General features: G+C 40.7%; 7 protein-coding genes and 3 long non-coding RNA genes across 12 annotated transcripts; 5 read left to right on the top strand and 5 right to left on the bottom strand.

The window, feature by feature from the left end:
* Positions 1 to 6,923: 6,923 nt before the first annotated feature.
* On the top strand, positions 6,924 to 14,619 carry LOC145714523 (uncharacterized). Its single transcript, XR_014136873.1, has 3 exons — positions 6,924 to 7,113; positions 7,272 to 7,369; positions 14,134 to 14,619. It is a non-coding gene; the product is annotated as an uncharacterized LOC145714523 (long non-coding RNA).
* An 84-nt stretch (positions 14,620 to 14,703) lies between these two features.
* SERTM2 (serine rich and transmembrane domain containing 2) lies at positions 14,704 to 18,005 on the top strand. Its single transcript, XM_081794079.1, has one exon. It carries the CDS (start codon positions 14,910 to 14,912, stop codon positions 15,180 to 15,182), a length of 273 nt encoding a protein of 90 aa, XP_081650205.1. The 5' UTR covers positions 14,704 to 14,909; the 3' UTR covers positions 15,183 to 18,005.
* Positions 18,006 to 70,445: 52,440 nt separating this feature from the next.
* On the bottom strand, positions 70,446 to 131,413 carry LOC145713890 (uncharacterized). The gene is made up of 3 exons (XR_014136714.1): positions 131,361 to 131,413; positions 118,865 to 118,921; positions 70,446 to 71,286 (listed from the first exon to the last, which is right to left on the bottom strand). It is a non-coding gene; the product is annotated as an uncharacterized LOC145713890 (long non-coding RNA).
* A 358-nt stretch (positions 131,414 to 131,771) lies between these two features.
* Positions 131,772 to 193,223, top strand: ALG13 (ALG13 UDP-N-acetylglucosaminyltransferase subunit). Its single transcript, XM_081792669.1, is given in 30 exon segments — positions 131,772 to 131,894; positions 132,341 to 132,503; positions 134,160 to 134,298; positions 152,425 to 152,458; positions 152,461 to 152,577; positions 152,579 to 152,617; positions 152,620 to 152,796; positions 153,358 to 153,441; positions 155,512 to 155,562; positions 156,293 to 156,339; positions 157,731 to 157,803; positions 161,067 to 161,148; positions 161,352 to 161,514; positions 163,133 to 163,208; positions 164,209 to 164,317; positions 165,431 to 165,495; positions 166,025 to 166,125; positions 167,160 to 167,287; positions 167,960 to 168,206; positions 168,639 to 168,752; positions 168,946 to 169,102; positions 169,424 to 169,544; positions 171,751 to 171,783; positions 171,886 to 171,941; positions 175,386 to 175,457; positions 176,931 to 177,096; positions 184,545 to 184,724; positions 186,286 to 186,326; positions 188,368 to 188,554; positions 192,307 to 193,223. Coding segments are annotated over 28 exon segments (3,057 nt in total). The 5' UTR covers positions 131,772 to 131,894; positions 132,341 to 132,503; positions 134,160 to 134,227; the 3' UTR covers positions 192,573 to 193,223.
* LOC145713889 (uncharacterized) lies at positions 177,045 to 182,164 on the bottom strand. The gene is made up of 3 exons (XR_014136713.1): positions 182,029 to 182,164; positions 181,340 to 181,514; positions 177,045 to 177,137 (listed from the first exon to the last, which is right to left on the bottom strand). It is a non-coding gene; the product is annotated as an uncharacterized LOC145713889 (long non-coding RNA).
* An 11,926-nt stretch (positions 193,224 to 205,149) lies between the features above and the next one.
* Positions 205,150 to 476,729, bottom strand: TRPC5 (transient receptor potential cation channel subfamily C member 5). The gene is made up of 12 exons (XM_081793501.1): positions 476,659 to 476,729; positions 362,253 to 362,392; positions 344,647 to 345,045; positions 311,708 to 312,229; positions 263,903 to 264,239; positions 262,118 to 262,257; positions 256,971 to 257,293; positions 243,737 to 243,932; positions 216,204 to 216,407; positions 215,908 to 215,949; positions 214,929 to 215,018; positions 205,150 to 212,900 (listed from the first exon to the last, which is right to left on the bottom strand). The coding sequence occupies exons 3-12, from the start codon at positions 345,022 to 345,024 to the stop codon at positions 212,208 to 212,210; spliced, it is 2,925 nt and encodes a 974-aa protein (XP_081649627.1). The 5' UTR covers positions 345,025 to 345,045; positions 362,253 to 362,392; positions 476,659 to 476,729; the 3' UTR covers positions 205,150 to 212,207.
* TRPC5OS (TRPC5 opposite strand) lies at positions 281,066 to 307,569 on the top strand. Its single transcript, XM_081793503.1, has 4 exons — positions 281,066 to 281,173; positions 290,750 to 290,796; positions 300,454 to 300,542; positions 305,526 to 307,569. Exon 4 carries the CDS (start codon positions 305,634 to 305,636, stop codon positions 305,967 to 305,969), a length of 336 nt encoding a protein of 111 aa, XP_081649629.1. The 5' UTR covers positions 281,066 to 281,173; positions 290,750 to 290,796; positions 300,454 to 300,542; positions 305,526 to 305,633; the 3' UTR covers positions 305,970 to 307,569.
* Positions 476,730 to 477,772: 1,043 nt separating the features above from the next.
* Positions 477,773 to 830,527, top strand: RTL4 (retrotransposon Gag like 4). Its single transcript, XM_081793502.1, has 3 exons — positions 477,773 to 477,883; positions 817,444 to 817,492; positions 826,939 to 830,527. Exon 3 carries the CDS (start codon positions 827,195 to 827,197, stop codon positions 828,080 to 828,082), a length of 888 nt encoding a protein of 295 aa, XP_081649628.1. The 5' UTR covers positions 477,773 to 477,883; positions 817,444 to 817,492; positions 826,939 to 827,194; the 3' UTR covers positions 828,083 to 830,527.
* A 111,206-nt stretch (positions 830,528 to 941,733) lies between these two features.
* On the bottom strand, positions 941,734 to 981,798 carry LHFPL1 (LHFPL tetraspan subfamily member 1). Its single transcript, XM_081792361.1, has 3 exons — positions 981,417 to 981,798; positions 971,286 to 971,384; positions 941,734 to 942,957 (listed from the first exon to the last, which is right to left on the bottom strand). Exons 1-3 carry the CDS (start codon positions 981,796 to 981,798, stop codon positions 942,776 to 942,778), a joined length of 663 nt encoding a protein of 220 aa, XP_081648487.1. The 3' UTR covers positions 941,734 to 942,775.
* Positions 981,799 to 1,066,047: 84,249 nt separating this feature from the next.
* On the bottom strand, positions 1,066,048 to 1,129,094 carry AMOT (angiomotin). Of its 3 annotated transcripts, none has more exons than XM_081793677.1 (14): positions 1,128,664 to 1,129,094; positions 1,120,356 to 1,120,428; positions 1,113,908 to 1,114,056; positions 1,111,030 to 1,111,963; positions 1,104,044 to 1,104,521; positions 1,099,678 to 1,099,822; positions 1,098,495 to 1,098,587; positions 1,095,861 to 1,096,006; positions 1,082,431 to 1,082,580; positions 1,081,246 to 1,081,436; positions 1,072,918 to 1,073,040; positions 1,071,932 to 1,072,164; positions 1,070,141 to 1,070,845; positions 1,066,048 to 1,069,780 (listed from the first exon to the last, which is right to left on the bottom strand). In XM_081793677.1, exons 4-14 carry the CDS (start codon positions 1,111,899 to 1,111,901, stop codon positions 1,069,683 to 1,069,685), a joined length of 3,234 nt encoding a protein of 1,077 aa, XP_081649803.1. In that variant the 5' UTR covers positions 1,111,902 to 1,111,963; positions 1,113,908 to 1,114,056; positions 1,120,356 to 1,120,428; positions 1,128,664 to 1,129,094; the 3' UTR covers positions 1,066,048 to 1,069,682. The 3 variants fall into 3 exon arrangements, with proteins under 3 accessions (XP_081649803.1, XP_081649805.1, XP_081649804.1); XM_081793679.1 differs by lacking the exon at positions 1,128,664 to 1,129,094 and adding an exon at positions 1,128,582 to 1,128,657; XM_081793678.1 differs by lacking the exon at positions 1,113,908 to 1,114,056.
* Positions 1,129,095 to 1,153,433: the final 24,339 nt, after the last annotated feature.

The following is a 1,153,433-nucleotide window of genomic DNA, read 5'->3' as shown; positions in this document are numbered from 1 at the left end:
TGAGGATATTTTTTCTATTGCTATACAAAATAAGACTTTCTATGCATAGACCAAGGGTGTCTGATAAAGTTTTTAGTGCAATCAGTTCATTAGGCACCTACCTGTCTTTTCCCCCAAGGCAGTGGTTCTTAATATAAGGAGCTTATTAAAAATACATAATCTCAGTTCTAAGCCCTGCAGGACATCTGGGGTAGAGCCAACATTCTGTATTTTCAAAGAGCTTGCTAGGTAATAAAGCATGGCCCTGGTTAAGAACCACTGACCACGGAAAGGCCAGCAACAGCAAGGCTGAACCACTCTCATTGTCTTTTCTTCCTTGTTCAACCCCTATTATTACTGACTCTAGGGTTACGTGGGAGGCTTTAAGGTGAGTATTTTCAGAGAATAGCTGCTGCATGGCTACCTCAATAAATTTTTTTAATGTTTATTCACTTTTTTGAGAGAGAGAGAGAGCGTGAATGGGGGAGCAGCAGGGAGAGAGGGAGACACAGAATCTGAAGCAGGCTCCAGGCTCTAAGCTGTCAGCACAGAGCCTGATGCAGGGCTCAAACCCATGACTGTGAGATCATGACCTGAGCCGAAGTTGGATATTTAACTGACTGAGCCATCCAGGAGCCCCTATGGCTACCTCGATAAATACCCACGAAGCAATTAATAAAACATTGACAGATTTAATCTGTGCTGAGTAAATTCACTTGTCCGAGGTCATCAGTGTGAGTGATGAAGATAGGAACAGTACTTGGACCAATCATCATATGTAGTCCAAGCCAGACGGTACGATCCCTTCTAAATGTCTAAATATATAACAGGAAGGTAAGAAATTATATTATCGCAGTGCTAGTGCTTAGCTACCAGAAAAAAAAATATTTCATCCCTGTAAGGATGAAATAAGCAAACTCTGAATTTGAGCAATGTGTACTAGGTTTTACTGGGTGGACAGGTTATTTTTAAAGGGGACTACTAGGGTTCTAATCAAGACAACCTGACATTATTGATTCCCTGTCTTTTTTTTTTTAATCTTTATTTATTTTTGAGAGAGAGACAGAGACAGAGTGCGAGCAGGGGAGGAACAGAGCGAGGGAGACACAGAATCCGAGGCAGGCTCCAGGCTCCCAGCTGTCAGCACATAGCCTGACGCAGGTCTCGAACTCATGAACCGTGAGATAATGACCTGAGCCGAAGTCGGACACTGAACCGACTGAGCCACCCAGGCGCCCCTCGCTGTCTTATTTTTAAGGCCTACAAGCCCTTTAGAACTTTGACATTGTCACTCCCACGGGAATCAGAAGTGAGCCAGACAGAGCTGCTGATGTGCAAATGCTAAGAAGGAGATCTTAGACATACCTTCAGTACCAGGGCAGGAGTATGAGACAGTGGCTAAGAGCACGGGTTTAGAGTCAGACACAGCTGGGCTAAGAGATTAGGTGCCTTCACTTACTGGTCGTGTGACCTTGAGCCAACAGCCTTGGCAAGGTTCGTTTTTCCCTTCTGTAGTTTCTAAAGCCAACCAAACTCTGTCAGGCTTTGGTGCCTCTTGTATAAGCTGCTCCCTCTGCTTTGAATACAACTCACCTCCTTTCACCCCAACTCCTACTCATCCTTCAGGCTCGAAATCAACCCTGCTGCTCTCTGGAAGCCCCGATTCTCCAATCAGAGTTAGGCAACACTCTTCTGTGTCTCCTCCCCAAGTGCCCTAGACACATTTTCAGTTAGAATACATTTGCGGTGATTGGTAGTTGGTAAAAATTTGTTCCTTCCATACATTAGGAACCAGCAAACTGGGCCCGTGTGCTACAACTGACCCATGACCTCTTTCTGTGTGGCACTCAAGAATAGTTTTGGCATTTTTATAGAGTTGGTTAAAAAAAAAAAAAGAGGAATATGCCATAGAGATCTTGAGTGTCCCACAAAGTCTAAAATATTTACTATCTGGCTTTTTTTTAAGGTTTATTTATTTATTTTTTTTGAGAGAGAGAGAGAGAGAGAGAGAGAGAGCATGCACACAAGCACAAGTTGGGGAGGGGCAGAGACAGAATCGCCAGCAGGCTCCCTGCTCTCAGCGCAAGAGCGCTAGGAAGGGCTTGATCTCAGGAACCATGAGATCATGACCTGAGCCAAAATCAAGAGCCAGATGCTTAACCAACTGAGCCACCCCACCATCTGGTTCACAGAAAAAGTTTGCTGATCCTTGCCATAGACTGTTAGCAATTTGAGGGTGAGGACTAATTTTCATTTCATTGTATGTCCTACTGCTAACCCAATGCTTGGCACTTAGATGTTTGTTGAATAAAAGAATGAAGTAACTAGTCTAACCGATATTTTTTAAAGTATAATTTATGATACAATCAAAACACAGGTTGGAGCACCTACGTGGCTCAGTTAGTTGAGCGTCCGACTTTGGCTCAGGTCATGATCTCACGGTTCATGAGTTCAAGTCCCACATCGGGCTCTCTGCTGTAAGCACAGTCTGCTTCGGATCCTCTCTCTGCCCCTCCCCTACTTGCACTCTCCCAAAAATAAATAAATATTTTTTAAAAGTTTAGAACCAAAACACCACTTTATTTTGTCTCCCAGTGTGCAAATAAGACATATTCCATTGGGGTAAATTTTTTCTGACCCTGGATGGAAATTTGGGCAGACCACATGACTTTTTTGTTCATATATATATATATATATATTTTTTTTTTTTTTTGAGAATAAACACTCCTCAGAACACTTGAAGTCACAAAACACACACTTGATTCAGCAATCAGGACATATTCAGTCCAAGATATTAATCAAATTCTTCAGGCTTTACTCAGAGATAACATCCCCCCTCACACCCCATGCTAAGGCCTATAGACCATGGCTACCTGCTTTTAGAGAAGGAGGGGATGATAGGTTTACTTCTTTCTCTCCCCACTTGCAACCTCCTATTTGGACCCTCACCAGGGCACAGCAGGAATAGAGAAGAGAGTAAAGGGATTAGTCATTTCTTCCTTGGTAGAATGAATGGCTTCCCATTTTCTGGGTCTCTGGCTCTTTCTTCTTTGGGTTCTTGAAAGTTTTTTTTTTGTTTGTTTGTTTGTTTGTTGTTTTTTTTTTTGAGAGAGAGAGAGAGAGAGAAAGAGAGAGAAACACAAGCAGGGAAGCGTCAGAAAGAGAAGGACACAGAATCTGAAGCAGGCTCCAGGCTCTGAGCTGTCAGCACAGAGCCTGATATGGGGGCTTGAACCCAGGAACCATGAAGTGATGACCTGAGCAGAAGTTGGACGCTTAACCAACTGAGCCACCCAAGTGCCCCTATTTTGGGGGTTCTTTAAAGGCCCCCATCACTGAGAATCCCTCTCCTACAATTTGGGAGACCTGGGTTGATGCATTTCTATTCAGGTTGGTAGTTTACAACTCCTTCCTCAGTCCCTAAGAATCTAAAAGCTATTTTTAGATTAGTCCCTAAGAATCTCCAGCTATTTTTTGCTGGGGTCTCTCTACCCCTTTAGGTGGCTCTATTAGACAGGGTCCAGGATGAACCCACCTTGGCTTTCGCTATTGCATAACCCCCATTTGGCTCCCAGGAAACACTCAAACATCCTCTGCCCTGACAAATTCTGGGAATGCCAGCCAATCCCAACAAAGTCAACCCTGTCCTCCTGCCAAGGGCCACATTAGCTTTCTCAGAATGGAGTACAGCCCCAATCCTCTGCCTCCACTGTCAGGAACAAACGTCAAGTTCTCTGAATGGTCTGGTGATACGCCCTCTCGCTAGAGTTGAAATGAAGGAGGTAACATATCCCTTAATCCCAGCACGCCTGTGGAAGGTGGTATGGAGTCTTAGCCTGGCATCAGACACCTCTAAAGAAATGTATTCACGAGTTTTCTCTCCCACTCTCCTCCACAATCTGACTTCTTTTTATTTCTTGGAACCTGTTCTGGAGCATTTCCTTCATAAGTTCTGTATATGATAACCTGACTTTGGAATTTCCCATCCATTGTAGGGGCACCTATTATGTCTTCCTGGAAACCTGAATTTTATTTATTTTATTATTACTTTTTTTTAATTTTCAAGAGAGCGTGTGAGCAGGGAAGAGGGGGCACAGCCAGAGAGAGAATCTTAAGCAGGCTCCATGCTAGCCTGACATGGGACTCGATCCCACCACCCTGGCATCATGACCTGAGCCGAAATCATGGGTCGGTCACTCAATCGACTGAGCCACCCAGGTGCTCCAGAAACTTGAATTTTATTTTTTTTTATTTTTTTTTAAATTTTTTAACGTTTATTTATTTTTGAGACAGAGAGAGACAGAGCATGAAAGGGGGAGGGGCAGAGAGAGAGGGAGACACAGAATCGGAAGCAGGCTCCAGGCTCTGAGCCATCAGCCCAGAGCCCGACACGGGGCTCGAACTCACGGACTGCGAGATCGTGACCTGAGCTGAAGTCGGACGCTTAACCGACTGAGCCACCCAGGCGCCCCAAGAAACTTGAATTTTAACATCACGTTATCTAGAGCTTATTTGTTCTAATTAGGTAAGAAAAAAATGGACTGCCCCTGGTAAAATCTTATATTCAAATAGCCTTATTCTCTTTTGACATCTAAAACTTGAAATGGCAACATTCACGTTTACTCAGCATCTACCATGTAGTACATGCTTTAGAGATATTTTCTCATATAATCCTCGTGATGATAGTCTTTGCCACTTTTACAGATGAGAAAATCCAGTCTCAAAAAATTGACTTTCTCAAGGTAACGCAGAAAATGCAGATCAGATCTGAGGCTGAAACCCATGTCTATCTGACTTCAAAATCGTGGTCCGTTTGTTAACACTATAACCTTCGATCTTGTCCACTGAACTACCCCAAATGGCAGAATAGGAGTGAACGTGTATCCCCAGGGAGCACCGGGCAGCCTGAAGAAGCCCCGCAAAATGTCTCTGAAGTCTCATGCTTGACTAAAAACGCATACAAAATGTGCGTTTTATTCAACGTGTTGTCATATAAACCACATCAAAAATTATCACTCAAATGACCTATGCTCTCCCTGTCTGAATCTTCAAGGAAAATTAATCCTCTAGAAAGATGCATTGTGTTTATCCTGTAGTTTCGTGAATCGTGAGTGTACCCCTGCAGTGTGAGTGACCCCAGCATCGTCCATAAGGTATTAGACTAGCCGGCAAAGCACTGAGGATTTGCAGCAGAGCCTCTACCCATTGTAACCGCTAGAATTTGGAAAACGAAAAGAGAAGATGCAAGGCTTGTCAGGGAGAATTGGGGGAGAAAGGGAACGCACCGAAGTAATTTCTTAAAAATTGGCATAACACTATTATTATTATATACTATCATTATTATACTACTATTATTGTTATATACAATTATTAATTCCATAACAAAATTTGCTGATGACCATGAGTTATTGGATGAACAGTGCACTAATGATGTTATAATACTGGAAAAGTCAGGAGACCATTCAGCTGTTCTTAACCTGTAGGCCATGGAGCATGGAAATTATATGCCTATTTTTGAGGGAAGGGAAGGTCCACAGCTTTTACTAGGTTCGCAATGGAATCCAAGACCCAGAGACAGTTAAGAACCACTGCTACAGGGAGAGAAGAGCAGAGAATTGGGGATCGCACTGCCTTGTTTTCAAATACTTGCTCCAAGCTTACTAAATTGCATGATATGCCTTCTCCCTGAGCCTCAGTTTCCTTATTTGTAAAATGAGGATAATAATACCCAAGTCATACGGTTGTTGTGAGGGTTAAATGAAATTCCCTACATTAATTGCTTGAACAGAGTAGGCACTCAAGAAAGGTTAATCCCCTTGCTCCTGCCACAATATATATAACACAGTAGGGACATTTAAACTACAGGTGGATAAGGGGCGCCTGGGTGGCTCAGTCAGTTAAGCATCCGACTCTTGATGTCGGCTCAGGTGATCTCATACTTTGGGAGTTCAAGCCCCACTTTGGGCTTTGTGTTGACAGCATGGAACCTGCTTGGGATTCACTGTCTCCCTCTGCCTCCCTCTCTTTCAAAAATAAATAAACACTACAAATAAAATAGAGGCGCCTGAGTGGCTCAGTCGGTTAAGCGTCTGACTTCAGCTCAGGTCATGATCTCCCAGCTCAAGCAGGTTTGAGCCCCTCATCAGGCTCTGTGCTGACAGCTCAGAGCCTGAAGCCTGCTCCGGATTCTGTGTCTCCCTCTCTTTCTGCCCCTCCCCCGCTGGTTCTCTCTCTCTCTCTGTCTCTCTCTCTCTCTCTCTCAAAAATAAATGAACATTAAAAAATTTTTTTGGTTGATGGGAGAGGGGAAAGTGGGTGATGGGCACTGAGGAGGGCACCTGATGGGATGAGCACTGGGCGTTGTATGGAAACCAATTTGACAATAAATTATATTTAATATAAATAAATAAATAAATAAATAATTTTTAAAACTCTGAAAAAATTTTAATAAAATAAATTACAGGTGGATGTACCATTTATAATGGAACATATACCCTGGATAAATACACTTTCTTCAAAGATATTCTACCTAATGCTCAGACCTGGATTCCAAAACTGATGTTACATTTCCACACACACACACAAATTATTCAGTTGGTGCAAAAAAAAAAAAAGTTTCCCAAATCTGGGCACACATATATGCATACATGCTATTCGTAAAGATGAAATTATTCAAATACCACGCTCCGTGCTGGCATGTTCGGTTTCAATTCTGAACATTGATTACCATAAGACCTCGGCTGAGAAACCTCTTGAATCCAGCAAGAGATCTGACTCGCTTGGGTGGCCTATGAAGAAGCTTTTGGCAAGACAGGGAGGCTTCGCTATTCCTACAGCTTCATGAGGAAGCCTCGAAGGGGTTAAAGTGGAAGGCTTACACAAACTTTGCCTCTCAGCTTCTCCCTTATCTCCTCCCTCTCGGGCTCTGCTCTCCGCACGGCTAAGGCAGAGCAGAGCTGAATCACACTACCTTTTCCCGCATCCTCTAAACTGTTGCCTGTGAAAGAGGGACCGGGGACTGAACTGTTCAGACTGCTTCCATTCAAGGGTTCCGGACGGTATATACGCATCCAAGCAGACACTTCTCTTGGCTCTTTTGGAGTTTAAAAGGCGCAGGCATCCGACACTGCGGCTGTAAGTGGCAACTGGCGTTTCAAGTAACTAATCCAAGGTGCTTTTCTGTGTTGGCGCCGGCAAGGTCGGACTCTTTGGGAGGACGAGAGAGAAAGCATACTTTGCGCTCACACTGTCCTGCTTCTCTGGCAAACTGAGGCTTTCGTTCTGTTTTCCAGATTTGCCAGAGATGTTCCTGAACAAGTTGCCTGGCGGTGCAAGCTTCAAAAGGGATACTTAAATGGCCAGCCCCATTTCGTCCCGTAAGCCAGGAAAGGTAAGAGAGATTTGGAAATCTTATGATGTTATTATTTGTTATTCATGGTGAAATGAGTGGCATTATCTTATTTATGGGCAGGTGTGACGAGTAGGCACCGTCTGCAGCAGGAGAGACAGCAACTCTCACTTGAGAAAGCTTATTACCTAATGGCTCTAGCCGTTGAAGCTTTTGCTGCTCGAATTGTTTTTCCATAGGCTGATGTGAAACCAGATACTCTAAGAGCCTCTACCTCCCTTAGTTATCTCTCCCCCACACGGGGCGGATAAATACAAACGGGACGGGTTAACCCCTGCAAGCCGTTGCAATGGATAGTTTCGACTTTCTCTGGCCGAAGAAATACCAATCTGATTTGGGTGGTCCAGGCAGAACTTTGTTGCTCCTAATTCAAAACAAGCTTCGCCCAAGGGATCCCTTTCAGGATTGATGGATGGAAAGCCCCACATTCCCTTCATGATCTGGGTGTGTTCATTATTTTACTTCTGTGAAGGTATATGGATTATGCTGATGTCAAACACTATTACCCAGTACTTGGCAGTTTGAGGTTCATCACCAAAACAGAACGAGTGTTTTTTTTTTTTTTTTAACTACCGAGGGAGTTCTATTTACCAAGTTGATGACAACACATGCAGTGAGAAAGCCAAAGGTGCATTTGCATCTCTTGTGGGCATTTTGATTTACATTAGAAGTGAAGGAAAGCAGATGTTCAGGCTAATGTTGGACATTGGACCATTATTAAATTAATCCCTTTCCCTCTGCGGTTCCCCCAAACTCCCCTCCCCATTTCTTTTCTTCCTCCCTCCTTTCACAATGTTTTCCTGCTTCCCTATTTTTATCTCTACTTCTTTTTTTAAGTTTTTATTTATTTATTTGGGGGGTTGGGCAGACAGAGAGGGAGGGAGAGACTCCTAAGCAGGCTCTGCACTGTCAGCACGGAGCCCGACGTGGGGCTTGAACCCACAAACCGTGAGATCGTGACCTGAGCAGAAACCAAGTCGGACGCTCAACCGACTGAGCCACCCAGTTGCCCCTGTCTCTACATCTTACTCACTCATTCTTTCTTTCCTGTTATTCACACAACCCTCATCTTCTTCCTCCTCACATTTCCTTCCTTTCCTCCTCTCACTTTCTCTCTATCCCCCCTTCCTCCCTGCTGCCCCCCGAATTCCTTACCCTTTTCCTATCCCCCACTCTCCTCCTTATCCCTGCATAGCTTTCAACCACTCTTACAAAAACTAGAGACTAATTCTTATTTTACAAGTTTCCCGGAAAGGATTGTGCGATACTCAAATTGTATAAGGGTCTTTCCATGAAAATTGGATCCTTCAGAATCAACAGAATTTCAATATCTTTTAAAATCGTGTGGGGCCTTTTCTTCCCAAATGGTGCAGGGCTTTTAGCAGAGCAATCACATTCTCCGTGCAACTCATTAGTGCGTTAGCAAAGAGAGCTCTGGCAATCCTGTTCAGAAAGCTTTTATGAGAAGTTGTCACAGATGCAGGACCAGAGTAACAAAGAGGATTCCTCAATACCTAACTTTTCCTTTACTCACTTCACAATCCTTAATGGGTTTCAGAAATTTAATCAATAGACCTCTCTGAATTCACCAGGGTGTTTGGTCTCCTGCAGACTATAGAGGTTTCAGGAATATGCGATTAGTTGGTCTTCCAAACCCTCAAATGGGATGTGTAAAGAAACTGAGAACTGTACATGACATCACTGTTCTCCACAACTTCTCCAAGCTTCACAGAATTCTAATATTTAATAAATATTCGCACCTAAGGAAGATTCGGGGTCGAAGGGTCGGAGGAGGCAGACAATGTATTATCAATTGTGACTGAAAAGCCTCTATAGACAAAATTAAACTTTCTAAAATTTCAGGCGGCAATCCCACCCCATGTAGTTTTCCTTTCAAATCGTGTAACTGATCGTAACTCAAGAGCAAAGTTTCTGACAACGTGATTATTTCTTAATTCCAGATTATAACCAGGAGTCTAGTTTCCTTTGCACAACAAGGTATGGGGAGTGGGGAAGAGGAATGAAAAGAAAAGGGAGTTTCGGACTCTTCCCCAAAGTATATTAGCAATGAGAACAAAGAGAAGACTATGCTTCTCTTCCAGCTGTCAGTGCTAAGTGCATTTCCTCCTGTCCATGCATTTATTCACTAATTATCGAACAGCTACTGTGAGCAAGGTTAAGGGATAGAATGTTGAAAAAGATCCTCAAGGGGTTTATAAATTGTGATTTGGGGGGAAACACAGGAAATAGATATTTGTAACATGAGGCGAATGTAACCTCTCTGGGAGAGATACAAAGCATGTGGGAATTAGGATTTGGATGGGGAAATTAAGTTCAGTTTCATGAGCCGAACCATGGAGGATGGTAGCATTTGCCCAAACAGAGAAATGTGAAGATGAAAGGAACTGGTCAAATAAAAACATGGAGGCAGGGAAGTAGATGACAGTGAACATTACAGCTTAGTTGGAAAGGAGGGTAGTGGAAGGATGTAGGTCAGCCAGGACCCGGGCATTGCCGGCCTTGAATGCCAAGCTAAGGAGAATGGAGGAAAGTCCCAAAGCAATTAGGATCCTCAAAGGCAATATGCGGGCTTCCAAAACTTTACTCCTTTTTCATTCTATTTGAGTAGGTGTGAATAAATCATATAGCTTGACACTTTTTTACGAAGTTAAAAATAAAACTAAGTAACATATTGCTTAGGCATAGGTGTGTGTGTGTGTGTGTGTGTGTGTGTGTAAACAAAAGCAAGGTAATGACTCACAAAATTCAGAGTATTGATTGTTTGGGAGGATGAGTAGGTAGCAGGATGAAATGGGGTGGAGCATAGGTAGATGTCCAAAGAAATTATTAGTTGTTCTCAATCTTGAAGTGGGTGAGTGTTTTTCACAGGTGTTTGTCCATCAGCTTATTAAATAAGCAAATAAAAGAGGCCCTGGAGGCGCCTGGGTGGCTGAGTCGGTTAAGTATCTGACTTCAGCTCAGGTCATGATCTCTTGGTTCATGAGTTCGAGCCCCACATCAGGCTTTCTGCTGTCAGCACAGAGCCTGCTTTGGATCCTCTGTCCCCGTCTCTCTCTGCCCCTCCCCTGCTGGTGCTCTCTCTCTGTCTCTCTCAAAATAAATAAGTAAACTTTTAAAATTTTTCAGAAAAATTGCACCCATGATGGCAACATACCATAAACCAAGGAGTATGACTTATCCAAACCTGTACTTGAGTTACTCCAATGGCAAAGAGGCATCTCGCACTTGACTTGCACTAGCAGTGAGTGAGTTATCTTCCTTCTACTTCTCTCTTGGAGGGCAGGTGAAAAAGTGATGCCTCTGTCTGGGCTGCCCGGGACTGTCAGAGTCCTGAACCTGAAGTGCTCCCTCGAGTTTGTAGAGTGGTGTTTCTCAGCCCCGGCTGCGTATCAAAATCACCTGTAGAGCTTTAAGCATTACAGATGTTCATGCCCCCACGCCAACCTACTGAATCAGAGCTTCTGGAGGGAGGACCCAGGTACATACATTTTCAAAAAGCTTTTTATAAGCGATCCTGAGGGCAGCAGGAACTAGAAACCATTCCTTGCAGTGTGCTTAGAAATTCTAAGTGGCTAGCTTGTCACAAAGGACAGATTTCAGGGTCCTATCGATACCCAGAGATTCCGATCTAAAAAGCAAGGGAAAGGACCTGGAAGTCTGCATTTGTAGTAAGCATCTCCAGGTGAGTCTGATGAAGGGACTTCCTGGGACCACACTGAGAAACATTGCCCCAAAGGTTCCAAAACACTAGGGACTCTGGGTGATTACTCTGTGTACTCGTTTCCTAGGGCTGCCATAAACAAACTACCACAAACTAGGTGGCTTCAAACAACAGCAGTGTATTCTCTTAGGTCTGGAGGCTAGAAGTCTGAAATCAGGGCATCAGCAGGGCCACGTTCTCTCTGCAATCTGTAGGGTAAAATCTTTCCTTGGCTCTTCTAGTTTCTGGGGTTTGCTGGAAATCCCTGGCAATGCTTGGCTTGGAGATGCAGCACTCCAATCTCTGTTTCTGTCTTCCCTTCTTTTCTTTTTTTTTAGTGTTAATTTATTTTTGAGAGAGAGAGAGAGAGAGAGAGCAGGGGAGTGGCAGAGAGAGAGGGAGACACAGAATCCAAAGTAGGCTCCAGGCTCTGAGCCATCAGCACAGAGCCGACATGAGGCTTGAATTCATGAACCTCGAGATCATGACCTGAGCCGAAGTCAGACGTTTAACCGACTGAGCCACCCAGGCGCCCCTCTCTCTTCCCTTCTGATAAGGACACCAGTCATATCGGTTTAGGGCTAACTTAATGACCTCATTTTAACTGGAGCGCATCTACAAAGACCCTATGTCCAAATGAGGTCACATTCACAGGTACCAGGTGGTAGGACATCAACATATCTTTGGAGGAGACACAGGTCACCCCATAACACTGTTTTAAATAGTTTTTTTCTTTTTTCTTTAAAAAAATGTTTTTAACATTTACTTATTTGTGAGAGAGAGAGAGAGAGAGAGAGAAGACACAGAATCCGAAGCAGGCTCCAGGATCCAAGCTGTCAGCACAGAGTCTGACGCGGGGCTTGAACTCACACACCATGAGATCATGACCTGAGCCAAAGTTGAATGCTTAACCAATTGATCCACTCAGGTGTCCCTTAAATATATATATTTTTTTAAGTAGGTCCCCAGGGGCTCCTGGGTGGTTCGGTTGATTAAGCATCCGAATTCAGCTCAGGTCATGATCTCACAGTTCTTGAGTTCGAGCCCCGCGTCGGACTCTGTGCTGACAGCTGGGAGCCTGGAGCCTGCTTCAGATCTGTCTCTCCCTCTCTCTTTGCCCCTCCCCTGCTCACACTCTGTCCATGTCTCTGTCTCTCTCTCTCTGTCTCTCTCTCAAAAGTAAATACGTGTTAAAAATTTAAAAATAAATAAATAAATAAAGTAGGGCCCAAACCACCAATAAGACTGATTAGCTATGTTCTTTGGCTCGGATATCTGGAGAAAAAGACCTACACTTAGTTACCTTTCAAAGCTCAGTGTACAAAGAATCACTTGAAAAGCTTGGGCCCGGGATTCATATTCCTGTGTCTTGATCCAAGATACCAGAATTCAGGATAAAGGATATGTACTGTGATTGTCTTTTCTACTTATTAGTGGATCAGAAATCAAAAGAAATGTACCTTTACGTTGCACAAACGTGTCTTCTCGACCACTGGTCCAAAGACAATAGAAGGATACCCTGTCTCTTTGCTCATGTTTCTTGTGAGCCAGGTGGCTCTGCATGGGCGGTAGGGCAGTGGGTAGGCAGACTGAGACTCATCCAGATTCCAGAAAGTATAGTAATGTGGACTAGTAAATATAAAGTTTAAGTGCTTCCAGGCTGGGGGCAAAATTCAAGACTATTGGAAGGGTAATGTGATTGTTGGAGCCGTTTCTATTTACTCTTCTTTGGTATGTTGACAAGAGACAAAACTAGGCTACACTGTCAGCTCTCTGTTAACAGCACGCAAAGAAGTTTGATGGGTGATGGAGGTTTATTTTGTTTATTTTAGTCACCCAGACTCAGAATTCATGTTCATAACGACAAGCCAAATCATTTTTGGAAGACTTCAACAGTAAATAGTTGACCCCATTTACACACTGGAATGTTTTCGCCAAGAAAGACAAGGTTCTGTCTTTGCCAATAATCAAAGATACAGTTTTTTGCTCGGGAGCAGACACGCCTTCTCGATCCCTTCAGATCTACAAATACTGAAAAAAATAGTATATCCTCTATCCACAGACCTAAATGAGAGAGAAAGGCCATAAAAACAAAATTGGGGGAGGCCTGCATTCCTAAAAATTCCACGATTTATTAAAGCGACCCACGGCACTGGGACCTAGAGTTTGAAAAAATGAATCCTTAGATTTAGGTCTTCGTTATTTTATTTTATTTTTTTTAAGTAGGCTTTGTGCCCAACACGGGGCTTGAACTCATGACCCAGAGATGAAGAGTCGCATGCTTTACCGACTGAGCCAGCCTGGTGCCCCTAGGCCCCGTTTATTTTAATGCTAGGGTTTCTTGGGTAAGCCAGAGCAGCAGTTCTCATCCTGGCTACACTTGACAGCCATTTGTGAGCTTTTAAAAAATACCAGTGTTTGGGGCATCCGGGTGGCTCAGCTGGTTAAGTGTCACACTCTTGATCTCGGCTCGGGTCATGATCTCACGGTTTGCGGGTTTGAGCCCACATCGGGCTCTGTCCTGGCAGGGCAGAGCCTGCTTGGGATTCTCTCTCTCTCTCTGCCCCTCCCCCACTTGCGCTGTCTCTGTCTCTTTCACAATAAATAAATAAACTTAACAAAACATACCAGTGTTTGGACCCCACCTCAGACCGATAAAATCTGACTCTCTAGAGTGCTCTCCAGGCCCCTACTGTGGAGATTATGGTTTAGAAAGTCGATGTTGGGGCCCTTGGTCTATACTTTATTATCTCAGGTAAATCTTATGATCAATTAGTTTGGAAAACACTCTCCTAATCTAGCCTAGTTATTAGTTGCTGTTCAGTGATCCGAATTTTTCTTTTCTTTAATAGCCATGTACCACATAGAAAGAAGCATTCAAATTGAAAACTCAGAATATCCTTTTAAAACGAATTTGCCGTTTCGCAAACGTTTTGCAATATATCTGTTAATTTGTCTTTCAAAAGAAAGTGCCATCTGTTTCTCTTAGATACCTGAATCTTTTATTTCTGTTTTTGATTTTCAGGAATATAAATCTGTTGAAGAATCTTAAGAGTCAAATCTTCTGAGCCTAGACATACTGCTGTCAGCATCTCTTGAGACCTCCTCCTTCTGAGAATTCCCAGGTCTGACCACACTTTTCCCTCCAGCCTACAGTGAGGGACGTCAACACACATCCTCTAGACTTCCAGCCCTCGAGCTGTGGCAGCTGGGGCAGGAATCTTACAAGCTCCATCCTTAGGGGAGATTCAGAAAGACAAGAAGGGTGAAAAGTCAGATATGCTGAGTCTGAAACATACAAAAGCCTTTAGAACGGCTCCTCACAGAAGAACCCAAGTAAATCCACATAATTAGTGCATATTTAGATGAGCTATACATAAAACAGAAAGCCTTTCTCCCTCTATCAAAACAGAGTAAAAAGTCTGATTTAATACTCAGAGATTCTTGTCCCCATGCCAGTATTATAAAGCAGTTTCGCCGCATTTGTTTCAATCTGTGTAAGAGTAGGACTGTGGAAAATAAAAGACTTATTTGTATATTATTTTTTTTAATGATTAAGAATTTCCAATGAAACCTGTGTAAGAGAGGGGTGCTGTGCTGGAGGACAGAGCGTGGCAATTGCCAAATTAGAACATCACCATTTTCTTGCCTGTGCGCTACTGACGGGGTCCGGGTCGTGATTGCTTTGCATGAGATTGTTAGAACACCTCCAGGATACTCAGAGACAGTCTATGTGGCTGTGGAATGCCTCGAGGGCAATAGAAAGCAAATAGAAGCAGGTACCGACTGAAGTCTTGAGTGATGACGGAGGTGCATTTCAAGTACCATGGAAATCTCACTGGCCGCGCCCATTTCCCCACCCTGGCAACAGAGGTTGATAACACTTCCGATAAGTATTCCAACCTCTACATGTATGTGGGCTTATTCCTGAGCCTCCTAGCCATTCTCCTCATCCTGCTCTTCACCATGCTCCTTCGGCTCAAACATGTCATCTCACCCATCACTTCCGAGAGCACAGAAAGCGTTCCTCAATTCACAGATGTAGAGATGCAGAGTCGGATCCCCACTCCTTAAAGCCGGGATGAATATGAGCTTTAGTGGATCTCAGTGAACCCTTCTATGGTGATGTCCAGGAAAGTTTCTTTTGTTGCATGTGGCTTCCCATGGAGGGAATCAACAAGTTGTTTATTTATTTAACAAGCTGTTCATGTATTTTGTGTGTGTGTGTGTGTGTGTGTTCTTCTTGATCTTGATTCTGTTTGTGGGCTATCTAAGAGGCTTAAGACTCACTCTTTGCCAGAAATAAAGGAAATGGCAGCTGGTTGGGAGGGCAGGTTTCCATAGTAACCAAAGAGAGCCTGGGCCGTGAGCAAACCTCAGACCACAGAAATTCATATGCAGCTATTGTAAAATTCACAGGATCCCTGGAAGCTCCAAGAACAAGAAAAATCTGCTCTCGAAGGGGCTGATTGTTCAAAGAGGGTTCCCCCCCCAGTAAAGGACAAGTTTTAATTTAGCACTTACCCTAAAGAGGCGCCTCTGCTGACATGAAGGTAGATCATGTCAGAGGTTAATGGAAAGGACCACGAACCCTTTCCCAAAGGAGCCGTGATTTTATCATCTAAGGTCAAAGGGTTTGTCCCAAACGAAAGAAGAAATTTAAAGAAACTGTCTCAGTTTAAAGAGCAAGTGCGCAGAAAGTAGTTTCTAGTCAGCAAATTCACCTAGAGAGGGGAAATGTGCATTTTATATCTGTGTTATTACTATTACTGGACTCTTAAAAACTCAGATAATGGCAGATGTATTACAAAACTTCAGAATGATGAGCTTCTCCCAAACCAAGGGAAGATTGAGTCAAAATGTGCTCATGACAATGAATCTTGCATTATACGTGCAAATTCTTTACCTTTTTCTCCCTCCCCATCACGCTCCTGAAGAGTTGCACACAAACATGACCTTTGTTTAAAGATGGCCTTGGCAAAAAAGACTCAGCTATCCTTTAAAGCAGGAAGGAAATAATCTTGGTATTCTGTCATTGAATGATTGTGGCTTTGGACAAACCATTCAAGCTTCTGGGTGCCAGCTTTTTCTTTCTGAAAAATGATCAGAGAGCTATTTAGTTATCACTGGACTCCTTTTAGATCTGAGGGTAAGAAAAAGACAAGGGAGGAAAGGAGTAAACACCACCCCCCTACAAATCCTTATTAAGATCAATGTCCTCAACTGTCACATTTGTCTTTCCCAGAAAATGTGTTTCCCTTCCTGATCCCTGCCAAAAGATGACGTGGTTCGCTTATTACCTATGAGAGAAATATATTTTTAAAAATCCCATTCTCATAAGTAGCCTGGTATGCCGGGAGTGAGGGAAGAATTTGATTTTTGGCAAAATGAACGTTCCAAAAGGGAACCCGGAGGAGGTGAGTACTGTTCACAAATCACAAATTAGAAGGCTGGTCATATACTTGCCACCCAAAAGCTAATACACGTGTGTTAAATTCTACCTGCTTAAAAACAAACAAACAAAAGTCTACCTGCTTCAAAAAAAATCGGTTCTCACTTGCACCTAAAAGATGGTCACCACATTTCACAGGGTGCTGCCTCGGGAACTGCAGTGGTGGGAAGAGAAATGGTATGGATGTTAGGTTAACGCCACCTCTACCAGGCATGCAGCTGTCACTAATCTGTTACCAATTTAGATTGGCCCCTTTGATCTAAATCTAGCCTGGTGGTGAAATTCCCAAGTGCTTTCTACTTTTATACACAGTCATTTGCCAATACTCCTCTCTCCAAGGGGCTGCAGGGTGTGGAATCCCCACACGCAGAGCTAAACTTGGCGGCAAAGGCTGACTCTGGCGCACCTGATACAACAGCGGATCGTAAGAGACAGCAGGTGCGTTCTGCACCATTCAGAAGAGATGAGCAGGTAGGCTCAGACTCAGGGCGTACACTTCCCTCTGGGCCTTTTATTTTCCAAAACGCATGGTGACTTTTATGTTATTGCGTCTGGTGGTTCGAGTTGTGTCTTTATTCAACACCCGGACTCCATGTCCTCTGTAAGGTTTTGGTTCTTTGGCAGCCTTACACGCACGCACTTCATCGAAGGCTGGCAGCATACCCCACAACTTCTTAAGGACACACATATCCCCTCGCTCCAGGCACCCCCTTTTGTGCTCACAGTATTTGAATGCACTTTACAGTTAAGAAGTCCGTGGCTGGATACATGAAAGAACCGATTATGCTTTCGACAGCGATGAATAGCGAGATTACCCAGTGCCCTGTTGCCAGATTTGATGAACAGACAGACTACACATCTATTCCTGCCCACCTGACCTCCCCAGCCCGCATGTCCAGAGTTTAACACCTCTTCTTTAGTCACTGGCTTGGAGCGAGAGTCCTGATTTATGATTAGGTGACTCACCTGGAAAACAAGCACCCTCTTTCATCACAACTACCCCATGGGATCCAGATCTTTACTGAGCATTAACCAAAGCACACAGCACAGTTGCACTAAAATAGCAGCATGACCCCCCCCCCCCACCGCCACAAGTTCCAGTGATGACACAAATGGAGATCATTTAAGCAGACGTGTTGTTGTGGTGACTCACATGGTATTTAATCTTTAGGAAAATAAACTGAAGGTTTTCATCATAGCAAACTGACTATAAAGAAAAGAATTTTTCCATTTCTATTAAATTATATTCTCTCCCTCAGTATATTAATTAACGTATATTACTGCTCAAAGAGTCAGCTAGAGCACTCCATGGGCATCATTTGAATTTATCCATCTATCCACAATGCTGACTTGGCAATTCCTTCCCCCTTCCCCACTCTCCAAAAACTGCACGGTAGCCTAAATGTATATAAGCAGGTTATTTCTATGTAGATGTACTCTGTTCTAAGATGAAAGACTGATGCTTCATTTATTATTTATTTATTCATTATTTATTATTATTACTTATTATTATGCTGACCCATATGAAATTGCCATTTCCATATGTCAAAAAGTGTTCGGATATCAGCCATTTCATGTAACTCAACCTAATAAAAAGACTCACGACATGAATTCTCTAAATGGTAACCTCTCCTAATATGTTTAAAAATAATTGGGGCGCCTGGGTGGCTCAGTCCATTAAGCATCCGACTTCGGCTCAGGTCATGATCTCGCGACCCGTGAGTTCGAGCCCCGCGTCAGGCTCTGTGCTGACAGCTCAGAGCCTGGAGCCTGTTTCAGATTCTGTGTCTCCCTCTCTCTCTCTGACCCTCCCGCGTTCATGCTGTCTCTCCCTGTCTCAAAAATAAATAAACGTTAAAAAAATTTTTTTTAATAAAAATAAAAATAATTCAATTTCTGGGGTGCCTGGCTCAGCTGGTTAAGCGTCCAACTTTTGATCTCAACTCAGGTCATGATTTCACGGTCGTAAGATTGAGCCCCGTGTAGGGCTCTATGCCCAGCGTGCTTAAGATTCTCTCTTCCTCTCTCTCTGCCCCTCCCCCTCTCGTGCTCTCTCTCTCTCTCTCTCTCTCTCCCTTTCTGTCTCTCTCTCAAAAAATTAAATCAATTTCTAAAAATGTACTTTGCATACATTTCAGAATCGTGGGTTGTATCAAACAAGGCATATTGTAAAAGGCTTCTGTATTATGTATTAGGCAGGGAATCTTAAGGTTAATCAAGTAAAGATAGGCTCATCAAGCCTTATCTTTCCATCCATGCCAAATCTGAAGCTTTGGACTCATAACTGAGTTTCACTGCTGCAGAACCCACCAAACTTACTAAGTAGGTGAAAAGGAGTCCACCTAATGCAATTAAATGGTTATATTTAGTAATACATTTTTACTCACCTGCATTTGTGCTAAAGGAACAACTTTTTTTAACAAAATGAAGACTTGTGTGAAAGAAAAAATTGGGTTTCTTCTGTTTGAAGCTGTCAATATTTGAAAGAGATTCATATTGTATAAAAACAGAAGTATAATATTTCAATGACTATTTAGCATGTCATTTTTGATCCCTGGAGAATAAACTGGTTTGCTGATAACAAGTATCTATTGTCTGAAGAATGTAAAAGCACATTAGTCTCTTCATCCCATTATAAATGGTAACAACTGCCAATGTGTGGGATTCATAACTTTGAGGTGTCATTGTTTCTTCCAATTCCCCCATTCCCCAGCCTTTATTTTCTTCCGACTTGCAAAGTGATTGATGCGTTTGTTTCTGTAGTAGTCAGATGTGCAAAATGGACAATGGAGTTTCAGCCGCCGGTGCAGGTGACCTGGGGTAAGTGTGCCATAAGACATCTAAAGTGTCAGTATCTTTCAACATGTCCTGCGCCTCGTAGGGCATTTTTTTAACCTATCTTTCCTTTTGTGCTTTCTTTATTTGATCCTCACAGCGACCCTGTGAGTAACTGAGTGGAGGTATTGTAGTCTGTTGTACGTGGGCACAGAGGTGACGGAGGCATTCGTGGTTACACACAGGCCGAGTCAAGACTACCCTGCCAGTCTTTGGACGCCTGGTTTAGTACTCATCCCGCCGTGCTTTGCTTCCGAGCCCTGAATAGCTGTTTCAAAGCTATCCATTCTCCAATATTCCCAGTTCTGCCAGCAACAGTTGAGCTCTATAGATGATCAACTCCCTATACCCAAATTCAAAACAAATTAAGCAGAATTCTTCATCTCTTCAATTTTAGCGCCACGGCGAGGCATATTCAAAGACTGTAGGAAAGTTTACACAAAGGCAGATCCTGCAGTTTTAATTGACATGAATGAAGGGAGGATGCAGAAATACAGATGAACTATCACCCGCCATGCAAATCCCAATCCTCCGATGGTTTGACTGAATGTTCCCAGTCCATGCCAGACCCTCATATGCATGATTATCTCTCCCCTCACCCCTAGAAATGAGGACACTTCCTCTTAGGTAAAAATCGTGTACTTTGTACAAATTGTATAGTGTTCTAAGTGTACACAGCAGTTCTTTTTGGGCTCTGTAATAAATTCAATGACATTAAAAGGGAGAAAATTACTGGCTAACGAAGCTTCTGCCGGCCACAGAGAACGAATTGCTATGCCCGCAGGAAAAGGAGACAAAACTATGGAACACGTATACAGTAGGAAAAGGAAGTGCACATATTAAACACAGGTGAGATTTTGAAAAATAGCTCGAGCAGTTCCAGGTATTCCAATTCATTTTCACATCAAGTATTTATTGATTACATCATACATAAACATGGAAGAGAATGAAAGAGACCGCACCATACACTGGGCTAGGTTCTGTGGGGATCTAAAGTTTGCAGTCAAGAAGCTCACAATCTGGCAAAGATGCTAAGTACCTAAATTCGTCCATTCATTTACCCATTCAATATTCAACATTTACTCAGCACCTACTGCGTGTACAGAGAACACAAGGCACAGTCTATGCCTTGGTGAAGGTAATAGCCTACTGGGATAGACAACAGCAATCGGATAATTACGAGAATACTGCACTACAAAGGAGAAGTACAGGGTGCTTGGGTACACACAGAGTAGCCGAGATGCCGCCTTGCCAGGCCTAGAGTGTCAAGGAAGACTTTCCTGAGGAGATAACAACCTAAGCTAAAATCTAGCAGATGTGTACAAGGAGAGACTAGGGCAAGCGTTCCACAGAGAGAGCAGCGTGTGCCAAGATTCTGAAATCAAATAAACCTGTCACACTTGAAGAAGCGTCGCGAGTGAGGAGAAGTCTCCTGAAGGCCGGAAAGGTTTGCAGGGACAAGCCCATGCAGGGCCTTGTGGACAATGCTATAGGTTTTTTCCTTTATTTTCAGCATGGAGAAGAAGAGACCTCTGGCAGCATCGTGGAGGAGAGACTGAAGAGTGACAAAAATGGATGCAGGGAGACTGCGTGAGAGGCTATGGCAGTGGTTCAGGAGAAGGGTGGTAATCCCTTAGACTTGCCATCAAGTGGTAGTGGGTAGGGATAAACAGAAGTGAATAGCTTTGAGATATATTTAGAAGATAAAATCAGCATTACTTGGAGAAGAATTGCATAAGCGGTAACTGGGGTAATTAAGAAGGAAGAGTCTAGAATGACCTACTGGTTTGTGGTTTGATCAGGATCTTGTGCCTTCATTCACTGACATACAGAACACTGGAGGATAATCGTATCAAAGGAGATATGAATTTGGTTTAGGACATGTTTAGCTTGATGTACCTTTGAGACATCTATACGCAATATTCAATAAGCAGTTGAATATATGGGTCTGGAGCTCACATGAGGGATTAGGGCTGAAGACAGAAATGTCAGAGGTGTTAATGGATGAGATTTCCCAGGGAGGGGTTGTAGAATAGACCAAAGAAAGAATGACAGTAATGTAACCGAGAATATGCCCAAATATGCTCCTCCCTGCTTTGGGATGATTAACTACTTGTCAGGCAGGTTGGGAAAGAAGATTAGGTTTAAGGGTTTTCAAACTTAGATTTCCCAGAGACACTTAGGAGCAGAAGAAGTAGAGAGAGGGTCAGAGCCAAAGTCCTATGGGGAGAGGGAAGATTTCAGCCTGAGGAGACCAAAGTCAAGCACTAAGTACAAAGGTTAGGAGCAGGACCATCGATAAGAAGGAAATAGAGCCAAGAGTCAGAAGCCAGAAACCAATGGAGCAGTGTAGGTACAGGTATAGAATGGTACAAAGAGTAGTGAAAAAGGGTGGGTTGTCAAATACAAGTATAGGATCGTGTTGGTCATGGTCCTGGCAGGAAGTCAGGAAGCAGGAAGCAGGAAGCAGACAGCATTCTCAAATAAAGAAACTTTAAAGGAGGGACTATCTATACAGGGGAGGGTAGGATCAAGGGCCAACAACAGATGGCAGAGCACCCAAGGACTGACAGAAGCAGAAAGCCACTCCTAGGCTTGCAGGGGGGAAGGGGAGGTCATCGCGATTGGAATCTGGCATGCCATGTAGCCACGAGGAAGAAGCTATCAACCTATGACCCTAGATATAAAGAGGCAAAGCCAGTAGGGGGCTGGAGAATTAAATATCCCACTTTCTCCTTCCCCTTCCATTCTGCTGGTACAGACTGAATCTACCTGGGAGCCAGAGGGCAAGCAAGTCCAGGTGATGCAGTTCATAGAGACCAGCCTCCCAAGCAAAGAGCAAAGAGGAGAAGCCCTGTCCCAATGGATGTGGAGAAGACAGGGAATATCCAGCACAGAAGTAAAGAGGCATGTTGGGATGCCTTAAAGATCTGACTGGGGGGTTACTGAATAGGACTGTACCAAAAAGAGATAAAACACGCTACAGATTTTCAAAGGGGTTGTGTCATTCACTCCAATCAGAAAAGCCAAAGCCGTTCTAGCTTTCAAATGGAGAGAATTTCATACAAGGACTTGATAACACATGTGATGGGCGAAAAATGGGGAGAGCATAACAACCTATGGATTAGCAGAAGCAGAAAGCTACCACCAGTCCTAGGGTTGAAGAAACAATGGGAAGAAGAGATACCACCAGAGCCCAGAAGCTGGGACCCTCTTTGGTCCCTAGAATTCTGGCACCTTATCAGAAAGGGCTCTTTGGCAGGAGCTACAGCCATGGAGGAGAAAGATTTTGAGCCAATTTTGGAAACGCATGTTGTGGTTGATTAATGTCTTTTAAGGTGAAAAGGATAATGGAAGCATGCGTGCCACACATATTTCATTGTGGACATATGTATATTTCCTTATACCATGGCTGTGTAGCATGGATATACAAAGCGTTACCGTAAGAGCTGCTGGGAGCAGAATTCTTGTGAAGAAAACTATCTTTATCTGGCAAAACACTTATAATAGGCCATCTTAATTGTGGAAAGACAACCCTCAGAGTATAGCTGGTTTGGGCTAGAAGCAAGAAATAGATGGGTAAACTTTGACGTAAGAAATGAACGTGTATTTGCGCAGTTGTTGGGCATGAAACAGACATGACAGGTAAAAAATACAAAGTCGGGGCACCTGGGTGGCTCAGTCGGTGAAGCATCCTACTCTTGGTTTTGGCGCAGGTCATGATCTTGTGGTTCGTGAGCCCCGAGTCAGGCTCTGTGCTGACAGCGTGGAGCCTGCTTGGGATTCTCTCTCCTTCTCTCTCTCTGCCCCTCCCATGCTCATGCTCGCACTCGTTCTCTCAAAATAAATAAATAAACTTAAAAAGAAAAAACAAAGTAGACAGGGGACTTAGCAACATGGTAGGAGGCTAGGAGCCAAGCAAGAGAGATAACCAATGAAGATTCTTCCCTTAGAAGAACTCTAAGGGAACCATTGCTGTTAATGGTTAATGTTCAATTTTAAGGCTTTTGCTCTGATGCCCTAAAATGTAACCCTCCTCCATGCCTCCAAACCTTCTTTAAAGTCTGCAACCCATGCTGCCTGGAAATATCCATACTTTGGTATGTGAAGGGACCATAGTGGTGTCTTACATGGTGCCATGGTACAGAAAATGGACTACAGGCACGGAAGGCAAAAACAAAGAACAAAAATGGTGAATTTGGTAAAAGCAGAAACTTGGATACAAAGGTTAATAAGAGAAATAGAAGACTTTTTTTTTTACCCCAAACCTTAGATACTAAAACTCATCAGATGCCAGGAGACAAGCTAATTACACATATAAATCAAGTCCTTCAAAATTTAATATTTCAGACTACTAGACTGTCCAATACTTGTTCACCAGTGTAATAAATATGTAGGCGATGCTGAAATCTGCTAGCTAATTTTAACATATTTATACTCCAGAGTTCTGACTTGTGAGTAGAGAATGTTCTGGAGAATAAGAGACATTGATTTCAAACCTTTGAAGAATCGTCCTATTGAAGTCATAGAGATCTAATGTGTGTTGTTTGAAAGGGCAGAACTAGGACTCACAAATAGAGTTTAAAGGGAGTGGAGTTTAAAAAAGTAAAATACAAAAATAAAGGCAGTAGGGTTCACAGGCAAAGAATATTAGCTTATTGTGTTCCTATAAATGGAGATTCCCCAAAATACAGCAGGGTACTGGTGTGTGTGTATGTGTGTGAGTGTGTGTGTGTGTGTGTGTGTGTGTGTGTGTGTGTGTGTTTTGTAGAGAAGGATATTAATTGAAAGAGTTAAAGAAGGCTGATGACCATATCAGAGATAATGATAACAATCACTAACACATTTTGAAGACTTATTCTATGTTAAGCTATATGCTTAATATTCTACATGCATTCTTATTTAAACAACAAAACCCACAAAGTAGATATCATTATTATCTTCATTTTATCCATAAGAATAGTGAAGCTTACAAAGGATAAATAACTTGCCCCAGGTCGCACAGCTAATAAATAACACAGAACTGAGATTCTAACCCAATGTCAACTGACCCCAGAAGCCATCTGCTACCATTATGCTCTACTGCCTACCTAATGCTACAGAAACAATTCATATATTGGCTAGGAAGACGGCCTGAGGGGCTTCTAATTGTGAGATTCTATATGTGTGCATGTATATAAATAGGTATACACAATATATGAGCTCAGCATGTATGTGCGTGTGTGTACATCTTTACATGGAACACTAGGGAAAGACACTCTTTAATCCATGGAATAGAGGAGTAAAAGACGGCCCTCTCAAAAGAAAAAAATCAACATAAATCAACATCGATACGGGGAAGAGGCTTGTAAAATTTTGGTTGACGAGACATGGGAAGTGACCAGGTCCTGTGAAGCTGACCAAGGTTGAGCTAGATAGCCTGGGAACCATGACTGGAATGTAAAGAAACATGAACTACTTCAGTTGTAATGTAACTGGACCATCTGTGAGGTTGAATCACAAAAAGAAAGATCTACATGGCATTTAGAGAAAAAGGACACAAAGAATCGGTCATTGTTTACGACCCAGCACTAGCCATACTATTCTCAACTTGGTATTCACTATTATAATGTATGATTTCATTTGCTTCACTACGTATGTATGTATCCATGTGATATGAATGTTGTTTTGCAATGCCTGCTTTTAAACTTAATATAAATATATCATAGGGGAGCCTGGGTGGCTCAGTCGGTTAGGCACCAGACTCTCACAGTTCGTGGGATCGAGCCCCATGCTGACAGCGCAGAGCCTGCTTGGGATTTTCTCTCTCCCTGTCTCGTGGCCCTCTCCTGCTCATGCTCTTTCTGTATCTTAGAAATAAATAAATAAACTTTAAATATATATGTGTGTGTGTGTGTGTGTGTGTGTGTGTGTGTGTGTGTCTGTGTGTGTCATAATGTACATATCCTTCTGCAACTCATGATGATGATGATGTTTATTAGGTTTGTGATATTATTAATTTTCACTATTGTATTCCATTGTATAAACATATAGTAGTTCCCCCTTATCCACAGTTTTGCTTTCTGCAGTTTCAGTTACCCATGGCCAACTGCGGTCCAGAAGCAGGGGATCCTTTTTTTGATGTATCATCAGAAGTCTAACACTACATCGCAATGCCTATATCATTCACCTCACTTCATCTCATCACATAGGCATTTTATCATCCCGCATTATCACACGAGGAAGGATGAGTACAGTCCAATAATATATTTTGAGAGAGAGAGAGAGACCACATTCACATAGCTTTTATCACAGTGTTACAATTGTTCTGTTTCATTATTATTGTTGTTTATCTCTTACTATGCCTAATTTATACATTAAACTGTGTCATAGGTATGCATGTACAGGAAAAGACATAGTACATATAGGGTTCAGTACTATGCATGGATTCAGGCATCCACTGGGGGTCTTGGTATGTATCCCCCATGGATAAGGGGAAACCACTGTACCACAATTGCTTTCTCCACTTTCCTTGATGAGTGTTTTGTGGGATATTAAAAGAGTTACACCAGCTTTTTGGGGGTTGGTATTTTCCAGGTATATCTTTCACTTCCTTTTACTTCAAGTATGTGTGTCCTAATTTTAGGTATGTATCTTATAAGTGCAATATTAGTTACATTTAACTTTCTTATTGCATTTAAGAGCTGTGTGTTTTAATCGGTGTGTTTAGCTCGTTTATATTTACTAAGATGACCAAGACTATCACTATCATCTTATTATTTCTCTTGGTTTTTATTTGCTTTTCCCCCCTCCTTTCCTACATCTCATTCAGTTGTTTAATCATTTAATTCCCTTTTGTTCCCTCTACTGATTTGAAAATTAGGGTTTCTATTTCTATTTTTTTTTTTTTTGGTGATTAACCTTAAAATATTAAGGTATTTTATGATACTTACTATAAAGGGTAAAGTTCATCAGCATGTCTAGTCTCCTCTTTCATAATGCAATGACTGAACAGAAGTTTTTTTCTAAGTTTACTTATTTATTTTGAGAGGGAGATAGAGTGCAGGAGGGACAGAGAGAAGGAAAGGGAGAGAATCCCAAGCAGGCTCCACACTCAGCACAGAGCCGGACACGGGCTGCATCCCACAACCCTGGGATCTTGACCTGAGCCAAAATCAGAAGTCGGATGTTCAACCGACTGAGCCACCCAGGCACCCCAGAAATTGATATTTAAAAACAGTATGAAATTCTTAGGGCTACATATAACCAATGATGTGAAAGCCCTGCACATGAACATTGCTGAAAGAAATTACAGAAAGCCAAAATAAATAGAGGTTTCCTGTTCATGATTTGGAGAACTCAATATTGTTACGATGTCAACTCCCCAAAATTGATTTATAAATTCAAAACAATTCCAATCAAAATCCCAGTAGGCTCTTTTTTTATTTTTGGAATTGAGAATGTTCTAAAGTTCATGTTGTTGGAGAGGAAGAATTCTTCCTCTACCCTCAATGTTTTTCAGCTGGACTAAGAATTCAATTGACAGGGGCGCCTGGGTGGCTTGGTCAGGTGAGTGTCTGACTGTTGATTTTGGCTCAAGTCATGATCTCATGATCTCTCATGGGACCAAATCCCGTGTCAGGCTCTGCACTGACAGTACGGAGTCTGCTCAGGATTCTCTCTTTCCCTCTTTCTCTGCCTCTCTCCCAGCCATGCTCTCTCTCTCTCAAAATAAATAAATAAACTTTAAAAAATGAATTAAATTGATGAGACAGATTAACAGGAGAAAAAAATCAAAGTTTTATTACATAGGCACAGAGGTCTAATAATGAAAATGGAACCCAAAGAAATGACTAAGACGGGCAGCTTGTATACATGTTAGATAAAGAGATGATAGATTTATGAGGAATTTACAGGATAATGAAAACAGGTGTTTGGGAGTTTTAATTATTAAGGAATTCTAAGCAGAATTTGGGCTGAGTAGTAGATCAGTAAAAAGTAACAAAGCTTATTTCTATAACTTTCTCAACTTTAAAGTCCCAATCTCGGGGTGCCTGGGTGGCTCAGTCGGTTAAGCGTCTGACTTTGGCTTGGGTCATGATCTCGCGGTTTGTGCGTTCGAGCCCTGTGTGGGGCTCTGTGCTGACAGCTCGGAGCCTGGAACCTGCTTCAGATTCGGTGTCTCCCTCTCTCTCTGCCCCTCCCCTGCTCACTCTCTGTCTCCCAAAAATAAATAAATGTGAAAAAAAAATTTAAAAAAAGGTCCCTATCTCTGGTGATAAGGATGTCTTTTTCATCTTAGTACAAGGAGGGTATTTTTCATATGGGTGATCTGTTTCCTGTTGTCAGGGAGACAGAGAAGGGTCTGAGCAGACTGCTACTAGCTCATTCCCAAGTAGCTTTAATTCAAAGAAATCTGTATGCCATTGTAGTGCATTTGGGGGTAGCCTGCCCTGGGCCCCTACAATGTGGAAACGCCAAAGACTTAGGATGGCCAAAATAATTCTGAAAACAATGAAGTTGGGGGCTAACATCTGATTCCAAGGCTTATTATAAAATTATGGTAATCAAGACAGTATGTTGTTGGCACAAAGGTAGATACAGAGATAGATGGAACAGAACAGAGAGTCCAGACATAAACCAACACATATACAGACAACTAATTTTTGACAAATGCAAAGTCAAAGCAGTGGATAAAGAAAAGATTTTTGATAAATGATGCTGAATATCCATAGGTAAAAATAAAAATGACCTCTGATCATGGAGGTTCGTATTTTGCACCATATACAAAAATAACTCAAAATGGACCTTGTATCTAAATGTACAAAGCTAAAACTCCTGATGGAAACTATAGGAGACAATCTCTGTGACCTTGGATTAGGCAAAGATTTCCCAGATTTGACAGCAAAAGCACAGTCCATAACTGAAGAAAATGAAACATTGGATTTCATCTAAATTTAAAACTTTGGCTCTTCAAAAGACAATGGGCAGAGAATGAAAAACAAGCCACAACTTTCACTTTCATGATACACCTCAGATCACATTCTGCTCCCTCTACCTGGAAAGCCCCTTCCCGTCTGTACCCTTAATATACTGTCATTCATTCATTCAACTAGCTTGATTTAGCCCTAATATCAAAGTCTATCACTTTTCTTGATCCTCCCCCCAAGAACACAGTTAATTACTATTTCCTCTGTGTGACTCAGTGGATATGTTACTTATATTCTTTTTTTGAATTTTTTAAAAGAGAGACAGAGACAGAGGGTCTCCGGGGTTAGGGGTAGGGGTGGGGGTAGGGGTAGGGTCAGGGTTAAAACCTCTGAAGTTAGGGGCAGGAGCAGACAGAGAGGGAGACCGGGAATCTGAAGCAGGCTCCAGGCTCTGAGCTGTCAGCACAGAGCCCGAGTCGGGGCTTGAACTCGCGAACCGTGAGATCATGACCTGAGCCAAAGTCAGACGCTTAACCGACTCAACCACCCAGGCGCCCATAATTGCTTATATTCCTGCATTTAATCATTGCATTGCAATTTATTCACTTGCAGATATGTGAGCTCTTTGAGGGAAGGAAGACCTTCATCTTTACATCCTCAGTGACTAACACAGAACCTGGCACCTAGTAGGTGTTCAGTAATACGGGACGGCTGACTGCCGGCTAAGTACCATACGGGGACTCTCAACCTCCATTTCCTCTGGTGCCTAGAACTGAATTTGCTCAGGGGGCAGAGCTAACTCCGCAGCCTGGCTCACCTACCCTGTTCCATGCAGATGCAGTTCATCCCACTCACCCCCAACTGGATCCTGAAATATATGAAAGATTTACAAGTACTGTGAACGTTTTAGTTGTCATTGCGGGGAGTGGAAGCTACTTCAACAGTTGCGAGGTTGCTTTTTGTAAACAAGTTGTTCACTTCCACAGCCTAAATATGATAGTAACGCTGTTCCTTACCACACCTTTCCTCACTATTCACAGGCTGAATTCTGATTTAGTCGAGCTGAAATAAGTGGGATTTTGCTTTACATGAAGAAAATAGGGATAATCATAATAATTTTGGAATTAAACAAACGCTTCCTTCTAGCATATGTCCCTAGTATCACTTTATAATTGTTTTCATTTGCAAGTAGGCATTTAGGTTTGAATGCCTCCATTTATTTTTAATCAGACTTTTTCATTTTGCTTGATCATTAATTAAATGGTAGGTGGGCTAGTGCTATCACAAAGGTTGTGATGGAAATAGAGGTGATGTCATAAATCCAGTCTTGTAGCGCAAATTTGAAGGCAGAAAAAAATGAAGATGTAGATAATAAAGGAAAACTTGCTTCCATTCAAATACATGTGATCATTAGGGAAAGAACCATATGAAATTTTTAAAAAGCCAAGTTTAAATATCCTGATGACTATTTCCTCAGAATTTAATGGAAGGAAACTTTTTCGTGCCAGCTGTGCTCATTTATATTGGATTCATGTATATGATCAATCCAAACAAGGTAGTTACACAGCAATGACTAATGTGATAATGAGATTCTGAAACAGGGGCAATTGAATATGCATCACTTGCTTTTCATATGTAAATCCCATCACTAACAGAGCATTACTGTTCCCTTGTATTTCCATATAACACTGTAGTTAATAGGAGTATCATGATAGAATGAGGGGAGTAAAGGTCCTTATGTTGCATTTGCAAATTTACAGGAAGCAGCAAACTCTAGGTTTAAATTATAGCAGATCTTTCCTACCTGGGTGCCTAACAAATAGCTTAGGATGAGAATGCGATTAACAGATCGCTATCTCATCTACAATTCAGTCATAATCCTCTGGTGGGTATTGACTTCTCTCCTTTTCTCCAGGAGCAAAATGTGCAAAGTAATTTTTTTTAACTCTAGATTCAAATAGAATGTAAATATCTGTATTCATTCAGATCCAGTGATGGCATCTAGATAATTTGCCTAAAATGACATCAATAAGCAGGTCAATTTATCCCCTGAAGGAAAATGTAGATTTGCTAAGTATTCTGCATTTCTTTTACTCAAGTAGCAAGGAGCGGGAGGGGGGAAGGAATGGAACAGAGGCACCCCAATTAGAATATCTGCCTGGTGGCCTAGCGTCAAAATCTTTTTTTTTTTTTAATTTATTTATCAGAATCAGCCAGAAATATCCCCTGAAGTGCCTCCTGGATATATAATCATCTAGGAAGCAGAGTGAAAGGAAAACTTAACTAGGTACCATTCTTATTCCTAAGTAGCATATGTCATCTGCATAAGGAGACAAGATTTAATGAAAGAGCCTAAGGCATTCACAAACATGTTTCTTCTTCTTAGTAATGGCACCACCAATTGCTCAAGTCAAAAACATTGGAGATGTTCTTGATTACTCTCTCCCACCCTACATCCAACCCACCAATGAATCCCATTGGCTCTACCTTCCACCACTTCTCCGTCCGTTATTCTGGTTCAGGCCACTATCCTCCATAGAGGAGGAAAAATTTCTCCTCCATCGTCTTAGAGTCTCCAGCTGGGATTAGGAATTAAACTGACATCAGACAGATCAACAGGAGAAAAGCATACAAGGTTTCATTTTTTTTTTCACATGTACATGGAAGTCCTCATGAGGAAAATGAAGACCCAATGAAGCAGTTTGAATTGAGCATTTAAATATATTGAGTTGGACAAAGAGTAGGAAATTATGAAAATGTGACAAGGCAAAAGGGCTTGGATTAGGGTATTTAACTGGGTGGAGAACTAACTAGGAAGTTGCAGGTTAGTTCAACAAGGTTTGTTTTGTTAGAAGACAAAATGTAACCAAGTAAATGTAAAGTTCCAATTGGCTTTATTAGCGACTTGTATGGAACCACAAAAGACCTCCAGTAGAAAAAGTAATCTTCAGGGGCGCCTGGGTGACTCAGTCAGTTGAGCATCTGACTTCGGCTCAGGTCATGATCTCACCGTTCATGGGTTTGAGCCCCGTGTCAGGCTCTGTGCTGACAGCTCAGAGCCTGCAGCCTGCTTCAGATCTGTGTCTCCTCTCTCTGCCCTCCCCTGCCTGCTCATGCTCTGTCTGTCTGTCTCTCTCTCTCTCAAAAATAAATAAACCTTAAAACAACTTTAAAAACCAGAAAAGGAAAAAGCAATCTTCAGAAAGAAGAACAAAGCTGGAGTTATCACAATCCCAGATTGCAAGATATACTACCAAACTATAGTAATTAAAATACTGTGGTCCTGGCATGAAAATAGACACACAGATCAACAGAACAGGATAAAGAGCCCAGAAATAAACCCACACCTATATGGTCAATTAATCTATGACAAAGGAGGCAACAAAAAACAATGACGAAAAGACAGTCTCTTCAATCAATGATGTTGGGAAAACCGGACAACTACATGTAAAAGAATGAAAGTGGACCACTTTCTTTCAACATCTAAAAAAATAAACTCAAAATGGGTTAAAAACCTAAATGGGAGACCTGAACCCATAAAACACCTGGGAACTCAGGTGATTCATTCCACAACCCAAAAATATTCATATAAAAACGATTACAATACTGTAATAGAATATAAAATAATAAAGAAAATACAAAATATAAAGAAAAACAAACAAATTAACCTGCACTTACCTTTGAAAACCTTTGTGGCTTGTGTGAGGGAGATGAGAGAGGAGAGTGATTGTGTAGGACGACTTTCACTATCACTAACGGAATCACTGCTATCAATCGGCTTAATGGAACCTTTTTCTGCATGGGGGTCATTATATACACTTGCATGGATGTTGACTTCAGTACAGTATTAATAAACTCTTGTCATAGACTGTATTTAATGTAATTGGCAATAAGGCAGCAGAGGAAAGGGTCTATGTCTGCAGGCAGCCTGACCTAGAATGAAGCGCAGCATGCCTAAGCTTCCTCTTGTATGGAAAAGCAAAGGACTGTCCATAGGTGCTTTGAAGTGACAACAAATACACGAGTGCCAGTTGTAGGCACCTTCCAGTGTGCTGAAAAAATCATTGATTTCTGCCAAATACTGAAGCCTGAGACCGAGCATGTGAGCATGGGAGATGATCACCCATCTGCAGCCAAAGAGAGAGAGAGAGAGAGAGAGAGACGGAGAAAGAGAGAGAGAGAGAGAGAAGAACCATTGGCTCGGTTGTGATCATGTGACATTCGGCATCACGTACTACTCGTATTGCAAGACATCGCTTGTTTATCAAGTTAAAATTTATTAGAAATGTTTGCTCACATTGTGGAACACTCACAGAACAAGTTACAATCCGAGGTTCTTCTGTACTGCATTTGAGGAGTCGGTGTTTATAACAAGAACTTTCATCAAATCATTTGCAAGTTCAACTTCCTTAGCTTGATATTTCTCACAAGGTCTTTGGTTCTACAACCAGGAATTGCCCTTCCAAAGGTGTTTTTGGTAACTTAAGCTGCACAGTTGGGGACTTTGATTTCATATTGTGGTCAGCTTCTCATACATCTCTCTCACTCACATACATATCTCTATTCATACATCTCTCTCTCACTCACATATATATCATTAGTTATTCATTTGTAGACATGAATCTGAAAGGACCAGTTTGGAACCTATGTCAATAGTCCATGTGAAACATATTGAGGACTCTGACCAACATAGTTGCTATAGAATGGAGGGAGAGAATGTTTAAAAAACATTAAGATACAATCCATAACATTTTTTAATTAGCTAGATTTAAGAGTAATGGGGAAAAGCCAAGAATTGCACTGTTTCTAATTTTTAACAATGGTAGAATCATGTGTCATTCAAAAGACCAAGAGTACTTTGGTGTGCCTGGCTGGCTCAGTCCGTAGAGCATATGATTCTTGATCTAGAGGCTTTAAGTTCGAGCCCCACGATGGGTACAGAGATTACTTAAAAAAATAAAAACTTTGGGAAAAAAAGATCAAGAATATTTCTATTTTAATTTGGATACTTATTGAGAGTTACTATCTATATGTAGGGCACATGGAAGGAAGAAGAATGTTGGGGTGGGGAAAGTTACATTAAATAGGAGATTCCTGGAAGACACTTAAGGGGATACAATTAATGCGTAGTTGATAATGTGGATCTGAAATGCAAGGAAGATGTTGATATTGGAAAGAAAAAAAGATGTGAGAACCATTAGCATGGATTTTATTACTGAAGCTATGGGACAACATATAAAGTGAGGGAAAAAAACTAAATAAAAATGGTTGGAGAGATAGGAAAAGAACAGGGAAAAAAGCGATGTCACAAAAGTTGGAAAAGTAGAACACTTTTAAAAAGGAGAAATTGGTTAACAAGGACAAATATTGCCTAGAGGTCATCTAGGACTTGCATTTGGCAGATTAGGACATCCTTGGTAGTTTTAGAAGACATAGTTTAGTAGCATAGAGGAGGACAGAATAAATTATGTAGTCCCCATAATTAATTGATTTCAAAGGAAGCCTAATAGATTTCATTGCTTCATGTTACTGGCTGGTAAGTGTTCCTATGAAAGATGAAGGGCATTTTGATTGGAAGCGTTCAAGCAGACTCTCTTTAATGGAATGGATGGTCTTTGAAAATGCATTTATTCAGCTTTGCGCTAACCAGAATCTTGGCCGTAGAATGCATGCAATAAATGTTTGTTAAATTGAAGATAACACTCACTCACTTCCATCTCCCTCTCCCTTTCTCCCTCTCATGTCTCTCCGTTATATGTGTGTGTGTGTGTATACTTTTTATTTTGAATAAAATATATTTTCTATTTTACTATATATACCTTTATTTTAAAATAATTATAGATTCATAGCAGATTGCAAGAGAAGCACACAGGGGAAGTTCCATGTACCCTTTCCCCAGGCTCCTTCAATGCTAACATCTTATACCACTATAATACATGATCAAAACCAAAAAAAAAAAAAAAAAATTGACTTTGGCACAATCCATTGAGCTTATTCAAATTTCAACAGTTACACAGGCACTAATTTGTATATGTGGCAGGGTAGGGTTGGTAGGGAAGCTCTGTGAAATATTATCACACGTGCAGTCTTGTGTAACCAGCACCACAACGGAGATATTCAACTGTATCATCACTACAAGACTCCCTCACGTTACCCCTTTATAGCCCCACATGTCCCCCTCCTCCCCATCCCTAACACCTGGCAACCACTGATAAGTTCTCTACCTCTATAATGATGTTATTTCACGAATGTGAAATAAATGCAATTATGCACTGTCTATCTTTTGGGGACTGGCTTTTTTCCACGCAGCATAATTTTGTTCAGGTTCATCCAAACTGTGTGCTTCAATAACCCAATTTACTAAATTGCTGAGCAGTATTCCATGGTAGGTATATACCACATTTTGTTTGACTATTCACCCTTGGAAGGACATTTGGGCTGTTTCAAGTTTTTGGCTCTTATAAATAAAGCTGCTATGAGCATTCACATAAAGGTTTTTTTTATGAACAGGTCTTCATTTCTCTGGGATAAATGCCCAGGAGTGTAATTACTAGGTTGTAAGTTGCATGTTTAGTTTTGTTAGAAACTGCCAAACCGTTTTCCCGAATGGCTGTACCATTTTCCCTTCCCACTGGCAATGTATATGAGATCCAATTTCTCTGAATTCTCACCAGCCTTTGGTGTAATCACTGTATTGTTTCATTTGGCCATTCGGATAGGTGTGTAGTGATATTTCACTTTAGTTCTAATTTGTATTCTCTGATGGCTAATGTGAAACATCTTTTCCTGTGCTTATTTTCCACTTGTGTATCTTCTTCAGTGAAATGTCTCTTCCTATATTTTGCCCATATTTCAACTGTTGAGTTTTCAAAGTTCTTTATATATTCTAGATACTAGCTCTTTGTCAAATATATGGTTTGCAAATATTTTCTTCCACTCTGTAGTTTATCTTTTCGTCCCTGTTAACAGGGTCTTTGGCAGAGCAAACGTTTTCGACTTTAATGGGCCAATTTATTCGTTGTTTTTTTTTTTTTTAACTTTATGGATTATGCTTTTGGTTTCAAGTCGAAAAACTCTTTGCCTAGTGCTGGTCCCTGGAGGTTTTCTACCATGCTTTTTTCTAAAAGTTTTCTATTTTTACATTTTACATTTAAATCTGTAAGCCGGGGCGCCTGGGTGGCTCAACTGGTTAAGCATCCGACTTTGGCTTAGGTTATGATCTCACGGCTCGTGGGTTTGAGCCCCTCGTCGGGCTCTGTGCTGACAGCTCGGAACCTGGAACCTGCTTCAGATTCTGTGTCTCCCTCTCTGTCTGCCCCTCCCCTGCTTGCACTCTCTTTCTCTCTCTCTCTGTAAAATAAATAAACATTTAAAAATAAAAAAAAATCTGTAATCCATTTTGACCTGATTTTTGTATGTGGTGTGAAATGTAGATGAAGAATCTTTTATTTTCTTATAGATATCCAATTGCTTTGGCATTATTTGTTAAAAAGGTGATCCTCCCTCCATTGAACTGATTTTGTTCATTTATCAAAAATTAATTGGGTACACTTGCATGGATCCATTTCTGGGTTTTTATTTTGTCCCATTGATTTATATGTCTATCCTCCTGCCAAAACCATACTATCTTAATTACTGCCAATATTTTGTAAAACTTAACATTGGGGTAAGGGATTCCTCCCACTAATATATATAGTTTTACTTTGCTCTTTTATGGTAATTGCTCTGTGGTATGAGTTACAAACTGTGTCTAACATGGGTTATCGATTTGCAAAGAATTAGAATACAATACAGTACATTTTAAACTATAACTGTTCAAGAAATAATTTAATATTGATCCTTGATGAACCAATATAATGGAAAGAGCATTGGACTAGGTAGGAACCAGGATACTTGGGTTTCATATGTACTTTTGACACTGATAAGTTATATTACCTTAAGCATGTCTCTCTTAACCTCTTAGTCTAAGTTCCCTTATCTGTAAAATGTGTAGGAAGTAGATTGTCCCTAAGATCCTTTCCAGAAAAATGAAAAATTCCTGAGTTGACTTAGTCTATATACATTTTATACACTGCATAACTACAGGAGGTACCATTTACACTGTATTCTGTGTCAGGGGTTGGAAATCTACATCCTGAGGACCAAATACAGATTATAGCCAATTTTATAAATAAAGTTTCATTGGAACGCTGCCCTGCTCATTCATTTACATATTGCTTGTGGCTGCTTTCTTTATCCCCTTCAGTTCCAGAGTTGACTAGTTGCAATAGGGAGCCTATAGTCAGGAAAGCCAAAAATATTTACTTTACAAAAAATTTTGCCAACTCTTACTTCATATGAATGCTGCTTCCTGAAATTGTGTGACTATGGTTAACCTAATAATTTAAATGTCTCTCCATGAGGGAGAAAGTGCTGATTTGACAAGAATTAAACTCCTCTTTTGTTGTATGAATTGATCACTACAGTTAGAAAATAACCAGGTCAGAGAACATTCCTAATTTTCGCGCCGTCATTATCATATTAATATATGGTAACTAAGCCCTTTCAGATCGTTGCAGAAGTTTAGCCTAGGAGAAACAGGCCTGGATATATTAATTTAGATAATTTCTTTTCATTCAAGTGCTTTTCAGTTGAAAAAATATCTGGGCACCAATGAGCATCACGAGATGTAATGTGTGCCGTGAGGTAAAAAATGAGTAAGGTAAGAACCTTGTCCTCAAGGAACTCACAACCTCGTTAAGGGGATAGGGGATAAACCAGAGAGAAAGCCAACATAATTAAGACACACTGTGATAAGATACATAAAAGGGCGTAGGTGGGGTTATAGGAAAATAAGGTCTATGTTTTCCTTCATTTCTTCGCTTCAGTGGCTTGCTTATGTGGTGACATTGTAGGGAGATAAAAGTTTTCCTCGACCTGCTTAGGGTCTCTGGCTGGGTCTGAAAATTACACTGACAGGGAAAGGTTAGGAGGACAAAAGGAAAGAAGAACAGAAAAGCATTCAGGTTTTATTAATTTTTACATGTACACGGGAGTCTTTACAAGAGAATGAAGGCCCAAAGAAGTGACTGGAACAGGAAGCTTTTGTAATACCTCTTAGACAAAGAAACAAATTTGTGAAGAGTTGACAAGACAAAGGGGTTTGGACTAGGGTAGTTCACGGTGAAGAAGTAACTAGGAAGATAAGGGTTAGTTAACAAGGTTTGTTTATATAGATTTCTCTGGTGCCAACTCTGGGCTGATTAGAATCTGTCTCCAGTAAGAGGAGAATTTATTTCCTGCCTTTAGGCTGAAAAGGAGGAGCTTTTTCCGTGTTTACTGCTTCTTAATTGCCTTAACTTCAAAAATATTTTTTATGTCAAAGAGGCATATTTCAGGGTGACATATTCTGATTTCCTTCAACATTCTGTCATTCCCTGAGTGTTGTCACTTAGCTTGCACTAGAATGGCTTGTTTAAGGTATGCTTTGTATGAGTTAATAGTATTAATAATAGTTGAGTTAGTAGTAATAATAATAGTTGTATGAGTATTACTTGCATTAATTAATTAATTGTACTAATTAGTTGTATTAATAATAATTATCCATTCTTGACATTTTTGAATTCCAGAGTTTTTAGTTATACTACAATAGAACATCTCGAATGAATAGATAAAGACAATGTGGTGTAGACGCACACACACACACACACACACACACACACACACATACATATACACATACAGGAATACTATTCAGCCACAAAAAAGAAAGAAATCCTCCCCTTCGGGACAACATGGGTGGACATTGAGGGCATTACACTAAGTGAAATAAGTCAGAGAAAGACAAATCCTGCATGGTCCCACTTCTATGTGAAATCTAAAAAAACAAAAACAAACCCATAGATGAACAATGTCAGATTTTGGGTTACCAGAAGTGGGGGTGGGGTGGGAGAATCAGACGGAGGTGGTCAAAAGGTACAGACTTCCAGCTATAAGATACATGTTGAGGAGAAAGTACTGGGGATGTAACGTACGACATGATGACTATAGTTAACACTGCGATATGGCCTATTTGTAAGTTGTTAAGAGAGTAAATACTAACAGTTTTCATCATAAGGAAAAACATTTTTTTTGTAACTTTATGAAGTAATAGATGTTAACTAAACATACGGCGGTAATCATTTCACAACATATGTATGTCAAGTCACGATGCACACCTTAAACTTACATAGTGCTATACATCGATTATATATACAACTGGAAAAATAAAAACGAAAGAAAGAAAAAAAAAGTAGAATGTCTGACCAATACCTATGCACATATATGGTTTTTCTCCTTCCCTCAAATACTTCTGCTGGTTTCTAAATTTCTTTTTTGTTGTTGTTGTTTATTTATTTAGTAATCTCTACACCCTACCCGAGGCTCAAACTCACAACCCTGAGATGAAGAGTCATGTGCTTTTCTGACTGGGTCAGCCAGGTGCCCCTGATTTCTCTATTTCAATTAATGACCTCACCATTCTCCTAATCACAGGGGCTCAAACCCTTGGGGTTATATTTAATTCTTTAAAGCAGTATAGTTGAACAGTTAGGATTTTGTAGCCAGGCTGCCTGAGTTTAAATCCCAATTCTCTGACCTTAGTCTGACCTTAGATTTATATTCTCAGTTTCTTCATCTCCAAACTACCTAACTTGCAGGGTTTCTGTGAGGAATAAATGAGTTAATAATATGCACAAACTACCTAGAATATGCCTGACACATAGTAAGCTCTAAATCCACGTTGTTTAGAAATATCGCCCCTCCTGCCTTCACTCCCTGTGTTTAGTTGTTGAGTCATGCTTATGCTTTCTCCGCCATGTTTCTCCAACCCAACCTCTCTGCTTCGTTCTCACAGTTAACATGCTCCTACTACTTTTTATCTGGAGTTCTCTCCCCCATTCAATTCATCCCACATTCCAAAGTCAGATGAATTAATCTTCCTAAAATGAAGCTCCAGGGGCACCTTGCTGGCTCAGTCAGTAGAGCGTGTGAAACTATCGATCTTGGCGTTGTGCGTTCAAGCCCCATGTTAGGTGTAGAGATTACTTAAAAATAAATAGAGGCATCTGGGTGGCTCAGTCGGTTAAGCATCCGACTTCGGCTCAGGTCATGATCTCACGGTTCATGGGTTGGAGCCCCGCGTCAGGTTCTGCGCTGACAGCTCAGAGCCTGGAGGCTGTTTCAGATGTTGTGTCTCCCTCCCTCTCTGCCCCTCCCCTCCCCTGCTCGTGCTCTGTCTCTGTCTCTCTCTCAAAAACGAATAAAAATTAAAAAAATTTTTTTAATAAAATAAAATAACGTTCTAATGATGTGAAACTGCCCTTCCAAGCTGTAGACTATGGATCCCCGGGACCCTGTGAGGTGACTGCAAGTGATTCTGGAATCTATGTGCACATAAACCTTTTCTCAATCCACAAAATCTACAAAAATACAAGATGTAATTATGTTCCAGAGGCAGAATTCTGTTAGCCTGTAGTCTGCATCTGGCAACGAGAAATTCTCGATCCCATTTAGATTTCAGTTCTGGTTTTCCTAATGGTAAAACCCCAGGCCTCACTGGATCTTTTTTTTATCCTACTCCTATAAGAACAAAGTGTGTACTCAAAATATTTTAGCCAATCCACATATTTTATCTATCTTTAATTTCAATGGTGAGAACTCATTTCTAATGTTCATTATGCTAACAAGCCACACAATTCACCAATAAACACCAGCTTCCAACATTTAAAATTGCTAATGAGTGGGGCGCCTGGGTGGCTCAGTCGGTTAAGCGGCCGACTTCGGCTCAGGTCATGATCTCACGGTCCGTGAGTTCGAGCCCCGCGTCGGGCTCTGTGCTGACAGCTCAGAGCCTGGAGCCTGTTTCAGATTCTGTGTCTCCCTCTCTCTGACCCTCCCTGTTCATGCTGTGTCTCTCCCTGTCTCAAAAATAAATAAAATGTTAAAAAAAAATTTAAAAAAAAATTGCTAATGAGTAAAGCACTTGGTATTGCTAGGGACAGTGTAGCTATAAATAAAGGAAGCACTTTAATAGATGACTCCTCATTAAAATGATTTGATTCGGGATTCCTGGGTGGCTCAGTCAATTGAGCAACCCAACTCTTGATTTTAGCTCAGGTCACAATCTCGAGGTTCGTGGGATTGAGCCCCACATCGGGCTCTGTGCTGGCAACATGGAGCCTGCTTGGGATTCTCTCTCTCTGCCTTCCCCGCCCCATGCTCATGCTCTCTTTCTTTCTCTCTCTCTCTCAAAATAAGTATTTAAAAAAAAAAATGAGGTGGCTCTCTGGAATGTGAGCTCCTAACTAGAATACTAGTTACATCTGGGTTGTAACTTGAACTAATACAGACACACAAACATGATCACAGTGTTAAAGTATGTGGCAGTATTTTAAATCACAAATAACCTAACACTTGGGCTCTGATTCCTGCTTGTAATTATCCTTTGCTTCTTCCTAGGCCATCTGAGATGATTCTTCCATAAAGTCTTCCCATAAACCTCTCTCCAGTGAGCTTCCATGGTACTCACAGCAGCTTTTATGATGTGCACCGTATACTCCTGTAGTCCCTTACCTCACACTGATCCTTAGAGGTAGAACATAATAGTTAAAAGCATGAGCTCCGCAAAAGAAAAAAAAAAAAAAAAAGCATGCATGCGAGAGAGGCAAAGCAAGAAACAGACCCTTAACTATAGAGAACAAACCTGATGGTTACCAGAGGGGAGAGATGTGGGGGAATGAGTGAAATAGGTAAAGAGGATTAAGAGTACGTTTATCATGGGGTGCCTGGGTGGCTCAGTCGGTTAAGTGTCTGACTTCAGCTCAGGCCATGATCTCATGGTTCATGAGTTGAAGCCCCACATCGGGCTCTGTGCTGATGGCTCAGAGCCTGGATCCTGCTTCGGATTCTGTGTCTCCCTCTCTCTCTGCCTCTCCCCTGCTTGCTCTGTCTCTCTCTCAAAAATAAGTAAACATTAAAAAAAAAAAAGAAGAGTACACTTATGATGAGCACTGAGTAATGTATAGAACTGCTGAATCACGATATCATACACTTGCAACTAATATAACACTGTATGTTAACTATACTGGAATTAAAATTTTTAAAAACTTAATCAAGATTAAAACAAAATGAAAACAAAAGTATGAGCTCTGGAATCATGCTACCAGAATTGGAACCCTACCTCCACCTGTGACACTGGTAAGTCCCACAACTTAATGCCTCTGTGCAGTTTTCTTATTTGTAAAATGGGGATATTGCAAGCTAATTGTAATATGAATATGTTGTATTGACCGGGAATATTTAATTCTGCCATAGAAAACAAGAAAACAAATGGGAGCGAGGAAATTCATACATAAGTTAAGCTCAGACAAGGAGGTAAGTAGCTCGTGAGACATTTTAGACATAAGGTAGGGTATATGTGTACAGAACATAAATCAGAAGGGATAGAAAAACTAAGTAGGCACTAAATATTCATGAGGTGCAGGAGGCACCTAATATTCATGATGCAGTAAATACACATCAAGCCCCCGAGGCACCAAATATTCACAGCACACTAAATATATGAGGCACTCAGTATTCATGAGGACCTGAATCAGCCATTCATGAGTGACATCTATTCTGGGCCTGTGTATCCTCTGGCCAGGAACCAAAAAATAAAAATCTCCAGCTGCTCGTTGGGCTATGGCAAGTTCCAACTGTGGACAGGCTCACCTGCCCCTACAACTGTCCAATAGAGAATGTGTGTCTGATTGGCTTGGGGCTTCTTTCATTCACAAAGCCTCTATGCTCAAACGTCATTGCTGGTCTACCCAATTACACCATCAGTGAGGAAGGCTGAACACATAAACATTGCATAACCCAGGCGTGGTTCAGTTCACTGGCAGCTTGTCCTAAGTGTGTTAACATATTCTATTTCTATCCCCCTTTGTTTTTTGTAAGTTGATTTATTTATTTTGAGAGAGAGAGTGCGAGCACAGGAGGGGCAGAGAGAGAGAGAGGGAGAGAGAGAGAACCCTAAGCAGGTTCCACGCTGCCAGCACAGGGCCCCATGCGGGGCTCGAACTCACGAACCATGAGACCGTGACCTGAGCTGAAACCAAGAGTCGGACGCTTAACTGACTGAGCCACCCAGGTGCCCCTGCCCTAACTTCTAACTGTAATGTTAAATTGATTTAATAAAACATGTGATTTGAGTGCTCTGAGACTTATCTGACTTTTTTAGGAGCCCAAACACTCATTATTCCCTCACAATTTAGATTGTTTTTTTTAACAGCCTTATTGAGATACAATTCAAATACCACACAATTCAACCATTTGGTGTGTACAATTCCATATTTATTGCTATGTTCAATATTTATTGGTACATAAAAATTGTGGTGGGGTGCCTGGGTCTCTCAGCTGGTTGAGGGGCCGACTTCAGCTCAGGTCATGATCTCGTAGTCCATGGGTTCGAGCCCCGCATTGGTCTCTGTGCAAACAGCTCAGAACCTGGAGCCTGTTTCTGATTCTGTGTCTCCCTCTCTCTCTCTGCCCCTGCGCTGCACACACTCTGTCTCTCTGTCTCTCTCTCTCTTAAAAATAAACATTTTTTTAAATGAGATAAAATTTGCCATTTTAACCATTTTAATTGCACAATTCAGTGGTATTACATTCACGTGTTGTGCAGTCATCATCACCGTTTCCAAAAATTATTTTTTTAAGTTTTATTGAAATTCCATTTAATTAACATACAGGGTATTATTAGTTTCACGTGTACAACACTTCCATCCAACACTCGGTGCTCATCACAAATGCTCTCCTTGATCCCCATCACCTATTTAACCCATTCACCACCCACCTCCCCTCTGGTAACCATCAGTTTCTTCTCTGTAGTTAAGAGTATGTTTTGGGTGCCTATTTTTTAAATTTTTTTTATGTTTATTTATTTTTGAGACAGAGAGAGACAGAGCATGAGCGGAGGAGGGGAGAGAGAGAGAGGGAGACACAGAATCCGAAGCAGGCTCCAGGCTCCGAGCTGTCAGCACAGAGTCCGACACGGGGCTCGAACTCACAAGCTGTGAGATCGTGACCTGAGCTAAAGTCGGACACCCAACCGACTGAGCCACCCAGGTGCCCCGGTGCCTATTTTTTTTTTAATTAGCCCCAGAAGAAACTCTATAACCATTCATCAATAACTCCTCAATCTCCCTTCACCACAGCCACCAGAATTTCTAATCTACTTTCAGTTTCTAGGAATTTGCCTAATCTAGATATTTCATATAAGTGGAACCACTTTTGCCTTTTTGTGTCTGACTTCTCTCACTTGGCATAATGTGTTCATGATTTATCAATCGTAGCATGAGTCAGAACGTTTTTTTTTTCCTTTATGGATGGCTGATATTCCACATTTTGTTTACTCATTCCTTTGTTGATGGGCACTCGGGTTATATGTAAAGGAAAAACCTCCGTCTTCCATCTCCTGTTGTTTCTCTCCCGTGTGTCTCCTTTACTACTGACACAGAATACTTCCCTTTGGACACTTCCGGTCACCCAACGTGTGTGGGTTTTTTCACCCACGCCAGCTGGGTTTCCTAAGCCAGTTGGGTGTCCTACAATTAAACTCAATGCTGACACTATTTACCTGGAGATAGCATCAGATCCCAAAGGTTAAGGGCTCCGTCTCACAAGACCGCTCCCACCCCTACTTCAGATGCCAGTCACAAGTAGTAGGCTCCCAGGTTAACCACAACTTCTGTCCAGATTTGGCTACAGATGACAGGTTCTCAGAGCTCCCTCCACGGGTTTGAATAATTTGCTACGGCAGCTCACAGAACTCAGAGAAACACTCGTGTTTGCCCGTTTTTTAGAGGGTGTGATAAAGAATACAGATGAACAGCCAGATGGAAGGGATGTGTAGGGCAGGGGAAAAGGGGCATGGAGCGTCCATGCCCTCTCCTGGCGTTGCACTCGACCAACCACCACCTCCCTGAATTCAGCAGCCTCGGAATGAATGAAGCTCTCTAAATCCTGTCAGTTCGTGGGCACGCCTGATTACATCAATGGCCAATAACAATTGATTCAACCTCCAGTCCCTCTGCCCCTCCCACAGGTCAGGGAGGGTTGGGACTGAAAGTTCTTGCATTTGATTCTCCTAGCAACCAGACCCTAACGTTAGGCTGTGGTCCAAAAGTCACAGCATTAACATCACAAAAGATACCCTTGTTATTCTCATCACTTAGGAAATTCTAAGGATTTTAGGAGCTCTGTGCCTCTAGAAACCGGGAGGAAGACCAAATCTGTTTCTTCTTATAAACTGCAACATCATAGGTTGTTTCCACCTTTTGTCTATTGTAAACAATGCCGCATGCCAATATCGGAGGTCCCTGCTTTCAATTCCTTTGGGTATATACCTCTAAATGGAATTGCTAGGTTATATGGCAATCCTGTGTTTTGTTTATCAAGGAACCACAAAACTGTTTTGCACAGCACTTGTACCTTTATGCATTCCTACCAGCAACATACTTGGGTTCGATCTCTCCACATTCCAGCCAACATTGTTTCTTTTCAGTTTTGTGGGGTTTTTTAATGTTTATTTATTTTTGAGATAGAGAGAGAGAGAGAAAGAGAGAGAGAGAGAGAGAGAGAGAGCAAGCACTGGGAGGGGAGGGGCAGGCAGAGAGAGTGAGATACAGACTCTGAAGCAGGTTCCAGGCTCTGAGCTGTCAGCAGAGCCCAATGAGGGGCTTGAACTCACAGACCGGGGGATCATGACCTGAGCTGAAGTGGGACGTTCAACCAACTGAGCCACCCAGGTGCCCATATTTTCAGTTTTTAAAGAAATTACAGCCATCCTAGATGTTGTAGCATGACATCTCACTATAGTATTGATTTGCATTCCCTGAATGTTCCCTTTTAGTTTTGCCTAAACACACTCCCTACGGCAAATTTGAAAAACTCTGTGAAGGACAGAGAGTAAATAAATATTTTAGACTTTGTGGGCCACATAGTCTCTTTCAGAACTACTCAACTCTGCTATTGTAGCATGAAAGCAGCCACAGACAAATGAGCAAGCCTATGTTGTAACAGAACTTTATTTACAGAAACCGGTAGTGGGCCAAATTTTTAACCCATGGTCCATAGTTTCTAGACCCTTTTATTTAGAGCCATTGATTGAATCATTGTGACTAAATATGGTCCACATGCAAAAACTTAAATCTGAGGGGGGGGGTCACACCTTTCTGTTTATTTAAAAAGACTCAAACTATTTACTGAGCACCTACTATATTCCCCCCACATGATGGTGTTACAGAACCAGGCTGGAACGCTGGCAGAAAACCCAAGCGGCACTCGGAGATCTTGGTGGATTGGAGATTTATTTAACACTGGCGGGCTCAGAGGAGACCATGTCTCCAAGGATCTGAGCCCCGAATGCAAGTGGGGAGGGTAATTTATAGTCGTCAGCTTCCATATCTGTGGGGGTTTTCGCCCGTGCAGCAAATCAAGGAAGAAGAACCTGGAAGAGGGGGTCTCTAAGCTAGAGACCAGAGTTTGTTTTAGCCCCACCGGCCATCTTTGTTGTACTTTATTCACTTCTCCAACAATAGGCGATGGGTATACAATAGTGAACAAGATGCAGTATCTCAAGGAGCACTTTGGGAAATCTGAGACACTTTGAAATGGCATTTTTTTTTAATTAATGTTGATTTATTTTTAAGAGAGAGAGAGACAGAGACAGAGCACGAGTAGGGGAGGGACAGAGAGACAGGGAGACACAGAATCCCAAGCAGGCTCCAGGCTCTCAGCTGTCAGCACAGAGCCTGACACGGGGCTCGAACCCATGAGTGTGAGATCATGACCTGAGCTGAAGTCGGACACTCAACCGACTGAACCACCCAGGCGCCCCAAGTGTCCAACTCTTGATTTCAGCTCAGGCCATGATCTCTCGGGTTTGTGGGTTCAAGCACCACATTGGGCTCCTCGTGCTGACAGTGCGGAGCCTGCTTGGGATTCTCTCTCTCCCTCTCTCTCTCTCTGCCCCTCCCTCCGCCCCCTCTCTCAGAGTAAATAAATAAATAAATAAAATTTAAAAACACACTATTTAAGGGAGCGAAAGATGTTCTAAGCCCATCCAATTTCCATGACTACTTTTACACTTAAATTTTAAGTTCAATGTGTTAAAAATCATAAGTATGTTTTAGGAAGTGTAGTTGATAATCTTTGAAGGTTTTCCGTGTTTAATCCTCTCTGTTGTACCTTTCACAGTCAGTGGTATCACTGAGGTCAATAAGAACTGACTGTACAAAAGAGAATTGAAAGGGTGAAAAGGACAAAGATCAAGTCAAATACGAGTCGAGATAATCCTGTTTTAAATCTTATAATTAATTTAACATGGACAGTCCACAAAGAGCTGCTGGCAGCAATAGAACCTTCCTGGATTAAATCAAGAGAGTCTGGGGATTAGAGATGACATTTAATAGAATTATTGTGAGCATATCTTCTCAAGATGAATGAAATTCATGTTTTATCTGAGTTTCTGAACACATACTGAGCAATTACAAGAATGCTTAAATAAATAAATCATCAGAAGCTTCTAGCCAGGTTAATCCCCTTTAATTAGACAAGAGCTTAATAGAAAAGATCAGTCTTTACAGAGCTATCAGTATTTGAAAACTAAATTCAGTTTGACAAAGGAAAGAGATTAACTTCAAGGCAGAGCATAGGGCAAGGGTCTAGCAATCAGGAGGTCTATTTGTACATCTTATCCCTTGCATAAGCCTGTGAAAAGTACTCTAAATCCTCTGTTCCAGATTGATGGATGTATATAGAGACGGATGGATAGGTGGGGGAATATGCAATAAAGCAAGTAAAATAAAATGTTAATTATAGAATATAGGTGGTGGGAATATGGGTGTTCACTGTAAAATTCATCTACCTCTCCTGGATCTGGGAACATTTTCATAACAAAATATTGGATACAAGAAAACCCCTCAGTTCTGTATAATGAGTGACAACAGCATCACAGTCCCCATTTGAGCATAAAATATAGTTGTGTGTATGTGAGTGTGTGTGTGTGTGTGTGTATGTGTGTGTGTATTTCACCTGACCTGCTAACCAACTTGCAGTGCCCGCAGTAGTACATTTTCTGCATCTTCTAGTATTTTAACTCTAGTTTAGCATGTCAGACTGGAAAGACTAGAGGAGATGGTACTCCCTCATCATCTTCATTTATCCTCACTTACCCGGAGTTAGGAGAGCAGCCACAGAACAATCAAAAGAGAGAGTGCTGGAAGCTCTATGTCACCAACCTTTATAAAAATTCGGAGTTGTCAGTCCATCAAAGCAGAGCAATGGCGAGAGTTCACCATCACTATGTGGATGAGAGATGGGCTGTATTTCTTAGAAGGGAGTGGATAACGGAGAACGAAAAGGTTGCTTAAACAAATGCTTATACCTTAGAATTTTTTTGAGAGAGCAAATGTGTGCATCCATGCACATGCGTATGCACACGTGTGCATGCACAAGCAGGGGAAGGGCAAAAATCGGGAGAGAGAATCTTAAGCAGGCTCCATGCCCAGTGCAGAGCCAATGAGGGGCTTGGTCTCCTGATGGTGAGATCATGATCTGAGCCAAGATCGAGTCAGATGCTTAACCAACTAAGCCACCCAGACACCCCTACTCCTTACTATTTCATTGACAAATTATCCAATTCTTTATTGACATCATGAAGAGAAAAAGGGGTCTTCTTTTCTCATGGGCTATTACCAGTTCCTGATCGTCAAAGGGATTAATATTCAGGGCCCTACTTGGAAGCAGGCTGGCCAGAGATGGAGAAAAAAAATTTCGGTGTGGGTTAGGTGGAGGAAGCAAACCATGAAAAGCAGCTAGGTATGAAAGATCTGTGAGGCAGAGACTTTTGGCTGTTTGTGTTTGCTGCTATATCCCCAGATCCTCGAACAGAGCCTAACATCTAGTAGGTTCTCAATAAATTCTGAAAGAAGGGATTCTCTCCAAGTGACTGGATTGTAAACCCATTTAGGGCATAGATCATGGCTTATCTCTGATCATATTAAAAAAAAAAAAAACAAAAACAGGTAGCCTAACCCAAAACTAAATCACCATGGATTCAAATTATAATCCCAATGGGATTCAGCCTTTCTTATCATATATGTGCTAAGATCTCTCTCTCTCTCTCTCAGCATCCTAGTTGTTCATTTAGTAACTTTAACAGTTTAACACTTTGTACCATATGTGTTGTGTGCATTTTGAAAAATGAGGAGAGAAAGGAAACTTCTACTTTCAGATGTTTACGGGGTGATATTTTCTATTTGTAATTTTATTTTTTTATTTTTGTTAATATTTATTTATTTTTGAGAGAGAGAGAAAGAGAGAGACAGAGTACTAGTGGGGAAGGGGCCCGGGGAGAGGGAGACACAGAATCCGAAGCAGGCTCCAGGCTCTGAGCCGTCAGCACAGAGCCCGACATGGGGCTAGAACTCTTGAACCGTGAGATTATCACCTGAGCCGAAGTCAGATGTTCAACCAACTGAGCCACCCAGGTGCCCCTTTCTATTTGTAATTTTAAGGCATTTAGGCAGCTTCATGTATATTCCAATTGACTATTTTCTGCAAAAATTGCCCACCTTTATATTGCTCTGACTTTTGGATGCCTGGCAGAGCTTTTTTGAATCAGGAAGTATCAGTGATTGCTACTCCTAAAAAAGAAAAGAGAGCTGATAAATTTGCACATTTTTCACGGACTGTTTGAGATAGAGCTTATAATTCATCACTTATTCATTGGATCGTTCAACAGATGTTTCATGAATTGCTATGATGCTTCAGGCACTAACTTAGACCCTAATGGTACGAAAATAATAAGACTCGATTCATCCCCTAAAGGAAGTTCACCGCCTAGTACCAGAGGGATAAGAATATGGATTATCGCAGTGCAGTGTGATAGAAACTTCCTGGAAAGAAGAATGGAGGAATGGTAAACTTGGCCATTTTGCTGGCTCACTTGATTAACAACTATAACTAAAGGAAAATCATTTCAACCAAAACCGGAATCATTTCCATATGGAAACAGGTTTAAAAAGCTATGAAAGAACTACAGTACTTCTTTTTTTAAAAAAAGAAGATACATTTTACATTATTATCTGGTTAGTTTATTGGTGCACCTGGTTTTTAAAGCAAAAATGATAAGTAAATTGTTATAATGGAAGTACGAGCTGAAATAAGTGGCATAATTTTTTAAACAACTTTCTTGAGATATAATTCATATACCATAAAGTTCACCTTTTCAGGTGTATAATTCAGTGTTTTTTTAGTGCATTCACAGGATCATGCAACCATCTAATTCCAGAATACTCATTAGTAGCTACTCCCCTTTCTCTTCAAAACCTCCCTCCCAACTCTAAGCAACTACTAATCTGCTTTTTGTCTCTATGGATTTGCCTATTGAGGACATTTCATATTAACGGGGTCACACACATGGTCTTTTGTGTCTGGCTTCTTTCACTTAGGATAGTGTTTTCAAGGTTCATCAGTGTCACAGAATATGTCAGTACTTTATTCTTTTTCGCAGCTAAATAATATTCCATCTTACTAGATATACCACAGTTGTCCATTCGTTCGTTTATGGACATTTGGATTGTGTCACTTATTGGAAACAATAAGTGGATTGTTCTCATTATTGACAATATATTAACTTACTTGCTCAATCCCAGGATACATATAAAGGAGTTGCAGAATTGCTAACCCATACCCCTGTGAAAATCAAACGTACCAACAAGAGTACAATATTTGTTTCCAACTCTACCTTTATCCTTGTTATAGTAACCTCACTGTGTCGTGGGAAAGCTCCCTCCCAAGGTTAGGTTCAAATGTTGAAACTACCGATGGAAGACTTTTGGTGTGACTAAAACAAATGTATTATTAAAAAAGGTAAGGAAGCCCCAAGGCAAAAAGTGGGGTGGATGGCCCTTTGGGAGAAAATCCAGAACTGAGAGAGAATGAATAGCACTGCACAGGCATTTTATAGAAAGCAAGTCCCACCAGCACAAGATTTAAAAGAGGCTCTTGTACAATGCAAGATTTTAAGAAGTCAGACGATGCATGGTCTTATGGGATGTGGGGGGTGGGGGTAAGGGGCAAGCCTTGTCAAAATGTTGCAGGAGGTTACAGACACAGGTAGGAAATGAAGTTTAGAGGTTGCTGGCTCAAAATCATGCATCATTGGGTGTCCAATTTTTTTCCCGTTGTCTTTATAAAGTATACCATCAAAATAGTATAATTTCAGCTACTTATGTTAAGTCTTAAGGTGCCCCCTTTCCCATACGAACACACAGACACTTTGAAGTGGTTATGTCATCCATTTGAAATAAAGTTGGGGTCATCTGTTTCTGTTTCTATTCTGTTTTTCTTGCCTTGCCCCATCCTTGTTGATTTTATTTATTTTTAAGTATGTGAAACATTAACATGGTTCCTAATGTCATAATCAGACAAAAGTGTATATTCAGAGAAGTATCACTCTTTTATATTTCTTCTACACTTTTTCCATATCCCCTGCCAATTCATTAGTTTCTAGTTCCTTTTCATGTTTCTTTTTACACAAATAAGCTGAAACATGTAGATTTTTAAAAAAATTTTTTAATGTTTATTTATTTTTGAGAGAGACAAAATGCGAGTGGGTTGGGGAAGAGAGAGAGGGAGGCACAGAATCCGAAGCAGGCTCCAGGCTCTGAGCTGTCAGCACAGAGCCTGACGCGAGGTTTGAACTCACGAGCTGTGAGATCATGACCTGAGCCGAAGTCGGACGCTCAACCGACTGAGCCACCCAGGCACCCTTGAAACATGTAGATTTTCTTATTCCACCTTTTGTGCTTGTGTGAAAGGTAGCATACTGTTTTACACTTTGCTTTTTTCACTTAACATTATCTTCTAGAAATCATAAAGGTCTTTCTTACTCTTTTTTGCATCTGCATAGTATTCCATTGTGTGATGTACTTTACTCAAGCACTCTCTTGCATGAGGATTTAGGTTGTTTCCAGTAATTTGAAATCACAATGCTATAATGAATAACCTTGTGTATATGTATTTTATTTATTTATTTATTTTTAAAATTTTGTTTTTACATTTATTCATTTTTGAGAGACAGAGAGAGACAGAGCACAAGCAGGGGAGGGGCAGAGAGAGAGAGGGAGACACAGAATCGGAAGCAGGCTCCAGGCTCTGAGCCATCAGCCCAGAGCCCTACGCGGGGCTCGAACTCACGGACCGCGAGACCATGACCTGAGCCGAAGTCGGACGCTCAACCAACTGAGCCACCCAGGCACCCCGTTTGTATGTATTTTATATTGTTGTAGGTCTGTTTTCAGGATAAACTCCTGGAGACAGGATTGTTTTGTTGGAAGACAAATGCATGTGTAGTTTTGTCAGAGATTTCCAAACATCCCTCCGAAAGGATTGTACTATTTTGCAGTCCCACCAGCAGTGTATGAATAGTGACTCTTTCCCTGCAGCCTTACTGATAGAATGTGATGGCATACTTTTGATTTGCACCATCAGATTGGAGATTTTCATCCATCTATACACTTATTTTTTGTTTACAAGAGACCACTGAAATAAAATAAAAATTAAAAATCAAAAAAGTTATACTAGACACATGCTAAGAAAATAGAGCAGGTGTATCAATATTAATGTCATATAAAATAGAATTCAAGGTGAATAAACTTAACGGGACAAAGAGGGAAACATCATGGTTTTATCCACCAAGAAGAGAACATAGTCCTGAGCCCTTAGGCATCTAGTAAGAGAGCTTTAAAATAAATAAGGAAAATCTAATAGAAACGTAAGGAGAAATCACTATCATGCTAGGAGACTTTAGCATATGTATCTTAATGATCAAAAAATCAAGTAGACAAAAACAAAGTCTCTTAATTTGGGTTACCCATAAAACAGACGTTGAAGCAAGGGCTTGAGGTAGGCAGTTTATTTAGGAAATGGTCCCAAGAATCACCTCCAAAGAAAGAGTGCAACTGCTGTGGGCCACAGGAGCCCAATCCTGCTAGGAATTCCCTGAGCAGCTATATAGAACAGGCCTCAGATGGTCTCACCACAGAACAAAGAAGCTAGCACATTTATCCATTGACTTTTGTCCTCCTTTGCTTGAGAGTTGTCCCCTATCCCTGGGACATTAATTCCACATACTTTCAGGTTGCACCTGTATGGTTTAGAAGCCTTCTGCAGCTTCCAAGAAAGCAATAGCAGAGAGATGCTATGACTCACACGTAGTGCAGGAAATTGGCAATGACACATTGAGCTTCTCCAATGCTGAGCTAAAATCAGATGGATTCAGCAATCTGGCATGGTAGACCATACCCATCTGCCACAGTAGGGTTGCTGAAGATTTGAATGGTGCCTTGTACACCACACTTAAAAAATAAACTTTATCACTTTGCAATGGGGAGCCGTTCAAATGTTAAGCCAGAGAATGGCACAGATTGTATTTTCAGTACATAACTCTTATAAAATACAGGATGGTTTGGAGGAGGGCAAGAATGAGGGCAGGCTGGCCAGTTTATTACAGCTGTTCAGAAAACGGAGATGAATTGAATTTGACCTAGTATAATGAGAATGGAATAAAGAAGAAAGACCTGTGAGACAATTAGGAGCGTAAAAGACAAGATTTGGGAAGGAGAGTTGGGAGAAGAGATGGTGGATGTAATCAGTTCATCTTAGAACATGGTGGGTTTGGGGTACCTGGGTGGCTCAGTCGGTTGAGTGCCGGACTTCAGCTCAGGTCATGATCTGGCAGTTGGTGAGTTCGAGCCCCACGTGGGGCTCGGTGCTGACAGCTGAGAGCCTGAAGCCTGCTTCAGATTCTGTGTCTCCCTCTCTCTCTGACCCTCCCCTACTCATCCTCTGTCTCTATCTCTGTCTCTCTCTCAAAAATGAACATTAAAAAAATTAAAAAAAAAAGAATATGTCGACTTCGTCTTTACAGCATCTTGATGAGGTAGATAGGGAAGATATCATGATGTGACAAATTAAGAAAACTGTGGTCCCTGTATCACGGTGTGACGTACCCAAAAATATTATTTAGTTTAAGCCTGAGGACTAGAACCCAGGTTTCCAACACACTTCTAGTCTTTTGTTCCCTCATTCAAGTAATTGACACAGGGTATGAATAGTACTAAACTATTCTTCTCACTATCCATTTGTAAAGAATATTTTCCCTGTTGTAACACATGACTGCTTCATTAAAAACTGTTTTTTTTTTCATCTGAATGTAAAAAAGTTTATATCCTATTATACTCTAAAAGTCGCAAAGGTAAGGTGCCTGAGTGGCTCAGTTGGTTAAGCATCCAACTCTTGGTTTTGGCTCAGGTCATGGTCACACTTTATGAGTTCGAGCTCCATGTTGGCTTTGCACTGACAGCACAGAACCTGTTTGAGATTCCCTCTCTCCTTCTTTATCTACCTCCCCCCTGACATCTCTGTCTCTCTCTCTCTCTCTCTCAATGAATAAATAAACTTTAAAAAAATGAGGAGTCTAATAGCAATGTGAAAACGGAGAATATTCATTGTGAGCAGTATACCGAGACCATTTTAACAAATAGGAATGTACCTATCTGCCTATTCTCCTCAGGAAAAAAAAAAAGACCACTATTCCATGGATTGCCATATCACTTGCAAACCTTCTACTCCCGTTTGAAATTGTTTCTAAGCCAGTTTATGAGTCATAGAAGGAAAATTAAAAAGAAAATTTATAGTCATACCTCATATACAACTGATGGGAAATTTTTAATTAGTATGCAGCTAGTACTTACAAAAGCTACAGACATGGGAACTGATTCAAAGAAAATGATTAAAGTGCACAATTAATTCTGAGTGAATTAGCAAACACCTAGTCTGGGTCAATGATAAATTGTGTTATAAGAAGTTGGCATAGAACCCAGCTGAGTAATGTGCTTTACCAAAACTTCATGGTATGATGGCGGGTAAAAAGGGCAACCGAGCTATAAAAACCCTGCGGGTTGACCTTATGTGAGATGAAAAATTCTGAAAGTGACCATAAAGCAAGTATACTAGGAATTATACCTCTATTTTGCTGAATTTCCCAAGCTCTGGTGATCAGACCAGAGATCAGAAAACAATGAATGGAGTGTTGTACTTAACCTCAGATTGTGATCTTAATGTTCTCATTGTGATGAATGTGCCTTACCGCCAAGGGTTCAAAGCATTTTTGAGCTCTACAGGAGTTACCCCTCCGGATCTCCTTTGGCCACCATGAAAATGTTTTGGAACTGCAAAAAAGGAGATTGTTGCAAAACACTGTGAATGTACTAAAAACGTCACTGCATTGTACACTTTAAAATGGTTAATTTTATGTCAACTTTACCTGAATTGAAAAAAAAGGGGGTACCAATTCCTGAACATTTATGTTTCAGGCACTTTGCTTGACCTTATCACACAGCACCTCACTCTCTTTTAATAGCCCTGTGAGTCAGACAGTAGGATTTCTGTTTTCAGGAGAAGGAAACTGAGGTTGAGCATTTTGCCCAAGGTACTTTATTTTTAAAAAAAAAATTTTTTTTAACGTTTGTTTATTTTTGAGACAGAGAGAGACTGAGCATGAACGGGGGAGGGTCAGAGAGAGGGAGACACAGAATCTGAAACAGGCTCCAGGCTCTGAGCTGTCAGCACAGAGCCCGACGTGGGGCTCGAACTCACGGACCGAGAGATCATGACCTGAGCCAAAGTCGGCCGCTTAACCGACTGAGCCACCCAGGCGCCCCGCCCAAGGTACTTTAGTAGAAGAGCAGGGATTCAAACCAAGTCCATCGGATTCCAATTCTCAGGTTTGAACATTAATAGAAGTCCATAAAGGGAGTGGTCAGTCACTTAGATGTCAATCCTTGAAGCAATTTAGCTCCATAAGAAAAGAGGAATATGCCTGTTGAAATTTCCTTTCTTCACCCAGTGTCATGGAAAAAGAGGATTACTTGTGAGGACTCCTCTCAAGGAGGATTTGGTTACTGGAACTGGAAAAGAAAGTAGAAACATATTCATAAGGAGGGAAGTAAGAGCCCATTTGTTAGACTAAACTATTACGAAAGGGACTGGTAGAAAGACAGACTTTATGCTGAGTGACTGAGCTGCGAGTACAGGGTTCTTTCTAGTTCCCCCGCCTGACAGCCAGGTGGCTCCCAGAGACTGGGGCAAGGCTGAGTCTGCAGTTCTGGACCAAGTGACAGAAGCTGTAAACTGGAACCTAGAAGCTTACTTCTAGAAACCACTTTTCCTTCGGTGGCCAGCTCCTAAATTACTCCTATGATGGAAAATCCATACATGCAGCTTTCGATACTTTAGTTCTTTGTGCTTTGTCCCTGTACCCCCTACCCCGGGTATTTGCAGTGTCTGGTGGAACAGGACTATAATATCAGGTGCTTCTGGTGCGCCTGAGTGGCTCTGTCGGTTAAGCATCCTGACTCTTGATTTCGGCTCGGCCATGATCCCATTGTTCATGGGTTCGAGCCTTGTGTCAGGCTCCGTACTGACAGCACAGAGCCTGCTTGGGATTCTCACCTTCTGCCTCTCCCCTGCTCTCTCTCTCTCTCTTAAAATAAATATACAACTATATATATATATATCCTGCCATCTGACATAATCTAATCTAAAAATAGTCAATAAAACTGTGAATTCAAGGAATTACTACTTCTTCATCTTTCAATTTGGAATATAGTATTTTTCTTTTTTTAATATGTTTTTAAACCTTTTAAATGTTTATTTATTTTTGAGAGAGAGACAGAGCATGAAAGGAGGAGGGGCAGAGAGAGAGGGAGACACAGAATCCGAAGCAGGCTCCAGGCTCTCAGCTGTCAGCACAGACCCCGACAAGGGGATCAAACCCACGGACCATGAGGTCACGACCTGAGCTAAATAAAGTCCGGCACTTAACCGACTGAACCACCCGGTTGCCCCTGAGATGTTTTTAAACTTTTTAAGTAACCTCTACACCTAATGCAGGGCTTGAACTCACAACTCCAAGATCAAGATTAGCACACTCCACCTACTCTACTGAGCCAGCCAGCCGCCCCAATATATTTCTTAAATAAACAGCACAGACATAAAGAACAGGTTGTATCCTAAAACTCCTTCAAAGCAATGGTAGCGCAGAAAGCACATAAAGCTATGGAGACGGGTCTGGATTCAAAATCAGATTCCATTTACAAGCTGTGTAACTTTGAGCAAGTTACCTATCTTGTCTGAGCTGGTTTCTTCCTCTTTAAAACGCAGGTGCTGATCTGCCCAATTGTTGCTACTATGTTGAAACGCGATGTGTCGTTATATATACAACAGTGCCTAATATATAAGTGCTCACTAAATGTTAGTTTCTCTTCCCTCCCCTTTTATAACAATAATCTTAGAAAACCGCTGATTTTGCAGCAAGAACTCAGCCAGAAAACAGAGAAAATGGGGTAAGACCTGATTATGCATCTAACTGAGAAAGAGAGAAGCAAGCCCTGACACCCAGGTGCCTGGCTATCAGGCACAACTAGATCTTGGTGTTCTCCTGTTGAACATGAATAATCTTATCGAGCATGAACATCAAGAAAAGCCACTCTGTGGCTACAATCTATCAAGGCAAAAAAAAAAAAAAAAAAAAAAAAAAAAGACCGCTGTGTAATCATGTTTGAACCTAGACAAAATAAGAGAACTGTCCAAGCTACACAAATGACTAAACATTCCCTTATCCTAGCTGATATCGGTGACTGATGCTTCTGTGCCAATTACAGCTTTACCCTCGCCCTAATCTTCCCTTCTTCTAAGTAAGATTTATTAAAATTACTAATCATGAGGTTACTCCCACCGCCTGAGAGCATCGAGTATGGATCCAGAGAAAAGACTGCATCCTTCAACACTTCCCCAACTCACCTAATGTGGACCCAAATCCTGTATACTGTCTTTTCTTTAAAAAAATTTTTTTTAATGTTTATTTATTTTTGAGAGAGAAAGCACAAGCGGAGGAGGGGCAGAGAGAGGAGACCCAGAATCCGAAGCAGGCTCCAGGCTCTGAGCTGTCAGCACAGACCCCAATGCAGGGCTCGAACTCACAAACTGTGAGATCATGACCAGAGCCGAAGTCCAACGCTTAACTGACTAAGCCACCCGGGTGCCCCCAAAGTCCTTTCTAAACTCTCTTAATAAGATGTCCCACGGATCCCCATGGTGTGCATTCTCCCTCCCTGTAACAAGCAATAAACCCAACTTACATGATTACAGGTATGCGTCCAGTAGCCTTCGTCTGGAGGGCATTGACATAACTCCAAGGTCTGAACAATCCAAAAACACCTCTTTTTCAGTCTTTCAATACTAGTTCCTCTCCCCGCTTCCCTCAGCACATACTTGTAAAATTACTTACTGCATTTAATCTAAATATTATGAAGGTATATCAGTTAATTTAATCTGTACAGAAGATACTCAGAAGCTTCCTTGAGCTCTGCTGTAGCTTCCCGAACCTTTGCTTATGTAACAGATTAATGTCTGGACTAGCTATTAAGAGAAGGCCCAAGATGGGCAACCCTATCTTAACAATTAAATTTAAAGTCATAGCTACTGTTTTCTCAATTACAATAGTACTTTCTGATCAATAGCTCATTTCCATTGTGTATCTAATACACAAACCCCCTTTTTCATAGTAGTCAAGAAATTTTTGTGAATGTTTTATGTAAATTTCAGTGTTGGCTAGTGTAAAACTGTCATGATATCCACTATGTACTCATATTTAGAGGAAATGATATAGTCAACATAGATCAGGGAAGGGATAAAAGTGAATAAAATGAAAGAAATTGTGAGGGCCAAACGGGAAGTAAAAACTAGAAGCCCGGTAAGATCCCCATAAGTTTAAGAGTTAGCAGTGTCTTTGGGCTCATGTAAGGTGGAGAATTAGGGCATATAGACCATTTTGCCTGAACTGTGACACAACAGAAGGCTACTGAGAAACAGGCGAAAAAAACTAATGTTAATTGAAAATCTACCATGTACCAAGCTCTGGGCTAGACACTTCATATAACTTCATCCTGTTTAGTTCTTACAACAACACCTTGGACTACATTATGATTCCCACTATACTGGTAAGTAACTGAGGTTCAGAGAAGTTAAGGTCACACAGCTGATTAACTGTGCTGGTGTCTTCCTTTCCCCAGGTTAATTTTTTTTTTTTTTAACATTTACTTATTTTGAGAGAGAGAAAGAGTAGACAGGGTAGGGACAGAGAGACAGGGAGAGAGAGAATCTCAAGCAGACCCTGTGCTATCAGCTCGGAGTCAAAGGCAGGGCTTGATTTCACAAACCATGAGATTGTGACCTGAGCCAAAATCGAGAGTCTGGTGCTTCGGGGCACCTGGGTGGCTCAGTCGGTTAAGTGTCTGACTTTGGCTCAGGTCATCATCTCACAGTTTGTGGGTTTGAGCCCCACATCAGGCTCTGTGCTGAACGCTTGCTCAGAGCCTGGAGCCTGCTTCGGATTCTGTGTCTCCTCTCTGCCCCTCCTCTGCTCATGCTCTGTCTCATTCTGTCTCTCAAAAATAAATAAATGTAAATAAAAAAAAATTTTTTTAAGAGTCTGATGCTTAACCTACTGAGCCACCCAGGCACCCCTCCCCAGAGGTTAATTTCTTAATACAATGTTACTCCTGGAAATTACAGTCTTTAGCCTCACAAAATTCATAATCTAATGTGGAAGACAAAGAAGGATGACAAAATTAGCAAATGGCTAACTAAAATAATCGAGTTCAAACATGGCTTAGAAGGGGCACCTGGCTGGCTCAAAGGAGCGTGCGACTCTTGATCTCGGAGTCGTGAGCTTGAGCCCCACGTTGGGTTTAGAGAGTACTTAAATAAATAAAAAAAACACTTAAATAAGAAATGAAAACAAACAAACGTGGTTTAGTAGTAGAACCATAGTATTCATAGGAAGAGAATCCAGACTTTTCTGAATCAGGTAGAAAAATAGTTGAGCTAGGAAGGGCTACTTTCTGAGATTCAACTGAAAATATAGAGCTAAGGAAATTTCTAAATAAAGTATCTCCTGTGCAGACACTGATGTTTTGCTAGCTCATCAGCTTTTCTTCCTGACTCTTCTTTTTACTAGTTCAAAACTAAGTATGATACTTCTTGTTACATATTGCCATTATATAATGAATTTACAGTATCATCAGGAAATAGTTCTTCCTATCTCTCTACAATTCTGACATTGATTTCCTCATTTCAAAATTGCTTACATAGGCACATATATGAGTATTTTAAAGTTGTTTGCATATGCATTTATACATTTTCCATATGCTGAATTATTGTCCTTATTTCATTGGATATAAACTCTGTTTGCCATGATGCTCCCTTTTTTTTTTTTAGCAGCTCAATCCACATACCATACATTGTAGCCACTTAAAGTGTATAATTCAGGGGCGACTGGGTGGCTCAGTTTGTTAAGCGTTGGCCTCTTGGTCTCAGCTCAGGTCATGACCTCACGGTGCATGAGACTGAGCCCCAGATGGGGCTTGGGATTCTCTCTACCTGCCCCCCCCCTTGCTCTCTTCAAAATAAATGAATAAACTTTTTTAAAAATTGTATAATTCAATGTTTTTAGATGTTTAGAGGGTTGTACCTTGGGTGGACCTTGAAAACATTGTGCCAGTCACAGAAGACCACATACTGATTGCCAAATAACATTCCATTTCCCCCTTCCTTTTGCTTGCTAATAGAGCCCTGATTTTGATCATGTCATATACGACACACTTGTAGTAGGTCACATCACAGATGGCCAATCTTGATTAATCCAAGCTAGGATTTTTCACATCCAGGCTGTGACCCATTAGTGAATCATAAAATCAACATAAAAGTCACAATCAATATGTTTCTTATTGTGGTAAAAAAAAAACCCCACATAATATAAAATTAACCATTTTAACGATTTTCAGGAAAATGGTATGTTAGTATTTAGTATATGCAACAGATCTCCAGGCCTTTTTCATCTGGCAAAACTGAAACTCTATACCTCCTAAACAACTCTCCATTTCCCCCTTCCCCCCCCCCCCTGGCACCCACCATTCTACCTTCTGTTTCCAGGAACTCGACCACTTTAGATACCCTATATCAGTGGAATCATGCAGTATTTGTCTTTTTGTAACTGGTTTCTTTCACTTAGCATAATGTCTTCATGGTTCATCCATGTTGTAGTATGACAGGATTGCCTTCTTTTTTAAGGCTGAATAATATTTCATTGTATGTATATACCACATGTTCTTTTTCCATTCATCCTTTGATGGTCAGTTAGGCTTCTGCTCTTTCTTGGCTGTTGTGAATAATGCAATAGTCATTGGTGTAAAAATACCTCTTTGAGATCCTGTTTCCAATTCTTTTAGATGTATACCCAGATGTGATATTCCTGGCTCATATGGAAATTCTATTTTTTAAAAAAATTTTTGAGGAAACTGCATTCTGTTTTCCACCATGGCTGCACCATTTTACATTCCCATTGACAGTGCAAAAGGGTTCTAATTTCTCTACAGCCTTATCAAGGCTTGTTGTTTTCTGTTTTATTTATTTTTGATAGTGGTCATCCCAATGGGTATGAGGGGGTATCTCATTGTGGGTTTTCTTTAACGTTTATTTATTTTTAAGAGACAGAGAGAAACAGAGTATGAGCCATGGAGGGGCAGAGAGAGAGGGAGACACAGAATCCGAAGAAGGCTCCAGGCTCTGAGATGTCAGCATAGAGCCTGATGTGGGGCTCGAACTCACGAACCACAAGATCATGACCCAAGCTGAAGTCAGAGGCTTAACTGACTGAACCACCCAGGCGCCCCTTTCATTGTGTTTTTGATTTGTATTTCCCTGATGATTAGTGAAGTTGTGCATCTTCCCATATCCTTGTTGGCTATGTATATATCTTCCTTGTATATATCCTCGGTTCAAACCTTTGCCCATTTTTAAAATCAGTTTGTTTGCTTTGTTGTTGTTGAATTATAGGAATTCTTCATATATTCTAGATGTTAACCCATTATGAGAAACATAGTTTGCAAATATTTTCTCCCTTTCATATGCTGCCTTTTCACTTTGTTGATTGTTTCCTTTGTTGCACAGAAGTTTGTAAGTTCGATGTAGGGCCTTTTGAATATTTTTGCTTTTGTTGTCCCTGTTTCTGATGTCATATCCAAGAAATGATTGCCAAATTCACTGTCAAAAAGGTTTTCCATTGTGTTTTCTTACGGGAGTTTTATAGTTTCAGGTCTTACATTTAGGTCTTTATTCCATTTTGAGTTAATTTTTGTATATGATATATAAGATAAGGATCTGACTTCATTCATTTGTGTGTGGATATCTAGTTTTCCCAGGACCACTTGTTGAAGACACTATTTTCCCATTATGTATTTTTGGTGTCCTTGTAAAAGTTCACTTGACCATATATGTGAAGGCTTATTTCTGCACACTCTATTCTGTTCCATCAGTCAACATGTCTGTCTTTATGCCAGTACCATATTGTTTTGATTACCAAGGCCTTATAATATGCTTTTGAAATCAGAAAGTGTGAGGCCTCCAGCTTTGTTCTTCTTTCTCAAGATTATTTGGGCTATTCAGGGTCCCTTAAGATTACATACATTACGAATTTTAGAATGATTTTTTTCTATTTATGCCAAAAATGCCACTGGGATTGATAAGCTTGGCATTGAATCTGTAAATGACTTTAGGTAGTATTTACGTTTTAACAATATAAAGTCTTCCAATCCATGAACATAGGATGTTTTTCCATTTCTTTGTGTCTTCTTTACATTTCTTTCAGCAATGTTTTGTAGTTTTCAGTGCACAAGGCTTTTGACTCCATAGGTAAGTTTACTCTTAAGTATTTTATTCCTTTTGATGTTATTGTAGATAGGATTGTTTTCTTAATTTCCTATTCAGCTTGTTCAATGTTAGTATACAGATATGTAACTGATTAGTATATAGATATGTAACTGATTTTTGTGTGCTGATTTTGTGTCTTGCAGCTTTACTTAATTTGTCTATAGTTCTAACAGTATGTGTATGTGTGTGTGTGTGTGTGTGTGTGTGTGTAGTCTTCAGATTTCCTACATATAAGATCATATAGTCTGTGAACAAGAAGAATTTTAACTTCTTCCTTTCCAGTTTGGTTGCCTTTTATTTCTTTGTCTTGCCTAATTGCTCTATCTAGGATTTCCAATATTGTGTTTAATAGAAGTGGCAAGAATGGGCATCCTTCTCTTGTTCCTGATCTTAAAAGAGGAAGATCTTTCAGTCTTTTTTTATACTATTGAGTGGGATCTTACCTGTAAGCTTTTCTTATGTCCTTTATTATGATAAAGTAGTTTCCTTCTATTCTCGGCCTGGTTTGTTGAGCTTTTATCTTGAAAAGTTGTCGACTTTTGTCAAATGCTTTCTCTGCACACTTTGAGATTAACATGTGATTTTTATCTTTTCTTCTGTTAATATAGAGTATTACATTGGTGAATTTTCATATGTTGAATCATCCTTGTATCACAGGGATAGATCCCACTTGGTCATGAACTCTGATCCCTTGAATCTGCTTTTGAATTTGTTTAGCCAGTACTTTGTTGAGGATTTTTGCATCAATATTCATCAGGGATATAGATCTGTAGTTTTCTTTTAGTATCTCTGTCTGGCTTTGGCATCAGGCTAATGCTGGCCTCAAAACAATGAGTTTGTAACTCTTCCCTCTTCTTCAATTTTTTGGAAGGGTTATTGTCAGCATTTTTAAATTAAAGAAATAGAATATCATAAATAACATAAAAGCATGTTATGTGCATTAAGGTTAAGAGGTATTTTATGAAGCTTTATGTGTGTGAGTGCATGTGTGTATGTGCGTATACATGTTATGTAATAACATGTAAATTGGGTTCTTACTGTGGGTTCTGGTTTTAAAAGGTTAAAATTCAGTGGTATAAGCCACTCAGAGTAATGTCATTTCCCTTGCCAGAGGTGGGCATAGGTTAGCGAGCAAGTTCTGGGCCATGAGATACAGAGAAGTTATATATTTTATGTTTATGGTTATAAAAGAACATAAGGAACAGAGCATTCTTTTACTCTCTTCCAAACTGTAGACATTTTTGGTGAATAGGTGATATCTGAGGCTATTGCATGCATCTTGTGACTACATGGGAAGTAACCAACTTACTAAGGATAGCAGATTGGAAAAACCCAAAGAACCTAAGTTCTAATAACATTATTGAGTCAAGCAACCACTCCTGAAACTGCCCTACCTTCCAGATTTCCTGTTATGTAAGATGAAATTAATGTGTTTCTTTATTATTTAGACACTTTTCATTAAATTTTTTTAAAGTTTATTTATTTTTGAGAGAGAGAGAGAGAGAGAGACCGTGAGTGAGGGAGAGGTAGAGAGAGAGGGAGGCACAGAATCCAAAGCAGGCTCCAGGCTCCGTGCTATCAGCACAGAGCCTGATGTGGGGCTTGAACTTGTGAATTGGGAGATCATGACCTGAGCCGAAGTTAGACGTTTTACTGACTGAGTCACTCAGGCGCCCCAGACACTTTTCATTAGATCTTCTGTAACTTCTGTTTAAATTGTGATAAGTGTGTCAAGGATGAAGCTAGTTTATGCTTCTTTATATTGCCTACATCACTTTGTACATATTTGGTGGCCAGGAAAGTTTTGACAATCTGATGATCTTATGATCAAGAGTAGTGTGTCTCTGGAATTTCACCATATCTTTAAAAAAAATTTTTTTAATGTTTATTTTTGAGAGAGACAGAGCACGTGCACAAGGCAGGGAGGGCAGAGAGAGCAGGAGGCACAGAATCCAAAGCAGGCTCCAGGCTCCGAGCTGTCAGCACAGAGCCCGATGCGGGGCTCAAACTCACAAACTGAGATCACGACCTGAGCCGAAGTTGGACGCTTAGCCCACTGAGCCGTAAGCTAAAACTGAATCAAAATGATCAAGGATATACCAACTCCCAAGCATCATTGAAAGCAAATATAAAATACCTGTGACAGTCTGTATCCTAAAAGTGATCTTAATCTCTTCTGCAAAACCAAAAGGGCTCGATTTTTAACCAGTATACCCAGTGTCTAGAACCAGTTCCTGGCATTAGTAGGTGCCAATTATTTGTTCACTTAATTAAATGAGTATAATAAAGCTACTTAACACATGAATCAAATAATAGTAGAGGTAATGTCACAAAGTGGCGCATGATCAATTGCCAAATGCATAGTACAGATAAGTGTGTGACCTTCCCACTCTTTCCTGTTTTCATCATTTGCATTTATATTTTCTCTAAAACACTTTACGAGTTTTTTCAATATGCACATTGGTTTGCTTGCTCTTATGTGCTTAGCAAATTGAAAAACAGGCAAGGTTTTTAAGCTGAAAGTTATATAAATCATTAATCTATGATAACCCTTCATTTTATAAAGAAAGAAATTAAGTCCTAGAGGGATTTAATGCTTTTTCCAGGTGGAAATGCTGATCTATTAATACTGAATTAATCGTTGAAGTGGCCAAGACTGTAAGGGTATCTTCCTCTTTCAACAACATTTTTTACATCGCTAAAAAATAATATCTACAGTTAATGGCAAAGTTCTATAACTCAATAGGCAATGCCAATTAATAAACTATGGGTATAGAACAATCAGACAATTACAGATCAATAGAATAGATACAAAGTTCAATCTTGTTCATTTTAAGACACAATGCATATTGAGTTCCTTCATCAGGGCCCTGATTCCAGTCTGTTCTTTGTCTAGGGTTTCTTTTCCTCCCTCAGGATTCTGTAATCTTGCTCTCTTTCTTTGTGCTAAACTACATCTGAACTACATTTTATCAGTTCGATTCTTTTCTAGACTTTAGACCATTATTTTACCACGTGCTCTTCTTGCCTTTGTTAATCATGGATTTCTTCTGACTGAATTGTTACCTTAGAAGTGTGGTTAAGAGCATATACTCCAGGGCGCCTAGATGGTTCGGCTGGTTAAGCATCCGACTTCAGCTCAGGTCATGATCTCGTGGTGAGTTTGAGCCCCGCATCGGGCTCTGTGCTGGCAGCTCAGAGCCTGGAGCCTGCTTCAGATTCTGAGTCTCGCTGTCTCTCTGCCCCTCCCCTGCTCGTGCTCTCTGTCTCAAAAATAAATAAAAACATTAAAAAAAAATTTTTTTTTAAAAGAGCATATACTCTGGAAATCCCAAAAGTCAACTTTGTATGGTGACAGATAACTAGACTTACTGTAATCACTTTGCAATTATACAAATATTGAATGGTTATGTTGTATACCTGAAAGCAATCTAATATTGTATGTCGATTATACTTCAATATTTTTTTAAAGAGCATGTACTTTGAAACCAGACTGCCTGACTTCATATTCCCAGCTTTAAAGGTTATTAGCCATATGATTCTGGTTAATAGTCTAAACCTGTCACTCATTTTCTTCATCTGTAAAATGGGGATACTAATGGTTGTGAGGGTTAAACATGTCAAACTTTGAAAATAATACTTCTGGGGATGCCTGGGTGGCTCAGTCCATTAAGCGCTGACTTCGGCTCAGGTCATGATCTCATGGTTCGAGGGTTCGAGCCCCGTGTCGGGCTATGTGCTGAGAGCTCAGAGCCTGGAGCCTGCTTCCGATTCTGCGTCTCCCTCTCTCTCTGCTCCTCCCCAACTCATACTCTGTCTCTCTCTCTCAAAAAATAAATACACATTAAAAAATAATAAAAATTAAAAAATCAGTTGCATTTATTAAAAAAAAAAAGGAAAATAATACTTCCAGTTATTTTACCAGCAAAAATGAATTTATTAGGGAATAGAATGTTGTGATTCTGGACAAGTAAGCTATGGCAAAACCATACGCAAACTCGGAGAACCAAGCAGAGGAAACCTATTTTACAGAGGAAAGGGGGGAATTGGGAAGGACTTTTATAAACGAATAGCCCATTGGAGTAAACTGGGAGTTTGAAGGATAGTGGCTTTTCATTGGCTGAATTGTGACTGTCTCTTATTGGCTGAGCTGTTTCCAGGGAAGGGGAAACCTTTCTTCCAGGGAAGGGGAAACCTTTCTTCCTTCTGCTGGGGTAGTAAGGTAGTAGCTAAAGTAGTATTGATTTGCAAGGTATGTCTCTTCCTATTGGATCTGCAATTGAGAGTGATAGGGTGTGAGAGTTCTGCTGGCTTCCCAATCCTATTCCTGATGAGGTGTCCCTTATTAATTTTCACAAGTCAAATAATATTTGTTCTATATAAATATTTGCTGCTATTATTTTCACTACTACAGCTGACCCTTGAACAACAGGGTTAGGGTTAGGGGTGCTGACTCCTCATCCTAGTTGAAAATCTGCATATAGGGGTGCCTGGGTGGCTCAGTCGATTGAGTGTCCAACTCTTGATTTCCGTTCAGGTCATGATCTCACAGTTGTGGGACTGAGCCCCATGTCAGGCTCCTCGCTGAGTGTGGAGCCTGCTTGAGATTCTCTTTCTCTCCCTTTGCTCCTCTCCTCTGCTTGTGCTCTCTCTCTCTCTCTCTCTCTCTCTCAAAATAAAAAATTAAATTAAATTGAAACAAAGGAAATCTGCATATAACCTTTAGCTCCTCAAAGCTTACCTACTGATAGCCTACTGTTGACTAGTAGCCTCACTGATAACATCAATAGTCGATGAACATATATTTTGTACGTTATATGTATCATATACTATATTCTCATGTTAAAGTAAGTTAGAGAAAAGAAAATGTTGTTAAGAAAATTATAAGGGGGAGCACCTGGGTGGCTCAGTTGGTTGACCACTCAACTTTGGCTCAGGTCATAATTTCAGGGTTTGTGAGTTCGAGCCCCACATCCGGCTTTGCACGGATAGCACAGAGCGTGCTTCAGATTCTCTGTCTCCCTCTCTCTGTGCCCCTTCCCTGCTCAAACTCTGCCTGTCTCTCTCTCTGTCTCTCTGAAAAATAAAAAAAAACATTTAAACAATTTTTAAAAAGAAAATTATAAGGAAGAGAAAATACATTTACAGTACTGTGCTATCAAAAACATCTGTATAGAACCATGTGGTGGGCAAGGAGCAATGTGGCCACCAAGCCACCTGGAGAGAAGCAGCCCAGGGGCCTTTGGTGCCCTGCTCCCACCTGGCTGCCAAGGCCCCACTCCATGCCTCTCAGGCCAGGCCAGGGGTGGGAGCCAGGCCACAGCAAGGCAGCCCCCAGCCATGGCCAAGCTGGACCCGAGTGATCAGCGGGAGTGCTGAGAGGTGTTCCAGAAGCAGCAGAGACTCCCCGTCTAGGGTACCACCCGGCCATTGGTGGACCCCTTGGCACACCAAGGCCTGGTGAAACACACAGGAAGCTGCCACTATAGAGCAGTTCACTTTGAACTTCGGGCCTCAGAAGACTAGCACATCTTCACAACAACTTTTGCCAGAAGCAGCAGAATAAACCCTTGATAGCACTGGCTTCTCCCTTCAAGCTCCTGAACGTTCAGAGATTTGACACTCCCCACTCAAACCCTAGAGGCTCTGGAATGATTCCACACTGCCTGGGTGAGGGCACTGTGTGGAGAGCGTGGGCATTGAGCGCGTAATATATATATATATATATATATATATATATATATATATATAATCAGATTGTGTGTGTGTGCTGAGTTGTATATGTTCTTTATGTATTTTGGATATGAACCCCCTACCAGATATATCATTTGCGAACCCATTCATTTTTGCTCTTGTTTCCCTCGCCTGAGGAGATGTATCTAGGAAAATGTAGCTACAACAGATGTCAAAGAAATTACTGTCTGAGTTCTTTTCTAGGATTTTTATGGTTTCAAGTCTCACATGCAGGTCTTTAATCCATTTTGAGTTTATTTTTGTGTATGGTGTTAGAAAGTGGTCCACTTTCATTCTTTTGCATGTAGCTGTCCAATTTCCCCAGCACCATTTATTGAAGAGACTGTCTGTTCACCATTGTATATTCTTGCCTCCTTTGTCATAGAGTGATTGGCTGTATAAGCATGGCTTTATTTCTGTGCTCTCTATTCTTTTTCATTAATCTATGTATCTATTTTTGGGGCACCTGGGTGGCTCAGTCGGTTAAATGTCCGACTCTTGGTTTCAGCTCAGGTCATGGTCTCATGGTTTGTGAGTTTGAGCCCCACATCGACCTCTGTGCTGACAGTGCGGATCCTGCTTGACATTCCTTGTCTCCCTCTTTCTCTCTCTGCCCCTGCTTTGCTCACTCTGTCTCTCTCTCAAAAATAAATAAATAAACTTTAAAAATTAAAAAAAATATATATCTATGTGTCTTTTTGTGCCAGTACTGCTTTGGTTACTACAGTTTTGTAGTAGATCTTGAAATCTAGAACTGTGCTACCTCTAGCTCTGTTTTTATTTTTCAAGATTACCTTGGCTACTTGGGGTCTTTTGTGTTTTATGGATTGCCCTGCCTTAAATGGCAGTTGAAGCCACCTTATTCCTCATTTTGAAAGACTTAACCTGTAAGTATTCTGAAATGGTATTGTTTATGGAATAATTACTACATGTTTGTGTTGCAATAAACCATTTTTATTTTTAAAATCTTGAGAGGTTCGGGGCGCTGGGTGGCTCAGTCGGTTGGGTGTCCGACTTCGGCTCAGGTCATGATCTCACAGCTCGTGAGTTCGAGCCCCGCGTCGGGCTCTGGGCTGACAGCTCAGAGCCTGGAGCCTGCTTCAGATTCTGTGTCTCTCTCTCTCTCTCTCTCTCTCTCTACCCTCCTCCGCTCATGCTCTGTCTCTGTCTCTCTCAAAAATAAATGAACATCAAAAAAAAATCTTGAGAGGTTCACAAAAGCACTGAAAGGAAAGCCACTTGAACTTTGTCAGGAGTGTAAAGCTTCTTGAGTTTGCCAAGACATCCTGCATCAGACCATGAGCTGTGCACCGAATGTCAAGTGTTGATCTACCATATCCCTGAGAGCCTCCTGAAAGTGAGACATTCCAAAGACTGCATCAGCAAAAAATACAATTTTTCAGGGAAAAAAATGTATCCTTGGTTTATTATAACACAGCTTCCTGGTGGCATGCAATTCACCGCAGCTGGTATTTACTCAGCATTGCCAGGTGAATCCTGTGGAATGGAGGGGACTTCTACCCCCTGAGCTCAGCTATTTCCTGCTTTCTTGAGTCTTTTTCATTCTGTATTCATGTATTTCCTCTTCACTGCTAAATGGATGAAGTGGCACCTTCATCTACGTGCTAAGCAAACTATTAATGAAGAAGAGCATATGGCCTATCTCTCTGAAAACAACATAGGAGGTATCAGGCTGGCAGGAGAACGTGCACTTATGAGCGCATACTTTCTGGAATGTGACACATTTGAGCCTGCAGTCCTGCTGTGCCACTTATTCACTGGATGATCTTGGGCAGATGACTTACCATTTCTGATCCTTTGCTTTCTCATTTTCAAAATGGGAACAATGGTAGTACCTATCTCATAAGGCTATTCTAAAAATCCACTGAGATCATTCATGCTAAATTTCCTTAGGAGTGCCTGGCACCTGGTGGCCCCGTAGGGTACTATCTGGAAACTTCTTCTTCTTTTTTTTTTTTTTAATTTTTTAACATTTATTTTTGACAGAGAGACAGAGCATGAGTGGGGGAGGGGCAGAGGAAGAGGGAGCCACAGAATCCAAAGCAGGCTCCAGGCTCCGAGCTGCCAGCACAGAGCCCGACGTGGGGCTCAAACTCATGAATCGCGAGATCATGACCTGAGCCGAAGTCGGAGGCCCAACCGACGGAGCCACCCAGGCGCCCCAGTAAACTTATTCTTATATGATAAGGTTATGGAGTTAAAAGTGTAGGTAGTCCATTCTGCTATGATGTTTATTCTCAGTGAAATACAATTTGGTTGGAATCTGCTGGCTCAACGCTGTTGGCAGGAGCAACCAAAACATTCAGATAAGGGGTCTGAAACTACATTCCCACTTCTTTGAGATGAGTTTCTGAATTACCCTTATCTCGAGCGTGCGCGCGCATGCGCGCGCGCGCACACACACACACACACACACACACACACACACCAAGCTCCATCCCAGCCTGTTTCGTTGATGCTTACCTTGAGCTTTTCAGCACCCCTACTAGCCCTAGTTCCTATCATTTCTTTGGTGCCTTGGCCTTACTGCTTCTTTACCATCTGGCCCACTTTGTCTCCTGGATCCCTGCTCTCCTCTCTCCGGCTTCTGGCTGCTCAGAATGATTTCCTGGGATCTCACCTTTCTGGGTATGTCTCAAGATCCTTCCCTGTTAACTGCCTGCCACCATCAGTCCTGGTAAGTGCAGCCAGGCCCTCTAGGGACCTGTCCTTTTGCATGGCTCTGGTGTCAGAGAATTTAACACCGGATAATTACCATTTGAGGGGAGTATACTATCACCCACCAGCCCTGTTCCTTACTCTGTTATTCATCTGTTTTTCCCACAAACTCATTGCCATCTGCAGCCTGTTTATTTACTATCTACAAAGGCCTTTTGATTGTGTAACAAGAGAAATCCTGTCATAGACATAGGCTCATAGATGAAGGAAAGCATAAATGTGTGCACATATGTGTGAGTTTGTGTATGGAAGGGGTTGCAGCTACCTGGTCAGCAATCAGGTTGCCCTTAGGAATGGAAAAGGGGGAAAATGGATGCTGAGCAGACCACCAATTAATATTCATGAGAGCAAGTGAATGCAGACAACTTATGGAACGAATCTTATTCACAATGAAAATTGTGTATTTTCAGGTGAGTAGGACTATACATAATGCAAGTTAAATATAACGTGTTGCCTAGTGGGTGTAAAGTGCTCAATTCTGAAGTGTAAAAATGCGGGTTACAGGTTCTCAATTTTTCAGTCTGCAGCCATGAAATTTCCTCCAGGGTTCGGCCCACTGGGCAGAGCAGGAAAGGAGATGAATTCTCAAGTGCAGACCTTCAAAACTGTCCTGGAAAGAGGAAATATAATGTAAGGGCTTTGGTATTGTCAGTAAAGATTTCTTTCAATGCACATTACTGCCAAGCACGTGACAGCCATTCAATAACATTCTTATTGAATTGATTCAGATAATATAATTCTCAACAGACAGACCTGGACTTCTACTTCACTAAGTGAATAGTGAACACAGAGTCCTAAGATTCACTAAGTAAAGAGAGACTACCTGCTGTCCAGTGAATCAATTAGGAATTTACATTTGGCTGGTAGTTACAGAATGTGGAAAACAGTGGCTCAAACAAATTGGGGGTTTATTTTTTCTCCTTTAGAGAAAATCCAGGACAGGTATGGCCGTACATTTATCTTTCCTTCCATTGCTGCTGCCTAAATTCATCACTTTCTTGTGGAGCTTTTCAAAAAGCCACAAGAAGGGGCCAGTATGGGCCAACTTCTAAAATTTTCTACCATTTTTCTTAATGCTACAGCCTTGGTTGATGGTTGGTTTAAGATTTTTAAAAAATATTTATCCATTTTTGGAGGACAGAGAGAAACAGAGCACAAGCAGGGGTGGGCGGAGAGAGAGGGAGCCACAGAATCCGAAGCAGGCTCCAGGCTCCCAGCTGTCAGCACAGAGCCCGACGCGGGGCTCCAAGTCATGAACCGCGAGATCATGACCTGAGCCGATGTCGGACGTTCAACCGACTGAGCCACCCAGGCGCCCCAGTTGATGGTTGGTTTAAACTCCAAGTAAAAGTCTAGCTCCAAGGATGAGAAGTAAAGATTTCAGCAGGAAGTGTGTGATCCCACTACTTGAATTTTTCAGTAGCTGACTCCATCAACTTTTGCTCAATCTATTCTCGATCTCCCCTCCACTGTCTGCTCTCTCTCTATCCCGAATCTGTTCTCATCTATACCTTCCTATCAAGGTTTTTGCTTTCTTTCTCTCCTTTACTTAATCAACATAAAATTTATAGAAAGGATACTCTATATTAACTTTTCAGCCCACAAAAATCTGGGCAGGTCTGTGTAGCCACAGTTTTCTCAAAAATCTGGATAAAGAGAAAACTTTGATTTTGCCTGAGTTAGAATGCAGATAAAAATAGGAATTTGCTTGATTTATCAGGACTATGGTTAACAGCACAGCCATGCTGTTTCTATCTCAGAACAAAGTAAGATTCCCCCCATAAACCTTATGTTTTAAGGATACAAAGTGTAATTGGGAAAATATTCAAGGGATTATTTCCTTCTATCTTGGCCCAAGTTTTCTGACCTTTAACAAACCTTTCAGTGAATATTATTTGGGTACAAAAAGTACATTAACAGATTAAAGTGTATTGAAAAATTCCTAAGTATGTGATCATATCAACTATCTTCTAATGTCATATTTTCTGGATTTAAGTATGAGTGATTTATTTCTATAACCTCAAATATATAGGAAAACATACACTGAAATCCAAGATCACTTATCCCCACCTTTCTAAAGTACCATATTTCAGGGCTCCCAGAAACAAGATGCTCATAAATATTCCCTGTCTAAGAAATTAGAAAGCCATCGACCCCCCACTTTGGAAACTACTGAATACTGCAAGGGCTGTGTGATCAGCTGCTTCTGCAATATAATCACTTCCAGCACGGTACAATAATTGATAGGACAATCAATCATGAACTCTGTAACCTAATCAGCCTGAAGTAGATTCATGACCAAAATGCTAAACTTGATATTGACAATGTTAGAATCAGAAAGAAGGGGCGCCTGGGCGACTCAGTCAGTTAAACAGCTTAAACAGCATCTGACTCTGTTTCGGCTCAGGTCATGATCTCACAAGCTGGAGCTCTGCATAGGGCTACTTTCATGAGCTTGAGCCCCGCTTGAGATACTCTCTCCCACTCCTTGTCCTTTCCCTGCTCACTCACTCACTCACTCTCTCTCTCTCACTCACTCTCAGTCTCTCTCTCAATAAATAAATAAATAAACTTTAAGAAAAAGAATCAGAGGGGCACCTGGGTGGCTCAGTTGGCTGAGCGTCTGATTTCTACTCAGGTCATGATCTCATGGTCTGTGAGTTCGAGCCCTGCATAGGGCTCTGTGCTGACAGCTCGGAGCCTGGAGCCTGCTTCAGATTCTGTGTCTCCCTCTCTCTCTGTCCCTCCCCTGCTCTCACTGTCTCTCTCTCTCAAAAATAAATAAACAAAATTTTTTTTTAAAAAGAATCAAAAGAAGTCGAAGATAAGCATCCATGTTAAACCCTACTAATCTGCTATTCACTTATTGGATAAAACATATTTTCCTGAATTATCTGTTTGTTGTCACAATTTTCTTTGCTAGTAGGAAACCTATCCATGGCATAGCTTGCCTTCACCTCAGAGAAAGAGCTATAACCCTTCCACACCAAGGAGGCTTACTTAAAATGACTGAATGGGAAAATAGGTTGGTATATGTCAAAGCAACTTCATAACTGGGGGGTAGCAACTTCATAAATGGGGGGTAGGAATGCAATGACATCATGTATGCATATTCTGATAAAGACCCTAATTTTAACCTTTCAGTATCAGGAATGTTCTGCTTGATTTAACTGCACTAATATCACCATTAAACACACGAGATATTCCTGCTAAAAATTCTTAAAAACCTATGGTTCTATGTTAAAAGTCCCTAACTTATTGATTCTTCTATATGTTCAGCTATTCCAAGGAAGGAGGCAAATCACACTGGCTTGTGATCAATAGATCATTTTAAAGTAAGATTATCATTGGGGCACATGGGTGGCTCATTTGGTTCACTGTCTCTTCATCTTGGCTCAGGTCTTGATCTCAAGATCCTGAGTTCAAGCCCTGTGTTGGGCTCCATGCTGGGCGTGAAGCCTACTCAATAAATAAGTAAATAAGTAAGTAAGTAAATAAAGTAAGATTATTATTATTGCAGATGCTAATAAGGATGGTGAAGATAATCACACTTGTTTTCTGTTTGCTCAATGAGATTTTTTAAGTCTTTTTTTAAAGAAGTTTATTTATTTTCAGAGAGAGAGGGAGACGGAGAGAGCAGGCAAGCAAGGGAGGGGAAGAGAGTGAGGGAGAGAGAGAATCCCAAGCAGGCTACATGCTCAGCACAAAGCCTGACATGGGGCTCGAACCCACAAACCAGAGATCATGGCCTGAGCTGAAATCAAGAGTTGGACGCTTAACCAGGTGAGCCACCCAGGAGCCCCTCAGCGAGGTTTTCCAGAACATCTTTATCGAAGAAAAAGAATATCACATAAATTGTGCATCTTTAAAGTACAGAACTTGTTAAGTGTTGACATATGTATACACATGTGAAACCATCCCCACAATCAGGATGATGAACATATCTGTAACTCCCAATGTGTTCTCTTGTCCCTTGGGAGTCCTTCTTCCTCAAGAAACCACTGGTCTGCTTTCTGTCAATATAAAATTAGTTTGTATTTTCTTAAGATGTGTATAAATGGAATCATGAGAATGTGCTCTTTGGGGCCTGGCTTCCATCTTTCAGCAAAAGTATTTTGAGATTCAACCATGTTACTGTATCAACAGTTCATTCCTTTTTATTTATGACTAGTATTCCATAGTATGGGCATATACCAATTTGTTTATCCACTCACTTATTGATGGATATCTGGCTTGTTTCCACTTTTGGGCTCCTACACATAGAGTTGCTATAAACATTCATGTACAAATTTTTGTACAGACATAACTTTTTGTTTTTCTTGGGTACATATCTAGAGAGGGAATGGGTGGATCATACGGTACCTGTGCATTTAACTTTTTACAAACCTGCCAAACTCATGGTTGTATCATTTTACATTCCTACCCACAGGGTTATGAGAATACCAGTTCCTTCACGTCCTTGTCACTATATGTCATTTTGATAGGTGCAGAAGTGTTGTATTTTATGGTGGTTCCAATTTGCAATACCCTTAATGACTAAGGCTGTTTACCATCTTTTCATGTGATTATCTGTGATCTGTGTATCTTCTTTGGTGAAATGTCTGCTTAAATCTTTGGTTTTGATTTTTATTGGATCGTTTGTTTATTGTTAAGTTTTGAGTGTTCTTTGTATATCCTGGATGCAAGCCTGTTATGAAAAATATGCTTTACAAATATTTTCTCCCTGTTGGTAGCTTGTCTTTGTAGTTTCCTAACAGTATCTTTTGAAGAGCAAAAGTTATTATTTTCCATGATGTCTCTGATCATTTTTTAACGAGTTGTGCTTATGGTGTTGTATCTAAGAGATTGCTCTCAAACCAAAGGTCACAGAGATTTTTTCCTATGTTTCCTTCTAAAAGCTTTATAGTTTTAGGGTTTGCATTTAGGTTTATGATCCACTTTGAGTTAAATGTTGTATGTGGAATGAGGTTAGATTGAGAGTTGGGTTGGTTTTTTTTTTTTTTTTTTTTTTTGCATATGGATAGCTGCTTGTTTCATTCTTTTTTTTTTTTATTGAACTGCCTTTGTACTTTGTCAAAAATTAATTGTCCACATATGTGGGCTTGGTTTTGGACCCTCTTTTCTGTGCCAGTGACCTGTTCATCTATCTTGATGCTAATACCACATTGTTCTCAGTACTGTAGTTCCATAAGATTTGAAATCAGAGAGTGTTAGCCCTCAACTTTGTTATTGTTATTCTTTTTCAGAGTGTTTTTGGCTTTGGTCCTCTGCATTTCTATATACACTTTAAATGTTTATTTATTTTTAAGAAAGAGAGAGAGAGTAAGAGCAGGGGAGGGGCAAAGAGAGAGGGAGAGAGAGAATCCCAAGCAGGCTCCATGCTGTCAGTGCAGAACCCAAATTGGGGCTCAGTCCCATGACTCATGAGATCATGACCTGAGCCAAAATCAAGAGTCAGACACTTAGGGAGCCTGGGTGGCTCAGTCAGTTGAGCATCCAACTTCAGCTCAGGTCACGATCTCCCGGTCTGGGAGTTCAAGCCCCGTGTCAGGCTCTGTGCTGATGGCTTGGAGCCTGGGTCCTGTTTTGGGTTCTGTGTCTCCCTCTCTCTCTGTTCCTCCCCTGCTCGTTTTCTGTCTCTCTCTGCCTCTCAAAAATAAATAAACATTAAAACAAATTTAAAGAGTCAGAGGCTTAACCAACTAAGCCACCCAGGTGCCCCCTCCACATATATTTTCAAATCAACCTGTCAATCAATTTCTGCAGAAAAGAAACTGAGGTTTCAATTGAAATTGTGTTGAATCTATAGGTCAACTTGGGGAGAACTGACCTATGAACAATATTGAATATTTGAACCCATTCTAACAGGTCTCTTTAAAAGAATTTTTTTTAATGTTTTATTTATTTTTGAGACAGAGAGAGACACAGCATGAGCAGGGGAGGGGCAGAGAGAGAGGAAGACACAGAATTCGAAGCAGGCTCCAGGCTCTGAGCTGTCAGCACAGAGTCTGACACGGGGCTCGAACTCACGGACTGTGAGATCATGACCTGAGCCAAAGTCAGACGCTTAACCGACTGAGCCACCCAGGCGCCTCGCTAACAGGTCTCTTAATTAAAGGATATCTTTAATTTGTCTCAGCAGTGTTTTATAGTCTTCAGTCTTACACATTTTTTGTCAGCTTTATCCCTTCCTAAATATTCATCCCTAACTCTTCATAAGTGTTTTTGAGCCCTAAGTGCTATCACATGTCATTGCTCTTTAAGTTTCAATTCTAGATTGTTCACTGCTGATATATAAAAATGCAATTGATCTTCGCATAATGATCCTGTAACCTGAAACCTGATAAACTTATGCATCACTCCCAGTAGCTTTTTTGTGGATTCCATCAGACTTTCTACATAGACTTTCATGTTGTCTACTAATAAAGACAGTTTTACTTTTTCCTTTCCAATATGGAGGCCTCTTATTTATTTACTTACTTAGCCTGATTGCTCTGGCCGGAACATCTAGTATAACGTTGAAAATAAGTGATGAGAGTAAACGTTCTTGTCTTACTCTTTTTTAAAATTTTTTTTTAATGTTTATTTATTTCTGAGACAGAGAGAGACAGACAAAGCATGAGTGGGGGAGGGACAGAGAGAGAGGGAGACACAGAATTAGAAGCAGGCTCCAGGCTGTGAGCTGTCCACACAGAGACCCGGGGCTCGAACTCACAAACTGTGAGATCATGACCTGAGGCAAAGTCGGTCGCTCAACTGACTGAGCCACGCAGGCGCCCCTCTTGTCTTATTCTTGATCTTAGGAGGAAATCATTTACTCTTTCATTAAATATGTGCTATGTATATATTTTCATAATTGCTATTCACATGAGAAAGTTTTCTTTCCTGTTTTGCTGAGAGTTTTAATGAGAAATGGAAGTTGAATTGTGTCAAATGACTTTTCTGCATCTACTGAGATCATAATATGTTTGTGTATGTATTAATTTGTTAGTATGAGGAGTTGCACTGATTACTTTTGAATGTTAAATCAACTCTGTATTCCTGGGATAAGCCCAACCTTGTTGTAATGTATTACCCTTTTTATATATTGTTGGATTCAATTTGCTCAAGTTTTGTGAAAAATATTTGCCTCTACGTTCATAGAGATGTTGATCAGTTATTTTTAAGTTTATTAACTTATTCTGAGGGTAAGAGCAGAGAGAGGGAGAGAGAGTGAATCCCAAGCAGACTCCTAACCATCAGCATGGAGCCCAATGGGGGCCCAATCTCACAAACCATGAGATCACGACCTGAGCCGAAATCAAGAGTCAGATGTTTAACTGACTCAGTCACCCAGGCACCCTGATCAGTAATTTTATTGTTTGTAATGTTTTTGTCTGGTTATGGTATCAGAGTGATGCTGGCTTCATAGAATGAGGTAGGAAGAAGCCACTCTTCCATTTCAGGGGAAGAGCTTTTATAGAATACATATTATTTCTTCCTTAAATGTTCGATGGAATTCACAAGTCAACATTTTTTCTCATGTAAATTTTTTTTAACATAAAAACACATACAAGAAACAAACATAAAGGCTTTTTGTGATTTGGTTAATGTTTACATATAGCCATAACTTTTCTAAAATTTTGTCCTGTAGGATCATTAGTTTTTACTGTATTCAATTAGACAGAATGAAACTCCTACCCACCCATATACATTTTTTTAGTTTATTTCTTTTTTTTGAGAGAAAAAGAGAGAGTGGGATAGAGACAGAGAGAGAGAGAGAGAGAATCCCAAGCAGGCTCCAAACTGACAGCTCAGAGCCCGATGTGGGGCCTGAACTGTGAGATCATGACCTGGGCTGAAGCCAGATGCTTAACCAGTTGAGCCACCCAGGCACCCCAGCCACCCATATACATTTTTAATAACTGTACTGAGATGTAAAATATATATATATATATATATATATATAGCATACAATTCACCTGTCTAAATTATACAATTCGGTGTTTTTTAATATAGTCACAGAATTGTACAATCATAACCATAATCTAATTTTAGAACATTTTTATCACCCCCAAAAGAAACCCTATTACCCATTAGCAGTCACTCCTCACATACCCCTCCCCAGTTTCTGACAAACACTAATGTACTTTCTGTGTCTAAGGATTTGCCTATCTGAACATTTCATATAAATGCATAAATGGAATGACAGACTTGGTCTTTTGTGGCTGGCTTCTTTCATTTATCATGCTGTTTCAAAGTTCATCCCTGTTGTAGCATGTATTAGTATTTTATTCCTTTTCAGTGCCTAATAATATTTTATTGTAAGCACCTAAAATTTTAAGGAAAACACTTTCAACTTATATTTGATACACTAAGGCAATAAAAAAAGTTAAATTCTTCAGTAAAAAGAAATTCGCAGGTTCCACTCAAGACGGTGGGTTCACAAGGATACCAGGAGGCTAATCACATTAACAGTGGTAAATAAAATACATTCTTTTTTAAAGTAAAAAAAAATGTAACAAAGAAAAAAGAGACAAATCAAAAAACAGACTGTTAAGTACAGAGAACAAACTGAAGGTTATGAGAGGGAAGGTGGGTGGGGATGGGTGAAATACGCAAAGGGGATTAAGAGTAAAATTATCACAATGAACACTGAGTAATGTATAGAATTGTGGAATGAATATATTGTACACCTGAAATTAATATAACACTGTATATCAATTATATTGGAATTAAAATAATATTTTAAAAATAAGAAACAAAAAAATAAAAAACATAACACAGATTATAGTGATGGTTGCACAACTCTGTGAATATACTAAAAGCCACTGAATTCTAACTTTAAACTTTAAGTCGTATGATATATGGATTATATCTCCATAAAGCTATTTAAAAAATTAAAAAAATTTTAATGTTTACTTATTTTTGAGAGAGAGAGAGAGAACGCGAGCGGGGAGGTGGGCAGAGATTGAGGGAGACACAGAATCCGAAGCAGGCTCCAGGCTGTGAACTGTCAGCACAGAGTCTAACACGGGGCTTAAACTCACAAACCGTGAGATCATGACCCTAGCGGAAGTCGGATGCTTAACCCATTGAGCCACACAGGTCCCCCTAACAATTTTTTTTTTGTTTTATTTATTTTCAGAGAGAGAGAGATAGAAAGCATGAGTGGGGAAGGGGCAGAGAGACAGAGAGAGAAAGAGAGAGAGAGAGAGAATCCCAAGCAACCTCTGCACTGTCAGTAGAGGCGGATGCGGTGGGGGTGGGGGGCTCAAACTCTTGAACGGTGAGATCATGACCTGAGACAAAATCAAGAGTCAGACGCTTAACTTACTGAGCCACCCAGGCGCCTCAAATCTATTTTTAAAAGATACAACAGGGGGCGCCTGGGTGGCTCAGTCGGTTAAGCGGCCGACTTCGGCTCAGATCATGATCTCACAGCCCGTGAGTTCGAGCCCCGTGTCGGGCTCTGTGCTGACAACTCAGAACCTGGAGCCTGTTTCGGATTCTGTGTCTCCCTCTCTCTGACCCTCCCCCGTTCATGCTCTGTCTCTCTCTGTCTCAAAAATAAATAAACGTTAAAAAAAAATGAAAAAAAAAAAGATATAACAGATAAAATCTGTTCACCAGGTAGGGAAGGGAGGGAACAATGGGCAGGAAGCTGAAGCCCCAGGTTTGTGTGAGTTGCTCTCAGATATATTCTACAGCCCACATGTGCACACAATAGTCTACGGTTCATTGCTTACTACTTCTTTAGGAGTTCTATTAACCATGTTTGATGTGGAAAGAATCACAAGAATTAGGACTATAAAATATCCTTAAATAGTAACAAAAGAACTTGTTTATTCATCCTTTTTCTGTACTCAATAAATATCATCTTAGGATCCACTGTGCACCGGGCACTATTTGAGGGACTAGTGATCAGTGATGCGCAAGGATGATCACAGTGAAAAAATATGCATAAAAACAAAACTGATAACACAGCTTCCAAAATGTAATGTTGGGCCCTTCTGCGGTTTTCCAATTTTCTAAAATGAACACATATTTCTTTTCTTATCATGTAAATTTTCTCCAGAGATTATTTTTATTTGATCAGAGGAGGGTCAACTGTTATTCAAAACAGTTAATTCTAACCAAGATCTCAAGTTATTCCTGTAGGGTTTTTTTTTCTTGTTTTATTTATTTATTTATTTATTTATTTATTTATTTGCATGCTTCTTTGTCTACATATCCATTTATGTATTGGGGGAAGGCGCAATTCTTCTTAGAAGAAACGCGAAGTGTATTAGTTTTCTTTTGCTGTGGACCAAAATACCACAGCTTAAAAAAACACTTTTTTTTTTTTAAACTTCACAGCTTAACAAACTACTATTTATTTCAGTGGGTCGGGAGTCTGGGCACAGAGTAGCTGGTTTCTCTTATCATCATCTTGCTAGGCTGAAATCAAGGTATTGGCGAGGCTGAGGTTTTACCTGGGGTTCTAGGCTCTCCCAAGATCCCATGGTGGTGGAAGCCTTCATTTCCTTGCAGCTGTTGCTTCCTCTCCCTGATTAGGTCAGGCCCACCCTGAATCATCTCCATTTTGAGCAACTCAAAAGCAACATCATCTTAATGAAATTAACCATGTCTTGCATATGCAAATTCTATTGCCATGAATAGTATAAAATATTGAAAGGGACAAAACAGTATTAGTGGGTTTCTTGTCCAGTTTACCCATCAGGGTTATCGCCACTTTCACTGTCTTTCAATTATTTTCTAATTCTGAGCTGTAGGTTACTGAAAGCACTACAAAACATTTTTCCCTACTCCGTATGCAAATGAATGCTGTTAGTAGAGAGACAATGGATTCCCACCCTCAGCCCCTCCCCGATTAAAAAAGCCAGGTTTGAATCTATTTGTCAACTGATTTCATAAGCTATTTCTGCTCTTTGAATTATCCTTGAACCAATAACATCTTTTCTGCTCTTTCATTGGTGAATGAGTTTAACAAAATCTTTTTCACATATTCATTTCATATTTGTATGAGCATCATGATTTTACCTTTAAAAATGTATCCTTTAACACTACCTTTCAAATTCCAAAGAATTTTTTTTTAAATATTCAGTTTCAGCCATGATCATTAGCCTAGCAAATGATTTCTGTGCATGTCATAAGCCAACCTTTGTGATGTTGATCATCTGTTGTGGCAAGTATTTTGCTACTTCCTTGCTTGATATATTTAAAAACTGCCTGTTTCTGTTTTTAATTTTTCAATCATGCATACTTGAGGTAAAGTCATGTTGGTAAAGTAATGGCTGCATTAAAGCCATTTTAATGCTTTAAAGTAAGGCAGGCTTTTAAGAAATCGGAGAATTTGGTCCCCTATGATTCTGTACCTTACTTCCTGGCATCAGGATAATGGGGAAAAAATGTTAATTCTCCGTCAGAATTCATTATTTAAAATGTACTTCAGTAATCAGTCTTTTCTGATTCCATAATTCCACCTACCAGTTTGGTGTGGGGAATTTGGTTTTTAAAATACAAGCATGTTATTATTATTATTTTTTTTCGGCTGAAAGCTAAATTTCCAAAAGAAATAAATCAAATGCAGCTTTTTGAAAATTGGAGCTATTATGCGAAGATGATGTATCCTTGCAGAGGAAAAGAGCAAAGCACTTGGAACTAATAGAATTGGCTGAACACTGGGATTTTTAAAAGGCCCTGGCTCATTTCCTGGCTGACCTCTCTCACAGCATAATGTAGCAGTAAATTGGAGTGGCATTTGAGTAATACAGACTCACACATCCTTGACATATACTAGTTCCAATCATAATGTTTTACATAGTATTTATTATGATTTTATTCAGCTTAAAATGTGTAGGAACATGCACTCACAAATAAAATTTAATATTGGATTATGTTTTCAAAATTGATTGGAGTAGTAGACGATAACTATGTTCCCTAGCAACAATAACATTGCCTAATTTATGAACACTGACATTAGCCAGCAGAATCAAAGCAGCCTTGAGAAAATTTAAGGTGACAGACACACTGTATTATTGAACTCCACCTTATTAGGACTAAGAAAACAAAAGATTCACTCAATCATCCCTTTATCCTAGGTAGTTGTTATATAAGGCTTTTTGTTTTGTTTTCTTTCTTCATTAGTACTTACAACCCCAAAAAAGGGAACTTAATTATCTCTTAGATTTCATCAATATTCCAAAGTCTAGCAATGCTTTGAAAACCATCACTTACCCAGTCATTAACAGAAATTGGTAGAATGCATATATCTTTAGTTTATCACTGTTAGGGGAGACTATCTGCTGAGGTCTCAGATTATACTCACAAAGCTGGCTTGGTGTCCTGTAGACAGAGATGCTCATGTGTATAGATAACAAATCACGGCTGTGTCTCCCTGATTGAATATTAAGTTAGGGACTGCGGTCACAAAAAGTAATTACACCATGATTTCTGCATCGGAGAAGTTTACAGTCTAGTGGGGAAGACACTGGTATGTTAATTACCATATAAAACCTATAATGTAGGGGCGCCTGGGTGGCTCAGTCAGCTGAGCGTCTGATTCTTGATTTCAGCTCAGGTCATGATCTCAGGGTCGTGGGACTGAGCCCCACGTCAGGCTCCAGGCTGTGCATGTAGCCTGCTTATAATTCTCTCCCTCTGCTCCCGTCCCCTGCTCATGCTTTCTCTCTCTCTTTAAAATAAAATAAAATAAACCCTATAATGTGGACATATAGAAAGTGCTCTGGAAAACCAAAGAGAAGAGTAAGATGAAATAAAGAGAGGGATAATAGAAGTGGAAGAGGCGGTCACCAGAGGCAACTTTGGGGGAGGGTCAAAGAATCACCAAGCAGGAAGGCCATTTCCATCAGAGGGAACAACTTTACTAACATGTATGTACACTGGCCTTTACATTACAACAAAAAATGTACATTGTTTTTCATTGCCATTCCAAAAAATACAGTTTCCTCGGCTCCTTGAAAAGAAGTGATGGATTTGGTTTCCCCTCTTGGCAAGTCCGTAAGCAAGATGCTTTTATGTCCTGAATGCAGAACTAAATAGGCATGCATTCCAAACCAGAACTAGCCATAGCTACTTTCGTTGACAAAAAGATGTTAATGTTAATGTTAATGTAACGAGTGTTAATTTTTTACTTTTTTTTATTCTCAAGATAACAACCATATTGCAAGTTTCCCCAGTATTTCAAAAGAACATTAAGTGAGATTTTTTTTTAGCGATCGAGTCTGCATGAGTGGGGGAGGGGCAGAAGGAGAGAGAGAATCTCAAGCAGATTCCATGTTCTCTGCATGAGTGGGGGAGGGGCAGGGGGAGAGAGAGAGAGAATCTCAAGAGCTTCCATGCTCAGTGTGGAGCCTGATGGGGGCTCGATGCCATGTCCCTGGGATCTGACCTGAGCCAGAATTAAGAATGGGATGCTCAACCCGCTAAGCCACCCAGGAGTCCCTGAGATTAAAAAAATAATAATTTATTTTCTGAATGTCTTGTCTAGATATAGTTGGTCTAAGTATTTTTCCTTTTTAGGAAAAATCCTATGGATACCCTTCTAAAATGTAGCATGCTTCAATTTCATACCTGAGGTACTTGTTACAAACCCTTAAACTTCCACTTAGTGAATCAGAATATATGAAGATGGGAGGGGGGGGTCCACAGGGATTTGTATTTGCTGTGAATTCCTCAGGTTATGTTCAGATATTACTGCTTTATTTAGCCTAAAGGTACAGCTAAGGTGGATCTACTTCCTAGAGCACCACAGAACTGAGAAGCAATTGCAAATCAATTGCTTGAAATGTTTTTAGACAGGTTTACCTATGGATATAACTACAAATATGAGAAAGGGTAAAATAAAAAGTTTAAACTTGTTTTATTATGTATTTACTTATTTATTTTTATGTTTGTTTATTTTTAAGAGGGAGGGAGGGGGGAGGGGCAGAGAGAGAATCCCAAGCAGGCTTCTCACTGTCAGCGCAGAGCCCGACGAGGGGCCCGAACTCACAAATCGTGAGATCATGACCTGAGCCAAAGTCAGATGCTTAAGTGACTGAGCCACCCAGGCACTCCAAAACTTGTTTCATTTCTTAGTAAGAGTAAGAATTCACAGAGCACATATTTACTCAAAAATGATTCTTCTCATTTTAAGAAAAAGGCAGCTACACACAACAGCAAGTAACATCATGTTGCAATTTGCAAGGGTAGGGGAAGAAAACTTCCTCTCCACCCTCTTGGGTTCTGTCCAGGGGATACGTGAATTAAATTGACAAAAGACCTATTAGTAACAGGAAAACAGTATTTATGCATGCAGTGTACATATATGAGGGGGGGACTTAGTGATGGATAACTCAATGGGGTAGCTAGAATTTGTGGCTTACATCCCTAACTTAGTAGGGGAAAGGGAGTGGAGAAAAGCCTTTTACGGGGAAAAAATAGGTTTCTTTAGGAAAGGCAAGTGAGTTTCTAAAGGAACAAATACGAGATAAAAAAGTTTGTGATAATTTTGTTTATGCAGCTGTGAGTGGTCTTTCTGTCTTCTTCATGGCCATGAAGCTTACCCCAGAGGAGATTTATGGCAAGGTTTACTATTGGTCTCCCTCCTGGCAGTAGAAGCCTCCCCTAAGAGGGAATTTATGGCAGTCTTCATTTCTCAGAAGTTTCTGTTTTTAAGGGAAACCGGTAAGGGAAGTTTTCCGAAGGCTTTTTTCTGCATCTCTTGAATCTCACATGTCTCCAGCTTAAAATGATCTTTATACCAACTATAGGGTTCTGAGTGTGTCCCTACACACAGCAAGCAGCCATTTTGGAATGGACCGCGTTCAAGTATTAAAAGTCAGAGCATGTAGTTTTGCTCTGAAACAGGCAAACAGAGCAAGGGTGTATACAAATAACTGGGCAAGGCACATTGAGTATCAGATACTAGAGAGAACTGAAACCAGTGTAATTCTCTATCCCTGTATTAAACAATTCTAAGAGCAGGCATATTTCCCTGTCACTCTGTTAAATAACACTGACACCAGGCATACTTTCCTGTCCTTAAACTGGGACGAGGCATAAGAACTTAGCGTCTCACTGCAGGAAATATTTGCACTTAGAAGATCAGCCAACTAAAATAACTTCATCATCAAGATCCACTTCAAGATCCTCATCCTTGCTGTGCTCACACCCAAACTATTTTGTCATAACCTCTGCCCAATCTATGGCGGATTCCTGCCTTCAAAATACCTGAAAATCACCCACTCCAGGCTCTAAAACCCTAAAACACCTTATAAACACCCTTCCTTAATTTCTCCATTTGAGGACAGTACTTTGGATTACTCATACCATAGTAAGTCTAATCAACTTAGTATCACTTGATCAACAGGTTGTTCTGTAAAGGCTGTGAAACACTAAAAAAAGAAAGGGGGTGGGGCACCTGGGTGGCTCAGTCGGTTAAGCGGTTAAGCATCCGACTTTGGCTCAGGTCATGATCTTATGGTATTGGGGTGCCTGGGTGGCTCAGTCGGTTAAGCATCCGACATCAGCTCAGGTCATGATCTCATGGTCCATGGGTTTGAGCCCCACATCAGGCTCTGTGCTGACAGCTCAGAGCCTGGAGCCTGCTTCAGATTCTGTGTCTCCCTCTCTCTCTGTTCCTCCCCTGCTTGCACTCTGTCTCTCTCTCTCTCTCTCAAAAATAAATATTTTAAAAAAGTCTTAAATTATAAGGCATATTTGTGAGAATCTATTTCTGGGTTCCATATTCTGTTCTGTTGATCTACTTGTCTAGCCCTTTGCAATGTCTCATTTTAACAGAAAGAAAATTGAGATCTAGCTTTGCATTGATACAACATTGGTAGTAAAATTTCAGGAGCTTTTATTTTCTTATGAACAAACCCATCAAAGCTAAACCAAACCTTTGCAAAATTTCAACGCATTTCACTGCTACTTTTCAGATTCAGTATTATAAACTAAGGCAAAAGAAAATTCTCTTTCTGAAAATCTTCTACAACTTTGTGCAGCCATTAAGGGTTTGTCTTTCTCTGTCCTTTTTTTTTTTTACATTCTGGAATAATCAAATGCTTTAAAGAAAAAAACCTAGTCTCTTTATACCTTGATAAGTAAAAATGCAAGCATTACTTTATATACCCAGATTTCTTTCTTTATTACTGTTGTTCCTATTATATTCATATTAATTGTAACCTTTAATGAAAATAACCAACTTCTATTTTACAGAAAAAAACTGGTAGGTAAGTAATGGAAAACTGTTGTAGACTAGCAAAGCTTATAACTGCACAAGTTTATATAGCCTCACATATCTCTTTTATACCTTAAATTTTCAACAACGAACATATCTGTTAACATGACCAAAGACATAGCCACCCTATAGCACATTAAAAAATAAGCAAACATATATTAGTTTGAAATTATGCTTAGTAATAATTTTTTCAGTGTTCCATTTTACTTAGGAATTATCTAGCAATCAAAGATTATTCATCAATTAGTTTGATTTGATAGTAATCAAAGTCTTTAATTTACATAAGGATCTTGAAAATTATGTTCAATAATAATTGAATTTGAATGTTCAAAAATAAAATTAGGTTCAAAATAAGCTACAAAACATAATTACAGTTGATGGAAAAAGTTTGTCAGAATAAATATAAAATTTAGTAGATGACAGACACATTTACATTTTTCACAATCTTAAAAATTATGCAGGAGTTATATTAGCTTGTTTGATTGGTATTCTAAGACAAGAAGCTTAAGAAACTCATATTAAGTAGTCTTTTAATAAAAGACAAAAATTTTATGAAAGTAAAACATAAGCTTTATTATACTTAATATACATTTGAGAAAAAGATGTAGAGTTGTTTTCTTCTCTTTCTTAAACCTAAATTATCAAACCAATAAAAATTGTCCAAGAATTCTTAATTATGTAAACATGATTTATTATGTTTACCCAGGCTCAGTTGGTTAAATATCCAACTCTTGATTTTGGCTCAGGTCATGATCTCATGGTTCATGAGATCACACCCCTTGTTGGGCTCTGTGCTGACAGCACAAAGCCTGCTTGGGATTCTCTCTCTCCCTCTCTCCTTGCCCCTCCCCCCACTCATACTTGTGTGTCCTTGCTCTCTAAATAAATGTCAAAAATTTTTTTTAATAAAATGTTTCTCAGCCATTTTTGTAAGGATTTTACAAATGTATATACATTTGAAGTATTTGAAGTTCATTTAAAAATTTTTCTTTCCTGTAAAGAAATGTTAGATTTATATAAGTGCTTATTTATCTATAAATAGGTTATGGTTGACTACCTTAAAGAGACATTATAACTGAATGTATTATTACCTGTCATAGGAATGTATTTCATACCACATGAAAGAGAAAAGATTACTCAATTTACAGAAATACAGATATAAGGAGAATTTACTGCTTCAGTTTTGCAACTTCTGCAATAGATCAAGAGTAAACACATGAACACAAAAGCTCAGTCTGGATATGGAAGAGCTGTTCTCGTTCACAATGGGCAGACAGTTCTTAATTGATTGGCATTCAGAAATCAACAAACAAAAAGACTAAACAAACCAGATTCTCTGGTTCTCAACCAACAGAGAATAGCTCTCCACCATTCATCCAGTGGAAATCACCAAATGGTCAGACAATAACCACAAGCTGCCAATCATTGCTACCACCAAGGGGGAATAACTTTTTTATCATATGCAAATGAGAAATTAAGATACAAGAATATCTAGAGAGAAGAAAATAAAACCTATAGAAAGAGACTAAATAAACAAAGTTCAAGTTCGGTTGCTACTTCGGATTCACCCTGACAGCCAGAAAAGTGTACTTGGGCTTAAACAGACTTCAAGGTGCATTTCTAACACAATGCAGTTTACTTGTCTCCATCAGGTGGGTCAGTTTGGGCATCTTAATGCACCTCTAAAACTGTCAAAGTATAATTTTCAAACAAGTGAAATCATAACACTTGGGCAAATATAAAATGAACACATGTCAGATTTTATTTAACTCATTAATTAATGAAGGGACCATTAAGATGTCATGACTGGGTCAAAGACCATCTTATTTTATTTTATTTTTTAAAGTTTATTAATTTATTTTGAGAGACAGCACAAGCGGGGGAAGGGGCAGTGGGAGAGAGAGAATCCCAAGCAGGCTCCATGCTCAGCACGGGGCCCATCATGGGGCTCAGTCTCACAAACTGTGAGATCATGACCTAAGCTGAAACCAGGAGTCAGACATTTAATGGACTGAGCCACCCAGGCACCCCCGAAGACCATTTTAAAACAATATTAATAGGAAGATAAGATTGCTGGATTAGATAGGAACTGGGTAATGTCCAATAGGGCTATACAACTTTGGAATTATCTGTCTACAGACAATAATTATTTGCATTTAGAATAGACAAAAATCTACAAGTTAACATGAAACTTTACTAAGTTTGAAACCTTAAATAGTCGACACTAAGTTGAATGAGTTATTATACTAGGTCCCCTACACCAGGGATTGGCAAATTACTTGTGGGTCAAATTTGGCCACTCTCATTTGTTTACATGTGATGTATGCCTGCTTTTATGCTACAACAGCAGAGTTGAGTATTTTTGAGACCATATGGCCCATAAAACCAAAACTATTTACTTTCTGGACCTTTACAGAAGGAGTTTTCTGATCATTCCCATAGACAATCCTTGGGTGGCCTTCACTTTCTTATGACATTGAAAATTCCTGGCCCCACTCTTCGCAATATTTCTAAGTTTCAGATAATTTTTCTAATGCTGCTCTGATTCTGCCATGGTGGAAGTGCTCTCTCCCTCTTTTGTGTTCACATATTTATTTGCATCTCTCATAATATTACACTATGGTATTATGATCTTTACTAGAGTTAAGTTTACTAAGAACATCTATTCATCTTTGTATTGGCATATAGCACAGTACCTGGCAAACAGTAGATATTCAATAAATCTTTATGGAGATGAATTGAAACTAGACTAAAATGTGAGGGCGTCTGATGGCTCAGTTGGTTAAGTGTCCAACTCTACATTTCAGCTCAGGTCATGATCTCGTGGTTCGTGAGTTCGAGCCCCGCATCGGGCTCTCTGCTATCAGCGTGGAGATCCCCTGTCTCCCTTTCTCTCTGCCCCTCCTCTCTCTCTCTCTCTCTCAAAATAAATAAATAAATTGCTGTAAAAAAAAAAAGACTAAAAGGTGAATGTGAAGCTCACAGAAGCCTGGAGTTTGGGATTACTTAGGGAGAACCCCAAAAAGGGTAACTGAGAGGTGAATAAAGTCCTATGTAAAATTATATAAGTGCAAAACCTTATAAATTCTTCTGCTGAATTTATTATCTTGAAAGATACAATTACTTATCTATAATGTACCATAGTTTCTTCATCTTTGTGATATGAATAGTATTTGCCAGTCATTTGATTATTTGAAACCTATGATAAATAATAGCATTTTGTTAGCACTTGTTCTTACTAGAAATTAACACATTTGGTCAGTAAAAGTTTATCCAGTATTGAGAGTGGCAAAATTTTTGAAAACCATGTTTATGTAGTAAACATGTTGTGACAAAGGAGGTTTTGTTACTTTTATCTGTAACATGTAGTCTAGAAAATATAGTTTAGATTATGAAATATTCGGTTTTCCAGAACATTTGGATGGTTTATGTAGACAAGCAGACTGAATGTTACCTTTAGTGTCCTAAAAATTTCAGATTACCATGAAAATTGTACTCTACTTAGTAAATATCATCTGAATTCATTTGAAATATGAGTTTTATTCTATCATGGGGGATTAAGAGATGGCTAGGCAGCGTATGCTATTATTTTTATCTTATATATGAGAAGTTCAAGTATAATCTTATTGCCATTAGCTGGCCTTGACTGACCCTGGCTCATCTGACATTAGGCTAAATCTTTCTGCTAAGAAACCATCAGAAGATGAAAACATAGTATTTCAGCTTGAGATGTTTATAAAATGATTTTCTTTTTTTAAAAGTTAATTTAATTATACTTAAAATATTGTACTACCTCTTCAGCTTTACCTGAGCCTATATTTTCATCTGAAGGGTTTTAAACCTTTGTGTCTTAAGGGATCGTTCAGTTAATGTCAGATGACTAGCTTTTTTTTTTTTTTTAAATCCAGCCTCATCTGCCAATTAAAAAAAAATTTTAATGTTTATTTATTTTTGAGAGGGAAAGTGAGACAGAGCCTGAGTGGGGGAGGGCCAGAGGGAGGGAGACACAGACTCAGAAGTTGGCTCCAGGCTCTGAGCTGTCAGCACAGAGCCTGACACAGGGCTCGAGCCACGAACCGTGAGAACATGACCTGAGCCGAAGTCAGACACCCAACCGACTGAGCCACCCAGGCGCCCCTAAATTTTCATCTGCCAATTTTTTAAAGTTAATCTCTACACCCAACGTGAGGCTCGAACTCACAACCCTGAGATCAAGAGTCACATGCTCTACCAACTGAGCTGGCCAGGTGCACCCACCAAGACTAGCTGTGTTTTGAAAAAGTAATTAAAAGGGCTAGTCATTTCAGATATTTATGTGAGAATATGATTTAGTTGATTTCACAGTTAACAATTTAACTTCAGTAAAAAAAATAAAAATCCCCCCTAGTTTTCTCCATGGGCTTGTCTAACACAAATGAATACCAATTAAAGTGTGATCTTTCCACTGGGGGTTAGACCATCATTTTTCTAATTATAGTATAAATTCCTCAATGGAAAAAAAAAAACCTCTTCATCTGTAAAGAAGTAATTCCCAACAGAAATCTTATATATTATAGAACACTAATTATTATGCATGTCTCAATACCTTTGCCAAAGGAGTCACATACTAGTCAATGCATTAAAGTAACAGAGGTTAAAGGAAAGATAACTACATTGGGAACAAGTAAAAGCATTACGTGTACAAAATAACTCAATTGGCTTTATGTAGTCTTGATTTTGCTTCACTAAATTTGGAGTGTTTTTAAATATGCTTTCTGCTATTGGGCAAAATTAAATGTTCCCCATTTCATAAAATACAATGCACTCTGGCTCACTCTCCTTTAGTCTGATGTCTGTAAGAAATGGATTTATTGCTCATGATAGAATTTGGGTGGTGATGTAATCAAAGCCCCTAGACTATTGGCTAGGCTTTCACATTATGATTTAACCAGACATTAATAAAGCCATTTCATTCATACTCATCACAGTAGCTTAATTATTTGTGTGGTTATTTGTAAAAATTAGTTAAGTTGGCTGAAATGAATTGACCTTCATCCTGTAATCCATTCATTTCTTTCACTTAGAGATGGATTATGAGTTCCTCAATTAGAATGAAAGTACATCACATTTATTTTATGGAATCTACTTTGAATAAGTACAAATACAACGTCTACTGTAAATACAAAGTCATATTCTGAATGCAGTAAGTATAAATGAAATTCATTGATTACTATGTAAATGATTAAAAACTCCAAAAACAGTAATTATCATATATCTCTTTAAGTCAGTGTTTGACAGGTTATATTGCCAGAAAGATATTAATTCCACTTGTATATGTTGCCATCCTGGGTATTATTCACAGACAGTAAGAAAAAATGTTTCCTGCCCCTAGATGTTTATTAGTTATAAGGGGCACCTGTGTGGCTTGGTCGGTTACGTGTCCAACTCTTGATTTCAGCTTAGGTCGTGATCTTGTAGTTTGTGAATTCAAGCCCCACATCAGGTTCTCCAGTGCAGAGCCTGCTTCGGATTCTCTCTCCTTCTCCCTCTCTCTCTGCCCCTTCCCTGCTCGCTCTCTCTCTCTCTCTCTCTCTCAAAACAAATAAACTTAAAAAGAAAAAGGATCATGGGGCCCCTGGGTGGCTCAGTTAGCTAAGTGTCCAGCTCTTGATTTTGGATCAGGACAGGATCTTATGGTTCATGAGTTCAAGCCCCACCTTGGGCTCTATGCTGACAGCACGGAGCCTGCTTGGGATTCTCTGTCTCCTTCTCTCTGCCCCTCCCCTGCTCACACTCTCTCTCCTGAAATAAATAAAACTTTTTTAAAATTTAGAGAAAAAAGGATATTTAGACATATATTAGCTATGCAAATCACCACTGACACAGACCTGAATGCTTTTTTACATCAAAATGACATCATAAGGGGCACCTGGGTGGCTCCGTCGGTTAAGCATCCAACTTCAGCTCAGGTCATGATCTCACGGTTCGTGAGTTCGAGCCCCGCATCAGGCTCTGTGCTGACAGCTCGAAGCCTGGAGCCTGCTTCAGTTTCTGTGTCTCCCCCTCTCTCTCTGCCCCTCCCCCGCTCGCACTCTGTCTCTCTCAAAAATAAATAAATGTTAAAAAAATTTTTTTAATGACCTCATGATATCTCAGAATTGGAAGCGAAGTCATCTAGTCCAGTGTCTTATGCATTGCAGCAATCTCACCTATAATTTGACCGATAGGTAGTGTCACATAGAAAACAATGGGCTTCAGAGTCAGACTTGAAATCAAATTCTATCTTTACCATTTGTGAGCTATACAACCTTGTCCCTGTTCCCTAACATGGCTCTTCATCTTCTAATCTTTAGAATCGAAATGATGATTCTAAATGGCTGATATTTACTGAAGCAATCACTATGTGGGAGCATTTACATATTAGTTACTATTCCTCATCTCTCATATTGAGGGTTTCCTAGGCTACAAGTGTTAATTATCTAGTATAACCTAAAACGCTTTGTATTTATGAGGCACAGTTCAATAGCACAGTGACTAAAAGATGTAACAGCTGAAGTTTATCTTTAGCATACTCAGTTTCCCCTTCTTGCAAACAGCAAACAGGTAGAAGAGAAAAATAATAATTTTGGTCTAATGCAGTGCTCTGTAGAGTTTTAATTACATGTCCCAAGATTATACTTTTAGGGACCATTTCTTTTCTTTTTAATTTTTTTAAATGTTTTATTTATTTTTAAGACAGAGAGAGACAGAGCATGAACGGGGGAGGCGCAGAGAGAGAGGGAGGGAGACACAGAATCTGAAGCAGGCTCCGGGCTCTGAGCTGTCAGCACAGAGCCCAACACAGGGCTCGAACTCACAAACCATGAGATCATGACCTGAGCCGAAGTTGGACGCTCAACCGACTGAGCCACTCGGGTGCCCCTTTTAGGGACCATTTATATAGGTTGTTAATTACAAGTCCCAGTCAGTAAAAATACTTTCAGTACTCCCCAAATTTAGTTATAATTAATATACAGGTATTATTGTACTGCTATGTCCATTATGAAACCTACTCAGAAATGAGAAATTGTAAAACAAGATAAAAATTAATACAAGGGACTGGTATCAAAATGTATAACAAAGTCTCACAATTCAACAATAGAAAACAAATAACTCAATTGTAAAATGGGCAAAGGATCTGAGTAGATATTCCTCTAAAGAAGACAAAAAAATTAGCCAATAACTACATGAAAAGCTGCTAAACATCGTTAGTCATCAAGGAAATGAAACTCCAAACCACCATGGGATACCACTGCATACTCACCAGGTGACCATAATCAAATAAATAAAAAAATAACAAGTGTTGGCGAGAAGGTAGAGAAAGTGGAACCCTTGTACATTGCTGGTAGAAATGTAAAATGATGCCGCTGCTATGGAAAACAGTCTGGCAGTTTCTCAGAATGTCAAGCATAAAGTTATCATATGATCCACAATTTCACTGTTAGGGATATACCCAGGAGAATTGAAAACTTATGTCCAGGGGCGCCTGGGTGGTTCAGTCGGTTAAGCGTCCGACGTCGGCTCAGGTCATGATCTCACGGTCCGTGGGTTCGAGCCCTGCGTCGGGCTCTGTGCTAACAGCCCGGAGCCTGGAGCCTGCTTCGGATTCTGTGTCTCCCTCTCTCTCTGACCCTCCCCTGCTCATGCTCTGTCTCTCTCCGCCTCAAAAATAAATAAATGTTAAAAAAAAAAATTAAAAAAAAACCAACCTTATGTCCATACAAGAACTTCTACAGGAATAGCAAGCATTATTCATATTAGGTCAAAAGTGGAAGCAATCCACATTTTTATCAGCAGATGAATAGATAAATAAAATGCGGCATATCCATACAGTGGACTATTTTTTGGCTTTAAAAGCAATGAAGTGCTGATACGTGCTACAATATGGATGAACCTTAAAAACTGTGTGCTAAGTGAAGGAGCCTATATTTAAAAGACCACCTATTATACGATTCAATTTATGTGAGGAAAATCTATAGAGACAGATAGTAGATTAGTGCGTCTGAAGATGGGGTAAAAAATGGAATGGGGGTGACTGCTAATGGGTATGTGGTTTCTTTTTGGAATACTGAAGATGTTCTAAATTAAGATTCTGGTGATGGTTGCGCAAATCTGAATGTACTAAAAGCCATTGCCTTTAACACTTTAACCAGGTGAATTTCATGGTATGTAAGTTATATCCCAATGAAGATATGTAAAAAATGAAATAAACAGAATAAACTAAATATTTAAATAAAAGGTCTTGTTTTCCTTCCCATGTCCCATAGATCATTTTGTACATACCCACTTTGGAAACCTCTGGTCTAAAAGCATTCCTCAGTGGTCCTGAAAAGAATACTGTATTGGTTGTCAAAACTGCAGGTACATACTATGTAATCCCCTGAGATTACATGATTGAGAGCCCAATAGTAAATGGTTGAAGAAGGAAAAACACCAACTTAACAGTCCCCTCAAAATATTGATTTGGATCTCAACTGACCTTCATTTCATTCCCTCTTGTGCCTACTTCCCAAATGGAGATTTTTTTTAAACTGAGGATATCATTGTAATCAATTCTGTTCTGGCCAGGGATGTTGAATGTGACCCAAAGGATAGTAAATCCATGACCAAACTTCTTACTTATGATATTTCTAGTGGTTGCTCAGAATATTCAGAGACTTTAAATGACTCTGGTTCCTATACCAAACACACACATATCATTTTTAGTAATGGTCCTCCTCAAGGTCAACATTGAATTGTACCATTCTTCTCGAGGTATGTAAGACTATTATTAATTTTCCTTTGGGTCCGTTCCAGCTGCAATGTTTTTACACTGAACTTTATTCATTGCCATGAATAGGACCTTACAAATTGCTGAATGAGTCTAAGTATATTTATATAACATTGCTGAAAGCCTATAGAAGATATGTTTTATAAACATCTACCTAAAGTTCCTATAAATCCTCACAAAATGGACAGGAACATAATTATATGCAAATTATCTACACCAGCAGTACACTGTTTCATTAAAAACATAATTTCATTTGAGGAAAATATTGTGAAATTAATGAATTTGAGCAGAGAATTGTGCCTATTTCACTTATGCAGAGAAATAATCATTGTAAGTGTATGCATGCCAGGCATTAAATTTGTATCCATAAAGAAAGCAACTGCTATTCAGGAGAATTGTGCTCAACCGTCTGTATCTTGGCCAGAGTTTAGGTGCCTGGCCCTTTATTAGTTTCTTTCCTTTTAGTTTATGAGTCTTCCTGGAGTTACAAGACCCAACATCCTCCCCTTGGCCCAGGTCATACCCAACTTCAGTTTGAGAACATAAACTGAGATGCTGGTACTCATATGTACATCACTGGCATTTTGATCCTGGACAAAGTTCAAGTCTAAAGACAAGTTCCTTAGGTTGCTTTGCAATTTTATCTCATACCAATGCCATCTATCATAAGACTTCAATTCAACAATAATACCATTTCATTTACTCTCATGACTATTTTTAGATACATGGAATATACTTTATTGTTTATAGTTATACACTGAATTTCTAACTATGAATGCATATAAGCAATCTTTTCAGAAGGTAAAAAATTTGAGGAAAAGCTAAATGATTGAAACATACCTTTAATCCTTAGGTACTGAATCTCAGAAGGGTCCAAGATCCATTTTTTTTTAAGGACTTGCCTTCCAAAAGTTGCTAATTTCTCTTTCTCATGCATTTTTTAAAGGGTGACAGTATACTTTATTGAGGATCTACTAACTGCTAGTCATTCTCACATTTTATGTAATGCTAACAAAATTATGAGGAAGGCTTTCTTATCACTATTATATAAAGGAAGAAAATGGTTCAAAGAGGTTAAATAATTATCAAGGGCAACATAGTAAAAAAAGATAGGGTAAACATAATTCTTCTGAATTCAAATCTAGTTGTCTTTCTTTGTATACCACCTGTGCACTAAGGGGTGGTGGGGAAGGGAGTGTAACAGTATAAGGGAATTTTCCTACCCAGAAACAGAAAATAAGCAACTAACTGAGCATGTGCTCTGGGGATAGGGTTATCTAATGGGGGATCAAAAAACTAGAAGGAATAAGGCAAGGATTTCACTGAAAAATAAATGGGATGGAAGTCACTGTAATGTTTGTAAGTGTTAGAGCAAAGATTCAAACTGAAGACCTTCCTTTTTACCTGTAGGCTTATACATAGCTTCTAAAAAATTTTTCTTATTTCTGGAAGAGTATTTCCCTCCAACTTCTCTTGCAAAATTTGTGCCTTACCATCACGTGCCAGCCCTAATGCAACCCCTCAATGAAGCATGTTATAATCTATTTGCTTTTCCTAGGAGATGGGATCATTTTTTCAGCTATGGGATATGATACTGAAAGGCATCAGTACTGGGGTGCAGAGGAAGATTGGGGTACTGGGATGGGATTGGGGTTGCTTTTGGACATCTCCTTTGGCCAGCTCTCTTGATCAGCTTTCCTCAGATGCTAACATCATAGTCCAGAACCCTTGCACTGTCCCTAGTCACAGCTGGCAGAACCGAGAGAGAGTTGGGCAAATGTCATCTGTGCAGCCAACCATGAGGGACCAATGCAAAAGTTTCACATCTCTTACTACGTCTTTTCCTCAGTGTAGACATTTCTCTACTTAGAGAAAAAAAATCAAAGGCTACTGTTGACCCGCGTAGTTCAGCCTCATGCTTGGATGTTGTTAATGTCTGCTCAATTCACTTGGATTCCTGAACACTAATCTCCTGTAACAAAGACTTATCTGAAAGTAGAAATGAGAAAATGAAGAAAGGAAGTATCTCAAGTATTCACCCAGATGCTCCTTCATGGCTCCTACATGGAAGGGATAGTCTACGCTATCTGCTGTGATAGCCAACAGCTAAAATGTGGCTGTCGAATACATGAAATGTCCTAGGATAAATTGAGATGTGCTTTAAGTATAAAGTACACACTGATTTCAAACACTTGGTATGAAAAAAGGAATATAAAGTATCTCATTAACCATTTTTATATTAATTACATGTTATAATATTTTCGGTATTTGGGGTTACATAAGTTATTAAAATTAACCTCACCTATTTCTTTTGACATTTTAATGTAGCCACTAGGAATTTCAAAATTACATGTGTGCCTCACATTTGTAGGCTGGATAATATTTCTGTTGAGCAGAGTTGATTTAAAACCTTGTTGCTCAAAATGTAGTCCAAGGTCCAGCATTATTAACATCATCTGGGAGCTAGTTAGGGCTTACTCCAGAAATACTGAATCAGAATCTGCGTATAACATGATCCACAGGTGATTCCTTTGTAAATTAAAGCTTGAGGGGCACCTGGGTGGCTTAGTCGGTTAAGCGTCTCTAGATTTTGGCTCGGGTCATGATCTCACGGGTTGTGGGATTGAGCCCCACATCAGGCTCTATGCTGCAGCGCAGAGCCTGCTTGGGATTCTCTCTCTCAGCCCTTCCCATGCTTGAGGTCTTTCTCTCAAAATAAATAACATAAATAAACATTATTTTCTCTCAAAATAAATAAACATTAAAAAAAAATTTTTTTAAGCTTGAGAAGCACTGCTCTAGATATTCACAGACTGATTCTTGCCTCAACTGTAAGCATATGAAAAAGTTGTAGGCTATAGGATAGTTCGTTTTATGTGTCAATACGCCTAGGCTACAGTACCCAGCTATTTAGTTAAACGTCAGTCCAGATGTTGCTGTGAAGGTATTTTTTAGACACGATTAGCATTTACAATCAGAAGACTGAGCAAAACAGATTACTCTGTACAACGTGAGTGGGCCTCATTTAATCAGCTGAAGACCTTAAGAGCAAAACTGAGGTTTCCCAAAGAAGCCATTCTGCCTTAAGACTGCAACGTTAGGGGCTCCTAGGTGGCTCAGTTGGTTGAGTGTCTGGCTTCAGCTGAGGTCACAATCTCATGGTTCACGAGTTCAAGCCCCACATCAGGCTCTGTGCTGACAACTCAGAGCCTGGAGCCTGCTTCAGATTCTGTCTCTCTGCGCCTCCTTTGCTTGTGCTCTGTCTCTCAAAAATAAATAAACATTAAAAATTTTTTTTTAGGGGCGCCTGGGTGGCTCAGTCGGTTAAGCGGCCGACTTCGGCTCAGGTCATGATCTCGCGGTCCATGAGGGCTGTGAGTTCGAGCCCCGCGTCGGGCTCTGTGCTGACAGCTCAGAGCCTGGAGCCTGTTTCAGATTCTGTGTCTCCCTCTCTCTGACCCTCCCCCGTTCATGCTCTGTCTCTCTCTGTCGCTCTCTGTCTCAAAAATAAATAAATGTTAAAAAAAAATTTAAAAAAAAAATTTTTTTTAAAGAACTGCAACATTGGAAGAAACCCTGCATGAGTTTCCTGCCTGCTGGCCTGCACTGCAGGTTTCAAACTCAAGACTACAACATCAACTGTTACCTGAATTTTCAGTCTTCTTGCCTGCCCTACAAATTTCAGCCTTGCCAGGCCTCACAATCATGTGAGCCGAATAACTCTATTTCTTTCCTTTTGCCTAGAGAACCCCAATACAGTCTGCTTCATTTATCATGGTTCTAGGTACCAGATCTCAAATTTGTTCTTTTTCTTCATCCTTTAGTTCTGGCATATCACTCATGTAGATTTTCAACCAAGTCTCATTCCTTTTACTTGTTCTGTCCTAGTGTTGACTCTTGACTCCCTCCCAAATTCACCAGTGTTAAAGGATAATTTCAAGACAGTAAAATCTTGATTTATACAAATATAAACACCCGTCAAAGGTTTTATTGAATTCACTCATTAATGATTGAACAGGAAGAAGTTAATACTGGTCAAAGGAGAATCCAAAGAACAGGCACATATATAGACAATCAAATGAATTTTCTAAATGATGCAAAACTGATCTACTCTCACAGGGAAGTAAAGTGTAATGTGTGGAGGGGCACCTGGGTGTCTCAGTTGGTTAAGCATCCAACTTAGGCTCAGGTCATGATCTCACGGTTCGAGCCCCGCCTCCTGCTCTGTGCTGACAGCTCAGAGCCTGGAGCCTGCTTTGGATTCTCTATCTCCCCCTCTCTCTGCCCCTTCCCCACTCACACTCTCTTTCCCTCAAAAATAAATAAACATTAAAAAAATGTTTTAATGTAATGTATGGAATCATCTGTTTTTCACCCAACTGCATCCCCAACCAGAAAAACAATTTGTTTGCATTTCTATGGATAAAAATAGTTTGCATTATTATCAATTTTCCACAACATACAGAATAGTAAGGCAGCCCAAAGGGAGTGAAAAGCATGAATCTTAACTGATTTGGATAATCCCTAATGGTCTGCTGGACAACATCTAGCATTCCATTGAAAAGATAACTCATGATATTTTGCCCATTTTGAAAAAAAATTTAATGTTTGTTTTTGAGAGAGGGAGACAGAGTGTGAGGGGAAGGGCAGAGAGAGAGGGAGACACAGAATCTGAAAGAGGCTCTGGGCTCTGAGCTGTCAGCACAGAGCCGGAGGTGGGGCTCAAACCCATGGACCATGAGATCATGACCTGAGCTGATGTCGGATGCTTAACCAACTGAGCCACCCAGGCACCCCAATGCCTTACAATTTTTGACAAAAAAGCAAAAGCAAATCAAAGGGGGAATAACAGTCTTTTCAATAAATTATGGAGAAACTGGATATCCACTGGCAAAAAAATGCACCTTGTACTAAACTTTATATGAAAATTAACTTAAAATGGATAATGGGCATAAATGTAAAATGTAGGGGCACCTGGGTGGCTCAGTCGGTTGCGCGTCCGACTTTGGCTCAGGTCATGATCTCGCACTCCGTGAGTTCGGGCCCCGCATCGGGCTCTGTGCTGACAGCTCAGAGCCTGGAGCCTGCTTCTAATTCTGGGTCTCCCTCTCTCTTTCTGCCTCTTCCCCGCTCATGCTCTGTCTCTCTCTCGCTGTCAAAAATAAACATTAAAAAATATATAAAAAAAATAAATGTAAAATGTAAAAGTAGAAAACTTAAAAGAATATGGGAAAATATCTTTGGGACCTACATAGGACTAGGCACACTTCTTAGACTTGACTCCAAATAGCACCATGGATAAAATGAAAAATGATAAACTGGACCTCTTCAAAATGAAAAGCTTTTGCTCTGTGAAAGATTCTGTTAAGAGCATGGAAAGACAAATTCCAGTCTGGGGGACAATATTTGCAATTACACATCTGATATATATACAGACCTTGCATCTAAAATATAAAAAGACCTCCTAAAACTCAATATTACAAAAAAGAAGCAATTCAATTAGAAAATGGACAAATGATATGCACAGATATTTCACCCCAGAGAACATTAGAGTATGACCTTGCATCTAAAATATATAAAGAACTCCCTGGGGCACCTGGATGGCTTAGTTGGTTAAGCATCCGACTTCAGTTCATGGCATGAACTGCTCGGGTCCTTATCTCACAGTTTGTGAGTTTGAGCCCCGTGTAAGGCTCTGTGCTGACAGCTCAGAGCCTGGAGCCTGCTTCAGATTCTGTGTCTCCCTCTCTCTCTCTGTCCATCTCTTGCTTGCACTATGTTTCTCTCTCTCTCAAAAACAAATAAACAATACAAATTTTAAAATATATAAAGAACTCCCCAAACGGGGTGCCTGGGTGGCTCAGTCGGTTGAGCATCTACTCTTGATTTCGGCTGAGATCATGGTCCCAGGGTGATGGGATCTGGCTCCATGCTGGGTGTGGAACCTGCTTAAGATTATTTCTCTCTCACCTTCCCCACTCATGCATTCTCTGTCTCTAAAAAATAATAATAAAAAAAGAACTCCCAAAACTCAACATTACAAACAAGAAACAATTCAATTAGAAAAAAGACAAATGACATACACAGATACTTCACCTAAGAGAATATTAGAGATGGCAAATGAACACATGAAAGGATGTTCAACATCATTAGCCATTAGAGAAATTCAAATTAAAACTACAATGAGATATCACTGTACACCTAAGAAAATGACCAAAATAAAAAATAGTGATAACACCAAATGCTGGTGATGCTGTACAGAAAGTGGATCACTCATACATTGCTGGTAGGAATGTAAAATGGTACAGCCACTCTGGAAAATAGTTTGACAGTTCCTTTCAAATATAAAAACGGACTTGAACATATGATCCAGTGATTGCACTCTTAGCATTTATCCCAGAGAAATGAAGATATATTTTCATGCGGGAATGTGTGCGTGAATGTTCATGGCAGTTTTATTCGTAATAGCTAAAAACTGGAAACTTCCCAAATGCCCTTCATTGGGTGAATGGTTAAATAAACTGTGGTACATATATACCATGGAATATTGCTGAGCAGTAAAAGGGGATGAGTTATTGATACGTGTAACAATCTGAATGGATCTCAAGGGCATTATACTGAGTGGGAAAGAAAGCCAATTTAAAAGCTTATATACTGCATGATTCTATTTATGAAACAGCATAATTATATAGATGGAGAAGAGGTTCGTGTTTGCCAGTAATTAGACGTGGAAGGGGAGGAGACTGGTATGACATAAATGAGTAATAGGAAGGTGTCTTGTGGTAATGTTACACTTGAGTATCTTGATTGTGCTGGTGTTTTAAGACTACACGTGAGATAAAACTGAAAAGTCACACACACATACACACACACACACACACACACAAGTGCATGATAACTTTGAAATCTGAATAAGCTGTATGTATTGTACTAACATCAATTTATTGGTTTTGGCATTGTACTATAGTTAAGTTGTAAACATTGGGAAAAGCTGGGTGGTGGTGGGGAGAATACACAGAACTTCCCTGTATATTTCTTTGCAACCTCCTATGAATCTATAATTATTTCAAAGTAAAAGCATTTAAGGGCACCTGGGTGGCTCAGTCGGTTGAGTGTCTGACTTCGGCTCAGGTCATGATCTCATGGTCCGTGAGTACGAGCCCTGTATCACGCTCTGTGCTGACAGCTCAGAACCTGGAACCTGTTTTGGATTCTGTGTCTCCCTCTCTGCTCCTACCCCGCTCAGTCTCTGTCTCTCTCTCTCTCTCTCAAAAATGAATAAAGATTAAAAAAAAAAACGTTTTTCAAAGTAAAAGCATTTAAAAGATGATAAATTTGTCTCCATGCTCTTATCAAGGGGCAATGAGAAATTATATTTACCTTCTGTATAATCTGCCTGAAAGCAGAGATTTCACATATCACAGTAATAGTTTTATCTGCATATTATTACCTTTGTCGTGTCCTTGATTTAAAAAAAATGTGCCCCAACATGCAAAGAACAAAGGCAGAAGAACTAAGTTTTCTTATAACCATGTTACCTTCCTCTATGGTTGTTTTAAAACATTTTATTACCATTTTGACTAAATTGATAGTCAAGGGTTATTTTTCAGATATCCACGTAAATATTTCAGAAATCATACAGTTTTGTAAAGGCACTAAAGACTAGTCAATGCCTTTTGCTGTTAAAAATGTTCTTACACTTAGGCAAAACACTGATCAAACTCTTACGAAATCGTTCCATACTGTGTGCAAGTAGATAATTTTACTCTCCTCCATTCTAATATTATTGGTGACTGTACTAAATTAATCATAATCCCTCAGTCGCATTGTCTAACAGATTTTTGCTTCCTGACGCATGCCTGAAGTCTTTGCTATAAGGTACTGGCTGGAATCTGCGTCTACAAAATGGAGGACTGTCGCAGAGGCTTGTGGACAGGACTTTAGCAGATACTCTGAACTACTGCTAATCTAAGAATAAACTCTTGGTTAGAGGCTTCTGAGCTGACATTGCTTACATGAGTTTTAGACGGAATGACTCCATTCATCCAGGACTCTTTATAGCCCAGAAATAGATGTATTTCATGAAGGCAAACTGCTCATCCAAGATGCCATGGACACAAGTAGAGTAAGAATTAATTACATAGGCATGAATGAATTCATGAGGGCATCTTATTTCAGTTACTTCTTTGGAATGTGGTGGACACTGTTTTTTTCTGATTTACTGAGTTATCCCTTCTGTACTATACCTTCAACCTATTGTATGACTCAATTATTTCTAGTTCTTTTATAGAATTGTGCACCTATCACAAAATCTAGTTTTTTAGTATTTCCATTACGCCTAAACATGCTCTTGGGTCCTTCTGCAGTCAATTTCCACTCCCATCCCCATACCCAGGCAACCCCTAATCTGCTTTCTGATTTTTTAAATGGCCTTTTCTAGACATTTTATATCAATGGAATCATGCAGTATGAGGCCTGTTGTGTCTGGATTCTTTCCCTTAGCATGTTTTTGAGGTTCATCTGTGTTGTAGCACGCATCGTTATTTCACTCTTTTTATAGCTCAATAATGTTCCATTGTATGAATATACCACATTTTGTTTATTCACCAACAATGCACAGTTGAATTGCTTCCAGTTTGGGGATATTATAATGTTTCTATGAATATTTGCATACAAGTCTTCATGTGACATATATTTTGATTTTCTCTTGGGTAGATTCCTAAGAGTGCAATCACTGCATCATATATAGTAAGTTTATTGCAACTTGTTATGAAACTGCCAAATTGTTTTCCAAAGAGACCCTACCATTTTACCTTCCCATAAGCAATGTATGAAAATTCTTGTTTTTCTACAACCTCACCAACACTGTTACTCTTTTGGGGGATATGGCCATTCTAGTAGGTGTAAAGTGGTACCTATGTTTTTAATTTGCATCTCTATGATTATTAACTCTGGTGAACAAATTTTCATGTGCTCATTGGCGATTTATATGGCTTTTTTGGAGAAATGTCTATTCAAGATATTTTTGCCCATTTTGAAAGTTTTATTATTGAGTTATAAGCATTCTTTATATATTCTAGATTTAGTCTCGTAACAGTTAAATGATTTGCAAATATTTCCTCCCATTCTGTGGGTAGTCTTTTCACTTTTTTGATGGTATCCTCTGAAACACAAAATATTTTTACCTTGATGAAGTCTGCTTATTTACTTTTTTGTCATTGTTGCTGGTGCTTGTGGTATAGTATCTATGAAAATTTTGTTTAACCAAAGGTTACAAATATTTTCTTCTAAAATTTTTATAATTTCAGTTTTTACATTTAAGTCCATACTTTAGATTTATTTTTTTTTTACACTGTAAGGGTCTGAATTATTTTTTGGTATAATACAGACATTCAATTAACATAGAACCATTTGTTGCAATGACTATCTTCCTCCCATTGAGTTGTCCTGCAGCTTTAGTGAAAAATCATTTGATCATAAACATATGGGTTTATTTCTGGACTCCTAGTTCTATTCCATTGATGTACATGCCTACCCTTATGCCAATACTACACTGTCTTGATTACTACAGTTTTTTTCTTTCTACAATTTTGTTTTTTTAGAGAGAGAGCGAGCAGGGGAGAGGAGCAGAGGGGGAGAGGGAGTGTGAGAGGGAAGGAGGGAGGGAGAGAGAGACTGAATCTTAGGTAGGCTCCATGTTCAGCTTGGAGCCCAATGTGCAGGGCTCGATCCCATGACCCTGGGACCATGACCTGAGCAGAAATCAACAGTCAGATGGATGCTCAACTGACTGAGCCATCCAGGCACCCCTCCAAATTTTTATTTAAATTCCAGCTAGTTAACATATAGTGGAATATTAGTTCTAGGTGTAGAATTTAGTGATTCATCACTTACATACAACGCCCAGCGCTCATCACAACAATTGCACTCTTTTATTTTAATTTTTTAATATTTATTTATTTTTGAGAGAGACAGATACAGAATGTGAGTGGGTTAGGGGCAGAGAGAGAGGGAGACACAGAATTAGAAGCAGGCTCCAGGCTCTGAGCTGTCAGCACAGAGCCCAACACGGGGCTCGAACTCACGAACCATGAGATCATGACCTGAGCCGAAGTCGCACGCTCAACCAACTGAGCCACCCAGGTGCCCCACAACAATTGCACTCTTTAATCCCTATCACCTATTTAATCTATCCCCCCCCATTAACCTTCAGTTTGTTCTCTATAGTTAAGAGTCTGTTTCTTGGTTTGCCTCTCTCTCTTTTTCCCCCACTATGTTCATTTGCTTTGTTTCTTAAATTCCATATATGAGTGAAATATTACTGTAGTTTTATAAGTTTTGAAATAGGGTAGTATAAATCCTCCAACTTTATTGTTATTTTTAAAATTTATTTTGGCTATTCTGGAACGTTTGCCTTTCCATACAAATTTTAGAGTTATTTTGTAAATTTGGGGAAGTTTGTAATCTTAACATTATTAAGGCTTCCAATTCCCAAGTCAATCAACGTGTTATATCACATTAACAAGAAAAGGGATAAAAACCATATGATTATCCCAAAAGATGCAGAAAAAGCATTTGACAAAATCCATCATCCACTCGTGATAAAAACTCAAAAAATTAGGTTTAGAGGGAACATACTTCAATATAACAAGGGCCTTATATGAAAACCCACAGCTAATATCATACTCAATGGTTAAAAAGTGAGAACTCGTGCCCTAACGTCAGGAACAAGATGGGGATGTCCACTCAAACCATTTTATTCGACACAGTCTTGGAAGTCCTAGCCATAGCAATCAGACAAGGAAAAAAAAGTCATCCAAATTGGTAAAAAGATATAAAACTTTCACTATTTGCAGATGACATGATACCATATATAGAAAATCCTAAAGACTTAAAAAAAAATACTAGACCTGATAAATGAATTCAGTAAAGTCACAGGATACAAAATCAATATACAGAAATCTGTTGCATTTCTATACACTAACAATAAAATAGCAGAAAGAAAAATTAAGAAAACAATTATATTTACAACTGCACCAAAAAAAAAAATACCTAGGAATAGGGGCGCCTGGGTGGCTCAGTTGGTTAGGCGGCCGACTTAGGCTCGGGTCATGATCTCGCGGTCCGTGAGTTCGAGCCCCGCGTCGGGCTCTGTGCTGACAGCTCAGAGCCTGGAGCCTGTTTCAGATTCTGTATCTCCCTCTCTCTGACCCTCCCCTGTTCATGCTTTGTCTCTCTCTGTCTGAAAAATAAATAAACGTTAAAAAAAAAATAAAAAAAAAAAACCTAGGAATAAACCTAACTAAGGAGGTGAAATACCTGTACTCTGAAAACTATAACATAATCATGAAATTAATTAAAGAGGACACAAACAAATGGAATGATATTCCAGGCTCATTGATTGGGAAAACCAATATTGTTAAAATGTCCATATTACCCAAATAAATCTACAGATTTATTGCAATCCCTATCAAAATATCAATAGCATTTCTCACAGACCTAGAACAAACAATCCTAAAATGTATGTGGAAGCACAAAAGACCCCAAACAGCCAAAGCGATCTTGAAAAAGAAGAACAAAGCTGGTGGTATCACAATCTCAGATTTCAAGATACACTACAAAGCAGGAGACATCAAAACATTATGGTACCAGCACAAAAATAGACACATAGACCAATGGAACAAAACACAGTCCAGAAATAAACCCCCAATTATATGGTCAATTAATCTATGATAAAGGAGGTAAGAATATATGACAGGAAAAAAGAAAGTCTCTTCAACAGATGGTATTGGGAAAACCAGGCCATGCAAAAGAATGAAACTGGACTACTTTCTTATACCATACACAAAATAAACTCAAAATGTATTAAAGACCTAAATGTGAGACCTGAAACCTAAAACTCCTAGAAGAAAAATATAGGCAGTATTCTCTATGTCATTGGCTGTAGGTACATTGTTCTAGATATGTCTCCTGCAAGGGAAGCAAAAGCAAAGTTAAAAACTATTGAGACTACATCAAAATAAAAAGCTTTTCCACAAAAAAAGGAAACCATCAACAAAACAAAAACACAACCTACTGAATGGGAGAAGATATTTGCAAGTGATATATTTAATTAGAGGTTAATATCCAAAACACATAAAGAACTTATGCAACTCAACACCAAAAAAACCAAATAATCCAATTTTAAAATGGGCAGGGGCACCCGGGGGGCTCAGTCAGTTGAGCATCCCACTCTTGATTTTGGCTCAGGTCATGATCTCACTGCTCCTGAAATCAAGCCCCATGTCAGGCTCTGCACTGACAATGTGGAGTCTCCTTGGGCTTCTCTCTCTCCCTCTCTCTCTCTGCCCCTCCCCTGCTCATGCACACACTCTCCCTCTCTCTCAAAATAAGTAAATAAACTTAAAATAAGTAAGTAAGTAAATAAAAATGGGCAGAGGACCTGAATAGACATTTTTCCAAAGAGGCTATACAGATGGTCAACAGACACATGAAAAGATATTCCACATCACTCCTCATTAGGGAAATTCAAATCAAAACAATGAGATACCTCACACCTGTCAGAATGGCTAAAATAAAAAACACAAGAAATAAGTGTTGGCAAAGATGTGGCGGAAAAGAACCCTCATGCACTGTGTGGGCAGGAACACAAACTGCTGTAGCTACTGTGGAAAACACTATAGAGGAAAACACCTGGGTAATTACTCAAAAACAAAAACATGAATTTGAAAAGATACATGCACCCATATGTTTACTGCAGCATTATTTGCAACAGCAAAGGCATGGAAGCAACCTGTGTCCACTGATAGGTGAATGCATAAAGATGTGTTATAGGGGCACCTGGGTGGCTGTCAGCTGAGCATCCGACTTCGGCTCAGGTCATAATCTCATGGTTCGTGGGTTCAAGCTCTGCATCGGGCTCTGTGCTGAAAGCTTGGAACCTGGAGCTGGCTTCGGATTCTGTCTCTCTCTCTCTCTGCCTCTCCCCCGCTCATGCTCTGTCTCAGTCTCTCAAAAATAAATAAACATTAAAAAAATTAAAAACAAAAAAAGATGTGGTATATACTATGGAATATTCCTCACCATAAAAAAAGTATGAAATCTTGCCAACTGCAACAACATTGATGGATCTAGAAGGTGTAATGCTAAGAGAAATAAGTCATCCAGAGAAAAGACAAATACCATGTGATTTCACTCCTATGAGGAACATAAGAAACAAAAGAAAAAAGAGACCAACAACAAACCAGACTCTTAAATATAGAGAACATACTGGTGGTTGTCACAAGAGAGGTGAGTGGGGGTAATGGGCGAAATAGGTAAAGAGGATTCAGAGTGCACTTTTCATGATGGGTGCTGAGTAATGTACGGAATTGTTGAATCATTATACATCATTTACACCTGAAGCTAATATAGCACTGTGTTAGTTATGCTTCAGTAAAAAAAATACTGAGATGTCCAATCCATTGACATGGAATGTCTCTCCCATTTATTTAGAACTTTTAAAATTTATCTTAGAAATGCTTTGTAGTTTTCACTGTACAAATTTTGTAATTCTTTTGTTAAATTACTTCCTAAGTGTTTTATTATTTTTTGTGTTATCAGGAATGCTTTCCTAAGAGTTTTCTTCCTTGCATATTTTTTTAAGATTTTATTTTTAAGTAATCTCTACATCCAACATGGGGCTCGAACTCATGACCCTGAGATCAAGAGTCACATGCTCTTCCAACTGAGCCAGCCAGGCACCCCCTTCATTGCATTTTTTGATGGTTCATTGCTAGTGTATAGTAATACAATCAATTTTTGGATATGGATATTGTGTCTTACGAGCTTGCTAAGTCCATTTATTAATTTTACTAGTTGTGTATGTGTTTCTGTGTATTCCTTGGGATTTTTTAAAATATAAGATCACGTCATCTGCAAAGTAAGACAGTTTTTACTCTTTCCTTTCTAATCTGAATAGCTTTCATTTTGATGTTGTTGCACTGGCTAGAATCACTAGTACAACACTGAATACAAGCCATGAGACTAGACACTCGTTTCTTTCTTTTCTTTTAATTTTTTAACGTTTATTTATTTTTGAGAGAGACAGAGACAAAGCTCGGGTCAAGCAGGGAATGGGCAGAGAGAGAGATAAAGAATCCGAAATAGGCTCCAGGCTCTGAACTGTCAGCACAGAGCCGACGTGGGGCTCAAACCCACGGACCATAAGACCATGACCTGAGCTGAATCGGACGCTTAACCTACTGACCCACCCAGGCGCCCCATCTTGTTTCTGACTTTAGAGGAAAAGGACTTAGTTCTTCATGATTACGTAAGATATTAGCTAAAGGTTTTTCATAGATGCTCTTTGTCAGGTTAGGAAAGTTCCTTTCTAATCCTGCTTCCTTGAGTGTTTTTATCATGACAGGGCGTTAAATTTTGTCAAACACTTTTTCTGTGTCTATTGAGATGATTATGTGGTTTCTGGTCCTTTATTCTATTAACATGGTGTATTTAATTGTTCTTTAATATTATGCCAACTTGCATTTTTGGAACAAATGTCACTTTGCCATGTTTTATAATCCTTTTCATATAGGATTCAGTCTGTTGCTGAATTTAGTGTGCTTATACTTTTTAAGATTTCTTGCATGTGTATTCATGAGGGATAGCAATCTATAGTTTCCTTTGCTCTGATGTCTTTGGTATCAAATGCCGGCCTCACAGAAGTTGGGAGGCACTCCCTTTCCTACTTTTGAAAGTGTTTGTAAAAGATTGGTGTGATTTTTTTTTTCTCTTTATTTAATCAAATTTACCACAAAAGCTGCATGGGCCTGGGCTTTTTTTTTGGAAGGGGGGGAGAATTTAAATTGCTGAATCAATTTCTTTATTTTTTTTGTCGAATTTTCTCATGAATATCAGAGATTAGATAATATATTGTAACAACTCTGGATTCTGATTTTACCTCCTGAAACTTGTTATTGCTTTTTGTGGTTTGGTTGCTTATTTACTAACTTGCCTGGACTAAGTTTATGACCTCTGTCCCTACTACAGTGTGTGGATACTGATGTCTCTGCTCAGATTTTTTTCCTTTGTTTTTCTTTTCAAAAACTAGCCTACTGGGGGTTGCAGGTGTGTCTGCATAGTGTTTAGCTAAAAGTTGCTTCAACATTTTGCTCTAACACCTCCAGCCACTACATATTCATTTTCTGCTGATGGGTCTGTTTGTGGACTGGGGAACATATTCAAACATCAAATTGCTTTCACGTTTTGCTACAGCTTTTGCTTTCTGCTGCTCTCACTTGCTTTTCCCTCCGTACATTCACGTAGGCACAGAAGGCCAGGGACGTGTGCGCATGTGCACAGGATATGTGGCTGTTAAGCAAGCCCACTATGCCTGTCTCACTTCCTGGAATTCCCTGTTATGTCCACTGCTAGTCTGTTGCCTGCCCCAAACAGTCCTGCAATCTCAGGCTAGCAGGCCTTCTTACCTGCTTGCCACCGAGATCACTACTTTAACCAACGATGCTCTAAATCAAGTGAGTTCTTTGTAGTGGCAGTAGCAGCAAAGCTGCTGGGCTTTATTTTGTAGCCTGCCTCACCTTGGTGGAACTACTGTGCCAACAAAGCTGGGGTAGGGGGTGGTGGTGGTGGTGGTGGTGGTGGTGACTGGGAAGTTGAAGTAAGCCCAGTGTATTAGGATTCTCCAGAGAAACAGAACCAATAGGATATATAAAAAGATATATAGCAAGTGATGTATTACGAGGGATTGCTCACACAATCATGGAGGCTAAGAAGTCCCAGGATCTGATGTCTGCAAGATGGAGGTCCAGGAAAACCAATGGCATAGCTCTAGTCCAAACCCAAAGTCCTGGGAGCCAATGGTATAAATCCCAGTTTGAGTCTGAAGGACCAAGAACCAAGGACCACCAATGTCTGAGGGAAGAAGACAGAAGTTCCAGCTCATGCTGAGCAAATTTACCCTTCTTTAGCCTTTCTGGCCCTCGATGGATTAGATGATATCTACCTACACTGGTGAGGGTGATCCCAATCTTCTTTACTCAGTCTGTTGATTCAAATACTAATCTCTTCCAGAAACACCCTCACAGACACACCCAGAAATAATGTTATACTAGGTATGTGGACATCCTTTAGCTCAATCAAACTGACATGTAAAATTAACCATCACACTCAGGCAAGAATTACCACATAGACTTGCCCTGTTCTCAAAGTTCAAAAGTTCTCAGTTGTATCCTTGGGTCAATTTCCAGAGTGTTGAAATGGTTGTTTTTGATAATTTTTAAAGCTTTTTAGTTGCTATGTATATAGGCATAAATTCCTCAAACTCAGGAATTTATTTATTCAAATATGGGAGAATTTCCTCCATCAAGGTCAAAGAAACTCTTCCAACTAAGGGAGACATCATTTCTTGGTGACCATCAATGCAAGAAACAATAGTAATACTGACCTGGGGATTTTTCTACTACTTTATAATATAGCCTTTGACCCACACATATGAAGAAGGGAACTAATATTTAATATAAGAGGGACATCAGTTTTTATGTACACTTTGCTGATGTGATTTGAACTTGGAGCCATGTGGGCAAATCTAGATGGCAAAATAAGTGAACAGAATGCTGTATGTCTGGGTGATGAGGAAAAAAAAAAGAAAGAAAGGGATACGGGAGAATATGAATGGAGTCTTAATGATCTTTCTGGAGGGCTCTTTATACCCCCTTTCTAGTAGGTCAATTTTTCATTTTTTTAATTTTATTTTTATTTTTTCATTTTTTATTTTTGAGAGAGAGACAGACTATGAGCGGGAAGGGGCAGAGAGAGAGGGAGACAGAATCTGAAGCAGGCTCCAGGCTCTGAGCTGTCAACACGGAGCCCGACGCGGGGCTTGAACTCATGAACTGTGAGTTCAGGATCTGAGCCAAAGTCTGACGCTCAACCATCTGAGCCACCCAGGCGCCCCTTATTTATTTATTTATTTATTTACTTATTATTTTCCCCCCCAGGTCAATTTTTCAATTACTTTGTAAATCCTTTAAGAGCAATAACAGTCTTATATGTGCTGTAAAATGTGTTAATGTAAGGTGAGTATTGCACATATGTTAAATTAAAATAATAGTCACTAGCTCCTGTGGTCTGGTAGTACCAAAGGTTAGATTTGTTAGTATTATATGACAATGAAGCCAAAATTCCAACTCTGTAATGTGATGTAAGTAGGTCCCTACCCAATGTAGAAGATGGGGCACCGAAACACTGACACTAACAAAACTTCAGACACGCAAGAGTCAGATTTTCTGACCTTCATTTAAGTAAATAGTATCTACAAGCAGGCATAAACCAAAGATAGATGAGCCGCCAAAATGCAGAATACTTTGTCATGCAATGAGGAATAGCTTCTAGATACAGCTTTACCATTCTATTTTATTTTATTTTATTTTATTTTATTTATTTTTTTTTTTAAATTTTTTTTTAACGTTTATTTATTTTTGAGACAGAGAGAGACAGAGCATGAACAGGGGAGGGGCAGAGAGAGAGGGAGACACAGAGTCTGAAACAGGCTCCAGGCTCTGAGCCATCAGCACAGAGCCCGACGCGGGGCTCGAACTCACGGACCGCGAGATCGTGACCTGAGCCGAAGTCGGCCGCTTAGCCGACTGAGCCACCCAGGCGCACCCAACTTTACCATTTTAAAAATTCATGGGGAAGGGCCCCTGGGTGGCTCAATTGGTTGAGCGTCCAACTCTTGGTTTTGGCTCAGGTCATGATCTCACAGATTCCTGGGTTTGAGCCCTGTGTCGGGGTCAGCACCGGCAGTGCAGAGCCTGCTTGGGATTCTCTGTCTCCCCCTTTCACCCTGTCCTTCCCCCACTCACCCTGTCTCTGTCTCTCTCAAAATAAAGAAATAAACCTTAAAAAACCCTTCCATTTAAGGGGCGCCTGGGTGGCTCAGTCGGTTGAACATCCGACTTTGGCTCAGGTCATGATCTCATGGTTTGTGAGTTCGAGCCCTGCACCAGGCTCTGTGCTGATAGCTTGGAGCCTGGAGCCTGCTTTGGATTCTGTGTCTCCCTCTCTCTCTGCCCCTCGCCTGCTCATGTTCTCTCTCTGTATCTCAAAAATGAATAAATGTTTAAAAAAATTAAAAATAAATAAAATAAAAAATAAAAAAGCTCTTCCATTTAAAAAAATGCATGGGGGAAAAATAAACAGGAAACTTAAATTTACTAAAAATTATTGAATTGTATACTTGAAATGGGTGAGTTAGATGACATGTGAAATATGCCTCAATAAAATTATAACTAGTACCTAGAAGACGGAGAAAAAAAAGCATATTTGTCAAATATGTATTTTAGAAATGTACAGATGCAAAAGAAAGTCAGTTACAGTCATAAGAAAAAGGCAATCTGTTAGGAAGTATAGATACCTAATTCAAACAGATGTCTTACACAGCTGTACTTTAATGTAGGTGAAATATGCCACTTTTGAAAGGATTTATTAGTGAAATATCATTTGCAATTAGAATTCTAGCTATTTAGGACTACAAATCTCAACAAATAATTTTTTTCTTTTTCTAGAACATTTACCTTCACACATATTTTCAAAGATTTGCAGCACATATAACCAACCCATCAATGACTTTCACCTTGGTCACAGATCTATTGGTATGGAAAAACACTACAGGATTTGTTAAGTATATGCAATATCTTCCATCTAATTAGTACCTCAGGGCAGGTTGTTTATAAACAGAAAACAATAAGGGACATGTTAAATATCCCCAGCAGTACTCTCTGCATACTATCAGGTTTAGAAAACAGGAAGACGGTTTGCATTTTAAGCAATAAACCAGCTAGCTACCAGATTGCCATTAAGGACAAGGAATCCAACTAGAACACCTTGTGATTCACAAAGAAATAACCCTGTCTCCTGCTTCATACACTGGGGGAAGAAATTCGGTTCCCTTTGGCTTCAAATTAGAAAAATGTTTAGAGGGCAACATGGAAATAGATTCTATTATTTTTGATTTCAATATTAATAATAAAAGAGTGCTACTAAAAATAATTCACAGTTGATGCTAAATACATCCCAACTCTGCACATCCCCCACTGCCAAGTGACTACTTAGTATCCATTTACTAGGAACACTATAGAAATCAGCCATTAATCAGGGAACATTTGGCTCCAGGGACTTGTAATGGGTTGCAGAGGATTGCACATCATGTTTCACATGCAGATGAGGTTGCCATCTGGTGGATATTCTCTAACTAAAAGCTAACAACATTTGCAGGTATATGCAGAGCAATCCCATTCCAGGTGGGCAAATGCTGCTACTTTTAGAAAATATTCATTAGATGTCCATTTTATGATTTGCACCGAACAGAAAACTTTTTTTGTACCTTACGTATCAGTAAAAAATGCCAGGAAAGCAAGTACACTAAAGGTTTGGATTTAAGAAGTACTGGATGTAGGGTGGAGAAAGATATTCCATGCAAATGATAACCAAAAGAGAGCAGGAGTGACTGTATTTCTATCAGATAAAATAGACTTTCAGTTAAAGGCAGTCACAAGAGACAAGAAGGTCACTATACAGTAATGAAGAGATCAGTTCAGAAATAGATAGCATTACAGTAATAGTAATGGGGGCCTCAATATGCCACTTTCAACACTGGGCAGATCATCCAGGCAGAATGGTAATAAGCAAACAGTGGACTTGAATAACACTATAGACCAAATGGGCCCACCACACTTATACAGAACACTCCATCCAACAACACCAGAATACACATTCTTCTCAAACTTACACAAAACATTCTCCAGCACTGATCATATGATGGGTCACAAAGCAAGCCTTAACACATTTAAGATCGAAACCATCTTTCAATCAAGTATCTTTTCCAACTACAAAGGTATAAAACTAGAAATTGATGACAGGAGGAAACAAAAATTCACAAATACGTAGTAATTAAACAACATATTCTTCCCTGAACAACCAATGGGTCAAGGAAGAAATCCCAGGGGAAATCAGAAAGTGTCTTGAGATAAATGGAAACAAAACCAAAACACGCCAAAACTTATGGAATGCAGCAAAAGCAATCCTGAGAAAACAAAGAAGATTCTGAATCAACAACCAAACTTTACACCTCAAAGAATTAGGAAAGGAAGAACCAACTAAGTTCAAAGTTAGCAGAAGGAAGGAAATAATAAAGATTAGAGCAGGAATAAATGAAACAGTGACTGAAGAAAGATAATACAAAGAAAAGTCAGTGAAACTAATGGTTTTTTAAAGGTTTATTTTGAGAGAGAGAGAGCACACAAGTAGGGGAGAAGAGAGAGAGGGAGAGAGAGAATCCCAAGCAGGCTCCACACTACCAGCGTGGAGCCCAGTGAGGGGCTCGATCCCACAAACTGTGAGATCATGACCTGAGCCAAAATCAAGAGTTGGACGCTTAACCGACTGAGCCACCCAGGCACCCCAAAAGTTGGGTTTTTTTGAAAGCATAAACAAAATTTACAGCCTTTAGCAGACTAACCAAGAAAGAGAGAGAATTCAAAAGGTGATAAAATGTGATTTTTTTTATTAAGCAAGTTCTTGCTAAACAAAATTTTGTTACATGATATTAAATATGCCTAAGAAGTAAAACCTCTGACATTACATGGGCTCTGTTTTAAACATTAAAGTAACTTCTGGTGTCATGTATGTCTTTACCTAATGGCCTTACCATGAGGATTCAGGGTCAGATACATGCCAGAGTTATAAATGGTTCCATCTCAAACCTAGTCTATACAAAATGACTGTTGCTTGAGATATCACCACCCACCTTTTCTAGTTTTTCCTCTTCTCTCCTCCTTTTCCCAAACGGAACTCTCCAAAAGCCATCTCTCATATATTGAAATACGACATCTATTCTATAGAAGTCATGACAATTGATGAAAGCAGTGTGCTACAAAAACATACTTAGTCATTCCATTTTTACACACAGGCTAGTTAATTGAACTCTGCCTCATGGTCATTAGCAAGCCAGCTCACAACTATATATTACTCGTTGAGTAAAGGAGACCAGGTGAAAAAGAACACGGCTTTAGCACTGGATCTGGATTAAAATCCTATCATTGCTTCTCCTTCATAAATTAGTTTTCTGAGACTCATTCCACAGGTGTAAGAAAAAGAAGTGGAGGAAAGGACACTGTGGGTATGGTATTAGCATTGTTATAAAGATAGGAGCAATGGGGTGCCTGTTTGGTGCAGTTGGTAGAGCATGTGTCTCTTGATTTCGGGGTTATAGGTTTGAGCCCCACATTGGTTGTAGAGATTACTTAAAAATAAAAAATTTTTAAATAAAATCTTAAAAAAAATTTTAATGTTAAAAATAGACCTACCCTATGACCCAGCAATAGCACTGCTAGGAATTTACCCAAGGGATACAGGAGTACTGATGCATAGGGGCACTTGTACCCCAATGTTTATAGCAGCACTCTCAACAATAGCCAAATTGTGGAAAGAGCCTAAATGTCCATCAACTGATGAATGGATAAAGAAATCGTGGTTTATATACACAATGGAGTACTACGTGGCAATGAGAAAGAACGAAATATGGCCTTTTGTAGCAACGTGGATGGAACTGGAGAGTGTTATGCTAAGTGAAATAAGTCAGGCAGAGAAAACAGTTACCATATGTTTTCACTCATATGTGGATCCTGAGAAACTTAACAGAAACCCATGGAGGAGGGGAAGGAAAAAAAAAAAAAGAGGTCAGAGTGGGAGAGAGCCACAGCATACGAGACTCTTAAAAACTGAGAACAAACTGAGGGTTGATGGGGGGTGGGAGGGAGGGGAGGGTGGGTGATGGGTATTGAGGAGGGCACCTTTTGGGATGAGCACTGGGTGTTGTATGGAAACCAATTTGACAATAAATTTCATATATTGAAAAAAAAATGTTTAATGTTTATTTTTGAGAGACAGAGGGAGAGAGAAAGAGAGAGAGACAGAGCATGAGTGGGAGAGGAGCAGAGACAGAGGGAGACACAGAATCTAAAGCAGGCTCCAGGCTCTGGGCTGTCAGCACAGATCCTGATGTGGGGCTCGAACTCAAATGAACCGCGAGATCATGACCTAAGCCAAAGTTGGACACAACCGACTGAGCCACCCAGGTGCCCCTAAAGGCAATTTTTTATAAAAATGCATTCTGAATCCAAAAAACACTAGACAATCCCATATATCTTATGTTTACACAGCATCTTAAATTACGTATAATTTTAAGTATTTGAAAGTTAATACAATTCAGTTTTCCATAGCAACAGACCTTTTACTTTTTCACAGTGTGGTGAATAGTCCTATATATGGCTTACATATCATACAATTGTTTATTTCATGTTTCTCTGGAACAGATATTTACTTTTTTGTTGCATAGTGGGCCTCTCCTCTTACTCTTGCACCCTTAGTGTTATTATCTCTGGAATGCATTATTTGTCAATATAGAGTATGCTAAAAGACTTCTAGTTAGGGGCACCTGGGTGGCTCTGTCGGTGCAGCATGACTCTTGATCTCTGGATTAGAAATTGGAGCCCCATGGTGGGTATAGAGATTACTTAAAAATAAAATATTTTTTAAAAAAGACTTCCAGCTAAACATGCATTTATTTCTGTGGCATGATAAAGCTCCACTAAAATGACAGTAAAGAAATTTTTTAAAAGTATAAATGGAGAAGGACAAAGAGAACAGGAGAGGAGAGGCCAGCAGACAGATGAAGTCAACAAAATTGGAGAAGTTGGAGAGCGACAGTTGAGATTTAAGTAACTAGAGAAAGCTGAAACCTAAGGCTGGTGGTGATGGGTTCAGTTCTTAAAGTTACTGGTATCTCTGAGGTACAGGATGAAGGAAGGGCTTAAAAAGACGAGGATTTGGGGCGACTAGGAGGCTGTCAGTTAAGCATCCGATTCCTGATCTCGGCTCAGTCATGATCTCACAGTTCATGAGTTCGAGCCCAGTGTTGGGCTCTGAACTGATGGCATGGACCCCGCTTGGGATTCTCTCTCTCTCTCTCTCTCTCTCTCTATCTGCTCCTCTCACACTGTGCTCTCTCTCTCTCTCTCAAAATAAATAAATAAGTAAATAAGCCTTAAAAAAAAGGTGAGGATTGATAGAATGTATATATTAGGGAAAAATTAGGTCTCCAAAGCCACTTACCCATTCCAACAAATGAATGATTCAAGTTTTATTTTCTGGAGTAATTGAGACCTCTTTCTAGGAAAAAAACAAAAGATCTAGTCATGGAAACAATAGGCATAGCTGAGGGCTGGGGTGTGAACTTTAATGAAAATGAGGATTAAGTCTCTATATACTAAATAGTAACACCTCCTGACCTTGTCACCTTTCTGCTGCTTGGTTTCTAAGATACTGTCAGCTGAGCAGGAGATTGGATAATTCTGGGGAAGCTGACTAGCGCTAGAATAAAGACCTATAGACACTGGTATTTGGGGTTCTCCCATTGAAAAACCTGCTCACTTACTCCCCAGGGAAGCTAAACAAGCCAAAAGTCCCAACAATGGAGACAGAACTTCTTTTTTGTGCCTCGCTCTTAAATATTTATGGCTAGTCAAATTTCTAGATATTTGAGGGAAGTTTCTAAAATGAAACACAGAAATGACAACTACAAAAGTAACAAAAGTCAAAGTAAAAAGAAGCAAAAAACTATAATGTCTTCAGAAATATGAGAAGATACTACATTGGAGACATAAGAATAGTAGGCTGTAAAATGGAACTTGCAATGAATGAGAAAGAACTTTCAGAAATTAAAATGTTACAGTAAAAATCTTAATAGAAGAATAAAAATTGAGAATTCAGGAGTTCTCCTAGAGAGTAGAACAGAAAGAAAAAGAAGTAGAAAAGAGAGAAAAGATGACACAATTCAAGGATTCAGTAAAGGAGGGTCAAATTAGACAGAAGTTCCAGAAAGACAGGACATAAAAAGTAAAAGGGAGGAAATCACTAAAGGAATAATATAAGAAAAATTCCTAGCACCGCAAGATATTAGTATCCAGATGGTCTACCAAGTATCCAGAACTGTGAATGAGAAAATGATTCTCAGTAATGGACATTACACTGAAATTTCAGAAGATGGAATAAAGAGAAGATTTTAAGTTTCCAGAGGGGGAAAAAACAGGTCATATACAGAGGGTCACAATATTAGGAACAAAATTCTAATCTGTATCCCTAGAATCCTGAAGATAAGTTTTTAGAGAAAATAATTTGCAAATGTGGTATCGTAAATATTACTCCCCACAAAGATGTCATCCCAATCCTTGGACCTGTGAATAGTTACCTCATATGGTAAAAGGAATTCTGCACATGTGATTAAGTTAAGGATCTTGAGATGGGGTGATTCTCCTGGATTCTGGGTGGGCCCAATATAATCAAAAGGGTGCTTATAATAAGGGGGCAGGAAAATCAAAGTAAGAAAAAAAGAGATGTGAAAACTGAAGCAGAGGTTGGAGTGATAATGCTTTGAAGATACAGGAAGGAGCTATGAGCCAAGCAAAGCAGGTGGCCTGTAGAAACTGGAAGAGGCAAAGAAAAAGATTCTCCTCTACAGCCTCTAGGAGGAACCAGCCTTGCCGACACCTTGACTTTAGCCCATTGAAACCAAATTCAAATTTCTGATCCAAAGAGAATAAATTTGTGTTGTTTTGAGCCACTGAGTTTGGGATAATTTGCTACAGCAGCGATAGGACACGAATACACCAACCTAGAACTCTGTATCAGTTGAATGCACAATCAGATGAGAGATTAGAACAAGGTGTTTTCAGGCATTCAAGATCTCAAAAGGTGGACCATCTTTCTCAAGAAATTACTAGAGGGCATTTGTCTACCAAAATGAGGGAGTTAAAGCAAAAGTGAGGGGAACATAACATCCATAAAAGGGGATCCGACACAAGAGAAAGGAAAAAGCAATTTTTAGGATGAGGGTGTAGGGATAACCCAGGAAGACAGCCATTCAGAAAGACTAAACCTGCTCAGATTGGAACAGAAGGACAGAAATCCCCATCACAGACATCTTTAATTTAAAAAAAAAATGAAACTTACAGATAACCTGATGTATTTGAATACACAGAAAAGAGATGTGGAGATTTCTTGGAAAAACCTATTTGGGGATGAGTAAGTGATAGATACATAAAAAAATCCTAAGTGAATAAAAATTAAATACATTTGTCAAAACCAAATTTTTATAGGGAAGAAAATGTATTAACATACTCCATATTTGGTTAAACTTTTAATAATGTTTACAAAGTCACATAAGTAACATAATCACTGAATATTGATTCCACCAAAAATTTTGGAAGGGAAATGTGTATTTATGGGTGCATAAGAGTCAAACTGCCACCTTTCATAAGAGAGTTCATACATATTATCTAAAAAGCTGAAGAGTCAAGAAATAGCCATATAGGCATATGTTACATAAAAGCATGGTAGTAAATACCATAGGGAACAGCTAAAATTGTTTAACGTTATTGCCCTTCAAGAGTAAGAATCAGGAATGGAGAGGGATAGTATAGGGGACCTTTGTCTTTTTACTGTACTGTTTTAAAAAAATTCTATGTACAAGGAATTAATTCAGTAAAATTACAATTTTAGTTTAAAGATGAGTTCTTCTTATGAACAATGCATTTCTGTGCTTAGCGTAATTCTTCTGAGATGCATTATGTACATGTTCTAATCTAAAAATCACAATTTTTAAGACAGGGAAAAATGCTCTTAGGTACAGCAGCACATTTGCCACTTACTCAATTCTTGAGGGACACAAAAATCCTTGCCATGCGTGACCTGCAGGGCTTGTGGAACTCTGATCTCATTGCATGCCACCATTTCCTTTGCTTATTATGCTCCACATACACTGTCCTTTTTCATTTCTCTGTTCAAACAAGCAAAACACCTTTCCTCATGACCTGCCCACAATCAATTCATTTTGCTTGGAAGGTTATTCCCTCAATAATCTCCTGGTTGCCTCCTTATCTTTCAAGCCTCAGCTTAAATGTCATATCTGCAGAGAAGCTTTCTCTTGACCACTGAATTTCTCTTGACCACTGTGTCTCCACGCCTCCCCCCATTCCTGTCATTTTCTCTTACATTGCTCTGTTTTTTATTGCACTGTACCACAATTTGTAAAAACATTTATATAGGGGAGCCTGGGTGGCTCAGTCCATTAAGTGTCCGACTTCGGCTCAGGTCATGATCTCACGGTTCGTGGGTTCGAGCCCCGTGTCGGGCTCTGTGCTGACAGCTCAGAGCCTGGAACCTGCTTCGGATTCTGTGTCTCCCTCGCTCTCTGCCCCTCCCCCGCTCACGCTCTGTCTCCCTCTCTCTCAAAAATAAATAAAACATTAAAAAAATATATTTGTATACATGTTTGTGCGTTTTCACTAAACCCTAACCTGCCTAGTGCATCTATGAGTAGCAGAGGGACTTGCACATAGTTAAGTGCTCAATGAATATTTTTAATGAATTTTTTTATTAAGTGATATATCCATGCCTCTGACATTTATAAACAATAGCATGTTATAGTCTATAGTTTGCTATATGTTAGCAATAACCAGATAAAGAGAATTAAATAAAAAGAAAATTATAGGGGCGCCTGGGTGGCTCAGTTGGTTAAGCATCCAACTTCAGTTCAGCTCAAGATCTCACAATTCATGAGTTTGAGCCCCTCCTCGGGCAACGTGCTGACAGTGTAGAGCCTGGAGCCTGCTTTGGATTCTGTGTCTCCCTCTCTCTGCCCCTCCCCTGCTCACACTCTGTTTCTCTCTCTCTCAAAAATAAATAAACGTTAAAACTAACAAAAACAACAAAATTATACAACTCAGACCTTTTGAAAACTTGAATTGTGAACAACATTTGAGTCTTAATGCCATTGGCTCATCTAAACGCTAGCTTCTGTTACACAATGGATTCTAAGCAATGTCTGGAATTATACTCAGTACAGCCTCCTTTAATCAAACATTTTATCATTTGTAGTTAAGCTCATTATGAAAATTTTATACAACAAGGGGTTAATTAACATCACTGATCCACACAGGAGGCATATACCCATATAATCAGGATCATATAAATGTCTTTTCCTTCTTCTAAAAATACACAGTAATGAGATGTGTAACTTAGTCTTGTAGTCACAATAATAGAATTAAATGCTTCATTTAGGTGACTTGTTTCAGAATCAATTGGATTTTACTTAAAGTGAACATTTCATGGGTTTTGATCTTTGTCTATGTAGCCTGGGAAGGAATGTGAAATGAAAATCACAAAGGTTCATTTGAATTATTCCAGTAATATTGTAGCTTTAATATGATTTCTAGTGTAATTTTTATAAGTAGTAATTTCATGTAGAGATAAGATTTGTAAAAATCTTACAATTTAAGCCTAATGAAAAGAGATCAGACATATAATATGTCTACCACAGTGCTTGGCACATTAGGAATGTTCAATAAAAATTAGGTTTTTTCCTCCTGACTCTGATAATTCAAGTAGCGATGCAGCCAACTCTCATTCATTATGGTACATTAAAGCCCCAATTTTGTACTTGCATAGTGATTTTTTTAAACCTAAGTCTAAGACTTTGATCTGATTTATTTGAACTCGTTGCTTCTGCTTATTTTCTTTCTTATCTTTTTCAAACTTTAAAACAAATTTTTTTAAATGTTTACTTGTTTTTCAGAGAGAGAGAAAGAGACAGAGAGAGAGAGAAAGAGAGAGAGAGAGAGAGAGAGAGAGAGAGACACAGACCGTGAGTGGGGGAGGGGCAGAGAAAGAGGGAGATACAGAATCCAAAGCAGGCTCCAGGCTCTGAGCCATCAGCACAGAGACCGACACGGGGCTGAATTCACAAACTGAGAGATCACGACCTGAGCCGAAGTTGGATGCTTAACCGACTGAACCATCCAGGCACCTCTTTCTTATTTTACTGAATCTTGATTTTATCAGCTGTCCTGCACACCCTTGGGTAAATGAAGTCCTTTCTTTTACTCACTTGGATATTTCTTTTACTCACTAGGATCTTTTTTACTCACTAGGATCTTGAAGAAACTAGGCAACCTAGTCTGAATGTTTTAAACATCGTTAAAATAAAAATATCGGTTAATAAACCATAGAGGAGGTAAAAAATCTGTTTTGTCCTCCTGCCCTTCTGGATTCTCTACCTAGGGCCTCATGAATTAGACTGGCAAAGAAACCAGATTAACGAGAGAGAAAGTAACAGAAGTTTATTAATAGGTGCACCATGCACAGCACATGGGAGTACTCAATGATGAGTAACTGAAAGGGGTGGTTAGAACTTGAGTTTATATAGCATCTTAACAAAAGAACAAGTTTTATAGACGAAACAAGACAAAGGAAAAGGACTTGAGTTTTCTGGGTGGCAAACTGTGGGAAGGTGAAGATATGGGGGAACTAAAGGACCGTAAGGGCTAGTTAGTAGTTTGTTATGTAGATTCCTCTAATGCAGACTCCAGGCTTATAAGGGTGTAGAATTGTCCCTGGTGGTTAATTTCTGTCCTTCCTGGTACAGAGGGGAGAGGGACACCTTTATAACTACTTTTAAGCAAATAAGGGGAAGGCAGAGAGTTTTTCTTGTATCTGCTTTGTCAATCAACAAAAGACAACACTGCAAACTGCAAAATAAAATATGTGTGTTCATTTGGGGGTTTAGGCATTGCAATCCGGGAGACAGATTCTCCTAAAATTGAAAGCATGCTCTAGAGAGACAAAGGAGGTTAGAGTTTTTAAAGAGGAAACGGGGGATTTACATAAGTTGTTTTGAAGAAAAGGTGATTGGTGCTGGTATCTCTACAATTACACTAATCTGTGTGTGATTGGTTGCTAAGGCTAGTGTTAGGCAGAAAGTCCTATTATGTCCATTTTAACATATAGCAGATGCCTTGGCTTTAGATGAATTCAGCAAAAATTCCAAGAATTTGAGACAGAAGATGTGCATAAGCTCCATCTCAGTGTCCTCCCAGCTCCATTTTAAAGAACTCTTTTAACAGTGGTTATTCCATATCATTCTCTCTGTTGTCACCGTCATCTCAACTGCCTTCAACTTGAAATAATCCTCATGTCGAAGTGCATTTCTTGAGGTGGCATATTCTGCTACCCTTTAAAATTAAACCATTTTCCTTACGGTTCTCTAAAAATGGACTCTATTATAGTATTATTTTAATCCAAGATTTGACCAGTGTAGGCCAAGAAACAGTCATTTCGGTATCCCTAAAAGTAAGACAACTGCCATCAATAACATTTTGGAGGGGGGAGAAGAAATGGAGAGTCAAGTGTTGGCAACTTTTCAAGAATACAATGGATCCACAAAGCAGAGATTAAAAACAAATGTTTTATAACACATGACTTCTTGGCTTTGATAAGACATTTACTATAACCATAATAAAAGATATACACAAAGCATTCGTGAATGATGAAAAATTAAAGGGATCTAAACACAAGTGAGGGGGCTTGTGGATTCTATGATGTGCTGTGTTTGAAAAGATTAAGAAGAAAAATTTCTGATTTATCTTCCTTTAAAAGTTATATTGCTATTATTGCTTTATATTATAATGCAGAAGTTATTGCTGTCTGCTCATAATTAAAGGATAACTTGGCATAGTATAGGAGAGCACTCACCAGGCATTTGGAAGGTTGGGTTTAGCCCTTAGCTCTGCTATTACAACATTGGGAAAAATTACAATCTATGTGAACCTCTGTTTCTTGTCCATAAAATTAAAAGAATGGATACCAAGATTTCTTAATTCTTAAACTCCAAGATCCAGTGATCAGCCAAGGAACAAAACAAATACTCTATTACTGGAACAGAAAAGGAACTATGTTTTAATCATCTCTATTTCCCACAGGGCCTACCATAGTACCTAATAATTTAACTCTTTTTAGTTCAATAAACATTTATTATCATCTAGGTTCCAAGGATAGCACTAAATCCTGGGAATTCAGTGATGAGGTAGACATGGTCTCTACCTTTTAGGATTTTACAGTCCAGAGGAAGAAAAAAGGACAGTAATTTAAACATCAACAAGTATGACTGAGGGGTGCCTGGGTGGCTCAGTTGGTTAAACTTCCAACTTCGGCTCAGGCTCAGGTCATGATGTCATGGTTAGTGAGTTTGAGCCCCTCAGCTCAGAGCCTGAAACCTGCTTCAGATTCTCTGTCTTCCTCTCTTTCTCTGCCCCTCCCCGGCTTGCTCGCTTTCGCTCTCTCTAGCTCGCTCTCTCTAGCTCGCTCTCTCTAGCTCTCTCTCTCTCTCTCTCTCTCGAAAATAAGCAAACTTAAAAAAATCTTAAAAAAAAAAAAAAAGAAGTCTGACCGAGACCGGCAAAGAGTAGTATTTTACATAATGGACATCCCTTACAAGGGTCAGAGAAAGGCTTCTTGGGGAAAATCGTACCTCTGCTCAATCTTGACAGATGAGTTATCCATAATGATGGAGAGGCAGAGAAAATAGTAAGTGCACAAACAAAACTTATAAAAAGAATTTGAAGAAATTAATGTGGCATGCATTCATTACAATTTCTTTCTGAATTGTTTAAAACATCAAATAGATCCTTGGTTATTTAAGGTAATTAGGAAACCACACTTATTGTAGGCATAATGCCACTTTACTTTCAATATTTCCTTTTAGAGTCTCAGCAGTAGCTTCATGTTTTATCTGGGAAAGGATGTATGATTTTTTTTTTCTAAAATGCACGTCAAGATACCTGGGTTTCATGTTGTGAAAAATTCTGAAAGATTTTGAAAGAGAAAAAAAAAAGAAAAAAGGATTACTAGGTATCTAATGGAAGGCTAGCAATTGTCTAGCACATCCATCCCTTTCATCTGATGCTATGCTCTCAGTGCCTTCCATTGGATTAAAATGAGCCCTAGAAATCTGGCCGCAGTCCACCGGTATGGTCTGAAAGTTATTTAAGTGATGTCAGCTCAGAAGCCTGAACCCCAAAATCTAGTCTTTGGAGTGGCAATCATCTGAGGACCTGGTATGGTCTCTTTCCATGAGGCTCTGAGATTGTTTTTTCTTGAAGATGCAAATTCTCGCCTGTATTTTACAGTAGAACCTTTAGGTAAGCTTTAGAGTAAAAGAGAACGTTAGGAGATTTAATAGATGTGGTTAATTTATTACTATTGCCAATTCTACATATTGCCAATCCTTAATAGAGAGGAACAAAACTCTATACTGGAGTGCAGTATATAATTATTTCGTAAGAGTTTTAATAAGGGTTACTCCTGAAGGTAAAACAGTATTATAGACAGAAAGGGCACTGACAAATCACCCAGGACGTCCCATAATGCGTATGATTTCTAAAATGTTTATATTGATAATATTTTACCAAAAAATCTTAATTTAGGGGCAGCTGTATCCCTTCTGACCTAACAACTCTTCCCATGGAATTTTACAGTCGTAACACATTAAACAAACCTAATTATTTCCAGCATCTTTCTTTATAAGGCAACAGAGCAAATCTTTGTGATTCCAAAGGCCCTCCGATAAATCTCACTGGTTTTACACACAGAAGTTTTAGTTTCAGGTACAAAATATCCTGAAAATTTTATTTGTTCAAAATTCAGGAACTGATTTTGGGAAGGCAAAATTAAGACTTGTCAGAGGACATCTGTTCACTTGACTAGATAGGGTCATGAGTGACTAAGAAACAATACTTATTTACCTATTTAATCAAAGTATAGTAGTCCCCCCTTATCCAGGGAATACATTCCAAGACTCCCAAGTGGATGCCTGAAACTGCATAGTACCAAACTTGCATATATGTGTGTATATATATGTATCTTTTCTCCTACCTATACACACTTACCTATGATAAAGTTTAATTTATAAATTAGGCACAGCAAGAGATTAATAATCACAACTAATAATAAAATACAACAATTATAACAATTTACTATAATAAAAGTTATATGAATGTGGTCTCTCTTTCTCTCTCTCTTTCAAAATATCTTATTATACTCTACCCACACTTGTGATGACTTGAGAAGATAAAATACCTACGTGACAAGATGAAGTGAGGTGACTGATGTAGGCATTGTGTTAGGTTTACTATTGAGCTTGTTTTTTAAAATTTTTTTTTAATGTTTATCCATTTCTGAGACCGAGAGAGACAGAGCATGAGTGGGGGAGGGGCAGAGAGAGAGGGAGACACAGAATCTGAAGCAGGCTCCAGGCTCCGAGCTATCAGGGCAGAGCCCGACATTGGCTAGAACCCACAAGCTGTAAGATCATGACCTGACCTGAAGTTGGACACTTAACCGACTGAGCCACCAAGGTGCCCCTACTATTGACTTCCTGATGATAAGTCAGAAATCAGAAGGAGGGTCATCTGTTTCAGGACTGCAGATTGCCTAGCAGTAACTGAAATCGCAGAAAGCGAAACAGCGAATAATGGGGGGGGGGGGACAGCGAATAATGGGGGGGGGTGCTCTTATGCAAAATAAAGCATTTTAAAAGAAACACAGAAGGTAACACTACTGCAACTGAAAAGCATATGTTCTATGGGTTTTTCCCCCTTAAATTATCAAGTATGTAATACAGGCAACTTAAATCACAGAAAATTATTTTTGTTAGACACAGAATCTCTGCTATCCAGGCACACCTCATGTAAAGAATAACCTTTTGTATTGTAGGTAGAATTAGCTACTAAATAAAGAAAGTGAGACCATCTAAACTGAGAGGGTACTGTAAACATCTGAATATATTTCACATCTTCATTTCAGATTCGGGTATTATAAACCAAAGCAAATAAAATTCACTTTCCAAGTTCTGTCTTTTTTTTTATACTCTCTCATGTTCTTTTGGAGGATCTGTGAGGTCAAAATGATTTTCATAGTAATACTAAGATGTTATCTGTCTTTTTGACTCTCATCCTCTCTTGAGCACACAGTGGAGTTTTCCAGAGGCTATGCAATATGTGAAATGCAGAAGCAGATACCAAGATCCAGCTTTCTTTTGTTAGCCCAGATTGTAAAAGAGATTTGCAAAAATGTGAAATGATGCTATTCTTTCCATGAAAATTTTTGTTCTGAAAAAAGCTATTTTTCATAAAAAATAGGTCATTTATGTTAACATGCAATGTGCTCATCATTGCTACTTTCCAGTGAAAAAATATTTTTAAAGTTTCTAATTTTTATCTCTAATATAATAATAGTTTAATGCACAGTATAATCCACATAAAAAAAAGCTCTTCAAGGTTCTTGGTAATTTTTGATAGTATAAAAGGGTCTGAAAACTAAAAAGCTGCGTTAGGCAAAACTATTCTTTTTCCTTGAAAAAAAAAAAAAGCACAGATTGTCTTGTAATTCTTTGTCACTGTTAAGTCTTTGAAGAGCTTCAACTATCATATTAATTATAACTTTGGACCAAAGTGGCTAACTTCTATTGTAAAGAGAAAAGTGAAGGGTGGGAAACAGAATTATCTGGCATATACAAACATTTTTAAAGACTAGCAGAGCTTAAGAATACACATGACGACACTCTCCGCAGCCACACAAATCCTTTTTATAACTTCTTAAAGTGGCAAAAAAAAAAAAATGAACACATTCATTATACAACTCCAAGATATGGCTTCCCTATAGCATTTCAAAATAAGAAGCCAAGTTATATAAACTTAGAATTATGCTTAGTTTAAACCAATGTCTCAATATTCTATTTTACTTAGAAAGCACCTAGCGATGCAATGATTATCTATTCATTAACTCAATTTAATGTCAGTCCACGATCTTCAGTTGTTTAAAGACCTTAGAAATTATCTTCAAGTTGGCATACTACAAAGCATAGTTGCAGCTGAAATAAAGTTTGTCAGAATACTGATTGAATTTAGTTGAAAACAAATTTACATTTTTCATAAAGAAACATTTTTAGAGGTAATGTTAACTTCTGTGACCAGGCTTAAGTGTGAGTTTAGGAAAAACACAATCAAGTAAAATAAAATGCATTTTTGTAGAATATTTAACACTGACAAAACAGAGAAGACTAACTGCCCAAATCTTACATTAATTATGTAATCTCAGGTTCTTAAAACATTTTTGGATCCGTTTCTACAGGAAGATGATTTATTAAAGTGCAGCACATTTAAAATACTAGAAATTCCATTTCCTCATTTTCTGGGAATTTACAAATATTCAATTTATATGTGTGCTATTGTCTGTATGCTAACCAGAACGGTGCTCCTTTAATTTAGTATCCTCTAGATACAGGGAAAGATTTCACAGACACAAAAAGAGGTAAAGGTCTTTCTGCGTTACAGAATACTTTGGAATACACTCTCTAAATATTTCAATAAATATTCATAGCTTATTCTTATTGGGCAGAAAATTTGACTATTGCTTATGTTTCACTATTTAACCATGATCTTTCCACATTATTACTATGAGAGTGTAATTTCCCTGTTATCATCAATTCGTGAAATTTGTTATCAAGAAAGGGGTAGCAGCATATCACTCCTCAAAATGACAATTACCCAAGCTACAAGATTTAAAGACACGGTCCGGCAGAAACAGACAGAAGAGCTTTTTTTTTTTTTTCAGCTCTTGTTCTAGGCCTAATTCACATCTTATCCTTTTCCTCTTTAATTTTTTGCAGCTTCCCTTCTGTATATGACCAGGCAGGGGAAAACACAAATATGAACTAAAGTGAGATTTTGAGTAGGAAACACAGAAAACATTACAAGGAAATAAAGCGGAGAACGATTTTAATACTGGTGGTAGGAGTAAGGAGTCTTGAGAAATCAGCTCTAGGGTGTTTGACTACTTCAGTGTAATAGATCTGTGGTATTTATTCATGCTCCTGTATAACTTTACATTTCATCATAATTTAAATTTATCATAATTTTACATTTTAAAGGGCTCAATGGAGGAGTTCAATGAATTATAGATGTAGGCTCCAGGCCCTAGTGCCTCTATTTTACACACAATGCTTGCTAATGAAGGCAACTTCTTCGCCACTTCCCAGAGACCCTGTAGGGCTCTGGCTTCCTGAGAACCAGTTTGAAGAGCCTATGCTAATGATGAGTGATCTTGAAAAGGCACCTTTTTTTTTTTTCACATGCTCTCAACAGCCTTTAAATAAAATAAACCATCGCTCAAACGTCTACTGGCAAAACAGGGTAGCAAATAAAGAGTCCCAAACTCCTTTTATTATTGAAAAGATTTGTAGCACCCAAGCAATGACGCAAACATAGCGCCGGGGTATGAGGTTTCATCATTTCAACTACCATTTTGAAAAAAAGTAAATCTGTCAACCGCCCACCTTCCTATCGCGAGGGCCTGGTGACTTCACACACACCTTAAGTTTCTGGCGCGTAAGGCGTTCGTTACCCTTCGCCCCACCCCCGCCCGCCCGCCGGACCACACCCCCGGTTCCCACAGCCCTCTGGCGGCCAGGGCCGACTTCCACCTCCCCCACCGAGCGCAGCCGCTGAGGCCCACGTGGCCTCCGCCACGTCACATCCGGCCCTTGCGATTTGGGCCTTGGAACCCGCGCGATGAAGTGCGTATTTGTTACTGTTGGGACCACGAGCTTTGACGACCTCATTGCGTGTGTCTCGGCGCACGACACTCTGCAAGTGAGTGGGGGAGGTGGGCGGGCCGGCGCGCCGCGGTTTCGCTTGCAGCTCGCCGCCCCTAGGCTTACCGCTAGCCTCGGTAACCTTGCCGGAACCGCAGCGCTCGGAAGGAACCCCCCCCCCCCCCCCCCCCCGCTATGGCTCGACCTCAGGTGCCACCGCCCCTTTGCTGGCCCCGCCCCGCGCATGCCTGGCCCCGCCCCAGCGCACGCCTGGCCCCGCCCCGCGCACGCCTGGCCCCTCCTCCGGCTCCCCCTCTCCTCAGCGTCCTCCACCTCCTCTTTCTCCTTCCCCGCCGGCTTCTCGGCCGCTCCTCCCCGTCGGTTCTCCGGCTCCTCCTTTCCCTGGCTTTAGCCTGCCGACTCTCCGCCTCCGCCTCTCTTTCCTCCGGCTTCGCCCCTCCTTCCCGCTGCTCCGCCTCTCTGAGTTGGTGTTCCTTGGGCTCGGACTAGCTAGCCTGCTGTTGCTCCTCTGGCCCACGCCGGGTCGCGTGGTCGCGTGGTCGGCACCGCGCGCCTCGCGAGCGCTGCCGGGTCCGGTCCGGCTCGATCCGGCTGGACCCGCTCGGCGCGCCGTTCCCGCCCTGCCCCCGCCGCTCTCGGGTGAGCCCGCGTCTTGCCTTCTCCGCGGGCTTCCTCGCGGCCGGCGTCCTCCGGCGGCGTTGCGGCGGCTCCCCCGGCCTGGGGGTTCGCGCAGCTTCGGCCGCGAGGCGGATCGCAGGAGTTTCTTTGCCTCCCCGCTAGTTCTGGGCGCCTTTCTCGGGGTCTCTGCCTGCTCTTTTGCTCGTGGCGTGGCCGGTCCTCTCAGGGCTCGGTGAGCTGGGTCGCTTAGATTTTCCCGCTAGGGCTTGTGAGGAACCTTCCCGGGGTCCGGTGAGGGGCGAAGCGTCGTTTTGGGAAAGCGAAACCGGCCGCGGGGTAGAATATTTTGCGGTCCGCGCGTCCCGGTCTGAACACCGACTTTCAGGGGGTGGTGGTGTTTTGTTTTTTTTCTCCTTAGCATTAGCCTCTTTAAAAATCCCGCCTTTCCCCCCCCCCTTTTTTTTCAGATAATCAAGAGCCTTGGCTACGACCGACTCGTTCTCCAGATAGGTAGAGGGAAGGTGGTACCCGAACCATTCCGTACTGAGTCCTTTGCTCTGGATGTTTACAGGTACAAGGATTCATTGAAAGAAGATCTTGAGAAAGCAGATCTTGTTATTAGTCACGCAGGTAAAGTGCCTTAGAATCCCGCGATTTGGGTTTTGGTAGTGAGAACAGAGAGTTGACTTTTTGTGAGGTAAACCCAAATCACTGCAGTACCTCACTGTAGTCGTGGTGGGTAGATTATTTCTTCGAATGTACCTATTGACATTCTCGGAAAGAATTTATTGCGTCCGGGTGATAGAAGGATAGGAAACGAAGCCCGTAGCGCAACTTTACCGTAATTAGAAACCCTAAACACAAGCCAAATGATTTACCCCCAACGTCCTGTGTAACGAGCGAGCGGTCAAACTTGAGATCAGTATTTGGGCTTAGATCTGCAGGAATGTTCAGCCAGCTTATTGGTTGGCTTGGCTCTGGAGAAATTGGCTTTGAAAGATTTTTTTTTTTTTAACATTTTAAGTGTGAGCGTGAAACGAATGTAGTCGATCTTCTTTAACCCACATACTGTGTAAATCATGGCCTGCTCTTCAAAGAACCTGATCTAGTTAGACTACCGGTACCTTCAGAAGAACGGCTTTTGGGGAGCATTGCAATTTCGATTGCAGGATAAGTGAGGAAGTTTTTTGGCTCTTACGAGGCCTAATGTGAAGAGAGAAGACTTCTTAGAAACAGGCCTTACTAACACATGGGTGGTATAGGATAATAGTAAACCGCTCTTGGTGCTGGTCTCTGTGCTTTGTTTATATAAGCTGTAGAATTCTCCCAAACATACAAACTAAGTACTATTCCCATTTTACAGATGAAGAAGTAGAGGCACAGAGATTAACTGTAACTTGTCTAGTCCATAAGTAAGTCTGGTGTTAGTCTAGTCTATCTTCTACCCTAAAGTAGTTACCCAGAAAAGTTTTGTCTAGCTAACAGTCTCTTCGCTCCCGTTGAAAACCTCTAAACTATTTTAGGTATCAGAGTGGAATTGACCCAAATATTGTACATATGCACATGCATGGAGATTTATTCTTGATGTGTCGGGGATGGTACCTCACAGGCAGTCTCCTAAGGGTGGTCAAAGTTTTTCTTTTTGGTGCCTTTCACTGTTGAAGACTTGCTTTTTCCACTTGTGTTTGAGTAGAAGTGAGTAGAAGTGTGGTACAGTTTCATGAACAGTGTGTTGAACCTGAATCTTACTTGGATTCGAGACATGCCCAGGACATACTAATAGAGGGCAAGTGGCAAAATGCTGAATCGTGGATCATGATATTGTTGGCAGTGATAAAAGATGTATTTTTCAAGTCCAGGTTATAACATACTACAAAGCAACTGATAATTACATTTTGTTATTTTGAGCGTGTGATTGAACGGCGTGGTTTGTAGTTCTGCCAGCTAAGTTTTCATCTTCAGTTCTTTTTTTTAAATTTTTTTTCAACGTTTTTTGTTTTTTTTTTTTTTATTTTTGGGACAGAGAGAGACAGAGCATGAACGGGGGAGGGGCAGAGAGAGAGGGAGACACAGAATCGGAAACAGGCTCCAGGCTCCGAGCCATCAGCCCAGAGCCCGACGCGGGGCTCGAACTCACGGACCGCGAGATCGTGACCTGGCTGAAGTCGGACGCTTAACCGACTGCGCCACCCAGGCGCCCCCTTCAGTTCTAACTAACGCTTGGTGTGGAGCACCTTACTTAACTTTTTTTAAAAAAAAACTAACAATTTTGATTAATTTTTGTAGGTGCAGGAAGCTGTTTGGAGACTCTGGAAAACAGAAAGCCCCTTGTGGTGGTTATAAACGAAAAGTTGATGAACAATCATCAGCTGGAATTGGCAAAGCAGCTACACAAAGACGGGCATCTCTTCTACTGTACTTGCAGGTATACCAGAGACTGATAATTTGACCTCTTGCCTTAAATCCTCCCCTACTACTCTTACCCACCTACCTAACCTGTCTTTTCAACCTCTTACCTTTTCCCACTTACCAAGCATGCTTTGATTTCTCTCACCTGTAAAACCCTTATTTGTTTGTCTTCCACTGTGAGCGTGATCTCTGTGTTCTATTTCTTTCCGTATCTGTGCCTGTTCCATTGCATGTGAATGTGTGTGTGTGCATGTATGTAAGTTCATCTGGGTGCACAGGTCTCTGGGAATATAATTTTTGAGTTTGTTAGATTTTCATCATTCAAGGAAGGCGTTTGCATATTTTATAATTAAGGTTTTGCCTTTAGTAAATCCACTGGAATCCCTAAGTGAAATTGATTCATCCGTTAATAAAATTATACCTAATACGTCACAGGCATTACTTTTAAGTGCTGTGGATACAGTGGTAAACGGGAGATGAAGCCCCTGCTCTCATGGTACTTATGTTCTAGTACCAGGAGATAGTAAACAGTTCATAAATAAGTGATCAAGATAATTTCACATGGTGAAATGTGTTATGAAGAGAATTAGGCAAGCTGATACGATAACTGGAGTGAAGATTAATTAGAATAGTCAGGGAAGGCATGGATGGGTATCTGACATTTGAGCCAAGACCTGAATAACAAGAGGTAGTATGAAGCTCTAGAGGAAGAAAGAACAGCAGCAATTCCAAAGGCCCTAAGTTAGGAATGAGCAGGGCGTTTGTTGTGTTTGAGGAATAGAGGGGAAGGTTATTAAATGTAGCAGGAGTATGGTGAGCAAGGAAGAAGATAGTATGAGACTGGGTGGGGAGAGCTCATGTAAGAGTACTGATTTTATTCTATGTGTAGTGAGAAGCCATTGAGGTATTTTAAGCCAGAGGAATTACCATGGTAAGGAGTATTATTTTCTAGAAGTATATTAAAATTCAACAAGAAATGATCAACATCACAGTAGAAGGATGAAGAAAATTGCTGATTTGTTTTCTAGTAATTCTTCTTGAGACACTAGAAGCTTGCCAAAGGGTCAGGTCAGTAATACCCAATTATTTGACTTTAAAAGCTATTCTAATTTGAAGTTTTTTGATGTTTTGAGAAGTAAAGACTTTATAGAAGTATTACAAAATAATGTATTTTTTGTTATAATAAGTTGAAGTTTAAAGTGAAAAACCTTAGAAGAAACTGGCTAGAACATAAGCATTTCTTTTGACTTCACTGCGTCTGTCTTTTACGCACTCAGTAAATTCTTGTTCGTTCATTAAATATTTATTGAGCACCTACTATGTTCCAGGCATTATTCTAGGTACTTGGCATACACTGGTGAACAAAACAGATGATTCTTGTTCTCATTGAAAGGAGACAGTTTCATTGATTGTTTCAGGAATAGTTATTGGTGTCCTAATCCATACATGATGGAGGAGAGGGAACATCAGGGTGGCTGTGTAACCTAGAAGTCATTATTAAAAGTATTCAGAGTTGGGAGAAGCTAGATAATAAAAATCATGTAGGTTTCAGATAATGGGCATGGCTTTCCTTGGGTAGTTGAGATTGTTAGGGGTTGACCTCATTTTTTAGAGAATAAATTCTTCCTAACTGGTTTATGCAAGTCAATTTTTCCAAACACTTTTGATAAGTATTTTTATTCTAGATGTTAAATCAGCTTTGATTTTTTTAAAAAAATTTTTAATGTTTATTTATTTTTGAGAGTGGGAGGGGGGTTGGGCAGAGAGAGAGGGAGACACAGAATCCAAAGCAGGCTCCAGGCTCCAGGCTCCAGGCTCCAGGCTCCAGGCTCCAGGCTCCGAGCTGTCAGCACAGAGCCTGATGCGGTGCTCGAACTCACAAACTGCAATATCATGACCTGAGCCGAAGTTGGATGCTTAACCGACTGAGCCACCTAGGTGCCCCAAATCAGCTTTGATTTTTATGTCCATACATTTATATATTTTTTTAGTTTTTAAATTTTATTTTTGAGAGAGACAGAGCATGAGTAAGGGAGGGGCAGAGAGAGAGGGAGACAGAATCTCAAGCAGGCTCCAGGCTCTGAGCCGACAGCATAGAGCCTTATGTGGGGCTCGAACTGACGGACAGTGAGATCATGACCTGAGCCGAAGTCGGAGGCTGAAAACCGATTGAGCCACCGAGGCATCCCTGATTTTTATGTCTGTACATTTAAAATGAGAAAGCATTGATTTCAGAAACCTATCTATCTGTGTTCCTTAAGCTGAAAAGAAAGCTGTACAGGTCTCCAATTTGGTAATTTCTTACAGTTTTATAAGTCTTTTTTCTATATTTCCAGGAAGTCACAGACATGAATACTGTAAAAATCAATAATTGGTTGTATTTTCATTTTAGGTGTATTATTTAGTCCCCTGAATCTAGGCTGGGTGGTTGTATGTCTGTTCTAATTTAAGTGGCTGCTTTAATTAAATTTCTGAAGTAGTACTTTTATGTCATAGTTTGGAATCTATTTCCAACATGCATGGTGATTGTACATTGCTTGATTATATATGGATTTATGATAGTAAATTACTGGGAAAAAATTTTATTTTCCAATCTTCATGCATGGTTTAGTAGTTTCCCCAGCTTATTCTTGTCTGGCAGCTGTTACTTTTTTTTCCGTTTATTCTGTTTTCATAAATTAATTTTGCTTCAGTTTATATCTGGCCAGTCCTGAGAATTATTCAAAAGCCATGTGACCACATCTTTTATGAAATAATATTTTTGTAATATTTCAGTTGACACGAGAAACGTATCTGTTGAATTGGTATTGACAGGTAGCGTAGTGTTCCTGGTATTGCTTTTATCTTTGCATGTAGAGTTGACCCTTGAACAACACAGCTTTGAACGACATGGGTCCACTTAATACGTGGATTTTTTGCAGTCAGAACTGTAAATGCATTTTCTCTTCCTTACGATTGTCGTAATAACATTTGCTCTGGTTTATGTAATTGTTAATACAGAATGTAATATGTACAAAATGTGTTAATTGACTGTGTTACCACTAAGGCTTCTGCTCAACAGTAGGCTATTAGTAGTGAAGGTTTGGGGGAGTCTCAAGTTGTACGTGGATTTTGAACGGTGCAGGAGGTGGGTTTCTTCCTCTAACTCCATGTTGTTCAAGGGTCCACTAGATACCTATAGGAAAATTTTACATTAAAATTCACATACACAGTTTGAGAAGCATCACAGTATTCTTGGAAGTTAGAATCAGTCATCAAGTGGGCAGCAGATGAATTATGGCATTTTCTCTCTTGTTACCTAATATTTTTCTTCTTTTGTTTTAGCACGCTTCCTGGGCTGTTACAGTCAATGGACTTATCAACACTGAAATGTTTTCCTCCTGGCCAGCCAGAAAAATTTTCTGCATTTTTGGATAAAGTTGTTGGATTACAAAAATAAACACTAAACTCTGAACACTTTAAAAACACCCCCCAAATTCAACCTATGGAATGTGGTTAAATCAAATTAAATACAAATTTGCAGAATAATATAAATTAATAAACTTCTACATCTATAGAATGTATAGAAAATTTTATGGTGTGAATGTTAGCATTTGGGTCCAAATCCTCATCGCAATTTAGTAAATTCAGTAGATTTTTACTTAATCTTTTTATTTTAGTAAAGTATTTAGTGAGCATTTACAGGTTTTATCTTAAAATTCCCAGTTGATTTAGAATCATGAAAAAAATGAGTTAAATCTGAAAACTTTGACAAGAACTTCAAACGTAGTTATTGGTTTGGTGGTCCTAGAATAAAAAATGAAGCAGTAACCAATTTGTAAAGACATTTGAGAGTTAGCGTCTTTACCTTTATAATTTAAGGAAGAAAACTTTAAAAAAAAGAAAAACAAAAACGAGTTCTCTTCTGTGAAATATACAGTTTAATAATTATCTTAAAAAGGTGATCAAGATTAAATATCAAGTCAGTTGATCTATGGTACTTAGAGAAACTACTTTCAGTGGAGTGGATGTAGTCCCTTCTAAAATCTAAATAGGAAATGACAAAATAACCTTGTTCAGTATCAAAGCTTTATTGGTTTGAAAAGAGTAAATCAAAGGACTTAGGCCAATAGGACTTGCTGTTATTTTCTAAGGGCCCTTCTCACAGTGGTATTGAAGCATTTACTGTAACAACATAGAGCAATTTATAACTCAGTGTACTTACAAGTTTTACAAGCAAATATATGATCTGATGTGTATAATGGGCTAAATACATGGCTTTTAGGTTCATGTAGCTCAAGATCGATACCTTATGAAATTCTGATGGGAGTAAGTAGTCTTGAGTCCTGTAAAATAAACTGGATTATCTGTAAGTGTTCATAGTTTTCTGGGAGAAGTTTTAGATCTACTTCATAAAAACAGCATACGCTATAAAGACGTACTTTCTATAACGTTATTACAATATATTGACTGTTCTAAACATTTTACTTGGGATGCTCTACTTAATGTTTTTGTAGATTTATTTTCCTGATTGTTTTACTTAGGCTAATATTAAAATAAATTCTTACTAATAGTAGAAGGTGGTGGCTGAGAAATACTCTGGGTAGCAGGAGGAAGCCAACTTGGATTAAAATTTTGCTGAGAATAATCTAAAAAGTGAGTAATCTACATCTGCATAGTTGAGAATTCACAGCACCATAATAGTTATATATTGATATACTGATATTACAGGAATAATAATTATATATTGATCTAATACTAATATCACAGGAGAGGCCCTTTTCAAATACATGGTGAGGATTTGACTTTTCTGGGCTCTTTTATAAATGTGCTTCTCTAATTTGAGAAAAATTATGGCTTAAAATGTATTTTGATCAATGAATGGCTATTTTATGTCATGAACCATAGAGAATTCTAAACAAAGGGTCTACTCAAACATCAGACAACTGTAAAGTAATATGGCACTCCAAAGCCTCTGTTTTCTTTCCCACAAGAATATATAACTCAGATTCCATTATTTCATTTAGCAGAGGCTTAACCCTATGGTGTTATTTGTGTGTAGTGATCTCCCTGGACTGTATACCTTTGTGAAATTTAATACCCATTGTTCGGCTTAAAAATCAAAAGGTATCTCAGAGTCATTTTGATTTGACAGGAATTCTTGAAGTCATCTAGTCCAATCCCATCATTTCTCAGATGAGGAAGGCCAGAGGTTACAACTTGTCTAAAATAACAGCCTTTGACAGAGCTGCCGCTAGAAGCAGCTCTTTGACTCCTGGTCTTGTGCTCTGCCATACCAGAATATATGTTGTAAGCTGTTTGATTCTTTATAGTTGTTTGCCTAGTGTTTAGTTACTTTAATCCCTTCCAAGGAGAGTTTTGTTCATTTATTAGAAGTTTATTTTAGTAGGAATTTCACACTTAATTGCGTTTCTCTTTGGGGTATAATCTTACCTTGGACTTAGAAAACTGATTTCTGAGTTTGGAATGTAGCAAACTACCATGGGTAGGATTGATACCAGATTGAATGAATGAAGACTTTAAGACAAAGAATTGTAGGTTCTTGGAGTTGGAATAGAATATTAAGCATACGTACTACAAACTTTTTATAGATGAGGGAAGAGGCTTCAGATAAATTAATTGCCCGTTTACCTATTATTGGTCCTTATGAAAAAATTAATGGTAATCAAGATTCTATTTGGAATGTTTGCTTTGAAATTCGTTTCGTTTCATTACCTGGCGGGCTTCAGGTTCTTGAAATCAGTGGAAAAGTGGAATGTCGTTTTATATTTAATAGTTTTCTGTTAGTGGTATTTAGATTTCTAGAGTAACAGTTTTCCGTTAGAGGTATTTAGATTTCTAGGGATGGGGAAGCAAAAGAAAGTTCAGTATTTTGAGAAACTCGTATCATGGATAGGTTCAGAAGTAGATAAGTAATGGTAGAAAGTTGCTGTTAGATGAAAAGTGATGTGAGGTTATAGGACGACCCTGGGAAGTAAGGAGTATTGATGGCTGCTTATTATGATTTGGGAGGAAAGACAGCTGGAAGGATTTGGTGGTGGGTAAGACAGCACAACTGATGAACTTGATCTGAGATTCTGGAACATTTAAAGGTATAGTTGACTCTAGAACAATGTGGGCGTTAGTGCAAGACCCTTGTGCAGTTGGAAATTTACATGTAAATAATTTTGAGTCCCAAAAGACTTGACTAATAGCCTACTGTTGACTGGATGCCTTACTGATAACATAAATCATCGATTAACCCATGTTTTGTATATTATGTGTATTACATACTATATTATTAATGTGAAGTAAGCTAGAGATAAAATGTAAAGAAAATTAAGGAAACTACATTTACCATACTGTACTGTATTGGAGAAATCTGAGTATAGGTAGACCTGCACAGTTCAAATCCATGTTGTTCCAGGGTCAGCTAGTCATTATCTGAAAATACTATCAAGTGTGTGATTTTAGACACTTTGGAACACTACTTTGCTTTCAAAGGTAAATCATGTAGATAAAAAGCATAGTATAAAAATGTGTACTACCACTTTGATAGTTTGAGGAAGAGTTTTCCAAGACTAAAGAAAGTCAGGAATGACTTGTAGGTATTTTTCGTGGCCCTTCTTTATGGTATAAGCACTAATCTCATTTGTTCAAAGTATAAAATTTTCGGAGATGACCCAAAATCTGCATACAGTCTTAAGAAATGAGATGTATGGGCAGGCCTTTTGAAACTGATTTGGCAGAAACATTTGGAATGGGTGGTCCAGATAGTTGTGTGGTAATCTGTTTTCTGCTGTATAATTAATACTATATTTTTGTGGGGGCGTGGGGAAAGAAATAATAATAGTTAACCCCTGTTGCGTGATTAGTATGTATCAGGTACTATTTTAAGCTGTTTACAGATACGAGGTCACTTAATCTTTACAATGACTCTCTGAAATAGTTACTCTCCCATTTTGGGAATGAGGAACTGAGCTCAGGATAATGCAGAAAGGAAGTTTTATGCCACTGAAGTGTCTGATGGACTGGGAATTTTAATTAGAAAGGTGATTTCCATTGTATTTCCATCATTTATGGTGAGAGGGTAGAATATTTGAAGTCACAGGATTGTTCTAAGGAATTTTGATTGTATGATAACCACAGGTATATAACCTTTTTTAGTTTTTACATCATTATTTAAAAGCATCCTGATGTGGAGAAATTCTCCCAGGTGATTGCAAGTTACTGGCTCTTGTTTTCTCTAAATATTTGTTTTAGGTTCTATTTTTGGTCCTTTTCTCTTTGTATGTTTTTGGTATTTTCATCACTCCCAGAGCTACTATTGATGTTCCTATTTATATCCCCCCAACTCTGATTTGGGCTCCTGAATGGTACTTCCAGTTGCCTGTAGGTCTGTTAATTCTCTAAGCACAGTAAGATTCATGTGTCCCAAACTAAAATTCTATTTTTCATCCTTCTGAGATCCTTGCCCATATTGATGGTGTTACCATTTAGTACTCCAGGCTTATTATCTCCAACCCTTTATATCTGATTGATCACCAGGTTCTCTTAGCTTTACTTCTTAAATAGCTCGAGCCCATTTATTTATTTGTTCATTTAGTCTTTTAACATAAATGCATGATAAGAATCTACTTTTTGCACTCAAGATGTGACTCCTGCTCTGGAGGAACTCTTCAACAGTCTAGTTGAGGAGGAAGTGTCTTACTTATTCTCAAATCCATGCCTGAAGCACAGGCTTTCCATGAATGATAAATGCACTTTCTCTCATGGTCTTGATTAGGAAACACTGTAATCTTGCACACATTCATTTCGTACAGTCTATCTAGGATGTCTGGTTCATAAGAAAGATGTGGTCATCACATTGTATGAAGTTTGTAGGATCAGGTATTTACAGGAATGGCATCTAAAACAGTAGTGCTGATCTGTGTAATATTCTAATGGTATTTAAGGATCTGTCAAATAATGGTATCAATTGGGAATTTTTGGTAAAGGGTGATGTTAAAAATCAAGAGGTTTATTAAAAGAAGTAGCTATGGTGTGTTCCAGTAAAAGATTACTTTGAGATTTAGGACAACTACCAAACATTTAATTCCTTGTTAAATGGATAACTCTTTACATGATTATTGTAGCACAGTCTTTATATTGAATAGTTCTTTAAATTCTCACAATTTTTGTAGGTGGCCAGACAGCAGGTGAGCAAACCTAGCTTGCTTCAAATAGAAATGAAGAATATATGCTTATTGACTTTGATCTTGAGTCTTGAAAAATATTTCTGGGTCTTTTAGACCATTAAATACCACCTATTTTGGTATTTCTCTCCTAGCTCTTTATTGTGTTTATGAATTTTTACTACATCCTAGCCAAAATTGTTTTGATTGACGTGATCATTTACAACTATTGCATTTTTTTCTACTGACACTTAGACACATCTTGCCATGAATTTCAGGGAGTTCTTACAGGTACCTTGAAGGTTCCAGGTTAAGAATCCCCAGACTGAGGCCAACTTCTGTATTTTCATTTGTTCATTAGTGTTCTGGTGATAACTACCAGACTCCTTTTTAATGGAGCCCTCTGATTAAATACAGTAAGCTTAATAATTCCCAGTTTTATGACATATCAGTTATAAACTTATCAAGTTTAACACCTACCAAACACATTTCGAAACTACTTTTAATATTCTGTTAACTCTGTACATAACCCATAATGTCTTGTGTAGCACTGTTTCTAATTGGTAAAAGGAACTAAATGGATTTTTTCATTTGTAGTAATTATTTTAGGATCTGCTAGATTAGGCTATTTGGTGAAGCAATACAGTATTGTACCTTATTTACTGTTACGTGTGCTTTTAACATTTGTTTGTTGAACTCTGATAGTCACTGTTGGAATGATGTGTGTGTGAGACCCTATACTGCATCATTTTACTGTTCATTTCTCCTTCTTACAGAACCTTTTGGTTGTTTCTCTATTTCCAGTGTGAAGTGGGTGGATAATACACTCCCCAAATTTAGGAGTGAAAAACATTCTTAAGTCCTGGGCCTAAGTAATTTTCTGGATCTCAATTTTCCCATTTGTGAATTCGTAAAACTAACTTCCTTCATAGGTGATTTATAAGACCTAAAACCAATTGTGTGGCATGTTTGAAAATAAAAAATGTCATTGAAATAATACATTTTCTCGGTTAGAGTTTTTGTTTTAAGAAGTAGGAATGGACTTAGATTTCCTTGAAATTCACAGTATATACTTGTAAGTGATACAGAAAGCAAAGTCCTCACTGAATTTCATCTTTGGATTCTAGTCAGTCTCTAGATGGAGTTCTAGTTAGAGAATAAAAGATTATTTAGAGATTTAAGTAAGTGCATCAAAACAAGTGTGTTCTGGTCTTTATTCTCCATGTTGGTAGACTGTTAAGACACTGTAAGGAACTTAAAGTAAAAAAAAAACCCTTAGTATTTCTGTGCCAATATGACACATTTTTTAAGCAAAGTATTACTTTCCTTTTTTTTCTAATCCGTTATTAGAGTACTTTAGATGCAAGTGGGGAAGAGACCGAAAAAGCAAGTGGCTCTCGGTAATGTTTCTTCTGTTTTGCATACCTGAACAAGGATCACTGCTCTGGGAAATCAATTCTTTATGGTCTCTTTTCTTGACGTTTGAAGAAGAGGTTGAGTATAAGGTCATGTGGCCACATTTTGTTTTGGAACCATTGTGTTCCCTTTTCTCCTAAATCCTGCTTTGCTAATTTTGTTTAAATGTCCACTATGGAAAGAAGTGACAGGTTCTAGTTTCAGGGTGCTGTTAAAAATGCTTACTGTTAATATTTTTCAGTAATGAAAAACCTCAGAGGTTCTGTAGAGTTGAGCTATTTCCCTTAACTGGTCCTGTGTTATCGTGGTACTAAAAATGTGAAATGATTTAGTACTAAGTGTTTTTTTTAATACTTATTGCCTCTCAGCAGCTTCTTTCCCAAGTTACATACATGTGATTGTCATTTTTATTTTTTCCAGTTTTAGATAATTGACAGAACATCGTAGAAGTTTAAGGTGTACGACATAATGATTGAATACATGCATATATTGCAAAATGATTACCACAGTAAGTTTAGCTGAAGCCATCATCACGTATAGTTATAAATTTTGTTGCCTTTAAAAATCTAGGTCAGTTTATTTCATTTGGTGAGGTAAGATTTATTCATTTTTATGTGGGCCAACCACATAATTTGCCAGGATAATAGGTTAATCCCCGTATAGGCTGTTTTTATGGTTAATGTTGATCACAAAGTTGACCATTTAAAGGGAGGGCAAATCCGTTATCCACCATTGAGTCACCTATAGTCACAGTTTCTTAGACCTGAAAAAGACCTTAGACATCACGCAACCCATCTTCATTTTATAGATAAGGAAACTGACTCAGAAAGTGGCATAACCAAGTTCATAATACTCCGTTCATGGAACCATGTTGCCTCTCAGTAACTAAAACAGAAACTCTGAAGCATCATGACATACATACGTTCACAAGTGAACCATGTATGTCACAGATAACATATGCTTTAAAAATTTTTCAGGCATGTACCTCATTTAACTGGTTGAAACAGGAAAGGAGTGTTACCTTAGAACTGAAACTACTAGTATTTGTATGTTGTACTACAAAGAATTTCCTTATTTGATCAGTGAAGAAACAGTTCTAGCACTTATAAGTCACATTTTCAAGTTAAATTACAATATAAAAAGCAGTAATTATAAAGTTAAGGCACATCAGTTTCTTGACAAGTCAAGTAATGTTAATTATTACAAGTTATTTTGATTTACTTCAATTTATTTTAATCTGTAACCAGAGTATATAGTACCTAATAGTTTTTAAGGCAATTATTTTTTGTTCCATTATTTTCAGAATTGAAAGAAACTTTATCAGTGTTGGGGAAAGCACCTCTGGGGAGTTACATTTGAACTTTGGCTTGATTTCCAGTAGAATCTAGGTGAAACTGTTCTGGTTCTTCTGGGTTTTTTTTGTTTTTTTTTTTGTTTTTTTTTTTGACCAAAGAATTTCTTAGTGAATTGTTTTGTCAGGTTGCAGCTGACAGCATTCAATACTTAAGTACTTTGTGCTAAGCACTGAACATTCAGTATCTTTTTAATTTTTTTAAAATGTTTGTTTATTCTTGAGAGAGAAAGCACAAGTGGGGGAGGGCAGAGAGTGAGAAAGACACAGAATCTGAAGTAGGCTTCAGGCTCTGAACTGTCAGCACAGAGCCTGAGGTGGGGCTCAGATTCACAAACCTTGAGATCATGACCTCAGCTGAAGTAGGCGTTGAACTGATTGAGCTACCCAAGCACCCCTGAACATTCAGTATCTTCTGTGGTTATTACAGGAACCTTAGGTTTACATCACAAATTTGTACAGCAACATTTTTCAATCTCTGCAACAATTTAATAGCAGTAGTTATTGTGCATTAAAAACTGTTGGCAACTTGAATGGTAAAGTTCCCTGCCATTCACTTTGGATCTGGCTTTTCCCAAATCTTTGGGAAGATTTTTGGAGAATCTTTGTACTTCTACAAAGTACTTTTCCCTATGGAAAAGGCCAGGTCAAAATTAAGCAGATGATTTTAGCATTCCTTAGAGTCTTTGATACTGCTAATGGGCATTGTGAACCTCAAAGATTGGATTATAGTGTGCAGGGTTTCCAGAAATTTTCACCTTGAAATTCTTTAGGAATGCTTATAACTTGTGAAACAACATTGAGATCACCAAAGTGTGGTCCTGGACCAGCAGCATCGGCTTCACCGGAGAACTTGTTAGAAATGCACGTTCTTGGGACCCACGCCAGACCTGCTGAGTCAGAACTCTAGGCATGGGGTAATCTAGTTTATGGAGCCCTTGACTTGAAAACTACTGTTCTAGAGGTTTACAGGATTGGAGTAGTTTGCTGTAGAAGAATAGTAAGCCAGGGTGCTGCCTGGGTAGCTCAGTTGGTGGAGCGTCTGACTCTGGATCACAGCTAGGTCTTGGTCCTCAGGGTCTGGAGTTCAAGCCCCAAGTTGGGCTCTGCATGGGGTGTGGAGCCTACTTAAAATAGCAAGCCCCCCCCAAAAATAGTAAGCCACTTGAGATTTCAAGTGCAATACATACGTTGAAAGGGCAGTATTAAATAATATCAAGTGGCCGTTATATACAAGATGGAATCTACTATTGTCCCACAGGTCTTTTTAAAAAACTTCTGTTGTACTAATTTGGGGGAATGTAACCTGTACTTAACCACCTCAGAGCCTTTGTTCATTTTTTCTTTTTTTGATATTCGATTCCTCTTTATAGTTGTGTAACAATCAGTGCATAATTCTAGTCCTAGTATTGTTAATGACAGGAAGTGAAAACCTGGAGGTTTTAGAATTATTTGAAACGTGCTGCTTCTGCAAAATAAGGGGTCCCTTGTAGCTATAAAATTCTATTTCCCATTTACTTTCCCAGTTTATTATGCTATTGTTTCTTGCTCATTTACCAAATATTTTAAAAGTTTTTTATTTAAGATAATAAATGTAAGTAGTATAAAAGATTAACTAGTTCCACAAGGTGTATAACAAACAGCAGTTCTGCGGTCCACTTCTCCCCATCTCTGACTCTGCTTTCAGTAGTTGACCATATTGCATGATTTTATGTTTTATAAGTGAATATGTTCAAACTTGTTTTCATTTGTTAAATATCACCTATAGACTTGCTAACATGGAGGAGGAGGATTTATCTTCCTCTTCCTTTTCTTCCATAGTAGGAAGTCTGTAGATAATACTTAAATTAAAAAAAAATTTAGTTTTCTCAGTTCTTGTGAGATCTCTTTGCAGTGTTGACAGGATTACTTAAATACAGTATTCACATCTGAGTCCTGTAGTCCACATTCATTGATTACATTCCCTTTTCTATAAAACTAACCTCAGTTTTAGTATTTTCATTTGCTTATTTTTCCATTTTTTCCATAAAAATATTCCCACTCTCCAGAGGTTAAATATCTTTTATCCATAACTTTCATTATTTATTTCTGAAATGTCTGTGCTGGAGTTCTTTTTTTCGTGTGTGTGTGTGCGCGTGCGCGTGCGTGCTGGAGTTCTGTGTCCTTTTATGTGAACTGGTTATTCTCTAGTCCTGCTGAATGTGTGTCCTCCTGGGATTTCCCTTTCACCCTTATCTTAGAAATCATTTTGCTTCTCTCTTGCAATGAATCTTCTGTTTCTAGGACTCTGCCCCCATCCCCCATTTTGTGGTTTAACTTCTTTATTTTGGTTTCAAATATCCTCCATAACTTTGTAGAAAGGAGGTAAATTGTTTTAATCTTTCATGTTTGAAAATGCTTCTACTCTCCCATCTGATTGATAGCTTGGTATAGAGTTCAAGGTTGGAAATAATTTTCCCTCACATACTGAACCTCATTGTTTGCTAGCTTATAGTTATTCTATTGAGAAGTTTATTGCTACTCCTATGTGTGATCATTTATATGTGACCTGTTTTTCCTCTTGATCCCCTGACTTCAGAAATGGCCTGTGCATTGCTGATCATCTTTTTTGCTTTTATTGTTCGAGCTACTTCATGGACCCTTTCATTCTAAATACAGGTACTCCTATCCTGCAATGCTATAGTTCTCCTTTCATCATTATCATCATCATCACCATCATTTCTTCCCCTTATACTTTTTATCTTTTGGGGGGGGCCTCCTTTTGGTTAGATGTTGGCCATCCTATAGTGACCCTCTAATTTTCTTGGTTTTTGTCTTCATTCTCGTCCATTCTGTGAGCTCCTCAACTTAATTCTGTTTTTCTGCTTTTTATTTTTCAGTTGAAATACAGCAAAATTAGCATTTTTCTTGTATAGTTGTATAAATTTTGACAAATGTGCAATTGTGTAGCCACTACCACACCCAAGATCCAGAATACTAGGGCGCTTGGGCGGCTCAGTTGGTTAAGTGTCTTCACGTCGGCTCAGGTCATGATCCCACAGTTTGTTGAGTTTGAGCCCTGCCTCGGCCTGTCTACTGTCAGCACAGAGCCTATTTCAGATCCTCTGTCCCCCTCTCTCTCTGCCCCTTCCCTGCTCTAGCTCGCTCGCTCTCTCTCTCTCTCTCTCTGAAAAATGAGTAAACATTAAAAAATTTTAAAAAGGTATAGAATACTTACATCATCCCCATTTATCCCTTTCTGCCATCCCTTTGTAGTCAGCCTTTTCCTATAGCCGTAACTATTGTCAGCAACTGATCTGGTTTCCCTTTCAGTAGTTTGGTCTTTTCCATTATGTCATAAATGCAGTCTTTTAGTTATGCATACTTCATTATTGTTTTTAATACTGAGAAGTATTCTGTTGTATGGATGTGCTAGTTTGCCCATTTACCAATTGAAGGATATTTGGATTGTTTCCAGTTTGGGGGGAATCATGATTATGAATAAAGCTGCTATAAACATTTATATACAGGTTTTTTGTGAGCTGAAGTTTTCATTTCTCTTGGGTAGATAACTAGAAGTGGAATTGTTGGGTCATGTAGCAACTCTGTTTAACCTTCTAGAAACTGCTAAACCATTTTTTAGAGTGGTTGTACTATTTTATATCACACCAGCAACATATGAGAGTTCCAGTCGCTCTGCATCCTTGTCAACACTTGGTATTGTCAGTTTTTAAAAAATCTTAGTCATTTTAAGATGTATGTGATGGTATCTCATTTAAAGATCTACAAATGGCCAAGAGGCACATGAAAGACTTTCAGCATTGTTAGCCATCAGGGAAATGGAAAACAGAACCACAATGAGGTACCACTGACACCCACTAGGATGGCTATAGTAAAGAGATGGACTGTAATTATGGATAGGTTGTGGAAAAATGGGAGCCCTCATACACCATGAGAACGTAAAATGGTGCAGTTGCTGTGGAGGACAGCCTGACAGTTGTTCAAACGGTAAACATTGATCCAGCAAGCAACTCCATTCCTAGGTGTTACCCAAGAGGATAGAAACATGTCCAAACAAAAACTTGCACATGAATGTTTGACAGCATTAGTCATAAAAAGCTAGAGTGGGAACAACCCACATTAGTACTAATGGATGAATGGATAAATAAAATACAGTATAGTTTAACTATAGGATTGAAATACTGATACATGCTACAACATGGGTGAACCTTTTGTTTATTTTTTTTGGTGCATAAAAGGTTTTATTAAAGCATGGGGACAGGATCCATGGGCAGAAAGAGCTGCCCATGGGTGAACCTTTAAAACCTAAGTGAAAGAAGCCAGTTACACAGGACCATATATTGTATGATCCCATTTATGTAAAATGTCTAGAATAGGTAAATATAGAGAGACAGAAAGTGGATTGGTGGTTACCTGGAGTTTGTGGGCATAGGGGGTTAGCGGTTGGTACGGGATGTGGTTACATTTGGGTGTAATGAGAATGTTCTAAAATGGTGCCAATGGATGCACAACTCTCAATGTACTAAAAATTATTGAAATTATACTTTGAATTACAGGGTATATAAACTAAAAAGCTGTTAAAATGATCAGTTTTAAGTGTACAATTCACTAATTTTTAGTGAATATACAGAAATGTGCAGAAACAGATTTGGAACATTTTTTTATCACATCAAAAAAGATCCTTTGTGCTTGTTTGCAGTTAATAGCTATTCGTATCCCAACCACAGGCAGCCCTGATCTGCTTTCTGTAGATGTGCTTTTTTGGTATATTTCATGTAAGTATAATCCTATCTCTTTTCGAATCAACCCCCTTTTGCATCTAGCTTCTTTCACTTAGGTTTCAGTTTCTCCACATCCTTGCTGATACTTGTTCTGTGTATTTATTATAGCCATTCTCGTAGGTGTGAATTGATACCTCTTAATGGTTTTAATTTGCGTTTTCCTAATGACGAATGATGTTGAGCATCTTTTTAGCTTAGTAGCCATTCCTATATCTTTGGTAAAATGTGTAGTCAAATTACTTGGGCATTTTTTTAAAAAATTTTTTCAACATATATTTTGAGAGACAGAGTGTGGACAGGGAGGGACAGAGAGAGGGAGACACAGAATCCAAAGCATGCTACAGGCTCTGAGCTGTCAGCACAGGGCCTGACACGGGGTTTGAACCCACAGACATCAAGATCATGGCCTGAGCCCAAGTTGGACACTTAACCGACTGAGCCACTCAGGCACCCCAAATCATTTGGGCATTTTTTAGTTGTATCATCGTTTTCCTATTGTTGACTTGAGAATTTTTTTTTATATTTTTGATACAAAGCTTTTTAGTCAGACGTGTGATAATATACTGATAAAACTTTCTTCCAGTCTACGGCTTGCCATTTTCATTTTCCTAACAGTGTCCTTTGTAGAGCACAAGTTTTTAATATTGATAAAGTCCAATTAATTTTTATTATATCTAAGAATTCATTGCCTAACTCAAGGTCTTGAAGATTTTCCCTTATGCTTTCTTCTGAAAGTTTTGAAATTTTGTTCTACATTTAGGCCTTTGGTCCATTTTAATTAAGTTATAGAAGATTAATTGTATAAAGATGAGGTATAAAGACCATTTTTTTCTATTTTATATATGGATGGGATTGTGCGGCACCATTTGAAAATAGTGTCTTTTCTCTGTTGAACTGCTCTTGTACCTTTGTCAAAAATCCGTTAACTGTATTTGTGTGGGTCTTTTCTGTGTGCCCTCTCTGTATGTTCCTCTCTTTTTTTCTTTTTTATTTCTGTATCCACCTTTTCTGTTTTCTTCCTGTTTCTTTTTGTTTCCTTGTCTCTGATTTTTATTTTATTTCCTGCTCTTCTGTTGCTTTTCTGGTTCTCTTTTTCTTCTCCCAGTTTTCCCTTTGATTTCCTTCCTCAAAATGAAGTATGTGGATTTGTACTAATTGAAGTTTTATGTATTTATTTTTAGTGTAAATAGCGATAAATATGAAGAATTTGTATTCTTTTCTACAGGTAAAAACTTCCCAAAATGAGTTAACTTTTTCATTTATACCTCTTAATTTTTCTCAATGAATTTGTGGCCTTAGAAAAAGATGGTGATCCCTCTGTCCAAACCATGTTTCATGGTTTTTCAAAAGGCATAATTTCCCTAGTGTTATTGTTTCTTTAAAAAAGAAATTAAGGTAATTCAAATTGATATGCTAAAAGAAGTCAGGATTTTACTTGTTTTATAACCATGCTTTTATTTCATTCTTAAATTAGAAGATTGATTATTGATGCTTTTCCTATAGGCACGGTGGTCATGATTACTACTGAATCCACAGATATAAGAAAAACAATTTTCAAAGCAGCTTAATTAAGGAGACACTTGACAGTGGAATCAAGTAATGCAAGTGATCAGTTCTGTTTTTGAACCTCACAAATACGGTCCTGTTTACATTGGTTTTCTTAGACTCTAGAGTAGTTTTCCCAGAAAAGTGCTCTAATACACTGAAATGTTGTTGGTAAGACATTCCTTTCCTGCTGTTTAATTTAAACTTCCATTGTTTTCATTTTTTAAGAAACAATTTTTGCATCATCTCTTTTTGTTAATGCTCTACAATAATTTGAGGACATTAGTCAAGAATTGTATCAGTGTTTCCTAGCATAGCTAATGGATTTAGTTTCTGTGATCCTAGCAGAGGGTTATTATTATATAGGAGAACCAAATGAGAAAATTACTTAACTCCCATACTGGAAGTATCCAGAAATCTGCTTTGGCATTTTACTTGCTTGAACTGTGATTTCTGCCCCTATAGATCAAGGGAGACCCCTGCCCCCCCCCCCACCAGCCTATGTAGTCTTTAAAGGTGTTCTTAATACAGAAGCTTACTAGTTATTTAGGTTTAGAATATTTTTCTCTCATCTCCATGAAATTATGAGAGGAGCAGGGAACTTGGGCAAGAGACCTTAAAGCGATACAATGTGGGCCAAGCTACATCGTACACACCTGAGCCTTGTTGCAGTCCCTTTGCAGCCTCGTGCCACAGTTGCCCTGAGTTAAGCTGCAGACTTGACTTCCTTTTGGTCCCAAAGCTCAGCTGCTTGTGCATACTTCTCTCAACCTTGGGCTCGTTGCGTAAATCCCATCCTTCCCCAACAAGGTAGCTCCGCAGGTGCCTTCTCCCATGTCTTCTCAAGTCCAGTTCTCTATTCCTAGGAGCATCGGCTCTTCCTCTTCTTTTCACAGGGTCCTGACTTGTACCGGGCGAGCCAGCCCTTTGCTTCTCCTGCTCCTGAGAAGTGCCAGGATTCTACAGCGCTGACAACTGCCTTCTCATCCCTAGACTCTGGGCTGCTTTCCGGATACCTGCATAAGCAAGCCCTTGTCACTGCTACCCATTCCTACCTGCACCTTGCTTTTTCCTTCTTGCCGCATTTGTGTTCCTTTCTCCCCATCCTCACCCCCACCCCTGGCAAAATGCATAAAGGATGGAAAAAGTACTGCGGCCAGAAGTCTCTGAATGAGACATCAATGGATGAATATTTAGGCAGCTTAGGGCTGTTTCGAAAGCTGACTGCCAAGGATGCCTCTTGCCTCTTTCGGGCTATTTCGGAGCAGGTAAAAGGAAAATATGTATCTTCCCTATACTGAGTTTTCAGGGTTTGAAACATGGCACGGTACTGTAGCTAGAAGACCTGTAGCCCACCAAAAAAAAAAAAAAAATCCCCTTTCTCTTCCTAGTAAAAACTTCCGGGTCTACCTGGCACTAACTAGCTTGGTGTAGGCCTTTGCTGATCAGTCCAAATATATTGCTGTGCCTTTGCTGTCTTTTCTGTTTTCTAAATGCTAGTTTGGAATGTAAGAGCAATAAGGATGGGATTACAGAAACTTTGAAATGAATCTTGATCCTTTATAAGCAGCCCTACTTTCTCTAAATTTTATGCCTAAGGAAACCTCATAGGCTGTGCCCATGAGTAGAAAAGGGGTGGGGGTGGTAAGACCAAACCATCTCTCTCCAATCTCATTAAGGGTGGCAAAAACATTTTAGTAAGGTCAGGACCTAATTTTCCCATGTCCTACATATGTTTTGAATAAGATGGACTTAAGTGTCCAGTTCATCATTTTAATTTGATAGCTATTTCAAATGACTTGAGAGTGAGCTGGTCTTTCTCTTTTTAGTTGTTTTGCAGCCAGGTCCATCATTTGGAAATCAGGAAGGCTTGTGTCTCCTATATGAGAGAAAATCAACAAACTTTTGAGTCTGTAAGTAGAACACATAAGTAAGGTAGAGATGTCGGTAGAGTGTGTAGTAAATGGGAAATGAATTTTGAGCTGTGTACATGATGAAAATTATGTCATGCAATTTCCTCTCAATAGCAAATACTTAATTTTCAGCTGCCTTCCCTTTAGCATACCTCTAGACCTCCAGAATTAGACTATTTTGTACTCTAATTGAGAATTAAGACAGTTCGTCTGCATCCTTCCCACTACTTTCTGCTCCCCGTAGACCTCCCCAAACCTCCCAAACCCTAAAACGTTACATTTTGACTAGTGTCCTGTATTCTACATCCATACCACTGTTCCTCGAACAAGTAATCATAGTTCACAAGGAGTTTGGCTATGTTGATATTTTAATGTATACTTTCAAATATGTACAAATGGGAAAACCCCTCTGTTCTCTTAATTCTGTGCACAATGCTCTTGAGCCAATATGAATAGTCTTACAAAACCTAATTGTAAGGAAACAGATTAGTTCTAAACATTTACCTTTTCATGTGACAAACTGGTAATAGGTACTCTGCCACTAACAATTGGCTTTAAAACAACTTTTAGAAGACATTTTGCATACTTTGAAGTATTTGAATTCTTATTAATGGAATGAGGTTTTATCAAGGTCTGGTTTGAAGTGTGCCCTCTTGTGAGGCTTTAAATTTTTTTCAGCCCTTCCAGTACTGTTTGTTTTCTTCTCACTGTATATTATGGGCATTAGCCTGCTGTTCGAGGTTTACTCTTAATTTTCTCAACAGGTTTCAGTGAATCTTAAAACTGTCAAGCCTTCTTGACTTTAAAGCTTATTACCCAGGTTAAAGTTAATTACAGTCTTTACAACACCTGGGGAAAAGATTATCCATGAATTACTTCAAATGCAAGACCATGGTGTAAAACAGTGCATCTCAAGTATTTTTGTGCATACAAATCACCTGGGGATCTTGTTAAAGTGCAGATTCTGATTCAGTAGGTCTGAGCTGGGGCCCAAGATTTCTGCATTGTTAACAAAACTCCCAAGTGATGCTTGCTCTTGTTCCTGATACAGTAATCATGTTTTGAGTAACAAAGACTTGTGTAAAATTTTAAAACTTAAATGGATAAATCTCAGAATAATCATGCCAAGAGAAAGAAGCCAGACCCTCCCCCAGAGTGCATACAGAATATGATTTTCTTTATATAAAACTTAAGAAAATGCAAACCAGTCTGTAGTGATAGAAAGCAGATCAGTGGTTGGAGGTTGGTGTGAGTTACAGAGGGACACAAGGAAACTTGTGGGGGTGATGGATATATTCACTATCAGAATCGTCATGATGGTTTCGTGGGTGCATACATGTGTCAAAATGTATTTGTGCCATTTAAATATGTACAGTTTGTTGTCTGTCAGTTATACCGCAAGCTGTTTAAAAAGGGATTGAGCAAAATTGAAATTTGATCTTCAAGTCCAGTGATAATATATACATGAAACTAGACATATATTCTATTCCCCGAGTTGACTTTTACTTTTATTGAGGTGTATTTTATACACAAATAACATTTACCATTTTAAGTTTGGCATTTTCAGTTTGGGCAATAATACATAGTCCTGCAACTGCCATTGCAGTCAAGATATGGAACATTTCTATTACCCCAAGAAGTTCCCTTGTGCCCTAGGCTTTTCTGAATCTAATGAAATTCCCTTTAAGTTCCTCAGTTTAACTTTGTAAATGCATGTCTCCTGTCAAAATTTAAAGTCCTTGTGATTATTGGGTTTGCATGATTTATGAAAATTGTCAAGTTACTTAAATTGGCATTTCAAAAGAAACTCAAAAGCATTACCATTTGATGAAATGCACTGGTATGTGGATAAGCCAGGACCAATTCCTAGGACAGTTTTAAAGTCCAGCTTTTCTCCACTAATAACTTTTGTGTATGTGCAAATCTTCTTGAGGTGCTGTGCAAAATAGTCCTTGAATACCATAATTGTTGAGCTGAACAAACACCCATTGGAGGGTAATATTGCAGAATATAATCAGATTTTAGTAATGCTATGTATTTGGTTAAGTCAAGTTTGTTTTATTTTTGAAGTATGTGGAGGGATCTTTTGAGAAATACCTGGAACGGTTGGGAGATCCCAAGGTAAGATCAAATACGGGGGTTTAATCTTTTCAGAGTATTTGGAATAGTAAACCGAAGTATTCATTCAGCTGTGTCGCCTTAGCTTTAGTTAGACGCAACCTATTTTCTTAAGTAGCCAGCTGTGTTGAATGAAATAGTTCTTGCAAAAGTTTCGAAGCTGGCAGTTGACCTATTTTGTGTTGAATGTTGAGAATTCTATGTCAACAACTTTATCATCCATAGACTGCAAACAGGACAAGCCTAAGTCCTTTCACTTTAATGGGGGAGGAGGGATGGCAATGAATGTTACAAGAGGTCATTTGTTACATTTTTTATTCAACAGTTCCCCTGATTTGTAGTTATCCTTTATGTGGGAGTAAGCTTCATAAACACATATTTAATTAAAAATAATTTATGTGATTAATTCCATAGTTCTGGACTTAGCATTTACTAAATACCTTGCTAACTTCATAATCTTAACACTAATTCCATTTTTATTGTGCCTTTTAAATCTCTCCTATTAACTGTCCTTGTTACTTCATAGTTAACTGAGAAGGTCTTTAGGACTATTAGTTTCAGAATAAGTTTATGTAAATGAGTAACACAATATCTTAAAACAAGTTATAGTGTGTTCTACAAATTCTTCATTTAAAACATCGCTAAGCATCCAAAATAACTTGTTGAACTTGCAAAACTTTTACCTGATAGCTACAGAATGTTTTTTAAAAGTTTATGTACTATTTATGTTTAGGAAAGTGCTGGCCAGCTGGAAATAAGAGCTCTTTCTCTAATTTATAAGTAAGTTAAATCTTTTTTTTTAAAGACTGAGTGCATATGTGTCATTGTGTGTAAAGTTTATATTAAAGGCTCTTTGGGATTTGGGAATGATCTGTAGAATGAAGATGTCTAAGTAAAGTTAATTTGTGTTAACTTTTGGGTGGAGAGCCTCTAGAGTTTGTGTCCATTTGAATGAAATAAAGGACTTTAAGGAATGCTGGTATTCCTGTAGAAAATCAGAATGTCTCTCTTAGAATTCTTGTCTGTTTAACTTTGTGCCCCTTCAATGCATCTTTAGTGGGGCAATGTAGCTTCCAAGAGGGTAGAAATTGGTTCTTGAAGACAAAAAGATGTTAGATACTATAGTGGTTTGTAGTCCTTCAGAGGGTTACAGTACATAAGCAGATATATGGTATATCTCTGGTATTAAAATTTCATAGGAAAAATAAAAAGGCTCTTTAGGCACATGATAATGAACATTTTGAGAAACACTGCTCTATCACTTTGGTCCCCAAAATAGCAAAAGTGGCATTTCTGGAAGCTGTGGGGTTGCACAGAACTATTGAAAAATACTTCTCTAGTGTGGGGTAGAGGCTAGTGGAAATCTTGTTCATTTGAGGAAGTTGATCTGTACATAAGATTTCCTTCACAGTTTTTAGGATGGTGAGATGGCATATACCTTGGTATAGTCTGAATCTTCTGGTTATGGGTACTCATTCAAGTTAGTGTTTTGCAGTCTGCTCATTTCTCACTAAATCCATCAAGAAGTTGTATAGAAGAGGCATTGGGCAGGTGACTAATCAGTTGTTGCTTTTAAGTCAAGGGCCAGCTTTTAAATTGGCTTTCTTTTTGTGTATAGCCCTCGAGCTAAGAATGCTTTCTTCAAAGTTTATAAATGGTTAAATGAAAAGTAGAGTACTGTTACATGGCATGTGAAAATTCTATGAAGTTCAGATTTCAGTGTCTGTAAATTAAGTTTTATTGGAACACAGTCATTTGTGCTTGTTTATCAGGGTCTGACTGCTTTCATGCTACAAAGTCAAAGTTGAGCAAACCATACGGCCTGCAAAAGCTGAAATGCTTATCATCTGGTCTTTTACCAAGTAAAATTTGCCAGCCTATGCTTTAAATAAGTGCGGAGCCCCCAAAACTCAGAAGCACACATACAGTTGGGAACCTATCTTCTTTACTTCTCCTTTTCCCAAATTAAGATATGTTTAAGAAATCCATAGGACTTTAGAGAAGTTGGCTATCTACTTTGAATTAACATTATTTAGCCTCTTTAAACATTCAGATTATTTTATATGAATAAGGTGGGCGGTGTGAAAGCCCAAATACTTGTTCTTATAAACTATCTTCTTGGATATACTAAATTATCTCTTTTCAACCACCTTTGTTTTCTACCTGTGTAGTCGGGATTTCATTCTTTATCGCTGTCCCGGAAAGCCTCCAACTTGTGTCACAGATAATGGCTATGAAGACAAGGTAAGAAGATGAGTGAATGTTTACTAAAATAAAAGAAATTGAATGATGCTGCTGGCTTAACAAGATAATAAGAAATCATTCTTTGTTACCTAATTAATGGGAGGGGGGGAAGCATAGTCTAAATGCCAAGCTTCTCCGCCACCAGCCTTTACCTCTCCATTTAGTCATCCTGAGTGTTGTTAGCCACCCTCCTGAACAGACCTTACCTTACCAGTCCTGTAATAGGTTAAAAAAAAAAAACCCCAAAAAACCAAACCTCAATTGGCTCCTTGTTGGCTAGGAGATAAGGTTCAAACCTGGAAGCTAGGCATTTAGTCCCCTTTTCATCTTCACTGTCTTAACAACCTTAGTATATTTTGATTCCAGATACTCCAACTTACACTTTTTTTCTTTTCCTTTGTATCTCCAATGTTAACTCCTTTGAAACTCCCAACTCCCCTGGAGTTCTTTCCTCCCTTTGTGTTCCTTCCTCTAGCATCACCCAAGTAATTCTAATCACATTGTATTTGTTTTCATGCTTATTTCTCTCCTAAATCTTCAGTTTCTTGAGAGCAGGCCAGTGTGCTACTACTGCCCAGTAAGATGCTTGGAAAATAGTAGGAAGCGGTTTTGTTGGTTGAGAACTCTTAGCCGTTAAACAGATTGTTTTTCAGTATACAGTGTTTCTTCCAAAAAATCTGGGTTTTTTGTTTCTGTTTTTGTTTATCTATTTGAGAGAGTGAGGGGGGTGAAGGGGCAGAGAGAGAGAGAATCTTATGCCAGCTCTGCCCTCAGGGTGGAGCCCCACAGGGCACTGGATCCCACAAAGCTGAGATCATGACCTGAGCTGAAACCAAGAGTTAGATGCTTAACTGAGCCACCCAAAAAGTTTTTAAGGAAAAAAGCTTTTATCCCAATTATTTGATTAGTTAGTATAGACTATACAGTAATTGACTTTTTAAGGCTTGTGTCACACCATGGAATATATTTCAGGCAACATTTTTTAAAACTTCTTAATGTTTGCTTATTTGAGAGAGACAGAGACCGTGCCAACAGGGCAAGGGCAGCGAGAGAGGGAGACACAGAATCCGAAGTAGGCTCCAGGTTCCGAGCTTTTTGCACAGAGCCCAATGTGGGGCTTGAACTCAGGAACCAGGGGATCATGATCTGAGCCAGTCGGATGCTTCACGGAGCCGCCCAGGCACCATTTATATAATGTTTTTAATGTAGATGGGCTCATACTAAACATATTATTTGTTTTCACCTATCCTCATCAGTAATCTAGATCTACCTCATTTTTTTTTTTTTTACTAGTTTAATGCCATTATATCGTACTTGCCTACCCACAAGTATGTATCAGAACTATTATTTTATGTTGGGATACCAATACCACCAGGGACACCTCTTCCAATCAAAATGGAACTTCTTGCCACTCGAATAAAGAAACTATACTGTTATCTCTGGAGTTTTTTCTTGCTTATTTATTTAGTTCTGGTTAGCCGGATTCCTTTAACTACTCCTTAACAACTGCCTCCAGTTATTGACCTTTGTTAGTTGGAGTTCCAAGTTCTTCTAGTCCAAATTACAAAGGGCTTCTCTGCTCAAAATCTGTTCACTTTCTTTTGGATTAATAAACTCTTAAACGGAAATAACCCCTCAGAGTGCTCAGAGTGGTGTGAAACTTCATAACTTAAACTTTACCGTGAGTTACTTTAGCTTGACACTTGCCCTCAATACTCTGAAATGGTTTATACTGGTGGAGTTGGAATTGTGATTTCAAAAAAAGGCTAGGGAAGAATAATAGACCTGAAGTAGAGAACTTTATTATTGGAAGAAGTTAGCCCAGATTAGGCAGGAAGGCAGCAAACAGGGGACTTGGAATTTTCTGCCAAAGAAGCTCAGTGGCAACATCCTCCCATAGAACACAAGAGAATCCTCTTTGGTCCCTCAGGTTGCTAATACGAGACGTGGCTTCAGAATCAGATAGACTTGGGGTGCCCGGGTGGCTCTAGTCATTTGAGTGTCCAACTCTTGATTTTGGCTCAGGTCATGATCCCAGGGTTGTGGGATCAAGCCCCATGTCAGGCTCCGTGCTGAGCCTGGAGCCTGCTTAAGATTCATTCCCTCTCTCCTCCTGTTCCCCCTTTCCCCCCCTCCCCCGCTCACACTCTTTGTCTCTCAAATAAAAGAAATAAAATAGACTTATGGTTAGATATATCCCTTACTCAAGACAGATTTTTGAACCAAAATTTAAAAAGGTTTTGGAGCTGTTATTCAGACAGTTTTCATCATATAGAGCCTGCAAGCATTTTTACTAAAATATTTTGGTTAGTAAGCATGGCTTTGAATTGTTTGGGAAAACTAGAGACTAAAGATCAGCTAAGAAATTAACTCCTTTTGTAGCTATCTCAGTGCCTTAATTCATTAAGAAAGTCTCTTTAGCAGTATTGTTCCTATATAATGTATTCATATATTACTACTCGGTAGAATGGATAACCTTTTGAGTAAATTAAGTCTCCCCCTGCCCTCATGATCTGAGTTTGGAGTATTTGGATATTTGACATAATTTCTGCAGTCCTTTTTCAAAGTTAAGCTGGGTCTCTTGACTTCTGTTAGGATTTCTACTAGATTTACTCAATTTGTAAAAGTTCCATATTTTTGCAAATTCACAAATCAGAACTTGTTGGCTACATTAATGGGAATGTGATTTAGATTCAGTGTAGCCTTATTAGTGATTTTAATCTTGGCATTTAAAAGTCACTTTTGAGGGGCGCCTGGGTGGCTCGGTTGGTTAAGCGTCCGACTTCAGTTCAGGTCATGATCTCACGGTCCGTGAGTTCGAGCCCCGCGTCAGGCTCTGTGCTGACAGCTCAGAGCCTGGAGCCTGTTTCAGATTCTGTGTCTCCCTCTCTCTCTGCCCCTCCCCTGTTCATGCTCTGTCTCTCTCTGTCTCAAAAAAAATAAATAAACGTTAAAAAAAAAAAATTAAAAAAAATAAAAGTCACTTTTGAGAACATCTCTTTTGAAAGTTATAGCTAGCATTTATCTTTATTCAAATTTCAAAAATCACTTTTCCTCAGCTTTATTGATATATAATTGGCGTGTTAAGTGAAATGAGTCAGAGACAAGTATTGTGTGATATTACTTAATATGTGGGATCTAAAAAAAAATCACATTTTAAAAAACAATTCATTCTCAATTTCTGGTTAGCAATTTAATTTCAAGTATTTCATGGTTGTAAGCTATGTAACATTCACTTAATTGTTCTGTGTGTTTTTCTTCAGATTCTACTCTGCTATTCAAGTAATGGCCATTATGATTCAGTGTACTCAAAACAATTTCAGTCAAGTGCAGCTGTTTGCCAGGGTATGTGAAAGCTTTACAAATGGTTAGGTGTGTTTCAGATGATTTTGTTTTCCCATCTTTAAATTGAGGGACCCGCCGTAAGTAACTCTTCTAAGCTGTTTTGTTGGCACCTATTGAAATTGTATACTGGCTTATGGCTGTTTTCACATTGTCCTAAAGAGATCTTACTTTGACAGTTGGAGTTTTGGCTTTTTTTCCTTTAGCTGTACTGTATGAAATTCTCTATAAAGATGTGTTTTTTGTGGATGAAGAAGAGTTGAAGACTGCAGTTGAATTGTTTCGAAGTGGTTCCAAAAAGAACAGAAACCATGCTCTGACTGGCAGCGAGGATGTCCATGTTGACTGCAAGAGTTCAGCTTGTAATAGGTAATAAAGGGAAAGGGGGTGTCAACCTCAAGATCAACATCATCATTTGAAAGTGGAAGGGGCTTGACATACCCACACATATGTATGTGGAGATCCATTTTCTATTGGGGGAAGAGAAATTTTACCAAAAAGATATGTTGTATTTTGAGATGTTCAGGCTTCGGAGGTTTGATCCAAGTCAGAATCCTTTTTTTTTTTTTAATTGCTAGAAGTGACTTTAGAACTATCTAACCCCATGATTCTCAAATGGTGCTTGTTAGGAAGGCAGATTCTTGGGCCTAGTTTCACAAAATTTGAGGTGAGAGTGGGGCCAGGAATCTTCTTTTTTTTAACAAGTATATTCCAAATATTCTGATGTAGGTAAGCTGTGGACCATATTATGAGAAAAAGCTGATTGTAAACCAGCACTATCATTTTGTTAGTTGGTAACTGAGATTCACAGTGGTTACTTGAAGTAGCACACACACATCCAGCTAGTAGAAAAGAATTTCTCAGACTAAGGGGAGTTTTAAGAGCTTTTGAGTGTCTGCCTTTGGTACTTGCTGGAAATATAGATTGTGGCCTCTGAGGAAACAGCTGGTGTGTCAGAGATAATAAAGTAGGTGTTGTCTTCTATTTCTTCTTGATTCCTACTTATGTGAAGGAAATTGATATAGGCTTGGTGCCAGTCAGGTGTCAACCTTGTCTTTTTGTCTTGATTGCAATTTTTTTTTTTTTGTAGAAGAGAGGTTTTTAAACTTACTTGGGAATGCAGGGAGTGGAACTCGTGCATCAGGGTAAAAGTTGCTTCATTCTTCACTGATGATTTGTCCTAAGGATGTCCGGCTTTGGGCAATTATAGTAGTAAAAAAGATGTCCGGCTTTGGGCAATTATAGTAGTAAAAAAAAGCAAGATGTACTAGTTACCTATTGCTTCATGACAGTATTACTACAGATTTTGCAATTTAACACACTTATCTCACAGTTTATGTGGACTAGGAATCTGGGCACAGCTTAGCTGGGTCTTCTGCTTCGGGTCTCACAAGACTGCAGTGAGGTTGTTGGCCAGGATTGAGTTCTTACCTGGAGTTTTGACCGACGAAGGATCCACTTTGACACTCACATCGTTCTTGGCAGCATTTAGTTCTTGAAGCTGTAGGACTGAGAAATGTGTTTTTTGTTGTTGTTGTTGTTGTTGTTTTGCTGGCTGTCATCCTGAGGGAACCCTCACCTATTTGTCACATGTGGTTGGTGAACATGACTGCTTGCTTCCTTATAGTCAGCAAGGGACCAGCAATACAGGCACTACGTTTTTATGCAAAATAATAATATACATCTTATCTATTAAGAAGCAAACTTGAGGTAGGGGAATCCTACATGGATGTGAACACCAGAAGGCAAAGATCATAGGGACCATCTTAAGAGATGGAGGTATGAAATATAGGAGATAGTCTGCTTAAGTACATTGTAGTACATCCTAATAAAAAGGAAGCATGAATGTAAATGTTGGGGTGAAAAACTATTTGCCTTATTTTTAGACCTTGAGCTAGTTTACCACTAGGTGGTGGTATAGTCATTAGACTTAAAACTCAGCTACTGCCTTTATATAAAGCTCTTTGTTCTAAATCTTTTCAATTAGGAGTGAAGAGTTGGGTGCCTGCTGCAATGTTGAAAATATACCAGAGGGGTGCAATCAAGGAACAGAAGAAGCAAAGGTTTGAAATTTTCTAGGCAAAGAATTTTCATAATCTTGGCTTGTAGCATCATAACTTAAAAGGCCTTAAGTTAAGGTCAAGCAGTCTACATTCTAGTTATATGCGGTGGGGGAGGAGTTCGTGTTTTCCTTTGTGGAAGTTTTAATCTTAAAATGTAAAATGGGTGCTTAATGTTGTCTGAGTATTTATTCTTAATGGAATTGTATAGATTGTTTTCAAAGCAATCTCTGAACACTTCAGAATTTTCAGAAGCTGTTGTTTTCAAATTAAATATTACAAATCCAGTAATAGACACTTTGTGATGAATCTTATGGATGCTAAGGTTTTTCTCTGTCATTAAAGTATGTGATGCTTGCCCTGTTCTGTTCAAAGGAAATAGGTAATAATCCTGTTTGAAGAAACAGGAGAAATTTTTACCGTCTTTATAGTCCTAAAATCAAGCAGACCTTTAGTTTGAGGCTAGCTCAATAGGGCAAATACTATTAAAATAATGTTTATTTATGCCCCAAGTTCTGGGAATTTGGGAACAGTAACTACTGGATATGGTGAAATTCTAGGAAAGCAGAAGAAAAAGGAAATTCCTTTGAAAGTTGCAACAGATTTTGACCAAAATGAAATAGAATTTTCAGGTGATTTTAGGGTACAAGAACACTTGCACCTCTCTGTGTATATCAAGATGAGATTTATTGAATAGCCTGACTGAATCTTTAATCTTTGTGTTGCATTGATTTATGTGAGATATATCCTAAATTGTTGGCTGCTTTCAGTATTTCCCTTCTGCCATCTAAAACCTTTTAGATTATTTGCATATTACTTCTTTAATCTCCTGATTTTTAAAATACGCAACAAAACTTACTGTGGCATTTAATTCTTTTTTTAATAAAGAAGGAAAGGGAGGCATATGTACATAGTTAAAAAAAAAAAAACAACTTTCTTTCTTCATAGAAGGAACTTTGAAGCTAAGGATGATGATTTTGTAGCATGATTATTTTTGTTTTAGTCTCCAGAGAGTCCATCAAAGATGCTCTTCCCGTATAAGGTGCTTAAAGCCCTGGATCCAGAAATCTATCGTAATGTAGAATTTGATGTTTGGTTGGACAGCAGAAAAGGTAATGAAATATTGACAGCATGCTTTTGAATCCTGACCTCCAGGGGAAAAAAATTTGCAAATTATTTCTAATGAGATGTTTTTAATGTACTGTTATAAAGGACAGCCTTCTACTTTTTAGCTTACTTAATACATGATTTTAAATCGAGAAGAGGAAACAGAAGTGGGGAAGGATCTTTTAGAATCCGATGTTTATCTGGGACTTTTAGTTTTGCAAAGACTGTGGAGATACCCTTTAGATTACTTTGAGTACCCAAAATATGTAACTGTAAATAAGCTTATCTTAGATTTAAAGTGTTAAAACTACTCACTGATAAATGAATAGGTCAGGTGTCCACAAACTGGCCTTTAGAACAAATCTTCCCTGCCACCTGTTCTTGTGTGGTCTGTGAGCTAAGAATGGTCTTTATATTTTTAAATGGCAGAAAAAATTGTAAAAGAACAGTGTATTTTGACACATGAAAATTATTTGAAATTCAATTGTCTATAAGTAGTTTTATGACAGAATTGAGTGGTTGTGACAGGGTCTGTATGACCCACAAAGCTTGAAATACTCTTTACAGAGAAAGTTTGCCAACTGTTGTAATAGGTAATTGTTTATGACTCCCTATAAGAGAACTAAGTTATTCAAATTTGCCCTTAAAGTTCTGCCTTCAAGGTAGCCTTTTAATGTTTCATATTCAACTTCTTGAACCTTGGTGAACCTAGGTATAATTAGCAGTCTAATGATCTAGAATGAGGTGAAGACACAATAAGTTGTTAAAAATAATAAGATGCTTTGAAGAAACTATGTAGTGTTTGTTTTTCATTGAGGTGTGATACTATCAAGTTGTTTCCATTGGTATAACTAAGATTACAGCCTCCCCATTTCCACCTGTGTTTTATAGCACCAAACTATTTTGGCAGGTCTCCTTAAATTAACCACAGAAATAACCTGTCAAGAGTAATGGAATGACCCTTTAGGACTCTTCCCCCACCAGTCCTGCCCCCAGGTTTCAGCTTATAGTAGTAGCATTGTCAAAAACACTGGTAAACGTAAAGTAGAAAATTAAATGGTGTAAAATGGGAAAGGAACCAGTTCAGTTGAGCTTGAATCTTCATTTTCTTTTAATAGAACTTCAAAAAACTGATTACATGGAGTATGCTGGGAGACAGTACTATTTGGGAGACAAGTGTCAGGTTAGTTCGTCCTTTAAAAACTCAGTAACTTGGGGGCACCTGGGTGGCTCAGTTGGTTAAGTGTTCAGGTCTTGATTTCAGCTCAAGTCATGATCTCATGGTTCATGAGATGGAGGTTCACGTCGTCCTCTGCACTGACAGCACAGAACCTGGTTGGGATTCTCTCTCTCCTTCTCTTCCCTCCCCCTGCTCGTGCTCACTCATTCTCTCTAAATAAATAAGCATTAAAAAATTAGTTTTTCCAAGGTTGCAGTTTTAGTTCAACAAAGCTCATTTACAAAATGCTAGAAAAAATTTTTTAATGGTTGTATTAAATTTTAATTACAAGCTTCTGTGAGATGATGTAAGGATCTTTTTTATCATGTGCCACATCTGTTGAGCCAGACTGGCTGGCAGTGTTTATTAACAACTGCTTTGATAAGTAGACACTGTACTCTGGGGGAGGAGTTGTATTTTTGTTTGTCAGAAGCCAGATCTGGCAAAAGACTTGAGATTAGATGTATGTTTACTGTCTCCTATTCTCTTTCAGGTTCGCTTGGAATCAGGTGGAAGATACTATAATGCTCATATTCAAGAAGTTGGAAATGAGAATAATTCCGTAACAGTCTTCATTGAAGAATTGGCAGAAAAGTAAGAATACAATAGTTTGTTGTATTACTAAAATCTTTGGCTCTTGATGCCTTTTTGTAGTAGTAAATTGAGAATTGCCAGGATGCTAGTAAGAGATCCAGAGTTACATCTGGTACCAGCTTAAGATGACTTATCTCAGATTGTAAAAGCATATGCTGAAATATGAAATCTCAGTATACTTGTATATAAAAGTTTCCAAATCCCTAGGCTCTAGTCAACTTACCAGAAATACTAAATACAACAGAATTCTGGTATAAAACCATTCATACTAATTGGAAAGCTGGTTTGCTAAACAAGCTTCTGCCTGTACCAAGATAAGCTAGTCTGGTAATTCTCAGACTTTAACATGCCCCAGAATTACCTAGAGAGCTTGTTAAAACAGATTGATGAACTCCATTCCCAGGGTTTCTGGTTTCAGTATATCTGATGGGGCCCAAGAATTTGAACTTCTCAGTAATTTCCAGGTGATAACTAATGGTGTTGGTCCACTTTGAGAACCATTTAACTTGATTAAGCTGCCCTTCTAACCAAAAACTCAGTAGCTTAAAACAAGTTCATTTCTTGTGTTCATTTAGCATTTCATAGTGTGTCAGAAAAGGGGATCCAGGCCATCAAAGGCTCTATCTAGACCCATTTCCATGATCATAGGGAAAAGAGGCGAACATGACAAACCACGTGGTGGTTCTTAAAGCATCTCCTTGTGTTTTATTGGCCAAAGTGGATTACATAGCTGAGCCTGAAGTCAATGGGATGGGAAACTATCATCCTCTTCCAAGGAAAGGCAACAAATATTTGTAGACTAGTCTGTCACAGTCTTTCCTCTGGAACGTGATATATGCTACAAATAGCTGTGAAGTTGTACAAATTACTCTTAGGTTTTCTAACCTAAAAAGAAAACCTCACCAGGGTAGCAAGTGTGTCAACAAGTTTAAGTAGAAAATGCTTGAAATGAAGTGGATGGGTGAGGGTATGTATATCCAGTGAAAATTAAGTCTGTGTTGCAGGGGCTTTATGGTGGTATCTTTAATTTTAAGGCATGTTGTTCCACTGGCTAACTTAAAACCAGTTACCCAAGTCACACCTGTTCCTGCCTGGAGTGGTATGCCCAGTCGGAAAGGAAGAGGTTACCAGAAAATTTCCGGGGGCTATGTCCCAGAAATGGGTTTGTATACTGAAGGTTTTTATTCTTTATCCCTTCTTAAGATCTAACGGAAGTCTTGTTCTCAGGTAGAGTTCAGCATTACTGACATTTTGGTATGGAAAACTTTGCTGTGTGCAGTTGTCCTATGCCTTGTAGGTTGCTTAGCATCTTTTGACTGTCTGCTAGATGCCAGTAGCATCTTTCCCACAGTTGCAACAACCAAAAATATCTCCAGACATTGCCACATGGGTCTCAGGGTGGGGAGGGGCAAAATTGTCTGGTAGAGAACCACTGTTCAGGGGACTTTGTGTTAACAAGCTGGAGTAGATTTTAGACTCTAAAACTTGAAAAGATTTCTCAGAGAACTAGGAAAACACCTCACAGAAGCAGACATTCTATTAGTAACCATAATTTCTGGGAAAAAAAGTAATGTAGGTGACCGAATGACTGTGTTTTGATGAGCAAAGCCACCTGAACTAAAGATAGTGTGGAGATGTCCATTGATAGGGGAAATTGCCTGCTGGTTTTGCCCTTCCAAATGGAAGACCTAGTATATCCTTAAAAAATACAGTCATTACCTTCCTGTATTTATTTGGTTTGTTCCCTTAAAAATTCTAGGCATTTGGGTGGGGGGGGGGATTGGATCTCTTGGTTTGGTTATGAAGCTTATTTCCTACTTTGTTTGCCTGAAAGCTATGTCAGAGATGGACATGAAGCAACGGAAGAAGATGTTCAAAAAAGTTAGAGGAAAAGAGGTTTATGTGACTATGGCTTACGGCAGGGGAGACGCCTTCCTCCCGCCCAGGCTTCAGCACAGCATGCATTATGGGCACGACCCTTCAGTGCACTACGCACAGACAGCTGCCAATGTCCTGTCTAATGAGCATTTCCATCCTCAACATCCACCTCAGAGACAGGGTCGGGGATATGGGATGCCCAGGTAAGGCTTAATTGACTTCCAAGGTAGTGTACATCTCTGTTTAGGTATTGTGAACAATTCCTAGACAGAATTAAAGTAAAATTTAGAAATATCTTAATAGTTTAGCTTTCTTTTATAATCTTTGCTTAGTGGATGGAACTGATGTGTACTTAAATTTTTTTCAAGTGAATTTATTGTATTCTCACTGAACAAATACGGAATGGTTGAAGAGATAAGCTAGAGCTATCAAGATGAGTGTTGTGGATATGGCACTGTATCCACTAATAATGGATAGGCCTAATACAAGTAGTGAGGGCAGAACAGCTCTTTCTATTGGGATATTTTTAGAAAAATGTGTTAATTCTATTTAAGTGCCGATAACGTGATAAATAATTCTATTTAAGTGCCAATTACTAGATAAACAGTTTTGTTTTCCTTTCCCTTCATTCTTAGGGATTCATCTCGCTTTATCAACAGGCATAACATGGAAGCCCCTAAAGTTGGTTTTTACCCTGGCCCAGGTAAAAGGTGTTGCCAGGGCTATGATAACTTCTCCTATAGATCTCGGTAAGTGAATTTTAAATGTTGAAAATCAGAAGATGGGCAAGTTGGGCTTCATTGCTGAGTGACAAATACATGGATTAAATTTTTTTTAGTGTCAGCATTGAGATGTTTGAACAGTTATTTAGAAATTTGGAACAAGTTACCATACCATATTTTAACTTTTTTCCCCTTTTCTCTGAACTACTTAATACTTAAGTTCCTTTAGACGTAGTCACCGCCAGATGCATTGCATGAACAAGGAGTGCCAGTATAGCTTTGCCCCAGAGAATGGACAGATGCCCAGGGGCGTAGAAGAAACCATTACCTTTTATGAAGTTGAGGAAGGGGATGAGACTGCTTATCCAACTCTACCTGTAAGTAGGTCAAAGCTTTAATCAAAAAGCTGTTTACTTTTTCTCTTTTTTTTAAGTAAAGGCAGTGTGGATATGTTTTAGCTCTTTGAACAAACTGCAAATAAAACACTTATGGAAACCTTGAGCTTTTATCTTAGAGCTTTTAAAGATGGGAGAGGAGAACTTTTAAAGCTATTTTTAGAGAAAAGGAGTAGAGGTGGACAAATACACTTGCCTTATGGGCTAATATTTTCTGTTTTCTTGATAATTTTCTCACATATTTTGATTCTAAAGTACATTAAAATACAGCTTTTTTTGATGAACTGTGTGTCTTTGGTACAGAGTCATGGAGGGCCCTCCACACTGGTTCCTGCTGCTTCGCGATACTGTGTTGCAAGGCGAGGACATAGCTCAGGCAAACAGACCTTGAACTCAGAAGGGGCCAGTGGCCAGAGTCACAATGGTGAGTCAGTTACAGTTAAATGTCTCTTTAAAAGAGGATTCTTGTGGCATTAGTCATCGGGGCTGTGAAGTAGATTTAACAGGTTTTGGTTTTGGGGTCTCACACTGTACGAGTAGCTCATTTTGAATGAGTTCTCAGTTCTTGTCTCAGAGCTTTGCTAGGATTTTAAAGATGTCTTGGTCTTTCTCAGAAGGCCAGACATCTATTTCTATAGGCCACCACATTGTTATAACTTATTTTCAGCTCTCTGCATAGGTCTTTTAGTGAGTTTTGATTTGGTGGGATTTTGGTATAGGAAACATCTGTTCTTTATGAGCAAGGCACTTTTTCTGTTACGGTGAAGACCATTTGTTTGTATATTTTAGGCTTTTCTGTGACTAGCTTCTATTGTACAAAACTGCTATAAAACAGCCTTTGCCTGAAGAAGTCTACCTGACTTAGAACTTTACTATTCATTGTATCCTCTTGGTCATCTACTGTACTAAGTATATTTATAATTTAATCTATTTAACTGTATCCCTCAAAGGAATTTGGTACCCTTGTTTGTTATATGAGGAAATTGAGGTTCAGAGGGTAAATGACCTGGCCAGAGTCATACCTTTAGTAAGTGACAGAGATTTAACTTTTTTATAACTGCTTTATTTAGATATAATCTACATAGCATATAATTCACCTGTTTAAAAAGTGTGCAGTTCAGTGATTTTAGTATAGTCACAGCGGTGAATGACCATCACCACAATCAACTTTAGAACATTTTGTCATCCCAAAAAAGAAATCCTGTACTAATTAGCCGCTCCCCATTTTCTGCACCAACCTCCCTTCCCCCCCAGCCCTAGGCAACCACGAATCTGTTTTCTGTCTCAATGGATTTGCCTATTCTGGACATTTCATACAAGTGTAATCATGCAATATATAGTCTTTTGAGATTGGCAGAGATCACTTTTGAATTTGGGTTTGTCTGACACTAAAGCCTATATGTATGTTCTTAACAGTTGTTAGGGTGTCTCTCACTATGGGGTGTGCTTATTTTTACCATTTTATCATAAAATGATCCGTAAGCGACAATTCTACTCAAACAATTCTGGAGGAATTGGGTGGATTAAGGCAGTGTGAGGCAGTCTCAGTGACTTGACTTAGCAGTCAAGTTCTTTATTTTCTTGTATGTTCTTCTTTCTACTACTGATGTAGAAGAAAAAAGGTATTTCTGGGAATTTAATGAGGACAAAACATGTAGCACAAGAATGATCTGTGAAGACTTTGTCCCCATGCATGTGCATGCATGTGCTTAAGGGTGTATGTTCTCTGCTCTTCTACTCAGCATGACCCTTTTGTCTTTTCCCTTTAGCTTGGTGGGTACCTTCAGATATACTGCTCACCTGTAGTGGCATATTCAGAGTAATCAAATCTTTGTTCCCACTGTAAATCTTGCTGTCTGGAGTGGTTGCATGTATGTGTTTGATAAGTGACACGTTTAAGAATCAAATCCAGTTTTGACCTGTGGGGTTTTATTTGGTGGAAAACTGTCCAATTGATGATTAATTTTCTCTGCATTTCAATGGTATTGTAGTCTTAAAGCAAAATACTTTAGTTCACTGAGCCATCCTCTGAGAACAAACCAACTTTAAAAGTATTATTTACTTAAAACAGCCTGAGAAACAGATGAGGCATGATACACCCCTTTAATGTCTACTTAAGCAAACTATGGGTCATACTTAGTACTTTACAGACACCATTTACTATATATATTAAGCACCATGTTCTGTTCTTTTCATCCCCTATGAGCTGGGTACTGTTACCCCTGTTTTATAGTGCAGAAATTGATGCACTATAACCCACTTAAAGTGATGTTAAGTTCTATAAGTTAGTCAGGATTCAAATCTAGACAGCCCTAACTCCAGAGCCAGTGAATTTAATCATCGTACTCTATTGCTTGACTGGAAAGATTGGATACAGCTCTGGGTTTTTCACCTCTGCCTGAACTCTTAAGAACTAAGGAAATTTTCAGAGGAGGAATTTGTCCTGTTTACTGTCAGTCCCTGGCTTCTATATCTGTTAACTGATATGAAAGATCAAATCACCTGTTTCAAGGACATAGACATTTTAGTTTTGAATATATATCCATAAAACTTGAGAAAAAGCAAGTGTTGGCCATCTGGCTCTGCTGAGCTGAAAAGCCCTACATAAACACTTCTGTCTTTTTTTATAGGGAGATATCATGAAGATTATATTTATCCTTCAGGTCAGTGAGATCTAGATATACTCTGACATTCTTCATTGTTTATACAATTTTAAATTGTAAAATAATGCTTATGTTTTACTTTACTTTGGCTATATTCTCTAGAACCAGACTATGAAACTTCAGGTGTTTATAGCACAACTGAATCTACAGCAAACTTGGTAGGTATTTCATAATAATGGCAAGCACTTCTGTCTCCTGTGTACTAGGGCACTGTTCTCAGAGCTATATATAGAAATATATTTAAATCAGAACAACCCTATGAGGTAGGGTTTCACTCCCATTTTGTAGATGAAGAAATTAAGACCCTGGTGTTAATGTATTTAGAGATCGTCCTAATGTGTTGATATAAGAGGAAATTCGGACACTGGCAGTGATGATTTTTTTTAGGGGATTTTATTATGATTTTTCAGTAAGAGTGGGCCACAAGTCTTAGTAACTTCACATAACAAAAGTTTGTTTCTTGGTTCTGCTTCACGTCCACTGGAGGTCTACAGGAGGGCTCTGCTCAGGGACTTGGGCTGATAGAAGCTCCATTAAAAGGGTAGTGAATGATGCACTGGCTCATAACAGCCTCCACCTGGAGATGACACATGTCACTTACTTTTTCATCTGCCAGAGCATGCTCCACTGAAGAGTCTAATTTCTATGTGCCTGAAAGTCAAAAAGTTTGAAATATTTAACAGCACTAAGGACCACAACATTCAACTCAAACTCCCTCCCACAGGCAGATTACTTGCTTCCACCTCAAGGGAGGCAATCTAGAAATCTTATTCAGTGTAATTAAACTCAGAGCCCAAGGTTTCTGGGAAATGTGTAGTGTTCTCTGAATTGGGTCCAGATGTGGCTCATCTTCATTTGGAGGCCTAAAACCAAAGATACAAAGTTATTTCATCCCTGCGCACCCAATTTACAGTGGTGGAGCCGACTGAAGAATGGCAGTAAAAATTCCCATTCAGAAAGAGAGGAAAATGGGAGAAACACAGTTCATGGCCTGTAGGTGACATCCTGGACAGACAACCTAGACATGGGGACTCTTCCCTGGAGAGGCTCTCTGATTCATTGCTTTCTGGGGCTCTTGGTTGCTCCAAGGCCCTTCTTTCCTTGGCCATATTTGAAGTAGGCATTGGAGAATAGTCCTTCTTGGCAGCTGAGGAGCTTTCTCAGCCTGCTTCTCATTCAAAGAAAATTGGAGCCCAAGGCTTATTTTATCTCAGTTGGATGGTTTTAGTTCTCATAGTGTCTTTGGCTGCGTGATTAATTTATTATGCTGCTTCTCTGTTTGATTCCTATTAGTTTTATATGCTGGTAGCCATACTGACATTTCTTGTTCTATAGATATACTACTTAGATTTGCTATAATTTGCTTTCTTATTCCTCTCTCTCTTTGTCTCTACTTGATTGCAAGTACCTGGGCTTCTCAGGGATGGAGGAACCATACTTTTAGGGGCTTTTCCGTGAGCCATTTTGTCCAAGAGCAAGGATTCAATGGATATTGCATCCTTAGTTGGACACATGCTTTGAGATATCTTAATGTAGTCAGATTTTAACAGTGACTTGAGTTCTGCTTCAAAGCCAAGTTTTAACTGCTCTTCGTTGTCCAAAGCACTTAATCAATTTTATATTTTACAGTTTGGGGTTGAAGCAGTTACCTCTTCAACCCTGTAAGTCTCTGTATTCAAGGATTCTCTATTCCGTTTCATTCCTGCCTACAAACTACTTTTTCTATACACACCTGTCTTAAAATAGGTTGCTGAACTCTGCCAACAGTAATCAAAACACAAAACGAACATTGTTTTCCAGACCTCCCCTAGGAGCTACAAGCTCATAATCTCCTTTTCAAGTGACATTTTTGTTACAGTAGCACCCTACTTCTAATTACCAGAATACCATTTCAGTACAGCTAAGTTATGCTACAGTAACACTCCCCCCCCCACACCCCAAATCTTAGTGGTTTAACACAGGACAGTTGTTCTTGCTAATCCTGTGTCTAGTGTAGGTTGGTAGCAGGCTTTTGTTTGTCATAGTCACTTAGGGGACCCAGACTAATGGACATGGGCTTTCACAGGTACTTTGGAGAACTAAATAAGGTAATTGAACACTGGCTTTTAATACTTCTGCTCGTATTTCATTGACCAGATGTATCACATGGCCATACCTAACTTAAGATGGGGCCAGGAAGAACAGCTGACCATGTACCCCGAAGGAGAACTGGGATATTTTTAAGAACTTGTTCTCTAGAACAGAGAACTTTGTTCTCGAACTATGGCAAATCTTAATTTCACATAACTGAATTTTTGTTTTCACTGTTCAGGTGATACATTTTAGGAATGAAGAGAACTATGATATGTGATTCTCTTCCCCTTATTTTTCCTTCCCTTTCCTTGTCCCTTCTAGAGGAATAGTTTTTCCCCCCACTCTGCCATTATTATTCTCCTCGTCGGCTTTTTATGCCATTTCTTTAAATAGCCACCCTAGTGATTTCACTCCAGTGAAAAAGCAAGCAAAAATCTCACCATCCAGTTTGACAAGAGTAGATACTTAATTTCTTTCTGTCCCTTTATCATTTGTCACATGTTCCTTTTTGTTCTGAATTTCCATTATCATACATCCCGGGTAACTTTCAGTCCCTTCAGGATGTGCTCCACTCCCACACCCCAGTCACCAACGCTGTAGCAAGTTTTTAAGTAATTTTTATCACAGCATGCTGTGGGGAGAGGTTCAACGCAGGACTTAAAGATGTCCAGGCTTCAGAGCCTTGTAACAAAACTGTGAACATTTATTGAAACTTCTTATTTCTGTGCCCAACTCTCAACTGAATCCTTCTGTAGAATTGTTTAACATTCACCCTGGGCTTTCTGAGCCAAAGCCAAAGTTTGCTTTTTGGCAGGTGCGTTGGGTGTACTTGAGCACAAACTTTAGAAATGTGCAGTCTTAGATCCACGTTAACTTGGGCTCACCTTTGTCACAGTGTGGTTCCTCTTGTTTTCTGCGATTACTTCCCTTGATTCCCTCTATGTTACTTTCATTATTAAGCCAATTTCTGCTGCTAGGTTTTTTGTTTTTGTTGTGATGACTATTTGTCCTGCTTAGCTCTGAGCCTTTTAAAATCTTTTTTACTTTCACAAAGAGGGTCTTGGACCAGAGGGGAGTGGTTACTTGGAGTATACTCCATCCTGCTTAGATAGGATACAGCTGAATAACCAGATATCCACCCTTGTACCAAGCTGCATCTTTATTTGGAATACTTTCTTTTAGCAACACTGTTCTTGGTCCTACCGATTTCGAAGCCTTTTAAGGCAACAAAGGCCACTGAGAAATGTTTAAATTATAGTCCTCTATTACATTTTAGTACCTACATTGGACTAGAATTGGATATGATCAGAATCTCTGTAGATAGGAAATAGCACAATCACCTGAATCAGGCACTACAGTGATACCTTTTGGAATGTTCTGTTAGTAGTTGCTTCCAAATCTGAATACTTTCAGGACAGAGCACTTTTCACCTAATTTAAGAAGATATTGAAATAAAGCAGATCTTTTATCGATGTGCTATTTGGTTTCTTGATTCACCTTATTTAACTATACTTCTGTATTCATTAAAGTCTCTTCAGGACAGAAGACCATGTTCTATGTCTCCTCAGGACACAGTTACCTCATACAACTATCCCCAGAAGGTAATCTTCATAGTGTTCTCAAACAATCAGTTGGGGGGAAATGACTTTTTTCCTTTTTGTTCTCCTTGCCCTTCATCTTATTTAAAAAACCTTTTTTAATGTTTGTTTATTTTTGAGAGAGAGAGAGTGAGTGTGAGTAGGGGAGAGGGGCAGAGAGAGACAGAATCCGAAGCAGGCTCCAGGCTCTGAGCTGTCAGCACAGAGCCCAGTGCGGGGTTAGAACCCACGAACCATGAGGTCATGACCTGAACCGAGGTTGGATACTTAACCCACTGAGCCACCCAGGCTCCCCTAAAAGAAGTTGTTTATATATATATCCTTATCTTAACTATTACTGTACTTTGTGGTGCCTGGCACAGTGCTTAGTAAATTCATTCAACAAATTGATAATCTCCTGTGTTCTAGACACATTCTGTGTGTTGACGTTTGACTACTCATAGTCTCTTTATTCCGAACCTCTTATAAGCAAATTAATATGAATTCGCTGTCAATTCGGTCATTTGCTGAAACTTAAATGTGAAGAATACAGACTTGGCATCAAAAAGGTAGCTGAAACCATAGGAGTGAATAAGATCATCCTGGGAAAAGGAAGAGATTGAGAAGAGCATCCAGAACAGAGCCTGTAGATCACCAAATTTTAGCAGATAGGTAGAGAAGGAATAGCCAAGGAGGGGGTGGGGAGAGGAGAGTGTATTATTCTGGAAGCCCTAGTAAGAGAATGTTTCAAGGAGCAGTCAAGTGTCAGTTGCTGCCAAAAGGTCAGGCAACATAAGGACTAGCAAGATTCTACTAGGATATGTTGCGATGAAGACCACTGGTGACTTTGAATTTGGTTTCTGAGGACCAGAACAGGTAGCAGCCACACAGCGATGGGTGGTAAGAAAATGGAGACTGCATTGAGAACAGTGTGTTCAAGAAGGGTCTGTTGTTATTTGTTGAGCATATCTCTGTGCACAGCACTGTATTGAGTGTTGTGGCCTACTCAGACAAATCAATTGCAGTCACATGAAGCTTACACGCAAAAAAGCAAAGTACCTTTTCTATTAAAAAAAATTAAAAACAAAGTGCATTAGCATGGGGGAAATGGACACACATGTAAAAATAAATGTAACAGTATCTGGATAACACGTAGGAAATGCAGAGGTTACCTGTTTGGGGAGAGGAGAACTAGGCAGATGGAGGATAGGGGTTGGAAGGAAACATTCCATTGTATATAATTTCATACTTGATTTTTGAATCTTATTAATGTATCACCTTTTCAGAAAAATAATAAATTAAAAATTTACAAATCTTAAAGGTAATTGTGGTCTCCTAAAAGAAATAATCTTCTTATTTATATAGGGTTTACATAAAGATTAATTTCTCAGTGTTGTCGTTATCAAAATACACTGTATCCTGAAATAGAGGATCAGAAAAGAGCCTCCTGGTGTTTGAGAAATCCCTAAACTTTAAAACTTTTTTCTACACTTACAGGTGATGGCAAATTCTGCAGCAGGTGCAGCTTCCTGTGCCAATAATGTTCCGGCTCCAGTCTTACCTAGCTGTGCAGCAGCTAATGAAGCTAGTAGTACCGCTTCAGCCTCCTCACAGAATGCTATACCGCCTCTACTCGTGTCTCCATCTATGCAAGGCAGGCCGGGTAGGTTGTTAGTGGTTGCTGACTTGGGGAAGCCTCCTTTCCTATTCGTGAACACGCATAGAACGACAATTATAGTGATTAGATAGGGCTACTTTAATTTCTAGTATTAAATTAGTTTAACCTACTTAATAACGTATGTTCTGTAGTTGAGGAATCCTTGAAATTTGAGAGCCAGGATTTCAATATTTATCTTGGCTTTGATACGATTTTGTAGCTGGAAACTTCGAGGACTTTACTAATTTCTTAAACTTTCAGTTTTATTATACAGGAATGAAAGTAGAGGTGTTTCATACTTCACAGAATTCCTGAAAAGTTTGCTGTGAAATATATTTTTATATAATCATTTTCTCATGAAAGAATATAGGCTCTAGAATTTAAGAAATTTAGGTTAGATTCTTGGTTTTGCAACTCACTAGCTATGTAATTTTGGACAAGTTATCGAGCCTTTTCGTAGCTTGGGGGTACTGATAGTACCAATTTATGAAGTGGTTGTGAAATTCTAATGAGTTAATACAATTTAATGCTCTCAGAATTCTGAGAAGGTGGTGGCAAAAACAGGATAGCTATTTAATCTGAGGCTTCAAATAAAAATGGAAATAGCAAAACCAAAACCCGTGGACAACATTTATAATAAAATTAGGTGACAGGGTATCCCCACACGCCCAAAACTTAAGCAGGTAGAACAAACCACCAGTCCCAGGACTGCATGCTATCAGTTTCTATGTGGGAGCAAGAAGATGGAAGGAAGCATCGGGGATGTTGTCTGATGGACCTGGGAACAGGAGAACCCCAAAAGAGCTAAAAAGAATTCACTGGAAACTGGGGCAGCCAATTCGGAAGGAGCACCTAAGACTGGGAAGGGATTTGACCTCTCCAGTACTAGGTGAGTGCTTTGGGCACATGGTAAAGGGAATGAAGGGCTTGGAGCAATCTGGCCCCTAAGAACTCTCAAAACTGACCTGCCAGGGCTCCCTTTTAAGATAGTGCTCCTCACTGGGGAGAAACTGCTGGGAGTGGAATCAGAATTGATCAGGACAGGGAAAAGAGCCTATCCAGACTGAAGCTGAGAACAGAGCCAAGGAATCCTAGAAAGCAGTCTTGGGTTTGAACACTACCAAAAACCAGAACAATCCTGTATCCACCTCATTCTAAAGTTGGTGAAAAATAATTTCACGTAACAAAGAAGCAGTAAGGTCAAATCCTATACTAAGATGTTTTAAGAACAAAAAAGAATAACCTGTGTATAGGCAGTAAAAACATGTCAAGAAATGTGCTCACTAATGCAACTAAACAAACACCTATTTCAGAATGAGCTAAAGATCAGATAATCTAAAACATTAGAGTATAACTAACTGGAATTCGAATAAAAACTTATAAAAATAACAAATCAGAATTTAAAAAACTCAGGTGACAACACAGGAAAGCATTAGAAATGTCAGAAAGTCATTTCAGTACTGAAGACTGAACTATAAAGGACATGATCAGGTATATACAAAGATGATGCTTTATTTTTTTGTAATTTTTTTCAATGTTTTTATTTTTGAGAGAGAGAGAGAGAGAGAGAGGGACAGAGCATGAACAGGGGAGGGGCAGAGAGGGAGAGACAGAATCCAAAGCAGGCTCCAGACTCAGCTGTCAGCACAGAGCCCGACGTGGGGCTCATCACGGGCTGTGAGATCATGACCTGAGCCAAAATTGGATGCTTAACCAACTGAGCCGCCCAGGCGCCCCCCGATGACACTTTAAAAGAAAGATGGAAGGGGCGCCTGGGTGGCGCAGTCGGTTAAGCGTCCGACTTCAGCCAGGTCACGATCTCACGGTCCGTGAGTTCGAGCCCCGCGTCAGGCTCTGGGCTGATGGCTCAGAGCCTGGAGCCTGTTTCCGATTCTGTGTCTCCCTCTCTCTCTGTCCCTCCCCCGTTCATGCTCTGTCTCTCTCTGTCCCAAAAATAAATAAACGTTGAAAAAAAAAAAAAAAAAAGAAAGATGGAAGAAGGGGAGGGGGAATTGAAAATGAAGAAAAGGAAGATGAAGATTCAAAAGTGACATGTTAAACATTAGGCAAAGGAGATCAGTGATAGAAGTCTCTGAAGAAGAAAACCAAAGTAAGGGAAAAGAACAAATACTGAAAACTATAATTCAGAAAACTTTTCCTGAAATTAAAAATCTTTAAAAGTATATACTGAAGCAACACTCTGTATATTTGAGAATAATGACTCAAAACAGCCTGCCAAGGTATTCTAGTAAAATGAGTGGTCTTTAAAGAGAAAGTCCTTTGTCCAGATAAAAGAGTCTATGGAATATAAAAGAAGTAAAATATAAGCATCAAACTTTCACAGAAGTGCTTCATGCTAGAAGAAAATGGAGTAACATTTAAAATAAGCAACGTATAAACCAAAGATTTTATGTGCAACCAAACTTAATTTAGAAGAGAGTAAGAATTCAGAGGATATTATTTGCATGAGCCCTTCCTGAACAATCTACTAAAGCTATGCTGTCAACCAGGGTAATTACTGGCCACATGTAAAAATTTAAGTTTTAGTTAATTGCAATTAAATAAATCTTCAGTTCCTCACTTGCACCAACCACATGCCAAGTGCTCAAAGCCACATGTGGCCAGTGGCTAGCATATTGGACAGCAGAGATCCAGAATATTTCTACCATCACTGAAAGTTGTATTAGATGGACTTCAGTGTGCCAGAGGAGTTGACTTTTAGACTACCAAAACAAGTTAAGGATATCAACAATAAGACCTGATGGGAAGTATTAAACGTATAATTACCTAAAGAATGAAGACAAAATGAGGGCTAAGAGGTAGACAGTCGACTATGGAATAGTGATAACCTTATGTTTGGACAAGGCAGATATTGTATAGCTACTTTTTAAAGTTTTTTGTTAGTGTTTATTTTTGAAAGAGAAGGAGAGTGTGTGCGCGCAAGAGGTAGGTAGGAGCAGAGGAGAGAGGGAGACACAGAATCCAAAGCAGGCTCCAGGTTCTGAGCTGTCAGCACAGAGCCTGACACAGGGCTTGAACTCAAGAACAGCAAGATCATGACCTAAGCGAAGTCCGACTTAACTCCTTAACCGACTGAGCCACCCAGGCACTGCTTATATCGTTATTTTTATTTAAAAAAATTTTTTTAATAATTTATTTCTGAGAGAAAAAAAATATGTGACCGTGGGAGGGGCAGAGAGAGACACAGAATCCGAAGCAGGCTCCATGCTCCGAGCTGTCAGCACAGGGCCCCACCCGGGACTCCCAACTCCTGAACCGTGAGATCATGACCTGAGCCAAAGTCAGATGCTTACCGACTGAGCCACCCAGCATCCCTATAGCTGTTTTTAAGAGTAGGAGAATTGACAGACCATCTGCCAAGCATTTTTAACACTCAATAATTACATCAGGTTCTTTTATTTAGATAATCAGATTCTTATTCTGAGGCTGTAATGTCAACTAAAATGAGTAAGTGTGGGATATTTTAATTTTACCCCTTGTGTCCTTGCAAACCAGGAGGCTCAGTATGGAAGGAAGGTAATATGGATATAATAAGGCTAAAGAAAAGCTTTTATGGTGTCCAATTTGAATTGGAAGTATCGATATAACTTCAGGTATTTTATCTTTAGATATATGTGTATATATTTACCAGCTCTGTCCATTGAAAGGGCCCAGAAACAATATTTTTAGCACTGATTTTGTGGTCTTGAAATGTCATTTCTCACTTAAAAAAAAAAAAACAAAAACAGTTTTGTGGAGAAATGGCTGCTGATTCCAGGTCTGGGTGGGAAATGTTCAAGATGAGCCTTTATCGTTTCGTCATGCCTGATAGCAAAGAAGCTACCAGAGTATTGGGGCCATGTCAGAAAGCACTCAGAAGCCACCTTAAAGAGGTTCTCAACTGACCAAAGACATAACAATTTGGGCCTCAACAGTGATAATCGAAGCAGACTGGAACAGACCAAATATGTTAAATTTAAAAGTTCTTAATGATAATTTAAAAATTGGTCACCTTAGGAGGGTGATGAGAAACCAGTTCATTTTCTTAAAAACTGGAAAATAAAGTGAAAGAATCAAGTGTTTATCATGCCTACCTTCTATGAACTGTACCACCGGGTAACCAAATAGTAGATGAGGAGAATTGTTCTTACGTATTAGTATTCTAACTAATCAGTGAAGATAATCATTTTGCATTCCTTACTGAATGAGTGTTAAACAGCAGTAGCTATGAAGGTTGCAGAAATATTACCTATAGATGTGCCAAAGGAATCAATCCTGAGTCTGATCCAGTCTCCTGGATCTAGCTGCCTGTTTGCAGGAAATACAGAAGAACATGTTGAAACATACCATCACTATATAATCGGGAAAATCCAGACTCTGGGAAACTCAACAGGTCACAGGTCCCAGATTCTTCAAAAGAAAAACTGAAAGGAAATGACAGGGATGGAGAAAGGATCAATAGATTCAATTTAAAGAGATTCAGGATATCAGCTTTAAAAAACCAGGAATACACATTTGGGTGACAAAATTCCTAGAACCATGAAGGAATGATTACTGTGAAAAGGTAAATGGTTAAAATATGGTGGGGAGAGAGGTTTGTGATTGGGGTGGGGCACACAAGTTTTCTGGAGTGGCTGGCAAAGTCTTATTTCTTGATCTAGATAGTATCCACCTTAAATACTTCGTTTTGATTTGTTTTCTGTATCTGATAGTTTAAAAATTAAGTACTTACTAGCACAGTGCCTACAACAAAAACATTCAATATATGATACTGATGACCAGAGAAATTTTTCACTGAAAATGTTAAATGTAAACCCCGGTTTTACCGTGTGCCAATTGTAAGGAAAAACATTGGGTGCTGAACTTAAAAGAAAGTCAAGTGACTGATGAATCAAGCATTGGAATGCCTCATGTATGCACAGTTTATTCAAAGCTTACCATTTTTAAAATGCCAGATTTGTGTTCTTTGTTGACGTTCCTAAAAATGTGTGCTACCTTCATTTATTTTCTTTTTGTTCTTTGAGTCACTTCTCAACCCCAGTTATAACTCTACTAGGTCATGGCTGCTTTTTAATTGCTCTTTAACATTCCGTTCACTCCTCTAGATGAATCAACTCATGTTTCCCATTGTGTTATTCATGTGTCTCCGTGGCAGCCCCACCCCATCCTCCATTGTGAAGTCACTTATCTGCCAACCAGTTAGATGCCATGATTGCCTTTAGTATGAATCTCCTCATAGGCATTAAATACTGCTATGTTTTGTTACTGTCCCCAAGGTTTTTGTCAGGGCCAGGACTATTGACTCATTTTCCCTGGGTGCACAATTTAAGGGAATGCCAAAAAATCACAGTAATCAAGGTAAATAATACTTAAATGTATTTTTTTAATGTTTATTTTTGAGATAAGGAGAGACAGTGTGAGCAGGGGAGGGGCAGAGAGTGAGAGGGAGACACAATCTGAAGCAGGCTCCAGGCTCTGAGCTGTCAGCTCAGAGGATGAATTGAGTAAGGCAGTCATTCTTGGGATCATGCAAATGCAGGCTTAGATCCTATATTTATTTAGAATTTTGATATTTTACTAATTATGAATATTTTTGGCATTAATTTGGTGGCCCCTGGAATTTTGCACCTCACTACACCCAAGTCCCTGCCCTTTGACGTATAGAGAAGTTGAGTCTTACTGTGTGTATTCATATTCTGAGATGTCCTGAAACAGACTGTAGATTCATGGACAGGGGAAATAAGCATTTTGAATGCACTACATTTGTTTCCATTAATGTGTTTTAAGTTTATTTTTAGAGAGTGTACATGCATGCAGGGTGGGGCGGTCAGAGAGAGAGAGAGGAAGAGAGAGAATCCCAACCAGGCTCTGTGCTGTCAGTGTGGAGCGTGATACGGGACTGGATCCCATGAACTGGGAGATCATGACCTGAGCTGAAACTAGGAGTCAGACACTTGGCTGACTGAGCCACCCAGGCACCCCTCCACTAATATTTTAGGGAGGTTTGTTTGCATTGTTTTGGAGCTATCCCTTAAATTTTACCTGTTAAACCTATAAAGCCCTTTCAAGTCTGCAAATGAGATGCTCATGTATCTCCAGAGCAATTGGAAATTCTAAAAGCTTTTTCTTAGGGGGCATATTACACAATGCAGTTCCAGGGAAGGTGAGTTCAGATAAAGTAACCTCCAGATTTCTTCTGCATTGGATTGTTTCAGGTCTGTGAGAATGAACTTAGCTATCTCTATGTCTGGTAGTTGGTTTTTACCTAGTGATCATAATCACATTCTGGTATCTTTAGCTAATTGCTAATTTACTTTTTAAGAAATGGTGTGATTTGAGTGCTAGTTTAAAAGGAATATAAGCAGAGCTTTGTTGAAGAAGCCATTGTTTTATAGAAAACAAATTCGTAAAGCCTTTAGAATATTTGGAGTTACTCTAAAAATTAAATGTGTCTTCCAAAACTGTGAAAGTGGAGATTTCTACATACATGATAAAACTAAAAACAGTTGAGCAAGTTTTAAAATTTTACTGTTTAATTTAGATCCAGTAAGAATTCTTTTTTGGTGCCCAGCTCTGAGTTTTGACAATGTATAGAGTTGTATAACCACCACTACAATCAAGAGAGAACAGTTTCATCACCCCCAAAGAGTTGCTTATCCAACTTTTTTTTAAATGTTTGTTTATTTTTGAGATAGAGAGCAAGAGCACAAGCAGGGGAGGGACAGAGAGAGATGGAGACAGGATTGGAAGCAGCCTCCGCACTGATAGCAGACAGCCCAATGCGGGCTCGAACTCACAGCTGTGAGATCATGACCTAAGCCGAAGTTGAACCCTTAACCGACTGAGCCACCCAGGCGCCCCATGAATACTGTTTTTAAACTATAACAATAGGTATAGAAACTTAAAGCAATATGATATTTCATCTAGCCTGTTTTAGATTCTGTGCTTACAAATGGAACTGGCATGATTTAGAATGCCCTATGTTCCAATGATGCTACCAAGTAGAAACCTTCAAGGATTACTTAAATCTGTAATCTGTGTAATTTAGTCTCTTATTAGCTTCTACATCTTGTGATTTGACTAAGGATGGCAGATGGCTGAAAACATCCTTAACTTTGTATTAAGCTAAGTAAAAATTTTGCTTTAATGGTATTTCATTTTTGTACCTGTTAGCTGATGTTTTTTTAAAAAGTCTTGCTGGTGAAAACTCTGCAATTTCCAGATTGTTTTTCTTTTAATTTCAAGTAATTACCTGAACTCAAAATAACCTGTAATGAACTCCCAGTTTTCAACTGGCATGTCTAAGAAGGTGGGCGATTTATCTTCCAAGTTTTTGTTTTTAAGTCAAACCATAAGAATTGGAATCTTTTGACCATACTGGAGACACAAAAGAAGTAGATGAACTACTGCTGATAAAGTGTTACAGGTGTGCATTCCTACTTTTTCTTTTTTAGTGATTGCTTCGCCATCCTATCCATATCTTTCTCCTCCTATTCCTGCTGCTGCTGCTGCCACTGCTGCTCCTTTACCACCTCCACCTCCTCTTGAGGTGGGAGAGGCTTCAAACTTCCCACCACCACCACTTCCACCTCCACCTTATTCCTGTGATCCAAGTGGCAGTGATCTGCCTCAAGGTAAGGAGATTTTGAGACTTGGGCGAGGGTTCTTTTCCTCCCAACAAGTGCCCTCCTCAGTGCCCATCACGCATTTCCCCCTCCCCTGTCCCCTCCATCAGCCGTCAGTTTGTTCTCTGTATTTAAGAGTCTATTTCTGTTCATTCTTCTGTTGATGGACATCTGGGTTACTTCCATTTTGGGGCTTTTTATTCATGTTTATTTTTTAATATTTATTTTGAGAGAGAGGGAGGGAGGGTGCAGGGGAGGGACAGGGAGAGAGGGAGAGAGAGAGAATCCCAAGCAGGCTCCTTTTTTTATCAGCGCAGAGCCTGGCCTGGGGCTCCAACTCCACAACTGTGAGATCGTGGTCTGAGCCAAAATCAAGAGTCCCACGCCCAACTGATTGAGCCTCCCAGGTGCCCCAAGGCTATGCGTATTATAAAAAGTCTTTATGAACATAACGTTTTCATTCCCTTTGGGCAAATACCCAGGAGTAGAATTTGATGGGTCATAGATAGATGTGTATTTAGGTTTATAAGAAACTGCTGGTCATTTTTCCAAAGTTGTATCTTCTCTTTTTCTACTTTTGGCAGAACTCTGCACCTGATTTTTTTTAACAGCTTGAGGTCTAATTTACATAGTATACAAGCCACCCATGTAAATTGTACAATTCATTGGTTTTTGGTATATTCACAAATGTGTGCAACCTTCACCACTGTCTAATTCCAGAACATTTTCATTACTCCAAAAAGAAACCCTGTACCCATTAGAAGTCATTTTGTCTTTCCCCCCTGGCCCTGGCAACCACTGTTCTACTTTGTGTCTCTATCGATTTGCCTCCTCTGGACATTTGACATATATGAATCATGCACTATGTCATCTTTTGTGACTGGCTTCTTTCACTTAGCGTTATGTTTTCAAACTTCATCCATGTCATAGCATGTGTCCATATTTCACTCTTTCTTATAGCTGAATAATATTCCGTTGTACGGGTATGCCTCCTTTTATTGTCTATTACTTGATGGAACATTGGGGTTTTCACTTTTTTGCTGTTATGAATAATACTGCTATGGATATCTGTATACAAATTTTGTGTGAAAATATATATATATACATACATACATACACACACACACACACACACACACACACACACACACACACCAAGGGATGGAATCCCATGCCATTTGTGAATTTACTTCTTGCTATTACCTTTTCATATTCTTTAGCTTAACCATTAGTCTTTATACTCCACTCCCACATAATAGTCAAAATACAAACTGATGGCATTTAGAGTGGTAGTGAATATATTTGTATGTATCGGAAGTCTCCAACTTAAGGGGAGTTTCCTTAGAGTTCATTTGTTTGTGGGACTCAAGTTCTTATATTTGTAAGAATATACATGTATCCCGGGTCAGTCAATAAAAATACATTTAGATATAATTAGAACAGTAAGACTACCCTCTTCTCCTGTATATCTAGTTTTTATTTGTGAAACATTTTAAGTTCTGTGAAGTTACATTTTTAAAGTTAGCTTTATTTATTTATTTTGTATTATTACTATTTTTTTAAATTTTAGATACAAAAGTTTTGCAGTACTATTTCAATCTGGGATTGCAGGTAAGTCATGATGAAATTGTTTTGATAAGCTCTAGATTAAAAATGTAAACTGGGTTGATAATCACACTCTTGAACTTTAAAAGCCAAGAACACTGTGAGGAGCCTAAAATTTGTCTTTGTAAGATCTGAAGATAATAGGTCAGTTTTCTCTTTTAGCCTCTCAGTGCTTCAGTTCCTCTTACGAAATAGTTGCTACATTAAAGCAGCACAACTTTATTAGCATATATTGGCCTCCATGTTTAGCATCCTATGTATGCCAACCCTTCACTATGTTTTTCTGACTCAGTAATAAGTGAATTATTTGTCCTGCTTAATTGAAACATTTTTATGGTTATTTCTGCATGTTAATCCTAAAAGTAATTGGACAAATTTAAAGACATTTGAAGGGCTGTATTATTTCTAGAGCCCGTATGTGTTCATAGATCTTTACCAAACACTGATTTTCATCACTCGCTGGAGTTGTAGAAGGGTGGGGATTCTGACAGATATCTTCCTATCACTGAAAGGTGTTTTTGATTTTAGGTAAGAGCTTTTATTTTTTCATTCAGGAATCATTTTCCCCCTGAAATACACCTGACTTCTGATGTTATAACAAGATGGCATATTTCCTAAAAAGGAATGATGCATTTTAAGATTGGGTAGATGATAGTAAACTTCAGACAGTCTCCTGAATAATGTTCAGATTAGTTCATATTCCCAGACACTAATTTCACTAAACCTTTGGGTATTATCATTTCCAGAAAACTATCTTCTCCAAATGGCACACATTTATAAATTAAGAGTAGTGGAGTGATTTTTTGTTCTTTGAGACTGTTTGCTAAGTTCAGTTTCAAGAATTGAAAATATAAACTACTTGCACCTTCCGTTATGTTAGTTTACTATATTTATGTGTGGAAACTTAATTCATTTCAGATGGCTGAGGTATTTTAAAACCTTTTCCTGCATTGTACATCATGGGAATACAAGGAAATGCAGAATAGTTATTTTAATAAACTTCTTTATATTCAAAGTAATAACCTTCGTTGTAGTACATCTGAAAAATACTAAAATATAAAGGACTCTGAAATCTTGTGCATAACCACTGTACACTGTAACATACTTCCTTAACAGCTTCTTTATTTCTTTTACCACATATTGACTGCTGTGTGATTTTGTAAACTTTGAAGTTAATGCTAGCAGTTTTTCTTAAATATTTGACAGCATAAGTTTTTTTATTGCCTGTATTGTATACCATCACGGATATATAATTCATCTAGTTCCCTATTGTTTAAGATTTCATAGGTTGTTCACTGTATTTTGCTTTTTTAAAAAATGATGTATAGTTGACTCACAATGTTAACGTTGGTTTCAGGTGTATTAGGTAGCAATTTGATATTCTGCTATGAGGCCACTCACAAATGTAGTTCCCATCTGTTGCCATACGACACTATTACAATACCACGGACTATATATTCCCCATGCTGTACCTTTCATCCTTGTGATTTATTCCACTCTTTTGCTTTTTTTTTAAATTTTTTTTTGACATTTTTAATTTAGTTTTGAGAGAGACAGAGTGCAAGTGGGGGAGCAGCAGAGAGAGAGGAAGGAGACACAGAATCTGAAGCAGGCTCCAGGCTCTGAGCTGTCAGTGCAGAGCCCAAACCCACAAACCGTGTGTAAGGTCCTGACCTGAGCTGAAGTTGGACGCTTAACCAACTGAGCCACCCAGGCACCCTTCCACTCTTTTGCTTTTAAAAATATTGCTATGAAAGATATCTTTATATACAGGTCATTGTGTATGTCTGTAATTTCTTTCGGATGCTTTCTTAAAAGAATTCCTATGCTCAAAAATGAGACACAGCTGCTGCTAAAGATCTTAAAGTTGTAGTAGAAGAATAGATTTCCTCATGTTCTGTTTTTTTTTTTTTCAGAGAAAAAAAGTTATAGCTACCCTTCTTGAAAATCATAGCCAAACTTTTTTTTTTTTTTTTTTTAGTGAAAAACTGTACTACTTTAAGTAAAAGGATAGTAAAGTGTTTGTTTTTTTTCTTTCTTGCCCAAGTGCTATCACCACAACTACTGGCACTCCATGGTCTATGTGCCACAGGTGCAGCAGCAGCAACAGCAGCTTCATGTAGAGAATTATCCAGTCTATGCTGAGCCACCCCCTCTGGTAGATCAAAGTATTCCTCAGTGGTATAGTGAGGTGGGGAGACAAGATGGTACACAGGTGGAAGCATCAGGAAATGGTGAGTATGTAATGAGATTGCCTGCAAGAAGGACAATTGGATTTGATTGTGTGTAATGTATTTAAAAATTTTTTTTAATGTTTGATTTAAAGAGGGAGAGAGCATGCAAGCAGGGGAGGGACAGAAAGAGAGGGAGAGGATTGGAAGTGGGCTCTGTGCGGACAGCAGAGAGCCCGATGTAGGGCTCAAACTCACAAACTGAGATTATGACCCTGGCCAAAGGCCGACGCTTAACCGACTAAGCCACCCAGGCGCCCCTATCGTGTGTAATTTAATAATAACGCTCAGATATTTTGTTTGGTCCGTATTCTAGAACTGTGTTTTTAAAGAATGATTTGTGGACCCTTGAGATTCCCTCTTGGGGGATCCATAAAGCCAAAAGTATTCATCAGAATACGTAGATCTTAAAGATTTTATATGTCCCTTTTACTGTTAGATTTTGCATTGAGAATGCAAAGATCAGTAGTGGGTAAACTGCTGCCACCTAAGCACAAATCAAGAGGGGGCACCAAACTGTGCTAGTGATTGTTGTATTCCCTGACATACACACTCATGATAACAGCAATGCCTGTTATCTCTCTCTCTCTCTCTCTCTCTCTCTCTCTCTCTCTCTCTCTCTCCCCCCTCCCCTTCTCTCTTCCCCTCCCTCCCTCTCCCTTCCTCCCTCCCTCCCTCTCCCTTCCTCCCTCCCTCCCTCTCCCTTCCTCCCTCCCTCTCTCTCCCCCCCTCCCTCTCTCTCCCCCTTCTCTCTCCCCCCTTCTCTCTCCCCCCTTCTCTCTCCCCCTCTCTCTCCCCCTCTCTCTCCCCCTCTCTCTCCCCCTCTCTCTCCCTCCCTCCCTCCCTCTCTCTCTCTTTCCCCCTCTCCCCCCTCCCTCCCTCTTCCCCTCCCTCTTCCCCTCCCTCCCTCCCTCCCTCTCTCCCTCCCTCTCCCTCCCTCTCCCCCCTCTCCCTCCCTCTCCCTCCCTCTCCCTCCCTCTCCCTCCCTCTCTCCCTCCCTCTCTCCCTCCCTCTCTCCCTCCCTCTCCCCCTCCCTCTCCCTCCCTCTCCCCCTCCCTCTCCCTCCCTCTCCTCCCTCTCCCTCCCTCTCCCCCTCCCTCCCTCCCTCTCTCCCTCCCTCTCCCTCCCTCTCTCCCTCCCTCCCTCCCTCCCTCCCTCTCCCTCCCTCTCCCTCCCTCTCTCCCTCCCTCTCCCTCCCTCTCCCTCCCTCTCCCTCCCTCTCCCTCCCTCTCCCTCCCTCTCTCTCCCTCTCCCTCCCTCTCCCTCCCTCTCCCTCCCTCTCTCTCCCTCTCTCCCTCCCTCTCTCCCTCCCTCTCTCCCTCCCTCTCCCTCCCTCTCTCCCCCTCTCTCCCTCCCTCTCCCTCTCTCCCCCCCTCTCCCTCCCTCTCTCCCCCTCTCTCCCTCCCTCTCCCTCCCTCCCTCTCTCTCCCTCTCTCCCCCTCTCTCCCCCTCTCTCCCCCTCTCTCCCCCTCTCTCCCCCTCTCTCCCCCTCTCTCCCCCTCTCTCCCCCTCTCCCCCCCTCTCCTCTCCCCCTCTTCTCTCCCCCTCTTCCCCCCTCTCTCCCTGTCCCTCTCTCTCTCTATATATATATTAAATCAAAATATTTTTATTAAATCTTTGTTTTTGAATAATTGTACTGAATATTCTATGTGACAACATGGAAAGTATTCATAAATTACTGTGCATACTGAAGGATGATTAACTTAAGGATTTGTGAGATTGACTAATGAGCTAAACCAGCTTTTTATGCAACACTATTTTTACTTACATGATAGACAAACTATGGTTATTTAGACTTGGAGATCTGGCAGACATTTTCTCAACGTGAGCCTGTCACTTCAGGAAAAAAAGAACTGATAGAATTTGTTGTCAAAGATAAAAATTCCAGCTTTCAAATAAAAATTAGAATTTTGGAAAACTTGTATCTGCCACCATGAACTTGACAGCTTCTCAATGCTTAACTTTTCTAATAAGATAGGTGGGGCTATTGGGGCACCTGGCTGACTCTGTAGAGCATGAGACTCTTCATCTCGAGGTTGAGTTTGAGCCCCATGTTGGATGTAGAGATTACTAAAAAAATAAAATCTTAAAAAAAAAAAGATAGATGGGGCTATTAAGGAATGTGTTTTTTCACATTGTATAATGAAATGTGTCAACATTTGGGGAGATTTATATAACTCCATGAAATAATACTTCTCCGGTTACCAGTGAATGGTGTTACCTGTGTAACGTTTTTGTAAAAGGTCTATTTCAAAGTGCAAGATAAAACGGTGGATTTTAATGTTGACTGAGTATGAAAAAGTCCACATTGCTGCTAACCTTTGGAAACTACCACTTACCTGGTTTTGGTGTAGCATCAAAGAATATATCTGAATGTATCTGAAAAGGCTGGTTGTTAAAAGGGTTCTCTCTTCCAACTACATATCCGTAGGAGGCCAGATTTTCTTCATATACTTCAGAACAGCATATTATATTAAATACAGAAGCAGATGTGAGAATCCAGTTGTCTCTATTAAATCATACATTCAAGATTTGCACAAGTGTGTAAAATGATAGCACTTGTCTCATATTTTTGTTTTGAAATGTAAACTTTTTTTTTATAAAAAAAACTTTGAACATTAATGGGCTTTTTTTTTTTTACCAGAATTAAATACTTTTAACTTTCTCAGTTTAATTCCTAATACAGTACACATTGATACATCTAATTCACATAGACCAAAGCTATCTGAGATCCTCAATTTTTAAGAGTGTAACGGGGTCCTGAGACCAAAACATTGGAGACCAGTGTGCCAGACCATAAAGATGGTTGCTCTAGTTCACAGTACAGTATAGATGGAGACCCATTTTAAAGGATTTAGAATAGGTGAAGAATGTGACTTTCCTTTTGTTCCTCCTCCCTTTTAAAGCATATTAATGGTTTGGGAATATTAGCACTATAGAATATGATCCCTAGTATGGTGATGTGATATGGCCCATAGTAATAAAAGTTAGTGTCCCCCTCATTGCATTTTTGTACCGTGTACCTTTTATAGAGCTGTTTTTAACTGTGGTACACCATGAGACAGTGCAGTGTCAGTCTTCTAAGTTATCCCAGATAATGAATGACTCCTTTTTAATATTTACATGGTCATTATAGCAAAGTCAGAACAGCATCTATTTCCACTAAAAGTCCCTTGTGGTAGTTAAGTGGCGGAACATTAAAATAATGCTAGGATAAGATCTTAATGCCGGTCAAGTGATGACAAATTTTTGGTCTTTAGGATGCTTTTCAGAACTATACCTTCAAGTATAGGCACTTGAGTTTTTCATTGCTAAAGTAATACAAAATGGTTATTTGGATGATATGTGCTACAGTGGGAAACTATTGGGTAACTTACTCGTGACCTACCCTTTATGAGAATTTCATTGACTAGAAGGACTCTAGAGAATGTTTTCTGTATGTATTTAGTCTGTGGGTACCTAGATCATCCCAGAAAGATAACTGTCTCTAGGTCGAATACATTTGACACGTGACACGTGTGCTTGGGCGTGCGCGCACACACACATTTCTTTAGTTGGGAAATTTTCATATAAGCTTTTGGTAGCCTGCTTTAGTCACTAGTGTTCTTATCTAAAGTCCTTTTACCACATTTGCTGTGATCTTTCCCATAGTTCATGCTAAATTTCACTTCTACCTGTAAAGACCTCTAATGTGTGTTGATGTTCTAGTGAATCTTCGTACCTAAAGTGTGTACTATATGCATTCTTTGTTTCAGGTACTGTTCCAAATGCTGACCCTGCATCTGTCCCTCCTGGAGCAGTCTATTATCCAGTGATGTCAGATCCCTATGGGCCTCCACCATTGCCAGGTTTTGATTCCTGTCTTCCTGTTGTGCCCGATTATCCCTATGTTGCCCCCTGGCATTCAGTTGGTGCAGCATGTGGTGGCTCTTCTCAAATTCATGGTGCTATGAATCCTGGGCCAGTTGGCTATGTTGCTTCACCTCCCTCAGCTTCTCATTACATACCTCAGAACATGTAAGCTTCAGCAGTATGAAGTATTCTTGCACTGCCATTTTTTGCCATTTTGGTTTTTTTAAAAAGTGTTTTATGTTAGTGTTTAAGTGATTTAGGTGGTTAGGGTGGTTACTATGGTATCTGTCTTTAAGATTATTTTATCTTTTGATTTAAAATACTACTTTAAATAAAGGAACATTACTTTGGGTTGTGGATAAGGAAATGGAGATGGCTGTACAGCTAGCCCCATATTGAGCATATTTCATTGTATTCAGCTGTTCTCCTGTCAGCCAGCTTGTCAACTTTGTATTAGCTGATGGTTCCAGTTGATAAAAGGAATAAATCGTAGGGTCTGTTTCCTTGGCTCAGATGTCAAACATGTTAAACCGTGCAAAATTGGAATAACTTTCACTTGTTTCTAGAAAGTAAAAAACAAAAGAGCATTGGCTTCTGGATAACTAAATATTAAATGAGCGACCTCTTCAGATTTTTTAAGAATTGTCTGAATTGTGTTCTGTGATATTAATCAGTTTTGAAGGCACATGGTGCTCTGCTTTACTTATTTCATATGCTATTGTTTAATATTGGATTTATGTAACTTTTACTGCACAGTATTGAATTGGTGTTTGCACATTTAGCAGTAAATAAAATTAGCATTTAAAATTGCTAAAATGAGTGGGATTTTCTTCCTTGTTTTCTTTTTCATGGCAGTGAAGAGTACCATACATTCGATCGTTGTATACGTTTTTCCCCTGCTGTCTTGGTGGCAAAAGAATGTGAATTTATGACATGAACGGGTGGGGCCAGTTGAAATGTAAATCTCAGACCGTGGCAGTGCAAACGACCAGGTCTAGTTCTTTTCCCTTGAGTATGTCCCTTTTTAAGTTGTATTTGTGGTGGTGTTTGTTTTATTTTTTTTTAAATCTTGATTCCCATATGGAACTTTAATCTGGACTTACTTTCTCATTGTGCTGTATGTCCAGTAGTTCTATCTTACCGTTTTTGTTTTCGGACTTACCTTTTATATCTGTAGGCCTGCCTTGTCTCAGACTTCTGTGAGACCCATTTTGTCAGCCCTTCTGTCTTTTCCCTTTCATCTACCCAAAGACCACAGAATCTTCTGAACCTGCCAGTTCTCCTCTGGGGTTATTTGTAATGAATGCTTTGCTGTATCTCACCTGACAAACAGCTATTTAAAAAGTGTTCTTTGGTTGCCACAAAACCTATTTATAATGCCATCTTTAAAGGTTCTTTATGCTTGTGAATCCATCCATTTTTTCCCACCTTCCGCTACACCCTGGGCACAAAGAAGCATTGAAACCTCCAGGTTTTGTGGTGCCTGAGCAGTCAGAACTGGAATGGAAGCCGTTCTAAAGAAGATGTGCAGTCTTCAGTGTACTGTTCTCAAGATAACAGATAGTAAGGAGTTCCAAATCATGTACTAGTTAAGGTTCCTCTTTCATAATAGATCTGGAACTGGTTGTATTTTGTTTTTACCTCCTTCACTGAAGTCCTGCTGTGCAAGTTGGCATCAGGCTTTACTAAGGAGAGATGGGACCCAGTGCACGGATCTTTATAACAACCTGTGTTTGTTTTAGCTTCTTCTCTCCTAACCTCCTGGGTCCTCCATTTGTGCAGCCTACAAATTGTTTTAAGTAGAGGTTTCAGTCGAGCTTAAAACATGCAGCAACCCCTCTCCAACATTTTTCAAAGACACTAATGTTTCTGAAATATACAGAACTCTCAGCAAGTGACTGTCCTGTATCCAGTGGTTTACTAATTAGCTTCTAAGGGTGTTTGAGAAGGTTCTAGTCTATCTTGAGAATGTGGGTCTGGAAATCAGTCTGAGACCAGCATGTTTGCCTTAGGCTTCCAGTTGATTTGTTTTTATTTTAAACTTGTAGGTTGTTGCTTTGCCTTGAGTTCCATTACTAATTAATGTGATTGAATGAGATGGTAGTTAGTAACTTAACCAGAAAACTGAAGCTCAGTGGCGTACACTAGGTCAGCCTAATTGTTAAATATTACCAGTGTGGAAATCAACAGCATTTATGGTCTGTTAAAACATACAAGTGTAGTCCACTCGTTTATGTATTACACCCATCTTCTCACGTAATCAAGGGGTGTACCCTGACCCTCCTGTTGTTTTGGGGGTTGAGAGGGGGTGAAGGTAATCTGTACTGCTGCAGAAGTCTGCAGTGGTTTTTGAAAGTAGCTTCCAGATAAAAAGGAAGTGGTTTGTTTTTTGGTAATTAAAAAACCCTGACTTAATATGTTTAATCAACCTCATAGTATAAACATAGTGGTAGACTTCATTTTACATATTATCTCTTTAGGGCCCTTGATGTAACAAAAAGCATATTTACATATTATCTCTGTAGGGCCCTTCTCCTCTTTCCTCTGCTGTTACAACCAAATTTCATCCATTTAGAATTGTTAAACAGTGAAAGAGATACAAAGGCACAGTGGTTTGTTCTTGACCCTTTACTTTCACCCCTTCCTGAGATAGATGTGATCACACCAAAGCAAAGGTGGAAAGCTAAATCATCCATAGGGAGGAAAACAATTAGAGTTCTTTTTTATGCTGTGTATATTTTTCTTCAAAATTAATTGCAGTTTTCTGCCTTGGTAAAGAGCACATGAAAATACTGAATCTGTTTTACTATCGAAATTCAAGACGTGTGAAGTTTTCAAACATCTTTGATTTCCTTGGAGCCTGTAATCAAGGCATAACCTTTTAATTAGCTTTGGAGATAGATAAAAGTACAAAATCATTTCTTATGTGGACACCAGACATGCAGAACTTAATTCAGACATAAATCTCCTTGAATAATGATACAGTCCATTGACAGAGGGTGGTACATGAACAAATGACTTTTTTTTAATGTCCATTTTGTACGAAACCTATTTGGAGCCATTTATATTTCCACTTGTAATAAAAACTAAACTCAGGAGAATTTATACAGCAAAAGACAACTTCTTGTTTCCCTCCATTTCACCTAGAACGTTAAGTTTCCATCGGAGCAGCTTGATTGGAACACTTGTCTTCTTCAGGTATCAAAGGCAGTTTCAGGGATGTGTGGGGTCCCTGTGTTAGGGGAAAAGTAGCTTCAGGAAAGGATGGACCAGAGTTTAGTAACTAGGGTGGGACTAAAACCACTCCAAAGTGATACATCTGGGTACCCCATCAAAACCTGGGTGGCAGGGTTTATAGATGAAAGATTTGCTGCCTGTTAATTGGTGAATAATTGTCAAAGCCTAGGTTCATTAATGCAAGTCCCTCTACTTTAGTGTTTGAAATCTTTCATAATCGTTTTTTAAAAACTACCTTGACAACCTTGACAATATGGAGAGTAAATATTTATGAAGTTAGAATTGAGGTTTAAAAACATTTTGCCTTGATTGCTGAAAAACAATTTAAGAGTGGCTGTCACCTAAGGTCCCTACATTGGTACCTTGTCAGGATACCTGGGGGTTGGGAGAAGCCTGTAAGTACAGGCAACTGATTCTTCAAATTCTGTAATTCTCAAGAATATTCACTAGCTACCTGTAAAACTAGATTTTGTTAAGCCATGATACACATCTGTAGTTAAAACTAATTGAGCCGTTTCAGGTACTGCTTCATTATTTCCCTAATAATACAACACTTTTGAGTTCACTTCTTCTGGCTGCCAGAGGGGAGCACGGAAATCAGGAAATCCTTTGCTGTTGAACAGCTGTTTGTTTTTTGGGTTTATTTCCTGGTAAGAGGTACTTGCCAATGGCTGTATCTCTTGTGAAAGGGGGCTGGGGGAAGTGATTCAACAATAATGATATTAAAGTGAATCAGCTCTTGGGAGTATTCAGGGCAATGAATAAAAATGTTAAGGTCTATCTTAGCGAACATTACGGATTAATAGTATTGATTTATTGGTGTTCTCTGGGCGGTCAGTCCCTTCACCTACACAGCTAACATCTTTTCTTGCAGACCTTACAGCTTTTTCCAAACTATACAAGGCAGGTTTCTCAAATCATTTGTAGAATTATAGAAAAAAAAAAATTCTAGGGGCTCGTGGATGGCTCAGTCGGTTAAGTGTCTGACTATTGATTTCGGCTCAGGTCACGATCTCAGGGTTTGTGGAATTGAGCCCTGCATCAGGCTCTACGCTGACAGTGCAGAGCCTGCTTGAGAATTTTCTCTCTGCCCCTCCTCAACTCTTGCACGTGCTCTCTCAAAATAAATAAACATAAAAAATTCGAAGTATTAGAGTACTGTAGTTCTGTACTTAAAAAAAACTTTTATTTACTTACTGGTATATTAGATCTGAGTTTTTATCTTGATAGATTTCATTTATGCAAGATGAGGTTCTAGAGATCTGTACAACATTGTGGCTCTAGATAACAATTCTGTATTGTACACTTAAAATCTGTTAAGAGGGTAGCTCTCATGGTAAGTGTTCTTACCACAGTAAAATAGAAACTAAAGTTCTGCATGGATATACCTACAAAAACAATCCCCCAAAACCGAAAACTCCACCATTTTATACTCTGTTGTTTTGCCTGCTTCAGCTGTTGAATTTTGATTTTAATTTTCTTTCATTCCTCTCACTCTGCTAAAATAGCTTCAACCACCCAAGAAATTTACCCTGCTAGTTCTGAAACACGGTATATAGATTTGCCTTTAGTTAACCTAGTTCTTTACTCACTGCTTACATTTTATTTTCAACATTTTATTATGAAAAAAATTTAAAAAAATTTTTTAATGTTTATTTATTTTTGAGAGAGTGTGAGTGGTGGAGGAGCAGCGAGAGAGGGAGGGAGACACGGAATCTGAAGCAGGCTCCAGGCTCTGAGCCGTCAGCACAGAGCCCGACGTGGGGCTCGAACTCACAAACCACGAGATCATGACCTGAGCCAAAGTCAGACACTCAACCGACTGAGCCACCCAGGCGCCCCTAATTTTTTTTTTTAACATTTATTTACTTTTGAGAGAGAGGCCAACAGAGTGCGAGTAGGGAAGAGGGGCAGAGAGACAGGGAGACACAGAATCAGAAGCAGGCTCCAAGCTCTGAGCTGTCAGCACAGGGCCTGACACGGGGCTCGAACTCCTGAACCACAGTCGGATGCTTAACCAACTGAGCCACCCAGGCTCCCCTAATATGAAAAAAGTTTAAACATACAGGAAAACTGAAGTAATGGTGCAGTGAACATCTGTGTACCCACCACCTAGATTTTACAATTAACACTTTACTCGGCTTTTCACATATCCATCTATAAAGCCTTGGTGTTTGATGCAGTACAAAGAAAATTGCAGACTCAAGTACATTTCACTTCTAAACATTTCAGCATGCATATTGTTAGCTAGAATTTAGCATTTATTAAAGGTTCACTTTTTTTATTTTAAGGTAAAATTTACATGCGATGAAATACACAAATCTTGAAGTTTTTGATGCAATGAATTTTGACAAATCCTGCATCTGTGAATCTCCAGCCTTTGTCAAGATAACATTTCCATCGCCCCAGGAAACTCCCTCGTGCTCCTTCCCAGTCAATCTCTGTCACCCCAGCTGGGGTGTACCCTAGGCAACCACTGTTCCTTCTGATTCCCCCCCTTCACGGTTTAGTTTATTTTTCAAAGTGTTTATAAATGAATCAGAGTATCAGTTCAGACACTTAACTGACCGAACCACCCAGGCGCCCCTCTCATTGCGGTTTTAATTTGCATTTCCCAAGATCATGTTGAGTAGTTTTTCATGTGCTTATTTGCCAGTTGTATACATTCCTTATTGAAGTGTGTTCAAATTTGTTGTATTTTTATTATTGAGTTATAGGGGTTTATTCCGTATGCCAGTTGCAGATCTTTTTCAGCTATATTACTGCCTATTTAGGTGTCCTTACCTAACTAATGTGTATTATATGTTATACACCCAATCATAGTTTAAATAATTAGTCCAGGACTTGCAAGCGAGTTATTTGGCTGAAAGTTAAGCTGTTCTGGTATGCTAACCAGTTCTCTGGTAGCCTAAAAGTTAATGTTAGTTATTAAAATACAAACAAACTGGAGAGGTTGGAAGATGGCGGCGTAGGAGGGCGCTGGGCTCACCGCGCGTCCTGCTGATCACTTAGATTCCACCTACACTTGCCTAAATAACCCAGAAAACTGCCAGAGGATTAGCAGAACGGAGTCTCCGGAGCCAAGCGCAGACGAGAGGCCCACGGAAGAGGGTAGGAAGGGTGGCAAGGCGGTGCGCGCTCCACGGACTGGCGGGAGGGAGCCGGGGCGGAGGGGCGGCTCGCCGGCCAAGCGGAGCCCCCGAGTCTGGCTGGCAAAAGCGGAGGGGCCGGACAGAGTGTGTTCCGACAGCAAGCGCGACTTAGCGTCTGGGAGGTCATAAGTTAACAGCTCTGCTCAGAAAGCGGGAAGGCTGGAGCACAAAGGGAGGGAGAGTTGCTGAGCCCTGGAACAAAAGAGCTCAGTTTGGCGGGGAACAAAGGCGCTTGCTCGCTCCTCGAAAACACCCAACGCTGTGCTTCTGCAGAGCCACCCCTCCGGCAGCGGGTCTGACTCCCTCCCGCTGCCACAGGGCCCCTCCTGAAGTGGATCACCTAAGGAGAAGCGAGCTAAGCCTGCCCCTCCTGCCCCCGTGCACCTTGCCTACCCACCCCAGCTAATACGCCAGATCCCCAGCACCACAAGCCTGGCAGTGTGCAAGTAGCCCAGACGGGCCACGCCACCCCACAGTGAATCCCGCCCCTAGGAGAGGGGAAGAGAAGGCACACACCAGTCTGACTGTGGCCCCAGCGGTGGGCTGGGGGCAGACATCAGGTCGGACTGCGGCCCGCCCACCAACTCCAGTTATACACCACAGCACAGGGGAAGTGCCCTGCAGGTCCTCACCACGCCAGGGACTATCCAAAATGACCAAACGGAAGAATTCCCCTCAAAAGAATCTCCAGGAAACAACAACAGCTAATGAACTGATCAAAAAGGATTTAAATAATATAACAGAAAGTGAATTTAGAATAATAGTCATAAAATTAATCGCTGGGCTTGAAAACAGTATAGAGGACAGCAGAGAATCTCTTGCTACAGAGATCAAGGGACTAAGGTACAGTCACGAGGAGCTGAAAAACGCTTTAAACGAAATGCAAAACAAAATGGAAACGATGACAGCTCGGATTGAAGAGGCAGAGGAGAGAATAGTTGAACTAGAAGATAAAGTTATGGAAAAAGAGGAAGCTGAGAGAAAGAGATAAAAAAATCCAGGAGTATGAGGGGAAAATTAGAGAACTAAGTGATACACTAAAAAGAAATAATATACGCATAATTGGTATCCCAGAGGAGGAAGAGAGAGGGAAAGGTGCTGAAGGGGTACTTGAAGAAATAATAGCTGAGAACTTCCCTGAACTGGGGAAGGAAAAAGGCATTGAAATCCAAGAGGCACAGAGAACTCCCTTCAGACGTCACTTGAATCGATCTTCTGCACGACATATCATAGTGAAACTGGCAAAATACAAGGATAAAGAGAAAATTCTGAAAGCAGCAAGGGATAAACGTGCCCTCACATATAAAGGGAGACCGATAAGACTCGTGACTGATCTCTCTTTTGAAACTTGGCAGGCCAGAAAGGATTGGCACGAGATCTTCAGTGTGCTAAACAGAAAAAAATATGCAGCCGAGAATCCTTTATCCAGCAAGTCTGTCATTTAGAATAGAAGGAGAGAGAAAGGTCTTCCCAAACAAACAAAAACTGAAGGAATTTGTCACCATTAAACCAGCCCTACAAGAGATCCTAAGGGGGATCCTGTGAGACAAAGTACCAGAGACATCACTACAAGCATAAAACATACAGACATCACAATGACTCTAAACCCATATCTTTCTATAATAACACTGAATGTAAATGGATTAAATGCGCCAACCAAAAGACATAGGGTATCAGAATGGATAAAAAAACAAGACCCATCTATTTGCTGTCTACAAGAGACTCATTTGAGATCTGAGGACACCTTTAGATTGAGAGTGAGGGGATGGAGAACTATTTATCATGCTCCTGGAAGCCAAAAGAAAGCTGGAGTAGCCATACTTATATCAGACAAACTAGACTTTAAATTAAAGGCTGTAACAAGAGATGAAGAAGGGCATTATATAATAATTACAGGGTCTATCCATCAGGAAGAGCTAACAATTATAAATGTCTATGCGCCAAATACCGGAGCCCCCAGATATATAAAACAATTACTCATAAACATAAGCAACCTTATTGATAAGAATGTGGTCATTGCAGGGGACTTTAACACTCCACTTACAGAAATGGATAGATCATCTAGACACACGGTCAATAAAGAAACAAGGGCCCTGAATGATACATTGGATCAGATGGACTTGACAGATACATTTAGAACTCTGCATCCCAAAGCAACAGAATATACTTTCTTCTCGAGTGCACATGGAACATTCTCCAAGATAGATCATATACTGGGTCACAAAACAGCCCTTCATAAGTTTACAAGAATTGAAATTATACCATGCATACTTTCAGACCACAATGCTATGAAGCTTGAAATCAACCATAGGAAAAAGCCTGGAAAACCTCCAAAAGCATGGAGGTTAAAGAACACCCTACTAAAGAATGAGTGGGTCAACCAGGCAATTAGAGAAGAAATTTAAAAATATATGGAAACAAACGAAAATGAAAATACAACAATCCAAATGCTTTGGGATGCAGCGAAGGCAGTCCTGAGAGGAAAATACATCGCAATCCAGGCCTATCTCAAGAAACAAGAAAAATCCCAAATACAAAATCTAACAGCACACCTAAAGGAAATAGAAGCAGAACAGCAAAGACAGCCTAAACCCAGCAGAAGAAGAGAAATAATAAAGATCAGAGCAGAAATAAACAATATAGAATCTAAAAAAACTGTAGAGCAGATCAACGAAACCAAGAGTTGGTTTTTTGAAAAAATAAACAAAATTGACAAACCTCTAGCCAGGCTTCTCAAAAAGAAAAGGGAGATGACCCAAATAGATAAAATCATGGATGAAAATGGAATTATTACAACCAATCCCTCAGAGATACAAACAATTATCAGGGAATACTATGAAAAATTGTATGCCAACAAATTGGACAACCTGGAAGAAATGGACAAATTCCTAAATACCCACACTCTTCCAAAACTCAATCAGGAGGAAATAGAAAGCTTGAACAGACCCATAACCAGCGAAGAAATTGAATCAGTTATCAAAAATCTCCCAACAAATAAGAGTCCAGGACCAGATGGCTTCCCAGGGGAGTTCTACCAGACGTTTAAAGCAGAGATAATACCTATCCTTCTCAAGCTATTCCAAGAAATAGAAAGGGAAGGAAAACTTCCAGACTCATTCTATGAAGCCAGTATTACGTTGATTCCTAAACCAGAGAGAGACCCAGTAAAAAAAGAGAACTACAGGCCAATATCCCTGATGAATATGGATGCAAAAATTCTCAGTAAGATACTAGCAAATCGAATTCAACAGCATATAAAAAGAATTATTCACCATGATCAAGTGGGATTCATTCCTGGGATGCAGGGCTGGTTCAACATTCGCAAATCAATCAACGTGATACATCACATTAATAAAAAAAAAGAGAAGAACCATATGATCCTGTCAATAGATGCAGAAAAGGCCTTTGACAAAATCCAGCACCCTTTCTTAATAAAAACCCTTGAGAAAGTCGGGATAGAAGGAACATACTTACACATCATAAAAGCCATTTATGAAAAGCCCACAGCTAACATCATCCTCAATGGGGAAAAACTGAGAAACGGGAACCCTCTTGCACTGTTGGTGGGAATGCAAACTGGTGCAGCCACTCTGGAAAACAGTGTGGAGGTTCCTCAAAAAATTAAAAATAGACCTACCCTATGACCCAGCAGTAGCACTGCTAGGAATTTATCCCAGGGATACAGGAGTGCTGATGCATAGGACCACTTGTACTCCAATGTTTACAGCAGCACTCTCAACAATAGCCAAATTATGGAAAGAGCCTAAATGTCCATCAACTGATGAATGGATAAAGAAATTGTGGTTTATATACACAATGGAATACTACGTGGCAATGAGAAAGAATGAAATATGGCCCTTTGTAGCAACGTGGATGGAACTGGAGAGTGTGATGCTAAGTGAAATAAGTCATACAGAGAAAGACAGATACCATACGGTTTCACTCTTATGTGGATCCTGAGAAACTTAACAGAAACCCATGGGGGAGGGGAAGGAAAAAAAAAAAAGAGGTTAGAGTGGGAGAGAGCCAAAGCATAAGAGACTGTTAAAAACTGAGAACAAACTGAGGGTTGATGGGGGGGGGAGGGCGAAGGGAGGGGAGGGTGGGTGATGGGTATTGAGGAGGGCACCTTTTGGGATGAGCACTGGGTGTTGTATGGAAACCAATTTGACAATAAATTTCATATATTGAAAAAAAATAAAAAATAAAAAAATAAAATACAAACAAACTTCAGGGATCTGAATTAATTAGGGGAAAGCTAATTGCTGAAAGGTCTTACTACAAAAAAAAAAGCATCAACTGATACTTGAGGAAATATTACCCAAATGTACTCAGATTATACCAGTTTAATAATGACCAGCCTAACCCCGCTTTATGTCTCTTTCTACTGGCCCACGGATCCAAACTGTTCTGCACAACTTGTACTTTGGGTACTCAATAAAGAATAAAAAATTTTGAGGTTAATAAGGCCTGTAAGGTTTCTCAATGTGCGAGCTATAGTTTTATAACTATTGGTCTCTTCGTGTCATTATCTCAAAGTTCTTTATGAGTGCTTATTCAATTTTTAAATATTTAATAGCTTCTAATGGTAAGTATAACAGGACACTAATAATGTTTATTCTCAATCATCTACTTTTCAAAATATATTGGACTGCAGAGGTCTCCCTGAAGTGTCTGTTGGTTAAATTATAGTGTAAAATCCATTGTTCACAAATGTTTGTTAATAATAGGCGGCTATAAACAACTGGAAAACGGAGAAACAAAACACCTTAATTCTGAGCAGCCATTCATTTCAGGGGAAAAAGTCAATGCTTTATTTTTGTTTATACTGAAGCTAAAAATACACAAAACCATTTTGTACAGTATTTTTAACACATTTAAAGATGACACTAACTTTGCACTTCTTACAGAAAGTACTTAAATAAAAGTAAGGTTACTCAAGGAGGTTTTAGCTTTTAAAATTGTTGTCTGCAAAGCCAAAATGACATTTACACAAACACATTTGGAATTTTCCCTTTTCATGATTAAGCCCAAGAGATACAATTTTCATCTTGAGTTCGATGCAAACATTTTCTGTATGGCAATGTGTGATTGGGGCTGTCAACTAGGTTAAGAAAGTGAATTAAACACCACCTGTGTTCTTTACAATTCTTTGTCTTGCGTCAAATGTTAGTTCCAAACTACATTCATTGTTTTGAATAGGCAGAAGCTCTTCAGTCGCAGTTTCAACCTCGTTTTTGAGAAATCTGGAAACAATTCTGTGAAAGGTTTAAATATTGATACTTTCTTGAATACTACCACTGGTGTGCATTCCCATGTTATAAGAAACAAAAAGAAAATGTTTTCGCTTGAGAAGGATGTGTTTATTCATACTTAAATGTCCTTGAGAAAGTCTTTACCTTTACAGTTGACATAAGAAAACATTTGGGTTTACTTTTACTATGTTAAAGTAACAGTTTGAACAGTTAAAAATTTCATAGCTAATAATTTATCAAATCGGATTGCCTTTAGCATTAAGAAAGCCAGAGACTAATGTGTTCAACCCTTTGGGTTTAGAGATTTCCTGATGAACTCCCACGACATTTGTTCTAGTGTCGTTGGTTCCAATGCTCCTGTTAGACACTTTAGAGTTCTGCTTCTCCTGTTCAAGTATACTAAGTACATTTTTCGCTGTGCTTGTTGGACTACAGGCTCCATTGCTTTGGTTGTTGAAACTGATCACTTAATATATGTTGTAAAAGGAAGTCCTGCACGGTGTGACCATGAAGTGATAAAGCTTTACCTTAATATAACTAGACCCTACACAGGAAATACATGTGATTTTCAAATGACTCGAACATTCAGCTAGCTGCCGCCATCCTCCCTCTAGAGCCACCTCCTACTTCTGCTGCCAGAGTTCCTCCTAAGTTCAACGAACACCCACCCCCTCTATTTCTCCAAAGGCTGGGGCTTTTCTTTACTGCCCCTTCTTCCTGCTAACAGCCTAGTTGTCAGAACCTCTGATCATGAAGTACATTTCTAATGCATCAAATAAGGTTTTGGAAGCCAATGCTGGGTTTATTTATAACAAGCTGTTGGAACTCGGAATGTGTTTCACTATTAAACACAAATGTTTCAAGGGTTCAGTCATTATGGTTGTTCCCAAATCCGTGGAGGTTGTATACCTAAATGTGGTGTTCTTTAATGTTTCCTCCTCGGGAGGCTTTAGATGCACATATTTCAGTAAGACTGCCACTCGCTGTCCCAAGCATGTCTAAAACTAGATTTCAGACTGCTGAGAGGGACAAGGACTCTTTGGGGATGTTGGAATGTTTTTTAATGTTTATTTTGAGAGAGAGAGAGAGAGAGACAGAGAGAGAGAGAGAGAGAGAGAGAGAGAGAATCTCAAGCATGTTCCATGCTGTCAGCGCAGAGCCCAATGTGGGGCTCAACCCCATGAACTGTGAGATCATGGCCTGAGCCAAAATTACGAGTCAGACGCTTAACCGACTGAGCCACCCGGGTGCCCCAGAAAGTTTTGCATCTTAACGTTGGTGATGGTTCCAGGGATAGATACAACTGTGAAAACTCACTGAATTGCACACATTAAAGTAAGGATGCAGGCAAGTGTACACCAGTTATTACTCTATAATAAAGTTGGTAAGAAAAAAAATTAACTGGTTTCCAAAGAGTGTCAGGTCGCTTTACAAATCACACAAGAAACTGTCTCATTTTATACTTGTACCTAATGAAGTGCTTATTATGTATTAGCACTTGAACCAGAAAAATTAGAACTCCGCTGGATCACCCCAATTTTTGACCAAATATGGACCTAAAAATTACTTTTGACTGTTGCTTTCTAAAAATTTTGTCTTACAGGATCACAGTTTTCTACCATTGAGAATCTTTCTACCATTGAGAATATTACGGATTTTTAAAGGCTTCCCAAAAGCAGAAGTCCACAATGGTTTGAGTAACGGCAGCCTTCACACATGGGTGTGGCTTAAGATGATTAGTTTGAAGAACCGCATTCATTTGGGCACATACGTTCCAGCATGCGTGTGAAAATGATCAGTCTCCTTTAATAATCTCAGTTGATACGTTTATTCCACATTTTTGAGGCTAAAACATGATACCAGGTATAGAATCTAGCTTTCTTCTATACTCCCCTCCCCCAACTTGACCTCTTCTTTCTCTTTGATGTAGAGTTTGAACAAAGTCATTTTCTTCCTTAGATAAAATTTGGAGAGATCAAGGCCGGTAACTGATCAGAAGGGCATATTTATAAAAGTCAATCAGTGATAGTGCACGATTTAAAATGTAGCCTTTGAGTCTCACTCTGTTGAGCTTATCAACACAGTGATCACAAGGTGAGAAATTGCTGTGATCTGAAACTCAAACGGAATTTGACCCGAACTTTGCAAAAGGATTACAGTTTGTTCAGAGCTAGTTTTCATACACTGTGGCACTTCTGGATTTTTTTGAGTGAAAAAATGGTGATGTTAGTGTTTTATTTCAGGAACTACATTTTTTTTAATTATTGGGGAACCCCATCTCAGTTTGGTCATCTAAAGAGTTTGACAATTTGGTGGTTTAGCCCCCTATGTTCTAAAGTGTTTGTCCATACTCATTCTTTACAAGCTTTTGCATCTGTCTCTTACTACACCCTCACCATCCAAGTACCTCAAAGCCTCTTGTTTGTCTTGTCTTCCAAGGGTCAGTTTTAAGGGTTGTATAAGACCGGAGAACTGTCAAGAAGGTTTCTAAATTGGAAGGCAGTTGGTGGCAATGAGTATTTTGGGGAATGAGTGCTTTGCAGGAAAGGCATAAAGTGGCCAAGCCCAGCTCAACTGTGGTTGGCCACCCTAGGGTAAAATAAAAGGTACACTGCCGCCTACTCGTTCAAGTGCCACCAAGGGTATGACCTTGCTACGTGTGTGTGCGTGTGCTGAGGTGCAGCTCCTGGGAGGTTAGATTCCCTGAAACCTGCTCATAGATGACGTCAGAGGGCAAAATATACTGCAAATTGGTGAAAATGACCTTTACGCTGAAGGCCATTCTTAGCTACTTCTTCATTTGGTCTTTTTGGTTCTATCGAGTCATTTGGAGAGTTCTGAAAAGGCCTTTTCTTTTTGAGGGTCCAGAATGAGGGTAGTGTGTGTTACACTTATGGACTGAGGAAAGTTGATTGATTACAGCGGTCAAGGGCGGTGGGCTCTTCCCGTTCCTACAAAACTTGTCTTTTATTTGTGTAGTAACCGGAAGTTTCTACAAAGCTTTCCTAGCTTTTCACACCAGAGGAGAAAGCCAGCTTCTGGCATAAGGGCATTCCACTTAATTTTATATTAAAACATTATAATCCTTAATATGTACATGAGTCTCAAGTACCACAAACATTGATGGTAGATCTTTAAAAAATGAATGACTACAACTCAGACCAAATAAACTAACAAGTATCAGGTACAAGTCCACTCAAGAGTAGGGATAAAACAAATACTGAGCTTAAACATGCCAGAGCACCCTAGCCTGCAGCCCGTATCATTCCAAGCAACTAATTCCTTTGTTTCATTTTCTAAGAGTAAAGCTCTCAAAACCACCTACCAGTATCTTCTTCTCTGGACCACCATGTAGCCTACAGATGGAAATCCTAAAACCACATACTAGCATATGAATAGTAATAGCTCAAGTATGCAATAAATCCAAAGTATGCAGGTTTAATTCACTAAAAATGTGTATTTTTATTTTTACAGGTATGTTCTTTTCTAACCTAAATGCTTTATTTTTCTTCAAACCAGAAACCTGAAATTCTGAGGGCTTTCAGTATTAACAATTGTGCTACAGGAGATACTGTCGTGGCAACTTATTTGAGAAATTCCTCACCATATCTCAGGAAGTTTCTTTCCATTGAAGTTACTTCTCCTCCTTCCTTAAAAATGATCAAATAATTACCCAAAAAGAGGAAGGGCCAAGGACAGAACAAACAAATGCTGTTAAGTTTCATTGTGTGCATGCGCGTGTGTGTATGCGTGTGCGTGTGTATAACACAAATAAGGTTCTCACTGTTACAAACCTCTGCCTAAAAGCAATGCAAGCCAAAACCCACTTCTGTTGGATAAAATGTGATTTGGAGATACAGTAGAAATAGCACTTCTCTGTAGTAAAGTGTGCTCGCATTGAACTGTGGTACTCTGTTCCAGTGGTTAGTTGTACACCAGCAAAGTGGATATATGGAACAATCAGAGAGTCAGCCAGAGAAACATTCTAAAATGCCCATAGATTTGAGGCAAAGCCACAGGAGTTAGAGGGAGCTGACAAGTAGATGTGAAGAAACTGTTTAAAGGATCTGAACGATCCCATCAATTTCCATTGGCTATGTCCATACAAACAATCTGTTTGTTAGCAGTTTTGAAAACTTGATTACCAAAATAATATAGTCAGTTTTTCTTATGTACTTTTAAACAGGGAAGAATGTCTGCCTAATAACTTCAGGTACTTTTTACCTGATGATTTAATAAAGCAAGGTCTGGGCCACCTAAACTGTTCAGTCAAAATACCACTTGAGTCTCACTCACAAGGCAATAGGAATATCAAATGGCCACTGCTATTTTCTGGCTAAGGTGTCAACTCATGTCTTTCACTGAAATTCAATGAAATTTACAGGAGAGGTTTGCACTGCCCTAAGAACTGTGAAGTTCTTACTGAAAAAGTATTTGATTACTATTGAAGTCATTCGCAAAAGGTAGAGGCCCTAGGTTTTTTTCTTTAAGTTCTTTAATCAAATTGCAGACAGATGTTTAGATGTTTTGGACTTAGCTTAAATAGCCTAAATTAGGCCAGAGAAGAGTGAAAATTGAATTTGAAGTCTTTCCTCTGTCTTTGTACTCCCCTGGACTTAAAGCTAAAATCTTTCTTCTGAATTTGTACTCCCCTGGACTTAAAGTTAGACGTGGTAGAGATACTTCAACAATGGTCATTTTCATTGCAAGATTTTTACCCTTGCTAACGATCAGGGACACTCTGATGTAATTATGATGGGAATCAACCAAATAAGTACAGGCGTCTAGAAGTGAGAAGAAGGCCAACTATAATGGAGATGAACCGTGGTATTAGGTATTTAGATAAGTAGTAAATGACTCTTATACCATGTATTATTATATTTGACCTTGGGGCACATTTTTAGCTTTACATTTAAAATATGTCAGCCTCGGGGCGCCGAGGTGGCTCAGTGGGTTAAGTGCCCAACTCTTTTTTTTTTTTTGGCTCACATCGTGACCTCACAGTTCATGGGATCGAGCCCTGCATCAGGCTCTGTGCTGGTGATGTGGAGCCTGCTTGAGATTCTCTCTCCTCGTCTCTCTCTGCCCCCCCCCACTCTCTCTGTCTCTCTCTCTCAAAATAAATAAATAAACTTTAAAAAATATGTCACTCTGAAGTTTGTAGGCAAATGGACAAAAACATACATATAGCAGCTATTCCATTTTCACATCTCGTATGTATAATATATAATATATATGCTTAATAACAAATGTCTTGTTTCTGTGATTTAGAAGGTTTGGGTTTATTGACTGTCTCTGTGACCTTGAACAAGTCATTATTCTTCTCCGGACCTTTTTTTTTTCTATTTGTAAAACAAGAGGTTGCGATAGAGTAGGTTCTCTTTGAGGTTCTTTCTTAGCTCTAATTTTCTTTGTTTATAAATTGACTCTCACATCAGCTTAGACCTTCTCTAGGGTCAGATGACATATTTAAGCACTGTATTTGAAATGCCTTTGTTGATAGTAGCCGGTCCAGAGCATCTACAGAGGTCCAGAGGTGAACACAGACCTCTTTTCCTTCTTTTCTGTGTTAAGAGTTCCTATTTTTCTGAGTTGGAGTTAATAAAAATGTTGATGTCACCAGGATGAATGTTACGGCAATTGCCCTTCAGCTTTAATAGCTGTCCTCAATCCCCATCATAACCAGGGCTCAAGGTAGCTAGTGAAGTTGTAAGCCAAGTCATAAAGACGATAACCCTAAGGAGATCTGGAAAGAAATGTACTGCCCATGAAATATGACACTGGTTTCTCTTAGTAGTACAGATTGGCTGCTATAATTTATACATATTCTCTCTTTAGAACCTAACCGAGAGAAGACTGTTTTGGAGCATGGCTGTATGGCTACCCTCGTTTTCTGACAAATCAATAGAGTAACTGCCAGAACAATTATACCTAGGTTATCCTAAGTACATGCATTTGTGAGAAAGAGATACCTTTTTCTTTTGATGAAGTAGGGCCATGTATTGGGATTGGGTGCTGTTAATATGAATTAGGGATGCAGCCCAGGTTCTATTTATTATTGAAAGTGAATCTGACAATTGCAAAAGTCGAATCTGTAAATTTAGGAACTTTCCTTCTGGAAAATAGCCTGTTATTGACGTTAAGGCCATTTATGATAGTCCCACTTGATGAAGCAGGAGAGAAGTTGAATTTGAGTAAACAATCACTTGAGATATGATCAGAGAATTACTTGGGGACAGTCTGTTGCCATATGGGTCTTGATGCATCTCGTTCTCTTCATGGTTTTTCCTTGGATCTGAGCTTTATTCTTCAACACTTCCTCCTGTTCTCCCCCTCCTCACTTCTTGTTCATGTGAACCTCATGTTCATGTGAAATATTTTGACCATCAGTCACCAAAGCTAGGGCTGGAAATGGGAATCTGTTCAAATAACAGAAACTACACTGTCACAATCTCTCTTGGAGGCATATAGGCATTATTTGAAAATGCTTCATTATACTTACTTTTACCAGAAAGTACACACATGGTTTTAGATGGATTTCTGTTACTGTTGCAATTTACAGGAACAGAACATCCTAACCTTCTGAGTTTTCTGAGCTACGCACTGTTAATTTACTCTCTAGTACCCAGACCTAGGGCTGTTTGGATCATATGTTAGAGTGTAAGTTGGGGATAACTTTGTGCTAATGTTGGTTAAAAAAAAAATACACCCCCCCCAAACCCACCGTTGGTCAGCAGATTATCTCTCAGGGGTTATTGGATCAACATGATAACCATATGTATTATGGACTTCATTTTTTAACCTTCATTTTTAACCTTTGGAATCTGATGAGGTACTCTCAAGCTGTGGCAAATAATTTGTATGTATAAATGCTGCTTTCTTTGAAGACAGTAGAATTCGGATCACGTTTATAGTTCCATGAATTCACTAAGGTCACGTTATATGTCTAACATAAGTTTACACATGCAATTTCACTGTCCCCCATGAATATTCAAACTGCAACCTGAATCAGGTTATCTAGACCCAATTGAATTGTGAATTGTTTTTTCACGAAGATGCTCTTTTCAGATTTCAACGCCTTAACAAGAGGTTATCTTTCTGATTAAAAAACATTTTCAAACCCAGACTTTTACCTTAGAAATGCTTTCGATAGCAATGATTAAAACTATCCACAGTAGATAGGACCCTATGAATGTACCAGCTAATTATTTTTCTTGCCAACCTCTGAGATGTAGTGACTACTGGTTAGACTGCAGAAGTTTTTTAAAAACAGGACACATCCTAAATACTAATCTCAATACTGTCGCATTTTAAAATGCCGTAAGGAACGGAAACACACAAACACAAGAAAGGAATTCACTAACTTATTAGATATGACACATACTACGTGGTAAATATTAGGGCAACTAGCACATCTTTAAGAAACCAAAGAAGCCAACCGCCCCCACGATCAGGAGAAGTTGTCGTGTTTAAGTGTGTGTGCAGCCGAAGCGAGCACAGAAGTTGTCGTGTTTAAAAACAAAAACAACAAGAAGGCCAGTTATACCTAGAAACCACAAGCTGACAATTCTTTGGAGTCTGTTCAGTCTCCCTTTGATGCTGTTCATTGGACCAGAATGGGCAGCGTGGAGCACTGAAGGGCGACGGAGACAGGCAGGTTGCTTTGCCTTATTTGATAGCTGGTGGGGACTGCTGAGCACCTCCCTCAGTCTCGTGGGGAAATGCGGTGAGACCCTGAGGAAGGTCAGGAATCTGAGCGGCAGCAACAGTAGCAAAGTGGCACCTGGAGCTTCAAGGAAGCAAGGGTAAGAAAAGCAAAGCCAAGGGGTTAAGCACCCACTGCACCTCTGCTGACCAGGGGCAAACACCCCTTCAGTTGGTTGTGAAATGGACTTAGTGTTAATGGGTATAAAAAGGCAAATAATAGCAGTAACGAGAATCATAATCACAAGAACGGAACATGGAAAATGTGGCTATAAAAGACAGTGAAAATAATAGGAGTTTCACTCCCCTTTCTGGGGGGGCGGTGGGGGAGGGGTGGGGGAGGGGTGGGGCTGGGGTGGCTCAGGGCAATGAGGGAGTCGTACGCCGTGTCACCTTTGAGGGCAAGGAAATTACAAAGTTTCTCTTGAGTTCCAGAACAGGTGGTAGGGGTCTGACTTAGAGCCGAGTTGTAACTTGTTCTTCCTGTCCGTCACCCCATTTGTGCATGAGCAGGTCGCAAGCCTCTCCCCAAGTTTCAAAGACGTCCTCTGAGGAGTCTAAAAGTTTAGAATTCGAGGAACAGATGCTGGATGCACAGTGGAGAGAGCTGGAACAGGCTAGAGGGCATTCACGGCTCTGAGCAGCGCCCCGGGCTTCCCCTAATTCTACCTCACTGAGGTTAATTTCACTTTGAGAGCAGGCCTCTGCTTTCCCGGTCTCCATCTGAGAATATCTGATGTCCTGCCACATATAGTGCTGCTGAGCGATGCCATCCGAAATGGTGTACATTGGCTCTGAACTGGGTTCAGACATATGACCGTTAAACTTGGAGAATAGGAGACCGAGTTTCTTGAGAGAAGGACCCATGAAGGAGCGTTTGCTTGATGACTCGGCTTTTGACTTCCCTTGGGCACCGCCGGCTCTTGGCATGGTTCTGATGAGAGGTGGCCCGTGGCAGGCCTTTTTCTTGCAGCCTAAATTGAAAGAGACACTCTTGGATTTGGCCCGAGCCCCACCACTGCCATCATTGGTATCATCCCTCTGGGACAGTTCGGTGCTGCTTGCGGAAAAGCTTCTCCTTGAGTGTTTCCTATTTCCTAAGAGGTCGAGTACTTCATATCGAAAGCTGGAGATGTCCTGCTTTAATTCCTGGGGCAAGAGAGAAGATACGTTATGTTAAGAAGCGTGGCCTTTTGTTCAAGATAGGCTCACTGGGTGTCCTTCGGAACGTTCCAGGCTTTGCCTAGTGGCAAATCACAAAGTACATAAACTACCGGCAAAATCTCACATTATTCCAGTACAAGAAAAATATATTAATAATTCTGCGGGCAGGGGTGGCCATTGGCAACATCGTGCAATTAGTAACGCTGATTTCAGATGGTCCTTATCAAGAGGACAGCAGCAGACCTGTCCCTATTACAACGTTAACTAGTGATTAAGGTATTCGATTAGGGCACTAGCTCTCATAGGCGTATCTGCATATAGAAAGACTGCGGCAGAGGAAAAAGCTTTTAGGACCCCACGGAATAAAACTAGGGAAGTGGAACATGTCAGGTTAGAGACTGCTGTTTGAGGACAAGGGTCCCTGTCTACACAGGTCCCCAGGAAATTCTTCTATCTCTGACTGCCTGGATGCTAGATTGCTCCTTTAGTGTTTGCTTATTTTTGAGAGAGCGCACGCAAGCGCAGGAGGGGCAGCGAGGACGGGGGGATAGAGGGTCCCAAGCGGGCCCCGGGCTCCGTGCTGACAATGAGCAGCCTGATGCGGGTCTCGAACCAAGAACCATGAGATCATGACCTGAGCCGAAATCGGACGCTTAACCGACTGAGCCACGCAGGCGCCCCTAGAGTTTTCCTTTAAAGACCACCTTCTCAAAGCTTAAGTGGGAACATTTCGCTCTCCTGCTGTCCACCTGCATAGACATACCGTCTCTTGCCTCTGGGCCTTTGCCTGTGCTGGTCTGTCTGCCTACGACACTCTCCTCCGCAACTCTCCTTTATCTGGCTCCTCAGCTTAAACACGGCTTCTTCTGAAAAGCTGCTCTGACATCCCAAATCCCACTTGAGTGTCTCTCCTCTCTGTCTCCACAGCGCCCTGTGTCGATCCTGTCAAAAGATCCAGTCATTTGTCACCTTTGATCATTAGTGCGTGCCACACCACAAGAGTGGGGGCTGGTTAGGTCTTGCTCATCACTGTACCCCAGCACCCAGGGGAGTGCTTGGCACGTAGCAGGCCCTCACGAGATGACTTCCATCTGTGGGTTAGGATAACGGCCTTTTTATGTTCCTTAGAAAATATACCTGTGTTCTAAGGTAGGGCTCTTCAGTCACTTGCCATGTTGAGAGTCTGGGTCGTGGGGGGCTGTCCTGGGCGTTGTAGGATGTTTAGTAGCAATCTCGGTCTCCACTCACTAGATGCCACTGGCACACAACGTCTGGTGTGACCACCAAAATTGCCTCCAGACATCGCCAAATGTGCCCTAAAGAACAAAATTGCCTCTGACTGAGAACCACTGCTTTGGGCTCATGCCAGTATTAGGAGAGTTTTAATGTGTAATGATAGGGTTTGTTAAATCTTAGATGGAAGGGGTGCCTGGGTGGCTCAGTTGGTTAAGCGTCCGACTTCGGCTCAGGTCATGATCTCGCAGTTCGCGGGTTCGAGTCCTGTGTCGGGCTCTGTGCTGACAGCTCGGAGCCTGGAGCCGGCTTCAGAGTCTGTCTTTCTCTGCTCCTCCACTGCTTGCGCTCTCTCTCTCTCTCTCTCTCTCTAAGATAAATAAGCATTAGAAAAATGAAAAGAAAGATTTAATAATGGATTGGTTGGTCTTCATCTTGTATCTTTAAAGAAGGCCTTTATATTTCCTTTTGCTATCTTGCCCCTCACGATACGTCCTTGCCATATCATTCAATTTCAATTCCCACACCGTGAGACACCCAGAATATTAAAAGAATAAGGCAAATGTCTTTCGTTCATAAAGCTGATTGTGGCAAGAGACATTGGCGAAATCTCTCCACTTTCTGGGGGACAGACCACTCGGAGAGAAAGGAAATATTCTAGCTGGTGTTGGTGGGTTATAGGAGGTTGAAATTATCACCAGAAACCTCAAACTTGGTGAAGATCAAAAGATGCTTAAGAAATGTGAAATGAGAAATTCAACCACTTTGTGATTAAATCACCTTAAAATTTTCTTCTGTCAGTCCCTCGTTCGTTTTGGAATTTCTTATCATAGCGGCCACGTATCTTTTGACTAAATTCCTGATAACTTCCTGGAAATTAACAACAACAACAACAACAAAAAAAAACACACATAAAGAAGCATTCAGTTTTCTTCTCAGGCTCTCAGTAAAATAAGAAACACATCCAAGAAATAAAATATGCTTAGACTGTCTTTGCAATAGCACATTTTCCCAGGATCCAGTCATTTTCTGCAAGTGTCCAAATTTGGTGGCAGAGTGGGCTCATAAGAGCAGCTTTACCCGAAGGGAAAAATTTCTGCCCACACACAAAGCAAACACAGATTCCCATCTATACAATGATGAGAATGGAATAATCCTTGATGGGACATGGTCAATACCCTTCCTCCTTCAAGCTGGATGAAACTTTAACCCTCCCAGTAAGATGAGAGTTCTTCCTTTTAGAAAATTGAGAAAGTCATTCTTCGGTGTCACAAAGTCTACTGATCTCAATGTCCACTAATTACATAATCCAGATATTCATTTAGTTATTTAGTAGGCTCCACGCCCAACGTGGGGCTCGAACTCACCACCCTGAGATTAAGAGTCATGTGCTCTACAGACTGAGCCGGCCAGCCGCCCCAGTCCAGATATTTTTCTTAAATATCACCTGTCCTTCACAGGGATGGTCTCTTTTCACTTAGCCTCCTGGGGATGTGCTCCGCTTTGTATTACTAGTGGTGATGAGACGTGGCAGGCATTGTGCCAGGCAGGCCACACGTACACACAGGCACGCGTGCACATGCACACTTCATCGTACATACATGCTCACCACTCAATTCTCGCGACAATACTGTGACTTATATGTCCCCCCCCCCATTTCACAGATGTGGAAACTGAGGCTCGCTGAGGTTAAATGCCTTGTCCAAGGTCACACAACTGACCAAGAACTATTGTGCTTAGTCCCTGGGACGAGCTTTACCTGGTAATGTTGATTCTGTATCAGGCTGTCAGCATGGCGTTCCTGTAATTGAAAATGGACAGAGAGCTTAGATCAGTGGTCTCCCAGCAACCCATCCACTCGAATATATTTCTAAATATTAGGGCTGGAGAATAACGGAGGAGCTCCTGCTTGACAAGCCCCCAAGCATCGGGGGGTTGAAGTGATTTTTTGATGTTTAATATACGGACTGTCACCAAGGGTGTTGGGGGTGGGGGGAGATAGAAAACAGTTCTGTTTAAAAAAAAAAAACAAAACATAATTTTTAAAAGCCTTACTGTGAAGCTTCTCAAGTTGTGCCTCCTCCGTCTCCCATCAGGGTCTCTTTTGGGGCAGAAGGTGTTGTTGAACCAGTTACCAAGGTAGAGAAATGACTTGGGACTGGGGATGATATTGAAAGGAGGTGGCAAGGTGCCGCCTTCATCAAAGTAACTCATCCAGAGCTTTGTCCTTGCAAATTTCCACTCAATATCGGCATGATCCTATGAAAGAGAGAATTCAAGAGTTTGGGATGGGGTACTGCAGAATGCACACATGACTCATTCTAAAAGTTCTACTTGCTTCGATAGAGGGCAATCTGTCAGTAGGTATAAAAACTCAAATTACACATACCCTAGGACCTGGTAATCCTACTTTTAGAGATTTAACTTATCATTATACTTGCAAAAAGATGTATGCGCCAGGTCGTTCCCTGTAGCGCTGTAGCTTATCTTAGCAAACTAACTGGCAACAGCCTAAATATCCAACAGCGGGAGGGCGCCTGTGGCTCAGTTGGTTGAGCGACCGACTCTTGGTTTCAGCTCAGGTCATGATCTCACAGTTCGTGAGTTTGTGCCCTGCACTGGGCTCCATGCTGACAGTGCAGAGCCTGCTTGGGATTTTTTCTCTCCTTATCTGCCCCTGCCCTGCTCATTCTCTCTCTCTCTGTCTCTCTGTCTCTCTCTCTCCCTCCCTTCCTCCCTCCCTCTCTCTCTGTCTCAAAATAAATAAACTTTAGGAGCACCTGGGTGGCTAAGTCTTGAGCATCCAACTCTTGATTTCAGCTCAGGTCATGATCTCACAGTTCGGTTCGTGGGATCAAGCCCTGCATCAGGCTCTGTGCTGACACCATGGAGCCTGCTTGGGATTCTTTCTCTCCCTCTCTCTCTGCCCTTCCCCTGCTCTCACTCTCTCTCTCTCTTAAAAAAAATAAACTTAAAAAAAACCCCAAAATACCAGATAGATGCAATCATACGGTAGATAATCTTTTGAGACTGGCTTTGAGCTTCATCTGTGTTCCATTTTAGTGCTGAGTGGTTTTCCATTATATGGATGTACCACGGTTTCTTCATTTGCTTCTTGAAGAACATTTGGTTGTTTTCAGTGTTAGCAATTATGAATAAAGCTGCTTGGAACATTCACGCACAGGTTATTGCTGAACATAAGTTTAACCTCTCTTGCTTGACAAGCTAGGGTGGTATTGCCGAGTCACGTGGTAAGTGTGCATTTAACTTTATTTTCTTTTAGGTTTTTAAATGTTTTTATTTATTTTTGAGACAGAGAGAGACAGCGTATGAGCAGGGGAGGGGCAGAGAGAGAGGGAGACACAGAATCCGAAGCAGGCTCCAGGCTCTGAGCTGTCAGCACAGAGCCTGACGTGGGGCTCAAAATCATGAACCGTGAGATCATGACTTGAGCCAAAGTCGGACGCTCAACCGACTGAGCCACCCAGGCGCCCCAAGTGTGCATTTAACTTTATAATCAACTGCCAAACTGTCTTCCTGAGTGGCTGTGCCACTTTTCACTCCCACCACTTGCTCCGTGACTTCCTTAGCACTTGTCAGGTGTTTATTCTCTTTATCAAGTTTCTGTTTTAACTCCAGCTCGTGAACATACAGTGTTATATTAGTTTCAGGTGTACAATATAGTGATTCAACACTTCCAAATGTCACCCTGTGCTCATCCTGACAAACCACGTGTCAGGTTTTGAAAGTTGCTCCATTCTAACAGATAAGTAGTTGGATCCCATTATGGTTTTAAGACTCACTTCCCAAATAGCGAATGATGTCAAGCATCTTTTCATATGCTTATTTGATATTTATATACCGTCTGTGGTGAAGCGTCTGTGCAGACCCTTTGTCCATTTGTATTGCATTTTTTTCTTACAGGTGAATTTTGATAGTTTTTTTTATACATAGGCATCCCTTGGAGATGTTGTGGTTTTGGTCCCAGACCATCACAATAAAGCTAATACTGCACTGAAGTGAGTCAAATGAATTTTTTGGATTGGTAGTGCATATAAAAGTTATGTTTACACTATACTGTCACCTTAAAAAATTTTTTTTAGTATTTATTTATTTTTGAGAGAGAGACAAAGCATGGGCGGGGGAGAGGCAGAGAGAGAGGGAGACACAGAATCCGAAGCAGGTTCCAGGCTCTAAGCTGTCAGCACAGAGCCCAGTGCGGGGGGTGAACCCACAAACCACGAGATCATGACCTGAGCTGAAGTTGTATGCTTAATCGACTGAGCCACCCAGGCACCCCTATACTGTCATCTTTTAAGTGTGCAATAGTATTATGTTCAAAAAACAATGTACATAATTTAGTTAGAAAGTACTTTATTGCTAAAAAATGGTAACCATCGGGGTACCTGGGTGACTCAGTCAGCTGAGCCTCCGACTCTTGGTTTCGGCTGAGGTCTGATCTCGCAGTTCTGATCTTCACCCTGTTATCATGGAGACTGCTTGGGATTCTCTCTCTCTCCCTCTCTCTCTCTCTCTCTCTCTCTGCCCCTCCCCCGCTTATGTGTGTTCTCTCTCTCTCTCAAAAAAATGAGATCACTGATCACAGATCACCATAACAAATATAATAACAATGACTATGTTTGAAATATTGCAAGAATTACCAAAATGTGAGACAGAGACAAAAAGTGAGCAAATGCTGTTGGAAAAGTGGTGCCGATGGACTTGCTCGATGCAGGGTTGCCATAAACCTTACATTTGTAAAAAGCAGTATCTTCGAAGCACAATAAAACGAGGTATGCCTGTATTCTTGGATACAAGCTCTTTGTCAGGAATGTGACTTGCAAATGTTTTCTCCCAGTCTGCATCTTTTCATAGTGCTTTCTTACTGGTGTTTTCATAGAGCAAACTGTATTACTTTCAATGAAATGAAATTTATCACTGTTGGACTGAGGATCTTAGTCCCTTGCTAGCTATTGGCTGAAGACCTTTCTCAGCTCCTTGCCATACGGGCTTCTAAGACAGCTCATAACATTGGGTGGGGCGCCTGGGTGGCTTAGTCGGTTAAGCGGTCGACTTCACCTCAGGTCATGATCTCACAGTCTGTGAGTTCGAGCCCCGCGCCAGGCTCTGGGCTGACAGCTTGTCAGCCCAGAGCCTGGAGCCTGCTTCAGATTCTGTGTCTCCCTCTCTGTTCCTCCTTTCTCACATTCTGTCTCTCTCTGTCTCAAAAATAAATAAAAACATTTAAAAAATGTTTAAAAAAAAAAAGACAGCTCATAACATTGGGGCGCCTGGGTGGCTCAGTCGGTTAAGCATCCGACTTCGGCTCAGGTCATGATCTCACAGCTTGTGAGTTCGAGCCCCTCGTCGGGCTCTGTGCTGACAGCTGGGAGCCTGGAGCCTCCTTTGGATTCTGTGTCTCCCTCTCTGCCCCTCCCCGCTCATGCGCGCACGCGTGCACTCTCTCTCTCTCTCTCTCTCTGTCTCAAGAATAAGTAAACATTAAAACAATTAAAAAAAAAAAAAGACAGCTCATAACATGGCAGCAGGCTTCACTCAGAGGGAGTCAATGAGAAAAGCCAAGATCTTCATGTAACCTAATCTCTGAAGTGACATCACTTTTGTCATATTCTGTTTGTTAGAATTGAGTCCCTACGTCTAGCCCATGCTCAAGGAGAACAGATTGTATAAGGGGTCAAATTCCAGGAAGTGGGGATCAGTGGAGGGCCATTGTAGAGGTTTCTTACCACAGTATTACTTCCCAGAAATGGAGAAACTGAATGGCGGTAATCTTGAGTAACAAATCTTTTTCTAAGTAATACAGTTTACAGATCTTTGCTTTATGTAAAATATAAGGGGAACCTAATCAAGTTGTCAGATGATAGATTGTTAAAATATTATTTTTCAAAAAATGATTATATGATCTTTTGGCATGTAACTGAGAGTTCAAGAAAATTGAATGACAATGGCATAATAAAACTGTCCATTCACATATACTTATTGATATGAAAAGGTTTCTTAGCACTTACTGTCATAAAAATATAAAAACATAGTTGAAGCTGAATTTTGTTCCTAAATATTACGTAATATTCTATGGATATAATAACTAGTTGGATGAAAAACCCTAACCACATATTGAAAAAATGCATTTCCAATAAAAATGTATGTTTATATCTTAAAGTTATTTACCAAAATTTGTATTGTATTTGTGTTCCTTGAACTGTTTTGGACTGCTAATCATTGAATCATAACTAAACTCAAAAGAAATGTTTTAGGGGTGCCTGGGTGGCTCAGTCAGTTAAGCATCCAACTCTTTGTTTCAGCTCAGGTCATGATCTCACAGTTTGTGAGTTTGAGCCCTGCATTGGGCTCTGCATTGATAGCACGGAGCCCACTTGGGACTCTCCGTCTCCCTCTCTCTCTCTCTGCCCCTCTCCCGCTTGCTATCTCTTTCAAAAAAAAATAAACTTAAAAAAAAAAGAAATGTTTTAACATTTATTACCTTCTGGCTGCAGGAAATAAAACATTAAAATTTAATTTATATTTTTGTTCTGAAGAAATATTGTCATGATCAATAGTCATAAAATACTTAAAACAAAAATTTTATGACATTAGGATAAAATCCTGTGGGGATGTGAATGGAAAGAAGAATTCAAAGAGAAAGGGAATGATGTAAACTTTCTGCCCTTAAAGATTATAGCCGTTTAATTTTTAAATACATGCCTATGAGTAGCAAATCACTGTGGCATTCAGATTCCATTGGATAAATTTAAATGAGTGACTAGATAGTTTTACTTTATTTTATTTTATTTTGTTTTATTTGAGTAGGCTTTATGCGCAGTGTGGAGCCCAACTCGGGGTCCAAACTCACAACCCTGAGATCAAGCCCCTGAGATCAAAACCTGATCTGAGATCAAGATTTGCATACCTAACCAACTGACTGAACCACCCAGTTCCCCCAGGATAATTTTATTTTAAATATCTATATTTATCATATTCCTGAAATTATATCATTTGTAATTGTTTAAACTTATGATGACATTTCTAGATGTCAACCCCCAAAATATAAAAGGATACATAGATTTTTTCCCTTCAAACTCATTAGAAAGTATGCTGGACAAACCCTTGAAGGCTCTTGATGAGAGCTTCAATATGTAAATTGCACACACACACATGCACGCACGCGCACGCGCGCGCGCACACACACACACACACACACACACACACACACACACAATTATCGCTATAGTAACTATCATGGCCCTGGAATCCTGCATTGCGAGATAATGGTGCTGTAGGCAAGCTGGCATGCAGAGGAAGAAGGGGGTAAGGGCAGCATGAAATCGTGAGGGGTAGCCTGCCATTGTGGAAAGAGCAGAGGTTTTGGAGTTCGGCAGACCAGGGTTTCAAATACTGTTCTGCTATTAGTTGTGTGACTTCAGACCTGTCAATCCCAATCTCTGATGGTTTTCTCAAATGTTGAAGTCGAGGAAAATATCTACCAACCTGAATTGCTGTGGAATTTCAGAAATAAAGGGGTGCGTGGGTGGCTCAGTCGGTTAAGTGTCCGACTTTGGCTCAGGTCATGATCTCACGGTTTGTGAATTCGAGCCCCACAGTGGGCTCTGTGCTGACAGCTCAGAGCCTGGAGCCTGTTTCGGATTCTGTGTCACCTTCTCTCTCTCTGCCCCTCCCCCGCTCACACTCTGTCTCCTCTCAAAAATACATAAACAACAACAAAAAGAGAAATCAATGTAAAATGTCAAGACCTGCTATGTAGTAAGACCTATATAATTGTTGGTTCTTTCCACTACATTTCTGAGCCAACAACACCAGAAACAAACCTTGAATTTTCATTTTACCCTTTGATGGCCCAAAATAGCCAGTCTCTCATTCATGGAATGTTTCCATAGTTCTGGAAATGAAGTAGCTATTCAATAAATATTTCTTAAGATGAACTGAGTCACATTTTCAAACTTGCCTAGAGATCCTGCTATCTGGAAATGCTCTTTTTTTTTTAAACCCCTGGGTGAGGTAAGCTTTTTGTTTGTGTTTTAAACACTAAGAAGTAATGTCCTTTTTAAAAGAAAATAGCTGTCTAAAATTCTAAGGGAAAAAAGGCATTCGATCTCAACAAAGTAATAGAGTCATATGGTGGGTGAACTTATACACCATAGGCATCTTTTTGAGCTTCGGAGGCTTTCTGGTGTCCCTCATTGTCCCTACTCCATTTAGGACCCCAATTGCTACCATTCCATTCCCCTAGTGCTCAGGTGGGCTTAGGTTGGGAATTACCATGTAACTTAGCACAGAAGTTACTGCAAATTATTGTCTCAATGGTCCTTTTCCATTCACTTATCATGTATCAATTCATGGCCCACCTAACCTCCATTCTTTGATTCCTATGTTGAGCAACTAACTACTATATCTCAGGCACTCTGCTAGGCTCTGGGTATAGAGTGATGGCTGTCCAGTAGTGGTGATGGGAACATCACACAGAATGTAATTAGTGTACAGAATTAACACCCGGATCCTGAAGCTCTGGAAATAACAGACCACCTGGAAGGATTAAACAGCGTGAGTTGCAAAGTGATTAGTAACTATGCATTCATACATACATTCATTCATTCATTCATCAAATATATATAGATGCTAGGTGTTACGATTGCAGCAGTGAACAATATGGACAAAAAGATGATTTGGCATGTAGAAATCTGTTTTATTTTCAATCCTTGATCTAATGTGAATTGCAAGATTATAGATTGGTTCTTGTGGTTGTATTTGTCTAAACATCCCTAAATGCCTCAAAGGTTTTTACAAAAATTTTTTAACATTTACTTATTTTTGAGAGACAGAGACAGAACAGGAGCAGGGGAGGGGCAGAAAGAGAGGGAGACACAGAATCCAAAGCAGGCTCTGAGCTGTCAGCCCAGAGCCCGATGCGGGGCTCGAACCCACGAACTGCAAGATCATGACCTGAGCTGAAGTCGGATGCTTAACCGACTGAGCCCCCCGGGGGCCCCAATGCCTCAAAGATTTTTATACATCTGCATGGGGCTAGCCTTTCACCTTATGTGATGGACATATCACACATTGGCTTTTTCTTTGCCTATTTTCAGTGTTTGGTGGTGATGCGTTCTCCTACTCTGCCCTATCCTTTCCACTCAACTGTTACTATTAAACATTTTCCAAGATCCGCCCCTGGCGGGGTTCCTTGTGTAAGATATACCTACACAACCATAGGCAGCGGTCCTTCCTCTTCCATGCTTTCCAAAATTTTCAGGACTTTTGTGCTACTACGATGTGCTTTCAATGTGCTCTTAATGACACATAGATTTACATATGTGTTCTAGTTCATGTGTGTGCCCTGCATTGCCTTTGAGATTGTCAGGTCCTGTGGAGCAGACCAAGGCTTCTGTATATTTTATCTCCTTTCACTGTCCCAGTGTAAGGTACTGGGACTGAAGAGTATACGCTCAAATGTTGATGACTAGCTCAGATTCTGAACACACGGCCACAGCGAGGTCAAACGAACATATCTGTTCAATTTCACGTTTCTCAACAAATCCAAGCTCAAGGTTCTTTTCCTTGCAATCAAGCTACAAGGCCAATTTCTTACCAGCTTTTGACAAATTCTTATGCACTCCCGTAGATCTCCTGCCAGCAACCATCTTGCCTTAGCAAATTGGAAAGCTTTATAACATAATGCAAAGGGAGAGTGGCAGGCATCGACACAGCAGAGCGGAGCTAATAATAACCTTTAAGGAGAAAAGCTACTCCCGGGAATCTTGGGCCCAATGGCAGGCTTGTCGGAGGGTTATTTTGGGTAAGGGGATATTTTGGCATTTTTCACATTAACTCGTAGCTGCTTACTTCATTTGGGCATAAGACCAGCTCTGATTCCCTATGATGGGAAAGCAACACAAATTGCTGTGGCATACATACCCGAAATCGAGGCGAGAGAATTCACTTTCCTGGCATTTCAAGGGAAGTCTACCTCACTTGGAGCACTTTCTCCTCCTGGTAAAATTCAGGGCATGCTTCTCAAATGTTGGTATGCATATGGGGCATTTGTTAAAAATGCAGATTTCTGGACCTCACCCAATGTTATACATTGTATTGTGGTTTTGCCTCGGGGCTAAAAATGCAATTTTAAAAAAGATGTAAGCATTTAAAATATATCGTAGTTTTTGCAACTCCATTTTTGTTTTGATTCATTTAAAAAATAGGGGTGCCTGGGTGGCTCAGTCGGTTGAATGTCCGACTTCGGCTCAGGTCATGATCTCACGGTTCGTGGGCTCAAGCCCCTTGTTGAGCTCCACGCTGATAGCACAGAGCTTGCTTGGGGTTCTCTGTCTCCCTCTCTCTCTCTGCACCTCTTCTCAAAAATAAATAAATAAACATTTAAAAAATATATACTGGAATCTTCAGAATGTGGAGGAAGTCCGGGTCTCTTGGAAGCCCTGAAATAGAGACAGTCCATCCCCTCAGTGAGTATCACCATTCCTTCCCATGCCCTCACCTCCAGCTTATTACACATGTGTAGTGGTCTAGAGGGGAGTCAGGTCCCCGTCACTAAAGACAGTGGTCCTCCTCTCTTCCGCAAGGTTGCTAGATGGTTAGCATATCCTGTTCGAATCATTCTGGGGCCTGCTGGGACTGACTTTGATATTGGGTTATCTACTCTAGAGCCCTTGTAGAACCTCAGGTCAAGTGCACAAACTCAGCTGCAGAACAGGGCATAAAAAGAGAGCCCTTCATCCAGTGCCAACTCACTGCCCATCCGTTGTCCCCAACATCCCTCGCACCCTAGCAGTGATGCCCCCTCAATAGCCCAATTAACCTTCTCGAACTGCAGGACGGGGTGTTGCAAGCAGGTCCTTCTCCCTCGTGAACATATGTAGTTGTCTAGTAGGGAATTGCCAAAATTGCCAAAATTGCCAACATGCCGATTCCTGGGCCCCACTTCAGACCTACAAAAAACCGATGCTGTGGGGATGGGAGACTGAGAATCTACGTTGTGTAATAAGTTTCTGTGGATGATCTTGATGCGGGTGGTTGTCGACCACACTTTTAGAAACACTAATTCTTGGATTCAACCTGCTAGCTCAGATGTATTCAGCAGTCCAAAGTAGCAGACCAGCATCTCTGCCTCGTCCCTATCTGTCCCTATCTTCCCATGGCCACCCTTCCCTTCCATCCCCGTGTTGACGGGGAAGTAGGTATAGTTTGTACACCCCCAAAGATAATGTCATTAGGTCACCCAGCATTATGCACAAAGCTGGCTTATCAGGCTACTATGGAGAGAATCACAGGGTGGGGGAAGGAGGGACAGAGGCAGAATTAATAACTGACAGTCTCCACCTTTCTTAATGTGTGCACTACACAGCCAAAGAGATAAATGGTGGCAGGGAAGATATTTGGTGGTCACTGAGGCTTGGTACTCTCTGGTTTTTCTTTTATGGGGAGGCGGGGTGGGGGAAGCTGATAGTGTTTAACACTGAAGAAATTGTTATTTATTTTTTAAATTTTTTATTATCTTTATTAAAAAAATTTTAAGCTTATTTATTTATTTTGAGAGAGAGGGAGAGAGAAGAAGAATCCCAAGCAGGCCCCTCACTGTCAGCACAGAGCCCGACATGGGGCTCGAACTCACAAATCATGAGATCATGACCTGAGCTGAAGTCAGATGCTTAACTGACTGAGCCACCCAGGCGCCCCTATTTAAACATTGCAAAACTTCTTATTTTTCTTCTGGTTTTATTGAGATATAATTGGCATGTAGCACTGTATAAGATCTTTTTTCTTTTCTTTTTTTTTTTTTTTTTGAGAGAGAGAGTGTGCACGGGGGTGGGGAGAAGAGCAGAGACACTTTCAAGCAGGCTCCACAGCCCAGCACCCCACCAGTGGGGCTCGATCTCACTTCTGTGAGATCACGACCTGAGCCAAAATCAAGAGTCAGACACTCAATTGACTGAGCCACCCAGGTGCCCCTAGCACCGTACAAGATTAAGGTGTACAACAGAATGACTTGACTTACATATACTTATCACAATACATTTAATTGATATCCTTATAAAGATACAAAAAAAGAAAAAAACCGTTTTTTTCCTTGTGATAAGAACCTGTAGGGTCTACCGTCTTAGCAATTTTCAGTATAAACCATCCAGTAGTGTTAACTATAGTCCTCGTGTTGTATGTTACATCCCCAGTACTTATTATCTTAGAACTGGAAGTGTGTGCCTTTTGACCACCTTCTTCCAATTTCCTTTCCTGTGACTACAAATCTGATCTCTTTTTCTATGAGTCCTTTTTTTAGTTTAATTTTTAAGGTTCCATATAGAAATGAGATCATATGATATTTGTCTTTCTCTTCCTGACTTATTTCACTTTGAGTAATGCTTTCAAGGTCCATGCATGTTGCCTATCTAATGAGAAGGCAGCAGGCTGCCTGTACTGAGGACGATAATAGATGGAGAGGGGCGCCTGGGTGGCTCAGTCAGTTAAGCGTCTGACTCTTGATCTTGGCTCAGGTCATGCTCTCATGGTTCATGACTTCGAGCCCCATGTCGGGCTCTGTGCTGACATCTCAGAGCCTGGAGCCTGCTTCCGATTCTGTGTCTCCGTCTCTCTCTGTCCCTCCCCCATTCATGCTCTATCTCTCTCTGTCTCCCAAAAATAAATAAACTTTAAAAAAACACTTAAAAAAATAAAAATGAATAAATAAATAAAAGTGGCAGAAAAACAGACAGTCGCAAACTGACCTGGTGCATTAGGTCCCTGAGACTCCAGAAGGGTCTACTTTCCATCTTCTAAAAGGGTCCTTCCTGCAAGGTCCTCACAAACATTGCTGGGTTTTATTTAGAGACCATTTAGTATATGGAACGCAAGTGCAGTCATAAAACAATGCAGGTCACAAACGACGAAGTGTCGTTATGGTTCTCTCTCTGATTCCAAGGATCATGGCAGGAAAAGTGGCCAACAAATTGGAGGAGAAATCCCTACTCTGTGGTCCACCTCTGACCCACTCTGCTGCCTTCAAAGAAACCGTCTACTTTCTGAGGTTCAGAATGACATTTGGGCGATTTTAAGCCATTTAAGTTCTTGCAGAAACCAACCAGTGGGATTGCAGTCCTTTACTACCTTTTCTGTTGTCATCTTGCCAGTTTCGATTATTTTCCTCTTCTTTTTGTTTGTTTATTTGTTTATCTATTTATTTTCGGGAGAGTGCAAGCGGGGGGAAGGGCAGCGAGAAAGGGACGGAGGATCTGAAGCAGGCTCTGTGCTGACAGGATGCCAGCGCAGAGCCCGGCTCGGGGCTCGAACTCATGAACTGCGAGATCTTGACCGGAGCCAAAGTTGGAAGCTCAACCGACTGAGCCACCCAAGCGCCCTGATTATTTTCGTTCTTGTCCTCCTTGTCCTACCACAAGGTGAGGTGGGGGTGTGGGGAAAAGAAACGAAAGGGGGGCTCAGGGTGACTGGGTGCTGGAAATTTAAAAATGTGGTTCTTTCCCAGTAGACACCTACCACTATCCGTTGTTAGGTGAGGAAGGTGGGGCCTCAGTGGAGTAGCACACAGCATAGGAAAGTTCTGATTGAGGGACAGCAACATACAAGCCTGTGGGCATGTATATGACATGGATATGTATGTCACATATGTATGTCATACGTGTAGCATATGTATATCATAGTTGAGACTTGGAAGTAAGCCATGTTACTCTCTCTAGGCCTCCAGTTTATCACTGCAAAAAAACTATTCTTGTGTTATCTCAGGTCGTCCTCAAACAAAATCAGCTCGAACTGGCCTCTCAGGTCCTACTGAGCTCAAGTGACGGGAGAATTGTCCTCCCTACAGCCTAACAAGGGCTCCTGGCCGTCATGGGAGGGGGACTCCCTTCGTGCTTTCTGGAGCTCCTGTCTTCTCTACATAAGTGCTTTGTGGCTAGTGTCAAACACAATGGGCCAGAAAATAAAATGCCCAGTGTTTCACTTTTAGTTCACCCCTGGGAAAGGGACTTCCGACAGACAGAACTTCACATTTGTCTAGGGCTTAACGCTTTTCCAAGCACTTTCCCATTTTCTCACTGGACCCTCACCACCCCCCCCCCCACCCCCCTGACATTGGCAGTACGCTGCTTGTCATTTTGTACGTGGCCAGTGAGGTCTGCAGAGAGAAATGCAGAGAGGGCCAGTGAGGTCTGCAGAGAGAAACTTCCAGAGGGTCACACATCTAGTTGGTGGTAAAGCAGATCTAGAGTCTCAGTCTTCTGCCCCTTGCTTCCGCCCACACGTGCCACTTACTTGGTTCGCTTAGTCTCTGTGGGGATAACGCTTAGACAAGGATTCAGTGGGATGATGTCTGGAAACATCTTTTTTTTTTTTTTTACTATTTTAAAAATATTTACTTATTTACTGGAAGAAAGTGTGAGCAGGGGAGAGGCAGAGAGACAGAGAGAGAGACAGAGAGAGAGAGAGAACCCCAAGCAGGCTTTTATTGCTTTTATCGCAGAGCCTGACTCGGGGCTCGATTCCATGAACCGTGAGATCATGACCTGAGCCGAAACCAAGAGTTGGACGCTTAGCCAACTGAGCCGCCCAGGCGCCCCTGGAACCACCTTTAGCATCCTGCTGTACCCCATCACCATCAGAAGCTCCGGGTAGCCTGACCCTACTGTGTCCTCATTTCCTGCTTCTCAGTCTCCTGTTGGCTCTTCTGGGCCGTGGATGTGGGCTCACCAATACCCAGTGAGCAAACACTCCTTGGGCCCTCTCTCACACCCCCAAATTAAGTTGCAACTCAAGGCTTCACTTCTCCAAGAGTCTCCGTAGAATGACTAAAGATGTAACGACCGGGGTAAATGGAAAGGGGTTTGGGAATTTTTTTTTTTTTTTCTGTTTGTGTGGGTTTTTTTTTTTCCTAGTCAGGAAATAGAGCTGGCTTATTCTCACCTGTCAGTTCTCAGCTCAACTATTACCTCCTCAAAGAGATGTGCCCTAGGGGCGCCTGGGTGGCTCAGTCGGTTGAGCATCTGGCTTCGGCTCAGGTCACGATCTCAGTTTGTGAGTTCGAGTCCCTCATCCAGCTCTGCGCTGACAGCGTGGAGCCTGGAGCCTGCTTCGGATTCTGTCTCTCTCTGCTGCCCTGCCCCTCCCCTGCTTGTGCTCTCTCTTTCTCTCTCAAAAATAAAATTAAAACATTAAAAAAAATTTAAAAAGAGACGTGCCCTCAACAACCAATGTAGAGTGAACTTCTCTGGTCCTCCACCTCACAGCACCTTGCTGTGTCCTCTCATACTGATCCTCACAAACCACTTTAATGGGCTTGTCCCTATTTACTTGTTCTTAGGCTCCCCACCATCAGTAATATATATTTTTCAAGTATATCACCTTTTTTGTTAAATTTTCCTTCATTTATTTTTGAGAGAGAGAGAGAGCGGGAGAGAGAAAGTGGGGGAGAGGCAGAGAGAGAGAGAGAGAGGGAGACACAGAATCCAAAGCAGGCTCCAGGCTCTTAGCTGTCAGGGCAGAGCCCGATGCAGGGCTCGAACTCATGAACTGCGAGATTGCGACCTGAGCCGAAGTTGGACGGCGGAAGAGAGAGGGGTGTCTTCTTGCGTCGTGGGCATGGGAAAATCTACTTGTCTGTCTCCATCTGCCTCCCTTGTCAGGAGTCTACTTTTAACTTTCCAGGCCACGTTTCTATTTTCCGGATTGCTTCTTAACATCACTCGAGGAGTCACTGGGCTTGGGTTCACCCTGACCGAATTGCTTGCATAGGGCGGCCTCTCGAGTCCTCGTAGAAAGAATGAATTAATGCACGAGCAAACTTGCCACGTATCCTCGGTCAAATCTTGACCTTTGGAAGCCTGTTTCCTCACCTGTAACATGCGGATGATATTGCCGACGCTCACAGAATCCTTGTGAGGATCAAATAAGACAATATATGCAAATGTGCTTTGGGAATTATAAAACACTGTGTGACTATAATTATGAAATCCATCATGTAGGCAGATTTCTTTTCAGTTAGATAATGCTCCTACCCATTGCCATAGAAATTTATTCATCTCCAAACGCCAAGCACTTGCAATGGATATAAATCCACATTATGCATTTTTAAAAGCATGGTTGACACACTATAGATCAGAGACTTCCTCAAGCTTCTCCCTATCAATCAGTGAAAAAGTATGTATTGAGTACCTACTATGTGTCCCACATGTGACTAAGCACCAGGGGAATATAAAGAAAACCTAGAGCAGAGCCCCTGTCTTCACAGAGCCTCAGTCCACAAAGGTAGAAAAGAGATATATATTGATACAATTAGATGAGTGGGCAAAAGACGTCCTGCAGCCTTAATCTGACTTGCCACTTGATTTTGAACAGCCTGAGATCTAAGAATGGTTGTTACATTTCTAAGTGATTGAAAAAAAAACCCATCAAAAGTAGAATAATATTTTTTACACAAAAATTACATGAATTTCAAATTTCAGCACCCATAAATAAAGTTTTATTGGCGCACAGTCATGCCCATTTGTTTATGTATTTCTATGGCTTCTTTTGTGTTAAAGTTTTTTTTTTTTTTTTTAATTTTAGGGAGAGCACAGGAACCAGAGGGGCAGAAGGAGAGAGATAAAGTGAAGCAGGCTCTATACTTTGCACAGCGCCCAACGCAGGGCTGTGGGCTCGATCCCATTGACCCTGGGATCATGATCTGAGCCGAAATCCAGAGTCGGACACTTAACCGACTGAGCCGCCAAGGAACCCCTTCTTTTGTGTTATAATAGTAGAATGGGATAGTTGTGACAAAGATCTTAGATCTTAGGTTTCTACAAAACCTAAACTATTCACTATTTGCCCCTTTATAGAAAAAAAAATAAGCCAACCTCTGTACTAGAGGACAAGAAACTTAGCTTTCGTCAGCTTTGTCAGTTGCACTTCTTCACGCTTTGAAATATTTTGGAATATGCGTTAGAAATTCCTGAATTTGCTCATTTTGTCAGTAGATATGAAGTGAGAACCTACTATGTGCCAGACACTGTATCCTGGTTAAGGACAGAGGGACTCTAGCAGAAAGTATTTTGCATTAGTTAGTTTTCCTGTATGAGGGAGACACAGAATCCAAAGCAGGCTCCAGGCTCTGAGCTGTCAGCACAGAGCCCTATGTGGGGCTTGAACTCATGGACTCCGAGATCATGACCAGAGCTGAAGTCAGACACTCAACTGACTAAGCCACCCAGGTGCCCCTTAAGAGCAGCTTTGAGGGGCGCCTGAATGACTCAGTTAAGCGTCAGACTCTTTCTTTTAATTTTTAAAGTTTATTCATTTTGACACATGAAGAGAGAGCACACGAATGAAGGAGGGGCAGAGAGAGAGGGAGAGAGAGAAAATCCTGAGCAGGCTCTGCATTGTCAGATGTGGGACTTGATCCCACAAACTGAAAACAGGACCTGAGCCAAAACCAAGAATTGCATGCTTAACTAACTGAGCCACCCAGGTGCCCCCCAAGTGTCAGACTCTTGATTTCAGCTCAGGTCATGATCTCACGGTCGTGAGATTGAGCCCCTGTCAGGCTCTGTGCTGAACCTGCTTGAGATTCTCTCTCTCCTTCTACCTCTGCGCACCCCCCTCAAAAAAAAAAAAAAGGAGCAGCTTTGAGACGAATATATTTGTCATAAACCTTTTGTGATTAGCTCACAAATTTATAGGCGCAGGTACTTGTATATAAGTCCAAACACCCAGGGAAAATTGGGAAAGAGAACAGAGGAAAAAGCAAAATCCTGTGACAGAAGAAAGGAGGTTAAGAAGGAAATACAATTACCCTTTCTCTTCTTTTTTACTCTATTTTTCTCTTTCAAACAAACACAGATTTGCTTTGACAGCTGATGTAATGTCATTTTGCTGTCGGGCCTCAAGTCAAACGCAGAGTAATGCGGTGGGGCGTTACCTCTGATGCTCCTTCTGGGAATTTTGACTTCTGTGTTGTATCCAAAGGACACGTCCTTGCCCATGCCGTCTCACATGGAGCCAGGCTACAACACAGGGCTCTGCTGACCACAGGAAGAGCAAGGCCTTATTAATATTAATAACTCAGAGCTCACATTTCGTTTCTGGACCTCAAGCTGCTCAGAAATTAAAGAACATTTGTATCATTTAGCTTTCCAGTCAACGGAGTCCTGGTGTCCAGAACACTAATAATGGGAATAGGCAGAATCCAAGAAGAATCCCACTACCCAGTGAGGAACTCTGGGCCAAGGGCATTTGACTTGTCCACAAAGATTATTTGTAGCCTGTGCAGAGAACATTCAGAGACCAGTCCATAGGAAGGCCAGGTCTTCCACAAGGAACAATGCCTCCTGAGTCTCAGCTCAGAAATCTTTTGAAATGCAAACACAGTCATTTTTATGGACACAGATCGTCCACTGATAGCTATTATTTCACAGAGCAACTGAAGGCACCTTTGGCTTGGGGACTGTTGCCCAGAGCCGATCCTTTGCCAAGCTGTGATGATGGTGACATTTTCCTTCTGTGCCTCCAATCTCCCTCTCTCTCTCTTTTTTGTTTTTGTTGGTGTCCCTTCCCCAGTCTTCATCAGTTACATTTCCCTCATGGTCTCTCTTACTTGCTTGGCCCCATATGAAAACCTGATCTCAGTAAGGGATTGGACTCATTTACACTGAGTCACAAGTGATGTGCTAACAGCTTAAAACATATTTGCATGATAACTGGGGACAGGTCTTAAGGTGACGGGTTTCTGGGTGCCCCTGGGAGGATGTCTGTGAATCCTCTGAGATTTTATGCTAAAATTTACCATGTCTGCTCACATGAACTTTTTTCTTGTCCATGTTTGACAGATTATCAAAGCAATCCATGACCCCAAAAAAGGTTAAGGGCAGTCTCAAGGTAAAGACATGAATTTCAAATAGTGAAATTTGAAACCGTGGGTCAATGACTGTAGACCCCGTAAGAACAGGGACTGTATCTGTCTTCATCTGTCACCCTGTCGTATCCCCGGTGGCAAGAATGTAGTGTAGTCTGTTGTAGTGTCTCAATAAATATTTGTTAAATTTACTTATTTATCCATCTAAGAGATATTTACTGTTGGGGCGCCTGAGTGGCTCAGTTGGTTAAGCGTCCGACTTTAGCTCAGGTCATGATCTCGCAGTTCGTGAGTTTGAGCCCCCCTTTGGGCTCTGTGCTGACAGCTCAGAGCCTGGAGCCTGCTTTGGATTCAGTGTCTCCCTCTCTCTCTGCCCCTCCCCGCTCAGGCTCACTCTTTCTCTCTCTCAAAAGAAGTAAACATTAAATTTTTTTAAAAAGAGGTATTTATTGCTAGGTGAATGGGTGAAAGAGTAGAGGACACCAGCCAGCAGGTGGATAGAGGTATTCTTCGGGCGTGAAGCCCTTCTTGTCACTTGCATCCTTGGTCTTGTTTCCATTTGAGTCACCCGAGATGAAGTATCCATGACAGTTACTGATGTTCCTGATGAACACCCAGGACAGGAGAATCTGGGATGCAGACATCTGCCCTGTTTGGTGGTCTTTTCGCACAGGGGAGTGAAACCCACTTCCCTTCACTGACTTCTTCCTATTCCCCCTGGCATCTTTGTGGGTGAGGGAAATCATCTCCAGGTAGCAGCAGGCATCAAAGGCTGTGGGGGGCTGTTGGAAGCAGAGCTGCAGCTCAGCAGGGACCTCGTCCTCAGCAGGTGCGGGCTCTCGGACAGCTTGCGGACCAAACCATGAGCGGGCCTTCATGCAGAATGACCGAGGAATGCATTTCCGGGTTAGACCACGGAGGGTAGGGGGCGCCAGCCCGGGCTAGATGCAGAGGATATGAAACGTCAGCCTCTGGTGCCCCCTGCAGCGCTAGTGGAGCCAAGGCCCCTCTCTCCTCCCCTGAAGCTGGAGGGTGGATAGTCCGCTTGCTTGTGTGGATACACTTTTCAAGGGAGGCTCTCCGCATGCAAGAGCTGACTGGGAAGGAAGACCCCTGAAAAGTCCCAAGGCTGGATGTGTAAGTTGAATGAGGAATTCTTGTCGTGAAAATGAGCTGGGTAGAGCCGAACTTTTTTACCCTCTGTGGGTGTGATACCTCAGGTGGGCTGTGTGCTTGTTCAGTGAGGAGGTTGGGAGTATTAAAAGGCAGAGCTAAGAAGAAACTGGAAGTTTGAAGTGCTCACGGGCACACTAAAGCAGAAGAAGAGGGAAAAGAGAGCTACTGGGCGCGCGCCCGCGCGCGCGCGCGCGCGCGTGTGTGTGTGTGTGTGTGTGTGCGTTGGGGGTGGGGGCAAGGAATCTCAGCTCAGGGAAATGGAGGGCACTTAGTCTCTAGAACTAAGGGAAAGACTCCTTACAGTCTGGTTAGAACTCAAAAGACGGAGTCAGTGAACCGAATGGGAGGATAAAGCTGAGGGAGACGGAGGTTGGGGGTGGGGTGGGGTGGGATGGGGGCCATGTGTCAGGGTCTGGGAGATTGGAACGCAGGTAGGAAAGAAGTAGGTACAGTACTGTGATTGTTTGGGGTTAGACACACCTGCCAGTGCCCTTACTGACAGTGTGCCCTGGGGTAAGTTACTTTGATCTCTGTGCCTCAGTTTCCTCACCTATAAAATGGAATTAATAATAGTCGCTGCTTCATATGGTTGTTGTAAAAATTTAACGAGGAAATATGTATGAAAAGTGCTTCGTGTGGTGTCTTGCACATAGTAAGTGCTCACTAAATGGGAGTTAATATTTTTTTATTTTTTATTTTATTTATTTTATTTTATTTTTTATATTAAATATAATTTATTGTCAGATTAGTTTCCCTACAACACCCAGTGCTCATCCCAACAGGTGCCCATCACCCACTTTCCCCTCTCCCTCACCCCCCATCAACCGTCAGTTTGTTCTCAGTATTTAAGAGTCTCTTATGGTTTGCCTCCCTCCCTCGCTGTAACTTTTTTTTCCACTTCCCCTCCCCCATGGTCTTCCGTTAAGTTTCTCAGGATCCACATATGAGTGAAAACATGGTGTCTGTCTTTCTCTGACTAACTTATTTCACTCAGCATACTACCCTCCAGTTCCATCCACGTTGCTACAAATGGCCAGATTTCATTCCTTCTCATTGCCAAGTAGTGTTCCATATGTAGTTAATATTTTTTTTAATGTTTATTTATTTTTGAGAGAGAGAGAGTGCAAGCAAGGGACGGGCAGAGAGAAAGGGGGACAGAGGATACAAAGCAGGCTCTGCACTGACAGCAGAGAGCCCGATTCGGGGCTCGAACTCACAAACCACAAGATCATGACCTGAGCCAAAGTCGGACGCTTAACTGACCCAGGCACCCAAGTGTCCTGGTAGTTATTATTGATGGTAGTTATAATGATAATAGATTGGAAACAGTTGAGTGCCTGTAAGATTTAATAAAGGCTGTTTATATGCTAGATAGTCATTGCATTCTTATTACCGACTTCTCTAAGCCTTAGGGGACTGAGAAAGAGCTCAGCTTGGGCCCAGAGATAGAGGGAAAGGGCTTGTCAAAGGTAAGGTCCACGTAAGGCAAGGCAGTTAGCCCAGGGTGCTGTGCTAAGCCAGGTAGACAACAGTATGAAGGCTCAGAATGGGGATGTGAGAAGCCACAAGAGCAGATCTCATCTTTTAAAATTATTTTTCTAAAGGCAGACTCTGAACTTTTTCATCTAGTTCCTAGAGGTATGATTCTTCTATATGTTTCTTTTCATTGCTGGGGCATATTCCCTATTGGCACAGGGAGAACATCATTTTCACTTGAAGATATTTTCATAGGAAATCAAAGAATAGGAGGCAGAAAAGAACAAGGCCAGCTCCTACACCCTTATTGCCTTCAATAAACTCCAGGCCGATCCTTGCTGGTGTACAAACCATTTCCCCACCAGAAATGAGATCTGAAAGCTATCCCCACTTTTCTGTCTTTCCAAATTTGACCTTCAAATCTCAGCCCCATTTGTCCTTCCCAAATCAACCTCAGAACCACCGAATCAGATAGGTACTGATAGATTGGGGTACAGCCAGAGAAACAGAAATCCTGCTAGGTCTTTCAGACATAGAAAATTTAACGCAGGGATTAGTATGCCGACGATGGACGAGATGAGAAGCCAGACAGGGGACAGTGAGGCAACTCAGAGATTAGCAGCCACAGGAAGCCCCTCTTATCCCTAGACTTACAGGGACAACTGGAAGAGGTGGTGAGTGGTGTTACCAGAGTTCAAGGACTGGGGCTATCTGGTGGGAGCTAGAGCCAAGGTGGGGATGCCTTGCAGAAGCTGGGGCCAACGAGGGAGGGGATGCCTGGTGGTGGTGGAAGGTGAGCCCCATAGGAAATACAGCTGCTGCTGCTACAGGTACCCCCAAAGTGAAATATCCTCACTAGTCCCTTCTTCTTACCTTTGGGTTGGCCAAACCTACCCAGAAGCCAAAGGGCAATGGACCATGGAGAATGTAGTTCCCTTGATACAGAGCAGAGCAGGAAATGGACAGAGAATGGATCTGAGAGTCAGAAGCAGATAAAAAGCCTAATTATCATCCTTATTTTGCAGAAGAGGTCCTCTGAGGCAGAAACAGTTCAGATTGCCCCAAACCACACTAAATGGCAGTCCAGGTTTCAAATCCAGGCATCTGACTACTCCTGTGCCCATGCTCTCTGTAATCACTCTATTTAAAAAAAAATTTTTTTTAACGTTTATTCATTTTTGAGAGATGGAGACAGAGCACGAGCGGGGGAGGGGAAGAGAGAGGGGGAGACACAGAATCCGAAGCAGGCTCCAGGCTCCGGGCTGCCAGCGCGGAGCCCGATGCGGGGCTTGAACCCACCAACCGCGAGATCATGACCTGAGCCAAAGTTGGATGTTTAACCGACTGAGCCACCCAGGCGCTCTTGTCATCATTGCTATTATATACTCATAGTAATAATGCTATTGTTATTTTACTCATGTCAGACTTCTCCCTCTGAACTAGACTTTAAGTTCCCCAAAGGCATCCACTGTGTCTTTACCTTGATATCATTTATAGCACCAAGCCCAGAAAATGTAGATTGTTCATTGATATGGGATTATTAGCAGGTTTTCCTGGGTTCCACATTACCCAAAGTGGGGGCACTATTAAAATGTCCTCTGTGGTTCTAAATATTTGCTTTCTTGTTAGTGAGATGTAGAAATCCCAGATCAGATTCCAGAGAATGGTCTGGCAACAGGGAAAAACACAAGCTGCGATGAGAGAAATCAATATCTAGATTGCCTGAGGGTCTCCCAAAGGAAAGAGACAGCTATTAAAATTTGAAATGGCTCCGCGCCGACGTCAAGAAATTTCTACAGGTTGAATCGAGCAGCTCCTTCACCAGGAAAGAGGCTGTCCTATCCCTTAGACTTACTATAGTTTCTGTAGTTTGGACTGTTCTACGGGACTGAAAGCTGCCAGGGTTTATGGTTTGTTCTGTTTTCTTAGGAAGCAGTTCTTGAGAGCTAAGGGAGGGATACAGGTATATTAGACGAAGTGTGTGTGATTCCTATCCCAATGAAATCTTTAGCCACTGGAAGTGGTAGGACAAGGAGACTGGTGGTTCGGAGTTGTGCTTCCTGGCCTTGAGGTCTATGGGATAGGGTAGCAGTTCTGTGCATGAGTGTTGGGGTCAGACTCCCTCAGTTCAAATCCAGGCTCTCACCACTCTTTAGCATGTGATGGTATCAGTATCCTGGGGATGGTATAGTACTATAATATAGTGCATTATCCTCATTTTTCTCCCTGGTTGTTCTTTCTCAGTCTCCTTGGGCAATCTGTCCTCTCTTTCCAACCTCTACACATTGGAGTGCCTCACTTTTGGACCTCTTCTCTTTTGTACCCACACTCACCTCACCGAGTCCCATGGCTTTAAATACTGTGCACATGCTAGTGACTCCCACATCTCTCTCTCCAGCCTGGACCTCTCTGCTAGACCCGTAGACCACTGCCTACCAGACATCTCCACTCAAATGTCCAACGGGCATTTCCAAGTCCACATATCTAAAACCGAATTCTGGATCTCTGCCTTGCTCTTATGCCTGCTCCTTTACTACTCTTCCCCAACTCAGTAAGGGAAAATGCCACCCTTCCAGGTACTCAGGCCCCAAATCTTGGTGTCATGCTGGACTCCTCCCTTCTGCTCATACCCCACCTCTGATCCATCAGAATTGGGTCTAGCTTTGAAATATACCTAGAATCTGACCGCTGCTCATCATATCCATCATGACCACCCTATTCAAAACCACCGTCAGCTTTTCTTATGGTTAATGCAATCATCTCACAATTAGTCCCTCTGTCTTTGCTGCTGCCCCACTTCTGTCTTTTCTTAATCAACATATTCTTTTTTAAAAAAAAATTATTTAAGATAATTTTGAATGAGAGAGAGAGCGAGAGCAGAGGAGGGGCAGAGTAGAAGCCAAAGTCTTTACAAAGGTCTTTCGGGCGCTATGCGACCTGTTGTTTATCCTCATTACCTCTCTGACATCATCTCCTACTTCTCTCTGATGTGTGTCCTCCATTCCAGTCACAGAGGCCTTCCCAAGGCTGCAATCCGAGCGTCAGTGTGGCTGAGCTCTTATCTAGAGACCCTGGAGAAGAATCTGCTTCCACGTTCGTTTATGTTGTCGGAATTCATTTCCTTGTGGTTGCAGGACTGAGGTCCCCACGTCCTTGCAGGCAGTCAGCCGGGGGCTACACTCATTTCCTAGAGGCCACCTGCATTTCTTAACACGTGTCCTTCCATTGTCAAGCCAGCCACGGCACATGAAATCCTCCCTATGCTTCGAATCTCTGACATCTTCTTTTGCTACCAGCTGGTGAAAACTCTGCTTTTGAAGGACTTACATGATTAGATTAGGCCCATCTGGATAATCTCCCTGATTAGTAACCTTAATTACATCCATAAAAATTTCCCTTGCCACGTGGTGCAACATAATCACACACGTGCTATCTCATCATATTCGCTGTCCTGACGATTAGGGCGGGAAATCTTAGGGGAGCATCTTAGGATTGAGCCTGCCATGAGGATATTCATACTGTTTAAGAAACTGACCAATCAGAATGTATGCCAGCATGAGCACTGGAACAGAGGCATGGAAAATACTTGATGTTTCGGGCATCACCTTTTACTTGCTGGATTGTGAGGAGAGCTGGGGGGGGGGCATCCCAGAGGGAACAGCTGGAGTGGCAGCTTTTACCAACTGGTATGGAAATATTTTAATGTTTTAACAACTGGGTGCTGTATCAGCGCATAGGAGTCGGTTACCTGCCTGGTTAGTGGGTTACAAATCACGGCGTAGTGTGCAAATTGTCATCGTCTTCTCTGTGCTTTGAAAGTCTGAGGTTGGTCCCGGGTGACTGCGGGTGGGCGGGAAGACCACCTGCCCCCTCCCCACCACTTGGCACTTCCGGGTGTGCAGTGGGCCCCCTCCAGCCTTGCTGACTGTCTTTGCAGCGCTGGCATTGTTTCTGATGAATGTTTCCATGGGCAAAGCTGTCTTTGGCAGTGGGAGAGTTCATCCATTATCTGCGCCTCCAGATGCTGCCTCCCCAAGGGAGACAATCGATTCTATGTATTTGGGCTCTCCCCAAGCCTTGGAGCAGATGTGGCTCAGTGAGGCAAGTCCTATTTACTTACTCTCAGCTTTGGAGTGAACACTCCTCAGTAGCCAGTGAAACCGAGGGTGCTTATTAACTTGCCGAATGAGGCCATACCACAACACATCATTATCAGCCTCATGTTTTGTGAGGACCAGTCTCTGGCAAAAGAGATGCCCCTTATGGGTGAGTTGGAGGTAGAAATGGGGCTTAGGGTGGATGAATTTTGTGGGACTGCCCTGTCCCTCCCACCTAATATTTTCATAAGGGTGAATTTCATTTAAATGGTATCAAGGGCAGCTTCGCATGGTGGAACTTGGAACATACATGCACAAGGAACGGCAGTGACCAGGTGGGTGTGTTGAAAGAAGTGTCACAGAGAGAAATAAGCAACTTGAGGGAGATAAAAGGATAAAGCGAGGAGAGTAAATCACTGTGCATCATAAACAACCATAATGTGAAATATGGCCAGCCTCACATAATGATGATGCTGGCTGGGACCACAGAGCACAGACCTGGAGTGATCCTGGCTTCCCCATATCTTGAAGCTGACTATTACTACAGTGTAGCCCCCTCTGGCATAGAAATATGAATTTCTAAAGAGCCATATATCTACTCCTCCGGCAGCTCTGCATCCTACACAGAGCATCGAGAAAGAGCTCGACCCTTCAAGGGATTGCTGTTAGCTGACATCACTGAGCCCTATCTTAGAATGTACACTAAACATATTCCCAATAAGGCATGTCAACAACTGAGTCTCTCCTTAGACCGAGTCAGCCTGTTGAAACTTTCGTAGTAGGAGAGACTTGTCTTCAGTGGCTTCCCTTCCTGTAACATTTCCTCCTGGTCTTTACCAATCAACCAGATCCAGATAGTTTTGGGAATCAGGTTGCCCAACATCAGGATCCCACTAGATCCAAATGATAAAGACACATTACCAGAGGATCCCGAAGTAGCAAGTAGGATTCAGAATGGTTGGCCTGACTCCATATGTGTGAGATGGTATAGACTCCATGCAGGTCACCTTCTAGCAAACCCTCACCCCTCTGCCCCCAGCCCTCTCCCAAGCTAAGATATTTTCTTCAGGTACAACAGTAGGTGGCATTAAAACGCAACTTGCTACCGGCAGGTGGTGACAAGAAAGCCAGAGTTGATTATTTCCACCCTTCCTAGCAAAATGTCACTGAGCTCAGTGGGAGATACCAAAGCCCTGCATTAAGTGACGAGAAAATGTCTTCGTTTTCCACTGCCATTAGGAGCAATCAGCTACAAGATAACCAGGGAGAAAATTACAAATGCCTCAGCATGAATATTGCCATCGTTGGCAGGGGTAAGGGGATGCTAGGCATAGGAGCAGAAAGATATCCCCCTGAGATTTTATGCCTGTCCCCCTTATATAGACAGATTTGGAGTGAGTATAGATCATTCCAGAGTTCTTGATCTGGCTGGGTTTGAATCATGGAGAGAGAAAAGTGTAAAATTGAAGTATATTTCATGTCAAAAGTAGCAGATGGGCAGAATTTCAGAGCTAAGGGACCTTGCAAGCTTAGCCTGTTCATCTAGACATGCAGACTCACGGGATGTCAGAGCTGGCAGGAATATTAAAGACCACTGGATCAGACATACGGATGGCCAACAGGTGCATGAAAGGTCCTCCGCATCACTAATCATCAGGCAAATGTAAGTCAAAACCACAAGCAGCCATCACATCACACCTGTTAGAATGGCTATTATTAAAAAGATAATAAGGTAACAAGTGTGGTGCAAATGTGCAGAAAAGGGAACCCTGGTGCATTGTGGTGCAGCCACAATGGGAAACAGCACGGGAGGGCTCTCGAAATAGTTAAAAATAGAAGTACCATATGCTCCAGCAATCCCACTTCTGGGTATATATCCAAAGAAGATGCAACCACTCTCTCAAAGAGAGATCTGTACTCCTGTGTTCACTGTGACATTGTTCACAATAGACAAGACATGGAAACAACCTGTCTGTGCATTGACAGACAAATGGATAAAGAAAATATGGTGTATACATAATTATGAATATTATATATGTAAAATAATATTATTATTCAGCCATGAGAAAGAAGGAATGGATGAAACTGGAGGGAGTTATGCTAAGACAGTAAGTCAGACAGAAAAAGACCAATATTGTCTGATCTCAGTTATATGTGGAATCTAGAAGAAGTCAAACTCATAGAGACAGTAGAATTGTGGTTGCCAGGGGTTGAGGGTTGGGGGAAATGAGGAATGTTTTTCAAAGGGTACAAATTTATAGGTAGAAGTTGCATAAGTTCTGGGGATGTAATGCACAGCATGGTGGCTATAGTTAACAATATTATATACTTGAAAGTTGCTTGCTATCTTAAATGTTCTCACCAAAAGAAAAAGATAATTTATGTGAGGTGATGGATGTGTTAACTAACCTTTTGATGACAAACATTTTGCAATATGTATGTGTATCAAATCATCACGTTGTACACCTTAAGCTTACACAATACTATATGCCAATTATATCTTAATAAAGGCCATCCACTTCAACCCTTTCACTTTTTGGATGAAGAAACTGACGCCCAAAAAGGGAAATAAGTTACACAAGGTCATACTTATAAACAACAGGACTAGGATTAGAGTCCCCGGTCTTCCAACTTTTAAAATATGTTTCCACCATACGCCCCCACCTAAGCACTTAAGATCTAAGCCATCCTGGTGGATACGTGTATATTCTGGTTTTTTAAACCACCCAGTGAAAGAAGTTCTTTCCAGTGAAAGAAATTCTAAAAACCCACCGAGGAGATTGTATCTCACTGTTATTTATGGTTAGGAAATTTTTCCAAATAGATAACTCAAAAGCCTCCTGCTTTTGACTCATAAACTCATTCCTCTTTGGTCTATCCCTAATCAAAATGGATCAGGATGGTCACTATTACCAGTAATATTTATGGAATACGGACAATATGTGTGTGCGTATGTATGTGTGTAAAATGTGTGTATATACGTACATATATTTATATGTGTACTTATATTTATATAACCGATAATTTAAGCTTCTTTTCTGTAGGCTAAAAGATTCCTCAGTAGCAGACCAAATCTGAGAAATAGCATGTATGAAGGAAGATAAGAGTCGGGCCTTTCCATTTGTCTTCTGTGCTACAGCAAAAACTTTCAGCAACAGATAGACCCATGGGCTTGATCTAGCATCTTAATATGACCTAAATATCCAAATCCACTGATACCCAACTACACCTCAGATAGCCAGAACTCCTCTGATAATACCATATTTCTAAATATGATAGGCAGATTATAAGAAAATAAGCTAAGTTTAGATATTTTCTATGACATCAAAAATCAGGTCAGGGCCTGGACTGATCCCATATCCTATACCTTCACCATTTCTAGATTAGAGTAATATTGCTGATCCAAATGGTAACATGATGGTCAAAAAGGATTCAGTGATTGACTGTACTTAGGCCATGTCTCACAATGGAGAGCAATTACTCATATATCCTTGATCGAAAATTAGTCACTCTCTGAGAATGTTGTCTTTGGCAATGAAATGTTCAGTTTTGTGAAGGACATGCTTGCAGTGAAGAGGGAGATAGGACCCTCCTGCCTAGAGAACCAATTAGCTCAATCAACCCTAAAAATTCGTGGGGCGACAAATGATAGCCAAAGTGTGCTCATAGCTCCCGAGCTCTCCTTTGTAAGGCAAGAGAATCGATTCAGAATTTTAAACACATTTTTTTAACAGGCTACCAGAAAGTCTTATTAACTAGAATATCCTCTTCTAAATTACTGACAGTCAATGGACTAAGAGTCCAAACTGAGTTGCTTTAGAAAGAAATACTTTAACAACTGAGAAGGCTAATGTAAAATACTTGATACAGACAGACTGCTTCATTGAGCTTCCAGTGGGCTCCATGCCAACGTGATCACTCCTTGAAATCAAGCAATCACCCTTGTAAAGCAAACTACTCACGGCAATAAGCTGGTAAGAGTTGTTCATCATGGCAATCAGCATGTTCAGCAGCACCACCAGGGAGATGACGTTGTATGTCCCAAACATGGTAGCTCCCACAAACTCTGTGAACTCATGTCTGGCTTTCACGTTGGTAACATAGAGATTTAGAAGGCCAAATACAGACCAGAAGAGCGACTGAAGGGTTTCAAACAGCCTAAAAGAAGTCAAAGAGCAGGTTAGTTAATTCTCTAGGAAGAGCAAGAAAAAGAGACAGAAAACGGGATCTGCTTAATAAGGGACTTGCCAGACTTCTGTCCCATCAGGCAGACTGATGATCTCACTCCTTTTGGTCTCTTTCCCCACACAAACCAATCAGGTGGGTTTATTTGTCTGTTACCACTTCTATGTCTTACGCTTTCCTCTTGCACCTAGAATACCATTTCTCTTTTCTCAGTCTACACAGAGCCTATACTTTCCTAAGACTTATTGCAAGGGCTACTTCCTTTGCCAAACTTTCTCTTTCATCTTGGGACCACATGACTTATCACCTTTCTAATTACACAAAGACAGTAGATGAGTAGTTGAGAATATAGTGCTTGCGTTAAATTGTTCTAGGTTAAAAATCTCAGCTCTGTCATTTGCTAGCTGAGTGGATGTGAATCAGTTACCATTTCTAATACTTCTTTTGTGGTTCCGACAGGGCCCCACATCGTGCTAAGCTCAGTGGAGGAGCTCAAAGACCCCTGAATTAAGGCTTCATGTAGATTGTTTTAATTTTTTTAATGTTTGTTTATTTTTTGGAGAGAGAGAGAGAGTGCGAGCCAGGGAGGGCAGAGAACGAGGGTAGACACAGAATCCGAAGCAGGCTCCAAGCTCTGAGCTGTGAGCACAGAGCCCAACACGGGGCTCGAACCCACCAACCGTGAGAAATCATGACCTGAGCTGAAGTCGGATGCTTAACTGACGGAGCCACCCAGGTGCCCCTGTGTAGATTGTTTTAAATGATATGTTACCTGACAATTACTGAGAATTTACTATATATAAACATGTTAAGCACTTTTCCATAACTGATCATTATAATCCTTGTAAAATCTTTATTGTTCCTGCTGAGGAAACCGAGATTCAGAGGTCACTCAAGTGCTGAGCCAGAATTCAAATCCAATTCCATCTCACCTCCCCAAACCACTGCAGCATTATTTTAGATGGCTTCACAAATTATCGTTTCCTCTTGTAGTATCCACCTCCAAATATCTAACTCTGCAATGATATGTTTTTGGTGTCTAGGGTTTCTCTGGCCTCATATTCAGAAATCTGTGAATGTAGCAATAAAAGGCAGCCAGCTCTGGGTGGCACAAATCAGCCATTTCTGAAGCACATGGTTGAGGTGCAGAACATAAGAAATGCTACTTTAAGATTAGGTGTCCTGTTTCAATCGCTCAAAATATGTTGTTTTTAGAGTGCAATGTATTTTGAAAGACTTAGGGATTCGTTCTTGGGTTCATCGGTGGGGGGGAATGTGGGAAATGTTTTAAGGATTCCTTCTATCTGGGACTGATCTTCCCCCAGATCTTTGCAGGACTGTCTCATCATCATTGGAGTCTCAGATCAAATGCCACTTCTTCAGAGGAGCTTTCATTGGTCACTCTACCAAAAGTAGCTCCACGAGTGTTTTTTTTTTCTATCATACTGTCTCGTTTTATTTTCTCTGTAGCATTTCAAACTCCCTAAAATTATATGAAATATTTTTTTTGTTAAAATGTTTACTTTCTGTCCATCCCCACTAGAATGTCAGCTTTGTGAGGGCAGAGACGTACAGCTACAATGTACCTGGCACAGGACAGGCACTCACTAATACTTGGTGGATAAATGAATGAACACTTATTAACTATTACTATTACTCTTATCGAGGGATTAGAGTCTAGGAGTCTCCAGGCCCATTGATAATTGCACGGTCAGTAGGCTGCACAATGGGGTTAGTCATTCTGATGAAGGCTGTGCTCTGTCTGCACTGGCCTGACTCTCACGGAGCCTCCTTCATGGAGCCCATGCCTGGGAAACATGCACATGGTTCTTTTCAACCTGTTAAATGGCTCTTCTCTTATCATCACAGGTCACTTCCATGATTCTTCCAGTAGCACGCTGCTTGTGAGCTAGCCTAGAAGGAAGAAATTTGCTTTTTGTTTGAAGAAACAAAGGGCCAGTTGGTGAAGCATTTGAGAATCAAAAGTAAGCCGAGAGCTTGGAGTTCAGGGGCCAGGGCACAAGAACCAGAATATGGCAAGTCAGACTTCTCGCAGGATCTGAATTTCCAGGAGAGTCTAAAAGTCAGGGCCAGGCAATGCAGTTCATTATAGAGCCAGGCAGAGGGTCAAAGAAAGGAAAGATATGGGCTCAGGAGTCTGGTTGTACCAAGAGGGCACCACCTGGACATGGCAGGGTCCATTTGAAATCAGGGCAGGTGGGAGGCCAGCAATGGCCCAAGCAAGTAGCCAATAACAGAGGCTGAGGCAAGTATATCATTGATATGTTGGCAGGGTCTTAGGTCATTGGTTGTTTCCCCAGAATGGATGGCATTATACTCCTGTACCGCCATTAACAATTAAAATTGCAATGGTTAACGTTTGAGTGTAGAGCTTACTACTAGCTGTTCCAATGACTGATATAAAGGTTCCCTAAAAGTGGAAGTTCAAGCATTTAAGATCTTCCCGCAACTATGGTGATATTCTAGTCAGGGAGAGTCTATATGTACAATTGTACAAGAGAGGGAAAAAAAGGCAAAAAGGTCATTCCTCAGTTTTGGTACTTTATATTGAGAATGCCTTCCACACGGGGCACAAAATGTCACATTATGGCCTGGCCACTAGGAGAAGGTGGCTTGTTGAAGGGCATGCCCAGGTAAAATAGATGACTGACATATGGGGTAGATGAGCATTCTAGTGATACATTTGTAGAAAGCCCTGTGGCTTCTAGACACAATTGAATCCACAGGGCAAGAGCCACTACCTGGGGGGGGTGGGCATTATTTGGTGCCCAGGCCCATAATAAAATCATCACAGGGATGGGAAGACTTGTTGACTAAACCCTAGAATCCTAATACCAAAGGAACGTCTTTTTGATTTTAAAGGATATGATTTTAAAGAAGATAATCCATTTAAATAAAAATTCTAAATAAAGCAAAGAGTAAACAGACATATGGAATTTGTTAGTTCAAGGAGGGGCACAAATTGAGGATACAAAGATTCAAGGAGAGTTGATATTAAATGTATGGAAGACAAATCCATCCCAGCTGGTTAAGGGGAACTTGAGCATGTTGAGACCATCCACAAATAGATCACAAAGCTAAGAGGGGCACAGTAGAATAGAGATGGGAACTGCAGTCTTCCGGGCACTTTCTGAAAGTCTCATTTTTGAGACGGGGAGTTCATCTTTCAAAAGGTACAAGGACGACGGAGAGGGTTTACCCCTCTGGACTTAATTCATACCAGTGAAGGACTGGAGTTTCTTCTGCAGTTTCCTAGACTTGCAACTTCTTAGTCCATCATGGGTTTAACACGCTTCTAACTCTGGATGGCACGTTCCTGCCATGCTCCCAACTTCTAGCCTCCACTTTCATCCTGTCTTCTTCTCTACCCAAGTCTTGTTTGTCCTGCCCTGACTCCTTCCCCACAAGGTTGGGTTAGATGCCCCTCTTTTGTTCTTCCATAGCACCTTAGCCTGATTCTACAAAGACATATATCACATTATAGACCCAGTAGAGGGGAGTGGTTAAGAGCAAACTTTAGACTCCTCCCCTTATTAACTATTTGACTTTGTCAAAGTTAAATAACCTCTTTTTTTTTTAATTTTTAATGTTTATTTATTTCTGAGACAGAGAGAGACAGAGTGCGGGGGCCGGGGGGGAGGGCAGAGAGAGAGGGAGACTCAGGAACCCTTGAAATCACGACCTGAGCCGAAGTCGGGCACTCAAACAACTGAGCCACCCAGGCACCCCTTAAATCACCTCTTTAAACTTCGAGTTTCCTCACCTCTAGAATAGTTTATTGGCAGGATAAATACTAATTGCTAACATTTACTGTGCTCTCATTACGTGCCAGGCAATGTGCTAAGTGCTTTGCGGGTCTTGTATTGTTTGATTCTCAAAATAACCCTGAGAAGTAGGTACTATTCTTTTATCTTTTTCAGATGGGAAACTAAGGCACAGAGTGGTCACACTGGTAGGAAGTGGCAAAGGTAGGATTTTGACCAGGCTCTTCTGACTCTGGAGCCCACATGCGTAACCACCATTCTCTATTACATAAGATGCTGCATGTAATGCACCCTGCACGGTGTTTGGCAGAAGCATTAAAAATGGCAGCTATTCGAATTATTTGCTCATGTTCTCCATTAGACTATGAGCTTCTTAAGGATAGAGGTGCCTTCTTAGTATCCTCATTGGCTGGTGCGTAGCAGTTGCTGAAAACACGTTTGTTGAATAAATCTGATAGAGATGACAGGAGAAGTGCACAACTAAGGAAAGTACAGATAATTGGTATCATCCTGTGATAAGAGTAGCAGGAAGGCTATGAACTTAAAATAGGGGGGAAAAGAGGACACAGTCAATAACAACCTTTAAAATCTGGCCAGAACATAAAGAAGAGCCTTTGATGGGGGCTGAGTTCATATCCATGCAAATAAGATGGGATAATAAGGGCTGAATGGTAGGTAGAAAAATCATCACTGATTAAGTAGTAATAGCCACAAATAAATGGAGTGGGTCTACAAGGAGGTCCCAAGTGACCTTCCGGGTCGTGGCTCTGTCTTATCGCTTTGCTTGTATTCATGATTATTGCCAACTTGACGCAACAAATTTTATGTAACTTTACAAAACCAGTCTTCTACTGTGCCCCTGGATACAAGCACAAACTACAGCTTGCATGCCTGGATTGAAATCCTGACTCTGCCACTTACCGTCTATATGACTGCAGGCAGCCTGTCTAACTGTTTTGCACCCTCATTTCTCTGTCTGTAGAACGGGCAATAATGATAGTGCCTACCTCATAGCATGGTTGTGAGAATTAAATGGGTTAATCCATGTAAAGCTCATTTTGTACTAGTGCGTCGACCTAGCGCTCAGTATATATTACATATTTTTATGACTATTGTTAACCTTTACACTTCGTTCTTGTCTTTATAGATTGTCATTCATTTCCATACGTGGTTGTACATGGATGTAGTCATAGTGTGTAAAATTTTTGTGTTTTTAAAAACTACACATTTGGGGTACGGCACTTTTGGTGTATATCCAGAGTCTTTGCATGTATCGTTTTAATAGCTGCCCATATTCCACCCAGTGAATATCAAGCCTGTCTGACATTTTAATCCATGCTTTGGATAAGAAGAGATGGCAAGTTTCTAAGATCCTCAGATGACAGAAGACTGGGAAGGATAGCTAATAGATGGGATGACAGGATCAAGATTCAGAAAGGTTTCAACAGCGTGGAGCAATGGGCTGGAACTAACAAGATGAAATTTAATAGGGATCAATATAGAGCTTTGCTCTTAGGCCAAGTGCCCAAATTCAGGATGAGGGATGTAGGAGAAATGCCAAGGATTTTCTTTCTGACAGCAAGCTAAAAATGGATCAGCAGAGTGACACTGTGCTAAGTGCTTTGCATGTATTGTAATACTTGATTCTCAGATACTTCAGTATGGCCAGATACTTCAGCCATATGAGGGGGGAAGTGACAAAGTCAATCTTCTAGAATCGAGGATAAGGTAGGCATGTTGAACATCGTTATATCTTAGGCCTCTGTGGTAGGTGCAAGGCTTACTAAAGTGGAGGGTCTGGTGGGTGAAAGAGACAACAAATGACTCACACACAACAGGTTATATTGTCACGGAAATGTGCTTAGAATGCCATGGGGAACAAACACAGAAGGAGCCTGTAACTGAGAGTGGGGTTGGGATGGGTAAGAAGAGACATAAAAGAGCAGGTAATTTTTCAGCAGAGGCTTGAAAGATGGGTAAGAGTTTTCCAGGCTGGCCAGGTAGGGATGGGCATTCCAGGCAGGTGGAATGGTGTGGGACGTGCAAAGACCCATAGGGCCAAGACGTCCTCCTATAGTTGGGGAGAACAGCATGTTGACTCTGGGGAAGACGAGTGAGAGGCTGGAGAGTTGGGGTCCAGAGTACCAAGGCCCTGCGAGATGTGGTAAAGAGGTGGGTTTTACACTTGAGAAGATTCCACTACGGGGCAGGCACGAAGCTGGGTGGTGACAAGATGAGACTGGTATTTAGAAAAAAAACTTCTGTGAGACAGGTGTGAAATTGTTTGGAGGAAAAAGAAGACTGGAGGCAAGGAGACCAGTGCTGTGTGTGTATCTCTGTGTATATATTTATATATATAGAAAGGATGAATTCAAGAGATACTTAGGAAGTACAACAGATAGGGCTGAGTGAGAGCCTGGATGTGTCGTGTGAGGAAGATGTTAAGTCATAGATGATTCCTAGGATTCGGACTGGTGTCATTTAATAAGATGGGGGATTGAAGGGGAAATAGGTGTGGGGTGAGGATATGGAGATAATGGAATTCAGTTTGGGACATTTTGTGTTTTGCGAGGCCCGTAACACAGCCATGTGTGTGCAGAAGGCATCTGGAATTGAGGGCTGGAACCTCAGAAGGAGACATAGGACCTGCAAGTTAGCTCCTGCCACTTCTACCCTTTTTCTCTCACAAGTTCCATGCCCTCAGAATGATGATGCCTTCCCAATCACTACTCTCAACAGTAAATGAAGGCCAGGGGTTCCCAGGATGGAATACTAGGCTTTAACTGCCAATAGTCTTGTCATGTATTTATCAGCAAGAACAATGAGGTCCTCTTGAACCGTGTTCCCTGGGGAAAATATCTGTTCTTTTTCTTTTTAAGCCAAAGAATAGTAAAGGCATCTCTGGAGAATCAGAAGGAAAAGGATGACAGTAAGCTTATGGCATAATTTATGTCAGGTATATAAATGAGTTCGCTTTCTCTTTCTCTAAAAGTTGAGTTTTTCCCTACGCTGACCAAGTAGTATGTATTTTAGCAGGTATTATAAATGCCCGAGTTGAGGTATTTAAAAGAAAACAACGCTGAGTCAGACCCCTATGGAGGAAACAAATTGATACCTAGAGGAAAAGTTGAGGTAACATTACTGCTGATTTGGCCCTAGTATGACAATGCTTCTTCATACCTAATGCCCCAAGGTATAATTTTTGTGTATACCAGGTGCCCATTCTTGTCAATTGTCCCTGCTGGGCAAGCGATGGGAACAAAATGTCAGTTGGCAACCGGGGTGTTAATAGTGACTACAAACTTGCAAGAAGGCATTTCATAAACTTCTTCAGCAGAGTTCACATTGAAAGGGTAATTGGCAGGGGACCTGGCCTCCTGGAAGGCACCTTGCATTCAGATGTTCAATCCTGTTAAACCCTTTGATGTGAACACATGCAGTCTCCTGGTGCTCAAGCTACTACAGAATTGCTCTTTATATTGAAAACAGGTTGATGCGAGTTCTGCCTCTAGAGTAATGCAGGAGAGGAAGCAGGTCCTAGTCAAGAGGCACTAGCAAGGTGACCAGTTGTCATTATACACTCCTGGTTGGCTTAACCAAAACAGCACCATCTTCTTGTCAACCCATTTTGGCCTCTTTTCCCTTTCACATGAGTCTGATTTCCCTATCCGAGATTTTTCCCCTTCTGAGGAGAGAGGCAGGAGGTGTAGCCTAATGGAGGGGGATTGGTGGGTGCTGCAAAAGGGGCATTGGAGTGAGCCAACATTTTTCAAACTCTGTTCATTGGTACATCGTCCTGGCCAATGCATTTGGGGAAATCTTTCCCTACATCGTGTATCCAAAATGAAATGTCTCTGCGAAGACCTGCAGTGAAGAAACCTTTGAAAGTTTGCCCTAGCATTTCCAAGCTCATTGGATCATATATCCTTTTCTATTATGTCTGGTCTGTTAACATCCCTGTGAACTATGGTGTTTTGTAACCGATTTTAGGAAATGCTGCTAGAAACAAATAATAGGGGTAATCTACATAGCATTGTTTTTTCCCGTCTCTATTGGTGCAAACTTGGGCGCAAAGAAACTCTTTTTTTTTTTCCCCTGGCCTTTGTTATTGAGCACATTTCTAGAATGTCTGAGTTCACTGAACTGCCTTAGTTTATAGGGTTAAAGAGAAAAATGTATCATACTTTAATGACTAAAACCCTCTCATGACCTTGGAGTCATCACTGTGAACACCAGTGGTAATGAGTGGCACTTTCCAGAACTGGGGTTTGAGGTGGACAAGTTAGAGGACACTGAGTCTTGGGTAAGCCCAAGACCTCTCCTGGAACCTAACAAATTTCCTGTCACGTGCCTATTTTCTTCTCGTCTGTTTCTCCTAACAATGATCTGTCAGAAAAATAAAAGCCATTCTGGAGGCTTGAAGGTCCTAAAGAAATAGATGTTGAGTTTATAAATAAAAGGTATAGGAATTCCATGCGTCTGGAGGCAGTGGACATGGACAGGATCCTGAGCTGTCTCTTGCATCCCAAGTGGGAAAGGGAGACATTTCTGATCAGTGCTCGGTGCCCTTTGGCCCACCTGAAACCTTAAATTAATCTCAGAAGGCGAATTGATTCGAATCTTGCCCTCAGCCTGTTGCCTTTCTAGCCTGCTCCTGTGAAAGGGGTGCAGTTGTCACTGGGAGGTGCACACAGGCTTTTACCATAAGCCCAGTCTATGCTTTTCTTGGGTTACGGCACAGAGAACTTGTCCCTGCCAGCATTTCAGTTTTTATTCCACACTGTGTGGACTCAGGCAATCTTGTTGGTTCTTATGAAGCATTCCCAATTAATATTGCTTGAAGGGTGGGTTTACTTGCCTTCTGTCTTACAATACTAGGTAGGAGAAACACTCCCCAGATATAATGTCCATTCCCACAATACAATCAGATAAAAGGGATGCAACCACTTTGCATAGAGCCTGTTCAAACATACCCATTCTACAAACTTTTACCTTAATTCCATCCACTCTTGTGTTCCTACCTCTAGTCTCTATTAGGATTTCATTGACAGGCTTTGGTTTCATAATACTAGGTAGTGGAAGTTTTCCCCAGCCAGACATAAGGTCCATTCCCATAAAAACATCTAGGTAAAGGAGACACAATGTTTTTACATAAAGCCTGCTCAAACATTCCATCTTTTATGATCCTATCAACCCTTACATTTTTTTTTTATTTCTTTTTAAGTAAGCTCTATGCCTCACGTAGGGCTTGAACTCATGACTCTGTGATCGAGAGTTATGAGCTCCACTGACTGAGCCAGCCAGCTGCCCTACCCTTACATATTTATGTTGTCTCAATCCATTGCAGCCTGAGTCAAGGCTTCACCAATGGGTTTTGGTACCAGCATTAGGAGGATTTCTGTATTAATGGGGCCTGGAAACGTCTCTTTTCCACCCTCTGACCATTTTACCCACTCTTGAGCCAAGGGACCCTGGGCCTTTTGTCAATCTTTAGCTTGACTAATCTGCCCAAACACTTCCCCAAATGATTGGTGGTCAGGTTTCTCATTGTAATTTTTGCCCTCCGGCTTTTTAAAATTCTCCAAACTGGGATAAATAGAGTAGACTTATTTGGGGCCCTTTAATTTGGGGGGACCATCACAGAGTTCCTTTGGCCCTCCCGGCCTTTGATAGTGCTGTATTAAAATCTTTAACCCTATCAATGTCTGTCTTATTCATCTCATTTCTTAATAACCATCTAAGGGTTTCCATCCTGTGGGATGAGCCCTGGGACTCCTCTGTTTCCTCTTTCTTTTGTTCCTACCAATATTTGCTTTATTCACCTCATTCCTTAAAAACTGTTTAAAAGCTTCCACCTTTGTGGCCTCTTCCTATTCTCTTGTTAATTAACCTAATGTTTTTATTAAGACCCATGAGGGAAAGCTGAGACCGTAAATTGGCAAAGGCTTCCCAGACTGTGTTTTGGTTTTGCAGCAGTAAGGTTATATGTGGGGCCCATGTGAAAGAGACCCCTTAACCACAGCATTTACCATGACCCAGGTAATGGGCATATATATTCAGTAGGCAAATATCACAGTCATCTTAAGCTCAGTTCCACGTAGCTTGTGTATGAGGCATGTTAGTGGCTTCATCTGGGGTATTCCACTTGACATTCACAGGGGGAGTTGAGAAGTCCCCCTTCTCGGGGTAAACAGACCCTACAGTGACTTTTATCCAGTTAACCAGGCTGGTCGTTCCCTTTAGGAATAACCTCCTGTGTATCTGGATCACATATAGCCATCTGTGATTGTTCAGTCGTGAACTGTGGGTCCTATATCAACCCAAACATGCCCTTCCACTCACTCCACAGATTTGAAAACCAAAGACACAGCCCCTAAATTAGTTACTCTCATAATCTATTTTAGCAAAGGTTCTTCAGGAAATTGATGATACTGATCTACGAAATGAAAAAAATTCTTTATAGTCTCTGGTTTCAATAGTTTCTTGATTTTGCCCTCCCCCTCACTGACTACCTTTTTGGTGACCAGAGGTCTTATAGGGGCCTTCTGTTGTCCCTGTACAATTTTTACCTTCAGGGCTGGCTTTGAGGCTAGTGACCCAAACTCGGATTGACCTAAATCTGAGCTTGGTTTAGCATCAAGGCCCAACCCAGCACTTTTCTTTTACTTTCATTGTAGCTATTATGGATAATAACCGAGGGATTGTATGTTTAGCATAGTTCTTCTTATTTTGCATTCCCTTATATATCCAATGAGCTAACTCCTTCTTAAGAGTTGGGTTTATTACTGAAGCGGTTTAGAACAAGTCTCCCCAAAGTATGCCATTTTGGCATCTGAGCTATTTTGAGCGGAAGGCAATCAAGACCCGGAAGGCTCAAGAGAAACTTTTGCCCCTCTTTTAACTACCTAGAAGAATTTAAATTGGAATTTTACCAGAGATAAATTTTATCTGAGTGATCCTTCTGTATGGAAGGGCAAACAACTGCCAAACATCTACTCTTCTTACTGTCCTGTGAATCACCCTTTGAAACCCCAGGCCTCTATCCCATTCCTTAGCTCGGGATGCCATATATACTTCCTTTTTCCTTTCTGTCTTTGAACTTCTCATGTATGTGGGGTTTCTGTACATACGAAATTAAATTTGATTTTCTCCTATTAATCTATCTCATGTCAATTTAATTTTAGACCAGCCAGAAGAACCTTTGGAGGGTAGAAAAAAAAACTTCATCTCGAACACTATCATTTCTAAATTCCATTGCTGACTTTTACCTTGAGTAACTGACCGCAGCACAGCTGAAGTTTCACACTGTGGGTGACTAGGTAGCTATCCAGGGATCAGAGGCTCATCATCTCCTGCCCTTTTATCTTTTCTTTTCTTTTTTTAAGTTTATTTATTTATTTTGAGAGACAGAGTGAATGGGGAAGGGGCAGAGAGAGAGAGGGAGAGAGAGAATCCCAAGCAAGCTCCACACTGTCAGTGCAGAGCTTGACACGGGGCTCAATCCCATGAACCATGAGATCATGACTTGAGCTGAAATCAAGAGTCAGACGCCTAACAGACTGAGCCACCCAGCACCCCTAGATTTATAGGGTCTTCTGTATAGGGTCTTCTGCAAATGGAAGCAAGCAATGGGCTTTTGACACTTTTCTCTTAAAACAAAAGCTTTCATCATGATTCATTGTTAAAAATCCCACAATATGGAGAAATTTAGAAAATAGTTAAGCAAAACTAAGTATGCAGAAATCCCATGTGATCCCACAGTCACATTTTTAGATGTCTCTTTGTCTTTTCCTCTACATGCTCTCTCCCTAGCTGACATCACAAACCAATTTCATGACCCGTGACTTTTATCTTTTCTTTTCCCTAATAACGTGTTTCCATGATTCAGGGCTCTTTTAGCAAATCCCATTTCTCTTATGCCAACTAAGAGCTTCTGAACCCAATGTATGGGTGTGGGGAGAATTTCCCCGCACATCACAAATTCTCCAATCAACAGCTGGGTGTCCTATAATCCAACCCAATTCTGACACTACTGGGAGATAATCTCAAATTCTACGAATTAAGGTCTCAGTCCCACAAGACTGCCCCTTTATCCCCCACGTTAAATGTCAGTCGCAAGTTCGGGTTGTTACCTGTGCTTCTGACTGACCGGTTATAGACTAGGTACTCCCACAACCTTCTTTTTTGGGTTCAATTAATTTGCTAGAGTGGCTACAGAACTCAAACATTTCAATTACTAGATTATTGGCTTATTATAAAAGGGTACAACCCAGGAGCAGGCGGATAGAAGAGCTGCATATAGAACAAAGTAGGGGGACAGGGTGCAGAGCTTCCATGTCCTCTCCAGGTGCACCATTGTCCCCGAATCTCCATGTGGTCACCAACCTGGCAGCTCTCCAAAACCTGTCCTTTTGGGTTTTGGGGGGAGGCTTCATTACCCAGCCATGATTGATTAAACTCATTGGCCACTGGTGACTGAACTCAATCTTCAGCTCTTCTCCTTTCCCCGGTGGTTGAGGGGTTGGACCCAATGTTTGAACCCTCTAGTTGCAAGGTTGATTCCCCTGGCAACCAGCTTCCATCCTTAGGTAGAGGTCAAAAGTCACTTCCTTAACATAAGAAAAGACACCCTTGTTCTCGCTCTCAGCCCTTAGGAAATTCCAAGGCTTTTGGGAGCTCTGTGCCAGAAATATGTATTTCTGATTTCTTATTATGAATATTTCTTATTCATATACAATCCCCAATATTTCTTATTTCTTATTATGAATCACCATATCCCAGGATGCATTAAGATATTTCTGATCTTTCCTTTTCCTTTGTTCTTGATTCAGAATAATTAAGTTAGCTTTGGTAATCACGTGTTCAGAGGAATAGCCTTGCTCTTTCATTTCCTTGGTTAGCGATGCTTTTTTGAATGAGGAATTATTTATCCCCTTCCCATCAATTCCTTTAAAAATATGAGATACTACCAAAATAATTCAAAACTAACTCTTTAGATGAGTTCCTGGGAACCCGTGTGTGTGTGTGTCGCTTTCCTCCCTTACCTAACTGCTTCCTCTCCGAGGCCTCTATATCCAGAGAAGGCCCTCTCTCTACCTCAGACCCTTTGGGTTGATCCCTGAGTGAGCTTTGTGTGCACTGTCAAAAGGTAGTGACAAAGCTGTGGACTGAAAATGGAGCAAAGAAGGAGAAAGCAGAAAAAGGAAAAAGAGAGGGGGGGTCTTACGTGGAGAAGGCATTATTCTGTTTCTCACATCGGATTCCCTTGCAGTTGTTTGGTTCATCGATCGCTCTGGTCTCATAGTAAAAGTAAAGCTGGTTCAGTCCGTTGGCAAAAGCCAGCAGTACCAGGCAGTAGATAAAGAGGAATTTGAGGATATCAAGCAGCATGCGCCCCAAAGAGATCTGCAGAGGCCCCAAGTGGGAGTTGGCTGTGAACAGGGATATGAGACGCAACGAACTTAAAATGTTGGATATTGCAAACAGTGCTTCCGCAATCAGAGTCGGGTGCCACATTTCCCATTCTTCCCTTGGACGAGAACCATTATACTGAAAGAAACAAGTGCACAAGATGAGAGGTACAGTGAGCATTTTCAACTTTTCCCTCTTTTCTCCTGTTTGCACCTAAATAAAGCCACCAAGGTAAGCATCATTCATTTATACAACAGACCCCATGCATGGCACTATTTGTCTCCTCCCCCCCCCCCCCAATCAATATATGATGCTAATAACTCTTTTCCTCTCACTCTCCAAATATATTCCCTGAATATACACAGAGAAAAATGAAGTTTGGAGCCATCATCTGGAGTAACCACCTGTGGTTTATCAACAGACATTTTCTAACTAAAAGTTTACCAGATTGTTGAGGAGTGTCACTGGAACAGAGCCATTGATTGGCATGCCCAAGGTAGTGGGGACAAATTATTCTGCTTCTTAATGAGATTTCAAATCAGATTTGCCTCCCCAATCCCCCATTTTCTTCTGAGCACCACGGACAACCTGTAGTCACTGAAGGGCAAGGGACAGGTTCAGCCTCCTCAGTGTGCAATGTTCTTCCTGAGTTTTTGCCGACTTGTAGTCTGGGACTGCTAGAGCAATCTTAGAGGGTCATTATTCAGTTTCCTGTGGAACTTCAGCAGTCTGTAATGTATTTCATACTATCACCAATAGCATGTCAACCTTCCAGGTAGTGAATTTAGTACCGCTCCACACGGTGATGTATGCATGTATTTGTTCCTTTGACAGCCCTACAAGCTTGTTCAAGTTCTAGGGCAAATGAAGAACCCGGGGGCTGAAGGAGGGGAAAAAGCCAGTGTTTCTGGCATTGGTTGCCCGTTTTTCAGCCCTATCCTGGACTTCTAGCTCCCGGAACATTGGAAATAGTTTTATAGAAAGATGGCTTGGTTGTGAGACCCGAGGTCCAAATGGGGCTTTGTCAACTTAAAACTGCCTGTATCTCTCAACTTCACCATAGAATGAGGATAATATCTACTCTTAATCACCGCACATGTTTGTGGTTATGTATCCATATGTGAGAGTGTGTGTATTCCATAAGGAGAGATGTTATGGAAATATAAGAATTTGCTTATTAACTTCCCCAAGACAGAAGTAGATTTTGCCTGGAATTCAATCTGAAGCATATTGCCTTGAGCTCTCATCTAAATATCACAATTTCTTAGGACTAGATGTAAACAACTTCTCTGAGAAAATGTTGCATTTGGGGGCCAAATTATATTGTTAGCATTTCTAAAATGTGCTTCAGTTCCAACAACTGACAAAACCGGTGTCGTTAGCATCGTTTGCGTGCTTCCAATACTCTTCACTGTCAGAGGAGTTTGGAGAAACCCTGCCACACTTGTGCTTCTGTTTCAGATGAACTTTAGGTGGCTAATCCGTTTCATAGACTCTTGGCCAAATCTTGTATCTCTGCATTTTCCCTTCCAAAGACAAACAAAAACACCCCCCATTGGCTGCGTCGTCGTGAGGGGTGGGCATTGCCATGTCTGTTTTACAAGTGGAGGAGCTGAGGTCCAGATAGGCAGAGGGACGTTGTCTCTACTAAATGTTCCCTCAAATGTTGGTTGATATCACAGCACATATGCTAGATAGGCCTTTAAAAGTTTTGAGCTATACATGAGAGATGGAGACTGCTGATAACGAAACAGACCTATGTTGTAAAACTGGAAATTATCAACTGGAGCACGCACAGCTCATAATTTAGGACTTTCTCCCTCCACAATCACAACTGTAAGCACAGGGAAGTCTGCTGCCCATGGGACAGTGCGTCTGGATTTGCAGCACATTCAGAAATGTGAAAAGTGATCCTGATGGCAAATCTATGTTTTGCATATATATCTTTGGAGGCAGATATTATAGAATGTGATAGCAGGGACCAAACTTGGAGCTCATTTAGCGTAAAGGTTGAGCTCATTTAGCATAAAGGTCAGCAAACTTTTTCTGTCAAGGGTGAGATACTAGCCATTTTTGGCTTGGTGGGCTCTATGGTCCCTGTCACAACTACTCAACTCTTCCCTGGAGAACTCATAGGGAGTAAGTGAATAAGTGGATATGGCAGCAGGCCAAATCTGTTCTGCAGACCATAGTTTGATGGCCCCTGGACTAACACAAATGGTTTTCAAATTGTGTTCCTTGAAGCCTGAAGGTTCAGTAGAGGCAACTGGTAGCCACTGTGGGAGCCATAGAGGGGGCCTGGAAGATTGAGTCCTCAATCGGAATTCAGTCTTTGAGCTCTTCAGTACATTGAAGTTCTGAATAAGTTTTAGCTTCAAGATGTGATTTCATGGAAAAAATTAAAAGGCTGATAGCCACTGATCCAGTCCAATCTGCTTATTTTTCAGAGGCAGAATCTCAGGTTCAGAGAGGTGTAAGGATGGCCTATGGTAACCCAGCTTGTGTCAGAGCAGGGATTACATTCAGGATTCCTGCTTCTTGGGTTAGTGACTAGGAGGCAAGTGATTTTTCTTATATTCTTTGAGATAGAATGCAGATTGAAAATTGACCTCCATGTCTTTCAGATCGGTGTACATCACACTCTGTCAATTCAAAAGCAAAATATGAAGGAAGCCAGCCTAATGTGGGCATTTAACAATAATAAGGATGGAGTCGGGGATTGTCTTCAGCCAAGTACTGGTTGAAGACAGGACCACAACTCAATGGCTGTCAAAGTTTCAATTTAGTTTGAACATATGGTAGTAAGGTAGTGGTGGGAGAAATGCAGGTGGAACCATCTTAGAAGACAAAAGGACAATTATTTTCCATTTGTAGGGTTATCTGGGGGCAATGAGGGCCAATCTTATGTGTATTTATTCCTTTTGAGTGCTTTCATATGTGTCTTTTCATTTCTGTTGTTGCAGACCACGTGTGGTGGAGTACATGTATCATTGACCATTGTTTTTGCTCTAATAAAGGATCTTCTCTGAGGTCAGCTTATCCCATGGCATTTCTGTACTGCCTTAGTACCATAGTGATCTGAAGTGTTTCAAGTAGCCTTGAGACCAGTTTTTGAGGCTTTACCTCATAGAGGTTGTCTCAGCCTACTTGGAGAAGTTCATCTCAGACTAGTGTGCCTCTGTGGGTGAGTGGACCAGACTATTTGTAATTTCTCATTGCAAATCCAAATCTGCACGTGGCATGTCATGCTTTGTCAATTCTCTTTTTTCTTGGGAAGAAATCCAACTTCTTGGTAAATGTCTCCCTTGGGTTAAGTGTTTGTCAGTTGAGGGGCATTTAGTCAGCTGAGTATAGCTGATTTATCTTTACACTCTGTGCTGGGGAGGTTCTCACTCCTGGGAATCTTTGCCAGTGAAACTGGACAGGTTATAAAATGATCTAATGTCGGGCATCTACAGACACATTTTTACATCCCTAAGAGAAATCTTTTTCTTGATCGTTTATTCTAAACTTTCCTGTTCAAACAAAACCAACCAATTTCTAGATTGATAATCTATTGTCCCTCCAGTGTATAAATACCACTTCCAAAGGAAGAGACTTTTTTTTGAAGCAAACAGTGTTACTTAGTCAGCAGAGTGCCAGAATGACATGGATTTCATCCAGGCACATTAACCAGAGATTCAAACATTTTCCTCACCAGCTTTTTCTTGTAAGGAAGTTGTAAGTCTGTGTTAAGCGATCACCACAAGTATAAGGCATACTCTTAGGATTCTTTCAAAAATGTTTCATGACTGCATTCAATATTCATGCTCCACGTAACTAACTCCCAAGGTCTTAAAATTTATGCAATATGCATATTAGGGATATAAAAATAAGTTGTTGGAGATTTGGGGGACAGCCATATTCCCATTCTAAAACTCCTTAATGTGGGATTTAGTGCCAAAAAGCATGACTGACTAGACAATCTCGGAGACTGAATTGTCAGCTTTTCCCCATGCTGGAGAAGTTCAACTCAGGGTAGGAGCACAGCCATTCTATTATCTAATGAGCACCAAATCTGAACTCAGAGCCTGTGACTACCCAGTGTGAGATGTTGGACATGAAGCTATTTTTCAGGATAATGTAGGCTGTACATTGTGTGGGAAGAGCATAAAGGTTGTGTGTGTGTGCGTGTGTGTGTGTGTGTGTGTGTGTGTGTGTACATTATCTGAATTGGTAGGGAGGCATAGGTTGAGTGTGGTACTCAAAAAGCTGGATTTATAACAGCTTGAATGATCATCCTCGTGCTGAAAGTATGAGGGAGGCAGAGATGATTAAAGATCTCTGTCTCCTGCAGTGAAGTTTCTAGGGTTCTGCTACCTGTCATATAAAGAGCACTTGAGGGAAGTGTGAATACTTAGCTTTGAGAAGAGACAACTCAGCAGGTTAGGGAGAGATGACTTCACACCGGAAGCACTATTACAGAAAAAGAGCAGCTTTGTTCTGTTTGACCCCCCAGGGAAGAAGGATTATTAATGGATGTGTCACAGGGAGAATAATATTAGAAAAACATAAAGTAGCACTTTTTAATGAAGTGACAAAGGTGGAGAGAGGCTTTTGGAGATTGGGAATTCAGTGAGTTTCCTGTCCCTGACCTATGGAAGGGTCGGTGCCCCATCTTGTTGGTAAGGATACTGTAGAGAGGATTTAAACACTGACTGGATGGGTGGGTGGTTGAAGACCCTTCTACTGTCAGAGTTTAAGAAGCTAAAGATTCATTTGTAAATTGCTCTAGTCTCCACTTTCTTTGCTTAGGTGGACACTGCTTACAAACTTTTGAAAGAATGTCTGTTTCTATGGTACTTTCCCGCATGGATCGGACTGTCATCAGCACTTTTCCCCTAAGCTCTGTATGCTCCCAGTGCTGAAGCTGAACGTAACCCAAATCATTGCTTGAGAAAAATGGCAGACACTCCAAGTTACCTTTACATAGGCCACAATCTTCAAGGAAATGGTTGCCAGGTAGAGTGAGTTCATTGCAAAATCCATCAGGTTCCACCAGTCATGGATGTATTCGGTAAATCCACCATCCCACATTTCCTTAATCTCCCCCCAAATGAAACCTGAAGAGTGGAGGCAAGAGGTTTATTTCTAGACAGGGTCAGAATAGACATCACAGTACAATTCTCCCAAGTAAAGGCAGATGGAAACAATGAATGAATTGGGATCACTGGAGTGAAGCCCATAGAGATGGTAATGATAACATAGCTCTTTTTCTTTCCTACTTCATCTCTCAGTTGTGAACTTGCCAGACCTAATAGGCTTTACCTGAAGATGCCTGTACATTATACTTTTCTGGATGCTATTCACTTTTAGTGCTGTTGTTATAGTTACTGGGATGTTGTCGCAATTTTGGGGTGCCTGATTCTACCCTCTTCCCATTTTGACGTAGGAAATTTATTAATTTCATTAACAGATCAATTAGGTCAAGATTACCCTGTAGTCCTTAGTTTCTACCATGTGCTAGAGGGAAAACTCGGTAAGTTTTGAGGTGAGCTAGCTGACCGTCGACCAAATTACTGGATTTTGAGCCTGAAGCTAGGCAATGGGGCCCAAATTTATTTATTTATTTATTTATTTATTTATTTATTTATTTATTTATTTTAGAGTGCGAGAGAGAGAGAGAGAGAGAGAGAGAGAGAGATAGCAAATGATCGGGGGTGAGGGACAGAGGGAGGGAGAGAGAGAATTCCAAGCAGGATCCCAAGCCTGACATGGGGCTCAATCTCATGACCCTGGGATCATGACCTGAGCTGAAATCAAGAGTCAGCTGCTCAACCGACTGAGCCACCCGGGCAGGGACCCAAAATAATTTAGAATCCTTTTTTCTCCTTTCTCCTTTCACTGCGTGTGTGTGTGTGTGTGTGTGTGTGTGTGTGTGTGTGTGTGTGGGTTTTGTGGAATTCTGTCTGGTGACATAGATGTCTCCTGAACCTTAGAACTGGGAAACCAGTAAAAGGTGTGGCTGTGGCAGTGCTTCTCAGACTTTAAGGTGCATGTCAATCAGCCGGGGATCATGTTGAAATGCAGATTCTCATTCCATAGATCCAGGGTGCGACTTGAGATTCTGTATGTCTAACAAGTTCCCAGGTGATGATGCTAATATTGCTGATTTGCATATTAGAGTTTGAGTAGTAACAACCGGGGGGATAGTGATGCATTGGAGGATCCAGTGCAATCTACCTATGCTTAGAGACTACGGGTAAAGTTACTTTTACCATGGATGGTGTGAATTTCCTAGGTTCCCCTCCTGACTGTGGAATCTGTATCTATATAGGATGTAGACCCTGAATAATACTGGGGTTGTGTGGAGTAGCCACAGAAAGCAGCAGATACAAGTGCCCTTGAGTTTTAGGAAGGGCTTTGAATAGACTGATCAGCACTTGCCTGACTAGCTTACCTGAAACCCATTCTGATTGATACTTGGCTTTCCTTCTAAACCAACTGACAGGCAGTGTCTTGTATTTTAAGATGTTAGGTTAACAGAATTAGGCCGTGGGGTCACTGCCAATCTCACTGTGGACCATGCAATACTAAGTGATCAGAGCCTGGGGAGGAAGGCACCAGATTTCTGAAACTCCCCACAAAGCTTCCCCACTGCACAAAAAGATGTCCTAATTCAGGGCCAGCCCAACTGCCTATTCCAATACTTTATTTAAACAGGAGAAACAGGCACTCTGCCCATAGCTCTTGGTTTCTTTGACTCACCGAGAACCCAAGGCAATATCATCCATTCCACGACTGTTGGGGGAGGCCCCTGTACATGAAGGTCTGTCCTGACAATGTGCTGAGAAGCCAGGAGAAGCATGAAGAGGAAGGTCAGATATGATGCTGTGTGGCAGATAAACTTGATAAAGGGTTTCTTGATGAACAGCCCAAGGTTGCTCCTGGGTGAGATCAGATAAGCTATAGACAGCATGGGAAAGAGGAATCCAATGGTCATGCAGGTAAGAAGCTTGACTACCCAGTGTTTCCGTCGCCATCCAGGGAAGCCGTCATACCACAGAGTGGCAAGTAACTGTTGGCAATTAGGCTGAGCAACAAACTGGGGGAAAAAAAGGAGAACAAGTTAGGCATCTTGGGTGTCCAGGGGGAAGTCTACATTCATAATACAGCTACGTGACCAATCCCCAGAAGAGGCCTGTTTTCCAGGTTTCCATGAATGGATCTAACCCTGGAGAGAGCTCTACATGTCAAGCTATGAGACTAGATTTTCCTTAGGGTTATTTATTTCATATATTAAATACATTTTTGTCTGTGTTTTCACATGCTTCCCTATTCTTCCTCCCATCATCTTAGAGAAATGGTTCCCAAACCTTGCCTCTGGGTCAGAATCATCCAGCGAACATTACAAGATTCAGATGCCAGGGGTGCCTGGGTGGCTCAGTCAGTTAAGCGTCCAACGTCAGCTTAGGTCATGATCTCTCTCACTGTTTGTGAATTCGAGCCCCATGTGGGACTCTGTGCTGACAGCTCGGAGCCTGGAGCCTGCTTCGGATTCTGCGTCTCCCTCTCTCTCGGCCCCTCCCCCACTCGTGCTCTCTTTCTCAAAAATAAATAAGTATTAAAAACATTCAGATTCCCAGGTCACACCAAAGACTGGCTAAATGAACATCTCCGAGGAGGATAGCCTGGGCAGCTGTTTTACAAGGTTCTTTGGCAGAGTTTACATGTCGGTTAGCAGAGAATCATGGGGATATTTTATTTCAAATTGGTTCACTTTTACTCATTCCTCTAGCTTACGTGAGGTCGTCAACAAATGTGCACTGTGCTTGGGCAAACACAAACTGGCCGGGAGTAAGCTCATGCCTGTGGCTATGGCTTGGAATGGAAATGAGTTCCCTTTTTGATTTTCTCTTTCTTCCCCTTTGGTTTTGAGCACATCCTGGCTGGCTTGCAGTGAATCAGCTTGCTGCTTTGCCATCTATTAACACCCTCTCAAGTCTAGACGTGCAGAGGAAGAAAGAATATTTGGGGGCCCAAATCACAGCATTGTATACTAACCCAGCTGGGATTAAAGGCAATCTACTTTAGACTTAAAGGCAATCTACCAAGTGTGAGTGAGTAATAGTTAAGGAGTCATCATCGCAAATAATCCTTAAGCTGCTACTTCCTGGTACCCAACTCAGGAGGGAGCTCAACTGTCAGCCATGATTTTAAATACTGCCTGTATCTGACTGTTCCAGCTTCCCATGGGAAAAAATGGTTAACTAGAGCTGTACCGTATAGCTTACTAACGCAAAGGAAATAAAATTCTTCCATCTTTTACCTAACACCCCAGGTAACGTAGCCCAACCTTACTGTTAGTGTATCTGGGAAGATCACTAGCTTCCCGCCAAAACCGTTCTGCTCTTCCTTGAGCACACAGCTGGGCTACATTACTTCCAGTCTCCCTTTGCAGTGAGATGTGGCCACGTGACTAAGTTCTTAATAATGGGAGGTGCAGAGAAATGATGAGTGGTACTTCCAGGCCTGGCCTATAGAGGTCTCCTCTGTGCTATCCTCCTTGTTCTCTCCCGCTTCCGGCTGACTGGAATGTCAACCCAGGTTGACTGTCAACTGGGTTGACTGGAAGGTCAACCCAGGATGACCTAGGAGTTTCTGTCAGCTCGTGTCCCTCAGTGACCATATAGAGGAGAACTATCAGGCTGATACCTGTCTTGGACAGTTACCTGACTGAGAGGATTCCAGCATGTTTGAGCCATTATATATTTGGGGGTCTAGACTACCCTCAAGCAGTTAACTATTATGAAACTACCAAAAATAAGCTCTAAGATCTTTTTATCCTGTGATCTCATTTTCTTCAAAGATGCTTCTGGTCCCCAACACGTCCTGTGTCACACAGAAAGACACAATCCTATAGTCCCTTTCTACTCTTCCTGGCCTTATCGCCCATGCCTGAGGCTGGGGTGAAAAAGTCCTAACAAATAAAGTACAGAAAAGTAGAAGGGTAAAGCAAGATGTTTGGATGCATGGGAAAAGCACTGGGAGTACACAGTCTAGTGAGGGGGATAGATGTAAAAAAAGATGGTTATAAGACAGTATAGTAAGGGCTTAAATTTAAAATGGATACGAACAGGGGCACCTGGGTGGCTCAGTCTGTTAAGCGTCTGACTTTGGCTTAGGTCATGATCTCACCGTCCGTGGGTTCGAGCCCGGTGTTGGCCTCTGTGCTAATAGCGTGGAGCCTGGAGCCTTCTTCGGACTCTGTGTCTCCCTCTCTCTCTGCCCTTCCCCTGCTCCCAATCTGTCTCTCTCTCTCAAAAATAAATAAACATTAAACAAAAATTTAGGGGCACGTGGGTGGCTCAGTCAGTTGAGTGTCTGACTTAGGCCCAGGTCATGACCTCATGGTTTGTGAGTTTGAGCCCCATGTCGGGCTTTGCACTGACAGTGTGGAGCCTGCTTTGGATTCTCTGTCTCTCTGTCTCTCTGCCCTTCCTCTGCTCGTGCTCTCTTTTTCAAAGATAAATAAACATTAAAACATCTTAAAAAAAACTTTTTAAATGGATACAAACAAAGCATAATGGGAACACAAAGGAGAGCAAATCTGGACAGGCAAGGATCCCTGGGGGAGGTGATACCTGAGTGGAGCATTAAATGATGTGTAGAAGGTGGTTAAGCATAGGGGAGGAGAGGGGAAAGAAGTGGACAGCCAAGGCAGAGGGGATAACATGACTAAAGGCATAGAGGTTAAAAAAGAACATGACTTGTATGAGGAACTAGAGCAGTCTGGGGTGGCTGTGGCTTGAAATGCAAAGCCATGAATGGCAAGAGATGGGACTAGAGAAGTAGACAGGCTGTTACAGAGGATTACAATGATAACCTTTGGCTATTGTAAATAGTATGACTCATTTTAAGAGCGATGGGGAGCCATAAGCAATAGGTTTATGTGTATGAGTGTGTGTGAGTGTGTGTGTGTGTGTGTGTGTGTGTGTGTGTGTGTGTGTGTGTTTATAAACAGTATAGTAGACTAAAAAGACTCTCCACAGTAGACTCTGGAGCTAGATTGCATTGGTTCTCTTTGTTCTTCAATGTTTTCATCTAAATAGAGATAACAACAGCATCTACCAGCTACGGTTGGTGTGAGAAGTAAGATCACTTAGTACCTCCGAAGCACTTAGAACTAGGCCTAACACATAGTAAGGGCTCATTTCAATCTTAGCTGCATATATTATTATGCATGTCATAGGATCAGACTTAGACGTGAGAAAGATCCTTCTGGGTATTGAATGGGAGATGACCTGGGGGCAGAAAGTGGGCAAAACTCGAGGCAGGAAGACGACCGGTTAGGAATCTGGTATACTATGATTGTGACTTAGACTAAGGTAATGACTGTGGAAATGGAGAGATGTCCTCAGATGCAAAATACAGGGAGGAGGTGGGAAGTGGCAGGATATGGCGATAAATGGGGAGTGAAGTAATAGATGGAGATTCAGTGTAAAGGGAGGGGGGCATCTCTTTGCGGGGAATTGGTAGACATCAGTGTCGTCAGCTGAGAGTGGGAACACTGAAGCTGGAACAGGTTTATGGAGATGCGTGCACTTGTAGACCTGTTGAGTTAGATTTGTCTGTGCGACACTGAATGGAGATATTTGGATTGATGTACTGATGTGCTATTGCAGGGATTGACAAACTTTTTCTGTAAAAGGCCAGAAAGTAAATATTTGGGGCTTTGCAACCCATATAGTTCCTGTAGAAACCACTCAACTGTTTTAGTGCAAACTCAGCCATAGACAATGCGTAAATACGTAAATGAATGGGTGTGGCTGTGTGTGCACCAATTAAACTTTGGTTGTAGTTTGCCAATCCCTGTACCATGATATTGCTCCCTGCTGCTGCCAGAACCAAACAAATATTTGGACCACTTCTGCAATTGTCTTTATGACCTCTTGGGACTTGCCCTCGTGTATCCCTAAGAACTCTGACCCCAGAAATCACTTTCCCTTAGGCAAAAAGTGCAGAGGTGAAGCTTCTTTTAATAATGGATATTATCGCCCAACCTTTATCTTCAGTGCTGCTGCTCCGATTTTTGATTGGGCTGAAGTTGGTAATTTTAAAGTTTGGACAGGGTTTTCTTTTCTGTTTTTACATCTTACAGGAGTAGAACAAACTGCAATTAGAATATTTGTGAAGGAAGTTTTTATTAAGCCACCACGTAGTATTGAAGCTCAAAACATCTGTGAGCTTTGACTGCACAATCCCGATTCCTGTTTGCATACTGAAGTTCAAATTTGACAGGTTATTTAATCAATCTCTACTTGATTTCAAGAATGCCTCAGAAGGAGAGATTGCAGGAAAAACAGTGGAGTGTGTAAGTGTTGTCTGCTTTCATTGCACGAAGAGCCAAGCTGTACAGAGCCTAGAGTGGTAGTTTTTAATTTTGGTGAAGTCCAATTTGTGTTTTATTGTTGCTTGTGCTGCTGCTGCCCTATCTAAGAAACCATCACCCTATCCAAGGTCACAAAGATTTGTACCGTTTTCTTCTCCAAGTTTGATAGCGTTAGCTCTTATAGTCAGGTCTTTGATCCATTTTGAATTAACTTTTTCATATTGTATGAGAAAAGGGCCCAACTTCATTCATTTGTCCCAGCACTATTTTTTGAAAAGGCTACTCTTTCCTTATTAAGTTGTTTTGGCATTCTTTTTGAAAATCAACTAACCATAAATGTAAGGGGTTATTTTAGACTCTTAAATCTATTCCTTGTATCAATGAGTCTGTCCTTGTCTTGTTCCTGATTTTAGGGGACAACCTTTCAGTTGGTCTCCATGAAGCGTGATATTAGCTATGGTTTTATCATAGATGGTTTTCATCAGGTTAAGGAAGTTCTCATCTGTTTTCTGAGTGGTTTTTTTTTTTTATCATAAAATGATTTTGTCAAATACTTTTCCTATGTCAATTGAAATGATTATGTGTGTTTTTCTCCCTTCCTTCTACGAATATACTGTAAATACATCGATTGATTTTGTTATGTGAATCACTCCACTACTGAGATGAATTCCACTGGGTCATGGTGTATAATCCTTTTTATGTATTTCTGGATGCGGATTGCTTTTCGTTAAGCCTATTGTTTGCCTCAACTGCTATCCCCTGTTTCAGGCAGCCATGGTGTTAAACAATTGCTGCTCAAGTTTTCAACGAACACCCTTAGGAAAAGGGCTGTTGGTGCTGAGTCATATCACATAAACAAACACCAGCTCTGTAAATGGAGCTTTTCTAGGAAGTTGTCAGGTCATATAATGACAATTTTCTGGGGATGGGTCTTTTGGGGGAGATGCAAACCCAATCTTTTCACAGTTGCTGTGGTTCCAAGGCTGTTGGTTTTCAAGACTACGGCGGGCCTGGGTAAAGGGGTATTGGAATAGGCAGGTTAAAATATCACAAAAATTGCTCTTCTTACCAAGATTCAGCTGTTTTTCTTGAATACATGCTCCTCTGGTTGTTGCGAGCCTTTGGTTAATTTTCAGAGTTGTGAAAATGTTTATTTGGAATATTTTTCTTATGCCTTGTTCGTTTTTTGAAGGAGTGGATTTCCCGATGTCCTTATTCACCATTCTGGAAGTGTTTCCCTTTGTAACTTTTTAATTTTTCATGATGTTGTATTTGGGTTGTTGGGTTGTGGGTTGTGGGTTAGTCCAAAGGATAGAGTCCTTTCCCAATTTCCTCCTCGGGGGGCTTCAAGAAAACAAAGTTTGAGCAGTATGGGAGCTTCCTAAAAGCCAGAAGACTGGGTGTTGGTCAAGGACCGGGAGCATGTCTTAGTTTCCATTATATTCCCAATATTTTGCTAAATGCCCGGCTGGCACAAGGTAAACACTGAATAAATATCTGTTAAATGAGTGATTGAATAAATAGGTCTGCGATGGAGGAACCTTGGTGGAATGCTCTCTTTCTAAAGCTTTCTTTCCTTAATGTATAGAAGGGGTGAAGTATGGTAGCTAAGACAAGTCTCCTGGGAGTTGAAATTAGGAACTACTCTTAGCATAGATTAACTACCATATACTGAGCTCGTACAATGTACCAAACATTATATCGGATTTTCACATGCATCACCTCATAGCAACCCTAAAGGCAGATATTGGCATTATACTCCTTTCACAGGTGATGAAACTAAGCCCAAGATCACATTCATGGTATGTGGTAGGGCCAGGATGGGAGCCCTGGCTTGATTGACTCCATAGACCAAGCCCTTAAATATTGCATTCTGGCAATCCGTGGATGGTGTGAGCTGAGGCCTGCAGAAAGCTGAATTCCCCAGTATCTTCCCCATTGGCCTTGTCACAGGGATTGAAATGCTCACATCACTTATTGCTTTGGGTCAAGGTATTGAAATTATTGAAATTGTATTCGTGTTTTTAGGAAGGGGTAACATATGAAACTATTAACTAACCTTAATGGTTTTAAGTGTGTGTATCATATTAGCCGGTTAACGAGCTACAAGGGACCTGCATACCAGCAAATGGTCAGAAGCCCAGGTCTGGGCTCTTGAGTGGCAGCTGGGAAAGGCAGGGTGGGGCATAGCGAAGGACATGGGGGAGGCTCTGAAGATCTTACCTTCCTGGTTTAGTCCCAGGCCAGGTCTGTATGGGACCCACCTTTTCAACCTGTCCAAATCCTGTCTTCACCAACCTGCTAGGGTTCTCACCTCACCGCAGTTCTGCAATGCTTTGTGTCTCCAATGCTCTTGGGAAAGGGCTGAAAATTAATTTTTTCCTTACTGTATGGGACTTTTGGAAAAGCCTTGCCTTATTTCCTTTGACATAAAGCTGCATTTTAAATGGAGGGGCTCAATAGCTCTTTGCCCCTCAAATGAGTAATTCTTTTTTAAAAAAAATTTTAAATGTTTATTTTTTTTGAGGGGGGGGGCAGTGTGTGAGTGGGTGAGGGGCAGAGAGAGAGGCAGATACAGAATCTGAAGCAGGCTCCAGGCTCTGAGCTGTCAGCACAGAGCCTGACATGGGGCTTGAACTCACAAACCGTGAGATCACGACCTGAGCCGAAGTCGAATGTTTAACCGACTGAGCCACCCAGGCGCCCCAAATGAGTAATTCTTGATAGGAATAATGTCAGCTTCTACTGGAAGGAGCCTGACCCTCCCCCAGGCAACTAGCAAACCCGTTTTGATTTCACCTCAACAGACCTCTGACTTCATTCATTCAGTGAGGAGAATTGTTTCCCTAGCTCCTCACCAATCTATTGTATGCGACTTTTGTTCCTACATCTGTTTATTTTTTGAAAAACATGTTTATTTTTTTGAGAGAGAGAGAGAGAGAGAGAGAGAGGGCGAGCTCAAGCAGGGGAGGGGCAGACAGAGAGGGAGAGAGAGAGAATCCCAAGCAGGCTCTGGCCCGTCAGTGCAGAGCCTCACGTGGGGCTCGATTTCACAAACCATGAGATCGTGACCTGAGCTGAAACCAAGAGTCGGACACTTAACCCACTGAACCACCCAGCTGCCCCTGTTCCTACAGCGGTCTAAATAATCATGTAACTTTCATGTTTGATTCGCATGCTGAACACAAAGCAGAAGACAATTTGACTTGCTCATTGCTAAGGGAATACAAGATCAACACGATTCAACTTAGGCGTTTCAACAGGTATTTCTGTACACCTGCTCTGTGTCCAGTTCTGTGTGGTAGGTGGGAAGAGGGTCACAACAAGAGGGACCCATGGTGATTCTGGCCTGCAGGATCTCATTGACTGACCAGCCAAACTCACATGAAACAAGTAACACGACAGCAATGTTTGTGTTCAGATGCCTGCAAGAGCAGGGCAGGTGGTAAGAGTGTCATGTTCTCAGATGGTTGGGGGCCACAGACTGGTGAAAGCCACTCCCTTCCAAACTGGGAGATTTTGCCAAGTAAAGACATGATTATAAAAGCTATGCCCCCTTTGATTTTCTGTTAACACTGCTTCATAAAAAAAAAAGGGTCAGAGGGACGTCTGGGTGGCTCGGTTGGTTAAGTCTCCAACTTCAGCTCAGGTCATGATCTCATGGTTCGTGGGTTCGAGCCCCGCGTCGGGCTCTGCGCTGGCAGCGCAGAGCCCGCTTCTGATCCTCTGTCTCCCTCTCTCCCTGCCCCCACCCCGTTTATACTCACTCTCTCAAAATAAATAAATAAACATTAAAAAGAGAAAGGCTGGAATAAAGTATAGTCATTCAAACTGGATCCATTTAGCATTAGGAAAAGCTGACTACATTGTTGTGAGGCACAGCAACTTAGGAACTCAGGGCATTCAGAGAAGGGACAAATCAGCAGGCACTAGAGTCAGAAGGATAAGCTGTAGAGAAGCATTCAAATCAGAGAATCTCACTTCCTCCTGGAAGCCTTCCCTGATTGCCCCCGCCAGAGGCGATCCCTCCTCCTTAAGCACAGGCTGCTTTGCTCCTTTCTTATGGTACCTCTTAGAGCCTGACCTGTGTTACACTTACTTTTATGTAGAACATGTGACTTGGCTTTCTTACATGGTAAGCTTCTTTTTTTTAAAAAAAAAGTTTATTTATTTATTTTGAGAAAGAGAGAGAGCGCATGTGGGAGAGGGGCAAAGAGAGGGAGAGAGACAATCCCAAGCAGGCTCCACACCAACATGGGGCTCGATCTCATGAACCATGAGATTGTTACCTGAGCCAAGATTAAGAGTCAGATGCTTAACCCATTGAGCTACCTAGGTGCCCCTCTCCCATGGTAAGCTTCTGAAGCAGCAGGGGCGGGGAGCAATTTTGTCTGTTGTGTGACATTTCATAGCTCAAAAGGCTTTGCAGATATTTACTGTACTTGTTAAAGTGAGAAAGTTCTCCTCTTTGCTTTCCTGCTAAACTTCAGACCTGAATGTTCAATCCCCAGTGGGCATTTCAGATTCATAACCCAAATGGAACTTTCTGTCCCCCAAATTTTCCAAAACACACACACACACACACACACACACACACACACACAAACACACACTTCTCTTTTCATCTCATATTCTGTGTGCCCTCAAGGTATTTCTCTAATACTGGGCATAATAGTCACAGATTAAATGTACACAGAACTTCCTATGTTTTGGATACATTTAAAAGCACTATATATATATTAACAAACCCAAGAAGTTGCTACTACCTTTACTCCCATTTTACAGATGAGAAAAACTGAGGCTCAGAGAGGTTAGACACTAATGAGACAAAAATTGCCATTTGAGTACTTACTATGTGTCAAGCACTGTAGTAAGTGCTCATTTAAGAGTAATGAGCGAGGGGGGCGCCTGGGTGGCTCAGTCATTGAAGCGTCCAACTCTTGGTTTTGGCTCAGGTCATGAGCTCATGGTTCATGGGATTGAGCCCTGCATCGGGCTCTGTGCTGACAGCGCAGAACCTGCTTGGTATTCTCTCCCTCTTTCTGCCCCTCCCCTGCTTGCATTCACGCTCCCTTTCTCTCTCTCAAAATAAGTAAATAAACTTAAAAAAATAAAGTCAATATGTCTTAAAAAAAAAAAAAGAGTAGTGAACTAGGGATACACTTCCCTGGTTATTGATTGAGTCCCCAGTCTCTGAGGATACAATGGAAAGTGAAAAGAAGTCCCTTGGTAGGAACAGAGGATCTAGGGGTGGGGGGTGTGGGCTCTTGACAAGTAAGCCAGACCATGAGGCAGAGAAAAAACAAGACAGTAGCAGTGAGTTTCCAGTGGCTCTACTAGGAACAGGCAATGATCAAAGGAGAAAAATCTTTCTTAATTCCCACAATCCACTCTGTTCCATGCCATGGAGGCTGTCAGCAAGAGAAACATTAGATCAGGATAGACCAAGCCAGTCCCACACTGAGTCACCTCACTGGTGATTTTCACATGATTGTCAACTGCTGGGTGTGTATAAAAGTGCAATAGATGAGACTGGAAGAAAGGTCACCTTGACATATGTTTAGCATTCAGAGGTTTGTTAAACAGTACAGGCCTGTTGTTCCTTGAAGTGATTGGCAATGAGTTATCTTTGCTTCCTAAAAGAGATCAGCCGACTTCAAGTTGGGGGATTTACCGCTATAAACACTTCTTCCTTTAGTACATTCAAAGGATGAGAAAATCTGAAATGTGAGAGTGAATCTCTCCCCACCCCTTCATCCCTTTCCAGAGTAGAAGGATCTGCAAGAAAAACTGAGGTCCCAACTATGGCAGGATCGGAGTGAAGGGCCTTTCTTGGTGGTTTGAAGAAGTCTACCGATCTTTCAAGAACCTTCTTCTCCCTCAGTGAGGGGCTGCACATTGGAATAGGCCCAACTTTCACTGCATCAGATGTCAGTTCTTCAAAAGAGAGTCCGATTGTGTATAACGGTGTATTTAAAAAGCCAGCCTGCAAAAATGATCTGAGATAGAACAGGTTTTGTTGGTTTGTTTTATAGTTGCCAATCAAGCTGGGCTTTGATGACAAAAACGCCCAAAAAGGAAATCGATGGCAATACAAAATTTTCCAAAGAGGGAAAAATGTTCAAAACACCTACCATTGCAGTGAGCTCGCTGAGCCGTAGTGTTATCAAGTGGTTCAGCTTTTTACCAGAGGCGAAGAAATAGGTTTTGGCAAGTAGATTAGGCCCAGGTTACAATTCAAAAGTGGCCCCTACATTTTGTATGTAGTCTCTGTCTATAACAATTTGATATTTACTCACTCAGATCACTAATCCATGGTGAATTTTTTTTTTTTTAAGAGGGAGATGTGGTGCTGCCCCAGGGATTACTGAGACATTTTGTACTCGGTTGGCTGTTGCTGCAATTACCTAGCGGACATGGTTCTTGAACAAGGATACCGATATCAAAGGCAACACAAGTTCAGTCTCACAAAATAAGTCAACTGGCAGTCATTCCTCTAATTTCAAGTTTGAGCTAAGGCTCACTAATTTGAACTAACTGGAGGAAGGTGAAACTAGATGCTGAAAACTTGGTTTTAGAATACATATTTAAAAAAATATAGTTTTCCATTTGCACATATACACAGCAGCTGGGATTTGCTAAATGGGGTTTCCTGGCAGGTGCCATAATTCTCCTGTGTTAGAGGTGATAGGCTCTTGAAAGCATGTAGTGCTGCGGAATTAAGTCCGATCACAATGGCTTATTCTAGCCATGAGATGGCAGCAGAGAGCGGTGGGAGCTCACTTCCACTTCCAAGGGTGGCGGTGGCGGTGGCGGGGGTGGGGGGGTGGGGGGGGGGTGGGGGGGGTGGGGGCGGAGTTCTAGAAGGAAAGAGGAGGGATGTCTGGGTGCTTCAGTCGGTTGCGTCGGACTTGGGCTCAGGTCATGATCTTGAGGTTTGTGAGTTCAAGCCCCCTGTCGGGCTCTGTGCTGATGGCTTGGAGCCTGGAACCTGCTTCAGATTCTGTTTCTCCCTTTCTCTGCCCCTGCCCCGCTCACACTGTGTGTGTGTGTGTGTGTGTGTGTGTGTGTGTCAAAAATAGATAAACATTAATTTTTTTTTATTTTAGAAGGAAAGAGGAGGCTGTATTGGCAAACTTCTCACCTGGGAGGGAGCAAGTGCACCTGCATGGCAGGGCAATTGAAGAGGAGAGCCTGGAAACTCACTAGAGCCAAGATGGGGGCAAAATATAATGAGAGCCAAAGAGGCAACCAATTCTGATGGCATGAGTCTTTGAGAGCTGGGTGCCCTGGCAGTTCCAAGCCCAGTGCTGGGAGGATGCTACAGGTCCACAGATCCACAGTACTTATTCCAAAATCCTTGAGGACAGATGTGTTTTGCAATTCTAAATTTGCCAGATTTTAGAACAATAATATGCTGTTTGTACCATATATTAGGTAACACCCCCAGTGGGATTTAAGGCAGCACTCATAATTAGGGTTGCCAAATTTAGCAAATAAAAATACAAGATATCTAGTTATATTTGAATTGCCGATAAACAGTGAAACATGTTTTAGTGTAAGTATGTCCCAAATATTGTAAGGGGACAAACTTGTACTAAAATATGATTCACCGTTTATCAGCAATTCAAATGTAACCAGGTGGCCTGTATTTTATCTGGAAATCCTACTGTAGTCAAACACATTAATATTGCAGCAGTGGGGGACGCTTGGGTGGCTCAGTCGGTTAAGTGTCTGACTCTTGATTTCAGCTCAGGTCATGATCTCAGGGTCGTGAGATCGAGCCCTCCATCAGCTTCCTTGCTGAGCATGGAACCTGCCTAAGATTCTCTCTCTGCCTCTCACTCTGCCCCTCACCCACACATGTGTGCAGGCACTCTCTCTTCCTAGAAAACATCTCAAAAAATGTCAGCAGTGAAACCTGTGAATGCTTAGACTCATCGGGATAAACAAAGACAATAAGTCGCCTTGCATCAGTTCGTCTCATGTTTTGCCACCACATGCATTTTGATAGGAAATTTATTAAAAAATTGTTTTTTGGTTCAGGACTTGGTCAATATCGGAACTGTGGACTTGTAATTGTTCACTACATAAAACAGTGGAGAGATCTATGGTGAGATGTATTCATGCCTTCAGTGTATCTCGTTCTTAAGGGCCGAGGTCCCTCCTTTTTCATCAGGTCACAAGATATGTTCAGGCACTGCAGATCCTGAAGAACTGGGGCAAAAAAGGAGACTAAGTCAGGTAACACCCAAGTCGTTTTCACATTTATAAGAAGGCTTGGCTAGAGGTTTCATGACCTGCTGTGAGCTGCCCACTTGGAAATCTTCAGCATGACATCAGAATAAAGGTGGTGGAGGAAACTTAACCCCTAGCTATAAGAAAGAACACATTTCAGAAACATATATCTTTTTTTTTATTTGAGAAAGAGAGAGCAGGGGAGGGGCGGGGGGGGGAGAGAGAGAGAGAGAGAGAGAGAGAATCCCAAGCAGGCTCCATGCTGAGTGTGCAGCCCGATGTGGAGCTTGATCCCACGACCCTGGGATCGTGACCTGAGCCAAAATCAAGAGTCAGATACTCAAGGGACTGAGCCACCCAGGAGCCCCTGGAAACATATATCTTGAACTCTGCCTCTGGTTTGGCATGTGACTCGTGATGGGTCTTGGGGCAAGTCTTTGTGTTTGGGTTTTTATCTATGCAATAGGTGGTCGCCACCCACCCTGCCTTCCTCACAGGGCTCGCCTGACAATCAAATGGATCATGGGTGGGAAAGTGCTTGGGAACATTCTCCACACTAAACAAAAGGAAGATAGCATTCCTCATACATCTTTGGTAGCTTATCGGTGCAATATAGGCCTCATACATAAAGATATTTCTAATAAGGTGAAATGACAGCATGGTCTCTGTAGTCAGACAGACAGACCCGAGGTGCAAATTCCAGTTCCACAACTTTCTGGCTGGATGACCTTGGGCAAGTTGCTTAATCTTTCTGGCCTTCAGTTTCCCCATCTGAAAAATGAGGATTATGCTATTAACCCATGTCATAGGGTTGTTCTAAAGATGAAGAGAGCTAACTCAGTGCCTGGCAACGAGGAAAGAAACATTATTATAGCATTTTCATCATGGATTATTCTGAGAATTAGACAAAGAGGCATTCAGTGTTAGCTATTTTCATCATTATGGCTCTCATTATTATGAGATGGAGAATCATTGCTTCTTGGATAGTCTTGAAGTGACTGTCTATGTGACTTGACAGAGGCCTCCCTAGACAGTACATCCAACTGGAGTCAGTACAGACCTCGCCATATAGTCAGAGCCCATAAATAACTCTAACAAATTCCAGGGTGAAAAACTGGATTATTATGCAAGACATATTTTAGAGGAAGCTGGACAACTCGGTAGATGAAGGAGGGAATTTCTTTTTTTTTTTTTTAATTCATTTTTGAGAGTGAGAGACAGAGTGCTAGCAGGGGAGGGGCAGAGAGAGAGGGAGACACAGAATCCGAAGCAGGCTCCAGGCTCTGAGCCGTCAGCACACAGCCCGACGCAGGACTCGAACCCACGAACCACGAGATCATGGCCTGAGCTGAAGTCAGATGCTTAACCAACTGAGCCGCCCCGGCACCCTGAAGGAGAGAATTACTGACTGAGAAAGATTGGCAAGTCAGGATTGCAGGAAGGGTGGCTTTTGGAGGGCTGACTGCCAAGCTGAGGTATCTCAGGGGACTCTCTAAAGCTGAGATGGAAGATTCTCTAAGTATGGTTTGGGGTCAAAGCACAAAACTTGCTCCAGGCAGGGGCGCCTGGGTGGTTCAGTCGGTTAGGCGTCCGACTTCAGCTCAGGTCGTGATCTCACGGTTTGTGGGTTCGAGCCCCACATCGGGCTCTGTGCTGACAGCTCACAGCTTGGAGCCTGCTTCAGATTCTGTGTCTCCCTCTTTCTCTTCCCCTTCCCTGCTTGTCCTCTGTCTATCTCTATCTCAAAAATAAATAAACATTAAAAATTTAAAAAAAAAAAAAAAAAACTTGTTCCAGGTGGCTTGCCCTGGGTGATTATTGAGGAGGATGGCCTGGAGAGACGATTGCAACATGGCTCCTGTGTACTTGATGTAACCCAGGGACAGGATGTTCTGCACTTCTCTGTTCTCTCAACCAACCCTCACTCTCCCATGCCCTCCCCCGCCACATGCACATGTTCTCTCTCCCTTTTGTGGAGAAAACAGGGATCCTCAGTGCTGTGAGGGCTTTTACCAAGTCACTTCCCTTCTGCTTCCAGGCAGGATTGCTCCAAAGCCAGTTCAATGAAACCAGCGGCATTTCCTTACCACCTTACTCCGTGCCAGGCCCTGTGCTGGGTACTTGGGACATAAGCAGCCAGAACCTCATCCCTGAAGGAAACACCTAACAAATAAAGACAAAACTATATTCCTGCCTCCCTCTCCCGCCCACCATGACGTGGTTCCCAGGGCCTGACAAGAGCTATAATGAAACCAGGAGACTTTCTCACTGATGACTAAAACAGGAATGTAAAAACTCATAAAGGAACAAGGTTAATGTAGCTGGAAGGGAGCAGAATTAGCTGGTATCCTAAGGGGGTTCCTTATTACTGCTGAGTACCAAGACCATTGGAGCCTTGGTGGCTTGATTTTATTTAAAGACAGCAGCATGTATCCTAACCCCTGTCCTTCTTCCTTCCCTCTAGGGACCAGCCTTATGGTGGGCTTTTATTAATGACTTATTGAGTGCTTTCCTATATGCCAAGAGCTTTGTATTTATTCATTCTTTTCATCCTGAATTCTCAGAATGACTCATTGAGGGAGGTATGAGCTCCATTTTACAGATGAAGAAATGGAGACACAGAGAGACTAAAGAACTTGTCTAGTAAGTGGTGAGAACCAGGTCTTGAGCCCAGGCCTATCAGAGTATACCGCGGATGCTCTGACCCAGGGGTCATCGAACTACAACCTGGGGACCAAATCCAGGGTGTTACCTATTTGTGTAAATAAAGTTTTGTTGGAATACAGCCTACTCATTTGTTTACATATTATGTATGGCTTTTTCTGTGCTACAGTGACAGAGTTGAGTAATTACAACAGAGACCATATGGACTACAATGCCTAAAGTATTTGTTCTCTGGCCCTTTACTACAGAAAAACTTGCTGACCCCTCATTCTACCCACCATACTACACGGTCTCTGGTATGTAGACTTTGAAGTTGGAGCTGAGGTCAAACTTTGGCTTGGCCATTCATTAACAGCATGCCCTTTGACAAGTCCTTTTACGTCTGTGTGCCTCAGTTTCCTCATCCGTAAAATGGGAACAGTAATATTACCTATCTCCTAGGATTGCTGAGAGGGCTAAATGAGATACGATGCGTGGAAGGTATTTAGCACAGTGACTGGATGCCTGGCACATGGTAAACTCTTTTTTTTTTTTTTAATTTTTTAACACTTATTTATTTTTGAGACAGAGAGAGACAGAGCATGAACACGGGAGGGGCAGAGAGAGAGGGAGACACAGAATCTGAAACAGGCTCCAGGCTCTGAGCGGTCAGCACCAGAGCCCGACGCGGGGCTCGAACTCAGGAACCATGAAATCATGACCTGAGCCGAAGTCGGCCGCTTAACCAACTGAGCCACCCAGGCGCCCCATGGTAAACTCTTAAAAAATGATAGTTGAATTATTTGGAGTAGTAATGACAGTGGGTAGACAGACAGAACTCTGTGCCTGGCACATAGTGAGTGTCACTTAAATACCAAATACTTGAATTTGTTTTGTTCCTATTCTTGCTGACTTTTCTAGGGCCTTGGGTTTGCTGAATAAAAGACTGAAGTTTGAGGCTGGAGGGAGAGGTGGGGCATCAGTAGGGCAGGGCAGTGAACATAGTGGTTTTGGCCTAGAGGATGGTTGTCAGCAGAGGATTTACTCTGGGATAAGCTGTTTAATGCTTTAATCTTGAATAAGCTTGAACCATAATATGTGACCAAAGTGAGGTGTGTGTGTGTGTGTGTGTGTGTGTGTGTGTGTGTGTGTATGTGAAAGAGAGAGCAAGAGAGAATGTGCGCCCCCATTCTGTGGGGTTTTTTTCTTTAATCCTCAAAGTTCTTTCCCAGTGTTACCCTCAAATGGACTCAGATTCCATTTTTTTTGAAAATTTTGAAATTTTCTTCAAGATTTCAGTGTGTGCTAACCTCCCCACTCTCCAAGTTCCTGTAGCAGGTATAGAAAAATCAAAAAGAAGACTTGGGATACATTTTGTTCTCAGTTGTGCTTGGTTGGTCTCCCTGATTAGACTCTCAACTCCTGTAGGGCAGAGACCATGACCTACATCTCCCAGGTTTAGGGAGAAAGAAGGTCTTGCTACTATTAAACAAAGAAGGGATGTGTGTGTGTGTGTGTGTGTGTGTGTGTGTGTGTGTGTGTGTGAAGGGATAATGAATATCAGAAGTAAGGTCTTTGGGAGATAAATGAAATGCTTCAATGTTTCAATGTCCTCCTAAACAACAGAAGGACTATAGAAGAGAACTTGGGAAGAGAAAGGCAGAGATTTAGCCAGGGGACCTTCTACTGGGTGGCCACCATCTCTTAATTACCCAGACGAAAGAGGAAGTTACTTGCAATGTGATAGAAGCTCCTACAGTTGACAGGTAAGCCATTGGGATATGGCACTTCTATTTCTGAGGGCCATCTTTTTCTAATGACTCTGTGAAGGGCAACCCTTCACTCCCAAGATGAGTTCCTTCATAAACAATTCACCACTTGCAAGTGTTGGAGAGGACACTGAGCATAGATATGTTTTGCTAAGGGAGGAAGGGATGAGCTCTCTTTCCCCTTTGGGGAAAGCACTTGCCCTTCTCTTTCAGATGTCAGTTTTCACTTCTTATAATCTATATTTGGAGCCCTGTGTCCATTATTCAAATGGGATACATACTTCCTGTCACTGACAGAAATACCATTCAAGCCAATTCTCTTTGTTTCTTGCCAGCCAGGGGTGGAAAGCCTATGGCTCTTGCAACCACAATTTGGAGGAGGACCACAGACAAGTTAAGACCTAATAGCCTAAGGGAACAAGTGGATTCTCTCTCAAACTATCTTAGTTTCTGCGTAATGTAACTTCCAGATGATTCTGTTTCCGATGAGGATCAAGGTCATAACTGATCTACACTACCCAGACTTCCCTAGCAATGCTTACTTGCCTTAACTGTGGTTGTCATATGCTTCTCTGAAGAAATGAGGTACAAAATTGTAACCAACAGACTCAGAAATGCTGGGCTTCTGAAGAATATGGTGGTTGGTTTTGCTTTGCTTTGCTTTTCCTTTTTTCTTACAGTTCTTAATATTACTGGGGGCGTTTTAGTCACTCACAGCCACATTTCTTAGGTATCACACTGTGTAGTCACCATGCCCAAATACCGGGGAGCTTTGGTTTAACACTATTCTTAGGATTCAGTTTGCAAGACCTCATATTGCTGAGACAATGACCTATGCATGCTCAGATTTGTGTTGCAGAATGCTCTCCCAATCTTGGCCATATGGAAGATTAACTGGCAAAAGGGATGGCGATGTGGTGGCAGAGCGGTTGGAGATGGTGGGGGGCTGATTAGAAGTCTGTTGTAACTTTCCAAGTGAGAGGTAACAGGGCCTGAATTAGAGTGGTGGGAGTTGAAAGGAGACAATGATTATGGAGATATCTTGGAGGTGGATATGACAATATTTGGCACTCAACTGCACGAAGGGGTGTAAGGTAAAGGAGAGTTGAGGGTATCTCTGCCATTATGTCATATAAGGGAACAGGTGGAGGACTGGGTTTGGGACAGATACTGAGAAGTTCGTTTTAGGTATGGTTGACTTATGGTCCAGATTTGTCTGATATCGAAGGAATTCCCAGGACATGGGATTTCCAGTGCTCAAACCTGGAAAGTCCTGGGCAAACTGAGATGAGTTGGTCACACTAAGTTTAGGATCTGTTGTGGGGGGTTGGGGGCAGGATCCTGGTAGCTCAGTCGGTTAAGCATCTAACTCTTGATTTTGGTTCAGGTCATGATCTCAGGGTTGTGAGATCGAGCCCTGTGAGATCGAGCCTCTGCGCTAGGCACGGAGCCTGCTTAAGTTTCTCTCTACCTCTCCCTTTGTTCTTCCCCTGCTTGCTTTCTCTTTCAAAAAAAAAAAAAAAGATTAAAAAAAAGATATGTTGGATTTGAGGTGTATGCAGACAGTGTCCGGGAGGTGTTTGGGCATGTAGAAGCGGTGTGTACAAAGGACATCAGAGTCAAGAGGCATAGTTTGGGGGGTTGCCTATGACAAAAGATGGGTGACACTACAGGACTGGGGATAATAACTAAGGGAGAATACACAGCATGAGATTATACCTCTCTCAAATCCCCTGTGCAATTCTAGATCCTTGTGAACATAAATGAATGAATAACATAATTGACTAAGAGTAAGAGGTGAGTGAATAAGACAGCAGGCTGCCCTTTGAGGCACCTGTACCTGTACAGGTTGGCTGTGGAAAGAAATCTGAGGCTGAGCCACAAGAGGGCAAAAGAGAACCAGAAGGGATGATGATGTGAAAAAATGTCAGGGAGGAAGGGAATTTCAAAAGGGTGGAGGTTAGGAAGATTAATATTGAGGACAGGAGATTGGTTCTGGTAATTCATGTATCACTGATCACCTACAAGAGAACAGTTTCTGTGGAGTCCTAGAGTCTGTGGCGTTCTGAAATCAGATTATAAGATGCTGATCAGAGAAAGAGAAGAAAGGAAGTATGAGTAGCATAGATTCGTCTTTCTCCCACCAATGAGGGGAAGAGAAAGAATAGTTTTCTCCTTTAAATACCAGCTCAAGATCCAACTCTTTTTTTATGTATATTTTCTGAGAGAGAGAGAGAGAGAGAGACAGAGAGAGCATAAGCTGGGGAGGGGCAGAGAGAGAGAGAGTGGGAGAGAATAGCAAACAGACTCCACTCTGTCAGCACAGAGCCTGACGTGGGGCTGGAACTCACGAGCCATGAGATCATGACCTGAGCCAAAACCAAGAGTTGGACGTTTAACCGACTGAACCACCCAGGCACCCCAAGATCCAGCTCTTCTTAAGTTTTTCGGAATTATTGCCATGCCTGCTGTTCTCCTCCTTCTCAAAGTCCCCACAGCACCAGGGGCTATACCACACTATGTAGGAAAAAATATAACTATGTGTGATATACTTCTTTATTTTCTAGTAGCTTCAGTGTGCGTGTTTAGTCTCGCTCCGAAACTCTGAGCTTCCCTAGGGCAGAGACCATGGCTTAGATCTCCCATAGTGCCCACAAGAAAGGCCTTCAAGAATATTTGCTAGTTGTTAAGTTGGGAAGGGTGGAAAGATTCTCTAGTTCACATCTTCTCGACCTCCACGGTATTTGCATTTTGGGCAGGATAAGTCTTTGTTCTGGGATACTGTCCTGAGCACTGTTAGGGTGTTTAGTTGTATCCCTGACCCTTACCCACTAGTTGCTAGTGGCACTTTCTTATCACCACCCTACAGTTGTGACAACCGAAAATATTTCCAGAGGTTGCCAAATGTCTCCCAGGGAGGGTGTGGGAATTGACTCAGTTGAGATCCACTAATCTAGGTGACCTGAGCCTAGCTTAGTTACCCCCTTGTCCTTCAGCAGGGGCAATCCAAAGCCGTTTCCCATCGAAAAACATTGGTGTCCAGTTCACAGCCTCCAAAGGGGATGTATAACTTTCCCTGGTTACTCACTTTCAGTTCTGAAACCCTTAAACTCATTTCTTTCTCTGCCTCTCCCTGGAGTGAGTTAATGGCTCAGTGCTCGCACTTAAACACAAAGTACTGAAATGATGTCAACACACTTCCCTTATGATCCTGAATATCAAAGCAAAGCCAGAGACATCTAATTACAGTAGTGGTTTGTAATGTTTCTACAACTGTAAGTGAAGCATTTATTAATTTGTTCACAACGTGTAACTAGTAGTTACTAATACTCATTCTTTTCAAAGTGTTTTTCAAATATTTATATTATAACTCTGTCTGTAGCCTCCTCAGAGAATGGTCAGAGGTTGGGGGACTCGGAGAAAGAGAAGATGTATAAAATAAAGGTACAGGAGTTTTCAGTGCCTGAGCAGAGTGGAGAACCCAGGAGTCCTGGGCTCTCATTCTTTAGGTTAAACCTGAAGTGTCTTCCTGACATTTTTATGTATCATCCCAGTGGGGCCCATGGTTCCCCAAAGACATTTCATGTGGGTTGAGCTCGACTGGGGGTGAGGATAAGGAAAAAAAATGATATCTTGTCCTGTTCTATCACCATTTTCCAGAACCTCAGAAGGTTCCTTGGTAGTGCCCTATGAATCTTCCTACTGCTGCTTTCTGGGAAAGTGCAGTAAACCAGTCAGTACATTTTTATCGAGTACATGATAAATACTCTTAAGACACCAAAAAGTGTTATGAATAAAAGGAGTAAGGTTGAGCAAGGCATAGCTCATTCTTCCTGGTTCTTACTGGAGCATGTTAATTTATTGAACTAAGAATTTTCCATATATTCTTGGATTTTGGCTCCACGACAGCCTTATGGAATAGATATTATCAGTATCTGGCCTCTTTTTTACAGGACAGAAAATATGAGGCTCAGTGATGTTAAATCACATGCCAAGGGCATATAGCTACAAAGTTACAGAGCTGCGATCCAAACCCATTCGATCTAACTCCAAAGTCTGTGCTCCTATACACTATGCTAATGTGATTCATTTATCTGGTCCACTTTCTCTCCATTTTGTTTTTCAAATGGGTAAGCGATTCCATTTTATAGAAGGAAGAACTGTGGACCAGAAAGTATAAATGACTTGCCCGGGATGACATGGTGGTGGTGGTGGTGGTGATGGTGGGGGTAACCGGAGTGGAAGAAGCTAGAAAAACACATTTTGTTTCTTATACTGCGTGTGCTTTTTCTCCTTATCACATTATTTCTGGTTTAGAAGACAAGATACCTCTCATTCTAGGAAACAATCAAAGAACTAGAAAGGGAAGCCTGCCATTGATTGTGTGATATTGAATTTCTGAATTCTGTGGCACTGACAAATCAGGTGATGGAGCCATTTTCTTTCCCAATGGATATTGGAGATACTTCTTTCCCATTGGATAATGGATATTGGAGTTAGCCTGCCAGCAGGCTTTGAGGGGAGAGTACATTGCGTCCCTTCAGGATCTTCCAGGAGGATTGAAGACTATACTGAATATATAGAATATAAATAAGAAGGGAGAATATTGAAAGAATATACTATACACTTTGACCAGAGAGCGGGGCTAGAGAATTTAGCTGCCACCAAAGGAGAGGTTCTCTATAACATTACTAAGTTGCTTCTGAGTCACTTTGAGGAGAGAGAGGGAGGAGAAATGCAGAACCAACTGGCATCTCCCAAGACTTAACTGAGTGATGGTTGGGTACCTGGAATAACCTTGGAATTCCCCTTTACGCCCTTATGCAATGAACTCCCTCCCATCATTGGGTCAAGGTGAATAAATTAAAGGGATGGGGCTAGGCTTTTGTTTCCCCGAGACTTAGTTTTATTTTTGTTTGATATAGATAGCATATTTACATGCAAGAATTCACTGTTCTGTTGCAGAATGTGGATTATTAAGCATTATCATTTCTCACAACCCCAGGGATTACTGTAAATCCTCAGAGAATTTTGTTACATTCAACAGTCATAAACCTGGTTATTCTTACCCTTTCTCAGTAATTTACCAGGAAAGAATCTTCACGAAGTGTCCTTTTTTGCTTCTTTTCCCACAAAAGTGGTCATAGCTCAGAGGTTTTATACAATTGTAACCATCTTTTCCTTTCCAGCCATTGTCCATGCCACACGCCTGGAGGTCTGTCACCAAATTTTCACACTTTCTTTCCCATCAAAATCATCTCTTTCCCATCCTCATGAAGTGGGCAGAACTGAATAATAAAGACTGAGCTGGTGATGAGTGGCTTTAGTAAAGGAATCTGAAGATCCTTAAAGCTCTTTCCTTCATTCTCTGAGGTTTCTAAGGCCAGACATCAGTCCTGTAGTGTGGTGACCCTGGAAAGCACTTGGGCTCTGGAGTCCATCAGTTCTGGGCTGGAATCCTATCTCGGCCAGTTACAGCCATGTGATCTTCAGCAACAATCTGTTTCCATCTTTGTAAAGTGAGGATGGTATTCATTTGTTGCTGCTGTTTTTCTGACCACCCGGCCATTTGCCTAGCTCTTTCCCCCCAATTCCTTCAGCTATTCTTTCATTTTGAGCTTTTCCCATCACTTTTGACTCCGCCCTGTGATTTTGTAGGCTACAGATTGTTCTTATCTACACTTCAACTCATTGCTGTGCAGACCTGCCCTTGGTTTTGTTTCTAGAATGAAAACCCCACGAGGGCTAGGGCTGTGGTTATTTGTGCTTACCATCATATTCCCAGAACCCAGCACCATATCAGGCACATAGCAGGTGATCAATCCACTTTTATGGGATTAATGAATGAATAAATGAATGAATGAATTTCCAGATCCCAGTGCCCAGATCAGTCCCTTTGACCTACTGTGGTACGCAGCCTGATATAAGGAGTGGTTATATTCTACAAGATCAGGCCCTGTTCAGGCACTAGCCTGTGAATCTTGCCATGGATAGTACCCACAGATCTCAGCTCATTCAGGGCTGATACTGAGTCATCCTGTACTTGCAGGGTTAATAGGACTGTACAGGCCTCTTTAAGTTGAGAAGGATGGCAAAAATGATTAGCTGAGCCAAAGTGAACAAATGCTCTGAGTTCAGCCTTGTGAAGCTTATTTATACTCCCTTTAGTGCAGTTGTGGTGTGTTTGACATCTTTCTTCTTAACTGCCAATTGCACGTAAGGGCAAAAGCTGTAGGGGTATCTCCTGCACTTGAGTTACTGCAAAAACTGTAGGGGTATCTCCTGCACTTGAGTTACATGCAAAAGCTGCAGGTGTATCTCTTGCACTTGCTGCAAAAGCTGTTGATGTATGTACCTCCCGGACTTGAGGTACGTGCAAAGTTGTTGACGTACCTCCTGGACTTGGTTGCGTGCAAAAGCTGTGGGAATGCCTAGTACCTCCTGTACTGGAGAACCCTTTCTTCTATATCTGTTACAAACTTGTTACAAAATGTAAGTGTCCTAGAAGGAGTTGCAAGACCACCTTGACTAAGCAAAAAGGTTCCGGGTCGTGTGTTACCTAAAAGAGGGTCCCCTGGTTTCTTGGGGGGTTATCAATTCAGGGGTTGCTTCCTGTGTTACAGTATAAATACATCTGGCTGCAGTGAGGCTAGAAGGAGTTTATTTCCTGTTGCAGTTGGATAAGGTAGGATTATGTCCGTTCTTTTTTATGTCCAAGAGTGCAGCCTGAAACTGCAGGATAATTGAGGTAACGGCAGAGGCAAACTAGTGAGGGTGGGGGTGAGAGCTGAAGGGAGGTTTTTTAAAAAACTTTTTTCAACATTTTAATTTATTTCTGAGAGAGACATAGCGTGAGCGGGGGAGGGGCAGAGAGCGAGGGAGACACAGAATCCGAAGCAGGCTGCAGGCTCTAAGCTGTTTGCACAGATCCTGACGTGGGGCTCAAACCCACAAACTGTGAGATCGTGACCTGAGCTGAAGTTGGACGCTTAGCCAACTGAGTCACCCAGGTGCCTCGAGCTGAAGGGAGTTTTTAATTGAAGTTACTTTTAGTAAAGAGGCCTTAGGCATGTACAGTCCTATTAACTGCAATTTAGTCAAGGTCTAACCAATGGTTAATTAAGGCAAAGTCAGGGCTTATCCAGGAGCACAGTCTAGATAAGGCCTAGATAAGGCCTAGTTGGGGCTCAAACCTAATTAAGCCATGGCCTTGGCATAGTTAGGCCTAACCAGGGCGCAGCCAGGTTCAAAGCCTAGTTAAGGCCTAGTCAGCCTGAGGGCTAGTCAGCCCAGATAAGATAAAACTAGAGCCTAAGCCTACTTATGGCCTAGTTGCCCAGTTACAGTCTGGATAACACAGTTAAGGCCCTGCCAGGGCCTAAACATAGTTAAGGTCTAGTCAGAGTCTAGTTAAGGCACAGCCAGGGCTTAAATGTAGTTAATTACTAGTCAGAGTATAGTTAGGTTTAGTCAGAGCATGGTTAAGGCCTATTAGGGTCTTATTAAAGTTTAGCCAAGTCCTAAGCCTAGTTAAAAGCTAGCTAGCTTGGTTAAGGCCTCATCAGAGTGTTGTCAAAGCACAATCAGTGCCCTAGCCTAGTTTAGGTCCAGGCAAACACCAGTTAAGGCCTAGCTAGGACCCAAGCCTAGTTAAGTCCTAGTCCTAGTCTATTTAGGTCCTAGTAAGGGGATAAAAAAAAGTTTAGTTCTAGTCAGAGCTTAGTTAAGACTTAGCTAGGGTCGAAACCTAGTTAAACTATAATCCGAGCTAGTTAAGTTCTAGTCAGGGCTTCAGCCTAGTTGAGTGTTAGAGCCCAGTGAATGCCCAGCCAGGATGTAAGCCTAGTTTAGATTTTGTTAAACTCTAGTTAAAGCCTTGTCAGTGTTTAAGCCTATTTAAGGTCTGTCCAGAGCCCAGATAAAGCCTAACCTTAGTTAAATATTAGTCAGAAACAAGTTAAGGTATAGCCAGGGCCTAAGCTTAGTCAAGGCCTACCCAGAGGTCTGTTAAGATATAGGCAGGGCCTAAGCCTAGTTAAAAGCTAACCAACATGGTGTAAGATCTCCTCAGAGTATGAAAAGGACTAGCTGTGGATTAAACCTAGTTTGTGTTTAGTCAGAGACCAGTTAGGGCCAAATTCTATTTAAGTTTCAGTCAGAAACTACTTGAGACAGATCCAGGGCCTAAGGTTATTCAAACCTAGTCAGAACCTAGTAAGGCCTAGTCAGTCTTGTTAAGGTATTCAGAGAACCCAAACCTAGTTAAAAGCTAGCCAGCCCAGTTGAGGCCTAACTAGGGGTAAAGCCTAGTTCAGGCCTAGTCAGAGCCCAGTGAAGGTTTATTCAGAACCGAAGAGTCTAGTAAATGTATAGCAAGAACCTGAGACTAGTTAAGGGATAGTTTGTCAAGTTAAGGCCTAGTGAGTTTATTTAAGGCCCAGCTAGGGCCAAAGCCCAGTTGAGGCTTCATCAGCTCAGTTAAGGCCTAGTCAGGGCTCATTTGAGGCTTAGGGTTCATTCAGTTCAGGCCCAATCAGAGCCTAAGACTGGTTAAAGATTAGCCAGCCCACATAAACATAGTTTAGGCCTAGCTAGAACCTATTTAAATCCTAGCCAGGGTCAAAGTATAGTCAAGGTGTAGTTGGAGTCTAATTAAGGCCTAGGGAAGCCATAGTCAGAGTCTAGTTAAGGGATATCAAGTTCCTAAGCCCAGCTAAGACTTAATCAGCCTAGTCAGAGCCCAGCCTAGCCACGGACCAAGCCTCATTAACATATAGTCAGAGTGTAGTTAGGGCGCAGCCAGGACCTAAGTCTAGAGAAGACATAGATAGCCAGAGTCTCATTTAAGGCATAACAAGGGCCTGAGTCTGTTTAAGGTCTATTTAACCCAGTTAAAGCCCAGAAGGGGCTAAACTTAGCTTTGTCCTAATCAGAGTGTAGTTAAGTCTAAGCCGGGGCCTAGGCCTAGTTAATGCCTAGTTAGAGTTTAGTTATGGGGAAGCCAGGGCCTACGTCTAGTTAAGGCCTAGTCATCCCAGTTAAGGCCTATTTAGGCCTTCACTTTGTTCAAGGCTAGTCAAGACTAGCATAACCAATTTATACCAGTTTGCCCAAGACTTTCCATATTTAGCAAAGTTCTGGGTCCTAGAAAATCCCTTAGCCTCTGGTAAACCAAACTGATTGGTCGCTCTAGTCAGGGTCTTTAAAAACAACTTTTCTTTGCCTTGGAATTTACAAAACATATTTGTAGTGTATAGTTTTAGTTTATAGTTTACAAAACAGATTTTCAACATTATTTCATTTGATTATTAGCGCATCTGTTTGAGATGGTTGTTATCATCATCCCTAATACACAGATGAATAAATTCCAGTTTACAGGGAAGTGCCTTCCTTGATGCTGTCTGGTCAGTGTCAAAGGCAGAGTTGAAATCAAAATTCAAAATGTTTGAATTCAAAAGTCAGGTTGTTCTTTTTTTTAAGCTACAGCAAAGGGGCATCTCCCCATAATTAACAGTTGTCTGAGTTACAAAAGTAATACTTGCTCAACGTGTTATCATCATCCTTATTTTTCAGATCAGGAAAGTGAGTTATCTATTGTGAGCTGAAGTGGCCTGCCCAAGGTAAGAAACCTTTTAAACTTGAACTCAGTTTCTTCTGCCTCCGAATCTCTTTTTTCTTTCCCCTTTAAAAATAACCTCTCTTTTTCCTCCATCCTCCTTCCTTCCTCAGTGTCAAACACTTCAGTAGGTGTCTGTCAGGTGTCAGAGGTGCTTACCTACGTCTATTATCTGAAGTCCCTCAGGCATTTGGTAGGCTGTACTCGCAGTGACACTTCCGGTTTCAGCCTGAGGTTTATTTATTGAACTGATGCTTGTCGTCTCATCAGGGGGGTGTTTGTTGAGTCTGGCAGCAGAGCTGACTTTGGTAGTAGAGTCAAGCCTCAAGTACTTGACCTGCTGTGATCAAAGGATGGAGACACTGAAGGTAAACTTGGTCTGCTCGGTAATTCTTGGGAGGGCGACTTGATGCATCCATGTCGTAATGACATTTTGGGGACTAGGGAAAGAGATCAGGCCTCCCTCTCCGTTACTGTGGATTCAGCTGCCAGAAGGCACTGAGAACTTGGCTTGCCTTTTCCCGGCTGTGCCATTTCTGTTGCCTCCTGTAAGCCTACCAGGGGTGACAGGTGTCTCTGTGAAAAAGCCTGTATGTAAATATAGCTGTATCTTCCACTATGTTATCCTGAGGACAAAATAGTTGCCACCCCCGCAGAATGTAGCAGCTTCTGGATTGGATGCCAATGGTAGCAATGTGCCAAGCATGAAGTATCCTGTTCCCCCCACCTCTGCCAAGGCAACACCAGCTTCCTCTTCAGTGGTACATTTAAAGAGACAGCCTCCATTCTTCTTGTGTGGCAGTGATAGAGGGTGAGAGCTTTCAACGTGGTTGATTGGTGGCTTGGATGGTGGCACTGTGGACGAGGCCACTCGGATGCACTTTTGGTAGAGATGCTTTCTTGGACTGGGATTTCCTGCTTTCTGCTGTTAAGTTGCTTTGGAGAACGATTTGGTTTACTGTCTCGTGCGAGAGGAAGACAGAGCTGGTTAGCAAGAAACAAATGATTTATTCGGCTGAGCAGCTGGTAGATTCAAACGTTGCTTTCTTTCTCGAAGAGAGCGCCATTTGGGAACGGCATTATTTTCTCTGACATTCACATGGTGCTTCCCCACATGAACTCAGGTCTTTAGATGACTTCATGTGTTTGTATCTCCATGAGCTGGTGAAACACATTTAGCTTCAAGGCATTGTGGCATAGGCAGGGCATATCTCTCTCCTAACAAAAGATCTGGAAGGCCTTTCCTTGAGGACTGGGGGCTCTGCAATGTAACGTTGGAGGCTATGGAAAAAGAGCAGAGAACTAGGTTTCTGATTCTATCACATTCTAGCTATGTGACATCGTCTTCACTCTCTGGATGTCAATTTTCCTAAATGGAAAATGGAGGCAATAAACTCTGTGTTGCCCTTGTCTATGCCATATGGTAACTGTGAAGATCAGATGATGAAATAATAATGTGAAAACATAGAAAAAGTATAAAGTCCTATAAAAATGTTAAAGGATTATTAGTCCTGTTATTCACTCAACAACTATTTATTAAGTACCCACTAGGCACCCTTAAACAAAACAGAGATCACTGTCCTGTTGGGGTTTACCTTCTAGAGAGGGGCACCATTAAAAAAATAATAATCATGATAAATAAGTAAGCTGTACGATATGTATAGAAAGTGATACGTTATAAGAACCGTGAAAAAATAGAACAGAATAAGGAATAAGGAAGACCCAGGCATGCCAGGTGGGGAAGGGGAAGTTAAATTTTTAAAAGGGTGGCATGTGTAGTGCTCACTGAGAAGGTGAGACGTAAGCAAAGGGTTTGAAGGGGGTGAGGAATTTGGTCATTCAGATACCTGAGCTGAGAACATTCCAGGCAGAAGGAACAGCCAGTGCAAAGTGCCTACGGAGGAAGTGGGCTGGGAGAGTTTGGGGAATGGCAAAGTGGCCAGAGGGGCTGGAACAGAGGGAGGGGGAGAGAAGTAGAAATGAAGTTGCAGGTTACATCTGGGAGGGCCACGCAGGCCATTATAAGGATCTGGGCTCTCTTTAGTCTGAAGGAAATGCAGAGCCATTAGAGGAGGAGAGATATGGTGTGACTTGTATTTTAAAGAGATCACTCTGGCTGTCGTGTTGAGAAGAGACTGGAGAGAGGCGCAGGACATCCTCTCAGGAGGCTGTCGAAATAAGCAAGGTGAGAGGTATATGGTGGTGGTTGACAATGACAAGTTATTAGATTTTGAATATATATATTTAATTTTTTTTAATGTGTATTTTTGAGAGACAGAGCACAAGGAGGGGAGGGGCAGAGGGAGGGAGACACAGAGTCCGAAGCAGGCTCCGGGCTCCCAGCTGTCAGCACAGAACCCGACGCGGCCCAGCACAACCCACGAAGCGTGAGATCATGACCTGAGCCGAAGTCAGACCCTTAACCGACTGAGCCACCCAGGCACCCCTAGATTTTATTTAAAATAAAATTATTTAAAATAAAATATTTTGAAGGTAGGGCCAAAAGGATGTTGGCTGTGGACTGTGGGGGAAAAAATGGAGTCAAAGATAAACTCAAGATTTTTTAGCCTGAGTAGTAAGAAGGATAGACTTGCCATCTACTGAGCTGGAGAAGGCTATAGGTAGAGTAGGTTTTGGAGGGAAGACCAAGGATCCAGTTTTGGGGATACTGAGTTTTAGATACCACATGTGAAGGCAATTAGATATACAAGGATGAAATTCTGGAGAAGAGTCTGAAGTAGCTAAATAAACTTGGGAGTCATCTGCATATAGGCGTTATTTACAGCCTGTGGGAGATCATCAAGGAAGTAGCTATCAGTGGAGAAGAGGACGACTTGGGGAGTGATCAGCCATGTCAAGTGTGGAAGCCACTGGGGACCTGGACAAGGGTACTTAAGTTGAGTAGCCATTATATTTAATGAAAAGTGTGTGTTTTAGAACAGAAATATTTAACCTGGTAATATCGAGCAAGCGTGCCTTGAGATTCCCGTCTCTAGCTAATATTAAAAAGGGAATTCCGCGAGTGATCCTGAAAGGACAACTTCATCCAGCCTTTTGCTTTCACTTGAGCAGCAGGCTGGTCTCATATTGGGAGGGCTCTTGCCAGACCAAAGAGCTGTGGCCCTGATGTGCTTTCCTGAGTGCCAAGCATATAGATAATGGGATGAACTATTCACCCATGTTTAAAATGCTAACCTTTGGCCCCTTCGGGAACCTCGAGTGGTGGAGGTTTGAAATCTTCAGAGGCAAAGGAAATAAGAAATTCATGCCCGAGGGCAAAGCATTTTTCTTTATAGGATATTAACAAGCATCTTCTCTGCCTCCCTTCCTCCAATTTATTCTGATTATATCTGTCTCAGAGGTCAAAAATGGAGAAGTGTTATTTTTTTATTTCCCTGGATCAGTATATGGTCTTTGGGTGATTTTACTGTTCCTTTAGGTTTTTGGCATCTTTCCTTTTCACTAGAGCGTTCTAACTGTAGGTGCACCCTGGGAACAATTGTATGTGAGGATGAGGACAATGAAATGGTTCCCCTCAAGGGGACTTGTGTCCTCTGAGCCACTTGGTCAGCCACCCACCACGGCCATCTTGTGTTCTTGTTGCCTTCTTAACACTGCTTCTTATTCTGCTGGTGATTGGGAGCTCCTCCCAGAGCATTACTAGGTAGACCCCAGTGTAAGGGACAGCACAGAGGGTCGAGAGAGCAAAGAATCAGATTCTTACTCTTGCTCTGCTACTAACCAGCTGGGTAATCCCGGCAACTCACTTATCATCTTTGGGTCTTTCACTTCCTCAGTCGTAAGAAAAGGAATAATCCTTATTGCACAGGATGTTATCAGGATTAAGTAAGTTAATGTATGTGAAGGTACTGGGGATGTAATTAGCAGTAGAAGGAAACCATGAAACACTGGAATGAACTGCCAAGGGAGGTTATGGATTCTTATCTTGAGATCCTTAAAAACAGAAACACTCTTCCTTTGACGGATAAGCAGTAAGCACATTTGCAGGCAGCAGGAAGAACTATATGACCTCTGATCTTTTTTCCAGGTGGAAAAAGAAATGAATCGGGTCTCTTCTGGCAAGCTGGCATTTGCCACAGAAACAGAGAGGAGGCCCTGACTGGTGCTTAGTTTTGCTTGTGTCAAACTTCTGAGAAGTATTCTTGGAACTCAGGGCTAAATCCAAGCTAGTATGGTAGAGGATAAAAAGTATACAAATATACTCATATATATGATATGATATATATATATATATATATATATATATATATATATATATATATATCATGCCCCCTTTCTCACCCAAATGATTCACATGAGAAGATCTGGAAGTCTGGGCTGGTTCAGGTGAAGTCATGCCAGACACGGGGTAATGGCCGTCATTATCTTGCCTTAGACTTTGCCAATCACTTTCCAAGTGTTTCCAAGGAATCGCTAGTTAAAGTTTTGAAAGATTCATTGCCATAAGGTCAAGTGGAGGGACTTCTCCACACAGCTGGCAAATACACTGGAGGAATAATAGCCAGTGAGCAGTCTGATGTGTAGCCAGCTTTTACCAGCCAGAGCTAGAAGCCAGAGTAAGCATGTGCTTCAAAGGCAAGAAGGAGTTAGGCAAGGAAGATCCACTAATCCTCAAGGATTCCCTACCTGATTGGTCTCAGGTCTCCTGAAAGGGTTAGGTGGGAGCAAGAGTTACAAGACAGTCCTGTTTTCTCATATCTTTACCCAAGTTCAAAGTCATGTCAGTTCTATCTATGAGATAAATCTGGTACTTCCTTCCAGTTTTTATTTTTATTATTATTTTTTTATTTTAGAAAGAAAAAGAGAGAGTGCATAAGTGGAGGAGAGGGGCAGAGAGAGTGGGTGAGAGAGAATCCCAAGCAGATTTCACAGTCGGCATAGAGCCGGACATGAGTCTCGATCCCACGACGCTGGGATCGTGACCTGAGCGGAAATCAAGAGTCAGATGCTCAACTGACTGAGCCACCCGGGTGCCCTCCTTCTAGTTTTTGTAATACCTGCAGCTATCTCCCCTCCTACCTTCCAGGGGTCACTAGACAGTACTCAGGATGCACCACACACTGTTTCCTGGATCCTGGAGTTTCTCCAGAACAATTACATTAGCTAGCATTTATTGAGAGCTTACTATATACCAGGCACCATTCTAAACTCATTGCATATATGAACTCCTCTTTCTCACAACTGTTATTACCTTCATTTTGAGGAAACTAAGGCAGAGGAGTTGAGCAGCCTTCCAGTTAGTAAGTAGAAAAGTTGAGATTCAAACATAGACCTGTTTGACACAGATCCTACCCTTACAACCACTGGCATCATATTACTGTCTCTCCCAAAGAAAATACACAAGTAAACAAACAAAAACAATTTGCCTTTTTCCTTCTCACAAATCTGGGGAAAGATGTGGAAATAGAATCCCTTTTCCTGTTACTCCCAAATTTTGTTTTTGTTTTCCTTACTTTAGACCCTGTCCTCTGCACTGATAATATTTGAAAGCCAAGAATCTTTTTAGAAGTATTACAGCTCCTTTCAGGCTCTCTGGGGGGCCTGGGGGCTTCTCACAACAGCCAAGATTCAGGGACAAGCCTCTGCAGGGTCCCACCAAGTCAAGATGGGGGGGGGCCTGTTTTCACGTTTGAATAGTGTTTTGAGGAAGCTATTTGTCTGTCTAGGAAAATAACGAAGAGATAAGTTTCAAAAGTGGTTGTTTTTCTCCGGTGACTAAGTCGTCTTTCTGAAGGGTAAGCAAGAATTTGTGATTCTCTCTGCAGCAGTGAGCAAATTTGGAGGAGGAGGAAAGAAATTCAGTAGACTTCAGTTTAAATTGACCATAAGGACATTTCCTACTCCCTCCTTTTTCCAGTTTCTGTTTTGAATTTTTCATATATTTTCAAGAAGGGACCATGTTTAGCTCCTCAGCTGCACAATCCTTTCCTTTCTCTCTTGATAAATTAAAGATGGTTCATGGGGATTTTAAATGTCAGATCCTATAACAGGCAAATGCCTTATTGCACACAGTTTTTTTTTTTAAAGGCAAAGGTTTGTTGCTTTTTAAAAAAGGAGTTTAAAGGGTAAATACTGTCGCGCTGTTCATTGTCGCCCCCAGAAAGCACCAGCTATGTCAAAATTATAAAATTTGACTTTTGGGGACAAGGACCTCTTGATGTTTCCTCAGGAGTGTGGAGGAAAGCAATGAGAAGTAATGTCTGAGGGGGTGCTTTTTTTTTTAAATCTATATTGAATGCATGTATCCAAATGGTGCTGCAGCACCAGAGAAGAAAACATTATGAAAAAATTTACTGTTCAGGGGCCCCTGGGTGGCTCAGTCAGTTAAGCATCAGACTTCGCCTCAGGTCATGATCTCACAGTTTGTGGGTTTGAGCCCCGCATCAGGCTCTGTGCTGACAGCTTGGAGCCTGGAGCCTGCTTTGGATTCTGTGTCTCCCCACTCTCTGCCCCTCCCCCGCCCGTGCTCTGTCTTTCTCTCTCAAAAATAAATAAACATTAAAAAAATTTAAAATAATAAAAGTTTACTGTTCGTAGATAGGAACCTGGCACCTACACTCACCAAAGGCACATTTTAATCTCTCCCACATAGCTGCCTCTGTTCCCCTTGGCTATGAACTAATTTACCTTGCCTGATGCAGAGAAGCTTATCAACTATAAACATAGACCCAGAGGACTTGGATTCCTTTGCTCCTTTTCCATCCTGCTGTTAGACACTTATTGCCGGTTTGCTAGTTATGAGCATCACAAAATAGCAGGGTAGGACTATCAGCTAAAAGAAAAATGATGGCTGTTGATTCGTTAGGCTGACAAAAATGTCATAAGAGTGAGATGAATAAAAACCTGTGGGGTTAAAGACCCTAGCTATCAGATGGCTAGCATGGCCTCTGCCCTTAGCTGTCTTTCTGTAAGATGTGGGTTATGTCATCTTGTGTCAATTTATAACTCCATCTCGCTATAAAGCTCTCTTGGTTTACTAAGCACTGACATGAGGACCCTTCTCTGTACCTTCGGACTTCACTCCATTTTCATTGGCTGTGATGACTGGCTTGCTAAACCCTGGCGAGACCCTCATCACTGTCTTGCTGTCCTTACTGGTGTTATAGGAAAGAGACCTGAAATTAAAAGTAAAACAATTTTTTGAGATATAACATACATATGGTGAAGTACACAAATTTTAAGGGTGCAGCTGATTTTTTTTTTAAATACTTATTTAAGTAATCTCTCCACCCAACGTGGGGCTTGAACTTATGACCCTGAGATCAAGAGTCTCATGCTCCTCTGACTGAGCCAGCCAGGCGCCCCCAGCTGAATGTTTTTTTTAAACATATATAATCAGGGGCGCTTGGGTGGTTCAGTTGGTTAAACATCCGACTTCAGCTCAGGTCATGATCTCACGGGTTTGTGAGTTCAAGCCCCACATTGGGCTCTGTGCTGACAGCTCAGAGCCTGGAGTCTGCTTTGGATTCTGTGTCTCCCTCTCTCTGCCCCTCCTCATGCTCTCTCTCTCTCAAAAATAAACACTAAAAAAAATTAAACATATATAATCATATCATGACACAGAACCTTTCCAGAACCTTAGAAAGCATTTTCATATCCCTTGCTAGTCAGTATCCTCCCACCCAAAGGTAACTACTTCGTTTACTTCCATTCCATAGATTTGTTTGCCTGTTTTAAAATTTCATGTAAATGGACTTATACAGTATGCACTTTTATACATCTGGTGCCTTTCCACATTCTTGTCCGTGCATTTTTGTGGGCATTTGTACACTTTTCTTTTGGCTGTATACTTAGGAATAGAATTGCAAGGTCATGCAATAGAGGTATGTTTGGTTTTAGTAGTTTTTTTTTTTTCATTTTTTTTCATGTTTATTTTTGGAAGACAGACAGAGTGTGAGCAGGGGAAGGACAGAGAGAGGGGGAGACACAGAATCTGAAGCAGCCTCCAGGCTCCGAGCTGTCAGCACAGAGCCTGATGAGGGGCTCGAACCCACGAGCCGCGAGATCATGACCTCTGAGCGGAACTCAGACGACTGAGCCACCCAGGTGCCCCGGTTTTAGTAGTTTTCTAAAGTAGTTGTACCAGTTAATACTTTTACCAACAATGTATGAGGGTTCCAACGCATGTTCTTCTCAATGCTTGGTATTGTTAAGTTTTTTTTTTCAAAGCTAAATATTCTGGTAGGCTTCTGTGTGTCCTATTGTGGTTTTAATTTGCATTTTTCTGATGAGCAGTAATGAAAACCTACTCACATGCTTGTGGGTCATTCAGATGTTCTCTTCTCTCACGTGCCATTTAATTCTTATAACATTAAAACACGGATTCTCTTTAAAACACGGATTCTCTTTTTTTCTTACTGATTTGAAAGAGTATAAAAATATAGGTATATACTGGATACGAGCCTTTCATTATGTGTACTTATTGTGAATATTTTTTCCCGGTCTGTGATTGGCCTTTTCACCCTCTTAAGGTGTCTTGTAATAAGTGGAAGTGCTTCATTTTTATGAAATCCAATTTATCAGTCTTCTTTCCTAGTTCATGTTTTCTTGTGTCAGATAAGAAATCTTTGCTTACCACGGTCATGAAGATATTTGCTTACAGTTTGATCTTGAAGATTTATTGTTTTATCGTTCATATTTAGGTCTAGGATCCATTTACAATTATTTTCAATTTTGGTATGTGATGTGAGGTAAGGGTCATGCTTCTGTTGATTTTTTTGTCCCTGTGCTAGTACCAAGCTGTTAAAATTATGTAGCTGTAAAACTAGCTTTGATATCTGATAGTATATGTCTTCCAACTTTGTTCTTCTTCAAGATGTTTTGGCTCTACTAAGCCCTTTGTATACCCTTGTATGTTTTATTTTATTTTATTTATTTTATTTTTTCTATTCTAATTTTATTTTATTTTAGAGAGGGAGAGAGCGGGCAGGGAAGGGGGGCAGAGAGAGAGAGAGAATCGTAAGCAGGCTCCATGCTCAGGGTGGAACCTGACGCGGGGCTCAATCCCACGATCCTGGGATCATGACCTGAGCTGAAATCAAGAGTCAGATGCTCAACCGACTGAGCCACCCAGGCGCCCCTCCTTGAATATTTTAGAATCTCTTTATCCAGAGTGCTCTTTGGGGACGGTTTTGAGCTTCTTGACTCATTAGCCACCCCACGCCCTCACAGTTTCAAAATCTAGGCAACATTTTGAAGGAGGCACTGGTAGTGTGCTTTGTGGCAGTCCCCTTCCCTCGAGTGAGAATTTGTCTCTGAAGTACCATGAGACTGTAGGAAATTCCACCCAGCTTTTCCCTGCTCAGAAAGGAGCCTAATTCAGCTGACTTCCAGGTGAAGAAAACTAGCCCTGCATTTCAGGCTTCTCTAATTTCCAATCCATTACACTAACCTCAAATGTTATGCAGAATTTTCCTTTTCCACTGTCGAGTCCCTCTGCCTTGTGGACAAAACTCATCTTCAACTTGTGCCCAGAATTAGCAGATGTCTCAGTGAAGCAAAAAACTCTCGAATACCAGGTCATTTAGGAAGGGTTCTGTGCTCTTTGAAATTTTAGTTCATCTTGTTCTTGTTTCCACAGATCAGGGATATCTTTACTTGTTGATTTTGCAGTTTCTTTTTGTTTTGTTTTCTTTCTTAGTTCGGACAGGACCATTCGCATCCCACGTGAACGTCCAGAGAACATTCCATAGAACCTTGACTTTCTCATCCATCTCGGCTCTATCACAGGTGAGTAGTTCATGAGTGTTTGGGCCAGTTCAGTAGGTCAGTGGAAGGGCAGATTAAATGGGACGCAACCTTTTTTTCACAGATCATGAGGATCCCTGAGGGCACTGCTCAGGATGTCTCCATCCCTCTGCCTTAGGACTCACAGTCAACTTGGATTTCAGCCAGTTTCCAGGGATGGCAAATGAGATTAACATTCTCAATTCTATCCCTGTTTAGAATTCTCAATTCTATCCCTGCTTAGAATGAGATGTCAGGTCTGGCCCGAGTGAGGCAAATTTTGCTCCTGCTCCCCTAGATGCAACCTCTATTCTGTTTTTTTTTTTCATCATAGATCATTTTGCATTCTCTAGGATGGCATATGAATGGAATCATACAGCGTGCATTCTTTCATGTCTGACTTCTTTCATTAAGTATAATGTTTTTGATATGCATTCATGCTGTGGTCCCTATCAGTATTGGCTTTCTTTTTCTTGCTGATTGGTATTACGTTGTACGAATATACCACATTTTGTTCATCCGTTCTCTTTTTGATTGACAGCTGTTTTTTTGTGCTATTATGCACTATTATGCATAAAGCTGCTATAACCATTCTTCTGAAAGTCTTTTTGTGAATTTCATTTCGCTGGGGTAAATACCTTGGAGTGGAATTGCTGGGATCAAGTGTGTGCTTGCTTAGTTTTATAAGAAACTGCAAGACATTTTCAAAGAGGTTGTACCCTTTTACACTCCCGCCGGCAATGTGTGAGAATTCTGGTTACTTTACATCTTTGGTCAACATCAGGTGTTGTCAGTCGTTAATGTTAGCCAGTTTAGAGTATTATTGTGAAGTTAACTCGTGTATCTTTGATGACTAATGATGTTGAATATGCCTTCATGTGCTTATTAGCTATTTATTTTTCTTCCTTTGTGAAATGTTTGTCCATATCTTCCCAGTTTTTAATTGGTTTATATCTTTTTATTATTGAGTTGTAGGGGCACTGTTTTTTTTTTATTGAGGTATAACTGACATACAACATTAGATTAATTTCAGCTGCACAAGAGAATGATTTGATCTTTGTATATATTGTAAAATATTCACCACAATACATGTCATTAACATCTGGTTACCGTACATAGTTACAAAACACTTTTTTTTGTTATGATAATTTTTGAGACCTACTCTCTTACTAACTTTCAAATATGCAGTCCAATATTATTCACTTTAGTCCTCATGTTGTACATTACATCCCCATGACGTATTTATTTTACAACTGAAAGTTGGTACCTTTTGGCTCCATTCACCCATTTCCCCCACAGCCCATCCCCCAGTAGGGGCTCTTTGTATATTCTGGTTATAAGTTCTTTGTCAGATATCTGCTTTGTGACTATTTTCTCAGACGGTGGACTGCTGCTCATCTTGTTTCTGGTGTGTTTTGATGAATCGGTTTATCTTTGTTACCCCTTGCTACCCCGGCTGCAACTTAATAATATTTACTGAATGAAAGAGCTAGTAGTAGTTGTCTCTCCCTCCAACCTATCGGTACAATAATGCAAAAATGCACCGTATGCTTGAGAAAGGGATGGTCAGGGGAGTTTTTTAGGCTTGAGGGTCAGAAATCTGAGGAGATTATCTTTAAACTGAGACCAGAATGACAGGAAGCCATCCATTTTTTTTTCCCTGGGGAAAAGGGATCCCAGGTAGAGGGAATAGCTAATAAAAAGGCCTTTAAGGAACCTTCATAACACCGTTGGTGGAAATATAAATTGGTGCAACCACTGTGGAAAACATACGGAGGTTCTTCAAAAAACTAAAAATAGAACTACCCTATGAGAACAGTGATTCCACTTCTGGGTATTTATCTGATGAAAAGAAAAACACGAATCGGAAGAGATTCATTCACTGCAGCATTATATAATAGCTAAGACCTGGAAGCATCATACATGTCTATCAATGGATGAATGGATAAAGAAGATGTGGTATATATACACGATAGAATACTACTCAGCCATAAAAAGAAAGAGGCCTTGCCATTTGCAACAACAGGGAAGGACCTTGAGGGTATTATGCTCAGTGAAATAAGTCAGGCAGAGAAAGACAAATCCTATATGATTTCACTTATATATGTGAAATCTAAAAAACAAAACAAATGAATAAACAAAACAAAGCAAAAGTCATAAATACAAACAGATCAGTGGTTACCAGAGCAGAAGGGGGTTGGGGGTTGGGTGAAAAGGGTGAAGGGGGTTAATTGTATGCTGATGGGTGGTAACTAGATTTATTGTGGGGATCGCTTTGTAATATATGCAAATATCGAATTATTATGTTGTACACCTGAAACGAATTTCATGTTATATGCCAATTTGACCTCAATAAAACACAAATAAAAATAAAAAACGAAATACGTAAGAGTTATATAAAAAAAAGGGCCCTTAATGTAAGTTGAGGCTAGGCACAAACTATCCAAAATACCCTTTTAAGCAAACTAAGGTGTCAGAAGTTGGTTGCTTTAAAAATTACCACAACTGGAATACCCTGATGCTATACTCTTCCTCTTTCTTAGTACTACAGTACTTAGTAGTTTTTCAACATCCTCCTTGCCTTCCCTAAACCCCCAGGTCCTAGGTTTCAAGATGCTCTGAAGATAGGAATTGTGGATTAGTTAACACGATGGTCAACAGGGTTAAGGCTAGGTCAGGAATTTTTTCCCCCTTAAAGGTGACCAAGTGATAGAAGAAATAAATCAAGGTTTGCGTATGTAATAAGTAGCTACATTTATCTTTATAAAACAGCAAAATATGAAGTGTGCTACCTCTCTGCATTTTACATTTAGATTGTAGAACATAAAAGTTTGTCAAATCAATATCAATTCATTAAGTGGAATACAATCTATTTTGGCAGTTTTGCCCAGTTTCGGGAGAGATGGAAGAAAAGATGATGGGAAGGGATAGTGGAAGATGGAGATACAGAGAGAGTCAAGTAGAATGAAACACAGAGGTGAATAAATGGAGGTGTATTGAGCAAGAGGAGAAATAAAAAGAGTTCTAGTGGGAGGTAGAGAAGCTGAGAAACAAAATGGGTAAAAGAGAAGCCAGAAGTCAAATAAGTTTTGTGCGAGTATATTTGTCTTGTGCCCTTGGGCTAAAGGTGTCATAATAGGTTATTGCTTCCTTTGAAAAATGTGATGGTACTCCCTAGTAATATTTAACACACACCTTTCTTTTGTGTTTCCCTTCCGAAGAGCTGATATATGCTCTACAGTAATGCCAAATTCCTTGCATGATTTCTTTCCATTATTTCCTTCCACCAAACTGCTTTTTCTCTAATCAAAAAGCAGAGATTCTTTAAGTTAATAAAATAACCTCTAATATCCATTCTCCCAAATTTCAGAGGGGAAGTTACCTCCAACCATAATTGTGCCTTCTGGTCATCATGGCTGTGATCCTTACCGGGGCAAACTTTATGTGTACTGTCAGGATTTTTGGACAAAGAAAAATGTGTGGTTCCGAAAAAACTTATGCTAAATGGAGATAGTATATAAGTGAGTGGGTCAAAGCAGGTCCCGTGGAGACCAGCAAGCTCCATGTGAAAATCACAGATCCTCTGGCCAGTGGTTCATTGTACTCTGATAAAGGTCTAAGGAGTACAGTTAGCTGGAGGTAATGCCTGTGGTTTTTGGGCCCCACTCTGGTCAGAATTGTTAGAAAAGGGTATTGATAGATCTGGCAATATCCTAAAGGAGTGAGACAGATAGCTGCTCCCTAATACTTTCTACTAGGAAACGCTTGACTGAGGCTGGAGAAATAAAACCAGCCCAATTTGTAGGACTGGTGGCTAGAAATTCAATGTGTATATATACCAACAAAAATAATTGGTCAAAGGTATATAGCTAAACTGGTCAGCCATGGACTGGAGATGTATGCCATAATAAATGGAAAATTACAGACTGGACTATTGCAGGAAAAACAATCTGGTGAAGGGAGATATGAAAATAAATCAACGAAAGAAATTTAGCAATTTATGTAGGATATATACCAACTCATCAGAATGGAAAGACAGAATATTAAAAGAGGAGATAATCTGACCCCCCAAACTAATGTAGACTCTACAGTCTTGGGGACTCTAAGTCCCAACTCAGCTCCTTTGTCAGTTCAATTTAAGGTTGCAAAATGAGCACGTGAAGCCTCAGGACTTATGGACATGAATGTCCTAGATGAGGAAGAGTGGGGAGAAAAGTATGAATCAAACAAACGAATTAGCAATACGACGAGACATGTCAAATTATGAAAAATTTGCATCTGCAACAAACTCATTTTTAAGAGGTCATGTTAAACCAGACACATATATGAAGTAGATTATACTGGGCCAATCTTTAGATTTTTTTGAAACAACGAATATTGCCTCATACAAGTATAAACTGAGGAAGAGGTTTTGCAGAGCACGCCAGACATGCAGATGAGAATCGTATGTCCACGGCTTTAGACAAAATTGAAGGAACTAGCTGCTAGATGTGAAATATTGGCAGTAATAGGAAATGACCAAGGAACTACCGTTATAACAGAAGTTGTCCAAAATTTGACAAAAGACAACGGCTGTGGGACTTTCATTTCACAAATTCCCCAGGCTGGAGGGGCAGCTGGAAACCTTAATGAATGGGATGCTAAAAACACAGAAAGAATTAGCAGCACCAGATACAAGTGGCAATGGGGTAAAGTGCTAATAAAGACAGAATTAATTGAAAGACTCTGAGTGAATATAACTTCCTCTATAGAGATGTTCGTGAAAGACGGACAAGTAACCTATACTCTCTTTGCCCTCAATTCCTCTATGAAGAGAGAACGAGAAGTATAAAGGAAAGAGAGTGGAGTAGTAGATCCTCATAAGGCCAACAAAAAGGAGGATCAGTAACTAGGGATGCTCTTTTAACTTCATCCTATAGCCAGAAACTGTGGGATAGATAAAGCCTCAAGGATACTAATCTTTATGTTTCTCTTTTCTATTATTAGATCTGCTTTGTTTTCCAACCATAGTACCATTGCCAGTCCCACAGGATCCATTGTCACCAAGAGCTACAGCTTTTAATAATATTTATCTACTGAGGAGGTCATTGAGGTATGGAGTCCGTATCAATCCCTGTGCTGATTGATGGGCTTGTTGATTGTATTGCCCAGCTAATAAGGATCGCTGAAGAGCTTTTACAGCTGATTGCACGAGAGCAAATGCCTTGTGCAGAGCAAAATGGTGCAGCGCAAGTGATGGGAGAAGCTGCGTCTTCTCCTCAAGAAGAAGATACGCTGCCAGAGCTCGCTGAGCTCTCAGATTTAGAATCAATACTTACACCAAGAGATGATGAAGACCTAATCCTTGACATAGATCAAGCAATGTTAGACATAGAAGACTTATATGAAGATGTTCTCTCTGGCCTAAACGATGACTTAAGAAGTGGATAAGACCACATGCCCCCACCGGCACGTGAGAACAGATAGTTTTTCTGTTTTAAAGATATTTTGATTTTTCTGAGTGTTAGCAATGAGTTTTCTCCTAGTTCCGTACATTTTCATTATTAATACCTTATAGAACAAGTAATATTAGATTTACTGCCAGTAGAAGCTGGTCTCTTTTCCTCTTTATATTCCTTTTAAAAGCTCTGACTTGAGCCTTATGATTCCTTCCCTGCTTGCACTTGTTCACCTGTTAGAATTCCTAATAACAGAAGCAAACAATAGCATAACAAGAAATTTCTCACTTAACAATGGAGTGAAGACCTCATGGATAGATCACATTTTGGAACCCAATTTCACTGTGCTATGAATGGAAACCTAAAAAGGAATATCCCCCATGATGGTATTATAGTGTATACATCACACAGAACGACATTGGGACACTTTTACTGGAAAAGGTATAACTACTTACTAGGCCTTGAGGAGAGGATGTGTCAACTAAAGGGTGCAATTTTGAAAAAGCTGATAAACTGTAGAAAAGTTTTCGGATAACTTTTGTCAGGGAGAAACCTTTGAAAAAGCTGAGGCCAAGAGGTTCCGATGCACGACTGTTCCCTCAAATGCACACTACAATGAGTCTTCCATATGGTTTCCCAAATGGAAAGGACAAATTATACCAGATAACAAAGAGAGTAGTACTATCACTGGAAGGCCTAAACAAAGCCCTACAAGGGCTGTTCACCAATGGAGAGTCAAATGCTTTATGGCATAGGCTCAGAGATGATGGTCCACAAATGGAAGGGGATAAAGTATATCTTCTTTAGTATAGTTAGATTTATAAAGAATAGTTGATAGGCTTATTATAGTTAACCTGCTGCACCCTTGACACAGAAATCTTAACTATTACGATATGGGAGCAATAATTAACTTAAATAAAATATGGACTGGTATTTAGCCACAATAATTCTAGAAATACCAGAAGGGTAAAATGGAGTAGTTGGAGGACTGCCCCCCCATATCAAAACAGAAAGAGACCCAATAAATTTATGGGGAATTCATTGGTCATACTAATTCCCATGCCATTCAGTAGTCTCATTTCCATTTGGAAAAACAGCTACCCTTCATACAAGCGCATGGACACTGTGGTCCTCCTTCCTAGGGAATGGCCTTTGCATCTCTTAACACGGCCCACAACTCGGCAAAGACATAAAAGTGTCGCTAGGACAAACTGACATATGCAAATTGTGAAGAAATGACATATAGAAGCTCATCCATGTGGATGGAAACCAGACTATACCAATTCATATAGAGTAGTAAAGCATATTATTGTCAAAAAGATTGAAATACAGATGCTGCATCTAATCCTAAGCGAGGTCTACATACATAGACAATTAGCTGCTTTTAAAGGCAAATGGAGGGTGGAAATTATAGACTACACAGCCAGGTCTTGTTTGGATGAGCAGTAGCAGGAGGGACATAAATCAGTTTGCCACAGAATTTCAGGATAAGTACATGTAACAAATTGAAGAAAAAGACTGCTGTATCAAAAAAAAAAAAAAGCTACCAAAGACCCTTTTGAAAATCAGAAGAACTTACGGAGCGACTCAAACATGTTAGCATGAGAAAGTTCCACAGAAGACTGCTATGTTGAAAGACTGAAAGAGTAGAGGAGGATCCAGGACACTTGGACGGATGAACAAAGACAAAGAGGAGAAATCCAAGTTTTATCATCAAGCAACTACTGTGGATAATGACAAGCCATACCAGACAACAGATTGAGGGACTTTGCTGTTGTACTAATTGGACAAATTGAGCATTACTTTCCTTGGGTAGGGGACTCTAACTATGCAGTTATGTCCAAAATGGAAAATAAGAGATGCAATGCAAAGGGACTGTGCCAAATTAACTAAAATATAGCACTGGGAAAACAAGAAGAAATGGTTCATCCCATCATTCCATTAAGAGCACTTTTCTAAAGGAAGATTAGTGGTAACAGTTAAACAAGGAAATCTATACATGTAGCAACCAAGAAGAATAACAGAGAAATTGGATAAAAGTGAAAAGATAGAATCTATGCTTTAATTAAAGGTTTAGAAACAGCCAGGGAAGCTATATACTCTCCCACTAGGAATTTGGACTTTAGGAAATTGGGCTATAATTTTGTGTCAAAATAAAACGCAAAGCAGGAGTACTTCGACAAGATCCGGAAACATCCAAGGAAAGACCACCATTCTGCTACAAATTCTATTTAGCAAGTGATTTAACTGTAAATGGACAGATCCGGTGCTCCTCAAATATGATAGATGCTGAAGGGTAGCTAGTCCCCCAAGGAGAACTCTGGAATATAGACTTCAGAACAACACCACGACGGATTAGTGTGAGCTTCTCAAAAACGTGAATATTAAGGAGAAAACACCAGCAACCATACCAACTCAAGCAGGTTATTCAAATACATCATGAGAAATCTGTGGGACTACTCCAGGCCTTGAAACAAGATGAAGCTTGAACCAGCCTATAAAACAACTAATGGTCAACATGGTCCTTATCTGTCAAAGCTGGAAGATGCTACAACCTCATAACATGTGAAGCTGGCTCGCCTCCTGACTAGATGTGGAAATACTGTACTATAATGGCACCTTAGGATTAGATAAAATATATCCCATCGTTTGCTCTGATTGCGTGATTATATGTGTTTAGAAATTGTTAACATGCAACCCTGTTCCAAACAATGAGTAGTTGTATTAAGTATGTTTGTTCTAGGGAACAGAATTAGACGTTAGGATTAGAAATAGAGTTGATAGTGATAAGAAATAAGTGTAGGAAATAATAAAATACTTAGGAATAAGAACCAGTAAGGAAGTATTTTCAAGGAGAGAGAAGAAAAGCAATAGAGTTGTGAATAGTCATGCAACTGTTTAGGGTGGAAAGCCATGGTATAGTTAGTTCCTAAGAAGGTTTATGAACAAGTCCCTGTTTTTTCCATATGCAAATTAGCCAACCCTAAGTTGGTGATATTGATAGAAATAGCTGGTTGGCAACTGACACAGGTCATGCACTTAAAAGACAATTAGAGGGAAATACATTAACTCGGCAGTCCACTGATTGGATACTTCTTTTTTTTTTAAATATTTTTTTGATGTTTATTTTATTTTAGAGAGAGAGAGAGAGAGAGAGAGAGCAGGGGAAGGGCAGAGAGAGAGGGAGACACAGGTTCCAAATCAGGCTTCAGGCTCTGAGCCATCAGCACAGAGCCCGACGCGGGGCTCGAACTCACAGACCGTGAGATCATGACCTGAGCCGAAGTTGGTGAGCCACCCAGGTGCCCCTGATTGGACTTCTGATTGGAATCTTGGATTTCTCCTCCAGTAGACTGGAAAGAGTGGCTGGCCCTTTATTTAAACTAGCCCTTCTCTGGATCTTCTTGAGACTAACACCAAAGGCAATTCTTGTATGGCATGGACGGATAGAGAGACAGGCTCATCATTTGAGACAAACTTAAAGCTGTGAAAACCAAGGGAGTTAGGTTGATAGATAGCAATTAGAAAGCACAAGTCTATCCTTGTGTGTTTTGGCTAATGTGCAATGAGCAGTTGTGATGACATAGTTATATCTTTATGTGATGATTAATGCCAGTTTTACAGTTTGTATAATCCTTATTTGCTATTGATGCACATCATTTTATTGCTATGTGTTTTAACAGATTTTAACTAATAAAATTTCATTCATAAGTCAAATAATGTGTTCCTCTTAAATTACCTGGTGGTGGACTTGGAGGCTACCAAACCAGCATAAAGGAACCCCACTCAACAGAAGATGGAGTATACACAGAGAAAATATTGTACCGGGAGTCTGAAGTTCTAGTTCCTTTTTTTCTTAAGTTTGTTTATTTATTTATTTAGAGAGAGTGAGTGGGGGAGAGGGGAAGAGAGAGAGGGACAGAGAATCCCAAGCAGGCTCCATGCTGTCAGCACAGAGCCCATTGTGGGGTTTGATCTCATGAACCACAAGATCATGACCTGAGGCAAAATCAAGAGTCCAGCACTTAACCAACTGAGCCACCCAGGTGTCCCTGAAATTCTAGTCCTGGCTTTGTCAGATTATCCTGAACAAATCTCTGAAATATGGTCCGTTCTTGTCTGTAAAATGAGTTATAATTACTTTTCTGCCTACCTTCAATGGTAATAAGGAATAACTAAAGTGATAAAGTTTTCAAGGACTTTTGTATGAATATCTGACAATGGGACAATACATGAAATCAGCACTTTTTAGGAGTATCCGAAAAATGTCTATAGGACAATACCCGAGAGTTTATGTGACATGTAAAGATTATCCAATAGTTTTACACCTGTTTTCTAAGAGATTAGAGCTTTCTTATTTTGCTCCATGTCAAAGTTATAGTTTGGAATTGGTTTATGTTTCATTCTTCTGAGCTCTCTTTTTTTAAACCATAAAATTAAATTCTTTCTGGGGGTCCACTTAAGTTCTAGTAGGAATAACAATGAGGAAAAACCAACAATGAAAAAGCCTTCTAGGAAACAGTAAATTATATTTCATTCAAGGCTAAGATTTTGTTGCTGACGGGGTTATGTAACTCTGAACATTTATTACCCCATTATTACCCAACTAGATTTTTATAATGATTTTTTAAATCAAAGTTGACTATTGTGTTCTTATATCAATAGCCTTATCTTAATAGATTAGAGGTATTTAGCCATTTCCTCTTCCTCTTGGGTATACTTATCTTTTCAAAGACCCTATTTCCCCAGTCCATATTTAAAACTTGTTTTTGTTCTGCCTATATAACCCTTAGCTCAGAAGCCAATCAACCAACCAACCAAAAAAAAAAAAAAAAAAAAAAAAAGAAACATAAAGAAGAAGAAAAAAATAACCCTTAGTTCCTTTAGTTCTTTGACAGTTATTTGTATTGACAGACACAGCTACCTATCAGTCTCAAATGTCTTCAGGGTCATAAAGAATCTTTGAAGGTGATCTCCATTATACCTCTGAAGGAGGTTAATGCATTTTAGCAAGGTAAGGAAAACAACTGAACTCTCTACCCCTTGTCACAATTTCATCCTAAAGACCTTAGTAAAATATTGAAAACGTTTCAAGAAGTATTTTTTAGTTTGACATAAGTATTCATGTAAAGTGGACTAGGGAGCTGCAGTTATGAAACACAACTTTACTGTTTCAGATGCCTTTAATCAAAGATGCTATTAACGAAAATAATTCATTTCAAAAAGTATCCAGACCATGAGCCCTCCATGATTATTGACCACCATGGCCCCAGGATGAAGGGTGGAGTCATTTGTTATGTGTTCTCATAGAAGTTCTCCTTCAGATCACTTACGTTGCATGTAATTATATATTCACTGATGTGATCATTTACTTAATGTCCACAACTAGCTTGTAAGTTTCATGAAGGTAGGGTCAGTGCCCATTTTCTGTATCCCAAACACCTAGAACAGTGCTTAATAAGCATTTTGTGAAAGAATGAGTACTATTTCATCAACAAATCAGATGGTCAGTCTTTTCCCCTACTTATCTGTCCATAAAGAAAATATGCAGAGGCTGTGTGTACCTTGGATAAATGAACCTGTTTTTGTTTTGTTTTGTTTTGTTTTTGAGGCCTGTTGAACCATTTGTTTGTGGAGGGGTAAGTAGTAGAAAAACGCCAACTCTCACTCTGCTGTGCTGGACTCTGGAGGGTGTAAGGTTTCCTTAAAGCAGAGAAGAGCTCAGCTTACCTCTTTCTGGTGGTATTTGATTGCCACCTTCAGCTTGGCCAGGTCATGGTACTTCTGAGGGTCCAGCTCTTCACTGTGGTCATCTCGATGATTGAGGATGATCTCCAGTTCCCGGGAGCTCCGAGCTTGGTCCAGCAGGTCTTTGGCAAAGAGCTTGCACTGCTGGGAGAGTTCCTCATACTCCGCCTTGAACTCATTCTCCACCTTGCTGAGCTCTTTGAGCTCCCAGCCCAGACGGAAGGCAGTTAGGATGGGGTCCTCGCTTGATAAGGCAATGAGTGAGGGGCTTGCTAGCGCTTTATAGATGTTCAGACGGGAGCGGGAGTGGCGCAGACTGTCTACCTCTGAACTGGACACACACTCGACACAGTTGCAGCGGATCTGGTGGGGCCGTGGGATAGTGACCCGTTTTTGAACAAGCAGTTTGATGATTTCATAGTTGTTGGTGTGGGCGGCCAGCATGATGGGAGTGATGTCCGGTGTGAACTCAGAGAACTGGGTATCCATCATCAGAGTGGGAACCTAGGTGCAATAAAATAAAGGCATAAAGGCCAGGATTAAGGCTAGGAGAGAGAAGGAGCACAGGGCATTAAATGTTAGTGATTCAGGAATTGGAGTCACTTTTCTTTGGCCAATGACCTTCATCATCGTAGCTATTTGTGGAATACTAACTATATGCCAGGCATACAGCACTTTACATGTATTTACGCATTTAATCCCCATAACCTTGTGAGGCAAATATTCTCTCCAAATGAAGAAGCTGAGGCACACAAAAGTTAAATAACATACCCAAGCTTACATAGCTTTTAGTAACTGAGCCAAGATCCAAGCCCAAGCAATAGGACTCTAAAGCTTGGTTCTTACATTTATGCAACCACAATATGCCCCATTCCATCTGAGGCACAATGGGGGATATAGAGAAGAGAGGGACGTTTTTTCCTAACCTTCTGGAGTTTAGTTGAGTGGGTCAGACTTATATAAAATTGGTAAGTAGGAGTACACCGTAGCATGTGTTCGGTTCCAAATGAATCGTAAAGACCATGCCACTAAATCAAGCCCTGGAGGCTAAGAAAAAGATAATCTCAAGTGGTTACATTGACTTTGTATGTATATAGGACTTCCGGAGACCAAAGACCAAGGCCAGATAGAGTTCTTCCAACTTCCTGTAGGTCTCAGCAAGGTAGAGAGAATCTCTTATTGTCAGAAAGAAGTACTCTGTCAATGAAGACCTCTTGGCTTGGGTGAGGGGTTACCAATAGCTAAAGGGACCTTTGATAACACTGTTATGTCCATGATGCAATGCTTGGTGTAAACAGCAGTTGTTGGTGGAAGGCATGGTGTTCTTTGGGTATTCATGAGCATTTTGGGGTGAGTTTGCAGAACGTGCAATGATCAATGATCATTGCTCAATGAATAAAAAAAATATTTTGGCTTTAAAATGTGTGTTTTGGTCATATGTGGAATTTGAGAAACGTAACAGAAGACCAAAGGGGAAGGGAAGGAAAACTGAGTTACAAACACAGAGGGAGGCAAACTATAAGAGACTCTTAAGTACAGAGAACAAACTGAGGGTTGAGGGGGGTGAGAGGTTGGGTGGGCAGAGAAAATGCGTGATGGACATTGAGGAGGGCACTTGTTGGGATGAGCACTGGGTGTTGTATGTAAGTGATGAATCACAGGAATCTACTCCTGAAGCCAAGACCACACTGTATATTACCTAACTTGACAACAAATTATTAAATAAATAGTAAAAAAAAGAGCCAAATTATGGAAAGAGCCCAAATTTCCATCAACTGATAAATGGATAAAGATGTGATACACACACACACACACACACACACACACACACACACACACACACTGGAATACTACTCGGCAATGAAAAAGAATGAAATCTTGCCATTTGCAATGACATGGGTGGAACTAGAGTGTATTGTGCTAAGCAAAATAAATCAGAGAGAGACAAATATCATATTTCACTCATGTTGAATTTAAGGAACACAACAGATGAACATATGAGAAAGGAAGGAAAAATAAGAAAAACAGAGAGGGAGGCAAACCATAAGAGACTCTTGAATAAGAGAACAAACTGAGGGTTGATGGAAGGAGGTGGGTGGGGGATGGGCTAAATGGGTGATGGGTATTAAGGAGGGCATTTTTGGGGGTGAGCACTGGGTGTTATATGTAAGCAATGATTCACTGGGTTCTACTCCTGAAACCAATAATACACTGTACATTAACTAACTTGAATTTAAATAAAAAATCTTTAAAAGAAAGAAAAAAAAATAAAATGTGTGTTTTGGGACCCAGTCTGTTCTCAGTGTAATAGGGAAATGGAGACAGCTCTATACCCACAGAAGAGTCTCAGTGTGGTAGGATCTAGAGCTAAGGAATGAGGAGGACTGAAATAGTCAGAGGAGGCTTCATGGACGCGTGGAGCTGAGCATTCAAAGCATGGATAGGATTCCAGGAAACTGTGAAATACTGATCTTCATACACTTAGAAAAGAATAGTTCCAAATACTCATTTGGATTGGGGAGAACAAAACATGGATGATTGAGATTCTCATGGAATAGACAAATATTGTTTTACTCAAAAGTTTCTTTTTTAAAAAAATGTTTATTTTGAGAGAGAGAGAGAGAAAGAGAGAGCAATCAAGCAGGGGAGGGGCAGAGAGAGAGAGAGAGAGAGAGAGAGAGGGAGAGAGAGAATCCCAAGCAGGCTCCGCGCTGTCCACACAGAGCCCGGTGCAGGGCTCGATCTCATAAACCGTGAGGTCATGACCTGAGCTGAGACCAAGAGCCGGTGTTTAACTGACCCAGCCACCCAGGCACCCCTCAGAAGTTTCTTTTTATTCTTAAAAATGTTTTTTAGAAAATTGCAGTTGCTGATGAACTGACAAAACGATGTGTAGCAGTTTTTCATCATCTTCGCCTCCTTCTCGCTTTGGATGAAAGATTCACAAACAGGAAAGCGACCAGAAAACAGGAAGTGTGAGAGAGGTAGAGGAGAAGGAGGGGAAGAGTGTGCAAGAAATCTAGTTCTTTCATGGAGTGGTTGCATCGGTCTCTAAATAGTTGAGAACTGGCTGCACATTGATCATCAATTACTTGGATAGAGCAGTGAGAAAGCATTGTTAAACATTTAGAGGAAGCAGCTACAAACAAGACAGCAGGAAGTGAGCAACTGGCTCATAAAGTAAATTGGACACAGGAAAGAATCATCTCAGAAATTAACATAAGCCTCCTGGCTAAGGAAGAAGTAGTTCTGAGTGGGCCCAGGAACAAACATAAACACAACAACCAACACAAAGCCTCGAGTTGGGGGAGATGGTAGATGAGTAATGTTCTGCCCAGGAAGAAAGCAACTGAGTTCTGGAAATCTGCCCCTTCCTACTGGGCAGAAGCATTTCTCAGTCTCTGCTATGATCTAGAGGCGGGATATGTGGTGAGTGGAGGGAAGGTAGCCTATAGCACAGGATTCCCTGGGTCGTGTTGGAGGAATGTGTCCTCCCTACCATGCTGCTCTTCCTGTCCTCTCTCTCTCTCTCCTCACTTCCTTGCTCTTTCTCCTTTTCTTACCCTTTTTCTTTCTTTCCCTCTATTCCAGTGCTGACAGGCCTGTCCAAGACAGATGATGGTACATGTGAATATTGCTTAGCTCCACTTGTGTCATGGAACTGAAAGGTTGTTGTCTATGCTTAGAATGTGAAATGCTTTCTGGAGCCATCTGATTCCATTGTCTTTGACGTGGTGCTCCACAAGGAGCCTCTGATTGTCTCTTTGGCTTTCTGAGTAAATGACACAAGAGAGGAAATAATTTTAAAGGAAAACTGGTCTACGGTGACCAACCGTATCTTCCTACTCTCCCGTCAATACTATTCACAGGTGGCCACACTCATCTCATTCATTGCTCTCTGTCTGTATGTCCTTGTGGGATCCTCTGTATGTAATGGCCTCTCCTCATTTCTCTGCAAGTGAAGGGCCACTGTGAGCCCTGGCTTCTTCAATAACTCCTCCTCTTAACTTGATCCTACCCCTTAGTGACCACCCAGATGTTGTGGACACTAGGTTACATCAAAGATCTCACTTTTCTGATGCTGTCTTATATTGTTCTCTAATTATTTCACATACGCATTTCTTGCCTCATCGATGAGGTTGTGTGAGTCTAACACAGAGCTGTCTTAGACTGCTTTTGTTTTCCCTATAGCATCTATAGCACAGTGGGAGACACCACAACAGGCACCAGCCCAAAAAAATTTTTTTTCTAGTCTCAGCTTAAGAAATTGACTCATTTACAGACCTAGCTCCCATAATCTGAGTCAATGTGAGCCAATTTCCTTGGGTCTTTCCTCCTAATGTCCAGCTGAGAAGGTAGACATTCCAAGACTAAGGAGGGATAGCAAATGGGCTTTATAGGGAATATTTGAGTTCCCCCCATCATAGGACAGTCTGTACCTGCCATTTTCACAATTCTATTGTTTCAAAGTGGAGACTCTGACCCAAAGACCACAGATCTATACTACTCTTCCCCTCTCTGCTTCTTCTTTTCTCATCCTGCTGCTTTTCCCTTCCCCAGCTGTAGGGACTATGGGCTAAGCATCAGGATAGCCATGGTAAGGAAAGAGAGATTCAATAATGAAGGTCAGAGATTTCTGATAATACTCAAGACTTTGTGATGTGGTCTACAACAGGGGCCAAACAGGTAATAGGTAATAGAAATGATGGCTATGTGTGGGTCCATATGCATAATTTGGATGAATGAATGATAGAAACTAGTGAACTGTAGACCACATATCCTCTCAAAGGGAGTATCTGCTGCTCCATTCCTTGTTGTTATAAAATTGTTGTTATAAGTACGCATAAAGGCCCGATGTTGTGGGTTCTCAAGAGAAGTCAGAAGTATGGATTTTGTAGTAGAATTTCTTATTTTGTTGTTGGCTAACTTCTTTTTTTAAAAAAATTGAAGTATAATTGGCATACAAATCCTATTAGTTTCTGGTGTACATCATAGTGATTTGATATTTTGAAGTGTTAAAAAATGACCCCCACAATAAGTCTAGTTACCATCTGTCACCAATGAAAGTTATTACGGGGGCACCTGGGTGTGGCTCAGTCGGTTGGTGAAGTGTCCAACTCTTGATTTTGGTCCAGGTCATGATATTGAGCCCTGCGTTGAACTCTGTGCTCACAGTGCAGAGCCTGCTTGGGATTCTTTGTCTCCCCGCCCCTCTCTCTCTCTGCCCCTCCTGCGCGGGCTCTCTCTCAACATAAATAAACATTTTAAAAAACTTACAATATTATTGACTATATTCCTGATGCTATACATTACATTCCTATGCTTTCTTTTCTTTTTTTTTTTGTACATTCTTTAAAAAAATTTTTTTAATGTTTATTCATAATTGAGAGATAGAGACAGAGCATGAGCAGGGGAGGGGCAGAGAGAGGGGGAGACACAGAATCTGAAGCAGGCTCCAGGCTCTGAGCTGTCAGCACAGAGCGCGACGCAGGGCTCGAACTCACAAACGGCGAGATCATGACTTGAGCCGAAGTTGGATGCTTAACCGACTGAGCCACCCAGGCGCCCCACTATGACTTATTTTCTAACTGGAAGTCTATACCTCTTAATCCCCTTCAGGGTAGAATTTCTTAAAGTTGTAAATGTTGGCTCAAAAAAGCTACAGATAGTGTGCAGTCCAAACAAAATACATATATGAGGCGATCTAGGCTGGAGTAAATCAGTTTGTGACCTTCGAGCTAACGTAGAAATTGTGAGATGGAGGGGTAGGAGAGGAAGCTGGACATTTAGTCAGGGGCCAGATGATGAAAGGCCTCATATGTTATGTTAAGGAACTTAATGTTGTCTGTTGGCGATGGGGAGCTACTGAAGAGTTTTAATCAAGGAGAGTGGCATAGTTGAACAGGTGTCTTACAAAGGTCAGTATGGCCCAAGTATGGGGAATGAGCAGTGTTACAAGTAGGGGGAATGAGCAGTATTAAATGTGCTGGTAAATGTTTAATAAGCAGCTTTCCATGAAAAAATCTTGATTTGTAGTGTTTGCCTGTTTCTGTGGTGTGAGTACTCCCATTGCGGCCAATTTCACGCTACCAATACAACCAGAGAGCACAGAGTTGGTATGAGATGCGTACAACCAGCTCTTACCAGCCTGTGTAAGCCAGCTCCAGCATATCACTGGATGAGTATCAGAAAGATGAGACTAGTTGAAAGATGTCATTGGGGCACCTGAGTGGCTCAGTCGGTTGACCGTCCGACTTCGGCCCGGGTCATGATCTCGCGGTTTGTGAGTTCGAGCCCTGTGTCGGGCTCTGTGCTGACAGCCCGGAGCCCGGAGCCTGCTTCAGATTCTGTGTCTCCTTCTCTCCCTGCCCCTCCCCCACTTGTGCTCTGTCTCTCTCTGTCTACCAAAAACAAATAAAATGAAAAAAAAAGTAGTTGAAACCAAGGGAATAAGTAGGATCAGCCTCAGCTTGCCCCAGCTCCTGCACAGCTCTGTCTGCTGATCTACTCCAAGGACTGGGCCCAGCCCGTTTCCAGAGCAAGTGAAGCTTGAGGTAGGATGTGCTCAAGTGGCCAGTCTCCTCCATTCCAAATTGCAATCACTGGGGCCCTGCATTAGGACGCTCTTTGTTCTGTTAGTTTCTAAATCCCAGGCTCTTCCCCACGTGTGCCCTCCATTGTTCAACAAGATTTCTACCTGGATCATAATCTGAGTTTCTGTTCATGTAACTGGCCTAATAGTCCAGATCTAGTGTATTTTCTGGATTATCCATGCTTCGTCTTTGAGCTATACAAGTCTGTAAATTGTAATACAAATATTTCTTGTTTAATGAAATGGAATTGATCAGTGCCTTATGCAGCATCTATTTGTAAATTTCTCTGCATCTATTTGTAATTTTTTCAGCATTTCTGATAGACTATATCAGGGGTCAGCAAACATTTTCCGTAAAAGGCCAGCCGGTAAATAGGTTAGACTTTATGGGCCATGCAACTCTGCCTTTGGAGCAGGAAAACAGCCATAGGCGATGTGAAATGAACGGGTGTGGCTGTACTCCTAACATTTTCTTTACAAAGACAGGTGACAGGCTGAATTTGGCTTGCAGGCCAGAGAATGAAGATCCCTGGCGTCCTGGATCCCTCACTAATTAATGAATTAAATAAAATCTTTGACACGTGTTTAAATCTGTATAAGGATCATGATTTAACTTTTTTTTTTTTTTTTAAGTAATCCTTTAACAGCCATTTTGTGTTCAGATTGAGGTCAGGTAGCAAATTCAATTTTATTCTTTTCTTATCAAGTTTTGCCTTCTCTTTGAACTCCAAAATTATACTGATTGATCTTGGGCTTCCCATTAAAAATTATTATTTTTAAAAGGAAAAGGGAAGGAGGGGAAGGAAATCAACACACGAAGAAATTAGATTTTGTTTATATTACCTACAACTGTATTTCTAAGGAAACCTGGTGCATGAACCGACTTGAGTTTTAAAATTTGCAATGATGTGGGCTCAGGCCATGGCCCCTAAAGAAGCTACCTTGCCTGCCTTTCCCTGGGGCTTTGCATTCAAGGCCCTAATGAGTTTGCTCCTGGATCTGCCCGAGGTCTCCCTGTCGAAAAGCTAGCATTGTATTCGAGGATCCTTTTGGATTAATGAGCTCAGAACAGAGCTGTGCTAGGCTCAGCCCTCATCACATAAAATGCAGTACAGTGAACAGAGTGAGCTAAAGTCAGCTTCTTTCTTATTTTCACCTAAATTCCATTGCCAGAGGATACAGAGGGATAGAAAATGCTCCACCTAGCCCACTCTCAGGACTGGCCAGAGCTTTTACAAGGTTATTATACTCAAGGGGCACAAATGATACATTCATTTCCATTAACCTCATCACTGGACACAATCTGCTAATTGGAATTTTTCTGAACCCTATTGTTACCAGCCTTAGGCAGGCGCCCTTGCTGGAGTTTATCACAAGCTTCTGAAATTAAACCCCTCATTTGTAATTAATGGGCAGACCCCTTATCAGGAGCCACCTCATTCATACCCACAATGCCGTCTGGTCATAGGCCAAACCTCTCCATAATTGGCACTTCCTCATGCAGCTGGCCTGATAGCATCATGTTGGAAATGAACCTCCCATCTTATGCCTGGATTTGGTGAAACTGCAATACTTCTTTTTCCACCTGCTGGATCCCCTCTTCCCTGCCCCCAACATGACTCTGCCTTACCTGTGAGGTCAGTTAGCTAGTAGTGGTGATATGCGAGCTACTTTGCAGCAGCCATTGGCATCAGATGGGAAATAATCTGTTTCCCAGAGGCTGATAAAAGCAGAACCGTAAGAATTAAGATTTGCTGGATCATCTCAGCTGATTTCAAGGCTAAACTATATATAATCTAGATTGGAAGGCTAAAATGAAAAAAAAAAAAACCTTATTTGGGGACAATGTTACAGACCTCAGGTGGTATTTTTAAAAAGTTAATATTAATATGTAAAAATAAATAATATATATAACCATGGCCAGCATTAGCCTGATTAGCAGGGATAAATATGATACTAATGGTTACCGGTTATCAAACACTTCCCATATACCAGGCACCATGCTGGAATATCTCATTTGGTCCTCACCATGGTTCTATGCTATACGCATAGTAATTATCCCCATTCACACCTGAGGAAACTCAGTCTTAGAGAAGATAAGTGCCTCGTCCAAGGTCATAAAGCTAGGAAGTAGAGTGGCCAGAACTTGAACCCAGGCAGTTTGGCTCCGAAGTCTGTACCATTAACCAATATACCACTTCACCCCCAGCAAGCAAAATGCCAACTGTTTGATTTTATTACATCAATAAACAAATCTACAATCCTAACACTGAATATTCAGATATAGCGTAAGTATATATTATAGGTTTTATTGGGCATTAATTAACTTAATCGACTAGTATTCTATTCTAAACCCAGATAGATAAACATTATGTAGCACCGCTCAATGTTTGGAAGCTTACAAAATCATTCTTGATTTCTCATCAGATGGGGGCTCTTAATTTTTCGAAAAGATAAGAGCTAAGTCTGTGAGAAAATATATATAGCTAATTCCATAGGTTGTGAGTGTTTGGGATTTTAGTTTTCTAGTTAGAGGAAACCTAGAAAGGTTTTTCTCAAATCTAGATTGTCGCAAAGTGTAAATGAATCATTTCATACACTTTTCTTTGCAAAATTTGAGCTGTAATGAATGATGGGAGCCATTGACTCCAAACGGTGCACTTTTGGATAGATATTACAAATGAAGGAGGAGGTAAAAGAAGCCAAGATGGTAAGTGCATACACTCTGGGTGGCTTTTGAGAAGCCAGCCCTCTGTGAAGGCATTCTATGTACCGTTGAGATATGACATTTCTCAGGAAAATAGTGAAAATGACGCAGTGAGTCAAAAATAAGTAAATCAGAAGATGTCCGTTATTATGGAGATGGAAAACATGTCAGAAGTGAAGGGTGGTCGTTGTGTCTCTATGATGGCACAGAGAAATGGAGCCCGGATCTGCCAATGTGAGTGTAGTTAGCTTTTCAGAGAGCCCTATGTTGGAGCTTGATGCAAATATCTCTTTAGGAACGCCGTTGTTCTTGGTTCATTTTTTTGAATGTAATTTGTTTTAGTTTTTTTAACGTTTATTTATTTTTGAGAGAGTGCAAGCGGGGGAGGGGCAGAGAGAGAGGGAGACACAGAATCCGAAGCAGGCTCCAGGCTCTGAGTTGTCAGCACAGAGCCCGACGTGGGGTTCTAACCCACAAACCGTGAGATCGTGACCTGAGCCGAAGTCAGATGCTCAACCGACCGAGTCACTCAGGGGCCCCAATGATGTTTTGTTTTAAGGTTGCTCAGTTCATGCTCAGGCATTGGACTGAAGGGTTATATAATTGAAGGACAAGTCTTGAGAGAGATGTTGTCACATTCATGAAGCAATTATTGACCCCACTTTCCTGCTTCTCTTAGTTATCCACACCTGAGGCAAGCCAGGTAGCTAGCCCTAGCCTCCAGAGGTAGAATACTACTGCTCAACAGCTACTTTATTTTAAGTTTATTTATTTATTTATTTTGAGAGAGAGAGGGAGAGAGAGAGAGAGAGAGAGAGAGAGAGAGAGAAGGAGCAGAGGAAGGGCAGAGAGAGAGAGGAAGAAAGAATCCTAAGCAGGCTCTGCACTGTCAGCGCGGAGCCCAACATGGGGCTCGAACCCACAAACTGTGAGATCATGACCTGAGCCAAAACCAAGAGCGGGATGCTTAACTGCCTGAGCCACCCAGGTACCCCACAACAGCTACTTTAAATGCCGGCATAGCCCCTGAGGAGGTGGGGAAGTTTTCCTTTACATGACTATCTTCGATCTTTTCAGCAAAGCAAACATTATAAGGTCATCAATTCCCTTTTGTCTAGTGGTAAAACATCTGCAGGGTTGAATTTTGCATATCTGGCCCAGCGGCTTGCTATTACCTAGAGGCATTTAGTGTATAGTTAGACAAAGTGCAGTGAAGAGTGAAGGGCCGCCATTATGTAGTATAGTTTCGAGTTTCCCCAAATTCAGAGTTAGCAGAAGAAAAATGGGTTTAAAATCTGAATTATCTAGTTTCGTTTTCTAGAATGAACGTAGAAGCTTTTCAACTTTTCCCTGAAGACATCATATGAGAAAATGTATGTAAACTGCAGCATGGAGAAATTCAGAAGTCCTGACATATAAGATCTAGTCCAATGACTGTCTCAGGCCCATGGGCCTTATAGCCAAGATTTCAGTCTTGGAGGCACAAGAGGTGTGGGAGGAGAGCATGAATTCCTTGCATGCTCTCAATTTCAAAGAAGCGTAGCCCTGATATTACAGGCTCCTCCAAATAGTCCCTTATGATTTTAGAAGCTGTAAACATAGCTCAATCCAAGGCCTTTTGAGAATGTCTTTACCCTTTTATACTGTATCGTCTTTTGGGTTAATGTGGTCATTTTATTACATACTGTTGAAATCACAATCTGTCATTCATCTGAAAACTTTGGCAGGTTCAAAGGCTCTCTTCCTTCCAATATCCTATTAATTAGTGAACTGGACTTGGTTCCCAGTTTTCCTTCTCTATAGCCTCGATCACTTAGAGATTTCTGTTCTTTGCAATTCAGATGGAAAAATTGTTTTTTTAAAATTGTTTTTACATTTATTTATTTTTGAGAGAGAGAGACAGAACACAAGTGGGGGAGGGGCAGAGAGAGAGGGAGGCACAGAATCCATAGCAGGCTCCAGGCTCCGAGCTGTCAGCACAGAGCCCGACGCGGGGCTCGAACTCGCAAACCGTGAGAGCATGACCTGAGCCGAAGTCGGACGCTTAAGACTTACTGCATGGGGGCGCCTGGGTGTCTCATTTGGTTAAGCGTCTGACTTCGGCTCAGGTCATGCTCTCTCGGTTTGCGAGTTCGAGCCCCGCGTCAGGCTCTGTGCTGACAGCTCGGAGCCTGGAGCCTGCTTTGGATTTTGTGCCTCCCTCTCTCTCTGCCCCTCCCCCGCTTGCACACAGGCTCTCTCTCTCTCTCTCTCTCTCTTTCAAATATAAATAAACATTAAAAAAATTAAAATTAAAAAATTGTTTTTGAAATTCTGTCCCTACCATGGAAAGGAACAATTTCCTTCCAGGTAATTCGGAGGCAGTAGAGTTAATGTAAACATTGAAGAAGACCCTCAAGAGCAGAATAGATGCTTCCCTGTCTGAGATTGTTTCAGAATGCGCCCAGAGCAGAGTTTCTCAACATTTGGGGCCAGACAATTCTTTGTTGTGGGGGCTGTCCTGTGCATTGTAGGATATTTAGCAGAGTCCCTGGTCTCTACCCCTTAGACGCCAGTATCAGCTCTCCCTTCCCCTAGATTTCACAACCAGAAATATCTCTCGGCATTGCCAAGTGTCCTCTGGGAGGCAAAATCACCCTGGTTAAGAATCACTGCTCTAGGCTACGAGGCTTCTTTGGCAGTGGGCTGACTGGAACAGGGAGAGGCAGAACTAGCTAGAATTCGCCACACCAGTCTTAGGCTCTTTTATCCCAATCCACCTGAGGATTGCAACACACTCCCATTGGTACACTAGCTCACGGGGGCAAGAACCCTCAATGCCTGGAAGGACAGGGAGTGAGAATGCCACTCCTTTCCCCAGGAGAGGTTACTAGAATTTTATTTTCAGGAGAAAATAAAATAGAGGTTACTAGAATTTTATTTTCAGGAGAAAGTTTGAAAAACTCTAGAGGCGTGTTGTGCATTATGATGAACACTAGCCACGTTTGGCTACTTAAATTAATTAAAATTAAATAATATTTTATTTTTCAAGTAATATTTTAAAAATTTCGTTCCTCAGTCACGCTATCTACATTTCAACTACTCGATAGCCATACGTTGGCCACCCTTTGGTACAGAGTAGATACAAAAACAAACAAACAACCATTTCTATCGTGGTAGAAAGTTCTATTGGATAGCACTGCTCTAGGAGGTTGATAATCACCCGATTCTTGAAAATACTTAAATTCTTAAAAACGTGCTAGAAACTTTGCTAAGCCCTTGACGTGTATTATCTCGCTTATGAGGTAAGCACTGCCATTATTTGTATTTTATCGAGAAGAAAACTGAGGCTCAGAAAGGTGAAGCGACTTGTCTAAGGCTATACAACTATCAAATGGAGGAGCCAGGACCTTAATCCAAGTGGTTTCGATCCAGAGCTTGGGTTGCTAACAAGCGCGCGATATGGACTCAAGGTGGTAGAATGACCGCTGTCTGGCATCAGAAGCAGCCAAGACATGCTAGTTGTGGACAAGAGAGTTTTCTTAATATGTGGGCGGAACAGTGTATCTGGAGGGTGTGGATGGACACAGAGGCCTAGGAGGCAGGTGGCTGGTATTGTACAGGTTTGGAAACATGAATGGGGGTACTGGGCAGGATATAAGATATATAGGATATGTATATATATAAGAGGGTACTGGGACTCACTTCCTGGAATTCGTCCAACATATCTCAATCTTGGCACTCTTGACATTTTGGCTCAGATGATTTTTGTTGTTGTTGTTGTTGTTGTTGTTGTTGTGGGGGTTATCCTGTTCATCGTAGGATGTTTAGTTGCATTCCTGGCCTCTACCCCTTTGATGCCAGTAGCAACTCCTCCCCAAGTGCGACAGCCAAAAACATCTCTAGACCTTGCCAAATATCCACCGAGGCACAAAACTGCCTAAAGTTTAAAAAAGTAGAGTGTAAAAGCATAGTCTTGGTTACACGACAGTAAGGCAAGGGCTTCGGTATAGCTACCAAAATACAAGATTCAGAGGGGACCAGCAGCTTGGCTGACCGGACAATGAGCTGCAGAGCTGTTGGACCCCAGGTCTAAGAGTCTCCATGAATAGGAACAGGATGAGTCCCAGAGCCTGTACTAGAAGAGTCCCCCCATGGGAATGAAGTATCTTTAGGGGTGGTGGTACTGAAGGGCTACGGTGGCAGGGAACTAGGCAGCTCATTATGGAGATCACCTTCCCACGGCACGACACTATTATTCTATTATCTTTAGCACATGCATCTCACGGCATCAGCACCGTCAGGGCCTTTGGTTATCATCCAAATGGAAAGTCCATGAGTTATGGATGTGCCAGGCAAACATGAGACAAACCTACAATGACTGCCATTCATGGCAGGAAACATGTTTTATGGTTGGTGTTGCTGGAGGCACCCTGGGGAATTTTGTATTTAGGCCCCTGTTTCTTGAACTCCCCACCTGGGATTTCTGAGTGGCTTCTCTCAGAAGCACCCGTGCAACAAGGAGCCCCTCCCTCTGTAGCAGGACTTGGCTAAAGTTGGGAAGCCTTTGAGAAAAGAAGCTTGAGCCCGCATAATGGCAAGAAGCTTGGGTCCACCTACGACAGGCATCTCGGCAAAACTCATTTCAAGAATATTTCTTTTTTTTCTTTAGCAGAAACACAGGATTCAAAAGTCTGGGGTGGCTGTGGCAGCATGCATCACGAGGAATGGGTGATTACGCAGTATGCAATGGCCAAGATTAAATTATGGGGTCATAATAAGAAATGGGTCATGTTTAAAAAAAGATGTAACTTTTGGTTGATAGGAAAAGCAGCTTTAAATCATTGTATGATTGAACCTATGCCCATCATGCTGACACCATCAATCGCAAGCAAGTTCTTTCCAAACACAGTCTTTGACAAGTGGAGGTTTACTAATATCCATGTAATGTACTGCATTTACTCATATATTTTCCCTTTGTTGAATTTTGAGAGGAAAAACTCAAGAAAAATGTCACCCCCCCGCCATAATTTCTTCCTCTCTCTGACATTACTTTTAATTTTATTGCTTTGAGCTTGCAGCTGCATTTCCAATAGTGCATTCTCAGGCAGAATGCCTTTTATTCTTGTCAGAACAGACCAAATGTTAAAGGAAAGGGGCAGGAGCTTGGCTGCCTCTGGTTGGAGATGGGAGAAGGGAGAGCTACTTTGGGCTTTTGCCGCATGGCTACTGTCTCTTCTGTCTCTTGTCTGTCTTTCTCCTAGTACACTCCTAGGCTAAAGGTGTAGGTTGTGGTATCTCTAGAGACAGCTAAGTTGGTGCTGATCACTACTGAATTAGGAGGACATCAACTGCCTTGTCCTTCTTTCCCTGAAGTCAAACATGCCTGAAATCTGAAATGTGGAAAGGCACAGACATTTCAAATGTAAGGATGACCTTTCAGTCTCTTGCAAAGCATTCCCCTCTCTCTGAAAGATCCATGTAACCAGATATCTTAGAGCTTCAATGAAGTCTTTCATTCTGCGGCACCTTTTCAGGAATGCAGGCCAGGGCTAATGAAAGGAACTTACAAGGCACTGGGGCTCTCGATTAAATTCACTACTGCTTAAATTTCTCCTTCATATTCAGTTAATAGGGGACAAGAATCCCAAAGAGTGCTGAAATGTTGCAAGAGGCAGTGATTGAGGCTCCCAGATGTTTGATTGTTCTACTCCCCAATGTGTAATTGGAGAGGAGATAAGACCCAGCTCTCAGCTCCATAGATATGGGGGATTTGCGTATTGTCAGATAAAAGCAGCAAAGGTGATCAGGTATGATAGGAGGAGGCTTAGCCCTCAGGAAACTCTTCTTCATCTGTGGTCTCATAAATATCATTCATTCATAAATTTCAGACTCCCTGGGGGCCCCAGACATACATTTGAAGAGTCTGGGGCAATTGACACTTGCACGGAATTGCCTTGGTGTTTCTTTCATACCCTGCCAAACGTTCTGCTCCATCAAATTAACATTGGGGTGCTTAACTCTTTCTGAGGCTAGAGGTTACTGCACCTTGGATCGATTGCAGTGACAGAGAAATGGTCTAGATTGCTACTATGTTTCATTTAATCTTGATGATTCTATGATTAAGTAAGTGCACTCCACCCAAACAGATATCCACCAGAACTTCAAAAGTTTTATTCTAGAAATGTATCAATGACATCACTGCCTGTAGAGTTATTAGTGAACTCCCCTATGGTTTACATATCTATTGGGACTTTGTATTATTGCCTATGTACTATACCAATTGTATGTCAGGTACAGTACCTATTTAATGTGGCTTTATAAAGTAGTTTTAGAATAGTTTCAAAATATTGTTCATTTCCTCACAGCATCCCTGTGATATTATTTAGTATTATCCCTTTGCTTTACAGTGGTAAGAGGTTAAAGTACAAAAAGGTTAAGTAATTTGCCTAAGGCTACATAAATAGTTGAGGAATGGAATCGTCATGTGAACTCCACTCTAAGATTTTGTTCAACATATCATGTGCCACAGCCTGTATACACATTGCAGAATTGCAGGGTTGGAAGACATGCTGGAGATGACATAGCCCAGCCTCGTAATAGATGTTTAATCCTTTTGCTAACACTCCTGCCCAACGGCCATTCTGCCTCTGCTCACATATGTCCTGGGGTGATATGCCATTTCATTTCTCTTCACTACTGATATTATGGTTTTGAAATTGGGTGGCAACATTTCCTTCCTCCCCATCAAACACAACTCAGCACCCATGGGCTGCCCATTCTAGTATGGATGTTTATTAAGAATGTTTTCTTGAGTAGTGACACAACATGCAGCAGGCAGTGAGGATGTACTCCTTCCTATTTCCTGACTTCATCTTCAAGGGAGTGGCAGCTATGGCTGTGGTTGGTTCAGTAGCTGACCTGTAGTTCTTTGTCAGTACTGAAGAGCTACCATCCTCAAGATGACTGGCTAGGAGACAGTTGCCCAGATCAAGGCTTATGGAGCCCCACTGGAGGGCATCACTCTGGAAGATCAAGTGGTACTTCTTGCAGGCATACCTCTGGAGGAGGAGGAGGCTACCCTTAGTCAGTGTGGGGTAGAGGCCAGGACCTCCAGAAGTGGCTGACCACATGCGTGGAGGTGAAGTCCATGGTACCCTGGCCTGTGCTGAGAAAGTGAGAAGCCAGACTCCCAGAGTAACCAAAAAGGAGGAAAAGGAAAAGTAATGAGAGGAGGAGATGATAATGGGCTGTATCAGCAATGGATGTAGCAGTGTTGCTTCATCCATGTTATACCCACCATTGGGAAGAAGTTCACCAATGTTAACTCTTGTTTTGTAAGTTTTTAAATTTACTTTGAGAGAAAGAAAGCACAAGTCAGGGAGGGAAAGAGAGAGAGGGAGAGAGAGAGAATCACAAGCAGGCTACGTGCTGTCAGCACAGAGCCCCGATGTGAAGCTCGAATCCACAAACCATGAGGTCATGACCTGAGCCAAAGTCGGACGCTCAACCAACTGAGCCACCCAGGCGCCCTCACCAGTATTAACTCTGAAGTGCTTTGTGATACTGATTTTTGTGAATGAAGCCATTTGGTTCAGTCTGCCTTGCTTAAAAAAAAAAAAAAGCATCCTTTCCTATCTTCTATTTCATTCCCTTTTGGTTCAAGGTGGCTTCTCGCTCATCGGATCAATTTATGGATGCTGGCCCAAGGAAATATTTCAGCCCAGTTCCCAAAGAAGGAGCTCAGGATTGAGAATGACAACTTGGTATTTTTATTAGGCCACACTGTTCTGTCTGCCTACTGGGTTGTGTTCTCCAGTCCTGAAGACCAAAAAGGATGGAATTGATGCTACCAGTTGAATCATTTAGTTAAAATTATAAATTCAGGATTCTTCCTCGGTGCTTTAAATGAAACAAAGTAGTGGGAATCGCCAAAGAATGATTTTCAGGTAAAGACAGCCTAGCTTATTTGAGCTACTTCCCCTAAATGAGATCTATAGCATTTTCTCCGAAGTCAGTCCTAGGATCCAGAGAACAGTTTCCATTCTGATCAGACAAGCTATTGCCCATAGAAGCTTAGCACTGACGGCAGAATATATGAGTTCATCTTGTTCTGTTTCCGGTTTACAAATGGGAACCAGCTAATTTAGAAACCATGGCAGTCTCTGATTAAAATGATGGAGATTCTAACACTGGCAGAAAGAAATCAAGCTCTCAGGAGGGAAGGCAGAAAAATAACTGCACAAAAGACAAGCCAGGGCTCACCACTGTGTACCCCCTTAGTAGTCCAAGGGAAGGTTATTTGGTTGCTAAAAGCTCTGAATTATGACTACATCTATATAATGGATGAATATTTCAGATTCAGTATTAGGGGTTGTTAGGCTTGGTTTTTAGACACAAATGTATTTAAGTTTTAGAGAATATATTTTAATGCTCTCCTGCACTAAATGTACTAACCTGGAGTCAAAGATATTGTCACTGCGACATTTTTGTGGCCTTATTTCCTTGGGTCTGTAGATCCTGTCATCTAACAAGAGAGGTTTGCTTCATGGGATTGGTGTAAGTCTTTTGGGGGCAGCATGGAGATTGGAAACCTTGCCTTGAATTTTGTTCACAGCAAATACCAGCTCCTTAAAATAACAAATATTTGATTTCAAGAAGGTTTGTATATCTTTGGAATGTCTTTCCTCTTCACCAAGAGCTGAAATTTGTTTAGCCTATAAGATGAAGGATTTAGGTTAGACGCAAGGAAGACAGACTCCAGAATGTGTGACTATAGAATGCCATAAAATTTACTCTGGGTGGCTTTAAAGACAGAATGATTTTTTAAATTTTATTTGAGAGAGAGAAAGAGGGAGAGAGACAGAGAGACAGAGAGGCAGGCAGTGGGAGAGAGACATAATCCCAAGCAGACTCATGCTCAGCACAGAGCCTGATGCAGGGCTTGATCCCACGACCCTGGGATCATGACCTGAGCCAAAATCAAGAGTCAGATAGTCAACTGACTGAGCCACCCAAGTGCCCCTAAAGACAGAGTAATTTTAATGTAGTGAAAACAACGCTCGATTGAAAGTCTAGTTATGCATCTTGGTTCTGCTATATAAGTCAGTCTGTTGAGCCTGGATAAATCACTTCCCTTTGTGAGTCTCACTGTCCCCATCTATAAAATGGGGAGGAGGTGGACTAGACAATCTTTCCAGGTCGGACATTCTGTTCATCTCGCTCATTCGTAAAACCACTTATTGTGACAATATGAATTGACTTGAAGCATTATACCAAGTGAAATACCTCAGACAGAGAAAGACAAATACTGTATAATCTCACTTATGTGTGGAAACTTAGAAAAAACCCCCAGCAAACTCGTCAACACAGAGAATAGATTGACGGTTGCCAGAGGCAGAGGGTAGGAGGTAGGGGAAATGGATGAGGTTGGTCAAAAGGTACAAACTTCCAGTTATAAAATAAATCAGTCCTAGGGATATAATGCACAGCGTGGTGACTATAGTTAATCATATTGGATTAATATAATTTAATACTGGATTGTATATTTAAAAGTTGCTAAGAGAGTAGAGCTTACAAGTTTTTATCACAGGAAAAAAGTGCGAACTATGTGTGGTGATGGATGTTAACTAGACTTATTTTTGTTGATGATCCTTTTGCAACATATACAAACATAAAATCATTATGTTGTATACCTGAAACTAATGTGCTGTTTTATGTCAATTATATCTCAATAAAAAAACATTTATGGAGTACATGACATGTTCCAAAAGCTATTCTAGGCCCTGGGGATTAAAAAATGAACAAAATACAAAAAGCCACTTCTCTAGAGAGGCTGATACAGGCAACAAACATATCTGTTAGCTGGTGATAAGTGCTACTAATAATCTTGAAGCAGGGAAAGGGGGTAGGGAGCAATGGGGAAGGTGTTATTTTTACGTAGAGAGATCAAGGAAGGTCTGCCTGATAAGGTAGCATTGCAGCAAATATCTAAAGGAAAGAAGGGAGCCAGCCATGTAGCTACTTGGGTAAGGAACATTTCAGGCAAAGGCACTAATGCTAGACCATTCCTATGAGAGGCGACTATCGCTGAAGCAGATCGAGTGAGGGAGAGTGGTAGGAGATGAGAGAAAAGAGCAGGGGTCAGATAATGCAGGGCCTTGGAGGCATTGGAAAGGGCTTTGGAGGGTTTGACCAGAATGACATGGTCTGACTTAGATTTTCAAAAGGTGACTGCTACTGGGAAAAGACTAGATTGTGTGGGGCTGAGAGGGAAAGCAGGGAGACCAGTTAGGGAGCTATGATAATCATCCAAGTAAGAGGTAATGGTTGCTTGGACTAGGGTGAGGAGGTAGGGGTCATGAGAAATGGTCAGATTCTAGGGTGGTCTGGAGTGATTCAAGGTTTAAAAGCTCTTGTCGTGGAAATCTCATGATTTCCTCTATTCTTTCTTTGAGCCCCTTCCAGATATTATGAGTCCATAATTGCAGTTTACGTACTTCAATCACAAGAAATTTTTGTTTATCCCCTTTGCGAATTCCCCAAATTCCTAGCTCTTCTGAAATCAAAGTGGAAAAAAAAAAATATTCTGAGTAACAATGGAGGTCGTTGGTACCATCAGTCTAGTGAGGGCTTCTCCTCTTTGAACTTGGTAAGGTTGTTCTATTCTAGGGCTAAATGCCATTTTATTGACTGCAGGGCAAGATGACACTAAAAGCTTCTACATTATCAAGAATCTCTGCTGGCATTATCCGTCAGGGTTGTCTGACCATCTTATTTTGACACAGGTACTGTGTACTCTCTCAGTGTCCCCAAAACATTCTTAATCTAGATGATTGCGTCAGCATGGCATCGAGTAAAGAATTTGGAAACTATCCTATTTGTCTAATCAATGTAGACAATTTGAAGAGTTTAGACCAGAAATAGTATAGGCTTGTCATGTTACATTTCCTCTCTCATATGTTTCCTCCCTACTAAGGAAATTCGGGAAAATGTTTTCCCGTATAATTTGATACTTCCCTTTTTTTCTGAAGTAGCTATTATGCTGCCAATGAGTCAGGGCAAAGAATGAATTAAATGGATTTTTGTCATTGCTTGGGTATAAGAACTCATTCCTCTGCTAAAGACCAACCCTTCTTCCTGTTTCTGTTTCATTTCTACTTCCTTTGTGCTTGAGATATAAGCCTGTCTGGTCCCTTTTATGCCTCCAACTTGGTGAATCCTAGCTATAAGAGCCATAAAGAGTTTCTTCCCTTTGAACAAAGGTACTTAAGCACTAAACTGGACACTTAAAAATAAAGGAATGATTAAGCATAAATACTCTTTCATTCAGGCTTTCTTATACCAGAGAAACATTAAGACATTTTAAGCATCACTTAAACAATTGTATACTTTTATGCAAAAAAGTTAAAAGATCTAGAATACAATTAGCTTTGCTCTTTGCTTCAGACTTGCTGTAAAACTGAGTAAACCACTATTCTCTAATACATCGGTGTTAATTTTAAAGGATGAATAAAGTGCTAATGACCTTAATATGCAGAGTTTAGACAAATCAGTAAGAAAAAGATGAAGACACTAGTAGGAAAATGGGTTCAAAAATGAACAGCTGATTCACAGAATAGAATACATTGCTTACAACATGAGAGCATGTGAAATCCCACTTATAATAAAAATTCAAATGTAAAACAATAATGAGGTAGCATATTTAAGTGTCCGATTGACAAAGATTTCCCCAAATCTTTGACTTTTTTGCAGTCTCTGATTCCAAGGATGTGAGAAACAGGCATTCTCACACACTGTTGGTAGGAGAGCAATTTGGCAATAGAAATAAAAATTAAATAATGCGCATACTCTATGATTCCATAATCTTCATTACCAAGAATTTCCCTTACAGATATAATCACACAAGTGTTCAAAGACACACATGCATGCACACACATACACACACACGGGTATTCATCACAGTAGTGTTTAGAAAAAAGCAAAATTCAAAAACCTAAATCAAAAATCAAAAACCTAAATATCCTTGAACAATTTAAGAGTTCATTAATAGAGGACCGGTTAAAGAAATATGGCACATTTGTATGATATAATGCAATATCGCCATTAAAAAGATTATGGTAAAGATAAATACCTTCAGAGGGAAAGATGTCCACCGTGTGTCGTTAAAGAAAAAGAAACAAGTTGCAGAGCATTCGTGAAAAGAAGTCTGTGTGTGTGTGTGTGTGTGTGTGTTTGTGTATATGTTTCTGTTTGAATATGCATAGAGAATACCTAGGAGGACACACCTATATTGTTCATAACGATGACTTCTAGGGAGTGAGTTTTGAGAGTAACAACATGTATTATTTTTACAACAAAAACTTTAAAATGAACATGGCTGTGGAGAAGGGTGGTGGTGGTCTGGGGCCCGGATGCTTGAATAACCTCAGTTTGAGAGTTGAGAAATAATGGAGGGGGAAAGGGAGAAAACTGCTTGAGTAAATAGGGCACATATTCATTTTGCTTGGGTAGACGGAGCCCAAACTGCTCTAAATTCTGGCTGCCTAGTAGGGCTTGACGCCTTCCCCATTTAGGCCCATTGGCAGGTGAGAAGAGACTATCAGGCTGTTCGATGACAAGGGGATGGATTGGAGGATCTCGAGGCCATTTTTAGCTCCACAGTTCTATCCACAATTCTCATATAGATAATGGAGCTGATGTTGCCCAACATCAAATCACTCCCGGTTGCCCTTGAAGAGCAGAAGAGCAGAGGAGGATTCACAAATTCCACTCTCCAGCTGCAGAAGTGTTTGCTCTGGGTTATCACCCCCCCTTTTCTGGAGGAGAGTTAAAGGAGGTAGACTCACAGGAGATTTGTCAATGGTACCATGTTCCTCTCCCTTCTCTGACTTGTATTTCTCTGGACAGTTCTTTCAGTGCCTTTTTCTTACCTGGCTCACAGCACCATCCCTCGTGCCCCCACTTTTTTTTTTTTAAACGAACGGACTGGCAACAATAATCCACTGATAGTATGGTGAAACAAGCTTTCCTTTATTTGTGATCCTGATTACCTTCCCTGTAGGGAGGACTTCAGAGGGCTGACATACTTTTTTAGAATAGAGAATAGCTGCCAGATTAGGGTCATTTAATCCTGCCAATGGCAACCAAGCGTACGTTTACCAGCAGGTGCCTGAAATCCAGGCCCTCACTAAAGTGGCTGTCCTTCTGACTCTGGAGAGTTTCTTCTGGTAGAAGAAACCACTTTCATTAACATGTCTTGTCTGTTGGACTCATTCTGCCTCCAAGCTTAGGGCTGGATTTATCAGTGACAATTCAGCATGAACTGCCAACCCTCTTTCCTCAAACCTTCAACCCTGCACCCACATTTTGAACTTTATTCTATAGGAAATAAGGAGGAACGTTGACCATTTGAGTGACATGATCAGATACTAATGCTTGGGTACATACAGTACTTTCTTACCTCTAACAGCACTTATATTTTGACTAATTGTTGATAGGTTTGCCTCCTCTCTTCAATTAAGTTATTGAAAGGGACTTAGTACTCAACTTGGTGTGGTGGCTGAAAGAGGGTTAAGATGAAGACAACGGCACGGTTTCGAATCTAGAACACTGGAAGGATGACGGGAGGGATATGGGTGCCATCACCTGAGAGAGGATACACTGGATGCCGAGGAGGACCTAGAGGGCAAAGTGAGGCTAGCGCTGGCATTAAGAACACAGAATCTGCAGCCATGCTGCCTCAGTTTGAATCCCAGTCGGTCTACTTACTAGTTGCATAAGCTTGGGAAAGCTATTTAGCCTCTTTGTGCCTTAATGCACCCATTTGTAAAAATGAGTAATAGAATAATCTCGCAGGATGGCTGTGAGTATCAGACAAGTTAATGTAGCTTATGTACTTAGAATGGTGCCTGGCACACAGTAAGTGCAAATTGGTGCTTACTATTTTTATTATTAGACGTAGTGAATTTTATTTTATATTTTTAAAAAAATTTTTTAAAAGATTATTTTTGAGAGACAGAGAGAGTGAGTGGGGGAAAGAGAGAGGGAGAGAGAGAACCCAAGCTGGATCCACACCATCGGCACGGAGCCCGATGTGGGGCTCGAACCCCCAAACCACAAGACCATGACCTGAGCTGAAACCAAGAGTCAGATGCTTAACCGGCTGAGCCACCCAGGTGCCCCTAGACATAGTGAATTTTAAATGTTTGGGGTACATCTAGGCAGGCATGTCTAGCTGAAACTTGGGAAATAAATTATAGATCACATGATAGATATTGAGCTACAAAGGGAGAAGTGATAGAACTCCAGGCAGCACCAGTATTGAAGGAAGAAAAACATAGGGATTCTGAAAAAGAGACTAAAAGGCAGTGGGCAGAGAAGGAGGAGGAACCATGTAGGCATGATATCATGGAAGCTACGAAAGTCGTCAGCCAATGAGATTAAAGTGGGACACCAACATTGGAACTGTGTGTATGGAGAGGGACTGGAAGAGAGGAGGGAGAGAATGTCATTTGGGGAAGTAGATAGATGAAAGGGGAAAGAGTCAAAGATCCGTATGGCCAGCTCCTCACAAATACTTGCTGAGGGGTAGCACTGTTCAACCAGTCCCCTGGGTTATCGGTGGGTCCAGCTTCTTTTGTTGTTTGTTTGTTTACTTACTTATTTCGAGAGACAGAGTATGAGTGGGGAGGGGCAGAGAGAGAAGGAGAGAGAATCCAAGCAGGCTCCACACTCAGTGCAGAGCCTGACGGGGGACTCCATCTCATGAACTGTGAGATCATGACCTAAGCCAAAATCAAGAGTTGGACACTTAACTGACTGAGCCACCCAGGCACCCCTCTGGCTTCATCCCATTTCAGTCCCCTCTGCCCCAGCTTCCAGTCAGAGGACCAGTGACAATGAGCTGGGATGATGGTGACTATTCACTAAGGTCCCAACTAAGGAGTGGTTCAACCAGTGACCACAGACTAATTCCCCTCTACTCCAACTAGGATCAGAGAAAAAAAGGAGGGCAGATACATGAGCACAGGAACCCAACAACTGCTGTTTATGATAAGACTCAGGGCATACCTGGCCCAGTGCCCTGACTCTGAGTGAGGTATTTGGCACCTTCCATCATGAGGGTAATGGCGTCCCAAGCACTGCTTTCATCACCAACCCTTCACTCCAGCAGCCACTGTGAACAGGCCACCATCATTCCAACTCCCCCGACATTACTTATTCACTTCCCCCTGACCAGCGTGCCATCCCTTTCTTCCTTTCCAGCTCAAAGCCTATTTCTTAAAAATGTTCCTCCCTTAAAACCTCTGTGTCTACTTGTGTCTGGAGTGTCTTCCTGTATTGTCCACATCACACATTTTAGATGATGTAGCATACATTTGCTTGCACTGCTCTGTTTCTGTCCCGTGGCTTTTGTTGGCATATGGAAAGGCACAATAACAAGGTAGTGTTTGGTGCACTGGGATAGGACAGCTGGGAAGGGAGATGGAAGGAGAGCTCTGAGTTTTGCACCGATATTTCACACTTGAACTAATTTGCAACAAGAGGTATAAGCTGGAAAAACCAATAGCAGTGAGGAGAGGAGCCTGGGGTGAAAAGGAGACAAACATTGGCTGCCTTTTAGACAACTGAACATATTAGGTGAAGGAGGGGGGGAGAATATCACACGCAGATGAGATATACCTGCCCTAGGACAGAGGAGAATAAGAAACTTCCTAACTGGACATACGTATGTCGACCATGAGCGTAAAGCTGTAGAGAGGAAGCCCTGAGTTGGTGGTAACCCTGAAGGGAGGGGGGGAGGGAGCATGGCTAGAAAGTCGCATGTGTTTTATTTAGTGATTTACTTTTTACACTGCTTTAGGGATTCTTCTTTGTGAGGTGTTATGCAGCCAGGTTTAAGTAATTATGTTGTTTTTTTTCTTTCTGAGAGGTGACTATCACTATCATATCTTTTGTGTCCCTTGGAACACAGAAGGCCATGCTCACTAAGAGGGGCAGGGGCTGGTTGGACACCATGTGCACGTCTGTTCTCCACACGAATCTATAAATTTCTTGAGGGCACTAACTGTATCTTTCCGTTTTACTGTGAGGCATATAATTAGCAGTCAAAAATACTTAGACAATTGAATTGAACTGAAGAGAGTTAATCATTTGCTGAAACTCTGTCATCAATGAGTTGTTCCAGAGAGACACGACTCGGAGCTGCTTTGTTTATTTTCAGCTTTGTTGTAATTGTCACCACTTCTGATGATCCCTCAGAGGCAGAGCAGAGTGGTAGAAAGAGTGGCTTGGGAGACAGGAAGCATTTGTGCCAGTTTGGACTCAGCTAAGTAACCTTGGACATGTTAATTTCAGACCACATGATTTTCAAACTCTCTATAGTTCTGCTCTGTGAGTGCAGTAGGCCTTGTCTACTGAAAATCAACAAAGATACACGAGAGGAAGTAACTCAGTTTGTCAGCTTGGCCACTATGATGTGATGCAGTCATTTTGAAATTTTCTTCCAAAGAAGTCGTTGATTTCTTTTTTTTAAAGTTTATTCATATATTTAGAGAGAGAGAAAGAGGGAGAGAGAGAGAGTCCCAAGCAGGCTCCAAGCTGTCAGTGCAGAGCCCGAAGTGGGGCTCGAACTCATGAACTGTGAGATCATGACCCGAGCTGAAATCAGGAGTTGGACATTCAACCAACTGAGCCACCCAGATGCCTTGGCTGATTTATTTTCTTGAGTTGATTGACACACCCCATGTTTTTGATCTAGAACTTTGACTTTGGAATGAAAATCAGAGAATGAAAGCTGTTACTCGATTACTATAAAGGTAGATACCTACTGTTGGGCAAGTCAGGTAACAAAGAGTTAATAATGTTACTACTATTCTGTATTAATGCTAATGATATGGGTATTATATAGCAAATGCTATGGATCACAAATTATGCCAAATGTTCAAAAATAGTTCTCACGTAAATCTTGCAACAATCTGTGACACGGGCAATATCATTATCCCCGTTATACAGGTAAGAAAACTGATGCTGAGTCACAGTGGACAACTTTTTCAAGGTCACTCAGTCTGAACTCTCAGCTATGATGTGTTAGGGGGTGCTTAATACATTTAAAAAACAATAAGATTAGCTAGCATAAGAGTAAAGCATAAATAAGAGTAAATAAGATTAGCTAGCATGTGATATCAGCATGGCTTCAGCTAGTAGAAGTAGGAGCAGTATTAGCTACTTACTCATCGAGTGTTTACTCTGTGTCAGGCACTGTTCTAAGTAATATATGTGCATTAGTCCACTTAATTCCAGCTATCACTCTACGAAGTGGACTCCATTATTGTTCCCCTTTACAGACGAAAAAACTGAGGTCTGGAGAGATTAAGGAAACCTATCCCATAAACGGCAATTCTCTCCTTTACTTTCTGCTCTCATATTGAGTGTTTGAGATGTAGAGGTTAGACTCTTTAGGTCCTCTCTCTGTGCCTCAGTCACCTTTGCCCAGGCCCTCAGGGTGCCCCTCCACACTGTGCAATCTCTCCCTGAGACCAAGAGGCAGGCAGGAGAAGGGAGTAAATGTAGTGTCTCATTGCTGATTTTCTACAATCTTAACACAAACACTTATCAGTGTTGTTGAAACTTAATCTCACTAGCTCATCTGTGAGACCAATTTTAATTTGGAGCCATCTGCCACAGACAAATGAGTAATTATGGCAGAGCCCAGAGGGGTGGGCCTTGGGGAGAAGGTTGGCTTAGCCTCTTTCCGCCTGCCTGCACTGACGCAAGTGACCAAGAAAGAAAATTCTTTGGGTGGGCTGTTGATGCAAAGGCCAGCAGTTCTACTTCCCTGTTGCTTAAATCCTTAGACGCCACTGAACAAGGAGGGATGACTTTGAGGTCATACAGCTTGCCTAACAGCAGAAGGGAGACCATTGTCATTAAGGCCGGGCAGAAGGAGGTAATCTGCGAACTGAGCCAGCCCGCTCACCAGCCTCTCTCTCATTGTATTAGTCGTTCCTTGTGATGAGTGCCACTTGCCAGCTGGTCTCTCCACACAATATGACCGGCTAAGTCAAATTGATAGAGTGAGGCTGAAAATAATAGTCATTGACCTCTGTCTAGCATTTAAATTTATTTTCAAAAGACTTTAATGTACCTTATTTCATCCTAATGACAAGCCCCTAGATTAGGTATTGTTCCCTTCATTTTATACATGAGGAAATTTAGTCGTAGAGTGATTCTGTAACTGGACAGGTGTAAAACAGCTTGGGTCTTGCCCAAGGTCATCCTGTTAGCTGCAAGCTGGTTAGCACCTCAAACTCTGAATTAGACTATGTCATCCTGTCTTCTAGACGAGTGGCTGTCCAGCTATGCTTGCTCCTCAGGGACCACGGAGGGATAGGAGTGTGTGTGTGTGTGTGTGTGTGTGTGTGTGTGTGTGAACAAGTGGGGCTTTGGGCCCTGATCTGCACTTAAACTAGGCCAGCTCTGCTTGGGTCTGTTTGCCTATTTTACTTCTGGGAAGGATTTCATTTAATGAAAGGCTCTGCTTCTGAAAATGTCTGAAAACCACTTGCCTAGTAGTATTTCTCATGGAGAGTTTAGTGGGTTGAATGGAGTCCCCTCAAAAGATATACTCACCTCTTAACCCCCAGTACCTATGAATGTGACCCTATTTAGAAAAAGGGTCTTTGCAGATGTCAAGTTAAAATGAGGTCATCGTGCATTAGGGTGGGCCCTAAATCAATGACTGGTGTCTTAGAAAGGAGAGGGGGATCAGGACCCAGAGACACAAGGAAAAGACACGGAGGAGAACTCTGTGCGACGATGGAGGCAGAGATTGGAGTGATGCGGTTACAAGCGAAGGCATGGAACAGATTCTCTTTTAGGGCCTCCAGGAGGAACCAGCCCTGTCAATACCTTTATTTCAGACTTCTGGCTTCCTGAACCATGAGAGAATGCATTTCTTTTATATTAAGCTTTCCAGTTAGTGGGAATTTGTTATGGCAGCCTAGGAAACAGATACAGAGAAGTCCATAGACCTTTTACCTAGAAATGGGTGAGGGCGGGCTTATTAAAATGCTGGTTCCGGGCTCCAACCCCAAGGCTCTGAACCTGTAGGGGCTCAAGAGTCTGTATTTTGACAAGTTCGCCATATGCACAATGATTAATCTTTGAGCTGGTCTTGACCATACACAGGTACAAGACTCTGCTCCCAGAGTCAGTGCGCCAAAGGAAAAAGGCTTGATGTACAAGAAATAGGCTGGTATTAAGCCTTCTGTAGTGCAAAAATTTTGAATTCTGAGAATTATTTAAGAGTGTTTACCCTAAGGAGTCACAAAATCTGCCAAGAGAGTCAGACTTTTGGAGCAGCCAGAAGACCCCCGAACAACACACACACACACATACACACACACACACGCACATGCACACGCACACACGCCGTCTTATACTTGTCTGGTGCAGAGAATTCTGATAAAGCATCACCATTTTGACTTTAAGATTTGGTCCCTATTAAAAATGCAGTTTTCCATGTGAGTGCTGATACTTGAAGCCAGTGTCAGACATTTATGCCTGGCCTTTGATCTTTACCTGAGAGCACTTTTGATAGGCTAGAAGAGGGAGAAGAGCAGGATGGGCTGAGCAGAGGGGGGTCTCGTTGCCAGCCTGAGGCCAAGCCCTTTGCCAATTAAAGCCAAAGAGGGCCCCAGTTTATCCATCCAAGATTGATGGAGGTCAGCTGTGCCCAATCTCTTGGCGACATGGGGGAGGGCCAGTGAAAAAGGCCAGGTGTTTGGCTTCTGGGTGTGGGAGGGGCACCTTCCTGGGAGTGGCCTACCCAGCCGGACCTGCGGTCCTTCAGGAGGCCTGTGTTTGCTCACATCCCTGATTTGCTCCCAGGTAAACAAATCCTGATTCTATTTCCCAGAAAGGCAGAACTTCAGCATGGTGGTGGCCTGTTGTTATAGTTACTGACATATGACTTGCCACAGTGATTGTCAGAGCAATGGGAGAAAATAAAATTTAGCAGAGGCTGGTGGTGGGGGTTGGGAGAGAGAGAGGAGGAAGGGAAATCTGCCGAAAAGACTTGGAGCTGGGGCCGATGGCTGTGTTCCTTTGTACATATGGTATGATATTCAAGTATGGACAAAGGAGGTCTTACACTGGCGGTGTCTGAAAGGATCTTGGGAAAAGACAGCCTGTCCCAAACAGCTTCACTCCTGTTCCATACGCCTGACATTTCACCATTAGTGGTTCATTCGTGTGAGTTAAGCTCTGCCTTTCTCCAGGGGAGGTCACGCCTTAGATTGTACCCTGGAGTGAGTTTTCCTGGTGCCTTTCTTCCCCAGAGTTTGCCAGGGCACTGGGGAAAGATGGGGGAAATGGGGGTCATCAAATAAAGACATGGCCTGTTTTCAAAACTCCGAAAGTATTGCTAATCCCCTCTTTGGAAACTCCCCTGTGCTCTGCTCTCTTTCGCAACAGTTATGAAGCTGAACGTGTAGGATGTCTGAGAGATACACATAGCTCTTCCTTATTCGTCAGCAAATATTTATCTATCACCCATTATATACTAGGCATTGGGTTAGGTACTACTGGGGGAAACATGGAAGCAGTTGGGCATTAGATTATGCCTGACATTTAAGAAACAATCTAGTTACAGAGACCAGACATTTACACAAGTGAGGCTGACCAATAGTACACAGTTGGGTGTGAGTGGCGTCAATGGAAGGATAGAGCTAATGACTGCATAATCTCAGGGGTGGGCAAGATCATCACAGGGTAGGGTATCTGGGTAAGCCTTAATTCAGAGGAATGCAGTTTTTAAAACATTTTTTTAATGTTTATATTTGAGAGAGAGAGAGAGAATGACAGTGCACGAGCAGGGGAGGGGCAGGGAGAGATGGAGACAGAATCGGAAGCAGGCGCCAGGCTCCGAGCTGTGAGCACAGAGCCCGATGTGGGGTTTGAACCCACAAACTGTGAGGTCATGACCTGAGCCGAAACTGGATGCTTAACCGACTGAGCCCCCCAGGCGCCCCCAGAGTAACGCAGTTAAATCACTCCGACCCTTAGCAGGGCTGTGGTGAAATGGGGCAGAGAACAAATCAGTTTTGATAGGAATGGTGATGTGGACTGAGTAGGGAACATATTCATACCTCTCTGCTTTGCTCTTCATCCAAATTCTGGCCTGTCCTTTCCAGAGAGCTCTTGATCCTTCACGGGTCTACCCTGTCTCAGAACTCTGTTCTGCGAATCCCAAGACTTTGATTGCCACAGAAGCAGTATAGCCAAGTGGTGAAGAGGGTAGGTTTAGGGGTTAGGTGGCCTGGGTTTGAATCCTGGCTCTGACACTTAACTGTGATCTTGGACAACTGATTTAACTGTGACTCAATTCTTCTCATGGGTAGAATGGGGGCAGTAATAATAGTGTCTACCTAACCGAGGTGCTGGGGGGATTAAATGAGCCAAGTGGTGTAAGTTACTTAGCATGGTGCTGGCTGCATACTATTTGTTCATGAAATAAGTGTTTATTGAATGCCCGTGATATTGCAGGCACTTTCGTAGTGTGGGGTTACAGCTGTGCTGTATTAAATGCTGGTGGAGGGGCGCCTGGGTGGCTCAGTCGGCTAAGCGACCGACTTCAGCTCAGGTCATGATCTCACGGTTCGTGGGTTCGAGCCCCGCGTCGGGCTCTGTGCTTACGGCTCAGAGCCTGGAGCCTGTTTCAGATTCTGTGTCTCCCTCTCTCTGACCCTCCCCCGTTCATGCTCTATCTCTCTCTGTCTCAAAAATAAATAAACGTTAAAAAAAATTTTTTTTTAAAAATAAAAAAAAAAGTAAATGCTGGTGGAGAACGGAGGCATTCAGGCCCTTTATTCAAGGAACTTTTCATCTACTGTCTTTCTTTCTGTTCTATCCATTCCAATTCTTAGTCTGAGAGTTATCACTTAAGTACTTTCATTCTTTTTGTTTAACCAGGCAGGCAAACAGTAAAGCTCCACTTCCCTTTAAGCCGAGCTTTAGCCATGACCCATAAGGTTTGATCTGAAGTGTTTTCATTATCTGAGCACTTTGCAGTTTGGGGCTTGATTTTTACTATTTTATTGTTTTTTTAATTATTAAAATTTTTAAAAATGTTTATTTATTTTTGAGAGACAGAGAGAGATAGCCTGAACGGGGGAGGGGCACAGAGAAAGAGGAAGACCCAGAATCCAAAGCAGGCTCCAGGCTCTGAGCTGTCAGCACAGAGCCCGACATGGGGCTCGAAATCACGAGCCGTGAGATCATGACCTGAGCTGAAATCGGACGTTCGGCCAACTGAGCCACCCAGGCACCACTATTTGTTTTTTTTTTGTTTGTTTTGTTTTTCGTTTTTGCTTTTTAATGCATTGTCATATTCCATGTTTGATGGTACTGTATTTTCTTTGTCCCTACTATATCTTTCTCCCTACTTCGTCCCTACTATGCTCCAAAGGAAGAGAGTAGAGAGACCTGTCTGACTTGAGGGGTTTAGGAGAAACCTGCAAGAGACAGGACATGAAAAGACCATTACGGAAGGGTATTGAGCGCTAGGCTTCATGCACTGGTTTCTCTTCTAATGAGAGCTTGTAGTCACTGAAAGGGTGGGTAACAATGGCAGGATTGTTATGCTGTGCTGTGAAGAATAAGCCGGCATCGTTGTCCAGGAAGGCTTGTGAGAAAGAAAGGGGCTATCGGCAGAGAATCCAGTTAGAAGATTTTCATGTCAGTCTGGGGCAGTTGTTCTGAAAGCTGAGTGTGCATCAGGATCCCCTGGAGGGGTGGTCAACACACAGCTTGGTAGGCCTCACCCCCAGAGATTCTGATTCAGAATTTGCATTTGCATTTCTAACAAGTTCCCCTGGTGATGCTAATGCTGCTGGTCCAAGAACCACACTTTGAGAATCCCTCAGCTAGGAGGGAGATGATGAGGAACACAGGGAGAGTGGTGGGAGGAAAGAAAGTATGTAAGAGATTGGAGCGAAAGAAACCACAGGGCTTGGGGATTGGACATAGAGGCAGGGAAGGGGAAGAACTCAAAGATGACTCCAGAGTATTAAACCTAAGTGCTTTGGAGGATAGGAGAGTCACAGAGGCAACCCCCAAACATTTAGGGGTGGAATGTAGTCATATCACAGGTACTGGGAAAATACATGAACCCCTATATCCATTTGCACGTGCACCACGGTATTCACATTTAAAGGTCTGTCATTGTCCGGGAGAGAGACCGGTGAGAAGGAAAACTCCCAGGTCTGTGGTTGGCCTCTTCTTTTCTACATTGTAACCTTTGAGTAGAGGAAAGAAAATGAGGCTAGAGAGCAGAGGCCAGGGAGGGTAGAAGGAGCTTGGATGTTCTGGAAATGGAGAGCACACTTCTGGGTTGCCACGTATTGAATGTATACGGGCAAATGCTCACAAAGAAAAGGCAAATGAGGAAAACCTAGTGTGGGCCACGCAGGGTCGCTCTAGGATGCCACCTGAGATCACTGATGCGATTTCTGAGAGCAGAGGGTTGCCATGCTAGGGCTACTTAATGCCAGCCTACCTAACCTTCCCTATTTTCAAGGCTTCTGATCCCGGGGCCTTATTGTTCCCGGCTATTTCCCAGCCTGTAGGGATTTCTCTTACCTGCTTCTCTCCACTGGGCCGCCTGTAGCTGAGCAGAAGCTCTACAGCGCCCACCACCTCCTTGCGGATGGCGTAGAGCAATGCATCGCCTACATACACGCTGTGGTTCAGCAGTAGCTCCATGATCTCCAAATTCTCATTCTCAATGGCAATGAGCAGGGCGCTCCGGCCCAGAGGATCCATGCAGTTGATGTTGACGTTGTAGTAGATCTCAGCCTCCTGTAGGGCCTGCTTCACGGTGGCATAGTCCCCCTTCTCCACAGCATTGAGGAACGCCTTCTCTTCTGCAGAGAGCTCTGTCTCAGCCCTCACGATTTGCAGGGGGATACGGTCTCTGTAAGGTGAGTAGTTGACTTTTTTGTAGTACAGTTGGGCCATGGTTCATAGCAACTTAGCAACCTGAGTGAGAGAGAGGGAGACCAAAGAGATTCTTAGGTGCCTGAAGATTTCAACTGGTCAGTTTATGGAGGCAGCATGGCTAAGCGGTTGGAAAATCCTCAACTGTTTTCCCCCCACAATCTTTCTCTTCTTGCAAAGTGGTATAGCAAAAGAAGCCCAGACATTTGGGTTCAAATCCTGCCTTTTCCAGCACTGTGACCTTGGATAAGTTGCTCAAGCCCATTGTGCTTCGGTCTATTATTATTAATGTTATCAGTATATTAATAGCATTAGTGGCAGTTATCATTTAGTTACAGCTCACTGTGAACCAGGCTCTGTGCTAAAGAATTCCTTCCTCATAAAGCTATTGTGAGAGTCAAATGAGATAATATACTATCAGAGCAACTGGCAGTGTGTAAACCTCCCAAGACATGGCGCAAATTAATTCCTCCCTTCCCTTCTGCTGTCTGAAGATACTCATGATAATACTGCTGATTGTCAGAGCGACCATTGGCCAATTTTCTTTAGACCCTGGGCCTATGGGCCGGTGCTAATTTTCAGTGTCACATTGCAGCTTCCCCAGATGTAGACCCTGTATTAAAATCCAGTTTTCATGCTACCTGAAGCCCTGCTTTTTGCTGCTTCTCAGTGGGGAATGGGTATTGGCTCTGATAGGCCAAAGTCACATACCCCCTCGGCCGATTCATGATTTTTCCTCTACCGCTCGAAACCAAGGAGCTTATGGATCCAATAATCTGTTCGATTTGGTTCTGAGAAGTGAATGGTCTGTTTTACATGCACCACATCTAAAGACCGATTTCAATGGAAGTGATTTTAAAGTAAAACCTATTACTGAATTCCTACAATGTGTTTAACTTTCTCCGGGAAACCAAGAAAAAAAGACAGTCTTGGCCTTCAGTTGCATAGAATGAACGGCAGTATAGAGTTCTTGCCTCTATACTGTTTCAGATCAAATTCATGCACATTCCTCACTGACCTCCTCCTACTAGCCTTGTGAGATAGGAATGCTTATTCTCCCCAGGGGAGAAGATGAGGCTCAGATCCATAAGGTGTTTGGCTCCCCTTTCCCTCCCACCCCGGGGACCTCCAGGACCCTCTGGAGGCTGAGTTTGGCTGGACCCACTGAAGTGTCTCATTACCGAAGTATTTTGCCAGCAAAAGGAAATGGAAATGTGATAAAGGGCCACTTGTGTCATCTGCTGGGTGGAAGAGAAGATGAAGACATGACATATGCCTCAGTCTTCCAGGTAATTACATCCCTGCTTTGGCAAAGGGAGAAGCATATATTATACCAAGTGGCATTTGCAATTCATGTGCCTGTGGTCTTCTGGGAAGTTAGTATTTGAAGGTGAGTGTCACCTCATACCCTGAACAGGCCCAAAGGACAAATTTCTCTCTGCATCCACATCTCTGTTTGGCTGTCTTGATACGCACTCATATTCTGTGCTACTTTCAAGTAACTCAGCAGTGGCTGAGGAAAGTGGCACTTAGAGTAAGCATTTGTCACTAAACAGCTAATGACTTTAATAATCCTAATTGTAGACTGCCTCCCCGCCTCCCCATCTCCATTATAAACAAAAAGAGGGGAGGAAGAAGAGACAGTGTGATCTCCTGAAGAGAGACTCAACAACTGGATTCAGTTTATATTTATTTATATTTATTTTATTTATCTGTATTTATTTATTTATATATATCTGTGTATTTATTTACATTATATGAACACGCCGGAAGCCATCAGTAGGCCTAGTGCTGTGCTAGTCACTTGGGGAGGGTATGAAAGAATAGGTGCGTGCCTTCGTCTCTCGCCTAAACCATTCCACAACCTTACAATTGATCATCCTGACTCCATTCTTTCCCCCTCCACGGAGTCTCCCGCACCATCGCCAAGTTACCCCGTAAAACACAAATCTGGTTCCATTTCGCTCTTCCTTGATTAGTTGTGATGAACTCAACATTCCTTTCTGAGGTCTACTTGGTTTTGGTTCATGTGTTTGCCTCTCCAACTTCTCACCCTCATCCACTATTCTTTAGCCTTGTGGAGCTGCCTTTGAGTCCCCCCACATGCCAAGCTTTTGGCCACCTCAAGACCTTTGATTACCTCCTGGAACACTCTTCTCCAGCTCTTTTAATCTTTCAGGTCTCAACCAAATGTCACCTCCTCAGAGCATCCCTCACTCGCCACTCTTTCTAAAGTGGTGCCTTCATGGTCTTCTCTCCTTTGTATTCTTTTCCTTCTTAATGCTTATCACAATTTGTAATGACATATTTCTTTTTTGAATTGTTTTTACATTTTTACATTTGTTTATTTTTGAGAGAGCACAAGTGGGGGAGGGGCAGAGAGAGAATGAGACACAGAATTGGAAGCAGTCTCCAGGCTCTGAGCTGTCAGCACAGAGCCCGATGCGGAACTCGAACCCACAAACCATGAAATCATGACCCGAGCCAAAGTCGGATGCCACCCAGGTGCCCCTGTAGTGACATATTTCTTTGTCTTACTGGATAATCATCTCTTCTGTCCAATTTGCTTTAAATCTCAAGTTCAGGGACTGCATCTGTCCTGTTTTTATAGCACCTGCACCTAGCCAAGTTCCTGGCACACCCTGGATACTTGATATATATTTGATGAATGAATGAGTAAACATTCCATGATATTCTCTCATCTTTCTCCATCCCAACCTAAGTTCTAGCCATACTGAGCCATGCTCTCTGAGTGGCCCTTTAATGACCATGTCTTTGCACATAGCTTCATCCTACTCTCTCCACTTAACAAATTCCTTCTCGGCTTCAGCACCTTGCTCATAGTTCTCCTCCTCTGTGAAGTCCCCCCACCCCACCCCCAACACCTTCAGAAGGTTAGCCAATCTCCCTCTGAGTTCTCCACTGGTACTTGGATGACATTTCTCCAATGTCACCTAATAGCATGTTTGTCTTTATGCCACTAGGGTTTGAGTACCTTGATTCCTGTCTTCCCAGCACTTGCAATGGGGTCTAGAACATGATGGGTGCTCAACAGATGAATGTTTAATGAACAAATACAATCTAGCTGAGAAAGGTTGGCATGGTTATGGAATGAAGGGTTAAATTATGTGGTAGTGATTTGATACTTTGGGATTTCAGGAAGGGCTCAGTGAAGGCTGGAGAACTCAGAGAATGTTTCATGGAGGATGTAGCTCTTTAGTGAGTTCTTGAAGGATGAATTAAAAGTACAAATGTGGGGGCACCTACCTGGCTCAGTGGGTAGAGCCTGTGACTCTTGATCTTGGGGTTGAGTTTGAGTGCCATGTTGGGCATAGAGATTGCTTAAAAATAAAATCTTAAAAAATATAAAAAAAAAAGGCAATGTGAAAATGTGAGGGTGGTCCAGGCCCTACAGAACATAAGAACAGTAGTAGTGAGATGGATCATGGCCTAGTTGGGAGAAATTGATAGGAGCACAGTTTTCAGGCTATGATAAGATACAAAGATGGGAGGTGAGCTAAAAGGCAAGCGCTCACAACCTCAGTTGTCCCACCTGCAAAATGATCTTAAATGCTCGCTGCCCATTTGCCACTTAAGAGGTAACCATGGGAGAAAAGGCTAGATGTATTTTCAGATGGGGTCACGAGTGATGCTGTGCTAAGCACTGTTGCCGAAGGAAGATCTGTGCCCACTTGAGTAAGGCAAAGCTGTGGGGTAAACTGAAGACAAACGTATCCTACGGCAAGATGAGAAGGAAGGGAGCTAACTAAATCGGTGCCCTATTATGTGCCAGGCACTATGCCAGGAGCTGGTGCAACAAAATAATTAGTATAGCTTTGAATACTTAATATGCCCCAGGCACTGTGCCAGGGCAGAACTATTGCTACTACTGCTTCCGGTGCTAATAGTAATAATAATGGAGGCACCGCGCAGGGCCATTCATTGAACTTTCACTGTGTGCCAGATGTGTGGGTTATAGGAGTGAATGGGGGGGGCAGTAAAATCATGGTAATTTGAGACTTGAAGTAAGGATAATTGGATTATATATAGTCAATTCAGAGTCTAGATTTACTTTTCATCTCTTGCATTTGAAACGGATCTGGTCTATTGCATTTCCAGTGGGCTATGAGAAGCCTCACGGTATTCCCCTTAGAGAAAAATCTCTCCTCCAGACTATTAGAGAGTCACTCTTTTGCATTAAGGCACTGCATCTCTAAAACTACTCCCAGAAGGAATAAAAGATCACGTGGCTAACAGCTATTAACACCTTTAAAACTTATTTTTACATTTATTTATTTTTGAGAGACAGAGCACAAGTGGGGAGGGGCAGAGCGAGAAGGAGACAGGATCCGAAGCAGGCTCCAGGCTCCGAGCTGTCAGCACAGAGCCCGACACGGCGCTCAAACTCACAAACCGTGAGATCATGACCTGAGCCGAAGTCGGACACTTAGCCGACTGAGCCACCCAGGCGCCCCAACAGCTATTAACACCTTAATGTGTATTCTTTGATTAGGGAAGTTGCTGTGGCCTTCGAAGTACAGAGACATGTGTCTAGGGCAGGAAAGGTGTGATGAAGGGGAAAAGAGAGGCCTGGTATCCACCCTTGGAAATCTCTTTCATGCCCACTTCTATACTACACATTGACAATGCTGTAAAATGGGTTCCCTGCATTGTCTGACTATATGTAGGCTTACGTAAACATCTAATGACTTGCCTAGTGCCCTGCTCTCTTCCAACCCCTCAGCCGGTGCCATTTTACCCTTGCTTACAGCTTTAGCTTCAGCTTTGCTCCAGGCTCTGGGACCAATCCTTTCTTCATATGCTTGCTGTTAGTCCTACTCTGCCATTATTCTGGGAACAAATAGCTAATGATAGAGTTTCTGGCATCTCTTGAGGATGTATTATTGGGAAGGTTCCTTCCCATCACCTTTATACTTGGCAGGTTGTACTCATTTGCCATTAACCTAAGCCAAGAGATGAGGTTGGCTTTCCCATCATTACGCACTGGCCTTGAGGTATATGCTGAACTGAACGAAACAAAACCAGCCAGCACTTTATGCCATTCTGCAAGTGAACCTCACTCCCAGTGTAGTCCCCCAAGTATGGAACATTAGGAATGGTCTAACAGGCTGCCCCTAGGGGCTTCTCATGTTCTCTCTTTTCTGTGCTGCTAGCCAGAGGAGATTGTCTAATGGTATCTGTGACATTTGTAGGCTTAAATGATGTGATTTAAGGAGCTCAATCAATGGGCTGGGCAGAAGGCCAGGGCACAAATCCCAGCCCAGATCACTGCCCAACTCAGGACTTTGTCTGTGAGGAGGAGAGCATGGCTTCCCACCCAACTAAAAAAAAATTATGCCTTTAGAGGGACGTGGTATCTGTGTGTGGTTTTCACTCTGTGCCGTGAGGATTGAGCTTGAATAGCGAAACCCTTGTGACCTCTCACCCTTATCCAAGCCTATCTATCCATTTCTGCATCTCCTCAGAGCCCTTTAAGACAGGTAGATTTAATCTGATAAACTTGTACAATCTCAAGTATAAATGGTGGATAATAAGCACATTTAGTGAATATGTACCAGGCACTGTGGTAGAAGATGATGGTAATGGCTGAGGGGCTTAAGGCCATACGTCTTCCAGGAAAAAATTACATTTAAAAAGGAATCTTTAATGCCCAATCCAAAAAGTGACTAAAATGGAAATTTTACGTACAAAGGCACAGGAGTGGGCTGGTGAGGGGAAGACTGTGTGTGTGTGTGTGTGTGTGTGTGTGTGCACCCGCGTGTTTGGTGGAGTGTTGATTTTGAGAGCATTTTGGCTCCTTTCAGAATACCACTTTGAGAACGTCCTAATTTTAATGTAGTAATTCTAATCTTTCCCAGAAAGGTGAACCAGATCGTGAACCTCCTGCAGGGGACCTCAAAGGTCATCTAGAATACTCTCCTGCCCAATGAAAAGGTTCCCTTGACGATATCCTTGTTAAGTGACTATTCAGTTAATGAGCCCTTCCACTGATGGGAAACTCAGCACTTTCTTACCTGTGTGGTGGATGCGGACTTTCAGGAAATGCTTTTCTATGTTCACCTGAAATCCTCTGCCTGTGACTCCTATCTCATTGCCCTAGTTGTTTTGTCTAGAGCAGCAAAACCCTTCAAATGTTTAATTTCAGCTCTTGTGTCTCTCTCTGCACTGAGTCTCCCCTTCTCAGGAGTTATGATCATTTTAGTGGTCTGCTTCTAGTTACACTATATTTTGTTTCTCTTGAAATATCGTGCTCAGAAATGCACGGAGTGCTCTAGAATGGTCAGGCTGGCACAGATTACAGTGCACCTATTTTTTTCTTCATTCATACATTCAGCAGTGCTTAGTTGAGGTCAAGGTACCATAGCATCTTGTTCCAGGAGGCAGTTTAAACCAGCCTGCAGGAGCGCCTGGGTGGCTCGGTCGGTTAAGCGGCCGACTTCGGCTCAGGTCGTGATCTCGCCGTCCGTGAGTTCGAGCCCCGCGTCGGGCTCTGTGCTGACGGCTCAGAGCCTGGAGCCTGCTTGGGATTCTGTGTCTCCCTCTCTCTCTGCCCCTCCCCCGTTCATGCTCTGTCTCTCTCTGTCTCAAAAATACATAAACGTTAAAAAAAAATTTTTTTTAAAACCAGCCTGCATAGTGGTGTATTGCAGTATTGCTTCTCATGTGTATAAAATTTATCAATTCAAGAATTTTATTAATTTATACATAATAATAAATTAACATTAAGCACTTATCAGATGCCAGATACTATGGCCCTAAATGCTTCACTTACATTATTTCATTATTCCTCACTTTTAGACAGTTCCTATTATAATCTCCCATCTCACAGATAGGGAACCTGAGACACAGAGAGGTTAAGTAGATTGTTTTAGTTCACACAGCTAGTAAGTGGTGGTTTGGGATTAGAGCCAAGCTTCTGACTCCAGAGTCTACATTTTTAACTACTTCAGTGAAGGTAGACTCTTTTATATGCTCCATAATCCCTATAATAGTACCAGGAACAGTAGATATTCATTGTTTCAGTTCAACAAATACTTGTTATGCACCTACTATTTGTCAGGCCCAGAGTACTTGGTAGTGGGGAATACAAATATATATATATACACATATATATATACGTATATATATATGTATATATATATGTGTATATATATGTATATATATATGTATATATATATGTGTATATATATGTATATATATATGTGTATATATATGTATATATGTGTGTATATATACGTATATATATGTGTATATATATATGTGTATATATATATATGTATATATATATAATGTTCTATACATATAAATGATATAGACCTTGTTTTTAAGCAACCGCCAAATCCAGAGGGAGAAACAAATGAAAATAAGTCAAATGTACTATGGTATGATAAGGATTCTAACATATAGTAGGGGCACAAAGGATGAAGCGTTCAACTCTACCTGGGGAGGTGATTGAAGAGAAAGTAACATTTGAGCCATGTCTTGTAAAGTGGATAGGAGTTCACTACATAGCAATGTTGGGATGGTCATCCGAGGCAATAGACACAGCACGTGCTCAGATATAGATGTATTAAGCACAACGGTATTTTAAGAGAATGTTAACTTTCTATTCTTCATACCTCTCAAGCATGTGCCACCTGGGGACCTTTGCACATGTGGTTCACTGCCTATAACCCTCTTCCACTACATCTTCACAATTTCTTTCTTTCTTTCTTTCTTTCTTTCTTTCTTTCTTTCTTTTTAAAGTTTACTTATTTATTTTGAGAGAGAGAGGGAAAGGGAGAGAGAGCACAGGGGAGGGGCAGGGAGAGAGGGAGAGAGGGAATCCCAAGCAGGCTCCATGCTGTCAGCATGCAGCCCAACGTGGGTCTCCATCCCATGAACTGTGAGATCATGACCTGAGCTGAAATCAAGAGCTGGATGCTTAACTGACTGAGTCACCCAGGCAACCCCATAATCCCATAATTTCTTTCTTAACATGTAGGTTTCAGATCAAATGTCATCTCCTCAATAAGCCTTCCTAGACCACTTTTTCTAATGGAACCTCTCACATGTTCCTCTCCATCTCATTACCCTGACTTGTTTTTCTTCAAGAACTTATCACTATTTGAAATGATCATATCTATATTTATTATTTTAACGACTAGCTCTCCCAACCAAAATATAAACTTCATAATAGCAAGAGCCTTACCTATAATATTTACTACTCTATACACAGAGCCTGGCACATAGTAGGCTCTCAATAAATTTGTATTGAGTTATTACATGAAATAATGATGAGGATAGAGATGGGGTAATGTTCTGTCACTAGAGCTCTGCTTTTGTTTGTATGTTTAACTTCCTCTCCTCCATACAGCCATGTGCTCAGGCAAGAAGCCCCTCCTTCACCTCAAGGAAAGAGTCTTAACTGGTCTAAGACTAAGTCAATATTGGTAATTCCAATGTTTCTTTGGCAAGTGATTGATCTAGGTTTGAGTATTTGTTGCAACTCTGGCCAATGCGATGTCCTAGGGGACTTCTGAGAAAGGTTTCTTTGTTCTGCAAAAGAGATGTAAAAAGAGAAGTATTTCCCTTTTTGCCTCTGAATGTTGTCATTTGCTTGTGACACCAAGGACTTTGGTAGCCACCTTGGAACTATGAGGACAGTCAACCTAAAAGATTCAGCCTACATGCTGAGGATGGCATAAATTGCTTCCTTTATGAGGTCTTTGAGCCATTTAATTAACCAATCTGGGAGTTGCTCAATCTCTAGTCTTTTAGTTGTATGAGATAAAAACTCCCTTTTTATTAACCCACTTTTAAGCATGCTTTTCTGTTATAAGAAGGTGAAGACATCCTAAGTGACTGCATTTTCTGAAAAATTACCAAAATTAAACCATAAATAAATGGAAAAACTGAACAGATTAATAATTATAGAAGAAATTAAAATAGTTTGAGATATCTACCAATTAAAAGTCTTTCTACTCAAGTGGTTTCACAGCTGCATATATAGAGCTTTAAAAACATACAGATGAGGGGCGCCTGGGTGGCTCAGTCGGTTAAGCGGCCAACTTCGGCTCAGATCATGATCTCACGGTCCATGAGTTCGAGCCCCGCATCGGGCTCTGTGCTGACAGCTCAGAGCCTGGAGCCTCTTTCAGATTCTGTGTCTCCCTCTCTCTGACCCTCCCCCATTCATGCTCTGTCTCTCTCTGTCTCAAAAATAAATAAACGTTAAAAAAAAAAACATACAGATGATCATCTTGTTATTAAAAATAGTTTGGATTATGGAAAAAGAATTAATTATACAGAGCTAGCATAATGTTAAGGTCAAAATTTAATCAAGATAACCTAAGTTGAAAACTATAGACTATTTTAATCATGAAAATAATACCGAAAATTCTAAATAAAATATTAGCAAATTATAACACAGTAGCGGATTTGGAGAATAATACCTTATGACCAAAAGGAATTTATCCTAAGAATGCAAGCATGGTTCAATAGGAGGAAATTGTCAATACAATTTGGTAAATAAGTCAATAACTTAAAGAAAACATGATTATATCAATACATGAAAAAAATAATTTGCTTTAACTCAGCACCTATTTTTTAAAAAAACTAAAGTAACATTGGAACAGAAATAAACTACTTATCCAAAAAAGAGACTATTTACCTTACAATAAGAGTAAATATAATAAATTGTGAAATACTGGAACCATTGTCATTAAAATCAAGAACAAGGTAGGTTTTACCCTATGACCCAGCAGTAGCACTGCTAGGAATTTACCCAAGGGATACAGGAGTACTGATGCATAGGGGCACTTGTACCCCAATGTTTATAGCAGCACTTTCAACAATAGCCAAATTATGGAAAGAGCCTAAATGTCCATCAACTGATGAACGGATAAAGAAATTGTGGCTTATATACACAATGGAGTACTATGTGGCAATGAGAAAGAATGAAATATGGCCCTTTGTAGCAACGTGGATGGAACTGGAGAGTGTGATGCTAAGTGAAATAAGCCATACAGAGAAAGACAGATACCATATGTTTTCACTCTTATGTGGATCCTGAGAAACTTAACAGAAACCCATGGGGGAGGGGAAGGGAAAAAAAAGGAGGTTAGAGTGGGAGAGAGCCAAAGCATAAGAGACTGTTAAAAACTGAGAACAAACTGGGGGCTGATGGGGGTGGGAGGGAGGGGAGGGTGGGTGATGGGTATTGAGGAGGGCACCTTTTGGGATGAGCACTGGGTGTTGTATGGAAACCAATTTCACAATAAATTAAAAAAAAAAGAACAAGGTAGGTTTGCCACTATTAGCACTATTATTCAATTTTAAGGTTCTGACTTTTGTAGTAAGAAGACATGAAAATATGATAAATATTTAACAGAGGAGACAAAATTACCTTTATATTTACATAATGTAATTGTATAATAAAGCGCCCAAGAAACTTTACAAAAATCTGTTAGAACTAACAGAGTACTTTGGTAAGGTGAGAGAATATAAGAAAAATATATAAATATCAATAGCCTTAAAAAATTTAACCATAATCATTACCTTTACATTTACATAATGTAATTTTGTAATAAAATACCCAAGAAACTTTACAAAAATCTGTTAGAGCTAACAAGGGATTTGGTAAGGTGACAGAATGTAAGAAAAATGTACAAATATCAATAGCTTAAAAAAATGTAGCCATAATCATCACCATCACTCAGAAATTAAAATGGAAGAAACCCAGGGCACAATAGTGACATCTTAAGATATCCAGGAATTAGTTTATTTAGCAGGGAACAGGGTCTATGTAAAAGAAGTTATTAAAGGGGATAAAACAGGACCAAAGAGAATAGGGAAGCACATTATGTTGCTGAACAGAAAGACTCAGACTAAGAAAAATATAATTTCTTAATTAAATTAAGATATAAATTACAAAAAGTATGTCATTCAGGTTTTATATGGAGCTGGACAAAAAAATTAAAGTTTAAATAAAGGGATAAATGTGTAATGTTTCCACAAAATTTTTTATTAAGGAAAAAGGACATTGTATAAAACGGCAAAGTAGGGAACTCTAAAAACCCATGTCTCCACTAATGCAGTAATTAACCATCATAACAAAGACCATCAGAATCAACTTTTCTGAACTCTGGTATTGAATAAAAAACTTAAAACAATAAGATTAGTGCTTAATGAAGAAAGAAGCTACTAAATTTTGGCGAGAGAATTTTGTAGCATTTCTAATGAACTGCCTACCATCTCCTGCTCCTCAGCTTGGATAAAGCTATGGAGACAGTGGCTCCCATTCCTAGTTGTGGCTTGCTGGTGTCAGGCAGGCCAATATGGATTTTGTTCTCAAAGAATTGTGGTCTTATATTTTGACTGGTTAATACATAGGTACTGAATTGCTGCATGAAAAAAAGGGATCAGCTGAGAAGATTGCCTGTTTTTACACGCACTCCCCCCTTGGAATTTTCTGAGTTAGAGCACCCTCCCCAATAGTATTTGCCAAATGCTGAACAGCAGGTTTGAGCAAGTAGAAGAATCAGTGAAACTGAAAATATCTCAATTAACATTATCCAGTCTGTGGGACAGAAAGTAAAAAGAAATGAAGAGCACCTTGGATGTATGTGAGACACTACCAAGTGTACCAACAGATGCATAACGGGAGCTCTAGAAGGAGAAGAGAGAGAAAAAGTGGCAGAAAGTATATTTGAGTAAATAATGGCCAAAAAGATCCAAAATTTGATGATGCACATGAATCTATATATCCAAGAAGGTTAATAAACTCTAAGAAGGCTAAACTCCAAGGAATTCCACACTGGGACACATTAAAATCAAACTATCAAAAGACAAAGACAAAGAAGGAATCTTGAACATAGCAAGAGAAATGACTTGTCGTGGACAAACAATCTTCAATAAAATTAATAGCCAATTTCTCTTCAGAAACCATAGAAGCCAGAAGGCAGTGGGTAATATGTTTAAAATGTTGAAAGAAAAAAGACCTTCTCAACCTAAATTCTATATCCTGCAAAACTATCTTTCAAAAATAAAGTTGAAATCAAGACATTCCCAGAAAAACAAAAGCTGAAGGAGTTGATTGCCAGTAAACCTGCCCTATAAGAAATGCTAAAGGGAGTCCTTCAGGCTAGACAACAATTCAAAACCATATGAAGAAATAAAGAAACACTGGTGAAGAGAAGTACATAGCTAAATATAAAAGCCAGTATCCTACTTTTGGTTTATAAATCTTCTTTTTTGTATACATGACTTAAAAGACAAATGCATAGAACAAAAATTAGAAATCTGTGTTAACTGACATACTAAATAAAGATGTAAGTTGTGACAAAAACAACATAGAAGGGGAGGAATGGAGCTGCCTAGGAAGAGAGTGTTTATACTATTGAAGCTAAGTTATTATTTTTTAAAGTGTTTTTATTTAGTTTTGAGAGAGAGGAAATGAGTGGGGGAGGGGCACACAAAGAGAGAGCGAGAGAGAGAGAGAGAGAGAGAGAGAGAGAGAGGATCTGAAGTAGGCTCCAGGGTCTGAGAAGTCAGCACAGAGCCTGACGTGGGACTCGAACTCATGAACAGCAAGACCATGACCTGAGCCGAAGTCAGACACTTAACCGACTGAGCTATCCAGGCACCCTGAAGCTAAGTTACTATTAACTGCAACTAGCTTCCTATACATTGAAGATGTTGATTTTAATCCCCAGGGTAACCACCAAGGAAATAATTAAAAACATATATAGAATAGACCCCTCTTGGGGTGCCTCGTTGGCTCAGTCAGTAGAGCATGAGGCTTTGATCTTGGAGTCATGAATTCGAGCCCCACATTGGGTGGTAGAGTTTACTTAAAATATATATATATAGAATAGGAAATGAGAAGTAAATCAAACACAAGGCTGAAATGAAGGAATTGATAAATAAAACTATATAAGACATAAAGAAACAAATAGCAAAATGGCAGAAGTAAGTCCAGTAATTATAGTTTGAAGGGTTTAGGTGGAAGCAATGCAAGATAATGATGTTCCATTTGGCTACACTGGTGTTTGAGGGTTTTGGGGGGGCTGAGGTGGAGGGGAATCAGGAAGGAAAGATCCAGTCAGCATGTGGAGCACGGCACTGAAATCTGGTGATGTAGAATTGGGAGTCATCAGAATATTGATCAAAGGTTCTCAAATCTCGCTGTACCTTAGAATGAGCTGATAAGCTTTTAGAAAATATCCATGCTTGGGTCATAGTACCCCCATCCCCAACACTGACACTTAAGGACAACTCCCTGGGTGAATGTAATATGCGGCCAAGATTGAGTACCATCATTATAAGGTAACTGGAACTGTTGGGGATGGATATGATTTTCAGTGAGAGTGCAGAGATCAGGGGGACTGGAGAGGAAATTTCTACTTAGTGTGGAGAAAGGTTTGGATATCCACTGTCCACTGTAGTAGCCGCTAGCCACATGCAGTTATGTAAATTTAAATGAATTAAAATGAAATGAAATAAAAAAAATTCAGTGCTGCAGTTACACTAGTCCCAGGTGACTCATGACTACCACGCTGAACAGCACAGATACAGAACACTTTCATCATTACCGAAAGTTCTCTTGGACAGTGCTGGATCACCCAAATGCCTCTTCTACCTCCACAATGTCTACAATACAGAGGACTTTTTCAAATTCAGGGTAGAACAACATAGTATCTATGCTAAAATGTAGGTACTCTAGTTTGCATAATCATTTTCATGGCTATGGCCATGTGGTGTTTTTATTTTTGTAAGGTCTCCAAATCTTTATTAAACTTCTCTTTGATGTCCAGCAGAGTTATGTGGAACTGCTGGCAGCTGAATTAAATCGATGCTTTTCACTTTCACTAAAGTGAAGACATGAACCAAAAATATATATTTGTCTCCCTCAAGTCACTCAGCTGAATCGGGAAGTTTAACTCTGTTGCTCAACACTCATTATCACTTTGTCTGCATGATATTCCTTGAAGTAGTCAAGGGAAAGGCAGAATGGATGGCACTGACTACAGCAAATAATAGGCAGTGTAATTGGTTAAAAGTGTTGCATCTGATTATCAGTCTTGGGACTGGCTTTCATCCTAGATCCCACAGGCCATCAGAAATGAGTGTCTGTCTCCTTACTGTTACCTGTTCACTTTGGAATCTAACATGACATTGTTCACATAGGAGCTTACTGGCCAAACAATCCTTAAATGGGGCAGAAGGATTTCTTTAAGTTTATTTATCCCTTTTGGCCAGAACTGCCATCTTCCAGTAATTCACCAAAATGACTACCACAAAGGGAAAGAGGAGAGGTACCCACTATTTGTTCTCTATGCCTTTTAGAAAACATAGAGTTGTTCCTTTGGCCCCATACATGCAAATCTACAAGAAAGGTGAGGTTGTTGACATCAGAGGAAAGGGTGCTTTTCAAAACGGAATGCCCCACAAATGTTACCATGACCAAACTGGAGAGTCTACAACGTTACCCAGCATACCGTTGGCATTGTTGTAAACAAACAAGTTAAGGGCAAGATTCTTGCTCGAGAATTAATGTATGTATTGAGCATATTAAGGACTCAAAGAGCCGAGAGAGTTTTCTGAAGCATGTGAAGGGATCAGGAAAAAAGAAAGCCAAAGAGAAAGGTACTTGGATTCAACTGAAGTGCCAGCCTGCCCCACCCAGAGAAGCACATTTTGTGAGAACCAATGGAAATGGCCTGAGCTGCTGGAACCCATTCCCTATGAATTCATGGCATGGTAAGTGTAAAAAAATAAAAGACTGGGGCGCCTGGGTGGCTCAGTCGGTAAGGCGTCCGACTTCAGCTCAGGTCATGATCTCGTGGTTTGCGAGTTCGAGTCCCCCGTCGGGCTCTGTGCTGACAGTTCAGAGCCTGGAGCCTGCTTTGGATTCTGTGTCTCCCTCTCTCTCTGTCCCTCCCCTGCTCGTGCTCTGTCTCTCTCTCTCAAAAATAAATAAATGTTAAAATAAACAAAAGACCTCAAAACTATAATAAGGAAATAAATAAATGAAAGTTTATTTATGCTAATATTTAGGGAATATGAGTGAGGGGTACACAGAAGTTCTTTGTACTGTTCTTGTACCTTTTTATGTGTCTGAAATTATTTTAAAATAAAAAAATTACTTAAACCAGCAAATCATAAATTTTCATTAAAAAATCAAACAATTGGCTTAAAATAAAATTTTCCAGTCTTCCCCCCATGCATTTTAAATGAGTTCATCCTACATATACATTTTCTATCCAGTTTTCTTCACTTAATATTTTTTAAAAAGAATTTCCCACACGTTATTATTATCCCACACACTCTTTAAATCTTCTGCCTTTTCTGCCACCAATTTCCCTTATGTAGAAATGACTCTGCTAGGTGAGATTGAGGGTGTATGGTTTCTGCCATCTTATGTTAAAATATCATGTTAAATGGCTATATAATATTTTATTAGATCAGATCAGGTATACCAATGTACTTAACTGGTCTCCAATTTGGGGATATTTAGGGTGTCTTCAATTTATCTCCATTGTTAAAAATGAAGCTGTGATATTTTTGTACATAATTTTTAAAAAATATTCAAGATAATTTTCTCAGTGTAGTTTCTAGGAGTCAAATTACTGGGTCAAAAACCAGGAGCATTTTTAAAGATATGTACTGCTGAATTTCTTTTAAAATGGTGCTATTTCCCAGTAGTAGCTTTTTAAAGTAAAAGAAAACATCACAATTCCCAGAAATGGACAGAACAGAAATGGACCCCAGTTTTCTCATGTATAATGTATAGTTAATGATCCAAAGCCCCCTTTCTCTTATGTATTCTAAGATTCTGTGATTCTGCAACAAATGGGTAATGTGTCATGAATGAAGTACATTTTGGATGTTCCAACAGATCTTACCTTCATCTTGGGAGGGAGAAAGATTGGGGAATCCTTCAACTGATGCCCTGGAACTCTCTATAGTAACAGACACTAAGGGCTAACATGCACATTGTTCCAATCCTCTGCTTCAGAACAGGACTTTATAAAAATGGGACCCAAATTTTACCTGTTAGTTTTTCTCATTTCTAAAGGAGGAAGAAGATCAGTGCCTTGAGCATAGCTGGCACTAATTAAAATAGTAAAGATCAAGATTAGCTGGAGTTTTAGGGAGGTGGTTAGGAAAGGAATGTAGAGGGGTAAACCCGGGCTGGATCTGAAAAACTGGGTGGGATTTAGATAGGCAGAGGGGAGAGTTGTGAAAGCACCTCTGTTATACGTGGGGTGGAGATGGAAGCTAAAGGTGGGACTTGGCAATGCCCTGGGTATGGCAGTATTTGGGAAGAGAGGGAAGTATGTAGACGTAGCTAAGCTGGGCCCATTTGTTGGAGGATATAGAACATTCGGTTGAGAAACTAGCTACATCTTGATCTTGGAGGCACTGGGGAATCACTCTAGGTTCTTAAACAGGATGTGATCAAGAAAGCTGTAATTTATAAGATGACTTCTATGGCTGTGCCAGTGGTGAATTAGAGTAGAAGAGAATAGGACTTTTCCCATCAGATATTGGAGTCCCATCTGGAATGCCGCCAGATGGGAGAAGGGAAGAATGTTAGAGTTATTTCAAAGAAAGAGAAATACAGGGCTTGGTAATCTATACATTATAGGGGATGAGGTAGAGAAAGAACCTCAAGATGATATTCAAGTTTAAGCCTGAGTGACTAAAACACAGGTAATGGTGCTATCCATGTAGTTGAGAAAGACTCTTCACTAGGCTGGCTACTGGGGCCCTGATACTTTCAGGGGAAACTGAGTTTCTGTCCAACAGATTCTATTTCTTCATCACTTCAGTTTTACTTCAAAGATGCTTATTTTGCCTTCTTCTTGGTCTTCATCTGGCAGTGGCTCTTAACATTTTAACTTTCTTTCTCTGTCCCAGAGGATTCTGCCAAGTAATAATCGTAAATGCTTAAATGAACTCAAGAAGTTCTGCTGAGTATTCCCTTATAATGCAATCTCCTTCAATGTGACTGTTTTGTAACTTTCTCATTTTGCAAATTGGGATCCTCAAAACCAGGTCACCTTTGTTGGTACTATTGGTACTTTTGTAACAAGGATATATTTCCTGCAAAGTTGGTTAGTTCACCTCCCTTCCTTACTCAATAACACACAAGATTAGGACTTGCAATGTTATAATTGTACACTTCCAGAACAAAAGTTAAAAATTTGTCTGGGGACTTACCTGGAAACAATGGTACATACCTGTGTGTGTAAAATGGTGCAGGTTGAAGAATAGTGTCCTGGGAATTAGGAGACTTGGATTCTAGTGTCAGCTCTTCTGCTAATTGAAGTATGAACTTGAACTAGTCACATTTAGCTCTTCTCCATGTCTGTTTCCTTTTCTGTGAAATGAGAAAGATAGAAATGATGATTGTAAGATCAACGCCCGCCCTAAAACTGGCTATTTATTAAAACAAAGTTTGCACAGTATTAGTAACATTCATGATACTCAGAGACCATGGGGTTAGATAGAGCACCAAGTGAGGGCCACATTTATTGGTTAGCCAATGTGTTTACTCCCTAAAGACAAGCAAAACAGGATGATTCAGGTTGAGAGAAATGAAGTTTGAGACTCAGTTACTGGTTTGGATCGTTTTTATGCATAAAATAAACTATATCATTCAGACTGGATCACCATTCCCTTTCACATTGGAATCAGTCCAACATTATATGCCTGTTCTCCTAAGGTAGAATAGAACAGGACACAAAGAGGGGATTGCTCTGATTTTCTGAGGCCTGTCTACAGCCTCTGGAGTGCTGATTCCCAGAAATAGCAGTCATACTGCACAGAGCCATCTTAAAGAATCCTAGTAATTTTATCATAAGGGAGGAGACCAGCCCAAGATCTTTCCTCTAATAGAGATTCCAAGGAGTAGGTTGTTAGAAAAGAGGCTCTTACTTCATCGTGCCCCGTCTAAGAGTTAAGACTATTGCCAGAGTATCTCTATTGCCTGCTAATGATCCCCTATGAATCTGTTATTCACCAGTTAACATTGGTGCTTCTGAAATCTGGATAGCAGATCACCTGGAAGTCAGAATGCTCTCTGTGGATCCTATAAAATATTGCTATAAGTATATTCCGACTTCTTTAAGCTTTTGCATCTATTACCTCAATATGCACTGGGCACCATGTAAATAGAGGGGCATACTAACACATACAAAAGCTCTGTTCAGCCAATTTTTCATCTCTCAACTCAATCCAACCCTGTTCTCTCATGTGGTCTATTCTCCTTGCTACCTATCCTATCCACACCTTGCTCTCTGGATTAAATGCTGACGTGAACTGTGTTCTTCTTGGCTTCAAACTTTGGCTTCTGTTCATATTTTCCTGCCTCCAAGACTGCCTCAAGTTGCAATTGCCTTGTCCTGCATCCCCACTACTTTCTTTTGTGGGCAACTGATTCTTACAAGCGGGATTGAGACAGTATGTTTCAGACCATCGTATGACTACAGGGTATTTTTACTAGCAGTTTAAAATACAGACCCAAGTACGTGACCACAGATGAATAAAAGCCAGCCATTGGTGACACCTGATGTGCTTGTCCTAGGTGTTCTTTGGCCACAGGTTCATTTGTTTTGCTGTCTGCTGCAGTCACTAAATGATTTAAGAGGAATCTGGGAGTGAAAACCTGAAATGGAGAAAATTTTCCCCACGAACTAAAATTGTGTTTGCAAATTAAGAAATGCCTGCCACGGATTGCTTTTGGTGGCAGAATCCCTTGATTCAACCTGAAGAACACCAGTGATGTGTGGAACTGTAATTTGATGAATACCATTGAACAGAACATCTTAAGTGTTATTTAATATAATTAGTCATCCTGTACTACTACTTACAGTAAGCAGTTCTGTAGGTTATGTTAACTTACTGTACAATGTGGGACTTTTGTTTATCCTCAAATTTCCTCAAATACTAGCATCTTAGGATACTAGTAGCTTATTAAAAATGTTCCTCTTGGCCATTGTCTCTCCCAGATGAAATATGCCTTGAGTCAGGAAGCTTTTAAGCTCTCTCTATGGTTTAGTGGTCCCTAATATCTATTTGATTACAGAGTCTTTTTTAGATACATCATCTCATTAAATTATTTTACTTATCCTTGCCTACCTCACTGAGTTGCTATCATTTACTTCTTAAAATATAAGTTAACCCTGGAAGAATGCAAGGGTTAGGGGTGCTGACCCCCTGTGCATTCAAAAATCCATGTATAATTTTTGGCTCTCCCAGAACTTAACTACTATTAGCCTACTGTTGACCAGAAACCTTACCAATAACATAAACAGTCAATTAACACATATTTTGTATGTTATATGTATTACATACTGTGTTCTCACAATAAAGTCAGCTTAGGAAAACACTATCAGGCCACACTGGAAAACAGTATGGAGGTTTCTCAAAAAGTGAAAAGTACAACTGCCCTATGATTCAGCAATTGCACTACTAGGTATTTACCCAAAGGATACAAAATACTGATTCAAGGGGCACATGCACCCTGATGTTTACGGCAGCATTTTCAACAACAGCCAAATTATGGAAAGAGCCCAAATGTCCCTCGACTAACGAATGGATAAAGAGAGTTGGTGTGTGTGTGTGTGTGTGTGTGTGTGTGTGTGCATGTGTGTGTGTAAATGGAATATTACTCAGCCATCAAAAAGAATGAAATCTTGCCATTTGCAATGATGTGGACGCAGCTAGAATGTAATTATGCTAAGTGAAATAAGTTAGTCAGAGAAAGACAACTACCATGTGATTTCACTCAAAGAAACAAAACAGATGAACATAGGGGAAGAGAAAAGAGAAGAGAGGGAAGTAAGCCAGAAGAGACTCTTAACTATAGAGAACAAACTGAAGGTTGATGGAGAGGAGGTGGGGGGATGGGCTAAATGGGTGATGGGCACTTGTTGGTGGGGCGCCTGAGTGGCTCAGTCGGTTAAGTGTCCAACTTCCGCTCAGGTCATGATCTCACAGTTCTTGAGTTCGAGCCCCGCATCGGGCTCTATGCTGACAGCTCGGAAACTGGAACCTGCTTCGGATTCTGTGTCTCCCTCTCTCTCTCTGCCCACCGCCCCTTGCACTCTGTCTCTCTCTGTCACTCTCTCTCTCTCTCACAAATAAATAAACATTAAAAAATTATTATTAAAAAGAAAAGGAGGGCACTTGCTGGGATGAGCCCTGGGTGTTGTATGTAAGTGATGAATCACTAAATTCTACTCCTGAAACCAATATTACACTATATGTTAACTAACTTGAATTTAAATAAAAATTTGAAACAAAATAAAAATTAAAAAGTAAGAGTAAATTAAAAAAACTGTTTTGTTCTAAAATTGTTTTAATATGATTGAGATTGTTTACAAACGTGGACAGTTCTCCTTATCAGGTTATCTTTCTAGGATTTGATTCGCTATCACATGACATATTTTGTAAATCAAAAATTAATCTTTATTATAATAATAAACTCACTTTTTAATAAAAAAGGAAAAAGAAAATGCTATGAAAATCCTAAGGAAGAGAAAATATATTTACAGTACGGTACAATATTGGAAAAAAAAGCCACATATAAATGGACCCGTGCAGTTGAAGCCCACGTTGTTCAAGAGTCAACTATAGATGAATATTTTCAGCATCACAGAACTGAAGAGTTTGCTATACCATCCAGGGACTAGTAAGTGACAGAGTCAGAATTATAACCCAAGTCTTCTAATTCCATGTTCTGGGCTTTTTCCACCTGGTCCATTCAGTGTAAAATGGAAAAGTGAGGAATACTCTGTGAAATACAGTGATTAAAGTGATCCCAGAGCTGCACTGCACATTGTATTGGGAGACAGAGTCACCACGTTTCAGCTGAGCTCCGGAGAGGATTCTGCCCTTGGTCACTTTACCAAGTTGAACTATGCTTATAATCCTTTTAAGTGTCAGCAACCTTCTTCACCGATATGGACTAAATTATATTCCCCCAAATTCACACACTGAAGCCCTAACTTCCAGTTTGGATTGTATTTAGAGTAGGAAAGTAATTCAGGTTAAATGAGGTCAGGAGGGTGGGGCCCTGATAGGATTAGTGCCCATATAAGAAGAGACATCAAGGAGCTCAGTCATTCTCTGCACCATGTCAAGACATACTGCCTACAACCAAGAAGAAACCAAATCAGCCAGAACCTTGATCTTGGACTTCCCAGCCTCCGGATCTTTGAGACATACATTTCTGTTGTTTAAAGCTACCGAGTCTATAGATGTTATGGCAGCCTGCACAGACTAAGACATCCAATTTAGGTTTCTTCTTACCTTGGAAAAAATTAAAAAGTCTTTTGGACTTTTTGGATTTGACAGTCCAACAGTTGCATACATGGGACAGGTCGATTATAATTATTTCTTTCTGAGGTGATACATTTAAATTAATAGAATCCATTCATAGTAGGCATTGAGAGGTTGCCCTGGATTTGGAGTCAGAAGGAACTGAGTGGCTTTATTAAATGACTTGGTGTGGGGTAGTGACTTTCTTTTCTTTTCTTTTTCCTTTTTTTTTACTAGGGGAGGGAGTCAGTAGCATTCTACTTAAACTCTTGAAACTCAGTTTAGGGGACCAGTAATTTGCACTGACTGCTTGGTGGGTTGGCCTACAGCTTAGTATACGAATTGCAAAATTTTTAATGTTTATTTATTTATTTTTGAGAGAGAGAGAGAGAGAGCGTGCATGCGCATGGGAGTGGGGGAGGGGCAGAGACAGAGGGGGAGAGAGTCCCAAGCAGGCTCCACACTGTCAGTGCAGAGCCTGACACAGGGCTTTATCCCATGGACCATGAGATCCTGACCTGAGCCGACACCAAGAATCAGACGCTTAACTCACTGGGCCACCCAGGCATCTTGATCTGGCTTTTAATACGCTTTTTATTCAAAGGTGTTAAAAATGTTATATACATTCTATGTATTTATTATATATTATTATACATCACCCATTTGTAATTTTGGTGTTTTTCTACATTTATTTATTTTTGAGAGACAGAGTGAGACAATGCACGAGTGGGGGAGGGGCAGAGACAGAAGGAGACACAATCCCAAGCAGGCTCCAGGCTCCAACCCATGAACCATGAGATCATGACCTGAGCTGAAGTCAGACACTCAACTGACTGAGCCACCCAGATGCCCCTGTAATTTTAGTTTTTTTAAAAAAAATTTTTTAATTTAAAACTTTCATTTTTGAGAGAGAGAGGGAGAGAGAGAGAAAGAGAGAGAGAGAGAGAGAGAATGGGGGATGGACAGAGAGAGAGGGAGACACAGAATCCGAAGCAGGCTCCAGGCTCTGAGCTGTCAGCACAGAGCCCAATGTGGGGCTTGAATCCACAAACAACGAGATCACGACCTGAGCTGAAGTCGGCAACTTAACCGACTGAGCCACCCAGGCACCCTGTAATTTTGGTTTTTAATCCTGAGCAAAAGTATTATTTTGAACTTAAGTCAAAAATAACAATTTCATCACAAACGTTGTTTTACATAGCAACTTCTCTTTCCTCATTTTTCTCTGGTTGCTCATTACTGTATTCCTTTTCTCTACTTACATGAACTGCTGAAAATTCCTAGATGTTTTCTATTTTGGCATGGCTATTGTTGTAAATGTATTTTATTTTATTTTGTAAGGGTGTTTTAAACCTTTGAAGTATATGGATAGTCTTGTTTTTTTTTCTTCTTTCTTTCTTTTCCCCAGTGTAAGAATGTTCTTTTTTTTTATTTTCACAAAAGTTTTTATTTTGAAATAATTACAGATTCCAAAGAATTTGCACAGATAGTACAGAGGGGTCCTCTGCACCCTTTACTCAATTACCTCCAATGGCTACTTCTTACATAACCAGAGTACAGTATCAAAACCAGGACACTGACATTCGTAAATTCCGTGTCTTTCATTCCAAACCATTTTATCAGATGTGCAGATGGGTGTAACCACCACTGCAATCAAGACAGAGAACTATTCTCACACCACAAAGGTCTTCTGTGTTTTACCCCATTATGCTCATCCTCCTTCCATACCTCTCCACCTTCCCCTAACCATCCCTAACATCTACACCCACTAATTTGTTCTCCATGGCATAATTTTATCATTTTAAGAATGTTATTCAAATAGAATCGTGCAAGAAGTGACCTTTTGAGGTTCACTTTTTAAATTCAGTGCATGTACTTGGTTCCTCTTTCTATCCCATGGTACGGCTGTGTCCCTGTTTGTTTTAACCATTCACCCATTGAAGGACATTTTGGATATTCTGGTTTTTGGCTATTGCAAGTAAAGTTGGGATGAACAATCATAGATGGGTTTTATGCTTTCATTTGTCTGGGATAAATTTCCGGGGTAAGATTGCTGTGTTATATGTGCGTGTTTCATTTTTGTTTTTGTTTTTGTTTTAAAGAAACTTCCTATTTTCCATTTTACATCCCCACAAGCCATATAGGGGAAACTCAGTTTCTCAGAATCCTTGCCAGCATTTGGTATTGTCACTATTTTTTATTTTAGTTGTTTTGATGGGTTGTATCTACCATTGTAGTCATATCTCATATTGCATTTCCCTGATGGCTAGTGATGTAGAAAATTTTTTCATGTGCTCATTTGCTATCCATAGATCCTCTTCTGGGAAATGTTTCTTTATATTTTTTGCCCTTTTTCTTTTTTTAATATTTATTTATATATCTTTAATATAATTTATTGTCAAGTTAGCTAACATACAGTGTATACAGTGTGCTCTTGGCTTCAGGAGTAGATTCCCATGATTCATCACTTACATACAACACCCAGAGCTCATCCCAACAAGTGCCCTCCTCAATGCCCATCACCCATTTTTCCCCTCTCCCCTGTGCCCCCATCAACCCTCAGTTTGTTCTCTGTATTTAAGAGTCTCTTGTGGTTTGCCTCCCTCTCTGTTTGAAACTATTTTTTTACACTTCCCTTCCCCCATGGTTTTCTGTTAAGTTTCTCAAATCCCACATATGAGTGAAAACATACGATATCTGTCTTTCTCTGACTTATTTCACTTGGCATAATACCCTACAGTTCCATTCATGTTGTTGTAAATGGCAAGATTTCATTCTTTCTCATTGCTGAGTAGTATTCCATTGTGTATGTGTGTGTGTGTGTGTATACAGTATCATATATATATATATATATATATATATATATATATATATATATATACCACATCTTTACATCTTTTTTATTCATCTGTTGATAGACATTTAGGCTCTTTCCATAATTTGGCTATTGTTGACAGCACTGCTATAAACATTGGGGCACATGTGCTCCTATGAATCAGCACTCTTGTATCCTTTGGGTAAATTCCTAGTAGTGCTATTGCTGGGTCATAAGGTAGTTCTATTTTTAAGTTTTTGAGGAACCTCCACACTGTTTTCCAGAGTGGCTGCACCAGTTTGCATTCCCACCAACAGTACAAGAGGGTTCCCATTTCTCCACGTGCTTGCCAACATCTGTTGTTTCCTGAGTTGTTAACCTTTGCCACTATGACCGGTGTGAGGTGGTATTTCAATGTTGTTTTGATTTGTATTTCTCTGATGATGAGCGATGTTGAGCATCTTGTCACGTGACTATTGGCTATCTGGATATCTTCTTTGGAAAAGTATCTATTCCTGTCTTCTGTCCATTTCCCCAGTGTAAGAATGTTCTTGAGGGGATGGGTAAGACAGAACAGAACAGCCAGCAGCTTTCCCTGTTAGTGGATAGCAAGGTCAAGATAGAAGAAGGACACCAGCAATTCTCTTAAAATTTAAAAACTCAGTCCCATATGTGAGTACAATAGAGCTGACCTTCTGAAAGACTATAGAAAAGGCAATTTCCTGGGCATATTTCTATTTTTCCTTTTCATTTCCTTTCAACATCTATTTCTACTGCCTACACAAGCACAGAGCCTACGGGGCAATGACACGGGGCCTTTTTCTCACTTAGCTGTCTAATATCCACATAGGTTTAGGTGATTAAAAGATTTAAAGTATTACTGCTTACAGGAAATACCTTGCCATTTAAAATTCTTAGAAATGAAAAAGACTTCAAGATCCATAGTAATGAATTTTTAATGGTGTAATTTTGAAAATAGCTATTTTTGTTCTGGGGAGAAAAAGGTGGTCAAATGCTTACATTATGTATTTGTTCGGGTGGCCTAACACCCTTAGTGAGCAGGGAGCACACACACGTGTCCCTAGGTAGAAGAATTCTGCTCCTTGCATACAGATTATAGTGATGCTTCTACAGTGATTCTAATCTCCAGAGACAGAGGCAGTAGTGTGCTGTAGATGGTTCATACAGTCTCACAAGTCTTGGATTTGGCAAAAGATTGTTGTGCAGGCAACAGCAGGAGAAATAGATAAATTAGACCTTGTCAAAGTTGAAAATTTTTCTATGCTTCAAAAGATGCTACTAGGAAAAGGAAAAGATAACCTACAGAATGGGAGAAAATTTTTGCAAATCATATCTGATAAGGGGTTTATATCTAGCAGATGTAGAACTCTTGTAACTCAATAGTAAAAAGACAACTAACCCAATTAAAGATATGTAAAGGACTGAAATAGGCATTTCTACAAAGAAAATATACAAATGGCCAATAAGCACATGAATAGATGCTCATTATTAGTTGTCAGGAAAATGTAAATCCAAACAATGAGATATCACTTCGCATTCACTATGATGACTATAATAAAAAAAGTCAGATAATAACAAGTGTTGATGAGGATGTGGAAAAATCAGAACCTTCATGCACTGCTGCTGGGAATATAAAATGGAGCAGCCACTGTGGAACACTTTGACAGTTTGTCAAATGGTTAAAAACAGAGTTACCATATGATCCAGCAATTCCACTTCTAGGTATATATCCAAGAGAAATGAAAACATATGTTCTCACAAAACTTATGCATAAATGTTTATAGCGACATTATTCGTCATAGATAAAAGGTGGAAACCACCTACATGTCCATCAACTGATGAGTGGATAAACAAAATATGGTTATATCCATACTATAAAATATTCGGCCATAAAATGAATGAAGTCTGATCCATGCAGCAACATTGATGAACCTTGAAAACATCATGCTAATTGAAAGAACTCAGTCAAAAAAGGCCTCATAATATATGATTCCATTTTTATGAAATGTGGAGAATAGGCAAATCTATAGAGCCAGAAAGTAAATTAGTGGTTGCTGAGAGATGGGGAACTTGGCAAAAGGGTTTGTGAATGCTTTTTAAGGTGAAGAAAATGTTCTAAAATTTACTATAGTGATGGTTGCACATATGCGTGAATATACTAAAAAACAATGATGATGCTTTTTTTGAATTGTATACATTAAGTGGGTTATTTATATGCACACCATATATGAATTATCAATCAATAAAGCTGTTTTAAGATATAAATTAAACAGAGACATTGAAGATATAAAAACAAATTGAACTTCTAGATTTGAAAAGTATAATATCTGAACTTCTAGATTTGAGAAGTACAATATCCGAGGTAAGAACATTGCATGGGATTGATGGTAAAGAAAAAGAGATTAGATGATGAGGAAGAAAACATTAGCTAACTTTAATACACAGCAATAAAACCACGTAAAGTGAGGCACAGAGACATAAAAGAAAACAAAACAGGGTATTGGTGAGCTACAGGACAACTTCATATGTGTAATTGGAGTTCCACAGGAGAAGAGAAAGGAGTTGGCAAAGAAAGTATTTGAAACATAATAACCAAAATATTTTTCAAAAAAATTTTAGAGAACATATTTTTAAAATTTAATATCATACTACGTATAATTTGATGCCAGAGTAAAAAATCTGGGTATTTTGACATTTGAAATGTGACTATAACCGGGAAACCAGTAGATTCCCAGACTACAATGAGGAATACTCCATTAGGACAAACCACTTTTTTTATTTAAATTCTAGCTAGTTAACATACAGTGTAATATTCATTTTAGGAGTAGAATTTAGTGATTCGTCACTCACATATGACACCCAGTGCTCAATACGATAAGTGCCCTCCTTAATATCCATCACCCATTTAGCCCATCCCCCCACCCACCTCCCCTCCAACAACCCTCAGTTTGTTCTCTACCATTGAGTCTCTTATGGTTTGCTTCCCTCTCTCTCTTTTTTCCCCTTCCCTTAAGTTCACCTATTTTCTTTCTTAAATCCACATATGAGTGAAATCCAATGGTATTTGTCTTTCCTGATTGACTTATTTCATTTAGCATAATACTCTCTAGCTCCATCCACATCGTTGCAAATGGTAAGACTTCATTCTTCTTCCAGCCTCTATGTTATTCTTTAAAAATATAACTTATTGTCAAATTGGTTCCCATACAACAGCCAGTTCTCATCCTCACAAGTGCCGTCCTCCATGCCCATCATCCACTTTCCTCTCTCCTCCAGCCCCCATCAACCCTCAGTTTGTCCTCAGTATTTAAGAGTCTCTTATGGTTTGCCTCCCTCCCTCTCTGTAACTTTTTCCCCCTTTCCCTCCCCCCATGGTCTTCTGTTAAGTTTCTCAAAATCCACATATGAGTGAAAACATGGTATCTGTCTTTCTCTGACGGACTTATTTCACTTAGCATAATACCCGCCAGTTCCATCCATGTTGCTGCAAATGCCCAAATTTCATTCTTTCTCATTGCCAAGTAGTACTCCATTGTATATATAAACCACATCTTCTTTATTCATTCATCATTTGATGGACATTTAGGCTCTTTCCATAATTTGGCTATTGTTGAGAGTGCTGCTATAAACATTGGGGTACATGTGTCCCTGTACATCAGCACTCTTGGATTCCTTGGGTAAATTCCTAGTATGCTATTGCTGGGTCATAGGGTAGATCTATTTTTAATTTTTTGAGGAACCTCCACACTGTTTTCCAGAGTGGCTGCACCAGTTTGCATTCCCACCAACAATGCAAGAGGGTTCCCATTTCTCCATATCCTTGCCAGTATCTATAGTCTCCTGATTTGTTCATTTTAGCCACTCTGACTGTCGTGAGGTGGTATCTCAGTGTAAAGTATTTTTCAAATTTGATGAAATATATATACTTATAGATCCATGAACGTCAAGTACAAGAAACATGAAGGGAACTATTCCAAGAATCTTCTTAATCAAATTGCTCAAAATTATTGATAAAAGAAAAATCTTAAAAGTTCTCAGTGGGGGCGCCTGGGTGGCTCAGTCGGTTAAGCGGCCGACTTCGGCTCAGGTCATGATCTCGCGGTCTGTGAGTTCAAGCCCCGCGTCGGGCTCTGTGCTGACAGCTCAGAGCCTGGAGCCTCTTTCAGATTCTGTGTCTCCCTCTCTCTGACCCTCCCCTGTTCATGCTCTGTCTCTCTCTGTCTCAAAAATAAATAAACGTTAAAAAAAAAAAATTAAAAAAAAAAAAGTTCTCAGTGGATACAAACACTTTAAGTTCGGAGGAACAAAGAAAAGAATAACAGTGATTTCTCCTCCAAAACATCACAAGCTAGAGGGAAGAGGGAAAAGGAATTCAAAATGGTGAAGGAAAAAAAAAAAAAACAAATCCTACACCCAGAAAAAATCTTAAGACAAGAAAAATGAAATAAACAGTTTTTTCAGACCAAAAAACCGGAAATAATTCACTACAAGCAGACCCACACCATGAGACATATTAAAGGCATATTCAGACAAAAAGAAAATAATGTAAGATAGAAATATAGATCTCTACAAAGGAATGATAAGCACTAAAATTGGAAGCTTCATGGGTAAATATACAAGCTACTTTTTCTTACTTAAGTCTTCTTGATTATAACAGACTATTTTAGCAATAATTTTAGGCAATGTATTGTGGAGCTGATAAAAAATAAAAGTCAAGCCTTTGGCAGCAATAGCAGAAATTCTGGGATTGGAAAAAATGGGGGTATACTATTGTAACTTTTTTATATGGCGGAATGTCTACCTCTAAGACAGATACTTCTCTGCTGTGGATCTTAGAAAAACAAAACGAGCCCACACCCAGATGTAGTGGAAACTCCTTTGCCATTTTGCTTCTAGCCAGAGAATAAGAACTTGATAATCTTTGTATAAATAAACCCTAACCCTAACCCTAAACCCTAACCCCTAACCCGTACCCATACCCATACCCATACCCTAACCCTAACCCTGTCAGTTAGTTGGTGACAAAAACTGGTTTGTTGTCTCTAGTTTTGTTGATTCAAGCATTTTACATAGCACTGCAGTTTCATGGTGGTGGTAGTTGATACTCTGTCATTTTTTTACCTGTTTCCCCTCTCTTATTCCATATTCTATCACCTAGCATAGCATCTGTGACATAGCAATAGTAGCTTGGCAAAATTTTGTTGAGTGGATGAATGAATGAATACACAAATGGGCTTTGGGAAGGTTATTAATCTTTCTGAGGTCTTGGTTCCTAATATGGAAAGTAGCACTAATAATATTATTGTGATAATATATATGTAAAGTATTTAGCACATTGCTTGGCACACAGCAGACAATCATTAAATGTCCATGTTTTGCCCTTTCTCCTTCTCTTTGCTTCATCCTGACCACCTACCTGGATGCTTGTCCTGAATCCATTTTCCTTAATGACCTTGTTCTAATACGTGAACTGAAAAACCAAATTACCAACTGTCTGTTGTTGGCCAACATTATCCTAATTTAACTCTCAGGGTGGGTTCAGGGAACTTTTATGGACGGAAAACCCTTCAAGATCTAAAGCTGTAAAGTCTGAAAGGAAGGTGTTTCAGACCACTATGAGCAAAGGTAGAGCTCTGAAGCTCTTTAGCATGCAAGGCTGTGGTTTGGGGGTCTTGAGCTTACCAGCTCTGGGAAGTATGAATGCTCAGACTTTTCATACTCTTCAATTCAATACTCCAACCCCATATTAGACCAACGAAGACTTCCATAAATGAGCCTAGACAGCCAACTTTTGAGAGACTCATCTACCTCTTATCTAAGATGTAGATTCTAGTTCCAGCTATGCTAAAGCGTACCTTGGGCCAATCCTGTAACTTCTCTGAGACTCAATTCTCTCTCCACAAAGAAGATTTGTAAAGTTCCATCAAGGCAGAAGAGGATAAAGAAAATGTGGTGCTTTCATACAATGGAATATTGAACTGCAGTTAAAAGGAATGGTCTAGATCTCAAAGCAATGCTGAGCAAAGTAAACCAGATACATATTGTATGATAACTTTTAAACAAAACACAAAAACAATACTACACTTTTATATGTACGTAGAAGTATCAAATATGGTCTGAAAAGAAAAGCAGGAAACTAATAATAGTTCTTGCACCTGAGGGGAATGGAAGGGCACAAGGAGGTGTCCTAGATTGGGAGGAGGTCATCAGCTTTATCTTTAATGTTCTGTCCTAAACTAAAAGTAACTTTTTCTAACTTTCTCTATTTTAAAATAAATTTCTAAAATATTCCAAAATAACATTTCTAAAATATGTTTAAAATAAATTTCTAAATATTCCATTTTAAAAAATGGAAAGTGTTAGATTAGGTAATCCCTCAGGTCCCTTTGAGCTGTAATATTCTAGAGCTCTAAAAGGAAAGGAAGACTTCAGTAGTGGAAGGTTGCAACAGTCTCACTTAGCTCACTTTGGCTAAATTCTCCCCTGGGAGATCAGAGCAGACTACCTTTAAGATCTGTTCCAGCACTGAGTGTCTATGAAAACCAGTGAAGATGGACTCAGCTCCCTTATATGATTCATTCCTTTCTGGGCTCTTGCACGAACTATGTCCTGACTTCAGCGTAGGAGCTGAGGGTCAGAAGGACTTGGCTACCACAAGGCTTACTAAAGAAAGGTAGAATTGTCTTGGACATTTGCCACCATGGAATACTTCTATCCTTTGTCCGGAATGTCAAGGGAAAATGTTTTCCCTACAGAATTTCCTTCCCTTGCTTGCTTTTTCTTTTACGTTAACTGCTGCTGCTAATAGAAGCTGCTCTAAGCAGCAATTGCTTTATCTTTGATGAGTAGACAAGGGCTTGTCTGAAATTAAAAAACCCAGACATCTGATTGCTACTTATTGTGGTAAAAAGACGGAAGAACTAATTGGCAACTCTCTCACCCCCACCGGTTGTCTGTCTCTTTCCGCTTTCCTTTCTTGTGTTTCTATCCCTTCTAGGACAGTAATGCAGGCCTGTTAGATACCTTCGGCCCTGAACATTTGGGGGTTCTTTCTTTCCCTCTATACTCACTGCATTTGCTACACTTATTCCTGCCTCTAATGCAGTAGTCATCACAGTGGTTAGATGCATTTGGAATACTTCCCCCTTCTCCTCTGGACCTATGTCCAGCTCCCATTCACAAAGCCTTCCCTGACCACCTCATTGCACAGTGACCTCTCTTCTCTGTACTCCTATGACATATCAGCCGTACCATATAGATGAATCCATATAATATACTGCTTTGAATTCTCTCACCATTTAAACGATGTCTTCTTTCCCTGTCATCCCATTTCATAAAGCCTGGGCATTGGATGGAAGGATGACAGTGGCCAAGGGCAGTGGTCTCTTAGGGCCCCAATGTTCATTTGATCCTTTTTCTCATTCCCAGGTTTTTATTTCTCCCCATTTAGAGTGAAAATGGTAGGTTAATGTGCGGGTGGAGAATACACCTGAGCAAATGAGCGATGTTGATAGATATATCAATTTGATAAAGAAAAGGCCTGTAGGGCTCCTATGCATTATTTTCTAATAACTAGGCAGCAATCTATCACCTCTAGGTCCATTCATCAAATAAATAGGTTGAGTAGGTTTTATTAAAAAATGAATTTTGCTGCTGACTGGCTCTGCTACCTTTGTCATAGCCTGAGAAACTGTCTACTGGGTAAACTAGGGATTTTTTCAAAAGCCAAACTCATTTTTCCTAATATACAGAAGCCCAAAATGATCCCTAGGGTTTCGGTCTATCTGATAAATAATATGCATCTTTTGTTTCTAAAAAGAAGAAATCAATCCGCTCGGCTAACTTCTTACATTAGCTTTCTAACTCAGAGAGAATTTATCATCATTCTTCTTCCTGTAGTTAGTTTGGATGTCAGCCTAAAGCTGAAGTTCAGCATTGACAATTCTAAGTAAACTATGACACTAATCAAATGAGCCCAGTTATTAGGGACAAAGCTGATATGATCATTGGCAAGCAGAATCTCTGCCAAATTCCTGCCTTGCATATTCAAAAAATAATTTGTGCTTGGAGACAGCGTGAGGGGGAAATGAGGGGTGGAATGAGGGTTTTCAAAAAAGCATGAAAACTTTTGGGTTGATGGGTATGTTCGTTATCTTGATTGTGGGGATGGTTTCATATGTGTACACATATGTCAAAACTAATCAAGTTGTGCACTTTAAATATGCGGACCTTATTGTATTTCAATTATACCTCAATAAGGCTTTTAAAAATAATTTAAAGATATCCATTTTCAAGTTTTACACTCCTTCCCTGAGACAAATTCTTGAAGCTCATAATTTTCACCTTAGCCCCAGTGGTTAAGAAAATGTGTTTTGGAGTTGGCTCTGTCATTTACTAGCTTAGTGAATTTGGGAGTTTTTTTTTTTTTATTTAACCTCTCTGAGTCTCAGTTTCCCATCTGAAAAATAGAGATTGTAATGAGAGCAACTAGTTCACACGTTCAGGGTTAAATGAGAGAAGGTATGGAAAGTTCGTAGCACAGTACAGAGCACTAATTAAGCCTTAAAGAAATGGAAGCTATTATTGGACCTGTAAATGTGATATTAACCTTGTCTTGGCTGAATGCATGCAGAATCCCCAGCAGATTCCTAAAGCAGTTTATTGATTGCAGTCAATCAGCTACCTTTATGAGATACTCACCTGTGGATAGATCCCCATAACGGAAACTGCTGGAAAGTAAAAAGATATGCAAATCAGAGCCCCTGACCCCAGTGAGCTGATTGAATGAATGGGAGAGATGGGACACACGTATGAGGGAGACTGTACCAAAGCATGTATGGAAATATACAGGGAAGTCCTGATTTAAGTAGGGGAAGCAATACAAGCAATAGTGAGTGGACGATCTGGCAGGGCTCACTGGGGAACAGTGGTGGTTGATAGTTAAACAGATGACGGTTTGAGTCCCCCCTCCACCATTTATTAGCTGGGAGAGCCTGGGTAAGTCCCGGAGACTTTCTGAACCTTAGTTTCGTACATAGAGATACTCATATCTTCCTTCTAAGGTTTTTGTGAAGATTAGATGAGGCATGTTTGAGCACCAGCACTGAGCCTACAGCAGAGCAAGCATTCAACAAAAACGAGAGCAATTTCTAGAATTGTATCTCCAAACTTGAGGGTTCTTTTCCACTTTTTTGTTCCCACATCTTTCCTTCTACTATTTTGATGGGAGATTTCCACAGAGGAATCCCAGGGCAGTTTCACTGACCAAAACCTCCTATTTGCCTGGCAGTAGGTAAGGTTCTCGGCAGGCCTGATGACTTCTGCCCTTCTGAATTCCACTCAGCCATTCCAGCGGATAATTCGAGCTAACACTTACATGGTCCTATGACACAACATTTTGTGTCAAACAATATGGGACATTTTAGGAAGAGGACACACGGCCCCAAATCTTTCTGTGCCTAGGTATATTATTCGTCAGCTTAGACTGCCATAAAAAATACCACAGACAACAGGGATTTATCTCTCATATTAAGGGAGACTAGAAGTCTAGTTGCTTGCTGATTCCATTCCTGGTTTGCCCACATCCTCCCTCTTACTGTGTCTTCACATGGTGGGGGGGGGGCGGAGAGAGAGACACAGAGACACAGAAAGACACAGAAAGACACACACACACACACACACACACACACACACACACACAGAGTGGAAGAGTGAGAGTACGAGTGAGATAGAGAGAGGCGGGGAGGGAAAGGGAGAAGGGGAGGAGGAGTGAGTGAGAGGTGAGAGGGAGGGAAAAAGAGTGTGCTCTGATGTCTATTCTTATAAGGGCACTATTCCCATCATGAAGCCTCCACTATCACAAGCTCATCCAACCCTAATTACCTCCCAAAGGCCCCATCTTCAAATACCATCACATTGGGGGTTAGAGTTCCAATATATGAATTTGGGGGGGGGCACAAAATTCATTCCATAGACTACTAATTTCTGTTCATAATTAAGTAAATGGCAAGTGCACTCTTGCATTTTTTGGGCCCCCAAAACTTGGAGTCATCTAGCAGTCAGGGTCCTGGTTTGCACCCAGGTGGTCCAGCTTTGACTCTTGGTGTGGGTATACCAGCCTGGTAAAGAGGCAGTGGGATGTAGTAGTTTGAACTCGGACTCTTGAGCAGAACTTCCTGATTTCGAAACAAAGCTTTGCTCCTTAGCAGCTGTGAGACTGCAAAAACCTTAATCACTCTCTCTGTGAGGCCAATCGTCTACCTCGTGGAGAAGATACCATGCATATATACACACATACCCTAACTGGGTTGTGGTAAAGTTTAAATGAGTTAAGAAAGCAAAGAGTTTAGGACATAGGAGGTGCTTAATAAATGTTAGCTATTATTATTCATTAAAAAAACAAGCTCCATGAGGGTAGGGATTTTTGTTTGCTGTGTCTCAAGCGGCCAGAACAGTACCTGGTACATATAGAAGATGCTCAGTAAATATTTGTTGAAGAAATGAATGAATCCTTAGTTCCTCTCTTTCACACATCATATTCAATCCATCAGTTCTACTTTCAAAATATATCTAGAATTGACCACTTTTGCTTATTTTCTCTGCTGCCATGTGGCCAATAGCCTCTATCTCCTTTCAGCGAAATGATTACAACTTCATCCTAACTAACCTTGGTCTTTCATTCCTTTACTACCACTGCCCTCCCCAGCTCCAAACCTGCCTCCCTCTCCTTGCCCAGAATCATTTCTTCAAATCACACTCAAAGTGATTGATCCTTTTTTTCTTGATCCTTTTTTAAAAAAGGTTTTTATTTAAGTTCCCGTTAGTTCACATACAGTGTAATATTTGTATCACGTGTATAATATAGTGATTTAACACTTCCATACAAATGATTGATCCTTTTTAAGCCTTATATCACACTGCTCCTCTGCTCAAATCCTCCCGTGACCCCCTTCTCATTCACAGGAAAGGGCGAAATTTTTATCTGATCTGCTCTTAGTTACCTCTTTGATCTCATCTTGTATTACTTTCCCCTTTGCTTGTTGTATGTCAGTCACACTGGAGTAGAACAGTATTTCTTTAATATACCATGCACACACTCCTGCCTCAGGATCCTTGCACTTCCTGTACCTTCTCCCAGGAGCACTCATTTAAAAAAGATTTAATGTTTATTTATTTATTTATTCATTTAATATGATTTATTTGTCAAATTGGCTTCCATACAACACTCAGTGCTCCTTTATTTATTTTTGAGAGACAGCAAGAAACAGAGTATGAGCCGGGGAAGGGCAAAGAGAGAGGGAGACACAGAATGTGAAGCAGGCTCCAGGCTCTGAGCTGTCAGCACAGAGCCCGACGCGGGGCTCGAACCCACGAACCATGAGATCATGACCTGAGCCGAAGTTGGATGCCTAACCAACTGAGCCACCCAAGCGCCCCTCCCAGGAGCACTTTTTTTTTTTTTTTTTTAATTTTTTTTTAAAATTTTTTTTTTTTTCAACGTTTTTTATTTATTTTTGGGACAGAGAGAGACAGAGCATGAACGGGGGAGGGGCAGAGAGAGAGGGAGACACAGAATCGGAAACAGGCTCCAGGCTCCGAGCCATCAGCCCAGAGCCTGACGCGGGGCTCGAACTCACGGACCGCGAGATCGTGACCTGGCTGAAGTCGGACGCTTAACCGACTGCGCCACCCAGGCGCCCCTCCCAGGAGCACTTTTAATTTACTTTCTCACTTTCTTCAGATCTCTACCTAAATATGGCCATTAGAGAGGCTGTTCCCAATCATCCTATGTAAAACACCATCCCCACCTCTACTGTTCCCTGACCACTTCACTCTGCTTTAGTTTTCTCCATAGCATTTTTCACCACCTGACATATCCTTTATTTGTTTGTTACTTATGGTCTGTCTCATCTCTCCAAAATGTCATCTCCACCAGGGAGGGGACTTTGGTGATTTTGTTCGCTGCTGTATCCTCATTGTTCCCTGTTGTATCCCCAGTGCCTAGAATAGTACCTGGAATATTTTGATTCCTCAGTAAGTATTTGATGAATGAATGAATAGATGGTCTTTAAAAAATAATGTCCCTTGTTATCATCTTCTTACTCTAAGGAGCAGCTTATAGTCTACGATAACCTCCTTCGAGGGCCAGCTCCATTTAGCTTTGATCGTTGGAGTGAGGAAAATGAGTTTTTCCTTCACAAAATCAGTTTGGTAAGCAACATATAGGAAAACATTGGGCTCATGGGGGAAAATATTTACAAAAGCCACTGGGGATGGAAATTTGGATATTACATTGTAATATCACTCCTCCATTCTATGGGTCTGGTCAAAGTGTTACCAGTCTCCGTCTGGCTGCATTTAAAAATCATCCTGAAAAGTCTGTTCTTTTATTTCCATAAAATAACATCTTTCCAAAGACTCAAACTATTCACAGTGTCTTCTGGGAAATGTGTTATTATTATTTTTTTCTGGGGGAACAAGGGAAGGGAAAAGTAGACTTTTATTTTTATGTACTTCTGTATTATTAAGTTTTTAACATGGAGCAAGAATAATCTTTTTAAAATAAAAATATCTTCTCTATTCTGATTTTTTTTTTCTTTTGGGAGAAAAACCTTGGAAAATATCAATCAATGACAATTCTTCCTATTTTAAAAAATTGATAACATTGTAACTTAAAAAAAAAACCTTTATAGTAGGCAAGTATAGGAAAATTAAAAAAAATATAAAAGCTCTAGACAAGGTTATCGAAGCTTTGGAGTATTTAAGTTTATGAACTTGCAGCCCCGTATAAGATGTTTAATTCACAGATCTTTGCTTGGGGCTGTGAATTTATGCTCTGAAGTGGAGGGGATTTAAAAATTAGGAAGTCTCTGGTTTTCCCATCTGTGTTAAATCCATATAATCAGATGAGTCACAATGAGCTTGGGGCGGGGGTGGGTGGGGGGAAGCTCTCTGCTTTTACAAAGCACATGTCCACCAGAACTCTCTGAGCCACTTTGTATGTTTTCCACACACTGGCTGACAGGAAGCAGCCCTAAGGTGTCCAAGTGAATGATTCAGGACAGAACCTCCAGCTTCTTTGGTTCTAGCCCAAATTGTAACCTAAGAACTAGGAAGGAGGGACATGGCCGTCATCCAAAACTCAGGCTTGGGGGTAAGCATGGGGACAGCACGTGGGAGCTGACTTTTCTAACCCTGACCTCAGCTGCATACTACTTCTTAGAGGTCCAGGAGAGGTCCTCAAGTAGCAGACAACCCAGTAAGGACATCATAATGCAGACGAAGCCTCCCCTGCATCCAGTAAGACTGTCAAGGTGAGACCTTCTGTGCTCTATGACACCACATTCTCCTCTGACCAGCACCACCATTCCTTGGCTCCGGTGCCTATGAGTATGTTTTTGCTCTTCTCAGCAGCCCCTCTCCCATCACACACTTGTACATATCTCTTGCCCTTTTTCTTTCTGATTACCTAGACTATCACATTGAAAAGACAAACCACCTCCAACTCCAAACCACGTAGAGCTGAAGCAATCTCTTGTCTTGATTTTCAATGCAGAGCTCACGGGTGTTAAATGGAGGTGTTAAATGTTTCCACCACTTATAGTACTGTGTTCCAAGGCTGTTAGACCCTTGACGGAGTGTTTTCCAAACTTTCCAAAAATTGGAGAGGGATACCCTGCACATCTTGAAAGTATCAAACGAGCGAATAAACAAACATGCTTTAAACACTCCTTCATTTGTTTTAATATAATTAGGTTTAGGAGTAGGCAATCAATCAGAATGTCTATGTGTAGCATTTTGGAATCAGGAAGAAATTGGAAACATAACCATCGTGACTCCATTCTAATAAGCTTGAATGCAAGCAGAATAACTAAAGAGAAGACTCTTTCTACTCTTTCCAGTTCCTCCTCCCACTCAAAGAGTTCAGTGCGAGTGAGCTGGTCTAAGACCCTTGAAAGCACAGCATGTAGGTAGCCACCCCTCTCTCTTAGGGCTTGAGTAAGACTGGTGTAATTATGTGGGCATTCATTTCAGAGAGAGTGAGTGCCTACTACCAGCCAAGCATTGGGCTAGGTGTTGGGTATACAACGGTGAGCAAAAACAGATGTGATGCCTGCTTTCTTGGAGCTTCTGATCTCATGGGTGAGATAGACATTAACCACATAATTACACGAATGAGTATATAATTATAAACTCAGATGAATATTCTGAAATAAGAAACAGTTCTAAGGAAGTGTACAATATAGCAGGGAATTAATGAAGGCTTCCACAAGGAAATAGTGCTTAAACTGAGATTTGAAGGGTTAGCAGGAGTTAAGTGACTGATCAAAAAAAAAAAATGTATTCCAATTAGGAAGAATGGAGGTCCAAGGTGCTGTGGAGGACTAGAAACAAGGTCAGGGCGGCAAGTCTACCCAGCAGGGGAGCTGTGGGAGACGAAGCTGGAGAATTCAGTGGGGATGTTTTTCGATGGGTGTACCACTGGCTTTGGAACACAATTGTACATGGGGGCGGGGAGTGCTAGTTCGTATTTGCGAAGTTCCAGGAAGTTTAGCCTCTCTGGTCTCTGCCCACTAACTGTCAAATTATCCCCCTGGTATTTATGACAACCAAGAAGTCCCTAAATTTCTAAACAGCCCCCAGTTAAGAACTACTGGATGTAAAGCCTTGTCCTACAAGCAAGGGGGAAACAATAGGAACAGTTTAAGCAGAAGAAGACCGTGACCCGATTTGTATTCTGGAAAGATCATTTTGTCAATGTATATTACTAAGTGAAAGAAGCCAGTCTGAAAAGGCTACATACTGTTTAATTCCAACTATACGACACTCTGGGAAAGGCAAAGCTATGGAGACAATAAATAGATCAGTGGTTGCCAGACGTTAGTAGGGAGGGAGGAATGAACTGATGGAGCACAGGGGATTTTGGGGGGGGGGGCAGCGAAACTACTCTGTATGATAATGTAATAGTGGATAGGTGTCATTATATATTTGTCCAAACCTATACAACGTACAATACTGAGAGTGAACCCTAATGTAAACTATGGACTTTGGGTTGTTATGATGCGTCCGTGCAGGTTTGTCAATGATAACAAATGTACCGTTTTGGTGAGGGATGTTGATAATGGGGGAGGCTGTGCATGAGTGGGGATAAATGGGAAATCTCTGTACCTTCCACTCAATTTTGCTGTGAACCTAAAACCACTCTAAAAAACGAAGTCAATGTCTTATAAAAAGTAAAGGAATGCCAGCAGGATCACTGTGGAAATACTGAAGGTAGGGGATGAAGATCTGATTCAGATATCCTCCTGGAATTAAAGAGGAGAAAGTCCCTTAAAAGAAAGATTACTCTGCCTGTAGTGCAAAAACTGGAGGGTTTCCCCAAAGACCCTCTCTGATTAGGTTGTTGCTAGCATGCAAAGGCTGCCTGAGGATCAGAGGGGTGGTGGAGGGGATAACTGGACGAACTCTCACCAGACATGAATGGTAGCATTTTACTGCATTTGTAATAGCAACTGCCTATTGAGTACTTAATATATGCCACGTATGTGGTATGTGCTCTACACACATTATTTTATTTTGTTCTTATGATAACAGTGCAAAGTATTAATGATATCCCTATGTTACAGATGAGAAAATGTAGCATTCGACTTTAGTGACTTTCCCAGTGTTAGCAGGTAAGTGGTAGATCCAGGCGTCCATAAGGACTGTTTGACCCCAGAGCCCATGCTCTTAGCCACAGTGGTATATCTAGATGTTGTATTATCAACAGAGCGTCGTAGCAGAGTACAGAGACCAAAGGGCCTGTGAACCGGGCTGACGTCTGCGTGGAGCACAAGAACTTTTGCTATGGAGCACTTCGAAGAGCTGGTGACCAGCATGAATACCCTGGGTGCTTGGGATACAAGGGTGGGGATAAGAAGACACTACAGAGAGTCGGAAAGATGCTGAACACAAATTTGTTCCTCTAACATTTGCCAAGGGCAAGTCCTGCTAGAGTCATGTCTTCCCTGGTACTGCAATGTCAATTTGAAAGGGGCCTTCTGGAAGTTATGGAAGGGGAGAGAAGTTTTGACTGAGTTATAAGGGAAAGCTGAAGCCTTTTGGGCTTACACCATGCATTCAGAGAAGAATGGTGTTATCCTATGTGACTTGAGTTCGGTTTGCAGGGGCTGCCCATACACCCAGGCTTCCTCTACAGGTTAAAGGTATGGTTTCATTCAAGACGTATTTCCAGGGCTCTTTCAGAATGAATGCATCATTAAGCATTATAGGGGAAGCAAACGTGCCTACCGCATAAACCCACCTTCAATGGCATCATGGTCTAACGGAGGAGACAAATATAACCACATATAATCAACGGAGGCACAGATGAAATCCCATGGGAGGACGGAGCAGAAATGCTCACTTTCACCTGGGAAGTGGGGGTGGGGGTGGTAAAAGAAGTTTTTGTAGTGAAGGCAGCATTTGAGCCGGTCTGGCCTAAAGGGTAATTTTTTTTTTTTAGATCAGTGGTTCTCAGAATGTAGTCTTTTGACCAGTAGCATCAGTGTCACTTGGGAATTTGTTAGCGATTCAAATCTCAGGTCCCCCTTGGACCTAACAGAATCAGAAATTCCTGGGTGGAGCCCAGCAATCTGTGTTGTAACAAATCCTCATTTTTGAGAACCACTGTTTTAAGCAAAGAAGGAGAGGCATTCTAAGTCAAGGAAACAATGTGAACAAAATTTTAATGGGATTAATCCAGGGGGTGTCTCTGTGAAGTGTAAAGAACCAGACGTGGCTACAGGGTAGAGTCCATGGGTAGAGGTCACAGGAAAGCAAGCAGGGTCATATTGGGGGGATCTTAGACTTTATATTTTAAGCAGTAGGTGACATAGAGGTGTTCAAGGAGGAGAAAAACATGGAAACCAGGAGATTGATGGACAGGCTGTTAATCTAGGGACGGGGTGGGGGGAGGGGGGAGGCGGAGCAGGGCCTGGCTGGCTCCATCAGTAAAGTATGTGACTCTTGATCTCAGGGTTGTGAGTTGGAGCCCCACGTTGGGGGTGGAGTTTACTTTAAAAAAAATGACGCTGCTAATCTTGTCTAGTCCAGTGGTTCTTTGCCTTGGTGACACATTAGACTCACATGGAAAGCGTGTCAACATCACCAACAGCACGGCCCCTCTCCCAGACCTTCAGATTTAATTGGTCTTGAGGGTGGCCGAACGTTGGTATGTTTTAGAAGTTCTGCAGATCATTCTCAAGTCTGCCAGGGTTGAGACCCCTGTTCCAAGAGAAGGTTAAAGCACATCTGTAAGTGGATGGGAAGGAACAGGGAGTAACCTTGCTGGAGACCGTGCTCACCACAGCTGGGCCATCACATGCATAAGGACCCGTGCATAAGGCCCAAGCCGGGCTCTAACTCTTCATATGGGCCGAGCCACTTCCCTGACTACTTTGCGAATGACTTCAGGAGCTCCGGATAAATCTGTGCTGCAAAACCGGAGTTGATCTGATTGAGGGGACTTTCCCAGAGCCATTTCATACAGATGCCTAGACAAAGCTCACCCAGAATCTCTATGTATCCCCCAAGGGTCCACCATGGGATTGGCCAGGGAAATGGATAGGCCTTGACCGGGAGAAAAAGTGGTGCTCGAAGCCTGAACGTTGGTTCCCAAAGCTGCTTCCCTCACAAGCCCTCACTGGCAAATGCTGACCCATCAGGTTGATTTCACACTAGCAGAAGGAGGAAGAGTGCTCAACAGCATGCAAATTATGATGATCTAAAACCAGAGGAGGGTAGTGGGGTATACAGGAGAGGGAAGTAGAGGGACATGGCAGGTCACCATGAGATACCTGAAATCCAGCCAGGAATGCGGCTGATTAGACGGGAGCAAAGGCATGGTGACCGGTAGAACCACTCAGCTCTGTAACACTTATACGAACAAACAACAGTGTTAGTAGCTAGTATTCACTGAGAGTTACTAGGAGCCAGACACTGGGCTTAGAGATTTATTTCTATCATCTCATTTAATTCCTATACTGACCTTACTAGATAGGCACTGGTGGTAGCCCTTTCTTATAGAGGAGGAAATTGAGGTTCAGAGACGTTAAGGCATTGGCCCAAAGTCACACAGGCAGTAAGTATACTACCAGGCCCCTAAGCCAGGCTTGACTCCAAAATGTGAGCTGTTAACCATTTCTGCTGCAGTTAGTTCATGATAGAACCATCCCACATTCTGGCCCAGCTGGAGTTTATAGGGGATGTATGGAAGATTAGACGAGGCCAGGCTGAGGAATTTGGGTTTGATTCTAGGGGCACTGGAGAACTATTAGAGACATTACTGTCATCATTATTGGCATTAGCAAAATACTCTTGCAACAAATATGTGTAAGATGGATCCAGATGGGGTGAGACAGGCAGGACTGGTTACGTAATTTGCGACGCCCATTGCAAAATGAAAATGAAGGATCCTTTGTTAAAAAAATGTTAAAACTTTCAAGACAGTGAGAGCAGAGTCTTAAACCAAGTGTGAGTCCCATGAGAGGGCATGCCCATGAAGCCAGCTCTGGAGACAGGAAGACAACCTGGAAGTCATTAAGTGGCAGAAGGGGGCAGGGTGTGGACAAAGTTAAGGACTGGGGTGGTGTTGGTGGCCAGGGCTAGAAAGAAAAGGATGGATGACAGCCTCAGTGGGAAATTAGACTCCACAAGATTTCATGAACATTCCTGTCTCTTTCACCTCCCGTATTCAGTGACAACTCTGAGATCAAGTCTAGATGACAGAATGGAAGGCTCAGGAAGTGGAGCTAATTTGAGAGAGAAATTGACAAATTTGCCTTGGAAACCTACACGGTTTCACCTGCGTGCTTGGTGTTTAAATGACTGTGAATGCTATTAATTCATATCAGATGCTGTCTCGTATGTGATTTGGTCTCTGGCTTAGCCATGAAGCTATGTTTTGTTTCCTTCCTGAGAGAGATTTACTTAAAGTTTGTTTCCAGGCATAGAGGTGGGCAAAGTAAACTCTCCTCCAATCTACTTTCTTTAGACTAGAAATGGAGTACCTACACGAGTTGGAGCTAGAGAGTACACAGCAATCGCCTCCCTCCTTCCATGCCCAAGAATCTTCAGATCCTGAAGGTCTTTCTAAGTACAAATTGGTCAAGTATGTAACAGATTCATTATCTTGACTTACAGCCTCCCCTATATTCTCAGCATGTCCTTGGCCCTGTTCCTCCTAAGCTGCTTATTTGGAAACAGAGGCACTCTGGGTGATCCTGGTCGGAGATGAAAGCCTTTGAATGGCTCTATGGTTCTCCAGCTGGGTCACTCTGACAAATGAATAGTCTGGAGCTACAGGAATCAGAGTGGTTTCAGTCCAAGTGCAGCAGGGAAGGTCTGCTTGTCAACCAGTGCTTGGGCAGGCCATAGCAAAGAACCAAAGTGAAGGAGTCCCCTTAACATGGCCTAACCATTTGGGTGGTAGGGGTACAAATGGGGAGAGGAATTTCATCGAAGAGCAGCTCTGTGTCTGATTTATTCCCTGCTAATCTCCTGTCTCATAAAGCGTCCAGTTGTACTCCAAAGGTAGCCTACAAAGAAATCAGGCCCTCCATCCAAGTTGAAAACCACCAAACACATGCTCATATGTTAGTTATCCCGGTGAGGAGGGCCTGGCTTGAATACAAGTGAGGAGATGGGTGCCTTGGTGGATGATTTGAGTGGCATTAGCCCACCTCTTCCCTGATCCCCAGCCTACTGGGTCCTTGGCCTGCCACGGAATCCTTCGTATTTCCATGTGAGAAATAGAAGATTGATAGACTCTCATGCAGAAGTCACCTTCTTTTGCATGGACTCTACTGTATTTTAGAAACAGAGAAGCTGGATTTGGGGACAAACAGAAAGTCCCAATTTGCTACTTACTAGCTGTGTGACCTTTTGTCAATTACTTCTGCGAGCCTCAGTTTTCTTCTTCATAACAGCAACTACTTAATAAAGTTACTGTGAAGTTAAATGAGTTAATGCATGTAAAACACGACAGTGTCTGGCAAATATCAGATGTCTGATAAAGGGAAGATTCATCATAATGATAGGAGCTGAGTGGTTTGGACATGTGGGCTGTGCAGCCACCACAAGCTGGAAGTCTAGGTTGCAAGATGTCCTAGGGGATCTGCGTGTCACTGCCACAGTCAATAACCCTGGCTTTTTCAGACCACTACAGGGCTTTCTTGTGCCTTCTGATCTGGATGCTTTGCTGTCACCTTGTTCTCTCAAATGCTGCCACAGCGTGGATGAGCTGGGAGCAGACTTCACTGGGGAGTGTCACAGCCATGATGAGGGCAACTTTGAGTTCGGACATCCACCTACCACCAGGGGCCTCATTCTTTAATCTGGGAGCTTCTCCTCCTGTAGGTTTGACTTGGGGCTAGTTTGAGAAGCCAGACCAGGGGGCCAAACCAGGAAGGAGGTGACAAGTGTCTTCAGCGTAGTCTTACTTCTCCTGATGGGGCCTTGTGCCCCAGGTACCCGGTATTTTCACACGAAATCCCTGACTACTCAGGAATGGTCATTGTGGTCATTGTCAGGCCTCTCTCTCCCAGGCAACTCTTCCAGTCACACACCTTCCCTAAACTCCCTTCCTTGTGTCTACAATTTGCCTGTTTGGGGCCCCAACTCTCAGGATTCTGCTTGGCTTTGAATATGATAACGTGCTTTGGACCTGAGTGTTAATGACCCATGATGACTGTATCACCCTGCCAAATTTTATTCACAATTAGGGAGGGGCTTTGGATGCCTCAGAAGAGGGAGCAGAGTATGAACTCTGACTCAGCACGGCAAGGAGGAGACACGTTAGAGCAGATGTCTTTAGTGCCCTCCAGTTCAAACCGTGGTACAAGTGGATGTACCTCTGAGTAAGAGCTCTGGCCTTTCCTCTGGCCCATTCATCCCTTAGAAAGGCTTTACTTCAAGAAGTGGGACATTCTCGTCGTTCAGAGAGTAGGCTCTGGAGCCACACTGCCTGATCAAATCCCAGCTCTCCCACTTCTCAGCTCTGTGACCTTGGCCAGATGACTTCATCTTTCTGTGCCTCAGGCTCCTCATCTGTGAAATGGGCTTCATAACTGTACATACTGCACAGGGTTGGCATGGGAATAATCGATGAGTTACCATGCGTAGAGTGCCCAGAACAGCGCCTGGCACATGGTAAGGGTTACATAAATGTTTGTGAAATACATGTGGAGCCAGAGATGTGGAATACATGTGGAGCAGGCCAAACTTCCTTCCCCGGGGGAGAGCCATCCACACAGCCTCTCCCTCCCCCAGGAGAGGGCATGAGGAATGTCCAGGCTGGAAACAGAGTGGTCTTAGACCTCTACACAAGGCAAGCGCGGCTCTCCCCAGTTTGACAAAAGTAAGACAGGCTAAGCCTAATGAAGCAGTGTGGGGAAAAGGAGGAGTCTGATTCCATCATCAGCTGAGAGACGCAGCTGCCTTTGAGAAACCTCTCCTTAGATTTAGCGGGCCTCAACCCCCTTGGCCGCTTTTATTGCTTCCAGGACCAAGGGATCTAAACTGGCAGTGCCTGAACAAGTCAGAATGTACCTAATCTGGTGGGTGTGAAACCCAGCGGCCACTCAAGGAAAGTGGAAACGGCAGGGCTCTGCGGGATACGCATATATTTTTATAATGAAAAAGTTACAGGCATCATCATGACGGTGACTTAGAAAGAGTCATTGCTTCTGCTGCCTCTTCTTAGTAGAGGCCGGAAGCTTGCAGACTCTCAAGGAGCAAAGCCTGTTTCCCATCTCAGACTCACTTTGGGTGTGCTGAGCTCCTTTGCCTGGAACAGGTGGGGGAAGCTCCTCGAACCAGCCTGCGGCATGCCAGAGGAGGCTGAGTGAGCCAATGGGAAGAAAGGGAGTGGGGCTAGATGGCTGGCCGGAAGGAAGGTATTTTGAAAAAAAAAAAAAATTCAGCAAGTGTGGGGATCAGTAGGTTACTCAGCCCAAAAAGAGAGCTCATTGGCTGCCTCCAGACCCACTAAGTCTGCTTACATGCACTGCACATTTTTGCACGGTATCCAATTCAGCCCTTGCTGAAACATTTGAAGATCGATCTTGTTTTCCTGCACATCAATCATTTCTCCATTGTATCAGACTTTATGTGAAATGAGGCACAGACTCATATATTAGGTCAAACCATGTAACACTGGTGAGTTTGTCAGGAAAACGGCCAAATGTGGCAATCTTGTGTGATAATGCCTGCCAATTTCTTGGCTCTGCCTCTCAGCCCCTTACAGCAGAGCTCAGTATGTAGCAGGTACTTGTCGAACCTATTTTTGTTTGATTAAATTGCAGGCAACCAGGATCTCACAATTCCTTTGCTTTCAAATGCAAAGGTAATTCAGGATAATAACATCCTCTCTCACTGATTGAGCACTCAAGATTTTGCTGGGTTCTATACTGGGCCCTTTACAGAGTCCATTGTCCTATTTAATCCTGAGAAAAACCTTATGAAGCAGGTGTAATTATCTCCTTTCCACAGATAAGTCTGTGGCTCAGAGATGGTAAATGCTGTGCCCGGTATTTTTGCCATATGGATCTTTGCTGTAGACATTTTTGCTGCAAGCATTTTGTTGCGAACATTTTCACTGCATAGCTAATTGGCCAGAAGGCAATTTTGCTGTAAAAAGATAAAATCACAAAAACTTGAAGAGGGACATTCATTATAAAGGATATAATGAAACACTAAAAGGAACAACATTTAAAAGACATCATTGAAAAATACCAAATATTTGAATACTTTAAAAATGTGTGTACATTTATGCCAATACTATGCAAACAACTGATTTTATTTTGTGGATTGTACCGAAGCACTTGTCTTCAAAGTCTTTTGTTCATAGTACAATACTTTTCCTTGCTGATTCATCATTTCCTTGTTTGGCGTCACACTTGGAATTTTTTTGCTCAAGTCTCTTCCTTCATTAAGAGAGGTATCGGTTTCCAAATAGTAGGCTGCATATTTGTACCTGAGCTTTGTACTGTATTGTGAAAGCCTTCTGCACTGTTTGCTCGTGGCAGATTGTCACGTGTCCACTGATTGCCATTCCAAGGTTCTATGGAAAATGCAGAGGAAATTCTAGTTCTGTAATACATTTGTGACTGAACTTTATCATTGTCACTGGTATGTTACCATTTTCTAGGATGGTACAGTATGTAATCTGACTTTACACTCGTATTTCACACTTCCAGTAAGTTTTATCACCGTATTTTTTTATCAAGTCAGTGTACATAGTTGTTATCCACTGTTTTAAGACTAACATGGGGGCTCCTGGGTGGCTCAGCTGGTTAAGCGTCTGACTCTTGATTTCGGCTCAGGTTATGATCTCCCAGTCCATGAGTTCCAGCCCCGCGTTGGGCTCTGTGCCAACAGTGCGGAGCCTGCTTGGGATTCTCTCTCTCTCCCTCTCTCTCTGCCCCTCCCCCGCTCGTGTGTGCGCGCATACTCTCTCTCTCAAAATAAATAAATAAACTTAAAAAATTAAGACTAACATGTCTACTCATTCCTGCATAGGATTAGCTAAGATTTACATAGACCATTATGAGGGCTAGCTAAGATTTATATGATATAAAGATTGGGACTTTGTCAACGGAGAGATGAAACCAAACTGAATAACCGGTTTACTTTATCTTTTACGGCAAAATTGCCTTATGGCCGATTAGTTATGTGGCACAAATATTTGCAGTGAAATACTTGCAGCAAAGATGCCTACAGCAAAGGTGTTTAGCTGAAAATACCTATGACCGTTATATGACAAGTCTAAGTTCACACACGGCCACTGTGGGGCAGGTTCTAATGTTTAAGGGCAACTGAGGAGTTCACTCAATCCTACAATCCTAACGAGCATATCAGCTTGCCGTCATTTGTACAAAATGTTTCGCAGTTACTCCAAACAGCTTCCTACCAAGAAGAGGGACTCCTGTGTGCTACTCAGACAATGGAAAACTCTAATTATCAAATGGGTTGGGGCAGTGTTTAATCAGGTAGTTGCAAGTGGTTGCTTGCCGCCCATTAATGATTAAACCATCACCTATAGTAGTAGGAATAGTCATTTGCCGGGTGCTGGAAATTGATCATGTATGTAGAACATATTCTGAGGCCGTAAGAAGATTTTGTGTTTATGTGGCCCTATTTCTAGAAAAACTGTCTGGGTCACTAAACTCTGGCCATATCACGGCACAGATCTTGAAACAGAGCAATTTAGAAGTCAACAGAACGCTTGGAGGTCTTATAATCAGCATATCTCTCTTCCATTTGATAGCTATGAAAACTGAGGCTGATGTAGGAGGTGCCTGGCTCCAGGTCAAAAACAAAGGGTTTAAAGGCAGAGCCAGTGCCCACACTGAGATAAATATCACTCCTGCTCCATTCACTATACCCTGCCTCCCTCGGCACTATTATCCTTGGTTCACATGGTCCCTCTGTCAGCGTTTTCCAGCGCTTCTGAGGAAGTTATGATCAGGGGGCTACACTGGCAGGCTCCTTGGTGAATACTCACTAATGTGAAAAAAGGAAAAATCAAAGACTCCTTAGAGAATCTGTTGAATGAACTCACTAGAGGTGTGGTTCTTAAAATTCAGTACGCATCGGGGTTACCTGGAGGACTCCTTAAAACTCGGATGGCAGGGGCCCATCCCCAGAATTTCCTATTGAGTAGCACTGGGGTGGGGCCTGAAAATGTACGTTTCTACCAAGTTCCAGGGACCACACACTGAGAACTGCTGTTCTGGTCTACAAAACGGGTATCATGATATTTGGCCTCATTCCCCCGCCCCCCAAGGTTGCCTGAGTCATCTCAAACTTTTAGATGAGAATGGTTTTGGACATAGTACCTCACTTTTCTCCATTTTGAATGTGCTGAAACAGCTTCCAAATCATATCTGTCCTTATGCTTTTCCATAGCATTCTAGAAGAAATTTGGAAGAATTATTAGGTCATTTCATCTGGCTTTCTGCATCTAAGCTGGGGTGTACCTAACCCATTCCAAATATATGCGTTGTTCCTTCCACTTTTTTTGTTTATTTATGCCTTGAATGATTATGATGAGCATCTTCCCTGTTCAGTCCTGTGAACTAATCATCCTTATCCTAATACTTCCCCTTGGATGCTCCACAGTGATTGCTCCCAGAGAATCTAGTTGCCCACCCACTCAATGTGCATTAACTCCCTTGCCTTCCCCTTCTCGAACTGGTAATAGCTCCCTGTCACACATAAGCCACTGGCATTCCCTTGCTTCATTTACCACATGATAACTGGAAGGGGAAAGCCCTCCAGATGACACCCTACCCTATATTTCTAAAAATGGTGGTTCTCAAACTTGGTTGCACATTAGAGCCACCGGGTTAGCTTTTAGAAAGTTCTAATGCCTACGGGGTGCCTGGGTGGCTCAGACGGTTAAGGGACTGACTTTGGCTCAGGTCATGTTCTCACGGTTCATGGGTTTGAGTCCTGCGTCAGGCTCTCTTATGGGGGGTCTCCCTCTCTGGCTCTCTGCCCCTGTCCCGCTCACGCTCTGTCTCTCTCTCTCTCAAAAATGAATAAACATTAAAAAAATAAAAAATTCTAATGCCTAGGCCCCATATTAGATCATCTGAGTCCGAACCTCTGAGGGCCCAGGCATCAGTGTTTTTAGAGCTCTCCAGATGTTTCTAATGCTCATCCAAGGTTGAGAACTACTGTCAAAACCAAAGCCACTTTTTCCTTTGCTCTGTCTTCTTGCCTTTTTAAGCAGAGTTTCTCTAACTGTGGGCGTTACTTTAGAAGGGATTTGGTATAGCAGTGGCTCTGAAATGTTAGCCTGCATCAGAATCACCCGCATCAGAAAGTCTCACTTCACCCTCCGAGTTTCTGATTTAGTAGCACTGGGGTGGGGCCCAAGAATCTGGATTTCTACCAAGTTCCCACGTGGTATGTGGATGCTGCTGGTTCAGGGACCACCCTTTGCAAACTACCATTGTTAAGGAAAGGGACACAATTCTCTTCATCTAGTACCCCTTTAAGAGACAGTTGTGATGAGTGACTTTTTTTTTGCTCTCAAAATCCAAGACGATTTTTGAGCACCGTAAGAGTGTGTACGTTTACACAGCTGTGTTGGGGAGGGCAGTCTCAAAGTTACCAACTGTCCATTTGCAAAGACAAGTGAAAAACAAATGGACTGCATTAGGGGCACGAAGCAAACGTTCTCCTGGGTAATGGAAGGCAGCCAGAGACTGAGGAAAGAGTTAAATCATTAGGTTGTTTATCTTGATTCAGTCTCTGTAGGGCTTGGGCTCCGTCTCCACCTGCCATGGGTAGAGCTTTCTCCTGCCATTTAAAAAGGAGCGGGTTTATTGTTGAAATGCAAGGGCAAATTAGACATCGCAGGCACCAAGAAAGGACAAAACAAATCAAAGCCATTCCTAATCCAGAGCAGCAGAGCAGAAGGAAGAATGCTTTAGCCAATGGTGCCCAGTGCTTTCAAGGTTAATTATTCTCCCCAAAGATAGTGGTGGTGGGAAGGGTGGCTAGGCAGGGATGATGAGTTTGGGAAGGGATTGGTTAGTCCTTCCATTGGCTCAGAATGACTAACAATGTAGCTCGTGCATTTGCTGTCCATTCCCCCTGCTCTACTTGATCAGAGACAAGAACAGAGATGGTAAGTGTGTCCAGCAGCCCCAAGGCACGAATTACGTTACACCTTAAAAAGAAGCACCTCTGGGAGATAACAGTGAATGCATGTGTGCGTGTGCGTGTGTGTGTGTGCGTGTGTGTGTGTGTGTGTGTGTGTGAATAACACCTATTTTATTAGATATTGAGTCTTTCTGACTAAATTTTGTACGGATGAGCTGGCATAAATGCTGGCCTAGCTAGAGGTACTCAGAAAGCAGAATTGGTAGGTCAGTCTTGATACCTTTTTTCTTCCTGGCCTCACATCCTAGTACCTTAAGACCGTGAGGAATGGGATGCTCTCCATCCTCTTGGGTCCCTTCCCTCAGAATGACCACCAGCTCACCGTCTTGAGAGTGTGGTCCAACCTAACCACGTATTTCTCAGGACTAAGCTTTTGCTATGTGTTCAAGTGCATGCACGCATGTGTGCATGTGTGTACATATGTGAGTGGAAGGAGGTGAAGATGTACTATAGCTCAATGTTAACTATGCAAAATCAGACTCCTTGGGTCTAATCCCAACAGTACCACCTATTAGCTGCATTACCTTGAATGAATTACTTCACCATTCTAAGCCTCCCTTATTGTCTTTCAACAAGGGATCACCAGGGTCGCCCGGGTGGCTCAGTCGGTTTAGTGTCCAACTCCTGTTTTCTGCTCAGGTCACGATCTCATGGTTCGTGATTTCGAGCCCATGTCAGGCTTCATGCTGACAGTGCAGAGCCTGCTTGGAATGCTCTCTTTCTCTCCCTCTCTCTCTGCTCCTCCCCCACTCTCTCACTCTCTCTTTCTCTCTCTCAAAATAAATAAACATAAAAAAATTAAAAAAAAATTGGGGCACCTGGGTGGTTCAGTTGGCTAAATGTCTGATTTTGGCTGAGGTTGTGATCTCACGGTTCGTGAGTTCGAGTCCCGCGTCAGGCTCTGTGCTGACAGCTCAGAGTCTGGAGGCTGCTTCAGATTCTGTGTCTCCCTCTCTCTCTTCCCCTCCCCTGCTTGCACTCTGTCTCTCTCTCTCTCTCTAAAATAAATAAAAACATTAAAAGAATTAAAAGAAATAAACAAGAGATAACCAAAGAGCCTAATATAGAGAGTGGTTGTCAGAGTTAAAGAGATAATCCATGTAAAGCACTCAGCTTAGCACATTGTAAAGACTTAACACATGTGAGCTGTTGTTATCATTACTTTCACGGTGGAAGAGAGAGGTTTCCGAAGAAGGCAGGGAAGCCGATAGTAGTGGCAACATTAACCTAAATACTGGGGTCATCGTAAAACCACTATTTGGGGCCCTTGGGATACCCTTTTCCTTGGGTGATTGCCATTAACATCATGGCCAAATTAAGCTAGTTAACAGACTCTCGGTAGGAGGGGTTTAGGGAGTAATGTTTCCAAGCAGAGAAAGGACTGGGTGGGATTTGCTTACAAAGGACCCTAAGTAGGAAGGGGCAGAGCTGACAGAGTGGATCAGCAGTCAGTGAGGCTAAATTCACGGTGGGTAGGGGAGGGGGATGGGTCTCGGAACTTTCTTCTTCCTTTCCGTCCACACTCTGGCTGTGTCTGAAATACCTGAGTCTCTCTGGGGATACTCTGCTTTCCTTCCTATGGCTTTTGAGTAGACTCACCTTTTTCACATTGCCAGTTCTTTGCTCACCCTGGAACACTTTTTTACTCACCGTTTACCTGGTTGGCACTTATTACACCTTCCTTCCCCCCACCCCTTTCCTCAGGACCGAGTTTCATGCCTTGCTTTAATGTCCCCATAGGCCTCAGTAATTCTCATGGCATAACAAGTTATCACAGTGCATTGTAATATCACGTACACCTTGCTGTCTGAAATACGATACGCTGTGAACGTAAAATACACGCCAGAATTGGAAAAGTGAGCATGAAAAAAAGAAAGAATGTGAAATACCTTATTAATGATTCTTCATATTGATTACATGGTGAAATAATGCCTCCATGAGGCAGACACCTTGCCTGCTTTGTTTACCATGGTGTCCCCGCTGCCTGTGGGAGAGTACCACTCCCTAAATATTTCTGAATAACCAAATGAAGGAATTAATCTTACATCTTGGCTTGCATCGAATCCTGGAACTTTGTGTAGAAAGTACATGGGATCATCCTAGATTTATTTTTCCATCCTCTGGGTGACAATGTACTTAATTCATATGAGTGGATTTCATGTCTTTAAATTTCACTAATTACAGGAAGTTGTAGCTGTGGCTAAGTGATGTTACACCGCTTCACTTACAGATTTAGAATCTGTAAATCCTTCTCATGTGTGTTCAGAGAATTGATGTAAAGAAGAGGAAAGAATTCCCCAAATGAGGGAAATTTAATGTAAAACCTTACCAGGATGAGCACTGAGGAATATATAGAACTGTTGAAGCACTATATTGTACACCTGAAACTAATATAACACTGTATGTTAACTATACTGGACTTAAAATTTAAAAAAAAAAACTTAATTAAAAAAAAATCTGAAAAAAGGGGAGATGGCAACAGGAGCCAGGATGTTGTGGCTAAAAGGGACTGTAAAAATGTTCTATTGCTATGTAAAAAATTACTACAAACATAATGGCTTAAAAGAACATAAATGTATTCTTTCACGGTCTCTGTGGGTCAGAAGTCTGGGCACTTCATTCCTGAATTCTCAGCTCGGGGTCTCACTGAACAGAAATCAAGGAGTTTGGCCAGGGCTACATTTCTCACAGGGGCTTAGGGCGTCTTCTAATTTTACTAAGGTTGTTGGAAGAATTTGATTCTCTTCTAGTTGTTGTTGGCTGGAGACTCCTCTCAGTTCCTGGAGGCTGCCCACAGTTCCTTGCCATGTGGCCCACAAAGGCAGCTCACAAAGATGGATGTTCACTTTCTTTCAAGCCAGCTAGAGTCTGTCTCTCTGATTTCCTCTTCCTCATCAGCCAGAGAAATCTCCCGGCTTTTTTTTTTTTAATGTTTTATTTATTGTTGAGAGAAAAACAGAGCACGAGGAGGGGAGAGGCTGAGAGAGAGGGAGCCACAGAATTCGACACAGGCTCCAGGCTCTGAGCTGTCAGCACAGAGCCTGACATGGGGCTCAAACTCACAAGCTGTGAGATCAAGACCTGAGCTGAAGTTGGAGGCTCAACTGACTGAATACACTCAGGCACCCCAAAATCTCCCTGCTTTTTAAAAAATATTTATTTACATTTTTTGAGAGAGAGAGAGAGAGAGAGAGAGAGAGAGAGAGAGAGAGAGAATGAGCAGGGTAGGGGCAGAAAGAGAGGGAGACACAGAATCCTAACCAGGCTCCAGGCTCTGAGCTGTCAACACAGAGCCCAAGTTGGGGCTCAAACTCACAGACCTCGAGATCATGACCTGAGCTGAAGTCAGCCGCTTAACCGACTGAGTCACCCAGGCGCCCCTTAGTTATTTTGTTTTTGTTTTTGTTTTGTTTTTGAAATCTCCCTGATTTTTAAAGGGCTCATGCCATTGGGTCAGTTCCGCCCAGATAATCACCTAAAGTCACCTGATTTGGGACCTTCATTACATCTGCATACCTTCACAGCAGTACCTGGATTAATGTTTTATTGAATAACTGGGAGAATCTGTGTATACACCAGGGACTGGGAATCTTGGGGGCGCATCTTAGAATTCTGCCTACTACAGGACCTCGGACAAAGTCTTCAGTTGTTTCAGTGAGAATGAAATTATGAGTGGAAACTTTGAGTCTACATGGGGAGCCAATTTTTTCCAAGCCCAAGAAAGCCTGTTTTGGAAGTGGCCAAAGGACCCATGGAGGGAACTCTGAAATAAGGTAATGTGAACATTGGAAGGCATGTTAATGCACATTTTACATATGTGGAAATGGAGGCCAGGGAGTGGAAGCCTTCTGGGAGTGCTCCTTGTAGTCCCCTCATGTTCCTTCTATAGAATCTAATGACCTTTGGAAAGAATTGGCAGATGGAGCATTTGAAATCTGGTGAGATTAAAATCTCTCATCCAAACTAACTTTCTCGCTTTCCATGACCTCCTGTATTTTGAAACAATTTACAGCCTAAAGACCTGTTTATTCTTTGAGTTGCAGAAAACAAATGTACTTTGCACGTAACATTGAATACATTCTATCCTTCAGGTCTAACCCTGAATGTACTGAAGGTTAAATCATGAGTTGTGCTGAATTTCCCATTTTTCAGAAGCATATTTGTCTTTCAACCAATTGTTCAAGAGATGGGGAACTTGGAGAAAGAAGCGGCTCCATTTCTCAGTCAGGACAAAGTGCAGTGATGGAATTATTTGAGAACAGGCTTTTACGGGCAGGGACTTAGAAGACCTGGCAAGTGTGGGTCAGGGGTCTTGATACTTTGGGATGGAAGTAACCTTTGCATCTCAAAGTCCTCTTATCCTGACTCCTCAGAAGGGATCTGATGAGGAACTCAGAAGGGAATGTAACACCTTGGGGTCTCAAAAGAACATTAACCAGAGTGACATTCTGAGGCCCAAATTTTAAAAATGTACACATAGAGTTTGTTCCTCCACTGCTGACAGTACGTTATCCATGTGACGAGATGAGCAAGTATTATTTTTGCAGAGGCAGAAAAAAAAATGGCATCTCGGGGGCCTGCCTGGCATGACTGAATTTAATGACAGCTGCCTCCTGTGTCCTTACCTTTGGATTTGGGCTGGGGCCTCTTTCAGATCCCTGTCAGATCAACTTAGATCATTCATTGAAAATGTTTTCTTCTCATTGTTCACGTTTCCCCGGGTTCAGGCACTGAGAATAATTTTTCTACTGCAAAATAATCAATAGCCTGACTGCAGCTGACTTTTCCCACTCACAACGGCAGTCAATTCTTAACTCTTCTGGGGATGTTTATCTAGTTGCCTGATGCTTCAGGCTAACCTGCTTGATGACTTCAATTTGCTTCTGGCCTTTGGGGTTTTTACTCTCCTTATTACCACCTCTACCACAGGGTCACAAGAGGATAGAAGGAACTGGAAAAAATCAGTTCACTTTCTTGTTTGAAGCTTTCAGGAAAGGTCTGGAAGGAGTTGGGGTAGAAACTCACTATTGATTCTACTGGGCTGTGGGGAGTTATCTGTCACCTATCCCTTTCTCTTGTTTTCCGGTCTGCCCCATCCTTACATATATTTGAGGATGGACTTAGTGGTTCAGGAAACCCCCTGGGTTTGCAATATTAAGTGATGTCCACTTTGCCAACCCACACAGTAAATGTGATAGACAGGTAAAAAAAAAACCAAGAAGAACACAAACAAACAAACAAAAACAACAGAGAAAAGCCTCTAGGTGATCAGTATAGATGCAGCTATCTAATTAATTCCTTGTAGCCAAGTCAAAGCAAACTGAAGGTTTTTCTCCACCCACCAATGGTGAAGGAGGATATCCATAAATTTCACCATTTATACAGATATCTGAGGCTTCTCTTCTGTTTTTGTATTAATCTCTATTGTGAAACTGCCCCGACCTCTGATTTTCCAATCCCAAACTGAATAGAAATAGAAGTACAGACTCTCAGTCACATGCTAGTGAATGAGTCTTTCATTACCACCACTATCTCCCTGTCCCTTCTTGGTGTCCCCATGCAAATGTAGAATCTAAACAGAACAATAGCTACTAAACAGTCAAGATGATCGAATATACTTGCTCCAAGGACTAAGGCTATTGTGTGTCTGTGTTTGTGGCCACGTTTCATGCACATAGGGGGAGCGATAGAGTCTCCCCTTAAGGACACCAGGGAGCAAGGGCCATGGAGTCAAAAGAAAGATTTTCATATTCCAAATGGACTACTTACTAGCTTATTGATCTTGGGTAAGTTATTGATACATCTTGCTGGGAAACACAAAGTTTAGGAAGCTTAAGAATACCTATTCTGCATCTCCCACGAGGTTGTTGTGAGGAATAAATGGAATAATTATGTGAGCATGTCTAGCAAAACACCTGGCACTTAATGGGTATTTAGTAAATATTTGTAGATTCTGAATGATGACTCTAAGGGGTCTGGCTTCAAGAGGCCAAGGAGCTCAATAAGTAGAGCTCGGGTGTACATTTTGGAGTAGGTAAGTAAATAAGGAATTAGTGGGGGGAGATACTACTGTCTTTATACTGTAAGAATTGGATATTCTAAGCCACTCTCAGATTTCCATTTATCCCAATCCTCCATCATATTTGATAGGAAATAGGAATGCTTTTCTAGAACTCAGTTCTTTTCTAGGACTTTAAACCATTTAAAGTACAGGTAGGGAGGAGCGCCTGGGTGGCTCAATCCGTTAAGCGGCCGACTTCGGCTCAGGTCACGATCTCGCGGTCCGTGAGTTCGAGCCCCGCGTCGGGCTCTGTGCTGACACCTCAGAGCCTGGAGCCTGTTTCAGATTCTGTGTCTCCCTCTCTCTGACCCTCCCCTGTTCATGCTCTGTCTCTCTCTGTCTCAAAAATAAATAAAAACGTTAAAAAAAAATTTAAAGTACAGGCAGGGAGGAAAGAGCCTCTGGTTACAGTGAAAAACGGACTCTTCATGTGTGTCTCAGGATAGGTCAAAATTCCTAGTTACTAGCCCTCCCCACAACAGCATATTAGGAATTCACAAGAACACAAACTTTATGAGAGAGGGTGTGTGTGTGTGTGTGTGTGTGTGTGTGTGTGTGTGTGTTTTACTGCTGTATCTCTAGTGACTAGAAAAATGCCTGGTACAATACATGTGTTGAATGGATGAATGAGTGCTCATTCATCATTCCAGGTAGAACCTTGTCACCAATATCTACATATTCCTTTTTAGTATAACTGTCATGGAATGAGAGTATGGAATGTAGAAAAGGCATGGCTGTGAGAGAAAGAATTTTATGGTAGTTCCAAAATTACAATCACAAAAAGAATATTGGGTTGTTAAGGCCTTCCACTTTGGCTTAAGTCTAGGGAAAGAGAAAAAAAATATGTTAATTGTCATGGGATTTACTGGAAATATATTTTTACTGGAGCAAGATTAACTGCTATGAAGTTACTGACAGCAGGACTAGCATTTTCTACCTTGTTATTGTTTAGCATTTATGTAGTCCAATTCCAACACAGTGAAGCCCTCTATTAAACCCATCCTTAGGGATTGGGGAAAATTTGTTACAAATAGGACTTAGTTACTTAAAAATTCTTTATTGTCTTCTTCCTTCTTGGCTTTCTCTTGGCAATTTTCCCACCTGCCACTGAAATCTGTTCCCAACTTCCAACCTCTGGCGAGTTTCTCGAAGTCCTTGGAAGATCCTTTTGACAAAGACCCTGATTCTGTGACTTGTGGACATGTTGGTCCTGGATTGGCCAGAACCTGGCAAGCAGGTCCTAGGCTCCTGTGAAAACATCTAAAAGGCTTCCTGTCAGAGACAGAGTTATCTGGTTTCCAAGGCTTCTTGTCTCTGGATCCTTGTGTCACCCTCTACTATTGTGACGATTTCCTTCGATTTGCCTAGCCATCTAGATTCTGGAGTCTTCTATTGATTACTTGTCTGGCTCTGACCTGTCATTTTATTCTGACCTGCAATTTTCATGAACTCCCTGGAACTGGACTATTTTCTTGACGTGTTTCTACATTCTGGTTCTACAATCTACGTTTATCTACAGCTATAACTCGATGTTTTTCTGTAGCTCATGGTGCCTTTGCCTGATATCCTCATATTCCTGATGCTCCAAACATTGCCTAAGTCCCAACAGAGGGGAAATGCAAGGTGGGGTCAGTCCAAATCAAAGAAAATTTGCAAAAGGAGTGAGGGCAGTTTCAACTAGTGATTTTACACCCATCTCCTATTTATATAGGTAGGGACATTGTGTCCTCAATCGCTAGAAATCTTTTCCATAGGAATTCTGGCCTTGGAAGCTTCATTCAATCTAGGTCGTCTGAAAAATGAACTCTACCTTCTTAGAGATGCTGGTCCATCTCCGCGCAGAAATGGAGAGGAGTAATGATTACCCAAGCCCCATTTCCTCTGACAAGGAGATAAAAGTTTCCTCCATCCCTGCTGTGATGGTTAATTTTATGTGTCAACTTGACTGGGCCATTTGTGCCCAGATATCTGGTTAAACATTATTCTGAGCTTGTCTGTGAGGGTATTTTTGATGAGATTAATATGTGAATTAGTAGACTAAGTAAAGCAGATTTTCCTCCCTAGTGCCAGCGGCCCTCATTCAACCAGTTGAAGGCCTAATAGAATAAAAAGGCTGATCCCTGAGTAAGAAGGAACTCCTCCTGCCCAAGTGCTTGGCCTGGAGACATTTGTCTTTTCTTGTTTTCATACTTAAACTGAAACATTAGTTCTTCTTGTGTATCAAGCCTGCCAGGTTTGGGCTCGGAACTTATATTATTGGCCTTCCTGGTTCTCAGGCCTTTGGACTTGGGCTGGAACTATATCATTGGCTCTCCTGGGTTCCCAACTCACTGACTTATCCTGCAGATCTTGGGACTTGACAGCCTCCACGGCATATGAACCAATTTCTTATAATCTTTCTCTCTCTGTCTGTCTCTCTTATGCTATCGCTTTTGTTTCTCTGAAGAACCCTTACTAATATACCTGCCCTTCCACATTGGCTACTCCATGAAGAGCAAGAGAAAAAATAGAGGAAAGTTTCAAGCAGTCTTATTATACTTGAGGAAATATTTCAAATTGGGGTGAATTTGGAGGAAGGATGCTTTTAAGAATCAAAAGACCAAAATTGTAATCCTGACCCGATTTATTTGTGTTTGGCATGATATTTGATAAGTCATCTCCCCTGTACTACTTCCATTTTATAGTGAGAGAAGCTACTTTAATGAATGTACATCGTATACCTATGCTGTAAGTATGCTATAAAAACTCAAGCAACTCAATCATTGTTAATGAGCAATAGTACCAATTCCCAATCTTTTTTTCCCTTTCAACCAAGAACAATTTGTTATAATTTTCCCAGATGCTGTTGATACTAAGGGCAACATGAATCCCTTGCTTTCTTTTGTGTTTTTAAATAGAAATAGAGGTATAATGTCTTCCAGCAAGAATTTTGCATGTGTGTGGTTGTGACAATTCAACAAAATTATTTGTAGGAAATCAGCACCCAGATATTATGAAAAAAGTCTAGTCACATATTGTTAAAAAGCCCTGTAAATTATGGTATTTCAGTATATGGGATAATATTTTATATTTTATTTCCAAGCTTGTTGTTTGAGGTAAAAACAAGAAGTGGGTGAACATACCAATTGTCAAAACTACAACTTATTAGGTTTCCTACTAAAGCTGATTTTACAGAATCCTCGATTACTGACACCATTCTAAAAGGATCAGTAGAAACATATTTTGTCTAAATAGGAATAAAGGAGTTTTGTGAACAGGAGACATAGGTAACTGGCACCTTTTCCACAAAGAATGGCTAGACGGCCATTCTGGATGCATCAGTTCCCCTGTACCTCTACTCAGACTATACCTCTTCCAGGATACCCTCTCCTTCCAATTCTTGAAACCCTTCTCACAGGCTATAGCCCAGTTTAAATCCAGTCTCCCCTAGGAAGCAGTCTCTGTCCACCAAAGCCCCCCTGTCATTCTGTCTATCGACATGATTTGTGTCCAACACTTATTTGGCACTTAGCAGTAGGAGAGATACCACAAGGCAATATGTATTCTCCTCTCCAACACTTCATGGCTTGGCCAAACACCTGCAGCAAAATCTTGGACAGATTGCTGGACTTTTCTGGACCTCCATTTCTTCATCTTTGAAATGAAGAATTTGGATCAGAGCTATGGTTTTCAATTTTTGTTTGGTCATGGAACCCTTCCTGCAACAAAATCTGTAGAACTCCAATATACAATACAGAGACAAGTAAGGGGGTTTCTTTTAAAAAACAAGGCTATGGACTGAGAGTCTTCTGGGTACAAAACCAAACCAATAAAAAAAAAACCTTCTTAATGTTGGTTTGAGGTCCTTCTGTGGAATCCTAAGAGCTCTATGAGAGAGTGTGAAAGCCACCAAGCTAGGTGATCTCTAAAGACCCTTTCTAGTCTCTATAATCTATACTTTTGTGTGCACATTTGGAGTTTTCGCTGGATTGCAAGCTTCTGAAGGGCAGTGATTGTATATGACATTGGATTACTAGATGATAGTATTGCCTGTGGAGAGAAGGTGCTACCTTAAGGTATGTGGGACAAGGAAAGGGGTGAGCGCCCTTGGAATAAAATTTAGTCTTCTGTTCAATAGTCTGAAGAAGTTTTTGCTTCTTTCCTGGATTAAGGAGATGGAGGCAACAGTTACCACATTCTGACCTTGACCTTGAGACTTTGAATTTGCCCTTTAGTAACCTTTCCTTAGTTTTGGCTTCTTAGGAGCTCGACTGTTGGTAGCATTGGGAGATTGCTTGACTTGCTGGGTGAAGATTATTTAAGTCTCGTTGGACTTCCATCTAATTAGGATAATTTGAGAGATAGACCTGATCTCTTCGGAGGAGAGGAACATGTGTGTGTGCGCATGCGCATGCTCATGTGTGTGCACATTTGTGAAGTTTTGTAAGTACTATTATGTTTTTTCTTTCAAAGTACAGACGTCAAAGCTTAACTAAGTGAGTTTGATAATAGGAGAAAATGCCCTCAGATCTGAAAGTAGGCTATGTTGATATTTTAGACCAAATAACAAAATTCTCTTCTCTAAGTCCCCTTTTATGATTTTCACAAAGCCATTTCAAACCAAAGAACTCATCATCATGTCTCTGAAAATAGGTTGATTCACTATATTAACACAGTGACTATGATATACCCATGTTATTTGCATATTCTTTATTCTATGCATATAAATTACAGAGGCTTACTTTCAGAGAGAATAAAACTTAGAAAAAACCAACAAGGAAGTATTTGTCATCTCCATCCTAGGTGCTGCGCTTACATTGAATAAACTAGTTGACATCCTGAGAACTCTCAAACATCCATAGGTCCATTACTCTTTTCTTCTTGCTAGCAGGTTGTGACTTAAACTTCACTGTCAGCTTTAGTGATCAGTTTCAAGTAAGTTTAAACTAAAAGGGATACTTGAGACCAAGCTCCTCATTCACTGTACGTAAACATAGGCCCAGAAACATGGTGTCCTAGTTAGTAGAAAGGCTAGGACTACACTCAGTAGTGTGTTGTATTTCCTACTGACAAAAGCTTCTTGTCTCTCAACTTTTAAATTTCTTTTTTAATGTTTATTTACTTTTTGAGACAGAGAGAGACAGAGCATGAACGGGGGAGGGTCAGAGAGAGAGAGGGAGACACAGAATCTGAAACAGGCTTCAGGCTCTGAGCTGTCAGCACAGAGCCCGACCCGGGGCTTGAACTCATGAACCGCAAGATCATGACCTGAGCCGACATCGGACGCTTAACTGACTGAGCCATCCAGGCGCCCCTTGTCTCTCAACTAAATTGAGCAAGTAGGGATGTATATAGCCTAATTTCAGGACCCTTAAGTGATCATTTGAACGAAAAGAAAGGTGTAGAAGATTCATTTTCGTGACAGCCTGGTCTTTAAAAAGTCCCTTTCTATAAAATAGGGTAGAAATTTATGTGAGGGAGGGAATGATTTCATTGTGATTCATTAATTAGCTGAATTTCTCTTGGTTTATGGGATGTGGATACCTTGGTTTCTTATAGGGTCATGAGAAAAGATAAGGATTCTGGGATTAAATTGCCCATCAGCCTCATCTTTCTCTCCTGGAGGAATCTGCTTATCTAGACTCTTATAGAAAGCAGTAACCATGTTTTAAATGAAGGCTTAGTAGTATAGTGGAATAGATCTTGCATTTTAGAGTAAAAATGACCTAGGTTAGAATCCTAACTTTTTCTGCAGGGGAGGTGAAGTGGGAGGGAGAAGGCATTTGTAATTTGATGGAAGAAAAATAACTAGCACCTAGTATTTACTATGTGACAGGTGTTGTGATGGGCATATTGTATCTATCTCAATCCTCACAACAATCTTTTAGAGTTATATATATATCTACATTTAAGAGAAGAAAAAACTGAGGTCTGAGAAGGCTAGGTAAATAGTGTCAGTTCAAAAGGCAGAGTTAGGATTCTAACCTAGGTCATTTTTACTCTACAGTGCAAGGTCTATTTGGGGCGCCTGGGTGGCTCAGTCGGTTAAGCGTCTGACTCCGGCTCAGGGCATGATCTCGCGGTCCGTGAGTTTGAGCCCCGCATCCGGCTCTGCGCTGACAGCTCAGAGCCTGGAGCCTGTTTCAGATTCTGTATCTCCCTCTCTCTCTGCGCCTCCCTGCTCATGCTGTGTCTCTGTCTCAAAAATAAATAAACGTTAAAATAAAAAAAATTTAAATGCAAGGTCTATTCCACTGTACCACTAAGCCTTCATTTAAAACATGGTTACTGCTTTCTATAAGAGTCTAGATAAGCCAAGAAATCTCAGTCTTGCTTAACTGTCCTTAAATTCTGGCCCTCCCTCCCTCTGGAGGGTTCCATTAGAGTAGAATGAACACATTCTACCATCTTCCGCAGAAATAAAAAGGGCAGAAAGCACAGCCCCTTGAGACATGGAATTAAAAGTTTATTTCCTGTTTTCTCCTGTCTCGGCCTGGATGAAGGGTCTCAGTGTACCTCTCCTGCCTCTAGTCAAACCAAAGACAGGCATCTGGGAATGGCTTCTTGGCTATGAAAGTCAGATAGTGTTTTTATTGTCATTTTAACTGCAAATTTCTTCCAACCTCCTGTTTCCAATTCCTGCACCTGCTAATTGGCTAATTTTGTTTTCACTTTGCTGAAGCTTATGTATTCTTAATTATGTTAATAGGGGCAAACTATTTAAAATATTAACATTTAAAACATGTACCGAACACCAACAAAGTTTCTTAAAAACAGTAATTTATTTAGGTAAAATTCACATAACATAAAACTGACCATTTGAAAGTGAACAATTCAGTGGCAACCAATGGATTCACAATGTTGGGCAACTATGACCTCTATCTAGTTCCAAAACATTTCCATCATGACTAAAATCTCTAACCCATGAGGCAGTTTCTCCTCATTTGCACCTCCACTGCCAACTCTATCCCAGCCCCTGGCAACCACCAATCTGCATTCTGTCTCTCTGCATTTACCTATTCTGGTTATTTCATATAAATGTAATCATATAATATATGACATTTCGTCTGGCTTCTTGCACTTAGTGTAATGTTTTCAAAGTTCACGCACATTGTAGCATTTATTGGGACTTCATTGCTTTTATGGCTGAGTAATATTCCATTCTATGTATATACCACAATTTCTTTATCCATAAATCCACTGAAGGACATTTGGACCCTTTCCACTTTTGGCTCTGGAGAATAGTGCTGTTATGAACATGTGTGTACATATACTTGCTTGAGAACCTGTTTTTAATCATTTGGGGTATATACCAAAGAGTAGAATGCACATGCATATTACAAGTCCAGTCTTTAACTTTTTGAGGAGTCTCCAAACTGCTTTTCAAAATGGCTGAACCATTTTACGTTCTCATCAGCAAGATACAAAAGTTCCAATTTCTCCACATCTTGGTCAGTGCTTGATGTTGTCCTTTTTCTTTTAATTATAAACCATCCTAGTGGCTGTGAAGTCCTTCATTGTGGTTTTGATTTTTATTTCCCTGATGACTAATGATATTAGGGATCTTTTTATGTGCTTGTTGACCACTTGTATATCTTCTTTGGAGAAGTGTACATTTAAGTCTTTTGCTCATTTTTAATTGAGCTTTTACTTTTTTGTGGTTGAGCTGCAAAAGTTCTTTATATATACTGGATACCAGGCCCTTATTATATATCTGATTTATAAAAACTTCCTATGATTCTGTAGTTTATCTTTTCAATTTCTTGATAATGTCCTTTGATGCATATGTCTTTAATTTTGATAAAGTCCAATTTATCTATTTTTCTTTTGTTGCTTATACTTTTGGTGTCATATATAAAAATCCACTGTGAAAGCCAGGGTCATGAAGGTTACCCTTATTATTTTTTGTTGCAGTTGTTATGGTTTAAGCTCTTATTTCATTATCTGTGTTGAATTAATTTTTATATATGGTATGAAATAAGGGTCCAGCTTCATTCTTTTGCATGTGGATATCTTATTGTCCCAGCAACATTTGTTGAAGAGACCATTTCCCCATTGAATGGTACTGGCATGTTGTCAAAAATCAATTGACCATAGACATATGGGTTTATTTGGGACTCTCAATTCTCTTCCATTGATTTATATGTTGATCCTTATGCCAGTACCATCTCGTTTTGATTACTGTAGCTTTGTAGTAAGTTTTCAAATCAGGAAGTAGGATTCCTCTAGCTTTGTTCTTTTTCAGAATTGTTTAGGTACTTGGGGTCTCTTGAAAATCCATATGAATTCGGGGATTGGCTTTTCCATTTCTGAAAAATGGCTGTTAGAATTTTGATAGGGATTGCATTGAATCTGTATAGCCCTTTAGGCAGTACTGACATCTTAATAGGTCTTGCAGTCTATGAACATAAAATGTCTTTCTATTTATTGCGGTTTTCTTTAATTGCTTTCAGCATTTTTTTTTTTTTTCAGTGTGCATCTTTAACCTCTTTGGGTAAGTTTATTCCTAGATATTTGATTCTTTTGACTACCATGGTAAATGGAACTATTTTTATAATTTCCCTTTTGGATTTATTCATTGCTGGTGTATAGAAACACAACTGATTTCTGTATGTTGATTTTGTATCCTTAAATTTTGCTGCATTTGTTTACTAGCTTTTTTCTGCATCAATTAAGATGACGATGTGGTTTTTCTACTTATTTCTTTTAATGTAATGTTTTACATTGATGGATTTTCTTATGTTGAACCACCTTGCACTTCTGGGATAAATCCCATCTGGTCATGGTATATAATCTTTTTAACATGGTATTGCATTCAATGTGCTAGTATTTTGTTGAGGATTTTGGCTTCTGTATTCATAAGGTATATCTTTCTGTAATTTGCTTGTGATGTCTTTATCTGGTTATGCTGGTCTCATACAATGAGATAGGAAGTTTTCTCTCCTATGTTTTTAAAGAATTTGAGAAGGATTGGTGTTAATTATTCTTCAAATGTATGGTAGAATTCACCAGTGAACTTTTCATTGTTGAGAAGGTTTTATGTTTTGTTTTGTTTGTTTTTTATTAACTTAATCTCTCAGAATTTCTATTTCTTCTTCAGTCAGTTTTGGTAATCGGTAAGTGTTTAGGAATTTGCCCATTTTATCTAGGTCATCTAATTTGCTGTCACAGAATTATTTATAGTATTCTCTTATGATTCTTATTATTTCTATAAGGTTGGTAATCATGTCCCCATTTTCATTTCTGATTTTAGTTATTTGCATCTTCTCTCATTTTTCGTTTGTCAGTCTACCTAAGGGTTTGCCAATATTGTCCATCTTTTCAAAGAACCAACCTTTGGTTTCTTTTATTCTCTGTTATTAGTTTTCTATTCTCTATTTTGTTCATCTCTACGCTGATCATTATTTCCTTTTCTCTGCTAGTTTTGTATTTACTTTGCTCCTTCATTTCTAGTTTTTTAAGGTGTGAAGTTATGTTATTGATTTGATATTTTTCTTTTTTTAATGTAGGAGTTTACAACTATAAACCTCCTTCTTAACAATGGACTTGCTCAGGGGTAATTGCTGTCTGTTTCTTTTCTTTTTTTCCTGTGAATGGGCCATGCTTTCCTGTTTCTTTGTACGCCTTATGATCTTTTGTTGAAAACTGGGCACTGAATAATATAATGTTATGTAGCTCTGGAAATCAAAGTTCTCCAGAGTTTGCTATTTTTTTTCCTTTTCTGAAATTTTATTTTAATTGCAGTACAGAATTTGCTATTTTTGATTGTAAAAGTCTATAAAATTCAGACTATTTTTCTACAGACTGAACTCTTTGTCATGTATACTCAGTGGAGTCTCTTTTTCTTTAGCTGTATTTAACTAGTATTTTTTTTAATCCAGTGTAGTTTCTTTGTTGTTATTGCTTTTATGGTTTTATTATTTTTTAAGTTTTTATTTAAATTCTAGTTAGTTAACATACAGTGTCATACTAGTTTCAGTTGTACAATTTAGTGATTCAACACTTAGATACAACACCCAGTGCTCATCACGACAAGTGCACTCCTTAATCCCCATCACCTATTTCACCCCCCCACCCCCCACCTCCCCTCTGGTAACCATCAGTTTGTTCTCTAGAGTTAAGAGTCTGTTTCTTAGTTTGTCTCTCTTTTTTTCCCTATGCTTGTTTGTTTTGTTTCTTAAATCCCACATATGAGTGAAATCATATGGTATTTGTCTTTCTCTGACTGACTGATTTAACTAGTATTTTGACAGAGATTTCTGTGAACTCCAGAATACACACACACACACACACACACACACACACCCTTCAACATCAAAATACAAAACCAAAAGGCCTATTTCTCCCAGTCTTTGCAGATTGGTTCTGTGCTGGCACACTCTTTCAACACTTAGCTAGACTGTTTACAACTCTAGCATAGGCTCCACTGCCTATTTCCAGAGCCCAGAGATCAGCCAGAGGTGAAAACTTAGGATCTTCTTAGGTCTTTTCTGAACATGTCTCCTGTCCTGGGAATGTGCGTGGCTTTCTAAAATTCCCCAGTCTACATGGGTGCTTTTGAATGCCCAACTTTCCCCCAAAACTCTCTTCCCAGCTATCCTTTCAGGCTTTAAGCAGTCTATTATCTGTCTCAACCATAATCTTTTGCCCCAGGCGGCTGCAGGTTTTTAATTTGCCTTACAGTGTTTTTGAGCAAAGTCCACTATTTTTCTGCCCTGAGTGATTTCTGAGTTAAGTGAAACAGAGCTCTTCAGGGAGTTCCCAAACAGTTTAGAAGAGATAAACATAATTAATTATCAGATAAGATCTGCTCTGCTCCCTCTAGAACTGGGAACCAGGGTTCAACAATAGAATTTGTTGTCTTCAAGACTGCTGCTGAGCTGGGGATAGGATAGGTAAAGGGGAAGGCCAAAATGCTATAAAGCTTTCCTACCGTGTGGAAGTTGTTTTTCTTCTTGATTCAACATTTTCTTGGTTTCTATAAATCTTTGACTGTTTTCCAGAGTTCTGACAAAATTGATTCTGCCAGTTTCTGCTGTTTTTCCATGTTTCTAGGGAGGGATGGGAGTTTGGATCTGCCTACCCTGACATTTTCCTGATAGCACTCACACCAACAAAGCTTTAACTGGGCCATTGATTGAGTCCAAGGCTTGTCCTGGAAGGCTGGGCTTGAGAAAGCTATACTTTTGCCCACCACAGACAGTTCTCTCCAGTGACCCTTAAAAGGAACCCTGCTCTCCACATGCCTTCCCCACATAGGACTGCATGCTTAGAATTAGGCTTAGAGTATACCCACAGACATATGAATGTTGGTGAATGATGGGAAAAGATTCTGTTAACTATTAAGGCAATGGGAAGAGAAGTCAAATAACATTTCAGCCAGGTGACCAGATTCCAGTCTTCCCTCAAAATACGTCCCTACAAATGGCTTTCACTGATGCATTTAGTTGCCCCTTGGGTTGTTCTTTGTTACTTCTCCTTTCTCCATCAATTGTAAATATCCTTTGTTCAGTGAAGACACATTTGCTTGCTAAACACAGCTCTGAAATATTATTACATCCCACCATGCTAGGTAATTTCTCTGGCATCCAGGTTTACCTGATTAGTCCTCTTCTCTCAGCCCATATTTATCACTTTTTACAGTTCACCTACCATTCCTGGCCTGGAATCCTTAACATTGAAGGCTCAGACCCACTCAAAGGCTGCTCCTGATTTCTCTTTCATTCCCCTCCTACCACTGCCACCAAAGGGCAGGCATAAAAAAAAAAAAAAAAAAAAAAAAAAAAAAAAAAAAAACATAATCAGATTTGCCCTATCTGGATTACACTGCCTCCTCTGGAATGTAACAATTTTACTTATTGGGAAATTCATTCCAATTTTCTTTTGCCATCTTGACGTTATCTTTTCTCCCCCTAAATCTTTTCTGCAGCATTGCCCTCCATGATAGGTACTTTTTAAGCATTTGTAGTAGCTCTTAGAACTCTCTCTGCTCTGGGTCCATTTATCCTTACCCTTTTCCAAAATCTCTGAATTGTACCTTACAAACATAGATACTTCCATTTCTTTGGCATTTTCAGAAAATGTAGGTTATGATCCTGTCAGACAAATTGTCAAAGCTGCAGTTGCTATAGGTGAAATGGAAACTAAATGCTGAGTGTACAGATGAGAAATCACACTAATTGCCTTGTAACCTAATTGGACCAACATTCTACTGCAAAGATGCATTGTAGGTAATTTTCTTCTACTTTGGGGGGCTGTCTATATTTGCACTAGATTTTAACTGGAAATTCACTGCTAATATAAGATTCAGGACATTTTGTGACCCCTTAGAGGCATTCAAAACACGCAATTAGAAATAAAGATCCCCCCTTCTTCCAAGAGTTGAAAAACTTGGCAAAACCAGGTACATGTATTTTTCCACTGCAAAAAAAAGAGTGTCAAATGCAAAATCATCATCTTCTTTCACTAAGAGGTGACCAAGGCTGTACAATATGAAGTCAGAATGATGTAGAATGAAACCACAACACATGGAGCTCTTGAAAAAGGAATCTTTCTGGATAGCAGAGTTTTCTGGAGTTCAAATTTACCTCTTTGCATTTCAACGATTTTTAATTTAATCATTTTGGCTAGAACATTTTCTAGCATGTATTGCACACTTCCTTGCCTCCTTAAGTAGAATATATTGAACATATTTCATCTTTTCTTGATGACTCAGGGTCCATGCTGTGATTTTTAGCTTTTCAGTGTGCTGTATCCAGTGATACCCTCAGGGCCTATTACAGGCTATAAGAATGTTTGTTCCAACACTAAATGTTCCCAGACTGCAGAGAGTTATTTTGTCAGCTTTTTCCTAGTTTTTTTTTTCCCTCTCTCCCCTTGCTGTAAGTGTTCTCTTATCTTTGTTTTAACATCCGCTGTCATGATGTTCCTTCCTAATCTTTGGTAGGGTTGAAAATAAAGTAGCTAAACTTGGTTATAATTGTGCATAAAATATAAGTGTAGGTATCCTGAATCAAGTCCTATCAGGGCTCACCTTGAGGGAAGCACCTGTGTTAAAATGCATGGGTGTGGTGCTCAGGTACACTCTTTGCTTTGTTCTTGGTTCTTAGCTACATTATAGTTAAGTGATAATGCTGGGCTTAAAAAGTGACAGTGGGAAAGATGGAGGGTCACTGTAAAAAAAAGTTTTTTTTAACATTTATCCATTTTGAGAGACAGAGACAGAGAGACAGAGCAGGAGCAGGGGAGGGGCAGAGGGAGAGAGGGAGACATAGAATCTGAAGCAGGTTCCAGGCTCTGAGCTGTCAGCACAGAGCCCGATGCGGGGCTTGAACTCAGACCGTGAGATCATGACCTGAGCTGAAGTCGGAAGCCCAACCGACTGAGCCACCCAGGCACCCCGAGGGTCACTTTTTTACAGTAACATTCAAGTTACTGTAAATCCAGAAGGTAGTTGGCAGTGTGCTTCATGTTGCACTCCACTGTTCTAAAATGACACCTTTATTGCTTTACCATTCAGAGAAATATATTAAGCCATAGCTGAGGGCCATCATTTAAGTATACCAGTAGGTTGCACCTCTTTCCTGAAACCTTAGTTTCTGACCCCATGAGCATCTTATACCTAATGCTCAGGCTCTGAAGGGTTTCGCCTATAGGTCCTATAGATGGAGGAGATAGGTAGATAGCAAGGGTCAGGGTGAAGCCCCTTTTTATTTCTGCATGAAAATAGAAGCTTCTGGTTTGATCACATTCCTCGGTTTGCATATGACAGCAGAGATAATTTACAACTGGGCAAATGTTCTTTGGAGGCTTAAATGAAGAAGGCTTCTTTGATTATTCTCTTAAGGAATAACCATGATAGGAGTTTTTCACTCATGTTTGTACTGAAAAAGACATTTGCAGATCCTTTTGACAAAGCTAAGTGTCTTGTTTGGTTCTTTTATGTATCCTGAAGCTGCAGGGAGCCTCTATTACTGTCATGCAGAGCCTAAAATCAACTGGAAAAGAAGGAGACAATGAAAACAGCAGATCTGTGCTGAATCAGGTGCAGTGAGGAGCATTCAGATGTTAGTAAGTCCTGTGTTTGTCACTTAATTCAATCAATGATTTATTTTATCCCAACCTCTAGGCCCAAATCATTTTTTATGAAAAATAAAAATAGCGCAATGTGACCTTGGCGTTCACCTGAGTACTGAACGTCTTAGAGGGAAGGCAAGCACAGGCGAGTTTTTCACTGATATATCTGTTTGTACACAGGCAAGTTTTTCACTGATGTATCTGTTCATACACTGATTCTCTAATTACAGTCCTTCATGGGGAACCAGATGGCCATTAATTAAGGAGGCTCTTCAAATAAGAGACCCCAATGTACAGAACCTTCTTGTACTCTACATCTAACAGATGCTCAGTCTAACTAGCTTTAGTTATAGTACTCAGGGTTATGGGGCAGTTTCCTTTTGGAAGGAGATACAGAATATAGAGACATCCCAGAAAAGATGGTGCATCACATACATAAATCCTTATTATGCAGTAGTGCATTAGTGGGTAACCATCAGCACCCAGCTTTTTCTTTTATGTCTCCCAAGGTAATGAGAATTGATAATGTACACACTTGACCCTGAGGCCCTCTGGGCCCCCAATTTCCTTCCAAATTACTAACAGAACCTTAATTTGTATTCAGTGTAATCACCATTCTAAATGTCACTTAAAATTTGTTTTAGCTAATTCAGAACTTCTCTATTAGCTAGACTCTTTAATGAACTAGAACAACCCATTTCTAGACTCTGACAGATAATTTAGTTTTCATTAGGTAGATGACTAGTTAAGTTTATACACTTAAAGAACAATATGCATGATAAATATGGATGTCACACATGGAAAAGTTCAATGATATGAGTCAATTGGAGTGTTGATTCTTTCCTGCCTTGTTCAGACATACGCCCGGGAGATACAGTGAGAAGGGGGATAATGGGGGATCACTGATGTTATTGATCGGTTTGTTTACAGCTGGAAAAAGCTATGATATATACTTTGGTAACAGAAAAAGAATATAGGTGGTCAAGAGACTTGGGTTATGGGCCTAGCTCTTCCATTAAATACTCACATGACCCATAACTCTAATTACTATAAAATCGTAATGTGTACCTTTACCTATCTCACAGGTTTGTGAGAAGATCTTTGTTTGGGCTTCCCAAACTAAGACAAGGATTCAAGTATAAGTAGTTTGTCTGAAAGTTGAAGGAAATGCCTGGTAGAATGGGGTAGTAAAATAAGGGAGGGAAGAAAGCATGCATTAAAGGCAACATTATTAGACTAGCTACCATGGAGAGTGACTGGTGCCTAAGCCTTCAGGAGAAAGTCTGAGAAGCAGTGTAAGTTATTTGCGTCAGGATTATCCCATCTGAGGGGTGAGGTGACACTAACTCCTGTTAGTCTGGTTTAGGGCCATGAAAGACCTTGGCATGTCCAATCTGCCACATAGTTTGGCCAAACAAGCTTTGGCATCCAGAGAAAGTCCTCAAGAAAAGAAATGCAAATGCTGGCAGTAGGAAGTTGGGGTAGCATGGTCTGAAGTGGTAAGAGTGAAGACGTATGGGCATGATAGCATCTGCTACATTTAGTACAAAGGTATAAATGAATGGGTTTGGGTACAAATAGAAGTTCTTAATAATTATAAGCATTAGAATTAGAGTTGCCTGCTACGGCCCATGAAACTGATGACTTTCCATATGGTTGGAAAGAAATTGAAATAATTATAAGCATACCAGCTATTACACACTTGCTATGTGTCAGAGATACAATGTCTTGTATCTTAAAGACATTGACCCATTTAGTCCTCTCTATGAGCTAAGTATTGTGATTATCTCCATCTTGTAAGACTGAAGTTCTGACAGCTGACATAACTTGCTCAAGGTCAACAGAGCTAATAAATGGCAGACCTGGGATTTAAACCCTGGCAGTTAAATAATCCAGTCCATGCTCTTAAGACCACTATATTCTATTGACAACCCTGGGAGTAAGGGGTGGAGCTGCCTCTTCAGTGACCTTGAAGATCCTGTCTCTTCAATTTTTCCTTTATAGCCAACTGCCTCACCTCAGCTGGTAAAGAGGATTTAAGATATCTTGCTGAGGTTTCGCTTGTTGGTTTCTGGACCAGTGCCTTGAAAATCACAGGAATCTCTGATCTATTTTTTACAGGTTATATTGCACATAGCTCTGTAGGGGGAAAGAAATCAACACGTCTTATGAACGTGGCTCCCCTTATTGGGGAAAGATATTTTATAGCTTGACTATTTCTCTTGTTCTCAATGGTTTTAGGCAGGCTGGTCAATTTGGAAAATATGTTTTGTTTTACCTGTCACTTTATGGACAGTGGGGTGATTACTCAAATGTGAATCAAATAAACTAAGCTTAATTTGCATGTCTCAATCCACTCAGGAAAAGCAGCATGGGGAAGCTAGAGTGTTAAGGATTAGAAACTAATTCTCTATTTGCAGCCTATGATGAGGCTGACAGATGCTCACTGCAGATATGACAAGTGCATATCTTATCTGAAAACTGTCTTCTACAAGGACTTTGGTATAAACCTTCTAACTGATGCCCATGAAATGACAGTGTTGGAATCAAGTTTCCCGAGCAATGTGACAACCATTAAATGTACGCTCCGTGGGAAGAGAAGATAAATGGTGCTGAACATTTGGAGGAAAAATAGAAGGTGCCACATTGGACCCGAGGACTCTGATGTTACTGATGGGCTGTGCTCAGTCGCTCCAAGAGGCAAGAATGATTTTCCTTTAATTCTCTTCCTTCATCTGAGATAACATCTTCAATTGGCTCTTCTGTGCATATACCTATTGCCCTCTGAGACTAACCATACCGAACACAACTTAACACCCTTCTCCAACTCTTTTCGGGCTTCAATTAGTGCTGATGGCCTTCTGCTCCTTTTCCTTAGCTTACCTCCTCAGGGTAATGGTCCCTCCCTTTACTCCTCATGGATTGGCCCTCTTCAGTCTCCCACACCTGGCTTCCGCTTTATCACTAACACTAACTACAGACTTTCTCTGATCTGAACCTTCATTGTTACTGCTGAAGCCCAGTATCCATACTGGGGCAGACAAAAAGTATTATAAGCTGCTCATCTTTTCCAAAAAATGATTTGCCTTTAAAACCATATGTGATACATGTTGGCCATATTTCTCCACCCTGATTTCTTCATCCAGGCAAATCCCCATTCTGGCCTGCAGTTCTATCAGATTTGTTGTCACCTCTCTGATTTTATGAGTCTTATTCCCTCCACTTGAACTATTCCTGCTTCTTGAATATGCTCACGTAAAGTCTATCTATCACTGAAGTTCTCCTCCATGAAACCTTCCTGTCTCTATAATCCACTATACTTCATGCTATATGCAATCATTCTTTTTGATAGGTACTTATGTACACTTTCTATTTATATTATAGAAATACTTCATTTAAGAATCTCATCTCCTTGGGGCACCTGGGTGGCTCAGTGGGTTAAGCATCCCATTCTTGGTTTTGGCTCAGGTCGTGATCTCACGGTTCAGGAGTCTGAGCCCTGCATTGGGCTCTGTGCTGCCAGTGTGGGGGCTGCTTGGGATTCTCTCTCTCTCTCTCTCTCTCTCTCTCTCTCTCTCTCCCCCTCTCTCTCTGCCTCTCCCTTGCTTGTGTGCTCTCTCTCTCTCTCAAAATAAATAAATAAACTTACAAAAAAAAAGAGTCTCATAGCTTAACTGGATTGTAAAGTTCTTGAGACAAGAACTGTGGGGTATATATTTTTTCCTGAGTTCTCACAGTTCTTTCCAGAGTGCCAAGTCTGGACAGTCTCACTTTTAAGGTTGGTGACAAACTGAAAGTTGTTTACTACACTGTACCAATGTATCTTTTTTTTTTTAAGTTTATTTATTTATTTTGAGAGAGAGCAAGTGGGGTAGGGGCAGAGAGAGGGGGGAGAGAGAATCCCGAGCAGGCTCCACCCTGTCAGCACAGAGCCTGATGAGGTGTTTGAACTCACAAACCGTGAGATCATGACCTGGGCTGAAATCAAGAGTTGGACGCTTAGCCAACTATACCACCCAGGCACCCCATGTACGAGTGTATCTTTGATGCAACCATTGAACATACCCATATAAAAAGTGCTTACATATGTAGGTTCTTCGATTTGCAGTTTCAGTGTGAGCTTGGGTTTATATCACAGCCTGGAAAGAAAAAAGAACCTACCTGTGGCAAAAGGTACAACAGGGATGTCGTAGGTAGTGATTTGCTAAGGAAACTCATCCCATGTGAATTTCAAGTTACACTAAGCCAGCCGTTACCTTTGGAAATAACTGTTAGGAAGAGTGGTGTTGTGATATGCTATACAGTGAATATTTGTGTCCCTACAAAAATTCATATGTTGGAACCTAATGCCCAATGTGACAATATTAGGAGGTGGAACATTTGAGAGGTAATTAGGTCATGACAGTGAAGGCCTAAAACAAAACCCCATAGAGCTCCCTAGCCCCTTCTGCCATGTGAGGACATAGTGAAAAGATGGATGTCTGTGAACCAAGAAGTGGGCCTTCACCAGACACTAAATTTGCTGGCACCTTGATCTTGGACTTCCCAGCATCCAGAACTGTGAGAAATAAATGTTTGTTGTTTAATAAACCACCCACCTATGGTAATTTATTATAGCAGTCCTAATAAACTAAGGTACTATTTTTTTAGGGCTAGAATACAAATTTGCCTCATTTTTATAGCAAGCAAAGCTATAGGGCTCTGTGCCTTCAGTAATTAGCATATTGCCATTTGATAGTTTCTCTGTTGAGAAGAGGCAGAAAAGATAGAGATAGGAAACTCAAAAGGAGAGACTGTCTTGCCTAGTCTTTCCTCATTCTAGAAGCCTTTTTCATGAAGTCTTAGCTAGAAACTGGGGAAGAATAAAAACTTTTCCGCCTAAGAAAAAGAGCCCGTGGCTCTTTTGTTGGTAAGGCAGATAGAAATCTTAAAGCCATGAACTAGTCAGGAAGGAATTTGATTTAAAAATAAAGATTCAAAGTGAAGTAGAATGGAGCATCCTAATTATAGTCTGAGGATAATGCCATGCTTTAGTTAAACCGTAGTTGATATTGCAATTACTTTGAGACAACAAATATATAACATTTTCTTTATTTTTTGAAAGTTTATTTATTTTGAGAGAGAGAGAGAGAGAGAGAAAGAGAGAGAGAGAATCCCATGCAGGCTCTGCACTGTCAGTGCAGAGCCCCACGCAGGGCTTGATCCCATTGATAGAGATTATGATCTAAGCCAATATCAAGAGTTGGACACTTAACCAACTGAGCCACCCAGGTGCCCCTGTTCTTTTTTCTTTAAGTGATTGTATGTGCTTGATCTTATTATTATTATTATCATTATTATTTTTTTAAGTAGGCTCCACACCGAACGTGGGGCTCGAACTCACAACCCTGAGATCAAGAGTCTCATGCTCTACTGACTGAGCCAGCCAGGCGCACCAATGTGCCTGATCTTTAAGCATATCTGAACATATTACTTAAAGTAAGATAGACCACTAAAGTGTAATATTTTTTATAAAATGTAAAGTCCTGGAAATACAGAACTTTTGTTGTAGTCTAAGGTAAACACATGTTAAGTTTCAATTTGATCATTCAAACCACTTACTCAAGGCACTTACTGCCACCTATTATTCATGTATCTGAATTACGTGAAAAGGGCCTGAAGGGTATTTGAATCTCTTGAGGGTTGAACTACACAGCCATACACGTAAAGTGACATTTGCCATCTATACTGACATCTCAATAATTTTATGAGACTTCTGAATATTTCATTCTTAAGTGAGAGATAATATTTAGAAGAGAAAATTGCGATGAGGAAGAAAGCTTGGATTTTATTCCAGCTTGAGCAAGTCACTTAACTTCCCAAACCTCAGCTTCCTCATCTGTAAAATGAGATGATGGTAATAATTGCCCTTCCATACAGAGGTGTTGTGAGAATCCAACTGGAGACAACTATGTGAAAAAGCTTTGTCTAATTGTACGTAACATATGCTTACTTGGTGTTGCCAACATAAATGTTGAATAGCAAATGAAACAAAATGCTGTCATGGGCTCAATGAATATTAAAATACTACAGCTTGCCTTCTTCTAATACCAGGTTAAATCTACTTTGGTTCTTCTGTGCTGTTCCAATATCTCGGCAGATTCTATGTGGTTGCCCATCCCTAAGCCCCTCAGCATGATATGAGGTTTGCCAGAATTTTCCCTAGCCTAGAAACTCCACTTCCTAATCCCTCTTGATTATACAAACTCCACAGTGCTTTTAACTATGTTTTCTGAAGGATAGGAAAAGGAGACTCTATCCTTCTGGGCCATAATTAATTAAAAAGCTGAATTAGGAGCCCTGGATTCTTTCCCCACATCTGCCAGCTTTTATTATGCAACCTCTTACAAATCACTTAACTTCTTTATGCCAATATTCCCTCATCTATAAAAGAGAAATAATAATCTTTGCATTTTACCTGTTTCACAGGGGTGCTATGGTAGACTGATAATAGCTCTCCCCCCAAATATCCATGTCCTAATTTCTGGAACTTGTGAATGTTACATCATATGGCAGGTGTGATTAAATTAAGGATTTTAAGATTGGGAAATTTCCCTGAATTATTTGGCAGGCCCCAAATTCAATCATATTCATCTTTATAAGAGGGAGGCAGAGGGAAATTTGATAACAGGGAAAAAAGGAAGAGGTAACGGGACTACAAAGCCAGGGCCTGGAGTGCTGTGGTCACACATCAAAGGATTCTGGCTGCCACCAGAAGCCGGAAGAGTTAAGGAACAGAAGATTCTCCCCTAGACCCTCTGGAGGGAGGGTGGCCCTGCCAGCTTTGATTTTAGCCGAGTAATGCTGATTTCATGCTTCTGGTCTCCTGAATTGTGAAAGAATAAGTGTTGTTTTAAGCTCCCACATATGTGGTCATTTGTTACAGCTACCATGGGAAACTAATACAGGTATATGAGGATTAAAGGCTCCTGGTGCATAGAAAATAACCAATGAATGTTAAACTTAACTCACATAAGTTACAGATGTGAAAAATATAAAGTGCCACACATTTGTAATGAGCAGTCATCAAAGCTTGATTTGGGGCCCCTAAATGTTGGCCGTCAAGAATTCATCTTTAGTAAGTGAAAATAGTGCTCCAATAATGCTGGGCTGTTGAAAGTCAACGGGAGGTAGTTGAAAAAAATATTATATGTGGGAGGGAGTCAAATATCCATATTTTTAGGTGAACCCTGCAGGGTGTAGACTGATTTGATCCATCAGGCTTGGCAAATATGGTCTGTGTGCTTCCCAAGCGATAATGTCCAGGATCTCTAACTGCCCTTATTTCTAGGACAGTGGTTCTCAATTGGAAGCAATTTTGTCCCTCTTCCCCAAGGAACATCAGTGATAATTCAATACATTTTTTTGTTGTCACAATTTGGGAGGAGGGGAACTACTACTAATATGTGGTGGGTGGAGGTCAGGGATGCTGCTATACATCTTACAGTGCACAGGATGGCATCACAACAAATAACTATCTGGCTTAAAACCTCAAGGGTGCTGGGGCACCTGGGTGGCTTGGTTGGTTAAGCGTCCGACTTCAGCTCAGGTCATGATCTCATGGTCCATGAGTTCGAGCCCCGCGTCGGGCTCTGTGCTGACAGCTCGGAGCCTGGAGCCTGCTTCAGATTCTGGGTCTCCCTCTCTCTCTGCCCCTCCCCCACTCATGCTCTGTCTCTCTCTGTCTCAAAAATAAATAAACGTTAAAAAAAAGAAAATTTAAAAAAAACCCTCAAGGGTGCTGAAGTTGATACATCCTGCCTGGGGGGAGGGGTGGAGAAAACTAGTAGCAGACTAACTCTTTCCATCTGCTTTTAACATTTATTTCTTCTCGATTGGAAAAAAGTATTTTTTTTTTAAAGTTTGTTCAAGGCTATGGAACTCGGTGGGAGAGTGAGCTCATCAGAACCCTTCTCTGGATGGTTTTGTTCACTTACAGCCAGTGGAAGGAAAAGTTCTGGAGCTCTTTCCAAAGTCCTCACTGCAATGAGCAGTTCTGCTGTGAGGATGAGCTGAGCCAGAGCCTGGTGTTTCCCTCTATACCAGTTCTTGGATCAGTAGTTTAATTCTCGACCCCCTGCAGGTTGTCATGCTCTCATAGTCACCAGGGCCCCCAGTATATTATTTAGAATCAGAATGTTTGTTTACGTGCCTAGACAAAATGGATCTGAAATTTCTGTTGCACTGCAGTAAAAGGTTAGAGCTTACATAAGCCAGATAAATGCAAAGTCAAGGTGACTCTATTTTATGTATCACATTAACACGGCATTGTAAATCCTTGGGGCACATTTCAGGAATTGAGGGAAGTCATGGCTACACTACCTAGAAAAGGGGAAAAAATGCATGCAATTTAGAGAAATAACATAGATAATGAGAACTGTGAAGAACCTTGGCATCTCTCCCATCTGGAATCTACCTCAGTTGCGGAGCAGTCTGTGAAGAAGATTCAGCAGGACCAAGTTGGAGTGACCAACTGTGTCCACTTCTCTCCTTCCACTTTTGCCTACCCTATCCTGACCACAATTTGCTTACATTATTTTTGCTCCATTTTTTCCTGCTGCTCTCCTAGAGTTAAAAAAAAATGTGCCAACTAGAACTTCTTGGCCATCCAACTTTGTGAGGGCAGGGTCCATTGTCTTACTTCTTTATTGAATCTTCAGTATCTAGCCCAGTGTCTGCTGCACAGTAGGTGCTCAAAAAATATTTGTTGGGTAAATGAATGAATGAACTCTCTTCTCAAGCCTTTAAAATTTTTTTAATGTTTATTTATTTTTGAGAGAGAGAGAGAGAGAGATCTGGGGAGGGGCAGAGAGAGAGAGAGGGAGACACAGAATCCGAAGCAGGCTCCAGGCTCCGAGCTGTCAGCACAGAGCCCGACGCGGGGCTCGAACTCATGAACCATGAGATCGTGACCTGAGCCGAAGTCAGATGCTTAACCGACCGAGCCACTCAGGTGCTCCTCAAGCCTTTTTTTTTTTTTGTTATTGTTGCAACTGAGGCCCATACCTTATTTGTCTTTGGTGGATCTGTTGGTCAGACTACCTACGTCCATCCACAAATATCCATTGAGTATCCCCTTAAAAGTGGTTTTCGAACTTAATCGTACATCAGAATCCTGGAGAGTACTTGCTGAAACACAGATTGCTGGGCCCTACCCACGGTCTTGGTGGGGCTTGAGGATTCACATTTCTGACAAGTTCTCAGGTGATTCCAGTGTACTGTAAAGTGCCCAGAGGGAGTATACTTTGGGAGCTACTGTCCTAGGTTTATGCTATGCTTTTGTGTAGTAGACATGATCTTGTCACACCTGAGAACACAGTGCTATTGATGAGCTCTTCTGGTGGAGAGGAAACAGCATGAAGTAAAAATAAATGTTCCACTTCACAAATATTTCTTAAAATGCTCATTAGTAAAAATGAGTCCCCCTGCCCAGCAGAGCACTAAAAGCCAAAGGCGACTATTCTGTATTGGTAAGAGAGTAGGAATTTCACACTTTACTTGTGTGAGTCAACTTTGGTGCAGCATTGCCTTCATTGTCTATTTCTCATCATTCAGATCTCAGCTTAATTGTCCCTTCCTTAGAGAAACCTTCCATTCTTGCCTAATCCACTGTTTCTCAGTGCTGTTTATAGTTGTAAACAACTTAAATGGTGGACAACAGGTGTTTGATTAAATATATGGTGCATACAGTCAGTGGACTGTTTTGCATCCACTAAATATATTTTTGTAGAAATATATCTATTGACATGCAATGATGCCAAGAAATATGGGGGATGATAAAAGCATGTTCGAAAACAGCAATCTGACATAATTTTGGGGAAAAAAAAGATTTCTAATTGACTCTAAGATGCCATGATTTTAAGACACATCATCTATATGATAACTCTAACCATATTTGTGTGGGAATCACTACCACATCAACTGTGAATATCCTTTGGAAGATGCGGCCCAATTCCAAAACACTAGCATATGAAAGAAAATGCTTAAAGGAATCTAATACACATAGAAAAGGGTCTGGAAGATTATACACCTAGGTGTCAGCAGTAGTTTTTTCTGGATAGATAGTTATAGGTGTTTATTGGTATTTTGATTTTTTCTTCTTATTCCTTATTTGCAGTTGCTGACCTGTCTTTAATGAGTATGGTTAATTTTTGCAATAAAAGGAAACCTTTTTATTTTTTAATTTTTTTTTTCAATATATGAAGTTTATTGTCAAATTGGTTTCCATACAACACCCAGTGCTCATCCCAAAAGGTGCCCTCCTCAATACCCATCACCCACCCTCCCCTCCCTCCCACCCCCCATCAACCCTCAGTTTGTTCTCAGTTTTTAAGAGTCTCTTATGCTTTGGCTCTCTTCCACTCTAACCTCTTTTTTTTTTCCTTCCCCTCCCCCATGGGTTTCTGTTAAGTTTCTCAGGATCCACATAAGAGTGAAAACATATGGTATCTGTCTTTCTCTGTATGGCTCATTTCACTTAGCATAACACTCTCCAGTTCCATCCATGTTGCTACAAAGGGCCATATTTCATTCCTTCTCATTGCCACATAGTACTCCATTGTGTATATAAACCACAATTTTTTTATCCATTCATCAGTTGATGGACATTTAGGCTCTTTCCATAATTTGGCTATTGTTGAGAGTGCTGCTATAAACATTGGGGTACAAGTGCCCCTATGCATCAGTACTCCTGTATCCCTTGGGTAAATTCCTAGCAGTGCTATTGCTGGGTCATAGGGTAGGTCTATTTTTAATTTTTTGAGGAAGCTCCACACTGTTTTCCAGAGCGGCTGCACCAATTTGCATTCCCACCAACAGTGCAAGAGGGTTCCCGTTTCTCCACATCCTCGCCAGCATCTATAGTCTCCTGATTTGTTCATTTTGGCCACTCTCACTGGCGTGAGGTGATATCTGAGTGTGGCTTTGATTTGTATTTCCCTGATGAGGAGCGACATTGAGCATCTTTTCATGTGCCTGTTGGCCCTCCGGATGTCTTCTTTAGAGAAGTGTCTATTCATGTTTTCTGCCCATTTCTTCACTGGGTTATTTGTTTTTCGGGTGTGGAGTTTGGTGAGCTCTTTATAGATTTTGGATACTAGCCCTTTGTCCGATATGTCATTTGCAAATATCTTTTCCCATTCCGTTGGTTGCCTTTTAGTTTTGTTGGTTGTTTCTAAAAGGAAACCTTTTTAAAGATACTCTGCTTATTCTTCTCTTCTTGGAGGTAAATCAAGGGCAAGAACATATCCTCAACGATGCTTTTAGTAATAAGTATGGTTAACTTCCGCAATAAAAGGAAACCTCTTTAAAGATTGCTTATTCCTCTCTTTTTGGAGGTTAATCAAGGGCAAGAACATGTCCTCAACCCTGCCTCATGTCCCCATGCACCAGTTACCCACTGAGTTTGGATCATCACAAGGAATTAAAAGAAACACTGGGGGGCAGCTGGCTGGCTCAGCTGATAGAGCATGCGACTCTTGATCTCCAGGTCGTGAGTTTGAGCCCCACATTTGGCATGGAGCCTACTAGGAAAAAAAATACTCCAGAATGCCATGAAGACAAGGTAGTCCCTAGTACTTGGCATCATTTAGGCAAGAAGAAATGTGGCTGCTCGATGCGCACAAAAATAAGAGTTCACATTTGTTGTTTTTTTTTTTTTTTTTTTTTTTTTTAGAGTTCACATTTGAAGAGTAGCAGATGCCCCATGTCATTTTTTTTTCTGATTTGGGTAGGAAATTATGCCTTTTTATGCCCCCTCACCCAAATCCATCTGGAAACACTACTTACTGCAAGGGTCACCACGGCAGGAACTGAGAAAGAAAGCACTTATTATGGGCTAAAATATACTTTAATTGTAAATATAGCAATTTGGGACTGAAATACAAATGTATGGAGAGGCTGTCTGGATATAATAATTCAGATCATTCCAAAGAACTTGAGATTCTGTGGGTACAGTGGTGAGAATGTTCTATAGTCAAATAAATTTAGCAAAAACTTAATAAAACAAACACATAAACAAATAAAAACCACTACACGCTTTGCTATTAAAGTGCTCTCAGAGATGCACATTATACATTAGAGCATTAAAGGCTATGGGAAGTCCTGCAGTAAAGATGCCTATTTACCTTTGTTTATCCCAGTGTTTTCCAGATAGATTTGCTCCCCCCCCCATAAAAACATTTGTGAAAATTCTGGATGAGCACATGCTGGGCAATATTGCCTTAGATAATTATCTCAGGGATGGTTGGTCATTTACATAGAACAATGTAAAAGACAAAGTAATAATTAATGCCCTGGTTTCTATTCTCATGTGTGGCAATATTGGTTTGACAAAAGCAAAAATAATAACTGTGGTTGGGGAGAGTGATATCCTCAAGATGGCAGCTTAGGTCATTCCTGACTTTGCTCCCCTCACCTGAATAACAAATAAATCTATTTAAGAACAAGACACCATTGAGAGAATCCTAGAACACAGGGGCAAGGTTGAAGCAACCGTCTGCAACTCAAAGACTGAGATAGAGTGTATTATAAGGGTAAGAGAAATGGCTTCATGTTGACTACATTGCCACTCCCCCAGGACAGTGCAGTACTGAGCTGCCTGTTCATCCAGTGAGAAAGAGAATTCAGGGAGGAGAACCAGCCTACCCTAGCAATGTGGGTCACTTTGTGGGAGCCCTTACTCTGACCTTGCACCAGGAGGACTGCAGGGTAATCTGCAGGGTGCAGCCACTAGGAATCTGACTGCAGTGGAAAAGGAGGCATGGTGTGCAACAAGCAGCACAAAGATCTTGGGATACTGAGTTCATACCTGGAGTGTCCAAGTAGTAATCTTAACCAATGGCTTTAGCTCATCTACAGAATCAGGTTAGGGGTGCATGCAGCAGGGTGCATATCTGGGTGATTCAGATCCCCAGACAAAAAGTTTTGCCAGCCCTAGAGCTTGGTTTGTCCATACCCAAGCAAGGTGCTGAGTCATAGCCCCATCCACTGTGGAAAGTATCTTCCTGCCCCATCTGAACAGAAGGGTTGGTGACAACTCCTGGAAGCTGTGTGTCCCAGTGGCACTGGAGCCAAGAGAAGGACATACAGAGCCAATAGTTTGCAGTGGCCCTGTTTGGTCAGGGAACTTGGGGTATAGGTCAGCTCAGGTTAAGACAACAAATAGCTTTACCAGTTTTAGAGCTGCTTCTCCTGCTGTGCCTGGGCAGGGAATCTAATTCCTAGCCCCACTCATCACTGAAACAGCCTTCAGTCTGTCCAACCAGAGAACGTAACCAGAACACACGGGAAGCTGTAAAACCCATTCAACAGCCCTAGGTACCATGGCACTTGAACAGAGAGCACAGCTCATGGCTTCCCCTCTCTGAGAGCAAAACTGGTGGACCTACCTGATCAGAAAATTTAGTACACATTCAGGCATGATTTGGGCCTCCAAATGAGCTGTACAGGCCTTGGGCCCTGGCCTGCTGCCTTTCCAGTGCAGGAAAGTTAAATCATGACTTCATCTACTACTGAATATAGTACCCTACTGAATATAGTACCCAGTCCTATCTATCTCCTAAACCCAATCAGAGAATTCAGGCAACTGTGAAACCCATCCTTGGGTAGGGGACAAAGTCAGCAGTCCTATCCACCTGTCCTCAGCCAGTAGTACACCCCCATCCCTATTCTCAGAGCTCAAATAGTTGCCTCACCCCAAAATACACCATAACAGCAGGCCCTATCTACCCAAAGACATTACCAGCAGACACACCCAGAAAACCAAACTGAGCTGACTGGTGAAGAACTGTCTCTGCCAACGTGAGTCTATAAAGTCTAGAAGTGGAGCCCCATTACTCAAATACACAGATACCAACCTAAAGAATCAAGGATAATAAAAAAAAAATCACATCAATATGACACCAACAAAGAAAACTAAAAAAGCTCCAAAAACTGACCCTAAAGAAATGTAGATCTGTGAACTGTCAAAAAATTCGGAATAATATTCTTAAGGAAGTTTAGTAACCTAAAAGAAAACACAGACAGACAATGAAATGAAATTAGGAAAACAATGCATGAATAAAGTGAGAATTTTGACAAGGAAATAGCAAAAAAAGAACAGCAATCCCAGAGTTGAAAAATACAATACAACAACTGAACTGAAGAATTAAATAGAGAGTTTCAAAAGTAGACTTGATCATGAAAAAGAAAAAATTAACAACTGGCAAGATGAAGACATTGGAAATTACCCAGTGAAAGGAACAAAAAGAAAAAAGAATGAAAAAGAGTGAATAAATCTTATTGGAATTATGGCACACAATGAAAAGAAACAATATTAGCATTATTGGAATTCCAGAAAAAGAAGAGAAAGAAAGATACAAAAAGTATATTTAAAGAAATAATGGCCAAAAACTTTCTGAGCCTGGGGAGAGAAATGGACATGCAGATTCATGAATCCCAAAGAATCCCATATAGATTGAACCTGAATAGGGCTACACTGAGACACATTATAATTAAATTATCAAAAGTCAAAAATAAACAATTTTGATATCAGCAAGAGAAAGGAGAGAAATTACACATAAGGGAACCCCCATAAGACAATCAAAAGATTTCTCAACAGAAACTTTTCAGATCAGGACAGAATGACAGGATGGATGACATATTCAAAATACTGAAAAGAAAATACCCGTCAACCAAGAATTCTATACCAAGAAAGTCTGTCCTTCATAAACGAAGGATAGAGACTTTCCAAAACAAACAAAAGCTGAGGAAGTTTATTACTACTATACCTGTCTTCTAAGAAATTCTAAAGGGAATTTGGAGAAGGGAAGTAAAAGAACCCTAGTTAACATGGTGAAAACATAGTATAAATCTCATTGTAATAGTAAATATGTAGTCATAACTAGATTTTGCAATATGGTAATAGTCATGAATAACTTACAACTCTAATTTAAAAGTTAAAAACTGTAGGGGCACCTAGGTGGCTCAGTCAGTTAAGTGTCCGACTTCGACTTAGGTCATGATCTCATGGCTCATGAGTTTGAGTCTCACATTAGGCTCTGTGTTGACAGCTCAGAGCTTGGAGCCTGCTTCAGATTCTGTGTCTCCCTCTCTCTCTGCCCTTCCCCTGCTCATGCTCTGTCTCTCAAAAATAAATAAAACATTTAAAAAAGCTAAAAACTCTAGCAAAAATGGTCATAAATACAATAATCTGTTAGTTACACAGTATAAAAAACATGCAAATTACAGAAGAAATAACCTAAAATGTGAGGGGAGAAGTAAAAGTATAACATATATGCATTATATTGAAGTTAAAGTGTTATCAGTTTAACATAGGGTGTTATAAGTTTGAGATATTTTATGTAAACTTTATGGTAACCACAAGGAAAAATCTTGTAGTAATTACACAAAAGAACATGTCAAAGAAGTCAAAGCCTACTGATTCCAAAAGACATCAAAACACAAAAAAGGCATCAGGATAACAAAAGAACAATGGAGCTACAAAAAGACCCATAAAAGAATTAACAAGACAGCAATAGGTAAGTCCTTATCTATCAAAATCAATTTAATGTAAATGGTTTAAATTCTCCAAAAGAAATAGAATGGCTGCATGGATTAAAAAACCCCAAGATCCATGGGGCGCCTGGGTGGCTCAGTCGGTTAAGCGTCCGACTTCGGCTCAGGTCACGATCTCACGGTCCGTGAGTTCGAGCCCCGCGTCCGGCTCTGGGCTGATGGCTCAGAGCCTGGAGCCTGCTTCCGATTCTGTGTCTCCCTCTCTCTCTCTCTGCCCCTCCCCCATTCATGCTCTGTCTCTCTCTGTCTCAAAAATAAATAAACGTTAAAAAACCCCAAGATCCAAGAATATGCTGCCTACAAGAGACTCACTTTAGTCTTACAGATACACAAGATAAGAGCAGAGGGATGGAAAAGACATTTCAAACAAATGGCAACAACAACAAAAAGCAGGAATAGCCTTATTTAAATCAAACAAAATAGACTTTAAAATAGTAGAAAGAGATAAAGAAAGTCATTATACGATAAAGGGGTCAATACATCAAGAAGATATAACAATTATAAATATTTATGCAACCAACATCCAAGCACCTAAATATATAAAGCAAATACACAGCTAAAAGGAGAAATAAAAAGTAATACAATAATAGTAGGAGACTTTCGTACCCCACTCTTAATAATGGATGCATCATTCAGAGAATCAATAAGAGAATAGCAAAGTTGAACAGCACAATATAGACCAAATGAATGTTCTATCCAACAACAGCACAATACACATTCTTCTCCAGTGAACATGGAACATTTCCTAGGATAGACCTTATGCTAGGCCACAAAACAAGTCTTGGAAAATCCAAGAAGATTGGAATAATATCAAGTATCTTCTCTGGCCACAATGGCATGAAACTAGAGATCAATAACAAGAGGAAAACTGGAAAATTCATGAGCACATGGAAATTGAACAACAATCTCTTAAACAACAAATGGATCAAAGAAGAAATTAAAGGGGAAATAAAAAAAATTCTTTAAACAAAAATGGAAATACAACATACCAGAACTTATGAGATGTAGTAAGAGCAGTCCTAAGAGGGAAGTTTATAGCAATAAATGCCTACATTAAGAAGCAAGAAAGACCCAAAATAAACAACCTAACACTATGCCTTAAGGAACTCAAAAAAGAACAAACTGTGCTTAGAGTTAGAAGAAAAAAATAAAGATTAGTACAGAAATAAATGAAGGAGCCATGATGGTGGAACGGCATGGAAGTTTTTTGTGTGTCTTGCATCCATGAAATTCAGCCAGACCAACACTAAACCATCCTAGACACCTAGAAAACTGATTGGAGGATTAACACAACAATCTGCACAACCTGAACCACAGAATTCAGCAGAAAGAGAAAAAAATCATTTTTATTTTCAATTTTTATTAAAAATATTTTTCTTTAATTTTTGTTACTATATTTTTTACTTTTGTGTAAATTTTTTAGAACAGAAATAAATGAAATTGAGAACAGAAAAACAATAAAAAAGATTAACCAAGCTAAGAGTTGGTTCTTTGAAAAGATAAACAAAACTGACAACCCCTTAGCTAGACTAAACAAGGAAAAGAGAAAGGACCCAAATCAGTAAAACTATAAATCAAAAAGGAGACATTACAACTGATACCACAGAAATTCAAATGATCATAAGAAGCTACTATAAACAACTATATGCCAACAAACTGGACAATCTAGAAGAAATGGAAAAAATCTTAAAAATGTACAACTTACCAAGATTTATCAGGAAGAAATAGAGAATCTGAATAGATCAATAACTAGTAAGGGCATTGAATTAGTACTCAAAAGTGTCCCAGTGAAGAGAAACTCAGGCTTTATTGGTGAATTTTACCAAACATTTAAAGAAGAATTAACACCAATACTTCTAAAATTCTTCAAAAGATTGAAGAGGAGGAAACACAGAAAAACTCATTTTACAAAACCAGCATTATTCGGATACTAAAACAAGGAAACAACTCTACTAGAAATGAAAACTACAGGCCAATATACCTGATGAATATAGATGTAAAAATTCTCAATAAAATGCTAGCAAAATGATTTCAACATTATATTAAAAGGATCACTCACCATGGTCACGTGGGATTTATCCATGGAATACAAGGATGGTTCAATGTACAAAAACCAGTCATTGTGATACATCACATTAATAGAATGAAAGAAAAGAATTATATGATCATCTCAATAGATGCAGAAAAAACATTAGACAAAATTCAACATCCATTCATTATATAAACTCCTAACAAATTAGGCATAGAAGGAACATATCTTAACATTATAGAGACCATATATGGCAAGCCCACAGCTAATGTTACACTCCATGGTGAAAGGATGAAAGCCTTTCCTCTAAGCTCAGGAATAAGACAAGGGTGCCTACTTTCAATCCTATGTAACATGCTACTGGAAGTCGTAGATAGATCAATCAGACAAGAAAGAAAATAAAAGGTATTAGAATTGGAAAATAAGAAATAAAATTGTCCCCATTTGCAGACGACATGGATTTATATATTGAAAATTTGAAAGACTCAAACTAAAAATACTGTGAGATCTAATCAATGAATTCAGTAAAGTTGCATGATAGAAAATTAATATACAAAAATTGATCCAATTTACAATAGCATCAAAAAATGAAAATAATATGGGTAAATATTGAGTAGTAGAATTACTGAATCATATGGAATTTCTATTTTAAATTTTCTGAGGAACCTCTGTTCTGTTTTCCACAGTGTCTATACCAATTTACATTTCCACCAGCAGTACATGGGGGTTACTTTTTTCTCCACATCCTTGCCAACACTTATTATTTCTTGTCTTTTTGGTTTTAACCATTCCTACAAGTGTAAAGTGATATCTCATTTGGTTTTTATTTGCATTTCTCTGATGATGAGTGAGGTTGAACATCTTTCGATATGTCTGTTGGCCATCTATATGTCTTCTTTAGGAAAGTGTCTATTCAGGTCCTCTGCCCAGTTTTCATTTAGATTATTTGTGTGTTTTTGGTGTTGAATTGTGTAAGTTCTTTATATGTTTTTGAATATTAACACCTTACCAGATATATCATTTGCAAATATCTTCTCCTGTTCAGTAGGTTGCCTTTATGTTTTTTGGATAGTTTCCTTTGCTATGCAAAAGATTTTTGTTTTGGTGTAGTCCCATTAGTTTATTTTGCTTTTGTTTCTGAGGAGACATATCTAGAAAAATGTTGCTAAGGCTGATATCAAGGAAATTACTGCTTGTTTTCCTCTAGGAGTTTTATGGTTTTATATCTTAGATCTAGGGTATTTACCTAGAGAAAACAAAGCCCTTAATTCAAAAAGATATATGAACCTCTATGTTTATTACAGCCTTATTTACAAAGGCCAAAATATGAAAGCAGCCCAAGTGTCCATTGATAGATGAATGGATAAAGCAGATGTGGTATAGTGGCTCAGTCAGTTAAGCATCTGCCTTAATTTCAGCTCAGGTCGTGATCTCACAGTTTGTGAGACAGATCCTCACATTGGGCTCTGGGCTGATAGCGTGGAGCTTGCTTGGGACTCTCTCTGTCCCTCCTGTGCTCCTGCGCTCTCTCTCTCTCTCTCTCTCTCAAAATAATAAATAAATAAACATTAAAAAAGAAGATGTGGTATATATAAAAACAAGAAAATTACTTAGCTGTAAAAAATTAGATCTTGTGAAAGTAAAGGGATGGAGAAGCATTCATCATGCAAATAGATGTGCAAAGAAAGCCAGGGTAGCAATATTTACATCAGACAAAATAGACTTTAAAACAAAGACTATAACAAGAGACAAAGAAGGACACTGTATAATCATTAAGGGGACAACCCAACAAGAAAATATAACAATGGTAAATATTTACACACCCAGCATAGAAGTACCCAAATACTTAAAGCAGTTATTAACAAACATAAAGGAAGTAACTGGTAGTAATACAATTATAGTGGGAGACTTTTAACATCCCACTAACATCAACAGATCATCCAAGCAGAAAATGAACAGAGAAACAGTGGCTTTGAATGACACATTGAACCAGATGGATTTGACAGATATATTCAGAACATTCCATTCTAAAACAGTAGACTACACATTCTCTTCAAGTGCATATGGAACATTTTCTGGAGCAGATCACATATTAGGCCACAAAATAAGTCTCAACAAATTAAAAAAGATCAAAGTCATTTCAGGCATCTTTTCTGACACAACACTATCAAACTAGAAATCAACCACCAGAAAAAATCTGGAAAGAGCACAAATACATAGAAGTTAAATAATGTGCTGCTAAACAATGAATGGGTCAACAAAGAAATAAAAAAGGAAATAAAAAATATATGGAGACAAAGGAAAACATCTTTGGGATGCAGCAAATGGTTCTAAAAGGGAAGTTTATAGCAATACAGGCCTACTTCAAAAAAAAAGAAAAATATCAAATAAACAACCTAACCTTATATGTAAAGGATCTTGAAAGAGTACAACAAACAAAACCCAAAACCAATAGAAGGAAGAAAATAATAAACATTAGAGCAGAAACAAAATAGAAACTAAAAACCATATAACAGATCAACAAAACCAGGAACTGGGTCTTTGAACAGACAAACAAAATTGATAAACCTTAGCCAGACTTATCAAAAAAAGAGAGAGTAGACACAGATAAACAAAATTGGAAATAAAAGAGGAGACATAACAACCCAAATCATAGAAATACAAAGGATTATAAGAGCATATTATGAAAAATTATACGCCAACAAATTGGACAACCTAGAAAAAATGGATAAATTTCTAGAAACATATAACCTCCTAAAATCGAAGCAGGAAGAAATAGAAAACTTGAACAGAACAATTACCAGCTATGAAATTAAGTCAGTAATCAAAACACTCCCAACAAATGAAAGTCCAGGACCAGATGGCTTTACAGGAAAATTCTACCAAACATTTTAAGAAGAGTTAATACCTATTTTTCCCAAATTATTAGAAAAAATAGAAAAGGATGGAAAACTTCCGAATTCATTCTATGAGGCCCACATTTACCCCAATACTAAAATCAGATAAAGATACTACAAAAAAGGGGAACTACAGGCTAATATCTCTAATAAACATAGATGCAAAAATCCTCAGCAAAATGCTAGCAAACCAAATCCAATAATGCATTAAAAAAAATCATTCACCATGATCAAGTGGGATTTATTCCCAGGATGCGAAGTTGGTTCAATATTTGCAAATCAATCAATGTAATACATCACATCAACAAGAGAAAGGGTAAAAACCATATGATCATCTCAATAGATGCAGAAAAAGCATTTGACAAAGTACAGCATCCATTCATGATAAAAACCCTCAACAAAATAGGTATAAGAGAGGTCACGTATGAAACATACAAAGACCATATATAAAAAAACCATAGCTAACATCATACTCAATGGTGAAAAACTGAAAGCTTCCCCCTTAGATCAGGAGCAAGACAATGATGTCCACTCTCACCAATGTTATTCAGCATAGCACTGGAAGTCCTGATACAACAATCATGCAAGTAAAAGGAGTAAAAGGCATCCAAATTGGCAAGGAAGAAGTAAAACTTTCATTACTTGTAGATGACATGATACTATATATAGAAAACCCTAAGGACTCCACCAAAAAAACTGCTAGAACTGATGAATGAATTGAGCAAGGTCACAGGATACAAAAATCAGTGTACAGAAATCTATTGCATTCTTATATATTAATAATGAAGAAACAGAAAGAGTATTTAAGAGAATAATCTGATTTGCAATTGCAGGAAAAATAATAAAATACCTAGGAATAAACTTAACCAAGGAGGTGAAAATCCCGTACTCTGAAAACCACAAAACATTGGTGAAAGAAATTGAAGACAACACAAACAAATGGAAACATATCCCATGCTCATTAATTGGAAGAACAAATATTGTTAAAATTTCTATCCTACCCCCAAAAATCTACAGATTTAATGCAATCCCAATCTGAGTGCCAACAGCATTTTTCACAGAGCTAGAACAAATGATCCTGAAATTTGTACTGAAATAGCCAAAACAATCTTGAAAAAGAGAAAGGATGAGGGAGCATAAGGCAACCTGAGGACAAAGTACAAGCTAGCACCTCCCCTAGGTGGAATATGTGTGATATTCCTCAGACACTCCTGGTTACCCAAGAACAAAGGAAAGGGGTTTAAGAGCTTGCCATGGTGATGTGGGAAACTAAGACAAATGAAAAATTAAATTCCCTTACTGCCTACAGCCCATTGACAAGTCCTTGAAACAGGCAGAATGACCTCCCTCTAGAAGCTCAGCTGCCTCAATGATAACACTTTGCTAGGGGCAAAAGGGAATCTTGGCTTAACATTATCCTGACCCCCCCACCCCAGGATCCTGTTAAGTCTACTTTAACATATAAAAATTCCTGTGGAAACTTACCTTATCTCAATTCCTCCAAGATACATGCTGGTGATCCTACTCCAAGATTGTGGCCCCCTGATATACATCTGAAGGGTTTCATGATTGAAATTTTGCTAAATGGTAATAAATGGCATTTTCCTAACAACACCTATCCCCTCAAGGTCCTGGGAACCTTGCTTCCAAAATACCTTGAGACTTACTCTATCCCTAACTCCCTCCCAACCTCAAGGTATATAATCAGTTACCCATCACAACCCCAGTGCAGTTCTTTCTGCACATGGGTCCTGTCCCCATGCTTTAATAAAATCACCTTTTGCACCAAAGACGTCTTCAAGAATTCTTTCTTGGTTGTCAGCTACAGACCACCCCACCATCACCCGAAAATCCCATCAGAAACAAAACTGGAGGTATCACAAGCCCAGATTTCAAGTTATACTACAAAGCTATAGTAATCAAAACAGGAAGGTACTGGAATAAAAGTGGACACAGAACAATGGAACAGGATAGAAAGCCTAGAAATAAACCCATGATTACATGTTCAATTAAACTTCAACAAAGGAGGCAGACATATGCAATGGGGGAAAAGTCTCTTTATCAAATGGTGTTGGGAAAACTGGAAAGCTAAGTGCAAAAGAATGAAACTGGACCACTTTCTTACACCATACACAAAAATAAACTAAAAATGGATTCAAGACCTAAATGTGAGACCTGGAACCATAAAAATTGTATAAGAGAACACAGGCAGTAATTTAGCTGACATTGGCCATAGCAATATTTTTCTAGCTATGTCTTATGAGGCAAGGGAAATAAAAACAAAAATAAACACATGGGACTACATCAAAGTAAAAAGCTCCTGCAAAGTGAAGCAAATAAAACTAATCAACAAAAGTCAACAAAACTAAAAGTCAACCTACTGAATGGGAGAAGATATTTGGAAATGACATATCCATTAAAGGGTTAGTATCCGAAATATATAAAGAACTGATACAACTCGATAAGGTCCCAATAGTTCATTTTTACTTTTGTTTTCCTTGCCTACAGAGACATGTCAACTAAGAAATTGCTGTGGCCAAGGTCAAAAAGGTTGTTACATATTTTCTTCTCTAGGATTTTTTTGGCTTCCTGTCTTACATTTAGGTCTTTCATCCATTTTGATTTTATTTTTGTGTATGGTGTAAGAAAGTGGTCCAGGTTTGTTCTTCTGCATGTCACTGTCCAGTTTTCCCAACATCATTTGCTGAAGAGACTGTCCTTTTCCATTGGATATTCTTTCTTGCTTTGTCAAAGATTAGTTGGCTATACATTTGTGGGCCCATTTCTAGGTTTTCTATCTGTTCCATTGATCTGTGTGTCTGTTTTTGTGCCAGTACCATACTGTCTTGATGATTACAGTTTTGTAATACAGCTTAAGTCCGGAATTGTGATACTTCCAGCTTTGGTTTTCTTTTTCAAGATTCTTTGCTATTTGGAGTCTTTTATGGCTCCATACAAATTTTAGAATTATTTGTTCTAACTCCGTGAAGAATACTGGTGTTATTTTGATAGGGATTGCATTGAATGTATAGATTGCTTTGGGTCGTAGTGACATTTTAACAATATTTGTTCTTCCATTTCTTGAGTGTGGAATGTTTTTCCATGTCTTTGTGTCTTCTTCAATTTCTTTCATAAGCTTTCTAAAGTTTTCCGTGTACATATCTTTTACCTCTTTGGTTAGGTTTATTCCTAGGCATTTTATGGTTTTCAGTTGAATTGTAAATGTGATTGATTCCTTGATTTCTCTTTCTGCTGCTTCATTATTGGTGTATAGAAATGCAACCGATTTCTGTACATTGGTTTTATATCCTGAGACTTTGCTGAATTAATGTGTCAGTTCTAGCAGGTTTTTTTTGGTGGAGTTTTTTTGGTTTTCCACATAGAGTATCATGTCATCTGCGAAGAGTGAAAGTTTGACTTCCTCCTTGCCTATTTGGATGCCTTTTACTTTTGTTGTCTGATTGCTGAGGCTAGGACTTCCAACACTATATTGAATAACAGTGGTGAGAGTGGACATCCTTGTCGTGTTCCTGACCTTAGAGGGAAAGCTCTCAGGTTTTCTCCATTGAAAATGCTATTAGCTGTGGGTCTTCTGTATATGGCCTTTATGATCTTGAGGTATGTTCCTTCTATCCCTACTTTCTTGAGGGTTTTAATTAAGAAAGATGCTGTCTTTTGTCAAATGCTTTTTCTGCATCTATTGAGAGGATCATGTGGTTCTTATAATTTGTTTTATTAATGTGATGTTTCACATTGATATAATTGATAAAAATATGGAATATTATTTATCCATAAGAAGAAGGAAATCTTGCCATTTACAACAACATGGATGAAGCTAGAAAGTATTATGCTAAGTGAAATAAGCCCACTCAGAGAACGGCAAATACCTTATGATTTCACTCATATGTGGAACTTAAGAAATAAAACAAACTAACAAAGGAAAATAAAAGGAGACAAACCAAGAAACAGACTCATAACTATAGAAAACAAACTAATGGTTATCAGAGGGGTGGTGAGTGGTGGGATAGGTGAAAAAGGTGATTTAGATTAAAGAGTACACATATCATGACAAAAAATAAAGGAGAGATGTACAGAATTAAAAAAATTATATCTTGCCATTTGCAACAACATAGATGGTCATAGAGAGTGTTATGGTAAGTGAAATAAGTCAGACAGAGAAAGACAAATACCAAATCATTTCACTTATATGTCGAGTCTAAAAAACATGAATAAACAATCAAAAAGCAGAAACAAACCCACAAACACAAAGAACAAACTTATGGTGGCTAGAGAGGAGAGGGCTGGGCATGGGAAAATGGGTGAAGGGGAGTGGAAGAAACAAGTTTTTAGTTATGGAATGAATAAGTCAGGGGAATAAAAGGCACAGCATAGAGAATATAGTCAATGGTATTGTAATAGTGTTGAATGGTGACAGATGGTAGTTACATTTGTGGTGAGTATAGCATAGTGAACAGATTTGTCAAATAGCTATGTTGTATACCTGAGACTAATGTAACATTGTATGTCAACTATACTTCAATAAAAAATAAACAATCAAAATACTTAGAAAAGATTTATCTAAGGATATGAAAGACCTTTTGCTGAAAACAAGACACTGATGAAATAAATTGAAGAAGACACAATACATGGAAAGGCATCCTGTGTTTATGGATTGGAAGAATTAATATTTTAAAAATGTCAATACTACCAAAAGCCATCTGTATATTCAGTACAATCCATATCAAGATTCCAATGGCATTTTTTTACAGAAGTATGAAAAAACACTCCTAAGAATTATTTAGAACCACAAAAGACTCCGAATAGCCGAAGAAATCCTGAGAAACAACAAAGCAGGAGGCATCACACTCCCTGATTTCAAGCTATACAATATAGATATGGTCATTAAATAGTATGGTACTGGCATAAAAATAGACAAATAGACCAATAGAACAGAATTGGAAGCCTAGAAATAAACTTAAGCATATACAGTCAACTAATATTTGACAAAAGACCCAAGAATACTCAATGGAGAAGAGTGTCTTTATTAAATAGTGCTGAGATAATTGGATATTCACATGTAAAAAAATGAAACTGGTCCGATATCTTATACCACTCACAAAAATCAACTCAAAATAGATTAATGACTTAAATGTAAGACCTGAAACCATGAAATTCCTGGAAGAAAATATAGGAATTATGTCATGTTGTTTTCTGACCTTCCGAGGTAGAGGAGAAACATGTTAAAGAAAGAGTGGAGGAAATATTGTTTTTCCTTGTGTAACAGCACTTATAGGGTAAAGAAAAGTCTGTCATTTGTTATTTTATTTGAGTCTCATAGAACCCGTGTCAGGAGGCAGGACAAGGGTTAGTACATTCGAATTCCCATGTGAATAAAAAAATCAAAATAGGTCAATTGTCTTCCTTAAGGTCCACGGTTAGTAACAGGCCTAGGACTAGAACCCAAATGTGCTTCTTATTTTGTTTGTCACCTCCAACACATATATCCTTTGTTTATTCTCTGTCCTGCTCTGTGCCTTGAGGGTTTAACTCTAGCAGAACATATAACCTACATCTTTTGCTAGCTGTTTTCCAGTTGAGATCAGCCAATGGGAGTTTCCTGCAGAATACTGAATGATAGGAAGAGATAAAGCTCACTACATTACTTCTCTGCTTTTTCTCAGCTTTGGGGCCATTTCCTTAGTGCCATAACCCTAGCTTCTGCCAGGTAGCTACTTTTCACTATTTCCTCTTCTTATTCCTTCACCTTTAGGAGTGGCAATGGGGTCCTGGTGTTGCTAAGTCTCTGGGTGCTTCACCAACCCTTTGTTTATTCCTTTTATTACAATCACTTGGAACATCTGGGGTCAATTCTGTTTCCTGCTGAGACCTTGACTGATACAGTATGCCTTGTCAACTCAACATCTACTGCTTTTCCCAACCACCTTCTGCCTCAGAAATGTTGGAGCAGGGATTACAATTGTTTTCCAAAGCAATGTTCGTCTTCTCTAAAGTTGATAGAAGTGAACACAGAAACTGAATACGCATAAGAAAAAATGCTGTTGAACTGCTTCATCCGATCTAAGAACCAGTTTTGCCAGGAAACCTTTTTTTTAAATTGCGGTAAAATACATATAACATAAAATTTACCATCTTAACCATTTTTAGGTATACAGTTCAGTAGTGTTATGTGCATTCACAATGCTGAAACTCTGTACCCATTAAGCAACTCCCATTCTACCCACCCAGCCCCCGGAAACCATCATTCTACTTTCTCTCTCCATGAATTTGAGATACCTACCCTAAGTACCTCATAGAAGTGAAATCATACCGTATATGTCCTTATCGTCTGGCTCATGTCACTTAGCATAATGTCCTCAAGGTTCTCCTACGTTGTAGTATGTGTCAGAATTTCCTTCCTTTTTTAAGGTAAATAATATTCCATTGGATATATATATCACATTTTGTTTCCCCATTCCTCTGTTGATGAACATTTGGGTTGTTTCCACCTTTTGGCTCTTATGAATAATGCCGTTATGAACATGGATGAACAAATTTCTCTTTGATACCCTGCTTTCAATCCCATTGGGTATATACCTAAAAGTGGAATTGCCAGGTCACATGGTAATTTTATTTTTAATTTTTAGAAGAACCTAATATTTTTTTCCATAGTGGTTGCACCATTTTCCAATCCTACCAACGGTGCACAAGGATACCAATTTCTCCACATTCTCTCTAACATTTGTTATTCATTTATTTTTTTGATAGGAGCCATCCTGTGGCTTTAATTAGCATTTATCCAATAATTAGTCACATTGAGCATCTTTTCATGTGTTTGTTGACAATTTGTATATTTTTAGAAAATTGTCTATTCAAGTTCTTAGCACATTTTTTAATTGAACTGTTTATTTTTTGTTATTGAGTTATAGTTCCTTGTTCTGTATATTAATCCCTTACCAGAGATATGATTTATAAATATTTTCTTCCATTCTGCAGGTTGCCTTTTTACTGTGTTCATTGTGCATTTGATGCACACAAATTTGAAATTTTGGCGTCCAATGTATTTTATTTAATTATTTATTTTACTTTTGTTGCCTGTGCTTTTGGTGCCAAATCCATGTCATGAAGTTTTTCACGTTTCCTTCTAGGGCTCTATAGTTTTAGTGCTTACGTTTATGTCTTTGATCCATTTTGAGTTAATTTTTGTATGTATCGTGAAGTAAGGTTCGGGCTTAAATTTGTTACATGTTGATGACCAGTTTTCCCAGTATCACTTGTTAAAAAGACTGTCCTTTCCCCATCGAGTGGTCTTGACAGCCTTGTGAAAAATCATTTGAGCATATATATGGTTTCTTTCTGGGCTCTTAGTCTATTCAGTTTGTTTGTGTCTGTCTTTACGTGCCAGGGAACATTTATGGAGAGCTCCGAATAATTTTATTTTGTATAGTAGTGGTTCCCCTCACCCACTGAAGTATGGTGCTGTGAGGTAGGGTAGTAGCAACACAGGGGAGGAATCAGACGGAAATATCAGGCAATGTTAAGAAAACCTGTCGGCAAATGGTAACATTAACATTAGTGTACCCAAGTAGGAAGCAGTCTAACTGGAGAAATGGAAACACTTTACAAATGAGCTCACTCATGAGTACAAATCCCGCAGTGGTTCAATTCCAGAAGCTGACATTTAAAACAGCTTTGGGAACTTGGTTTGAGTTTTCCTGTAGGAAGAAGGTATATATGGTGCCTTCTTTCTAAAGCCAAATCATAAAAGACTATTTAGCCCAGAATATGTTTGGAATAGTGGCTATTGGTAATAAAAAATATGGTAGGCTGGAATACCAACTTATTCTTTGAAGGACAATGAGTGGAGGTTGTGATTTGTTTGACGTATTTTAGAAGCTAGCCCTGAAGTAAAAACAAACTGAGTTTGAGAATCAAAGAGGAGAATGGTGAAGACTTGGAGAGTCTGAAGGGACTTTCCCAAACTGTGGAGCAGAGTAGTAGGGGAAGGATTTTGAGGTCAGATAATCTAAGTCTGCTACTTTCTGATTGTATGACTTAGATTCTTTGAGCTTCAGTTTCCTCATCTATAAAATGGTGATCGCAGTACTTATGTTTTCAAGATTGTAGTGACGATTAATGAAATTCTGTATGCTTAGCACCTGTCACAGCACCTACTATAGGAAGTGCTTAGCAAATGCTGTTCACTTACATTTAAAGGGCTTTAGAGGTTAATGACACTAGTTCTGATGCTGGTATATCAATAGCACCAAACCTACAATCTGGTATTTAAAGTCAATAGAGGAATGAGTAGCTGGAGCTATACGGGGGAATGGTAGTGAGTTTTTTTCTGGTATGACAGATCAAGAGCTGGCCTGGACAGGAGATACAGGAAGAGGGTGGAAGAAAGTGTGTGTGTACATGAAACGATTTGCTGGTGTGATTAACTAAGTGGAGGAAAATGGGGAGCGTTGCAAGGGCATATCTTCCTTGGTGTTGGAGAAAGGATATGGCACCAGGTATTGGTTCTCCCATATATGAGAGTACTTAATGTACTTAAAACTCTTTTTAAGTAACTCATTAGCTTAGATGTGTCAAATGAGCTCACATATATCTAACTTACATGTATAATAGTTGTAGTCATTATAGTTTTACACAAATCTTAATAAAGCAGACCTGGCGGGGCACCTAGGGGGCTCAGTCAGTTAAGCGTCTGACTCTGGATTTCAGCTCGGGTCATGATTTCACTATTGTGAGATTGAGCCCTGCGTCGGGCTCTGTGTGGACAGGGCAAGGCTGCTTGAGATTCTCTCTCTCGGTCTCTCTCTGCTCCTCTCCTGCTCTTGCTCACACACTCTCTCTCAAAATAAATAAATAAACTAAAAAAAGCAGCCCTGGACATAGGTGGATCCTTGCACTTAAAAAGGATGATAGGTTCCACATTCTTCAAATTTGGTCTTTTTCTTCATTTATTGGAATGTTCAACTGATCTAAACTGGGTGAGGTTTGACTGTGGTACAAAACTACCAACAGCTTGAAGTGCTGTAGGACTATGAAGTAATTAGGGTAGGGTAGAAGAATATGGGAAATTCCTTCTGGAGGCAATGTGTTCTGAGCTGAGCCTTGAAGGGAGTGATGAAGAGAGGTGAGCTGTCAAGAGACAGAAACGTCATATGTTAAATAATAATAGAGGGACAAGGTTTGTTGTGGTTGAAGGGCTCAAGAAACTTGGCACGCCAAGACGAAGTGGTTAAGGTGAGGGTACTGGAGGCTGGGCTAAGATGCTTGGACTTAGCTGGGTAGGTAATAGGGAGGCACTATGCCATACTACAATAGGCAGTGACAGGATGTGAGTAAAGTACTCTTTAACCATGATTATGGCTATGGTGTACTTTGGCGGTTCCCAAACCTGGCTTAAAAAATACAGATGCCAATACAGGTGGCATCCCCAAAGATTCTGATTCGGGGGGTGGGTAGTGAGAGAGGTGGACATAGGGAATTAATGGTGGCATGTGACAGAGGTGAGGACCATGGCCAGAACTAGGGATCAGAACCCCGAAACCTAACTCAAAGTCTATGAACACGACCACCTGCTCTTTTCTGAAAGTTCTCATATTGTTTCCTCTTCCTGGGATGCCTTTTCTCTCCATCTTCTTCTCTCAATCTGCCTATTATTCAAGGCCCAGCTCAGATGTAGCCTTCCCTGGGAAGCCCTATGAGGTCCATGACTCTCTTCCAACTGCTATGATCTCTCCTGTGATTACTTTGGGAGAGCATACAAGAAAACCGTCGTTGCAGATCATGAATAGTAAGGGAAGCATTTGAAGGGCAGGATGGAAGGTACAGAACAAGGAAAGGTTTATGATGTCATCCTCACTCTTTCACTTACTCTCCACATTATTGAAATCCATCGCAGTTTGTGTGTGCCTGCTTATTTGGAATTACAGATTATACTGTCTAGTTTTAAGTAACCCAGTCCTCACACAATGAGAAAGCAGTTTAAAATTCTTCCTGCAAATCAACCAGGGATTGTGGAGACACATAGTATAAGCACAAGAGAACAATAAGAAAATGGCGGGGCTAATGCCATTCTGTCCTAGAAGGTTCTAATCCTAGAATGAGCTCATTGTCAGCCACATTACCAAATAAAAACAGGATAATCTAATTAACAAACTATTATAAAGTGGGCTCCAAAAATTTTCCAAAAGTCTCTGTGAGGTATCTTTTTGGAGGGTGGTGGTGGTGGTGGTGGTGGGTTTACAGCCATTAAAACCAAAAATTGAAATTACTGAATTTAGAACTGGAACTTCAGGTTGTTAAATAATAAAGGATTAAACTAACATTAAAAAATGAAGTTCATCGGGCTCTGTGCTGACAGCTTAGAGCCTGGAGCCTGCTTCAAATTCTGTGTCTCCCTCTCTCTCTGCTCCTCTCCTGCTCATGCTCTGTCTCCCTCTCTCTCCTTCAAAAATAAATAAAAACATTAAAAAAATAACATAAAATGAAGTTCATTAAATCACATGACTCTCTCTAAAGATATTATTTTAATATTAACTATTTCAGTGAAAACAAAAAGGATTTTGGAGCTGTTAATATGTCTATAAAGTATTTTAAAATACAGTTAATTTTGGGGCGCCTGGGTGGCTTGGTCGGTTAAGCGTCCGACTTCGGCTCAGGTCACGATCTTGCGGTCCGTGAGTTCGAGCCCCGCGTCGGGCTCTGTGCCGACAGCTCGGAGCCTGGAGCCTGTTTCAGATTCTGTGTCTCCTTCTCTCTGTGACCCTCCCCCGTTCATGCTCTGTCTCTCTCTGTCTCAAAAATAAATAAACGTTAAAAAAAAAATTAAAATACAGTTAATTTCATCTTACATGAAATCAAAATATGGTTAAATTGCATACTTTTAAATTTCTTTTTTGTGTTTGTTTTATGATGTACACAATGTTAGTATATATATTACATTATAAAATTATATATAGTTTCTTTTCTTAGTAGCAGAGTTAGAAATCAAGAAAACTGCATATTTGCAATGAGGAGGAAGGGGAAAGGGTACTACGCACTGAAAGTGCTTTTTCTATTCTGAGACACAGAAGGAACAGCCAACAAATTAAGCCTATTTTAAGATTGGGATTTTAATATTTTAAGATTGGGGGTTAAAAGAATATTATGCAGGAGGGTAGGGCAGGGAGTAGCACTGATACCTGCAAGAGGTGGGAGCCATGGATATAAGGCTGCTGCTAACCCATTTTGTGCCTTTGTATAAGTTAGAAAAAGGCACAACTTCCTTAAAGTAGATTCAGCCTCACACCAGGGTCCATAGCTTGGTAAGTCTGTGAACTGGCTCAAGCTGAACCCCCATTTATTCCCATCACTCTTGTGCAGTGTGTAACCCAAACAACTATATACAGTGGCCCTGCATGAGAATACTTAATAAATGGCGTATCCACTTAAAAAGCCTCCCCAAATGACTCTGACGACCAGCCAGAGTTATAAACTATTGGTCTATACAATACCGTGTTTACTTATTTATTCCATAAACTCCGTAGAATTCTTAAGAGAAATGCACTTTAGAAACTGGTCTATAATTCTGACATCTCACTAAACTTGCCTTCCCATCAATGAGTCTGATGTAAGCAATGTCTGTAACCGGTGATCTAGCTAGGGGACCCTGGGTCAATTACTTTCTCTCTCTGAACTTCATTTTCTTCAGTTATAAAATGAAAGGAGTTGAACTAGATGATCTGGAAGGTCCTTTCCAGACACAGTGCCGTATGTTTAATGCATTTTACTGCTTAGCGATGTATGAAAATTCTCTGCCAGGCAGCATGTGCAGCTACATTTTATTGGCTGGTTTTGGCTCGTTTTCCTGAGAGGGTTGAAGGCATATGTTCACTCTAACTCTGTTTTTAGAGAGGGGCCATTTTTACCATTAATTGCACTGTCTTCCTCTTGCAGCATAGGCAGCATTTACAGCCAACCACAGAGTGGCAACTACAGTTGTTTGATTATCCTTCATGTGGCTGTATGCTTAGTTGAATACCATATTTACTCATAGGCCTTGGAAATTATTCAAAAGCAGTTTTCTTTCCTGGTTGCTCCAGTAGATAGCTGGGAAACCAAAGGTCTAGCTTCAACAATTGGAAGCCTTGATTGGAGGGGTTGAAGATCCGCGAACAGTGTGTTTTGAATCTCCTCACTTTCAGTCACAAAACCTCATTAGATCTCCTTTAGATGCTCCTGCCCAAAATCTCAGAAGAGTTTCTGCTTTAGCTGACAAGCAATAAATACTAACCGGGAGGCAAAAATATGGTGGGAGAAATGGCATTTTCTTCTCAAAATTGGGGAAGGAAAGGGAAACATGAGGCAAGTAAGTTTGGTCTTCCCATCAATGACTGATTTAATAAGGATGTATAACCAATTAACTAGCTATGGGACCTTGGACAAATGACTTTCCCTCTCTAAGCCTCAGTTTCTTCGGTTATAAAATAAGTTCATTCGGGTTCGTAGAGCTCAAGAAATGTATAGAGCACCTGTGTATAGAGCACAGCCAAAGGCATTTTTTCCATTATTCTTTTATTATTATTTCTGGAGACAGAAATATAAACCTCCCTTCAGGTGTTTAGGCTTCATATAGTTTAGGCTTTTTACTCAATGATCAAACCTAGTCACTTCCTATTAAAGACAGAAATATGTGCTAAGAGTTTCCACAGCTGTTATTGGTTCCACATTCTTATGTGCCTGGCTACCTTGCCAGAAAATCTTTTATGCAATACAATTCTCTCCAGCTACAGTTGGATTCAGGAAGCTGATGATTGGTTAGACCAGTGATTGGTTAGATCATGTCAGTGATTGGGTTTTAAGCAAGTTTCTTTCTTAATGAACAAATGAATCACTTGGGGAGCTTATTAAAACTCAAATTCCTGGGCTGTACTACCACAGATTCAGAGCCAGTGGGTCTAAACAGATCCCCAGAATGTAATATTGTAACAAGCACTCCAGAAGATTTTGCTGTAGGTAGCCAGTGGTCCACCATTAGAGGAACGATTTGCTTGAAAGATGGTAATGGAGAGAGACTGCTAATGTCAATCACTACTTGATATTTCTCTAGCCTCTGGTCTGTCCTTTTGTTTCCAGTGTGAGTTACTCTTTTCTAGATTAGAACACAAACTTAGAAAAACTGATGAGCCTAAAGTCATACAGTGGGTTAGGGTCATGAGTGCAAAGACTCTGCCCACTTTATGTGTTACCATAGCCCTGGAAGTAGCTCTGAGGGGTAACTTCAGCAGGCTTGGAATCAGCCTGAGCAGCCCTGATTAATTAAGAAAGTGTATGTATAGGGCACTGACTCCTAGTCAATGTGTGAAACAGACTGATTAATCTTTGTTTTGTAACCATGGATCTGAGGAGTTTGGGGATGGTTTGCACCAGCTTGTTGGCAGTGTTTTCTTTTTCATTGAGGTATAATTGGCATATGACATTATATTAAGTTTCAGGTGTAAAACATAATGATTCGATATTTGTGTGTATTGTGAAATGATCATCACAGTAAGTTCAGTTAACTTCTGTCACTTTACATAATTACAGATTTGTGTGTGTGTGTGTACAATGAGGACTTTTAAGTTTATTCTCAGTAACTTTCCAATATGCAATACAGTATTATTAACTATAGTCACCATGTTGTATATTATATCCCCATGACTTATTTATTTTATAACTGAAAGCTTGTACCTTTTGACCCCCCTTTGATCTTGTATATGCTCTCCATGTAGTATGTTTGTGAGAGAGGGGACAGCGATAGCAAACTCTTGTTTTCTCCAGGTTCAGAGAGGTAAAGTGACTTCTCCAGAGTCCCCGCCCAATGAAGAAAGAACAATATTGGAATTTCTTGTCCTAGCTAGATGCTGACCTCATAGACTGGACTTTTTAGAGCAGTCTTACTCTGCCATTCAGGATGACAATAGATGAGAAGAAAGCCCCTAGTCTTTTTATCTACCAGCTGGTCTTTGTAATTCCAGTGACCGGTGTTAGGTTTGATAAGGAACAAAAGAACAAAATATTGCTATCAAATGCTTGCTGTAGCTTTCATTGCTAAAGGATGATCTCCACTGTCCCGTACTAGCTGGTGTGAGCATATGAGCTGAGGGCAGGAGCCTCTAATTCCACAATTCTGATGTCAGGGTTAAGGCAGAGTAGAAAGGACCACTCTTAGTCTCAGGGACTAAGAGGACCTAAATCATATGCAGGATATCATTCCCTTACACTAAAATATAGATTTAAAAAGAAGCATCAACAGATCTTGAATAAAATGTTGTGCTACCAAAAACTGTTTGAAAAACTATGATATCATCCCATCATCTCATTTTACAGATGAGTAAACTATGACCCAGAGAGGGGATGTGACTTGATAAGGTCTCTTCAAACCTTTAAATATTGAGCATTGATTTCAACCCTTACTCTTAATAGCCTTTAAGACGAAAGTATATAATAATAGCTACTCTATTTGAGTATTTTATTATATGTCAGGCACTGTTCCAGGTGCTTCCTATTTAATCCCCACAGCAACTCTGTAGGGTAAATATCATTATTATCATCATCGTTTTACAGATGAAGGAACTAGGCACCAAAAAGTTTAGCAAACTGCCTACAACCTCACAGATAGCCTTAGAGTTGTGATTAGAACCCAGAGGGTCTGCATCCAGAGACTATGAGCTTAACCACTATTCATCTTGTGGCTCGAACACAAGGGACAGGATCACCAAAATAATCTTCTCTAATCAAACTCTAACCATCCCATCAGTTCCCTGTTCAAAAACCCACATTGGGTTCTGATTACAAAAATACTGAATCTTGATTAGCTTCACTGATGTTTGAGGAATGCCAACAGTTGTGAAATGAGAACCCCGACTCACCAACCATACCTTGCATGACTATTCATAGACTACCATCTCGCCACGCCCATTCTGCCTTTCTGAGTGGCTATTCAGCATTACTAAAACGTATTTGGTGTTAGTCCATTCACAACACATGGAATGATCTCTGCCCTCTAAGAAACTTTACCTTTAAAGCATTTCTGAAACTGTCATAGCAGAAGTTCTCATTGCATACTGCTATTTTGATTGCTAAAGTCTCTGTCACATGATGCAGTTCCATTTCTAAAACTGTTCAGATTCTTTATGTAAAAGCCATTCAAAGGCATGGTTCATGGTAGGCACTCAGGGGAAAAGGTAGCTTTCTGGAGCTTCTGAGTTACGCTAGAGTTTAGGGATGGGAGGTTAGGAAGAGGTAGAAAACAGAGCCCAACAACCAAGCCGGTAGTTGTTTGCTCCATGCTCATCCTTACCATCACAAATTTCACCTAAAGTATCTGTTTATCAGAGTTTTCATCTGTGTCAACATCAGAACGGCGCCAAGGTAGGGCATCAGATCCATACTCCCCAAAATGCCAAGTAGCTCTCACAGAAAATAATTAGGGACAATATTGATGGTAAGTGTAAGAAACTTTGTGGAGACCTTTAAGTCAAAGGAGACTCATACAAAACTTTGTTCTGGAGGACAGAATAAAGGGAGTGGTATTAAATGTAAGAAAATGGATTTTTACAAACACTCATTTAGGACCTGATCCTTAAGGAATCTTGATTGATTTGCGACGGTAAGTACAAAATGACCAAATCTATCTGGAAGATGCTGAGGACCCATCAAGCCCATCCTACTTCCCTTGTAGTTCTAAACCAGGGGCAAAAAAAGGAGGTGCCCAGAAGTTGAGTCCAAAGCTTAGAAATATGTGCTTGATCAGCATGTGGTTTAAAAAAGTTTTGAATTTGTCTTTTGGTTGGGCATGTCCTCTTCTGATTACCACAGTTCTTTCCACTCCTAATTGTCTTGTATCCAACCGCTTCACACATTTATGTTATCTGGTCTGGGCCCTGAAGACATTTAAATTGGCAACTCCTGCCAAACTACCTCTGAATGATGAAATTATATGCTATGAAAGGAGGGGTGGCCACCCAGGGCCACATACCACTGTTCAGAACTTGAAACAAGAGCGAATAAAACGATTACTCTTATAAATTCAAGTGAGATTATAAATAATACTAGTAATATGTCTTTTGAAGGATTTAAGATCTACCATTTTCCATTGTTGATGCACATTAAGGGTGTTCTTATCAGTGTAATATATTAGCATAACAAATTACCTGGATATTAACAAACTTGAAACAAAGAGCCTTATCTGAGGCGCTGTGTCAAGGACATTGGTGCTTTCTGATTCCAGTGTTTGGTTGAATTGATCACCCTAATTTATCTCAGTAGTTCTCAACTGGGAGAGCACATAAATAGATCAGAACTTCCCAAGGGAGGTTATCACAGTAAATCATTCTGTACATGGGTTTGTTGCTAATTGCAGTATATTGTTTGTATGAATGCTGTGAAAGCAAAAACAAAAAATGGTTGAAAGCTACTGACAGAGTCTATATTGAAAGAATTGCCAAGAAAAGTTTGGTTTGTTAGGTGCAATTTGCTTTCTCTTTGAACTCATGCCTCTATTAGATCCCCCATGAAATGGGGAAGATAAAACCTATCTTCTTGGTTTTCTTATTTTGTGGACCCCTAGATGAAAATGCCTGATGGCTTAATTTTGGCTTTCCCTTAGAGTCTCCAACAATTGGCCATTTCCCTGACTTAAATGTTGTGTTCTGTCCTTGGAAACTTTCTTCCAGTGGTAAGGAAAACAATTCCTGGGTTGGCTACATCCTCATTTGTGCCTGATTCAGTTTGTAGGCAATTGAAACTTCTCAGCAACTGTTTATTAATTAAATTCCCACAGGATTTCTTGGACTGAACCAAGCTCTGTCTACTCTATGGCTAAGCTCAATTTTGATCAAATCTGTGCTGAGGTCTACAGGGCAGGTGGCAAAACAGGAAAAAGAAAGTTGACAGAAGGTGTCCTTCATCTCCTACCAAACACCAGCACTCAATCCTGTTATATTCCCTGTTGGGTACAAGACTTGAGGGTATACTTGGGGCTAGTTCCTGGATGTGAGAATAAGCTTGTTTCATTGGGAGGCCAGGCACAAGTTGAGGCTAAGAGGGAATGCAAAGCCATGTCTGCGGAGGAGTGTTGCAGGGGAAAACTGAAGACCATATTAGTGTTCAGATCTGAGATGAGTTTGAGGCTTGAAATCAGAGCTGAAGCAAACCAGGAGGAGCTGGGTGAAGGCAGAGTAGGCCAGGAAGCAAGCTCCCTGATAGTCTGTGGCATTTGGTTTTGGGTTAGGACTGTAGTCTCACACTCACCAACTGAATTTGAGCCCTGCAAGGAGGCAGAGAAGTACAACATTTACCAAGGTAGCTGGCTTTCTCTTCCCCCACCCCTACTCCTCCTCCTCCTTCTTCTTCTCTGTCTCTCCCTCCCTCTCCCTTCCCTCCTCCTCTCTCACACACACATGCGTTCAACATGTGAGTGTGTGTATATGTGTATGTAGGGGCCATAGGAGTAGTTGGGGACACAGCAGGGAGGAAATAGAGAGGGAGGGAAAGAGAGTAAAGGAAAAAGTCCAGTAGTAGGTTCTTCTGGTGCTGGTTCACCTCTTTGCTATTTTTTTAAAGGTTTATTTTGTGTGTGTGTGTGTGTGTGTGTGTGTGTGTGTGTGTGTGTGTGAGAGAGAGAGAGAGAGAGAGAGATCAGGGGAGGGGCAGAGAGAGAGGGAGACACAGAATCCGAAGCAGGCTCCAGACTCTGAGCTGTCAGCATAGACCTTGAGGTGGGGCTCAAACACTTAACCGACTGAGCTACCCAGGAGCCCCTTTGCTATTTTTTTTTACATGAATCCACAATCTGTAAGGAAGCCTAAAGCAAATTCCTAACTGGGAGTTATTGAGAGTTTTTAATTAGTTCTCTTGTCTAAAACCAGGAACAGTTTATTCCAATGATATAATGGTTTGATTTTCCTTTATGAGTTATAGTCATCTTTCTATTTCTCCTGTATGATATAGGCATTATTTGTATCTCCAGGCCATTCCATTTAATCAGTAAGATATCTTTTCCTTCTAGACTTGGAATTCAATTGTATTATGGCAGAAATAGCCAACTTACTTTACTTTTGCCCTGTTTCATTTAGACTGTTTCGATGCTGCCTGCTAACTCTCTCCCAAGCAATAAGATTTCTGATTGTAAATATGCTGTTATAAAAATAATTGAAAAAATATTTATTGACTTCCTATCATATGCAAGGCAATGTGTTGTTTTCAGGGTGTGTTGTGAGGACTGGATAGAATAAAAATACAGAATGGAGTCCCTGCTTTCAGGAGCTGAGTCTACCTGGGAAGAGAAAGTGTTTAGGCAGAAACCTATGGCTAAGAATAATACAAAAGGAATAATTTAAAAGGTCAGTTGTGAAATTCAGATACTATCCTATGAAGTCAGAGGAGGGAACAATCACCAAAGAGTAGGAAGGCTAGCAAAGGCTTTAAAATGCCTGCTATAGGGGCGCCTGGGTGGCGCAGTCGGTTAAGCGTCCGACTTCAGCCAGGTCACGATCTCGCGGTCTGTGAGTTCGAGCCCCGCGTCAGGCTCTGGGCTGATGGCTCGGAGCCTGGAGCCTGTTTCAGATTCTGTGTCTCCCTCTCTCTCTGCCCCTCCCCCGTTCATGCTCTGTCTCTCTCTGTCCCAAAAATAAATAAAAAACGTTGAAAAAAAAAAAAATTAAAATGCCTGCTATATACCAAACATGCAATGCATACATTTGTTGGGTGAAGTGGAATTTGAGCTAGATCTTGAAGGATGGGTACTATTTAGAAAGGTAGTTTAGAGCAGGAACTATATTCTTGATAGAATATATAATATAGGCAAATGTGGGGAAAGCATAGATTGTGTTGGGGGATACCGAAGTAGTAGTTTTTCTAAAATAAAGGGTTTATGAAAGGAGATCATATCAAAAATGTGATTGGTGCCAGACGATGGAAGGCCTAGGATACATGGGAAAAGAGTGTGGGCTTTCTCCTCTAGGTAGTGCAAAACCACTGAAGGTTTTGAGAAAAGGATAATGTCAAGGGAGGATGCACCTGGTGACAGTGTGCAGGATGGACTGACAGGGAGAAACTGGAAGCAGGTGGCCTAGCTGGGAGGCTACTGGAGTGGTCTGGACAGGAAGTAATAAGGGCTGGAGCTACAGTGGTAGCAGTGGGAAATGTTATAAGATATAGAGTAACAACATGTAGAAGATGAATGAACGGGACTTAATGACTTGATTTCATACATGGGGCAAAGGAAAGGTAGAAAGTAAGATGACTCAGGCTTCTAGTCCATGAGACTGAAGAACAGTGGCATTACCAGTAATGTTTTCTCTGCTTAGACGTTGTTTAATGCTGCCTTAGGCTAGTTTGCAAAAGGACGAGACTCAAGGAGCTATTTGTGTTGTCTGTTTAAGTCCCTTTTGCTTTGTTGTTTCTTGGGACTCTGGAAGAGTTCTAGAGATTCTAGACTGGCATGTTTGAAATGTGGACTACAGGCAGGACCGACCAAAATTATGACAGATCATTTCCATTGTGTCCTGATTCATCTCTCTTGCTATTTCATTCAGATTGCAAGTCTGTTGGTTCTACCCAGACTCACCTTTTTTTTGGCAATCAATAAGGACTGAATAGTTTTTATTCATTGGTGTGTCTTCCTCCTTACTCCCTTGGGCAGCACTGTCTCTCTGCTTGATATTAACACATATCTTCATGCTCATTTTTGGACTCTGAGAACTACAGATATCTCAGGGATTGATGCTTGCTGCTTTTTTGTGCACCTGAAGGCACCAGCCCTAGAAAACTAACGATGCCTTTAAGTTTATTTATCAATTTAAATAAAGGGGCCCTTTGCCTGCAGAGCAGGCTAAGAGGCTCAGGAAGATTTTTTTCCTTTCCTCACAGGGGATTGGGTTCAGTAGTGTATGCTTGAATGAATTCCTTGAAGCAAAAGAGACACTGAAGGAATCTATATGAAAGATTAAAAGAATAATGTCAGGTAGTATATAAAAACTTACTTAGTGTTGTGTTTACTTATTTCAAAACCATTTATAATAGTTTGTCTACAAGCCAGCATATTCCCCACCCCACCCCAAACACATGTGCACTACAAAATAACAAAGTTCTATGGTCACTTCTGTCATATATAGGAGAATAAATGGACTTAGAGTACCATTTTTTTAGATGAAGTTTTCTTTTTTTTTATTAACTTGTTTTATTTTTTATTTTTTTAAATTTACATCCAAATTAGTTAGCATATAGTGCAACAAGGATTTCAGGAGTAGATTCCTTAGTGCCCCTTACCCATTTAGCCCATCCCCCCTCCCACAACCCCTCCAGCAACCCTCTGTTTGTTCTCCATATTTATGAGTCTCTTCTGTTTTGTTCCCCTCCCTGTTTTTATATTATTTTTGTTTCCCTTCCCCTATGTTCATCTGTTTTGTCTCTTAAAGTCTTCATATGAGTGAAGTCATATGATTTTTGTCTTTCTCTGACTGACTAATTTCACTTAGCATAATACCCTCCAGTTCCATCCATGTAGTTGCAAATGGCAAGATTTCATTCCTTTTGATTGCCGAGTAATACTCCATTGTATATATATGCCACATCTTCTTTATCCATTCATCCATTGATGGACATTTGGGCTCTTTCCATACCTTGGCTATTGTTGATAGTGCTGCTATAAACATGGGGGTGCATGTGTCCCTTCGAAACAGCACACCTGTATCCCTTGGATAAATGCCTAGTGGTGCAATTGCTGGGTCGTAGGGTAGTTCTATTTTTAGTTTTTTGAGGAACCTCCACACTGTTTTCCAGAGTGGCTGCACCAGCTTGCATTCCCATTAGAGTACCATTTTTGATTGGAATAATGATAAATTTGAAAGTAGAGTCCATGGATCTTGCGCTTAGAATCATACTATATTTCATTTACCATGTAATTTTTTAAAGTTTTTATTTATGTATTTACTTAAGTAATTTCTACACCCAACATGGGGCTGGAACTCATGACCCCAAGATCAAGAGATGCATGCTCTTCTGATTGAGCCAGCCAGGAACCCCTTATTTATAGTGTATTTAAAAAAAAAACATTTTCATACTCCTTAGTTCATTTGATTCTCACAGCTCTCTTGTGAGGTAGGTCAGGAAGATATCATTCTTTCCCAAGTTACACAGGGGAGAAATTACTCACTCAAGGTCACTAAGCAATTTAGCATCAATGCCCTTTCTTTTTCTTTCCTCCACTTGCCCCTCCCTTTTCCTTTTCCTTCTCCTTCTTCTTTATTTTCCTCTGAAGAGGAAAGGCTATAGCCATGCTTTTCTCTGGGCCTCAATAGTCAATCAGTCATCAGGGGCAAGGGACAACTGGAAGAGAGATTAAGTCCCTCCTACAATGTAGAGATAATGCAGTTGCTGTTCACTATGGCAGCCCCACACATCTCTGGCAGCTAGCTTCAGAAATAGGAAGGAAGCACCCAGGGTCTTTGGCCCAGTCCCTCAGAATGAAAGCCAACCCTCTGCTTTGTCCATTGCAATGGATCAATTTTCCTAAGCATCTAGAATGTTGTATGGGAAGTAATCTCCCTCCTGAAAAGTTTAGATAATGAGTTCCTTACAATATAGGATGGATCAAGTCATGGTCTAGGTGATGTAAACAAAGACCAATTTCACTCATGCACATATTTTCAATGACTGATTTATAAAGCAATGAATATCAAATCTAGTCTCCTTGTACCTCTCTATCCTGAACTTAAGATTTAAGTAGGCTCAATCAATTGCCTGCTGAGCATTGCCAGTGGTATGTAATCCTTCCTCACATACGTCAAATTCAACAAATCTAATACCAAATTCATCATCACTCTCATCTTAATGTACCTCACGTAATTCATATCTGCTTTTGGTGATACCATCTTGAATCCCCCTTTTCTATTATTCTCCCATACCCCATCACCAAGAAGTATCAGTACAGCCTCTGACACCTCTACTCTCCATTTCCTTCTCTCTAGTCCTATTGCTGCTGTCTGGGTTCAGGACTTTGCCACTCTACTGGATTTGTCACTCTACTGGATTATTGCACCCTCTTGTTTTATGATCTGCCTGACTTCATGTTCTCCTCCATCTTTCACTTGGTGATTGTGAGATTTCCATAACACAAATCCAACCGTATCTTGCCCCTGCTTAAAAGCTTGCCGATGGTTTTATTATGTCTACAGGATCATGTTTGAATTGATCAGTAGGCATCTACCTGGCTCTCCAAAGGTTTCTTTTCCTACTTCCACTCACGTACCCTGGACCCCAGCTATGCCATACTACCTCTCCCCAGCACATTTCTGACTTTCCTTATACCTCTGTCTTGGCTTCGGATGGCTTCACTTGATACCTGTTCTCTGCTTGTGAATACCTACTTCTTTCAGTTGCAGCTCAAATGTTACCTCCCCTCTCTATATCTCTCCCTAATGTCTATAAGGAGAACCAAAACTTCTTGTTTCTCTGCTTCCATGGTCCCAGAGTTGTCTATAGTTCTGTAAATACACTGAAAACAGCTTCCGTCATAAGGTATTGTAATTATTGGTTTTTCAGAAATAAAACAGGCTTGGGGATAGGGAGAAGATCTTATCCACTCTCCCCACCATCCTACACACTTTGCATAGTATTTAGCTCTTAGTTGGTTTTCAGTGAATATTCAATGAATCTGTAATTCATTAAGAAATTCATTTAATCATTCAGCCCCTATATCTGGCCCAAGATTTTTGGTGATGAACCTGCAAGGCCTGGCCCTGGCCCTCATGGGGCCTACCATCAATGCTTAGAATGGTGGGAGACACCTATAAATAGATGAAGAATTCTAATGGAACATGGTAAGTGTACAGTTTGAATTTACATTGTCAGACTGCATAAAACAGAGGCAAAGAGCATAATCTCTTCTCTAGAACTGGGCTAGCCTGGATTTGGGGATTGGTTTCACCATTTCCTAGTTGTGTTGCTTTAGGCAACTTACCTAATGTCCCTGTGTTTTTCTTTCCTTATCTGTAAAATAGGAATTATTACAGTCTTTATCTTATAGAGGTGCTTTGAGGATTATAGGAATTAATTTTCTAATGTTTTATTTATTTTTGAGAGAGAGAGTATGAGCAGAGAGGGAGAGGGAGACACAGAATCTGAACCAGGCTCCAGGCTCTGAGCTGTCAGCACAGGGCCCGACATGGGCCTCAAACTCATGAACTGTGAGATCATGACCTGAGCCAAAGACGCTTAACCAACTGAGCCACCTAGGTGCTCCTATGAGTTAATATTTATAAAACACTCAGTGTCTGACATATACCAAGTGTTTAATAAATTAAATGAAATCTGGTGGAGAGCACAATGAAAACTAAATTGCTTGGCTTAAGGGATAATGGGGTTAACCTTGTTTCTTCCTTACCACTTCTGATTTTACCTCTCTTAATGACCTTCCCCCTTCCTGTCACTTTAGGTTCAGAGCTTATTTAGGAAAAAAAAAAGAGGGAGGCTTGGTGAGAATGCCCCTTCAGGGTGCAGTGCAAAGCCCAGCATCCTGCCACTCTCTCTACTTACCTACCTCACACACTTGGACCCTCAACCTTGCTCAGGCCCAGTCACCTGTGTGGCAAGGGCTAAGTCCTGGGGCCCTGACTAGCGGACCTTAGGTGTTTCCCTGCGTTATTACCAGTCTCATCTCTTTTCCATCCCTCTTTGGGAATGGCTTTTAGCCTATCCCTGCCTGCTCTCCTCACAGAAAAGACTGTTGGTGGGGGGGGGCCCTGGGACTCGCAGGCAGACATTTTGCAGGGCTTTTGACAACCTCTGGCCAAAAAGGGTCCTTACCCTAGCCATTCCTTCCCTTGTTGCCTCTCTTCCACTGACTCCCACCCTTGTGGGGCTTCTGAGCCCAGTAGTGTCAGGGAGGGGGGAAAGGAGAGAAGAAAAAATCGCTAATAGCCCCTGTAATTATTTTTATATTGCTTTATTTATTTGCCGAGACAACTGTTTTGCCATATTGCTAGAACGTGTGTCTGCCATCTCAGATTTGGCAGACCAACTATGTCACTGCTTTAATGACTCCGGAGCCATGTCCTGAGAGGTCGTCCTAATTGTTCCTGCCTCCTTAGCTCGGTGCCAGGGGTTTTGTCTGTCTGGAGGTTGCGGCTGGCCGGTGGGAAAGGCATGCAGCCTCAAGCGCCTTCCCTCTGCCCACTGTCCACCTCCGCTTCTCTCAGATCAAAGCTCTTGAGACCTACTGCCGACCCCAGGAAAAGCTGGTAAACTCTTCCCCTTTGCCAGAGATAGGGAGGGAGATGCACTCAGAGAAGAAGCATGGCAGGTGCATGAAACGCTCCATTGAACGGTAGAAGGGCTGGGAGGAACGCTGTGCATCTCCCCTGCCTATTAACTGTCAAGGTCACTGAAACCTTGAGCCTCCTTTGAAAAGTTTCCCAGACCCTTTAGTTGCCAGAGTCCTAGTAATTCCTTATATCCAGGAAAGGATTTGTAAGTATGTTCACGCACATTTTTTTTTCTTACTTAAAAACCTGGTGAAGTAGATAGTATTATCATCCCATTTTACAGATGAAAAAACCAAGGTTAGAGAGATTAAGAAATTTGCTTATAATGTGGGAACCCTGAACTTTCTATTCCAAGCCCATGCTCTTTTTGACAATCCAGGGATGTCTCTTTGTCTTTCCTGTCCCTCCATTCCCAGAAAGGGTACAGATAAGCTGCTATAACAGCCTACCCCTCCTGTACCTCTCTCTCCATTTACAATATTTTCTTTGCGATCTCTAGTGCCCTTTAGCTGTACATGAGGCCTGAGCAGTGACCTATGCCTTAGATCTCCCTTTCCCCCTCCCAGAGAGAAAGAAAGCTGAAGATCTGATTCCTACTATTGAACTGATAACTGATCCTTGGGTAATGGGCATTGTATGCAGGTTCTAGAGAGTTCCTCTTTTCAGCCAGGGCTCAGGCTTAAAGGAACAATGCTCACCTAATGGAGATTCAGACACCAAGGTCGGGTGAACGGACCCGTTTCACTGTCTCCTTACGGAGAAAGGAACGTATTTTAGCTAGAGCTGTCTATTTTCAAATAGTATTCAGCTATTTCAGGGGCAAAGAAGTGTGTAAGGTTCTTGCTCCTGATGTCTGCCTGAAGGGGGCTCAGTCAGTGCTGCTGCCTTTCTGGCTGGTGAGCAGTAGAGAAGTACACATATTAGCAGAGCCCCCACTCCTGGGACAAGTGGAGACCCTCTGTTCTGGGTAGAGGACCAACTGCTCCCAGAGAATACACGTGGGGAGAGCTATGGGTTGGGAGTAGAGGACCTTGGCTTCTCGTTCCATGTTTGTCATTGCTTCGTTGAGTAAATCCCTTTACCACTCAGTTCCCTGTTCCTGTCTATAAAATGCAGTGAAGCTCTCTCAAATATAAAATAAGCATTTGGATTGCACTGTGTACTTTTTCACACAAAGTACTTTGTTTGATCAGAAAGTCTGGTTTAAACTTAGGATGAGGAAACCGGCTCAGGAGGATTATGTGGCAGAGCCAGGATCTAAGCCCAATTGTGTTGGAAGGTCATGCTTCAGCGTCTTTATATGTTAGGTGAAGATAATGATGATGACAATGATGGAAGCCAATGAGTGCTTATCAGAAGCCGGACTCTGTGCTAAGGAGTGTTACTTAATCATCACAACATATCAATAAGGACAGTACTCTTCTTATCCTCAGTTTAGAAATGCAGTGCGTAAAATGCTGAATGAGAAAGTGCTTTGGGATGTGCTTTCCTCAGTGCTGTCTGATTGCAAACCAGTCCTCTGCATCATTTTAATAGGCTCACCAGATGAGCCTGGTAGCCTCCAAGGGGAATGCACACTTGTCTGGGTCCCAGGTCAGAAGGTCAGGCCAGGATGGGGAAATGCCTACAGGAGACCCTCTTTCACCAGCAGGAAGGTGGGGTGTGCAGCATCCTCAGCTCTAACCTGTTGTTGCGTGAGCTGAGCTGCACATTACCAGCGAGCTCAGCGGGCACCTGTTTGGGAGCACCTGTTGTTCCATTTCTTCCTTGCCACCTTGACTGTTAGCCAAAGCATTTGTTTCTTCCGTCTCCAGCCTCTTCAAGCAACTAGGGAGACACATCCCTTTCCCCAGTCCCTGTTCTGCCTTTGGTCTGCCCAGACAGGAGTTGACCTGTTAGCCTTATCACTTTACCTCTGGAGTCTCAAGGGAACCAAATCTAACACACCAGCTGTAAGAGCATTGTATTTGGATCTGTGCTGGGACACCATAAAGCTTGTGTCCTGTACCTCATAAATTAAGAGATTTTATTGCTGGGCTCATGGAGTTTTGCTAGGCACTCAATCCATCTCTAGCACTAGCCCCCATCCTTCAGCAGTATCATTCTCTGTCCATAAAAGTCATTCTCTGTCCATAAAAAAGAGTTTGTGTTCCTCTCCAGACCTTTCCAGTGTATTGTCTGTCTGTTATCATGTTGCAACGAGATTTCAGGGAAAGGTATCCAGAAATGTCAGGGAGGCTGTGCCATCATACAAACTAGATACCACACCAGACAGGATAAAGATGAGCACGTTTCAGAGTCTGATGACAAGGTGGTGGTTTCGAGGACAGGCAGGTGTGGAATCAAGCGGTTGCCAGGGTTAACATTGCATTTTCCGAGACTTTCAACACTTTTTCAAGTCCTGAAATACCTCAACCCTTCATTTAGGTTTCTCCTCTCAGGCTTTTGAGTACCTGTAGAGAAGGTCACATTGGCTGTGCAGATTGGTGCCATCAAGTTCTCATCTTCTAAGCTCTGCCAAGCCCATGGTGCTATTCTATGCCCGCTTCTTTTTTTTTTTTAATTTTTTAAAAGTTTCTTTATGTATTTGGAGAGAGAGAGCACAAGTGGGTGAGGGGCAGAGTGAAGGAGAGACACAATCCCAAGAAGGCTCCACACACCATGAATGCAGAACCCGACGTCGGGCTTGAACTCACAAACTGTGAGATCATGACCTGAGCTGAGATCAAGAGTTGGATGCTTCACTGACTAGGCCACCCAGGCGCCCCTACACGCTTCTGGTTTTTTTTTTTTTTTTTAATTTCTTGGGTTGACTTCCTTTCGAAAGTCCCATAGATGGGGATCCATCTTGTTGCCCTCCCCACCCCCCACCCCCCACCCCCTGACGGCCTCACAACAGAAAAGCTTGTCCTGTATCTCACAGAGAAAAGTCTTTGAGATGTTAACTTCCTCCACTCCGTGCCAAATCTTATATTTGTATCCAATTTCATTTTACTTTTGGAGGTGTTTCTATTCCTTTCTAAGACTGATCTCTGCACCTCTGCTCTTGGTCCTCTACCTCCTACCTCCGTTTGTTTCTCAGATGCTTAATCGTCTTCACTCAATGCTCCCCTTATCAGCCCTTGAATGTGTTCGAGTGTCACCACCCATAATAAAAATTCTCATTCAGTCTCCATTTGTATCGTTTTTGTCTCCCGTTCCTTTTGCCACCCATCACAGTTGAGCTTCTGTCTCCATGGCTCATTTCTACCACATCAGAACATTAACAGCAGCTAATATCTATTAAGTTCTTACTATGAACCAGGCACTGTGTTGGGCACATTATATGAACAGTCTTCTTCGATTCTCACAACAACCCTCTGACCTAAGTACTATCGTAAGCTCCATTTTACCCACAAGGGTGGTTAGAGCTTTTGAATGACTTATTCAAGGTTACATGGTCCAGTGAGTGATAGAGCTGGGATTTGAACAGAGGCAATCTGACATAAGAGCCCATACTTTAACTCAGTTACCCACAGACTTGTTCTGTAAAGGCCTAGGCAGTGAAGCTTTTAGGCTTTGCATCCCAGATGGTCCCTGGTGCTACTGCACAGCTCTGTTCTTGTGGTGTGAAAGCAGCTATGACAATATATAAATGAATGAGAGTGACTGTGTTTCAATAAAACTTTATTTATGGACAATGAAGTTGCAGTTCCTGTAATCTTCACATGCTATAAACTATCCTACTTCTTCTTCGGAGTTTTTTTCAGGCATTTAAAACCATGAAGACCATTTTTAGCCTGCAGTCTGTACAGAAACAGGTGATGGGTTGTGGTTTGCTGACTCCTGCTCTAACCATGCCATTATTCAGGGCTTGTTGGAATATCAAATCCAATGGATTAGCTCTTAATGCTGTTGATACAACCCACTTTTTCTCCTCCCATGATTTTGAAGGCAATACTCACTTCCAGTTTTCCTTCTACCTTTATAAATCCATTAGTCTCTTCTGAGAGTCTCTTTTCTCCCGTCTACCTTTCAAATATTGGTATTTTCCGGGATCAATCGTTGACTTCTTTCTTTCTTTCTTTCTTTCTTTCTTTCTTTCTTTCTTTTTTTTTGTTGCTCTGGTAGAGTAATTGGTCCTACTTCCATGACTAACACTGGCTGTTAATGTAATAACTCAGAGCATGGGCATCTGAGTTTACTTTCCTGGGTTTAAATCCTGGCTCTAATAGATACTACTTGTGTGACCTCATGGGGTTGTTGTGAAGGTTAAATGATTTATGATTTGGAAAATTCTCAGAACCATGTTGTTAACATAATACAGGTTAATAAAATATTCATTATCATCATGTTATTATTGGTTAGATATAGACATCCTAATCTATATCTCCAGCTCAGACTTCTCCTTCGAGTCCTACACCTATACATCGAATCGCCTATTTAACATCTGTAACTTAGATGTCCTACTGGCACCTTCACTTCAACATGTTCCAAACTTAATACATCATCTCTCTCCCACTCCCAACCCCCCCAATGCTAACCTGCTATTTTCCTCCAGACTTCCTTATTCTTGTTAACAGCATCACTGTCCACTCAGTCACTTAACCGAGAAATCTGGGAATCTAGTTTAATGTCAGAAAAAAAGTGACATGAGACATCCAGCTTTAAAGCCAAGAGGAGACTGAACATTTTAAATCCCCCTCAGTGGGGATTTGAGATTAGCTATGTGATTGATTTGAAACATTTCCTCTCTCCCCTTTCCTAATCTCCTCCCCTTTATTCCTGCCAGAATGATCTTCTCTCTCTCCTTTAAACGTGATGTGTCCATTTCTAACTCCTTACCTTTGACCACACAATTCCTTTCATCTGAAAGACACCCCCCCCCATATATCTCCAAATGCCATTCATCACTCAAGAGCTAGAACACCCATGAAGTCATCTTGACTTCTCTCATCAACAAGATAAGGTATATTTTGGAATTGAGAGCTTATATTTTTAAAATGAATTTCACCATTACATATGTCATACTTTACAAAACCTTTTGTCACAAGTCTATAAGTCATACTGTTTCAACTGGATTATAAACATCTTAGGTTCACAGAGCATAGGATGTTCTCTTTTGTGAATTCTCCATAGTGTCTCACACAGGTCCCCTTTTGCCTTCAATCACTCTTTCTCTGGCTCCTCTCCCTCCAATAAACATGGGCCACAAAGTTCTACTTTATTCACTTTTATCCTTCTTTTGACTGTCTCTCTTGGAGATTTTTAAATCCGTTTTTAGAGATAATTTTTGTAGACCTATATCTATGACTTCCCAAATTTTCATTTCATTTCCTAACCTGTCTCTTGAGCTGCAGTCCCACGTCTCAAAGTTTTTGATGGATGTTTTCATGAGGATGCCTTGCCTGACGTCAAACTTAATACTATATTGAAATCTTAACTCATCATCTTCCCATCTCACCCCACCTTCACATGTCCTTATGGCATCATCATCTTCTGTCACCTGGATAAAACTTGCAGTCATCTTTGACTACTTTCATCACACATATACAGTCATTCACTATAGTATATCTACCGTCCCCTTATGCTATCTTTTACACCCCATCCTTTTCAGGTCCATTATAACAACAACCATAATAACAACTCTAGCAGTTAACATGTAATGAATGTTTGCTATGGCTGGGCACTGGGCTAAGTGTTTTATATTTATATTTTATATTTTCATCTGCATAGCATTACGAAGTAGGTATTCTTAGTATCTTCTTTTCATAGATGAGAAAACTAAGGCTCAGAGTGGCAGAGTGAGAATCACACCAAAATGGGTTTGGACTTAGCTTCCTTACTTAACCACAGTGCTACTTACTCGTCGTCCCTAGATTTCTATAATTGCTTCCTAACTGCCGTGCCTTCTATTTCTTGCTCCTCCACCAATCGTTCCTGTAGACCGTTTCCAGAATAATCATCTCCAAACATTGCTACCATTATTTCATTTCTCATCTCAAAATCATTTGCTATCTCCCTTTTATTCACTGAATTAAATGTAGTCATAGCCCAACATATCAGGCCCTCCACACTCTTACCACAACCTAACTTTCTAGCTCTGTCTCCTGGAAGCATATACCTCCACGAAAGGATTAAACCACAGTGTTCTACTCAGCCATACCATGATGTCATGTCTGCTCCTATCATCTACTCACTCCTGACCCTGTTGTGAGTTCCTAGAGGGAAAAGGACGGGTGTGCATGTTCGTACCCCACAGTGCCTTCCACCTAGTCTACACGTAATGAATATATGTCAAATGTTTGACAGTAGGGACTCAGTTACCACTTGGAGATTGTTTAATTACTCCTTCACACTCTCCTCTTTCTTTCTTTACCAATAGTGTTCTCATTTTCTATTCCTTAGCATAATTACCCTACAAAAATGTAAAAATCCTCTTCTCTGCAGTACCAACATCTTAGGAAAACCATGTCATCAGCTTTTTCCTCTGTTTATCCCCAAACATACCTTCCCGTCAATCTTTCTTCATTGCTTGCAAGTTATCATTAGACTAAACTGCACTAATCTAGGAAAGGTTTCTGGAGATGACCGCTGTGTGAAGATGATAGCACAGCCTATAGCATAAAGTCCTCTGGTGGATCTTGAGGTGAAATATTTTATGTAAGCTGCAGACTTTTAGCCCATGTTCAGCACTGGCCAGGGCCCCGAGTGACTGTATCTAAGAGATGGCAAGGGAAGTGACAACTGGGAGGCTTAGTTCCAAATGCAGATATTATAAATCTCCAGATGTTCTTACATCCAAGAGAGAAAGCATTCTCATTTTTTACTGAATCTTTTTTAGTTTAGCTTATTTGTTTGTGTTTTAGATCCTTGCTGCTTTCTGGGTGTTGCCACAGATTAGGGACCACAATGGCGAGGGACAGGATGGAATGCCTTTATAGTTCAGGAAGATCATGGTGTTTTATGTTTAGGCAGAGATTTCATTTATTTATAAGGACTGTTTATAACATCTGCTCAGTGGTTCCAGTCATCCAAAGTAATATTTATCAAACTTTTTGACGGTAACCCACACAAGAAAAACATTTTACATTGGACCCAATATACACACAAACGTGTGCACAGGTACACATATACACACACATGTACGTTACTGAACAAAAGTGTCATTAAACAATGTCTACTCTTACTATACGTGATTCACAGTTTTGTCTTTTCATCAATTTAATTTAAAAATAGTTGTGGTGAACTGCTAATCTGATTTCAAAGTACATTAATGAATCATTGCCAACACTTGAAAAACACTGGTTTAAAGGATAGAAACAAAAAGAGATGATAAGATGTTCTGTTTTGTGCTACTACTAGAAGGAAGTATACATTGCATGCAATTGACAAGCTGGCAAGGAACAGTTCTTAAGCCACAGCTAAAGACCAAAGTCCATAGCAGGGATAACAAAAATAATAAACTGTGGTGTATTGATTTTGTTAGCAGTTTTACACAATTCTTTGTTTAAAATTAAACTTGTAATTTTTGCGTGTGTGTGTGTGTGTGTGTGTGTGTGTTGTACCTTTTGGTGCATAACATGCTACCCAACTATATGGTAGTCTATTTTGATATTTACAAGGATGGAAGAGTTCCACATTCTTCTGCGAATTAGATAGAAAGCTGTGGCGCTTTTTCAAAGATTATTCATAAATAAGATATTGAGATTATTTATTTGAACATACGATCCCTTTATTACTACATGGAATAATACTAGCTATCTTTCATGAATTTGCTATGGTTTTTTTTTCCCCAGTGAGGGCTATACGACATTATTGAAGCATTAGGGTTATATAACGTACCGAGTATTAAGGGGAGCATCATGGGGCCAAGGGGGCTGTATTTTAGAAACTGGGTATAGTCACCAGTTGCTTGGATAACTGATTGGCTCAAAGATCTCTCCCTTAAACAGATGTCAGTTCTTCCAAAGTTGCATTGTAGTGAGAATGCAGCAAAAAGACAAGATAGATTTGAGCTGTAGTTTGAGAGATTTTGTGATGCTGTAAAGATCTTTCTGAACATCAATTCATAGTTTCTTGCATTTGCATTCAGAAGTTCTTGAGGGGGAGAAAAATAAGGAACGGGTGGCAACCAAGTAGATGGTACACAGTGCAAGCAAGCTTCTTCACTGAATACCCTTTGATATATTTTCATTAAACATTTTTTAATGTTTATTCATTTTTGAGAGACAGAGACAGAGCAGGAGCGGAGGAGGGGCAGAGAGAGAGGGAGACACAGAATCCGAAGCAGGCTCCAGGCTCTGAGCTGTCGGCACAGAGCCTGATGCGGGCTTGAACCCATGAACCGTCAGATCGAGACCTGAGCTGAAGTCGGAAGTGTAACTGACTGAGCCACCCCAATGCGGGCCTCAAACCCTGAACCGTGAGTTCATGACCTGAGCAGAGATCAAGAGTTGAATGCTTAACGGACCAAAATACCAAGGAAAACAAAAATGACAACCAAAAGAGCTTTCTGACAATGAGGAGACAGTACAATGTAGGCCAAGGGAGAAATGCAAGATCTGTAGGAAGAAACTGGATGTTGCAAACCTGCCTCCACCATTTACTAGCTGTGCAATACCGGGCATACCACTTAACATGCCTGATCCTGTCTCCTCATCTGTTAAATGGGAGCATAGCTATATAGAGCCTGTAGTGAAGATTATTTAAGATAACATATTTGTAGCACTCAGCACATAGAAGATTGTGGTAGACAGAATAATGGCCCTCTAAATATGTCACCACAGCCCCAGAACCTGTGAATGTGTTAGGTTACATGGTCAAAGGGATTTTTTTTTTCAGATGGAATTAAGGTTGATAATTAGATGACCTTCAAATAGGGACACTATCCTGGATTATCCAGGTGGGCCCAGTGCCCTCACGTGGGCTCTTGAGAGCAGCAGGAGAAGGCAGAATAGTCAGAGAGAGATGCAAAGGAAGAAGAGGTAGGAGAGATTCAAAGTGTGAGGGGCACTCAACCTGCCCTGACTGGCTTTGAAGTTGGAGGAATTGGGCAGTGGATCAAGGAATGTGGGGGGGCCTTCAACTGACAAACAGCAAAGAAATTGGGACTTCACTCCCACAACCACAAGGAAGTGAATTATACCAACAGCCTGAATGAGCAAAAAAATGGATTCTCCCCTAGGGCCTCCAGAAGGAAATGCAGCCCTGCTGACAGCTGATTTTTAGCCCAGTGGTGCCCATGTCCAATTTCTGACATGCAGAATTATAACAATAATATATTTGTATTGTCTGAAACTGCTAAACTTGTGGTTGTTATGGCCACGATAGAGAACTAATACAAAGATGTTCAATCATCAACAGCAATTGCTATTGTTAATTTAGGGTGATCATAGAAATCCCAGAAATTAGTGATTTACATTGTCTATTATAAGATTATTGATGACCCACTAATGGGATCCTCTTGAAAATCAATGGATGTTGGGCAACCCCAGTTCGAATCGAAGCTGTGGGTCTCAAACACACCAAAGGTCTGGGACCCAAAGGTAGTATATGCCAGTGAATTAAGTTTCTGGAGAATCAAGTGCTTAGTGGTTTTATTGGAATGTATGCAATTTATTAAAATGTATAGAATTTTTGGAATTCATAGGTGCTATATCTATCGTATTTTACAGGTGAGAATATGGAGCCAGTAGAGAACATTGTGGGCTGGGAGGAGGTAAGGCATTTCTCATTCTTCTCACCTGTAAAATAGTGATAGGGATAGTGTTTACTTAAGTCATTATGTCTAAAATGAGTAAGTTACTTGCTTCCTTTGAGCTTCGGTATTGTCCATAAAATAAAGATGATAATGTACCTATTTTATGCAGTTGTCCTGTGGGTTTAAATGAGATACTGCACGTAAAATGCTCGCCACATAACGTAGCACCTTCTAAGTGTTAACTGTTGCTGTTGAGCTGACCTTTGTAAGATGTGTTGATAAGGAAAGGTATTATGTAATAATACGTCATTACTTTCTGGGGGAAAAATCAGTGTAGCTTAGGTGGAGATTTATATATAATATTTTTGTTCCTTTGGTGGACTCAGATGTAAAAAGTTTCTCTTTTGAGTTTCTCTGCTATGCCTTGACCTACATCGTTTATTTAATTAAAAAAAAATTTAACATTTATTCATTTTTGAGAGGGAGAGAGACAGAGCATGAGCGGGGGAGGGGCAGAGAGAGAGGGAGACACAGAATCAGAAGCAGGCTCTAGGCTCTGAGCTGTCAGCACAGGGCCCCACGCGGGGCTCGAACTCACGGACTGTTGAGATCATGACCTGAGGCGAAGTCGGACGCTCAACCGACTGAGCCACCCAGGCGCCCCTACATCGTTTTTTTTTTAACCCAAACCATTTGACACCTACCCTGTGAAGTAAGGGTTACTATTCACCCATTTTACAGATTGGTATCGGGCAAAAAATCCGGCAATATTTAGTTCTGCCCCTGAAATGCTATTTCAGGCTTGATTTTTTCACAGTTGCTTCACTGAAGGATGTGTATGTGTGTGTGTGTGTGTGTGTGTGTGCGCATGTGTTTGCCTACTGCATGTATTTGCAAATGTGCAGAAAGAGCCTCACTACTAACTTTCTACCTTTGTAATTTTGAGACATGCCATATAGAATAGGGCTACTTCTGACTTCAGTCTTATTCTATGGAGTGATTTTGTCAGGAAAACCTTTAATTCTTTCTGCATAATATTTGTTTGGGGGCTCCCATTGTTTTGAAATTTATTTTACTTTTGGGTGTCTGTGGAAAGCCCAGTGTGATTCACGCCAATTAGGAATAGAGGCTAGGCACCCAAGACATCACATCTAGTGACTAGTTGACTAGCAAACTAAAATTATTGACCAAGTCATATTAATTATAATGATATTTTCCATGTATTGATTGTTCACAATATGCCAATGTCACATAGTGTCTCATTTAATCTCCATAACAACTCAGGGTCAGCAGGTACTATTATTAATCCCTTTATACTGATGAGGAATCTGGGGTGGGGAGACAAAGTACTTTGTACGAGTTTACATAGCTAGTTATTTGTGGGCAGGATCAGGAATTGAACTCAGGTCTGTGTGAGTCCCCAAGTCCAAGTCCTCCTGGTAAGGAGAACAGTCCTATGGTCTGACTCCCCTTAAATCAACTCTCTTGCCCACACTTAAGGCTTTTACACTGGATAATGGGAGAAGTGGACCTAGGGAAAGTTTATATTTTAGAGTTTTTTAAAAAAGTGATAAGTCACTTGAATTGTCCCTGTGTGCCCCGTAGATAATGGTTTATTTTCCAATGACTTTCAGATGCTTTTTGGGATAAACTCTAGTCCAGTGCCTCTCAAATCTTAACATTTGAACAAATCATTGGGGAAACTTCTTAAAAATCAGATTCCAATTTATTAGGTCCGAGGAAGAGTTTAAGATTCTGTACTTATAAATACCTCCCGGGGCACCAGGGTGGCTGAGTCAGTTAAGTGTTGGACTTCGGGCTCAGGTCATGATCTCACAGTTCATGAGTTCGAGCCCCATGTTGGGCTCTGTGCTGACAGCTCGGAGCCTGAAGCCTGCTTCAGATTCCGTGTCTCCCTCTCTCTCTGCCCCTCCCCTGCTCGTGCTCTGTCTGTCTCTCCCTCTCAAAAATAAATAAACATTTAAAAAAATAGCTCCCAGGGGATGGTGGTGCTACTGGTGTGGGGACCACACTTGGAGTAGCAAGGCCCTAACCTGCTCCATCCCAGCCTCTTCTTACTAACCTTGTGATAGCCTCACGACAGTGTAGAAGTTCTTCATATCATCCTTCTGGATTATAACAGACGTGTTTGCATTGGCCTATTTTACAGATCGTGGGGGGAAAAAAACCGCAAAAAACTGGAGTGCGATTAATTGAAACCAGGTATCAAGGCTAAAGAATGGAGGTAGGAAAAACACCCTACCCCCCCCCCCCCGAAAAACTTCCTTCTTCTCATACTCTACTATAAAAACCATCTGCCTTGTCTTTTCTGCTTTTGTTTTAATTTCTCAGGAAGTGTGTGAATGTGTGTGTGTGTGTATGTGTGTCTGTGTGTCTGTGTGTCTGTGCCTGTGCATGTGCATGTGTGTGTCTTGGGGGCACGTGGTGGGTGAGAAGGCAAGTCACAAGGATATGGCAATAAACATGGTAAACATAATCGTGGCACATAAGTGGAGGGTTGTGATCTTGGTAAACTTGGTTTTAGTTTCCTCTTTGACTTCCTGGAAAGATCTTCGGAGAGCTTTGGGGAATTTATTCAGTCCTAGCAGGAAGTCTTGGGTTCTGGTTGGGGCTCTGTCGCTAGCCACCTGTGTGATTTTGACAAGTCATTATCACCCTCTGGGCCTCAATTTCTCCATAGGTGAAATGACAGCATTGGCTCCTGCTCCCATCCCTGTTCATTTCCCACTATGGGCTTTTGAAAAAGCTGGGGCAATTGCATTGGCTACCAGCATTTGAGTAGTAACTCCACAATGAGTGATGGCGAACCAAACCTTGGGAATTTGCAAAGTTCCCCGGACCCAGTGAACTGTGAATTTTTTGCTTGGCCCCACCAGCTTTTATTTATTTATTGAAATCATCTGCTATCGCTCAGTTGTGCACGCTGCACACATTTGTTTAGGAGACCACATCATATCATTCAGGCCTCATTCTTTGCAATCAGGATGGGTCTGTTGGTCTCAGTGCTCAAAGGAGTTGAGAGAGCCATCAACAGAAGGAAAGCTCCCGTGAGTTTTGGAAAGAATGACAAATCTCGGCTATGAAGCTCTGGATTCAGTGGCTACCTTCAGCTTAGCCCTGATCTACAACAGATGGCTGCAATTTCTCCCTAGAATGAGGCATCATTTCTGCCAGAAGGATGCAAACTTTGTGATACCCCTCCTTGAAAACCTGGAAAATGACCAGACCAGGTTGGGCTGGTTTAGACTACAGGGTGCTTTGGGGAGAAAGTTCCTGCCCCTCTCATTCCGCACCAGCTAACTAGAGGCTTCTGAACAGCTTAGTGTACTTAGCTAAAAACAAGCATCTTTGGAAGGAATAAAGCAGGCAGAAATGTTTTGGTCCCTCTCCTTCAGTGGTGGAGCCACGGCAAGAAACAAATTGGAATATTTGGAAGCAGGCTGGAAGGAAATAGCATGACACATTTGAAATATCCATTCGATAATTAAGCACCTGAACGGCTTGTAGATTGGGATTTAATATGCTAAGGGGTGAAATGGGATGGTAAAAGTGAAAATGTACTCCAGTGCTCCCAATTATCTGGTTCTAAGGAATTCTATCATTGTTCACTCAGTGTTTACAAAGAAAGTCATAGGCAGTTTTACCGTGCTTCACATCGGAATCAATTTTCTGGACTAATTCCATTCTCAGCTGAGCAAAAGAAAGCAAACACCTGGATGGTTTTCTTTCCATGTGTTTCAAAACATCTTTGGGTTCTCTCCTAACCCTCTTCTCTTCTTTCCTACCGTATCTTTAATTTTTTGGCCCACCCTTCTCTAAGCACGTATGGTCCTGTGTGTCATTCGGGTAGTTAATTCTAGAAAGCATGGAATCATAGGACTGTTGCTCTTATAGTTGGCAGATATTTGGTGCAGGTTTCTATGTTGGAGCATACACCAAACGCAGGGAACCTGTGTCAACATAGCCAGGGACTGCATCGGTTCTGTATCCCTGCACTACCCACCTCCATGTCCTTTGAGTAACTGTGGATCAGGACCCACCGTGGCAGTCAGATATACACATCACCAAGAACAGAGCAGAGACCTGTACCTTCCTTAGGCTGCATCCCTGTAGACACTTTCAGTTCTTCCCCAAGTATGAAGCTGCCAGTTCTTTCCTACCTGTCTGCAACCTGGTCTTTGCTATTTATGGAGAAGTATAATTTTAACCTATCTAAGAAGATATTTGCTTATGATTGCCTAAAACAAGTAACAGCATGGGCACCTTTTCAGATCCTACTTGAGAACTCCTCATTCTGTTCTGTCTCTAGGCTCTAGGCAGGGAGCATTAGGATAAATTGCCCAATGCAATGTAAACAGTTTCACTTAATGCAGAATCTGTTTTTCTCATTTGCTGAATTGGAAGGAGGTAATTCATTGTATTCTGGTAATATAGTAATAAATAGAAAGTTTAACAGAAGAGCCTGGGTGCTTTGGAAGCACAAATTCAAACATTCCCCTCTTTGCTACAGCAGCACAGAGCCCGACTGCATGGGGTTGATCCGGGTCCTTGAAAAAATACACACACACACACACACACACACACACACACACACACACGTGTGTGTGTGTGTGTGTGTGATACCACTTTAGGAAAGCATCACACACACACACACACCCCGTGTGTGTGTATGTGTATATATATATATATATATATATATATATATATATATATAGTAAAACTCCATGAAAGCAGCATATCCAAGAGACCAAAACATAGATAGATTTCAAGTGGCACTCAGTTTTTCCTTCAACCTTGCGAACAGAGCAAAAGCAGCTCCTCTTGACCCTGTGGATTTCCTTTATTCCAGGCTAGATATTGGCTCTGAAACCAATGTGATACTATGTGAATGTATTTTCATGCCTTTTGAGTTAGAATAAGTAGATGTTAAAGTGTGAGTGAAAGGTACCATTTGACATCATTTATATGTCAGCTCGTTAAGAATCTATGGGAAAGGAGACATGATATAAATCATCTGTACCAAAATACAAAAAAAAAGTCTTAGACCAACAAAAGGCAATCATGAATGCTGATATACAAACTTGCCATATTTGTTAAATGCCATGAAGATAAATACGTGGTAATAGACAAGGTCTGGGGGCCATACCAATGTAGTAATTATTTCTTGTTTGAAGTGAGGACTGACATGCACAATCTCTAAAGGGAACATTATTGATTTGTCTGTGTCTCTCGTATTCATATAACAAACTCAGGTAAAGTTCAGAGATCCTGTCTTCCACACTGGTCTCTAGGCTTCAGGCTTTTCATGAGGGAGTGATAACCTTGCTAGCCACTAAGCCATCAGCACATATCTGACCATGGACAGAAACACAGGTTGGCAGCGGGGAAAAAGCCCTTCTCCTAGCCACATTCTTAGAGACCACGGAGAAATACCAGGATTTGCAAATACAGCTCAGTACCCGTGTGTGTTGGGGGGGGGGGGGATGATAAAGTCAGTATATGTGTTTGGAGGGAGGGGGGTGTTCCCTTTAGAGCAGAGATCTGACTGATGTTCCCCCCCCCCCCCCATTTGCCTTTCCTAGTGCCTTTAAGGAAGCCAGAAAAATGAATCTGGTCATTTCTTAAGTTTGAAAGATATAAAACAGAAAGAAGGTAAAAGGACTCTCATGAGTTCACCCCAGCTCTCTGTATCTTAAAGTGGCTTTTGGCAAAAGGGCCAGGGTCCTTATTCCCATGCCCATCTCCCAGGAGGATTTTGAGGAAGCCTGGGAGCAGGCTCCCCAGGGAGCTGGATACTTCCTCAGGGATGGAGCAGATCACTGTCCAGAGGGTAGGGCAGAGCTCTGGTTTAGGAGAGCATTCGGAACGAAAACGATGTTTTGGTCATTGCCAAGAGCCACCTTGTCCTAACACCCCTGAGAGCTATACCCCCATCGCATCTCTCTTCCTGTGTCCCAAAACAATCTGTTGCTGGCGTTGCTCTGCTCCCCACTACCCCAGTCCACAGCCAGCCAGCCAGCCAGCGCCTCCCAGCTCTCAGCATCGCAGCACCCTCACTTAACCCGCACCTCGCCACCCCTTATGGCAGTGCTCTCTTGCAGCGAAGCACAGGGCACAGGGCCGCCTGTCGACTTACCCCGGGCCGAGCGGTCTGTTCGGATCTGCGTCGTCTGGTGTCCGCGAGCCAAGTCGCGCGGTGCGGCCGCCTTACCGGACTCGGTCTCCGACCGGCGGCGGCGCGCAAACAGCAGCCGCCCGGGACAGCCCCGGGCCTGGAGGCTGCCCAGCGGTGGGCAGAGCAGCACCGGGAAAGGGGCGGGGTGCGGCGAGAGGCGCAAGTGCCGGTCCTACCTTGGTTTTTCTCCCTTCGCTCCTCAGTTATCCCCAAACTTCCCTGTGGCCGGCCGGCCCTCCTCACCTTCCGCCTCCGTCAGCGCCCCCAAACTCTTGGCGCCACCCGCCCCCTGCCGTGTGCTCTCTCGCTTCTCCCCGCTGTCTGACCCCACCTGGGCTGCTCCGAGGGCACGCACGCCCTTCACGCCGCCAGCCGCACAGCAGGAGCAGGGGAAGAAACTGACACGGGGAAACGGACAAGGGGAGCCGGCACGGGAGTGTGAGGGAGAGAGAGAGAAAGAGAGAAGAGACAGGGAGAGCGAGACAGGGAGAGCGAGGCACACAGAGAGAACCGCATTTACACTCTGACATGCACAGACGCACACCCCAGCTCCGGCTGCCAGGTAGCGGCTGGCGGGAGACCCGGCCACCCCTCCAAATCTTTCTAGACTAAAGGGTTCTGTCCCCTTCCGCTGCCGCTTCTGGAAAATGCTATACAACGAAGGGGAGAGAAAAGCAGAGAGGGGTGGGGAGGGGAAAATCGAGGAGGTACGCTCCCTTTCTCCTCCCCACCCCTAGCTCCAAAAATGTCCAACCCTGAGCTCTTCCTTCTCCCTTCTATCTGCTCCCGGCTTCCCTATGCTCCCGTTCTCTCTTTCTCCCTCCCTTAGGGTGTCTGCGAGCTGCGGAGAACCCGTCGCGGTTGAGGGGTGTGCGTGTATGTGTGTGTGTGTGTGTGTGTGTGTGTGTATGGAGGGGGAGAAAGCGGCGGATGGCTAAAGCACCTCTCACCTCCCCCAGCCCCGGCCGGCCAAGGCCTTACACACCCCCAGCTCTCGGCAGGGGCGGGAGGGGCGGGGCGGGGGAGGCGGGGAAGGGGGAGGGAAAGAGGGAGGACGGGGCAGCCTGCAGGGGCAGCAGCTACTGCCTTCTCTGCAGCTCGGTGGCCAGGGGTGGAAGGAAGCCGCAGCCGCAGCCCCAAGTCAGCCCCCGCTGCCCCGTCCCACCGCCTCATCTCTCCCCCCTCGGTACGGAATTTTCTGTTTCGTTCGTTTGCTCTCCCCGGGCCTCCCCCTCCCCTGGGTGGTGGCAGAGACTGGGGCGGGGGGGGCGAGCGCGGGCGCGGGTAGAGGCGACCGGAGCGCCTCGGGGCGGTTGGCTTGCAGAGTCTCTTTTTTGCCCCCTTGGCTTGAGTACCCCTTGCTTTGGACAGTGACCCCCCCCCCCACCCCCACCCCTCCCAGCGCAGGCCCGGTGCTGGTGCTGGTGGGGCTGCGTTGGCAGCCACGGGTCGTCCCGGGGGAAGGGTAGTTGAGCCAGTGAGAGCGTGTGCTAGCGGCCGTGGACAGCCGGACAGTGGGACCCTGAGTCGCCAGGGGCTGACCTGGGGTCGTCTGGGCTGGCTTCGGTCCTTGACGGGTCTAGTGTAACCCAGTGCGGGCAGCCCGGGAGCTAGCCCAATTTCCCCATTGGTGTCCCTCTCACCCTTAGGGTCGGTCCTGCCAAGACCAGCCTAGATTGAAGCGGGGTGGTGAGTGGGGACGGATAGTGCTATTGTAGGATGAGGGAGTAAGTTGCTTAGTGGTGGCAGTGGCTTCTATGTGTGTGTGTTGTGGGGGGGGGGGGGCAGCGTCACCGGACACTTGGGCGACTCTTTGATCTTTGCGCCTTTGTGTCACGTGAGGCAGCCCCCCCACCCCCACCCCCCCATCTCTGACCTTATACTCTAGCGCCCAGAACGCAGACCCTCTTGAACCTTACCGGGACCAGCCTAAATGCTCCACCCCCACCACAAGACTGCGACTACTACCTGCAACCTGCGGGCACTCAGGTCCACTAGCTGGCAGCATGTCGTGGCCCGACCGCACAGCCCCAAAGCTCGGCTTTGTCTTTTATCTCCTTCACTACCTTTCTTCGGAAAGGAGGGTGCGAGGCTCTGCCTTTCTGAGCGCTGGGCTGGTACCTGAAACCCTTTTCCCTACCCATTCCCACAGTAATCCGGAGCTCAGAGAATGCTCCACTGTTCTTTCAGCTGTCGCCTGCACGCACGCTGTGAGCCCGAGTCGACCTCCAGAAAGAGCCAGAACCTTCTGCCCGGTCCAAATGGCCAAGTGTTGCATTGCCTTGTCATTGAAGCTGGCGTAGTTATGTCTAGTGTGAGCCCTAGCAACTCTCCTAGGCTACCCTGGGAAAGTCCCTCGGGGCACCCAGCAAGACAAGTTTTTCTGTTGTCCTCAGTCTCCTTCACCCTGAGGTGGCCCAATATTCTGGAGAGTCTGAAGCTTTGTGTGGGAGCAAGGCATCAGAGAAAAGTATTGCCTGGGGGATGAAGGGTGTGTGTTTGTGTGAGCGAGGAGGGACAAGGGTGAGGCAGAACGGTTCCAGAATCGAGTGATTTTTTTTTTTCATCTACATCATGGCCTAATGTACTTCCTGAAGTGTTTAAACCTTTCTGCCTTTCTCCCTTTCAAAGGGAGTTTTACCGTGGCCAACAACCTCAAATGTACATACAGCCTTCCAGACAAAAGAGGTCAATGTTGCGATTGAGCGGGTCCCTCTTTTGGCTAGAGGGGTGAGTAGGTTATGTGGCTCTGGACAAGACCTTGGGGCATCTCCCTTTCTCTGACCAAAGGGTAGTTTAGCTGAGGCTTCTAAACCAAGCCTAGGATATAACCAGGAGCAACACACAGGGAGAGAAGAAAAGTCCTTTTCTTGTGAGCCTTCTCCTTCAAAGGCCTTGTCTATAGTGCAGGTGCCTTTAACATATGGAGATTATGGGTGTTTTTGAGTTGTGGTGTTTTCCAGGTGGATTTGTGCATAAGACCCAGATTTTCTTCTGGTGCCCACCCTACCCTGCTAACCTCTTCAGGAGACCAAAGACATACAAAAGAAAATCCTCTCCAAAGTTGAAAGCACACCATGCAAATGTCAGGCATCACTATACCAATTCCAGGACAAACCTACTGGGGGATCTCCTAATGCAATTGAGAAGCAGACTTGGGCGGGAGCCTGAGCTGGCCTAGGTTGTTTGTGAGCCTTGGGGCTGGGAGGTTCATCCTCTCTGTGAATATGGAAATACTCAAGTTTTCTAGTTGGTGGCTGAGAATGTTTCTTTGAATTCTCCTCAGGCAGTTTGCAACCAGAGGCTACAGCTGCAGAAGTGGTTCAAAGTCCCAAATGGAAGCGATTTCGAGTAATTTAAGGTAGATTTACCTGGCTGCTAGGCGAGGTTTACTCACATGGCCTGGCCTGTTGAAACACCATCCCGATATGACTTCAAAATGCCATTGGGACTTAAACATTCTGAGGCACTCTCTTTATGCCTACAGCCTTGACTAGAGTGGTAAGCGGGACATACAGACCAGACCAGAGTTTGTTGTGATATTGGAGGCAAAGTGAGATTGCTATGAGAAACCCAGAGAGTAAAGGCATTTTCTTTTCCCCTTTACGCAGGGTTTCTCAACCTGGGCAGTACTGACATCCTGGGCCACACGATTCCTGATGGTGAGGGGCTGTCCTGGGATTGCAGGATGTTTAGCAGCATCTCTCGCCTCTGTCCACTAGATGCCAGTAACACCCCCACCTTGTGACAACCCCAAATGTCTCCAGACATTGTCAAATGTCCCCTAGGGGGCAGAATTCTCCTCCCCTCCCGCACCCCCCCATCAAGTACCACGGCCATTGACGGTGGTGTCCGTATTTCACAGACCATATTTTACCTTAATTCTACCCACATGGTGTGTCCAGATCTTATATGGAAAAGACTCTCAGAAAATATGGGAGATTTTGTGAGGAAACAGCGTGAAAAGAAGTTCGTATGGATTGATACATTTTGTCAAATGATTGCACTCATTGTTATAATCATTGCCACCTCCCCATCACCATCTAACTTTTGGTGAGCAAGCACTCACTATACTAGGGAGCTGACTGGAGCAAAGATCTGTGAGGCACAATTCCAGCCTTCAATATACTAAGGAACTATTGACCTTTATGTCCCCAAAGGAAAAGGGGTACAGATTTTCTTGGATAACCAGTTTCTGGACTGAATCCAACCTGGCTTTCTCCCTATTATTTCCCCTTTGTCCTCAAACAGTGACTTATTCTTTAAGGTTCCGCCTTAGGGAGTTTGTTCTGTGTGTTGCTAATCACCATACCTTTACCATTGAATTGTTTGTGGCTTTTCTCTATATGACCCTTATCCAACATTGAATGTATCCAGCATTAAAGTGACCACAGCATCACAAAGGCTTTGACAGATTGAACAGTTTGAAGGACAGTTTTTTATTTACAAAGGAAAGGGCTTCTAGTCCACCGGCAAGTTAGAGAAATCCTCCACAGTGGCAAAGACAAAGGAAAGGAATGGAATGGAAGAAGAGACTCTTCTTCAAATACTCTGGAGTGTTGATTGTGGGTTTTAACATTCAGCAGTATCTCTGCCCCAGGAAGTCAAACAACACTAATGTGAGTGGTAGGATCCTGATCAGGATTTCAGCAAAGAAAAATGCAGGAGGAAGTGTGGAATATCTGTCCAAAATCAGCTGAGTAAGCTCCTGCCTTGAAAATGAGTGTCTGGTGAGCCACACCTACATCAGTGTCACCTGCTTTGAATAAGATTTAGCCCAATACCATGCATATGTAGATAGCAACATGTCACTTGTGAAAACCTAGCACCCGATCGGCACATTTAAACTTTGTAGGTCCATGAATTATGGTTCTCGGGCCAAGGCCAATTATTTATTTAAATAAAAGTTTTGCCTGAATTGGGACCATGAATGGCTGTAAGTAATTGAAAACAATTCTTCTACCACAACAGGATCCCTGTAATCAAGGCATAAGGCCTCGAATAGCAATTAATCTTAATAAAAGAAGTGTAAACACAACCACACTTTATGGAGTGGCTAAGGACTTTGCTGTGCCTACCATTAATAGGAATGCGAATGCAGCTGGCCCTGGGCTAGTTTATAAAGCGGGATTTACACCATCACAGAACATTTAGAGAACATTGGGCCTTCCCTGAAGTTCCCTGATAGTTAGTGACAGAAACAAGACCCCGATCAAGTCTTGCTGCTTTGTGACTGACTCCCTGTGTGGCCTCAGGAAGGGCAGGTTTAGTTTTTATCCTGTCTGCCCCCACCCTCTTCGCTTATTAAAATCTGCCCTTGTGGAATTATATGATCTGCCCTAGTCAAAATACCAGTGCTTTCTCTCTTAGGAGTACCTTTGTCTTCAGCCTTTTTGTCCCAATTGTCAAAACAAAAACAAAAACAAAAACAAAGACAAAAACAAAAACAAAAGCCTCTATCTATACTTACTCAGGAAAATGAAAACATGATGGGACAAATATTTCTTTCATGTAAAGACTTCCCGAGGCCCCTGAAATCACCCCAGGTGCAGGTCAGGACTTGTAAATCTGTGGAGGCCAGGGTAGCACAGAGAAAGTTGGTTTCTCCTGCCTTTTCAAGAATAGGCAATTTTTTTTTTTCAGGGAGGGCTTGGTACAAAAATGAAATGTTTAATTTGAGTATTTTTCTCTGGAGGGTTGGCTGGTTTGAAGGAGTATCTGGTGAGCTGTGTTGTATTCTTGATCAATAACATGGACCCTCATGGAGAGAGTAGTGAGGGGCTACCTATGGAAGGTTTTTGGAGGGTGGGTTGTGCTGGAGAGTGTAAGCTTTGGAGTCAACAGACCTTGGTCTTAATTCCAGCTCCGTGTCTTATTAGTTGTGAAAACAAAGTCATGTGAACCTTGGTTTGCTCATCTCTCAAATGGGGATAATAGCTCAGAGTTGTTTAGTGGATTTAAGTGGATAATATGTAAGCTTAGCATGGAGTCTAGTATGTAGCAGTAACTCAGTAATTGCTCATTTCCTTTCTTTTCCATTTCTGCCTTTTTTTTTTATTTCAGGGGACAGACATAACATAAAAGTAACCATCTTAAAAATGTACAGTTCAGTGGCATCTAGTACCTTTATATGTTGTGCAAACTTCATCTAAAGCTAGTTCTAAAACATCTTCACCCCAAAAGGGGATCCTGTACCCTTAATCGGTCATTCCCCATTCCTCCTTTCCCTAGCCACTGACAACAATTAATTTGTTTTCTGTCTCTAGGGATCCAGCTATTCTAGATATTTCATATAAGGGGACTCATACAATGTGACCTGTTTCATCTGCCTTGTTCACTTAGCAAGTTTTCAAGGTTTATTTGTGTTCTAGCACGTGTTGGTACTTCACTCCTTTTTATGACTGAATGACATTTCATTGTATGGAGATATTACTGTCTTAGTTTGGGCTGTTGTAACAGAATACCATAGATTGACTGGTTTAAACAATAAATATTTATTTGTCACAGCCTTGAGGTTGGAATTCCAAGATCAAGATGCCAGCAGATTCTATGTCTGCTGAGCACACTTTTCCTGATTTGCAGATGGCTGCCTTCTTGCTGTGTCCTAACATGGCAGCTGGACTATGTGTAAGAGAATGAGAGAGAGAGAGAGAGAGAGAGAGAGAAAGAGAGAAAGAGAGAGCGCACTTTTTGGTCTCTTCTTATAAGGGCACTAATCCCATTATGGGGTCTCTATTCTCATGACCTCATCCAAACCTAATTATTTCTCAAAGGCCCTACTCCCAAAAGCCACCATATAGGGGATTATGGCCTCAACACATGAATTTGGGGGGAGGAGACACATTCAGTTCATAGAAAAGTTTGTTTACATCAGTTCATCAGATGAAGAGCATTTGGATTGTTTTCACCTTTTAGTTGTAATGAATTATGCTGTTCTGAACATTTTCGCACAAGTATTTGAATATCTGTATATACCTAGGAGTGGAATTGCTGGGTCATATGGTAATTCTATGTTTAACTGTTTGAGGAAACACCAAACTGTTTTCCACTGTGGCTGTACCATTTATAGTCCCACCAATAATGTTTCAATTTCCCCACATCCTTGCTAACATTGTTATTTTCCAAATTTTTTTTACATTACAGCCATCCCAGTGGGTGTTAAGTGGTTTCTTATTTGGGTTTTGATTTGAATTTCCTAATAATTACATGAACATCTTTTCATGTACTTGTTGGCCAATGTTATATTTTGTGGAAAAATATCTAAGTCTTTTGACCATTTTTAAATTGAGTTGTCTGTTAGTTGTTTAGTTGTAGGATTTATTTATATACAAATCCTGGACACTAGACCCTAATCCAATATATGATTTGCAAATATTTTATCTCATTCTGTAGGTTGTCTTTTTACTTTCTCGGTCGTATCCTCTGATGTGGAAAAATTTATAACTTTGATAAAGTTTGATGTTTTCTTACAAACATTTTATGCTTTTATTTCTTATGTTTAGGTCTTGATTTATCTTGAGTTAATTTTTGTTTATGATGTGAGATTAGAGTCTGCTTTCTTTCTTTCTTTTTTTTTTGTTTTTTTGTTTTTTGCATGTGGATATCTAGTCTCAGCATTGCTTCTTGAAAAAAATTATTCCTTCCCCATTGTATGGTCTTGGCACCTTATCAAAAATCATTTTGCCCATCGATGTTTGGGTTTATTTCTGGACCCTCATTTCTATCCCAATTGGTCTAATTTGTCTATCCATGTTCCAGTACCACACTCTTTTAATTACTATAGCTTTGTATGAATTTTTGAAATAAGGAAGTGTGAGGCTTCCAACATTGTTCTTCTTTTCAAGATTGAGCTGGCTAATCAGGGTCTCCCAACTCCATGTAAATTTGAGGATCAACATTTCCATTTCATCAAAAAAGGCCAGTGGGATTTCAGTTGTGATTACACTGAATCTGTAGATCACTTTGAGGAGTATTTCCATCTTAACAATATTGTCTTCTAATCTGAGACACAATGTCTTTCCACTTATTTAGGTTTTCTTTAATTTCTTTCAGGAATGTCTTATAGTTTTCAGTGTGCAAGTCTTGTATGTCCTTGGTTAAGTTTATTCCTAAGTATTTTACTCTTTTAAATACTATTGAAAAGTTAAATTGTTTACTTAATTTCCTTTATGGGTGTTTTATTCCTAATATATAGAAATATAAGTGATTTGTGCATGTTGATCTTACAACTTTGTCTAGTTTGTCCATTAGCTCTAATCGTTGTTTTGTTCATTCTTTAGGATGTTTTCTTTATATGAGATCATACCATCTGTAAGTAGAGATAGTTTTATTTCTTCCTTTCCAATTTGAATGCCTTATGTTTCTTTTTCTTGCCACATTGTCCTGGCTGGAAATTTTGGTCCAATATGGAATAGAAGTGAAAAAGTGGGCATCCTTGTCTTATTTTTGATCTTAGAGGAAAAGCTTTCAATTATTTGTAATTGAGTATAATGTTATATATGGGTATTTCACAAATGCTCTTTTATCAGGTTGACAAAATTACTTTCTATTCCTAATTTTTAAGTGTTTTCTTTATTATGAAAGGGTGTTGAGTTTTGTCACATGATCTTTTTTCATTAGTAGAGATCATCACGTAGATTTCCTTCATTCTGTCAATGTGGTACATTAACATTGATTGATTTTCTTAAAATTTTTTAAAATATTTTTTTAAATTTATTTTTGAAGGAGAGAGAGAGAGAATGAGTGGGGGAGGAGGAGAGAGAGACAGGGAGACACAGAATTCGAAGCAGGCTCCAAGCTCTAAACTGTCAGCACAGAGCCTGATGCGGGGCTTGAACCCACAAGCTGTGAGATCATGACCTGAGCTGAAGCCAGACGCTCAACCAACTGAGCCACCCAGGCACCCCTGATTGATTTTCTTGAACCAACCTTACATTATTGAACTAATTCCTACTTAGTTATGGTATATAATCCTTTTAATATGTTTCCGGATTCAGTTTATAATATATTGTTGAGGATTTTTGCATCTGTGTTCATAAAGGATATTGGTCTGTAGCTTTGTCTTCTCATAATCTCTTGGTCTGGCTTTGGTATCAGGGTAATGCTGGCCTTGTAGCATGAGTTAGGAAGTATTCTCTACCTTTTGGAACAGTTTAACAACAATTAGTTTTAATTATACTTTAAATATTGATAGAATTCACCACTGAATCCATCTGGTGCTGAGCTTTTCTTTAAGACATTTTTGATTAGGGGATGTTTTTGATTACTGATCAATACCTTTAATTTTTACAGATATGTTCAGAACTTATGTTTCTTCTATAGTTAGTTTTGATAGCTTGTGTTTCCAGCAATGTTTCCATTTTATTTTGTTATTTAAGCTATTCATTTTTTCTTATAATCCATTTTATTTCTGTAGGATTAGTAGCAAAATGTCCCCATTTTAATTTCTGATTTTAGTAATTTGAGTCTTCCCCCCTTTTTTAGTCAATCTAACTATAAATATTGTTAATTTTGTTGATCTTTTTAAAGAAATAACCTTTGCTTTTGTTGACTTCCTCTATTTTTTTTCCTATTCTCTGCTTTATCGCTTCTCTAATCTTTATTTCCTTCCTTCTGCTAACTCTGGGTTTAATTTGTTCTTTTTTTTTTTAGTTCTTTAGAGTGTAAAGTTAGATTATTGATTTGAGTTCTTTTTTAACATAAATGTTTGTGATATAAATGTCCCTTGGAGCACTGCTTTCATTATATCACATAAGATTTGGTATACTGTATTTTCATTTTTATTCTTAAAGTATTTTTAAATTTTCTCTTGTGATTTTTTTCTTTGATATTTTTGTTGTTTGAGAGTTTGCTGTTGAATTTATGTGTTTCTGAGATTTCCTGTTTTTCTTGTGTCTTTGATTTCTATTGCTAGCTTCATTCCATTGTAGTTGGTGAAGATACTTTATATGATTTCAATATTTTAAAATTTATTGAGATTTGTATGGTCTAACCTATGGTATATTGTGGAGAATGTTCCATATGCACTTGAGAAGAATGTGTATTCTGCTGTTGTTGAGTGGAGTATTCTGCATATATCTTTTACATCTAGTTGGCTTATACTATTAGTCAAGTCTTCTCTTTCCTTATTCAATTTTTGTCTCATCGTTCTATCCATTATTAAAAGTGGGGTATTGAAGTCACCAGCTATTATTTTAGAACTATTCCTCCCTTCAATTATTTTTTAAAGCATTCAGTAACTTTTTATTTTGAAGTATATTTATTTATTTTGAGAGAGAGAAAATGCAAGCAAGGAAGGGGCAGAGAGAAGGACACACAGAATCCCAAGCAGGTTCTGTGCTGCCAGTGGAGAGCCTGATGTGGGGCTTGAACTCATGAATCGTGAGATCATGCATGACCTGAGCAGAAATCAAGATTCCGAGGCTTAACCGACTGAGCCACCCAGGTGCCCCCTTCCCTTCAATGCTTGAATCATTTATTTTGGGTCTCTGTTGTTTGGTGTATATATTTTTATATAGTTAGATCTTCTTGATGAGTTGACCCTTTTATCAGTGTATAGTATTTTTCTTTGTCCCTTGTAACATTTTTTTACTTAAAGTCTATTTTCTCTGTTATGAGTATAGTCACCCCAGCTTTTTTTGGTAGTTATATGCATAGAATATCTTTTCATTCCTTCACTTTCAACCTATTTGTGTTTTTGGCTCTAAAGTGAATCTCCTAAAAACAGAATATACTTGGATTATGTTTTTTTGTTAAATCTATTCTGTCAATCTCTGTCTTTTAATTGGATATTTTAATCCATTCACATTTAAAGTAATTACTGATAAGGAAGAACTTACTACTACCATGTTGCTATTCTTTTTCTATATATCTCTTTTGTTTCCTAATTCCTTCATTTATACCTTCTTTTGTGTTTGCTTTCCCCTTCTGCTTTGGGATTCTGTATGGTAAAGGACCAGTATGGGAAAGCTAATAATCTATTCTTCATATATTTATGCAATAACTATGAAATAGAAAATCCTCACTTCCCTCTATACCTACTTCCTCATCTTCTGTCATAGGCATGCAAATCAACCTCTCTAGTCTCTACTTCCCACAGCCATACCTATCCACTTAAATGTTTAATGTTCAAAGACAGTTGTTCTGAAATTGACTACTTTTCCCCAGAAAACCCATTTTATTTTAGTAAGTAAAATATAATCAGGAATTTTATTATTTCAGTCTCCCAGACTTAAGTTTATCTTGGATTCCTCCCTCTCAGTCCTCCACCTCCATGAAATCATTAACATCAAGGGGAACCTGGGTGGCTCGGTAGTTGAGCATCTGACTCTTGATTTCAGGTCAGGTGACGAGCTCACAAACTGTGAGATCAAGCCCCACATCGGGCTCCATGCTGACAGTGCTGACAGTGTAGAGCCTAGTTAGGATTTTCTCTCTCCTCTTTCTCTGCCCTCATCCCTCCCCCCCAACTACTTGCTCACTCTCTCTCTCAAAATAAATACATAAACATTAAAAAAAATCTCTTGGCAATTCCGCTTTGTCATTTGGATTTGAGAAGATTTGAGGGGAAAATTCCATATAAAGGTAATAGTATGTGCGGACTCCTGGGCAAAAGCATGATATATTCTAGGAAGTGAAATAAGTATAATATAGATTACAAGGAGAAAAGAGTAGCCAGCATAGTCAGGGGCTAGATTATGCGATTATGTAAAATCATGTGAGAATTTACCATGCTAGAGACTTTGAAGTTTATTCTAAGAAAAATGAAAAGCCACTGAAGAAGGAGAGTTATGTGACCAGCAATCCATGTTAAAAAGATCACTCTGTTTAGAGAGAATGGGTTAGAGGAGAAGAACACTAGAGACAGGAGGATTAACTAAGAGGGTGCTGAAATAATATACAAAGAAGTAATGGTGGCCTAGAGTAAGGCAGTCACAGTCAGGTTGTAGAGAAGAGGACAGAATAATGAGAGAGTTAAGAAATATAATCAATAAAAGTTAGTGATGAATTGACTATGGTGGGTGAGGAAGAGGAATGTGTCAAAGAAAATTTCCAAGTTTCTGGCTTGAGCAAGTAGGTGAATAGTGATACCATTTACTGAAATGGGGGAAACTGACATGCATATTTGAGAGGAAGCATATGGGTTCAGGTAGGATAGGAAGAGTTTAAGTTGCCTGTGAGACATCCAAGGGGAAATGTTAGAGAGTTGGTCATATGAATCTGGGGATCCAAAGAGATATCAAGGTCAGCGACAAGATTTGGAAGTTGTCAGCCTGTGGATAGTATCTAAAGCCATGTGATTCAATATCATCTAGGGAAAGAATATAAATAGAAAAGGGCAGAGGGCTACGCTGTGTGTAGTCCTCCAACATTTATAGATCAAGCAGTGAAATAAAGGCCACAAAAGAGACTGAAAATACTAGAGAGAGAGGAGAAAAATCAGAATAGTGTAATATTCCAACAGCAGTTAAGGATGGTGGCCAAGGGATAAATATATCAAGAGGAAATTCAAGAGATTTGTCAGAAAAGAGGAAATGAAAGGAGGGACTAGTTGGTGGGGCATATGGAGTCAAGTGAAGTTGGGTTTGTTTGTTTTTAAGATGGAAGAGCCTTTGAGAGGTTTAAATGATGACAGAAAGGGACCAATAGAAAAGGAGGGAAGGAGAAAAGAGATAATCCCTATAGTGGAATCCCCAAACAGGGGGCATAATTAGCTTTAGAGAAGAGGGGGACATCTTTCTTGCTATAACATAAATGAAGGAGGAAAAGCATCAATGTGGAATAAGATAAATTTGTAGATTTCATAGCCCAAAGGTGGGGCAGTTTCCTTCTGACCTATTTGTATTTACTGTGGAGTACTGGGAAATGAGACCATTTACTGAGAGGAAGGGCTCAAGGTGTAAGGATTTGGAGGTTTAAAGATAGTGTAGAAAGTAATTTTGAGGATGGGAGCTCCAGCTAAGTGAGTACTCTAGAATCACCAGGCAGTGTTGAGAACAGGTTGGTGGTTCTTGTAACACTGCTCAGCAGACTGAATGCAAGTGCAGAAAAGGTTAACCTATCCAAGGTTTTGCTAGGTGGGTGTGGTAAAAGTACAGTGGATCCAGAGAGCTGGGATGTGATGGATCGTTGAATCCAAGCTCAATATACAGACAAGTAAAGGCAGGTGGAGACTATGGATAAGGTAAAAATGGAGGGCTCAATGAACAGATGGTCTCAATGAGGTTGAGGAACTTCATTATCTTGAGAACAATAGAGTGCACATAGCATAAGGCTAGACACTTGGGGCTCCTGGGTAGCTCAGTCAGTTAAGCATTCAACTTTGGCCCAGGTCATGATCTCACGGTTCAGGAGTTCGAGCCCCATGTTGGGCTCTGTGCTGGCAGCTCGGAGCCTGGAGCCTGTTTCAAGATTCTGTGTCTCCCTCTCTCTCTGCCCCTCCCCCACTCGTGCTCTGTCTCTGTCTCTATCAAAAATAAACATTTAAAAAAAAAAAAGATAGACGCTTGTGGTAAGACCGTGGGGTCAGAAATTAATTTTAGAGAGGAGGCAGTTTCCGGTCTGACAAAGTCCAGGGTGTGACTGTGAGAGTGAATGGCTGAGGTACGATGAAGACTAAGGTAACTGGAAATAGAACTGAAGTGTTAGGGTGTTGGTTAGATCATCCATACAGTCATGGATGTCACTAAAGGTGATGGCGGGAATTGATGTGTAGAGGGTGGGGATGGTGGTGATCAAGTGTGAAATTGGTGCATAACAAGAATGGTTAGAAGGCTATTTAGCTGAAAGTTATGAACTTTAAAGTGGCAAGGATTATATGGAATCTAGAGCCAGACTAACTGAACTTAATTTGTGACCCCCACCACAAAGTGATGGATGTGACGTTACTTAATCTCTGTGCCTCAGTTTTTTTTTTCATCTGTAAAGTGGGTATGATAATATTTCCTGCCTCCTAGGTTTGTTAAGAAGATCAAATCAGTTAATAGCTGAAAAATATTTAGAACAGCACCGGGCTTATAGTTATATTTTTAGGTATTGTTCTTCTCTCCATAAAGCTGGGTACCGATCTCTGATTATTTTCAGATATAAAATCTCAACCAACTATAGACATCCCAGTTGTCAGCTTGAGTGGTTTTATTTCCGTCATCTGTGACCCATTCTTACCAAGGCTATACTGAGTACATCAGCAGTGACATCCTCAGACTCAGCCAGGTCATCAGCAGGGAGGCCATGTTTTCTGAAGCCCACTTTGTTTCGCAAGAGGCTGATGAGAAATATATCAGCTGTATCCTCAAAAGTTGTATTAGTAATGAGTGACATTAGACTCATAAGCAGAGTGACCTGATAGGAGCTTCATCGGTGCTTAAAAGCCACATTAAACAATGTGGTGTAACAGTTACCAATAACCATTTTCCTCTTTGGAGACAAACCAACCAGCCAGACCCAACAGTATGAGTCTCACACTGCACAGAAAAGCAAGGATGTAGAATGGGGAGATAACAGGGTAAAGCCATTTCCAGGAAGATCCTCTGTTAGAGGCAGGTGCATATCCCTATAAATCCACAGTAGTCTTAGAGGGTACAATTGGAGGATGCAATCATGATTTGACATTTTAAGGCATGCCCCAAGTAGGCATTTGTTCTCTAGTTCCCTCCACACTACCCAGATATGCCAATATCAGGTGATTCTAATAGAATCACAAACTCGGATGTGGAAGAGGCCGTAGAATCGAGGTGTGCCTTAATGGCAAAGGTTCTATAGCAGACTCAATGGGTTATGATTTCTTTAATAGTTGGAGGAGGGTGGGGACTCTGAATCTAAGTAATAAACCATCCTTACCTCTACTCTCATATACACTGATTCAATCATTTAACAAATGATTATTGATTGGGATACATCAGTGAACAAAACAAAAATTCCTGTCCTCATGGAATTTACAGGAAGGGAAAATTAGAAGGGAATACATAGCAGTAGATTCAACTAAAAGAATCATGGTTATTTATTTTAAAAGGGATGGGTTACTTCATTTTTATCTACCAAGATGATATAAGGCTATAGTGAAAGAAAAACAAAGTTTCTGCCAACAAAGGATGTTATCTGTTTTCTCCCAATAGGTGCCTAGAGCTGCAAATTCACTTTTTGTACCCCTCTAAATGTGTTCTTTGGAAAATATCTGGAAAATGACTATGAGCACTCCTGGACCATCCCAGAGACACATTTTAACATTAGTGAGTGCCTTAAGCCCAAGGTGGGAAGGTAGCATTTTAGTTATTAGTGAGCTGGGAGGGGGTAGGTGTTTTGAGGACCAGGAATCTTCTTCATTCTGGCCCTGGCTATGGGTCCCTTTTTTAAGCCAGACACTGTGCTAGATCCTAGATTTGAATAAGATAGTTTCTGGCTTCAATAAGCTCTTAAGCTGTCAGAGGGAAACAGACACTGCAAAAGATAATCACAACATGATTCGTGCCACATCAGTGGTGTGGGCAAAGTAATGGGAGTATAGAGGAGAAAGAATGACTAGTTACTAACTCCATCTGTGGGAGTCTGGGAAGGTTTCATGGAAAATGTGATATTTTAACTGGGGATTGAAGGATTCATGAGTATGCTGAAGAAAAAATGTAGAGTATATATTCTATGCAGAGAGAACAACATGTACAAAAATATGAAGCCAGGAAAGGATTTACTAAAAGCATATTTTTTAGTGATGTGAGAACCCTACTATAGCTAGAGCATAAGAAGTTTGTGGGGAAGATATGGTAGGAGATGAAGAAGAAGAGGGAAGGTATCAGATTGTCAAGGAATTTGTATATCATACTAAGGAATTTGGCAGTGGAGAATCAACAGAGATATTTTCAAAGGAAGGTGGATATGTAATCAAATATTTTTGGTTTTATTTTTCAGAGAATGGGATTGGTAGCTTTATGGAGGATGAAGCAGAGACTAGAGGTGAAAGGGGCCACGAAGCTGTTGCAATAGTCCAAGCAGGAGACATTGAATGTCTAAACTAAAGTAATCACTATGACAGAAAGGATTGAAGAGAAATTTTTGAGGTAAGACTGACAAGATTTGATAACTAATTGGAAATACACAGCAAGTTCCAAAGAAGAGTGAAGGATCATGTGAAGGTTGGCTATGTAGATATTAACCAAAATGAGATATACTGAAGGAGGCAGGTTTAAATGGAATAACATGAATTCAGTTTTGAAATGGCTGTGGTATATTCAGCTAGGTAATCAGAACACAATATCTTAAAAAACAAGAGTGTGAAATGTTCTGGAAAGATAAAATATAGTGACGATTGAAAACAGACAGGAAATTCAGCAATAAAAGGACATTAACAAGAGTGATTTTAGTGCAGTGGTTTTAGGGAGCAGAAATAAGATTGCATTACTTTGGGCGCCTGGGTGGCTCAGTCAGTTGATTTCAGCTTAGGTCATGACCCTAAGGTCGTGGGCTTGAGCCCTGCATCGTGCTCCTCACTGAGTGTGGAGGCTGCTTGAGATTCTCTCTCTCTCTCTCTCTCTCTCTCTCTCTCTCTCTCTCTCTCTCTCTCCGCCTTTATCCCTCTCTCCCACTTGCTCTCTCTCTCTCTCTAAAATAAAAAAAAGAAGATTGCATTGGCTTGAGATTTTAAATGAGAACAGTTAGAAACAAAGAGATTGTCAAAGAATAAAAAATAAAATTATTATCAAATGAATTTAAAAAGCAAGGCTTAGGGGTGCCTGAGTGGCTCAGTTAGTTGGGTGTCCAACTTCAGTTCAGGTCATGATCTCATGGTTTGTGAGTTTGAGCCCCGCATCTGGCTCTGTGCTGACAGCTCAGGGCCTGGAGCCTGCTTCGGATTCTGTGTCTCCCTCTCTCTCTGCTCCTCCTCCGCTCATGCTTTGTCTCTCTCTCCAAAATAAATGAACATTAAAAAAAATTTCAAAAAAAGCAAGGCATAAAGTTTTAATTGGGAGAAAACATTATTTTTTTTTTTATATTGACAAAAGCTAATGTCTACAGTAAACATGAGTCATGAACTTTCAGGCACCAACTAATGTAACATGACGGTTTAAAAAACAAAGATTATTACAAGGAGAAATTGACAAACTTCTGATCCTAGCGGGAGACACTAACCTACCTGTATTAGTTAGAATTACTTTTGGCTGCACGTAAGGAGAAACCTAAAATAGCAGGGGCTTAAACTGGATGAGGGCTTATTTCTCCCTTATAGAAAGAATTCTGGATGTAGATTTTCCAGGGCCTTATGTGTTGCTGTTCTGCCATCATTAGTGTATTGCCTTATAGTCCAAAATGATTGCTTGAACTCCAGCTTTCATAGCTATATTCCATGTAGGAGAAAGGGAGAAAAGGAGCTGCCCCTGCCACACAAGCTTACATCACAATAGCCAGAACTCAGATGGCAGCTGCAAGGGAGGCTGGCAAATGTGGGCTTTTATTTGGGTGACAGTATGCTCAGCTGAAAGTCAGGCCTCTGCAATCAACAAGAAAGAAATGAATGGATGTTGGGTTGACAAGTAGCAGCCTCTGCCGTGTAAATGTCTTCATGTTTGACAGATCAAATGGACAAAAAAGAAAGAGAACAAATTAAATAATATAATTAATAAGTTTGACTTTGTCCATATATCTATGTCTACAACTTTGTGTCCTATGCAGAACACATATTCTTACTAAACGCTCAAGACACTTTTACAATAATTTTTCTGTATTCAAATGACCACAAAAGAAACTTTAATATATTACAAAAAGCAGAGGTGGTTTATAGCTCATAATCTCATACTCTCTGATCACAAGTCAATGTGCCTAGATACTAAAAACCAAAAGTAAATAAATAAGCAAAATCAAAGCAGGAAGAACATTTAAGAAACTTACTCTAATACATATTTTTGGATCAAAGGTAAAGTCAAAGCTTCAATTACGTATTATTTATATAATAATGATGAATACAACACATTAACAAATTAGAGAACGCCTGCAATGCTTTATTCAAAGGAAAACCCACATAATCCTTTTGTCAAACAGGACCAAAAAAAAAAATCACTAAGCTAGAAAGGAAAAAGAAAATTAGGAAAGCATGAGTAATTATTATAGATGAAAGAGGAAATGGGACAGAAAATAGAAACCCAGAAAAACTGATAAGTAAATGTCAGAGTCAGAGTTTGAAATGACACATAAATTGAAAAATCTCTGGTGAGAGTAATCAAGAATATAAGAGGAAGTAAAGAATAAAGAAAAAGCACAACATGAGAAATATTATGTAGTGGTTGAATAGTGTGCCCTCAAAATTCACGTTCATTCAGAATGTCAGAGTGTGACCTTACTGAAAATAGGGTCTTTGCAGATGCAATTAAAGTGAAGTCATACTGGATGAGCATGAGCCCTAAATCCAATGACTGGTAAGCACACAGATGAGGGGACAGACAGAATGACACACAGAGTAACTGGTGGACACACAGAAAAACACAGACCCAGGGAAAAGGCCATGTGAGCACAGAAGCAGAGATTGCAGATATGCTGGTACAAACCAAGGACTATCAGGAGCCCCAGGGGCTAGAAGAAGCAAGGAAGAAGCAAAGTTTCTTTCCCTAGAAACTTTGAAGAGAGTAGGGCCCTATAGAAAATTGGTTTTAGACTCTGGCTTCCAAAACTGTGAGAGAATAAATTTCAGTTGTTTTAAGCCATCCGGTTCGTGGTACTTTGTAATGGCAGCCCTAGGAAACTACGTCTCAGCTTAAAAATTGAGGGCTAACTATATAATAGGGACTGTTCTAAGTGTTTTACACTTTTGCATACATTAATTAATTTCATCTATACAACGTCTGGTGAAGGTGCTGAAGTCGGTGCTATTTTACAAATGAAAATATTGAGAGTGTAAGTAATTTGCTCAAGTTAAAGGATTCAGACCTAGATTGATTTCAGAGCCTGTGGTCTAAATCATACAGTTAACATCCTCTCAGACACATTGTAGACATAGTAGGTTCAGAGATGGAGAGAGAGAGGGAAAGAGAGAGAGAGAGCACAAACAGGGGAGGAGCAGAGGGAGAGGGAGAGAGATCACCTCAAGCAGGCTCCCTGCCCAGTGTGGAGCCTGATGTGGGCTTCCATCTCACAAATGTGAGATCATGGCCTGAGCCAAAATCAAGAGTCGAACACTTAACTGAATGAGCTACCCAGGCACCCTTGGTTTATCTTTAAAATACAATATATAACACAGGCATTAAATATAATAATGTAGAATTCATAGTTCTAGACATGGAAATATGTTCTTTTTAATTTTTCCCAGCTTTATTGAGGTGTGAATGACAAATAAAAATTATATATATTTAGGTTGTACAACATGATTTTTAAGGTATACAATGTGATGTTTTATTTTATTAGGATTTAGTGAACTAACACATCCATCACTTCATATAGTTACCATTTTTGTGTGGGAGGAGAACACTTAAAATATACTCTTAACATATTTCAAGTATACAGTAAAATATTATTAATAATAATCACCATGATGTATGTTAGATGCCTAGAACTTATTCATCTTATAACTGAAGGTTCGTATGCTTTGACCAATGTCTCTCCCTCCTCCACCACCTTCTGCAGCCCCTGGCAACCAGTGTTCTACTCTATGGTTTTATGAGATTTACTTTTTTAGATTCTACATATAATTGAGATCATACAGTATTTGTCTTTTTGTCTCTGGCTTATTTTACGTAGCATAATACCCTCCAGGTTCATCCATGTTTTTGCAAATGGCAGGACTTCCTTCTTTTTTATGGCTTCTTTTTTATGCATTGGGTGTGTGTGTGTGTGTATGTGTGTGTGTATAACATTTTCTTTATCCATTCATCCATTGACACTTAGGTGGTTTCCATATCTTGGCTATTGTGAATAATGCTATAATGAACATGGGAGGGTACCTATTTCTTTGAGGTACTGATCATATCCTTTGGATACATATCTGGAAGTGAGATTGCTGGATCATATGGTAGTTATATTTTAAAATTTTAAAGGAACTTCCATACTGTTTTCCACAACTGTACCAATTTATATTCCCACCATCAGTGTACAAGAGTTCTCTTTTCTTCACACCCTCACCACCATTTGTTGCTTTTTTTTTTTTTTTTTGATGATAGGCATCTTAGCAGGTGTGACGTGCTATTTCATTGCAGTTTTGATTTGCATTTCCCTGATGATTAGAGATGTTGAGCACCATATATACCTGTTGGCCATTTATATGTTGTTTCTTGGGGGAAATTTTCTATTCAACTTATTTGCCCATTTTTTTTTTTTTTTAAATTTTTTTTTCAACGTTTTTTATTTATTTTTTTTGGCACAGAGAGAGACAGAGCATGAACGGGGGAGGGGCAGAGAGAGAGGGAGACACAGAATCGGAAACAGGCTCCAGGCTCTGAGCCATCAGCCCAGAGCCTGACGCGGGGCTCAAACTCACGGACCGCGAGATCGTGACCCGGCTGAAGTCGGACGCTTAGCCGACTGCGCCACCCGGGCGCCCCTGCCCATTTTTAAATCAGGGTTATTTCCTTTTTTGATATTGAGTTGTATGAATTCCTTATATATTTTGGATATTAACTCCTTATCAGATATATGATTTGTAAATATTTTCTTCTATTTTGTAGGTTACCTTTTCATTGTATTAATAGTTTATTTTGCTGTACAGAAGCTTTTTAGTTTGAGGTAGTCTTACTTGTATTTTTTGCTTTTGTTGACTATTCCTTTGGTGTCATATCCAAAAAGTCATTGCCAAGACCAATGTTAAGGAGCTTTTCCCCTGTGTTTTCTTCTAGGAGTTTTATGGTTTCAAGTCTTACAGTTATGTCTTTAATCCATGTCAAGTTAATCTTTGTGTATAGTTTAAGATAAGAGTAAAATTTTATTCTTTTCTATGTGGATATCCAGTTTTCCCAGCACCATTTATTAAAGAGACTGTCCTTTCTCTATTGTATATTCTTGCTGCCCTTGTCAAAGATTAATTGATTATATGTGTGGATTTATTTCTGGGCCCTCTATTCTGTCCCATTGGTCTATATCTATTTTTATGTTAATACCATACTATTTTTATTACTATAGCTTTGTAATATAATTTGAAACCAGGAAGTGTGATGATGCTTCCAGCTTTGTTTCTCTTAACTCTGCATTGGCTGTGCAGGATCTTGTGTGATTCCATACAAGTTTTAGAGGTTTTTTTTTTTTTTTTTCTGCAAAAAAATACTGATGGAATATTGATGGGGATTAAATTGAATCTGTACATAACTTTGGGTGGTATGGACGTTTTCACGATATTAATTCTTCCAATCCAGGAATACAGGATATCTTTCCTTTTATTTGTCTTCTTCAATTTTTTTGTCATCAATGTCTTACAGTTTTCAGCGTACATATTTTTCACTTCCTTGGTTAAATTTATTCCGAAGTATTTTATTTTTCGATGCTATTGTAGATGGGATTATTTTCTTAATTAATTTTTTTGGATATCTCATTATTAGTATATAGGAACATAACTAATTTTTATTTTTTTATTTTTTATTTATTTTTTTATAGAAACATAACTAATTTTTATATACTGCTTTTGTATCTTGTCATATTACTGAGCTTGTTTATTGGTTCTAATAGTTTTTTTATGGAGTCTTTAGGTTTTTCTATGTATAAGATTATGTCATTTGCAAATAAAGACAAGGTAACTGTTTTCTTTCCAATTTTGATGCCTTTTATTTCTTTTTCTTGTCTACTTGCTCTAGCTAGGACTTCTAGTACTGTGTTGAATAGGAGTGCTGAGACTGAGCATCCTTGTTTTGTTCCTGATCTTAGAGGAAAAGCTTTTAGCTTTTCACCATTAAATATGATGTTAGCTGTGGGCTTGTCATATATAGAAATATATTCTTTTTTGTTGGTTTGTTTTGTTTTTTCATTTTATTAAGTTTTTAATTTTAATTCCAGTGTAGTTAACATAGAGTGTTATATTAGTTGCCGATGTATAATATAGTGATTCAACAATTCTATACATTATTCAATGCTCATCATGTTAAAGTGTACACTTTAATCGCCATCACCTATTTCACCCATCCCCTCACCCAGCTCCCCTCTGATATCCATCAGTTTGTTCTCTATAGTTAAGAGTCTGTTTCTTGGTTTGTCTTTCTCTTTTGCTCATTTGTTTTATTTCTTAAATTCCACACATGAGTGAGATTATAAGATATTTGTCTTTCTCTGACTTGTTTCACTTAGCATTATGCCCTCTAGCTCCATCCATGTTGTTGCAAATGGCAAGATTTCATTCTTTTTTTATGGCTGAGTAATATGCCACTGTATGTGTGTGTATGTATATATATGTATATATACATATATATACCACATCTTCTTTATCCATTAATCTCTTGATGGACACTTGGCTGCTTCCATAATCTGGCTATTATAAATAATGCCGCTATAAACATAGGAGTGCATATATCTTTTAGAATTAATGTTTTTGTATTCTTTGAGTAAATACCTAGCAGTGTGATTAGTGGATCATAGGGTAGTTCTATTTTGAATTTTTTGAGGAAACTCCATACTGTTTTCCAGAGTGGCTGCACCAGTTTGCATTCCCAGAAACAGTGTAAGAGGGGTTACTTTTTCTCCACATCTTCACCAACACTTGTTCTTTCTTGTGTTTTTTCCAGGAGTGAGGTGATATCTCATTTCATTTTGATTTGCATCTCCCTAATGATGAGTGATATTAAGCATATTTTCATGTGTCTGTTGGCCATCCAGATGTCCTCTTTGGAAAACTGTCTTTTCATCTCTTCTGCCCATTTTTTAGATCGGGTTATTTGTTTTTTAGGGGTGTTGAGTTGTACCAGTTCTTTGTATACTTTGGATACTAACCCTTTATCGGATATGTCACTTGCAAATATCTTCTCCTATTTGGTAGGTTATCTTTTAGTTTTGTTGACTGATTGTTTTGCTGTGCAAAAGCTTTTAATTTTGATGTAGTCCCAAGAGTTTATTTTTGCTTTTATTTCCTTTCCCTCAGGAGACAAATCTAGAAAAATGTTGCTACAGCCAATGTAGAGACATTATTGCCTATGCTTACTTCTAGAATTTTTATGGTATTAGGTCTCACATTTAGGTCTTTAATTCATTTTGAGTTTATTTTTGGGTATGGTGTAAGAAAATGGTACACATTCATTCATTTGCATGTAGCTGACCAGTTTCCCAACACCATTTATTGAAGAGACTATCTTTTTCCCCACTGTATGTTCTTGCTTCTTTTGTGAAAGATTAATTGACCATATAATCATGAGTTTGTTTCCAGGCTTTCTTTTTTAATACAGGTTTGTTTGTTTGTTTATTTATTTATTTAGAGTCAGAGAAAGAGAGAGAAAGGGACCAAGTGAGGGGCAGGAACAGACAGAGAGGGAGAGAATCTCAAGCAGCCTCTGTGCTGTCAGTGCAGAGCCCGATGAGGGGTTTGATCCCAAGAACCGTGAAATCATGACCCGAGATGAAATCAAGAGTCAGACACTCTACTGACTGAGCCACCCATGTGCCCCTGTTTCTGGGCTTTCTATCCTGTTCCATTGATTTATGTGTTTTTGTGTGTGTGTGTGTGTGTGTGTGCCAGTACCATACTGCTTTGATTACCAGAAATGGGTAGTATAACTTGAAATCTGGATTGTGATACCTCTAGCTCTGTTGTGTTTTTTTTTCCAAGATTGTTTTGGCTATTCAGGGTCATTGGTGGTCCCATACAAATTTAAGGGTCATTTACTCTAGTTTTGTGGAAAATACTGTTTGTATTTTGATAAGGATTTCATTAAATCTGTAGATTGCTTTGGGTAGTATGGATATTTTAACTATATATTTTTTTCTTCTAGTCCATCAGCATAGAATATTTTCCTATTTGTGTTGTCTTCAATTTCTTTCATCAACGTTTTACAGTTTTCATAGTATAGGTCTTTCACATCCTTGGTTAAGTTTATTCCTAGGTATTTTATTACTTTTGGTGTAATTTTAAATGGGATTGTTTATTTAATTTCTCTTTCTATTGCTTCATTATTAGTGTATAGAAATGCAACAGATTTCTGTACATGGAAATATATTCTTGAAAGAAGCTTGTTCCTGAACACTATGGTAATAATTATCTATTGCTGCACAGCAAACTATACCAAAACTTAATAGCTTCAAACAACAAAAATTTATTATATCATATAGGTTTTGAGGGTCAGGAATCTGGGAGTGGTTTACTTGAGTGGTTCTGGCTCAGAGTCCCTCATACATTTGCTGACAAGGTATTGGCTAGGGCTGTGGTCATATCAAGGCTTGACTGTGTTGGAATAATCCACTTCCAAATTCACTTACATGGTTGTTGGAATCTCTCAGCTCCTCCCTGGTTGTTTGCCAGAGGCTTCTTTTCCTTACTATGTGGGCAAACCAATATCTGCCTGAGTGTTTTCATGGTAGGGAAGCTGGCTTCTCCTAGGGTGAGTGATCCAAAAGAGAGTAGAGACAGAGAAAAAGAAAAAAAACACAGTCTTCCTTAGCTTAATCTCAGAAATGTCATACCATCACTTCTGTCATCTGATATTTGTCATACAGACAAACCCTGTTACAATGTGGGAGGGAACTACACAAGGGTGTGAATACCAGAAGGTGGGAGTCATTGTGGATCATCTTGGAGGCTGGCTACCACAACAAATATGCATATATTTGCATGGAGATGGAGAGGAAAAGGACATCAAGGTATCGAGAATATTTATGTCTGGGTGGTGAGATTGTGGGTATTTTAAAAATATATGTTTTCTTTTTTTTCTGTTTTCCAATTTTTATAGTGTACACAATTACTGATGTTTGATGAAATCAGCAACCAATGAATCCATTTTATTAAAGAAATGAGTGGGAGTCATGGAGGCATAGGAGAGAGAAGGAACCATTGATGGAGTTCTGGTGGATATGGAAGGGAGTGCACTCCAGTGTACAGGTGGAGGACATTGTCCTAATCACAGTGAGTGATAATGAAAGTGTAGATTTGTGAAAGGGTTGGCATTGGATGTGAAAATTTGTAAGTATTGGAACAGACATATTAGGTTTTGGCCAAGACAGTTAGCCTTGAGTTGTAGTGGAGAAATGTTGACCTCTGAAATATGAGAGGAGGAAAATATAGTTGCTACTATTAGAAATATTAGGGCATTAAGGTAGGAAATTTGATGGATTTCACACATAATGGTGCTTTTTTTCCCTCTGATAAAGGCAGCAAGATATTTTAGTAAGCCTTACTAGGATGGGGTAAAAGGCCTGGAGAAGTTTGTGCAAGCTTGAAACATCAGTTGTTTGAAATGGAAAAGTGTGCCAACCAGAGAAAGGATTGTATAGAAATCGTGAGAGCCCAGATGATAGTATCTGTGGTCTCTTATGTCTTATGTCAAAGAACAGTGTTACTAGCTCTAATGTGTAATAATGTACATCTGTGGATTATTTACAATACTTGCTGCCTTTCATGTTAAAGGAACACTGTTTCTCTACTCACAACACTTTTGATACCAAATACAGCATAACCTTGGATTGCCGGTAACTTGTCCTGTGAGTGTTCCACAAGATAAGCAAACATTTCTAATAAATGTGAGTGTTCCACAAGACAAGCAAACATTTCTAATAAATTTTCACTTGGTAAACGAGTGATGTCGTGCAATACAAGCAATATGTGATGCCGAATGTCACATGATAACGGCTGAGCCAATGGTTCTTGACATCCGCTTTGATATACAAGTGCTTTGGATTACAAGCATGTTTCCAGGATGAATGATGCTCACAAACCAAGGTTTTACTCTAATGGCTTTTTTCTTTCACAGGAACCAATTTTCCAATTCTCTGAATACTAAGTGGGTGTCCTATAATTTAACTCAATTCTGACATTAATTACTCAGAGTTAGACTACACATGTTTAATGGCTCAGTTCCACAAGACTGCCCTCACTTCAGAAGCCATTGACAAGTATTGGGTCCCCAGGGTATCCACACTTCTCTTTGCCTTGGCTACAAAGTTAGGGGTTCCCACACAAACCTCTTCAGGTTTGATAATTTGCTGGAACAGCTCACAAAACTTAGAGGAACATTTATTCACATTTACTGGTTTATTATAAACAACATTATAAAGGATACAATGAATAGCCCAATGAAGAGGTACATAGTGTGAATTCTGGAAAGGTCCTGAGTGGTGGAGCTTCTGTCTCCATGGAGTTGAGCTGTACCACACTCCTGGCATGTGGATGTTTTCACCAACCCAGAAGCTCTCTAAGCCTCATAGTTTAGGGACTTTCATAAAGGCTTCATCATGTAGGCATGATCAAATATTAGGGTCATCTCTAATCACTCTTCCCTCCACATAGGATGGTGATGGGGCTGAAAATTCCAAGCTTCTAATCATGGCTTGGTCTTTCTGGTGATTGGTCCCCCTTCTGAAGCTATCTAAGAGTCCACCAAGAGTCTCCTCATTAGAACAAAAGATGCTCCTATCATCCTTAAAATTCCAAGGGATTTAGGAACTCTGTGTTAAGTTGCTTCTATCACCTACATCATTCAGGAAATTATAAGAGTTAGGACCTCTGTGTCAGGAGCCCTCATGAAAGACCAAATATTAGACCTAACAGTGCTCCTAGAACACCTGTTATCCAGGAAATTACAAGAATTTTAGGAGCTCTGTGTCAGAAATAGAGGGCAGAGACCAAATATATATTTCTTATTATGTTGCACCTGTTATTGGCCAGCCTCTGATGTGGCTTAAATCTCTTTAAAAATAATGATGAATTAATGAAAGATGTTTGCACAGCATTTCTCCTTACTGGTTACTAAGTCAGCTTTTATTTATTTATTTATTTATTGGTAGGGGGAGGGGCAGAGAGAGAATCCCAAGCAGGCTCCATGCTAACAATGTGGAGCCTGATGCAGGCTTGAATTCACAAACCTTGAGATCATGACCTGAGTCAAAACCAAGAATCAGACGCTTAAGTGACTGAGCCACCCACGTGCCCCCTAAGTCATCTTTCTTGAATTATGTAGTTAACTTCAGTTTTAGGATGACAGCTATTAGTCCCCATTTGGGGACAAACCAAAAGCAAAATTTTGGTCTTTTCAAAATGGTCATGGCACTTTTTTAATTGGATTATTATTTTTTTGGTGTTGAGCTTTATAAGTTCTTTATACATTTTGGATAGTAACACCTTATTGGATATATCATTTGCAAGTATCTTTTCCCGTTCAGTGGATTGTCTTTTTGTTTTATTGATGGTTTCCTTTACTGTGCAAAATCTTTTATTTTGGTATAGTACCAATAGTTTAGGAGTGCCTGGGTGGCCCAGTCAGTTAACCAGCTGACTTCATGTTCTCACAGTTCGTGAGTTCAAGCCCCACATTGGGCTCTGCACTGACAGTGCAGAGCCTGCTTGGGATTCTCTCTCTCTTCTTCTTTCTCTGCCCCTTCTCCATTTGTGCTCTCTTTCTCAAAATAAATAAATAAAAAAATTTAATTTTGCTGTGGTTTTCCTTGACAAAGAAACAAAAACACTAATTCGAAAAGATATATGCACCTCTATGTTTATTGAGCATTATTTACTATAGCCAAGATATGGAAGCAACCCACATGTCCATCTGTAGATAAATGGACAAAGAAAATGTGGTATACATGAACACACACACACACACACTGGAATATTACTCAGTCATAATAAATGAAATCTTGCCATTTGCAACAACATGGATGGATCTAGAGCTATAATGCTAAGTGAAGTAAATCTGAGAAAGACAAATACATATGGTTTCACTTATATGTGGACTTTAAGAAAGAAAACAAAGGAAAAAAGAGACAAAAAGAGTTTAAAAAATTTTTTTAATGTTTATTATTTTTGAGAGAGAGACAGAGAGCAAGCAGGGAAGAGGCAGAGAGAGAGGGAGACACAGAATCCGAAGCAGGCTCCAGGCTCTGAGCTGTCAGCACAGAGCCTGATGCGGGGCTCAAACTCACAGACCATGAGATCATGACCTGAGCTGTAGTCGGCCACCCAACCAACTGAGCCACCCAGGCGCCCCCCCCCCCCAAAATAGACTTTTAAATGCAGAGGACAAACTGGTGGGTGCCAGAGGGGAGGTGGGTAGGGGGATGGGTGAAATAGCTGAAGGGGATTAAGAGTACACTTATTGTGATGAGCACCGACTAATGTACAGAATTGTTGAATCACTATATTGTACACATTAAACTAATATAACATTATATGTTAATTATGCTGGAATTAAAAAGATACATAAATAACAATTTTTAAGAAATAGATATGGCCATGAAAATAGAATTTTTGCAAGGATATTTTATGTAGCTGACATGAATTATTTTTAATTAGAAGAGTCTTCATTACATAGGTCAAGAATATGCACATAGGTGGGGCGCCTGGGTGGCTCAGTCGGTTAAGCGTCCGACTTCAGCTCAGGTCATGATCTCGCGGTCCGTGAGTTCGAGCCCTGCGTCAGGCTCTGTGCTGACAGCTCGGAGCCTGGAGCCTGTTTCGGATTCTGTGTCTCCCTCTCTCTCTGACCCTCCCCCGTTCATGCTCTGTCTCTCCCTATCTCAAAAATAAAAATAAACGCTAAAAAAAAAAAAAAAAGAATATGCACATAGGTATATAAAGCTTAGCGTTTTTTGGAACTTGGAATCTCACTAATATATAAGACAAGCCCTCAAACATAGTGGTTTCTCTTTTTCTGATAAACGCCAAAAACACTATATTATTGGAGAACATGAAAAACACTACATACCTGATCATAGGGTTGAAAAGCATATTTGGTAGCTATACTTGTGAACATACCCTAATTTACAAACTTGTTGATCCTGAAACTAATGTAACATTGTCAACTAGACCCAAATTTTAAAAATGACTTTCAACAAATTGAAACATACCTCTTTTTATTCTGCATACAGAGAATTTGATATACATTAAAAATTGTATACCTTGGGGCGCCTGGGTGGCTCAGTCGGTTAAGCATCCAACTTTGGCTCAGGTCATGATCTCACAGTTTGTGGCTTTGAGGCCCGCATTGGGCTCTGTGCTAACAGCTCAGAGCCTAGTGCCTGCTTCTGATTCTGTGTCTCCCTCTCTCTGTCCCCCCCCACTCTCTCTCTCTCCAAAGTAAATATTAAAAAAATTGTATATCTACATTACAGTCCCTCTGTAAAACCTATTGACTAATGCCCAGGGCTTACTAAATGCTTGCAGCTGATAAGTTCCTCTCTATTTTTTTTTTTTTTAGTGTTTATTTATTTTTGAGAGAGGGAGAGACAGAGTGCAAGCTGGGGAGGGGCAGAGAGAGAGAGGGAGACACAGAATCGGAAGCAGGCTCCAGGCTCCAAGCTGTGAGCACAGAACCCAACGCGGGGCCCGAACTCACGAACTGTGAAATCATGACCTGAGCCGAAGTCGGACGCTCAACCGACTGAGCCACCCAGGCGCTCTATCTCCTCTCTATTAAGTCAGAATACTCTTGCTGCCACCAATTGAGAGGTATAAGAGACAAGATAGCGTTGCATTCTTTCCCAAACTTATTTAGGCCAATTGAACTTGCTATTGTAATTCCATAATTTGATTTTAATATTATGACAATCAATGGAATATGACTACAAAAGTAAAATTGTTGTTTCTATGAAAACCAAGTTGAATGAACAATATTAGGAATAAAATAAGGGATTTAAATAGAGATATAGCAGAGATTAATAAAAATATTAATAAAATAAAAATTAGATGAAATAAATAAACTTCTAGAAAAATATAAACTATCAAAGGTGACTCAGTTAACCATGGTTACCAAATGACCCAGAAATTCCACTCCTTAGTTGTATACCCAAAATGATTAAAAACTGGTATTCAAATACTTGTACCTGAATGTTCATAGCACCACTATTTACAATAGCCAAAAGACAGAAATGATCCAAATACCCATTAATGAACGTGTAGGTGAGCAAATTGTAGTACATCCACAGAATGGAGTTTTATTTAGCCATAAAAATTAATGAAATACTGATACATGTTGCAACATGATGAACCGTAAAAATATGCTTAGTGAAAGAACCCAGTCACAAAAGATCACATATTGTATATTTCTATTAATGTTAAATATCCAGGATAGATAAATCCATTAATACTGAAAGCAGGTTAGTAGTTCTGGCCAGGGGATTCACTGCTTTATGGGTATGGGGTTTAATTTGGGGTTGATAAAAATATTTAAGAATTAGGTAGATATGGTGATTGTATAGCTTTATGAATGTACTAAATATCACTGAGTTGTTCACTTCAAGATGATGATTCTTATGGGAATTTCACCTTAATAAAAAAGCAAAAAGAATGTCTCAAAATAATTTTCCAAGAATAATTAGTAACCCGCCGTCAAAATTGCTATACACAAAATGTATCAAGGCACCATGAATGAGCACAAGCAGAAACAAACAAACAAAAAAAAAAACAGTAGTATCCCCCAAATGCTTCAGATGTTGGACTTCTGAGACAGATTATTTGGGTTATGTTTATAAAAATATGTCTTGTATGTTTAAACAAATAAGAGATAAGGTTAAAATACCTCTAGAGAATAAGAAAGTATAAAATAAATCAGATTTCAATTGTAATAGAATTTCTAGAAATAAAAATGCTGTAACTAAAGTTTAAAATTCAGGGGATGAAAACTGACTATAGAAGACACAGAAAATCTAAATACTTTTATATCAATTTTTAAAATTGTATTTATACCTAAAAACCCTTGTACAAAGGAAACACCAATCCCAAATGGCTTGACTGGTAAATTCTACCAAATATTTAAGAAATAATATCAACTGTACACAAACTCATGTAGAAAATAGAGGACAAGGGGACATTTCATGGCATATTTTATAAGGCAAGAATTTCCCTGATATGAAGATCAGAAAAATAAATTAAAAGACAAGGAAACTATAGGACAATGTACTTTATGAACATAGAAACAAAAATCCATAACAAAATATTAGCAAATAGAATCTAGCAATATACAAAAAGGATACTATCTCATGGTTTATTTTCATCTCTGTATTGAAAAGTTGATTTCCTCTTCAAAAGTCAAGCAATGTAATTCACAAAATTAACAGACCTGAGGAGGGAAATCATAGATTCCTCTCAAATAGATTCTGCAAAAGCATTTGACAAATTCAATATGCAGAGACTTCTGCTTATAACCAAGATGGAGTAATAGGAACTTGATTTACTCTTCTACCTAAAACAACTAAAACAATCTGGACAAATCATATAAAACAATAATTTTCAAGACATTGGTTATCATTGAAGGAAGGGTGGAAATACCTTAGAGATGGGAAAAAATAAGGTGAGCCCTAGATTACTGTCTAGAGAGAGTATTCAGCCCATGGCAAAGGGAGGGAAACCCAGGCAGAGATCACTAAACATTGTAATTTGAGGAGATGAAGCTATGAGTCAGGGGAGGCAAGGGTACTTAGAATTCACAAGGCAGAGTATGGTATCCTTTTTGGGGGGGGCGGGGATTGACAAGCTGATTCTCAAAATGAGTGTAATTAACAGATGAAAACAGAAAAACCATATGATCATCATAATAGACACAGATAAAGCATTTGACAAAATCCACCATCCATTTTTGTTAAAAATTCAGAGCAAACTAGGAATAGAAGGAAATTTTCAACTGATAAAGTGTGCCAGCAAGAAAATTACAGCTAACATTATAAGTAAAGGTGAAAGACTATGTTTTTGCTCTGAGATTATGAAACGATGCAAGGATGTTATCTTTTACCACTTATATTCAGCAGTAGAGTGGCAGTTCTGTCCATTGCTATAAGGTGAGAACGAGAAGTCCAGATAGGAAAGGAAGAACGAAACTAAAATTGTCATGATTTTAAGATTATATGCTCTTCTATGTAGAAAATCTGATGGAATCTACAAAAAAAAGGCAACTAAAAATAAGTGTATTTAGCAAAGATTCAGAATAGAAGATCAACATACAAAAATCAGATTATTTGGTTTATGTTAGTGTTGAGTTGTATAAATTCTTAAAAAAATTTTTTAATGTTTATTTTTGAGAGAGAGAGAGAGAGAGAGCGAGCATGAGTGGGGGAGGGGCACAGAGAGAGGGAGACACAATCTGAAGCAGGCTCCAAGCTCCGAGATGTCAACACAGAGCCCGCCACAGGGCTCAAACTCACAGACCATGAGATCATGACCTGAGCCGAAGTTAGACGCCTAACTAACCGAGCCACCTAGGTGCCTCTATAAATTCTTTATGTATTTTGGATATTAACCATTTATCAAATATATTGTTTGCAAGTATCTTCTCTCATTCAGTACATTGTCTTTTCATTTGTTGATGTTTTTCTTCCCTGTATCAAACCTTTTTATTTTATGTAGTCTCAATTATTTTTGTTTCCCTTTGGTTTCCCTTGCCTGAGGAAACATATCTAGAAAAATGTTGCTGAGGCTTATGTCCAAGAGATTGCTGCCTATGTTTTCTTTAAGGAGTTTTGTGGTTTCAGGTCTCACATTTAAGTCTATAATCTATTTTGAGTGTATGGTGCAAGAAAGTGGTTCATTTTCTTTCTTTTGCATGTAGCTGTCCAGTTTTCCCAGCACCATTTATTGAAGAAACTGTCTTCCCCATTGTATATTCTTGCCTCTTTTGTCATAGATTCATTGACTATACAAACATGGATTTATTTCTGGGCTCTCTATCCTGTTCCATTGATCTATGTATCTATTTTTGTGCCAGTACCATATTGTTTTCATTACTATATCTTTGTAGCATATCTTTAAATCTGGGATTATGAAGCCTCCAGCTTTGTTCTGCTTTCTCAAGAGTGCTTTGGCTATTAGAGGTCTTTTGTGGTTCTATGCAAATTTTAGAATTATTCTCCCTAGTTCTGTGAGAAATACTATTGGTTTTTTATGGGAATGATATTGAATCTGTAGATTACTTTGGATAATATGAACATTTTAACAATATTGTAGTTTCAGTCCATGAGTCTGGTATATCTTTCCATTTGTTTATATCATCTTCAATTTCTTTCATCAATGTTTTATAGTTTTCAGAGCACAATTCTTTCACCTCCTTGGTTAAATTTATCCTAGGTATTCTATTGTTTTTGGTGAAATTGTAAATGAGATTATTTTCTTAATTTCACTTTTGGCAATTTCATTATTAGTGTATAGAAACAGAACAGATTTTGGCATATTAATTTTGTATCCTGCACTTTACTGAATTTATGTAGTCCAGTAGTTTATTGATGGAGTCTTCAGGGTTTTCTGTGTATAGTATCATGTCATCTGCAAAGAGTGGCAGCTTTACTTCTTCCTTACCAATTCGAATGCCTTTTATTTCTTTTTCTTTTCTGACTGCTGTGGCTAGTAGGACTTCCCGTACTATGTTGAATAAAAGTGGTCAGAATGGACATCCTTGTCTTATTTCTGATTGTAGAAGAAAGTTTTGCAGCTGTTCACCACTAACTATGACGTTAGCTGTGAGTTTGTCTCATGTGGCTTTCATTATGTTGAGGTATGTTCCACCTAAGCCCACTTGGTTGAACGTTGTTATCATGAACAGATGTTACGTTTTGTCCAATGTTTTTTTCTGCCTCTATTGCAATAATCACATGGTTTTTATCCTTCATTTTGTTTACATTGATTTGTGGATGTTGAAACACCCTTATATCTCTGGAATAAATCCTACTTAATTGGACCTGAATAGGCATTTTTTTTTCAAGAAGACTTACAGATGGCCAACAGACACCTGGAAATATGCTCAACATCGCTAATCATCAGGGAAATGCAAATCAAAACCACGATGAGATATTACCTTACACCTGTCAGAGTGGCTAGAATCAAAAAGACAAGAAATAGCAAGTGTTGGTGTGGACAAAAAGGAATCCTCACATGCTGTTGGTGGAAATGTAAATTGGTTCAACAAGTATAGAAAACAGTATGGAAGTGCCTCAAAAGGTTAAAAATGGGAGTACCAAATGACCTAATAATTCCACTACTGGGTATTTACCCAAAGAAAATGAAAACACTAATTCAAAAAGATGTATGTTTATTGCAGTATTATTTACAGTATCCAAGTTATGGAAATAACCTAAATGTCCATGGATAGATAAATGGATGAAGATATATATATACTATATAAAGTGGAATATTAATCAGCTATAAAAAAGAATGAGATCTTGGATTTGCAACATGAACGGACCTAAAGGGTGCTATGCTAAGTGAAATAAATCTGACAAAGAACGACAAATACCTTACGATTTCACTTATATCTAGAACCCAAGAAACAAAACAAATAAATGGAAGCAGAGCCGTAAATACAGAAAACTAACTGGCAGTTGCCAGAAGGGAGGGTGGTGGTGGATGGACAAAATTGGTGAAGGACAGTGGGAGATACAGGATTCCAATTATGAAATGATTGGGAATAAGGGAATACAGTCAATGGTATTGTAATAGTGTTGCATGACTTGTGGTGAGCGTAGCATAAAGTATGAAGTTGTTGAGTCACTATGTTGTACACCCGAAACTAATGTGACATTGTGCGTCAACTACACATCAATAAAAAAAACTTGTTGTATTTTTATATATTAGCAGCAGTCAAAAATTGCAATGGAAAAAACAATGCCATTAAGTGTAGCATCAAAATATGTTAAATACTTAGGGATTAATCTGAGAAAAGATGTGTAAGACTGAGATCAGAGGAGACCTAAGTAAGTAGAAAGATATGTTGTTTTCATGAATCAGAAGGAAGACTTGATATGACTAAAATGTGAATTATTCACAATTTTTTATCTACAGACTTAACTCAATCGCAGTGAAAATGCTGGTATGCTTTTTTTTTGTTGGAAATTGACAAGATGGTTCTCAAATTTACATGGAAATATAAAGAACCGAAATTAGCCAAAACAAATTCAAAAAAAGAACAAATTTGGAGGACTTGCACTAGCTGATTTTCAAGTCTTAATGTCACGCTACAGTAATCATGACAGTGTGGTATTGGCATAAAGATAAACAACTAGATTGATTTTTGCCAGCATCCATGAAACTGGCAGGCCGTCCCTGTCAGCTTGCAAGTAGAGTAAAATCTCAGACCCTTCACAGTTCTTGACACAAGAGCCTTCAATTATTTGTGATGATATGTTTCTTTTTTTTAATTTTTAAATGTTTGTTTATTTTTGAAGGAGAGAGAGAAGGAGAGACAGAGTGTGAATGGGGGGGAGGGGGCAGAAAGAGAGGGAGACAAGAATCCAAAGCGGGCTCCAGGCTCTGAGCTGTCAGCACAGAACCCAACATGGGGCTCAAACTCACGAGCCACGAGATCATGACCTGAGCCAAAGTCGGACGCGTAACTGACTGAGCCACCCAGGCGTCCTTGTGACGATATATTTCTTAAACTGGGTTGTGAGTACATGGTTCTCCATTTAATGTTTATTCTTTATATTTTACATACACATTAGAATTTATATAATACATTTAATGATAAAAATAAAAGAATACTAAAATGAATTGAAAAAACTCAGTGAATCCATGTCACTAAAAATGTTGCTGTCAAGCCAAGTGAGGTTATCACATCTATGAATAATTGGGAATAAGATCACAAAATCTGGAAGGATTCTTCACTCAGTATGCTTTACAAGTGCCTATAGGTTCTTACTCCATGTTGAAAGGACTGAAACTAGGAATAATTGATGACACTTACGGGTGAGTTTTATACAAGAAAAATTATAATGTAGACCTTGGTCGTACATCAAAATACTGGGAAAGGAATGTACATTTATTCAAGTTAAAATATCTAAGGTGTACATGTAGGCTTTCTTATTGTTTTCTGCTTTAAAGGAGATTTTTAAATTAGTCAACCCTCTGTCTCTATTGCATTGGTAAGTGGGCTTGCATCATACTGTAATTAATTAATGTAGCAAACAAGTTCTTGAGTAAATATTGCTTGGATGTTTAGCTTTTTATTTAAGTAACACTCAACAGCTTAGGGAGAACTTCAAATCTCCATGGCACCCAGCGACTTATTTTCACTCCGAATACAATGGGAAGTCTGACATTGATTTTGGCTGAGATCACACCCTTCAAGGGGACAGGGTAAGTTTAGAAGTAATTACATATTTAGACGGGAGATTTCAGGTGACGATGCAGAACTTCAATAATGAGACTTGATAGCCTTGAAATTTGATTTATATTTTTATTCATGTCTTGAATCTTTCAAGTTGCTCCGTTTCCCTCTTCCTGACAGGTGAATAGCAGGGAAGACAGATATATAGTGAGAGAAAGAGAGAGATTAAAGAGAGGAAGGTAGAAAGAAATTGGAAAAGAAAGAGGGGGAGCAAGGGAGATGGAACAAATGGGCCAACTAGGAAGATAAATAGATTTAGCAAAACAGAGAAATAAGTAGAGGGAATTATGAAACAGGAGTAGAAAGAGTGTTTCTATGGTGATAATAATGAATTCTAATACAAAATTTTCTCCTCTTTTTTATGCCCTTTCTATTTACCAGGCTTTTTACCTTATACCATTCAACCTGTACAACATTAAGAAGGAGTTCCTATTATTCCTATTTTATAAGTTAGAAAACAGAGGCCTAAAGAGGTTAACTAAATTGTCCCAAAGGGGTGGAGTCTGGATTTGAATCCAGGACTCTTTGTCTCGAAGGCCAATACTTTCCCCAGTGTATCAGACTGCCTCTGCATGACACTGACACAACAGGTTAAAAGGCAAGAGTTTGTGCTAAATAGGTTACTTGGCATCATATAAACAGAACACATAGAAATAATCTAGCTTTGGTTTCTCTTCATTACCACTCCTCATGCTCCCCATAGAGGAGATTAAACAGGCAGGCAGGGAGAAAAAATAAAACTCCAGCTTCAGTTTTTACTATTACTGCAGCTTTCGGGTCAATCAGGCAGCTTACTTCCCTCTGATCTCACAAAGGGCTTAATGCCCAGTTCACTTATAGAAACTCAGTCCAAAGTAGCATTTCCTAACCTTTTAGGGGTTATGAACTCCTTTGAGATTCTAAGGAAAACTATTCACTCTCTAGAAATATACAAATACATGAAAAAATTTTCATAACAATTCAAGAGTTTTATAGGCCCCCTCAAGGTCTGGGGTTTACATCAGAGATAAAAGTCTTAGGGTCTGGAACTGCAAAGAAAGTGACCTTGAAATCTGTGACACAGAATGAGCACCAAACCTAGCACCTTGGCTCTGCCCGAACTCGGATGAGTCATTTTTCAAATGCAAGGTTGGATGTGGTTATCTTCTCTTCAATTTTAAAACATATTCTTATGAAAATTTTGATGCGAGAAGCTCAAGCTTAAATTCCTACCTAGACTCCTACCTGATATGCACTAAGAAAGTTCCATTGTAACATTAAATTATTTGTGCATCCCAGTGCCCACTAGTGGTCAAGGAAAAATATTTTGCCTTGAGTATTGGAAGTTAGAGATGGCCATCACCTCCTGGAAGAGAGACAGCTCACTCTGAATTTCAGAATAGGGTCTTCTCTTTAGACATCGCTTACTTTCAATTTTGATTTTTCCAAACTCATGTATTCCACTAAAATTTTGATGAGATCTTGTTGGGGTTCATGGTGAAATAATGGCATATTAGACAGAATGCTGGACAGAGTCAGGACCTGCCACTAACTTGCTATGTTATGGTTCCCAAAGGTAGAACACGTTCCCTTTGTGTCCTCAGTATTTTCATTTGTAACTTAAGGGATTGTACTATTATCGGCGCTTTTCAAACCTCTTCAAAATTTTTTAGTAGGGAAACCTTGTGTTCAGGGAAATCTTACATATAAATATAGAAGTAGAGCTGCTGTGGATCAAAAGGTGATGATGGTGATGGCAAAGTCTGATTCCCTCCCCCCTTCTCATTCTCTCTCCATACCGCCAACATAGCCATGAACCAATTCCTTATAGGTTGAAAATAATTGATCTGGAGAGCAACAGCATGTAATGGCCAAGAGCATGTGCTTTGGAGTCAAGTACATATGGGTTCTATTCCTGGCTTCACCACTTAATAGCTCTATGCTTTTCAGCAACTACTTACTCCCTCTGTATCTCAGTTTCCATGTCTGACAAGTGAGGATGATAAATAGCTCTTAGTCTGTAAGGCGGGTGTGAAGATTTAGTGACTAAACGCATGTAAAGTGATTATCCAGTGCCTGGTACGTGGTAAGTGCTCAACAGATGTTTGTTGTTATTAACATTGATCTATATCATTTTAAACGAAGACTTGGCTCATGAAAATTAGGTCATTCAGTTTTCCCATTGTGCTTTCTTGCTCAATAACTCTTTCCTTCCTATTCTATGCTACAGCTAGAGTAACCAGCATGGCAAACAGGACCTCCTAATCTCTCTAACATTTTAGCTACACTGTAATAAGTACAGTAAATGAATGTAGTAAATAACTAGTCCCATAGGAGGCTTTTTGAGCTATACCTGTGATTTTCCATTTTTTTCTTTTTAGTCATGGGGTGCTTTTATTTTTTAAAATAAAACATGACTCTGAAACTCAGTATGTAAAGCAGATAAGGGAAGCACTACTCTGATTGAGGCAGGATGGAAGAGGACGCATTACCTCCTATGTCTTCTCAATCCCTACAACACCACCTTCCTCCTACACTCTGGAAAACTCAGAAGTACTCCAGTGCTCCATGAAGCAATGTTTGAAACCATTGGACCACTGAGACCTTTATATATCTTAGGTTCCGTGGAACTAATTCATTTCACGTGGGCATACAATTTGAGATTTTCCATACTCCCATCATTTCAAGGAAAATACATACCCTACAAAAGGATATCTTACCTTTAGAGATCATTTTTATACCCATTGAATGAGAAACTTAGCCCCCGTGTCCCACTACAGTGATACATTTTGAGTCTATTTGCTCAGAACTCCCATAGTAGGTTAAAAAAAAACCCAAAACAGCTTTATGGAGGTATAAGTGGCATACATAAACTGTACATATTTAAAGTGTACAATTTAATGTTGTCACATATGTCTACATCCATGAAACCATTATTAGCATAAAGATAGTGAACATATCTATTATCCCCTAAAATTTTAACAGGCCTCTTTGGAATCCCCTTTCAGCCCCAGAAAATTGCTTTTGGTCACAGTATAATACTTTACATTTCTTAGATTTTCATATAAATAGAATCATACAGCATATTGTCCTTTTTTTGTCTGGCTTCTTTAACACAATGTAATTATTTTGAGCTACATCTAAATGTTGTATATCAACAATTTATTCCTTTTTATTTATGAGCAGTATTCCATTGTATAGATATACCATAGTTTGTTTATCCATTCACATATGGATGGACAGTTGATTCATTCCCAGTGTTTAACTATTACGAATAAAATTGTTATGAGGATTCATATACAAGTTTTTATATGGACAGATGCTCTCATTTCTCTTGGATAAGTACCTGGGAATAGAATGGCTGAATCATATCATAGTTGTGTGTTTAAATTTTAGCATTTTGAGAAAACGCCAAACTATCTTCAAAAGTGGTTTGTCAAAAAAAAAAAAAAAAAAAAAAAAAAAAAAAAAAAAAGTGGTTTGTCATTTAAGATTCCCAACAACGTTGTATGAGACTTTCATTTGTTCTATATCCTCTTCAACACTTAGTCCAATTTTTAAATTTTAAGCATTCTAATAGGTTTATAGTGGTATCTTATTGTGGTTTTAACCTGCATTTCCCTAATGACTGATGTTGAACATCCTTTCATGTGCTTGCTGGTAATTATGTTTTCTTCCTTGAAGCGCTCGTTCAAATTTTTTGTCCATTAAAAAAATTGGGTCATCGTTTTTCTTATTATTGAATTTTGAGGGTCATTTATCAAATATGTTTGCAATGGTTTTCTTCCAGTCTGTAGTTTGTATTTTTATTATTTTGTCAGTGTCTTTTATTAATTTTTTTTATGTTTTCTTATTTTTGAGACAGAGACAGAGTATGAATGGGGGGAGAGCCAGAGAGAGAGGGAGACACAGAATCTGAAACAGGCTCCAGGCTCTGAGCTGTCAGCACAGAGCCCGACACAGGGCTCGAACTCACAGACCGCAAGATCATGACCTGAGCTGAAGTCGGACGCTTAACCGACTGAGCCACCCAGGAGCCCCTATCAGTGTCTTTTAAAGACAAGGGGTTATCATTTTGGTGAAGTCCAACTTATCAATTGTTTTGTATGAATTGTCTTTTTGGTATTGTATTTAAGAGATCTTTTCCTAACCAATGGTCAAAAAAATATTTTCCTATATTTTCTTCTAGAAGTTTTAAAGTTTTAACTTTTATGTTTAAGTCTATGATCCATTTTGGTTTAATTTTTGTAATATAGTGTGAGATAGGATTAAAGTTACTTAGCGTGCATATGGACATTCAATTTTTTGAGTACCACTTACTGAAAGTACTATCATTTCTCCATTGAATTCCTTTTTAGCTATTGTCAAAAATCAATTGAATATATGTGTGGGTCTATTTATTGGTTCCTTATTTTGTTCTATTGACCCATTTATGCATTCATACATGCATACCACACTGTCTTGGTTATTTTAACTTTATAGAAAGTCTTAAAATTACATAGTGTTCGTCCTCCAACTTTGCTTCCCTCCCCCAAAGTTGCTTTGCTATTCTAGATCATTCTAATTTTCAAGTTAAATTTAGAATTATCTTGTCAAATTTTAGAATCAGCTCTATTTACAACAAAGACTGCAAGTGTTTTTCAACTATTTTAAAAAATAATTTTAGACCTATTGAATAGTTGCAAAAATAGCTAGTAATATACCCATCCACACTTTGTGCAGGTCCCCCAAATGTTAATATCTAACATAACTGTGTCATAATGATCAAAATTAAGAAATTAACATTGCTACAATGCTATTAACTATTGACTTTATTCAGATTTTTCCTGTTTTCTACTAATGTCCATTTATTGTTTAGGATCCAAAGCAGGATATCACACTGTGTTTAGTTGTCATTCCAATCTATGACAGTTCCTCAGTCTTTCTTGTTTCTCATGACCTTGACACTTCTGAAGAATACTGGTCAAGTATTTTGTTGGATGCTCTGCAATTTGGGTTTGTATGATATTTTCTCATTATTAGAGTGAGGTTATGGATTTGGGGACATAATCCCACAGAGGTTAAGTGCTCCTCTCATCACATAATTTGAGGGGTTTTATGAGATCAAAATGACTTATCATTTGTCATGTTAACCTTGATCACTTGGTTAAGGTGGGTCTGCTAGATTTCCCTCATTATAACATACTGTTTTTCTGTTTCTATACTGTTCATTATAAGAAAGTTACCAAGTCCAGGCAATACTCAAGGGGAGAGTAATTAAACTCCCTTTATCTCCAGGAGGGAGATGTATCCAAAATTGTTGGCTTATGTTAAAACCAACATGGTTATTAATGAATAGTTTGGAAAATGTACTTGGAGGCTATACAAATATCATATTTCTCCTTAAAGTTTTACTCACTAATTTTCACATTTATAAGTAGAATTTTGCCTATAGCGATTGTTGCTGTGGTGTTATAATAGTTATTTTGTATTTCCCTCATTTCTTCTACATTCATTAGTTTGAATTAATCAGTAAGGAAGAGCTATTGCTTCTCTTCCATTTATTTATTTATTCAGTCATTTATTTATTTCATTCTTTGGGTTATAATCCAACACTATCACTACTTAGCTTGTTGCTTGGATTGTTCAAGTTTTTGTCATTGGAAGCTCTTTCATGTTAGCTCCCGTGTCCCTTTGACATGCCCCTATCTTGTTTCTTTCTGAGTATTCTTTTATTTTTATGGCACTACAAGATGCTCCAGGCCCATTTTCTGTTTTCCCTGTTATAATCCTAAAATCAGACATTTCTCGAAGGAGCCCCAGATCCTTGGTTGAAGAATGACATTTTAAATAAATATGTGTGCCTGGGTGCCTGGCCGTCTCAGTGGATAGAGCATGTGAGTCTTGATCTCAGGATTGTAAGTTCAAGTCCCATGTTGGGTGGAGAAATTACTTAAAAATAAAATCTTAAAAAATTGAACTCTGAGATGAATATGTAAATGTTAGGTGTGCTCTTTGCTCCTTGGGTATCAATGCTTCTAGTTCTCAGCAAACAGAGCTGAGCTAGAAATTGTCTTTTTACTAACCCATTTTTAAAAATTTACATATGCTAAAACTTACTCCTTGTGATGTACAATTCTATGAGGTTTGGTGGATGCATACTCATGTATGATATAGAACAGTCATAGCACAGTGTTATTCCTTTGTGGTAAATTCCTTTTCTACACCTTCAATCTCATGGTGGGGTTGTGACTGTGATTGCATTAATTCTATAGATCAATATAGGGAGAAATGGACACCTTAGTATTGAATCTTCTAACCCATAAACACAGTATATGTTTCTATCTATTTAGGTCTTATTTGCTTTTTCTCAGCAACGTTTTACAGTTTTCACTTTACAGCTTTTGCATATATATTGTCAGATTTATCCCTAAGTATTTAATATGTTTTAATGCTATTGCAAGTGGTATTTCTATTTTTATTTCAATTTCTGAGTGATTATTTCTAGTCTATATAAAGGCAATTAATTTTTATATTGATTTTTTGCAGTTTTGCTAAGCCCACTCATTGCTTCTAGTTGCTTTTTTGTAATTGAATTGAAATTTCTACATTATCATGTCATTCACAAATAAAAAAATAGTTGTTTTATCTTTCTTTCCAACCTTGATAACTGTTACTACATTTTCTTGCCTGATTGTAGTTACTAAAACCTCCAGTTCAATGTTTAAAAGAATTAGAGAGAGTGAATGTTCTTTTCTTATTCCTGATTTCAGGAAAAAGAATCCATCTTTTACCATTAAGTATGATGTTAGCTATAGGTTTTACATTAATATTCTTCACAGGCTGAGGAGTTGAGGAAGTTTCCTTTCATTATAATTTTGTTGAGACTTTGTCTTTATCAGTAATAGATTTTGGAGTTTCACAATGTTTCTGCAGTGGTTAAGATGATCATATGGTTTCACTTTTTTTGGTTTGTTTGATGTAATGTAACCATCCCAATTTTTGCTTATTATTAGCAAAATATATCATTTCCCATCATTTTACTTTTACTCCACTTGTGTCTTTTCATTTGAAGAGTGTTTTTTAAAGATAGCATACATTTGGATCTTGTTGCTGATTTAATTTGATAATCTTTGCCTTTTAAATGGGATGTTTAGGGGCGCCTGGGTGGCTCAGTCGTTAAGCGTCCGACTTCAGCTCAGGTCACGATCTCGCGGTCTGCGAGTTCAAGCCCCGCGTCGGGCTCTGGGCTGATGGCTCAGAGCCTGGAGCTTGCTTCCGATTCTGTGTCTCCCTCTCTCTCTCTGCCCCTCCCCCGTTCATGCTGTGTCTCTCTCTCTGTCTCAAAAATAAATAAACATTAAAAAAAAATAAATGGGATGTTTAGACCATCTACATTTAATGTAATTGTTGATATGGCTAGGTTTAAACCTTTCCTCCTGCCATTTGTTTTTAACTTGTCACATATATTCTTTGTTCTTTTTCCTGTATTTTTTGTTTTATTTTGGGTTAATTGAAAATTTTTAGTCCATTTAATCTCCTTTATTGTCTTGTTAAATTTAACTCTTAGTATTTGGGGGTGATTATAAGATACATCTTTAACTAATCACAGTCTATTTTCAAGTGATATTATACTACCTGCCCCATAGTATAGGAGCCTTACAACAGTACGCTTCCAGTTCTCTCCTCCAAGCCTTTGTGCTACAGTTGTCATGCATTTTACTTTTACTCACACAACAAATATCACAAGAAATTGTTATTATTTTTGTGTAAACAATCAGTTATCTTTTAAAGTATTAGAATAATAAGAAAATTCTTTCATATTTACTCATGTGTGTACCATTTTTGGTGCTCTTTATTTCTTTTTGTAGATCTAGGTATCAATCTAGTATACTTTTTCTTCCGACAGACTTTCTTTAACATTGCTTGAAGCATAGGCCTGCTGGTGATGTGTTGTGTCAGCTTTTGTGTGTCTGAAAACATCTTTAATTCCCCTTCAGTTTTAAAGATTTTTTATTGTGGTAGAATATACATAACATAAAATTTACCATTTTAACCATTTTAAATTATTCATTTCAGTGGCATTGGGTACATTCACATTGTTGTACAACCATCACCACTATCCATACACAGAATTTTTTCATCTTTCTCAACTGAGACTCTATCCCCATAAAACACTAACTTTACCTTCCCCTGCTATCCGCTCCTGCCAACCATCATTCTCCTTTCCATCTCTATGAATTTGACTACTTCAGTTACCACATATAACTTAAATCACACAATACTTATCTTTTGATGAGTGATTTATTTCACTAAGCGTAAAGTCCTCAATGCTTAGCTATGTTGTAGTATGTGTCAGAATTACCTTCTTTTTTAAGGCTGAATAATATTCTATTTTATGTGAATATCACATTTTGTTTATCCATTCATCTGTTGATGGACATTTGTGTTCCCATTTTTTAACTATGGTAAATAATGTTGCTTTGAATGTGAGTGTACAAATACTTCTTCATGTCCTTACTTTTACTTCTTTTGGATATGTACCCAGAAGTATATGGCTGTGTCCCCTTTTAGAAGGTATTTTCTCTTGACTGTTTTTCTTTTGTTATTTGAAAGATGATACTTCACTGTCCTCTCACTTGCATCATTTCCAATTAAAAAATCTGTCATTCTTTTCTTTGTTTCTCTACAGAAGGTGCTTTTTTCTCTGACTACTTTTAAGATCTTCTGTCACTGGCTTTCCTGAAATTGGATTATCATGTAAAATGGTGTCATTGTCTTTGTTTTTTCTCTTTTTTGGCTTGGGTTTTCTTGATCTTCTTGGATCTACGTTTTTATATTTTCAGCAAATGTAGAAAATTTTTGTCCATTGTCTTCAAATACCTTTTCTTTTCTCCTCTTCTCTTCCTTCTCCTCTTTACTCTTTGTGTTTTGTTTTGAATAGTATCTATTTTTGTGTATTTAGGTGCACTGATCTTTTTAAATTCAGTATCTAGTCTGCTATTAATTGTGTCTTGTAGCACTTTCCATCTCACACACTGTGGTTTTCATTTCTACAGATTTGATTTGGATCTTTTACATATCTTCTGTATCTTTGTTTAACTTTCAATATAGTAGAGTACAGTTTCTGTATCTTTATTTAACTTTTAATATAGTAGAATACAGTTACACTAACTTTTAAGTGTCCTTTTCTGCTTATAGTAATGTCTGTGTTAGTAGTGGACCAGTTTTGGTGGGTTGATTTATTTTCACATTATGGGTCATTTTTTCCTGCCACTTGCATGCCTCGTAATTTTTTTATCTGATACCAGATATTGTGAGTCTTACTTGTTGGGGTTGGTTATTTTTTTGTATTCCTATAAATGTTCTTGAGTTTTGTTCTGGGACGTAGCAACACCACTTAGAATGACATGTTCAATTCTTCCCTTTGGGATTTGTTAAGCAGATCTAGAGTTATGTTTAGTCTAGGACTAATTATTTCCCATTATTGAAAATAGGCCCTTCTCGCCGTCAAAGATCCGGGCCTGGACAGTTGCCTTGGTTGGCCATACCCAAGACAGGCTTTGGCGGAGACTAAACAATGGCTCTGGTCTATGACAGTGAATGAGTTGTCCTTGTTCTAATAAGTTCAACCAGACCATGGGATGGGAGGCTAGAAAGCTAGGTGGAATTTGAAAGTCCTGTGATATGAATGTGTTTCTGTATGTGTATGTATATAATTGGTGCATACACAGTATATGTTGTTTTAAGCTGAATAGTAGACTACTCCATCTTTCATTTGTGGCTTACACTAGCATACATCCAGGCCTATTCTGGAAATAGAGGAATGTTATAGATGCCATTGCCATCATTGAATATTTATGGATTATGACTGGAGATGCATGGTGATGGGCCGGTGTAGGATAAATCAGTCAGAAAGCTGTGACCTCTCCATTACTTTGCATGCCAAGATAAGTATTCTAAGACATCTAAGATGAACTTATGAAATTTGATCAGAGTTAAAATAAGTAGTTTCTAGACAAGAATTATATTGAAAATATAAAGTAAGCTTCAGTCAGCTTCCACATGTCCACTTTATGGGTCTTGTATTTGGCATTATTGTTATTGTTCTGTAACTCTGGGCATATGGATTCAGCACTCAAGAGGCTATTGAATCCTGTCATTTATTTTGTTCCCAGTTAGCATGTAGCTACTGGAATGATGTCAGTAGATATCTTTATTTGCAAGGTCGCATGATTAATTCTACAAGGTACACATTTCATCTGCGATCTAGACCCCTGACATTAGGATTGAATTGGAATTCTTTTCATCAGCCCATTGATAAAATAAAGTTTCTATAGAACAGCATTTCTAAAGTTTGGTTAAGAAGACCACCTACTACAGAATCACCTAAAAAGCTTATTGAAAAATGTAAATTTATAGCCCTCACTCCAGACATACTAAATCAGAATCTCTGGGTGTGGGGCCCAGGAATCTATATTTTTAATAAGCTTCCCACAGGTTTCTGTAGCACACTAATTTTTTAAAAACACTTCTATAGGACTAATATTTAAAATTTTTTTTTATGTTTATTTATTTTTGAGAGAGAGAGAGAGAGAGATGGAGCACGAACAAGAGAGGGGCAGAGAGAGATGGAGAAACAGAATCTGAAGCAGGCAAGCTCCAAGCTCTGATGTGTCAGCACAGAGCCCGATGTGGGGCTCGAACCCATGAACCATGAGATCATGACCTGAGCCAAAGTCAGAGGCTAAACCGACTGAGCCACTCAGGTGCCCCAGAACTAATTTTTTTTTTTTTTTAAGGAAAAAGTCTTCTAGTATGAATTGGTACTTTTGTTGTTAGTTCTTAAATGTTTCCAGATATCTTCTAAACTTGGATTTAATCTTATATTTACATTTTGGTTCAGTGCTCTCTCTTAACTCACTAACATCTTCCCTTGGAGTGAGAGCCCTGCAACAAAACAGCTCCTGCTGTAGTGCTTTAGTTTGGTTTATAGTCAAAGTACCTGTGGTTGCTCCTTGCAGCTCCAGCCGTTCAACTCTATTACAGTTAAATGGGGTATATTCACTTCGCATAATCTGTCACTGCTGGTTAGAGCAGTGGTTCTCCCACTTAAGGGTGCATTATCACCTAGAGGGTTTGTTAAGCTATAGATCACTGGGCCCTGTCCCCAGAGTTTCTGATTAAGTAGATCTGAGATGGGGCCCCATGATTTGCATTTCTAACAAGACAGATTCCTTAGTGATACTGTTGCTGCAAGTCTGGGGACATTACTTTGAGAACCAGAGTGAAAGAAACAGGCTGCCTGCTGAAGATTTGGATCAGCTAAAAATGGTTCTCAAACCTGACTGCCCACTGGCAATTGGTGGGCAATTGCCCATCAATTATATATTGCCCATTGGTATATATTCTCAGTCTCACCTGAGAATCTTCAACAGCATACTAGTGCCTGGGACTTGCTTCAGATTAATTAAATCAGAATCACTGGGACTGAATCCTAGGGGGTCTTTTAATATTCAAAGGTGATTCTAATGTGAATTCGATGTTGCAACACACTGTGCTATAAACTTCAGGCCAAATTCCCTTCTGTTTCTCTATCCCTTCTTTCCCACGTAGCTGAATAATGACTGGAGATGTTGAAAAACCCTTGCACTTATTACTTCCTCCATTGGACAACTTCCCTAATCGTATATTGTGCATTGTTGCCAACAGACAATTCTGCTTTTTAATCCCAACTTTGACCTATTTTTAAGGCTCCTGATGCTGGCTTGGAGTGACCTTGCACACCAGCACGATCTTCCCCTCCTTCCCTGTGTCTGTTGTTTTACAAGTCAGTTTCTTTCTATAGCAATAAGCCATTCATCATCAGAACTATTATCCAGAAGGGTTCTGTGCAGGAGCTCTTCTATACAATGTTGCAACAGGTGATGTTTTTAATCTCTTTACTTATAGCATCTTCCATAACTGGAGTATGCCAAGAAAGTGACGCTTCTTGGAATATCTTAATTATTGTATATTCATCATAAACATAGTTAAGAGCAATAGGTTTGATCATGATGGATCCTTTTTCATTAAAATCCTGTGTAGACTGGGGCACCTGGGTGACTCAGTCGGTTAAGCGCCCGACTGCACCCAGGTCATGATCTCACAGTTCGTGGGTTCGAGCCCGAGCCCCACATCGGGCTCTGTGCTGACAGGTTGGAGCCTGGAACCTGCTTCGGATTCTGTGTCTCCCTTTCTCTGCCCCTCACCCACTCATGCTCTGTCTCTCTCTCTCTCTCTCTCTCTCTGTCTGTCTTTCTCTCTCTCAAAAATAAATAAACATTAAAATCCTTTGAAGACTGGAGAAATCACAGTTTTGCCACAAAAAGAATACCTTCAGAGCTATATTGATGCTTAATTCACCTGCCAGGGCCAAGATGAGGTGGAAAACAGTTTCTTCTCAAACTCCCTATGGTTTTACCTAGAATGTGGACTTCATTTGGGAAGGGGGCTTCACAGAGACAGACAGAGGACATCAGGACCCACTCAACTCAAGTCTCTTGTCAGGTTTCCATTTTCATTCATGTGCTCAAAAATATTTGCTGAAGGTCTACTGTGCCAGGCACTGTTCTAAGTACTGGGGATAGAGCAATGGAGAAGGTAAAGTTCCTGCCTCGTGGCAATCACATTCTATTGGCTAGCATATGTGTGAAAGACATTTAAAAATGTCAACAAGTAAAAATATTAAGTATATGCACATAAAATTTCAAATAGTGATAAGTGCTATGAAGGAAAGAAGCAGGATAGTGAGAAAGAGTGCATTGGGAGTGAGGGCAGGGATATGCTGCTTTACCTAAGGATGTCCAATGAGAAGTCATTGCAGGAAATTTTAAGTAGAAAAAGCACATTATCTGGATAATGATTTTAAAATGATCTCTCTGGCTGCTACATAGAGAATGGTCTATAAGATGGCAGGAGTGAATACGGGTGATTAGACTGGAGGTGGCTTAGCCTAAGATTTTAACAATGCGGGGATGAGAAATGGGTGAATTTGTGAATACCATGAATATCATGAATTTTACAGGCATAGCCAGCAGGACTTACCGATAAATTGGATATGGAATGGGAGGAAGAGAGAAAAGGTGCCTGGGTTTTTGGTTTCAAAAACTGGGATGATGTTGGGTGTATTTACCGAAATGAGGAACAGTGGAAGGCAGAGCAAGTTTGGGAGAAAACTCAAGAAATCTGTTTTGGTCATATTTACTTTGAGATGTCCATATTGACATGGAGATTCTTTTTTAAAACATTTTTAGTGTTTATTTATTTTGAGAGCGAGCGAGCTGGGGAGGGGCTGAGAGGGAGAGAGAGAGAGAATCCCAAGCAGGTTCTGTGATGTCAGCACAGAGCCCGACGTGGGGCTCGGTCCCACAAACCATGAGATCATGACCTGAGCCAAGATCAAGAGTTGGACGTTTAACTGACTGAGCCACCCAGATGCCCCTGAAATGGGGGCTCTTGATTGGTATCATGACTCTGGAGCTCAGGAGAGAGAGATCTGAGCTGGAGATACACATTTGTGAGTCATCAACATATAGAGGGAATTTAAAGCCAAGGGCCTGAATGAGATGTGCCAGGGAAGGAGTGTAGGTGAGGGGAGAGATGTGAAGCCTGAGCCCTGAGGTTAATGGTGAAGGAAATGAGGAGGATGCAGAGCAGAGTCAGAAGGAACAGCCCTTAACACTGGTCTTGGCAATGACTTTTTGGATATGACACCAAAGGAATAGGCAACAAAAGCAAAAAATACAAGACTACCTCAAACTAAAAATCCAGGAGAAAGGAGTGGTCAACTGTGTCAAGTCATGGTGACCAAGGCTGCTAAACGGCCTCTCCTGAACCCATATGATGTAGAGAATAAGAATGCCAGTTTGCAAAGCAGGAAACAGGAGTTTTAATAATTAACTGGAACTAACTGCATCATCATCATCATCATCATCATCATACTGGTAGTCATCAATTTTTTTTTCCAGATCTATTATGTCATATGCACTCACCTAAGCATATGAATGCAATTAGCTCAATGAATCCCAAGAAAACTGTAGGAAGTATACACTATTATCGTTCCCATTTCACAGGTAGGGGAACTAAAGCTCATAGAGGTAAAATCATTTGGTCAATATCACAGTGTCATCTGGGGCAAATTATTTCCCTCCTTTGAGCCTCAGGTTCTGTTATCTATAGAATGGGTGAGTAGATTCGTATGGGTTTTTCTTCTCCAAATTTCTATTTAAATTCTAGTTATTTTACTGATTTTTTTTTGGCCACAGGACCCTCATCCAAAACAAAAGCAGATGCAGAATGTCAACATGAAGTATAACAGAGTGGCACTATTTCCAACTTCTATAATAGGGTCAGTAATCCCATATTCTGGGTTTCTACCCACCCCCCCACCACCACTCTCTGCCCTGTGCTTCCCAAACCGCTCAACTGGATGGATTCTGTGTCCTTCGGTTTTTAAAACTCTAGAATTTAGATTCTCATATGCCCTCCGTGTGAGCAAGGGCTGGTGTTACATACAGGGTTATTGGTCAGTGTTAGGAAATTCTTCTGTGGCTCTGGGTCGCATACCACAGAGTCATCAGTACATGTGGGGTGAAGTCAGGACCACTTGCACCTCAGTGATGTGGCCATAATGGAAGCTCCTCACTGCCCCCATTTGAGGGGAACATGTCGATGAATATGACCCAATGTGATACCTTGAAAAAACTGGGTGTTCAATAAATGGTTAAATTAAAAAGAAGTGAGTGGTTCTTTGACATTTCTTTAGGAAAATTTTCTCTACATCCTCTAGTAAAATGCAGACTTCTCCCTCTGTACTCCTTGGATCCTCTTTCTACTGCCACATCGGGAAGTCATTTATCATCTGATTATGTCTGTCCCCTCTACTAGATGGAATCACATTCACCTTGGCACATAGCACAGGGCCACTGTACTCATCCAACATTGAATGAATAACAGACTTTTCTTTTGGGGAGGGGCGGCTCTAGGACGGGGAGGAAAATTGTTTGGCAGACCTCAAGGGAGCCTGGTGCCTTCCACTCATTTGGTGTTCATTGGAACGTTTTGTCTCTGGGAACTCGTGCTGTATAGCCATAGAGGCTTAGAATTCTTTAGTGCCTATTAGCGTATTATAAACAAGAAGGAGTACATGTGTCCACTTCTCCCAACGTGATCGGACTGCTATGTGACACTTTGGGTGAAAAATTCTGGTTTTGGTCTTCCAGCTCCAGCTCTGCTGGTGGAAATAAAATACAGTCAGGGACATATAGGCAAATGCAATCAACAGCCTGCAGGATTGACATTGGTTGTGACGTGCTGCAGGGGGCGGGGCAGGGCAGCAAATCATTCTTGTCCGCGCAGAGGCCTTCTGTCACTGAGAATGGAAAATACTCAACTGCAATTGCCGAGTAATACCAAGTCTGAAAACCTTGCCCTATTGTGCAGAGTGAAAACCTCAGATAAGAGCACATGTCCTTCCTTCGACTCACTAGAGCAGAAAGAATAGGGTCTCTATGTGCTACTGACCTGGGTTTGAAACCCAGTTCTGTGTATTTCTAGTCATGTAACTTGTGGCAAGTTACTCAGTTTCTCTTAGTTTCTCTTCTGTAAAATAAGGATAATGATGTATACCTTGGTAAGTTTGTGTGAGTTCAGGCGGTTATGTAAAGGGTCGAGCACACAGTAAATTCCCAATTTAGAGTAGCTTAAAAAAAAATCAAATTCGTTTTGCCTGTGCCAGAAATAGTCCTGCGTCTTATCCTTTTAATGTGTCTTATCTGCTAAGCATCCCAGGTAAGGAGTGGGTGATGATGGCACTTCTGAGGGCAGATAGGGAAGGCAGTCTCCCTGCCCTTAAGTGTCTCAATATATCCTTCATCTGTCTGCAAATGGAGGCATATGTATTTTCTTTTTTTTTTTTTTAACGTTTTATTTATTTTTGAGACAGGGAGAGACAGAGCATGAACAGGGGAGGGTCAGAGAGAGGGAGACACAGAATCCGAAACAAGCTCCAGGCTCTGAGCTGTCAGCACAGAGCCCGACGCGGGGCTTGAACTAACGGACCGCGAGATCATGACCTGAGCCGAAGTCGGCCACTTAACCGCTTAACCGACTGAGCCACCCAGGCGCCCCAAGGCATATGTATTTTCATTGGTTAAGTCATTCGGTCATTCTTGCCTCCTGGAAAGAAAAAAAGCCGCAGCTGATGATTACTTTAGGGGTTTACCCCACAGGATTAAGCTCTTTCATTCACTCACTCACTTATTAATTCCTTTAACAGATATTTAATAAGTGCTTCCTATGAGTGAGGCCCTTTTAGAGGCAGTAGGGATACCAGACAGACAAAAATTCTCACTTTCATAAAGCTTACAATATGTTTGTGGGAGACAGACAATAAAAAGGTAAGTAAAAGATGTCATTGCAAGTTAGTGCTAAGTACCAAGGAGAAAAATAAAGCAGGAAAAGGTGATAGGAAGTATTGAAAGTATCCTGAGTGAGAGTTTCAGTTTGGGATGGAGAGACCAGAAAAGGGATCACAGAGAAGGTGACATTTGAGTAAAGGGTTGAAGAAATGCAAATAATCTGGAGAGGAGGCTTCTAGGCAAAGGGTCCAAGACAAGTTCAAAGATTCTCAAGCAGGGGGTATGGCTAATGCATATATGGGGTAGCAAAGGGGCCAGTGTGGCAGGAGTTGAATGAACAAAGCAGCACTAAAAAGTATGGCCAGAGAGGTAACTGGGGAGTCAGAAGGTAGATGGTGAGAACTTTACAGGTAATAGTAAGTACTTTGCCTATTACACAGTATGAGATAGGGAACTATGGAGAATTTAAATTTTTTTTAACGTTTATTTATTTTTGAGACACAGAGAGACAGAGCATGAATGGGGGAGGGTCAGAGAGAGAGGGAGACACAGAATCCGAAGCAGGCTTCAGGCTCCAAGCTGTCAGCACAGAGCCGGATGCGGAGCTCGAACTCACGGACCGCGAGATCATGACCTGAGCCGAAGTTGGATGCCTACCTGACTGAGCCACCCAGGCGCCCCGGGAACTATGGAGAATTTAGAAGGATCTCTCTGGTTACTGTGTGAAGATTAGATTTTGGTAGGAGCAAGAAATAGGGGAAGAACATCCATTTGGAAGGTTATTGCCCATTTTACCCACTGTCATCAGCAAAGAAGGCAGTAGAAGGAAAAAGGTTATCTTGAGAAGAGGACGCTGGCCTGTCAGTCAGTCTGGAACCATTACCACTTGAGGATGTAGCTGGGGAGTATAAAAAAAGGAGGGTAGTGATGTATCAAAGCACCAAGTGATTTATCAATTTTGCTGTTACCTGTTTTTTCCTGGCAGTAGGTGGGGGGGGGAGGGTCTCACCAACCTCAAGACGTTGCCTCAGCTCAGCTGTCATGATCACTGTGACAACAGCCTCATCTTGGGTCTCACTCTGGCTCTGGAAAAAGGCCCAAACTTATGGTGACATGCCTCTTCCCTGCTGTGTCTCTTTTGCATCATTTTTTTTCCCCTCTCAGATTTAATCTCAGGCTTTTGCCATTCACTCATCACCAACTTCTTTAGTAAAAACAACTGGGTGTTTGAGAGATCTGGGAAGTTTGTTACATATGTCATTTGTTCTTTGGATGAGAAAATTGTGGGTTACGAGCTCTCCAAGGTTCAAGCATTTGATATTGTCAGTTGTCTTAAATTACATTTACTTTGAATATCCAGAAATATAAACATGGGGCTATTTCTAAGTTTCCTGTCATCTGAGAAGTGGTCTAGGTACTAATGGCAGGATGTGACATCCTGCCTATTGCTAATTGCACCCAGAGGCAGGGAACACATTTGGCAAATTTAGTAAATAGGTAAACAGGCTCCAAGAAGGATGAAAGAGTGCTATGTTCTCAGCCATCAGGTGGCCATAATGAGGGCAAAGCTAATGTTATGTCTATGTAGGCAGAATAATATGATTGTGGCAGAGCTAATCTGTTGACTTCCACTGCCTTAATGATCCACTGCTTGCCTCCCCGGGCAGTGCTGAGTACAAAAATGGCTGACGTGAACCAGGCTGTTCCCTACACACACCTCCATGATGCTAGGTTCATCATCTGCCTCCTGTTTTTCGAGTACAACATTGCTAATACAATTAGTCCTTTATAGCTTATTTTCACACATATCTTATTCCATAATTGTGGGATGGGCAGGGCAGGGATTATTATACCTATTTTCCGATGAGGACAGTGAGATCCAGAAGAGGGGAAGGGTCTTGCCCATAAACGAAGAATAGACCCATATCTTGACTCCAGTCTTCATTGCTTCTTCCTAAACATGAATCACAGTGCCTATCACAGAATTATTAAACAGGCTTCATTAAGTGCCTGTTTATACTAGGCACAAAACAAAAAGTACATGGACTTGTTTTCTCCAAATCTTTGTTTTCTATATACAAAAGATATACATATGACAAATAAGCACACAGGGATAAAGCAAATATCAAATTTGGTGACATCAAATTTGGGTTGTAGTTATGGGTACCATAAGATAGAAAAAGTTGTGAACTTGTAGATATGACTGACATATCAGTCTGAGTGACAACTGGGGTGATAAACTTCCCTGTTTACCTGGGACTGAGAGGGTTCCTGGGACATAGGACTTTCGGTACTAAAACCAGGAAAGACATAGGCAAACCAGGACGAGTCTGTCGCCCCAGACAACAAATCTTCCCTAAGGGCAAAATATGGAAACAGAAGGGTATCATAGAAGGAAAACTGAACTTAGTGTTAAAAACCTAGGTGAAAATCCTGACTCTTCATCTGTCCTGTGTAACCTGGGGAATGTCCTTGCTCCTCCCTAGGTCATAGCTTACTCATGTGAGAAAAGGTGATATCCATAGTACCCATCATCCAGAGTAGAGAGCATTAAATGAAATAATTCATATAGGTAAAAATGCTCAACTGTCGATAGCTAGGCAAATGGAGGGTTTTATTTGATGGTGGCTCCAAAGAAAACCCTAGAAAACAGTGAGAGCAGTATTATGCTTGTTCTCATGCATCTGCTCTATCTATGAAAATAAAGTTCCAATGAGCCCTGAGTGATTTGAAGAGTCAAGATAGTCAGCAAAAGTGTCAAATTTAGAACAAGGTTGAGACTGTATTACATGGCCATCTTTCATAGATCTGGAGAATAAAACATTAGCAATTATAGGTGGCAATTATATTTTCTTTACCAAACCAAACATGAGAAAGCATCCTTCTCCCACTTCCTCCTATTGACCAATTTCTTTCAAAATTTGTAGTCAGACTCTCCAGAAATTGCAATAATACGAGGTCAAAAATGGAAAATAAGATATTCATGTCAATTGGGGGTTTACTTTCCAAATGTCCCTACTTTGTCTCTTAAATAGTGGTTTTGAGGAATTACCCATTTTTAAAACTGCTTCCCCTTCATTGGTACTGGGACAGCGTAGCTAAGAAAAAGGGGGATTTAACTTCTATAAAGGCCTTTTTATTTGTTAATTTCCTCATTCAACTCATATTTATTGACAGTCCACCGGGTCCCCATCAGTTACTTGGGCACTAGTGATACAAGTAGTGAACAAGGCAGACTAGATCCCTGACCCCTCATCACTTTGCATTCTAATGAGAAGAAGCAGATATTAAACATCTTTTAAATATAAGCACATGATGATTACACATATTGAACGGTGCTATGAAATAAAAGGACAAGAGAGTTTTGGCAAGGAATAATGAGGGTTTTAACTTAGACTAGAGTGTGTGGTAGTGAAACTTATACTTCAAGTTCCCATCTGACTTTGAAATAGAAATGAGGTGCGTGATTAGTACAGATTTTTTTTCTTTTTCCTTAAATTGCCAATGAGAAACTCATTTTGAGAGCTTTGATACTGAGCTCTCTGTTTGTTGTTGATTCAACAAATATTTGAGTACCTACCATGTGCTAGGCATTGTATTAGGTGCTGGGATAAAGTGTGGGAAACAAGGTAGATAGAGTTCCTACCTATATGGAGTTTATAGTCTGGGGGGTGGGAATAAATATATGTCAGATGGTGAGACATGCTAAAAATAAAAATAAAAGGTGAAAAGAGAAACCTGGGGTGGGAGTTATTCACTATTTTCAGTAAAGTAGCTAGGAAAAATCTTTCTGGTAAGGTGATGTTTGGGTAGAGATCTGAAGCAAGCAAGGAAACCAGCTATGGGGATTTCTGGTAGGAAATCCTTTCTAGATAGATGGAACAGCCAGTACAAAGGATATGAGGCTAAAGTATGCTTGTGTGTTCAAGGAACAGTGAAGAGGGCAATATGGCTGGAGCAGCATGAGAGAGGAAGAGAATGACAGAAGACAAGATCAGAAAAGTACTGAGAATGACTGGGGCCGGGAGATATTAAACCTTGTAGTCCATTGCAAGGGGTTTGTTTTTTATTCATCTGAAAGAAATGCTGGTGATCTCTTAAGAAAATACAATCTCTAAAACTTGGCAGGACAATTCTACTGTCCCTATGAAGCAAAGGATATGTGCACTGCCCAGGAAGTTAGAATGATGCTAGGCCAACACTAATTAAGTTATCCATGTTTTAGAAGTTGTCAGGATATAGCTTGGTTGCTTTTCTTAGAAACAGACATTTCAATTTGGTACATGAAAAAGAATATAAAGACCATGAGATGGGAAGATTCCCAAGTGTGGACAGTATCTCGGTGTATACGTAAAGGAAACTTGGGGCCAGGTTCTTAGAATAGATGAGATTCTTAAAATAGATTTATTAGTCAGGTAGTGTTTTTCAACTGGGAGTTTGACATTTCTTCACTTCTGGAAGGAGCAGATAAAACAGAGAAGGCAGGTAATCTTGAAGAGGTTAAAGGATGTGACAGAAACCTAGGCAGTGGAGTCCCTTTTTTGATTGCAACAGATTGCTCCTGACTGAAACAAATTGCCCCCCACCACCCGCCGAAACAGCCACTTTTCTTCTACCTCTCTATCCCTGCTTTAGTATCCTGAAATTCAAGAAGGAGGACATACAAACGTTCAGTAGTGGCAGCACCTACAACCGTGATGTTTAACCATTTTAGAATAAAAGATCCCATTGACAGGCTGGTGAAAGCTATGGAATATTTTTTTAAGTTGTATAGACACATGACTGTGAATTTTTGTGTATTTCCATAAGTTCGTGGACCCCTTATGCCCATCCATGGATACTCTAGAAGAACCTGGAATTCAGGTTAAATAACTGTACTAAGAAATCAACTGGACTTTTGCTTTAATAAAGGCAAATGTGGGACATAGAAGACCATGAGGGGAAACAATTGGAAACCATTACTCTGAAAGCATTAATTGAGGTTATTTTCCCACCTAACCATTTTCTCTGGACTCTGAAAAGCAATCTTTGTTTCCATTCTTCTCAGTGCTGACTATCTGGTTTACACAAGGGATTGAGAGGGACGTCAGGCAGGGACTTCTGAGGACCCCTCTGCTTTCTCACCCTCCCATGGGAAAGGGATCTGGCCACCTGGTATGAAACAGAGTCAAGAAAAGGAGGAGCGGTCAGGATACATCAAGGAGTCTAAAGAATTTTTAATTCTTCCAGAAGGAAGGATGTTATTTTCAACTAGGTTCCGGTATGCAAGACAGCCCCCTGGCTGGCAGTGAATGCTGATGTCAGTGTATGGTCTCACAGAGATTTGCCCCCCTGGGGATGTTTTTCTTTGTTTGGAAGCTTCTCCTTTTTGTGAATTATGTTTAAGCCTCTCCGCAAATATTCAATGGAAAAAGGTCAGGGTTGAGCCAAAGGCAATTATGAAGCACTTATAGAGTTGGAGACTGACAAGTGATAATAATTTGGAGATACTTGTTTTCCTTGCCTTTTTACCACTCTCTCCAGCCCTGCCCCACAACCTGGTGTGGACTGACCATTCAGTTCATCTTGGCTCATGACCAAAGTTGGCCTTTATCACTTCTACATTACATAGAGAAATATCAGTAATGAAGCCATTGATACTACTTCTCCAGCACTGAAGTTAGTTTTAAGTATGATGATTTCATGTCAATGCTGAATGTCTTTTCACTGTTTCTTTTCATTAGCCACTGGGAAAGAAAGAAACAGATTTGATGGTGTTCGGTATGCCCTGTATGTTCCCTTGGAAGCAAAATGAGTTTAATTTATTTTTACAGTCTCGCCTTTTGTCCCCCTCAGCAAGGCAGGTGTTCATGCTGCTTTAATCCATTCAAAGCAATGACTAATCAAACTATTTTACAGCAATTCTGTTCCAAGCCTTGACCCCATAACTCCTCTGATCAGAAAATCTCCATGTTAACATTCATGCAGGCTCACAAATGGAATGATAGAGGGAAACAGAGGAGAAGGAAATAGTAAGTGTAGGGTCAACACAAGTTTTAATGTGCTTATTCAGTGTTTGGCTAAATCCATAAAACAAAACACCATCTGGGAGGAGGGGGTTCTTCCTGTCAGATTTCCAGGCTTTTAAGGACCAATCAGAAACAAGGAGGTAAGGTTATGGTATCTTGCTCAGGGTACTTTCTTCTTTGGCTGAAATGAGAGTGCAATTTTTAGACTGGGCCTAAGAGAAACAAATGCAACCTTTAAAAGGCCATAGTTGCCCCTAACAGCTTTGCAGGATATGGTAATATGGTCTTGAGGACTTTAAATGGGGCTGGGGTAGGGGTAAAGGTTTCTAATTTTTGCCCAGTGTTCTGCAATTTGGAATATGCTGGAAAAAAAAAACACTTCATTTTTGGCTCCAAGTTTCAGTGGTTGATGGCTAACATAAATTTTGAGTGGACTTAGAAACGCATTTAGGGACACCTGGGTGGGTCAGTTGATTAAGCACCTGACTCTTGGTTTCGGCTCAGGTGATGATCTCACGTTTTGTGAGTTCAAGCCCCACATCGGGCTCTGTGCTGGCAGCATGGAGCCTGCTTGGGATTCTCTCTCTCCCTCTCTGTCTGCCCCCCCCCCCCAACTTGTGCTGTCTCTGTCTCTCTCAGAATAAATAAATAAAATTTAAAAAAAAGGAAAGCCATTTAGAAAACCTTTAATGGAAGTTTTTATAATTGTAAACTTGGAGAATAATTATTCTTCACGGGACTGTAACCTCCATAAGAATGGGATCTGTGTCTGTTAGTGCTCACTGTAGTATCTCTAGGACCTGGTATAGTGCCTGGTTCATGGTAGCTTTCTATTACATATTTGTTGAATGAATTAATGACTTACCACTCTGGTAGCAACTTGACCTTGTCTCCTATCCTGCCCAACCACACAGGCTTTTAGGAAAGAAAGTCATTGCTCTGCAGATTAACCCAGCTATGTAGCAGTCCTATTAAAGAAGGTGGAAACAGTTGTCTCTGCCCCCTTCCATGTCCAATAAACTTTGTGAAGTTTTTTCCCAGCAAATTTATACTACTCTTCTCTCTACTAGAGAGTTAGACACAAGAAAATTAAGACTTTTGGTCTTTACTGACCTTTTCTTCAATACAGTTCACAGTCCTTTCAAATCGTTGAAACAGGTTCTTCTGTTATAGCAAAGTCTTACTGGCTTTAAGGAAGAAACCTTTGAAAGTTGGATGAACTTATTCATGTCCCTCGAGGCCCTTAAAGATCCTATGAAAAAGCCCACTAAACATTGCCCCACTCATCTAAAAGTGTTCAATAGCTTCCAAAGTACTTAATTTACAGCCAGGTAAAACAATTGTTTATGTATCTGAAGTCCAGATCATAGAAAGGTCAAACAAGCAGATTTCTTTGGCATTTTCTACCCACTGCTTTGATGAGAACGAATAAGGAAACTGACATAAGGAATTGATTTTTTAAGAAGCACCATCCAAGGACTGGTTAGGACTTGGTACATATTCAACTCAAGTTTCTAAAACCAGTTATATCTCTAGTACTGGATAATGAGAAATCATATTCTCCATGGGAACATTAAAGCTGTAAACAAGGTTCAGTCACTGAAGAAAAATGGTCATTCTCAGTAGGGTAGATTTTCTGTTTTCATGTTATTATCTTGATTATTTGAAAAATGGCCGTTTATGTAAAGTAGAACGAGCTGATAACTTTTAGTTGCCCAGAGTGATCAATTAAGAAATATGCCATTTCCGCATCAAACCGACTAAATGAAAGTTGATTGTTGAGAAATTTCTGTAATGGTTTTTATATTTTGATTTATTTAATAATCAAGCTTTTTTTCTCTGAAATAATTTGCCTGTAAGCATTTTGATTATGGATCCAAGATCCAAACAGCCAGGCTTTCTGTAAGCTAATATAACAGAGAAATAAGGACAATTTTCCATACAAGTATTCATTTCCATAAAAATGAAACTGTAAGGCTTGTGTTTGGCTGTTTGAATATGAGATGACGTAAATAGTCCTAAAGCACACATTTTATTTCATTTTATATAATTATTACTTTAAAATATTTTTTATTTGAGTATAGTTGTCATATAATGTTACATTAGTTTCAGGTGTACAATATAGAGATTTGACTTCTCTATATGTTATGTTATGCTCACCTCAAGTGTCAATACCATCTGTCACCCTAAAGCATACATTTTAAAATGAAAAATATAGAAACAGCTAGGTACAATGCTTTCAAGATTTTTTTCTTTGACTTTCAAGCAGTTTGATTATAATGTGTTGTCAGAATTCCAGGCAAAGCAAAATGAAAATCACCAAAGGAATAGCATATTTAGTAAGAGTTCATTGTGCATATAAGAACTGTTCATGAACCGAGAGCTTTCAAATTCAAAGACTGATATGGATCTCAGGAACATAGTGTTACGGAATGACTTATAAAGGGAAAAATGAGGAAGTTGCTTAATCTTTATTATGATTGGTTACTACCATGGGGTTTCCAGATGGTAGGAGATTGATTAAAAGTGATTATCTTATACCATTTTTAGGAAGATGACTTAAGTTTCTTTTATGATTTTCAGAGGCATTTACAAGAAGCAGCTCAAGTTACGTTTTGCTTGTTTAGCAGAACAAACTAAATTAAGTTTCACTTATATGACTTCAATGGTTTTGTTTACTCAGGGAATTTTCAAGTCTGGTCTCCATTTTGTGATTTTACAGTATCTAGGTGTGACTTTTTTTGAGTTTATCCTATCTGGAATTTGTTGAGTTTCTTATATTTGTAGATTAAGGTTTCTCATCAAATTAGCAAAGTTTTAGCCATTATTTCTTTTTTTAAATATAATTTATTGTCAAATTGGCTAACATACAGTATGTAAGGTGTGCTCTTGGTTTTGGGGGTAGATTCCTGTGGTTCATTGCTTACATACAACACCCAGTGCTCATCCCAACAAGTGCCCTCAACCCATCACCCATTTTCCCCTCTCCCCCACCCCCCATCCACCCTCAGTTTGTTCTCAGTATTTAAGAGTCTCTTATGGCTTGCTTCCCTCCCTCTCTGTAACTGTTTTTTCCCCTTCCCTTCCCCCATGGTCTCCTGTTAAGTTTCTCAAGATCCACATATGAATGAAAACATATGATATCTGTCCTTCTCTGACTGACTTTTTCACTCAGCATAATACCTTCCAGTTCTATCCATGTTGCTGTAAATTAGCCATTATTTTTTTTAAAAAATTCATTCTCCCCTTTCTTTCTCCTCTCCTTCTAGAACCCCCATTAGGTATATTTTAGTATTCTTAATGGCATCTACATGTCTCTTAGACTCTTTTCATTGTGCTAGTCTTTTCTATTTCTATTCTCATACTGTATAACCTCAGTTGATCTATCTGTAAGTTTGCTGACTCTTTCCGCCTTCTCAGATTGATGTTGAGCCCCCCTTAATATCTTATTTCAGTTATTGTACTTTGAAATTCCAGGTTTTTTACTTGCTTTTTTTATAATTGCTATTTCTTTATTACTCTCTATTTAATAAGGCAACATGCTCATACTTTCCTATAGTTTTCTAGACATAGTTTTTTTGTTAGGTTTTTTTAAAGATATTTAAAATAGCTGATTTAAATCTTCACCTAATAAATCCTACACGTGAGCTTTCTCAGGGATAATTTCTATGGAGTGCTTTTTTTTTCTTTCTATAGGCCAAAATTTCTTATTTATTTGTATGTATTACAAATTTTTGTTGAAACCTGGATGTTTTCAATAATATAGTGTGTCATATGTGGAAATTGGATTCCCACTGCTCCAGGATTTGTTGTTGCCATTTGTTATTATTGTTGGCATGCTGGTTTTGTTTATTTAGTCACTCTCTTGTACTGAGTCTGAAAAGTCTGTATTCTTTTTCATGCATGGTCACCAAAGTCTCTGATCAGTTATCTTAGTGGTCAGCTAATGATTGGACAGAGATTTACTTAAATGATTTGAACCAAAAGGCGTTTTAATCATCACAGAGGGTTTCTGTGTGACTGTTTGGGGCATGCTGTTAGCCCTCCAGCACTTTATAACTCTGCCTTAATCTGCAGAGCCGCAAAGTGAGCCAAAGGTGAGAGATTTCTTAAATTCTTCAGTAAACGTAAGTTCTGAAGTAAAGGGCTGTCTTAAGTTTTTCCTGGGGAAACACACAGTCCTACCCATTTGCATGGCCCTTTATACACTTAGGAATATATTGGAACTTTTTAAACTCCCATATGTGCATCTCATTCCCTTGCTTTTTAAAAAAAGTTTGTTTATTTTGAGAAATAAATGTGAGCAAGGGAGGGGCAGAGCGAGAGAGGGGGAGAGAGAGACTCCCAAGCAGGCTCTGTGCTATCAGCTCAGAGCCCAGCGTGGGGCTCGACCCCACAAACTGTGAAATCATGACCTGAGCCAAAATCAAGAGTCAGACGCTCAACTGGTTAAACTACTCAGGTGCCCCTCCTTTGCTTTTTATTTTAAGTGTTTAGGCCACTTTTTGATTTCCCCAAGTTTCATTGGTGTCTTAGGTAGATACAATATTAAACATTTGCCACAGATTGTTTTCAAAACTCTAAAGAATAAGGCTGTGCACACTGAGCAATGTCTGAGTTAGGTCAAATAAAGACAGGCCCAGTGACATGAGGTTTAACGGAACTGCAAGACAGGTCAAATAATGACAGTTCTGATAATAGTGGTTTGGTGAAGCTCTGAAACCATTTTTCCCTCTCCAGTGGCTACTAGGCTGTTGGGTTTCACTGTGATTGTGCATATATTAGTTTTCAAAGTTACTGTGGAGCTTCTATAGAGTAGTAGCTTTTAAAAGGGCCTCACTCAGTATTCTCACTGATATAATTTCCCTAGGGACCATAATTACTAATCCTGTTATTAATATTTGGTAAATATCACTATAGTTTAAAGGTAAGACTTTACCAAAATGCATCTTTTGACTTATTCTGGATGGATCTGGAAGTTTTAGGCCAAGTTTTCAGCAGTACAGCTTCACATTGTGCTTACAAAGTTAAGTGGCCGTTGGGTTGCTCACTAGGTTTCAGTCCAAAAAATCATTCCAGTCATTGTCCTCCTTTACAGCCGATTCTGGAATACTTTCTCAGTGGTTTCAGCTGCCTTGTTTGAGACTTTCTTTTCAATCTGTTTAACCTTTCCTGAAGAGAGTGACAGCAATGTCCTCCTCTCTGATAAAAACTCCAGGAGGACTTTTTCTTTGAGTTATTTCCTATGTCACCTGTGACTTACAAGTCATAGAGCTAGATTATTTAAAAACCAAGTAACATAAATAAAAGTAAATGAAAGACACTTCAAGAGTCATTTGATCAAAATGGCCTGGTTAGTTGATACTTGGAGAATTCTTCCTTTCCTAACACATAGAAATGATGGATAAGATATAGGCAGAGTAAATGTAGAAAACACAATTGTACTCAAAATAAGGTAAACATATACATAGATGGGAAACTAAACATAAATACAAAAAAACCTGAATGTAAGGTTAATATCATAGGTCCATTGCACTTCTGGTCTAGATATAAGCAAAGGTGGATGGATGTTCAACTATTTTGGAATAGCAGAACTAAAAGTGCTTCATAGAAGGATTAAGAATTAGGGCTAGGCTTACTACTCAGAAGTAGAGACTGGTATTAGTCTTTTCTGCATTGGAGCAGAGGATTAAACTTTTCTGCATTGAAAGAGGTTGAAAACAGCTTCACCGTTGCTTCGGTGACTTATGTAAAGCTGTATACCAAGGAAGTAGGAGGAGGCAGACACATCTTAGCATCTAGAACTTAAGCTAAATCTCTGGCTAGCTCAACAATTATAACTACAATATCATCAATATCATATCGAAATAGGGAGCCTAAGCCATCTGGTTCTGAACTACAGAGGGAGATGGGAGTTTTGTGAGTAGAGGCAACTAAAAATGGACTAGACAGAATGTTGATGAACGAGAAAGATTAGTTGATCTTACTCAAGTTGAGTCTGCAAGTTAACATTCCAAAATTGAGAAAGAGTAAGTCTAAGAAAGGTAACCAATAAAATCAACAATCAGGAAATGAATTGATTGCATATGAAAATAACAACATAATCAAAAGATGATGTTAACATATACTTGTTTAAAATACTCAAATATACATAAAGACATCCATTAAACAAAACTAAACCAGGCATAAATTAAACAAAAAATACACACAATTAGAAATCTTAGAAATATAAAAAAACAGAAATTTAAATTTAAAAAAAGCTAAATAAATTCTAGACTGCATATAGTAGTAGAAGGCAGATTTTCACTCAAAGTGCTGAAGAAAGTATCAATCTAGAGTACTATAACCAGGTAAACTACCACTCATAAGTAAAGGGTAAATAAAGACATTTTGAGATATAAAGAGACTAAAAGAATTTACACTTATAAGACCTTTTGAAAAGTACGACTTAATCAGAAAGCATGCAGGTATGAGAGTGGAGTGAAATATTTAAATTGTTGAGAGGAAAAAAACATACCTAACAACCTATGATTCTGTATTCTGTGAAATTATCCTTAAAAAGTGAAAATGAAATATTTTCTCTGACATAAATTGAGGGGTTCTGTAGCCAGTAGACCTGCCTTGTAAGAAATGTTAAAAGAAGTTTGTTAGAGAGAAGAAAATAATATAAGCTAGAAACTCAGATTTACATTAAAAAGGAATAATATTAAAGAAGGAATATATGAAGGTAAAGCAAAAATTATTTTTATTTTTAGTTGATCTGACAAAATTTTTTTTCAAAAAATAATATCACCTATGTGTTTATATATGCTTATGAATATATTTGATGCATATGTATGTATATATGCTAATTTATGAATATATGTAAATGAAATTATTGAAGGCAATGACACAAGGGAAGAGAGGAAGAAATTAGGAGTATTTTATTATTATAATGTGTTCACACTACCAGTAGAGCAGTACAGTGTTATTTGAAAGTGGACTTGGATTAGCTATAAATGTATATCACAAACACTAGATAAATACACATAAAAACACCCAAAAAATAAAGAAATATAATAGATATATTAAGAAAGGAGATATAAAGGAATCATATGAGATGTTCAATAAAAAACACAAAACACAGAAAAAAGAGCGAAAGACAAAAATAAGAACAAAGGCAACAAATTGAAAACAGTAGCATAAATTTGACAGATATAAATTGAACTATATCAATAATCATTTTGAATGTCAGTAGTCTAAATGCACCAATTAAAAGACAGAGATTGTTGGAGTGGATTAAAAAACACCACCCAACTATATGTTGTCTACAAAAAAACCCCACTTTAAATAGATGGACACATAGATTAAAAGTAAATTGATGGAGAAAGATACACTATGCTACAACTACAAAAAGAAACAGAAGTAGCTATATTAATTTCAGCATGGACTTCAAAGCAAGAGAAACTACGAGGGATAAAGAAGGACATTACATAAGGATAAAGGAGTCAATTCTCCAAAAATACATAATGATCCTTAATCTGTATATATCTAGTAACAGAATGTCAAAATATCAGAGGCAGAAATTAATAGAATTGCAAGAAGAAATAGATTAATCCACTATTATAGTTGTACACTTCAATATTCCTCTACCGGAAATGGACAGAGCCAGCAGGCAGAAAATCATTAAGGACATAGTTGAACTCAGCCACACCATCAATTAAGTGGTTATAATGGACATGTATAGAATACTTCATCCAGCAACAGCAGAATACACCTTCTCAAGCTCACATTGGAACATCCACTGAGATAGACCATGTTCTGGGCCATAAAACACACCTTAACAAGTGTAGAAGAATCGAAATTATTCAGTGTCTGCTCTCAGACCACAATGGAATTAAACAAGAAATTAATAATAGAAAGCCAATTGGAAACCCCCCAAATATGTGGAGATTAAGCAACACACTTGTAAATAACACCTGAATCAAAGAAGAAATCTCAAAAAAATTAAGAAATAATTTAAAAAAATTTTTTTAATGTTTATTTATTTTTGAGAGAGATGGGGATAGAATGTGAGTGGGTTAGAGGCAGAGAAAGGGAGACACAGTATCCAAAGCAGGCTCCAGGATCCAAGCTGTCAGCACAGAGCCCAAAGCAGGGCTTGAACTCACGAGCTGTGAGATCATGGCCTGAGCTGAAGTCGGAGGCTCAACCGACTGAGCCACCCAGGCGCCCCAGAAATAATTTTAAATAAATGAAATTGAAAACACAACTTATCAAAATTTGTGGGATGCAATGAAAGCAATGCTGAGAGGGAAATTTATAGCATTGAATGCATATATTAGAAAAGAAGAAAGAGATGGGGCACCTGGGTGGTTCAGTTAGTTAAGCATCTGACTCTTGATTTTGGCTCAGATCATGATCTCACAGTTTCTGAGATTGAGCCCCACCTCAGGCTCTGCACTGACAGCACAGAGCCTGCTTGGGATTCTCTCTCTCCCTCTCTCTCTGCTCCTCTGTGCACCTCACTCTTTCTCTCTCAAAATAAATAAATTAATTAATTAAACATAAGAAAAGAAGAAAGAGCTAAAATCAACAACTAAGCTTCCACCTTAGGAAATTGGAAAAAGAAAGAAAATTAAATCCAAAGTAAGCAGAAGAAAAGAAATAATGATAATCTGCACAGAAATAAATAAAATTTAAAAAATAGAGAAAATCGACAGAACCTAAAACTGATTCTTTGAAAATATTAATATAATCAAAAATCCTCTAGGCAAGCTAAGAAAAAAAGAGAGATAATAAACGTTACTAATATCAGAAATGAAAGAGGGGATATCACTCGAGATCCCATGGACATTGAGGATAATAAATGAATGCTATGAATAAGTCTATAACCATAACTTTTGATGACCAAAAATGAACCAATTCCTTGAAAAACAGTGTGCCAAAACTCACACAAGAAGAAATAGCAATCTTCATAACTCTATATCTATTAAAGGAATTGAATCAATAATTATCATCTTCTGAAACAGAAAGCATCAGGTCGAAATGGGTTCACTGGTGAATTCTACCAAACATTTAAGGAAGAAATTATGCCAATTTTCTACATTTTTCAGGAGATAGAAGCAGAGGGAATTTTCCTAACTCATTCTGTAAGGCCACCAGACAAATACATTACAAGAAAACTACAGATCAATACATCTCATGAACACACATACAGATATCCTCAACAAGATGTTAGCAAATTCAATCCAACAATGTATAAAAAGAATTATATGCCATGACCAAGTGGGGTTTATCCCAGGTACACAACTTGATTCAACATTCAAAAATCAATGTAGTCTATCACATCAATAGGCTAAAGAAGAAAAATTATATGATCATATCAATAGATGCAGAAAAAGCCTTTGTCTAAATCCAACACATTCATGATAAAAACTCTCAGTAAACTAGTAATCGAGGAGAATTACCTCAATTTGTTAAAGAATATCTATGATAAGTGGACAGCTCTATTCATACATAATGGTGAGAAAATTGAAGTTTTCTCACTAAGATCAGGGGCAATGCAAGTATATTCCCTCTTACTACTGCTTTTCAACATTTTACTGGAGTTCTAGCTACTGCAATAAAACAAGAAAAGGAAATTAAAGTTATACATATTGGAAATAAAGAAATAAAACTCTTTTTGTTCACAGATGATATGATTATCTATGTGAAAATCTGAAAGAATCACCAATGTAGAAAATCTGAAAGAATCACAAAAAAAAAAACCCAACTGCTGGAACTAATAAGTGATTATAACAAGGTTGCAGTATACAAGATTAATATACAAAAGCCAATTGCTTTCCTATGTATCAGCAATGAACAAGTGGACTTTGAAATTAAAAACATAATATAATCTGTATTAGCACCCTCCAGAAATTAAATACTTAAGTATAAATCTAACAAAACATGTACAATATTTATATGAGAAAAACTCCAAAACTTTGATGAATGAAATCAAAGAAGAACTAAATAAATAGAGAGATATTCCATGTTCATGGATAGGAAGATTCAATATTGTTAAGAATTCAGTTTTTACAACTTGATCTATACCTTCAATGCAATTCCAATCAAAATCCTAGCAAATTATTTTATAGATATTGACAAACTGATGCTTTAAATTTTTTTTTTATTTATTTTTGAGACAGAGAGAGAGAGAACAAGTCGGGGAGGAGCAGAGAGAGAGGGAGGCACAGAATCCAAAGCAGGCTCCAGGCTCTGAGCTGTCAGCACAGAGTCCGATGTGGGGCTCAAACTCATGAACCGTGAGATCATGACCTGAGCCAAAGTTGGATGCTTAACTAACTGGGCCACCCAGTCACCCTGACAAACTGATTCTAAAGTTCATAATGAGAGATAAAAGACCCAGAACAGCCAACCCAATATTGAAGGAGAGCACAGTTGGAGAACTGACACTACCTCACTTCAAGACTTATTATAGAGCTACATTCATCAAAGCAATGCGTTATTGCAAAAGAACAAACAAATAGATCAATAGAACAAAATGGACAACCGAGAAATAGACCCACATAAATACAGTCAACTGATCTTTCACAAAGGATTAGCAGCAATGCAATGAAGCAAAGGTAGTCTTTTCCAAAAATGGTACCAGAACAACTGAACGTTGACATGTAAAAAAATGAATCTGGACACAGACTATACACACAGGTATATATACACATGTCATATGAAGTGATAAATCACTAAATTCTACTCCTGAAGCCAATATTACACTATATGTTGACTAACTAGAATTTAAACAAAAATTAAACTGAACTAAAAATAAAATAAAATAAAATAAAATAAAATAAAATAAAATAAAATAAGAAAAAGAAAGAAAAGGCAAGGAAACGGATCCTGCCATAGAGCTTGCAGAAGGAATGTAGCCACACCAACACCTTGATTTTAGTTTAGTAAAACCTGTGTTGGGTTTATAATCTAACAAAACATAAGGTAATGAATTTGTATTGTTTCAAGCTACAAAGTTTGTGATACTTTATTATAGCAGTAGTAGGAAACTAACATGTTATGCAATAGAAAATTAGTATGTTTATATTTTAAAATATTTTCGTTTTAATCATATTGATAACCTATCATTATAGCTCAGAAATATACTGTTTATTTTAAAAGTAATACAAAATTGATCAAGACCTAAATGTATAATTCAAAACTATAAAATTCCTGAAGATAATATAGGCGAAAACCTAGATGACTTTGGGTTTAGTGATGGCTTTTTATATACAACACCAAAGCAAAATGAATCCAACAATGAGACAATTAAGTTTGTCTAGCTGAACCTCATTAAAGTTAAAAATTTATGCTCTGCAAAAGACACTATCAAGAGAATAAAAAGACAAGGAACAGACTGGAAGAAAATATTTGCAAAATACATGTCTGACAAAGGACTGTTATCCAAAATATATATGGAACTCTTAACACTCAATAATAAAAAAAGAAATAACCTGAGTAAAAAATGGGCCCATGACCTTAACAAAGACCTCATCAAAAAAGATATATAGATGGTAAATGAACATATGAAAAGATGTGCCACATCATATGTCACCAGGGAAATGCAAATTAAAACAATGAGATATCACTAACCAATTATTACAATGGCGAAAATCAAAAAATACTGACACCACCAAATGCTTTTGAGGATGTGAAGCGACAGGAACTTTCATTCATTACTTGTGGGAATGCAAAATGGTACAGCCACTTTAGAAGACGTCTTGGTGGTTTCTAGCAAAACTAAACACGTTCTTATATGATCCAGCCATCACACTCCTTGGTATTTCTCCAAGTAAGTTGAAAACATATGGGGCGCCTGGTGGCTCAGTCAGTTAAGTGTCTGACTTCGGCTTAAGTCATAATCTCTCTGCTCCTGAGTGCAAGCCCCGCTTCGGGCTCTGTGCTGACAGCTCAGAGCCTAGAACCTGTTTCAGATTCTGTGTCTCCCTCTCTCTCTGCCCCTCCCCACTCACGCTCTGTCTCTGTCTCTCTCAAAAATAAATAAACATTTAAAAAAATTAAAAAAAAAGAAAACCTACATGCACACATAAACCTGAACACAAATGTTTATAGCAGCTTTATTCATAATTGCCAAACTTGGAAGCAGCCAAGATGTCCTTTAGTAGGGGAGTGGATAAATAATCTATTGTTCATGCAGACAATAGAATATTATTTAGCACTAAAAATTAATGAGTTATCAAGACGTGAAAGACATGGAGAAAACCTAATGCACGTTACTAAGTAAAAGAAGCCAATCTGAAAAAGTTACATTCTATATGATTCCAAGTATGTGCCATTCTGGAAAAGGCAAAACTATAAAAGACAGTAAAAAGATCCTTGGTTGCTAGGAGTTAGTGGGGAGAGAGGTATGAAGAAGAAAAACACAGAAGACTTTTAGAGCAGTGAAAATACTCTGTGTGAAACTATAATCACAGATACATATCATTATACATTTGTACCAACCCATCGAATGAACAACACCATAAGTGAACCCTAATGTAAGCTTTGGAGTTTGAGTCATAAGGAGGTGTCAGTGAAGGTTCATCAGTTGTAACAAATGTCTCACTCTGGAGGAGGTAGCATGTGTGGGGTCAGGGGCTATATGGGGAATCTCTGTACCTTCCTCTCAATTTTTTCTGTGAACCAAAAACTGTTCTAAAAAAATAAAGTCTTAAAATACAAAAAAAAAAAAAAAAAAAGAACTACTTGAGTTTGCATTTCAAAGAAATTTTAATTAAAGTGTAGTTGGCATACAATATTACTTAAGATTGTATTTTAAAAAACAGGAAGTGAACCCACAAAGAAGGAGTGGGGTACAAGACATAATGGGGAGGACAGAAACAATAAAACATGATGATTATTGAATGAACTATCAACTGTATAGAATAATGACATTCATGCATTTGTAACAGAAAGTATAACTAAAATTTTAGACAGCAATCACAGCAAATATGTGGATGGTCAGTGTTACTTAACATATTTAAGGCCTTTGCCTTGTTTGAGAGGAGGGTAGGGATACTGGATACAGAAGTCTATAGTTAATGTTTGTTAAAAATGTAAAGACACTCAATAAAAATATATACATTATAATTTCCAACCAGCATAGGGAAAATGAAATAAAACTGTCAAGTAAACAAAAAGTAGGAGTGGACAAACACAAAAGCCACATTAAAAAGTTTGGTAAAATGCCAAAAAAAAAAAAAACCCACATCAAAAGCAGGTAAAAAAATAATCCCAGCCAATATAAATTAAATAAAACTTTTAAAAGATAGGACCCACCAGATTGGATTAAAAACAACAAAATGCAGGGATGCCTGCGTGGCTCAATCAGCTAAGCATCTGACTCTTGGTTTTGACTCAGGTCATGATCTCACAGTTCATGAGTTTGAGCCCCCCATCTGGCTCTGTAGTGATGGTGTGGAGCCCGCTTGAGATTCTCTCACTCCTCTCTCTATGCCCCTCCCTGTGGGTGCTTTCTCTCTCTCTCTCTTCCTCAGAAAAAAAAATAATAATAACTTTAACAAAATAACAAAATGCAGGGGCGCCCGGGTGGCTCAGTTAGTTAAGTGTCTGACTCGATTTTGGCTCAGGTCATGATCTCATGGTTTTGTGAGTTCAAGCCCCACGTGGGGCTCTGCAGAGCCTGCTTGGGATTCTCCTTCTCTCTCTTCCCCTCCTCTGCTCACACTGTCTCTGTCTCTCTCAAAATAAATAAAACTAAAAAAATGCAGCTAAGCATTATAAGTGACATGATAAGCAGCACACTATAAGAGACAAATCTAAAAGGAAAACAATGAAAATAAAGAAATGGAGAAAAACAAATGAGGCAAATACTAGGCAAAAGAAAAGCTAGTATGGGGATGCCTCGGTGGCTAGGTCAGTTAAGCATCCAACTCTAGGGGCGCCTGGGTGGCGTAGTTGGTTAAGCGTCCGACTTCAGCCAGGTCACGATCTCGCGGTCCGTGAGTTCGAGCCCCGCGTCAGGCTCTGGGCTGATGGCTCGGAGCCTGGAGCCTGTTTCCGACTCTGTGTCTCCCTCTCTCTCTGCCCCTCCCCCATTCATGCTCTGTCTCTCTCTGTCCCAAAAAAAAAAAAAAAAAAAAAAAAAAAAAAAAAAAAAAAAAAAAGCATCCAACTCTTGACTTCACCTTAGGTCATGATCTCATGGTACAGCTCCTGAGGTTGAGCCCCACATAGGGCTCCACACTGATAGGGCAGAGTCTGCATGGGATTCTCTCTCTCCTTCTCTCTGCCCCTCCCACACTCTCTTCCCCACCTTCAAAATAAATAAATAAACTTTAAAAAAGCTAGTATGACAAAATTAATGTCAGACAAATGTAGAATTTAAGCCAAAGAACATGATGGTTAATTAATGTTGTTAATTAATATTTTTATTACCGGGACACTGCCTAGTAATAAAAAGAACAATACGTTTTACAGGTAAACAATTACTACGAATAAGAGGGTTCTATAAGTTATCTAGATACAAGATAAATATGATAAAACCAAGGGAATACTTATATACCTGTAATTAAATTAAGAAAAATGTGATGGAAAGAAATATTCATAAAAGAAATATTCATAAAAGAGACTCTAAGATTATAAAACATTTAATGAAGGAAATAAAAGTAGTTCTGAAGGAAAAGACATGGATACTCCGTTTTAGTAACCAGAAGACTTGACATTACACTTAAACAGAAAAAGCAAAACTTTGCAATTTTTGTGTAGGCGAAGATATAACCTCAGAGCTAGAAAGGGTTTCATAAACATGACATAAGAAGGACAAACCATAAAGGAAACTTGTCGCAGACTATGAGTCTGGAGTTCTCTCTTGTCCAGCAAGAGAGAGGATGCAGAATTGAATACGAGAGGCTAATGTCTGGGAGGAGACAAGAACCCCGAACAAGGGTTTTGTCTCCATATTTATTATGCACTTAAGATCTCACACACGTGGTAAATGTGAAGTAAACAAGATCTTAGACACATGAACATGGAGAAAACAATCAGACAGTAATCATTAACTTGTGTGTGTAAGAAGCAAAGCGTCTGGGGGGCAAGTGGTGTTTGTGATCGAGGTACATTAGTATATTGGTGTCAGACGGCAAGTAATTTCCTGCAGGTGATATAACAAGTTACCCGTGATCCCATTACAGTATCTCGCTACCTAACCGCGGGCGCTTTCGCCCCTTGGTGGCAGCTTTCTGCCCTAAGCTTTTTTCTAACCCATTTATGTAAGTAGAACCTATTTCCCCACAGAAACTGTTGAGGAATGCATTATAATTAATTCTTCTGCGCATCAAAAGACAGTTCAAAGAATGTAAGATGTGCAGAGCATTCAGCTGGCAAATGATCCGGAATATTTTTGGAACATATACACATATGTAAGAAAAAGGCTAATAACCCTATTGGAAAAATTGAAAATGTATAAGCAGGCAATCCACAGAAGAGAAAATCTGAATGACTACGAATCATGTTTATCTGGGGCCACCGGGTGGCTGAGTCAGTTAAGTCTCTGACTCTTGATTTTGGTTCAGGTCACAATCCCAGTGTCATGAGGTTGAGCCCCACACTGGGCTCTGTGCTGAGCGGGGAGCTTGCTTGAGATTCTCTCTCCCTCTCCCTTTGCCTTTCCTCTGTGTACTTGCTCTCTCTCTCTCTGTCTCTCTCAAAAATAAATAAAATCTTTAAAACAAAGAACCATGCCTATCTTCACTATTTAGGAGGGAAATGCAAAGGAGAGCAATCACACAGCACTTTTTACCTATCACATTGGCAAATTTTTAAGTCTGACGATTCCAAACATTGTGAGTGTGAAGAAAATGGTACTAAGGGAGTGCAAAATGTCACAGACATTTAAAAAAAATGTTTAGTTTTGAGAGAGCGGGGGGGGGGGGGGGGGGGGAGGGGCAGAGAGAGGGAGACACAGAATCCGAAGCAGGCTCCAGGCTCTGAACTGTCAGCACAGAGCCTGACATGGGGCTTGAACCCATGAGTCATGAGATCATGACCCCAGCCGAAGTCAGATGCTTAACCCACTGAGCCACCCAGGTGCCCTGGCACAGACATTTTTAATGGACGATTTGCCAGGGTCTAGTCAAACTGAAGATGTTAAGATTATATGATCCTGCTGTTAGTGAGGGCATGCTTTTTTCGCGCTCTGGATATTTCCTTTCACACTGAGGAAGTCCCATTAGTGTAGCAGTTTTGGCCTCTCTCTTCCCCTTCGCTGACTCTTCTCCAGGGGAGAGAAGTGATTGATTTTTATTGGTGGGTGTGGAGGCAGGACTGAGTTAGTGAAGTCCAGTCCTTCCATCTTTCCTTCCCCTTGGGAAGCCAGAGTGAGATTGAGCACCTGTCTTCCTGTATTCCTCTATGTTTAAAAAAAAAAGTTGTTTTTTTTAAATTTTTTTATGTTTATTTATTTGTGAGAGACAGGGAGAGACAGAGCATGAACAGGGGAGGGGCAGAGAGAGACACACACACACACACAGAATCCGAAGCAGGCTCCAGGCTCTGAGCTGTTAGCACAGAGCCCGATGTGGGGCTCGAACTCACAGACCACGAGATCATGACCTGAGCCGAAGTCGGACGCTCAGCTGACTGAACCACCCAGGCGCCCCACATAAAAATTTTAATGTTTATTTATTTTTGAGAGAGAGAGAGAGACAGAGTGTGAGCAGGGGAGGGGCAGAGAGAGAGAGGGAGACACAGAATCTGAAGCAGTCTCCAGGCTCCGAGCTGTCAGCACAGTGCCTGACGTGGGCTTGAACCCACCAGCCATGAGATCACGACCTGAGCCGAAGTTGGACGCTTAAGAGACTGAGCCACCCAGATGCCCCTCCTCGATGCTTTAAGTTTTACTGTCCAACATTGCTTGTGACTTGAGTGGGGGTAAATCTGGTTTTAGAAAGAGAAAATATACCTGGCTGCAAGTATAAACACTTCTCTAGTGTCAGCTTTATTTATTAATAATATCTTTCTCTTTTTTGTTGTTGTTTTGTTTTGTTTTTACAAAAGCCTGTCGATTGATAACCTTAGTGAGGAAAGTCGATGGTATTGATTGGAAACTCCTCAATATCCAACACATGTCATTCTACTTTTTTTTTATATTTATTTTTTTAATTTTTTATTTAAAATAATCTTTTAATGCTTAGTTTTGAGAGAGAGAGAGAGACAGAGTGAGAACAGGGAGGAGCAGAGAGAAAGGGGGACACAGAATCCAAAGCAAGCTCCAGGTTCTATGCTGTCAGCACAGAGCCCAACACGGGGCTGGAACCCGCAAATCGTGAGATCATGATCTGAGCCGAAATCGGATGCTTAACTGACTGAGCCACCCAGGCGCCCCTGTCACTCTGTTTCTATGTATATGCGCTACGGAGACAATCACACTCATGCCCTCCTGTCCTGCTTCCTGAGCGGTCATCCCTGGCTCATTTTGATTAGTCTCTCTTCTTCAGTTATTCCTTTTTACCTGGCTTGAAGCCTCTGCCCTGCCCTTCCCCTTAAATGCAGACTCTGCTCCCACCCTTGCACTTCAGCACAGGCCGGTGCTGTAAAAACTGATCTTTGCCAGGCTCCCCTGCTGAGGTCTTCCCTTTAATCTGTTCCCTCTGGATCCATGGTACCCTTTGGACTGCCCTGAGCCCTACTCCTGCTTCCCCGCGGCCCTACGGCTCTTGCGACTTCTTTTGATTTTACCGCACTGGCCTGGCCCTACCTGCCCTGATGCACTGCTTCCTCCGGCTGCCTTGAAAGGCAACTCGACTATTATTTGACCCTAGCATCCAAAGCTGCAAAGAAACTGCTTGCCTTTGATAAAACAAGAAGTCATCATAATCTCAGCCTAGACCAGAAATTCTTCTGAATGAGCTGATGTCTTTTGAAACACAAGCCATGTTTTAAAAGTTTATTTATTTGAGAGAGAGAGAGTGGGGTAGGAGGAGAGAGAGAGAGAGAGGGAGAGAGTATCCCAAGCAGGCTCTGTGCTGTCGGCACAGAGCCCAACATGGGGCTCGATCTCAGGAACCTCGAGATCATGGCCTGAGCCGATATCAAGATTCTGACACTTATCTGAGTGAGCCACCCGGTGCCCCCAAAACAAGCCGTTTTAAAAGAAATTATTACACACCTAATGTGATTTTAAAGTCTTTAAAAAATAAAAGTAGTATTTGCTATGTAAAATATAGAATACAAAGAAAAATAAAATAAGTTCTTGCAATCCCGCCCCTGTATGTATGTATCCTTTTTGGTATTCTCTGTCTCTTCACATATACATGAAAACCATTATGTATACATGCACATATTTGGACACACACACATATATACATACATCCACACACAATTATATTTTTTTTACCAAATATGATTGTATACGATGTTTTCCCATTTAATGATATATGATGACCATCTTTCCATGTCATTATGTATTTCCTCTATGACATTTTTAATGGCTGAACAGTATCTATGATAGACATACTAAGATATAATTTAACCATTCTTCAGTTGGGCATATATATTGTTGGCATTTAATTTTACTATTAGAAATCATTATGTAACTAATCTCTCTTTGGCTAAATCTTTGTGCCATTCCCCGATAATTTCCTGAGGGTCAGTTCCTAGAAATGAAAACACTGAGTCAAAGTGTATGCATATTTTGAAGACCCTTGAAATGGAGAGCCAGACTGACTTTCAAAATATTTGCACAAATATACACACTCACCAGCATACAAGAGAAAGACTGTGTCTGGGGACTCTGGTCACCCTGGGTATTATCTGTCGTACAGATCTTTAACAATCTGCTAGAAAAAAAAAATGTGATTTCATGCTTGCTTTAATTTACATTCTTTGATTACCATCGAGATTTTTATTTTACTCTGCGCTCACTGGCCACTTGTATTTCTTTTTTGTGTGTTGCCTCTTTGTGTCCTCTGCCTATTTTTCTGTTAGCATGGTTGTCTTTGTCACATTGATTGTTAACATCTTCTAATGAGATTTTTTTTAAGTTTTTTTTTCAATGTTTTTATTTATTTTAGAGACAGAGAAAGAGCATGAACAGGGGAGGGGCAGAGAGAGAGGGAGACACAGAATCCGAAGCAGGCTCCAGGCTCTGAGGCGTCAGCACAGAGCCCGACGCGGGGCTCAAACTCACGGACTGTGAGATCATGACCTGAGCTGAAGTCGGACGCTTAACCGACTGAGCCCCCCAGGTGCCCCATGAGATATTTTTTAAAGCAGAGATCTGAAGTGGCTTCATTGCAACTATCATGGCCAATTTTAGTTATAAGCAGGAGTAGAATCTTTTGCTCATTTATTATTTCAGTATCATTGTAAGTCTGGACTGGAGCCAGAGGCAGGATAGACATATTTGAGAGCACGGAGGTGAGTCCCAGAGAGGTTCAGTGGCTTGCCCAGTACCACCGTGGACTTCCATGGCTGATCTGAGATATGACACCCATCTTCCCAAATATTGTCATGTTAAATTACTAATTCCCGATTCCAAAGCGCCCCACAAGGGAAATGGTGAAGATACCTCTCTTCATGCCAACGTGTTTAGATTTAAATAAATGCAGAAGTTCAGTTTTACATGGGCTATTTAATAATTGACTGGGCAAGGTAAGGCAACCATTTGGTCACTTTATTCATTTTATCACTTTCTTCCTTGTCACACGCACCTCTGGTGGCTCTCCATTGTCTCCAGGCAAGTTCAGACCCCCAGTTTGTCATTCAAGACCCTTAGTAATCTGCTTCCACGTAGCTACGTGTCATTTTCTCACCATTGTCCCAAATATGCTCCACCCAGACTCCTCAGTGATGCCAAGTGTGTCCCTCTCTGTAGCAATCCCTGTGACACTTCTGTTCTCCACATCTACAATACTCTTCCTCCTCCAATTTCTTGTGTCTATATAAACACATCTTGTCCTCCAGCATTCAGATTGAGAGCCACTTCCATAGAGCTTCCCCATCTCAGCTTTTACAGATCCTTTCCTTCTCACTTATCTTTATACACTCCTCTGTTGCTTTACTATAGTCTTTCCTGTACTGTCCTGTCTCTTAGGGTTGCATGTGGTTTTGTCTTAAGGGTTGGGACAGAGCCTGAGTACATCTTGTCTGTTGGTATGGGATAACCTGGAGCAGAGGCTTGTAAATTGGTAGGTGATCGTGGGTATTTGTGGAGTCTACCATTTCAGTGAAATATATATTAAGCACTTATTGTGTGCCTCTACCTTGCCACGTGCTAAAAGTGTGTGCCTGTAAGGAAATCACAACCCCCTGTGGGAGGTAGACCTGGGTTCTAAACCTGTCTCTGCCAAAAACTTAATAGTTGACCTTGGGAATTTCATTCATTCCGCAAACCTTTATGTGTCAGCCAGCAAGCTTGGCATGGGGGATACAGAGATGCATGATATTAGGCTCTGCCCTCCAAAAGCATCTATGTGCACAGCTCCTTATAACACAATATGATAAGTGCGATAGTAAAAATCTTCACAAAGTGCTATGGGAATAGAAGGGAAAGTCACACCTCAGGACTTACCAGGCAGCAAACACTATCTATGAAAATGTTTTCAGCCTGGATAGAGGTGGGACCCAGAAACAGGGAGTTTAAGAGAGAGTTTTGAGCAAGGTGGACAACTGAATTAGATATGTTGGTTATAGGCGGAGCGGGTAGAGGGAGAGAGAAAGCATGACGGTTCAGAGTATGTTACAGGAACTGGGGAGGGGGTGTCTCTGTGTGTTTTGTGTGTATATTTTGCGAGGAGGTGAGAGAGTAGGGTTGCTCTGAGAATTAGGTTAGAAATGGATTACAAAGGGCTTTGAATGCTATGCTGAGGAATTTGAGCCAAGAGATGAAGTTTTGCGATGTTAACTGTACAGAATGATAAAGGAAATGATAAATAGGAGTGAATAAAAAAAAAGCATGTTATCTTTAAGAGATTTAAATACCAGGGGAACTGCCTCTTATATGTGCCTCTGTGCTGTGTATATGTAAAGGAGCATGGTAAACTGTAAAATCTTGCAGTTGTACTGTCCTTGCTGTTGCTTAAGTGAACAACACGTGGTCCCTATCCCTAGCTCGAAAATTTCTCCCCCATTTTTCAGTAGGTCCGTTCTTAACATGTTAACCACAGGGATTCATTCCTTCAAGGAAAGCACTCCTTTCTCTCCATCATCCTTCCTTCAAATAGGAATACGCCTGGGTTAGCAAACACATTAAGCCCCTCACCCTTCAATGTGAATGAAAGTTTTAGTTCTACTTTTGCTTGGGGGGTGGCAAAGAACAACATGAGGGGAGGGAGCTTTCACTGCCATAGGAGTAAATATGGACAGGCAGTAGCTCAAACACACAAACTGAGACAACGGAAATTAATTTGCCGAAGTCCTTACTATGTGCCGGGAACTCTGCTAAGCATATATAGTTGCTCTTGTATTTGAAAAACTACACACACACACACACACACACACACACACTGCAAAGTGGGTCTGAACACCATTCTCATTTAACAGATGAAGAAACTCAGGCATGTAGAAAGGTTGAGTCACTTGCTCAGGGCACATGGCTAAAAGGGGTCAATCCAGGATTAGAATCCAGAACTCCCTGATTCTGAAGCCTGTGTTTTTAACAACAACAGCAATGTTATATTCCCCAAAGAATTTTCCCTGAAGGGGATGTCAAATTGAAATTGTACTCATTTATTGTGAAGACCTTTTATCAACAAGTGCTTACTGAGCTTTTACTATGTCCCCATGCAGAATTGGCACTATAGAAGCTTCTGGTCTAATGCGAGAGATAAGACCAATCCACATAAAATAGTAGAAAGAATCTAGGGCAGGGATGTTTTACATGTGGTTTGTTTGTTTCTCCTCCACTCTCTTATGCCCATCACTCGACGCGGATGGACTATCACTTTATTCATTCCCATTTGGCCTGGACTCAGATTAAGAATCCTTCTCAACATATATCTTCAGTCAATCACAGTGAATTAGAATTGGTGTGCAAGATGAAACCTATGTTCCTCTCCTTTTCTAGGAGGACAGAGAAAAAAGAGTTCATGGGGGACTGGCATGGTGTGTAGATTTAGATTGGGAAAGAAGAGGGTGTAGTTGTGGAGACTATTGTGAATGAAAGCACAGGAATGAGAGAGTCAGGTGTATTCAAGCACTGTGGAGCTACTCACAAATTAGAATGGTAGGTGCTCATGTGTAGAGTGGTGGGAAACATTGTTGCAAAAATAGAGAAAAGCCCCATTATGAAGGCTGTTGAAGAATATGCAACTATTAACAAAATGAGAAGGCAATCTACTGAATGGGAGAAAATATTTGCAAATCATATATCTGATAAGGGGCTAGTATCCACAATATATAAAGAACCCGTACAAATTAATAGCAAAAAAGAAACACACACACACACACACACACACACACACACACACACACATACATAATCTGATTAAAAAATAGGCAGAGGATCTGAATACACATATTTTAAGAAGACATCCAGATGTCTAATAGTCACCTGAAAAGGTGCTCAACATCGCTAAACATCAGGGAAATGTAAATCAAAACAATAAGGATATATCACATCACACCTGTTAGAATGGCTATTATCAAAAAGACAAGAAATAACAAGTGCTGGGAAGGATGTGAAGAAAAGTGAACCTTCATGCACTGTTGGTGGGAGGGTACATTGGTGCAGCCATTATGGAAAACAGTATAGAGGTTTCTCAAAAAAAAGAAAAACAGAACTCTCATATGCTCTAGCAACCCTACTACTGACCATTTGTCTAAAGAAAATGAAAACATTAATTCAAAAGTTCATTGAAGCATTATTTACAATAGCCAAGATATGGAAACAACCTAAGTGTTCATCGATGGATGAATGGATATAGTGTGTGTGTGTGTGTGTGTGTAACAGAGTATTATTCAGCCATAAAAAGAATGAAATCTTGTCATTTGCAATGACATGGATGGAACTTGAGGGCATCATGCTAAGTGAAATAAATCAGAGAAAGACAAATATTATATGATCTCACTTGTATGTGGAATCTAAAAAGCAAAAACAATGACAACAGCAAACAAGCTCATAGACACAGAAAATGGATTGGTGGTTGTCACAGGTGGGGGACGAGAGTGGGTAAAATGGGTGAAGAGGGCAAAAAGTACAAATAGTTATAAAATAGATGTCATAGGGGTGTAATGTACAGCATGGAGACTATAGTTAATATATTGCATATTTGAAGGCTGTTAAGAGAGTAAATCTTTAGAAAAAGATTTTATAATTATAAATGGTGATGGATATTAACTAGACTTACTGTGTTGATCATTTTGCAATATGTACATGAATTGAATCATTATGTTGTATTCCTGAAACTAATATAATAGTATATCTCTAATATGCCTCAATTTAAAAAAGGGGGGGGGAATAAAACTATGCAGAGACATTTAGACTTGATATTCCTGGCAATAAATGTGTTAGACCTTGATGACTTCAACAGAGAAATAACATGCTGAAAAGGTGCTTTAAGGAATATCAGCTGGGTCCAATGAAATAAGGTTGACTTAATCTAGAGTCAGAGAGCATAGGTCTAATAAATGTGGAAGGAAAAAGTGACATGATTTACTAACTGGCTAAGGATAAGGAAGAGTCATGAGCATGAAAAGAGTGACCCTAGGCTCTGGTTTAAACCAGTTCTCTTGGCATCATTTTTAATGGCTCCCCCGTTTCACTCTCAAGTGTCCTGATTTGTATGATAAATTGTACGTCCACCATGTTTTGATGCCTAGAGGACTCCTAGGGGAATGGAGTACCAGTGACAAAGATATTTACCCAAGGGAAGGTGATTTTTGTGTGTGGGGGGGAATGTGATGATGACTTAGTATGTTGGGTTGCAGGTAACAGTGAGATACACCCACTGGACTGGATCCAAAAGACAAGATTACCCTCTAGTCTCTGACTCTCTTTATGTAAGCCCCAACAGAAACTAAAATCAACATTCTTGCTTCACTTGCCAAGCCTATTCTTGCCCGGTCTCTTCACTCTTAATTGCAAATTTATGGTCTCCTCTTTTTTCTTTTTAATTTTTTTAATGTTTATTATTTTTGAGACAGAGACAGAGAGTAAGCAGGGGAGGGGGAGAGGGAGAGAGAGAGAGAGAGAGAGAGAGAGAGAGAGAGAGAGAGAGAGAATCGGTAGCAGGCTCCAGGCCCCAAGCTGTCAGCACAGAGCCCAGCGCCCCTACGGTCTCCTCTTAATGTTAATTTGATAATTTGTATTGGGAGAGAACAGGTTCTAAAGAGAAACCAAGCAGCCAAGCAGCAACTCTGACTCTCCTCTACTACATCCAACCACTTATTAGTTATGTAATTCATGCCTACCATGAGCCCAACATCATGCTAGTCACTGTTGGGGGAAACAAAATTACACAAAGGCAAGCTCCTCACTTTCAATCATTTTAAATGCTGTTAGTGGCTTATAGTGCAATTTTTCAATCAGTTTAATTGATCTTTACATTTTAGATTTAAGAACAAATACAAATTATGAGTGTGACATTTCTATTGTCACCGAAAGCTTGAAAATACGAGTATTAAAAAGGTTATCCATCTCTGTAAATCTGATCCTGCAATTCTGATACTCTGACATTAGGTAGTTAGTATATACCCTGATTCATTGGTCGAGGATATTTGAACAACAGGCATGTGTTCTTTGAGGTCCAGTTACAACTATTATTTGCTATAGCTTTCCTTTAAAATATCTGTGTCTATGTCTTTTTTTTTTTTTTGAGAGAGAGAGAGAGAGAGAGCGAGCAGGGGGAGGGGCAGAGGGAGAGAGAGAAAATCTTAAGTAGGCTCCTTGCTGAGTATGGATCCCACAACTCTGGTATCATGACCTGAGCCGAAATCAAGAGTCAGGCACTCAACAAACTGAGCCACCCAGGTGCCCCTGTGTGTATGTCTTCTCTATAGTTATAGATCTTAAAATAACTAAACATAACACAAATGAGTTGCTCTTCAGAGTAAGCTTTGAAAGTACTAAACATATAGATACAATATGGTTCCTTTCTCATGAATCCTTAATCATTATTAGTTATGGCTTAATCGACCCTGAAATTTGCCCCAGACATCTAATAATAGATTAGATTTCAAATCTATTCTGAATTCTATCTTCAAGTTAATTCACATGGAAGATTGTTGGAACTTGAGTGCTGGAATCTTCTAAGAGTTGAATTTCAAAAACCATTTTAGAGTTTCACAGTTGTCAACTAGAGTAGTTCAACCTAAGGAATCATTACACAGCTTGTTGTCAAATGCATTTACTGCACATTTCACCTTTCATTTCCCTCCTTTCTGTGGGCCAAAGAAGGCAGAGTGAGGGACAGCCTGGTTGATGTGGCTCAGAGCACCATGAGGCCTTGTGCTTGCCAGAATTATTCTGGCAGATTGCTGTTCTTTCTTTCTTTCTCTCTCTCTTTTTTTTTATTTTGAGGGAAAATCCATTCGAATGGTGCCTCGCCTTTCTGATTAACACCTTTTCTTCCATATGCAAATCGTGACTTGCTAGAGTCATGCCCTTATAAGCAGCTTCAACAGGATAGATTTTTAGCAATACCTTGTATTTCTTCTAATTAAATTTACTTACCTCTGTTGTTTAGAAAAGAAGGTTTTGGAAAGAAATTTTAGACAATGATATCACAGGGAGTATTGGTCAATGACCCACAGGTAACCAAATCAATCTGGTTTAATACTAATAATAACAAAAATAATAATAATATTACATGTTAACTAACTGGAATTTAAATAGAAACTTAAAAACAACAATTAAAATTGTATGAAACAACTGACTTTGAATCAATCCTGATTGCCCCTTTCTGGGGCAACAAACTTACCTCTAAGGAGCCATGTTTTCTGCTTGTAACATCTAGAAAAACTCTCCTTTCCATTTTTCTCACTCTTCCTATTAGTAGATTGGTTTTGGGGATGGATATCATAGGGACAGTGTTCACATGATTGGTTCTAAAACTGATAAAAAACTGTGAGACAATAATTTTCCAGTTGAGAAAACATTAGCCTGGCAACATTTTCCCATTAGGGAGAAGAGAAATGATTTGCCTGACATCATTAGTGATAGAATTTGGTTTAGAACCTCCTTCCCACAGTACTTTCTACTACACTATTTCCTAGCAAGCCTGACTGCCCTCATTAAACTGAAGTAGTTCTTTAGATAAAATTATATGGGAGAGGGTAAACCTCAAGACAAAAAGGGACCTCAACACTAAGCTACTAGGAGACCTTTATAATGGTTCTCATCGGTGCCATCTGGGAAGTTCGTGGATTCACTTCATGTCCTTTGCCACCTAAAGTAGACAAGACTCCCCTGAATGTAGTTTATTCAAGAATTTCTGCAGCCGATTTTGCTCCAGTTTTGCTCGGTATTTTCTGTTTCAGAGGATCCTAAGGAGACAGAGTTTCATCTTGAAAAGTCAGAAGAATTTATTACTATTATTGTCATACCAGGGAAAGGAGATGAATTTATTTAGCGGCGTCTGAAAATAGAATTGCCTCAACGTTGACGCCTGCTGCTGATGCTAAATGATGAATACTAAGCACCTGGCACACACTTTACACTTCTCTTCATTTATCTGCTCTTTATATTGCAGTGCTTTAAGATTCATGGAGCACATTTTCACTGTGTCCTACTCTTGGTAGGGAGCCAGGCAGTAGATGTCATTGATTATTTGTTGAGCATCAATAGCACATGGGGATCTGTACAAAGCATAGCATGAAACCAAAGGAAAAAAAAAACACACACAGGTGTATAGAATCCAGCCAGAAATCCTGCATTTGAATGTTGGCTCCGTCAAGTTCCTAGCTTTGTAACCTTGGGCAAATTACTTAACTTTCCTGAGATTCACCATCTTTAACTCCATAAAATGGGAGTCATAATTGCAGTCCTGTGTACCTTAGAGGGTTGATGTGGGGTTCCAATGTGGTATTCCTAGGGCCAGAGTTTTGCAAACGTATTTTTCTCCCAACATTCTACTGTGGAACCTTTGAGGCCTCCATTTCTTTTACTTGAGGATAAAGCCTATAATTGCACAACCAGAAACTGCTTCAAGTGATGGTCACATTTGCAGGGGAAAGTGTGTCTGAACTTCGGCGTCAGACTGATTCAAGACCTAACTGTGTGATCGTGGCAAAGACACGTAACCTCTCTGAGCCTCAATTTCCTCAACTGTAGATTGAGGATGAATAATAGTACCTACTTTTATAGGGTTATTGGGAGGTTTAAATCAGATGAAGTATGAAAAGTATCTAGTGGAGAGTAGGTTTTCACTAAACGGTAGTTCCTTTTGAAGACAAGGGAGTAAAGTGGATATCTCCAACGCTCATCAACTTTTAAGTTTTAATCCATTATTGCAAGGCTGGCAGGAATTGCATGAGCCTTTGGGAATGGGGCAACTAGTTTTCTCCCTCTGCGGTCACCGGAGATAGTTTTGGTGGAGGATATAAAACTGACATGCATCCTTTTGAAACCTTCGTCATCTCGTTGGTAAAATCAGGCTAAGTTTTATAATTAAGGAAACTCAGGTCTGGGGTGAGGGAGTGATTTGTCCATGGGAAGCCAATTAGTAAGCGGCGGAGCTGGAATGAAACCCAGGCAGTCTGACTCAAAGGCTGTGTGATTTCCACAGATTCTGTGCAGCCTCGTGCAGATAGTTTCATGATACTTCTCATGGCAGCTGATGGGAAGAGGGGTGCATGGTAGACCCTCCCTGCAGGCATCCCAGCCCCTGATCTCCAGGTCTGCCCTCCACTTAGGGTACTTCCTGAAAATGGTAGTTTCACCTGAGCCGCTCTTCCTCCTAGGGAAGTCTCCACTCCAGTTAGTTGCTAAGACCGTAGAATCATGGGATAGGTAAGTCCTGTTTCTCTCTGGCTTCCCGTCTTCTCCCTTTGCCCACCTGTGACCGCTCACAGATGGTCCAGCAGGGCATGGAGAGGACATGTCACTCTGGCAGTGCTGTTGGCTATGCCTGTTGCCCAGAGGGGTCCGGGTCTCACTATCTTTATTGAAATTCAAAAATCTGTCTAAAATCTGCTTCCAGCCTGCCCTTTCCTGTTGGTAGAGTACCCCTCAAATCTGACTCTGGCCTGTTTTCTGGCTTTCTGTCTGTTTCCTTGCAACTGCCTCTCAACGTCTCACCCTCCTGACTCACCCCAGGGTGCCTTCCTCAATTAGCTCATTTCCTGACCATGACAGTTTGGCTATAGGATACATCGTAGGATAGGTTTCCTAAAAAGAGCAGAGCTCACCTGTTTCTCCTGCCTGATTTCCTATCCGCCTTGTAAACAGCTTCAGTTCCGCCCAGGCTCCCATGCCCATTGCCACACTTATAACTGTCTCTGGACTTGTTCATGCTGTGTGTCTGTCCCTTCCCATTATCCACAGCAGAAACGCCTTCTTCTCTCTGCCTGATTCTACTACACTCATTTTTCAGGTACTTGACCAGATACCGCCTCATGTATGTTGACTCTCCTTCATACTGGGATCACTGAGATGGTTCCCGTTTTGGAGAATCAGAGCCCGTATACTGTATTTCTGTCATTCTAAGATGTGCCATTGCTTTTAAAAACAGCTTTCTGGAAAAGAAAATGGAACACTACATGAAATGTACATAGCAACTGTAAGACAGCCTTTAATTTCAGGAGCATTAAAGTGCCAAAAGAAATACACAGGTCTTAGTCTTGAGAAAATATAATAGCTTGTACCATTTTATCCAACGCTTGTTTATAGGTTGGCATATACTATCCTTTGTATACTGTCCATAAGTCTGGTCCCCCCAACTAAGTGTCCCATTCATTGAAGGAAAGGACTTCTCATATTTTTTCTCTTGTTTTCTTCTTCTTTTCTAATCCTCTCTCCAGACCCTGCCTCCACTTCTCCCTCCTCCTCGGCTCTGAGCACAAAGTGAGGCACATAGGTGGGCCCCAGCGAGTCCTTGGGGAATTGGGTTGATGCATCCACTCAACCTGAATCATCTGTCTCCTGCCGGGCCAACACCAGTATGCAATCTCATTCCCTACAGACAGAATCTGCTGGCTTCAATCTATTCTTTTTTTTTTTTTTTTTCTTAATATCGTTGACTCTCGTTTATTTGCTGTAGTTTTCACTACTTTGGCTTTGTATTCCTACCACATTCCTATTACCTTGGCTTTCTATTCTTTCTGCACAGTCAGGTAACAACCAAGAAAGGTCTTACAGAAAATACTGACTGGGCTGTCACTTCCACTCTGGTGCCGTTAATGGAGAACAGATTCATTAGAAATGGAACATATGTTCATTAAAGTCGATTCATATAGAAAACTGCAGCACCCTTCAGGAGGAAGGAGATTAAGGAGATTTGCAACCTGAGGAATAATTGACTTGTTGAAACCTCCTGCATCCAAAGGATCAACCCTTACTTAAAAGCTCTAAAGAGTAATTAATGTGATGTTTTTGACAAAAGCGCTGATTAGTAATGGCTTACAAGTCCATATTATTCAATGTCTTTCAGAGGCTCTATTCAGTGAAAACACTCCAAGTGCCAGGGGAGCCTCAGGGTCCACTAAGTGGGAATTTGCAAAGATAGGGTACAGTACCTTCTCTGGGTACTGAATTCTTTCAGTTCCCTTTCTCATATACGATACCATATTCTTGAGGTCCCGGGGTGGCGCGGTCCGTTAAGCATCTGACTCTTGATCTCAGCTCAGGTCGTGATCTCGCGGTATGTGAGTTTGAGCCCCGCATCAGGCTCTGCGCTGATGGCGTGGATCCTTCTTGGGATTCTGTTTCTCCTCTCTGCCCCTCCCCAACCTGTGTGTGTGTGCGCTCTCTCTCTCTCTCTCTCTCTAAAAATAAATAAATAAACTTAAAAAAAAACTTTACCATATTCTTGAATAGCCCGAATTGGCAGGAGGAGGGATAGTACGTGTGCAGGAGACAGCATTTTGTGTGTGTGTGTGTGGATTGGCAAGTACCAAGGGGACAAGATCCAGTGAGCACCGATGAATGAGGAGGCCGGGAAGAAGTCAGGGGTTAGTTTTCGGGACCTGCGGGAGACCGTGTCCTGCTGAAGCGTTTTGTTTTTGTTTTTGTGTTTTCTTCCGAGCTCCCAAGTGTCGTCAATTGTGGGTGAGGATGACTGCAGGGTGGAAGGGGTGAGAAAGTAGGGGTAAAGATGGACGTTGGGGAAGAGAAACTCCCTGGAGAAACTCAGAAGGAACACGTTGGGGGGGGGGGGGTTCTCTTGTTTGTATTTATTTTTATTTTTTATTTGAGGAAGGTTGAGACACCACGTTACATCAGTTTCAGGGGAGCAACATAATAATTGCTGGGCTCCCACATGTGCAGCTACCATCAGTAGCTGTTGCGGTACCGTTGACGCTATTCCCTATGCTGTGCCTTTTATCCCAACGCCTCTTTTATTCAGGTTGCCAGAAGCCTGTGCTTGAAAGTGCTTTGTCTCCTAGGGAGGCGATCTAGCGCTGTGTTTACTGGCAGAGACCCGACAGTCAGGCTCTCTGGCTCTACCACTTATTAGCTGGATTACCGGAGTGAGTCTGTGCCTCAGTTTCTTTATCTGTGAAATGGGACAATACAAGTACCTACCCCGTGAAGTTGTGTGAAGATTACATGAGTGGACGTATGTGAAGTATTACGAACGGGGCCTGATACACAGTAATTGCTACACAAGTAATGCTGGTTATTGTGTCTTTTGTTTTATGATGACTTTCTGACTTCTTCTGTTTAAAGGTTTAACACACTTAAAGCCTCTATCTTTGTGTACCTGACAAGATCTAATGGCATAAGACAAACCTCCTCAGAGCAAAAAATATACCGCAAGACCACGAGTTGGGAGGTGCAATAGGTCAGATAGGTTTGAGCCGAACCTGTGTCTACTTAGAGAGTCTCCGATTACGGTAACAACAAGAGCAGATGCCCACCTGTGTGTCAGAGTTACATCTCGCAAGGTGGATCTTCCAGTGACATACTTGGGGACTCTGTTAGGTTTATTAAGTGACCCGTATCGCCAGGAAAAGGAAAAGCAGAGGAGTTAAAGCAACAACAGGAGTGAACAGTGGCAGAGCAAACTTTTAATGGAATTCAGGTAAGCTTCTTCCTTCGGAAGAAGGTTCCTCATTCTACCGAAGTTGCTTCATCTATTGCTTTTTCCTTGACCTCCAGAGGCACCAACGCCAAGCAGTCTGACCCTGAATTCAAGGACTTCTACTGCTTTTATTTTTTTGCAGAAAGAATCTCGTATTTATATCATGGCATTCTTCTTTCGGAGGACTTGTTTGCTTAAAGAAATGTTTTGTTTTGTTTCAGTTCCTGCTATGTGTCCACTACTATTTCTTTTGATCTTTATAACCTGTAAGGCACTGGCATTATCCTTGTTTTATAGGAAAACTGAGTTTCAATGAGGTTTGGATGTATATAAGGTCATGTACTACTTTATTTGTTGTGTGGGCATCCTCCAAGCTAGAAAAAGCTTTATTGCTATTGTTTATTATAGGAAAATGCATACGTAATGGTAAAATAAATGGGAAGATACAGAAGGACCTGAACAAATTAAAAAAAAAATGACAGCACTGTTAGCATTTTGGTATATAGCCTTCCAAGACTGTTTTCCCTTTATGTAAAAAATTTTTTTATGTTTATTTATTTATTTATTTATTTTTTGAGAGAGAGAGAGAGAGAGAGAGAGAGAGAAAGAGGCAGAGTGCAAGCAGGGGAGGGGCAGAGAGAGCGGGAGACACAGAATCCGAAGCAGGCTCCAGGCTCTGAGCTGTCAGCACAGAGCCTGACGCGGGGCTCGAACTCACGGACCATGAGATCATGACCTGTGCCGAAGTCGGATGCTTAACTGACTGAGCCTCCCAGGCGCCCTGACTGTTTCCCTTTATATATATGTCTGTTTCTCTATCACTTCATTTGTATTTGGGTGATCTCCAAGATCTCAGTCCATACTAATCAGGGCTGATCTGACACAAGTATTGTGGAAAGGCTCACCTATTTGTCAATAAGCCCATTTTTGCTTCTGCATCTCTCTTGCACGCTGAGCAAAAGATTTGTCAAGGGAGCTGAAATTGTTCTGAAAAGCTGGATGCCAGTTCACCTGGAGAGCCATCGCTGCACCTCACTCTCCCGAACTCTCCAAAAGGCACCCTGAGCCTCTGACATCGTAGCAAACCAGGAGAAAAGAAGGGGTTACACACTGGATACATGGCACAAAATCTTCAGCAGCCAGAATGTCAGTGTAGCCATCTTCAAGGTCAGCGCTTTCCAAACACCTGCACTGCAACTGTGGCATAAGTAGAAAATATTTCTGTGGAATCCTGGTGTAAAAATGATGAGAGTTGTAGCACCCAGGGGCATTCAGCGTTGGGACTTTGAGGCTGAGGACTCCATATATCATGAATATATTGGCAAGCCTGTAGCTCATTTGCAGGACACCGGAGTGCTGGGGCAGACTAATTAGGGAGCATTGCTGCTTTGACAGCCTTGTCCCCAACTCTCCTCGTATAGCTCTCCCAGTTATATCTCTTTTGACCTGTCCTGGTTCCAACTTCCACATGGCTTCTGGCAGATATTCTGTCAGACAAGAATTGGCCTCCAGACCATAATTAGATTGCTGGTGACAATATCTGGCTCCAAGAAAAAAGATCGGGTGAGTAACAGGTGCTGCTAGAACATAAAGCGAGCCTGTGTAATCCCTGCTGCCTCTACAGAAACATCAGGCAGTTGCATCAGGTACTCTAAGAAAGTACCTGACCCTAAAATAATTTTTTGAAGTCTTTTGTTTTTCTGATGTTGCACTTTTAGCAACAAATGAGGGTGGAGGATCATAGAACATTTAAAAGGGTGTCTGGTGTGATGGCAAAGAGTGTGAGGCTCCAATCGTTCCTAACTGGGTTCCAATGCTGGATCTGCCACTTACTGGCTGTGTGACCTTGGGTAAGTTACTTGGCCTCTCTAAGCCTTGTCTCTAAAATGAAGACAATAAAAGCAGTTATGGTTGGATGATTTCTGAGGTGTAGGGAAGTGAGCATCCTGCTCTTGAGAGAGCTTGAGAAGAAGGAGGAGGCTTGTGGCAGGGCCAGATTTCAGCTAAGCAAAGAACTGTTGTGTGAAGCTGAGCATGTCAGAGATTTTGCTTACTCTGGAATGGTGGTTCCAGAGAGGCCAATGGAAAAGGTTGGAAGGATGATACATGGAAAGGAAGGACAGAGCAGTCCTAGGAGTGAGGGAAAATTGGGACTAACTGGGAGACATTTAGACATTTAGACATTTTGCTCTTTTCTCTATGGTACTTTTCTTATAGGTGGCTGGGTGCCTGTCTTTTCCTGCTCACTAAAATCATGATGCTTTAATGCCTCTTTGGAATCCCATAGGGCCATGCACTAAGTATTCAATGAAGATTTGACTGATAAAAATCTTATCTGATGGTAATCTAATGTTTCAAGGTCATCCCGAAGATCCAACTTTGTCAAAGGAAAGCATCAAAATATTTAAATAGGTTATACCATGGGTTTCCTTTATTTCTGTTTTTCAATATTACCGTACTCCTGCAGAGATCTCTCAGAGCACAGGTCAGGAGTGACTTCTGCCTTCCAACAAGCATGCCTTTCCAGCCTTTCTGTGGTTCAGTGATCTCCTCTTAATTAGAGATTCCAGCAGCTGGGGCCTGGGGTAGAAGCCAGGCTCAGAGTCTGCTGTTCCTAGAGTCTCTAGGGAAGCCTCTCTTATTACTGGGTATGCCACTGGCCATGCACCAGACCTCGACTGTCTTGATAGTGCAAAAGTAGCTGTAGACCTTACATAAACAAATGGAAATGGCCAAGTGTTCCAATAAAACTTTATTTACAAGAACAGGCAACAGACAAGACTTGGCCTGTGGGGCGGTAGTTTCAAACCCCTGGTCTAGAACATTCCATGTGCTTGACATACTCTGATTTAGTAACTCTAACGTAGCTACTCGACAATACAAGCTTGTCATTCTTAATAGAGTCAGAGGCAGGGAATTCGTTCAATGTGTCAGCCTGAATGCCTGAGCACGCCCCTGCTACTGTGTTTATTATGGAGTCCTACTGAATTCTTGGTGGTTTCTTTTCCTTGATGCATTTTTAGAAACTCTGATGAGTGACTTTGGAGTTTCTGGGAAAATGGCCATCAAATTCTTCTTTTGTCCACCTAATCTCTACTTGGCACCTGATACTGTTGTCTTTCTTTTCCCTCATGTTTTTCCATGATCTGAAAGATGTCATTCCCCTTGCAATGTCCTTTTTGATTTTGGTGTTTAGCCAAACTCCTCTTGGCTGCACCGTGCAGTGCAGACTAACCGGGATTTGCAATCAGAAAAAAAGAGTCCCGAGTGAGCAGCTTTCCCCTAATGAGCTTGGCCTTGGTTTGGCCTCCTGATTAGATCTCACATTCTACCAAAAAGCTGTCTGTTAAATGCGATGCGAGATCCTAGATCGAACCCTGAAACAGTAAAAGGATGTTAGTGCAAAAACTATTGAAATCAAGTCATTTACTTAATAGGAATGCACTGATGTTAATTCCTGTTGACAAATGCACCGTGGTTATATAAGATGTTAATGTTAGAGGAAACTGAGTGAAGGGTATATACTCTGTACTACCTGTGTAACTTTTCTGTGAATCTAAAAGTTTTCCAAAATATATAGTTTATTTTAAACAAAACTTCCTGCTTAACTCATCTCCCAACCTCACCCCCTCCCACTTCATTGTTCGGTATCATGGTAATCTCATTTATGATAACATGTGCAAAGTGTAACTTTCCGCACCCAACCCCAGTTCCTGCATTAATTCCTTGGAATAAACGAACATATACCAAAGATACTTCTGAAGTAGATAGGAATACAATTCTCATTGTATTCCTCTGCTTACACACTTAGAAAATAGGTCCTTGGGGCACCTGAGTGGCTCAGTAGGTTAAGCATCTGACTCCTGATTTCAGCTCAGGTCATGATCTCACGGTTCATGGGTTTGACCCCTGCCTTGGGCTCTGCACTGACAGCATGGAGCCTACCTGGGACTCTCTCTCTCCCTCTCTCTCTGCCCCTACCCCCGCTCACGCACATGCACTCTCTCTCTAAATAAATAAACATTTTTTTAAAACAAGAAAATAGGTTCTTAACACCCACTGGAAGCAAAGAGTGTGTGAAGAGCCTCTTGAATTGTCACCAGAAAGAGAGTCCTCTTGGGTTCTTGGCCCAGTGGACATAAGCGAAAAGAGTTAGTAAAGAAAAACAGATGATTGATTAGACTGATCCCTCCTTGAGGAACAGATTCCTAGTATTCAATATTTTCTAAGCTCCTTTTTTTTTTCAACGTTTTTAATTTATTTTTGGGACAGAGAGAGACAGAGCATGAACGGGGGAGGGGCAGAGAGAGAGGGAGACACAGAATCGGAAACAGGCTCCAGGCTCTGAGCCATCAGCCCAGAGCCTGACGCGGGGCCCGAACTCACAGACTGCGAGATCGTGACCTGGCTGAAGTCGGACGCTTAACCGACTGCGCCACCCAGGCGCCCCTCTAGTTCACGAGACCCATAGTTCTTCACTCTTGTCAGCCAGGCCTCGGGCATCAAAGTGTTCCCCATCAAAATGCAAACGTTGCCTAGGAGGGGAAATAAGTCAAGTGAAACTGAACAGAACCTGAATAAAGTATAATGACCTGGAGGGGGGGCTATGGTGGTTAGTGAGGCTGCTGCCCCATCTGTTGAGGTCAAAATCATTTTATGTACTCACATATACAGTAATGTAGAACATCACTTTAAAGAAAAATGAATAGGGGCGCCTGGGTGGCTCAGTCGGTTGAGCGTCCGACTTCGGCTCAGGTCATGATCTCGCACTTCACGAGTTCGAGCCCCGCGTCGGGCTCTGGCTGACAGCTGGGAGCCTGGAGTCTGCTTCGGATTCTGGGTCTCCCTCTCTCTCTGCCTCTCCCCTGCTCATACTCTCTCTCTGTCTCGAAAATAAAGGTAAACATTAAAAAAAATTAAAGAAAAATGAATAAATGAATCATTTGTGGGTTGCCATTTTATATGCAAAAAAGGTTTTCATTTAGCTATTTTCTTTCCTGGGTTATGTATGGGTCTAGTTCATTAATCCGAATCTGGTTATGTCAAGCAAAGGATTTATGTCGTAGGAACAGGAACGTGAGGTTGATGCTACAGAGGTGAGACATGGAAATTGAGGCCCAAAGAGTCAGCAAAGGCAAAAAGGGACAGGTAGGTATCATTCATTCGTTAGTTTACTTACCATATTTTCTTTGCATGCTTAACTATACATTAGACACTCTTCTAGGCACTGAGTGAACAGAACAAACAAAATTGTCTTCATGGGGCTTATATGGATTGTAAATGGAAAAACATATAATATGTTAGGAGGTTGTATATGCCATGCAATAAAAAAGCAGGGTAAGGGAAAGGATAGTGATGATGAGAATCAGAGGTCTGTCCCAGAACTAGGTGAGCATGATTTAGAAGCTGAAAAATCCAATGTACCAGCAAGCCAGCACTTATGAGCAAGGGATACTAAAGACAAATGGTAATGCTAGGGCAGAAGCACTTGCTCTCTACTTTAGTTTATCAGTTGCTGGATGTGACAGACTTCTGTCCGCGGGCATTGATCAGAATCCTGAAGGGGTCCAAAGAACAGAGGCAAATTTTGCTATATATGGTCACTAAAATGTCTTGACGTTTGTAAACATTCCTTTATATGCCCACCGTGGCTTGCATTAATTCTATCTTGCATGCTTCATCCCCCTTCCCACTTTCCTGATAGCCTACAAACTGGATTAAAGGGTTGGGTTGGAGGAAAACTGAAAAGGGAGGAAATTCGAAAGCAAAGTGGAAAAATCTTAAAATTGGCCTTGAACCTCCATATCTGGAGGCTTAGTGTCTAAACATATATCTTAAAATTCAAAGCGATATGATAATATCTAGCACTGTACTTGACATGAAATCCATGCTTAATAGATATTTGAGTGAATGAATGAACTGAACAAGTGCCATAACAAGAGGAGCAACTAAAAGCCAAAAAGGAGATAAACGTGACTTCCTGTGATATAAGAGTTTTTATTTTTCCAAACATAAATTCTCAGTGTGGATTTTGCATCTTTTGAAATAGGACCATTTACATGCAGTTGACAAAACTTTTTTTTTTCCCTCAGAAACCATTCCATGCTAATCAAATGAGGTCAGTTCATTTCCCTTACCTAGAGAACTGATTAGTGTACCTTATGGACCTGTAGGTCAAGGCAATGTGATCTCATCACATCCATATACGTACAGGACTTTGGTCTTCATGGACCTAAGAACAATCTCTTTAAATCACCTCATGCTCTTTCAAGATAAGAGGAAGACTCCCCTCCACACACCGGGTGGAGATGCTTCAGATGCTTCAGGATAAGATGCTAAATCTGTAGCTGTTCTCTTTCTTCATTTAAGAAATGGCTGCTTGAATTATAACTTTAGCCATGATACCTGAATTGATCACTTACTTAAAACTTTATTATCTTAAAATTTAATTAGAAAAATGTATTCGGTTCAAACTGCAGAACAACAAACATAATTGAACAGGACAAGTGTTTTGTTTCTCTTAGCTCCCACTTATCAATAAATACAAAAAATTTGAATCCAGACTTGGAATGAATCTTTGAGTCCAGAAGTGGAATTTCTAATGCCCTCATTCCTACTTTCTCCCAAGAGAAGAGAGCACATCAATTCTAGTTCATGTTTTCCTTCCTGACCAAGGCAGAAAGTATTCATCATTCTCTGGGCAGAAGGTCATGTGGTTTCCTTGAATCATGCTTTGCTTTCACATTCTGCTATTTGATAAAAGTCCCCCTGGAGACTTTTTGAATGAAGAGATCACCTCTCCAAAGTGAATGTGTTCATCTTTTTTTGTTATAACACAAGAATTCATTTGAGATCTTGGCCAGAGAAATGAATTATGGGTGATAGCCAGTAACTGCAAGACCGGTTTATGACCAGGTAAACTGGCCCAGCCATCTCTTCTTTCTCTTCAGGAGCTCCAGCAAAATTATCTAAATGTTAACAATCTGGTTTTCTATGAAGAGTCAGTAAATAATCACCAAGGAATCCCCAGCTCATTACCCAAGTGTTTTCTTAAGTGAGCTGAAAGCCTGGACAGGCTCTAATTTCATAGGCCACTAATTATAGAATCCTAGAACTAGAATGGGTCTTAGAGATCATAGAGTCTAACCATATAGTCTTTGAAAGGGGAAACTGAGGCTCAGAGAAGGAAAGTCACTTTCACAGAGTTGCACAACTAATTAACGGTAGAGCTAGGATTATAAGGCAATTTTCTTGATTCTCAATCTCATGCACTTTATACTATCTTCTCATTGGTTTTCAGCACTGCAAACAACTTCTGCGTGATTATGTGCTTGGTATGCTGGTTTCTTTGTCGTGGAATAGACAGCCACTATATCCCAACAGTGGAGAAATACTCTAGATTTTTCTTCATCTTTGCCCCATTTTAATAAGGTTAGGCATTTCCTCTTGCCTCAGCTATTTTGTTAAATATATGTACTTATATTATATATATATAATATAGATATATAATATATATAATATATAAAATATATATATATATAATATATAAAATATAAAAAAATATATATATATATAATATATGGATCAGGAGCCACACCTATAGCACTCGCTCTCATGCATGCTCTCTCTCTATATATATTTTTTTTTCTTTTTTTTTTTTTTTTTTTTTTTTTAGTAGGCTCCATGCTGGACATGGAGCCCAATATGGGGCTTGAACTCATGACTCATAAAATAAACATATAGAAGGGATTTGTAAGTAAAAAAACCCATATATATGTGTGTGTGTGTGTGTATTTCTAAGCATATAGATAGGATTGGTAAGTAAACAGAGAGATATATAATCTCATTCAGGCTTCTTCTTATATGCTGTGCTGTTATAGAATTGTGTGCTTTTTCTCATTGTACTTATTTACCTCTGTGTGCATAATTTCAAACTGAGGTTTGAGAGGCAGGCGGCATGGTGGTTAATCACACACACACTCTTAATACAAACTACTTGGGTTCAAAACATGGCTGCCCCCATTTATTATCTGCTTGACTTTGGACAAGTTGCTTAATCTCTCTATGCCTTAGTATCCTCATCTTTTTTTTATTTTTTTTTATTTTTTTTTTTTTTTTTTTCAACGTTTTTTATTTATTTTTGGGACAGAGAGAGACAGAGCTTGAACGGGGGAGGGTCAGAGAGAGAGGGAGACACAGAATCGGAAACAGGCTCCAGGCTCCGAGCCATCAGCCCAGAGCCTGACGCGGGGCTCGAACTCACGGACCGCGAGATCGTGACCTGGCTGAAGTCGGACGCTTAACCGACTGCGCCACCCAGGCGCCCCTCCTCATCTTTTTTTTAAAATTTAAATCCAAATTAGTTAACATATAGTGTAATAATGATTTCAGGAATAGAATTTAGTGATTCATCACGTACATATGACATCCAGTGCTCATCCCAACAAGTGCCCTCCTTAATGCCTATTGCCATTTAGCCCATCCCCTCCAGCAACCCTCAGTTTGTTCTCTATATTTAAGAGTCTCTCATGGTCAGGGCACCTGGGTGGCTCAGTTGGTTAAGCATCTGATTTCGACTCAGGTCATGATCTCGTGATTCGTGAGTTCAGGCCCCAAGTCACGCTCTGTGCTGACAGCTCAGAGCCTGGAGCCTGCTTCGAATTCTGTGTCTCCCTGTCTCTCTCTGCCCCTCCCCCACTTGCACTCTGTCTCTGTCTCTCACAAATGGATAAACACTAAATAAAAATTAAAAAAAGAGTCTCCTATGGTGTGGCTCCCTCTCTGTTTTTATCTTATTTTTGCTTCCCTTCCCCTATATTCATCTGTTTTGTTTCTTAGATTCCACATATGAGTGAAATCATATGATCTTTCTTTCTCTATTTCGCTTAGCATAATACACTCTAGTTCCATCCACATTGTTGCAAACGGCAAGATTTCATTCTTTTTGTGGTATTCTTATCTTTAAAATGAGGATACTAATAGCACCCATTTCAGTCTCAATTAAAGTTCCATCAGAGAAGCAGAAGCATTATATGTGATAGAGAAAAAGATACTTTATTATAAGGATTAGACATTATATAATTGTGGGAGCTAGTTAAATAGTTTTACAAGGCTCATTGCAGTATTTGGTGTTGAGCCAAAATCATCAGGAGAAGTCGAGGAGAACAAAGATAAATTGGAACCTAAGAGGACAAACTGGACCCCATGAGGACAATTGAGAACCTGTGACTATCTTTTACCACCTTTAGCCTTGATGATGTGGGTAACTTCCAGGAAAAGCTGGTGTCCTTTACTATGGAGTTAAACATGTACCTAGCCCAGAATTTAGAGAAGCTAACGGAGGATATCTTGAGGGAGCTGGAGGAGCTATAGGTGTGGCCTCTGCTTCATGCCAATGAGCTGGATCAGGGTATTAGCAATCATGCTCATGAACTTAAACCTGGCCCCACAAGGACCTTTGGAGTGTTACAAATGGTTGCTCCTTCACTTTCACCGTTCAAATCTTTTACAAATTTCTCTTGTGGCCAACCGTAACTTGGCACCATACAGAGAAAGTAATTCTGAGAAGCATAGCTCTGGATTATAACTAATTTGGCATAATACAAAGCCACCACACTGTGCCTGGTGTATTCTAAGCATTTACTAGACATTAGTTCTTCTACTTGCTAGTGTGGTTCTTTGATTAGTACTTTTTTTCTTCTACTAGATTGCAAGTGCCATGAGAGGAGAGAATATGTATATTTTTATGTACCCCATTGTATCCCTCCACCTAGCACAGTGGCTGATATATGGTGGAAACTGATGAAACACTTGTTGAGTGGGTAGAAAGAAGACAATTTGGAGAAATTGTAACTCTTGCAAAACGATCTGTCACCAAGTATAATGGTATGGTGGGATAAAGACAGATGCATAAGGTCTGGGCTCTGGCATAACTTGCAGTTGAGGGGTGGGAATTGGACATTGGGATGGCAGAGACCTGAGTAACACAAGGAAGTTTGGGGGAGCAAGGACTTGTGATAGCAGAACTGGTCCACTTGTTAGTGTAGTCTCCATCAGAAGTATTCACCTGTGCTGAGTATTTTCCATTTGCTTTTCTAGATTCAGTCCTTACCCTTCTGCTTTCTTCTCTGTGCCCCAAGAGGCTGACCTTTATGGATATACTGACTAGGTTATTTTGCCTTTTGACTTTTCAGTTGAGCGCAGCCAATGGAAGATAGCACCAGAAGATGGGAGGAGATGGAGGTCAAGATAATTATTCCCTCAGGTTGATGTTAGTTGTCAGTGGCTGAATTCCTCCCTCAAAGACCACAGTTTGTTGGGGAATAAAGTTCAGTCTCCTATATAGACTCATTTATAAGTCTCTCTCTGGGTTCTGGTAACTGCTCTCCTCCTTGTCCCTTTAGGCCTAGGGGTGGTAAAGTCTCCTCTGTTATTGCTTGCTTTAGGGTGCTTTATCAACCTTCGTTGGATTCTCTTAACCTTTCCTATACCATTTAAATAGCCTCTTCGTTAAACTCTCCTCAATTATCCCCTTTAAGTGTGACATCTGTTTCCTCCTGTGACCCTGACTAAAACATCGTAAGTCCAATCTAGTACTCAAAGGAATGTACTGGGGTTTCTAAGGCGTGAGAGCAAAAGGGTCTAGGTGACAGACAACACTGAAAGTCTGATGAGGGGTTGAATCCTGGTTCTCAATTATCAGTCTATTGTAATAAGAATCCTGACCATATCTGAAGGTTCCATAACAGAGAACCCAGCTTCCTGAGAAGGAACTTGTTAGGTCTAGGCAGACAGACAAGATAGTCCTCATTCGCACCAAAAAACTGAGGCAGAAGCTCAGTCATCTAGACTGAATGACCATGGGTTAAGGGACAGAAATGCCACAGGGACATGAGTCCAGGGGTCACTCCAGGCTCACTGGACACCATGCATGGGGAAGAACAATCAAGACCAAACCTATCAACTGGAGAAATAAAGCTCCCAATACACTGCCAGTCGTGGCTAGGATTTGTAGGGCAATCGAGCAGGCCTAGGATGGCAAGTAAATGGCTTTGAAGACTAATGAAGTGGGAGAGGCTGCATGAGGCCAAATTGTGGAAGGAATTAAGTACCAAAGAAAAGGGGTTTGGATTTGAAGCTATAGGAAATAAGGAGCCATTGATGACTTTTTAACACTTAATATCAATGACCCTTGATAAGTCATTTGTTATGTGAATGATTTAGAAATGTCTTTACTGCCGGTACTGAGAGAAGTGGGTGACAATGATGATGATGTTAGCAGTTATCATTTATTGAACACCTACTAGATGTCAGGTGCATGCCCCACTTATACATAATATATTATTTAATCTTTGCAATGATATACATTGTCAGTATTATTGTTATCCTCATATTACAATTGAAGTAACTGAGGCTCAAAACAATGGTTTAACATTTTGCTCGAAGTGCTAGAGCTAGAGTGGAGCCTAAAATTGGATGGCTTCAAACCCTGTGAATATAATCTCTATAATAGACCATCCCCATTCATTGTCTTCTCCTCACCTCCAGTCTACCTATGGGCTTTTTGTCTTAAAGTTGGCATATTTCCCTCAGCAATATTACTAAGGATACCAATTTACCAGCCTTGTTTATGAGCGCCAAACACTGCCTTTATTGTCAGGCAGATACTGGGCTCTTTGCCAAAGTGACGGCCCTGATATGTATCTTCTTTCAATCCTCCTGCATTTGGACAGCAGATGATGAGAAAGGAGAGTCTGGAAACTTTGGAGCTGACTTTGGAGTTGCCCTCTATAGTTGCCCCAAGGAGGTCTTAGAATGAGTCACCAACTTTCCAGACTGCATTTACCGATCCTTGGAGAGGAAATGTTATCCATCACTGGCATTGTACTCCTATGGCCCTCAGCTTCCAGTGACCCCAAAGCTTTGGGAAGATACCTCGTGCCCTTGGAATAGAAAAGAAATTCATCTTCAAAAAAACTAAACTCTCATTAGCATTAGATGTTCAATGGTCTTCCTTCCACTTTTATACACTATTTTTAAGTAAATGTCTGAGTTAAAAAGACCCTTAAGAATCTAGTCCAACCTCTTCAGCTTACACATTGGAAAACTGAGTTTCATAGAGTAGAAAGGACCAATAGGTGGTCTCATAGTAAGTGAATGTTAGAGCAAGGACTAGAGCCCAGATTTTCTGGCCTCCTGGTCAGTTGCCCTTTCCTGTTTCTTTTTTATTATCTACTCATGGTTTATTTTTCACAACTAGTGTGTAAGCTCTTAAAGATAGTGACCTGTTATGTATATTTTTGTGTGACTGTAAAATTCTTAAAGGTGCTTGGCATGCAGTGGGTTCTCTGTGAATGTTTGTTGATTAAACTGCTTTTTCCCCCAGTTGACCATAGTTGAAGCAGAAGAGTTCTCTTTCAGGTTTTGGACAATGGCTCAGTTTGGAACCATCTTCCCCATTTTAATTTCATTTTTCCATTGGTCCAATGGAAAAGCCAGTTGAATCTATTCATTTAGCAAAAGACCTATCAAAGAAGCCCAGCTCCCTAAAGGATATTGTCTCATCCTAATTCTTAGAAAAACTCAGGAAACAAACTTCCTAACAAAGCCTGATTCCATTTCTTTCTCTGAGAGCTAAAAGTTGGAGAAGTCTTATTGGCACTATGCTAGGGGCATTATATGGTATTCTCATTTATTCTCAGAAACAACCTATACACAGAAGTTAAAATTGGCAAAGATTATAAAGCCACTAAGTGGGATAACTTAGATTTTTCTCTTTCTCTTTTAATTCACCTAGAATTCACACACAATAAAATTCTTCATTTTATTTTTTTTATTTTTTATTTTATTATTTTTAAACGTTTTTATTTATTTTTGAGACAGAGAGAGACAGAGCATGAACGGGGGAGGGTCACAGAGAGAGGGAGACACAGAATCTGAAACAGGCTCCAGGCTCTGAGCCGTCAGCACAGAGCCCGACGCGGGGCTCGAACTCACGGACTGTGAGATCATGACCCGAGCCGAAGTTGGACACTCAACCGACCAAGCCACCCAGGCGCCCCTAAAATTCTTCATTTTAAAGTGTGTTCAGTGCCTTTCAGTACATTTACAATGTTGTGCAACCATCATTACTCTCTAACTCCAGAATGTATTTATCATCTGCAAGAGAAATTCTGTACCTAGTAAGCAGTCCTTCCCCATTCTCCTCTGCCTCCAGCCCCTAACGACTCATAGTTTGCTTTCTTTCTTTTTATTTTTTAATGTTAATTATTTTTGAGAGAGAGAGAAAGAGAGAGAGAGAGAGAGAGAGAGAGAGAATTCAAGGCAGGCTCTGGGGTCTGAGCTGTCAGCACAGAGCCAGACACAGAGCTTTGAACCCATGAACCGTGAGATCATGACTTGAGCTGAAGTCAGATGCTTAACCGACTGAGCCACCCAGGTGCTCCTGGTTTCTATCTCAATGGATTTATCTCTTCTGAATGTTTCATATACATGGAATTATACAGTATGTGGCTTTTTTGTGTCTGGCTTCTTTCACTTAGAATTATGTTTTCGAAGTTCATCCATTTTGTGGCAAGTATCTATGCTTAATTTATTTTATGGCCAAATAATTTTCCATTGTGTTAATATACCACATTTTATTTATTCATCATTTGATGGACATTTAGGTTGTTTTTATATTTTGGCCATAGTTATCAGTCCTGCTATGTACATTTGTGTGAACGTATTTGTTGAATATCTATATTTAATTATTTTCAGTATATGTTTAGAAGAGGAGTTGTTAAGTCTTATGATAATTCTGTTTCTTTTTTTTGAAGAACTACAGCATTTTACATTCCCAACAGCAATGTCTGAGGGTTCCAATTTTTCCATACCCTCACCAAGACTTGTTATTTTTTGTCTTTTTGATTATAGTGTACTTGGTGGGTATTGAAGTAGAATCTCATTGTGTTTTGATTTGCATTTCCTTAATGACTAATGGTGTTAAGCATCTTGTCACGTATGTCTTGGCCATATGCATATCTTATTAGAAGTGTCTATCCACAAAGCCTTTGTCCATTTTTAAAATTGAGTTGCCTTTTTAATATTGAGGTGCACATGCACTTTGTATATTCTGGAGACTAGACCTTTATCAGATATGTGACTGGTAAGTATCTTCTCCCATTCTTGGGATTGCTTATTTTATTTAAAAAAAAAATTTAATGTTTTTTTTTTTTTTTATTTTTGAGAGACAGAGAGACCGAGGGGGGGGGAGGGGCAGAGAAATACGGAGACACAGAATCCAAAGCAGGTTCCAGGCTCTGAACTGTTAGCACAGAGCCCGATGCAGAGCTCGAACTCACAGACCGTGAGATCATGACTTGAGCTGAAGTTGACACTTAACTGCCTGAGCCACCCAGGCACCCCTGGATTGCTTATTTTATATTCTTTATAGTGTTCTTTGAAGCACAAAAGTTTAACATTTTTATAAAGTACAATTTATTTTTTTTCTCTGTGCTTTTGGTGTCAGATCTAAGACACCATTGCTAATGCAAGGTCATGAAAATTTATACCTGTGCTTCCTTCTACATGTTTATGGTTTTAGCTTTTTAGGCTGTTGATCCACTTTAAGTTAATTTTTGTAAATAGTGTGAAGTAGGAGTCAAACTGAATGTTTCCTTTGCATGTAGATATCCAGTTGTCCCAGTGACATTTGTCAAAAAGACTACCCATTCATTCCCAAATTATTTTAGCATCATTTACATTGAACATAACTACTGATAAGGTAGATTTATGCCTGGTATTTTTCTATTTGTTTGCTATAAGTTTTATGTTTTTTTTCTTGTTTCTCAGTTACTCCAGTATTGCCTTCTTTTGTGCTATAGATATTTTCTGATGTAACAGTTTCATTCCTTTGTCATTTATATTGCTGCATACTTTTGTGTTACGTTTTGCATTTGTTTTAGTCGTTGAACTGGGAATTGCCAATATTAATTGTAACAATTTATTTCAAATTAATACCAGGTTAATTTTAATAGCATACAAAAATTTTGTTTCCCTATAGCTATGTTCCCCACTCCATTAATGCTGTTATTGTCACAAATTACATCTTTAAACACTGTTTGCTCTTCATCACCAGTGAAATGACTCTTCATAACGTTTGTCCATGTTCTAATTGGCTTGTTTATTTATTTTTTTACGATTGAGTCTGGGGATTCTTTTATACATTCTAGACACTAGTTCTTTGTCAGATAAGTGAATTTCAAATTCTTTCTCCCCATTTGTAGTTTGCCTTTTCATCCTCTTATCAGCATCTTTAGCAGAGTAGAAGTTTTTAGTTGTTATGAGTTCAAATTTGTTCGTGTGTTTATTTATTTATTTATTGGAGTTCCAATAGAATTTTATTTTAATTCCGGTATAGTTATATACAGTTTTATATTAGTTTCAGGTGTACAATATAGTGATTTAAAAAATTCATACGTCACTCAGTGCTCATCACCACACTGTGTACTCCTCGATCCCCATTGCCTATTTCACCCATTGCCCCTGCGCACCCCCCTCTGATAACCACCAGTTTCTTCTCTATAGTTAAGACTGTTTCTTGATTTCTTTTCCTTTGCCCATTTGTTTTGTTTCTTAAATTCCCCCTAGAAGTGAAATCATATGGTATTTGTCTTTCTCTGACTTATTTCGCTTAGCATTATACTCCCTAACTCCATTCATGTTGTTGCAAATGGCACGATTTCATTCTTTCTTATGGCTAAATAATGTATTGTTTATACATACCATATATTCTTTATCCATTCACCTATTGGTAGATACTTGGGCTGCTTGCAGAGTTTGGCTACTGTAAGTAATGCTGCAATAAACATAGGGGAGCATGTATCCCTTTGAATTAGTATTTTTGTATTTGGGGGGTAAATACCCAGTACTGCAATTACCGAATTGTAGGGTAGTTTTATTTTTAACTTTCTGAGGACTCCATACTGTTTTCCAGTAGCTGTACTGATTTGCATTCCCACCAAGAGTGCAGGAGGATTCCCCTCTCTCCACATCCTCTCCAACACTTGTTCCTTCTTGTGTTCTTGATTTTAGCCATTCTGACAGGTGTGAGGTATTATCTCATTATAGTTTTGATTTGCATTTCCCTGACATTATAGTTTTGATTTGCATTTCCCTGATGATAAGTGATGTTGAGCATATTTTCATGTGTCTGTTGGCCATCTGGATGTCTTCTTTAGAGAAATGTCTGCTCATTTCTTCTGCCCATTTTTTAACTGGATTGTTTGTTTTTTGGGTGTTGAGTGGTATCAATTCTTTACATGTTTTGGATACTAACCTTTTATTGGATGTGTCATTTGCAGATATCTTCTCCCGTTCCATCGGTTGTCCTTTAGTTTTGCTGATTGATTCCTTCACTGTACAGAAGCTTTTTATTTTGATTCTGTCCTCATAATTTATTTTTGCTTTTATTTCTTTTGCCTCAGGAGACATACCTAGAAAAACATTGCTATGGGTGATGTCAAAGAACTTACTGCCTGCGTTATCTTCTAGAGTGTTTATGGTTGCAGGTCTCATATCTAGGTATTTAATCCATTTTGAGTTTATTTTTGTGTATCGTGTAAGAAAGTGGTCTAGTTTCATTCTTTTACATGTTGCTGTAGTAAAAATTGGAGTCCAGAATTGAAATACCTGCAGCTTTGCTTTTCTTTTTTCAAGATTGCTTTGGCAATTTGGGGTCTTTTGTGATTCTTAATGTCTTTCTTATTTCTTTCCTTCTTCTGGCTTTAGGTTGTTTTTGTTGTTCTTTTTCTAGATCCTTTAGGTATAAGGTTAGGATGTTGATTTGAGACTTTTCTTGCTTTTAAGTTAGGCCTAACTATCCTCTTAGAACAATTTTTGCTGCATCCCAGAGGTTTTGAACAGTTGTATTTTCATTTTTTTTTTGTTTCCATGTACTTTTTTATTTATTCCTAATTGACTCATTCACTGTTTAGTAGCATGTTATTCAATGTCCATATATTTATGGTCTTTCCAGATTTTTTTGTTGTTATTGTTGACTTCTAGTTTCATAGCATGTGGTCAGAAAAGATGCATGCATTCAATCTTCTTGAACTTGTTGAGGCTTGTTTTGTGGCCTAATATGTGATCTATTCTGGAGAATGTTCCATGTTCACTTGAAAAGAATGTGTATTCTGCTGTTTTAGGATGGGATGTTCTGAATATATCTGTTAGATCCATCTGGTCCAGTGTATCATTCAAAGCCACTGTTCCCTTGTTGATTTTCTGTTTGGATGATCTGTCCATTGATATGAGGGGGATGTTAAAGTCCCCTACTATTACTGTGTTATTATCAGTTCCTTTATGTTTGTTATTAACTGTTTCATGTATTTAGGTGCTCCTATGTTGGATGCATAAATACTTATAATTTTTATATCTTCTTGTTGGTTTGTCCCCTTTATGATCATATAGTATCCTTCTTTGTCTCTTGTTATTGTTTTATTTTTTTATTTTTTTAAATGTTTATTGATTTTTGGGAGAGAGAGAGAGAGAGAGAGAGAGAGAGAGAGTGGGGGGAGGGGCAGAGAGAGAGAGGGAGACACCAAATCTGAAGTAGGCTCCAGGCTCTGAGCTGTCAGCACAGAGCCCGGTGCAGGGCTTGAACGCATGAACTGTGAGACCATGACCTGAGCCAAAGTCGGACGCTTAACCGGCTGAGCCACCCAGGCACCCCTCTTGTTATTGTTTTAAAGTCTAGTTTATCTGATATTAGTATTGCTCCTTGGGCTTTCTTTTGAAATCCTTTTGCATGATAAATACTTCTCTATCCTTTAGGTCTAAAACGAGTCTCTTATAGGTGGCATATACATGGATCTTGTTTTTTTATCCACTGTGTCACCCTATGTCTTTTGATTGGAGTGTTTAGTCCATTACATCCAAAGCAATTTTTGATAGATATGTACTTACTGACATTTTGTTACTTGTTTTTTTAGTTGTTTTTGTAGTTGTTCTTTGATCCTTTCTTCTCTTTGTCTCTTTGATGTTTTTGTTTTGTTTTGTTTTGTTTTCTTAGTGATATACTTGGATTCCTTTCTCTTTATTTTTGCAAATCTATTACTGTTTTTTTTTTGATTTATGGTTACGAATTGAGTTATATGTAACATTTTCTGCATACAGCAGAAGCTGATGGTCACTTAATTTTTAACCCATTCTTTACTCTTCTCTCCATGGTTCAGAAATTTGGTATCGTATTTTACATCCTTTTATTTTGTGCTTCTCTTGACTGATTTTTAGTGGTATGCTTAATTTTTTTGCTTTGGTCCTTCCTATTTTTCTTACTCTTATGAGTTTTGTTTTCTACTCACAGAGTCCCCTTAACATTTCTTGTAGAGCTGGTTTAGTCATCATGAATTCTTTTGAGTTTTGTTTGTCTGGAAACTCTTTATATCTCCTTCTATTCTGAATGATAGGATTCCTGGATAGAGTATTCTTGGCTGCAGATTTTTCCCTTTCAGCATTTGAATATGTTGTGCCACTCCCTTCTGGCATGCAAAGTTTTTGCTGAAAAATCAGTGATAGCCTTATAGGGTGTCCTTTGTATGTAACTGTCATCTTTTCTCTTGCAACCTTTACCATTCATTCTCAATGACTACATTTTTGCCATTTTAATTTCTGTGTCTTGGTGTGTATCTCCCTGGGTTGAGTTTGTTATGGTACTTCTGTGCCTCCTGAATCTGGATCTTTGTTTCCTTCTCCAGATTCAGGAAGTGCTCAACTATTATTTCTTCAAATACATTTTCTGCCCCCCTTTCTCTCTATTCTTCTGGGATCCCTTTAATGAAAATGTTATTTCGCTTGATGGTGTCACTGAATTCTCTAAGTCTATTCTCATTATGAACTATTCGTCTCTTACATGTTCAGGTTGATTGCTTTCCATTATTCTATGTATACTTCCATTATTCTATCCTCCAGCTCACGGATATATTCCTCTACTAGTAGTCTACTATTTTTTCCATTGATTGGATTCCTTAATTCATTTATTGAATTCTTCATCTCTGATATGTTACTTTTTTATCTCTTTGTCAAGGGTCTCACTGATATCCTCTACCTTTTCCTGAAGTCTCGTGAGTATCTTTATGATAATTATTTTAAAATCTCTGTCATGAATATTACTCATCCCTGTTTGCTTAGATCTTCTGCTGTGATTTTGTTTTGTTCTTTCATCTGGGACGTATTCCTCTGCCTCATTTTGTCTACCTCTCTGTGTCTGTTTCTGCGTGTTAGGAAAGCCAGCTGCATCTTCTGTTTCCAACAGAAGTGGCTTTATCAAGAAGAGGTCAGTGCAGTGCAATGTCACCTGTTCACCAGAACCTGGCACTTCAGGGGGGGTCTCCTATGTATGTTCCCTATGCCCTGCTGTTGTGTCTGAGTCATATTTCTTTCAATCCAGATGTCTGTGCTGACTCTGCCTGTGGTGGCCTATGCTTTCTCTCTGTGTTTTAGTGAGACCCAGGCCGGCCAGCTCTGATGTGACCACAGGAAGGCTCTGGTGTGGGGCAGCGGTGGAAGCAAAATTTGGGTTGAGCCACTAGTCCTAGGCCAGATCCCCCAAAGCATGGCGGCTGCTGGGGCCTGGTGCATGGAGGTGGTGGAGGCAGCAGCCAGGGGTACAGTGTGCGGAGGAGGGGTTGGTGGAGGGGGCGTGCAGCCTGGGCGTATGGTGGCCATGCAGGGCGTACACGCAGGTAGTGTTAACCAAATACGCCCTGAGCCCACGGCACACCGCTAGCACGTTAGGTGGCAAGTGTCTGTGCAGTGGTGCCTCCCACAGGTGGCTTTGTTCATGCCAGTGTGGGTGGGAGGGAAATTGGCGCCTGCCAGCACCTTTGTTCCCAGAGAAGTACCCCCAAATGCTCTGAAATCAGTAGAAACAGATCTCCCTCCTTTTGTGCAAGCTGCTGCTTCTATGTTGCCTCTCTGTGGGCTGCTGTCTCCTTAAGGGTGGCGACCCAGCTACCACCCTCCAGGTTCATCTAGTGCTGAGTCAGCCGACTCTGAAAGCTCCCGCTTCAAGTCCCGGTAGTTCTACAAACTGTTCAGCCCCTCAGGTTTTCAAAGCCAGACTTTATGGGTATTTGTCTTACCTATGTGGGCTCCCTGGTTCTTTTCCCTCTCTACGCCTGCAGCTCCCTCCCTTCTGTGGGCAGCTCCCAACCACTGTTTCTGCCTTTCCTAACCGCTCAGATGTGGCTTCTTCTCTGCATTTAGTTGTCAGTTTGTTCTGCCAGTCTTCAGATTGCTCTGCGATTTATTCACAAGGGTATGGGTGATATCTAGTGGTAAACATGGGGCAGAATGAGCTTAAAGTCCTCCTGCTCTGCCATCTTCCCAAGCTACCCTGAGTTCAAATATATTGATATTTCCTTTTATGGATTATATCTTTGGTGTCAAGTCTAAGAATTTTTGCCTAGTCCTAGATCCTGAAATTTTTATCTTTCTTTGCTCATCCGTTTAGATTTTATATTTAACTCAGTGATCCACTTGGAAAATTTTTTGGTATAATTTGCGTGTGTGAGGTTTAGGTCAAGGTTTTTGGTTTTTTTTTTTTTTTTTTTCCCCCTCATAAATGTCAAAGTGCTCACCACCATTTGTTGAAAAAGCTGTCTTTCCTCCACTGAATTGCTTTTGCACCTTTGTAAAAAATAATTTGGGCATATGTGTGTTGGTCTATTTCTGGATTCTCTATTTTGTTCTCTTGATCTATGTGTATCTCTCTATTAATAACCGTGCTGTCTTAATTATTATAGCTACGTAGCAATTCTTGAAATCAAGCAAACTGATTTGTATCACTTGTCTCTGATTCTGACCACTTTGCTCTTCTTTTTCAAAATTGCTTTGGTTATTCTAGTTCCTTTGCTATTCCGTGAAATTTTAAATTAATCCTGTCCGTGTCTACAAAACATCTTGCTGACATTTTGATAGGAATTTAATAGGATTAAACCCATGTATCAAGTTGGGAAGACTTATCATCTTTATAAACGATTATCATCATTTGTAAAGATTTATTTAGATGTTCTTTGATTTCTTTCATCGGTTATGTAGTTTTCGGCATACGAAGCTTCCACATGTTTTGTTAAACCTAAGTAGTTCATATTTTGAACAAATTGTATTTTTAATGTTAGTGTGTACATTTTTATCATTAGTATATAGAAGTACAATTTTTTTTTCTATGTTTATCTTTATATCCAGCAAGCTTGCTGAATTCATTTATCGGTCCTAGGCGAACCTTTAGAGATTTTGTAAATTCCTTGGGATTTTGTACATTGACAATCATGCCATCAGTAAGTAGGGACAGTTGTATTTCTTCCTTGGTGATGTGTGTGCCCTTTATTTACACTTCTTGCCTTATTTTACTGGCTAGAACTTCCATCACTGTGTTGAATGATATTGGTGAGAGCATACATACATCCTTGGGTTATTCCCGATCTTGGGACTAAAACATTCAATCTTTAGCATTACTTACAATGTTAGTTGTAGGTGTTTTGTAGATTCTCTTAATTAAGTTCAGAAAATTTCCTTCTATTCCTATTTTTATGAGCACTTTTATCATGAAGAGGTGTTGAATTTTGTCAAACGCTTTTTCTGCATCAATTGATATAGTTTACCTGATTTCTCTTCTTTAACCTGCTAGTGTGGTGGATTATACTGAATGCTGTTGAATATTGAACCAGTGTTGAATCCTTGGAATAGAGCTTACTAGGTCATCATTTATAATTCATTTCATAGATTGCTGAATTCTAATTGCTAATATGTTGTGAAGGATTATTGTGCCTGTGTTCATGAGGAATATTGGTCTGGAATTTTCTTTCTTTGTACTTTCTTTGTCTAGTTTTGGTATGAGGATATTACTAGCTTCATAAAATGAATTGAGGAGTATTCCTCCCTCTTCTATTTTCTGGAAGAGATTGTGCAGAGTTGGTATTAATTCTTTAAGTATTTGAGTAGAATTCTCTACTGAAACCATGTGAGCTTAGAGATAATGTTTGGACAGTTTTAAAATTGCCACTTTATTTTCCTTAATAGTTATAGACCATTTCATATTATCTATTTCATATTGGGTAAATTGTGGTAGATTTTTTTTTTTTGATGAACTGGTTCATTTCACCTAAGTTCTGAAATTTTTGTGTGTAGAGCTTTTTAAATAGTATTCCTTTATTATCTTTGTGATATATGCAGGATTTGTAGTGATAAACCCTGTTTTAGTTCTTGTGGTAACTTGTGACTTCTCTCTCTTTCTCTTCCTCAGTCTTTCTAGAGGGTGGTCAATTTTATTGATCTCTTCAAAAAATTAGCTCTTTGTTTCATTGATTTTTTTCTCTTGATTTTCAATTTCATTGATTTTTTAAAACAATTTTTTAACGTTTATTTATTTTTGAGAGGGAGAGACATAAAGCGCGAGCAGAGGAGGGTCAGAGAAAGAGAGAGAAACAGAATCGGAAGCAGGCTCCAGGCTCTGAGATGTCAGCACAGAGCCTGACGCGGGGATCGAACTCACGAGCCATGAGATCATGACCTGAGCCGACCGACTGAGCCACTCAGGTGCCCCTCACTGATTTTTTTTTATTTCCTTCCTTTTGTTTAATTTGGATTTATTTTGCTCTTTTTTGGGTTCTTGAGGCAAGTGCTTAGACTATTGTTTTGAGGATTTCCTCTTTTTTTGCATTATAATTAATGCTCTTTTTCTTCTTTTCTAATTTTTAAATTAAAAAAAGTGACTTCCCTCTTTTCTAAGGTGTGCCTTTATTGGTATAACTTTCTGCCTCAGCGCAGCTTTAGCTGTGTCTTACAAATTTTGATTTCGTATTTTCCTTTTCATTCATTCCCATGTATTACTAAAATTTCCCTCGAGAGTTCTTTCAGTCATGTATTATTTAGATTTAGATTTAGATTTAGATATAGTTACCAAGATTTTTAGATATTTTCCTTTTATCTTTCTACTATTGGTTTCTAGTTTGACTCCATTGTGATCGGCAAATGAGTTATGTGTGGTTTTAAATCCTTTAAATTTGGTGAGGTTTTATGGCTCAGGATATGGTCTATCTTTCGATATGTACAAGGGTACTTGAAAAGAATGTGTATTCTTCAGCTGTTAGGTGCAGCAAGGAGAGGAATGTGGCCCTCTTAATGATAGGGATGGGTGGAAGTCTAGGTTCCCCACCTGGCCTCCACTGACAACGGGGAGGGAGAAGCTCATTCTGGTCATACAGTGATGAAAGTGTCAGCTTCTTGCTTGTCCTTATCCGGCCCCACCCCGGCATGGAAGTTAGGCTGCCTCATTGTAACCTTGGGAGTGTGGGAGTCGAAGCTGTGTATTCTGCCTTCAATGGTTAGGGTGAGGTCACGAGTTTTTCTGTGGTATATGCCTGGAGTATAGTAGTATTGCACTGCAGTATTGTTTAAAAGTTTTCTTTTGTTAGGCTTCTTTATTCTTGATTCTCTGGCTAGAAAGAGCGGGCTTTTGTTGGCATTTTTTTGGACTGCATCCATTGGTATTACCATGTTATTGGCTTCTTCCACCACAAGTCTGAGGTATAGGAGGCAGAACGAAAACTGAAGGACCGTATCTCCATGTTGTTTCCTGTTCCTGAGGTCTCTCGTTGCTGTGCTTTCTTCTCTTCACCCTTAAGAATCTTCTTATGTTTGCCTTTTATGTAATTTTCAGGATTTTAGTCGTACTTAGTGGGAGAAATAGGGAAAAGTATGTCGACCAAATATTTCTGGAAGCCGAAGTCCTAAATTAGTTTCTGTAGATGTCAGTTTTATGACTGGCTTCTCTTCACAGCCTCATAAATAGCTAATCCCTGACTTCTTTTCCATGGTACAGAGAAACAAAAGAAGAGAAGTTCAGAACAGAAGGCCTCATCTGAGCAGCTGATATTGAGCACATGGTGAGGGATTAGGACTCAGCAAAAAAAAAAAAAAAAAAAAAAAAAAAAGCAACTGGGCAGAAAATGGAATACTAAAGAGATCTGGGGTTGTGATGGTCCATAGGGAGGGCAGCATGCTCTGAAGAGATATGTGTATGTGTGGATAAATGAGGCAGAAGGAAAAAAAACTTGTGTATGCTATTTTTTTGTATTCTCAAAAGAGAGGAAATGAATTGCAAATGAGTTTGGCATATGTTCAAGGAACAGAGATGGATATGCCACTTTCTAACACATAATTCACTTTCTAACCTGTTTACCTTTCTAACCTGTCTTTGTCTTCCCACTAGTATATAAGCTCCACGAAGGCAGGGATTTTCATCTGAATTGTTTACTAATGTATCCTCAGAGCCTAGAATGGTGTCTGGCATGTAGTAGGCTCCCAATAAATATTGGTTGAATAAATGTATAAGTGAATGAATGGCTTGGATATTGGGACACCTGGATTCCGGTCCTGACTTTGCCACTAACTAGAGATCTTAACCAGGCCATATTCCTTTCCCTGGGCCAAGTTGCTGAAGTTATAAAAGATGAGGATTGCACTAAAACATCGTTTAGGTCCTTTTGTCCTCTCTTATTCAATAGTGCTGTGAATATTTATACTTTTCCTATAACCTATTTATGACATCCATTCATCCACTTACTCACCCATCCACTCATTTATTCCTCTATCCGTCCTTCCATTTATCTATCCATCCAACTATCCACTCATCCAGCATTTCTTGGCTGCTTTCTCTTTTTTTCTTGATCCCCCTTTATCTCTTTTAACCTTTCTCCCACCCACCTCCCCTCTGAAAACCACCAGTTTGTTTTCTGAATTTAAGAGTCTGGCCTTTTGTCTCCTTTTTTTTCTTTGTCCGTTTGTTGTGTTTCTTAAATTCCACCTAAGATTGCAACTGTTTGGTGTTTGTCTTCCTCTGACTGACTTATTTCATTTAGCATTATACCCTCTAGATTCCTTCATAGATCCATCCATGTTGTGGCAAATGGCAAGGGCTCATTCTTTTCATTCTTTTTATGGCTGAGTAATATTCCATCAGTCTATATATTATATATATATATATATATATATATATATATATATATAATATCCATTCGTCATCGATCAATGGACACTATCACATCTATCAATGGGTTGCTTCTATTATCTTCATTATTGTACATAACGTTGCAGTAAACATAGGGGTACGTATATCTTTTTCAATTAGTGTTTTTGTTTTCTTCAGATAAATACCCAGTAATGAAATGGTGGGACTAGTAATATTTTTAATATTTTAATCTTTTTAATATTTTAATCTTTTTAATATTTTGAAGAACCTCCATAATGTTTTCCACAGTGGCTATGCCAGTTTGCATTCCCACCAACAGTGCACAAGGGTTCCTTTTTCTCCACATCCTCAACAAAAATCGTTATTTCTTGTGTTTTTTGGGAGGGTTTTTTTTATTTTATTTTATTTTATTTTATTTTATTTTATTTTATTTTATTTTATTTTTATTTTAGTTAGTTAACATATAGCACATTATTGGCTTGAGGAGCAGAACTCAGTGATTCATCACTCACATACAACACCCAGTGTTCATCACAAATGCCCTCTTTAATACCCATCACCCATCTAGCCCATCTCCCACCCACCTCCCTCCATCAACCCTCAGTTTGTTCTCTATCATTAAGAGTCTTTTATGGTTTGTTTCCCTCTCTTGTCTTTTTCCCCTGCTTCCCATATGTCCATCTGGTTTGTTTCTTAAATTCCACATATGAGTGAAATCATGTGGTATTTGTCTTCCTCTGACTGACTTATTTTGATTAACATAATATATTCTAACTCCATCCACATCATTGAAAATGGCAAAATTTCATTCTTTTTGATGGCTGGGTAATATTCCATTGTATGTATATACATATCACATCTGTCTTATCTATTTATCCATTGATGGAAATTTGAGCTCTTTCCGTAGTTTGATATTGTTGATAATGCTGCTATAAACATTGGGGTGCATGTACCTCTTTGAATATGTATTTTTGTATCTTTGGGTAAATACCTAATGGTACAATTGCTGGATCATAGGGTAGTTTTATTTTTGGTTTTTTGAGGAACCTCCATACTATTTTCCAGAGTGGCTGCACCAGTTTGCATTCCCACCAGCAGTGCAAGAGGGTTCCTCTTTCTCTGTATCCTTGCTAACACCTTTTCTTCCTTGTGGTGTTAATTTTAGCTATTTGTCAGGTGTGAAGTGGTAACTTCTTGTGTTTTTTTTTTTTATTTTAGCCATTCTGACAGGTGTGAGGTGATATCTCACTGAGGTTTTGCTTTGCATTTCCCTGATGATTAGTGATATTGAACATCTTTTCATGTGTCTGCTGGCCATGTGTATATCTTCTTTGGAAAAATGTCTATTCAGGTCCTCTGCTCATTTTTTAATTGGATTACTTGTGGGTTTTTTGGTGTTGAGTTGTGTCAGTTCTTTATATATTTTGGTTATTAACCCCTTATCAGATGTATCATTTGCACATATCTTCTCCCATTGAGTAGGTTGTCTTTTAGTTTTGTTGATTGTTTACTTTGCTGTGTAGAGCTTTTTATTTTCATTTAGTCCCAATAGTTTAGTTTTGCTTTTGTTTTCTTTGCCTGAAGAAACATATCTAGAAAAAATGTTTTTATGGCTGTCAAAGAAATTACTGCCTATGATTTCTTCTAGGAGTTGTATGGTTTCAGGTCTCACATTTAGGTCTTTAATTCATTTTGATTTTATTTTTATGCATGGTGTAAGAAAATGGTCCAGTTTTCTTCTTTTGCATGTAGCTGTCCAGTTTGTTGAAGAGACTGTCTTTTCTCCCATTGCATATTCTTGCCTCCTTTGTCATAGATTAATTGACCATATAAACATTGGCTTATTTCTAGGGCTCTCTTTTCTGTGCCTTTGACCTATGTGTCTATTTTTGAGCCAGTACCATACTGTTTTGATTACTACAGCTTTGTAGTATATCTTGAAGACTGAGATTGTGATATCTTTAAGGTTTATTCTTCTTTCTCAGGATTGTTTTGGCCATTTGAGGTCTTTTGTGGTTCCAGACAAGTTTTATTATTATTTGGTCTAGTTCTGTGAAAATTATTGATATTTTGATAGGGATTGGATTAAATCTGTAGATTATTTGGGTGGTATGGAAATTTTCCCAGTATTGGTTCTTCCAATTTATGAGCATGAAATGTCTTTCCATTTGTTTGTGTCATATTCAATTTCTTTAATCATTTTTTACAGTTTTCAGAGTAGAAGCTTTTCACCCCCTTGGATAAGTTTATTCCTAAGTATTTTATTGTTTTGGTACAGTTGTAAATGAGATTGTTTTCTTAATTTCTCTTTCTGATACTTCATTACTAGTGTATAGAAATACAACAGTTTGTGTATATTAATTTTGTATCTTGTTACTTGACTTAATTCATTTACCAGTTCTAGTAGTATTTTTTAGCAGTCTTTAGGGTTTTCTATATATAGTATCATGTTATATGCAAATAGTGAACATTTTATTTCTTCCTTATGTATTTGGATGCCTTTTATTTCTTTTGTTGTCTAATTGCTATGGCTAGGACTTCCAATACTATGTTAAATAAAAGTGGTGAGAGTGTACATCCTTGTCTTATTCCTGATCTTACAGGAAAATCTCTAAATTTGTCATCATTGACTATGTTGTTAGCTGTGCGATTTTTATATATGACCTTTATTATGTGGAGGTGTATTCCCTCTAAGCCTACATTGTTGAGAAGTCTTATCATGAATAGATGTTGTATTTTGTCAAATGATTTTTCTGCATCTATCAAGATGATCATATGGTTTTTATCCTTTCTCTTGTTAATGTGATGTACCATGTTGATTGTTAAATATGGAACCATTTCCGTATCCCTGGAATAAATCTTACTTGATCATGGTGAATGATTTTTTTTTTAAAAATATTATAGGATTTGATATGGTAATATTTTATCAAGGATTTTTGTGTCTATGTTTGTCAGAGCTATTAGGCTGTATCTTCCTTCTTTCTTTCTTTTTCTTTTTTTTAAAAATTTTTTTAACATTTCATTTTTGAAAGGCAGAGAGAGACAGAGCGTGGATGGGGGAGGGGCAGAGAGAGAGGGAGACACAGAAACAGAAGCAGGCTCCAGGCTCTGAGCTGTCAGCACAGAGGCCGATGTGGGGCTCGAACTCATGGATCGCGAGATCACGACCTGAGCCGAAGTTGGCCGCTTAACCGACTGAGCCACCCAGGCGCCCCTCTTTTTCTTTTTTCTTTCTTTCTTTCTTTCTTTCTTTCTTTCTTTCTTTCTTTCTTTCTTTCTTTCTGTGTCTTTATCTGGTTTCAGTATCAGGTCAGTGCTAGCCTCATAGAATGAATTTGAAATCTTTCCTTTCTTTTCTACTTTTTGGAAGAGTTTGAGAGAAATAGATATTAACTCTTCCTTAGATATTTGATATAATTTACTTGTGATTCCAACATTTCTTGAATACTGACTGTGTGACAAGGACTTCAAGATATACAAAAATTTCTGTCAGAAGTAAAGGAAGTGATTAAAGTTGTGCAGAGTGTTACTGTGGAGAACTATGGAGTACCATGGAGTGTATAATTATGTATAACTTCTAAGCTAATGGACTAGGTAATACTCTTTGTGCTGAAACTAGGTAAGGCCAGTGAGGTTGCAAAAGTGGGTAAGCAATCACCAGCAGAGGGAACACCAGATACAAAGGCCCTGAGGCATAAAGGAGTTTTACTTGTGTAAGGTAAAGAAAGACCAATTCATAGAAGAGTTTAGTGAGCTAAGGGCAGAGGGGTATGAGATAAGATTCAAGAGGGAGACAGGTACACTGAAGTTCTTAAAAGAGTGCAAACAGACCAGCTATGTGCACATTTTATCTTTCCTTTAAGCTACCTGTGGAAGAATGGGTAAAATGATAGGTGTGGGAGGCTCCATTAACCTCCTAGTTCCCCCGTCTGCTTTTGTATTTCTTTCTTGGAGACTTTTCATAGGATAAAATAGTAGTAGATAACATTGTTAGATTAGAGTCAAGAAAGGAATATCTGGTTAAAAGTTATTAGGTTTGTCACAAGACTGACTGTGTAGATCACTCCTCATAAGACCATTTGGATGAATCTAACTCCTCAGAAGGGCCCTTGAGCTCATCCAACTCTACCAAAAAATGCTTATTTTATAAGAAACACCAGATACTTCCCAGAAGTGGCTGTTAATCACATTGCACAGCAGAATTCTCCTTCAGATCATCTTTTTTTTAAGATTTTAAACAATTTTCTTGTTTAGTTATAAGAATAGTAGTATAGCAGTAGTAGTCATCATAGTTAAAATTTATGGAACATTTATATGCGGCAGGCATATTAATAATGGCTTTCCATGTATTATGTTATTTGTTATGTGCCAGGCACTCTTCTAAGTGCTTTACATAACTCATTGAATCTCCACCACAACCTAGAAGTTGGAACCATTATTATACCCATTTTACAGATGACACTGAAACATAGAGGAGTAAGGTTTTGTTCAAGTTCTCCCAGATTGTACGTGGGGAGTTAAAAATTCAAATTTGGGATGTCCAATTCCAGGGATCGGCTACTCAACCCTTTGACTCTATCATGAGATAAGCCGCCCTAAGTTGCTGGTGCCAAAATACAAAAGGGTCAAAAATGGCAAAAGGCAACAGATACCAGAGTCTAGCTAGTGAATTAAGACTTGGAGAGGAGCACAAGCTCAGATATTGGAATCAGTTACCCAGGACATCCAAATCCGAGCAGGACGAATTTGAGCACCAAAGTTGGTGGTGTTATTACGAGTCAAAATCCAACAGGTATAAACCAGGAGTTGAGGAGGGGATATCATTCATGAGTCTGCAGTCATTCTGGTTGGCTCTGATGGTTTGAACACATACTCCCTTTGAAAACCTGGTATCTCTTTCCCCAACAAACCCCCCAATTAAAGGTAGGCTTCTGAATTTGTCAAGATCTTTAAAAAAATTGAGAGTGGTGTCATAGAATATACAAAGCAGGAGAAGGGAAAGGAACAAAGAAGAAAGGTCCCTTTTATTACCATTATGTGAGTCTTATCCCCTCTTTGTTCTATCATTCTACTATTTCTACCTTGTTGTATCAAACGCTTACCTCAGTCCCAGATTCCCCGAGGACAATTCTTCACTCACCTGCATCCCAAAGGCATCTTTAAGAGAGTAAGTGCCTTTCATCTGTGGTTATACTGTACTTGAAACATGTCAAGGACCACAGAAATAGAAGTAACAAACAGAAAGAAAGAGAGAAGACTAAAAAGCACCTGACCCACTGGGAACACAGTTGAGAACCAGGTAATAAGGGAAAAAAGAGCCTGTAAAAAATCAAATTAGATTCAATCAAGAGCCTGTAGGAGAGCCTCCTTCTGTGTGAGGCATTTGTTTTAAGACATGGATTTTGCATTACCTATTTCCTTTAAATGTGGATTGATTTTTAAAATGTTTTATTTTGAGGCAATTTTGCTACATACAGTTATAAGCAATAATACAGAGGTATCCCAGAGCACACTTTGCCTCATTTCCCCCAATGATGACATCATGTATAACTATAGAACATATCACACCAGAAAATTAATATTGATATAACTCAACTATCATATTTAAATTTCCCCAAGTTTATTTGTTGTGTGTTTGTGTTTGTGTGTGTGTGTTTATTTCTATGCAGTTTTATCACGTGTGCAGATCTGTGTGACCACCACCACAGTTAAATTCTGCCCTTGTATAAACAAATTCACCTTTCTGTTGCACCCCCAACCCTATCCTTAACCCCTGGCAATCACAAATCTATTCTTTATTTCTGTAATTTTGTCATTTAAAAAAGTTCTATAAATGCTATTTGTCTATCTCTGACTTACTTCATTTAGCAATATACCCTCTGGGTCCATCCATGTTGTTGCAAATGGCAAGATTTTTTTCATTTTGATGGCCAAGTAATATTCTGTTACACACACACACACACACACACACACACACACACACATTTCCTTTATCCATTCAATTCATCAATCGATGGACACTTGGGCTGCTTTCATATCTTTACTAATGTGACAATAAACATAGGGGTGTATATATCTTTTGAATTAGTGCTTTTGTTTTCTTTGGGTAAATACTCAGTAGTGGAATTATTGATTAATATGGTAATTCTATTTTTAATTGTTTGAAGAACCTCCATACTGTTTTCCACAGTGGCTGCACCAATTTGCGTTCCCATCCACAGGGCACAAGGGTTTCTTTTTCTCCATATCCTCAACAACACTTGTTATTTGTTCTGTTGGGTTTTTTTTTTTTTTCATTTTAGCCATTCTGATAGGTATAAGATGATATCTCATTGTGGTTTTGAATGCAATTCCCTGGTGATTAGTGATGTTGAGCATCTTTTTATGTGTCTATTGGCCATCTGTATGTCTTCGGAAAAAATATCTATTCATGTCTTCTGCCCATTTTTCAAAGTCAGATTATTTGTTTCTGTTGCTGTTTTTTATTTTTTTGGTTTTTGGTGTTGGGTTGTTTGGTTTTTGGTGTTGGGTTGTATTATTATCCAAAATAATATCTTTTTGGATATTAACCCCTTATCAAATATATCATTTGCAAATATCTTCTTCCATTCAGAAGGATGGATGTAGAGAGTATAATACTAAGTAAAATAAGTCACTAAGAGAAAGACAAATACCATAGATTTCACTCATATATGGGATTTAAGAAATAAAACAAAAAAACGGAGATAAACAAAAAGACAGACTTAAATACCAGGAACAGATTGGTAGTTGCCAGAGGTGAGATGGGTGGGAGAATGGGTGAAATAGCTGAAGAGGATGAAGACTACACTTATCTTGATGAGCACTGAGAAACGTATAGTATGTTGAATCATTATATTGTATGCCTGAAACTAATAGAACACTGTATGTTAATTATATTTCAACAAAAATACACAATTTTGGAAGAAAAATTCCCCTCATACATCTAAAAAACTGGTTATATAAATGGAATCGTGTAGTATGTTATGACTGTGCTTTTTTTACTTACCCTACATAATTTTCTAGAGATTCATCCAAGTCATTGTTTCCATCAATAGTTTGTTCCTTTGTCCTGCTGAGTAGTATTCCATGGTATGGGTGTGTCACAGTTTGTTTAATCATTTAATCATTACTGTCAAAGAAAATCTAAGTTGTATTGAATTATTGGCTACTGTGATTAAACCTGCTGTTGATATCTGTGTACATGTATTTGTGCACACATGAAATTTTAGTTCTCTGAGATAAATATACAAGAGTACAATTTCTCAGTCATATGATGGTTGCATGTTTAGTTCTGTAAGAAACTGCCAACCTGTTTTCCAAAGTGGCCATACCATTTGAATTCCAAATGGCAATGTATGAGTGATCCAATTCCTTTCACATGCTCCCCAGCATTTGGTGTGGTCACTATTTTTTGGTTTTAACCATTCTGATAGATGTATAGTAATTTATCAGATTACTATGTCATTGTGGTTTTAATTTGCATCTCTCTGATAGTTTGTGATGTTGAACGTCTATTCACATGCTTACTTGCTATCTGTATATTCTCTTCATGGAAATTTCTCTTCATGTCTTTTGCTTATTTTACACTTGGATTGTTTGGTTTTTTACTGATGACTTTTGAGAGTTCTTTATACCTTCTAGATACTAACACTTTGTCAGATTTATGTGTTTCACATATTTCCTCTTCATCTGTAACTTGTCTTTTCATTCTCTTAGCAGAGTCTTTCATGGAGCAAAGGTTTTAAATTTTGATAAAGTCCAGTTTATCAAATTTTCCTCCCTATAGCCTAAAGAGTTTCTCTTTTTTTCTTAAAAAAATTGCAGCTTTAATTTTACATCTAAGTCCATGATCCATTTTGAGACATTTCCTACATAAAATATGAGGTTTATGCCAAGGTTCAGTTTTTTATGCCTATGACTGTCCAAGTGCTGCAGCACCATTGGTTGAAAAGGCTACCCTTTCTTCAGTGAATTGTTTTTGTGTCTTTGTCAAAAATCAGTTTGGCATATTTGCATAGGCCTATTTCTAGCTTTTGTGTTCTATGAACATATCTATGCTCCATTGATCTATGTTTCTATGTCCCCATCAATACAATACTGTCTTCATTAATTTAGCTATATAGTAAGCCTTAATTAACATCAGGTGGGATGATTTCTCCCACTTTATTCTTCTTCATAAAGGTTGTTTTTACTTTTCTAGGTCTTGTGCCTTTCCATATAAATTTTATAAAATGCTTTTCTAATTTCTAAAATAATCTTGCTAGGATTTTGATACAAATTGCTTAAACTTAAACTAAATCAATTTGGGTAAATTCTTTATTATGTTGAGTCTTCCAATCTATGAACATGGTATGTCTCTCCATTTATTTTAAGTCTTGCATTTCTTTTGTCAGTGTTTTATTATTTTTAGTGTGCAGATTCTGTACATACTTTCTTAAGTGTATAATTTTACTGGGGAAATTGTAAATGGTATTGTGTTTTTAATTTTAGTTTCCATGTGTTCATTGTTAGTATGTAAAGATGTGATGGATTTTTCTGTGTTGATCTTAAATGCTGCAACCTTGCTGATATTTACTTTTATTCTACTCATAGTTTTAACAGTTTTCTGAACCTGGTTTCCAAGATGGCTGCTAATTAGGAGAGAGAGTGACTGCCTCAGGCAGATGCACTTACAGTGCATCTTACAGTACAGTAAGATGCACTTACAGTACAATATTGAAAGTTGACATGAGGAGTGGAGGGATTTAATTAGGTGGGCATATAAACCCCAAATACACAGAGCTCTGGGGCCCTTTGGCAAAGAAACATACAAATTATACTCCTCTGATACATCCTTGTATAATTGAGATTCTTGACAACCTAAGAGGTCATTAAGAGGTCATTTATGACTTAAGAGATCATAAAATGAGGTTCTTAACAGACTAGATCAAGGAAAAAATGTTGAAATTATATGAAGACATTTTACCTTTAAAAAAAAGAGCACATACAAATTATTTATGAACTATATCTATACAAAATAAGGTTTGGATCAAATTCTTGGACCTTCCGTGGAGGTAAATGCAACCGAATTGATCATCCTGAATACCTCATTTCTCAAATGTACAATGTGCCTAGATTCATAGATACACATATGCATACACAGACACACACACACATGTGCACAAACGGTTCCACACTGCAAAGAGTTGATTGATCGGCATTAATTTTAATATGAGGGACTTTGATCAACTGTTATAGAGGTTTTATTTATTTATTTATTTATTTATTTAGAGCACACATGCGCACACATGTGTGAGTTGGGGGAGGGGCAGAGAGAGAGAGGAGAGAGAGAATCCCAAGCAGGCTCTGCACTGTCAGTACAAAGCCTGACATGGGGCTTGATCCAATGAACCCAGGTCATGACCTGAGCCTAAATCAAGAGTTGGCTGCTTAACCAACTGAGCCACCCAAGTGTTTTAATTTTGAAATAGCCAGTATTGAGTGCCCGGTGGTAATTATGATTCTAACTGTTTCGCCAGTTTGGATCAGAAGCCTTATCTGTACCATGTTTTAATATATATATATACTGGGGAAAATAACAAGTCAGTGGGGAAAGAGCATTGGGCCAGCAAAGTAGGCAGTGTATCAGAAGAGGGTGTGATGATTGTATGTTGCAACACTCATAAGGGACTGGGGCTTTTAGCATATTTTCTTTAGATATAGATTGTGTGGGGTGCCTGGCTGGCTCAGTGGGTTAAGCGTCTGACTTTGGCTCAGGTCATGATCTCGCAGTTCATGAGTTCGAGCCCTGCATCGGGCTCTGTGCTGACAGCTCAGAGCCTGGAGCCTGCTTCGGATTCTGTGTGCGTGTGTCTCTCTCTGTCCCTCCCCTGCTTGTGTGCTCTCTCTCTCTTTAAAAAATAAATTAGAAACATTAAAAAATTTAGATATAGATAATGGTTTTAAATTACCTACACATCTTTTTCCTGAGATTATGTATATGTTGTTTGCACAGTGTTAATATTGGAAGTTCCCTGTATACATTTGGAATCTCTCTTTATTCAATATTACTTTTCTCCTGGGGTGGTGGAAGTATTCTCTAGGAACATCTGTGGCCATGTTATTGCCTTTAGCCCCCTGTAAATCAAAGATTTGATCTGTTAAAATTTACTGGGCCAGGTCTCACTTCTAGCAATAGTTTTAAGCAACAATTGACAAGAATATGTTTATTTGCAGGGCTTTCTCTTTGTAACTTCCTCTCTAGTTCTTTCATAAAGGTCTCTACTGCCTCTAAAGTCGATGGCCAGCCAAGTGATAGGATTTCAGAAAAGGTGGGAAGGCTAATGATTTGTCCCTTTACCCCCAATCTTCCCACTCATTGCCAAATCCTGAAATACCACCATCACTCAGTCTTTACCTTATTCTACCTCTCAGAAACTTTTGACACAGGTGACCACACCCTCCTTTCTGAAACACTCTTTTCTCTGAGCTTTCATGACACCACACTCTCCTGGTTTTCTTCCTACCTGGCAGAATGCTTTTTCTCTGCTACTTTGTTGGAAACCCCTTTCTCTGGCTTCTAATATTGGGGCTCCTCAGTACTTAATTGTATCTTGTTTTCTCTCTATATACTCATTATGTAAGGGATCCCATTTAGTTTTATGACTTTTATGTCATCTCTATGCTGATTAATCACAAATTTATATCTTCCTAGTACTTCAAATACCTATATCCAATTGGCTTCTTGACATCTCTTGGATGTGTAATAGATGTTGCAAACATAATATGCTCAAAACATAATTCATTTGATTCTATTCTATTCCCTACTTCCCTCCTCTGCCCTGGTTATCTGTTCATTACACAATAGTTTTTTTTTTTAATCTCACTTAGTGGTACTATCATTCATCCAAATGCTTAACCCTTTTAAAAAACAAGGGGCATCTGGGGGCTCCTGGGTGGCTCAGTCAGTTGAGCGTCTGACTTCGGCTCAGGTCATGCTCTCACAGTGTGGGTTTGAGCCCCATGTCGGGCTATGTGCTAACAGCTCAGAGTGTGGAGCCTGCTTCGGATTTTGTGTCTCCCTCTCTCTCTGCCCCTCCCCTGCTCATGCTCTGTCTCTCTGTCTCTCTCTCTCTCTCTCTCTCTGTCAAAATAAATAAACATTAAAAAAGGGGGGGGGGCTCCTGGATGGCTCAGTTGGTTAAGCATGTGACTTTGGCTCAGGTCATGATCTCACAGTCCTTGAGTTCCGAGCCCTGACTCGGGCTCTGTGCTGACAGCTCAGAGCCTGCAGCCTGCTTTGGATTCTGTATCTCCCTCTCTCTATGCCCCTACCCCGCTCACACACACTCTCTCTCTCTCTCAAAAATAAATAAACATTAAAAAAAAAACTAAGAATCATCCTTGATCTCTCTTACTCTCTCACAACTCACATTCAGTTCATCAACAAGTGCTCTCAACTTTACCTATAAAAGCATATCCCACACATATCTTCTTCTCTCAATCTCCGCTGTTACCATTGTAGTTAGTCACCATCTTTGTTCAACGGAACTATTATACTAGTCTCCTTAATGCTTTCCCAATTCCTATCTTGTCCTCCTCCACAACCAGAGCCAGAACTAATGTTTTGCAAATGTTAATCAATCTATGCTTAAACTCTTTTGGTGGCTGCATGAGCTATCTCTCTGATCTCAGCTTGAGTCACTCTGCATATATTACACTAGTTCACTGAGTACCAGCTGAATGTTTTGTTTTTCTCTCCATATCATCTCATCCCAAATGTCCCCTCCTGAGGGTCTTCCCTGACCCTTTCCTATCTAACATAGTTCTTTTGTCTACCACTCTGGTCATACTATCCCACCACCCTGTTTTATTTTCTTCTCTGTACTTATGACTATCTGAAAGTACTTGACTGTGATTTAGGCTAAAAAAAACTGCTTCAAAAGTAGATGGGATAAATTAATGGATGGCGAACTTAAACCATGTATTTTTGAACAAGGGCTATTCTTGAAACTCCAATTTCATTACTTAGAGACCCCATCCATATTAATGGTCAATCATGTCTGGATTAATTGCATTAGAGGCTTATAAAATTAATATTTTTAAAAAGGGGCATCACTGTTTTCAGACGACATCTGTGGAACCCCAATAAATCAAACAGACAAAATGGAATTCCTCTGATGAAGCAGAAGATAGGTTGGGATACTGTGCCTTCCCAGTTAGTCTTGCCCCTTGAAGCTTCTCTGGAGCTAAGACTTACCATAGACTTACCTAAGACTTACCATAGAATCCTGGGGCTCTGAAACATGGCTTGCACCATTGAATTAGATATTTAATAGAATTGAATGCAGGTTATGACACTGGGCCCTACTCCTGTAGCTTATGCTTATTATAAACATATGTTTAGCAATAGTAATGGAAATCAGAGACCTTATACAAATTGACCCCATTGAGGGGCGCCTGGGTGGCTTGGTCGGTTAAGCGTCCGACTTCGGCTCAGGTCATGATCTCACGGTCCGTGAGTTTGAGCCCCGCGTCGGGCTCTGTGCTGACAGCTCAGAGCCTGGAGCCTGCTTCCGATTCTGTGTCTCCCTCTCTCTCTGACCCTCCCCCATTCATGCTCTGTCTCTCTCTGTCTCAAAAATAAATAAACGTTAAAAAAATTTAAAAAAAAAAAAAAAAAAAAACAAATTGACCCCATTGAATGCCATGGCCTGAAAACCTGTCCCATTTAGACAGATGTTAGGCCAGGGCACTGTTCAGTTTGGTAAGAACAGGGACTTATGGCACTAAAGTCAAAGATTAAATCAGAGCACCTATTGCCATGGCAGGGGAAATTATCCTTGAGATTAATGGATGGTGCTATGATTCCAAACTACTGTTAGTTGAAGAGGAGTTCAACTGAAAAGGTCACTGAATAATTGTTTATGTAGAGAAGATGTTCATGTTCCTCTTGTTTCTTTATAAATCATTGGTGCTGATACAAATTATGACTTCGGAAGTGTTGTGTTGGGAAATAGGACCTCTGCAGTGTTGGGAAATAGTGGGAGTGGACAGTTCAGCAGACATACTTGATCTGAGAGTTCTCACCATCATTAATCAAACCCAGATATTGTTCTGTCTGCAGGATCACGTCCTTATAATAGTGAGTATTTCTGAGGCCAAGAGGTGACTTGGCAACAGTTTATCTGTATTCTTTCAGCAATCGATTAAAAAAATAAGATCCTTGAGTTCTTCACTAAGATTATTTCCAGGAACTAGGATGATATCCAATAATAGTAAGGGCCATTTGGAGAGACTGAGAAAGTCAATATAGCTATCGTGTACCTATGGCCTCAATTAAACTGCCATTCTAATCAAGGGAGAAAGTCAGTTTCATTATCTGTTTTGTTAGATAAGGAAGCCTTTTAAGCTGCTTAAAAACAGGTTAAATTACCAGAAAGGCTGGGTGTGTATATAAAGACTCAACCATAGACAATTTAACCTGTTTTTATGCCAGAAATTGACCTGAGGAGCATAGTTCAACTGCCTTTGACAGTCTTTGGAAGAAAGGGCTATTTTTGAGCCTCTTAAGAATCTTCCAGGTATGATATGTAGCCAAGCCCCAATATGATATCATAGGCTGAAGGACTGTACTATAGTCCTTCTAGACCTTAACTCTTTTTATCAGTCACAGTACACCCAAGTTCCTAGTGATGACAACATAGCCCTTCAGACTGACGCACCAATCAGCTCTCTATAAACAGGACTGGGTTAGAAACCGTATCAACATATTTACCAAAATGCACGCAAGAAAGAAGGTTCTGTGTATCCTTTCCCTACCCAGTCCTACCACCATGTACAAATGCCCAGAAGGAGGCACCGTAGTGTGGTCAGGCAGTGCTGCTGTCTTCTGGGGGTCCTGGAAAGCTTGCGAATAGGGCTCCTGGTGTCTCAAGAGAAGTAGATCACAAATGACCTTGAACTTCCAGCCCTTTTGGTTATTTCTGAAGCAAGTTTCTGCCATCATATGCTTGAGCCTTCTGATTTCATTTTTACAGCTTTTTTGTTTTTTTGGTAACAACATTATTGAGATATACCGTAAAGTTTGCCCTCTTAATGCATGCAAGTCAATCATTTTTGGTATATTCACAGAGTTGTGTAACCATCACCACTAATTCCAAAGCATTTTCATTATGCCATACTTGTTAGCAGTTACTCCTCCCTGCCCCCAGCAACTTCTGTCTTTATAGATCGCCTATTCTGGAAATTCTCCTCTTGTTAACTGCATTCTTTCTTCCAAGGGTGTTTGCAGTTTTATTTCGAAGCTGGCTTGGAATATTTAGATTCTTAGATTTTGCTTTACTGTGAAAACAGCCCAACCATGATCATTTCATGCTTCATAAACATTTTTTCACCTAGCCCTCTTAAACCTTTACTCTTTGTCTTACCTGAGGGTCATTATAAGACCGTAGCTAAGAATGTGATGTTCTGAGTCAGACAGACCTGTGCCATAATCTCGGCATTTTCACTTATGAGCTCTGTGATCATGGGGCAAGTTATTTACTTCTCTGTACTTCTGCTTCCCCACGTGTAAATGAGAATGGTAATAGTACCTATGTCACAGAATTATGTGGTGAAAGTTGAATAACTGAATAAATGAAAGCATATGGCACAGTGGCTGACACATATTAAGTGCTTATTTGATGATAGCTTTCATTATGTCCAAGCTACAGAATATGATGTGACTTGAATGGTGGGATAACACGCAGTCATGACATGTTCAGTTTTGCGTGACTTAGTTCAAGCAATAACAGGAGCATTTCAGCTATTGACATACAGAGCTAATCCTTTAGTTTACTTCATTTTTATTATATCTTATCCTAAATGCATGTTTATTACTTTCCTGAAGATCAGAAATCCCTGTATCTTTTCATCCCAGATTCAAGCTGAGCTCTCCTGAGCCAGTGGGGACTCCACAAAGAGAGCAACGCAAACCATTGACATAGTCAGTTGATTTGCATTCATTAATACGTTTCAACTGAAATTTTCAGATGGGCTTCAGGGCATCACATCCTAGGAGGATAAGGCTCTTGGAAGCAGGTCTTAGATTTTTCAGCTTCTTTGTGAACTTGAGAAGAAAAGTTCGCCTTTCAGCCTGGATATCGCCAAGTCCTAGGGAACATCAAGTTTTCCCTGAAGGAGAGCTATTTTTCCTTGAAAACTGTCTCTGCTATGTCATGGGATATGCATTCATTCCTCACCATTAAGATCCAGTACTAGGAATGGCAAAGGCATAAGGGAGCTATTCCTTCAAAACGGGTGCTTTATGTGTTCTGAAACTCTCTGTAAAAAAAGAATAATAAGGCATTGGAGATGAGACTTCACCCCCTTCAGAAAATGACACCACATGGAATGCTGAATACATCTTTCTCTGCATGAGATGATATTAGTGGCCTAGAAATAGAACTTAGTAAAATGAAGCTCACAGTCATAAATAGACAACTGAAGGTTTGCAAGTGCAGGGAGGGGATTTAATCAGGAAAACGTTCTTTTAATTTTAACTTTTTTCTTATATAGGAAAGCCACTGAGGAGCTTAGAAAAAGCACTAATTCAAACAAAGGGACAGAAAGTGAAATAGATGATTCTTGTACCAAGGCCACTGGGATATAGGAAAAGGGCACTGGCATGTTTGCTTCCCAAGAAAATTGTGGATCTGCTTGTGTGAGCCACACCCCAGGCCAGCCCTGCGTGGTAGGATGCTTTATTAGAATGTGTATTCCAGTTAGAACAGTGCTGCCTAGAATTGGACCATGGGGGTGGCACACAGAGTAAGACAGCATTTAATAGACTGTCTTATGAGTTCTGCCTGCTGTTGATTTGGCTGCCTTGACACAGCACATGAATCTGGGTTTGTTGTGAACTTTGCAGATGACTGAATCAGAGTTTTGGCCAAAATACTGTGCTGGCAGCCTATAACAATTCAGCAGTGTAATTTAGTGGTTAAGAGCATAGGCCCTGACGTTAGATCTCCCTGGGTTTTAGTTCCTTCCTTCTTCTTTGCTTCCCTCCATCCCATAAGTATTGTTGAATTCTGAGTAATCTACCAGCACTGTGCTAGGTAGTGGCAATAAAATGTGGAACAATACTAGGTATAGATCTTGCTCCTTTAGCGTTTATAATAGTCTAGGGAATGAACAAAAAGTAAAAGAAATACAAACCATAGGAATTTCTACGGAAGGAACATACAGAGTTTAGTGATGGGGTGAATGGTGAATGTATAATCAGGTAGTATAGTAAGGTTTACTACCTACTTACTGTGCAAACTTACCCTCTCTGAGTCTAAAATTATCTCACCTGCAAACTAGAGGTAACAGCAGTACTTTCTTTATAGGGTTTTTGTGAAAAGGAAAGGACGTGATGCCTAGGCAGGCAGTACTTAGGTCAGTTCTTAGCACTGAGTACAACCATCGCCACTGCTGTTCTATTACGAACAAGGCCTGGTGACACCAAACCTTCTCTTTTCCAAACTAAACATCCTGGGTCCTTTGGCCATTCTTCTAAAATGCCTTCCTGATCTCTTGCTGTTTTGGTTTTCTTCTTCCCAGGCACTGAGGCTGGGGTTTTGAGTACTATGTCCATAATCTCATAAGCTGGGAGAGGACCCAGCTGAGGTTCTGAGAAAAGGTTGCTGGTCTCAAGTTGAAGTGCAAACGTTTTGGAGCGTAGGCCTGAGGCAGAATAGCCAGTGCAGATAGTGTTCAGTATTGCCCTAGTCACCTTGCAGTGTCCTTCACTTGGTCAGTGGATGTTTTCCTTCCCACGTTCAAACAATATTATCTCTCCCTACCAAAACCTATTTACACGGGAGCTGCTACATTTAATTACAGTGATGTATAAATAAGTTGGCTTGCAATGTGGGCTTGAGCTGGCTGACCTCCCCCCCTTCCCCACAAGGTTGGCCTTAAGTGCCAAATGACCCTGGAGAGGATGTATGTTTGTGAGCGGCAGTGTTTGTCTTCTTCACTATGTTTGTCCTATGGGAAAACCTGATAGGCTCACTTCTTATGTCTTTACTCTTAAGTTGGGAGGAATAGCCAGTAAAAGAGAAAACAGAACAATCACGACAATGGGGGAGAACTGACGAGGCAACAGCTTGCGGAAAGGCAAACATATCTGGGAGTGTGTAGTTTTACAAGCCATGCAACGTTGTTGGCGTGCTTCAGTTTTTTTCTCAGTAAAATAAGGCTCGTCACGTTATTCGCTTTACAGGACCGTGGAGAGGACTAAATGAGTTATTAAAGAAGTGGTGCTTCGAGCAGTGCCTTTCATGCTGTAAGCATTCAGGAAGTGTCGTGGTTCTAGTATGAGAATAACCCTGTGTTTATGAAAATCTCTTCTCCAGATCAAGGGAGGTGACAAAGTCTGTCGTACTTGGTGCCACATCACAGGTAGGGACTTGGGTCCCGTTCTTGGTGCCATGTAGACATGTTTTATTTGTATCATTGAGTATTGCTCTTTCACTATTAATTAAGCTCCAGGCTTCATTCAGATTTAATCAGTGGTCTGAAGAAGTGTGGTGAAATATACATCCCAAAACATATCTTTCCATTACCCTCCTCACAGCCCCTGGCAGCCACCATTCTGCTTTTTGTATCTATGAATCTAATGGCTAGTTATGCCATGTAAGTGGAATAATAAAATAATTGCGTTTTTGTATCTAGCTTATTTCCCTTTGCTTAATGTTTTGGAAGTTCATTCATGCTGTAGCATGTGTTCGAATTTCCTTCCTTTTTAAGGCTGATTAATATTCCTTGTATGGGTGTACCCCATTCTGTTTATTCATGCATCTGTTCATGAACACCTGGGTCGTTTTTTACTTTTTGGCTATTGTGAATAATGCTGCCATGAACACAGGTGAGCAAATATCTCTCTGAATCCCTACTTTAAATTATTTTGGATATACACCCAGAGGTGAAATTGCCGGTTCATATGATAATTCTCTGCTAAACTTTCGAGTCTAGTTTGATAATTAGTTTGATAATTCTCTGCTAAACTACCATACTGTTGTCCACAGTGGCTGTGTCACTTTTCATTCCTACCAGCAATGCATAAAGGTTACTGAGTATATTTAAAGGCTTTCAGATTAGTTTCTGACACATAAGAATCAGGACGTTTCACATCTGTCGACATTATTTTCCTTTATGTCAAGGGCTGAGGAGAGGCAGTGTTATTTGCTTAGATTCCAGATTGAAGGTCTAGGAAGCAGCACCAAATCCAAGTAGAAGTTCTAGGGAGGTCAATCTGGACTCAATTTGAAACGCTTACAATAGGTGGGCTGCTTTGGAGGACAAAAAGAGTTCCCAGTCAGTTCTTAGAGCCCTATCTGTCAGGCGCCTTGCAGAGAAGATTGGTGAAGCAAGTGAAAGTTTGAAATAGAAGACCTCTTTGAACTTTATCCAAATAAATATTCTACCATATTAAGCGCTAGCCCTGCAATTAAGCAAAACAAGTGGTTTCGATGAGTGTTTTAGAGCCTCGTGACTTCATAATCACCATATATCTCACTCTAAGATATTTGTATTTTGATAGTTACCTCAGCCTAAATCCCCAATAATGAATTTATCCCTGAAGGAAGAATTTTTAGGGATTAGTATTTGGGCACTGGAGGGATATTTTGTCTGCTCTAGCCCACTACTCATTTTGTCTATAAATTCCAGTTGTAGGAATTATATGAAACCTGTGTGAAAATTCGGGGTTAAATTGGGGTTCTGTGTTCTCCTACTTTCTTTGCCTCCCCATGAAGAGCTTTCCTACAATGATGGATGGCTCCTCCTTTTAATGCACTTGTAAAGCTGGAAAGTACCATTGGCTTAGAGAACCTTGGGATAGAATTGTCTCCTTGAGTATATTTATTTTAGTAGAGAAGGGTAAGAAATCCTCTTCAGCATCTATAGAATGAGAAACTGGCTCATTTCCCCCAATGGCAGTGGAGCAGCCCATTAAGGTCTATCCATAATTTGAGGGCATCTTGCTGCTTATTCCAAAGTCTTTGGTCTCTGTGCACTTAATGAGAAATTTAATCCAGTAGTTTTTCACTAGCTGTATGAAGAGCTAATGATTCGTTCTTGACAATTCTGATTAGATATTCTATGTGCAATTTAAGTAGCTATCGCTGTGTAGACATTAGTACTGCTTGGTTATCACCTGTGTATGTTATAACGACCTGAGTGCCTGGAAGCTACCACAGTCATGTCAACTATGGTTGACAGTGTCTGAAATTTATGTTGCTTATACCAGCATTTGCATTTTAATTCCTTTATCCACAAATAAGCAAAGAAAACAAGTTTGCCTTTTAAAATTGATTTTAGGAGTCACAAAGATGACCAGATAATTTTGGCTTTCAGAATTAGGCAGAATCAATAATCATCAGGGAAATGCAAATCAAAACCACAATGAGCTATCACCTCATACTTGTCAGAATGGCTACTGTCAAAAAAGATAAGAAACAAGTGTTGGTGAGGATGTGAAGAAAAGGGAACCCCCGTGCACTGTTGGTGAGAGTCTGAGTTGGTGTTGTCACTACGGAAAACAGTATGGAAGTTCTTCAGAAAATTGAAAATGAAACTTCCATATGATCCAACAATTCCACTTCTGGTTATTTATCCAAAGAACATGAGAAAACTACTTTTAAAAGATGTAAGCACCCCTGTGTTAATTGCAGCTTTATTTTCTAATGGCCAAAATGTGGAAGCAACCCAATAGATGAGTGGATGAAGAATATAATGGAATATTATTCAGCAATAAAAAGGATGCAGTCTTGCCATTTTCAACAGCATGAATGGACATAGAGGGTGTTATACTCAGTGAAACAAGTCAGAGAAAGATAAATACCATATGACTTCACTTACATGTGGAATTTAAGAAACAAATGAGCAAATAAGACAAAACAGAAACAGACTCATAAATACCAAAAACAAACTGGTCATTGTCAGAGGGGGGAGGGGTAAAAGATGGTAAAGATAGGTGAAAGGGATTAAGAAGCACAAACTCCCAGTTATAAAATAAATAAGTCACAGGGATGTATAGTACAGCCTAAGGAATACAGTCAGTAATATTATTATAACTTTGTATGATGACAGATGGTGACTAGACTTACTGTGATCATTTTATAATGTATGTGTCAAATCACTATGTTGTATACCTGAAACTAATATGATATTGCATGTCAAGTATACTTCAATAAAAATAAAGAAGGAGGCAGAGTAGCTCCTGATACCACATTAGATTGATCCGGCAGATAATAAATAAGGATGCGTGTCTACATGTTGTGCTAAGGAGGGTTCTAGAGCAGTAATCTCCGAAATGGTGTGCTTGAAGAAAATATTAGAAATTCTAGTGATATATTAACGTTCATTGTATTCTAGGATATACTTACATTTAATACTTGAATCGACACTGGTACCCTTATTCAGTGTCTATGTTAGAGGGACTCACGCCAACTAAGATTCACAAGATATTCGGAAGGAAGGGTATGAGTTCTACAGCTAGAAACTCATTAATTTGCCTTCAGAATATTGCACTACGTTGCAGTTTACGTATGTCTAGGTCAGTGAACTTATGAATTATATCTGATTTTAATTAAACTAACATAAAGTTGATATGTGGTTTAATAAATGTTTTTTCAAAGCAACTGAGGATTGAAGATCATACTCATGATGTAAGCACAAATGAGCAACAATAAAATGGCAGAGCTGGCACCTCTCCTATTTGTAGCGTGAGCTTTTCATCAGCTAGTGATTTATCAGGTAAAAATGGTGGTGATCTAATGAGTTTGGAAAAGCCGTTTTCCCAACCCCGAGCAAAACAACATTATTGAGGAGACTGTCTGAAAAAGGAAAACAACCCTATTTATATTCGTTATTGTTAATGATCACATCTCATCCTCAGTGTATATTTTTCCTTGAGATAGCGAAACACCAAGGATTATGTACATAATTTATAGGTAATGAATTTTACATATATTTGGACATATTTTCCAAAGTATTTTGCAAGGTGGTTCATGAACCCTTCCCTTATGCTCTGCATACCTCTGGTTAGACTACTGGTAACTTAATTCTGAGGACTGCTTAGGATAGAAAAATCCTTCTTCCTCTACATCTTCTCCCTGCGTTTCTCAGCCTTTACTGTCCTTCCCCTTCTCTGTTTCCCCAGTCCGTTAGATTCAAATCATTCCGATATTTTTATCCCTGCCTCCACCTGCACTGTCAAATTAGTAGTTCTTTCTCTCTATAATCAGTTATGTTTACTCATTAAAAACTTCTCATAGCAGTTTTATACTCTGGCTCCTGACACTAATAGTTTTCTTCAAAGGGACTCTGTCCCCTTTTCCTAGAACATATTTGTATTTTTAAGTAAACCTATGAAATAATGACTTCTTTTTTTTAACAAGTAGAAACATGGAACTTTTTTTTTTTTTAATTTTAGACAGAGAGAGAAAGAGCATGAGCAGGGGAGAGGGGCAGGCAGAAAGAGAGAGAATCTTAAGGAGGCTCCACACTCAGTATGGAGCCTGACATAGGGCTCGATCCCACGATCCAGGGATCGTGACCTAAGCCGAAATTAAGAGTTGGATGCTCAACTGACTGAGCACCCAGGCACCCCATGGAACATTTTTGATAAATGAAATAAATAAATAGCATTTCACTGTGATGGCAGGAAGGCAAAACATTTATATATTGCCTGTATATGAATAAAGTCATCATGAAAAAATAAATACAGTCCTTAAACCTAAAAGAGATTTAGTTATGGTGAAATAGTGACCTCTTGAACTAAGAATAAGGTCAAGTTGTTTTGCTAATCTGGATTGTATTTGCCGAATTGAAAAATATTTTTTGTGGGCTCATTAGATTCTTTATAAGGACCCAAGTCAAGTCAAAGCAATGGTACAATGAGGCAATAATGACACTATTAGCAGTAAAACCAGTAATCATTCAATTAATTGGATTAAAAAGAACTGCAAGATGCTCTCTAAATAGGAGACATAATTATTTGGTTGTACATGAATCAGTACTTTTTCAGTTGTGTGAAAGAAAAAAAAAACTCAAAGCGGTTCTGAATGAAAAATGGACTCATGTAACTAAGCAATCCAGCTTAAGTATTTGGCATCAGGTGTGGCTGGATCAAAGTATTTCAGCCAGGTCTTAAGGAGACTATTTCTTTTAGTGCTGCTTTTGTGCATGTTGTTGGTCTCAGCCAAGTTTTTCTCAAATGCTCAGAAAGATGGGCGCTAACAGCTCTCGACCTACATCCTGCCAGCTTAGCAACCCTAGCAGGAAAACCCTCTTTGCCGATAATTTTAGTGAATATCTTGAGGCTTACTCTTGCTGGCCAGACCGGGGTCACCTGCTTTTCTGTGAAATCATGGCAACGGGGTCAGCCTTACCCAAACCACGTGAGGAGTTGCTTTCCAAAGGAAACCAAAGGAAAGAGCAATGGACCATCAAAAACAAAGATTTAACTTCCTTATTATGGCATCAAGAGTGTCCTGTTTCCTGTGAGATTCTGAGCGTTTATTGAAAATAGGGCCTTGCTTTTCTTGTTTTGTTGTTGTTGTTGTTGTTGTTGTTGTTGTGGCCTAGACAACAGAAACAATGAATGTGGAACAATGAGGATCTGGAGTTCATCTGGTATTCATTCTGTGCTCCTCATTCTTTCACTCTTGACAAAGTAAATAGTTAAAACAAGAGCTCATTTCTCAGAATGGGCAGTGAGTTCTAAGATAGCACTATGAGAACTGTATGGCATCCTAAGGAATCGAGATCTTAAATTGTTTCCTTGCATATGAGGAGGCTCACCAGACACACAAGATCTGTAGTCATGACCAGAAAAAAAAATTGATGGGAAAACAATATTCTCCCTATGTTGTCTTGGAGACCAAAAAATGAGATTTTTACCATCTCTCCAGAAGTTCCACTCTCTCCTCCTACCCCACCCATGACAGTGGGTCCTCTTACAACTAAGGACAGGAAATACATTCTACAGCCTGGAAGATCCACTAGGACTGCAGACTTCTAGCATCAGAAATAAGCCCGGCTTTAATAGCCACAGACAGTGAAGCAATCTTTTTGTATTGTTTTTAACAGTCGAGACTTTTTCTGTCATTCATTAGGATCCAGTCAAGGAAATGCTGAACGGGGCTGATGCCATGTAATTGACAAGAAGTTCCCTAGGCCCTGGTGTACTGCTGACAACCGTCTTGTACTTTTCTTCCAGTCGCCAGGGAAGGAAGTGGGGGTTGGGAGAGGAAAATCATTGCCGGCGTTTTCACCCTCATTTAGTCCAGATTGAACATATTACAATACCAGTGTTAATGTATCATGAAAACTGAACTATTGACAATTCTCAGCAGTGACTGAAGCGTGCACAGGATGCAGAACGCTACTTCTTTGGCCGACCTTTTGCCAACAGCCTTAACTGGGTGAGGGAAAGAGGAAGAAGGGTCAGGAGACGAGATTATCATCACAAGGATATTTTTTTCTGCCTGTTCAAGCTGTCACTTGTTAATTGTATTCAGCTCTCATAGCTGTTGGTAAAGGAGGGTGACTGGAATTACGAAGATGAAAACTTCCAGCTTTTTAATTCATTTGTAACCAATGACTGATTGACTAGCACAACTGGGCTTGCATTTTAAACAGCTTTTTGGCATCTTTCCACCACCTAATACAATACAGATAATTCCCTGACAGCATGCCAGAGATAATGCAATTATCACTGAGTTTCCTTAGACATGTTTTATATTATCTCCTTAAAAGAATCCTATTTCCTTGCTGTAATCTAATCTAACTTGGACCTGACTATCTTAAATGAGACAGATAGTTTAAAGACAAAGGATAAACTGGGGATGGGATAAGGTGCTTGCTACCTTTGCCTCCCTTGTGAGACAGCATCATCTGTGTATTCTGGGTCAATAAAGAGGCCACAGTCCCCGGTTCTGCACCCTCCTATCCCTAGGGACATCTGTGGTACCTTCAGGCTACTTCCATGAATGTTTCCAGTTATTATACTCATAGGAAGAGATCTTGAGTACATTTAATTCATCCCCCCCAGGAGGAACTCCATTGAGACTCTTCCAGCAGACCTTGTTGGGAGTTAAAAACTCTGCTCGAATGAGGAAACTTCGGCGTCTCTCTGCCCTATCCAATAATCCACAGCAGTGTCTATCACCCTTTTCTCTCAGGAAGTTCTTCTTAATATCTGACCTAAATTACTCACAGAGTATCTCAGCACTCATTTTTCCTTAATGGAGATTTATAATGCTATCTTACTCTTCATGTAGTGATGCATTATATTTCCTGGAAATTAGTCAGCTCTCTCCTTCATCTTTCCTGGGAAAACTGCTCGATTTCCTGCGTTTTTCCCTTCTCAGCCTCAGTTTGGAATATCTGTTAATTAGCTATCTGCTCTCCCTGGCCCCCACCTGGTTCTCCACATGTTCCGAATTTGTGGAGCCCACACTTGCTCCCTCCTGTTATGGCCAGAATAGGTACAGGCTGGGACTGCTTGGGCACTCAGGGATAGACAGTCTGACTAAGAATCATGCCAGAAGAGACATGGCCCACAGAGTGAAACAATGCTACTCTGTATTTTGGGTAACACCAAATGAGCTTGGAGAATTGCATTATTTGTATTATGAATAATGAAAATAATTACAAACCTTCCAGATCCTTCAGAAAAATAGTTCAGCCACCCACAGCAGCTATGTTTGTGCTTCCCACTCATATGTCACCTTAATGGCAGGCAGACTCTCACGCTGGTCAAATAGAATAATCATAGTGGTTTCCATTCCCAGGCGGGTGAGGGTTTACTGGAGGGGATCAATGTTGCATTCCCCTTCAATTTGATTTTCATTAAGCAAGTGGTCAAACTCTAATTCGGCCTTGAAAACAATGTCTGGCCCATAGCCCTCAATAATGTTTTCCTTTCTAACTGGCCATTTATTTGTTTATGTGGCAAACACATAGAGGGCTTCTTATGTGCCAGGCACTCTTCTAAGTACTTCAAAAATATTAATTCATATAATCTACATGACAGAGGAGGTAGTTACTAATAATGGCCTTATTTTACAGATAAGGAATATGTAGCCCAGAGTTAATGACTTGTCTGAGATCGTACCACATAATAAGTGGCAGGACAGAGATTTAAAGCTAGGCAGTTTGATTTCAAAAGCTGCCTGTTTACCTACTACTCTGCCTTTTTGACTTTCTTCTCCATCCCACCTTCCAAGCCCATCTCTTTTCCAAGACTGGACCTTGGTGTCTCCTAAACTCATTTTTTCCATTGATTTTCTCTAGTGCATTTTGCATTATGCATTATGCTGTGGATTATTGGATAGGGCGGAGAGACACTGAAGGTTCCTCATTCAAGAAGAGTTTTTAACTCACAACACGGTCTGTTGGAATAGTCTCAATGGAGTTCCTCCTGGGGGGATGAATTAAACATCCCCATACAGTACATGATTTGGGCAGAGAGATGGCTGGGAGGGATCATCTTGCCTAAATGGTAAGCTTTCTTTTACTATGTGCCTTTTGTTCTTGTACTTTTTTTTTTTTTTTTGCCACCTTCAGGATGAGGAAAGATTTCTTTCCAGCTGCTTAATCAATTGCTTTCCCAATGGTGAAAACAGAAAACCTGGTGAGAAACTTGGGTGATTTTGTTTATTTCTCAGATGTCTGTGATTGGCACTCCACCTTAAGTGCCTGCATATTTGAGATGAGACCAAATGCCCTCGGTCACCTCCAACAGAATCATGGTGGTCGGGGGGAGGGTGGATCTTATAAAAATACAGATTCCTGGGCTCCACTGCTGACCCACTGAATTTGAATATTAGGAAAGAGATCCATGAATAGCACATATTAGCACGCATATTAGCAGGCTCCTCTCTAGTGATTCTTATGGATAACTGAGTTTGAGATCCACTGCCCCCAAGAAACCTTGTGAATGGCCGGGTCTGAAGAATTAATGTGGAGGCTTTAAAAGAACACAAATGCCCTGGATCCACCTGTGGAGAGTGTGCAGTGGTATGATGGTAAAATAACCATGTCTCTAAAAGAAAAAAAAACATAACAACATCTGATTCTTAGCATTTGCCAATTTTCGTGGTGTAAATATTTCTGCCATGGTTTATTTCCAGCTACATATGTGAGGTCATTGAACTCAGAGTTGTGGAAGACACATGCACAGTTGATTCTCGTAAGCCAGTGCAAGCTGGCACCTGCACACTGAACGGGTGAATGTCAGAGGGTGTGGGTAGGAAGTTGGCAGTAACATAGGAAGGGGAAGGGCACTGAACGCAGCTAGTAGGTGACAGAGCTGGGATTTAAACCCAGCAATTTCTCACTCCCAAGCCCATGCCTTTAAAGTTTATTTATTTATTTTGAGAGAGAGAGAGAGAGAGAGAGAGCTAGCATGAGCAGGGAAGAGGCAGAGCGAGGGGGAGAGAGAGAGGGAATCCCAAGCAGGTTCTGCACTATCAGCGCAGAGCCTGATGTGGGGCTAGAAATCCCCAACCACGAGATCGTGACCTGAGCCGAAACCAAGAGTCGGAGGCTGAACCGACTGAGCCACCCAGAAGCCCCAAGCCCATGCCTTTAATCCCTGCGTTGTCCATGCCTCTGTGCATACTGTTTAACCAGTTTCAGGAATATTCTTTCCCTCCAGATCTGTATGTGAAAATTCTGCCCATCCTTCAAGGCTCACCTCAGCTGCAGACTCCTCCTTGAAGCCTTCCAATTTCCCCATTCCCAGTAGATGTGTCTTCTCCTATTGCTATGGGATGGGTTATGTAGAGACATCATTTTTGGAGGACTTGCTCTTCAAGCAGATCCACTCTGCTTAAAACAGAGGAGCATGGTGCAGGAAAGCAATGGGGCACAGTGGTAAGAGCATGGGTTTTGGAGCTAGACATATATCAACTCAAACCCCAGGTGCAATATTGATCAGCTGTATTGAGAAGTAGTCACCTTTCTAAGCCTCGATTTCCATAGATGTAAAATGGCGGTAAGAGTGACCCTGCGTGATCATGTAAAGATAAATAATAATTTATGGGAAGTGCCAGGCACTTATAAATTATACTTGTTATTATTCATCTATTTGCCCTATACTGGCAAATGTCACTCATGGCTTTGCATCTTCAATAATTTGATACCAAAGGCATAGTCTATGAGTACAGTTTTCCTTTATCAACTTTGAATGCCATTCACCCACTGACCCAACAAAAAGAACAGCATTTGAGCTCGGCTTTGGTGACCCTTAGCCTCTCCTTGAGCCTTGGTCAGGGCTGCCAACCCACACAGGAGCCATATCCTTTGCTTCCCTTCACCTTGCTAAGCTGCAAATGATTGACTTGCCTGATACCTACTTGCCTCTCCTGCCTCATATTGTTTATGGCTTTCAGGGCAATGAATGAGTCAGGAGAGAGAAAGCTGGGATTGAGATGTACTACATGCCCACATGCTAAAGTTCCAGTGTATCAAAACTCACTTTCCATGCACTGCGGTCTGCTTGAGTGTCAGCCAGGCTCAGTGGGCTGATGAAGTGATGAAGAGGTTGTCAAAGAAACAGCCAGTATCAATCCATCAACTCGGCCTTTGGCCTAGAGGCAGGAGAGAGCCAGATGTGTCTGGAGTTCGCAAGCCTAGCCCTGGATCCTCCCGGATGATTGCTGTCGGGCTGGTATGCTGGAGATTATCCAACTCTACATAACTCTGTGGTACCTAAAGTCTTTCTGGAATGCTCTTCTTTAAGCTTAGGCGTTTTTGAAGGCTGCTTTGAATGTCTAATATTTGTATCAGAACTGGGCAGGGGTTAATAGAGCATTCAAATGGTAGAACATGAGAAGGGGGAGAATATTGGAGGATTTTTAAAATAAACTTGGCCATTCGGAAATGGGAATTTTGTTGGCTCAGGAGACAAACTTTCCAGACTTCACCATTTTGCCTCAGGCTGATTCTGGGTCCCAGGTTCAGAGCAGGTCCCTGAATTGCCAAGCGGCAAGTGACATCACTTGCTGTTGGCCTGCACTGAGAAGCAGTAAGTAATGGTGTGACAAGATTTGGACATACTTGCATGCATTTGCGACAGCCCGGGGACTGGAAGGTTGCACAGTTTATTTCAACAGGCTTTTTCAGTGCTCGCTCTGCCACTTGTGGATGCAGGGATCTTGGAGGATATCACTGAGTCAGAAGTAAGGATTGAATAACATTGAAGGAAATCAGTACTGACCACATTTCTTGGAAGTGCCTTAGTCGAGGAGAGTGGGAGATGGTGAGGGCAGGGGCCCAGAATCATGATAAACTTGGCTTTGGCTTCTCCCCTGCCAGACCTGCGAGTTCAAGGAAACTATTCTTTTAATGTAACACAGTAAAATCTGTGAGAGATGTTTTTTTCTTTTTTCCCTCCATATGAGTCTAATTTTGTCTCAACAAGATCTGATTAGCTGGGAATTATCTCAGAATAAAATTTCAAATCAATTGACAAAAACCAAGCCACTGCACCCAGAGTATTCCCTCAATGGTTTCCTGATAAAGACAAAACGCCAGATACTCAAACCCTCTATGAGATGAGGGAAGCTTGACATTTATGCCAAAACAGGTGTTCCCTCTCGGGGGGGGGGGGGGGGGGGAAGTACCTCCACAAGGATTCAACATTACTTTTTAAAATGTTTATTTATTTATTTTGAGGGAGAGCATGCACGAGTGGGGGATGGGCAGAGAGCAAGGAGACAAGACAGAGAGAATCCCAGGCAGGCTCCTGGCCATCAGCACAGAGCCCAACATGGGCTCGAACTCACGAGCCATGCAATCATGACGTGAGCCGAAATCGAGAGCTGGAGACTTAATCAACTGAGCCACCCAGGTGCCCCAAGGATTGAACGTTATTAATCCTCATTCAGCCCACGAATTATCGTGTCTACTCCTATTCACTCTCCTGAAGGATGATGGTTTACTTATTTTGTCCCTCCTGTTACAGATGTTAGGCTGTTCAGGTCCACTCCACAAATATTTACCGAGCATTTATTATGTGTCATGCATAATGCCAGGCATCGAGGCTAAAAATATAATTATTATAGTTACTATGTATTGATTATTAAATATGTACCAGGTACTTTAGATGTAGTTTCTCTTAAATCCTCCCAACGGTTGTATAGATAAGTGCTATATCGTCCCCATTTTACAGATGAAAAAACTGATACACAGAGAAGGTCAGCAACTTACTAATGGCCACAAGTGGTAGAACTAGTTTTGTCTGGTTCAAGAGTCAATGCTTTTGTTCTATTATGTATATTACTGTGATAAGGACTTTGCCTTCTGTCACGTGATACAAAAACCCTATGTGGTAACTATTGTTATGATTTCCATCTTACAGATGAGGAGACTGAGACTGAGAGAAGTTAAATGACTTGCCTGAGGTCGCATGAGGAATAAGTGGTAGGGCCAGGATTTAAGCCCTGGTAGATTCCAGAGCACATGTGCTTAACTGCTATGTTCCATTGCTTCTGTGAAATCAATCTTTGATTATTACCTGGGGACAAAGAGGTCAGAAAGGCATTTCATGGCAATAAAACATGGTAAACTAGAACTAGATGAACTTGGAATAGGCAGGTATTGTAATTCAGGTGGACTGATGGGATGACAGAAAGATAACAACAGAAAACAGGTAACTTCGATTCAAGTACAGGAGCTAAAGCCCATAAATGTCAGCAAAGGCAGGTAGTAAGTGTCGTAGATGCACTCAGCAAAGGGGTCCTATCTGGTATCTTCATGGTCAGTCAGAAGAGCTGGGTTCTACTCTGAGCCTTACCATTTACCTCTCTGGTTAACAGTAGGCAACTTAGGTCTCTTTGAGCCTCAGGTTTTCCATTAGTCTGATCCAAATTGCAGTCTCTGTTCTGTCTATCTGACAGAGGGATGGTGAAGATAAAAGAAAATAATAGATCTAAAAGTGCTGTTGAAATGTTTTCTTTTCTATTAAATTCGTTTTTGGAGTAATTAGATCCATTTTCTATGTGTTTTTGTATGGCATAGGCACCACCTGAGTTTATCTAATTCTTGGTGATTAGTGGACCCAAATGGACCTACCTACCAGTTGCCTTTAGAAATATCTAGATGAGGGGCGCCTGGGTGGCGCAGTCGGTTAAGCGTCCGACTTCAGCCAGGTCACGATCTCTCGGTCCGTGAGTTCGAGCCCCGCGTCAGGCTCTGGGCTGATGGCTCGGAGCCTGGAGCCTGTTTCCGATTCTGTGTCTCCCTCTCTCTCTGCCCCTCCCCCGTTCATGCTCTGTCTCTCTCTGTCCCAAAAATAAATAAAAAAATAAAAAAAAAAAAAAAAAACGTTGAAGAAATATCTAGATGAGAGTCAAGCATTTGTTACTGAAAACGAGGCAGCAAAAAGAATGTTGTTGGAGTTTCTGAATCATCCCATTGTTACTCTAGAACTTTGATTTTACTTGTTGGAAGAAGATCTTTCTCAACAGTCAATGATCTATTGATTGTGATTTTGAAGTCAGATAAAACCCTTACTGGCTGTGTAACTTTGGGCAATTCACCTAATCTTTCTGAACTGTACTGTTGTTTTTCCCCTGTCCAAGAGGGTTAATAATGTACTCCTCACAGATATGCAGTGAGGATTAAGTGAGACACCATAGGTAAAGCAGCCAGCATAGTGTCCTGACAAGATTACACATTCAACAAGTACCAGTTCCCTGGCCCTTATCGTTCTGGCATTATGTGGCAAGATGGCATGGATATTGATCTACCTTAAAGACAAAAACAAAAACCTTCTGCCACAAATAGTAAATGGTTGACTTGTTAACCAGTACACAATCTTCAGGAACGTAAGGGCCAGGGTGTCATCTTATATACTCTTATCCCTTTGTTCTTTGTGTTGGGTCATCAGCCCTCACAAGCAGGAAATAATCATGGAAAAGAGGAACCAGTAGGTACAAAATCTAACCTGCATTCATGTAAAATAGTTGAATTTCCTGGGGCCCTCCACTGCAGCGGCACCTTCATTAACACCACATATTCTGGGGACTTGGAACCCCCTGGGTTTTTAGTCTAAATATAAGAGTTCTGTCTGCATAGTTACAGTCAGCTCCAGAACTAGTGGTCAAATTGCAAAGGTTTGTGATTTCCACAGGCTGCACTGGGGGCAAGGGCTGTGAGCCATGAGTCATCTTTGAGTCCCACCTACCCACCTGTCCTCCCTCCTCCTTTTCTTCTGCCTTTGCCAGGGAAATTGAGTGGCTGGGGAGAAGCCAGGTTGATGGGCTCCTTTTTGTACTCCAGAAAACCTGATTTTAAATCTCTACTTCAGGCAAGTGGGATCAACATCACTCCCCACCCCCACCCCCCAGTAAAATGCAAGCCTGGATGGCTTAATTTATCACTCTCAAACAATGTCATTATGATCATATTATGTTTAATGGAGCAAAAAAGAGGAGGAGTGTGCACTAGAGTTTTATGATTCTGGTCTGGTGACTGCTTATATTCACCCTGGCTTTGAGGTTTGGCTAGCATATATCAAGTGGGAGGGTTGTCTTGGCTTTTTAGATGTGTTCAGGGATTCTGCTCCTGGAGCTTATGATTCAGACTTGCTTGTTTTCAGGATTCAGTTACCTTTCCTTCTTTTTTTAATGTTCAAATTGTTTCTGGCAGCAAAACTGAGAAATATTATCAAGGCCTACTCATAGAATTCTTTGCCACAGATGGTATCAAACTCAAATGAACAGACATTTCAGTTTTGGCTTCTTTGCAACCTACGACTTACCCTTAGCAGCCAACTTGTATTAGTGGCCTCAGTCAAGGACAAACACAAATAGCTACCCTAGACTAGAATACAGTCTCCTTCGCAGCAATTGACATGAGTGCATTCCAAATGTGAGTCAAACCTGAGCCTGAAACCTACTCAACAAGGAGAGTGGTCTGAAGTTCTAGAATGCCCCTGCTAAGTTCCCAGGATGCCTTAGTGCTTCATAACAGCTATGTTCCTTTGGTTTGGACCCAAAGCAACCCCCATAATTGGCTTCATTGCCAGGGCTGTTGTTTGTCTCAGAAGCAGACTGTGTACCTGACTGTGTCTTCTGTGAAGGCAGGGTTTGACCATATGGCCTACCATGAAATAAAGTCCCAGAACTCTCAAACATTTCTTTCTAAGTTATTGGGCAATGTCTTTTTAGTTATTGTGACATAAGCAAAAGTATAAATATTAGTTGTATCCAGTAAAATTGCCAAGCCAATTTAGAATTCTATAAGGGCTAGCCAAGGTCTCACTTGCTCCCACTATGTCCTTTGCTATTTAAATCTGGGAGATATTACAACAAGCATATAGGGAAATCTCAGCTTCCAAGAGTCTACTCACAAGTAAGGCTGAGGAAATGATCCATTTTAGAGCTGTAAATGTTTGTGGAAATAGCTTCTTACAAGTACCCATATAGAGGCATGCATCCCAGGCTGTACCAAATGTTTTTGGCAATGAACAAAGTTATTGCTTTGGAGGTGGGGTGGGAAAAATATGAAAGGAAAGAGAAAATGTGAAATAATTTACTGTAACATTGGCCCAAGTGCCAGGGAGGGAAAATGAATGGTTTGAATGAACCTAGCAGTTTGCCTATCTGGTTATATTTGCCTACTTTTGGTGAATTGGTTAGGGGAACCCATTGTCACAACAGTGTTATTTCAACTATGCTTTGCCACTTCCTATCTGTGTGATATAAATAAGTGATGTAACCTCTATGAGCCTCAATTTCCTCATTACAAAGTGGGTATAATGGTATATACCTCCTAAATTTATATGAAGATTAAATACCCTTCCCTTTCCCTCTCCATGGTACACATGCCTGCTCTTGACTTTCCTAGGTACACCCTCAAATATATTATTCTGTCAGAGTAACCAAAAGGTAGAGAAATACAGTGTTCAGACTCGAATCAGGGTCAATATCTAGAATTAGTAGAGACACCAGAGACAAGTTTTAGATCAGTAGTCCAGACTATGAGGTGGATAGAAAAACAAAGTAGAATAATGCCTTACCTGGCCAAAGATGTCCACATTGTAATCCTGGAACCTGTAAATATGTTACCTTATGTGGCAAAAGGGCTTTGGTACATGTGATTAAGGATTTTGATATGGGGAGATTATCCTGGATTATCTAGGTGGGGCCAATATAATTGCAAAGGTCTTAATAAGAGAGAGCCAGAGGGTCAAAGGCAGAAGACAGTGTCACAACAGAACCAGAAGTTGGAGCGATGCCATTGCTGGCTTTGAAGATGGAAGGGAATGATAATTCAAGAGAAGTGAGAAACTCCTAAAAGCTGGAAAAAACAAAGAAAATGAATTTCCCCTAGAGCTTTCAGAAAAGAACCATAGAGCTCTAGAATTAAGTAGTCTTTAGTAAATAATCCTAGATTTCAGGCAAGTTGTCTTTTTCTTGATCAGAACTTATCATTATGTAGTGGTAGGTCGACTTCCAAGATTTTTTTAAGTTTATTTATTTGAGAGAGAGAGAGAGAGAGAGAGAGAGAGAGAGAGAGAGAAAGCATGGGAAGGGCTCTGTGCTATTGGAGTCTGACGCAGGGCTTGGTCTCATGACTGAGATCATGACCTGAGCCAAAATCAAGAGTTGGTTGCTTAACTGACTGAGCCACCCAGGTGTCCTGCCAAGATGGTTTTATTTTAGGGGCATCACAAAGGGCTGCCTTGCTCATAAGAATTCCCATTAGAATCATGGAGGGAAGACTGGTATGATTTGTTGAGGAAGTAGAACAATTAGATATGGGCCTATGGGAGTAGAGTGGTTTGCCACATAGCTATTTCACTCATACAATTCACAGGGTACACAGGAGCTAGAGTTTTGTCCTGAGAATTCCCTAAGGATCAGGGTAGTGACCTCCAGCTTGATCTACCTGGAAGCTGAGTGGCCTCTAAAAGAGACCAGCAAGGGAACAAATGCAGCTACCCATGAGTCAGAGGGCTACTATATGCTAACTGGCAAATTCTTTCCTATATTACTCTAGTTTAAGTACAACCTAAGGGAGAGAAACATATTTTTCCTCCTTTCAAGCATTTATAGCTCAATTATTATATCCTATCAAACTCTAAGGGGAAATTAGTCTGAATCTTGCTATAATGGAGGTATATAGTTTGTATGCATTTCTATTATAGTTTTTATATATTTTATTACTAGCTTTCTCTGTATCTTACTCAACAGTATATGCTAAGCACTTTGCATGGAAAGGGGGCACTTACTACATTCTTTGTGGATGAATGAGGAGGAGTTTCCACTGAGAGTCAAAGGATGCTGAGTGAGTTTCACTGAGGTTGGTACACGAGGAAGGCTCAAAGCCATGATCTACTGAAGGCACATGTCATGCTTTTCTGGAGTTAAAAAGGTGGCTCACTAGAGACTGCACAATGACCACTTCTTCAGAGATTCCACTAACATGGCTCCTATTACAAAGCAAATGTGTCCTTTGACTTCCACTGAGATATATTAAAAGTACAGAAAAGCGCAAAGAACAATAACACTGATATCCACCTCGCCCCCCTACTATAATGAACTATTAGCATCTTGTCCTATTTCCTTCTAGTCTGTTTTAGGCCCTATAACATTAAAAGTAAGCCAAAGTCCCCTTTAACCACCACCCTAGTCTCATTCCTCTCCACATTAGAGATAAGCAGTATAATAAATTGCATACTCTTATGTATATCACCATAAACAGTGGATATTATTTTTGTGTATATGATTTTCATATTTATATAATTGGCATCATATTTTACTTATTATTCCATATGTTACTTTTTTCACTCACCATTGTTTTCTAAGATCTGCCCATGGTGATATATACAGATCTAGTCCACACCTTATAATTGCAGTAGTAGTTAGCCATAAAACTATACCAAATGTAGTTATCCTATTCCCCTCTTGATGGACAAGTGGGATGTTTTCACTCTTACTGGTATTACAAAGGGCACTGGAATGTCCTTTTGCAGACAAGGTGGAGAAGCCTCATTCCTTTCATATTCTCTCTCTTACAAATAAACCACAGACTTAAAACATCAAACAAAGAAGAAATCTCTGAAAGGAGAATAGAAGAAGGCAGACTGTCTTAGGGACCTCAGGATTTAAGGAACAACACAGCAGTGATTTTGCCGGGCTCTCTTTTTACCTCCTATATATCCCAAACAGCATACTGAAGTAGCCTCTAACTTGGAACCAACATACACAGCCAACAAATCTCCAAGAAAAGACTATGACTCTTAGCCAAATCACTGGCGAAAGAGTGACCTAACAGCAAGACACATTTTTGATAATACCTAGTCTATTCCAACTAAACACCAGTGAAAAAAAACTATACCCAAGCTCTCCCATCATTTCAGTGGGCCAAACAGAAGCCAGCTTTACAACCCACCCTCCCGTCTTGCAGAAACAGGTGACTATGCGCCAATTCTCCCACTGGGAAGCAGATCTTCCACCATATCCTCACCTGGAAAACAGATGAAAAAACTCAGTCCCCCACCCAGGTGGCATCAGTGGGCAGAGTAGGGAGCTGATGTACTCTCTCATCCCTTTACCCCATTACCTCCCATTCTGTGGAAGTAGCTGATATTCTGATTCCTTCCCTGCAGTGGTGTTGATAGGGCTGAGCAGGAAGGAGCTGATTTCCCATCGCCGCACCTGGCAGAAGCAGTGGAGCCTTGTGGGGAGATTTAGATTCCACCCCTGCCCGACATCAGCAAGGTAGGATGAGGAGGAGCAAGGTTATGTCAGCAGGGCCAAGTAGAGAGACCACTGGGGAGTTGTGTTGCTGCTCACAAAACAATAATACTGAATGATTGTGGATAGGGCTGGGAAAATGGGCATTCTGTTTTTCCCTTTCTTGGTGTTGGCCCACAGGGGAGCTGATCCTCCACTCACACGTGGCAACAACAAAGCAGAACATGGCTGTGCAAAGTGGAGAGTTTGTCCTCTGTTTCCTCCTCTATCCTTGGTGTTAGCAGGGCCTGGAGGGCTGCTAAGCTTACACACCCACTTGGTGTGAGTTTGTGCCCCATGTTCACTGAAAGAGTGTCAGTGGGGCGAAGAGGGGAGCTGAACTTTCATTGCACCACCGTTTGCAATGGGATGGTTTGTTTTAGCCTCTACTTTTGCTAAGGTGGTATTAGCAGGCCCAGACAGAAGGTGAACACCCACTCGCACCCATACCTATATATTGTGCTTAACTACGAAGGCTGCCCACTATAAAGAAGGTTAAATAGGTCCAGAGTCTCACAACATAATGCCTACATTTTCCAGAATATAACTGAAAATCACTTGTTATACCAAGAATCAGGAAAACCATAACTTGAATAAGAAAAAATAATCAACAATGATATGACACAGATTTTGGAAGTATTTGACAAGGATTATAAGTAGCAATCATAAAAATGCTTCATTGGGCAATAATAAACACTCTCACAATAAGTAAAAAATTAAATATCACAGTAAAGAAAAACTATAAAGAACCAAAGAAATATTACAGAACTGAAAAACATAATAACTGAAATTAAAAACAAAACAAAAAAAAACAACAACAAAAAAAACAACTTCCAAGACAGGCTCAGTGGTAGATTGGAGATGACAGAGAAAAGAATCAGTGAACTTGAAGAAAGATCAATGGAAGTTACTCAATCTGAACAACAGAGAAAAAGTAGGCTGAAAATATAATGAGCAGAGCTTCAGTGACAATGAGCACTATAAAAAAGATCTAACGTTTGTGTTATCAGAGCCCTGGAAGGAGAGAAGAAATAGTGTGGACTGAAAAAAAGTATTTCAAGAAATAGTGGCTAAAAGCTTTACAAATTTGGCAAAAGAACACAAACCTACCAATTTAAGAAGCTAAATAAATCACAGAAAGGATAAATCCAAAGAAACCAAATTCAAGATGTCATAATAATCAAAATTCTGAAAACTAAAGATAAATATCTTGAAAGAGGCTAAGGAGAAACAAATTACCTATAGGGGACCAGTGATTTCAAATATCAGTGAATTTTCAGATATCACCTCACGCCAGTCAGAGTGGCTAAAATGAACAAATCAGGAGACAATAGATGCTGGAGAGGATGTGGAGAAATGGGAACCCTCTTGCACTGTTGGTGGGAATGCAAACTGGTGCAGCCGCTCTGGAAAACAATATGGAGGTTCCTCAAAAAATTAAAAATAGACCTACCCTAGGACCCAGGAATAGCACTGCTAGGAATTTACCCCAGGGATACAGGAGTGATGATGCATGGGGGCACGTGTACCCCAATGTCTATAGCAGCACTTTCAACAATAGCCAAATTATGGAAAGAGACTAAATGTCCATCAGCTGATGAATGGATAAAGACATTGTGGTTTGTATACACAATGGAATACTATGTGGCAATGAGAAAGAATGAAATCTGGCCTTTTGTAGCAACGTGGATGGAACTGGAGAGTGTTATGCTAAGTGAAATAAGTCATACAGAGAAAGACAGATACCATATGTTTTCACTCTTATGTGGATCCTGAGAAACTTAACGGAAGACCATGGGGGAGGGGAAGGGGAAAAAAATTTAGAGAGGGAGGGAGGCAAACCATAAGAGATTCTTAAATACTGAGAACCAACTGAGGGTTGATGGGGGATGGGAGGGAGGGGAGGGTGGGTGATGGGTATTGAGGAGGGCACCTGTTGGGATGAGCACTGGGTGTTGAAACCAATTTGACAATAAATTTCATTAAAAGAAAAAGATCTCCAGGAGCAATAATCTCACCCCTTCTGCCATTAACAGGAAAGTGGACTCTTATCAGACACCAAATGTGCTGGTGCCTTGATCTTATACTCCCCAGCCTCTAGAACTGTGTGAATTAAATGTTGTTTGAGCCAAAAAAAAAAAAAAAATCAGTAAATTTATCATCTGAAGCCATTGAAGCCAGAAGGAAGCGGCACTGAAGAAACTGTCAACACCTAATTTTACATGCAGCAAAAATACCCTTCTGGAATGAAAGGGAAAGGAAAACCGTCTCAAATGAAAAAAAAAAAAAAAAGAGAGAATTTGTTACGACCAAAACTACCCTTAAAGAATAGCTAAAGGAGGGGTGCCCTGGTGACTCAGTTGGTTTAGTGCCTGACACTTGATTTCAGCTTAGGTCATAATCTTATGGTTCCTGAGTTTGAGCCCTGCATCGGGCTCCATGTTGGGAGCATGCAACCTGCTTGAGATTCTCTCTCTCCCTCTCTGTCTCTGCCCCTCCTCTGCTTGTGCTTTCTCTCTCTCTCAAAAAAAAATAATAATAATAAACATTAAAAAAAAGAGAGAATGGCTACAGAAACTCCCTAAAGAGAAATAAAATGATAACAGAAAGAAGGCTGGGACTTCAAGAAGGAAAAAAACAACAACAGTGCAATAGGTAAATATAACAGACTGGCCTTCGTGTCAGGTTTTTAACTGTGTGTTGGTTGAAGCAAATTATAACATTATCTGATTGTGGTGTCCAATTTATGTAGAGAAAATACTTCAGATGTTTATATTTTAGGGGTGCTTGGGTGGCTCAGTCGGTTAAGCGTCTGACTTCAGCTCGGGTCATGATCTTGCAGTTTGTGAGTTCAAGCCCCACGTTGGGCTCTGTGCTGAGACCTCAGAGCCTGGAGCCTGCTTCAGATTCTCTGTCTCCCTCTCTCTCTCTGCCCCTCTCCCGCTTATGGTCTGTCCCTCTGTCTCTCTCTCTCTCTCAAAAATAAATAAAAATTTAAAATATATTTTAAAAAGTGGGGATAGTAAAGATACTTAAATGGATGTAAGGTTTGCCACTTGTAGTGGTAAAATATTGGTCCAAGTAGACTATAATGTGTTCAGCATATATATATATATATATATATATATATATATATATATATATATATTTTAATACCTAGAGCAACCACCAAAACCATATACAAATACATTATATATCATAAAATTCAAATTTATTAAACATAAATCCAAATGGAATTCTATTAAATGCTCAAGTGACCCAAAAGAAGGCCTGTAAAGGGAAACAGAGGAATAAGAAATAGAGCAAACAAATAGAAAACAAATAATAAAATAGGAGACTTAAACCCTACATATGAATCATCACTTTAATTGGTCTAAATGTATCATTAAATGACTGAGATTGTCATCACCTCCAAGAGAAACCTGTACCCATTAAAAGTCATTCCCCATCCCCTATTCCCCCATTCCCAACCCTAGGCAACCACTAACTGACTTTCTATCTCTGTAGATTTGCCTATTCTGTATATTTCACATAAATGGAATCGTATAACATACAGTCTTTTGTGACTGGATTCTTTTACTTAGGATTATGTTTTCAAGTTTCATCCGTGTTGTAGCATGCCCCCTCATTTTTTTAATTCCTCTCTTATTGGGCACAAGACATAGTGCCAGGAACTAAGATGGGTCATTGAAGTGCTTTATTTTGTTTGCTCTTCAGACAATCCTTTGAAGTTAGTAAATAAGATCATCTTGATTGTAGATGAGGAAAATGAAACTCAGAACAGCTAGTAAGTGGCTGAGCCAGAAATTAAGCCCAGGTCTTATGACAAAGCTCATGTTTATTCCACTAGGCCATGCTGCTTCACTGTTCAGGACAAGGTGGACTTGTTCCAGGAGATAACTTGGAATCTGCTTGATTCCTAGTGATGATTATTGTTTGGCCATAGCTGTAACATTTGAGGATTCTATTGGCCTTCACTTGAGTTGGTTCCATTGAGAACAGGAAGGACTGGTTTTCTCCAACCATGAAATCTGGTCTTGCAGAACTGGGCCTCCCACGTCTTTCATTTGTGACCAATTCTGCTTGCATGTCAACCGATATGACCAATATCCTTTCCCATCTATGACGACGGGGTTAAACCTCTTTAGAACTTTAAAGTTTTAGATAAAAGGGATATGTACTTACTTTATACCATAGCTGGTGGCAATTTATCTAAGCTATCATGCTTAATTAATGTAAGTGGAAGACATCATTTGCTACAGATAGCTATAATTATTTCCAGGAGGAACTTGAAACTTTCAGGGAAATTTGGTGTTTTCATTCTGAAAGTTCTTTCTATAGTCTCTTTAAAAAATATCTATTTTTCTTTACCGGTGAAAAGAGCATTTTGAAATTTCCTCTCAGAGACTTGCAAGCAGAAGATTTGTTGAGCAAATAATGTGCAGTTGGGAAAAGCAGCTTAGGTAGCCAGATTTTCAGTGGATAATTTGATATTCTTAGATTGTCAGATACTGTAAGGCATCCAGGTAATTTGCTGCTTTGAACCAAAACACAATTGCCTCCCTAAGCCCCCACAACTTAGTTTTGTTTTTTTAAATGTTGCCTAACAATGGCTTTCTCTCTTCAACTCACCATTCTGCACCATCTGTTAGGAGATTGCCTATTTTGAACACAGCGTCTCATGCACCCTATCATTCTTATAGCTCCTGGAGGAGCCAAGCTGTTTGGAGAAGAAATCGTGGCATTGGGAAAGGGAAGAGGAAGAAAAGGTAGAACTAGAGTCCTCAATATATTTCTAGGAACTTTCTCTTCTATAGCAGGATAACTATCCCATGGTGGTCCACCCTTTGAATGTGGGGAGTGATACCACATTAAAAATGGGTTAAGGTATAGAGACTCCAGAATTGGACCCACAAATGTATGGCCAACTAATCTTTGACAAAGCAGGAAAGAATATCCAATGGAAAAAAGACAGTCTCTTTAACAAATGGTGCTGGGAGAACTGGACAGCAACATGCAGAAGGTTGAAACTAGACCACTTCCTCACACCATTCACAAAAATAAACTCAAAAAGGATAAAGGACCTGAATGTGAGACAGGAAACCATCAAAACCCTAGAGGAGAAAGCAGGAAAAAACCTCTCTGACCTCAGGCACAGCAATTTCTTACTTGACACATCCCCAAAGGCAAGGGAATTAAAGGCAAAAATGAACTATTGGGACCTCATGAAGATAAAAGGCTTTTGCACAGCAAAGGAAACAATCAACAAAACTAAAAGGCAACCAATGGAATGGGAAAAGATATTTGCAAATGACATATTGGATAAAGGGCTAGTATCCAAAATCTATAAAGAAATAACCAAACTCTACACCCAAAAAACAAATAATCCAGTGAAGAAATGGGCAGCAGACATGAATAGACACTTCTCTAAAGAAGACATCCAGATGGCCAACAGCACATGAAAAGATGCAAAACGTCACTCCCCATCAGGGAAATACAAATCACAACCACACTCAGATGTCACCTCACGCCCGTCAGAGTGGCTAAAATGAACAAATCAGGAGACAATAGATGCTGGGGAGGATGTGGAGAAACGGGAACCCTCTTGCACTGTTGGTGGGAATGCAAACTGGTGCAGCCGCTCTGGAAAACAGTGTGGCGGTTCCTCAAAAAACTAAAAGTAGACCTACCCTAGGACCCAGCAATAGCACTGCTAGGAATTTACCCAAGGGATACAGGAGTGCTGATGCATAGGGGCACTTGTACCCCAATGTTTATAGCAGCACTCTCAACAATAGCCAAATTATGGAAAGGGCCTAAATGTCCATCAACTGATGAATGGATAAAGAAGATGTGATTTATATACACAATGGAATACTACTTGGCAATGAGAAAGAATGAAATCTGGCCATTTGTAGCAACGTGGATAGAACTGGAGAGTGTTATGCTAAGTAAAATAAGTCAGGCAGAGAAAGACAGATACCATATGTTTTTACTCATATGTAGATCCTGAGAAACTTAACGGAAGACCATGGGGGAGGGGAAGGGGAAAAAAAAGTTACAGAGAAGGAAGGAGGCAAACCATAAGAGACTCTTAAATACTGAGAACCAACTGAGGGTTGATGGGGGGTGGGGGAGAGGGGAAAGTGGGTGATGGGTATGGAGGAGGGCACCTGATGGGATGAGCACTGGATGTTGTATGGAAACCAATTTGGCAATAAATTATATATATATATATATATATATATATATATATATATATATATATATGAAAAGTGGGTTAAGGTGTAGTCAAAGCCAGATCCAATTCAGGTAGGGAGTTTAAGGGTCAAAAACCAATGAGTGCTCACTGGGTTATTATTTTCCCTTCAAAACAATCCTTTGGGGGTCAGGAGGGTGTTTTTCGGTATGCAGAGTTAATATTGGAGGTAGAATCATGAATAAAAACCTAGGTTAGCAACAAGATAGCAGTAGAATAGTCCTGAAAAATGAGATAAAGGCAGGTCAACTTTATCCTGAGTGACAGACTATTGCTGGCACGGGCTTACTTTTAAAGTCCTGGGCCGGGGCGCCTGGGTGGCTCAGTCGGTTGGGCATCCGACTTCGGCTCAGGTCATGATCTCGCGGTCCGTGAGTTCGAGCCCCGCGTCGGGCTCTGTGCTGACAGCTCAGAGCCTGGAGCCTGTTTCAGATTCTGTGTCTCCCTCTCTCTGACCCTCCCCCATTCATGCTCTGTCTCTCTCTGTCTCAAAAATAAATAAACGTTAAAAAAAAAAAAATTAAAGTCCTGGGAACATCCCTTCCAGGCTGAACTGTTGTTTGTCTTTAATGCGCCAATCAGAGCCCAGCACTATAAAGTGGCTGGGGAGATAAATGAAGGTGGTATATTCAATAGTTTTCATTGTGGCCAGAGTAAGGTTAGTGAGGGGGTTAAGGAAACAGTCTTATCTTCTCACCCTCCAAAACTCGAATAATCCCCTTATGGGCCTTTGCTGAGGGAAACAGAAAGTGCTGATGGGTGACAACCCTTGGGTTATACTGATGCCAATAAATGAAGATTTGGGGGGATGAGGAATGAAGGTCAGTGTGTGAGTGTGTGAAGAGCTCACTCTTTGATCTGACCATTCATCTTGATCAACCTTTGGATCCTGTGATGGTTAATTTTATGTGTCAACTTGACTGGTCCATGGGTACCTACATACTTGGTTAAACGTTATTTCTGGTTGTGTCTATTAGAGTGTTTTAGATGATATTAACATTTGAATTGGTAGACCAAGTAAAGCAAAGTGCCCCTACCAATGTGGGTAGGCTGAGTAAGAAAGAATACACTCTCTCTGCCTGATTGTTTTTAAGCTGGACATTTGTCTTTTCCTGCCTTCAGACTCCTGTGTCTGCATTCATATCATGTGAGCCAATTTCTTGTAATCTATCTCTCTCCTACACATGTACACACATGTGCATGCTCTAGCTCATTCTCTCTCTCTCTCTCTCTCTCTCTCTCTCTCTCTCTCTCTCTCTTTCTCTCTTTATTTCTCTGGGAAGCCCTAATATAGTACCAAAATTCCTATTGCTTGCCCCTTGATCAGTCCAATTCTCCCGTAGGTGACCTTCTTGGGAGAGCAGCTAGAATAACCTTGCACTTGTCCTGTAAGAGGAAGAAATAATTATCGCCTACTTAAATCCACAACTGCTTGTCTGTAGCTATAACTGTAAGGGACTAGAATCAGCTCTTCTGATGCTCTTCTGGCTGAATTGACTGGCCAAAGGATCAGTGGGAGTGTTGTGTAGAGCCAGCCTGTGCATCACTTATATTTGTGGGTGTCACTGCTTTAAATGTTCTCAGGGCAGAGATTGCATTGTTGTATCACAGGTACAGTGGCTAGGATAACGCCACATGTGGGGGCTTCGGTGGAGTTCAGTGATAAGACAGTAATTGGCAATTTGCCCGCTGTATGCAGATCTCTCGGGAGAAAGAAGACTAACCAAAAAGCATGGTTATGTCTACCTGGCAAACATACTTAAAGTTGCAAAAGAAAAATGCAACTGGTCATCACGTGTTTGGTTGTTATCAGTAGTGAGGAGCATTTAGCCTCCAGAGGGGAAAGGGCACCTATGCAACTTATTTTACATTTAGCCCGCAGGTCAGACTTTAGAAGATCATCCTATTTATGTGTGTAGTTGGGAGCACACACGTGACATTTCAAGTATTTTGTGGATTTATTTAAAAAACAAGAAGAGAGGAGTGGTTTCCCGTTGAAGTTCTTTATCTTGGCAAAATGTAAGGATGATGATGACAGCTGCGATGTAGACTACGATGATGTAGGGCATATTTTAGAAGTGCCCCGCACTGCTGAACTTTAAACAGAAATTAACTTCTATCTGTTTTTACCTACTGGTAAACTAGAACTGATTGCATTATTTTCTTTAAAAAAGTCAATGTGTTAGATCTTTATTTCTTGGTGCTTTGACCCACATCAAGCTCTGTCTTTTCTGACCTTGCTTCCGCCTTTCTGCTCATTCTTACCTTTTCTTTCACCCTCCTCTTCTTCTTCCTTCCTTCGGTGGCCATGTGTAGAAAGATTAAAGACATTCTTTGTGGCATGGGCCCTGTTGATATCCTTCGAAAACATTACTGCACATCAGGCCACTTGAAAACTTACTAAGGGAATTTTCCAACGTTCACAATGTTTGAAGTAAATTAATTAAGTCTTGATCCAACCAAGTTTTATGTAAGTTTAGTTTTGACTATTGTTGACTATTTTTCACACCTACATAGATAATATATAACGTGTGGGGGGTGTATGTGTTAGCATCAAGGATAAAAGATTAGAAATGACTCCATATTGACCTTGCAGGCTGGCAGTCGCTTCTAAAAGATTGATAGCCATAACCCCCGGTCTCTATCCCTCAGATACCCGGTGGTAATAAGCTGGGATGAAATAGCTTTTCATTTTAAAGCAGATATACAGCTTTATTTTAAAAAGTGCCCCAATGCCTAAGAGAAAAACAGGTACACTTCGATTTCAAAGGATTTACTTGCTGAAGTTGTAAAGCATTCTAATAAAAAATGTGTCTTTGAACCTTATGAAAATGAGCTACACTGAAGCATGGAAGGTGAGTATCAACCTGAGGCCACCCGGAGAGACAGATCAATCTCTAAGCTCTCTGCCATTTGAGCTCTGGGAGATAATTTAAGTGGAACTTTTTCCATGGTATCAGCTGCTTTCCTCTTTGTCATAAAGATAAACAACATCACTAGGTGCAATGAAATCCACCTAAAATGAACCGAGTTTAAAATAAACTGATTCATACCATCTTACATGGCCCAAGCTTTTCCAGGCGTCCTACAAAGGGTCACGTCATTAAATAAAAGGGAGCAATTAAAAAAGAAGAAGAAGAAGCTTTCTCCTAAGCTATGAGCTCATTATTCTCTAAGCTCAATCTCATAACAAGTACCTGCTATGCTAACATGAGCTTGGGGAGTGTTTGCTCTATAACCTCCAATGTCAGGTTGATTATTGAAATAACAGGTAGTGTCTATTGTGAACTATTCTATTTGGAGAGACAGAGACGGTGAAAGAGAGGGTGTGTATGCATCTATCAGTGTGTGAACATGGAGGGTGGAGCCTGTGCATTGCAAAATTATGTAGTAAGTAAAGTTTATAATTAGTATACTCTAAACTCCAACAGTTGTGGGTGCCCAGTTTTTCCTGCTGGTTCTGTCCTGTAGCTGCCCGAGTCCTTTGGCTATAGTGCCCCTGCCAGACTTGGCTGGCTCCATGCAGTGTCTCCTTCTCGTACATTTCTCTGTCCCTGTCCATTATCACAATTTACTATTCTGACCCCGTTAATTAGGTAGCTCTTCCTAGCTGATAGTAAGTGCCTTAGGGGGTTAAAGAAACATAAGAACATAGAAAATCAGAGCTGGATGAGATGTGGCCTAAAGCTCTCATTTTTGACCTTGGGGATCCCGGACCCCAGAGACAGAAATTACTGCAACCAAAGTCATACAGCTGGTTATTGAGGGCTAACAGGTTATCCTTCCCATGTCCTGTTTTATGTACGCTTCAGCCCAAAGGAGTGACTCTAATGGTGGAATTAACTCCATGCTTGATGTGGAAAAATAGATATGAAAGGGTTTTGAGCCATTTTGAGGTTTTCAATGGGAAGTCGTTCCTTCTTCTCTGCTACCGATTTGGCTTCTGTCTCTTGAGGTGCAAAGCATGGGTCCCTGTGCTAGGTGAGCATATCATCTAGCTGGTTGCACCTGTGCTGTTTGCCAGAGAAACTACCTCTGGTACCTTCTCTGACGGTGTCAGAAAAGTAGCTTCTGGGCAAGAGGTGAGCCTATCGCAAATAGTTTTCACCATTTCATTGAGCTCATTTCCATTCTCTCTCTTTTGCAAATTACTGATATGACTTGCCCACATAAATAGAAAGAAGCAGCTCTGCTTAAAAATGCCTGGGGCTGTTCCCTAAGAATTTCACAATGGGAAGCCATCCAGAAACACTTTAGAAATCACAGTCATCTTTCTGCTTTCCTTGCTAGATTTTGCTCGGAACTTAATAGGCTAGAACCAAAAAGGCCAAATGGGCTGGTATCAGGGTCCTGTGGGAAACTCACAGGGGTGGAGCTCCTTTCGTCCTAGGCTTGCTTTCTCTTTAAGTGTTCACAAACATAAGATACAGGTTTTGGCTCTCCTCTTCTTGACTAGGCTTTGGTTTTGACCCCTGCCCTGTCTTTAACCTACTCAGCTTAGTCTTAGGAAAGAATCCTGCTAAGTAAGTAATCCTCCCACTCTTGATATCTAATTACCGTTGAGATCTGATCATCCCTCATTCTTGACGTGTAAGCCCTTGGCCTGCCTTAATCAAGAATCTTGTAAGGCCAATTTAGTAAGAACCCCCTACCCTTGATATTCCTTCTTAGTAATTTTCCATCCATTGATCCCTTCACCCTGCCCATTGGCTACAAACACCCAGCTGTCTTTGCTGTGGCCAGAATTTAGCCCAATCTTTCTCCCCTATTGCAGTAACTCGATCGCAATACTCTTTGAATAAAGTCTTCGTTGCTGGTTTAACAAATGTCAGAATATTTTTTTTTACTTAACAATCTCAATGCCAGAATTCCACCATACTATATCCCTAATGAGGTGACAACCCAGGCTCAACTTGAATACTTCCAGTGACAGGGAGTTCATTACTTTGAGGTAGACCATTTACATGATGTGCAAGAGGCAAAAGACAGCAACCTATTGGAAAAAACAACAGCTTTGGTGTCAGGCAGGCCTGGGTTGGTTGGCTGCTTTCTTCCTTCTAACCCTCCTGTGGCTTTCATTCAACAGATATCTTATGAACCCTTCACCAGCAACAGAGGAAAATGGGATAAGGAGTCTATTCTAGATAGAGGGAACAGACTGTGTGAAGGCCACCAGGCAAGAAATAGGCAAGGAAGGAGAGAGCATGGCATATGTTAAAAAATAATTTTCAGAAAAAGGTAAAATCATGATGCTTGTGCAGGTATAAAAATGGTTATGTGTTAAAGAATTTATTTTACATATGATACGAGCAAATCAGGCAGATGTTGTAACTGGTATCTAAACAGCACAGATATATATGGAGTAAAGGAATATTGAGATGAACTGCAAATAGAGAAAACTGGTGATTTCACAGGGGTAGAGAAGAGTCAGCTAAATCACTGCTGGGTAGGACATAACTTACATGTGTCTCCATTATCTACAACTAGCAATGAATTGCAGAATGGCTCAAAGAAAACAAATGGGGATAGAATCTGATAACCCAGAAAACTATATTGTAGAGGATGCATAGTTTTCCACTAAAACACATTTTTAAAAAAAAAAACTTTTTATGTTTACTCATTTTTGAAAGACAGAGAGAGACAGAGCACAAACAGGGGTGGGGTGGAGAGAGAGGGGGACACAGAATCTGAAGCAGACTCCAGGCTCTGAGCTGTCAGCATAAACCCCGATGCGGGGCTCGAACTCACGAACCGCGAGATCATGACCTGAGCCGAGCCGAAGTGGGACGCTTAACCCGCTGAGCCACCCAGGCGCCCCAACACATTTTTTTTTTTCCCTATGTGTACTTAAGTAATTCAAAGATATTCTGTGTGGCTACATTGCAGTTCCAAGTAGTAAGTGGTTAGAGTGTGGTAAGCAAGGACCGGATCACGAAGGGCCTTTTAAGTGAAGCCAAGAAAATTAAGCAGGGAAGTAACAGAATCCGGTTTATGTCTTAAAGAGAGCATTCTGGCTTCGTTGTTATTGGAAGGACAGGATGAGATATATGCACCAAGTTAGGAGCGTATTGTAACGCTGGACTCAAATCCTTGCCCTGCTGCTATTAGCCGTACCGTGTTAGGTGAGGTTACTCAACCTTTCTGAGACTCTATTTTCTCTTCTGGAAAATGGATAATAATGTCTTCCTACTCTAACCCCTCTTGCCTTCTCATATTTGTAGATAGATCTCTCATTTCCCTTAAGTCTTCCTTTCTGAAACTAATCCTTCTCAGCTATTTCATGGTTCCTTCTCTCTCTCCTGGATACTCTCCCCTAGATGAAGTGAGAATCTCTCTTCACTTACAAAGATGAAATGAGCATAGTACTCCAGGTATGGTTGAAATAGTATATAGTAAAGTAGAACTATCAGTTCTCTTGATCTGGATAATAAAACTATTTTGTGGCCTACACTGCATTAGCCTTTTTAGCAACCATACCATATGATTGGTTCATTTTTAGCCTATAGTTAATGAACGTGCCCGAGTGTTTTTCACATGAATTGCTGCTTAAGGGAATTTCCCTTCATTCAGAACACACGCAATGGCATTGTTAACTTATAGACAGGATTTCATTTTGCTTGTATCAGGCTAGCTTTTGAGTGCGTGTGTGTCTGTGTGTGTGTGTGTGTGTGTGTGTGTGTGTGTGTGTAGTATATACTCATCTAAACATCACAAAATTTTCAACAATGACCAATAAATTTCCCTCCATGGATATATTATGTCTTTTATCACCCTTACGCTGAAGCAGTCACTGTTGCCACTTTCTTGTAAATCCCTTGAAAAATATTCTATTTCTGTATAAGTAAATGTACAACTAAAAGTACAAATGATAGCATACCGTATACACTTGTCTGTACTTTGTCCTTCACATGTAATAATGCCAATGGGATGTAAGCTCTAGGAAGGAAGGCAGTTTTACTTGTTTTTTATCACCTAAAAAATGACACATGCTGGAGACTCCATACATATTTGTGAATGCTGATCAACATATTTGAAGATTTTCCATATTGGTATGTTCCAGGGATCAGCAACCTTTCTGTAAAGGACCAAATAGTAAATGTTTTAAGTTGCAGGCCGTATGGTCTGTGTCACAACTATTCAGTTCTGCTGTTGTAGCATGAAATCAGCCATAGACAGACAATAAAAAACAAACAGGCATGACTGTGTTCCAATCAATTTTTATTTATGAAAACTGCGCGAAGCCAGGTATGTCCTATGGGCTTTACTTTGCCGATCCCTGCTATAAACAAGTCAATCTGGCATTTTTAAATAGTTGCAGACTATTCTATCACATGAGTGAAAGAAATATAAATTCGTTTTCAGACCCCTGTTTTAAATTTTTTAATCAGATCCCCGTTTTATGCTCATCTAGGTTAGCAATCTTTTGCTGTTATAATCAATGCTGCAGCAGTGTTTCGATGAGCAACCTTTTTCTTTGTGCACCTGTCTGAAAAATATCCCTTAAAATGTAACGGCCAGGTGAAAGAGAGCAGGCACTCGTAATTAAACAGATACTGCAAAACCGCTGTTTCAAGAAGTTGCATTAATCTGTGCTCCCACCTCCAATGTGTGACATTGCCTGTTTCTTCACACCCTCTCAGTGCTGTGCATTATTAAATTTTCATTTCTGCTAGTGTAGAGGGTGAAAACTAGGTGATCATTCACTTTCATTTTTACTTTTGAAAAATTCAAGCGCACAGAAAACACAGAAAATAGTATTATAGGTACAGTAACAATTAAATAGATGCTAATGTTTTACCTTATTTGCTGCACATCTCTCCTTTCTATTTTTTAATTAAAATTTTTTTTAATGTTTATTTATTTTTGAAAAAGAGAGAGACAGAGTGCAGGAAGGGAAGGAGCAGAGAGAGAGGGAGACACAGAATCCAAAGCAGGGTCCAAGCTCCCAGCTATCAGCACAAGACCCACGCGGGGCTCGAACTCAAGAAACCTGAGATCATGACCTGAACCGAAGTTGGACACTTCCTGAGCCACCCAGGCCCCCTTCTCCTTCTTTCTTTTCAAAGAGGAAATAGAATGTTACAGATATAACTAGAATCACTCTTCCTAGTTATATCTAGGATGCATATATATAAAGGGAGAGGAACCGTTCATCTTCAGAGATAAAGATATATGTCACTACCTCAAAATTGATGTGTATCACTACCCATATATATTATAATGTATATTGTATAATAATATATAATATGCATTACAAATACATATAAGGGAATGATATATAATAATATATATAACAAATATATCATGTATATCATTCTATATGTGTGTATATGCATATATATGATGTATACACCCACATTAATATGTAGTATCTCTGTGCATTTTTAAGCTTTATATAGTGGTATCATATTGTCTGCAACTTGTTTTTTTAGTTCAAAATTATTTTTGAGGTTTATGAAACTTGCTTTTATTTATTCAAAATTATGTTTGAGGTTTATGTGGATATATGCACATCAAGTTCATTCATTTTAGCTACTCTGTGGTATTCCATTGCACGAGGAAACCATAGTTTATTTATCCATTTTCGTCCTGTGGGACAGTTAGGTGCTGTAAAAGATTAACAAAGCTGAAAACTAATTAAAGTGGTAGGTATGGACTTTAATCAATAATATACTATTGCGATAGGAAAAAGAGTCCAATGTGAAGTGAACACAACTTCGATTTGTACTGAGGGAATAGGGAAGAGTATAAGGGCTCAAGAGAGTCAGGGAGGTGAAAGATTAAAAAGTGGGAGAGGGCCACCTGGGTGGCTCAATCGGTTAAGCCTCCAACTCTTGATTTTGTCTCAGGTCATGATTCCAGGGTCATGGGATGGAGCCTGCATGAGGCTGTGCACCGAGTGTGGAGCCTGCTTGGGATTCTTTCGCCACCCCCCTGTGCCTCTCCCTGTGCACGCCCGTGCTCTCTCTCTCTCTCTCTCAATAAATAAATAAACATTTTTTAAAAAGTGGGAGGGGTGTTTGTCCCTGTAAAATCCATCTAGATTTGCTACCTGGCACTTACTGAAGTTAGGCTTCTATCCTCCCACAGAGACTGGGAGACAGGGACCCTATCTTCCGATGTTGGCTGGAACAGTCATTTCTTTTTTTTAAATTTTTTTTTTTTTTTCAACGTTTTTTATTTATTTTTGGGACAGAGAGAGACAGAGCATGAACGGGGGAGGGGCAGAGAGAGAGGGAGACACAGAATCGGAAACAGGCTCCAGGCTCCGAGCCATCAGCCCAGAGCCCGACGCGGGGCTCGAACTCACAGACCGCGAGATCGTGACCTGGTTGAAGTCGGACGCTTAACCGACTGCGCCACCCAGGCGCCCCGGAACAGTCATTTCTTTAGGCAGACTTGATTTTTGCCAAGAAGGGACTTTAAGGGAACATCATCTTAGGCATGTGGCTTTGAGCTCTTAGAAACTCTGTTAATGTTTTTGTTCAAGCAAGCCTTTATAGGCCAAGGTTGAGCCCTAGTTGAGAAGGGGCTCAGAGGAGCTGGCTAGAGTTTGGCCAAGGAGAGGATCTTTGTCGAGGATTGTCACATTTTTTTTTCCCCTGTTAACAGTGCCACAGAGCACACCTTTGTACACATGTGCCCTGGTATCACAGTTTCTTTAAGATAGAATCTTAGAACTGGAATTACTGTGATAGAAGGTGTAGCATCTTCAGGATTATCAAATCACTCTCCAGAATAGTTGCACAAATTCGTGTTCCTGTCAGAAATACATAAGATGTCCAATTTTCCCAAATCCTTAGCAGTCCTTGATCCACCAGACCGGCATTAGGGTTAAGGCAAATGAAATGAGTCATGCAAGTTCATGGTCAGATCCTGTCTTCATTTGAAAGTTTGATACTTTGTTCATCATTGGAATTTTTTTCTCATTAATTTTGAGTTTCTAAAATCTTACCTTGACTAGTGAGTTTTTTTGTGTGTTCTCTTATATTTTGTGCCTGAGGAGAGTGCCTCACTTGCCTCACCCTAGTCCCACCCCCGCTAGATATTAAATTTATTCCTTTTTGTCATTCTAAGGAGAATAAAATGGTCCTTCATTATCCTAACTTGCATTTTCTGATTGTTACTGAGATCAAGTATGTTTTACCACACTTACTAACCATCTGGGTTTCTTCTGTGAAATACGTGTACATATTCTTTAACTATTTCCTTTGGGGCGGTTTGCCCTCTCTATATTAATTTATTAAACTTATTTATATACTCTGCATTAAAAAAAAAAAAAAAACCTTCATTGGCTATATTCATTAGAAATATTTTCTCCCAGTTTGTGTCCGGCCTCTTAATTTTGTTTATGGTGTCTTTTGTTATGTAGAAAATTTCCCTCTATTTTTTTAAACCATAAAAGACTCTTAACTTGAGAGACTTTAGAGAACATAACCTAACTTTAGAGGACAAACAGGGTTGATGGAGGGAGGTTGGTAGGAGATGTAGTAGGGGAGTGATGGGTATTAAGGAGGGCACTTATGATGAGCATTGGGTGTTGTATGTAAGTGATGAATCACTAAATAAATTCTACTTCTGAAACCTATATTGCACTATATGTTAACTAACTAGAATTTAAATAAAAATTTGAAAAGCAAAAAAAAGGAAAAATTTAATTTCATTATAGTCAAATTTATCAGTTTTTTCATTTATGACCTGCATTTTTCATGAGTTTTTAAGATATTTTCTCTACCCCAAATCTCAAAACTTTTCCTTCTTTCCTTTGGGAAGTTTTAAGGTTTTGCCTTTCATATTCAACTCTAATTCAGCAAGATGAAGTAGAAATTTAATTTTATCTTTTTTCATATAGATAGCTTGTTGCCTGACAAAATTTATTGACTCATTTATCCCATCTTTCCTTAATTAAATTATAATGGAATCTATGTCATATGCAAAGCTCAGATATGTAAAGTTGGTCTGTTTCTGAGTTTTCTGTTACATTGTATTGTTCTATATGTCTATTCTTGTACCAATACGCAAAAAATGATGATTTTTTTTCTCATGGCTGAATAATATCCCATTGTGTATATACAGCACATATTTTTTAGCCATTCATGTGTTGATGGGCATTTAGGTTGTTTCTGTACGTATATCTTTTGCGAATAGTATCGCAATAATCATGGGGATGCAGATATCTCTTCAAAATTCTGTTTTTATTTTCTTTGGGTATATATCCAGAAGTGGAATTGTTGGATCATATGATAGATCTATTTTTAATTTTTTGAGGAAACTCCATGTTTTGGGTTTTTGTTTTTTTTTGTGGTTGGACCAATTTGTATTCCTACCCACAGTGTATAAGCATTCCCTTATCACCACATCCTCACCAGCACCTGCTGTCTCTTATCCTCTTGAACACAACCATTCTAATAGATGTGAGGAGATATCTCATTGTGATTTTGGTTTGCATTTCCCTGATGATTAGTCATGTTGATTATCTTTTGACGTGCCTGTTGGCCATTTTGATGTCCTCTTTAGAAAAATGCCTATAGAAAAAGAGAGTAAAATAACAGTTACCAGGAGATGAGGTGGGAAAATGAGATTGATACTGTTTAAGGGTACAAACTTGCAAAGAGTAGTAAATGAGCCAAATGCACAGTACACTAATGCACAGTACACTGAATACAGACAACCATACTTTACTCTAATTATGTAATGTGATAAATATTGCTACAACAGCAATCATGTTACAATGTATAAATATAACAAAGTAACATGTTGTACACTTTAAATTTACACATTGATGGAAACAATACGCAAAACTAAAAGTCAACCAACTGAATGGGAGAAGATATTTACAAACGACATGTCCAAAAAGGGTTGGTATACAAAATATATGAAGAACTTATACAATTCAACACCCAGAAAACAAATAATCCAATTTAAAACAATGAGCAGAAGAAATGAGCAGACATTTCTCCAGGGAAGACATCTGTATGGCCAACAGACACATGAAAAGATGTTCAACATCACTCATCATCAGGGAAATGCAAATGAAATATCATCTCACACCTGTCAGAATGGCTAAAATGAACAACACAGTAAACAAGTGTTGGTGAAGATGTAGGGAAAAAGAAACCCTTTTGCACTGTTGGTGGGAATGCCAACTTATGTAGCCATTGTGGAAAACAGTATTGAGGTTGCTCAAAAATTTAGAAATAGAACTACCCTATGATCCAGTAATCACACTATTAGATATTTACCAAACAACAACAACAACAACAACAACAACAACACTAATTTGATGGGATACATGCACCCCTATGTTTATTGCAGGATTATTTACAATAACCAAATTATGGAAGCAACCCAAATGTCCATCAATCGATAGATGAATGGATAAGTAAAAAGTGGTATATATATTTATAATGGAATATTATTCAGCCATAAAAAGAACAAAATCTTGACTTTTGCAATAACATGGATAGAGCTAGAGAGTCAAATGCCAAGTGAAATAAGTCAATCAGAGAAAGATAAATACCATATGATTTCACTCATATGGGGAATTTAAGAAATTTAAAAGATAAGCAAAGAAAAAAAGAGAGGGACAAGTTAAGAAACAGACTCTTCACTATAGAGAGCAAACTGATGTTTTCAGAGGGGAGGTGGGTGAGGGTTGGATGAAATAGGTGATGAGGATTAAGGAGGGCACTTGTCATGATGAGCACTGATGATGTATAGAATTGCTGAATCACTATATTGTACACCTGAAACCAATATAACCCTGTATGTTAACTATACTGGAATTTAAAATGAAATGGAATAAAATAAAAATAAGTTTATACAACATCATGTCAAATCTATTCAATAAAAATTAAAAATAATTATAGCTTAATAAGTTGATTTTGTGGAGGATAAATCCTCCATTTACGATGATGATGATGATGCAGCATTATCCTGGCTCCTCTTGGCCTTTTATTCTTTAGTATAAATTTTACGATTAGCTTTTGAAGGAAAAATTTTGTTGGAATTGTATTAGATTTATGAAATAACTTAGAAAAAATTATAATCTTTGTGATACTGATTTTCCTATCCATGAACATGTCACATGGACATTGACATTTCTTTATATATTTATCTCATTTTATGCTTTTAATATTTTATAATTTTCTCCATAAAAGCCTTATATTTCTATTGTTAGATTTATTCTTTAATCCTTGTAGTATTTTTCTATTGTAAATAATATCTATAGTTATTTTATTTTTAAATTAATTGTTGTTGGTGTTTAAGAACATAGTCTTTATACATTAACTCTATATGCAACAACATTATAGTTTTTCTTGGGTTTTCTGTGTAGACAAACATTATGTCCAAATAATGTCAGTTTTATTTTTTTCTTTCCCATATTGAAATAGTTGATTTCTTTTTCTGGCTTAATTGTGTTGGCCAGATTTCCCAGTATAATATTGACTAAAAACAGTGGCAGTAAGCATTCTTCACTTGTTCTTGATGTTAAAGCAAACATTTCAAAGGTATCACCAATTATAGTTGTTATATATTTTCCAGTGGCTAGCCTTTATTAAGTTAAGGAAATCAACTTTTTAAGAAGACTTTACTTGTTTCGAGTAGTTTTAATGTACAACAAAATTGAGAGGGAGATACAGAGATTTCTGATACACCCCCCCACACACACACACACTTGCATCACATCCCCCATTGTCAACATTCCTCACCAGAATGGTGCAATTTTTACAAAGGATGGACCTACACTGGCACATCATAATCACTCAAAGTCCATAGTTTACCTGAGGGATTCACTCTTGGTGTTGTACATTTTATGGGTGTGGATAAATGTATAGTGACACCCATCCATCATTATAATATCATAGAGTAATATGATATCATTGCCCCTCCCCAATTCTCTGTGCTCTGCCTATTCATTTCCTCCCAGTAACCCCCCCACACACATACACACTGGCAACAAGTTGTTTTGTTTTTTTTTTTTTTTTTTTTTTTACTGTCTCCATAGTTCTGCCTTTTTTTTAAAAATTTTTTTTAAACGTTTATTTATTTTTGAGACAGAGAGAGACAGAGCATGAACAGGGGAGGGGCAGAGAGAGAGGGAGACACAGAATCCGAAACAGGCTCCAGGCTCTGAGCTGTCAGCACAGAGCATAGTTCTGCCTTTTAGGAAATTAACTTTTATTTTCAGTTTTCTGACAGTTTTTATCCTGAAAATGTGTTGGTATTTATCAAAAACTTTTCCTGCATTTCATCAAATTATTTTTCTGTTTGATCTTGTAATGTTAAAAGACATAGAATATGTTTTTTTCTTGAATGCAAAACCATCACTGTAGTCTGCAGAGATACCAAACTTGGTCATGATGTGGATTGGTTTTGTAATATTTTATTTAGTGTTTTTGTGTTTATGTTCATAATTGAGCTTGGCCTGTAATTGTTCCTTTTTGCTTTGTCCTTTTCTGCTTTTGATGTCAAAACTACACTAGGCTCATTAAAGCACTGAATGCCTTTTTTCTGGAACATTTATGTAAATTAGATATTATATGTTCTTTGAAAGTTTGCTTTTTGAAATTTCGTGGAGGGAGATTTTTAACTATTTATTCAATTTTTAAACAATAATCATAGAGCTTTTCAGGTTTTCTGTTTCTCTCTGGGTTGGTTTGGAGACAATTTTCCCTAAGATTAATTAGCATAAAGCTCTTTGTAGTCTTCTCTTTTGATGGTTAAAAATATCATCACTAAAAAATTCATTTAATTACAGTGGTGGGTATATGTCATTATACATCTGTATAACGCAAAGGCATATTGTATAATGAAAAGGCAAAACTATAGAGACAGTAAACAGATCAATGTTTGCTAGGAGTTGGGGGGTGGGGAGAAAGGATGAACAGGTGAGGCACAGAGGATTTTTAGGGCAGTGAAAATACTCTCTATGGCACCATAATGATGGATACATGTCATTATGCGTTTGTCCGAACCCATAGGCTGTACAAACGAAGAGTTAAACCTAATGTAAACTTTGAATGTTGAGTGATTGTGATGTACCCATGTAGTCTCATTGACTGTAACAAACGTACCACTGTGGTGGAGGATGTCAATAGTGGGGGAGACTGTGCATGTATAGGGACAGGGGATATGTAGGAACTTTCTGTATCTTCCGCTCAATTTTGTTTGGATCCTAAAACTGCTCTCGAAAATGGAATCCATTACTTAAAAACCTACATTTAATTATGGGTGAAGTTAACTACTTATAAATTTAAAAGCCATTTAAAAATTATTCTGTGAACCGCATGTCCCTGTTGTTGGTTCATTTTTATTTGAGCTGTTACTTTTTATTATAGTGTTTAAAGAACTCTTTTTATATAAATGAAATTAGGTCTTTATGCTATGCTGTAAATATTGATTCATTTTTCTTCAAATGTTTAGAATAATTTTTGCAGTCAGAAATTAAAATTTTCTCAATATTGCAATGTATCAGTCTTTTCCTGCATGACTCTTTCCATTTTATGTGTTGCTTGGAAAGGCCTTCCTCAACGTTAGATTAATTTATAAATATCCTGTCATATTTTCACTTAGTATTTTTGTCATTTTATTTTTTATATTTAAATCATTTACTATCTATCTGGTATATACTTTTGGGTAGGGAGTCATCCAATTTCATAACAATTGATAACGTCAGTTATTAATCAGTCATCAATTCAGTAACATCAGTTATGGAATAGTTAATTTCCCGACAGATTTTAAATACCATCTATATAGCACAAAACACCTATCTGTATGGCTGCCCTTTCTGGACACTTTGTTCTGTTTCATTGATCAGTTTGTTTTCTTATTAGCCAGTGTATAATTACCATAACTTTATAATATATTTTTGAGCACTTTTCTGGCTATTCTTACATGTTTATTTTTTCTCCATGAACTTAATATCTGCATATCTAAATCCCCAAAGTCCTGTTGGTATTTTCATTTGGATCACAAATGAATAGACTACATTTTAGACTAATATGTGAGCTGTTATCCTACAACATTGAGTTTTCATATTCAAGAGCAGTGTATCTTTCTAGATGTGCAAGTTTTCTTTTATACCTCTCAGTGATACTTTAAAGCTTAAAGTCCTCTTCATAGGAATCTTACTGGGTTTTGTTTGGTCCTGTTCTAAATAGAATCTTTACTTCCATTAGAGTTTCTAATAAGATGAAAGTCAATGGTTTCCTCATTTGTAAACTGATAATGATAATAATAACCGCTACTTCCTAGAGATATTTCAAGGATTGAAGAAAATAATGTATTAAAGCTCTTGGCACAGTGCCTGACACCGAAGAGCCATTTCATATTCACTGGAGAACTTATTCTTAGACATTATGTCATGAACCCACCAGGGGTATACAATACATCAGATATCACTCAGATATCTGACTCTTCGCCGTAACATCTAGACTCTGTATGCCTTAGAATCCCTATTGGAACATAGGACAAGCAATTCCAATCGCCATTTCAAGAAACAAGTGGTAGTAACAATGAGAATGACTCATTTTTTTTTTTTTACCATTGGCAATTAAAGCAATTCTCAGGGGCTCTTTCCTCTGTTTCTGTCTTTCTATCTGGAGTACTTAAACAGATCATGGTATATTTTCTCCATACCCACACAGGACTTTCTTGATTACGGAGAATATAGTAACATGGAATCTCTCGCTATGATTGGGAAACATTTTCTAAGGTGATTAATATTGGATTATTATGAAATGAATTTTCGTGGGCTAGACAGATGCTTTCTGCTTTGGAGCACCTGTTTGATTTTTCCTCATGATCTGAGCTTTTAATCCTGATAAGACCAATTTTTGAATTTTGAGGTAGAAAGAATCCTGTCTTCTGACTCCCCTGGGTGGAAAGATCTGAGCTTTTTTTCTGGTAGGGTACAAAATCTTAGCTGGCTGGAAAGAACAATTTATCAAGGGCTGTGGGCTATAGTATCTAACTCATCCATGCATATCAGCACCCGCTCACAGGAGCCCTTGAAGGAAATGGATCTGGGTCTTGGAAGCAAGTACAGCTTTTAAGACTGGCCCATCTTTTATGATATTTGGTATTTCAAGGAGACCCCACTGTCCTTTTCTGTTCTTCTCTGTCAGCTCATGGAGGCCTTTTAGTCTGCAATTGAGAAATAAGAGCACAGGAAAAAGATTGCAGAAATGTGCAGTTAATTCAGAAGGAAAGATTTGTATTAGCTGCCTACATTTTAAAAGAGGAAGGTCTTGAATGTCTGGAGGTGGGGGTATTATATTGGGGAACTGTTACAACAGAGTATTGATAATATTTCTGAAAGGGACAGTTTGGTCCTGTAAAGGCAAATTTCTTTAACACCAAACTTGAATACACACATAGCCAAATTAACGCAGTCACAATCCTTTTCTATATCCTGTCGTTGTTACTGTCTTTACATATCTAGGCAAATGACTCTATAAGGCTGAAGGAAATGAGCATATAAACATAAGGCCTCTCTTTTCCCATCCACTTAAGCCCCATCTTTGTTGCCTCAATCTAGCTATACATAATACATCATCTTACTGAGTCTAAACACAATCGCAGTGAGTTCTTACAGATTTGGGTCTCAGGATCATAAAGAACCCTGTGAATATCTACTTTTAACTAAGCAACTTTGCCTTGACGCATAGGCAGGCTAAGGGGCTTATCTAGCCTCATTCAGAACAAATACTGAGTATTTACTTGATGTAAAGTATAAATTGTAAACCTGGCAACAGCTCCTGGGGGACTCCCAATTTGGTAAAGCCTAACCAAGGTCAAACCTTAGCTTTAAGTCATTTATGAAACAAATTGATGGAATGTCCATAACATACCAGGCACTGTGCAAGGCACTGAGAATATAAGACTGAACAGGTCATGGTCTCTGATATCAAGGATATTATAGACAGATAGGAAGACAATTCTGAAACAGGGGGCTCAATGCAGTGATAGAGAGAAGCATAGGGTTCTGAGGCCTTGGGTTCAGAGATGATCACCCAGGGAGGTCAAAGGTGGAAGTCTTGGAGCACAACAATAGTTGAGGTTTGAGCAGGGCAAGAGGATCTAGAATAGAAATCTAAGGATGAATGGCCAGAAAAGGAGCAAAAGTAGGAGAGAATGATTTCATAGAAATCAAAAGAGGAGAGAGATGTTTAAGGGTGGAGTAAGCAATAATATCAAATGGAACAGAGAGATCAATTAAGAAAATGACAGATGAGTATCAGCTGAACTTGGAATTAGGAAGACCATTGGTGACTTCAGGGAGAGCAGTGTTAGTGGAACTGTGAGAGATGAAGCCAATTTGCAATTAGTTGAGGTATTGATGGGAAATCAGAATATTAGAATCGTGAGTGTAGACTGTCATTTCAAAGAGTTTAGCTGGGAAAGAAAGGAAAGCAAGAGGATGCCAGCTAGAAGGGGTTGTAGGTTAAGGAGGGTTTTCAATATTGCTTCATGTGGAAGAGACTCAAGCATGCCATGAGGCTGTGGAAAAAGAGTCAGCAGGAGAGGGACAACAGGATCCAAGCGGTGAGTCAGTCTTGGACAGAAGGCATGATAGCTTATTCTTTGGGACTAGAGAAAAGGAGTCAACAGTGGGAGGTTGCTGGAGAGGAAAGTCTCCCTTGATGACCTTGATTTTCTCAGTGAAGCAAGAGGTTTGAACATCTGTAGATAGTGAAGGGAGAGGTGGTGGGAAAATAAAGATGACCAACAACAATAACAGCAATATAATAATAATAATAATAATAATAATAATAATAAATATTTGGAAATTCAGCAGTTTGGTAGTTTTAGGCTAGTGTGTACAGCAGTTTCTTTAGCTCCGGGTCCCTACTGGGTTATTGAGGGAAATCAAATTCTTGCTTGGAGCCTTCCCGCCTTCCTCTGTAAACAACTCCACACACACTGAAGGTACCCAAACTTTGAAATATATCTGCTGATAATAATGAGGAGGAGGAGAAGGAGGAATCATTAACATTCAGTCAGTGTTTTCTAAGTGCCGGACAATGTTATAAGCTCTTCACATGCATTAGAGTCAGCTAAGTGAGTTAATCCATGGAAATGGATTGATTGTGTGTGTGTGTGTGTATGTGTGTGTACATATGTGTATTACAAACATAGAGATGATATACATATAACCTATGTACTCTACACTATGCCCGACACGTAGCAGTAACTCTTGCTTTTCCTTTCTTTACCCATCTTCCCATCCTTCATCATTCTTAGCCCTCACTACCCATCTGCGCACCCCCCCCCCCCCGGCCCAGGACTGGGGTAGGAGAGAGGTGAATACAGAACTTGTCAATTTCCTTGAGGAGAGGGGCTATGCTATACCCCGTTTGAGGTCCCCGTGAGCGCTGGCATGGTAGTGGACCCGTGGCAGGCTCTAAATAAGCTCTTAGGCTGAGGCAGTTTTTGGCAACCACGACTGGCAGGTTCTCATGAGCACGGAGTTCAGCCACCCAGTAACAGCCCTTTAGGCAGCTCCCTGCCGGGGACAGGGTACCAGACCTGGAGGCTGAGGACCTGCATTCCAGATGCAGCTCTGCCCCCAGACCAACCGCGTGACTCTGTGCAAATCCCTGCTTTCCTGGGCCTCAGGGTCCTCACCTGTGAAGTGAAGGGTATAATCTTTTCTCTGCCCACTTCACCGAGATTCTGTGTGGATCCAGTTTGGCTGACAGTCATGAAAGTTCTTTGCAAAGGAAAAAGTTTACAGATGCGAAGGGATGTTAAACTCCCAGGGCCAGGGCTTGACTCAGAAGAAGAGAGGAAGGGAGAGTCCCTGTGTAACTTGCACATATGGGGGTTTTAATTTGCTTTCCTCCTGTTTAACCAACATCCGTGATTCAAGCTCGTACTGCATTGGAACACGGTGTCCTTTGAGATCCTCAGGGACAGGATAATTTGTAAAGCAGGGAGGCAGCAATCAGCTCATGGCATAGTGAAAAATAGATGAAATATGGTGGGACCATATCTGTATTTTTTCAAACGTTGCCTGACTGACAGTGGTCAGGCAAAAGGAAGGTAGCTTATCTCCTGCTTCACTAGAAAATCTTTCTCCCATTACCCCTGCCTGCTCTTGCAGTATAGTCAGACTCTCCAGCTCGGTCCTGAGCCCTCTTCTTTCCATTTATCCTCCCTTCCTTACCGCATAATGCCATGCATTCTCTTAGCTTTGAGAACCAACTCCCAAATCTGTGCCTACAGCCCAGAGCTCTGACCCGAGCCCCAGATCTGAAACCACTTAGATGTCCTACAGGCGCCCCAGGTTTTCCCTCTCCAAAATCTAACTTCCCACTTCAAACCGGCTGCTTCTCCTTGAGCGTCAGCTATGCAGAAGAGATCCCCTCAGAGGCAAAAAGGGAGATGGTTTGGATTTGAGGACACAGTCCAGGCCCCCTTTGTTGTGCGATTGAGCAGAAATGAATAGGGGTGAAGTCTAGGAAGCTGGATGGAATACAGATGAAGCCTTGTGTTAATGAAGTTCTCTTTATTTTCATGACCGTTCATCTCAGCTGGACCCCTGGTGCTGACTGCCATTCCATTTCCTTGGTCCGTTCATTCACTCTCTCACTCTTTTTACTTTCCCCTCCTCCTCAAACCCTTAACCCCTCCTCCCTAACACCCCCTCCACACCTGCCGACCTTCCAAAGCAGTCAAAATAGAGTTCCCAGAGACTCCCACATCTCCCCACCTACTGCAAATATACCCGTACTCTTTCTCTTCTCTCGTCATTATGAAAGATCCATCTCAGCTCCTAAGACCAACTCCTCCCTGTGTGTACGGCATGCCAACAGCCTCAAGGCTATTGTGCTAGTAATTCTCCCCTTGATCTCCCACATCAGTGATTTTTCACTCTTTACTGGACCATTCCTACCTCTATATAGACATAGTGTTACTGTTTATATCTTTTTTTAAAATTTTTTTTAATGTTTATTCATTTTTGAGACAGAGAGAGACAGAGCACGGATGGGGGAGGGGCAGAGAGAGAGGGAGACACAGAATCTGAAACAGGCTCCAGGCTCTGAGCTGTCAGCACAGAGCCCGACGCAGGGCCATGGACCGTGAGATCATGACCTGAGCTGAAGTCGGCAGCTTAACCAACTGAGCCACCCAGGCGCCCCACTGTTTATATCTTAAAACAAAACAAAAAACCTCCTCTTAACTCCACCTGCCCTGTATCTGTGGCCTCAGTTCTCAGCTCACTTTCTTAGCAAAACTCCTTTAAAAAGTTGTCTTTACTTGCTGTCCCCACTTCTCTTATGTGCTCACTCTAATCCGGATTTTTGCTCCATCACTGTACCAAAATTGTTCTTTTAAAAAAAAAAAAAATTAAATATTTATTTTTGAGAGAGAGAGACAGACGGACAGACAGAGCACGAGTGTCGGGGGGGGGAGGCAGACATAGAGGGAGACACAGAATCCGATGCAGGCTCCAGGGTCTGAGCTGTCAGCACAGTGTCCAATACAGAGCTCAAACCCTTGAACGGTGAGATCATGACCTGAGCAGAAGTCAGATGCTTAACTGACTGAGCCACCCAGGCACCCCTGTACCAAAATTGTTCTTTGTAAAAGTCACCCATGACCTCCACTTTGTTAGTTAAGCGATCAGTTTCTATTCCTTATCTTGCTAGACCTATCAGCAGCAATGAACAGAGCTAATATGCTCCTTAAAATACTTTCTTTGCTTGGTTTCCAGGATTTGGCCCTCCTCTGGTTCTCCTCCTACCTCGCTGGCTGCTCCTGGTCAGTCTCCTTTGTTAATTCTTCTTCCTCTCTGTGTCCTCTGATCCCTGTGATCCCCAGGGTTCCATCTCAGAATGCTTTTCTTTTTCATCTGTACTCATTGCCTCAGTGATCTTATCCAGATTCATGGCTTTAAATACTAACTGTACAATCATGACCCCTGATTTGAAATCCCCAGCCTGGACCTCTTCTCTAAGTAGTAGCCTCGTACTTCCAAAATGGAATTTTTAATCTTCACCGCCAAACCTGCTTCTCCCATAGTCTTTCCCATCTCAGGAAATGGCAATTCCATCCTTGAATTTCCTCCCCCTCTCTCTCTCTTAATATTCCCCCCCAACCCTGTCCATCCAATTCATAAGGAAGTCATGTTGGTATTACCTTCAAAATGTATCCAGAATTTAATCAATTCTCACCATTTTTATTGCCAAAACCCTGGTCCAGGCAACACGATTTCACATCTAGCTCATTACAGTAGCCTCTTCCACTACGCTCCCCCTTCCAGCCTTATACCCCTACATTATATTTTCCATACAGAACCATGAGTGAACCTTTTGAGGCATAAGTCATGTCACTCTTCCATTCAAAACCCTCCAATGGCTCCTATTTGACTTAGAGGAAAAGCAAAGTCCTTACAGCAGCCTGCAAGATCCTGTCTAATTGGGCACTGATCCTCATCTTTTACCTACTTTGACCTCATCTCCCATCACTTTCCCCTTTTGCTCACTTTGTTCTAGCCACACTAGTCTCCTGGCTCCTTCTAGAACAAGCTAGTCATATTCCTGCTTGTGGGTATTTTTCCTTGTTGTTGTTATCTCTGCCCGGAAGGATTTTTCTTCCATGTACACACATAACTTCTTCTTTCAGCGAATGAAAGAAGCAAAAACAATGAGAGAATGACAACCTCTTGAAATCTTCAAGACACCTAAGCCCGTTAAGGCTGTTCTTCTTTGTCTTTCTATATACTCTCTTTGGGAGGTTTCAACTCTTACCTATAAGCTCATGACTCCCAAACCTCTATTTCCAGTCCAGATATCTCTTCTGAACTCCAGATCCACATCTCCAACTGGCTACTGACAGAGCAACTGCCAGTTGCTAGTTCTGGAGGAAAGAGTGGTAGCTGGAATCTAGCTGGTACTCTGCTCACCAAGCCTTGCACCAGGCGGCACCATGCAGACTGGATAAAGTGGTGGTACTCTTTTCTTCCCAGGAATGTGCCAGCTGTCTGTCCACTGACCAAGTCTTATGCTCAGGGCTGTCTACGTGGAGAAAGCATCTTGTTCATTGTTAACACAAAATCTCCAAGGAGGTTAGCTCTAACTCTGCCCCCTGGGCATTACTGCTTGAATGTTCCATTGCAACCTCAAACATGATGTGTCCAAAAATGAACTCAACCTCTTCTCTTATCTCCACTGTGAATCTACTCTTGTTCTTTACTTCCAAATGTCTGTTAATACAGTCATCATTTTCCCATTCAAGCTCCAAACTTTATTTTTTTAATTTTTTTTAACGTTTATTTATTTTTCAGAGACAGAGACAGAGACAGAAAAAGAGTGCAAGCAGGGGAGGAGCAGACTGAGAGGGAGACACAGAATCTGAAGCAGGCTTCAGGCTCTGAGCTGTCAGCACAGAGCCCAGTGTGGGGCTCAAACTCATGAACCATGAGATCATGACCTGAGCTGAAGTTGGACACTTAACCAACTGAGCCACCCAGGTGCCCCCCCTTTTTTAAAATTTTTTTTAACGTTTATTTATTTTTGAGAGAGAGAGACAAAGAGAGGGAGAGAGAGAGAGACAGAGAGACAGAGTGCAAGCAAGGGAGGAGCAGAGAGAGAGGGAGACACAGAATCCGAAGCAGGCATCCAAACTTTAGACATCTTTCTCCCACTACCTTCTGCCACATTTAGGCAGAGTTTCAGGTTCTGTCAGTTCGACCTGCATGTCATTTCTTCCTAGGATGAAATGGATGTCATTTCTTCCTTCCATTCTTCTGAGGAATCCTAGGACCTCATTGAATCCACTTGACTATAATCACATCCTACCTAATTCTGAGAGCTGTTTAGGAAACTATCTCAGCAAATAGCTGTGGAAGTTGTTGGCCACAGGTAGGTAATTGTCCATTTAAACTACAAAGCTGGGGGCGCCTGGGTGGCTCAGTAAGTTAAGTGTCCGACTTTGGCTCAGGTCATGATCTCGCGGTCCGTGAGTTCGAGCCCCGCGTCGGGCTCTGTGCTCACAGCTCAGAGCCTGGAGCCTGTTTCAGATCCTGTGTCTCCCTCTTTCTCTGACCCTCCCCTGTTCATGCGCTCTCTCTGTCTCAAAAATAAATAAATAAATAAATAAATAAATAAATAAATAAATAAACTACAAAGCTGGCTTAAGTAGAAAATCTAGGAAAAGACTGCAGAATAGCACCTCTTTTCCATATTCCAGATCTGGATAGAAATAGGTAATGCAGAGCAAATTATAGACTTCCCTGGAGTATTGAGATAGGAATTGGTAGCCCCATTCCAATTTTACGAAGCACACCAGTAAGGCACACCCAACTTTTGTGAACTTTTGTTTTCTCATCTGTAAAAATGAGGTAATTCAAGAAGATGAACTCTCAGCTTCCTCTTGCTCGGATAGCCTAAGTTTCCAGGCCTCTTGCACAAATGCATACTTCACATCAGAAAGCAACAGGAGAGGGGTACTAGCATTTATTAAGTACCTTTCATGTACCAAATTCATTATATCCATTATGCAACTTAATACTCATGGCAATTCTGTAATAACGAGATGCCTGTTTTACAGCTGGAGAAACTGAAGTTCAACCAAGTTAAATAAAAAGGTAGGGTCATGGGGTGCCTGGGTGGCTCAGTCAGTTAAGCGTCCGACTTCGGCTCAGGTCATGATCTCCTGGTCCGTGAGTTGGAGCCCCGCGTCGGGCTCTGTGCTGACAGCTCGGAGCCTGGAGTCTGTTTCAGATTCTGTGTCTCCCTCTCTCTCTGACCCTCCCCCGTTCATGCTCTGTCCTCTCTCTGTCTCAAAAATAAATAAACGTTAAAAAAAATTAAAAAAAAAAAAAGGTAGGGTCACACACTGAATAGGACTGGGCTTGATCCCTGGTCTCCGTGCCTTGAAAGCCTGCCTCTTGGATCAAGATGTAGAAGTTGCCCCTATGGTTTTTCACTTAAAGGCCATTCTTTAGTCCCAAGATACAAAATGATTTATTTTGAAACTAAGTGCACTGAACCAATGTTCTAAGCATTATTTATAATCATTTGAACACTGGAGCTCACGTTTCTCTTCTTCTTTTTGTCCATTTCACTTCAAGCCACATATTGCAGTAATCCGAAAGCATGGTGTTTCCTCCAGGGAAAAACATAACTGTGCATAGCTTTGTGGCATGAGCAGGATTAATTATAGAGAAGGATAATTAGAATGCTAGGTAAAACCATTTATAACATCATTCAAGTCAAATTATTGGCAGCATCCTTAGAGAGGACCCGTTCCCTTCCCTTTTCTATAATCAAGTGCCTTTTCTTTGCTGGAAGAACTATTGGGAAAGTCCATCTTTAAGTGAGAACGTTTAATTACATCCACTAGGGTCACATCTACCAGTTGGAAGGTGAAAGAATAAACCTGTTTGCTAAGCACTTTGCATCTCCTAAGGTGCCTCGACTGTTTGGATGATATTTTTAAAAATTACCAGTGGATATTTTTAAAAATTACCACCTGGGTGGCTCAGTCGGTTAAGCGTCCGACTTGGGCTCAGGTCATGATCTCACGGTTTGTGAGTTTGAGCCCCGCATCGGGCTCTGTGATGACAGCTCAGAGCCTGGAGCCTGCTTCAGATTCTGTGTGTCGCTCTCTCTGCCTCTCCCCTGCTTATGCTCTGTCTCTCTCTCTCTCAAAAATAAGTAAAACATTTAAAAAATTTTTAAAAAATCACCAGTGGTGAATTAAAGCTCTTTCTTTAAGGTTTATTAATTTTTGAGAGAGAGACACACACACAGAAACAGAGAGACAGAGGGTGAGTGGGGGAGGAGCAGAGAGTGAGGGAGACACAGAATCTGAAGCAGGCTCCAGGCTCTGAGCAGTCAGTACAGAGCCCGACATGGGGCTTGAACCACGAACTGTGAGATCATGACCTGAGCCGAAGTCGGACGCTTAACTGAGTGAGCCACTCAAGTGCCCCTTAAAGCTCATTCTATAACACTACACAACCATGAAACGTTATCTAATTTAAAAATGTGGTCATGTATGTGGAGTTCTGGTTTTTCACCTCTGTTGATAACCAATGACTGTTTTGACTGACAGGAGTAGAATAGTTTAAGACAATACTAGTTATTCATGCCTTTGCTCGGATTACTTTGTATCACGGTAACATTACCCAGAAAAATTCCCAGAGAAGGAGACATAGGACAGGTAAACTTTGATGGGAAGGAGACTATGGAATTTGGGCACTGGTTCCAAGTGCTTTAACTGAATTAGCCTATTATTTCATTCCTTTTTTCTGTCCTTCTAGGACTAGGCCTTTCTTTTCTAGATCATTAGCAGACAGGCCCGTCCCGATCGCTGAAGGGGAAATGGGTGGGCAGTTAAGAGGTGGCATGATGATGTTTGGTGCTTCGAAGTGCCTTCTGCTTGGAGGAAAGAGAGTATACCTGAAGAGAACGGGCTCTCTGAAGCCTTTTTTTTTTTTTTTTTTTTACTGTATCACAGGCCGTAAAGAAGGAATATTTGAAGGCTAGTGGGCTTTTTTTTTTAAGACCCTTCAGTAACACAGAGGTAACTGATGTATTGGGCAGCTGGGCCTATTAGTGATCATAGCCCCTCAGAGGTAAAAAGCACAGTCAAGAATCAATGAGGCACCCACGCTAAGCTGCAGAACTGCTGTCAGAAGAAAAACAAACAAAAAAAAGGAATGGAACAACAGTAGTCCACGTCAGTTAGGGTGTGCCGGAAAGAGATAAGAACAGCACAATGAGAACTGAGTTGATGCTCTCTGATGGGATTAAAGAGAACAGGCAGGGCTTGAATGATTCACATATAAGACAGAGCGTGAGATTAGCAATGACTCAAAAATGGCCCAAAGCCTGAGCTGTTTTGAGATCAATCTTTTGAAAGAAGCAAGATTTAAAAATATATGTGTATCCTTGACAGTTTGAACATGTTGAAGGCTTGGCAGGAATTGGTATTGACCAAATTTTCCCCCAAAGCCAACTGCTTGTTGTTTGTGCCGTGACATACTCATTCATACAATTAATTGTTTTTGTCCGTGCTTTTTAGGTGTTCGCCTATAGCATTACTCTGTTTCATTCATTTATTTACTAAGCGTTTAGTAGCAACTCTTCTGTACCTAGAACTGAGGTACAAGTTAGGAATACTTAAAAAAAAGAGTTGAAGACATACATGTTTCTTGCCCTTCAGGAGTTTACGATATTGTTTTGGAGACAAGATTTGCAATCATTATACAACTTAAAAAAATCATGGTGACACAGAAGTTTTCTGGAAAAAATTCACGGAATTCAAAAATTCATGAGTTAAATAGTCATTCTGGTATGTTGTCCCTGAACGACCACGTCTAACATCATTTTCTGTAGGGAAATTGACTGAGTTGTAAATTTAGAATCAAAGGGCTCATTGTAAGTTGAAATTCGTCTGGGAGGTAGATCCTAAACTGGGACTGAATGGATGGGCACGGAGGGAAGGGAGAGTGTCAAAGGTAACTCGGTAGTAGTGAGTAGAAAGGTTTGACTGGAATATAGTGTTGCGTCCACAGGACTCCTGAAACAGAATGCCACGGGGACCAGTGACAGTCACAGCAAAATTTATTGCAATGAGAGGCAAGGCCGACCGATCGGGACCGACACTCTTGATCAGAGTGCGGCCTCGAACAGCCGGGGTACAGAGTTTTTATAGCCGACCACATCGTCTTCTCATCACCTGGGAACAGAACAAAGAAATAGTTCCCAGATGGGGGTGGAAACAGTTCAGACACTCTGCGGTTAAGCTACACGCAACCAGTTGACCTGCTTGACCCTGCCTCCGGGCCACTTTTTCAAAGTTCTCAACATGCCCTTGCCCCAATCCAATGAAACACTAATCCAGTTAATTTTCCTTGAACTTTTGTTCCGTTCGATTGATAGGACAAGGCTGTTATCTCTTAACCTTCAGTGTCAAAACAAAGCTGTTGTTTCTCAAGGCTACAGGTTAGCCCTACAATTTAACCCTTACAATAGGTTTCATGTCAGGGAGGGAAGTTGGGCTGTGAATGTGGAGACTCTTGAATGTCAACCCGGACATATTGATTTTCATTCTATAGGGCTTTTGAGTAGAAGAATGGCATGATCACTTTTATTGGTCACTTAACAGTGTATCATACCCTATTTCACACACCACAGTGTCTTTGAAAAGACTGCATTTTAAGTTGAAACAATTAGAGTAAGGTATTAAGGGATGTTCTCTAGACTTTTGTCTTCCAGAGCCCACGTGGTCACTTAGAGCCTAAAATTAATATTCACAGTTGATGGCATTAAGTATGACACTCTTCCTGACCTAAGTGTGTCACCGTAGCATTTCTATGCCCAGGTGAAATCTCATGATAAAAGAATTCTTGGGGCGCCTGGGTGGCTCAGTCGGTTAGGTGTCCGACTTCGGCTCAGGTCATGATCTTGCAGTTTGTGAGTTCGAGCCCCGCGTCAGGCTCTGTGCTGATGCCTCGGAGACTGGAGCCTGCTTCGGATTCTGTGTCTCCCTCTCTCTCTGCCCCTCCCCTGTTCATGCTCTGTCTCTGTCTCTAAAAAATAAATAAATGTTAAAAAAGATTAAAAAAAAAAGAATTCTTCCGTTTCACAAAGACATTTAAAACAAGTGTCTTCACCTCTCTGAGCCTCAGTTTCTTTATCTATAGAATGGAGAGAAGTGTTCATACCTCATAGGGTTTAGGATTAATTAACATCGTGCATTCAAAGCTTTCAGCATGGTCTCTGGCACATTGCACCTGACATTCAGTGCATGCCATCATTTGTGGAAAATGGTGAGAGTTTTGAATGCATACTGCATGGAAGGTGAGAGTGGGATGGTTAAGATGAGAGCATGACTTTTGGAGCTAACTTTCCTTGACCTGAACACCATTTCTCCTATGTGACCTTGAGCCAATAACTTAACCTTTCGATGCCTGAATCTTCTCATCTACAAAGTAAGGATAATAGTGGTAATTATGATATTGAGTTACGAGGATGACATGAGTGAAAAACACACAAAAAGTGCTAGAACACTGCCGGGCACAGGGCAAACGTCAGCAGGTGTTGGCTACTACTATGTGCCAGGCAATAGGCTGAAGGTTTTACTTGTTTTTTCTCATTAACTCCTCAGATGCCCCATGAGGAGGTATTTTTATCCCCATTTCATAGGAAAGGAAATCGAGGCTCAGTGAAATTCTAGTTAGTAATGTGTCTAAGGTCACACCAGTGGCACATAACCCAAATCCGGCTTGCTTTTTCTAGGAGGAGCATTCGAGTGTGGTATGCCAGAGGCTAATGGGAAGGGTGGCAGGGGTGGGGTGGGGGTGGGTACCAGTCTGGAATGAAAGACAAATTGGATGTGAGATACATTGAACCGGTGGGGCTGGAGGGGACTTTCGGAGGAGGATGTCTTCTCTTTTCTGTGGAAGGATGTGTTCCCTTTAGAAGTCAGCAGCCTGTTCCCAGTCCGTGCTGTAAACACTTCAGGGGATTTGCAGTGCTTAATTAGAAAACTTCAGCAGTATTTTAAAATAGTATTAACACAAACTTCTTTAAAGGGCAAAAAGCGAATGAAAAGAAGTTGTAAAATGAAGAGCAAACCTCCTGACTGAGAACGGTCAGTCATGCCAAAAAGTACAATATTAAGGATCCAGCAGGAAACAAGGTTAAGAACACGAAAGGGCAGAGGTAGGTGGATTGGAAAAGTCTCATAGGTCACACGCACAGCTACAAAGTAGGACTCAGGAGGCAGGGCACCAGCAGGAAAAAAAGATCCTAGGGTCTTGACCACAGTGGTTGGTTAGGGTCTCCCTTTCCACATGGTCTTAATTTGCAGATTAATTCCTGTGCTTCTGTTTTCTTTTAGCATGCGTGCAGTATGAAATTCTACGTTTTGAGATTCATTTCTTTAGCTCTAGGAAGCTTCCTGTGATCAAATAGTAATATCCTAATAGTGGGATCATAATCATAACTAGAAGTAATAAAGCATGTATCGCGAGCCAGACCCTGTTCTTAGTGCTTTACATATATGAACTCATTTAATCTTCACAGCAGCCTTATAAAAAAAAAAATCTGACCGCTGCAGGATTTTTTTTACCTCGATACCCGAGATTCGTTGTCTCTCAGCTTTGAAGAATGAAGAGGTCGACACAAAATAAGCAGCAGGCAGAAATTTATTAGAGTATAAGATCAGAAGGGGCGAATAGTAGGAAAGCTCTCTTTACAGAGAGGGGACGCTTGAAAGTGAATGCCTGCAACTCTAGGCAAAGGTCCTTGTTTTATAAGGTGCTGGGCAGCCCTCTCCTCCCTTCCTTCTCATTCCTTCTCAGGTTCTACCCTTACTGGCTGGATAACTCTAGGTGCTGGGTTGTCCATTCCTGATTGGCTCGACTCCATTGTATGAGGGGTGGTCTATGGCGATATCATTCCTTGTGGGTCATACGTTTTATGGTCTACTACTTGTTTTTAGTTAGGTCTCCTGAGAGGAACCTGAGGGGAAGTGGGTAGTGCTGCTACATTCTTAAGAGCAACCTAATGCCTGGGGGGCTTTGCTGTGGTCAGACACTCCCAGCACTGTTCCAAAATATGGGGTTTTCCCCAGCCAGGGAGTCAGGTCCTAATCTTTCCCTCTCTTTTTTATCCTATCTTTTCCTATCATATTATTATCATCCCCATTTTATGGATGAGAAAACTGAGGCACAGAAAAATTAAGGAATTTATGAAAATCGTATAGCTGATAAAGGGCAGAGCCAGGATTCAGATCCAAGTAAGTTTGGCATTGGCACCTGCATGCTTCTCATCACATTATACGGCTTTATTGGGCCATTATCTGCTATTGACACATTAGTTAGATCTAGTTATTTCTGCTCTTTTTTCTCCAGGATGATAGCTGTCCAGAAGCTGGGTAGAAAAACATCTTGAAGTCACCTAATAGGGGACCAGCCACAGAGCTAAATAAAGATCCAGGCCTCCTTCCAGGGGAGGATGTGTTGGTGTGGTTAAAGATGGGAGTGTGCCAGTTAGACCAGCCCTGGCCTAGCCTCTGAGTTAACCCTGGTCCTTTCACGGAAATTGGCATGATAGACTCTTAACAGCGCCTTCAGTGAGAGAATTAACATGATATTTAAGAGGCCTCCAAACTGGGGTTCAAATGCAGGCTCTGAAACTTGCTAACCATATGACTTTGTGTAAATTACTTAAGTTTTCTGTGCGTTAGTAGCCCTGGCAAACTTGCGAGAAAACTAGGACCAACCTCACAGGATTGTTGGGAGGAAAAAATAAAATAATCAATGCTTGGAAAAAAAAAATAGTGCAGAGTTAGCACTCAGTTCATTTGGCTGTTATTCCCTCTGGGGAACTTTTGGGAACCCCAGTAGTTCATTTCTGAGCCTGATTCACCAGCCATTCTTTCCTTTTCCTGTCATCTTTTAGAAGGTCTCCAAGGTCTTCATTCATTTGTCTCTATGGATTTTCTTTCCCCTACATTTGGCTTTCAATTTAAAGTGGACATTTATTCAAACCAGTCAACCTTTTGACAGCTTCAACCGTATTCTTTGCAAAAATGTGTCAGTTATTCCAACCATTTTGCTCAGGGGCAGAAGTGAAAGGAAACATGAACAAGAGATTGATGTTGAAAAGGCACCAAGATGGCAGTACCTATTTTCTTAATGAGGCCTTTCCCAAAGTATGGTCTGTGGAACATTAGCCTCATGAGATTCTCCAGGGGACGAAAAGGTTCACATTGTCAAAAAGTTCGAGGACTAGAGCATGTTGTATCTCCTTAGAAAGTCATACTCCACACTAGTCTATTACAAGCTCTAAATAATTTTGCAATAAGAAATTCAGTTTTCCTCTGTTGTATCCAATACTTAAAACTTATTTTGACCTCTGAACCTCTCGGAGTGGTAAATTACCTTCATGTAATGGTCATCGCAAAGTATGGTACTAGCAGAATATCCTCGAGGTCACAGAGCAGAAGGGCTCACAGACTAAATTAAGATGCTTGAACCATATGGTTTATTGAATTAATTTAAAACGTACAGCAAAAACCAAAGGAAATAGGTGGTTATATTAACACGTAGGATGTGTGGGTGCTGATATAGTTCATCAGTTCATTAAAATTTACCTATTAGGGGCGACTGGGTGGCTCACTTGGTTAAGCGTCCGACTTCAGCTCAGGTCATGATCTCCCAGTTCGTGAGTTTGAGCCCCACATCGGGCTCTGTGCTGACAGCTTACAGCGTAGAGCCTGCTTCAAATTCTATGTCTCCCTCTCTCTCTGCTCCTCCCCCGCTCATGCTCTGTCTCTCTCTCCTTCAAAAATAAATTAAAAAAATTAAAAAAAAATGAAAGAAAATTTACCTATTAAATTTATTATATGTTTTATGATAATAGTATCAAGTAATTAACATTTGAATTACTATTCGATTCAAATGAATTCATTTGAATTACTATTCAATTCAATGAATTACATATTGAATGCCAGGCACTATTCTACACTTTTTATGTATAGTTAACAGAATTCTAGTTGTGCATATTTTGTGGTGGGGAAATGAATAAAATGTTCAGTTCACAAAATACACATTTAGTTTTGTCCTAAGTCAATGACTTGAATAGCTAAATTAAAAAAAAAAAAGTTTGTTTGTTTGTTTATTTATTTTGATGGGGAGGGGCAAAGAGAGAGGCAGAGAGAGAATCCTAAGCAGGCTCTGCACTGACAGCATGGAGCCCTATGTGGGGATCGATCAATCTCAAACCGTGAGATCATGACCTGAGCTGAAATCCATCAGACACTCAACCGACTGAGCCACGTGGGTGCCCTGCTAAATTTCTGATTTATAATTATCCCTGGAGATTTTAATAAAAAGTAAATAAATACTCAGACTTTGGGGGTTAAGATGCTGGTGGATTTAACACATACATCTAATTTCACTCAATGCGTTTTCCTCGTTTCTTGGGTCTAGTGAAAGCTTCTAGTGTAATCCAGAAAAAGGCAAGAGTGCTATACTTAAACTAGGGGAATTGAGTGAATCTATGCATACTGAAATCAGAAACCTCCTGCTTTCTTCCGCTACTCAATTCTTCGAATGTTGGCAGCCAGATCTTTACCCTATAGGTAGATTGGAATCATATTTGCTGGGAAATCTTACCGGTTTTGGAAGAAAGATAACAAAGATACTGTCACTGGAGTGTTCATCAAACCTCCTGAAAGGCCTGTAAACTACAATAAAATGATTCTGTTAAAACAGAAGGTCCTCAAGCCCCCAAATATAAATGAGGGAAGACAACAATACTTTGGGAGATGGAAAGCAAATAGGTCAAGGTTAACAGAATTAGCAAATCTAAGAAACATGAATTCTAGACTGGTAGTGGGGAAAGCTGAGAGCCAAGTTGGTTTACCCTGCAGAATCATCAAAAGGATTACAGCTGGGGACACCACGTATCTCTGGAACCGGGCATAAAATGCAAGGTATTAAAGGAGGATTGACGGAAAAAGCTGGTTAAGAAATCCGTCCTTAGAGGTACTCCCTCAACTCTACGCTTCCGTGCCACTGCCACTCCTCTACCTCAGTATAAAACTAGAGCTTTACTCTCTACAGATGGCAAGACATAGGGTCTCCGGACTGTGGCGTGCCGTTGCGTTGTTTAATAAGGCCACCCAAGGATGATTTAATTATACATTTATTCGACTTTGATATTTATTTGAAGGACTCAGACTCCGAGAAGTTAGAAATTAACTTACAGATTCTACCCAGTAGAGGTGCAAATAATTTTTGTCCAGCAGAAAAGATAACTTCAAAGGTTATCGTCTTTATTGCCTTGTTGTGCAAGTTTTCTTTTATACCTCTCAGTGATACTTTAAAGTTTAAAGTCCTCTTCATAGAAATCTTACTGGGTTTTGTTTGGTCCTATGCAAAATGTTCTTTGAATCTGCCTGACCCGTGATTGGTATGTGAGTCTCGTGTTTAATTTTTTTGAACGTTTTATTGTGGCAGTTTCTCAAATATTGGCAGTCAGACATTTACCTTTAGGTAGGAAAATGAAAGGGTATTCCCTGGGAAATTTGAGCAGCCAAAGAGGAAGAACCTAAAGATACTGACATTCAGTTTCCTAACAAATGGCCCAGACAGATCACCCTGTGTTTCTGATGACCATTTTATCATTACAAAGTAGGACGTTTTTGAGAGTAAAAGGAGGCTACATTAATAATTGTTCTGGGGCAGCGGCTATAACCTGGGACTGTCCTAGTAATACCAGGACATATGTCCATACTACATATAGTGAAGCTCTTGGTGAACAGTCTCACTCATGCTTTCAGAATTTCCAATCAGCTCTTTCCTCTGTCAATATATGAGCAGAGAGCCAAGCATTACAACAATTTGCTGAAAGCCTCTACCTTTGAAAGATAATGATCAAAACAAATAATTAAAGGCAACATGGAGGAAGCAGAGACCATACGGGGAGAATAAAATCCCTTGCTCCCAGGGGCGCCTGGGTGGCGCAGTCGGTTAAGCGTCCGACTTCAGCCAGGTCACGATCTCGCGGTCCGTGAGTTCGAGCCCCGCGTCAGGCTCTGTGCTGCCGATTCTGTGTCTCCCTCTCTCTCTGCCCCTCCCCCGTTCATGCTCTGTCTCTCTCTGTCCCAAAAATAAATAAAAAAACGTTGAAAAAAAAAAAAAAAAATAAAATAAAATCCCTTGCTCCCAGAAAACACTACCATAAATATCATAAGAGAGCTAAAATATGTGTTAGATTTATGAAACAAGGGTTATGTCAAAAGGGAAAAAAAGAGCAAAGGAAACACACACACACACACACACACACTCAAAACCCCTTGGAATTTTAACACAATGGCAAAAACAAACAAAAATAAGTGGAAAGGGTGGATGACAATAAGGTACAAAAATCTCACAGAAAGTAGAGCAAAAAAACAAAAGGTGGAAAATAGGAGACAAAAGGTGAGAAAATTAAAGGGCCAATCATGGAGGCCCAACATCTTAATAATAGGAAGTGCAGAAAGAGACAGATGTTACAACAGAGAAAATGGAAAAGAAGAAATTATCTGTGAAATAATATAAGAAAAATTTCCCATGGTGAAGAAAACGAATTTCTAAATTTAAAGGACACAATTAGTGCCTAGCACAATGAATTCACATGAACCCACAGCATGGCACATTATTATGAAATTTCAGACTATTAGGGGAAAAGAAAAGATTCCACAAGCTTTTGGGATGGGGTAGAGAAAAGTCACGAACAAACCATCAAGAATGATTTTGGACTTTTAAACAGCAAAACAGGAAAACAGAGATGATGGAGACATGCTTTTAAAACTCTGAAGAAAAAAAAATATTTCTAACTAGAAACCCCAATTATATCACTCATTCTAGGAAAAATAAAAATTTGTGCAGCAAAATGAAAATAGTCAAAGATTATTACATTGGCATCATGTAAACCCTGATCTAAATTTAATTATATTGGGAGTTCAGAGAGATGGGAGATGTATATGTTTGTGATAAGTAGAGAAAAGAAAGAATACCAAATTTTCATCTTCGAAACATGCAAATCAATGGATAAGCCTAAAACTGAAAATTCTTCAGTCAGCAATAAAAGCATGTAAATTTAGATATATTGGGATATGCATCAAAAGAATCAATGGAAAGTATTTGAAAGTGGCTTCCTAATAGGAAGGAAAAATGGAATGAGGGAAGGGGAACAGGGATGGCTGCTCGGCCTAACAAAGCTTGTAGAATTCATGGATTTATTATAATAGGGGCATGTGTAACCATGATTAAAAAAATGAAAAAAAAAAAATAAAAGAACTAAAAAATCATTTTGTTTGGGGTCTCGTTCAATAAACAGTTTGGAAAATTATGTACTTGGTTTCAGCTTTGATGTTTATATTTTGATAAGAGATTCTGGCTCATGGACTTCATTCAAAAGAACCACGTAGAAATGTTTTTCTCTTTCATAGAAGCTATTTCAGCTCCTGGAATCTTAAATTAATTTTTATCATATGTGAAAAAAAATTGTTTTGAGGTAGTGTTTTGTTAAATAATGTCCACTTAGGAAGAAAAGACTTTGGTTTTTGTTGTTGTTGTTTTTTGTGTTTTTTAAAATTTTTATTCATTTATTTTTATTTATTTTTTATTAAATATAATTTATTGTCAAATTGGTTTCCATACAACCCCCAGTGCTCATTTTGAATATCTGTTCTGCCACTGAATACTGTGCTATGTTGAACAAGCCATTCACCTTTTTTGGACATTAGTTTCCTCAGCTGTCAAAGGATATATTAAGAGAAGTTATGTCTACTCTCATGTGGTGGGTCAATAGTCCTCTCTTCCAGAACCCTGATCCCAATGCCAGAGAGATGTAGAACTCTCAGAGAGAAAGACTGATCGGGTAACAAAGAGTACCAGTGGATAGCCCATTTTTTTTTAATGTTTATTTATTTTTGAGAGAGACGGAGAGACAGACTGTAAGCAGGGGAAGGGCAGAGAGAGAGAGAGAGAAAGAGGCACAGAATCTGAAGCAGGTTCTAGGCTGTCAGCATAGAACCTGACGCGGGGCTCGAACTCACGAACTGTGAGATCATGACCGGAGCCGAAGACAGACGCTTAACCGACTGAGCCACCCAGGTACCCCAAGCCCATTTTGAGTCGGAATGGAATCTTAACCCTGCAAAGGAGAACTCAAACCCTCCCCCAGGGATGTAGTGTTCCCAACAGGATCACAAGCTTCAGGGATGTAGTATTCCCAACAGGATCAGAAGCTTCTTGAATAGATCAGAATACAGCTGTTGAAAATAAAGACACAAAGTTCCTATAGCAAGCCTACTGCCCTTTGAGATCACGTAGGATCCACTGAGCAGCAGAGCTCTCCAGACCACAACTTAGCTCCAAACTGAGTAAATAAAATGCTCCTTTTGCTTTGCATCAAATTAATTTTTCTGTGCCTTCCCTATGCCTTTCTCCCACTGTGCTTTTGTCCTGGGACAATTTTCTTACCTTCTTGTCATGTCAACCCCACTCTGACTTCTCCTTTATCACCCCTGCCCTGCAGACATTTCATAACCGGCTCCTGTAACCGTATCTTTCCCAGAACTTGGCCTTCATCTCTAGTCTCAATTCTCTACTAATCTAGTACCTACCTCAAACGGGTGAGTAGATCCTCAAAGGAACAATTTCATGGTATTTTTTTTTTAATTTTTTTTTATAGTTTTGAAAATCCTAGAAGTTCATAGTGATGCTTTAGGATCCAAAGAGTGGCTGGGGTGGGAGGTGGGATGTAGACGTGAGGTTTGGTTCATAGAGCTCCAGGCTTCCTTCTCTTTCAGGCAGATCAGCTCCACATTTGGGGCAAGAAAGGTTCATCTTCACAAATTTTAATTAAATTTAATTGTCTGACTTAGGATATGAAAAAATATTGCTTGGATTCAAATCCCAGCTTTTTCACTTACTGATTGTGACTATTTGATTATGGGTAAGTCACTTAGCCCTCTCTGAACCTCATTTTCACCAACTGTAACATACTATGTACATTATAAAAAAGCAGAATCCAAAGGGATTACTTATTTATTATTATTTTTTCATTCTCCCTGAACTTTCTCACCCTAGCATCTCAGGGGGTTGTAACCTTCAACAAACCTTCTGTCCTCTGCCCAAGCCAAATTTATGGGTCAGCATGCAAGGTTCTCTAAACTATGAAGGGCCAAAGCACTTAGGTGGTTGTGTGTGGCCCAAAGGAATCTTTGCCTGGGTCAGGCCGTAATAATTATTTAATGGCAAAGTGCCACCTTTCCGTTTTTCCTTTAGGGCATGACTCACAAGCACCTGGTACCCAGGCTTGTATGACTCCTCCGTTCACACTACTTAATTCCCGACAGCTTATTGTGCCTCTCACACAAAAGAGAAATGTTGTCCCAGGTGTCATCAATTTAGCATATTTCAGTTGCCCACTCTGATCACAGAGTCACTCTAGTGCCTTCTTAACTGCTGAAATTAATCTGACTCCTTATGCACTCTCAGATAGAGACAAATGGACCCTGAATAATTTAAAGGACATTTTCTTAAAGCATCCAACAGAGTTGAAGTCTCCTGATTTTTCATTTCTTCTACAACCTAAGTCAAACAAGCTAAATGACAAATATTGATGCTCCCATTTTATCTAAAAACAGTGGCTCAGTGTGCATGCCCAGGGATCACAGTGTATTTGCTTATCAAAGTTGCACATCCATTTTGGGTAGCTTATATCTATGGACCAGCCTCCAGTTGGGTTCCTGACACTGAAGAGTGAGAACTGGTTCAAGTTCTCCTCAACTGTTTCAAATGTGCTATAGTTAAAAAGAAGGAGGGACAATCACAGAGAGTACACTAAATGAAGGCATTTCATTTAGATCTAGTAGTTACAATGGCATTTGCCTGAGTTTTAATATTAATGGAATTCCTAACAACAGTTATCTTCATAGATTTCTTAAGTAACTCCAAATCATGAACCATAATAAACATTGTTCAGGCATATTTTCAATGGATGGATTCTTCCTAAATATGGCTCATCCCTTAGAAGATCCAGAAAGATGTTACTCTCCGAGGGTGGGTTTTATTTTGTATATGTAGGAGTAGTTGCCTCTTTTTAACCCAGCATTCTGCCAAATTAGGACAAACCTTCTGGAAATAGACATTTAAAAGCCAAGTAAGAATTGGGAGAGGCTGAAGGAAAAAGATTAAGGAAGAATGATATCCATCATACTGGTCTTTAATACCGTCGATTGCCATGACTCAGTCCTGGGTCCTTTCCTCTTTTCACTGTACAGTCCTTTCTAGTTTACCTCATCCTTATCAAGTCTCATAGCTTTAAATACCATCTCTGTATATACTTATGGCTCTCAAATTTCTGTGTCCAACTTGATCTGAGCTCCAGATTCTACTATGCAACTGCCTACTAGACATCCCAGCTTGGGTGTCCCCAAGTCATTCCCAAATCAACACATCTCAAACTAAACTACTCTTTCCCACCCCTGTTCCTATGTATCAAAACATAATATTAAGTATCAGAGATATAGCAGTAAATATGTTTCTGACTTCTGGGGTTTATATTTTATTGGTAGGAACTCATAAAAAATAAATGAAAAGTTCAGCTTTTTTTTTATATATAACATGTACATTGAGTATATGGAAGCAAAGTCGACTAGGAGGTACAGAGTAATGGGGAGCATACTGTACTTGATAGAGTGATCAAGGAAGGTCTCTTTGAGAAGATATTAATTTAGGAAACCTTGAACAAAAAGAAGGAATAAGCCGTGCAGATATCTGGAAGAATATTTCACATTAAACAGCATGTGCAAATGCCCTGAGATGGGGATATACTTGATGTGTTTGAGAAAAAGCATATGGCTGGAGTAATAAGTAAAAAGAAAAGTTTTGAGAAATGAGGTCATAGAGGTATCCAGGAGCCAGATCATCTATGGGCTTGTAGGCCATGATAAGAAGAGTGTGATTTCCTTCCAAGCGTGATGAAAAGTCATTGTAGGGTTTTGAGGTGAGGAGAGGCATAAGTTGATTTAGATTGTGGAAGGATCTCTGGCTGTTGTGATGAGAATAGACTGTGGGGGGCCAGAGTGGAAGCAGGGAGACCAGTCAGGATGTTATTGTGAAAGTCCAAGGGAGAGATGATGGTGGCTTGGACTAAAGCGATAGCAGTGGATATAGTAAGAAGTGGTTAGATACAGTATTTTGTAGGTAGAGCTAATGGATTTGCCTAAGAGAATGGCACTGCCTTCATCCTTCCAGTCCGCCATGAAGGATGAGGGAGGAGTTACACAAGGTCATTCTATGTGGTGATATTTAATCTCAGATGCGATTTTTCAATTAGTTTCTTGAGAAATAGTCTGTGGTTTCAGTGATACTGCTCCTCTTTCTAGCTGTCAGCAATGCTCCTCTTTCTAGTAGCAGTATCAATGAAACCACAGACTATTTCTCAAGAAACTAATTGAAAAATAGCATCTAAGATTAAATATCACCACATGGAATGACCTTGTGTAACTCCTCCCTCCACCTAAATTGTGTTCATCCCATTTCATGCTCCCACAGTTCCTTGTCATTTTCCTTCATGGCTCTTATCACCAACTGTGGGCACATATCTGGTCATTGGATTATTTATTTCATGTTTGTTTATCTGACTATCCTAAAAGCTTAGGTGAATGCAAGGACCAAGTCTTACTTTGTATCTCTAGTGCCTAGTACAGAACCTGGCTCACAGAATATACTCAATGTCTGATAAAAGAATACACGAGGGAGTGACTATAACCATAGAAAGCTTATTGTAAAGAGAATGCTGATAATCTTCTACAAGTGATTTAGAGTACTGATGAAGAATGAGATTAGACATAAGAAAAAAATATCTTGACCAAAATATTCTTAAATCCTGGAATGAGTCTAAGAGTAATAGCATCACATTTCTTGTAGTCAGCAAACAAGAGATTTCCAGGTAGTAGTACAAAATAGGTTGGTTCCTACATGGACTAAATGCTCCCTTCTAGGAGCCTAAGATTCTGAGAAGTATAACTGACAAACCACTAATCTAGGGAGCATTCACTGACTTATTGGTTTGACAAAAAATAAAATGAGTACCTACTCTCTACTAGGCACTGGACTAAGCATAGTGGACTCAACATTGATTCACATTCCCTACTCTCAAGGGGCCTGCATACCAGTAGGGACATTCACTTGAAAGATACGCATGGTAGAAGTGGACATGATTCCTTTCTTCCAGGTCTAGGCTTAAGTGTGACATCTTAAGCACTGACAACAAATTGGCCCATGTGGTTGTCACAGTTTTCTGAGACAAAGGTACCGGGATGAGATTTAATGTCCAAGGATTTTATTAGGGGAAATGCCTGTGAGAGAAAATGGGGGAGAGGGCCAGCAAAGGCTGGGATTGCTGTCAGACTACAATTTATGTCCGACCCTGAGTAAAGGAGACAGGGAAGGCAAGTCCAGTGAAGTGTCCTAGACTTTTGAGCAGTCTAAAGAAGGGTTGATGAGGCCTTAGGGAGTTAGCCATCAGAGGAGTCCTGTGTCCCCCAGGGATGAGCCTGCCTAATTTCTCTGCCACACGTAGTCGGGAGTAGCCTGTAGGGAGTGTGACTTGGGAGCAAATCCTCTGATATATTTCAGAGGGGAGCAGCTAGGCCCCTTGGTCAATTATGCTTATTGTAGTTAGGAGTGTGTAAGATTCATTCTCATGGCTGCCACGGCCCACTCTCGAGTTATGATGACTTATGTAGACCACGAATATTTACTTGGAAAATGTACAGTGCATAGTTTCCCAGGGAGAACATTAGAAGTCCATTTTTATGGAGAGCAGCCGAAAGAAACAGTGTAACATAAAAAATTGATTACTAGGTTGCTGCTGAAAGAAGCACTCAAGCTTTGCTCTCCTGGTTTATATGTTCACTGGGTCTATGCAGATATATGTATACAGTTTTATTGTACCGGTGTTTGTTTTTACTGACACTCTATAATGAAGAAGCTACCTACTCTGCTGAGAGTACTGCTATAGCTATGATTGATATTTAGCATTGTTTCCCCTCAAGCGTGCTCATATTCAGCCTTCCAAACCCCATTAGTTAATTAGACAGCTATTGGTAAATACATAGCAATGGATGCAAAGCAGAGCGGGATACTGTTTTCTTATTTTCCTCTTTTAACTCTATCAATCAGGATATGCTAGATTATGCTGCAGTGAGAAATAACCTGAAAAATTACAATGGCTTGAATTGGTAGAAGTTTCCTTTTCATACTCCTTGTGAGTCGACTGGGGCTCCTCTCTATGCCATCCTTATTCTGGGACTCAGACTAACGGAACAGACATCATTAAAACATTGCTGCTCGTTGCTCTAGAGGGAACATAACAGGTAGCCACACATACTGTAATGTAAGTCTTTTAAATTTTTTAATGTTTATTTATATTTGAGGGAGAGACAGAGAGACAGAGAGAGACAGAGCACGAGCAGGAGATGGGCGGAGACAGAGGGAGACACAGAATCCGAAGCAGGCTCCAGGCTCTGAGCTGTCAGCACAGAGCCCGGCGCGGGGCTCTAACTCGTCAACTGCGAGATCATGACCCGAGCCAAAGTCGGAAAGCTTAACCAACTGAGCCACTCAGATGCTCCCGTGCAGTAAGTCTTAAAGCTTCTGCCCAGAAGTGGCATGTATCTCATTACACTGACCCAAACAAGTCACTTCTGCAGGGAGGTGATCACTAATATAGAGTATGGAGTTTCAGTCTGGACAGTCTTGTCTGTGTCCCTGGCACCTAGAAAGGTACTTGGCACATAATTGGTGCACATAAATTGAATTAATGACTGTAACTTAAACCTGAACATGCAAGACTCTTCAAGTCCCTAATGTATCCTCATTTTATCTCTTGAAAGAGGGGTTATCTAGCTCAATAAGTACAAAGGGAAAGAGGTATAAGAAACAAGCTGGATTGGTAGGAAATGATCAGGGCGTCTGATAAATCCTAGGCAGGAAACCCCTTTCAGGAGTTCAACAACAAGAGAGGTGATGCCCATGTGCCCAAAGGATTATAGTTTCTAGGCTTGACTCAAAACATACCTTCCAAGTCAGTGAATGCTTATTGAAAGCGAACTTTGTGGCAAACAAAAACTGAGGATTATAGTGGAGATAGCATGGAATCTAAAAGTACTATAGGGGCACCTGGGTGGCTCAGTCGGTTGAGCGTCTGACTCTTGATTTGGGCTCAGGTCATGACCTGAGGATTGTTAGATCAAGCCCCACATTGAGCCCCATGGTGGGCTCCACCCTGAGCACCCTGTGAGCGTGGAGCCTGCTTAAGATTTTCTTTCTCTCTCCCTCTGTCCCTCTCCCCAGCTTACGCTCCCTCTCTAAAATATAAAAAAATTAAAAATAAAATAAAATAAATAAAATTATTATAAAATACAGAGTTTGCCCTTGGAAGTTTATAGTCCTATTGGGAAGAAAAAACATAAATGGTAAAAAACAAACAAAAAAAAAAAAACAAACAAAAAAAAAAAACAAAAAACCAGTTTGAATAAGCACTGTGTAATGGAAAGAACACTGACTTGATGCCATTTCAATCTGGGTTTGAATCTTGGATTTATTACTCTGCTTTGTAGGATTTAGACAAAGGTTTCGACTCTTCTAAGTTTTATTTTACTCATCTGTGAAATAGAGAGTCATAGCAGAGCCTATGTCACAGCGTTGTTGTCCATATAAAATGGGATAGCGTATGTTACAAGCCTAGCACGTAGTTAGCAGGCAAGAAATAATAACTAATATTTACTGAACATTTACTGTGTGATTGTATGATTCTTCAAAAACATTTGTTTATGTTTATTTATTTTTGAGAGAGAGACAGACAGTATGAGTGGGGAAGAGGCAGAGAGAAAGGGAGACATAGAACATGAAGCAGGCTCCAGACTCTGAGCTGTCAGTACAGAGCCCGACGTGGGGCCCGACCTACTCAATCTCACATACTTCAGATACAGACGTGATAAAGTATCAGGCCTGGTCCTGAAGAAATCCCAGCCAGGTTTCAGTTATGAGAAGGAACAGAGTTATAGCTAGAGTTACCCTGATGGAAGTGTCCCAGAACTCATAGTTCATCTTTTCTATATTGTTCAAATGGAGTAGACACATGAAAAATCTAGGATAAATGAACATGTGTATCACATTAAACAACAACAACAACAACAAAAAACAAAAAAGCTTGAGATCATCTGTCTGGTGCAAGACAGACCTAGAAACCAGTAACTGCAATATGGCCTCTGTACCATGTTGTAGGCATGCACAAGAGGAAGTGATTAATTCCACTTGGGGTTGAGGAAAGGTAGAAAATGGGTAACATGAAGGACATTATCTTCTTTTCTAGGATTCTTATGGCAGGTGAGACAGAGATTTCTGGAATACAAGAAAAGGCAGTCACCACTGGAAAAGGAACAAAGATGGACAAAACCAGTCATCATTCCTTCAAATCCTATTTTTTCAACATAAGAATATCTTCGGTAGAAAAAAGACTGAGGAAGAGAAGGCAAAGAAAAGGGATTCTCAAGAGGGAAAAACCAAGAAGGAAAAGAAAACAAGAGATGAGGGAAGGATTCTTTGAGGTCATACTAAGAGCTAGGGTGGGGGGGTGTTGTAGGAGGAGGTTGGGGGTGGGGATAGTGAAATATAGAATGGAGTAAGGCTAACAGGGCCTTGCTTGATTCTGCCTTAACTCCTGAGATGCACCCAGGAATTCTAGAGTGGAACCAAAGTTGAAGCTGAGTCTTAAAATACACATAGGTATTAGCCAGGTAAAGGGGAAATGGGCCAATAGCATGAATTAAGGCAGTAAGGCAACTCAGAGAATAATAGTGTTGGTGAACTTCAGGTCCTGTGGTGTGACCAGTTTTAGGGTGCATAGGGGAAGTGAAGAAAGACTGGATAGAGAGGAAGGCCCAAGGGTAAGATAAAGGGTCATATACTATAAGGCGGGCCTTGGCAGCTGCCCCCACAGGGCTTTGGCTTCTCTGAAGAAAAAGCACTTCGTCCTTCCACCCCTCTGTAGTGTGGTAAAGGACAAGCAAGGAAATAGCCACACAGTTCATTCCAGTATAAAGGAATATATTTCAGCATCATTTTTTGGTAATATACTTCAGCAATGTAGAATACAACTGATTATTGTCACTCACCTGATTTTGGAATTGGGGCAGTTGGGTACAATCTTCATGTACTTTAATATAAAACACTCTAGACAAATTGCACAGTGATTCGAATGGAAAAAAGAATGCAAACGTAATGAGCTGTACTCGGAGTGCTTGATGATGTTGGCATTATAGACGATGAAGGCAGGGATGGAAATAGACCCATTAAGCTCACTTTTTCTGGGATGCTGCCCATCAGCCACAGCTGAAAATGATTGGCCATAAAACCCCAGAAGCTCAAGGTGGTGAATTTGGCTCTGAGGCTCAAAGTTGCAGAAGGGACAGGAGGAAAACAGGTATGGCTCTGGTATGTGTCACTGGCATGTGTGGGCTGTCCCTGTGGCCCCTGATGTTCCTGTGTCCTGCCCCCAGAAGGCAGGCTCCTGCAGTAAGGGCCGGTGATGGTCTTGGTTTGGCCCTTTGAGGATTAGGGCTTATTGAAATCACATGAGAGCAACAGGTGAAGAGAAGAGAAGCTGAGTGTCTATGCTTCAAGTGGGCATGAAGAAAGTAAAACTTCACGGGAAATACCAAAAAGCATAATGGCCAGGGAGATGTTAGGAGGATGAAGAAGGCAACAATATCAAATGGAGAGCCGAGATTCTCAGTGGCAAGAGACTATGAAGTGAGATGAAAAAGAAAAACATCAGCTCTTGCCTGGAGATGTTTAATTCAAGGCTTCTGTGAGCCTTCAAAATCATGGATTCTTGGATGATTTTTGGACGATTGCTTCTGGATGCTCTTAAAAGTAATAAAGGCATTTTCGAGGAGCAAATAGCTCTCATGTTGCTTCCATAAAATATTCTACTGAAACTCATGGGCATACTGAGATTGAAATGCCCTTAGCTTTAGGGGGTAGCCCTTGAAGACAAAAAGAAAGTATGTTGTAAAGTTAAATTATATATGTAAAAAAAGTATTTGTAGCAATACATAATTACAGTGGACAAACCATTTCTTGCTCAGAGATTGGCTGGTATGCAATGGATCTACTAGAATATACACAAGAGTGTTAAAAGAGGCCATCTAGTATTCAGCAGTCCAATCGGGTATTGAGCTTGCTAATTACTAATGAAATGAGCTTCCTGTGATGTTAAACATGTAAAAAAAAAAAAACACCAGAGAAGCTATGATGAACATGCTATATATTCCCAGAAGACTAATACTGAGTTAAAGTATTAAAGTTAAATGTATTGTGAGATGTCAAACTATGTAACAGATTCACAAAAGTTCTGAGGAACAAACGGTTGCTATTTTTGATAAATCCCAGAACACACTAAAAACATTTGATCCACTGCCCCCATTTCCCAGGTTCTGCCTATATTGTGGGCCCAAGCCTCCTTAGGCTAACGTATTATCTAAAGCGGCACTTACAAGATCTGTGTAAGTCCCCATGATTATCTACGAAACGTGTGCCTATAGATATTTCTCTGGAGAGAATCAGTAGCTTTTAGGTCATTGCCAAAGTGGTCAAAGACCTCCTCCCCCCAAAATGAAGACCCACTTCTAGACTTATATTATTTAGGAAGGTTTCCTATTAGTAATTGCTATTTTATACCTATCAATCAGTTCTAGACACTTAGCCAATGGGACAGCACATATGGAAACTGACTTTGGAGTTTCTGCTCAAAACTAATAGAGTTAGGGAATTTGGCTAAGTCACAATTTAGCCTGTTGCCTAATATTCTGAACAATCACCAAGTCCCTATGGGTACTATTTCCATGTCCAAACACTGGGAGGCTGTTTTATAGACAATATAACCTTAGCGACAGTTTTGTGACCAGGAAATAGAGTAGAAACTAGTGTACTTTTAGTTAATAAGATTTCTTTCAGTGCCAGAAAGGAAAATTTTTTTTAATTTTTTTTAGAGAGAGGGCTAGAGTGTGTGCACATGCGTGCATGTGCGCAGGCACACACACACACACACACACACACACACACACACACAAAAGCGGGGAAGGGGCAGAGAGAGAAGGAGAGAGGGAATCCCAAGCAGGCTCCATGTTGAGTGTGGAGCTGGATGCAGGGTTTGATCCCACAGCCCTGAGATCACGACCTGAGCCAAATTCAAGAGTCAGATGCTTAACCAACTGAGCCACCCAGGCACTCCAGAAAGGAAATTAATTTTAATCAAGAACCATTTTAATTCCCTTTGTTCCATTCCAAGGAAGGCATAATCTCACCAGACACCCTGCTATTCAGGTGACTGCATGGAGACTGTCACCTCATTCTTATTGATTAACATTGTAAAGGTTATGAGCAGATGATGTTCAGGCAATACTAGCAGGTAATCATATCATCCCTGAAATCTCACGGGAAGTATACAATTCATTTTAAGAAACTGAATGGATAAGGTGTGCCATATTCTTTAGAGCTGGTAACCAATGGACAAGAATAAAGCAAAAGTTGGGGAAGATGAGGAACATGTCTATTAGTGGCATGCATGCTTTCAGAATTGGGTATGTGACTATAGATGGGGGCCGTTAATGGAGATCCTCTGTGACTCAGCCAGCTACGGAAGGAAGATGAAAGGACTCCCAACAGAAGGAACAGCTTGTCATATCTATCTCCTTAGCCATCTTAGCCACATAGGCAATAATGACCATCCCTGACATTTCCTTTGAGTTACAGAAAACAAGAGTTATAAGAAGAAAATCAAAGAGCTGTCGGAAGTCCAGATTGGCTTGTCCTTTGATTCTCTGCAGGCTGCCTGTGTCGCCATTAGCAATTCTTAGGACAGAAGCTTTCACAAGCACAGTAGGCAGAGCAAAGGTGCCCTCTTTAAGCAGTAGATGCCTTCTTGGGAAGTCAGATGTAACTTGAAGACTGAAAATCAATGAGTCAATGAATAGTTGGTTCTGTTAAAAGAATGTTTTGTTTTCTACTAAGGTCCTTATTTGAAAAATTATATATATAAATTATACACACACATATAAATTATATAACATATATTTAGATTTTTTCTTATTGAACAGAATATATATATTCTGGATTGAGCCATTTTGCTCCATATATCAAGGGGTAAAAGCTTTAGGTTGGTTCATAGTCCAACAAAAATAAATACTGAGAGGTACTTAGATTGTGAATTGAACAAACTAGCATTTTCTAGAATTTTCATTTTATGGAATTTTTACATAGTTGGTTTTGTCAACTAGATCCTATATGAAATGTCTATTTAGAGGAAACCTCTGGGCTGGGAATCATCTTTTGATAATTGTGATGTACATTTCAATGTGGGGAATAGGCTTCAGAGGCCCTTGCATTATCCAGAAGCATTGTCAGTTTCCCTAATTTGGGGAGAAGGGCCACAGAGAGATACAAGACCACAGGTAGTTTTTCATTCTCAAATAGCAAAGAACAAGAAAAAAGCAAAGGACAACTAAAGGTCTTATATCTTATATCTCCTTGGCCAAGAAAATAATTATGGTCTGGGCTCCTGGCTGACTTTCAGCTCTGGAGGGGGGTGGGAGCATCAGAAGTGGCAAACACATTTGGATATTTTCAGAGACTTGAACAGAGGCAAAAAGCGTGGAGAATACAGAAAATGCACATTCATTCCAGAGGTTATTGACAAGATTAATTACCTCATAACTGCTTTAATAAAATGACTCCAAGCATATTGCAACTATAATTATCCATAAAAATCCTAATGAATTCAATTTCTCCAGAAATCACCCTGCTGCAACTGGTGAGTGTAGTTTGAGAAGTAGGGGGAGGAGGCGGTCCAGCTCCTAGGGGGGAAAAGCAGAGGGAAAGATAGGGAGAGATGGTTGGTAAAACTAGCAGGTGTCTAATTAGGTCAAGTCCTTTCTGGTGAATGGTGTTTATTCTGGCTTTTGCTCTATGATGTTTTGTAATGATCTATGGACCCCATTTTGACATGCCAATGTTTCTGTTGAAAACAATATCCCAAACATCACTCCTGCCCTTTTCTCCCCACCACCCCACCATTGTGTGTGTGTGTGTGTGTGTGTGTGTGTGTGTGTGTGTGCAAATTCATGAATTTGGCTCAAATCTTCTTTGCGAAATGCACACTGTAAGAAACTGAGCCAACCCTCATCTTGGTCAAACTGGTTCTGGTCAAACTGAGGAAAGAAATGTTGCTCAGTGGTGCTCTCCACACTTTCTACATCCTACTACCTATTTGGGTACCTGTCCCACCTCCAGGCCCCTCATGCTGCCTCTAGACTATTTAGGGGCTTTTTCCAATACCTTTATCCCAAGCAAGGACTGACTCAAGAGCTGGTCCTGCCTCCCTCTTCCTCATGTAAAATGTCCCCATCTTCGGTTCTATTCCCACAAAATGTTGCTGTGACCCAGTTATCTTACTGAAAATGTGATGACAAAGAAATTCATTTTAGACTAGAAGTCAGAATGATCCTATACCACTTAATGGCCATGTAATTTGGTGGAAAATCACTTCATTTCTCTAAACTTTCATTTCTTTCTCCAAAAAAAAAAAAAGGCTCAAAAATGAAACTGGCAGTGCCTACTTGATAGGTCAGCTATGTGCCCAAAGTTATCCAGCTAGTATGTGACAACAGAGGCGTATGGACAGAGGTGCACAGACTCTCCGTCCAGCGCTCTTACTAACACATGTTACCAAATGGTACAAATGGGAATGCGCAACACTCATAAAAAGTATTAATGCCACTGTCCCTATTTTATTACTGTGTGAGCAGTTTGTATAATGATTTCTTAAGACAACCCTTCCTCTTCAGTCAGCACTATCTGTAACTGTCATTACCTCCCCACATCCCATGCCTTGGCTCACTTCTGTACTTGAAAAGTTTAAATCTTCAGGTTCTACCTCTTCCATGAAGACTTCCCTCATGACGTTGCTCTGTATTGATAGCTTCCTTTTTTGAAGACCTACAAACCTCATCTCTCCCAGGAAATACAGTAGTTGTTTATAAATACTCTCAAATTATTTTCTAGTCACTCATTACAATTGATAATAGCCTTCATTTTTTTAGTCTTCTCTGTATTCCAAGGCAATAACTTTAATAATCGCGGTACTTCCAATACTCCACAATATTTCTGGACCTACTTCCAGTTCCATAGCCTACTCTCTGACATATCCACTTATGCCATGTACAGTCTTAACTATTTAATGTTGTCTGCATATTCCATGCTTACCCACAGCATAGCATTGTGATTAAGAGTACAGACCCTAAGATCAGGTTGAGGCTACTTGAGTTCAAAAGTCAAGTCCCACTTACTAGCTCTATACCTTGGGTAAGCTACAAGATGCCTCAACTTTCACACTTGTAAATAGGGATGATTAATAGTACCCATCTTACTTACCTCACAGGGTTGTGGTAGAGGTTAAAGGTATATATACATGTATATATATATATATATATATATATATATATATATATATATGAAACCTTGAAATGAATATTGGAAGTGTGTGTGTGTATAATGCACACACATACATATACACACGTCTAGAAACGTGTTGGTTAGTTGGTTGGCTGGTTGGGTGGATAAAATAACGTAGTTTAGTATTTTAGAATCAAAGTGCCTGCATCCCAGCTTTGCCATTTACTTTCAATGTGATTTGAGGCAAGTTATCTTATCTCTCTCAGCATGAGTTGCCCCAAACATTAAGCATGGATATAATACACCTCAGAGTATTTTTTGTTTGTTTTAGCTTGCATTTATTGAGTGTCTATTACATACTAGACACTGTACTCACTGCATTACATGGATTAACTCATTTAATCCTCCCCATGAGGATTAAATGGATTAATCCTCCCCATGAGGATTAAATGGGTTAATCCTCCCCATGAGAATTAAAGGGAATAATTCTCCCCATGAGAATTAAATGGAATAAAGAATGTAGATAGTCTAGCATATAATAAATGCTCATAACTGTTAGTTATTATGAAAGAAAGACAACCTAGGCATAGCTGTGATGTTCTACCTCTAAAACATAGCCTGAATGACCTTAGAGATTCAGGCTAGCTCTACCTCTCCAATGTTCTAAGTTAGGCCTCTTCTTCTTAGGATCCCTTAGCATGTGGGCAACATTCTTTGAGGTCTTAGGTTCCTATTCTTGAGGTTTTTCTTTCTATAGGATCTCCCTATATTCCTTATTCCCTAGGAACTTGAACCAATGTTTGGGCAGAAAGATGTATGGTCTGGGTCTCATTAATTGCTTCCCTACTTGATGGTTGATTTAGTGTTCTTGATTCCAGACTTTGCCTGACTTGGTTGAGCCTAGCCGTTGCAGCCCCAGTGACTGAGTGCAAACCCCAACTTGAGAAGTGGGGTTCTTCAGGGACCCTCTTCTGTGCGAGACCTCAGAAGCAAGGTGAACTTTTACTTCATGGTACCAATGGCAGAAGAAGCTCTTTAAACTTTAATCCAACTAATGACTGCATCAACCAACCCTCTGTGAAACATACTGACTGATGCCCATGACACTCTGTTCTGAGTCATGTAAGTGGGCTCAGCTGTCTTTGAGTCATTGAGTTCTCAGTACCCTTTGTGCCCTTTCCTTTTTTGCAGACTTTACCTGTTAATCACAGGACATTCAAGACAGGGCACTCAACACTGGCTTTTTAACTTTGAGTTTTGAGAGTTGGTTGCTTTAGTCCTTTAAACACTCCTTTCCAACTGGTAAATTGAGACATACCAATGTGCCCTTCTTAGTGAGTTACAGGTGTGCTGAGCTAGTCATCCTTCTAGGTGGTCTGCTAGTTACTAAGGCATCCAGAGTCCTTGGGCAGATTTTGCTTCTGGCCATAAGCAAACTTAACCATTCTGCTTTGATATGCCATGCAAACTCTCGTTTTTCACCTGTTCCATGCCTGGGAAAATCAGGAAGTATTGTGTTCAGAATATCAGTTATCACACGCCTTTTAACTACGGAGCCTCAAATATGAGTCAAGTTAAAAGTGAATCTGCTGTCCTAATATCATTGAACTGCATGCTCAACAATGTTTGAGATGGTAAATTTTATGTTGCGTGTATGTTACCACAATTTAAAATTATTTAAAAAGTGAATCTGCTTTGAGCAAAATGGCAGCCAGGCAGTGGAAACTTGGCATCTCTCTCAGTACCCTCGGAGGGCCTCAGGGAACACAGCTGAGAAAGCGTTGATTTAGAGGACGAATTGGAAGCCTCACTCTCCCTCTTGGGCTCTAGGGTCTGCAATAGTGGGTCGATCCGGAAAGCCAGCCTTCATCAACTCTGCCATGGAGCAGAGTTGCCTCCTGGGCCTTCCCAGGGGACATGTTTACTCTTCTTGACAGTGTGTCCTCTATCAACCTTCTTGGGCACTCAGTGCCAGTATAACTTGTCCCTGCCTTTCCTTCTCCACCATGTTGAAAAATGTCCTATCATAAATATGTATAAATATTTAGTGACAAGGTTTTTCATCACCATACTGTATATATGTGTATGTATTGCACAAGACAAAATATTCAATCCTTTAGAAAGGTATAAAATTAAGAAAACAAAAGCCTCTTCCTGCCCATTTCTAGTCCTATGCCTCTCCAGGTAAAACCACTGATAACAGTGTTGTATTTTTTATATCTATGTCTTTCCAGAAAAATCTCTGCATGTAAAACCATCTACTCGAATTAGGTACAGGCCATTTTTACACATGTGATCTTGCAGCTTTCTCTTTTTACTTAATGACATATCTTGGTAATCAATCCATATCATCACTTAGCATTCTACATGAAGCTTTGTAACAGCTGCATAGCTTTCTATTGAATGGTTGTACCATTTTTATTTAATTACTTCTCTAGCAATCACATTTAGGTTGCTTCCAGTTTGAATAGCAAAGAATTTGAAATAATCTAGAGGTTCAATATTTTAAAAATGCATTAAATCACCTCTCTTGTACACTATTCTATGATGTAGTCTTTTAAAAATGATATAAAAGCACCTTCAGTGCCATAGCAAAGTGTTCACTATGTCTTTTTATAGGAGCAGCAAGTTACAAGTTAGTTTGAATAGTTGAGCTCTGATGGGTAAAATTTGGGTAAAATCTATGAGCATGTATGCATAAAACTGTTAAACTCTTAACAAAAATTTTCTTTAGGTAGTTAGATGACAGAGCTTTAAGTATTTTACTCCATTTTGCTTACGCCTATTTTCCAAGTTCTTGACAGTAAATATATATTGCTTTAGTAACAACAACAACAACAACAAAAGATTCACCTGCACCATGTGGCATTGCAGCCACACTCTCCTGTCTTTACTGTACTTGTGGCATTCTACTTAATGGTGAAGAAATAGGTATCAGAACCAGCTGTAGGGGAAGAAAGGTAATTTTCCATCTACCCTTCCAGGTTCTTGACTGCGACTCTGTTGTAATAAACGATTAGCAGGAGAAAAACAAACAGAAGTTTAATAGCATGTGTACCTCCTGTGTACATGAGAGAGACCTAGAAAAACTGAAAAACTCCCCCAAATGACCCAAGCCACCACCTTTTAAATACCATCTCCGGCTAAAGACAAAAGAAAGATGTTGAGGGAGGGAGTGGGAGATATAGTTATGGGAGGTGACCAGGAAAAGCAGATTAAACAAGGGTAAGGTCATTATGCATATTTAACTCCTTGCCTTCTCCATCGATGAGAGTTTCTAGAGATTTGGTTGTCTTCCTCTTTCTGGTACAGAGAGAGAGACACCCTTACAAATGAATTTTTTTTTATAAATGTCCCTTAGAAAAGAGCAACTTCTTTGTTTTCAGGGCTTTTCCTCCGTCTGCTGTTTCTTAAAAATAATTAGCTTAATACAATCCTTATGCCAAAGAGGCATATTTGGTGGTGGCATATTTCGCTCCCCTTCCCGGTGAATCTGGGTCTTGCACTACGTGAGCTCCCACTCCAACCAGTGAGAGCGCTGAAGGCATCTACACCAGAGAAGCCAGAGACCAGTATAGGAGAAGTAGAAATTGACAACTCTTTGAGGCTCACACATGCCGTGCTGAAGGGGACCTATCACAGGGAGCAATCAAAGGAGTAAAACAAGAGTTAGGGCAGGCTTCATGGAGGAAGTGGAAATTGGGTCGAGTATGAAGAAGGGTAGGATTTACAAAAGCCAACAGGAGGAGGGTGGGATTTCTTCAAGCCCTGACAATAGTTGATAAGGCAGCAGTAGTAAAATCTGCTATTTTGTCATGTGGGCTGGCTTATTAGCTAGTCATCAGTGGTGTGGTAAGTGACTGAGATCCTTTACTCTGTAATCTGACACACTGAGTCCAAATTTCAGCTCTATCATTTACTGGGTATTTGTCTAGGAAAGTTAGTTAACTTTTGCAAGTCTCAGTTTCCTTATCTATAAAATGGGAATCGTAACAGTACATACTTCATTCGGTTACTGTGAAGATTAACTGCAATGATGGATGTTGATAAAAAACAAAATTCCGTTGAGGAAATTTGAAGATCTAATTGGCTTTGTGAATTGGTTCACGAATCAAGCAGCATCCCATCTCGCAAGCAGAGGGGAGCTCCAAGTTGTACCAAATGGAAGGTTTTTATAGGAAGGAGGGTGGGGTAAGAAAGTTATTAGCAAAAGAAAAGGATTGTTCCAGGCAAGATCACTTCCCTTGGAAGGAAGAACAGAAAGTCTTTTATCATGTAGATTACTTCCTCTTCCCTTGGAGGATGGAAAGGGCCCAAGTGGCAGATTATTTCGTTGGCGCTGATCAGAAAATTCCTAACTGACTGGTTAAGACTATGTCTGAAGGGAGGTTGAAACTGCAATTAAATTAGGTTTAAGCATCAGTTTGATGATCTGGCCTAAGTGACACCATTTTGGGCCTGTGGTTTTCTTTTCAACAATATAATACTACGTAGCACAGTGCCTGATTGGCACATAATGAAGGCTCAACATTTGGTAACTGTAATTATTATTGATGCTAATAAAGAAAACAAAGTATGTCATAATATTTAAAGCCTTGGCCTAATAGTATTAATGATATCATGTGCAGGGTATTCATAGTTCTCAGAAGCAGATGTTGTCCTTTTTTCAAGGTCTCTGACATGAAGCGTCAGAAAGTTCTATAGCCTGTAGAACCAAACAGGTACCTGAATTTTTAAATGAAAGAAGAGAAGCATGTATAGGATGGAAGTTAAAAACATTGGGTTTGGACTCAGGAACACAGAGTTTCGATCCCTTTCCCTGTCACATGTACTGTATAATGTTGGCCAATTTCTTCTTTAATTCTAGGCCTCAGTTTCCTCATCTGAAAAATGAGAATGACACCATCTACCTCGTAGGGGTTTTAGTATTAAGATTCAATGAGATAACACAGATAAATTGGTTAGTGTCTGCTACTCAACTTGTGCTCAATTCATTGAACAAACCTTTGTCGATCATTTACAATGTGCTGAGCTTTGCGCTCAGACAATGGCAATACATTGCTGAGTGAAACAAACAGGAACCTTGCTCTTAAGTAACGTTTTCAGTAAATGAGAACTACCACCACTCCCGCTACTACTCCTATATAGATATCCCGTGCTATCTGAACTCTCCCTATCTGGACAATCATTATAACAAGTTACAAAAGTGTTTACCTAAAATTCACCTTTCAAAACAAAAGCACTCAAATGACACATTTGAGTGGTATGGAAGTCCCATCCAAAGGATATAGAATGTAACCCTCTCTGGACAAGATGGCATCTTGGGTTTCAATTGAAAACATTTTAATAAAAACATCACTATCATCTCTCTCACATTTTTTCTTGGAGTTTCTCCCTCCATGAGTTCCAGTATTTGCTTATTTACAGTGCCTGGGGATACTATCAACCGGGGTCCATGTGGACAGTATCTTGAGAATCTCTAATCTATCATTTCATTGTATATTTGAATTACACTATATGTTCATTGACGTTTAAAAAGAAAATAGGGGCCCCTGGGTGGCTCAGTCAGTTAAGTGTCCAACTTCACCTCAGGTCATGATCTCACGGTTCGTGGGCTCAAGTCCCGCATCGGGTTCTGTGCTGACAACTCAGAGCCTGGAGCCTGCTTCAGATTCTGTATCTCCCTTTCTCTCTGCCCCTCCCGACTCATGTTCTGTCTCTCTCTCTCTCTCAAAAATAAACATTAAAAAAAGGAAATATAATTTGTTTCTGAGATTGTAAATTATTGTATACCAAACATAAAAATACCTATTGATGAGGGGAGCCTGGGTGGCTCAACTGGTTGAGCGTCTGACTCTGGAATTTGGTTCAGGTTACAATCTCACAGTTCATGAGATCAAGCCCCACACTGAGTGCTATGTTCACAGTGTGGAGCCTGCTTGGGATTCTCTCTCTCTTTCCCTTTTTCTCTGCCCATCCCCTGCTCGTGCTCTCTCTCTCTTTCTCTCAAAATAAAATATGCTTAAAAAATACCTATTGATGAGTTTATAAAGTGTCAAATAGATATTGAATAGATATTAAATAATTAGATAATTAGATAGTCGATAAATTTATTATTGATAAATACTTAGTGAATTGATATATAGTTATTTAAGAGTGTTTAAGTACTATTTAGGAGTGTTTTAGTGATATTCAATATTGGTTGGGGCTTTGGGATGAATTGGGAATGTGCTGTTCTTTTCTCAGTCAAAACAATGAAATATAATGTTGCACTTTATGTTAACTCACTACAGAACATGTTCTGAATAATATTTTATATTTCGATATGCAGGGATGCCTGTTACTGCAATCGCTACTGCAATATTTCCACCCACTAAGTGGCACTGACAAAGTAATAACTGTTACCTGCTAAGTTCTACCAACTACTAACACTAGCATTTCACCTACGATCTTTACAAATGCTAATGCTGCCCTCTTCCTCTTTTTTGAGTATGGTCATGTGGTTGGGTATAGAGCCTAGTCCTCAAAGTGAAGGATCTGGACCTTGTTGTGGCTGATAGCCAAGGAAGGCTGCCTGAAGATAAAGCACACAACTCCAGTCATATCTCTTTGTGGCTCTGAGGCCATGCTAGGAATACAGCAATGCCCAGAGCCAAGAGTGTTAGCAATGGGGAAGGAAGCTTCACGTCGGTAGGTGGCCAAGATGCCCTTCTCTAAGGTACCAACCAGCCTGGTGTGTGTGTCTGTGTGTGTGTGTGTGTGTGTGTGTGTGTGTGTGTGTAAGTATGTCGTCTCCTAGGGTATTGCAAATGTATGTGGTTGTTTTGGCAGGTATTGATAAGCACCTGAATGGATAGATGTAGAGTGGAATTCTAGTTTTACTACTAATGAAAAATATTTTAAAAGGACCTATTCCTGATGAAAGGACCAAGGGCATGTTCCCCAATCAAAGAAGTGTGGGGGAACACTATATACATTATCTCGTGGGGATGTGGTCAACATATAAAAGACCCCAAATAGTCCTGCCGTAAAGAAACCTGATTGCACTTTGCTTACCAGAGTTTTCCCACATTATTTTGACTCACAGAAATATTTCCTGTGTGGTAGCCCACTGAACACTATTCCACAACACACGTTTCAAGAAACACTCTCGTAGATTGTTCTAGAATAAGACATAATAATTGTTAGTAAACTTCCCTCCCCGCCCATTATCCTCTTACTCCCGGCTACCTCCTCTCTCCTCATGCTTCTCTTCTCCCACCCTGCCCTTCCACATCTCCTTCCCTATCTCTCCTTACTTCCCTTCCACATACACTGACTCTGACCTTCACCGAAAGCATGTCAAGAATCCCTTTTGTATCAGGAACAACGCCAAGGGCTGTCAAAAGGTGGAAAAAAAAATACTCCCTGCCCCTCAAGAGCTGTTAGTAGCTCTATATCTGGGCTGGGTGGATATGCAGATTCTTGGTAACATAAATAATCTACATGTGAGCAAATGGCTGAACACATGGCATGTTCATGGAAGGGATGGGGAGTAGTCATAGTGAATTACAGCTACACCTTTTTCGGTACCAACAACTTGCCAAATACCGCTCAGCAGGGAGAGAAGAAACGCAATTGTTATTCCCTGTATAATATATGCCATTGTACAGCCAGTGCTGTACTCTCAGAGGGACATTGTGCAATTCTCAGATTTTGTCACATGCTGCCTCCTTTGGAAAGCTGCACAAGAATTAGGGACATTGGTTTCAACTGCCAGCTTAGTCATGGATTTGCTGTGTGAACTTGAGCAAGCCACTTAGCCTCTCTGGTCCTCAGAGAAGTTTTCATTAGATGACCTGGAGTGGTCCTTCCCTTCCCAGTCTCGAATTCTATGATTGGTCTGACGAGATGGCTACCCCCTTGGTGGTGACTTGGAGTGAGGTGAGGTGGGAGACGCAGAGGAGATGTTTCCCTTCAAAACCTCTTGCTGGTTTTCAAAACCTCCTTGCCAAATGTCATTGGGAAGAGAAAGAATGACAGATTTGTGAGAGCTGATTATGGGTGGGTGTTTGTGTGTCCATCTCGATACCTTTCCCCCCCTCCCCCAAATTCCAGCATTGTTCTGCTCAATGAATATTTGATTTTGAAGCACATTTGTTCAGCTCTCATTGACATTCTGGGAGGGAGCCAGGATGTGCTGCAAGTCAAGAGAACAATGTGTGACAATTGAATAACCATAGCAATCACTTATCTAGAACTTAGACATAGGCAGGGCTCCAGGAGAAGAACATAACATGTATTGTCTCACTCAAGTCTCACAACAATCCTGTAAGGAAGGTAAGTTCTCAATATTCTTATTTGACAAGTGAGAAATCCAAGCCTTGGAGAGATTCCATGACTTGTCCAAGGTCACACAAGTAACTGGAGAAGCAGCTTTCAAACATAGCCAGGCTGACTTCAGAGCTCTTAACCAGCATGGTTTTCTTTGACACGGATGAAACAAGTGTCCTGGAAAGCAATTGGTTATGAAGAGGGGAGGGACAGAAGCAGGGAAGCAGAACCGCTTGCCCCGGTTGGGCGAGCCCTGGGTTTGGCAACCGTTTTCTGTCTTTTGCTGGCTTTATGTAGAAGCATCGGATGCAGTGGAGACCAGAGTGTCCCCAAAACATTTGGCACTCCCTGCCACCTCTGTTGGAAAATGTACTCCCTGGCAGGCTGGTGGGAGCAGGGAGGAAGAGCTTGTGCAGTGGTCACGTCGGGAATCTTGTCCCAGGGCTATCTGCACACCTGACTGGCCAAGAGCTAAGCCCTGAAAGATAAGGAGCTTGTCCTTGGCACTTTTCTGTGCTTCTTTCAGTGTCCCTGTCCCTCTCTGCCCAGCACCTATTAGAAACCTTGTGTGCATGTGCCACCTGTGGGATCCCAGGTCCCTTCATGCTGGCACTCCAAACCTCAACCTGCCCTGCTCAACAGTTCCCAGTGCTCCAGACCTATCCATTCTCATCATACAGTTAAAATCTCCTGGTCCTGTTCCTATCGCTGACTAAAGTGGTAATAGGAAAAAACCCCACAATAATAGCTGACATATATTGATTATTTTCTATGTGTGAGGCTCTGTTCTAAGCATTTACATGCAGTTATCTCGTTTAATTCTTACAAGCCTGTAGCCTCTTGATAGTCGAGGATGCTGAAGTTTAGGGTTTAACTTGTTCAAGTTCACCCAGCCAATAAGTTGCTGAGAAAAACTCACACCCGGGTTTTCCTAACACAAAAACCCATGTTTATGTCCATGTCCACTAGTCCAATACTACCCCAGAAATAGTATGTCAATTCCCTACATCTCCAGTCTGCCTGGTTGGATGTTGCTTTCTCATCTGAGGAATTAACTCCATGGCAAATCGTCCCACTGCAAATGATCCCTTTTCAATGTCTTTGGGCTATTGTACAGGCCTTAGAGGATACACATGAGAAGATTCCTTAAGGTTTTTTTTTTTTAAGTTCTCTCTCATTTTCCTTCCATTTCTCCCTGCAATTCATCTCACCCCAATTCCACACATTTTTCTGGTTGCCTCCTCAGTTTACATTCACATGTGATCATCACTGTGCCATAGCTCAGTTAATTTGAACTTTGCCATAGCTTGGTTAATTTGAACTTTGAGGACTGTTAAAGTCTCTTAATCTCGCCCTGATATTCTTTCTGTTGCTTTTCCATCTTTGTTCTTTTCAATAAGAACTGCCTGGGATCTGCCCTCACAATTCTCTTACCGGCATCTCCTTTTCTTCATCTTCACTTACACATAGGTGGACTTACTTGCTCCAAACTTTCCCTGTGAGGCAGGCATCACCACTTACATTGGCCACCTTTGAGAGGTGATAAAGCTGAAGCTCGGGTAGTTTAGTTGACTTGCAAGGAATCACACACAGTCTCTGCTCCAATTAGAACGTCTTCCCTAGTACTATTACATACAAACAAAAGTAGGTGTGGGGAATTCCTAAGATATGTGGAGGCTTTGAACATACAATTTTGACTTAAAATTGCACCATATTCTGGGTGTTTTTGCTAAAGCACCAGGATTAGAATGGAGTAAGCTGGTTTAGAGATCTCTAAGAGGTCTCAACCGCTACTCAACTGGGAGAAGGTAAGTTTGATACTTGGAGTATCGTTCAAATAGAGCAAAATAAATCAGCTGCTACTCTGAGACAAAGCCAGGATAAGACTTGGTAGCTTTGGTTTAATGATCTTTTTATTCCTGGGTTGGATCTTCCTGATACCATAATGAATGCAAATAGTGAAGGCAAACACATAGCTAACAGTGTGCACAAATTGGCACTGTGAAAAATGAGCTATTGTGGAGAAGGCCCCACTTTTTCTCAGCACTTAGCTTCACAACGTTCTGTAAGTTACAATTCTAGTTCTCTGATTGGATAAAGGGCTAGTAAGTAGGAAATTTGAGGACAGGTTGAGCACAGGGGAAAAAGAGCATCTTGTCTTTTCTCCTGGATACATTCACAGCTTCCTAATCTGATTTCCCCGTTTAAGATTCTGTTTAAATTCTCCCTGAATATTCGATATTTGGACTATTGCTTGGCACATAGTAGTTAAACATTTGGTAAACAAAGGTTGTCTAGGTGAATGAGTGCATTTGGGCAGTAGCTGTGTGTTGATTGCTTGTTCTGGATTAATCATTCAATGTGCTAGCCTATGCTGTTCTCATCATGGACTCGTTGGAGCCAGTATTACTCAAACCCTAGGTCGAGTAAACACTTCACATGGTATGGAAATGCAGGAGGTTTAGGGTGATTCTAATAAACCCCAAACAAAACTTCCTCCTACTTTCAGTACCTTTCCAATCCATCTCTGAATACCACCACACTGAGGGGTACGGTTTCAACAATATGAATTGTATGGGGGTTGCAGTTCAGTCTATAACAATATCTAGTTGATTGAGATTCATATAACTTTCTCTTTTTTGATATGAAATTTATTGTCAAATTGGTTTCCATTCAACACCCAGTGCTCATCCCAACAAGTGCCTCCTCAATGCCCATCACCCACCCTCCCCTCCCTCCCACCCCCCATCAACCCTCAGTTTATTCTCAGTTTTTAAGAGTCTCTCATGGTTTGGCTCCTTCCCTCTCTACCTTTTTTTTTTTTTCCTTCCCCTCCCCCATGATCTTCTGTTAAGTTTCTCAGGATCCACATAAAAATTTTCTTTTGTTTTACAACAAAACTGAAGATAGCAAAATGATTCCAGTCTTGCGACAAAGCACTTTGGGCTATATCTCTGACATTGCCCTGGGGGCTATTTTTCCTTCTCCCCTGCCTAGGGATGCTCAAAGTGAGTTTTAAGAAGCACTGTCAAGGCTGCATAAGTTGCTCCAGTATGAATGGTGCCACTTGAAGTTGTGTCCTGAAGAAGCCTTAAGGTCTGTGAAGCTGTTAAGAGTAGGTTATATGTGGATGTGAATGAAAGATCTGAGAGGAAACTCTGGTGACCATGAATGGAAATAGGTGTTATAAGGCTGAGAACAAGTGAGCACTGAAGGAGAAGAAGGACCAGAATTGAGAACTGAGAAGCTGGGGCCCATGATTATTCTCTTCCTCAGTTTCAGTTTGTTGAGGGGAGGACTGGCCTTCCTGTGACCTCTTTCCCATATGATTTCCTGATGATTTCCTAGACTGTTAGCTGTACTTCTAAGAGGGTCCTCAGATGAGTTCTAGGGAAATGGGCGAATCCTTGGATCTGTACAGGTTTCATTTCTGACAAGAGGAATGGGGAGCACTGGACAAGAATTGTGATGCAATAAGCGTGTTTAAACTTTCTACAAGGCACATGTGGTCAACACCACTGAGACTGTTTTCTTCCTCCCCTCCATATTTAGAAAGCAATATCTAATGAGCTCACATTCCTTCCTTTACACCATGTTAACCACAACTAAGTACAACTTAAAAGGTATTCTCCACCCATTAGTGTATTCAAGATTTCCTGAATTTTGCTTTAAAAATCTTCCTTGTAGGTGATCTTGCCAGTCTCCTAATTCACCCTACTTCCTTGATTTGTCCAAGTTTTTGCATTCACTTCCATTCTGGCCCTTTATTCCCTTTCTGTGCTTTCATAGACACCTTCCCCTTTAGTACCCCCTGTGCACTTTGGAAGACTTCTTGCTTTGGAAGACTTCTTGCTCTTTACTCTGATCTTTCCAACTCAAACCAGTTTTTTGTAAATTTCATTCACTAAAAATAACTAATACTAGACATATAGTACCTTATCCACAACCAGCGTTCCTTTAGTTAACTCGAATGAACTGCTTCCTTTCTAAAAATCCATTCATTCTCTTAGCAATAATATTAACAATAGCAACAACAGCCACCATTCATTGAGCACCCTTAGTGTTACATTTCTTTTCACATTTAATCATTCAAACAACCTTGTGTGGCAGGTATGAGTATTCTCATTTTAATGTTGAAGAAATCAAGGCTCAGAGAGAAGAGATTTATTTACTCACAGTTTCTGCTAGAAATAGTCCCCTACTCAAAAACCTATCTATCTGTTGCTAACTTGGGACAGAGTCATTCCTTGTGTACATAATTAAAATGTTTATATTCTCAAGGTAAATAACCCATTAGTTTCTTCCTAGGCAGTAAAGTTTAATAATTTAAGGCACAAGTCATGGCATTGGATAGATTTGGGTTTGAATTATGGCTCTGCTGGGTGACCTTGGAAAAGTCACTTCAACTCTTGATGTTTCTTTATCTATAAAACAGGGACAATAAATCCCATATAACAAAGTTATTATAACTAGTAAATAAGATGGTATCTGTAAAGTGCTAACAGAGTAAGTGTTTGATAAATGACAGCTCGTCATTAAAAATCTAAGATTCAGATTGTAAAGGATACTGATCCTGCCAAATAAAGAGCAGAATTTGACTTCCAGCTGTAGAAGAAGTTCATGCATTTTGAAGAAAATACCTCAGGACTCCTGGGAGAACACAGTTAAAGACTGTGTTCTTTACCTTATGGAATGAGGCAGTGGGTTTAGAAAACAATTTGACTTTGTTTAACAGATATTACTGTATAGTTTGAGTAAAGCCCAGTTTCATCATGGCCCCATCTCTCGCAGTGTTCCAATCAAAGGAAAACAAGTCCCCCATCAAAACTAATCAAAGAGCAGCTGGTATCTTCACAGCAAGCTCTTTCTAAAGTTGCAGTGCCTAAGACAGAGTATATTCATAAGGAATAGAGAGAATTCTTCAAAATCCCCTTTGCCATTTCCTGCCCTGTCAGTATTTTCCACACACCACAGCTGCTCCCAGGTCCCATTTCTCCCCAGCTGTGTCTCCCTAAGCCTTTCTCCCAAATGAAGTCCGTGGAGACTCCTGTCGTTCTGTCCTCTTCCACCCCTCTTCCCTAGATCAGTTCTTTATTTTGTATTTTATTTTACCTACATTACTACATCAAAAAGGAGAGCTGATGAGATGCTCTTGATGACCTGACCTCAGCTAGGGAGGAGGGGGAGCACAGAGGGGAGCATAGTTTGAGAGGTAGATTGTGAACACTTATCATTTAATGGCTTCTAGATTTGGAGCAATTTAAGTCGATTGAAATTTGACATTTACTAAAGATATGGTTCCTCAGACTAAAAAGTACCTATTTTTCCTCTTTTGGCTGGAAATTTAGCAATTCAAAGATGTAATACTGACCTTTGGAATTATTCTGATTGGTAGCTATTTTGTTTCTTAGAAAAGTGTAGTTACCTTATATATTTCAGTACAAAAAACCCTCAAAACTCAGGTTCCAGAGTTGTAGTGGTTGGAGAATATAATAAGATGAGCTTTATAAGAAGGTAGTAAGATGGTAAAATTTTGGAAACCTCTGATGTGCTTCCTGCCTTACATATGATATCATTCAGTCCTCATGATGCCCCATAAGGTGGGTGTAATTATTTATCCATTATGCAGGTGAGAAAACTAAGACGTATGGAAATGAAGTCTGTTGCCTAATGTCAATCAGCTTAGAAGGGATGAAGTTGGAGCTTGGTTCCAAAGCTGTATTACTCCACAGTGACCGGAGGAATAAAGGAAAGTTGGTCCATAAAGTTTTTCTCCCTCTCCCTCTTTCTCCCCCTTTCCCTCTCCCTTTCTTTTCTCCGCCTCCCCCTTTCTCCTTCCCCTTCTCTTTTCCCCCTTCCCCTCCCTCACTCCTTGCTTCCCTCCCTATCTTTCTCTTCCTCTCCCCCTTTAGAAAATCCATCTCTGATCTGAGAGGAGTAGACTGAAAACAAGTATGGTAATATGAAGGCCAAACGGTTGTAGAGCTTGCAGATAACATTGCTCTGGAAAGAATGGAGGAAAAAGAGAGTGATTAAGGTGCATAAGAACCAGCAAAATTTGTCCAAATGACAAACTCATAAAGATGGATGCTTCCATAGCAACCATTTATGTACACATTACCTAGTGTAAGAAATAAAACATTAACAACACATTTGAAGCCCCTGTGTAACCCTGCTGCCATCTCAGGAATAAACACTGTACCGAATTTGTCTTTTTTTATCATTCCTCCCTGCCAAAAGAAAAAAAAAGAGAGAGAGAGAGAGACGGATGCCAATGGGAAATTTGAGCATACCAAAGGGAATGGGCAGAGAGGTAGAGTGGATGAATATTGTCACCATGGAATTTCGAGGGGAAAGACGTACCAAAAGGAAAGTGGTCAAAGTTTGAATGCCTCCATACACCAAACACTATAATATGTATAAGTAATGCTTAGACTATACTAATAGCTTATCCACATATTGCTTATCTCACAGAAATCCTATTAAAAAAGCTAGGTTCATTATCATTTTACAGATTTTAGTTCTTCAGACATACGAATGCCAGCTCTATGCCAAGCACTGGCTAGTGTGAGGAAACTGAGATTCAGAAGAGTTACATTTCATGCTACTCTATGGCAGAGCCAAGGCTTGAACCCAAGTCTAACTGGTTCTAGAACCTACTTTCCAATACCTACCGAAGTTTAAACGTTGAGAAAATAGGATAAAACCGTTCAAGCAACTCCTGGTGCTACTTTTCCTGGAGTTATATGCAACTCCCTAAAACCATGTGTGATCCGCGTGATGAAAACTTTTTGGCCCTGGTTGACAGGAGCTCATCTCCCTTTACTGTTTTGTTGGAGGTTAGGATAGACACTATAGAGTGACAGAGATGCTGATACCTATCAAATGAACAAAAGGGCCGAGAAAGTAGATGCTTCAGTAGTGATGAGGAAGGTGATCCAGATGAAGGATTTTTGAGATTGTTGTTATTGAGAAAATGGTACGCGATGTCTGTTGGAAATTTTATAAGCTTTGGCAACTAGACAGGTTGTAAATATGAAAATACTTAAATGCTACGGTTAGCTTGGAACTTTACACTATTCCCACATCTGCTCTTTCATTGGAGCCTCACAAATTGTTCTTTTGTTTTCCTCATCAGTGTGCTCTTTATAAATATAGGACATTGTTACTAAAGAACCTGTCCCCGTGGCCCAGCTTTTCTCACACTTGTCTACAAATTTTTAGGCCTGCCCAAGTTCTCCTATTCCATGAGCACTCCATTTCTGACCAAGCTCCTTTGGGTGATCTTAAAAGAGAGGAGTCCCTGTTTTTTCTGTCTTCCTTGTGCAGCTTTAGATGCTTAATTCCATGCGCCCAAATTCTGTGCTCTGCAGCTGTAACAACATTCGTTTTTATTGTGAAAGTGGGAAGTTGTAAAATAATTGTGGACTGTCATTGGTTGTAATTAATATTTTCCTGTTGCCTGGGAAGTGAATACAGAGTGGCAGTCCTTATAGCATACTCGCCTGGGAGAAACCAGCGGGAAGCAGAAGAAGCCTTCATTCTGCTGAGAAGAGAAAGCTCCAGAAGTCTGAACAAGGGTGGGGACAAAAGTGATCAGGGCAGAGAACTCTCCCTTCAGGAACCAAATAACAAGGAGTTGAAAGTGGGAATGATAGGAAGCAGGTCCAACAGGCTCCTTTGGCTTCAACATCTCTTCAGGGAGTGCGAAATAGAAGGTTGGTAACGAAGACACCAAGGTGGTTCAGGGCCTCTCAAATTCTTCCACCAAAGTGGCCCTAAGGGCAGAACCAATAACATCTTCCGTGCCACCCCACCATTATGCTCCACAAGATGGGAGACAAAGTCCAACATGCGTCTCAAATAGAACATTTATTTGAAATCTACTGTTTTCTTTTAAAATGTATGTGAATCTGGCATTCTATCTCTTGTTTATTTCATTTTAATTTTATTCCCCCTTTAGCCTCCTCCCCCCCTTCCCGTTTTCTTTCCCCAACATATGTAACCATGCTCATGTGCTTTTGGGTATCTTTTTACTTGAATGTACTCTTCCAAATGTATTGTTTTACATGCATGCATTTTAATTTATGTAAATGATATTTATTTTGTATCTTCTTTTAGTTATTATACTTTTTTTTCCCTCTCAACATTATGGATGTAAGAGCCATCCATGCTCTTTGTGTGCATCTAACCTGATGCTACTCACTGGGGCGTTACACTGCAGTATGTACATCCATCACGTGTTACCTCTCCACTTTCCCAGGAATGAACACTTAGCTGCCAGTTCCCTGCCTCCCTGGGCATCGATGCAGGGAACATCTTTGTACGTGTCCCCATATGGACCCCTGTGAAAATTCATGTGGCGTGTATACCAGGGAGAGAATTGCTGGGCTATAAAATAAGTGTTTTTATCATTACATTAAGTTGTGCCAGATTGTTCTCCAGAATGACTTCATCATCTTTGACTCCCACCAGCAGTGAAGGAGAGTCCGTTCCTTTTTACCCTCATCCCTTCCTATCCTTAGCAGTATCCAAATTTCTGTTTTTTGTCAGCTTGAGAGGTGTGAAGTGATAGTCCGGTGAATATTTTAACTTGCATATCCTGATTATGAATGATTCATGTTTATACTAAATGACCAATCCATGGTAAAGCTGATGCACCAAGAATCAACAAAAGTCAAATTGATCTTGTTGTTCCTGGTTCACCTCACACACCTGAACCTGCTTCCTGGGTTAGGCATATACTATTTGGGGGAGCACAGTTACTAGCTGTGTGATGTTATGAAAATTGCTATCTTCTCCTGATCTCCATTTCCTCCTCTCTAATGGAAGATGGGACTAGATAATCTCATAAAGCCCTTCAAGGTCTAAAATTTTGTGACTCAGTGATGTCATCTTGAACCATTAAACACTGTGCTAACCCCTTGTATATTAAACACTCCATCAGCCAAAAAAAAAAAAAAAAAATCCATTCAGTTCATTTTCCTATATAGTAGCAATTTACTCTCCACTAACAGTCCATATCTTTCCCTCCCACTTCTCCCAACCAGGGAAGTAAACTGCCTTTTTACACTCTCTCTCTAGCATGTGAACAGAATGGCACCAATTTGTTCCTGCTGTTCTTTAGTCTCCCTCACAGCATTTGCTCAAATTACAGACCTATCAAACTTGGCTGCCCCCCGTCAGAACAAGAGGAAGATAAAAGATAAGCTTGAGTTCAGCCACATGCCGCTGTAAATATGAAATGCACAAAGGGCTAATAATATGACATTACCATCTGACAGTCACATGGTACTCATCATTCTTGGCACCAAATAAACATTATTTATGCCTTTATTTGCAGGGGAATGGGGAAGAACAAGTAATCTAACCCTCCCCTGATTCAGCCCTTAAGGAAAGAAAAAAAAAAACTTTTAGAAGTCTCATAAAAATCAGTAATGATGTAGTTGGTTGAACGATGGGAAATCGCAATTTTTGTAGGTAAAAACCAGTCAATATCAGAACGTTCATATGGTTCAACTTAGTAGATGTGGCATAAAGTCTTTTGAAAATCCCCAAGGAGTCATTATCAATGATTTCATCGGTGCTACCCTCAACCCTTTCCAAATAGGACTGGCATATACCCTTTGCCAAGTAGGCAGGGCTTAAATAGAGCAAGCCATCCTTCCCCCAGCTCACTTAGCCATGGGCTGTCCCTTCCCTTGCAAATTTTTGAGTGTTTGCAGCCCATGTTGCTCACCGTGGCACTGCCCCCCACCCTGGGTTGTTGTGTGAATCAAATGTGATGATGTCAGGTGAATTTGTTTTTTTCGGTTTTAAAGCACAAGACACGTGCAAGGAATGCGAGGGGAGCTACTATTTATTAAGTATGTGTCAGACGCGGTGCTTGGCATTTCACATGCACCATCTATTATAATCTTTGCAAATGCATGAGAAAGTCACTTTTATATTCATGTGATAAATGAGGACATTGGGGCAGAGATTAAATAACTTGCTAATGGTCGCACAGCTAGTAAGTAGCTGAAAGAATTGGGACTGAAACTCACTGGTCTGACTGTAAAGTTTATGCTCTTTCTTATGCTGTGTTCCACTTCTGAACACAGTCTTCAATCATTTCTAACAACTTTATTTGTGGCTATTGCTTCAACAATGACATAGGAAGTTGCTAATTGGTGAGATCTCTTATACCTGGAATGAGCTGACCTTTGGTGCCCATTGTAATTACGCACAGCATTTATTTTACGAATATTTCTTAAGCATCTACGTGTGTCCAAAAAAACCACCACCAACAAAAACTTGTACGAGCAACCCTAACTTACAGTTACCTTTTTGACTCGGGTTTTACTTCGGCCCTGCCTACCCACCCCCACGGGTTGCTTTCTGCTGTGTATACCAGAACCTGTCACAATCTTCCTCAATTCTATATCTGAGACTTGGAAATTTCTCTTCCAGTCTCTGGAACACTCTTCCCTTCAAGCCAAATGTTACCTCATCAGAGAGGCCTTCCTTAACCACCCAATCTGATATAGAAGTCTCTGTCACCCCCTCTCTTCTACCTTTCTTTATTTTTCTCCATTGCACTTACCACCGTCAGATTTGTACAATGTCGATTTTGTTCAACATGTGTTTCCAGCTATCTGAAGCAATCCCTGGCACATAATAGGTGTTCAATGTTTGTGGAATGAATGAGCAAATAGTTTTCACAGTTGAAGGAGAGTACATGTGCCATCATCATTTTGATGAGTGAAACAAAATATGTGTGATTGGGTTATTATATAATATTAGTAATAATGTCAGGTAGCTTTTGTTAAGAGCTATTTTTTCCTTACTGAAATACCTACATTCCAGCTTCTTCTTACTCTTTATATGGCTTCTGTGTTACCAGCTTCTCTAAGTAAGACACTTGAATTACATGGTGTACTCATTATAGATGATGTGATCTCATAATCACCCCCCCCCCCAATTCAGACACTGTGCCTTAATTACTCTTTATAAAAAGCACACCTTTTAATATCTACAAAAGATACTTTTCTTTCAGAAAGTTTCAAGCCCAGAGTTATTGATTACTGACAGCCAGATTTCATAACAATCTATAAATAGGGAACTGAATGAACTTAATATGCCTATAATCAGCCCAAGAGCAAAAAGTGAGAGCAAAGAGAGAGGGAGAGAACATTTTAAAGTCTTTTTCATTCTTCTAAAGGTCAGCACTATATACCAACACCACGAGTTCCTGCATGAGAGTTCAATAAAGAGTTACTGCAGGCTTGAATGGAGCTAGGCATGTGCATGGGACCTGTGTGTGGGTTTTTTTGTGAAGGCGAGGATCCAAAAATCGACCTTTGCAGCCAGATCCAGTCTTCGCAGACTAACAGCTTATGATAAACATACCTAATCTTTGTATGTCTCTTCTGGCCCCATGAAGAGCGAGAAATAATGAAGTCTTAGAATTTGTAAAGTCTAGTTCTGTCCTATACAACGTGCAAGTGCCTGCTATTTAGTCAGGTAATAGATTCCCTTCTTCCCTCCCTACCTTTCTTCTTTTCCGTTTACTTCTCTTCTTCAGTTGAAAGACCATTCACATTTTCAACAGCATAGAAAAGGTTGATGGGCATACTGAAGTACCTGTACACTATGCCCTTTACTCTGTGTATAGAACATTCTCCATGGTGATAAAAGGTTAGGCAACAAAACTTTAGGGAAACCATTAAGTAATTTGTTGGGTGAGTAACAAAATGATATCTTAGACAAAGTAGATGTATGTGATGAATGGTGGAGGTAGAGAAAAAGAAAGAGTGAGATGATTAGACTGGCAGAAGCAGAAACTACCCAAAGCTGTTAGCTGGAATGTATCTGGAGTTCAAAGTAATATCTTCGTGACTCTAACTATAGCTAATAAGCTTATCAACTATAAGCTTCAGTGCATGGCATCAAATTCACATTTACACAATTGTTTTAAACTCCAGTGACCTGCCTCTTAACCTAGCATCAACGAAAAGTTGAATCTTCTCAGCTTGTCCGGAAACATCTCCAAGTATTTAATTGCGTAGAAAATGGTGTAGCTTTGTTTCAAAAAGAGGGTGGGAAGCAGGGGCATGAGTGCCACCCAGGGAAGATAATGGTTATTACGGAGTCATTAAATAACAGAGGAAGAATGACGTTGCTGTCAAAACTATGTCCACCGCATTGTCCAAATCCAGTGTGTTGGGTTTGTAAGACCTACTATCAAGTAGCTATTTGCTTCCCTCTACATACCATGGTGACCATTTGCTGGATGGTATTTTCTGGGGATATGGACTCACAGACTGAATAGGGAGGCTTCCCTATGCATGTTGGAAAAAAAATGATTAGTATGCTTTGCCTTTCATCTGACACTTCTGAACCTCTTGCCTCCATTTTATTAAAATACCAAATGAAACTACACCTACTGAATGCCTGCAAAGACAAAGGTATTGGGTTGCTTTTATATATGGCATCTCATTTAAGTTAATTCTCCAATAACCTTACGAGATACTATTAAATTCACTCTTGGATGAGGAAACTCATGGACAGAGAGATTAGTAACTTGCCCAAAGTCAAACATCTAGGTAATATCAGAATTGGAAGTGAACCCAGGCATTTTGAGTCTAAATCCCACACATTGTCTTTCCTATACACTCTCCTGTTAAGCAATATGTCTCGATAGATTGAACATTTAAAACATTATTTACATGAATAAAAACTCCAAGCCACGATCAGAAAGTGCATCATTATATCATCAATGACTAATTTAATTGAACCATGGTTTCTCTTCCAGGCTAAAGTATAATACTTCTTCCAAACCTTAATTTTATAGAATATACAGGATTCTGAGTACCTTGAAATCAAAATCTTGAAAATTGTAGCTTTTCCCACCTAATAGCTTTGGGACATTTGCAGTTACTTAAACAAGTATAAATTTTCTAGGTAAGTTCTATATGAAGCTTCTTATTGTATCTACAATCCCTTCAGTCAAAATCATTTTCTCCCAACCAATTCCAATATCATAATATCAAAGTAAAATAAGTATGTGACATTTTTACTAATGACTTGCTTGAAGTTAAGCTGTTTTCAGTTTTTTTGTTGTAGGAGGTTTCTTAGAATGATTACATATGTCTCCTCATTTTGTACTACTAGAGTCTAATAGTCTTATATAATAATGATTTTTTAAAAATTTTAATGTTTATTTTTGAGAGAGAAAGAGACAGAGCATGAGCAACAGAGGGACAGGGGGAGGGAGACACAGATCTGAAGCACGCTCCAGGCTCTGAGCTGTCAGCACAGAGCCCAACATGGGGCTTGAACTCACGCATCATGAGCTCATGATGAAGTCGGACACCCAACTAACTGGGCCATCCAGGTAGCCCAATAATAATTTTTTAAAAAAAAAATTTATGATCTTTTCAGTTCGCAAAGCATAGTAAATTTGCATTCGCTTTCTTACTTGACCCTTAAGCCAGCTATGGTAAATAGGTGATTTGTCCAAGGTAACAACAGTCAGGTCTCCTGATTATCATTCTCTTGGTATAGTTCTGCTACCATATATCAAAATGAAGACCCTACAGATCATGATAGCTAATGTGTATTGAGAGCTCACTATATGCTTGGCACTTTTTTCTGCAATTTATATGTGGTTTAACCCTCAAAACAATTCCATAAGGGAGGTACTGTCATCTTTCTTATTTTATTTATTTATTTATTTTTTAATATATGAAATTTACTGTCAAATTGGTTTCCATACAACACCCAGTGCTCATCCCAAAAGGTGCCCTCCTCAATACCCATCACCCACCCTGCCCTCCCTCCCACCCCCCATCAACCCTCAGTTTGTTCTCAGTTTTTAACAGTCTCTAATGCTTTGGCTCTCTCCCACTCTAACCTCTTTTTTTTTTTTTTTTTTTTCTTCCTTCCCCTCCCCCATGGGTTTCTGTTATGTTTCTCAGGATCCACATAAGAGTGAAACCATATGGTATCTGTCTTTCTCTGTATGGCTTATTTCACTTAGCATCACACTCTCCAGTTCCATCCATGTTGCTACAAAAGGCCATATTTCATTTTTTCTCATTGCCACGTAGTATTCCATTGTGTATATAAACCACAATTTCTTTATCCATTCATCAGTTGATGGACATTTAGGCTCTTTCCATAATTTGGCTATTGTTGAGAGTGCCGCTATAAACATTGGGGTACAGGTGCCCCTATGCATCAGTACTCCTGTATCCCTTGGATAAATTCCTAGCAGTGCTATTGCTGGGTCATAGGGTAGGTCTATTTTTAATTTTCTGAGGAACCTCCACACTGCTTTCCAGAGCGGCTGCACCAATTTGCATTCCCACCAACAGTGCAAGAGGGTTCCTGTTTCTCCACATCCTCTCCAGCATCTATAGTCTCCTGATTTCTTCATTTTGGCCACTCTGACTGGCGTGAGGTGGTATCTGAGTGTGGTTTTGATTTGTATTTCCCTGATAAGGAGCGACGTTGAACATCTTTTCATGTGCCTGTTGGCCATCCGGATGTCTTCTTTAGAGAAGTGTCTATTCATGTTTTCTGCCCATTTCTTCACTGGGTTATTTGTTTTTCGGGTGTGGAGTTTGGTGAGCTCTTTATAGATTTTGGATACTAGCCCTTTGTCCGATGTGTCATTTGCAAATATCTTTTCCCATTCTGTTGGTTGCCTTTTAGTTTTGTTGGTTGTTTCCTTTGCTGTGCAGAAGCTTTTTATCTTCATAAGGTCCCAGTAATTCACTTTTGCTTTTAATTCCCTTGCCTTTGGGGATGTGCCGAGTAAGAGATTGCTACGGCTGAGGTCAGAGAGGTCTTTTCCTGCTTTCTCCTCTAAGGTTTTGATGGTTTCCTGTCTCACATTCAGGTCCTTTATCCATTTTGAGTTTATTTTTGTGAATGGTGTGAGAAAGTGGTCTAGTTTCAACCTTCTGCTTGTTGCTGTCCAGTTCTCCCAGCACCATTTGTTAAAGAGACTGTCTTTTTTCCATTGGATGTTCTTTCCTGCTTTGTCAAAGATGAGTTGGCCATACGTTTGTGGGTCTAGTTCTGGGGTTTCTATTCTATTCCATTGGTCTATGTGTCTGTTTTTATGCCAATACCATGCTGTCTTGATGATGACAGCTTTGTAGTAGAGGCTAAAGTCTGGGATTGTGATGCCTCCTGCTTTGGTCTTCTTCTTCAAAATTACTTTGGCTATTCGGGGCCTTTTGTGGTTCCATATGAATTTTAGGATTGCTTGTTCTAGTTTCGAGAAGAATGCTGGTGCAATTTTGATTGGGATTGCATTGAATGTGTAGATAGCTTTGGGTAGTATTGACATTTTGACAATATTTATTCTTCCAATCCATGAGCAGGGAATGTCTTTCCATTTCTTTATATCTTCTTCAATTACCTGCATAAGCTTTCTATAGTTTTCAGCATACAGATCTTTTACATCTTTGGTTAGATTTATTCCTAGGTATTTTATGCTTCTTGGTGCAATTGTGAATGGGATCAGTTTCTTCATTTGTCTTTCTGTTGCTTCATTGTTAGTGTATAAGAATGCAACTGATTTCTGCACGTTGATTTTGTATCCTGCAACTTTGCTGAATTCATGTATCAGTTCTAGCAGACTTTTGGTGGAGTCTATCGGATTTTCCATGTATAATATCATGTCATCTGCAAAAAGCGAAAGCTTGACTTCATCTTTGCCAATTTTGATGCCTTTGATTTCCTTTTGTTGTCTGATTGCTGATGCTAGAACTTCCAGCACTATATTAAACAGCAGCGGTGACAGTGGGCATCCCTGTCGTGTTCCTGATCTCAGGGAAAAAGCTCTCAGTTTTTCCCCGTTGAGGATGATGTTAGCTGTGGGCTTTTCATAAATGGCCTTTATGATCTTTAAGTATGTTCCTTCTATCCCGACTTTCTCAAGGGTTTTTATTAAGAAAGGGTGCTGGATTTTGTCAAAGGCCTTTTCTGCATCGATTGACAGGATCATATGGTTCTCTTTTTTTTTGTTAATGTGATGTATCACGTTGATCGATTTGCGAATGTTGAACCAGCCCTGCATCCCAGGAATGAATCCCACTTGATCATGGTGAATAATTCTTTTTATATGCTGTTGAATTCGATTAGCTAGTATCTTATTAAGAATTTTTGCATCCATATTCATCAGGGATATTGGCCTGTAGTTCTCTTTTTTTACTGGGTCTCTGTCTGGTTTAGGAATCAAAGTAATACTGGCTTCATAGAATGAGTCTGGAAGTTTTCCTTCCCTTTCTATTTCTTGGAATAGCTTGAGAAGGATAGGTATTATCTCTGCTTTAAATGTCTGGTAGAACTCCCCTGGGAAGCCATCTGGTCCTGGACTCTTATTTGTTGGGAGATTTTTGATAACCGATTCAATTTCTTCGCTGGTTATGGGTCTGTTCAAGCTTTCTATTTCCTCCTGATTGAGTTTTGGAAGAGTGTGGGTGTTTAGAAATTTGTCCATTTCTTCCAGGTTGTCCAATTTGCTGGCATATAATTTTTCATAGTATTCCCTGATAATTGTTTGTATCTCTGAGGGATTGGTTGTAATCATTCCATTTTCATTCATGATTTTATCTATTTGGGTCATCTCCCTTTTCTTTTTGAGAAGCCTGGCTAGAGGTTTGTCAATTTTGTTTATTTTTTCAAAAAACCAACTCTTGGTTTCGTTGATCTGCTCTACAGTTTTTTTAGATTCTATATTGTTTATTTCTGCTCTGATCGTTATTATTTCTCTTCTTCTGCTGGGTTTAGGCTGCCTTTGCTGTTCTGCTTCGATTTCCTTTAGGTGTGCTGTTAGATTTTGTATTTGGGATTTTTCTTGTTTCTTGAGATAGGCCTGGATTGCAATGTATTTTCCTCTCAGGACTGCCTTCGCTGCATCCCAGAGCGTTTGGATTGTTGTATTTTCATTTTCGTTTGTTTCCATATATGTTTTAATTTCTTCTCTAATTGCCTGGTTGACCCACTCATTCGTTAGTAGGGTGTTCTTTAACCTCCATGCTTTTGGAGGTTTTCCAGACTTTTTCCTGTGGTTGATTTCAAGCTTCATAGCATTGTGGTCTGAAAGTATGCATGGTATGATTTCAATTCTTGTAAACTTATGAAGGGCTGTTTTGTGACCCAGTATATGATCTATCTTGGAGAATGTTCCATGTGCACTCGAGAAGAAAGTATATTCTGTTGCTTTGGGATGCAGAGTTCTAAATATATCTGTCAAGTCCATCTGATCCAATGTATCATTCAGGGCCCTTGTTTCTTTATTGACTGTGTGTCTAGATGATCTATCCATTTCTGTAAGTGGGGTGTTAAAGTCCCCTGCAATGACCACATTCTTATCAATGAGGTTGCTTATGTTTATGAGTAATTGTTTTATATATCTGGGGGCTCGGGTATTTGGCGCATAGACATTTATAATAGTTAGCTCTTCCTGGTGGATAGACCCTGTGATTATTATATAATGCCCTTCTTCATCTCTTGTTACAGCCTTTAATTTAAAGTCTAGTTTGTCTGATATAAGTATGGCTACTCCAGCTTTCTTTTGGCTTCCAGGAGCATGATAAATAGTTCTCCATCCCCTCACTCTCAATCTAAAGGTGTCCTCAGGTCTAAAATGAGTCTCTTGTAGACAGCAAATAGATGGGTCTTGTTTTTTTATCCATTCTGATACCCTATGTCTTTTAGTTGGCGCATTTAATCCATTTACATTCAGTGTTATTATAGAAAGATATGGGTTTAGAGTCATTGTGATGTCTGTATGTTTTATGCTTGTAGTGATGTCTCTGGTACTTTGTCTCACAGGATCCCCCTTAGGATCTCTTGTAGGGCTGGTTTCGTGGTGACAAATTCCTTCAGTTTTTGTTTGTTTGGGAAGACCTTTATCTCTCCTTCTATTCTAAATGACAGACTTGCTGGATAAAGGATTCTCGGCTGCATATTTTTTCTGTTTAGCACACTGTAGATATCGTGCCAAGCCTTTCTGGCCTGCCAAGTTTCAAAGGAGAGATCAGTCACGAGTCTTATAGGTCTCCCTTTATATGTGAGGGCACGTTTATCCCTTGCTGCTTTCAGAATTTTCTCTTTATCCTTGTATTTTGCCAGTTTCACTATGATATGTCGTGCAGAAGATCGATTCAAGTGACGTCTGAAGGGAGTTCTCTGTGCCTCTTGGATTTCAATGCCTTTTTCCTTCCCCAGTTCAGGGAAGTTCTCAGCTATAATTTGTTCAAGTACCCCTTCAGCACCCTTCCCTCTCTCTTCCTCCTCTGGGATACCAATTATGCGTATATTATTTTTTTTTAGTGTATCACTTAGTTCTCTAATTTTCCCCTCATACTCCTGGATTTTTTTATCCCTCTTTCTTTCAGCTTCCTCTTTCTCCATAACTTTATCTTCTAGTTCACCTATTCTCTCCTCTGCCTCTTCAAGCCGAGCCATCGTGGATTCCATTTTGTTTTGCAATTCGTTTAAAGCGTTTTTCAACTCCTCGTGACTGTTCCTTAGTCCCTCGATCTTTGTGGCAAGAGATTCTCTGCTGTCCTGTATACTGTTTTCAAGCCCAGCGATTAATTTTATGACTATTATTCTAAATTCACTTTCTGTTATATTATTTAAATCCTTTTTGATCAGTTCATTAGCTGTTGTTATTTCCTGGAGATTCTTTTGAGGGGAATTCTTCCGTTTGGTCATTTTGGAGAGTCCCTGGCGTGGTGAGGACCTGCAGTGCACTTCCCCTGTGCTGTGGTGTATAACTGGAGTTAGTGGGCGGGGCCGCAGTCCGACCCGATGTCTGCCCCCAGCCCACTGCTGGGGCCACAGTCAGACTGGTGTGTGCCTTCTCTTCCCCTCTCCTAGGGACGGGATTCACTGTGGGGTGGCGTGTCCCGTCTGGGCTACTTGCACACTGCCAGGCTTGTGTTGCTGGGGATCTGGCGTATTAGCTGGGGTGGGTAGGCAAGGTGCACGGGGGCTGGAGGGGCAGGCTTAGCTCGCTTCTCCTTAGGTGATCCACTTCAGGAGGAGCCCTGTGGCAGCGGGAGGGAGTCAGATCCGCTGCCGGAGGTTTGGCTCCGCAGAAGCACAGAGTTGGGTGTTTGCGCGGAGCGAGCAAGTTCCCTGGCAGGAACCGGTTCCCTTTGGGAATTTTGGCTGGGGGATGGGCGGGGGAGATGGCGCTGGCGCCTTTGTTCCCCGCCAAGCTGAGCTCTGCCGTCCGGGGGCTCAGCAGCTCTCCCTCCCTTTGTCCTCCAGCCTTCCCGCTTTCCGAGCAGAGCTGTTCACTTATGACCTCCCAGACGCTAAGTCGCGCTTGCTGTCGGAACACAGTCCGTCCGGCCCCTCCGCTTTTGCCAGCCAGACTCGGGGGCTCTGCTTGGCCGGCGAGCCGCCCCTCCGCCCCGGCTCCCTCCCGCCAGTCCGTGGAGCGCGCACCGCCTCGCCGCCCTTCCTACCCTCTTCCGTGGGCCTCTGGTCTGCGCTTGACTCCGGAGACTCCCTTCTGCTAATCCTCTGGCGGTTTTCTGGGTTCTTTAGGCAGGTGTAGGTGGAATCTAAGTGATCGGCAGGACGCGCTGTGAGCCCCGCGTCCTCCTACGCCGCCATCTTCCGGCACTCTGTCTGACTCTCTTTCTGAAACAGGAACATTAAAAGTTTATTTTCCTAAAAAAAACCCAGCTTTTAACTCCTTTGCCTTTTCTTTTTTGTTGTTTTTTAAAAATTCATTAATTTTTAGCTTTTATCTCTTATTTTTTAAACTTCATTTTGTTATTTTTCTACTTTTTGAAGATGAGCAAACTTCTTTATTATCGTTCTTCCTCTATGATGAAGAGATTTAGGACTATATATTTTCCTGACTACAGTTTTCAGTATCTTATAGATTTTAGTATAATGTGTCTCCTTTCCATGCCATCTAGGTACTTTGTAATTTTCTTTTATATCCTCTTTGATCCAAGAGTTATCTACAAATATTTCTTAATTTAGTTTCCAAGTCATTAATATTTTTATGTCCAACTTTTCATCTTTAATATTGTTAGATTATGATCAAGGACTTCAACCAGTAACGTATTTATTTTCTCATTGTTTTGTGGTTTTCCTTGTGGCTACATATCTGATCAATTTTGTTAATGTTCCATGGTCATATCAAAGAATGTGTGTTCTTTCTTTGAGGCATGTAAGTTCTTATACATAATTACTTAATCAAGTTTGTTGATTGTTTCCTTCTATTCCTTTATATAATTTTTTATGTTTACTAGGTCAACCTGCTCTGAAAATGATATATATGAAATCCCACTATAATTTTATTTTATAAAGTTTTTCTTTTATTTTTAATAGTTATTATTCTGTGTAGTTTTGTATAAACACATGTGTGATTTTTATCATTACCTTAATATCCGTTTTACTCTGTGTTATGCATTAAACCTTAAATTCACTTTATATGATATTATGATTTCCAGTTTTGCTTTTCTCTTTTCTCACTACTATCACTACCACCATAATGCCTAGATTTTGCTTAAATTATTTAGTACTTTTTGTTCCAAACCTGTGTTGCCCAAGACATAGCCACTAGCCACAAACTACATGTGACTATTTAAATTTACCATAATTAAAAGTAAATAAAAATAAACATACAGTAAATCATTTGTTCTAGTCACAAATCAACTGCTCAATAGGCACACATGGCTAGTAGCTACCTTATTGGACAGCGCATTTATGGAACATTTCTCTCATCACAGGCAGTTCTATTGACAGCACTTCTCTAAATCAGGGATTGACAAAAATTTCTGTAAAGGGCAAGATCATAAACATGTTAGGCTTGCAAGCTTTATTGTCTTCATTGCAGCTACACATTCCTGCTTTTTGCACAAATCAGGAATAATACATAAATGAATGAGTATAGCTGTGTTCTAATAAAACTTTATTTATGGATACTAAACTTTAATTTCCTCTAAGTTGCAAATGCCATGAGATATTCTTTTTTTTAATATTTATTTTTGGGGGGGAGAGTGCAGACAGGGGAGGGGCAGAGAGAGGGGGACAGAGGATGTGAAGCAGGCTCTGTGCTGACAGGGGAGAGCTGGGTGTGGGGCTCAAACTCACAAACCGCAAGATCATGACCTGAGTTGAAGTCGGACACTCAACCGACTGAGCCATCCAGGTGCCCCTGAAATGTTCTTTTTAAAAATATTTTTCTGAAAAAAATCAGGAGACTATAGATGCTGGAGAAGATGTGGAGAAACGGGAACCCTCTTGCACTGTTGGTGGGAATGCAAACTGGTGCAGCCACTCTGGAAAACAGTGTGGAGGTTCCTCAGAAAATTAAAAATAGATCTACCCTATGACCTAGCAATAACAATGCTAGGAATTTACCCAAGGGATACAGGAGTGCTGATGCATAGAGGCACTTGTACCCCAATGTTTATAGCAGCACTTTCAACAATAGCCAAATTGTGGAAAGAGCCTAAATGTCCATCAACTGATGAATGGATCAAGAAATTGTGGTTTATATACACAATGGAATACTATATGGCAATGAGAAAGAATGAAATAGGGCCCTTTGTAGCAACATGGATGGAACTGGAGAGTGTGATGCTAAGTGAAATAAGCCATACAGAGAAAGACAGATACCATATGTTTTCACTCTTATGTGGATCCTGAGAAAGTTAACAGAAACCCATGGGGGAGGGGAAGGAAAAAAAAGGAGGTTAGAGTGGGAGAGAGCCAAAGCATAAGAGACTCTTAAAAACTAAGAACAAACTGGGGGCTGATGGGAGTGGGAGGGAGGGGAGGGTGGGTGATGGGTATTGAGGAGGGCACCTTTTGGGATGAGCACTGGGTGTTGTATGGAAACCAATTTGACAATAAATTTCATCTAAAATTAGTGACACACACTCCAAATGAATTTTTCCTCTGTCTCAAGAACACAGTTTGGAATAATTAAACTAAACATAGCCATTAGAAAGTCAATTTGAGGTGGATAACTTAATTGAGGATAAATTCAGGTAGCTCTATGGAATATATTACTTATCCTGACCCATGTTGTGCAAATCACCTGTTGATTAACTCACTTTTTGTTTTCAATATATGAAATTTATTGTCAAATTGGTTTCCATACAACACGCAGTGCTCATCCCAAAAGGTGCCCTCCTCAATACCCATCACCCACCCTCCCCTCCCTCCCACCCCCCATCAACCCTCAGTTTGTTCTCAGTTTTTAAGAGTCTCTTATGGTTTGCCTCCCTCCCTCTCTAACCTCTTTTTTTTTTCTTCCCCTCCCCCATGGTCTTCTGTTAAGTTTCTCAGGATCCACATAAGAGTGAAAACATATGGTATCTGTGTTTCTCTGTATGACTTATTTCACTTAGCATCACACTCTCCAGTTCCATCCACGTTGCTACAAAGGGCCATATTTCGTTCTTTCTCATTGCCATGTAGTACTCCATTGTGTATATAAACCACAATTTCTTTATCCATTCATCAGTTGATGGACATTTAGGCTCTTTCCACAATTTGGCTATTGTTGAGAGTGCTGCTATAAACATTGGGGTACAAGTGACCCTATGCATCAGTACTCTTGTATCCCTTGGGTAAATTCCTAGCAGTGCTATTGCTGGGTCATAGGGTAGATCTATTTTTAATTTTCTGAGGAACCTCCACACTGTTTTCCAGAGCGGCTGCACCAATTTGCATTCCCACCAACAGTGCAAGAGGGTTCCCGTTTCTCCACATCTTCTCCAGCATCTATAGTCTCCTGATTTATTCATTTTGGCCACTCTGACTGGCGTGAGGTGATATCTGAGTGTGGTTTTGATTTGTATTTCCCTGATAAGGAGCGACGTTGAGCATCTTTTCATGTGCCTGTTGGCCATCCGGATGTCTTCTTTAGAGAAGAGTCTATTCATGTTTTCTGCCCATTTCTTCACTGGGTTATTTGTTTTTCGGGTGTGGAGTTTGGTGAGCTCTTTATAGATTTTGGATACTAGCCCTTTGTCTGATATGTCATTTGCAAATATCTTTTCCCATTCCGTTGGTTGCCTTTTAGTTTTGTTGGTTGTTTCCTTTGCTGTGCAGAAGCTTTTTATCTTCATAAGGTCCCAGTAATTCATTTTTGCTTTTAATTCCCTTGCCTTTGGGGATGTGTCGAGTAAGAGATTGCTACGGCTGAGGTCAGAGAGGTCTTTTCCTGCTTTCTCTTCTAGGGTTTGATGGTTTCTTGTCTCACATTCAGGTCCTTTATCCATTTTGAGTTTATTTTTGTGAATGGTGTGAGAAAGTGGTCTAGTTTCAACCTTCTGCATGTGATTAACTCACTTTTGAATAGAACACAATATTAGCTCTAAGACGTCATCCAATCCAACTTTATTTCTTTAACAGATGGGAAAAATGAGACCTAAACTGTTTAGTGATTGTGACGGATCCAAGAATAGAAATCTCAATCTGATGGCTCCTATTGCAATACTCTATTACATCCCTCTGAGAATGAAAACTGTCAAGCCACTCAAACTGAATGGATGAGCCAAAAAAAATCACTTAAAGATTAAAGATTTGTCAATAGAATCATCCTGGTAATACCAGAGATGGGTTAATAGAATTGTCGATGCTCATATCATTTTAGATTTTAAAGAATATAGCTCTTCTTCCAAGATGTTTCCTATGTCATGATTGTAGATAATTATCTATCTATAAATCAAGCAATAAATCAATACATATACGTAAAGCAATTAATGTATATATGTATATAATCTAGGAGCTGAGCAGATATGAAATATATGACATGAACACCAGGCAGCCTACCACAATGAGACAAAGGGATACAATATTGGTGGGGCCAAGAGGCTTTATTGATGCCCAGCTGGCCCTTTCCCTAGGAGACCCTCTCTGACTTATCTCTACTAGAAGTAAGCAGTACAGATCTGCTACTGTCCCACATGGCTTAGCACTGCTTTCCCCATCAACTGCGGGGATGTGTAGTCACCTTATGCCAGCTTCATAGGTGCAAGGCTGGTCTTATCATAAATGGGATTCAATTCCTGCTTCTCAGTGGAAGCAGTTCCCACTTCTGGGCACATAGAAAGTGCTCAATACACATGTGTCGAACGGAAAAATAATATGGCATGGTTCTTATCTAAAGAGAGCTTATATTCTGAGGGTCAATATTACAAAAGTAAAAATACATCTAGTTTAAGACTCCATACCTTAACATGAGTGTTCTAGATACTAAGAAAACTTGAAAGAAGGAAAGAGCTGTGTAGTTTCAAGATATCAAAGATTTCATGGGAGCAATAGAGTTGGAAATGATCCTCAAAGGAATAATATGGTTTATAGCTAGGGTAACCATACAATTTCTTGTCCAGTCTAGGACATGTTTGAGAGTGAAAGGAGGCACCATTTGTTACATAAAGGTAACAAGTATAAACTGAGATTGTCTGAAGTAAATGTGGACAAATGATCTCCATATTTATAAAAGGCGAGAGGAGAGTTCAGGGCATTTCAAAAGAAGGAAATTCGAAAGAGCCTTCAATGCTAGGCCAAGGAGCTTGATTTTATTCCACACAAATCAAAACCATTTAAGCAAAGGTGATTTTCAAAATACTTAACAGCATGGCGTGGGTACTAACAATGAAAAGAGTAAGGCCGTAACAGTGCCTACCAGCTGCATATCATTTATGCATTTAAAATTTTTCTGCAGGAGACTGACATGATGAAATTGGTATTTTAGAAAAATGAATATGGCACTGACATACAAGATCAATGAGGAAGAGATAAGAGCAAGGGCCAGCAAATATTTGTTGTGAATGGCCAGGTAGTATATATTTTAGATCATATGGTCTCTGTTGCAACATTCAACCCCACCATTGTAGTCTAAAATCAGCATTAGTTGATATATAAACAAACTGGTGTCACTGTGTGTCAATAAAACTTCATTTACAAAAAGAATGCAGGGTGGATTTGGCCTGTGAGCCAGAGTTTGCCAACCCTTAAACCATAGGTAGAAAAGACTGGTTAAATGGCAATTGTAATACTTCAGGCTCTTAGTGTCAGCTAGGTTTGTAATAGAAGGGATCAAAATACATACATTTATCTATATAAAATCTCAAAAAATATTAACTGGTTATAGTTGTCTGGATAATTTGGGCAAAATCCATCTTTAGCAATCTGAAAAATCCAAATAATGGAGGACAAAGCATTTTTACCTGTATTATCCAGATAGGTTCTTTCCTTTGCTTTCTGTTCATGAACACAGTCCTAGCCTTCAGAAAGGACGTGCCTATACACATACCAAAGGGATCAAAATGAATAAAAGCAAATAATTAACTCAGTCACATAAACAGATGCCCTATATTCAGTTTAACTGAAATTTTCGCTAACTTAAATTATGAATCCAGTAAGGATGATGAAGACATGACTACAAACCAAATGAATCCGTATGTTGAAGATATCAAGTAGCAAAATTTAGCCAGAGAAGGTGGATGAAATATCTGAGAAGCTAGAGCACCTTTGAAACAAAGACCCAAGAGAATAGTAATGCTATGTCATTAGGGGGAGGTGGAATTTTTAAGTCATTAGAAAAAGAGAAAATAAGAGCATTTTAAATGACACTAATTGTATGCTGTGTTATACGACTTGAACTAAAGAACACACTGATTTTTGAAATATTTGATAAGGGCAAATTTAGGTATTTAGAGTGCAGAAAAAGATACAATCATTGAAATGGGACTGTGTGGACAAAAATGCATGTCCAATAACAGCCAAGCATGGCTAAGAGAGTTAGGGGTGAATAAGGAGTGACACAGTAGATTCTGGCAATAAAATAGGTTTATTATCATTTCTATCCAGCCTGTATCCATTGAGAACCTAAAACTGTCACTCAGAAGTTAGAATGTCAAACCCCCATCCAGTGGTTTAATCAGTGGTCAAGTGATGCATTGAGGAGATGTTAATGAAATTGACAACAAGGTTCCAGAACTTCTGGTCATTTAGGTTAGGTCTCTCAAAGAACTGTTCCCCAGTGGGGCTGGGGGGTCAAATTGCTATTTTGCTTTTTTTTTGCTAAAATTTATTAGGTTGATTTCATTAAGTTGGCTGACCAATTGGCAAGCAATTTGATAATTGGGTAATTTGGTGGCCTATATAGGCACAGCCTGCATTACTTGCTATTCTGACTCTATTGTTTAGAAGAGAAGACTCGAGGAAATTGTTACCATCAAAAAATAGCTCCCTTATCCCAGTTCTTTATAGGATACCAAATATGTTATCACCAAAAGGGACAAAATAGATAAAAATGGCTCACAGTTAGTTCACAGGCAGCAAATGTAGAGGGGTCAGATGAGTAATCTTAAAACTGAAGAGGGCAATGGAGGAGTACAGAGAAGGAAGACAGTAAACTTTTGATGCAATTCTTGGCATAAAGTCTGAGTAAGTAATGTTTCTCTCTATGTACTCTCCCTACTCCTTTCTGGCCTTGTTAGGTGACAGGCTGATCCATTAAAGGACATGGTGCCAGTGACTAACAATAGCTTTAGTGTACTCTGTCTCCAGAGGGTATTTGCATTTTAAGAGGGGACTCTGGAGGCCTAACATAATACATTAGAATACACCTCTACTAGGGAGAATTTCTAGCACAGTTGTTAGTCCAAAGAGAATCTAGGGTCTTAAGAAGGGTAAATCTACCCAGTGCCCTCCCTGATCATCCCATGTTGGCAGACACCTACTCTGATGGAATATAAATCTGGAATATAAATCACAGGATATACCATACTAGCATCAGCATTTTTAGTGAAGAATTAAAAATATCTAAGCCAGCTATTCTTCCACTCTGGATGCATATTAGAATCACTTTTCGGCCTTTAAACAATAAGATGCTTAGGACCCGCCTAGGACCCACCCAGGTCCCCAATTCTCAGGTTCCAAATTTATTCATCTGGAGGGAAAGCCAGGCATTTGCATTTTGAAAAGCTCCCCATGAGATTTTAATGTGCAGAGGGATTTGACAACCATCAACTGAATTCTAGACTCTTAGGGTTGGAAGTCATAGAGACCAATCTCTACTTCTTGACAAGCTTGCCAAGTGATTACCACCTTCTGCTTACACATCTCCAGGGAAAGGATGCCTCCAGGGAGCCCTCCTTCTCTGGACATGATTTCCTCATCAACTACAGCCAACACACTCTCCTGGGAAGCAAGAGAAACTATGAGAACGTCTCTACTTTCTAAGGTCAATGACCCACCCCAATTCTCAGTAACCAGGACTGAAACAAGTTTAAAACTAAAAAAGGAGTACAGTTATCAGATAAATAGAGATAGAGATAGAGATAGACATAGAGGAGAGAGAGAGAGAGAGAGAGAGAGAGAGGGAGAAAAAGAAAGCGAGAGAGAACGCTTTAGTATCAGGAGGTCCAATAAGAAAAGGTGCTTTGATGTTTGTTTACTGTTGCCCTTCAGCTGAAATGGTTATTTGTTCATCAAACCTAACAAACTCAGATGTCATATGCAGCTTAGCATGGGCTAAAGGAATTAGAAATGGGTACTGGTTTAAAACTGTTTTCCAACCATGACTCTGTAGCTTTTAAAATGCTTTGTGTCCATTCTTTCTCCCTTTCCCTCTTTAATGACAGCAGTTGGTACTTAATTCCAGAGACCCTTACCCTGTTTTCTCTTCTTATTATCCCTCATTTTTGGAGATTTTGATAGAAAATTTAAACTGTTTACTTTTCTGTAGTGGTATCTTCAATAGTATATTCTCTAGCACACTAGCAGCATTTATTCAAACAAAATCTATTCAAACGAAATTTCCATAGTCAAATTGTTTTCAGAAATGTTGGATTAAACATTAGAACTGACTTATTTATTACAGGACTTTTAAGAGAGTTTATTTTGCTAATATGCATTGTGAATCTCCAAGAGCAAATTGCAGCACTCCTCAACTTTGATTATGGAAATCTTTAAAATGAAGCATCTTCAGGACTAGTGTATTGCAGAACATTCTTTACGATGGACAATGAGGAGGGCACCTGTTGGGATGAGCACTGGGTGTTGTATGGAAACCAATTTTACAATAAATTTCATTTAAAAAAAAGGATGGACGAACTGGTCATCACTGTAATCTAGATTGAGGAGCACTAGTTTGGAAAGCGTGGTCAGAATTGGTAGGGAATTTGGTGTTAAGAGATAGCTTGTCCCTTTGCGTATTCCTATTTTTTATCTTTCCCTCTACCTGCAAACCTTCTTCAGCCTTTCTTGCCAATGATGATCTCCAGCTTCTCTTCTCTGAACACCTGCATGCTCACTGGATGTAGTGCTCTAATTCTACACACTGAGAAAATGAATATCTTTTCCTCTCTAATTGTTTTGTTTTTCTTCAAAAAGGAGTAAGCTCTTTTAGGGCACAGCGGTACATTCTTCTTTCCTATGTCCCACTGTGACTACCCCAGTGCTGGCCTGAACAATTTTTTAATTAATTAAATAAATGTTTACAGAACACATACTATATCCCAGACTTGAAAGTTAGCTTTTTTTTGTACAGTAAAACTATATGCCATTGTAGTGCCCCTGGCCAAATTCCCCAATCCATATTCCAGCACTCCGCTAACCCTACTTCTCTCAACCTGACACTCACCTCTTTTACCAAGGATTTATATGATTTGAACTGTACAGAAGCACCATTTGACCATTTTGGACCACAAAAATAAGAACCATTTCCATTTGGTTCTTAAAACGTTACCATGCAAAGGTATTCTGTATCCTCAGCCCAGCCTCCTACTCTTCTTTTATGTTCATTGCTGGCTAGTGATTGCTGATGGTCCCAACAATGAGTTGAATCCTCTTGCCTTTAATCGATAAGTAGAGTTTCTATGGTGGTCGCTGTTACAACTATAATCGCACACTGGGCTTCGATTTCTTGAGTGCGATCTCTGGACTATGCAGAGTTCGTATTGCACTCGTATTTGCCTTCACCAAGACTGCTGATATCCAGATAGTTCCTCTCCAAGGACTGCTTGTCACATTATTGTGCTGATCTGCTTCTGAATCAGATCCTGAGTTCCTGTGCTTTGTTCTCCAATATTTCCTAACTATTTGCTTATCTTTGTCTTGAATACTTAATCCAAACATACGTTTGTACACTCAGACTCTACACTGCCCACTTGCTTACATCTAGCCTTCAGGGCATTGATCCCTGACCTCTGACTCTTCCTATGCTGGGCCTCCAACTAATCTGGACCTCTCTGAGTATTACTCTCAACCCATATCCTATAATTTGGAACTTTGCTTATGCTCTGTCTCTTCTGATTCCCTGGATACTGTTCTCAGCTTCATCCTTATACTTACTTTGGTGTTTGAGCCAAGTCCCAATGGGACTTCAGTTAGACCATTAGCTATAGGCCCCCTGGTCCAACTTGGCTTCTATTTCTGGTCCTTCTTTGCTTGTCTTATTTTTCAATAATCATTGATACAGACATGGTAGTCAATAGACTTTTTTTAAAAAAGAAAATAAAAGAACTTAATTTAACTACTTTATAAACGTTTCCAACATCATATTTTGTACAAAGGTATTTGGTGAAATAGGAAAACTGTTCATCATTTATTACTGATATAAAAGCCAAGATCCAAAATCTTGTGTACAGTATTGTTCCATTAAAAAAATATGTGACACACACACACACACACACACACTTGCATAGAAAAAAAGACTGAAAGACTGTATATAAAAATGTTGACAGTGGTTTTGTTTAAATGACTGAGTGACCAGGGAATTTTTTTGTTTGCTTTTTTTCTCCATTTTCAAGTAATCTATAATGAGCATTTGATATTTTTGTACTTGGAAAAAATACATTATTTTTAAATAAGTTTTCTAACAAAAGAGTTAAAAATGTGGTTATTGGGATACCTGGGTGGTTCAGTCGGTTAAACCCTGGACTTCAGCTCAGGTCATGATCTCATGGTTCGTGGGTATGAGCCCATGTCGGGCTCTGTGCTGACAGTTCAGAGCCTGGAGCCTGCTTCAGTTTCTATGTCTCCCTCTGTCTCTGCCTCTCCTCTGCTCGACCCCTGTCTCTCTCTCTGTCTCAAAAATAAATAAACATTAAAAAAATATTTTTTAAATGTGGTTATCATCTTAGCGTTTGATCACTGTGGCCAAAGGCAGACTCCTCCTATCAGTAATATCATAGAGTATTCCTTCCGTGACCCAAGATGCATTAGGCCCCCACTATCTTCAACTTCTTCTGTAAGCACATTTCTCCCTGGGAGGTCGTGGCAAGGAGCTAGTGACATGGGAAAGACATCCAGGAAGGGAAGGGAAATCTCAGCAATGGACTCAGATGCCATTCTCCCTGTGAAGACAGAAAGGTCATACCATTGTGATTCCCTACCCCCCTTTTTAATTTTTTTAATGTTTATTTATTTTTGAGAGAGAGAGAGAGAGACAGAGTGTGAGTGGGGGAGGGTCAGAGAGAGAGGGAGATATAGAATCTGAAGCAGGCTCCAGGTTCTGAGCTGTCAGCACAGAGCCCCGATGCGGGGCTCGAACTCACAAACAGTGAGATCAGACCTGAGGTGAAGTCAGACGCTTAACCAACTGAGCCACTTAGGTGTCTATCCCCCTTTTTTAATGGACTGAACATGACACAATAATGCTTGAAATTCAAGCCACTCTTTGTGACTTCTGTGAATTAAAAATGCCCTTTTTAGTATGAAACACAGAATGGTATCTTCTCTGAAGCAGCAGAGACCATTTAGCAATCACAAAGAGTAAGCTCACTAAAAACTATGAATGTGTAGAAAATACTGAGGTATGAAGTGAGCAGGCCCTGCAGAGAGAAACCATGTCCTTTATACTCTAGTCAGGAGTCACAAAACATAAACGTTTATAAGGAGTCAGATAGAGAAAGAGCTAGCAAGAAATAATGGACATCAAGGAGTTCTGGGAGCATGAAAACCTATATAAACTCAAGGGAGTTGCTACCAGTAGAGTTTTTAGTGCAGTGGTTCTCAGAAACTTCCGTGGATAGCCAAACCTCCAAGGGGCTAGAAAACATTCAGGGATCATCCTTCAGCAAGTTTAAGATAAACCCAAGCAACCTATGTTTGGGTGATTTTGATGCTTGTGCACTGCACTCTGAGAAACCGTGAGATAGTGGTTAAGAGCTTGGAAGATGGAGACAGAAAACAAAAAACCTGTTTGAATACTGGTCCTGCCATTTACTAGCTATGTGACAATGGCCAAGTCCCCTAAACACTCTGAGCCTGTTGCTTCATCTTCAAGCAGAAATGCCGAGAACCTACCTCATAGGGTGGTGGTGAAGAGTGACATAATTAATCAAAAACTTCTAGCATAGAGATGCATTTCACAAATTTTAGCTACCACAACCACTGCCACTATCACCATCATCAGTAAGGCATATTATAACTGTTAAAGGGGTGGCAAATATATTATATGCTATAGGAGTTGGAAGAGGTGAGTGATGACTTCTTTATTCCAGAATGGTCAAAAACTCTTCACCAGGAAGATGCGACTCGACCCTGGCCTTGAAAAAGTAAGAAAGGTTTGGCAAGGTAGGGAAAAGAGAAGATACACAAAGACAGGACGTAAAACTTCACCTACTCCCTAATTGTTCCAAGGTCCAGGTCTGGAGAAGAGCAGACCATTTATCCTGACAGACCTAGATACAGTCAAGGAAAAACCCTGGGCAAATCTGCAGCTGAGGTTAGATGGGGAACAGGAACTCTGAGACCTTCTATGCCTTTGACTGGAAATTATCTCTAGGACCAATTAGACTATTTAGGCAGGACTGAAAGTAAAATTCTGTGCTATACGATGGAGTGGCTCATTACCTACTAAATAAAAAACCAACGTATCCGACCTCCATTGAGATGTTTCCAATGTAATGGAGGGGTGAGGTGACAGGGCTGGTCTAACTACTAGCTTTGCTGCTGACCAGCTGTGGAACTTTTGGGACAGCCCCTTAACCAATCTTCAAACGATTTCCTCCAGTGCAAACTGTGGCTGTATTATTATCTGTCATGACTACACTTTTGAGTTTACAGGTTTGACATCCAAGGCTCCTTCTTGCCTAATTATTTGCCTCTAGTTAGAGTAATTTTGCAGTATGTCCATTGATTTATATGGTTTTGTAAACTGAATTCTAAGCCATATATTTTATATAACAGACAGATAGGAACCAGGAAATGTTTCGAGATCTTTGCTTTTCCAACAAGGTATAACTTTTCTGCATTCTAAATATAATCTTACAGAGCAGGTGTAAATAATACTTTGGTATGTATCTCACTAGTTGATATTAAGCAGTATTTTTAAGACCCAATCTTATGTTTCCATTAAAATGCTCCATTCCTGATTGGACATGGCCCTAGAATTAGTTCAGGTGCCAGGATTTTGTTAGGTTGCCTCTTGATCAATTCCTTTATAAGCAGTTAGGGCCTTTCTTCCTCTCTCCTTGATGAGTAATATAATCACCGTATTTTGACTTTTAAAATTAATTAAAGTGATAAATTCAGTTTATGCTTTTACTGTTCCAGATTTTTTAGGTCGTCTTTGCTATTCTTTTAGTCTCTCTCTCTCTCTCTCTCTCTCTTTTTATACAAGATAAAAAGCAAAACTCACGAAACAAACAAATAAGCAGACAACCCAAAAGGCACAGAGAAAGAACAGACCACATAGCCATCTCTCTCCTGATAGTAACATGAACCTAACATGTCTGGACTGTTGCCATCAGAAAGTGGCACTTGTCTACTTTTCAGACAGACCCGGCATTTGAATGTACAGTACTCTGTTCCTAGAGAATGTGTCTTAAAGTAGGTCCCATATGGCAAATTCCTGTCTGCGCATGTGCCAAAACCTGACTGTGTGTGCTGTTGCCTTTTTTTTCTGTTTGATCATGGACAGAAACCAAGGAACAAGTGGTTAAAGACAATTAGAATTGGAACGAAGTCAGTGGCCTGAGTAAATAGCATGGGAGAGAAGTTGGGGATACAAAGAGAGATGAGAACTCCCTGTATTATTTTTCCATACCTACTACTGCCACTGGCTGATACGTATAATGCTTACCAGACACTTTTATAACACCTTTAAACGCATTTGCTTGTTTAATCTTCACAACAATTCTATTAGTAAATACTGTTGTCACCCCCAGTTTAGAAATCAGGAGACGGAGGCATCAGGTTAGTTTAGTGACTCGCCCAAGGCAATAGCTGGGCAGCGCACAGGTCAAAACACTAAAACTAATTGAAGAAATTAGATTTCGGCACAAGACGTCTGGATCCAGAGTATAAATACTATGCTATTTTCAAGAAAAGGAATTGCGTTCAGTTTAAATATTTATATACAGTGAACTATAAAGGATGCGTAATGGGTTCTGATATCAACTTGTCGTTGTCCCTCTCTAGAGAAGGAGGGTGACTCCATCTGTTCTGTGTACCTGATATGATCCTTGCCTTGCTCTGACTCCACAGGGATGCCCTCTTTTGGTTTCAGGGTTTGTTATCAAGTGGCCTAACCAGTTAAAGATGAAGGTTATATAGCCTTTAGAAAGAAAGGGCTGCATCCCTCCATCTTTTTTATTCAAGCAAAGAAAGTAATTCCCCCCTCAATCAAAGAGAGGTGTAGTGTATTGTGGAGTGTCCAGGAAACGGAAAGCAAGTGATCCTTTTGAATTCATCAGTTAAAGGAATAGAAGAGAGTGCCTTAGAGTTAGAGCCGAAGTTGTTGCCATGACTCTGGCCACTACCCGTGGGCAACTGCAGTTTTTCCACCCCTCTCTTCCACCAGCAGTTTTATCTCCTACAGAGAGCAGTGGACTAAGGTATGCATAATTTTGCTACCGGAAGCTTTCTTTCCAGAAGTCTGCAGATGGTGAGAAGGTGGCACTGAGAGGGGAGCTACCTGGGAAAGCATCAGCTTCTCGGGGAGGTGTAGTTGCAGAGGGAGGCAGCACAGCATTATGGTACGGAGCATAGACTGGAGCCAGGCTGCTTAGGTTCCAGTCCAGACTCTGGGACATACTGGCTGCATGATGGTGGGCTATTTGCACAGCTCTTTTTTGCCCTGCGTTTCTCAAAAAGAAAATGGTGATGGCCACATACTAGTACCTAACTTACCTGTTTGGCATGTTATGAAGATAAATAGCTTAATATTTGTAAAACTGTCACATGATAATTAGCACCATGAGAGTGTTTATTAAAATATACATAGAGCCCCGTAAAGTTGGTTTTCACACCAGTTTATTACTCAGTTTTTGCTCAATATGCAAAGAGTTGTCTTTGTGCACTGATAAAAGTGAAAAAAAATCTTTGTGTCTCTCAAACATTGCACGTGAAGTTGTTTCATGCTTTTATGAAGACAAAGCCTCCCCTGCCCTTTCTCAGCATTTTCTTCGTGCAACAGTAATGATTTGGTTTTTTACTTCGGTAACTGTTCTAGCTAGAACACTGCCATTAAAAGAAAAAAAAACCTTTCAGTTACAAATCCAAACTTGTATCAGAACAAAAGTGAGGTCCGAGATGTGAAAGCACTTTAAAACCTAAAGAGACCCTGAAATTCCGGTGTGAAAGCCTTTTTTAAGATCGAATCTTTGGGATGGCCAGCTTTTAAGAGTATCTTGAACAACAAATGTGAATATTTGAGACTAATAGTAATAACAATAACATGAATAATTAACCCTTACTGAGTCCTCACAATGTACCAAGAACTGTGCTAATGCTTCCCATGCATTATTCCATGTAAATGATGTTTGGGGCTGCTGCTTCTGCTGTTGAGTCTCTGAGGACTGGTTTATTCCCTTTCCTCAGCTAGGAGGGACAAAAACTAAGACATCACAAGAGAGGAAATCAAGTTGGTTTTAATTTTGCTGACAATGGGGGGAGAATATTCACTTCCCCCTTCTCTGCTTCTAAGTTGTTTTAACAATGCTTTGGGTTATTAATCCCTTATGTAACCATGGTAGAGTAGGCATTTTAATGACAACAAGCTCATTTTAATGATACAAAAAAAAGCATCCTCCTTAAAGAAAAGGAGGGAGAGGAAAAAAAGAAAAGGAAGGAGGAAGGAGAGGTAAGAAAGGGAAGTCAACTCTGTTCCCAAATGATTTGAATCACAGGCTAGAAAATAACATCACCAATATCTAGGACATCTATTCTCTCCTCTCTCTCTGTCTCTGTCTGCTGTCTCTCTCTCTCTCTCTCTCTCTCTCTCTCTCTCTCCCCCCTTTTCTCTCTCCTTTCCCCCCTCCTCCCCACTCTCGCTCTCCTTCTCCTGCCCCCCTCATTTTAAGCTAGAAAAAAGAGAGAGAGAGAGAGAGAGAGAGAGAGAGAGAGAGAGAGAGAGTCTTTAAGCTCTGTAATCAAAGAGAAAGACTAGGACCTTTCATGCCAACCAAAGTCACCATTTTAAGGTTCTTGCTACTTCTCCAGGAATTGAGCTTCTGGGGAGTCCTATACACATGAAACACTTTTCGTCATTTCCAAACAATCTCTCACTGGCTCCACGAGTCACTTCAGAAAATAATTTAAGAGGGATAGTAAACAAGATACAGCCAGGACTACATTATGTTTCATTTTCTCTGCCCTGGAGTGGGATCATCCTAAGGATTGATTGGCAGTCTGGAAGATGACCTTGAGTTAGTTGGGGGAACCTGGATTCTATAGAAGGTGTTGGCTTGCTTTGGCCATGTGATCCCATCCTGCCAGGCATCTCTGGATCTTTTTTCTCCCCAGGAACATTTTGTCTTGTGTTTTTTTTTTTTTTCTGTATGGCTATAGAACAGACCAGGAGCAGAATAATACCATGTTTTAAGGCATTCATTTTCAGACTGCTTTAATTTACCTCATGTAGGACAATGAGAATCATCTGTTCTCCCTTAAATGTCAGACATAATCCCTTAACCATTTAAAACTAGCTGGTAAGGTGCCCATCACATGCAAACTGGATCTAGATGTTGATGTTACCACAGTAGCCTTCAGAATACACAGAGTTCATTTATTGATATGCACAGTGCTCATTGATGTGTACACAGAGAGTAATTGAGATGATAATTTAAACATTGTTATAAACACTTGTGGGGGAGAGCTTCCCTAGCTTCCATGCACAAGGAAGCCAGTCCACAGATTTTTAGGCTTCAAATTGAGTCAGGGAATTGAGGCTTAACAGGTGGTCTTCTTTACGTGCAAAATTCATGCCACAGACATCCCGCAGTCTTCTGCTTTTAGCCCTATTTCCTCTAGTCCAGGTAGGTTTGTAATAAATTTTCCTCATCCTCTGGCATAGTGCTGGGATGGGTGGGTGAAAAAGGAAGCCGGTTAAAGAATAGAAGCCCACTCAGGCTAGTTTAAATTACAAAGGGAAGTTGCATTAGAAGGATGAAATTGGGGCAAGGCTCTGGAAGAAATGGAGTGAAGGAAACACCATATTTTGTATAGAAAATCATTAGGCAGCTATATATTCCTTTTTTTTTCTTTGTGCTACATGGTCGGTTTGTTTCTATGTGCTCTTTTCTACTGTTTTCTCTTTATAGATTAGCTTTCTCTATTTATTCATGGTTTCTCTGCTTTCCCAGAACTATGGCTTATAAGTGACTTCATCTTGCCATGGCACCAACTCTGACCCAATTGGAGATGACCTTATAGCTAATTCATTCAGTTACCGTGTCCAAATAATGGCCTCTGCATAGCTTATAGATTGGTAACTTCTGGGTCAGATGTTCACCCCAGTTCAAAACATGACCACCATTCTTTCATCAGGGACTGAAACTATGTGGACAGTTCCAAGTAAGGAGGCTTTGGCTAGGTGACAACTCATATCAACTATATATGCCATTTGTGGATTTCAGAGAAATAAAGGTCTGCATTAGTTAGGGCTCTTTGGGCGACAGAAAGCACAGTTCAAACTAGTTTATTAAAGACAAGGGAATATATCAGGTCACATATGTGAAAGTTTCAGGAATAAGGCTTACTGAAGTGGGGAATTCAAATGATATGTTTTAGGAATCTCTTGACCTCTGCTTTCTTTTGTGCTGGAAGCTATCTCCAACGAAGTAATGAAGAAGACAGCATCTCTAAACTTATATTCTACTAGAGTAATAACCTCAGCAGAAAAACAAGCAAAACAAAAAACCCCACAAGCTCCTCATGTCTAATAATTTCTATAAGTGTCTTAGGATTTTCTCTAATTCAACTGGTTTGGATATCTGCTCACTCCCAAGCCAGGACAATATTGTCCTTTTATTGGCCAGTCCAGGGTTATTTGCTCATCTTTAGATCTGGAAAGATTGATTAAGTCAAAAGGAAGAGGTAGGCTCTTTAACCAGAAAAGAGGATGTTGGACAAGTAAAAATAACTGATGCCCACATCACTGGCACATAGAGGATTAAAACAATGCCCTTAATCTCATCTGTCTTCTTCTCAAATCAATAACCACCTAGCTTTAAGGGCAGTAGGTCAGTTAAAATATCAAGCATGCTGCATTGATAGCAACTTTCTTAGTAAACCATCTGTATATGCAGGGAGGTTATATGTGGCCATACCAGTAATCTTGAGGATGTATGTTCAAATACAACCAACACTGATATAATCAAGGCATGTTTGGCTACCACTCTGTGGACTGTTCATCCTCCTTCTGAACCTCAGCTTACCCGTGTGCAAATGAAAGCGACTGTACTAGACAAGCTTGCCAAGGATGTTTCAAACGCTGACATACAATTTAACTTCAGGTGCTCAGAGAGTAACCACTTGGAAGACTCTAAGATAAGCATTTGAATATGAACTGATCCTCATGTCAAGAGTCCCAAAATAATAGAGTAATTAGACCTTTGGTTATACTATCAATACTATTCATATGCCCTGAACATGGGCTTTGTGCTTTAAATTTTTGTAGTCATAGGAAATCGTTTCCACTGAATCATCCGAACTCACTTTCAACCGATTCTGGGATGCATCTGTGAAACAGCTGATCACACTTACACTTACGCGGCAGATAAAACATGGTCAAAGCCAACTGGCCCATTTTGTAGAAAGAAACCAAGATAAAACTAATTTATCCATTAGAATTCTTTATGTGCTAAGTGACTAAAAACCCAACTCAAAGTAATTTGTATAATGAAAAGAATGTGTAGAGGAGACCCACATAACTTAAAATTCTAGAGGTAAATAAAGCTTGATCCAACAACTCGAACAATGTCACTGACAACCGAGTCTCTCTACATCTTTCTCCTTGAACTTCTGCAGTACTGCCTTCATTCTCATATTCCACTTGGTAGATATTTGGCAGCTCTAACCTTTTCCACCTCCTAGTAACAAAATGGCTGATACCAATGGCTGCAATTCCAGACTTCCCACTATCCCTATCCCACATAGGGGAAGACAGAATTTCTTCCATTAGTTTCTGCACTAGTCCTATTCATTCTCCATAATTATCATAAATTCAGTCTAATATTCATCCTCGAACTAATCACTTTGGCCAGGAGGATGAGATTTGCTGATTTGTTTGCACCAGTCAGTGCCCATCCCTGGATTTAGGGGATGGAATCAATCACATCCAAACCATAATGACTGAAAGCCACGGAAGAATGGATTCCTCGACAATCACTATGTCATTGCTAGAAGAATAGAATATGGCTGCTGGAGAGACAAACAAGTGTCAATGTTTAGATGAAAATAATAGGTCTACAATATGTCAAACCAAAGAACTATACCCTTTAGTTAAATATCAGAAATACCTTATTTTTCTATGAAGATAATTAGATAACCGGTAATAATAACCGATAATTCTATAACCGGTTACTTAATAAATAATAACCAGAACTTGAAGAGGTTTAAACAGGAAATAGCTTTATTTTTTCACCCCATATCATCTTAAATCATGCTATTGAGACCTCTTTCCTAGCCCTACAATGACTCCTAGGAAGAGTGTGTAGCTTTTCAGGTATTGTCATCTGTAAGGATTGTTTCACCTCGAATATTAAGACTTTTTTAGTTACTGAAGAATCTAGCTAGTGTAAAGCAAAACTTCAGTCTCCTATGTTCCCCCTTTCTCTAGTTCAAGGATCTACAGTCAGGAAACGGGGTAACCTTTCTTCATTCCTAATGGCTCTTATACTCCTGTTCTTTCATCCTCCTATTGACTGGGACAGAGGAAAAAAAAATAAGCAAGAGTCTGTTTTTACTTAATTGCTGCTTCTGACAATTCTCTCTTGGCTAACACTGAGGGCCATTATGACTGGCATGGAAATCTAGGCTCTTCAATGAGGCGTTTTTTTGAGTTCTCTGAGGCTGCTTCTCTAGATGCCACGACAGTATAGTTTCCTAATGCAGGCAATATCAGCTGTCCATAACCAGAACTAATGTGCATTTTGAAAGCTACAATTTTTCAAATGGGGCAGCAATTTACTAAATCAGAGTGAAGTTCTTGTAGGAACATGGAAAAACCGAAGAAGTTCTTACACAGTTAACAGAAAATAACCATAATGACAGCAATTGAAAGTAAAACATATTTGTTATGTAAGCATCATGTTTTATCCCTTTTTTTTACAGGAGTTGTATACATGAAGCCTATTCTGTCTGAGCCTCACTGTCTGGACCTCATTCTGTCCTCTTTCATATTTCCTATCCCGTACTCACTCACTGCTCATTTTTTGGCAGATACAGTTCTTATACTGATCCTCTTTATCCTTGGGCCTCTTCTAATATTGACTCCAACCCCCCTTCCAGGTTCTTTTTAAATCGAATTGTGGATTGTTTTTAAAGAGTAAGATAATAGAATATAGAGAACAAACTTTAGAAACCTCAAAGCAACACAGATTCCAATCAAACATTGTTTAGTTGTTTACCAAAGGACCTAGGTCAATCAAAATAGGGATAAGAGGAACTCTTTCAGAGCATAAAATACCCAGTTTAAATGCTTACTTTGACACTTTTATATATTAATTTGACAGGTCTTTGAACTTTTGGTCCTCTTTCCTCCATCCTCATACTGTGTTACTGTATTTGTCTGCCTTCTGTTCTTTCACTCCCTTTCCTAAACTCATTTCAACATTTGTCTCTGGCCTTTTGTTCACAAGAATATTATGGTAAGTGAGTTTCCTCATTCCATTCCTCTTGGTAATTTTGTGTCATTCTTCCTACTCTGTGCTTATTAAAAAATGGAGAAGAAGCATTTCATTAAACCTGATAGGCACAATGAGTCATTTAATATAGTTACGAAACCCAATTCATAATAGTATGACTTATTCCAATGTCCCTGGAGTTATTTATGGCCTAGGGAGGCAGAGTACTCTTTGTATTCCAGAGAAGAAACAGAGAAAAAAAAATAAAGGAAAAAAAAAACCTTTAGATGTTCTAAATCAAATTAACTTTGAATTAGCCAGCACATAACAAGGGAAAAAATACTCATGACACTTAAATACATACAGTTGACCATTGAACAACACGGGTTTGAACTGCCTGGGTGCACTTATACATGGATTTTTTCGGTAAATACAATAGAGTACTGTAAATGTGTATTTCTCTTCCTTATGATTTTCTGAATAACACTTCTTTTTTCCTCTAGCTTACTTTATTGTAAAAATACAGTATATAGTATTTATAACGTAGAGTATATGTGTTCATTGACTGTTTATGTTATTGGTAAGGCTTCCAGTCAACAGTAGGCTATTAGTAGTTAAGTTTGGGGGGAGTCAAAAGTTATATGCATTTTGACTGCTAAGTGGGGAGGGGTCAATGCCCCTAACCCCCACATTGTTCTAGGGTCAACGGTACACACATAATCTCACACACAAAATTACTCCAAAGGTTGCCTGAGAGCTTATTTTCCCTCTTTCAGTGTTCTCTTCCTTTAGGGAAAACATTCTCCCCCAGATAAGTTGCTATTCCAACTGGAAAAATAGGACATGTACATGCTAATACACACGTGTGTGCGCACGCACATATACACATACATGTGCACCCAGAAATTAGCAACTGTTTTAGTGTATAGCTTTAGAAGATCAACTAACCGTCTTCATGCTCCTATTCTAGTCCCTAGCCTCTCTGTTTCAGCCATTCCCTGCTTCTTTCTCTCTCATGGCCCTCCCTGCCCCCTGCCCTCCATTTCCCCACGGGGATAGATAACTTTTACAGCTTACCTACTGACTTCGATCTCCAAGAAGTTCAAAATACAACTTTATAATTTGCTTTTTATTCTTTTTATTTCAAGACTGAGCGTTCTGGGCCGCATTATATAAGATTTTGATCAGATAGCTCCCTTCTTCAGAGAAAACTCCGAGAATTTTCTATAAGCAACCTCACAGTGCCCTCTGCTTCCTCCTTACTTTATCCCATAATCCAGTCTTTATGCTCTACCTTCTTCATCCAGGGGAGAGATTCCTCTGCTAAGTCTGGGCAGTCTCTTTTAATATCTTTTGTGAGAAGAGTTCCGGCCTCATAAATGTATTTAATATTCCTGTTAAGTTCCTAATCTCTCTCCCCTACCCTCCCCCCTCCGCTTCCCCCTCCCCTTCCCTTCCCTTCCCTTCTCTTTTTTCCACCTTCCCTTCCCTCCCTCCCTTTCCCTTCCTCTCCTTTCCCTTGCTTTCCCTCTCCTTCTCCCTCCTTCTTTTTCCTTTAGCTATATTCTCATTTCCTTAAGTGAAATTTTTGGTATCAAGAGGCTCTACCTTAACTTTTTTAATGTTTATTTATTTTTGAGAGAGAGAGAGACAGAGCATGAGCGGGGGAGGAGCAGAGAGAGAGGGAGACACAGAATCCGAAGCAGGCTCCAAGCTCTGAGCTGTCAGTACAGAGCCCGATGTGCAGCTTGAACCCACGAACTGAACTGTGGGATCATGACCTGAGCCGAAGTCAGACGCTTAACTGACTGAACCACACAGGCGCCCCAAGGCTCTACCTTAATTTTGATGAATTTACACTCTTTCATGGCCACTATTAATTCCAATTGGCTGGTCTTTTTGCTGAGTCATTTACTCCAAGGATGCTAAGTTCTCTTTGTCTATTTCCCAACTTTAACAGCCGCGTCCTACCAATAATGTTTGCCACTCCCAAGTAACTATAGATTCCTTTTTTATCCTCAGTGTCTATACCAAAGATCCAGAGAACATTTGTGAGACACATACACACTTAGATCCCTTTTGTATGAACATCCCTCGAACAAGTTACTCAGATATGACCCTGAAACTAAAGCAATCTCTTAGCTAGTACTGCGAGTACTTCTGTAACATCCCCATCAGTGATGTGCACCTTGCAATGCATGGGCACCTGGATTTGTTTATTCACTCAACAGATAGAATGAGCTCTTGCTACTCTTTTGGGTGCTGGTGATAGAGCAGTGAACAAAAAGGGCATGTTTCTTGCCATGATGGAGTTTTCATTTAGTGACACATTTCATTGAGAGACACATAATAAATAAAGTGAGCATACTGATAAAATCATTTGTGGCACTGCTAAGCACTATGAAGAAAATAAAAGAGGATAATATGCAAGAGACTAGGCAGAAATAGAGGGCTGTTTTACAGTGAACGGTTAGGTAGAATATCTTTGATGATGTGAAATTTGAGTCCAGACCTAAAAGATGGGAAGGAAAAAGCCAAGGAAAGATCTAGAGAAAAGATGTTCTCAGAACATAGAACAGATCCAGCATAGACTCAGTTTGGAGTGTTTTCAAAGCAGAAAGACCAGTGTAGCTGGATCAGAATGAGCAAAGGCGAGAGTGGTAAGAAATGAGATCATAGAGATGGATAGGGGAAGCTCTCAGATTCCTTGTCTCTAACATGTACAAATACCATTCCAAGGCCTGAGGTGTATCTCTCCCAAGATTGCATGGCAAAAGCACGAATTTATTCTGCAACGTACTTTACCTTCCTTCTTTTATCTCAAACCTCAGTTCCCCTTATTCTCTTCTCCAGCAAGGGGTCACCTTATCTGCTCAGGGAAGGGTAGAGGTGGGAAAGAAGTGAGCTTGAGACTTAAGGAGAGATCAGCTCTGAACCAGACTTTGTGATGGGAACACTTGGAAGTCAATGAAAACAGTGAAAGGTTTGCAGGTTGGCAGCAAAGGCCCATGACTTGGAAATAGATTAGCTCTGCAAAGTTCTGAGGCCCTTCCTATCTGCAGGGAAACCAAAAAATGCATAATCATTTCTCCCTATTGAATGCTTGGAGGGTCTCCAGGGGAAGGTGCTATCTGCATTGAAATTAGACCCAAGAGGACAACTGCTTTTAAATCAAGGGCAAGAAGGAAATGCATTGGGAAATGATGGGGTCGTCTGTGAGATAAACTCCCTGCTTATTGTGGTATAACTCCAGGAGTCCACGGCAGTTTGCCAACTGGCCACAGATTCAGGGAGCCCTATATGCACACTTATGCCAGAGTAGGACCAATCAGTAACAAGGTCCTGATATTTGCATCCTAAGTGTAACCATTTGGTAGATAAATAAGAGAACTTGAATCACAGTTTCACAGCAAAAATAGACACCTGCTCCTGTTCAATTGCACTTTGTGAAAAGCCCTTTAATTTCAGATGTTCCTATTTTTGCTGTTGTATTTTTTAAAATAAAAGCTCATTATCTGAAGCACCATTAACCTTCAGCTCCGTCGACATAAATATGACGCAGTCTCCATCTTAAACACAAACTGTTCAGCAGTTGGAGGACTGACCCATAAGCAGGAGATGCAGGAGGTGAACACAGTGGGATGTACAGCTAGTTGGGAAGCCAGAGGCACCAATGGAGGATATTCTGGGGGGAAATGGGTGAGGAGGGAGGGGGACCAAAATAATTTCTTTCTTTTGATTAAGGGGCTTTGCTTTGGTTAACCATTATAGAACCATGAATAATTTTTGATTTGGAAAAACTAGTGTTGATTCCCTCAGTACCATGTAGATCACAGGCAGGCATTCAGTAGGATTTGTTGAATTGAATGGGAACAGGAAGAACCTGGGTAATAGCAAGCTACTTTATGTAATAGTTGCAAGGTTAATTTTAACAGAGGTTCCAATCTCCTTCCAAAGAAGTACATATGGGCATCTGGGTGGCTCAGTCGGTTGTGCGTCTGACTCTTGATTTCAGCCCAGGTCATGATCTTACGGTTGTGGAGCCTGCTTAAGATTCTCTCTCTTCTGGGATGCCTGGGTGGCTCAGTCGGTTAAATGTCCAACTTCGGCTCAGGTCATGATCTCGTGGTTCGTGAGTTTTAGCCCCACTTTGGGCTCCGTGCTGACAGCTCAGAGTCTGGAGCCTACTTCGGATTCTGTGTCTCCCTCTCTCTCTGCCCCTCCCCTGCTCACACTCCGTCTCTCTGTGTCTTTCAAAAATAAGTAAAAACATTTAAAAAAGGATTCTTGGGGCCCCTGGGTGGCTCAGTCGGTTAAGCAGCCGACTTCAGCTCAGGTCATGATCTCATGGTTCATGGGTTCGAGCCTCACATCGGGCTCTGTGCTGACAGCTTAGAGCCTGGAGCCTCTTTCAGATTCTGTGTCTCCTTCTCTCTCTGCCCCTCCCCAGCTTGCACTCTGTCTCTGTCTCTCTCAAAAATAAAATAAAAAACTTAAAAAAATTTTCTCTCTCCCTCTCCCTCTGCCCCTCCCCAGCTCACACTCTCGCTCTCTCTCAAAACAAAACAACAGCAACAAAAAGAAGTAAATGTTGACTTGGATTTTCTCTTCCATGGTTTCCTCAACTCAAGACTGAAATCACAGTGAGACCGTGTAGGCTATGGCTTAGGCTATTGTATGGTTTGGAGGGCATAGCCTCCCCAACACAATCCCTACCAGCACCCATTCACAAACATGTCTCCCAACTGAAATTCCAATATCACAGATTTATTTCTCTGGTTTTAAAGCACTTGGGGTTTCATAAAGGGGCTGTTGATAAGTAATAATTTTGGGTGGAGGGATGGGCTAAATGGGCAAGGGGCATTAAGGAGGACACTTGTGGGGATGAGCACTGGGTATTATACGTAGAGGATGAATCACTGGATTCTACTCCTGAAATCATTATGGCACTATAGGCTAACTCACTTGGATGTAAATTTAAAAAAATAAAAAAAAAAACTGTAGAAATCCTAAGACTTAAAGCAGTTGTTAGGCTGGGCATCAGCATCTTGGCATGACTTTATAACTTAGAACTTCATCCCAGTATAATATCTCATTGAGATCTCGGAGAAAAGATGGGGGTTGCTGGTGGGAGTACAGGAGTAAAGAATGGTCCCAGAGCATGGATCAAGCTGGGGAAGGTAGGAAGAATAACAGGGGGCATCTCTGAGCTGCTATCGGACCAGAGATTGGGAAGCAGCACAGAGCAGAAAGTTATATAAAGAGAGGTAAGAGCAAGAAGAAATATAAATAATAAAATGGCAGCAGATGGGGAAAAGAAAACGAACTAGGTTGAACAAATTCCGGATGATTTACTGGCATGGACTGGTATACTGCCACGATTGCTTTATGAAACAACGCATTTTCTGAGGTCAAACTATTGCTAATATTAATTCAACTCAAAAAGTATTTACTGCATACTTCCTGTATGTCACACACTGTGCTGGATATGGGTGTGTAGCAATGATCGAGCCCCTTATGGAGCTTATGGTCTGGTAGAGATTACCTGTAATTGCAATCTGTGCATAGGATAGAAGATGGTGAGCAGGTCATTGTTTAAATGAGCATGGAAGAGGTGCTTAATCCAGTTTTAGGTAGGGCTAGGTAAGGCTTCTCAGAGGAAAATACTTTTAAGCTACCCTACCAAGGTTAGATACTTCCAATTTATTTATGCTGGTTTTCATTCCTCTGGCTAGGAGACACTCAGTTCTGTAGGGGTTTAGTCTTCATAGATTAAGACGTCAAATCACCAATGTGAAATAGTTTTTGGCGCCTGTTCAACTTGCTTCATATGAAGTTTATAGACTCCCTGGGAAGGTTTCCTGATTCAAGGTAGAAAGAGTTACCCATGGAGTTTAATGTGGATGTTAGAGATCTGTCTGACCCACTGATAGGAGTATTTGACCTCTAATATCCTTCTGACTTGAATGTCCATGATTTTTGGCCCAGATAATCTGCCTTTCGCTTCTGTTCTCTTTCTGTAAGCCCATGCTACCTGCTTAAGTAGAAGGATATTAGGAAACTACAACCACCTAGACAATAGGCCTAGCTTTATCCAACTTGGGAAAAGGTGTTACTCTGCCCTTTCCATCATGCTATCTCTGAATCGAAGTTAAGGTCCTCCTTCCCTGATTTTGCAAGCTAGATGTCTTGTGAGCCCAGCCTGCACTCCTGGCTAAGCTCCTCTTGTTATTCAGGAAGCTTCTATCTCCTCTAGTGCGGAACACCTACTGAATTGAGGACGCTCCTTCTTTCCTTCACCTCTGATGGCCTCCTGGAAACTTAGATTCTGCTTGAGCTGTGGCTTGCAGTTAACCCACAGGCATTTTCAACTTCCTCAAGGAGAGAGAGAGGCTTCTCTCATTTGGCCTTTAGACAATACCAATACATTTTGACAGTTGAGGCTGCGTAATTAGATAAAAAGTAAATAAGCATCAGCAGACCTGAGTTTTAATTCAGTTCTACTCTGCCCTGGCTGTGGGATCTTGAGTACGTCACTTATTTTTTGCTGTGTCTTGTTTTCCTCTTGACAAGAAGTAATGATGGATGTGACAGTGCTCTAAAACGTAGACTATTCAAAAAAGGCAAGGTAATAATTAGTATGATCACCACCACCACCACCATCATCATCCTATGCACACCTGACATATGCCACACAGGTGACTTTTCCCAAGCTCTAAACACACCACACACCCCTCCCTGCCCAGCAGCTGCCTCTAGGGAAAGATGAGGTGTGAGTCTGGAGTTTATGGCAGGATGTGTGCTAATGTAATTAAGCTTCTCCATCCAGATATTCTGCTCTCCAGAATTAAGTATCTGTTTATTCAGGGGCTTATTTCACTAATATGCTAGGCTGCCTTCCCAGGCTGTCTGACTCACGTTCTTCATGCGCCCCTCCCTGCCTGCCAAATTCTTCTTTTGAAGGCAGCTCCCCCCTTTTTTGTATTCACAATCCATAAACTTGGGCAAACTTCAAATGTGTTTGCATTCGTAGTGTTCACAAAAAATAACTATAAGCTTTTTTTTCTGTGTGTACTTGATGGGGACCGAATAAAGATGACAACTCTTTCTTTCTTAGTTGAGGACCCACAGTGTCAAATGGCAAGCCTAGAGAGCTGGTCTGAGGCAGCTTTGGCCGACCCTGAAATGGAATCCTGAGAGGCCTATTCTGACTCCAGGAAACAGGGTATAGGCTCCCAGCAATGTGGGTAATGGAGACAATTAAATGGTTGCCTTTTAGGCAAATTGTTCTGCCTGGAGCACAGCTGAGAAGCAAGGAAGAATACAAAGGACTGCTAATAGTCAAAATAACTACTACATGTCCTAAAGTTCATATCCTTTACACGGGAAGAAAACCCCATCATCCTCACCCTATACCAATATAGCTTTACTCTGTACAGTTTTAGCATAAGCAGCCATTTCCTTTCCCTGTCTATAGTAGATCAGAAAGAACAAAATATAAAGGGAACAAAGCATAGGACTCCCCCATTCCTATTGCTAGGTTATTAGTGTCGGTCATATTGATAGCTTTAAGAAATGACACATGAGTGGAAACTGATGACTAAAAAGATCCAAGAATGTAAAACCTTAGCTGTTTGGGATCTTTGAATTCCATGACAAATAATAACTGTCCTCAATGTCCCTAGAAGCATCATTACATGAAATCACCATATAATGCTTAATGACTCATTGTGAAGAAGAAAAACCTAAATTATATTAGATATCTTTAAGTAAGCACAGCCCTCTGTGTATAATTTTAAAGAATGCCATAAAAAAAACCACTAAAACTCAAAAATCTCATTTCTTCCATTGATTCTTTCACTTGTGAAATATCAATTGACCACTCTGCTATGTGCCAGACACTGGGGATAGAATGGTGAACGATACATAGCCCATGCCACCTTGGAGATCACGTTCTAATGGCAGAAACTGACAAGGGAACAAGTGGTTAAAATGCAGGGTGACAAGGGGAATAACAGGGCACTAAGAGATCACACTGAATATGAGTATTCAGGGAAAGCTTCCTGGAGGATATGATGTCTAAGTTAATAAGTTAGCCACACAAAAATAAGTATAGATGAATATTTCTATGTAGAAGGAACATCATATATGACAGACTGAAAATGAGAAAGAATATGGCATATTTGTGGAAACACAAGTAGTTCAGTGGGTAGTGTGTGGGTGTCTAGGAATTTGTCCATTTCCTCCAGGTTGTCCAATTTGTTGGCATATAATTTTTCATAGTATTTGCTGGTAATTGTTTGTATTTCTGTGATGTTGGTTGTGATCTGTTCTCTTTCATTTGTGATTTTATCTATTTGGGTCCTCTCTCTTTTCGTTTTGAAAAGTCTGGCTAGGTTATCAATTTTGTTAATTTTTTCCAAAAACCAGCTCTCACATTCATTGATCTGTTCTACAGTTTTTTTGTGGATTCTATATCGTTATTTCTGATCTAATCTTTATTATTTCTCTTCTTCTACTGGCTTTGGGGTTTCTTTGCTGTTATGCCTCTAGTTCCTTTAGAGGCCATTATCTTTTGTATTTGGGATTTTTGTACTTTGTATTTTGTACTCTTAGATTTTGTATTTGGGATTTTTCTTATTTCTAGAGATAGGCCTGGATTGCAATATATTTTCCTCTTAGGACTGCCCTTGCTGCATCCCAAAGGGTTTGGACTGTCATGTTTTCATTTTAATTTGCTTCCATTTATTATTTTTAATTTATTCATTTTTATATATATGAAATTTATTGTCAAATTGGTTTCCATACAACACCCAGTGCTCATCCCAAAAGATGCCCTCTTCAATGCCAATCACCTACCCTCCCCACCCTCCCACCCCCCATCAACCCTCAGTTTGTTCTCAGTTTTTAAGAGTCTCTTATGCTTTGGCTCTCTCCCACTCTAACCTCTTTTTTTTTTCCTTCCCCTCCCCCATGGGTTTCTGTTAAGTTTCTCAGGATCCACATATGAGTGAAAACATATGGTATCTGTCTTTCTCTGTATGGCTTATTTCACTTAGCATCAACTCCACACCCAAAAAACAAACAATCCAGTGAAGAAATGGGCAGAAAACATGAATAGACACTTCTCTAAAGAAGACATCCGGAGGGCCAACAGGCACATGAAAAGATGTTCAACGTCGCTCCTTATCAGGGACATACAAATCAAAACCACACTCAGATATCACCTCACGCCAGTCAGAGTGGCCAAAATGAACAAATCAGGAGACTATAGATGCTGGAGAGGATGTGGAGAAATGGGAACCCTCTTGCACTGTTGGTGGGAATGCAAATTGGTGCAGCCGCTCTGGAAAGCAGTGTGGAGGTTCCTCAGAAAATTAAAAATAGACCTACCCTATGACCCAGCAATAGCACTGCTAGGAATTTACCCAAGGGATACAGGAGTACTGATGCATGGGGGCACGTGTACCCCAATGTCTATAGCAGCACTCTCAACAATAGCCAAATTGTGGAAAAAGCCTAAATGTCCATCAACTAATGAATGGATAAAGAAATTGTGGTTTATATACACAATGGAGTACTACGTGGCAATGAGAAAGAATGAAATATGGCCCTTTGTAGAAACGTGGATGTAATTTATTCTTTAATTGCTTGGTTGACCCATTCATTCTTTTTAAATTTTTTAAAAAGTTTATTTTTGAGAGACAGAGACAGACCACGACTGGGGGAGGGGCAGAGAGAGAGAGAGGGAGACACAGAATCTGAAGCAGGCGCCAGGCTCTGAGCTGTCAGCACAGAGCCCGATGCGGGGTTTGAACCCATGAACTGTGAGATCATGACCTGAGCTGAAGTTAGATGCTTAATCAGCTAAGCCACCCAGGTGCCCCCCATTCATTCTTTAGTAGGATCTTCTTTAACCTCCATGCATTTGGAGGCTTTCCAAATTTCAGTACCAAAACTCAAATGGGAAGAAATAGAAAATTTGAACAGACCCATAACCAGCAAGAAAATTGAATCAATTATCAAAAATCTCCCAACAAATAAGAGTCCTAAGTCAAATGGCTTCTCAGGGAAATTCTATCAGGCATTTAAAACAGAGTTAGGGGCGCCTGGGTGGCTCAGTCGGTTGAGCATCTGACTTTAGCTCAGGTCATGGTCTCACGGTCCGTGAGTTCAAGCCCCGTGTCAGACTCTGTGCTGACAGCTTGGAGCCTGGAGCCTGCTTCAGATTCTGTGTCTCCCTCTCTCTCTCTGCCCCTCCCCTGCTCACGCTCTGTCTCTCTCTGTCTCAAAAATAAATAAAAACATTAAAAAATATTATAAAAAATAAAGCAGAGTTAATACCTATCCTTCTCAATCTGTTCCAAAAAACAAAAATGGAAGGGAAGCTTTCAGACTCATTCTATGAAGCCAACATTACCTTGATTCCCAAACCAGACAGAGACCACACATAAAAGGAGAATTATAGGCCAATATCCCTGATGAACATGGATGCAAATATTCTCAACAAGATACTAGCAAAACAAATTCAACAGTATATTAAAAGAATTATTCACCGTGATCAAGTGGGATTCATTCCTGGGCTGCAGGGCTGGTTCAATATTTGCAAATCAATCATTGTGATCCATCACATTAATAGAAGAAAGGATAAGAACCATATGATCCTGTCAATTGATGCAGAAAAAAACATTTGACAAAATACAGCATCCTTTATTAATAAAAACCCTCAAGAAAGTCAGGATAGAAGGAACATACCTTAACATCATAAAAGCCATATATGAAAAGCCCACAGCTAATATCATCCTCAATGGGGAAAAACTGAGAGCTTCCCCATTGAGATCAGGAACATGGCAGGGATGTCTACTCTCATCACTGTTGTTTAACGTAGTGTTGGAAGTCCTAGCCTCAGCAATCAGACAACAAAATGAAATGCATCCAGAATGAAAAGGCATCCAAAGTGGCAAAGAAGAAGTAAAACTTTCACTTTTCACAGATGACATGATAATCTACACGGAAAACCCAAAAGACCCCACCAAAAAGCTGCTAGAACTGATACAAGAATTCAGCAAAGTCACAGGATACAATATCAATGTACAGAAATCAGTTGCATTTCTATATACCAATAATGAAGCAACAGAAAGAGAAATCAAGAAATTGATCACATACACAATTGCACCAAGAACTATAAAATACCTAGGAATAAACCTAACCAAAGATGTAAAAGATCTGTATGCTGAAAACTATAGAAAACTTATGAAGGAAATTGAAGAAGACACAAAAAAGGGAAAAACATTCCATGCTCATGGATTGGAAGAACAAATATTGTTAAAATGTCAGTACTACCCAAATCAATCTATACTTTCAATGCAATCCCAATCAAAATTGCACCAACATTCTTCTCAAAGCGAGAACAAACAATCCTAAAATTTGTATTGAACCACAAAAGACCCCGAATAGCCAAAGTAATGTTGAAAAAGAAAACCGAAGAAGGAGGCATCACAATCCTAGACTTTAGCCTCTACTATGAGGCTGCAATCATGAAGACAGTATGGTACTGGCACAAGAACAGACACATAGACCAGTGGAATAGAACAGAGAACCCAGAATTGGACCCACAAATGTATAGCCAACCGATCTTTGACAAAGCAGGAAAGAGTACCCAATGTAAAAAGACAGTCTCTTTAGCAAATAGTGCTGGAAGAACTTGCCAGCAACATGCAGAAGAATGAAATTGGACCACTCTCTTACACCATACACAAGCATAAACTCAAAATGAATGAAAGACCTCAATGTGAAAGACCTCAATCAAATCCCTAGAGGGGAAAACAGGCAACAACTTCTTTGACCTCAGCTGCAGCAATTTCTTGCTCAACATATCTCCAAAGGCAAGGGAAATAAAAGCAAAAATGAACTATTGGGACCTCATCAAGATAAAAAGCTTCTGCACTGCAAAGGAAACAATCAACAAAACTAAAAGGCAACCAACAGAATGGGAGAAGATATTTGAAAATGACATATTGGATAAAGGGTTAGTATCCAAAATCTATAAAGAACTTACCAAACTCAACGTCCAAAAAAACAAATAATCCTGTGAAGAAATGGGCAGAAGACATGAACAGACACTTTTCCAAAGAAGACATCCAGATGGCCAACGGACACATGAAAAGAATATTAACAGCACTCATCATCAGGGAAATACAAATCAAAACCACAATGAGATACCACCTCACACTGGTCAGAGTGGCTAAAATTAACAACTCAGGAAACAACAGATGTTGGCGAGGATGTGGAGAAAAGGGAACTCTCTTGCACTGTTGGTGGGAATGCAAACTGGTGCAGCTGCTCTGGAAAACAGTGTGGAGGCTCCTCGAAAAATAAATAAAAATAGAACTACCCGACAAACCAGCAATAGCACTGCTAGGAATTTATGCAAAGGATACAGGAGTGCTGATTCATAGGGGCACATGTACCCCAATGTTTATAGCAGAGCTTTCAATAATAGCCAAATTATGGAAAGAGCCCAAATGTCCATCAACTGATGAATGGATAAAGAAGATGCAGTTTATATATACAATGGAATAGTACTTGATAATGAGAACGAATGAAATCCTGACATTTGCAACAACGTGGATGGAACTGGAGGGTATTATGCTAAGTGAAATAAGTCAGGTAGAGAAAGACAGATATCATATGTTTTCACTCCTATGTGGAACTTGAGAAACTTAACAGAAAACCATGGGGGAAGGGAAGGGGAAAAAATAGTTTCAAACAGAGGGAGGCAAACCATAAGAGATTCGTAAATACTGAGAACAAACTCAGGGTTGATGGGGGGGGCGCAAGGGAGAGGGGAAATGGATGATGGGAACTGAGGAGGGCATGTGTTGGGATGAGCACTGGGTGTTTCATGCAAGTGATGAATTACAGGAATCTACCCCCAAAATCAAGAGCACACTGTATACACACTGCATGTTAGCTAACTTAACATTAAATTATATAATAATAATAATAATATAATAATAATAATAATAATAATAAATAGTAATTAAGAAACAAGTAGTTTAGGGTCGCCTGGGTAGCTCAGTCGGTTAAGCGTCCGACTTCGGCTCAGGTCATGATCTCCCAGTTTGTGAGTTCAAGCCCTGCGTCGGGCTCTGAGCTGACAGCTCAGAACCTGGAGCCTGCTTCAGATTCTGTGTCTCCCTCTCTCTCTGCCCCTTCCCCACTCACGCTCTGTCTCTCTCTGTCTCTCAAAAATAAATAAATGTTAAAAAAAAACCAAGTAGTTTAGTGGGGAGGGAAAGATGTGTGAATGCGAGATAACAGATTCGGATGTTTGACCTTTTTCATGAAGACAATGGGAAGCCACTGAAGAGTTTTAAGATACCAAGTAACATGAATCAATTTAAAAAATTTTAAATGTTTACATTAGCTACAGTGTGGTTATTAGATCAGAGGAAGCAAGACTGAAGACAGGGAGTAGAGTCGGGTGGCTGTGTCACTGACCCAGGTGGGAGAAAATGAAAGCCTAGACTAAGACAGTGGCTGTATCAATGGAAAAAAGATGGATTTGATAGAGATTTAGAAATGGCATTGATAGGACATTGTGAATGTTTGGTGAGCTAGAAAGAGGAATCAAGGATAATGCCCAATTTCCTAGCATGGGCAACAGGAGAGATGGTGGCTATGCCATTTCTTTTAGTAGTCCCTGCTTGGCCACACACTAGCTTTGAAATCAAATTCAGTTTCCTCGTTTGTAAAATGAGGAATTTGGACTAGATCATTGGTTCTCAAGAGGGGAGATTTTGTCCCTTACCCAGGGTACATTTAGAAGTGTCTGAACCTATTTCAATAGTCACATCCAGGGAAAAGGTGTATTACTGGCACTTAGTGAGTAGAAACTAGCGATGCTGGTAAAGATCCTATAATGAACAAGAGAGCCCTTTCTCCTCAACAAAGACTTACCTGGTTCAAAAAGTCAATAATGCCAAAGTTGTGACACCCTGGGCTAGACAATATAAAGGACTTGGATTACACTCAGAGGTCTCTTTAAAGCTTATGAGTTTACAAGCTAGAGTGGTTATGCACATTTTGACTCTTTAAGGGATCAGCTTTAATGACCTGGAAGACTCTCTTTTGTGGACCAGCTGGATAAATGAACCATCGCTGGAATGATTGGACTGTTAATAACCAGACATTGGTGTATGTGATCTCAATAACCTAAGCCAAGTTTCAAGAGTTTGGGGGTGAAATGTGTGCTGCAAGTATTCAGAGTATAGGTGCATATGGTATTTAGAGTGTATCTGCAAACTTACTCTAATCTTTTAGAGACCCAGAATGCCTGTTGTCCGTGTTCTTTTTGTCCAACATTCAGTGTGCCCACTTGCACTTTAGATTAAAGGAACAAGAAAGAAATGATGGGGTTGTGACAGCTCCTGCCTAAGCTGTGTGTCTCTTAGAATTATCCTTGGCACCAGAAAACCTGCTTGTGAAGCTTTAGGTTCCACGTATGGGACCACTGGTGGAGCCCCCACAGAGTATCTACCCCAGGCCAAGATATTTTATAAGGTTTTGGCTTTAGGGTATATCTTAAATTGTGATAGTAAGAGCTGCACACCCCCCCCCCCATTCTGTATTAAGAGGCATCCTTCCTGAAGGTGGGTCTCCCACTGTCAGGCTTGGACTATTCAGGGGCTTCTCATAGAAAGGTAATGAAACTCTGGCCATCTGTGTAAGGCTATGGCGCTCCCACTCAAGAGTCTTCCACAGCCATCTAGGAAGGGGAGTCCTGACATCTGGCCTTCACAGTACATCTTTGGCATTCAATAAATAAATACTTATTGAATGTATGAATGAATGAATGAATGAATGAATGAATGAATGAATGAATAAGGTCCTTACATTTTGGGCATCAAAGAGGAACTCTCAAGTTCCTTGGAAGGGAAAAAGGAGAAAGAGAAGTCTACTTTTTATTAGTAAATATTTACTGAGTACCCACTATGTAGCAACACTGTTTAAAGTACTTAGGGATTTTCGAATCTGACTACTACAGACTGACATTTGTGTCCCTCCCCACCCCCACACATAAATTCATATGTAGAAACCTAATCCCCAATGTGATGGTATTAGGAGGTGGGGCCTTTGGGAGATGCTTGGGTCATGAGAATGGAGCCCTTATGAATGAGATTAGTGCCTATTTATTTATTTACAAGTTAGTTAGCATACAGTGCAACGATGATTTCAGGAGTAGATTCCTTAATGCCCCTTATCCATTTAGCCCATCCTCCCTCCCACAACTCCTCCAGCAACCCTCTGTTTATTCTTTATATTTAAGAGTCTCTTATGTTTTGTCCCCCTCCCTGTTTATTTTATTTTATTTTTTTAAAATTGACATCCAAATTAGTTACCATATAGTGCAACAAAGATTTCAGGAATAGATTCCTTAGTGCCCCTTACTCATTTAGCCTATCCCCTCCTCCCACACCCCCTCCAGTAACCCTGTTTGTTCTCCATATTTATGAGTCTCTTATGTTTTGTCCCCCCCGCGTTTTTATATTATTTTTGCTTCCCTTACCTTATATTCATCTATTTTGTACCTTAAATTCCTCATACGAGTGAATTCATATGATATTTGTTTTTCTCTGACTAATTTCGGTTAGCATAATACCGTCTAGTTCCATCCACGTAGTTGCAAGTGGCAAGATTTCATTCTTTTTGATTGCCGAGTAATACTCCATTGTGTGTGTGTGTGTGTGTGTGTGTGTGTGTGTGTGTGTGTGTGTGTGTATACCACATCTTCTTTGTGCATTCATCCATCCATGGACATTTGGGCCCTTTTCATACTTTGGCTATTGTTGATAGCACTGCTATAAACATTGGGGTGCATGTGCCCCCGTGAAACAGTACACCTGTGTCCCTTGGATAAATACCTAGTAGTGCAACTGCTAAGTCATAGGGTAGTTCTATTTTTAATCTTTTGAGGAACCTCCATACTGTTTTCCAGAGTGGATGCACCAGCTTGCATTCCCACCAACAATGCAAAAGAGATTCTCTTTCTCCACATCCTTGCCAACATTTGTTGTTCCCTGAGGTGTTAATGTTAGCCATTCTGACAGGTGTGAGGTGGTATCTCATTGTGGTTTTGATTTGTATTTGCCTGATGATGAGTGATGCTGAGCATTTTTTCACGTGTCGGTTGGTCATCTGAATGTCTTCTTTGGAAAAGTGTCTATTCATGTCTTTTGCCCATTTCTTCACTGGATTATTTACCTTTTGGGTGTTGAGTTTGATAAGTTCTTTACAGATTTTGGATACTAACCCTTTATCCAATATGTCATTTTCAAATATCTTTTCCCATTCCATCAGTTGCCTTTTAGTTTTGCTGATTGTTCCTTCACTGTGTAGGTGAGGTCTCAATAGGTCTTTGATGAGGTCTCAATAGTTCACTTTTGCTTTTGCTTCCCTTGCCTCCAGAGATGTGTTGAGTAAGAAGCTGCTGAAGCTGAGGTCAAAGAGGTTTTTCCCTGCTTTCTCGTCTAGGATTTTGATGGCTTCCTGTTCTACGTTTAGGTCTTTCATCCATCTTGAGTTTATTTTTGTGTATGGTGTAAGAAAATGGTCCAGGGTCATTTTTCTTCATGTTGCTGTCCAGTTTTCCCGACACCATTTGCTGAAGAGACTGTCTTTATTCCATTGGATATTCTTTCCTGCTTTGTCAAAGATTAGTTGGCCATATGTTTGTGGGTCCATTTCTGGGTTCTCTATTCGGTTCTATTGATCTGAGTCTGTTTTTGTGCCAGTACCATACTGTCTTGATGATTACAGCTTTGTAATACTGCTTGACGTCCAGGATTGTGATGCCTCCTGCTTTGATTTTCTTTTTCGAGATTGCTTTGGCTATTCAGGGTCTTTTCTGGTTTCACACAAATTTTAGGATTGTTTGTTCTAGCTCTGTGAAGAATGCTGGTGTTATTTTGATAGGGATTGCAAGATTAGTGCCCTTATTAAAGAAGCCTCAGAAAGCTCCCTAACCCCTTCTACCATGTTAGGACACAACAAAAAGTCAACTATCTATGAATCAAGAAGTAGGCTTTCACTAGACACTGAATCTATGGGACCCTTTATCTTGGACTTGTAAGGCTTCAGAACTGAGAAATAAATGTTTGTTGCTAGTCTGTGCTATTTATGTCATAGCAGCTCAAACAGACTAAGACACTGACTTATGCCGTAATACAATCCCTCTGGCTAGAAGCTGGAAGACCACCTAGAAGTCTATTGCAGCAATCAGAAGCAAGTAATAGCAGTGGTCAAATCAGCATGGCAGCAGTAAGAAATATGTGGATTCTGGATATATTTTCAATGTAGAGCCAACATGGTTTCCTAATGAATTGGCCGTGCCTGTAAGAGAAGAGAGGACTCAAGTATGACTCCAAAGTTTTGAAGTCATAACTTTTTGTTATGTTTTGTTATAAACATTGGGGTGCATGTGCCCCCTCATCACAGGGGCACTGCGATGAGGAACACTGTGCATAGGTTGAGACTCAGTTTTGGACTTAGTAAATTTGAGATGCATATTAGATAGCCAAGTAATGGCGTCAAGAAGGCAACTGGTTGTATAACAAATCAAGTTTGGTGAGAGGTATGGGGTGAAGATATAAAACCGATGAGACTAGATGAGATTATCAAGGAAGGGTATAAAGATTGAGAAAAAAATAAACAAGATCTGGATCCAATATTAATAGACCTGTATAGTTTGACCGGGGACTAATTCTGCCTGCCTGCTTTTTGTGGCGTGAGCACTGCAATGGCCAACCTCCCCTCCCAGCAGCCTTGAGAAAGGGTTTGGAAAGTTAAGAACCTTAAGTCTCTAGCCAATGTCCCATTGTGTATTCCTCTCATGGCAACTATAGCTAAATTTTCCATGTGATATTTAAACTTCAAGAGGTTACTTGGTTATAAATATTTATCATTTCCCTGCAGGCTAATATAATGATTATTAATCCTAGCCGAATAAGAATCCATTCTTACTAGGGTGAGGAAATTTTTTTCTCTGTATAATTCATATGCAAATATTTTGAAAAGTAGTTTGAAATGCAAGCTGCCACCTGTCGGTTTGCTTTATGAAAGGGAAGGAAAGCCACCATTGTCCCAAATTCTGAGAAGAGCAAGCATTTACCTTGTTCCACATATCTTTAGTTTGTTGTTTGCAGACTGAAAGTCTCATATAGTAGGTGTTACTTTAGGTAGAAGAGTCATTCCCAAAGCTGTTGTACGTATTTATCATCATTTTAAAAGACATTTCTTTTGCTTTTGAGGGCACCTTGCTCCCCTTAACTCCTCTTTGGGTGCAAACTCAGTGATGAGAGCCTTGATTTCTAAGGAAAGAACAGGAAAAAGAGAATCAGTAAATACTGGGCTGAATCATTGTTCCAAGGTCACTGTGTTCCTTACTCTGTCTCTCAGATAGGACTGCATCCAGAATTGGTCTTAATTCCCTTGAAACTGTTTATGGATATTTCACATTATAATCAGAGTAAATCAATCTTGATTTCTACATTTTTTGGCTCTGATGACAATAATTCACACAGCAAGGTTCTTGGTACAGAAACACACATGCTAAATTAACAGTCTTGTAACAGGATGTATGTACCCTTGCAGGTGCATGAAGACTTTCTGTGGAAAAACACAGTTTTAAGAAACTCAATTGCCAGATTCTCAATTTTTATACGTATTAAAAAAATAGATCTGTAATTCGACTGTCATGCTAGTTCTCCTTTGCACCTCTTCTTTCAAAGTCCTTCTCCTGCTCTACAGAGAAAGGCATACCTCTCACCCATCCAGAATTACTATGATGTAGTCCCTCCTCTGACTATTGCTAAAGAATGAAATTTTCTGGACACAAGGGCCTAGGCAGAGTAATATAAAGAGAGAAACATGGTATTAATGCCTTTTGTAAGTTCTGTATTTACTATTAGCCAATACCTTGTCTAGTTCTTGCTGTTAATTTCCACTAAGTACATTATTTTTTTTTCCACTAAGTACATTAAACTGAAGTCTTAAAAGCATAACATCTACTTATATATACAAGTAGGACAAAATGTTCCCCAAATGTGCAATCTGGTATGTAATAACTTGAAACTTAGAATATCAGCTTCATTTCATTAGGGTTATGGGCTATTTCTGTCAAATTGTTTTCAACCATGAAATGAAACTATTGACCTATCTATGTATAATAATTGTCAAATGTCCATCTCTCTATTCATCTGACACACCGTTTAAAGACTCTTTGAAGCCATCTATGTTAGAAATTGAAATTTATTGTTAAATATTTAGATCCTAATCCACAGCCTATGGAGAAAAACATAATATGCACACTTTTAAATTGTATGTCTTTCTTCTCCAATTTTGTCTAAATTTAGGTGCATAGAAAACATGCCTCTAAGTGAAGGAGTTACATATATAACTAATATGTTTATTATTTTTATAAGCAAACTGCTTTTTTGATGCATAAAATACATACAGAAAGTATACAAACAATAAATGTACACCTTTATAAATTATCACAAGGTGAATAGATTCATGTTATCAGTCAAAGTTAAAAACATTTTCAGCACTAAAGAAGGCCCCTTGAGTTTTCTATGTCACTCTTATTCCCTATAGGTAAACACTCTCCTGATTTCTGACAGCATCGATTTCTTAACTCTTTATTTAATTTGAATTATACAGCATATATTCTAGTGTGTCTTGTTTCTTTTTATTCAACATTATATTTGAGAGATCCATCCATGTTGTTTAGTGTGGCAGTATCCATTTATTTCCATTGCTATATAATATTCTACTGTATGAAATAGCATATCATCATGTATTCTGTTATTTCTTAATTTATTCATCATTCATTTATTCATCATTTCTACTCTTGGTGGACATTAGAGTTGTTTCCACTTTGGGGCTATTACAAACAATGCTACTACACTTGGGTCTTGATAGTAAGAGGATTTCTTACTCCTCCCCCAGAGGCAAATGAAGATTTCTTCTACTCCTTCCCCAAAAGCAATGGATTTTTGCCTGGGTCTTAAGGAAAAAAAATTGTTTCCCCGCAAACACCAGCTTAACCCTCACTTTGTAGGAAGGAAGGATGCTAGGGAGCAACTGAGACTCTTATCTGTCAAGTAGCAGCTAATCACATACTGTACCATCAAGGTATGGAAGTTCTTTCAATCTCTTACTCTGGCCTCCAATCTCTTTACAAGCACCTGGAAACTTCTATTAATCTATTTGTCTATCTTTATGTCAATACCACACTGCCTTGATTAGTATAGTTGTATAGTAAATTTTGAAATCAGGTGTGTAAGTCATCCAATTTTGTTCTTCTCTAAGATTTTCTTGGTTGTTCTTGATTCTTTGTACTTCTATATACGTTTTAGAATTAGATTGTCATTTTTCTACAAAAAATATCTGCTGCAATTTTCATTGATTTGTAGATCAATTTGGGAATGACTGACATTTTTACAGAATGAGCCTTCCAATCCACAAACATGGAGTATCTTTCCATTTTTTAGGTCATTAGAAGTTTATGTCCAAATTTTTCTGAAGTTTTCTGTGTAAAAGCCTTGCATGTTTTCTGCTAGATTTACTCCTAGGTGAAGTGAAAACTGTGGTGTGCTACCCATATCTTCTCCTTCAGGGCCAAGGAAATAATTCCCCTAGCTGCTGGGAGTCCTGGGGACTGAGGGTTTTTGGCTGAGTCTTTTCCCAAGAATTTCCCTCAGCTGAAAAGAAATTCCTAGCCATAAGTCTCACCCCCCTCCCACTGACTGATTGATTCAGAAAAGTAGTAGGATTGTCAGATAAAATAACAGACACCCAGTTAAATTTGAATTTCAGATAAATAAGAATTCTTGTACTAATGTTTAAACATACGTATACTAAAGAATTTTTCCCCTCTTTAGCTCAGCAACTTATTTTTCATTTTGTTTTAGTTTTGTTTTGTTGTTAACTAATTCTGTCAATGATACTCAAGGGTAGACAACTGTGAAGTGCCATTCCACCTTCAGAGAGTCCTTTGGGTTTGAATGAGCCTGTGTTGCTATTGCGTTGCACTTCAACTCCTTCCTTTGCATAATTCTACTTCTTACATTCCTCCACCAGTGTTGACCCTAACGGTACTCTCCAATAATCTAAAGCATACAGATCTTTGTTTCAGAGTCTGTTATCAAAGCCAGTTGGCACCAGGAGTGGTCAGAGGATGCAGACTAAAAATAGACCTTTGGATCTGGATCACCCACTGGGCATCTGGCAATTAGAACCCCATCACTTGTAGTAGATAGAGCTCCTGGCCATGCTCTACGGGTGAAATTGTTAAAACTTTCAACTGTGGTGGACCAGGATGGGATACTAGTTGAAGAGAATGCATTGGCTACTGGTTGGTATAATATCAGGCTTTTGGGAGTTTTGAGGGAAATACTAATTATAAAGAAAATGGAATCAGATGGCTCTTCCTGAATGCCGTCAATGCATTGCAGAAAGATGATGAATGGCTGAGGGTGATTAACCACCAATTGAAGATAAGGTGTGAAGGTCAAAGGGTATATTTGGCAGCCTATAAAAATATCTCCTGCAGAGGAAAGAAAAAAAAAACAAACTGAGGGTCAGACTCAGGACTTAATCATATGAATAGCAAGGTTCCAGAGAAGGTTGGCTTCTCAGCCACAGAAAATCTTCTATGCCAGATTTGGATCCCTAATTATGTAGGAATCCTGGCACTTGTAATGGAGACAACAGGGTCAGATAACTAAAAATCCTTGGAACTTCAGTTTCCCTTGAACCCTCTAGGCCTGTGGAAGTGGTCTACTTCTCCCTGTTGAAGACTAGCAATCCTCCTTTGCTTGAAGATGATGCAGAGGACTCTGCCTTAAAAAGCAACATATAATTCCTTCATAGACTACTCCTATCTCCCCTCCTGGCCCAAGACCAGAAACTTGTGCCAAGTAAAAACATAAACTGAAGCTACTAAGAAGCAAAAGCGACTATATCACAAAACGGGTACAGGACCTGGCAAACAGGAGCCAGGAAAGTATGTGTAGGACTGAGTCATGGTGTTGGATCAAGGTGGAGGAGAAGGGGAAATTGAAGATTGGATAAAAGAGAGTATATTGATATGGAAGCCTTGTCCATTGATCCAGGCTTTACCATCCTGAAAAGGACCTTGAGAAGCGGTGCTAGGAAGCTGCTAGGATGGCCCTTACAAACTTAGAGGAAGGGATGGGTTATGCTAAGTGAAGTTGATATACCAGAACTGTCATAAGAGACCGTAAAAATAAGAGATCCGCGGCTCAGAGAAGTGAGCATGTTAGAGTGGGTATACTTCACAAGGCTTGGAAACTCACTGGCTGATTATGTTTTGTGAGAGGACTCAGAGGTACTCAAAGCAGTAAGGAATGTGCTCTGAGGGGGTGGACTAGCTTGTTAAAAAGCTTAGGATGGGCTGTTTGGGGGCTTGGGATGATGGGTGAAAATGCTATTACAAAGTTAAGCTCACTGATAGCCATAGAGAGGAGATAATTCTGAAATAACGAAGGCCAGCTGATGGTGCATTACCTTCAGAAACAAGTCACGGTTAATAACACATAGTATCCCTAAAAGAAAAACAAATTGGTAGTAAAAAAAAAAAGGGGGGGTATTTCCCAATCTATACCATGAGTCAGTAAACTATAATCCATGAACTATTTTTTCAAATATTTTTTTTAAAGTTTACTTATTTTTGAGAGAGAGACAGCATGAGCAGGGGAGGGACAGAGTGAGGGTGGGAGAGAATCCCAAGCAGGCTCCATTCTCTGTGCAGAGCTAAATGTGGGGCTGGATTCCACAGCTGTGAGGTCATGGCCTGAGCTGAAATCAAGAGTTGGACGCTTAACTGACCAGCCACCCAGGCGCCCCAACGGTCTAATTTTTATAAATCGAGTTTTTATTGGAATACAGCAATGCCTATTTATTTTCATATTGTCTATGGTTGCTTTCACACTATACTAACAGAACTGGGTACTTGTGACAGAGACCAAATGACTAGCAAGTGTAAATTATTTGAATAAAAAATCTGCTAAACTCAGACCTACATAATCAAGAGAAATTAAAGATGGATAATCAGGAGACTAAGCACAGTAACATAAAAAAAAATCACATTCCGTTGCTCAATTTCAAGACTGGACATGAATCAATTTTTAGGACTCAAATACTTGCAATACCACAGCAAATATATACAGTATGTATTTCCTCTGTCTTTTCTTACAGCATTGACTCAACCAGGAATGATTTTTGCCTTTCAGGGTATATTTGGTGATGCTTGGAGATATTTTTGATTGTCATGTTTGGAGCGATACTACTGTCATCTAGTGAGTAGAAGCCAAGAATGCTGCCAAACATCTTATGCTGTACAGGACAGCCCCCACAACAAAAAATTATCCAGCCCCAAATCTCTATTAGTATAAGGTTGAGAAACCCTGCCCCAAGGTTACCCATGGTCATTTACTCAGATGGCTATACACTAGTGAAAAGGGAATACACAAATATTTTAAGAACCGTTGAGTCTGAGTTGAGATTAATATTCAAGGACTGGAATCATCATCACTGACCACCTCTTCTGAATGGGGAAGTATGGGATAAATGGAGCCCCAACCATTTCCCAATTTACAGGGAATCCACCGTCCAAATCCATAGTTATTTCCCAACTCCTCAAATATCTAATTGGAATGTAAATATTTAGCAGTTGACAGGACCCTGCTCTAGTTATTTGGCCTATAGCATAAGAGCTATTATAATAAGAGAAGGCCCAGATTGTAAATAAAAAGTAATATTACAACTTAAGTAAAATAGCAGTGATTAGTGCCCTCCTTAAAAATCTTAAGGGTAGTGGTCCCCATCATATCTCCGTTTAATTCACCAGTCTGGTTCTTCAAAAAACCACGCATTTACTCCAGGATAACCGTAGATTCAAGCAAATAAGTCTTCATAGCAGCTGCAGCAGCAGAATTTCTGTCTTTGCTAGAGGTGATTAACAAGGCCCCAGATACTTGGTATATGGTCATTGATCTAGTAAGTGAGTTCTGTTCTATCCCTATCAAGAAAGAGGATCAGAAGCAGTTTACATTTACTTGGAACAGATAACAGACTACATGTATATTTTTGCCGTCAGCACTGTTAATTCAGCTATTCTCTGTAAATAGTTCCAAGAATTCTTAATTTTCTAAACATTCCACATAGCATCACATTGGTGCATTATATCAATGATGTCATGTGAATTAGACAAGATGAAAAATAAGCAATTGAAGGCATTAGTAAGAAATACGAACATCAGAAAGTAGAAGATACATCCTATAAGATTCAGGAGTTCATGACATTATTAAAAAAATTAGGATGATCTGGGGTGTTCTATAATAATCCCTTCAAAGCAAAGGATAACTAATGTATGTTTTCATTTTATTTTTTTATTTTAGAGAGAGAGCACATGCAAGCAGGGGAGAGGGAGAGAGAGAGAATCTTAAGCAGGCTCCATGTTCAGTGATGAGCCCAGTGCAAGGCTTGATCCCATGACCCTGGGATCATGATCTGAACCAAAATCAAGAGTTGGATGCTCAACCAACTGAGCCACCCAGGCATCTCAAAGCAAAGTATAACTAATTTACTAATACCTCTCATCACTAAACAGAGAGAACACCACTTGGTAGGGGCACTGGAGGTAGCATATTCCATATTTTGAAATACTATTTCATTTTGTTACCTGATGACATGAAAGGCTTCCAGCTTTGAGTAGGGCCCAGAGCGGGAAAAGGCTCTACAGCAGGTCCAGGCTGCCATGTAAGTAGCCCTGTTGCTTGGGCCATATGACCCAGCAAACCTATGGTATTGAAGGTGTTGGGGATAAAAAAAAAAAAGATGCCATGTGGAATTTATCACAAGTTTCAATAGGAGAATCACAGTGTAGACCAGTGTGTTCTAGAGCAAAGCCATGCCAATTTCAATGGAAAGTTACATACCATTTCAAAACCAGTCCCTGGCATGCTATTAAAGCATAGTATAGTGCCTCACCATGGAACATCAAGTGGCTATATGGCTAGAATTGGACTGTAAGAGATTGTGGACTGAGTTAAAAGGTTTAGTGGACCTAGCAGCAATTCACTGTATGATGGAAAGGGTATAGTTTGGGATTGGTCATGAGCAAGGCCAGAGGAAACAAGAAAGTTGTATGGGTAGATGGACCAGATTTTCATGTCATCCATCAATGTTGTATTTGTACCTCTCCCTCAGCTTGCACTTATGGCCATACTGGTGATGGTGGTGGTGCAGGGGTATCTCTTCTGACTGGTTTATGGATGAGGAAAAAGACCAAACGTGGTTCACAATCATGTCAATTCACTATGTAGGTGCAAAGCCAAAAGTGGACTTCTGGTGCACTGCAGCCCCACTCAGAAAGACATTGAGCCTAAACACAGAGTCATCCACGCTGAAAGAGAGACTTGAGGGGAAATTCTCCCAATAGGCAGATCTTCAGGTGGTATATCTGGTCACTTAATTTTATGGAAAAATAAGTGGTCTAAATTATGAATATTTAAGAACTTATGACAGTGAAAGTTCGAACGATCAAAAGATCAGGGACCAGAAGGGCTGAGAAAGAGACATATGATAGACTTAGGGAATGTGGATAGACCTATAGGATGGGATACCAGGTAGGAAGGTCTTTAAATCACATGTTAAAGCCTATCCGAATCATCTGCCATGGAAGAGGCACTGCAACCAAGTAGACGGAATTATTTGCCCAGTTTACATTGCCTAACCTCTATCATGGACAACCCCAGTGCTAGCACATGAGAACATAAGTAAAACATCCAAGGTAGCGGAGATGGAGACAGGTGCCAAATAGAATGAAGTCCCACTCATCAAAGCTGATCAGGGAAACTAATCTAAGATATTATGTAAAAATAAATTCTTTTATTTTACAGACATTTGTTGCTTGTTTAAATAAGCACATTTCACTTTTGTGTATCGACTTTGTATCTATCAGCCTTGCCAAATCCACTTATTAATTTTAGCAGTTTCTCCAGAGCTGTGGTTTTTCAGACTTTCTATGTATACTATCATATCATTCACGAATAATGACATTTTTATGTGCTCCTTTTCAATTCTTATATATTTTTCTTGCCTAATTACACTGGACAGGACATCCAAATATAATGTTTAATAGAAGTAATAATAGCAAACATCTTTGTCTTATTTTGACTCTCAGAAGGAAAGCTATAACATGTAACCATTCAGTATGATACTTGCTGTACATGTTTTGCATATATTTCAATCACATTTGCATGTATTTTAATCAAAATAAGAATATTTCACTTTACTTACAGTTTTCTAACAATTCTTTTTGTTTCTGAGACGTTGACTTTTATCACTTTTAATGCATCTATTGATATGATCATAACATTTTTTTCCCTTTATACACATTGTTAATGTGACTGATTTTTTAGTAGAGAGATGTTTATTTTTATTCTAGTTTTTAATGTACATACAGCAAATTTCACTCTTTTGGAATACAGTTCTATAATTTTTGACAAATGCGTGCAGTCCAATAATCATCATCAATCAAAATATAGAACAATGCTATCACCTGGAAAAATTTCCTCATGCTTGTCTTTGTACTAACCTCCTCACTGAATCCCAACCTCTGGCAATTGATCTGTTCTTGGTCTCTGTATGTTTGCCTTTTTTAGAACGTCATATAAATGGAATCATATAGTATGTAGTCATTTGGACCTAACTCCTTTCACAATGCACGATGGATTTGAGATTCATCCATGTTGTGTGGATAGTTTTTGCTTTTTATTACAGAGTAGTATTCCATTGTAAGGATGAACCACGGTTTTTTTTTATCCAGGTAGTCACTGAAAGAAGTTTGGATTATTTCCAGTTTTGGGTGATTATTAATACAACTGCTATAATTATTTTTATATGGGGTTTTGATGTAGATATAAGTTTTTTTAAGTTAAACTATACAAACTTTTAATTTAAAAAATTTTTTTTAATTTTATTTTTTAAAATTTACATCCAAATTAGTTGGCATATAGTGCAACAATGATTTCAGGAGTAGGTTCCTTAATGCCCCTTACCCATTTAGCCCATCCCCCCTCCCACAACCTCTTCAGTAACCCTCTGTTTGTTCCATATTTAAGAGTCTCTTCTGTTTTGTCCCTCTCCCTGTTTTTATATTATTTTTGCTTCCCTTATGTTCGTCTATTTTGTATCTTAAATTCCTCATATAAGTGAAGTCATATATTTGTCTTTCTCTGACTGACTCATTTCGATTAGCATAATACCCTCCAGTTCCATCCACGTAGTTGCAAATGGCAAGATTTCATTCTTTTTGATTGCCGAGTAATACTCCATTGTATATATATGCCACATCTTCTTTGCCCATTCATCCATCAATGGACATTTGGGCTCTTTCCATACTTTGGCTATTGTTGACAGTGCTGCTATAAACACGGGGGTGCATGTGTCCCTTTGAAACAGCACACCTGTATCCCTTGGATAAATGCTTAGTGGTGCAATTGCTGGGTCATAGGGTAGTTCTATTTTTAGTTTTTTGAGGAACCTCCATACTGTTTTCTAGAGTGGCTGCACCAGCTTGCATTCCCAAGATTTTTTTTTAATTTGAGAGAGAGAGTTGGTGATGGGCATTGAGGATGGCACTTGTTGGGATGAGCACAGGGTGTTGTATGGAAGCGATGAACCATGGGAATCTACCCCAAAACCAAGAGTACACTGTACACAGTGTATGTTAGCCAATTTGACAATAAATTATATTAAAAAAAGAGTCTTTTGTGGTTTGTTTATCTCTCTTCTCTCCCTCCTTCTCATATGTCCATCTGTTTTATGTCTTAATTACACATATGAGTGAAATCATATTGTATTCCTCCATTTACATCATTGAAAAGGACAATATTTTATTCATTTTAATATATATATCACATCTTCTTTATCCATTATTCAGTTTATAGACATTTGGGCTCACTCCATATTTTGCTATTATTGGTAATGCTGCTATAAGCATTGGGGGTGCATGGACCTTTTTAAATTATAATTTATTATTATTTTTAAAAATTTACCCACAAGTTAGTTAGCATATAGTGCAACAATGATTTCAGGGGTAGATACTTTAATGCCCCTTACCCATTTAGCACATCCCTCCTCCCACAACCCCTCCATTAACCCTCTGCTTGATCTCCATATTTAAGAGTCTCTTATGTTTTGTCCCCTCCCTCTTTTTATATTATTTTTGCTTCCCTTCCCTTGTGTTCTTCTGTTTTGTGACTTAAGGTCCTCGTATGAGTGAAGTCATATGCTATTTGTCTTTCTATGGCTAACTAATTTCACTAAGCATAATACCCTCCAGTTCCATCCACATAGTTGCAAATGGCAAGATTTCATTCTTTTTGATTGCCGAGTAATACTCCATTGTATATATATACCACATCTTCTTTATCCATTCATCCATTGATGGACATTTGGGCTCTATCAACAATAGCCAAAGTGTGGATATAGATAATAACTTTTTATGTCACTGGCATGAATGCTTGGAAGTGAGATTGCTGGGTCATATGATAGGATGTAATAAACTTTATATGAAATATCCAAACTATTTCAATATGGCTGAAACAGTTTACATCCCTACCATCAGTGTATGAGAGTTCTAGTTTCTCTATATCTTTGTAAGCACTTGGTATTACCAGTATTTTTAATTTTAGTTATTCTAATATATGTAGGAATATCTCATTATAGGCTTAATTTGCATTTCCCTAATGACTAACAATGTGATTATCTTTTCACGTGATTATTTGACATTCATATATCTCCTTTGGTAAAGTATTCATTCAATTCTTTTGTCCCCACTTTTTTTTTACTGGCTTGTTCTCTTATTATTGAATTTTGAAAGTTTTTATTTATTCCAGAAACAGGTCCTTTGTCAGATATGCAGGTATGTGTTTTGCAAATATTTTCCCCCCAGTTTGTAACTTTTCATTTTTAAAACTGCCTTTCACGGAGCAGACATTTTCAACTTTGATGAAGTATAATTTATCTTTTTTTTTTTTTTTTAAGAATCATGTACTTGGTATGTATCTAAGAAATCTTTGTCTAATACGTGATCCCCGGGATTTTATCATACACGTTCTTGCAGAAGTTTTTTATAGTTTTAGATTTTACATTTAGGTGTATGATCCGTTTAAATGAATCATTCTATAAGGTTCAAGTTATGGTAAAAAGTTGTTTTGCAATCATGTTTTGTATGACTTGAATTCAATAGTTTCAGTAACAATTGTTGAAAAGACCATCCATTCTCCATTAATTTGTCTTTGGATTTTTGTCAAAATTGATTGGTCATACGTGTGTAGATCTATTCCTACAGGCTCTATTGTGTCCATTTGATCTATGTGTCTATTCTTCTACCAATACCCCCCACAGTCTTGATTATTGTAGCTAGATTACAAGTCTTGCAATGGATAGACTGATTCCTTCCACTTTAGTCTTTTTCAAAATTGTTTTGGCTATTGTAGTTCCTGTGCCTTTCCATATAGCATAATATTTTGTAATGGAGTATTTTTTAAAAATTTCGTCTAATTCTGATTTGACCTTTCACACAAGCGACCACATATGGTAGTCATGGCGGAGAGATGGGGGTGGGAGGGGAATAAAAACAAAATTTGATCCAGACCAAGTTGAATTTATGGATCAGTTAGGGAATAGTTGACATCTTCAAAGGTACTCAGTCTTCCAGTCCATGAAAACACTAGTATATGTCTCCATTTATTTAAATCTTCATTGAATTCTTTTGTCAGTGTTTTATAGTTTTCAGCACACAGATCTTGCATGCACTGGGGGAAGTTTACACTTAAGTCTTTCATGAATTTTGTCATACTGACCATATTTTATATGAATTTGCTAAATTCATTTATTTATAGTAGGTTTTAAAAGATTCTTTAGGATTTTTTACATGGGAACTCATATTGTCTATTAATAAGAACAGATTTACTTCTTCCTTTCTAATCCAGGTACCTTGTATTCTCTTTTTACCCCGTTGCATTGCTAGGTCTTTCCATATGGTGCTGAATAAGAGTGGTGAGAGTCCACATCCTTACCTTGTTAGGGTAATCTTAAGGGGAAATCATTTACTCTTTGCCAAAGTATGATGTTAGCTGTAGTTTTATTGTAAACGCTCTCTTAAGTTGAGGAAATTTCCTTCAATTCCCAGTTAGCTTAGAACTTTTCATTAGAAGCCAACGTTGGAGTTTATCAAATGCTTTTTCTATATCTATTCAGATGGTCGTGTGGTTTTGCTTTTTTTAATTTGATAAGATGATCAATTACATTGTGTGCTTTTGGAACATTTACACATATTCTGTTCCTGAGACAAACCTCTTTAGTCACATTGTATTATCCCTTTTATATATTGTGGTATCAGATTTGGTAAAATTTTAATAATCTTTTACATCTATGTTCATGAGAGTATTGTCTGTATTTTTTTTCTCACAATACTTTTTTGGTTTTTTTTAAAAAAAATTAAGTTTATTTATTTATTTTGATAGAGAGAGAGCATGAACAGGGGAGGGGAAGAGAGGGAGGGAGAGAGAGAGAATCCCAAGCAGGCCTCTGCACTGTCAGCGTAGAGCCTGATGCAGAGCTCAAACTCACGAACTATGAGATCATGACCTGAGCCAAAACCAAGATAACAGATTGAGCCACCCAGGCGCCCCAACAATGGCTTTATCTTAATTAGAGAATGATTCTTCATAAAATCTCTACAGAGGTTTTTGTAAAATAGGTATTACTTCTCCTTTAGATATCTGGCAGAATTCCCAACTGAAGTCATTCGGACATGGCGATTTCCTTGACGGAAGGTTTTATAATTTCTTCAAATGATGTAGGGCTATTCAGAGTTTCTGTCTTCTTGGTTGAGCCTTAGCAGTCTGTGGCTTTCAAGGAATTTGCCCATTTTACCTAAGTTGTTGAATTTCTTGGCTTTAAATGTAAATTCTATTCCCTTATTATTTTTTTAATATCTATAGAATCTTTAGTGATGTCACCTCTCATTCTTGATATTGATCATATGTTCTCTCTTTCTCTCTCCCTCCCTTCTTTCCTCACTTCTTCCCTCTCCCCCTCCCTCTCTCTTTCTATCTAAAATTCTGAAGAGTCTGACTGAAGGTTTATCAATTTTATTTATATTTACAATGAATCAGCTTCTGGCTTTACAAATTATTGCCTTTTCTATTATCTATTTCTATTTCTCTGACTTGCTTATTCCATAACTGGAAGCCTGTATCTCCCATTCCCCTTTACCCATTTTGCTCTTCCCCCACCTCTTTCCCCTCTGGCAACCATTAGTTTGTTCTCTGTATTTATAGGTCTGATTCTGCTTTTTGTCTGTTTATTCACTTGCTTTGTTTTCTAGATTCCACATATAAGTGAAATCACATAGTATAAGCTGAGGTGATTTATATGATCCCTTCTTTTTTAATATAAGCATTTTAATACTATAATTTTTTCTGGGTATGACTTTAGCTGCATCTCTAAATTATAATGTAGTGTGTCTTCATTTTCATTCAGCTCAGAATACTTTACATTTTGACTTTCTATTTGACCCATAACTTTTTTTAGAATTTTAAAAATTTAGTTTCCAGATATTTGCAGATTCCCAGAGATCTTTCTGTCATTGGTTTTCAATTTAATTCCACTATGGTTGAATGGTGACTTTGTATGGCTTCAGTCCTTTAAAATGTTTGAAGCTTGTTTTATAGCCCAGAATATAGTCTATCTGGCAAATATTCCATGAGCACTCAGAAACAATGTGTATTCTGTTGTTGGGTGAGGTATTTTATAAATGCTAATTTCATCAAGTTGGTTAATAGTATTATTCAAGTGTTCTATATAGTTACTGATTTTCTGTCTACTTGTTCTATCAATTATTGATGAAAGGTGTTGAGACCTCTGGCTGTAACTGTGGATTTGTTTTCCTCTACCTGCAGGTCTATCACTTTTTTATTTATGCATTCTGAAGCTCTGTTACTGGAGGCATAAACATTTAGGATTCTTATGTCCTGTTGGTGCATTGACCCCTTTATCATGGTTAAATTACACTCTTTATCCCAGATTATATTCTTTGCACTGAAATATGCTTTGCCTGATATAGACACTCCAGCTTTCTTTATATCAGTGTTGCATATTGTATCTATTTCCATATTTTTGTGTCATAATACTTAATGTTGGTTTATTGGAGGCAACATACAGTTGGATTTTGCCTTTTAAAATCAAATTTGATAATATATGCCTTTAAAAACTTTTTTAAAAAATGTTTATTCATTTTTGAGAGAGGGAGAGAGACAGAGCATGAGAGGGGGAGGGGCAGAGAGAGAGGGAGACACAGAATCCAGAGCAGGCTCCAGGCTCTGAGCTGTCAGCACAGAGCCCGACGCGGGGCTCGAAACCACGGACCGCGAGATCATGACCTGAGCCAAAGCTGGACGCTTAACCCGACTGAGCCACCCAGGTGCCCCTTATGTGCCTCTTAATTTGAGTTTTCAGGCTACCAACATCTAATGTGATTATTGATATATTTGAGTTTTAATCTATTATCTATTTGTTTTCTATTTCCTCCATCTATTTTTTACTTTTTCTGCTTTCTTTTGAATTGGATAACTTTTGATGATTCCATTTCATATCTTTCTTTTCTTACTAGCTATAGCCCTTTGTTGTGTTGTTTAGAGTTTATAATACACATTTTAACTTATTAGTCTGTCTTCAAATGCTTTTATACCACTTCACACATAGTATAGAAACCGTTTCCTTTTATTTTTTCCTTCTCAATATTTGTGCTATTTTTGTCATGCATCGTACTTCTACATATGTTATAAACCACAAAACACATGTTTTTATTTTTGCTTCAAACAGTTGCCTATGCTTAAAAATGATTGAAATTGTAAGAAAAAAGTCTTTATATTTATTCATGTTGTTACTATTCCTGGAGTTCCTCATTGATTTGTGTAAATTTACATGTCCGTTTAGTATCATTTTCTGCTACACAAAAGACTAACTTAAGTTTCTTGTGGTATGCGTCTGTTGAAATATTAATTATCTCAGCTTTTGCATATTTGAGAAAGTCTCAATTTCTATTTTGTTGTTAAAGGACATTTTCTTTGGGTAATTTAGTTTGACAGGGTTTTTTTTTTTTTCTATTACTAAAGATATTTCAGTCCACTGTGTTCTTTTTTGTTTTTGTTTTTGTTTTTTTGTTTTGAGAAGATATCTGCTGTCATTTTTATCTTTGTTCTTCTGTAGGTGATGTGTTCCTTATTTTTCTGCTCGCAAAATTTTATCTTTATCATTGTTTTAAGCAGGTTAATTTTGATATGCCTTGCTATAGTTGTCTTTGCGCTTATTGTTTTGGGGGATTTTGAGCTTCTTAGGGCTACGAATTTATAGTTTTCATCAAATTTAGAAGACTTTTGGCCAATATTTCTTCAAATATAATTTCTGTTCATCCCCATTCTCTTCTCCTTCAAGGACTCCAATTATACTTATATCAGATTATTTGCAGTTGTCCCACAGCTGTCTCTGATAGTCTGTATTTTCCAGTAGTTTTTTCTATTTATGTTTCATCTTTTATTTTTTCTATTGTTATGTATTCAAGTCCACTAATCTTTTCCTTTGTAATGTCTACTCTGCCATTAATCCTATCCAGTATTTTTTTTGTTAGACATTGTAGTTTTCATATCTAGAACTTCATTTTTTTCTTTCTTATTTTTTATGTCTCTTCTTAACATGTTCCACTTTTCTTCAAGTTTCTTGAACATATGGAATAAAATTATGTTAACTTTAAATGTCCTTGTCTGCTAATTTTGTTATCTGTATTCTTTCTGTGGTAATTTTGATTAATTGATTTTCCCCCCTCCTCATTAAGGGTTATATTTAACTACTTCTTTGCATGCCTGGTAATTTTTGTTTGAAAGACAGACATTATGAATTTCACTTTGCTGGGTGCTAGATATATTCGTATTCCTATAAATATTCTTGAGCTTTTTTTCTGGGACATCTACTTTAAAACATCATGATCCCTTTGGGTTTGCTTAGAAGATTTGATAGGTGGGACTGTAGCCATACTTAGTCTGGACTAATTATTTTTCTTTTCGAGGTAAGACTGTTCTGGGTACTCTACCCAGCGATCTGTGAACACTGAGTTCTTGCAGTCTGACTAGTGGGAACAAGCACTATTCCCAGACTATGTGAACATTGAGTACTCTTATGTCTAATCACTTCAGATGGTACAGCACACACATATATTGATCAGTACTCAGCTGAATACTTAAGGAGACCCTCTACAGATCAGCATGGTTCTCTTTTCACGTAGATCTCCTTTTTGGTATTCTGCCCTGGAAACCCAAGCTGCCTGGGTGTCCCCAGATCCACAGCTCTGTCTCTTCAAATCAAGGAAAGACTACCAGGTTTTCCTGGGTTCCTGCACTTTGTACTGTGGCTTGGAAACACTCTAAAGGCAGTAATCTGGGGCAATCATAGAGTTCCCCTTGTTTGTTATCCGACTCTCAGGGATTGCTACATTTCCTTACCTAATGTCTGATATTTTGAGAACTGTTGTTTCATATGTTTTGTCCATTGTTTTGCTTGTTTCAGTCAGGAGAGTAAATCCAGTCCTTGCTAGTCCGTCTGGGCCACAAGTGAGTTTCCCATCCTTTATCTTTGAAAGTCTCCTTTCTCTTAGTTCCTGTGATATGACTTCCACTTGATTATCCCCCAGTTTTTTTGTAAATACTCTTCTTTCACTCACCTTTCAATGTGGGTATCTTTGTTCTTGTCTCTATATTCTGCCTCTCAGAGCTCATCCATGATTGTGGGTCCAGATACTATCCCTTCCCATAACATCTTAAGTATTCATTCACTTGACTGTCTGTACCACATATCAACTGCTCCCTCCAGGGAATCCGACTTAGATATCTTGCTCTCATTTTAAATTCAACAGCTTAGTGTTTATAAAATGCACCTGTTAAGGTGTTGGAAGGCCTGCATTAGGTCCCTGCTTTGTCACTAACTACTTGACTAGGTAATCTTAGAAAAATCACTTCTACTTTCTTAGCTTCAATTTCCTCCTATATAAAGTGAAGAAACTTGATTAGATGACTTCTAACATCTTTTCTAGTTTTAATATTTTTTTATTCTAGGTAACTCTGTTAAAACGATTAAACTTCCATTATCATGCCTGTCCTTTTCCTGAAAGCCAGCTGCCTTCACCTCATATCTGCATTAATGCCATAATCTCCAAACAATCTTTCTTTCTTCCATCTAACCCCGGTGGACATCATGGCTAGATCAACTCATATCCTTGTGTAAGAACTTGCAATAGCTCTCTGTTTCCTAACACATTAAATACCAACTCTTCTGCTTGACTTATAAAATACTTATCCCTTCTCTTCTATATGCTCTTATGTCCCACTATTCACCAATATTAATTCTCAGCCTCATTCTGGGTGATCTCTTCTCTATTCTCCATCTTCCTGTTCTTGCTCACATGCCTAAAGTTCTTCTAGCTTGGTGTACCCTCTTTTCCATCAATCTAAGTCCTAACTATCCCTCAAGACCCAGCTCAAGCCCTTCTTACTCCATAAAGCCTTTGACTATTGCTTCAGAACATATTGATGTCTTTACTTTGTACGTTTCTTATTGTACTTCTTCAGCACACCTCAAAGTCTGCCAAATATCTGATTAGTTCATGCCTGGTAATTTTTTTTCTCCTCATACAGAACTTAAGGTCCTTGGAGACAAACCATATTTTTCCTTTTCTTGGTATCTTCCAAGCATATGGTATTTATCAAGAAATCTTCATTGATTGATTAAAAGCTATTCAACTCAGGTTTAGCTCATCTCCTTCCTGAGTTACCATTTGTGTGTGTGTGTGTGTGTGTGTGTGTGTGTGTGTGTGTGTGTATAAAAGTTCTGTTTCCTAAGACAGTTTGAGCTCATGTGTAACCACGTTATACTCACATTTACATGTATTTTCTGACCACTGTCCATCTTTAAGTTTTCAGAAGCAAGTCCTTGATTAGTGACTCTGAGCTGGGACTTTGGAATGCAAATCTGTCTGGACGGCAGAAGCTGTGTTTGCATCATATCATCTCTTCCTTAGTGAATTTGGCAGCTCTTTCTTGGGAAATCTGTGAGTGAATCATTGTGACAAAGAGGGTGAGAAAAGCTCAAAGCTCTAGACCTTGATGGCTCAAGAAAAAAACATCTGATATTGGGAGGGGGGAAGGAGATGACACGATTATGTCATGGTACCTTTAGGATAAGCAATCAGAAAATGGCCAGGACCTGAAGAATCAGACAGCTTTAAGGAAGGGTGGGGGAAAAAAAGAGTTTCTAAGCAGACTTTCTTGGAAATGAAAGTGTGCTAAATAAGGGAGAGGAAGCAGGGAGCTGTGAAATAATTTCACAGAAGCAAACATCTTGAATTTGTTTTGAGTAACTTAGTATGCGGCATGAACAGTATTTTAAGGCTTCTGAAATCACACTTTGCCCTGTTCAACTCAGAGCTCATTCCTAAGCTTCTGAAGTACTGAAGTGGGAGCAACTTGGCTTCTTGGTTTCATGTATATGTGGTTGGAATAAACGCATACCACCCCTTTGCAATCCCTACCTTTTTCTCTGCCAGAATTGAATGTACAGAGTTTAGCTCTTACTGACTTTCTTTGTTGTTTACTTGCCCCACCAAGTTGGCTATAGTAAATAGACTACAATCCATATAGCTGTCTGTTGTGCACAGGAACCACAAAATTTCCATCACAATCAGGTGTTTCACATCTCTATACAAGGAGGAAAACAAACAAAAGCATGCCAAGTGAATTGCTGGGAAACATTTATCATTTCCCGAGGCTGCTTTATTAACAGGTTCACTGAAAGCCCCTACAGAAAGCATGAGCTGGTAGTAGAATCATGAGACCAAGGCAAAAACTGGCCATTTGATTTTGAGCAACCCACTTAACCTCTATGTTTTAGGTGTCTCATCTGTTAAATTAAAGTGTTAAACTATACACACTCTGAGATACAATTCAGGGATGATGTTTGACATATTTGTGACTACTCTGTTGCATAAGTGCTTCTGATATATGTCTTTTCCTTGATTCTCTGTCCATTCTTGAATTCCAAGAAATATCTTCACTCACCTCCTGGACCAATCCTTGGTTTTCTTTCCTGAATCTTTTGTTTGTTTGTTCCATCACTTTTGATGGGTGAAAGTTAGAAGTATGTTAAATGTAACTAGATTTGGAGGCCTCCAATAGTTCCAGGCCCAAGCCTGCTTTTTTTTTATTATGAAATTTATTGTCACATTGGTTTCCATGCAACACCCAGTGCTCATCCCAACAGGTGCCCTCCTCAATACCCATCCCAAGCCTGCTTTTAATTATGTCTGTCTGACCAGCACAGTGGTTAATTTATCTTTTCTTTTTCTGAACTTGGTTTTTGAAAAATTAAATTAATTATCAATATTTAAAATCACAAGATCTCACATAAATATACAGATTTCCAGCTTCTCTAAAAATATCATAATAATGGGAAACAAGAGATCCTCATTTCCACAAGGGATCAATAGCTGGCATGAAAAAGTGACACCCCCTTTTAGCCTGGGCTCTCCATTTTTTTTTTTTTCTAATTTTTTTTTCAACGTTTTTTATTTGTTTTTGGGACAGAGAGAGACAGAGCATGAACAGGGGAGGGGCAGAGAGAGAGGGAGACACAGAATCGGAAACAGGCTCCAGGCTCCGAGCCGTCAGCCCAGAGCCTGACGCGGGGCTCGAACTCACGGACCGCGAGATCGTGACCTGGCTGAAGTCGGACGCTTAACCGACTGCGCCACCCAGGCGCCCCTGGGCTCTCCATTTTATCACCCCCTCATTCCCTCCTCCCATTGTCTCCCCGGCACTGAGGCCAAGAGTAGTTGCCATTTGTTATCATGCCTGTGTTGCTGGTCATTCTTTATGTGTTGCATCGACTCTCTAGTTTATTATAGACCTCACCACGTCCTTTAGCACTGAAGGTGAATGTCCGTTACTTTTATCATCATATTTGCACTGCTTTTGTTCTTATACCAGAATTAAATAGTAAATGTTTATACCCGTGTCTCTATCAAAAGTAAGAAAATATATCAAACCAAAAGACCAAATGTTTTATTTGTCCCATCTGGTTTTCTGACCTTCCTGACCTCTGTTGGTCTTTGTGTTTGTAAGGCCTGTTCGAAGTTGAATATATTGTCAATATATTCCTCATTCACAAAGGGTGTTCACCTCAGAAGCCTCTACTTTTCCTCTTTGTGCCTTCTTCTTAAGCCCCTATGTTCTGCATAGAGGAGTTGGTGGAGTTTGTTGGGCATCTGCAACAGAAAAAGCAAGGTAGAAGTTTTTTAAACTTCCATAATAAAATAGGCAAGTACTATACTGATATTCTTTGAAGGCAGAATGTTTGTTTGAAGTCACCTAAATCTGCCACAAAAGACCATGAATAGTCAAATCAATCCCAAGAAAAGAGAACAAAGCTAGAGGCATCATACTTCCTTATATCAAACTGTATTACAAAGCTATAGTAATAAGAACAGTATGGTACTGACATAAAAACAGATATATAGGCCAATTGAGATACAGAGACCAGAAATAAATACATGCATATATTGTCAACTGGCCTTTGACAAGAACTCCAAGAATACGCAATGAGGAAAAGATAGTTTCTTCAACTAATGGTGTTAGGAAAACTGAATATCCATATACAAAAAAATGAAAGTAGACAACTATCTTACATCATACACAAAAATCAACTCAAAAGGATGACTTAAATGTAAGACCTAGAACTGCAAAGCTCCTAGAAGAAAACATAGGGAAAGATATTCATGACATTGGTCTTGGTAATTATTTTATACATGTGACATCAAAAACACAGGTAACAAAAATAAAAATAAAAGCATTTTGCAGCTTCTGCAAAAAGAAAGCAAATCAAATAAAAGGAAAGGAAACTAATCAGTGCAGCAAAGAAAATAATCAGCAGAGTAAAAAAGTACCCTACAAAATGGGAAGAATATTTGCAAACCATATATCTAATGAGAGATTAATCTCCAAGATGTTTAAGGAACTCATATAACTCAATAGCAACAAAACCAGTAGTCTGATTTTAAAATGCGGAAAGGAGTTACTCAAAACCACAGCGAGATATCACCCTACGCTTATCAGGATGGCCATGATCAAAACAAAAAAAAAAAAAAAAAAAAAAAGAAAGAAAGAAAGAAAAGAAAAGAAAAAGAAAGAAAAAAAGAAATAAAAAGAAAGACAACAAGTGTTGACAAGACTGTAGAGAAATTGGAACGCTTGCACACTGTTGGTGGGAATGCAAACTGGTACAACCCTCTGGAAAACATTATGGAGGTTCCTCAAAAAGTTAAAAATAGCACTTCCCTATGATTCAGGGGTACCTGGGTGGCTCAGTCAGTTAAGCATCCAACCTTTGAGTTCAGCTCAGGTCATGATCTCATGGTTTGTGAGTTCGAGCCCCACATCAGGCTCTATGCTGATAGCGCAGAGCCTGCTTGAGATTCTCTCTCTCTCCTTCTCTCTACCCCTCCCATGCTCTCTCTCTATCTCACACACACACGCAATAAATAAACTAAACTTAAAAAGAGAACTATCCTATGATTCAGCAATTGCACTACTCAGTATTTACACAAAGGATATAAAAATGCTGATTCAAAGGGATACATGCACCCTGATGTTTATAGCAACATTATCAACAATAGCCAAATTATGGAAAGAGCCCAAATGTTCATTGATTGATAAATGAATAAAAAAGTTGTGCTATATATACAAAAGGGAATATTACTCAGCCATAAAAAAGAATGAAATCTTGCCATTTGCAACGACGTGGGTGGAGCTAGCGAATATTATGCTAAGTGAAATAAGTCAGTCAGAGAATGAAAAATACCATGTGGCTTCCCCCATATGTGGAATTTAAGAAACAAAACAGATGAAATTAGGAGGAAAAAAGAGAGAGGCAAACCATAAAACAGACTCTTAACTACAGAGAACAAACTGAGGGTTGCTAGAAGAGAAATAGGCGAGGGGATGGGTTAAATGGGTGATGGGTATTAAGGAGGGCACTTGTTGTGATGAGTACCAGATGTTGTATGCAAGTGATAAATCACTATATTCTACTCCTGAAACTAATATTACACTATTAACTAACTGGAATTTACATAAAAACTTGAAACAGATGTTGGAAACAACCTAAATGTCCATCAAACAGATAAATGAATAAAGAAAATGTGGTATATACATAAAATGGAATACTCTTTAGCTTTAAAAAAAGAAGGAAATTGTATAATATGCAACAACTTGGATGGACCTTGAAGACTTTATGCTAAGTGAAATTATCCTGTCAGAAAGACAAATAATAAATGATCCCACTTATATTAGGTATCTAAACAATCAAATTCATGGAATCAAAGAGTGGTTGTCGGGGATTGAGAGGGAGGGGGAAGTGGAGAATTACTAATCAATGGCCCTAAAGTTTAAGTTAAGCTAGATGAATAAACCTTAGAGATCTACTGTGCAACATTATACCTAAAGTCAAAAATGTACTATTGTGCACATAAATTTCTGTTAAAAGATAGGGTTGCCAGATTAAAACACATCCAGTTATATTTGAATTTAAGAAAATGACACATTTTTAATACAAACATGTCCCAAATATTGCATGGGCCTCCACATACTACAGCATTATTCAGTGTTCATCTGAAATCCAAATTTAACTGGGAATTCTGTAGTTTTATTTACTAAATTTAACAACCCTATCCTGGGACCAACCTAATTGGTTTTGTCATTTAAAAAGATCACTTTGGTTACAACTAGAGAACACAGAGACCTTTTAGGAGGCTGGATTGCACTAATATAGATGACAGATAAGGGGATAATCAGAATAAACAGCTCTTAGTGAAAGGTGGGGAGAGAGGGAAAGGCATTGTAGAGGATGATCTATAGTGATGTACCTTTTTGATTTCTGATTTTGAGTATTTTCAGGATGGCCATAATTTATCAACCAGACCCAAATAATTTTTAGAATGAGAGGGTATGCTAAACCAGGATATAAATGGTCACCATAGTAACTTGTGGATTCTCTCTTTTTTCTTGATCAATATCACCAACACGTATCATCAACTTTCGGCTTTGTTAATCTTTCTAATTATACATTTTAAATTCACTTAATCTCTGCTCTTATTTTTATTATTTCATTCTTTTTTCTTTGGCCTAATTAACTATTCCATTTATACTTTCTTGACAAGAATAATTAGGTCACTGATTCTCAACTAAGACTATACATTTTTCCTATTAGAATGAATTTCCTGATATCCATAAGTTATGATATGTAGAATTTTCAATATCATTTAATTCAAAGTATTTTCTAATTTTCATTGCTATGTTTTCTTTGACCCACAGGTTATTTAGAAGTGTATTTTTAAGTTTTCAACCATATGGGGACATTCTAGTTATTTTTTGTTATTATTCATTACTTATTTCTAGTGTGGTTAGAACCTATCGTGTATGATTTCTTACAGTGAAATATTTGAGACTTGATTTTGGAGTCAAAACATGGTTGATTTTGAAAGATGGTCTATGTGGATAATAATAAATAAAAATTACATTAAAAAATAAAATAAACTGCTATATTTAATATTATCTTTGTTCTGAAATAATATTTTTTTCTGAGATAGAGCCTCTGAATTAGGAGTAGAACATATGTTAATTGTCTGTTAAATTAATTTCATAAGATTTTATTTAGAGTTTTATGTATAGGTATAATGCATGAAACTATGTTTATATATATATGTATATATAAATGTATAAAGATAAATCTATAACTTAGTTTTATATGTGTTATCCTTTTCAAGTATTTTAAGAGTTTTGGAATGAAAACTTAGTAATTATCACAAAATCAATGTAAAATATTCAGTATTTATTTATCTCAAATGTATTTCAAAATTATACACCCACATGCACAAATCATGGCTAATATAGAGTCTCTATTGATCATCAAAATTATATTTAAAAGTCAAAAGAAAAAGTATTCTGCGGTTGTTCGGCAGTCATCTATAGATGTCAGATTAATTTGGTTAATGGTATTGTTAAAATATTCCACATTCTTGCTGATTTTTAATATATATTCTATATCTTTGTTGATTTTCTGCTTGTTCTCTCATTTTATGAGAGGTGTGTGAAAAGTCACTCTGTGCAATTGGTTTTTATTAACATTTTATAATTTTGAAATGCAGCTGTATCTCTAACAATTTTCATTTCCTTGAAGTTTACTTCTGTAACATTACTCTAGCTAACCAAATTTTGTTTGGCTAATGTTTTCAAGCTATCGCTTGTTCTCTCATTTAACTTTGAACATTTCTGTATCATTATTATTTAGATGGGATTCTTGTCAGAAAGTTATACTTGTTTTGTATTCCTTCAAATCCAATTTGACAATTCTATTTTAGTTGGATCACTTAGTCCATTTGTATTTGGCACGATAATGTGAATTATTTGGGTATAAATCTATTATTTCAATTTTTCTTCCTTATGTCTAATCTGTTTCAAGGTGTTTTTTTTTGTAGCTGTTGTGTTCCTTTCTTTTTCCCCTCTAGCTCTATTGTTATATTTTTTAATGGTTCACCTAGAAATTAGATTTTTTCCTTGACTTATCAAAGTCTAATATTAATTAGCTCTTCTAATTTTTAGCAGACGATGCAAGGATCTTAGAATACTTTAAAAAATTACACAGAATGATCCCTGGGTATTCTTATCTCCATTTTAAAGATGAAAATACTAATTTTCAGGAGAGTTAAGTGATTTGTTTATGCTCTCAGAGCTAAGTAAGTGACAGAGTGAATTGAAATATGATAGCCACAGGTTGTACTCTCTCGAGTCCTCCTTGGCCCATTGTCGGCACATCTTTCTATAGTGCTTATGATTCCATGGACTGTGTTTACAACAGCCCAGACATGCATGACAATGTCATAGTCTACCCTACACAGACACTTTTCTTTAAGTTTGTTTATTTATTTTGAGAGAGACAGAGGTAGCACAAGAGGGGAAGGGTGGAGAGAAAGGGAGACAGAGAATCCTAAGTGGGCTCTGTGCTGACAGCAGAGAGCCGAATTCCGGGCTCAATCTCTGAACTGCGAGAATTGACCTGAGCTGAAGTTCGACACTTAACTGACTGAGCCACCCAGGTCCCCCAACACTTTTCTGCTGTGCCTCGGTTTCTTCATGTGTAAAGTCATGTACTAACAGCACCTATCACATAGAAATGCTGGAAGATTAAGTCAAATAATGCATTTATGGGGCTTAACACTATATCAGACACATAGTAACACTAAAAACAATATCAGCGATTGGTAATTTCATGCCACCTAGAATACAATAACTAATTCTACACACCAAATCATAAGAGGGACACTAACAAATGTGAACACAGCCAGGACTAGAAAGGAACTAGAAACCATTTCATGTGAAGAGTGATTGCAGAAACATAATCTTTAGTCCAGAGGAGAGAAAACAGGAAAGATATGGTACAATTTTTTGGAGACATTTTTTCATTGAAGAAGAGGAATTGTGCTCATTCTGTGTGGTTCCATAAGAAACAACGAGGGTCAATTGTCAGAGGGTAAAGAGGTTACAGGAGGCATATTTTGGCTCAATGTAAACCAGAAAAATCTTGCAAGAAGAGTAGTATGGGATACCCAATGAAGTATTGCGTCCCTCATCACAGGAGACAGTAACAGACCTCTGTCAAGGCTGATGACATAAAGATTTCTCCAACGGGGAAGAAGCTGTCTGAGATCTCTTTGACCCTGAGAAGATAGTCCACTTTGAGGCAAGAGTCTCTTGATCCTACCAGACCAATGTACCATAAATAATCCCATTTTTTACAAAGAGCCTACCGTTGTACTTTCTTGCTATTAGATTCCTCTTCCTTAAGTGTGAAACCATTGCAGACACAGTCTTCAGCAGAAAACAAGAGGATAGCATCTCACTAATATTCTGTATAATACGTGTTCCTAAGCTCCCAAATGGTGATTACACACTCCATCATTCTTTTCATTTTTCTTGTTGGTTGACTCTTATCCTGTGGTTACATCTGTACCTACGGTAAAATAGGCAGCTTTTGAAAAGTGGGGGAGGGGGGGAAGCACTGTTTTCAGTAGGATAAAATAATGGCTATTTCTCTTTAGTTCAAACTCAAAAAATAACTCCTGGGGCTACACCAGCTTTCAGGTCTATCTGGCTTTGCATCCAAATATCTAGGACAGGATGGGCAGTGGGTGAGGAGCAGCGGTTGGACTACAATTGCCAGTCTCCACTGACACCTCTTCAGACTCATAGTCATGATTGGGGAGATGGCCTTGGGAAAATATGCACCCCCATAGGAAAGGATCATAGCAGAAATGAATTCTCAGTACACAAAAGGAAAGACACAAAAGAATAACACAGCTAATAGCCTGTGGCAAACTATGGTCCAGGCCAAAACCAGCCTGCTGCTTGGTTTTATAAATAGCTTCATTATAGCAGCCATGCCCATTTGTTTACATATTATCCATGGCTGCTTTTGCACTAAAAAGGCAGACTTACATAGCTGCAATATGACAGTATAGCGTACAAAGTCCAAGATATTTACTGTATGGCTTTTTATAGGAAAAGTTTTCCGACCCTCACCTACAGCGCTATTTTCCAAAGCAGTGGGCAAACCAAGAAGTGCACAAGACAATGATTTGGGATAGAGAAAGAAAGTTTAGAACTTCTCTGGTTAATTTTCTTTCATTTCATTCTTTTTTTACTTCTCTTTTTGTATTTAGTGTGTAAAATGTATTTTAGTGTTAAAAGTACTAAATTGGTTTATAGATATGCGTACATCATGCATGAAGTTCAGCAGCTACTGGTCTGCAGTTGTGGTCCTACACCAGAATCATCTGAAGAATGTTAAAATGCAGATTCTTGAGGGCTGCCTGGGTGGCTCCAGTTGGTTAAGCGTCCGATTTCGGCTCAGGTCGTGATCTTGTGGTCTGTAAGTTCAAGCCTTGTGTCAGGCTCTATGCTGACAGCTCAGAGCCTGGATCCTACTTCAGATTCTGTGTCTCCCTCTCTCTGCCTCTCCTCCTCTCTCCCTCTCTCTCTGTCTCAAAAATAAATAGACACTGAAAAAATTTTTAAAACTGCAGATGATTGGGACCTATCTGTGGTAGGCAGAATGATGTCCCCCCCCCCCCCACTCAAAGATGTCTACATCCTAACCCCAGAACCTGTGACTATGTTACCTTATGTGGTAAAAGGGACTTTGCATATATGATTAAAGATTTGAGAAAAGGATTATCCAAGTGAGCCCAATGTAATCACAGGGGTCCTTTGAAAGTAAAAAAAGGAGGCAAGAGACTTAAAAGCACAGAATATGTGATGATGGAATCAGAGATCAGAGTAATGCAATTTCTGGCTTTGAAGTTGCAGGAAGGGGCCATGAGCCAAGAAATGTAGGTAGTCTCTCTAAGCTGGAATAGGCAAGAAAAAGGATTCTCCCCTAGTGCCTCCAAAAGGAATACAGCCCTTCCTGACACCTTGATTTTAGCCCACTGAGACCTGTTTCACACTCTGACCTTCAGAAATATAAGATAATAAATTTGTGTTGGCTTCAGTCACTGGGTTTGTGGTAATTTGTTATTGAGGTAATAGGAAAGTAGTACAAAACGCCTAGAGATTCTAATTCAGTGTGGCTGGATTTAGGGGTCTAGAGTCCTGAGTTTTAGATCTGTGGCTGCTTCCAATACAATGTGTTCCCTCAGACAAGTTACTAATCCTTGTTTTCAAAAAGAAGAAAGTGATACTTCCAAAGGTTAATACCTACTTAGCCTACAGGGTTCTTTTGTGGATCAAGTGAGAGAATGGATGAGAGAGTCCTTTCCTGAAAAAGCAAAAGCACTTTAGTTTTGTTATGTTTTCAAGATATAGCCAGCACGATTTCTTCTTCTAAAAAATCTCTGTGGGGGCGCCTGGGTGGCTCAGTTGGTTAAGCGTCCGACTTCGGCTCAGGTCATGATCTCACGGTTTGTGGGTTCGAGCCCCGCATCGGGCTCTGTGCTGGCAGCTCAGAACCTGGATCCTGCTTCAGATTCTGTGTCTCCCTCTCTCTCTGCCCCTCCTCTGCTCGCACTTTGTCTCTCTCTTAAAAATAAACATTAAAAAATAAAATAAAATAAAATATAATAAAATAAAATAAAATAAAATAAAATAAAATAAAATAAAATATCTCTGTGACCTTGAAGACTTATATGCAAACATTTTAGGAGCTTTGTCATTTATGTTAACAATACTTCATATTTGGCTATATGGTTTACAAAACACTTTAATCTTTATTGTATCACTTGACCTGAACAGCAACCCTCCAGTTCACTCAAGTATTAACGTTAATAGCAGTATAGGTGTGGGGAGGGGCGGGGGGGGGGGGAGGGTTCATCTGTTTATAGATGCTTACAGAAGTGGATAATCCAGAACTCCATACACAATGGCTTTTGAGTGGATTGTGGCAATTAGACTGGAGGCAGATTTGCCAGACGCACCAGGAATTCACCACAAGACAAGCTGTGACTTAGAGATAGAATGTGATCTAGCAATCTCAGTATTTTCAAAAAATCCCCTCCAAATAATTCTTCCTGGCTCCATTTTTCTAGAATAAGAATAAGTCTCATCACTTTTTGCCTACAGGCAAAGTGCCAGCATTAGCTTGCTTACCTCTCTAGAATCTTTGTGGATTGGTGAACATAATTTCCTCCAGTTTAGGGATAATGTGAGCCCTAAACACTTATCTTATCGTACCTTTCAGTCTTTGCTCATGCCAATCATAATGCTTTCCCTTTCCCTCTTCCACCTACCAAATCCCATTCCTCCTTGAACGTAGCCTCCTCTATAAGGCTTCAGGTGGTCTCACTTCTCTGTCTTCCCTGAAGTCCTATCAAGCATTCAGTTCACACTGTGTAGTATTCCCTTGTTTTGGAGAGTTTATCCTGCCACCTTACCTGGTCAAGGTATTATTCTTTTCTTGTTTCCTAAAGGTCCAAGCACAGGGCCGGGAAAGATCTTGATGTTGGAAAGTAGTTACTGTTTGGTTTGAAAGGTCCTCCTCTTGAACTGTAGCCCGTATGATTTTTTTCCAGCTTTATTGAGATATGTGACATGTGACATTGTCTAAGTTTAAGGTGTCCAGTGCGACAATTTGCTAAATGTATGTATCACAAAATGCTTATGAGTAGAAGTTCGTTCACACATCCTTTATGTGTATAATTACCACTTCATTACCTTTTGTGTTGAGAATGGTAAAGTTCTACTCTCATAGCAACTTTCCAGTATACAATACAGTATTGATAACTATACTCAACATTTTGTACATTAGATCCCTGGAATTTATTCATCTTATAACTGAACATTTGTACCCTATGAATAACATCTCCCCATTTCCCCCATCACTCAGCCCCTGGCAAACACTATTCTGTTCTCTGTTTCTGAGTAGGGTGTTTTTAGATTTTACATATGAGATCATATACAGTATTTTCCTTTTTCTGTCTGACTTACTTCAATTAGCATAATACCCTCAAGGTCCATCCATGCTGTTGCAAATGGCAGGGATTTTCTTCTATTTTATGGCTGAGTAATATTCCATTGGGTGCATGCATGTGTGTATGTGTAAATACACACACACACACGTCTGTGTGTGTATCACATTTTCTTCATCCATTCATACGTCAGTGAACACTTAGGTAGTTTCCATGTCTTGGCTATTATGAGTAATGCTACAAGGAACATGCGAGTGTAGATAACTCTGAGAGAGTGATTGAATATTCTTTGACTATATAGTCATAAGTGGGATTGCTGGAGCATATGGTACTTCTATTTTTAATTTTTTGATGATACTCCATACTTTTTCCATAGTGTTTGTATTAATTTATATTCCCACCAACACTGCATGAGGGTTCCCCTTTCCCCACATTTTTTTTTTTTTATTTTTTTTTTTTCAACGTTTTTTATTATTTATTGTTGGGACAGAGAGAGACAGAGCATGAACGGGGGAGGGGCAGAGAGAGAGAGGGAGACACAGAATCGGAAACAGGCTCCAGGCTCCGAGCCATCAGCCCAGAGCCTGACGCGGGGCTCGAACTCACAGACCGCGAGATCGTGACCTGGCTGAAGTCGGACGCTTAACCGACTGCGCCACCCAGGCGCCCCCCCTTTCCCCACATTTTTGCCAACACCTGTTATCTGTTCTCTTTTTGGGAATAGCCATTCTAACAGATGTGAGATGATAACTCACTGTGATTTTGATTTGCATTTCTGTCATGATTAGTGATGTGGAGCCTCTTTTCACGAACCAGTTGGCCACTTGAATATCTTCTTTGGAAAAATGTTTATTCACCTCCTTTGCCCATTTTCAGTTGGATTTTTTATTGTTTTGCTATTCAGTTGTATGAGTTCTTTATATATTTTAGATACTAGCCACTTATTAGATATGTGGTTTGCAAATATTTTCTTCCATTGCATAGGTTGCCTTTTCATTGTATTAATAGTTGCTTTTGCTGTGCAGAAACTGTTTAGTTTAATGTAGTCCCCTTGTTGATTTTTTGCTTTCGTTGCTTGTGATGTTGGTGTCATATCCAAAAATTTATTGCCAAGACAAATACAAAAGAGCTTCTCTACCCGATGTTTTCTTCTAGGAGTTTAAAGGTGTCAGGTCTTGTGTTTAAGTCCTTAATTCATTTTGTGTAAATTTTCATGAGTGGTGTAAAATAGGGGTCATTCTTTTTATATGGGTATCCACTGATTGAAGACACTATCCTTTCCCCATTGAGTATAATTGGCTTCTCTGTTGAATATTAGTTGGCTATATATGCATGGATTTATTTCTGGGTTATTGATTCTGTTCCATTGGTCTATCTGTTTTATGTCATTACCATACTGTTTTGCTTACTATAGCTTTGTAATATAGTTTGAAATAAGGAAGTATGATGATTCCAGCTTTGTTCTTCCTCAAGATTGCTTTGGCTCTTCAGGGTCTTTTGTAGTTCCATAAAAATTTTAGGATTTTTTTTCTATTTCTGTAAAAACTGCCATTGGAATTTTGATAGGGATTGCATTAAATCTGTAGATGACTTTGGATAATATAAGCATTTTAATTAACAGTATTAACTCTTCTGGTCCATAAACACAAGATATCTTTCCATTTATTTGTGTGTCTTTCAATTTACTTTTTCAATGTCTTACAGTTTTTGGTATATAAATCTTCCACTTCTTTGGTTCAATTTATTTGTAATTATTTTATTGTTTTTGATGCTATTGTAAATGGGATTACTTTATTTCTTTTTCAGATAGTTCATTGTTAGTGCATAGAAATGCAACTGATTTTTGTAAGTTGATTTTGTATCCTGAAACTTTACTGAAATCATTTATTAGGTCTAACAGTTTTTTTTGCTGGAGTCTGTAGGATTTTTTAAACATAAGATCATGTCATCAGCAAACAGAAAATTCTACATCCTCTTTTTTTTTTTTTTATTTGGATGGCTCTTTCTTTCTTTCTTTCTTTCTTTCTTTCTTTCTTTCTTTCTCTTTTTCTTTGTAATTGCTCTGGTTAGGACTTACAGTACTATGTTGAATAGTTTTGGTGAGATTGGCACCCTTCTCTTGTTCCTGATTTTAGAGGGAAAGCTTTCAACTTTTTACTGTTGAGTATAATGTTAGCTATGGGTTTGTCATATATATATATTTTATTATGTTGAGGTATGTTACTTTTATACTATATTTGTTGAATTTTTATCATGAAAGGATGTTGAGTTTTCTTACATGCTCTGTCCATACCTATGGAGATAACCATATGATTTTTGTCTTCCATTCTATTGTCATGGATCACATTTATTGCTTTACATATGTTGAAACATCCTTGCATCCCGAGAATAAATTCTACTTGATCATGGTACATGACCCTTTTAATGTGCCATTAAATTTGGTTTGCTGATATTTGGTGGAGAATTTTCGCATCTATATTCATCAGGGATATTGACTTGTAGTTTTATTTTCTTAGACTATCTTTATCTTTGATAGCAGGGTAATACTAGTCTCATATAATGAGTTTGCAAGTATTCCCTCTTCTTCAATGGTTTCGGAAGAGTTTCAGAAGGCTTGACATTAATTCTTTAAATGTTAGAATTGACCCATGAAGCCATCTGATCTTCATCTTTTTCTTTGTTCTGATTACTGATTCAATCTCCTTCCTTGTTATTGGTCTGTTCAGATTTTCTTATTTCTTCATGAGTCACACTTGGCAGATTGTATGTTTCTAGGAATGTACCCATTTCATTTAGGTTGTCCAGTTAGTTCACATACAGTTGCTTATAGTAGCCTCTTATGATCCTTTGTATTTTTGTGATATCAATTGTAATTTCTTTAATTTATTAGTTTACTTGGGTCCTCTCTCTCTCTCTCTTTTTATTGGTAGTCTAATTAAAGATTTGTCAATTTTGTTTACCTTCTCAAAAAACCCTAACTCTTAGTTTTGTTTATCTTTTATACTGTTTTTCTATCTTCTATTTCATTTATTTCTGGTCTGATGTTGGTTACCTCCTTCCTTCTGCTAACTGTGGGCTAAGTTTATTCTTATTTTGCTAGTTTTTTGAGGTGTAAAGTTAGGTTACTTATTTGAAATTTTTCTTTTTTTCTTTTTTTTAATGTTTGTTTATTTTTGAGAGAGAGGGAGAGGCAGAGTGTGAGTGGGGGAGGAGCAGAGAGAGAGGGAGACACAGAATCTGAAGCAGGGTCCAGGCTCTGAGCTGTCAGTACAGAGCCTGATGTGGGGCTTGAACTCACGAACCGCGAGATCATGACCTGAGCTGAAGTCAGACACTTAACCAACTGACCCACCAGGCACCCCTGTTTTTTCTTTTTTTAGTGTAGAACATTTATTGCTATAAACTTCCTTCTTAGCACTGCTTTCGCTGCAATTGATGAGTTTTGGTATGTTGCATTTACGTTTTTGTTTGTTGCAATACATTTAAAAAATTTTCTCTTTTGGTTTATTTTTCGACCTATTGGTTGTTCAAGAGTGTGTTATTTAATACCCAGATAATTATGAATATTCCCATTGCCCTCCCGTTATTGATTCTTAGTTTTATAACATTGTGGTTGGAAAAGATAATTGGTATAATCTCAAATATCTTAAGGTTGCTGAGATTTGTTTTGTAACTAACATTTGATCTATCTTGGAGAATGTTCTACGTGCACTAGAGAAGAATGTATATTCTGCTACTCTTGGATGGAATACTCTGTTTATCTCTGCTAGGTCCTTTTGTTCTAATTTTAGTTTCTTATTAATCTTCTGTCTAAATGATCTATCCATTGTTGAAAGTGGGGTATTGAAGTCCCCTACTATTATATTGTCTATTACTCCTGGCAGATCTGTTATTATATGCTGAATGTATTTAGGTTCTGCAATGCTGAATGCATATATATTTATAATTGTTACGTCTTCTTGATGAATTGACCATTTTATCATTATTTAATTATCTTCTTTGTCTCTTGCTAGAGGTTTTGACTTAAATTCTACTTTGTCTAAAATGAGTATAGATACCTTTGCTCTCTTGCCTTCCATGTGTGTGGAATATCTTTTTCCATCTCTTCACTTTGAGCCTATGTGTGTCCTTGAAGTTGAAATATCCCTTAGGCAGCATACAGGTTGGTCTTGTAGTTTTTTATTCACCCAGCCTATTAGGCTGTGTGATTTGGAGTAAAGAACATAGGCTCTGAAGCCATACAGATAACCCCATTCAAACCCTGACTATTTCACTTATCAGCTGAATAATCTTACACATGTTATATACCCCCTCTATGTCAATTCACTCACCTTTCAAAAGGAGTAACAACAGTTGTTATGCTACCTCATGGGGTTGTTGTGAGCATTAAATGCAGTAATTCATGTAAAGTGTTTAGTACCATTCCAAGAACATAGTAAGCTCCCATGAAATGGTGGTTATTATTTATTTTTACTAAAATTAGAAAGGTAAAATAATATACTAGTTATGATCAGGGCTTTATAAACAAACAGACCTGGGCTGTAAGTTACTTAAGTTACTTAACCTTGAGTAAGTTAGTTAATTTCTCTGAGGCTTAGAACTCTCTTTTTGCATGAAGGTTAGAATAATGTCTGCCTCATAGGGTTGTGAGTATGAAATAGGAATTATAAATAGCAGCCTTTGATACATAATAGGAAATCAGTAAATGGTAGTTGTTCTAATTGTTGAGGGGAAAATAAAGATATAGAGGGTTGTGTCAACAACAAAAACTGTGTCACTCATCTGCAGTCTAGTAGCAAATAAGAAAGTCAGTGTGGGCTTTCCCCTATAATTCTCAAGCAAAAGACAGAAAAATGCACTTTACTGTGTCTCTGCCTTCCCACTTCACCCAGTGGGTTCATAGAAGAGATGTTTGTGATAGTACTTAGAATAACATCTGGTTCATATTATGCCCTAATAAATATTAGTTGAATCTGAATCTGGACACATTCATTTAGCCCATATTGAATATTTCAGTATTCCACGTAAGTATTTTTGTTGTTGGCACTATTTTTTTTAATTTTTAATTTTTTTCATTCAAGTATAATTAAAAAATATGTTATATTAGTTTCAGGTGTAGAATATCGTGATTCAGGACTTCTATCCATTACTCAGTGCTCTTCACAATGTGTGCTCTTTTTTAAAAAAAATTTTCTTTAATGTTTATTTATTTCTGAGACAGAGACAGAGCATGAGTGAGTGGGGGAGGGGCAGAGAGAGAGGAGGGGACCCAGAATCGGAAGCAGGCTCCAAGCTCTGAGCTGTCAGCACAGAGCCCAACAAGGGGCCTGAACTCACAGACCGTGAGATCATGATCTGAGCCCAAGCTGGTCGCTCAACGACTGAGCCACCCAGGTGCCCCAATAATGTGTGCTCTTAATCCCCTTCACCTATTTCACCCATCCCACCACCCACCTCCCCTCTGGCAATTCCTACTTTGTTCTCTATATTTAAGAGTTGGCATTATTTTTAATTCAAAAATAATACATGCATGCACATGGTAAAAATATTCAAATAGTACAAGGATATATACAATAAAATACAAGTTAAAACTCCAGAACTGCTGTTTATCAATTGTATGACCTTTGGCAGGTCACTTAACCTCTCTGTGGCTATGAAAATCATGTCAGCATCTACTTTTTGGGTTGCTGAGAGAAACAATGTATAAATCATTTAGAATAGTACTTGGCCTATTTAAGAAATAAAAAAGTTTAGTGATTTTCATGTGCCATTTGTATTTTTCTGTGAATTTCTCATTGATTTCCATTCCTCATTTTTTTTGTTGAGTTATAGGGTTTGGGTTTTTTTGTTTTTTTTGTTTTTTGTTTTTTGTTTGATTTGGGAAAGCTTCTTACCTATTAAGGAAATTTTTCCTTTACCATATTTTGAAAACTTTCTTATCCTCAGCTTTCATTTTTTTCTATGAATTTTTTCTCATAATATTAATTTTCCCATGAAAAAATTTTGAATGTTTTATAGTCCTATTTATCAGTCTTTTGCCTTTAGGGCTTCAGAGGTTTGAGTTTTGCTTAGAACAACCTTCTATAATCCACATTTTTTTCTTTAAAAATTCTCCCATGTTCTCTTCTGCTGCTTTTCCAGTTACTCTGGTCCATCTGGGCTTTATTCTTATATAAAACATAAAATGGTGGTCTACTTTTGTTTCTCTTCCCAATGGCTAGCCCATTGTTTCAGCACTGTATATTGAATATTCTGTCAGTTAAAACGCTTGCTATCTCCCAGATAACTGGATGTTGAATTGTTCTTCAAATTGAAACAGTGTGTGGCCCAATCATAATTTATTCCTTTCATTTTCTTCTGGTTCTGATATGAATACAAGTTGACTTGGGCAGACACATCCCTTCTTATAAATGAAAACAAATAACAAAACAGAGGCATAAAGGGGTTACACCAATCTTTGAGATCCCTTTAACTAACAGTCAATTAGAGTTGTTTAAAATAAAAACTCCCTATTTGAAGGAATGGGTATAAAAAAACCCTTTTTCACCTAATATTCTATTATATGAGTATATCATAAATAATTAAACCATGTCTTTCCTGTTGGATATTTGCATAAATTTCTCTGTACTATCCATACATATATTACTATGCCGACTATTCTCAGACATTTATTTGGTTTTCTTTCAAGACATCTTTTTAAATGTGGAATTATTAGGTCAAATGGTGTGAACTTTTTAAAGTTTTTCTGAAAATATACCGTGCATAGAGAAAAATGCACATATCGTAAGTGCACGGCTTGAAAAATTTTCACAGAGTGAACACACCTATATAACCAACACATATTTGGAAACAAGATGTTACCAGCACCTCAGAAGTCTCCCTCATGCCTCATACAATCACAATTTCCATGGCTAAGCACTATCAGGATTTCTAACATATACATTAGTTTTGCCAGATTTTTGAAGTTTGTATATATTTGGAATCATAGAGTATACAGTTATGTTGTTTTTGACATCTCTTGTTTACTATGTTTACAGTATTTATTATTATAGGACATTTGTCTTAATTGCTATATAGTATTTCATTGAATGAATATACCACAATCTATTTATTCACTTTATTCTTACTGGGCATGTGACTTTTTTACTATCACGAATGCTGCTACTATGAACATTGTAGTGTATGCATTTCTGTCAGGTATATACTTAGGTGTAGGTGTATACCTTAGAAATTACTGTTATAATTAGTGGATCATAGGCTATGCACATGTAAAGCTTTTATGTATCTTTGTACAAAATTGCTTTGCAGAAACATGTTTCTAATTATGGACAACAATCACCGCTCTTTTTTTAAAAAAATGTTTATTTTTGAGAGACAGAGAGAGAGAAAGAGGCAGAGTGTGAGCAGGGGAGGGGCAGAGAGAGAGAGGGAGGGAGACACAGAATCCGAAGCAGGCTACAGGCTCTGAGCTGTCAGTACAGAGCCTGATGCAGGACTCGAACCCATGAACTGCAAGATCACGACCTAAGCCAAAATCAGACACTTAGCCAGCTCAGCCACTCAGGCGCCCCTTTACTTTTTAATTTTATTTTTTATTTGAGAGACAGAGAACTAGTATGAGTTGGGGAGAGGGGCAGAGGGAGAAACAATCTCAAGCAGGCTCCACGCCCAACACAGGGCCCGATGTGGGGCCCGATCCCACGAACCAGTGAGATCATGACCTGAGCCAAAATCGGACGCTCAACCAACCAAATGAGCCATCCACATGCCCCACAATCACCACTCTTACGTGATAGTCACTTCTGACTTCAAATATTTTATTTACTGCTCATAATAGCCCTATGGGGTAGTTAGTGTTATTCTTTTCTATTGACAAGCAAACAGAACTATTTACAGAGATGTTAAATAATCTGTGCAAGGCCACATTTAGAAAATGGTAGAGCCGGGATTTCAACTCAGATTTGTCTGGCTTCCAAGGGCATGCTCCTTCTGCCATACATCCTGTGTTAGTTTCCTACAAGGCATCACAAACTGCATGGCTTAAACAATAGAAATTTATTCTCTTGCAGTTCTGGAAGTTAGAAGTCCAAAATCAAGGTGCTGGCAGGGCCAGGCTCTGTCTCCCAGCTTCCACCTGTTACTGGCAGTCCTTAGCATTCCTTAGCTTGCAGTTGCAAAATGCCAGTGTCTTCTCTGTGTCTGTCTGTCTCTATGTCTTTTCTCCTTCTATCTTTTTTTTAATGTTTATTTATTTTTAAGAGAGAGTGAGACAGAGTGTGAGTGGGGGAGGGACAGAGAGAGAGGGAGATACAGGATCCGAAGCAGGCTCCAGGCTCCGAGCTGTCAGCACAGAGTCCGACACGGGACTCAAACTCAGGAGTCATGAGATCATGACCTAAGCCGACGCTGGACACTTAACTGGCTAAACCACTCAGGCATCCCTGTGTTTTCTCCTTTTCTTACAAGGGCACCAGTCATACTGGATTACGGGCCCACCCTACTCGGATATGACCTCATTTTACATTGATTATGATTACATCTGCCAAGACCCTATTTCAAAATAAGGTTGCATTCCCAGATACCAGGGGCTAAGACTTCAATCTATCTTTTTTTTGGGGGGGGGGAGGGGACACAATTTAACCCTCCACACCTTCCTACCTGTCTTTTATTTCAAGCCATTCAGCATTGCACATAGGGGGTAAGAAGGTGCGATGTAGTTTTTTAAAGTTACAGTGTTTATCACTGTAAAGCTGATGCCTGTGAGGTGTGCGGCTGCAGGAACAGCACTTCTATGTGACTTGCCAAGAGGATAGATGCTGTGGCTGGGCTGTGTTCAGTGTCAGGCAAATGTTCCTTTTACCTGGTGGACTTAGTAACCCAAACAAATATCTATAGCACTAGCTAGTATTATAACTGGAGCCATGTATTCTTGTTTGCCCTAGGAAAAGGGGATGTAGGGTCAAGGTGAGGCCCACACTGAGGAAAGGCTATGCCTACTCATTTATTTCTGCAGATGGGCTCCAACATCTAAGAAAGCTTGCATTTCTATTGTTGGCAAGGTAGGCTGGCCAAGAGCTGCTATTTTTTCCCTCTCGCCAGAAATCCCTGTTTTCTCTCAAACCCCAGCAGAATCGTAATCAGTACTTGTGTTTTTTAATGAGCACCTGCTAAGGGCCACACGCTGTCCCAGGGATATTGTGCACATTACTTGTAATTCTTAACACAACCTTTAAGTAGATATTCATACAAGTGCAGCCCTTAGAATTAGCCCTGATGGTGAAAGGAGGCAAAAGCACCGGTTTGACAGTGTGGTCCAAAGGAGGAGGACATCTGTCAGTGCTGGATGCTCTGTAGCAAACCAAATTGTCCTGATGTTAGGGATACAATCAGAAGAGGAAAGAGCTAGACGCACTTTGCTTCAGAATGACTCCTGGGGACATCTTGAGTCTGGGCACCAGGGTTGAATCCCCAGTCAGGTAAATTTGTTAGTATCTCTTTAATATCACAAGAGATTTACCATCCAGGTCTCTTTTGAGAGATGTGAGCATAGATCTAAGATAGATCAGTATGAAGGAAGCGTTATTATTGTGGCCTCCCAAGCAGCTATCAAGTACCATACCCTTATGTTAGGGCAAAGCCATACCCAAATCAAAGCCCTAAGACCAGAGAACTCTAATTCTAGTTTGGTAGATTGCAGAGATCGCAAAGCAGTAACTTAGGATTTGAATACAACCCACAGATATTCTTTGTTTTGCCCACATAGGATTTTTTAAATTTTCATTTCTGTTGCTGTCAAGCAAAAACAAATCAGAAAATTTTATACAAAATGCCGTATTTCGGGCTTATTTTTGAGTCCACGTTTCAAAATGACTCCGTTGCAGCTGCTCCCATTTGGAAGGCAGGCTCCTCCTGGGTCACCCTTTGATATTATCTTCTTGCTCCCTGTAACCTTTGAGTTTGTGACCGTTGCTCTAGATCTTTGGCCAGGATAGATTTAGAACCAGGACCCATGCAAGTAAAACAAAGCAGCGCCAAAACTGAGAGCTCACTTCTCTTGGATGTGATGGAAATTCTCTAAAATTGATTGTGGTGATAGCTTTACAACCTTGTGGATTTACTTTAAAAAACACTGACTCGTACACCTTAAATGGCTGAATTATATGGTATGACTTATGGATCAATAAAGCCGTTAAAAATATAAACCAGACAAGAGTTAGGGAGAAAAACCCACGATGAATTAACTTCTCAGTTGTACTGTTTGTTGTCAGACTCTTTGAAGGTCCCTAAGACTTGAGTGGCTAAAATCATGAAAAATAAAGATTCAAAGTAGCACATAGGGTTAGAAGAAACAGAGGTAATCCCTTCAAAGCTTATATGACTCTGCCTGGTACATGGTCAACAATAAATAAGTACCAGGGGTTCTTGGCCGGTATGGCACAGAAGAGACTTACCAACACTTAACCCAACAGCGCTGAAACTGTATGCTAACCCCTGGAACAGCTCTTCCTAGAGCCTCTCCAAATGCCTAGTTGGTTCTAGGTGGCTACAGATTCTCATCCAGAACTCTAGGAGCCTCATAGACGTTTAAGCGATAAAGAAAAATAGCATACAAATACTGAAGCATCTAGGGAAGTGGAGTCAAACTTTCCATGCCTATTCAAGCAAGGTGATGTAGTCAAGTCTCCGCAATGCTGAGAGTAAGGAGACCTGGATTCTAATTTTACTTCCACTCCAAATGGAATTTCCTTTAAAGAATACTAAATTTTCCTATGCTTTATTTTCATCATATATTGGAGGACGATGGTATTTACCCTGTTACTTTACCACGTAAGACCGCATTAAAAAAAAAAAAAAAAAAAAGAGCATGAAGCTACTTGGAAGGATACAAAGTTACATATAGTATAAGACATGTTTATTTATGTACGTAAATCAGTGATCCCAATCAGGTGACAAGCTAACTCCCACAGAAAGGCTAATGGGGCTGAGATTCTTGTAATAAGAGAGGGCCTTGGGGATGGTTTTATAGTTTTAGACCCATTGTCTTTGTAAAGATTCACCAGAGGACGGTGAAACTCTTGGCAATCAGAACAGATGCAGCCTGGGCCACCATATGCCATAAAAGAAAAAAAGAGCTTCTGGCAAAGGAAAATCATCAAACCAATGTCTTCACCCTATTACAGAATTGAAAATGTCAACTTCCCTAGATTACAGGGTATGGCTCCAAAGCAGACAAAATTACATTCACACCCAGAAATGGGAAATTTCTTCTCTGGGAAGAGCTAAGCTGTCATTAGGAAAGTAGGTAGGTGGCTGTGACTTTTTTTCTTCTAAAGTTCTTTATGAATCTCCATAAAATTCTAAGAAAGATTTAGAAATTGATTAACCCTCTTATATCTCCCCCAGACACACAGAGATGTCCAGATAACTTCAGATACTTCATCCAGTGGAGGTGGGATAGGCAGGGGCATTTTGCCAATGAAACAGTTGTAGTAGCCCTGTTGACCCAAAGGCAAGATCCTTACTCAGGCTTGAGGGACTAGCTGACCTCTAATGCCGCCCCCCTCCCCCCTCCCCCCTCCAAATTCTTCCAGTTGGAAGCTGTGGACTAAGGAAGCAGCCTCAAGCAGCATCTTCTAACTCAATTTGTTCTCGAGAGAGATTTTGATATGAAAGAGTCAAAAGAGGGAGTGGAGAGAGGGAGAATGAGGTGAAAGTATTCACGCAACTTGACAGGAAGGGAAGAGTATCCTGCCAATAGGGAAATAAGTATGTCAGGCAGTGTTGCAGAGTGGTTAAGAGGATAGGCTATGGCATCAGCCACAGCTGATTTATATCCTGGCCCTGCTACTTATATTCTGATGTAAATATCAAATGGGGTGAAAACAATACTGGTCATGTGCAGCCCTTATGAGGTTGCACACTTACCTGGCACATAGGAAATGCTAAAATTAAAAGTAGTTTTTATTCTGTGCTCTTCAGCATGGCATTCAAAGCCCTTCCCAATTTAACCCAAGTCTATATTTCTAGCTTCATTTCCCATCACTCTCTGCTACATACCTTATGCCTGGGCGCACAGGACCACAAGAGTATTCAGCAGTCCCCGATCTCATCGTACATGTCCATATTTTCCCTTCTTTGCCTACACAATTTTTTTCCGCCTAGTATGCCCTTTCCCTCTTTTCGACCCAGTTAAAAATCTTACTTTCCCCGCAGGGCCCAGTATTCCACCACTTTTGTGAGGCTTTCCCGTTCCTTTAATCTAGGCAGAACTAAAGCTTCCTTTTTTTGTATTTCCATTACATTTTTTATTTCCATGGTTGAAGTGCCAGGCTAGCCTTTTCAACAAGTGTACATGTTTTAGTAATCCCTACGACCTTGTGAAAACAATGGCTTTATTATATGTATTGTTACATCACCAGCATAGTAACTGGCACATAGTGGGTCGTCATTGAATTTCATTGACTAGAACTGAGTTTTACTTAAGGGGCTCATGAACATGTATTCCATCTATTTCATAATAAGTTGCCATGACATAAAAGTGTACAGACATATATGAAAGCACTAAAATAATGTGAAGTATTATACAAATGGGAGGAATAGATTACCCAGAATTCAAATTAGAGAGTTTAAATAAATAGAATCCTTTCCTAGTGCTATCAAATGATAATTAGTATATATATATATATATATATATATATATATATATATATGAATGGCCCTAATGCATTTCCAGCTCATGAAGTGCCTTCTGAATTATCGTGAACTTTTATAAAAGATGTGTTCTGTTTCTTTAGTCTTTTGAGAATTTATGGACCACATGACTGTAGTTTTCTTATGTAACTGGGAAGATAGTTTTGTTAGATCAAGAAACCACAATCCCCAACCACTCTGGAAAAATGGATCTTTGACGTATAAAAGAAAAAAGAGGGGGAAAATTAGCAACATAACTACCATCAGCATCCATAGTAAAGGCTGACACGATGCCTTGAATGACGTAAGGGTGATCCTTCTGGAGTATATACTGTAATTCCTGTCTGTTCATGAGTCTGATCTTGCCTTTGATTCCATTAGCTGTCTGAGTTCAGGGACTTGGTCTTCTATCTATATGTTATCCACAACTGTGCTTTAGCATAGTTGCTGGAAGCATTGAGAATTCTTGTAAGTAGTGGTTGAATTTAACTGAATTTAGGGAAATCTGTAAAGAAGTTAGTACATAGAATAAATATATTTAAAGGTAGTTTTAGACCCAAGAAATACATTAAATACATAGGTGGATCAATCTCAGAATGAATTTTATCCAATAGAGTATAATATAAAAATTTTATTACTGGGAACATTTTTATAACGCTTTGTCATTTATGAAGTGCTCTCATATACTCTTTCTGTCAAAATAGCAAATCTGAGTAGACACAGATACTCTGGTGTTTACCTGTCAAATAAATAATTACAGTGAAACATATTACTCCTAGAGGATGGAATAGCAAAAAAATAACACTTAGAAACTACGATAAAATAAGCATAATTGTAATTGCTTTCCATGTATTCTCTTATTTAATCCCCTCAATAACCCTGTGGAGGAAGTATGGCCATTATTTCCATTTTATAGATGAAAAACTGAGGCTTACATGAATTCATTTGCCCCAATCGCATAGCTAGTAACTGGCAGAAGATGAGTCTTCACCAAAAAGACTGGTTCAATGAACCTGCAAGAAAGTTCTACCTTAAGAGGAGCTAGACAGAGCTGTTTCAGAAGACTCTTTATATCCATATATCTAGAAAACCATTTGTGAAGGGAGAAACATTACCAACTCACAATGGAATAAACAGAATGATAATGTCTTGGCTAACAAAAACTAATCCAAAATTTAAATGGCATATTGGATTCAAAGCAATAGCCTCACACTCTGAAAGTATATTTTCCATATAAACATGATAGGCAGAGAGATGATAGGTCTTTGTGTGGATCTTGAGAGGAGAACTTTATAGAAAAAACATGGGTCCCCTGTTAAAACAAGAATTTTTAGAAAGACCAAAACAAGAAGTCAAAACACAAGATGTAAAGTAAGTAGGTGTTCAGTATGGGACTGATAAAGCACAAATTTGTATGCTTATTGTGATGAGAGCTTCACTTAGAGGTAAAGGGGCCATTTTAAGGTGATAGCCCTGAACTCTTTCTTAAAGAATCCCTTTTTTCAGTTCAGCCTGACTGTCTGAACTGTCAGAAGGGTTGGCTCTTCTGTAAAACTGCTTTACTATGTGATCTTTTTGCATGGCCTCATGCTCCTTCGAAAATTGCAAATGCTTGGCACGGATGCTGCCCCTCCCATTCCTGTGCCCATGGCAGACATTATAAATAAATCATGGCACTCTTTCTCATTTGGAATCAACCTCAGACTCATTCTTGATACAGCATTGCAGATGGCAACTACCAATCAATTGGATTTGGCATGTGAAATGAAACCTATTTGTCATCTATGCCCCAGAGTATACAGATTATTTGCAAGCTGAGAGATAGCTGACATCATAGACAGCAAACACTAATAATGAGTATGTCTTTACTAACCCAATGTTACTAAGCAATGGATGCTTCCTGCCTTGGTTTTATCTTCCAGTGCTGCTCTAGTCATCCCTGACCCACTAGCAACCATTTTTTTTTTTTTTTTGATAACAGAAATAAGCTTGCTGGGCATCAGGAACCTTTAGGAGGACTTTAATGATCAAGATCGATCCTGCTACTTGTCCGTCCCAACCCTCAAAAGCTTTAGGAATATGATGTTCAATACAAACTTCTAAGAGCTTAGATTCTGCTTGTATAATGCCCATTTAGTTTTAGTTATTTCCTATATAGAGTGAGCTGAGATGTAGTTAAAAGCATTGAATTATAAATAAGATGACCTGGCTTCTAGTCCTGCCTCTGCATCTTTAGTTATGGTTTTCCTCCCTGAGTCTCAGTTTTCCCATCTGTAAAATGGAAATTGTAATACCTGCCTTATCTATCAACTGACTTACTGTGAAAGTGTTAAACCATTCATTTCCTCTTTTTGATTATTTCATTTTATGTCACTATTCCTCAAGTATTTTGCCTCACATTTTTAGGTAGGATTGGATTTAACTCAAAAGAATACTTGAAAAAATACTTTGGGTGTTAATAATTTTAAAAACATGTTTTTGTCTCATCGTGTTTCACTTGTATATGTGTGTGTGGAGGTTCTCTTACTTGTTCACTAAAACCCTCCATTTTCATAAGTGACAGGAGAATGGATTGACTTACTCCTCAGCTCTGTGTCTGGCTTGGTCAGAACTTGGTCAATGCATGTAAATCACAGAATTATAAAAACAAAACAGCTTACTGACTGGCCCAAGTCCTTAGCTCAAACATGTTCAATCCTTGACATAAAAGGAAGCAGAGATTCTTAGAACTTACCGGTCAACACTACCTGCCAACAGTGCCTTCCTTGGTCATCTAGCTCAGTTGTTTCCTTTTTTTTTTTAATTTAATTTTTTAATGTTTATTTATTTTTGAGAGAGAGAGAGAGAGAGAGAAAGACAGAGAGAGACAGAACATGAGCATGGGAGGGGCAGAGACAGGAGGAGACACAGAATCTGAAGCAGGCTCCAGGCTCTGAGCTGTCAGCACAGAGCCTGATGTGAGGCTCGAACCCACAAACCGTTGAGATCATGACCTGAGCTGAAGTCGGATGCTTAAGCGACAGCAACCCAGGCACCCCTAGCCCAGTTGTTTTCAACTGCAGCTTTCAGTTTCCTAGTTCTGCACAGGGATGCCTCAGGGGCTTCTTTATATGCTTTTAAAAAACTATCTTGCTATGAATGAGTGAATGCCAAATGTGGAAAATATAGTACATGGCTAACCTTCTCTGCTTTCAGATCCCTATTTGATTCAGACTAGTATAATCATTGATTGGCATCCTGCCCAGGCTCTGGGGCTGTGGTTATCTGATATTCCCATTATCTAATATCTTAAAACCCAGAACTATGACTTAACTTACTTGGCTTTGACTTTCCCATCTTTTCTCTCTTTTTCTAGGTTCCTTTTTCAAATCTTGATGCTCACTCAATACCCATTGCTGTAACCTGTCTGTAACTCATGAATACAATATCTGGGATGATTTTGTAAACTCCACTCATGAATTAATGAAAATCAGCCTTGTAAATTCAAAAGGAGAGTTCTTTCCAGTTGGGGCTTGATAATTCTAGATTTAATATAAATAAAAATACTCAAATTAGCTCAATTATACATGTAACAACACTTCAACATGCTAGGAAGTGTGTCGAAAAAATATTTAACAAATATGCCATTTATAATGGAGCAGATACATGGAGTTGGTTAATATCTTTGGAGAGCCTTGCTTTGACAGAATTACTTCCATTTAGAAATTCTCTTTGGTCTAGCTACATTAAATCTGATTTATCTTCTGGACTTTGAGTTATAGAAAAGTTCACAGGCATTGCAAAAACACTCATTGAAAACATAAAGGTTGATTATCATTGTGTGAGGAGGTTGAAAATAAATCTTTTGGCAACTGCTACATCTGGGCTTGCAGTTAATGACCTTTTTGGATCAGTGCCAGGACACCAATCTACCTTGTGCATGGCTCTGCTAAGGTTGCAACCAGTCTGAAGCAAGCAAGCTAGCAATCGAATAAAATGGCCCAGTGTGAGAGGCAGTTTAAAAGCATTAGTGTCATCATGTCTACCTGGGAGAGAGCTTCTCACCAGCCTTAGCGATTTTTCCCTGATGTATGGGGCATATAGGGAAAAAATAAAGCTGGTAATTTAAAAAATATTACTGATTTTTTAATTAATAAACTTTATTTTTAGAACAGCTTTAGGTTCACAGCAAAATTGAATGGGATATACAGAGATTTTCCAGATATCCCCTGTACACACACACACACACACACACACACACACACACACACACTGCATCTCCCACTATCAACATACCACTCTGGTTTATTTGTTCCAGTATGAATGTACCTTGATACATTATTATCACCCAACGTCCACAGTTTACATCAGGGATTACTCTTGGTATTGTATATTCTGTGGGTTTTGACAAGTGTAAAATGACATGTATCCGTCATTAGAGAATCATAAAGAATAATTTCACTGTCCTAGAAATGCTCTGTCCCCTGTCTTTTCATCTCTCTCACCTCCTAACCCCTGGAATCACTAATCTTTTTACTGTCCCCATAGTTTTGCCTTTTACACATGGCTAGGATCATATAATATGCTGCCTTTTCACATTGGCTTTTTTTACTTAGTAATATGCATTTAAGCTTCTTCCATATCTTTTCATGGCTTGATAGCTCATTTCTTTTTCAGTGCTGAATAATATTCCATTGTCTGATTTACCGTAATTTATTTATCCATTCACCTACTGAAGGATATCTTGGTTGCTTCCAAGTTTGGACAATTATGAGCAAACCTGCTATAAACATCCATGTATAGCTTTTTATGGACATAAGTTTTCGATTCATTTGGGTAAATACTAAGCAGCATGTTTGCTGGATTGTATGGTAAGACTATATTTAGTTTTATAAGAACTCGCCAAATTCTCTTCCAAAGTGGCTATATACCATTTTGCATTTCTACCGGCAATGAAAGAAAGTTCCTGTTGCTCCACATCCTTGCTAGCATTTGGTGTTGTCAGGGTTTTGGATTTGGGGCTATTCTGATAGATGTGTGAGTAATATCTAATTTTTGTTTTAATTCACAATTCCCTAATGATACATGACATTAAATATCTTTTCATACTTACTTGCTATGTGTATGTTTCCATTGTTGAGATATCTGTTTAGATCTTTAGGCCATTTTTTAAATGAGATTGTTTGTGTCCTCACTGTTGAGTTTAAGGGTTCTTTGTATATCTTGGATAAGAGTCCTTTATCAGATGTGTGTTTTGCAAATATTTTTCCCAGTCTGAGGTTTGTCTTCTTATTCTCTTGACATTTTCTTTCATAGAGCAGAAATTTTTAGTTATAATGAAATCCAGCCTACCAATTATTTCTTCAATGGACCATGCCTTTGGTGTTTTATCTAAAAAGTAATCCCCGTACCCAAAGTCATTTAGATTTTTCTCCTAGATATCTTCTAGGAGTTTTTCAGTTTTGTGTTTTGTATTCAGGTCTATGATCCATTTTGAGTTAAATTTTGCAAGGGGAAAAAGGTCAGAGTTTATATTCATTTGTTTTGCATATGGATGTCCAGTTATTCCACCATTAGTTGTTGAAGAGACTAACTTTGCTCCATTGTATTGTATTTCCTTGTTATCAAAGATCAGTGGACTATATGTGTGTCTATTTTTGGGCTTTCTATTCTGTTCTATCAATCTGTTTGTCTCTTCTTTCACTGGTACCATACTATCTTGATTACTGTAGCTTTATAATAAATGTTATATTTGAATAATGTCAGACCTTCAACTTTTTTCTACTCCTTCAATATTGAGTTGGCTATATTCTGGGTCTTTTTTCCCTCCATATAAACTTTAGGATCAGTTTGTCAATATACACAAAATAACTTGATGGGATTTTGATTGGGATTTCAATAAATTTTTACATACAAAATTAGGAAAAAACTGACAACTTGAAAATATTTAGTCCCTATCATGGAATACCTTTATTTATTTCTTGATATCCTTCATCAGAGTTGTCTTCACATATATCCTGAACATATTTTGTAAAATGTATAACTATTTCATTTTGGGAAGCAAATGTAAATGGTGCTATGTTTTTTCTTCCAGTTTTATTGAGATATACCCAACATATAACACTGTATAAGTTTAAGGTGTGCAATGTGATGATTTTATACATGTATATATTGTGAAATGTTTACCATAATAAGGTTAGTTAACACATCCTTCACATTACATAATTATCATTTTGTTGTTGTTATGGTGAGCACATTAAAGAACTATATTCATAGAAACTTTCAAGAATATAATACAGTTTTGGTAACAGCATATTATACATTAGATCACTGGAACTTATTCATCTTATAATTGAATGTCTGTACCTTATCAATAACATCTCCCCATTTTTCCTGCTCCCAAGCCCCTGATAACCATCATTCTGCTCTGTTTGTATGAGTCTGATGTTTTTAGATTCCACGTATAAGTGATATCATACAGTATTTGCTTTTTTGTGTGTCCGACTTATTTCACTTAGCATAATGCCCTCAAGGTCGGTTCATGTTGTTGCAAATGGCAGGGATTTTCTTCTATTTTGTGGCTGAAAAAGAATCTAATATATATACATATATATATATATGTATATATATATATATATATACATATATATATATATACATATATATATGTATATATATATATATGTGTGTGTGTGTGTGTGTGTGTGTGTGTGTATGTATATACCACATCTTCTTTATCCATTCATCTGTCAGTGGACACTTAAGTTGTTTCTATGCCTTGGCTATTGTGAATAATGCTGCAATGAACATGGGATCACAGATATGTCCTTGAACTAATAATTTCATCTTCTTTGGATATATACCCAATTTCATCTTCTTTGGATATATACCCAAAAGTGGGATTGTTGGATCGTATGGTACTTCTATTTTTAATTTTCTGAGGAAGCTCCATACTGTTTTCCATAATGAATATACCAATTTATATTTCTACCAACAGTGCACAAGTGTTCCTTTTTATCCACATCCTTACCAGCATTTATCTCTATCTTTTTGATAATAGCCATTGTAACAGTATAAAGTGATATCTTTTATGTTCCCTTGGTCTATCTGTCAGTTTTTATGCCAGTATCATACTATTTGATTACTATAGCTTTGTAATATAGTTTGAAATCAGAAAATGTGATGCCTCCAGTTTTGTTCTTCTTTCTCAGGATTGAATTAACTTTTCAGGATCTTTTGTGATTCTAAACCAATTTTAGGATTGTTTCTTCTATTTCAGTAAAAAAAAATGACGTTGGATTCTTGATAGGGATTGCATTGAATCTCTGGTTGGCTTTGGGTTTTGTGGACATTATGACAATATTAATTTATCCAGTCCATGAACACCAGATATATTTCCATTTATTTGTGCCTTCTTCAATTTTTTCATCAATATCATAAGTTTTCAGTGTACAAATCTTTAACTTCCTTGGTTAGATTTATTCCTTGGTATTTTATTGTTCTTGATGCTATTGTAAGTGGGATTGGTTTTTCTAAAACTTTTCAAGATAGTTCATTGTTAGTGTATAGAAATGTAACTGATTTTTGTATGTTAATTTTGTATCCTGAAACATAACTGAATTTTTTATTAGATTCAACAGTTTTTAGGTGGAGTCTTTAGGATTTTCTACGTATAAAATCATGTCACCTACAAATAATTTTGCTTCTTTTTGTTCTGATTCAGATGACTTTTATTTCCTTTTTCTGCTTCATTTCTCTAGTAGGACTTCCAGTACTGTGTTAAATAGGAGTGGTGAGAGTGGGCACCCTTGTCTTGATTCTGATCTTAGCTTTTAGTCTTTTACCATGAAGTATGATGTTAGCTTTGGACTTGTCACATATGGCCTTTATTCTGGTAAGGTTTATTTCTTCTATACCCAATTTGTTGGTAGTTTTTATTATGGATGGATGTTGAGTTTTGTCAAATGGTGTCTCTGCATCCATCGAGATGATGATATGATTTTTATCTGTCATTCTATTAACGTGATGTATCACACTTACTTGTTTGCATATTTTGAATTATCCTTGCACCCCAGGGTTGAATCCCATTTGATTGTGGGTGTATGATCTTTTTAATGCGCTGTTGAATTCATTTTGCTGTATATTGTTAAGAATTTTTGCCTCTATATTCATCAGTGATATTGGTCTGTAGTTTTCTTTTCTTATAGTGCCCTCATCTGCCTTTAGTATCAGGGCAATGCTGGCCTTGTAAAATGAATTTAGGAGTGTTCCCTCCTCTTGAAATTTTTGAAAGAGTTTGAGTAGGATTGGCATTAATTATCCTTTAAATGTTTGGTAAAATTTGAATGAAACCATCTGGTCTTAGGCTTTTGTTTGTTGGGAGGTTTCTGGTTACTGATTCAATTGACTTACTCATTATTTGTCTGTAAAGATTTTCTATTTCTTCATGATTTAATCTTGGTAGGTAATATGTTTCTAGGAATTTATCCAGTTTTCTACATTGTCCACTTTGTTGAGGTACAGGTAGTTGTTCATAATAGTCTCTTACGATCCTTTGTATTTCTATGGTATCAGTTGTAATATCTCCTCTTTCATTTATAATGTTATTTATTTGGGTCCTCTCTTTTTTTTTCTTGGTTAGGCTAGCTAAAGGTTTGTCGATTTTATTTTTTCAAGAAATCATTTTTTAGTCGTATTAATCTTTTTCTATTGTTTTTTTTCTGTTCCATTCATTTTTTCTCTAATCTTTGTTATTTCATTCCTTCCACTAACTGGTTTCCGTTTCTTTTTTTTCTAGTTCCTTAAGGTTTAAAGTTAGGTTGTTTATTTGAGATATTTTAATTTTCTTAACATATGCATTTATTGCTATAAAATTCCTTCTTAGAACTGCTTTTGCTGTATCCCATAAATTTGGATATATTTTGTTTCCATTTTTGTTTGTTTCCAGGCATTTTTAAAATTTCCCTTTTGTTTTCTTTTATCCATTGGTGATACAAGAGTGTGTTGTTTAACTTCTATGTATTTGTAAATTTTCCTCCTGTTATTAATTTCTAATTTTATATCACTGTGGTCAGAAGAGATAATCCATGTGATTTCAACCTTCCCTAATTTTCTAACACTTGTTATGTGGCCCCATGTGCTCTATCCTAGAAAAGGTACCCTGTGTGCTTGAAAAGATTGTGTATTCTGCTTCTGTTGAATGGAATGTTCTATATATGTTAGGTGTATTTTGTCTATCGTGTTGTTCAAATCCACTGTTTTCTTATTGATTTTGTCTGGATGACCTGCCCATTGTTGAGCAGAGTACTAACGTCTCTAACTACTATTTTATTGCTGTTTATTTCTCCTTTTAGTTCTCTTAGTATTTGCTCTCTTCTTTCTTGGTTAGCCTACCTAGAAGGTTATTGATTTTATTGATCTTGTCAAAGATACAACTTTTCATTCTGTTGATTTTTTGTATTGATTTCCTGTTTTTAATTTTATTGATTTCTGCTCTAGTTCTTGCTATTTGTTTTCTTTTACTCACTTTGGATTTAATTTTCTCTTCTGTTTCTATTTGTCTAAACTAGAAGCTTAGATGATTGAGTTTAGATGTTTTTTTGGATGCATTTTGGATGCATTCGATGCTGTAAGTTTTCCTCTAAGCACTACTTTATTTGTTTGCATCCCACAAATTTTGATAAATTGTGTTTTCATTTTCACTCAGCTACTTTCAATTTTTAAATTCAATCTATGTGTTATTTAGAAATGTGTTGTTTAATTTCGAAGTATTTGGAAGGGATTTTCTGACTATCTTTTAATTATTGATTTTTAGTTTAATTTCATTGTGGTCTGAAAGAAGACATTATTTGAGTTCTATTCTTTTAGATTTGTTAGTGTTTTATGGTCCAGAGTGTCGTCTGCCTTGGTGAATGTTTCATGTGCATTTGAGAATGTGTACTCAGCTGTTGTTGAGTAAAGTAATCTATAGATGTCCATTATACCCAGCTAATTGATGGTGTGGCTGAGTTCACTTATGTCTTCTTGATTTTCCATCTGCTGGATCAGTCCATTTCTTATAGAGGAGTAATGAACCCTTCAAACTTTATGGTGGATTCATCTATTTCTCCTTATATTTCTATCAGTTTTTGACTCACATATTTGGATGCTCAGTTTTTAGGTGCACACATGTTAATGATTGTTATGTCTTCTTGGAGAATTGCCCTCTTTATTGTTACATAATTATCCTTGATAATTGTCTGACCAAAATTAATATTGCTATTCCTGCATTCTTTTGATTAGGGTTAGCATGTATATCTTTCTCCGGCCATTTGCTTTTAATCTATATGAACCTTTATATTTAAATTGAGTTTCTTATAAACAACAGATAGTTGCATCTTGTTTGTTTTTTTTTATAATTTTTTTTTAACATTTATTTACTTTTGAGAGACAGAGAGAGACAGAGCATGAACGGGGGAGGGTCAGAGAGAGGGAGACACAGAATCTGAAGCAGGCTCCAGGCTCTGAGCTGTCAGCCCAGAGCCTGACGCGAGGCTCGAACTAACAAACCGTGAGATCATGACCTGAGCTGAAGGAGGATGCTTAACCGACTGAGCCACCCAGGCGCCCCACGTCTTGTTTTTTTTTAACACACTATGACCATCTCTGTCTTTTGATTGGTACATTTAGACCATTGACCTTTAAGGTGACCATTTATATAATCCACCTCACGCCAGTCAGAGTGGCTAAAATGAACAAATCAGGAGGCTATAGATGCTGGTGAGGATGTGGAGAAACGGGAACCCTCTTGCACTGTTGGTGGGAATGCAAACCGGTGCAGCCGCTCTGGAAAACTGTGGAGGTTCCTCAAAAAATGAAAAATAGAACTACCCTATGACCCAGCAATAGCACTGCTAGGAATTTACTCAAAGGATATAGGAGTGCTGATGCATAGGGGCACTTATACCCCAATGTTTATAGCAGCACTTTCAACAAAGCCAAATTATGGAAAGAGCCTAAATGTCCATCAACCGATGAATGGATAAAGATGTGGTTTATATACACAATGGAATATTACTTGGCAATGAGAAAGAATGAAATCCTGCCATTTGCAACAACATGGATGGAACTGGAGGGTATTATGCTAAGTGAAATGTCAGGCAGAGAAAGACAGATACCATATGTTTTCACTCATACATGAATCTTGAGGAACTTAACAGAAGACCATGGGGGAGAGGAAGAGGAAAAAAAGTTACAAACAGAGAGGGAGGGAGGCAAACCATAACAGACTTTTGGATACAGAGAGCAAACTGAGGGCTGATGGGGGGGGAGGGGAAAATGGGTGATGGGCACTGAGGAGGGCACTTGTTGGGATGAGCACTGGGTGTTGTATGGAAGCCAATGTGACAATAAGTTATATTAAACTATATTAATTATATTAACCTATATTATTATATTAATCTACTGAGATTATTAGTTATCACATTTGTTATTGTTTTCTATTTGTTGTCCTTGTTCTTTGCTCTTATTTTCTTCCACACACTTTTTCTGCATTTTGTGGTTTTGAGTATTATATATGACTGCATTTTCTTTCCTTTCTTAGTATGTCAATTTATCTAGAGTTTGCAATATACATTTACAATAAATCCAAGTCCACTTTCAAATAAGACTATACCACTTCATTGGTAGTGCAAGTACCTTATAATAACCAAATACTCCTAATTCCTTCCTCCCATCCCTTGTGTCATTGTTGTCATTCATTTATGTATATATATATGCAAATGTATATGCAAATATATGTAAGCATGCAATGTTGAATACATTGTTGTTATTATTTTGAATAAGTTGTTATTTGTTAGAACAATTAAGGATCAGAAAAATTAAAAATTTCATTTTGCTCTCACATTCATTTTCTGATATTCTTTATGTAGATCTGAGTTTCTGACCTGTATCATTCTTTTTCTTCTCTTTAAATAACTTCTTTTACCATTTCTTGTAAGGCAGTTCTGCTGGCCATAAATCCCCTCAGTTTTTCTTTGAAAAAGTCGTTATTTCTTCACTTTTGAAGAATAATTTCACAGGATACAAAATTCTAGGTTGATTTTTTTCTCTCAACACTTAAATATTTCACTGTATTTTCTTCTTGTTTGCATGGTTTCTGAGAAGGCAGATGTAATTCTTATCCTAGTTCCTCTATAGGTAAAGTGTTTTTTCCTCTGGCTTCTTTCAAAATTTCTTGTCTCTGACTTCTGATGTTTGAAAATGGTATGTCTAGGTGTAGAATTTTGGGGAAGGCATTGCATTCATCTTGGCTAGTGTTTGCTGAGCTTTCTGGATCTTTAGTTTGGTGTCTGACATTAATTTGGGGGAAATTCTAAGTCAGTACTGCTGCAAATACTGCTTCTTTTCCTTTTTCTCTTTCTTCTCCTGATATTCCCATTATGCATATGTTACATCTTTTGTAATTGTTGCACAGTTCTTGGACATTCTGTTCTGGGTTTTTTTTCACATTTTTTTCTTTGCTTTTCAGTTTTGGAAGTTTGAAAGTTTCTATCACCATAATCTCAATCTCAATCTCAGGGATTCTCTTTCTGTAGCCCCATTTAGCCTATTAACGAGGCCATCAAAAACATACTTTATTTCTGTTACAGTGCTTTTGATCTCTAACATTTCTATTTGATTCTTAGAATTTCCATCTCTCTGCCTACACTATCCAGTTTTTTGTATGTTATCTACTTTTTTCAATTAAAGTCCTTAGCAGTTAAAGAATTTAAAATTTAAAATTTAAAATTTTTTAATATTTATTTATTTTTGAGACAGAGAGACAGAGTGTGAGTGGGGGAGTAGCGGAGTGAGAGAGAGAGACACACACACAGAATCAGAAGCGGGCTCCAGGCTCTGAGCTGTCAGCACAGAGCCCCACGTGGGGCTGAAGCCCACAAAGCACAAGATCATGACCTCAGCCAAAGAGTGACGCTTAACCAACTGAGCCACCGGGTGCCCCTAAAAAATTTAAATGTAGAAATCAGAAGAATTAAAAATTCTTGTTCTGATAATTCTAAATTTCCTGCCATCTGACTTTAGGTATGATGCTTGTTCAATGTCTTCAAACTGTGTTTTTTTGTTTGTTTTGTTTTGTTTGCCTTTTAGTATGGTTTATAGTTTTTTGTTGAAAGTAGACATGATGTACTCGGTAAAAGAAACTGCAGTAAATAGGATTTTAGTAATGTGGTGGTAAACTGTCAGGAGGAGGAAAGTGTTCTCTAGTCCTATGGTTTTGAAGGCCCTATGCGTCTGGACTGCGAAATTTACCAGTGCTTTTCAGGTTTTTGTTTTGTTTTGTTTGTTTGTTTGTTTGTTTTTCTTCTCTTAGGTGGGACAGAATGGCTGGAGGGACCTGGAGTTGTGTATTTCCCTTCCTCTGTGTGGAAAACTAGAGGGGCTGACATTGGTTATTTCACTGTTCCCAGGTAGGTTAGACTTTGATAAAACCCCCAGAGATTGGGTTCTGTAAAATAGTTCCTCCTGAGTGCAGAACTTGTTAAGAAGAATAGAATGCTCTGAAATATTTCATAATCTTTCTTTTTCCCTCCAGCTGGGAGCATAGTGGGATTTTCCTCCTTTATCCACTGTGAGAGTCAAATTGAACTCCTAGAGATAAATGTGGTCTCTCCTATGATTGGTTCCACTGGAATTTTTACTTCTCAGTTGTATACACTGAACTCCCAGCAATTTGTCAGTTATAATCCAGGGTTCCTTTTTGTTGTTGTTGTTGTTGTTGTTGTTGTTGTTGTTGTTGTTGTTTTTACCCAGAACTGGCTCCCATGGAGGTTTTTGCTTTAGTAAATGGTGATTCTCTGCATCCTCCATGTATCTCTCCAACTTGGGATGGGGCAGTGATTTGCCCTGTGACCTCACTTCTTTGCCAGACCTAAAAAGAGGCTTTGTTTTTTCCTTCAGTTTGTTCAGCTTTTTACTTGTAGTTAAAATATAGTGGGAACTTCTAAATCCCTTAAATGCCAGACCAAAAATTGGAAGTAAAGCTGGAAATTTTAGATACAAAATTATTGTTGTCTTTTGGGCCCTCCAGGTCTACCATATATCTCGTGTATCAGCTGAGTCCATAGGTAAATCCACACCAATACTCACCCCCCCCCACCTACACTACCAAGCATCCTATAATACTCATAATCCCACGTTTGAGTTCTTCTTCAGAACATACTCAGATTGAATACCAGCTGTGTATCCATTTGATTTTTTTTGTGTTTGGCACCTCTGTGTGATTGTTTATAATTTATGTACAACTTTAAGCAGTTACTATTCTGATCTCCTTGAGAGTTTTATGAAAACGTATTACAGTCTTCGGGGAGATTTTTTTTCATTTTTGGAAAATATATTTTGTAAAGGAAACAATTTTGAAAGAAGTGATTGCTAACAAACTCTCCATGCACTCATGACACATCTCCAGTAATTGGCTTCCTTTGGATTTGAGCTCATTTTTGGTAGGAGAGATGGAGGTGGAAGGAAAGCAGAAGGTTTAGAAGGTGCCAGAGAGGAGGCTGAAGAAAACCCAATGTGAGGAGGAAGCTAGAAAGAATCCAAAATGAGCCAAACAATGTTGTCTTGAGAACTATTGACAAAGCATGAAGAAAGACTTTTAAAATTTCTTTTTTAAGCATTTATTTCTCCCCCCCCCCCCCAAGGTTTTATTTAAATTCCAGCTAGTTAACATACAGTGCAATATTAGTTTCAGGTATAGAATTTAGTGATTCATCACTTACATACAACACCCACTGCTCGCAAAAAGTGCCCTCCTTAATCCTTATCGCCTGTTTAACCTATTCCCCCACCTCCATTTATTTCTTAAGGATATGATAATCCATTAGATTATTAAATTCAAATACACACACTTTATTTCTCTCTTTTACCCCTTTAGGAAAGATAGTGATCAGATAGTCAGGTTTAACCTTTTCATGCTATTTCACCCAAATTTTGAAAATATTAGCTTGATTTCAAAAATGTATTTTCTTTGAATTATATAATAAATTTAATATCTGTGCAAAAAACATGTCATGGTTTGTATGTTATTTTATTATAAATACGATACTAGAGTTTTTTCTTCTAAATTAACTTGGCATCATTTCCTCTTTAGCAAAGCTGATTTGCTATGGATATTTCATGGGGAAAATGTGAAAGCGGGATGGAGAAGCCATAGATATTTGAAAAAAAACCTTAACCTCTGCCTCACAATGGAAAAAAAAATCTTCTCGATAATTGAAAGTGCCAACCCCTCGTCTCCTCATCTGTGAGCATGGGAGTTCAAGACTAAATCATATTATTTTAGGAAAAATCAATAGGTCTCATAAAATTACCAGTCTCCTCATGAACACAGAACAGTGTTTCTGAAAGAAAATATGATTTGTTGCTCTGTTCTATATGTATATTTATAGAGATTGATGAGAGATGTAGAATAACCAGAGAATTCCTTTGCAGTCCCTGATAAATCACTTTTCCTCCAATTGTGAAAGGAGGAATTTATTTCTCATTGTAGAACTTCCAGAGTAAATTTCCACTGGCTTCTCTAGCACCCCAGATGTAAGAAGTATAACCCAAGCTCTGTTGTTCAGTATAACTTTCAGTCTGTCCCTCTGGGCTAGACACAGAACAGGCCCCAAACACTAATTCTGCTGCATGGGTCATCTCCTCATCACTCAGAAAAAGGCAGCAGTCAGTAGGAAGCCCTAATGACAGTCACAGGATAGCCTATTAAATAAGAAACATTGGACTAGTGTTGAGGGTTTTGGGGCCCCATAGTAGATATTATACCCTTTGGATTCACCATCTATAAAACAGAAATGGTGTCTTTCACATATCAATTATAATATATGGAAATTATGAACAAATTCCACAGAAATCCCTCCAAACTTATGTTGGTCATTGGCTTCTGCCTGCTTTCCTAACTCAGCTATCCCAGATTTCTGTATCTTTTCCCTGGGAAAAGTGGAATGGCAGATAATGAATGGAGGGATGGAGAGGGAAAAAATTAGGAACTTAAGAGTTTCCACGAATTAAAAAATTGATTCTTCCCTCAATGCCAGCATATTTGTTACTAGATCATCTCTACCAGGCAGTTCAGCATGATTAGTTTATAAAACTAGGCTTTTGTGTCAGATAGATTTAGGTTTGAATCTAGGCTCTTCCACTTACTTACTGTGGGGTCTTAGGCAAGCCATCTATTCTTTCAGGTTCAATTTATCAGTGAAATGAGGCTAAGAATGCCTTTGTTAGCTTATTTTCATGATTAAATGAAATTAGTAATAGAACAGGAATGCCGCATTCATCCCCAAATAAGTACTCTCTGAGTGGTGGTGGTGGTGGTGGTGGAGTTATTGGTTGTCTCTCTTTGGAACTCATATCCATCACGTGTTTTATTTCTTTTAACATTGTTGGGGGTGGGCCCAGTGCCCATTGTGTAAGCTGGTACAAAAGGCTATGGGTCTGCAGCAACGAAACGCCTGTTTTCATTATTTTTCAAAAATGATTTTTGTCTTTGTAAAGTTCCTACTCATCTTTATGAACACAAGTTGGTTTGGAGTCATGACCCTGGATCTTATAGATTTCCCAGAGGTTTAATACATAGATTTATTTTAGGTCATGATTAGCTGGTTGTCATACTAACTACCCAGAACTTTGAGCAAAGGTTCCTTCCTGACTAATCTGCTGATAGAGCCAGAGAAGCCATTCAATTACATTGAACTGAGCTCGTGTTGCTCATCTTTCACTAAGTAGTAATACCTGTGACATGTGGGTTCTGAACTCAGCAAAGTTCAGTTGCTTGGGAGATCATGGAAGCTATGAAGCTTTAACATAATGAACAGTGTGGGAGCCAATGTCCATATAGAATCCAGAATCAGGGAAGTTAACCCATCAGCTTTCTCCAGCTTTCCATAGCTCCATCTTCTTAGAGGCTTTATTGGTAGACCTCAACTCACACTGGTTCTTGAGCCAATACTGGTAGGGTCATGAGGGCTTTCAGCAGATTAACCCCTCATCTATACCACCAAATCAAGGGTAGGCTTTTGGAGAACTGGAATGCAGTCTTGAGTTCAAAACACTATATCCACAGTAAAGTTAGTGGCCAAGCATTCCTTTATCCTCTGCAATGATGGCCAAAGTTGACTGAGTTAAAACCATGGCTTCCCCACTATTGATATTTAGGCTTTCAGCCCTCTCTCTGGGGCCCTGGTTGGATATGGTAAGTTAAGAGTTCCATTTCTTTCTCCTAGAAACACTGAGAGTTGATCATATTCCCTCTCTGTGTCTCAATTAACTTCCTGGAATGACCCAGAAGAGGGAGACTTCAAATTTCAAGATGATGCTACCCACAGTATATTCTCTTTTGATTTTGAAAAATAATCTGCCAATACACTTATAAATGATACTTACATATGAGAATAATTAAAAGCCATCTGGGCAGCAGAAAAGAAAAAAAAGGATGGAAGGAAGAGGAACGCAAAGCGTCCTCTATACAGCTGCCACTATCAATGACAAATACGCTTGAGGCCGCTTAGCCCAATGCCCTGCCTCCACTATAGGTCAACTCAAATCCATTTCATAGCTGGTGTTTTAGCCATCCCTGAGTATACTGATTCCATTGTTTTTGCTTACTCATATACACAACTTCATCTTCAGTTTTAAATAAACATTTTCTTGATGCAATTTCATCCTATTTCTTTCTTGGTTTGTTTTTATGAAGAAGGGGATCCTGCAGCTTGGAGATCTTTTACTGTGGTGTGGATCTTCAAAGTCTCCCTGCAGAGTGAACCCCTGAGGCCTGGTGGCAGGTCACAACCAGTTTCCTTTGTGGTGATATATCCTTACAGAAGATAGGGTGACTTGACAGTCTGACAGACACTTAAAGTGTGAAGATGAATAAAAGATACATCACTCCTGATGGGTATATATATATAAAAAAAAGCTGTCAGTCGATGTAAGCACTATTCTAAAAACATGCAGTACCATATCAGTGCTAGAGGGTGTTGGATATAAAAAAAGAGTTGGCAGATGGACAATTTTTGATAGGTCTATGTGGATGTGAAAACCAAGCTGAGAAGGAGTTTGTTAGTCTTCATCCATTGCCCTGCTTTGAAAATCATATTTGGAAGCATTAGCTTTCTTTCTCTTTGACTTCTCTCAAGCCCCACATTATTAGCCAGTAGGTAGACTGGATCATGATCTAGGGGTGCTATGTCTAATGTGAGTGATGACAGGCAGGAGATTCTAGCCAAAATATATTACTCACTGTTGTTACTTTGCCTGAAATTCTACCATTAGAACTTCTTGTTTGGAGAATGTACTACAACTCAGACACTGGGAAAGAAAAACCTTCAGCTTATTTGAGTGAGGATTGATTTTCAGACATTTATGATTTCAGGGCATTAAGGATTGTGGGTCAGCCAGAAGTCCAGGTAAAAAGGCAGAAAGCAGAGAGTCAGAAGTCACAAAATTTCAATATTGTCTACTTCACACTCTCATAGAAACATTTGAGGACATTCATCCAACCTTTGTCTGGTACATGAATCTGTTTCAGAACATCCCCTACAAGTAGTTTGTCCAACCACTTGAATACCTCCAGCGATAGAAAGCTCTTTTTTTTTTTTTTTAAATGAAATTGACTTTGTTGTTAGGCAGTTCTAAATTGTAGAAAGTTCTGGGCTGTAAGAATCCCAGATCTGCCTCAAGCTTCCATACTATTAATGTTTGTTCTTCACAGAATTACACTGCTTCCTTATTCCCATGAAGGCTCTTTGGAAAGGTAACAGTAGCTTTCTTGATGCCTTACCCCTAATACAACTTCTTCTCCCATTACGATATTCTTTAAAGGAAATAGGGATAGGGATAATAGTGAGCAGCCAGCAGGAGAAAGAACAAATGGCTCATGGCCCTTCAGAATCTCACATAAAAAACCACACAAATAAAATGTAAAACACTTGACAATGTCAAGTGTTGGCAAAAGTTCATTACTGAAATACTCATACACTGCTGATGGGAATGTAAAATGGTATAACCACTTTAGGAAATAGTTTTCAGTATCTTGTAAAGAGTCTTACCACATGACTTACTCCTAGGTAACCCAATAAAAAGTGAAAATATATGTATGCACACAAACTTGTACACTAATGTTTACAGCAGCTTTATTCGTAATGTTCCAAATCTGGAAACAACCCAAATGTTCATCAGCAAAGTGAGACATGATGTAGTGTATCAATACAATAAAATATTTTTGGAAGTTACAGAGAGGGAGAGAGACAAACCGTAAGACACTCTTGAATGCTGAGAACAAACTGAGGGTTGATGGGGGGTGGGGAGAGGGGAAAGTGGGTGATGGGCACTGAGGAGGGCACCTGTTGGGATGAGCACTGGGTGTTGTATGGAAACCAATTTGACAATAAATTATATTTAATATAAAAAAGGAAATAAAAGGAAACGAAGTACTGATATATCCATGATCATGAATGAACCTCAAAACTATGCTAAGTGAAAGAAGCCAATCACAAAAGACCACTTATTGTATTATTACATTTATATGGAATACCCAGAAAAGACAAATCTATATATATTGAAACTATATATATTTCAAATGTTGTGGAGTTTACACAGATGTATGTATTTATCAAAACTCATTAGCTGTATATTTTAAATTGATGAATTTTATCGTGCATGAGTTATACCCCCAGTATCCCCCCAGATTTTCTTTAAAGCCAAGCTGAGGCTAGATTTCTGCAAAGTCATGTGACTTCTGGTCCCTTTGCATCCCCAGTTATTCTTTGGTCAGTCCAAGTGTCAATGGCAGCAACATCTTAGATACCGAGTTCATCAAGAACACAGAAACACAAGTGGAAAGAACTAAGCCTTATTGGAAATACGACCTATTAGAAATATGAGAGAAGTAGACGTGACTTTGCTGAAATCTGGGACTGAAGACAGAAGGGCTTTGCAAAGGAGCTATTTTGAGTGTATTATAAGAAGGGGCCACACATACAATGAGAGTATGTTCTCACTTGTGATGAATGTGAAGAAGGGAATTGTTTATGTCACCTATAAACTATTTCCCTACCATATCTGTACTTAGAATGTCATCAGAGTTATCAGCCCTTCTTTTTTCTTAATTAATTTAATGTATTTAATTAAATACAAGTTAGTTAAAATACAGTGTAGTAGTGGTTTCAGAAGTAGAACTCAATGATTCATCACTTCCATAGGACACCCAGTGTCCATCCCAACCTTAATGCCCATCACCCATTTAGCCCATCCCCCCACCCATCTCCCATCCAGCAACCTGCAGTTTGTTCTCCATATTTAAGAGTCTCTTATGGTTTGCTTCCTTCTCTGTTATCTTATTTCACTCAGCATAATAACCTCTCGTTCTATCCACTTTGTGGTAAATGGCAATATTTCTTTCTTTTTGATCACCAAGTAATATTTCATTGTGATATATATACATCTTCTTTATCCATTCATCCACTGATGGACATTTGGGCTCTTTCCATACTTTGGCTATTGTGGATAGTGCTGCTATCAACATTGGGCTGCATGTGCCCCTTCGAATCAGCATTTTTGTATCCTTTGGATAAATACCTAGTAGTGCAATTGCTAGGTCATAACGTAGTTCTATTTTTAATTTTTTGAGGAACCTCCTTACTCTTTTCCAGCGTGACTGCACCAGTTTGCATTCCCACCAACAGTGTAAGAAGGTTCCCTTTTTTCTGCATCGTTGCCAACATCTGTTGTTGCCTGAGTTGTTCATTTTAGCCATTCTGACAGGTGTGAGGTAGTGTCTCATTGTGGTTTGATCTGTCACTCGCTGATGATGAGTAATATTGAGCATCTTTTCATATGTCTATTAGCCATCTGGATGTCTTCGTTGGAAAAGTGTCTATTCATGTCTTCTGCCCATTTCTTCACTGGATTATTTGTTTTTGGGTGTTGAGTTTGATAAGTTCTTTATAGATTTTGGATACTAACCCTTTATCCAATATGTCATTTGCAAATATCTTCTCCCATTCTGTTGGTTGCCTTTTAGTTTTGCTGATTGTTCCTTCACTGTGCAAGAGTTTTTTTTTTTTATCTTTTTTTTCGTGTTTATTTATTTTTGAGAAAGAGAGAGAGAAAGACAAAGCATGGATAGGGGGAGGGGCAGAGAGAGAGGAAGACACAGAATCCAAAGCAGGCTCCAGGCTCTGAGTGGTCTGTACAGAGCCCAATGTGGGGCTCAAACCCACAAACTGTGAGATAATGACCTGAGCCAAAGTCAGATGCTTAACTGACTGAGCCATCCAGGCACCCCAGAATCTTTTTTATCTTGATGAGGTCCCAATAGTTCATTTTTGCTTTTATTTCCCTTGCCTCTGGAAGCATGTCAAATAAGAAGTGGCTGCGGCCGAGGTCAAAGAGGTTGCTGCCTGTGTTCTCCTCTAGGATTTTGATGATTTCCTGTCTCACATTTAGGCTTCATCCATTTTGAATTTATTTTTGTGTATGGTGTAAGAAAGTGGTCCAGGGTCATTTTTCTGCATGTCACTGTCCAGTTTTCCCAACACCATTTGCTGAATATCCATTGGATATTTTTTCCTTCTTTGTTGAAGATTAGTTGGGCATACATCTGTGGGTCCATTTCTGGGTTCTCTTTTCTGTTCCATTGATCTATGTGTCTTTTTTTTTGTGCCAGTACCATACTGTCTTGAAGATTATAGCTAAGTAATACAGTTTGAAGTCCAGAATTGTGATGCCTCCAGCTTTGGCTTTGTTTTTCAACATTATTTGGCTATTTGGGATCTTTTCTGGTTCCATGCAAATTTTAGAATTGTTTGTTCTAGCTCTGTGAAGAATGTTGGTGTTATTTTGATAGGGATTTCATTGAATGTGTAGATTGCTTTCAAACAATATTTGTTCTCCCAATCTATGAGCATGGAATGTTTTTCCATTTCTTTGTGTCTTCTTCAATTTCTTTCATAAGCTTTCTATAGTTTTCAGTATACAGATGTTTTACCTCTTTTTTTGAAAAATTTTAAATGTTTATTTATTATTTTGAGAGGCAGAGACAGAGCATGAGCAGGGGAAGGGCAGAGAGAGAGACACACACACAGAGTCCAAAGCAGGCACCAGGCTCCGAGCTGTTAACACAGAGCCCAACACGGGGCTTGAACTCACGGACCACAGGATCATGACCTGAGCTGAAGTTGGGTGCATAACCAACTGAGTCACCCAGGTGCCCCTGGGTCTTTTACCCCTTTGGTTAGATTTATTCCTAGGTATCTTATGGTTTTTGGTGCAGTTGTGAATGGCATCAATTCCTTGATTTCTCTTCCTCCCGCTTCATTATTGGTGTAGAGAAATGCAACTGGTTTCTATATGTGGATTTTATATCCTACAACTTTGCTGAATTCATATATCAGTTCTAGCAGTTTTTTGGTGGAGTCTTTTGGGGTTTCCATATAGAGAATCATGTCATCTGGGAAGAGTGAAAATTTGACTTCTTCTTTGCCCATTTGGATGCCTTTTTATTTTTTTTGTTGTCTGATTGCTGAGTCTAGGACTTCCAGTGCTGTGTTTAACAACAGTGGTGAGAGTGGGCATCCTTGTCGTGTTCCTGACCTTAGAGGGAAAGCTCTATTTTTCCCCATTGAGGATGATATTAGATGTGGGTCTTTTATATATGGCCTTTATGCTGTCGAGGCATATTCCTTCTATCCCTACTTTCTTGAGGGATTTTATCAAGAAAGGATGCTGTATTTTGTTAAACGCTTTTTCTGCACCTATTGAGAGGATCATATGGTTATCCTTTCCTTCACTAATGTGGTGTATTACATTGATTGATTTGTGACTATTGAACCAGCTCTGTAGCCCAGGAATAAATCCCACTTGATTATGGTGAATAATTCCTTTAATGTACTATTGAATTCAATTTTCTATTATCTTGTTGAGAACTTTTGCATCTAGGTTCATCAGGGATATTGGCCTGTAATTCTCCTTTTTACTGGGTCTTTGTCTGATCTTGGAACCAAGGTAATGCTAGCTTCATAAGAATGAATTTGGAATCTTTCCTTCCATTTCTATTTTTTTGGAACAGTTTGATAAGAATAGATATTAACTCTTCTTTAAACGTCTGGTGGAATTACCCTGGGAAGTCATCTGGCCCAAGACTCTTGTTTGCTGGGAGATTTTTGATAACTGATTCAATTTCCTTGCTGGTTATTGGATTGTTCAAAATTTCTATTTCTTCCTGTTTCAGTTTTGGTGGAGTGTGAGTTTCTAGGAATTTTTCCATTTCTTCCAGATTGCCCAGTTTGTTGGCACATAATTTTTCATAGTATTCTCTTATAATTGTTTGTATATCCGTGGTGTTGGTTGTGATCTCTCTTCTTTTATTCACGATTTTGTCTATTTGAGTCCTTTCTCTTTTCTTTTTGATAAGTCTGGCTAGGAGGGTTATCAATTTTGTTTATTCTTTCAAAAAACCAGCTTTTAGTTTCATTGATCTGTTCTGTGTGTGTGTGTGTGTGTGTTTTCTTTTCTTTTTTTCTTTTTTGGTTTCTATATCATTTATTTCTGCTCTTATCTTTATTATTTACCCTCTTTTGCTGGCTTTAGGCTTTATTTGCTGCTCCTTTTCTAGCTCCTTTAGGTGTAAAGTTAGGCTGTGTATTTGGGACCCTTATTGCTTCTTAATATAGGCCTGAATTGCAATGTACTTTCCTCCTAGAACTGCCTTTTCTGCCTCCAGAGAGTTTGGACTGTCGTGTTTCCATTTTCATTGGCTTTCATTCATTTTTTATTTCTTCTTTAATTTCCTGGTTAACCCATTCATTCTTTATTAAGATGTTCTTTAGTCTCCATGTACTTAAGGACTTTCCAAATTTTTTCTTGTGGTTGATTTCAAGTTTCATAGCATGGTGCTCTGAAAACATTCATGGTATGATCTTGATCTTTTTGTACCTATTTAGGGCTGATTTGTGATCCTGTATGTGATCTATTCTGGAGAATGTTCCATGTGCACTGAAGAAGAATGTATATTCTGCTGCTTTAGGGTGAAATGTTCTGAATGTATCTGTTAAGTCCATCTGGTCCAGTGTGTCACTCAAAGCCATTGTTTCCTTGTTGATTTTCTGCTCCGATGATCTGTCTATTGCTGTAAATGGAATGTTGAAGTCCCCTACTATTATGGTATTATTATCAATGAGCTTCTTTATGTTTGTTATTAATTGATTTATATATTTGGGTGTTCCCAAGTCAGCCCTTCTAACAATAGTTCTTCCTTTCACTTTTTTTTTTTTTTTTTTTTTTTTTTTTTTTTTTTTTGCTCTAGACAAATTTCAGGCAGCTAGGGAGACACTCTCCTTGAAAAGCTTTTTATTTTTGATCCAAGTAGACTTGTTTTGGTCTCAAGTCATTAGCCTTGAGAGGGAAGAAGACTTGCTGGATGTTTCACATTCATGTTTATTTGATCTTCCCAAGCTTATAAAACAGTTATGATCATTATTACTTATTTTACAGGTGAGAAAATTTAAGTATGTGAGGTTAAAAAACTTGCCCAAGTTCTCCTAATACGTGAAGCTAATACTCGATACTGTAACTACAACCCAGGTCTGACTCCAGAGCTTGGGCTGTTAACTGCCAAACCCTTCTAACTCATATTCTTAAAACAATCGCTATCATTGATTAAATCATTGTTATGAGCCAGGTACTGCAACAAGCACTTTTCATACCTTACTTTAGTAATTCTTGAATCCCCATGCCTACGTGGGCTTACTACAGTGGAGTGTCTGGCATATAATAGACATTCAGTCAAAATTTATTATATGAATAAATGAATAGCCAATGGTGGTAGATATCATTGGCCCCATCTTATGATAAAGAAAAGGAGGCTAAAAAAAAAAAAAGAAAGAAAGAAAATGAAGCTCAAAGAGATGAGTACACCTAAGGTCACACAGCTCTCAACTGGCAGAGTCCAAAGCTTTACCAGACTGTGTCTGTTCCAGTGTCAGAGGGTTGGAGAGTGTCAGCCAGTGAAAACAGAGCACTCTAACAGTAAGAGCACAGAATTAAGGTTGCTTATGCTGTTTGGGATGCTAAAGAATCCCATCTCTTCTTACTTTCCTTTTCCCATCCCCTAGGATCTGTCCCACTGTGGCCTGATTCCACTTGGAGCCCAACATCTGAGAGGTAAGTGATTCTCCTGTCTTCACATAAGAGTGGTTTAAAATATCATATTTTAAACAACTCTTGTTTGAATTATTTTGCATCCGTTTTCTTTCTAAATTTCCTAGATAATTGTCTTGACCTAGGGCCTGGGCTAAACTGAAACTCTTCTAAGAAACTAAACAACCCATTCATCCAAGCAAAGTACATTCTCGAGGATCTCTCAGTCTTCTCAGTGCTCTGGCTAAGGTCATTGAAGTGCAGGACTGGGACTGAAGTATTGCCCGCAGAGCATTAGTCCCATAGACATAAATCTTTGCCTATATTTCTATCTGGTTAACTCAAGCATCTCAGCAAAAACATGCTGAGATACACTGGAGCAGGGCTGGGTTTTGCACTCACATCAGAGAAAAATAATAGAAGTGATATATAGGGAGTGGGGAAAAGTAAGACTACCTTTGCTAATATCTAGTTTTAACTATGGCTGTCATAGGCAGATATTATAAATCCAACAAAGGGTTACTGAGCACCTCTATATGTAAGGAAATATGTTAGCACTTGTGGACACAGAAATGAAATTGGTTAATTCCTATCTTAATTAGCTCATAGTCTAGTAAGGAAAACAGGCATATAACAATTAATTACAAGTGATATGAGTGTTGCAAAGAAGAAACACTAAGGCAAGTTATATGTTAAGTGAGTTAGCTTTAGCTTAAGCCATTTGTTCCACACCAAGAGACTTGGGTAGAATTACCTTCCGCAAAATACCCAGTTGGAAACTGGAACTGGTAAGAAGGATATTCGGTACCCATGTTATATCCATAACATCTAGGGGCAGTGTTTGCAGAAAATATGATATTGGGTGGCTTCTATCACCAATGTCTGCTGTATGCAAGACAACTCATCACAGCTACATTGCAATACAGGTTTTACAGATGTAGAAACTGAGGCTCAAAGAGGTAACTTGCCCAAGGTCTCACATCTTTGGCTTTGAATTCAGATTGGGATTTTAATCTAAATTTTGTCTAAATCCAGAGTGAATGATTTTTTTCTATTGGTTCAATCTATTTCCAGGACATAATGTTATGAGCAAGAGTTGAGGATTCTAGTCTAAGATCTAATACTAAACAGTTGTATGTACTTAGACAACTCTTTCCTTATCTGTTGGAGGAGGTGTTAAATACACACCTTGCTTACTTCATAGTTTATCAAAATGACAATGAGATAGGAGAAGAATACTTAGATCACATACAGTTCTCTGCATGTATGTGGGATATTACCGATTATTATTATTTTTTAATGCTTATTTATTTTTGAGAGACAGAGCATGAGCAGGGGAGGGGCAGAGAGATAAGGAGACACAGAATCCGAAGCAGGCTTCAGGCTCTGAGCTTTCAGCACAGAGCCTGATTTGGGGCTTCAACTCACGAACTGTGAGATCATGACCTTAGCTAAAGTCGGATGCTTAACTGAGCCACCCAGGTGCCCCTAGATGTTATGGATTATTGAATGACATTAAAAGGTTGCCTCTGCACTATATAATCCCTGTATTTCTTGTTTACTCATCGTCAAGGCTAGGAGGGAGAGAAAGCTTGACTGAGGTTTGGGATTGGAACTTAGCGATAAGACTCGTAAACATGACCATGACCCAAATCATTTTCCATTTCTTGAGACTCAAATTCTTCATCTCTAAAGTTGATACTTTTCTCTAACTATTGACTATTAGGAGGCTTCTTGTAATTCAAAAACATGATATATACTAAATTGCTTATATTAAGTTTTCTCCACCTTGAATAGGGCTGCAGTTTGCATGCACACCACAAGGACCTGGAAATGCAAAAAATGTTTAAATCTAAGTGGGCTAAACTCTGTCAGCTCATCAGTTGTAAGTGGTATTCAGCACTAAGTGAATTGCATTTAATGAATTAAAGATGAAAGAGACAGCAGGGAGCACGAATGCAGGAGAAGACCTTTCATTTCAAATTTAAAGGGCTAATTTTATGACTATTTGAGATCTGCAGATCAGAATTTTTCCACTCTTCCCCTAATTGTTTACTCAAACGGCATGTACTATTTGAAATGACGGGGGCATTGGGAATGGACAGAGAAACCGAGCTAATCCCTCAAATTGATAAACAAGTCCTACCATACATTAGCCACTGAGTCCTCTCCAGGAATAGGAGCTTGCAGATAGGCAAGATGGGTTAGGTTCAGGTTGACTGTGAATTTGAGGATCAGATTCTAGATTGCAAACAACTCTTAGTGTCATTGCCCACATTTCAGCTGTGTCCTCAAGCAAGTTATAGAATCTATAGCTTTGAAAGGACTAGATCATCCTTACGATGCCTTCTTATTCTCCCCACTCTAACTCCTCACCAGGTGGTAATCCTAACTCTGCTTACATTCCTCCAATGATGTGGAACTCATAAATTACTTTATGGAGACACTCATCCCATCTCCACCCCCACCCTCCCAAGTGCATTTTCAGTTAGCTCCTTCCTTGTCCTTGAGGATAAGTATTCTACATGAGAGTCTTTTGGAGACAGTTATACATGTATCCCATTTCCTCCTTGCCCCTTGATTTAACTTAGTATCTTAGTGCCTTGGTTTTCTGACCTGGAAAATGGCAGAATTGCAGTCAATATTGAATGAAATAATGAACGTAAAGTGGTTAAGATATTTGAATCTTTGTACACATAGAGAGTGAAGCTGAATGGGACTGGGAAACGAATAATTCCTTTTTGGTTGCTCTTTTAATATCTTCACATATTGATTAGATGGTGCTTAGATGGGTATGATAACAGCTCAACCCAGCTTTATTGAGATTGTCCCAATTTAAAATGTTTTATCACATTGTTCTTGTAAAACATAGCAAGGTGCACATTCAGTTATGCAAAACATCCTCTCAGACTGCTTTATTTTTTTTTAACTTTTATGTTATATATATTTAGCAAAATAAAATATAAAATATAATAATTACATACTTGCTGAATTTCAGTTTCAGAGCTTCAACAGTAGCTTAATTCCTACATTATGTGACAGCTGTGATATTTAATAATCCAAACCATCCTGAACACTTGTCCATGTTTTATTTTAATTCCAGTACAGTTAGAATAAAATGTTATATTAGTTTCAGGTGTACAATATAGTGATTCAACAATTCTATACATCACCCAGTGCTCATCACAACAAGCGCCCTCCTTAATCCCCATTACCTATTTCACCTCAGACTGCTTTCTTGAACCTAGAAGTAGCAGAGAAGTCTTTACCAGTCCCCATCATTTATTTTTGATTGCAAAATAACAAGATTACCAAATGTATGGGGCTTAAGGAAGAAGGGAAAACAGGGGAATGAAAAGCTAAGAACTCGTGATAGCAAGGCCTGCCGGCCCTTCTCTCAAGTCCAGACCACTTCTACTGAGACTCGATGCCCCTGCTTGCTTATTCAGCCTCCTCTTGTTTTGACAAGATTTTCATGACTAGATTCGATCTTATTTTTCTTATCCTAATTTCATGTCAGACTACTCATAGAGATTCTTTTGTTTGTCTTTCTCCTAGCCCCACCTATGAACACACATTTATATAAGGCTCGCGGGCCCAGCACTGTGCAAAGTGTATGGGGGTTCACAGGAAAGAGACTTCTTCCTGGAGGGCTCAAACAATGTGTCCTTCCACAGCTCAGGGAAGGGAGGTATTAATAAGGACCCGGGTAGTGAGAGGAAGCCGCATCAAGGAGGCTGAATGCGAGCTGGGCATAGGAAGAAGAAAGTAATTGGCTTTCCGGTGAGGGGAGAGAGCTTGAAAGCAGAAGTGAGCAGGATTACATGTTTAGAAGTGGAAGTAGGGGCTTCATTTCCTTATGTGTAAAACGCAAATCATTATACCTACTACACAAGACTGCTGTGAGGATTATGTGGTCTGGTAGAGAGATGGCAAATACCTGTTCAGCATGTTGCATTTATTCCTCCATTGTCTGTGGCGAACACTGGCAGTGCTTTACGGCATTCTACCAGTGAGCCCGGCCCCAGGTCCAGGACACTTTTAAATAAGGCTCCAGACAGCTAGTACCAATTAGAGTCTATAAGCTGACATGAATTAGTCACTGAAGAAACGACACGTATTATTACCGCAAATACCCACACAATGTCCGGTACGACCGGATAAAAACAACTTGTCCTTTCCATTCCTATCAAATACAAATGCAAAACCTCTGCATTCCCGGTATGTCAGGGGCCCACCATGAAGGTTTGAATGAGACTCAGAGCCAGTCCTGCTGTAGAGGTTATCTGTCATATGTGTAACATCTCTTGTGAGCTGCAAGTTCTAAGCGCACTTGATCTTCAGGAGTTTGCAAACCTCCTACTTCCACTGAAGTCATCATTTCACCACCCGTATAATGTCAGTACCACTCAGGGGCCAAATTAAACAGGCAAGTACAATAAAGAGGCAAAATGGAGTCTCTCTTTGGGGTTTTTCTTTGACTCCATGTAATGCTCTTTTATATTTTGATAACTATTTGTAATACTCTGTGACAGTGTTATGATACCTGCCCAGTGGCTCATCTTGCCCTCCACCAGCCTCCAGGTCTTTTCCTTCATATAAAAAAAACTCACCCATTCCTTCTAGGTCTTCTTCTCTGCTGCACTGAGAGAAATGAATGGTGCAAATGGGTCATGTACTGCTTGGACGATCAGTTAGAGTTCTGGCCGGTGACTAATCAGGGACATTCAGCCATGTGTTATGGCTGCCAGCAGGGACAGTAGGCAAAGCGGAGTAGGCAGGGGAAGGAGGAGACAGGGAAACATGATCTTAGGAGGAATGTTAAATAGGCTCATGGAGCTGGAAGGCTGCTGGAGCAAGTGTGGCTCCTTAATGGAGTTATGCCCATTAGAAAGGAAAACTGGGAAACTAACAGGGGATACTTGTAGGGAGCGTTCATGACATGTGTAATTTCATAAGCAGCTAGGCCATGGGTCCAGCAGAGCCAGAAGAAAGGTTGAAGGTTAAAGGAAGGTATGAGGTCTGAGTCATAGCAATGGCCAGATTGACCCCAGCTGGGCTGCTGCTCTCTCTCTAATATGGGGATACATGGACAGCTTTTCTGCCCCCACCCCCAGGCAGAGCAGAGCATTACAAACCTCCCAGCAGGAACCATAGAGACTGAGAGCAGGGTCAGCTCAATTGTGACCCTCTCTCTTGCCCCCAAGCCAGTTACTTTTCACCTTGCCCGAACCAGCCCCGCACTAGCCCACTGTTTGCATGTGACCATACAGACTCAGGCAGAGCCTTGGAAGGAAGCAATCCACATATCACACACCTCAGGGGCCACTTTTGCAGCCAAATATTTTCTACCTTCAAAAGTGTAGATAGTGCTCAAGCAGAAAGGATCTTTTGAGAGTATTAAACCTAGGGTTTCTCAAGTGTTACCAGAGAAACTTCTGCATCAGCATCATCTGTGGAGCTTGATTAAAATGCAGATTATCTGTTCCCATCCCAGACCCACTTAATTACACTGTCTAGGGGTGAAGCCCAAGAAGCTGCATGTTAAACTCCCAAGAGATTTTTATGTACCCTGAAACTTGAGAACCTCTGACAAATGTCAGAGCTCTGTGTGGTCAGTCACCCAAGATTCCCAAGGTAAAATCTGAAGACCTCTTACCACAGAATCATTTGAAGTGCCTATAGAAAATTCAGATTTCTGGGTCTCTTCTTAACTCTTCTGAATCAGAATTTCTTATGTGTGATAAAATTTGAGAAACCCAATTCCTTCATTGTACAGATACAGGAACTGGCCCAGAGAGAGGAAGTGACTTGCCCAAGGTTGTCAGTCTAGATGGTGGCAGAGCTAGGGTCACATCCAAGTCTCCAGACAAGTCTAAACAGTATGTCCCTGTGGTTACCTCTTGAGGATTGTTTATGTCTCAGTTTAGCTCGCATGGCCACAAGTTCCCTTACTTATAAAGTCTGGAGTTCAAGGGGAAAAATGCAAGTGCTCTGGGTAGTTGTATGGCAATAGGTCAAAACTTCTCCAAAATATTGGGTAGAACAGCTTGAAAATAAGGTATTGTAAGGTCACAATGCTCTATTATAAGCAGCAAGGTACTTCAGGATCTTCTCCAAATGGAGTTTCAAGGGACTCCAGTACGGATAGTTTCATATGCAAGGAAACTGTCAACCGTGTCTTTGAGCCAAATGGAACACAAACACCAAAATGGCCTGCTTGTAGAAGTTTACTAGACCTATTTTTGTGTTGTTGTTTTTGTAGGTGAAATACATACCAATCAAGTAAAAGCTTAAACGTATGCAGTTTTGTGTCAGATCTGGTCCAGGCTCACTAGTCTGATTTCTGAAGTCTGTGCATTTGAGGTCCCAGCTCAGTCTGCTTTATCTCCAGACTGGCATGCTTTACCCCATGATCTGCTGGGACAATCTAATAGAAGGCCACTGACCTCTAAAAGGAGAGCAATTTCCAAAATGATAAGACAAGATAGATTTTCTTAGAGGGATTAAGCAATTGCCATTGACAACAGCGCCGTTGTAGAATTTGCATTGGGCAAATGCTTACAATTTTAGCAAGTGTTTCACCAATGTTACATAATTAGAAAAATTAATGCTCTGCCACCTTGAATACATAATTCTGTAAAGAAACAGGAGAGCTCGACAGATAGTCTGGAACTGCTGAGGGTCAAAGGAAAGGGCAGAAAGCAGGAACAGAGAAGTTATAGTCATACTTTCCAACCAACAGGGGAGCTTGGTAGAGAGAGCCATATCCCTTATCTTCAATTCTGAAATCAAAAAGCTCTGTAAAATGGAAGATATTTTTTCATTAATTTGGTGTCAAATCTGACCTAAACTGACATAAACCTAGTCTTGATCTCTTTTAGTATGAATATTTAGACATTTATTTTCCTGCAGAAATGTTAATTGCCTAATTACGGGATGTTTTCCCAGATACAACTGGGAGTGTTATATAATAAGCAGTACATATTCCGTGTTACCTTTCAAAAATTCAAAAAAAATTAAATTCTAAAACACAGTCAGATAACAGACTGCGGACCTAGAAAAATGATAGCTAACATTTATGAAGCCCGTGCCATCTGCATGAAGCTGTGCTAATCTCTTTTCATCTCATTTAATACTTACAACACTGTGAGGAAGGTATTAAAATCACCTCCATTTTATTTTAGTTTTTTAATTTTTTTTAACGTTTATTTATTTTTGAGACAGAGAGAGACAGAGCATGAACGGGGGAGGGTCAGAGAGAGGGAGACACAGAATCTGAAACAGGCTCCAGGCTCTGAGCTGTCAGCACAGAGCCCGACGCGGGGCTCGAACTCACGGACCGTGAGATCATGACCTGAGCCGAAGTCAGCTGCTTAACTGACTGAGCCACCCAGGCACCCCAAAATCACCTCCATTTTAAAGTTTGGAAATGGATTCTCAGAGAGGTTAAATAACATTCCAGAGCCACGCAACTTTTGGCCAAGCCAGGATTTGGACCCAGGTCAGTCTAACTCTAGAACCTACATGCTAAACTCTTGCAGTCTACTGTCTGAGAGAGAGGAACAGTTGTAAAGAACAGTGTGAGCTCTATGGGCTTTTTGCAGAAGTACAATAGGTTACCACCTATTCTATGTCATTTGAATGCCTCCTACTTCCAAATGTGTCCTCTCCCCATTCTTACTCTTCTATGATGCTATAATATGGATTTATTCCTTGAGGTTCATCTGGGTGGCTTTTCTCACAGGGACTACCAACACCAGAAATCCTCTGGACAGCTTGTTAAAGTACAGATTCCTGGTACCTACCCCAGACCTATTGAATAGAAGACCATCGAATAGGAATTGTTGGGGATTAAGACCAAGTTGATTCTTATGCACATTAAAATTTGAGGACAAAGGGAATGCCTTGAGAAAGGCCAATCATTAACCCTCATTAATTAATTAACTAACATCTTACCTTTCAATTGACACCTAGCTAGACTGGCAGCAATAAACTCATGGATGGGCACCTGGAAAATAGAAAGACTAGATTGTTGAGTTATGGAAAGAAAGAAGGAAAGAATATGACAGTATCTCCCTACTTTTGCAATATGCGATAAAGGAAGAGCCTCACCAACGGTATTGTTACCTGCATTGAAAAAATTGGGGGAGCATCTGTCTCTCTCTCTCTGTCTCTCTCTTTCTCTCTGCCACTCAGAGTACCTATCTACTGTCTCATTGATATTCACCACACCCTTCTGAAATAGACAAGATAGTCATCCTCATTAGATGAAAGAGGAAATGAAGACCCAAATGAGTTCTTCTGTGTCATCCAACTGATTAATGCTAGTCTTTGCTTAAGTTTCTGGCCACCAATCTTACACAATTTCAGTCTTCCAATAATCTCTTTCATAGATCGAGACAGGAGAAGCCATCAAACCTAAAGAATCAAGTTTTACATTCAAGGATACACATTTTTGCCCTCTAGTGGCCGATTTTGATACAATTAAATGGTGTGCTACACAAGGGAAGGACCATGAGAGGAATTATGCTGCACAATAGTTCAACTGATATGCCATATGTTTGGGGTTAGTTTTTAACTTTAATGGGTTGCTTTATTCTTATTATCAATGCAAGGATAACTGCTAAACATTTTGATCTTTATACTTCTATGAATACTCTGTTCTTGTTTACTAAGTTTCCAACTTCACCTCTTCATCTTGTCTGTGGTGGCTTAATCATCTCCATGACAACCAAATGTGACCTTAGATAAGGACTAGGAATCTAGAAAAATATGGATTAACTGCCACTGCAGCAATCAGATCGCCGCAGCAATCAAATCGCCACAGCAATCAGATCGCCACAGCAATGCAGGATTGGGGTGTTGAGGTTCAAGTCCAACCAGTGATTATTCTAATGAGGACTAAATCCTCTCTAGAGAAGCTTTTCTCTCAAATTTCAATGCACATTTGAATCACCTGGCAAATCGGTTTAAGTGGAATACTAATTCAGTAGGTCTGGGGTGGGACCTAAGAGCCTGCATTTCTAACGGTCTCCCTGGTGATGCTTATGGTATTGGTTTCCAGATCACATTTTATATAGCAAGGGGCATGAGCCCTCATCATGCCCAAGTAGCTTGTACAAATGAACACATTTGTGGTCCTGGAGGAAGTGCTGTTTCACACAGCAGTACTGATGAGCATGCAGCTCTGATATTACGTACTTGTGTGACCTTGGGTAAACATCTTTACCTTTCTGGGTCTCTGTTTTCTCATTCATGAAATTCTGAGTTTGCCCTGGATAACCTCTAAGATCACTTTGTGTTGTAAAATTCTTTGATTCACTGATAAAAAAGAGGTACTTGAGAATCAAAGGCTTAGTTTGAGGGCAAATTTACCTTATATTGTATACAAGGGGTGGGTGGGGAGAGAAATCTACTGTGACTTTTGTATTCGTCTTCTTAATTCCAAATCCTCTATGTGTCTTAAGGTAATTTGTCACTTCTGAATGTGCAGAACATTGACATTCTCCATGAGAAGAGACAACATTGAGTAGTGGACAACAATTTTGGCATCTCTCCAGTTCAGCTCTCAGTGTCCCCTTGTGACTGCTTCATAGCCAGCAGGTTTGGCTACTTGCTTCTGATACTATCTTTCTGATAACAGAGGAAACCCTACTGTCTGCCCATTGGTTTCAAATACTGGCACTCAGTTCTCCTTAGTCTCACTTGATTCCAGAAGGTACAATGGAGAAGTACACAGAAACACCACCTACCTTGCAGGTAGAGCATTCCTCTCTTCAGGAAGAAAATCTGTTTCTGCAGCCACAAATACAGCATCTGACAGAAGAGAACCCTGAACTGAGGGGCCAAATCATGCCTGCCCTGGCAACCCCGTTGATGTCTGTACCCTGCTCACTTGAGCATCTCTCTCAGTTTCATGGTGACCCTGACAATCTCTTGACGACCGTCAAGATCCCCAATCCTGCAGATGATGTCCAAGTCAAGTTCTTTTTAAACTACCTAGCTCAGCAGATGGAAAGTTGTGGAGTCATATCTGGGCCTAACCAGAGCACTTTGCTGAAACAATATGAAAAGTTTGTTTTTGAGTTCCAGCAATCATTTGGTGAGCCTACAAAACAGGAAACAGACCCCATGAACAAAGAGGACAACTCCTCTCAGCAGAATGCTTCTACTTTCAATCTCCTTGCTCAAAATCTGAGCTGTAATGAAACCACTCAGAGGGACCACTTCCAAGAGGAACTAGCTGACTCCATCCAGGATGAAGTGAGTGACACAGATATGATGGGCAACCTTCCAGACCTGATCACTCAGTGTATTCAGTTGGACAAGAAACGTAGTGACAGGCCAGAGCTCCTACAGTCAGAGACGCAGCTCCCAGTGTTGGCTTCCCTGATCCAACACCAACCCTTTTCCAGCCCCACAGATGTATCAGCCAAGGAAGAGCCTATACAGTTGCGTGGAAGCCAGCCACCTCTCACCCCAGCCAAACGAGCCCGCCAGCAAGAAGCTCAGCTGTGCCTCTACTGCAGCCAGGCTGGTCACTTCACAAGAGATTGCCTTGCCAAACGTTCTCGGGCCCCAGCAAGGATAAATAACCCAACTCGCCAGTAAGAGAGCCCAGGCAGGTCACTTTGTAAACTTATATCCCTCTCACCTCCAGCCTTATTAATTTATATCCCGCATTAACATTTCAAATACAGGTGGGGAACTGTGATACCACTTCATGGACAGTCAAGAACTTATGTGATTCTGGGAGTTTAAATAATCAGATCTTGTTCATTTGGTGACCCATCACCAAACCAAACCAAACCCAACAATGATGAAAACAATTCGCAGGCACTCTCTGCATTTGGAACCAATAACCCAAGAGTACTGAAACTCTGTAGGCAAAACTGGCCAGTCTAAGCCAATGAAAATATCCCTGAAAGTACACTGGGAACTCCATTCCCTCCAGTGAATGAGATCTGGGTTGAGTTTGTTGGCCTAAGTCTTCTGGGACTAAGATTAGGCCCAAGACTTTCACCTTCACCCTCATTGGTCTATATTCTAGTTCCCTGTTGGTTTAAGACCTTTGGTTGAATTCCTAATTGCATCCCATATCCTACCAACATTTTTCTTTTCTTTTCTTTTTTCATATCCTACCAACATTTTTCTACTGGAGGCTGGAACCTGCTCCACCTTTTGAAGAGAGGCCAGCTTCAACACAAACCAACCCTCATGGAAACACAGCTCTACTACCTTTCAATACAGCTATGTATTTTGTTGCCATTTAAAGACTTCTGCTGACCCAAAAAACTGGATCTCTTGGCTATTGACTAACCAGATGGCATGGCCTTTTGAACACTCTGATTGGAACTGTTGGTCCACTTCCTTGAGAACTAGCCTTTCAGGCAGGTACATGTTTTAGCAAGGCCCTATTAATTCCAGATTCCTCCCCTCTTCCTCAATAACCTTTTTTAGGTTATAGTATGTCTAATAGCCAAGTCAAAATGGTCTAGGATAATGACCTCTGACAAATATTTAGTGAGAGTTGGGGAAGGAGTCTTATCATAATTACTATGTCTATTATACCTGGCAGGCAAGGGAACCTAACTAAATAAATCTTCACTAAAGACATAGAGTCAGACCCTGTAGTAGTTTCTGACTCCATAGGCCTTAGTGTGGTCACCATTTGGGATCACTGCCCAAATGTTGAGTTCTATACCCTTATGGACCACCTCTGGGGAGCCTCATCTAGTTGAGAATCTTGAAAAGCAATTAATGGTAGACAATTCTCTGAACCGTCCCATCTGAAAAATCCTGGGGCAAATATATTAACACCACCCATACATAAAACTTAAGAAGAAGTGAGGATTTGATTGCTAGTGTTGTGGTTTTAGCACACAGCAGCTCTGTGTATGGATTCCTAATGCTTCTGAACAAAAGTAGTGCCATGTTGGAGAGACACAATTTTCTAAAATGTTAAGGATGTGCAGTGATAATTGATGTTTGCTGGTAATCATCAGTCCTCTGTTCCTTGCTTCTTGGTGCTGATGTATGTCCCCATAATGGATTTCCTGAAGAAAAATCAGTAATTCCTAGCAACCATCAAGACCTCTCAGAATATGAAGCGTCATTGTACTTTGGCCTTGTTCCTGAAGAATGATATTAACTTTGACAGTACTTAAACCCAGCTAAGGCCTTACTGTTTTCATCCTGTAGCACTAACAAATAGATCGTTTTGTCCATCAATGCCTCACTAACCACCGTGCCAATCCTTATTTGCATTCACAAGAGGTTTCCTTTATCAACAGTTTGCTATACATCCACCTTACTCCATATGCTCTCATAACAAGGAGACCAGTTGTGCCAAGAAATTCCCATGTGGTACTGGGCTTGTATGAAAGCCTCTGACAAATAGATCTTTTTGAACTTTAAGTGTCTTGCAATTGCCTGGAGGTATCCTGATCTAGCACCACCAATTCTGTAATAAAGAACTAACCCAATAGCCTCCAGTCACTTTCCTTACTGACCCCAGTATGGCCCCAGAATGCTGATGGTAGCATTCAGTTGGCTTCATCACAATCTTTCTTTATATTAGGGATACAATTTGCCATTGTGTGCTCTCTCACAAAGATGCATCACCTTATTTCTTGTTTGGACCTTCCCTCTGCAGCAACATCACCTTCTTCTCCAAAAAACCTTCAGTTTTCAGAGCCTCTCAGAACAGGTCATTAATTCTGGGCTATAAAACCTCTAATTTCTAGAAGCCCCTTGTTGAGGAATTCTCAGACAAGAAATTCTTATGCTCTATGTGATACAATCCAACAGGCATACTGAGCATATGAATAAGATACTGGGATAATGCTTTACTGTCTACTAGCTAGCAACCATTTTATTTACCCCTTCAATATTTGTTATAATGACACCATTCGCTTCAACTAGAATAAACTCTTTATTTAGCATAGAGTTCTACAGACGTTTGCCCCCAAACTTATACCAAAGTGAACTTCTCTGAGAGTGCAACTAATTAAAATCTACTGAGAACACATGAGCTATAACCTACTTAAAGATGTAGTCTGCGGGGCGCCTGGGTGGCGCAGTCGGTTAAGCGTCCGACTTCAGCCAGGTCACGATCTCGCGGTCTGTGAGTTCGAGCCCCGCGTCAGGCTCTGGGCTGATGGCTCGGAGCCTGGAGCCTGTTTCCGATTCTGTGTCTCCCTCTCTCTCTGCCCCTCCCCCGTTCATGCTCTGTCTCTCTCTGTCCCAAAAATAAATAAAAAACGTTGAAAAAAAAAATTTAAAAAAAAAAAATAAAAAAAAAAAAGATGTAGTCTGCAACTACAAAGGCTTGGGGAGCCCCCAGGTCCAATCAAGATTGTAGTTTTAGGGAGGCAGATCTGCTACATGATTGCCATCCAGCAAGATAAAATCTAATGATTTTATGATAAGTCTGAAGAAAGAATGGTTAACAAGAGAATGGTCTTCAGGGAGTCTAGAAAAGGGGGGGGGGATTAAAGAGCCATATGGCATCTGTAATCTCTCTAGACTAAGAGAGGGGATATCGACCAAGAGCTGATTTCGTAGGTCTATGTACAGTGGAGCGGAGGCATCAGGCCATTCCAATTTGTGTAATTAGCCATTAAGGTTGCCACCTAACTCCCTTTGCTGTGACCCCATGCTCTAAGAAGTAATATGATTGTAATTATGTTCCCATATAAACTTTGTTGTGGGAAGAAAATTCGCTAGCCAGCTGACATGAGTATTATGGCATACTTAGCAGTTAATTCTCATTATAAATAAATAAATTGGTTTTGGCTTATACATCATCTTTTTTGTGGGTTTTAATGGCATCAATCCTCCAGTTCCTAATCATTACTGAGCACATTGGGAAAAAAATAAGATTCTCACTATGCAAAGTCAGCACCTCAGTGTGAACCGTATTGAGTCCACTGAAGATTGTCCTCCCTGGGAGCTTTACATCAACAATCATCCTTCCTCTTTATCTCTCTCATTTTGTCTACAGCTGTAATAAAATTCCAAAATGCCTGTGGTTTTTAATTCCTGCAGTTACCTTCACTCACACCCAGAACTATGATACCTGCTATTAAGTAATTGCTTCTTACAATAATACACGGTTCAGTCTAACCATTAGAATATATCATCATGGATGAAGACCTAACGTATAACTATAGACATGAGCCCCTTACAAGCACGTACAGAGAGGCAGGAGTATATAATTGTCCTAACACTCACCATCTTTATTCTGTCCAGATGGCAACACATAAGACCCCTGCTGTCACTGCCTTTACCTCTATCCAGGAGGGTAAAAGAGGTATCACCTTTTTCTGGACTCTGGAAGATCTTTTCCACCCAGCACTATCTATCCTATAACTACAATAGTCATTTTTTTTAAACAAAATGGACCATTTAGGATATACCAGCATCTTGGCAAAAATCTAACACCACACGTCCTTGGAAGAGCTCTGGGAGCTTATGTCACATCTGTAAAACCTTCTACATTGGTGGGTATGTTTCATTGCCTCCCTATGAAGCTTCAGGTCTCACTTGGCCAAGAGAATGGAAAAGCCTTCAAGGGAGTATAGCATCATGGATCCTCAGTATCATCTCCACGCAAGATTCACTGTGCACATTTTAAAAACAAAAGTTCCAGAAGTGAGTTACACCATTTAGTAGAGTCAGTAGAAATATCTTGGTACCTAGACCATGCTGTGTAGTCATTGATTGCCATTATAACTTTGAGCATTTATGCACTAAATTCTTGGTATTACTTCCTGGTATTGGCTTTGATTCTTGGGTTTACTTGAAACTGCTTCCTGAACACTGATTTCTAGTACATATCTAACATGGTTCTAGTTCTCTTATTGGTCCAGTTCAGTGATAAGCAGGTTGTAACTGTATTTCACCAATCCCATTTGCTTCATAGTAACCTAGTGGAGAGTCATATAGAAATTCAGTTTTCCCTATGCATGGAAGACTCATCCCTTTACGCATAAAGTCTAGCTTTGTGTGCATCTGAAGAAAGGCAACTAATACTTGGTGAATGCCTACTTTATGCCAGGCTCTGTGCTGAGTGCATTAATTTGTAAATGATACTCAAGTTCACATTACTAAAAAATGGAATATCCATTTATGGCATTTAATGCTCACCACACCTTTGTAAAGTCAGTGTTATAAATTCAATTTAAACGTAGTGGACCCTCTTGTGTCCACCCACGTAAACCAGTAATTTATCCAGCAGGCCCTTTCCAAATTTTCTCTAACTCTACTCTGTCTTTAGTGAAGGACAATCATTACAAGTGTATGCAGAATTCCAGGTGTGGGCACAAAATAAATTTGAACAATATTTTTTTTTATTACTGATGCTTTTAAAAATGGCATCTGGGAATATACCTGGGTGGCTCAGTCAGTTAAGCCTCTGACTATTGGTTTCGGCTCAGGTCATGATCTCATGGGTTCGGTTTGTGAGTTAGAGCCCCATGTTGGGCTCTGTGCTGACAGCATGGAACCTCCTTGGGATTCTTTCTCTCCCTGTCTCTCTCTGCCCCTCCCCTGGTTGCTCTCTGTCTCTTTCTCTCTCTCAAAATACATAAATAACCTTTTAAACAAATAGCATCCAGTAGTTCTGGGGCATTTTTGAGTTTCATCAGAATCTTGAGAGAAGAGTCATTGTGGACCCTTCCCTGAAAGATGCAATTCGCTTTCCTGAGTTGTATTGATGATACAAACCCCACTACTCTAAAACTTTAGTTGGAATGTTTTAATAAATGTGTATCCTTAAAACAACACTGAAGCTCATCTCTCTTCTCTCTCACAATGTTTTCCTATAGTTTTTCCTTATGGACATTCCTAATAATAATAAAAAGAGCTACCATTTACTGACTACTTACTACATACATGCATTACGCTTTTTGATTTATGTGCATTTTCTCTTTTAATTCTCTTAATGACTCACATATGTCTCTTATTATTACTTCTGCAGATGAGGAAACTGAGGTTTAGAGTAGTTAAGGAAATTATCCATGGATATAGAGCTGGTAATTAAGAGGCCAGACTCAAATACAGACACATCTAACAACAGAGCCCATATTCCTACATAGAACATTACTATCCATCTATAACAGGAGTCAACAAACTACCACCTGTGGGCTAAATCCAGCCTACTACCGGTTTTAAGAATAAAATTTTATTGGCATTCGGCCTAACTCATTTATTTAAATGTCGTCCATGTGTGCTTTTATGCTAGGACATGTATGGCCCGCCAAACCAAAAATGCTTACTATCTGGTCCTTTACAGAAAAAGTGTCCTGACCCCTGATCCACAATATAGTGAAGTATTAAATCAGACCAGCCTTTGGGGCATCTCACTGTTTATATTTCTCCTTTCAAATGACCTATTTATCCCTATGTTTTTTTGTTTCTTGCCTCTAAATTAATCCCATATTTATGATGAAACAATGAGATTTTGTAAAGGCTTGCTTAGGGTGCTTTGAGTAGTCTAAACAAATGAATTTTATTGGTGCCTTTTATCAACATGCATACTTTCTGCATCAAACAACTCTAAGACATTGGCCAGATGCGGTTGGGGGGGCCGTTTGCTATTTGCCTCCCCAGCAAGTATTCTACTTTTGCCAGTGGACCCTAATTTTCATACAGAGATCCAACTTCTTTCCCACTTCAGTCGACCTTCCTGGATGAAATTCCACCTCCAGCTCCAAGACCCGGGCCTAAATCAACGGTCACACAGCATTTGCCTGGTGACTGTGACTATTCCAGGTGTGGGCTTGTATCCTAAACTTATCCAATCGGAGTGAATTTTATGGCTTTTTTGGGAAATGTTGGACAAGTCCTCTCATTAATTTGTTTTCTGCTGGAATGGGATATAGAAAGATATAGTCTGGATTTGTGCTGACAGCTATGTCTGACTACGAGAGGAGAGCCAATTTAAGAATAGAGACATCCTGAGGAAGCAGAACTGAGGGGGTAGAGAGAAACCAATTCCTTTTGATGGTTTTTGAAGCGCTGAATCTAGCCATGCCTGAGCGTGTTTAGCCATGTAAACTAATAAAATCTTTTATTGAGGCACATTAGGTAGAGTTTTCTGTGTTTTGAAACCCAGAGTCCTGATAAAATGATTTTCCCTACTGAAACTATACTATTTTTAGCCCAATATATCAATTTGAGTAATCAATGCCTAGTAACGGGGGGGGGGGGATTTTCTTACATTGCCCCCTCAAGGGTATTAGGCAATCTTAAGCACTCTGCACCACTTTTAACCCTCTAATACAGAAACTCCCAGCTTCTATGCCAGGCAAAGCTTTGTAGATCTACTGGATTCATGAGCTTTGTTTGGCTTACCGGATGGATACAGACCATGTGCAGACTAATGACCTTCCAAAAGGATTTGAAGCTTCCGCTTGCTCTAGGTGTCACTAACTGGATAACCTTTTGCAATTTCCTTAACCTCTCTGTGCCCTAATTTCCTATTCTATATAAGGTTATTATGAATATTTTTTAAAAACTTAAAAGAGTGTCTGACATATAATAAGTGTTATAGAAGTACTTGTTAAACAACCACAAAAAAATTAATAAATGGCAAAAAGCATCACAGACATTTGAAAGATATATAAAAAGGGTCTGTTAGAATACACATGGTCCTAAACCATATAACGCATGATGGAAACAACAGCACAGATATCTTTGGATGAGAAACGATATTTAACTCTATATTCAGAATCAGTTATTCTTGTCAAATTCTCAATCCTGTATCATCGATTCTTCTTTTAGGCGTTGGGACCGTTGTAGAAGTGCCTTGCTTGGAGGCTACATATGGATGAACTAAACATAACAGTCTATCCCCTTTCCAACCAAGGATGCATTTCTACTTCTTTTTCTTTACCTAATCCCTCAAATGACATGGGTCTCAATTTCAGAGATGTGCTTTTGTTTTGTTTCGGCAACCTAGAAAGGACTAGGTTAGAGGTGCTCAAATTTCTTCTACTGTCTCCCACACTCCCTACTCTCCCTCTAGCCCACCACAAACCCCAATTCAGGTCGTAATTAAAAACTGACTCTATGCTTAGCACAATGCCATCAGCTGTGAGAGACTCAAAGAAATGGAAGGCAAGGTCTTAAGACTTCAAAATCTTAAAATATGGTCGAAGACATGAGCAGGAAACAAAGAAAACAATGCAAGTGTATATCTGATTTGGTTTTAAACTCTCACAAGCCATCAAGGTCGCTTGTCAGGCCTTGCCCAGTTCCCAGGCACTGCAGCTCTTGGCCCTCTTCCTGCTGGATTCCCGCACCCTCACATATTCAGGCTTATGCTACTCAACACCGACCACGGAGTGGAGAGGTTTAAGGAGGTCCATCCTAACACCATAGTTCGGTCCACACCACGGCTGGCTGGGTAATTTGTGGAGACCAGAGTGAAAGGAGGATGTGGAACCTCTGGTTTAAAAAGCAGGAGGGGAGCCTGGGTGACTCTGGCTGAGCCACCAGCTCTTGATTTAGGCTCAGGTCACGATCCCACAAACTGTGAGACTGCATCTGTGCTGACAGTACGGAACCTGCGTGGGATTCTCTCTCTCTCCTTCTCTCTCTGCCCCTCCCCCCATCAAAATAAATACATACATTTTTTTAATGTTTATTTACATTTGAGAGAGAAAGAGAGCGTGGGAAGGGGAGGGACAAACAGGGAGACGCAGAATCTGAAGCAGGCTCTAGGCTCTGAGCTGTCAGCACAGAGCCCGACCTGGGGCTCAAACTCATGGACTGTGACATCATGACCTGAGCTGAAGTCAGATGCTTAACTGAGCCACCCAGGTGCCCCATAAAATGAACTTTAAAAAAAATAAATAAAAAGTAGGAAAGAAGGGAGGTGGGGGCGGGGAATGGGAGAAATAGGCGATGGGGATTAAGGAGTGCACTTCTCATGATGAGCACCGGATATTGTACGGAAGTATTGAATCCCTATATCGTACACCTAACACTATTATTACACTGTATGTTAACTAACTAGAAATAAAACAAAAACTTAAAAAGTGGAAGGAAGTGCATTAAAGGCATTAAAATATAACACGTTTTGTTTCTTATATAGTTTCTCTCAACCTGTCACAGTGGTTTTTTCCTCAATTTTTTTTTTATTTTGACAAATTAAACCTACAGAAAACCTAAAAGAAAGTATGATGGAAACCTGATGTACCCTCATATTAGCTTCCTGAGGGTGCTACAACAAATTACCACAAATGTGGTGGCTTAAAACAACAGAAACCTAATCTCTCACAGTTCTGGAGGCCAAAAACCTGAAATCAAGGTGTTGACAAGAGCCAAGCACTTCTTCTTCTTCTTTTTTTTTTTTTTTTTACTTATTTACCAAATTTTATTTTATTTTATTTTATTTTATTTTATTTATTTTTCAATATGTGAAGTTTATTGTCACATTGGTTTCCATACAACACCCAGGGCTCATCCCAACAGGTGCCCTCCTCAATACCCATCACCCACCCTCCCCTCCTTCCCACCCCCCATCAACCCTCAGTTTGTTCTCAGTTTTTAAGAGTCTCTTATGCTTTGGCTCTCTTCCACTTTAACGTTTTTTTTTTTTCCTTCCCCTCCCCCATGGGTTTCTGTTAAGTTTCTCAGGATCCACATAAGAGTGAAACCATATGGTATCTGTCTTTCTCTGTATGGCTTATTTCACTTAGCATCACACTCTCCAGTTCCATCCACGTTGCTACAAAGGGCCATATTTCATTTTTTCTCATTGCCACGTAGTATTCCATTGTGTACATAGACCACAATTCCTTTACCCATTCATCAGTTGATGGACATTTAGGCTCTTTCCATAATTTGGCTATTGTTGAGAGTGCTGCTATCAACATTGGGGTACAAGTGTCCCTATGCATCAGTACTCCTGTATCCCTTGGGTAAATTCCCAGCAGTGCTATTGCTGGGTCATAGGGTAGGTCTATTTTTAATTTTGTGAGGAACCTCCACACTGTTTTCCAGAGTGGCTGCACCAATTTGCATTCCCACCAACAGTGCAAGAGGGTTCCCATTTTTCCACATCCTCTCCAGCATCTTTAGTCTCCTGATTTGTTCATTTAAGAGCCAAGCACTTCTATGGAAGAATCTTTCTTTGCTGCTTTTGGATTCTGGTAGCTCCTGGTGATCCTTGTCTTGAAGTAACTCCAATCCCTGCCTCTGTACCATTTAAACAACACATTTTAATAGATTTGCCAATTTTAAACATTTTGCCAGCTTTGCTTTCTCTTTCTCTCTCTCTCCCTCTCTCTCTCTCATCCCTCCTCCCCTCCCTCCCTCTCTATGTGTGTGAAAGTTGTAAATATCATGGCACTTCAGCTCTAAATACTTTAGCAGGCATCCCCTAAGAATAAAAATTTATTCTACATGACATTTAGGAAATTTAACATTAATTCAATAGTACCATCTACCGTCTAGTCCATAACTATTTCATTTCTCCTAAAATTGTCTTTTACGGCTTTATTTATGATTCAGGATTGAGTTAAGGTCCTCCATTTACATTTGCATTGTGAAGTCTCTTTAGTTTCTTTCAATCTTGAATAGCCGCTGGCTATTTTTGTTGCTAGCTTGTTTTCCTGACATTAATAGTGTCAAACAGTCCAGTCAGTTCTATCGTGTAGAGTATCCCACATGGAGGAATTGACTTGTAGTTTCCCTGATTATATTCAGATTTACTATTTTGAAAAAAAACCACTGCATAAGTAATGCTGTGAACTTCCCACCGTATCACGTAGGCCTACAAGGTTGGTTTGTCCCTATAATGGTGATGCTGTGTTTGATCCCATGGTTACATGGGTGGTCCACCAGCTCTCCACATTGTAAATAATACCTTTGTTTCCTTTACAGTTAAAATTAATTGCATGGTGTTATCCTGAGACCTTTGGACTATCAGCTCCCAAACACTTTTACCCGATGGTTTTAGCTCCCAATGATCATCTATGTTTGTGCTTGTTAATACACCAGGGGATGTAACATGGTGACTTATTCTACCTTACCTTCTACACTTATTAGCTAGCATTTCTATAAAGGGGACCTTCCATTCCTGCCTACTCTTCCCTCCCCCTGTTTTCTTGTTCACTATGGACTCAAAAATTGTGGGTTTTTCTCTTTGTTTTTGTTTGTTTTCCCATCCAGTGTGACATGAGCATTCTTCCTAATTGGTGTTCCAAGATTTTTTCTTTTATCATTTCCTTTCTTTTTCAAGAACCTCTTCAGCCATCTTTTGAGGGAGGTGTGCTGGCGACAAATGTTCTTAGTTTGCCTTCATCTAAGAATTTTTTTTGATTCCTGAAGGATATTTTTCCTGGGTGTGGAACTTGTGGTTGATCTTTTCTTTCAGCACTTTAACAATCTTGTGCCACTTCCTTCTGGCCTCCATGGTTTCTGATGAGAAATCTGCTGAAATCTGAACTGTTTTTGTTTTTTTTTTTTTTTGGTCCACTCTGGGCCAGGTTTTATTTCTCCCTTTTAGTTGTCAATATTTTCTTCTATCTTTGTTTTTTAAGCGTATTCATTCTGAGAGAGAGAGAGAGAAAAAGAGAGCGAGAGAGAGAGATCAGGGGAGGGGTAGAGGGAGGGAGAAAGAGAATCCCAAGCAGGCTCCACACTCAGCGTGGAGCCTGATGTAGAGCTTGATCCCAGGACAACTATGTTCAGTTGTCTTGGCATGAACCTCTTTAGATTTATCTACTAGTAGTGTGTCAATCCTTTATTCTGAACCCAGTAACCTCTATATAAATGGAACCCTCCCTGGGAAGAGCCTACAATAAGCTTTGTCATTAATTGAAGACTGAGTGTAAAGAAATGTATCACCCACTGTGGAATTGGTGTGGTAGCCAGGCAAAGGGCACAGAAAGAAGAAACAGGATCTAGGGAAAGTAAACTTCCCCATCTGAGGATTTTGTCATTGGCTTTGAGTACTCAGAGACCTGACCTTTACTCTTGGGTTGATTGCTATGGAACAGACAAGGGTTTCTATGCGGACCCACAGTGATCTCTCCCTGGCTGAGGTGTCTAGCCCATTTAGTCTCCTGAGGACAGTGTTAAGAAAATCAATGGAAGTGGCCAAGTCCAGACATGCTGGCCTGGCAGCTTCTGTCCAGTATCACTTTATTAATACAAACAATTACATTTCCAAATCACAGGGCATTATTCCCAGGCTAACATAGCAGTCCCTGAGCCCAATTCAGTGTTGAAGCTGGAAAAATGGTTGCCAGCCTTTGAATGCCTTTTCTATATATTTTTTCCCATCAAGCACTGAGGGCTTGGCCTTTTATATGTTCTCGAGATTTGCATCTAAGCACTATCTTAGTAATTTGGACTTGTTGAGACAAGTGTTTTGGAAATACCACCTCAGCGGCCGTTCTTTTCCCCAGGAAAAATTAATGCACTATGTATTTGTCACAGGTGGGAATTTTAATAAAGGTACTGTTCATTTGGAGAATGTGGACAAATTAATTTTTGATGGCCCCAAGGCTGGTAGAATTACCACATATGTCAGTGCCTATTTTTGATATATGGCCTTGATTAACACCCAGATGCCTAGGGATGCAGGCATTGGAAAGTGAGAGGTAAAGTGGAGCCTGATATCTGCATCCTTGTCATGAGCTTTATTTGGGGTGACCAGATACAATTCAGGCAATTAATGCATACTGAGATCCCACTATGTGCTGGGCATGACAGGGAGGCAGAAATGGCTAAGACAAGGCCTCTGCCTTTAAGGGGCTTATAACATGGCAGAGTAGATGAGACCTCTGGTGGTGATGATAGGTATAATGAAGAAGGTCAGAGTGGCCTTTAACTGAGTGCTTACTGTTTACCCAGGACTTTCTAGGCATTATCTCATTTACTCCAAGAACCCTATAAGGTATGGACTACTATGCCCATTTAGCAGAATCAGAAACAGATTTAAAGCCAGTAAGTAGTGAGACCAGGGTCACACAACCAAGATTCCCACCTGGATTTGCCTGACTCCACCACAGCCTCAATTGTTTTTAAATGCTAATTTATTTTTTGAGAGAGAGAGGGGGAGAGAGAGGAAGAATGGGGGAGGGGCAGAGAGAGAGGGACAGAAGATCTGAAGTGGGCTCTAGGCTGACAGCAGCAAGCCTGGTGTGGGGCTCGAACCCACGAACTGTAAGATCATCACCTGAGCCGAAGTCAGACACTCAACCGACTGAGCCACCGGGGCACCCCCCCAGCCTCAGTTTTTAACCACTGTGACGTAAATAATTAAACTACAACATGACCTATAAGAGAAATCTTGAAGAGATCTCCAAAAGTCAAACAATTCAAGTGTTTCTCCAACTGGAGGAACTTGGGAGAGTTGGAAACCAATTAGAGATCGTAAAAGCAGATGGCAGTGATGAGAATTGATGCAGGGAGCAAGGCAAGGTAGCTTTCGTAGCTTTCTGTCTCCAGTGCTCTCTCTAGGTCAACTTCTCCCAACCGACAAGGAGACTGAAAGTCACGTGTGTCAAAATACTGGCTGATGTCAGCACTACTGTAAAAATAAACTTGAGATTTGAATTTGGAGGACAGGGCCTTCCACCTCATTTCTATCCACTCTTTGGACAACCAGTAAGCAACGATGGGCAAAACATTGTGTTAGTCATGTTCGTAAAAGGCAAAGATAAATAAGACATGGTCCCTATACTCAGATTATTTTCTAGGACAGGGGTCAACAAACTTTCTGTAATGATTCAGATAGTGAATGATTTAGACTTTGAGGGCCAGATAGTATCTGTTACAACTACTCAACTCTGCCACTGTAGTGTGAAATTAGTCACAGAAAACACATAAACAAATGGGCCAATAGAATTTTATTTACAAAACTGGGCAGTGGGCGAGAGTTGGTGTGTGGGCGGGAGTTTTCTGAGTCTTCTTCTAAGGCATGGTTCTTAACCTGGGCTGCACATTAGAACCACCTGTAGAGCTTTAGCAAATGCTGCTGTCTGGATCTCACTCCTAGAGATGCTCATTTAACTGGTCATTTAACTGGTAGAGATGCTCATTTAACTGGTAGGGCTTGAATCAGGACGCTTAAAGATCCCAGATGATTTTAATGTGCTGATAATATTAAGAACCTCTGCTTAAAGGACAACTTGTTATTAGCACTAGTACAAAACATGGGCCAGAATGAAGGTGTGAATAGGTACCGTGGGAATGTAGAGAAAAGAAACAACTAGTTTCAACTGAGGTCATTAGGTTAGTTTTCCTGGAGGAGATGGCACGAGTTAGCACAGTGGGGGAAAGGGCAGTTCAGGCAACATCAGCACATTACTGCTATCACTACCCATACTTACATGCAAAGTTCTTGTCTAGATGCTTTAAATGCCTTAAGGCACCAAATGGTCAAAACAGCCCTCTGAGGCAGGTATTATTGTCATTTAAAAAAATATTTTTCAGGGCGCCTGGGTGGCTCAGTCGGTTAAGCGTCCAACTTCAGCTCAGGGCATGATCTCCCAGTTCATGGGTTCGAGCCCCGTGTTGGGCTCTGTGCTGACAGCTCAGAGCCTGGAGCCTACTTCCGATTCTGTCTCTCTCTCTCTCTCTCTCCCTGCCCCTCCCCATTCACGCTGTGTTTCTCTCTGTCTCAAAAATAAATAAACATAAAAAATATTTTTCTAAATTTTATTTATTATTTATAATTTTGATAGAAACAGAGTGCGAGTAGGGGGAGGGGCAGAGAGAGAGGGAGAGAGGGAGAATCTCAAGCAGGCTCAGTGCACAGAGCCCGATGCGGGGCTTGAGCTCACAAAATCGTGAGATCACGACCTGAGCTGAAATCAAGAGACGCTTAAGCAACTGAGCCACCCAGGTGCCCCTATTGTCATTTTTTTTTTTTTTAATTAGAGGAAACTAAGACTCAAAAACACTAAGAAATTTGCCTTTGGTCACACATTTAGGTAAATGGCTGAGTGGCCAAAATGCCAGTGTATACTTACAAATGTGATAAAATGAGATGTGAATAAACTCAGAATAGGAACAATAAACAGGAACAGGAACAATAAACACAGAAGACAGGATAACTGTTACCTCTGGTACCAACAAAAGGGACAAAGGGATACGGTAGACAAGGAGCACATAAGAAGATGTAAGTTTGTTGGTGATGTCTTAGTTTTTTTCATCGGGCAGTAGGTTCACGGATGTTCATCATATTGTTGTTGTAAATACATAAATAAACAAGCAAACAAACACATAAATAAATCCACGTATAGGCCAATGATGGCAATATATCATGATATATAGCAATATATAATTTAATATATATCTGATATGATATATTGTTATATATCATGATATATTTATATCATGTATATAAATATGTAAATAATCCAACTGTGTGTACCAAGTATAAAAAATGAAGGAGAGAGGAGGTGGAGAGGGATAGGGAGAGAGACAGAGGTAAGGTTGGAGAATTGGGAAGATTTAGGAGTAATAGTCACTTAACTTACAAAACTCCCCACTCACCTTTGGCCTCCAACAACTCTTCACTAACCCTACCCACATACACAGTCACCCCAAGAGGTGGATTATCGAGCTCAGCCAGGCTTCATGTTCCTGAGATGCCCTTGTGCCTTGAGGGATTGGCATTAACTCTGGGAGGCTAAGGAAGGAGTGGGTCTCTCAGGCTTGCCGAATTGGCGTGTACTTCCTCCTCACTGCCAGCATTCACAAGAGGAGGCCCGGGAGGAGTGGCTAACAACATGGCTCCCGGCGGTATCCCAGCTCTACCTTTCCTCTTCTTTTCTTCACGCTCTTGCTTTGCCCTAAATGATCACAGTTACCTGATTCCCTTGGAGAAACAAGGGGGACTTTGAGATGGATGGCAATTTGACCCAGTACCCCTTACCTACCTGTTAGCTTTCCTCACAGTTCCCTTCTTTCCTTCACCATTGTTCTGAGAGCAGAGCCCAAATCTAGGATCCTGAAGCAAAAACTGTGAAAAAGCAGTGGCCAGGGACAGTTATGTCTCTTATTTCTTCATTTGATCCAGTGTTCATAAAAGACACCAAATGAAATAAAGCTGCAGCAACCTTGTGATGAGACCTCTCAGATATCTGAAAACACTCTGGAAATGGTCCCGGGTGAGTCAGCAGAGCCTTACAGAAGGTTCACAGTCTAATGTGCTTACCCTAGGGCTTGCCACAGCAGGGTTCGCCTTTCTCCTTCAGCACTATCTGGCCTTGCCTGAGCTGTTTCAGGTACAAGCCCTGCTCCCACACCCCCTTTCCCCGCCCCCCGCCCCTGCTCAGTTGCTCCGGAGTTTTCACCCCCCTACTGCTACTTCTCAGTCTGTTTCCTTCTCACAACTCTATGTTTTTCCCTTGTGTTTGTGTCCTGAAGTTTTTCCTTTTCTGGTTTGTCTTCCTTTCTTTTCTTTTTTATTTCTGTTCTCATCCCCTGTAGCATCCCCCACTCCTTTCTATTTCAGATTTCCTATCCCCTGGCATCTCTCTGTCTCTTCTTTTCCCTTCCCCTTCCCTCCTCTTCCTTTTCCTCCTCTCTCTTCTCGGCCTCTCTCGCAGCATTATTTTTAGCAGCAAAGCATCTCCATCCTCCATATTTCCATTCCTCTTCCCAATTTCTCTTATTCAAAATTAAAATGGGGGGAACCCCATCCCCTAGACTAATATGAATTCGGAGAATTGGAACACTCAGCCTAGGAGCTACCTCTACTGGAATCCTTAGAGGGTTATATTTTAACAACAGGCACAATAAGCATGTATGTAGGTGTATGCGTTGGGGCCATATTGTGGGTGGAGAGTGCTGGACTGGTAGAGCTCCCTGTGTTTGCTTCATCACCAGCCACAAAATGCTGCACCTGCAGCCCATTCCAAGGCCAAATATGGCCATTGAACAGATGTTCCTGGGGGTAGAGATAGCCAGTAAGCCAAAGCAAAGGGCAAGTTAATTCCCCAAGGAAGCAGAGCAGAGCAGATCGTCTTTATGGAGAGGTTGGGGCAGGTTAGTCAGCTCAGCAAAGGAAAGCAGCTGGTGGAGAGGTAGTACAGGCAGGCTCCCTTTGTCTGCTTAGCAAGTAAGGGCCAGGCCTGAAACTGGCTTGGATTTCTAAATGAAGTTTCTTTGGGCTTATAGCCATAACTCTTCCATTTAAGGAATCCGTGGCCATGTGTCCTAGTACACACAGATGCCAGGGGGTGACCAGAAGAACAAGAAGCCAAGCAGTCATGGAAGCAGGGAATCATTGAAGTGCCTTTAGGCACCTCACTTGCCTCATCATCGTCCCAGCCTGCGTGGATGGATCAGTTTGTACAGAACTGCAGGAAAGGCCTAGAAATGAATTTCATACCTAAATTTGTGTATTTCAATGGCGGCTGCTGCAATTTTTATCTAATTGAATACTGAGCACGCAAAATTAGCAAACTATTAGTCTTAAAGGTTAATGGCTATAACACATAAGCCAACCTCATAGGGACTTAACATAGTAAAAGGTTTATTTCTCACTTACTCCATGATCCAATGAAGTCTTTGGCAAGCAGCCTCCTGCAAGGTACTTCTGGGTCCCGGTCTCCTCCCGTCTTCTTCTAGGGCCTTGATGCTTTCTACTAGAGCCTCTGCATCCAACCAGCATCCAAGGGGAAAGGAATAGGAGGAGGACCAGTCCAGTTTTACTGGACACCAAACGAGAGAACACAGATGGCAGTTGGTAGTAAAAAATTCACCTGTCACAGAGATATAACACAGAAGCCTGCACCTGTGTGTACGGGTGTGTATCCTGCAAGCAACGGGTTCACAATGACACAGCATGCAAGTATATTAATTCATTGACAGAACTGGGGTTTGAACTCAGCTCCACCTGATCCTAAATAATACTACTACCACTACCATCTAATATTTGCTAAGAACTTCCCATGTTCCAGACGTTATCCTAAGTACTTGCATATGCATTAAGTCATTATCCTCACAAAACCCCAGTGAAGATAGATGCTACTACGACCTTCAGTTCATAGATGAAGGAACCAAGACCCAGACAAGCACAAAACTTGTCAAAGGTCACACAGCTGGTAAGTGATGAAACGGGGACGGGGACGAGAACTCATGCTCTTACGGATATTTTGTATAGTCACTAGTCTATGTGCATCTGTGGATATCCGAGAAGTAAGATAGTTCTGGCCCTAGAAGGAATTAATTGGTTTCTAGTTTGAGAAGCTAGGAATTCACAAATGCTATATTTAAATAAAAATATGGGGGCGCCTGGGTGGCTCAGTCGGTCGAGCATCCGACTTCGTCTAAGGTCATGATCTCGCGGTCTGTGAGTTCAAGCCCGGCGTCGGGCTCTGTGCTGACAGCTCGGAGCCTGGAACCTGCTTACGATTCTGTGTCTCCCTCTCTCTCTATGCCCCACCCCCGCTCATGCTCTGTCTCTCTCTCTCTGACAAAAATAAACAAACATTTTAAATAAGTAAATAAATAAATAAATAAATAAATAAAAGATACATTATGCTTAGGGATAAGAATGCATGGAATTTTATTAATACTACAAGAGGAGGATTCATGAAATTGGTAGACTAGAGTAGTATTTAGAAGGTGGTAGGTATTGATAATCATAGTATTAATATTTCTCTAGATTGTGGCTTATAGATTTACCTCCTAAAAATGATGTTCTGGAATGTCCCACGGTGTGGGGGGGGGGGGGGGGGGGGACAGTGGCAACTGTCTCAAAGGTGAAAGGGTGCAGAAAGTTATACAACTTCCTGACAAGTAAGACAGGAAAAATTTCCCTTAATAAAATGTCCTAACTCTTAGATAAATACCCCAAAGAATTGAAAAAAGGTATTCAAACAAAAACATGTACACGTGTTCATAGCAACACTATTCACAGTATCCCAAAAGGTGAAAACAACTCAATGTCCATCAAATGATGGATGGACAAACAAAATGGGTGTTATATCCATACAATGGAATATTATTTAACCACAAAAGAAATGCAGTTCTGACACATGCTACAACATGGATGAACGTTGAAGACATTATGCCAAGTGAAAGAAGCCAGACTCTCCAAAAGCCACATATTACAGGATTCCATTTATATGAAATACCCTGAATAGATAAATCCATACAGACAGAAAGCTGATTAGTGGTTGCCAGGGGCTAGAGTGAGGGGAAAATAAAGACTGGCTGCTTAATGGGTACGGGGTTTCTTTTTGGAATGATGAGAATGTTCTGGAAAGAGTGGTGATGGTTGTACTACACTGCCAATGTACAAAATGTCACTAATGGTAAATTTTATGTTTTAGGTATTTCACTATAATAAAAAAAGTCACAACTCTCATTCATACCTACAAGAAGGGCTTTCAAAGATTTAAAAATACAATCCACATCAATCTTGAGGACGTTATGCTAAGTGAAATAAGTGAGCCACAAAAAGACAAAAACTGTATGATTCTAGTTATCTAAAGTATTTAAACAACTCAAATTAATAGAAACAAAAAGAGCTGTGCTTACTAGGGACTGGGGGAAGGGGGAAATGGGAAGTTTATCTTTAGTGGGCATCAAGTTTTAATTTTTCAGGATGAGAAAGGTCTAGAGATTGGTTGCACAACAATGTGAATATACTTAACACTACTGGACTATACACTTAAAATGGTTGAGATGGTAAATTTTATGTCATGTTTTTTGACCACAATTAAAATAAAATATTTTGAAATACTTTAAAATTAAAAATAGGAAAAAAGGGGCACCTGGGTGGCTCAGTTGATTAAGCGTCCGACTTTGGCTCAGGTCATGATCTCACGGTCCGTGAGTTCGAGCCCCGTGTCAGGCTCTGTGCTGACAGCTTGGAGCCTGGAGCCTGCTTCCGATTCTGTGTCTCCCTGTCTCTCTGTCCCTCCCCTGCTCATGCTCTGTCTCTCTTTCTCTCTCAAAAGTAAATAAACATTAAAACATGTTTTTAAAAATAGAAAAATATATAAATAGAATCATGGGGGGAATCTAGGGATTCTGGCTCTACTGGAGTTTTCTATAAAAAGATACTTATAGAAAACCCTGTGGCCTCATCTCTTAGAAGAAGAGCTACTTGTCTCACCCCATATTATTGATATTACCTGGGACCAGGCAGTGCCCAGAATTTTCTAACATTTTTTATTTATTTTTGAGACAGAGAGAGACAGAGCATGAACGGGGGAGGGGCAGAGAGAGAGGGAGACACAGAATCGGAAGCAGGCTCCAGGCTCTGAGCCATCAGCCCAGAGCCTGACACGGGGCTCGAACTCACGGACCGTGAGATCACGACCTGAGCCGAAGTCAGACGCTTAACCGACTGAGCCACCCAGGTGCCCCCGTGCCCAGAATTTTCTATCCATGTTTATATTTTCCTATAACTAATGGGGAGCCATGGAGGAATTCATGTGTTAACCGCCTACTGGAGCTTTAATGGCTGGAAGGCCTCTTTTATTGCCCTTCCTTCCTCCCTCCTGTTTTCTGTGTTGACTGATTTGCTCAGATGTTCTGCCACTGAACCAATGAGCAAAAACTGGTCACTCTTGTTCCATGTGGTCTATCATGGTAAGAAGTTTAACTGTGAGGAGTGGAGTATGATACTGTTATCTCGTATGACGTGTGGATTTCAATAACAGAGGCAGGTGGAATCATAAATGATTGGATACATCCTTTACAAGAAGGCCCACTAGAGAACTACTAGCCTGCCTGCTGGTCACACTAATTTCTTGAGGTCTGTCCCATATTGTAGAAAATAGAAAGATGAGTATATCGCCCAAGATGAAGTGTCTGGGAAAGCATGTGTGCTGTGGAGTCAAACAGCCCTGATCTCAGCCGCTTACAATCTGTGTGAACTTGGACTTGTCACTTCATCTCCGCAGGACTCAAATTTCCCATCTGTTAGGGACTGTACTTTGCGGAGGTGTTATGAAGATGATATAATACCTATGAAGGGCTCAGCCAGATTCTAGCACATGGAAGGCAGGCAATAAATGCCAGCTCTGTGTGAGAAGCTGGCCTTTACCTGCAAGGAGCGGAACTCAGAGGCAATAATACAACAGATCACTTGAGTCCAGAGAGCCAGAGTAGTTTCCTTCTACTGTAAAATATGTGACATCCACATTTACCACCCAGCCTGAGTAGAAGAACTCCATGTGCCTTCTTTTGCATAAACACAAGTTCTTGCTTATCCACTGAATTCAAAGCTATATGTATTGTCCTCTCAATACTCTCGTACTCAGGCTTTCCATTTCTTCTTCTAAACCTTCTCTCAACGCTGCCAATATCAAGATTTTCTCTCACACCTGTATGTGCCATGTTTACTCCATCCTTTCTTGTTTTCCCAATGGGTCATACAGTCAAAAGTTAGTGCAACATCTCCTTGGGTACTATCTTTCCCAACAGGTGAACCCCCTGCATCGTCACTCTCTCCAAGGCATTGATTAATGCAGGATGTCCCTTCTTTGCTTCAACGGATTTAGGCTTGCATCTGTGTGCTTTTTCCACATTTTTTTCACCATGCAAGCGGTTATGCTATCCAGAAACAACATTACCATTTGTCTAGATGGTAGATGCCTCAAGGGCAGGAATCATGACGGATGGTTTGTCTTTTCAACAGGTGAAACAGATCCCGATATACACAGAGAATCACCTGTGGAAAAACATCTCTGAGAGGCAGGCAGGGGATGTGCAGGTATTTTCAGTGCAGACGTGGATGAGACAAGAATGGCCCATGAATGCTCAATGGCCTAAATCTTAAATCCTCATGCCTTTCACTGCCATCGCTTTGCAGACAAAATATAATCCTACTGGCAGTGGATTGAGGACTGGGAGGGAAGTTTAGCCTGTGCAGTGGTCCTCCTCCTGGGTTGAATTCAGATGCAATTAGATAACAATCTCAATCAGTGGTCAAAGCCGGAGAAGGAATTTCTCCACATTTAGGAAGCAATTGCGTGCCCTTGGGCAAGTTCCTTAGTCTTTTAACTTCCTCCTCTGTCCGATGGGGCTGATAATAAGAGTATCTACTTTACAAGATTTGTTGTGAGGCTTAAATGACCTGTAAATCAATTAGTCCAGGGCCTGGCACATATTACCCACTTAACAAGTGTTGATGCTGCTGCTGCTGCTGACGATGATGATGATATTAAGATGACTTACTTTGGAGGCGCCTGAGTGGCTCAGTCGGTTAAGCATCTGACTCTTGGTTTCAGCTCAGGTCACGCTCTCAGTGTTCGTGGGTTCGAGCTCCGCATCGTGCAGAGCTTGCTTGGGCTTCCCTCTCTCTCCCTGTCTGTCTCCCCCTCTCCTGCTTGTTCTCTCTCTCTCTCTCTCTCTCTTTCTCAAAATAAATAAGTAAATAACCTTTAAATAAAACATGACTTGCTTTGAAGAAGATCTTTCTCAGTCTTTTCTACTGAAAATTCCCAATCAGTCCATCATTTCAGCCAGACTACCATTCTGCCAGGCGGATGAGTACATGTTAATTTTAGACTAATTTTTGGAGTGCACGTGTAGAATAAACTATCTCCCAGCGTGCCTTCAGAGGGATTATTGTCAAGAGGCATTGTGAAATGTGTATCTGATAGGATAGTCGAAACCAATAGCTTCAATAACTCCCAGATACCCCTGCTGCTTGCAGTGATATGGAGCATTGCCTTTCCAGTCTAAGATTCCAAGGCACCGTTCAGGGCAGTGGGCAAACTGGCCCAAGCATGTAAGGTCATGCTCCCTTAAGCACTCACTAGATTTCTTTCTGGAAAGAACTGAGTGTAATTCAAGCTCTTTTGCCATTTCGGGTAAGATTGAGTTTCCAATAATTCAGTTTAAGGTAGCAGCTCAATGAAGCATGGTCTCAGTCCTTGAGAAATATTCTCTTAGAGGGAAAGTATTCTCTGTCACCTTGGTTTTCTCTTTTTATCTGGTACTGTCTCTACTGTTCATCACTATTTTGTACAAACAGGGTTTTAAAAAAATTTAGTGTTTATTTATTCTCGAGAGACACAGAGAAACAGGAAGTGAGTGGGGGGGGGGGTTGGTGCGCGAAGAGAGAGGGAGACACAGAATTCAAACAGGCTCCAGGCTCTGAGCTATCAGCACAGAGCCTGATGCGGGGCTCGAACCCATGAACTGTGAGATCATGACCTGAGCTGAAGTCATATGTTTAACCGACTGAGCCACACAGGTGCCCCATAGAACAGGTTTTTTTTTTTTTTTTAATTATATACATAGGCAATAGGAAAAAGCCAAAACTTAAAATCCACAAGCCAATCTCCCTAACACAAGCACTACCACTATTTTGCTCTGTGTTCTCCCTGCAGCTTGCTTTTGCTCTGCGGTAGATTGTTTGCAGGTTGCAACCATACTGAATCAGGGTGATGTGATAGGAGGTCAACGGGCCGGGAGGTCAGATAACCTGGGTTTATGTCTTGATTTGTCATTCATGAGCTATATCAATTTTTGGCCCACTTTCTTAATCTCTCTTGGCTTCCCTTTCCTCATCCACACAACGAAAGTGAATAATATCTACTTCATAGGGCTGTTGTAATGTTTATGGATGATAATATGTAGAAAGAGGCTCAGCACATAAAAGGAACTTATCCTATGTTAAAAAGAAAACCACAGGCCACAAATGGTGTCATTTAGCTTAAGGCCCTAAGCCAGTACATCAAGACTTAATACCTAATTGCAGTTTCAGCCGCCCAGAATGTAACCTTTAACCAGTTACCATGACATTTTCTGGTCAGCACTAGGAATTTTACTGACAGACTCCTTCCATTCCCCTTAGGAAGGTAACCTTGATTAAAACAATGGATTCTTTACTAATAATTTCCTTTTGTCTATTCCCTCTCTACATTTAAATGTTTTCCTTTTCTGTAGCTCTTTGGAGCTCCCCTCTACTTGCTAGATGGAATGCTGCCTGATACATGAAACAATTCATTTTTTTAACGTTTATTGATTTTTGAGAGAGAGAGAGAGAGACAGAGCATGAGCAGGGGAGGGGCAGAGAGAGAGGGAGACACAGAATCGGAAGTGGGCTCCAGGCTCCGAGCTGTCAGCACAGAGCCCAATGCAGGGCTCAAACTCACAAACCATGAGATCATGACCTGAGCTGAGGTCAGATGTTTAACCGACTGACCCACCCAGGTGCCTCTTTTTTAAAAACTTTTTGATGTTTTAATTTTTTAACGGATACATGAATCAATTAAGAAAGCCAGCTAGATCTTTAAAATTTACTTGGTTGAATTTTTGTTATTTAACACTACAATCTTCATGTTTTATCATGTATCTAGTAATTTTTATACAAGGACCTACTGGAGTGCTATGTGCTTTTGTTGTTGTTGATTTAGTCCTTCTCTCACATACCAGCATGTTCTATATCTTGTCACCTTGCAATCTGTTTTAATATCTGGTCGAGCTGGTTTCTTCTCACTCTTCTTCCCTTCCCCACCATTGCATTATTGCCTATTTATTCTTGTAAATTAATAATCAACCAATAAGATGGTTCAACAACCTAAATGAATATTTAGGCTAGTAATTTAACATTTAGAAACCTTTAATAAACGTAAAGTTCTTTACGTTTCTCTTTTTTTTTTTTTTTTTTTTTATTTTTGGGACAGAGAGAGACAGAGCATGAACGGGGGAGGGGCAGAGAGAGAGGGAGACACAGAATCGGAAACAGGCTCCAGGCTCCGAGCCATCAGCCCAGAGCCTGACGCGGGGCTCGAACTCACGGACCGCGAGATCGTGACCTGGCTGAAGTCGGACGCTTAACCGACTGCGCCACCCAGGCGCCCCTTTACGTTTCTCTTTTAATTTGTGTGAGATTTGCGGTCAAATGGCAAAGTATTCGGCGTCAGCTCAGAATCTTTTCCAGTGTTCTGCACCTTTAAACTGAGTCTCAGCTCTGGCCGTCCAGCTAAAATCCTGGCCTAGTTCATGGTAGTGGCTGAGCAGGAATATCAGGCTGTTACAGGACATAATCACCCGCCAAGAGTGGCATCCCTATGCTACTACTTACTAACAATTTGATTTTGAACAGTTGTCGCATCTGTAAACTCAGGATAGTAATCCCTCACTCATGAGTTGCCATGAGGGTTAAATGAGATAATTCAGGTAAAGCTCGTGGCACCTACTAAGCGTGCGATAAAAAGATAGCTGATTAAAGACAATGTGTTTTTGTATGTAACTCAGACAGGTAAGGTAACTGAGCCATAGTCACGCAGCTAGCAAAAACAGATCCGGAACCCAAACCTAGATTTGTCTGACGCCACAGCCTGTGTTCTTCTTATGCATTACACCGTCTCAGTATGACAGGCAAACAATCCATTACATTGCAAAATAAAACTGCCTACTAGGGGCTCAATTAAAAGGTGGCCGATTATAACCAATGTGATAGTATTTAGGATGGAATGTTCCACACTGTCCAAGTCTAAATCCACGGGTTGTCATTCACCATCTGTGTGACCTTAGGCAAGGTCCCTGACTCCTCTTCGCCTCAATTTCCTCATCTTTAAAACTGGGACAAAACTGGGCCGCACTCGATAGAGTTGTTGAGAAGATTAAAGAAGTTAATGCTTTTGAGTACTTAGAAAACATCTGCCCCATATTCAGTGCTCAATAAGCATAGGTCTGATTGTTATTACTAATATTATTTCTTTCTTTGTTCTGACTTTCCAGAGAATCTTTTATGTACCAGATTACATGTAGTTTTTTTTTTTTTACATAATTATGAAGTGTTTTCTACTAAACTGTTAAGTGTGTACCATGCCTTCTCAATTAGATTGAAAACTCCTGGGGGCAGAGGCCGTTTCTTGGGCCTTGACCTTCTCATAACATCTAACACAGTGCTGAGCACAGCGTACTTGCTGAACAAATTCTCAGTGCAAAGGACCATCAGAAGGAATCTTTGGTGTCTTTTAAAATGACGTAGTGTGGCAGCGCCTGGGTGGCTCAGTCGGTTGAGCGTCCGACTTCGGCTCAGGTCGTGATCTCACAGTCTGTGAGTTTGAGCCCCGCGTCGGGCTCTGTGCCGACAGCTCAGAGCCTGGAGCCTGTTTCGGATTCTGTGTCTCCCTCTCTCTCTGACCCTCCCACATTCATGCTCTGTCTCTCTCGGTCTCAAAAAAGTAAATAAAGTTTAAAAAAATTTTTTTTAAATAATAAAATAAAATAAAATAACGTAGTGTCCTCACCAACTCCCATTGCTCTACAGAGAGCCACATTAAAGCTTTCAGCCCTGACAACTAATGACCAAATCCCTAGGCACTCTGTGGTTTGTTTCACGGGCTGTGCTTCACGATTCTCCAGGATGCAGGGCACAGAAGCAGAGAGAATGTAATTGAGAATTCAATCTTCTGCGCACAAAACCTGCAGGGACAGACTCCAACGGTCCTTAACCCAGTACCTGGTACTGGTTCCCTGCCATGTAATTTCAGAAGAGGTCTAAAAAATGATGGAAACACCTCAGGATTTAGGTATACAGGGTAGGGAAGAGTGGAGTTTGTGGGGAGTGGGTAATAGAGAATGGCCTATTTTGGGAAAATAACCTGCAGGGTTTCCTTTTTACAAAGTTTGAGTGGAGGTTTGCAAAATGGTGGAGGCTGCTGCTTCCCAGCAAGCAGAAATTGTGCCATCTAAATTCAGGCTCTGGAACTGGGCAGCCTGTGTGTGAATCCTGGCTCTTCCCCTTGATAGTTATGTGACCTTTCCTTTGGAAACAAGAAGCCAAGAATCGGAAAGCAGATGCTGAAGTTAGGAACATAGAGGGTTTTGGCTCAATAGCCCCGACTGCTATGGCCAATGGCTATCTGAGATATGGCAATGTCACCTGCTGTTCTCACTGGAAGCTGCTGGGGAGCCAAGACCTTGAGAAAGCCAAAACAAGTGAGTTCCCCATCACACTTTGTAGCTATGTAGAATGCAGCATTGCCTAATTAAGAAGATTGCCTATAGCTACCAGCATAACAGCAAACCCTGAAGCCTCAGCCAAAAGCAATTTTATCCCTTAGGCCCATCCATGGCCAATACATCTCAGATCAAGCCTCACTTCTTCTCCAGGATCATTCACTGCCACTGTTCTCCAGAGCCTTTTGCTTTCTCACTTACCTATTAATGTTGCACTATATATAATAGTGCTTTTGAAAATTTTGTGGGGGGTGCACACAAAGGAGGGATGGATTACACACACACACACACACACACACAGCCTCAAAGTGGACTATTTTTGTGAGTTATTTAAATTGATCACCCACATAAGTCTAAGGAAGCAGACTCATCACTTATCCATCTCACTCTGTACTCATGAGACATATCCAATATTTGAAGTAGGGAAGAAAAGTGTGTTGTTTTAGAACATCACATTTTTATAAAAGTAATTCCGTTGACTCTAATGCCAATAAAAACCCTTGGTGGCTCCCTTATTATCTGTTCTCATGGTTTTCAGAGTCACCCATCAAGAGAGTTATTAATACAGAACATGTGTCCACGTGTTGGTTTCTCCATTAACTGAGACAGATTTAATTTTTTTAACGTTTATTTATTTTTGAGAGATACAGAGACAGAGTGCGAGCAAGGGAGGGGCAGAGAGAGAGGGAGACACAGAATCCGAGGCAGACTCTAGGCTCAGCACAAAGCCCGATGCTGGGCTCAAACTCAAGACCCACAAGATCATGACCTGAGCCAAAGTCGGATGCTTAACAGACTGAGCCACCCAGGCGCCCAGAGAGATTTAAATGGTACAGCCAGAAATAGACTTCAAACTTTCCTTCAGATGGACTCTTCCAGATTATGGCACTTCTGCCAGCCCCATGGGCCTCTTGGTCTAAAGTTAAGAGTTAAAGGAATTAGAAATTATGGGCGCTGACCATCAGCCTAGACCATAACCCAAGAAAGTCGTGGCATCTGGCCTGGTCTTTTCCATTTCCCCTCCAATTGAAACAGAGTTCATGGAAGTCTTTCCATTATGGCAATAATTCATTTTATATTTGTATGACACTTCAAAGTTTATTAAGTGTTTCTGCCGGAGTCCAGCTCCAGCACGTCCAGGGGTTCCTGAAGGATGAACGGCGTCGGCGAAAAAGTGAAAATAAAACAAAAGCAAAATAAAAAACTAAAATAAAAACAAAAAATAAAAATGGACACAGACAACAGCAGTGTGTTGAACTGGCCGATTTATTGCAGTAAACGTGGCATTATATATGCTAGTGATTTCCTTGTAACATACGTCATCTATGTTTTTCTAACATTATCTAATTTTGAAAATGTTCCTATGTATAAACAACTTTCAAGAAATAACATGGTGATTTTCCCCTAACTTTCCCGCATACCCTTTGATTATAGATTAATTTCTTACATTATTCCATTATGCATCTGCGTTTATCTATAATCTACAAAGCATTTGCTTTGCTGTTCTCGTGAAAGGCCCTCCATTTCTCAACACCTCAAGTGGAACAGTTACAAGGACATGACCTCGTAACCACATGAGGCCAGAATAATAATGTGTTTGCCTCGGTCCGAGGTGCCAGAAAGGGGCTGAAAAAGCCTTAGAAACCCATGCCTCATACATTCTCAGAGAGACAATGCACCTAGGAACCAATGAACTGACTAGGTTCAGTCATCATCTGGAATGCCTCCAGGGGGCCAGGTGGGCCTAGGGGTTGAAGTCACCTGCGCCCAGAGATACACTCCTTAGTTGCCGGAGCGGGGCTTTCAAATCCATGTCTCTCCTTTACAGGCCCTCTTTGCTGGCAAAGGTATGAGGCTATCCTTCCTGTAAGTAGAGGAGTCTCCTTAGGGGATGGCAAGGACTAAACGTAAGGCTGCACAATTTCTTGCGAACGTTATTTTCTTCCCTAATGGTTCTTTTCCCAGGGGGTCTGCCGAGGGCAATTCCCCAACAGACAATACCCCAGGTAGTTTTAAGGCCAAATTACCTAAAAGCGGGAGTACAAGAAGCTTCGCTGTCCGTGGGCCGCCCTGCAGTCACCAATCCGTCCACGGCCCGGGCCCTGCCACTCAGGCTGGGATAGCTCTGCTTCCAGCATGCTTCCAAATGTATTACTTCATTTTAGACCTTAAAATTCCATGAGGTTGGCAAAGAAACTATTATTAACCCTATTTTATGGATAAGGAAGGTAATACTAAGAGAGGCAAAGCATAGGTCCTAAATGACAGAGCTGAAAGTCAAATTCAGGTTTTCAGATCCTAAGTCCCAGGTTCTTTTTACCTCTTCATCAACAAGACTCCTCTAAGAGTTTTCCTCTCCTCAGAGGGTTATCCTCAATTAGGTGCAAACCTCAATCATCACTCAAATGCTTTCTGGCTTGGCCATTCTCAAGGGGCTGAGTATAGGTACCTCAACCATATTTTATAACTGATTTGACGGTAATTCCTTTACCGTTTCATTTTGCACCACCCGTAATATCATCTCAGCTTTCTAGGACTAGTATTTGTACCATTTCAAGAGAATATTTATGTCCCATATAATGACTCACCAAAAAAATCACCACTCTGGAGAAACCTCTCAATGATCAAATGAACAAAATGTCTCTGTCATGGATGTCAGCCTCTTTTCCCAATTCCCCCAGGGGTTACTCAATGAGCATACACATAAAATGTCCTTGGTGGGTAGAGACAGAGGTTGATGCATGGCATCAGTCACATGGAATCCCCCTTCCCAAGGCTGATTTGGCTACTGTCTCTGCTGAGTACCCACATGCCAACACCAGACGCCTATGCTAAGCCCCCAATAGGGCCATATTTTCCAGAGCGAACAGGTAGCAGGTTGATTACCCTGGATGCCCTCCACTATAGAAGAGGAACCAATTTGTTCTCATTGGAAATGATATTTACTCTGATACAGATTTGCTCTTCCAGCCTGCAAAGCTTCTGCCAGAACCACAACCCACAGACTTAATGAATGTGCTTTTCACAGCCTTGTATCCTTCATAAGCAACGTGTTTTGCAGAGAAAGAAGGAAGGTGATGAACTAATACAAAACTCGCTGATCTTACCACAGACATCATAAACCAGTTATGCTGGATTTATCCAGCTAACCAGTTATCCAGCAGTTACCCTGACAGAGCAGTGCAATTGTTTACTAAAACCCAACAATGGAATCTCCAGGAATCAAGATCTGAAAATTGGAGGTGATATCCTATAGGACATGGAATATGCTCTGAACTAGTGGCCAATAGACAGTGCTGTTTCTGTTATAACCAGTAGTTTTGTAACCAAGGGGGAAAAGTTGGAGTGTCTCTTCTCAATATTAGATCTAATATCCCACTCAAAAAAGTATATGGTTCTCCTGGTTTAGAAGTTTCAGTACTCAAGGGAGATATACCTCTTCTGGACAGACACAACAACGTATCTGCTACCTAGAAGAAAAGACAGCTACCTGGCTATTTTGAGCCATTCACATCACCAGAACAACAGCCAAAATGGGAATTTCCATGCCAGAATATGTGACACAGGGCTGTCACCATAGAGTGAAGGTGGGGAAGAGTATGTCTGGGACACAGAGGATCCTTCAAGGCACCTCTTTCTGCTGCCTTTCTAGTGGTAAATGTTAAAAGGGAATATTTGGACATTCACAAATAGGCAAGAACACCAAGGACCATGATACTTCAGGAATGAAGGGTTAGGTCGTGTCTGGGGTAAAGAAATATGAATATGAAGAAGGTACAAAGGAAATACTGACTGAGTAATAGAAGGAAAATTGCAGAACAAACCATAATATCTATGCATAGTTTCTTCCTTGTGATATATTCCACTTCCTCCTCCCATTCTTCTCTTTTATATTAGTTAATTTTACATATAGCTTCTAGTTTACAGAATTTCAAGATAGAATTGTGATGGGACCAGATGATAAATGCACATCATCCAAAGATCCTGGGCTGAGAGTTGGATGTAGTAATTTATCAGAATTTGAGATGCCACCACTTTGCATGCTTTCATTTATATCAGGAAAAGTTGCATTATATTATATGGAGGCTTTTGTTGTTGTGAAGTATGGGGAAAGGATACATGTTGATAATAGTCAGCCAAAGGACATTAGACATTGTCTTAGAATTAGTTCCCCAGAATGGATTCTTGTGCAAGTGACTTATTAGGAGAATGTTCTCTGGAGAACTCTGTGAGGAAAACAAGATAGGGAAGTGGAGGAAGCCAAACAAGGATGTGTTTTCAGATGAAATCTACTCTTAACCTGTTCCTCCAGGTAGTTCTTGGTGTATATAAATGGCTCTGAAGGGTCTATCCTATCTTGAGACAGAACAGTGGGGATTTGGTACTGCTGCCCCAGTCAGTCATTGGCTGTGATCAGCCTTGGAGGGCAGATATAATCCCCAGGTACTTTCATATGGGATGGCTTCAGTTGCTCAAAGGCAGTCCTACAGAGAAGGTTATAGATGTGAGCCTTTAGCAGCAGTACCCACAGCCGCTGGGGGATGAGCTGAGCAGAGCAGACCAGTAAAAGGGATCCCTGGGGATCTGGGATCTACAACTAGTCTGCTTTTTTGAACACCCTTCCTATGTTTTGTGAATTCCTCACCTTAGAAGTCCCAGATTCCTTAAAGAAACCAGCATTTGCTTTTGAAGCCTCCTTGTTCCTAGAGTATAGGCGCGTGACCTATGCTCCTTCAATCACATGCACCTACTTGGACCTGGAATTGGAATCTAGTGATACAGAAGAGCAGATACTATATGGACTCCATTCTAGCAAATGCAGAGGAAGTTCCATTTAAGTTTTAGAGGCAAGAGTTGCAAAAGTTCTAGGGGCAATGTCTGACGCCCACAGTAAGTGGCATTGGCAGTTGTCAATGCTCTCTAGCCAAAGACCACCAGGAAAATACCTTGTAGATGAACAATTTGGGCTTATCACTCATTGCTACAAGGGAAAATGAACACCACAAGGAGGATATTAGACAGGACTTATTATAGAATTTGCAATTGTTAGGTGATTTGGGGGAAAGTTTAAGGAAGTGGGGCGTCATTCTGGATTGGATGTTGTCAGGAAGCAGCGGTAATTCCATGATTGGATATCTCAATAAATCTTACCTGGAGAGGGGCAGCTAAACCAAAGCTAAAGTTTTAATTGGTAAAGAAAGAGCAGTCATTCATATTAACCAGGATAAAGGGATGTCTGGTCTTCTCTATGATGTGGGCAATGTTTACATATGTCTTGATCTATCACATTACAGAGTGACCCTGACTGATGTTGCTGTTTTGTGAAATTGTTTATCTTCAACAGAAGAACACCTAAGGCCTAGCCATGAGGGCCAGACCATCTAGCAACACCAAGTCTTGGGTGATAGCACCAGGCCAGCTCCCTCATGTCCGGCTCTGCCTTTCTCTTTCTCATAGCTCAAGTTGTGGCCTTGTGTCCAGCAATAGTGTCAGTCATGTTTCTACTTTCGCCTTGCGATTTTGAGTATTATATTTTATTGCATTCCCTCCAAGTTGGTTCTCTGGCTTTCTCATGGATTGTATAAGATCCTAACAAGCATCATATAATTTTCTTTCTGCCTAAACTAGTCAGATTTGGGTTTTGATTCTTTACAACTAAAAATCTTAACTGATATGCAGAGCCTCTACCCATATAACCCAGACCCCAAACCTACATACATTGGCACATCCTATTTGCTTCTAAAAGAAACATGACTGGCTAAGGAATTCCTGAATCATTTGAAAGAGTGAATTATCTTCATGACTCCTTTTATATTGATGCAGTGTCGTATTTGAGGTTTAGGTCGTATTTGCTAGAATCTGCAGGGAATCTGACAGCCAGATCTTGAGGGATCCTGTATTTCTGTGGGGAAGACTCAGACTCATCTTTTATTCTATCAGCTACAGACCCCCTCACTTACCCTTATGACCAACAAGACATAAAAATGGCTAGGAAATGAGACCCTGCATAATCAAGTGCAAGACTACAGACTTAGATAACAAGAGAAGGAGATTTTATTATAAGCAATGGTTGGAAAGGCTTTATGAAGGGTGGAACAGAAGGGAGACCTTGAAAAAAAAGTAGGCTTTGACTGAGAAGCAATAAGGGAGGGCACCCAAATGGCAATGGCAATGCTTAGCTCTGCCTTCTAGTTTTGACCTTTGACTGCTAGTGACCCCAGGCTCATTGCTTGTAGTGACCTTAATGGGGCAATGGGACGTGGTCTTGATCCATGTCATTGACTCCAAATCACAGAATTCTGCACTGGATCTTTCCTTCCTAGAACATAGGTTTCATAAAAGCTAGAACTTTTTTTCCTTTTCATGTTTTGTATCAATAGCTCCTTAAATAGTGGTTAACACAGAGGAGACCCACATTAAATGTTGAATAAATGGCTGAATGAATGAGTGGATGAATAAATAAATGAATCATTCCCAAAATCTCTCTTTATGGTAGGACACACACACACACACACACACACACACACACAAACCTCCCTAGCTAGCTTCACCAATTTATTTTTTTGTTGTTCTGTCTCTTCCAAAAACATTGTACTGTTCCTCAACCTTTTATGAATAGCTTCATTTCTTAGGGTCTCAGCTTGCTGCTGACAAATTTTTCTGTATCTTCAGTTGAACTCTTATTGTGCAACTAGCCCAAGAGACACTGAATACAGCTCTGTATTCTAGGCCAATTACACTCAGCTGGACTGAGGTATTAATTAGGACACAGACAGGAAGTATTCTATCCAGAGTTCTGCAGCTAAAGAGGCAGGTTTCATCTGAGTTAGGGACTGTTTCCAGGGACAAGAGAGGAGATACACATAGTTCAGTTTAATAGAATCAAGCTTGATTCTATAGTCAATAGACAATCTTACCTCCAGTTTTTGAGAAGAAAAATCCTCCTCTTTACTTTCAAGAACTGTCAGGCATAATTTACTCTTACAGTAATAACTGATCATTAGTTTTCCTTGAAGCTGCCTACATTTATCTAGAAAGTTTTACATGAGTACACTTACTTGGGTGCCTCTCATCCTGTCCAGAACATAGACACCCAGACTCTCCACCTTATATCTCTAACTCTCCAGATCTCTTGCAAGGTCTTGTTGAAATAGTTTTGAAAGCAAAAAGGGCATTATTCGTAACTGTGCCCTGGGGTTTTAGTGATGCCTAGAGAACCCAGAGAACTGATTATGTTACAGGACACAAGGAAGAAATTAGAAAATATAGAAAAATGATTAGGGGCTGGAAAGAAGGTTACCAGAAGAAAGGTGGGGAAAAGAAAAACAAACTTCCCACCTCACAATTTTGTTTAGGGCCATTACTGGACCTTGCCCTCCAAGGATTTGGAGGAAAATCCAAACTGGAAAAAGATAAAAGTTCCTGGCTCTGTTGTGTGACCTTAGTCATGTCACTTAAAATCTCTGTACTTCAGTTTCTTCATCTTAAAATGAAAATAATAAAAGTACCTACTTTTATTAAAGTTAACATATGTAAAAGCACACAATAGTGTATGGCCCAAACTAAGTGCTATATAAGTGATAGAATTGTTGTTTTTATTTTTATAATTATTATTATCAATTGAGAGTATTTTGAATCTTTCACACCATTCCTCTCTACTCCTTAGAGCTATGAGCTTTGAGAAGCATTTCTACACTGATTTGCTTCTTTGCATAGACACACAAGTGCCGGGAATTTGAGAATCTGGAATTGGAGAAGAGGTAAGGTACAGGACCAAAGATCTAGGGAAGGACTCCAGGCTCCAGAAGTACTAGGGAACAGTGGCTATAAATTGTCTATAATATTAGGTGATGGTTTCATAAAGTATATTTTTTTAGATAAATACCTGTCTCCATTTATCTGTTAAAAATTCCCTAACTCAGACAAGTCAAATTAGAATTCTGGAAGTGGGACCTATAAATCTACATTTTAAAAAATCTGTTTTTAGAGAAAGAGAGAGAGACTGCAAGTGGGGAAGGGGTAGAGAGAGAGAGGGAGAGAGAACCCCAAAGAGGCTCTGCACTTACAGTGCAAAGCACAAGGCAGGGCGCGATCTCACAAACACTGAGATCATGACCTGAGCTTAAATCAAGAGTGGGATGCTTAACCAACTGAGCCACCCAGGCAACCCCAGAAATCTACATATTTAACAAAGTTCCCAGATTGGTTTTCCAGATTTAAAAAATAAAAATATAGGGTAGTAGGAGGACCTTATGCTTGCCTCATCCCTTCAACACAGCTAGATAAATATCAAATCATTCTGAACACCCAGGAAATCGATCTGAAGACTGAGAGAACTTACTGAACAACCAGAGGGAAAAAAATAGGCCATATCATGGAAGGTAGGAAATGCAGAGATGTGATTTGGGGGAGAAAAGAATCACTGGTGCTGTGGTGGGGAGGGACTCCTGGTCAGCAAGACAGGAGAGAAAGAGAGAGAGAGAGAGAGAGAGAGAGAGAAAGGACAGGGTGCAGGGCATTGCACAAGAAAAGAAAAATACTTCCTCCAAACCATTGATAGGTAAAATGAGAGGGGCTGATAATCTCAAGTTTTTAGTATGAGTGGAGTTCAAAGTCTAAAGTATTAGAAGTCCTCACCATCGCTGGAGTGGAGGCTGGCAGATGTAGATGTGCTCCTGTGGAGAAGGAGGGCAGAGACCTAGGAGTGGATAATGTGGTCTGAGGATTCCTTGGGTTGCACTGGGAAAGAGAGTTCCCCTTCTTGGAGTGCATTTGAGAGAGATGGAACTGCCTCACAGGGGACAAAAGAGCTAGTGGGCACCATTGAGCTGCCCCATTCATTAGCATAAGAGCAGAGGCACGTGCTGAAGGCAGCTAAATTGGATGCTGGCTTTTTGCTGCACTTTACCATAAACCCCAAACCCCTACATAATCATGCATCTGCCCTCCTGGGACAAACTGGCACCAGCCAAAGTGCTGTGAGACCCTCCACAAGAGGATCAGTGAAGGTTGGTGCCATGCCAGGTCCCTAAAATTTGGAGCTTTGGACTCAAGCTGGTGCACCTGAGATAAAATACAGGAACACTGTGCCACTGGGTGGCAAAAGACAGCTCGGATACAGTCAGGGTCAATGCAGGTTTCTGAGGGAAGCCTGGGATAAATGAGTGAAGATTGTTTGCTCTTCCATGAGGGCTTCCTAAACAGTGGTGGGCCCAAATTCTCCTCTTCAGGGATGAGAGAGCCTGCTGATGCAATTTTTACCCCTGCCATCAGCACTGGCAGATTTCAGAGAGCAGCATACTGCCCACAGTGGAGGCTTGAGTTGGTTACACAAAGCTCCACCTCCCTGTGCTCTACAGGTGCATTTTTACTAGGGCAAGTGTGCCTGAGAGTCAGAGCAGCAGCAGGCCCCTCCCCTTGAACACCAGCACAAACCCTTCACACCTTCCAAGTCTACTGACCACAAAGTACTGCAAAGCTTCAGTTCTAAGGGAAATAGGATCTAGCCTCTTTTAACAAGCAGATCAAGATACACCTAGTTAAAACTTGCCACACTCTGGACAAGGTCCAAACACTCCCCACTGGAGGCAAGGAAAAACTCTTCGGAGGACTGACTTGAGGGACAGAGCAGCCAAAACACAACGGCAGAGTGCACACAGCACACGCCAGAAACATGGCCTGAAGCACCAGGCCTTGGACAGTGTATGACTTCTTCTCAATATAGCCATTACTCTCAAGAGCAGGAAACATAACAGGTTTTCCTACCATACAGAAGGCAGAGACTTAGGCAAAATGCCAAGAAGGAGGAATACATCCCAAAAGACAGAAAAAGAGATCATAGCCAGGAATCTAGTCAAAAAAGATGCAAGTAATATGCCTGAATCAGAATTTAAAACAACAATCATAAGGATATTAGCTGGGATAGAGGAAAGCATAGAAGACACCAGGGAGTCACTTACCACAAAGATAAAAGACCTAAACATAAGTCAGACCAAAATGAAAAAAATGCTATAACTGAGACGCAGTGTCAACCAGATGTAATGATCACAAAGATGGAAGAAGGAGAAGAATGAATAAATGATATAGAATGTAAAATTATGGAAAATAATGAAGGTGAGAAGAGGAAGGAAAGAAAAATATTGGATCACGAATGTGGACTTAGGGAATTTGGCAACCCTATAAAGCATAATAGCATTGATATCATAGGAGTCCCAGGAGAAGAACAGAAGGAAAAGGTTTATTTAGCAAATTATATCAGAAAACGTACCTAATCTTGGGAAGGAAACAGACATCCAAATCCAAGAGGCACAGAGAATTCGCATCAAAATCAACAAAATCAGGCCAACACCAAGATATATGGTAGTAAAACTTGCAAAATACAGAGATAAGGAAAGAATACTGAAATCAGCAAGGGAAAAGTAATCTCTAACCTACAAGAGAAGACAAGGTAAGCAGCAGATCTCTGAACAGAAACTTGGCAGGCCAGAAGGGAGTGGCATTATATATTCAACACACTGAATGAGAAAGATATGCAGCCAAGAATACTCTATCCAGCAAGGCTGTTATTCAGAATAGATGTAGAGATCAAGAGTTTCCCAGATAAAAACTGAAGGAGTTCATGACCACTAAACCAGCCCTGCAAGAAATATTAAAGAGGACTCTTTGAATGGGAAAGAAAGACCAAAAGCAACAAAGACTGGAAAGGAACAGAGAAAATCTCCAGAAACACTGACTATACAGGTAACATAATGGCACTAAATTCATATCTATCAATAATCACTCTGAATGTAAATGGATTAAATGTTCCAATAAAAAGACATAGGGTATCAGAATGTATAAAAAAAATCAAGACCCAACCACATGCTGTCTACAAGAGACTCATTTTAGACCTAAAGACACCTGCAGATTGAAAGTGAGGTGATGAAGAACCATTTATCATGGTAATGGACATCAAAAGAAGGCTGGAGTAGCCATACTTATATCGTAAAAACTAGATTTTAAAACAAAGACTGTAACAAGAGATAAGGAAGGGCACTATACCGTTAGAAAAGGGTCTAATACAAAGATCTAACAATTATAAATATTTATGCCCCCGACTTGGCGAAACCCAAATATATAGATCGATTAATAACAAAATAAAGAAACTCACTGATAACAATACAATAATAGTAGGGGACTTAAACACCCTGCATATAGCAATGGACAGATCATCTAAGCAGAAAATCAATGAGGAAACAATGGCTTTGAATGACACACTGGACCAGATGGAATTAACAGATATATTCAGAACATTTAATCCTAAAACAACAAGTATACATGGCACATTCACCAGAATAGATCACACACTGGGTCACAAATCAAGCCTCAAGAAGTACAGAAAAGATTGAGATCATACCATGCATATTTTCATCTTTTTAATATGAAATTTATTGTCAGATTGGTTTCCATACAACACCCATTGCTCAGCCCAACAGGTGCCCTCCTCAATGCCCATCAACCACTTTCCCCTCCCCCCCACCCCCCATCAACCCTCAGTTTATTCTCAGTATTTAATAGTCTCTTATGGTTTGCCCCCTTCCTGCTCTGTAACTTTTTTACCCCTTCCCTACCCCCATGGTCTTCTATTAAGTTTCTTAGGATCCACATATGAGTGAAAACATATGGTATCTGTCTTTCTCTGCCTGACTTATTTCACTTAGCATAACACTCTCCAGTTCCATCCACATTGCTACAAAAAGTCAGATTTCATTCCTTCTCATTGCCAAGCAGTATTCCATTGTATATATAAACCACATCTTCCTTATCCATTCATCAGTTGATGGACATTTAGGCCCTTTCCATGATTTGGCTATTGTTGAGAGTGCTGCTATAAACATTGGGGTACACGTGCCCTTATGCATCAGCACTCCTGTATCCCTTGGGTCAATTCCTAGCAGTGCTATTGCTGGGTCACAGGGTAGATCTATTTTTAATTTTGTGAGGAACCTCCACACTGTTTTCCAGAGTGGCTGCACCAGTTTGCATTCCCACCAACAGTGCAAGACGGTTCGTTTCTCTATATACTCTTTAGCATCTATAGTCTCCTGATTTGTTCGTTTTAGCCACTCTGACTGGCATGAGGTGGTATCTCAGTGTGGTTTCGATTTGTATTTCCTTGATGAGGAGTAACGTTGAGCATCTTTTCATGTGCCTGTTGGCCATCTGGATGTCTTCTTTAGAGAAGTGTCTATTCATGTCTTCTGCCCATTTCTTCATTGGATTATTTGTTTTTTGGGAGTGTGTAGTTTGGTGAGTTCTTTATAGGTTTTGGATATTAGCCCTTTATGTGATATGTCTTATCTTTCTCCATTCTGTTGGTTGCCTTTTAGTTTTGTTGATTGTTTCCTTTGCAGTGCAGAACCTTTTTATCTTGATGAGGTCCCAATAGTTCATTTTCACTTTTAATTCCCTTGCCTTTGGAGATGCGTCAAGTAAGAATATGTTGCGGCTGAGGTCAGAGAGGTTTTTCCCTGCTTTCTCCTCTAGGGTTTTGATGGTTTCCTGTCTCACATTCAGGTCCTTCATCCATTTTGAGTTTATTTTTGTGAATGGTGTAAGTGGTCAAGTTTCCTTCTTCTGCATGTTGCTGTCCAATTCTCCCAGCACCATTTGTTAAAGAGACTGTCTTTTTTCCATTGGATACTCTTTCCTGCTTTGTCAAAGATTAGTTGGCCATACTTTTGTGGGTCCAATTCTGGGTTCTCTATTCTATTCCATTGCTCTATGTGTCTGTTTTTGTGCCAATACCATGCTGTCTTGATGATTACAGCTTTGTAGTAGAGGCTAAAGTCTGGGATTGTGATGCCTCCTGCTTTGGTTTTCTTCTTCAATATTACTTTGGCTATTTGGGGCCTTTTGTGGTTCCATACAAATTTTAGGATTGTTTGTTCTAGCTTCGAGAAGAATGCTGGTGCAATTTTTATTGGGATTGCATTGGATGTGTAGATAGCTTTGGGGAGTATTGACATTTTAACAATATGTATTCTTCCAATCCATGAGCATGGAATATTTTTTTCATTTCTTTGTATCTTCTTCAATTTCCTTCATAAGCTTTCTATAGTTTTCAGCATACAGATCTTTTTCATCTTTGGTTAGGTTTATTCCTAGGTATTTTATGACTCTTGGTGCAGTTGTGAATGGGATCAGTTTCTTTATTTGTCTTTCTGTAGCTTCATTATTAGTGTATAAGAATGCAACTGATTTCTGTACATTAATTTTGTATCCTGCGACTTTGCTGAATTCATGTATCAGTTTTTTGGTGGAGTCTATTGGGTTTTCCATGTATAATATCATGTCATCTGCAAAAGGTGAAAGCTTGACTTCGTCTTTGCCAATTTTGATGCCTTTGATTTCCTTTTGTTGTCTGACTGCTGATGCTAGAAATTCCAACACTATGTTAAACAACAGCGGTGAGAGTGGACATCCCTGTCATGTTCCTGATCTCAGGGGGAAAGCTCTCAGTTTTTCCCCATTGAGGATGATATTACCTGTGGGGTTTTCATAAGTGGCTTTTATGATTTTATGTATGTTCCTTCTATCCCGACTTTCTCGAGGGTTTTTATTAAGAAAGGATGCTGAATTTTGTCAAATGCTTTTTCTGCACTGATTGACAGGATCATATGGTTCTTATCTTTTCTTTTCTTAATGTGATGTATCACATTGATTTATTTGTGAATATTGAACCAGCCCTGCAGCCTAGGAATGAATCCCACTTGATCATGATGAGTAATTCTTTTTATACGCTATTGAGGTCGATTTGCTAGTATCTTGCTGAGAATTTGTGCATCCATATTCATCAGGGATATTGGCCTGTAGTTCTTTTTTTTGCTGGGTCTCTATCCCATTTGGGAATCAAAGTAATACCGGCTTCATAGAATGAGTCTGGAAGTTTTCCTTCCCTTTCTATTTTTTGGAACAGCTTGAGAAGGATAGGTATTACCTCTGCTTTAAATGTCTGGTAGAATTCCCCAGGGAAGCCATCTGGTCCTGGACTCTTATTTTTGGGAGATTTTTGATAACTGATTCAATTTCTTCACTGGTTATGGGTCTGTTCAAATTTTCTATTTCTTCCTGTTTGAGTTTTGAAAGTGTGTGGGTCCTCAGGAATTTGTCTGTTTCTTCCAGGTTGTCCAGTTTGTTGGTGTATAATTTTTCATAGTATTCCCTGATAATTCCTTGTATTTCTGAGGGATTTGTTGTAATAATTCCATTTTCATTCATGATTTTATCTATTTGGGTCCTCTCCCTTTTCTTTTTGAGAAGCCTGGCTAGAGGTTTATCAATTTTGTTTATTTTTTCAAAAAAACAACTCTTGGTTTCATTGATCTTCTCTACAGTTTTTTTAGATTGTATATTGTTTATTTCTGCTCTGATCTTTATTATTTCTCTTCTTCTGCTGGGTTTGGGGTGTCTTTGCTGCTCTGCTTCTATTTCCTTTAGGTGTGCTGTTAGATTTTGTATTTGGGATTTTTCTTGTTTCTTGAGATAGGCCTGGATTGCATTGTATTTTCCTCTCAGGACTGCCTTCACAGCATCCCAAAGCGTTTGGATTGTTGTATTTTCATTTTCATTTGTTTCCATATATTTTTAAAATTTCTTCTCTAATTGCCTGGTTGACCCATTCATTCTTTAGTAGGGTGTTCTTTAACCTCCATGCTTTTGGATGTTTTCCAGACTTTTTCCTGTGGTTGATTTCAAGTTCATAGCATTGTGGTCTGAAAGTGTTCATGGTATGATCTCAATTCTTTTATACTTATTAAGGGCTGTTTTGTGACCCAGTATGTGATCTATCTTGGAGAATGTTCCATGTGCACTCGATAAGTATATTCTCTTGCTTTGTGATGCAGAGTTCATTAGAGTCATTGGGATGTCTGTAGGTTTCATGCTTGTAGTGATGTCTCTGGTACTTTGTGGTCCTTGCAACATTTCACTCACAGAATCCCCCTTAGGATCTCTTGTAGGGCTGGTTTAGTGGTGATGAATTCCTTCAGTTTTTATTTGTTTGGGAAAACCTTTATCTCCTATTCTGAATGACAGACTTGCTGGGTTAAAGATTTTTGCTGCATATTTTTTCTGTTCATCACATTGAAGATTTCCTGCCATTCCTTCTGGCCTGCCAAGTTTCAGTAGATAGGTCTGCTACTACCCTTATGTGTCTACCTTTGTATGTTAAGGCCCGTTTATCCCTATCTGCTTTCAGAATTCTCTCTTTATCCTTGTATTTTGCCAGTTTTACTATATGTCATGCATAAAATTACGTCTGAAGGGAGTTCTCTGTGCCTCTTGAATTTCAATGCCTGTTTCCTTCCCCAGATCAGGGAATTTCTCAGCTATGATTTGTTCAAGTATGCCTTCATCCCCTTGCTCTCTCTCTTCTTCTTCTGGATTTCCTATGATATGGATATTGTTCTGTTTGATTGCATCACTTAGTTCTCTAATTCTCCCCTCATACTCCTGGATTTTTTTATGTCTCTTTTTCTCAGCTTCCTCTTTTTCCATAATTTTATCTTCTAATTCACCTATCCTCTCCTCTGCCTCTTCAATCAGAGCTGTGGTCACCTCCTTTTTATCTTGCAGCTCATTTATAGCATTTTTTAGCTCCTCCTGACTGTTTCTTAGTCCCTTGATCTCTGTAGCAACAGATTCTCTGCTGTCCTCTATGCTTTCTCCAAGCCCAGCGATTAATTTCATGACTATTATTCTAAATTATTGTTCCATTATATTGCTTAAAGTGGTTTTGATCAATTCGTTTGCTGTCGCTACTTCCTGAAATTTCTTTTGAGAATTCTTCCGTTTCATCATTTTGGCCAGTTTTCTGTCCCTTATGCGTTTTAAAAGCTTGTGTGCTCTGCACCTGCAAGCGCTGCTTTATTAAAGGAGGGTCGTACACTGTCCAGGGCCTGGCCCTTCAGGAGGTGTTTTCTCAGGGATTGTTACTTGTTCTCTGTTGTTGACTTCGGTTATTTTATTACCCTACTCATAGTAATATTTTGGACCCTCCACTAGGTGTGCTTTGATTTGTTCCTTGGAGTAGCCCTGTAAAGGAAAACAGGTAGACTAAAAACAAAAAACCCAAAAACACAGACTACAAGTAAAAAGAGGGTGGAGGCGGTGCTGATGGAAGAGCACTTACAAAGAGAGAAATGACGGGGGGGGGGGGAGGGGGGGAAATAAACGTTGATTAGGCAGAGAGACTAAAAGGCTTAATCCAGAGAGAAAGAAAGGAAAATAGAGAAGGAGGTGGGGAAAAAGAAACTAAGATAAAATTACCCAGACAGAGAAACTATATGGCTTGATTATTCTGAGAGAGGAAGGAGTGTAAAGAAGGAGGTGTAGAACATGTATCAAGACAATGGACGAAAGATGTCTGTTTAGACAGACCAATAACCAGAGTAACCAGCCTAGGGGAGGGAAGAGATAAGGAGGAGAAATGGGGGGTGGGGGGAGAATACATCTATATATCCAGAATTGACCTAGAATTAATCCAGGCAATGCTGCATCGCTTGTAGGTAGTAGCTGTCTGCAGGGTCTGTGCCACTCCAGTGGATGAGCAGTTACCAGTACAAAGGGGCGTGGTTTGGTGTAATCTGAGCCCACCTCCACTATGGGCCCCGGGAGTGATCCTTGAGGCTCCACCTTGGTGGTGGTGGTGGTGGTGGTGGTGGTGATGGCGGCAGGGGTTGGGGGGGGGGGGGTGGGGGGTGGGAAGTGGTGATCCCCAGTCTCTTCTCCACCGAGCCAGATGGGTGAACTCAGTTTGAGTCGTCCTCACTGTGCTGCGGGCCCAGACGGGGTGATCCTTCTCGCTCCACCAGCTCCCCTGACCCTGTGCTTGGCTAGGATTTGAAGTGCAGCTCCGTGCACTTTGGTGCTGGGGAAGCGCCTCTGCCGGCGGCGATTTGTGGTCCAGGCTGGCTTTGTGCCTCCGCACTTCAGGGAGGACCGACTTCTGTGAACTGAGCGGGCCGCCCTCGCCGGGGCAAGCCCCCTGGGGTGGCAGACGCAGGCAGGCTTTGTCTTTTCCCACAGCACTCCAGGGAAACGGCTGCCTTTTCCTCCTGCAGATTGCACCCTCAGCCCAGGCATTGTGCCCCAAGGGTGGTGGACGCAGGCAGGTTCTGTGTATCTCGCAGCCCTCCAAGGAGGGAACCACTTTCTCGAGCTGCGGACTGAGCCTCTGACCTACCACCGCAGGGAGGGCTGGCTCCCCTCCTCCCCAGGTGTGCAAACAGGGAGCCGGCCCCAGTCCGAAGAGCCCCACAGTTAGAGATCGGATCCCTCTCAGTCTCAGTCGGAGGTCTTTCTCCTGTACCCATACAGTCCAGTCCTGCACTTCTCTAGCTGCTCTCTCTCTTCCCTTTGTCTCTCCACAGAAGGGGGTCCCTCCCTTCTGTGCCCACGTGGCCTTTTTTTTTTTTTTATCTCTCCCACTTTGCAGTTACCCACCTATCTTTTTTCCAGCTTTCCCATTTTCTTCCTAGTAGATTCAGTCTCTTTTCCTCCCAGGCTCTGGTGTTCAAAGTCCTCTGGCTTCTACACTTCTTTGTTTGAGAGACACGGGGAGGTATGCATCCCCCACCCCCCACCCCCGCTTCTCTGCCATGTTGTCCACCTCAAACCCTACCATGCATATTTTCAGACCACAATGTTAGGAAACTTGAAGTTAACCACAAGAAAAAAATTGAAAAGACCACAAATACATGGAGGTGAAAGACCATCTTAATAAAGAATGAATGGGTTGGCAGGGAAATTAAAGCAGAAATAAAAAAAAAATACACGGAAGCAACTGAAAATGACAACACAATAGTCAAAAACCTTTGGGATGCCGCAAAAGCAGTCATAAGATGGACGTCTACTGCAATAATGTCATGCTTCAGGAAGTAAGAAGAATCTCAAATACACAACCTAGCCTCACACGTGAAGAATTTATAAAAGGACCGTTGAATAAAGCCTAAAGGCAACAGAAGAAGAGAAATAATAAAGATTAGAGCAGAAATAAATGACATAGAAGCAAACAAAAAATTCAGTAGAGCAGATCAATGAAACTAGGAGGTGGTTCCTTGAAAGAATTAATAAAATTGATAAACCTCTATACTGACTTATGAAGAAGAAAAGAGAAAGGACCCAAATAAATAAAATCATGAATGAGAGAGGAGAGACCACAATCAACACTACAGAAATACAAACAACTATAAGAGAATACTATGAAATATTATATGCCAACAAATTGGTCATTCTAAACGAAATGGATAATTCCTAGAAACGTAGAAACTACCAAAACTCAAACCAAAAGAAGTAGAAAATTTGAACAGACCCATAACCAGCAAAGAAATTGAATTAGTAATCAAAAAGCTTCTAACAAAAAAAAGTCCAGAGTCAGATGGCTTCCCGGGGAATTCTCCCAAACATTTAAAGAAGAGTTAATACCTATTCTTCTCAAAACCCCCCCCCAAAAAAAGTGGAAATGGAAGGAAAACGTTCCAATTCAGTCTATGACGCCAGCATTACCTTGAGCCCAAAACCTGACAAAGTCCCCACTAAAAGGAAAAATTCATCAAGCCAATATCCCTGATGAGCATGGATGCAAAAATGCTCAACAAGATACTAGGAAATTTAATCCAACACTACATTAAAGAATCATTCACCACAATCAAGTGGGATTTCTTCCTGGGCTGCAGGGGTGGTTCAATATTCATAAATCAATCAACGTAATACACCAAATTAGTAACAGAAAGTATAAGAGCCGTATGATCTTCTCAGTACATTAAGAAAAAGTATTTGACACAGTACAACATCCATTCTCAATAAAAGCGCCCAACAAAGTAAGGATTTAGGGAATAGACCTCAACATCATGAAGGCCATACAAGAAAGACACACAACTAATATCCTCTATGGCAAAAACCTGAGAGCTTTTCCTCTAGAGTCAGGAACAAGATAGGGATATCCATTCTCGCCACTGTTATTTAACATAGTACTGGAAATCCTAGCATCAGCAATCAGACAACAAAAAGAAATAAAAGGCAACAAAATTGGTGAGGAAGGAGTCAAATGTCACTATTCACAGATGACATGATATTCTTTTCTTATATTTAATTTATTTTTTAAATTTACATCCACGTTAGTTAGCATATAGTGCAACAATGATTTCAGGATTAGATTCCTTAATGCCCCTTATCCATTTAGCACATCCCCCCTCCCACAGCCCCTCCAGTAACCCTTTGTTTGTTCTCCATATTTAAGAGTCTCTTATGTTTTGTCCCCCTCCCTGTTTTTATATTATTTTGCTTCCTTTCCCTTATGTTCATCTGTTTTGTATCTTAAAGTCCTCATATGAGTGAAGTCATATGAAATTTGTCTTTTTCTGACTGGCTAATTTCACTTAGTATAATATCCTCTAGTTCCATCCATGTAGTTGGAAATGGCAAGATTTCATTCTTTTTGATTGCTGAGTAATACTCCACTATATTATATATATATATATATATATATATATATATATATGTATATATATACCACATCTTCTTTATCCATTAATCCATTGATAGACATTTGGGCTCTTTCCATACTTTGGCTATTGTTTTTTTAAGATAGTAATTTTATTTATTTTTTTAATATAATTTACTGTCAAATTGGTTTCCATACAACACCCAGTGCTCATCCCAACAAGTGTCTTCCTCAATGCCCATCACCCATTTCCCCCTCTCCTCCACCCCCATCAACCCTTAGTTCTCAGTATTTGAGACTCTCTTATGATTGCCTCTCTCTCTCTGTAACTTTTTTTCCCCTTCCCCTTCCCCATGGTCTTCTGTTAAGTTTCTCAAGATCCACATATGAGTGAAAACATAGGATAGCTGTCTTTCTCTGACTGACTTATTTCACTTATCATGATGCTTTCCAGTTCCATCCACATTGCTGCAAATGGCCAGATTTCATTCTTTCTCATTGCCAAGTAGTATTCCATTGTATATATAAACCACATCTTTTTTATCCATTCATCAATCAATGGACATTTGGGCTCTTTACATACTTTGGCTATTGTTGATAGTGCTGCTAAAACATTGGGGTCCATGCACCCCTTTGAAAGAGCATACCTGTATCTCTTGGATAAATGCCTATTAGTGCAATTGCTGGGTCATAGGGTAGTTCTATTTCAATTTTTTGAGGAATCTCCATACTGTTTTCCAGAGTGGCTGCACCAGTTCGTATTCCCACCAACAGTGTAAGAAGGTTCCCTTTTCTCTGCATCGTTGCCAACATCTGTTGTTGCCTGAGTTGTTAATGTTAGCCATTCTGACAGGTGTGAGGTGGTATCTCATTGTGGTTTTGATTTGCATTTCCCTGATGATGAGTGATGTTGAGCATTTTTTCATGTGTAGGTTAGCCATCTGAATGTCTTCTTTGGAGAAGAGTCTATTCATGTCTTCTGCCCATTTCTTCACTGGATTATTTGTCTTTTGGGTGTTGAGTTTGATAAGTTCTTTGTAGATTTTGGACACTAATCTTTTATCTGATATGTCATTTGCAAATATCTTCTCCCATTCCGTTGGTTGCCTTTTAGTTTTTCTGATTGTTTCCTTCACCATGCAGATGGTTTTTATTTTGATGAGGTCCCAATAGTTCATTTTTGCTTTTGTTTCTCTTGCCTCCGGAGGTGTGTTGAGTAAGAAGATGCTGTGGCTGAGGTCAAAGTTTTTTGCTTGCTTTCTCTTGAAGGATTTTGATGGCTTTCTGTCTTACATTTAGGTCTTTCACCCATTTTGAGTTTATTTTTGTGTATGGTGTAAGAAAATGGTCCAGGTTTATTTTTCTGTATGTCGCTGTCCAGTTTTCCCAGCACCACTTGCTGAAGAGACTATATTTATTCCATTGAATATTCTTTGCTGCTTTGTCAAAGATTAGTTGGCCATATGTTTGTGGGTCCATTTCTGGGTTCTCTATTCTGTTCCATTGATCTGAGTGTCCGTTCTTGTGCCAGTACCGTACTGTCTTGATAATTACAGTTTTGTAATACAGCTTGAAGTCTGGGATTGTGATGCCTCATGCTTTGGTTTTGTTTTTCAGGATTTCTTTGGCTATTTGGGGTCTTTTCTGGTTCCATACAAATTTTAAGAGTGTTTGCTCTAGCTCTGTGAAGAATGCTGGTGTTATTTTGATAGGTATTGCATTCAATATGTAGATTTCTATGGGTAGTATTGACATTTTAACAATATTTGTTCTTCCTATCCAGGAGCATGGAATCTTTTTCCATTTTTTGTGTCTTCTTCAATTTCTTTCATAAGCTTTCTATAGTTTTCAGTGTATAGATTTTTCACCTCTTTGGTTAGATTTATTCCTAGGTATTGTATGTTTATTGGTGAAATTGTAAATGGGATCGATTCTTGGATTTCTCTTTCTGTTGCTTCATTATTGGTGTATAGGAATGCAACCGATTTCTGTGCATTGATTTTATATCCTGTCACTATGCTGAATTCATGGATCAGTTCTAGCAGTTTGTTGGTGGAGTATTTTGGGTTTTCCGCATAGAGTATCATGTCATCTGCAAAGAGTGAAAGGTTGACCTCCTCCTGGCCAATTTCGATGCCATTTATTTCTTTGTGTTGTCTGATTGCTGAGGCTAAGACTTCCAATACTACTTTGAATAAGAGTGGTGAGAGTGGAAATCCCTGTCTTGTTTCTCACCTGAGGGTGAAAGCTCTCAGTTTTTCCCCATTGAGGATGATATTAGCTTTGGATCTTTCATATATGGCTTTCATGATCTCGAGGTATGATCCTTCTATCCCTACTTTCTTAAGAATTTTTATCAAGAAAGGATGCTATATTTTGTCAAATGCTTTCTCTGCATCTATTGAGAGGATCATGTGGTTCTTTTCCTTTCTTTTATTGATGTGATGAGTCACACTGATTGTTTTGTGAATATAGAACCAGCCCTGCATCGCAGGTATAAGTCCCACTTGGTTGTGGTGAATAATTTTTTTAATGTGTTGTTGTATTTGATTGGCTAATATCTTGTTGAGGATTTTTAAATCCATTTTATCAGGGAAATTGGTCTATAGTTCTCTTTTTTAGTGGGGTCTTTGTCTGGTTTTGGAATCAAGGTAATGCTGGCTTCATAGAAAGAGTTTGGAAGTCATCCTTCCATTTCTATTTTTTGGAACAGGTTCAAGAGAATAGGTGTTAAGTCTTCCTTAAATGTTTGGTTGAATTCTCCTGGAAATCCATCTGGCCCTGGACTCTTTTTTTTTTTTTTTTTTTTTGATTACTAATTTGATTTCTTTATTGGTTATATGTCTGTTCAAATTTTCTATTTCTTCCTGGTTCAGTTTTGGTATTTTATATGTTTCTAGGAATTTGTCCATTTCTTCCAGATTGCCCATTTTATTGGCATATAATTGCTCGTAATATTCCCTTATTGTTTTTATTTCTGCTGTGTTTGTTGTGATCTCTCCTCTTTCATTCTTGATTTTATTTATTTGCATCCTTTCTTTTTTCTTTTTGATCAAACTGACTAGTGGCTTATCAATTTTGTTAATTCTTTCAAAGGACCAGCTTTTGGTTTCATTGATGTGTTCTACTGTTTTGTTTGTTTGTTTGTTTGTTTCTATAGCATTGATTTCTTCTCTAATCTTTATTATTTCCTGTCTTCTGCTGGTTTTGGGTTTTACTTGCTGTTCTTTTTCCAGCTCTTTAAGGTGTAATGTTAGGTTGTGTATCTGAGACCTTTCTTCCTTCTTGAGGAAGGCCTGGATTGCTATATACTTTTCTTTTATGACTTCCTTTGCTGTGTCCCATAGGTTTGGGGCTGTGGTGTTATCATTTTCATTGGCTTCCATGTACTTTTTAATTTCCTCTTTAACTTCTTAGTTAGCCCATTCATTCCTTAGTAGGGTGTTCTTTAGTCTCTGAGTATTTGTTTTCTTTCCAATTTTTTTCTTGTGGTTGATTTTGAGTTTCATAGCATTGTGGTCTGAAAATATGCACGGTTAATGATCTCGATCTTTTTGTACTTGTTGAGTGCTGATTTGTGTCCCAGTATGTGATCTATTCTGGAGAATGTTCCATGTGCACTGGAGAAGAATATCTGTTCTGATGCTTTAGGGTGAAATGTTCTGAATATTATCGGTTAAGTCCATCTGGTCCAGTGTGTCATTCAAAGCCATTGTTTCCTTGTTGCCTTTCTGTTTAGATGATCTGTCCATTGTTGTAAGTGGGGTGTTGAAGTCCCCTACTATTATTGTATTATTATCAATGAGTTCCTTTATGTTTGTGATTAATTGATTTATATATTTGGGTGCTTTCATATTTGGAGCATAAATATTTATAATTGTTAGGTCTTCTTGGTGGATAGACCCCTTGGTGGAATTATGACATAATTCCCTTCTTCATCTGTTGTTACAGTCTTTATTTAAAGTCTAGATTGTCTGATATAAGTATGGCTACTCTGGCTTTCTTTTGTTGACCATTAGCATGATAGATTATTCTCCATCCCCTTACTTTCAATCTGAAGGTGTCTTTAGGTATAAAGTGGGTCTTTTGTAAACAGCATATAGATGGATCTTGTTTTCTTATCCATTCTGTTACTTTATGTCTTTTGATTGGAGCATTTAGTCCATTGACGTTTAGAGTGAGTACTTAAAGATATGAGTTTATTGCCAATATGTTTCTTGTAGAGTTGGGGTTTCTGGTGGTGTTCTCTGGTCCTTTCTAGTCTTTGTTGCTTTTGGTATTTTTTTTTTCACCTTTTCTCCCCTCAGACAGTACCGCTTAAAATTTCTTGCAGGGCTGGTTTAGTGGTCATGAACTCCTTTAATTATTTTTGTCTGGGAAACTTTTAATCTCTCCTTCTATTTTGAATGACAGCCTTGCTGGATAAAGAATTCTTGGCTGCATATTTTTCTGATTCAGCACATTGAATATATCCTGCCACTCCTTTCTGGCCTGCCAGGTTTCTGTGGATAGGTCTGTTACAAACCTGATCTCTCTTCCCTTGTAGGTTAAGGACTTTTTTTTTCCCTTGCTGCTTTCATGATTCTTCCCTTGCTTGAGTATTTTGTGATTTTGCCTATGATATGCCTTGTTGATGGTCGGGTTTTGTTGAATATTATGGGAGTCCTCTGTGCTTCCTGGATTTTGATGTCTGTGTCTTTTCCCAGGTTAGGAAAGTTTTCTGCTATGATTTGCTCACATAACCCTTCTACCCCATTTTCTCTCTTTTCATCCTCTGGGGAACCCTATGATTCTGATGTTGTTCCTTTTTAATGAGTCACTGATTTCTCTAATTCTTAAATCGTGCTCCTTTGCCTTAGTCTCCCTCTTTTTTTCTGCTCCATTATTCTCCATAAGTTTGTCCTCTATATCACTGATTCGGTGCTCTGCCTCATCTATCCTTGCTGCCATGGCATCCATTCTAGACTGCAGCTCAGTTATAACATTTTTTATTTCATCTTGACTAGCTCTTACTTCTTTTATCTCCACAGAGATGAATTCTAATCTATTTTCAACCCCAGCTAATATTCTTATTATCGTGATTCTAAATTCTGGTTCAGACATTTTGCTTGTATCTGTGTTGATTAACCCCCTGGCTGTCATTTCCTCCTGCTCATTCTTTTGGGGTGAATTCCTTCATTTTGTCATTTTGAAGGAAGAAAAAGAATTAATAAAGTAAAAAGTTTTAAATTAAAAAATTAAAAACAACACACACAAACACAAATCAAGTAAAAGATGCTAGATCCTAGATGTGTTTTGGTCTAGTTATTGGAAGGAGCTTGCTATATTAGAGAAAAAAGGGAAGAAAAAAAGGAAAAAGAAAAGAAAAGCAAGGAGAAAAAAGGAAAACTTTGAAAATTTGAGAAAATGAATACGATGAAATAAAATAAAATGAAATGATGGAAGTAAAATAGAATTTGAAAAATTTACAAAAAAGTAAAAATGTAGTAGAAAAAGTAAAAATATTTTAATAAAAATTGAAAATAAAAATAAATTTTTTTCTCTTTCTGTATTCAAGAAAAAGAAAAGAAGCAAAAAAGACAAAAAAAGAAAATTGAATAGATGGACCTGTGAACAGACTGAAATATGATTTAAATTACATTGTTTTCCCCTAGAGGTCAAACTATGAGCCAATTTATAATCTGTAAACTAAGCAGGTGGAGAGATTTGTGGTGTTCCTGAAGAGCAAGGTTGGCCCAGTTGGGGGGCGCTTAGTGTAATGGCTCTGTCCTCCACTAGATGGCACTGCTTAACTTACTTGGGTTGATTGTTGTGGTGCTTGTAGGTGTGTATGTGCACGAGCGGGAGGAGTGAAAATGGTGTCACCCAGTTACCCAGTCTCTAGTATCAGAACTCTGTGCTCTCCCTGACCAACAATTGTTCAACAATCCTTTGTCTCTGGCTTTCTTTCACTCCTGGCTTTTACACTGTCTGTGACCAAGCCATCAGGTTGCCAGGCAGCACCTTCCTCCTGAGTTTTATCTCAGATGCAGCTGTGTTTCCCGACCCCTCACTTCTGAGGGACTGCAGCTTTGACCTGCTCAGATCCTCTGGGGGAGAGTCTCATTGAGCAATGGCCAGGTGCTGGCCACACCCAGGAACATTTGCGGGACCATACTGCTGACGATGCTTCAGGACTGTAACTAGGTGCCAGTCCACTCTAGAAAAAGTTAACATGATTGTGTAGCAGCAGAGTTTCAGGGATTATGGAAAATCACAACACACATCTGGAACCAGGCTTCATCCTTAATGACTTTGTTCCACCACCAGCGAATGTGGTTGTTCTCTCGGGTCTGCTGGGACTGGGTTTCCCCACAGCCTCTACCAAACATCCTTCCAGCTGTGGAATTGTTTCTCCCCATGTGGGCTGAAGACTCCCAGACCCCACTCTGCTCCTGGGGATTCTTCCTTCCCACCAGAGCACTGCCAGGTATTGAACTGCAGAGTTTCAGACTCTGTGCTCCCCCTGTTTATAGAGTCTTAATGGAATTTAAACCCTCTCCTTTCTCCTTTCTCCCTCTTTAGTTCAGTTCCTGAGGCTGTTTCCACTCTTCCACTTTCTCTCCAGCTGGTTTTTTTTGGGGGGGGGGGTTTCCATACTCTCTCCCCACCCCCATCTCTGTCCTCCCTCCATAAGCAAAAATAGCTCCCTGCCCTCCGCAGCTTCTCTCCCCCCCGTTCACCTCTCCATGCTGCATACCTGCTGAGTTCTCTGGTTCAGGTTGTGCAGATTGTTGTGTTAATCCTCAAATCAGTTTCCTAGGTGTGCAGTATGGTTTAGTGTTGATCTGGCTGTATTTCATGGATGTGAGACACAAAGAAACTTCCGCCATCTTGGCTCCTCCCCTGACATGATATTCTATGTCAAAAATCTGAAAAACTTCACCAAAAAAATTTCTAGAACTGGTATACAAATTCAGCAAAGTCCAGGATACAAAATCAACATACAGAAATGTATTGCATTTCTCTACACCAATAATTAAGCAGAATAAACAGAAATAAGGAACTGATCCCATTTACAATTGCACACACAAAAAAACATAAGATACTTAAGAATAAACCTAATCAAACAGGTAAAATATCTGTACACTGAAAGCTATAAAACACTCATGAAAGAAATTGAAAAGGTCACAAAGAAATGGAAAAATCTTCCATGCTCATGTACTAGAAGAACAAATATTGTTAAAATGTCTTGCTACTGAAAGCAGTCTACACATTTAATGCAATCCCTATCAAATAACACTAGCATTTTTCACAGATCTAGAACAAACAATCCTAAAATTTGTATGAAGCCACAAAAGACCTCAAATAGCCAAAGCAATCTTGAAAAAGAAAAACAAAGCTGGAGGCATCACAATTCTGGACTTTTAAAGTTATGTTACAAAGCTGTAGTCAAGACAGTATGGTACTGGCACAAAAACAGACGAATACATTAATGGATCAGAATAGAAAACCCAGAAATGGACCCACAACTATATAGTCAACCAATCTTCAACAAATTAGGGAAGAATATCCAATGGGAAAAACATTCACTTCAACAAGTGGTGTTGGGAAAACTGGACAGCAACACACGGAAGAATGAACCTGGACCACTTTCTTACACCATATACAAAAATAAAGTCAAAATGGATGAAAGACCTAAATGTGAGACAGGGGACCATCAAAATCCTAGAGGAGAATACAGGCAACCACCTCTTTGACCTTGGCTGCAGCAACTTCTTACTAGACACGTCTCTGGAGGTAAGGGAAATAACAGCAAACATGAACTATTGAGACTTCATCAAGGTAAAAAGCTTTTGCACAGTAAAGGAAACAATCAAAAAAATTAAAAGGCAACTAATGGAATAGACGAAGGTATTGCAAATGACATATTGGATAAAGGGTTAGTATCTAAAATCTATATAGAACTTATCAAACTCAACATCCAAAAAACAAATAATCCAGTTAAGAAATGGGCAGAAGATGTGAATAGACACTTTTCCAAAGAAGATATCCAGATGGGTAACAGACACATGAACAGATACTCAACATCACTCATCATCACAGAAAAACAAATCAAAACCATGATGAGATTTCACCTCACACCTGTCAGAATGGCTAAAATTAACCACTCAGACAACAACAAATGTAGGCGACGATGCAGAGAAAGGGGAACCCTCTTACACTGTTGGTGGGAATGCAAACTGGTGCAGCCACTCTGGAAAACAGTATGGAGGTTCCTCCAAAAGTTAAAAATAGAACCACCCTATGACCCAGCAACTGCACTACTAGGTATTTGCCCAACTTATACAAAAATAGTCATTCGAAGGGACACGTGCACCCCAATGTTCATAGCAACATTATCAACAACAGCCAAAGTATGGAAAGAGCCCAAATGTCCATCAGCTGATGAATGGATAAAGAAGAGGTGATATATATAATATATAATGGAATCAGCCCTCAAAAGGAATGAAATCCTGCTATTTGCAATGATGTGGATGGAGCTAGAATGTATTACGGTAAGCAAAACAATTCAGTCAGAGAAAGACAAATACCATATGATTTTACTCATGTGTAATTGAAGAAACAAAACACATGAACATGTGGGAGGGGGGAAAGGAGAGAGGGAAACAAACGATAAGAGACTCTTAAAGATAGATGAGGCTCCTGGATGGCTCAATCAATTAAGTATCCGACTCTTGATTTTGGCTCAGGTAATGATTCTAGGGTCCTGAGATCAAGCCCTGTGTTGGGCTCTGCACTGAGTGCAAAGTCTGCCTAAGATTCTCTCTCTCCCTTTCTGCCCCTGCTCTCTTCTCTCTTCCTAAAATTAAAAGAGAGAGAGAGAGAGAGAGAGAGAGAGAGAATCTTAAAGGTAGAGAACAAACTAAGGTTTGATGGGGGGAGGTGGGTTAAGGATAGGGTAGATGGGTGATGGGTATTAAAGGGGACACTTGTTATGATGAGCATTGAGTGTTGTATGTAAGTGATGAATCACTAAATTCTACTCCAAAAACCAATATTGCACTGTATGTTAACTAACTCGAATTTAAGTAAATAATTGAAAAGAAAAAAAAAAGAAACAAAACAGATTAACATAGGGGAAAGGAGGGGGAAAAAAGAAAGGGAGGTAAACCATAAAAGACTCTTCACTATAGATCACAAACTGAAGGTTGATGGAGAGGAGGTGGGGGGATGGGCTAAGTGGGTGATGGGTATTAAGGAGGGCACTTGTTGAGATGAGCAATGGGTGTTATATGTAAGGGATGAATCACTAAATTCTACTGAAACCCGTATTACATTATATGTTGACTAACTAGAATTTAAGTAAAAACTTGAAACAAAAAAATAAAAATTCAAGTGAAAAATAAAATACATAAAAATATAGGAAGTCCAATTAAATTTGAAGTTCATATGAATAATGAATTATTTTTATTACAAATATGTCCCAAATATTGCATTCATCATAATTATGCTAAAAATTATTTGTTGTTTCTCTGAAATTCAGGTTTAACTGGGCAGCCTGTATTTATCTGGCAAAGTACATTTAATTCCAGTGCACTCTAAAATTAAAGGACAACTCCTTTAGAAGAATGTGGGCTCTGAGGAAGCTATCTTTTCAAGAACTTATGTCAGGGACTGCTGAAGGGCCCAGTTATTGAAACAGGGGTATGGAGTGGAGAACTACTCAAAGGGAAATAACAAAGTGCCTGGCTCACTGCCACTGGGGCAGAATCAGGGTAAATTACCAGGCAGAGGCAAGCTGACTTCATTCACTTGGACTCCAAGGTCTGGAGTTTTCCTAGAGCAATGGTCCTCAATGTTTTGAAAGTCAGGGATGAGTGATTTTTTTCAAAAAGCATCTTAAGTATTTCTAAACCAATCCCCTGCCACTGTAGTGAAGGAAAAATATTTTCACTCTATTCTTTTAAGTTCTGTACCTGGAGCCTGCAAATTGTGGGAAAGTGACAATACAAAGGAAAAGGGGTTGGGCTTATAAACATGGTGAATTGTGGGAAAGTAAATTCATGGAAGAAACTCATGGAAGTTAAGGGTTGTTTTAGTAATGCCTTTTGTGCAGACCCATCTTGTGCCAACTTTCTGTCTTAAGTTATAAGGGTTGTTCTCATAGTAGGAAAAAGAGGATAAGAAACACTTTCACAATGAAGAATTTGTCTTTCTTTTGGGCAGATGGGGGAGAGCAAATAGCTCTTCCTGTGTTGGCTGCTTCTTAATTGCCTTCATCTCAAGATGTTCCTTATGTCCTCTTCACCCTCGTATTGAGGACCAGTATCACAGAGCTTCAACCCACAGATAGAACAGAAGGATAGGTCATTATGAAATATGCCTATTGTCTCTTATTGTCTCTATCCTGACTCAGCAGATAATATTTTTCTTCACTATTACCCATCCAGCTTTTTTCCATCCCTGCCCCACAAGTTCTTCTCTCCATTTGTACAAATAATAAACAACTATCACCCCTCGCACCTCTGTGGCCATTTCTTTAACATGGCTATTGCCAAGGTCTTAGCAGACACAATGTGCAGTAATCCTTACTACTTTGAGGACTCTGGGTAAAGAGTTGGGTTAGTTTTGCTGATACAGATATATTCTGAAAGTTTTCCTATTGCCATCATGTCAAGCTGGGCTGTATTTACAGGTCTGTTATCAGCCCAGTACAGCCGGACTCTACCTCCCTCCTGCTGTCTTATCACATTTTCATTATGATCCAAATGCCAGCATAGAAGAACCTACTTTCTGATGGATTAGGAAACTACTTATTCTGATGAGACTAATTCTTCTCAGGTCTGAAAGGATGAAAGGAAAGCCTTTTCATGAGAAGGCCTGACTCAACACTGGTGCCAGTGACTCAGTTTATTTGCTATTTCTTTCCACCTATCCCAGTTGTCCAGGGATGCTGGACATCTGGGATAGGGATGCTTCCTGTCCAAGAAGAACAGCTTTGTCTTAACTCCCTCCCTGACCTCCCCAACACCACCAGAAATGGTTGAAGGGTAATAGACCAGAGTGCATAACTTCAGCTCATTATGAAATGACATTTCAGCCATTCCAGAGATCAACTGGATGCTGGTAGAACAGAATGGAAATCATGCAATAGCCAGCCAGGGAAAAGACACACACACACACACACACACCACCCACTTTTTTATTGCAAAACATGTGGCACAATTGAGGTCTACAAAATGCATAGGTGAAAACAAACACTATATGTCCAACCGAGAAAGCCAAAACTCACGTTCCTTGTAGTAATATGCTTGAGCATTCTCAATGGCATTGGCCAGTTTGTCTTGATTGAGAGTTATTGGCATCATCTTATCTGTCCCCATACTTCACTGGACTGTGAACTCCTTGAGGGTAGGGGCATGTTTTATTCATGTCTGGTATTTACTTACAGCCCTTATCACAAAGCTTGGTTTAGAGTAAGCACTTTATAAATGCTTATAAAAATAGAAGAACTTGCAGACAGCACTGGCAGAAAGATGAAGAACAAAAGAGGAAGTGCAGGGCAACTTTCAAATCTGTACCAAGTATCAGTAGTTGAGCCCAAAGCGGACAAAAGCAGTTGTAGACCAGAGGAAATGGAAACTAAAGAGCATACAGATGGGCAGACTGCAGCTTTGGACAGCATATGAACTAAAAGTGGTCTCACCCTACAAGTAAGAATCATAAGAAAACTCAAGCTGCTCATGCAACCTACTATTGAGAAGCAGTTTTTTAAAATGGGAAGACATTCGTGAAGATAAAAACAATGAAAATGAAAATATTATTTCACACCTTGCTTGATTCTGCATCTGCATTCATGTTATTCTCTCCTTCTTCTTCTTCTTCCCTCTGCCTATGAAATCCTCTGCATACTCTAAGGTACAGCTCCACAGGTCCCCCATGAGATTGTTGAAATTCATGTCATGTATCTCATTCAAGCCAAATGAGACCTACCTTGGGGGAACCACAGACTATCATGTCTTTTACAGCAAACACTAAGTATTATGGTTCTCTTTTGGATACTTTAATAGCCTAGAATAGTGTTGGGTCTATTATAGAGATTTGATAAATATTAGTTGACTGCCTAATTTATGGTAGATATAAAACCAATCCTGCAGAATGCTGGAAATGGTCCCTCTCCTGTGGAAACAGATTTAATTTGGCTTCATTAAATACAAAACTAGGCCCTTCTCAGGCCAAGTGAGAATGTTACCTTTTGGAGATTGTTTTTCACTGCCTGGTGGAACAGTGATTCTGTTATGATTAGAGAATAGAAAGTAAATCTACCTCTAGTGCAGGAAATTGGAATAAATGACATAGAATTCCTCAGTGAGATGACTGATGGTTTACGTTTTGTCTTTAATCAAGAAAAAAGGTTTAGAAGTGATGAAGGAGACTTTAGATCCCATGTCCTTTGGTTGTTAAACAACAATAACAGGATTCTGGCTTATTTCAAAGAACAGTCAGAGGCCATACAGAGATGAAGTACTAAAGGTGGCAAAAAAAATAGTAAAGGAATAAGGACATTCTCAGAGTGCAGCTAAGTAAAAACAGAGATAAATAATCCTGTGATGGAAGTGGAGTCCAGAAAATAAAAGTTGTGCAGAGAAGAATAAGAAATTCTGCCAGATTTAAGAGCCTAAGACATCCGAGGATGGGATGAATTAAGTTGTTACATTCTAAAAGGAAATTTCTGGTCCAAGAAGCAAAAAGCCTTAAGAGGCAATGAGTATAAACTACTCTAAGACTGGGATATTCTAGGAAAAGGAGCAAAAATCCCAGAGTTCTCAGGACACCCAATGTAGGATAGTTGTGGTAGGCAGCCTTCTGAGATTCTCCACCCCTTCCAGTGATCCCCGCTTTTCAGTATTCATACCCTTACGAAATGGTCCCTCTCCCGTGGAAACAGATTTAATTCATTATTCCCTTGTACAGTCTGCTCCCCTAGTTTGTGGGCTGGATCTAGTGGATTACTTCTAACTAATAGAAATCAACAAAAATGAAGGGATGTCACTTCTGAGATTAAGTCATAAAAGACTGACTTCCATTGTGTTTGTACACTCTGTTTCTCTTGCTCCCATTCGCTTGCTCACATTGATGAAGCCAGCTTACATGTTGTGAGCTGCTCTATGGAGAGACCCATGTGGCAAGGAAGAGAGGGTGTCCTCTAGCCATCAGCCAGTGACAAACTGAGGCCCTTAGTCCAACATCCCTGAATCCTGCCAACAACCACTGAGTAAGCATGGAAGCTCACCCTATCCCAGTAGAGCCCGGAGGTGACTGTGGCCCGGTCCATTACCTTATTTGCAGACTTGTGGGATACTCTGAGCCAGATAATCAAGCTAAGCCATCCACAGATGTGCAACCCACAGACACTGTGAGGTAATAAATGTGTGATATTGTAGGCCACTAACACTTGGGTGATTTGTTGTGCATCGATGAATAACTAAAACAACAGGGAAATCAGTCTCTGAGCTCATGCATGGAAAGGGGAACAGTGGAGAGGGCTCTGTAATGTGGTAAGGATATAAGTGACAACAAACATTAGATCACAGTGCTTATCATTATGAGGCAGTGGGTAAGGGGACTCTTTGAGAATTAATATTCTAGAAAATGCTCTTGTCCTATTGTTACCAGGGGCACATAATGGAAATAGAATCAAATACATAGAGAAAGAAATTTCAACTGAAGACCAAGGCCAGAAGCCCCAAAGAGTTGGTAGCCTGGGTCAGCCTCACAGCCTAGTCAGCCTAGGCATCTGTGTTTGCCAGAGACCCAATGGGACAAAATCTCCTCCATGGCCTCCTTTTCAAGTCTTCCCTTGAACAATGAGGACTTGCATGAGAAGGGGGAAATAGAAGGCTCCTGTTACATTTGCAGCTTCCAAGATGTGCTATGTGAATTGAAAAGAAAGTCAATTGGAAGGTGAATGGGGAATATTAACCTGAGCAGGATGGTGTAAGGAAGTAAGAGTCATCTGCAAATAGCCACTAAGCCTGCTTCATTGTTTTCTGGGACTGGGGTTGTGGAGTGACATGAGGCAGGATAAAGGTCAGAGCTGAGACATCATGCATGTGCTTCCATTACCTTGTGCTCCAGCTGCCTTCAGCTCCGATGTTTCTGATCTAGCAAAATGGGGGGGGGGGGAGAGTAAAAGGGATTTGCAAAATGTGGGCTCAGGATAACGCATTTCCTCAGCCTTTCTTTTGACTTTCAGTCCTTCTGAAGTAACGACGGGACCGTGCTTTATGTACAATATCATAGACCCCAATACAATGCTAGTTTGCTTGTTCCTACTTCTTACCTTAGTAATCCTGCCCCACTGTCATCTGTGCCCTTCCGCAATTCCAGGAAATAATTATCCAATGTATTTGGTTGTTTGGTCCTCACAGCAACCCTACAGGGTAGATAAGGCAGCATTGTTATTTGTACAGTCAATTACAGACAAAGAAATGGAAACCCAGAGAAGTTGATCAACTGGTACAAAGGCACACAGCTAGTTAGTGACAGAGCTGGTAGAGAAGCTAGGTCTTTGGATCCCTAATCCAATACCTTTTAAAAAATTATTCCATGCTACTTCAGAAATAACTTGAAAAAATAAAGGGTTACAGAAATGTCAATGTTCATTACTATATAATTATATTGGCCCTTTCAATAATGAAAGGTCGCTTTTAATTTCTGACCTAGGGAATGACAGAAATGGTTACAAGCATACAATCCAAATAAGTCTTAAATGCAAGTTTGGTGTTGCATTGGATGACTTTCAGAGGCCCCTTAACTAATATTTTTCAGTCTTTGAAAGCATTTTCCAAATGGTGATCCATAGTATGTCATAAAATATTCCTCTAGTAAAAGGTTCCTGTTTATATGACTGGGATATGATGGCTGTAACAAAGATAAACAGGTTTTATAGCTGTAGGACTTCTCAGAGTCTTTAATAAGATTATATGCATTGTAAATGTACAAAATGAGATTTGAAATATACAGCCTTACTAAATTTATTTTATGATGGAATTCATTTTTCTCAGAGCATCCTGAGGAACTACAGTACATCAGAATATTGTTTGGCAAATGTTGGTCAATGAACTATATAAAAGGTGCTTTATAAATTTATAATAGTAACACATATGTCTTCAGTCTTGAAAACCATGAAGGAAAAAGATTGCACCAAACACACATACAACTCTTCTAGGTTGTGGTTTGCTGGGACTGGTGGAATGGATTTCCCATTGGAACTGTGTTGGAAACATGTTTTATTTCCAGTAAGAAGGAAAAACCCTTTCGCCTCTCACTACTGATGAAAGAGAGTGAAGTTTGAGAAAGTGAGCCAAACACTTAAACTTTCCACTGAGCTGGCACCTGTCTACTCCAGCATGCTTTCTAAGCCCTGTGTGCATCCCCTAAACAACTGTAGGTTATGCTGTATTATTAAACTAAATAGCCTTCAGAGCCCAGCTAAGGTTCTAGACTTGATGCATTTTGAAAGACATAACCATGAAAAAGATACCAGTGTTAGGCCATGAAATGTAGCCTTAAAACCCTAGAATTTTCCAGTTGATGTTGTTACAGTAAAGAGATCAGCACAGGTGTAAGCTGTTTTCATAGACTTCTAGAGAGCCTCTTCAGAAGCAGAACTCTTGACTCATCTGAGATTGGAAACAAACATAATCATACAGTGTTTTCCAACACATCCGGCTTTATTCCTGCTCTTGTTCTCATCTTTAACTCCTAAGAGCGAGTGCCCCAATGGTTTTCCTTCACAAGAAGAGATGCTCTGGCTTAAAAAGGAAATCTCCCAGAATATTAGAGCTGAAGACCTTGCAAAGCATCTAGTATTGTTATGGCTCAATTCAATCCTAGGAAGAACTGTTTATTATTATTATTTTTAATTTTTTAATGTTTATTTTTGAGGGAGAGACAGAGAGTGAGCAGAGGAGGGGCAGAGAGAGAGAGACACACACACACACACACAGAATCTGAAGCAGACTCCAGGCTCTGACCTGTTAGCACAGAGCCCGACGTGGGGCTCGAACTCACAAACTGTGAGATCATGACCTGAGCCAAAGTCAAGCGCTTAACCCACTGAGCCACCCAGGTGCCCCAAGAACTGTTTTTTTTTTTAACTTAAGGATGAGAATGTTGGCTTTGAAAGGAAAAAAAAAAACAAATAATTTATTCCTCTGAATTGTATTCTGCACGTAAGGGACAAAGACTACTCCAAATGTGAAAAATAAAACATGATACTCAGATTCCTGCTCTTTAGCCAAAAGCAGTAATTAAATGGTTGCATCACAATCACCTGAGGGTCTTCTTTAAAAACACACATTCCTGGTTCCCCTGCCAGACGTATTGAATCAGAATCTCTAGAAGTGGAGTGAAGAATCTAAATTTTTAACAACTTCTTTAAGTTATTCTTATACATAACCAGGGTTGAAGACCATTAACTTAGATGATTTACATCTCTTCTAGTCTTAACATTTACAGGTTCCCTTATTTTAAAAAGACAGAGACATAGATCCATTACCTACTATGTGTCAGGAACCCTCCCAGACTTGCAGACTTTCTCAACCAAGTTTCTTCGTGTGAACCACAGAAAGTGATTTTATGATTATTTTTTTTTCAATTCTCCCAAAGATGATCCATAAAGAATACCATCATCAATGCATAAGAGATGGGTTAATGCATCACATAAAATTGTTGCCTTAGGACATTAGGGCTTCGTTCTCTCAGGGTTGCTAAAGGCTACTTAGGAGAGGGAAAATTTGTGAGGAACCAAGTATCTGAAAAATCATGTATTTACACTGTAGATAGTTCAGCTACAAGATGGGGCCACCAGCTCAACTTATCTATTGATCACTATATGTTTCTGATGATAAATTGCTGTTGAAGTTTTAGGGTTAACCTGTTACCACAGTGTATCCAGAATAAAGCAGTAACATTAAGAAATTTGGACTTCGTTCAAACATAAAACTATAGAAGGGGTTTTGACAGGATGAATAACAGGATCAACGATACATTTTTCAAATATCAATCTGACTGCAGGGTTGAGACTGGAAAGGAAGAAGGCAAGACCCAATGTAGACAGATAAACTGCTTAATGAAATAGCTATTGAATTAATGTGTTTGGAGATGCAAAGATAAATGATATAATTATAGCTCACGTTAAATACTAGGGAGAAAAGATCCAGGTGCTATGAAAGAGAAAAAAGAGGGCCTATTTACTTTATATGGAAGCATGCCGGTAGAAATATAATGTGAACCACATATACAAATTAAAAAAAAATTATCCTGGTTGCTGTGGGCAGAATGAAAAGGCTGTAGTGGGACAAAACTGCCCACTGTGTCCATCAGGGTTAGGTAAGCCTGGCATCCAGACCAGGAGAAGAGGGTGAGTCAAGTACCAGGAACAGCCTGGCCACTGCATTTTGGAGAGTTGAGTCAAAGCCTTGAGCCAGTGGGAAGCCCTTAATCAGTAGAGAGTGGTCCGCAGAGCCCTGTCCAAACGTACCCGGGGGGGGGGGGGAATGAGAGCGGCTTGTAAACTTGACCTGACCTAGGTGTGCACACCTGTCAATATCCATAGATCTGAAAATATAAGGTTGTTCATTTTATTGTGTTCACATGATACCTCAATAAGTTAAAACAACTATTCAAATGATTTGCCTTAACCAATAGTACTTTTTGGCAAAAACAAGATGTGAACACGATCATGTTCTACTGAAATTCTAATGAAAAAATTTGACTTGGGTAAGACCCAAATTTGCTAGAGATACCAATGATTCAGAGAGAGAATGGCAATGCATGAAGTGGCTTTATCGTATCTCATCATTTACATGTTCACTAGAGGTTTTGCAACTGAAACCTTTGTGACCCAGTCTTTGGACTGAAGTGGGTTTTTTCCCCCAGATATCCAGATGGTTCCCACCTGCCACCTACCACTATCCCTCTTCCACCATAATCATAATTTTCTCCTTCCATTCTCTCACTTTTACAACTTCTTTGCCAGAAGAAAACAACTTTTATGGCAGAGGAAAAACTTTTCATCAGAAAACTTCTAAGGGTTGGCCCTTGGGTTCAACCAGTCTCCCCACACACAATATTCACACATACTGGGAATCGTGAACTTCCCCTGAGCAGTGGTTGCTGAATTCTAATTTGTGCAGAGAATTACTGGCTCCTGCTAGCTACTACTCTCTTCCCCCAGCGTGCCAGAACATTTTGTAAAGAATCTTGGCTATGGAACTGTGGAGATTTTCTTAGTGTCTTCCGATGCTTCTGCCTTTCCTTTTCCTCAGGTTTTCTTCTCATGCTACATAATCTCCTTGAGAGATCTCATCCACTCCTACGGCTTTAACTCTGACAAATAGGCTAATTATTCCTAAATCTTTATCGCTAGCTCAGATGTTTTTCCTCGGCGTCAGATTCAAATATCTAAAAGCTTATAAGGCAATTGCACCTAGATATCCTCTAAAAACATAAAACTCAGCAACTCAGTAATTGAGCTCTTAATATTCTTTCCTCTTACCCCAAATCTATTTTTCCTTTTGAATTTTCTCTCTATATTAATGTTCTGTAAATAAATATTTCATTTGACTTTATATCAACAGTACCTTATACAGTGTTTGGCACAGAGTAGGCCAAATGGATGGATGAATGCGTGAATGGATGAGTGACAGAAGAATCCAACATCATTCCTGAAAAATGTTAGAGATTCAATGGCAAATAAAAGAGAACTGGACTATTTTCTTTTCTCACAGAGCCAAATCACTACCATACTTGATCAGTTAGTTTTCCAGTGTCTCTTATCTTTATGCCTTTTCCCCACTCCTATTGTCACTGTACTTGGAACTTTTGATCTATCCCAGTTTAATGATGGGTTTAGGTGACCACTTCCCCCAAGTGTACCTGCAAGTTTTGTAAGGGCAGGGATTGGTAGCATGTGTTATTTATCTCCGTGTTCCTAGAATTTAGCTCAGTGCTTGGCATATAGGAAGTGATCATTTAATGTGGAATGAATGAATGGAATAATTCAGTCAAGCTGCGATCTTTCTGTAGCTGGCTAGGGCTCTATTAATTTCTTCTTCATTTACTGTTCCTACCTCCACAGATACTCTGCAAACCTTGGGAGAGCTCTATCTCCACAGCCTTGGGTAGAGCCTTATCCACCTGACTTCACCTAGGCCTTATTACCCAGCTACCTATGGTTACATGCACAGCTGGTGGAATCCTTTAGCGTGGAGTTTGGTATGGAGGCCCATGTATACTGGCAATCCTTCTGAAATATTACAGTATATTTCCAATAACTGGCTGGATGTGTAGTAAATGTGGAAATATGGCTAGCAGTAGCTCCAGAATGACCTATTGAGAGTATGCTTCGTCAAGCTCATATCACAAACCGGAACCTTCTAAGTAGAATCAAATGGAGTGTCACATTTTTTATTGTTAAAAACTCACCCTTTTCTAATTTCCGTTTGCAATTTTGTTTTAGGTTTTTATTTAAATTCCAGTTAGTTGACATACAGTGTAATATTGGTTTCAGGTGTAAAATATAGTGATTCAACACTTCCCTTATATCATCCAGTGCTCATCATGTAACCACTTTTCTCTCAATAGGTAAATATTTCCCTCGGCTCATACAAATCCCCTCTGTCTTTTCAGATGAAGACCCCAGAGTGGCACTCAGTGAACATTTGATGGTTGGAGGAAATGTTCAGAAGGAACCTCCACCCCACCTCATAATTTGCTGTATACTTTCTTCTCAGGAACTAGGGACTAGAGAATGGAACTCCTTCTATGAACTCCCTCTTACCCCCCTTTATTTCTCCCTTCCTCACAAACCCACAAGCCACAAATATCACATTATCAAATTCCTATTTGGGGAGCACCATTAACAGTTCGCAATTGAAGTCAAGGCCATTGTAAGTTGGAGGGACTCCTGAATTGTATTTTTTTCTTTTCTTACATTTTTTATTTAAATTCCAGTTAGTTAACATACAGTGTACTGTTAGCCTCAGGTGTAGAATTTAGTGATTCAACACTTGCATACAACATCTGATGCACATCACAAATGCCCTCCTTAATCCCCATCACCTACTTAACCCATCCTCCTTCCCACTTCTTCTCTGGTAACCATCAGTTTGTTTTCTATAGTTAAGAGTCTGTTTCTCGGTTTGCCTCTCTCTCTTTTTTCCCCATGGTCATTTGTTTCTTAAATTCCACATCAGTGAAATCATATGGTATTTGTCTTTCTCTGACTGACTTATTTGGCTTAGCATAATACTCTCTACTTCCAACCACATCATTGCAAATGGTAAGATTTCATTCTTTTTTATGGCCAAGTAATATTCCATTATATATATATATAGGTATATATATACTTATATATATACATACACATATACGTATATATACACGTATGTATATATGTATGTATACATATATATGTATATATATATACATGTATATATATATACACACACACACATACGTATATATATATACACACCACACCTTCTTTATCCATTAATCAGTCGATGGACATTTGGGCTCTTTCCATAATTTGGCTATGGTAGATAATGCTGGACTCCTGATTTCTTTTTTGTTTTCTTTTCTTTTAATTTATTTTTTTAATGTAATTTATTGTAAAATTAGTTAACATACAGTGTATACAATGTGCTCTTGGCTTTGGGAGTAGATTCCCATGACTCATCGCTTCTGTACTATACCCAGTGCTCATACCAACAAGTGCCCTCCTTCATGCTTATCACCCATTTTCCCCTTTCCCCTGCCCCCCCATCAACCCTCAGTTTGTTCTCTGTATTTAAGAGTCTCTTATGGTTTGCTTGAAACTATTTTTTCCCCTTCTCTTCCCCCATGGTCTTCTGTTAAGTTTCTCAAATTCCACATATGCGTGAAAACATGATATCTGTCTTTCTCTGACTGACTTATTTATGACCTCTTAATTTTAAAACAAGAACTTTGTTAGAACTACCTACGTGTAAATGACAACATGGAGAAATGTGTCAACATCTCATTTGCAGGTTAAGGGGAAATCCTGTGTTTTCTACCTAATAAGGATTAGAAAATAGCCTCAACCAGAGGTATCAAAGAAAGTTCAAGCTGCAATGATATAGAAGACAACATAAGTTAGGCAGTCCCTGAGAAATTATGGAATTCAGTTTCCTAATATCATATAGGTGCCAACCAAAAGCCATGGTAGATAATTGTCCTGCCTGTTTCCATGTGTACTAACCAGAGCTAAACTTCCCTGAGTAGAGGGCAATTTTGCCTTTTAGGAATAATATGTGGAGTCTTACCTGTATTTAGTGTACTTTTCTGAGCGACCCACACAAAAGGACTCCTGCCACCTGGACTACTCAAGCTAGTAGGAATTTGTTCAAGCTTGTTTTCCCAAGGCTACCAAACCCTACTCACTAGTTTATGTTCTGCCTTAAATGTTTTGCTTGGTATTTTTTATTTAAAAATTTTTTTAACATTTATTTATTTTTGAGAAACAGAGAGAGACAAAGCACGAGCAGGGGAGGGGCAGAGAGAGGGAGACACAGAATCCAAAGCAGACTCCAGACTCTGAGCTGTCAGCAAGAGCCTGACGTGGGCCTCAAACTCACAAACCACAAGATCATGACCTGAGCCGAAGTCGGATGCTTAAGCGACTGAGCCACCCAGGCACACCCTCCTTGGTATTTTTTTAATTACTAAATTATTTCTTATTGATCTGTCAATGGCTATTTCTTAACACCAAAAAGCCAGTGCTACATTGTTTTTATCAAAGACTTTTATAATTAAAGATCTTAACTGCAACCCAGAAGCAAAACAGAATCTCCAAGAAACAAAATTTCTTGGCTAGAAAGGTCTTTGGAAGAGCCAAGAGCATGGAAGCCATGATAGAGAAGTAGACTGGAAAGTAGCTTCCTTCCAGGCAATAGTCAAGAAAAACCACTGGAAGCTTTTTTGCCTCCAGATATTACAATAGGAAATGAAAAGCCCTACTGCAAACCATACACAGAAAAAAAATCCCACAACACAATATTAATTTCATTTTGTAATAAGCATTTAAGAAGCACTTATATATGCCAGCCACTTTAAAACGGGTTGTGAGTTACAGAAATAAATAAGATATCATCTTGTTTCCAAAAAGTTTGCAGAAAAGTAGATTTCCCATAGCTCTATGTTAATCTCGCTTTCCTCTTCCAACTCATTTTGAATTAGCTTTCTCATTACAAAGCACTCCCACTTTTTCTGTTCATTGAACACATTAAGCTGTATTGTAGTGACTTTGCATTTTCTCTTCCCTTTGCCTATAATGCCATTAACTGCAATATTTCCCTAAATGGCTCCTCTTTATAATCACCAGAAAGACTTTCCCTGAGGATTCTACCCAAAGTAATTCTCTCCTTACTCTTGTACTCAGCATCTTATTTGTTTTCTTCAAAAAACTTATTACAACTGATAATTGTTCCATTTATTTATTTATTTATTTTGTTTGTCTTCTCTAACATAATGTAAATACCATGAGGATGGGCACTAATCTTGTTCACCATTGAATCCCCATCAATTAGCACTCTGCCTAGTACACAGTAGTTGCTCAAAAATATGTATTGAATGAATGAATGAGATGATAAGGCATGCACACAAATAACCATTGTACAATGCAGTGTGGAACAAATATATTGGGACAATGTTGTGGACCTTCATCTCTCCAGAGTCAATTCTCCTTATTTCTGGTAACAGACCTAAAATTTCCTTTCCAACTTTGGTCCACAATTAACCATAGAAGGTGAAATATGTGAGCCAAGCCTAAGTCAAGCAGTGTATGACATTTCCCTGGCTACAGTCATTTATTTGGTGGTTTGCACAATCAGAGCAAATCTCAGGACTTTATTGGGAATGCTGACTCAAAGACTTGCTCGTTCATTCTTTTGGCAGGGCTAGTGAGACCTGAGCTAAAGCAGTCATCTTATAATCATGAGGGCAAGAAAGCACTATGGAAGCTCAAAACAGGGAGAGATCATCGTAAGCCACCAGCTGTGGGCTGGGATGGTACTTGAACTAGACTTTGGAAGTAGGTATGATTATTTTTGTTAACGAATGATTTTCTTTCTTTCTCTTTCTTTCTTTCTTCTTTCTTTCTTTCTTTCTTTCTTTCTTTCTTTCTTTCTTCTTCAATATTGGAAAGAACCTTAGAGATCTAGACAGGTGAGACTCAGAGGAGTGAATTGACTTGCTTACATTCTTCACATGGGAAGTCAATGGCAGAGCCATAACCAATATCCAGACCTACTATCTCCTGACTTAAGATTCTTTCCACTCTATAAGTAGGATTTTGCATGTGCGGCTTGGCATTCTAGATGAAGGGACAGATTTAACATGTAAAATTTGTCAGAAAATTTCAAAAATGCTCATAAGATCGTAATCTATATAGTTAGAAGAAAGAATGTCAATAGGAGGAGACCAAGAGATCAGGCAGGAAACATCAGTTGGGGTCAGATTTTCAAAGGCAAAGGGAGAACATTCATAATCTTTGAATAAAAGAATATGATGATTTAGGTACCATGGAATATGGGGACAATGGAGATACCAGCTAGGTGGTTGCTGTAGTAGCCTAGCTATGCTATAATATGGTACCAAACCAAAGTGGTAGGGGTGTTAGGGGTGCGTGGATGGCTCAGTCGGTTAAGCGTCTGACTCTTGATCTTGTCTCAGGTCATGATCTCTCAGTTCGTGAGTTTGAGCCCTGCATCGGGCTCTGGGCTGACAGTGTGGAACCTGCTTGGGATTCTGTCTCTCCATTTCTCTGCCCCTTCTCTGCTTGTGCTCTCTAAATAAATAAATAAATAAATAAAAACTTAAGAAAGATTAAAAAAACTAAAGTGGTTTGTGTGTGTGTGTGTGTGTGTGTGTGTGTGTGTTTTAAAGAAAAATAAGGAACATATGTCCGTAACTGACCTCAGAAATACTTGTATTATTGTCTAAAAGCAATCCCAATTATGTTCATTTCTGTGAATGGCTTAATATATATAATATATATATATATATATGTATATATATATATATTTACACACACACATATATACACACATATGTATACACACACACACATATATATATATATATATTTATGGAACATCAGCATATGTGCCTCTTACTCTTAAATGATATTTACCATTTACTATTAGATATGTGTCAGGTTAATTACACTGTAAATTTTATTTCACTTTAACCCATGATTTTATGCATGTATGCTCACTCAGCCTTCTGGATTTGGTGCTCATTGTGATGAGAAAGAAAAGTAGAGAAACTAGGCCAGCCACTTGGCCTTTGGCTTTATCATTTTTCATCTATTTCCATTTGACAGTAGCCTTTTCAGTTCCCAAAAGGGAGGTGAGTCCCTTTGTTCTAGGTGGAAATTTGGGGGTAAACCCTATTAGAAAAGGACAAGGGCACCTCCTAAGCCAAGAGCCTGAACAAAGCTGGCCATCTGCTTATTTTGTTGCGAAAACGAAAGTCAGCCACTTCTCAGCTTCTCCACTGGGTACCCACCCAAGATCTGCCCCAGGCTATTATGTCTGGCTGCTCAGCCGGGTTGCTCCAGACCAGGCCTGGTGGGTTTGCCTTGCACTATACTTAGCAACATGTCAGAGGGGAGGAAATAAAAAGAGCCCAGGGAAGAACTGGAGCCCATTTGAACAATTAATCATCAGTCAAAGCTGAGCATTGCAGCTATTTATTTTGGAATTTTTAGGCTGTAATAGCAACATTATTCATGGCCCAACTTTTTTCTAGGTCAGATATTTCAAAGAATACACATACTCTCGTACACATACATTTTCTTGCTCTCCCTGAACAGGATACTTGGACTAGAAGATAAAGCAGAGCATTTTAGAGTAAAGGAGTAGAAAAGATGCCAAGCAAAGAGTTGGGCAGGTTGGACAGAAAGAAATAAAAGTCAATGTAAGGGTGACCTTAGCCTGGATTTGCCTAGGACAGTACCATTTGATGCCTGTTGTAGATTAACAACTGTTAATAATTACTTCAATTCCAAATTTGTTCTGATTTAGAGAGTGAACTATACGTTCATTCTATTGAACCCATTACTTTAAAGATAGCCACCTTCCATATTTATAGCTCATTATACTTTTCAGTAAGCTTTGTTTTCCATTTTTCTGTTAACACTTAAAGCATTTTTATATGGTGGGCACAGCAGGTGCTATTATGCCCTTTTAAAATGTTTATTTATTTATTTTTGAGAGACAGAGAGAACACATGTGAAGGAGAGGCGTGGTTGGTGGGGAGACACACAATCCAAAGCAGGATCAGAGCTGTCCGCACAGATTCTAATGCCAGGCTCAAATTCACAAACTGTGAGATCATGACCTGAGTCCAAGTCCAATGCCTAGCTGGCTGAGCCACCCAGGCCCCCCATGCCCTTTTAACAGATGAGAAAACTAAGGCCAAAAGGTTAATTTTTCCCAAGGTTAATAAATGATAAACCTGAGATTCCTGCTTTCAAGACTCAACCTTTTCCCAATGTACCGTTTTGCTGTTCCTATTATTACTTAAGACATGTTGTCAACTCGACTCTATCCAATAATCAGCATAAATATAACAGGGCCAACTGTATACAACATTTAGCCCATTAATTCCTGAGCTAGACACAAAATTCATACAAACTTAGGAAGAGTGAAAAAATTCCCTGTAGGTTAAAATGATGAGAAAGTATAGGGTTAATAGAGCCATGCCTTATATTATTGTAGCTCCAAACAGGGGCAGTAAAAGCTTGGATGACACAGTTGGCATGTTGGTTTATTGATTGAGTCCTAGTATATTCTTGGTAAAATGTGACGTAAGACAAGCTTGAATTCAGGACTAATACTTTTCATGCTAACCTGTGCTAAATTCATACTCCCTCTGGATATCTACTCTGCTTATGTTTCTCATTGTCCTCTGCTTGCCCACCTACCTCTACAGCAAGTGACAGATTTACAATGTCCTCTTACTCAAGCCCAGATCTCCAACAAGAGAAAGTTAAAGTCAGGTAGCAGGTGAAAGTGACCTGATTATCTAAGTTAAGTTACTCACTGTAAGTGAAGAAATGGGGATTACTCACTGTAAGTGAAGAAATGGAGGTTTGAGCCTTTACTCTCCTGGTGGTGTTTGCACTTAGAGAGAAAACATTGGGCCTTTCCAATGTCCTTTTCAGATTCCAGTTACAATCCAGCTAATCTCACTGCTTGCTAAGGAGGAAACAGCAGCCCAGCACATTCCTCTACAGACCTGGCAATCAAACCAGCCAAAGAGGCAAGACAGACAAAGGTGAGGTCACAGTGGTATTGTTTAGGGTAGTTGCTATAACTTATCACTCTGGCTTAGTCCCAAATCACACAAACTATCTCATTCTTCATACAGGAGCCTATGGCTTTGTAACTCTCAGTTCCGTGTCTGGATCCATTATACTTAATCTCTGTTGCCATGGTAAGGTTTTATACCTGCTTTGTATTAATTTATTCATTCAACAAATATTAAGTGCCTACTATGTGTTAGGTCATGTGGAAAGTACCAGTGATACAACAATGAATGAGACATGGTTTCTATTGTTGATGAGTTCACAGTCTAATAAAAAAGGCAAACAAGTAAATGAATAATTACAGTATAGTATAATGAGTGTTACTCATTCACTTGTTGACTCACGTGTTCAAAAATATTTATTGAGCACCTATTATATGCCAAACCTTGTGCTAGGTACTGAGAATATGATGGTAAGCAAGAAAGATAAGAAGCATCTCCCAATCTGTGTGCCCCAGTACTTATCACCCAACACAGTACCTGGCATGAAGATAGCTCTTTGCAAATAAATGAAATGGTTTAATCTGAAGTCATCCTCCCCCTAATTTTTTCTGAACAGTGGAAACTTCTTTAAGAAAAATCTTTCATGCAAACCTAAAATATGAAATAAATGAAAGGGGGAAGGGGAAGAAGGTAAAAAGTAATATCTAAAAAACAAAAGAAAGAGGAATTTTCTTATTGAACTTGAAGTGTGAGCCCAAGAACTCTGCTCTATTAACATAGCCCTCCCCTGCAAAAATCTCTCCTACCTAAGTAGTCCATGAGGCATCTCAGCAGCATGAGGAAACCAATGGATCAGTTTGTTTTTCACATTATTTTTTTCAACCTAACAGTATTTGTTTCACCTGAAGAGCTTGTCAAATAGGCTGATTTCTGGGACTCCTCCTAGAGACACTGTATCAAATTCTTTGGGGATGGAGGCCAAGAATATCACCTTCCAGGTGATTCTGATGCATACTTGAGGTTGAGAAACACTACCTAGTAGGCTTTGTTCATAAAAATGTAATTTCATTTTTTATTGCTGCATAGCAAATTGCCACACAGACTGAGAAGGCTAAAACAACACCCATTTATTAGCTCACATTTCTGTAGATGACAAGTCCAGGAACAGAGTGATTAGGGAAACCTGCTCAAGGTTTCCCAAGACCAAAATCAAGATGGGCTGCTTTCTCATCTGGAACTCAAGGTCCTCTTCCAAGTTTGTGTAATTGTGCCAGAAATCAGTTCCTTATGGTTGTAGGACTGAGGTCCTGACTTCCTTGCTGGCTGTCAGCTGTAGGCTGCTCTTAACTACTATAAGTCATCCACATTCCTTGCTACATGGCCCCTATCAGCAATAGAGAATCTCCCTCGTGTTGAATCTTTCTCGTACTTGAAATTGTTTTTGACAAGAAGAGCATTTTTAAGGGCTCACTGATGAGGTCAGGCTCACAGAGAATAATCTCTTTCTTAAAGATAAGTGATTTGGGATTTAAAATTTTTTAATGTTTATTTTTGAGAGAGAAAGACAGACAGAGCATGAGCAGGGGAGGAGCAGAGAGAGAGAGGGAGACACAGAATCCGAAGCAGGCTCTGAGCTATCAGCATAGAGCCTGATGAGAGGCTTGAACTCACGAACCCCGAGATCATGATCTGAGCCGAAGCTGATGCTTAACCAACTGAACCACCCAGGCGACCCTATTTGGGATTTTAATTACATCAGCAAAATCATAGTAGTGCCTAGATTTGTTTGATTGAATAATTGGGAGCAGGTGTGTATAAACCAGGGGATGGAAGTCTTTAGGGCTTATAACCCTTTGTTAGGGCTGCCATAACAAAATACTATAGATTGGGTGTCTTAAGCAATAGAAACTTACTTTCTCACAGTTATGGAGCCCGGAAGCCCAAGGATCAAGGTGTCAGTAGGTATGGTTTCCTCTGAGACCTCTCTCTGTGGTTTGCAGATGGCTTCTCTCTTGGTGCCTCCTCATATAGATTTTCCTCTGTGTGCACCCATCCCTGGTGTCTCTTCTTCTTACAAGGATATCAGTCACGTTAAATTGGGGCCCCACTCTAATATCCTAATTTTAATTACCTCTTTGAAGATTTGATCTCCAAATACTGTTACATTCTGAGGTACTAGAGGTTGGGACTTCAACATATTAATGGTGGGGGAACGCAATTCACCCCATTATGACCGCCATCTTTGAATTCTGCCTATCATGCTAGACGTAGGTACTACCTTTTTTGAAAAACAGATAGTCTCTCTCACTTTTGCATTGAGGTTTTACATTAGAGAGCCGCAAACAATGTAACTTACAGGGAGCCTCTGAGGGCCTATTTGTCAAAGTCCTGAATTCCAATCACACAACCTCTACTTCTAGGGAGTAGTATTGGTGGTCGTGCCATGACAGAGGGTTTGGAGGAAAAAGCATACAAACAGCATGCCAGGTTCTGTTTTTACAGGTGTCAACTTAGTATTAGCTGTGAATAGCAACCAGAATTTCTGCACTGTGGTTTCAATATTGAAGGAATAAAAGTTTCGGAACCCCTTCTCTATAGCCATGATTCTCAGCCTGTCCCTCCTCGGCAATGCTTGTAGTCTTACCCTAAACCTACTGAATCAGAGCTTCAGAACCAAAGTCGGAGTATCTAGTTTTTCCTCCTCTTCACTGGTGAATTTAATTAAGTGCACCAATGACCCAGAAACTAATGTGCTTGGCCCATCATAGTTGCTCAGTAAATATTTTTACTCGAATAGAAAACTCTAGATAATTTCTAGTGGTTTATTAAGTTCACTTTGCAGTCATCTAGAACTGTGGGCTTTATATGTAGACCCAGAATCTGATGTACTTATAAGTGATGTCCATCCCCAGAATCTACCGGAAAGCCAGAAGAAGCAAATGTTTGGGTTTTGTTCCCAATTTGAGCCCCTGACAGAGCTTGGGGTGCTGTTGCTTATGTCTTGAAAAGCAGCCTTTTACACATGAAGATTCCAATTATTGATCCTACTGCTCTCACGGTGCTGCAGATGGTTGGGGACTGTGACCCATAGTTGGCCTCTTGCTCAGGAACTATTCTGGTCAAGGCTTTCTTTGGGCCAGCCTTATTTTTTCACATGAAGAAACACCTTTTTCCCCAGCCAAGCAACATCACTTTCCGTGGCTCATCGATATGCCTTGTTGTAGCATGAAGCTCCCATGATCTTCATATAAGCTCCCTCTCCATAGTTCAAAAGATTATTTTTAAGCGATATCTAAGAACCACATGAATGAATGAATGAATGGGCAGCTACCTGAATTAGCATATGCGTTTCAGGTGGGGTCATCTAATAGGAAAATATTGATATATGCGTGAGAAGGGCAAGAGCAAAGATAAATGAGAGGCATGGGGGCCATGAGAACAGCTCATGTCACATAAAAGGAAAGCATGGAGAGCCCTGAGGAATGAGAAGGATAAAGGCATGAGAGAGGTGAGGGCCATGAGAATATCTAGCAAGAAGTAACAGAGCTTTTAGAGTCACAAAAACCATTCCCTTCATCTTTATAATGCCAAAAGGATGGTCTGAAGACCTGCTACATCCGAAGGCCCTGGGAAGCTTGTTCAAGTGAAGGTTTCTAACCGGATTATGCTGATGGTTTCACAACTCCACACAAATTTACTAAACATCCCCAAGTTGTACACTTAAATGAATTTTATGATATGTAAATTATACCCCAATAAAGTTATTTAGAATACAGATTCCTAGGTACCACCCCATATTTACTGAACAAGAATCTCTTGGAGTGGAACCCAGAAATTGATATTTTTAACAGCTTCTCTTGATGATTTTGATGCCTGCTGAAGTTAGAGGTGCACGTGGTGACGTAGATGAAGCATAAAATATTAAGGCTGAATGGGAAAAGCGGCAGTGAGGTTTAGAATGACGTTTATGTAAATTAAAAACCTATACAGATTTTGTAAGAACACATACAACAAAAAGATACTCATTGGTGACCTTGGAATGGTTGGCTGCAGTAAAGATAAGAGACAGAGGTATCAACCTTTAAGAAGGCTTTTAACCAGTACTAGGGAGCCTTAAGATGTTATCCTTAAACTCACCGAGGAGAGAAAGAATCTCTTTGTCATCTTCCTAGCATGCCCATTCTAGTTTTAGAACTTGCCTGATCTTTCTGTTTTACACTGGTCTCTTCCGATGCCATGCAAGCCCAGCACTTCCTGACCATGGAGACTTCCCAAATTTTAGCAAACAAAACAAAACAAAACAAAAACAAAAACAAAAACAAAAACAAAAACAAAACCCCACAAGGTAGAAGGTGTTTGGCTACCTACGGAGTGACTCCCAGGGAAAAACTTAAGGACTTAGATCTCAGGTTCAATTGAGTTGATTTTCCACGGATTGCCTTTATGTCTCAAAAAAACCCCTACAATTAAATACTTTCAATTCTTGAACTGTTTGCAGGGAAAAAAATCAAGGTAATTAGTAACAGGAAGCATGTATGAAGAACATGCAGTTAAATCTACTGGATTATAATCTTTATGTCTAAGCATAAATCATTAATACAGTCTTCAATGAGTTATCTCTCTTCACCAAAGGTCAAATATTTCACCAGGGCTTCTCAGAGTGTCGTCCCTGGACCAGAAGCATTAACGTGGCCTAGGAACTTGTTAGAGGTACAAATTATCTGGGCTCCACCTCAGACCTACTAAATGGAATCCCCATCTAGGGATGGGGCCCAGCTATTTGAGTTTTCACATGCCCTCCATGTGCTTCTGGTGCACTGAACTAATGAACGCCTGATCTACACTTAAGAAGGGAACCAGCATGGTCACTGCCACTGCCTCACCCAGCCAACTTCTCTGTTAGCTGGCGAGGTCAACCACTTTCAACTGGGTCAAGAAAGGGTCATGAAACCCTTTGAAAGCTAGTCCCAAGACTAATATCCAGGCACTTTTCTTTTAAAATACTGCACTCACTCCTTCCTTGCCAGAAGCATCCACAGTCCTCTTGTTACAAGAAAACCCTCTTCAAAATTCTGTGTCACAATACTAATGGCAAAGAAAAACAATTGTTATAGTTTCTAGAGATAATTCTGTGTATTCGTTCTGTGTAAAGTTGTTTAGAAGGACATTTGTAACTTTAAGGTACTAAAGAGCTGAGTAAGTAAAGCAGTCCATCTGAGGACTTTATTCTCTCCCACCCCCATTCATATACATTATTAGTAAATGATAGTCTGTAAAGTGTATTATTTGTTTTCTTTTCTCTATGGTATTTTATATCAGGTCACAAACTCAATTACCTAAAGGAACATGATGACTAACATAAATGACTAATGTGGGACTGCCATGACAAAACTTTGCAACCAGCCTCTGCCAGAGAGCAACAGGAAGTGATGAAGGCTATGGCAAACTGGAGAACACATCGAGGCAAACTGATCGAGGGGGGGCTGGCTGTTACTCAGCTCTAATTGTAGATAGATGAGAATGATTTTTATGTGAGCTTCTTGAATCTTTAAATGTCAGCTTCAGTTAAAGCTAGCACACTGTGAAAGCCAAACAAAATATATGAGCTTATGGACCAACTAGTCTGGATTTCTGCTGTACATTGAACCAGCCCTTACCAAGAAGGCTTGCCTGTCTGCAATGTAGTCTTCCTACTCTCCAAGCCAGTACAATCTTCAGCTAAGCTATGTAATTAATGTACATGTAGAAGCCATCCACTGTCAAAAACCCAATAAGAGGTTTGAATTTAGAAATCTCGGATCGTCTTGTGCCCTGTATGGATTCAGGAATCATGACCCAATTCTAGATCTCAATGACTGGTGTTTGTATCTTCCATGATAGAGCCTATTAAACATGGGAGTAAACTTCCTGGCCTCCGTCCTCTGAATTTGTATTTACATTTGTCAAAGTCTGTCACAGTCTGGTTTTTCTTGCAAGAGGAAAACGCAACTAACTCCTAACTGAGATAATTCCATGCGAAAAAATACAAATGTTAAGTCAAAAGTTAAATGAAAATAAATTAAAACTGCAATGAGATACCACTGTGCACCCACCAAATGGCTAAAATCAAAAGGACTGATGAAACTAAGTGATGAAGAAGATGTGGAATAAATGAAATTCTCATACATTCTCATTGGGAGTATAAATTGGTTCAACCACTTTGGAAAGCAATTTGGTATTTTCTGCTAAAGCTTAACATATGCCTATTTTTTGGCCCAAGAGTTTAGGCCTCAGTATTTATCCCAGATAAATGAACATATATATCTATCCAAAGACTTGTAGGAAATGTTAATAATCATTTTGTTCATAGGAGCCAAAAGCTATACACAACCCAAATATACATGAACAATAGAATAGATAAAGAGGTTATAGTCTATTCATAAGATGGAATACAACTCAGGTTTTTTAAAGAACAAACTGCTGATACACACCCAAAGCATTAATGAATGTCAAAAACATTATGTTAACTAAAAGAAGTCACACAAAGAATACATACCGAGTGATTCTATTTATAAGAAATTCAAGGACATGTTAAATTCAAATTAAAGACCAACCTTGGGGTCAGGATTGGCCGGGACAGGGCTTACAGGAGAACTCTAGGGTGCAGTAAATGTTCTATATTTTGATTGGGGTGGTGGTTACACAGGATTTGTCCACTTTATATAAATTATGCCTCAGGTGGCTTAGTCAGTTAAGCGACCAACTCTTGATTTCGGCTCAGTTTATGATCTCGCTGTCTGCGAGACTGAGCCCCATGTTGGGCTCAACACAGAGTGCAGAGCCTGCTTGGGATTCTCTCTCTCCCTCTCTCTCTGCCCCTCTCCTACTCATGCTCTCTCTCTTTCAAAATAAATTAATTAATTAAAAAATAATAATAAATTATGCTTCAATAAAAGCAAAACAGTGTGGAAAATACCAACTGAGAAAAATGTTCAACATATATAGGATACAAAAGTATACAGGACGTATAAAAATGTCCTGCAAAAAAAAGAAAAAAAGATAAAGTGTCCAATGAAAAACTGGGCAAAAGCTAGAAGTAAGCAAGCGACCCAAGAGGAATTCTAAATAACTAAGAAGCCCATGAAAAAAAAAACACTAGTAATCAGAGAAATGCCACATAAAACATAATACTTCACAATCCTACTTTCATTTCCAAAGTGGTTAATTGTCTTGAGAAAATAGCGGAAGTGTAATCTCTCAGATAGATAGATAGATAATCTGATTTTCTTAACTTATTACTTATTATAACGAGTACCAATTACCTTTTAATTAAAAATAATAGTTAATCTCCTCTTTTTGTTCTATTCAGGCCTTCAACTGATTGACAAGGCCCACCCGCATTAGGAGGAACAATCTGCATTTCTCAGATTCTTTTGTTTTAATTTTTTTTAAATGTTTACTCACTTTTTGAGAGAGAGACAGAGCATGAGTTGGGGGTGGGGGGAGACAGAGGGAGACACAGAATCCCAAGCAGGGTCCAGGCTCTGAGCTGTCAGCACAGAGAGCCTGACATGGGACTTGAACTCACGAATTGTGAGATTATGACCTGAGCTGAAGTCGGATGTTTGACTGAGCCACCCACGCGCCCCCTCAGATTCTTAATTTCATCCAAAAATACCTTCATACATATACCCAGAATAATGTTTGACCCGGTATCTGGACACTCCATAGCCTAGTCAAGTTGATACACAAAAGTAACCATCACAGGGAACTTGGCCACATTAAAAGACAAAACAAAACAGTTACTCTGTCTTTTGGACTCTGTCTAGGAGAGATAGCATGAGGCAGATAAAGAAAATAGGCCTGGGGGCGCCTGGGTGGCTTGGTCGGTTAAGCGTCCGACTTCGGCTCAGGTCATGATCTCATGGTCCGTGAGTTCGAGCCCCGTGTCGGGCTCTGGGCTGACAGCTCAGAGCCTGGAGCCTGCTTCAGATTCTGTGTCTCCCTCTCTCTCTGCTCCTCACCTGTTCATGCTCTGTCTCTCTCTGTCTCAAAAATAAATAAACGTTAAAAAAATTAAAAATAAATAAATAAATAAATAATAAAAATAAAATAAATAAAATAAATAAAAAAAGAAAATAGGCCTGTGTAATAATGCTTGGGGAGATTGCTTAAACTTTCTAGGCCTCAGTTTTCCTCATCAGTAAAAGGGAGATGATAAAGCTTCCTCCCTCACAGGACTGTGGTGAACATTAGAGTTCATACATACAAAACACTTAAAACAGGGTCTGGTACATAGATACTGCTAAGGTCTGAATGCTTGTGTCTCCCCCAAATTCATATGTTGAAATCCTTAAGTCATGAGGATGGAACTTTCATGAATGGGATTAATGCCTTGTACAAAAGGCTCCAGAGAGATCTAGCCCCTTCTACCATGTGAGGACACAACAAAAACTCTCAGACCCAGGAGAGGGCCTTCATATGACCATTCTGACACCCTGGTACCCATCTCAGACTTCCAACCTCCCAAACTGTCAGAAATAAACCTCTGCTGTTTATAACACACCAGGTTTGTAGTATTTTGTTATAGCAGCCCAAATGTACTAAAACAGATTCCATATACCTGTTAGCTATGATTATCAAAGTGAATATAAACTTGGGGAAAGCAGGGATCATGTCCTGCTTTTCCCCTGATATATCCCAAGTGCCTAGAGCATGATCAGCACAAGGCAGACACTTAAAATATTTGCGGAATGAATACATTTAGATAGGTGTTTATACTTCTCAGAGGATATTCATCTCTCGTCAGAGAAACATACTTACCTTGTTTAAGTCTCAGATCCCTTTCTGGACAGTTCTTTGGGTAGCCTGTGGGTGACAGCTTAGCACAGTGGGCAAAGATACCATTGCATATTTGAATTATCAGGATAACTTACAGACTGACTGCGGAGGAAGGAAAAACTTGCAAAATGTATCCACTCAGTCCCTTCCCTAAAACACCTGGCCTATCAACAGAAGGTTAAAGCAGAGGTGCTAGGAGACCAAGGGGTCAGCTCTTGCTGGTGCACTTCTTGGAAAGACTCTACCACTTACCTCCCCTACCTGCTCTTGGTAAAGTCAACCATTGCTTTCCTAGGGGCAGAGCCTGTCCGCTCTCAATCTCAAATCGGTTACCCTTGATAAGGACCACCCATGGGCTTTTATACACTAGCCATAAAAGAACACAACTCCTTTTCCATGAGCAGCTTGTAGTTAAGGGGGAGTTGAGAAAAGGGAGTGAGGAAGAAAGGGTTCTGGGATGAGGGTTGTGGACGGCAAAGCTACCCATACCCTATTTCATAATGCTATTTCATGAGGCTGTGGCGAAGGGCACGGTACCCTGGGCCCCTGCCCAAGAAATCCAGGCAGTCCAGAGCGCCTATCACCAAACAGGCACGGCGGCTCCTGGGACCTTTCACAACCCAGCTCTGGCCAAAGCATGCTTGTTAACTTAGTTTGAGTTTACAGATCATTAGCAATTTTGACCACTTCATTAAAACTTTGCCAAACTTTGGTCGGTCATTTCGGTCAGTTTTTTTTTCTTTCTTTTTTTCTTATGTAACTCCCAAAAGACTTTTGAAAAACAATGTACTCCCTGGTACATGTTTAGACTAACATCGAACTTGTATCATAAGTTTATTAGTTGGAAAAGTTATCTTTTCTGGCATATTGTTACGTATTTACTTGTTAAATAAACTACTGTTATTCCTATAAGTATATCCAATGTAATCAAAATGCCATAGAGATTTGATACACAACCTTCTCAATTTAAAAATATGTGAACACAATTTCTCCTTGGACTTGTGCTCGTTTTCTACTTACCCTACAGAATATTATAGTAATACACGTAAAAACATTTTATTTATCACCCTTACATACTTATATTTCTGTATATTAATTTTTAAAATTTCTTGTTACCATAGTGGGTAATAACCATGTTTTTTTCTTTTGGAGTAAGTTACCATTATAATCATGAGTAGTACATAATTGATAAAGGTATATGAATACATCATACATTTTAAAAATTGATAAACATGTGAAAGGAAAGTGTTATTGAAACCTGTAGATTTAGATGCTTTAGCACTGATCAATTTCTTTCTTTTAATTTTTGCTTTTTATGGAGTAAGTATTAAGAAATCTTGTTCACCTAAATAAGTATATGGGAATGGGAGTTTTCTTATTACAATGTCACTTAATTGTTTGAACATCTTCTGTGTTACATGTAAAAAATGACAGTGTTTATCATCAACATGGTTTTTAACCATCAACCAGCTGATAATTCGACTAGTCCCTCCATTTTGTTAAAAGTCAATAATTTAAACAATCTGCCTTGCAATGGAGTTTCTTCACCAAGTCAAAGCTGGAACAATTTGAGAAACAAAATAAATGACAACAGTATAAGATACAAGAATCATCCAAGAATCCATACTGACATAATACATAGTTGAACAAATGAATGAATAAGTAAACAGATAGAGAAGCAATAGCTATTCCTTAAGAATTCTAATTAAGAAATATAGAAAAATATAAGGGAAATAGAAAATCACCATTAAAACACCACAGTAACAATTGAAGCAGATAAGATCAACAGGTGCAAAGAATAGCAGGCAAAAATTTAGAGAGGATGAGGACATTTGTGTATCTCAAAGTATCTCCCCCAAGGTATATATTAATTACAAGGGAAAAATCCAAAATTATCTCAAAATAAGAAGTTACAAGCAAACTAAAAAATTGGAAATTGTGCATTTAGAATTTGCCTCATAAGCTACAAACACATACATATACACACATATACATATTTTATATGCTATATTTCAGTTTTCTAATCTAATTTTCTAGAAGTGCTTTTAAAATTCATGGTATGCAGAAAGGAAGACACTTTGAGAATTATTATATGTGGATAGATTAGTAATTTAATTTTATTGCTGAAAATTGTTGCTCATAATTGTTCATTTGACAGAATTAGTAAAGTGTATCAGCTAAGGAAAAAGATTTTTTTTCCTAATTAAATGAAACTGGTTTTCTAAATTTCTGGGCATCACATTCTATATAGCATTTTAGGAACATCTTGTCATACACTTGTACATAAGTACATAAGTACATGTTCTACTTTTATGAGGACATTTTTAATCTGTGTGTTGAAATTAACAGCACATTCAAGAGAAGCTATAGCACCATTAGGAAGTGAGAGGTCCACCTAAGTTATTTCTAACCAGTACTCTCTTTGCTTTGCTGTCTTAGGATTCTTTCATATTCCTGAAGATGGGATATATTATAGTAAGAGTATTATAGAGAGAGGAGGATGACTGAAAAGAGAAATGGAAAAGAGAAACCTTGGTAAGACACCTTGATTGTAGGCATGTTTTCAGGGAGATCAATTTTAGAAATTATACATAAGGAAGTTGAGACGACACTGAGAATGGATTCCCTTAATTCTTTGCCTGCAATACCCCTTGAGATTTTTGTGTTCCTTCAGAAGAAGGAATACTATTGATTTATGGCGATTCAGTCCTTCAATAGCTTCAATTTGAGCATTAATTTTAATGGTTATAATTGGTATGGGGACAGCTAACGTTACATAAGTAATAGTAATAGCTTATATTTCATGGCATTTTTGGGTTTTCAATTTCTCTCATTTATGTTATGTCATATCATTCTATCTTGGCCTTAGTTATCCTGAAAGCAGAGCCCAAGGGAAAGGCTTGGGTGTAGGTAATGTATTTGGGAAGCAATTCCAGGGAGAAAGATGGGGAAACAAAACAGGGAAGGATGGAAAGACAATGCAAGGAGACATTCTTGACTTGCATATCTCTGTGGGTGGTTGGGAAGCTGAGGTATCTAAAAGAGTATATCTCAGAACTGCCAGACTAGGGGGAAAATGTGGAAAACATTTATCCATCAACTCTCACTTCCATTGGTCAAGGGTGGCCCCAAGGACATTCAAACCCAAGATGTCCTCAAAACCACAGGGTAGGGAGCAAGAGATAGCAGCAGTGGGTCCAAGATGAAGCAATGTCAAGTTGGAGGTCTTCAAGGAAGTAAATAATGCAGTAGTGGCTGGAGTGGGAGGTAAGGTTAAGATAGTTTGAAGTCACACAAGAGGTGTCTTATCCATGCCCTTATAGCAACAGTATGAGATAGGGCAAGCATTATTATTAATCCCATTTTAAAAGACAAATGTATCAACAACTTGTTGTGCTATTGTTAGTAAATGTCTTGGACATTCTGTGCCTCAGTTTCCATAGTTGGGAGAAAGCAAGGAATAAAAACCATTACCCCTTTCAATATGAAGATAACTAAGAGAACAGCTGCAAAATACTGTGAGCTCCCAGAAGAGCACAGCTATGTAAATAAATTATTGTTATTGTGTTTTATAGTCTATTTGAAAACAAGATGAGTCTTTTGTCGTTTTAAAATATTGAACTCCTCATTAGGAAAAATTGAAAAATACATAGGGACCAATTTTATCTCTCATCCTTCATGCATATCTCCCACTGATTTTAAGGGGAGTTTGGCTCTCTTGGTCTATACATAATTATACAAAGTAATCCTAATATTCCATATTTTAGTACTTGTATAATGAGCGTGAAAAGTCAATAATGAACTACAAATATTCATAGAAAATATTCCTTTCTAATTTTAGGATTGATAATTCATTGCTGCTTTATTTGTGCATCAAGAACAGCTATTGGTATGATTACTTCTCAGAATTTATGCCCTCATTCTGGAGCTGAGTGACTTCTTTTGACTGTACTGCATTTGCAGTATTCTTTGACGGAAGCCATATTGAAGCTTCTCCTGGCTCCTTGGCCATCTGTGACTCTGCTACATAGATACGTCTCCACCTCAAAGCATAAGGAGTTAGTGTCAAGTGACCCACGTGGATATTGGTGGCATGAAACTGCTTGGCTAGTAAGCCACTGCTGGGCCATGGTCTGGGCCCTGGGATGTATAATTAGCTTGAATGCTTCTGTTTTTTCCTGATGAATTAAGTGGGTTTGGATACGGTCACGGAGCTACAGACACAGCGTTCAGATTGTAACCCATGCAATCGTGTCCAGGTTATCACAGAAACCTTCCTGAGAACCCAAGTCAAGGCAATGATATAGGCAGAATCCTAAGACTGTGTAAACTTGTGAGAGCTCATTTCTTCTTTGTCTCCTCCTCATTCTTGTTCTTCTTGTTCATCATTTGTTTGTATTATGTGCTAGGCTCTATTCTAAATTTTTAACTCATTAGTTCTTACAATAACCCTATGCGGTAGATGCAGCATCATAACCATTTTACTGGTGAGAAACCTGATGCTTAGTTAGGCTAAATAAATTGCCGAAAGTAACCCAGCTTGCCGTTGGCTAAGCTGGTATTCAAACCAAGGTCTGTCCAATGCCAAATCATTCATTTCTTCTTGTTCAGTAGTGTTCTGCTTTTAATGAAAAAACAAAAACAAAAAGTGCTGTGTTCCCGGGACACTGGTTATCAGAGCCAGCTTCGTGCTAGACTTGAATTTATTACTTCAGTCTTTTCTCTTTGATCTAATGCAGATGCAGTTACTGCCCTGGATTCCATACTATGCACCCTGGCCACAATAATCTCTGGCTCTGACCTTACCCTGAAAGTTTGTACCTAACCCAAACAGTCCTTGTTGTGAAGGTCTGGGGCCAAGAAAGCCCATAGTTTTAAGTCTCCCCAGACCTTCATGATGCCCATATTCTGGAATCTTTCTCCACTCATTTGTTCATTTAAAACATTTTTACTGAGTTGGACATGGACCCTAGATGGTAATTACCCCTGCATTCATGGATCTTGCAGCCTGATGGGAGAGACATAAATGCACCTGCACACACACACACACACACACACACACACGAAGTAATTTCAAGTTGCAATAAGTATGATGGAAATAGGGTGCCATTCCAGAAAAACATATAGTTTGGTTTCTTTTAGATAGTCAGGGAAGGTTGCTCTGAGGTGGTTATCTGGAAAGATAGGAAGGATCAAGCCAAGTGAAGATCCAGAGAAAGATTTCAACAGGCAGACGGAAGATAATGAATGACAAAGGGCAGGCAGAGGGAAGGCTGAAGAAAAGCACTTGGGCTGGTTCAACCAACAGAGTGGAGACCAGTGTGCTTTGAGCTTAGTGAGCAAAAAAGAGAGAAAGACTCCTAGGAAATGAAATTGCAGAAATAAACTGAGGCCAGATCTTGTGGGCAGCCTTGAAAATGTGTTTCCATTTAATTCTTAGGGATTTGGGAAGTCATTAATTTTTAAGTAGTAAAGTGGTATGATCTAATTCATAGTATGTAACATAATTTGACTGCTGTATGGAAAATGGATTAGATAGTAGAAAAGTGTAGACAGGGATACCAGTTAGGAGTCTCTTGCTGTTCTTTAGGTGAGAGATGATAACAGCTCGGATTGGGAAAATAGCCATGGAGGTGGTTAACATGGTAAGATCTAGCATGTATTTTGATGGTTGAATTGACAAGATTTGCTGACAGACTGGAGGGAGGAGGGTGGAGAAAAGAAAGGAAACAAAGATGACTCTTAGGTCTTCTCTGAGCAACTGGAGGAATGATGAGGCCATTTATCAAGATGGGGTATGCTGTAGAAAGAAGAGATTTGGGGGAAAAAAGTCAAGAATTCTCTCTTGGTCGTGTTCAACTTGAGGGTCCCGTGAGACCTAAGTGGAGGCATTGAACTGACAATTGGATAAATGAGTCTGGAATCCCTGGGAGACATCAGGGCAAATTATGTAAATTTATGAGTCAGAATATAGATGGTAAATAGAACCATGGAACCAGATGATATCATTCAAGGAAAGAATTTATTTCTTTTGTTTCTTGCCTGTGTCCTGTTCCACACTGGGACGTAAACTCCGTAAGGGCAGGTATTTCAATTCACTTCTGGTTCTTTAGTTCCCATAATAGTCCATGTATTAAAAATATATATTGAATATGTAGAATTAATTATTTTAAATTTCTTATTAAATCCCTCTCAATGGATGGCCCTCACAGTGATATGTGGCCCGACCCTAGCCTCCCATCTCTGGTTTCTTTATTCTGACTTCTCTCATAAACAGTCATATTTACTCACGATAATGACAGCCATTACATCTCCAAGGTATAGAGAATGTACTTAGCTGGTCACATATACCTATCCTGATGCGTTCTTCTCTCTGAACTTCCTTTGCCTAGACCATGGGACTCCTTGATTGCCACCAATCCCACTTATTTTTTTTTCTAATGCCCTAACCTAGAGAGGACACCTAAAATTGGACCCCACATAGAGGTATCTGAATCATGGTCAGGTTGTGAATTGGCACAGGCTGCCTGCAGCACTAGAGATATAAGAAGGAATACATGCACTCACTTCAGATTTGATCATATTTCTTGAGGCAAATGCCTCACTGCTTGTGTGCAGACTGGGCTGCTTAAATTTATTGTTTAGAGTTTATAACTCCAGCAAATGTTCCCAAGATCCTTATAATCCAATTGTACTATATAATTTTCTGCAGATACTTTAAAACAAATCCTTATGGTATATCCAATCTAAGTGCCACCAAACATGATGCCACACTAGGCTGATGCCTCAAAGCAGGTCTGTATTGGTTTAAGCCACTACTCAGTTAGAAGCTGCTTTCCCTGGGCTGCTTGTCTTTATTGGAAACTCACTGAACTGCCTGGAAGAGTAAATGGCTGGTGTTCTTGTAGACCAAGGATGTAACTTGCTTTAAAAATGGATTGCGGGAGAGGGACACTTGGGTGGCTCAGTCAGTCGAGCGTCTCACTCGGTTTCAGCTCAGATCATGATCTCACGATTCGTGGGTTCAAGCCCTGCATCAGGCTCTGTGCTGACAGCATGGAGCCTGCTTGGGATTCTCTCCCCCTCTCCCTCTACCCCTCTCCATATCTCTCTCATTCTCTGTCTCTCAAAATAAATAAATAAACTTTAAGAAGGGTAGATATCATTTAAAAGATAAAGGAAAAAGAAAAATGGATTGCAGTCCAACAGGCCATATAGCCTGCAAGAAAGTACAAATAGTAATTTTCTAGATTGGTTAGGCCCAGCGCAAATCAACAAGAACTGGGTCACATTAAGTAGTAGTTTTTTCTTTCTTTCTTTTTTTTTGTTTACTTACATAAACCATTTATTTTATTATAACAACCTTAGAAGGCACATCACAGCAGCCTAATACATTGGGGAAAGCATTGTTTCTTTTCACAAGAACAGTATTACTAGAGATAAACATCAAAAAATACTTAATAATCTAATAGGAAATCTGAGAATTAACAAATGATAGTCTAAAGAGACACAGAGAAGTCTTATTATTTAAAATTCATATAATTTCCTCATGTATAGAAAAAAGTGAACCAATTGTCTCCAGAGAGAACATATATTATTTGGTTTGTTTTGAAATTCATGATTGCTTCTCTAAGACAGAGAATTTAAGTTGAATGAAAAGTCCCATCGACCTAGAAAATGATTTTTTTTCTCTCAGTGAAGGTAAAATCACCCTGTAATAAGGTAAGGTGAAACCCTGGAATTTTCAAACCCCACCCTGCCAGCCAGGGAGAACAACAGAGGTAATTGCACATATATGAATCTGGAATTGGTATCCTCTGAGTCAATCCTTTACAAAATGCATAATTTTGTCCCTTCCTTGACTGATTTAATAGAGTAACTTCTTTTTTTTTTTTTCAGAAAAAAGTTCAGTTTATTTTTTTTTATTTTTAATTAACCTTTTAGAATTTAAATCCAAATTAGTTAACATATAGCATAATAATAATTTCAGCAGTAGAATTTAATGATTCATCACTTACATATAACACCCAGTGTTCATCCCAACAAGTGCCCACCTTAATGCCCATTGCCCTTTAGCCCTTTCCCCCACCCAACACCCTGCCAGCAACCCTCAGTTTGTTCTCTGTATTTAAGAATTTCTGATGGTTTGTCTCCCTCTCTGGCTAGGACTTCCAACGCTATGTTGAATAACAGTGTTGAGAGTGGACATCCTTGTCTTGTTCCTGACCTCGGGGGGAAAGTTCTCAGTTTTTCCCCATTGAAAATGATGTTAGTGGTGGTTCATTTGTTTATGGCCTTTATGATCTTGAGGTATGATCCTTCTATTCCTACTTTCTTGAGGGTTTTGTCAAAAAAGGATGCTGTATTGTGTCAAGCGAATTTTTTGCATCTATTGAGAGGATCATGTGGTTCTTATCCTTTCTTTTATTAATGTGATGTATAACATTGATTGATTTGCAGATATTGAACCACACCTGCATCCCAGGAATAAATCCCACTTGATCATGGTGAATAATTCTTTTAATATACTGTTGGATCCTGTTTGCTAGTATCTTGTTGAGAATGTTTGCATCCATGTCCATCAGGGAAATTGGTCTGTAGTTCTTTTTAGTGGGGTCTTTGTCTGGTTTTGGAAGCAAGGTAATGCTGGCCTCGTAGAATGAGTTTGGAAGTTTTCCTTCTATTTCTATTTTTTTGGAACAGCTTCAAAGGAATAGGTGTTAACTCTTCTTTAAATGTTTGGTAGAATTCGCCTGGAAAGTCATCTGGCCCAGGACTCTTATTTTTGGTAGATTTTTGATAACTGATTCATTTTCTTTCATGGTTATGGGTCTATCCAAATTTTGCATTTATTTCTGTTTTAGTTTTGGTAGCTTATATATTTCTAGGAATTTGTCCATTTCTTTCAGATTCCCCAATTTGTTGGCACATAATTGTTCATAACATTTTCTTATTATTGTTTGTATTTCTGTTGTGATCTCTCCTCTTTCATTCATGATTTTATTTATTTGGGCCCTTTATTTTTTCTTTGTGTTCAATCTGGCTAAGGGCTTGTCAATTTTAATAATTCTTTCACAGAACCAAATCCTAGTTTCATTGATCTGTTCTATTGTTTTTTTTTAATTTTGATACCATTGATCTGCTCTAATCATTATTATTTCCCTTCTTCTGATGGTTTTGTCCTTTAATTGTTGTTCTTTTTCCAGCTGTTTTAGGTGTAAGGTTAGGTTGTGTATTTGAGACCTTTCTTCCGTTTTTAGAAATGCCTGGATTGCTATATACTTCCTTCTTATGACCACTTTTGCTACACTCCAGAGGTTTTGGGCTGTCATGTTTTCATTTTCATTGGCTTCCATGTACTTTTTAATTTCCTCTTTAATTTCTTGGTTAGCCCATTCATTCTTTAGTAGGATATTCCTCGATCTGCAAATATTCATGGTCTTTCCAAATTTTTTCTTGTGGTTGATTTCAAGTTTCATAGCGTTGTGGTCTAAAAATATGCAAGGTATGATCTTGATCTTTTTGTACTTGTTGAGCTAAGATTTATGACCCAGTATGTGATCAGTTCTGGAGAATGTTTCATGTGCACTCATGAAGAATGTGTATTCTGCTGCTTCAGGATGAAATGTTCTGAATATATCTGTTAAGTAAATCCTGTCCAGTGTGTCATTCAAAGTCACTGTTTCCTTGTTGATTTTCTACTCAGATGATCTGCCCATTGCTGTAAGTGGGGTGTTGAAGTACCCTACTATGATGGTATTATTATCAATGAGTTTCTTTATGTTTGTGATTAATTGATTTATATATTTGGGTTCTTTCACATTGGGGGCATACATATTTACAATTGGTAGGTCTTCTTTGTGGATAGACCCCTTAATTATGATATAATGCCCTTCTTTATGTCTTGTTACAGTCTTTATTTTAAAATCTAGTTTGTCTGGAGCATCTGGGTCACTCAATCTGTTGAGCATCTGACTTCAGGTCAGGTCGTGATCTCAGAGATTGTGGGTTTGAGCCCTGCTTCAGGCTCTGTGCTGACAGCTAAGAGCCTGGATCTGTTTCCGATTCTGTGTCTCCCTCTCTGCCCCTCCTGCTCGTGCTGTGTCACTCTTTCTCTCAAAAATAAATATTAAAAAAATTTGAAATCTAGTTTGGTGTAAGTATGGCTATCCCAACTTTCTTTTGACGACTATTAGCATGATAGATGGTTCTCCATCCTCTTAATTTCAATCTGCAGGTGTCTTTAGGTCTAAAACGAATCTCTTGTAAGCATCATGTAGATGGGTCTTGTTTTCTTATCCATTCTGATACCCTAAGTATTTTGATTGGAGTGTTTAGTTCATTGACATTTGGACTGAGTACAGAAAGATATGAATTTAGTGCCATTTTGTTGCCTGTTGTGTTGGTGCTTCTGGTGATGGTGTCTGGTCCTTTCTAGTCTTTGTTGCTTTTGGACTGTTTTGTCTTTTCTCCACTCAAAGGGTTGCCCTTAAAATTTCTTGCAGGGCTGGTTTAGTGGTCAAAAACTCCATTAGTTTGTGTTTGGGAAGCTCTTTATCTCTCCTATTTTGAATGACAGTCTTACTGGATTGAGAATTCTTGGTCTTATATTTTTCCAATTCAGCACGTTGAATTTATCTTGCCACTTTTTCTGGCCTGCCAAGTTTTTGTGGATAGGTCTGTTGTGAACTTGATCTGTCTTCCCTTATAGGTTAGGGACTTTTTTTCCTTTGCTGCTTTCATAATTCCTTCTTTGTCTGTATATTTTGTTAATTTGAATATGGTTACCTTGGTAATGGTCAGTTTTGATTGAATCTAATGGGAGTTCTCTGTGCTTCTGGGATTTTGATATCTGTGTCCTTCCCCAGATTAGGAAAGTTTTCTGCTATAATTTGCTCACATAAGCCTTCTCCCCCTTTTTCTCTCTCTTCATCTTCTGGGACTCCTATGATTTGGATATTATTCCTTTTTAATAAGTCACTGAGTTCTCTAAGTCCTCTATCATGATCTCTTGCCTTTCTTTTCCTCTTTTTTCTGCTTCATTATTCTCCATAATTTTATCTTCTAAATCACTGATTCACTTCTCTACTTCATCCATTCATGCCGTTGTGGCATCATTTGAGATTGCATTTCAGTTATAGCATTTTTAATTTCATCCTGACTAGATTTTATTTCTTTTATCTTGGTAGAAAGGAATTCTATGCTTTTATCAATCCCAGTTAGTATTCTTATTATCTTGGTTCTAAATTCTAGTTCACACATCTTGCTTATATCTGTTGATTAAGCCCTTGGCTGTCATTTCTTCCTGCTCTTTCTTTTGGGGTGAATTCCTTCATTTTGTCATTTTGAAGGAAGAAAAAATTAGTAAAATAAAAATTAAAAATTAAAAGATTAAAAACAAAACAAAAAATCAAATAAAGGAAGCTAAATTCTAGGTGCGTTTTGTTCAACTTGTTGAAGAAAGCTTGGTAACATAGGAAAAATACGGAAAGAAAAAGAAAAAAGGAAAAAAAGAAAAAAAATGTAATAAAATAGGATAAGATGAAATAAAGAAAATGAAATAGAATAAAAAAATTAAAAATTAAGTAAAAAGTAGAAAAATAAAAATAAATTTTTCTCTTTCTGTATCCAAGAATGCAGAAGACAAGAAAGAAAAAAAAGGAAATCGATTTAAGCAAAAACAGAAGCAAAGAGACCGAACAAATAAATGAACCAACAAACAGAATGAAACTCGAGTGAAGTTACATCCAGTTTCCCCTACAACTGAAACTATGAAACGCTCTATATTCTGTACACTAAGCAGCTAGAGTGACTTGTGCTGGTCTTTTATGGGATGTGCTTGTAGGGTGCAGTTGGGTGGGGTTTGGTGTAACATCTCCGTTCTCCACTAGGTGGCGCTGCTAAGCTTACTGGAGTGGATCAGTGTGGCACGCATGCTCCTGGAAGAGGTGGAAATTGCTTCACCCAGCTCCCTAATCTCTGGCACAGGAACTCTGACCTCTCACTGAGCAGTGATGAAGCACCCATCCTTTCTCTTAAGCCTCTGTCCACTCCCTGCCTCTACCCTGTCCATGTCCAAGTTGTCTGCCTGCCAGGCGGCACCTCCCTCCAGAATTCTGTCTCAGATGGGGTTGTGTTTCAAAACCCCATGCTTCAAAGATCCCTGCAGTTTGGACCTGCACTGGTTCTGTGGGGGAGGGTCTCGCTGAGAAATGGCCAGGTCCCAGCTTGCCCCAGAAAACGTTCCTGTGGTTGTGCGGTGGCAGAGGTTCAGAGATTATGGCAAATCACAACACACAGCCAGCTCCACGTTTCACTGCACTCTGGCATCTTTGTTCCAGTACCAGCAAACGTGGCTGCTCTCCGGGGTCCACTGGGACCTTTGCCTTGGGGAGGCCATATGGTCTCTACCAAATGCAAACCAATCAGGCAAACTGCTTCTCCCCGTATGGCACGTGGACCCCTCAGACCCCGCTGCCTGCTCCTGGGGATTTTCCCTACTTCCTCACCAGAGCACCACCGGGTACCTAGCTCCAAAACTTCAGACTCTGTGCTCCACTGTTTATTAAATCCTGGTGGTATTGAAACCCTCTCCTTTCTTCCCATCAATAGTTTTGGGGAACAGATTTCTTGTTCAATCCCCTGCAAGTGTTTTCACTCTTCCTCTCTAGCTACTTTCAGAGGAGTGCTTTTCTAGTGCTCCCGACGCGCCACACTCTCCCCCTTTCTCTTTCTCTGTCCTCTCTCCACAAAAAGAGCTCGCTACCCTCTGTGTCTTTTCTCTCCTCCAGTTCACCTCTCCACACCATGTACCTGCCAAGTTCTGTGGCTCCAGTTATGCAGATTGTTGTGTTAATCCTCAGATCAGTTTCCTGGGTGTTCAGAATTGTTTGGGGCTGACCTGGCTGTGTGTCTGGGGTGAAACAAGCTCATGGTTTCCATGGTCTTCCACCATCTTCCCAAATCCTGCTCATGTAGTAACTTCTTACACAGACTTGTGGACTCTCATATTTTCCATGCATAAATTCTCTAAGGCACAGCATATCAGCTCCTAATTTCTTCTGGCTGACTTTCAAGACCACCATCATCTGACTTCCACTTGCTGATTTGTAAATCTCACCCCTCCCAACACGTGTGCGCGCACGCGCGCGCACACACACACACACACACACACACACACACACAGAGTCAGGCTGCTCCACTACCACTCCACTTGCTTCATCCTGGTGCCAATACTATGCTCATTTCCACTCCTGTGCCTTTGCTTACACTGTGGCCTCAATCTGGAGCACTTTCCACTCTGTGCAAACTGAAATCTTGTATTATGTTCAGATCTAGTTTAAAGCCAACCTTTTCTGTGGAATCCAGCCCGTTGTGATATTTTCCTTCCACATGGTCCCCTGGTTCTCTCATATATATTTCATGTATACATGTTATTGTCCATCTTAAACTCTGTCTTCTCCATGATAAAACTTTCTACTCCTTTGAAACCCTTCAGAACACTTATGGGGCTGGACAAACAACAAACACTTAATGAGTCCTTGTGAGGGAATTTGAGCACGCTTGACTCTTTCCATAGGATATAGTGAATGGAGAGCTGAGAGACATAGCTCTACTCCCCCCCCCCCCCCCACACACACACCCTCGACACCAGTATAATCAGAGTGGTTCTCCTTCTACCCATTCAGAGTAAGATTATACTTGAAAGAAAGGGTTCTTATGATTTGTTTTAAAGTATGAAAACCACGAATTGGACCATTCATTCATTCATTCATTCCTTCATTCATCCATTCAACACTTAATGAATACTTATGATGTGGCCAGCATATTGTGCCAAACATTCCTATGGAAAGTTAGAAAAGGGTTACAGGTATTAAGAAATTCTACACGCCAAGGATTTGAAAGCATAGAGACAATGGGGAAGGGCTTTCTGGAAACCACAGTAACTCATCCCCTAGTGTGTGTTGTACTGAGAAGGTGCAGGTACTGGCTCTCCATTGCTGTTCTCTTACAGGGAGGGGCACAAAGAGTAAGGCATCCCTTCCCTAATCCATTTTAGCAGCCCCTCTCCCATTTCCTACTCTCTTGCCTGTCTTACCACATCAGAATTATGGAGGCCTTAGTTTCCCCAATCTCTAAATCAGACCAGACATGTTATGGTATGGGGTTGATTGTTTTTTTAAGTACCGGGCTACCCTGTGGGCACTGGCATTTCTGCGTCTGCTTACCTAGCAGGTTGCCTACATGAGATCTTCCCCCTGACCCTCCGGGTCTACTGGAAGACCTAGCTGGCATCAGGAAACTGCTTTTCCCATAATTCATTTCTGCAATACTGAATGCTAAGCACCTGAAGCAAAGTGTCCTGCTGCCATCACCACCAGGCAAAACTGAATCATGTGCAGACTCCAATGCCCCAGGCTGCTGGCTAAGAAGAAGATAAGTTCAAAATAACCTGCACCATCCCCAGTAGACCGTGTTGCCTGCCAGCCCTCTCTTTACCATTGCCTATGATTGGCTGAAGAACCAAGTAGACAACTACTTCCTGAGCCCTAAAATAACATCGACACCATAAATAAATCCCTTGCTTGGGTTAGAGGCTCATCAAAGCTGAAGGAAAAGATGCTCAATCGTTCTGCCACACACTCAGATACACTCAGAATTTCTAGTAAGGGCTTCGGGGGGGGTGCTTGACCCCCCAGCTCAGGTGCATTTGCATAGTGGAGGTTGGGAACAGGCGGGGAGAAGTAACTAGGCTTCGTGGTAGGGGAGACCCAGTAAGTCTGTGTCTATGAGCTCAAAACTCCATCCTTGTACCCAGACTCCCCTTCTCTATGAACAAATCCGTATTCAGGCTGTCTGAATGGACAATTACAGTCAAGACATATGCCTGGTTGATGAAAAGCAAAGAGAGCTGAAGAAGGGGCTCTACTCTGACAATGAGAAGTCACACTACACCACACACCTCCTCCACAGCTGGGGAGACCTTTTCTAAGAGCGAACACAAAGCAGGAGGTGAAGGCACTGGTGTTTCCTAGTTTGAGACTCACCTACTGAGCAATCTAACAGCTAAGAGATTTAAGAGTCCCTACTCAACACTCTCATGGTTCCCCTCAACTTTCACCTCAGAAGAAGCATTTTCCTCTCGCCTCGCACCTAATGGTGGTACCAAAGGATGAATTATGTTCTTGGCTCTACCCTACCAAAAGGCAGAAAATGCTTGGTTTTTAGGGACTAGAAGCCTTATTAAGAACAAGAAGTAGAGACGTAGGAGGGCATAAGACTGCATGCAGGCCTTAAAGACCTGAAATGACCTGTAATATCAAAACTCGGGACTCTCAATAGGACCTGGGAACAAAGTAGTGGAGCATTAGTGTTTTGAAAAACATGCCAAGGTTATTATGATTCTCACCTTGAACTTTATATCCATGCATTAGCAAGTTATTCTTCCTAATTTCCTAGTTCACTGAAGAGACAAAAATGTCCCAGATAAGTAACATGACCTACAAAAGGTCCTCTAGCTGAAAGCGATGCCAGAACCTGCCCATGTCCTCCGGTGCTGATGCACCCATCACTGTTAGCCCACCTAAACCTCTCACCATGAGAGTGACTTTAGGGCGACCCTCATTCAACACTGAGGACCAGAGCTTGAGGCTTAAGAACAACAATCTTCCTTCACATGTGTGTTAATCTGCTAGGGTTACCGTAACGAAATACCATAAGCTAGGTGGATTAAACAATAGAAATTTATTTTCTTATAAGTCTGCAGGCTGAAAGTTCAAGAGCAAGGTGCCAATTGAATTGGTTTCTCCTGATGCCTCTCTCTTTAGTAGGGAGATGGCTGCCATTTTTCTGTGCCCTTACATGGCCTTTTCCTCTTTGCACACACCTCCCTGGTGTTTCTTATTATTATAAGAACACTAGTCCTTTAGGGTTTGCTCCCCACTTTTATGACCTCATTTATCTTTAATTACCTCTCTGAAGGCTCTTCTCTAAGTATGGTCACAATGGGAGTCAAGGCTTCAACAGATGAATTTTAGGGAGACACAATTCAGTTCATAATATTATGAAAACTCTGTGAAACTGGTCTCAAGAGTGTTCATCCCCACCTTACCCTGCATTCATGAAACTATATTTCAATCATCCTAACCACATGCTGCAAACAACCTTCCTCTGCACCTCGATTACCACGACTGTTGCTTTCACTAAGTTACATTCCTTCAATTCTTCTCCAGCCCACAACATTCTGTCTCCTCAGTTCTGCGTGATCCTGGGACTGCCTGTCTTTTTCAAATATGAGTTCTCTGCTCCATGGCAACCTTATTAGTTCTTAAGGGCAGGAACCAAATCTGTTTCCTTTGGAGCCCAAGAACAGACAGGAAATGTCTGGGCACACAGTGGGCACTTGTACTGAAATCACTTTATAACGTATTTAATGACGTGATATGAAATGACAGTAAATGTCATTGCGCCCCAGAAATGTTGACTGAGTGACTGCCGAGGGACAAGAACAGGGTCACCTCATCCTCCTTTCTGCCCCCTATTTTAGTCTTTTCCAAACACCATGGAAAAGGTCTTGCTCTCTGCTTCTGTTAGACTGTTCTATTTTCTACTCTTACACTCTAGGCAGTGAGAAACTCAAATAAGAATAAAGGGCATTTATCTCACTCCGAGAGGCTGAGATTTTTTCTGACACTGCTCTGGGGCTCTCACTCTTCCAACCAAACAGCTCAATAGGAAAAAAAAAATGAAATTAGAAATTGGGGGCAGGGGAAGGGAAGAAAGAAGGAAGAAAAGGAAGAGATGGAGGTGGAAGGGAAAGCAAGCCAATATCATAGTGGCCAATGCTGCCCTCCCTGCTGCGAACAGGAAGGGAGCTACATTTTGTAAAGCACCTGTAAGTTTAGCCTTTCTCTGGACAAAGACTCTAATGAGAACTGAAAGAGGAGTGAGCCCTTTTCCACTCTCATGGTCATGTTAAAAGTGCAACTTCATCATCTGGCTCATCAGCCCAAGAACGAGGGCAGCAAGTGCCTAGTGGTTTATTTTTATCCCTGATATCATCTCCCTGGTCCCAGAGGGAGCCCAGTGTGGCTTATTTAAGACCACACGATGTTGCTGTTAAACTCCTGTGTGCCTGAGGGACCCTCCCTATCTGTTGTATAGAAGAGAGAACTTACGCTGAACCCCTCGGCCCTCTCGTCCTTGTTTTCCAGCCAGCAGTGTAATAGTGGCAGTGAACCAGAGAAGCAGCTCAATGACACTCCAAGTGCAATGAGTACATTGAGCAATTGTACCTGGCCCAGTGAGCTTATTTGTCACCAGCTTACAGTTCTGGAGTATGCACTGGACAGAAGACTGCATTAAAGATAGTGTGACTTTTCCATAGAGATGACACGATCCATGCCTTCCGGAGCCCCATGGTCCTGGGACAAGATTAATTCAGATATGCATTAGTTCTTATTGCTGCCGAACAAACATGAACTTTGTAGCTTAAAATAACAACCAATTATTAGTTCATAGTTCTGCGGGTCAGAAGTACAGCGTGGTGCGACTGGAATCTCTGTTTAGAGTCTTACTAGGCTGAAAATAAGTTGTCCGCTGAGCTGCATTCTCATCTCGAAGCCTAGGGCTCTCTTCCAAGCTCATGTAGTTGTGGCAGAATTCAGTTCCTTGCAGTTATAGGACGAAGGTCTGGGGACCTCTTCTTGCTAACTATAGCCAGGCACACGCTCTGCTCCCAGAGGCCACTGGCATCCTTTCTCACGTGGTCCCCTCCATATTTTAATCTGCAATAGCACTTCACATCCTTCTCATGCTTTAAATCTCACTTCCCCTTCTGCTTTTTCGTTCTGCCAACAGCCAGAGAATTTTTTCTGTCTTTGAGGACTCATGTGGCTATATTATGCCCGCTGGGGTAATCTCCCTGTCTGAAGGTCAACTGTGCCATATAACATAATATAATCATAGAGATGATCATCATATTAAGAAGTACAACCTGGTCAGGAAGGAGGGATGCATTGTTAGAATTCTTCCTACAGCAGTAATGAGAGGACACTTGTATATGCGTGTGTACCCACACGCACTCTCTACCCCTCCCTCTTTGCCATGCCCAAGTTTGCAGATCTGAGAGTCCATAAATCAATACACATTCAGGGGTTAGCAATACTCAGACTTTCCCCCGACTTCTTTTATTGTCATGATTCTGGAAGTAAAACAGAACCTACTCTTCCCATAATTTCAGATATCAGGGTAATTTTTTTTAGTTCTGCCACGAAGAGTGACTGAATTTACAGTTGTGGTAGAACATCACTTTGAGAAAGAATTCTCCCTCGTGGCTGGCCAGAAGAACGGAAACCATTTTGTTGTTGTTGTTGGTTTTATGTAAGTGCTCAGTAGTATATAGCAGTGGATGGTAGCCATTTACATTTCACACTAGAACCCCAAATGTCTTTGAGTTGCCGATTTTTTTTAGAGACAGAGTGCACACAAGCAGGGGAGAGGGGCAGAGGGAGAGGGAGAAAGAATCTCAAGCAGGCTCCACGCTCTGAGCGGAGTCTGATATGAGGCTCGATCCCACAACCCTGGGATCACGACCTGAGCTGAAACCAAGAGTCAAACGCTCAAATGACTGAGCCACGCAGGCGCCCCTTGAGTTGCTGGTTTTTTAAAATACATCAATTTATCTGAATGTTCATGATTGTTTTATTATTAAAAATAAAATGGTTTTCTGACTGCTGTTACCTCTGATAGTCTAAAACATAAATTCAAAGAGAACATAGTGCATGAGTGCAGACATGAAAGCAGGGTACATTTTAGTGGTGAAGCTGGGAATCAGGTTGGGTAGAAGGTTAATGTCCATGTATTGCTATGATTTACAGAAGGAAAGAGATGTGCATTATTCTTCAGAACCCAATAGTGATGGGAAATAGATATTTAATGGTAGTATGTCAGCCATACAAATAATAAAAGTCCTTGAAACTGAAGATGTGTGAAGATTCTAACCCTTTTCTTTCTAAAAGCAACCAGGGAAAAATAAATTATAGAGGATGGTCCCCATATATACTTCCATCCTATATCTGAGTTTCTCTATACCTATCATATGGATATATGCCATGTATACTTACATGGATTCTTTTGAGCTTCGCCCAATGACCCTATAAACAGAATGGCTATGCAAAAAAAAAAGGGGGGGAATAAAGTCCTCTCCCTCTCCCAATTTGCTAATTGAAAACAACCTTAGTCTGGCAACACCGGAGCATAAGAAAAGACAATTTTGTTAATGAGTTAATGTCCTACACTACCAATGACTCAGACCTAAAAGTATGGTGTGGAGATGTGCTGGTCCTGGCTGATAGAGCAGAAGCGTGAAAGAGCTTAGGGATCTGTGGGGAATTGTAGTGTCAGAGAGAGAGGGAAAGCTTGTATAACGATGAGAAAGGTCATTTTTCCTAGGTTGTATGCCAAAGAGTTTGGAATTTGGTTTTGGATCCTGAAATGCTACTGAGTCAGAAGTTTGTATAAATAATGAGAGCATGTCTGACCTAGAAAGGAGAGATGAAGTGTATAAAGTTCAGTCAAAAAGGACTTTGCATTTTGGGGGAGAGAGGGAGCTGAGACAGAGATGTGGCATTATACTGGGGGTATAGAAGCATAAGGAAATTTAATGAACCAACAAAAACTATAAAAAATACAATTTATATTTCAATCTATAATAATTGGAGGGAAGCACCGCAAAAATTGAGGGAGGGACTAGAACTCTAAGAGCAAGGCTTTCAGAGAAGAAACCCCTAGAATGCAGGAAGGGAGAATTAGATAGCAACAGTAACTACAAAGCTGCTTTTTTGGAGGTCCACTCACCACTTATTTATCATTGGCAGATCTTATAATGTTTTTCAGACAAGGAAGAAAACTCAGAGAGGTTACAAGACTCACCCAAAGTCATATAGTTAATTAGCAGCAGGAGCCAGGGCTGGATCCCATGTCTCTGGCCTTTTTGGCAGCTTTCATTTCTAGGCTCTTGACCTTGAGTAAATCTTTATACAATATTATTGAGTATGGCAAGGATTGAGGAAAAGGAAATTAAAGGACAGGGAAAGACATCCCTTCATGACATTTATCATAAACACCAAATAGGGATAATCAGTGACCAAAATCATTGGTGGACTTATTGAGCTGGTTACATAATGGATTCAATCTAAAGATTCTTAAACACACACACACACACACACACACACACTGACAACTATACAACTATATGAAGTGAAGGATATATTAACTAACTTGATTATGGTAATAATTTGATAATGTATATGCATATTAAATCATCACATTGTACACCTTAAAAATATTGTACTATCTAAATATATGCAATATTTATTTGTCAATCAAAACTCAATAAAATGGAAAAAATTAAACATTCATAAAACATGAATATTTATTGGTAAATTGTATGAATTTTACAAAGAATTAAACTTGCTGAATTGATGAAGTAAAAGAGTTTGTTGTAGATAACTGACAATCTTAGAGTAGTATTTTGCAGGCTAAAGACAAGTATGTTCACTTGTGTCACCTCTTGGTGAACGTGGTATTGCAATCTAGCTGGAGGTACACATTTTAAATGACCAAGAGCAAATCTAATTTCTAAAAGCAAAATATGTGGAATCAGAAGCTTGTGAGTCGTTAGTCATTATGAAGGCTTGAGGAAGGGGCAGAAGGAGGAGAATAAAGCACCAAAGGCTTGGCCACGATAGCTTGATCATATAATTATCTATGTGTTAACCTACTTTCCCAAACTCCCTTGCAGTCAGATTGGGGCCATGTAGCTAGTTCTGACCAATGGAATCGAAGTGAAAGTCATGTGTACTACTTCTAGGTCAAATGGGTTAAGAGTTAGTGTTCCTTCTCCATCTTTATCTCCTCCTCTTATGATTTTGGAAGCTATATCTTGAGATGGTGGTGTCACAAAATAGGTGGAACCTGAATCCTTGAGTCACTGCTTGGAGGAAAATTCCCACCAACTTGCATTAGACTTGGTAAAATAAACTTTTGTTGTGTTGAGATGCTGGAATTTGTATTCATCTTCTAAGGCAGGTAGTGGTTACAAGTCCTAATGCAATACTGTCCTTATGAGAATACCCAAATCAGTCAGTCTTTTGCACGATTTCCATATTTCTCCCACACATGTCACTAAATACATTTTTACTTATATAAGAAGTATAAAACCGTTTGGTCATTTAAAATTGTATGAATTCTACAGAAATTTGTTTGTACCACTTTGTTGGAAGCCATCTATTCCATAAAGCTATGTAGCTAAACTTTAGGTATTTTCTGGGGTTCCCATCAAGAATACTAAGTAATGGCATAAGGAGGCAATGATAACTGTTCTAAAAATGGATTGTGGTGATGGTTGCAGAACTCTATAAATGTACTAAGAATAGATAAATCATACACACAAACAGGTGAATTTTGTGATGTTTAAATGATGCTTTAACAAGGTTGTTTCAAAAAGAGGTCAACTAAGTACAGATATTATCAAAAACCTTTGCACATATTTGCACACCAATTATAATCATTCCAGAATTCACTTCAAAGAGTCCTAAGGATATGTCCATACAATAAGATAGGAGCTAAATAATCAGCCTTATAATCAGGAGAGCTAAGGACAATATTCCCAGGCCCAGGAAGAAGTCAGGCCAATAGCACCTGTGTAGTGAGTTTGGCATTGGTTTCTCTTGGCAGATCTACAATGTGTAAAGAGATGATGAGACATAAAACATCCAGAAATCATTCTCAGAACATGGAACACTTGGGAACTTTGACAGAAGAAACATGTCTCACAGACTTCGAACTTCTCACCCACATGATAAGTAACAGATGCTAGAGAGTTGGTTCCTGCTGAGAAAGAAAATGATGACCAAGAGCATTTTTGAACAGAACCATCCTAAAAAGGAGGGGTAAATAACCCAATTTTGTCTCTGGAACTTTTCCCTTCACTTATCTTCCCAAATTTGTACCCAAGGCCCTCAGGTTCCCCCTATTCCCGGGACTGGAGGAAAATAAGTTATCGCATAAAACTGATGATGCAAAACTGTTGGCAGCATATTTCCAATGAAGTTTATAAGAGGCAGCTGGAATGGACAAGACATAAAACAAAAGACTAATTCTGTATGGTGAAATATAAAATATAAATGGCAGATTGGTGTAGAAGATATTATTTTACTAAAGAAAACTTCCAAATAATCTTGAACTTACACTCCACAAGCAACGGCCTGTTTTGTAGTAGAGGCAGTGGTGGCCGTAGCAGCAGTAGTAAAACAGCTAATATTTACTGAACGATTTAATATGTGTCACACCCTGTGCTAAGTGCTTAACGTCATTATAACATTTAACACTTTCAACCAACCTATGAAGTCGGTATTATTATCCCCAGTCTGTAGATCAGGAAACGAAGACATGGAGTGGTTACATAACTTGTTTCAGATTGTCCAGCTAAGAAGTAGTGGAATCTACACCTTGAGTGTCTATACATTATTGAGATAGTACAACAGAGAAACTGCAGATCCAGACGAGAGCAAGAAAGGAGACTGACATAACTGAGAGCCTAGATGCTAGGCTCAACACCTATGCATGCTCACAGACCTATGCTCCTTTAACCCTCAGTATAGCCATGCAAGGCCAGTAGTATTATCCCTACTTACAGATGTGGAAGCAATTCTGTTTTTTTCAACAAGTGTTTATAGAGTTTCTATTGTGTGCTAGGCAATGTACTGGACGCTTGGACCACGGCTGCCAGCAAATAAGAAAAGTTGTTTGCTTTTGTGGAATTTACATTTTAGTGCAAACACATGCTATGAGGGAAAAGAAGCAGAATAAAAAATAATAAGGATTCCTCGTTCCCATCCTGAAAAATACCACTCTCTTAAATTTAGTGCTTATTATTCCTGTTTTTATTACACATGCACAATATTATATATATGCATGGACTTGGTGATATGTATATATGTATTTATGCAATGTATGTGTATGTATATATGTCATGTTACATATATGTTATGTTATATTTTATACATATATTTATGTATATATATTTATGTGTATATTTATATGTGTGTGTATATATATATATGTGTATATATATATATATATATATATATATATATATAAAACAACATTAGACCTTTCGGGTTTTTTTTTTAACGTTTATTTATTTTTGAGACAGAGAGAGACAGAGCATGAACAGGGGAGGGTCAGAGAGAGGGAGACACAGAATCTGAAACAGGCTCCAGGCTCTGAGCTGTCAGCACAGAGCCCGACGTGGGGCTCGAGCTCACGGACCGCGAGATCATGACCTGAGCCAAAGTCGGCCGCTTAACCGACTGAGCCACCCAGCGCCCCTAGACCTTTCAGTTTTTACTGTATATCAAATCTAGTGTCATGTAACAACAAGCTTGCTTCCTTTACTCCCCTGGTTTGTGTATCAGTTGGGGCAGCTTTTCTCCATGTGTTTTCACTCTGAGGCTGATACTGAAAGGGTAGTTTCAGGGAACATGATGTGTTCCCACATGGTTGAGAGAGAGAAAACAAATTCTCTGGTATCTCTTCTTGGAAGGGCACTAATCCTGTCATGAGGGCCCCACCCTGATGACCTCATCAAACCTAATTACCTCCCAAAGGTCCATTTCTAAATACTATCACATTGTCAGAGCTCCAACATGTGAATTTTGGGGGCACACAATTCAGTCTATAGCAATCCTCTATTCTATTCCATCGGTCTATGTGTTGATCCTTGTGTTAATATTACACTTATCAATCATTATACCTTTGCACGAAGTCCTGATATTTGAATCCAAATATGAAATACAGACATATGTTTTCACTCATATGTGGATCTTGAGAAACTTAACAGAAGACCATGGGGGAAAGGAAGGGGAAAAAATAGTTACAAACAGAGAGGGAGGAAGACAAACCATAAGAGACTCTTAAATACAGAGAACAACCTGTGGGTGGATGGGGGGAGGGGAAAATAGGTGATGGGCATTGAGGGCACTTGTTGGGATGAGCACTGGGTGTTGTATGTAAGCAATGAGCCGTGCAAATCTACCACAAAAACCAAGAGCGTACTTTACACACTGTATGTTAGCCAATTCGACAATAAATTATATTAAATAAATAAATAAATAAATAAAATCAGCAAGCAAAGTTATATTTTATTTATTTTTTATTTTTTTTTAACATTTATTTATTTTTGAGACAGAGAGAGAGAGAGCATGAATGGGGGAGCGTCAGAGAGAGAGGGAGACACAGAATCGGAAGCAGGCTCCAAGCTCTGAGCTGTCAGCACAGAGCCCGACGCGGGGCTCGAACTCACGGACCGCGAGATCATGACCTGAGCCGAAGTCGGACGCTCAACTGACCAAGCCACCCAGGCGCCCCTAAAGTTATATTTTAAAAAACAGATGGAATATTTATTGGAACTTCATGGAATTTACAGATTCATTTAGAGAGAACTGACACACTGAGATATCAAGTTTTTTTTTTAATTTGTGAAACATATTTACCTCTCTTTTTAGTCTTTTCCCATGCCCTTTGGTAATGTTTTGTAACTTTCTCTGCTTCTTTTGTTAGATTTAGTGTTAAGTACCTTATATTTTTGGTTGCTATTGTAGACTAAAATACTTTTCATTGCCTTTTTTCTGACTTAAATTAGAATGTTTCTAAAATTTATTATTTAGTATGATTTTTGCTGAAGGCTTGGTATCTGTTATCAGATTAGGGTATCCCTCTTTTAGTCCCAGCTTTCTAATACTTTTTTATCATTGGTTTTCTAATACTTTTTTTTATCATTAATGTCTTAGGATAGTACCAACAAAGATAAGAGAAGTATGCAGATAAAGAATATAGTTTGTAGGTAGAATTGATAGAACTTGCACATGGATTGGAGGTAGGGACCAAAGAAAGAAAAAGAATCGGAGATTACTTCCAAATTTTTGGCAGAAGCAATGGTTACAGAAGGATGAAGAAAACTAGTAATTTTATTTTGTGTAGGTTAGATTTGAACAACCTAATCATGTTTAAATCATCATCATATAGATGCGATCACCTGGAGAGATTCGGCATCTTGAGAGGAGCAATGTGTCCTGGAATATTCCAACATTAAAAGGTAGAACAGGGGCAGAAGAGCCAGAAAAGGATGAGAAGGGTCACCAAAGGTGGTAGGCGGATAACCAAATAAGTACGGTTCCATTTACTTACTAAGATGGGGATAATTACAAAAAGCAGGTTTAGGGAGGAAGATTTGGATCTTGGGTGTGGATATGTACAATTTGTAAAGCCCATTAGACACCCAAGTAGATATGTAGAGTATGTAGTTAGACTTACGAGCCTGGAATTCATGGGAGAAATTTGGCCTAGAGATAATAATTTGAGAGCCATCAATATTTAAGTCGGTGGTTCTCAATCATGGCTATACATTAAAATCACATAGTGATTTATAAAATTTATGTGTGTGCAGGCCCTACCCTAGACCATTAAATTAGAACCTCTGAAGGTGGTCCTGGGCATTAGCAGAGTTTTAACTTTCCTCCTGATTCCAGTTTCAAATCAGAGCTGAGGACCGCTCTTATAGATCTTTGCCTTTCAAACGTTAATGCACTTGGGGATCTAGCTAAAATGCAGATGATGATTCAGTGGGTCTGGGGTGAAAACCAAGATTCTAAATTTCTTTTTTTTTTTTTTTAATTTTTTTTTTCAACGTTTATTTTATTTTTTGGGACAGAGAGAGACAGAGCATGAACGGGGGAGGGACAGAGAGAGAGGGAGACACAGAATCGGAAACAGGCTCCAGGCTCTGAGCCATCAGCCCAGAGCCTGACGCGGGGCTCGAACTCACGGACCGTGAGATCGTGACCTGGCTGAAGTCAGACGCTTAACCGACTGCGCCACCCAGGCGCCCAAGATTCTAAATTTCTAATGAACTCCTATGTTTTTGAACTATGCCTCACACTTTGAGTAGCAAGGATAGGGATAATATTTAAAGCCATGAGATTAGACTAGTATCCAAAATCTATAAAAAGCTCACCAAACTCCACACCCGAAAAACAAATAATCCAGTGAAGAAATGGGCAGAAAACATGAATAGACACTTCTCTAAAGAAGACATCCGGAGGGCCAACAGGCACATGAAAAGATGCTCAACGTCGCTCCTTATCAGGGAAATACAAATCAAAACCACACTCAGATATCACCTCGTGCCAGTCAGAGTGGCCAAAATGAACAAATCAGGAGACTATGGATGCTGGAGTGGATGTGGAGAAATGGGAACCCTCTTGCACTGTTGGTGGGAATGCAAATTGGTGCAGCCACTCTGGAAAGCAGTGTGGAGGTTCCTCAGAAGATTAAAAATAGACCTACCCTATGACCCAGCAATAGCACTGCTAGGAATTTACCCAAGGGATACAGGAGTACTGATGCATAAGGGCACTTGTACCCCAATGTTTATAGCAGCACTCTCAACAATAGCCAAATTGTGGAAAGAGCCTAAATGTCCATCAACTGATGAATGGATAAAGAAATTGTGGTTTATATACACAATGGAGTACTACGTGGCAATGAGAAAGAATGAAATATGGTCCTTTGTAGCAACGTGGATGGAACTGGAGAGTGTGATGCTAAGTGAAATAAGCCATACAGAGAAAGACAGATACCATATGTTTTCACTCTTATGTGGATCCTGAGAAACTTAACAGAAACCCATGGGGGAGGGGAAAGAAAAAAAAAAAAGAGGTTAGAGTGGGAGAGAGCCAAAGCATAAGAGACTGTTAAAAACTGAGAACAAACTGAGTGCTGATGGGGGGATGGGAGGGAGGGGAGGGTAGGTGATGGGTATTGAAGAGGGCATCTTTTGGGATGAGCACTGGGTGTTGTATGGAAACCAATTTGACAATAAATTTCATTTAAAAATAAAAATAATAAAAATAAAAAAATTAAATTAAATTAAATTAAAAAAATAAAAATAAATAAATAAAATTAAAAAAAAAATAAAGCCATGAGATTAGATTAACTCATCAGGGGAGTGGGTGTAGACAGAGAAAAGGTACAAGAATAGTTATTGGTTTTTTTCCTCAAAGGTTGGGAAATTGATCCATGCACAGACCAGGCAGATTAGTAAATTTAAACAGGATTAAAGCTTTGTGTGACAAATATATAACAGGTTGAGTGAGGGGCAAAAGAGAGGAACGTTTATTCAAGAGGTGATTACATTGATGAACTATGGGACTCTAGATTGGGTAAGTAGTATGAGATCAAAGAGTTGGTAGACCAAAGGAGCCTGGGTGGCTCAGTTGCTTGAGCCTCCAACTTCGGCTCAGATCATGATCTCACGGTTCATGGGTTTGAGCTCCGTGTCCAGCTCTGTGTTGAAAGCTCACAACACAGAGCCTGGAGCTATGTTGAAGCCTGGAGCCTTCTTCAGATTCTGTGTCTCCCTCTCTCTCTGCCCCTCCCCCGCTCATGCTCTGTCTCTCTCTCTCAAAACTAAATAAACATTAAAAAATTAAAAAAAAAAAAAGAATTGGTAGACTGGAGATATTAAGACCACGAACTGAAAGGATAAGAGGTGTTGGTCAGGAATAGAAGGCTTAAAATCAAGATTTTGGTGATGGAGCATTTATTGTTGATTTCAAGAGTGGGAGTGGCTGAGATTAAGTGAAAGAAAATATAATTGGAGGTAAGGAAGCCAAAGAACTTGGAGGGCAAGAAGTCGGCACAGAAGTTCACATGGATGTTGAAATTTACAAAAGTATGGCAGTCAAGAAGCAAGCCATGTGCTGAAGTCCTCAATGAATGACAGATGAGTAAGAGGCCAGCAGATGATATCAACAATGAAAATGGAATGGTATGGTCTACTGGCCCCCAGAGATTCTGACTCAGTTAAACTGGGGTGGAACATAGGCATCCAACATTTTTCAAAGCTTCTCAGAGGATTCTAATGTGACCCAGAAATACAAATCACTGTGTTAGAATAATTATTGTGAAGTGAAAGGTATGGAGCTGCTGAATGGTAAATACCTACCATAGCTCCCGGGGAATGTGAAGGCCAACAGCAAATAGGAGATGCTGTCTTAGAAAGTTTAGTAAACAAAGAGAAGTTAAGTAACTTGCCCAGGGAGACACAGCTTGGAAATGTTTGGGCTTGGATTCAAAACTTGATCAGCCTGATTCCAAGGTCTAGAGGCCTTCACTTTGCCATGTTGTCTAGGGGTCAATATTTTAGCTCACAAGATACAAAGAGATGTCTTGGAAAGCAGTCCAAAATTCCACAAATGAGATTCTAATAGGCCACAGTGGGAAGAGACAACGTGTCTCTGGAATGATTCAAGTATTTATGTCTTTACCCCTTTTTATCCTGCTTGACCTTTCTACCAGCTTTGTTTCCTTTCTGGATTTGCAACCATCTTCCCAGGAGGTAGAGGGAAAGGGAGCCAGCTTTGTGGGCTGCCCTCATGGATGCCAGCTGGCCTCAATGCCCCCTTTCCCCAAGTACTGTTCTCTAGGGCCTCCTTTCTACACAGGGAGGAAGAAATAGGATGCAGCGCTGCAGCCAAAACCAAGCATTTTGTCTCCCCCTACTTCTGCCTCCTGACATGTCAGCAGCTCTGTATAATGAAAATCTAAATCATTTGTGTGCATACATAGCAACTGTTTATTTTGCTGTTAGCTTTGAGGACTCAGTGGGGGTTCGATGCATTTAGAGAAGAGATCAACACTGGGAAAGCCTAATCTCATAAGTAGACAAAATGAAAATTCAAGCTGAAAATACATTATCTCTACATCCGAAAGGGAGGCCAGTAAAAATATCTTTCAACTTCAGCCCTCTCTCCAGCTCAGGAAATGCTTTTCGACCAAGGACATGGAGGGGAGATGACTCCTTGAAAGGGTCCCGCTTCCTGTCTGCTAGGAAAGTTTTCCTGGGCCTGGTGAGAGATCGTTGTCAGTTCTAGAAATAGCATACCTTTCCCCTCAAACCACCAAGTGGGATGCCTTCCATATTTTACAAAATGCGTTCACTATTAGTTTTCTTGAAACTTCCTTTTTTACCCCCAACCCCCCCCCCCCCCCACCACCACCACCAACAGGCTGCCTTGGGACCAGATACAATCGTGAAGTTCCTCCACATTAGTACTTCTACCAAGAGTGACTGCCAGACTGGAGAGCGTCTCTTATCACATTTTGAAGGGGCCAGGCCCTCCCTCTTAGTGCAAGTTGTTTAACAGTTTATAAAGCATGTGCGTCTCAGTAGCTTCCTCATCCCCACATCTTCCCAGGGTTTCCCCTCATCCGGCAAAAGCCTTTTATTGCCACCTATTCTTGCAGAAGCCAGAAACCCCTTTCCCAGAGGCCAGAGCCTTTCCATCTTCATTTCCTTTCCATCTTGGCAAGGCAGGATCCCAGTGCCTGGAAGCGAACAGAGGCAGCTATTCCTCTGGGAACAGGGATAACGAGGAACAACATGCGGGAGAGGACATTGCCTGAGACACACCTGGGTGACTAAACACTTGCAGGAAACCAAAGACCACTCCAGGTGTAGAAACTATAACCCTACAGACATGAAGGCATGTTCATGGGGCAGTTACTCCCAATCTGGCATTCTCTCCTGAAAGAATGTCCTGCTAAATGGGCTCTTATGAAACAGTGGATTGCGAGCTTGTCCAGGTGAATACCCTCCCACCTGTCACCCCCCCCAGAAGATCTAAGTGTTTCCAGGATTCGTAAAGGACCCATGGCTTGCCACTCCATCTGTGTACACAGGTGGGGAGCACGACAGCCAGCCAGGCACGGAACAAACCATAGTCTCTAAGGTCCTCACCTGACTCATTTGGCCCTCCTCCTGACAGAATGGCTCTCCTTCCTCTCTGCTCAACAGCAGCCAGAGAAGGCAGGCTTAGCTTTCAAGAGCCTGCTCCAGGCCACAGGGGAAAAAAAAAAAAACCCAGGCTACTCAGACATCTCTGCAAAAACAAGGCTTGGCAGCAAGGAAACCAGACACAGGCAGAAAGGAATTTAAATTCAAATTGAACAAGGGGCTGGATCCTTTATTCAGTATAAGCCCCCTGAAGGCCTGATTTCCTCAAAGAACAAAAAAAAAAATCCCTTTTAAATCCTATCCCCTTTCCCTGGAAAAGGAGAGGAAACATTCCAACGAACTAGTACCTTATACAAGGCGACAGTCATGTAAAACAGTTCTTTCGAATTAACTCCTTCCTGCTCAGTCTCCTGTTTAGGGTGTGACTGCTTCCCAGTGTCTTTGGGTGTCTGGGCCTGTAGGGCAGCAAAGCGTAGGCTTCCTGGAGAGCCATGTGTAAGAAGATGACAGTGTCAGATCTAAGTATACTCACCACTGAGCTGTGATTTTCCACTTGCCCCTTGCTCCCCCAAGGTCCATTCTCTGCCCTTCTCTGCCACGTTCTGTGCCAAAGCTGACCTCAATGGACTGTAGCAATAGGCTTCCTTGCCAGCTGGCATCTGGCTGGGTCTGGCTAATGGTGGGCACTGGCAGGAGATCAGAGTGGTAAGAGAGTGAGATATATAGATTTCATGCCCCTGTATCCCTCCCAGCTGTGTGGCATTTAAGCAGAGCCCACATCGTGCAACCTAAAGCCACAGCTGTTACACAGCAGCCCCCAGCGTGCACTGGTGTAGCTCTCGATGGGTTCCAATAACACAGTTTCTTCCCTTTGCCCTTTCAGTCGTAGGGGTGTTGACGGCTCCCCACTGTTCATAGTGTCTGTATGCCTCACCAGTATTGTAGGTCCCTTTAATCCTACCCACACCACCATAAATGGTCCCTGCATTAAGCTCATCTCAGCTAAGTATACCTTACTGAGTATGCCATCTGTTTCCTGCCAAGACCTTGACTTAAAGACTTCTGCCCCTTCCGTAAATTCCATGCTACAGAATTCATGAATGTTCCCTATCCTGAGAAGAGAGATCCCCTGATCTTTTTTAAGGGGAGTGGCCTGCCTTTTCTCAAATGCCTGACATACTCTCCATATCTTGGAGTTTCCTAAATTAAAGTTGCATAATTTTGTCTATATAATAAAACAGAGGTTTGAGCTGGTTCCATTTTGTTTTGCCTCTTGTTAGTCATCTTTCCTGTAATTGCAAACTCAGTTACACTGCTTCCCTCCCATTGAGTTATTTTCAACTTGCCTTACCTTAAACACTTAATCCAGCTCCATGAGGAAGATAGTTCTTGACACGGATTCAATCACCAGTTCCTCACTATGTTATTCCTCCAGTATCCCCATCTCGGTGATAGAGACCACTCATATCTCAAAGTGGTCATCCCCAAATTCTCACTTGCCCTCACCTATACATTATCCACTAGGCTAAGTGCTGTGGGATCTAATTCTTAAATATCTTCTTTCAGATTCACCCATCTGCTCAAGCCCCACAGTTAACTACCTTAGTCAGGACTGGATCCTTTTACACCTAGATTATGGAAATATTTCTAGTTTCTCCCGATTGTCCTCACTTTTGTCAAACTGACCTTTGAAAAAAACACAAACAGGTTTATGTCACTTCCCTTTCAATGGTGCTCCTTTAGGATAAAATCCAAACTACTTATCTTGGTGTAGAAAGCCCCATGGAATCTGGGTAGTATTTCCCTTGTCAGCTTCATTTTTTTTTTTTTTTTGCCACCTCCATTTTTACAAACCTATTCATTGCTTTCATGATGGTGCCATATTCTTTTCACGTCTCCATGCCTCTTGGTTCCCCGCTCTTTTGTCTCATCCACTCTTGCCTTTGCTGACTAACTCTTCCTACTCATCTCTCAGATTTATCTTAGGCATCTTTCCTACGAAGTTTTCTCATGAACCTCTTTACCCCAAGTTGTTTTAATAGCTTCTCTGCATGATCCTTTAGCCCCCTCTTGTTCACTTACTAGCACTCAACACACTGGCAATTATTTATCTTCATGTCTGTCAGAGCCCACAACAAACTCTTAAGATGTGAAACTGTTTCTTCTTCCGTTTATCCTCAGCACTTAGCACAGAATGTGGCATGTAGTAGGATGCTCAAGAGATGTGTCCTGAATGAGTGAATAAATGAGTGAATGAGCCCATGAGGGAAGTATATGCTTGAATTCACTCACCTCCGTAAGATCAATATCAGGACCTAACCTTCTTGAAATGGCATATAACTAATCAGCCAATCTTTGCCATTTCTCTCCTTCTCGGTAAGGCCGTACCCAAGCCACTCTGGAGTGATTAACAATAGAAACAGATGAGCTGGCCTTTTAGGTCACGGGCTCTCCCTAATCCCTAAAGCTACAGTTATGGAACAATAGAGCTGGCCTGAATTAATGGCCGTTGGTGGGGGTGGGGGGAGCGTTAGACAAATTCTGTCCTTGGGAGACACCAAGTTCTTCTACACCATCCGTCAACCTTGAGCACAGATGGGATGGAGGCCAACCCTAAAAATACATCAGCCCTAGGTGACAGCAGAGCTATGTTCTTTCATGTCTAATTCATCCCAGATGGAGAGGAAGCATTTGATGAGCAGTCTTTGAAACAGGCACAGAAACTTTTATCATGTTCCGAATGACTATAGGGGCAAAAGGCCACTGTGGATTTCTGGTTGATAAAAATGAACTCTAATAGAAGTTTCAATAAGGAGCCAGCAGAAACATCCTTGTCATCATCATTGTGAATCCATGTTTATTGAGGGTACAACAAATGCTATAGTCTCTGCTCAGAACATTGGATGGACCACAATTTCTGAACTTACAAGGGACTAGAGAATTCGTGCCACTATTTTGATGCCAGTCACCCAGGCAAAACACAAAATGAAATGTTATGAATATTGTAAAGCATAATAAGGAAGGGGTCTTAGACTATATGCAAACATACTTGATTAGTGTTTTCCCCACTGGGAGTCACCCGCCCCGTAAGCTTCCCCGCAACTGGAAAGGAAGAGAGGCAGGAGAAAATAGGAAGAGTCAAGGTATAGTCCTGAGAAGGTGACAAAAATTTGAGCAGTGGCACTCCATAGATGTTCGGAGATAGCAATAAGTCCCAGGGGGAGGGCCGTATGCGTGGAGTGGTGGGAACCAGCCCTGTCTGTCTCCTAGTCCTTCCCTGCACACAGGTTCTTACACAGCCTTTCAGTGATAGAGAGGAGCTGTAGGACTCTGAAGAGCTGCTTGATTGTGAAGTTACTTTTCAGGTGAGGATCTTCTCCTTATTTTGCATAAAGGAGCACTTTGGGACTTGAGGGCTAGTGGGTACTCACCAGCTAGGTCAACATTTGAGAGAATCATAGTTCTTGACGAATTCTGTAAATAGCCGCTGACCCGCTGGCTTAAACAAAAGAGAAAACGAATGACTGGTAAGTTAAAAAGCATGCAAACACTAGGCTATACTCCTAGCAGGTGGGTAGCAAGTGGCCTTGTCTTAGTGTCTGTCTTTTTTTTTTTTTTTTTAAGTTTTTGGACGTTTATCATTTATTCCTTTTTTGAGAAACAGTATGAGTGGGGAGAGGACAGAGAGAGAGAGGGAGACACAGAATCCAAAGCAGGCTCCAGGCTCTGAGATGTCAGCACAGAGCCTGACGCGGGGCTTGAACTCATGAACTGTGGGATCATGACCCGAGCCGAAGTCGGACGCCTCACCGACTGAGCCACCCAGGCGCCCCTTAGTGTCTCTTTTCAAGGCTCCCTTCCCTTCTCTTTCCCACCCTTTCCAATCTTCTGCCAAAACTCAAGGTTTGAGGCAGTGGTCAAGCTCCATGGCATAAGAATTGGTGTTCCTCATGATGCTCTCCGCCAACATGACAGGCTTGGGGTTTCTTCCAGCAAAACAAGAGAGCCAGGTGCAGATCAACATGGCTGCAGCTGCTGCACCTCCAGCACTGTAATAGGCCCAGCCAAGCCGACAGGTACCTGTAGAAATAGGGACAGAGATATAAAGGTTGGGTTGTCTTCTCATACATTCTCTCTGGGGTGTTAGGGTTAATGTGATAATATGAAACAGCAAATACAACTTGGCTTCCTGTTTCCTCCTTTTCCTCTTGGGCTTATGGCTGGTATTTGCTCTAGAAAGAAGTTACAGAATTTTATTCTGTTACAGTAGGAACCTGGGGGTGGTGTGGGTGGTAATGGTGGTGGTGATGCTAATGAAAATGATGACAAGAGCCACTTAATCACGTGCCAAGAACTATGCTAAACTCCTTGGACATATATCTCTTTGACCATTACAGTAACTATATGAGATAGACACTCTTATTGTCCCTGTTTTATATTAGATGAGGTAACTGAGGCACAGGTTCAGTTAATTGTGAAAAATCACACAGATGAACAGCGGTAGAGTCAGGGTATAAACACTGGCTAATCTTGACTCTAAAGCTCTACGTTTTTCACCACACTGATGTGCATAGACTATTTCCAAAGAATCATATTCTGCATCATCAGGAGATTTGACAGGCAAAAAATCAATAAAAATCCCTTGCTGTTTACGACATGTCTTTGTCTTAACCTACCCTTGCATCATCAAGGGAAGAAACATGCGTTGGAATCAAGGCCAAGCTTGTGAGGCAGCAGTTTAAATTTGAAGGGTAATAGGAAAGGTCACCTGTTCAAAAACATCCACTCTACCACCTGCCCTCCTATCAGAAGGAGATACTGTCCTTTGAAGTATTTGTGCTTTCTCTGAGAATTTTCCCTCAGAAAATGTCAGTGCCCGAAGAAAAGAGAGCTATTAATTTATAAGGGAACAGACTAACAACTAATTACTAAAAATCACGCGCCTAAGCAAACAAGACTCCAGAAATTGGAATGGATGCCAGTGATAGGAAACTGCAGAGGCATCCTGAGAAAAGACATAGGTAGTGACCTTCACCTACCTCACAGTCTTGCAGAAAGCTAGGTCTAACTACAGTCAGTTGGAGATGTCAAGACTGATCTTCATGACAATTTACTTTTTAATAACCAGTTTCTTCTGTTCACATGGTGCCCAGTGAATGTTAATTTTACTTCTTCTAATTGACTAGTTGGCATGTCATATAAAGAGTCTAAGATGGTCCCAAGTTAGGCTGCTTTGCTCCTCTATTCGGGACAGCCTTATATATCCCGAAATTCTCACCTCAGAAATAGTGTTCCTTCTACCACCAAATTATCACTCATGCTGTCTCTCCTGCCAGAAACAGCTTCTTTCCTCTTATTCACCAATTCATATCTACCTTGGAACTCTATCCAGGACTTCCAAGAAACTTTCCTAGATTAACCCCAGTCAGCTCAAGTCACCTCAACAAGTATCCTACCAGGAGTTTGTCCATACATCCCTTACATGGGTGTACCTGTTGGTCAAAATTTTGGTAGGAAAATTTGCATAGCAAATATTTTTCATCTACCCTTTACCCCCTTCTAGATTGGCTCAACAGTGCAGAGTCATCAGCTTCTTTCTTGACAATAGCTCCCATATTGTGTCAACAGTGGGTGCTCAGTGTGCATGCTTTAGCCTGACAATACTCCAAAGGTGGGTACACTTACATTTTTTAGCCCTCGACATCCAAACTTATGACTTAATTTTTTTATTAAAGTTACAAAACCGACCATAGTATTGTTCTGTTTGTTTCTGGAATGTGCTACGATCCTTGTCACCGTGAGGCCTATGCATATTCTACTCCCTAAAATGCTTACCGCATGTAGGCATGTGCGCATATACTTCCCACCACTCTTTTTGCCTAGTGAATTTTCAATCATTCTTCAAAGCTCAGCCCAATCAATTCCTTAGTGCAGCCCTCCCTGACCTCCCTAAGTCAAATTCCTTCATCAGAGGCCCTCATGAGTACTGTGTATATTTCCTTCTATACTTGAATGAATGAATGGATCCCTTATCCCTTCCCATGGCAAATGTCAAACTTCAGTTCTTCAGCAGAGATACTGCTTTACCATAGATGGAGGCAGTCATATAACTCCCTGAAGTCACATGGCCCCACCGAAAATTATAGCGAAAGCCAGACTACAGTAGATAATGGAAACAATGCAACCCTTAGATGGATGGAGTGAATTTGAAAGAGAACCATTCTTGGAGAAAATAATCTAACTGGCCTCAACATGAACAATGATGGGTGGGACTCTGGGAAGAGTAAACTGAAGAATACCACATTGAGGCAAGCAAACAATAAATTTGTTCCTTAACCACCTTGTCACGCCTCCCCTTAGACATACATACATACTCCCTCTCTTACTAAAAGTAGGAGGTTTTATGTAATGCTTTGGGTTTCACGAGGTGAAAACTGTAGAGACGGGCAAACCTTCAACTTCTGCCATCCCTAGGAAGAAGGCTGCAGGTTTTATTGTGCCCAGTTCACAGACAGGAATCGTGAGGCTCAGTTGATAGCCTTAGGAACTCTCTCCGAAACAGAGAGGTAGAGGCAAGGATCCAGACCAAGTCTCTCTACTCTCAATCTGGTACTCTGTCTTCTACTGCTGTTGTTGTTTTTTTTTTTTCATCTTCTCAAAAGCCATTTTCCTCTTATAGGACCCTTGACCTACAAGCCCTAAAGAGGGGCTCCTAAATTAATTTGTAATAGATCCACCTGAGCTTCCCCTGTGACCCCTCTAACCGAAATCTCCTGTGCTCGCATGGCAGAGTAGACAGGCGCCAGCTCTGAGGTGGACTAACTGTCAGGCAAGTTCCTCCTCTCTGGAATGCTCCCAGTCTAGTCCAGACAAGGCATCCGAAGTCTCATTCTCTTTCTTCAGTTGCTTGTCAGCTCATCCTCCCATTAGAGTAGCAGGGACATTTTTATTAGATATATGCACCCAGGGACCAGGGAAAGACTTGTTTCTGTAAATGAAAGGAATAGATGCATAGCATGCCATTACCTCTAAGCTCTAGGCAGGAAGAAAGTTGACAGAGCGGGCAACTCCGGAGTGAAGACCTGGCTAGAAGGACTTCAATAAACCTTATTGAAGTCAGTCAGAACCGGGTACCACTGGGCAAGGATTCAGCACCAAAGCGCTCCCATTGCCACACCAAATGCACTCAGAGTTTCCATTCACAGAGTCACAGAGTCATGGAGTCACAGCGTCACTGAGGCACAGACACTCCTGTTAGGTAACTGAACAGCACCTAAGCTACAGGCTGCTGCCACACAGGGAGCCAAGGAGAAATAGAGGAAATACACCTTCTATCCAAACCTCTCCCCACAACCCTCCCTGTTATCTGCTTGAGGAAATAAAGAGGTTACATCACTAGCATTGCAAAGGGGAGGCAGGGGAAGCAAACCTTTAAAGAAGCACAGCTTCAGGTTGAGAGCTGATGTCAATATTCACCTACTCCACAGAAACCTTGGACACTGGTCTGATGCCCTATAGAGGAACTTGTGCTTTCTATGAAAGGGGGCAAAATAGGGAGCAGTGACGACGAGCTACCGCCCTTCTCCTCCAATCGCCTTTTAGCGAAGTCCCATGAACCATCACCGATCCCTAAATCCTACTCCTTGAAGCACTATTGATTCTTCTATTCATCTGACAAATACATATTAAGTTCCTACTATGTGCCATACATTTTGAATACACCATCTCATTTGACTCTCACAACAGCCATGATTATTTTCCTTAACAGCTGAGAAAATGGAGTCTCGGAAAGATAAATTACTTTACCAACTTACAAGTGTTCAGATGTGAGTGCCAGCACGGAACGTCCATGGTCATCTATTTCCATGCCAGAAGAATGGAGCCAAGGATACAAGTTACTATAATCCAGAGTATAATGCCTTCAACTAATCACCTCAACTTTCTGGATCTCAATTTCCTTTTTTTTTTTTTTTTTAAGTGAAGGGAATTTTTGCTGGAGAGATTTTAAAAATCCCCTTCCAACTCAGAGTGTCCATTCTACTCTGAATGTAATCAATGTTTTTGTTTTTTTTTAATGTTTTTTATTTATTTTTGAGACAGAGAGAGACAGAGCATGAACGGGGGAGGGGCAGAGAGAGAGGGAGACACAGAATCGGAAGCAGGCCCCAGGCTCTGAGCCATCAGCCCAGAGCCCGACGCGGGGCTCGAACTCACGGACCGCGAGATCATGACCTGAGCCGAAGTCGGACGCCCAACCGACTGAGCCACCCAGGCGCCCCTGTAATCAATGTTTTAAGAGACATGCAAGAAATTCTACAGGAAAACCTAGGGAAAACAGAATTATTTCTATCTGGGAGAATTCAGGCTCAGGAAATGTTTGTGTGTGTATGGTGTGTGTGTGTGTGTGTGTGTGTGTGTGTTTACTTAAATTTTAGTTAGTTAATATACAGTGCAAGATTGGTTTCAGGAGTAGAATTCAAAATTCAGTGATTCATCACTTACAAATGATACCCAGTGCTCCTCGCAACAAGTGCTCAGGTAATGCTTTATAAAGAACATAGCATTGCAACTTGACTTCAGTAGCGCGAAGTGGGCATTCTAGGAAGTGGGAATGGTTGGTGTGAGCAAAGTACGTAAGTGAGAAGGTTGACCACACGCTCCAGAAACAGTACTCTATTCAGAATTGCTTCGGGAAAGAAGATGTAGTTGGCAAATAATAAGCTGAATCGAGACCAGGAGGAACCATGGAATGTGGCATCTTTCCCACAAGCAATGGGGAGCAATGGAAATTTTCTGACCAGAGGATGGCATGATAGAAAACAGTGTCTCAGCCTTGGCACTATTGATATTTTGGGCCAAACAAATCTTTGTTGTACGGGGGTGAAGTGGGGTGGGGCGGGGAGGGTTGTCTTGTGTATTGTTGCACCCTGGCCTCTACCGACTAGATGTCTGCAACTTATCCCTCCCCCCTGAGTGGTGGAAACCAAAAATACCCACAAACATTGTCAAGCGTCCTTGGGAGTGGGGGCGTGGTGGATTGCTTTCCGTTAAGAACGACTGAGTTAGAGGTATAGTTTGGGAAGATTAACCTAAAATCTCTCTATAAAAGAGACTGGAGGCAGTTGTACACTGTAGGAAGAGACCGGTTAGCCAGAGGACGGGGATGCTGGTACACATCCAACAATACATAAAGCAGCCTCCCACAACAAAAAATGATCTGGCCAAAAATGTCAATATTTTTGATGGTAAGCAGCCCTCATCTAGGCAAAACACCAGATATCTACACTTCGAATGACCTCCAAAATGAATCTTGATGACTGAACAATTAGCCCGACAGAATGGAAGCTTGTGCCTTAAGAACATCTGTGCATGGTTCCCTATTGACCTGGGGAGCTGGCTGGAACTGCAGCATGGTCAGCTTCGAGTATTCTAGTATGCTAGCTCAGGGAAGCTGGGGAAGGCCAAGGAGAGAGATCTCACAAGGTATTCAGGAGGAATACCCTGGGAGTCAGGAGACTGGAGTCTTTGAAGGAACCTCTTAACCCCACTGGAATTCAGCTATCTCACTCCTAAAATGGGAGAAAGCAATTAAGTACCTGTCTAAAGACAGAGCAATAAAGACCAGATGAGTTCGTGAGGTCTTTTTCAGAAGTAGCCAGGATCGCTGCCGCCTCACCTCTCAGATCGCACCAATTCTGAGCCTCCATGCTACAATTGTTCAGGGACCTGTGTGCTCAGAAAATAATGCAGTAAGCTGGCATCACACCGGGGGACTGTCTCTACACACGTGCATATGTATCTGTGAAAAGAAAGATTAGGCGGCAGGAGAGAGGGAGAAAAGAGGTCCTAACTGCAAATTCGCTGCATGCAAAGTTTCTAGAGGGGCCTGAGATAAGCCTGTTCCTTTTTGTGCTCTTCTGTACAATTTCTAACACTCTATCTGTGAGTCATTCTATTCCAATGTTGAATTTGCTATGACAAGATCCCTCATAAAAGTTATTAAATCATCACTCAGCAGTGGGCCTGACATTTAAATCAAGACACGTTGCTTTTATTCCAAGTTGCAAATCAAATTGGTTTGGAGTTTGACGCTATTTTCTTTGATTCAGCATTAAGTTATATTATTACATCTCTGCTGTTTAGAGAACAAACTGTCACTGGCTGCTACTTAAACTGACTGCCCTCCATAGAACCCCAGTCCTATGTACTTAAGGGACATGGTGTCTGGCCAACTACAAATGGGTCATTATGAACTACTGGGAGGTGTTAGCCACACGCTGATGCTTTTGGTAGGGCCTAGCATTGGTGTGGGCGTCAGGATTGGGAATCAGAGTAGGAAAGAGTAACAGAGAGGCTCTCTCTGCAGCTAACATGCTCAGAATGCCAGCTTAGAAGCCAAGGATGCTAGAGAACTAATCCGAAGAAAAGAGTCCTGCTTGGAGAAAGAGGGAAAAGGCATAAAAGAGAGTGAACCCACTTTGGAAGACAGTTTGACAATTTCTTATAAAACTAAAGATACTTATACCATATGATTAAGAAATCATGCTCCTTTGTATTTACCCAAAGAAGTTTAAAACTTATGTCCACACAAAAACCTGCACAAGGATTTTTATAGCAACTTTATTCATAATTGCCCATTCTTGGAAGCAAGAAGTCCTTCGGTAGGTGAATGGATAGATTAACTGCGGTCCATCCAGACAATGGAATATGATTCAACACTAAAAAGAAGTGAGCTACCAAGCTATGAAAAACATGGAGTAAACTTAAATATATATTACTAAGTGAAAAGTCAATCTGAAAAGGCTACTTACTCTAGTATTCCAACTATGGAGATGGTAAAATGATCAAAGGTTGCCATGAGTTGGTAGGCTTGGGGAGGGATGAATAGGCAGGTCATGGAGTGTTGGTAGAGCAGTGAAAATACTCGGTTCGATAGTAAAATGGTGGACACACATCAATATACATTTGTGCAAATGCATAGAATGTATACCACCAAGAGTGAACCATAATGTGAACTATGGACTTCAGGTGACTATGGTGTGTCAATGTAGGCTTATCAGTTGTAATAAGTATACCACTCTGGCGGGGGTGGGGGGGATGTTGATAATGGTAGAGGCTATGCATGCATGGGGGAATATAGGAAAATCTTTGCACATTCCCTTCAATTTTGCTGTGAATCTTAAACTGCTTTATCGAAGTCTTCATTTAAAAAGAGTGAGCTAAGTCTGTCTTTTGGGTTTCTCAAGCCTTCTCTTTTACAAAATCATCTGATGGAAGTCTTGGCCCCTGAAAGTTTGGAGAAAGAGACAGGGAAGCAAGAATATAGCAAGTACCTAATGACCACTGACACTTCCAACACTGACGAAGGGCTAGACGAAATGAAATGGAACTTTCAGATATATGAAGTTTTGATTTGATGCAAGTGTTGCCAAAAGCCTAGTTCTGGGAGCTAACACTCCAGAAAAAGGCATGCTTATGACCCAGGATCAGAGGTAAGGTGCCCCAGATATGTGGTGAGGAAGGGACTAATGGAAGGGATAAGATCTATGAAGTAGCTTGGAGCTTTGGGGTAGGGCAAGAAGGTACAGAGCTGTTTACCAATGTAAGCAGCTTAGGGGTATGGACGGGGGACTAGAGTCCTATACAAAGATGACATCCAAATTCTAGGAACTCATGAAGTCAGGATTCAGGGAGGGGGTTCAGGTAGAATGCAATGAGAACAATATTGACATCTTTTTTATCATCAAATCTACTCCCATAATCAGGGAGAGGCTGATCACTTGAGAGACACTGCTTGAGCCTTATAGGCAAAATGATGGAAGAAGTGACCCCAAGGTAGAGGGGGACCTGCAATGGGAACAAGCATATTGCCCTCAACCTCACCATCCAGAGCAGAAAGACAGAACAGATATGCAGGATGTCTGTCTAGGAGCCACCTGTGGGACCATCGCAGCCTTCATAGCAAACCAGGCTGCCCGCACTGGCCCTGAGAACAATCACCTCAGCTACAGAGAGATTTTTTTTTTAATTTTTTTTTAACGTTTATTTATTTTTGAGACAGAGAGAGACAGAGCATGAACAGGGGAGGGTCAGAGAGAGGGAGACACAGAATCTGAAACAGGCTCCAGGTTCTGAGCTGTCAGCACAGAGCCCGACGCGGGGCTTGAACTCACAGACCGCGAGATCATGACCTGAGCCGAAGTCGGACGCTTAACTGACTGAGCCACCCAGGCGCCCCTACAAAGAGATATTTAAGATTCCGTTGGCATTCTGGGGAGCCTGGGTGGCTCAGTCGGTTACACGTCTGACTTCAGTTCAGGTCATGATCTCACGGCTCATGAGTTCAGAGCCCCGCATCGGGCCCTGTGCTGATAGCTCAGAGCCTAGAGCCTGCTTCGGATTCTGTGTCTCCCTCTGTCTCTGCCCCTCCCCCAGTCGTGCTCTGTCTCTGTCTCTCAAAATATGCACAAATGTTAAAAAAATTAAAGAAAGAGATTCCTTTGGAAGTCTGTGGAGGGAAAGGGAAAGAATTAGAGAGAGATTAAAGAAAGGAAAGAGTCTAAAGGAGAGTCAATGGGATAGATAGGTAGAAGAGGAAGAAAAGAAATATGGGGGGAGTTTAGAAAACATTAGTATAAAATTAGAACACTAGAGAACATAGGGACCGAGTGGAGAGGTTGAGCTCTTCAACAGACCTCTTCCTAATAAAAGTGGAGTTTTCCCCAAAGCATACCCAGCTAAGGAAAATCAGCTGCTCCTCCCTTCACCCACTATCTCAACTTATGAAACGAGGGCTGCAACCCACCTGGTTGGGTTCATGGTTGGGGGTAGGGAGGGCTAGGGTTGCTATTTGCTTATTCAACATATTTTTTGCCATAGGAACTTGCATTTTGTGTTAAGCAGGCAGCAAGGGTTTGGAAGAAGTTGGTGGTCCCATCTGTTCAGAGAGACACTGCTAACTATAGGGTCTCCATAGGTAGCAGCATAAAAATATTTTCAATGCAGCCAAGCTAAATGAGGAGAGAACTTTCTCTGCTAGGTTCAGCATAGATGAATAATTGTAAAATATAAAGCAAAGCCAATGAATTCAAGGGCAATTGCCAAACACCCTACCCCCCAAAACCCTACCACAGCCCCCAGTAAAAAGATAGCCAAAGCCATGAGGACAGCTTTCTTCTTACTCTCCAGGCTGGGCATAACTATCAACCAGACTCTAGATTGGAGGCCAAGAACCTACTAAAGATTCCAGAAGTCTGTCAGGCTCTCTTGCCAGAGACAAAGGCAAAAAAAAAAAAATCCTTTGAAAAAAATTCAGTAGTTCAGGAAAACATGTTTTTGTTAGTAGTCACTATTTCTAACCACTTCCAGAAAGTCAGGGTAGCACTCAGTAAAGACTCAAATCCTCATGGTGACAGAGAGCCCTGATATGGTTGATTTTCTTTCTCTTATAGTTCTGCCAAAAAAAAAGAGTACTTCCATTGAAATCTTCCACAGCACCCTTAAATATCTGCTTCTGACCCATCCACATATGTTGCCAACAAGTCTTTCCTATTTATATTATTTCCTGCATAGCTATCCCAAGTTTTAGCTAATCTGCTCATCTTTTTCTTCATTAGGGGATAAATGAGAGGAATCATGTCTTAGGCCAACTTAAATTGTGCTTCTGGATCTTTCTTAAGATTGACCCCCACCCGCCCCTGAAGAAACCTTCGTGTCACTCTGTTATTCTTTATATAGACCATCAAACGACACTTGAAGCAGCTTTTCAGAAGAGCTTTGGGAATTGCTGTAGACTGAATGTTTGGGAACCCCCAAATTTATATGTTAAATCTTAATGCCCAACGTGATGGTATTTGGAGGTGGAGCCTTTGGGAATTGACTAGGTCATGAGGGTGGAGCTTTAATAAATGGGATTAGTGCCCTTATGAAAGAGACCCCCCAATGAGCTCCCATGCCCCCTCCTGCCATGTGAGGACACAGCAAGAAGATTGCCACATGTGAAGCAGAAAGAAAGAATTCCCCAGACACTAAATCTGCTGGCACCTTGATCTGGGACTTCTTAGCCTCCAGAACTGTGAGAAAAACATTTCTGTTGTTTATAAGCCACCTAGTTTTTGGCATCTCTCACAGCAGTCCAAATGGACTAAGACAGGTACTTTCCCCCCAAAGACACTGGTCAAAAACCAGCCAACCAAGTGTTTGTACCTGTTCAATTCAGCATGAGCTCTCTAAGAAATTGGCCTCTCTCATCTAGCATCTGCTCAATAGATTTCTGATTGTATCCACTGGAACTTTTTCAGCTCATAGTCACTGTGGTGAGCTCTTTAAATATGTTGTTCTCACATAGGTAAGATCAACAAACTAGATTGAGGGAAAGGGAGCCAGAGAGAGAAGTGGAACAAGTGAAGAGAATATTAGTGTGACGAGTGCTATTATATAGATGAAACAAAGATATAGATGTAGGGCATCAAATCCAGCTCAAAGAGGGCAAGGAGTTTTCAAGAAAAAGTAGGAAGTTAACTAGCTGAGGAAGGGGGAGAAGGGTGTTCCTAACAATGGACACAGCACATGCAAGGTTGCGAAGGTTTGAAAGAACATGGTATTTTGAGGGTGGCCAGGCAAGAGGAAGATCTTGAGTGATAATGGACGTGACGGCCAAGGTCCATATAGGCCATTCTTAAGGAGTCTTTATCCTGTAGACAATGGGGACCATTGCTAAAGAATGGGAATGACATCAGATTTGCATTTTTCAAAATCACTTTGGCCACAGGAGGTGAGACCGATCAAGGGAGTAGTGTGAGAAGTATGGAGAGAGAGTCAAGAGTTATTTTCTGTAATATAGATGGCAACTTACACGAAAAGAAGATAGATTCTAAAGTTCTCATGAGCCTTAGCAGTATTTATCCCTTTTGATGATTCATGTCATTATGGTTTGTAATTGATATTATTGTGGTTGTATTTGTTAGATGTCTGTATATGTATATATATAGACATAATATATGCATGTTTATATGATATATACATAAAATGGCTATATGGATGATATATATATGATATATATCATATATCATATATTATATATAACATCTCCTCAAAGCTTCTTGAAGACTATATTCTTGAATTCTTAAAATTATATACAGTGTCTCATTCAGTATTTTATGTACAGTAAGTGTCCATAATATGCTTATTGAGTGACTGTTACATACTTTTTTTTTTCTTATTGGACTAAATGGCTTTATTGGGGAAATCCAGGATTACGACAGACTTAAGAGTTGCAACTGGGTCCCTTCTTCCTGCCAAAGGTGGGCACAGCATTGACAAATGGCTGGTTGTACTGCAACCAGTACAACCATATGACTTGGCCTTTCTTCTTCCATTTATCCTGTTTGGCCACCTTGGGAGTCCGCCCTCTTATGTTCCCGGCACAGGCCAGGGAACCACGGACTTTTCTTCCAAGCATGGGGCCAGCTGCTTCCAGGGTGATCAGAGCCTCAGCTCCACACTGACCAGGAATGGCCTCATCCTCTAGGTGAGTGCCTGCCAGGAGGGAGACTTGACCTTCTTGAGTGATCCCCTCCCGTGAGACTGAACCACGGCCACCGCAGCCTCTACTGCAAAGATAGAGTCAAGAAAAAGGAAGGAGCAAGGGTGCACACGTGCTCACCACCTGCCATGTGTCATGTCACTGCTCTTCTGTTATACACTTTGACATAATCTTCAAATACTTAAGAAAGCTAGTGCACCCTCATTCCAGCCATTGATTTAGCCCCATACCTGTGAGGCCAGCTTTGAGCATTCAGCTATTTCCATCCATGCTCCATTGGCCAACAGATACAGACCCTGAAGGCTCTCATCGGGCCCGGAACCTCTAGGTAACAACCAATGCCACAAATATGTTAAATAATGTGTGGCAATACCACCCAATATGTGTACAGAACTTTACAATTTACGAGGTGCTTTTTCTATCCATTATTTCATTTAATCCTCTTTTATTTGTTGTATTCATTCATCAAGCCCCAGCTAGAGGCAGGAATGTTGTTATAGAGAAAGCCATTGAGTAGACAGGTAAGTATTTGACCAAGAGCAACACTTAGCCAGAGGGTAGAGACTGGGCCAGGACCATATGTGCTCGGAAGTCAAGTGGTGCACGAACGAGATCCTGGATGAGAATTACAGAGAACGGTGTCTGCAGCCATGACCTGTCATTTACAAACTGAACCAGTAGGCAAGTGATTTAACACTTCTGAGTTTCAGCTCTCCTGTGAGTAAAATGGAAGTGACGCCACCCACCTCACAGAGCAGCTGTGAAGGTCAAATGATATGACACATATAAAGCACTCAGCACAACACCTAGAATGATCAACGCATCTTGGCTCCTTTTTCTTCCCGCTAAACACTTTTCAACTAGTCTATTTCTTCCCACAAATGTCTGGAGAGAGCTTTAAAATACAGATTTCTAGGCCCGGCTCCAGATATATAGAATTATCTCTGGGAAGAGGGCCCAGATGATTACAACACACAGTCCAGTGGGGAACCACCTGAATGAGAACATATCATTAGCTCAAACTGGTCTAGCTTTCAGATGAAAAGTCCGACTTTCACTGAGAACCTACAGCGCTCGATGCAATGCTAGGGGCTTTCTCTTGAAAGATGTATTTGTGTGCAATTTCTCCCAAAATTCACCCGGGTGGGGGGGGGAGGGCTTGGCGAAGACGGTTTGAAAAAGTCATACAACACAGCAGAAAGACATATATTTCCACCCCTGTAACTCTAACCTTGCCAGAGAACTGCCCCTGGGATGTGTGTGCAAGAATTGTTCCCCGTTTTCCTTCTGGTTCCTACCTTTGAAATCTGTTTCACTTATCAAATAACCTGGGTCAGTCTAACCCATAAGAATAACAATACTAATAATGGCAGTCATTGTTCACATTTATTGAGTTCGGGCCCTATACGAAATTTTAGGTACATCAGTTCATTTCGTCCCTGCGAGAGCCCTGTGAAAATGGGCGTTACGGTACTAACACGCCTATTTACAAATGGTTTCTGTTTCTAAACAAAGGCTTACAATACTGTATCATTCCCCAGTAGCCAGGGAAAGACACAGACTAAAACTGAGGGGGACAAAAAACTATGATATTGAGGTTTGTAGAAGGATATTTGAATGGAGGAAACGGAAGCAAGGAAATTAAACGTGAATCATATTCTTTGACCTGAGCACCAGAGGCTGAACAAAGCAGAAAACAGAATGAATTCGCCTGACTTTACTGCCATCTCGTGGTGGTCTGATGTACAGACAACCAGTTCACAAGTCTGCCTTCACTGTTTCAGTCAATGAGCCCGCTAGACCCTCTGCGAAGCGCTAAGTGGGGAAATAAGGCCAAGTAAATTGAGAACCTGCCCTCTGGGGTCTTTTTAGAGTCTTGTCTCCCTCTGGAGTCGTCAAGCTGGAAGTCACCTTAGGGATCGATTCTTCCAGGGGTAAGCACACTTTTCTCATGCTGGCTATTTCAGGAAAGGCAGAAATGTTTATAAGCACCGTCTTTTTTTTTTTTTTTTTCCTATTCAAAATGAAAATAGCTTAGCATCCCATGGGATGTATAGAATCTCATTAAAGTTCTTCACTATTTTTAAGAGATGACGGTCAGTGAGAAACTTGGCACTGAAGTTTAGTCACTAAAATGATACTTTCTGGGGGGAGGAATCTAACAGTAGATAAGCTTTCTCATCTTCGACGTCCGACGCCTGTAGGGCATTGTTTTCATAAAGTACATTTATGTGCACTTTGTCATTTCATGGCCAAAACAATCCCTGAAAGTAGATAAAAAATCATCCTCACTTTAGTCATGGGGAGCTAGGGTTAAAGAAGTGAAATTCAGGGGCGTCTGGGTGGCTCAGTCAGTTAAGCATCCAGCTTCGGCTCAGGTCATGATCTCACGGTTCGTGGGTTTGAGCCCTGTGTCCGGCTCTGTGCTGACAGCTTAGAGCCTGGAGCCTGCCTCGGATTCTGTGTCTCCCTCTCTCTCTGCCCCGCCCCCCCCGCTCTCTCTATCTCTCTCTCTGTGTGTCTCAAAAGCAAATAAACATTAAAACAATTTTTTAAAATGATGACAAAGAAGTGAAATGTATATGAGGAATCTAAAAAAGCCAAAGTCATCCAAAACAGAGAATAAAATGGTGGTTACCAGGGGCTGGGGGTGGGGAGATAGGACATATGTCGTTTAAGGGTACAAATTTGCAACAAGGAGTAAATAAACCCTAGGGGTCTAATGCACAGTATAGTGAATATAAACAATAATAATGTATTATAATCATCAAACTTGCTAAGAGACTAGACCTTAATTATTCCAGCCACTAAAAAGAAATAATTATGTAATATGATAGGGGTGCTAATTATCTCTACAATGGCAGTCATTTTACAGTTTATTAAATGTATCCTATTAACCTGTTGTACACCTTAAATTTATACAATGTTATAGGTCAAATATATTTCAATAAAAAACACAAAAAATAAGGAGCTGAGATGACTCAGCTATGGTCCCATAGTAAGATGACAACAGAACCACCTTACAATCGGTTCATTCCACTCAGTGCAACATTTAGAGAGTGCCAAGCATGTTCCAGGCACCAGGGATATATGGCTGAATGAAGTTGCTCCCTGACTCACCCGTTTCTTCCTGTCTGTTCCAGCTAAGCCCAGCTCTTCCGGATGGAGACTCCTCTTTGTGCGAGTTAGGAGGGCAACTGGAAAACCTTAAGCAACACCTGAGCCAGGAGTTTTCCAGAAGGACAGGCTGCCCAGGGCATTCTAGCCGATGCTGCCCCATAGACGAGTTGCTTTTCTCAATCCCCTGGGCCAATCCCTGGCCCTCACTCCCCTGGGGGAGTGATAATAAAAGGCTCCTCTCCTCTAGGAAGGCTGCCTTAAGTAGACTGGTTTATCCTTCTGGTTTTTTAAGAACACAATAGATAAACGTGAAATTGGATCAAAGGCTTCACCACGAACGTAGGTGGGTCACGGCAGAGGTCTAGGTAGGTGTCTGGGGCCTCTGGTTGCTCCTCAATCTAATTCAATGCTCTCTCTATAAAAACAGAGAAACTGAGGCTCAGGGTGGGGGCGTAACGTGCTCGAGCAAATTTAGGAAAATTAAAACACAGCTGTCCTGATACCCAGGCCAGGACTGTTTGTACCACACTCTGCTGCCCCTCTGTGGACATGAGAATGTATTAAGCTGCCTCATTGTGCTGCGGTGAGCACAAGAAAACAGACTGTCCATAAAGAAGGAAACTGATAAAGAGGAAAGGTAACAGGAAATGCCTGGAAACTGAACCCATAAAGTCTAAACCCCGAGTCGCCGTAAAAGGCTTTGAACTGGCAAGAATGAGAGGAAATGATGAGAGAACAAAGGAAATGGGCCTCAGAGAGAGGAAACACAGGGAGCACACATGAGGCCTTTGGGTAGCCTCTGTTGCAGGCCTTTGTCAAGTTGAATGGGTCTCTCCCTCCCTCCCAGAAGTCAAGCCTGGGGTGTCCTCCCTAGAGAGGCTCTGGAGAACTGTGCCGACTACCTACCAACACAAGTTACATTTAGTGCAGCCTGTTGTGTGAAATGCTTTGTATGTGTGTATCACTTCACTTAATCTTCTCAATATCCTTATGGAGAAAAATATTTTTATCGATCCCCATTAATGGAGACACTGAGGTTAACCAGCATGCCCCCAAATTCACAACTAGGAAGTGGCAAGGCTCAAATTTGAATGCAGGTCTTTCTACTATTAACCTGTTGTGTTTTAAAAAAAATTTCTCTTTAAGCTTTATTTTTGAGAGAGAGAGAGAGCACATGTGAGCAGGGGAGGAGTAGAGGGAGGGAGACACAGAAGCCAAAGCAGGCTCCAGGCTCTGAGCTGTCAGCACAGAGCCCGACGTGGGGCTCGAACCCATGAGCCATGGGATCATAGGTTCTCACTGAGCTGAAGTCGGACGCTCAACCGACTGAACCACCCAGGCGCTCAACAACTGCACTGTGTGTTTTGCCTGTGTGAGCTCATTTAATCCTCACGACAACCCCACGAGGTAGCAATAAGCTCCCGAATGCTGAAAAACTGGCCCCAGGTCACAGAGCTCAGGATGTAGCTGTGCTAAAGCCCACTCTTACCACTAGTCAATCTTCCCTTGGGTTCTTCCCTGACTCACGCTGTTGTTGATGCCAATTAGAGACTCGGTGAAGGACAAATAGGTGGTAGAGTTAAATGCGTCAACTTAACGTTGGACTGAGGATTCACTTGTGTGGGATCAAGTTGTTGAAATCTCTATTTGATGGCCGGAGTTTAATTAAGAACCATCCAAACACCTTTCTCAGCTTAAATCTCTCATTTAGTTAATCAAATTAAAGTGTGGGAAAGTTTGCCCTTAACAGGCTGTTGCTGGGAGCCTTTGTCTGACTTTCCCCTTTGTACTGAATGAGTGATTCATTCAACAAACAGGTATTGATTGGATTGCTATTGGGCAGCACGGGTAGTACGCCTGAGAGTCAGGAAGCTAGTCCCAGGTCTCTAGTTGTGGGGCTTTGAGAAAGTCACCTGCCCCCATTGGGTCTCACTAGATATAAATAAACCCGCTGATTGATCTGTAAGGTCCCTCCCACTGTAGGTTTCAGTGCAAGCTCCTGATCAGTGTTTGTTTTGTTTTCCTGTATTAAATATTTGATTAACTTCTTATTTATTTTTATTGAGCTATAATTGACGTATGACATTATATTCATTTCAGATGTACAAATGATTCAATATTTGTAAATGTTATGAAATTAACATCACATAAGTCTACTTAACATCCATCACTATACATGATTACAATATTTTTCTTGTGATAACTTTTAAAATCTACTCTCTTAGCAACTTTCAAATATACGATAAGTATTACTAACTATAGTCACCATGCTGTACATTACGGCCCCAAGACTTATTTATTTTATAATTGGGAATTTAAACCTTTTGACCCCCTTCACCTATTTCACCCACCTCCTACCGTCTGCCTCTGGCAATAACCAATCATTTCACTGTATCCATGAGTTTGGTTTGTTGGTTAGTTGTTGGATTGGTTGGTTTTATAGATCATACAGCATTTACCTTTCACTGTCTTATTTCACAAAGCATAATGCCCTCGAGTTTAATCCATGTTGTTGCAAATGTCAAGATTTCCTTCTTTTTTATGCTTGAATAATATTCCACTGTATACATATCCCATATTTTCTTTATCCATTCATCCATCAATGGATATGTAGTTTGCTTCCATATTTTGGTTATTGTAAATTATGCTGCAATGAACAGGGGAGTGCCTATATCTTTTTGAGATAGTGTTTTCATTTCCTTCAGATAAATATCAAGAAATGAAATTCCTGGATCATATGGTAGTTCTATTTTTTTAATTTTTTGAGGAATTTCCACAGTTTTCCACAGTGGCTGCACCAATTTACACGCCCACCAACAATGCACGAGGGTTCCCTTTTTTCCACATCCTCACCAACACTTGCCATTTTTTGTCTTTTTGATAATAGCCACTGTAACAAGTGTGAAGTGATATCTCATTGTGATTTGGATCTGCATTTCATGATAATTAGGGGTGTTGAGAACTTTTTCATGTACCTGTTGGCCATCTGTATGCCTTCTTTGAAAAAAAAAATGTCTATTCAGATCCTCTGCCCATTTTTTAAATTGGATTGTTTGAGGTTTTTCTGCTATTGAGTTGTATGTGTTCTTTATATATTTTGGACATTAACCCCTTATCATCAGATATATGATTTGCATATACTTTCTCCCATTTGATAGGTTGCCTTTGCATTTTGTTGATGGTTTCCTTTGCTATGCAGAAGCTTCTTAGTTTAATATGGACCCACTTGTTTATTTTTGCTTTTGTTGTCTTTGCTTTTTGTGTCAAATCCAAAAAAACCATCGGCAAGACCGATGTCAAGGAGCTTACTTCCTATGTTTTCTTCTAGGAGTTTTTTGGTTTCAGGTCTTATGTTTAAGTCTTTAATCCATTTTGAGTTAATTTTTGTGTACAGTATAAGATAGTGGTCCAGCTTCATTCTTTTGCATATAGTGGTTCAGTTTTCTGAATACCATTTGTTAAAGACAGTTCCCTTTTCTCATTGTATACTCTTGGTTCCTTTGTTGCAAATTAATTTGTGTGGGTTTATTTCTGAGCTCTCAGGTCTGTTCTGTTAATCTATATGTCTGTTCTTATGTCAATACCATACTGTTTTGACTAGTATAGATTTGTAATATAGTTTGAAATCAGGGAACATGATCCCTCCAACTTTGTTCTCCTTTCTCAAGACTCTCTTGGCTATTTGGGATGGGGGGGGGTCTCTTGTGATTTTATGATAAGAAAAGATAGGATTCAGTACGCAGAGAGTGAAAGGTTAGGACCTGAGGTCCCTGGGTGGGGAAAAACACATATTTTGGAACAATGCTGGGAGTGTCTGAACACAGCAAAGCCCCTCAGGCATAAGGTTCCTCTTAAGAATGTAACAGACACCACCTACTCCCCCTCAGGTTCCCTTCAGGAATTTGACAAAAGACCTAATTAAAAATAAGTAGTAGAGCATAAAACACATGACCCACAAGGAATGGTATGGCCATAGACCACCCCTCATGCAATGGAGTCGAGCCAATCAGGAATGTTCAACCCAGCACCTAGAGTTATCCAGCCAATAAGGGTAGAACATGAGAAGGAACAAGGGGGAAGGGAAGGGGGGTGGTGACCGGAACCTTATAAAATAAGGACCCTCGCCTATAGTCCTTGGGCATTCACTTTCAAATGTCCCCTCTCTGTAAGGAGAGCTTTCCTACTATTCTTCCTTTCTGATCTTATATGCTAATAAAATTCTGCCTGCTGCTCATTTTGTGTCCACATCTTCATTCTTGGAAGTGGCAAGACAATGAACCCTGGGTATTGAGGTAAAAAAATCCTACAACAGTTTCATACAAGTTAATTTCCTCTTTGAATGGATAAAAAGAAGAAAAGGAGTCAATTACTTAAACTGCTCAACTGATGATCCTGGTGGGTGAGAGCCAGGTAAGGTATGTTCCAGGGGGTTAGAGCAGGCACTGAGGGAGGATTGGGACAGCAGGGGACCTGGAAGATAGGTTTGGAGACATGAGAGAAGATCCTAGAAATAAGGGAGGCAATGGAAGGGAGGTGGTCATGTAATGGAATCAATGTGAGTTAGCTCCTTGGTGAGTCAGAAACTGGACCAGGTTGAGTTGTCTCACAAAGTAAACTTTATTTGCAGCAAATAAGGAGATCACGAAGGAATAGCTTCCAAAGCCATGACTCCCCCTTTTATTTAGGTTTAGGATAAATATTTAGATAGGGAAGCCTTGTTATTGTATGTAGAGGCAGGCATAAGGTCACACATGCACCTTAAGGAAACATGCCCATACATACATTGTGTGTTATGTAATGAGGCTGAGGGTCCACCTTGGGTGGAGATTTTAGTATTATAATAAAGGTAGTCATGAGGCATTCTAGAGGTCACTCCAAGGTCCATCTGTGCAGGTGCGGGTCAGGGGTTAAGTTAAAATTAGTCTCGATGGTCTGGGCTGGCTGGAGGTCTTGTCAGGGCAGTCACTTGCTCCAGGGGCAGTTTCACTTTCCCTTTGCCTAAATTCATAGATAAGCTGGAAAAAAAGAGCTTAAGAAAAAATGTGGGACAAGGGTCGTTGAGCACAAGCTGGAGGACAGTAAAGGTCAGGTCTTGGGGGTGTAACTGGTGATAACCAAACTTTTGGGGTGTAAGAGTTTGGGAATTCCTTATACAACCGTGTTTTTGTCTTAGGAGCTGTGTCTTCTCCAGACCCTCTGATGTTTTATTTTTCCCTTCCCTGCTCTACTCAGTCTCTTCCTTTCAAGAAGAGAGACCAAGATGGGTAGTACATAAAGAGTAGATATGCTCTTAGAAAACCAGAGAGAGGCCCTAGGTAGACTGTATGTGATCTTAGAACATATGAAACAAAAAGTTTTGTATATCTTTCTTCTATGATCAAGTTTAGCAAGACAACTTAGGTGTCTGTATTAATGCAAGTCAAATCTAGAGGCACTTTAAAATCTCCCACACATATCCATTCCCCTTATGACCTCTTCCAGAATCCCGTCAGGTGCCGCTGCTGCCTTATGTATTTGTACCCTGACTACACTAAAAGATTGACAGGGGACTCAGACTGAGGGTGGAAGTGAGAGAGACAAGATGTAAAACTAGGTACTTTCCATGATGTTTCAGACATTTGTTTCTGGAAACAATAGAGCTAAAGTAGATCTTAAGGAAAAATTCTCAAATGACTCAAGACACACCCTCACCAGTGGAGAGGGGAAAAGTCATTGCGCGCACATAGGACAGTGAATCTGGAGATAAGCTCCATTCACAGTTGTGCCTTTAACTTGCTGTATGACCTTACACAAATCACTTTACCTATTCCTACCTCAGGCTTTCCTCATTATAAAATGGGCATATTACCATCCGTTATCCATGCACTTTTGAAAATCAGATTAGATAATATTCATGAGAACATGTTGCAAATGTGATCTATTGATAGACCTTACCTTGCATTTAAGTGCTGTTGGTAACACAGTGGTTTTATAAGCTAGCTTGAAAACTGCTCTGTCCCATTAGAAGTATTCAGCTTCTCAAAATTCTCAGTGGGGCTCAGTTGGGTGTCCACTGTCTGTATAGGCCATCGGGTATGAAGGAATTCCCTAGTAGTTTTGTGGATCTAAGAGGATTTTGAAAACCACAGTGAAGCTGAAATATGTGAAACCCACTGAAATGAAGTCTCTGTTCAAGGGTCTTCTTGTACCTTCACATTCTCAAGGACCTTGCTTTTCTGCATCAATCTGTCTCCGCTACAGGATGATTATCATCATTACTCAAGTATTTGGCCATCTTAGAAAAAGCCTCTCTTAATCCTACATCCTTCTCTCCTCCAGCTACTGCTCAGTTTCTCTGCTTTCCCTCATAGCAAAACTTTTTGAAAGAATTGTTTACACATGCTGCTTTCATTGTCCTCATCTCACAACTACTCCAATATCTGTAATTGCAAAACTTCTCTAGGTCAACTTTGGCTGGCTGATGCCAATGGTCACTTCTCTGTCCTCATCTAGCAACTTGAATCAGTATTACACACAATTGACTACACCCCCTTCTTTGATGGATTCTCTTTCTCTTGGTTTTTGTGACCCTGCATTCTTTTTTTGTTTTTAAGATTTTATGTTTAGGGGCACCTGGGTGGCTCAGTTGGTTAAGCATCCGACTCTTGATTTCAGTTCAGGTCATGATCTCACGGTCATGAGATCACACCCCAAGTTGGGCTCTGCACTTGGTGTGGAGCCAGCTTGAGATTCTCTTTCCTTCTCCCTCTGCTCCTCCCCCACTTGCACACATGCACTCTCTTTCTCTATTAAAACAATAAAAAAATAAAATAAAATAAAATAAAATAAAATAAAGATTTTATTTTTAAGTACTTTCAAACACCCAACATGGGACTTGAACTTACAACCCCAAGATCAAGAGTCACATGCTCTACCAACTGAGCCAGCCAGGCGCCCCCCTATTTTTCTTTATATGTCTCTCTGGCTATTCTTTCTGGGTCTCCTTAGTAGGCTCTTCCTTCTCTACAGAGGAGTATAGAGGTTAAAAACACAGACTCTCAAGCCCTGCTTTCCAATATGGTAGCCACTAGTCACACTGTGGCTATTGCATTTAAATTAATAAAATTAAAGAAATAAAATTAATAAAATTAAATAAAATAATAAGATTAAATATTTATTAGGTTAAATTAAAAATTGAGTCCCACCAACCTACTATTTCAATTGCTCAACAATAACATACGGCTAAAGGCTAAACACATTGGACAAAAAGACACAGAACATTTCCACCATTGCAGGAACTTCTTTTGGATGGTGCTAGCTAGAACCAGGCCTCTAGAATTCGAATCCCAGCTCTGCCAGTTTATCAGCTGAGTGACCCTGAGCAAGTTACTTAATCTCACAGAAAAAAATCCCTGCCTTCACAGAGTTTATGCTACCCCTACAATGGAAAAATATGGCATGCTGGAAATGTAGAAAGGAGATCTATAAACATTGATAGCTCTCTAAAAGATTTTGGTAAGTAAAAAAATGCAAGGTGCAGAATGGTACAGTTAGCTACTAGATACCTAATATGACCTTGGATGAACAAAATAAAGATATACTCATATTTTTATATTTATTAAAATTCTGGAGAGATATAAAAAATTTAGTGGTCCCTTTGGGGAATGGAGTCAGGGTTAGGAAAAAAACTTTGGCTTTGCATTTCATATGTTTATGTACTGTTTAATCACATGCATAAATTGCTTTTGATTAAAAATCAAAATCTTAAATTTATATGTATATGATTTGGAATTTTTCTTATTATCCATTGCTGTATAACAAACTGTCCCCAGAGAGTCGCCTGGATGACTCAGTCAGTTAAGGATCCAACTTCGGCTCAGGTTATGATCTCACAGTCCATCAGGTCAAGCCCCTGGTTGGGCTCTGTGCTGACAGCTCAGAGCCTGGAGACTGTTTTGGATTCTCTGAGAGTGTCTCTTTCTCTTTCTGTCCCTCCCCCGCTCGCACTCTGTCTCTCTCAAAAATAAATAAACATTAAAAAAATAAAAATAAAAAACTACCTCTAGAACATAGTAGATTAAAACAACATCCATTTTGGGGTGCCTGGGTGGCTCAGTCGTTTAAGCATCCAACTCCTGGTTTTGGCTCAGGTCATGATCTCACGGTTCATGAGATCAAGCCTTGCATCAGGTCTCAGCGTGCAGCCTGCTTGGGATTCTTTCTCTCCCCCTCCCTCTGCGCTGCCCCCCCCCAAAAAAAAATAAATAAATAAACTAAAAAAATCCATTTTATTATATCTCATGAATCTATAGGTAATAATTTGGTCAGAGCTCAGCTGAGCAATTTTTCTACTGCAATTGGCTTTAACTAGAGTCATTCAGTGGTATTCAGATGGCTTGAATGGAGGGCCTAGGACTGCTTTGCACACATGTCTGGTGCTTTGCAGGAATGGCTGGAAGTTTGGACTCAGCTGGGCCTCTCTCTGTTTCCAAGTATCTGTGGGACTTTCCATTTGGTCACTCCCGCAGAGTAGTCAAAGTTTTTATATGATGGCTTAGAGATCCCAGAAACCAACATGGAAACAGAACGTTCTTTAGAGGCTAGGCCTAGAATAAGCTTTATGTCACTTATGCCATACTCTACAGGTTAAAGCAGTTATAGGCCAGCCCAGATTTATAACATAAGCAGTAGAGACAGACCTAGCCTCTTTATGGGAAGGGCATCAAAGAATTTGTGCTCATCTTTAATCCAACACATACCCCAAGAGTGCTGCCTTAATACAAGTTATATCTTTGATAATTCAGGTTAGGACTAAAAATTGTAACAGTGAATGGTTCAGGATAACTGGAATGGAAACCCAGGGAAAGAGGAGCTAAAAATACGAGTGTGACCTCTTCATACTGGAAGATGAAGGAGGCTATCCAGAGTCTCAGAGTAGAATTCTATTTTACTCATTCTCACAATCGCCTTGGCAGACTAACAATGCCTGCTTCCACTGTCCTCCTCATTCCCTTCATCTCTCTCAAGCAAGTCAAGGTAAGAAGCTTTGTTCCTCGGGTAGGGCTCATGTCTTTCTTGACTCTGTGAAGCTTCCTTTCCGAAGTACAGAGTGCGTAAAATAGAGCCTACAGCAGAATCAAACTAATGCCACCAATCGATAGTCTCCCCTCCAGCACATTCTGCTCTGCTATCTTTTAAAGAAGGCCCCTATCTACTTCAAGTCAAATGTTGTGCTAGGTACTTTATATTTTATTATGTCATTGTGACAACGTTGGAATAGGTATTATTTTTATCCCCCATTTTACAGAGAAGGAAAGTGAGACACAGACACTAAGTGACTGTACCCCCATACAAATACATAGGGGGCAGAGCCTGGATAGCAACTGAGATCTTTGACTCCAAAGCTTATGATCTTTCAGTATACCAGGCTGCCTTTCAAGGAAAAAAAACAAAAGTCTGTACACTGGATACTGAGTGTACTTTTCTTGTATTTCATTCATCTATCCACACGGTATTTAAGGTATGCCGAAGGGGCTTCCCCACTACCAGAATGTCCAGAGCATTAATGCACTTTTATTTTTTAAATTTTTATTTCCTTTTTGAGAGAGAGACAGAGACAGAGTGTGAGAGGGGGGAGGGGCAGAGAGAGAGAGGGAGACACAGAATCTGAAGCAGGCTCCAGGCTCTGAGCTGTCAGCACAGAGCCCGACGCGGGGCTCAAACCCATGAGCCGTGAGATCATGACCTGAGCCGAAGTCGGGTGCTCAACCGACTGAGCCACCAAGGCACCCCAGAATCTCCAGAGTCTTAAACAAAAGTCTAAGGGGAAAAGCTGTACTTCTAGCATTGGCTTTTCCAAACCTTGGTATCCACAAGCTCAGTATTGCCAACATATCATAAAATATATTTTTTTTAATTCTACTACATGTTTTGCTGCTGCTCCTGGCACCTCTGTAACAAGGGAACAGCTGATAATACAGCTGACACCGTCATATATGTTTTGGCAGCTGACCAGAAAAGGGTCAAGAGTGGCACAGATGGTCTCTCCTTTTCAACATTAACCAGGTTTTTTTTTTTCAAACAGAAAAGTGCTAATATGGAGGCCTGTAATTGAAGAATATGGGCCCGAAATGTGGCTCATGGATGAGAGACACTTTGGTGATTGGAAGAATTAGAGAGGGTGATTCGAAAAAGGAACTGGGAGGGCTTGACTCAAGCAGGATTCAGCAATCCCTTTATCCCTAAGCATTTACAGAACTACACTATCCAGTGCACTGTGGACAGGGGAGCTAGAGTCCTTGGGGAGACATATGGTGCAGGAGAGAAGGGTAATAAAGGAGGGGAATGTAATGGAGAGAGAAACAATAATAAGATATTGAGTAAAAATTAAGAGAAAAATAATGATCCTGTGGTAAACACGATTGATGGCCGTCAACTTGAAACAAAGGCAGCCACACACAAAATTGCCCATTTGTGAACTAGCCCCTTGGGGTGGTGATTAGTGCAGAAAACTGCCAGATGACTATATGCAAATCATGTCTGCAATCTTTTACTTTGGCATTTTACATTAATCAAAGTAGCAACTCATTCTATGAAGCCAATGTTACCTCCATACCCAAATCCAACAAACACATCACAGGAAAGAAATCCATAGACCAATATTCCTAATGAACATAGATGCAAAAATCCTCAATAAAATACTAACAAACAAACCCAACAACATATAAAATGGATTATATACGCCATGACCAACTGTGATTTATCCCTGAAATGCGAGGTTCGCTTAACATATGAAAATCAATCAGTAAAAAAGTGATCATGTCAGTAAGTGAAGAAAAAGTATTTGACAAAATCCATCACACTTTCATGATTAATCCACTTAACATACTAGGAATAGATAAAAGAGAACTTTCTCAACCTAATAAAAGCCTTATGAAAAAAACCAATAGTTAACATCAATATTTAGTGGTGGAAAACTGGACCCTTTACCCCTAAGGTAAGGGGTAAGCCAATAATGTTTGCTCTCACCAGTTCTATTCAACATTGTTGTGGAGGTTCTAGGCAAGACAATTAGATAATGAAAAGAAATAAAAGACACCCAGATTGGAAAAGAAGAAGTAAAACTATCTCTATTCTCAGATGACAGGATCGTATATGTAGAAAATCCTAAGGACTCTACCAAAAAAAATCATTAAAATTAATAAAAGAGTTCAGCCAGCTTGATGGATACAAGGTCAATATAGAAAAACCACCTGTATTTCTATACACTTTAACAATGAACAATCCAAATATAAAATTAAGAAGACAATTCTATGTATAATATTATCAAAAACAATAAAATACTTCAGAACATATTTAATAAAAGAAGTGAGACTTGTATATTGAAAACTACAAAATCTCATTGAAAAAAATTAAAGATGATCTAACTCAGTGGAACATCATCTTGTGTTCTTGGATTGGAAAACTTAACATCGTGGAAGTAGCAATAGTCTCCGAACTGATGTACAGATTCAACACAATCTCTATCAAAATCCCAGCTGGCTGTTGTGCAGAAACTGACAAGCTGAATCTAAAATTTACATAGAAATGCAAGAGACCCAGAATAGCCCAAACAGTCTTCATGACCTTGGGTTTGGCAATATATTCTTAGATATGACACCAAAAGCACAAGAAACAAAAGAAAAATAGAGAAATGTGGGTTTCATCAAAATTAAATAACTTTGTACTTCAAAGGACATCATCAGTAAAGTAAAATATAACGCACAGAATGGGAAACTCGCAAATCATATATCTGAAAATGGTCTAGTGTCCAGAATACATAAAGAACTCTCACAACTCAACAACAATAACAAAAAAAGCAAATGACCCAGTTAAAAATTGGCAAATATTTTGAATAGACATTTCGCCAAGGAAGATATAGGAAGGATATGTCCAATCAGTAAATGAAAAGAAGCTCATCATCGTCAGTTATCAGGGAAATGCAAATTCAAATCACATTGAGATACCACTTCACACCCCCCGGGATAGCTATGACTTTTAAAAATGGAAAACAGGGGCACCTGGTTGTCTCAGTTGGTGAATCGTTGGACTTTGTCTCAGGTCATGATCTTCCAGTTCATGAGTTTTAGCCCTGTGTCGATCTCTGTGCTGACAGCTCAGGATTTGTGTCTCCCTCTCTCTCTCTGCCCCTCCCCTGCTCATGCTCTGTCTCTCTCTGTCTCTCTCTCAAAAATAAATAAACATTAAAAAATTAATGGAAAACAAGTAAACAAGTATTGGTGAAGATGCTGGGAAATTGGAACTCTTTCATATTGAAAAACAGAAGTACTGATACATGCTACAACATGGACGAACATGCTAAGTAAAAGAAGCTAGACGTAAAAACCACATATTATATGATTCCTTTTATATGAAATTTCCAGAATAGGCAAATCTATATTGAAAGTGGTTGCGGGGGGGCTCGATGCAGGGAGGAATGGGGAGTGACTACTTATGGGTAAGGGGTTTCTTTGGGGGGTTATGAAAATATTCTGGAATTAGATAGTGGTGATGATTGCACAAATTTGTGAATGTACTTAAAACCACTAATCGTACACTTTAAAATGGCAGACTTTATGGCATGTGGGTTGTATATCAATAAAGCCATTATTTTAAAAAGTAGAATTATATATCCAACAACCAAATAGGAGAAATGTACTAAATCTTTAACTGTCTCTATCCCAGCTAGCTGGAATAGTGGCTTGCTTCCTTTTTCTTCAGAACCCACCCCCAAATATGTACTCATTCCTTCACCTATGGCAAAATTATTATATTTGCCAGTCAGCTCAGCCCTGAGCCAGTAACACTAGACATTCCAGGGCCCACATTTGTCACACCTTCTATATAGCCCTTCCCTCATGCTATGCTTGTATAGTGAACAACTCCTTTCTCCAAAAATGAATCAGAGGAGACTCAAAAAACAGGCTGAGGCAACAGACAGAAAGGGAAGTATTGGAACGTAAGCTGTCGGGAATAGGTGACCTCATTATTCCAAAATCCTCTCCTACAATTGAGAATACTCAAAGAACCCTAGACATTTCCCCTTCTACTCTCTTCCACGATAGTATATTGGGAAAATACTTTGACGTCTTTCAATTAGAGTCTAATCTAGTCCCAATTCACATTAGTGAACTTGTCGTTCTCAGTGAGAATTGGCAGCCATAGAAGAGTCCAGAATTACTCCGCCACCCATTCTAATATTTGACAGCTCTTGCCATTAACGTACCACTAACAATGTAACAATGTGAGTAACAATTCCCAATATTTAATCTAGGTTCCTAATGCTTGATGTAAACCAGATTACCTCTCGTTATATCCTTCATAGAGAGTGAGAAGAGACAGTGTTGATTTATATTTGGAAATCAGTGCCTGGAAAGGAAAGAGTAATAGAAACTGGGATTTTTTTCAGAGAATGACAGATCATCAGTTTCTAAACATTTGAAATCCCCCTGTAGATAGGGCTTCCCCAAACTGGTCACAGGACTCTGGGTAAAAGCGCATAAAGGATGTAGAGAGACATAACCGAAAAAGAGAAATGTATGTCCCACCTTTGTGAGTTATCAAGGCCAAATGAATCTAGCCAAGCCACCACTCCCCACAAGCTAACATGATGACAGAGACTCAGGCAAGCACCATTAGCAAGAAGACTCCCCTCCAAGAAGTAAAGCACTTGCAAAACCAGGTTCCCAAAAGATCCATCACTGCCCTCCTGCCCAGACCACCTTACCTAACTGAAATTGATTGGAGACATTCCCACATGTTTGCATTATCTCCGGGCTATTCCATCCTAAGGGGTATAATGCACAGCCTGAGCTTATCAGCAACCCTGGAAAGAAAAGCATACACATAGGTAGAAAAAATGTAACAAGTCTTCTGTCACCCCAAATTTCTCTCTGGATTAGCTCAGCTCCAACTCTGCCTCTTGTTCCCAGAGTTTATCTTTCCCCTTTAACCTTAAATGTCTGTGACACTACCAGCTCAACAGGATTTCTTGGCCATGTCATAAGTAGTGAGCTGCAGTAGATAGTAGAGGGAACAACTTCTAAAGAAAAGGCAGTATTAGGAATTAAGACAGGCCGGTGTACTTTTCACAGGCAAAATGTTTTTGACAACGACCCACAAAGCTAACTTGGCCTCTCCAGTCGGACTCTTCTTCTATCTTGGTCTGATTTTCAAAAGACAACAATGTAGAGAATGTTACTCTTTCCTAAAACTCAGCCTTTTCTAAGAGTCAAATGGGTCCTTAATGGTTAAAAGTAGGTCATGGCTTCTATCACTTAGACTCAGCTGCCAGACTGATATCTACAGAAAGCATACACAATGGGTAGGCTTCTCCTGGTGAGGAGGGCACCACACTCCTTCTTCCAGAAATACTGTCTCATTCTGAGCAATCGTTCCAGCTTTATGCTAAGCATCTCTCCTTTATTTGACTTCTGATACCTTCCGCTGTGCCCCCCATCTTCACATCCATTTTGTTTAGGTTATTTGGTCACTCCAGAGAAACGATGGGATCTTAGCAATAACCTTACTCTTCTGACCAGAGATACAAATCTGGGTCTGCTTGCTGATACTTCCTTCTAAGGAAACTACATCATCCTCAGCTCTTCCTTACTGCCCAGGTTTACATTTTATAACCTATGACCTCTTCCTCCCTCATGTCATTGGCTGCTCAATGATGGGTGACCTCATATCCTGGCATGAAGACATCAGCTGGGCCTGATTCTTCCTTCTGGACATTTTAATCCAGAAACAGAGATGCTGAGGGAGTTAGCAGATGGGGCAAAGGTTAGGGAAGAAACACCAAGAGGTAGAACCAAGTGTGTGTCAAGCTGAAGCCAAGTTCAATCCAGAGTTATGAATAGACATCAACTCTGGGTAGGCTGAGCAAACTGATTCCTAGAGAGAGAGAGAATACAGCGGCATGAAGCAGACACGCCATGGCGAAGAACTCCACACTTCCCCTGAAAGAGCTAGAGAAAAATCCAGTCCTTCCCAATGGCTTTCCAGTTCCACTTTCCTTGTATTATAATCAACTCCCTTTTTAGTGAGAGAGCTCAAGTGAGGCTCTTCTACTTCCACCCAAGAGAGCCTAATTACAAGAACACTATACCTGGGTGCCACACCAAAGGTTATGGGAAGGTCATGTGCCAGAAATATACATGCAGAGACTAATAACACAGAACCTCCACGGAGCAGGGCTTTGATCAATGATGAATGAATGGCATATTTATAGGTTCCAGAGCTCTAGGGCTCGGCTGGACAGTGAAAGGCAGGCTACTCCAGGGACTGCTGGCCTCCCCTGCACCTCCCTTTCCCCGCTGAGGAAGATTCCACGTACACGCTGAGAAGCTAATAAGTCCACTCTGCCTTAAGATGAATCCTTTCGGAAGAAGACCACAAAGTACTCTAAGCTTGTCTGCAACATGGCAGCCAGCTTTTCTTAATATTCAATGAGTCCAGAGAAAAAGATGAGGTAGCAAGAAGAGTTTAAATAGGAAAACTGAGATAACTTTCTAACAGTAAGAGAGGGTTTGGAAACTAAAAGAATGACCAATTAAGGTTAGAAATTCTCTTCAGTGGAATGCTTAAAATTAGAAGGCATTCTTATCTGTCTCGTAGTCGTAAAGGAAATGAAACTGGTCACTCAAAGGTCTTCCTAAGCTCTGGAATTTATCCAGTAGCAATGGAACAACACTCCTATTTGTTTAGGGATTCCTTCATCGTGTTCGTTTGTTTTTACCACAGATGAACTGAAATCCTATGATATGAAGAGGTATCAGCCAGAATATGGAGCTCAGAGTGTGCACAATGGGTTAAAGACAAAATGGGAAACGAATCCTAAGCCTTTTCCTGCTCCTGCTACTTATCCTTTGAGAGAAGAGTTACTAAAAAGTGAGCTTTTCCACATAAACTAGGAAGAAAAGAACACACGTTTATGAAAGAACAGCAGTTCAGCTTTCTAACCTCCACCTTCAAAGCCCTGGGACTGTCATGAGCTCTAGTGCTGGCCGAGTGTCTGTCTTGCCATGGCTGAAGAGGGTGGAACTTCTTCAGCCCTCTCTTGTTCCTCAGACCTTACCGTGGTGAGAAGCTTAGGTCAGGAACTATCTTCTCCAGGAAGCCTTTCTCACAATCCCCCAGGTGCCCCGCCCCCAGCCTAAGTTAACATTTTCCTCCCCTCTGTTCCCACAGCACCTTGTGCTTACTCCTGTGACTGAAATATCCTGTGATATATATCTTTTACAACTGATTGTGGTCTGCTTCCCTCACTAAAGTGTGTGTTCCTTCTGGAGGGTATGATGCTAAGTGAAATAAGTCAGTCAGAGAAAGACAGACGTCATATGTTCTCGCTCATAGGTGGAATTTGAGAAACTTAACAGGAGACCATGAGGGAAGGGAAGGAAAGGAAAAATAGTTACAAACTGAGAGGGAGTCAGACCATAAGAGACTCTTAAATACAGAAAACAAACTGGGGGTTGCTGGGGGTGCAGGGGAAGGCGAAAATGGGTGATGGACATTGAGGAGGGCACTTGTTGGGATGAGCACTGGGTGTTGTATGTAAGTGATGAACCATGGGAATCTACTCCCAATGAATGTATTCTTAATAAAATGTTTTGAGAAAAAAAAAAGTGTGTGTTCCTTGAAGGGAGGGGCCTTATTTATCTTCGACTATGTACCCTTGGTACCTGGTACATAATAAGTGCGCAATAAATGCATCTGTTTCAGAGTATGCTCTGGGTACCTAACAGACAGCTTACTTTGCCCACACTACCCAAGGGGGAAGCCTTCTGAAGGGATCTTCTTAGCATGGATGGGAGATCATCCTAGACACCTAGTACAGCTATAGAATCCTAGAGAGGGAAAGGCCTCTGGAGATTACCTACTCTAATCCGTCCCCATTACAGATGTGGATATTGAGACTCAGAGAGGGACAGTGATTTACCTATAGTCACATAGCCAGTTACTGGAAACACTTTTTCTCACTAATCAGAGAGATCATCAACCCTTAGAAGCTCTGTCCTTCTATCCAGAAATGACTGCCTTTTGACAACAATATCTCTAGCAAGCACTAGGAATCTTATAGGCATTAGATCCAGAGAGATGGTACAACACAATGGCTTCAGAGAACAATACTGGATTATATATACTTGAAAGTTATTAAGAGACTAGATCTTAGATGTTTTCACCACACACACACACACACAAGGAATGAAATGAGGTGATAGATTGTTATCTAACCTTATTGTGGTAATCATTTCACAATATGTATGTGTATGAAATCACATTTTACACCTCAAACTTACAGTGTCCTATGTCCGTTATATTTTAAGAAGCTGGAAAAAAAGAGAGAGAATGGATTCTCTAGTCAGTCTAGATCTAAGTTCAAATTTCAGCTCTGCCACCTAGAGGCTGTGTGACTTTCGGCAAGTTACTTAATCTCTCTGTGCAGTTATCTCATCTTTAAAATGAGAATAGTACTCTATCCTATAGGGCTGCTTCAAAAAGTAATACTCATAAAGTACCTAGCATATAGAAAGTGCTCAATAAAAAATATTATTATTAAACAGCAGCCTCCCCCTATGACTCCTCTCTCAACTTCTCACATATGATATTCTCTGTGCTAATTTCTTTCTCACCTCTTTGTCCTCATAAGAAAAACCAGTTGAAAAGTCAAAAACTGAATAGGGCTCGATTCAAAAGCTGCCTGGTTGGAGTTGTTATCTTGCAATTTTTTGCAGGCACCAAGCCAGAGACTAGAAATCTCGGCCAGGCATGTGTTCTGCCCCAGTGCATGTGGCCCCATACTCTGCCCAACCAGCCTTCCTACTCTTCCTATCCTCTGTCCTCCCTCCTGCCTTTTAAATGATGAACACAGCATATTCAGCATATTCCTGGGCTGCTCTGATGGCAGAAAAAACTAGTTTAATGTTTAATTATTTTTGAGAGAGAGAGAGAGAGTGGGGTAGAGTCAGAGAGGGAGGGAGACACAGAATCCAGAGCAGGCTCCAGGCTCTGAGCTGTCAACACAGAGCCCAACACGGGGCTCGAACTCACAAACTGTGAGATCATGACCTGGGCTGAAGTCAGATGCTTAACCGACTGAGCCACCCAGGTGCCCCAGAAAAAAACTAGTTTAAATCCCAACTCCAGCCCTGTGTGAGATCTAGCCCCGGCTCCCACTTCTGTATGTGTTATTGCTAACTCCTGGTTTTGTCTAACCAGATACGTCCCTTGGAAAAGTCTGCCCCAACTGCTTCTGTTCAGCTGGGTACTTTCTTATTCTCACCTGTCTCTAGAAAGGATCTTATACTTTTTCCTGCCAAGAAGGAAGTTCCTTATATTTCCTTCTCAACTATTTCTTCTTTGTTTAGCTCTCACTGAAAATAGAGAACAATTCACAAGCATCTTGCATATGTACACACAGGGGAATGTGAGAGTATGTTCTCATCCTTACTTCCCTACTATACAGTGACCAGTGGGCTGCTATCTTGTTTCCCTTCTTTGACTGTTCTTTCCACAAGAATCCCCTATCCCAAAATATACCAAATATCCTCCCCTAACTTTGTTGCTATAGTCTGAATTCCCTTCTCTGACCAAGCAGAGGCCTGGAGTTGAACACTTTCTTCAGCCCTTGTGGCAGGCAACCTCAACACCAATACAAACCCTCAGACTCGCTCACCGTCTCGGACAGAACGTGGAACCCTTCTTGCAGCTACATCCCAGCTACACTCAACCTTCCCTTGATGACAGAATGACTACTTTCCCATACCCCAACAGTCATATAACCTCCTTCTAACTGCACATTCTCCATTAGGCAGATGCCTAACCTTCGTCTCTGGGCAGAGAAAGTCCCATCCCTGGGTGTTACCAATCCCCTTTGCTACCCCTTCCGCCATCCACAAGCGCAGATATTGAGTATGCAGCCATTTTGTGGCACTCTCCACCCCATCCCCAAATATCTGTCCAAATATGGTTATTAGGTAGTTTGAATTTACCACCTGAGCAGAAGTCCAGTTCTCAAACGTACTAGAAAATGTATAAATCTGCCCTCTAGCTATAATCTTAGCTTTCCCTTCCCGGGGAGCTCCTCACTCAACTCTCTAATTCATTTGACCCCATATTCTCTCTTGGAGTTATAAGAAAGTTTACTTCTGCAAGAAATATTTAAGGTAGATCAGGGGAGACTTCACATAGAGGCTACATTTGACCTGAACTTGGAGAAAGAGGCAGATGTTTACAGGCAGAGATGGAAGAAAAGGGAGTTCTAGGAAAAAGCAACATTATGAACAACACTGAGCAGAGGTTCTCAAATGTTGGTGTGTACGAATGAAAGATCATAGCTACCTCTGCTGTAGGAACAAGGGAATACGATTGGGATATGAAGGAGACTATAATTGTATCGGTAACATATTTCTTAAGCTGACCGGTGCATACATCTCAACTATTTTATACTATATTGTCAAGAATAGATCAGTCTAAGGAGACTGTGTAAAATACAGAGTATAAGGCATCAGTTCTGATTCAGTAGGCTTAGAATGGCACTAACAAGCACCCCAGGTAATTCTTATACAAACGGTTCATGGGCCTCTCTAAAAAAACACTGTGATAGCATTTCATCTTCAAGAGGAAAAGGACAAATCAGTAGCACCGGTGCATAAGGCCCAGGGCTGAGAGTCAGGAGCCCTGACCCATATTCTCCGTTCTGCTCCAATTTGGTACCTAAGTATTTGCTAGTAGGTTAACTTCTTTAAATACTATTTTCCCCAGCAGAAAGCCACTTTTATCCTCGTTCATCATGGTAAGGATAAACTAAATGATGCCTGGTGAAACTTGAGGGATTTTTCCAGGAAATGCATGGTTTACAGGGAAGATAATGGGGTTTTTTTGTTTGTTTTTGTTTTGTTTTTGACTTTGTTTTTGTTTTGTTTTATTTTTAGAAAAAGAGCCCCCTTTCCTTGATTCAAGTTCTCAGTGATCTGTCTCTAGTGGCAATTTTCACTGAGCTCGAAGCATGTAACATTAGGACCTTACGTGGAAAGAAACACTGGTGCCTGTCTGGGTACGTTGAATTTTATCTCCTTAACCAAAAAAAAAAAAAAAAAAAAAATGTCCAGAGTGGTGGTTCTCACTTGCGTTGGGAAAAAGGAACACAGCATACACATCAGAGTCACTGGGGAGATTTTTCAAAACATGCAGACGTCCACCTGTTGCTATGTAAATCAGAATGGGAAAAAGGTTGAGAGAGTTGGGGAGTCCACATATTTTTAAGCCCTCCAGGTGATCTTGATACATTCCCTGCTCGAGAAAGATTCTTGGCCTCCCTCATGTAACCCGATCCAAGATCTTATACTTTTTCCTGCCAAGAAGTTCCTTATATTTGCTTCTCAACTATTTCTTCTTTGTTTAGCTCGCACTGAAGATAGAGAACAATTCACAAGCATCTTGCATATGTATACACAGGGGAATGTGAATAATGACCTTGTTCTCAGGGACTGGGGGCCAGCTGTTTGGAAAGCCCAGCATCCCCAGGGTTGAAATAATCTCCTGGCCAGATGTTTCCTTCACCGGTTGGAGCAGGGCATGAAGGTCCCAGTGGAAGGCTCCCTGGACCCTAGGCTTGTCCAGCTGGATCAGCTGCAGGTGGAGCAAATGGGACCCAAGGGCCCCATCAGGTCACCTTGCTAAGTCTGACTCAGGCCAGCAGCTCTTTATTTCTTCCTGTCTCTCCCACTTCCCACTGTTCATCTCTGTGGGCAGCTGCCAAACTGGGGAACACGAGTCAGGCAGGGGGGAGGGAGTAGTTCTTAATGGATACTCCATCTCTTCAGTGGTTTGGGGTCTGGCAGAGATCAACCAGACCTAAAACAAATTGGCTCCACCCCCCTGCTGTATTTCGGTTAATGCACTAGCTGCCGAGAAGCAGGCAGGCCTGGAACAACAAAATCAATTCCCCTCAGCTGAACAGCAAGCTTAAACTTAACCCCCACAGCTCTTTCTCTTGTGTCTTTTATCCATGGTGCTAAACGTGCTGTTCAGGCTTGGCTTCCTGACACTGACAGAGCATACCTCCGAGGGGTCAGATACAAGATCTCTGGAGACCCTTGGGTGATGGTCATGTGCCAAGGGGCTCCTAGGAAATATGATGCATCCAAGCAGTCTTCACCATTCCCTCACATCTGATGTAACCTTGACAGGTGCCGGCTTTTAAAAAGGAGGTACAAATGACTCTTATTTGGCTGGTGTTACAGATGGGAGAGCTGTGGAAATTTAGCCATCTGTCCAGTATCATTCACTTATCCAGGGATAAACCTTGAACCACCATACCTTGGGTCTTGACTCCTATGACTACTGTCAAACGGCATTTTATTTTTGAACTTTAAAGGCCCTCACCCAGGTATAAATACTGTGACCATATGCCTATGAGCAAGGGTCAATGGGGAATCATTCTATATGAGGAACCACATAAGAGGAAAATAGTACTAATGTTTTGCTTCCTATGTATGACACCTGCCACTCAGCCAAAGTTCTTCCCCACTCAGTCCATGAGTGTATTGTAAAATTCCATCACCTACCCACATACCTCCTCAAGAATTTCCTCTGAGTTTCTAAACCTCGGAAGTGGGATCAACTAAAATATATCATATGGAGAAACATAAGGGTTTTTGTAAAAGTCTCAGTCAAGCCCAAGTAAGCTGGGAGTAGGAGCCACTGTTAATAATGCTTGGACTCTGGTGGAAGCTGTTGTTACTTGCCTTCTGATTCCTACCAATTAGCCCCTCTCACCCTCTGCTGGCAACTCTTAGAAATTCAAGTGAGGCTAAGCTGTCACTCTCAAATCAGAATAGAAAAGGACTCAGGGTGCTAACGTCCCCTGGGGGAAACAAAAAGGATAAGATGTGAAGGAACCCAGCTCTCACGTGTTCAACTTATCCTAAGATACGCTAGACACTGCCATAGCTGTGTATTCATTCTTCTACAGTTACTGAAGACCTGGTCTGTGCCAGGCACCGAACTGGGCCCTGAGAATATAAATATAAGTTGTAAAGACCGTCCCTTTCTCCCGCCAGCTAAGTGTTATTTTCTGAAATAACGTGTCCATAAAAGTGCTGAGCTATCTATAGCATGTCCAAGAATTCAGGTGAAAAGTGAGCCTATTTAAGGTTTATTTGTGATACCCATAGAGCCCCCAAAGGGAGACAAAGTCATTGGCTTAGACCAGCCTTAGTAACTGGTTCTGTACCATGGTTTTCAAGGGGGAAGAAAGGAGCTAGTCTAATGACTTTCAATGTGGCCAGAAAACCATTAGTAGATAAAGAATGGAAAATTTCAGGAGTGAGGGAGACTAGAATGTCAATTCACATTTAAAACTTTTACAGTGAGTCTGAAGAAAGAGGGAACCAGAAAATATCACCTTAACTGGAACAACATAAAGAAACTGGCAATTTTCATAAGCAGGTCAAGAAACCATGATGCGTTAGTTCAGGGTTTCTCGACCTTGGCATGATTGTCATTTTGTGCCGGATACTTCTTTGTTGTTGGAAATTGGAAGCTGTCATGTTTTTATGCCTTGTGGGATATTTAACATCATCCCACATCTTTATCCACTGGATGTCAATAGCACACTCCCCAAGTTGTGATAATCAAAAGTGTCTCAAAGAGATTACCAAACGTCCAGGGCAGGGCGGGAATAGCTCCTGTTGAGAAACAATGTCTTTGTTCACCACTATTCTCTTACTCCAAGGCCATCTCAATACAGTCATTAGAGAGAATAAAGAAATTTAGCATCTGCGCCATCTTGCCAATGAACACATTCAAGGAAGGAAGGGAGGTGAGCATACTAGAGGTCACTGTCACTTGCCCAGCCACTGGGCAACTTAGCGTAAGAGCCAGAAGTGGGAACCAAGTTTCTTGGCTCCATTCACACACATTGTGCTGCTAATGGAGATGATAATGATGATGACTTGAATAATGATTCTAAAACTTCATGAACAACAACCACAAACTTCAGCAAGATGTTCTACCAGCACTTTTTCCCAGTGCCCCATTTACGTATAAAATATAACACATACATTTGCCTGTCTACACTTGCCTTTTCTTCTCGCAAAGTTCAAATTAAACTGCCCCCATCGCCTTCCCGCAGTCTGCCATATTTGCATTTTGCTCTTTCCTGGCCCATCTGCACACTACCAGCACCCCAGGTCTTCAGCACTAAATTTAGAGGGAGACTGAATGAGGGGAAAAATGAGTAGGGTGGGTCAGGGCCATAGGAAATTGGGATAGACTGTTAACAGCTACCAGATAGGGCTAGCCTTAGATATAGGGCAAATAAGCAGGGACCTACAGTCTGTCTGGTACCTAGCATTTCACTTTTAGAGCTATATTCCTTTGGTGAAGGCTGTACATTAAACTTGTCAGTAATTAGCACTTGCGTGTACATGTTTATCAGATCATTGCCCTTTGAGATCACTACCAGAGATCAAGGCTCTCGGAGATCAAGTGTATTTAGAGTATATGTTGCTGCCCCTGGAAAGCGGACCTGGATAAAAGTCTTCAATGGGCACTGCTCAGGCAGAAGAAGGTGATGAAAATGGAGGCTAAAAAAAAAAAAAAAAAACGAAAAACAAAAAACCCAGATACCAACTTTGCTACCAACCCGTTTTGCTGTGAGTAAAACTCTGCTATAGATTGCACTCTGGGGAGTCCTGGGCTGGGTGTTTCAAAGGAGTCCACATTCATAGCGTTCGGGTTGGATAAACAGGAGGGGCTGAGAGTGGATTTCCCCGTAAGGCAACACGTCCCACCCCCACCCCCACCGCCAAGCTCCACAACCTGCCCAGCCCCGGTGACACAGTCTTACCTCCCACGAACTGTGCTGCTCCCATGCAACGTCCCATCATTCTGGAGATGAGCCCCTCCATGCAGCAGCCCAGGACAGCAGCCAGTGCCACGAGGAGCAGCAGAGCACAGCCGGCACCTGTCACCACTGTGCACATCTGCCAGGCCAGGCTTGGGATGGCACTGAAGCTGGCATAGCGCCCACACTCTTCCACCATGATCAGACTGTGCCCCTCTCCCCGCACGGGGTAGTTGCACCTCCGGAATGTGCTGAATGACACTGGCTTCCCCAGCTGGGATCCAAAGAGCCAGTAAGGCAGGAAGTAACTGGTAGAACTGGCCACAGCAGTACCAAGGGACAGGAAGGCCCAGAGGGTCCCCACCAGGGTCAGGCTGCTCCTCATGGTCCCAGGTTTCTCTGCAGGGATGGGGAGATGAGTTGGGTCATAGCACCAAATGCAGAAAGTTAGCAAGCAGGCCAGTTTCATCTGGCTGGCCAGTCCTAGGGCTCGTTTATGTACCACTTGGCCTTTGCTTCTGGATAAAATTATTCTCCTCAGGACCGTTTAGGTCCTTCTGGGATTCTGCTTTCCAGCATTTTCCCCATCTTCCCTTCCCTCCACCTGATTCAGATTTCTGTGGTCTCTAGGCTGCAATGGAAGAGCCATAGAACTGAACTGGTGGCTGCTCCGGCAGCTCGAATGCAGCCTGATCAGACAGCTTTCAACTCTTGACGTCTAGCATGAAGCAAGTGGCAGGAGGGAAGGCTGAATGAAACCAAGGCTGCCCAGAGAATCCTCAGCTTCCGGTGGAATGGCTTTACTGGCCTGGAGGCCTGGAAGGAGATGGTATCTCAAGAGGGTCAGGAAGCAAGTTGTTTTCAGAGAGTGAGGGAGAAGGAAGACAACTCAGGGGGCTGCCCCTCCTACAAGGGAGAAGAAGGAAAGAGAGCTCACTGTGGGGGGTCACAGGATGTGCCCCTACGACCTATGTAGGATGTCTAAGAGGGCATCAATATGAGCCGTTCACAGGGTTGAAAAATGTGCAGAATAAAACATGGGGTTCCTCTCTCACACCCCATTCTTATCACTGAGTGAGCACTGATCACTTTTTCCCCAAAAGCAATACGAGGCAACTTTCCAACCAGTAAGCGTTGTTTGACTCTAGACAGGCCATTAAGAAAACCTGCCTCATCCTTTGCTCCAAAGCTTCTCTTCTCTCTGACGTGGATCAGGTGCCCCCTGCCTGGCAGCAGGAACGTATATATAGCTGTAAGGACCTTTCAAGGTGCTTCCGGAACAAGCAATCTCAGGTTCAAGACCCCGAGAGCCTTTTCAGATCTCATCTCCTCAGCCCAGCTCACAAATGGCTTTCACAGACCCCTCTGTTGAAAATCGACCACTTCCCTCCCAACTCCATTAATCTGCCATTGCTTTCTGGCCGCAATTAGGGCAGCCAGAGACCACACTGCAGCTTGATGACAGCACTGTGAATGTCTCCAGCAGGCAGATGGTGGAGGATGTTTCAGAAACGTCTCCATGATTCATCACCATTGCTTAAGGCTACAGGTGGTGGGAGAGGGTTTCAGGGGTGGGGACCCAAGGTAAGGGGGACTGCGCAGGCACTGGCTGTATGGGCTACCATACTGCTAATTGGAGACATTGTCAGGAGCTAGAAGCAGCTGTCTTCAGGGTCTCAGGGACCGTGCCCAGCCATGGGCCCTTTCACAAGCACCATTACAGAGTGCCTGGCACAGAGTAGGCGCTCCAACTCATGTTAGTTTCATGAAACCCATTTCACAGAAGCAGCCAATTTCCAGGCTGGCAGGGACCTTAATGAATCTCCTAATTCGACCTTCTTGTTTTATGTATGGGGGGGGGGGGCCACGGCCCAGTAAGGGGAGAAATGATTTCCCCTAAGTCATAGAGTAAATTAGCAAGCGGCAACACCAGAATAAGAAAATAAGAAACCCGATCTGCCTATTCCTGGGCCATTACTTTTCTACCACACAGTCCTAACATCCCTTCCCCACCCCCATCACTTCATGGACGGGAATCCGGAGAGGAAGTGATTTACCCAAGGGAAAAGGGCTAGTGAGGTACACTGGCCAGACCAGAGCCCAATTATTTGATTCTTAGCATAATGCTCTGTTTTCAGTCCACCGCAATTCCCCTCCTGAAACATATGTATTGTGTGCTATGTGTTTTGTGCAGGAAGGGAGAGGAGATCATAAATTGTAGGTGCTTACGTTGGAATGTTAGGGCTTGGGAAGAAAGTGCCCTGAGCTGGGCCCCTGGGAAGGAGGCTTTGTGCCTGATTGGGGGGCCGGGGGGGGGGGCGGTGGGCAGTGAGAAGAAGATGTGATGAGGGATTGAAAGCCAACAGGAGAAGTGGAACTAGTTTTAAGTAATTGCTGTTAGAAAACAGGTATGCTTGGCCGCAATGAGGTAATGCCTCTGCTTGTTATATTAGCGTTTGTAAGATTATGAGAAGTACAAGCAGAGCTCTGTTATGGGCTCACTTCCTGGTGAAGAAGCCCAGGCGGGAGGATGAAAGGAAACAAACTGACCAACGCAGCCTGCCGACTGCCTCATCGTATTCCCTTCCAAAGCCTTCACTTCACGTCCTCTGCCCAACAATCTGTGTTCCGTAAGAAAGGCAAGAAAGGCGTCACTCCCGATTTACAAATTAGCCCACTGAGTATCAGAAAGCTAAGTGGCTTGCCCAAGGTGACACAGTGATGTAATGCACAGCCATCATTTCCCACTGCTCATTCACCCACAACCTTCCCCCATTGTTCTCCTTTATCACCCCAGTAGTATTACACTTAAAAGCCTCCATGGTTTCCCATCCAGGATTTCAACAAAATGTTTACGAATGGGGAAAGAATTAGAGGCGCAGACTGGGAAGGTGGGAGAAAGGCCACTTCCTCTAAGCAGCGTGTAAACCAGCAGAACAAAAGCATTAGCTCTTCCAAGCTCAGCAGTTGTAGTCAGAACCAACCCCATAGGTTGCCCCAAAACATGATCGCCTGGAGATCCAAGGTTCCAGTATGACAACCAGTAGAAGGGCAGAGAATCTAAGGCAGAGAAAGAAACTATATCAGTGAGTGGTACCTAGACTATACTCGAAATAAGAGGTGGGGCTCTGACATAAGAGTATCATCATCTGTGACAAATCCAGCAGTTTAAAAAACTATAATACTGCCAACCACTGTCGCCACAATTTTCTTTTTTAAGTGGAATTTTGAACCCAAGATGTAAGATGGCAGAATCACAAAAGTCAGTTTAAATTGCACATGGTTAGCTTTAGGGAAACTCATCAGCTTTCAGAACTTAAATTAAATACTTCTAACTTCAGAAAAGACTCATTGTCCTTACTTCATTCAGGACTGGGATGACAAATTATGCTGGTTCTCCTGGGACTGAGGCATTTCCTGGCACTTTCAGTGATAAGACTAGGAGAGTTAGTCATTCTATTTAGTACTAGAGGTGTGGTGGGCCAGCACCGTCCGTGGACAGCAAGTTCAGAATCACTGGCACAGCTAACTCTCTAATGTTCTCTCTCCAGAGAGAACAATATAAAGTCAGAAGTGACCATGAAATTACACGGGGGCGAGATGAAGCCTATGTGTTTTGAATGTAAGCCTTTCTGGATCATAGATGAGACCTCATGCAGTCAAGGAAGAGGTCTCACAGATCCAATTGCCCCATATTTTCTGAGCCTAGAATAAGCCCCAACCCAGCTCGGGAATTAGAATGATTTCTCCTGTGGCTGGACAGAGAGGTCATGGGCCATGTGGACTCTAGGCAGGCACACTGCTACACGCTCACATGCACCAGGCGGGGAAGCACATTCAGTCAAGTGTTTTCAGTTCCTGTATTGCCTGCAGTGGAGTAACTTCCCTTCGTGACACGCCTCCAAAGCAATCCAAGTTCATTCCCAGGAACTAGCTAAGTCTCTCTGCAATGACGTAAATAAAAGTCACACCCACAGTGCTATACTTCATTCTATCTTTATTCTTCTTGTATATGTCATGTACACAATGGCTTTGTTTCCCTGCCCTAGAATTCTAGCCACATAGCTACACTGGATTTCAGAAACCAAGAACTCACCCTGGTGCTCCTGATAACTGGCCCAGTAACCAGGCATTGATTGATAGGATTGTTAATGACCCTCTCTCTTTAGGTGTCCTATGGTCCCTCATCCCTTAGTTTCTTCATCTCCTAAATGGGTCACATGCCTGTTTCTGAGAGTGGTCGTGGTCATATAAGATGCAGTGAGTGTAGCCAGAAAGTTATAACAACCAGAGTGGAAGCGTGAAGTGTCTTCTGCATTTACCGTTCTTTACGGAAGGCTGATGTTCACTAATCTTTAGAGACATGGTGGTCATTCTAATGCAGACTCGTGGGTAGGAATCACTTCAACCTTTTGAGGCAGGAAACCCACCTAAGCTGTACATGTCCAATGGTCATGTACAGTGCTTTTAAAGAACTCTATAGAAGGAGAATCCACAACTTTCTCAGTAGTTTAACAACTCTCCCTGTCAATAAATCATTTATTATGTCTCGTTTTAAACCTTTTCTGCTGCAACGTAAGGGCAATTCCTTTGGTCGCGTGTCCTCAGAGGGCATGGAGAAGAGCTTGGCTGGTCTTCGAGATGACAGTCCTTAATCAACTCAGATTGCTGGTAGCTTACTTTTAGCCCTCCCCGCCCCAAGTGAGCATTCTACCTCTCTCTTTTGGTGTCTTATTGCCAAGTCTTTAACCATTCGTTCTCACCTTTTCATTCTCATGTGTTCTACTCACATGTGGGCACTTGGTATCAATGGAACTGGAAAAACCGCTCTTATTTCTTCCGGGTGGAAGAAAAGAAACCCAATCCTTCCTTTACTTCACTTTCTCTCCAGTCCCCACAGAAAAAGACTCAAATACTTTTGTTCCCGGTTAAGCTTGCCATACATCTTCTGAGTTAAGGAAAGCACCGCATTACAAATGTAACAGGGTCCAGGAAAAGCAGCCATTGAGTTAATGACCAGAATACAAAGAGGTCAGAGAGTCCCTGATCTGCAGCTGCGAAGGAAAACATGGCCGCAAGACTACTGGTCTGTGAGGAGCAGCTTTGTTGGCACTGGTGTTGGCAAAGGAATATGAACAGGCCTTTCTCCTCATGCCCCCCAGATGGTGTGCATCGCCTACCTGCCAACCCTGTTACAAATATATCATGCCCAGTGCTGAGACTTCTGTAGAAAGTGACACAGGCATAGGTTTCCAGGGGTAAATAGAGCCATGCTCCAGAAATATCTTTGCCCAATGGGATGCCTTGGATCAAGTTAGGTATATAAGCGGCCTGAACCTGAACATTCTAGATCTTTCTGCTTTGGACACAGCCTCAAAAAGGATCTACTACCCCTTCCCAAACATTTCTCTCATTTTCTACCACCTTAGTCCTTCAGACGTTATTCCTCTTCTGTATATCGCCACAATGGGAGTTATTCCTAGTCCTGTGCCTGAAATCATCTCATGATGTAGCTATTCCAAGGGCTTTGCGTCCCATTTGTGTCTAGGTGACTCAAAGACGACCTCACATTTTTTAAGCTTTACGTGTACACATCTCAGTGAGTTTTGACATCTCCTTATATCTGTTTTACCATCACCACCATCAAGGTACTAGGACATATTCGTAACCTTCAAAAAGTTCCTTGTATTGGTTTTGTGTGTGTGTGTATGTGTATGTTAAGAATACAATGTAAGATCTATCCTCTTAATGTATTTTAAAGTGCACGGCACTGTCCCATTATCTATAGGCACAAAATTGTATGGAAGAGCTCTAGAATTTACTCATCTAGCATGACTGAAACCATATACCCATTGAGTAACAAGTCGCCATTTCCCCCTCCCCTCCAGCCCCTAGCACCACCATTCTTGTCTCTGCTTAATAACTCACTTTTGACCTAAGCTGTATCTTTCAAATTCCTGAGCTGATGTTTGCTGACCCTCTTTCTAAGCCTTGTCCCTCCTTCCCTCCTCTTTTATTCTGGAGTAGAAAGATTAGCAAAAACTAGCTGTGTTGGCTTTGTTTATTCATTCATTTGCATCTGAGATGCTCACAAGCAGGTAAGGCAGTTCAAGGCAGGAAGTCAGAGGGTAAGTGGAGACAGAAGACCAACTGAGTCACTGACAGCCTGGAAGACCAATTCTAAATAATCAAGTTGGCCATGCAGAGACAGAGAGAGCCCTTACAAAGACTCTCCACGGAAGGTCCTGGGCTATTCCTTTTCTCCGGAGTTTGAGGTTGGAAAGGTAAGAATTGGAATGATTTCCCTAAATTTCATATGAACTTCTCCCTTCCCTAAAAAAAAATTCTGCTCACTGAGCTCCCCATTTGTCTTCTGCTTTGGAAAGTGAGGTATCAATTAGAGCTCTTCATCTCAGTTCTTATTCCAGCTGGACAGATGCCACCACCTTCAGTGATCAGTTGGTCAGCTATGAGTCTTATCTCACACCTTCCACCAGTTAGAAATGATTCCTACCAGCCTGCTCTGGAAAGACACTGTTAAGCTCTATCAAAGTGGACTAACTGGTACTGCCTCCCCCCAAACCCTTAGGTTCAAGGTCCCAGCATTGCTGCTGTTGCCCAGTAGACCCTCTACCTGTGGCCTCAATGGGGAATAGAATGCCAGCACAGCTGATCACCTCTACTCAGTGAAACTAGCCAGTATAGGAAGAAGGTGGGCTAGATACTTCTCCAATCACTTCAGCAGACACAAGAGGCAGTATGGCATATTAAGAGTTTCTCAAAATGGGGGCCCCAACGCCTCTGCATTAAAATCACCCTCCATGCTTGTTTTTCAATGCAGACTGTGACACTCCTTCTCAGAGTCACTGAATTACAATTTATGAGATTTGCATTTTTTTTAAATTCTGAATTGATTCTGATGGGAGCTAATGATTGAGAAATACCATGTTAGTGGAAAGGGGTCTGGATTTTGGCATCAGATCTGAGATAGGGCCCCAAGGTCTTCCCCTTACAGGTTATATGAACTTCAGAGGATCACTTAAGACCTCACAGTTTCAGTTTTATCTATAAAATGGAGATGATTAGGGGCACCTGGGTGGCTCAGTCAGTTGAGTGTCTCACTTTGGCTCAGGTCATGATCTCACAGTCTATGGGTTCGAGCCCCCGCATCAGGCTCTGTGCTGACAGCTCAGAACCTGGAGCCTGCTTCGAATTCTGTGTCTCCCTCTTTCTGCCTCTCCCCAGCTTGTGCGCTCTCTCTCTCTCTCTCTCTCTCTCACTCTCTCTCAATAATAAATAAATAAACTTAAAAATATATAAAATGGAGGTGATTAAACATAGTTCAAGAGAAATAACATTTGTGGTATGCCCAACAGGACAGGTCTCAATTATTCTCTCTTCTACTGGAAGAGATTCCATTCCCCTATAAGTAAGAGAGAAGACTTGAAGTCTCCCAAGAAGTAGAACATCCCTCCTTTCCCCACTCTTTCTCCTCCAGCCCCTCTCCCAGTGACTTCTTACCCCTCGGCTTCTTTCTGCATTCAGTTTCCCATCACAAAATGGAACCACTGGGCCCAGTGTTCTTTTCAAGAATGGATTTATAGTTTAAACTATTGCAGGTTTTCCTGTAAATCATCATGCTTGGCACATAGTAGGAACTCATAAATATTTACTGAGTGAATGCAATCTTTTGTTTCCAGCCTGACTGACTTCAACATCTGCACTTCAGTTTAACCCCATCACCCCATTTCAGTCCCGTAATCCCAATTTAGGCAAGTCTAGGAGATCAACCCAGCACACGAGCAAAGCGGATCCACTCTCCCTTCTATAGACAGGTCAGAACAAAATCCCTCCCTCCACTCCCAGAGACATGCACTTCCTCTCCTCAAGTTACCAACTCTCCTGGGGAATCCAGCTAGCAGTTAACCCTTAGGTCCTCAAACCATGTCAATATGAAATAGGAATCCAGCCCCAGATTCCTCTTACCCTCTGTGCAAACAACAGGCTCTGAGGAAGTAAAAATGCACCAGGCCCTCTTTGGGAAGAAAACAGCTTCTCTGAGCTGTGAGATGAAAGTACAGGAAGCCTGAGAAAGAAAAGGGAGAAGAGGGGCTGAGCAAGGGGGAGAGGGAGGCAGTTTCTTATCCAGCTGTTTCAATTGCATTTGGCCCAAGTTGCAAATTTACCTTCTGACCACGAAAGCTGATTGACTTGTTCCCTCTCTTCAGACTCAAATCTGAGAAACAACTTCTCCTCACAGCTTGTCAGAAGGGGATGGGAATCCCAGCTGCTCTTTGCAGTGATGCCTGAAAATCTTGCTTTACCTTTGGGAGAGAGGGGCGGAGTCCAACCTAATGGGAATTAACTCCACACACGCTGGAGGTTTCAGATCCAGCCTCAGACATGCAGGCACTTGAAGTAGCTTAGCTGGCACAGACTCCCCCACCTCCATCCTCACAGCTGCCAAGTCAGCTCTGTGTGTGTGTGTGTGTGTGTGTGTGTGTGTGTGTGTGTGTCTGCCGAGGAATAAAGGTTCTGCTCAACTTTCCTCAAAAGCCCGAAATAGTCCCCACCATATATGTCAGGTAGTAGACCTAAATGTCTAGAAACGCCAGAAAACACACGCCTGAATGGAGTAAGACACAATAATCTTCTTTTCCCAAACCAATTTCCACTGTCTGATGTTCCAACAGAGCAATCTATGACTCCAAGATGTAAAGAGTTTACATTTAAGAAACTTAAAATCACACATTGAAAAAGCTAAATAATGCTTCCTAAAAATAACAGCACCAGCAAAAGTCAGGGTCTAAATAATTGCGTTTGTGCTTGGGAAGGTAGCTGAGAGGTCTGGAGATTGTTGGAGTTCTGCCTGATGGTCTGATCCAACTTGATGTCATCTCTCCCACCTGTGAATGTCCCTGGCGCTCCGTATTATTTTGGGAAACTTATCACCTTCTACCTTGTGTTAGTTTTTTTGCATATGTGTCTCATTTCCCCTCCCAGATGCTGTGTGAATAGGGAAATTTGTTAAACAAAATGAGTTGTAAGGAGGAATGCTAACCAGTTTAACTTAATAGAGCATGCTAGACTAGTCCAAAATACCTTTACTTCTGTAATGTCCTACTTGCCTTCCTAGAATGCTATCAAGGTTTTCAGGCCTGTTTTCTAGCACTCTGTGGCAATCATTCAAAAGAGGAGAGTAAATGAACCAACAGTTCAACACACTTGTACCACAATTATTTAATGAAGTTAAAAGTTTTTCCTGCCTGCTGTGGATACAAGTGGGCATTCTGTCTTTTATCGGTGACAAACCACATTCCCATCTGTAATAATGGCTTACTAAGGCAGTTTCTGGGAGAGGGACAGATGAGCTCTTAGGTAGAATGTCAGATTTTTGGCAGCGTGAGCTCCTGAGATAAGTTTTATCATCTCCCAGTTGTTGTCTCTTTAAGAATCACTGCTTCACAACAGAAAGACAAATAAAGAAACTGATCCCATTCACAATTGCACCAAAAAGCATAAAATACCTAGGAATAAATCTAACCAAAGATGTAAAAGATCTGTATGCTGAAAACTATAGAAAGCTTATGAAGGTAATTGAAGAAGATTTAAGGAAATGGAAAGACATTCCCTGCTCATGGATTGGAAGAATAAATATTGTCAAAATGTCAATACTACCCAAAGCTATCTACATATTCAATGCAATCCCAGTCAAAATTGCACCAGCATTCTTCTCGAAACTAGAACAAGCAATCCTAAAATTCATATGGAACCACAAAAGGCCCCGAATAGCCAAAGTAATTTTGAAGAAGAAGACCAAAGCAGGAGGCATCACAATCCCAGACTTTAGCCTCTACTACAAAGCTGTCATCATCAAGACAGCATGGGATTGGCACAAAAACAGACACATAGACCAATGGAATAGAATAGAAACCCCAGAACTAGACCCACAAACGTATGGCCAACTCATCTTTGACAAAGCAGGAAAGAACATCCAATGGAAAAAAGACAGTCTCTTTCACAAATGGTGCTGGGAGAACTGGACAGCAACATGCAGAAGGTTGAAACTAGACCACTTTCTCACACCATTCACAAAAATAAACTCAAAATGGATAAAGGACCTGAATGTGAGACAGGAAACCATCAAAACTCTAGAGGAGAAAGCAGGAAAAGACCTCTCTGACCTCAGCCGTAGCAATCTCTTACTCGACACATCCCCAAAGGCAAGGGAATTAAAAGCAAAAATGAATTACTGGGACCTTATGAAGATAAAAAGCTTCTGCACAGCAAAGGAAACAATCAACAAAACTAAAAGGCAACCAACGGAATGGGAAAAGATATTTGCAAATGACATATCGGACAAAGGGCTAGTATCCAAAATCTATAAAGAGCTCACCAAACTCCACACCCGAAAAACAAATAACCCAGTGAAGAAATGGGCAGAAAACATGAATAGACACTTCTCTAAAGAAGACATCCGGATGGCCAACAGGCACATGAAAAGATGCTCAACGTCGCTCCTCATCAGGGAAATACAAATCAAAACCACACTCAGATATCACCTCATGCCGGTCAGAGTGGCCAAAATGAACAAATCAGGAGACTATAGATGCTGGCGAGGATGTGGAGAAACGGGAACCCTCTTGCACTGTTGGTGGGAATGCAAATTGGTACAGCCGCTCTGGAAAGCAGTGTGGAGGTTCCTCAGAAAATTAAAAATAGACCTACCCTATGACCCAGCAATAGCACTGCTAGGAATTTACCCAAGGGATACGGGAGTACTGATGCATAGGGGCACTTGTACCCCAATGTTTCTAGCAGCACTCTCAACAATAGCCAAATTATGGAAAGAGCCTAAATGTCCATCAACTGATGAATGGATAAAGAAATTGTGGTTTATATACACAATGGAATACTACATGGCAATGAGAAAGAATGAAATATGGCCCTTTGTAGCAACGTGGATGGAACTGGAGAGTGTGATGCTAAGTGAAATAAGCCATACAGAGAAAGACAGATACCATATGGTTTCACTCTTATGTGGATCCTGAGAAACTTAACAGAAACCCATGGGGGAGGGGAAGGAAAAAAAAAAGAGGTTAGAGTGGGAGAGAGCCAAAGCATAAGAGACTGTTAAAAACTGAGAACAAACTGAGGGTTGATGGGGGGTGGGAGGGAGGGGAGGGTGGGGGATGGGTATTGAGGAGGGCACCTTTTGGGATGAGCACTGGGTGTTGTATGGAAACCAATTTGGCAATAAATTTCATACATTGGAAAAAAAAAAAGAATCACTGCTTCAGATATAGGGCTGCATAAAGAGAAATGTTACACCCTCTATCACTAAAAATAACTCAATATTAACATCCACATCATAACTATGTATAAGATATGGCTGAAAATTTCGACATAGGAAAAATAATTGATTCCACTCTATCCACCAATAAATATGGCCCTTTGCTTAGTGGCTACACCTGTCATTTGGAGAACTGATGACCATTCGCAACTCTACGTAGAGATCATTTTTACTTATCACTTTTTATCCTCTCTTTCCCTATTCTTCCAGTTCCTTTAAGTGGAATAATATGAAAACTGAAATGTTTACTAAACAATTATCTAATTTATTGGGCAAAGTTTTGCTTCCTGTTCTTAGTTTAACAGTTGATAATTGTCTTAGGAAAAAAAATTGCTCGCATCTTGTGGCTGTAGGTAATTTTTCATTGAAAATGCTCTTCAGCCCTACATGAATAGACACTTCTCCAAGGAAGACATCCAGATGGCCAACCGACACATGAAAAAATGCTCAACATCACTCATCAGGGAAATACAAATCAAAACCACAATGAGATATCACCTCACACCTGTCAGAATGACTAACATTAACAACTCAGGCATCAACAGATGTTGGCGAGGATGCGGAGAAAGAGGATCTCTTTTGCATTGTTGGTGGGAATGCAAACTGGTGCAGCCACTCTGGAAAACAGTATGGAGGTTCCTCAAACAATTAAAATTAAATAGAACTACCCTATCACCCAGCAATTGCACTACTAGGTATTTATCCAAGGGATACAGGTGTGCTGTTTCGAAGGGGCGCATGCACCCCCATGTTTATAGCAGCACTATCAACAACAGCCAAAGTATGGAAAGAGCCCAAATGTCCATCGATGGATGAATGCATAAAGAGAATGTGGTATATATATATATACAATGGAGTATTACTCAGCAATCAAAAAGATTGAAATCTTGCCATTTGCAACTACGTGGATGGAACTAGAGGGTATTATGCTAAGCGAACTTAGAGAAAGACAATATCATATGACTTCACTCATATGAGGACTTTAAGATACAAAACAGATGAACATAAGGGAAGGAAAACAAAACAATATAAAAATAGGAAGGGGGACATAACAGAAGAGACTCTTAAATATGGAGAACAAACAGAGGTTTACTGGAAGAGTTGTGGGAGGGGGAATGGGCTAAATGGGTAAGGGGCTTTAATAGGAATCTACTCCTGAAATCATTATCTACTCCTGAAATGCTAACTAACTTGGATGAAAATTTAAAAAATAAATTAAATAAAAATAAATAAAATAAGATAAAATAAAATAAAACAAAATAAAATAAAATGCTCTTCAGCCCTACTTTCATAAGATCACATGGGCAGGATTGAGAAGGGAACACTTCTTGCATTTATTTAGGGGATAAGATGATATATAGTATTTTTAATAATGCTAAAATGGGTATTGGTCAGGGACCCAGGGAATACCTAAATTTTGTCTTTGGTCAGTCTGGAATAAGAGATCCTGCAAAGACAAGATATGGTGATGGATGATTTTGATATCTATCCCACCCCCATCCCTAGTTTGCAAAACATTACTCTATGCAATAGAATTTCCCAAGCAAAATCAACACTCCCACAACATTTTGCAGTCTAGACAAAGGGTCAGCAAGCCAGAGACTGTGTTATGCGCCAACTCTAATAGGCTGCCTGTTTTTGTAGTTTTATTGGCATGCAGCCACAACTTATTCATTTATGTATCATCTATGGCTGTTTTCATGCTACAATTGCAGATTTGAGTAGTTGTGACAAAGATCTTATGGTCCACAAAGCCTAAAATATTTACTATCTGGCGCTTTACAGAAACAAACAAACAAAAAGATGCTGACCCCTGATTTAAACCCACACCAATAGACACATTATGTTAATTATTAGGAGAAAGGGATTGATTGAAAAGGAAGGGCAGCGGAGTGAAATAAAAAGAAAGGCTGCTTGCTTTCATCTTTCTTAATGTGCGAGTCAACCCTCACCAGATTTTAGAATCTGTGAAGTTAACAACACACTAGAGATCACTAAACGTCAAATATTCAGTAAGTTCATTAAAATGTATTTCTCTGTTAACTATCCTTTGAACCTGTGTTTATGTTGTTTGTCAATATACCTTAGCTTTTTTTTTTTTTTACTGACAACTTCATTGAGATTTAAGTCACATACCATAAGATTCACCCTTTTAAAATGCAGAATTCAGGTTTTTTTTTTTTTTGGTGTATTCCCCAAATTGTGCAACCCATCGTCACTATCTAATTCTAGAACATTTTCATTAACCCAAGACTAAACCTCATACACATTAGCATATACTTTAAGTTATTTTTTGTTCTTTTGTCAGAGCTGCTTCTTAATTGGGGGCTACTTGTTTTTATTTTAAATAAAGTTTCTTATTACTATGGGTACATGTTCTTTTCTAGTCTACAAGAAAAGGCCATTTAACCACTTACACCATACACAAAAATAAACTCAAACTGGATGAAAGATCTAAACATAAGACTGGAGACCATCAAAATCCTAGAGGAGAAAACAGGCAACAACCTCTTTGATCTCAGTCACAGCAACTTCTTACTTGACAGATCTCTAGAAGCAAGGGAAACAAAAGCAAAAAATGAACTATTGGGACCTCATCAAGGTAAAAATCCTCTGCACAGTGAAGGAAACAATCAGCAAAACTAAAAATCAACCGACAGAATGGGAGGAGATATTTGCAAATGACACATCAGATAAAGAGTTAGTATCCAAAATTTATAAAGAACTTATCAAACACAATACCCAAAAAACAAATAATCCAGTGAAGAAATGGGCAAAAGACACGAATAGACACTTTTCCAAAGAAGACACCCAGATGGCCAACAGACATGAAAAAATGATCAACATCATTCATCATCAGGGAAATACAAACCAAATCATGACGAGATAACACCTCATACCTGCGCAAATAGCTAAAATTAACACTTCAGGCAACAACAGAAGTTGACAAGGATGCAGAGAAAGAGGAATGCTTTTGTATTGCTCGTGGGAATGCAAATTGGTGCAGCCACTCTGGAAAACAGTATGGAGGTTCCTCAAAAAATTAAAAATAGAACTACCCTATGACCCAGCAATTGCACTACTTGATATTTATCCCAAGGATACAGTAGTGCTGATTCGAAGGGGCACATGCACCCCAATGTTTGTTGGGATGAGTTCTGGGTGTTGTATGTAAGTGACGAATCAATAAGTTCTATTCCTGAAATCATTATTACACTATATGTTAACTTACTTAGATTTAAATTTGAAAAAAAGAAAGAAAGAAAGAACTCTTGGCTCTGGAATTTTAAGTGTATTATGGAAATAAATCCCCAGCTGAGTTGATCATTAAAATTAAAAATATATCTAGATTTAAAAAAAAAAGAAGGAGCCATTTATTTCTAGAGGCATTTCTAGACCACCATTGCTCTTGAACTTTGGAGAGTTCGCATCTAAGTGCTTGCAAATTTAAAGCCACATAGACTCCATGACCTGTCAACCATGCAGGTTGAACATAGAAGGTACACCTTGCCTATGCCATAGTTTCAGTTCTAGACTGAAAACCTGGAGTTGAAACCTATAGTTACTTTTCTATAAAACTCAGAACTGACAACTATTTTGTGGATTTTTTTTTTTTTTTTTTTTTTTTTTTTTTTTGGTCCTCAGAGGATGAACCGATAGTGTTAACTAATGATGTGATGTGCTCTTAAGTATTTAATAACTAGATTTGGGTGGCAGGGGAGCAAGAGAGCCCTGATTTGCGGCATTTGCTTATTCCTATGGTGTAAGTACTCCCACCATGGCCAATTGCAAGCTACCAACTTGAAGTCAATAAAAGTAGAGTTGGGAAGATACATACACAATCTACTCTCACAAGCTGGAACAAGCCAGTTCCAGCACACCACTGGAACTCCGATCTACGGAATTATTTCAGTCTTAGTTTGTGTTGATTTATAAACTATATACAATATAAACCAAAATAGGATAATTTTTATATGTTACACATAGATGGCTATCCGCTGCACACAGTTAGCTGCCACTAAAACATTTAACAAATATGCTCCTGTATCAATTTGTAAGCTTTTAGAGTGCAATGTGTGTATTATACAGAAGCAAACCAAAGATAAATTGTTCATGAATATAAAGGAATAGAATTTCATTCCTAAGGCAGTGTCCTAAAAGATTCGTTGCTGCCAGCTTTAACAACTTTCGAGAGAGGCTGTTTATTATATTTGTAACAGATGAAAAATAAACCAGGTTGTAAATATCCCCCCCCCATTTTTAACTTAAATTATATACCGCGTTTTCAGTCCAAATTGTATGGTGTAAGTTAAGGTAAATTGCATTATATTAGCAACTATGAGTATCTTTCTGAGTGTTCTCTATGAGTGTTCTGTGAGTGTATATTGAATATGAATAAACTTTTAAAAAGAAAAACGGAAAGTTTTCATTAAGATATTTAATGAAACTCTTAAGAAGTCTGATATACCAGATGAAGAGAATGCATCACCCATGCTGATTCTTGCCCCTCTTGGAGAAAGGCAACCTACCAACAATTTCCTATCACCAACATGCACCGGGCACTGTGTTCAGTACTGGAAGCACAAGGGTTAAGAAGATAGACAAGGTCCCTACCCTTATGAAGTACAAATTCTATTCAAGGAAATGGAAAAGATTAAACAAGCAAGCAAACATGATAATAATGGACAGTGATGAATACTGAGTGATTAAAAATTAGTGATAGTAATGGAGCAATGGCCAGGGGCAGGGGAGTGAGGGAGGCTTACCTTAAATAGAAGAAACAGGGAAGGCTTCTCTGATACAGCATGGAGCTAGAAACCTGAAGGATGAGAAGCAGGAGAGGAGCTGGAAAAGTTGGGAGATGGTAAATTCAAAGGCTTTCAGGAGGGGAAGACCATGGCATGGTAAGAAACTGAAAGGCCAGCAGGGCTGGTGAACCAAGAAAAGAGAGGTACTCTATAAGGCTGGAGAAGTAAGCAGAGGGTAGATCATGTAGGGATTTGTAGGATTTCCTTCTAAGTAGAGCAACAGATGATGGGTAGACCTTCCATGAACTCAGTGTGGCATGCACATGCAAAAATAGGTTGTAAATGTTGGTAACTGTGAAAAAATGGGGTAAACCCTAAGCTGTTGATGTGACTGATCTCTAGGCCTCTAGGCCTCTAATACCACATAATTTTCGATGTACCTCTATGAAAGCAGGAGCAGCTACAGGAGAAAGTGGCCTCCAACTCCTGTTTTTATCTGAGGGCTTCCAAGGTACTACTGTTCACATATTTGTTAGTAGTAAACCGAGCTTTACTACTTAGGCTTGAAGTTTACTACTTTATTTCTTAGGCTACCATGACCTATTCTGAGTCATTATCCTCACCAGTCTTTGACCCTTGACCAGGCTTGAGGTCTGGTCTGGCCTAAGTCAGAGCAACGGGAAGCCACCATGTGGGTTAAAGCATTATCTGATTCATAGGTGAAAACCGTCTTCTTGTCAAATATAGAAATTTTTAACATTTCTAGGTCATTCTCAAGGTTCTCTTCTTCTCTTAGTAATGAGCTTGCATTTACAACTTCCAAACTTCACTTTTCACTTCCCTTTTGACCCCTGCATTCAAGGTACCTGATGCTGAACTAATTATGAGATTGATTTGCCTAGGAACAGAAAATCCGCTCCAGTTATTCGAGGTTTGACTAGAATTCTATTCCCACGGCAGTGTCCTAAATGATGGTCCAGATAGCTGAAAGAACAAATGGTCCCCTCCCAGGTCTCTTAACAGTATTTCCTCTGCCATGCTTCCCCATTTCACCTCTTCCACCACAAAGCCATCGGTGTCTTTTGAGGCCTTTCTAGCACTAACACCCCTGTCTTCATAGCCAGCCAAACAATTTGGAGGAGTGACCACTGGTGGCCTGTTTTTCTAAACTACCCTGATTCATTTTGCAGAGGATAATCTAACTGGCTTCTAAGAGTTTCCATGAAACAAGAGAAGCAGCATTCCAGAACCAAGAAATCCTTATTATACTTGCCTCTGTTTCCTGAAGCAAGTCACGGAGCTTTGTCAATTTGGAGACCTCATTAACAAAGACTGGTTTCTAGGCATCCAGTTGGTTATTATAGCGTTACTACACTTTATTAGCTTTGCTTAATGGTGTAACCAGTCAAGCTGCTTCAAAAGACCTGGGCAACCACACTACAGAAGGACATTGAAACAGCTGAAATGATGAGTGTGTTCTCCTACCATTTTGGTATTGGCTAAGAAGCTGAAGGAAAAGTGAGGGTTACTGGGTAACCAAAATATGCTCAGGAAATGAGATGCAGAGCTCAGGAAACATACAACAGCATTTTCCACAGGAGCAATCTGATAGGGCTATGGCTGGCCAGTAGAGACGCCACTATGAGCCAGACTACTTGCCAATGAAATCCCATGAAGCAACAGCTGCAGGGAGCAAGGAGCACACAATGGGAAAGTCTCTGCTCTATGAACCTCCGTTCTGTTCTCTTAGGCATTTGGGTGCTGGGGTAAGACCACCTAATGGCACCTTTGGGCACATTTGCCTAATGACCTATAGTATGCACCGTGTTTTCTTGACAGCTGTGAGTAAAATACAATTGGCAGCTAAAGAACTGTGTTCTATCTCTCTCCGGGATGTAATTCTCCTTTCCGGGGAGTCGTCATAGGCCCATCCGTGATTCTAAAATGCCTTCTGTCTGGAAGACTTGCCCAGGAGGCTGTCATCACGGATATTTGCTGGGAACTGTGAGCAGAGCAAACAGAGCCTCATCTTTGCTAGCAGGACCTGCTTTTTCCCACGTAACCGTCCCTTAAATTTGAATAGTAAACTTGATCCTCACGACAGCCTTATGAAGAAGGCATTACCTCCATTTCCAGGGCAGGAAACTGAGACTTAGAAAAGTTATATGGCGTCCGCGAAGCCAGAGAGTTCTTAGGTCTACTAAGTGACGGATTCAGAAAAGGACTTGAAGACAGAAGACAGGCTGGGTGGGCACAGAGGGAAGGCGCCAAAAGGAATAGGAGGGAAAGGGAGAGATGACGGGTGACTCCTACATTTCTGCTTTGAGACCCTGGGTGCACAGAGAGATCCTTCTTTAAGATAAGAATAAAGGCAGATTACGGTCTGATCTCCCCACACTCTTTCTCTTTGGTGAAGGACAGTGAAGAGCAGTAGGTAATTGTGTTCAGCTTGGCTATTAGGTCAGAAGCATCTCTGGAACATCCCTAGCATATAGTACACAGGTGGCTTTATGGGTCTGGAGCTCAGGGGAAATCCTGGCTGAAAGTTCAAGTGTAAAAGACATAAGCCCGAAGAGTAGATGATGGGACCAAGGTTCTTATCAAATATGTGGACCAAGGACAGAAACAATCCTGATAAATATCCACAAGGATCTGTGAAGGAGACAAAGATTGCTCAATCCTCCTCTTACCATCCTGTTTCCCACACACCACAGCCTCTCAAGAATAAGAGCTGGCTCAGGAAGAACTGTCTCAGGAAGGATGTGGGGACAATGGAGGTTGAGGGGGGCAGAGTGGTTAAAAATCCTTCAGTGTTAAGTGCTTTATCGACCAACTGTCGTCCGGAGGTAACCAAGGATGAGCTGTGAGAAACCAGTCTCACTCAAACATGCAATTGTGCTTCCAGCTTGTCTAACAAGTTGCTTTCGATTTTAATGCCTTTTAAGGGTCCACTCAGTAACTGACATTTGCAGTACTTGGCAAAGTACCATCAACACTAGTACCACCTGACTTTCTTCATGGAATTCAAAGAAATTCTGCGGAATGGCTGGGAGGCGGAAAGCAAGTTCGAGCACCTTGGATTTGGCCTTGAACCATCTCCTGTGTCTTTCGTCTTTACCCTTGTGGGATGCCACAAGCTGAATTAACGCTGTGGGAATCACTCCACAAATCAAAGATTCTCTGTTTGACCTTGGGGGAGTTACTTTTACCCTTCCCAGAACTTAATTTTCCTATCAAGGGGAAAATGTGAGAAAATTAAAAACTGTTCTCATACCCTGCAGAGACATATCGTACATTAAGTTGAAAAATGATCTGGAGGACATTTTGTCAGTGTCGCACTACTGATGGGACCACTGTGTTTATTCTACAATGTCCATTGACTGTCTATTATGTGTCAGGCACTCGAGATACAGTGATAAAACAGGATAGACAAGGTCCCTGCTCTCTTACAACTCACATCCCAGTAAGGAATAAAGCCAATAAAACAAGTGAACAATGAATAAAATAGAGTGGTAAGTTCGAAAGCAAAATAAAATTTGGTCATAAGATAAGAAGTTAGGGTAGGAATAAAGGCAACTCTAGATTAGATGCAGGAGTTGGGAAAGGCTCTGAGATGATATCTGACAAGAGATATAAAAGATCAGAAGCCAGGCATACAAAGCGCCAAGATAAGAAACTTCCAGACAGAAGAAACAAAATTAAGAGCCCTCAAGTCATAAAAATGCATGAAGTGGTTAAGAAACTAAAAGCTGACTGAGGGCAACTGGGTGTCCGCGTGCAAAAGAAAGAAGCTACTTCATCTCACACCGTATACAAAAATGAAACCCCCACATGGGTCAAATGCCTAAATATAAGAGCAAAAATGATAAAACTCATGGGAAAATGTCCAAGCATAAATCTTCGTGACCTTGGATTAGGCCAAATATTTTAGATAGAACACCAAAAGCACAAGCAACAAAATGAAAGTCGATAAATTGGACGTTTTAGAGTTCAAACCACTTGTGCATCAATACTATCAGGAGAGTGAAAAACAACCTACGGAATAGGCGGAAATGTTCACAAGTCATATATGTAATACGGACCTAGGATCCAGAATATGCAAAGAACGCTTACAACTCAACGACAAAAAGACAAGCAACCCAATTTTAAAATGGGCAAAGGACTTGAGTAGTATTTCCCCAAAGAACATACGTAAATGGCCAATAAGCACATGAAAAGATGCTCAAACTCATTAGTAGTTAAAAAAATGCTAATCGGAACCATAATGCAATACCACTTTACATTCAGTAGAATGGCTATAATATTAACAATGATAATAGTAACCGTGGAAAACATCAAGTGTTGGAGAGAAAGTGGAAAATTTTGAACCCTTGTACTTAGCCCCTATTAACCATCAATCTACTTCCTTTTCCTATGAATTTGACTAGTTTAAATACCTTGTGTAAGTGGAATCATACAGTATTTGCCTTCCTTTGTGACTGGCTTATTTCACATGACATAATGTCTTCGAGGTTCATCCATGTTTTAGCATGTGACAGGATTTCCTTATTTTTTATGGCTGAATAATATTCCACTTGCATGTATGTCTAAGTTCGTTAAGGCTGCTATAACAAAATAGCATAGACTGGGTGGCTGAAACAATAGAAATTTATTTCTCACAGTACTGGAGGCTAGAATGTCCAAGACCAGTGTGCCAACAGATTCAGTCTCTTCCTTCTTCCTTGTTCACAGATGGCCATCTTCTTGCTGTGTCCTCACACAGAAAAAAGAGCAAGGAAGTTCTTTAAGATCTCTTTTATAAAGGCACTAATCCCATTTATAATGGTTCCACCCTCATGACTTAATCACCTCCCAAAGTTCTACCTCCAAATACCATCACATTGGGAGTTAGTATTCAACATATGAATTTTGAGGGGACAGAAACATTCAGTCTATAGCAATGTATACACCACATTTGTTTATCCACTTATCTTTCTATAGACATTTGGGTTGCTTATACCTCCTGGCTATGAATTGTGGTACGAACTTGGGTGTGAAAATCTCCCTTCAAGACTGCTTTCAATTCTTTTGTATATATACCCAAAAATGAGATTGTTAAATCATGTGTAGTTCTATTTTGTTTAAGTTTATTTATTTTTTTTTAATTTTTTTTAATTTTTTTATTTATTTTTGCGACAGAGAGAGACAGAGCATGAGCAGGGGAGGGGCAGAGAGAGAGGGAGACACAGAATCCGAAGCAGGCTCCAGGCTCTGAGCTGTTAGCACAGAGCCTGATGCAGGGCTCGAACCCACAGACTGTGAGATCATGACCTGAGCCGAAGTTGGATGCTTAACCGACTGAGCCACCCAGGGACCCCTAAGTTTATTTATTTTGAGAGAGAAATATAGAGAAAGTGAGTGGGGGAAGGGGCAGAGAGAGAGGGAGAGAATCCCAAGCAGGCTTCACAATGTCAGCACAGAGCCTGATATGGGGCTCCAACTCATAAACCATGAGATCATGACCTCATCCAAAATCAAGAGTCGGAGGCTTAACCAACTGAGCCACACAGGGACCCTGTGTAGTTATATTTTTAATGTTTTTAGGAAACTCCATAATGTCTTTTCAGTGAATTGTACCATTTTATGATCCCAGCAAGGGTTTAGATTTCTCCACATCTTCACCAGCACTTGTTATTTCGTGTTTGTTTTTATTTTTATGGTAGCCATCCTAGTAAGTGTGAGGTAATATCTCATCGTGCTTTAATTTTCATTTCTCTGAAAATTAGAGATGTCAAGTTTCTTTTTATATGCTTGTTGGCCATTTGCATATCATCATTAGAGGGATATGTATTCAAGTCCTTCGCCTATTTTTAAAATTGGATTTGATTTTTTGCCGCTGAGTTGTCAGAGTTCATTACATATTATGGCTATGAACCCCTTGTGGATATATGGTTGTTTGCAAATACTTTCTCCCATTCCACAGATTGCCTTGTTGATTGTGTAATTTGATGTAGGAAAATTATTAAGTTTGAGGTAGGCCCCTTTCTTCTATTTTTGTTTTTGTTGCCAGTACTCTTAGTGCCATATCCAAACTATCACTGCCAAGTCCAATGTCATGAAGATTTTTCCCTCATGGTTTATTCTAGGAGTTTTACAGCTTAGGGCCTTATGTTAGGTCTTTAATCCATTTTGAATTAATTTTTGTATATAGTGTAAGATAAGGGTCCAATTTCATTCTTCTTCACGTGGATATCCAGTTTTCCTAACACAATTTGTTGAGGAGTCTGTCCTTTCCCCATTGAATGGTCTTGGCATCCTTCTCAAAAATCATTTCACCATACACATGATGGTTTATTTCTAGGTTCTCTATTCTATTCCATTGTCTATATGCCTTTCTTTAGGGAAGTAATACGTTGTTTTGATGGCTGAAATCCCATATGAGTTTAGGATAATTTGCATGCAAAGGTAGAAAACTGGGACAACATCAAACTTAACAACTTTTATATATCAAAGGACACATCAACAGAGTGAAAAGGCAACCTACAGAATGGGAGAAAACATTTGTAGGTCATATATCTAAGAAAAGGTGAATATCCATAATATAGAATGAACTCCTGTTCTGCAAAAAACAAAAAAAAAATGCTGTTGGGATTTTAATAGAGATTGCATCGAATCTGTAGGTTTCTTTGAGTAGTCTGGACATCTTAACAATGTTAAGTCTTCCATTCCATGAACACAGATATCTTTCCATTTATTTTTGCCACTTTAAATTTCTTTTAGCAATGTTTTATAGCTTCCAGTCCACAAGTCTTTCACCTCTACAGTTAGGTTTATTCTTGAGTATTTTGTTCATTCTTATGCTAACGCAAATGGAATTTTGTTTTTTAATTTCCTTTTCAGATTGTTAGCATATAGAAGTGCCACATATGTTTGCTTCTTGATTTTGTATGCTGCAAGTTTGTTGGATTTGTTTATTGGCTTTAACAGTTTTTATGGAATCTTCAGGGTTTTCTACGTATAAGATCATTTCATCTGCAAACAGGGATAATTTTACTTCCTTTCTGATTTAGATGTCTTTCACTTTTTTATTGCGTAATTTCTATGGCTAGGATTTTCAGTACTATGTCAGCTATGAGTGGTGAGTGTGACATCCTTGCCTTGCTCCTGATCTTGGAGGAAAAACTTTTAGTTTTCACCGTGGAATATAATGTTAGCTGTATGTTTTTCTTATATGGCCTTTATTATGTGAAGGTAGTTTACTTCTATTCCCATGTTCTTGAGTGTTTTTATTACAAAAGGGTGTTGATTTTTGTCAAATGCTTTTTCTGCATCACTTGAAATGATCATGTGGGTTTTGTCCCTCATAATGCTAATGTGTTGTATTACATTTGTTGATTTACCTATGTTAAACCACCCTTATATTCCAGGAATATATTTCACTAGACTATGGTGGATAATCCTTTTAACGTGTTTGCTGCTATTTTGTCGAGAATTCTTGCGTCAGTATTCATCAAGGATATTCATCTGTTTTCTTTTCCTGTAGTGTCTTTTTCTGGCTTTTGTATCAGGGTATGCTTATCCCAATAGAATGAGCTTAGAGATGTTCCCTCCTCTTCAATTTTTTGGACGAGTTTTGGGAAGAGTGATGTTAATTATTTAAAAAAATATATTTGGTAGAGTTCTGCAGTAAAGCCATGTGGTCCTGGGCTTTTCTTTGTTAGAAAGTTTTCCATTACTGATTCCACATCCTTACTTGTTATTGGTATGCTAAAATTTTCTATTTCTTCGTGACTCAGTCTTGATAGGTTGTGTGTCTTTAGGAATTTATCCATTTCTTCCAGGTTAGCCAAGTTTTTGGTATATAATAGTTCACATTATTCTCTTATCAGCTTTATTATTTCTTTGGCATCGTTTATAATGTCCCTTCTTTCATTTCTGATGTTAGTTTTTGAATCTTCTCTCTTTGTTTCTTAGCTAATCTAGCCAAGGGTTTGCTAATTTTGTTGATATTTTCAAACAACAATCTCTTCATTTTGTTGGTTTTTTTCTGTTATTTTTCCTTTTTCTATTTCATTTACCTTTGTTCTAATCTGTATTATTTTCTTCTTTCTACTAGCATTGGGTTTAGTTTGTTCTTCTTTTTCTAATTTCTTGATGTGTAAAATTATTTTGTTTATTTGAGGTCTTTTTTCTTTTTTTACATACACAGTTAAATCTCTAAACTTCCCTTGTAACACTGCTTTCATTGCATCACATAAGCTTTGGCGTGTTATGATTTCATTTCATTTATGTCTGGGTATTTCCTAATTTGCCTGTGACTTTTTCTTTGACTTATTGGTTGTTTAAAAGTTATTGTTTAATTTCCACATGTTTGTGGCTTTTCTTGTTTTCCTTTTGCTGTTAATTTCTAGCTTCATTCTATTGTGATCAGAAAAGATACTTTGTAGGATTTCAAGCTTCTTGGTTGTTATGACCCATTTTGTGACCTAAAATATGGTCTATCCTGGAGAATGTTTCATGTGTACTAAGAATATGTATTCTGGTATTGTTGGGTGAAATATTCTGTATGTGTCTATTAGACACGGATGCTCTATGTTGTCGTTCAAGTCACCTATTTCCTTTTTCATCTTTTGTCCGATTTTTCTATACATTTTTGAAATTGGGGTATTGAAATCTCCCACTATTATTGTGTTTATTGCCTATTTCTACCCTCAACGTTGTCAAAATTTGCCTCATTTATGTAGGAGCTCGAGGTTTGGTCCATAAATATTTATAATTACTGTATCTTCTTGGTGAACTGACCCTTTTATCACTATACAATGCCCTTCTATGTCTCTTGTAACAGTTTTTGACTTAAAGTTTATTTTTTTTCTAATAGTAGTATAGCTATCTCTTTTACTTACTGTTTGCACCACAGTCCTTACTTTTAGGTCCCAACATTTTACTGTCTCCCTTCAAGACTTTCCATGCATCCTTCCTGTGGAGTAAGAGAGGGTGATTTGGGTTCCTTTTAGAAGTTACGTTCCTTTTAGAAGTTACTAAGATATTTTATTACTTTTCCAGTAAATTCAGTGGACTAAAGAGCAGGTTCTATAGTTATCTAGGGATATGGTTGGCCCCCTCAGAGAAAGTCCATAGAATAGCATACAGTCTTGCCTGCACATTCGTGAGGCCACTTCTTTAAAAGCTCCCATTGCTCCTATGTAACCATCTCTGACCAATGAGGTGGTGATTCAGCAATTCAAATCTTTTTCTAAGGGTCTGTGATATTGTTTCCCACTGAAACCGAATTGAGTTTAATTTTTTTTACTATTTATTCTTGAGAGAGAGAGAGAAAGAGAAAGGGAGAGAGAGAGAGATCATGAGCAGGGTCGGAGCGGAACAAGAGAGAGACACAGAATCTGAAGCAGACTCCAGGCTCTGAGCTGTCAGCACAGAGCCTAGTGCGGGGCTTCAACTCACGAGATGTGAGATCATGACCTGAGCCGAAGTTGGACACTTAACCGACTGAGCCACCCAGGCACCCCTGAAATGGAATTGAGTTTATAGGACTCTCAACTCTTTAAGCCTCCTTCATCTCATCTTTTGCCAAGTATATTCTGTGACCTTAAAATCTAGAGTTGGCTGTGGTCAGGGCTGACGGAGGTCTTTGAAGCCTTTTCTGTGAAGTCAGAAAAAGAAAAGAATAAAATGAGGATTCTTGCTAGATCTGTAATCAGCTTCTTTGCAATTCAGGTCCTCTGAACTAACATAACACTCTGCTTTCAGAGTGAACCTTGTCCTATCTGAGTTCTTGGGTTCCAAGGCTGCTCTTGGACCCTTCTATCGAGTGGGACTCAAAGTAATCTCTGAGAACACTGCCTAGAGGGAAGACCTCTCACTAGCTGCTGCAGCTGTGACAATACGAGTGACACACACTCACACTTTCACCTCCCTATACCACAGCCAGCTTCAGTTCTCGCTGACTTCCATCCTTTACAGAACAACATCTTCCTGTAAATGCAAATATTCAGGTTGTCCATAGCTGGCTTTCTGCCTGTGGCTCTTTGATAGAAATAAGGCTAATAATAGAGTTTTGTGTGAAAATAAAGAGCTGAATCACATCAAATAATCATGAGGCATTCTGCTGATTAATGGGCTGATTGTCCTGAAGGTCATCTGGTCTGAGCTTGGCTAGAAATCATTAAAACGTGGGTTCTTACTCAAAGCAACAGCCACCGCTTCTGAGCTTGCATTTTAGCCCAGAATAAGAGATGACAATCAAATTCTTGCCTGTACCTTTAAGTGAGGTTGCATCAACTCGTCTTCATGTTTCCCAAAAGGGCAGCTAATCCTTGATACATATAACCTGATTTTCTCCTTTGTGGGATTCCCAAATGTCCAGTCCCCAGGTGGTTTTTCTTACTCCAGTTTCTATAAAAATTGGCTTTAAAAATGTACATGAAAGTGTACCAAATGTAGAGTTTATACAATGTGTAGAGTTTATCGAGCCAGTTGTGTATAAGCCCTTGGTACCCCCCTAGCTTTTCTTACTGCCATTTATTTTGTTTTCTTCCTTTGGGCGAGGATAAGAAAATGCTTTCTGATGTTTCCCCTAGGGAATAAAAGGAAGCCCTTAATAAAAACTTTCTATCCCTTAAAATAAAGTATTGATACACTTACCACAAGGGTCACACAAACCAAAGACATCATCAAAAAATGAAAACATCTCGGGAAGTTTCAACGGGGCAGCTTCCACTTTAGTGAGTTTTTACTGATGCGCAGTGGGGTTTCTTCTCAATTACTTTATTTTCCCTTTTTAGTGAGAGGAAGCTATTATTATATTTTAATAGAAGATGGCCATTTCAGCTTTGCTAAAGCAATCATTCGGGACAGATCAGAAAGGTTGAGACGTCCTCACCAGTGACTGTCCATTCTGAGCTCGCTGCTCACCTTGTCCTTGGGTTAGCAAATGGACCCTCTAATAGGGAGTTGGCCTTCCTATGGGGCCTTCTATGTCTTGACTTTCCCAGTTTCTTGACTTCTTCCATTTACTCCCTACACCTGCCTCCACACACACACACAAGAATCAGTACTCCTCAGGCCGCACCATGTAAGACACTCAAGCCATAAAGTTTTCTTTTACAGGTGCTGGCATCACACCAAGGACTGGAGGCCTTCATGTGTGTTCCCTGGAATCAATGCTTTCTGTTGCCTTTTTTTATTATTCTGAAAGGATTTATTTTCTTCTTTTATTAAAAAAATACCACCTTTGTTTCATCAGCAGAGGTGAACCTGGGTGGGTTCTAAAAACTTAGACTTTCTCACCAATGTCTATCTGTTCTTTGATCTTTAACTAATAGCACACTCTATCACCTGGACCAGGCCAAGGGACTCTCTTTGGGGCAGACGTGGCACACTTGGGCTTTGTAATTTAAAGTGTAAACAACTGATGGGGCGCCTGGGTGGCTCAGTTGGTTGAGCGTCGACTCAGGTCATGATCTCGCAGTTCGTGAGTTCCAGCCCCGCGTTGGGCTCTGTGCTGACAGCTCAGAGCCTGGAGCCTGCTTTGGAGTCTGTGTCTCCCACTCTCTACCCCTTCCCCGCTCATGCTCTGTCTCTCTCTGTCTCTCAAAGATGGATAAACGTTATAAAAAAAAAAAGTATGAACAATTGACAGGGCTCGATGTGGTAGAATCCCCTTTTCTCATTTTTCCCCTTTTCGACAGATGAATGGATCTCTTGAAATCTTTAAAACGGAGAATAGTACCGTGTAGTTAACTAGAGCAAATGTGCAGTATGCGTTAGAAAGATTTCCTCAAGAAAGCCTAGAGATTTCCTCATGGATGACTGTGTATTCTGGAGCCCTAAGTGTTTTAATGTGAGCGTTCTTCTCCCTCTGAAACCCTAACTTCAGGTGCGACTGGGTGGCTTAGTCGGTTAAGTGTCCAACTCTGGATTTCAGCCTGCCTTAGGATTCTCTCTCTCCTTCTCGCTCTCTGCTCCTCCCCCACTCATGCTCTATTTCTCTCTCAAAATAAATAAAATAAAATTAATTTAATTTAAAAAAAACCCTAACTTCAGTTCTAACCAGTGGACCCTCAAAACTAGGAGTTTGCCTTTCCAGGATGTTCTCTGCATTTCGGCTTTTTTTATTGACTGGAAGCCAGACCTTTGGCAGACCTCTACCTTGCGCCACCGCAAAAATCAGTATTCTCACTCCATTATCCACTTAAGCCTTAAAGTCTTATTCTAAATGCCCTGACACCACACAAAGGAATGGTGGCCTTCACCTGTTATTCCACAAGAGACACTAATAGTTACTACATTTTTCAAATTGTATACTACTTGTAACTTCTGTTTCAACAGCAGGACCTGTCATGTGGTTGGTCAAGGTGAAACCTTCTTTGTCCTAGAAGTTTCTCCCTTGTCAATGTCTACCTGTTGTGTTACTTTTATTTTTTTTAATTTTTTTCTTAATTTTTTTTAACGTTTATTTATTTTTGAGACAGAGAGAGACAGAGCATGAACAGGGGAGGGGCAGAGAGAGAGGGAGACACAGAATCCGAAACAGGCTCCAGGGCTCTGAGCTGTCAGCAGAGAGCCCGACGCGGGGCTCGAACTCACGGACCGTGAGATCATGACCTGAGCCGAAGTTGGACGCTTAACCGACCAAGCCACCCAGGCGCCCCATGTTGTGTTACTTTTAAATAACAGTGCATTGGGGCGCCTGGGTGGCTCAGTCAGTTAAGCGTCGGACTTGGCTTCCGGTCATGATCTCGCGGTTCGTGGGTCGGAGCCCCGCATCGGTCTCTGTGCTACCAGCTCAGAGCCTGGAGCCTGCTTCGGATTTTGTGTCTCCCTCTCTCTCTGCACTTCTGCTGCTCGTGCTCTGTCTCTGTCTCTCAAAAATAAATAAACATTAAAAATAAAATAAAATAAAATAATAAAATAGAATTTAAATGACAGTGCATTGCCAGTCCCTGTATCCAGCCTTCTGGCTGTTTCCGGACACTTCTTCCCTCTGGGCACACACGTGTCTGGACATGCAAGTCCTTGGCAGTGTTAAAGGAGCCTCAAGGAGCGATGGCCACAGCTTATCAGTCGAGATGCTGCGAAGAGGTGTACCTGAGGCCTGGACTTCAGGGAGAGTACTTTGGAAGGTCAAGGTCAGTTTAATGTATCAGAGAAGAGGTATTTGCATACTTCAGTGGCATTTTGTACTGGCCGTCTTTCTCCACAGTCCAGGATCTCAAAGGAAGCCCCTAGCCTCTATCAGAAGATACAAAATCAGATCGTTCTCCTTGAACACAGGTTGAGAGGAGTCTGAGAGGGAAGCCTGGAAGCGGCTAGGGAAACAGTGATTAGTAAAGAAATCCCCGCTTCTTTGGCAGGGAAGTGACTAGGTGGCTGGCAGAATGTGGCAAGAGTGTGGGCAGTCAAGAGAACTGATCTGGTACAGAGGGTAAGAAAAGGCCACGGGGCTCGTGGCTTTTTCACCCTGAGAAAAAAAGAGAACTAGACAGCCATAAAAGACATCTCATGAACTTATTGGAGGAAGCAACCCACCTCCACTCCCACCCCCCACCATTGGCTCCCTTTGCCCCTCCGAGTGAGAGACGTGGGTGGCAAAAACATAGAAATCTTCTTGATTGGGGCACCTGGGTGGCTCAGTCGGTTGAGTGTCCGACTTCGGCTCAGGTCATGATCTCACAGTCTGTGAGTTCAAGCCCTGCATCGGGCTCTGTGCTGATGGCTCAGAGCCTGGAGCCTGCTTCCGATTCTGTGTCTCCCTCTCTCTCTGCCCCTTCCCTGCTCATGCTCTGTCTCTCTCTGTCTCAAAAATAAATAAAAACATTAAAAAAAAAAAAAGAAAGAAAAATCTTCTTGATTTTACTCACCCAAATCAGGCCTAACTGATCTGGTAGAGTCTAACGTGGAACCATGAGGAGGAATGATAACTGAAAAATGTGGGAGACAACAAGCATCAGGGGACTGGAGCCCGGGAGGCAACGAGAAGGGGAGGAACAGCCATGTATCAATGCTAGGAGACGCCTTGTGCTCCCCATCTGCTTGGTGCGGGAAATACGGTGATGTTGCCTAACACCCTGTTCCAAGGCGTCCTAGATCACTTGAGCCATAAATGCCTGCCCTGACGCCACACCACACCCAAGCCCGGTGAGCTTCAGGTGTTACCCTTCTCAGTGAGGTCTACTATTTTGTAGAACCTTTAAAATTTTCTAAAGCATGTTTTTAGATACGTTCTTCTTGTTGTCCTTTGTATTTGTTTTATATTTGTTTCTGTCGTTTGCTTATTTTTCCTCGGCGGTTTAGGTGGTTGCCCTTTAGGTGCTGTGGTTGCTCAGTATGGTTCGCTGTGTAAGCTGACCTTATTCTGGGCAGCCTTCTCCCCTTTGGGGTTGCCTGTTGCCAGCGCCTTACCCAGAGCCCTTTTTGAACAAAAACTAAAACCGATTTAGCCTCCAGAAATGAAAAAGGTCGGTGAAAGAATGGATCATTGATAGGGCCGGGTGTGACAGTCCCCTGTTTCTCTTGACTTTCGTCTTTGTCTTATTTTTCTTTCTTGGCGAGAGGAAATAGTTTGTCTCTTTTGATGGAAGACGATACCTGGTAGTTAACTAGAGAAAAAACCTGGGTACGTATTCTGTCCCTTTTTTCATCAGAATCCACTGTTCCCTTGACCTTGGGTCTAGACAATGGATTCCCTAAGCAGGGAGCTTGTCTTCCCAAAAGGCCCTTTGCATTCATCGTGGTGATTCACTAGACACCAGTTTCTTGACTGACCTTTCTTACACTCCCACCAGTTGCCACAGGAATCAGTGTTCCTGGTGAACCCACAAGGCCTCCTTCCTTGAGCTACTTAAACCAAAAAAATCTTCTGTCAAATATCCTGGCGCTAAATGAAAGTGTGGTGGTTCTCAAGCATTATCCATTAAAGGGATACTTCATGGTTGTCTTCTCTTTTGGAAATTTGGGTTTGTTGTGTCCTATTTAGACAAAAGCCCCTAAGTCTCGTAGGAAGCCAAGGTAAAACACTAGTGGTCATCGCATCAGTTTGGAGACTCCCTGTCCAATGTCTTAAAGTTCTGTAATAAGTTTACAATGATTTGTTGTACTCAGAGGGTTCCTAGAGTGAGCCTTTAGCCAATGGCTTTTTCTCTCTCTTCCTTCCTGTTTCTCTTGCTGCCTGCTTGGATCCTACCTGCAGCTTTATGCCAAAAGAAGCACGCATGTGCACGCGCGCGCGCACACACACACACACACACACACACGTCCTCAAGAAATGTGTAAGTCTTTCACATGCAGGTGTATAAACCTGAAAGGGCTGCATGTGAAAGTCCTTTGGAGTGTTTCGTCCTCCGTGTGGAATGTCTCTTTGGTGGGGGAGGTTCATTGCTTGTTTCATTGTAAATTTATTTTATTCCTTGTCGCCTTTTTTAGAAATGTCCTCACCGGTATCTCCATTTTGTGTAATCTTAAAACAGCAGCACATGCTGTCATCTTCAGTCTAGAAAAACTGACCTTCCTCTGTTTCAAGACCTTCTTACTCTCTCTTCTCAATACCAGGCTTTTATTTAAAGCTTTTCCCAAGTTTGTCATAAATCCTGACCATGTACCCCTTTTTAATTTTTTTATTTTAAAATTAAAGATTGCTTTTTTTCTAGCTTATGTATTTAGAGATACCCTCAAACAGAAGGGTATGTGGGCCCTCTGGGTCCAACAGCGGTGACCCTCCCTTAGGAGGTCCTATGAATGTGGTGGTGCCCTATGGAAGCCCTTTAATGATAAAAGGAAGGAATTCTTATGTTGTAAAAAGCAATGAATATAATTTTTTAGGTAACTAATGAAAATAATGAGCATTCATTTTTCAGATGGCTTCAAATTTGCATCCTTTGATGTTTTAATCTGAGAACACCGCTTCCCCAAACCATGAGTCAAGCCAATAGACCCTCTTAACTGGAAACCTATCTTTGCAGAAGGTTATTAGCATTTCAGTTTTCTCTTTACAAAAAGTGAGCTTTTTGCTTTACCCCTTTCTTTGCTGCCCCCACCCACCACTAGCTTCCCACAGCCACTAGAAATGACTAGGGGCTGCAGGTGGCATATTAAAGTATTTTAAAAATTAAGTTACTAGATTTACTTTCCTTGGCAGACTTTCCTTTTCTCTAGCGTCATCTGGCATTATGTGTTCACCCAGGGTGGAGACTCTTAGGCGATGTTTACTTTTAATAATGGTGCACTTCAGCTTTTGGGTCCAGCTGACGGACCTTCCTCTGGATAGCCTCCTCAGTTTTTGGAGGAAGACTGAGGGAGGAAAATCCCAGAGTCTCCAGAAGAGGCCCTTTGGGTGACATTTGACCAAGAAGACCCACACCAGGACTGTCTCCAGGTGCCATGCACATGCTCATGTTCAAGGTCAAGCCCGCAGCTGCCTTTGAACTGAGACAGAACCTAGAGTCTTTCTGAGCCTGCAGAGGCATGCCTGCTTTTGCTTGCATTCCCCAAACGTGTAGTAACTCCTCATTAAGCATGAGCAGATGAGACCCTTCCTGTGACCAGATCGGAGATGAAAGTTTACACAGGAGGGACTTATCCTTCAGAAAGCAGCAGGACTTGAGTACCTGTCTTAAAGAAGCCCCATCTTGTTTGGAGAGCACTGTAGAATGTGAGTGGCCACTGACCACCGGGACACGTATTCCCAAGAGCGTGGCAAAGTCTGATACAGACGTACACATGTCAAGAGGACCAATTCCCACAGGAAGGGCAGCGAAAGGCAATGTTGCTGAGATATGTCCCTCAGGGTCCCGGGAGCCTCACCTGTTTGGCTAAGGATGCCCACCTGTCCCACAGACCCAGCAGAGACATGTGGGGGAACGAGAAGGGAACTGATTCCCAATAGGTGTAAAGAAAGATGGTCCTCAGGAGAAGATGCACTTGTGCCACTAGAGGGGACAGAATAATCACACCCTCATGCTGGGAGACCCCATCTGACCCATGTCTGTTGCGGGGGGGGACATGATGGGGGGACAGTGATGCCAGATGTGAAGAAAAACACAAACGCACTGGGGAGGACAGGTTTTCTGGGACCAAGGTTGGCTCTCACCAGGCCAGTGACCCCCATTCCTCCACTTAAAGACCTGTTTCCTTTTCTCAAATTCTCACTCTCTGGTGCTGGATCTGAATGAACTCAGCCTCCTTGTTGGGTTTCTTTCAGTGACAACAAAGTCTCCTTTTATTGAACAATTATGCACTATTTACCATTATACACTCTCTGCCATGCGCTGGAGCCTGACTCTTTGTCCAGCTCCCAGAGAGAAAGTGTGTGGGTCACCAATTCTATACAGAGGGGAGGAAACGGTGAAATCAATTTGCCCCTATGAGTTTCTCTTAGTGCATCCAAGGTAGAAGCTGCATCTTTCAAACCTTGGGCTTCCTAATTCTGAGTGCCCTGCTTCAAGAGAAAAAAAAAATAATCATTATCTCAGAGGACTAACTAAAATGCTCATCACGCAAAGATATAAATGAAGAGGAAGCTTTCCTATGGTAGCTGGACTGCTTTCCCTTCCTTTTACAGTGACGGCAACGAATTTCTATCTTTAATGAAGAGTAATGTCTTGTAGTTAGTTAAAGCATGCATCTGTGTGCATTGTCATTGTAGAGATTTCTTCTGGCTGGCTGAATATTCTGCAACCTTAATTTGTCTAACATGACTAATGGCGCGACCTTGGGCAAGTCACTGTCCCACCTAGTTTCCTCATCAGCGAAGTGGAGATTCTAGATTGGAGAAGTGACTTTTAAATTTTGTTGAGTATGACCTACATAAGGGATAGATTTTATAAGGAGACCTCATTTTTTTGTGTAGAGAACTAAGCATTTTTTGTTGACTGGTACATACCACTACTTGTGGGCAAGAGACTCTGATAGTCTTTGTTCTATTTACTGTTTTTTTTTTAAAAAAATACTGCTTCTTGTGACTCATGAAACTGACTTTATAGTCTCGTAAGGATGGTCCTTGGTAGTTTACAGATCGTAGAACTGGAAGGCCTTTAAGAATTGTTTTTCTGTTCTAATGTTCTAAATAAAAATCAAAGGTATGTATTAGAAACATGGCAAAACAAAATAGCATTCACTGAGTCTCTCCCTTTGACCTTCCTCTACTTGTCAGCAGTTGTAAATTAAAAGTCAATTTTCTGCATCTCCAGGTAACAAGGGCCCCTAGACACTGGCTCGGGCTTGATCCCCTAACGTGGACACACAACAGCAGGTAACGCAATGTATTTAGCATCTCTAAACCTCAGGACCCTCCTCTGTAAAAAGAGGATATAATGCAGACCTTACAGGTTGTGATGAGTGCAAATGAGATCCTAGGTATGAAGGTGTCCATAGGGGCCATGACCTGTGGGTCCCTTGGGCTAAACGTGACCTGCAGGCATGACTTGTCATACATTATGCACACCCTCCACTTTGCCACTGTCCCTAACTTCCAAATTTGACTTGTGAGATTAGCAAAGGATGCATATACAGAAGGAAACTGATAGACATCCACTTTGTTATGAATTAGAACTTTGGTTCTCACCTCCTCCTATAGGGACAAGGCTATATGTCTGCCTGGGCTCCTTTTACCTAAGCAGCCTACAACACAGCTTCAATCCCTTAAAACTCTCCACTTATGAGAGAAGAGAGAGCCCCAGGTCACCTTGTTTCACTACTCTTTTCTTTTTAAGTTTATTTATTTATTTTGAGAGAAAGAGAGCACAAGCGGGGGAGGGACGGAGAGAGGGAGAGAGAGAGAATCCCAATCAGGCTCAGCACTCTCAGCAGAGCCCGACATGGGGCTGGAACTCACAAAACTGTGAGCTCATGACCTGAGCCGAAACCAAGAGTCAGATGCTCAACTGACAGAGCCACCCAGGTGGCCCAGCACTACTCTTAATTAAGTTAGATAATCCAAGATACTTAAAGAGAATTAAATAACAGTACTTTAACCCTTTCAACCTTTTTGCTTTATGCCACCATCTCCTTCATATTTTATCCTTGAGCATTCCATTATTTTGCCCTTCTTTCTTATTCATTAAGGAGGCAGGTATAGGAAAATGGTTAAGCTTTGAGACCCCCCTCCTCCATTTCTTTCAGGGATTAGAGAATATAACTGGCATTTCTTCTAAACATCTTGTTTTCTTTCTTGATGTCCTAGGGCTTAATAAGCAATCTTATGTTCAAGCAGCGGTGTTGTTGTTCCCAACAAGGGAGATCAGTGGATTATCAAAATCCTGTATGTATTTTGAAGCTGCATTTATAGTCTTTGCTTTTGCGATATGTATCTTCCCAGAATCTAGAATATAAATCTCACAGGCACAGGAATGTTTGCCCTTTGTTCACCGATGGATCTCAAGAGGTAAGGTACATAGTATGTGCTCAATAAATGTGTTGAACGGATGACCTGGAAAATAAATAGCTAAATCCTCGATTCAACTCCACTGGACTTTATTGAATGCATATGTTTCTATTATTTATTGCCCCTAGAAGCCACAGCAAATTATTTATCTCATGCCCAAAGTATACACTAGAATTCACCCTTTAATTCTATCTCCTACTTTAAACCATACATAGCTATGTTGTCCAGACTTATGGGAGTGTTATGTTTAATGTGTGTGAGAAACACACACGCACGTTAAAAAAAATAAAAATAAAATAGGGGCGCCTCGGTGGCTCATTCGGTTAAGCATCCAACTTTGGCTCAGGTCATGATCTCAGGGACTGTGGGTTCAATCACTGTGTCGGGTTCTGTGCTAACAGCTCAGAGCCTGGAGCCTGCTCTGGATTCTGTGTCTCCCTCTCTCTGCCCCTCCCCTGCTCTCTCTCTCTCTCTCTCTCAAAAATGAATAAACTTTAAAAATTAAAAAACACGACATTGTCAACTCAATCTTCATTTGAAATTTAAAGTTCTAACAAAATTAATCTCCCCAAAGATGAGTCAACTTAATAATAAAAATGCACAACTAATTGACTAAATAAATAGTGAATACCTTCTAAAAAATCCTTTTCTATTTTCTACTCATTCTGTTGTCCCAGATTGAGGGATAGTAAACATGTTGCAGCCTAGGGTAAATTCATGAGCCTCTTAAACCACCTCTGATATTGAATTACTGCCACCCCAAATTTCTCACAATTTCATTTCAAAAAAAAATTTTTATGTTTATTTATTTTTGAGAGAGAGTGTCACAGTATGTGCTGGGTAGAGGAAGAGAGAGAGGGAGACAGAGAATCTGAAGCAAGCTCCAGGCTCTGAGCTGTCAGCATAGAGCCTGATGCGGGGCTCCAACCCATGAACCTCGAGATCATGACCTGAGTTGAAGTCCGAGGCTTAACTGACTGAGCCACCCAGGCACCCCTCAGAATTCCATTTCAAAAACTATAGTTAAACATTAGGAGACAGAAGTGTTAGTCTATGCCTATACCCACAAAAGACAGAAACCACAATCATGACTAAGAACTAAATGTGATAACAGCAATAGCTTAATTTATGTACCCACTCTGTCATGGAAAATATTTCCCAGGCAAAATCAATGTGCCCCATATCCAATACATATTTTATAGTCTAGAGTTTTGTGACCAGCATAGACCATAGAAAATATTCAGATGTGATCTGGAACAAAATAGTCAGAAAGGAACAAAGGAGAACAAAGGGGAGGAAGAAAGAACAAAGGAAAGGAACACTCTTCTTCTGTTTTTTTTTTAATTTTTTTAATGTTTATTTTTGAGACAGAGACAGAGCATGAGTGGGGAAGGGGCAGAGAGAGAGAGACAGAGAGAGACAGAGACAGAATCTGAGTGAGTCTCCAGGCTCTGAGCTGTCAGCACAGAGCCCGATGTGGGGCTTGAACTCACAGACTGTGAGATCATGACCTGAGCTGAAGTCGGACGCTTAACCGAGTGAGCCACCCAGGTGCCCCAGGAACACTCTCCTTGTAGAAGAAAGGGGGGGAGTTGGGAAGGGACTGTTGTAAACAAAAAGTCCGTTGGGGTCATCTGGGAGCTGGAATTACCACAAGTCCATTGGGGTGATGTGAAAGCTGGAAGTATAGTGGCTCCTAGTTGGCCAAGCTGTGACTGTCTCTCATTGGCTGTCCTGTTGCTGGGAGAGGAAGAAATCTTCCTTTCTCCTGCTCAGATAGTAAAGCACAATCCAGTTTTAAGGTAAGTGTCTTCCTGTCCGGGGGGGGGGGGGGGGGGGCGGGCTGTGATTGTGAAATTTTACCCTCAGGGCCCTGGCTTTGCTCTTAGTGCTGCGACAATTATCATATATGTGGCATCTGGACGTGTGCGGCTTCCCAGCTGAAAGGTCCCCAAAGGGCTCCCTTGAGACTATGGGACTTTGCTCCCTCTGGCCTTCCACCAAGGCTGTCCAAATGGACAGCTGGGCCCAAGACCTTCGGGGTGCTTTCATTCAAAGGCTGCAGCACAAGTAAACTTGGTTAGGGAATCTCTACCCTGGGTGACCGCATGACTTCAGGTGGTGCTAGGAAAAAGAAAAATCTACCAAGAAACAGAAAAAAGAATTGTGATGGTCACCGTACACTGGAGAAAATACACCTCTGCAAACTCTCCTTTCTGAGTGGTATTTCAGATACTCCCGTCTTATTGCAAACTTTCAAAAATATGCAGTATGCTATGTAAACCCACACACCTCAGTCACTAGAGCTTGCCCATAAAGTCCGTCCCCATGGATTTCAAATCTCTTAGTTCCCACATTTCTTGTGAACTTGGTGCCACAGAGCATCCCGGAATTGAGATGAGGATTGTCTCTATCTCGCTACACCGCCTTCTAGTGAGCAAGGTAGCCCATACTAGTAACTTGCTACTCTCAAAGCAGTCTACGCCCATGCTCTTCACAGAACCAGTGTCCTGCCCCTCTTTATCTATCCTTAGCAAAATATTAAGGTGTTTTTACCGCTGGGACACGGGAGCTTGCTTTCTCCTCTGGAATTCTGTGCTAACAACTCACTTATTTGCGCTACTCGGTGACTACGTTTATAAGAGAAACTCAAGCACATAGCCTTGATTTGTCCTGTTATGCAATAGCTAAAACACCCCCTTATTTTTCCTCAGTACCTCTGCCTAGCACTCCTTTTCGACCATTCCAAAGTGCTATCCATCCCAGATCACGTTAAGCATGCCTGTATTTCAGGGTGCTAGAGAAGGACCCCTCCAGCCTTGGAAGAGGAATGATCCTAAGACAACAGGTAGGAGTTTGGGAAGTATGTGAACTTGTGCTATACTTAGGGGGAAGATTGACGTTGAATGATGAAGATTTACAGACTTGTAAATGGGACATTTTTGTCACAGTTTCAGTTAAAAATCTCAAAGCTGAAGATAGTAAGAGTGAATTACCTGTCCACACATACACATTCTACAAAGAGCATCAGGCAGCTGCTGGACACCCACTCTAAGGCTTTCTGGCATATTTATTTTTTTTATTTATTTATTTATTTATTTTTTTAATCTTTTTCAACGTTTTTTATTTATTTTTGGGACAGAGAGAGACAGAGCATGAACGGGGGAGGGGCAGAGAGAGAGGGAGACACAGAATCGGAAACAGGCTCCAGGCTCCGAGCCATCAGCCCAGAGCCTGACGCGGGGCTCGAACTCACGGACCGCGAGATCGTGACCTGGCTGAAGTCGGACGCTTAACCGACTGCGCCACCCAGGCGCCCCCTTTCTGGCATATTTAAACTGCTCCTGTGACCCTCACCCCACCCCATCCCAGCTGAGCTATATGGTAAAAGTATGTTGAATTAAATTAATTCATGGGGGTAATGAATGATGGGGAGATTGGGGTTTTCCCAAGTCTGGGCATTGCTCTGTGTAAGAGACAGTGGAAATGGAAAGAAAGAAGTACGCAGAAAACAAAAAACAAAGGCCTGTATCCTGATTCTTAGCAGTGTGGTTAGTGAGGTCTCATGACTCCAGAAAGGAAATGGCTATGGGATGTATGTCTAAGATCGGACAAAAAGAAATCTCATGAAATATACCAATGTCCAAAATGTGGAATGGATGGAACGGATGCAGTAGAAAAATTAACTTGTCCCAAGCAGGCCTTGAACAGTATCTCTCTGCTGTGCCCCATGAGTCATCAGACAGGGACAATAGCAACAAAGTGGTGGCAACTTGTATGAACTAATAGACGAGAACCAGACGGCTCCACCTTTCCCTCTTCTCAATGCCTTGATGGTGTATAAGATCTCACTTGAAGGAGTATCCATTACCTAGGCTGATGATTGTGTGGGGGTAGACGCTTAATAAGACAACAAACTTTTTACCGAGGGCAATGGGGGAAGGGAAGAATATAGCAGGGCCTTCAGGCACAGTTCGAGCATTATCAGGATACTTGGTGGAGCTGGGAAGGATAACATACTAAAATCTAAGGATTCTTCCGGGAAAGAATCCTATGAGAAGAGCCAAGGTGGGCAGATTTGGTTCAATGGAGATAGACAAGTGTTGGAAGACACAGGAGAAGTAGCCTTTCACTACAGCATGGTGTGCATCAGAATGTATTTTGGGCCAGGCCTCAGAGACTTGAGTGTGAATCTCTTAGCAAGGAAGCTGCAGTAAACAGAGTAAATCTCCATAGGACTTTGAAAGCACAGCATCAATGCTGAGTGGCCCTGAGTAAGTCATTTTGTGCCCTGTCCCACCTTCTACCTCAGAGAATGGGCAGTGAGACCTTCAAAAGAAGCAACAGAAGAAACCAAGCATTGTCACAAGGAGGAATTCAGCACCAGGAATGTTGCCTCGGCCCAAAAAAGAGTTCAGGCATCAGCGTTCCTGGTGAAAGCATCAGCATCCTGAAGTCATCTGTAGAGCATAGCAGCAAGAGACATCTTAAAAGTAGATAGGGACAGAAACTGGCTGAGATCTGTTAGAAGGAGAAGAATGCAAGGGCTGCGAGCTGGGTAAATTACTCAAGAAGCTCACGTTCAGACCCTATGTGGCCGATCCCAGTACATTCCAACTCCATTTCACCATCCTAGTCAAGGCTCCTGATTGGACCATGGCAAGGAAAGGGGCCAATAAAGAGTGGATTTTGTAGTAACAGGAAGAAGGATCCTAAGTGGCTAGAATAATAAAACTCCATAGGAGATTCTCACATTCACTACAGAATTCGTTCAGATTTAGGGACGAGATTTGATGTGTATCTAGCTTCTCCCTCTCTCCTCCATTCCAGACAAGACCATGTGGACACAAACATTTTTTTTTTCCAGGATGACATCAGTATCTTGACTCATTACCTTGCCCCTGTTTAACAGGAGACTAGGAGAAAGTGGTAAAGAAAGCCAACCAATTGATAAGCATCAACGGTGTCTGACGTGACCAACAGGGACTTTTACCACTTTTATGAGAAAAAGACCAATGAAACTTTACACTTTTTTAACATTACAATTTTGCCTAGTATTTCTTTCAGCTTAGTGTAAACAGAAAATACCCAGAAACTGAAGGATTCCCGTTTCAGAAAGGAAGTCTTCAAACAAACATCAACTTGGCTCCTTTTCTAAGTGGGTGGTATCTTCAGCTCCACAGGCCTAAAATTTAGCGGAAATAATGTCGTTGAGACATCTGAAACCTGCCAACATGACCAATACAAAGGAGTTTCCAATTAAAGTGTCTTCAGTCCCAGGAAGTTTTCACTGACATTGTTACTGCATAACAGAAATCCATGTGTCACTATTTTTATGGCCTGGATGATGACACACAGATATGGAATATATTTTTTCAAACCAAACACTGGGACAGATGGTTTATCAAGATTTTCTTCTCTGATTTGCTAATGTATTATGAACATTCCTACAAATCAATAAAAATTAACTAACATCTAGTCATACATTTACACATTCTTTATTTAAAATAAATAGTAAAAAAAAATCAAAACTGTTCCAGAAATACCTGCGTGTATTTTTTTACTTACTTGGGCAACTAGTATGTTGATAACTATTCAGCTATATTCAACAAGCATCCTAGAATCCCTCAGTCCCTCGCCTATCCCCGCTCTCTATCCTGCCACCATACCCCAACGTCTGTTTTGTTTGTATCTGCTGAGTCCTGCAATAGAAAGTTGGCTCCACTACAAATGTATGCCATTTAATCTCAGTTCAACGTTGATTACTGATTGACAATTCCTTATTCATCCCTGTGCTGGTGCCCCTCAAGCAGCTGTTCAAAATTATTTCACTTTTCAGGGGTACTCAGTCCTCAAAGAAGAAAATCAAAGGGAGCATAACAATTTTGAAAAAGTGGAATTCATGAAAATGTCCCTGAAAGAGGCTTTAAAACTGCATATTAAGATGGGAAATTGACCTAGCCAAAGCGACCAACACAGAGATATATTCTAGTAAAGTTACTAGACTTTAAGGGGAAAAAATACAGTAAAAGGGCCAAAATCACTCATAAGAGAGAGGAAACGAGATTGTCGTCCGAGTATTACAATAAATCACTATGCCATCAGAAAATAGAATAGCATATTTAAAATACTCAAGGAAAGAAAACGTGAACCGAAAATGTTATATACCCAGGATAATTTTCAAATAAAAATCCACAAACAAATTTATCAAAATGTGAGAATTCAGGGAATACTGTTCCCGCAAGTCCCTCCTTATTTTAGAGAATGAGCTTCTAACAACCAAAACACCTGGAGAGATATAATCATCCTAAAGACTGATGGCATTGATCATTAATGGCAGAAAAGAAAGGCAACCAACCATTACGTACCTCCAAACAGAACACAGCACCACCTATGAAGCCAAAAGTAAAAAAAATAAATAAACCCAAATCTGATCCAGCCTGGAGAACCAGCTACAATCAATCTATAGGAAATTCAGGACAGAGCAACACACAACAGAGAATGCCATCAAGCAAAATCAAGACTGTGGGAAACTCTGGAGGCCAAAAGAAACCATTTCTTCAACAGATAAATTGCAAAGGCAGGCAGGATAGTCCCTGGATTAAAAGAGACTTATTGTGGGCTGGGCGCCTGGGTGGTTCAGTTGGTTAAGCGTCAGACTTCAGCTCAGGTCATGATCTCTTGGTTTGTGAGTTCGAGCGCCACATCAGATGGTCTGCTGCCAGCATGGAACCCACTTCGAATCCTCTGTCTCCCTTTCTCTGCCCCTCCCCAGCTTGTGCTCTCTCTCTCTCTCTCTAAAAAATAAAATAAACATTTAAAAAAGAGAGAGATTTATAGGGAAGGAGAAAGCATAACTAAACTAAGTGCTTAAGAAGGAACACTTGAGTGATAAAGTTATAAAGAAAAATTAAAAAGTCACTACCATAAAGGTCAGAACTATGATTACTTTCGAGGAGAGGGAAGGCCCTGTGATTAGGCTAGGTATACGGCAAAATTCTGTTTTTTAAACTACATTGTGGTTGTAAAGCTGCTTGCCTCATGAAAACTGATTAACCCATACAACATTCATTTTAAGGGGTTTCTTATATGTGTTAGATTTTACAATAAAAAGTATTTTTTAGAGAACACTATATGTTCTTTTGTGTATGTTATCCTTCTGTCTTTCAGCAGTGAGGCATTAAGGTCCAGCACAAAATACACATAATTTTACATAGCAGGGCAAGTCTAGAATGGTCTAGTTGCTTAGGAAATAAAGAACTACTCAGGGTTTATTCAGATTCCTGCAGTAAAGAAGAAAAAGAAAGAGGAGGAGGAGGAGGTGAAGGAAAGAAAGAAGAAGAGGGAGGAGAAGGAGAAGAGGAGGAAAAGAAGGAGGAGGAGGAGAAAAAGACAGAGAAGGAGAGAGGGGAAGGAAGAAGAAGGAGGGGGAGGGGGGAAGGAGAAGGAAGGAGGGAGGGAGAGCAGACAGACCTCATAACATACATTTCCCTTCTTTTGTCCATGAAAAGTGTCATCATTTCCATCATTTCTCTTATGAGCAGTGTTTCGTCATGCTTTCAACAAAGGAAGCCACGGAGAATTGTTTAAGAGAGCAGTTATGCCCAAAGACCTAACCAAATACTGGCAACTGGCACCACGGCCTACAGAAGACCGAGGCCGACAAAAGCCATACCTAGAAAACTCCTAATGTCCTGCTAAAGTTGAAATTTCCCACTTTATACTGCCAGTTAACACCAGTGCTTATGGAAGATTAAAGCCAGCAAAATCAACAACTCGGGGGATTTTGTAATATCTCATTAAACTTTAAGTTTGCACTGCTAGGGCTGTGCTTCAAAGTTCAATCCACCCATGTGAATAATGGAAGGAGAATGTACGTGGAAGCAAGATTTGGGCCAGTCCCAGCTAAGATGAAACCACTTGAAACGTTGAACCTGTCTCCTCACAGGACAGGTGATACCAAAATTTCCTTGAAGCTCTATATCTCTAAGAGTGTAACAAATTGATTTTGAGTAGTGCTATCTTTCTATGGAGATAGGAAATAGAGTTTAAAAGCTCTTCCCATCGAGTTAACTGTAGTTGAAAAAAGCTTTAAGAAAAATAAGCTTAAGATATATTAGCACTTTAAGAAATATTATAAGTTTAATTTAAATATACAATCACGGGTATTCCAAGGAGCTGGTATTCCTGAGACTTTCTAGCATAATTTTGGAGATACAGAGAGATATTTTTCTCTAAAGAGCTGGAAAGAGAATTGACTGGCTATATATAATGCAATACTCAACTAAGAAGTGTGTGGAAATAAAAAAGAAGCACGTTAAACCAGAATTCCGTTTCAGGCAAATTTCAGGGGCAAATGCTTAAGGTCATGTTAACCTCTGGAAATAACGTTTACACTCAAATATGGTTGACGTTATCATTTCTAGGAAAACATTGAATGCAAAAAAAAAATGCCTTCTGATAGAAAAAGTAATCTATGGATTGAAAACGTTTATTCAGAAGCGCCTGGGTGCCTCAGTCGGTTAAGCGTCCGACTTCAGCTCAGGTCACGATCTCACGGTCCGTGAGTTCAAGCCCCGCGTCGGGCTCTGGGCTGATGGCTCAGAGCCTGGAGCCTGCTTCTGATTCTGTGTCTCCCTCTCTCTCTCTGCCCCTCCCCTGTTCATGCTCTGTCTCTGTCTCAAAAATAAATAAACGTTAAAAAAAAATTTTAAAAAAAAAGAAAGAAAATGCTTATTCACCATTAATTGGTATTAGTGTTCCAAACGTTCTCCCACCATCACTAGAAAAGCCTAGAGTATGGCCTGACTGAGAATACTCTGGAGGCTGTTCTTTAGCACACTGCAACTACCATCTCATGGGACCATGCTGCTCAGGACAATGAAACACAACTCCTCATCCCCTCCAAATACTCACTAAAATCATCATAATGAATTCAATTTACTGTTTGATATCTTACCCACCTAGAGGCAGGTTTTGACTTTCAAGTCCAATTCTGATCCTTCTCTTGCTGCTGTCACCTCGGACTGGAGGGTCCAACACCTCACTGGCACATATCTCAAGAGTCTGGCCGTCCGGTCTTCAAGATCTCTGCTTATTTGTTGCTGGCCTTGCAAACCGTGGTTGGCTGGCCACTATCTGTGTATATCTCTACCCACTTGAAGACTTGATTTCTGATTACTTGGAATTCTGATTACTTGATCAATGATTTCTGATTACTTGGAATTCTCTGTTCTCTCCTGGTTGCCCATGTTCCTTTTTACTTACAGTAGAAAGATTCCTGTAAGACTGTTGACAGTCTGGATTCCCTGGCTGTGCAGTTGCCTACTTTCCTTTCCACTAAGAAAGCAGATTTGCTTTCTATTGTAGTCGGAATTTCCTATTCATTGACAGATTTCTCATCTGCTGCCACTGTAGCTGGAGTTCCCTGCCCACTTTAGCTGTCCACTTTCTTTTCTACCATGACCCAGGACAACGTTGCCACTATTCTAGAGTTCCCTGCCCACTCTGAGATAAGACTTCCATCACTTCTGTCGATCATAGCTTGCCTCTACCTTGTCCTGGTGTCTTCCCCTTCCTAGGAGATTCTCTCATGCTCCTCCCGATGTTTCGTCACCAAAATCGCACTTTGGGACAAAAATCAATGCCAGTCACATCTACGTAGTCTTTTCAATAAACAAGTGGTGTATAATTCAGCTTATCTGGCCATGTATTTGGTGGTGACTTTTGTCCCCCTCTTTCCCCAGATAAGATTTACTTATATGCATTGGGCAAAACTAATAACTAGTCCAGGGCTGCCTGGGTGCCTCAGTTGGTTAAGCATCTGACTCTTGATCTTGGCTAGGGTCATGATCTCATGGTTTGTGAGTTTGAGCCCCGCATTGGGCTCCACACTGACAGTGCGGAGCCTGCTTGGGATTCTCCCTCCCTCCATCCCTCCCTCTCTGCCCCTCTCCCGTGTGCTCTCTCTCTCTCAATATAAATAAATACACTTTAAAAAACCCCTAATAACTACTCCAGAAACAAACACCACTGCAATTATTTTGAGATGATACTTTTCCTCCTCTTTCTTCAAATCAGCACTTACTTATATTGATCAGGCCCCATGACCAACTTGTCCAGGATCCGAGATCACTGGAACTCATTTTGGTATTAACGTTTGTCCCCCTTCTCTTTCATATCAGGTAACTAGTCTAGTCATAGACAACACAGGTAACTAGTCTAGAAACAAACATCACTTCATGCAATTTGGGGAGTGGCTTTTTCCTTTTTCCCTCTTCAGAGAAGGGGTAGCTTATATGGATTAAACCCCATGACTAATTCATCCAGAATCCAATATCACTTGTATTGATTTTGGTGGTGACAGTTTTGCCCCTCCTCCTTCACATAAGCATTTACTTTGATGGATCAGAAAACACAGTGGGGAAACAAACATTGCTGGATGTTATTTTGGCAATGATTTCTTAGCCCTTTCTTTCTTCAGATAAGCACTTAAATATATTCTCCAGACCCCATAACTATCTCATCTAGCCTCAAATATCAATGGGATTAACTTCAGTGTTCACCTACAGCCTAAAATTTCCCCGGGGATTTGAGGTTTTGTCAGTTTCTTTGCTTAGTCCCAACCTCAAGACTTGCCTTTTTCTAGTACCATTCTTATTCTCTCCCCTCTATTTAGCACTCTATGTCTCTTTTCTTCCCCATAAGAGCAAAAGATTCTTGAACTTGGCATCTGTAAATTACTTGGCTATCTGGTTTAAGGATTGTCTGAGGCTGACACACTCAAGCCCTGGAATTGGATGTGCAGAGCCCATATTTAACGATATAAGGATGGGGCCACCTAAGTGGCTCAAGTCGGTTAAGCATTTGACTTTGACTCAGATCGTGATCCCATGGCTTGTGAGTTTGAGCCCCACATCGGGCTCTCTGCGGTCAATGCAGAGCCTGCTTCAGACCCTCTGCCTCCCTCTCTCTCTCTCTCTCTCTCTCTGCCCCTCCACTGCTCACTCTCTCTCTCAAAAATAAATAAAAACATTAAAAAATAAAATAAAATAAAATAAAATAAAATAAAATAAAATAAAATAAAAATAGAAAGTAGGAGAAAGGAGGAACAGAAGGAAATCAAGATAATACAAAGAAACTGGTCCCATAATGTGGCTCATACTCAGAAAAACCTGAAAGGTGCCAGCTTTGATAAAGGAAAGAAAATCCACACAATAAAAGCAGTTGGTCCACTGTCTATTTAGAATCTTCAGAGTCATGATCATATATGATAATCAGCCTTCCTACCCAGAAACAAGCCTCTTCTAGGCTCTGTCCTGTATCACATAGCTTTTTTTCCAGAAGTTCTGTCCTCACATGATATTTTCACAAAAAGTGGAACACCTGAAGGATCTGGGTTAATCTAAGTTCTGCTTCCAGATATACTAGTATTCTGGGGTCACTTTTTTGCCTACTATCTTCAGGAGCAAGAAAAAAACCCCAACCAACAAACCGTGGTTCACTGGGATCCAACGTGTAATGTCCAAAGATTACCATCAATTCCCTGAGCTTCAATTTCTTCAGATGACTTGATTAGATAATTCTGTTCTCAGTCTGGAAAACATTTATTGAGTGCCTATTATGTGGCAAATGTTGTGCTAGACTCTCGAGATATCAGGAGGAAGCAGACAATCCCCTATCCCTATTGACTGTAAGAATCTAATGGAGGAAACAGACGGATAAATTATGCTACAAGTGTAATTAGACTGCAATTTGTGTAATAATAGCGGCATGTGCATGGTGCCAGAGAAAAGAAAATGGCTCCCGGTAATGAGGGAGGCTTCAAACAGCAGGTGAAATTTAATCTGGGTCCTAAGGGATGAGGAGGAGTTTAATAGGTGAAGAACTTAAGGGAGAGCACTCGAAGCAGGAGAGACAGTTTTCACAAAGGTAGAGAAGCATCACAAAGTGCCTGGTCGGTTTTGGTAACGTCAAGAAACTTGAAATGACCAGAAGTCAGTATCTAATAATAGCATCTAACACGTATTGAGCACTTCATAGGAACCAGGAGCTGTTCTGGAATCCATATAAAAAATACTAATGAGATACTTTCCTTTTGTTTTAATTTGATATGTATTTTATATCTGCTTACATCTCAGTTCAAGCCAGCCACATCTCAGGTGCTCAACAGCCACTGGTGACTAGCGACTGCCACACTGGACAACTCAGCTCTAAGTGACACTCTCTGTTGTGCCATATTGTTTAGAGGGCTTTTGTTGCTGTTGCTGTTGCTTTGTTTTCTCTTCTGCTTCGACAATATCATGGTTCATATGGTCATCCAAGGTGATCCCCTGTGGAGCCTGAAGACCCAGAGACTCCCTTAACCAACCTGCTCTGTAGTCCTCAAATTTACCACCCCTTGGTTCAGGCCAATTCTTCTTCTTCTGGACAGCTTTTATATTCTTGGGCTTGTCCTGTAGCTAAACCAATGTGCATACCTGTACCTTAGCATAGTCATGATGATCGAGGACCCTGTCAGCTGTAACATTATACAATTCCATGATCATTTAACTAGTGTGTTTTCAAAGGTAACAGAGGTAAATTTTTAATGAAAAGAAAATAAAGATGGCAGAGCCCACATTAAATTGCCTTTATTTTCATTTTAGCTAAAAGCTCCCTCTTGTGTTCAGACTGGGGATTTCCTTGACAGCTCACAAAAAAACAGCTCCCCTGTTGGTTTGTATTTTCCTAACATTCTTCCATAATATTCATTTCTGCCAATAAACGTGCATTAATGTTATAATCAAACAGAAACAGTATAATAAAAAGAAAAAAAACAAGACTTTTTTCTCTAGATTTAAAGCTGCATTGGAAGGGAAGTCATCATGTAACACACACACAAGAAAATTCCATGGAGTGGTACACCTTTCTCAAAGGGGTAGAAAGAGTTCATTGAGATTCAGTAACAGGGGGGCAAAAGTGACAAGTTTAAAAATCAGCTCAGGTGAACCATATCACTTTGGAGTTTGAAAACTATCTCTCTGGGCCCCAAAACTATCATGTCTCCAATAAAAGGAGAAAAGATAGAAAAAAAAAAACTTTTTAGAGACCCAGGAGATCTGTAAGGTTCACGAGTCCAGACACAGGGAATAGCGTAGCAGTGGAAGGTGCCAGAAGCAGAGGTCCTAGCCTGCCTTTTTCCACTGATGGAGGTGCTGGAGAATTAAGGAAAGAACACTGTCTTAGGAAGCTGGAGGCCTAGGGACTAGCATCCTAACTCTGCCTCTAGATGGCTGTGTGTGTGTGTGTGTGTGTGAAAGAGAGAGAGAGAGAGAGAGAGAGAGGGAGAGAGAGAGAGAGAGACTTTGGACTGCCCATTCCTTTCTTGGACTGGACTTCCAATTTTCCTGATGGGACCTTTCCATTCTGTCATCTAAGAGTCACACCCCAAAGGAGGCAAGATTGTAAAGCAGGTGATGTTTTCCATCCTCCTATCTTACCTGTTTTCAGAACTATTATCTCCATGGGAGTCTAAGGCCTGACAGTTCCCACTAAACTACTGAGGACCCTCTGCTTTAGCACCCTTTGCAACCCAAGAGCAATTTGGACCAACTTCCTCTCCACAGTAAAGTTTACCTATCAGACAAGTTGACAGTGGTCAGCAGTGGTTACATTTGCAAGAACTGAGTGTTGTTGTGGAAGGAGTTGAGCTTTTGTCATATACCTTTTGTCAAATTTGGATTGTTTACCGTGTGCACATTGTGTGGGTACAAGTGTGTGTCCTTGGGTGTGTATTAAACCACAACATGCTTTGCCTGTCAATTGGAATCTCGTTTTCTCATAGCCAAACGCATTTGAGAAAAGTGGATTCCCAGTGAAATATTACTGGCATCACCTAATGATAAAAACAAAATGCATGGCCCAGGAATGTTGGCACTGCTGCAGGGTACTCCAGTAGAAACTTCCTAAGAAACAGTTTATTTGAGTCAGACGCTGTGCTAGGTCCTGCAGTTGGGGGCCCAGGGTGATCTGATTCCAATGCCTGTCCTCTCTCCATCATAACATATACTTTCCTTGACCCTACAGTAGGGAACGGAAAAGCCGTAGCTCAAAGAAATATTATTGGTTTAATGAAGTCCTGAACAGAGAAGCAGGGACAGACACATGATCGAGGTCTGAAGCCTGGGGACAGTTGTTTCAGGAATTTTCTTTTTGTCTCTTCTTTTCTCTCTATTCTGTTTTCCTGTTTTTCCTTTCTTTTCCTTCCCTTCCCTTCCCTTCCCTTCCCTTCCCTTCCCTTCCCTTCCCATCCCTTCCTTTTACTTCCCTTCCCCTTCCTTTTTTGTGCTCCCTTCCCTTCCCTTCCCTTCCCTTCCCTTCCCTTTCCTTTCCTTTTCTGTGCCAAAGGCTGAAAAAACACTTCCCTTCCTCTCATCTCCTTGAGACAGAGGTCAATAGAGTGTCAGCAGCAACAAGGATTTGGTGATGGTGAAAGCTGATGTGTTGGGTATGGTAGCTATAGCTTGGCAAGGGATTAACAAACTCACTTCAACTGATCAATACAGTCTTGCCTTGGATGACAGCACAGCTTACCCATGGAGCAGCAAAGAACAACAGTTTTGTAGGGGAGCAGAGATAAGTAGGCTATTGGAACATTGACTAGAGTTGTTTTCTTTTCTTTTCTTTTTAACTCAACACTGTACTAAAAAAAGGTATGTAGGAAACAAAGGATTCTTTCCTCTTCTCATGAAAAAAAATCAAGGGTCACATTTGGATTGGATTGTTACTACCAGTCATTGGGAAGTAAACAGCTTTGTGGGATTTAGGACACATGTGGGTCTTAACCATTACAAGTACAAATCCCACACAGAAATGTAGTGCATGTCAGGGACAATGCTCACATTTTCTCCTCTCTGTCTCCCCTTCCCTCCTCCTCCTCTTCCCTTTTTCCTCTTCATCTTTTCTATGTCTCTTCTCTATCTCTCTCTGTCTCTCTGTCTCTCTCTGTCTCTCTCTCTCTCTACCCCTGAATTCCTCCCTGCCCCCTCCCTCTCCTCCTCCTCTTCCCCTCCTCCTCCTCCTTCTTCTTCTTCTTCTTCTTCTTCTTCTTCATCTTTTCTTCTTCTTCTCCTCCCCCATTCTCTCTCTTTCTCTCTCTCTCTCTCTCTCTCTCTCTCTCTCAGATAATCCAACCAGACAGTATCTTCAGAGATTGATTACAATTAAGTTGAGAGAAAGCAGAGTAGTTTGGTTCTCCCCTATAAATCCCTATGCGCAGATGGCAACTCAGTACTTAGCAGGGAGTTCTCTAACCTCCCTTCTCCCTTAGGAGGGAGAGGATGTAAGCAGCTAGTCCGGGCCCGCCTGCTGAATGGAGGCCAAGTGCGGTGGAAATGACTGAGTGCTACTCCTGTGCTGTCGAATGGAGTTTGCCTTGAGAGCCAAACCCACTAAAATGGGGTCTGGAAGCTATCAGAGAAGCAATCTGATACATGTATGTTTTTACCCACAGTCGTCCATCACCAAGGATTTTTTGCATTTGAGGCATGTTGCATAGACTCAGGCAAGCTGCTGTATATCAACTGTGATCAATTTTTAACATGCTGTAATAATCTAAAGGGAAACAGCCCTTGGAATCTACATACCATTTTTTGTTCTCTTACTAATTTGCCCTTCAGTGCCAAAAAAAAAAAATTGAAACAAAAACCTGAAAGGCAAGATGTAGATTGAGCCATCACCATTTCAGAAAGACCTAACTTACTTGTATGTTTGTCTGTAGCTACAGGATAGACTGTGCCTGTTTAGGTAAAAACAATGAATTCAGATAATGCCATTTGAATTGTGTTGGCTACCTACTGTGTTCCTAAGCACTGTGTTTGGTGCTGAGTACTTTGCATAGGTTAAAATGAAGAGGAAGAAACTCTTTCCGGGTCAAAAGGAATGTGATACTTCAAAGCATTTTAGGTAAATGAAACAAAATACATCCAATTTTCTGCTTTGAGAGGCTTTCAGTTACGGAACTCAGAAAACTGTATTGTGAACCCCAGTACAAAGGAATTTGCAACAATACCCAGAAAAGGGTACTATATTAGAAGTTGAAAATATGCAGCCCTAAAGTTCGTTAACATCCTCAACTATATAGCCTACAAAATTTTTACAAAATTCCAAGAAGGAAAGGTTGTGATTGGGTTTCTTATTCAACCCCACAGTTCCTAAAATACACAGCCCAGGACAAGCACCAACCTCTTCTGGACCCTTTTCCTTGTCTTCCCCTTGAATAGTGTTAGTCCTCCAACTTTTTACCTTTGGCCCTCCTCTGTTCTCACTATACATCTTCTCTCTAGGTGATCTCATCCTCTCTGGTGATTTTTACCACCTTCCATCTTGACATCTCCCTGGAGCTCTAGACTCATATATTGAAAGATGTCCAGTGAATATCTCCACGTAGATGCCTCCAAATCATCTTAAACTCAAGATGACCAAAACTAAACTCATTATTTCCTTCCAGATTCTGTTCTCTATTCTTTATCTTGGTTGGTGAAACCAACCATCATTAAGGCCACAAACCTGGGAATCCTCCTCGACTCCTTTCACTTCAACCAGCATATCAAATCAGTTACCAAGTCCTGCCACCTTTATTTTCCCCCAGCCACTCCCCTCCTCTCTATCACCACCGCCTTGCTTTAGTCAAGGTCCTCATCATGAAGTGTGGACTGTTACAGTAATTTCCTACTAAGTTTCCCTGTTTCTGTTCTTTGCCTCTTCTAATCTCACCCCCTCCTATCCCACCCTCCACTGGAAGTCCAATAGGTGCATCGGTACATCTGGTAAGCCCCTGGTGAAGTTATTTCAATGACTCCTCTTCACCTACTAAGTGAATGCAGACTCCACGGCACGGCATAGAAAGTCCCCTAAACTTGGGCTTTGCCTTTCTCCCCAGCCCTGTCTCCTACCACTCTCCTGCCACTTACCTTCGATGCACTTTCTGCTCCATCCATGTTCAAATGCTTGTGGTCCCTCCCACATCCCATGCTGCTGCACACTTCTGCATCTTTGCTCGTGTTATTTCTACAACTTAGAATGACAACCCTATCCCTACCTTTTCTTTGCTTGGGATAACTCTTTTCACCCCCTCAAGACTTACTTCCCGAGGTCCCTCTTATGAGAAGCCTTTCCTGAACCCCTCACCCTCCAGAGCCACGTTCTCTCTCTGTGCTTCTCCAACACCGTATGCGTTTCTCTCTCACACTGAAGGTACTGCACATTATCTTGTAATTGTTGGTTTGCCTTTGATTTCGGGTCTGTCTTCTGCACTGTGTTGTCAGCTGCTTGACGTTAGAGTAGAGGCTGCATCGCAATTGGATTTATGTCGCCATTGCCATGGCCGTTATGTTCGTGCAGATCCTCATTACTGCTAGCTTGAACTCTCTCCCTGTATGCAGCCTTTCCATGTTTTTGATGATTCTCTAAAGGGTAAAGTCCTAAATCCTTAGAGTGGCCAACCTTAATCTTCAAGGCAAACGCCTTAATCTTCACCATCCTCGCCAACGGGTCTTGGCCCACCTTCAGGTCTATTTCCTGACAATACACACAGTACATCTGTACTCCAACTATGCTCAACTGCCATGCGTCTGCCTCTGCATACTTTCACCCCTCTTGATGGACCACCTTATATGTGCTGCCTTCTGTGAGGCCTTCCCCAGATCTCCGTGGGCAGGGCTAGATTTTTCCATCTTTGTACCCCAGTTGCACCCTCCTGTTATAGCATCTTCTACGCTCCATCGTAATCATCATTTTAACTTCTCTTAACCTCAGTTTACTTATCTGGAAAATTATTATAGCTTCTAATTTATAGAGTAGTTGTAGTAAGTAAAGGAGACGATGTACGTAAAGCACCTAGCGCAGAGCCCGGCACATAGCAAGCACTGAATACATCGTAGCCGAGGTCGGTTGAGTTCTCAGTATGTGCCAGGTACTATACCTGTGTGAACACATCCCATTGTCTTCATGGGGCAGGTATCATGGTTGCCTCCACATTCCAAATGAGGATACACTGACTCCGAGGAGGAAACGACTCCTTCTGCCTCCATGCAAAAGTCGGACCCACAATCTCTCTTTCTGGTGTGCCCCCGAGAGGAGACACAGACACGGGTTTCCAGCCCTCAACTCTGCTTAGACAAGCAGAGCTTTGCCTCTGCTCCCTCACTTCCTCCCTGCAATCCAGCCACATTGCCCTAAAACATTTCTAAGGGCTTTACACCTCTGAGCCTGTCTCCAGCTGCTGCTTTGCTCCTTCACACTGCCTCGGTGACTTGAATGCATTCCAGATCTACCTGAGGAGCCCAGGTGCACCTCAGGTGAATGGAACAGGGTCCTACACTGCGTAAGGGTTTCAATCAGTGTTCACTAACTGTTTTCTTGAGTGTGGTTTTATAACGATTACAGACAGGCTGCTATTCTGACTGGTATGCCCAGGCTACAATCTGGGATCTAGACGCACCATCTAAATTCGGCACACGTCACAGTCCATTTCAAAGATGGTAAATGTTGGTATTGTTTAGCAGTCTTGAAAGAGAGAGTAGCATGTAAAGTGAATGGCCAGCAGTAGCTCCAGAATTTCTATACAGGCATCTGCCCCTCCCCCCACCCCACCCCATACATATGTCTTTTACTATTTAGTGTTCACATTTTGTATTTATTTGAGAAGGGGTTTGGCGACGATGGTGAAGATTAAGGCATTTGCCTTGAAGGTGTGCTTGTAGAGCAAGCAAGCACACTTTTTGTAAGCTTATTTGGGGTAACTTGAGGGTGACTAATACCCTCTTCCACAAGCCAAATGGCAGTGTCACTGAGAATGGCTCACGGTCACCTAGGGAGTCTTGGTAAAAGATAGAAGTTTCCACTTCTCGGCTCCGATTGCTGGGTTACTGAAAACTTACTTCCACCATCCTTTCCAGACACTTACTAATTTGGGAGAAGATGGAAACCCTTTGCTGGTGAGAAATCCCAATTAGAAAGATAAGAGAGTCAAGCTGGGGAAGGAAAGAGTAGGGGGAAAGTGGGACAGGAGCCAAGAAGAAGGAAATCACACCCACACCAGAGTCAAGGCAAGGTTTGTAGTTCCCAGTAAGAAACCAAGAAAGCTCAAAACAGGAAGAAAGAGGTGAGGTGCAATCCAAAAAGCAATCAGCTCACTGACATTTTATTTATTTTTACCTGGGGTGAAAGGGTGTGGGGAGGGGTTTGGGCTCCCAGGCTGACCCGGCAGCTGCAGCTGCTATAAAGGAAGAGGGTGTTGGAGGAGGGGAAGAGGGGGCCAGAGCAGGGGGGCCAGCCTGTTCCTTGCTCCCAACCGAGGCCCAGAGAATCTGAAGGAAAGAACCTGAGACGGTGTGAAGCCCAAGAGACTGAGATATTTCCAAGCCCTGCAGAAAAGGAAGCTGCTCTCCAAGGACACAGAATTTATCCCAGCCCAGACCTGAAGACCCAGAGGAGACCTCCCGCCCCCACCGCCTTTAGTCTGCACTGTTCCCCTGGGCCCTTTCGAGTGCGGAGGAAGGCAACGGAGGTGCAAAGGGAGTGAAGAGAAAGGCATAAACTATGCCAATAAAGTATACGAAAGTAACTGAAAACAAGACTTTCCTGGGATCTTGCCCCTGGTCTTATAGCATCTGGTTTCATTTCTTGTCCCCGAAGAAGAAAAAGAAAAGACGAAAGAGAAGGGGTGGGGGGTTGGTGACCATGGCACATATGTTTTCAATGGAGTCCTTTAAAACATACACAGGGCAGCTAGCTGGCAGCTGGAGCCCCTGAGGTGGAGCTCTTGTTTGCCGACAAAGCCACCCCATCCTTTCAGGTGGGCATGCGGGACTCTGAGTGGTCCTGAGTAAGTCATTTTGTGCCCTGTCCCACCTTCTACCTCACAGAATGGGCAGTGAGACCTTCAAAAGAAGCAACAGAAGAAACCAAGGTGAAAAGCATAATAATCCTAGGGCTAGCATGTTCTAGAAGCCTTCTCGTGCTTTACCTGCATTTTCTCCTCTAATTCCCACAGAAATCAATACGATTATTATTAGTGTCCCATTTTATAGATGAGAACACTGGGGTATACTGAAGTTGACTTGTTACAAACAGCCAACAATTAGAGGGATTTGAACCCAGCCCTGACTGACCTCAGAGCTTTTAACTCCTAGATCATATAAGGTAAAATTTGGGGGATTATCGCTAAACCGCACACTTCATGGTTTCCATATTTTGTCTGGAGGAAATGTACAATCTGAATAAGGTTTTCTGTTGTTAAAGTTTATTTATTTAAGTAATCTCCACACCCAACATGGGGTTCCAACTCACAACCCTGAAATCAAGAGTCGCACGCTCCCCCAACTGAGCCAGCCAGGCATCCCTGAATAGGGTTTCCTTAACCAACTCTGACAGATGAGGACTAGAGTACTTCTGTCTAGAAAGTGGGAGTTGAGAGAGGGGCATTTAATGTCACAGCCCAAATTCCAGTGTTATAACTGGAGGAAATGACACCCACCCCCCCATCAGGCATTCTGGACTCAGTAATGTCCAGTGAGAGCAGGTCAAGGAATACTTCTGCTAAGTACTGAAGTCCTCAACCTCTCTGTAATTGTTTTCTCATCTCAAAAATGGGGCAATAATTGTACTTATCATATCAGGTTCTGTGAGAATTAGATGGAAAAAAAGTACATGTAAAGCATAGGAAAGCTTCTAGAAAATATTAGGGTTATTTTTATACGTCTCCTGTCACCCAGGAGCTACTTCGAACCGCACCTTCCTAAAATCTAGATTTCATGGGGGAAGGAGTGTATGCATCAGGTATAAAGCAGTGGAAAGATCTCTGGAGCTAAGGATGAGATACCTAAGTTCTACTTCTAGCTTTGTTTCTCTCTAGCAGCATAACCAAGGGCAAGTCACTTGCCTTCTGGTATATGGGCTCAATCATACTTGCCCAGTCGGTCTCATGCAGTTGTAGCCCCAAAAAGAGTGAGTAGTACAGATATAAAGTTCTATAGATGGTTCCACAGGCCATGTAATGACTATGCCTTATAATAGCGATGACTGAAAAAGCATTCTGAGAAATCGAAGGTAGGATTTTAACAAAGTGGCATTATTATTTTTAATTGGCACATCACACCATTTTTTTTTTTCAGTGAAGAGACTAGATTTCATCTTTGTCCACACTGAACCGGAACAAGCCCCCCTTCACTTCCTAAATCTCAAACATATGTATGGGTGGCTCGGAGAGAACATAACGATCAGAGGCGGTCAGTAGAGGAGAATGTGACCAGCCAGGAAATCACCGCGGAGAAGGAGAAAATACAACTCTCTTTTCTGGCTGTGGCTTAGCAAGTAAGTATGAAAAGGGAGTCAGAGAAGTGGGAGACAAAAACAGATAAAGGAACAGAGAGGCAGGAGGCAGAGCTGAGGGGAGGAAGGGGAGCAAGACAGGGTGAAGGACAAAGAGCTGAGGAAATCCAGATGGGAGTCTTGGGTTTTAACACATCCAGCAGATGCTTGACCCTGAAGCAGACATGGAAGGGTGTACAGATTTTAATTTCCTCTGTGCAAAAAACACAAAATCAGCATTTGGCTCTGGCGAAGATAGCTGGAGATTTCTTCAGTCACCAGTGCTTGCCTGAGCACAGACACCAAAGGGTGTTTCTGCCTGTGAACCGACTATACCTTTCCTCCATCTCTTCTCCATTCCCGAAACTTTGGACCGCTCAGAAACTACTGGAAGTACTGGGCATGGGAGCAGAGAAGAAGAGAGGGATTCGGAACCGAGGTCAGCTGGATGGGCAGGGGCTTCCTGGCCTCTACAACAGTTCCCTGAGCGGCCAACGATGCCAGTAGGGTCTAGTCCTTAGGGGTATGGGCACCAAAGTTAGCCAGACCCGGGCCCTGAATCCTGATTCTGCCACTTGCCAGAGATGTGGGTGTCTTTCAATGAGTTGCCTCCACCATCTGCACCTCAGTTTTCTCACAGATAATGTAAACATAATATCAACTTCTGTCTTTCGTGTTACCGTGAGTATGAAGTGAGGTAGGGCAAGTTAAAGGCCTGGCCCGGGGCCCACAACACAGTAACAGGCCCTCAATAAATGGCTGATGCTGCGATAATAAGTTGGTACCAAAAAAGGCGCCACTGAGTGGTATTTTGCAGAAATGTCTTGTCTCATTCAGAGCGATTACCAGAACCAGACTAGCCCATGCCCTCCACGCTTTTTCAAATGCTCTTCTCAAAATGCTGAAAAGATTTTTCTTTTATCAATCTGTCTCCCGCCTTAGTGCCCCCTCCAGCTCTCTCACGCTCTCTTGTGCTCTCTGCCTGTCTCCCCACACCCCTCCTCCCCCGCCATCGGCCAAGAAGCCCCCAGTGCTCCAAATAGATATAAAGATGGGGCCATACACAGGCCTCGCTTCATTTGAAGCTGGGTAGTCTTGTCCAAAAGGGATGACAATATTGCTTTTGTTTCTCAGATCCTAGAATCTCCCACAGATCCTTAAGTGGACATTCCAGCGCCTCTTCAACCCACTCCTAGCTACTTCAGCCCAGGCTCTCAGGAATCCAACACTGCCACCTTTAAGGCCTCGCTCACAGTTCTGACACCTGCATCCTGGCCCCTATAGAAACTCTTTCCCTCTTCTCAATGTATGTGATGTTGAGAAAACCGCAGGATGAATGGGGAAGGCATAATCATAATGTTAATGGGACTTTAGACATGCAAATGTATGTTCTGAGCATGGGTGCTCTGAACAAAGTGGATGTGAGAGGCAGGAATGGACAAGTGCCATCAGAGCCCCAGATGTGCGACGCTGGGAAGAGAGGGCCGAGAAATGATGAAAGGAAACATAAAGGGTTATTTAGAAAAATGGGGCATTTGAAGGACTCAATGAGAGGTGTGTAAATGGACAGACAGCATGAGAAAGTAACAGAAAGAAGTCTGAGTGTCTGCGAGGAACACAGATCAGAGAATTCTTGAAAGCCAGAGAGCAGGAGAGGAGGAGTCTGGGTAGGAAACTGCCTGAGGCTGGGGGCTTTGTGCTTAAAGGGCTCCAGGACAGGGGAACATGGGAGCCTTTCTGATCAGGCTGCCAGGTAGATTTAGAGCTGTTTCAACCTGGGACCAAAGGACCCACCTTGGAATGAGCCTGAAAGGATCTTGCTTTCCCCTGATGAGTTAAGCTAGCCAGTAAATCTGGACTTTTCTTATCTTCGTATCCTTTGGGCCTTGCATTTCTTCCCACTGTAATAATGCATTTCAAACAGCTACCTAAAACTCCTGGCAAAGAGGATCGGAAGAGACTGAAAGAACACAGGGAGGGCCCGGTCTTGCGTCCAGCTGACATCTGTATCCGTGCCCCGGTAAACTGGTCTTCTCTAAACAGTGTTTTTCAGACTATTCTCTTAGAGAATACTGTGTCCTATGGAAAACATAGAAGCAAACAAAACAGCATTCTGTCACTAAAAATGAAGTGAAGTGAAGTGAAGTGAAGTGAAGTGAAGTGAAGTGAAGTGATGGTCCCTTCTCCCAAAGTTTTCAAGGAAATACAGTAAGTCAGTGGATAGAGTGTGATCCCATAAATTATGCTGACATCCTGCTCCCATGTGCTTATACTGGAATATAAAAGTTAACATCTGAGTTCTCATGGAATTACAGAGAGAGAAATTGTATGCTTTGAATATGAATACTGCATGATATCGCCCAACGAGCTCTGTGACTTCCAGTGCTGTGTCACTGAAGCAGGTTTAAAAGCTCTGGAATCCAGGATCGGGATCGTAATCTTTGGTCTGCATGATGATTTTCTCCCTTTCATTTTTGCTCTGTTCTAATCCATTCCCCACTCACTGGCAACAATGACCTATTTCACATTGTTGACCAGATCATGTCACTTCCCAGCTTTGACCCCTTTTCATGGCTTCGCATCGCCCTTAGACTAACACACCAACCTCATCTTGCCCCACTGTCCCCCCCCTTGCTTGCGGTGTCCCAGCTGCACTGGCCTTTTCAGTTCCTCAAAGACGCCAAGCTGAAGCTCATCTCACCGCACTTGTTTACTCTGTTCCCTCTGCGTGGAACATCCTTTCTGTCTGTGGTAGGCAGAATTTTGGCCTCCATGACCTTCACCCCCTGGCGTCACACCCATTGTTATGTAACATTACATGGCAAAAGGAGTTGTTCACGTGTGATTATGATTACTGATAAGCTGATCTTAAGGTTGAAAGGTTATCCTGGATAACCCACTGTGTTCATGTGAGCCCTTAAAGGCAGAGAGATGCAGAAAAGGAAGTCCGAGAGATTGGTAAAATGAGAAGGATTCAAGTGACCCTTGCTGGCCTGAAGATGGAGGGGGCCATGTGGAAAGCACGAAAAGGAGAAGAGCTCAAAAGTGGATTCTTTCCCAGAGTCACCGCTAAGGAACACAGTGCAGCCCACACCTTGATTTTGGCCTTGGAAGAGCCCGAGCAGAGAACCTAGCTGAGCCACATTGTGCCTGGAGTACTGACCCATGGAAACTGTGAGACAATAAATCACTGTTGCTTCCGTTACCTAAGTTTCTTATAACAGCGATAAAGTACTAATACATCATCCTTCCCTTTCCATGGTTGTCTCCTCTCCATCTCTTGGATCCCAGCTTAAATGCCACCATGTCCAAGGGTCCTATGCTGACCGTCCTACCCAAAAGGAATCTCCTCTCCCCTTTCCCATTATTCTCCTTCTCAGCCCCTGTTGTTTCCTTCCTTCATGGTGCTTATCATCTTTTTAGCTATTTTACTTGTTTGACCTTTTGACATAAACCCCACGAGAACAAAGACTTTTGTTCAGTGCTATCGTTCTGGAACATAGAAGACGGAATGGCACGGAGCAAGCATTCAATAAATATTTGTGGAATGAATAAATAAATATCTAGTAAGCAGCTTCTTTGTGCCCAGCACTACGTTCTGTGCTCGACCTACCTTGTTTCACTGCAGCCTCACAAGATCAACTCCAGTGAAGCACATTATTTTTCCTATTTTACGGAGAGATGATGCTCAGAGTGGTTACATGCATCGTTCAAGATCACACAGCTATTAAGTGGTATAGCCAGAATTCAAAGCCAGGTCCTTCTGGAGTCTAAAGCCTATTCCTTTCTCTGTGCCACACTGACTCTCAACTATTAACACAAAGGACTTACACTCTGGCCTAAAAAAGAGCTCCACGATGGGTAAATTAAAAACACGCACATATGCACAGGCACACTAAATTTTGCATACAATTGCAGGGAACCCAGGGGCGCCTGGGTGGCTCAGTCCATTGAGTGTCCGACTTCCACTCAGGTCATGATCTCACGGTTCATGGGTACGAGCTCCACCATTGTGCTCTCTGTTATTAGCACAGATCCTGCTTTGGATCCTTTGTCTCCCAACCTCTCTCCCCCTCCCCTGCTCTCTCTCTCCAAAATAAACATTAAAAAATGTTTTCAGTAAAATACATAAGCTAAAAATTAAAAAATAAAATAAGGTAAAATAAAATAAAATAAAAATTGCAGGGAGTTCAGAGAACCCGTAAGCCTCAGCTTAATATATACACTACTTGCATCAAAGAGTATTCACACTTTAATAGAGATGAGCTGGGTTGGATCAGATGCACCTCGGACGCCCTTCTAGCTTTTAGATGGGCATTCCTGAAGATGGGGAAAGAACTTCAAGGCTCAAAAACTTGGTGCCAACAGTCACATGACCAGTATGGTGGCAGCTGGTATTTTAGGGACAAGGCTCTGTGTAACATTCCCTATGATTGAAAAACCATGTAAACGCCCTACCGGTAAGACCTAGAGGGACTATAGCAGTTCCTCTGGTGGAACCTAATGTTCCAAGGATTTGTGAAGTCACCAGAGATTTGAGAACAGCCTAAAGCAAAGCAAGTGACAAAAGCTTAGAGCAGACTTACGAACGTTGAGGTAGGTCAGATCCCTAACCACCCTGCTCCTGTGGTTCAAGGTCTGGGAGCTGTAACAGTTTCCCTTTCTTCAAAAGCTCCCACCCAGCCCTGCCTCTGAGGAGTTTTCCAATCTCCCTCTGAGCACTATTTCATCGAACCCAAGTAGTATTTATGTTCCCTCTCAGCTTTGTGTAACACTCGAAATTCCTTCCAGATAAACACCGGGATCGTGGCCAAGAAGGAGCCAAGAAAGAAGTGAGAGATAAGACTTCGAGGCTTGATTTATGAAGTTGAGTTTCTTGAAAGTTGCTCCTATCCCTCAGTGGCCAGAAGGCAGCTGACAGATTTGTCTCTTCCAGCTTCGTTGCCACTGTCCCAGTGCTCACTGAGGCTCTTCTTGTGCCCACCGCCTGGGAATGCTAGTCTCCCTCTCCCTTTTCTCCCATCTCCTTCCTCACAGTGAGTCATGACCACCATAGACTCCCAGGCCGGGCTCCCTGCGTGCAGCTGAAAGTGTTCTGGGACGGACGGCAAGGAGAGCAGAAGTGCAACCAGTTGACATGCAGGGCTGACTCATTCTCCACAGACACAGGCCACCCCAAAACTCGTGTTCTCTGAAGAGTCTGGACACTCTCCAGCTAAACCCCCCTTCACTTTTCTAAATGGCGTCCTCGCTCTCCATAGGCTTCCCTGGGGCTTCAGCTTCTAATTTGCAAGGGCATAACATAGTGGTTAAGACTCCAGGCTCTGGAGCCACAGTGTCTAGGTTCGTATCCAGCTCTGCTACTGAATTGTGTGGCCTGTAGCCAGTTTCCCAACCTCTCTGGGCCTCTTTCCTCCTCAGTAGATGGGCGATCGTAATGATAGCCCTGAATGCTGGGTTTTATAAAGATTCGACAAGTTAGCACAAGTAAAACCCTTAGAACTTGGCCTGGTTCATAGTTAGCACTCAATGAACATTAGCTATTATCCTTCGCCTATTCTGGGAGGCAAGGGATTCTCTTGCGTATCCATAGCACAAGTGGATACCTGACTGCTGCTTTCAATGCCATTACTATGCACCACATAGAGTGATGTATGGTGGTCTTAACTAGGGACTAGGGACTAGGTAATGCCCCACTATGATAATAATAACAGATATGACTTATTAAGCACTTACTATGTTTCAGGATTTGCCCTGTTAAACACTTATTTTTTTAATGTTTATTTATTTATTTATTTTGAGAGAGAGACAGAGAGAAAGAGAGAGAGAGAGAGAGAGAGAGAGAATCCCAAGCATGCTCTACACTGTCCGTGCAAAGCTCGATGTAGGGCTTAAACTCATGAACTGCGAGATCCTGACCGGAGTCGGAATCATGAGTCGGACGCCTAACCGACTGAGCCACGTGGGTGCCCCAAATACTTTCAAAATGCACTATTTTATTTAATACTTATGAGAAACCTAAGAGGTGGATGCCGTTGTTTTCTTCACCCACGCCATCAAGGCACAGAGAGGTTAACTATGTAATGAAAAATCAAAGTGAGCTTTGCATAAGGGGTAATTATCATGGGCTGGGGCAATAAAGAAATGCTCTATGGAGGAAATAGAAATTTGCTTTTTCATCACATACTGGAATTTGGCTAAGCAGAAGGGAAGGGGAGGGGGAAATGCAAGCAGAGGAAATCATGGAAATAGAAGGTGAAAAGGGACCCTAGTGTGTGTGGAGTAAAGGAAACAGACAGACTGTCCTGACTGTTCCAGGAGTCAATGACAGAGAAAGGTAGGAGGAACTCAGGCTGATAGCATCCTCCTTCCCACATCATGGATTGAACAACTGAGCCTTGTCACTAGAAGAGCACCAGCCGGCACTCAGATCCAGCAGCAACCTTTTGCTCTGCTTCCCTATTCTGTCCACTTTGGATCATCATGTCTTCTAGACCACCCTCTGGGCTCCCCCGCAAATGGCCATGTGATATACCCTCGGTTTCCAAGGCCACAATCTCTCCTCCTCAGAACTCCACTGAGATTTGGCAAGGTACGTAGGCTGGGTTATGAGAGTGAGGCTTGTGAGGTCTGAGCTGAAGTTGATCCGTTCCCTACCTTAGGATCCCAAAGCAATTCACATCCAAGCCAGAACCTTGCCAACCTCCCCCCAACCCCCCACCCAGATCTGTCCATATTTAAATTTCTTGTTTCACTGCTGACCCTGACTGTTGGGTTTTGCTCCAGGTGGGGAGAGCCCTCTAGGAAAAAAAACATTTATTTTTGCTACAAAAGTTTGTGAATCTCTCAGCCATGTCAGACCATTGGTGGCATCCTATTGCAGCATATGAAGTCAGGAGAGAAGAGTTAAGGAGAGCTGGATTTGCAAGGAAAGACATATAACTAGAACAATTTTTTCCAGGCTAGAAAGGGTTACTGCCAGCAAAGCGTTTTGTTGCAAGCAAAATTCCAATGGAAAAAAAGCCTCCTCTCCCCTCCCTCGCTTCCTTCTTCCCTCCCTCCCTCTCTCCCTCCCTTCTTCCCTTCCCCCCTCCTTCCCTTCCTCCCTTCCTTCTCCCCTCCCTCCCTTTTTTCCTTCCTTTGTTCCTTCCTTCCTTCCTTCCTTCTTCCTTCTTTCCTTCCTTCCTCCCCTCCCTCCCTTCACTTTGAAAAATGAGAACATTGCAAACAGGGCAAAAAGAATGTCCACCTTACCATCACCCTCTTCCTGCACCCCACCACACACACACACACACACACACACACACACACACACACTTGAGAGTTGGAGGTCTAGGCTCTTTGCATGATGAATCTCATCTTGACAGGAATGAGAGGCCAGGCAGTATGTGAGAATTCTATCTTCTCCCTTGAGCCTGAAATGCATGCCCAGATGTTGCCATGGCAACTCACTAGTAATCAGGCTCCAATCCACACAAGCATGACGCTTCTCTGGTGACCACCCAGTTCTATAGCTTTTATGTTTATTTCCCCTTTTCTGGACATCAATAACATGCTGGAGTCTTAGCAGATCACAGGCTAGTCTGAGAAACAATTATACCACCAGTAAATACAAAAGGAAGAAGAGTAGGCTAAAACTGGTCTGTAAGGTGGAAGACAGTTTATTTGTGGGTCTCCATCAGGGGGCTATCCAACTTAGATACTTTAGCTCTCATGACCTCATACTCCCTTTCTGGTATGTAAGAGGGGTGGGCGCGCTGATTTCCAAAGGCTTTCTCTCCCCAAAATGATTCTGTGCATATCTTTCACATGCACAGAAATGTCATTGGTAATTGTTTCTAGAGCACCAACTGGGATCCTGAGAATTGAAAAAAGAAGCTATTTAATGAAAAGCCCACGAAGGGAGCGAGGAAAGGGGAATAACTGGGATTTGGCGGTGGCTGGGAGTAGGAGACAAGCTGTAACTTCATACCCTCCAGTTTGGTGGAAAACCACTCAGGGTCAAATATAAGCGGGAAATGAAGCCACCTTTCACTCTCCCGGCATTTGTACCTTTTGGGCAGGTTGGCATCCCTCACTGTACTCGGTCTCCTAAATTCCTAGATTGTAGGTGCTCATTCTCACCTTCTTGCCTCTATGAGACCACTTTCCCCATCTAATCCCCCTATCAGCTCTACCAACCAAATCCAACATGAGTGTAGGGTCTAGTGTAAGTCCCGTCGCCCCCATGCAAGCTTTCGGTAGCTCTGCAGGCTACACGGATCACTCATGATACTGAACACATAGCTCTCGGGATGCACACCTCCTAATTCTCATCATAGACTGTTCTCCTGTTTTAGCTATTTTTTTGTTTTAAATGCATTTCTTTTCAAAACTTAGTTACTTTCATATCAATTTTAAATATGGAGAGATACAGAGGTGCCTGGGTGGCTCAGTTAGTTAAGCAACCTGACTTTTGATTTCAGCTCAGGTCATGATCTCATGGTTTGTGAGTTCAAGCCCTTCATCGAGCTCTGCATTGACTCTGATTCTCTCTCTCCCTCTCTCTCTCTGCTCTTCCCATGTTCCCATGCTCTCCCTCTGTCAAAATAAATAAATAAACCCTAAAAAAATAAAAATAAATATGGAGAGATACAAAGAAGGAAACAAATGAGCAATAATTTTCCCCCTCCTAACTCTATCGGCACTATATATATATATATATATATATATATATATATAGACACATATAAAGGTTAGAAAATTCAAACTGTGGAAAGGTACCAAATGAAAATCAAAAGTCTTTCCCTGCCATCCCTAGTCCCTTTCTCAAAGATCACTCTAAAATATTTCATGTAGTATCATCCAGAAAAGAAAAGAAGGTAACATATATTGGCATACCTATGTGTATCTATACTACAGGGCATAATTCTTACCCTAAACCCTTGAGGGCAGAAATATGTTGGAATTCAACATTTTTAAGATTTTTACATGGTGATATAGTGCCTTTGACATTTAGTATGTCACTCCCTCAGCAGGGTTTGGGACAACAGAGACATAAATTAGATATGTTCAGTATTAATCAAGCACATTACAACTGATGGAGCAAAGTGAAAATTCACACTACTTGTTATAAATGGAGACCACAAATAGCCACATGTCAGTTACCATCACGTTTCCCCCACCAAATGAATCTAGGCCAAATTTGGGAGAAAAATGTTCTGTTTTCAGAGCTTTGGGGATTAAGGAAAAGTAGATAAGGGATTATTCTCTCTCTCTCTCTCTCTCTCTCTCTCTCACACACACACACACACACACACACACAGACACACACACACACAGACACACACACACACATAAAGGGGATACTATACCTACTGCTCTACTCTTGCTCCCCTTTCCCCTGAAACACATATATTAGAGATATTTTTGTTATCGGCCCCAAAACTTCTACCTTATTCCTTCCAATGTTACCCCCCAACATTTCAATGTATGGCTGTACCAATATTTATTTACTTATTTATTTACTGAGTCCCCTACTGGTGAGCCTTTGGGTAATTCCCAGGTTTTTCGTTGTGGTGTTTGTTAGCTGGGTGTGCGTGTGGCTTGGTTTGTTTTCCTATTACAAAGTTGCACGAAATGTCTTCCTTCATCCTTCCTGGTGAACTTTACCAAGTCTACTCGTAGGGGAAATTCTTACCAATAGAATTTGGTAACGTCTCATGTGTTTGGGTCTTGCCTTTTTGGATAGACAGCAAGCTCCAAAGAACATAGTGTGTATCTTTAAATTCTTTGTATCCACCTCAGGGATTTGGCATACAGTAAGTGGTAGTGAATGTTTGTTAAATGACTACAAATAATGAAGATTATGAAAAATGTGAAGGTAATGAGGACGCTCGTGAAGATCCTCATAAAGAGCTTAAAATAAGTAGCACAAATTTCGTCAATTTTGTAGACACAAATAGGTAGCAAGAACTTAGAAATATCTTACCATTTGACCCTGTAGTTCCACTGCTAGAACTTCTGTAAATTATGCCTACAGAAATCATTTTAAATGTAGAGATTTAGGAATAAAAATATCAGTTGGGCTCCACCCAATTGCCGTGATGCCGCCATCAGGGACACCAGCCGTATGCAGCCCATCAAGCTGGCCAGGGTCACCAAGGTGCTGGTGGACAGTGGACAGAGTTCATGGACTACATGAGCCACATTGTGAAACGCCCTGTGTGCGAGGGCAGCGTGCTCACCTTTTTGGAGTCACAGCGAGAAGCTCTGGGGATGCGTTGACCTTGTGGCTGGGTCCTGGGTTTCTGGGTGGACCACTTGCCTCACAGGGATGATCTGAGATTATTAATAAAGCATTTACACTGTATGTAAATATATACATAGATATAGATATATAGATATGTATATACATACGACAAATAGTAGTGCTTTTACACTAATAGCAAAACCTTTGAGAATGCCCACATGCTCCACAATGCTGGGGTGTAGTGTGCATGTTTGCAAAACTTTTTCATGATATGGAGAAAAGTTTAAGATCAAGTGTGGTGCGGAGTAAGCTAAAAATAATGTATACAATTCTCAACTATGTAGAGGTGTTTTAAAGGCACTGGAAGAGGGGCGCCTGGGTGGCTCAGTCGGTTAAGCGGCCAACTTCGGCTCAGGTCATGATCTTGTGGTCCATGAGTTCGAGCCCCACGTCGGGCTCTGTGCTGACAGCTCAGAGCCTGGAGCCTGTTTCGGATTCTGTGTCTCCCTCTCTCTGACCCTCCCCCGTTCATGCTCTGTCTCTCTCTGTCTCAAAAATAAATAAACGTTAAAAAAAATTTTTTTTAAAAAGGCACTGGAAGAAAAGTGGAAAAAAACATGAGCAGAGGCTGCATCTAGGTGGAGGAAAAATAAGGAACAGGGGTTACCCAGGTGGCTCAGTCGGTTACACATCTGACTTCAGCTCAGGTCATGATCTCAAGGTTCGTGGGTTTAAGCCCCACATCAGGCTCTGTGCTGACAGCTCAGAGCCTGGAGCCTGCTTCGGACTCCGTGTCTTGCTCCCTTTCTGCCCCGCCCCCAGTCCCGCTCTGTCTCTCTTTTTCTCTCAAAAATAAATAAACATTAAAAAAAACAAGGAATGCTTTTATGGGCTTTTTTACACTTTACTATACTGTGCTTATTGCATTTCCACTCTAGCTTGTATTGTTTTGATAAATGGGACCAAGATTTTTTTTTAAGTTAGCTAGAAGGAAAGTGTCATAATCTATTTGAGCTGCTGTCACAAAATGCCGTAGTCTGGGTGGCTGATAAACAACAGGAATCTATTCCTTGCAGTTCCGGAGGCTGGGAAGTCCAAGACTAAGGCACCAGTGGATTCAATGTCTGCTGAGGGCCAACTTCCCAGTTCATAGACAGTGCCTTCTCTCTGTGTCCTCACATAATGGAAGGGACGAGGGGTCTCTCTGGGGCATCTTTTATAAGTCCCTAATCCTATTCATGAAGGCCCCACCCTCATGACCTAATCACCTCACAAAGGCTTCACCTCCTAATACCATCACATTGGGGGTTAGGATTTCAACATATGAATTGCAGGGAGGTTCAATCTATAGCAGAAAAGAGTCTTATTTCCATCTCCACATAGAGGTGAGGGGACATCTTTTGGTGCTTGCTCATACCTTCCCCCACCCGGTACCCTAGTGGATTCTGATAAAGTCCCCAGGATGCATTGCTGACCATAAGGTGTGTGTTCTGTCATGTACCCATTTCATAAACTCCAGCCCAGGTTCAACTACGCCTTCCTCTGAAAGCCTTTTTCTTCCCACCCCCAGCTCTACACACAACTACCCCTTGGACCCATTCTAATTCAGGTTGGCTGCTTGATCATTTTAACAGCTTTTTCATTCTTGATATTGTCTCCGTAAGAGTTGGCTGGTTTCTGTCTCAGATGCTTGCCTACTTGGAGTCCCTAAGACCTGCAGAATAGTCAGACCATTTATCAGAAGGTGGAAATCCAAAGAGGTTAACAAGAGAGTCTGCCTGCTATGGGTCACTGTTTGCCACCGTGAATGGTGCATTTGTGACCATTCGTGGTGCAGGCTCAACTTTGTCATATTTTCTTATTTTTCGAGAGAGGAGAGAAATCCAGATTTTTTTATGTGAACTTTCCTGATTTTTTTATGGTGGCAAACACAGCTCAGGTCAAATAAATCACGCCTGCCAACTACCCGTTTACAACTCCTTCTCTGTGGCTTCTCACATGCAAGGAGTCAATTCAAACTGTAATTCAGAGCCCCAGATCACACCTTTCTTCTGCCTGATTGGTTTCCGATGGGTGTCTTTTTCTGAGTTCTTTATTCTTGCCTTGTTTTGGGGATGTCTGTAGAGGGTGGAGCTTGCTTATAAAGCCAGATCCATGTAGTATCCTACCTCTATCCAAGCAAAATCGTGTCCTCAAGCCAGTCTTGTCTTTATCATAGCCATCATCATATTTTCCCAGCTTACATGCATGATCACATGTCCTAACTGGGAGAATGGAGCCTCTGATCCACCTGCCACCTACCATGTTAAACATACGGGTTCTCTAGGTCAAGAGTTGGCCAACCACAGCCTAGCAGTCAAATCTGCTCAAGCGGCCTATTTCCGCATGGCCCGTGAGCTAACAATGTTGGTGCTTTTTACATGTTTTAATGTTTAAAAAAATGAAAAAACTAATATTTCATGACCATGAAAATTACACGAAATTCCAATTTTAGAGTTCATATATCAAGTTTTAAGCCAATCCTGTTCGTTTATAAATGTGTCTGTGTCTGCATTTGCGCGACGATGGCAGAGTTGAGTAGTTGATACAGAGACTGCATGGCCCACAGAGCTCAAATTATTTACCATCTGTCCCTTTGCAGAAAATGTTTGCCAACTCCTGCTCTCGTGCATGCTCCTCTATGAATTGTTAGCGTGTTCCCAAAGTCCTGTGCTCGGAAAATGCCAGGCTATTGGCAGAAATGAGTGAAGCAGCCCGGATACAAAGCAGTAGGGAAGGACGCGGCAAACTAAACAGGCAAGGAGTCAGTTCAGGCTGTAAGTCAGAGCCCCACGTTGCACCTCCTCTGTAAACCAAGGGCGCAAGCAAAGAGCAGTTAAGCTCCCTATGAAAGTTTGTTCTACTGTAGGTGCCACAGTGCTGGGGGGTAAGGACTGGAAGCGAAAATGAGGAGAGAAGTCCGTCCATTTCTTCTGCCGCTTTATTTATGTGACTTCTCTGGCAGCTTTTCACTCTCTTGAAACTCTCCACACTCTGGGATTGTCTCTTCCCTCTCTAGACTGGTTTACTCTTTGTTTCTCTGGCGCCTCTCCCGCTCTCATCTATTTTCTCTCTTTGATTAAACTAGGGTTCTATATCTCTTATTGCCACTCTTTCAGGCACTGGCGTGGACAAGGGGTCACAGAATCTGCCCTTGGCTCCGTTGTTCTTGCAGATCCCTCCAGATTTACCCAGAGAATGATAGGTTCTAGAAGGAGATGGAAACCCTACTTATGTCTATGACCCAAGCTATGTATGCAAACCTAGCATTCCTAGAGAGCCATGCAATGAATTTTCAGATTTTCTATTAAGTGATACTTTGTCTCCCATTTGCCTACTGTTCTCTGCAAATCTTTCCCTGGGAAATCCCAAGAGGGGAAAACCCTGACTGGCTGTGAAGGATTTGAACGTGCCCAAGTACTATGGACAAATGCTATCTAAACACTACCAAATTTCACCCCAATTCCCAGCAAAAAAACTTTCCTCTTTGTTCTCTTCTTTCCTCTCTGGCTGTTCCATCCCAGGCTCTATTACTAACCCCTCTTTTTGTGCCCAACCCTTAAATGCTGCTTTGACCCAGGGTTATTTCCCTGCCCCTTTTCTTTTTGCCCTCTGTACACTCTTCCTACATAATCTCAACCAATCCTGTGGTCTTAAACACAACACTGATGATTCTAAAATCTTTATCTTCAGTCTACATCTCTCTCTCAGATTCAGACACATTTATCCATCTGCCTACTGGTTATCTCATCCGGGCATCCCAAAGGCACCTCAAACTCAACATGTCTGCAACTAAATCAATTATCTCTACTCCCCCACCATCGAACCTTCTCTTCCTGTGCACTTTTAGTGCATTGCCCCACTATTCCCCAAGACACTCAGGCCAGAAACCTGGGAGTCATCTTACACTCCTCTCTCTACCCTCCCCTACCACATTCAATCACTCACTATGTCCTGTGAATGCTACCTCTTAATTCTCTCTGACATCCACCCTTCCTCTCCATTCTCACTGCTGCTAGTTGTACTCATTCAGGCATTAATTATTACTTATTGGGGAAAAAAAAAGAAACAACTACAGGAACTTCCTGTCTCAAGTGTGTCCCTTTCAATCCATCCACGAGGGTGCTGCCAGAGTGATGTTTTTCCAAAATGCAAAGTTGGTCATGCCCCTTTCCTCCTTGAAACCTTCTATAACTCTGCAAAGGGTCAAGTCTAAACCCTTGTGTGTGGCATGTAAGACTCTATATGATGTGACTTCTGCTTCAAACACTCGTCTTCAAATATGGCTTGCCTGGTTGTCTTGAGAATGTTGCATTCCTCAACTCCAAACACCCCATGCTATTTCTGACCTTCATGCCTTTTCCCTGAATACCCTTCTCCATACCACCACCATCCTTTACAAATCCGATAGCACAGCCTATCAGAGCTCTGTTGGGTGACAAGCTGGCTAACATCTGATAGACACTCATCCTGAAATGGCTGGTGGCTACTTCTTGTCAAAGAATGACGCTGGTCATAGCCAATACTTATACAGTGCTTACCATGTGACAGGCAATTTTCCAAGTATTTTCTTCTATTAATCCCTTTAATCCTCATCACGGCTCTAGGAGATAGGTACCACTATCCTCCTCATTTGATAAATGAAAACAATGATTCAGAGTCACAACAGCTTGAACGTTGTCCAGCAAATTTAAACCCAGGCATTCTGGCTCCAGAATGTATGCTTTAAACTCCAGATCTCTCGCTGTCATATTGCACTGACTGCATCACCACTTCTTTGATTCTCAGCTTCTTCTTCCTAAAATGAAGATAGTTGTTGTAAAGGTTAAATGATAAAGCAATATATGTGAAACGCTTGGTACGGTACCTGATGCTTATTAAGACTTTAATGACGTTACCATCATTGACTGTTAACAGTGAATGAGAACAACGACTCCCTAATGGTGGAGATTCAGATATCAAAGGGAAGGAAATATAGAAAAGTGGTTAAGAAAAGGACTTTGACCCTTAGCTCTGTTGCTTGATGACTGAGTGACCTTAGGCAAGTTACGTAATTGCTCTGTGTCTCAGTTTCTTCATCTATAAAATGGGATAATAATAGAACTAATTTCTTAGGATTATTGTGATGATGAAATGAATTCATAGATGTAAAACACTCAGAAAAGTGCCTGGTTCTTAGATAGTACCATGTAACTGTTGGGTTATGACAACGAATATATTTCTCCAAGCCTCTTGCCTCTTTTGCCCATGTGTATGGTCCACTCTACACACAACTTTGTGTTTGCAACATTTGTGCCAGACAGCTAACTACTTCTTTGCTTAATCACTAATGTCCTTAAAGGCAGATACTTGACTTCTTCACTATATCTCTAAAGCCAGCACAGCATCTAGACCATTGTTTGATGAACGAACGAACGAACGAACGAACGAATGGGTAGGAATCAAAACATGAATAAATAAACAATAGAATTGAAACTCCCTTCCTGCCCACTTTGGGGACTTATTAAATAATTGATAAATGGCACTTAAATGGCAATATGCAAATGACATATTCCCATTCCCTTTGGCTCAATGGGCTACTCCATAGTTCTTCACTGGAAAGCAAGCACGACAGGTTATTCATTTGCCTTACATATCAAACACCAGCATGAAATAATTGCCTTTTTCCAAACCATGGCAGCCTAAGGGTCTGGAACAGATCTAGCTAAGGAAACCTGAGGTTGGCTCTTATCCAGTTATGTCCACCTCTTAATTGTGGAGACCCTCTAAAGGCAAGGGTTTTCAATCCTGACTGTGCATCGCGGTAACTCAGGAGTTTGTTAAATATGCAGATACCCAGGTCTCATAACCGCCTACCAAATTAGATCCTCTGGGAACAGACTCCAGGACCCTGTATTTTTAGAAATCTGCCCAAATGGCTCTAAAGTGGTGCCTTACAGATAGTCAAGATTGGCCAGTAGATGTCACTGAATCCTTCCCAGCCTACGTTACCCACCTGTCCTTCGCTCTAACCTTTACACACTTACTGAGAAAACTGTCCACAGCAGGAAGCTCTGACCATATCCCAAAGACATCCATAGCTCAGGTCACACAGACCATGAGAGAGAACAAGGGCCTTGTCATACATAGCATCTGGGAACCAAATATTTTCCTGGGCATCTTGGTGAAGGAAGCTTGGGGAGGCCTGTACACGAAGCAGTCCTCAGCCTGTGGTTTTTCGTCCCATCTCGATGCATTCACTGCTAAGGTGACGCAGTCTGAAGGAGCGACTGCTCCTTTGGGGGCCTGGAAATAAATAGATATGCTAAATGGAGCGTCGAATCAGAAGCAGCAATACTTAAAAAAAAAAAGAAAGAAAAAGAAAACTATTTTGTTTAATTTCTAAATAGACTTCAATTTTTAATTTACTTCTAGTTCTAGAGAAACAGGAAAGAAACATTGCAGAAGAAGGTACAGAAATAATCCCATCTGCTACAGAATGCCGCTACAGAACCTGACCACTAAAAAAAGAAACAGACTGTTCCTTGCTTCAGCAACTCAGCTTCTCATGATCCAATCAAGCCAGCCTTACTACAGAAGGTTTCAGCCATTTGCTGTGAAATGTGGCTTTAGTTTAAAACGCAAATGACCCCCTGCTGGCAAACAGTTGTTGATTGCACAAACCTAACACTGACTTTCAGTGATCCTTGTCTGAGAATACAGGCACCACTCATTCACACCATACACCAGTGCTCCCCATGTTTAGGGGCCTCAAATCAGGGTGGAGTTTCTGTTCTTCTCGATTTGTAGCCTTTTCCTCCACTGCTTCTGTGTGCAAGTCTGCGTGAGCCCCAAATGTGAAGAGAAGTGTCTTAGTCAGCTTGGGCTGCCATGACAAATACTGCAAACTGGCTGGCTTAAACAACAGATACTTATTTTCTCACGTTCTGGAGCCTGGGAAGTCCAAGATCAAGGTCTGGCAGGGTTTGGCTTCTGGCGAGAGCTCTCATCTTGGATTGCAGACAACCACCTTCTCACTGTGTGTTCACATGGCCTTTCCTCCTTCCTCGCTCAAGGAGAATATGAGACATCTCTCTTCCTCTTCTTATAAAACCACAAATCCCATCAGATTAGGACTCCTCCCTTATGAATTCACTCTGCTCTAATTGCTTCCTTTTAGCCCAGTCTCGAAATACAGTCACATTGGGGGTTAGGGCTTCAGCATATGAATTTGGGGAGGGGGTAGTCACAATTCAGTCAATAGAAAGAAGGCAGCTTAGGAAGACTGAAAACAGATACATAGTCCAGCTTGCTAGCAGGTTCTGGAAAGACCCGAGCTTCTGGAAAGAGAAAGAAGCACACTGCAGACAAGGGAGCTAACCACCAAACGGCCGGTGAGTCTGCCCTCCTTAACTCCCATCCTCCACCCCCACCCCCACCCTGTTGCCATCTCCTATAGTTGGATGCGTATGGTTTGCCAAGGAGTGTCTGCTTTAACTCACTTCTCAACAGGCACCCCAGATAGTAGACTTATGCTCCCAATGGCTCATTTTTGCCTCCCTCCAAGGAGAAAGAGTAGGGGAAGTTGGATAAATCATGTATCAATTACCAACATGACAAGTACTAAAAACAAATATTAGCTAAGGACGAAAAGAGCAGAGACATGAAATACTCGTACAGCAATGATTACAATTGCATTTGTAGAGCATGGCTTACTTTGACTGGGTACATTCTAGTACATTACCCCATTTGGGCCTCAGAGTAAACCAGGAGTTATTGTTCCCATTCGACGAGTGAGGATGTAGATATAAAGGAGCTTCGGCAGCGCCCAAGATCACAAGCCAAATTACCGTTAGAGTCAATACTGGCGTCTTCAGGAATGTTAGCAGTCATCAATAAAGTAATGGGGACACACTGTTTTACATACCAGAGGTACTATTATGTAGAAAGCACCCCACATTTAGTCTTGAAGTCCTCTCCTATTATTTCATATACATTTATTTGGTCTCCTTAGATTGGGAGTTTCTCAAAACCAGGGACCTAGGTTTTTTAGATTATCGAATTGCCCCTAACGTGTAGCATAGAGTTGGGCCAAGAGGACGAACTCACTAAAAATACTTAAATGTTGATATAGTGCCTCACAGCTTGCAAAGCGCTTTCACATATATTATTTTGTTCCATTTTTTTTTTTATGGCAACCACCAGGATATCATTTCAGGAAAGGTCATTTTGTTTTCTCTTCCTCGTGATGCCTACTTTAATTCGACTGTAACGCACTCGTTTTATGAAACATTAACTGAGAACTTACCATTACTTTTTTCATTGAACACGGGCACTGATTGAGCACCTACTAGGTAGCAGGCATTGAAGCAGGCACTGCGCCAGATGCTGAGAAGACAAAAATAAATCCTGTGCGTCCCTACCCTGAAGGAGTCTTGTGACTAACTGTGCAGTTTGATGAATGTCTGTTAAGTGGTCATTTGGCCTCTGGACTGGACTGCTCCAATGATGAGTATCTAATCATCCTCTAAGCAGTCATTCCATTTTCAGATAGTTCTGATAGAAACTCTTCCTCACCTTGCATAAATCTTCCTCACTTCTGCCACCACCCACTCCTAGCCCTAGCCCTAGCCCTAGCCCTAGCCCTAGCCCCGGGGGCACAGAATGTAAATCTTCCTCTTCACCTGACAACCCTTCAGAATATTCCGAGGCAACTATCATCATCGGCCACCCCCTCTTCAGCTCCCGTGTCTCTGCCTCTGCCTGCTCCAGCTCCCCACCCACAGTCTGGCCTGTTGACCTACCCCCAAGGACTGGGCCCAGCCCCAGTTTCCAGAGCAACTGAAGCTTGAGGTAGGAAGTCCTCAAGTGGCCGCCCTCAGCCTCTTCCATTCCAAATTGCAATCACTGTCCACCCTCTCCCCGCCGCATACATTAGGGCACTCTCCTTGTTCAGTTAGTTCCTGAAGCCCAGCTTCTTCCCCACCTGTGCCCTAGTTTGTACAAGGAGAGCCACCTGCAACTTGAGTGCATTAATTAGATAGGGATGAGGAACAGGGAAGGAGAGGAGAAGTTGCAGATAAGAGAAAGAGGGGATTTCATGGGTGGATCAAAGTGCATGAGATGAGGGTGAAGTCCAGAGCAAAGGTGGAGATGATGGGGTTGATCTTGATCTGGAAGAAGCATGCTTTATCCACAGAGCCTGGAGGGGGAAAAAGATGAGTGCAGGCTGTGTGAGAAGAGTGCTATCTGTGAGATACTTTCTGAAGAGAACAAGAAACTGGCCAAGGGCAAATACCACTGAAATTGGAGCCTCTGAATATGTAGTGGCACCAATTTACTCACCTTTCTCCAGAAACCACAATAACTCAGGTACAGGAGTGGAGAATGTTATTGGCTGGATTGAAAAAAAAAAAAAAAACAAGTTAGTGAGCACCTACTTTTTAATCAGGCACTCTATTCTAGGCTCTAAGGATATAATAATGAGCAAAAGTAGAGTCATTTACAATATCAAAGTGGTGCATAATAAGCCTTTTCCCTTTCGTTCCCTGGGAAATCATGCAAAATAGAGTGAAGCCCGGAAGGCTACTCGGGCCCCTTTTACATACCTGGAATCTTCTGCAAATAACTGAGACCAGATAATCCAAATCATTCAAGGGTGGGTAATAAAGAAGGAACTGACACAGGATTGATGAAAGTATACTATCTTTGAAAAAGTGGAAAAGCGTAACAAAAACAAAGCACCATAAAAAAATTATACCAAGTAGATGAAAATTGTATGCAAACGTTCCTCCATAAAATTAAAAAAAAAGTGAGATAACCAACCCTTTGACAAATACAAAGAAGACATGAAGAAACTCTGGAAGAGATGGTGATACAACAGAGGAAGGTTGAACTAGCAGAACTCAGTGGAATGATCAGATTCTGGATATGTTCGAAGGTGGCGCCGATGAGATTTGCTGATGGATTGGACGTGGGAGATGAATGGCATGGGCCCGTTCCAATGTCATGGCAGGGGCTCTGCTGTGATCATTGTCTTTATGTGCCAACTTCACTACTCCATGGTGCCCAGTTGTGCGCTCAAATACTATGAAGATATTTTTAGATGTGATTAACATTTAAATCAGTAGACTTCGTATAAAGCAGATCACCCTTCATAACAGGGTGGACTCCATCAGTTGAATGCTTTCATAGCAAACACTAGGTTTCACAGAGTGAAAGCAGTTCTGCCTCAATATTTGGGGCTTGACAGTTTCTCTCTGTCTCCCTCTCTATGTATACACATACATCTACATATACATATATGCATACATACACACACACATATGTATATACATACATACATGTACAGGTGTTGTTTCTCAGGAGAACCCTAATATACCTCTTTCCACTCTGATTTCCTTCCATTACATTCTCTCTCATCTTTGAGATCTAACAAAGGGGAAGTTCATTGGAGATATACTTAGTTTGTGTTTAGTGACATATATTTATGTGGTTTGCTGTTAGTCCTGTGTACAGATAGATTGTTGCAAAACCATCCTGGTAAAAGAATGGCTTCTAGAAATACCCCTATTGCTCACTCTGCTGACTTATCCAGCATGGTAATACAAAGGTACAAAGCCAGAGTCTTATCACTATATGAATGTGTCTTATGGTACTTGACACTGAAAGTATGTGGATTGAAGTAAGGTTTGAAATGTATGGGTCCAGAAGCGGATCTGTGGAAAATGCCTTTCATTACCTGACTTGCAAAGTGGATGCGCAGTATCCAATTCTCACTAATGCATAAAGACAGAGGCAGTTTTCTTCTGTTAGGAATATACTTGGGGTTCCTGGGTGGCTCAGTCAGTTAAGTATCTGACTTTGGCTTAGGTCATGATCTCATGGTTTATGAGTTCAAGCCCCACATCAGGCTCTGTGCTGACAGCTCAGAGCCTGGAGCCTGCTTCGGATTCTGTGTCTCCCTCTCTCTCTGTCCCTCCCCACTCACGTTCTCTCTGTCTTTCAAAAATAAACATTAAAAAATTACAAAATTTTAATGTGTTGCTATTAACTCACACCTGTTAGAATGACTAAACTCCACAACACAAGAAACAACAGGTGTTGGCAAGGATGTAGCGTAAGGGGAAACCCTCTTGTACCACTGGTGGGCATGCAAACTGGTGCAGCCACTCTGGAAAAGAGTATGGAGTTTCCTCAAATAGTTAAAAATAGAACTACCCTATGATCCAGCAATTGTACTACTAGGTATTTACCCAAGGAATACAAAAATACTAACTCAGAGGGATACATGCACCCTGATGTTTACAGCAGCATTGTCTACAATAGCCAAATTATGGAAATAGCCCTAGTGTCCATTAACTGATATAATATATATATATATATATATATATGTATATACACATATATATATTGAATGGATAAAGAAGAAATTGTGTAAAATAGTACAGTGTAATATATATATAATATATATATAATGGAATATTACTCAACTGTAAAAAAGAATGAAATCTTGCCATTTGCGACGACATGGATGGAGCTAGAGACTATTATGCTAATCAAAGTAAGTCAGAGGAAGACCAATACCGTACGATTTCACTCATACGTGGACTTTAAAACCAAAACAAATGGTCATAAGGGAAAAAAAGGGAGAGGGAAACCAAGAAACAGCCTCTTAACTATAGAGAACAAGCCGATAGTTACCAGAGGGGAGGTGGGTGGGGGGATGGGTGAAATAGGTGATAGGGATCAAGGAGGGCACTTGTGATGAGCACCGGGCATTGTACAGAAGTGTTGGATCACTAAGTCCTACACCTGAGACCAATATTACACTGTATGTGAAGTAACTGGAATTTAAATAAAAACTTAAAAAATATTAATAATGTGTTGTCTTTCTTATTCATTATCGTGCTTGTGACGTTTGTCAGCTTTTAAAAATTATAATTAGTTGTGATTTCTCCTTCTAATTAAATACTTTAATATCTAGTGTATGCATAATTATTTAAGATCCTTTTTTATTAAGAGGACCCTCCAAATTGTTTTAAGTTTCAAGAATCACGAGATGTGGATCTCCCTCTGGGCGTGAGAGAAAGAAAAGAGTTTTAAAAGACACACGCATTTTATGTTTTGGATCTTTTCACTTTGGTTGTCGGGAAGAATACATATTTTATGTATTTGTCCTACAACTAGTCTCTAACACCTAGCAGGTTACAAAAAAGTTATTTCCCTTTCCCTTTTCCTAGCTCCACTTATTAGTCCCGTGGGTATAACGGCGGTTCAGCAACTGTCATCCTTCTCTTGGCCATCTACTGTGACATGACATATGCCTTGATTATTTCCCTTCTACCCTCCCTTTTTTGTGCCACTCAGGCCCCTACAACTGGATAAATGCAAATTATCATCGACTCATGGCTTAAAAGAAGTGTAAAACTATCCTGCTTTCCTTCTGTTTCGACTTGAGTTTTTCCTGGGAAATTTATTCTTGCGGATATGTCTTCTTTGGAAAATGACAGGCCTCGTAGGAGAATGGAGTAGGTCTAGTCAAGACAGAATAAAATTTCAAGCATGGGCACGGCCAGTGGGGGGGGGGGGGGGAACTGAAGCCTGATGAAGAAATCTTAGGCCGGTAGAATATTTTCAGTATATTCAGATTTTAAAACGTCTTTTATCTGTGCCGCATGGCCAATTCTGGATCCATGTGAAAGAATTTATGACCTCAGAGGTAGTATTTAGTCTCATGGAATCAAGGAATGTAAGAGCCAGAAGGGACATTAGAGATCATAATCCTGTGACCTCATATTACAGAACGGTCACTGGGGCTAAATGAGCTGGCCAAGATCATAAATACGGTTGTGGTTGTTTCAAAGACTATAAACCATGTAAACCAATTACAAAAGTAACCAACAACATGTCTTGTTTGATCAGAGCAGTAAATCCACCCACTTAAGAGTCGTATCTGGGGGAAAGAGACAGCCATTTCCCCATCAGTAGTAAGGGTGAATGAAGAAAATAAAATGGCTGCCTATTGAAGTAAGGGTGTGTGTGACAGCTGATGTCCAACCCGGACTTACTCATTTCACTAAGTGCAGTTGGGAGTCTATTATGTAGCAGGGGGACTGAAGACGGGAAGGGAAGTAAGATAAATGCCAGGAAATTCTCAGCCAGTGTTTGTCCAAGTATGTAGTGTCAGGACAAGCTACATCAAAATCTCCCAGGAAGCTTGTTACAACGCACATTCTTGGGTCTAACCCTAGAACTAAAGGATTAAACTTCTCTGGGGACAAGACCAGGGGGTGTGCACTGAATAAATGCTTGAGGTGATTCCAGTACACATGATTTGAAGATGACTCCAAGAAATAGTGTTCTGGGGGCACCTGGGTGGCTCAGTTCGTTGAGCATCTGACTCCTAATTTCAGCTCAGGTCATGATCCCAAGGTCATGGGATCAAGCCCTACATTGGGCTCTGTGCTGAGTGTGGAGCCTGCTTAAGATTCTCTCTCTCTCTCTCTCTCTCTCTCTCTCTCTCTCTCTTTTCTTCCCTCCCTCCCCACCCCGCTCCCACCACATGCACTCTCTCTCCTTCTCTCTCTAAAATAACTAAATAAAAAGACCCTTCAAAAAAAAAAGCACCGTTCAAGGTTAACATCAGAGAAAATAATGACGCCACAGCAGTAGAGTCCTGTAAGCATTAAGAAAAGAAGATACTCAGAACAAAGCATGATGATGATAATGCAGCTGGAATAAGAGTCCAAGATATCTGGGTTTTAGTTTTGAATCCATCAACCGTAAAACTTTAGGTTTGTTGTTTTACCTCCTGCAATGGGTAGCTTTCAAAAGATTTTAAGTAGGGGAATGACATGATATGAAGTATATTTGTTGCTGAATCAATATAAATATAAATACAAATACAGGTATAAATATAAATATTTGTTGCTGAATCAATATAATAGCAGCAGCACTAGTGGGGTCGACGTGGCAAATAAGTCAATATGCTACTGAAATAGTCTAGGTGAAAGATAATGGTAGATTAAAATAAGCTGTTGACTATAGATGGAAAGCAGTGAATGGATTTAGTTTGTTTTGTTAAGATCAATAACGGATTGGCTATCAGCTACGAGGAAGAGGGAGGTGTCAACTCTGACACATGAGGTTCTGGCTTGCAACGAATGGTTGAGATCTTAAGGAGTATGTATGAATTGAGGGTTCAGGTGATTGAGCACAAAGTCCAGACTAAGTAGGTTGGGGCTAAAAGCCTGGGAGGAAATGGGGGCATCGAGGGACTTCAGGTGTCTTGGAAGTCAAAGGGCAGATAGAGTCAGATTAGGAGAACTGGGGCGATGGGAGACTCTGGCCAGAGAGTGAGGTGCTGGTGTATGTGATTTCCACGGTGGATCAGTTCTACGTGGTGACCAAGTCTGGGTTAGCGGTGAGCACAGCAGACTGAAGTGGAGTGGTCATGGAGGTCAGTGGAGTTGGAAAGGACAGTGAGCTGCTGATTGGGTCTTTTGGGCCCGGAGAGGACAACTGTGACTCAGGGGCCAAAATCATCAGTGAGCTTGGGAGTGTGGCCAATTCGGTGGATCATGATAAATAAGTAACAGGTGGATGACAGGGACTTTAAAGAAGCTGGACCTTTTTATATGAGTGGAGGAGAAATAATAGCTTAGAACATGCACTGGGGAGACTTTAAAGAAACTACATTCCTCTTTGATATTCAGATTGTGGGAGAATGAACCCTCCTGTTTTTGAGAAAGTAGGTTTTGGGTTAAGGCGGGAGTTGTGAGATCAAAGAAGCTTTGTTGTTTTTTTTTTTAGGTTTATTTATTTATTTTGAGGGAGAGTCAGTGAGCAAGCAGGGGAGGGTCAGAGAGCGAGGGAGAGAGAGGATCCCAAGTAGGCTCTGTAATGTCAGCGCAGAGCCCGACGCGGGGCTTGAACTCACAAATGGTGAGATCACGACCTCTGAGATCATAACCTGAGCTGAAACCAAGAGTCAGATGCTTAACCAACTGAGCCACACCCGCACCCCTAACAAAGAGGCTTTGTAAGTAGCAAAGCACAAATGTACTATCGTCTCGTTTGGTAATATATATCTTGGTTCCAGGAGTAGCACTTTATACTTTTCATCATTAAAAAGTTCATGTCTAGGCATACTGAAATATTTACGGATGAAATGCTATGATGTCTGAGATGCGCTTCAAAATAATACAGGGGTGATGGGCAGGGGTGATAAATGAAGCGAAATTTACCATGCAGTGACAATGCCGAAGCCCAGTAATGCACACAGAGAGGTGCCTTGTACTATTCTGTTTTGTGTAGGTCTGAGTTTTCCTTTAATAAAAAGTTACAGAAACTTCATCTTTATAGATTCAGCCCATTATTTTTGACTGGCATCTGTTTAATATTCTCATTTTATGAAGCTCTCGCCCCCCTCTCCACAAGCCGCACAAGGATAGATACATACCTCCATTTTACTGACCTCTCTGATCCCGTTAAGGGACTTCTCCAAAGGTAAACATCTGTTTAGCCGCAGATTTAGGACTAGAATTCCCATGTTATTTTGACTTCTGGACCAGTACATTCGATCACCTAATTGAGCGAGTTTGTAAGTTTCCATTAAGAGGTGTTAAAATTCAGAGTAGCTCTCTAGGGCTTTGATCTTGGAAACAGTGGTCTTCATCTGATTGCAGTTCCAGCAAAGTGACATTGCCTTTGCACATGCTATTCCTTCTGCATGGAATGTTCATCCCCATCCCCTAGTTCACCCCGGTTAATACCTGTACATCCTTCAAAACTCAACTTCATCTTCCCCAGCCCCCACACACATGCTCTGTGCCGTCTCAACAATCATTCCGTCCTTGGCATTAGTTCTGAATCTTGGTCAAACTTTTTTTTCATTTCATACGCCACAATGAATTGTGAATGTGTGTATGTGCAGTTTTCTGTAGTAAATTAGAACCATGGACTATTTTTATTTTAACTTTGGGGCCTTTAGATAATGGCAACATCTAATATGTAGTTACTCAGCAACTCATGCATGCCTGAAACCATTAGTAGAGGCGATCAGCAAATGAAAATACATGGGAGCCTAAATAAATACCCTGGGTTTGGCCAGTTTGGACGTCTGAGGAAAGAGTACTTCTGACGTGTTGTTTTCGTTTTGGTAACCAAGTCCTATCACTTGGGGGGTCTTCACTCAAGTATCAGGGTGATTGCCACCCCGTGTAAAACGTATTCGGAAACTAAATCGCTTACACTTTTTTCCTCCAATAAAAACCTTCCTGCAAGATAAGATGGTGGTAGAGGTGGGAAGCAGAAGATGTTTTTTTATTCTGCAACTGTGTAACTCATATAGACTGTGAATAGCTTATCACACAGTAGGGGATGCCCACAGGAGGGGAGGTGAAGTACCACACGGATAATCGGATCAGTTATAATACTGGATAATATCTACAGATGCTCCCACAAGGCAATCTTCGTCACTTTTGAGGGAACACTTGTTTTTTCTCCCCACGAAAGACGGCTAAGAACTGGGCACAACGTACTTCTGAAAGAAATGCCTCGCAAACCTTTGTACGAAGGTGCAGTTGACTGAATACCATCTTCTTCGTCCCAAAAAAGAGGAGTGGATTTTCACGCACGGTTTTCAATGCACTTGTCATAAATATGGAGGGAATATGGGGCGCCTGGGTGGCTCAGTCGGTTGGGCGTCCGACTTGGGCTCAGGTCATGATCTCGCAGTCCGTGAGTTCAAGCCCCGCGTCGTCGGGCTCGGTGCTGACAGCTCGGACCCTGGAGCCTGCTTTGGATTCTGTGTCTCCCTCTCTCTCTGCCCCTCCCTCACTCATGCTCTCTCTCTCTCTCTCTCTCTCTGTCAAAACTAAGTAAACATTTAAAAAAATTTTTTTAAATATGGAAGGAATATGTCTCCCAGCTTAATTTAAAAAAATCAAATTTCGAGTTTAATGAATTCTATACCCTCCTCTCATCCATGTTGCAACACCCATCAAGCCAATTTCGCTGTAAAGAGTGTCAACTCAAAGCCTGTGTCCCCTCCCCAGTCAGGGTGGGACACAGTGGTAAACAGGAGGTGCAGGGAGGGCAGTGTAAAGGCAGCTTGAACATTTTCAGTCCAAAAAAGCCGGCTTGTTCGCGGTTTTGATTTGCTTTTAATAACAAGCTCCCTCAACCAAAACTGATGAATTGGCATAAGAACAAGGGTACAAAAGAAACATCAAGGGGCCTTCCAAACTGTTAACTAAAGGATGAATTCTCTGCTTTGGGTGGCCATCATTTTAGCCCTCAGAAACAGGGAGATAAAAAGATGCAAAGCTTTTAATATATGCTGCCTGAATATATAAAGGAAGCGATTAGAGCCTGTGGCCCGTAGTGTTGTCTTAATACTTTATAATCACATTCCGTACTTTAAGCAAATGCAAATTCTGTCCAATGCTGCCCTTGAAAGGCAATTTCAGTGCATAGTAAATTGAAACTAATCACTGATACAGGGTAAATACAGCCTCTGTTGGGTAAACACCAAAGCATTTTCCACACAGTACTGCATTTTAAAATAGCTAACTTTATTGTCAGTGAAAAGATAGGCACAAAGTGGATTCAAACCTGCTTAACTTTATTGGAACTAGCTCAGTCGATTACAGAATGGGGTCGCAATCAACAAGGGGCCACATACATTTTACACCGAAGGCGATTCTTCTCTAGCCATCTGCCAACCCCAGCTATCCATTTTATTAACACATGCCATTAATCACAAGGGAGGCCAGAAAGGAGGTTTGATGATTCCATGTAACCCATCGCTGCTACTGGAAAAAAATAAACAAGCTCTGACACTTGTCCTACTGATGATGAATGACACTCGGGAGATATATTTCCAAGGATCGTGGCGGGCTGAAATTGATGGCAATTAGCCCATCCTGATGCCTTCCTTTGAAAACATGTTCCGTAAGAATGCACACATTTTAAGTAACACATTCCATATGTGAAGGAGCGACTGAGATAACAGGAGATTGTATGGCTAACAGACATGAGAATATAATTTATAAAAGTTAGTCCATATGTATATACTTTAAGCTGCCGCGTTATGAGTGTTTAGGCTCTGCATAAAAAGTAGTTTGCACAATCGGTTTGCTCATTTTCCAATCGTTGTGCCCACCCAACCGCGTAACAAGAGAACACTTGGTATGTTTTCTGCGGCGGATGACGGCAGATATTTCAGGTTCTTGCTCTCCCTGTCACCCTGAAGCTCGAAAGCAACATCGAAAATAAATCCTTCATGAAAACAACAATCGAGATACATGATTTTAAGAGAATGTGCAAGCTACTTTTCGTTAATGAAAAATGGTTAATGGGAGTTTTCCATCAAGTGCAATTCATTCTAATGAAGTTTTTCTGTGCATGGGGCATCAGGGTACAACTGACTTAAATAGGTCCCCAGAGATCACCAGGCAGTACGCGTTAAGACAAGGTCACCCTTCTGTCCTGAGGTGCCAGTAAAATGCATAGATAAGTGGGAGTCCAGAAAGATCCCCCAAGTGTTATACCCTGACAATTGTGAAAAAGGTGATTGACTTGACATTTCTCCCATAAACCTGAATCTTTAGAAGGACACCTACTAAAAATTTTCTGAAAAGGCTGAATCTACCTTCTTTGTAAACACCGTATACGCCATGGACTCCTTCCATCTCTTAGATGTACGATATTACTTGAGCAAATTACCTGGGATTAAAAAAAAACTGAGCCAAAAGGGACTGCCTCTGGTGTGAGGGGGCAGAGATGCTGTGGAAAGTTCAAAGTAGTACTCAGCCAAGAACTTCCTCCTTTCCCCAAAGTATATGAGGCTAAAGAGACAGCTGCCACACAGCGTGGAACGTATGACATTTGTCACCTTCCAGAATGTGATTAAAATCATGGCTCCCAGAGCTAGCAAAAAATCTGGCAATGTGTAATAACCATAAAAGGAGCAGATGAAAGGTTTCATCTTATTTGTATTTACTTATTTGGCTAGAAAGCAGCAGTCCTCAAGTTTGCTTTCTATTTGAGGACTTTTCCCCTTATGACTGAAGGGGCGGTATGAACGAGTATTAGCACAATGGCACTTATCATTTCTATTTGGGATTCATTTGATGACAGAAGACTAACGTGTAGGATGATCACTTCTTTATTGAAATGTCTAGACTGGCTGAAAATCACGTCACTCTCCCTCATCTCTCCCCCGGCCCCACAAAAAGAACTCGTTCGGCAGGTAATTAGGAATGACACAAAAATACTGTTAAATATGCCATTCCCGTGGTCACGGAGGGACCCTGTAAGATGACCTGAGACAGCCAATCCCATAGCAAGACAAGAAGCGAGGGGGATTGCTCAGGGGGGAGTTTCATGTGAGTCAATGTTGAAATGAGGACCAGTAAAGAGAAAACCTTGCAAAAAGGCACTGCAGGGGAAGCAAGGTAGGAGTCTAGAACCCTGGACAAAGCAACGAGGCCAGGGACATTTTACAAATTACGAACGCCCTGGTCCATGAAGATGCCTTTTCTTAAGATGAGGCTTTTGGTATATAAGGATTTCCCAAAATAAGCATGGTAATTGGCAAAATGGAAAGCTGTGTTGTGTGATCTTGAAAAACTAACCTCTCCAGGTCTCAAATTCCTCATCACTAAAACGAGGGGGTAGGGCTCTATTGCTGAAGTTCCTTCCAGCCACTATGCTTCACAACATAATATATCAGGCCTACTCTTCTATTAATCCGGTTTCTAACTAACACATCCCCAAACTTCTACCCCCCCCCACCCTTACCTAACACCCCCCACTTCCCTCACCCTCCCATACCCCTGAAAATTGATCTTAATGACATTGTCTGTGGATCTGTCACCTTAATTAAGGGCAGAGAGGTGACACAGAGCAGGGACCTGTGGCAAGAAGCAGCCCTTTTGTGTCCCTGGAGGCGGCCCTAGGGCAAAGCTCCGGAGCCATGGCCTCCTTGGTCCCTGTCCACATACACATTTTCTGCTGCTCTCCAAAGGTATTCCAAGATGGAGTCACTGGCAGTGAGAAGGGACAGCTAAGGATACATCTGCAGCCCACCTCTCCCCCGACTGCTATTCCCTTGGAGGTTACAGTCAACGATGCCTTTTAAGACGTTATGCTAAGAATTGGGGAAAACAAACGGAGTTATTTGAAAGTAGTCACCAGAAATTCAAAGCATTCAGCCCATCAACAAAAATGCTTCCTCGTTTTGCAAATGATTGGAAACCTGAAACTGGTGACACAGCCAGTGAACTTGTGCTGGAGAAACAATGAACACTAACCAGATTGGTCTCAGGAAAGCCAAGCGAGCTGTGCTCATGGCCACACGCAGCACCTCGCGCAACTCTCCATCAAGGCCTCCGAAGGTCTCACTCCCTAAGAAGGAGGAAGTTGTACAGCACACAGCTAATTTACTCTCCTAGCATCTGAAAGCAATATATTAATTATCCAAATGCATAAATTACTCCAGAGTATATATATGAATGTATGAACCTCCGCGAGGGAACCAAAAGAATCCACTTCCAAAGCACCACTGAAATGAAGATAAACACAATCTCCTGGCACAGGGTAGCTGGGAAATTGGGAGGGAAAATTAGCTCCAGCACCCTTCCACACCCCAATATCCCCTGCCTTTTCTTCAGCTTACACAGCTCCTAAACCTATTCCCTTTCATGAGCCCGAGATGAGAGCTCCCTCTCTGGATGCTGCCTAGATGGTAAGTATACAAAACAGCATAGGTGCAAATTCTCTCCGGCTTCCCACTTCTGAAATCTACATGTTACGCACTGTCTCCCAAACATACTGTGCTCTTCAATGAAAATGATCTGGAATATGGAAATGCTAAATAAAATCACGCACATTGCAAACATTCATGTATACCCAGCGATTAACAGTCCAAGTGTTTGTATAAACCCAAACAATAAACTTTAGAGCACATTCTGATTCATCTGTCTTTAGAGGTACTCTCTGAGTGTGTACCAGAATAGACTGGAGTTTGTATGGTATTACTTAAGTACTATATTGTTTCAATAAAAAGTCCCTTTAAAAAACATCCCCCCCACCCCTTGTCCTCACCCTCAAAATAAGAACAATCAAAAAGGAAAAATGGTTAAAAGCACTCTTGCTGATAAACTGCAGCTCTTGAATAGGCCATTTAGATGAGATATTCCACCATCTCTGCGTCAGGCTCTTGTCCCAGGATCTGAATGGGAGCTTTTCTTTCCAGAGTATTGGAGTGGAAAACGGGGCCATCTGAATGGAAACAGGGGGTTAGAAACCACTTAGGGATCAAGTAAAGACTCAGATTGCTAGAAACAGCCAGCGTTCGAGCCAGGAAGCCGGTGGCCAAGTGAGACTTGCCTGACACCACCTCCCCTTGTTCACCTGAGCATTTACCACAACCGGAAGAACCACCTTGACGCACTTCTGCTCCCATCCTCGTGTCCCAAAAAGTCATTTACGGGCTCTGCACCCATTGCTTGGGATCAATCCCCTTTAAAACCCGAACAACTCTGGCCCAACGACCGGCTGTGTGTACACCACAGGGTGCCAACAAGCAATCCGTAATAGTGGGCAGAACCCAAGGCTACCTGGGGTATGGAAGATCATTACCTGTCTTATCTGGATTGCAGGTCAGACTTGGTATAGACAAACGACGTGGTCCAGAGCCGGCAGCTGGACTTGCAGAAGCGTCAGCCTGAGCCACAGCTGGAGTTGGAGCTGGAGCCGGAGTAGCAGCCGCAGTCGGAGCTGGAGTTGGTGCCTGAGTCTGAGCCGGAGCAGAAGCCGGAGACGCTGCTGGAGCCGGAACCGCAGTCGGAGCCGGAGCTGGAACCGGAGCCGGAGCAGCTGGAGCAACCTGAACAGCAGCAGGAGGCGCGACAGCAGCGGCGGCGGCGGCGGCGGCGGCCGAGGCAGCGGCCGGAACCTGAGCGGCAGCAGCTGGAGAAACGGCAGCCGCAAGAGCAGCAGCAGCAGCAGCAGCAGCGGTTGCTGGAGACGGGGCGGCGGCGGCGGCAGCCGGAGGAGCAGCAGCAGCAGCGACAGCAAGTGGAGCAGCGGCTACCATGGTGGTGGTGTTGGTGGCAGCGTTGGCAGTGATGGCGGCGGCAGTGGCGGCGGCAGCGGCGGCTGGCGCGGGGACAGAGACGGGAGCAACAGCTGCGGTTTTGCTGGGTTCCGTGCCCCGTTCCGTCTGCGTGCTGCAATCGCGGCTGCCCGTCTTGGAGTGAGCGGAGAGCAGGGGAGTGGAGGGCGGCACCGGCGAGGGTGTGGAGGGCACGGACTCGGCGCGGTAGTCCCCACCCAGGAGGATACCTACAAAGCGAAGACGGCAAGAGGTCAGAAAAGTACGGGTTCCTCAAATGCAGACATCGGGTTACGTCGTCTTCCTCGCAGGAGGTTCAGGAGAAGCACGAACAACGGGACGCGAGTCTCCACTTGCGCCTCCGAGGAACCCAGGAAATCGGTTCGGCAGGCCCGTCCCTTCTGGTCCTCGTTCTCCACCCCAGCACGGTGTATTAAGCCTTTAAGTTTCCCGCGGATCTGTTTTGATCTACTTTTCCAGCGGTGATTGATCTCCACTGAGCTTGCAGAAGGCTTCTACTTGGCTCCACTTACAACCCCCGTCTTCCATGACCAGCCAGCCAGAAAGGAGTGGGGGAACGATCGGTGGTCACGGATGAGTGCTACCATAACTGTGTAACCTAACGTTCTCATGAAGACCGGGGCCCCCGAAATGCCTACTCTATCCAAAGGACACTGCAAGCATCAGAGGACCAAGGAAGGTATCAGAGGCAACAAAAAGACCTACAATTAAAACACAAAGCTGGCTTTCTCGGGCTCTAAAAATGTGCCTCGTGGTATCCACTGTGCTTCTGGGGTTTTGATTAGAGGGGAAGGAATGGACAGAAATGGAATGAAAAAGTACATTCAGTTCTCATCTCAGAACATTCGGGTAACAAAAACCTGCCACCCAGCTCCATTTAGCTTAACTAGAACTCTGAATCCTTGTATTATGTGGGAGGGGAGAAGAGAGAAAAGTCTGGAATTCTGAACTTCTGACTGACATGAAGGTCACATGGGCTTTGGACAAAGACAAAAGGTCTGGCATGGCAAAGGCCAAGTCTGAGAAGTTTTTAGAGGAAACTGAAGTTGTCTTCTTTCCCACCCAAACAGAACTCAGAATTCTTATCTTTTAAGGCCTTGGCTTCAACCAGTGTTCTGTCAGTGAGACGTCAGAGTGTGGAGGAGTTCCTGAATAGGCAGCTAGCCTCTCAGGAGGACAGATACCCAACCTGATATATCTTCTGCTCCAGAATCTGGACCATCACTCCCTTTCCTTGCCGAATGGGCACATTATCTAAACGCGTCACTTTAATCTTCTTTATCTACTGTCATTACCTAGGCTCCCCTTCCAGCTCTTGTCATCTCGCTTCTCTTCCATGATGGGGGTGCCGGTCAGCGTGGACGAATGTGAGAGCAGGCCTGACCCGGCATTGGAAATGGACATCAGAGACTTTGCTGGTCGCATGGATGACAGCTGCTCTGTCTTACTTGGCTCCTTCCGGGAACGCTGCTGCAGCACCTTGATCATGGCGTCCTTCTCAATAATTTGGGCATGGAGCGTCTTAATCCTAGGAGCCAAAGACAAAGAACATATAAAAAACCTCATTGCCACCTCCATGTTCTGGTCTCACTGCCTGCACGGACTTGAGTTTCCATGATCTTTTCAGCTGAGGAGTGGTTTAGTCCTTTCGGCATTGAAAAGCAAGGGGCGGTGTGCTGTGTTTTTAAAAACGCCTTTCTCCACACCCAGATGGATCTAGGAGAGCATCCAGGAGTCGCTGCTTACACCTCAGGAAGCCACAGCAAGGTACCGGTGGGAAAAAGGCCCGTACGTAAGAGAGTAAACGGATGTAGTGGGTGCTATACGGAAGATGCTGAGTCAATGGAACAATGTACTTAGTGAGAAGATGAGGACTTCTTTGAGTGGGCCGCAACTTGAGTTGATAAGTAAATGATCCTGAGTTTATAAGAGATATCAGGTGCCCTACCTCCAAACCCGAATGGATATTCTTTCACTGTGCATTCTGCTGTATCACAAGGTGGAAGTCCAATGCTAGAAGGAATACCCAGAGTACAAATACCAACAATATGGTTCTGGCGGAGGGAAGATGGAAAGCAATTACCAAAGCCAATGGGGAAAGCAAGGTAAGGGTCATTGCATTTCAAACCCAAATGAACAGGCTGGCAGGGGTGCAGGGGTCGGGGGAGGCTGCATTATCAGGCTTCTCATTTGTGAATGAAGATGCCTACCCTTCCCTCCTGACCTATCTGGTCTCTATACTTTCTTTTCAGATCCACTGGGGTCCAGATTGATATTTTACCTGCCCTCCATGTCAAGGCAACGCTTGTTGGCCATCAAGATCTCTTCCTCCTCTTTCTGGATGCGAGCTTCCAGAGCCGTGTCATAGCTGGTGTTAGGAGAGTGGCTGATGACTGTTGTATCCCTGGGAAGGAAAATGACAGTGATGAAGATAAGGCAGCAAAATCAACGAATCTTATCATCTCCCTCCCACGTCAAAGGTATTGCTGGAAAGCGGTAAGCTATAGTCAAACTCATTAGGAATGGTTGGTTTCTGGATGACTGACCGAAAAGAACCTCCAAGATGGGAAGGTTCAGCTTTCAGAGCTAGCTAGAAGAGGTTTTTGGCATGGATACAGCTGCAAAAGTCAGTGAGGGGATTCTATGAGAGGGACACAAACCTCCTGGCAAAGAATCCCTTCACGTTTTTAGATCACGGCCAGGTTATACGAAGATCTTTATATTTTCACTTTATATTATTATTTATATGATACAGAAGATATTATAGACTTTCACTTTATTCTCATGATAGTTATGAAGGCAAAATGGCTGGACTTTGATGAAAGTCCGAGACCGTACTAAACAGCCAGTGCTACAGATATATACCAGCAACTACAGAGACAGCACCAGTAAAGGTCAGATTGGGCAAGTGAGCTGAGCGAAAAGCTTGGCCTTTGAGTCAGTGCCACTTAATTCCTGTCTAACCTACATTGGAAACATTCTAGTGCCAAATCAAGGAGTCTCTTCCCCCAGCTACATGACTGTTCTCTTGCCAGAGTCCGAACTGCATGAGGGACCATCATGTCTCCTTTCAAAGTGTCTCAGGCCATTAACTCTAATACTAATTAATAAGGAGTAAAGCGTGTGTGCGCGTGGGCGCGAGACGGAGAGAGAAAGAGAAGAAGAAGGAGAGGAGGAAGGGGAGGGGGCGGGGCAAGGCTGATGTCTAAACAGCACAAGTCAAAGATACACGGGGATCCTGTATCGTCCTGATAAGTGAGGTCATGCACCTTTCTTTAGTTCATTTAGAACCAGTGGTAGAAAAAAAAGAGGGAAAGGAATGAAAACGACGTGGATCCTCTTTGAGTAACTTGGAGGGAAAGAAAAAGGGATTAGGAAGAATATTGATGTAATTACATTGGTCTTAAAGGAAAAGCCGACAATAGACTGGGAAAACAATGAATTAGCACCGCTTCATCATACTTCCTATGAGGACAGGGATCTGTGGGAGAATTTTCTGCTGGCACCTGGCTATGTTCTGTTAGCTTACAGACTGTGACAGTACAGACGGGAGTGAAAGGGCAGGGAATGAAGACACAGACAGCGGGTATTAAAGTTAGGGAATTTTGGTGAGTTCCTCAAAACTCCTGTTGCCCCAACATGCTTACACTTGATATGCCATTTAGTTGAATGGTGAAACAAACTGGGCCAAGAGAGAGAAGGCCTTGCAGTGGCTCACCTAAATTGAAAACATTTTAGCATCTCAGGATTCTACACTTGCTCCTAGTGCGACCAGAAATGGCCCTTGTGTTCCAAGGTGCTCAAGGGGAAATGGCGTTGTGTGATGTTGAGAGCACGGGCTCTGACTAGAGACCACACGAGGGTCCAAGCCTCCTTTCCCAAGTACCCCGCCACGAACAAACTCTATGCTCAGGAAGTCAGTTCACTGCTCGAGACGTCCGTCTCCTCAGACAGAAGTCATAATTACACCTGCATCTCATGGCATTTTGGGGGGGGGGGCTCAAATAAAAGCACGCATGTAAAAGATACAGTGCACAGTAAAAACGCCCAACAAACATATCCGTAATTAGAGAGAAAAGTATGGGTAGGGGCGCCCGGGTGGCTCAGTGAGTGAAGCGTACGACTCTGTTTCTGCTCAGGTCATGATCTCACAATTCTGTGTGTTCAAGCCCCATCAGGCTCTGCGCTGATGGTGCAGAGCCTGCTTGGGATTCTCTCTCTCTCTCTCTCTCTCTCTCTCTCTCTGCCCCTCCCCTGCTCACGCTGTCTCTGTCTCTCTCAAAATAAATAAACAAACTTAAAATTTGTTTTAAAAAAAGAGAGAAGTATGGGGAGAAGGAGAGTGACATGCAAGAGGGTGTGACTTTAACCAATTCCGGCCCTAGGTGGAATCCTAGGGGCAGTTCCTGCAGTGCAGAGTTCCAACATGATGGCCGCTTCAGAGCCAGGCCGCTCTAAAGGCTGATGAGCGTGCGGTTTGTCACTGGGGGAGCCAGTGCTGGCCCACGGCCACTTTCATTGCATAAAAGACCATTTTGGGGACGCAGAGCCCTGCCAGCTCATTGATATGGACACTGCGAACTCCTCAGGAATGGAGCCTGAAAATGTGGGGCACTTAGTGAATTCCTCCAGAGCTGCCAGGACGGCCTTCAACATCAATCTTCCTTCTAGAAGACTGGGGTCACTGAGCCAGTGGCTCAGGCAAAAGCAAGCAAGCAGCGTTTGAAGGAGCAACTTGACCTAACTTCCAGTACGCTGAGACTACCCTTAAGCACGTCAGGAGAGAGATGCTGGGCTTGAAAACACAATCTGCAAACCCCAGACTGTACATCCCTGATTTCGACATCCTACATCTAAATTCTTTTTTTTTTTAATGTTTATTTGTATTGTTTTAAAGGTTTTTAAAAATGTTTATCTACTTATTTTGAGAGAGACAGAGACAGCACGAGCAGGGGAGGGGCAGAGAGAGAGAGCGGGAGAGAGACAGAGTCCCAAGCAGGCTTCACACTGTCAGTGCAGAGCCCGACGTGGGGCTCAATCTCGCAAACCATGAGATCGTGACCCGAGCTGCAGTCAGACCGACTGAGCCACCCAGGTGCCCCCTACATCTAAATTCTTAAGTAAACGATTTCTGGCAACTGTCCCTCCAGGCATCTCTCTCCTTCCAATGAGATTATCCCCATCACCTTGCTTACATCGCTTTCCAGAATGTCACTCAGGATTCCCTAATTAAAATAGTTAGCCTTTTCAACTTTTCAACTTCGAATCCATCTTTTCCTGTCAGTAGCATCCTTTTGTTTATTTAACATGTGAACTTGACCATGACTGGAGCCCTGTGGTTGAAATTACTGCGATGCTAAAAAGTGGCTAGACATGCATCAGTCCCTGACTGCAGGAAACTTGCAAAGGGAGACAAAAAAATATAAGGGCAAGCAATTAATTGTTACAGAGGTGAGCGTGAACTTTATTACAACAGGCACTGAAAATTATGAGAGCTGGAATGATCCAAGCTGTGTTTTAAAAAGATAACATTGTCTCTGGCTGAAATGTGATGGGGGATTCGGGGAGCAATACGCTGGATTTGGGCAAACCAGTCAGAACGGTTATTGTAATAATCCCAGCAAGAGATACTGACATCATGAACCGATGCAAACAGGCCATAGGAGGCAGAATTGCTACACCTTGGAGACTGTTTACATGTGGGTGTTGGAGAGAGGGAAGAATGAATGAGAACTTTTGGTGTTTCTAATTCAAAAGACTAGAAAAGATGGCATACAGCTCATTTTCTATGATAGGAATATAAGGAGAGATTTTTGGGGAAACGTTATAATGGGTTTTGATTTTAGTTACATCAGAGTTAACACATCTTAGGAATAGCCATATGACCATATCCAACAAGTTGTTGACAATTCTAACTTTAACCTAAGGGATGTCAGGATGAGAAACAAATCTGAGGACGGAAACGGAGAAAAGCCTATAAGGAAGGAACAGGTAGGCACGTATAATGTGTGTGACCAGCTTCTACCTCCTGCTTTCCCTTCCTTTCCTTCTTTCCCAGATTGACATCATCCAATATAAAAACAAAACACTGCACATTTGGGAAAGGTTAATGACTGGATTCAGGAAATGCAAACTAGTAAATTACATGGCCGATCGGGTTTGTTATCTTTTTTTTTTGAGAGAGAGAGAGAGTGTGTGTGTGTATGTGTGTGAGCACGCACGCACACACGGGGGAGGGGCAGAGGGAGAGGGAGAAAGAGAATCTTAAGCAGGCTCCATGCTGTCAGCACAGAGCCTGATGCAGGGCGTCAACTGTCAAATTGCGAGATCATGACCCATCAAAGCCCCATGCAGGACTCAATCTCAGGACTATGAGATCATGACCTGAGCAGAAATCAAGAATCAGACACTTAACCGACTAAGCCACGCAGGCGCCCCAATTATCTTTTCATCCTTTTGCTGCTATTCAGAAATAAATTCACCATTGGTGAGCCACAGTCTGCGTTGCCACATCTATTCTTCTAGGTCGAAGTACTCGGTAATAATTTCCCTTATGTAAATTAAGCATCTAAAGAATCTCTAGGAACACGATAATATGGAAGTCATAATATGGGCCATATTATTGTGATTACTTACCATACTTTTCAGTGACTAAACAATTAATAATAAGCCTCACACAGTAACTCTTAAACAGTTAATAATCCCTAATCACCATCTTGAAATCTAATCACCATCCTGAAATCATCAAATCAGCAGAGTAGTGGTGAAGGTGTCAAAATGTCACTTTCAATCCCAGTTCTTCTTCTTAGTAGCTGTGTGTGATCTTGGGCAAATTATTTAACCTGTTCCTCATACGTAGAATAGATAATAGTACTTATCGCAAAGAGTTATTGTGAGCATAAGCGATAACGGTAAAGCACGTAGCAGAGTACCTTATATAGAAAACAAACAGTACATGTGATTTCTTGCCTTGACAGCTGTCCCTTTGACAAGTGGTGCTTTGTAGAATCAAAGTGCTAACAGGGGTATGAACAGATCACCTAATAGGTCTTCTCACCTGAGAGAAGGCAGTTGTCTATTATTGTATGACAATCTGTACTTGAGGGGCACCTGGGTGGCTCAGTCAGTTACACGTCCAGCTTTGGCTCAGGTCATGATCTCACGGATCATAGGTTCGAACCCCACGTCGGGCTCTGTGCTGACAGTTCAGAGCCTGGAGCCTGCTTCAGATTCTGTGTCGCTCGCTCTCTCTCTCTCTCTCTCTCTCTGCCTCTCCCCCGCTTGTGCCCTGCCTCTCTCTGTCTCTTAAAATTAAACAAAGATTAATTTTTCTTAAATCTGTACTTTATTATTCACAACGGCCAAAGACCAGAAACAATCCAAATATCCATCAACAAGTGAATAGATAAACTGGGGTGGCGCACCCAGACTACGGAACACTAGTCAGCAATGAAAAGGAACCAACTATTGATACAGGCATCAACTTGTATGAATCTCAAAATAGTTATGCCCAGTGAAAGAAATCAAGCAGAAAGAGTATATACTACATGACTCCTTTCGTACAACATTCTGGAAAAGGCAAAATTGTAACGACAAAAAGCAGACTGATTGTTGTCTAGTGTCAGGTGGGGGAGGAAGGGATCCAGCTGAGGGGGCACGAGGGCACTTTAGAATGCACCCTCTATCGGGGCGCCTGGGTGGCTCAGTCGGTTGAGCGGCCGAATTCGGCTCAGGTCATGATCTCGCAGTCCGTGAGTTCGAGCCCCGCGTCGGGCTCTGTGCTGACAGCTCGGAGCCTGGAGCCTGTTTCGGATTCCGTGTCTCCCTCTCTCTGACCCTCCCCCGTTCATGCTCTGTCTCTCTCTGTCTCAAAAATAAATAAACATTAAAAAAAAAATTTAAAAAAAGAATGCACCCTCTATCTTGACTGTGGGGTGGCTACATTATTGTATATGCCTGCCAACATTCATCAAACCATATAAAATAGGTGCTTTTTAATAGGTAAATAATACCTATTAATTGAAAAAATTCTACAACCACCATTGATACCACCCAAGCAACATTTCCCAAATGTGCATTTACCTATAAGATATTACATTGGGAACATACAAAGTCAGAGATACTAGCAGAATCCACAGAAACCAAGCAGGTCATTAAAATGTGGCACTACATTTACGGATTGCAGTTAGAGAGTTCGAAACCGTTTCCTTCTCTGTCACTTCTATCCTCCTTCCTTCCTTTTTGCTTCTTCCTCTCCTTCCTTACTCAAATACAGGTTGAGCACTTTCCATATGCAACCAGTATCCTAGACATTTAAAACTTCTTAAGAAGGAAAAGTAGAATATAATGCCTTTACCACAGAAAGGGGCAAAGAGCAGAACCCTGGTCAAATTTGTAGGGTCGAATGAAACCACTGGACAGAAGAGAAAGGGCAAGAGATGTTGGAAAGGAAGGCAGAAGAACCCATAGGTTCTGAAATTAAATTTCCTGGATGCCACCTTGTAAATTGGAAATCTCATTAAGAAAAGAGGAAAAGGAAACCAATCCCCGTGGCCGAGCATAAGAGGCACTATCTTTGGGAAAAAATAGCATAATCCTAGAAATAGAAGGATCTGGAGGAATTATTACAAGGACCCCAGTCCTTGTCTACCTAGTCTACTTGTCTCATTTTGCGGGAATGTGAACACAGTCTCTCAATTTCTTCTGAGGGCTGGATTAATAGGCATGCAAAGAAGCATACAGTCCCGATACAGGATGTTTGCCCAAGGAACTAACGTAAAGTGTTTCTGGCCAGGTGGAAACTGGCTGCTTTTTATCATATTAGATGATAAGCATGCACTTTTACTGAAAACCGTGATTACACGGAAACTTTCTACCTGGTGATTTAAACGAATGTGGTTTAAATTAAATCTGCTTTATGGAAGGCAACAGATTCTGGGAAGAAGTCTCTCAGAAAGTGGGTTCCCCTAGTATCAAAACTTTCCAGGAAGGCAGGAAGGAAGGAAGGAAGGGAGGAAGGAAGGAAGGGAGGGAGAGAGGGAGGAAGGGAGGAAGGGAGGGAGGGAGGGAGGGAGGGAGGAAGGGAGGAAGGGAGGGAGGGAGGAAGGAAGGAAGGGGGGTAGTTTCTTTATTACAAGGACCCCAGTGACAACCTCCTAGCTTTCTTGCATTTCCTGACCTGAAGTCTATTCTGAAGTTGATTTTAGCAGTGAACCTCCCAGCATCAAGAACGCTGGCTTTCCCACATTTTCTCACACTGCACACCTTTACGAGCTAGATCTTTCTAAGTTTCTGCCCAAAGATGACAAAATTCGCCCTTCGTCTCCTTTTCTGTGTTGGGGTTTCCTGAATAACCTTTGAATAAGCACTGGGCACAGGTGTTTTCTTGGGAGAGAGCAGCTAAAATTACACTTAATTCTGCTTCTAATCTGCCTACAAACTCCCCGACCATCTTCTAGCACAGCTGGGGCTTTCGTGCGCTCCGTTACTGCCCTCGCACGTACGGAGCGCCCAGTTCTCCAAAAACAAAGACAGGTATGCTATGCTTAAGCCCATGATGACCTCGAAATCCATGCACAGGTGATTTCAAGCCATGTAAGATTTATCAGGTCTCCATGTACTTGGAGGAAGGCAGAGTATGTTAGAGAAACAGTAAGACGTCCTCCTGGAGAATCAGGAATACGTGTGCAAATCACGAGCCCAGCTCTTAAGCACTGACCTCCTCCCGATTTGGCATGAGAAGGACTCGCAAATAAATGTATCTGCCACCCACTCGACACACACATCACAGCCTAAACTCTGGCAAGTGTTTCCAGATTCCGCCAGCTCACCACCTTTAGGAGAACGTTTGAAACAACACTGTGGTTTTTAATAACTTTCTGGGTAGAGCCTCTCTGGGTACCATATGCTCTGGCCTCCTTAGATACCCGACTGGAGACCAAGCCTCTGTCTGTCTCTCCAGCAACCAATGCCATCTCCTGATGCGAATTTAGTTTTTGTCGTTTCTCTTTCTTTTCCAACGGGTGATTATGAACAGCAGCGAGATGGACAGACCGGACAAGAGCACTGTGTTTCCTCCAAAGACCCATATTTAATGTTTTCACGTGCATAGGGGACACGGAAGAGGCAAAAAGTTTAAGAAAAAAAAAAAAATCCTTCTGCTGCTTTCTCTCCCTTGCCAAATGGCATGTGACTGGTTACATGTGATGAACTCATGGACACGGAGAATGTGGCTCCGCCACTCCTGAGTGACATTTAGTTTCTGAGTGGCCTTTCTCCAGAGTGGCTTTCACTCCCGTCCTGGGGCTAAACAAAGAAACCTACACATGTGGCCGAAAGAAGGCGTGGCTCTAGCGAAGGAGGCCTGCGAACCTTCAGTGGATCACGTGAAGTTAAGGTTCATTTTCAAATTCCTGACCCCAATTCCTAAAAAGTCTCTGTTTAACCAGGTGAAAGGAAACACACTTAGGCAGACACTGGGGAGGGGAACAAAGAGCACTATAGGAGACAAGGAAAGCAACACATGGAAAAATCTTTCAACAGGTCACCTTTCTGTTCTGCCCACCCACCCATGCCCTCCAAGCAAGGATCCCGGAAGCCAGCCACTTACCTCTGCGCAGCTACGGTTGCGGCGGCGTCTAGAGCGAAATGCCTCATCACATTCTCCTCTAAATACTTCTGCTCCCACTTTGTCATATCGGCTTCCAGGGCCAGAATCCTCTCCTCCTTCTCGCGAAGCAACTCCATCAGCGCAGTGGCGCTGTGTTCTGAAACACTGGCGGGCTGAGGGTTGCCCTGGCGCTGGTTGGGGAGATGCCGAGACCCCTCGGGTTAGTGAGAGAACCATGCTGGCAGCCCCACTTGAAGAGCCCCTATTCTTGGAGAGCATGACTGCCCGTGCCACTTCAGTTTGGATCCTGATCCGGAAGCAAGGGGAATTCAGATTTCCTCCCAAGGCAAGATTTCCTCCCAGGCCCCACTTTCTATCTTGGGGCCTGAACAGGAGACTCCTTTGATCAGGAAAGCAGCTTGCCACATCAAATAGTCATGCCGTTCAGAAAGTGGATGGTGGGTTGAAAAACCACTATCCCTGCCTGCCAGCACGGCACACACTAGAAATGGACATTAAACACCTAGGATTGGGCCCCTACCTTGCCCCCAACTTGTTGTGTGGCCTTAAGTGAGTCACGCAACCTTTCCTGGCTCTTGATTTTCTCCCATCTGAAAATGAGGAGGGGTACGGCCAGATGATTCTAAAGACCGGAGCGTGGGGCACCTGGGTGGCTCAGTCAGCTGAGCGTCCGACTTCCGCTCAGGTCATGATCTCGCGGTTTGTGAGTTCGAGCCCGGCATCGGGTTCTGTGCTGACAGCTCAGAGCCTGGAGCTGCTTTGGATTCTGTGTCTCCTTCTCTCTCTGCCCCTCCCCCACTTGTGCTCTGTCTCTCTCTCTCTCTCTCTCTCTCTCTCTCTCAAAAATAAATAAACGTAAAAAATAAATAAAGACCGGAGCCAATTCTAAAATGTCTGGAGTCTATTTGTACAGCATTTTCACTTCTTATAGGGTCTACTGTTCACATGAAAATAAAAGGTACAAGACAATAGGCATTAAGGATTTTGCCGGGCTACGAAAGCTAAGGAAGCCGACCTCATTGTCGCAATCAGGAGGTGGTCTGGAGGAAGATCAAGTGGGGCAAAAACACCTAAAGATGAGCAAAAGTGTGGCTCTTATCGTCAGGTCCGACACCCAATGGAAAACCACCAATCAGGAGCGGTCTCGTTTTAAGTTCTCCGTACCTGCTGAATTCTGAGCGATTCCAGTTCCCTCTCTAGCCGCGTCCGGAGACGATGCTCCAACTGCTCACGTTTTTCACACGCTGCCTGGAGCTGTACGAGGGCTTGCTGCATCTTCTCGACCTTATCTACATACACCTGCTTCTTTTTCAGCTGAAATTCCAGGTAGGGAGAGATGTGAGACGGCACAAAAGAGGACAGCAGAGTCGGTTATGCAGCCCCCAAATCCAGCCTTGTGTTTACATCTCTTTCTGCCCCGCTCCAAGTAAAGAATGAAATGGCAAGAAGGTCCTTCAGGATGAGGAGTACGCTGCCTTGTACTTATCGTGCAGAAAATGCGATGGGGAAGAGGAATTAGGAGCCCCCCTTGGACAGTTTCTGCTTCTCAAAAGCGAAGTTACCATGCAATGGATTATAAGAGTTTTTAAACCTCTTCATTGACTAGCACTGCCCCACTACACGTTTATGAAAAGAACACAGGTTGTTTGCAATTTCTGCCTCACTCATGAGCCTGAGTTGATAACACTGGACTCTGAGAACACAGGATTATAATTTCTCAATTTTATGCTAAGCCTTTTACAGATATCTAAAGACTCGAACTAATGAGTCAAATCCAAACCTAAGTGAGTCAAACGTGATTCTTCCTCTCTACAAGCCTATGAACCATAACTAAAAGCAAAGGTAGAAGCAGGTTGGGACAAAGAATTTGAACTTTTTAATTTATTTTGTAATGTTTATTCATTTTTGAGAGAGAGAGGGACAGAGTGTGAGCAGGGCAAGAGCAGACAGAGAGGGAGACACAGAATCCAAAGCAGGCTCCAGGCTCCGAGCTGTCGGCACAGAGCCCGACGCAGGGCTCGAACCCACAAACCATGAGATCATGACCTGAGCTGAAGTCGGATGCTAAACTGACTGAGCCACCCAGGCACCCCTGAGACTAAGAGAATTTGAGTTCTTTGTCCCCTTGTAGTTCATAGGCCAAATCTTGGCTCCATTGGAATAGAGGAACAAGGATCTCAAGGCTCTTTTAAGAAGGCATATACCTCAACACTTAAGAAGATTGGGCTAAGTAAGTGCAGCTTCCCAGCTTGTTAGCAAATGAGGAGGTTATGTTTTTCATCATATTCGTGGGGTGCCTCTCTTGCTAACAGAATCAACCCACGAATTCTTTCTAATGAATACATTCTTCCAGGCTAGTCTCACATCTGTCATTATCATTAATCATGGAAGCTGAGGTTAGTTAAGGATACTTTCACTTTAAGATCTAAATCGAAATATTATTGATGAGCCTGTGAAGAGGGAATTGAAGAATTCAGCTCAACTCGAACTTTTCAACACGTTCCCAAGCCCTTGAGCTAGCTAGCTAGATAGTTGCAATGTTAGAAGTTACCCTTCCAGAACTGCCCAGACGCATTTAGCAGGGGGCAAGCCAGCAGGACCAACCCGGCTCCCCCATTGCAGAAACCAGGTAACTTAACAGTAATGAGTCAAATCACTGCTGTCGAGAATGTCCAGTCAGACAGCAATGGCATGTGCCGAACTCTCCTTGTCTTAAATGCCTTGTCCCCAAATGAGGATAGCCAAACTTCATCTAGGTTGTAGAAAACCGATCTTACATTTTCCTATCAGACCTGTGGTATACTTTGCCTAAGTGACTCGGAAAAGAAAACTTAAAAAAATTCTTTTTCTATACTTTCTTGACATTTCCTTTCATTCTAAGATCTACTTCAATTTAGCCTTGTGGACCAGTTGAGGTGAGTTATAAGTCTAGATGTTTGTTTGTTTTTTTTTTTATCCATTAGACTTTTTCCTAGAAAATAAAACAAACAAAAGCCATTCTCTTTCTTTCAGCAAGCTTACACTTTTCCTTCCTGGGATGAGTAACTATTTGTAACACCAATGACTAGGGCAATCAAGACCTTTAGGCCATGGAGGTCTCTGCCTTCCTATTTGCTAAGCTTAGAATAATTGGAGAGCAGGGAATATCCTCTAACTTCACCTTTTGGGTTCCATAATCCTCACGAGCTATTTCAAGTTGAATGCATGTATTTTTGAATCACTCTGAAAATCCTAGGGGAGCAGTGCAATGTTAATGCAGAGAATGTTAACTATAATTACTGAGGCTTACAGCAGTTATACTTAAAGGCAATTAAAGTTAGCATGCAGTTCTTGCCTTGATGGTAAAGTACTCCGGTGCAAGCTCAGAGAACTGAAAAACAAGCAGTCCAGGGCCTGGTGGAGGTCTCCACACCCTGCCTTTCTTGAGAAAGAAAACCTTAATATCTTAGCAAAAGCATCTCCAGCAGTAGAAGTCACTGAACCAACCCTTCCGGAAGGGAAGAGCAATAAAGGCCCAGGGAGTTTTCTGAGCTGGTGAAGATAGGCATGCAGGTCAGACAGCTTTCACAAAGCAGGCCGAGAAAAATCCAATTATGCTTTGCCACTGAGATGATTATACATAAGGTACCAAGACCACGGTTACTGGCATAATTCACCTCCCACATCCTTTAAAAGAAGAAAGAGTGTAGTTCACCCATAAACACCATGGTCATTTAGCAAATGCTTAATCTGTCGATAACTTAAGACAGAAAAGGACAAGTGTTGGATGCTACCAATGCAAGACCCTAGAGATGAAATCAACAAGTCAGCTGTATTCTAAGTTACGTACTCTGTTTTCTAGATCTCATCTATATTTAGGAAGGAACAAAGGTCTATATGGTTTATTCATTCCTCTACTATCGTCATATGCTTCACTTTTACCTTCATCGTGATAAATCCCCTTTTCTTTTCTGCCTCGCCCCTGTACACATATCTCCTGTGCTAAGCTCCTCAAATGTTAGATTGTTAATTAGGACATTCTGGGTCCCCAACTTCATCTTCCAATGTGATCAGAAACGCCAGTGGTTCCTTCTTAGGTAAAAAGAGAGGCCACATAGTAAAACGGTTATGGTCATGAGCTCTGGCCTCAAACAATCTGAGTTCTCCCACTCACTAGGTATGCAAACTTAGGTAGGCTATGTAATTCATCCACCAACAACATGGAGATGATGATAATGGGATATACCTCTATAAAGATCAAATGAGATGACACATGACGTGCTTAGTAGACCACCTCATACAAAAAGTACTTAGAGTCGTTCTTTTTTTTTTAAAAAAAAAGTTAATGTCCAATCACACATGCTCTGGTCCTTTCAACTCTGAACATTCATGCCAGATAGCCTTGATATGGTTCTCATTATTTCTGTAACTCTAATTATCACATTCATGTCAAATTAAGACAAACCAAACAAACAAATAACAACAAAGACAGAAACCGACTCGTAAATATGAGAACAAGCTGGCAGTTGCCAAAGGGGAGGGGAGTGGGGGATGGGCAAAGTGGGCGAAGGGGAGTAAGAGGTACAAACTTCTGGTTCTAAAATATATAGGTCATGGTGATGAAAAGCACAGCATACGAATGTAGCCAATAATACTGTAGACACTTATCATGGTGAGCATTTTGTAATGCACGTAATAGTTGAAACACTATGGTGTATACCTAAAATTAATATTATATGTCAACTACACTCAAATTAAAAAAAAAAAAAAACACTTAAAGACATTAAAAACACAGCCATTTTCCCCTAGGAAGACATATAAAACTAATCCTTCAAACGCTTCATATGATAGAGCTTCAGATATCTTTATAAGACAAGGCCATTCACTGGAGATACAATTAGAAGCAAGCGCTAAGTAGCCACAAGGACACCCTATTTTCTCCAAATGACACATTTCTCCAAATGAGAAATAAATACTTTACTTAGAGTCAAGGTACTGCTTAAAAAAAAAAAAAAAAAAAAAAAAAAAAAAAAAAAAGAGCCTTAGGCAGACCTCATTCCCTACAATACCACACAGAGTCTCAGATATTTTTTTTTAATTTTTTTAATGTTTATTATTTTTGAGACAGAGAGACAGACAGAGCGTGAGTAGGGGAGGGGCAGAGAGCAAGAGGGAGACACAGAATCTGAAACAGGCTCCAGGCTCCCAGCTGTCAGCACAGAGCCTGACGCGGGGCTCGAACTCACAGACTGTGAGATCATGACCTGAGCGGAAGTCGGACACTTAACTGAGTCATCCAGGCGCCCCCAGCTATTTCTCTATTTGACAGCGAATGAAAGGTAAAGGAACCAAGTGGCAATCAGGGAACTTAGATTCTAGTCCTAGCTCTGCCGTTGATGGTAATTTGTTTCCGTGTTTTCGGCCTCAGCATCCCAATTTGTAAAAAATGAGGAGGGTTTCAGGAGTCAGCAAAGGAAATGGTCAGCGGCAGGCTAAATCCATCCATCTCCATTCATTTATATATTGGCTATAGATGCCTTCCGGCTAGAATGGCAGAGTTGAGCAGGGGCAGTTACAAAAGAAACTGTATGGTCTATAGAACTGAAACTGTTTACTATCTGGTCCTTCTGTAGATAAAATGCCAGACCCTGGAGTGATTTTCGAATTGTTCCGTGGAGTGCTTCAGAGGCCACGGTGGTGGGTAAGTTGTATCAAATGGCTTCTCTTTTACGTGTTGTATATATTAGGGTTCTACATAAAACTTAACTTCAACAAAGACTGCCACATCGTCGAAAATATATATGAATATATACATGTTCTTGTGTGTTGTCTGTCTGCCCTAGCGATTGGGCCTGTCATCTGACCTCACTCCATCATCTTTTCACACGTGACACCTCAACATGGCTAAATAATTTAAGGTCCCTGAGGACCCCATGGTATTTCACACCTCAGTGCCTTTGGATATGGAGATTTTAAGAAATTTAAAAAGAAATCACTAGGCTAGAGAGATGACCTCAGATGGTCTCTAATAGTCTTTCAATTCACAACTATTTTATGGATCTCAACTTCCCCTTTTCCCCTTCAACGTTGACCAACAACTGAGGAAGGAAGCAAAATGAGATCCCAGAATTCTGTATGGGCGCATTCTTGGAGGCAAAAACAAAATAGAAGTTCTGCTTTAGTTTGTGTGTATGTGCATGCAAAAGACAGAACATGTCATGGGTGTACTCTCCATAGGATCTCCGATGATTCGTTTCTTCATGTCTTCAGCATTCAAGGAAGTGAAAGTTCACTTGAAAAGTTTCTAAAGCCGGGGCGCCTGGGTGGCTCAGTTGGTTAAGCGTCCGACTTCGGCTCAGGTCACGATCTCGCGGTATGTGAGTTCGAGCCCCGCGTCGGGCTCTGTGCTGACTGCTCAGAGCCTGGAGCCTGTTTCAGATTCTGTGTCTCCCTCTCTCTCTCTGACCCTCCCCCGTTCGTGCTCTGTCTCTCTCTGTCTCAAAAATAAATAAACGTTAAAAAAAAAAATTAAAAAAAAAAAGTTTCTAAAGCCAAGGTAGTGGCTCAGGTCTAGAGATGAGTACTCATGGGCCTCTAGAAAAAGCCAAGTAAATCCATCATTTAAACCAAATTTTCGGGGCACCTGGGCAGCTCAGCCTGTTAAGCGTCCGAATTCGGCATAAGTCATGATCTCGGGGCTCATGAGTTCGAGCCCCGTGTGCTAACAGCTCAGAGCCTGAAGCCTGCTTCAGATTCTGTTTTCCTCTCTCTCTCTGCCACTCCCCCGCTTGTTTTTTCTCTCTCTGCCTCTCTCTTTCTCTCTCTCTCAAAAATAAATAAAACATTAAAAAAAATAAAACAAATGATCTCTGGATATTCAGTGAATAGGAGAAATCATTCCACCCATTCAAGTTTTCTTTCCAAAAGCCAGTTTTCAAAAACTTGTCAGAGCTCCCTTTCCCTTGCTTTCTATAATTCTATATTCTCCTAATGTTGTTCCTTAAATCACTCTTAATTTGTGTCTTGATATTTTAGACTCCCCTTCCCTTCCAACTCCATCCCTACCTGCTACCACAAAGGTCTAATGTATGGGTGTTTATTCTTTTGCTTCTATACCAGTGGTTCTTAACTGGGGGCGATTTTTCCCCTAAGGGGTCATTCAGCAATGCGTGGAGACATTTGTGGTTGTTACAGCTCGGACTGGGTTGCTCCTGGCTTCTTGTGGATAGAACATCCTGCAATGCACAAGACAGCCTCCTCTACTCCTACCAATGAAGAATTATCTGGCCCCCAATGTCAATAATGTTGAGGAGATCTCATTCATGCCGCACCTTCAACAACTGCTTATATTCACACTTTAATATTATCATGCTTTCTTTAGTCACAGAATAATCTGTCATTCGAATCATCTGACCTGACCCTGATTGTTGCTTTTCTCAAAGTCTCTCATAATGTGTACTCTAGTAGTATCAGTCATTGTGTAATATTTTATTCATGTGTGGATTTTTTCGTTTGTTCATTCGTTCATTCAACAGATACTTACTGAATGCTTATCATGTGTCAGGCCCTATTCTACATCTGAGAGGAGCAGTGATGCAACGAAAAGCAAGACAACGTCCCTGCCCCATTAGAGAGCAACATCCCATAAGCCCCATTAGGGCAGGGCCTTTCTTTTTTCCTTTGCATCCCTCTGAGTTTCTAGTTTGAGTTCATGTTTTCACGGCCCTCTTGGTGACCAGCTCATATGAAATAGCTGTCGAACAGAAGAGTAAAAATGAGCATAGCATAGCTCAGCTGTAACACTACAAACATATAAAAAATAAACACGTACATTCATTAATGTATCTACTTCGTTTGGCAAGTCAAGTTAAGGGTGTCACGTCATTCCGATTAAGAGAGAATTTTTTAAAGGGGAACCAAAGTGGGGTGAATGGCAGAAAGGCAATTCAGCGAAGAATAGGGCAGATACTCTTGAGCTCAATCAATCATATTTTTCCATTGCACTTCTGCAATAATTTGAACCCATTCCCAAGCATTTGGCAGATCTCTTAACCTCCTTCTGACTCAGGAAAATCTGATCCCTGCAAATGAATACCACGTGATGGCATCTTTTCCCTCCTTCCAACAACTGTGGACGTCTTTCAAATGTATTTTTTTAAGGATGGCTATATACAAAACTACTCCTGGGGCCCCTAAAGCTACCCATTGATCTCGGCCATTTGCAAGGAAGTCATTTAATGATTAACCTTTTCCATGTATGCACTGGTGGACACAGCATAGGGTAGGATATTTTAGAATTAAGGGATCTGGATTTTGTCTTAGATTTATCACTAACTGTATAATCTGCCTGCACTTCAATGTCCTAATCTGTTGAAAGCAGACAAAACTTGCAAGGTTCATAGTGGGAGATATAATAATACGTTTGGAAATGTTTTCAAAAAGTTAAAAAAGTACATAGGGGGTAGGGATGAATAAGCAGAACACAGAATTTTTAGGAAGTGAAAATAATCTATATGATACCATAATGACAGACACCTGTCCTTATACATTTATCCAAACCCACAGAATGTACAACACCATGAGTGAACCCTAATATAAACTAGGGACTTTGGAGCAATGATGTGTGAATGTAAGGTTCATCTACTATAACGAATTTTGCCTCTCGGTGGGGGATGTTGATAATGGCGGAGGCTATGCGGGTGTGGGGGCAGGGAGTATATGGGAAATTTCTGTACCTTCCCCTTCTATTTTGGGGGGAACCCAAAACCAGTCTTAACAAGTAAACTCTTGGGCGCCCGGGAGGCTCAGCTGGTTAAGCATCCGACTTCAGCCCAGGTCATGATCTAGAGGTTCGTGGGTTCGAGCCCCACATCGGGCTCTGTGCTGACAGCTCGGAGCCTGGAGCCTGCTTCGGATTCTGTGTCTTCCTCTCTCTCTGTCTGCCCCTCCCCTGCTTGTGCTGTGTGTGTTTCTCTCTCTCTCAAAAATAAACACTTAAAAAAACTTACAAAGTAAGATCGTACTAAGTAATAAAAATATACAGATGGATAGGTAGAGGGGGTGGGATATTATTACTGGCTGGCTGAACATCATCATATACACACACTTCATTGCCTAAAAGACACTGAAACGAATAATACAGAACTAAGTCCAGTGCCATAGAAAACATCCTTCACTGTGTCTCATTTTCATCTTCCCTTCCATTGCCCACAACTCCACTCACTGTGTCACAAATGTCACAATGGAAGGATACTTTCTGGGGCACCCGGGTGGCTCAGTCGGTGAAGCATCTGACTCTAGATTTTGGCTCAGATCACGATCTCACAGTTCAAGGGTTCGAGCCCCACGTCGGGCTCTGTGCTGACAGTGCAAAGCCCGCGTGGGATTCCCTCTCCCTCTCTCTCTGCCCTTCCCCAGTTCGTGTGCATGCACTCTCAGTCTCTCTTAAAATATACAGGTAAACTTAAAAAAAAAAAATAAGGGGGTGCCTGAGTGGCTCACTCGGTTGAGCGTCTGAGTCTTATTTCAGCTCAGGTCACGATCTCACAGCACAGAGCAGCCTGCTTGGGATTCTCTCTCCCTCCCTGGCTCTCCTTCTCAAAAGAAATAAGTGAACAAACATTTAAACAAACACAGAAATAAACTGTACTTTCTTTCCTCGTCTCCTCTGCACACAACTAGTTATCTGTTGCTCCGTGAGCCGTTAGTGCTTTCTGTTTGATTTGATTCAGCCTTACTCAGGAGCCCCGGGCTCCAAGTAAGAGTTCCCTCTGAAGCAATCTGGTAACACTACCCTGGTATTAGCAAGCTGCCTCTGTCTGTTGAAACCACCTCTAGAAACTTGCTACCAAGAGAACGGAGTTCATTCTGTTAAGGAGACTAAAGGAATTACACAAGGCTTCTACTTTGGGAATTTAAAAAGGTAAAACCACAGGAAAAAAAAAACAGAGAAAGCAAGCTCTGGGAGGTCACTCCATCTCTATTTGGGGCGGGGACATAATTTCTTCACATACTGGGTGCAGCAACACCTACCTCAATAAAATATGCGGCCTTAAATCTAGGAAAGGCCATTCTTAGATGAAATGCCCTTCAAATGAGTCAATAATTCATCAGCAGAACACCCTGGAAGATTCCTGGCGAGATAACGTACTCAGATCTTCCATCCAGACTTTATAATCCAGCATAACTATTACGTGAGTTTTACCTACAGCAACAAAACCCTGTTTGTTTCACGATTATTTGGGATGGGCCATAAATGTCGACGCCTAGCACGGCTTCCTCTAATCCCGGGAAAGGAGACCAGTCACGGTACTGTGAGGATGGCACAAAGCTGTCCATCTCTCCAACCAAAATGACAAATCAAACAAGTGGCAAGGTAGCCAGACATAAGAGAAACTATCAGCCATAGAGACTAATAGTGGAAATGGAGGGAAACAATATGAATTTCGTTCTGAAGAACCGAGCACAGTGGCAAAAGGACACTGGAAAACGCGCTGCCACCAAGAGTTATCGCTGCGATGTCTAAGGCATCACCAGCCGTCGTAGTTGAGCCAAGGTTAACACTTGGGCCCCCTTTCCCTGAATCTCTGTGGCCGTCATTCTAGCCTCGGGCCAAAAAACAAGGCTCACTGGTGGTTGTTGTTGTTGGGCTTTTTTTGTGTTGTTTTTTTCTTTTGTTTTTTGTTTTTTGTTTTTTGTTTTTTTGCCAGCCCTCCCACATTCCGCTCTGTCCCTTCCAGTGCACTCTTCTCAGTAAGCGGCCCACCCGCAGCATCTTCCCTCTTTGATCTCACCGGGGCCTTTTTCCCACCATCCCTGAAACAATTACCCAAGCAGTGGCTCGGCTCTGGGTCATCATAAGACAGTAGCCAGCCAGAAGCCTGGGCTGCCTTGAGCCTTGTGAGTGGATATGCCAGGCATCTGTCGAAACTCTCCAGTGAGGTCGAATTGGTGGGGGTGGGGGAGATCTCTCTGAATGGGAGAATGCCATGGTTGCTGTGGGACACAGAGTTCTTTTGACTTGGGAGTTTAATGAGCCTTCACTTCAACAGGACCTACGTGTCCCGAAAGATAAGGGCAAGGATGGAAAGGCACCATTTACCTTGGCTGCTGCTTGCTGCATAGGCTGCAGATTGGTGGCAAGACCTGGATCATAGTGACTCGCCAAACAAACAAACAAACAAACAAAAAACCCCAGAAAACAAAAAGCAAACAACAAAACCCCAAACAGGTCTGTTCTTTAGTAAAAGTGCTAGCCCCTTGCCAGCAAGATACTTTCCCTAACGTCAACAGAACGAGGTCCATCAGAGAATCTCTGCTGAGTGTGGAAGGGGACGGAAGTTGTGACGGCGGGAGAAAGTTCTCTGTACGCCTGAGGCACATTTCTGTATAGAGCTTAGAGAGCACAGTGGATGCACAGTATCACGGGCAAGAGTCTTCATGGGATTAGAAAAATGAAATGAATTTCGAGAAAAGCATCTACGTGAAGACTTTGTACCGAGAAAGACATTAAATGCACGCAAGGGTCCTTGGACCGTTAACGTAGCCATAATCTTTCCCTGGCAGTCTTTGTTTTAATTGAGATATATTTACATATAACATTATATTAGTTTCAGGTGTACAACATAACAACTTGATATATGTATTGCCCTGCCCTGACACTTAGCAGGCTAAGAAAATACTCCCTAGACAAATGACTTAATTTGGGAAAATTTCCCTAATTCTCCTTTGCTAAGCAGACTACAAATATTTCCCCTGGAAGAACTTCTAGGAAAAATTCGGGGTGCCATTTGTGAGCCATAACTTAATTCTCTGTTTATACAAGACATAGGCAAATGTCTGACATATTCCTCTGCCTTCCAAAAGGACTATACATAAGCCATCTCCAACAGATAGAGGAATACATTTTCTATTCATGAATACCATTTCTTGATTTAGAGATGTTCACTGATTTTGTGAACAGTGAAGATTCCTTACTCGATTCGTTCCAGGGCCCCCTTCCCTAATGTCCCGTACTTAAAAAATTTGAGGCCAGGTAGAACGAGCTTAGTGGGGGGTTGGGTGCCAGCAGAAAAGCCAAACTTCAATGATCAATTCCTGTATTTGAGAATAAGGAAAAGGAATGTTTCCTTTGAATATTATAGAGGAGACAAGACAAACACCACCTAAGAGCAAAGCGAGCTCTGATAGGCTGCTAAAACAGAAAAGAAAACACGAATCAGTGGATTTTTCTTGAGAAAAAGAGTCTGGAAGATATTACATGGCCTCTGCCCTTGTGATTCTACTGGGTAGAAGGCTCCCAGCCCGCTCTCCCCCATCAAATGTTCCACCTCCTGTAGCAAGAGCAACTCAGAATTTCCCAACCACTAGCCTCTGAGCGAAAGCACAAGTTGGATGAGGGCTAAAAAATTAACAATAATTGATGAGTTCATTTGACATATCTGGCCGCTAGATGCCATGATTCAACCCTAGCCTAAGTTTGCGAACTTCTTTTTTAAATTGTAAATCTACGTGTTTTGGGGGCAGGGCCCTGGAAAACGACTACAAATCTCTGGAACGAATGCCCAGAAAAGCCTCAGAAGTCTGAAGCCAGAAATATATTTCAGGCAACTGTTTCAGTGAGGGCTGCCCAGTGGGAACTACAAATTAACATCCTCTCCTTAGATGTATATTATTTTCATGATTAACAACCAGTTACCACTGAGCCTTAGGACACAGCAAACCGAGAGAGTTGCAGAGTCTTTGTCCCATTTACCTCCTACTGGGTAGGCACCCTTCTTGGAGGGGCAGCAGGACTGTGTATATACCCCAATCTCTAAGCAGTCTGGACAAGCCTCTTGTTGAAAAAGAGGGGCCCAACGGGTGGAGCGGTTTTTGTTTTTGTTTTTTTAATGAAAAGATGCAGGGGTTACTAAATCTGAACAAGAAGCGCCCACATTTTCTCCTCGGGAATGGAACCAAAGGATGATTCAGATCGGGAGACAAGCAGCAAGGGCTAGGGAATTCATGGGCTGGGGAGTCATGAGATTCCAGTTTTATTCCTGGCTCTACCCAACAAGCTACTTCTCGGCCAGTCTCTCGTCCCTTCTCTAAAATAATACAGTCTTATCCTTGTCCTGTAATTGATTCTGCGATTTCTTCACAAGAGAGGGAAGGGAAAGAATGTACGAGAAGTAGCAAAAGGTTAAACAGTGTGCTCCTGAGGTCTGGACACCAGACATATACGAATATTCCTCATGTTCAATAAAGCAACTCAACAGTTGACGCAGACCACGGATGAAGCAGGACGCTAGCCAGATTTTATACAACCTGTAGTTTAATGATTAAGCAAGTCAGGTCAAGGACATCATAGGTCAGGCAATATTACCTACTGGAAATGTATGAACCCACAACCCAATCCCAACAAGCACTTTAATCCCCATCCCCAAAAAGCAAAAGATATCTGTGAGTCAGGAGATCTCTGGGAACTAGAACCATTCTTCCCGAGGGAGAGGAGGCAGGTCACGAATGAAGGTAGGAAAGACACTTCACATACCAAAGCCACAAGGCTGAGGGCTTGGTCACGAAACACTTTTTTTTTTTTTTTTTTTTTGGTCTCAGGTTTATAAAGCTTCCAGTTTGTTACAATGGAGGCTATTTTTTGTCTTAAAAAAATTCAAATTTTAGGGGCGCCTGGGTGGCTCAGTCGGTTGAGCATCTGACTTCGGCCCAGGTCATGATCTCGCTGCTCCTGGGTTTGAGCCCCGCGTCGGGCTCTGTGCTGACAGCTCGGAGCCTGGAGCCTGCTTCAGATTCTGCATCTCCCCCCCCACCTCTCTCCCCCTCTCCCACTCACACTCTGTCTCTCTGTCTCAAAAATAAACATTAAAAAAATTTGTTTTTAAAAAAACATTCAAGTTTTAGAATAGTGAGATGTGAAATTTTCTTCACCAAGTTACACTTTGGCATCCATTTTTGTTGGAACATACCCATTCCCTGAAGTACAAAACACTGAAGCGTCAATACAATGACAACAGACACCCACGATTAATTAATGACAGTCCAGCAGCAATATTCCCTCCATTTCACATGAACACAGTTCAGTGTTGCAATCGAGTAACATCCACATCAAGACTAATCAGATGCACATTTATCATATGCTTAGGATTTGGGGGGCCCTTGTATTTGTCAAGGAAAGACCCCATCCTTGCACACAAATAACTGACACTTTCTCCCTGTCACATAGCCAGTAAGGCCCAGGGCACAGTTCCTGGCCTGCCATAAACTGTAAATTTTCCCTGGGTCCCATCCTGTCTTAGACCCCTTCAAGATTGCTTCTATTTCAGAACCAATCTGCAAAATAAATCCTAGGACGAGAGCCATAGCCATCAAGGTTCTTCTTCTTTTTTTTTTTTTTTTTTTTTTTAACCCCAGTGGACCAACTTCCCACTGAATATCGGGAGACAAAGACCATTTTGATTTTAAGATCCTTGGAGTACTTTAAAATATCTGGTACCTTCCGGTTGGGGGACAGCATCGGTGCCAGTTCACAAAAATGGGGAGTCCCCAGTGCCCCTGATTTCCCAGCTCGCCCCCTCTTTGGGACTCATATGCTACCTTAAGGAAACCGCACATACCTCTTCCTCCAGCTTGACCACCTTGGCCTGGGCGTTGCTCAGGGCCTGGTCTCGGATTTCAATGTGTCGTCGTTGGTCCTCATTGGTAGAACGGGCAGTGGCCAGCTCGGCCTCCAGCTTCTCCTTCTCCCTCTGGCTTTCCTTATCTATCAAGACATGAATTATCAATACCGCCATTCTGGAGCTAGCTCAAAAGCTTACCTGAGCAAAACTGACAATCATACCCATTACTAGATATCCTCTAACACACAGCTCAATGCACCAGGATACCCAAGATTGGGACCCTATCATTGGCTCTACCGCTAACTTGTTATGTAAACTCAGAAAAGTCACCTAACAATGGTTGTGGTACACAAGCAAGGTGAATGCAGATGTAAAAAAAAAAAGTTTTATGAAAAGTATTATGCAAAGAATACACACACACAGAACAGGTAGGCTTGGGTCTTCGATTGTATTTCCTCAAGTGGTCTTGTAGAGCAACTGAGCCCCCCGAAATTTTCCCAGTTACCTCCTCCTGACAATATGTTAAATCAGTCTAAAACTGGTATTCTGTAGAACGTAGAAAACCTGAAATCCCACCCTTTACTCACTAACGTTATTTTCCAACTGAAATAAGTCCAGGATTGCCTTGTAGATATGTTTTAACGGGGACAAACCTCATACCAGAAACGCAAAGGGACAGTTTTGATTCTCACCTGGGGGTTAGAGTGCCCTTCCTCTGCACACCGTGATACTTAAGTTTCTAAGAGAAACTTTAATAGGGCAGCCCCGGGTTCCCTCCCACTCTCCCTTTACCTACCCATAGAGGGGTACCTCGGAAAGAAATGAACATTTGTTGAATACTCACTGCACACCAAAATATTGTACTAACTTAATCCTCAGGAGAGCCATACAAGGGAGGCATTATTCTCTTTTCCATTTTGTATATGAAAGAAAAAAACACAAAAAAACGAGACTCGGAGGGCTTGAATAACATGTACCAGGTCTCACAATTAGTAATTGAGGACACACTGGAGCCCATACTTAAGGCCAGGCTGTTCTAAACTCTTTCTAATGAGACTGCCTTCTCCTAGGGTTGAGCTGGTTGGGTCTCTTTAGTGTAACTGGAGCACATCCCCCAGGGAGGCTTTTCAAGAGGACCTTCTTGGCTCTTGCCACAGCCCCAGCCACGCAGCACCCCGTCGATGTCCAAAGGCGAAAAGAACTAAAGGGCCGTAAGTCATGCCCTCTTCCCCGCTTGCTGAGTGGAGTCCATTTTTCCCTTCTAGAACCATTCGACAGTCCCTCACCGCATTGTTAATACAATTTTTTTTCTACTAAACTCCCGCATTGTATAAACCAGTAGCAGAGCTCGTTGCACACCTGAAATACCATCGCCACACACACACGGAGGAATATGAACCAGCAGATCCCAGGGCAAGAATCCATACACTTTTCTCTTTTGTTTTGTTTTGTCCTGGGAGGCCGCCATCTTCTCCACCAGCGAACTAACTTCCAGGGTAACGGTGACACCGCAAAAGCCAACTTCACAACAATTTACACGAGGTACTGATGACACCAGAAAAACTACATTCTTCCCTCTAAGACATACTGACAAAGGAACGGGAGGCTCAGGGAAATGGGGAAGAAAAAAAAAGCCCCACTTCTGAGGCCAGAGCACAACAGAGCAACCTGGGAAGGGAGGGGGGTATCGTAAGTGAAGATCAAACAAACTTGTAAAAGCTGACTAGAAGCCGCATGGAATGACTTGAAAGGGTCATGTGGAGGCCCAGCAGAGATGGGGCCTGACAAGTCCCCACCACGCACTACTCTAGCTGGGAGCCCCAGTGAGGGAGGCTGGGAGTAGGGCACACCAATTATGGACATCTGCAGAAGCGAGGGTAGTTCATCTGTTTCCCCCTGTGGACTCAATCCACTGCATAGTTTTTATTGCTGGTTTTATTGTAGCAATTGGAAAGAATGAGGCATTGTCTAGCTGGGTGGAGTCTATTAGGGACCGATAAAGAACAGGATTAGTTCATTGTCACGGTCCTCCAGAGTATTTCCAGACAAAGGAAACAGTATTATGAGGAAAGACATAGTTCTGCCCTCCCCCACCCCTCCAACTCTCCAACCAGAGTCACTAGTTCAGGCCACAGCGGCGGGTCCTCCTGTAGCTGCCCTTGGAGTCTGCCAATATGTGACGATATGATTTAATACAGGGTGTCGAACCAAGGGAGCCGCAGGTGCACATCAGGTATTCCAAACACTAATCATCAATCCCGCATGTTAATCCCATCTCTACCAGAGCCAGCACATGGAGCCCTCAACAATAAATCCCTTCAACATTAAGCGACCCCATGTTCACTGAGGTCCTTTGCAGCTAGCCTTGACAAAAGCAGGGATTTCAAAGGGGCCTCTCTGCTTTAATCCAGAAGGACCCACGTCGATGTGACTAAATGTGGCAAGCAGCCTTCTTGGCCTAGAAGGAAAAGAACAACACTCCCAACTTTATGCCCCAACGGGAAAAAGAATCCCTAGATGGCATTCACTCTGTTCTGGCTGTTCTAGACGGATAACAGAACTGTGTGATCTTTTTACACATCTCGCTCCCAACCACACATTCATACCTGCTGCTGGAGCTTTCAGACTTACTTTTTGCAAAGAGCTGAGAGATGGTTTTTCTAGTATCCTCCGACCCCTCATATTCCTTCTCCGCAAGCTGCTTGTTGGCAGTCTCGAGACGCTCTGTGGAATTCAAAGACAATCAACAAACAGGTCCTCATATACGAACTTCCAGGCACATGGTGTCTGCCCTCTAACTACTGATCTTGAGGGGGGCGCCTGGGCGGTTCAGTCAGCTGAGCGTCCGACTCTTGATCTCAGCTCAGGTTATGGTCTCGCCGTTCATGAGTTTGAGCCCTGCGTCGGGCTCTGCACTGACAGGGTGGAGCCTGCCTGGAATTTTCTCTCCTTCTCTCGCTGCCCTGACACCACTCGTGCTCTTGCTCTCTCTCTCTCTCTCTCTCTCTCAAAATAAAAAAAAGACAATAAAAATAAAAAAAATAAATACTGATCTTGGGCAAAACAAGCCTGCTTCTTCTTGTTACTCAGGAATAGGTGACACACACACAGATTTGCAAATGTGGAACCCCAAACAGAACTAAGCCATGGTAGGGAAGGAGGAGGTGAGTACCGAACACTTTCACTCCTCACTGACAAAACCCAAGTGTGGAATTCTAGATGCGAATGAAGGAATCTACCCCTGAATATATGACATCTTTCATTCACCAGGAAAAAAGAGCACCAAAGTCGTCATAAAAAGTCTTTAAAATCGTGTGACATCAGAGCTAGAAGGGGACCATGGGCAGCATCCAGTTCAGTTGTCTCATTTGATCAATAAGGTCATCTAAATCCAAAGACGGAAGATAACATCCCCCAGGCCATCAGTTTTGATGGTGACGAAGGTTAAGGTAGAAACACAAGCAGGGAGCCCTACAAACAGTGGAGGACGTCACTGTTTCAAGCTTGCACCGCCCCAAGACAGGCTTCTGCAAAGCCCATAAGGGAAGAGAAGCAGCACACGTTGTGGGGGCAGGGCCAGAAGGATCCGGGAGTCACGGGAGGGACACTGTGTGATTCAGACATCACCTCATCCCACTTTGATTAAGCAAACTTGGGACCAAGTTCTATTGCAGTTCCCGAACCCTAGCCTTATCTATGCCCTGCAACTTAGCGACCATGCTAGCGGGGTGGTCAAGCCCTGAGAGCCTGAAGGTACACTCCCCCGCCTTTCCCTTGACTACCTTGGCCAGTGCTTCAGAAGGAAGTCCCTCACCTCTCAGATCCCTGTTGAAGTCGTGCATTCTTCGAATTTCACCCTCAAGCTTATTTCTCATGGCTTTCTCCAGGGCCTCTCTTTTGGAGGATGACTTTACAAGGTTCTCATATGCCTCCGAGACTCGCTGGATTTCTGTCTCCACCTGAAAAAAAAAAAAAAAAAAAGAGGAAAGATAGTGGGGATGGTAGGAGCTTAGTGGGAAAGATGGTCTGAAAACATATATGCAAATCCTTAATAACAGCTTCTCCCAGGGCTTTACAGATGGCCCGACGCCAGCACAACACAGTCAGATGAGAAAAGTTTCCCAGAAGAATTGCTAAAATCAACCTTCAGCTCAGCAACTAATTCACAGGGTCACGAGACTCCCTCAGGTTAGAAACAAATACCGTTTCTGCCGTCAGAGAAGGTGGTAGGAGAGAATAAATTTCATCAGTACAGTTATAAATGATTTTCATTTCTGCATAAGAATCTTCCTAATTTTGAAAATACTATTAATAATGTATATGGTACATAGATAACATTATTCCAGAGTTTCCAAAGGGCTTTCCCATGTTTGTTTCAATTTGCCCGGATATCTGCCTTCACAAGGACACCTCTTCCCATCTTAGCAGACAGAAAAGTAAAACTGCCCTTTCTGAGATCGAGTTAGGGGCAGAGGCGAAGCCCAAAAACTCTAAGCCTCAGCCTTATGCAGTAGTTCAGTTCAATCTAACAAACTTTTACCAAGGGCCAAATATTTACAGAACTCTTAAAACTATGGTGGGGAGGGGTACCTGGGTGGCTCAGTCGATTAAGCGTCCGACTTCGGCTCAGGTCATGATCTCATGGTTTGTGAATTCAAGCCCCACGTCGGGCTCTGTGCTGACAGCTCAGAGCCTGGAGCCTGCTTTGGATTCTGTCTCCCTCTCTCTCACTGCCCCTCCCCCGCTCTTCTCTCCCTCTCCGTCTCTCTCTCTCTCTCTCTCTCTCTCTCTCACACACACACACACACACACACAAATAAATAAACGTTTAACAAATACGGTGGGGGCGGGGTGCCTGGGTGGCTCAGTCGGTTAAGCATCCGACTTTGGTTCAGGGCATGAACTCATGGTTCGTGGGTTCGAACCCCGCATCAGGCTCTGTGCTGGCAGCTCAGAGCCTGGAGCCTGCTTCGGATTCTGTGTCTCCTTCTCTCTGCCCCTCCCCTGCTCGTGCTCTGTCTCTCTACAACAAATAAATGTTAAAAAAAATTTTTTTAAATAGGGTAGGGTGTGTGAATATGAATGAGGACATTATTGTTTCCCTTCAAGGAGCTCTCAACCTAATCAAGAACAAGAATATAGAGAAGGACGCATTATTCACAACAGTAGAAGTAAGGGCCACAAAAGAGCAGGGGAGGAAAAGGTATTCCTGGTTGGGGTGAGGGGAGAGGCAAACAATTTCAGGCAGGAGGTGGCATTTCAGTCAGATCCTGAAAGCTGGGTCAGATTTCAATGAGCCGAGGTGAGGGGAAGGGTATTCTATTCTGAGTGAGCGAATGCATTCCCAGAATGACCAGTAGTCTCATTTGGCTGGACACGGTGGGGTACACGGACGGAAGCTGATGAGATCTGGCTGCAAAGATAGACTGGAGTCAGATCATAAAAGGGCTTTAATGCCAGGTATTTGGACTTTCTCCCGTAGTGGGAGACCAGGACAGATTTTTGAACAGAAATTCGTGATCGGAGTTGTGTTTTATGACACCAGTGCAAATCCTGTAAAACGCAACAACAACAACAACAACAACAACAACAACAACAACAACAAAAACCCAACGACACACAAAACCTCAAAGAGAAGGGGTCTTGCCCCAGATCAGCCCGAATCGGGAAGAAAACATGAAATTAGACTCCAGAGTCTTTCCGTAACCAGTATAGCTTCATGGCACACAAAACAGCCACAGAGATATTTGCATATAATTTATATAAGATAAATAAACCCCATGGCCTATTAAGCAATTTGCAAATTAAATCTGACTCCTACAACCATTCCGCATTCCTTCTCAGTTTTCCACCACCCTTCTTAACACAGCTCGGGGTACTTTATGGAGAGAAATATCAGGCCTCCAGCGGGAGACTGGGGGAAAGGCTGGGTTACCAAACAACTCAGATTCCACCTGCCCCAGCTCCAAAACGATGCCTGAGGCAGGACTGCCTGCAAACAAATGAGGCTTACACCAAAGAAAAGAGCGGACTCCAGAGTGTTTTTCTCCTTGCAGATGGCACCAAGATAACAGCACAGAAGGTGAAAACTGGTGAATGGCATTTTGAGACAAGATCTGCGAGGCCTGGGCCCGACAAAGCTCGTGCATGAAATTCAAGTGCTGGGTACAGAAAATAAACATTTCCATTTGAAAGATCAGGCTTGGTATTAGTTGGCTCTGGGCAGTGCTGAGAAGGCAAGGCTTTCCAGTCCCCTCACAGAATGCCACACCCGGAGGGCAGTCCCTTCACTCCCGTTGTTCGGAGTACTATTTCGAGATCTGGTACCAAATTTTTCCCTACCCCCTGTGTAGACGCCGTACCCCGCCCCCCCCCCCCCCCCCCCCCCGCCCGATGGACCAGTGTTAACTTCTGTCCACAGGACTTTCCAGGAAAAGAAGTCACAGAAGGGCATATCCCCTGGTTTGGTCTAGGATGGTGGGGGCAGGGAACAGGGATGTGGTGGTGGGTTTCTGTCTAATTATTCCCCTCATGAGCCTCGGACCTTCGTATTTTGTCTAGCACCAGCTGGCATCTACCATACTCTTCCCACTTTCCTTTCCCTCTTCTGCCCCACTTATGCCTCTCATTCACTGTGGCATTGGGTCAACCTTCACTCCCCGCAACACTCAAGCTGTGCCAATGACACTTGGTTGAGGCATCTTTCCCCCCACTGGGGAACAAGCAACAACAAACAACGACACAAATCCTATTCTGCTTCTCTCCCCTGTCACCCACCTTGCCGATCACTGCATCAGAGACGGGGCTGGAGCCACCCTGAAATAGACAGTCTGGGGAGGGGTATTAACCGTTTAACCCAATCAGCCAAACAGGCCAGTCTGCTTTGAGAGTGAGAGTATGGTTAAATTTGTTGCATCAGTATGACTGGGGGAGGGATGTACAGTTAAACGAGAGAAGGAAGAAAATGTAAAAGTGGGGGGGGGGGTGCAAAGCCAGACAGAAACGCTTCTCATTCAACCCCAAGAAATCCCGTCCAGATTTTGGCACACTTTGAGGGAGGTGGTTTTGCTACATTAAAAAAAAAAAAAATCCTCAGCTGACAGTAAGCCCTCTTCGACTTTAGGACCCAGATCTGGTGTTTACAAATTCTCAGTTTCATTCGGGCCCCTGAAATTTCCACTCCTGGGTGTCTCCTAAGGACAGAGTTGCTGAACAAAACCGGGCAATGTCCCCTCCCTCCCACACCTTCACCCTCACCTCCCCGGAACAGTTCACGTTGTCGGGAGATCAAAACCACATGAGCACCACAATGAGAAAAGCTGCAAAGAGGCTGCCAAAGGCATAACCCTATTCACCGACAGCCACTGGAGGCCAAGAGCTAAGATTCCTAGCTTAGGGCACTCAAGAGCTAAAGTCCCAGCTGGAGAAGACAGGACGGGCCCAGAGAAGCAAGTGAACTCTATGGGACATACACCCGTTTTTCTATTTCCTCAGCCTAGGGCTGGCACCTGTCACCCAGCTGTGGTGCTAAGCCCCTCCTGCCCCCCACACACTCCAGAGAGAGACAGCAGATGCTGAATGTGAGCTGCAGGGGAAAACCAAAGCAAAAAGGAGGCAACAGAAGAGGTGCTGAAAAAAGTTGCTATGAGAACTCCCACTTGGAAAAGCGCTCTAAGACTTTTCCAGAACAAGGCAGGGCAGGATCTGGATCTAACTACAGTGGTGAGATTTTTGTAGGAATTGTGGTTTCACATCGAAGATCCCAATTCAGTACCGGGGAAAATATAACCAAGACAAAAGGTCTTTAGGCTGGCAGGACGTTCACCTATACAGGTAATGGCCAGGGTTCTTGACCTTACGAAGAAGTTTCTCTGCCTTTTGGAATTTGAAACCAACCAGTCAAGTTTTCATTAGGGCTACGGTGTCTGGGAAAACAGTGTAATTATGTTTTGTTTTGTTTTGTTTTGTTTTCTCCTCACACAGATGTCAACTGTGACTTCCCCTAGAAAGTTAGGCAGAAGGCTTTCCCCCAAGTCTGATCCACACCTAACCTTCAGAGAGAAGAATCCAGAAGACCTTCCCAGAAGTCGTGCAGGCACCAGTAAGTGGAGACTTATTACATCGATGTGAAACAAATAAGATTGAAAGACGACTCTGATACCCCCAAACGGGGGCCTCACCTTCTGCAGCCTGGCCACCTTCTCGTAGCATCCTTCCAACTCCTGCCTCAAGTTCCGGTTCTCGTCTGACAGGATCTCAACCATCTGCTGGGCTCTGGACACAATGGCAAAGGGGTCCGCTGGCATCGGCTGATAGGAAGCGGACGACGGTTGGGCCCGAGGCATAGCTGAATAGGCCTCTCCTGGCTGCTGCTGGTGATGGTGGTGGTGCTGTTGCTGCTGCTGACCCAGGCCAGGCTGAGTGAGCCGGTAATGATCGCTCTGGTGAGCCGGGTTCGGAAGGAAATGCTGCTGTGGCCTAGGCAGGTGAGCCGAGTGGTCTCCTTGGTTTGGGACCAAGGGGTGTTGGGCAGGAGACAGTCTTGTGGCTGGTGGAGACTGCAGCAAGGGCAGGGAGCCCCCAGACGTGAGGGAAGAAGTAGGACTGTGAGGCCGTGAGCTCCTGGCCGACAATGACAATGAGATGTCCTGCGCCGGCCTGTAAAACATGGAGGGCGCGCTCAGGTTAAGCTCTCTCCGAAGGCACTGGGGGACAAGGGCACAGGGAAGTGAGATGAGGAGGCTTCCGATGCCCCCCAGGGTCCCTGCAAAGTAAGGAGCAGGCAGGGTTAGACTAAGGAAATCTCTGCAAAGACCTCCACAGCTCTTTCCAGGCCTGACCTGTGAGTGCCTGACAGAGGTGTGATCCCGTGGACGACTGAGCCAGGTGATTTCCAGGGCTGTTTGGTGAAAATCTAAGTGACGTATGCCTGTACTCTGGTTGCTCAAATCTAAGCATCTTTTGTTAGAGAGAGAGAGAGAGAGAGAGAGAGGGGGAATCTTAAGCAGGCTCCACTCTCAGTGTGGAGCGCAAGGCGGGACTCGATCCCACGACGACCATGAGATCGTGACCTGAGCCGAAATCAAGAGGTGGATGCTTAACCAACTGGGCCACCCAGGCACCCCTCAAGTCTAAGCATTTACATTTTTTTTAAGTTTATTAATTTATTTTGATAGAGATAGAGACAGTGTAAGTGGGGGAGGGGCAGAGAGAGAGGAAGACAAGAGAATCCCAAGAAGGCTCCGTGCTGCCAGTGCAGAGCCCTTTGTGGGGCCTAAACCCACAAAACCGTGAGATCATGACCTGAGCCGAAACCAAGAGTCCGATGCTTAACTGAAGGTCTAAGCATTTAAATGAGTCTTCCAGAAGGTGATTTTCACGTCATTATTTTAAACACTCTTCTGATGTTCCGTATGTGGTCAGCACGTGCAGAGTCAGATTTGGAAAATATGTTCCACTTGCCCACAAGCAAATGGCAAACTACAGTCAAAACCAGCCCTCTTCTTGCTATCAGCAACTCTCTTTCATAATTCATACAGTCACAGAAAACTACTTGAGGATATGCAGACACTCAGACATTAGAGACACCACCACTGCCACAATTCATTGATTTCCACACCACGATGTTCAGATCCCCAGCCTATTCCTTGTAGAAAGTTCTAGAAAGAGAGGTTTGGTACACTGCTTAATGTGGCTCTCCCACTTTTGTACCTAACACCGGACTATTAGTCATTAAGGGCAACAATCACAGTATGTGAACAGATCACTTTCACCATCACCACTACCAGCAAGAATATCTGTAAGTAAACGTTGAAGATGAGAAACTTGTTCATCCCCCAGCCCATGCCCAACTAACCTCATATACTCCCACATCCTGTGGATGCTTGTCCTACAGCTGATATTTCTCAATCCAGGGAAGACAGATGGCTAAGAGCATGGGATTTGGATCCCGACAGAATTTGGAGACCTTTTCTACTGCTTACTAGCCGTGTAACCTTGCTCAAGTTACTTAATCTGCATGAGCCCGTTTTGTTCCTGAGGTCACGAATGAATTGCAAAAATACTGGGCTCTTCTCATTTTTGAGCTCAGTAGGAATTACAAAGAGTCTCTTGTCTACCTCCCAGTGAGATAGGTTGACCTTGTTAGGGATTTTACGTATGGGATATCCATTTAATCTTGGCACTAAATTGCATCAAATTCATGGGGGACCTGGGGCAAATCACTAGGAGCAATTAACTTTTAAAACTGGCATTTCAGATGCTAAAGCACGTCCCTCCCACATACACTTCAGTTACTGTTATTGTTCATGTATCTATCCCTACACGAGATCCTCAGTGCGGCGCCTGGGCGGCTCAGTCGGTGAAGCATCCAACTCTCGGTTTCGGCTCAGGTCATGATCCCACGGTTCATGGGTTCGAGCGTGGAGCCTGCTTGGGGATCCCTGTCTCCCTCTCTCTCTACCCCTCCCCTGCTCGGTCTCTCTCTCTCGAAATAAATAAATAAACTTAAAAAAAAAAGAGTGAGAGAGAGAGAGAGAGATCCTCTCTGGAAGAGCTTTTGACAGCTGCAAAATCATTCTAAACACTTGCTAATGGATACCCAATAACCTAGATGCTGGCCAGAACCCAGGCTCAACACCTGGGCTCTGTATCTCAGCTCCATCAATGGTCCCTGTTTTCTGTACCGTGGATCTTCAGCTTCCGTAGGGGTAAAATGGACTACGTGCTCTCCTTCCGCTTTGAGTGAGAGCTTTCATTATTTTTATAGATCCCGAGAGTTAGAATATAATGGGATTTGTTGGGGCTTTTGGTTCTCCTGGGAGGAAAAGAGGGACTTTTAATTTCATGTTCTCCAATCCAGCTCTCAAAATTTAAGGGAAAAAATGACCAAATTAACCTTCATCCTTGTTGCCAAGATTTGGCAACCCCAGGCCTGGGAGGTGTTCTCTTTTAAAGACTGAATGCCCAGTTCTGAAATGGGTTTCCTCCTCCCGGCTCCTCTGGGCCCCATCAGTAGCTCAGGCCTCTCTCTCAAAAGACAGATCATTGGCCTCCCTCCTGCTTGGAGGGTGAAAGGCCCCTCCATGCCCTCAGTACGGGGCCTCCCAGGGGCCTGGGGAAGGAAGAGATCACAAGGTCTCTGGAAAGAAGTCTTTAGAGTCAGATAAGCCCAGGACAGCAGTGGCTCCGGTCCCAACTCTGAGCTCTACTTAGAAATCACAGAGACAAGGGGGCGCCTGGGTGGCTCAGTCAGTTAAGCGTCCAACGACTCTCAATCTCAGCTCAGATCATGATCTCCCGGTTTGCGAGACGGAACCCTGCGTTGGGCTCCGGGCTGGCAGCCCGGAGCCTGCCTGGGATTCTCTCTCTGTCCTTCCCCAGCTCGCTCTCTCTTTCTCTTTCTCTCTCTCTCAAAATAAATAAATAAACACTAAAAAAAAAGAAAAAAAAGAAAGAATGGAGACAAGGTAGCTGCCCCTCGGGCTCCCCAGGCTGGAAAAGGAAGCAGATTTCACTTGCACCATGATGTTGGGAAAACCAGGCAGTCCATCCCTGGCAGGTTTGCAAACATGAAGCAAGGCTTGGGCAGTCACAAAAGGAGAGGAAGCCCTCCAGCCAACGAACTCCATCTGGGTTCCAGCATCCACCCACCACAAAAATAAAGCAGGACTGTATTAACACTCCTGTGGAGCTCCCCCTGAGAGGAGGGGACAGAGGCATGACGGGGTCGGGGAGAGCTGGGGGGGGGGGGATGTGAAAGGAAGCAAAACTACGCTCAAGATTAAATAATAAGAGTTAACAGTACTGATAATATTACAGGTGGCAGCTGGGTGAGTGGCACGGTCCCCAAGCGCTTCCACGGTAAGGCAGTGCAAATCACTTCCCGCTGACATATTAACCAGGAACAACAAGTTGCCTGCAGACAATAGAATCACATGATCCCATAGAAGCCCCGACCTGCCTCCCTGCCCCTTCCCTCCCTTCATCCTGCTCCTTCCCAAGACAACCTGGACCCCTGGTGCTCGGCGGAAAAGGGGACTTGGCAGGCACGAGGGACAGAGACCAATGACCAGAATCAGCATCCTTCCCCCAAGCCAGGGGAACTCTCTCCCAAAGACGGCTTGCGAGGACACAAAGGGAAAGCCAAAGCCTGTCCATCCAGCTGACACAGCACCTTCCGCCCTCCCACCTCACCCCCCACCCTCCTCAGTCACACACCCACCCCCCCCACACACCCACACTACACACTCCTGGCCCACACGTGTGCAAACCCACACGTGCACACTCTCACCAGAGCGGGTGCCACCAACAGCCTGGATTGTTTCTCTTGCACAACCAGCCCTGCTCTGAACTACAGAGTTAGGTCACCCTCAGATTCCACTAAACAAGGATTTCAAGAAACCTCAGATCTGGGCATGATTTCAGCAAATGAAAGGAGGTGGCTGCTTTACAAACAGAAAGGTTTTAATTTTTTAAAAGCAGTTGATAAATGTATAAACTCCAGATGCAGAAAGGGCTCAGCACTCAGAAAGACAAAGATTCAAAAATCTTTTAATTCTTCAGATGGCTTGGCCTTGTTCCCCATCTGGAGTTCTGGGCATTCAGGATATTTATTTTTCAAGCAGGGAGGAGGGCAGAGGGAAGATGAAGTAATAAAAAGATTGTTTATATCATTTTGTTCATTTTAACAGCAAATCTCTAGCATTTCACTGCACCTCTAAAAGCACACAAAGGCTTTCTGAACAGCAATTTGTTCAGAGACCTTGCTTTGTGCCTTGATCTGTAATTTATGGATTAAGAACTAAGAATTCCGTCTTCTAATTGGGGCTAGCAGCAGTTACTTGGAAAGGTACTCGCAAACTGTCTAGCCAGTTGGTTCAAGGAAATAAAGGAGGAAAAATGTGTCACCACCTAAAAGCAGCACATTTCTGGAAAGCAGTTCAACTGCCTCCCCTTGCCAGTAATTTGTCAATAGGTGCCACTCCCTCACCCCAGGCCCTGGAGACATTTTATTGCCAGAATTTGTCTGATGCAGACCCCAAACTCCACACAGAGCATCTTTCGATCAGGACTGGTTTAGGTTTGATTATTCACCAAGCGTTTCAAGTACCGTGTTCCTCTCCCATAGAGGAAAAAAAAAAACAAACACAAAACTATTAGAGCAAACCTGCGTATTAAAATTCTGCTCAAAGGAGGGTAATCAGCATGGGCCCTACCGCTTTTGGGGATAGGTAGAGAGACCCACAGATAACATAGGAGGGAGGACATCTTCCTGTAAAATACATGCGGCTAAACTTCTCTGGTGGTTTCATCAGCACGGGAAGAAAAAAAAAATCCCTCTTTGGGCTCCTTATTATTTATTTAGGCAGATCAAAGGGCTTTTCCATCTAGCTTCAAACACTGTGGGAGTCATTTCAGATCACAAACAATACTGGTGAATGAGTTCTGAAAATAGCTTTCCTGGGAAGGCGGGCCTTGTGCTAAGCGGGGCTTTGGATTCTGCTCCACGCCCCAGCCGACACACTCCCCTCCCACAAGGCAACAGACGTCAGCCCATCCACAGAAGGGACAGAGTCCCACAGGCTCTTCCATGCTGATGGGAAGTGCCAAACAAAAATCCCCAGCCTCATTGACATTTTGCTGGCTTGGATGGGTTTCCACTAAGCTAAGCAGTCCAACTGACCAACCCCTCCCTGGGTCTTCCGTTTCACTGGGCAGATGGGGGCTCTCATTTAAACCGGAAGGGCCCTGTCCGTTACCCCATTTCCTGTTCTAAGCCACTTATCAGAACTTAGGCTCCTGCCCTTTGAAAGCTGCACAGAGGAGGTTGAAAAAGGTTAGGAACTCAACCTGGGTTAAGGGAAAAAAAAAAAAAATCCTATACTGGCCAAGTTATGGGTGGAGCCCAAAGTGAATTGCTTCTGGCTATAAAACAGGACCTGGAGGGGGAAAAATGAAATACCAGGAAATGCCAGGTGCATTCTCTTACCTTCACCCTACTCCACCCGACCGCCTTCTGTCCTGAGTCACCCAATGAACTTCGAGCCAAGTGGCTCTTTCCCAAATAAGTGAGGAGACAGGAGGCAAAGAGTTGGACCATAAAGAGATCACAGGCCTAATCTGGGAAGAGGCCTCTGCTAGGTCCAGGGACTTCAAACCTCATGGTTACCCATAATTACCCATGGTAACAGGACAGGGACACCACACATAACTGCCATCATTGTTGCCCATGGTCGAAACCTTCCCTCTTCCCTGTATGCTGAACTGCTACTGATCGCAGACATGGCCCCCACGGTAACAGTAAGAACAATGAACACAATCATGGAATCATGAGGTCTGGTGATAAAGCAATGGGACAACTGGCCTCTGAATAATTCAGAAGTCTATTTAGGAATAACTGAACATATGAAATAGTTCTCCTGAACTAATGACAAGTGGTAAAGAAGTCATGGGAACAGTATTCTTTCTGCATTTTAGCATCTGATCAAACTTCGATGTGACATGATGTGAATTTAACTCAGACATTAAAAATGAGACGGGCAACTAACAGACTCTCTACAGAAGGAAGATGGAGCGGTCCAGACTTCATGAACTGCAACAGAAGTACGAGGCAAGTAACATTCTGAACCTGCACATATATAGTTCCCCACCCTGCGGTAATATCGAGGTGTCTGTTTAGTGTCCGAAAGAATCATAGTAATTCTGCAGAAAGATTCGGTCCTAAAAATAAGTGATGAGACTTTTGCGGAGGGGAGTAACCAAAAGTGACAGGATAGTCCAGACTAAACTACAAGATAATTTGCCTCTGCTCCTCAAGGAAAGGCTTAACAACTCCCGAGAAGAGGAACACTGACCCTTCCTTCAAAATCCCGGGAGACAGGACAGCGTATCGCTGGAGAAATCAAGACTCACGTTCCTGCTCGCCCACTAGGCAGTTGGGGCCATGCTCAACCTATAAAGTCAAGGGAATGTTATACGGTACTAATTATGGCTGAAGAGGCTAGAAATTCAGATTGTCAGGAAATTGACTAAGCCAGGGGCCAGCCATGCATTGCAGAGTTGGTTATACCAAACACCTGCCCATTCCTTCCCTTAAGATTCCCAACACACAGCAGAAGCTGGTTGGGGACGAGGCCAGGAAATGACAGAAAGGGAACTCTCTTACCTGGCTGCTCCATACTCAGGGGGATGCTGATACCTCATCAGTTGCCCCTCTGTTCTCCCTGGCTGGTTCAGACGATGCTCACTATAGAAGTGCCCTGGCTCTTGGGGCTTGCACACTACAGATTGGGGTGGCATGCCCTTGAAGGGATACTCTGGTGGGGGGCCTCGGTGTTCCAGGCCCTTCAGGCTATGCTGGCTGGGAGGTGGCCCTTGGGCCTTGTAGAACTCACTGGAACTTGTGGGATTCTTGTAGAGGTCATTGGGTTGTGGTGGGGAGAGGGGAGCGCTGGTAACAGGTGGATGGGCCTTAACTCCACTGGTGGCCAGTGACATCTGCATTAGTCGTTCACTCAAGGAGCGGACATGTCCTTGCTTAAGGTCTCTGAGTCCTTCGTCCTGGTGCATCTTGCCAGGATTGAGCCGCTGAACTGATGGGCGTCCCTCGGTCCTCATCTTCTGGTTGGTGACTCCAGTCACATAGAAGGCAGCTCCAACACTGGCATGCTGTTGGCCCCGAAAGTACTGGGACTGGACCTTGGCTTCTTCATAGGTTGGGAGTTCTTCATTATTCTGCATTCGGGGGGAAAGCTGCTTCTCCATGATGATGTTTTCTGACTGGATTTCCTGTCCCTGGGGTTCCTGTCGAGCAGCATGAGCCACAAGCTGTTGGTGGTGGTCTTGGGGATTCAACACATCATTCTGAGGGCCTGGGTTCCCACTGCTACTGGGGAAAGGAGGGCCATTCCCTGTGGCTTGCTGGTGTATGGCAAGCAGGTTGCGATTCTCATTAGGATTGCCATAGCGGAGCTGCTCTTGTAGCAGACGCTGCAACACTGTGGTTCCTCCACTTGGCTGCTCTTCAGAATTTCTCATCTCTATTGCCGGTGGTGCCTTGTGAAGAGAGAGAGAAATTGGGCACCTGGGCTGCCCTTGACCTGGGAAGGGGAAACAGGAAGCTTAACACCCAGTTGATGGATAAGTCATTCCTCTAAAGGGGAAGAATATGGGTATTTGGGGGGTGAGGATTCCATTCCAGAGAGAATACAGAATTAATAGGTTAATTGTTGGTGACTCCTGGCTCTAGCACTGACGTGATGAGGAACTTGGGGGCATAAGAACTCACTGTTTCCTCTTTCACGTAGCATGGGTTAGATATCCAATCTTGACTTAATTCCTAAGAGAACTGGGGAAACCTGGAGCAGTCAGGTAGGGTGACCAGAGAGGGCAATTTTCCTAGGTCCTTACTCAGAAGATTCATCTCTCCGTATTCTACTTAAGTGAAAAATCCAACTCTTATGGCTGTGGCACTGGGGGCAGGCTAATAGGGAGAATTTACCCCCTAGACAGGATCTGTAAAGCAGGCCAGCATGTGAAGGGAGCTACAAAAAGCCAAATAAATAACTGGGACAAATAAAAGGTGAAGAGAGCTTGGCTCGCACCGGATAAGAATGATCCCACTTGATGCAAATCGTTTTCTCTGATCTCATAAAACTCTGAAACACAGTTTTTTTTTTTTTAAATCCTTTTTGTATTGTCCATTTTGGATTCTCCTTGGCTTAATAAGAGAAGGGCTTGAGATAACTGATATTGACAAAGTTTCTCTTTCAGCCATCCAGGAATAGTCATTGAGATTTTTGTTGTTGTTGTTGGCTAGGGAAGAGCTTAAATGGGAAGCCCTCTTTCATTTGAAGTGTGCCTCTGACAGTATTTAGAAATTGAAAAATAAGAAGGTCATCCTTCTAGAAAGGGTACGATTACCATATCCCTCCCCTTCCACACCACGACTAATTCTTCCCAAGGAAGAAATATGGGTTGAGTGAAACAGATATCAATAGTAAGACGACTCAAGATTCAAATTCTAATCCTGATATGGATTTACAGGGTAACCTAAGCAACTGATTCCTCTTTTCTTGTCTTGTATTTTCCCACCTGAAAAGCTAGTAGTAGGGTGAACTCTCCCCAACCCTCTGTCTCTCCCCCTCTCTCTCTTTGCATAGTATAGTACACACAAACTCATTAGAGGCTCATACAATTTTTGGACAGAGTCTGTCATGTGAATACTGCAATTCAATATATTCAATAATGAAAGTTTTACTCTAAAGGTCTCGAGCAGTGTTGGAGAATGGGCATGATGTCGCACAAAAAGTCGCCGTAAAGGTCAACCTAACCAGCCTCAGGTTCTTAGATGAGAACTCTGGAATCCTGGCTTCCAGGCTCTGATTTCTATGATATTAGACAGCCTCCAGTCTCTCTGGAAACATGATCCCTTTCCTTCAGTCCTGCAGGGAATGACCAGAAGATGTGTATGGTAGATAGAAAAAGGTCATCTTCTTTTTTGTACCTCTCGCGTGATTACTGCTGCCTGGTTTCCAGTTGTTCTAAGGAGCAGTTTGACCCCACAGTTAACCTCCCAAAGGCTCTTTTTTAAATCCTAATAATCATATTCTTTGGGGAAGTGTGCCCCAAAGGGCTGAGCAACCAGCCCTTTCCCTCCTTCCCCGTGACCATCTGTGACTCCTGTATTTAAACTGTCAGACTGGGATTTTCTGAGAGGCTGACAAGCATAACATGTAAATTTCTTTTGGTGCCTTTAACCTGAAAAGATGACTACCAAACTACTTTTCCTCTCTCAAAAAAAAAAAAAAAAGTGGAAATGGGAGCATGTATGGTTAAAACAAAATCACTTGCGAACCTACCCTACAAGGCAGGGAAATGCAGAAATTGAGCTGCCCCAGACCCTGAAAGCATACCACCCCCTCCCATTCCACACCCACCCCACCCTGCACACACACAGGCTCGCACTCACACACAGGCGCACGCGCGCGCGCACACACACACACACACACACACACACACACACACACACAGATGGTCCATACCTATTTCTGCTTTCTTTTAGGCTTAAAGCCTTGATCAGGATAGGGAATTCTCGCTTATGAGCAGCTCCAGAAACCGCAACGGCAGATTCCCTCTCCCCTAACACTCAGGTTCAGGGTAAGCGCCGCCAAGAGTCCAACCACTGGTCACTCTGAAATGTTCAGGAGGGGGAGGGAGGGAGAAATAAAAACGTCGTTTCTATTTTGCCACCAATGGCCAACAGTTAACCAAACCAGTCCTTCCAAGGGAATGACTTCTCCTCCCAGGTGTTTGCCTTTTCTATGAGTGGCAGAGTCCATTTCCATTAGGGGAGAAAGAAACCTCACTACCAGCACCTGTGTTCAGGAGGTCAGCCAGTCTCCAGAGGAATCCAAATGTTCAGGTCCCAGACTGGCAAAGATTGCTGCTGCTTCCATTCTGAGTTGGCATGGTGGGACATGACAAAAGACACAACCAATGTGACCTTTAGGGTGAGACCTTTAAACACATCCCAGAAGGGAAGGCAGTCATCAGATGGTAGATTTTTGGTCAAAAAAAAAAAAAAAAAGAAAAAGAAAGAAAGAAAAGAAAAGGAAAAAAAAAAAAAAAAGACAGTTAAGCTCCAAATTAAAAGCCACAGCCTCAGAGGGGCAGAGGAAACCCAAAACTTCCTTTCAACCAAGTCATTAAGTATTTATTGCATACTGGCCATTCCAGACGTTTGCCAGCCTCCTGCTAGACACAAGTAAGGAGGCAAAAGATACACAACGGATAGGTCCTGCCCTCCCGGAGCTTACAATCTGATTGACGGCTCATGCGTTCTTCGCAGCACATGGTACCAACTGTTCTCCAAGGACAAGATGCCTCCACTTGCTTTCTCAGCATTTCCACTGCCCAGGAGCTCCCCGAAAGGAAAACTACTAGACTCACATTAGAAAGACTAGATGCAAACACCCACCAGATGTGGATTTTGATAGTCCTTGTTCTGAATTACTGGGTTAACCCCCCGCAAAGCCCTGCAGGCCCAACTGAGCTGGTTATAAAACTGAGGAGTTTGTGTTTAGGTGAGACACACATCATCCACATTCCTATTTTCTGTCCCAGCCTCGCCATGACTCACTCCTGTCACTCAGAGGAAAGGCTTTCTTTAATCCACATCAGAGATGCCATTTGAGGAGCAAGGCAATGCAAAAAGGAAGCACACAAGCGTCTCTGTATTTTGGGAGCCTGTCCAAAACATCCAAGTTTAAAAAAAAAAAAAGCCACAAAACCACACAGTGATTAATTTAACATTATTTCCTTGCGATGTTGCCAAAAATAAACTGAAGAGATACAGCGTGAGCAAACACGGATATTTGTCTTTCCATCTTGTTTTGGCCCAACATATAATCCCAATCATAACCAAAATCATCTCCGATCTGCGAGGTAATTATTTTAGGGTGTCTTCCCTAATTTCAAAGCAGAGGAACAACTTCTAATTGGAATCGAAGCTGGACTATTAACAGAGTGTAGTAAATAACACCGTGCTTCTATTGTGCGATTCTGAACAAAACAGTTGTCTTTTTTTTTTCCCATTTTTTTTTTCCCAACCGAAACATGCAGAAAACAGCCTGAGGCCTTTAAACTTGAGCCCCTGGCGAGAAACCACCATACAATTATTTTCCAGGACTATTTAGATTCTTCATGCCGATTTTGACTGGTTTGTTCCTCATCCCTAGCTTCTCACAAAGAAAACTTTACTTGCCCAAAATCTTACTCTCTTCCCTTAATTTTGTCCCCTCTCCTCCATATCCTTTTCAAAACCCAAATCACTTTATGTCAACCGGACACAGATTGGCCCTCCCCACTACCCCGCCCCCTGGCCTTTTTTGTTTCTGTCTAAAAGAGGAAAAGAAATCAGCCTAAGAAAAGAGCTTTGCTGATTCCTCTCCAATTTACAGATTTTTTTTTCTTCAGGAACTTATGTTCGTCTACATGTTAAGAGTCACATAAGAAGGAAAACACTAGTCCATTTATTTATTAGCGAAAGGAAACGAAAAGATTCCTTGTCTCGTGCGCAGGAACTAAAATAGTATGAACTCTGCAACCTTCAATCTGCCCACACCTTCAATCATGCCACTGCCAGGGTTGTGACATCATCTTCAATCAATAAAATAACCTTGTTTCTCCTGGACAAACAGGCTGTCCCTGAGAATATTTGATAGGGGAAGAGAGGATATCCATGGTTCTCTCTTTAAAAGTACGATTTGAATCTACATGTTCAGCTCTTACGTAATAACAACAGGGAGCAGGGCCAAGCTAAATTCTTACTATATCTGCAGTCATTGGACCCTCCCAGTATACCTCAGTCAAACACAGTTTTGGTTGAACCAAAACCCATTAGTGAGAGCCCAGATGCTTCTCAAGCCAAGTCCCAGAAAACCCACACTACAAGGTGGCCAGAGCAGACCAAATTCCTACCCTTCAAATAAGCTGTGAAATTATGGCTGCAAGATCTTTCTATCCCTCCTCCCTCCTGTTCCTAGTCTTCCCTCCACCCTCACTCTGCCAACCAAGATGAAGGTAAACAGATGACTGTTTCTCTGCTAAATCTCGGTCAATTTGCTCCATATGATTTTACTTCCAGCTAAATGGAAAGGAGCCAGTTCAAAGCTTCCCCTACGTGTACGCATCTACGTGCATATATTTGTGCACAACACACACACACACACACACACACACACACACACACACACACTCCCACACAAAGAGAGAGGCAAAACGGCCCCCTGAATTCTCTCGTGTCTCTCAGGTTGGTTGATGTTGTGTCCTGAAGTGTCCTAGAGAACACCTTTCCCAACAGTCTTGCAATCCAGGATACTAATTCACTTCCTTCGGGATGTAAGAAATAATAGTGCCTTTGCTCTAACCTTTCAGTGGGTGACACGCAGGCAGTATAAACACCATGGATAAGAGCCTGGACCTAGATTCACACTGCTGAAGTTCAAATCTAGGATCTATGGGTTATTAGCTGACCTCATACATTTCTCTTGACCTCTCCAAATCTTATTTCATCATCTTCAAGATAGGGATAACAGTGCTGCTACCTCCTATGGCTGTTATAAACATCAAGGGAGGTAATCCATGTAAAATACGAAGCACAGAGCCTGGACATAGTAAAGGCTCAATAAAATATGTCTATTAATGTTATTTCAAAGTGGCCCTTTATCTAGAAGACCCCAGCAATTTTATGAATTAAAGTTTTTAGTTGTCTTTAAAACCTTTATTTGCCACGCAGTCTTTGTGCATGCAGGGGTTCTTAGATCAGCAGAGGCCAGAACTAGAAAGACTCTTAGCAGACCATCTAGTGGCCCAACTCCCTCTTTCTGTATAATGAAGGTGTTAGAGCTTGACAAGTGTTGGAGCCAGGGCAATGGTCCTTCCACTCTAATATATTATCTAGCATATTAGCTTCTGTGTAGAAGACGCTTAATAAATATTCATTAAATTGAATTGGCTCTGTTTTGAAGAGACTATAAACCTGGCTCACTACTACCATCAATTTTCCAATTCCATCTGAAGTAAAATGTTAATGGCGGGAGTAAAAATTCAAAGAGGGAAGACAGAAAGATGTGTGTAGTTAGAAGTATGGCAGAAGGACCTTGCAAAATCTTTCCTCTTTAGGCCAAGATCGGCAGGTGGGTCAGAGAGTAACATGAACCTCCACTGATCAACCATTTCCAGGCCTATGTTCTTGATCTGGTCAATGTCACAGCAACTTGGAATTTGCCCTTACTTTAGTCTAGCACGGACTTAAGAAACCGAGTTTGAGTTGGCCCCACCTCTTCGCTTCTAGCTCTACCTCTATTTAGATTATGTTGTAAGATTATTTTAAGAACCACAACAAGGCCTTTGCATTTCCAAATCTTACTGACAATCAGGGTCAGTTACCTGTTTTTGAGATGGTAACTCAAAGGTGTGGTCAACTGGGTCCCACTTTCACTTTTCGGTACTCTAAAGCAATTAACTTGAACATGTTAATAGGCAACGGAGATGATTAACCCTGAAGTGTACATGAGCAGTGGCATATTTAGGAACAAGAACACTGTTGCCATCACCATGCCACCTCCCTCCACACACACCCATTCCGTGGGAAAAATAGAGCACATCATCACATCCCATTTCTCCTTGCCTCCGAAAAGGGATAAGTCGCCCATGAAATCAGACTGAGCATAAACTGAGAAAAGTTTAAGAATATACCTAGAAGCTGCCTACTTTACCAAATTCCTATCTTCGGTGGTATACTACTCACTTTTATTTTTGTTTTTACTTTCTTTTACAAGTAATGTAAACACAACAGGCAAATATTTGTAACGAAGAGGAAAACATCGCTCACAATCCCAGTACCTCGAACTAAACATTGTTACCAATATAGAACACTTCCTTTAGTGTTTTCCGTGTGTATTTGTGGTTTTACAAGGCCACGAGATATTAATGTACATAGGAGTTTGGATCCTACATTTATTTCACTTTGTCGTAAGCGCTTTCTCCATGGTGTAGACAGCAGTGTAGACTTCACAACAAACATTGCCATGACTGTGTAACTGTCCCTTACATATGTGTATCAAGATTCACTTACCCATTCTCCAATTGTTAAGACATTTAAATTGCTCTCAATTTTGTGCTACTCTAAATAATGTTATAAAAACATCTTGGAGACTTGGCCTTTTGCAACATTTTGGATCTGCTCCTAATGATAGAATCCCAGAAGTGAAATTAATGGATCGAGGTACTTGAATGACTCTAGACAACCCACTACAAAAATAAAACTAGCAAAACACCAAAGCCCCATGAAATCTCTCCGTCATTTAATGAAACTTTCTCCTCTCCCATTTTTCCACCAGGGCAGAGCAGGACTCCTGGGAGGGAAAGAAGCCAAGAGAAGCAGTGTAGTATCCCAGTGACTTGCGAAATGGCAGAGTGGAATGTGGGCTCCCCTGTGAAGCCAGCTTGCATGCACTTGCCCCAAATTGCCACCCGGCCAAGAAGCTAATTAGTAAAAGCATCAGGTGGGTGAGAACAGGTTCATGGCCTGTAATGGCTTATATCATGTTTCATTTTTGCCCTTGGAAAGATCTGACAGTCAGCTTGAAGACATTCAGTTCTAATGACCCAGCCTGCTACATTCTGAGAATTAAATTTGTTAGTTTTCGGATACCAATCTTCAATATATTGTAAAGGGTATTCTTCTGTGTAGACCTAAGTATACACGACCAAGAAGCCTATGTGTGGACCTCTATTTTCGGCCCCAGTTAAGGTGCCGCATTGAAGGTCAGCTCTGTTTAATATTATATGACTAAGTGGCACCTGTCTTAAATGGTCAATGTGTTATAGACAGATAAGCAGAGAAGGCAACAGGCCAGAGATGCCCTGGCTTAGCAAGAGCAGACACAACAGCCATTTCTTTCCTGGGCTGCTTAGTCAGAGCTCTCAGAAGAGGGTAGGTCCGCTTTCCACCTTCTCCTTGAAGGTTGTTCTCTAATCCTTCTCGATCTTCCCTCCGCTCCCAACTGTGCTCGATATGGAAAATTAATTCTCTCCCCTTGGTGTTGCCCCTGGACTTTGCACACATCTCTATTGCAGCTCTACCACACCGTATTTTCCACATTTATTGAGCATTTACTATAGCCAGGCAATGGATAGCTCCTAGGGTGGATTAAAAAAGAAATAAACCATAATCCAGTCCTCCAGAAGCTACTGGTCGAGCAGAGGGGACACAATCCAACGGGAAACACAGAGGACCCTGCAAAAAACTCTGGGCCACCTGAGCAAAGCTTCCCAGAGGAAAAGACCAATGAGCTGAAGATGAGACATCTGATAACCAATTTGATACTGGGGAAGTTGGAAAGGGAGGAGCCAAAGATAGGCCCAGATATATCTTTGAGAGTCATTAGCATATGGATAACAGGTAAGGTCAAAGAGTGGGCTGGAACACGTAGGGCAAGGAGTAGAGCAGAACCAAGGATGAAACAATCATTCAAGGGTCAGGTACTCTGCCAATGTGGTAGTGAGAGAGAAATTTCTTGATTTACCTCATGGCTTCCCCCACCCACCCACCCATAGATCTAGATGTTGGAATACATGCTCCAGGTACAGAAGTCCCCAGTTGCAATGCAGAGAAAGAGAAAGAGAAACCGACGGAGAGAGACAGAGACAGAGACAGAGAAGCTAATTTTGTCTTTTAAGCTTCTAAGTACCAAGGCAGAAATTGGAAGTTGCCAGACTGCAAGAGATTAGAGGTCACGGGCTGGGTGCATGGTTTTCCTCCGTACCCTTCCCAACACCTAAAACGTTAACTGGCACATAAAATATGCAGAAGGGTTGCATACTGCATACTGAGTAAATCGCAACTTCCCAAAGACTTTGCTAGAGGCAACAGAGGGAAGACAAGGAATGAAAGACAGAGAATAGCAAGAACCATAATTCTGTTACCTTTAGTTTCTTAGCCTTTCTTCCGAGGAGACAAAGTCTCTTTCCCTTCTGCTAGTTGTCCTCCTCAGCAGCTCTGTGAGGAAATAAAGGCAGATGTGATTAATTCCATTTTACAACTGGAGAAATTTAAGTCCAGTACAGATAGCTCATGATAACCAATTTGACCCAGGTTTCACTGTGGCTGTCTGGTGGAGCCAGGATCAGCACCCAGGTCTTGTGACTTTCCTGCTCTGTGCTGGGTTACTAGACACAGAACTCTGTGGAACTGACTCTCCAGGGTTTTTTTTTTTAATGTTTATTTATTTATTTTGAGAGAGAGAATGAGAGAGAGAGAGAGTGGGGGAGGGACAGAGAGAGAGAGAGAGAGAGAGAGAGAGAGGGAGAGAATCCCAAGCAGCCTCTGTGCTGTCAGCACAGAGCCCAAGGCAGGGCTTGAACTCACGAGCCGTGACATTAAGACCTGAGCAGAAATCAAGAGTCGGTCGCTCAACCAATGGAGCCACCCAGGTACCCCGACTCTCCAGTTCACAAGAGAAATTCGCCACGAAAGCCAAATTCTCTCAGGACTCTAACAGTATCGTGAGCAAGCCAGTGCACTGCACCTCTAAGAAAATACCTAAGACGTTTCCCCATATCAACACCAGAGCGGTTAAATGTAATTTGCAGTGGTGCTGCCCTAACATCATTAGGGGTTCCCTGTTCTGCTGTAGCACTTTTGAAGGGAGCCCCATCTGCCTTCGGTCTGGTTTTTGTGTCTGAGTGGGGCTCAGGTGTTGACTGCAGGTGTGGCATCCAGCAGGTGCATGGACAGGAGCCAGAGTTTCATATCTTCATACCAAAGGGCCTGAGTCACTCCCCAAAGGCAGCCCCTCCTTCTCACGCTGACTTGCAGGCCCCGAGAAGCTGTCTTGACTGAGTGGCCACTGCAAAACTAAATCTAGACTCTGCCTTCCCAGGAAGGCCTAGGGTAAAATCAGTTAAAGGTGCAAATCACAGGACCCAGCCAACTGTCCCACTCTCTGAGACTAGTGTAGGCATATGCTGCGGGCATAGCATCACAGCATCAGGGAGTATACGTACAGAATGACTGTCCCCTACTAGTTTTGGAGAAAAGGAGGACCACAGCAGACCCATGTTACGTATTTAGCTACAGAATTCTTATTCTACTCCAAATGGCCCTGAAACTTCATAAGCAAGTATTCATTCCCCTAAAAAAGACAGAGTACAGTAGAAAGAACACAACAGGAACCCTGCCCTCCAGTGCCCATCGTGACCACGCTCTTTCAGGCTGCCAGGAGACAACCACTTAGTCTAGTCACAAAAAGTACCAGATCAGAATAGTCATTGCATTGCTCTCAAGGAAGCCTGAGAGCCTGAGGCAGACAGAATGCTCTTGGGGGTAGGGGGGTCATCCAAACTTTCTTAGCTCCAAAAATTGTTTACATTAAAAAAAAAATTGCCTCCCCTCCCCCCAAACACACACACACACACACACACACACACACACACACACACAGCAAAGAGAAACTAATTGCAGAAAAAAACCACAAATGTTACCTTAATAAAATGGTTTATTGTCATTCACCGTATTTCTCCAATTCATATGGGAAACTCAGATTCATAAGCTTTGGTTTATAGCCCGTGATCCAAAACGTAAAACTGGTTACTAAACTAAAATGTGATCACTGTATATAAACAGAGTGAGACAAAAATCCGAACTGAAAACCTAAATGTAATAAAGTGGAAATTAGATTTCTTCAAAATAGGCTATCTAAATAATTTTCCCCATCTGTGATTTTTATCTTACTTTACTGTCACATGGAAAGAAGTGCCATTAATTCAATGCGAATCCTGCCCCTTGAAAACAACCAAAACGAGTAAGTGATGTACTAATTAGCTTCCTAATGGGGAAGGTTTTAATTGAACTCTTCTCTAACAACCTTCATCAAAGTTTCCAGGGCAACTTCGTAAAAGGATGTCAAACCTGGCCCATATTTTTATCTCCTTAAAAATAATTCTCGATGCACAGAAACACAGAAAGCTTATTTCTCTTCAATGCTGTTAACACTCAGGCCACTACATTTTCTGATGTCAGCAATCCCCTTCCCACAAATATTCCAAGTATGCACCACCGTCATTCTCCTTTCAATTATGTGGTTTCTCTGCTCCTTTACTGATTGAGTCCAGGCCTCTCGGATAATGAGAAGCATGTGCAGCGAAAATATGCTCTTAAAAAACACATACATCAGTTTCATCTGCATTATGAAGGGGGGAGATCATTTGTCCATATCAAAAGGATCAGAATGTGAAGTTTGCTATGGGACACATAAAGGAAAAATAGATCAGCACCAGCACCTAAAGTTGGGGGGCAGTTATGGTGATCTGAAGCAACACCAATAAGAATAAGGGAGACCCCCCCCAAATCCACCCTTTCTAGCTTGGCCACATTTATATTTAATGTTATCTTAATGTTGCTTTGGGGGGTATTTGAGTTCTGACATACACATGGAAATGAGCCACGAATTGTACAGCAAGCATAAATATTCCATCATTAATAAAAACCAGCTGTGTATAAAACACTACAATGGCTGGGTTTCAGTTACTGGCTATCATCAGTATGTGTCACAAGCAAATATTACTCAAAACTTTCTCCCTTAAGACACACACACATAGACACACTCACACACACAGACACACGCCGAAATTTGTTTTACCCTTTTTAATCTTTTGGAAGAGCTTTGAAGAACTCACTGATCTCTATGGCACATTTCAACTGATGTCTCTTTTTGAAGCTATTTTTCATCACCCTGGAAGATGCTAGAGTCCTCTTATTCGAACTTCAACTTACCCCATAGAAGGAAAACGTTTACTTAAAAAAAAAAAAAAGCCAAGAGGGTCCATAACATAAATGTTGGGATGATCAATCATAGTCAAGTAAGGCATTGGGGCACCAAGGGGCACTGTAAGTTATAAGAGAGCAAAGCTCATTAAAAGTGAACACCTGCTCAGGACCTTATAATAAGCCTTCTCTGCCATCATGCAAACACCTTTCATCCAATGACCCCAAAGCATGTGTCCAATATGAAGCATGCCTAAACACCTCTGTGAGGTATTAATATCCCTGCTTCCCAGAAGGGTAACTGAAGCCCAGAGCAGCTAATTCATTTACCCTTGGTCACATGACAAGTCAGAGAGGGCTGGGCACAGAAACCCAGATCCTGGCTTCAAGTCACAGAGTCTAATGCTGTTTCATGGAGTTGGGGCAATAATGAAAGTGACTTAACAAACGTCAAGAGCAGCCTTACAGAGTTAAAAAAAAAAAAAGATAATTTTCAAAAATTATCTTACGAGATATTAGCAAATACCTCCATCTGCATTTCCCCATGAATACATATCATAAAAAACGTACTTAACTTGTAACTTTCTAAGTACTAATAATCCATACTTCACCTTCCTCTTCTGGTTAAAGGTATTTAATCTAATTTATGATGAGCCACTGGTTTCCAGGAATGAATTCATCCAAAATGGAGATCACATGTATATTATGCCTTCTCTATCAAAGGAAAATGAAGGGACCACGTACCTGAGCTTTCGCTATACAGTGAAGACCTCAAATGAAAAGCTCATCATCCTGCCACACCTACATGTCTTCAATTGTCCCAAACCCTTAGTTTCCTTACGATTTTTTTAGTCTAATTTAAACATATTATTTTCAAAGCTATGAAACAAAACATTTGTGCCTTCCTGCTTTTCCTTTCTCCTTGGGGAAATTGTATAGTCTACCCAAATTTGTACTCTCTTGATGGGATATCATGATACAGTGATTTAAGAATTCATTCTTAATGATTTAGACAAAGTAAACAGTGAACCTTAGTTGTCTTTTCGCTTAAAAAAATGCGGAGGGGGGGTGCCTGGGTGGCTCAGTCGGTTGAGCGGCCGACTTCGGGTCAGGTCATGATCTCACGATCCGTGAGTTCAAGCCCCTCGTCGGGCTCTGTGCTGACAGCTCGAAGCCTGGAGCCCGCTTAGGATTCTGTGTCTCCCTCACTCTCTGCCCCTCCCCTTTTCATGCTCTGTCTCTCTCTGTCTCAAAAATAAATAAACGTTAAAAAAAAAATTTTTTTTTAAATAAAATAAAATTAAAAAATGGGGAGGGGTAACAGGAGGTCAACGGAATAGACTTAACAGCCTAGGTAGATACATGAACACCCCTAAATTACAGAAACGTTGAGGAATTACTTATTAAATCTGTTAGTCTCTCCCGGCATTTCAAGGAACAAACATATGCGATTCTTCACGCGTACTCAGTCAGGTTCTGACTTCATTCTTCCACATGGGTTTACAAAACTAAGTCTTAGTTGGGCTCTTATTTGAAAGAAACTTTGTAGATTTCTATAACCCCTCACCCCCCCACAACTATGTAAAATTCATGTTAAGTACAGAAACAAGGGCATGAGAGGAACTAGGAAAAATGTAAGCGGGTGATCTGTTAGGACAGGATTCGTGATGAAGTTCTGGGCAGGATCTTAGCTTTTTAATTTGATATGTTGTTAAGATACAAAACACAATGCATTTATATTGCTATATCCTTAGAGGCTTTTTTTTTTTTTTTACATCCAGATGACTACCTGATTGTATTTCTAATGACTGCTGCACCTCATTCTGGTACGAATCATTCACACTCACGTCCCAAGTGGAGGTCTAGGAAGGGAACCATAAACTTCTCAGAACTGGTTCTCAAAATCACCTTGTCCAGCTCCTCACAATGCACAGAGGACTTGCCAAGGACAGTAAACTGAGTTAGAGGTGGGCTTAGAGCCCACGTCCCATGCACCAGCAGGCTCACTAGGAAAGCTTATTGTAGATTATCCGATGAGAAACGGCACCACATGACGTCACTTACCAGAAGCAATTTTCTGGACCCTTGGGTTATTCAAATACAACAACCAGCATTAAATTTCTTTACCTCTATGGGGCAGAGTCCCACCGTCAGACTTAGCAGTGTCTGTGAAGTCTGATTTCTTTCCAGAAAGTCATACCACCTCCCATCTACAAGTGGTTGTCCGCTGGAGCTAAACGTGGCCAGCATTATTACAAGCCAGAACGATCTAGACAATTAACTCCATCCCATATAACAAAAAGATTTCAAAGGCCAAATAATGGCCTCACTTAACTCAAGCTATAATAATTACAACAAAATTCTAATGTCTTCCTTGATGCAATAAATATGTTTCTGAGAAGGCCCGGTTATAGTGAAGCTTTATATTATCAAGTCATAGCTCAAAGGCACTAACTAAGAAAGCTACTTCTTTCCAAGAAACCTGTAGTGGGTTCTTTTATAAAGCAAATGGCCTCTTATTTTCCTTCTTTTTCCCCTTGTTTTTTTTTCAGTTCAGATTTTGTGTGTTGTGTGCAGAAGGGGAAACTTCCCTCTTTTCTCCGGGTTAAAAGGGGTCAGGAGCCCACCATGGAGGAGGGCAGTGCAGTATGGGCAGCGTGTTTAATGCCCCCTTAGTTCCTTCGACCAAATTCTAACCTTTGACTTGGGGGTGGGACCCTAGATTTTGGACCAAAGTCCACAAAAGGCAGCAAGGAACGAAAAAGTAAGCAAGACTAAAGGCAACACGTCATAGAAAACCACCAACAAAAATTCCTGGGGACAGGAAATCAATAGAGCACAATTCTGAACAAATTGGTTTAGTCCCAAGCTAATTAACTTGTCAAGCAGATCTCCAAACCCACTGAATCCATGGGTGAAAGAGGTGATGTAATAAGAGATTTGGGAACATTTACCCATTTACCATCCTAAAAGGCTCAGCCACGACCACACACACCTCTGTCCACCCTTTTCAGTGGGTTTTAGCTGCACTTAATGGGTGCAAAGGACAATTTCTTCCAGACAGTCCCTAAGAATAGACTGTTCTCATGCATTCCAAATGCTCAGTCTCCATGGAAGAGGCTACCTGGCCACAAGCATTTCCCAAGAGGGAATATATCCACTACTTCTCCTCACTGGTAACATCCCCTTCACTTCAACAAAACAAAACAACTTATAACCACCCCGAGAACTTTGGGGGACTTTCTTTGGGGGTAAAGGAAAAGAAACCTTAAGAGGGGAGTAGGAGAGTGTGAGAAACTCCTCTTGTTTCCAAATGGAAAAAGGCCTTAAAAAGCTGGATCAAAGGAAGAAAGGGGGGTGGGAGAGACAGGCTGCTTAATTACAAAGACACCCTTTTAAAGAAGGCACAGGCCCTGGGAGAGGGCTCTTAGGAGAGGCACAGAAGCAGATGTACCCACTTAGAATTCTGGCACTCAATGGGACCTCAAGGTCATAGCATCCATCCTTCTGTGTTCTGAATAGACTGTTCTTAAGGCATTCTAGAAAGCATCTGATTCGCTCTTTACAAAATTTCAGAAAATGCCAAGTCCACAAAGTGCCATGGCTATACATTAGTCTCATAATCCCTACTTCACCAACCAGAAATGAGCTTTCAATTTCCAAATCCAAAATGGTATCGAGTATGAATTTTTAAATTTCCTCCTGAAATCTTTTAAATTGGTAAACCGATCCCCAACTTTCACATAAAAGTAACTACGTACAAGCATGGGCAGAGGTTTACTTCATAGCAAGCCATGAAGTTAGAAAAAGCACTTTCAATTTTATGGAGCCACAGACTTTTCCAAAGAAAGAAGTATCTTAAAATGAAGTATGATGTAGTGCCAGAAAGTGTCTGTAAATGACACCGGATAAACCCATACAGAATAACTGGAACCTGAGTTATCATCTGTAAATAGATGCAACTACTCTACAACAACCTGGCTATTAAAATGTCCCAGGCCACTTATAAAATGTAGTTTGGTCAGGCCAACTTTTCCCTCCCAGCTGATCTGAAAGACGATAGCCTTTAAAATTGTCGCCCTGTAACGTTCCTTCTCTCCCTTCCTGCTTTCCTTTCCCCCATTAAAATCAACCAACACAATCATTTAAAAATAGAGCCAAAGAATTGGTTCCCAAAGAAGCAATGGGTTGGTGACATCTTGGTAACAGGTCTTTGAAGACCACCATTCTTAGAAGTTTGCCATGCTTGCTCAACTGGAGATAGGTGGGAGACGGGTGAAAATTTATCCTGCCTCCAAAATGGTATTTCAAAGTATTCTTAGCTACTAAATGAGGGTGCTGAAAGGTCTAACTGAGAAGGCTTCACAAAGGCTGGCCCGGGGAAAGGACTTTTCACAAAACCTAGTTCAAGGAGACTTAAATCACCTTAGCCCTCCATTATTGAAGATTATGGTGACTAATTATCTTCCTCTCTGGATGGGAGATGAGGTTTATATTCAAAAGAGTTTTAAACACCTCCCAACTTCCACTCTTTTTTTTTTTTTTTTTTTTTTCCAACTTCCACTCTTAACGTGGTGGTCCGGGAGAAGCCGGAGGAGGTAGGAGAACGAAATTAGACACTCCAAGGTGTTCTACAACTCTTTCTAAAATACATGCCAGAGATTGAAAATGCAATTTCCTCACAAACGTTTCCTTTCCTCTCATTTAACTGTATTTAGTTCTTTGCTGCAAATTATTATTATACTATCATTAGTGGCAATTTACCAGACTACAAAGACTGTCACTTTCCCTCTCACTTTTCCTTTCCTTTGTTTTCACATATCAATAAGTCCACCTTGCTGTCGAAGCTCCAATGTACAGTGGCCAAGGCTTGGGACCCTCAAGGCACCTGCATGACCCTGCAAAACTCGTTACTAACATCTATAAAGCAGATAATGGGCAATCCCCTCCTCACCACCAAACACACACACACACACATCTACCAAAAGGAGTGTAGCATTGTAGATTACTCGTAGACTTTAAGACTTCAAGAATTCACAGCCCCCGGGTGAGGGGAGTGTGAGCCCCCACCTCGACTCTAAACACTTAGGAGGAACGCATCTAGCAATCTGAGATAAGCGCCCATAGACATTCCTCCTGAGGTAAATGTTGACCTGCAGTTCCCTCATTCTTTTTGTGCTTAATTACCTAGATACCTACAAGAACCCAAGGAGGCAAGGAAATAAAAGTACCGTCAAGTAGTGGTACCCACTAGCATCTCCGTAGGACGGGAAAGGAGCGCACACTCTTTAACCCATTTAACTTGCTGCTCATCCTGGAAAACTCAAGGCCGGCTGCAAAGAAAGTAGAACACCCGGGCATCCCCACATGCATCTAGATCGACTCACTCACGCCGAGGGCACGATCAAGTTCATGCCACCATGGATTCCTGCCCCAGTTCCCCGCGAAAAGTAACCATGCGTCTCCTACCCCTGAAGGCACCGAAGACAAGGTGACGACTCTCTGCTCGCTCAAGTGGCTTCGGTCCCGGGCCGGAGGCCAGGGATGGGCAGGGGGAAGCCCCAACTCCCGGCTGCTCCCCTCCTCGCTGCTCCGTCCGGGCTCTCCTTGGTGGCAGTGGACAGGCAGGATACCGGGCCGGAGGGTGGAGCAGCGGATGGTCGGAGGCAAGACAGACTGGAGGTGGGGGGTGGAGGGAGCGGTGAGAACTAAGAGAAGATGAGGCGAAAGAGAGCGGAGATGGAAGAATAAATCAGGGGGTCTACCAGCTTGAGCAGCCAGAAAGCTCCTCGGAAGGAAGGGGCGTGACTGCGATGAAGGCAGCTCCTGGGCAAAGGATGGGAGGTAGGGGAGGGGGACGAATGGGTGGCTTTTCTTCTTGCGGTGAGCGGCTAGGACCGCCCAGGCGTGGGGGGTGGACTAGAGAGGGGGGCGGAGTAGAGGGCGGGGAAAGAAGGGAGGGAGCCGGCCTGGACCCTGGGGAGGGGGGGGCGGGGGGCGGAAGAGAGGCGGAGCCAGGGGGCGGGGAAGTTTCAAACAATTGAACGGCGGGGTCCAGCCACTCTGGCTAAAGCGGGGGGTCCTAGCTCTAGTCCTCCCACTCGTGTGGCTTTACGCGCTTACTGTAGTCCTGAGAGGCTACGCAAGGACTGGCTGGGAGGAAGGAAAGGGTTCTGCAAAGACTACAATAATAATCTACGACACCAGCGGAGCGGAGTCGCGTGGGAGAGCCAGCGCGGCTCCCCGCCCCACAGCGGGAGGAAGAAACACAAATAATAGAAATGCTGAAAAGCAGCTTCTCGCCGTCTGCTCAAAATAATGCAGGAAGGCACAGCGCTCCTTCGTTTTCCTTCCCCTCTTGCTTCCTATGACCAGCAGGCCCCCACCCAGGTCGCAGCTCTGTGCGACACCCTTCTTTCTTCCTCCGGTCCCCTTAGCCTCCCCCTTCCCGCCCCCCTCCCCTTTGGCGGGCCGCGCTGGCGGCGGGGGTGGCGTGGGCGGGGCTCCGCGGAGTCTCCGCCTCCTGGGCGGGCTGGGAGGGCCGGCCTGGGCGGAGCGGGCCGCGAAGAGTAAGTCCCACCCACCTTTCTTTCGCCGCTACCGGTTGGTGAATCCCGGCCTAGGATTCGCTCGCGATTGGTCACTTGCGTCGTCCATCCGATCTTTTTGTCCCACCCGCCCTCAAAATTAATAAAACTAAACAAGAGACCATTGTCTAGCTTTCCGTTCTCCCCCAGCTACTGCTGAGAAAAGAAAAGAGACGCTTGGTTTCTCAGTCTCTTAAGAGAGTGCGACAGTGTGTCCGGTGGCTCCCGTACACCTTTGTGGCACTGTCCGGCCCTCTGGGAATAGGTAGCTTTTCTTCCCCCTTAATTCATTAAGCCAGGGAGGGTAAAAAGTACGTGAAGTGTCCGTGTGATGTTCGCAGTTCCAGGCTGCGAACAAATGATAGTGCCTGAGAACACAGAGAGTTGAGAACAGCATCCTGGGGACATTGAAAACCTACCATTTTACACCTGGGAAACAAAGCACAAAGAAACAGCAGTGTAGGGGGTAGCAGAAATACATGGAATTTGGAACTAAAGGAAGAACTCCTTTTGGACTGTGGCACTTACCAGGTACTTGTGCGACTTTTAAGTCGCTTAACTTTTCTGAACCTTAATCTCTCCATCTGTAAAGAAAGGCTGTAAGACAGCCAATTAACCTAGTGACGCGATGGCATATGAAAATAAAATGGATTGCGTGTGTGAACTCTAAACCACAGAGCACCCCATACGTGTGTGTCTTCCTACTTTTGTGTATGTCACATGGTGGAGAGTCTCACCTGTGTCCCACAATCGACTATTCTGTTCATCTGTTTCAAGCATCTGCATCCAAGGTGTGTAGGTTTGGGGCTTTATTTTTAAAAGTCAGCTCTTTTCCTACAGTTTTTAGGGTGGATATGAAGTTAGATCCCTGCAGTTAGAATAATAAATTAATCCCTTTTCTAACCAGGGTGGGTGAGAGTTCTCTTTTCAACAATTCTGCAGTGGCGCCACAACGTAAATCTATTGTGGTGCTGGGACTGCAAGAGGAAATCATGCTGTGTATCTCCAAAGTGAAGTTGAGAAAACAAACATGGGGGGACACTCACCGTGGAAGTCACCCTTCGCCACAGATCTGAATTTCCTAGAAAACCTTACAAGGAGGAAACGAGCCTAGGGGCACCTGGGTGGCTCATTCAGTTAAGCGTCTGCCCCTTGATTTCGGTTCAGCTTCTCACCAGGTTTCATGAGTTCCAGCCCAGAGCGGGGCTCTGTGCACTAACCATGTGGGGCCTGCTTGGGATTCTCTCTCTCTCTCCCTCTGACTCTCTGTCCCCTCCCCCCTCATGCTCTCTCTGTCTCTCTCAAAATGAATGAATGAATGAATAAATAAATAAATAAATAAATAAAAACACTTTTGTAAAAAAGGAGGAAACATGACTAATTGTAAAGGCTTCGACAATCCAGGGTTATTATCGTGAACTCACACCACTGAAAAGGTGAAATCCAATTCAAGCCTGCCAAAAGGGAACCCTCTGACAGGCCATGGGTGAAGGCATGCAAGAGAAAATGTACTCAAAGCAGACACGATCTCACCGTGAACGGGGTCCCAGAATATAATGGGGTCCAGGAAAAGTAATCAGCTGGTGACATGTTGTGAGGTAACCTGGACATTCAGAATGGTCTGCTTGGGCTTCTCAGAGATTCAGAAGCAGGAACGTGGGCAAGATAGATAGATTCTTGGTGTAATTCAGGTTATGTGTGAGGTGAAGTTATTGGGGTGAGTTTAAAAAATTTTTTAATGTTCATTTATTTTTTAAAGAGACACAGACAGAGTGCAAGCAGGGGAGGAGCAGAGAGAGAGGGAGACAGAATCCAAAGCAGGCTCCAGGCTCCGAGCTGTCAGCACAGAGCCCGACGCAGGGCTCCAACCCACAAACCGCGAGATTGTGACCTGAACCGAAGTCGGTTCGGGCACTCAGGTGCCCTGGGTTATTTTTAATGGGGAAAGTGAGAGGATTTTGAGTGTTAAAGACATGGAGGCATCTAGTTTGTGAAGCAAGGGAAGATTATTCCAGCCTTGTTATTTGGAGGGGTGGCCAGCAGAGCTAGACAGTGTGAGTGTAGGCAGCAGGCTACTACTGATCATAATAGCAACAGGAGGATACTTGTTAAAATGAACAATGCTGATAAAATGGAAAAAGTAGTTTATGCCCGTGGTAAAATCAGTACTGAATCAAATAGAGTTCCTCTCTACCACTCGGTTCTCATAGTCCCTTTGTCCCTTTCTCTCTATGCCTGTGTGTAATCTTCAAAACATATTATTTACACACACACACACACACACACACACACACATATATATCTGTGTGTAATCTTCAAAACATATTATTTTCATACACACACACACACACATATATACACACACACGTGTTCCATTTTTGCGCCTTATAAGTGGGGTCATCAATCACAGTGCACCTTGCATTTCTTTACTCAACGATGTCTCTTAAATATCTTTCCATCTCACGACAACTTGCTTCAACTTCGTTCTTTTCGTTCTTTTCCGTGATAGCTCAGTGTCCCATTGCACAAGTGTGCCCAAATTCTTTTATGCATTCCCCTATTGAGAGTCCATGTAGGCTATTTCCCCCCTTTTGCCATTACAGAAAATACTGGGAAGCCAATCCTGGTGGCAAAGGCATGGTGGCTGTTTGTAGAATGTCGGTCCCCAGCTTTGAATTCTGATGGAGTAGAGTGAGGGAGCCCTGAATTTAATGGTGGATCAGGCCGCGTGTGAGTCACTACTGAGGCCTGTGGCAAACAACAGGTTTCTGGGTACCCGAGCTTGGCCCAGGTCTTCAAACGTCTTAGGTGTTCCTTCTCTCCCGCCACGCAAGACTTCCTTTTGTTTTCACCCTGAAAACCCTTCAGTTTGTTTAAACTGGGTTTGAATTTAAACCTACGCTTCTTTGCCAGTTCTACTTAAAAGGTAGGGGGAGGGGGAAGCCAACATCAACAAACATTGATCGAGCCCCTATTACGGACCAGACTGAAAAAACAAAGAGGGATGAGGCTTGGCTTGTGCCTTCAAGGGTGTATAAAGAAAAAGGCAACTAACACGCATATGCTAAGCGCTAAATGAATGGGATTGACAGTAAAAGCTGTGGAAGTTGAGAGCGGGGAGCGAAAACTCGTTCCAGAGAGTGAGTTTATACAGCAAAGTATGCCACACGCATTTAACTAATCCCTAGAGCATCCCCCGTGTCTTCATATCCTGACTATAAAATATGGAGAGGCCTCGGGGGGATACCAGGAGAATTAACCACTCACCGAAAAACACCTGTGTAAAGACACTGAGTTGCCTAAGTGCATTAAGACCCTCCGTATATTAATAATGGGTATAATGATCATTTTAAGCTTATGAATAAAGAGCCTCTACGCCAAACCACCTGTCCTGTTTGGCCCTATCTTCCTCCAATAAAATGCAACTCCTCATTTAACAAGGCAATAAAAATCAGTGTCTATGCTCTTTAAAAAAGGCAATTTAAAAAATCAAAAGTCGCCCTTAAAAACATGCTAAATGAAAGAGGCCCAACACAAAAGGACAAACGTATGATTCCACTTAGGTCAGGTGCCTAGAACAGGCAAATTCAGAGAGACAGAACATAGCGTAGTGGCTATCAGGGCCCAAGGGGAGGAAGGAACGGGGAGTTGCTGTTTGATGACCACAGTTTCTGTTTGGGAGGATGAAAAAGTTCTGGAAATAGATTGTGGTGGTGGTTGTACAACATTTGGAATGTATTTATTGCCACTGGGTTGCATGCTTAAAAATGGCTAAAATGATAAATTGTACTTTATGTGCATTTTTACCACAATACAAAAAATTTTTAGGGGCGCCTGGGTGGCTCAGTCGGTTAAGCGTCCGCCTTGGCTCAGGTCATGATCTCCCAGTCTTTGGGCTCGGGCCCCGCATCGGGCTCTGTGCTGACAGCTCGGAGCCTGGAGCCTGCTTTGGATTCTGTGTCTCCCTCTCTGCCTGCCCCTCCCCTCTCTCTCTCTCTCTCTCTTGCTCTCTCTCGCTCTCTCTCTCTCCTTCTCAAAAATAAACATTATAAAAATTCTTTAAAAAAAATTTTTTTAAGGTAACAACCCTCAGGCACGGTGTCAGATGACAAGACCAGTGACGGAGGCTGCCTTCTTCTTGGCAGCAAAGGGGACAGGTTGGTCAACACCATCGGAAATGCAGGCCCAACGTGTCCAGGATTTCTGATTTTTCAAGAGAAACCAGAATTGAAATGTTCTAATGTAAAATTTCTTGGTTTTTAATTTTGGCAATTAAGAAATTTTTCAATTTTAGGGGCGCCTGGGTGGCTCAGTCGGTTAAGTGTCCGACTTCGGCTCAGGTCATGATCTCGAGGTTCCTGAGTTCAAGCCCCGCGTCGGGCTCTGTGCTGACAGCTCAGAACCTGGAGCCTGTTTCAGATTCTGTGTCTCCCTCTCTCCCTCTGACCCTCCTCCGTTCATACTCTGTCTCTCTGTGTCTCAAAAATAAATAAACTTTAAAAAAAATTTAAAAAAAAGAAATTTTTCAATTTTAAAAAATATGATCTTTGTGTGCAATGTTTTTGCCCAGGGCACAGGAAAAGTAGGAAGGAGAATGTAGCTTGTAATCTATTCCTCAGTCCCTGGCTAGGTTCTTCTAGAGGGAAAGACCACAAAACCATAGTGCTTTGTACTGAGTGGCATTCTCCTCCACCCACCAAATCAACTGGGAGTGTGAAACGAGCACATCTTCCTCTAATTGCCTGGTGAACGACTAAATCATTTAAATGCATCTAAAAACAAAAGCGCGTACACCAGGGAAAAGAAATCTTAAGGGTTTATGGCTCCATGTAACTCTCAAAATATATCAGCCAAACCCTGAAAAGTAGCCTTCCTTCTTCAGGATCTCTCCTAAACTCTCCTATTTCTTCGCAAGGATACTAGCCCCGAACATGCAGAAGCCAGCTGATCAGAAAATAGCAGCTTTATCTGAACGGGAAAGGAACAAAGGGACACATATGCAATATGAGCATTGAGTTGAATGCTCTTCCTTTTGGATGCCTCCTCCCCCCTTCCCACCCTTTGCAAGCATATAAACATCGAGGCACGCAGACACACGCGCACGCGCGCACACACACACACGCATGCACATGCACACAAACAGTCCAGACACAGGAAGTTTGAAGCCTGATCCATGTGTGGAAAACAGCAATGTGGGAATGCAGGAAACAACACCAGAACTGTGCTCCAAGGCCAAGGCCTGCTCCAGCATCTGGGAGCCAAGTTACTCCTGGGGTACTTGTGGGCCCCAGCGTGTTGGAAGTAAATCGGCTGTAGAAAAATAAAGCTGCCTGCGAGATTATTCCCCAAGCACCTCCTAGGGTCCTGTTTGAGTAACCCGGGTTCGCCTCTTTATGATTTATGCAGGGCTTCACTTCAGCTTAACTAAATACCATATCTCCTTCAGCAGCTTGAGTTTCTGGAAAGGCCCAGACTGTCCACGATCCTCGGTAGGGTTTGTTTGCAAAGTCCTAGGCTAGCTGGAGCAAGAGGGAGGTAGGAGGGCCTCGGAACACACATCGAAGTCTGCACTCCAAAAGGTAGGTGGGGGGGATAAGAGAAAAGAATATGACTTAGTCAATGATAAAGCACAAATCTCTGAAAGCAAGTCAGAGAGAAATCAAATTCCTGAGCCTGTTAGCTCTTTAAGCATACAAAGTTAGCAGGATTTAAAGGAAGTCCGTCCTCTGACATTACCCTTTGCAAATAAACTCTTGATTGATTCGGCTCTCTCTCTCTGCTTCTGTAGCTGCCAGAGTGTCTGAGAGTTGTTATCCCGGTCGGAGGAGGCGAGGCCTGGGACTGGAGTGGAGATTTATCTTCCCTGGCACATTGCCCCACTTCCGGAACTACAGGGAGAAGGTAGGTCAATGCCATTCCGGTGTGATTTAAGGCAGGCCCACCCTGCCGTCCCCCATCGGCCTTCCTTTCCAGTCTGCCATGGTCCTGTGAGATTCACACAGGAAAGACCCTTGTTAAAGTGCAAATGTGTAACCTGGGAAGGGTTAAATATTAAGCCATCTTTGGTGTGCTCTCATGGAAAGGGTATAGACTTTTGGAGTCACTAAAGCCTGGATTCCGGTCAGAGCCCCGGCACTTCGACCAGCGAGGTAAACAGCTTAACCACCCTGGGCCCTAGTTCCCTCCCGTGTAAATGGGGGCTAATAATTTTTTCCACCACGAGGAGTTGCTGTGAGTATTAAATGAAAGAACGCTTTTAGAGTTATCAATCACGATACCTGGCATTTAGCAGTCACTTAACACAGAGGGGTAGGACCACAGGTTTGCTCAGCGGCCTGCAGGGTTTAAGGCCCTCATGATCGCTCTTCCCTACTAACCATGCTCAGAAGCGCAGTGTGGTACTAAGCACATGAGCTTCGGCACCCAAAAGACCTGGTGTCGTAGTCTTTGCTCCCCTGCTCACTAGCTCTGTGACCCTGGGCACGTTCGGAGCCTGTTTCCTCGTTTGTAATGTAAGAGTAACAGCAGCTCCTATTTCGAAGGGTGGCGGTGAGGATAAGATGATAGCAACATACGGATCTTAGCAGATACTGGTATTTCTCATAGTTTGTATGGTGAGCCGACTCGTTTCCTTGTACACCAAACAGTTTCTAATCTAAAGGCATGGGCGGTTTCAGCAAGCGTGTTGACAATCCTTCAGCAATGATAGCTATGTGTCCCCGGCTTTCTGGTCTCGGCTAAGGAATTTGGGGGGTGATGCTGGAGCCGCTGTGGACATCTCAGCTCCAGGCTGTTGGACCTTCTACCCCAAGACATTCATACCTCTCTTCTCTCCACTCTCTTCCCACCCTTCCCCTTGCTAACTGAATCTTACGTATCAGGCCTCAACTCAATTATCACTTCTTCAGGGAAATATTCCCTGAGCAGTAACGTCTACCCCAGTCTCCTGTTTATCTTTCAACAGTGGTGTGAATTGTGGATTCTGTGTGATAAACTATATCAGAAGTGGTTTAAATATAAAAATAATATTTGGGGCGCGTGGGTGGCTCAGTCAGTTAAGCATCCGACTTCGGCTGAGGTCATCATCTCGCGGTTTGTAAGTTCAAGCCCCACGTTGGGCTCTGTGCTGACAGCTCAAAGCCTGGAGCCTGCTTCAGATTCTGTGTCTCTCTTCTCTGCCCCGCTCGAACTCACTCTCTCTCTTCCTCTCTCAAAAATCAGTAAGCATTAAAAAAAATTTTTTTTAAGTATATATATAAATAATATTTAAATTATTCAGTAGGTAAATTATTTAACGTTGTCTCCCAACCTAGAAAATTATCGGTCCAGGAAGAAGCTGCAGGCTTATCCTGTAGCTTTGCGTACCCCCTGGTTCTCTCTTGCCTCCCCCACTTTAGGGATACCCATGGGCTGGTACAAGTTAGTAATTTTTTAGAATTATTGCTGCATGAGGTGGGACATTGAACTAGATGATGTTTAGGGTTCCTTGCAACTCTTGACAGCTGGCAGTCGTCAAGAGTGCTGGCAAGTTTTCTGAGTGCATGTCCTCCTTCCTTCCGGTTGGTTCCTTGATCTGGGTGCATCATGGGAGTTTTGAAAAGTGGTGTGTGTGCCAATGTGGGCATGCACTGTTCCAGTAGGAGGTGGTATGTTTATTTGGTGCCTCGCAAATGAATGCTGTGAGATCAGAAGAAAGGCAGTACAGGCACGAGTGCTAGAGAGTGGATGAATTAGAAAGGCAACAGTGCTTTTGATGGCTAGAAGATGGTTCCAGATGACTTAATAGATGGCGTCACTTCCTACACCCCCATCAGAACTGTAAACTTGGAATAGATTTACCAAAACGCAGCCCAGTATAGTGGAAGAAACAAAGAGATCATCATTCAGATAGAACTGGGTTAAGATCCCCACCTTCAATTGGTTACATGACCTCGGATAAATCACTTCACCTGTCAAGTCTCAATTTTCTAATGTATTGGTTGAACACATATGTATTGAGTATCCACTATGTTTTCAACACTGTTCCAAGTACTTGGGTTGCATTGGTAAATTAAACAGACAAAATCCCTGCCCTTAGGGAGATTATATTTTTCAGGGCTGTGGGAATGGTGGGTAGACCTTTAAATCTGTGAGGATTCATGCTGTCGTCCACACAGTCCTGGGACATGGCAGGTACTCAATAAACAGTAGCCATGATGATGATTATTATTATTATTATTATTATATTTTTAATCAAGCAATAACCATCTGTGAAACCAGGTAATGTCTATACAAGCTTAAATTTCTATACGAAGGATTTGTTAAAAAGAAACAAAGAAGAAAACTCAGGTGAAGCCAGGTAATTTCTACACAAGAGACAATAGATGGCTTGAGCAAAGTACTCGAGATTCTTACGGTTTGGTAATCGCAGGTGGTTCGTATGAGTTTTTCCATCCTAAGTGGCAATATTTTTTCTGCTATGGTTTCCTCAGGAGCAGTTCCATCTGTGGCAAAATTTAGCCCATGGTGGCCCTTATCAGTAGGTTGAACCTCCACTTGGACAAACTTTCCTCTTTCATTATCTCCAGGAGTTCAAAGAACATAAATCTGGGATCACGACATTACCCTATAACCACTCTAGTCATGCTCCTACCCCTGTGATGTCAACTGACCAAACTTTTAACGGAAGTTCCACGTTCCACCCTTCTAGTCCAGTAGCCTCCTTTCTAGAAGCAGAGGGTCGGAAAAGGGAAAAGAAGGGAATACTGCTCGTAGGTTTTCATGGTTCATAGTTTCTAGCTTGATAAAAAAGAAAAAAAATTGTCGTTTCTACCTTGTTACAGAACAATAGAACCATGACTTACATTTCACAATTTATGTAGTTCATTTTACAAGGTATCCTGTTTCTGGGGCTATCGCATTTCCAGCATTACTGCTCCCCTCCTACGCGGAGTGAGGCAGGCATTGGGTCAGGGAGTTAGGGAAGCCTGGTGCACTGTGGACTTCCTCCCCCTTTCCCTAGGCTTCGGTTCTCATCCTTGTTCCTCTCTCTATCAGATTACTTATCACATTGTTTTGCAGCTATTTATTCTCCGATTCCCAGCTAGACCTAGGGTTCTCCTGAGGTCACGGGCAGTGTCTTATTCGCTGCTGTATCCCCGACACCTAGCTAATGCTGTATCTGGCACATAGTAGGTGCTCAGGAAATACTTGCTGGCTGAAGGAAACATGGAGTTCATGACACAGATTTTTGTATAAATGAGTCATTTGTCACCCTTTGCAATACCCCGATCCTACTTTGTGTTGAGATCCAAAATCAAAGCTATTTTTCTCAGCATCTGGGATCGACCGAGCAGGCAAAGTTACTGCTCTGGTGCCTCGTGCTGCCCCCGTGAAAGCCCCTCGAAGCCACCCCAACCCCATCTTTGTGGCTTTTCCAAGCTACCCCTCAACATTTTAAAAGCTCATCCCCTCATTTCCTTGGAATGTGGACCCGGGCTTCAGAACTGTTTCCAGTTAGTGGGGCACCTGGGTGGCTCAGTCAGTTGAGCGTCCCACTTTGGCTCAGGTCATAATCTCACAGTTCGTGAGTTTGAGCCCCGCTTTGGGCTCTGTGCTGACAGCTGGGAGCCTGGAGCCTGCTTCGGATTCTGGGTCTCCCTCTCTCTCCGCCCCTCCCCCGCTTATTCTTGCATGCGCGTGCACACACACTCTCTCTCTCTCTCTCTCTCTCAAAAATAAACACTAAAAAAAAAAGAGAGCGAGAAGTGTGTCCATTTAAAAGCATTTAAAAGCCTTTTCAGTTCCCAGCGTTCTGCAAGCCTTAAATGTCTTCACAACTCCATCATCCTCACCTTCGAATTGTTCATGTCCCCCCTACCCTCTCCAGCTCCCAAGTGGGTCACCTCTGCCAGGGATGTACTTCTTTGCCAGCCATTCCCCACCTTGGTGTTTCCCTCCTGAGAAGACTGGCAGTAGTGTGACAATAAGCATCGCGTCTGGAATCTGGAGAGATTGGAGTGTGGCACCATTACCCGAAAGCTGTGTGAACGCGGGCAAGTAGCCCAACCCTTCTGAGCCTGTTTCCTTACCGCATACAATTTGCGAAAATAATCTCTGTCGTTGTCTTAGGATCACACTGGCTTGTTGTGAGCCTCGGATCAAACAACGGTTGTGAGAACACCTGGGAGACTGAAATATATGGTTACTTTTAGGACACCTGTGGTAAGTGTGGTTACCACCCACACTAACCCTCCACCTCCCAATTAGGCACTGAGCATTTATTCGGTCTCCAGCACTCTAGCCGTGGGCTAGAGCTGGGTGGGGGAAGCATTGTTCTTCCTATCTTCCTGACAAGTTGATCTCGGCTTAAGACATGTTGCCCTCAGGTCATTTCCGTCAGCATCTGGGGAGGGGGAGCCCCTCCCTTGGTTTCTCAAAACCATGTTTGTCAGGGGTGCTGTAGATTCTCTGTAGTTTCTACCTTCAGGCCTGCTTTGTGCTCCCTAGTGAAAAGTGGTTCCTGTGGGGGAAGGGGAAAGGGAACACGTCTAACCTCTTCCTCTCTCGCGCCAGAACTCCCAGTGTCCCCAGACTCCAATTTTTCAGGCATGATTTCTTTACATCCATCAGGGTGTACCCCAGAAGGTATTTCAGGCTGATCCCAGGCAGGTAGGTTACATTTCGCAGATACCTCACTTATTCCCAAAGTGCAGTCTCGGCTGCTTGGTAATTACAAAGCCCAGGACTTCCCCTGCCTTTGTGGTCAAAAAACACCCTCAGCGTTTGCCTCTCCTTGACCCCAGCTTCCAGACTGCCTTTGGGTCTGTTCTGAAAGCTCCTGGGGGAGTTCCCCAGCTTTAATTTGGCCAGATGCTCAGTGTCCTGCTCAAATCACACTCACTGCGATTTTTTTTTTCACTTTGAATAGCTTTTGCAAAAACCCTTAGACTCACTCAAACCTGCTCCCCTCCTCTAGCTAGTACTCCGTGGTGGGAGTAGCCGCTCTCTTTGTGAGCTGAGGATCCCTGGTTAGTCAGTCTTGGGATTTAGAATTCTGTAGAGTTAATCTTACCACAATAAGAATTTTTCAAGTTGAAATCTAATTGAAATTTACACATACGCCATCTTTTAGAGCAAAGGTGCTAACACATTCCGTAAATGTTTTTAAAGGGTCATTTAAAGAAACTAAGGAGAATGTGCCACCAAGACTATATAGGTTTGTAGCTTGTAAAGCCTAAAATATTTACTATCCGGCCCTTTGTAGAAAACGTTTGCTGCCTCCCAGAGTTTCTCTTGATATCCAAAAACAGCGTGAAGCCGTTTGACCCTATCACCTTCTCTCCCAAGGTTACAGGAAATTTCTGACTTATTTATTGCCACATTTTACCATCTCATCTATCTCTTCCATTCAATTTCTTGTCTAGCCATGAAGAGTTGAAAAGGTTTCTGTTCTACCTCCTGAACTCACATTTCATTTCTTTCCCAGGGAATAAACTAACTTCCTTTGGTGAGACCAGCTCCTTGATCCTGCCCCTCCTGCCTCTAATTAATGTCCCCTTGGCTTTGGTGGACACTTTGGAAAGTGAGAGCTCCTTGCTCATTTTCACAGAGTCTTAGAAAAATGCCGAGGTAACTTGAAGACAGAGCAGATGGTAAATATGGGGAGATTTTTGTGGAGGACTGAACCACGGAGACACTTCAAATCCCCCTGCAAATGAGGACTGACTCTGTTTCACCCACAAGGTGATTTATTTCCGTAGCTCTTTGGAAGAAGGCAGGATCAGTTTACGAGGGCTCAGCTTACTCAGCAGAAGGGCTAATCTGCTCTGGTAAAAATGTATTTTCTGCCGAATGTTGCCAAACTCAAACAAAGAACATCAGAAGCCAGTCCAAACACAAACACTTACCATAAAACTGTTACATACCTACCTGTATGATTGGTGCCATGTGGGGTGCAAAGAAGTCTAAACTTGGATTCAGCCTCCAACACCTCCAGTGTGGCTGGAAAGACAAAATGCGAAAATAACTATGGAAGGCGTTCTCTGATACAATTTAGATGAGTGAGTAGCCTCGATTTTAAAGAGTCTCTCTGTGATTGTCCCACAGCTCGCATATATTTGCCACCTTGTCATTTTATCCCGAACATACGGTTGCTGGAACCATGCTCACTGTATAGGCAAGAGAAGGGAGAGAGCTGACTGAACGTTGGCAAAGAAGGTACATAGTGTGTGTTCAATGAAGATTTGTGGTAGATAGAGAAGTTCATGAAATAATAGCATTAGCAAGGGTTTGCCATCTGAAAAACTCTGGTTTGTTTTTAGCACAAGTGAGTAGACAGTTTGTGTAGAGGCTAGGAAAGGTGTAGTTCAGCTATGAAAGGTAGGACCGGAGTTTTGAGGAACCTGGATGCCAACTAGAACAATTAGAAATTGTTCTTTTGGAGGTTTGGGACACTGACAAAAGTGGTGTTTTATGAAAAATAACCTGGTGGTGTAGAGAATGGTTTAGAGGGTGTGTACCCACTGGAGGCCAGGAAGACTTTGAAAAGCATTAAGAACAAAGAAAACCAAAGCCAAGAGTGTCCAACCTCTTACTCATTCGGCCCAGTTCTCCTTGAGCATAAATGCTATTTAGTGAGGGAACAAGACTGACAGGAACCACGTTTGCCTTCCTGGCATCTCTTACCACTCTCTGAAGAATACCTTAACCACTGCATACGTCACACTTCACAACCAAGGTCCACACACCTATCCTGGGTCAGGAGCAGCTGGATTGAACCGGGAGCGCTAAGGCCAGCTAGTGGCCAAGACCATGAAAGTGTTTCAAGGATACCTGGAAGTTTCTACCTTTTTAAAAATGTCTCTAACACCTGCTATTGAAGATTTAGAAGGCACAGGTTTATTATGGCTTCACAGAACAACAAAGAAACATGTTGACTGATGATTCCAAAATCAATACCACCTGCCACATCTCTTACACATCCATGTATCAAACTGCCTGCTGAAATTCCCTGAAAGCTACATAGGCATCTTAAAATGAACACATATAAAGCCAAATGTATCATCTGCCTCCACCCCTACCCATAATTCTCATCTGCCTCTTCCTATCTTTCATCTCCATAAATGACACCACTATCCACCTTATTGCCTAATTACTCAAGCCAGAATCACAGGAGACTTACAAAAATAAAAAATAAAAAAATATGACAGAGTACAGGACTCCCGCCCCAAAGGATTGACCTACTGCATGCCAGTCCATCATTAGAGCCATTTTCCTTTTGGTTTTGAGGACTTTTTGATCTCTAAGAAGGGCCCCCTTTAAGAATAATATACTTCTGTGAAGGGTCACCCCTCAAACTGACCCCTTGTTATTGGTTATTACCTTGGCAGGCAAAATCACCACGGCCAAAGCAAGACTGTGGCAATGGATACAAGTAAGGGCACCTTACTGGGAATACACAGAGGGGAGAAGGTGGAACATTATGGGAAATGGGGTCTCTAACTATGAATATGGGAGTAAAATAAAGACAAATACTGCCTACTTCATCAGTTTACCAAAGGCTTACCATGGTGGCATCAGGATTCAAGTGATAAGGCCTGGGCTCTGTTACTGAGATTGGCATTGAGTTGGCCTTAAATATGCACTCTCCCCTCCCCACACCTTAGACCCTGAGGTGAAGGCCTCATATTGTCACATAAAATGAACTGTATATTTTATTAAATTTTAGGAATGAAACAGTGCCACATTGTGGTCCCTGCATAGTGTTTCATAAAATGTGTGAAGAGCTCCTCATTTTAGAGCAGGAGAAATGTCAGTGGGGATATGGATGTATCAGGAAAGATACAGGTAGGAAACAAAATGAAAGGTGCCTTAGAACCTTCCCCATTCTTCCTTCGTGGCCACCCCAGGGAGAGGGCGTTGTGTGAATAACTATGTCCCTCGGTAAATGGAATAGTCCAAAATGCCAGGAGAAATCTGGTCTTCAGAGTACCTAAATAGTCTACATACGTGAGCAAATAAAACAAAAAATATGTGTGTGCCAGGTTACAGGTTAGGGAAAGGCATCTATGGGGCCCTGAAAACAGCCTAATCTATCATCAAAAACTGAAGTCTGCTTTTATTTATTTTGAAAGTTTATTTATTTATTTTGAGAGAGAGAGACGCACACACACGCACACACACACAGTAAGGGAATGCCAAGCAGGCTCCTAGCTGTCAGCACAGAGCCAGATTCGGGGCTTAAACTCACGAACCATGAGATCATGACCTGAGCAGAAATCAAGAGGTGGGCATTTAACTGACTGAGCCACCCATGCGCCCCTGAAGTCTGCTTTTAAAGCAAGAATAAGACCCGTCTTATCTTTCTATATCCCTGGTGGCTGGTACAGTGCCCGGCCCATGGTAGCTATTAAGTAAATGTCTCATTGATAACCCAAATCAAGGTGTGTATTCGTTTCCTAGGGCTGCTGTAATAAAGTGCCACGAAAGGAATGGATTATAAGAACAGAAATGTATTCTTTCACAGTTCTGGAGGCCAGGAGTCCACACTCAGGGGGTTAACAGGGCCATGCACCCTCTGAAGGTGTGAGGGAAAACCCAAGTGCCACTTGACTTCTGGCAGCTTGACTGCAATTTCTCCCTTTGTCTTCACACGACCATCTTTTTTCATGTGTCTCTGTACCTCCTCATAGTGCTCTCCTCTTTGGGTCTCTTTCCCTCTTATAAGAACACCCGTCATATCGGATGAGGGTGACCCAAATGACCTCATATCTTTTGGAGAACAGCGCATACCGGCAACAGGGCCCAAACGAGGCCACGTTCCTAGCAGCATTTCCTGGTTATTAAGTTTAGAGAACATAATCTTTCTCCAAAACTAGCTTTATGCTTGATCTCTACCGTGGTCAAGCTCTCACTCTCTCTCCCAAACATGCTTTTTCAGGGGAAAATATAGGTACAATCTTTTTTTAAAGGCCATGCTTTTAACATCTTAATTTACTGGACAAATGGTATGCCCATCCCCATTGTGTTAGGTTTGCTTACTTTCTGTTTTAAAGTGCTCTTTGTTCAAATTCCTTTGGTGTGACAAGATGTTTATTTTCTCTAGTTTGCAAATATTGGGGGTGGGGAAAGGAGGGCTCTTGAGGAAGCAGGAAGGACTGAGATACTGATGAAGTAAACAGAAAATGTTTCAGTCCTATCCCATGGTTTGCTAGGCCCAGCTAGTATGGCTGTGTTCCCTAAGGACTTATCTCCCATATCCTATCCCCACATCAGGGACTTTGGGTTGCCACAATGAGCCCCCCCCCTCCTCCCACACACACACCAGTTCAATACCTAGCTTTAGGCCCTACTTGCCTTCCTGGTTCCTGATCAGTAAGTGAGAAAGTAAGTTAAAAGCAGAGTTTCTCAGCCTGGCTGGCATGGTACCAGGCATGGGGGGAGGGGGGGGGGGTGTCACAGGCTCACTGAAATCTGCAAGATTGTGAGTGAGTATGTATGTTTCTATTAGTTTCCTGAGACTAATATAAAAAATTACCACCGACTTGGTAACTTGTGCAAGGGAAGTTGTGGAGGCCAGAAGTCTGAAATGAAGACATCAGCAAGGTCATGTTCCCTCCAAAGGCTCTAGGGGAGGTTCCTTTCCTTGCCCCTTACAGCTGCTGGTGGCTGCCAGCATTCCTGGACTCTTGGTCACATTCTGCCTCCATTTTCACATTGCGTTGTCCCCTTCTGTCTTCTCTGTGTATTTCTTATAAGGACACCTGTCATTGGATTTAGGGCCCACAGGGATAGCTGGGGTGATCTCCTCATCTCAAAATCCTTAATTTAATTACATCTGCAAAGACTCGTTTTCAAAATAAAGTCACAGTCACAGGTTCTGGGGATTAGTTCATGAATGTATCTTTCCTGGAGTTGCTTTTGTTTTTTTTTTTTTTTAATCCCCTGAGGGCAGTTCCGTAGAGTTTATTTACCAGATTCTCCAAGGTCTGTGAAATAGGGACAAATTAAGAGCCAATGACTTTGAAGGCCTTTGGAAATCCAACATTCTATGACTCTGGAGCTGGTGAGATAAATGTGACTTGACCTTAGTAAAATACTTTGCACATGAGAGGTACTCAGTAAACTTGTGTACATTTGATTTGGCATTGGAATTATAGAAATGTTGATATCGATATCTGTCACATTATCGAGCATTTACTACGTACTATGTGCTTTTCTAAAGTGTTTTATGTACGTGGGTGGCTCATTTGGTTAAGCGTCTGACTCTTGATTTCGGCTCAGGTCATGATCTCACAGTTTGTAGGATAGAGCCCCGTGTCTGGCTCTGTGCTGACAATGCAGAACCTGCTTGGGATTCTCTCTCTCTCTCTCTCTCTCTCTCTCTCTCTTTCTCTCTCTCTGTCTCTTTCTCTCTGCCCCTCCCCTGCTCCTTTGCGTGATCTCTCTCTCTCTCTCTCTCTCAAATAAATAAATAAACATAAAAAAAAGTGTTTTATGTGAATCAACTTATCTAATCCTTACGACAACTTTGTGAAGTACCATTTTCAAGCCTATTTTTCATATGAATAAGCTGAGACACAGAGACATGAAGTAACTTGCTTAAGGTTGCACAGCTAATTGGTGGCAGAGCTCAACTCTCACTCAGCCTGGCTTTAGAGCCTATGTTTTTCACCACGATACTTTGTAAAAGAACCCTGTTTCAATGTTAAAATTTAAAATCCCATCTGAGACTGGGTTCTGTATGAGAGGGGGGCAATATGGTACACAGGACATTATTGGGCCAATGGACAAAGCTTGGAAAAAATATTGTACCAATGGTAATATGACTGAAGTTGTTAAGTGGATGGTGGTATGTAAGAGAATATCCTTATAACTAGGAAATATACACCAAAGCATTAGGGGCAGAAGGTCATGATGCCTGCAACTTACCCTCAAATCGTTCAGGAAAGTAGAGAGATAGATAGATATAGATAGATAGATAGATAGATAGATAAAAGAAAATGGAGCAAAATGCTAATAACAGGTGAATCTGGGTAAAGGGTGTGTGAGTGTTCTTTGTGTCATTTTATTCTTATAACTTTCCTAAGTTAGAATTTATTACCAAATAAAAAGCAATTTAACAAAATGTATGGAACATTAATTGGGGAACTGGATGGATCCTCCTTGTTAAAATATTTGCATTTTATGCTAAATAAGCAAATGACATAGTTTAGCATTATTCAAATTTGCTGACATTTATTGAGCCCCTACTGTGTGTTAGGGATAGTTACACATATTGTCTTTATGAATTCCCCCAAACGCTATGCTATTTATTACTAATCCTCTTTTACTGATGAAGAAACGGAGGTCCATAGAGGCCCAGTGTTTTGCTTAAAATCACAGGATAATTATGTGCCAGAGCTGGGGTAGGAACACAGCTCCTCTGGCCCCCAGTCTAATGCTTTTTACACTACACCACAACTACCTCCAATTATAAATGGCCCATTTCAACCTTCCTCAACTTAGAAATCTTTAACTATTTTCAGCCTGACTTTCTAACCCAGTGGTCAGGGAGTCAGTGGGAGGGTTTTCTCCCCTCTTTGGCTCCACAGGGATTATGGCCTTGGGCCCTGAGGAGCCAAAAAGGGAGGATCAGCCTAAAGAAACAATGTTTCTGTGCTTCTTTGATAAATGGAATTAGCATTCCTACACGAACAGGAAATGTTGAATTGTTAATAGCCTCCCTTGGGTTTATTATATACAGTATATCTACATGCCTTAGCTATACCCAGGAGGTATTCAAGATAAGCAGTCCCATCTGAAAGTGAGGCTGTCCTGTTTTTTGTCAGTCTGTCTACTGACAAGAGTACAGATGAAGCATATTGCTCAATTGTATACTATTACAACATGGCACAAACCTATAAAGTTAGTTGCATGTCGATTGAAACATTTTTTATGATAGGATGAACATAAGCCAACCAGCATATCTATTGAATGTCTTATGTACATAGCACTGGACTGAGTATAGTGTCGGGGGGTGGGGGGTGGGGGGGGAGAGGGCTACAAGGTAGATATAGACTATGTGACCAGGACTTAGAAGCTAATTACGAAAATGAGATATACAAACAGAAAATGTTACTACAATATAAGGTGATATAGGCCAGATGTGCAATAGGTGCCCAGAGGCTAGATAATCACTGTGGTCTGGATTCCTTAGGGAAAGCTTCTTCTTGGATGAACTGGACCTTGAAGGATGAGGAAAATTTGGATAGGCAGAGAAGAGGTATTCATCAGATGGTCATTGAGATGGGAAGTCATGGGTTTCATGAGATAAAATTGAGTCAGATTGTAAGGAGCCTTGAGGTTGGTCAATGGAGGTTTATTAGGGAGATTGAGCCAGTGAGTTGCATGATGAAAGCAGTGTCTGTAGAAACCCTGGAGGCATGAAGTAGAATGGAATAAACATTGATTCACACACAACCTTGGATGCACATTAAAGTCAACTGGCGGCTTTACAAAATACTGATTCCTCACTCCTAACCCCAGAGATTCTGACGTAATGGTGTGAGATGTAGCCTGGGCCTTACGATTTAAAAAAAAAAAAAAAAAAATCCCCCGGTATTACTAATATGCAGCAAAGTTTGAGAGCCTCTGCCGTGGAGGAAGGAGAGATACTAGCATGGAAACCAGCTCGAAGGCAATTATAATGCAAGCTTAAAATCATGAGTCTTGGGACTACTGGAGTGAGTGGCAAAGGCAATAAAGAGGAAGGTTTGGATGTGGGTGACTTCCATAAGAACTTCCTGAGCCTCTGGATAGGCTGAAGACAAAGAACCAAAGGGAAAATTTAGTGGGAAGATTTAAACATGCCAGCATGATTTCCAGGCTCAATGTCTTCTTCGTGTTAGGCACCCAACTGATCTTTGTTGAAATAAACTGAACTTAGCAGAATAATTTGGAGACTCATGCTCCATTAGTAGAAATCTGTATGTCATGGAGGAAAAGGCAGTTTGGGAGGAAGAGGGAGATTTTGTTCCTGGGCCAAGTATGAAAGTTATCCAGGTCCTGAGTCCCTTTTGAGAGGTACCACTGGGATTCTGAGGCAAAATCAAAGCTGGGGACCACCAGTAAGAAATCATCTTCATGACTCATAGCTGACGTCCTGAGACTGGGTGATATCATCTAGGGAAGAGAATATACTAAGAAGAGAAGCCAGTCGAAGATAAAACCTTAGGGAAGGCAGACTTATATTTTTGTTATTTTTACCAATCAGAGGGTCCTGTGCATGTTGGTAAGCAAAGAAGATCCAGGTAAAATATCTAACAGGAGCAGGAAGAGAAGAGATGCCCAACATTGCATCACTATCCTACGAAGTAGAAGTCAAGGTTCCTCTCTTCAGATAGATTATATAGTCCAGTTGTGTAGACAAGCCACAGTACTGGTGATACTAGTTAGTAGAGCCATCCATGCTAAACGTAACAAAAAGTACTAAAAGTGTTCATAGGAAAGCCAGGAAGGTTGAGCTTGGACAATGACTGGGTGCACAACTTGTGTTGAGGTTGAGGGAAGGATGAAATGATGAATCCAGAGATCGCAGAAAGCAGAGGTAGAGAGGACAGGTTTACTCCTCTTAAAAAGTAGGTCTCAGCACAGGGTGGGGATTGGTTAAAAAAAAAAAAAAAAGCAGGGCCCAAAGTCAGGAGACAAGCAGATCAATCCCCTTCATTTGTCTTAGTCTAAGATGTCCCTGGATGAACATTTTAATTTTTTTTAATGTTTATTTATTTTTAAGAGACAGAGAGGCAGACTGTGAACAGGGAAGGGGCAGAGAGAGAGGGAGACACAGAATCCGAAGCAGGCTCCGGGCTCCGAGCTGTCGGCACAGAGCCCGACGCGGGGCTTGAACTCACGAACTGTGTGATCATGACCTGAGCCGAAGTCGGCCGCTTAACCGACTGAGCCACCCAGTCGCCCCCCTGGGTGAACATTTTAAAAAATATTGCACAGCTGAGTAGAGGATGGATTTAAATGAGTATGAGTCAGATAGTCAGAATAGGACAAAATCAGGTTATTTTAGTACATCTCAGAAAGGTCCGAGAGTCTTACGCTTCAGTATTGAAGTCTCATTAAATGAATATTAAAGTATCTTAAGCTTCATGACGGTGTATCAAGATGAGATGTGCCAGGGTGGCCCAGACAATTCCTCAACTTCACAGGACAGGCTTGACTGTGCCCCTCAGAAGAATCTCAAGTTGCCAACCTAGGGTGTAGGCACAACCTGAGACACTCTACAAGTTACTGAATCAGCTCATTATTTGTTTAGTGCCCTACCATTTGTTTGACATTATGTAGACACAAGGCTCTATTGAATGAGGAGAGTGTGTTCCCTGATAGGGTCATAACTGGGGCCTTGGAATTGCAATCCAAACAGCCTGTCACACATTTCAGTCACACATAGCAGCAATATAATTCTGCTGCTTTGGAAATAGTTAAAAGCTAGTTTTACAATAAGACAAGCTCTTGAAAACAGGGAGGGGTGGGGTTGGGGTGTGATCGACAGACTGTCATTAGTATTTGACAGATATCCATGATTGTTTTTTCTAACAGGAAAATGGTGATTCTTAAAAGCAGTTTTAGATTCCTGCTCCTATTTTTTTTTTTTTAAAGAAGAAAGCCTCTTTCTTCAACTTTTCTGTGGAGTGTCAGTAAATGAACTGTTTCCTCTCAAATCATGCGTATTGCCTTGCAGTCTTCAACTGCATAGTAATATATCACAAACATTTGGATGTGGGAAGGAGAATAGCCAGAAATAACCATTTAGGTCATATGGGCTTTTCAAATGCATCTGTTTACGCACAGAGGGTCCCTACAGAAGACTGTTTTATTTCAGGGAATATTTTACCCTGATGACAAACTGTAAGTCAGTGAGTCATTTTCATGGCCTGACATTTTTCTGTAAAAGTGCTTGAAAGAGGGCGCATCACTTTTACAGGCTGCTTGGGTCCTGAAGCAAAGTTGCAGGCATCTTGTATGACACTCATAGGTTATGTTGGATGCTGGACCTTTATGAGATCAGGTTAAAATGGAAACTTGCATTTTCCAACTTTATTTCGATTGCCTTGTTATAGAATGTGATACTAGTTGCAATAACGTGTAGTTCAAGAACCACAGAGTAGGACTGGTATAATCTAGTCGTGATACCTGTAATGGGACCGTTAAATATAGCCATCATGGCTTTCCCCTGATTAAAACCCTTCATTTTCATATATCCCTGGATTTCCATTGATACACTCGTGGTACTTTCTAAAAGAATTCCGGAAGTCACCAAATTCAGTTCCAAAGGTTTGTTTTTTTTTGAACTCAGAAACAATTTTCCCATATAAACAATGTTATAAATTATGGATACACTCCCAAACCAGTCCATCCAAGGCTTCTTAACCCGTAACACGCTTGAAGTAAAGTAGTGTGTACATCATATATAATAGCATTTCTACGAAAATCAGAGTTCAGTTCCAAAATGGGAAAACCAGAATAAATTTCCCTTTCCTTCAGCGAGTCCCCTCCAGTGCTGCTCCCTGCCCCAGCTCTGAGTCCTTTTATTAGTAAGGCAGCGTGAAAGTGAAACATTCTTGGTTCCAAGACGGATGTGGTTTCCTTAGGGGCAGAAAAGCAGAAAGAAGGCTGAGACTTTAGGCATTTGAGGTTGGCCACTCTTTCTCTTTTCCGTCACCAGGTTTGGTCTACCTGCGGTCCTGACAACGCAGCCTCTGAGGATTTTCTTTTAGGATTTTATTGATAGCAGTGGTGGAAACCGGAATAAAAATGAACAGATCTGTGCTTCTACTTCTCTGTATTTATTCACTCACTCAACAATGCATTAATCAATTCCTATGTAGCAAGCCCTGAGCTCTAAACCCTGGGGATACAAACATGAATGAGCCCTTGAGGTCCTCCCAATCCAGTGACTGGGCACAGACGTATAAACAAACCATTGCAATGCCCCATGCTACCTGCAGTGATAGAGTGCCATATTAGGTAGAGTGGTGATACAAAAGAGGCAGTGTTCTCCTTGGCTTGAGGGGTTGGGGGTGTCAGAGAAGGCTCCACAGAGCAGACACGAAAACCTAGGCTTGAAGGATGAGGTGTTTGTCAGGCAGATAAGGGAGTCTGAGGAGGCATTTTAGGCAAAGTCAAGGAGTCATGAAATACCGTGTTTGGAAACATAAGAGCGGTTTGGTATGGTTTGAGCACAGGTACACAATTGGGCAGTATTACGAGGTGGGGTTAGGCAGGGGCTTTAGGTGAAGAGCCTTGCATGTCAGGCTGAAGGCTGCATTTTATCTCATAGTGGTTAATAGGGAGGGTTGTGGTCAGACTCACCGCTCTGGTGGTCGTATGGAAAACTGGTTGAATGGGAGAGTAGAGGGAGGCAGGGATCTTTTAAGAAGGACAAGCAAGGAAGGAGAGAAACATTTTTGTTTAGTTATATTTTTAATTTTCATTTAAAAATTAAATTGTGGTAAAACACACCTAACACAAGATTTACTGTCTTAACCATCTTTTAAGAATACAGTTGAGGGGCACCTGGGTGGCTCAGTCGGTTAAGCATCCGACTTCGGCTCAGGTCATGATCTCGCGGTCCGTGAGTTCGAGCCCCGTGTCGGGCTCTGTGCTGACAGCTCGGAGCCTGGAGCCTGTTTCAGATTCTGTGTCTCCCTCTCTCTGACCCTCCCCTGTTCATGCTCTGTCTCTCCCTGTCTCAAAAATAAATAAATAAAAACGATAAAAAAAAATTAAAAAAAAAAAAAAGAATACAGTTGAGTGATGTTAAGTACATCAACGTTGTGGTCCACCTGTCAACACCATTGATCTCCAGACATTTTTCAGCTTCCCAAACTGAAACTCTCTACCCTTTAGTAACTCCCCATTCCTTGCCCCCAGCTTCTGGCCGCCACCATTCTACTTCCTGTCTCTGTGAATCTGACTATTCTAGATACCTCATAGAAGTTGGAATCATACAGTACTTGTATTTTTATGACTGGCTTATTTAGTTATTTCAATGTTTAGTTTTTTTTATTTTTGTATTTTGAGAGAGAGAGAGAGTGCAAGCAGGGGAGGGGCAGAGAGACAGTAGGAGAGAGAATCCCAAGAAGGCTCCTCACCGTGAGTGCAAGCCCCATGTGGGTTTGAACTCATGAACCTTGAGATCGTGGCCTGAACCAAAACCAAGAGGTGGACGCTTAACTCACTGAGCCCCCTAGGCACCCCAGTTATTTTAATTTTCAAAGTCAAGGTGACTCCTGTTTGTGCTTAAAATAAGTCTGAATAATATTAAAATGTGCGCAAGGAAAAGTAAAAGCTTGGAATGGAAGGTATAGATTTTGTTAAAGAGATTTTCAATACCCATTTGGGAACTGACAGTTGCTGAGTGAATTCCATATGACATGCATATGGCATATGTGTGTTGAATGCTTTACATGTGTAATTTGGTTTACCTCTTAAGACGTATGTGATTTTATTTACTTGTCATATTTAATCACGTAATCATCTATAGTCCCCATGGAGAGGGGTATGACACTAATGGGGCAGTCAGGGTTCATGCCGTAAAGACTGAAATGGAGAAAAGACCTTCTGTGCCAGTGAGAAAATTGGAATATAACTCCTGGAGCCAAGAAAGGCCAACCTTCAACA

Source organism: Panthera onca, chromosome X, assembly GCF_046562875.1.
Source record: "Panthera onca isolate mPanOnc1 chromosome X, mPanOnc1 haplotype 2, whole genome shotgun sequence".
Taxonomy (NCBI): Eukaryota; Metazoa; Chordata; class Mammalia; order Carnivora; family Felidae; genus Panthera; species Panthera onca.
Note: the sequence above shows the minus strand (reverse complement) of the source record. Positions and strands in the feature narration are given on the sequence as shown.

Bases quoted from the DNA above. Each gene is read 5' to 3' on its own strand.
- LHFPL1 (XM_081792361.1), bottom strand. From the start codon at position 981,798: ATGAGGAGCAGCCTGACCCTGGTGGGGACCCTCTGGGCCTTCCTGTCC. The intron at 971,385-981,416 runs GTAAGACTGTGT...TTTTCTTTCCAG, and splicing joins AGCAGCACAGTTCGTGGGAG to GGTTGCTGATAAGCTCAGGC. The intron at 942,958-971,285 runs GTAAGGTGGTCT...CTATTTCTACAG, and splicing joins CTCCAATCAATTTCAGTTAG to GTACCTGTCGGCTTGGCTGG.
- AMOT (XM_081793677.1), bottom strand. From the start codon at position 1,111,901: ATGAGAAATTCTGAAGAGCAGCCAAGTGGAGGAACCACAGTGTTGCAG. The intron at 1,082,581-1,095,860 runs GTATGTGCGGTT...CTGGAATTTCAG, and splicing joins TGGTCAAGCTGGAGGAAGAG to CTGAAAAAGAAGCAGGTGTA. The intron at 1,072,165-1,072,917 runs GTAAAATATCAA...TTTGGCTCCTAG, and splicing joins TGCCTTGACATGGAGGGCAG to GATTAAGACGCTCCATGCCC.
- TRPC5OS (XM_081793503.1), top strand. From the start codon at position 305,634: ATGGAGTCCGTATCAATCCCTGTGCTGATTGATGGGCTTGTTGATTGT.
- RTL4 (XM_081793502.1), top strand. From the start codon at position 827,195: ATGGAGAAGTACACAGAAACACCACCTACCTTGCAGGTAGAGCATTCC.
- TRPC5 (XM_081793501.1), bottom strand. From the start codon at position 345,024: ATGGCCCAACTGTACTACAAAAAAGTCAACTACTCACCTTACAGAGAC. The intron at 312,230-344,646 runs GTAAGAGAAATC...TATTGCACCTAG, and splicing joins GGCCCAGTGGAGAGAAGCAG to GTTCCCACTCTGATGATGGA. The intron at 243,933-256,970 runs GTAAGACCCCCC...GACTTCTTTTAG, and splicing joins CAGAATAATGCCTTCTCCAC to GCTGTTTGAAACCCTTCAGT.
- SERTM2 (XM_081794079.1), top strand. From the start codon at position 14,910: ATGACGGAGGTGCATTTCAAGTACCATGGAAATCTCACTGGCCGCGCC.